The sequence below is a fragment of the Topomyia yanbarensis genome, chromosome 2, assembly GCF_030247195.1.
Source record: "Topomyia yanbarensis strain Yona2022 chromosome 2, ASM3024719v1, whole genome shotgun sequence".
NCBI classification, from domain to species: domain Eukaryota; kingdom Metazoa; phylum Arthropoda; class Insecta; order Diptera; family Culicidae; genus Topomyia; species Topomyia yanbarensis.
The window spans coordinates 396,855,532-397,910,148 of record NC_080671.1 but is presented as its reverse complement, the minus strand read 5'-3'; the positions used below and the strand labels follow the sequence as shown (position 1 = coordinate 397,910,148).

The 1,054,617-nt window shown below is 38.4% G+C and overlaps 4 protein-coding genes across 5 annotated transcripts; 1 reads left to right on the top strand and 3 right to left on the bottom strand.

The window, feature by feature from the left end:
• Positions 1-67,263: 67,263 nt before the first annotated feature.
• On the bottom strand, positions 67,264-67,722 carry LOC131680847 (uncharacterized). Its single transcript, XM_058961559.1, has one exon. It carries the CDS (start codon positions 67,720-67,722, stop codon positions 67,264-67,266), a length of 459 nt encoding a protein of 152 aa, XP_058817542.1.
• A 35,400-nt stretch (positions 67,723-103,122) lies between these two features.
• On the bottom strand, positions 103,123-921,835 carry LOC131684863 (neuroligin-1). Of its 2 annotated transcripts, XM_058968085.1 has the most exons (11): positions 920,433-921,835; positions 811,924-811,936; positions 705,003-705,040; positions 605,002-607,025; positions 139,573-139,790; positions 139,346-139,495; positions 138,220-139,282; positions 121,519-121,637; positions 121,132-121,386; positions 119,179-119,955; positions 103,123-105,173 (listed from the first exon to the last, which is right to left on the bottom strand). In XM_058968085.1, exons 4-11 carry the CDS (start codon positions 605,235-605,237, stop codon positions 104,821-104,823), a joined length of 3,171 nt encoding a protein of 1,056 aa, XP_058824068.1. In that variant the 5' UTR covers positions 605,238-607,025; positions 705,003-705,040; positions 811,924-811,936; positions 920,433-921,835; the 3' UTR covers positions 103,123-104,820. The 2 variants fall into 2 exon arrangements, with proteins under 2 accessions (XP_058824068.1, XP_058824070.1); XM_058968087.1 differs by lacking the exons at positions 811,924-811,936; positions 920,433-921,835 and having other exon boundaries at positions 605,002-607,028.
• Positions 921,836-943,900: 22,065 nt separating this feature from the next.
• LOC131680846 (uncharacterized) lies at positions 943,901-949,204 on the top strand. The gene is made up of 4 exons (XM_058961557.1): positions 943,901-944,367; positions 944,425-944,558; positions 944,672-944,836; positions 948,924-949,204. Exons 1-4 carry the CDS (start codon positions 944,084-944,086, stop codon positions 949,202-949,204), a joined length of 864 nt encoding a protein of 287 aa, XP_058817540.1. The 5' UTR covers positions 943,901-944,083.
• A 24-nt stretch (positions 949,205-949,228) lies between these two features.
• LOC131680845 (putative nuclease HARBI1) lies at positions 949,229-950,524 on the bottom strand. Its single transcript, XM_058961556.1, has 2 exons — positions 949,386-950,524; positions 949,229-949,266 (listed from the first exon to the last, which is right to left on the bottom strand). Exons 1-2 carry the CDS (start codon positions 950,350-950,352, stop codon positions 949,229-949,231), a joined length of 1,005 nt encoding a protein of 334 aa, XP_058817539.1. The 5' UTR covers positions 950,353-950,524.
• Between the last annotated feature and the right edge of the window lie 104,093 nt (positions 950,525-1,054,617).

The following is a 1,054,617-nucleotide window of genomic DNA, read 5'->3' as shown; positions in this document are numbered from 1 at the left end:
ATTTTGATTTCATTCCGATAACTATAGTCGATTTACCAATGAATCCAAAGTGTCACCGTAATTATCTTCTCACCTTATGTAATGGTATTTTTACAATACCAAGTAGGCCGTTTTCCCGAAAATTTGTTGTCGTTCTCATATAAAAAGGTTTTTTTTGGTTTAAATACGAAAAATTGAAAAATCGACAAAATGGCCCGTAGTTACCTGGGGGCGAACAAGGACTGTGTAAAGTTGCTCGATTGCTACGCAAATTTAGGCAAATATTGCTCAAATATTGCATTATTATATGAAAATTAAATGAATATACTAACATTTCCTGTACTACCAAAACAAATTAAAAACCATGCCTCCATTCTAGCGAATTAGCCACACTTGCGTCTTCAACCAGTTTTCTAGCGTGTGCCCCATTAGGCATAAAGACGGTAGGCATAATGGTCGATTGGCATGCAAGGAACTAAGTTTTTGGTGGAGAGGGCCGCGGGTAGTGAGAGCGTGAATGTGCGAGCTTTTTGAAGCTGTAGAAATACTTTGGAAGCTGATCAAATTCGATCAACATTTTATTTAGATTTGGAGAAATATTTGCTAAAAAAAGGAAACCGAATGCTTGGCATGCGGAAACTCAGTTTGCTAAAATAGGCTCAACACTCGTGTTGAAAATCAATCTGAGTTGTATTAGGGTATGAATAACGCACATTAACTTAGATTAATGCATACATGCATAGTGCAATTGTTCAAGGAGAAAATATACGCCTTGAAGGACAGCTCATGAAAGAAAGAATGATGGATTTTATTATTCATTCAACGGATATACGACTATTGCTGCTTCTATATTGATTATATCCCATATTCTTCAGTCATATTCCTGACGACACCAAAGATAGAACTACGGAAGCTGTCTGATGCGAGGGAGCTTGAGAGTTTGAGTTACCGAAACAAAAAAGGTGTCGTCGCAAACGTAACATCCGTAGCCTATTTAATGCGGATACTGTTAATAATACTGCTAATTTTCATAGCTACTAAACCTAATGTTTGTTCCTTATTTTGCTGAAAAGTATTTAGTATTTAGATGCAGTTTTATTGGTAATACCTCTAATAGGTTTGACATGTGTTTGAACCAAAATTGATCACTCAAGTGAAGAAAGCATCTGCGGAAAAAATAGAAAAAAATCTACATTCGTAAGGTATAAATATCTCGAATGGTATTTTTCATTTTGCAGTCTCGTGAAAGCTATACGAAGGTGTGGTATAACAAAGCGTAGTTTTTTTTTCTAACCCGCAAAAAACCAGTGTAGGGTCGAAATATCTACAATGAATAAAGCCTTGCAATTTCTTAAACAAAGAATACGCGCTATAAAAATTTGCGTTTGTTCTCGTGAATCGGAACCTTTGCATAATTGAACCTAATATTGTTCTACACATTTTTCAGTTGGATAAATGACAAATGTGAATTCAAAATTTCAATACTGATCCTTCTCGTGCGTTTTTGTATTTATGTAGCAATAATGGTCATATTGAACGTGGCAAAAAAATAATACAGTACAAAAGTTCTCGCGATCAACAGGAGATTATGGGGTGGAGGTGCTTTGCTTGGTCCGGTGTTGGGAATCTAGTGCTGATTGACGATATAATGAATGCTTCCAAAAGCCTTCTAAATCCCACTGGCCAGCAGTGGTATTATGAAAAAAATTCCGGATTTTGTCCAATCACCGCATGCAAACAACTTAGTCTCGGGATGTAGTAGGTGTTAGCTCTACCGATTTTCCAATGAGCCAATTCAGAATGACAGATCCTAGTGGTACATTCCGAGGTCATTTTCCTGTCGGCAAGCCCCGCTCAGTTATAGTACCAGTATTATAATCAAACTTTCGATTCCTTGTCACGATTGCATACATCGAAATATTGATGTAAAATTTGAAGCGTTCAGTATGAGAGATCGGTTTGCCGAAGGAATGGATCATTCAACAGGACAATGACCCAAAGAATAAGGCACATGAAACGATGTCCTACTTCAGCCAATCTCGCATAAAATTACTGGATTGCTCACCACAATCACCTGATCTGAATCCGATTGAAAATCTGTGGTCAATACTTGATAAACCTGATACCTCCATAACTTGATTGAAAGTGTACCTAGGCGTCTACAAGTAGTTATCGGTGCGAAAGGTGGCCACTCAAAATACTAGCGTCTAATGTTTTATTGTTTTATTTGAAAATCACAAGATGTATTCTTTTTTGAGTAAAAATGTATAACATTTTTTTAAGCAGAAATCGATTTTTAGAAAAGTTGGAAATTGCAACGTGGCAGCTTTTAATGTGAGTAGAAATTCAGACGAATAAATGAATTGTTACGAATATGAATTTTTTTTCATGAAATTGAGAAATATGTATAGGTAAGATATTCTTATTTTTGTCAGTGCTGTATATCATGCCAATCGTCCATTATATCTAACGTATGTATGCCTAACGTACGCATGCCTAACATATTTATACCAAATATTGCGCACCCGGTTTTCGTTATTAGGGCATTGCAAATAAAATTGCTTTGAAAAGCTACCCCTTTTTCTTTTTTCATCGGTAGTGGACCAACTGGAGCTATAGAGTGGGGATGACGTGGATCTTCATGATTGCGTGCGAACCAGCGTTTGTATGTTTGTGCTTAAAACCACGCTTATAGATTCATAAGGGCTTGTGCGTCTTGGGTCAACCATGGGGCTTTTTATGATACTGAGATAGCGGGCGTAGAAGTACATGGATTATCTGGAAGGCCGCAAGCGTTTGTATGTCAACGTGCTTTATCGCGCGGGCTAGCGTGTATAATATCGATTGCATAAACGTGTGGCTATTTGCATATTGGCACGTGCTTGGGACCATCCATAAATGACGTAGCATTATATGGGGGAGTTTTGTATTTTGTGATGATGTGTAACGACAGGGGGGTAGGGGGTCATGTCATGCTATGTAGTTTTTTTTAAAGGGGATCGTTTTTTTCATTTTTTGCGGGGACAATGGGGGGGGGGAGGGTTTACCGTCAAGCTACGTAATTATAAAGGGGGGGGGGGGGGTTTAGAGTTTTGTGACGAAATGCTACAATGGGGGAGGAGGGTATTAAAAATCACTCAAAAAATGCTACGTCATTTATGGATGATCCCTTTTGAATATTCTGATGTTTAATTTTGAGTGTACCGTTCAAAAGCTAGAAGAGGAATTCCACGAAGATCCGTTCGAAAATCTTTAAAATCGTGACCGACCATTTTAGATTCCTATGAAATTTTACACGTTTCACCGGCCTAGAAGCCTAAACATTTTCCACAATCAGTAAGATTATTCTGACTCAAGAGCAATTTTTTAAAACGAAATTAATGCGCGTAGACATTTCTACGCGCATTAATTTCAATTTTTACTTGATCAATAAATGTATTTTATAAAGCAAAACTTTCTGAGAACGAGTTACAAGGAATTAATATTTCTGTACGAAAAAACGTACACTGAAAAAAGTGTCATTTTGCATAAAAATAAAAATTTGCGAAAACACCCATTTTTTCTAAATGGGTTTGGTTCTAAACAACCAAAATATGATCGAACTATATAGTTTAATCATTAGACCACATGGTTGAATAGTATCTTGATTGTTTTCGTGTAGCTTCATAATGGTTTACAATATCGCCTTTATGTCAAAGAGAAAGCTACAGGAAATGTTATTAGCCTTTTGAAAAACCTATTGCTGTTGATGGAGAAACGCGAACCACACCTGAAAAGGTCGTAATAAAATAAAATAATAGTATTGTTAAAACAAAATTTAAAATATCTCGAGAACTACTACATTTCAGAAAATGTTTTGAGCATTTTGATTTAAAATGGTGTTTAGAATCATATTTAAAAAGAAAATTGTATTTTGTACTGCAAATAGCTTGAATTACAAAAATATGTCAAAAGTTGTTGCTAGGAAATTTTTTTTATTGAAAGCTTCTTCATGATCCAAATATGCTGAAAAAAAATCTTTTACGTCTTTTAAACGACAAACTTTAAATTATTGACATTTTATGATGGGTTAGAATCTTTTGAAAAGGGCATAATCACACGAATAAACTAATTTGGCGGGAAAAAATCCAAATATCTGAAAAACTGTCATATTTTGAAAGATTTTCGTTAAGAAAATAATAATAATATTCTTTAATAAAATTACAGCTTTGTATGTTATTCAGTATGGAATTTAAAAACATATGTAAAGTTATTGTTAGAAAAAAAAATTTACCGATAAGTTCTACATCATACAATCACATTCAATTTTTTTTCTCTTTAGCTTTTTGTTGACAAAATACAAAAAAAAGAAAAAAAGGTTCTTATGCAATTTAAATTTTAAACAATTTTTTTTTGTTTTTGTGAAAAATGATACATTTTTTCAGTGTTTTTTTTTCGTGCAGAAATATTTATTCACTGTAGCTCGTTCTCAGAAAGTGTTGCTGTATAAAATACAGAAATAGATCAAAAATTTTTTGAAATGAATGCACGTAGAAATGTCTACGCACTTTTGAAAAATTGCTCTTGTATCAAAATATCGCAATTGTCAGAGAATACCATGGAGATTCATAAACCGCACGCAACTTCAAAGTTTCGTTCGAATCGACGATGTACATATTTTGTGGTCGGCCGGTTTCTCATGGAATCCCTTAGAAGAGAATGAGTTCCTCCATATCACTAGAGCTCCTGGCAATGTTGCCCTGAAACGTGTTGTCTAGTGTATATGAGCGTTACTGTTTTGAGAATGGTCCAACTGAAGGTATAGACCATTCGCTGTTAGGACCGAGGGTTACGGCTTCCAGACGTGACCTTCATGATCGCGAAAGTACGTGCGTTTGTATGTTCGCATTTGTGACTGACTATATAGATTCGTATGTACACGTTGACCTAATCGTCGAGATAGCATGAGTGTTTGTATGTTGTTATACGCGATTTTTCATCGCGTGTCGCGGTAACTAGTGCTGTTGTATTTTCGCATGTAGTAATGTTTTTTCTATTATCGTGTTGGCGTCAGTGTTGCTAAAAGAGCGAGAAGCCAACACACCCTCCTCGTTCGCCAGCGAGCACGAGACTCACACTGTATGCTCCCTACTGCTGTACACACGTTTTCGAAGATCTCTCAAATATGTGACGATCAGCACGAGCTGCAAATATGCTTGATTCATGTGAGTTATCTGCCTTCGCTATAGGCTCGTGTGTCACTCGCACTCTTGTCGGCTCGCTAGATATCAGCTCTAACGGCGAGTGGGTTCCCATGATGGGACTCCTCGGCTGCGAGTTTTCACTGCATGCCACCCACTCGCGTGTGCTAAGCACTCTTTACAGCTCTGAAGATGTTTATTATATTAGAACAGTTCGTATACACTCTTTTAGCAACTGGGAGCGCTCGTAAAGGAGCGAAGGGATCAGGTACGGCATTCTGATGAAATCCTAAAACAATGCAAGCAAAAACTAACTAAACTAACAGTGCGCGCGTTCGCATTAAATTGTCATTGCATACATACGTTATTGTCTATACAGGTTTATACCGGTCGTATTTAAAGAACAAATTAAATATATTGTTTTTCATATTTTTTTTAAATATGTAAACAAATTATAAGTGCGGTGTCTTAAAAAAACTTGTCTTTTAAGGAGCGTCTACTATAAAGTGCTCAAACTGAAAGTGATTTTGTTATACGATTTTGATGGCAAGGTGACAATGGACCTCTCGTTACGGTTTATGTATATATTCATTATGAATGAAAAATTTTCAGTCAGGCAAAGCCACACATACGAGCGTTCGAAGAGAAGACGCTCAACCATTTCCATGTCGAGGAATGCCGCAGAGGACATGATAACTCTTGATACAATTGTCTAAAATAGGAAATTCAATAAGATTTTTAAAACATAGAATTGTAGTTACTCGATGAACCAAAAAAAATATAGAACAGTTGGAATTTTGGAAAATAGCATAAGAAAAACCGAAAAATAAAATTCGTTAAGTTGTTGTAAAGTTGCCGATAGACTGAAATCGTTGAAACGCATGGTTGTCTAGAACAAAAGAAGATCAGTGTGGACACCGAGATTGCACTGGGCTTTTCTAGAGGTTCAATACTAACAATTAAACGAATAAAAAACATTAATGTTTTTTTTACCCACTACACCAGGCAACCCCTTAACCTTGCGGAAGTCGCGCTAGTGCACTGAGTGCACACTGCTCTGAAAATCTGGCGAAATCGTCTTAGAGCAACAGCGGCTGCTCGTTCAGTGGGCCATAAGTGCGACTTCCGGAGGGTTAAGGAAATAATACCACATATTCTATAAAAGTCCATGCTGTCTAATGGGTTTGCATTTTTGTACTGATTATACACTTCTGAGCAGAAGTAAAGGGCGTATATTACGCACTTCTGGGCAGAAGGGAAGCATGTATGTGATATCCAGCAATAAAATCTAAATCTTTTTAAGGATAGTTTCTTTTTTGAACAATGAAAATTGGAAACACGAATTTAATATAATTTATTGAAAAAAGTAAAAAAAACTAATCTGCTACTACCAATTTTACTAAGATGGTAAATGGAATAAAGTTCCGTCCCACTAATATATAGTAAATTATCGTGAGTAATTATTTGAACAGTACATATTGTGCAAGCTGTTTTTTCGTCAAGAAGAATCAGTATTACCGAAAACAATGTTGTTCAGTCGTGTTCAAATCTCAATTAGTACAGATTTATAAAGCTTTGGTATATACTTGTTGAAATGATCTAAACCTAAGATTATGTGTATGAATAAGAGAAGCAAGTGAATCACGATAGTAGGAATTAATTCAGAGATATTTCTTTTCTATAGGCATTTTAATTTTCATTTAAATTCAGCATTTTCAAAATTTTCATTTTTAGCATTCCACCAAAACGCTCAAAGAGAAACTATTTTCATTTAAAGTTTGATTTTAATAGTTACCTTAACTATTCTTTACATTTTGATTATTAATTCTATAATTTATCATCCCACATCCATGCTTTTTGTCAAATTAAATATTGAATCATCCTTTATACTATTTAATTGCCATTGAAAATAACTTTTTATACTTAATTAGGCAAAACAACCCATTCGGGAAAATACCATTCGGCAAAATAAACCAGTTAATTCGTTGTCTGGGAAAAAGCAGCGTGAGGAGTTGACGAGCAAGTAAAAATTACTATTTCAATGCAAGTATTGCTTGTGGCACAAAAACTCGATTCGAACCGTATTACGCACTTAACATTCTACTAAAAAAATTATCTCATAGACTGGTTAGTTCGACTGGCCTGTCTATGAGAGTACCATCTCTATAACTTCAAATACATGTGTTTTGACAGCTCGCAGTTTTTAGTAGCGGCTTGATTACTCACACTTTTAAAGTGCAGAGTTCAGGTTAGTGGAAAGTGCGCAAAATCATTCACTAGAGATTTCTTCTAATATAGTCCGCTGGTTGTATCAATTTAGGACTGTGAACGAATGTTTTAGAATATATAACGCATAGAGTACTTTTCTTACAGCTGATAAATTTGCTCTGATTCCGTCGTAATTTGGAGGACAAGGACAGCGTATATTGGAATTGGCCACGAAATATTCAATAAATTAAGTCCTTATGTTTAGAAATTCACTTTATGACGGTAGTCGATCTCCTACATACATATTATATAGAAGCCAATGTTTGTTACTGGGTTTGAATTTTTGTAGTGAACCGCATTAAATACGGTATCTCGATACCATGTATTTAATCCGAATATCCGATTCATTTAATGCAAAATGTACCAGGAATGGTCATAGATGTATACTACCCGTGATCGCATATTTGTCCCGTTTTCTTTGGGATTTTCTATCTTTATGGGACTGACTCTTGTAGTAACTATTTAATTCGATATTTTACGAAAATTATCTGAGCGATTTATGCATATATTCTTTCAGTGACATATTTGACAATAAAAACTGTTCCTGTCATTTCATTATCCCACAAAAAATCCCAAACTTCAATATAGGTATATTTGACCAAAAAACTAATTATTTTAAGAAGTGCATATGTGCAGCATTGAGGGGAATTATATATATTTGACATGTTAAGGTTCCACATATTTAAAAGTGTCAATCCAAGCGATTTTGCAGTTTTTTTTAAATTTACGTTTTAACGCAACTGCATTTCATTCGGGTGCGTTTATTTTCCTTTTCCGTTATACCAGCGTCATACCAACCTCAATGCAGACGATACATTAAGGACGATTCAGACGATACATCAGCTTCCGTCAACGGAACGTCACTGTTCCGTCAGGATAAGTTAGATGGAGGCATTCACACACAACATCAACGGCACGGAACGTTTTGACGTACGGCACGTGTGAACGGGCACAAGAGAAAAGTATTAAACTTATCCTGACGGAACGGTGACGTTCCGTTGACGTTGACGGAAGCTGATGTATCGTCCTTTAGCTTCCCTTAACGTAAATGTCCGTCAACGCCACGTCGTCGTTCCATCAAGATAAGTTGAATGCGTCTCTCGTTCACACTTCCCGTACGTCAAAGCATTCCGTGCTGTTAATGTTGTGTGTGAATACCACCATTTAACTGTATATAGCTAATTTTGACGTTCCCATGACGTGCTGTACCGGTGACGAAAGCCAGACGTATTGTGCAAATCGATCTTCAAACAGCCGCGGCTTAGACTTTGTACATAATCCGAATAAATTCATTTTCATACATTCTTGGTCTACCAACGAAGAACGAAATGCGAGTGGGAGCGAGAGCGCTAGCGACATCAAGAGTGCGAGTGAAGGCGAACGCATTTAAGAGTGCGAGAGGATACGAGTGGGTTAAAGAGCGCGAGTGGCTACGAGTGGGAGTACGGACGAGTGGAAGCATAGGCGAGCGGGAGCATGGGCGAGTGGGAGCACAGACGAGTGGTACCAGCAGTAGGAGTGAGCGCCAGTGGGTGTGTGCGAACGAAAGAGTGGGTTTCAATATGTGCAATTTGAGTCGCTTTTGGCCGACTGGCACTCGCAGAAATTCTACCCGGCTGGGGAGTGAACGAAAGAAAGGCATGCATGGAGAACACTCGGATGCGAGTGTTGGGCGCAATGAGAACACGCGAATGAGAAATACAAGTTATTTTTACGAGTTCAGCAACACTGGTTGGCGTTTGCATATTCCCTTGTGCTTATGGTGTTCAACCATTTTTTCTCTTAGGGAAAAATATAGTATAGTGCTTTCGCATCGCCCTGCTAAACCAAACCGATTCGCTTCTCTGTATCATCAAATGCCAAATTTAAGAATGGAAAATTCTATTCTATTCTAACCCTTACACAGGCAATGCCAAATTTAAAAGCGCAAAATTTAAAAAAAAAATAAAAAAGAGATCAAATTTTTTATTGTTACATATTTTGGATCTCTAATATAAGAAAAATATGCTCAAGAAAGGATTCACTTAAATTCAGCTTGGTTCGTCTGCTAGAGCCCATCAAACTACCAACAATCAATTTTTATATGAGACTGATAAGATTTGGTCAAAAAGCTGATAAAACGGGGGTAGACAAATTTGAGGGCTGATAAAATCGGGTGTTCACTGTAATCATTAAAACAATGCGTCATTAATTTGACCAATTTTTAACAACTCATTGCATAAAATTTTAAAAATCCAGATTATTTTGGTGATTCAAATTAGTTTAACATGTTACAACTGATCGGAAATAAAATTATTATTTACCTGTATCGTACCCCACTTATAAGAACCATTCTCCGCTCAGCCTCAACTCATTCAAGTAGTTTCGGTGCAACATTCGATGAATAACAAACCACGCAAACTGATGAACAAATTGGGTCTTTTTATAGCATTCCTTTTCGAACTTGCACACAGCCGAACATATGCGAGAATTTCCGCACACTACTGCACTTTTACGTTTTGTTTTGTTACTCCTCCTTGTCGATCACACACGGCAGTGCTGAACAATAAGGAAACAAAAACTCGTACATTATATGTACGCTTCTTCGACTCTCTCTTTCACCCACTGTTGCGTGTGTGCGGGAGGAAATTTTTCTAATCGTGCCCCCTTGCGACGCGAATCATACGAGAAACCAAAAAAAAAACTTCAAGAAAAAACTGCTCATCGTCCTAGACGAACACGCAGATTCACAATTTTCACCGTTATTCCGCGTATAAATTCACCACAAACCAATGCCACTGAACGGACCGCGCGAATGATACGCACCAGAAACAATTTCCACCCGGAAACGAACCGAAAGTTTATACTTTTCACTGCATTTTCTCAGCGAACGCACGAACCGTGGCCGAGAGGAGCGATTGATCGAAGCGAATGAATGGGAATGGATGGCGAAAAACGATCGGTGTTGTACGACGGCGTGCAGCTAAATGGTGAAAAAATAATCTATCTGTCCTTATCGCACGTTGACTGGCGTTACGCACACTACGATCGATATGAATGAGTCGGATGACACAAGTGCATCCGAAAGCCCAAACAAGCCAGTGACGTTTAATGAATGAAAAAAATACTACGAGAAACCCGGTGGTAAATTGATGCTGCCTGTTTGACTTCAGCGTAGATTGGCCTGACTGAAGTCGCTGTGTACTCAAGCTGACAATAATTATCAGGGCGTTGTTTGCACTTTCCCTGTTTGTTTTTCTGTTGAACACTATTCGTTTATTTACTTAGAGCTATGGGAATCGACAAATACTTCGTTGGTTGAACGTTGCATTATCTCTATATAAACTTGTTTATAAACGAGCTAGACATTCGAAAAATGTTTATAGCTTGTTTCCTTGTTAATTTTTTTTCAAAGCTTTGTTGCTCCGGTTTCAAGAGCGATCCGTTTGTCTACTTGACCTTTTTTCCTGCTGCAATTGACAGGCATTGTTAAGTAAAGTGAACACAAACAAAAATTAACAATAATATCTACCCTACGGATAACCTTAGTGTAATACGTGTTATTACAGTTTTATCATGAGTTTTTTTTAAAGCCAGCAAACAAATTAAAACATGAATAAAATTTCGAAATCTATGCACTCGAAAGAACGTACTTTGCCATTTATTGTTTGAAATCAATTTCATTTTAAATGTTGACTATAGTTTGAGGTGCTAGTATGTTGAAAATTTAAAAAAAAATGTTGTCAAACAATAAACGACAAAGGCTGTTCTTTCGATTGATAATAAAGATTTTGCTATTTAATTCACTTTAATTTTTTTTGCTCCGAAACACTGAAACAAAAACCGTATTTTATGTAAGGTATTGTGTCCTTATGCCTAAAAATTTGGTCTTGTCCAAAATTCTTCTTATTTGAGAATTTTGCATAGTACCAGGCGTTTGGTTGTTATACCGAAAGAAAGTTTCGGTTCATGCTTCTCGTCGACCAACAGATTCTCTGTGCTTGCTATCGAGACATCACTCGGTATAAGCCAGTTGTTTAGTGTTCACGCAAGACGTGTGACTTTTTGTATGTTAAAAGTTTTCTTTCCCATATAGTCTAATAAACTTCAATATGCTGAATACACGGAGTATCTATTTCTGCAATAAAATTGTTTGAAACAGCATTTTGGAAAACTTATCTGAAGACATTAAGACTCGAACCAAATTTTCTTGGAGGGTAAATTTTCTATACTGTTTCAAATGCTTAAATTGACTGAACTTTGTACATATGGCCTGCGTTAATCCAAACCGAACTGAGCGCCATTATTTTTTTCTAATATTTTTCATATTAAAATGCCTTTTTACATAACTTACCATTAACATAGCAAAATAAGGAACACTTATTTGTTTTTGTTTGCTATTTGTGCTCCCAAAAATAAATAGATGTGGTTGTTGCTAGTGCTATACGCAGAAAAATAATTTTCAATCTTAATTGAATATGAGGATTGAAACAACAAATTTTTTAAGTTGCTCTGGATTCAATGAAAAAATGATGATGATTTAAACAAAATAATTGTTAAAATAATTCGTAAGAATTTGTTAGATTGAACATGGAAAACTGTTGAATCAAAAAAATATTTTGTTGGCTTCATCACAACAACAGTCGAAACAAACTACAAATTGTATTATTTCAATAATGCGTATTAAATCCAATTTTTTTTAAAAAAACTACACCTCAGATGTTGAATTTATTTTTTTTGTTGATTCAAATTGTAACTTTTATTGTTTTAAACATATGAGATATTCAATTCAATGCATGTCGGATATTCAAGCGAATCCAATTTTATTTAGAAACTCTTATTATTTTAGGAAGATTCAGTTTCTTGCACATTCGGGTAATGTCATATTCAGATCTTTTTTTCGCATTATAATACCGAAACTTTGACATTTTCTGGATATTAAAAAAGTTTGGGTATTTTCTATCCGTCCATGTTCATCGAATCCATTGTTTTCTGGGCCAACTTCACGGTTTCTTTTTGTTTCCGCTGCATTTCACAAACGGGGAAATAACTCAAATCCCTGTATAAATGGCAGCAAACTGTGACCCGTGATGTAACCTACCCAAAATTAAGTTGAATTCAATGCACTTAATGCATATGATTCTACACTTTCGTTCATGTCATATTACATGTCATTTTTTTCACAGCAATATTGGATTGAAAATATATTAAAGTGCATTGGTATTCCGTTTAATGAAGCGGTAATTCAATCATCGTGTAAAATTATAATAAAATTCGATGAAGGAAGCACAAGTTCTGTGTATTTGTGGTGGAACTTAATTTTACATTTATATCATGCACATGAATATACATGTACGTGCATGAAAAAAAATTAAAATCACAAAATATTTTTTTCTGTGTATTTACATAGTTTGCGTTGTTTGAAGTGGAGTCGAGATTTTTAGAATGATATTCACCGCATTACTGTTCAGTAAAACGAGACATCGAAAGAAAAATTGCTGATAATAGATGCTAAATTAACGTTTTAGTATCAGCGTCGAAAATCAACAAGTTTGCCATTTCTTAACTGATCACCACAACTCACGTAAGCTGTAACGATGAGCTGCACGAAGTGTACCTCTGTGATAATGCCAAAAGAGAATAGCATCGTTTGTGAAGGCTTTTGTTCTGACCAACATCACGCCGATTGTGTTGCGCTGACCGTCTCAGAGGTGCTAAGTTGTAACAAATGTCGAAATATTTGGTGGATGTGTACACCATGTATAGAAATAATGAACGACGTTCGACATTTGGGAGCTTTTCGTGATAAACGACAGGCGCAGTCTGACGCTGACTACTTCGTTCCGATTCGCCCTGCTTCTGTTGCCGTTCATGCAAAATCGCAGACAACTCAAATTATCTCTGGGAGTTGAGCAGAATAAAACAACAAATTGCCGACATGCAGGACACTATTGCTGAGATTTCCCGATTACGTATAGGATGAATCAACTGATCAAAACCATTTGTCCCCGGCACAGTAATCTCCGATGTCTTCTACTAAACTACAACACGGTACCGGTAGTATATCGACAACTTCGCGCTCTTCGACAATCTCTGCTTCATCGTTCTGCTGGTTTTGCTTTACACGTATGAAGAACTCTGTTAGCGAAACGGAATCCACCGCTATGGTTTCGGGTGCATTAGGAAGTGATTCTGTCATAGTAAAAAAGTTGGTACCCGAATGGAAGGATGCAGCATCAATGCCGTTTATTTCATTCAAGGTTGGGATAGATGTAAAGTTAAAGTGCACTACGTTATCTCCAGCTACATGTCCGCGCGGGATTTGTTTCCGGGAATTTCACGAGCGGTTCAGCATTTGGGAGCCTTAATTTGACTAGAATATATTGAAATTTTTCAATGTTCTAACTGTATAAAGTATTGCTTGTTCCGAGTGATTCGTTCCTAATGTTAAAATGTAAATAAATTAATTTTATGTTAAGTGGTAGTCTATATGGTGCTTCGCATCAAAGACGTTATAAATAGATAAACAAGTTATGCAATCATAAATTCCCATAAGGGAAAATTGGACTGAACACCTTTGTGCATTAAGGGCTGCCGCAGTTCGGTCTTGGTGCGATAAATTAGCAGTGTATTCTAGGATAATCCAAAGTACCGAATGAACATAGTCACATAAGTCTCAGAAAAGTTTTACTAAACGCAGATAAGTAAATTGATAAGCTAGATGTACCGACATCTTTCTCTAAGGGATGACAGTAATACTGACGTATATGTTGTTATCCGTAACGCGTATGGTAAGTACAATCCCGACGGAGAGATGACTGTGAGGTTTTCTTGGGCACCCAAAAGAAAGTTGGCGGTCTCTTATCCATTTTGTCGTCGAGCAAGCAAGTCCTGATTGGCAGAAGTAGTCGCCAAGGAAGTTGCGAAGTTGTGCGCGGTGCTACGGTGTGAAAGTCGATACAAGTGAAGTTTTCCCGCTTTGAATCTTGCGTATATAACGTTGTAAAATAACGCGAATTTTCGATCGCACTCCGCGAGTGGAAAAGTGACTAGAAGCGATCTAGAGGGCAGAAAGGCTTACGGAACAGCCATTTGTCCAAACCGCGGAGAAGATTGATTGTGCGTCATTTACGAGACAGAGGACAGTGCATTTGGTAAGTCTTTTTACTTCTGCTGTTGAGATTATCTCTGAGCTGTGCCTATCGGAAACGGTATTGCGAATTCCGGCAAATATTTCCACTGCAGATCCGCCGCGTTTCTTTTAAAGTTGCTGCACCGACACCATTTTGTGCGAGTCTCCATTGAACCTCCCCTGGGAAGCCAGTCCGGGCATAAAACGCTATCCGCACATCCTCTGCAATACAGTGGATGGCGCAAAAGTGTCGATAGTTTAAAGTCTGCATTTTGCAGCATTATTGATCAGCTTCCGGAGGCTCAAATGTTGGTTGGTTGCGGAAATAACTATTTTCCGCTCCAGCATTCATAACGCTGGGTATCCGTGAGAGACGCAAAAACGGCACAGGGCACAAAACCTAACTTAAATTAAGTTTTATTTTTTGTGTTTTGAAATCATCATCTCGCTTTCTCGTCAGCAAACCTGAGCTTCTGTATTTGCTTCCCGGGACATCACTCGGGACAAATCAGTTGCTTTGAACGTTCACGTGTGTCGTGCGAACTGTTTGGATTTTTTTTGTGTCTAACTAGTGCTAATTTGGGTACTAGTTTAGATACATCGTCTAACTAGACACCCAGATGGTGCTAGTTACTGACGAGATGAATTCGAAACACAAATGATAAACAAGGATTGTTGAAATTATGCAATGAGTTCTTTTAAATCAATCAATACCAGTTTTTGCTTCAATAACAGATTTTATGGAAACAAACAGTAATTGTTGTAGAACTTCGAAAAGCACAGACAATAAAACTTGTAAGATGGATTTCGTCGATATTTTTGCTGATTTAATCCGAAAATCCAATTCAATAAATTCTGTGATCTGATGTAAAAACAAAATTGATTATAAATGAAGAAAAAAATTGTTGAATCAAACACGAACAATTTTTTGTGTGTGTGTTGTATGCAACAACATTTTCAGAGCATGTATGTCAAAGAGGCCCTTGGTCCGCTAACACAGGCCATATGCCAAAACCCCAACACGTTTTCTGTCAGCTCAATTACAACAAACAGATGTAAAGTTAAACCAAATATCTGCATTTTCTCAGATAGTCAGGCTGCGCTCAACGCATTAAGGGCGTCGCTCAAAACTAGTATGGGAGTGTATTCTTGCACTCCCACAATTAGCAGTGAAAAATCATGTTAATTAATATTGGGTTTCAGGGCATTGTGGAGTTGCAGGGAATGAAAAAGCCGATGAGCTAGCAAGAAGAGGGTCTTCCACTAATTTTATCGGCCCAGAACCATTCTGTGGAGTCTCATCGAGTGCCCTCAAAATGGAATTGAAAAAGTGGGAAATCACAGCTATAAAGAACAATTGGAGTACCACACCTGGACTACGACAATCACAGAAATTTATCTCACCCAATGAGAAAAAAAGCTTGGAGTTGCTTAGACTAAACAAAAAAGAGCTAAGCATCATGACAGGACTACTTACCGGACACGGTCCGTGTAAATATCATCTTAAAAAAATTGGTAAGCTTACAAACGATACATGCCGCGTCTGCAGATTTGAAAGTGAAACATCAGAGCATCTGCTCTGCGAATACAGTGCATTACAACGCAGACTAAGAGCCCTCGGTAAAGGAACATTGGAGCCTTTTGATATTTGGACTACAAATCCCAAGCAGGTAATAAACTTCATACGAAGTGCCTTGCTGGGAAGAGTGTGTATCTCAATAACGACAATCACTCATCAATAGTGATATGTCATAGTAGATAGTACACTTAGATTAAGCAAGGGGCATACCACAATAGATCTAAATACTGGTAGCAGTGGTTCGTCTCCAACAAAAAAAAAAGTTTCCTTATGAAATATACCTAACCTCGACCGGTTGTTGCGGTGTAAAATGTTACATAGCGTTACTTTCCGAGCACCAATTCGACTGGAATAATTCTTGCTGCGCTCTTCGTGTTGCTGAACAGCTGTTTTGCGAAAATCTTCCCACAGATGATCAGAAACAACAAACAAAGAGCGCAGCCAGAGTCATTCCGGTTGAACTGGAGTTCAGGAAAGTAACGATTTGTTTTTTTTTCAAGTTCTCGCGTGTTTTTTGAATAGGGCCAAAAAGCATTCTGTCAAAATTTACTTTGAGAGGAAATTCTGGACAAACCATTAATCGCCGCTTATAAATCACAGCAACAAACGAAAGAGAAAACTTTTGTCTTTCATAAAATGTTAATATCCATTCTCGGCGAGTTACGGTTTGTCCGGAATTTTCTCTCAAAGTGAATTTTGACAGCATGCTTATTGGTACTTTTTAAAAAACACGCAAGAGTTATTAAATTCATAGCCAGTATCCAGCCCTGGGACAACTTGACAGCTCCCATATATTGAACTCATAAGCAAATTTTGTGGTGATTTGGTGATGTCATGGCGGCTCAAATGGAGCGAAATTTGAAAAAGGCGCATCCCATTTATTATTTTCTATATTTGCAAAAAGTAAACAAGCATTTCCATCATCAAATTTATTTCGCTGTTCAAATTATAAACTCGATTTTCGGAAATACAAGAAGATGACTTTCAAAATCATGGCACTTTCATTTATATTAAGATTTCCGAAAATCTTCCGGATAGAATCAACATCTCCCCAGGCATGAAATCGTCCGGTAGATGCCGTTCCGGTAAGTTTCTATCAGACTTGGGTCGAGTAAAATGCCAGAATAATTCTGAAGGGGTCTGTACCAAAATCATCGTAATATCTTCCGGAAAGAATTATTGCAAAAGTCGAAAAAAAAACTCTGTCAGTAGTCGAACAAAGTTGTACATTTCTGGCAGCATTTTTTATGAAACCGAGCACTACCGGTTTGCTGGCCAGAATTCTGATAAAAGCACACAAATTCTATTCAAAACCAATTTTGCTAAATGTGTCGAACATCCTACATATACTGTTTATTTTTCCGATCAAAATATTAGAATTCTTGACGTTCTTAATGAACTTGAAACAAGGTCGTAGGTTTACTTTCATTGGCCAAAGCGTTTTTCATTTATACTTCTTGAGAAAAAAATCACCAACGATTAACCGATTACAAACTTCACACAACAAGAAAACCAAAACACTTTTAGGGAGGAAGAGAGCCGGTTGCTAAAAACAACGACTTCCAGCAAAATTTATAATAAGATTCATGTAACTTTGCTGACGGTTTCCAGTTAGGGATAAATTTATTATCGAATAATAGTTTTCTTTATCTACATTTTGGAATACGCTTTTTCTAAATGTTGTTCTAGCCACATTGACGGCGTTCATAACACACGTAACGAAACACGCTTTTCTCTTGAAATTTTTTCGTTTCGTTGTTCGTGGTACTCGTACAGAGAAGGCATACTAGCGCCATCAAGTCGGTGGTACATATATGAAACAAGCACAACCTGTCAAGTTGTCCATGGGCTGCCAGTATCAAGCAAAATTAGAAAAACATTGCCAAAAATGCTGTTTTTCTCTTCGCAGTTCTCTTTCTAGAGTTTTTCTAGGGCAAATCTGGTCTTATTTTTTTCAAATGTCATCTCCTTTGCATATTTTCACTGGGCTCGAAATATAATCCGCAAGATGCCGCTTCGTGTTAGGAATAGCGTTATTGGATCATCACTCAGCTAGTAGATTTAAAACGAATATCAGCAGATGGCGCAGCTAACAAATTGACTGAAGAATGTGTGCGCCGGCTTAAGAGCAGCATCAACAGAAAGTTGCGATCGAAATAACGATGTATAAAATGTATCATATATTTTCATGAAATAAAATGGAGTTATCTTTGTTTTATCATCAGAAAGTTCTTCGATTGAGAAAATGGTTAAAAATACGCACATTTGGAAGTGTCCCACATCTAATTCATGTAGCCTTTATAAACATAATTAGTTTTCAATTACTGAAACTTATTTTGAAATTTCTAAACACAATTTGTCATATTCACTTTAAATACTCAATTCAGCTTACCAATTTTCGATTAAATTACAAATATTGAAATCGATGCATACTTAATGTGACATTTGTTTACTGATTTTTCGGTAAACCCGGTAAGTCATGTTTCATGTTTCGATTTCATCTCGCCATTATCTGGAAACCGACAGATAGTCATTAAATGCAAAAAGCTGGTTTGTTTACATGTTGGTTTGAATGTATCAGATCAACATCCGTTGTATTCAACCTCGTGTATCTGACATATAAACAAATCACCGATAATTAGCTTGTGAAACTCAATAAAAGTTATAATAAAAGTTTCTGCCCCAGGTGTTGTATGTATCACTCATATGAGTAAATGATTCGGATAATTAACTACTTCGAATAAGCCGTGTGGTGTCCGGCGGGCTGAAATCTTTTTGCACTATTTCAACCAAGAATAGAACCTCTGGGAACTGCTCCCATGTCGTAAGAGGCGACTAACAACATGCTAGGAGTTCCTAGGCCGACGTTTTGCTCCGTACCGAAGACTTAATCTGGACGGACCTTAAGGTTTTCCATATTACCCTCTTTCCAGTCTGTATTTAGTGAATCACTGACATATACTCACCTTTTCTGATTCGCCTTTCTTGATTGTGTACCAACGTTTTAAGTTTCTTCTGGCGGTTGTATATTAGCCGTAAATGACGAAATCTAATTCTACACTAAGTAACAGAATATATTAATATACCGGCACTTCCACGCCAAGGTTTAACTTCCAAAGCTTTGGTTTAAAAACCGTTTTTAAAAAATGGAAACTTTCATGTAGGAAATTTATTGAATTGGCCTAAGATGGAGCTGTCGAATTTCACAAAAAGCTTTTTATGTTGCAAGTGATCTGTAGTTGTGTTAAATTAGGTATTTTTCTATTATATTTGGAACCGTCTACTGACAAATCTACATTTACGAATACCTCCAAAAGTGACTCCTTGAGGTCTCATGAAGGCCTGACACTAGCTTTATGATACTTTTGCTTTTCTAAACAGTAATAAAAATCTCAACATTCAAGAACTTCACTTTGTCAGAAAATGTAGGGCCATCGGAAGCTAAAACTTCGTAAAATCGCACTCCTGGTCCTTTTTTCAGTGCAGTACTCTACGTCACTCGTTCAAATTTGCACCGCTCTTATGGTAGTCGGTATTTGCTAGTATTACTGTTCTCCCATCCATTCTGGTAGTCAAACGGTGGGATAGCAAAATTCTTACAAGTTTCCTATCTCATGCCTCCACGCGAGTCTAAGTCTATTGATGATATTTGGTCCTTAGACCGCAGAATGAGAGGGTGCGAACAGAATGAGAGGGTGCGAACAGATCTAGTCGAGAAAACATTGCCGTAAAAATGAATAGTTGATCGGAAATTAGCCCCAATACGACTAATCTGACTAGTATCTATGAAGACGGGTCAATACGTATTGAAAATTCGCCGCGTCTGTTTTTATGAACCTAATTTAAAGCTCCGTTATTGCTAACAAGCCCGTGCATCAGGTTAACAATCCTTTATATTTCCCTTCAGTGTTCGGTATTATCGCTCGTATACTTGTATTCCACAAACAATCCGATATGGAAAATAAGAAATACTTTCCTTGATTTATAACATCTCTCGCTATTTTTGCCTGTATAATGTGTTATCACTCGGTAGTTTTCAAGCCAATAAATATATCGTAGAGAAGAAGTAGCGAATTCTGTCCAAATACTGTTGCAATAAATAGTGATCCGGCCCATTGCGCGGATAAGATTAGCTTTTCTAGGCAATACTCCCACGGTCGGCCGTGTGGAGTTCAAATTGCTTTTGTTTAGGGAACATAGTATACTCTCGGTAGCCGGCTGCCCAGAGTTTAAAAATAACCAAAAACTAAACAAGATCATCTCTTTTTCGAGTGATCGTGCACTCGAAGACTAACTAAACAACTACCTAATAAAACATGCTTTACAGGTCGCATCGTTTGCTTGGAGCGAATCCTAGACCTGATACCCTTCCAAACCACCAACTCCGCGACACCTATGGAAGAGTCTGATGAATCGTCGTCCTTCCGTTAAGTAGGTGGAGCATCAACACTTCCCGTCTACCTTATCCTTTATCCTTCCCCGTGAACGATGGAGATGGGGGCGGCCGGCAATGATGGCTATCATGCTGTTGAGGTTTTAATATGGGTCGGATTGGTATGAATTCCTACTTACCACTTCCTAAGCAACTCTTATTAGATAATCAGCAGTCAAACATGATGAAGTCAGTGTGCAATCCGCCAAAATCATCGTCACAACGCAACGCAACGCAACGCAACGCAACGCAACGCAACGGATAATTAACTACTTCGAAAATTAAAACTCATATTTTCTCACGACAAGTTAATTACATTCCCATAACTTCCTCGGATAAGTAAGAATTAGGTTTATTAACTTTTGTGCTTGATGCCCCGATGTCGTTTATCAAAAACATGACAAATCAAGTCAACCATAATTTGCTGTCGGTTTTCTTGGTAATTTACTGTAAATTTTGAAACTTTTATTTTCACGAAAATAAATTGTTATCCCCTTCTTCAGCGAGAAAAGAAAAATTTCTCTCACGCTATTTCGTGACTCATTCAGGAAAAGTTGGACATCGGATAAGCTCCTTTTTGCGTATGTGAGAATTACAATGGCTGCTCTGCTTTTTTCACCCGATCGTAGTAGTTATTGATAAATGTGCACGGTATGTTGAGCTGATTCTAGTACACCCAGGAATCAGGAATCTGTAGCGTCTGGCTCAAGTGGCACGTTCCCCAACTAATATAGAATCTTAAGAATGCCGCTGATTCAGTGTAACTGGTGTAACTCCTTACACTGAGGTTTAGTCTAGTTATTATTTTCTTTATGGTACAATAAGGAAATCTCTCTTTTAGTCAAGTTGTCATTTTTCTTTCGAACGAACAGGAAGATGCAGAGCAGATTTCAAAATACATGGTGCTTTACATGTTGCGTTGTGATGGGTTATTTTTATTTTTCTTGCACCCGTTCACCATACTAATCATCACGTTTCGATCGATAGATTGATTGATTTTGTTTTGTTTTTGTTACGTTCCGCGGACCTGGCCGCCGTGATGACATCCGCAAACAAGAAACCAGCACTCAAAACTGCCTAAAGCCCCTACCTCTCTTTGTCTACATCGTAATAACAAACCGATGTTTTTCGTGTCACTGGCTGCTCGTGCAAATGAACCGATGCGTTCCGTGAAAATGCTTTTCCGATGCAATTCCGGCGAATGTATTCCTATAGGGCACATCCATCTGATGCGCATCAGTCTGATTCATCATCACAGCCTGCCGACGACTGGTTTGTTTTCGGCTGCAATGCACTGGCAGCCTAGGAACCTGTTTTTCGAACAAATCCTCTTTTTTGTTTTCAATTGAGCGATGCATCCCGTTCTGGTGCACCAATCCGATACAACACGGTATAGGGCACGTTACCGAATGGATTTGAAGGCTTTTATTCCAACGGATATCAAGATCTCGTCTGGGTGCGTCCTGGGAGTAGAATGGTACAACGGTGCACAGTGTACGTTGTCGAGATTGGTCGTTTTTGACTTCATTAAGGTTCGATAATCATAGTAATTGAAATTCGAATACAGTATCGTGATGGTTGCGGCGTGGGATTTGCAGTCGTGATACCTTTTCGTTGAATTGGATTTAACGAATCATCATACATCAATGTTTGATTGATGTATGATGATGTGTTGGTTTAAGAGATATAGTACTTATTCAGACCGAAGATCGATAATTTCGTGAAATGTACGAGGTTCTGCCTCAAAAGGGAAGGAGCACGTATCCAAAGAAGAAGACGTAGAATATCAGATTTGACAAACACAAAACCGATTCAAGATAATTTGCAGAAGGTGTTGCCATACCTATAATAAGATTAGATTATTAATGGCAAGCTCTCTGAAAGCCGCAGAAAGCTTGAAGGTGATAACTTTTTGTATTCAGATCAATCTGTTTAACCTTCCGGAGGCTTACTGAACTAACAGTCGCTAGTGCTTAGAGACGATTTCGCTGGATTTTCAGAGCGACGTGCACTCAGTGCACGAGCGCGAGTGCCAGAAGCACCGACAAATCGACATGACAACTAGAAGGATTTCGGTGTAATTTATTGGCAAATTATTTAAACTTAGTTACGTTGGAACAGTTACTCCATCTGCACAAAGAGTTACATATCATTATGATTTCATCTGTCAATCTTTAAAGAACACTAATGTCCTCTACACTCCCCTAAAAGTCTGACTTTGTGCTCCTGTTGACTTCAAGAAAAGTAAATCGAACATTTTTCAAACAACTTCAGGATTTATTTCGTTGAAAATGCATTGTGTCGGAACTTATATTTCTAGAGCTTTTATTCAAAACGACATATCTACAACGAGTGACTCCTTTCTTTTTGTTGTAAGGGGAAACTTTGTCACTGCGACCACTATTCAGTGGCTCCCTCTGTTTACTATATCTTTCGATTTTTGTCGTCACTATGCACTTTTCACTTGTTTTACAGTACAGATCGTAAATGGTGGTTTTGACTAGCACATTATGCAAAGAGTTGAGGGATAAATGTTAAAGCGACCGAATTACTAACAGAGAAGAAAGTAAACAATGAGAGTCACTCATTGTAGATATGTCTTTCTTTTCAAGTCAATTTGAAGATTAGTCCAATTTCCTCGAGCCACATTTTTAATGCTACTGACAGATGTCAGAAACTCACCAAAAAGACGTTAGTAGTCTGAATGAATCTGTTCACATCTGTATCACGGTGTTCCTAAAACCGTTATTAACAAAAAAAAATGACCATAAATTTGTCATACGGCATTCGAAAGATACAGTATCCAGGCCCGATGAGAGGGGGGGTCAGCCGGGGCAACTGCCCTGGGGCCCGGGTCGCGTTTGGGGGCCCGAATTTTTATCCGGAAGATGGGTGAAAACGTCTGGTATTCATAGAAGAGCAAGAAAAATAAGAATTGTAATTTCTTTGTAATTATTCACCCTATTAAATTGTCATATGATGAAAGCGGAGAAAAATTTGAAAGACATTTTAATCTAATAACCTGAGAATTCGAAATTGTGGATACCAGAGCATTATTTTATATTTAACTTTTTTCCTTTTTTATTTCGACTATGTTAGTCACATTTTCTTTTTACATTTTAACGACATTCAATTAGCTAGAGATTACTAGGTAGGGAAATTTATGAAAATTAGAGCCATAGTACTTAAGTGAGAGCAAGGATGTGAAGTAAACAGATCGGAAAACTAGAAGTGGCAGGGTCATTAGAACAGGCTTAATATCGTACGGGCTTAATCTTTGTCTTCTGTTAATGAGGGTCGAGCTTAGGCAGTATAACTACGAATCACCCGAGTTCACTAATATGTGTCCTGGTATCGATAGACGTGTCCATCTTTACCGTGACAACCGACGATATATTTAACATTTGTTAAAACAAACGTTCTTAGAGGAGTTGTCTACTTTATGTACTAGGTCAACAAAACCGAGTTTTTTGTTTGAATTGGCAGAATACTTTACAAAACGTTCAGAAGCCAATTCAATGTATTTTCGAAGAGAACAGCGCCAAACAGAAATGCAAGCACACGGACGTATCCGTCCTATTCTGCGTTCGTTTCTTTACTGGTGGTACCGGTTGTTGGATTGCAGACACTGGGAGTATTTTATTGAGTGAATATTTGTTTCTGTAAGATCCACAAATCTTGGTTTTGAAGCTTTTTGTGGTTTGGCATAAGATAACGATGTGCTGTTAGCGGTTATAGTAGGCGGACTTTTCTTAGCTACAATGTTTTAGGTGGTGCAGTGTTTTTTGGAGAATTTGCGCATAGGAATCTGCCCTGGGTGCATAACCGGTGTTGTCTGATGAGATGTTCCATGTTCGGTTAATATGCATAAAATGGTTTTGTAAAAAGGAATTAGTTTGTTCACAAGCATTCTCACCACAGGAAAAGTATTAGAATTACCCTGGAAAATGTTCCTCAATGTTATTAAATCTATTTCTCCGTACCTTGATATAAACTTTTTTTTATCGCCATGTCAGGAGTGGGCAGAGATAAATCGTGTAAGCGCACCTGTTTAGAGCCGTTGTCTATATATACGGGGATGCTTTAGTTAACGTTGCCGCATTCGTTGGCGTGTTGTATGTTGTTTCGCGTAACGAATGACTGTGATTAATGTTTTATATGGTGCAATTGTAGGATATTAGCTCCTGCCACATTGAGCACCTTTTTCACTTTTAGTAATTGTTTCACTTCTCGAATAGCTGGTCTCAAAGAACATTTCCAAAAAAAAAACAATAGCAACACAATTTATCCACAGTGGGGCTAGTTTTTGCCGGGGATCTATGGCGGAACGATTTTAGCTTGGACTCCGGGAGGGATGAGAAGGTAGACTGACCTTAATTAACCGGTAATTGAAATAAATTTTTATTTGTATATTTGTATTTTTATAGCACGTTAAAATAATTTTTCGCCAAAAATGCTTTGTGTTAAGATGGAACACTAATTTTGGGCGTCGCTAGAGATGTTTGTGATATCCATAAGAAGCCAATTGCTATGTGTCAAATAGGAAATCAAATCAGTTCAATTCAGTCACCAGTACTAGCAGTCGTTTGCCCGCTGTACTCGCAGTTGTTTTATTTGCGTTTAATTCCTTATTACTGCGTTCTGTGTCATTTTTTGTCTATTACTGCATATTCCAACAGCGTATTAAAACCGACTTCTACATTAAAACGTCACATTCCTTTCCAAAAAACCTTCATAAAAGCTATGATTAGAAAATTGTCTCGGTTGTTCTATATTTTTAATCCTACAACGGTTTTATGGGGTACATTTGTACCCCAGAGCTATTTGCAATCCCTGTTATTCCGTTATATATATTTATTTTAACTGCAAGCAAACTTTATCATAAATCAATTTGATTATTAAACTTCCATTAAAGCTGGTGCAACCTATTTGTTTCACTTAAATAACCTAACAGTGCCTGTTTAAAATTTGTCTGGGGTACAAATGTACCCCACAAAACCGTTTACGTTAGTGTTTTATCATGTGTATATAATTCGGAAAATTTATTATATCTTTTTTATAAGCAAAATATCGATACATAGTAACTTGCGTGAAATTGTATAGGCTTCAACACTGCTGAACAATTAAATCTGTTATTTGATTTAATAATGCTACTATAGCAAAGTAACTAGAAAAGGCGCTTGGATCGTAATCGTATTTTTTGGTTTTGATGTCAAAATATGATTTGTATATAATATGTACTACGCACCACTCAATTCCTCATCTTCTGTAGCCCAAGTTCTGGAACGTACAATGCACTGGTCTGTTCCTTCATCGCCTATTTTAACTTCGTTACTGCATATTGCTGTATATTTACTATTTGTATTGTATTTGTATTTGGTGTTCAAACAAGCATCGGAATAAATGCACTTTTTGGTCGGTTTTTGAATTATTTACTATTTGTTCAAAAGGCAATTTAATAATATTTACAACGCCGTATAGATAGTAAAAATCGGTTAGAAGCTTCCGAAGTTATAGCAATATTAAGGTTAAAAAGGGATGTTGACGTATTTTTAGGACAAATTGTATAAAAATGAAAATGTGCATAAAAATTTGCAAAGCACGATTATTTTTGAAAAGGCTGCTTTGATTGGCTTATTTTTGAATAAAACTATCTAATTTAATTGTAAATTCAATAAAAACTAGGCATATTAGAGCGGTTTTAATTCTGGGGTACGAATGTACCCCACAAAACCGTTTACGTATAGAAAAAGTTACGAAACCGTTGTAGGGTTAAACGAGAATTACGAGCTGAATTTGCTACCTTATTCTTGCTAACAACAAAAGCTAAAAACTGCTCCACCGCTACCAACAGATAAATCTACCCGTGTATCATTTTGTCTAAACCACAGAAGCAAAATATCGTAGATGAGCCCGGGGCTAGTTGGCGGTTGAGGTAAATTGGCGGAATCCCTTTTTCTCTGTTTCAATTAGACATATAGCGCTGGCTCTTCTTGTGTACCTCAAGTTAGGTAAAACCCGTTATCCAATGTGTTTTGTTGCAAAACGATTTGTTTGGTGGAAGTTGTGGGTGATATTGTGTTTTCGAGTATACCACGTAAATGTTCTAAATTTTAAATGCTTTGCGTTATTTAGAGTGATTTTAAATCTATTTCCCGAATGATTATATTTTTCGATAGCGCGTGAAAAGACCATCCGTATAGATATTACATCTATCCACAAAGTATTTACTGAAAATAGTAGTGTTGCTGTGCATTGCACCAACTTAAAAAAATACTTTTTTTAAACATTTTATGCCAAACTTGAATGATAAAAAAGTTACATTATACGGCGAGATCCGGCAAAGTTGCTGAAGCAGTATTACAATACCCGATTCCAGCTATCCGAAAAACAAGCACTCTTCCGGACTTGTCCGAACCACAAATTCCAAGCGATTTGAAAATATTTAAATTTTTACTAATTTGGAGTACACCGAAATGCTGTAGGGCCAAATACTATGTTTGGAAAAAAGCATCTCTATGAGTACGTGCACAGACGTCCCTGCCCCCCTCCCCTTTCCACTGATCATTTGTTTATGCAACTAGAAAAACAAATGTATTCACAAAGATCACCTCGAAATTACTAGTATTCGAAAGCATATAGAAAATTGACATCTGCACTGGTAGGTGGATAGATGCCAAGTTGTTCCAAAAACTAGTTATTGTCTATTTTTTGTTCATATTAAAGTATTATAAAAGCAATAGCAGCAAAAAATAATTTTGGCCAGGACTTGACCCCAGTTACTCCTCTGTGCGACGTCCAACGCGCCTTTGTTAAATGTTAACGTCGTTGTTACTTGAAGCGAAACTGAGTCAGGTTCTAACCCCAACTGCTGTCAAAAGGTATGAACTGACAGCGGTGTAAGTTAGAACCTGACTCAGTTTCGCTGTTTTGTAATGATTATCTTGATTCTTTATCAGGAGCGGATCCAGAAATTTTTTTTGTGGGGGGTCCGAAATTTCGATTTTGAAATGTTCATTGTACAATACGTAATATGTAATACCATCATTTAATTAAAATCAATTCTGGTGGTTAAAAATTTTCGGGTGAGGGAGGGAGGGGGAATTCCGGACCCCACACCCATCAAAAAAGAAATTTAAATTTTCGTCAGTATTTAGTTCAATCGTGATTGTAAGGTGTATTTTAGTGTATTAGTAAAAATAAGCTCGAATTATTTCATCTCTTTGTTTCAAAATGCATCATTTGATAAACAAATCCAACGATCATCATACGGTTTGTTTTCAATATATAATAGAAGTCATTTAAAGTGCTGCCTGTGGAAGCGGTTGCCAAAATTCTAGTGTTGAAATCATCCTAAAGGGAGTGTTACCGTGTTGACTGATTGTCACTCTTCGTCTCTCTCCCTATTCTCCCTGATTTTGCGTACAGAAAATTGAATAAAAAATTCGATTACGTATTTTCAACACCAGCTGGGTCGGAAAAAATCGAAAACAGCATATGGCTTAATGACTCAATTATGGTCTTGTCTGCAAATGACGTGAAAACCTAAGATGATACCAAATAAGGTATAGGCACAGACTAACAGACATAACACTATGAGGAAATTCCTTGCAAAAAATATTGATCCGCCAATTTTACTAGAACACTAGCTCCATCTTTTATACACGGTCCCAATTACTCATTTGCAAAAGGATTATCCTTCAGGCTAGGAAACATTTTTCACTACTGGTCTATCCCCCGTATACATGCGCATATATCAGTGGCTCCAAAATCTTAAATGCGGCCACAGTCCCAGCTAAAAACATATTTAAAATGACCGTTACAGTTGGCGTGTTATATCTGTTAGTCTGTGGTATAGGCATACGTAAGCGAGAGTTTTGGTTTTATGATTCGCAAGATCGACATTACGTAAATACCTACTGCTTCACTTCCCAAAAAGAGAGATTATGAAAAACGAAATTTATTAAGACATAACTAGTGCTTTCAGCCATTTTGAGGTTCACAATATGTTTACCACCAATCATATTATTGTACACACATGCATACAACTTATGCAAATTATCTTGAATCTGTTTAGTGTTTGTCAAATCTGCCACTCTTCGCATTCTTATTCGGGCATGCTCTTCTGCCCTTTGAGAGGGCCTGCGGATCACGTGGGTAGTATGGGTAGCACAACCCACTCAAAATTAATCGAGAGGGGAATCACCCACTCGAGAGTTTGTAAGAAACCAAAACCTGAAAATTAATACGAATGTGTCTCGGGCATAAAGTGCATGCGTCTGAAATTCTCGATGCACAACCATGTTTTTTATTCAGCTACAAATTTCGATATATAAAAAATATAATAGCAATTTTATTCAGACTAAAGAATGCAATAAGAATAATTTTTAAAAACTAGATATACAATTTGTAATTTTTGAACAACGATTTGTATTTTTTTTAACAAGAATTGAAACAAAGAGAAACACTATTAAGTTTTTATAAGGAATGCAAAAGACGTACACAAGAGGGACTGATTCCAACATCAGAGTAGTAGAGACCGTATTAGGAATGTGAAGAGACGACGGACAACAATCGCAGAAAAAAAAAAGAAATTAAACATGCAGTTCTTTGGCAAACGGAAGATCACTGTTTGGGACATCATGAACCGAATTGACGACTGCTCTCTTTAGATCCGCGGGGAACTCTAAAATAACGTCGTTTTTGCTTGAAACGAAACTTAGTCAGGTTCTAACCCCAACTGCTGTCAAAAGGTATGTGTTGTGTCTAAATCGGGTATTCGGATCAAATAAAAACAGTCGTGTATGCGCGACGCTTGTGTGAATCGAACTGAATGTATTTTATTTATTCAAGGTTGTTCTACAAAAGGTAAGTGCAACACTCCACGGTTATTCTACATAAGATGTATATAATAATGGTGGGAAGAACACTACAATCTTCCTTTTCTTTATAGTTTCTTCAATTTGCGCTAGAACACTAAGCGCACGACCAGACAACATGTTTGATGTCGCGATAACCGTCACCACAAGCGCAGAGGTCGCTCTCCACGACCACAATACGCTGGAGATGCCCATTCAACGTATAATGATTGGACATGATCCGAGAAATCGGCCGAATGAAATCACGACCCTCATCCACCCCCTTTAAACCATGGTACCATCCCTAAACTTCCATTGTGCTACGATATTTGCCAATTTTCGATCATCTTCTGACAAGAAATACTGATTAACCCTCCGGAAGTCGCACTTATGGCCCACTGAACGAGCAGCCGTTGGTGCCCTAAGACGATTTCGCTAGATTTTCAGAACAGCGTGCACTCAGTGCACTAGCGCGACTGCCGGAAGGTTAAGTCGTTAAATCTACGTGATCTTTCATAACTATCTTATTCTAATGCCTAAATGCCCGCCTGCTCATTACCATTCCCATACCCCATGGTATACCGTGGGAGTTGAAACCTTCTAGAACCAGCTGAGGGGCGATGTATGTATATGGAAACAATGTCAATAAATCGTTGCCTTTGATGCGAAATTGACAACCGACAGCTTCAATACCTGGTACCGAGCAAAGGTTAATCCGATTGAAAGCACAGCTCACTTCGATCTCCAAAAACGCTCGTACATAGTATTTTCTTAGCCCTGGCGAATAATGTTAAATTTGTGGAAAATCTTCGTCGGAAATTAACCAGGTTTTACACAATGCAAATATATTTCGTAAAACCTGGGAAAAGTATAGTGAGCGAAATGTAGGGACCCTTGGGGTTTTTGATGTCCCATGTGGAAATTACTGATAGTTTCTAAGATTGCCGAGACCACTTACTTCGGTTTTGTAACAGCACCCTTCAAGGGTAATTCTCTGGCCTTTACAAGGAAGCTACGGAGAAAAAATCATTTTCCTCTTTCGAAAATTTATAGGCACATTACAAGATGTTCCCACAATGGGTTAGTAAGACTCTCGCTCCTAAGTGAACAAGGAAGCGTAGAAATTAGTGGTAGCCGGTGGCGTAGCCTTTGTTAGCATTTCTTCTCGGAGCGTACCTTAACAGATTAGTGTTTCCCCAGATAATTTACATGCGGGATATGTCGAGAGATCATGCGGTAGGAAGACTTCATGATTCTCTCCGAATTTTTAACCCTGTGCCTTGTTTCTACAAACCGTAGCTGTATGCCCAAATGTTTGCAACGACGGCAGTTCATTCCTCGGGACACAAAAAGGCGAACAATGCTTGGAAAAGCAGATAGGGCGAAAGGTTCGAAATGAGGCTGGTGGCTAATAAGTTGTTTTCTTGTACTCCTCGATTTTTGCTGACTGCAATTACTTGCACACCAGGTTTTTCACTGACTGAAGCAAAGGGAAGCAACCTCACATTTGGCAATTAATGCCTCTACACTACACAATCAATCTCTACTTCCCGAGGGGGTAAGTAGGCAATATACTTCATCGTACACGGCCGAGTATTGTTTAGTTAGATCACGCATATATCGATGATGAAGTAGCCTTGAGGGTATGTAGGTCGTCGTAGATACCTTCCCATTAGCCAACACTATCATGCGGGCTTCAGTACCCGCGAAAAGAAGGTTTTATTTATTTATATATTTCGTCTTCTGCATATACAGTACAGATTACCCTGAATACTATTGTTAATGTCAATATTAAAAAATTTTAATTGCTAACTTATAGCTAGGTATATGGAGTTCGTAAAATAAAGCAGTTTCGTCGAACTTGCTACAACATCTGTCCACCGAATTAATCTGGCCATAAGCTGTACGGTTTCTTGGAATCCACAAAGGTAGGCGATTCCGTATACCACGAGGAGGAACAAACAAATTAAACCTAAAAAGAATGTCGGGACAGGCAATATTGTTCGATAACACATCGTAAATAAACATTCTATGCAAGAAAGTGCGGCTAGACTCTAACGTTGCCAAATCTAACAACATGCATCTGTTATTATACGGCGGAAGACGGATAGGGTCGTTCCAAGGCAGTTTTCTGAGAGCAAGTCGTACAAAGCTTCTCTGGACACGCTCCAACCGATTACGCCCATACTTGTACAGCAGAAAGGTGCTCCGGACCAGTAGGCAGTATATTGATTTCAGCGCGTAGGAATCCACAAAATCAACTGTGTTCCGTTTCAGAAAGCTCAGTGTTGCAAAAGCCTTCGCCGTTGTTGCAGTGATGTGGTCGGCGAAGTGAAGTTTTCTGTCGAAAAAAACTCCCAAGTTACGGATAGAATCCACCCTCTCGATTACACAGGCTTGAAGGGTATATTCGCAATGCCTTACAATTACCAAGCGCCCGAAACTTATCGCCATACATTTATCGACGTTGATCTGCATGCCATTTAGTAAGCACCATTCCTCTATATTATCGTGTCCTGAGGCAAAGATTTTCAGATCATCAGCTTAGAGCTTTCCAGATGTGATGTGGGTGCAGAGATCGTTGACGATTAACAGAAATATAAGTGGCCCTAGGGGACTTCCTTGAGGCACATCGGTTGGCGTTTCGAACGTGCTTGAACATGTGGTACCGATTCTAACGAAAGCGGATCGCTCGGAGAGGTATGAATGTAGCCATCTGATTAGCACCTTGTTGAATGCTTTCGCGAAATCAAAATATACTGCGTCCACTTGTTGGCGCTTCTCGACAGCTGGAACCAAAAGAATCTCATATATTGCCTCGTAGAATTGCATGATCTAAATCGTTTCCATCCAGCATATCACGCCAATTGACTAGCGTCTCTGTGATAGCCATCTCTTGTTCCGATGTAGCGTTTTTAGGAATGTAGCACTTGATATCGTCATCGAAGATCCACCGAAGACGAGGGAGATTGTAATCGCCTACAACAAGTACATTGTCTTGTCGGTTGGTCTGCTCAAATGTATTCTGGACCACAAAGGAGTGAAAGTTGTACATGTCAAGATTGGCCTGACAGTGAAAACGCGAACGACAACTTGTTCCAAATGTTCACATTCATGTAAGTTTAGTGCAGCTTCAGTTAGATTTTTCTTTATCACTAAGAACACCACCTCCGCGGTTAGATGACTGGTAGAAGAGTTACGACCGCAGCGGTAGATTGTGTAGTTCGTCGATAACTCAGCGTTTATTATATCATCACGTAATCATGTTTCGGTGAGAACGATAATGTTGAAGTAGCAGGAAAGTGAGGGCAAGCAGGAAGGCCGGTGTTTTAGTGCTCATTCCGCGAACGTTCTGGTAGTAGGCGGATAGGAAATTATGTGCTGTATGCGACGGTGTGCTATGAACCATTGGAAGCAACATACTCGCCTGAGGTGGGAGCTCGGAAAACCCCCTCGCGACCTCCGAATGCAGGGCCGGGACGACTGAGCAGGTCGCTGGCTAGTAGCGGCTTGGAAATTCTGCTTCGTTCAAGAAACGGCATATTGCGCGAACGTATTGTACTCGATGGCACGCCAGAAACCAAGTGATGTTCAGATAGAGGAGTACGAGAACAGTCTGTGCGGATTTCGGACTCGATGAGCGGTAGCACCAAAAGTAGCGCTGAGGCGGCATACGGTAACATTGTCATAAAGAGGAGCATGCTGCAACCCAGTCAAAAAGGGCAAGTTGCTATTTGCCAACTCGGATGCGCTAATTGCCCTTCAATTTGCCAGCAAATTGCTGGCAATTAGGGGGCTATTTCAAATACAACATTTGGGCGATTTGCCGCCGTCATTTTATAGCATCTCTACTCGCCCTTTAATTGCCCCTAAATCGCCCAGGCAACGCGCTATTTAATCGCCCTTAATTGTCTAATATGAAAATCACAAATAATACTTATTTTCGGATTCATTATCTACTCACATAAATTTATCACTACACTAGGTAATCACCACCAAACTATAGAAAGAATCAATGGTGAAATTGGCATTGCACACCAAAACTTACCACAATCTGACTTTTATTAAGAGTTTAGGTCAGAGATCATGTTCCACTATATTTACACACGATTCCACAATTTCCCACATTGCCTAAATGAAGTGCACTTGACAAACACAATACAAGCGAGAACACGCCAATTGTTTAAAAAAAACTATTTTAAGCTTAAGCCAAACATGAACCGCCATGTTTGAAAAACGCAAAAACAACCAAGTCCTTTTCAGCCGCCAGAAAATTTGAAATCGCCTTTAAATCGCATTTGCAAATTGCATTTGTTCCTAGGGGCAATTAGCACAGGCGAGTTGAGTTAAACGTCAAACTGTTTAAATCGCCTGACCATGTTCGTCCGCATTTTTTTGACCGGGAATACAGAATGAATGGGTGACGGGTTTGTGAAAAAATTGCGTAATATTCGCCTGAGATGGGAGTGCGAGGGCTCCCATCGTCCATTAATGAGCGCGTTAATTTAGTGTTATACTCGGCTATTGATGTGCTGCTACTCTTAGCAGGGCTATATGTGTTGGAGTTAGGTCCACAACGAGAGGTTTGCGAAATTTTCGAGCAGAATATTCCTCGTATTGACGGAACAAAATCCCTTCCGGCCAGGTAGATGGATTTAATGCGATCGTTTCCAAGCCACGCTCCAAACCGACTTTGAAGGAGACGAATGTCATGTTACTGGTATCCGTTTCTTTGGCAACCAATTTAACCAACTCCGGAATCTTCGTCATATCTAGATTGGCCTGTAGCATTGCGATAATTTCGTCGTTGGTGACATCTGGTCGTACACGGGACAAGTAAAGTCACAGTTTATAAAGAACAGTTGCGCAAAGACTGAAGCAAATCTACCTATTGAACACTCAAAACGTCTACCTATCGGACACGAAGAATAACAATGCTCGAATGCGTGGGGAGTATCGTTATTATGTGATTATAATTATGAGAAAAAATTCAATGATGTAATATTAACATTTAAATAATGTTAATATTTCGCTTAATGACAATTATTATAAAATATATGTTCACTGATATTCAAATTTGGCACTATTTCAAACACCGGAACAGCTCTGGGTAGTGTTAATAATCTTCCACCGACAGTGGAAATATGAGGGTATTTCTCATAGTTAAAGTGCAGCTAAAATTTTGACAAATTTGTGTATGCATTCCACTTATACATATGTACCTGTTTCAAATTTATCTGGAAAAAGCTTAAATTCTTTATACGATGTTATTTATCGTACTGATTTTTAAACACCTAATTTTAAATTTTTAAATACACAATGTTAACTTCTAACTGAAGCGTTCGGGTTAAGTCATTTGAAATTTAACTAAAAATAAAAGGTTGCCAAAATTTAAAAAAGACCAATGATTGGTCCAATGTTGCCAATCCTCTTTACGCAACTCTACTATTAAAAACTCTGGTAAAGCCAGAATTTATTCGCCGGCTTCGCAGATATTGAGACGGACACAGCATTTTCCCCTACCTGTTGCGAGACAGATAGGCATTCTGATTCCCGGTCAAACCATTCGGAATTTGATTCGGAATCCTGAATGGAGTCATTATCAGTGGCGGATCCAGGGGGAGGGTCCTGGGGGTCCGGACCCCCTCCGAAATTATTTTACTTGTTGAGAAATTTTAAATGAGTTTCAATTTTACATTAGTTTCAAACTAAAAATCATTCCAAACCAAAGTTGACCAACAAAACTGATATTGAATAAATAAGATTATTACATATTACGAATTGTACAATGTTCATTTTAAAATCGAAATTTCGGACCCCTCCCGAAATTTCTTTCTGGATACGCTCCTGGTCATTATGGATTCCAAATCAAATGCAACAACCGATTCTGAGTCGGAATCGGTTGTTGCATTTGATTTGGAATCCATAATGACTCCATTCAGAAATCCGAACCGGTTCCGGAATGAGTTTAACTGGGTTGTTGTTGATTGCATCCGTGAGTGATACTAGAGGTGACTTTTCATCCACCATTTTTGTGATTGAGCGGAGATGCGAATAATTTTATCGGTGGGAATGAAAAATTATCGATTAATGCAACGAATATAAAACAATGGAGTAATTGGAACTTAGCTGTGGAAAATTTGTTGATACTACTAGAGATGGGCCATTCGTTCGCGAACGGTTCAAGTGAACTGGTTCTTCGAAGAGAATGAGCGACCGGAAGTTCTTTTTAAAAGAACGGTAGTTCTCAATTCTCTTCAAAGCGAATGAACTGAACATGACCCAAAGCCGTTTGGCGAATTTCTCGGATCGATTTTTAGGCGAACGAATGAAAATGAACCGACTTGCCGTCCCACAAACCACTCTCTGTGCTCTCCCAGAATGGAACCGGCGAAGAACGACTCACAAGCGAACGACTCATCACATTCTCTATTTCTCTAGTTATACATCATGAAGAAATCGCTACCCTTGATGAACTCGTTAAGCATACAGGGGTATAATAGTTTGGGCAGCATCTGTTTGGTTCCTCTCCAAGAATAGAATGTTTTGAGAGACATTCGCTAGATACAAGTAAAATATCAGCTGAACGGAAGAACGGTTCATCTGAACTAGTTCTTTTTACAGAACTGTTTAGTCGGGAATGGTTCTTCGAAGTGAACTGTTTCGCCCATCTCTAGATACTACACATTTTCGCTGAGCCATCGGTCATACTGCCAGTTATCAAAGGGTGCTTCTAATAGCCACCAGATATTATCCGGGAATTTTCATTTTCACTTACACACGCCATGTTCGAACTTACTGCCCACTCGGGAAAAAAGGTGTTCCGCCGGCTCTGCTTGAGGCAGACTCTCGCTTCATTGGCGTGTAACCTCGCTGCTTGAGACCGGCATCTCTATTCGCCGGGGCACTACTTTTACCGGTAGGATGCCGAGGTCGGTCCGGCGATTTCTCAAATTTTAAAGTTTGGATTATAAATTTGAAAGTTTGGGTTCGAACTTTTCAATTTTTAAATTCACGAGATTGAATCATTTAAATTTTCGACTTCCAGTTGAGTTTCTTTTTGGGTTTGAAAAAAATAGAATTCCTACCATATCTACTGAATAGGGTTGACTTTTTACCACTCGATATGGACTTCAAACTATTCAACGCTAAAATAATGGGCATAATACACATAATTCAAGCTATTATTCGTAAACAGTGATATGTGCCAATTATTTCAATCAAATCAAGATAGAAAAATACAAAATACGAGATATTGATGATGTTTTCGCATCATTATTACTAGGGATAATTAATCTTTGATATTTTAGCGAGAGCTGGTGCTACAAATGAAATTGTAACCCAACGTAATGTTCAACTATGAAACGAATAAAATTTAGTTCCAATTTATGGGTACAATCTCCATCTATTTTAATTTACCGTTCGATTCTTCCACTGCTCATCAGCCAAAATGACACGTTCTCTTCACATTTTAGCATTTGGGCTCTGGCACCAAAACGATCATATCTCATAAATTCAACGACCTCAAAATATAGACCGGAAAACCAACAAATACCGCCTCCTAAATTGGGAACATAACTCAGAATTACTATTGTACTATCGGTACCACACTACATGGGATCTCCATTTTGGGCTAACAATAATTCTCTCATAGTTCACCTCGAATTCACCACATCCAAACCACATCCTCCTCCCCCCCCCTACCTCATCCGGAATAAGCGCGAAATTATAAAATAAATTTTCATAAACCATGAAACCGTAATCATCATGCATCAGCATTCGGATCGGGAGCACAGTGTGCGGGGCATCAGCATATGTAGCGATTAGAAGCAGAATGGTTTCCGCAAGGCAAAAACAAAATAAATAAACCGAAACCCCGCAGGAATGCTAAACTGTGTCCGTAAACATAAACCTGCTACCGGGCAGAGCGGTTCAAATGATTTTGGTCATTTAGCTGAAGGGGATTAACATCGACCTCGATCGACCTACATCGCGGTGGACATGTCGTGTTATGTTTTGCATATGGAATTGTAACATATAATAATTATTTAAAAACCTTTCGACGCAGCTTTAAAGTTTGAACTCATTTTGTAAAGCTTGTAAAAGTTGGAAGTGTATTTACGTGGCAGGACAAGCACCTGCTCACTGATAGGTGAATTATGTGTATCTGTCACAACGTGAGCGAAAGCTAGAGCTGATCCCAAAAAACCCTGTTTTGTTTATTAACCACTTGATAAAAGTGAAATATGTACATGTAACTGGGAAAATCTAACGGGATGCTTTGGATTGTCCCATCACTTTTCATTTTGATCAATTTGAGTAAATAGGATCTGTTCCGGTGGCGAATGAGCAAATGAACAAAAATACCAATTAATAAATTAACTGAAATTAGCAATTGAAATCTTTAATATACTATTTGCGACAAATTCAGCACAACAATTTTATACGAACATGCGTTTGGATTCAAGTGGCACTTGAGAAAGTAAAATGTGCACATTTTCAGCCCCGTTTGTGCAGCGGAGTGGAAAAACATCCACGTTTTCATGCATTCCGACATGTGCAGATATGTTGTCCGCTCAGGTATTGCGGCTTTGTTATGAATAAATATGTTGTGGGATGTTTTTCGACGTATTTCATTTAAGGATTTCGACCAATAATATGCAATTTTGCCGGCAACGCACTTGGCGAGAGGGCAGGATTTAGGATAGTGGAACTGAACTGAAAGGCCATGCAAACATGAGTTCCTCTTGTGACGGTTCGAATCACGATGGTGGGCTTCACCGCACGAATATTTATCCATAACAGCTCTTCCGGTAGTGGAATTAGTGAATTCGTTTGGAGATGAAATGTTTTTCCTGCCGGCTTGGACTTGGAGGATTGTTTAGTGTTCATTTAAATCAAATCATTGCTTTTTGCTGATATTTGGATAGCGTTTTAGCAATTAGAGTAGTTAAATTGGGTTGTTTCATGTATAGCAAATTTCAATGCATCCCAATTTTTAAATGGATGTAGTTTTGAGTTACAGAATACACGATGATCTATACTGCATTTATCTAATCAGTAGATAAAGAACACTAGATTAGGATTGTCGCTGGTGTTCCCATTGTTTTCGACTCGGAGCATGTTTGTTTTGCTTTCGGTATATATCTGTCAATGTATCAAAAATCTTTCTACACTGAGAAACAAAAATATACATAGCATATTTTCTATTCTCGTCTCTTTTATTCTGCTGTGAATTTTATGCATTTTCATGTATATAGGGTAGACGGGCCCTTATTCATCTCATTATTCACGATGTCACACTATTTCTCTGATAACTCGGCTTACAGTGATTGTGTGTACCCTTTCACAATGATCTGAATTACTTGATAGAATGTCTTAAATGTAATTTTAGAATTTTACAGGTACTTTTCGTGATAATTATTAAGTGCAGAGTAGAAAATTAGGCGGTATGTAATCGGGATTTTGGAATATATGTTCTCGATTTATAAGGGTTATGAAGTGAAAAAACAGATATTAGAGATAGTGCAACCCTTTTCATGTTCGCAATAACCAAACAATGAACCCTTTTCTTATTATTTGTAGTGAGTGTATTTAGTAATTGTGTACAGTATAGTACATGGATACTGGTCGATATTTTTATTTCCTTTGAAATAAGATTTTTTTTTTATTTTTCCTACTTGCTTTCTGTAGATTGAGATAACAAACTATAAATTCTAAATTTTGAATGAGTATTATAAACGTGTGGATGCGTCTTTTAGTTCATTCCGGCGTAATGAAAATTTTCTTAAATTTTTTTCACAAAATGTGGAGGAAATGCGTTCCGGAAGGTTTCTGTTTTCATGATCCTGTACTGCCTATTAGGACATAGAAGTCCTGTATGGATTTTTGTCGAAGGTGAGTTGTCTGTTGGTTTGTATTTTTATGCGTTTTTTGTTTATATTACTACTAATTTACCGATTTCGCCAATTTTCTCTATTACTTCAGAGAGCGAGTAAGGGCGTTATAATCCTGGCTCATTAGCCAGGGCAGGGCTAAATACTTCTGTCCCATCCCAGAAACCTAGGACCAAAGGAGTGACATTAACCCTCTTAGCAAAGTCACTCCCAACCTCCATCAAATTGAAACGGTTGCGTACGGTTGTCCAAGTTTCTTCCTTATTCAAGGTTCAAAATAATCCGTTGATTAAATTATTCATTGAATGAATAATTTGATTTCCGTATAATTTTGGATCATCTTTATTTTGTAAGCTGCATAGTTGGTCTGGCCGCTTTAATGCTTGTGTCCTATTCAATATGTGCCACAAACATTAATAATGACAAGAAAAATTGTGGACGAACGTCTGTAATTTTCCAGGATCCCTACATGTATTGGCTGTGTATGCGTAGACTAGACTAGACTAAACTAGACGCAGAAAAAAATGGCCTGCTTGTAACCACAAACCGTTTAGTTGAACTTAACATTATTAAAAGCAGAGTATGCCTATTTTCCATTTCAGTCTCTTTTATTCTGCTGTGATTTTTATGTATTCAACATCCAAAACGTCCAATAAATTAAATTCACGAGAGGTAAATAGAAAAATGATATGATATCTGCTATGGAACAAATTTCTATGTGGCATACTATTATAATTTTATTAGTTTTCACATGATATCTATCCGTGAAAGAAAAAAAATTTATGCGCTACTACAAATTTCAAAACACTATGTGTGAAATCAATATATTCAATATAACGAATTTTCTTGGTGTAAATTTTCGACTGTTATTCTCGACAAACATACACCGAGCAAAATTTAGATTGAATTTCCATAAAAACGTCTTATGACTTTCAGACATAAGAATTTTAAATAGATTTTATAAATCTGTCTTATGATTTGGAGGGGAAATTTTCCAAATCCATCTCTTATTATTTTCATAAGAAAGTCTTAAGAAATTTATGAAAATGTCCGAATGAAGGCCATAAGTGCCCATTCATGAAAATTGTTGGCATTTATAAGCAGAAAACATAGTAGACATAACGATTTCCATAGAACAGTCTTGTGAAATTCATCACAATGTTCGAATGAATGCCATAAGTTTTTTATTTATGGATATTATTGTGCATTTATATAAAAAATAGAACATGGCTGACATTTTTCGAACATTTTTTGGAAGGCAAAAAATCAACAGTAAAAATCAACCTTGAAGGTTTTACACCAACCGACCGACATAACCCCACAAAATGAGCCAGACGAACTTCGTTTGACAAGTCTTGGTGGTTTGTTTACATGGGAGTTACGTGGGTTTGAATGTAACAGATGGGCACCCGTTGCACCCGAACTCACGCAACTGACAAAGTAAACAAACCACTGAGAATTGTCAAACATGAACGTCATTCATCATGAGTTCATTCGTGTAGATCCTTTCAGAAGATCGTAGAGAAAATTCATTCAATATTAAAATTTGTACATAATGAGCAACGCTTCGTCAATTTTTCCCTTGGAAACTGGGCTTAGACAACTGGGAAACTGGACTTGACAACTGAATGATAATGATTGTTACTTCTCAAATGATTTTGATAATTATAAAATACGCGTCAGACACTAATTATATGCACAACTTATTTCATTTCAAATAATCGGATATCTTCTGTAAAAATCATAACCATGTAAACAGATTTAATGCTCACAGTAATTTATTCAATAACATAAAAAACAATTTAAAATTTTGTTGCAATATGACAGGAGCGGATCCAGAAAAAAATTTCGGGAGGGGTCCGAAATTTTGACTTGGGAATGAACATTATTGAATACGTTATGAGGAAAAACGTCATTTAAATAAAATCAGTTTTGGTGGTCAAATTTGGTTTGAAATGATTTTAAGTTTGAAACTAATATAAAATTGAAACTAATTCAAAATTTCTCAACAAGTTGAAAATTTTCGGAGGGGGTCCGGACCCCAAGGACCCTCCCCCTGGATTCGCCACTGCAGTATGACTAAAAGTCTCACTGCTTTTGTTTCAAACCGCGCTAATCAAAATGTGCTGGCCTGAAACTATTAGCTCCTGGTTGGCCGTCCAGGCCAGTAATGAATTCATAAGAAACAATTATGAACTCTTCACAAAAGTGACGATTATGAAAAATAAAATGCAATTTTATATCAATCAATAACAGATCTCATATGGGTTTCATGAGAAAAACTTATGAAATTCTTAAACGCATATATTGGAGCGAAGTCATAAGACTGTTTTATGAAATACATTATTTGGACGTCTATGGAGTGCATGAATAGAGATAAATTAATTCATAAGCCTGCCTATGACATACTAAAGCATTCAGGGGCATCGTCAGAAGGCTGGTTCATATGCCAAGACTTAAATTCTCAGATGCTTTTTGCTCGGTGTATGATTACGGCTTAAAAGCCAGCTGTCAAAATGCTCTTTGAAAGGAAATTCCAGACAAACCGTCAATCGCCAATCACAGATGTTGGTAGTAAACAAAAGAGAAAAGTTTTCTCTTTCATTAACTGCTATGAACTGTGTTTAGCCAGTAACGGTTTGTCCGGAATTTCCTTTTAAAGATAATTTTGACAGTTGGTTAAGCCGTAATCATATGTTTGTAGGGTATTGTTTTGAAATGAAAGAGTTTATTTTATTTGAAATGAAAGAGTTTATTTTATAAATTTATCAAAATTCAGTACAGGTTTAGACAATTTGTGCATTCTAATTAGTGAGAATATATAAGCCAAGAATGGCCATTGTTTTGCTGGCTAAAAGAAACAAAAATGATTAGTCGCTATGAAACGACGATAGAGGATTATTTTTTTGCTTTGTTTATTTGGCCCATTTGACAGGTATATCCCGGAATCAAAACAATGATGTTCCTACCACTGATGCCAGCGATAATCCTAATCTAGTGTTCTGTATCTACTATCTAATCAACTAATTTCTTAACTAATACATCATCATACCGTCTTGCGTTAGCGAGAAAGCTTACGTCCCATTCTTTCAGCTTTATGGTAATCAGTAGTAAACAAACTCAACTTTTTAATTCTTATCGCAGTAGCAAAAAAAACCTGAAGATTAATTCGTTCCGACGATTGAAATGTACATAACAAGCAAAAATATGCCCCATGAGCCTAGTAAGAAAATTTTCCTCCGCCTCCAGTAACGTGCTCGTTGGAAGAAGCCGACGCGCCCTCTAGAAAAAAAAACAAAAACTGCTGAGGAAGCTCCAAAGGAAATCTCTGCGTGCAATTTAAGCACGAACATATCATATGTACATTCAATTTTTTGTTACGGTTAGAGATCCCCACGACGCTAAAGTGTTTGCAACATGAGCAATTTGAAGCGACATGTAAAAAAGTAATATATATTGTCAGCAAAGCGATCAGGAAAACGTGTTGTATGACACGTGAGTTTAATTCTCTCGAAAATTTTCCTTCCAATTTATTTCTCTACGACAGTGGAATATTTTCACGCTGGAAAGTTAGGTTCAAGAAGTTGGAACAGTAACTAGGTACTGGATAGGGAAGCGAAAGTAATGCCAAGCTTTAGTACGGTACGTTTGACGAATTACCTTTTGAACTGAATAGAAGCTCGCAAACAGTTTAATCACAGATAACAGACGTTCAGGCAAATATTAAAAACGTGTGCAACTACCATTCCGAGCGATTAAAACACGTTTAGCAAACGGTTTCAGGTAGTGCAGAGGTCAATGCTACGCAGTCGGAATACAACTGTCAAACTTCGTGTAGTAAACCGTTGAGTAGTCGGCAGTAGTGCGTCATGATTTTTTTTTTGTATATATATGAAGAATTGTTCAAAAACATTCTGACCAGCAAAAAAATGTGCAAAATCCAACAACTCAGGGAATGGTTTGGGTGGTCACCCGACCCGCTAATACAGCTAATCTTACACGGAACCTGATTCCCCCTCGGCATTACCTTACGGCCTTACTACGGGTAGAGATTTTTTTATGTGCACAGCACACACTCCTTTCCAACTAGTTCTTTCAGTAGGGTTGCAGCACCCATCCTCGACACTACCAGTTTTCGACCATCCACACAACGTGACAATTTCTGTATGGTAGTAGGAAAGCTAGCTGTGGGTCTAGAATTTGTGCTCTTCCCCTACGAGGACAATCTGGGCTTCACTGACTGACTGACTAATTAACTGAGCCCTTCAGTTTCCTTTTGCCATTTAGTATCACTTCCTCGTTGAGCTTCCGACTGGTTCGCGAACTACTCGGTCTAGTCCCCGACGATGGGTCTAGCCTACTCCGACGAAGAATTCTCCGGCGAGAGAAGTTCGAAAGCAAGCCAACCAGCCAGGTGCCGAGGTTAGTTCGGCGATTCCGGTAGAGTAGGGCATCCAGTTTGCTGGAACCCCGGCGCGACTGGTGGTGTCTCGTTGCGGTCTACGCAGTCTAGTTCCCGGCGGTGAATCTGACTGTACGCTGACGGAGGATTCCCCGGCGAAAGAAGCTCTCCCTATACCAATTCTTATTTGGTTTCAGTACCACGACTTTCTGAGCCCTTTGGCTCAGTGCCCATTTAGAGCCGTAACTCCTTTAAGTCCTTTACTTCTTTCTTGGGTCGTTTAGCACCACTTCCTTAATGAGCAATTCAACTCCTCGACTTGTTCGCGAACTACTCGGTCTACTCCCCGATCTAACCTACTCCGACAGAGAGTTCCCCGGCGAGAGGAGTTCTCCCGAAATCGAGCCAATCAGCTAGGTGCCGAGGTCAGTTCAACGATTCCGATGAAGAAGGGCGTCCGATTCAGTGGTGCCCCGATGACCCGCGACTGGTGGTGTCTCGTCGCGGTCTACTTAGTCTAGTCCTCAGCAGTGAATCTAGCTTACGCTGACGGAGAGTTCCCTGGCGAAAAAAGTTCTCCCAATACCGATTCTTTGGGTTTCGCTATTTTTCTATCGGAACAACCGGTGGGGTGCCGTAGTCGGTCTAGTGATTCCGGATGTCCGGTTCGCTGGCGTTTCGACGACTCATACTCGGTGCTATGTTACAGTCTACTCGACTAGTCCTCGGCGGTGGATCTAGCTTATTCCTGCGAAGAGTTTCCTGGCGGTGATTGCTCTCCTGAAACCGTGGCACGATGTTCATCACGCCGTTTCCGCTGTAAGACGGTCCTGATCTACATAATAACTCTGTTTACTGCGCATCGAATAGAGCATTTATTTTCATTAATGCTGAAAATTAAGGTATTTCTGCCAAAAATGTTTAAGAAATAGAACACTGATATTTATTCTGAAAAAGGTTATAGACAATACAACGTCATTTACAAGCTGTTAAAAATAATGTGGCTCTCTTTTTTGAGCTTCAGCTTGTGCGACCACCCCTGGCTGCTACTCCGTTATCATTCTGGACTAGGCTGAAGTTGCACAGGGAATCAGTTAATAATTATGCTTGAGAGTAGCGAAACATCTTTCAATGTGCAACTTCTGGAAATCCTAAAGTGTTTATTGATCAATACCAGCGCCGGCCAGGCCCGAACGTAGATCGCGGAAGGAAAGGCAAGGAATTGTTAGTCCGATACTTGATTTTGCTACAGGCCGCATATACTACTGCGCACTCCACAAGTATCACAGGAGGAGGATATTTGTTATTAAGTATAGAAGTTGGATTCTACTTCTTCTTTACCGACGCCAGAAAGGTGACCCTACTATCTGGAATAGATATCGATCTATCAACTCATGGACCGGGGACCAACCTTTCACCTCAGAAAAATCTCAACGACCTCGGCTGGAATTGAACCCAGGCCAATTGGAATGAATGGCGGTCACGCTTACCACTCAATCACTGGCGCCGTCAAAATATGGATTCGAGGCTTATTTTTCATGATTTCGTGAGCATGGTTACGATTTTCGTAAGCAGTTTATTGAATGGAATCGTAATTTTTTCGTGAATTTATCAATAATTTGGTTTCGTGTAGTTTTTGCATTTGTGGACTGAGTGAATATAACAAATATAAAAATAATGCAGTGCCGGGCGAATGACCTTAAAGGTTAAAACTTGAAATAAACAAACGAAAAAACTAATAATGCAATTTTTACCCACAAAAGACCAATTTTACGCATTAAGAGCACAAGACGTAACTCAATTTAATATTTATTTCTCGTGTTTCGAATTCACCTCGTCAGTAACTAGCACCAACTTGGAACTAAGTTACACGATGTATCAATACTAGTACCCCAATTAGTACTAGATAAACATAATAATCCAAACAGTCTAACGCCATGTGAACGCCTAAAGCAACTGCCTTCGGAAGGAAACTGCTTTAACTCCGATAGCGAATGACGGATCCCAATAGTAGCATGTCCGTAATAACCTACGAACTTGGAACTATTGAGAACCAGACCTACAGGTTCAAGGCCCTGATAAAGGAGGATGGTTGTGATCATGTAGGTCGCAGTCATCTTGTATAGCAACAACGGTCATAACCCCAAGTCCAAGGCGTGAAGCGATTCGTGCCGAGGGATGAGTGGTCGAGGGGGTGAAAAAGATTTTTTTTGTTTTGATTATAGAGGTTTTAACCTTAGGGTCATTCGCCTCTTTTCGGGTTAGAGAAATCTCTAACCCAATGTGCGGGGTTGGGAATCGAACCCAGGCCAGCTGCGTACAAGGCAATCGATTTACCAACTACGCTATGCCCGTCCCCTGTGAAAAAGATGCTCGATCGTTAACGGAGCTTGTGGGGTACCTGGGCAACCCCCACATTAAGCGTCCCTTACCACGTTACTGCGGAGCTCTGGCGTGGCGGACCTTTCTTTCTCGCGCAACTCGTGGGAACAGTATGAGCGAAGTAAATTTAAATAAAAATCAAAAAACGGAGGTGCCGAACGCCTTTGCCAGAAGTGGTTTGGCGAGGTCTCCCCCCGAGGGGGGTGGGTAGTGGAGCGACGGGGTCTGCATCCAATAGCACCAGTGACTCCCCAGCGGTGGTAGGAAATAGCCCTACCAACACGCTGGACGGGCCACTACCCGTGATGCTTAAGGTTGTGGAGCAACTCGATAGCATCATCGAGTTTGTAAACGCGAAACAGAACATCAGCAAGGATCTGTAACAGCACCTGCTGGTGCTCCGCAAGGCTGTTCGAGTCGCAAGAGAAGAGCAGAAAGCATACGTCAAGAGACAGACAGGGGTTTTCTCCTTCCCCTTCTATGGAGCAGCCAAGTCGGCCAAAGCGGCGGCTGATTTCGTCTCGAAGATCAGGGGCAAGGGCAAGAAGGCGCCGAACCCGAAGCGACCTAGGCAGTCGCCAGGCGAGGGTGCAAAAAGCAACGCCAAACGGCATGCAACCATGACGGCCAAACGCCGTTTGGACGATGTAAACCGGGGTGCAAATCAGGCATGCACAAGAACGGTGCTGCTCCGTGTCCTATAGATTTGCACTGACTCATAATGTGTCAGCGTTAAATTCATTTAGCTAGTGCTTGCGGTGGTTTCCGATGAGCTAGAGTTAGCAAGTAGCACGAGCACCGATGAGCGAGAGCCCTCTCTATCACGGTGATAGCTAGCACGCTGCACGGAGCTATAGCTCAGCTATAGCAAAGCGGAATAAAAAAACAACGCGTTAGTGTGAGTAATGATGCCTGCATCATTTTTTCAGCAACCTGTCGCACATTCACCAACGCATAGTACTTGCTTTGTCCTATTCTTTCGTTCCATAGCTTACACTACTACACCATTCTAGCTCATCGGACAAGCTTACGGTGCCAGCTCATTGAGTTAACTCGTGCTAGCTCACAGAGCTAGCTCACCGAGCTTGCTCGTGCCAGCTTACCGTGCTAGCTCATGGTGCTAGCTTATCGTACTAACTCGTTGTGCTAGCTCTTCGAATCCTACAGCTCGAGCACGAAGGTTACCTAGCACGAGCGGTTTCAGTGCTTATTACTTTTGGTTCGTTCAAAGCGGCCGCTCAGCTCGTGTTAGGCTCTCGTGCTGTGCTTCATGCATCCCTGGTGCAAATTACCCCGCCGGGCAGAAATAAGGTACCAGCAATCCGGCACAACCGGGGCAGGGGGCGAAAACCCCTGGAAGTTAGTCAATAGGGGGAAGCGGACGTCGAACGCACCTCGACCCGCAAAGAAGGCCAAGGACAAAGGTGAGGCCTTGTGGGTGAAGACCGACGAGGACAAATATGCTGACGTCCTTAAGTCAATGCAGGCGGCCGAAAGCCTCTCGGCCCTCGGGCAGGACGTGCGCAGTGTGAGACGCACCAAGAACGGCGAAATGCTCTTGGTACTGAAGCGAGGCGCACAATCTAGTGCAGCGTACAAGATCTTGGTCCAAAAGGTCCTGGGTAAAGGCGCCCAGGTGAGATCATTAGGTGCGGAAGTGACTCTCCAGTGCAAGCATCTGGACGTGTTCACGACCGCAGACGATGTCGTCTCGGCCGTCACAGAATAATGTGGCGAGCCTCCGTACGCTTGAGAGCGGGATTCTCTGGCACGCAAGTAGCCTACTTCAGGCTACTGACTGCGGAAACTAAAAAGGTTACCGAGAAAGGGAAGCTGAAGATCGGCTGGTCAGTATGTCCAGTAAGCATACCCCAGCCGCCTTCGGTGAATAGGTGGTATCGGTGCCTAGAATCCGGCCACAAGTCGTACGAATGCAAGGGAGCGGGGCTGCACTAAGGCGCATAAAGGAAGCCCGTAACCATGCTATGGGTGGCCCTTCGTGTCCCTTCGGTGAGGCCAATAAGAGGAAGCCGTGAACATCACACAGCTGAATCTTAACCATTGTGCAGCTGGCCAGGCATGGAATGGAGGGTAGACAAGGGCTACACTCATAGCGATCACTTAGCAATTCGCTTTAGGATCAACTATGGTGTGCAGTATCCGAGGGCGGGTGATCCCTGCCAGGTACTGGTGGAGTGCCGAGATTGCTGTCCTACGATCAGCCTGCCTCAGAACTAGACATAGGATGCAAAGAGCCTGAACCGAGGATGCAGGAGAGAACCGCCGTGAAGTGTTTCGAGCTGCGAAATTGGCCCTTAACAAGGCCATTAAAAGCAGCAAGAGAGCGTGTTTCGACAACCTGTGGGAGAGTGTCAACGCAAATCCGTGGGGTGAAGCCTACACAATCGTGATGGCTAAGACCAAAGGGGGCTCTCCAATCCCAGAAAAGTCCCCGGATCGGTTGGCGAGGATTATCGAAGTACTCTTCCCATCTCGAACAACAAGCCCCTGGCCACCTGCACTGCATTGCATTGTGGGCACGGCCGAAATGGTGGCTCCGGTGACGAATGAAGATCTACTCGCAGTGTTAGCCTAACAATGAACAAAGCTCCAGAGCCGGATGGAGTTCCAAACAGCGCTCTCAAGGCAGCGATCATAGCGAACCCGAACATGTTCAGGCTAGTTATGCAGAGATGTTTTGACGAGTGCCGCTTCCCCGATAGATGGAAAAGGCAGAAATTGGTGCTGTTGCCGAAGCCCGGGAAGCCGCCAGGCGACCCATCGGCGTACAGACCAATCTGTCTGATCGACACGACTGGCAAATTGCTGGAGAGGATCATCCTCAACACGCTAACCCCGTACTCAGAAGGTACGGACGGCCTTTCAAGAACTTCACAACTCAGTGATAAAGACTGCCGAGATAGCGATCCAACGTAAAAGGCGTGGAATTCAATGCTGTGCGTTAGTGACACTGGACGAAAAGAACGCATTCAACAGCGCAAGCTGGGATGCCATCGCGCTCTCGTTACACCGGTTTAACCTACCGGTGGATCTGTACCGGATCCTGGAAAGTTACTTCCAGAACCGCGTACTGCTATACGAGACCGATGCCGATCAGAAAATGATTCCTATTACCGCCGGAGTCCCGCAGGGCTCGATCTTAGACCTGGTATTATGGACCCTCATGTGTGACGGGGTTCTAAGGCTTTGCCGACGACGTAACCTTGGAGGTCTGCGGGGAGTCAATCCCCGAGGTAGAACTAACCGCAGAACACGCGATCAACACGGTCGATCGCTCAGTATAAGACGGAAGTGGTTACCGTTAACAACCGCAAGTCGGCACAACATGCAGTTATCCATGTGGGAGAAGTCGCGATCACTTCACAGCAGTGATGTCCCTATCCTCTGTGCAGTAAAGAGAAATTGAAATTACTCCCCACACTCTGGCAAGCAAAACGAGAGCGCTTCTCTTTCGTTCATATACACCACCGTATTTGATATGTGTAAGCGCATGTTGATGGCAGAGGTAAAATTTCATACACCCAACACTGGAACGATCTAGAGTGTGGAGAAGAGCTCTTGAAATTCTCAGTGGCGCGTTCAGATAAATTCGCCACCGCACGCGCCCCACAGTCGCTGTGGTGTATTCACTGGCGTGTATTCACTGGCGTGTGATCTTTGGTTTGTTTTCGTCTTACAAGCGGCAGTGCGGGTGAAATTGATTGATTTGCACAGGTTGTTGCGTTGTGTTGTGTGGATGGTGGTGGCTTATTTCAAGCTTATATAATTTTCTACTGAAGATTTCATACAAGTTGCTTGGTAAAGCTTACGAGTTTATAGAGTGTTGTTACACTACCGTGGGAAACCGGAAGTATTCGAGCCTAGGGGCAAACAAGGAAAACATTTTACGTATCAATGTATCGGCTGGTATAAACAAAGTTTTATAATGATCTGTAATATCGTATTAATCGTATAACAGATGAAAGACGGGATTTGTACATCCACATTAGGACCGGCCTATTTTTTGTTCGACTGAATAACTCAATGGTAATTTAACTTATTTTGATTGCGAATTTGGCGACGCCAAAAAGTAAAGTGATCCATTACAAGTAATGTCCTGGTATTACACACGTTTTCGATTATTATCATACGCAGGCATTGTAATTCTCTCTCACTCACGCGAGAAGAGGCTTATCCGATGTCCAACTTTTCCGAGATAAAGTCCACATAAAACAAGATAAATTTCACTAGAATTCACATTGTTACTTGTTTTTTTTCTGTAGCGCGTTATTAAAAATAATGACGTGCCAATTTAGAAGCGCTTCTATTTGACCAGCATAGTGCTTTCAAGGGGTTACAGCACTGTAGATTTGTTAAAACATTTAATTTTTATTTATTGGTTGAATTTTGTTCACTGGTGCTTTAGGATGCTGAAAATGATATTCCAAAAAATGAATCGCGAAAACAATAAATAAATATTCAAATTTTTCGCAACGCCTCTTATGTATACCCCGAGTATATGGAAAACGTTAACCGTGTTTTTCTCGAAATATTTTTTTTGATCTGGCCGGAAATGTAACTCGAACAAATGATTTTTGATCAGCCTAAAATTTTTACAGCATGTTCAAGATTGCTTTCTCCATTCATTGCTAATTTTTAATAAGCAATTTTGTGTCGATTTTTAACACATTTTCAGCGTTTTTCAACTAAAAAATATTCCATTTCGCAAAAAATCAAGACATAGAAAAAATCTTACGTACGACGCTTGCTGTCGTTCTAAGAAGTTTAAAAAGCTTTGGTTTTTGGCTCTGGATCAAAAAAACTCCCCGACGGGAAAGTGCTGCACAGCCGCCATCTTGTGATGAAATTACTCGAATAAATCATTTTTTGCTATTCATTACTTATGTTATATATCTCATTAACCCTCCGGAAGTCGCGCTTATGGCCCACTGAACGAGCAGCCGCTTATGCTTTAAGACGATATCGCTAGATTTTCAGAGCAGCGTGCACTGCCGGAAAGTTAAACAAGATCTCGATCATCAAATTATTGCGTCAAGATAAATTCCCGAAATATGCCTATTTTTCGTGCTCTATAGTAGTGTAACCCCTTAATAATTAGTTCTGGAATCTTTTGACGGCATTTTTCTTTTGTGCCATCATTTAAATAAATTAGTTGGTTTTCTCTCGAATTTCCACGCGATGGAATAACAAGAGAGAGAATTAAAATTAAAACCCAACTTGTTCTGGTACGAGTATAGCAAAGAAGTTGAAAATGGCAAATCCACCGTCTTTGCAGTACATACTAAATTGTTCCAAGGAACGTTTATCTGTTTACCGTGATTTTATAATGTGTAAAACTTATAATATTAAGTTTATGTATCAGAGGATGTTTATGACCTCACCGAATAAAAATCTTCTTGTGTAAACCTTGAACCTATAGTTGATTTCGTGACGTGAGGATGTGCTTTTGTTTTCATTTCGATCCGAAAAAGGAATACGATCTACGTTTATGCTAAAAATTAACGTAAACTTCGTATTCTATACATATATTATTCAATTCACCTGTATGTATTCATGCATACACTTCGAATCGAGTACACTTCCGTCATTTTTATTCTTAGTCCAATTAGGTGATTCAAATTTTCTGATAAACAGAAATATAGGATTTTATTCATGATGAAATAAGTTTTTATGGATATTTAGTAATATTATATCAGACAATACTAATTATCATCAACATATTCCATTTTCTTCTCAAAATTTATCAATTTCGAATGCTCTAGTAATGCTAACAAAGTAAGTACGTAATAGTTTATTAGTTCTGCATTTTAAGAGTGAGTCGCATTTTAGTCATGCTTGGGTCAGTAAAAGCCGAATATTTTACGCTTTTTTGGCTATTCTCGAGCGACGTAGCGATACAAAAAAATATTTCGTTCTAATTCTAATATAAATTTTTTGAAAATCTACACTTGTACTGCATTACAGCGATAGCATTAGTTAGACTAATAATATAGTGCAATAAAAGCAGAATGTTGAAAGTTGTTCTACGTGGCTTATGAACTGCCCTTGAATTTCAATTGCAAATATGTGAAATCGTTCAACGTATCTTTGGTATGTGTGCAAAGAACTAGAATATTTGAGTTAAAATTCTGCTAAAAAATCGATTAAAAGTTCTATGGGCGATGTCAATATATTAAACGAAAGCTTTTAATCCCAAAAATGATAAAAAAAAATGTTGGGATTGTTTATTAACCAATTTATGTATGTGAAACTTCTTGTACCATTACCGCTACCATGTATCATTAATGTAGCCATTGCTAATTACGGATCCTATGGGACTTGCAACTATAGATACATTAGCTCAACTATATGTGCAAAGGAGCTCAAAATTCAACGCAATTTTTTTTCAACTGTTTTTTCAGCAAATTTCCAAGCTTGCAATTGGAACTTTTCATTGTTCCTTTCCTAGTACCTTTATGATAAAACACCTCATTCAAGAAAGTTATAATGAGGAATAATTTATCACACAAAAATCGCTTGTTTAAACTTGAGGAAACACCTTACTTGTTACTTGAAAAAATTTCATAGAGATTGACAGAGATTCCGACAGATACTAGCAGATACCTAATACTTTGTTTGCTGTTGATATTACGTGCAATGAATCCGTGCGTTATAATTACGGTCTAAAATACTAACTGACGCAAAAATCTAGAATACGTATAATAAACATTGTTGCTGCTGACCCATTTATAACATCCTTTTATGGAACACAAGATTCATTGTACATTTAAAATAAGCGTGAACACTAGTGGCCTTTTTTCTTGACCCTAAAACTCGAGTTTATTTCGCTCATTGACGCGCAGAATCCCTTTCCTAGCTCCCATGCTGTTGAAACATTTCCACTCAAAATAATAGACAAATGAACAACGGGTGTACGCTCAATTGTGATGTTGTATGTAAATTATTTATCGCCACAAGCGTATACCTAATTTTACTGAATATGTCAAGCCTGTCGACAAAATCAAAGGTTTCGTTTTAAACTTGTAGGATTAAGTTATAATAAAACTATTAATACATATAACACGAGTTAGCATATCAGGTACCTCTGGTCATTATAAAACTCTCTATACGATGATACGTAAAAAGTTTTCCCAATTTGCTCCGAGGACCGAGTACTTTGAGTTTTGCAGGTAGTGTAACAATACTTTATAAACTCGTTCGCTTTACCAAGCGACTTGTATGAAATCATCAGTAGAAAATCATATAAGCTTGAAATAAGCCACCACCATCCACACAACACAACGCAACAACCTGTGCAAATCCATCTCACCCGCACTGCCGCTGGTAAAACGAAAACAAACCAAAGATCACACGCCAGTGAATACACGCCAATGAATACACCACAGCGACTCAGGGGCGCGCGCGGTGGTGACTTTATCTGAGCGCGCCACAGAGAATTTAAAGAGCAAGAGAGCACGGTTATCTCGCACCCAACTACCTCAACAGCAGCGCACACTTGAAATCGGTCTATACAGCTCCGAAAGAAAGAGCGTTCTGCTTTTTTCTGTGGTGTGTGATCATTTTATCCTCTGTGTAGGCATCACACATACGCGCCAGTGCATCACTAGGGTGAAATGCCATCACTGCTTCACAGCGGAGTCTGAAGTCTCTCGGAGTCATCATAGACGAAAAGCTGACCTTCGGCAGCCATGTCGACTATACGTGCAAGAGAGCTTCGACTGCTGTTGCGGCATTGTCGAGGATGAGGTCCAACAGCTCAAAGGTGTGCGCCAGTAGACGTAGGTTACTGGCAGGCGTTGCCGTATCTATCCTCAGGTACGGTGGCCCGTCCTGGTCAAGAGCTCTGAGAGTAACCAGTTACCTGCAGAAACTGGAGAGCACCTACCGCGTGATGTGCCTCAGAGTGATATCTGCTTACCGCACGGTATCACACGATGCATCCTGCGTGATAGCGAGCATGATGCCAGTCGGGCTGGTCATCCGGGGGAGTGAGGACTCAACTTTTATATTTTGGAAAATCAAATCATGTTAGATGCATACCGCACGACGCCTGTTGTTATTGGAGCTCTTAGAGAAGGGATATTTTCATCATTTATAAAGGAAAAAATAAGTTTACGACTATTAACAATGTGAGCAAGCATCTTGCCGTCTTAATGAATTTGGATGTCTTCTTAATTTTTTTAAATCACTCATTTCGGCCTGCTGACTGCTAAAGTAACAATTGAAATTTAATACCACGCTATAAGTGAAATCTACTTTTTATGAAGGACTACAAAACTATCATAAAACCTCAATTGTTACTAGGGTGAGGATTGCCCTCTAATTTTTCAAGCATACGCTTTCCATAACCAGTACGGTGGAGACTAAGCCGCGTACCGCTAGTCGGCACTCTTCAAAGTATAACATACTTATAAAGCCTCTGCAAAAGTAACGATTTTACTTGGGAAAATCGCTCGCCATAAAGTCATCGAACAAAGTTTTATCCAACAAAAGGCCATGAGGTAAAATATCTCTACCATCAGGTTAATCGTCTTTATCTCATCTGTAATCTGACTGAGTAAATGGCCAAAAGTTATACCACAGTAGTAACCGACTAGCTTTATGTACACCATTCCAAGCAGAATACTACAATGTGGAATAATACCTTGTTATTTTGACATCTACTTCGAACTTGATTCCTAGATTACAGGACAATTGAAGAGTTAGTGCTATGATTTAGTGCTGAACACGCGCTGAATTATATGATTTATATCGTTAAAAAAAATTTGAAAATATTAAGCTGAAGATGTTTTTCAATTTTATAATATACATACATGCTTGAAATGATATTAAGCGCAAAGTTCAAATGTTTCACCGACTCCAACATAGTACCAACTAGCCGAGTTCTCCGGTGCGCACATACTGGCGGCAATCCCATTCCATCTCAACCCCGGAGGCCATCAATAAGGTTCATGATAGGAATTTTATTTGCTTTCCCGGCCTCCACGTTTCATTTCATTCAGAACTCGGGCTCGACGGGCACCGTATCATCAAAGAGGAAAATTGTGCCAGCAAGGCGGTATATACAGCCGAGCTGAGTCGAGTGGTGGTAAGCTCGCCCATCAGCAAAATAGCTATTTCTGCGCTTGTTCGGCTGCTCCAGAGCTGTTACTGCCAATGGCGATGGATGGTGGGTAATCATTAGCCTTTTTTACTGCTGTTTGGAAACACGGGCCTGACTGTTATTTTCTCAATATAAGGTCATTTTTTTTACTTTGCTTCCATCGATGGCTGTTTCGCAGTGATGGGAGTTTCTCCTGGAGTTTTGAGTTCTTTCATGTTGAGCAACATGTACAGAAATTGCTTTTTAAGTTATTACTTATTTTGTTTGAGCAGGGGCCTCATGATGTAATATTCTGGATTTTTTTGTCTCGGTTTAGCAACATCGCTACAAATGTATACGTCATGTTTGGATTAATCCTGATGAAGAATAAAGCGGACCAAAGATAAAAATTATTTTACCCACCAAAGTATTCGCAACAATTAACCATTAATCAAATTTCCGATCGACTGACCATCTGTCATTCTGTATGAATGTTAACATCTCGTAAAACTTGGTAGAACATTAAAATAAAAGCATTTCTGACATGTACGAACAAGTACATTTCAGCCTTTTGTTTTATCAACCTCCACGCGGGAAGTCAGCATGTAATGTATCAGGCAGGTGTCTGTAATAAAACATTGTCAAACCCCCAGCAGCCCATTCGCCTAGGTCGCGTACCAGCCGTATAGTCGGTCCCTTTTCACGTCCCAATAAATTTTTGCTTCTCACAACCGAAAAAAAGCCATCCAAAACTGCTACCTTTCGCACATTTCATCAACCGAACTGGTAGCTTGACCCAAACTGACACTGAATGCGGGAAAAAAACATCAATATAATAAATGACTCTCACAGGTCAGACATTTCCCAGGCAAACACGCACCAAAAACAACACATCGGAGTGCAACGAAAATCAACAGAAAAAGTTTTTTTATTTATGTTAAAAAATATACCCAATGTGATATTCAATCTACTGGTTGGTACCGAAAGCGGTTGAATGCGGGGTGCTGCCGGCATCACATGAGATGAAAAATAAATACACATTCGCGCCAGTTTCCAAAAGTTGGTGCCACTTTTCAATATTTGTTTTATTTTTTTTTTGTGTTTTCATCTGATTATTACTGTTTCGCTCCATCAGCTGAAATGTCTTCTCTGATACGTTGTTGATGATGTTTCGATCTATAACTCTGCTATCAAACGAAATGGAACGATGTACGCACAAGGAACCCTCAATTTTTGGGTCCAAGCGAACGAAATTAGAAATTAGATGCAGACGACTAACGACAGTGCTCGGTTGACTGAAGGAGTTCATTGATGTGATTTTTGCGAGCCTTTTGTTATTTTTGGATTTACATACTTGATAACGACAAAATGGAAATACATTTCTTACGATTGGAGGTATATCTTAATTTATTGTAGAATTTCACCATATAACTATACTTAGTGGCTCGTGAAAAGTGACAAAGCTTCCTGACAACTCAATCCATTTAATTTCTATTTCTTGGTTTTTGTTGTCAGTGGGAGATATTTATTATCTTGGAGCATACAACGTATCTAGCGACGCACAGTGTCGCGTCGCCTAGCCGGACAAAACCTCAAAATTTTATTTTAGATTTTTCATAATTTAACATTTTTCTCTGTTTCTTAACAGGTTGAATAGAGTCTTCTCAAAATATTAAGTCCTGAGGACGAAAGTTCGATTTTTTACAGAACTTCAAAAGTGAAATAGATGATTGATTCAGAGCAAAGCTGTTTTCAAACCAAAATTATTCAATTGAATATATCTTTTTAGTCAAGCTTCCGATTAGGGTCGAACTGGTTTCATTTGAAAGCTTATTTACTGGACTTGTAGTTGCCATTCGATTTAGTCTGTTTGTTTGTTGTTTGTTTGTTTATTTATGACACTTTACACCTTTGGGTGGTGCATTCGTGTCAAGGAAGTAGTATCTGGTTTACATATCATTCGTTTCGATCAATTCAGTGTTCATATTTGTGTATCAAGTTTGATCTGTCGTATAAAGTTTAGTATCTTCATTTCGCTGCTCTCCTCGCCATTCCGTGCATCTCTTAAACTAGTTGTACTGATACCATGCTGTTGTCTATCGTTGGTGTATTTCCTGCAATATAGTATTACGTGCCGTACATCTACTACTACTCCACAGCATTCACAATTCGGTGGTGCTTCTCTCTTTAGAAGGAATGTATGGGTCAGTCTTGTGTGACCGATTCTTAACCGAGTCAGTATGCGTTGGTCGGCAGCACTATTTCGCTCCGTCCATCGCTGTGTATCGCATTTGATTTCTCGCAGCTTTGCCTCTCGGGAACCAAACCATTGCATGTCCCAATGTCGCCGTATCGCGTTCTTTATTACTCTCCAAGCATCTTCAGCTGGGATTGGTACATCAATGGCCGGCTGTGCTCTTGCCTCGTTCGCAAGTCGATCTGCCTCGTCGTTACCTGTTATGCCACTATGTCCTGGGATCCAGACGAATCGAACAGGTTTGCTTTGTGCTAATGCTTCAGCCTCTTGGATCCACGGATGATTCGATTTGCCGCCTTCTAAGGCCAACAGGCAGCTCGCAGAGTCTGTAAGAATGACCAGTTCCTTCTGAATGTTTGGTATTGACAAAGCCATCTTAATTGCATACGCTTCCGCAGACAATACGCTACAGTGTTGCGGAAGGCTGTGTGTTCCCGCTATACCAACACCATAGAGTCCGGCTCCGACTGTATCATCACATTTGGAGCCGTCGGTGTATAATACAGTCGATTGTTGGAATCGGTTTTTCAACAGATTTTCGACTATTGGTCGAACTTTACCGGGTGGGTCTCCGGCCCGTACAACTTTCTTCACATCCCAAACAATCGTCGGTTTCGCTGTGTGCCACTCTCGATCCCTTCTTCGGGAAAGCGTGCCTATTATGGGTAACGTTGCTCCGGTGAATTGCTGCGTAAGCTCCGACGCTCGTCGGATCAGTGGGAGGTCACTGTTGTTACGGTCTTTCTCCAGCACTCGTAAAGCAATCCGCGCAATCGACTGTACCGCTAGTAGTTCGAAAGGAAGTGTGCCTGCTTCGGCCATAATCGAAGGGATTGGGCTGGTAACAAATGCACCAGAAGCGAAACGGACCATTTTGTTGTAAGCAGGTGCGAGTGTCTGCAGCGATGTTTGGCCTCCTCTGCTCACTAGGCCAATCCCATAAATTAGCTTCGAAGTGATCATCGCCGATCCCACTTGAAGTAATGTCGACCGTTTACCACGCGGAAGTTTGGCACCTATCATTTTAAGAATCCGATGTCTGGATTCGCAGGACTTCTTCACCAGCTTGCAATGCGCTTTAAAATTCAAAGTCCGGTCCAACGTTACACCGAGGATCCTCAATTGGTTTGTTTTCGGGACAGCTACACGGTCGATGGTGATGTTACGCACTGGGTCTCGACGTGCGTTCGGACTGCAGTAAAAGATGTTCGACTTTGTAGCAGAAATCGCGAAGCCAACATTCTTCGTCCATTTTTCGACAGCCCTAACCGCGGCCTGCAATTTTCGATGTAGACCTTCTGTTTTGCGACCTCGCACAACAAGCAGTATGTCGTCCGCATACAAAAGTATTTCCACGCCAGCTGGGATTACTTTGAAGATCGGTTGCATCGCGACAAGGAACAGTGTCACTGATAATACGGAGCCTTGTGGTACTCCATTTTCCAGTTCATATATTTCTGACAGCTGATTTCCTATGCAAACCTGGAACTTCCTTTCGGAGAGAAAGCTTTGCAGCATGTTGATCATTCGACCTCGTATGCTCCAAGACTTTAGTGTGCGAAGTATACCATGCCGCCATGTTGTATCGTATGCCTTGGAGAGGTCCAACGACGCTATGAGACTGTGCTGGTCGGTTGTTGGGAGCGATCTCTCTAGCTCTGCAAAGTATGTATCGACGCCTCGTCCTGAACGAAAAGCATGTTGCCGTTTATCGAGTCGCCCACTTGACTCCAGTGCGGTGATGAGTCTGCGATTTACGATACGCTCGAACAGCTTTGCCATACAGCTAGTGAGCGATATCGGGCGAAAAGCAGCAGGTCCAGAGTCATTGCAATTTGGTTTTTTGATAGGGATAACTATAGCGTTTCGCCAGCCAGCGGGAAAAACACCGCTGCGCCAAACAACGTTGAAGATCTCGAGAAGTGTTACCTTCACGGATAACGGGAGTCGTCGAAGAAGCGGATAGCCTATCATGTCAGGTCCTGTCGAGACACTTCGCCCTTTGTCCAAAGCCCACATCAGTTCATTCAGAGTAAGGTCAGTGTTGTACACATCATTGTTATCGGGCGAGTAATTTATGCGCCGTTGCTCGGCTCGTGCCTTCGTCGCTTGAAATGATGCAGAGTAGCTCGATGTCGCCGATCTCTCACTGTAGTGTTTTGCTAGCTCTTCCGCTACTTCTTCGGGGTTGTTCGTAAAGTCGTCCGATCGCTTGAAAGCTACAGTGCTTCGCTGCCGGTTACCACGCAAAGTATTCACTGTTCGCCACAGCTCAGTTGTTGTGCTACTCGGCGAAATCTTAGCCACGAAATCCTCCCATGATTGTTGTTTCGCTAGCTTAACCGCTTTTCGTGCTGCTGCTCGTGATTCCTGGAATCGTCTGAGCACTGTTGGCCTGTCTGGATCCAATATATCCAGACGTCGAAGGGCACGGAGATGTTTTCTACACTGCCTAACAGCTTCCTTCACTTCAGGGCACCACCATGGTACAGCTTTTGGTCCAGTTCGGCCACTACTACGTGGTATGCATTTGATAGCGGCCGCCACGATTGTATCCGCGAACTTATCAATGTCCCACTCATCTGTAGCGTTGATGGCCTCAGCCGTGATGCGCTCATACAAAGGCCAGTCTGCTCGATCATAGAGCCATTTTTGTCGAGTTTTTTTGTACATTCGACCAACTAGGGATGGAGATCGTGATTGGGATGTGATCGCTGTTATGTGTGTCCGGAAGGGTTCGCCAGGTGAACTTTCGAGCCAGGTTTTCCGAGCAGAAGGAAATATCAATAGCTGAAGTATTGCCCGTTGCGGGATCGATGCGAGTTGGAGAATAGTCGTTCAGAATCACGAGCTTTCTACTCAAAGTAGTTTCTGCGATGAAGCGACCAAGCGCGTTCGATGACTTAGATCCCCAAGCGATGTGATTTGCGTTAAAGTCTCCAAGGAACACTACTGGACCTTCCAGTTCATCGAGCAGGTCGCTCAATGCTGTCTGGCATTGCTGAGTGGAAGGTGGGATGTAGATAGACACAACTGTTGCCTGTACTGGCAGGAAGATACGTGCGGCGACGACCTGTAAGCTAGTGTTCAGTTGCACGCGTTCAAAGGGTATGCCCTCTCGGATCGCAAGTCCTACACCATGTTGCCAATAGTGTTGGGACTTTGATTTCAGTAGCAGCGTATAGTTCCTGCCGACAAAACTAGATTCCACCACGCTTTGGTTGACTTTCGTTTCTTGCAGCGCTATTACGCAAGGTTCGTGCTCGGAGATAAGCAGCTTCAGCTCGCTGATGTTCGCTCTTAGACCGCGCAGGTTCCATTGCAGTGCGAAACATCCGTTGGAACGACCATTTGTGGTCGACTGTGTTGACGATGATGTGGTCGATATTCGGCGCGTCGGTGGTTGGGTATTGGCGCGTGATGATCCTTCACCGGTGGAAAGCCAGGAGGAGAATTGCGAGGACTGTATATCCGGGAGGTAGGGACAGTCCTCTTCCCCCCGATCGATCCCTTCATCATGAAGTGGGGAAGCTACTTTCTTCTCTTCTTCCCCAAACCGGTTACTCGTTCGATGCGTGTTGGTCACATCTGTAACGGGATAAACCGCAACAGAATCCGTTCGTAAGGGAGGTAGAATAGGACTGACCTGTGGGACGTCTAGCCCCACAGTGCCAGCCGCTGTCGAGATTACTACACGGTTACTTCCAGAACTGCCGACAGCGACCGGCACTGGGGAAAGACTTTGTGTAGTTCTCGTTGTTTGTTGTTTCATAGCTCTAGTTGTGGTGGTGATGGTAACGTCTCGATACGGGTCTCTTGATGGACCTTCTCCGGGTGAAGTCAGAGGAGGAGGCGAAGCATGGATATGCTCTTCGTTACCAGTCAAACCTGTAAAAATGTTAAGGACAGCAGTATCTGCGAGATGATTGACGCCTTTAGAACTGACCTGAGGAAGGTCCAGCCCCACAGTGCCAACCGCTGTCGCACAAACTACACTGTCATGTTCAAAAACACCGACTGCGGTCGGCACTGGGGATAGACTTTGTGTAGTTCTGCTGATCTCCTTCTGTTCGTCGATCGTGGGTTTTTGGTCTGCTGGTTTACAAGTTGTAGTGGTGAAATCGGTGTTCCTATCGGCCACAGAGGTGAATTCACTATCAACGGGTTGGGGTATGACGGCCCAGATAGTTCCTTCATCCTACTGTGCTTGCGTTGGAAGGAGTACTACACTTTCCTCTCTTCCAAACCGATCTATCTCGTGGTCAGTATTCGTGCATGGGTTGTCGTTGGTATCCAAACGTTGTTGAAAATGAAAATTATCGAAGAGGCTGGCTAGGAGGCTTCTCGGTAATCTCAATTTCATCGTCTGAATAATCCATGGTTTCGTTGGTGGTAGTGGTAGCGGTTCTTTTTGGTGGTGGGCTCAAGTTATCCGGTGGGGTTGTCGTGGGTTTGCTGAACGGGGTGTGTTGTTTCTGTGGCCTTCCTCGCTTCGAGTCCGTGTTAGTCGCTGGTGAGTTGTTCCTTGATCTTGTTATTGGCCCGGCTGTCTGGTTCGTTGGTTTTTGTTCTTTACTTTGCTGTGGTTTTTCTTGACTAGCGGACTGTTGTTTCATCTGGTGTATGTACGCTATCATTTGTTCGATTTTTTCATCCTTTCTTTTGGCCTCCGCCAGAAGTTTTGCGATCTGCTCATCCTTCCTCTTCATTGTCAGCTCCAGCTCTTTTAGTTTATTAAGAATTTCGCTCGGTTGCGCTGCGGCTTGGGCGTAACTTCCAAGATTTTGCTGTTCAGCTCGTTTGCGCGCTTCCGGGAATGTCAAATTGTCGCGGATTTTTATTTTTATGACCTCTGCTTCCTTTTTGTAATTTGGACATTGGCGGCTTGTTGGTTGGTGATCACCTTTACAATTTAGGCAGAACTGAGCTGCTCGACATTTTTCTTCACCTTGATGTTCTCCAGAGCAATTAGGACAACGTTGCGGGCCAGGACAGCGAACACGAGTATGGCCGTATTTGAAGCAACCATAACAAAGCATCGGGTTTGGGAAGTACGGGCGGGTAGGGACGCGAAGCAAACCGATCTTCATGTATTCCGGGTATGTGGTCTTGCAGAAGGTCAAGATAAGCGCTGGCGTATTCACTCTTTTCTCCTCTTCCTTTCGTGTAATTCGCTGTACACGAATCACACCCTGGCTTATAATTTCTTGCAAAACCTCCTTTTCTTCAAGGTGAATCAGATCGTAGCAGGAAATTACGCATCTGCTTACGTTCAGATTCGGATGGGATTCAACCACAACATCAGTACCGTCAATAAGCTTGGTCATCTTCATTAATTTGGTAACTTGGACTGGGTTCCGAACTCGAAGGGTATACCGTGTCCCTTGAGCTTCGGTATTCGCACCTTCAATTGGGCCTCCAGCGACAACCTCCACCGATTTACCAATGACGAACGGGTTTCTTGGCAAAGGTACACCGTCTTTGCCTGTCAGCTGCAGGAACGTCAATTCGCCGAATTTGTTCGTCGGATCCATGTATACCGGCAATCTTCTTTGACTTGACACTCCCGGATCACCGCTACTAGCGGCCGCCATCTTGGATTACGCCACCAGACGTTGGAAACTGCTATGTGGCACGGTCACCCGATACCAACCCCAAATGGACAAAAAAGGTGAAGAAAAGGAAAGATCTTACCTTATTTGTCCCTTCAACGTCGACTTTTTCGAAGTGTTCCCACAATTTTGGGACACAGTGTAGATGCGCAGTGATGAATCTGTTCGCTTGCTTGCTTCTACACAGCCTCTAAATAGCAAAACAAGCAAGAAAAACGCACTTTTCCAATTTTTATTTTTTGCCGTTCATACACTTTTGGCCCGCACTGTACCGTACACATATCGGTACACACTGTACTGGTATCTCAAATACCATCAAATCCAACGTTAAAAAAAATTCAATAATTTTTCAAAAACTTTTTACGTTTTTTGCGACTCAAAAATATCGTCCGTTCAGCACACCGTCACACTCCACCAGCGAGTGAATGCAAGATCGGCCCGGCAACCACACGGGTAGGCACAGCGATGGCTGTTTGTTTATCTATTGCACCGCGTGGGCAAAACTAAAATTCACTTTTTTCAGCCGTTTCTGAACCGATTTTCACCAAACTTTCACTGTTCACCACTAGAGAAGCACTTCGTTCACCTTTTTGTCGAAAAATAAACCGCGAATATCGCGAAAAACACCGAAAAAACACTGTGTTTAATTCCCGAATGCGCGCTGTTTATACCGTACGGAACGGTGTTTCCAACTCAGATGATTCGATTTAGTCGATACAAGCCGTTATTCTCGCTCAGACATGAAGAACAAATAATAAATCGTGCAATAAATAAAAGTTATAATGTTGAAAGTGGCTGTACTTTTTTTTTAAACAGTTCGGAAAGATCGCTTTTTGTTCATGATACTTGAAAATTAGTGTACTTTCCGAAAATGAATATCTTGTTTTGCCCCTTTCTTCCCCGAGGTATGAAAAAAGGTGATTTTACATGATATGTCTGAAGGAGACGCCTGATAGCCTTTGATTACCCAGGGTTCGTAATATAATGTTTAGATGTGTCTTATCATTATCAACAATTGAAAAAATGTGTATTCTGCTTAAAAATTCACCACACCCAATTTTTTGAAAATGAATTTTCAGATGTAGTGTACTTTATATTCGTAAATATTGAATCTTGGAACCACCCTATGTGCCAAAATTTTGAGGCAACAAAAAAACAAAAAATAAATATCAAATATGAATTCAGCGTCCCAAAATTACCTTAATGTGAAGTTTTCATCAAATTCGGGCCACTTTTGAGGTTTTGTCCGACTTTTGTATGGAAGGTGATCACTGTGCGACGATAAAAATAAAGCTTGCAAGCAAGTTGTATTGCGTGCAAGTGTTAGCATCGTAAGCGGTCCTTACACGTTCAATATTTTCGTCAATACCAGTATTGACGATATTGTTACAATATATCAGTCCCGTTTGAAATCCACATCGTCAATAATTTTTATTCCATTACACGTACAATACTTTTGTCAATACACTCTAGTATTGACAAAAATATTGAACGTGTAAGGCCCGCTGTACTTTGCGAATTATGGAGTTAGATAAACACTGCCCATCAGTCTATCTTCTGACCTCGCACAAAGCCGAAGAAAAAAAATCGCTAAGCTATAGGTACCAGTGAAGCAAGCCAGCGCTTTGTTATATATCCAGTGCACAAACAGTATGGTATCGTTGCCCCCGGCTGCGCAGTGAAATTAGTCTGCCAAAGGAAACAAAAGTGTTAGTGCTACGGGAAAACTCAATTTCGATCGAATTTTACAAAACTCGTGTTAGACCCACGGTTCAGGAGGCGGAACAACTAGTTAAAGTTAAAATAGTATTTAATCTCGCGGATGTTATGTACATTCAGCTACACCACGTCAAAAAACAGTGTTTTGATTACGTTTAGAAGTTTAGCACAGGCAGAAAACTTCATTGCAAAGAACAACATGCAACACGAAGTCGATCTTAACTCTTACGTCCTCAACCCCCATTTCAATGAAAATGTTAAATTTAGAAATTATGGTTCTCAGCCGCGTTCCAACCAAATTTGATGCGGTTTTTTAGAAACAATCACAAAATTTGTGCAGCTTTAGAAAACGAGGCTACCTTTCCGGAACTGACTGCAGTTCCAGATATATTGTTGCGAGTACTGGGGTTACCCTTCTTTCTGAAAACAAAAAAACATTCATAGCGATCTTCAAACCAGTCTTGCGATGCACAAAACGCATTGACCAACATTCTGAGGGTTTTTGGTCAGATTGGCCACAACCCGGGGCATTCCGGAAACCCGGTTCCTCCTGCAAAGAAGTCACTTTTTAACCCGTTATAAAACCCGTCTTGCGGCATGTCCAACTTCACGATTTTGCAAATGCGATGGTTTACTTTCACGTTGTTTGACACGCGACACAAAACTGGTTTCACAACGGACCGACAATACTTTTCTTTCCAGTAAGAACCAAATTCAGGTGAAAATTCGGGTCGGGTACAATTCGAACAAAATACCTTAAAATATAGTAATAAATGCTTGATTTTCAAAATCATGACATTTGACATGTCGCAAGGTGGGTTTTATAGCCGGTTGAAAGGTGTCTTTTTTCTCTAAGGAACCAGGATCCCAAAATACTCCAAGGTGTGGCAACTCAACCAAAACCCTCAAAATATCCCCCAGTGCATATTATTTTTACAAAATCATGAACTTTGATATGTCGCAAGACAAGCCGGAGGAACAGGTTCCCGGAAACCCTGGGAATGTGGCCAAATAGACCAAAAGGCATCAGAATATCTTTTCGTGTACTTGTTTTGAAAAATCTTGAAGTATGACATATCGCAAACTGGTCGAAAATTGTCCTCTTTGCTGGAGGGACCAGATTTCCGGAATATCCCGGGGTGTATCTAATTTGACCAAAAACCCTAAAATGTTATCCAGTTCACTGGTTGCACAAAATTATGAAGTTTGACACCCCGCAAGACGGGTTTTATAATCGGTTGAAAAGTGTCCTCTTTGCCGGATAACCAGATTTCCGGAATACACCTCAAAATGACCTCCAGTGCACTTGTTTTGAAAAATCATAAAGTTTGACATGTCGCAAGACGGGTTTTATAACTGTTCGAAAATTGTCCGCTTTGCCGGAGAAGCCAAGTTCCCGGAATACTCCAGGGTGTAGTCAATTAGACCAAATACCTCCAAAATGTCCTTCAGTGAACTTGCTTAGCAAAATCATGAAATTTTATGTGCATGGTTTTGCAACCAGTCGAAAATTGTCCTCTTTGCCGGAGAGACCACGCTTCCGGAATACCCGGGAGTGTGAAAAATTAGACCAAAAACCCTCAAAACGTCGTAGCGTATTTGTTTCGCAAATTCATGCAGTTTGACATGCCGCAACAGAGGGTTTCAAAAAGGTCCAAAAGTGTCCACTTTGTCAGAGGAACTAGGTTCCCGAAATACTCCGGAGAGTGTTCATTTCGTCTAAATGCTATCAAAATGTCTTTCAGTGTGCTTGTTTTGCAAAATCATAAAGTTTGATGTGCTGAAAGACGGGTTTTGAAACCAGTCGAAAATCGTTCCTTTTTAACGGAGGAACCAGGTTACCGGAAGATCCCGGGATGTCTCCAATTTGACCAAAAACCCTCAAACTGGTGCAACTGGTTATTTTGCAAAATTATAAAGTTTGACACCTCGCAAGACGGGATTTACCAGGTTCTCGGAGTAGACCGGAGTGTGGCCAATATACCCGGAACTACAGTCAGTTCCGGAAAGGTGGCCTTGATTTCTAAGACTGGACAAATTTTATGATCGTTTCCAAAAAACCGCATCAAATTTGGTTGGAACGCGGCTGAGAACCATTATTTTGAAATTAACCATTTTACATGAAATGGGGGTTGCCCGAATCCAATGTAGTTGGAAGCGAGTTGTTTGTTTGTCCACATGTGTCGTCCCAACCGGGTAGTACATTATTAATGAGGATCCGTTTGGGACAGGTATGCCATATCTCGTGAGGCGTCATAAGATGCCTTCCGAAGTATCGCTCCCTTCGTCTGCAGGGGGTTTTCGATCTTCTCCTTGCGTATCAGTTCGTGAGCCGCATACAGTAGGGTGCTTTTGCGTTTTGCTCGTAAGACCGGCTGCCACCGATGCACTCGTTACCGTCGCTGCAGGCTTGCTATGATCAGAAGTCGGTTGTGAGGTGGTCCGTATTGGGTCACCCAGAGGAGCTTTCACAGACCATGCTTGCCTAGAACTTCCACGTTCGGCGAAGGCCCGGCCCCCCTTTCAGCTGGTGCATTCTAGCCTTTCCGAATACATAGTTCAGCTGGTTGTGTTGGCAGGTTATCAGTTTCACTGAAGCCTCATCTACCGCCAACAGGAGCTCTACCATCTTGAGGACCGCAGTTCTCTTCACGACCTTCCAGCGTTCTGTGCAGAAATTGTCGTTCTGATTCTGCACCAGGCGGAGGATGTTCCCATCGGACCTGTCGATACTGTCGGGCAGATACCCGATGTAAAGCATTTGTTTTGGAATCTGCGACGCTTCAACAGCTTCCAATGAAGCGCCTTCCCAGGGCTTCATTGCAGCTGTGGCATCCTTCAGCCACTTAGCTGTATCTTTGTCTACACAGGCGATTTCGAGATATCCTTGTTTGTAGGTGCACTTCCTAAACTTAGGTCTCGTATTGCTTGAGCTCTGCTCCATGACGCTATCGATCAGCGCGCATCGAGTAGCATTCAGTTGTTCATGACTGAGGGTTTTTTGCAGGGTACACAACCGGAATGATGGCCATCGAGTACGACTTGGCCATTTCATTGAAAGTTGGGCGCTGTTCAGTTTTTAGTGTATGTCTAGGATCCTAACTCCTGATCTTTTTCGGTTACGGTTCCTTCCTGCACCGACTGTTGTTCGGCGACTCCGTGTCTGTCGAACGCTGTCGCTTAGATGGTGCCTTCCCTATTGGGATTCTAGCATTTCAGTGTGTTTGTGGCCGTTTCTCAGCAGCCACCCATAGCGTTTCTTCGCCGCTCTGCTTAAGTGTTGAGTTCTTCCTGTTCCTCTTGTTTTGTTCTCGGAGCCCTTCAACTCACCGGTTGCTCCGCCGGACTGGTCTGTGTCCTCCTTGGCCACTGTCCGATCCTCGTCTCTATCTGGAGAGTTGAGAATAGACGAATTGCAGGACACAACATCCTCCAACGAACCACTGTTCATCAGCTCTCCAAGTATGCTTTCCGCGCAATCCTTCTCCTCTTCCACCTCCATCGCCGCAATCTCCTCCAAACTCATGTTCATGCTGTTTTGTTCCCACGAATAGCTAGGGAAAGAAAGTCAACCCTGTCAGAGCCCCGCTTAACAGGGTAAGGGCAAAAATACTGTGCGGTGCTTTCTGGTGGCCACAGGCTCCGTGCGCGGCTTGGTATTTATCATTACTTCGGATCCCAGGCCTAGTTTTACGTAGGGCTGGGGTTCGAAGTGTTGGTCACACCTTGGATTGGGGTATAAATTCTACGGTACGGGTTTTGAGGCCTGCCCGTTGGCACCCTCTCATTTCGATGCTGATAGCAACCAGCCGACGCCGGTCTAGGTCCTAAGTTTTTTTTACTTTATAGTCCAAAGTTGGCAGGAATCCAAAAATTCACCTTGCAGGTAAGTATTCGCGATACTTCTTGTGGAACGGGGTTTGGGACGTATGAGTTTTAATAACACGAGAATCAAGATATCCATGTATATGGAAAATGACATGGTAGACGTTCGTATCCATGATCCGGCACGGCGCACTAAGGAAGATTACATCAAACGAATTATGTCGCAATACGAAGAAGTAGAATCTACTACGAATGTCACTTGGAGATTTTTTTTCACCGGTATGCTGAACGGAGTTCGAATTGTGGGGATGCGAGTGACTAAACCTTCTAAATCCAATACCTTCTTATATGACTATCTAATGCAAATCATCGAAGGATGGCGTAACCTATAAACAAACAACGCTGATCATATATCCCGGGCAGGGGAGAAGTAGGGACAGGAAGGACAGGTGTCTACGGGCTTAATGAACCCCCCGGCTCAGCGAGTTTGGGAGTCTTGCTAGGATTTGGTGGAGTTTGGATTGGGCTCTTCCAAACCTCCAAAAAAGCCATAACTCCAAAAGCACTTCTGCTAAGATCCTAAGATCCCAATAATCTAAGATCTTAGCAATAAAAGCACTCTAGCCCAACCGGAGTACCAACCGGCACATCAGGATCGACGCCAGTAACATCCTGATTATGGCATACTGGCCATGGCGAACGTCAACGGACAGGACACGGATCACGAATTGGACGGCGACTTTGGGTTGACAGGCATGCTGTTCTACTCCCTGAGTAAGGAAGGATGACACCGACCTGAAATGGCGAGTGGGCTAACAGTACGACTGCCAATAAAACCCTCGCAGGTCTCCGAGTACGTTCAAAACTCGTCACCATTTAGTTGGTGGTACTAGGTTCGGTTGAAGCATTCCAGATTTTACGCCGATCCGGCTTTGAACACTACTCCCCATTAAAGGATAGTGACCTCTCTGCTGCTAAGATTTAGTATGCATAGATAATCATGGGATCACGAGAGGCGACTATGTGCATCGAGTGGAGATAGCGGCCCGGAGTTGGGACCAAATAAAATGGAGCAAAACAAAGAACCTCTCATATACGGAGCGACGAAACTGTTCGCCAGAATAGATTTGATGAGATCACTATAACCAGTAGCTGTTGAAGTCATTCAGCAGGATCAGGAGGAAGGGAAGCAGCAACAGCAACAAGAACCAGAGCAGAGCGGGAGGAGTTACACTCAACAGACGCCAAAAGCAGTTGCAGTGAAGAGCTTGGTGGAGCATCTCCACAGGTTTGTGAATGAGAGAAACAATTCCCAAAGGGACATTAAGAAGATGGTTCTCTGAATCCGAAAGAGGCTACTGTCTACTGTGAAGGAGTATGACACGGCAACGCTACTACCTTGCTAGCCCCTCCGAAACAGGGTAAGGAGAAGCAGATTGGAGTGGAGAACACGGCAGTTCCCATGACTGCAAAGAGGACAAGATCCTCGCCAGGAGACAAAAGACCAGGCCAGCCAAAGAGACAGACACTTTTGTTGCGAAAGAAAGGACGCCAACTGGAGTACCGTTGTAGGTCGGAAGAAGAAACACGGGAAACAGCAAAAAAAGAATGAGAAGCGAAAAGGGGACTAGACGAGGAAAGGAAAATCCTCGGCTCGTCAGAAGGCGCCAAAGGGAGAAGTCGTGCTCGTCAAAGCCGATAACGCGATGACGTATGCAGCGCTGCTCAAGAAGGTCAGAAAGGACCCAGAGCTGAAGGATTTGAGGGAAAACGTGGTAAGAGTCAGGCGTCCCCAAAAAGGCGAGATGCTCCTCGAGCTTGCAGGAGACTATCACCAAAGCAATGGATGAAAAGGCAGAAGCTAAAGCCTTAAGCCCGGAGAAGGTGATTGTGTGCAAGAACCTTGATAAAATTACGGCGGAAGACGAGCTGAGAGGCGCACTGAAGCAGAAGTGTAACCTGGGCAAGGTGCACATGACGATCCGGTTAGAGAAGGGATACGGAGGAACTTAAATAGCAATGATTTGTTTACCGGTAACCGCTGCAGACAATGTGCTGGAAGCAGTTACGGTTGGGTGATCGAGCTGAGAGCCGCCCCCCGAGTATATAAACAAGCGGAGAAATGCCTCAAGTGTTTGGGTTTTGTACATTTGGCAGGGGCTTGCAAAGGCCCGGATAGATCCGGGATGTGCTGGAAATGTGGGGAGACGGGTCATCTTGCGAGAGAGACTTCGCGCGGAGGCAGAGGTGCTTGCTTTGCACCCCAGCGGACGGAAACGACTGCCAGACGGGTGGCTTTAAATGCCCTGCCTACAAGAAGGCGACTGCAGGCCAACGGTAATGGAGATGACCCAGATAAACCTGAATCACTGTGACACCGTACAGCAACTGTTGTGGCAGTCTTCGACAGAAACTATGTGCAATGTCGCTTTGATCGCAGAGCCGTATCAAGTCCCCCCTGATAACGGTAGCTGGGCGGCGGATAGATCGGGAGCAGCTGCGATACAAGTTATGGGTAGGTTCCCCATTCAAGAAGTAGTAGAACGCTCATACAATGTCTTTGTGCTCGCCAAAATCAACGGCGTCTTCGTGTGTAGCTGTTACGCTTCTCCAAGGTGAACAGTAGAGCAGTTCAGCCTAATGCTCGAGCAGATAACCGAGCAGTTGATCGGTTGGAAGCCGGTATCCATTGGTGGTGACTCTAACGCCTGGGCAGTAGAGTAACCAACACAAGGGGGCGTATCCTGCAGGAAGCTCATGCGAAGTTAGACGTACGATTGTGCAATGAAGGTTCTGTTAGCACATTTCGGAGAGACGGGAGGGAGTCTATCATCGACGTCACATTCTGTAGTCCTTCATTGATGGCGTACATGAATTGGAAAGTATGCGAAACGTACACGCATTGTGACTATCAGGCGATTCGCTACTGTATTGGTCAACGGAATCCTGTTGAAGTACGGAGAAGGATGACCGGTGAGCAAAAGTGGAAGACGAAAACCTTCAACATGACTTCTTCGTAGAGGTACTTCGGCCGAACGGCGGGACCGAGAACCTGGCTGGCCTAACAAGAATGATTGTGGCGGCTTGTGACGCCACAATGCTGCGAAAACTGGGACCACGCAATAAACGGCGTCCAGATTAATGGTGGAACGAGACGCTTAGTACGCTACGAATTGCTTGTTTCAGCGCCAGAAGACAGGCTCAGAGAGCAATATCGTATCCAGATAGAGAAGAGCGCAAGGCAGTGTTTCGGGAAGTTAGGGTCGCTTTAAAACGGGAGATCAGACTTAGCAAGTCAGATTGCTACAATAAGCTGTGCCGAGAAGTGGAAGTCAATCCCTGGGGCGACGCGGACTGAGTCGTGATCGCGAAAATGAAGGATTCGACGAGGCCAGCCGAAATGTGCCCGAGTAAGTTGACGATAATCGTCGAAAGTCTTTTCCTAAGGCACGATACAACTATCTAGCCTCCAACACCGTACGGCGAAGAAGAAGGAGCAAACACTGGCGATCGGCAAGTGACTAACGGTGAGTTTGTAGAAGCATCGAATCACCTAAAATCAAAGAAAGCCACCGGTCCGGATGAAATACCAAACGTAGTGCTAAATCCTGGCATATCCGGACATGACGCTTACCACTCATCTACCAGTGCAGTTTATAATCAAAATTTGGTCAAACAACAATGCATGTAAATTGAATAATTTTTTTTAAGCAGCATAAGCATTTTCCATAAGTTCAATTAGTATAAACTACAGAAAAATATTCAGTTAAGCTTTCGGTTAAGCGTCTTTTAACTACTGCCATCTAATTCTATACAGTCACCTCGTTCACTTTGTTCCCCAGTTTGCTTAAACAGGGTTCTTCTTCAGGTTGCACTTAACGATGGACTAATAGTCCTCGATTGGGCCGTGTCCTAGTATGTAGGGAGGGTTGTTGTCGTTGTGCGCCACCTCAACGTTGTTGGTAGTATACCACTAAATGTCCTTTTCCCTTAATGTCAGGATTCAAAATCCGACCAAAATAGCATAAAACGATCGTGTTGCTTAATGAAAGGTAGCAAACGTGTTTTCAAGCACTCTTTAGCGTAAATTTCCTGGTTGAAGATCAATGGGTGCAATGAAAATGTCACTTTTCAAACCACAGATACAGAAAGCCTGCCGAATCGGATATTTCGGTGTGAACTTCGACAGCTTCAAATGCCTGAAAATATCGTTCATTTTTCCCTTCCGGTTGGCATTACGATGATGGCAGTTGATTTGGCTACTTTTAAAGATTTCGCTAACTCGGCGTGCAAGTAGTTCAGATTCAGACAATACGCGAGCAAAATTTCGCTGTTTCACAATTACAACTTTGTGCAAATTGCAGTAGCAAAATAGAAACGGAATAAATTCAATAAAAGAAATGGAAGTAAAATTTAAAGAGTGAAAAACAAAAAAATTAAATAAATACTTAAGGAATAAACGAGACAAAATAGATACAATGGTACAAAACGAGAAAGCTGAAAAGTGACATTTTAAGTAATGGAAATAGATTAATAACATGCAAATAGTCAAAAACCTACTAATACCCAAAATAAGAAAAACTTCAAAGCGGAGAAACAACAGAAAATGAGAAAAATTAGGACAATGGCAAAGTTGAAATGTGAAAGTTTGTAAAAAAAATAGCAACATAAAACAAATTGGAAAAATGAAACAATCGATTTTGACGAAGGAAATTAGATCAAAATTTAAGAAATTGAAAAATTTTGCAAAATGGTAAGAATAATGAAAAACGGGTAAACGACAAAATGAAAAATAAAATATCAAAAACAAAACTACAAAAAGTAAACAAATATAGGAATGGATTGAGTTAGACGTAGAAATAATAATACAAAATTTTTAAAATATGAAAATTTGTAACAATATAAAAAATGGAGAGAATGAAAATGGGAAAAATGTTTAAAATATTTCAAAATAGAATAAATTACAAAGAACGACCATGGACTAAATTAATGCTTTAGCTTTAAAAAATTTAAAAATGGCCCAAATATTTTTTTAAATGAACTGATTTAGAACTAAATAATTGTAATGCAATAATCTGCTCATGATCGCATATTTGTCCCATTTTCTTTGGGATTTTCTATCTTTAAGGGACCGATTTGCGATCATGGCAGTAATGGATGTAGAAATGAATGGAAACACTTGGATGGAATAGATTGAAGGGGGAAAATAGAAAACAGGAACAAATGGAAAGAGTCCAAAAACAGACAAAAGATAAATCATAGAAAGCATGTAATGTCAAAATGGATGGGGAAAATAGGAATATTACGATAAAGAAAAATAGAAGAAAACTAAAATAAATGGATTAAAAAAATTCACATGAAGTAAAACTTCAAATTAGATTAAATGGAAAACAGAAAACATGCACAAAACACAAAAAGATCAAAATAAAATAATGGAAATAATGTTCAAAAGATAAAATGAACAAAATAGAATAAATAAAATACAAAATTGTTTAAATGTGCAAAAACGGAAAGTGCTAAAGGTAAACACAAGATTAAACAAAAATAGAAGAATGTTTAAAAAAACATGTAAAAGAAAATCATGAATTTCAAAACCGATAAATGGAGAAGAGAAAAATTCACAACAAAATAAAAAAATTAAAACGAGAAAATAATTATGTTTAGAAAATAATAGACCTAAGAATGAAAAATATTGAAAAAGTGCGGATGGAGAAAATACTAAAACTCTAAAAATACAAAAATAATCGTAAATTTCATGAAAGAAATTTGATGAAATCAATTGATCAAACGGATGAAAAAAGCAAATAAATCGATCGCGATTTTTTTTAAACAGGTAAAGATGGAATGAAATGAAAAAAATGGACAAATATAAAAATTGGACGAATTTAAAAAAAAACAGCAAGAATGGTTCAAATGTAGAAATGCAAATATGAAGCAAAATATTTAAATCAAAATGTAAAACAAATACATGGAAATACAGAAATACTAAAAAAACCTGATCGAAATGGAAAAAGAAACAACAAAAAATGCAGAAAATTAAAATATGAAACCACAAAACAAGATAATAAATTGGAAGAAATAAAAACTAGAAATATAAATTTCTCCAACGAATTTCCAAAAAAAAGGAAACAAATATTTAAATTGAGAATGTTAGTTAAAGATAATTTTTTTTTGGATTCTCGTATTTAAATAATATTTTTAAGTAAACATGATAAATTACTATGAATCGTTTTCTTCGTCCATTTTCATGTTCTTTCTTAATAATTAATGAAATTTGCGTTTCGACTTCGTCTCATCAGAATCCGACACTAACTCAGTGACAGGGCTAACCTAGCGCCGGATTGACGCTAGCTCATAAAAACCGAAAACACAATTTGTGTTATTGAGTAAATCCTTAGTGCTGCATGATGTTCCGCAAGAAAAGAAATTCTGATTAGGCTGATGAGAATTAATGAAAAAGAAACTTGGTTTGGCTTAGAAAGCCAATGCATTGCTATATTCCCAGTCCCTGTCACTAAGTTAGTATCGGATTCTGATGAGACGAAATCGAAGCGCAAATTCCATAACTAACTTTTTTATAGGTTTTCTGCTCTTCACGCGCAAAGATGGTTTTGAACAGTTCTCTCCTTAATAGAGAAAAAATAGTGATAGTGATTCTATTTTTAACAGTATAATTTAAGTTTAAAAATAAACCACTATTTTTTAAACCTATCTACAACAGATAGCAAAGTTTCGAATTATTAGTAAAATACGAATCATAATCAACTTTTCGAGAGCCCGAAACTTAAAAAAACTGAAGTATTTTTTAAATAATCGGTCGAAAACCATGAGATAACTATAGTAAAGTATGAAAGATAAACAATTTAGTTATTTAATACACAATTTACAAAAAAAGACCTTATGTATTTTTGTCCATCATTGAAATCATTTTTGAGTTTTCAATGTTTTTTTTGATTAGTCTTTCATGCAGTATAACAGCAATTCCACGAAAAAAAAGTTATACGATCTCTCAGAATTTTGTAATATTTGGTAGAATCGTTTCTTGCCGAAAAATATTAGATATGTATTTTTCATTTCGTCATTAGGGTGTCGCTTTCCACGTTAAACTGGCCCAAAAAATCGTGATTTTTTTGAAAGTTGAATTTTTTAAAAATTCATAACTTTTGAACCGCTGCACCAATTTTTATCGGTTATAGGTCAAATGAAAGATGTTTAAATGTAGTTTTAAGAAAAAATAGTAAACTTTGAAAAATATTGGGTTTTGAATGAACAAAATGCGTATTAATTGGTTTTCCTTGATTTTTACTGCGAAGGGCTTTAACTACTCCATACTTTTATATTCTTATTTGAAATATCATTTAATTCTACATAACATATCCAAAAATTAGGCTGCAGGATATAGAGATTTCGGAGATACATTTTTTTTGAAAATTAAAAAATCTATGTATACACCCCACGTGCATGGAAACGATGAAACCGCATGGTAGTTCACCATACATCTCCAGCGAGTCACAGAAGCTGTGAATAAAGAAATCCATGAGTTACTTACAAGCCGGGTGCAACATTCGTTTCAACCTGGGGGCTGTCCATTAACCACGTAGAAACAATTCAGACATTGCAGATTCTGCCCTCCCTCGCGTTCAAAATATTTTTACCGAGCGTCATCTTTGGTTAGAAATTCAACTTCAATAAAAATCCAGCTGGTTTAAAAGGGTCATATTTCGACATTATTTATTTTTGTATAAAAAATCCAGAAGAAGCATGAGGAGAAATAAGCAAAGCATTTTTATAACTTTATTCGTTTTATTTTTCACAAGGTATTTCTTTTCTTTAGCTACAATTTAACACATATTTCTTCCGTCGACAATTTAACACATATTTCTTCCGTTTTCATTTTGATGCTTAAAACCATGGAATGACGGTGTTCTCGAGATTTGCCTTACACGTGTTCAACGATTTTTTAACTTTTTTCAAATGACACCTACCAGGTCCTTGTTATAGAACGACTTTGTCGGGAAGATGTGGATTTCATTCAATACATCAAACGGTGTGTTGCAAACCAACCTCACTTTCGAAAGTCAACACCATCGTTCGAAAAATTTTGCTCAAAGTAACGAGGTCTCATTATTTTACGCGAATACTGCAATGTCGAAATAATTCAGATGACAAGCCACAAAAAATGCATAATTAAAAACAACTCAGAAATCTACCAGAGCGTTGCGGTTAGTGGATATGCTTTTTTTGCATTATTCATGCTAAACTTTGAAAAAATATGCAGATAATAAGGAACTATGGCACTGGCGAACTGAACTACACTCAACAATAGTACATTATTTTCCACCGGAACGGAGTGAGTGAGTTTTTCCCGCGTGCCATAGTCGGACGAAAAAAAACTCCGGGAAAGCAACAGTGCACGAGCTCTCGTAAAATTCTCGTGGGAAAAAAGAACATCATTATTAGGTACCTACTGACTCGTCGACGCAGTAACACACTCTGGCTGATGGTTTCATGAACAACAGCAACGACCGGCGAAGTCTGTTTCGATGACGGGACATAATATGTAATAATAAGTGTATTTTGATGCTGGCTACCGTACTCGAGCGGAACCCCCTGCCGAAGCAGAAGGAGAACAGTGCGGGGAGTTTATGATGATGAAAATATGTATTTCATTAGCTTTCGGAGGAGAATGGAATAAGAGGACCTGCATGTACTCTAGCTGATTAAGTGAATAACAGCATCGTGAAGACGCATAAAATTATGTCGGTAGTAACCTGAGCTGAATGAAAACCATATGTCATGAGTGAAAATTGATTCGTAATCGAAGTTGCTTCGGTGAGGAGGATTACTAAACTTTTAAATTTGACGTTAGGACTGTTACTCATATCTTCAAATAGGACTTTCCACTGTGTCTATAAAAATTAAATATACTCGTCAGTTCACAATTGTTTACAAGCTCGTAAATGGCTGCTAGTGATAGTCAACACCCAAACACTGAATGCCTCTCATGTGAGGATGAATTCCATTTAAACATCACATTGTTCACACTCAATTGGGTGCAGAAATGCCCGTCGTGTGAATTATATGTATTTAACAAGTGATTGTTTATTTGTTTTACACGTGATGTCTGGTCTTTCAGTGTATGCTAATAACAATATTGAACATCCACCAAGTGGGTGGCTGAAAGTTATACCCGGCTATCGAGTTAAGCTGAACGTATCCCATCCCAGGCAAGTTTGGTTCGTAGCTGTGCATATTGTTTAAACCAAACTAATCTCTCACCTAATGCAAAGTTCAGCTGGTGCAAGGCTTAGCAAGTCAACATGGATCTAACTGCCATAGGTATATAATATGAATCAAGTTTTCCCACCTTTTGCCCAATGGTAGAGCGGGACGAGCTTGTGATGGAAAACTTCTTTACTATATGCATTAATTTTCCCTTGCGTCGTATACCCGATATCCACCTTTCTGCCATCGTTCTTGAGTCTGGCTTCAGCGTAAACCATCCGCCGGTCCCATAGCATAGCACCCCTCGCATGCTTTAGGAGTGAATCGGGAAAATAAAGTGGTCCATCATCAGACAGGCAAACTTTAGCCAACCGACGACGATGGGACGAGGAATGAATAAGATGAAGACGACGCCGAGGACGATGCCGACGACGACGCAGGTCGGTTGGCGGACGTATTTCGACGGGTTTCGTGTTGACTTCTCCGATTTAGCTTTATCGCAGATTTATTGCAGTTGTGTAATTTATATTGTACTTTTTATGGCTTGTGGAATGTACTGTCAATAGTATATGTGGATCGTATTCCGGATGTTTCTCGATAAGTACGAGAGATCCTTTTCTGCGTATTGTTCGAGAGGGCCAGTTGCTCGCTGTCGATAAATATTTGCTTGGTTTCCATTAAATGTTTATACATAGTTTGGATAACATTATTCTGACTACCGCCCCATTCAGTTGGTCAGACTGGTTTGTTGGAGGGGAACGAAAATACTTCCGGATAGTGTAACTATTTGAGTATTTTTCGGTGCTGTACCTTTCACAATAAAATAATCTGTTTCATCCGAATAGTAAATAGTGCTAGTTTAAATATTTGTTTTGATGGTTGTGCGATTAATATGATTAACCTCATAACCCCCCGATTAATATGAATTTTATTCAAATTTGTCATTTTCACTCAGTGCTTCACACCATCTACATTTTTCATTCGACTTTTGTGACCATTGGATTAAAATTTATGCAAAAAGATTATTTATCTCATTAGATTCTAAAAGAATTTTCTTCTGTCCTTGATTTATTATAAAAAAATTACTAGAAATATGCATTTTAAAAGGTCGAACATTAGACTTTTTTACTTTGGTCGATTGTAATCATAATAAATTAACATTTCTCGACAAACATACGATTATGGCTTAAAAGCCAACTGTCAAAATTCTCTTTGAATGGAAATTCCGGACAAACTGTTACTGGCTATACGCAGTTCGTATCAGTTAATGCAAGATAATTTTTTTTCTTCTTTTGTTTACTATAAACATCTGTGATTGGCGGGTAACAGTTTGTCTGAAATTTCCTTTCAAAGAGAATTTTGACAGTTGGCATTTAAGCCGTAATCATATGTTTGTCGAGATTTGATCTACGTATATTATACATTTTCGGAAAGGGCACATCAATACCTTTCGAACTGTTTCGATCGGATCCTATTTGAACAAGATATTGACAAATAACTAGAATAGTGCCCAAAATCACATTTTTCAAAGAAATCTTGAAAATGCTTGTTTGAAAAAAATGGACTTGGTTTTCGTATTCAGCGATCCAAAATTAACTGAGGAAACACCTTTCTTCTTAGCTTATCGTGATTACCTTAAAATTGTTAAAATCTGTCACATTAGATTCTGAAAATATAAAAAAAAAATTTCTGTAATAAAAAATAGAGTAAAAACAAAAAAGCGGAAGCAAAAGAAAAACTTTTTTTTAACTCGAACTTTTTTGAAAGAGAAAAAGAGTATTATTGTCGTATTCAGCGACCCAAAATTAATCTAGAAAACACTTTTTCTCGTAACTTCATTTTTCTTGTAAACTAGTGTAATCTTATTTAAGACCAAAAGCAAAAATAAAAACAGAGCAATTTTTACTCGGTGCCTAATGGCATCACCAGATTTTTTTTGCTGATTTATTTTTTTTATGAAAAATCAACTAAAAATTAGTAATTTTACCAAACACTGCTTTTTTGACTTTGGTTGCTCTTAGCCCTAAATTATTGATATTTTATCCTAACATGTTATACATTTTTGGAATGGGTACATCAATACCTTTCGAATAGTGAAACGCTTGTATTAATCGGAAGATGTGTTCCTGAGATATTGACCAAAAACTGCAAAAAGTGCTCAAAAACACCTTTTTTAAAAAATCACAGAAACGGTTCTTTGAAAAAGAAAATGGATATGATTTTCTTGCTCAGCAACCCAAAATTGATTTAGAAAACACCTTTTTGCCTTTCTCATATAGAAAGGTTATGCAATCACTCTGAAAAACGTCAACCTAATCCCGGCCCGGAGGGCCGAGTGTCATATCCCATTCGACTCAGTTCGTCGAGATCGGAAAAAGTCTGTATGTGTGTGTATGTGTGTATGTATGTGTGTGTGTATGTGTGTGTGTATGTATGTGCGTATGTGTCAAATAATGTCACTCATTTTTCTCAGAGATGGCTGGACCGATTTGCCCAAACTTAGTCTCAAATGAAAGGTGCAACCTTCCCATCAGCTGCTATTGAATTTTGGATCGATCGGAATTCTCGTTCCGGAATTACGGGTTTCAGAGTGCGGCCACACAGAAATTTCTCATAAAAACTATAGGAAAAATTAAAAATAGAATTTTTATTTTTGATGCTAAATGTATTCAAGGTGCATAAAACGTCGAGATTTGATGCAAACACGAAAAAAAATTGACGAAGATTCACTTTTTTGGATTTTGCACATTTTTGCCTTTCTCATATAGAAAGGTTATGCAATCACTCTGAAAAACGTCAGCCTAATCCCGGCCTGACAAAATTTTTTTTTCGACTCGCATAAGGTTTCTGGATTTTAACAGGGGCGTAGTTGATGGTTTACGGAGAGGGGTTACACCCCCCTCTACTGTTCACTCCCCTCCTTTAAAAATCTCCTTAAATCACCTCTCAGACCACCACCTCATACCCCTCCCTTTCAACCCCATTATCTTTAAACCACCACTATATTACAAAGCATACCAATTTAAGCTGGGGAGTCGTTCGTTCATGGGACTTTCGCCCTCCTCACATACCCATCCCCGCATGACAAAATGAGTTAGCAAGCAGATAACATTGATCTAATGCTGATTAGGCTAATGGAGTATGATATTTTTTTGTTTCAAGTGTTTCACCGTCGACACGTAGCTCATCAAGTTCGTGGCTGGCATGCCATTGTGTATAAGTGCAAAGTGTACTAAGAATCTAATGGACATTTCCACAATTATGTTGAACATAAAAAGCCTCCGTGCCATAGTTTAGAGAAATGAGAAAGGCACAATTGCACCGCTAGGTGGATTAAAACAGGTTTTTTCTTAACTTCATGCAATTAACCTAAAATTTGTAAACTAGTGTAATGGATAAAATTAACCCTTTCATACCTAATATTTTTCTAGCACAAATAGGGTTCCATAACCGTTCTTCTTAAAAGTATTGGAGTAAAAGAACACGAAAAACCTGTTTTGATCAAGATAGGTGTTTCTCTAGCAGTGTTAGAAGCTGCTCAATTTTTACATACCGATCCTTAATACACATCACCTGCAAAGTTTTCAATACTTCAATTGGGAAGAAAAGGTAGCTGAAAGCAGTCAAAATTGATAAGATTTGTCAGTTTTCAAAAAAAAAAATTGAAGATAACGAAGATATATCAACATATAATTTTTCAGCGATAACTGAAAATGTCAATGACAGCACTGCTTCAGTAACATCCAATCAGAACAATTGTAGTAACTTCAGTTTTACGGATATTTTTTGTAACTATTAGCGCTCAAATAAACGGTAATTATTACAGTTATTAGTGTTACTTCTTTGTGTAAGGAAATCTTATCTAACCATAAAGTTATAGCTGTTTGATAACGTTGTTGTTAATAAATAACAGGGCAAGCAGGGGGTTAATAATGAAAAAAACAAAATCAAAAAATTGATAACACGAATAAAAAATCCATTCTATCCATTTTATCATTTTATTCATTTTTTTTATTTTTAAACAACAAAATAGAATTCATAGAATAAGTTAAATTGTGTCTAATTAATGTTCTGGATGAATAGAATAAAATGAATGACTGAAAAAATTAGTCAGATTATTAAAATAAATAAAATGCGTGGACCGGAAAAAAAGTTTCCATAACATGAAAAATGCGAATAAAATAACTTCAGTGAATGATACGAATAGGATACATGAGATACTAAACTGATCGGAATGCATACAAAGAATGAAATGAATACAATATATAAAATGAGCACAAATGAACAACATGAATAAAAAGAATGCTGAATGAAAAAAATCATTACAATGACATGATATGAATGAAGTGGAAAAAAGAGCATATAGAAAAAAATTAAAAGTTATTTAAATGTAGTAGTGTTTAAGTAAATGAATAAAACGAATTGTAGAAATTCCAGAACCATTGTTTCAGAATATTCTAAAATGTTTGTGAAAATCCCATTATTCATTGCACGTTTTCGTTCTTCTTTTTTTGACGGCGTTTTTAAGATTAGCTGGTATTTCTATTTTATTGACGGGCCTTAATTAGTTTATCAGGAAATCTAGAAATCAAGAATTAAAAGAAAAATAATTTTTGTACAGAGTAGAATTTTCAGATCCAGTAATTTAAAGCGTAATTGGAAGTAGTAAACTGAGATAAGGTCATATGTTCCTTCAAGTGCGAGAGAGAGAGAGAGAGAGAGAGAGAGAAAACGATTCATGTATAGCAATAACTGTAAATAGTATTCATTTGCATTGCAGTAAATAGAAAAGAGTGCCAAGTGTCCAGGCTATATTGGCAATTATATTATTATCGATTGCACAAAAGCCGTACATTCTGTCGATTACAATGCAGTCTCTTTCCATCCATCCTTATCTTTGCGAATTCTTTCGTTCAGAATTCTCGTTCTGGAGATATGGGTTTATGAGTTCTATACAAAACAATACCATGACAAAGGAATGGTTCAAAGTACCAGACTAAGTATTTAAATTCGTCGAAAAGCAAGTGGCCATTGAAACTGTCCCTGGACTGCTTTTGAGACACGAACATTCTTGAAATTACAAGTCGTATTTTTTCGCAAATAAATATGCTTTTAGTCACATTGATCATGAAACATGTATATTGGGGTTTTCAGTACAACTCAGTGTCAGTTATAGTTACACAGTAACATGTATGGCAAAAATTAGTGAGATCAACTATCTGTTCAATGCATAAACTCTGATCGTCGCTAATTTATGGGTAGAATACGGAGCGCTCAAACGAAACATCTACTGAATTATCCAATGCCTCATATATAATTCTGGCATTGAAGCTTCAATTGAAGCATTTGTGGCATAAGGCAAATTTTAGCAATTGAAACCATCGCTATAAGTTAAAAGCATCGTTATATTTGCATCCCCATCGATGGGTACAAGTCTTTGGGTGCCATTTTTTCGGATCTAATTTATGAATATTTTTGGAATTTGATCCGTTATTTTTCATTAAAAAGCATTCCATTGCATTTCAAATGACATATTTGAACATATGCTTTATTCAAAATTCAGTAGAGATACGAAAACTTTAAAAAAATGCGCGTGGGATTTCTCTTTTCAGAATTTTCGTCTTCAAACAACCGTATTACCCAGTTTGAAATACACAGGGATTTCCTTAATTATAATATGTAATATATAAACGCTCAGTATACAATTGAATTGAATTGGAGTTGATGTAGTTTTCAATTTTTGGTCACTAGACTCTCCTTAGTGCAACGTTTTGAAGGCATATCCCTTCATCTTCAGAGGAAAGCAGGGTTTGAACCTAAATTAGTTATAGTTTTCTCATAATACCACATTATTGTGCTAATTTTGTCAGGACTATAAATATTTTCTTTTTCAAGAAAAATGTAATATTAGGTTTGTTTCCGCAAGTGGTAATACACCAGTGGTTTAATTCATGCAGGCAGGGCCGGCGGATAGCGTGGGTAGTATGGGTAGTACTACCTACTCGAAAATAATCGAGTGGGTAATTATCCACTCGAAATTTTGAACATTTTCATAAATTTGAAATCTGCCACGTATGAATCTCGGGCACACATTTGAAAATATCGATGCACAACAACTTCATTTACACAAACACAAACACTGCAAGTGATTTAATGTAAATGTAATGCAAGCGTGTGTATTGCGAAAATGAGACAAATCCTTATTCTATTACCTTCACCAAGCAGCGCACAGTACGTCAAGAACCTAAACGCCGGCCGATTTAAGAACCAGTTTCCGGAAGCAGTGGAGGCGATCGGCAACGGAACTGACGTCGACAACATGCTTTGTAGCGTCGAAACAGAAGAAGAGGCGGTGAAACTCGCGCAGGATGTACAGTTCATACTGTTCATACACGCTGCAGGAGGATTTGAAATTCGAGGATGGTTGTCGAATTCGAAAAAAAGTAGTTAATGTCATGGGTGATCACAGTTCTTCTCAGAAGGATTTGAATAAGTCTGGGGAACTAGCAACCGAGAAAGTTCTGGGCATGTGGTGGCATACTAGCAGTGATACGTTCATATTCAAAATTCCGCAACGATGCAAGCACGAGCTGTTATCTGGACAGGAAGCCCCAACCACACGAGATGTGCTGCGACTCCTCATGTCAGTCTACGATCCCGTTGGGCTTCTCGCAAATGTGTTGATGTTCTTAAAATGTCCTACTTCAAGATATCTTGCGTTCTAATGTGGGCTGGGACGAACCCAACTGCATGTCTTCGTCGATGCAAGCGAAAATGGATACGCAGCAGTCGAGTACTCGCGGTACGAAGAGGGCAACACGAAAGATTGTGCGTTCGTCACTGCTAAAACTCGTGTTGCACTACTAAAGTACGTTTCGATTCCCCGACTGGAGCTCCAAGCAGCAGTGATTGGAACACGCGTAGGCGATAGGAGAAACGCATCGAATAGCAGTACAAAAGCGGTTTCTTTTTGACTGATTCGAGAGATGATCTTTGTTGGCTGCGTTCGAATCACAGGAAATATAGCAAATAGCCAGAGTTGGCGAAATTTTGGAAAATAGCAAACTTTAGGAATGGTTCCGGGTTCCGACAAAAATGAATGTCGCAGGTGAAGGCACGAGGTGGCAAAGAATTTCTGATCTTTCGCCATCAAACCGGTGGTTTTACGGGCATTTCTTCATGTGGCTGCAGCGAAGTTCGGGGCCAGCTCAGCCGACGAATCATGGAACTACCACAACAGAAATCAATCATTCGGTAAACCTCCATGCTGTTCGCGTTCCAGTCGTACGTTTCTTTCATGGGTACTACCATCACCTGAATCATGAAACATCAGTTAACGAATCGGGCCAGAAGTACCGATTCCCGAAGTTGCGAAGAGTCTGCTACAAGATACGACGAGAATGCCAGACCTGTATGAATGCTAGGGCTCATCCGCAATTCTCGACCATTTTCTCATGCTGGTGTCAACTACTTTGGCCCGATGCAGGTAGTTGTTGGAAGACGCATTGAGAAGAGATGGGATGTACTTGTCACGTCCATATAGAGGTCACCCTCATGCTTAATAACAATTCCTGTATCATGGCGCTGCGGAACTTCATGGCCAGGTGTGGAACACCTTTAGAATTATTCAGTGATCGTGGAACTAATTTCGTTGGAGCAAATGGTGAACTGACCGAAGCAATTCGCTCTCTAGATCAGGAGGAGCGCATGGAAGCGCTCGAAACCTCTTACCACCAAGTAGCCTACACATGGGTAGAAGTTGGGAAAGATTGGTGCAGTCTGTTAAGAAAGTACAGAATAATTTGAAGCTTCGAGGTGGAATATCCTTAATTCGCGACCCCTAACTTAACTACGCATCGATGATGTCGAACATGAAGCCATTACACCCAACCACTTTTTGTTGGGCTCATCAAGTGGTTCGAAACCATTATTACCCTACGACGAAAGCCTTGATATGCTAACGAACTCTTGGAAAACATCACAAACTCACGCGAATGCGTTCTGGAAAAGATGACTACGAGAGTATTTGCCGTCGATAAACCGCCGCACAAGATGGCATTGTCAAGCTAAACCAATCCAGATTGGTGATGTCGTGGTTGTCGATCCAGATCTGCCAAGAAACACGTGGCCCAAAGGACGTATTGTGGACGTCAAGCTGAAGGACGGACAAGTTCGAAGTGCAACAGTGAGGACACCAGCGAACATTTACGAACGCCCAGCAGTCAAGCTGGAGGTTCTAGATGTCGGCGCAACAGCGAATACAGAGGAACCCGGATCCTGTTTTCTGGGAGGAGTGTTACGCAACATGCGAACGCGCCTCCGTCATTAATTTACGCTCAACGAGATCAGCCGCCCCCGGTCCTAGAAACAAAATATAAAATAATTCAAACTTTTCTAAGCTTTTTTAGAACTTTCTGGGTAAGTATGGAATCTTTTTTAACTGAGGAATTCAGCAGATCAAACACATTTCAAACCTACAGGCCAGATTACATTATCAGCAGTGCTCAGAAATATTTTACTCCTACATTTGTTATATATTCCAAAAATTTCAAATAAAAAAAAATTAAAGTTGCAAGATGAAAGCAAAAATTATTTATTTTTAAAATCATACCAATAGGTTTTATACCTATGTAACAGGTTTCCGACTGACACTCAACGGTGTGCTGTAAAGGGAAAATTCCTTACACCATCGGCACAAGCTTCATTTCGACAAATGTTCTTTCTATCACTATGCTAGACAGGTTTCGAAGGGTATACATCATACGAATGTGAAAATTCGGAGAAAAAAAGAACGTATTTTTTGGGACAAAGTTCCTGTCCACAGTTGCTGCGAATGCACACGCACAGCCTACAGAATCAGAGGTAAGGGCGAGCGATCCTGCAATACGTCCCCTGCGTCAGTCGGTGGCATTGATCAATGGCGGGTGGGTGGTTTGGTCGGTTCTTTTCGCCCGTTGTGCCAGATGGTGGTGACGGACGAGTGTGGCACGAAGAGAAGCAACAACGCAAAATGCATTTCCTGTCGGCCAAGTAACCGACCGGCGGCTACTCTGCACTGGCATGGACCAGCGAGGCAGGGTGTTCCTGTTATGAACGATGTGTAAACAATTTCCTCCATTTTAAGCCTCCCACAATCTGCTGGCACACATATTTCCCAGTTGGCAGAAGGTTGTTTGCTGGTGATAGGTCAGGCGCGGCAAATGTAAACGACCTAGCGACCAGACGACGCAGGAAATTTACACGCACTCGAGAAGCTATATTTTTCATGTCCGCGTTCGAGTTGAAGTGGAAGGGTGGAAAATATATATTCTCCCCATAAGTGGCCAAATGGAAACACCATAGAAATAATAAATTTTACCATATGTCATACAGAGCGCATTCATCCTCGTTCATGGAAGCGGAATGGTATAAATGTGTTCAATGGTGGCGAGCGTTGAGCCCAGAATATATTATTATGTAGAAGTGGGTAATTCATTTGCTGAACAACACTTTGCTGACCATGGATAGTGAAAATTAAATCGCGCCAGTGAAGCCTTTTGCTTACTCATTCGTTATAAATAACCTCGTTTAAAGTATGTTCACAAGATTGACACCAGAGCTTACAAGTTCAAGAGGTAGCTAGCATTAAATTGTTCATGTCTATACACATATTTGGCAAATCACATGTTTCCGCCGGTGATATCATACATCTGCTTGACTCCCATTCATTAGTATACAGCACTCCAACCGCAGAAGTCATCCGTTGAACAAACCGGAATCCGATTTTAATGACAGCTTAGCATATGCCAAAACAATTCCGCTCGAAAGTAGAGCAGCTGTCCCACTCCCAATCTCAAAGACAGGACCTTTAAACACGACGACGAGCTGTTTTGTGAGCGATACCGAACCGTTGTCGTCGTCGTCGTCTCTGAAGCATGTCTACCTACCTACCTACCTACTTAATAATATCTTTACGACTTGCTTTGCTTTAGACCGAAATACGTTCGTTCCTTTTGTGAACCAGCAATTCAAATGGAAATAAAACACTAAATGATATTCCTCCGGTGTGAAGTGTTTGTTTATGAATTTCAAATGAATCACGCCTGGAAGGATTTCGTTTACGCCATGTCGTCGAAGTCTGAGCAGAGGTTGGGAATTTGATGGAATTGATGCGATACATATGCTGCTTTCATATTCGCGAATTTTTGGGTGTGAGTTTATCAAAACACATAACATTATGCAAAGTAGCATATCAAGCCCTAATAATTTACAGCTGGATTAAATTTAATCAATGGTTTGATCCATCATTCCTCTCAAATTTTGAAGCAGCCTACAACCTCAGTTGTCAGCAGCGTAGCTATAAATTCTTATTAAGTGGTTAGTAAAATTCGTCGTTAAAACAACTTTTTGTCCTCCTAGCTTATAAAGCATATGCGATATAAAAACCGATTTTTATTACTCAGCTTTTCTGTTGTTTCTGTTGTTGTTCTTTAAAAACGACTTTTATACCAAATAACCGCAGTCCGAACTTTGAACTTCAAATTTATAGCCGTTTTTATATTTTGATGAATTAAAATATATTATACGGAGTATAATGCATCCTTCCGATTTTCATTTTTCGTTATGTATCTTTACGGAGGACACGAAATCTAAAGAACACGATGATAATGTACTGGTAGTTTCCATGCAGTTTTAGCTTGGTGTGAACGCATGGTATTTTTCCTTACTTGCACTTCGTACAATCTACAGCGCGTCCCCGTGTGACAAAAAGTTTGTGGGGACGCATGGTGATTCGTTTGCTAAGGGCGACCTGACAATGATACAAAAAAACCTATTTTAATCCACCTAGCGGTGCAATTGTGCCTTTCTCAATCATGAATCACGAGAATGTGTGCGTTGTTTATATTCATTAAAAACTTTTAAATGCATATATTACATTTTATTATTATACATCACATGACAACTATATACAGGAAAATAAATCATTATTCGAGTTCTAAAATTTTGAAAAAGAAAAAACAGCCACGGTAATATTGAACTGAAAAAAGGTGCGAAATCGGCAAAGTCCCAAAAAGTCGATTTTTATAAAAAAAAATTTTTTTCGAGATAACATAAAATCTCGACGTTTCATGCATTTTAAAGATGTTTGGTATCAAAAATACGAATTCGATTTCTGAAATTTCATGGGGTCCCCCCTTTGGAAAAAAATTTGAGTTCCGGCTTATATGGGAATTTCATATGTGACCGGACGATTTAGTCTATATTTCCGGACCCATATAAGCGATCCGTGCGAAATTTTATAGACATCTGTGGGGATAATATAGCTATCATTTGGAACTAAGTTTGTGGAAATCGGCCCAACCATTTCAGGGAAACTGATGTGAGTTCGTAAATTTTGAAAGATGGCCGCTTTTCCCGGGCACTTCCGGAACCGTCTATGGTGGTCAATGTAGTCAACGAAAGTTTGTTTGGCCGTCGGTGACCTAGAACTGCAAAGTTAAGTTATTTGAGAGACATTTTAGCGAAATTTTTACCTTTTTTGCTTCCATCGGGGTATCGGTTTGAATCACAATTTGCTATGTGATCGCACGCCACAACCCGTAACTCCGGAACCGGAAGTCGGTTGGGGATAAAATTTAATAGCCATTTACGGGGACGCAACATCTTTCATTTGAGACTAAGTTTGGTTGATTCGGTCTACCCACCTCCGAGAAACCGATGTGACTGTTAGTCTGAATTTGGATACTTCCGCCGGGGCTTCCGGAACCGATGATGGTGGCCAATGTGACCAAAGAGACTTTGAATGGCTGTTAATGACCTAGTACTACAAATCGAAGCAGTTGTGGTCACATTTTGGAAAAATTTTCACCATTATACATTCATTGCAGAATTTCTTAAAATCGACGTTTTCTGCGTGATCGTACTCATCACCCTGTAATTCCGGAACCGGAAGTCGGATCCATTAGAAATTCAATAGCAGCCTATGGGAACGTTGCACCTTTCATTTGGGACTAAGTTTGTAAAAATCGGTTCATCCATCTCTGAGAAAAGTGAGTGAGATTGTGTTCGCGTACACACACACAGACGCACATTCACACACACATACATACACACACATACATACATACACACATACAGACATTTGCCGAACTCGACGAACTGAATCGAATGGTATATGTCACTCGGCCCTCCGGGCCTCCGTTAAAAAGTCGGTTTTCAGAGCAATTGCAATACCTTTCTATTGAGAAAGGCAAAAAGAAATAAAATGATCCATGGAGTACTCATTTTATGCACCTAGCAGTGTGGTATGACCATTCTTATAACACTAGTTGTACCGCATTTTTGGTTTTTTTTATTTTATAGATGTTGTTACAAATAATTCATTACTTCACATAGTGGCATTGAAACGGAAGACTTTTCCTTAAGTGGGTTGAGTGTGACATCCCACTTGGAGCCGATTTCTTCACTCTCGCTGAGCGCTTAAGCCAGGTTTAAACGTACTGGTGAACCTGGTTTAAAAGTTCAAAGAGTGTGAAGAAATCGGCCCTTAGTCGCTCAAAAAGTTTTGTTTAAAAAGTATATTGATTATATTAAAGCATCAAGTGCCAAACTGTACCCTTTCCAGTTGTTAGCGACTAGCGTGACATGTTGCTAATTTGTAAATTTTTTGATGAGGGGGCATCCATATACCACGTGGACAATTTGGGGCAGGGTATGGTTCACCAGAAAGTTCACGCAACTATCATTAAAAGATCAGAGGAAATCGCGCGAAACAACATCCGAGAAATTTTATTTTATCTGAATCATTTGATTCAATCTTCTGTGACTTGGTCAAATACTACTAATTTTGGATTTGAAAGCTTGTGGTTGAAATTACGCACCAATTGAACAACCCATAGGTTACTTAAATTTTCTGTCAGATGAATCTTTAAAACGGAAATATAAAAGATCATAATGTTGTTCAGAAATGAAATCTTTCCATGAAAATTTCACAAAAGACGAAAGAAGTGTAAGATATTCTGTGGTTAAAGTTTGAACGATTTTCATGGCACTTCTTCGCCATAGTAGTCTAACACAAAGCAAAATAACCATGGTATATGAACGGCCTCTATGTAACGATGTCATTTCAACCAAAATTTTAACTCGGATTTTTGTGGAGATTTGTTTGTTTTGCTTTTGCATAGGGAGGCAACGCGAAAGTGATATACTTATATTATTCATATTTTTTTTCTGTTTCAAAACATATAAAAATAGACAATGTATTTAGTTCTGATAAAGTATTTTGCCTTTTTATTTGATATTATTCCGTAAACGAATTTCTAAATTATAAAAAGCCGTACGCACTAGATCGTACAATATTCCTTTTCCAAACTTGGCCACAGGCCCGTGCACATCTCCCATGAGGGTTTTGAATTACTTTTTAAAATATTATTAACTTCCTGTTCAGAAAAAAAAATATGCTGCGAGACGTTTTGACACATAAAATGTGCGGGAAGAAACCATGGAAGAAACCTTGCGATGGTGGCTGGAAAGGGATGTATGTCAAAGTGGTCTGTTAATCTGGATCGGTTCACGTTTCGACAAGTTTCGATATGAGCAACAGTTGCAAATAGACTAGTTACACAGTGGGTCACCATCGGGACCTAAGGATGAAAAACACAAAGTCGGAGAAAATCGGGATATCGTTGTCTGGAGAAATTTCCCCGTCGATGATCTCTCCACCGCACAGAGGAGTATTTAACCGAACAAGCTGGCCGAAAGTCAAATTTTCAAAAACCATTATCAAGGGCAGTATACCATAATCATCTCTAGTAATTACTACATTAGTTGGCACCCATATTGCGTGGATTTACTAAGGTTTGGAAATACTGTTAGCTGTCAAAGATATAGGTTTTTAGTCTCTGCTTGGCTGATTCAAAGTCGCGTCTGGGTTTGTTCTCTGGGAAACAAAATGATGGTTTTATTAAACTAGGGCGCTCCAAAATGCTTCGGCATCAGCTGATTCATTTCGAAACACAGTTGAAGCAAAATATATGTAGTTCAATTCTGCACGAAAAGAATTCACTGAAATTACTGCAAATAGAGAATGGCTTCAGAAAACCATTTCATTCGATTGCTGGAAGGTTCCATCGCACGCTGGGCGTCCTTTTGAAACATTGGAACGTATTTAACAAATAAAAAAAACTCAAAATCTTAGGGAAACTGTTCATGTTACTGAATATCAAATGTTATTCATAACGGTCAACTTAGTGCAGGTAATCCAGTTGATTTCCAAATTATGGAAGTTGTTTGAGGATATCCAGGAAAGCCATTGAAATCAATTACACTTTGAAATTTTGACTTGTAACAAAACTAAGAAACATTCTCCCGAAGAAGATCTTTCCATATTGGGTAAGGCGAACTTGACTAGAAGGCAAAACGAGATAATGCAAAAAGCTTACAGACATGTTTCCACGTTGTCACATCCTAAAATGTGCTAAAATTACTTAGTACACCCAACCTTTGGAAATACAATCTGTAAAAACAGCGAACCCGAATGACAACAGTTAAAGGGTCCTAAATAAAGACAAAAAATAGATAAGACATTTGTTTGATTGGGCTGGAAGCATTTTTGCACTTGCATACAAATTATTACTAAATTATTGATTTTATTTATAATACTAGTTGAATATTAATTTCCGTTGCAAACAAATGTTTAAGAAATTTCGACCAGGTGTTTTCAATCAAATACTCCTATGTGCACCGGACAGCTAAATGGCTCGCGAAAAAGGACATCGATTTGGAGAGAAATACTGTTGCCAAAAAACTCTCAGCACTAGCTAGTAGACAAATAGGAACGAGTTGCGCTAAGCTAGATAAGAAACTCTGCCAAAGGTGGTTGCAAAGATATGTAAATCATTATGATCGACATCTTCGGATCGGTGACGATATTTACAGCACACCTGAGCAGGTTAGCTATACCACGCGGGTTGGACAACAAGCAACAAAAAGTAGCAATGGAAAAACGTGAATGATCAAAACAAAACAAAAAGAGCAAGCAGTACCTAACAGTTGCCCCGAATAGATTAATGAATGGATTGCGATTTACAAGAGTTTAGGTTTAGTCGAGAGGCTTAACTACTACGAACTAATCGGACACTACCGCGAGCCAGCAGGCAGCGGTGTCTGTTGAAGATTCCTTGTGTTGAGCTGAGTCGATTGATACACAAGATTCGGACTTCCAGGGCTCGGATTTTTTTTTCAAAATTTGAAGGTTTCGATACCTTTCTTTTATAAGAAACGTAAAAATTCATTGGAATTTCTGCGCACGGGCCTGCGACCAAATATGAGAAAACACAGCTGATTTAGGTCTGACAACTTTCTTATTGATAAGTTCCAATAATGACACGATGCGAGACATTCAGGGGAGCTAATGAAACCCCATATGTCAATAATTCTCTCTAAACCTTGACCGCTGAGGCGCTTTAGAGTTCACTGGAACTACCATTTACGAGCCAAACCGGGAGTTCGTAATTTGATTTAGTTCGTAAAAAGTGTTCGTTATTAGCATAAGCATACACATAAGAGCTCACCCGTAGTTGCTACTTCGATATTGATCAGAACCAATTGAGATTGCAAAATGTTCATTGGAACAACATATTTGGGAATAACACGGTGAGCCACACTGTGTAGTCTATGTTGATCCCTACATGATTATGTGCAAACGCAAATCTTCTGGGAAAGGAAAGAATGTTAGTGCGATACGTGTTGCTGCTAGAGACCGAGGAATCCTCTGCATCTCCACATGTATCACGGGAAGCGGAGAGTTGTTAGTAAGTGTGCCGTCATCATGTAATAATTGCTCTGGGCAGTCGGCTGCCAAGAATTTATCATTTTTCGTATAAATACGATTGGCAACTTCAACTCCGGATAGCCGACTGAGGAGCATTGCTTATATTTTAATAAATCGGTAACGTTCTATCGCGCGACGACTTTTTTTCGTAATTTCTATCGTGTAGTGCTGTTCATACACGGCGATCGTTCGAATAAAATACGGAATTTTATACAACATGTATTTGCGCGCGTTTAATTTTTTCTTGTGTCAGGTACTATTCTCGTAGACAGTTGAAATTGCACATGTGCAATGGTTTCATAGTAAGAGGGGCTTCTATAAATATTAAAATGCAAAATAATATGAAAACAGAAGTGAAAAACATCCGGAAGAGCCCAAACACCTTGTATTGCAATCACCATCAGTGGATCAGAAAAGCTGAGCCTTGCGCATGCCCATAACTAAATTTCACGGTTTGCGAAGAAATAACATCCATAGAGATTCGCTAACCAGAGAAAGGGCAAAGCCCATAACACTTCGACACTGACTAAAAATTTTGAGTTCCTTTAGACACACTCGGCCTTTGGCACCTCAACTCAAGGACGCCTCCTGTTGTTACGACATGGTAGCCGGTACCCAATGGGTCAATTCTTCGCTCATATACATCGAGAGATTTCAGCTCGCCGGATAGCTCATATATTAAAATTATGTCTTCGGCAAAGCTGCAGAGCAAGCCTTTGCCAACAATTTTGCTGAAGACACAAAGTCTTTATCTTTAATATCATCGATATTATTACTGGTTGTTTGTGGATGATCCCTTTAAAGCCAATTCAATAGCATAACTTTTGAAATATCATCCATCAAAGTTTTGAGATGTTCAGTAAAAAAACTTTAAATTATCAAAATGAAAAACTTTCTATATTACAACTATGGCTTATCTCGTGTATTTTCAACTGGTGATTGGTTCACCCAAAACAAAAATCTCTTGCAATAATTGCTAGCGACAATCACTTGCATATAATATTAGCATCGCTTGCAATTTTGCAGTGAAAGCCGCTTGCAATTGTTGCAAGCATATAAAATCACTTCATCTGTCGCTATACTTACACACGTTTCTTCAACACACTATCAAAGGATTAGTACCACATTCACGTGCCTATGCTGGTTGGTATAGCAACGCATGGCGAGTTTATATTTTCCGTTTACTTTTTATTCATTCCTCACCAATATCATCAAACGCAGTTTTGTGGTTTATTCATTACACACGAGACGGCATCAAATTGTGGATGTGACGATTGTACGAGTTTTAACGTCCTGTTCTTATGTGTAAGGACAGATCAGTGCTTATAGTTAGCGCTATGTTGCGCAACGGCCGGCCTGAGTTCAAATCTGGGTGCGTGTTTTCTTTTTTCATTAATCGTGAAATCATCCAAGTGTTTATATATGACTTTTATCCACTTATAACTATCTGGTAGTATGGTTGGGTGGATAAAGTATTGCTTAGTGATCTGTTTGTGCGGGGTTCATTTTTCAATGCCAACGGTCTTTTTACTAACGCATTTTGGTCACCAATACACATACATCGCTAATACATAGGCAAAATTCGTTTTTTTCTGTTTCTTGCATTGCATGCAAGAAAGCTTCTTGCAATTTTCGCACATTACGAGAACGCTTGCAATTTTCGCTCGTATTTATTGCATTAATGTAAGCGAATCTTACCGGGTAAGTTCTGGGTGTTGTTAACGGGAAAACGGCTGAATTTACGTCAATAGTGTTTTCGGACTAATCGGACTCATCAAAAATAGCAAGGTTTGTCATTCGCTGCTATGATTTTCGTGATTAATCCGTGATTAAGTGAGATTTTTCAATTAATTTTTTGTTGGTAAAAGCAATGATCTAACGTCTTTGAAAAAGTTGTGTAGATTGCTTTTACGAATGAATACAAGAAGTCTCTTCTTTAAATGCTTGAGAAGATATAGCTCATTATATTTGGATGACCCCCAGAACTTTTTTTGAAAAATATCATTCCTATTATCATTCCTACGAGATTCATTTATTCTACGAAGTTATTTCAATTGTCAAAATACACAATTTTTATTAACGCATAATTTTTCTTATCTCGAGTATTTTCAAAGATATTTGACATTTTTTAAAAACACTAGTTTTTTTCAAATTGTCTATAACACTTCTGGAGACAAGTGAACTCTATTGATTTTTATAGTGTTGATGTAGCATTTCTAATTGCAATTAGAGCTGGCTGTCCGTTTTGCCCGCTATTGCTTTTAAAACTTCTGATAATTTTACCAAAAATACCCAATAACTTCTAAGTCGCTTGTATCTTGTTAAAACGAACAACTTTATAGAACATGTTGAAGCTTTATCTACGATATTTAAGAATTTATGTTGAATAAATGATTTTAAGGGGTCATTCACAAAACAAACATCGATCAATAACTTCGAGTGTAGGGTGATTTGGGGAGAGATACCGCACATTTCTTAAAATCGATCCTGCATCAAAGTAAACGATGCAATATTTGATGAAATCATTTTTAACAATTGCGACAAGTTTCTAAAATACTGTGAAATGGTTTTTGTCGTGAAAAAAATCATCAAATTTCCATGAACATTTTTTTAAAAAATAAGGTCATTGCGGGTGAGACGCCGCACCGTGGTTACAAACTGAAAAATAGTGAACAAAAGTATTTTTAGCTTTCGTTGATGTTTTTGTGATTAGGGGTCTTTAGCTGTGTTTCATGAAGTTTGATAACACCTATAAATATGCTAGCACCTTCATTTTTCTTAAGGGGGTAATACCATTCCCAGAAACATTTTTTTTTATTCAACATTTTAAAAATATTTTTCTTTTACAACCTTTTGTAGCGGTTAAGTTGGAGTAACTTAATTGAGGGTACTATTTATTTATATCTATGTGTTGGTAGGGGTTCCTTAAAAGCATTTTGGGGCTGTTTCTTCCAACAATGAATTTATATAACTTAGGTATGTTCTTGAAAGATTGATTTTGAAAACAAAGCATCAGTTCCTTGAAATTTTCGTTTTTATCCTAATATTGGCATCACTACAAATCAATGCGTTCACGAAAATTACTGCCTGAAACTTTAAAGAATAAACCAAAGTTACTAATACTTAGATACACTGCCCGTTTAAATATACAAATAAATAGACTCATATTCCTATATATCACTGTGTTAGGTCCGTTAGTTTGTGGATATACCTTATTAATAACCTATACTTGACGCAAATGATCATTTAATGACATTCCGAGGCGAACAAAATAAATTTTAGCTATGGATCCTGCGCCATCATGTGCGGCATCTCACCCGTAATTTTGATGCGACATCTATCCCAATTGTTGGGGAGAGATGTCGCACGACGACAATTTCCTCTGAAATTGTGGATGACTGTACTCATAATCTGAATGGCTTGTAAAAGGTCCCAGCTATTCAACCGATACATGATTTACTAAAAAACAATCGAGTGATTAAAAAAACGAAATTGTAATGTGGTACTGAAAAACTTTCAGCACTCCGTGATGCAGCTGGACGCACACAAACGTTAATAAAATTGTCGTATAATGAGGATTATTTTATATTTTCAGTGTTGTAACTCTTCGAAAGACAAACTCGCAATATCATATCACCGTATAAAAGTTACCCTACATACGAGATATAGAAAGTTCGGCATCTCACTCGACGCGGCATCTCTTCCGAAATTACCCTACTATAAATAGAGAGTTTTGGTCTTGAGTAAAGATGTTCGTAAAAACAAGTTCTTGGACATTTCTAAATACTTTTTCTTGATTTTTATGCTTTGAAAAAATTGTAGTAAATATCACACTTCAAGGGGGATTAATCACTATAACTATAACTATATTATTGACACGAATTCACTGTCCTAAGCGGTGTGAAGTGTCTCTAATAAATAACAACAACAGCAGCAACGTTTTGGCGAAAAAAAACCACAGTGCAGTGTGGTAAAGAGCTATAGGTTTTATCAGTAGGATCCATTATTCCTTCGAAATTGAAGAATGCAGACTGTTTATTGTTTAGAGTTGTGATTATACTGTGTTGCAATTTCCATTTCCCATTTTTCTTCCACTTCTCTTATTTTTCCCATCAGGAAACTGATTCCCTTAGGCTAGGTACAAATCTCAGAATAACATTTGGAACGTTTTAATCGAGTGAATGTATTCTGATTCGAGTTCGGACGTTTCATATACGTGCATATATCAAAAACGTCAATAAATATTGAAGAAGGGGCCCTGGTCAGTCGTACGACGCAACTTAGTCGCGATGCTCTCACAAGAGCGCTGGACGGCACTGACGTCCATCGTCCGGATATAATTCCGGATCCTGGTGGTCAACTGCTTCGTATCTTTGGCCCGCCAATTTTGTTTGTGCACTAGGGCACAGAGGGAGCCGAAATGGGGCAAGTTAGTTGGGTTCTTTTCTTTCGGCACGTACGGTAACTTGTTCTGTTCAAGATACTCCAGTATCTTCTTCGCATAATGGGAAGACGCTTTGTCCGTCCAGAAGACGTACTTCCCATCCGCATCCGCATGCTCTTTTAAGAACGGAAGAGGAATTTTCTTTCTCCTCCTGGTACACTTGTTGATTGATGGCCAGACCGCTCGGCTTTGAAATCTCGTTGTCCGATATGGCGATATACTGCATAACTTTTTTTTTTCAAATTTATGCTTAAACTTATATTTTACTTCGGCGGTTGTGGCCGACTTGTCGCTGGAATAGTAGTAATGTCCCGCGGTAGTTCTTCGTCATCCACCGGCACTGCGATTTCTAGGTCGCTATCTGCTCGTCCGTGTACTCCGAGTGGGACCGAGTCTTCTTCCGACAGATGATGTCCTCCATGTTGAGGGTTCGGTGAATCAAGGTATGGGAGCAGTGACATTTTCGTCCGGCGCGTCACGCAAACTCGTTCCTTTTTCAACGCTTCCTTCTTCTTCTTCTTCATTATCTTCGCCTGACGGCCGCTACCGACCTTCAGCGCCAGGCTCAGGGATGCCAGGCTCCGGTAAACTGAACACACGGGCACGTTTTCGTCTCGAAAGTGGTCTACCGTAAACTGTTTTCCACGATGACCATGCGTTTCGTAAAACCGACCTACACGCTCCCGGAGTGCTTACTGTTTCGACGCCATCTTCGATTGAACTGACATCACCTGAGCAAAAAGAAACATGCCACTCATTTCTAGGAAGTTCAGAGAGCAACTCTTTAATTACTTTAATTACAGAAAGGTATTGAAATCATTCTCATTTTTTATTGAACACCCGTTAGCTGAGATACCAGACACAGTTTTTGCGATATTTTAGTGAGCTGAACATAACATGATTTTCTTTACAGCTTTTGTAGAGCCTAACTCAAGAGTTTTTGCATAATTTTATTACACTAGTTTACAGCATTTTTGAACTAAATAAGCTGGTTGTCATTTTCAATGTAAAATCGTGTGCTGAATCCGAAAATAAGGCCCAAAAAATTTACAGTAGAACAGTTTTCGAGTTACAGTAAAAAAATGAATTTCGCCTATAAAATTAAAAATGCCTTCAGTAAAATCAAAATATCTCCGGATGTAGTGCATCGACATGCAAAATTATGATGTTGAATTAAAGGTAATTGAATGCACTTTCGATCGTTAGATTATTTTGTTTTAGTTCGACTACTGGTTCTGGCGTTATTTACGAATCTATTGAACTTTTTCTTGATTTTTCGTCATTTTTTGAACAAAAATGAACGTTTGATCAATATTTTGGGCAAGATAATGCAATCCTAAAAATATATTTTATGGGAAATTAAAGCCTACTAATAACCAATGAAAATAAGCACTTATTAGTTTAAATCGGATGGAAATTGTGACAGTTATTCAATTTTTGTAGAATGGAGATTTTTGAGTTTCTCTGGGTCAACTTATTGAACCGTCTCGATTCCAACTTTTTCTAGGCTTGGTTCATAATATATGAGGGTCTCTCTGTCAGAATTCTGTTAAACAAGTAAGTGGACGAATTTTGAAAATTTAATGTGCGGTAATATTCGAACTCGTTTATCCAAATGATTCAAGACTTCTTAAAACAATAAGTTCAGGGTCAGTGGAAATTAAAAAAAGGAAAATGTTCAAATGTGTCATACAGAATCGCATACGTTCAAGAAACGTTGTAAGCTGCACGCTCCACAAAGCCTAGATACACACAACGGAAGCTTATGACGGTGCAAAATGTTAAATTCGGACACTAGCTTCACGAATGATGACTTATCCACCTATTTCGTCACGTTTTGTTCTACTAACAATTTATTTTACGTTATTAAAACGTCTTGAAGTTTATAATTTGAAATTATATGGGATTCACATTGGTTTCTACGATGTACCGATTTTACTGTACTGGTTCACAAAATTTCAATATACTGTAATATATTGTGCAAAACATCTAAGTACAATTGCAAAATATTCTACGTTCTTTAAATCATTCTGAATTTCAGATTTTGAGATTTTAAACCTAAAATAAGTCTTATTCGATGTCCTACATACTTTCCAAACACGACTGTGAAGGATAACAAATTAAAAGTTTTACAAATTAATAATTTTATAATACTTGACGTATGTAGTATCACATATTTCTACGGATTCGTATAATTTGTATTAACATTGTACAAAATCCAGTTGAGCAGCTAGCGTTTCAAAATTGTGAGGATTTAGTTTATAACGAGTTTTGTATCATAAGAGTGTTGTTTTATGTAATACACTTGTAAATATTACACGCAGTACTGCATACCAATCATTCGATGACTTATAATTTCATTGAGCCTAAAATTATTGTTATCACAAGACTTGAATCATTTGGATAAACGAGTTCGAATAATACCCCACATTAAAATCATTCGATATTCTTTCACTTACTTGTTTAACAGAATTCTGACAGAGAGACACTCATATATTATGAAACAAAGCCTAGAAAAAATTGAAATCGAGACGGTTCTCCCTTGACTCAGAAATCTCAATTCTACAAAGATTGAATAACTGTCACAATTTCCATCCGACTTAAACTAATAAGTGCTTATTTTCATTGGTTATTACTAGGAATTAATTTCCCATAAAAATATATTTTTAGGATTGCATTATCCTGAACGCTCATTTCTTCTTCAAAAAAATGACGAAAAATCAAGAAAAGTTCAATAGATTCGTAAATAACGTCAGAGCCAGTAGTCGCACTAAAACAAAATGTTCTAACGATCGAAAGTGAATTCAATTACCTTTAATTCAACATTATAATATTTCATATCGATGCACTACAACCGAAGATATTTGGATTTTACTGAACGCATTTTTAATTTTATAGGTGAAATTCATTTTTTTACTGTAACTCGAAAACTGTTCTACTGTAAATTTTTTGGACCTTATTTTCGGATTCAGCATGAAATTTTACATCAGAAATGGTGTTCGAATATTAAAGTTCAGATTTTTATTTTTATTTTGTAAACTAGTGTTATAGGAACTACATTCAGTCGTTTTCTGACGATGCGGATGATTTTATGCAATACATCACTTCAGAGATCCATTTGATAAAATTACATCGTAAAATAACCAAAAATTAGTCACTGATTGGTTTAATTATTGTTTATTTTTTGTATTATTGAATTCGAACTTCTAATTCTATTACAACAACGACACCCGCGAATGCTCGCGAGCGCACTATACTCATTCGAAAGTTTTTATGCTCTCTTTAACCCATTCATGCCCATGTTGTTTGTGGACAACAACGTTTTTAAACAGCTATAACGTCTGATTTAGGCAAGATTTGCTCACAAAAACAAGTAAGGCTCATTAGTGTGATTATTGCCTTTCATTTGAGTATTAACATTTACAAAGATCAGCTCTAGAACTGAAGTTATTGCAATTAGTCTGATTGGATTCCGATGGAGCAGTGCTGCCAGAGACAGTTTACGTTGACGACCGAAAATGATTTTTTCATATATCTTTGTTATGGTGCAATATTATTGAAAACTGATAAAACTTAACAATTTAGACTGTCGTTGGCTACGTTTTCCACGTAATTGGACTATTGTGATTATTCTAGGAGAATTGTATTGAGCATCAGAAGGTAAAAATTGACCAGCTTCTAGCACTGCCATAGAAACACCTATCTTTATGAAAATAGGCTTTTCGTGTTTCTTGATCCAACCGTTTTCAAGGAAAAATAGTTTTGAAACCCTACATGCACTAGAAAAAAGTTGGGCATGAAAGGGTTAAAACGAGGCTATGCTAGTTTTGTGAAAACTTGCGAATTAGCTTAAAATGAGCTCATTTTCTTACGGGATAGCACCCTTGACTAGGGTTTTGCTCAGGAACACAAATTGTGGTTTCGTTTTTTTGGAGCAAACGTCAATCCGGCGCTAGCCTAGTCTTGTCACTAAGTTAGTGTCGGATTCTGATGAGACGAAGTCGAAATGAAAATTCTGCAATTAATTCAATTATCGATGTTTCTTCTAAGTTGAGTGTACGTACAATAGTATTTAAACTGCGAAACATTAGGAAATAACGAAAATTTGATCAGATAATCAATGAGATCCTTTTTTATGTTGGATGGTTTTTATGGCATGACTGTGATATTGTCAAATATATCACATTGCTTTTCATGCCACCAAATTTTTAAAGCTCATTGACATATTATTACTAGTATCCGCGGCTAGAAGGCATACTTTCATTCACAACGTGAAGGGTGGTAGTGCAAAAAGAAATGTCCCTCAGACTGCATACCTATCGTCCGATAATGGCGTTTTTCATTTTAGCCTCTATTGGAACATGTATTTTCTGAACCTATTATATCCGCATAAGTATATGCGTACATTTTGATACATGAGCAGCCACCGACGGAAACTGCTCAACGTTATGAATCATTTGCTGAAGCTCTACATTATTTTTAATACTCACAATAAAATAATGATAATCGGCATTGTGCGATGAAAGATCCGGACCGAGTTTTCAGCGGCAATTAATCCAATGGCCATGAGAAAAATAAAAATAACAGCACTCAGCCGGTCGAACCATTCTTCATTGACGAAATAATGCATTTTACGTATTTTTATTACCATCCATTACACTGGTATGTGTGTGTGTCTGCTGTAGCTTTAGCAATGGCAGAATTTCATTTTTCATTTCATGGATAAATTATATTATTTTTGCACACTGTTTACTGCTAGTGATTACGCTCTGTGCAAGCATATGGAGAAATGGAATTCTTTTATTTGGGGAAAATTACTGCTGTTGTGATAGGCTCACCATTACTGCTGCTATTAGTCCAATCAACCGAATAGCCCCTGAAATGTGTAATACATTTTGTAATGCTTGACAAAATGTTAAATAATCAACGAATGAGTAAATATGGCATAATAACATACTTACCAGCGTTCAACGATAGGGAACACTTACACACAAAAAAGTACAAACAGAAAACGAATGAAACACAATTTCTTCATTTTTTGTTACTCAGTTACTCGGATTGTTATTTTTTTACAGTTTTTATTCCAATACTTTCATCCCTTCAGTTACTCTTCTTTAAAACAGCGCTTAAAATCAGTGTTCACCTCGATTTACATCCAATCAATTAAAGTATTTCAATTAACATTTAACATTCGTGTTTTTCTTTTGTTTTCGTATTTGACCGGCATTCTTCCTCACTTATCAACTAGTTTACGCTCATTTCTTTTACACCTTCAATGTTCAGTTTGTCTCTTTATTTATATTGTTTTTTTTTTGTTTTTATTTTAGCCTCTCTTCAGCTAACGTCGGGACTAATCAACTGTTTGGAAAGATTGTTTTCTTAATTATTTTTGTTTTTCAGTTTTGCTATTTTCGCTTGAGTTTCGGTAACTTCACCAGTGTTACCCAGTGGTAATTTAAATTTGAATTTATCTATAGTTTACTGGTTTCTGTTTAGTAGTGTTTCTATTCGTAGAAAAAAATCTGTACATTGCATCATCGCTTGTGTTTGTTGGAAAACCAGTCTGCCTCTTTCGAGCGGGTGGAAGGTTTGGGTATGTCACGATGAGTTTGTGAAATAATTTACTATCGGCGATTATCTAGTGCTGATGATTTATGATTCTTATTTTTTTCATTTTTCTAAACTCACTTTCCTAACCTTAGGTTTGAGAAGTTAGTTGGTTAGAAATAACTGATCGGAGCAAACAATTATCAGATTAGGTGCCGGCATGGTTCGTTCCACTTTTTTCTTATTTATTTATGGTTGAATGACTTGTTAAAAGAAAGCACAGTTCCGTAGAACTGTATTCGTCGTTTATAGTCTAACAGACTTTATTTCCTCTAACTATTGGTGACAGCGTCGTAGTTTCGTTAAATGCGTAATTAGTGTAGAGGTTATACACTCGCCATTTGTGTTACTTTTCTTTTTTATAAACCACTCACGAATTGATACACTAATTATGTTGTGGCCAGAAAATCGCCAGTGTTAACAATTTAATTTAATTTGAGCGTGACATAACGAGAACTGGTGGTGGTGGTGGTAAATATCATCAGGTTGGCGATGCTATTTAGGAACCACAAACAAGTGGAATGTTTAAACACTTAATAGAGTGGTTTTGAAAGTTCAACTCACGAATATTGCAGAACTGGCAAGTGCTCGGCAAATTTCCCCATTCAAGATCGTCACTGGAAATCTTCGTAAGCTAAGCATGTTGTTGAAGCTGCCAATCACAAGAAGTCTCCAACATTATCCTTACTTGAACGACGACTTGCCTTAGTTAGAAGACCATGAAACATTCGCATTGATCCCGGCATCAATTGCAACTGGTCCTAACCGGTAAGAATGGCAGCTCGACCTACTGACCGGCGAGCATGATGGAATAAACCAATACCGACCCCATGCTAGTTTCGCTTTTATCCATAAAACAACATAACAAACATCAACAATCAATCAACATAAAAGCTAAACCTGAATGGAGCGTAGGGTGGTTGAGGATAATGATGATGACGATGACCAGTCAAAAGAGCACCAGTAGTCAGTAGTAGTGAGCACCCAGGGCGACAGTAGTCTCCTCTGGCTAAATACGTCGTCGTATGTATGAGGGTGTGTGTGTGTATGTAACAACAGGATCAACAAACAGAACATTAAACAATTTCACCATCATCCGGATTGTGGGGTCACCCGCGGGCAAAGTGCAATCAAACACGCATTTCACTCATAGCCGCGTGGGGTAACTGCTGGGGGCAACCCTTGAGGTTCTGTAGCTGGGTTCCGCCGGTATCTTGCTGCTGTTGCTGGTGGTGATACTGCTGCTGCTGTTGTTGCTGCTGCTGCTGTAGATGAGAGTGTGAGTGGTGTTGGTGCGTGTGCTGATGGCCGCTTGAGGGCGGTGGAGGCGGATGCTGCGTCGATGCGGTTGATGTCAAGTGAAGGGACCGGTTTTCCGGTGAACTGCAGGATTGCGGCCTGCCGAGGGTGGCCGTCGCCGCGTTCGAGCGCATGTGGACACCGATGGCAGTTCCGTTTGGCGGTAGTTTAATTTGTTGAGCCTCTAGAAGTAATTAGATAATGATAATGTTTGGTTTTCGTTCGGGTGCGATATATGTAGTTGGTTAACGATGGTTGGGCATGGGGGTTGGGTTGATTAAGCGGGTAGGATTTATTGCTCGATTTGTGGTTTGGGTATGAGCTTGTGTGTCTGGTTTGGTTCATAGATTACAGGCCACCAATTTTAGTTTAGGTCGTCAATCTCGCCGCTGGTTCCGACAGTGATAAAATTGTTACCATAAAATTTCCCCGCCGCACGCATTCGGTAAACTGCGACCGTAAAGCACGAAGGGACCTTTTTCTTGCTTGTCTGACAATATGTTGTTCGACATTCACCTGCTGTCGTCGGCAGATTTATGGAGTCTCATAATGTACGTGTTTGTGAAATATGGCGCAGGCCGTGTAAGACACTGGGAAGGTGAATTGAGATGGGAATCACTCTGGCTAGAAATTCTGTCCTACGTGAGAGTAGATTACAAGAAGAGTCGTTTAAATCATGCTTTCTCTAGACTAGACACCTGCTGTTCTTTTTTTAGTACTTAACAGCAGTACGAGCATGAATTACGAGGGTCAGACTTTCATCAGACAAGAAAAGAACAAACAATAAACTGTGCTCGTGTAGTCACGATGAGATCATCAACATATCATTGATATATTACCTATAAGAGAAGATTAGGTTATTTTTAATACCAATTGTGCGAATCAATTAAACTTGAACAAAACAATGAGCTTCAAAGCTGTTTAGCCAAAGAATCCATGAACTTAAGAAACTTCAAAAGTCCCCAAGGGTCTATGCTTCTTCAAGATGCCGAGAATCTAAAAAAGCGCACGTAGTTGAACAATCTGAAAAAGCTTTACAATTTCCAGAAGTTCAAGACTCCGTAGATTTCCAAAAATCTCAACGAGTCCAAAAAATTACAAGATTTTAAGAGTTTAAACGTACGAAAATCAATGATCAAAGAGCTCAATAATTTTCAAGAAGTTTTGGAATTTTAGAGAGTTCAAAAATCTTCCGATATCCAACAATCTTTCAAACTCCAAGTATCGTCCAAAATTCAAACATCTCTACGTGACAAATTTTTGATCTCAGGTCCTTTACTTTACGCTAACAATACCTTTCGAAGTCTTTGTAAACAGAAGGTCACGTTCCGCTAGAGATTGTATTACCAAGACTTCGTTTATATCACAAATTTCAAAGAACCTATAAATCTCCAAAAGTTTAAAAATCTTTTAGAACGAAATATCCAAGAAGTTTCAAGATTTCAAAAATATTCAAAGGAATTAAATTAAGCGAAACTTAAAAATAATCCAGAGTGAAAATATCTCCAAAATCTAAGAATCTCTGAGCCCTCAACGCACTTTGGTATTGCCAAAATGAAAAAAAAAACTAATAAATGTCAAAGAGCTTATGAATCTTCAAGACCATATCAATTTTTAAAAATCCAAGCATTTTGAAGGTTTCGAGAATATCCAAGTTCTCAAGAACAAGTCAACGAGCTCTTAAGAGCACTTAAGCCCAATAGTTCATGAACTCGAGAATTTTCAAAAGTTTGCAAAGGTTTATGCATCCCAGGATGCCGCGAATCTAAAAGAGTGCACATATTTCAAGGAGTTGAAAAACTTTGCAAGAAATTAACAATCTCCAGCAATTCAAAACTCCGCAGAATTTCAAGAATCTCTACGAGTCCAAAAAATTACAAGAGTTTAAGGGTTCAAGAGCTCAACCATTTTCAGAAAATTCTGTAATTTTAGAGATTTCAAGAATCTTTCAAAATCTAACGATCTTCCAGACTTCAATTACCTTCCAAAATCCAAAAATCTCTACCCACAAATTTGTGGTCTTCTCCTTTACAATAACACTGACCACTGAGTATTTCGAAACAGTAGGTCATGTTCCACTACAGGTTGTACTACCAAAATTTTGCTTATACGACGAATTTCAAAGAGCCTAAGAATCTCCAAAAGTTAAAAAATCTTCTAGAAACCAAATATCCAAGAAATTTCAAGAATGTCCAAAGGAATGAAATCAGACGGAGTTCAAAAATATTACAGAGTGAAAGTATCTCTAAGAGTCACAGAATCTCTGAGCTTTCAATACTCTTTGAGATTTCCGAAATGACAAGGAGCTCTTAAGTCTCAAAGAGCCTATGAATCTCCAAGAGAACACCAATTTTAAAGAATTCAAGAATTTTGAAGGTTTCGAGTATATCCAAATTCTCAAGAACAAGTCAACGAGCTGTACAGCTGTTAAGCCAAATAATCCATGAACCCAAGAACCTTCAATAGTCCAAATATCCCCAAGCTGCTGAGAATCTAAAAGAGTGCACGTATTTCAAGGAGTTGAAAAATCTGCCAAAGCTTAACAATCGCCAGAGTTGAAAAATCTGCTAAAGCTTAACAATCTCCAGAGTCTTAAACTCAAGACTCCACAAAAATCCGAGAAACTCGACGAGTCCAAAAAATTAGAAGAGTTTTAAGAGTTCAAGAGTACACGAATCTCCTGGAGCTCAATAGTTTTCAGAATGTTCTGAAATTTTTAAGAGTTCAAGAATCTTCCGAAATCTCTTATCCCTACCTTTACACTAAGAAGAGGCTTCGAAATCTTGCGAAACAGTAGGTCACGTACTGCTACCCGATCAGAAACACATAACAGAAATATTTCAAAACTATATCTCGCATTGCTACTTGTTATAAATTTCTGTTATTTTAACTACTAACGAGACCTTATTTATAACACAATATGTTACAAAAATTGTGTTCTGTTATAATCTTGTTATTGAATTCTGATCGGGTAAAGATTGTATTACCAAGACTTTGCTTATACAACGAATTTCAAAGAGCCTAATTATCTCTAAAAGTTTAAAAATCTTGTAGAAACCAAATATCCAAGAGCTTTCCAGAATTCAAAAATGTTCAAAAAAATTAAATTGGATGGAGTTCAAAAATATTTCGGAGTGAAAATATCTCTAAATGTCTAAGAATCTAAGCTCTTTAGCTTCTGAATCTCGAAGAGTACATTCTCTAGAATCAACATAAGCTCAAAGTATCACAGAAACCTCAAAATTTTTAGCTTGAGCGATAGTTCCAAAATCTCCAATTCTGCAAGAGTCCAAAACTCCTTCAAAAGTTTCAGGATCTCAAAGTGTTCTAGACTCGCCAAAAGTTCCAGAATCTCTAAAAATTCTAAGATCTCAAAGAATTCAAGAATTTCTAAGATTCTACTATGAGTACATACCAAACAGTTTAATATCCACGATTTCTAGGATCTCCAAGAGTTCACAAATCAGCAAGAGACCCAAAATCTCAAATAAACACAAATCTCAGATTTCTAGAAGCTTCAAGATTACCTGCTTCCTTTAGATTAGAGAAGCCGTTGTATTTTCAAGCGTCCAGGAATTTCGAGGAGTCCAAGAATCTCCATAAGTTCAAAATTCTCCGAAAGTCTATGAATTTCTAATGGCCCAAGAACTTCCAAGGGTTTAAGAATCTGTAAGAGATATCGAGGTGGTGGATGGATTCGTCTATTTGTACTCACTGGTGACCACCGATAATGGAACCAGTAGAGAAATTAAGTGATGTATTATAGCAGGCAACCGTGTTTACTTTGGGCTTCGAAAAAGTTCTGAAATCGTCAAGAGTTTCTACGAATCGCCAAGAATCCACTAATTTCCAAGAATCACTACGAGTACAAGAATCCGCCAGAATTCAGGAGTTTTCAAAAATTCAAGATTTTTCAAAAGTCCGAGAAACTTTAAAAGTTCAAATACTTGCAACAATTCTCAGTGCAAAAGAACTTTCAAGATTCTAAGTAACGCCAAGCGTCTATAAATATCAAAGAGTCCAATATCCAATAATTTAAGAATCCTCTAAAGTTCGCAATTCACCAAAAGACCGAAAATCTCACAGAATCACAAATGTTACATTTCCAATGTCTTCAAGATTATAAGATGCTCTCATATTGGAAGAAGACATGTATTATCAAGCGTCCACCAATTTCAAAGAGTCCAAGAAGCTCCATGAGTCCAAAAGTTTCAACAGTTCAAGAATATCCGAGGATCCAAGAATCTTCAAGGGCCCAAGTATCTTTAAACCTATAAGAGTCCGAGAGTTCAAAAATCGATGAATCTGCAAAACACCTGAAATATATAAGAGTTTTAGAATCTTTAAGAATCCAGGAATCTACAAGAATCGAAAAATTTTCAAGTCGACGAAAACTCTAATATCTTTGGAATCGTAGTAGGAGCTTAAGAAACTCTAGAATATAGAAAAGCCAAAGTTGTCAACAGCTTACGGATTACCATAAGTCTACTATTTTACAAAGTCCAAGAATCACTACGAGTACAAGAATCTGCTAGAGTCCCGCAATTTCCGGAAGTTCAAAAATTTTCAATAGTCAAAAAATGATTAAGAAGGGCACTAAACTTTCGAAAATCTACAGAGCCAACGCAAAGGGTCTGTAGATATTAAAAAGCTTAATATCCAATATTTCAAGAATACTCAAGAGTTCACAAATCACCAAAAGACCTACAATCCTAAAAATCCATAAATATCACATTTCCAGAATCTTCAAGAATACAAGATTCTCTCGGATTATAGGTGCCCATGTATTTTCAATCGTCCACGAATTTTAAAGAGTCATAGAATTAACAAGAGTTCAAACTTTTCCAGGAGTTCAAGAATATTCCAGGGAACGAGAATTTTCAACGGCCCAAAAGTCCACGAATCAGGAAATACCTAGAAAATTCTAAGAGTTTTAGAATCTCTAAGAGTCCAGGAATCTATAAGAGTAGTAAAATCTTCAAGAGTTTAAGAATGCACATTTTTTTCTGGTATCGTAGAATTTCCAGGAGCCCAAAAATCTCCAATAGTTCTGGAATCGTTAAGAGCTTACGAACAGCCCAAAGTCACTAATTCCAAAAAGTGATTTGTGACATCGACAACAAGAACCTACGAGAGCCCAGGGACCTCCGAAAGTTCAAGAACCTCCAACTGTTTAAGAATTTCTAAAAGTTCAAAGAATTTCAATAATCCTCACAGCACCAGAGCACAAAAACAAAATTCAAGTGTTCAAAATGCGTCAAAAGTCCAAGAATTTGTAAATTCTTGCGAGTACAAGAATATCCAACATCCCAAAATCTTCCTAAGCTTTTAGAATATCCAAGCTTTAAAAAATCTCTCTTCACAAATCGCAAAGAGTTTATGAATTTCAATAACACTCCATAAATCTGCAAGTATGCAAAAAACTTCAAATTTCCAATAATTTCCAAGAGACCAAGAATCTGCTTTAGTGCACGAATCTACAAGATTTAATGAGGTCAATTGTCTATTAAAATATATAAATCTGCAGGAATTCATATCGTCAAGAGCATTAGAATTTTCTTGAGCTCAAATACCTCCAAGAATCCAACAATGGGGTGGGCGTAGCGTAGTTGGTAAATCGATTGCCTTGTACGCAGCGCACCTGGATTCGAGTCCCGACCCCGCACATAGGGTAAGAAATTTTTCATAAGAGATTTTTCTAACCCGAAGAGGCGAATGACCTTAAGGTTAAAATTTTTATAATAGAAATAAAAAAAAGAACCCAACCATCTCTAAAAGTGCCAGGATTTATTTCAGAACTTCCAAAATCTTAGTGCATTCAAGTAACTGCAAGGGTCTAGCAAGAGTCCAAAAATGTTCCATACTGCAGATATCTCCAAGAGTTAAAAAATCTTGAAGAATTTCTAGCCTCAATATTTACAAGCCTCCAAGAATCTCCAAAGTACTAGGAATCTTCAAGAATACATAAGTGCAAGAAATTACAAGAGCCCAAATATCCTCAAGTATTCTTAGTATTTCTAAAACCTTAAGATTTTTTGAATGTCCAAAGATTTTAAACATCTCACCAATCTTCCAATATTCCACGTGTCGTAGAGTACAAGAAACTCCACAAATCTTAAAGTTTTCAGGAGAGCTCATGAATCTCTGAGAGTCAACGGAACTTCAAAAGCCTAAGAGTCAATAAATTATCAGGAATCCAAGAATTTCAAAGAGACTAGGACTCTCCAAGTGTTCAAACATATTTCAAAAAATATCCAAGATTCTTTAATAGTATAAGAATGTCCAAGAGTACACGAATCTTGAAACCTGAAGTCTAAGAACCACCTCCCATCTCATAATCTCCTAGAGCACAGGAATTTCCACGTGTCCAACAATCCCAAAAAGTTCAGCAATCACCTGGTGTCCAAAAATTTTCTATAGCTCAAGAGACTAGAAATCAACAAGAACTCAAAAAATCTCCTATTCAAACAGTCTTCAGGAGTCGAAAAATCACCGATGCTCCAAGAAGCTCCAGAATTACAAAAATTTCAGAGAGTCGAAAAATCTCTAAATTCTGAATTCTCCAAAAGTCTCAAAATCCAAGAATCTCCAGGATTTCAAAACTCTCTGAGAATCCAAAAGCCTCCAAGAGTCCAAGCATCTTTATGATTTCAAGTACTAGAATCATCAAGATTACCAAAATGTCTAAAAATATGTTAAATCGCAAAGAGCCAAAACTTTAAAACATTATGGTTATTTCCAAATCGTTAAGAATTTTCAAGTGTGCATTTCTTTAGCCCAAAATATTTTCAAGGGTCCAAGAATGTCTATCAGCACAAGTGTCTCTATTAGTTTCGGAACCTCCAATGGTCTAAGTGACTACAAGAATTTAAACATGTTCAAGACTATTCCAGTCCAATAAAATCTCCAAGAGTGCAAGAGTTTGAAAGCTAAAGTATGTTCCATATTTCAAGAATATATCAAATAATATCTAAACAGTTAAGAGTCATCTAATGTTCACAAATCTCTAAAAGACTGGAAATTTTCTAGTGCTAAAAATCTCGAAGAATCTAAAAATCAAAGCGTTAAAAACTCTCCAACAGGGCGGAATTCACAATTGTCCATAGATCTCCAAGCGTAAAAAAATCTTAGGAGTCCAAGAATCACCTAAAGTCTCAGAATCTCCTAACGTTTTTCCAACAGTCCTAGAATCACCAAGTGTCCAAATTTCAGTATGCCCTAGTTTGCATGCCTTTCCAAGAGTCCAAGAATCACCTGGAGTCAACGTGCCTCCAAGAACCGTGAAATCATTGAAGTTTCGCAAATCGCCTTGAGTACAAGAATTTCAGAGAGTCAGCTGAATTTCAATTCTGCGTAAAATTATCCAATACCCTAGAAATCAACAACAGTACAAGAATCTCTCAGAATCAAAGGAATAATTTTAGATAGTCAACGAAATTCGAACTATCAAGAATCTCCACGTGTTAGACCTTCTCTAAGAGCCCAAGATCCTCAAAATGTCTTCAAATCATGAAGAACCCAAGAATATCTGAACGTCAAGGATACAAAAATTCTCTTGAGTCTGATTAGATGAATCTTCAAGATATCAAGAATCTTTAACGTTTAAGAGTTCTAAAAGTTCAATAACCTTTAAGCATCCCCAGGATCCCAAACATCCAAGAATCTACGAATATATATTCCTGAGTTCCAACTATACACCAAAGTTCTTCATGTACCAAGAGTTAAAAGCCTTTGAATCAGAAAGGAGGGCAAAAATCTTCAAAAATTCTTCGAGAGCTTAAAAGTCTCCGATAGATCAAGTATTTGTAAGAGTTGAAAAATCCCCAAAAGTTCATCAATATTTCTTACTCCAAGTGACCGAGATTCCAAGAATCTCCAAGATTACTCAAAAATCCAGGAAGAAATCATCAATTTCTCACAGTGAAGGAAACTGTATGAGTCTAAGGGTCAAGGAATTTTCAAGCATTCGACAATCTCCAAACGTCCGAGGTGCCAAGAATCTTAGTCACTGAATCTCAAACAGTTCAGGAACTTTTCAAAATCTTCAATAGTTCAGGAATCTTTAAAAGTTTAAGAACCAAGTTTAAAGGGTCCAAGAATTTCCAAGAGCCCAGTGTAAGAGTGCAATTTTCAGGAGTCCAAGAATTTTTTAGAACCCCAGGTCCAAGAGACAAAAGTTCAAAAATCAGAAGCAAGGAATTCCAAGAGTCAAAAAGAAAACCAAAAGTCCGAAGATATATTAGAGTCCAGAGTAGAGTACCCTCCAAGAGCATACAAAACAACAAGAGCCCAAGAATTTCAAAAAATACAAGAACCTCCGAAGGTTGAAAAAATGCGAATCTAATAACTAATAACAAGTCTAATAATCGTCCGGGTCTCAGGAATCGCGAAGAATCCAACAGGTCAAAAACACCCATGCATCATCAAAGGCTCAGAAATCTACAAAGGATCGTCCATGAACTTGTGAACTTCCAAGCGACCAAGAATCCACAAACATTTTTGAGGAGCTCAAGAATTTGTTCAAGTCTGAGAATGCTTAAGATTCCATAAAAGTTTCATATTCCAAGTATCTGAGAGTTCTAAAATTTCCAAAAATCTTTAAAGCATCCAGGAGATAACCATGGGTCAAAGAAAGCAGAGCTTAGAGATTTTCTTCAATAGTTTGAAAAATTTCAAACATTCTAGAATATTGGGAGTCCAAGAATCTCCAGTCGTCTAAGAGTATCCGAGAACTCCGTAAAGTTCACCAGTCTGTATGAGTGCATGAACCCCTATCAGAGCTCCATAAAGTTCACCAGTCTCTTAGGGTGCAAGAACCTTCATCAGCTTGTAAATCTCCAAAACGTTGGAAACACTCCAAAAGTCCGTTAGTCGGTAAGTACAGGAAAACCTCCAAGGCTCCAAGAATATCCACAAATCTTCAAGCGGAGTATTTCATACTCCAAGCGTCTTAGTGTCCAAGAATCACTAAAAATTTTCACGAATCTAGAAAGAGTTCAGGAATCTCCTAGAGCTTATGAATCTTTAAGAGCTAAACAACTATTGTCCGAGAATTTTCAGCAATCCAGAAATCTCGAGCTTGAGAATCAATGGTCTCAAAATGCAATAATCTTAAAAAGCTCAGAAATTTATGAGACCTAAACCTATACGGACTGCTGAAGCCATGGATCAAAATTTTCCATGAATTCAAAATGACAATCGTTTTATACACTGCAAAAGTTCAAGTCCTTTAGATAAGGGCTCAAAAACCCCTTAAAGGCTTGTGCTTAAGAATAACCAAACGCCCAAAGATCTGCGAGAGACCCCGGTTATGAAAGGGTTCAGTATCTTTTCAACAGTCCAGTTCTAGAGTCTTAGAATCAAAAGGCTAAAAAATCCAGGAATTAATAAGTACCAGCAATCTCCAAGCTTCCATCAATTTTAAAAAGTCCACCAATCTTCCATTTTCAAGTGTTTAAGAGTCAAAAATTTTCTGGAATCCAGGATTCAAAAATTTAAGAATATTTTATAGTTTATGAGTCAGGAGCCCAAGAATCCTCAAGAGCATAAGGACCTATAAGAGCCTAAATCTTCCTAAGAATTCAAGAATTTTTAATCCTCCAAGATTCCCAAGTTTACAAGAGACACATAATCTTCAAAAATCAAAGAATCTCAACGAGATCAAGAATCTCTACAAGTTGAAGAGGAACGTCGCGAGTTTTGTGGATTAAGAATTGCGAAGAAACCGAACATCTACAAGGGTTCAAATGTTTAAATGGTCACAAAATCTTGAAAAGTCCACGAATTTCTAAAAGTCACACTTCTTCGAAAGATCAGGAATATGCAAGAGCCCATTTCCTCAATTTTTTTTCAGAAACTTTTATTAAGACCAATTCTGTAATACCGATTCTACAATACCAATTTTACGGGGAACGACCACTTTGTTTGCCGATTTAATGATGGCTTTTTTATCCTGAGTTTCAAACAAAATAAAATAAAACAAAAACAAACTAATTGGTTCGTGATAGAAAGATGAAAATCAAAAAGCCATCTTCCTCGTTTCTATGAATCATTTCTCAAGTCAAGACAAAATCCCCAACACAAATTCTTCGAAATTAGTTGATGAATTATAGATTTGCGATTCGACTTTGTCTCATCAGTACTTGGCAGGTGGATTTGGTCACCAAATCGACGAAAAATCCCAGCGAAATATTAGAGCTCTTCAGAAGCAAAATACTGGTCGCTGATGATGTCCCGCAAGCACAATAACTTCGATTTCTGATAAGATTATAACAAAATTTGGTGGCTAAGTTGGTCTGCTAGATAGAGATGAGACAAAGCCGAAATGCAAATTCATGACAAAATCAATGGCTATTATGCTTCTCAAGAACGAGTTTCTTGTTCCTAATTGTAGCAAATAATGGTCCATTCCATAGCAAAACTTGACCACATATTTCAACGGACTTCGTAGCTATATAATTCGTAGTAGGACATTACAGGACTAGTCTTACGATCCTACTGACACTATGACTCATTCCAGAGTGGAACTCGAACATACGACGACTGTTTTTTGAAACGAGTTGCATGCCGTCAGGGAACCGAGCACCGGCCGTTTTCACTGTAGAGGATCAATGGATCAAGCCAAGTTCTTCTCCACAGTTCATCGCAAAGAAGAACTTAGCAGGGTGTACATTAGAGTGACAGGAAAAAAACATGACTAGTATTATTTACTACAATTCTTCTGAACATACTATTGAGCTAAATCTAACGGTTATTTCACAAAAATGTACAGTACGTGGGAATCGAGTACTGGTACATAACCATGCACTGCTAGGCCCCATGGAAAACTGAGTCAGACATCACTTCGTTAAAAGTTTAATAACTTCTTTTAACAAAGCCGGATTGACAAGCAGTCTTCGACAAAGTTATAGACAATTAAATTATCTTTTTTATTTTCACTTACAGTGATAATACGATGCATACAGTGCCATCTAGCGGCAAAAATGCGAGATGGTGGGTTTTCTCCATGTAAATTGTCGAAAAATCCCATACAAACTTCAGGCACGTTGGTCCGGTAGCTAGACTTGTCCGATTTGCTTCAAATTTGGAACATGTACTCCTGGTGGGACTAGGAATCGACTCAGGGGTGGGCCGATTGAGTTTTCAAAAATTCATTATTTTTCTGGGCAGTCTAGTGTACATAGGTACCTGGCAAGACATTGTGGTGACTTCCTCGATTGTTTACGGCGAGTAGACGACCCGGCCGCTAGCTTCCAGCAATGGAGCCAACCGCACCTTTTAAGCGAACTATAAAGGACTACCGGAGCAGCCAACGACACACCGGGGAACTCGGCCGTTGAGGTCCCTGCCGGTTGGACGAATCCGACCATATACCTCCACCAGCAGTAGCAACAAGTCGACATGTGCAGAGAAGGAAATTGGGTGAATAAATGCGGTAAAATTTATTTTGTTGTTTGTTTACTTTTCTTTTTCGTGTTATGAAAATCCGAATGTCGTTGTTGAAGCACTTTGGCCGCCCTGTCATCTAGGGACAGATAACTCAAGTAGTGGGCAAACCCCTACTTACAGAGCTCCGTACCCTCTGAATACCTATAGTAGGGTTTAAATACCCTTTGATACCAAATCTCTCAGGTCAAATCTCCAGGACCAACTCTAGAAATTCGATTCTCCAATATCAATACATTTTTCATGACTGTCCCTGTCTCTGAGACCAATTTTCTAGCACCATTTTGACTTTATTATATCCGTTTTGAAAATTTTTCATCTGCTTTGTAGGGGCAAACAAACTGATCAAATATGAGTGAAATAGCTTCAAGTAGACCCTAGGTATACAATGTGATTCAAGCAGTGTCAAATATTTGAGTATGGATTATTTTTCGAACAGTATGATGAGTTATTATTAAACTTGTCAATTTCGTGATAATAAATGATGAAATTTTGAACTGTTAGTAATAACTAACTTAAAAAAAATCTGTAAGCTTTAGAAAATAATATATTACGTAGACTGGAAAACAATTGTTCTCCAGCCGCACTTCAGCGTCAGCAAATTCTCGAATCAATCAGAGGAAATAATACAACTCTGACATGAAGCCGTTCATTCTGCCTGACTAAATACCCGAATACTTCTCAAACATCGTTAATTTGGGCAAATACTAGGTACCGCCGCACCCCAAAAAACGGACAACAATTCAGCAGTCTCGCTTCATGAAAGAAAACGCTACCCTCCCCGAGGGGAAAAGGTAACTTGCCGGACTCATCTGATGCCGCCAATTCAATGCGGAATATATGTATACAGATCCGTCCCTTCCAGTTGAGCAACCTGAAAATCCAGCCCCGATGTCGAACAAAGTGAACCTTTTCCCCACTTTCTTTACCAGCAGCACTCCTTTCGCTAGGAATCTTCCGACCTGTTTCGGTTGACTTCGAGAACGCTTTGTGCCGGCACACCAGTACTGAAGTTTCTGGAAAATACCAAACTAGATATTTTTCGCATAAATCACGCCAGAAAAATATGCTTTTCAGAAAGCTTTACCATAGCTTTGTTTGTCTGAACATACTCCAGTTAATAGAGATGGTTGATACAATGGCCCATAGTGCAGCGCAAAAAAAAAATAAACCGTCCACTTAATCCGAGCCCGCCAGCCAGCCAGGTGCTGCCGGTGTTGCTTTCCCGTTCCGTTCGTGATCGAAAACGGAAATCTTCCATTTCAAAACGATAAAAGCTCTTTTAGCGGAATTGTGGAATGAATTGATTTATTCCGTACCTGGCGGCTGGCGGGTTAGTTGGAAAGGGGACGACGTGTTTGTATCACTGCTGACTAAATTTTATTTGCGACGAGTTAGCAATACTTTAGCCAGGAAAAATTTGAATGCAACCCAATAAAAGCTCGTTTCGTTCTACTACATGTCAATAGTCCGACAGGAATAATAAAGGTTTGAATTCAACACGTAGGCGTCGTTTCACGTTGAAAAAAACAAGGTGTTTAATTTTATCAATTAATTGATTTAAAAAAAAACAAGTAATAATTTGACTTTTGATTGCTTTTACAATGCTTTTCAATAATTGATTCCTGAAAAAATATTTTTATTATTTGACAGTTGTTACAGACAAAATCGTTTCGGTGCAAAATTACACTTGATCCCACTTTTGTTTTTTCACATAACTTTTTAATGAAATAAAAATTTTGAATGCAAATATCATCATTTTGCAGTCAATTCAAATTGTAAGAGCTGTGAATAATATGCCAACACCACTCCTCGTGTTAAATTCGAAAGTAAGGTGTTCAATAAAATAACAAGATTACGTGAACATTAATTATGAAAATCATGATTAAGATCTTAAAATCAAGAACATAAATCACAGCACTCATGACAAAAACATTAGAAATTTTTACTAAGATCCTGAAATCATGAACAAATCACTCTACTCGTTACTAAAATATCACGACAACGTCAATAGAAATTTTGAAAATCGCAACTAAGATTCCGCAATCATGAAAATAAATCACGCCAGTCTGACAGCAAAATCCGATAGTAAACTCATGAATAAAATATCACGGCAACGTGATCAGAAATCACAAAGATAGCGAATACTGCAACTTTTTCACGTTAATAAACTGTAAAATAATAGAATTTCAGCTCCAGCAGAGGCGGGTTGGCTGTGGTTGACAAACGACATATATTTTGTGCGTTCCCAACCTAGGGTAAGCGGTTTGGCGTATCTTGATCCGCACTAGTTGTCGGCAATACTTCTAAAAGATACTATTTATTGCTATTTAACGGCCGGGTGATGTTGGATACGAAATACTTACTGGGCAGCGTCCCCCTGGCAATTGATGGGTCGCCGTATCCATTTTATTGAAATGTTATTGAAATTATTTGGAGTTATCATACTTAGGCTATTATCTTTGTTATTTCTCTTTAGGAGATGACTTGGATCGGATGCTCTACTGCTTTCTGGTGGTAAAATACCCAGAAAGTAATATTTCAATTCTATGATTGTTAGCTGCAGTGGAGCATTATTTTTCAAGGCCACCAACCCCCTTATCGATTACTGAAAATGTCAAATTCTAGGATAAAAAATTGATTGACAAACCAACCAGTAACGGTTCTTTTTGCTCTAATAGGAAATTGGAAGGGATAGGTTCATGGGGGTCTGTTCTAGTTCATGTAAATTTGATGACACTTACCCGTAGTCATACTGGATGCGTTGATGCCGGTATTCCGGGGAAGTGTCATGCACTCGTTCCGATTGTAGCTCATCGGTATGTGCACCGTGCCCGGCTTGGGGAGCGTCATCAGTCCGGTGCCCCCGGTGAAGGTAGAATTTTTGATCGGTATCGTAATGTGCTCGGTTCGTGGCTTGTACGAGGTGTTATTAGCCAGTGGGATTTTTGCATTATTTGTGGTTTGACCTGATGGGACCGTACAGCCACCTCCACCGTCACTTCCTCCACCACCACCACCACCATTCCGACCATCGTTGCCCGGTGATCCGCTCTTCATCACATTGATCTGCATCGAATTGGAACAGATGTGTGGTGATTTGACGTCGCCGGCCAGGATGAGTGCACCGGTGTCGTGGTTTTCCACGTCCACTATCACGTTTGCGGACTGCGAGTGACCTAGGTGGTAGTGGGCGTGCTTAATCGGATCAAACGGCCCCTGCTGGTGCATTCCGCTCCGTTGCTGGTACTGTTTTTGCAAACTCTTCACCTCCAGCCGGGTCTTGTCTCGCTGGTAGTACACTCCGGCAAAGATCAGCACATTCAATATGAGCAGACTGCAACCGATGGCGATGGTGACGCTCAGGGCAGTCGAGTATGCCGCATATCCGGCTGCCTCCAGTCCGGCCAGGGTGTCCATGGTGGCGTTCAGCACCATAGAAGTTGGTTGGGGGTAGGCCGTATAGTTGCTCACTGGCATACAGGTGGTCAGCAGCGATGGTTCCACGGTTGTCATACCGACTGTGGAAAATAAAATGATTGCTACGTGAGTGCTCGTCGATATATGCGGATATATATGTGGGCAAAAAAGAGGAGGATACGGAGCGTTCGATTAGTGCAGTGAATCGAATCGAGAATCTTCCGGTGATTGCTTTTTACGGTTGAAAGCTTGACGAGGGGAGCTTTCACGGGGTAGTGCAAGAAGCAGAAACTCAGAAAATAAGACCCTGATGGAAACGAATTCAACCATCGAGTCTGACATAGTATAATATCTGCTTAACTAGAAAATAATTTTATAGCTAGTAATCAACTTAATTATCATCATATTACTGTTAGTACTTGGATCTGCATCAATGTAATGAACTATTTCGATGCCGCTTCGGGTATGTTCACAATTCAAATTGGAATGCATTCCATCCCGTAAGGTACCTAATCCCTTTGTGTTTCATGCTTGCGCAGTTCCCCGGCACGATGCTGCGAAAAACAGTTCCACAAAGAGCCGTCGATTGATGCCGGGAGCTAGTGGATAACAACTTTGAAAAGTTCTTTCAACCGGAAACAAAAACCATCGCTCTTTTAAATGGTATAGGTAGGTAGGTAGCTAGAAACTATGGCCACGAAAGCTGATCTCGCCTATCTCGTATTTACTCTCCGGGGGGGCGTTCCAAGTCGGAGCAAAATTTACTGCGCCAAAAACGGTGGAAATGTGGATAGTAAAATTAGAAGTTTTCCCACAAATACAATGACGGGGTGGGTGTGTGTGTATGTGCTGGAAATACCGAAGAGTAGAATTACTTTTTCGGTGTATTTTTAGTTTTCCGCTTTGTTGCTTTTCGCACGCCAGAAACTTTCCGGAAAATTTCAGTTTGAAAATCTCCAGTGCCTTCTGATTTTGTTTTCATTATAGGGTAGCTTATTCTCGAGAGCACCTACTTGAACATAGTGGAACAGACCCACACGGACCCGTTGCGTACGTGCATCATGTTCCGCCCAACTGAACGATGGATTTATCCGGAACAAAATAACACAACACTTGCCCGGGTGCATACAAAGTGCCAAAGTTCGTCCTCCCCCGAGGACGTAACTAGGAATGTGTTGCTGTTGAAATCGGGTTCACGTTCCGTTGGCTCCGTCATTGTAGAAAAAAAAAACTTCCACGAACAGAAAAAAGTAGAAACAAAAAAAAACAAAACCTACCGTTGCTGTGCAGAGAATGACCGAACTGTGGCCCATTCATGCCACGTCGTTTCAGATCCTGCTCCAGGAAGGATAATCGGGACAACCCGTTCGGTTTGACGATGCCCTCGTAGATGTCCTGGTCGTCATGGTTCTTGAACAGATTGTGCCGCGCCACCACATCCTCCATGCCGGCCTTGTGCAGTTCCGGTATCAGCCTCAGCCAGATCGAGAGCTGATGGGCGCGAAAGTGATTCTTCATGCGAGGTTTCATGCCTGAAATCGAGAATGACAACGATGACGTTCGTGAGCGAGAGGAAGCGAGAGAGAGAGAGAGAGAGAGAAAGTGGGGATGATAGAGTAAACACAAACAACAACGCAAAACCGATGACAGCACTACATACTAACCTATTTCGAGATACTTCTGATGGACTGGGTCGTACTCGTCCCAATTGATGCTGCGGAAACGATTGCGTTCTTTGGATGCCGACAGGATTGAGTCCTGCCGGTGATGCTCGTTAGGGTTCCTAGGGACAGACGAAAGGATTTTGAATTAATTTACTAACTTATTATAATCCGACAAAATGTTACATATTAAATATTTTTAATGTAATAAACAGAGCAAACGGACTGTTTACTTATGATCGGAAGTCATGAAACCAATTATTTCTTAAAATCCTGTAATTTTAGTGGTGTATTTGTGACTTTCTCATTGACACCTACTATATACAAGAACTAGAGGAATTGCGTCCAATAAGGAAGACTTTTGGCGTTCAATAATCCAAACAATTTGATGCCACTTTCAACGAAATACACTGTAAATTTTTTTTAAGCATTTAGATTTTAAATTTTTTTTATATCTTTTAGGATCAAGATACTGAATTTCTTTTTAATAATAGTACATATTCTAACGAAATTGGCTCAGTACACCAGGTGGTCCCCTAAATGCGGACTTATTTTCGAAATCCGAAGGATTCCGGGATAATGCGTAGAAAAGATATAAAACAGCTGTAATTTTTTTGGCTCATGCTCGAACATACGGCGAGTGGCTTATGAAACCGACGCCTTACCATTTTGTATTTATTGTATTTATTGTAATTATTGTAATTATTGTAATTATTGTAATTATTGTAATTATTGTAATTATTGTAATTATTGTAATTATTGTAATTATTGTAATTATTGTAGTTATTGTAATTATGGTAACTATTTGTAATTATTGTAGTTATTGTAATTATAGTAATTATTGTAACTATTGTAATTATCGTAATTATTGTAAATATTGCAATTATTGTAATTATTGTTATTATTGTAATTATTGTAATTATTGTAGTTATTTTAGTTATTGTAATTATTGTAATTATTGTGATTATTGTAGTTATTGTAGTTATTGTAGTTATTGTAATTATTGTAATTATTGTAATTATTGTAATTATGGTAATTATTGTAATTATTGTAATTATTGTAATTATTGTAATTATTGTAATTATTGTAAATATTGCAATTATTGTAATTATTGTAATTATTGTAATTATTGTAATTATTGTAATTATTGTAATTATTGTAATTATTGTAATTATTGTAATTATTGTAATTATTGTAATTATTGCAATTATTGTAATTATTGTAATTATTGTAATTATTGTAATTATTGTAATTATTGCAATTATTGTAATTATTGTAATTATTGTTATTATTAGAGGTGTGCGCCGATGCATTTTTAATCGGCGGCGGCGTAAGCGACATATTTGGCCGGCGGCGGCGGCGTTGACGGCGTCACGCCGTTGGATCCTATCGGCGGCGGCGCGTCGGCGTGTGTTGGCGTGACGAATATTGACGCCTATGTAACTAAAAAAATTCTTGGCAGTACAATTCCTTTCTCAAATTTTCGGTTTCAATTGTATCAGGCACATACAAACAGACGTTACAGCTTGAAGAAAATTCGAAAAAAATCATCGCCCACAATGTACTAGCGACATCTGTTGAACACATTGCACAAAATGTAATTCTCGCAACCACATCATTTTTTTTTAATTGAAACTCTAATAGTGCCCACCCTGTTTGCGAAATGCAAGATAATAAATGAAAGGTGGAACTATTTTTACAGTTGTAAAATTTGAAGAACGAAATAGAAAAATTGTCGATGTCGCATACTACGACTTCGCATGAAATAATGATTGCAATGGACATCGACAAGAATGAGTTTCACATTTCCAGCCTATTTTGTTTGTTTTGGTTTGCATGAGATTAAAAAGACGGTAACGTTTTTGGGTGAGTGCAGAAACTAAGTAACGCATTTAGCTATGTGTCAAAATCTTTTCGCTAACGTCACGCTCGCTGATATGGCGTATTTCTGACGGACAACATAGACTCTCTTGCGCTTCTAGCAAAACTCGACCTCAACGTTCCGGGAAGATCTTTCCGAAGAATTGATTTTTTCCGACGCTCAACACATCGCACGCAGTACGGCCAGAATAATCCTTTGGATGTTTGCTGTCAACTCTTCAATAGTGTCTATCATTTGTTTGATTTTAATATTAGTAAAGAATCGTTTAAATTAAAAATAGGATTAAGTTAATGTTTAGTCTAAGTCTTTGCGATGTAACTTTTTTAAATTAAAGACAATACAATACAATTTCAAAACAAAAGAGTAGAGCGAATAATCCATGAATAATAATCTGAGTTCCTTGTAATTGTTTACATAAGTTTATTAAGATTATGTGAAAGATTTATTACTTTATGAACTATATCATGAACTGTTTCACGAGCTCGACTCGTGTCTAACATATTAGGAATCAACTATATCTTGAAAGTGGAAGTGTTTCTTTTGAATTTATGGACCATTCCACAAATGGTGAATTGAAACTTGAATGCTCGTAATCATAACCAGTTGACGAAGCAAGAATGGATCCATGAATTATATTCTTCTTTGTTAATTTTGTGATCTAATTCACAACCACTAATACCAAATAAAGATCAATATGTGATAAATTATGAATCAGTTAACGTCGTATATTCGGACCATAGACAATGTTAATAGATTTGTGGATAAAATTATGAGTCAATAATTTTCGAGTTCGCAAATTGTCGGCGTGAGAAAAAAGCGTCGGCGGTGCGCCGCCGGTCTACCTTTCGGCGTCGGCGTTTGTTGAAATTTACCGGCGGCGGCGGCGTGGCGCGGCGGCGCGCAGGTCTAGTTATTATTGTAATAATTGTAATAATTGTAATTATTGTAATTATTGTAATTATTGTAATTATTGTAATTATTGTAATTATTGTAACTATTGTAATTATTGTAATTATTGTAGTTATTGTAGTTATTGTAATTATTGTAATTATTGTAATTATGGTAATTATTGTAATTATTGTAATTATGGTAATTATTGTAATTATTGTAATTATTGTAATTATTGTAATTATTGTAATTATTGTAATTATTGTAATTATTGTAATTATTGTAATTATTGTAATTATTGTAATTATTGTAATTGTTGTAACTATTGTAATTATTGTAAATATTGTAATTATTGTAATTACTGTAATTATTGTAATTATTGTAATTATTGTAATTATTGTAAATATTGTAATTATTGTAATTATTGTAATTATTGTAATTATTGTAATTATTGTAATTATTGTAATTATTGTAATTATTGTAATTATTGTAATTATTGTAATTATTGTAATTATTGTAATTATTGTAATTATTGTAATTATTGTAATTATTGTAATTATTGTAATTATTGTAATTATTGTAATTATTGTAATTATTGTAATTATTGTAATTATTGTAATTATTGTAATTATTGTAATTATTGTAATTATTGTAATTATTGTAATTATTGTAATTATTGTAATTATTGTAATTATTGTAATTATTGTAATTATTGTAATTATTGTAATTATTGTAATTATTGTAATTATTGCAATTATTGTAATTATTGTAATTATTATAATTATTGTAATTATTGTAATTATTGTTATTATTGTAATTATTGTGATTATTGTAATTATTGTAATTATTGTAATTATTGTAATTATTGTAATTATTGTAATCATTGTAATTTTTGTAATTTTTGTAATTATTGTGATTTTTGTAATTATTGTAATTATTGTAATTATTGTAACTATTGTAATTATTGTAATTATTGTAATTATTGTAATTATTGTAATTATTGTAATTATTGTAATTATTGTAATTATTTTAATTATTGCAATTATTGTAATTATTGTAATTATTGTAATTATTGCAATTATTGTAATTATTTTAATTACTGTAATTATTATAATTATTGTAACTATTGTAATTATTGTAATTATTGTAATTACTGAAATTATTGTAATTATTGTAATTTTTGTAATTATTGTAATTATTGTAATTATTGTAATTATTGTAATTATTGTAATTATTGTAATTATTGTAATTATTGTAATTATTGTAATTATTGTAATTATTGTAATTATTGTAATTATTGTAATTATTGTAATTATTGTAATTATTGTAATTATTGTAATTATTGTAATTATTGTAATTATTGTAATTATTGTAATTATTGTAATTATTGTAATTATTGTAATTATTGTAATTATTGTAATTATTGTAATTATTGTAATTATTGTAATTATTGTAATTATTGTAATTATTGTAATTATTGTAATTATTGTAATTATTGTAATTATTGTAATTATTGTAATTATTGTAATTATTGTAATTATTGTAATTATTGTAATTATTGTAATTATTTTAATTATTGTAATTATTGCAATTATTATAATTATTGTAATTATTGTAATTATTGTAATTATTGTAATTATCGTAATTATTGTAATTATTGTAATTATTGCAATTATTGTAATTATTGTAATTATTGTCATAATTGTAATTATTTTAATTATTTTAATTATTTTAATTATTGTAATTATTGTAATTATTGTAATTATTGTCATTATTGTAATTATTGTAATTATTGTAATTATTGTAATTATTGTAATTATTGTAATTATTGTAATTATTGTAATTATTGTAATTATTGTAATTATTGTAATTATTGTAATTTTTGTAATTATTGTAATTATTGCAATTATTGTAATTATTGCAATTATTGCAATTATTGTAATTATTGTAATTATTGTAATTATTGTAATTATTGTAATTATTGTAATTATTGTAATTATTGTAATTATTGTAATTATTGTAATTATTGTAATTATTGTAATTACTGTAATTTTTATAATTTTTGTGATTATTGTAATTATTGTAATTAAGGTAATTATTGTAATTATTGTAATTATTGTAATTATTGTAATTATTGTAATTATTGTAATTATTGTAATTATTGTAATTATTGTAATTATTGTAATTATTGTAATTATTGTAATTATTGTAATTATTGTAATTATTGTAATTATTGTAATTATTGTAATTATTGTAATTATTGTAATTATTGTAATTATTGTAATTATTGTAATTATTGTAATTATTGTAATTATTGTAATTATTGTAATTTTTATAATTTTTGTAATTTTTGTAATTATTGTAATTATTGTAATTATTGTAATTATTGTAATTATTGAAATTATTGTAATTATTGTAATTATTGTAATTATTGTAATTATTGTAATTATTGTAATCATTGTAATTATTGTAATTATTGTAATTATTGTAATTATTGTAATTATTGTAATTATTGTAATTATTGCAATTATTGCAATTATTGTAATTATTGTAATTATTGTAATTATTGTAATTATTGTAATTATTGTAATTATTGTAATTATTGTAATTATTGTAATTATTGTAATTATTGTAATTATTGTAATTATTGTAATTATTGTAATTATTGTAATTATTATAATTATTGTAATTATTGTAATTATTGTAATTATTGTAATTATTGTAATTATTGTAATTATTGTAATTATTGTAATTATTGTAATTATTGTAATTATTGTAATTATTGTAATTATTGTAATTATCGTAATTATTGTAATTATTGTAATTATTGTAATTATTGTAATTATTGTAATTATTGTAATTATTGTAATTATTGTAATTATTGCAATTATTGCAATTATTGTAATTATTGTAATTATTGTAATTATTGTAATTATTGTAATTATTGTAATTATTTTAATTATTGTAATTTTTATAATTTTTGTAATTATTGTAATTATTGTAATTAAGGTAATTATTGTAATTATTGTAATTATTGTAATTATTGTAATTATTGTAATTATTGTAATTATTGTAATTATTGTAATTATTGTAATTATTGTAATTATTGTAATTATTGTAATTATTGTAATTATTGTAATTATTGTAATTATTGTAATTATTGTAATTATTGTAATTATTGTAATTATTGTAATTATTGTAATTATTGTAATTATTGTAATTATTGTAATTATTGTAATTATTGTAATTATTGTAATTATTGTAATTATTGTAATTTTTGTAATTATTGTAATTATTGCAATTATTGTAATTATTGTAATTATTGTAATTATTGTAATTATTGTTATTATTGTTATTATTGTAATTATTGTGATTATTGTAATTATTGTAATTATTGTAATTATTGTAATTATTGTAATTATTGTAATTATTGTAATTATTGTAATTTTTGTAATTATTGTAATTATTGTAATTATTGTAATTATTGTAATTATTGCAATTATTGTAGTTATTGTAATTATTGTAATTATTGTAATTATTGTAATTATTTTAATTATTGCAATTATTGTAATTATTGTAATTATTGTAATTATTGTAATTATTGCAATTATTGTAATTATTTTAATTACTGTAATTATTATAATTATTGTAATTATTGTAATTATTGTAATTATTGTAATTATTGTAATTATTGTAATTATTGTAATTATTGTAATTATTGTAATTATTGTAATTATTGTAATTATTGTAATTATTGTAATTATTGTAATTATTGTAATTATTGTAATTATTGTAATTATTGTAATTATTGTAATTATTGTAATTATTGTAATTATTGTAATTATTGTAATTATTGTAATTATTGTAATTATTGTAGTTATTGTAATTATTGTAATTATTGTAATTATTGTAATTATTGTAATTATTGTAATTATTGTAATTATTGTAATTATTGCAATTATTGCAATTATTGTAATTATTGTAATTATTGTAATTATTGTAATTATTGTAATTATTGTAATTATTGTAATTATTGTAATTATTGTAATTATTTTAATTATTGTAATTTTTATAATTTTTGTAATTATTGTAATTATTGTAATGAAGGTAATTATTGTAATTATTGTAATTATTGTAATTATTGTAATTATTGTAATTATTGTAATTATTGTAATTATTGTAATTATTGTAATTATTGTAATTATTGTAATTATTGTAATTATTGTAATTATTGTAATTATTGTAATTATTGTAATTATTGTAATTATTGTAATTATTGTAATTATTGTAATTATTGTAATTATTGTAATTATTGTAATTTTTGTAATTGTTGTAATTATTGCAATTATTGTAATTATTGTAATTATTGTAATTTTTGTTATTATTGTAATTATTGTGATTATTGTAATTATTGTAATTATTGTAATTATTGTAATTATTGTAATTATTGTAATTATTGTAATTATTGTAATTATTGTAATTATTGTAATTATTGTAATTATTGTAATTATTGTAATTATTGTAATTTTTGTAATTATTGTAATTATTGTAATTATTGTAATTTTTGTAATTATTGTAATTATTGTAATTATTGTAATTATTGTAATTATTGTAATTATTGTAATTATTGTAATTATTGTAATTATTGTAATTATTGTGATTATTGTAATTATTGTAATTATTGTAATTATTGTAATTATTGTAATTATTGTAATTATTGCAATTTTTGTAATTATTGTAATTATTGTAATTTTTGTAATTTTTGTAATTATTGTAATTATTGTAATTATTGCAATTATTGTAATTATTTTAATTACTGTAATTATTATAATTATTGTAATTATTGTAATTATTGTAATTATTGTGATTATTGTAATTATTGTAATTATTGTAATTATTGTAATTATTGTAATTATTGTAATTATTGTAATTATTGCAATTTTTGTAATTATTGAAATTATTGTAATTTTTGTAATTATTGTAATTATTGTAATTATTGTAATTATTGTAATTATTGTAATTATTGTAATTATTGTAATTTTTGTAATTATTGTAATTATTGTAATTATTGTAATTATTGTAATTATTGTAATTATTGTAATTATTGTAATTATTTTAATTATTGCAATTATTGTAATTATTGTAATTATTGTAATTATTGCAATTATTGTAATTATTTTAATTACTGTAATTATTATAATTATTGTAACTATTGTAATTATTGTAATTATTGTAATTACTGAAATTATTGTAATTATTGTAATTATTGTAATTTTTGTAATTATTGTAATTATTGTAATTTTTGTAATTATTGTAATTATTGTAATTATTGTAATTATTGTAAGTATTTTAATTATTGTAATTATTGCAATTATGGTAATTATTGTAATTATTGTAATTATTGTATCTGTTGTATTTATTACATTTATTATATTTATTATGTTTATTGTATTGGTTACTTTTATTATATTCATAGCATTCATTATATTTATTATACTGTATTCATAAAAAACATATACTTTTCTCTTTATTTTACTCATTACATTTGATTCTCCCTATTTTTATCCTATCTTTCCATACTTTCTTAATCTTCAGATCACTTAAAATGAAATCGAGATGCTTACGAAATTCTGCCTTTATATTAATTAGCCCATTGCTTCAATTCGTGGATGCTTACGAATATAATGGGTTCATCCATTAAACTGCTTGCCACATCGGATTTTTTTGGTAAATTTTCTTCGCATGATTGTTTTATTATTTTATTCATTCGTTTCGATACACTTTTTCTAATAATGTTAACAATCATTAACAATCGCTTTTACACTTTTAAACCTGTTTCACTAGTACGTTTAAACCTGGCTTAAGCGCTAAGCAAGAGTGAAGAAATAAAACCTTATTTAATTTAATTTATTTAATCATTTAATTATATTAATTGGTTTAGTGGATTTAATTGAATTGCTTTAACTCATTTAATTCATTTAATTCATTCAATTCATTTTGATTTTTTAATTAATTCAACTCAGTTAGTTGAACTAATTAAATTAATTAATGTTATTAATTTAATTCATTTAGTTTATTCAAATCATTTAATTAAATTCATTTAACTTATTTCATTCATTTTATTCAATCCATTGGTTTAATTCATTTTATTAATTGTATTCATTTATTTATTTTATTTTTAGTTTTACGCATTTTATTTATTTTTAATATTTTATTAATTTTTCGTCTCATTTTAATAATTTTATTAACCTTCAAAATGACATGCTAAAATTATGACAACAAGAGACATCTCAAGACACAATAAAATAAAAAAACCTCTTTTTATCGTTTTATCAGCGAGGGAATCGAAAGCCCAAAAACGCTCGATCATTTGCATTTAAAATTATAAGAATTGAAACTAGAGAACTGTAACTAGCCGAGCCTCAGAGACCCCTCCCTTTTTGAGGGTTAATTAAATTCAATTTATTATATCGATTCAACTTATTGCATTGACCTATTTGATTCATTTTACTTAGTTCATTCATTTTATTAATTTTTAAAAAATTGAAATGATTTTTTTAATTTAAGTTATTTTATCAATTTATTTTAGAGTGTCGATGAATTTCTAATACTAAAATTCCCTGATTTTAAATATTGTCGCAGTACTTCTTTAATTTTTCAAAATTTTGATGTAATCGTATGAAATCGTTTTTATAAATTTGATTTTAAAGTTGTATTTTATTTTTATGTTCATATAAATTACAGCGGCTGTCGATTTTAAATATTGCCATGTTTGTCCTGCTGCAAGCAATTCTTGAACATTACTTGGGCCCTTAAATGAATAATAAATCTTTTCCTTTACTTCTATTTCTAATAGTAGTAAAATAAATGTAAAGCCCTTACAAAACGATCTTTGATTGATTCACTACGAAAATGTTAACAGGATCCTATTGTACTCAAACGGTTTTACTAGACAATAATTTTTATCACTTGAATTAGTATCTTAACAATTAACCAAGCCGATGTATAGGTGATCAGGTGATTGGATGAAAGGTGTGGTCCTATTATTTCAGTTCCATGAAATCATTTTTATTTGATATTTTAGGTTGGGGTAAGTGGGGTAGAATAATGAATTCGGACCAATACTTGAAAAGTCTTATTCGGCAGCAGTTTCAACGTCAATGTAAACAATGACGTTTCAAGGTCGTCGATGTTTTGCCTTTCTCAATAGAAAGGTATTGCAATTGCTCTGAAAACCGACTTTTTAACGGAGGCCCGGAGGACCGAGTGACATATACCATTCGATTCAGTTCGTAACTGCTTCGATTTGTAGTATTAGGTCACTAACATCCATTCAAAGTCTATTTGGCCACATTGGCCACCATCATCGGTTCCGGAAGCCCCGGCGGAAGTATCTAAATTCAGAATAACAGTCACATCGGTTTCTCGGAGATGGCTAGACCGATTCACTAAACTTGGTCTCAAATGAAAGGTATTGCGTCCCCGTAAATGGCTATTTAATTTCATCCCGATCCGACTTCCGGTTCCGGAGTTACAGGTTGTGGCGTGCGATCACATAGCAAATTGTAATTCAAACCGATACTCCGATGAAAGCAAAAAGGTAAAAATTTCGCTAAAATGTCTCTCAAAAAACTTAAATTTGCTGTTCTAGGTCACCGACGGCCAACCAAACTTTCGTTGATTACATTGACCACCATAGAAGGTTACGGAAGTGCCCGGGAAAAGCGGCCATCTTTCAAAATTTACGAACTCACATCAGTTTCCCGGAAATGGTTGGGCCGATTTTCACAAACTTAGTCCCAAATGATAGCTATAATATCCCCACAGATGTCTATAAAATTTCGTACAGATCGCTTATATGGGTGCGGAAATATAGACTAAATCGTCCGGTCACATATGAAATTCCCATATAAGCCGGAACTCAAATTTTTTTTCAAAGGGACCCCATGAAATTTCAGAAATCGAATTCGTATTTTTGATGCCAACCATCTTTAAAATGCATGAAACGTCGAGATTTTATGTTATCTCGAAATTTATTTTTTGCCTTTCTCATATAGAAAGGTTATGCAATCACTCTGAAAAACGTCAACCTAATCCCGGCCCGGAGGGCCGAGTGTCATATCCCATTCGATTCAGTTCGTCGAGATCGGAAAAAGTCTGTATGTGTGTGTGTATGTATGTGCGTATGTGTCAAATAATGTCACTCATTTTTCTCAGAGATGGCTGGACCGATTTGCCCAAACTTAGTCTCAAATGAAAGGTTCCCATCGGCTGCTATTGAATTTTGGATCGATCGGAATTCTGGTTCCGGAATTACGGGTTTCAGAGTGCGGCCACACAGAAATTTCTCATATAAACTATAGGAAAAATTAAAAATAGAATTTTTATTTTTGATGCTAAATGTGTTCAAGGTGCATGAAACGTCGATATTTGATGCAAACTCGAAAAAAATTTGACGACGATTCACTTTTTTGGATTTTGGCACATTTTTGCCTTTCTCATATAGAAAGGTTATGCAATCACTCCGAAAAACGTCAACCTAATCAAGGCCAAGGTCAACCTGACTCGCATAAGGTTTCTGGATTTTAACAGGGGCGTAATTGATGGTTTACGGAGAGGGGTTATACCCCCCCCCTCTACTGTTCACTCCCAGCCTTTAAAAATCTCTTTAAATCACCCCTCAGACCACCACCCCATCCAGCCCTCATACCCCTACCTTTCAACCCCATCATCTTTAAACCACCACTATATCACAAAGCATACCAATTTAAGCTGGGGAGTCGTTCGTTCATGGGACTTTCGCCCTCCTCACATACCCACCCCCGCATGACAAAATGAGTTAGCAAGCAGATAACATTGATCTAATGCTGATTAGGCTAATGGAGTATGATATTTTTTTGTTTCAAGTGTTTCACCGTCGACAAGTAGCTCATCAAGTTCGTGGCTGGCATGCCATTGTGTATAAGTGCAAAGTGTACTAAGAATGTAATGAACATTTCCACAATTATGTTGAACATAAAAAGCCTCCGTGCCATAGTTTAGAGAAATGAGAAAGGCACAATTGCACCGCTAGGTGGATTAAAACAGGTTTTTTTTAATAAAAATTGACTTTTTGGGACTTTGCCGATTTCGCACCTTTTTTCAGTTCAATATTACCGTGGCTGTTTTTTCTTTTGCAAAATTTCAGATCTCGAATAATGATTTCTTTTCTTGTATATTTGTCATGTCATGTATAATAATAAAATATAATATATGCATTTGAAAGCTTTTAATGTATATAAACAAAAACATTAAAAATTAAAACAGGTTTTTTCTTGTCTTCAAAATTAAAATTTTAAGGTCAAAATAATCAGCTTCAATATAACAAATTAAAATTCAAAATCTCTTCAGTAGATACTTTGCAATTTATTCCCCCAAAACAGCTCAATTTCAGGTCTCGAGAGTGAGGACGACCCCCTCAATCTGGAACAAGAGTACATCAGCCGAGGCTTCCGGATGCAGAACGTCGCCTCATTAAGGATATATCGACTTTGCTTCTTTTTATGAAATAATTATTTTGGATTTTTTTTTATTAAAGATGATTAAATTTTATTAAATTTTGTCATTTTAATATTATATTATTTTTTCATTTCATTTTATTTTATAAATTTAAAATAATAATTTTGATCATTTGTTCAAGTTGTTTGTTTAAGTTATTGAATTCTATTTATTTAATATATTTAATTTTTAGTTTTCATTTTATTCTATTATTTTATTTTATTTATTTTATTTCATCTCATTCTGTTTTTTTTTCATTTTATTCATTATATTTTTAATTCCATTTATGTTACTTTATAGTTATAATTTTTTCATTGCATTCATTTTATTTTATTTATTTATTTTAGCTCTTTTATTCATTTATTTCCATTTTATTTATTTTATGTGTTTGCCTAATTTAATTTATTCTATTTATTGAATTTAATGTATTCTAGTTTCCATTTTATTCCTTGTATTTATTTAATTATTCCTTCATTCCATTTATTTTTATTAATTACATTCATTTTACGTATTTTATCATTTGATTTATTTAATTCCCTTTATTCATTTTATGCATTTCATTCAGTATATTAATTTTTTTTCATTGGAGTAATTTCATAAGTTTTATTATTTTTGCATATTTGAATTGTTGCTGTTGTTATGTTTATTCATTTCATTAACCCCTTCACATTCAAGTTGCTTATGAACAAAAACGTTTTTAAACAGCTATAACTTTTGGTTTAGTCAAAAATTTCTCCCAAAAACAAGTAAGGTTAATAAATGTGACTATTACCTTTCATTTGAGCACTAACAGTTACAAGTATTAGCTCTAGAACTGTAGTTATTACCATTAGTCTGATTGGATTCCGGTTGAACAGTGTTTAGGTTGACGACGAAGAAAGAAATTTTGATATATCTTCGTTATTTTGCTTTAATATTGGAAACTAATAAAACCTATCACTTTAGAATGTTTTCGACTACATGTTCCACGTAATTGAACCAATGTATAAAATTCTAGGAAAATTGTATGAAGAATTGTAAAGAAAAAATTCATCAGCTTCTAGTACTGCGATGGTAGCACCTACCTTTATGAAAAAAAAGGTTTTTCGTGTTTCTTGAAAAATAGTTTTGGACCCCTTTAGGCACAAGAAAAAAAATGGGCATGAAAGGAGACGGCGCCGGTGGTTGAGTGGTAAGCGTGACTACCACTCATTTCAGTTGGCCTGGGTTCAATTCCAGCCGAGGTCGTTGAGAATTTTCTGAGGTGATAAAATATGTGGTCACGTCTTCCTTCGGAAGGGAAGTAAAGCCGTCGGTACCCATCCTTCCCTTTCCTTCCGCAATCTACGTTCGGGCCTGGCCGGCGCCGATATCGATAAAAAAAACACTAGGATTGCCAGGAGTTGCACATTGCAAGATGTTTCGCTACTCCCAATATCTACTGATTCCCTGTGCAACTTCAGCTAGTCCCGATCGATAACAGAGTAGCAGCCAGGGGTGGTCGCACAAGCTCAAGCGCAATTGTTTGTTTATTCATGCCAATATTTTTTTCACTTTATTTGTTTCATTCATACATACATATAAATATTGATTTTATTCATTGCATTCGTTTTTTTCGTTTAAATAATCTATGCCTTTTATCATTTTATTAATTCAATTAGATTTTAATCATTTTTCACGTTTTTATGTTATTCATTGTATTAAGTTTGTTTATTTTATTCATCTTGTTTATTTAATCCATTTAACTTATTTTATCAATCTTGTTCAATTTCCCTTTTTAAATTTCGATCTCCTAATGCAATTATTTATTTTGTCTTTTCATGTATTGATTTGTTCAATTTTATTTCCAAATAACCTGATTTCAATCATTTTTATTATTGTATTTGATATTTTTATTTGATTGTTTTGAATCATTGTACATATTTTAGTCGTTAATCAGTACAATAATTCAATTTATTTAGTTTATTTATTTTATATTTATTTGATTCGTTTTATGCTGTTTGTTTATTGTATACATTTTGTTAGTGTTTGTTCTTGTTCATTCATTCTTTTTAATATTTTAAAAAAAAAATTTCCTAGATGTTGCTCTTTACATAATGGAGTGCAAGAATTCAGAAAAAGTACTCAACGCATCGCAATAAATTTTATGTCGATATATTCGGGAAACATATGTCCAGGTCCCGATTATTCACTTTAACAAATTATATTTTGCTGATGCAAGAGGAACCAAAAAAGGGTGTGTAAAAATGAACTTCATTCTCAATTGCCCCCCATTTTACGAAACATTAAAATATTTAAAAAGTGAACAACAAGTAAATTTGTTATCAAAGTCTTCAGTTCAGGTCATCAAAACAGATGTAATCCAGCGCAACGTTTTTCAATGTAATTTTAAAAGAGGCAGCGTCAATGTAATCGCTAGGTCTACCATATCAACATTGATAAGTGAAAAAAATGCGTTGTTAATTCAATAAAGTAACAATACAATACAAAAAGTTTCTTTCCTATATGTCTTTGAGTCTTCTCATAATAAATTTAAAGAATCGTCGGCAAAAAGGCATTTAAGATGTAAGTTCCCTTTAACTGAATTTATTCATATCGTTGTTTATGTTATTTCATTCATTTTTGTTAATATTTTCATTGCATTGCTTTTAATAATTGTTTAAATTATAATAATCTCAGGAAGTTTATTAAATACAGAGCAAATTTATAATTTTAATATTTTATTGATTTTATTATATTATTTCATTTGTTAAATATGTCATTTTTATTATTGTTGGATAGATTTTATTAGTGTAATTTATATGAGTAATTTAATTAATTTTATATATTTTCTTCCATATGTAGAGATCCTAATTTTACCAATTAATTGTTTTTATTGAAACTAGCTTACTACTAGATGTTAGACGATTTCGTTAAGAGCATTTAGAGTCAAATTGTGTAAATAAATTGTATTTTTGTTTGTATTTAACATCAATTTAGCAATAAGTTTAAAGTTATTATTGATTGATGACGGAGAATATACTTTAAAAAAAAAGAAAAAATAATTGCTCGAATAAATTGTTTACATAAATTTTGTTGTAAAAAAAATTAAAATATCATGGAAACGACTTCATTTTTAAAGATTTTTGTTAACAATATTTCAGCTTGACATTTAAAATAGTTTTCAATAATAAAATCGCAATATTGCCTGGCAAATTGTTGAAACATTATAAACATGTTTAAAGAAGTTAGAGAATTTTTGTACTGAATGCTTCTTCATAATGATATTATTATAAAAAGTTTCCATTGCTCCTTAGATCTTCGCTGACAGAAAATAATGAAAAAAGTATTTTATTTTTTGTAATTGTATTTTCATCATAAATTCATTAATTCTATTTATTTTTTACTCCGATTTTTCGTTTTGTTCAAATTAGTTTATTTAATCTCTTTTCTTTCTTTCATTTTATTCATTGGAATTTTTTATTCTATTCGTGTTATTTATTTAAATAGCTGTGTTCATTTTTTATTTATGTATTTTAGTCATTTCAATTATTTATTTCCGTTTTATTTCATTTTGTATGGTTTATGTAATTGCCTCATTTAATAAGTTCGCCTTATTCAATTTCTTTTGTACATTTAAATTATTTCATTTAATCTATTTACTATATTTTACCGCTTTCTTCTATGTATCGAGCCATATTTTATTAATAACGTACATTTTTGATGCTAAGATTTTTTTCCAAAAGTATATTTTTTCGCAAAAAAAGATAATTTCAGGCAACCCATTTTAGGATAGTTCTGATGTACAAATATCGATCCAAAAAGATCTTTTTTACAGAAAATACATAATATGACGTAAAGATAAAACGTAAAAAGTGTAATCTGAATCGAATATGGTCGATTACAATTTTCAATATAATTGGGATAGTCTTGGTTAAATTGACCAACCGCTATAATCAGCTGACCAGAGCAGTATAGCCAATAGATCTTAGTGCTGCCACTAAGTTAGTGTTGGATTCTGATGAGACAAAGTCTGAACGCAAATTTTATAACTAATTTAGATATTTTCTGCTGAATTTCTTTTGCAGAATATAAATCACATGCACAAAAAAAATGTTTTCAGGGATTTCCGAGTACCGGGAATCGGAAAACGTAAGTTTCCGTAAATTCGGAATTGTTTGTGAACGCAAAAGTTTTGAAGAAAAACTTTAACTGGGAAAAGTGGGAAAGAACTAATTAACAGTCCATCTTCTACTAATCTGCCCTCTAGGATCTAATTTTATCTGATCTTCGATATTTTCGCTATAAAAACCACTTCATAAATACGATTCAAATTCGATTTTTTTTTGGTTTAGTTTCACATCTTACTTGATAATTATTTGCGATTATTCCAATTCATTTAACTCATAAAACTAGTGAAATATAGCACCATCACTTACCCCGTCCTCGCAAAGTTCGCCCAGTAAATCATGATCGCCTCGGACAAGGCCACCTCCGATTTGGTGTAGTTTCTGGGAAAGTGATTGAACCCGTCCACCAGGGGAGCGCCGAAAACGTACGGCAAATCCTCACCGTGAACCGTTCCCATTCGTTGTGGATAGTCACCGTCCTTGGTTTGATAGTCGAACACGTAGAAGAAACACTTCGGCCCGGACGGTTCCTGGCCGGGTAGTGGCGGTGGCGGTGCAAGCATATCCCCCGTATGCACCAGCGGGGCCACAAATTGAGCATCCGAGAGGGCGGCAACTGCGGCGTCTCTCGTGTTGATTGGATGCATGCTCGTTCGTTCCCAGTCCGTGTATTCGTTTACTACGGTGTAGAAAATTTCACTAAGGTGGTAGGTGTACGCATTTCGTACGTAGGTTCGTAGGATTCGGTCCCGCCGTTCACCCTCGAAACCACTCTGGATGTCAACTGCACTGAATCGCCACAGGGCTTCACCCGTCACGACGCCGAACAGTAGGTCATAGCGCCCAGCCGCACCCTGGGATCGTTTCGAGGTTCCTCGGATGGGCGTCTCGTCGATGTCTTGATTGGTTCGGCCCGGCCGGATCACCACGCCATCGACGGATGGTCCGAATGCACTCAGGAAGCTTGGCGGTTGTATGTCTGCCGCAAACAGATCCTCCAGTGGGATATCCCGCAAGCAGTCCACGATCTCTTCGTGACTTTTGATCAGATCTTCCGGTATTGAGCAATTGACTTCCTTCGCCAGCCGCAGTGCGTATACTACCGGATCTTCGACCAGGGCCCAGGATGAATAGGCCGATCCCGACAGCAGAATCGCTCGATGGAACAATCCGGGTACCATCGTGGGTGAAGTCATTAGGAAGTTGATGCACGCGGCACCACTTCCGTGACCGGCGAGGGTCACCATCGATGGGTCCCCTCCGAACTTGGCAATGTTTTGCTGAACCCAGTGCAGGGCCGCCATCTGGTCCATCAGGCCATAGTTGGCCACTCGTGCCCGTATCTCCGGGCTCGGATTGGCATTTAAAAAACCTTGGCGAGAAAAAAATAAAAGCATGTTTATCGAAGCTGTTTATTAGAGTCGAATGAACCTACCTAAGATTCCTAATCGATAATTCAGTGTAACTACAACTATTTCTCCGTAACTGGCCAGAACGGTCCCATCGTACGGGTTCCCACTGTTCCATTCAAATGATTCTCCGTGTAAAAATACTACAACAGGTAATTTTCTTTCGCTTTGAGCGGCTGTAATTATTGTTAATGGGTGCGTGTGTGTTAGTTAGTTAGATCATAAAGGTAGTAAACGGCGAAACTAGACTTACCATGTGCAGGTGAAAATACGTTCAAGTACAAACAATCCTCCGACTGGTTTATTAAAAAAGGTAGCAAACGTTTCAAATACTCTAGTCGTCCTTTTGGCATCTTATCTAAAGCTGCTGTTTCGTTATTTACATTCGGCAGCCGCTGGGGGCAAACCGGACTAAACTTATCGGCTATCCGGACGCCGTCCCACGGCGAGGGCGTTCGGGTTGGACTAAACCTGGAAAGGGGTGGAACAGAGAAGAGAGAAAGAGAGAGAGAGAGAGAGAAAGGGGGACGGTAATTAATTATTATCCGGTATTTTTTCGGATTAGAGCTGTAAAGGATTATCATAAATTATGGCCCTCAGGCATGATAAATCGTTGGCGGTTTAGATTGGATATCGGTTGAAAAAAGGGTGTACGCATGATTGCAGCTAAAAGTATTTTATTTAGTTGAAATTAAATTACGTCATTGACGTCGATTTCCTGGAGTTTTTTTTCGATGGTTGAAAAGTCGACTTTCTAAATTGTATTGAGTTCGCTTCGACTTCTGAAGCTAGTGATTGATGACGAAGGGGGGAAATGGTTGCAGTGTAAAAATGCATTTGAGTGAAACGTTTGTGATATATTTTCCGAACTGGACACGGTTAACAGGAGAAAAAGCTGTGATATCGATCGATAGAGCCGTAACGATGCACGGTTTTGATGTGCATGTTGCATAAATTTCTTTGATCTGCTTCTAGGAGCTAACGCAAATAAATGTTTCCAAAGAATCCGAATAGTTGTGCAATGATTTGGTGACCATTTGCAGTCGAGCCAGGGGAAGAAGGGTTTTGCAGGAATTGGCATTGCATTGCTGAACTCATCATTCTGTCGGTTGGCCATTCATTGATTGCTAGTGACCCCCAGAACAGAAATATTTCTTAGAGACAAGTTAACAAAACTTCGAATTCGAAAAAAAGTGCAATCTTCAAAATATCGTCAAACGTAACTGCCGAGCACACAATCATTGCTGACTTATGACTGGAAAGGGACCATCCATAAATGACGTAGCATTTTTGAGTGATTTTTAACACCCCCTCGCCCATCGTAGCATTTTGTCACAAACTTCTAAATACCCCCTGGTAATTACGTAGCTTGACGGTAACTCTACCCCCCCCCCCCCCCCCCCCCTTTGTCAGCGTATTTTTTTTTAAATAAAAAACGATGTTAGTTATTCCCCTTTAAAAAAGCTACGTAGCATGACATGACCCCCTATCCCCGTGTCGTCACACATCATCACAAAATACAAAACTCCCCCCTCCACCATATAATACTACGTCATTTATGAATGAACCCAAACTGAGCCAGTTTTTCACAAGTATGCCAGAGCTCGTATTGGTGGCTTCGATTTCGACGAGGCATGTTTGTTTATTCGTATGAGGGATTCCACGAGAAACCGGCCGACCGCAAGATATGACCATCGTCGATTCGATTGAAACTTTGCAGTTGTGTTCGGTTTATGAATCTCCATGATTTTCTCTGACAATCGCAATATTTTGATTCATGAGCAATTTTTCACAAAGGCGTAATTACAAAAATGTGCCAAAAGTTGTTGTTAGGAAAAGTTTTTATTGAAAGCTTCTCCATGGTCCAAATACACTGAAAATGTTTCTTTAACCCTCCGGAAGTCGCGCTTATGGCCCACTGAACGAGCAGCCGCTGGTGTCCTAAGACGATTTCGCTAGATTTTCAGAGCAGCGTGCATTCAGTGCACTATCGCGACTGCCAGAAGGTTAACGTCTTTAAATCGACAATCAGTAGATTGTAGACGTTTTATGATGGGGTAACGCGAATAACTTTTAAGAAGGACATAATTAACGAATTATTTGATTTTTTGGATCAAAATTCTAAATATCACGTAAACTATCGCATTGTAGAGGATTTTTGTTAATCGAATTTTGATTTAAAATGATACTTAGAATTATATTCTGTCATAAAATTACAGTTTTGTATGTCAATTAGAATGAAATGTATAAACATCTATAAAGTTATCGTTAGAAAAACTTGTTTGCCGAAAAGTTCTCCATCATGCAATCACAACCCTTTCCAGGTTTAGTCACATTCAAAATGTTTCTTTAGGTTTTATTGACAAAATATAAAAAAATTGAAAATGGGTTTTTATGCAATTTTAATTTTTAACATAAATTTTTGATAATGTGAAACATTACACAACATTTTTTTCAGTGCATATTTTTTGTGAAGAAGAATTTATTCCCTTTAATTCGTTCTCTTATAGCTTTGCTGTATTTTGGAAATTTATATACGCCATTTTAAAAACAATTGGTCAAAAGGTAGGCCTTATTAACTGTGTAAAATGTTTAGCCTTGTCTTTCGATGTAACCTGTAAAGTTTCATCGGAATCTAATAATGTCGGTCACGATTTTAGAGATTTTCGGACGGATCTTCGTGGAATTCCTCTTATGAGATATGGACTTTGACCAACTTATGAGATGACCTTCCTAGTTAACGTAAATGGTAATAAAAATTAATCTGATGAAATATGTTGATATTTCAAAAACTATGACACTGCACAGTGGTCCAGAATGAAAATTTAGCGGGAATTTTGAGATTTTACTAAAACCAAACAACTTAGCCTTATTAAGTCTTAGGGTGGTTCTAATTTTACCAAGATCAAAAAATTATTTTTGTAATCATTCTAGCTAGAGCCAAACGACCTTCAGCGAAGTTGTAGAACGACAAATTTTGGAAAAGTTTGCTGAAGACATGTAAGCTTTATCTGTCATACTTTTTATTTTACAACAAATTTAAAGTCGGAGCTTAGGGTGTTTCTTCGAAATACAGCTTTATTCCAATAACTTTTGCTGTATTCATTTAAAACTAAAGTAGTCTTCAGACAACTTTAAGATTGTTTCAAGGCGAATAATTTGTTTCATGGCACCATATATCTAGCTAGTTCTGTTGAAAAGTTATGAGCACTTTTTCGCCAAACATGGGGTTGTTCGGATTAAAAATATCACTCATTTGGGGCAAATAAAAGATAATTCTTTTTGAACTATAAATAAGGTCATGATAAGAGTTATAATTGAGCAAAAAATGGCGAATGCGATATTTTTGAATATTTCATAAAATTGATTTAAAAAAATATATATTTTTGAAAACTGAAAAAGGTATATTAAAAATTTGGTTTTTCATTAATTGACTCTTTGTAATATGTTTAAATTATTTTTACGGCGAACAATTTAAAAGTGTAGTTTCGTTTTCATGAAAAAATATTGCACTTTTACAATACTTTTCCATAATTTTAAATAATGGGTAGGGTGGATCTAATTTTTTTTAAATCCAAGAATTAGCTTTTTAATGGTTCGAGATAGAGTTTCGCTGTCTTCCAGAAAATTGAAGAAAATGAAATTTTAAAAAACTTTGTCGAAGACACTGAAAGTCTATGTCGTGTACTTTTCATTTTACAAGAAATTTACCAAAAAAAATTAGGGTGTTTCTTAAAAAATTGTTTTTTTTGTATAACTTTTGTAGTTTTGATTTTTCATTAAGATCACTTTAGAAATACTTTCAGATATTTTAAAGGAGAACAATTTGTCTTGATATATTGAACACTTAGCTTCACTCGTTAGAAAGTTATATATACTTTTTACTAAAATTAAACTATTTTTTTAGTAAATATTGCAAGATATAAAAAAATATCGTATTTGCCATTTTTGGTGATCTATACTACGAAGCATGCTATTTCATATGAAAGCAACAGTATTTAATGTTCAGTGCCCGAATCGAAGATAATTCTTTTTGAAAAAGTTATAGTTTTGTCGTGACTAACGACTTACCTTTCAATATAGGGGCCCCTTTTCAAAATTTCGGCAGAAAAATGATGTAAGATTTTGAACGCTTATATCTTTTGTTGTACTGAATGGATTTAATCAATTTCTTCGGCATTTTGTCGAAAATATTTGTACCAATGTTGTATTAAATTTTGGAATATGTAGGACATTCATTATCAACGGAAAAATAGTGTTTTGAAAAATCTTTCGAAAACGACTCGGAAAAGTGAAAATTTTCAGCCCATCCCGCACAGAGCCGTCAAAATGGTGCAGCAAATGAACAATAAAATAATGAAAAGTTTATATATAGGTTCACTACATGTTTGTTCCTTTGATTATTCGTATTGGGTTGCTTGACGAGAGCAGTTGGTGGGGGAAAGCCGGCATATTAGTTTCGGTTATGTCATTAGAACCCGGGCGGAAAGGAAAGGCTCATGCACGCCACGAGAACGAGCGAGAAAGCGATAGTAGTGAATATTAGCGAAAGCGTTACGTACAATTTGAACCTTAATAACTTTTCTTCTACTAAACGGATTGCCAATCTTGTTTCATAAATCGGAAGGAAAACGTTCAACGCTTGCTACCGATACGTTGTTTGCTATATAAAATTTGTTTAAATAGTTCAAAAACTACTTTAAATGAGAATCAACATTAATGATAAAACCTATAAATAGGGGTGTCGCAGCTTTTCTCAAAGCCAGACGTGTGTAAGACGCAGTGCATAACAGACGTGCGTGGTCGTGAGAAGCTGCATCGGACGACCAATCAAATTGGCTACCACCGGAGAGAGGAAAAACGGTGGTGGCGGTGAGAAGGCCAAAAAGCCAAAGGCTAAGAAACGCAGTCACTGAAAAGGCGGTAGTAACTGCCACTAAAAATGCTACCAAAACATCGAAGGCTGCAAAGCGTACTCATTCGGTGTGAGCTACGAAAGGGGAAAGATTGTATGGATGTACGCAGTAAAAACAATCTTCGGCAAGGTTTGAATTGTTTTAAAAGATTCCCGTCTTGTATCAACATAGACAAACCGTCCTTATTAGGACGAATGCAAAATGGAAAAAGAATTTAATTAGAAAGTTTCTTTTATTAACCAGTATTAAGTTTGCGCTTGGTAATTCTGTACTTTTACCAGTGAATCATGAGAAAATGTTTTTCTAATCTACAAATCCGAAGGTTTTTGCAAATCCTTCCAAGAAAATCAGTGAATGTGGCAACTCTGCCACTAAGCGAAAGCTACACCAAAACGAATGATGAAAACATTTTCATTTATCGAACAAAAGGACGGCCTTCCATCTGCATTGTAAAGTCTATAAATAGGAACACCATGATGAAAACTGTGCTCATTCGGTGTGAGCTGCGAAAGGGGAAAGATGTATGTACGCAGTAAAAACAATCGTCGGCAAGGTTTGAATTGTTTTAGATTCCCGTCTTGTATCAACATAGACAAACCGTCCTTATCAGGACGAAGGCAAAATGGAAAAAGAATTTAATTAGAAAGTTTCTTTTATTAACTAGTATTAAGTTTGCGCTTGGTAATTCTGTACTTTTACCAGTGAATCATGAGAAAATGTTTTTCTAATCTACAAACTCGAAGGTTTTTGCAAATCCTTCCAAGAAAATCAGTGAATGTGGCAACTCTGCTACTAAGCGAAAGCTACACCAAAACGAATGATGAAAATATTTTTATTTATCGAACAAAAGGACGGCCTTCCATCTGCATTGTAAAGTCTATAAATAGGAACACCATGATGAAAACTGTGCTCATTCGGTGTGAGCTGCGAAAGGGGAAAGATGTATGTACGCAGTAAAAACAATCTTCGGCAAGGTTTGAATTGTTTTAAAAGATTCCCGTCTTGTATCAACATAGACAAACCGTCCTTATCAGGACGAAGGCAAAATGGAAAAAGAATTTAATTAGAAAGTTTCTTTTATTAACTAGTATTAAGTTTGCACTTGGTAATTCTGTACTTTTACCTGTGAATCGTAAGAAAATGTTTTTCTAATCTACAAACCCGAAGGTTTTTGCAAATCCTTCCAAGAAAATCAGTGAATGTGGCAACTCTGCCACTAAGCGAAAGCTACACCAAAACGAATGATGAAAATATTTTCATTTATCGAACAAAAGGACGGCCTTCCATCTGCATTGTAAAGTCTATAAATAGGAACACCATGATGAAAACTGTGCTCATTCGGTGTGAGCTGCGAAAGGGGAAAGATGTATGTACGCAGTAAAAACAATCGTCGGCAAGGTTTGAATTGTTTTAAAAGATTCCCGTCTTGTATCAACATAGACAAACCGTCCTTATCAGGACGAAGGCAAAATGGAAAAAGAATTTAATTAGAAAGTTTCTTTTATTAACTAGTATTAAGTTTGCGCTTGGTAATTCTGTACTTTTACCAGTGAATCATGAGAAAATGTTTTTCTAATCTACAAACTCGAAGGTTTTTGCAAATCCTTCCAAGAAAATCAGTGAATGTGGCAACTCTGCTACTAAGCGAAAGCTACACCAAAACGAATGATGAAAATATTTTCATTTATCGAACAAAAGGACGGCCTTCCATCTGCATTGTAAAGTCTATAAATAGGAACACCATGATGAAAACTGTGCTCATTCGGTGTGAGCTGCGAAAGGGGAAAGATGTATGTACGCAGTAAAAACAATCTTCGGCAAGGTTTGAATTGTTTTAAAAGATTCCCGTCTTGTATCAACATAGACAAACCGTCCTTATCAGGACGAAGGCAAAATGGAAAAAGAATTTAATTAGAAAGTTTCTTTTATTAACTAGTATTAAGTTTGCACTTGGTAATTCTGTACTTTTACCTGTGAATCGTAAGAAAATGTTTTTCTAATCTACAAACCCGAAGGTTTTTGCAAATCCTTCCAAGAAAATCAGTGAATGTGGCAACTCTGCCACTAAGCGAAAGCTACACCAAAACGAATGATGAAAATATTTTCATTTATCGAACAAAAGGACGGCCTTCCATCTGCATTGTAAAGTCTATAAATAGGAACACCATGATGAAAACTGTGCTCATTCGGTGTGAGCTGCGAAAGGGGAAAGATGTATGTACGCAGTAAAAACAATCTTCGGCAAGGTTTGAATTGTTTTAAAAGATTCCCGTCTTGTATCAACATAGACAAACCGTCCTTATCAGGACGAAGGCAAAATGGAAAAAGAATTTAATTAGAAAGTTTCTTTTATTAACTAGTATTAAGTTTGCACTTGGTAATTCTGTACTTTTACCTGTGAATCGTAAGAAAATGTTTTTCTAATCTACAAACCCGAAGGTTTTTGCAAATCCTTCCAAGAAAATCAGTGAATGTGGCAACTCTGCCACTAAGCGAAAGCTACACCAAAACGAATGATGAAAATATTTTCATTTATCGAACAAAAGGACGGCCTTCCATCTGCATTGTAAAGTCTATAAATAGGAACACCATGATGAAAACTGTGCTCATTCGGTGTGAGCTGCGAAAGGGGAAAGATGTATGTACGCAGTAAAAACAATCGTCGGCAAGGTTTGAATTGTTTTAAAAGATTCCCGTCTTGTATCAACATAGACAAACATAGAATTTAATTAGAAAGTTTCTTTTATTAACTAGTATTAAGTTTGCGCTTGGTAATTCTGTACTTTTACCAGTGAATCATGAGAAAATGTTTTTCTAATCTACAAACTCGAAGGTTTTTGCAAATCCTTCCAAGAAAATCAGTGAATGTGGCAACTCTGCTACTAAGCGAAAGCTACACCAAAACGAATGATGAAAATATTTTCATTAATCGAACAAAAGGACGGCCTTCCATCTGCATTGTAAAGTCTATAAATAGGAACACCATGATGAAAACTGTGCTCATTCGGTGTGAGCTGCGAAAGGGGAAAGATGTATGTACGCAGTAAAAACAATCGTCGGCAAGGTTTGAATTGTTTTAAAAGATTCCCGTCTTGAATCAACATAGACAAACCGTCCTTATCAGGACGAAGGCAAAATGGAAAAAGAATTTAATTAGAAAGTTTCTTTTATTAACTAGTATTAAGTTTGCGCTTGGTAATTCTGTACTTTTACCAGTGAATCATGAGAAAATGTTTTTCTAATCTACAAACTCGAAGGTTTTTGCAAATCCTTCCAAGAAAATCATAGAATGTGGCAACTCTACTACTAAGCGAAAGCTACACCAAAACGAATGATGAAAATATTTTCATTTATCGAACAAAAGGACGGCCTTCCATCTGCATTGTAAAGTCTATAAATAGGAACACCTTGATGCGAAGCGTACTCATTCGGAGTGAGCTGCGAAAGGGGAAAGATGTATGTACGCAGTAAAAACAATCGTCGGTAAGGTTTTAATTGTTTTAAAAGATTCCCGTCTTGTATCAACATAGCTATCTACAAACCGTCCTTATTAGGACGAATGTAAAATGGAAAAAGAATTTAATTAGAAAGTTTCTTTTATTAACTAGTATTAAGTTTGCGCTTGGTAATTCTGTACTTTTACCAGTGAATCATGAGAAAATGTTTTTCTAATCTACAAACTCGAAGGTTTTTGCAAATCCTTCCAAGAAAATCAGTGAATGTCGCAACTCTGACACTAAGCGAAAGCTACACCAAAACGAATGATGAAAAGATGGGTTGGTGATGTATATGACATAACAGGGGTGTCGTGACCACACTTCGAAGTTATTTCAAATCTTGCAAAGCATAAATTGACATAATTTCAATGATTGTTCCTTTATGAATGAAATGACAAATTTTCAGGTCAACGCGGCAATAACTTTGCAATTTATAGAACAATTTTATATTTTTAGTTATCATATATTAACTGTCATCTCTTCCAAACAACTTAACCCTCTGCTGCCAACCCCGTGGTTTTGCAGGGTTAAGGAGAATCATTGTAAAATGTCCAATACATGATTTTATGTTGTTACCTCCACTAAAAACACTTCAGAACACTCCCACCTGTCATACATGCACATTGTCTGCTTGTTGAAATCATTATATGAAATTATTGACCTGTATTCAATGCGGAGAACTCGTTAATAAAATTGTTTTGCTGAATATACTAACGAACGGGATCCCCAGGAAAATTTCGCTGAGCCCGGTGAATCGAACTTAATGCGTAAAATTTAGCCATTTGAAAGAGATACAAGCAGAATTTTAAGAATATGATCATCGCGGTTATGTCCCGGACATTACCCGCTCCTAGGTTTTTGCTAAGTGTGTTCATTTTTGTACGAAAAAGATTCCGATGGTTGTTTCGAGAGATTTTAACATTGATATTTCAAAGGAAGAAAATTGTTCATTTCATGAATGAATGTCTCAACCAGCTTAGAATCCAGCGCATCCCCTATCAACGCAGACGCCAACAATAAAGGTTCTTTTCAAAACCACCATAATTATTATAAAGAATAACTTGAAACAATCCCACATATTTCATTGAGTATCATTCGATTTGAATTACAAGTCAAACGAGTAGTCACGACACTCCGGTTATGTCCTAGACATTACCCACCCATCTTTTTTTATATAAAAGTTGTTATAACTTTAAAACAAAAAAGTTAAGTAGTTGGTGTTTTAAAGCAAATTATGCGCCTTAAAATAATCTTCAAGCTTTCAAAAGGGTACTTTAGCGTAAAATAAAAACCTCAAAAGTTATAGAAATAAAACCGTTTTTTTAAGTAACACCCTAAAGCTTACATTTAAATTTCTCGTGCAATGGAAAATATAAAAGCTAGTGCTTGCATGTCTTCAGCAAATTTGTCTAAAATGTGTTGCTCTATAACTTCATCGAAGACAGTAAAGCTCTATCTCACACCGTTAAAAAGTTCTATTTTAAATATTGCTAAATTTAGAACCACCCTAGCATCGGTTTAAACAAACAGAAGGGCCTTGTAAAGTACAACAACTTTGCCAAACATTAAAAGGCTAAGTCATTTAATTTTAGTAAAAAGTTAAAATTCCTGCTAAATTCGCATTTTGGACACTGTGCACTGGTGAAATTTGATGTCATGCATTTCTGCTTACTCTCCTGGCAATGCTATGCTGCCTGCGTCTTAAGACCACTCGGGCCCCTGGGCACTATTGAACTAAGGGAAAGAAGGGAAAAAAATATTTCCAACACCGCGAATAAAGTTTATGAATTCTGGAACAATCACGTTTTTACGTCACGAACACAGGACCTTGAACAAAAATCATGTGTTTCATAATTATGTATTTAACGAGCAGCATTTTCGTTAATGTTGTTAATCGTTGATAGGTTTTCAGTGGTGATCACGAAATCACGTTAAATCTCTGTTGTCGGTTCTCACAATAAAGAGGGGCAAGTCCCTTTACCAGGAGACATGCTGGTAGATTTGAGTGATTCGTAGTTATGCTGCCTAAGCTGGACTCCTGATAGCAGAAGACAAAAGATTAGTCTATAGGATTTTAAACCTGTTACTAATGATCCTGTCACTTCTAGTTTTTCAATCTGTATATTTCACATCCTTGTTCTCACTTGTGTACTATAGCTCTAAAATTTTCTTAACTTATCCTACTTAGTAATCTCTACCTAAATGAATATCGTTAAAAAGTAAAAAAAAGTGTGACATCGAAATAAAAAATAAAAATTATAATTATGTTCAATTTCCCTTCTATAACGCCCGCATAACGCTTTTATTGGTGGGAATTTTTGTTTTGTTTTGTGAGCTTCAGTCACGGTTTCCTGCCATGTTTTTACCAAATCGATTATCTATACGTGAACCAGTTCACAACTTTATGAACATTGTTCATAAAACTAAAAGTTGACCCGTGATTTCATTCATGGATTTAGAAATATTAGTTCACAAAATCAAAACAGTAAATATTTTCTCATGAGCTATTTCAATAAAACTCGGAATTTTATCCATGAATGTATTCAATTCTGCTGAACTAATTCATGATTCCTAAATGCATTAGTCACGATTCAATAACCATGCTTGTGAAATAGTTCACAAAATCATCAAATAATATTCATGTATATTTTTTAGTTGTTCGGATTCTCCTCGTCAGTAAGCACCAACTTAATGCTATTTAGATAATCTAACCCTATAGTTAGATTACACTGTTCAATGTACGTTCGGGGAGCAGAACGAAAAAAATGGAGAAAAAATGGGGGCCATGAAACCCCTGGTGAAGAAATTTTTGAAAAAAAAATTGGAACTGGGCTTCACAAGTTAAAACCAAAATTTGTATGGAGAACTAGGGTGGTTCTACAGGGTAGATATCAATGAAAATGGTCATCTAAAATTTTCGCATAAAACCTTACATAAAATGCTTATTACATCGAACAAGTAGTCTATGCAAGTTTTTAGCTCAATCGGACATCAGTAAGGGGGTGCGGCGTTTAAATATTGATTTCATAACATAAGAAAATCCAAAGAGGAGAGTACATGAAATGTTGAAAATCGATTTTTTTCGAAAAATGTCGAAAAGTAGCATGAACCATCAGCATCTAGTGTAAAAACAAACGAGAACCGTTAAAAATATTAATTTTTTTTAGTTCCAAGGACTTGGAAATTTTTTAAAAAATGATTCGAAAATCGAAAAAGTTATTGTAATGTCCTATGATTGCAAAAAAAATTCCCACCGAACTGGTCTTGGGAGAAGAACAAATAAAAAGATGGCAGGAATTTAGGGTTCCAACTAAATCATCGTGAAGAAATTTTTGAAAAATTTTGGAATGGAACTTCACAGTTTAAAACCAAAGGTGAAAATGGACATTTTTATTTGTTCTGCTCCCAAGCCCAGTTCGTTGGAAAAATTCGATCGAAAATGGCCATTTTCACTTGAAAGATGCAATTTTTAAAAATTTCACAAAACTTTGGTTTTAAATTGTGAAGTTCCGTTCAACTTTTTTTTAATTTTTCACGATGATTTAGTTGGCACCCTAAATCTCGGCCATCTTTTTATTTGTTCTGCTCCCAAGCCCAGTTTATTAGGAAAATTCGATCAGAAACAGACATTTTCACCTAAAAGATGCCAATTTCATTGATATCTGCCCTGTAGAACCACCCTAGTTCTCCATAAAATCATTGGTTTCAAAATGTGAAGGCCCGTTCCAGTTTTTTTTTTCAAAAATTTCTTCACCAGGAGTATCCTTGGACCCCAAATTTTCGCCATTTTTTCGATCTAAAAATTTTTTTGTTTCGCAGTGTTATCTAACTAACATTAAGTTAGTGTTAGTATTTTTCGCTGATCTCCCGTTTGCCCGAAAGTTGCAAGGTTTGCTCTTCTCTCTCGGTCACCATCTACGCCTTCTCTCCCCTGTCCTTGATACAACTGCTTCTACACCGATTTTGGAAATAAGCCCCCCTCTGAATATCTTGACTAAGCATAAGTCTCCGACAAAAAAATCAAATTTGTATTCCGTATTCCTAGTTTTAAGATAGTTGTAATTTTTACTCTTTGTTAATCCCTAGTTTTAAAACATCCGTAAAATTTCTCATAAATATTTGTTCCCCTTTTGTAAATATTTGTTGTTTTGTGTGTGTGTTAGTTTTAAGATAACTGTAAAATATTTCGTAAAAACTATTATTTGAATTCCTTGCTTTAAAATTTTTCAAAAAAAAAATTCTTTTGCCCCCTCTCTTGTATATAGAATCTTATTTCTAGTAGCTGTAAAATTTCTCTCTTTTATGAAAAAATATTTCAACATTGTAACCTCCTAGTTTTAAGATATCCAAAATGTAAAAACAAATAATTTGGCACCGCCAAGCTAACGCATTTGTGCCTATCAAATAAACGAAATGAATAAAAAAGCTAGTGTTAGTTACTGACGAGTGGAATACGAAACACTGAAAAACCATACTTTATGTTAGGTCTTGTATTTGTCCTATTTTTTTTCTTTGGGAATTTTGCATATTATTCATGTATTTGTGAACTGGTTTGTGATTCTCAGTATAATAGTCACGACATACCACTCGCGCTCGTTAAATAGTTCACGAAAACGTAAAACATTTATTGTATCGATTTTGTTGGTTATTTTCGGCAAATTTGAGACTAAGAGAAACGAAAGCAATGAAATTGAAAGACGGATAGGTGTTCTGCGTAGTACTAGTTTTCCATTTTAAGTTTATAACTGATTCACTCTAGAATACCTATCCGTCTTTCAATTTCATTGCTTTCGTTTCTCTTAGTCTCAAATTTGCCGAAAATAACCAGCAAAATCGATACAGTAGAACCTTGCGGCAATTAAAACATAGTAACACGTAAAATATTTATGTATACGTGAACTGTTTCATGATTCCTAGTACGATAGTTACGTCTCACCATTCGTGCTCGAGAAATAGTTCATCTTAATATATTATTCATGTATTCGTGACCAGGTGCATGATACTCTAGTACAATAGTCACGACATACTATTCGTGCTCGTGAAAAAGCTCATAAAATTACAAATCATGGATCCGTGAGCTGGTTCACGATGCCTAGTACATGATTTATTATCTATCTTGCGTTCTTGGGATATTTAGAAGGTATTGCTAATCGTTTTCAATATCATGAAACATGGTCATGAAATTTTCAGGTGAACCTTTTCACAAAATTTGAAGTATTGTTCGTAGAATCATTTTTTCCATGCACTATTTCATGAAATGTCATGTATGTCCTGCTACTAGCATCCAGTAATAGGTACGAGTAGTAGATATAAGAAAACTTCATTTGATAAGGTTTAGTGTGATGTCTGGACAGAAAACGTAAACTGCGCTGAGCTCCAAAATACATTATAGAGTTATAAATAGTGTTCGTGATATTGTTCACAGAACAAGATACCGCGAATCAGTCATACTATCATGCGCAGGTTTTCCAAAAAAAGCAAAATTCGGGACACCCTAAGGTAGCGTTACTAGCGAGTAAAATACTGAAACAGTGTATCACAGAGAAGATACGTGCTTCAATCTAATATTTAAAAAGATAATTACTATAATGGCTACTAGAAAGATAACAGGACATTTGAAGGCTAGAAATTGAAAGATTTTGCGTAGCGTTTCTCTTAATAGCAGTTGCATAATGTAGCAGTAATCTGTCAGAAGTCACAAGTGGTTATCTGATTTTCATAGTTGCATGACGTTGTTTGAAGTTGAAAACTGCTGGGGGGGAATGCTGAAGTAGATCGGGTTTATTGTCCACCATTTGATCGACCAGAAAACAGTTGTATTTCGTGATGAGCTTAAAGTGGCTTTCGTAAATAAAACGTGAAATTTCCTATTTCTTGATTATTTTTAATAGAACGATTTTCACATGTTCAATCTGAACTTGTTAACATCGAGACTATTGTTGCCAAAGTAATACGGGCGAACGTAGCAATTTTAGAGGTTTAAGTTAAGTATCACACATTCTAATTTTCACAATACTGATAAAATACAGGGTGCTCCATCTGGATGTATCCTATTTCAACATTGAACAACTCCGCCATTTTCAGCCGATTTTGACAGATAAACACAATTCCGAAACGTCATTTTGTGCCATTTTAGCTGTGAGTCGATTTACACTAAACGAACGCGCCACGTCACTTGGAATATGGAAATGCTGTGGCAAGAATGATTGATGCAAAACCTGATTTTTGGGACAAAATTTAAATGACGGAAGAAGCTCACTTCACCCTTTCAGGCGTAGAAAGTAAAAAAAATGTCGAATTTGGGGGACACAGACCCCACACGTTATACATCAAACACCACTGCACGATCAGAAAGTAACTGTTTGGGCTGGAGTGTGCTCCAAAACAATCATCGGTTCTGATTTTTTTCAAATAGGGAGAGACAATCGATGGCGCACGCTGGACAGAGCTCAAAAAAATTGACATCCCTGCGTGAATTTGAAAGAAAACAAAATTTAATTCATGCCCGGGTGATGAATGAAATGTTTGGTTCGTTTCCTTCGTCATTCGTTCTTCCGACATGGCGTATTCAGGGTCGGATATGTTCGGCTTCAGAAGCAAACTGAATTTTATTTCTATGCTAGCTCTGAGAGGGATTATTGAGCAAAAGTGCACCAGATATAGATTAAGCAGTTCATTTATGCTCGAAAATGTAGAAGATGCCAACTTCTGTCTTCAAACTGTCCACATAGTAACAAATGAATGCCTTGGTTGATGATGGAATTTATGTTTCCTCTGTACTCAAGCATTCGAATCTGCATGAAATTTCAGTCAGTTGGAAAGTTTATGAATGAGGGAGGCGTTGAATCTGAATGTTGGTTTCGGTAAATACAAGCAGAAATAGGTAACTGATTTTGAATTTTCGCTGCACTGCCACTGGATTTTGGCGCACTTTTCTGTCCCAATTGCAGAAAAAAGGTCTGATAAACTTCTATTTTCAACAAGACGGGGCACCTTGAGCCACCGCAGCCGCTACAATTAAGTTCTTGCAGAGTGAATTTCCAGGACGCGTTGTCTCAAAAAATGGTGATTTGAAATGGCCTCCTCGTGCTTCGGATTAGTTTATTCTAGAAAACCTAATATACGAGCTACGATTAAGCCCGGAATGCTGTCCAATGTCATGCAAAATGCCCGCAAAAGAGCTGGTTTTGTGTATCAAATGGGGGTGGTCATCTAATCGACGTTGGATTCTAAACCTGGTTATTATAATTTTGGCTCAAAATCAATTTTTAAAACGTTTCTACAAAAAGCATTTTTGAAAACAAAAATTCGATTACCGTATTTCATACAACCAAATTATCTGAGAACGAGTTACAGGTAATGAATACTTCTGCACGGAAACAATATGCACTGAAAAATGTTGTGTCATTTTTCACAAAAACAAAAATTTGAAGCAAAAATATAAATTGCAAATAAAACCCACACAAATTGCAAGAAAACTCATTTTTTAATATTGTTCATACTATTTGTCAACGAAAATCTAAAGGGAAAAGAAACATTTTGAATGTGATTGCATTTTCTGTAACTTTCCCTTCGACATGAAGGCGACATTTGAAAGCTACACGAAAACAATCTAAATATTATTCAATCATAGGCAGGCCCGATGAGAGGGGGAGGCAGCCAGGGCAATTGCCCTGGGGCCCGGGTCGTATTTGGGGGCCCGCGTTTTTACCCGGAAGATAGGCGAACACGTCCGGTATTCATAGAAGATCAATAAAAATAACAATAGTAATTTCATTGTAATCGCCTTATTAAATTGTTATATGATTAAAGCGTAAAAATGAAAACTTTATTTGATAGTTGACATTTGTTAAAACAAACTTTCTCAAGGGAGTTGTCTACTTTGTGTACAAGTTTTATTGCTTGAATCGACGGAATACACTACAAAATATTGAGAAGTCAATTCAAAGAATTTTCGAAGAAAGCGTCAAACAGAAATGCGAGGGCACGGACAAACGCATCCGTCTTCTTCTACGTTCGCTTCTTTGCTGATGGTGCAGGTTGTTGGCTTGGATACACTGGGCGTGATTGTTGCTAAGTGAATAGTAGTTCCTGCCAGATTCGCAGATATTGATTTTGTAGCCGTTTGTGGTTTGGTATAAGATGCGTGTCTAAAAGGACCTAATTAAAATGTGTGAAATAAAGAAATCAAATCAGTTCAGATCATCCAACAGCAGCAGTACTCGGTTGTCTACTCTGCTCGCAGTTGTTTAAGTTGTTGCGTCGTTCTGTGTCCTACATATTCTCACAGCATATCAAAACCAGCTCCTACTTTAGACTTATCACATAGTTTATTAATTAAACTTGTATCAAATCTACAATTAGAAACGAATTTTTTGGATTCAATATGAGATAAACTTATGTAAATTGAAAATCTTTTTGATTTCATAATTTTAAACGAAAATTTCGAACAGCATCTGGTACCTTCTCATTTTGCTTACAACAAAAGCTAAAAACTGCTCCATTGCTACCAGCAAATAAATCAATCCGTGTGTCGTTTTGTCTGCACAGTAGAAGAAAAATATCGTGTTTCAACCCACTATGTCGAAAAAAATGAGTGACGATTACAAGCAGAAAGTGGCCTATTGTGGTCAAACTGTATTCCTATTTACTTTTCGAGACGTTTCTTAAGATCTATTGTTAAAAGTTAGAGTGACAAGAAAAAAGTGACCCCTATCGGCCCACCCTTGAGTGCATTCCTAGTCCCACTAGGAGTACTTGCACCAAATTTGAAGCTAATCGCACAAGTCCAGCTACCGGACCAACGTGTCTGAAGTTTGTATGTGATTTTTCGACCATTTACATGGAGAAAACACACTAGCTCGCATTTTCGCCGCTAGGTGGCACTGTATGCATCATATTATCACTGTCAGTGAAAATAAGAAAGATAATTTATTTGCCCACAACTTTGTTGAAGCCTGCTAGTCTATCCGGCTTTGTTGAAAGAAATTATTAAACTTTTAGCGAAGTGATGTCTGAGTCAGTTTTGCATGGGGCCTATCAGTGTATCAGTACTCGATTCGCATGAACTATACATTTTTGTGATATAATGGTTAGATTTAGCTCAATAGTATGTTCAGAAGAATTATTGTACATAATACGAGTTATGTTTTGGTTAGAAAATTTTAGTTTCACATGTTACCGCATAGAGGGCGCCACAGGAAGGAAAAGGAAGCGATATTAGTCCGATACTGGCTTTCTCTAGATGCCGTATATACTACTGCGCACTCCTCAAGTAGCACGGGAGGAGGATATTTGTTAGTAAGTATAGAAGTTGTATTCTACTTCTTCTTTGCCGACGCCAGAGAGGTGGCTCCACTATCTGGACTAGATATCGATTTATCAACTCATGGACCGGAGACCAGCGCACAGTGGTCCAAAACGCGAAAAACGTGATCGTTTTGAATAACTTTGAAATGGTTAGTTATAGCGATATACTATCTTCGGAAGAATTTATGACAATGAGACGCCCCATCTTTATAAGTAAAAAGTTTGATGATTAATCCTCCTATAAGTGAGATTCAAAATTTATTTCTCATATAATTAGAGATAGCAAATTGGTGTATTCTGCAAAGTGGTAGTAAATTCTTCTTCAAGAAACTTTACTGAAAGTGGTAATAGTCTATCTTTAATAGTCTTTGAGATATAGAGCATTATTAGAGGAAAAACCGAAAAATTCAATTTTTTTCATTATAACTTCTTTCCAAGATTTTTTGGAAGTTCAAAATGTTCTGCAAAACTATCACAATTAATGAAATACAAAATTTCGGTGAAGGAAGCAACGTAATATGTTGAGTAGATTCTGAGATATTCACGATTTTTATTCGAAAAATGGCCTACTTTGCACTCAAATAATTCATGAACGGGCAAAAACGGGCAGACCATTCAATATTCATTTGAAAGTACAAGAAAGATGCTACAATATTCCGTGCTAATCACTTGTATCCGGTTGTATCCATGGCTCTGGTAACTGGATTTAATGTCTGATTACCCACAAATAGTAAAACTTGTAGCAATGGAAATTTTACCCGATTTGGATACCTTGGATACTACGGTATAAGAAGCTATCGAAATTCACATGTCTGGCACGCTATCTGAGACTAATAGAAACCTCTCGGACTCACATAGCCCTGATCATAGGACCTGATGATTAAACTATTTAGTTGAATCATATTGTGGTTAGTTTCATATAGCTTTCAAATGATTTTCAATTTCGCAACAACAATCCTGATGTGATGAAACTGGTCTGAGTCGACATCCAACTTCGGAGAAAGCCACATATTCTCTTCCAATGAAGAATGAACCCCTTCGCCGAATCTTGCCATCTTTAAAATCAATCTATATTATGATGATTCTAAGCGCGCATATCGCCTAGTAGCTCATTCATGTTCCATCCTCGCTGTAGAAATAGACAGAGCGGCTCTCTGTAATATTTTCCCGTTTTGTACGATTTTTTGTTGAGGTTGATTTTTTCATCGTTTAACTGTTAAACGAGGTTTTGAATTTATCATTTATAAGCATCAGTGCAAAATTTAAATCATTTTATTTCAGGATTACAATGTTCCTCCATAATCAGGAAAAAATCATTATCAGTGGCATAAAGCATGGGGTCGCTCCTTTGTAGCACGATATGGTGAGGTTTTAGGGCATAAAACAACATTGGTTCCGTACCAGTTCAGTCCAGGCATAGGCATAGGTTTCACCTTTAGTCATTCGCCTCCTGTTTCGGGTTAGAAAAATCTCTAACCCTATGTGTGGAGTTAGAGATCGAACCCAGATATAAGGAAATCGGTTTACCAACTGCGCTATGCCCGCCTTTTTTATTTTTGTAGCTTTTTCCGTTGACGGTCCGAAATGCGATGAAAATCTGAACCATTTTTCCACATCGCTTGCCAGACACAGATTTGTTGACCGTCGTGTTCTGTTTGTTGCAGCGGTTCGATCCTTTCCGGACTTTGTATACTTGCAAAACGCATCATTGATTTAATTCAAAATAAATTGAAACTAAAGCCGAAATATTTGTGCGATTCTTGTTTCGATGCCATCCTGACTATGCTGTGATACGTTTCCTGTCGATATGAGTATCATGAGACCATCCATAAATTACGTAACGCAAATATTGCCCAAAATTGACGCCCCCCTCCCCCATGTAACAAATTTTCACAAATTTCTTTATCCCCCCTTCCCTATTGCGTAACAAATTCTTCGAATTTTTTTTTCTTCAGAAAAAACATGTTACGTCACGTTCTAGCTTACTCCCCCTCCCCCATATGTAACAACATGTCACAATTTGTTGGACCCCCTCCCCCCTAAAAGCGTTATTTAATTTATGAATGGTCCCCATTCAACTTCGTTCGCGATCATATAAACGCGGTCGCAAATGCTATCAGTCTTGCATACCTATTGCCACGATGCCGCCAACTCAAAAACATCCCAGCGATTAAAGTAACGTGCTAACACTAAAAGCAAAGCAAAAGAGAAAAAATCGTGTTAGCTTCCACTCTAAAATAGAGAACTTTTATACACTAGACAACAGGTCCTAGGCCACCATAGTTGGAGACTTCAGTAAGATGGGGGAGCTCACTCTCTTCCATCATCTGAACCGTACAATCAAAATTAAACATTAGAATGCCGACTCATGCGAACATTCAAGAGCCCACGCGAATACGAAAACGGCTACTCGATTGTATAAATGAATTCGAAAATGCAAAGTTATATCCAAGCTAGCATACGCAATATAAGCACAGTAAAGCGATCAAATAAGTTAGCATAGAAACGTTTGTGCCCTTTGCGATAACGACGCGACGAGTTTCACAGCAACATTTACCAGAAATTTTGGTGATATGAGGGAACTCACTTTCTTTTTATGTTTCGATTATAGAGGTTTTGACCCCAAGGTCATTGGCTCTTGCTTAGAGTTTGAAAATTCTCTTTAGAAACATATCTATTCCTATGTGTGGGGCTATGATCGAATCCAGGTGTGCAGCGTACAAGGCAATCGATTTACAAACTACGCAACGCCCACTCCAAACTAACTTTCTCCTAGCATCTTAGCCGAACATTCAAAATTGAACATCAGACTCTCGGTCCGCAGAAGCTCACAAGTCTGGTTTATAGACCTATAACTGTGGGATCAAACGCGAACATACAAACGCTCGTTCCCACGCGATCATACAATACGAATCACGTTCCGCAGCAATTGGCATTGTTGGAGAAGAACCACTGCGACTAGTATTTAGATCTATTGTGGTAATTAGTATTTTTTGTTCATGATGTTTCTAAATTTTCCTAGGGTATGAAAATCTGGAATAGATTTTTACAAACATTTGTTAAATTATAACGATATGGTAGCTACTTGTACCGAATACGTATAAATTTCGCCCCATTGTAATTCTATAATTGGAATAAATATTACAAAAATAGTTTAATTAATTCCCACAAAGCGATTACCAAGTTGTCATTGAACTTCTATAAACTCTTGGAAGGTTCTGACATGAAAGTCATTACAACTTAAAGTGTACAGAAGACAATTTAAGCCATTAAAATTAAAGCGAAATCCGATCGTTTTGCTTTCATTATGACGATATTCTTCGCCAGGTAACATGACGCGCAGAAACAACAGCTTTTTGAATGCTATGCAATTAAATTTTTAAATTCCCCGGCCACGAGAAATATCAAGTGAACGAATTAAGCGCACTGTAAGTTGCGCTCTACTACAACACGAACTACACAAAATTTCCCAACATATCCTATTGCATCCGTATAGCACCGCGGAACATTTAACGCAGCACTGTGTACAACAGCGCCAGCACAGTTTTATGTTTAGCAATTATTCACAAGACACCGTTGCAAAATAATTTGATATCTCGGCTTCCTCGGATGCGCACGATGATGCACCGTACAGCGTAAATGCATTTATATCCGATTACAGGAAATATAGGGCGAAGGTAGCTAGTTCACTTCCGAAAAGTTTCATCGGCGGGATATGCGCAATTCAAATAAAAAGAAAATCATTCTTCTGGCATTGAAGTCGACTTCAATGCGATGGGAGGTTTATTTTTTCTCACTATGAACAGAATGAATGGGTCGCAGTTGGAAATGCAAATTGAAATGTGCAGTATTTTGCTTTTTATTCACCTCTCTGTGTGCTGGTGGAGCAGTTAGTAAGCACCAGGTGGGTGGCGTTGGGGGTGTGGAATACGACGTGAACCGACCTATATTCAAGAATATAGCTGCTCAGGCATAATGATGCGGTTATTGAGCGAGCGTTTCGAGGTTGGTGCTTTATTCTTAAAGGGAAAGGTGAGATATTGAAATGTTTTTTGGTCTAACAAACGAATCGGTATTGTGATGGTAGCGTATTGTGCCACGGGATTGCTTCTTGCCGATATTCTGGTATATTTACATATTCTTTTCATAATTAAATAAACTGAGCATCGTCAGTTGTGGCCTGCGTGCCATAATGGATTCTTTGTCTCTTCGACTCATTCAGGAGAAATGAATTAGCAAATATATTGACACGCAGCAGCTGGATTCAAAGTTTCCTGCAATGCCACTTCTACTGTTGAATGATTTTTCCACAAATCGCCTTCGATACAGTCCCGGTGCTGTGCGGTTGTTGAGCATTTCTTTGCACTGGATTTTTCGTTTTTTGTCCATTCTCTTCAGCAAGATTCGAAGGAGCAAACCTAGTTTCGATCAAATTTCGGCTGGTCCTTGCCCGGAGAATCTTTCAATCTATATGAATAGATAATAGAAGGAGACGAATGCAGCGGTTGTTGGACTGATGTGAACGCTGCACGCCTGCCACAGCAACGATGTGAAAAGGTGTCCAATTCGTTGCCTTGCTCGGAGCATCCGGGCCAGGCAGGCAGCCTGCATGGAATTATTGGCATTTTGGCAATAAACTTGCCAACGTGATTGGAATGTGGAATATGGCGCCTATCGGTGCCAGCACTTGGTTTGCTAGCCAGCAGCAGTGGCGCAGTGAATGGCCTTGCCTACGCGCAATACAGCAGAGAGAAATAGATCTTTATTGTTGAACCACATTGGGATTTTGGCGAGATTTGCCAAAATTTGAACTTTTGTACATGAATATGACAATTGGGTTTGTCGTGAAATATGAGCGCTTTGTTCGTTTGAACAATATTGCGCGTACGTTTAGGCTCGCTTCGGGTCGTATAATAGAAAGCGATGCACAACGTACGGCAACCGATTATCGCATCGAGGCTAACGGAATTGCGTTTTTGGTTGTGGTACGTATTTGTTTTGGGATGCTATTGATGCCGTTGCATCAAGGAAGAAATAGCCCCTGTTAAATACCTTAATTTCATATTGATGTATAAATACAGGGGTGGCATTTCGCATTTCGAAACGAAAGGTTTTTTGTATGAAAAGGTTATTTCAACTTGGTTGCATAATATGATCCCAAGTTGGGATGGCTGCGATCTAACACCCCGCTTTGCGGTCAAATGCCTAGGACCCCATCTCCTGGTGGAATGAGATGCGAGTCACTTTAGTAAAGAACGGGTAATCAAACTCGGTAGAATATTTGGTTGTAAGTTGGCAGGCAAAAGAGAAAGATGATAAATCTCACTTCTCCATGCTAGGGGCAGCTCGAAACCGCGTCTGATTTGGAACGGACGGAGGATAACGAAATAATAGTTTTGTTTCGATCTTTTCCAAATTGTATGCATTGGGTGATTCCGTTCTTATAGAATTAAAAATGACCTAGCCAGAAATGCTTTTGAAAACTTTTTCTTCAATTGAAATGACGACTTAGAAGAACATACATCTTCGGTTTCCACAAGACATTGGCTATTGGTGTGTTGTAATAAAATTTGTTCACTTTCCTGAAATCTAATGTTTAAAAGGACGTTTTATGGGAGCGCTGCGTCACGAGAACAAAAAAATCCCTTTTTTTTTAGTTTCATTTGGCAAGTAAATAATCTAATAAATAAATAAAATTAAAAAGCCTTCTCAAAGTATTTTCGAAGATACACAACCGTTAGCACAACAGCAGCACAAACCAGATGAGACTCACCATCAAGGCCTGATAAATAAGCGAATAGTTAATAAAGAGCCACCGCTCTAGAAAATATGTTTTTGGAGAATCGTCATTGCCGGCCACGACCATCTTCACGGATACTTAGGATAGGGTATGAAAATGTTGATGTAATACCTACTTACGGAAGGCCACCGACTCAGCGACGCTTCCATAGGTATTACGGAGTTGGATTGACGAACAGGTATAGCCTTCAAATATGTATGCGAATACTTAAAATACCAAAAGGCTGTGTTGTTCATTCCGTTTAAAAAAAATCACGGAATACAGTTTTTTTCCTGCTAAAGCAGGCCATTCTCTTGAAAAAAGTATCTAATGAGCCCGGTCATGAGTATCAAACGGATTAGAAATAAAACGATGTTTTGAAAACTCAAAAGGATCCACTCTCGGTTTCTAGTCACTATAAGTGTCTGCTCCAAATTCCAAATCGGACAAGTACAGGTACCATACCACTTCTTGTCATTGTAACCATACAGTTCGTAGTTACTGCAGGGTGATTGACCAGAATAAGCAAAAGTGTACAGAGAACCAACGAGTTGAAGCTGGAAATAGATGTTCATCCTCCATCCTTTGTCCAGATGAGGAAATAATTTTCTTCTTTTGAAAACTTTTAGGCTCATTACAAGATGTTCCCTTAAACCGACTTTAGTCTTCAGTAATCCAAGGAGCGTAGAACTTAGTCATGACCAGTGGCGTAGGCTCTAGCATTTCTTCTACGAGCGTTCCTTAAAAGAATGCTTCAGTTTTCCCCCGCATAATTGGTTCGTGGGATATGTCGAGCGATCATGCGGAGCCACCCCACAGTAGGAAAACTTTTCAGTATCCCCATTGTAAGAATCATTTTCATGATTTTCTCCTTATTTTCCAAAACGTGCATTTTTTCTACAATGGGTAGCTGTATGGCCCAATTGTTTGCAACTACGGCAGTTCATGTCCCGCAGCCCAAAAAGGTGAACAGGTAGGCGAGACCAGTTCAAAAGAACAAAATTTGGAGCAGATCCGGTGAAAGGCCCGACACGAGGCTGATGAAAAATAAGTTGGTTTCTCTTTGATTTTGGCTGAGCGTAATTGCTTACAATCCAGAATTTTTATATTCTGAAGCAAAAGGTTCTGGAAGAAGTAAAACCCATTCACCAGCAGATCTTCGCAATCAAGGCCCACGTCGGAGACGGCCCCATCAATCTCGACTTAACAGACGGGTATGCAGACAAGCTACTGATTCGCAATAAGATCGTAGCGAGCAATCATATTTATCTGTTCATGGTCAATCATATTGCATTGTTTAGTTGGATCACGCGATACATCGATCGATTGGTCTGGAAGTAGACTATCCAGGTGCCGGTTGTATTAGATGGATATAAATTATATAAAAAGACTTATCAGCCTTATTGTTGTCATTCGGAGAAATATTTAAATCGACTTCAATTTAGCCTGACGGGAATTCGGTCGTCTGAGATTCCTTTCCATTAGCCAACTGTACCATGCGGGCTTCACTACCCGCGAAACGAAGGTTGTATCGGAGGGTATGGGAAATTAGTGTAACGAAACTTAGCTGTGGAATCAACAAACAAACTTTCGCTGATGCGTCCGCCATACAGCCGGTTAAAAAATAGTGGTTCCAAATAGCCACCAGCTATTATCCGGGAATTTTTATTTTCACTTACACACGCGATGCTTGAACTTTCGTCATTACGAGTAGACATCACAGCGCGAACAATAGTACGGTCCAGAGCAAAACAAAAATTGAATCTTCTTTGTCGAGATCTAACAAGGTTTTGATGATTTAATTCGAACAAGTGCATAGCGAGTGATTTTACGAGCTTGTAATGCAAGCGTGTATATTGCGAAAATGCTTATCTTACTACCCACTCGGGCTAAAAGGGGTACGCCGGCCCTGGACTATGGACCTAAGTTGCTAGGACGAAAGTTAAAGTTTGCTAGATGTAACCAATACATGATCGTGGGGGCGTTTGTGGGCTAGCGTTTGAGACCGTGTTTGTAACTTCGTAAGTACGTTCACCTTATCACCGGGGTGTAATCAAGTTAGCGTGATCGCGGGCGTAGGTGTGCGTTGATGATCGCGAAGGGTTTAAGCATTCGTATGTTAACGTTTTTGTCTCATGTGCTCGTGTGTATGTGACATCACGGGTATAAATTCGATTTTATAATCGTGTGGCCATTGACGTATTTGCGTATGTTCTTGAATGGTCACGCGGACCGTCATTCTGATATTAAGTTTTTGGTGTACATTCTGGCAGGGAGTGAGTTACCACATATTACTAGAATTCTCGGTCATGTCGCCATATAACGTGTTGTCTAGTGGATATGAAAGCATACTTTTTTTAATTGGTCCAACTGAAAGCATGCTGGTTCTAAGGATAGAGACTTCCTGGAGTAATCGATTCATGATCGCGCGAACGCGGGAGTCTGTAGGTTCCCGCTTGAGATCGCGTTTGAAAATTTATAAAAAATTATTATTTAAATGAGACGTTCACCTTATCACCGGAATGTTGTCATGTTTGCGAGAACGCGGGTGTATATTGCGTGGATGATCGCGAAGGGTTAAAGCATTTGTTTGTATGTGGCTACGCGTGTATAAATTAGATTGTTTGTCGCCATGTTGTGTTGTTGTTTAGTGGATATGGTCGATTCATGATCGCGCGAACACGAGCGTTTGTATGTTCACTCCTGAGACTCTGTTTATGAATTCATAAGTGCTAATTAACGTTTTAGTCACCGGGGTGTTACCCTGTTTGGCTCTAGCGTTTGTATGTTGTCGTGTGTGCTAACGTGTATGTAACTTCGTGTGTATATTATTTTTTTTAGAACCGTGTGGTCATTCACATATTGGCTTGGTCTTGAATGAACGCGTTGGTTCGAACGTGTATGGTTCAAATGTTTGATGAGAGTGAGTTCTCGTTTGTATGTTTATTGTGTTAATGAGTGTTACTATGAATATAGTTTAGGATATAGTAATACAAAGAAAATTAACATACCGGTTAAAGAAAACAAAAAAAAAAAATAGAAGCGTATAATAAATTTACCTATATTGGTGGAAAAGCAGGGCTGGACGCGAATGAATGGAAGCGGATATCCAGCCAACACTTGACAAGCGAAAAAACCTTTCCCCTGCATTGCCAGCCGTCGACTCTCTTTACGGGATCGTTAAATATGTGAAAGTGATCAAAAATAACCAAAGTGAACCGTTGAAAGTGGTCAATTCGTGAATTTTCCGACGAAAAATCATGCCAAAAGGTGAAAAATTACGGCGTCATTTTCAGTGAAAAATTGACAAATATGGGGTGACCATATCAGACGAATAAAAAACCAGGACAGTCGAAAGAGAACCCCGCCTTCCCCTTGATGCAAAGAAAAATTGGCGATACTTCCTGTTCAAACATACCTGACAGATTTTTTCCAGGTTCTCGGTAGTGAATAAAATTCGAGTTCAATTTCTGCAGATAGTTGAAACCAACCGGGTCTTAATTTCGAGTGCTCACCGAACACTACTTCAGATTTGCACACATGCCGAACTTTCTACACCAATCAACGAAAATTGGATACAGATGCTGGAGAAAACCTCAATTGAGCGAATCAGACGAAATATCTAGGGATCATCCGCGAAGGACAGTCGTGAAGTCGTTAGTTCTAAAAGTACATCATTAAAGTACAGCAGAAACATCAACAGTATCAGTTGCCTTCCGTGAGGCATTTGTTAATGTTGAAGTAAATGTGGGAACCTGGAAATCGCTCTCGTGAAAAAGGATCGAAACAATTATTATTGATTAAAATATCTGCATTTTAGCGATTGTTATCTCGTGGTTCGATTTATCAAAAACGGCAGATTGGTTGTTCTCGGCATTCCATACTCTTTATTATGTAGGATATTGTGAGCCTTACAAGGTTCCATAAGGACCAGCTCAAATAATCGAGACAGCTCTCGATGGAGTTTTTCGATAGTTATTGTCCTCTCGCTTAATTCCCTTTCTACGGACTGGAAACATGTCCGCGAACCACCCTGGTACCCTAGTTTTCACCCTAGGGAGAAATTTTGGTTTTTACCAAATTTTCCTCCTTAGGGTGAATCATAGCATAATGTTGGCGGATTTCTAGCAATTCCTCTTAAGATGGAAATATGTCATTGGCATGAGATGATAGTACGATGAGAATAAGTATATTCACCCAATCGTCGATATGACATTTTAAAAGTTATGGAGGAAATCCGCCGTGTCCAGCATTGAATGACGATTTAAACCAACAAGCAGCTCAGCTATTAACCGTTTCGTTAACATTGAAAGCGTCCAGATTTTGGTCAACGTTCAGAACTGGGTCGATTTGTTTACGTTGCGATTAGATTAGACTGAATCAAGCGAAGAAAAAAAAACCAGGACAAATCAAGCATTTTCCTCGAAGTCCAGGGACACTAGGGCAGTCTATCTAAAACCAGGACATGTTAGCTAAATTTATCCATTACTCCACAAAAATGTTTAGTTTGTTAGAACCTAGTACTGATACACTACCATGTACTGCAAGTCCCCATGTAAAACTGACTCAGACAACACTTTGCTAAAAGTTTAATAATTTCTTTTAACAAAGCCAGATTGACTAGCAGTCTCCGACAAAATTGTAGACAACTAAATTATCTTTCTTATTTTCACTTAGAGCAGTGGCGTAGCCAGAAATTTGGTTGGGGGGGTTGGTTTCATGGAAATCGATGTTTCAACTAAAAAGTGCAATTTTAAAGTGGAATAAATGTTCAAAAACTTTTCTAACGGTCAAGATCACATAATTTCGAAATCATCAACTTTGAAGGTTTAGCAACTTCGAAGAAGCATTCCAACATAAAAAGCTCATATTTTGATATAACAATTTTGGTATGGAGAAGTTATTCCTAAAAAATAGTAAGAGATTTAGTGTCTTCAGCAAAGTTGTTGATAATGTTATTTTAAAAAAACTTTGTAGAAAATCTGAAGGCTAAATAAATGCAATATATCGAGATACAAAACAATATTTAAGAAATTTTCTTAAAGCCAGTTCTTTTCAATAAAAAGACTTTAGAGACTACCTTGAATAGAATGAGAATTTTACTATTTATACACAGCAGAAGAGATTTATCAATTTCAGTAAAATCAGAATAACTTGTTTTAAAAAGTTTTGTTTCACTATGGTCGGTGTTAAGTCAGACCGTACTAAGTCGCAAAACCTTAAAAAATGAGATGATCATAACGTTGGATAAAGAACTTCTTCAGCTACATTCGACTTTTAAGCTGATTTGAAATATGTTACAATAAGCAAGAATTATAGCAAAAATGAATCTCAAATTATAATATAAAGGATGCTGCGATTCAAACTTTAAATTCGTTTTTCTCGAAATCAATACAATGCCACTTAGTCCGGTCTAACTTAACACCGATCATATAGTCTAATATATTTCGATATTCTGACCACACGGAATATTTATGCCTTCTTCAAAATTAATTATGGAATGTCGTCAAAAAAGTTTATTTTTTCATTTTGATTGTAGAAGCGTTAACCTTAAAGTCTTTCGGTTCTTTTTTCAGTTTAGAAAAATTTCTCACTTATGTGCGGGGACTGGGAATTGAATCTAGATGATATGCGTACAAGGCAATCCACTTACCAACTACGCTTTGCCCGCCCCATTGAACAAAGTCGATTGAAATAGCATTTTCGAAAACTTTGCTGAAGACATTAACTTTCGTACTAAATTTGTTTAAAGAATATCGTAATATATTTCAAAAATACTAAGCATCCAAAGTTGACAGTTCCGAAACAATGCGATTGTGACCGCAAACAATTTTTTTCAAGCAGTATTTTTACTTTTATTCACAATTGAAGCTCGCAAATCCAAAACGAGTCCTCGTATACAACATTTTATTACATCATTCAATTGAACACTCAAATATGCTACTAACTTGAAATATTTTGAAAATTTTATTATTTTTATCCTGCTTAAAGGCTATCTGGCCTGTGTTAAGCCAAAGAGGACCAAGCGCCATTTAGAGATACATGCTCTAAAATCGCTATCGCATCCAACATACAACCAGCAACAGCCACATCTAATTATTTTTGGGAACACAAATATCAAACGAAAGCAAATAAGTGGTCTTTAATTTGCCACGCTAATGATAAGTTACCTAAAAATGCATTTTAACATGCAAAATACCAGAAAAAAATATGGCGCTCAGCTCGGTCTGGCTTAACGCAGGCCATTTATATAATTGATTACACAACAAAAATCAAATGCTCATAAATACCAAACCTGACCAAACGACCTTCCATAGTCCAAAATATTATTATCGTTGTCAATCACATTGAGTTTTTGCGTCAACTCTACGCATTCTCAAAAAAATACATTTTAGAACAAAATTTAAAATATCCAATTTTTCAATAAAGAAGTTTGTGTTTATAGACAATCAACCTAATCAACCTTCGCTTCCCATTCGAAGCATTGTCCCTAATCCATATTTTGGAACATCCCTTCGAAAGAACTCATGATAATTTGACAGCTATAGGACCTCGGCTAAGAGTTCAGTTACAAGATCCAATTTCCACTATTTTCCAAAAGTCCTCATGATACCTAAAACAATAGATTCTTACCCAAGTAACAATTGAAGTTTTATAGCACACTACAAGTGCAATGTAAGTTTTATAAGGGGCTATAAAACTATCATAAAACCAAAGTTGTTGCTAGGGTAATGTAGTGATCAGACAATATACTTCCAAAATTATCATTGTACCATAATCTATTAAATTAGTCAGCATTAAGTTTTTTTTCGATTCAATTATTTTGGCTTGGGGGGGGGGGGGTTAACCTCCAAACCCCCTGGCTACACCATTGACCTAGAGTGATAATACGATGCATACAGTGCCACCTAGCGGTGAAAATGCGAGGTAGTGGGTAAATGTAAATGTAAATTGTAGAAAAATCCCATTCAAACTTCAGACACGTTGGTCCTGTAGCTAGACTTGTCCGATTTACTTCAAATTTAGAGCAAGTACTTCTGGTGGGACTAGGAATCAACTCAGAGGTGGGCCGATTGAGGTCATTTTATTCTTGTCATTCTAGTATACATGTGTAACTTTATATATACAAATCAAAGCAATACACTAAATACGCGTCGATTCTGCTCTCTTGTGAGGAATCGAAAGTTTTATTGTAATATTAAAATTCAAATGATACAAACATTACAATAAGACGGGGCTGGTTGATGGAACGGTGACCTCGGAACATGTCTGGCGCTGTTTACGAAATGGGTCATTAGAAAGTCAATTGAGCTAACACCTACCTAAATCCGTGAACCAAGTTATTTGCATGGATATATTTGAATACATGCAAACATCTTTTTTTTCTGTAAATCACTACCGGCTAGTGGGAGTTAGGATGGTCCACATACACACATGTGAGTAGTGGAAAAGCAAACTACTAGAAGTGTAACAAAACAGACTAATGAAGTAGAAGAAAAGAGTACATGTAACATGTAATCAACCTCGTCTAAATCAGTCTACTTTCTACTTCTGTCCAAGTCAGACGTACAATCGAACCAAGTGAACAAAAACTAGCAACCTCTCGATCTAGTGTGCATTGTATCGAGAACAAAGGAAACATTTAATTTATTCTTGCCATCATGAGTAATGTTGACGAAAAATCTCTGCTCCAACCCAACACAGCGGTCGTTGACTTTAAATTCTGTTCAATAAGATTGAGTTTTCATGAAGTGGAATACTTGCTGAAGGTGAAGATGCAGCTTAAGCTCAAGGAGGTTATGTATCTACAGTATCATCATCTTCGTAATGTCGTATTCATATCATTCAACACGTTAGCACAAGCTGAACGTTTTGTTTTGCAGAACAACTTGAATCACGTGGATCAAAGTGATAAAGTATGAATTAAGATTCCCGTGTATATAGAAAAAGACTATGTAGATGTAAAGTTACATGACCTATCACCACGTACCCCTCCTGATCTAATAGCAAAATACATGTCGCAATTCGGAGAAGTAGAATCAGTTACACGTGATACGTGGAGAAATTTCTTCCCGGGTACACATAACGGTGTTCTTGTGGTGAGGATGCGGATCGAAAGACCTATCCCCTCCCAAAACTCAAAACCCACGAAGCTACTATTAATCAAACTACGTTATGCACCCATGAGGGGCAGACTCCCACGTGCAAGTATTGTAATCAAACAGCACACCACGGACAACCTTGCGCCAACGAATCCACGATAAACCAACCTAAAAAAGAGTTCAATACCAATACCTGAACCACAAACGGTTGCCAAATTTGTGGCAGCTGTTCAGTCCATATTGACAATTGATATTGACAACTGCCAAAACAGCATCCAGCACCCCAGAAACCACTGTAAGGAACATCGGTGATGAAGATAATAAGAATGACGACGGATTTACATTGGTCACCTGTAAGTGCAAGAAGCAGGAAAGAACATCTGGTCGCGAGCACCAAGGTACTTTTAACGATGATGACCTTGATGTGGAGGACAGGAGAGAGTTAATTGGTCACCATGAAGCAGTAGACGAGCCGCGAAAGAAGGTCTCCGCTCGCAATAAAAAGTTGCGCGCATGAGATCCAACGGACAATCAATAATAATTGTTTTTATTTTTATTTTTTACATATTTTAAACAAATAAAAGATCCACAGCTCCGTTAAGCTACCGCTATGAGCCGTGTCAAATAAACGAAATAAAAAAAACCTCGTCTAAATGCCAACAAATGATAATTATTTAAAATTAACAATAATTGCATGCTACTAGAATTATTCCATATCATGCTGACTGGGATATGGGGGATCCACGTGCTTTGGTAAATTAATCGTTCCTTAATTTATCCAATCCAATTTCCTGAATGAATCGAATGGAATGCACGAATTGAACACCGGAAAAATGTGAGCAACCTATCCTAGGAAGGAATTCCCACTATTCTATCATATACGCCAGTTCTGCATCCATTCCCCGACCCAGCAGACTCAGACTAACACATACACTGGTACACATACGACTACCACATAACAATAGTACACTGGTACTAAAAACTGCAATTATTACAACACAACCAACTTTTATCTCTACACTTCTTTTAATTAGCCTGTGTACGATGACGAAGCCGACCGATAAATAATGACCCCACTGCGAGCCGTGTCCACCACAAACACTGCCATTAAGTTGTTGAACAATGTTTGCAAACACGGCCCACAGAAAAAAAGCAATTCACGTCGATCCGCCTGTCTGCCACACCAACCCGCACAGACTAATGGTTGAGCGGGATTCAGGGCTGGTGCAGAGTATAAAAACCTATTTTAATCCACCTAGCGGTGCAATTGTGCCTTTCTCAATCATGAATCACGAGAATGTGTGCGTTGTTTATATTCATTAAAAACTTTTAAATGCATATATTACATTTTATTATTATACAACACATGACAACTATATACAGGAAAATAAATCATTATTTGAGTTCTAAAATTTTGAAAAAGAAAAAACAGCCATGGTAATATTGAACTGAAAAACCTGTTTTAATCCACCTAGCGGTGCAATTGTGCCTTTCTCATTTCTCTAAACTATGGCACGGAGGCTTTTTATGTTCAACATAATCGTGGAAATGTCCATTACATTCTTAGTACACTTTGCACTTATACACAATGGCATGCCAGCCACGAACTTGATGAGCTACGTGTCGACGGTGAAACACTTGAAACAAAAAAATATCATACTCCATTAGCCTAATCAGCATTAGATCAATGTTATCTGCTTGCTAACTCATTTTGTCATGCGGGGGTGGGTATGTGAAGAGGGCGAAAGTTCCATGAACGAACGACTCCCCAGCTTAAATTGGTATGCTTTGTGATATAGTGGTGGCTTAAAGATGATGGGGTTGAAAGGGAGGGGTATGAGGGCTGGATGGGGTGGTGGTCTGAGGGGTGATTTAAGGAGATTTTTAAAGGAGGGGCGCGAACAGTAGAGGGGGGGGGGTGTAACCCCTCTCCGTAAACCATCAACTACGCCCCTGTTAAAATCCAGAAACCCTAAACGAGTCGAAAAAAAATTTGAGATTAGGTTGACGTTTTTCAGAGTGATTGCATAACTTTTCTATATGAGAAAGGCAAAAATGTGCCAAAATCCAAAAAAGTGAATCGTAGTCAAATTTTTTTTTCGAGTTTGCATCAAATCTCGACGTTTCATGCACCTTGAACACATTTAGCATCAAAAATAAAAATTCTATTTTTAATTTTTCCTATAGTTTATATGAGAAATTTCTGTGTGGCCGCACTCTGAAACCCGTAATTCCGGAACCAGAATTCCGATCGATCCAAAATTCAATAGCAGCCGATGGGAAGGTTGCACCTTTAATTTGAGACTAAGTTTAGGCAAATCGGTCCAGCCATCTCTGAGAAAAATGAGTGACATTATTTGACACATACGCACATACATACACACACACATACACACACACATACACACACACATACATACATACACACACACACACATACAGACTTTTTCCGATCTCGACGAACTGAGTCGAATGGGATATGACACTCGGCCCTCCGGGCCTGGATTAGGTTGACGTTTTTTAGAGTGATTGCATAACCTTTCTATATGAGAAAGGCAAAAAGGTGCGAAATCGGCAAAGTCCCAAAAAGTCGATTTTTATAAAAAAAATTTCGAGATAACAAAAAATCTCGACGTTTCATGCATTTTCAAGATGTTTGGCATCAAAAATACGAATTCGATTTCTGAAATTTCATGGGGTCCCCCCTTTGAAAAAAAAATTAGAGTTCCGACTTATATGGGAATTTCATATGTGACCGGACGATTTAGTCTATATTTCCGAACCCATATAAGCGATCCGTACGAAATTTTTTAGACATCTGTGGGGATATTATTGCTATCATTTGGGACTAAGTTTGTGAAAATCGGCCAAACCATTTCCGAGAAACTGATGTGAGTTCGTAAATTTTAAAAGATGGCCGCTTTTCCCGGGCACTTCCGGAACCATCTATGGTGGTAAATGTAGTCAACGAAAGTTTGGTTGGCCGTCGGTGACCTAGAACAGCAAATTTAAGTTGTTTAAGACATTTTAGCGAATTTTTTACCTTTTTTGCTTCCATCGGAGAATCGGTTTGAATCACAATTTGCTATGTGATCCCACGCCACAACCCGTAACTCCGGAACCGGAAGTCGGTTGGGGATAAAATTTAATAGCCATTTACGGGGACGCAACATCTTTCATTTGAGACTAAGTTTGGTTGATTCGGTCTAGCCATCTCCGAGAAACTGATGTGACTGTTAGTCTGAATTTGGATACTTCCGCCGGGGCTTCCGGAACCGATGATGGTGGCCAATGTGACCAAAGAGACTTTGAATGGCTGTTAATGACCTAGTACTACAAATCGAAGCAGTTGTGGTCACATTTTGGAAAAATTTTCACCATTATACATTCATTGCAGAATTTCTTAAAATCGACATTTTCTGCGTGATCGTACTCATCTCCCTGTAATTCCGGAACCGGAAGTTGGATCCATTAGAAATTCAATAGCAGCCTATGGGAACGTTGCACCTTTCATTTGGGACTAAGTTTGTAAAAATCGGTTCATCCATCTCTGAGAAAAGTGAGTGAGATTGTGTTCGCGTACACACACACAGACGCACATACACACACATACATACACACACATACATACACACACAGACATTTGCCGAACTCGACGAACTGAATCGAATGGTATATGTCACTCGGCCCTCCGGGCTTCCGTTATACTTTCTATTGAGAAAGGCAAAAACACAAAACATAAAAAAGGCTCATAATCCCTTTCGCTCTCCTCGATGCACCACTATCGAGGTGTAATGAAGTGTCAGAGGTTCCTCAGCACTGATGCACATAATATGCTCGATGAGGTTTGCAATATCGCCAAACCCCTCAACTTAGGGAAGGGAAATTCGGGTACGGGTCGAGTTTGGGTGAGCTTACAAAAATAATATTCGGGTTCGGGTCGGGTCCGGGTACGAAAAAAACCATTTCCGCCCATCTTTACTGGAAAGCATAAAATGATAAAATTGAGGGCCATACTGTATAAAATTCAAATGAGACAGTATAGCAAGAAAATGGCAGGGGTGCGCGTAGCGTAGTTGGTAAATCGAATGCCTTGTACGCAGCGCACCTGGGTTCGAGTCCCAACCCCGCACATTGGGTTAGAAATTTTTCATAAGATATTTTTCTAACCCGAAGAGGCGAATGACTTTAAGGTTAAATAATCGAAATAAAATAAAGGAAAATGGCCTCAATAAAGAACCGACAAATAGTATATCCATAAGATACTTTTCATTTGTTTTTTTTTACTAAAACTGTGATTAAGTTAACGTCTATAAACCTCCCAAGATTTCCATTCCAGTTATGCTTACCCTTATCAGCAAATATTTTTTCCCAAGGAGAATATTGTTTCCCCAAGGAACGAAGAATGTTTGATGAATGTGTCTTCAGTAGATTCTGTTGCCTACCCGTTGCTTCCCTCTCTCGCTCTATGTGTCAAACAGTGAAAAGTGTCCCGTTTATGTCGATTACGTGCCGGCGTTTTTTTGTTTTTCCAGATCCGGTGGGAAATCAATGGTAATAAAAAATACAGCTTGACACTGCGATTGAACGAAGTGAAGACAGTTTGACTCAGTGGTTGTAATTCAGCAGATATACACCAAATTCTTTTTTTGCACGGGGGATGCGTTCCGTGCAAAAAAAAACCGTGTAAAAAAAATCCGTGCTATTTCGAGAAACCGTGTAAAAAAAATCCGTGCTATTTCGAGAAACCGTGCAAAAAAAATCCGTGCTATTTCGAGAAACCGTGCAAAAAAAATCCGTGTTATTTTGAGAAACCGTGTACAAAAAAATCCGTGCTATTTTGAGAAACCGTGTAAAAAAAATCTGAATTTTTTTTATTTAACAGCTATTTTCTAATGGTATTTAACAATGAATACTGTTGGACATTTTAAATGCACAAGGGGGCTGTCAATGTGCCCAGTAGAAGTTTTTTAATTTTTCGAGGTTTTTTTTTAGAAAAATGTAAGTTTTTTTATTCGTTAAAAGAAGTTATTGTCCTTTGAAAAGCAATAGTTAAAATGGTAAAATGTTTCAACTATTTAGGGTTTGTTAACTTTTTGTAGATTACACTGTGCTACAGTGATTTTAAACTTTTAAAATGAACTAGTATAACAAATGCGATACAAAGTAATGTACACACGAAAATTTGAAGCAAACACACATTTTTTGGGACTTTTGCCACAACAAAATTAGCTACGTTGTCATTTTCAGCCGATTTTCGGTTTTGTAACATTTTTTGAACGAAGAAAACTAGACCTTTCGAACAGTATGCGGTCATATACTGTTTGGTAAGAAACATTATTCGATTCTGGGACAACAATATCAAAATTGTATTTTTTTGCGATTTTTTCATGTAAATGGTTATCTTCTCATTAAAAGAATTTTCATGAAAAGTAAAAAAATCATTTTGATGCAAAGACTCTTGCGCAATTGAAATGTCAGAAATTGTCAATTTTCAACGGCCTTTTGATTGGCTTTTACTTAATTAATTTGCCATTTTGCAATGTTGACATTTGCCATTTTGCAATGTTTACATTTGCCATTTTGCAATGTTTGATTAAAAATTCTATATAGTTGAAGTTGAAAAATTCGCTATTTTTCACTTAGCGAATCTAGTTTTTTTAACGACTGCAACCTATGCCTTGGTGGATATCGATCCGTCCGCGAGGCAAACTTTGCAAAATCGTACGAAATTGCGACTATCTGCCAATTAAACACCGATCTTCAGGAGGACGATAAAGTTTTATGCATGTGTGTCTCAAAAAGTGTGATGTCCTCTAATTTGTCTACTTCTAAAAAATATTCTCCTGTCAGTGCGTTTGAGTCGTCTATATCTATACTAAACCAATTTAGAATTAGAACCGCCTTTGTTTCTATTCTTTTCTTTCGTCTCCTAGGTCTGAAGCGGATCAATCGACTATTAATAAATATGATAAAAGATGCCAGCAGTATTGGCCCTTATTCGCAAATACTTTATTCACTACAACTGTGCTATATTTCTTCTCGATCTTATAACAGAATTTGAAAATCTCTGTTCTAAATAGTCGATATTGGTAGTTGTTATGATGTACAATACATTAGGAAAATATGCTAGAGTAGTGACAATATTTTTCAGTTCCACAGATACAATCTCCCTTTATTGGATACTTCAGAGTTATTCGCATCTGCTCTCGGAGACCACCAATCCTCCAAACACATTTCAACCACTGAGCATTCAACTCGAGCATATCACACCGAGGAAGCGATTTGTTATTTCCAAGAACCAAAGCTCGAGTGAAACAATCAACATTCTCGTAGGTGCCAGTCCTGCACATCTTCTTGGAATCAGCTAACATATCCAAGCTCGACAGCTAGCTGAAGTCACATATATCTCCACCCAAGCGAAGTGATCAATTCGCTTGTAAGTAGGACCACTCATCTACAAACCAGTCATGAACACATCCGTACCAACGAGAATGGATCATACCAGACGAAGGCCACAGGTCCAGCACCAACTTGTCCCATCTCAGTATAAAAATAGACTTGTGCCTGTTCCTAACTCTTCGAAAGCTCTATTTAATCAGAGATCACTAATTGGTTGATAAAAAGAAACATCAGTCGTTATCTACTCAGACCAAACAATACGTATTGCGTATCCCTGCATATTAAAATCTCCGCTATCAGTTTCTAGCTTATCAAACTGAACAAGCAAAATTAATATACTTTGTGTAGTGGCACTACTTGGGGGAACTTGGCCAAATACCAATTGCTCCATTGCCAATGCGATGTGATATATGAACCGGAATATTATTTGATGATATCTAAAAAGCATACAATCCTATACAAACCATAGCCCAACATTATTGATTTTCAACTACCATAACTTGAATTTTGATTAACAACTCTTTTCCTAAAATTGAAAAATACGTGATTTTTACACATTGGCAGATCATCCCCATTTGTATTGCAAATATCCAATGCCATTTATTTTCAGCTGCCGTTACTAAATGCCTATTGAAAAAAAATATTTTTTTTGCACGGTTTCTCGAAATGGCACGGATTTTTTTTGCACGGTTTCTCAAAATACCACGGATTTTTTTTGCACGGTTTCTCGAAATAACACGGATTTTTTTTACACGGTTTCTCGAAATAACACGGATTTTTTTTGCACGGTTTCTCGAAATAACACGGATTTTTTTTACACGGTTTCTCGAAATAGCACGGATTTTTTTTGCACGGTTTTTTTTCACGGGATGATCAAATCATTAAACTGGTATATCGAAATAGGTATTTTATACATAAAAATCGTGTTATTTTGCAAAACCGTGCAAAAAAAGTCGTGCAAAAAAAATCCGTGCAAAAAAGTGCGTGCAAAAACAGAATCCGGTGTACTAAGAAATGGCAAGGGGATTCCATTCTATTGTGGGGGGTGTTTATTTCTGTCGAGCTTTATTTCGAGTGCGGTGTTTTGTCCATAACCCAGGATTTATGTAAAAACAATGATTATACTGCATTGAGATGATTATTTAGTTGGGATTTTGGGTACAATTTAAATGATTTTTCAGGCCCATTTCGGTAATTTTTAGATAGTTTTGAATTTATGAATTTCGGCCATCAACCTCTATCTCCGGGATTGGAGCTCCATTCCAAGACGTAATTCATTGACAACTGTCTACTCCCTACCTTGATCGATTTGAGCTTTAATCAACTGTGAATCACGTGGTCAACCAACTGCGTCCTGGCTTTTCAGCTGCCAACCCGGATTAGATTCCTATCAAACAGACATTTTTTCGTCCACGCAAACGACAGTGTGCGTTGTTGCGGCAATGATGATCGTGCTCCCTGCCGGGCCTATCTACACATTCCAGAGCAAACGGACACCGTACACAAGTGGTCAGCCTGAGGTGTAAATATGTCACAATAAATGATGATTTATGTGCGAGATTATGTGATTAGAATTACACTGGAACGTTTCGGTGACAGCTTGGTAGGCGCCTGTCTTGCCTTTCCTCGCCTTTCTTCCACTGCACTGCTGCTAGTGAAGGAAGCTTGTGCACAGAAGAATCCCATTTTGCTTCCGGTAAAACTGTACAAAGTGGATCCATTATCTTAGTTTCTCGGTATGTCTGTCTGTCTGTCTGTCTTTGCGACGGTCGGTTGGTCGGCCTGACTGCCCAAACTGAAGTGGGCGGATGTGTGACCGGGCAGAGAGACGAGCTAGCCTGCAGACATCAGACCAAGAGTAAATCTTTTAAGCTGATGGGGTTTTTGTCCAATTACAGTTGCAGTAGGAATCTTGCTGTGTGCGATGGCAGATGGAATATGTACGTAGAAGTCTGCCTATCGGGGTAACATGACATTAGGGAGATGGGCTCTTCCGTGGTGAGGAAGAATTTTGCATGTCATGTTTGTGAGTTGTGGTATAAATTACAAAATGATAGATACGAAAATATTCCTTCTACAAAACATATTATTGCAGGTATAAATTGGACGCCCGTAGAAGTCATAATAATCTTACGCTATTTAGGTCCTAGTAAATAGTACTTCGAATACCCTTTTCGTGTGGTTTGAAACGGTCAATGAATACACAATTTTTACGATTTTAGTAAAAAATAATATTTTACGTTTCTTGTAGAGAGTGCAAGACCGCACCATTCGCCATACCGTGGTCAATTAATAAATGGTAAAAGTGGAAATTGAGATTCTTCAGATAAAACCTCAAGTTTCCTCCGAAGCAAAAAACAGCGATAATACTCCCTTGAATTGCAATCAAACATCAACTGCCACTGTACTTCCATAAGAAGTTCTCGTTTGGACTCTGACACTCTGAATTGCTTTGAACTTGCCCCCCTGACGTGGACTCCAGGTAGCACAGAAACGCACAGTACAGCACATCACGCAAAACATTGCCTGTTCCTGAACGGGTGAGCGAACAGACCGTTCCACAGTTCCACAGATCGTCGCAACAACAATAAATAATGGAAACTCAATATCGAAAGTGCAAACGAGCTAAATAAATTGAGCTCGATTGCTTGGAAAGTTCCGGGTGAAAGAATGGATGGTGGGGGTGGCTGGCTTGTGATGAGATACCGAGGAATCAACTGCGGGATCATCCCGTAAGCGATACACCACAGTAACACAGATTGTTGTACCGGCAGAGAGAGTGAGCGAGTAACCAAAAATGGCCATCAACATGGAATATTCAATTAAGCTGATTTATGCCAAGCTCCTGTTACACAGCATATTTCTGCTTCTCGTGTTACCCCAGTGGGGAGCAGATTGTAGATTGTTATCGGAACGGGGGAAAGTGGCCAGCTGGCAAATGGGGGGGCCTTCCTTCCTTCCTTCCATCACTTTGACACCGGCGATAGAAGTGGCAGGTTAGTTGCTGGTTGATAGTTGAGGCGGGGCACGTGTGTTGGCTTCAGGCACCAGCACTGGTGTAGTTGGTTATGCGTTGTAAATAGAAGGAAGACTGAATGGAATGATTGTCAGTTGCGACAAGTTTAAACATTATCATAAGTATAGGCCATCAAAAGTGTAAATACTGTGAGGTTTATGTCAATATCATAAAGGAGGCATTTTTACGCAAACGCTTTGATTGGATAATGGGATTTTTTGTTTTACAGAACAAATATTGTCAGTGTTGAAAGGCAGCATTAACCACAGATTGATTGGAATAGCTTTATACAATCGGCAATGTTGTCTAAACATTGTTCAATCTAGACAAAAGGTTTATTCCCCACTCTATTCACAATGCGCCTGACACGCAAGCATCGAAATGAACCAGCCAAACACGACGTCCATCACTGTTCAATTATTTTAAATTAGTGACCTGGAAAGTTTCACCACAAACAACAATTAGCCTACAATCAACATCGTGCTGTTTAGAATGGCACTGAGTTTAATAGCACCGGCGATGGAGGGTTTCATGGACCTTGGAAAACTCTCCGTGTTGATTTGATTTTTGATTCGAAAGATATCCCTCCATATGGCATTAGTGTACAGAATAATTATAGTTATAGCCTTTTTGGCGAGACCTGGTATCAAGGTTCTGAATCTCTCCGTACCGGTAATGTCGGTAAAATACCGGTACTCGGTTTTTTAACCACTCCAGATTGAAATAAAATCTCGGTTTCCAGGGAGTACGACCCGTTTTTGCACACCACGGCACGTTTTTGCCTACGAAGGTCTGGGCACTTTGAGAATCCTACACTTCTTAGCTTAGCGACTTTCCGCAGTTTCACTAGCTTGAAGATTTGTAGATTAGTCCAAACAAAATGAATTTTTGAAGACTCAATCGTCACGCCCCTGAGTGGATTCTTAGTCTCACCAGACGTATCAGTACCAAATTTGAATTTTATCGGAAAAGTCTAGTTACTGGAGGGGCCGCCTTAAGACCCCTCGGCGCCCCTGGGCGCCATTGAGCTAAGGGGCTCTTTAGTTGAACCGGTGTAAACACGACGATCACAAAATGATCCCATCCCCACCACCACGAAGCCATTTATACTCCGTGCCACCCTGAGACTCTTTCAAATTGAAGAAAAATCAGTCAACCGTGTTAAATTAATAAATTCGGAATTCAAATAAATGGAGAAAAACACGACTTCAAATTTCCATCACTGGGTGTCGGTGTAAATGTTCAAGTACCATCGAAAAACGCAAAATGATCTGAGTGGATTCTTAACCTTCTTTAGCTTTTTGTAGCGAATAAGGTGTTAGCGGGTCATATTGACCCCGATTTAAAACTCAGTTTGAAGACACATTTTCAGTCAAATCTATATGAACCTGTACCCAATTTCAATTTTCAGTTTCGGGTAAATATTACCGTTTTCAATGAGGTTGGCTAGTGGTAATCGGTGCCGAATAAGGTTATGTTTGACATACATAGAGCTTGCAGAACAGTGATCATAAATCACAGGTTTATTGACAAAATAATAATAATAAAAAAACACAAACAAAACATTACGGGGGTGGGTGTAGACTAGCCGAGCCAGTTCTGGATCTTCCGAAACGATACGATACGGGTTTATATCCCAGTCACAAGTACGAATTTATGCGAATGATATTCCAAAAAATCTTAGGACAACGTTCATGAATTGGCCGATTCCACTGATTTTCCAGATCTTCCGGAAGGTTATCATGTAGCCAAAAAAAACCATGTGTATGTCATAAGTATGAACTCGTTCAAATATGAATTCAAGAAACACTAAAAATCCACGGTTCTAAGACAAGCTTATGAATTGATAAGTTCAGCGAATGTTCCAGATTTTCCGGATGGTTATTATGTGAACAATACAGTTAATTTTCCACTTGAAACTATAAATGTATGCCAATGGAATGTAAATAAATGTTTTCGGAAAAAGTGCAGAATTCTAAAAGTAGATTCATGAATTAAACAGTTCTATGGATGTTCCGGATTTTCACGTAGAATCCAGTATTTGTATCAAAGTATCAATATCATTTTAGATGGGATTTTATACAAGCTTTCAAGAATATTATAGAATTAACATCGGAAGCGTAATGCGGATCATCAAAGATCGGCCCAATCATGTACAAAACTGATACGTACATTCTTATTTTTGTTTTGGTAGTATTTTTTATTAGTATTCTTCCAATAAACTTGTAATTTTTGATGACGATTCTGCATACATCTGTGCATGACCCTATTCGGCACCGAGTCCCGCTGGCCAACCTGGCCAAAAACGGTAATATTTACCCGAAACTGAAAATTGAAACTCTAACTAACAATTTGGGTACAAGTTCATACAGATTTGACTGAAAATGTGTCTTAAAATTGAATTCGAAATCGGGGTCAATATGACCCGCTAACACCTTATTCGTAACTTTTTTTGTACTGCCGTTCAGGAGTGAGTGAAAAGTTCAATCTTGATTTAAAATTGTTGCTCTCTATGAAAGAGGAAAAGTCAAGAAATTCCAAAATTCTAGGTGCAAAACTTAAAAAGTTATCCCATTTTGAAAGTACATTTTGGGTCAATTTGACCCCGGCACCTAAAGAAGATTAACATGTTTTACACGATTTCTACAAATAATGTCGATGCGAAGTTACCATAACCGTATTGAGCGGATATTTCTCATACAGTATACTGACAAGTTTTCCGACCACTTGCATCTAAGCCTTGTTTATACTCAAAACCATATAACTTTGAATATCTATGTGGAAAACGCAAATATTAGGAAATCAAAAAAAAAATCCGCAAAAATAAAGCGATTTTTTTGCGGATTTTTTTTTGATTTCCTAATATTTGCGTTTTCCACATAGATATTCAAAGTTATATGGTTTTGAGTATAAACAAGGCTTAGATGCAAGTGGTCGGAAAAGTTGAATTACGACGCATAAAAAAAGACTTCAGCATATTAGCCATTAGACAGTCATTTGTGTAATGTAACGATCATTCCAAGTTTACCGTTAGCGTTCAAAGATAATTGTGAAAGAATATATTTCATGCTAACACTCCGAAAGTCGCGCAAATGGCTCACTGAACGAGCACTCACTGTTGCTCTAAGACAATTTCGCTAGATTTTCAGAGAAGCGTGCACTCAGTGCACTAGCGCGACTGCCGGAAGGTTAAGGGATAATTGGGATATCATAAAGAAAACACAGTGAGTAATAAATATCAACATGAGATATAAATTTGATAGCTTTTTGTTATGACGTTCTGATCGGGTTCCCGATCCGAATGACAGAATACAATTTTCGTGACAGATTGTGTTATGAATTAGGTCTCGTTAGTAGTTAAAATAACAGAAAATTATAACCAATAACAACGCGACATATAGTTTTAAAATTTTTTTGTTTTGTGTTTCTTATCGGGTTGTAGCATAAATTTGGCTTCATTTGCCGCAACTGCAGATTGCTTGCCGTACAAAAAAATCCTGACCAATTTCGAATTATTGTTTGTTTGTATTTTTCAGCGATATTAAGCGATCTTGTGGTAAATATCAAGCACTCTCGAAACCACGACATTCACTGCCCTCAGTCGTTTCTTAGTTCGCGATGGGATAATTTCGATAAATTTTTGCGTTTGCTAAGTCAAATTTTTTGGTTATGTTAATTTATAGAAAGAAATCTCACCAAATTTACCAAACTATACAAAGAAATTTCACAAAATTTACAGAATATGAATATTGTACGTTAAACTGTATTTCAACACAGTTTGGTTATTCTGCTTCGTTCGAAGAAGGATTTGTGAATTTTTTTTGTGGATAGCATTAAGAGTGAGAAACCCAAAAAATAGATGATAATATGAATCAACAAAAATAAAAATAGACGATTATTAAAAGATTTCGTATTTTGCCGCATGTAATGTATCAAAAAGTTTTGTACTTCAGCGATATACTTCTAAACTAGTAATGTTCGCCCATTTATCAATGAAGATTGACAGTAATATTGGCAGTCTCCCCGCAGTGGGGAGACTAGAAAAAAAAATGCTCACAGAAAAACTTTTATAACTTTAGAAAAAGTAAATTAAAAATTCTGCAAAAAATCATGAACACGCATAATACCTATGCACATTATTTCTCAATGAGTTTTGAAGGATTGAAAACTTTTTTAGAGATTTATGCAGGTTTAGCTGAAAACCTGGTCAAGTTTCCCCATGTGCCACTACTAGCATATATAATAGTTGTTCTAATATTTACGCAGTTATACATGTCCGAGCTCATTGCTGCTCTGAAAATCTAGTGAAACCATCATAGGGCACCAGCGCCAGCGTCTGCTCGTTCAGTGGGCCATATGCGCGACTTCCGGAGGGTTGAATGCGTCATGAAGCACGAAGATTTCTTTGCTGATCTGGACAATGAAGTTCGAATGGCGAATTTACAGTAAATCTGTCTTACTCCATTATTTCTCCTTCTTATCAAAGGAACTCTTCAATGTAACTAAGGAGACCAAATTGCCATTGTTCAGTCTGTCATACTGCCAACTACGTATATTATACGGATGCTATTAAGAGAGATGCGATGCATATTTAGAATTCAATCTTTTCAATCGCCATTACATAATATCCCATTTTGGAACCTTTAGGTAAATTATGATATGCTGATTTCATTTTTATGGTGCCACGCTTTATCATATTCATCGAATGTTATTCTCAACTCAACTAAAGGGGCCTCTGCATTCAAGAGTGCCCAGGGGCCTCGAGTGGTCTTCAGACGACCCTGCTATTGGCCATTCTGGGGTGCGCTGCTTTCCACACGAGCAAATTGCCTGCCAAATCATGTATTTTTGGCAAACTTAGACATCTTTTGCTTTCTAACATTCTCGGGGACGACGAACAGTGACGGAAAGGAGCCCAGAACATTGTCTGAAATTTAGTTTCACATAAGAATCGTCATCCATGACGAGACAATGCTGTTTAGTCTACATAAGTTTCTCTTTAAATTCTGCCGTCCACCGCTATTCGACACCTTTGGATTTTGTGCGTGTCCTTCACCTTGCATCTTGCATGATTTAAAATTTAAACAAATCTATTTAAATGCAGCTTTTTGATTACGTCTCTCAATAAACTATTGGGATTCCTTTTGAAAGCATCGACTACCCGCTTAAGATCCTACACACTATATGGAGTCACATTTTAGCCACTTTTTCCTTTGTATGGAATTTTACACGTTCATTATATGGTTTCAAAACACGACGTACCATTGATTGGTCCATTCCCAGCTTCTTGTTAATTGCACGGTGAGAGAGATCCGGATTTTCTAATTTCTACTGATGTTCTTCTGATTCCATTTTCGCAACTGTTGCACAATTGCTTGTGAAACTCACACAATATAAACACTACACATTTAAATAATTTCACCCAAAATTTTATTAGAAAATACCCTAATAACAAAAGTTACAGCAATTTGAAAGTGATGCAATTTTATTCCGTACACCCTTTATTCAATGGTGTTTGAGGGCCTCGAATGTACTCTGACACGAAACGAAGAGAAGACATTCTGATGTTGAAAATTAACAATACTTACGCGAGCATATTTAACAAACACAGTTGTAAAGAAATGCTGCTCATTCACTGGATGCCACACAACTTTTAGGCTAGTTCGTCGCTGTTGTGCTATCTTATGACAAGCGCCATTTAGCACATTTCGAGAAAAACGATTTTTAAAGTTTGAGATTGAATATCTTTAAAGTTATAAATGGTACAAACAATTCATAAAAGACAATTAATGCTTCTATCTATTCTGTAATAATCTTTCAAATAGTACGAAGATCGCTTGACTACGTTGCGAGTTTTTACTATAAACGTAAAAACGCTTTTAATCCACCTAACAGTGTGCTGATACATTTCTTACAACTCTAAACACTCTCTTCGGATAATATATCGTTTGAGAACATTTAGAACTTGATGCTTCGCGATGTTTTTGATAACACATACTACATGGGATAGTGGCAGGACTCAGAGAAAGCGAAAAAATGGCCCATAAAATAGACATACCAACGAATTATTGTTAATGTTGTATTAATAAAATATCTAAATTGTGGTGGGAAAACTGAATTTTCCTAAAGGGGTTATATATTGTACTGAGCCACAAAAATCGAATTTTTTTTTAATCGATTTGAAGTTTATACTTTACTCAAATTTCCAACGCGACTAAGAAATCAACGCTTTTTCTTGAAAATCAACAGTGAATATTTCCAGACTTGGTTTTATTTCCTATCTAAGAACTATTGTGTTTTTTACATCCTAGATTGCATGATTCAGTGATCGAAACCCAAAACTTCATAAAGTATTTGAAATTATTAAATTAAAATTTGTTTTTGCTATTGAAATTGACAAAATGATAGTATCGCCCCTTTGGCGATTGTTTACTTTTTCGGTCCCACCTATCAGCATTGAAGTATCGCCCTTACGTTTTTTACAATAACTACCGTTCTACACCACCGATTTCGTCCGTGTGTTTTCAATAGCGATCATTGTTACTATTTACAGCTGGTATCAGCTTGATAATCCTAAAAAAATACGAAAATAACAGTTTCGCCTCTGAACTGCTAGCAAAAAAAGTAACGCCCTGATTGCTTGCATGGAGCGTGGAGTGCGAAACTTTAAATAAACAAACAAAAATACAGTTTCGCCCGTTGTATTTTTTGCTGTAGTTTAAGAAAGCAATATCGTAGAATCCAAATTTTTAGGTTAATTTGTTGCGTTTCAAAGCCCTCATATTCGCATGTATGAAAAAAGCCTTATGTTTACATTTGTAAGTATCACCCTTTTCACAAAAAAGCGTTGAAATGAAATCACAGCCCCTGATATCACGCTATTTCTGAAGTGCATGCGTGCATAGTTCCAAATTTTACTTCGACATCGACTTTTTCTAAAGGTGACTTCCCAGTAGTATCCTCGATTTGAATTATTATCGCTAATCTTAATGCCAAAGAATAAATAAAAACCTCTCCAAAACGAACCGTTTGGGAAAATCATCATCATTACTGGAATTTTCATTTTCACGAATCTTTTCGATAATGCTCCGTCACTTGCGTTAATGCACTGGGTGAACAGTGCTCTGAAAATCTAGCGAAATCGTCTTAGGGCACCAGCGGGTCTAATTCAGAGCCATCTGCGCGGCGAGTTAAATCTGTAAAGAATACTAAAAATTAATTTCTATTCCATAATTTTCAGTTCAGCAATTCGAGAGATCGTTCTCACCGCAAGCCATGAAAAATAGACTACGTTGTGAAGCGATGGTCACTATTTATTAAAAAATCACGATTAAATAAAAAATAAAACTATTAAAAAATTTCAAATAGTTTATAATTTTCACAAACTTATTAGGAAAAATTGTTTAATAAGCTTTCGTAATATTGTGTAGGGAAAACGCTGAAATTTTCAGTGTTTTCTCTATCTGCAACATATAAACCCTTAAGTATACCAATTAATTGGTATATGAATTGGAATAGGTTCGCCAAATTTTGGAAGAAGTCTACAAAATAACCCCTTGAAAACTACCTAAAATTGTTGTAGTTCGATGCAATAAAAAAATCTCCAAAAATGAAATGTACCTATTAATGTGAAACACATAATACATACCATTAAAGAACCATTTTTATCAGTCTCATGGCGTATTTTAGGCTGACAAAATGGGGACATTGACTAAATCGGGCATTTTTTTCTTTATAATAAACTGAAGCTGTTAAAATATTCTTCCCGTCCCTTAATGTAGTCTGATAATAATTCTTCTAAACAACGATTTTTGCATATTTTCATCTTCATGATAAGGAAAACATGCTCAAGAAAGGATTTACTCGAATTCCCAGAGCCCATCAAACATATGTTCATATTTGGCTGATAAAATCGGGGCTTCAATGTATTATAATAGATATTCAGCATTCGAAGAAGTTTCTTGTGAAAGAGTGTAGAACGACTTTGTTTCTACTTACTTGAAGTCAGCAGCGTAGCCAGAAATTCGAAGTTTTAAAATTATGTAGAATTAATTTTTCAGAAAATAGTAACAGAGTTTGTTGAGACTTTATTGTAGTCATGAATATTAACCTGAGAAAATTCACCATAAATACTTCTTGGACGATATACCGTCAAAATTATTTTATCAAATGATGCGCTGTTTAACGTTTGTAAAACTCATTGAAGATACTAAACTTCCGAAATTGGCGGTTTCAAAATGATGCTATCTTGACCTTAAATTACTGTTTTGAACATTTGACTAATACATATAATTGGTCATACAACAAAAATCAAATGCTCATCAAAATCGATCAGGACCTGCTAGAGTCGAATGGAAATCGTCATTTTTCATAAATTTCTCTCTACATTCGGAAAGTGTTATCCTCGTTATTAATCATATTACGTTTTCGTCTCAACTCGACGCATTCCCAAAATAAAAACCTGTTTTAATCCACCTAGTGATGCAATTGTGCTTTTCTCATTTGTCCAGACTACGATTCCATGGCTGGTTATGTTCAATACAATGGTGAAAATGAATATTACATGTTCAGTACGATTTGCACATACATACAATGGATCGACAGCCACGATTTTGAGATACTATGTGATACTGAAACATCGCTTGAAACCAGCGGCGGATCATGGAGAAAGATCCGGGAGGTCCAGGTCCTGCCGAAAATTTTCAACTTGTTAAGAAATTTTAAACTAGTTTTAATTTTAAAGTAGCAACCCCTTACTGCATGCTCCCTCCGGGCCGGTATGATTGACGATTTTTAGAGTGATTGCATAACCTTTCTATATGAGAAAGGCAAAAATGTACCAAAGTCCAAAAAAGTCAATTTTTGTCAAACATTATTTTTTTCGAGTTTACATCAAATCTCAATGTTTCATGCATTTTAAAGTCCATTGTCATCAAAAATACAAATTTGATTTTGCAAATTTTTCATTTCAGTTTATATGGGAAATTGATGTGTGATTGCACTCTTCAACTCGTAACTCTGGAACCGGAAGTCCAATCAATAAAAAAATCAATTGCAGCCGATGGGAAGCTTGTACTTTTCATTTGAGATTAACTTTGTGTAAATCGGTCCAGCCATCTCTGAGATACCGAGGTCGCATTTTTTCCACATACACACATACATACACACACAGACATTTTCCGATCTCGACGAACTGAGTCGTTTAGAGTGTATGAGAAAGGCAAAAACATTTTTAGCAACTGTTGAAAGTTATGCATTTTTTTGGTGAGCAGTTCTATGTTTCATAGACATTAAATCAATTTTAACTTCGCTTCCTATTAAATAAAGACCTTTATTACAGTACATCTCTACAAAAGCGAGCTCAATTTGAAAAGAAATCTGAGGATTATGATTGATTACAGAACTCTGGAATTTTCTATTGGAAGGTTTTCAGGCAGGAATTTGATATTGATGCTATTAGACAACAGTGAAATCAAGACCAATAGATCATATCAGGACCCCATTCCGACAATTTATCAAAAGTCCTCATGATGTTTACAACAACAGGTTATCAATCTACGGATCAGATAATTGTTATTGTAATATTGAATTAAATCAGTATGCATCAATAAATTTTCAACTTCAATCCAATATTTTTTTTGGGTGTGGGGGGGGGGTTGTATGGTGCTAAACCCCAAAACCTTCTCTTGGCTACGCCGTTGCTTGGAGTTATTTATTTCGCTTTTCATTTTCCGATATGTTTCAGAGCGATCCGATGGTTATAAGTTAGAAAAAATGCAGTCAGAAGGTTCGTACAAATGAACATTTTCGCACTGATAAGTTATCAAGTTCCTTCCAGACAACTTGGAAGTGTTCGGTGATTATTTCTAGCGGTTGTAGATAGAAAAATGAAATACAAAATTCGTTTTATCGAAATAATGTTTGGCTTACTTCAAAAAAAAAAATCTTTCGTCCGCATTTAATGTTAAATATCTCTTTTGATAATAGTCCGATTTCAACAATCTATAGCTTGTTCGAAAGGTATTCGTTAAAGCTGTCTAAAAACATATAAATTGTTAATCTATATTGTCAATTTCGGCAGATAATTTAAAAAACTGTAAAAAACGCCATTTTTACGTATTCAAACATTCATATCTTGGAAACTAAACATCAGAATCAAAAACAAATTAATAGCGTTCATACTGTTTTTTAGTTCTTTTTTTAAAATTGGTTTGGATAAGATCGGTTCAGCCATTGCTGAGAAACACGAATGAGAATTTGTCCGTTACATACACACACACACAGACATTGTCCTAAATCGTCGAGCTGAGTCGATTGGTATATAAGACTCGGCCCTCCGGGCCTCGGAAAAAATCTTGAAAGTTTGAGTGAATTCTATACATTTCTTTTATAAGAAATGTAAAACAAATTTTAATTTAATAATTTCAAATACTTTATGAAGTTTTGGGTTTCGATCACTGAATCATGCAATCTAGGATGTAAACAACACAATAGTTCTAAAATAGGAAATAAAACCAAGTCTGGAAATATTCACTGTTGATTTTCTTTGAATGGTATCACTGCTAGTATCGCCCTTTTCAAGAAAAAGCGTTAATTTCTTAGTTCTCAGGCGCGTTGGAAATTTGAGTAAAGTATAAACGTCAAATCGATTAAAAAAAATTCGATTTTTTTGGCTCAGCACAATATATAACCCCTTTAGGAAAATTCAGTTTTCCCACCACAATATAGATATTTTATCAACAGAGCATTAACAATAATTCGTTGGTATGTCTATTTTATGGGCCATTTTTTCGCTTTCCTGTTGATTTGGTTTGAGATTTCTAGCACTGATGTTGTCCTATGCTAATTTGAGCGATTCTCTGAGTCCTGCCACTATCCCATGTAGTATGTGTTATCAAAAACATCGCGAAGCATCAAGTTCTAAATGTTCTCAAACGATATAATATCCGAAGAGAGTGAGTTATAAGAAATGTCTCATCACACTGTTAGGTGGATTAAAAACGTTTTTAAAGTTTGAGATTGAATATCTTTAAACTTATAAATGGTACAAACATATTCAAAAAAGACAATTAATGCTTCTATCTATTTTGTAATAATCTCTCAAATATTACGAAGATCGCTTGACTAGATTTTTTAGACTAGTGTAGTGATATGGTATATCTAACTCAGTTTACCCCAAAATCCTATCAGTTTTCCTATCAGTCGGAGAATCAAGGCATCGCCACCATGCACGTTGAAAGAATGTGACACTTTTTGTTCCCTCAGATTCAAAGCTGATCGAAAAAGTCGATTTCTATACCCTTACGCCCAATAACACGAGCTTCTATTATAATTGCTTGCGTTTAATCACGTCCTCGGTTCTTCAATTCCACACCACCCTTGCGGCGGCGGCGGCTTTTCGATGACCAAGCCTATTTGGAGCAGCCGGATGAATTTCCCCCAGGAGCTGCATGAGATCGACATTCGTAACGGCGCGCACCGACACCGGTGATGCTCGGGCGGCCCCGCATGTACAGCGTTTGCTGGTGAACGGCATGGCATGCTGCTAGATTGAGATGCTAATAAAATTTCATTTCCCTCGCTTCAGCTGCACACGAATGGCCTACTACTGCCTGCACGACCACCTGCACGTTCTCATTGCATCGCATTGTGTAGGATTTTCACCTTCCGCTTCACCCAAGGGGGAATGTGAAATTTCTCGAATCTCACCGGTCTGGGACCATATTTTACATTTAAAGCTCAACGTGTCGGAATTTTTTATTTTCACTTTACATTTCATGTGCATCTGCAAAGAAGCGCCATTACTGGATGTTCTTTCTCGCCTCGTACGGTCTAGTTGGCCGCACTGCTCTGGTTTGCCAACGACCCACGCCACGGTGGGAAGTCGAACCTATAGAATGAACCAGCTCGTTCCATTTGCCAACTCTCGTAGGTGATTCTACGGCACAAAATGCAAATGGACCGCAGCGCAACTTCAATTGATCCTGGACCAACCGCTGCTGCTGCTGAGGTTGCTTCTGGCTGGCATCACTGCACTGGTCCGTGGAGGAATCAAACCTCTCCAGGCTGCTGCACAGAGGAAACTATCACCTGAAGGTGAAGCTTCCGCTGCCAATGCCGGTGCCGATGCTACGCTACATATATACTACCGGATGTTCCGTTGGTGCTTTCGCTCGGAAGGAAAAATGGAAATTAATTGAATTAGTACACGGACGGGGGAATATTGCATACAGAAATAAATTTGTTTTCTTGACGCTGCTGCTGCTGTTTCGCTCGGTTGGGTCGGGTCAGGTTCGTTCGACAGGGTTTCTAATGGTGTCGCTGCTGAGGCCCGGTCCCGGTCTGGGACCGGGTCGGGTCGGTCAGCTTGAGTCGCGTGTGCAACCCCAGCAAGATAAATTACACTGTCCGGGTGGCGTGATTTAATTGATGGGTTGAAAAGGAGACGGACCGGACAAGCAGGAAAATGCACGTTCCGGGGATTAAAGGCTAACGGGTTGCATAAATAGGGGAAATATTGATTGGAGTAGGGCGGAAAAAAATCGGGTGCAGTGATCAGCGACCGTGAACTTATTTCTATTGAATGTGTATTGAAAAGTGAATATTAATGCAATATATATTTCATGGGAAAATTTATGCGCTATATAATTTTTGTGTAAAATTTAGGCTAGCATTTAGTTAGTTAAAAAAAACTTTTCTCTGGACTAGATTTATTTTGCTTTTTATTTCAATGATTTTTCCAGTCGAATTTCATCTTTCACGAATCAGTGCAAAAACGGAAATAACAGAAAATATAAATTAAGATTTAGTCCGCGATATACCGTTTCTCTGCAATAAACCTACTTTTTGACAAGCTTGTTTACGTAAAGTTGTGTTGTTACTATCTCAGTTAATTAAGGAGAGGTACTCATTCAAAACGTTCAAAAATTTGATAATTTTCCTTGCATTTTTTAAAAGGTGTAAGTGTCTACTATATAGGGTTTCGATCCGCTTATCAAAAAAAGATTTTACAGGCCATTGTTCGAAGCGGCGTCCTGACTGCCGTAGGACGCTCTCGGTTCGAGACGCGCGCCTCAGGTAGAAACCTTTTCATGGTATTATTCCGAGAATGCTTTGCGTTGCACTGTACATATGTACTGGTCTCGAGAACTGTAGAGGTATTGCAGACTAATCGTGAGTTATCAAACAACCACAGCAAATGGTGTAAAACGAAAAATTTTGGTCAAAATTTTTTAAAGCCACAGTTTAGTTCGCCATATTTTGGCTGACATAGCACTTACACTAGACTGCCCAGAAAAATTATGAATTTTTGAAAACTCAATCGGCCCACCTTTGAGTCGATTCCTAGTCCCACCAGGAGTAATTGCACCAAATTTGAAGCAAATCGGATAAGTCTAACTACCGGACCAACGTGCCTGAAGTTTGTATGGGATTTTTCAACAATTTACATGGAGAAAACTCACTAGTTCATATTTTTGTCACTAGGTGGTACTATATGCATCGTATTATCACAGTAAGTGAAAATAATAAAGATAATTTAATTATCTACAACTTTGTCGAAGACTGCTAGTAAATCCGGCTTTGTTAAAAGAAGTTATTAAACTTTTATCGAAGTGATGTCTGAGTCAGTTTTGCATGGGGCCTAGCAGTGCATGGTTGTGTATCAGTACTCGAGTCCCGCGAACTATACATATTTGTGAAATAAGGGTTAGATTTAGCTGAATAGTATGCTTACAAGAATTGTAGTATATAATACGGGTTATGTTTTGGTTAAAAAAATTTAGTTCCACTTGTGACCGCATAGATGGCGCCACCACTAACTTTTCATAGAAGAGAGATAGGGTATCAAGATGTTCGGAAGAAATACTCAAAAATGCCTGTTCTACAACTTTATAGAAGACACCAAGTTTCTATCTCCCTTCGTTGAAAAGTTAGTGTTGGCGCCCTCTATGAGGTAACATGTGGAACTAAAATTTTCTAATCAAAGCATGACTCGTATTATTTACTATAATTCTTCTGAACATACCATTGAGCTAAACCTAACGATTATTTCACAAAAATGTTTAGTTCGTGTGAATCGAGTACTGATACACAGGCCCCATGCAAAACTGACTCAGACATCAGTTCGTTAAAAGTTTAATAACTTCTTTTAGCAATGCCGGATTTACTAGCGAGAAAGCTTTAAAACCCAGAGTAAAGCTGTATGCACACGAGACGAAGGGACACACGCCACAAAAAATATCCACTATTGATATTGTTCTAGCTATTCCAACGCGGCAACAGCTACAGCAAGAAGTCCCCATGCTGCCCGATCTGCACCGAAGGGCACGAGCATAGAGAGTATGTTCCAGACATCCGAAAACGCAATGATTGCCACAATGCTAAAGCGGCGAGAAGTCCTGAAGATCAAACGCAAACTTGTAATGATTCCTGGAGCTCTGAATGCTAGTAGTATCAAACTCGACTTAGGCAGTCACGCCGCAGCATAAGCTACAGTACACAGTAACTAACGCAACAGGGCAACGTCTTGCAGCTTGCCAGCGGACGTTATCAGCCCGATTCTGCCACCGACGCCCAGAAGGGTTTATGTCTTTCCGAAGCTATTCTAGATACTGCGTACCCTGAGGGACACGATAGCGACTTTTTCCGGGCATATAATAGCGCTCGTAACAAGTCAGACCAATTCGAAGAACATGTATCCATTTGCTCAGGTAAATACAATGAATCTATATGTTCTTCCAAAGAAGGACATACAGATGTTGCCCCCGTTGACACCCAAATTACCTCGATTTTCCACTGTTCAACCGTCAGGAGGCTACTTGCAGGGACATCCTAAAATCTACTATCAGAACGAGAGAGGACTACGCACAAAGATTGATGAGCTGTTCGTCGCTGCTTCAGATTAATCGATCATGATGTTATTGTTCTGACCGAAAACGTGGCTAAATGATCAAATCAATTTGCTCCAATTATTTGGCTCAAGGTACTCGGTATACCGCAACGATCGCGTTTCTAACAGTGCAGGGAAACAAAGTGATGGTGGTGGTGTGCTAATTGCTGTCTCTAACCGACTCACATCCAAATCCGTTAGTTGCTTCATGACGTTCATATCTCGTAAATCGTTCTCTGTCTGCGAAATTAAGTAAAAAATCATATTGCTTCATCAACTTCTCGGGTCGAAGTCGATGGTCAAGGGATTTTAAACAAGAGTGTTGAAACTATTTGCAATTTATCGGTTATAAAGTATAAATAAAACGTTGATCGAGTTTGATCAGTGTCCAGTATAATTTTACAACATATGAAAAATGCTCTTACTACCCGAGGCCATCACCGCAAGTTTCTTAGATGATACTCCAATATGATAATTTATGCCAAACGTCCATCATTTCTAACGTTCTATTATACTTAACATCATTATACCTAATGTCTATTATGCCTAACATACGTTTGCCAAACGACCATATGCCTAACGTACTTATGCCTAATGGGGTACACCCGCCACGTCACACAGTACGTGAATATTCTTAGAGTACGATTCACGTATACATACGAACGCACATGTATGCGGCGGACGGTATCTTTTGCGTGTGTATTAGTGTAGAGCTAGTTTAATACCCTAACTCGGATAAGGTTGAATTCATCAATACTTTCCTAACTGTGGGATTGTATAAGTTTCTATGGTGTAATGGCGGCATAATGCATTTTTGTACCGAACCAATAACGCTTTATATGCATTAAACCAGTTGAAATGCATATTCCGCATAAGATTCATACTTATTTATTATTTGCATCATACGGATCACGTTTTGAGTGTAACAAATATAAATATTTCCAATCTCAGTTAATAGTTCATATTGAATTACGGTGTAAAAAAATCGATCCATTATTTATTCAAAATTTTAAACGATGATCATGGCACCAGTTGCAGCACCACAAACTTCACGAGCGCAATTTTAAATGAACTGAAAGCAAACACACATATGGTGAGAAATGTTACTTTCACGAAACAAAACAAAAAATAAATCATCGCTTTATGAAATTTTCTCATTTTCATCAGAGTTCAATTTGTTGTTGTTGGGCATTACCGTGTACAGCAGACCAGGACGCAGCCATACAAATGACAGTATCATCTGATTTAATCATTGTTGGAGCTTATCACATATTTTAATCCGGTTTAAAAGTGAATCTGATTTAACAATAGCTAATACGCCTTGGAGCTTACCGCAACTAAAGTTTTGAGGTTCGAAGAAAACAGATCGTGACTAAAGATTTTCTTACGTTTTTATTCGAATAAAATGTTATTCAGTGCCACGTACACGGAAAAAATCATAAATTCATCAACAAAAAAATCACAATTTCGTGAACTGAACGATTTACGAATATCGTGAGCTCCCAAAATTATGGATAATAAATTTCGTATTCATGAAACTATGTGTGTTTTGGAAAAAACTAGTTCGCGCAAAAATGTACATGGCGTTACATTGCAATGTTTCGTTGGGTTACTGTGGTTGTTTCTTGAACTTGTTTAGTTTTTGTTATGTTTCTTTTTAATACTTTAAGGGTTGTAGTATATGTATCAATCAAAACGATAATTATGATTTCAGGAGGTTGTCGCAATTTTCGTAATTTCTTATCACGTTACTGTAATATTTTATTCATGTCTGTGCTATCGGAATTATGCTATATACTTTACCAGTTTTCCCATGAACATCGATAAGTTGGCACCTGTGTACAAAATTTCGTGCACGCGTTCAATCTCAAACTTTCTTTGCCTTTATGTACAGGTTCGCCCCGAACACCGAACCGAAGCGAACGATGTGCAAACATAGGTTTAAACACCGTGTACGTATACCGTGTGCGTACACACATGAAAGGCACACACAAAACAGAATGAGTCAACACTAGTGATGATGAGTGATAGAAAGAGAAAACTAGTGCCAAGAACCTGTGTGTACGAACACTGCGTACGTACATGGGGTTCGGTTGTGCAGACGAACATGCGTACGTGTTTTGGTACGCAATAGCGCGTTCGAGTTTGCACACGAAATGTGGGTTTAAGAAGAGTACAGAACTAGAGCGACTAGTTCGATGTTCATTTGGGAAGTCTGTACTTTACTATCGGAATTTTCTGACAGAGTGGCACGATTTATATTCATGATTTCAGGGCTTTATTCACGTTATTCGTAATTTATATGCACGTTATTGTGATATTTTATTCTTGAGCTCACTTTCGAATTTGACGCGTACAGTAATGTGACTCATGTTCATGCTTAATTATTATCGGATTTCTTTACTCGGAGTAACGTGGCAATATGGTTTGGTTCATAAAAGCGTAACTGATTCGCGTTATCTTGTTTTTTGAACTACATCATGAACACGATTTTTGGCGCTAGAATATATTTTGGAAGCACAGCGTAGTTTTATTTTTCTCTTCAGACATCACATTGAACCTTATGAAATAAATAACGAAGGTCTTAATAATTGTCTTATATCTGCTGCTCGCACCAATTACTAGTCGCTGGAAGTTGGATATAACCAGGGATGCCATTATGCTAGAATAATGGACACATCTCTCATTCTGCCAAATTATAGAAGTTGTAGCACACAAATTATGGAAAATTGGGTCATATTTTCCCAAATTTAACAAAACTCGAGTGATGCAAGTTCTCCGAAGTATGGTAAATTTCGATGACATAGATGTCGCCTTCAAGTGACAGATTTAAGCTAAACATATTTAGTCGAACTACCAGATTTTCTTTGAAAAATAGTAGTAACCCTGAACATAAATATTTGACATTTCATGAAAAAACCCGAATTTTGTGAAAGAGTTCACGTGAAAATTTGAAGAGCATCTGCAGAGTTGCATGAAACTGAAAATGCTTGCGGATGTCTTCTAAGTATCACAAGCACACAAGATAGATCGTACTGTTATAATTTTGTGAAATATTTGACGAGCACGAATGTCATGGAAATTATACTAGAAAGCATGAACCAGCTGACGAACACATGAACGATATTTTATGATTTTGCGAACTATTTCACGGGCACACATGATCAGATGTGACTATTATACAAGGAATCATGAATCCAGTTATCCGTTTCCATTAATAAGATTTCATGATTTTGTGATCAGTTTCACGAGCACGAATGATCAGTCGCTAGGAATCATGAATCTGGTCGCGTATACATGAACAATATTTTTCGATTTGATGAACTATTCGAAGTTTGAATGGTAAGTTGTAACTATTATATTATTGAGCATCATGAACTAGTTCACGAATACACGAAAATTATTTCATGATTTTATGAACTATTTCATGAGCATGAATGGTGACTAGTGACTAATATATTAAGAATCATGAACTAGTTCACAATGATTGAAAGGAATCTTGAATGATATTCCGGGTTTCGTGAAATAGTTCACGAGAAAAATTGTTTTGATTTTTTGAACTACTTCACAACCGCGAAAACCAGATCATGTAACATGTAACAAATCATGAATCAGTTTACGCCGCATAGTCGGACTCTGAATAATGTTCCAAAATGCCTGTGCAAAATTTGGTAGCGGTTGGTTGCTTCCCGGGTTTGCGCATTGCGTTCAAAGTTTGCATGGGATTTTATATGGGGAAATCAATTATTTTGCATTTTAATTAATAAAGATCCCTATTTCACTGATAATAAAAAACCAGCTACATAAAACTATAGTTCAAACCTTGGTTAACAACTTTGTCGAAGATCGTAACTAGCTACGAGTTTTCAAAAAATAGTTATAACGATTTTAAAACTTATGGTAAAATCCAAATGCAGAAATTGATTAGTTTTTCCAACACTGCCGGTGCACCACCGACATCGACATTAAAAACTTAGATAAATGGGAATATATTCATCGCAGAGACTTGGTATCTTTGAATGACATGTTCAGAATGAATTGCTGAATAAAATAGACGTAGTCAGAAAATGAAAAGAATCGGGGGTGGGGGGGGGGTCTTGTATACTCCCCAGTCCCTTTTTAGATTGTTTTGTATAAGACAAAGAATCATTACGTCCTTGTAAAAGTCAACGACTGAACTTTCTTAATATTTTGAGAGACCCAAATATGAATCATACTACAATCTTTGTTGTGGGAAAAACATTTACAATATTTAGGATTTACACCTACAAATTTATGTTATTTTTGCATGATGCAAAAACAAACTCAGGTCTGGAAATCGCGTTGGGTTCTAACCTGAAGTATATTGCTGGTCCACCAAGATCACCTCTGTTTCGCGTGAACCTAACTCAATTTCATCAAAAAACGCTTGTTTGAAGTAACTATCCTGGTTTCGTTCCTAGATTCTCAAACGAAAACTTAAAAAAAAAAACAATTCCGAGACTTCAAGGAATCTAAGGATATGCATTTTTTTGTAGCAGTTGAAATAGGGTTTTAAAATATGTAAAACTTATAAACCGTTGTACCATTTTAAATGAGATAACAGTAGAGCCCTTAAATAGTAGCACTCAAACACGTAAGATTAATTTTTAATTCGACGGTACAAACCTGCGTTGAAGATGTGCTCCTTATGTTATACTAAACTATCTAAAAAGGGAACTGGGGAGTACACAAGCCTCCCCCTCCCTCTTCTTTTCATTTTCTGACTACGTCTGTGTTATTCAGCAATTCATTCTGAACATTTCATTCAAAGGTACCAAGTCTCTGCGATGAATATATTCTCATTTGTTCAAGTTTAAAGTATCGGTGTCGTCGTGTACTGACAGTGTTGGAAGAAATAATTAATTTCTACATTTGGATTGAACCATAAGTTTTAAATTCGTTATAACTATTTTTTGAAAATTCGTAGCTAGTTACCGGTTTCGACAAAGTTGTTAACCAAGGTTTGAATTATCGTTTTATAAATCTGGTTTTTCATATTGAGTGAAATAGCGATCTTTATTAACGTAAATGCAAAATAATTGATTTCCTCATATAAAATCCCATATAAACTTTAAACGCAATGCGCAAACCCGGGAAGCAACCGACCGATCCCAAACTTTTCACAGGCATTTGGGAGCACAAAAGGAACTCAAAAAGTGCTGTGCTGAAAAATGTCATTTTCGAGCCACACATGAAAAAAACTTCTTCATTCGTACACATGTGCATTCGTGTGTCACTAAAAAAATACTCATACATGCTCAAAGAACTTATTTACATTTCGTATTTTCATTCAATATTACGGTTTATGTTATAGAGTGTAGTTTATGGCAACCATAACCATCTTGGTGAAGCAATGTTCATGTGATGGTATTGAAAATTTCCGACGTTCTCTCTAACCTAAATATATCAGTAATTCACGAGTTTTACGGGTTGCAAACTTTAATGCAAGCTTGGACAAATGAGTACCCCACAGTCATCCAGATGCTTCCCACTGCATTTCCCACATCGATCCTTATCGCTACAATAAATGGCAATGTCCTCTTCCCGTCGGTTGCAACTGATGCTGTATGCAAAAATATTTTTACTAGCTGAAGTATGGGGTCCTTAAAACAACCAGCTGCGTGTGTCAACCGATCAGCGCAATTCAAACGGAAACGATACCGTCCACTTCAACCCGGTTAGTTGGTACATATACTCTGTATTCTAAAAGGCCCGTAGCTAGAATTATCATTTGCCTTCCTTAGACTATTTACCACCACCCTAAGCATCAGAGCAAATTTTTTATGCTTCTGTCACGGCTGAATGCCGTTCCGTCAGAACTCGAGAAATCTGTAAAAAAAATTAAAAAAATGTCTTTGGACCGAAAAAAGATCACGTAAGGCCCGGTTGAGAAGCATGGAGATAACTTGAACCGGGTAGTCGATTCTACTTTAATCTCCATGTCACCTTGAGGTGAATCATAGTCAGGGGAAGTCATTTTTACACGGGTCTAGAATCCAGGGCAGGATAGTAGAAGTGACAAGAATGGCTAATAAAAAATAATAATGATACTTAATTTCAGTTGAACTTCCACGTTTGCAGCAGCAAATAGGGAATCACCGAAGCCGGAAAAATTAATCGAAGCAAACCAGCTTTTTTGTTCTTAAACATCTACTTGCTGTCGTTTCCTCTTCTACGAGTATTGATAGGTACTGTTTGTTCCGGTAATTCGTGTGGTACATTAAGCATACCAAAATTGTCCAGGAACAATTGACCACCGATGATCAGTTTACGATTAACTGATAAACCAATATTACCGTATGTGAAACGCATTTTTTTCTGTTAGAACTTACGGCAGAAAACCGAAAGCGACCTGTTACAGGCGAGAGCTCGTCTACTATGATTTCGTCCGGAAAAGTTAATTAATGCTCAACTAGGTGTCATTTTACATAGGGAGCAAATTAACAGGTTGGTAATTTAAACTGAATCATGGACCTGTTTTTTGGGCTGCAAGCTGCAGACGGTGAGTCGACAACCTGGAATAAGCGTCCAACATAGCTCTGGTCCTCACAAGTCCCTACCTCATACTTTCCTGGGTCATATGATTACAACGACCGCCAGCTAAGAGTTGTGTGCTTAGCTGGTAGTGCGACCTGGGCACTGTTGTCCTTCTGACTTCAGCTAGATTGAGGAGGTACATCCCGAGCGTCTGTTCACCAAGGAGGTGCGGCTCAAACAGCGTCTGTTCTGGCATCCAGCGGCTGAGTATGAAATGCTGTATCGCGGTGGCAGCCCCACCAGCGCGATGTAGGTAGCGCGACCCCGGTATGGTAGCCTACCGAACCCTCCCACTTACCACGAAAAGTGAAGAAGAAAATAAAAACGAACGATACTTCCGGCAACCGACCCGGCTACGAAATAAGGACAATGCTTGGAAACTCGGAACATGGAATGTCAGGACTTTGAATGAATCCGGACGAGTGAGTCTTTTGGCTCGCGAACTTGCAGACGGTTGGAGTGAGCGTGGCTGCGATTCAGGAGGTGCGGTGGCCTAGAACTGGAGAACGTGAATTCTGAGCGGTGAATCCCATCGCCAACACTTCCTTCAAATACAACATCTACTATAGCGGCAGCGAAAAAGCAGAACATGGAGTCGGTTTCATAGTGTCATCGGCAAGCAGATGAAGTGTGTTATAAGGTGGAAACCGGTTAGCGAGCGAATCTGTGTATTAAGGGTACGGGGCAAATTCTTCAACTACAGCTTGATCAACATCTATGCACCGACAAACGATAAACCCGATGACGTGAAGGACGCGTTTTACGAGTGTCTCGACAAAACCTACGGAGGGTGACCAAAGCATGACGTGAAAATTGTTATCGGGGACGCCAACGTTCAGGTCGGTAGAGAGGACTTTTTCCGTTCAATCATTGGTAAGGAGAGCCTTCACTCTGTAACTAATGACAACGGCCTGAGACTAGTGACCTTCGCTGCAGCTACTTTGCACACAAAGACATCCGTAAGCACACCTGGACGCACCCGAATGGCGAAACTTGCAATCAAATAGACCATGTCCTGGTAGACGGTCGACACTTCTCGGATGTTATAGATGTGAGGATCTTCAGAGGACCAAACATCGACTCTGATCACTATCTCGTTGTCAGTAAGATTCGAGCACCGGCTATCAACCGTAGCGAACTCAAGAACTCAGTGAGCGTTGCGTTTCAATATCCAGCGCTTCTCAGCAGAAGGTGTGACGGACGAGTACCGCCAGAAGCTTGATGAGCGGATAAGGGGAATCAACGTAGAAGACCACCTCAACAATCTGTGGGAGTCAATCCACGGAGCAGCGCGAGAAGTAATAGGTACTGCTCAGAGACGACCCAGAAACGGTTGGTTCGATGAGGAGTGCCAGAGAGTGACGGATGAGGAAAAATGCTACCAGAAGCCGGATGTTAGTGTCCGGTACCCGGCAGAACAGAGAGCGGTACAAGGAAGCAAGAGGAACCGAAAAAAGAATTCACCGCAGAAAGCAGTATGATGAGAACGTCATTATTGAGGCGCAAAACAGTATGGAACAAAATGATATGCGGAAATTTTATGAAACTGTCAATGGCGTACGGAGAAAAACAGCGCCGTCTCCCGTCATGTGCAATGACCGTGAAGGTAACTGGCTGACGGATAAAACTATGGTAGCAGCCAGGTGGAGAGAGCATTTCGAGACATTGTTGAATGGAGAAAATGTTAGTGCGTCAACGAACAGAATAAGGATAAGTGACGATGGACAAGCTGTGGAGCCTCAGACGCTAGAAGAGGTGAAAAAGGCAATCAAAGAGCTGAAAAACTGTAAGGCTGCTCAAAAGGACGAGCTCCAGGCCGAACTTTTCAAACACGGTAGTGAGCAGCTGCACGAAGTACTTCACCGTACTCTTTTGAAGGTATGGGAAGAAGAACTGCTGACTGGCTAGATGGCCTCATTTGTCTCTATACAAAAAGGGACACAGACTTGAGTGCGCCAATTATCGAGGAATATCGCTCCCTAATTCGGCGTACAAAATTATGTCACGTATTCTGTTCAACAGATTCAGGCCGTTGGAGGAGTCTTTCGTCGGCGAATCCCAAGGTGGTTTTCGTGAAGGCCGATCAACAACGGATCAAATGTTTACCCTGCGACAGATTCTAGATAAATTCCAGGAATACAACTTGCAGACACACCATCTGTTTTATGATTTCAAAGCGGCCTACGATTCAGTGAAAAGAAACGAATTATGCCAGATAATGATGGAACATGGTTTTCCGGCTGATTCGTGCAACGCTGGATGGATCGAAATCAAGTGTTTGGGTTGCGGATGAGATTTCGACGTCCTTCGTAACCTTACACGGATTGAAGCTGGGTGATGCGCTGTCAAACTTGCTGTTCAACATTGCTCTTGCAGGTGCCATCAGGAGAGCAGGCGTGCAAAGGAACGGTACCATGGTCACTCGGTCGCATATGCTCCTAGGATTTTCAGACGATATTGATATCATTGGAATCGATCGCCGAGCAGTTGTAGAGGCATTCGTGGGAGACAGCAAGAATTGGTCTCACAATCAACACCAGCAAGACGAAGTACATGATAGCTGGAAGAATACGTGGGTCCAATAGTGATGTTGGTGGTGAAGTGGTGTTAGGTGGTGATAAATTTGAAGTAGTGGAAGAATTTGTGTACCTTGAAACTTCAGTGACGTGCGATAATGATATTACCCGCGAGGTGAAAAGACGTCTTGCAGCTGCAAATAGGGCTTTTTACGGACTTCGTAGTCAGCTGAAGTCCCGTAGTTTGCAGACGAAGACAAAATTCGCCTTGTACAAGACATTGATAGTTCCGGTTGTCTTGTACGGCCATGAAACGTAGACGTTAAAGGAAGTTGATTGTAGAGCGTTCGATGTCTTCGAACGTAAGGTGCTGCGAACAATACTCGGCGGTAAAGAAGAAAATGGCATCTGGCGGCGTCGCATGAATCACGAGTTATACCAAGTATATAAAGGAGTGGATATTGTCAAGCTAATAAAAAACGGCAGTCTGCGGTGGGCTGGTCATGTGACACGAATGCCGGAAGAACGACTGGCGAAGATAATATTCAGTAGAGAACCAGAAAGAGGCCGACGACTCCGTGGCAGGCCGCATACGCGATGGCTGTTTGCAGTGGAAGAGGACCTAAAAGCACTCAATGTCCAGGGTGACTGGAAGAGATTGGGCCAGGACCGGGTCCAGTGGAGGAGAATTCTTCACTCGGCGTAGATTCAACGAAGCGAATTGTTGCCCATCAAGTATCAAGTATCATGGGCTTGTTTAGCTCATCAATTCGGACTAACAATCTTTCCGCAATAGATTAAATTTCGAAAGATCACCTAATAACCTATTACCATCAGCTATTACTGTCAGCTCCATTCCCATCAAATTAGATAACCTACTAAAATACCAATAAAATCCAATATCTAGAATCCCCATTAAGAAACCAGAGACCGAACAATAAAATGTGCAACAAAAAGATCAGCGAACAGTTTCAAATAGCTTTCTCTGCCATAACAATACCGAACCAAACCTATCATTGACCGTCAATCTCAAAACTGCGATATACAACACTTTCCGAGAATAGCCAGCGACATTCCCAGAACGAAGCGAAAATATTCCACCAATAGCAAATCACCAACCATAAAACCAGATAGCAACGTATTCCTCGAGGCAAACTCGAAAAAAAAATTCCAGTCACTGAGGACCTAGCTTTCAAAGGCATTTATCTTCCTCTCTAAATCGCACACACACTTGTACATAAAATCACACAGCTTTCCATCGCAGTTATAGTTGTTGTTAGGACTCGAACCCGAAAACGGTCAGCCCCTAATGGATGAGCTTCCTTTCAACGAGTTCTCCAAGTGCTGTGAGCTGGCCAATACCGAAGCCTATATAGGTTTACGCTTATCCATAAGTGGTGGCAGCCAGTGGCCGTCATCCTCGCCCGGCCGTACAAATGGTATTCGATCCCAGGAAAAAAAACTAGAAATGCTTTTATCAATTCGAATCCTATTCGATTTTTTGCTTTCTTTGAAAGAAGAAAAAAAAACAGAAAACAGCAGATCCAAGCTAGAGCAAAAGAGCAGCTCGAAACCAATATTTCCCATAGCGAGGCCAGTGCTTTCTTTGACGATGCTGATAATAGTGGAAATGGATTGAGCAATCGCGGGAAAAAAATCTGAAAATGGTTACTCCTTGCGAAATGCTTTGTAGGTATATGAAGAAAGCAAAACATTTTGTCGATCCAATAGTTTGGATCGGAACGAGCTTCGATGGGTTGGCGAAAGATGAGAGCGCTTTTACTGGAAACTTATTGTCGACTAAAAATTTATTGCTCCAAAAGAAAATGAAAAAGCATTTGTTACCTGTACAGATCCCCCCTCCGCTTGGTGGATCCTTTTCTTCGGTGTGGAATCTTCTCGTTATCTTTATAATTTTTCCCACTCCCACTCCGGACCGAGATGCCGACCAAGCCTTCGCACCGAAGGGGTTGAAGGTCGACCGATTGCGAAGTTATGGCGTTCGGAACGGTATCCTATCTCTCTGGTGCTAGGTAGCGAACCTTAGTAGTTCAGAGTCGAGAAAGCATTAGGAAGAAGCAGACAGTGCCTTCCCCTGGTTGCAGTAGGGAAAGTTTTCTTTTATTACGCTCAATTGTAGAACTAATAGCCATCACCGCCATATATCAATTGATAGCACCATAGGAAAAAGGGGGGGAAACTGTCTAATGGCGGTCATAATTTACTATTAGCAGGGATTTGTTGATGATTTGTACTGTTCAGCGGTTGCGGTGGGGTGTGTGTGTGTGGAGGGTTTTTAGCCATATGTCATGCGTTATAATAAAACATCACACATCGATAGTTATTTGTGGGAAGTAGCATATAAATGAGATAGTCGAACCAATATTGGGCCAATATTATAAATAGCGGTTCCGCACGATTGATTGGGTTGCGATAAGTTATGGGTTGGGATGGAAAATTGGGAGCAAATTCTATAGATAAAATATATCTTTATTAGTAAGATTTATGGATGCATGTTCTGTAGACAAATTGACGGTGGTTTGGTAGAAAAGGCGTTATTTATTGCATAAAAAATTCTGAAACCATTTGAAAAGCATTGTATGTTAAAATATGACTAGTTATCATGGCGGTGGTGTTGATCTGAAAATGGGCACATCAAATTACCTTGCGCCTCCATTTGACGGACTCACAATAGAGACGCTTTTTTGTACTATTTGGAAAGTAAATTTGTAATGCAATGCAGAAAACAAAGCAAAAGCTGAATAACTTAGCCTTATAATATCTTTAGGAAAGTTCTTGTACTTTGCAAGGCCCTTCTTTTCGTTTAAATAGAAGGTAGAGAGGTTCTAGTTTTAGCAAGATCTAAAAGTGAAGTGCATGCGTGCATAGTTCAAAGTTTACTTCGACATTGACTTTTTCTAAAAGTAACTTCCCAGTAGTATCCTTGATTTGAATTATTATCGCTAATCCTAATGCCAAAGAACAAATAAAAATCTCTCGAAACCGAACCATTTGAGAAAATCATCATCATTACTGGAATTTTCATTTTCACGAAACTTTTCGATAACCTTCCGTCACTTGCGTTAATGCACTGGGTACACAATGCTCTGCAAATCTAGCGAATTGTCTAGGGGCACCAGCAGGTCTCATTCAGAGCCTTTTACTCGGCGATTTAAATGTGTAAAGAATACTAAAAATCAACTTCTATTCCATAATTTTCAGTTCAGCAATTCGAGAGACCGTGCTCACAGTAAGCCATGAAAAATAAACTGCGTTGTGAAGCAACGGTCACTATTTATTAAAAAATCACGGTTTAATAAAAAATAAAACTAATAAAAAATTTCAAATGGTTTGTAATTTTCACAAATTTATGAGGGTAAAATGTTTAATATGCTTTTGTAATATTGTGTAGGAAAAACCGATTTAATCCACCTAGCAGTGAGATGAGACATTTCTTACACATATCACTATTGGATTAGTTTTCAGAGCTCATGAAAAGTAGGCACCCAATTAGAGGTGGTATGAAAACAGTTTCTAGTCTTGCACGAATAAAATCTCGAATAAACTGAATAAATTAGAGAAAATCACCAAAACGAACGAAATAGAAAGTAAAGCAAAAAATGAAATAAAAGGTTTTTAAATTCATAAAATGAGTAAAAAATTAATGTAAATCAAAATTATAAAATACACGAATCAAATTAGATGGCTATTAAATAAAAAATTAAGATTATATTTAGAAAAAGTTATAAGATTAATAGAATAAATTGACTCATACTAACAAATTGAATGAAATAAAAGGAATGACTGAGCATAAAATTAAAGATATGAATCAAATGAATCAAATGAATCAAATGAATCAAATGAATCAAATGAATCAAATGAATCAAATGAATCAAATGAATCAAATGAATCAAATGAATCAAATGAATCAAATGAATCAAATGAATCAAATGAATCAAATGAATCAAATGAATCAAATGAATCAAATGAATCAAACGAATCAAATGAATCAAATGAATCAAATGAATCAAATGAATCAAATGAATCAAATGAATCAAATTAATCAATTAAATCAAATGAATCAAATGCAACAAAAATAATCAAATGGATTGAACGAATTTAATGAATCCAGTGAAAACAATGAATCAAATTAATGAAATGCAAACAAACAAAACAAAATAAACAAAACAAATAGAATCGAATAAATGAATAAAAAGAAGAAGAAAATGAATCTAATAAAATGAAAAATAAGGCAATATTGAAAAGCTAAAAATTAATTGAAAAAAATAAATTTTGTCAAATAAATAATTTGGATGAAATGAATAAATCTGAAAAATAGTCAAATTATTGAAATGAAGAAACTAAAAACATGTATGAACTAGAAAATAACAAAGAGTGCATAGAAGCAAAACAATGAATAAAATAAGTTAAATGAATGATATGAATAAAATGTGAATCCACTGATCAGAGTGAATCCAAAAAATAAAATGAATAAAATAGATTAAATGAACCCAAATCAACAAAATGAATAAAAAAATATTAAAAATGAATAAACTCCATGAAATGAAGAAACTGAAAAAATTGACTATTTAGAATCAAAATAAAAACCATTTTTGAATAAAGTAAATGAATAAACCGGATTGTACGAATATGAGAACTATTGTATCAGAAAGTTATAAATTGTTTTTGAAAAAATGGCGAATTAATATGCAATGAACTTTCTTAAGTTTTCATTCTTCTTTGTTTTCACCTTTTTGTTTTCGTTGTTCTTCTCCTGGCGGCGCCGTTTAAGATTATCTGGTGTTTCTACCTTATTGATGGACCTTAGTTAGTTATCAGGAACATGGAACGTTCAATTTCTTTTGGAATTCAAAGTTGTCATTTTGGTCACATATTCCCAAAAAAAGATTTTTCTGCAGAATACGTAAATATGCGCAATTGGAAATAGTAAGTAAAGTTGTAAAGCAAGACAAGGTCATATATACCCCTTAAACAGAGAGTGCGATTCGTGAATGCGACAGGTAGAATTTTCAAAATTTTCATTTGCATTGATGTAAATAGTGTGAAGTTGCTAAGCCATGTCGATAGCATAAAAGCCGTGCATTCAGGTGATAATAATGTACTCTCTTTCCAGTCATCCTTATAGCGTGTATATTGTTTCGTTTGGAAATTTCGTTCAGGAAATATGGATAAATGTCCTATACAAACCAATACTACGAAAAAGAAATGGTTCAAATTTTCATGATAAGTATTTAATTTGTTGGAAACGCAAGCGCTATTGAAAGTGTCACTTGATATAAAACTGCTCTTGATGGATAGGCATGCTTGACATTACAAGTCTTAATTTTCTGCGAATAAATATGTTTCTAGTTACATTGGCCATGAAAAGGCTACCTTCATGTTCATTTGTTGTTACACAGTAATGTGTATGACAAAAATGTGAGATCAAACGTTTCAGTACACAGTACATCCAACGCCTCCCTACTAATTGTGACTTCCATTGAAACATCAATTGAATTTTACTTAGTATGGAGCAAAAATGGACAAAGATAAGTAAGAAGAATCATTTTACTTGCATCCCCCATCGAGAATGGGGTCTGTAGGAGACTTCTTTTCCCGGATCTTACTCGTGGATATTTTTGGGCTTTGATCCGTTATAGTTATGCCAATACAATGAATATATCTTTTCAATAATATCATCACAAAAAAGATGTTCTTACTTTTCACATGACATATTTGAGCATATGAGTCATTTAAAATTCAATTCAGTTAAGAAAAGTTTCATCTTCAAACATCCATATTACCCAGTTAAGTCAAATATTTTTCTAAATCAAGCTCTGAATAGAACTGAATTAATTTAGAGTTGATGTAGTTTTCGAATTTTGGTCGCCTGCCAACCCATACTTCAACATTTCATTTTGAGGGTGTGAATATTTGAAAATAGTTATAGTTTTCTTATAATACAAACATTTTGCAAATTTTCTCAGGACTATAAAATAATTTACTTACCAAGTAGGATATAATATTAAGCTTTTCTTTATACAATAAAATGCAAAAATCTATTTAGAGAGTAACGGCGGACAAAAAATAGATTTGTCTTCTCAAACCTCCACAATTACATCGCACACATGATTGGACATTAATAAATGTTTCAGGTTATCAGAAGATCTTATCGCACAACTTAGAAATGGATTGAGAAACAATAAAAAACATGTGAGTCGTGACAGTTACCAGGAACACGAAGGAAGGGAGAGAGAGTGAGAAAGGGAGAGAGGGCGTGTGAGAAATGGAAAATGATGTTTAGTGCCGATATGCCTTATATTTAAAGGTACATTATGCGATATATTGATTCCTTACATCCTTATTATAAATAATGAAAGTAGTAATTTTTACGCCATAACCAGTATAAATAACCTAAATCTTGCAAAAGAGCTAAATTTTTGCTAGAGTTTTAGGATTCAAAAATACATTTGCTTTCGGTGATGCCGCGAGTATAATTACATGAGAAATCTTTTATCTCACTACTAGGTAAATCTATGTATTAATATACCATCAACATTTACCTAACGATTAAATGCAACGCCTAATCTAACGGATAAATACATACATAAATACATCTCTAGAAAAATTTCACTATGAGGACATTATTTGGTTTTTGAAATGAACTTACATATTAATTTTTAAGAAATAGTTAATTTATTAATTCGAAAAAAATTTAATATCGAATTCCTTGAATCACGTAGATGTGTTTTCATACCCCGATATTCAAAATCGGTTTAGTTTTGCCCCTAAAATACCAGTAAAGCAATACTCTGTATGAAAACGTCTCCTTTTTAATTAGTGAAAATTGATAAACGAGAAATGAAAATACAAAATGTTTAACGGATTTTGACAATCTATAGCTTGTTAGAAAGGTATTTTCATAAGCTTTTTTTTTCTATTTAGTTTGAGCGAATCGCTTTGTTCGAAAGTTATTCGCTAAAAACCTGTTTTGTTTTGACAAGATTACCCATATCTCTGAAAGTAAACAACATATCGAAAAACAAAAACAATAGTGTCAAATGGTAACGTTAGGCCTTTCATTTGTAACGCTTAGATCGGCTCAGCCATTGCTGAGATAATTACTTGACATTTTGTACATACATACATACACACATACACGCACACACATATACAGGCATTGTCTCAATTTGTCGAGCTGAATCGATTGGTATATGAGACTCGGCCCTCCGGGCCTCGGAAAAGGTTTTCAAAGTTTGAGCGAATCCTATACATTTCTTTTGTAAGAAATGTAAAACATGATAAAGTAAGCTTACCCTAATTATAGGGTTCTAGAGTGCCACGCACCAAACCTCCTTAGTTTTATTGTGCATAGTTTAGACAGTGAAAAAAGTGCCTGTTCGTGCATTTTGGTTTGCACTTTTCTTTTTTATACGTAGTTGAAGTTGGTGTAAAAAATGTAAAAATATCTTCAATAACTTTGAAACGAATGAGTATTTTTACATATAGCCTTCTACAATATTATGTTGTTTTGATACCAACATATTTGTCTTGAACATAGTTTACACGAAAAGCCACAAAAAGTTATATTAAAAAAATTTGAGGATGTTGCCATAGAAAACGACTTATAAATCGATAACATTTAGTCCTACAAACTCAGGTTCTTCAACAAAATTCTTCACTGCGAGCGTTTATAAAACTTTGTCGAAGACACCAACTTTCTACATCGTCAGTATAAAAAGTTATTTTTTTTAGTTCGATCATAGTAAGCCACGCCTAATTTCAATTGTTATCAGATTGTGGGGAATATTCATAAGAACAATTCCTCCAAAGACACTCTGTGAATATATTCGATGGTTTGGCCTCTAGTGAATTAAGTTCACGTTTTTGACGTTTCCTACCACTGTGTATGGATACGTTGGTGGTATGTGCTATTCAAGCTACCTCTGCACTGTGTAGACAACAGCATGTAGCTACGGGGAACGATATTGTATTGCACAAGTATGAGGTTGGTTGAACACTAATGCATCATTTGGGAGCATTTCGCTCACAGTTCGAGAACGAAAAAAAACAGATACATTTCGCTCCCAAAGATTCGTTTTGTGTGTAAGTACGTGGGAATCGAGCCTAGGTAAGCTACGTACAAGGTAATCGATTTACCAACTACACTATGCCCGCTCCGATAAAATACTTCTATGATACCCAAAGAAACTGGATCAAGTTTTCCTTGGATTTCCTGCTTTGTAACACTTGCTCGATCGGTCTCGTTTAAAAATTGCATTCCATGCAGCTTAGTTGAGTATGTTACGTAAGGGTGCGCTTTTGGGCGTATTCATTTCCAAGATTATCACTGCTAGGTGGGACAGTCAAAAACCGACGCACGGAATTTGGCATGGAATTTCGCACGAAATTTCACACTGAATTTCGAACGTAATTTCGCACAGAATATCGCACGGAATTTCACACGGAATTTCACCTGGAATTACGCTCGGGATTTCGCGCGAAATTTTGCACGAAATTTCACACCGAATTTCGCATAGTCTTGCGAAATATCGCACGGGATTTCGCACGAAATTTCGTACGGAATTTTGCACGGAATTTCATCCGGAATTTCGGGTAGAACTTCGCGCATTACGTTTTCGTACGAAATTTCACGCGGAATTTCAAATGGCATTTCGCATGGAATTTCGCACGGAAATTTGTGTGAAATTTCATGCGGCATTCTGCACGGAATTTCAAGCGGATATCTCACGGTGAATTTCACGTGGAATTTTACGCGAAATTTCGTGCGGACTTTCGCGCGGAAACTGGATATTTACGCTATTCACACAAACACAATGAAGACAAACAAACGTAGATTATTGTAAGTATTTCACACAGAAAACAGTGTAGGCTCATCTAGCGGAAATTATTTACTGTTTTTGCATTAAATCAATAAATTAAATTCAAGGTTCCTATAAAGAAGACACTATAAATTGTCGAAACGTTGGATAATATAAACACGCATCGTTTGTGCTGCATTACACGACTCAAATTGCCATTGAAAAATGCACTAAAATAGTGAATTGGCCGAATTGTTGAGATATGAATTAAAATTTAAATTCAAAATTCAAATAAAAGGTAAAAATACATGTGTTTCCCATATACACCCAGGTTTTTTTACGCGGGGGATACGTACCGCGTAAAAAAATCGGGTTAATTGAAAAATTCGCGTAAAAAACCGCGGTAATTGGAAAATCCGCGTAAAAAAACTCTCAGCGAAAGACTTAGAATATTTTTGGAAGTTTTTTTTGCGCGTATTTCGTAATTAACGCGGTTTTTGCAAAATATTTTAAGTCCTTTTGAATGCAAAAGACTTAGAAGATTTTTTTTCGGAAAGATGGAAGAGACGGGTCTGGAAGACTCCTTATGACCCGCACCCCAACAATATGGGCCGAATGGACTTGATGAGTAGGTGCCAGAAATTGATTTTTGATGCCATATTGAAATCAAATATGGCGACTTCCGGTTTAGCGAAATCCGCTAAAACCCAATCAATATAGGTATTTTCGGAATGGTCTTGAAGAGTAGGTGCCAGAAATTGATTTTAGACGCCATTTTGAAATCAAAGATGGCGGCTTCCGGTTTAGCGAAATTCGCTATAACCCAATCAATATGGGTATTTTCGGAATGGTCTTGACGAGTGGGTGCCAGAAATTGATTTTAGACGCCATTTTGAAATCAAAGATGGCGACTTCCGGTTTAGTGAAATTGCTATAACCCAATCAATATGGGTATTTTCGGAATGGTCTTGAAGAGTAGGTGCCAGAAATTGACTTCTGACGCCATTTTGAAATCAAAGATGGCGACTTCCGGTTTAGCGAAATTCGCTATAACCCAATCAATATAGGTATTTTCGGAATGGTCTTGAAGAGTAGGTGCCAGAAATTGATTTTTGACGCCATTTTGAAATCAAAGTTGGCGACTTCCAGCTTAGCGAAATTCGCTATAACTCAATCAATATGGATATTTTCGGAATGGTCTTGACGAGTGGGTGCAAGAAATTAATTTTAGACGCCATTTTGAAATCAAAGATGGCCATTTTGAAATCAAAGATGGCGACTTCCTGTTTAGTGAAATTTCTATAACCCAATCAATATGGGTATTTTCGGAATGATCTTGGAGAGTAGGTGCCAGGAATTGACTTTTGACGCCATTTTGAAATCAAAGATGGCGACTTCCGGTTTAGGGAAATCCGCTATAACCAAATTAAATGTGAGTATCTTCGGAATGGTCTTGAAGAGTAGGTGCCAGAAATTGATTTTTGACGCCATTTCGAAATCAAAGATGGCGACTTCCAGTTTAGCGAAATTCGCTATAACTCAATCAATATGGATATTTTCGGAATGGTCTTGACGAGTGGGTGCCAGAAATTGATTTTAGACGCCATTTTGAAATCAAAAATGGCGACTTCCGGTTTAGTGAAATTTCTATAATCCAATCAATATGGGTATTTTCGGAATGGTATTGAAGAGTAGGTACCAGAAATTGATTTTTGACGCCATTTTGAAATCAAAGATGGCGACTTCCGGTTTAGTGAAATTTCTATAACCCAATGAATATGGGTATTTTCGGAATGGTCTTGAAGAGTAGGTGCCAGAAATTGGCTTTAGACGCCATTTTGAAATCAAAGATGGCGGCTTCCGGTTTAGCGAAATTCGCTATAACCCAATCAATATGGGTATTTTTAGATTGGTCTTGAAGAGTAGGTGCCAGAAATTGATTTTTGATGCCATTTTGAAATCAAAGATGGCGATTTCCGGTTTAGCGAAATTTGCTATGGATATTTTCAGAATGGTCTTGAAGAATAGGTGCTAGAAATTGATTTTTGACGCCATTTTGAAATCAAAGATGGCGACTTCCAATTTGGCGAAATTCGCTGTAAAACAATGAATATGGGTATTTCCGGACGAGTAGGTGCCAGGAATAAATAAATCTGCACCTTCCCCACAAGGTTTTCTATGAAAAAATGATTTTTGACACCATTTTCAAATCCCAGATGGCGACTCCCGGCTTAGCGAGATTCTCTACAACTCAATCAATATGAGTATTTTCGTAATGGTTTTGACGAGTAGGAGACAAACGTCGATGTTTGGCGTCATTTTAAAATTCTAGATGGCGACTTCCGGTTTAGCGAAATTTCAGCATGAAAAATCTGGGCCATCATCTAAATCACCCTCAAATATAAGATCTAATCATAAACCATCACAATACAAAATATTTTTATGTGTTCATCCAGAAGAGTGCGGTGAGAATGGAAGAGAGAGAGAGAAGAAAGAGACGTATGTGGTATGAGTTGGGGGTTTGAATTTATTCAAATTAAACATATTGCTTAAAATTAAGTAAATTCAACTGTTTAATTAAAACTATTTGTACTACAACTTCAACTTCCAAAAATACCCATATTGATTGGGTTATAGCGAATTTCGCTAAATCGGAAATCGCCATCTTGGATTTCAAAATGGCGTCAAAAATCATTTTTTGGAACCTACTCGTTAAGATCGTTCCGAATACACTCATATTGACTGGGTAATAGTGAATGCAGCTAACCCGGAAGTCGCCATCTAGGAATTCAAAACAAACATAAATTTCTGGCACCTACTCTTCAAGACCATTCCGACAATACTCATATTGCATGGGTTGTAGAGATTTTCTGCTAAACCGGAAGTCGCCATCTTGGATTTCGTAATGCTTCAAAAATCAATTTCTGGCACCTACTCAAGTTTATTCCGAAAATACCCATATTGATTGGGTTATAGCGAATCTTGCTAAACAGGAAGTCGCCATTTTTCATTTCAAAATGATGTCAAACATCATTGTCTGGCAGCTACTCTTCAAGACCATTCCGAAAATACCCATATTATTGGGATGCGGGGCATAAGGAGTCTTCCAGACCCGCCTCTTCCATCTTTCCGAAAATCTTCTAAGTCTTTTGCATTCAAAAGGAATATTTTTTGCAAAAACCGTGTTAATTGCGAAATCCGCGCGAAATAAAAACTACCAAAATTCTTCTAAGTTCTTTGCATTTAAAAAAACTTTTTTTTAGAAAGAAGTCTAAGACTTTTGCATTGAAAAGGACTTAGAATATTTTTGCAAAAACCGCGTTAATTGGAAAATCCGCGTAAAAAACCGCGTTAATTGGAAAATTTGCGGAAAATAATCCACGTTAAATAGAAAATCCGTGTAAAAAAACCTCGTAAAAACCGCGCAAAAAACTGCGTAAAAACCTGAGTGTATAACTTCAACAACTTTGGGGCATGTGTTAAAATGGTCCAGTTTGGCTCAAATTTCAACCAATTTTTTTTGATACCTTGATTAATTTTTTGATAGGCGATGGACAGAATTCTAACATTGCAAAAATAACTGCCATTCGCAGGAACATACTACAAAAGCAAAATAGAAGTATCTTGAAAGTGCCATAAAAGCATTTTAAAATTAACATAAAAATAGCATGCTAGCACCACAAACATTTCAGAAAGGTATCGTAAAATCAGCATACAAACACCGTCAAAGTGTTATAGGCGTACAATATCATAACTATAAAAACCAGAGAAATATCACAAAAGAAATATCAAACGACCATATACCGTACCATACCATACATACTAAGAGCATGAAAATACCACGAAAGTATCATAGGTTATCAAAAAAAAAACATAAAAGAATTATTGAAGCGCTATAAACGTACCATTAAAATAATGTAAAGTACTTAAAAAATTCTAAATGTATTATGAAAGTTACCAGTATACCAATTACTATTAAAGTGCCTTAAAATACCATAACAGTTCCACCAACATGAAAATACCAATAAAATATCCCAAAATATCGTAAATTTCATGAAACTAGCCCTAAAATACCGCAAAAAAAACTATCAATGTACGGTAAAACAATTAATAATTTCGACTATGTTAGTCATATTTTCAACATTTTAACGACACTCAATTAGCTAGAGATTACTGGGTAGGGAAAGGAATGAAAATTAGAGCCATAGTACTCAAGTGAGAGCAAGGATGTGAAACAGGTCGGAAAACTAGAAGTGGCAGGGTCATTGTAACAGGCTTAATATCTTACGGGCTAAACTTTTGTCTTCTGCTGATGAGGGTCGAGCTTAGACAGCATAACTACGAATCACTCGAGTTCACCAGCATGTCTCCTGGCATAAAAAGACTTGTCCATCTTTACCGTAAGAACCGACAAAATTATTAAAATGCCATTAAAATACTACAAAAATACCATGAAACTACTTGGAAAATGTGGAAAAATACAATATAAATACCATAATTCCCATAGTAGATTCCGAAAATGCAGACAATAAGTAATTTCTATACTCGAAAAATCGAAGGATTGACTGGCTACTAAGTCAAGACACCACAGGGCCACTGAAATACCGCTGGGTCATATATGCAGACGATACTGTTTATTTATGAAATGAACCATTGCCAATACAATTCTTCAGTTTTTGGGGGTAACAGTTGTTTTCCTATTTGCGATAACCACATTTGAAGAAGCGATTTAAAATTTCCGAAATGTCGATTCTGCACAGTTCAACCATTGTCAAATAAAAAATAATTCTACTTTTTGCCGGACAGATTTCAAACCAAAATCCGTGCACGAAACCCCGATTCCTGGCTAACACCCGTGACCTTGGACTCGGTTTGCCGATTATTTTAAATCTCCACGAAAATAGACAAGAGCCTACAGCTAAAGAGTACATCCGATCGACCGATAGACCCGACTAAAATCACGATTTCCGGATCAGAAGCAGAATTAAAGCACTGTCTTTTTTGTGACATTTGGCTCGTGCGCTGATGAATTTTTTTTGCGATCCCCAATGGGGAGAGGGCGGCGAAACGAAATATGTACATACTTGAAATGCTGAGGCACACCACCCACCCAGGCACGCTCACTGGACGGACAACGACGACGACGACTACGAAGGCAAAAGGAAGGAATGCTAATTTTTTTGTTTCTTCGTGATTCGTGTTCTCGCCTCTCACTGCTTGCTGTCTGTTTCTTCACCGGTTGGTGTAAATATTTTAAAGCCAGTTCCGCATATTTTACGCGATAGGCATCACGTTTCCACGTTCCGGATTTTCCGCTTCAAAAGTTGGAAGATATTTCGAGCGTGGATCCTTTTGCAATGGGTGTTTTACGGAATGTATGGGATTTGGCGATTTTTTATCCATTGAAATGGGACTCACAGATATCCAACAGAGGTTGTGCAATTATTTGCCGGGAATTTCGCTACAAATTGAGCGTTTTTGTTGTAACAAATTTCAACCTAGATCAAACGGTACGACGTAGTAACTCTTCGTAATTGCAGGTTAAAGCCATGAAAAATTATTCCACTGTAAATTTCCACTACAGTAACATCCAGGTAGTTGCTGACGGTATGAACCATTACGCTCGGTTGTATATTTAGGATTAAAAGTACGAGAAGCAAGAATAAATAAAAATATTAGCATTCAGCTCACAGATGGTAACAGCCATGGAATCAAGAAAAAAAATATGCTTCGTCGTGAGATGTGCTGAGGATTTTGTTTTTCCCGACGGGGCAATCATTTGAATATGAACACACGCTAAACGAGGGATTACCGCGGCAGAGCTGACCTAACGAAGGAATTTATGGTAGTGTGGAGTATAAAAATAGCGGAGTCCTATCGCCCGATGTCACCGGAGTTTTTTTTTATCCAGTACATTTGGGTACTTTTAAAAGCTGCACCTCACCTCATAATTTTGTTTTGGATTTTTCATAATTCTGTCTTTATTCGCGATGTTTATTCCAAGCGTTGTTGTTCGCCAGCGAAGCAGAGCTCACATGGAAAATATAGCGGTTCATAGCCAACTTTAACCAGTTCGAGTTGAACAGCCAAGTAGTGTAGACGAGATTAGTGTAGTTTAGTAAGGAATTATTAGTGAATAAAGTGTTAGGTATTTTTAAATACTGTTAGAAATGAAACTCTAACAGAATGAATCACACAGCTCTTCATTTAGGCATTCATCTATCACGGATTTTCATCCACAAATGCCTTGGTTTCAGGATATTCTGAATCAGTCAGTCGAATTATGATGTGATGTAGTCAATTTTATTAAGTGGAAAATAGTTTTTTTTAAAGCATAAACATATATTTTGTCTACCCAAATGGGCCACCTTCACTACACTGATGTGGTGGAGGGAATTGAATTTCGCTTCCTCTTCGCTTTAACGCCGTTGAGAACATCAAGTTTTTCCAGGGATAAAATAAAAAAGAGATCTCACCTGATCATTGCCCTGTGTCCTTCATACTCGATGATGCGAACAGAATACAAATGGCGAGGCCTTGTGTTCCGACACTCGAACGATACCAGTGTACGGGAACCTCGGTTTACGAACCGAACCGAGGGTTCGTAAATTGAATTGGTTCGTCAAAAGGGTTCGTTATTTGGGATTTAGTTCGTCAAAAAAAGTTCCCATCACACTCTTATAGAATTTGAAATGATTAACCAATCTTCCCATATGCACAACGCACACAATGTTCGCTCTGGTTCTGTGCTCATATTAAACTCACACTTCGTGTACGAACTCAGACACGCTATTTCGTACCTAAACACGTGCACATGTTCGCTTGCACAACTGAACCCCATGTACGTACACGGTGTGCGTACACATTGGTTCGTGGCACCGGTTTTATCTTTCTCACTCTCATCGTCACTAGCGCTGACTCTTTCTGCCATGTCCGAATCGTTCTAGTGTACGCACCCGGTGTACGTACACGGATGTTTGAACTAGAGTTTGCCATCGTTCGCTTGAGTTCGATGTTCGAAGCGAACTTGTACATCGAGACGAAGCATGTTCGAAGTTGAACGCGTGCATGAAATTTTGTACACCGGTACAAAATTGCCCATGTTCATGGGAAGTCTGTGATTAACATAAAAACTATTCTGTATCAAATAGGTAGGCGGGAAGCTTACGTTCCAGGTATTCCAAGAATTTCCTGGAGTGAGGTCTAAGGATCTGAAAGCGTATCATGTCGTATATGGATGCGGTGCATACTCATGGAGGGTCATAATACAAAGTTCAATTAGGTATTGCGTCCAATTGATGTTAATGGTCATCCAAGATTTTTTTGAAATACAGAACTTAAGATCTATAAGCATAATAAGTAATATGTTGATGATTTTTTTGATTTTGAGGTTCATGACATGATGCATAGTATGAAGTTCAACGGATGTCACAGGTCAATTAAGGTCGTTCATGAGCACAGGTTTAAAGATTTACATGCATAACCACTGTAAAGAATAGCAGATAAAATAAATCGATCCAAATGCAAGTGGAGTGAATCAAAATATTCTTGCAAGTGGCTTGTAGAGTAAATGCCGCATATTGGATATTTTTGGAACGGGCATAGCAAGTAGATGACGGAAATCGATGAGTGACTTCATTTCGAAATCCAAGAAGGCGTATTCCGGATGCGCAAAACATTTTAAAACCTTAACAATATGGATATTTTTTGGAACGGGTGTGACAAGTTGATTGCGGAAATAAATGAGTGAAGTCATTTTGAAATCCAAGATAAGTCGTCATCTTGGATTTCAAAATGACTCATTTATTTCCGGTGGTTGAGCAAAACTTTTCAAAGTCGTAAGAATATGGGTATTTTTGGAACGGTCGTGACAAGTAGATGACGTAAATCTACGAGTTACGTTATTCTGGTATCACAGATGGCGATTTCCGGTCGTGTAAATTTTGATATAATCCTTGCAATATGGATATATTTGGAACGGGTTTCTAATGTAGATAACAATTGAAAGTCGTAATTTGAAATTTTCAATGTGTGTCATATATTCACTTATGGACTCCGGAATCTACTCAGCTAGTTAAAAATACTCCTATTGTTAGGGCCATAGAAAATTTTACTTTACCAGATGGCGCCATTTTAGATTGTAAAATGGCATCGAAAATAACTTTCTGGCCTTAATTCTTACACCCAATTCTGAAAATACTAATAACTGTTAGGCACATCAATAATTTCGCTCAACCGGAAGTCTCCATCTCATATAAAAATACATCAAAATGTATTTAATGCATCGATTTCTGTCATTTACTTTTTAAATTTAAATTTCTCCAATCGATAATGCAAATCTCCATTTTGTTTGTTTTATAGAGAATTGTTGGCATACAGTAAAGAGCAGATTTTATTAGCCTACGATTTTGTCTACCCGCGATGGGCGCTGGAAAACGCCCCAAGTAAAATTCGAGTACATAAATGCTTTCTTGTTCCTGTATTTCTTACCTTAAAGTTTTTTAGGTTTTGCGCTGGATATTTATGATTAATAATCAAATATGAGGTTGTGTCTAGTGACTACCGGAACCGGAAGTCGGCATGTAGATTTCAAAGTGGTCTAGAACATCGGCTTCCGTCATCTCCTCATCCATTTCATTCCGAAAATACCCACATTGTTGAGTATATAGAATGCTTCCTAAACCGGAAGTCGCCATCTTGGATTTCAAAATGGCCTCAAACATCGATTTCCGGCATCCAACCGTCAATCTCATTCCGAAAATACCCATATTGTTAAGCTTAAAGAGCGTTTTCTAAACCGGAGGTCGCCATATTTGTTTTTTAAAAAGCCTAAACATCTATTTCCTTGATCTACTCGTTAATCTCATTTCCAAAAATCCCATATTGTTGAGTGTATAGAGAGTTTACTAAACCGGAAGTCCCCATCTCAGGTTTGAAAATGGTATAAAAAATGGATTTCCATCATCTATTCAACAGTCTCATCCCGCAAATATCTGTATTCTTGAGGTTATCAAGAATTTTCCAAACCGGAACAATGACCTAAACATTGATTTCCGTTATCTACTAGTCAATCCCATTCCAGGAAAAATCCCATATTTTTGAGGTTATAGATTTTTCGAAACCGGTCCGCCATCTTGGATTTTAAAATGGCCTAAAACAACGATTTTCGTTATCTACTCGTCAATGCCATTTTGAAAAGATCCGTATTGTTGAGGTTATAAAGAGTTTTTTAAACCGGGAGTCACCACCTTGGATTCAAAAATAGGCCCGAAATCTTGAATTCCGTCATCTACTCGCCAGTCCCATCCCGAAAATGCCTATATTGTTGAGTTTATAGAAAGTTTTATAAACCGGAGATCGCCATTTTGGTTTTCAAAACTGTCCAAAACATCTATTTCCGTCGTCTACTTAACAATCTCATCCCGAAAATAATCATTGTTTTAAGTATCTAAAGAGTTTTCTAAACCGGAAGTTGCCATTTTGGATTTCAAAGTGGTCTAGAACAGTGATTCTCAACCTGGGGTCCGCGGACCCCTAGAGGGGCGTGAAGTCGTTGCTGGGGGTCCGCGAAGAGGAAAATCTTTTCCGGACGGATATTGAAATTTAAAGTTTTTTTATCGTATCAAACTGAAGTTTATAACAGTTTTCTAAACCGGAAGTCGCCATTTTGGATTTCGGAATGGCCTAAAACAACGATTTCCGTCATCTACTCATCAATCCCATCCCGAAAATACCCATATTGTTGATTTTATACAAAGTTTTCTAAACCGGAAGTTGCCATCTTGGATTTTAAAATGGTCTAAAGTAGCGGTTCTCAACGTTTTTTTGTATCACTCACGGACCCCTTAGAAATCACCCCGGGTTACTGGGAACGCCCACGGATAAAAATCGATTTTGTATGCTATCAATATGCTATTTTCAGGTTTTTTTTTAGACAAGACTTGAAATTTCAATATGCGCTCGAAAAATATATTTTTCTTCGCGTTCCCAGCAACTACTTCAAGGTTATAAGATATTCAAAATGTAAAAACAAAAGAATTTGGCACCGCCAAGCTAACGCATTTGTGCCTATCAAATAAACGAAATGAATAAAAAAAACTACTTCCAGGTTCTCCGGGGTCCGCGGAGCCCACGTTGAGATTTACTGGTCTAAAGCAGCGGTTCTCAACCTTGTTTGCTCCGCGGACAGCTTCGAAATTACCATAGGTCATCGCGGACCCCTTCGAAATTGTCCTGGGCGGTCGCGGACCCCTTCAAAATTACCCTGGGCGGTTGCGGACCCCCATGGCTTAACATCGATTTATATGCTGTCAATACATTATTTTCAGTCTGATACGATAAAAAAAACTTGAAGTTTCAATATCCGTCCGGAAAAGATTTTCCTCTTCGCGGACCCCCCAGGAACGACTTCACGGCTCCCTAGGGGTCAGGTTGAGAATCGAGAATCTAAAGCATCGATTTATGTCATCTAGTCAACAATCCCATCCCGAAAATTTATATATTGTTGAGTTTATAAAAGGGTTTTCTAAACCGGAAGTCGCCATCTTGGATTTAAAAATGGCCAAAACATCGATTTCCGTCATGTACTCGTCAACCGCATATCGAAAACAGCCAACTTTTATTAGTAATAGGTATCTAAGAATATTTAAAATTGTGTACAACTCCCCACGGTACTGTTCGTACTCAAACTTTTTTTTGCGATTTTGGTTCTTAAAAAAAGAGTTAGTTATTTCGTATTTAGTTCGTAAAAAAAAGTAAAAAATTGAATATTTGGGTAGAATGGGGTCAAAAAGGTAGGGGGGTACAAAAGGTATAGGTCATTTTCTTTGCTGTGTTATTGCAGAGGTCGCTCATGTTGCCGGAGACGGCGACATGTTGTGATCAGACGGCGTAGCTCTAATTTCACTTTCACCAAATACTTCGCCCCGCGAACTAACGAATGGATACGGCAGTACTTTTAACGTAAAACATCACGGTGTTGCTTCGCACAGTAGGATTAAGCGTTCTTAGTTTTCGCTAAAATTCTTAATTTTCGACAAAATACCAGCAATTGGATTTATCCGTCATATGAGTAAAAACGTCCGGATAATTTGCAACTGTGACAATAAAAACTCACATTTTCACACGAAAACTCATTGGCACTCACACAACTTCTCCGGATAAATACAACGTGTTGTTTCTCCGGATAAATAAAACAGCCGGAGAATGAGCGAATGAGTTTATCATGGTATCCTTTTTGCGCTCGCTGCCTTGCTGTCGTTACTCCAAAACACAAAAAAACAAGTCTGTCGTACTTCTCTACCGCTATTCTTTGAAATTAAGTGTATATTTTGCGCTTTTATTGATTTCTACGAAATTAAAATTTATTCTTCTCCTGTGAGAAGGAAAAAATCAAAAAAAAAAAAAATTGTTCGGAAAATTATTCTCACGCTATTTGTGGAGAAGGAGAATTTTGCGACTTATCTTATCTCGGAAAAGTTGGACATCAGATAAGCTTCTTCTCGCGTGAGTGAGAGAGAATTACAATGCCTGCAAAATACCATCAGTTTTGATCAGTATGAAAAATTATTGGTCTAAAATAACACTCAGTTACAACAGAATAAGCTAATCTTAAAAGTTGAACAGCAGTCAGAAGTCATGAATATTTCCAATATTTCAGGAGTTTATCATTCGCTGGGATTGCAAGTTAGTGCACGTGGAATTAACTACCAAACCGAAGATATCACGCAGTATATCCAATTATTTTCAGGGCATCATCATGAAGTAATTTGAAAAGCTTACATTCATGGGTCGTTGACAAATAAACTAAAAATCAGTTGTCCTAAGTGAATTCCTTAAGTAAAACGTATAGGCAGAGCCGACGTCACACTTTTAGCCGGAGTTGGTAGTAAGAGAGGCATTGGGTATTTTACTAGGGATATGTCGCATTTTACCAATACACACTGTTGCATTTGATTCACGTAAAATAACTTTGACCCGAGTCAGCGTAAAGCGAACGACAAAAACAATTGCTTTAACCTTGATTGCGTATTGAGATAAGTGAGTTTCAGCAACAAAACAACAACAAAACGTAACGGCGACTGTCCATTTCAAGTTCCTTCATTTATTAGACTGAGTTTTCGAGATGTGGGACAATTCCTGACGACCAGTTTGCTTCCATTCAGCGTAGACATCGGTAACGAATGGCAAACCGGACTAATATACCGTTACTCCTTCGCGTTGGGTGCATGTGCTTTAGACCTCTCCACATTTTGACAAAGTTTGAAAATGTGCATAGGTCACCTCAAATTCTTGTTCTAGGTGTAAATTCGGAAGCTTTCGGTAAAAATGGTTTAATTTGGATATGATCAAGAAGGGACTCCGATCAAAAATCTTGTTTTTGATATGTTTCCATAGTAAGTTTACTTAAACTCCGATTTTAAAAGCTCGATATGTCCAGAAATTATCAAAGGTTGTTCCTTAGACATGTCTTAACATGTTTTAATAAGTGAGCATAGTTCTAATCACAATAAAACATTTGGTAACTGGAAGTTTATATAGAAAAGTATATCAAAATCAAGGAAAAATGCTCTTAATTTTCTATTGAATCTATTATATTGAACCTATTCAATTCATGGGTTTCAACATATTTATGATGGCGCCGGTGGTCGAGTGGTAAGCGTGACCGTCACTCATTCCAGTTGGTCTGGGTTCAATCGCAACCGAGGTCGTTGAGATTTTTCTAAGGTAATAAAATGTGTGGTTACGTCTTCCTTCGGAAGGGAAGTAAACCCGTTGGTCCCCGGTCTGTGAGTTGATGGATCGATATCTAGTCCAGATAGTGGAGTCACCTCTTTGGCGACGGTAATGAAGTAGTAGAATCCAACTTCTATACTTACTAACATATATCCTCCTACCGTGATAATTGTGGAGTGCCTCTAGCAAAAGCAAGTATCGGACTAACATTTCTTCCCTTTCCTTCCGCGATTTACGTTTGGGCCTGACCGGCGCCGGTATTGATCAATAAACACTTTAGGATTACCAGGAGTTGCACATTGAAAGATGTTTCGCTACTCCCAAGCATAATTATCTACTGATTCCCTGTGCAACTTCAGCTAGTACAGATCGATAACAGAGTAGTAGCCGGGGGGGGGGGGGGGGGGTAGGGGGTTCGCGCAAGCTCCATTCATGGGTTTAAACATATTTGCATATTTAGACTGTCGTTCTCCTGGCATTGATACCATTCCTCGCTGACGGTTCTAACCAACAATCTAATTAAGTGACTTTGGAGATGAGAGCAGACTTCAATATGCTTCTCCATCGCTCTATTCATCACCAAAGCCTGGCGGTGTCTGAGCTAGCTAATGGGACGCAAACAATGATAATAATATCTCAAGACACTCAACTGAAGCTAAAAATAGACAACAAGTAAGATATGCCTAAGAGAGGGCGGGGACAATTTGCTTATAGTAGACATTGGGGATTGATGGTTCTATTGGCAGGTATTGGAGCTGTGGCGGTGATCACGACATTGTTGGGAATCTGTGATGATATCATCACAGTTCCTCGATGGCGGAGTGGTTAACGTATCCAACGAGAGACTGGAAGATCGTAGGTTCGATTTCTTCTTGAGGACATATATCTTTTCTCAAGTTGTCCAATAAATGGTGCCACAGTTCCGATCATTCTTTCTCTGTTTATTTTCCATTGGACACGTTTCTGAAAATGTCCAACTAAATATTCTCCAATCTCATCATATTAGGCATGCTAGGGAATGCGTTTCCAAATTTGAACACTGCCACATTAACTAAGCTCTAAATCACCGCATCCGACCCAATCCAGCCCAACTTTTGAAGTGCCGTTAATGGACGAAATTTTTAAGCAAACTCGATTCACTGACTACACCATCGATCTCAACTTTATGTGCGGGCATTTAAGCGCGGTAATATTCTTGTTTTAAATTTTGCTCCAATTCTCAGAACAAATCGGGACGAGCCTTTAACATGTCGAGCGAGTTCAAAAAGTGTAATTTCAAGAGGGGAATATTGGTCTAAGGTGACGAATTCAGGGGGGTCTTTCTCAAGGGACTGAACTCAGAACAACTGCCAAAGATCGGCATTACAAAGCTCTACATAAATATTCCTGAATCGATCAAGTATTCGGGTGCGATCCTACCATAGACAGTTAGTATGGTATTCCACGCAAAATTTACCACCCAAAATCGTTTTCTCTCATTTTTCTCGGTTCTGCAATCAACAGTATCTTGAGAAGTCAATTTGAGATTCCACGTTTGTAAAAAGCTTTTTTACAGGTTGCAAGTTCGAATCTTGATTTTTAACTGGTTTATCCTTCATTTCACGCTCAAAAAGGCAAGGGTTCTCAGAGATCCAGCTAGTTACAGTTCTCTAGTTGCAATGGACTTGTAATTTGCAATACAAATGTTTCAGCGCGCATCGTATTCGGGTTTTGGTTCTCTCACTGATAAAGAGACAAAAAAGAGGCTTTAGATTTCATTGAATCATATGGCCGAGTTTTCTTGAAGTCTCAATTTTAGCTTGCCTTTTTGAGGGTTAAGTTGGACGTTTTCAGTAATCTTTAGTCTAATACCTATATTGGCACTATCGCAAAAATCAAAAAAATAAAAGCAGAAAAAACCAACAAAAATGATGTAACGTATAGAGCCTAGTATATTGTTCTACTAGGAAGGGCACCACACTATTTTATTATTTATGCATTTTTTTGTGGCTGAAATGAGTATAAATTGGCATCAGTATCTTTATTTCATTCCTCAGAACCAACATACTATCAAAAATTAACAGAGAAAGGTAAAAGGTTTAAGTTCAATGAAAACTCTAATCGAATGGCCGTTCAACCATTTGAGCCAATGCATTCAATAAAGATGGCCGACGCTGCTCCATCCAACGGCTACAAATGGGTAGGATGATAATTTAAACAGAGCGAAAGTAGGCTTTATTCAGTTCTAGATTCATAAATTATGACTGTTTTAAAATTTAAAACTGAGAATTGTTGAGCTTGCGCTTGAGGTTGAGCTTGTGCGACCATCCCAGGATGCTACTTCGGTATTGATCGCAACTAGCTGAAATTGCCTCGGGAATCTATACATGAAAATGCTTGGGAGTAAAAAATCATCCTTTAATGAAGAATTTCTAGAAACCTCAATTTGTTTATTGATAACTACCGGTGCCAACCAGGCCCAGTAGTAGATCACAGCAGGAAAGGGAAGGAATGTTAGTCCGACACTTAATTTTGATAGAGGCCATATATACAGCTGCGCACTCGACAAGTTTTACTCGAGGAAAGAGATTGTTAGTAAACAGGGATTTGAGGTGTATTCGGACACTCGGCCACCAGGAGACTCATTAAAATACCTTTTGGGAATATCGTTATAGTTAATAGTGAGAAATGTACCTAATTCAAATATTATTTCTACCGAAGATAAACTAACAAATGGGAAAGCACCGAAAATTTGCGGAAGGACAAAGAATTAAGAGAGAAAAACAAACTGGGGCTGCAACTAAAAAATATCGATTATTTTCGAAACGAGAATATGAAATAATTTTGAGCGGCCCAAAATATGCATTAAATGCGTTGAAAAACTTGCTTTGTATAGGGGAAATACAAGTAGTTTCGCGAGCAACTAGACCAATTTAATCTAGCAACTAGACAAAGAAGTCAACATGTCGTTCACGAATGGAGAAGAATGATTAGAATTACTAATTTATTTAAAAAATAGAAAGTCTAAAAGATGCAGTAAATGAAGCATAGACCGTAGTTTCTGTCGCTTCTTATGATATGGGAGCAGGAACTCATTGTATCAATTCCTGGGTTCTGCCATCAGATGCCTTACGGGCTATAGACTGGGTTTGTACGAAGAGAGATAATAGTGGTATCAGCACCAGATGACAGGCGCGCGAGTTTTTCAAGGCCAATTACCAGAACAAGACTGGAGAAAACAAGAACTAAGAAAACTAATTTACTAATTTAAAACAACAACGTGCTAAACCAGAAAATGTCAAAAAATGTAAAAAAATAAAGAAGGGATTCCTAGTTTTGTCGCAATTAATAATATTGGCATGTACAGCTTAAAAGTTTATGAAAAAACTCGAGAACCACGTGGACAAAAAATCCTCCGTTTTAACCCTCTCTTTCCTCTCCGTGGACAATTCTTGTACCCCTATCCCCCTCCCATCGATGTCCTCATGGACTATTCAAATTTTTTTCGGGTAATTTCATAAAAAAATGCGTTCTCAGAAAATTTTCAAACTTCATCCACAGTATATCATACACTTCTTTAGCCTATGTGAAATTTCCATGGAAATATCTCTCTTTTGAAGCACCTTGACTATAACAATTGAAGGTAAGCGCGCAGTTTTCTTGTAAAAATAACAAAAATATATTGAAAAGTTCTTATGGACATTTCCAATACATCCACCCCCCCCTCCCCATGGACAAGCGTGGATTTTCTCGTGACCCTATCCTCCCCTAAATTGTTTACGTGGTATTATATAATATAATATTGTAGCTCTTAATGACCATGACTTAACGTGCCATAAATTGGTAACTTTGTTTCGATCTTTCTCATGAATTAGTAATTCTCAGCCCTCATTCATGATTTAGCAGTCAACATTCCACGCAGACAAGACCAGACGTATTCCCCATGCACGTATAATGCCCTATGGATTAATTCCTTTGTTGGTCAAATTAATACTAAACAAACTATGAAATTAGTTTGCTCAGTCCAAAGAAATGACAGTTCGATTGGCATTACCCAGCGGATAAGTGTTCCCTTACAATTCTATCAAATAAACGAACATTTAAAATAACCTACGACAAAATGTTTGAAAATAATAAAATGAAGACAACTATTTATTTTCAATAAAAATGCAGGATAAAAAATAGTTTTGTAACCAAGATGGCATAATTTCAAAGATAGTACTGCTGATGAAAGCCCATTATAAAAATAGGGATAATGAACTCGGTCGAAAATACCACCCCTGAATTCTAATTTGTTTGAATTTTACGTCAAGTCATCTCGTCAGCGTTACGTGACTCAACTTTTTCTTGGCCTATTGAGTCTCTCTTTACTGAGTATTCTCTCTATGTTCTCGACATAGTTATAATAGCATGTTCTGCAGACATATTTTATATACTAGTGTCAAAGTAGAATTCTAACTGAAATAATCACATCCCAGCAGATCGTTTGGTTTTATGTACACTTTCAAACGGTTGTTTTGTTGTAAAATTTAAAACTGGCCCATGCTGTTTCTTCATTTGAAACACGAATAGAACTGTGTTTCAAATACATAGAGTATATTTTGCACAGACAGTCAGACTCGTTATACTGGTGAAAAAAAATTGTGTCGCCGAAAACACAACCTGACATGAACTTCAAACTGCTGAGGAAAAAAAGTTCTAGTTTCATAATTTTCATATGAAATTTTAGAACTGTCATAAATTAAGAAGCACTCCTGAACATGCCCTCAAATTTCATAGGCTTAACAATGATTTGAACTAAAATAAAAAAGTATCTTATTTATTTAAACGACACTCACTGCCACACCGCCACGGCCTTCCACGGAAACGAACGACGTGCCATTTGTCGACCCCCTCCCCTCCCTCATTTTTATCTTTCATCATCACGACAATAACAACTTCCGTGCGCGCCCTGTGTGAATGGCCAGAAAATCTCGGAAAATGGTGGAAATTACTGGGTAGAACAGAAAATGGGTTTTCGAAAGCTTACTGTAAATTTTCCCAGTTCCAGCAAGAGTGTGACTGTGGCAAACAACGTCCAAACCAAAACGGTTCGGCCTTTCTAAAGTCGTAAACCACTCCTAACCAGCCTGGGCAATGTGGTGTTTTGCTGTAGGAACCCAAACCGAGCTCTGAAGCTGCCGCGTGTTGACGACTATGAAAGCCAGCAGCAGCAGCAGCGGTGGGATGGGGTTTGTTTATTGCTCCAGTTGGCGCAATAAAATTTCATTAATTATTGAGTGCGGCAAGTGGTTGCTGCCCCGCCTGGTCTGGCGACGCTTTCGTTTTGGGCGAGAAAAGGAGTCTTTTATTTTCTAATGTGCCTCTTGCACCGTGTGACGAGAAGCAATATTTGTTTGGCCGAGCTCAATCGTCCGGAATAAGGACGATTATTTTGAATCATTTCGGTTGAGAAAAGAACCAACGATTGGCTGCGGTTTGTGGTGATTATCGGGTAGATTTATCTTCCTACCGGAGACTCACTGGGACCGTTTGTATTGATTTTGTGGGGTATTTGATTGGACACCGTTCCCTGTTGGTGAGCTCCTAATAAGATGTCTCGAATCAACTTCAAATGCTGGACCTTATGAATATAGGATTAATTATTATCTCAGGTTATTTTATCACAACATTTTGTTGAGTTGGAGAAGGACGAGACAGACTCAGCCTGCCATCAGAAAGTGTACACCTCGATGAGCGGGAAATGGACCAACAAACCAAATCGCATCAAAATTTAATAAAAATTCTACGTGATTTAATATTGAGATGAGTCTGGGAATGAATGGTTTTTTGTCTCGGTTATACAACGGATGACAAAATCGGATCAAGGTGACTGACACATGTTGGAGGTCCGTAAAGCATTCCTCGTTCGAAATGCTAGACCCATTTTGATCTACTTGGAGAGAAGGTATGCGGCTGGCTTTTCGGACGAGACCCGTTTGGGTTATGTGTGGTAATTTTCGGTTACTTGATTAAACGGCAATCCCTAATGACCCAACATTTAGTATTATAACCTGGCAGTGTTGAGTTCTTCATGCGAAGCCGTATGAACCAGTGTTGCTGGATCGAAGACTTCGTGAATCGAATAATATTTTTGGCTTCCTATTTGCGATTTGGTGTACTGTAAGATTTGCCAATTTCTCGAATATTTGAACAAAAATGTCAATTTCTATTTAGTACATGCCTGGACGCTCTTCGTGAACGAAGGATTTGACGAAATTTTGTTTTTGTTATAAAATATGATAATTTTTCTATTAATGTTGATTTCGGATGACTTAATCAATTGGTTTTTTGGGTTTATTAAAAAAATATACTCAATACAAAAATTCCTTTGTTCGCGAAGAAGCCGATGAGTTGATTGTAACTCTCAATATTGTTTTGCCTGAATCCATCAACACATTTTGCAGGTAACTTCATTTTGCAAGTAAACTTTAGAAAAATCATTAATTCTCTAACAATAGTGCACATTCTGACGAACGTGGCTTCCGGGATGAATGGACAATGGGCATTCATTGTACCTGAGCCATTTAGCCACTCTACTCTAATATCTTCAACAGCAAATTACTGCAAGTCATTTGGCTCCTGATTTCAGTTAGCCTCGATTTTCGTGTGCTATTTAGATCCTAGTTTTGTTACGATCAACTCGGATAGTTCCCGGAGGTGACTGTCACTGTACTTCGACTGAGAATTTCTCTCGATACCGATACCCGTTTCCTGGGATTTCTCTCGGCACCGATGTCTGTTTAGTGAGACAATTAACTCCGGCGGTGGACCTGGACTGCTTAACGGGCATACCGGTAGATGCCGTGGTCTGTCGCCAATTTTCACTACCGTAAACCGGGGTGACATTGATCACTTTTCGAAGTAATCATTACATATTTTTAAACGCAACGCATTTTTTTCGAGTTTATTATTTTTAAACCATGTACTGATGTATGAAGAACAAGATTGTATGGTTTTAGCTAAAATTGTCCGTTTACAGCTATTTTTTTCAAAAATGATTTCAAGTTGAAGTCCGTTTTCGTGTTCCGGGGTGACTTTGATAACCTACATGTTCACCCACATTAAGTTATTGATGTCAATGCTTTTCATTCAAATGTTTGTTTAAACTAATTCTGGAAATATACTCATTGTTAAATAAATGTTAATTAGTATTATACAAAGTATTTCAATGTACTGTAAAATACGAGTGACCAAAATTCGTATAATTTGTGTCCAACTATAATAAAAGATTCTGAAAACATTTAAAACTGCTCAAATTGCTTTGTTTTATCAATGTACAAAAAGTTTCATCCATTTTAACACGTTGAACAATAAACAAAAAATGTTGCGAATTTTAGCTTAAAATAATTTGAAATTGTTTCCAACTAGTTTCACAAAAAATGTCTTAAAAATAAAATAAATCGCTTGTAATTTATTACTCTTGCTCAAATCTGAGATTCATTTGTTTTATAAAAAATAGACACGAAGCTTCGTAAAAATTAGGTGAAGTCAAATTTCGGTTTTTTGTAGTTTTTGTACCCAAAAACTGAACAATATACTCAAAAAGTATAACAAATCAATATTTTATAAGTTTAGAGTAAAAATCAATTTAAATTAAAATGATTCGGTAGACTGTTCTGGTTTAATAAGCGATCTACGAAAAAAGTTTCGAGTGATCAAAGTCACCCCGATGATCAAAGTCACCCCGGTTTACGATACAAGTAACTTATAAAATATTCTTAGAAGATAACTTATCAAAGACAACTTCTATTAAGGGGGGAGGAGGGGCAAAGGGTTTCAGCGTGAAAGAAAAAAACACTTTTTTGCGATTTTTTTACAAATTTGGTGAAGCGACATTATCAAAAGTTTTGTGCATTATAATGTATCATTTCAATAACATTCTCTAATTTTTTCATGCGAAAATATCCAAAAGCGACTCGGCGACGAAGCTTTTTATGGAATATCTCTAGAAAAAACACGATTTGCGGTGTTAACTGCCATGCAAAAACTACTCATCCGATTTATTTCAAATTTTGTAAAATTAAGAGGGCGTTTTACTCATAAATGGCGGTATTTTTCGTGAACGACCAGCAACTTTTATTTCAAATGAGTAAATAACCCCTTAATTCAAAAGTTATCTCAAAATCTCAACGTAGGAGTTAGGTATTTTTTTAACTTAGAATCTGTATGCAAAATTTAAAATAAATCGGTTAATTAGTTTTTAAATGGAACTTGATACCGCAAATCGTGTTTTTTTTCCAGAGACGTTCTACAAAAAGCTTCATCACTGAGTCGCTTGTCGATATTTTTGCATGAAAAAATTATAGAATGTTATTGAAATGATACATTATAATACAAAAAAGTTTTGGTCAATTCGTTTCACCCAAAGTTAAAAAAATATGGCTGTGGTTCACTAGGAGATTGATAACAGTCTACTATCTTTCTCCGGACAAAACCAGCCTAGAGGCCGTGTGGCATCCGGCGGGTTGAAATATATCAACCAAGAATTGATCCACTGGGTTCCTGTTCCCAGGCGAGAGGCGACTAAAAACAGAAGTCCTCAAGACAAGGTGTTTCTCCGTGCCGAGGACTGAATGGCTGGCAGGACTAAAATATGCCAGTCGCGCACGGAGTGTCGTGGGCAGGGATGCCAAAGGTACTGGTAAACTACATTTTTTTCGGTATATTTACATTTGCACAAGCCGTACAGCCCGCTACAGTGACGCATCACTACAGTTCTTGCCAGAACGGTAGCCAAACCGTTTTCCGGTACAACAGTAGAATACATTTTTGTTTTGCTGCTGTACTCCGACTGCTCGGTGAGAGTGTGGCGTAGTAAAGTTTGTTCTCTCGCTTTGAACACTCTTCTCTGCGTAGTCAAAGGGAGATGCCCGCACACGAAAGCGATGATGCCGGTCGTGGTGTAAACGAAGGGCATTTATTACCGTCGTTTGTGATTGAAAATATTGAATAGATTAAAAATATTAAAAAGTGTAAAATAAGGAAAGAGAAGCTGTACCGCTCGCGGCTGGTGGCTGTACTGGGGGTAGTATTTCTTTGTCATGTTACTGCTTTGCTTACAGACTGCCGTACAGCGCTGGGCGTCCTGCAATAGCGAACGACAGCAGCGTCAAAAGAGAAATGAGAATGTAGGCAGAAAAATTACAGCCGTAGAAAAGGTAGGCATTTTGCATCCTTGGTCGTGCGTCTTACCCTTGCTGTGTTAAGCGAATCTCTGATACAGTGGACGTTTCTTTCTTTGCAAATCGTGGGATTCAAATGATGGTCATGTCCCTAATACCCATTTCGGGGTTCGCTATTGTAACTAATGGCCGGCTAGCCCAGTAACGAGACCCTCTATAGCTTCACAGGGTCGGCAACCGCGTTAGGGAAAACTCACCTGAACACTCTAACCAGGATTTGGTCTCAACCTGAAAACAATTTCAAAGGCGCACGCAAGAAATGTGGCAAACAGAAAAGTCCAACAACCAATGTAATTTAAAAGAAACCACTATTTATTGAAACGAGGAATGAGAAAACTTTTATTAACTCACTGGTCACTGCGTTGATCCGTCGACGATGGCTGCTTCCACGTGTTGCTGCTGCTGATGCTGTCCGCGTGCTCCGCCGGCCGATGGCCACCGGTCTTCGTCGATGTCTTACCGCGTGGCTTGCTCGTCCAACTCTTTCGCCGGGAACTTCCTCCGGCCTTCCGTTGGCTTCACTCCGATAAACGTGGCCGTATGTTGACGGACGACCGTTCGACACTTCTGAGCCGCTGCCACTTTTCTTCGGAAGAATCTGGCCTTAATTTTGGCTGACGGGAGGTCCAGATTTTCCAGCACCAGCACTTTATTCACTCAAACTATGTGCAAATATTGTCACTTCGAACTTACGGCGGATAACTGTGCCGATTTATAAAGTTCCGGGAATTGTAACGGCTTCCGGAACCAAATAGCTAAGATAATTTAATATCTTTATAAAACTGTCGAATTTAATTCACTATGTGGCTTTCACGGACTCAGGAACTAAGAGAGCTTAACCATGTGGTACAGGAGCTTATATAGCCTGAGGGATTCACTCGGGCGGTTTCCCTTCGGGTGCTGGCGCAAAGGTATAGCCTTCATTCGGATGCAAACGGTGGCTCGGCAGAACACGCGATCATCTTCCCGCCCGATCATCAGGCGTAGCTTCGTTTGCTGGTTGTGAACTCGGCTACTTCGATACGCATACAACCAGCGAGTCGCCTAGCATCCCTATTCTTGCACAGCTTCGAATTTCGAAGGGATTAATTCACCTAGCTAGCTCCTGATTGGCTGTCCGTATTAGTGAATGGCCCCACTTGACGACACATCAAATATTTTTGTCGCTCTGCTCGTTTATGAGAGTTTGGGTTTTTTTTTTCTCAAATGGGCATGGTGGCGAAACACTAATACGGATGCCTTTTACTTGTGAATGCATGAGTGGTCTCACTTGACGGTACAACGGCTCTTTTTACCGTTCTGTCTGAGTTTTGAAGTGTGTTTTTTTTCAAAACCGACGTTGCGACGACCCACATATTCACGAGTATTTAACTGAAATGAAATGCAAATTGTTCAATTTATTGTTGGGACTCGTAATTAATTTAATTGTACCATTATCTTTATATAAAAATATCTTTTTCTTGCGTGTATTTTACATTTAACGACAATGTTTTTCCGTAACTTTTATAGCAATACTGACACCCAGTCATTACTTTAAGGTGGAACCTTGTCGAAGGTTACACTATAAGCGATTATAAGCCAACGTGTTTGATATATTCTAGTTGCTGTCCAACAAGTGCTGATGATGTAATGTGTAGTGCTCTAATCGAGTATGGTTGAAGTAGCAGTGCAAATTAATCTTCAGCATAAACTTACAGCAACTATGAATCTATCCCGTCTTGTGCAGGAAGGAAAAGCTTCCATAGCTTTCGTTCAAGAACCGTATTTCCATAAAGGAAGCTTCTATGTTGGAAAGTTACTTAACCCCGTCTTCGCACCTTTCAACAAAAATGGCATGGCAAATCCACGTGAAATGTACACTTGCGACAACTCGCGATATTTGTGCTGTCATGATAAATATGATTGTTGACAACATAAACAGAAATACGTCTATGGTTCGGTATATTTGCCGCATAATGAACCATCACCTTCTGATGATTTCAAAAGGGTTGTATCATACTGTGGTAGAAATGGGTTTCCCCTCATAATCGGCAGTGATGCAAATGCCCACCACGTAATTTGGTGCAGCTCAGATATCAGTTTGATAAACACCGAATTTATGGAATACTTAAGTAGTACAAATCATCACATTCTTAATGCAGGAAACCACCCAACATTTGCACGAGCTGGCAGAGAAGAGGTGTTAGATGTAACTCTCTGCTCTGACGGTATTACGTATGAGTTGGCAAACTGGCTCGTACCAAACGAGCTCGAACCGTCGTTAGCTGATCATAGGTACATCGTCTTTGATCATTTAAACGTCTCACTAGATATCGTCACATATCATAATCCCAAATCTACGAACTGGGACCTCTACGAAGAGGGCTTGACGACTAGGTTTCATGGGTATCTTTCGACGATTGAATCTCCCAGTGACTTGGATGAGGTCGCGGATAAAACAAGCTCACTCATAGTAGCAGCATACTAAGAGGCTTGTCCGCTTCAAGTTATGTGTGCTTCTAGAGGAACACTTTGGTGGAATACCTACCGAACTTGTTCGACTCAAAAATATACAATGAATACTCGTCTGATCAAGATGTAGTGCTCAACTGTCTTTTTGACACACACTTTACAGGCTGTACGGAGCCATCACTGATGACTTTTCAGGTAGTTCTGATTCTAGGGCATTTGCTTGTAGAATTGTGACAACCGAATCGATCAAATGGGCGATTGAATGTTTTGCTCCGCATAAGTCACCGGGAAAGGATGGAATCATTCCAGTTCTACTACAACTTACTTGTAGCCTTCCAACAGGATACATTCCATTAGCGTGGTGGGAAATAACTGTCAAATTCATTCCCAAAGGTGGTCGCGTCACTTATGAGGAGACGAAGAGCTTTGGACCGATCAGTCTGACCTGACCAATTAAGTTTAGGAGGTTTTCTCGATACATATTGAAGGTACTTTTGACAACGTGTCTTTCGAATCCATTTTGGAAGCAGCACGAGGTCACGGAGTACCTTCATACGTCACGAACTGGATACACGCAGTGCTTAGCAACCGACATCTGTGGAAACTGAGTGCCTGCGGATGTCCTCAAGGTGGTGTGCTGTTACCACTTCTATGGAACCTTGTCGCAAATGGCTTGTTGACGAAATTTAATGAACTTGAATTTCCGACGTATGGTTTCGCCGATGACTATCATATAATCATCACCGGTATTTGCATTAACACACTTTATGATTTGATGCAACATGCCTTATGTGTTGTTGAGCAATGGTGTCTTCATGTTTTTTATTAACAGATTAAGGCCGAAGTGGCCTGTGCCGTACACAAAAGATTCCTCCATTCCACTCGGTCCATGGCCGCGCGTCGCCAGCCACGCAGTCTGCGAAGGGTCCGCAAATCGTCTTCCACCTGGTCGATCCATCGTGCTCGCTGCGCACCACGTCTTCTTGTACCGGTCGGATTGCAATTGAGAACCGTTTTCACCGGGCTATTGTCCGACATTCTGGCTACGTGCCCGGCCCACCGTAGTCGTCCGATTTTCGCGGTATGACAGATGGGCGGCTCCCCCAACAGCTGATGCAACTTATGGTTCATTCGCCGTCTCCATGTGCCGTCTTCCATCTGCACTCCACCGTAGATGGTACGCAGCACTTTCCGTTCGAAGACACCAAGTGCGCGTTGGTCCTCCACAAGCATGGTCCAGGTCTCGTGCCCGTAGAGAACTACCGGTCTAATCAGCGTCTTGTAGAGTCAACTTTGTACGACGGCGAACTCTGTTCGACCTAAGTGTCTTGCGGAGGCCAAAGTAAGCACGATTTCCTGCCACGATGCGTCTACGAATCTCTCTGCTGGTATCATTGTCGGCGGTCACCAGTGAGCCCAAGTACACGAACTCTTCAACCACCTCGATTTCGTCGCCACCGATGCAAACTCGAAGCGGGCGGTTCCCATTCTCTTCTCGTGAACCTCTTCCTATCATGTACTTTGTCTTCGACGTGTTGATGGCAAGTCCGACGCGCTTGGCTTCTCTTTTCAGTCTGATGTAGGCTTCCTCCATCTTCTCAAAGTTTCGTGCAATAATATCAACGTCATCGGCGAAGCCAAGTAGCTGAACGGACTTTGTGAAAATCGTACCACTCGTGTCGATCCCTGCTCTTCTTATTACACCTTCCAGCGCGATGTTGAATAACAGACACGAGAGACCATCACCTTGCCGTAACCCCCTGCGTGATTCGAAGGGACTCGAGAGCGTCCCTGAGACACGTACTACGCACATCACCCGATCCATCGTCGCCTTCACTAATCGCGTCAGTTTGTCCAGGAATCCGTACTGGTGCATAATCTGCCATAGCTGATCTCGATCGATAGTGTTGTATTTGGCTTTGAAGTCGATGAACAAATGATGTGTGGGCACATTGTACTCGCGGCATTTCTGCAGTACTTGACGAAGAGCGAACACCTGGTCCGTGGTAGATCGTTCGCTCATGAAACCCGCCTGGTACTGCCCCACGAACTCTCTTGCAATTGGTGATAGTCGACGGCATAGTATTTGGGAGAGTACCTTGTAGGCGGCGTTCAGCAGGGTGATTGCTCGGTAAATACAGCAATCCAGCTTCTCGCCCTTTTTGTAGATAGGACACACGACACCTTCCATCCACTCCTCTGGTAAAATCTCCTCCTCCCAAATCTTGGTAATCACCCAGTGCAGCGCTTTAGCCAGTGTCTTGCCACCGTGTTTTAGTAGCTCGCTTGGTATTTGGTCAACCCCAGCGGCTTTATTATTTTTGAGCCGGCTAATCTCCTCCTGGATTTCTTGGAGATCCGGAGCCGGTAGTGTAATGTCTTCCGCGCGTGCTCCCAGGTGCGTTACCGTGCCATCCTCGTCGTCGTCTGCTGCATCGCCGTTCAGGTGTGCTTCGTAGTGCTGCCGCCACCTCTGGATCACCTCACACTGGTCCGTGAGAAGATTCCCGTTTGTATCTCTGCACATGTCGGCCTGTGGTACGTGGCCTCTGCGCGAGCGGTTCAACTTCTCGTAGAATTTCCGTGTGTCTTTAGCGCGGTACAGCTGCTCCATCGCTTCGCGATCTCGGTCTTCCTGCTGGCGCTTTTTGGTCCGGAAAACCGAGTTCTGCCTGTTCCGTGCCTGTTTATATCGCACCTCGTTCGCCCTCGTTCGGTGTTGCAGCATTCTCGCCCATGCTGCATTCTTCTCTTCGACTAACTGCTCGCATTCGCCGTCGTACCAGACGCTTCTTCGATCCGAGCCCACCGTACCAGTGGCTGCGGTGCTACCTATGGCGGATCGGATATCTCTCCAGCCATCTTCAAGGGCAACTGCGCCTAGCTGCTCTTCCGTTGGTAGTGCCACTTCCAACTGCTGCGTGTATTCTTGAGCCACTCTGCCATCTTATAAAATAAGTCTCCGTGAAAGGATGGAATAATTCCAGTTCTACTACAACTTACTTGTAGCCTTGCAACAGGATACATTCTATTAGCGTGGCGGGAAATAACTGTCAAATTCATTCCCAAAGGTGGTCGCGTCACTTATGAGGAGGCGAAGAGCTTCGGACCGATCAGTCTTACCTGACCAATTAAGTTTAGGAGGTTTTCTCGATATTGAAGGTACTTTTGACAGCGTGTCTTTCGAATCCATTTTTGGAAGCAGCACGAGGTCATGGAGTACCTTCATTCATCACGAACTGGATACACGCAATGCTTAGCAACCGACATCTGTGGAAACTGAGTGCCAGCGGATGTCCTCAAGGTGGTGTGCTGTCACCACTTCTATGGAACCTTGTCGCAAATGGCTTGTTGACGAAAGTTAATAAACTTGAATTTCCGATGTATGGTTTTGCCGATGAATATCATATAATGATCACCGTTTTTTGCACTAACACACTTTTTTAGATTTGATGCAACAAGCCTTATGTGTTGTTGAGCAATGGTGTCTTCATGTTGGACTATCAGTTAATCCAAATAAAACATCAATGGTGCTTGTCACGCAACAAAGGATTACAACCGGAGCTCGTCAATTGCAGTTTTTTGACGCTGATATTATTATCGCAGATCAATTTAAGCACGTTGGGGTAATTCTTGATTCAAAACTTAATTGGACAGCTCACATCGATTTCAGGATCAAGAAAGCTTGCATAGTCTACGGCCAATGTAGACGGGCTTTCGGCAAATCTTGGGGACTCAAACCCAAGTTCATTCAGTGGATCTACACTACAATTGTTAGACCAATACTGGCATACGGGTGCCTTGTTTGGTGGCAGAAGGGAGAAGTTATGACAATCCAATCAAAGTTAAACCATCTTCAGAGGATGGTCTTGATGGCGATGACTGGTGCATTCTCGACAACACCTCCTGCTGCTCTGGAGGCACTCTTAAACATAAAAACACTACATGTATTTCTGAAACAAGAAGCACTTTCTTGTGCATACCGTTACTGGGCTCTGGAACAGTAACCCAATAGATCGTGCAACTAGCCACACAAGACTGTGGCCTCAAATGGTTACTTGGGATTAATATACACTTGCTCCCAGTGACCTTACACTCACATGTAGTTTTCCTTTTAAAACTTTCATTCTGGTCATTTCGGTATTACTGGAAATAAATGGGCGGACGAATTGGCTGATGCTGCGACTGACTTCGTTGGTCCATAACCAATTCTACCACTGTCGATAAGTTGGATAAAGCACAAGATTCGCTCTTGGGCTGCATCCGAACATGCCAACCATTGGTGTAGCTTGCAAACTTGCGTTCAAACAAAGACTTTTCTGCCGGATGTGAGTCCGAAAATGTTTTTTGATTTTGTTGCATTTTCCCAAGTACAACTGCAGTATTCTAGTCTGGGCACTGACTGGACATCGCAAACTAAATTATCACATGGCTACTATTCAGCGCGCTGAGTATTATTCATGCGATCTTTGTGAATCCGGTTACGGAACATCACATCATTTGATATGCAACTGCCCTGTAGAAATGCAATTACGTATCCGGATTTTTGGTTCTACATACATAGATGAACAGGTACAGAGAGCTGAACCTGAAGCATATGCTATTGTTCCTAACTCAGTTTGGTAAGAGCTATAATTTTAGCCGTATTTGAATGACAATATCTCTTCGGGGGTGTTATCGTTCTGTTAGCTCAATATCCCCTCGGGGGTGTTGATATATCCGCTTACTGCTTAAATAAAAATTCTAAATCCCTCCGGGGGTTGGAAGTTTTATTCCTGCTATTGTAGCACCTGCAGATCGTTCAGCTTTTAATTGTTCTGTGTCGTTATTTTACTTACCCCTAACTTTACCACAATCCTTTCCATCAGGAAAATGATGAAAAGACGATTCTTGGCAAGGCATAAATCTCCGATCAGCATGGGGAATACGCTCCCCATTTGAGCCAGACGCTACTGATTGCTGCTAGTCACATATATACACACACATACTCACACGCAGCTTTCCGGGCTTCGGTCAAAACGTGGATTTTCAGAATGATAGGCAAAAAATTAGATTACTTGAAAAAGTCCAATAAGGACCGAAACGTTGGAAGGAGAGAGTATAAAAGGATTATCTTCAAATGAAATATGCTGAATTCTACTCGATTGATAGTATAGGGGGAACTCCCATTTACAACAATGTAATGATATCATGAGTCACTGCAAGCAATCTACTCGCGTTTTACTGACATTCTCGCTTTGAATTGCTGTATACAATAAAGATACTCGCATTTGACAGCTATCGAAAAAAGTGGCAGGGTAGAATAAATGATTCCGAAAAGGGTGCAGGATTCGAAAAAAGGTCCACCGAAATGTGGGAACCAATACGGGTTATTGGCCAGAATAGGTTGTAAGGATAACTTTGAAAGCTTTTCTCCACCCTGAAGATTTCCTCATCATTTTGAAAAACATTTTCGAGTACCGGTATTTTACCGGTATGACCAGTACCGAGGGGTTCAGTTCCGTAGTAGCTGTTCTCGCCAAAAAGGATCGCTTCTAGGAATCCTAGCTGTCAGAATTCCACCGTTCATACGTTTAGTAAATGCTTGTGGTAGCGCGGGTGCTTCGCAAGTAATACGATCGACTCAGACTAATTGTAGTCAGAAGAAATGGGCCGTCGATATTGCTCGAAGACAAGCCGTATGCTACATTGCTTCTGAGAATGGATATAATAATATGGACCATAATTACTAATAAATCAGTAGCCAAAAAGGTCGATCTGTAAAAAACGGTATAGTACATCTGAGTCTGGATGTCATTCGGGAATTGCGAAATTTCAGCATAACGAAACGGCAGGTGAACACAGTTAAAATTATGCAGTTGGAAGGAGAAACAAGTACCCAAAAAATGGCGAACAGTTGTGCACATATGAAGGACTGATTGCATTGTGTGAATTCTATCAACAAATTACCCACAATGAGAAGAAGCCACGAAAAATGCAACTTCAACCGGATTCAAACAACCGATTCTACTCTCGATTTGTCCAGTCCAAAAATGAACTGCAAACCTTGAACGAACATCCAAACAGCAATGATGCCCTGTATTTCCGAATCTAAAGCCAGCGATTTCAACAATCACATTCTCAAAAAAACAAGAAACTAAGTAGCAAACTCTGTAATATTGATCTGTCTTCTATCTTATATGAAACACACACGTGAAATAGTCTCATCCAACAGAGTAACCCCTTGGAAAATGGGACTGTTATGCGCATCACTAGAGTATATTTTCCAACAAGTTCTTTGAAACTTGATTTAGACTCAGCATTCAAGAACTTTCCGAGTATTAGAAATACAATTCTTAAAAATATATGACAATGTTAATTTCTCCGAAATTAAATTATTCAGAAAATTCCACAAATTTCTAAATTCTAATTTTAGTAGTAGGTATAAAAATATTATTACAGTCTCAGCATCTCATAAATTTCATTAATCCGATTGCTAGACTCAGCATCTCTCAATCACTTTGGTTATCAAAGGCAAAATTTCATCAAAAACCAGCAGCACTTATTCCACTCGTGTTCCGTCCATGAATACCTAATCGACAAGCACGTTACCAACCAACCACCTTCCTCCGCTCCACACGATCAATCCGCCGGCCGGTCCTTCTCAGGTAGAGTTCGTCTATGAAATTTATTTAATTTATAATTGATTACGTTCATAAATTTTCTCCAGCTAAATGAATATTTGACATGGAGTTCGCTCTTGTGAACACACACACACACACGTACTGTACGCTGGAATGGGCAGCGGCGAGGCAAATTTAATTTCGTCGACGGAATTCCCATAAAATATTCATCACTAGGAGGAGGTTACCTTTTTCTTTCTTGCTAGCGTACGCGGGGTGGTCTCTAGCTAGCTGGCTAGCTAGCTGAGCCAAGGTTAACCCGTGTCATTTGCGGCAGAGCCGCTTTATTTTTTATTTTTTTCGCGGTTTTCCCCGGATAAAATTGGGAATTCGATGATGCAAATTTTTAGTAAATGAACAAACCTTGTCAAAATTAGAAAACATCCCGCCCCATATTGCTACTGTGTGACACAGCAGTTGCCTGTACTTTACCGGCTTGGTGGTAATAAAGTTTCAACCCACCTAGGCGCATATCCTACATATAGGAGTGTACAACCAATTTTGATGATGACGTTGACGGCAATGTGTTAAGATCGGTTCACTTGTGAAAGCTAAAGTGGCGGTATGTTCCGGGTGGTTTTTTTGGCGTCGTCACGCGCGGAAACTTTTAAAACTGGTACAAGGAAGAAGGATGTCGTCCCATGGTTCGGCTGGGAGATGAGAGGCGATTGCTGAAAGCGATAGCGTATAAGCTTTAACGTATTACTTCCTCTTGTTTGCATGCGAAGAAATAGTTTGCTCGAAGGGATGGCAGGAAATTTGAAGAAGCTCGACTGACTTTTTTCTTTTCGAATTAGATAGAAAATTGATGAAGAAGGAAAGTAGTAGTGAATTGCTTCGGAGAGCTTCTTCCATTAATATTGTGACTGAGCAGGTTTTTTGCTTTGAAGTTGTACAGGATGTATGGAAAAGTGAATCGTTATTGGTATGCAAGTCGTTATCTTGTGTTGATATAGCGTGTCGGAATTTTATGGTTCCTTTCTCGGTAAGGCCTGAAAACTGACAATGATGAAAGAGTGCCGATATTGTTGAAGGATCCCGAGAAAATTCCTTATCGAGTTATTCCTTCCGCTCCTTCACACTTATGGTTGACTTTAGAAATAACAAATGTTCGTCTGAAATTTTAAGTAAAACATAATGTTTATTTTATGCAATGGCAATAATCTTTAAAACATCGAAGCGCTGTATATTGCGCGTAATACTTCTACCCGAGTCGAATGATGTAAGTGAGTAAAGCAAATAACATTAGTTTCGAGCTAGAGGTGCATTGTGGGATAACAAAGAACCGGTATTCCTATTCTTGCATCGTAAAAATAGACGCGCTCAATTGTTTGTAACTTTGCAGCCCGTTTGCGAAAATTTACAGAAAGTTGAATTTAAAGCAAACTATATTAGAAAAGTTTCATCAGAATTCAAACACCTCACATCGATGGATCAGTAGTGGAGCAGTTCGGAAACGCACTTTGATCAGTGTCTCATGTGGATACGACGTTCAAGAATAACTAGAAAATCTAGTGGTACTTAATGGTACTTAATCAATGCGAGCCTCGATTCAATATTTCGATTCAAGCTGTAATTAATTTTGTAATCAAAAATAAAGAATGGTTTTGAACCACATGCAGACGAAGTTAATAGGGCAACGAACCATAGCGACCAATAGAATACGGTGACCAAAAATAACGCATCGAACCTACAGGAAATAGAAGCTGTCAAAATTGGCCAAAAAATCTTTGTTTGGCAAGCAATCTGCGGATGTGACAGAAAGATTCTACTCTTTTTCCCATCGGACAAATACCTTTAAAAGCAAACTCTCGTCGACTGTTTGGCAAGATTATGTAATCTTTCAATAAGGACACTAAGTCAGGATCGTTTTAGACTGGTTGAGAACTAATATTGCTGCTTTTATGCTAGAGAGTCAGCCTTTCAAACATTCCAAAACAGCGCCCTTTTAGGACATTTTGAGCTGTTCTAAAGGCAAACCTTCGTACTATCACAAAAATGTTCAAAAATTAGTTTCAATTATAGAAAGTGCAGTTAAATGTATCTAAATGGCTTTACAGGAGATTGGATTGGCAGTGGAGGCTCAATAGTGATGTCGAAATGTGTTATATTATATTTTGATGTTTCATTACTAGAAAGTTTGAAAAGAACGCCCTTAAGAATAGTTGTTTTAGTCATCGTTTGTTTTCGAATACCGTTTGTTTGCACTGGCAGAAAAAAACTGCAAAAAACAAGTGACCTGATTCTTTCTAACAATACTTTTAATGAATTTTCTCAGATTATGGAGAATATACAATAGAAATTCGTATACCATATGCAGTATATTCTTGTACCGTTAAGACAAATTAATTTCAATTTAAGAATTCAGTGTACCTATGTTAAATGGAAAACCTCGAACAAACGACGAACTCAAATACAAATTATAAGCCACGGCTACGTACACTTTGTTTATTTTACATGACTGGCGTTGGAATGAATGGTACCATGCATACTAATAGATTCGAGTAATTTTAGAATTTCGTTTTAAAGTATTTTAAGTCAAACTTTACGTATCAATGAGCTTGAGCTTGATCTTGAACTTGTGCGACCACCCCTGGCTGCTACTCCGTTATTAATCTGGACTAGCAGAAGTTGCAAAGGAGATCAGTAGATAATTATGCTTTGGAGTAGCGAAACATCTTTCAATGTGCAACTCCTGGTAATCCTAAAGTGTTTATTGATCAATACCGACGCCGGCCAGGCCCGAACGTAACTCGCGGAAGGAGAGGGTTGGAATGGTTAGTTCGATACTTGCTTTTGCTAGAGATCGTATATAGTACTGTGCACTCCACAAGTATCACAGGAGGAGGATATTTTTGTTAGTAAGAGTATAGAAGTTGGATTCTACTTCTTCTTTACCGACGCCAAACAGGTAACTCCACACTATCTGTACTAGATATCGATCCATCAAACTCATGAACCGGGGACCAACGGCTTTACTTCCCCCGTTCCGAAGGAAGACGTGACCACAGATTTTTTCACCTTAGAAAAATTTCAACGACCTCGGCTGGGATTGAACCCAGGCTAACTGGAATGAGTGGCGGTCACGCTTACCACTCAACTACCGGTGCCGTCTCAAATTTTACGTATCAATGAAGGCATCAAATACTTCATCTTTCGATTGGTGATAATTCCATCTGGACCGTAGGTATCGAATATTCACTTCCTTTATAAAGGAAATTTTGGAGATTTTACAACTCTGAAAATTTAAACGTTGATAAGAAAATTGAAGCTTGCTCATCCAACCCTATTTTTTTCTTTCATATGATATCTTCTTCACACCCTTACTCTACCTGAAGTACTAATTCTTTATTAATATCATTCCTATCTTCCATAACCTTACTACTTCAATATATTGAAAGAGACAGTGGCTCAGAAAACCGTAATTTCCATTTCTACAGCAAGGATTTAAAACGAGACGATACGAACGCTTAGAATCTACATAATATCGATTAAATTCAAGGTTTGTAGGATCTGGCGAAATAGTGTGTTCTTAGAAAAAGAGTACGTGTTCTTTCTAAAGTTTGATGTCGGTTCTCTCCAGTTTCATCACATCAGAAATGTTGTATTACGCACAATCAATAAAAATCACAATAATAAACATTCTAAACGGAACAATTTACTATTATAACTCTTGTTGTTCAAAAACTATTTGACATCGAATTTTATTGAAAAAATTCTACTTGCTGTCATTGTGTAATGTCAGTGAGGCCACATGGTGTACAAATCAACGGCACATGCGCTTCCGTTTTTAACTCAGTTTGAAGCAAAAGCACAATTTCTAGTAGATATGATACTTCTTAGTTTTAGATCTTAGAGAAGAGTTCTTCAAAATACCTACAGGTAACACAGTCGAATAATGGTTAAATCCATACACAAGAGGATTATACGTGATACTTCAGTGCCAGCCTAAAATAATGAATTTGAAAAACGTACTACTGAAAGCATTTAAGATAGTAGATGTTTTTGCCGAACCATCAAATACAACACGAACCTTTGTACTAGCTTTCTTGATGACAGGTTGGTATGGTAGGTAGAATGGTTTTAAGACTTCGGCACCAGTTAGTGTCCTCAGCTGCATATGTCCGAAGTCGATGTATACCTGTATGAATCTGTGATACTCAACCTTCAGCTTGGAGTTTCGCTCCAAATATTCAAACCGTCGCCGCGCGTTTACCTTCGACTCGCCTCACATATCGTCAAAGTCAGGTAGGCGGTCTGAGGTAGGCGAACTATGTACCACCCGTCAGGGTTTCTCGAGACCGTCGATTGCTAGAGAGTTTCGCAGCGCCTTTCTTCTAGGGAGTAGTTGTCTTTGGTCGTTAGCTCTTCCATTTTCCAGAAACGCTCCGGAGTTTCTTCCACAGAAAGCATACATACTGACACGAGACAGCTGGAATTGGACAATGTATTGAGCTTGTCGGACACTAGATCCAGGCCCGTAGCCAGGAGTTTATTTCGGGAGGGGCTTAAAAAATTATTGTATAAAGCTTTTTTATTTCGATTATACAGGTTTTAACCTTATGGTTATTCGCCTCTTTTTGGGTTAGAAAATTTCTTTAGAAAAATTTCTAACCCTACATGTGCGGGATTGATGAACGAACCGTGATGAGCTGCGTAAAAGGTAATCAATTTACCAACTACGCTTTACCCGCCCCTGCATAAAGCTTTTAGTTCTAATTACTTCATATTGTCACTAGAAACTAAACGAAATTTTGAAAAGTTCTTAATGAAAACAAAGCCAAATCTAAGACAATCCATGTTCTTTGTCACAAGAAAGGCTATAGTACATCAACGAATTATTGATGTTTAACTTGATTTTTATTATTTATATTTATTTACAAGTTACAATTTACTCTCGTTGCCACAATGGATATTCTAGAGTTCTCAGTATTTATGCGCTAACCGAATATGACAATCCTTGACGGTGCTGGAAAACGCAAGGTGTTCTAAGCTACACGTTTAAAAGGTGTAGATGACGCTAAATCGAAATGAGTAGAAAAATTTCCATAAAATGTTCGATCGAAGAGAATGTCGAAATTTGCACAAAATCTTCTGATTTAGCAAACGAATTGTAGATGGTTCAACTTCTATTTTCTTGATCTGGCGTCCTGTAACTATTACCAGTTCTAATGCATCATGCTAACATAATTTTTTGGCATACCCCAGTTAGGAAGGAGGATCTTTGGTGATCAATAGGATCAAAATATCTGGGTCATTCCACGTCTGATTTACAATCAAAATTTGAATTCCTTCCAATTTTTTTTCTTGCATTCATTAGTTAAAGTTATTGACACGCATTTTTTATTTTGGCTGAACATGATTTTTTTTTTCAAGTTATTAGTTTTTGAACTTTTGAAGTTTATAACATTGAACATTTTTCAATCACTTATAACTCGGAAACGAATCGATATATGGAAAAAAATATTAAATAAAAAAGTTGTGAGCTTACTCAAAAAAATAGCAATTTCTTTTTGTTATATAACTTATGAAATTTGCAATTGTTTGAAACAAATTGAATTTTTTAAAGTTGGACCAATTTTTTACTTATTATTTTCTTTAAATATTCAAAATCATGTTAAAATAATTGTGCAAAAATTTGGGAGTGGATATCAAAATACTTTGCGAGATATTACAATTATAAACTTAAAACAAGGCAATTTTACACCAAACGCCTAGTGAGAGGCCTATTGTAATTGAAATATCTCGTAAAATACTTCGAATTTCTTTCTGAAATTTGTACACAATCTTCTCGATATAATTATAAATTATTTGAAAAAGCTAAAAAGATTTTTTTGGCTCCACCCTGAAAAAAAATTTGTTACTAATATTTGCATAATACATAAATTATTTAACAAAAACAAATATTACAAAAAAAAATCCGCCGAGATCTTCCGAAAACGCAGCTTTTATTATTTAATGCTTTTTTCCAGAAATCTAATAGTTTCTCAGTTATGAGGGAATGAAAAATGTCCAATTCTATTAAATTTATAAAACTTTTAAAAATCACTATATTATTAAAAGTCGATATTTGTATGTATGTGATTTATGGACTCCCAAACGGCTTAACCAATTGCCGTAAAAATTTATGCATAGCAGGAATTTGTTATGGAGCGTGTTTGTGTGCTATTGATGGGGATTATCTGCCTACAAGAAGGCGCTTCGGAACAAATTATGGTTTCCTCCTATTTCGTTGAAAGTCGCATCAACGTGCGATGGGTATTAGCTAGTACTTTATAAAGTTCAAAAACTCATAACTTGAAAAAAAAGTCAAATCCAGCCAAAGTAAAAAAATCGTGTCTATAATTTTCAGCTAAAGAGTGCAAAAAAATTGAAGGGAACTAAAATTATAGTTGTAAATCGTGGAATGACTCGCATTCTGCAAATTTAAGACTTTTTTGGGGGTATTCTCATGTTAAAAACAAATATTTTCTAAAGTCCCCCGAAATCAAATTTATTTTGATTACATAACTATATTAAGAAGATTATGTGAAAACTTCAGAATGGAACTCGAAGTGTTACGAGACATTTCAGTTATAACAGGCCTTTCGCTGGGCGTTTAGTGTAAAATTGCCATGTTTTATGTTTATAATTGTAATATCTCGCAAAGAATTCCACTGCCAAATTTTTACACAATCTTTTTAACACGATTTTAATACTTAAAGAAAATAATAAATAAAAAATTTGGTCCAGCCTTAAAAAAATTCAATTTGTTTCAAGTAATTGCAAATTTCATAAGTTATATAACAAAAAAATTGTGATTTTTTTTGGTAAGCTTATTTGAAAACGCAACTTTTTTATTTAATATTTTTTCCATATATCGAGTCGTTTCCGAGTTATCAGTGATTGAAAAATGTTCAATTTCATAGACTTCAAAAGTTCAAAAGCGAATAACTTGAAAAAAATATAATATTTAGCCAAACCAAAAAATTCGTGTCAATTATTTTTAGCTAAAGAATGTAAGAAAACAGTTTGGAAGATGCTTGACGTTTATATTAAGCGCACATTGCTCTAATCTATTACAGAAATTCAATTTGCGTATGATTTAACTAACTTTCTTTATTCAGGCCAATATCTAGCATAAAATGAGTTTTGTTAGATACCATTACTAGCGATAAATGTTAATTTTGGGACAGTTTTTGTACTCAGTTTTCTATGAAACTTCTAATTTTTTATTATACAATTCGTTTACTTGAGTCGGTTCAATGCATTAGCTAAATGAAGCCTTGAGTCTTTAATATATTTCCACGATATAAACAATGAAAATGATAAAACGCTAATGGTTGTCCAACAGATCTCGTGCGATTGACCTGTTTACTGATTGAGAAATATTTTTCATAACCAACCGCGTCTTGGTGGTCGTTCATATCTATCTTGTACACTTCCGTATTATTATCGTGGTAACTGCCATGGACATGGCAGTTCGCGAATATCTGATTTCATTTTTGTTTTGTCCCCTTACGGGCCACCAGTGTCGACTTCCTCAATGATGATGCTGACTGTTAATTTTGAGATACTAGACGCAGTTTTTGCCGTCAATATTATATGAACAGCAGCCACAAATTTGGCAATTGTTTGTTTTTCAGGTAATCGTATTGGAGACTATGGATGTGCAAAGATGTAACGTGTATGATGATATTATCGCATTGCGTTTTGTGCGTGCAGGGTCAGCTAGGACGAAATCCTAGCTGACCCTACCCGTCTAAATCCTAGATGTGTCCTTTATAATAAATTACATTTTTTCCAAATGTGACAGGAATCTTTTAATGGCCACGGTTCAAAGAAGTTAAGTTTGTTTATTGGGGCTTTAACCTCCTGGTCGTTCGCCCGCGGTTCAAGTAAGAGGTATCAGATCTTGTAGACGAACATTGATTTTCTCATCATCCATATATATGAGAATCAACCACGTATTACAAGTTGCAAAATGACTGGTTTCGCCTAGGCTAATTTGTTGAGTAACATAAGTATTGAATGCCTGAGAAGGTAGAACTCGTTAAAGGCGATGTTCGTAAGCATAACCTCTATTTTCACCTTCAGCAAATATTTCCCATCATGAAATTCGGTTATGCAAAAATTCCAGAAGTCAATAGCCTCCACGTTTGGCTGGAGCACCACTTCTTGCTTCTACGATCCAATCATCCGACGGATCACCCCAGCAAGAATTAAAGTAACAGTTTCTTTTGTTCTTCCGACGTGTCACACAATATGAAAGGAAGTGTGTTATCAGACTCGGCATACTGAGTAGATATCGTGACCGATGTCTTCGGTGGCTCGAAATAGCAATCTTCCTCACCATTCTCCCATTAATTTGTTGAAACCAAACAAGATACAATTTTTTTACGAGTTACCGAAAAACATGTTGCTTCTTAAATTTATTTTGGAAAAGTTTCGGGGGGGGCTTTAGCCCCCTAGCCCCCCCTCTGGCTACGTGCCTGACTAGATCGGCAGAGCCCGCAACTGTCCATCAGAAAGCGCTATCAAAGGTGATTACCGTGCAACTGTATCCGTGCTGTATTCAGGAAGAAGGAATAATAGTGCTTGTCCCCCTGCACAACATCGATTAGTTGGCTCTTGTTCCATGTTGGATCCACTAGGGAAAGCTCCTTTGAAATTTTTCAATCGGCTATGGAGATATTTTGCGCAGAATGATTGGCAGTTAATGTGTCCATTACGAGGAAGCTAACCCCGCAAGAATGCAACTTGGCCGTAGATGCACTTGTGTATGACCTTTGATAACTGTCCGGCCCCTGAAACAGTAACGTTGACGGGATGCTTCTTCAGGCGGAGGATACGAGCCATGCGGTCGGTGACGCGCGGGGCGATCCTGTCCACAAGCGTCGACGATATGCACGATGACGGTCAGCAGGAAGACATTTTCGCGAGTAAGCTGGAGAGAAATACTCATCTCGACACTCGAATCTTCTTCAGCAGCGGCTACCATGGCTTGCACCGAAACTACAGGAGAAGACGACGTAGCAGGTTCGATGAAAGACGTCGAATGAGAAACAGCGTCGTTGCTGACCTTCTTAGGGCCGGAGGCTTGGTATCTGTGGAGTAGAGTTTGGTGGCACTAGTTACACTTCTTGCAACTCAGGTCACATGGGCATTGGCGGACTGTGAGATTCCCTTTTAGACAAAAGTGACACAATCATTTCGTATTCACAAATTGTTACCGGTCATTCACCGACATGGCACCGGGCACCTGAAAAAATAGTTAGGGATTGAGGCACAGGACAAGAGATGAAACTGTGCATGTCTTCGGAAATGACTAGCATCGTTTGTGTTGGTCGTGCTAGTAGATTGATGATGGTTGACCGAGATCGATTCCAGTCTTCTTGTTCTCTGCTGTAGGGAATCGGTCAAACATGCGAAGTTCGCGTTCTCTGCTGCGGATGCGGGGCCCTCTTCTTCCGGCAGTTATCGTGCAGTCGAGTGCATTTTACGTTCTACGATCGCTCTTAGGGCGCCCGTCGGCTCTCCCAACTAGTCTTCGTATGGCGTTCGAATTCATCCACCAATCCGTGAAGTGTTGCTGCAGACTCCTTCTTCATTTGCAGGATGTCGAAGAGTGCCTGCAGCTGTCGCTTCTTTAGCAGATATTCGTTGGAATACCGTCCCTCGGGAGCTTGCCAAGCCAGAGAGTAATTGGTGAAGCAAATTGCGATGGGTTCATTCAGCTGGGCAGGCCCTTGACGGCTGTCCTTAGGTAGGGGAACTTTTGAATAGGTGAACCATCAAAGTTGTTGTGGATCAAAGCCAAAAACATGTCGTGAAAATTCAGCCATTGCTTATAATCTTCAGCAAACTCAGAAAGCGAACTTGTCGGCCGTTTGATGTCATAGAGAGTGAAAGTACATTGGAATATGTAAAATCGCTAATTTGACAGTTTTGAATCCAATGAATTAAGTATCTCTAAACGCTGTTTTGAGCCACTGTGTCTAGTGGGGAAAATGGTTGTAATTAAATGTTATCCGCGTATGGGGTCTATTAGATGATCGACTTTTCCAGGACATTCATTCGGTTGCTAGAGAATCGACGCTAGAGAAGACCGACTGGATTTTTAAAAATTCACGTTTTCTTACGCAGCTAATGGTATAATTTTTTATAGTTTGCCATTGAAGTCGGCATTTTTCGCACAAAGAAGCATCTGCAATGAATTTAGCCACAGATTGTGAGACGAATCCCCTAAAAGGTTGGTAATTATTCGAAATGTTTGATTGTTGTTTATTTATTTGTTAAATGAAGGGAAGGGTAATTTTCCTCCTGTAGAAACACACTTTCAGAATAAATTTTACAATTTTTGTTGAATTACTATGCGATCACCGGACTATTTTTAGTTGCTTAGTTGTTTCATTTTTAACGGTTTGCATTTAAGTATTATGTACAATATGTGATATCTTACCCGATATGATAAAGATAGTTGATATGTTGGAATCAAAGAAGTTACCTGCAATTATAGAAGAAAAGAAAAAAGTTAATTTATGCATTGACTGACATATTACGAATCAAGTTTGTAAAAAAGTTTGAATACGTATGTACAGTACAGTACGAAGTTGTATGCAATTATATACAATTACAAAAAATAAAAGTAGAGATTTTTTGGAACGGAGCTGACGAGTGCATGACGCAAGTCGACGTCTGAAGCCATTTGGAAAACCAGAATGGCGGCTTCCGGTTTAGTTAAATTCTCTTTAAACCCAATGATATGGATATTTTAACCCCAATGATATGGATAAATTCTCTTTAACCCCAATGATATGGATATTTTCGGAATGGGATTAACGAGCATGTGATGGAAATCGACGTCTGAAGCTATTTTGAAATACAAGATGGCGACTTCCAGTTTGGAAAAATTATCTGTAACTTGACACAATGTGGAAATTTTCGAAATGGGGTGGACGAGTAGATGACGAAAACCAATGCATGACGCAATTTTGATATCTAAGATGGCGAATACCGGTTAAGATATCACTATAACCTGAAAATATAGGCATTTTCGAAATGGGATAATTGTAGAGTAGACATAGATATAGTGATCAGTGTGCGGATGATGATTTTAGATAATTTTTCTCAACCGGAAGACGACATGTTGGCCTTTAAAATGACGTTACTCATTGATTTTTGTTGTTTACTCGTCAAGCTTATTCAAAAATACCCTTATGGATAGAGTTATGCAGAAATTCGCTCAACTGGAAGTCGCAATCTTGGCTTTCACAATGGCACCAAACTTTTATCATTTACTCGTCAAGTCCGTTCTAAAAATAACCATATTGTTAGAGTTATCGAGAATAGTGTTCGACCAAAAATCGCCATCTTGAATTGGGTTTTCAAAATGGAGCAAACATCCATTTTCATCATCTACTCGTGATACCCATTCCAACAACTCTCATATTTATTGAATTATCAAGAAAATTGCTCTACCGGAAGTCGCCATCTTGGATTTCAAAATGGCGCCAAATATCCATTTTCATCATGTTCTTATCAAACTCGTTCCAAAATATTCATATAGTTTGAGTTATCGAGAATATTGCTCAACCGAAAGTCGCCATGTTTGATTTCAAAATGGCGCCAAACATCCATTTTCATCACCTTCTTCTCAAGCCCTTTTCATAAATTCTCAAATTGGGGTTATCGAGAATATTATTCAACCGGAAGTCGCCATTTTGGATTTCAAAAGGGCACAAGTGTCCATTTTCATCTTTTGCTTGTCAAGTCAGTTCTGAAAATACCCATATTGTTAGGATTATCGAGAATATTGCTCAACCAACGAATTTTAATAGAATGTGAGCGAACTTCTTTTTACAAACCAAATCTCAAATAATGAACTCTTTTTTACGTAGTAATTCAATTTACGAACCCTCAGGTTAGCTCGTAAATGGATGCTCCATTGCATTATCCAGGTAAATGGGTTACATTATCTGTGAAACATTTGGTTCTGATATTTTAAATAAGATCACCCAGTGTAATAATACAATTTTCGTATCAATTAAAAGAATTACCTAAAAAAGATAGAAGCATCGAATGCCTCAGAAACATGTCCCTAAGGCACAATCTTTTCGAACGATTGCAAAATGCTAATTAGCAATCGAACGCTATGCCCCTCATGCTTTTCGTCCAGACCACTTTCATCCGTAACCCTTGCCAAGATTTGCCATCATCTGTTTGATCGTGTATACAGTCACCGACCAATATTGACACAGGTTCATTCTATAGCCACCCGGAGCCGACAAGCAAACCTGTAATGACACTCACTTTATCATACAGAACGCCCACCGAGAAGTGGCCACTCGGAAAGGTACCGTATCGACCTGTCTGCCGCGTCGTTATAAAGTTATCAACTTCAAATGGTTACCGAGCCGAGTGGGTAGGCAATGATGAACATTCCAGTTAGTTGATGCTGGAAGGGAACTAGAAAATTTCCGAGAATGTACAATGCTCCGATGCCTTCAAGGGGCACGAGTTCAGCGATTCGTGCCTCTGTTGGCGCCAAACATGGTGCTTCCTGATATTCTATGTCGTTTTTGTTGGAAAATTAGCTTTGCAAATTAGTTCCAGGTTTACATCGATCCTTCAACCCTAACCGAACGGTTTCTGGGGTGGGGTATTCCTCGCACTTTGCGGTTTCGGTTGCGACTGCACAGTGGTCGGAAACGCCAAAAACGTGAACTTAATTCACTAGAGGCCAAACCATCGAATATATTCACAGGGTGTCTTTGGAGGAATTGTTCATATGAATATTCCCCACAATCAGAAAACAATTGAAATTAGACATGGCTTACTATTATCGAACTAAAAAAATTAACTTTTTATACTGACAAGATAGAAAGTTGGTGTCTTCGACAAAGTTTTAGGAATGCTCATAGTCAAGAATTTTGTTGAAGAACTTGAGCTTGTAGGAGTAAAGGTTATCGATTTATAAGGCGTTTTCTATGGCAACCCCCTCAAATCTAGTTTTCTTAATATAACTTTTTTCATTGTGGCTTTTCGTGCAAACTATGTTCTAGACAAATGTGCAGGTAACAAAACTACATAATATTGTCGAAGACTGTATGTAAAAATACTCATTTGTTTCAAAGTTATTGAAGATTTTTACATTTTTTTACACCAACTTCAACTACGTATAAGAAAGAAAGGTGCAAACCAAAATTCACGAACAGGCACTTTTTTAACTTTCTGAACTATGCACAATAATGCTAAGAAGGTTTGGTGCGTGGCACTTTAGAACCCTATGAATAGGGTAAGCTTACTTTATCATGTTTTTTACCTTTTTCCATACAAAAATCAGCAAAAAAAATTTTTTTGAGTTTTTTTGCCCCCCATTTTTGAAATTCTTGGTTCAATGTTCAACTACAAGTATTATTTTCACTTATACCTGAATATTTCAGATTCTATAAATATGGGAGCAAAAATGTAAAGTTTTTAATATTATTGGAGATTCCAAGCTAATATATACTCAAATAAACATGTCATAATGAATTTAACGCTTACAAAAGTATGCCATACCATTATTTATTAAATTTTACGAAAAAAAGCGAAAAAAAATTTTTTTTGCTGATTTTTGTATGGAAAAAGTCAAAAAACATGATAAAGAAAGCTTACCCTATTCATAGGGTTCTAAAGTGCCACGCACCAAACCTTCTTAGCTTTATTGTGCATAGTTCAGAAAGTTAAAAAAGTGCCTGTTCGTGAATTTTGGTTTGCACCTTTCTTTCTTATACGTAGTTGAAGTTGGTGTAAAAAAAATGTAAAAATCTTCAATAACTTTGAAACAAATGAGTATTTTTACATACAGTCTTCGACAATATTATGTAGTTTTGTTACCTACACATTTGTCTAGAACATAGTTTGCACGAAAAGCCACAATGAAAAAAGTTATATTAAGAAAACTAGATTTGAGGGGGTTGCCATAGAAAACGCCTTATAAATCGATAACCTTTACTCCTGCAAGCTCAAGTTCTTCAACAAAATTCTTCACTATGAGCATTCCTAAAACTTTGTCGAAGACACCAACTTTCTATCTTGTCAGTATAAAAAGTTAATTTTTTTAGTTCGATCATAGTAAGCCATGCCTAATTTCAATTATTTTCAGATTGTGGGGAATATTCATACGAACAATTCCTCCAAAGACACCCTGTGAATATATTCGATGGTTTGGCCTCTAGTGAATTAAGTTCACGTTTTTGGCGTTTCCGACCACTGTGGACTGCGACTACGGCGAAACTTTATACAGATTGACAAGCTTCATCTATTACAAGCCGTGTAGCAATCTGCTCAAAAACAAAACGCTCCTTACCGGTGCCCGCACTGCGGACATCCTCACTGTAAGGCAAAGTGGCGTCATTGCCCGCTTCCCGCCAACTGCCGAAACAAGAAAACACTCTCGGGAGAGCACAAAGTTGGGCGCAATTTGTAAGAGGCTTCACATTTTCGCTGACGGGCGCTGTTCCACTTAGACTCGCCTAGGTTATCCAAAGCTTGCTCACTTTTTTAATCCGGAACATGACAGTCTCGACAAATAGATGGAAGCTGGGGGACTCCGTGTTGACATCTTTCATTAGGGTCGGCTAGTTCGGTCTTGATTGCGGTTTGCCGTTCGCCCATCAACGGTCGTGCGGCATGCGTTCATGCTGAAGATGACATCGGATGACGGGAACTGCTTCCGGGTGTTTGCGGGAACAAAAAAACTTGACACAGGACAGTGACTTTGGCTTCTTCCTAGGATAACCTTATGCCGATGTCGTCGTCGTCGTCAGCGGCGGCGTTTCGCATGGAAGGTTCCGGTTCTTTTGTGTTTACGTTAGCATGTACATACAACGTACTGGTTGAGCTCGTTTCATATGCAAGTATGTACTTCATGAATAAATGCGAAGCTTTCAGTCTGGGCGAAAAAGCAAATCGAATTTACTTGATCCGTGTGTGATTTTTGCAACCGTGTCACAAAAGTTGACAAAGAGTCGTGTATTTTCTGTCACATGGTTGGGGTGGGATTTGTAATTCGATTTCGCCGCCGAATTGTACGAGTAACTCAATTACTGGCAATTCGAGCAACGTGCTGGATCAGTCAGCCTTCACTTCAAGCTGTCGCCGTCGCTGTCGAAGTTTACAAACTTGGCGTAAATGGTTCAATTTGAGCAAATTAGAAAATCATTTAACGTCTTTGGCTTTGATAACGAGCTGAGCTTGGTATGAGTTGACAATTTGGGACTGAACATATATTCGGAATTTTTTTTTCCAATTACGAAATTTCCGAATACATGTGCTCGTTATCCAAAGCCTAAAATGTTAAGTGTTCTTTACAAAATTTGGATTAGCATTCAAATGCGTGTAATAACTCTAATGCAACAACAATAGCAGTAACAATTATATCTAGTATCTATAATAGCCTCTTATGAATTAAACTTAGTAAATTAGTGAACTATAGCTGTTCACCAAAATCACAATTTGCCTGAATTTAATTCTATCCAATCAAGTGAGAATCTCACTCACTTCTGTATCCCTTGCTTATCCGACCCCAAACAGCAATTATTTTATAATATCCCTGCTGGCGTTGATCAGTTCCATGCTATACCATCGGATATGAGAATAGTAGAGAACAAGCGCTACCCAGAACCGGAATTTCCGGGAAACTAGCACTAGCAGACAGTTTGTTGCGGATGGGTGTCAATCGAAATCGCGTCCCGTACCCCGTTGTTCATCTTGCTGGATGGCGATCACAATTATTATTATTATTATTGCTATTATTATATGAACTACGACGGCGCGGACAATAGTGGTGATTTTTCGTTCATCACTCCCACTGCCTGGCTGGAACGGATCAGCCAGACCGGATGGATTCGGTGAAAAAGTAGAACAATGAAAGGGCTGGCTATGATTATGTCTATTGACACGTTTTTGTGCTATCAAGAAATGAGGGATGGGCAACAAAATGAGTCTGGTGTATTTTTCGAATCTGCACGGAGAAAGCATGCTGTGCATAGCCAGAATGTGTGCTATTGAATGAGGTGTTTTCACTAAAGATTGTGTTTGGACGGATTCTGAAGCAAGTTCTTGGAAACCCTCTTGTTCAGGCTCACATAGTAGTTGTGTCAAATACCGGTGGCGTAGAACAGTTTTGGAAACGCCCCTCGCATTTGGCGCAACTACTCCCCAGTTAAACTCATTCCGGAACCGGTTCGAATTTCTGAATGGAGTCATTATGGATTCCAAATCAAATGCAATAACCGATTCCGACTCAGAATCGGTTGTTGCATTTGATTTGGAATCCATAATGACTCCATTCAGGATTCCGAATCAAATTCCGAATGGTTTGACCGGGTCTCAGTTGATGACATAGCTATACCGCCAAGATAGCTGTTCGAGCAGTTTATTATATGCAAGGTGTAGTACGCAAAGTGTCCACATAATCGCGTGATATATTTCATGGCAGTTCTTGTTCAACTATCGCAGAATTCGATCGTAAAATATAACTGAGTCTTAACGTAGGGTGACCATATCAGACGAGTAAAAACCCATCAGGACTGTCGTAGGGGGATTCTTCTTTCCCGCTGATTCAAAGTCAAGTTTATACTATCCACTCGAACGTGTCTGGCAGATTTCGGTATTGAAAAAATTCACGATCAATCGCTGCAGATAGTGAAAAACAACCGGGATTTTCATTCGTGTGAATGAGATCACCGAGCATTTATTCAGATTTACAAACATACGATTCTTTCAATACAATCAACAAAAACTGGAGAAATCTTCAATTGAGCGAATTAGACAAGATACATAGAGATCATCCACGAACGAATGTTCTGAAGTCTTCAGCGTAAGATGTACATCATTGAAGTACAGCGGAAAACTCAACAGTTCGAGGTGATGTCCTTGTGGTTTTGTTAACGTTTAAGTAAATCCGGGTACCTGACAACCTCTATCCATCGATCCGTGAGATAGGATCGAGATAATTACAAAAAATTGTATTGGTTCCAAATATCTGTATTTTAGCCTTTGATATATTTGTCAAAAGCAGCAGATTGGTTGGTGCAAAAAACATCAATTTGATCGCGACATTCCATACTCTCTGTTATGTATGATATTGTGTTACATAGAAGGTTAGTCGCTGTCAAACGTCAGGTCGTGAAACCATGATAGTTATTGACCTCTCGCTTATTTTCCTTTCTATGTACTGGTCAGTAGACTGCCCAGAAAAGTAACGAATTTTTGAAAACTCAGTCGGCCCAACCCTGATTCGATTCCTAATTCCACCAGGAGTACTTGCACCAAATTTGAAGTAAATCGGACAAGTCTAGATACCGGACCAGCGTGCCTGAAGTTTGTATGGGATTTTTCGACAATTTACATGGAGACAACCCACTAACTCGCATTTTTGCCGCTAGGTGACACTGTATGCTTCGTATTATCACTGTAAGTGATAATACGATGCAAGTGATTGAGCTAAATCTTACGGTTATTTCACAAAAATGTTTAGTTCGTGCGAATCGAGTACTACTTCACAACCATGCACTGCTAGGCCCCATGCAAAACTGACTCAGACATCACTTCACCAAAAGTTTAATAACTTCTTTTAGCGAAGCCGAATTCACTAGCAGTCTTCGGCAAAGTTGTAGACAATTAAATTATCTTTCTTATTTTCACTTACAGTGATGATACGATGCATACAGTGTCACGTCCCGTTACATCCAACTGCGAGTGAAATGAGTTAAAAATTAGCTAACTACGGAAGAGCACAATCTCGATTGATTTTTCACAGACCCGTCTTAGACCTACAGTGCGTGAAGTGGAATAGTTGGTCAAGGTGAAAATTAAACCTGTGCTTACAGAAGTGTCACATATACAACTATATCACACGAGGCAAGTGGTACACTGAAACCTCCATTTACGATCTCTTTTTTTTACGTAATATCCGATTTACGCAACTTTTTTTTTCGAAATAACGAACTCTTTTTTACGAACTAAATTCGAAATAACGAAACTCTTTTTGAAAAGTTTGAGTACGTACATTACAGCATGAAGTTATATAAATATGTATTCTTAGTTAATTGTTACTAATATAAGCTGAGAATTTTCGGAATGGGATTGACAAGTGCATGAAGGAAATCGATGTCTTGGGCCATTTTGTAATCCAAGATGGCGTCTTCCGGTTTAAATAAAGCCTCTATAACCTCTCAACAATATGGGTATTTTCGGGATGGGGTTGACGAATGCATAACGGAAATAGAACCCACATTGTTTATTATCAAGAATATTTCTCAACCGGCAATCGTCATATTGGACTTCGAAAACATTCCAATTGTCCATTTTAAGTGTCTACTTGTCAAGCCCGTTCCAAAAATACCCATATTGTTAGGGTTATCGTGACTTTTGCTCAACCAACGAAAATTAATAAGAATGTGAAGCAAACTTTTTTTACGAGCTAAATCCCAAATAACGAACACTTTTTTGAGAACTAATTCAATTTACGAACCCCCGGTTTGGTAAATGGAGGTTTCAGTGAACTAAAAACATTAAACTTCTTAGTCGAGGCAGAAAGCTTCGTAGCGAAGAACTCTATGCAACAAAATGTTGAATATGAAAACGTCGAAGCCAAGATCCCCGTGTATATGGAGCACGATCAGATCAGATGGAAATTCGCCTACACGATTTGCCGCTTGTACTAGCACGGATTATATCAAAAGATGCATGTCAAAGTATGGAGAAGTGGAATCCGTCACAAACTACATTTGGAGACACATTTTCCCTGACATTCTCAACAATGTTCGAATGCGACTGAACCAACCTATACCTTCTTACTTAACTTTCGAGAGCTTATCAGCTCAAGGTGTTAAGTACATACAAAGAACCCTATGCACATACCCTGAGTAGAATGTAAATTATTTTCAAAAAGACGAATAACCCTCGAGGTTAACGCTCTAGTAATAAATAAATAATTTTTGGACTGGAAACATGTTCCTGGATTTCCAGCTAGGTTGAAATATGAAACTGACAAAAGATACATAATTGTGACAACATTATTAAAATTTGTGTGGCTAAAATAAGGTTTTCAACTAATTTTGAGTCCATTTCAGCAACATGTTTTGAAATTCCGTAATTCTTTCTCTCAACTATTTTATGTGAACCAATTTGAAGACGTTGGTTGTTAAAGGGTTAATATACACGTTGGTAATAGTTGCCAATCACATCGGATAGCAAAAATGATTGACAAAACTAGTAACCATCACTATTTTTCTGCAATATGAAGTTGGTTAGGCAACCAAATTGCAGGAAGATTTATGAGCTACAGGACATTTCCACATGGATCTTCAAAAATATAGATGGAAATTCAACGACTTTCCTGGACATTCTAAAACAACTGTCATAATCTTGGAATCAACTGAATTTCCTGCACTACGCACGGTGGGGCCGGGCCGGTCAAAACCTTCAAAATTTATTGTCGATTTTCATACATTGCTATTTTTTCCTAAATGTACATTACCTAAAGCTGTATTCGCCAAATTTTTGAGTCAATCGATTGAAAAATATAAGTGCTACATTTTTTTGAACCGTACAAGGTCTTCAAAATCTGCAAGAATTTGAATGACAAAAAGTTTTTGTTCATTCTAATGCATCTCGCTTTAATAGGTACTACAATGATAATTTAACAACACATATTGGCATTTCTAATAGAAAATCATCTCAGAAATTCAATGGTGTAGTTCGACTTGAGAAATAATGAGTATTTAAAAAGTTACCAATAAAATCAATATAACTATGTTGTTCAACGCGGACTTATTTACATTCAGAGTGTCATCTCTTTATCGGTAAAAGCGTTTTAAAGGATCTCATCTAGTACAACTGACGTAGAATTTTATCTAGTTTTCAAAAATCATAGTGCCATCTTGCGCCGAAGGTTGATATTTGGACATTTGTAAAATTAGTTTTGTCATGGAGACGCATGGTATTTCTTGATTTCATGAAGTTTTGCATTATTATTCCGGTGGGTTTCTTTTTCTGAACGCTGCTTGTAAGTTCAGGGTTTGGGGCGATTTCCTTGATACAACTATAAGTATGCCTTAACCGTCTTGCAACTATGACTCATGTTTCTACATTTTCACAGTTATCTGCAGTATAGAAAAAATCAAATATATAGAAGCCAACGAGGCAAATTAACTGCAACTATTATTATATCTTTCCATGAATCCTATCTCTTTTGTAGGTATTGATCGTTAGCTTTACTGGTGGCCGATGAATGGTAAACACGTGAGTGTGGGAAGTGTTCTTTTTTACCCGATTTTTAGTTATTGGCCAGTATAATGCAACATTTAATTTCAAGTGCAAACTCCCTATTGAATCTATCACAATCAACAATCAAATTCAAAATCTCCCTCAATAACTCACTTCCAAATTGACGAGAGTTTCAGGCAAAAACGCTCACGCCTCTATTTCAAAGCATACACATACAGTGCACAGTATGCTCAGGATCTTTTCGTACGCAAAACCAAGTCAGTACCCACAAGAAGAGATATTCATATCATCATTGGAATTGAAAATCAATGGCAAAGTATTGAGAGGCTTAGCTGCAGTATGAATCGTATGAGCAACTGTGAATAGAGCATAGTACGGCATGATTTGAGATCTTCATCATAATCAAATAAACCTGTCATCTTTTAATAGCTTTGGCGATAACTATAAATAAATAAACCAATAAAACAAAAATTTAAGGCATTCTATCAAACACCTTAAGATATGCTATCTTTTACAACTATTCTAAACGCATACGTTTATAACTTAGTACATGAGGATTATCTCTTAAAGAGATATGAAGGGATGATTTTTTCTACGATGATATTCAGATTGGACTGAAGACCTACAAACAAATATATAAAATTACTTAATTTTTTATTCACCTGATTTCGATAAATTGGAACCACCCTAGCTAACTCGTTACTAAGGAATACCCTAGGAAATCAAAATGTTTCTGTTCACTTACGAAGTATCTGTTTTGAGAAGTTAATAATATTCACTTTTGCGAAATTTAAAAGAAACTTTTAGAACCACCCTAGGCTGTCTATTTTTTTTCTTTTTAGCGTCGAAATTTAATCAAAATCGAGTTCAGCGCACCAAAATTACCCTTAGGGACTAATTATAAATTACGTAACGCGTTTAGGGGGGAGGGGGTACGAGAAGTTGTGACATGTTATGACATATGGGGGAGGGGGAGTAAGCTAGATCGTTACATAACATGTTTTACTGAACAAAAAAAAAATTCGTGGAATTTGTTACGTAATAGGGGAGGGGGTGATAGAGAAATTTGTGACAATTTGTTACATAGGGGGGACTCAATTTTGGGCAATTTTCACGTTACGTAATTTATGAATGGTCCCTTAGATGATATTTTCAGACATTTTAAACTACTTTTGAGGTTTTGTCTAGCTTTTATATGGAGTGGATCCACTGTGCTACGTTGAACGATCTGAATTGCATATGATATTCAATAAAATGAGCAGTTTCCCTGTTTCGCTACATTCGCTTCTTTCGCCAAAGTTTCAACAGAATGTCCAGCGTGCGATAGAACCTTCCAACAGGCAAATGAAACAGTTTTCTGAAGCTATTCTCTATTTGTGTGGAATTTTACCAACTAACTAAACCTTAATCTTGCCTAGAATTATACATTATTTCGAAAAGAAATATCATTGTAAAAGTTTGGCCTTCGCACTGACATCGTAGCAAAACGAGGTAAACTGTCAAAAAGATCTAATTATTCAAACAGCTCACATTGAAATGGACGCAATTATGCGCAGGTATTTTTTGGCCGATCTACTAGCACTGAGAACTGACATACAAGTAAAGTTTTCAATGTGTGTAAGAAATAAAAATGCCGTTTTGAAATGCCACTAGCAAGTAGCAGCTTGCCACTGCGTGCAAACTTTGATACAATAGTGGTTCAAGCATGCGAACCTGTATGCGGTGGTTACTATCAACGTATTTGTTGCTTTGTTTTGATCACCGCTAGCAAATTTGGTACGGACGGTCATCGATTTTTTCAGTGAAAATTAAAACAAACTGCATTTTACCGGACGTTTCGACCTACTAATCGTCAGCGTATTTTAATTTAAATGTTTACACAAGCTTTGCAGGAAATTTCGATCTAGCTTATATGTTTGTTCTCTGTGCTTCTAGTGCTTGGATTAAACTAAATCAGGGTACAATTTTTAAAAGTGAGAAAATCGCGGATTTTTTTCTTTGCGTTTAAGTTATATAAAATTGTTAATTTTTGGAGTGTGTATATGCATTCGTCTACACCAAAATATGACCCTGACCATGATTTATTAAAAACATAGGATATTTTAGTCGGAACAATTCGAATCGCTAACGTTTGGAAGATTTTGTTTCCACGCGCAACTTTAAATCAGAAAAGTGGTATTAAAAAACCTGTTTTAATCCACCTAGAGGTGCAATTGTGCCTTTCTCATTTCTCCAAACTATGATTTAATAGCTGGTTCGTACAATATAACATTTTGGAAATGTCTTTCATTCTTATTACACTTGGTAAGTATATATAAGAGCACCTTTTTGCATTCATCGCGGTATCGGTTTGAATCGGAGTTTTCTGTGTGATCGCATTGCACAACCCGTAACTCCGGAGCCGGAAGTCGGATGGAGATGGAATTTAATATCAGTTTCCGGGGACGCAACACCTTTCATTTGAGACTAAGTTGATCAAATCGATCTAGCCATTTTCGAGAAACCAATATAACCGTTTTTCTGAATTTGGATGCTTCCGGATCCGTCGATGGTGGCCAGTGTGGCCAAAGAGACTTTGAATGACTGTTGGTGATCTAGATCTACAAATTCAACAATTGTGTTTACATTTTGGAAAAAAATTCACCTTTTTACATTCATCGCAGAATTCGTTAGAATCGGGATTTGCTGCGTGATTGTACGTATCACCCTATAATTCAGGAACCAGAACTCGGATCCACACAAAATTCAACAGCAGCTGATGGACCTTTCATTTAAAATCAAGTTTGTCAAAATCGGTTCAGAAAATTCCGAGAAACCGATGTGGACAAATCAACAAATTTTGTTTTGTAACCATACTCTTCAACTCGTAATCCGGAACAAGATGTCGGTTGAAAATAAAATTCAATAGCAACCTATGGGAATATTATACCTTTCATTTGAATCTTAGTTTGTAAAAATCGGTTCAGCCATCTCCGAGAAACCGATGTGGACATTTTGTTAACAAATCCGCACATACACACACATGCATACATACATACATACATACATACATACATACATACATACATACATACATACATACATACATACATACATACATACATACATACATACATACATACATACATACATACATACATACATACATACATACATACATACATACATACATACATACTGACATACATACATACATACATACATACATACATACATACATACATACATACATACATACACACATACATACACACAGATATTTTGCGATCTCAGCGAACTGAGTCGAATGTTATATGAGACTCGACCCTCCGGGCCTCGGTTAGAAAGTCGGTTTTTGGAGCAATTGCATAACCTTTCTATATGAGAAAGGCAAAAGAATAATATTTATTTAGCTTAATCAGCATGAGTTCAATGATATCTTCATGTGATTATATTTTGGCATGTTGGTGGAATGGGTTTGAAAGTGGAGGGAATGGGGGTTAGTAGAGTGGGAGTGGAGGATGCGTCAGAAATCCTTCATCTTATTTCGGTATACAGGGTGGATGAAGGAAATGCGGGTGTGAGGGTGATCCAAGGGGAGGGGAGTGATGAAGGAAGGAGGTGTAAGGGTAAGGCGGGGTGAAGGGCGGCGACGCAATGCTCAACTGCGTATTTTGCCTTCCATTTGAGACTTGGTTTGAGAAAATCGGTTCAGTCATCACCGAAGAACCGATGTGACTTCAATTGTGGAATATGTCCGGAATTCCGGACTTCCGGAATCGTCGATAGTGGACAATATATTCAAAGAATGTTTGATTGGCAATCAGTGATCTAGATCTGCGATTAGAAGTAATTTGGTGACCATTTCAATAGTTTTTAGCCTCTGAGGTATTACGGTTGTACCGATTAATATGGGAAATTCCAGTGTATCCTTACTAACACCCCTGTAACTCCGGAAGCAAGAGTCAGAACCGAATGAAATTCAGCAGCAGTCAATGCTAATACTGTATCTTTCATTTAAAACCAAGTTTGTAAAAATCGGTAGAGAATTCGATGGGAAATGGGTGTGATATTAGCTTAGGAACTTGGCGGGTTCCCCGGGGGCGTCATGAACCGTCATAGGTGGCTAATGTGGTCAAAGCTGCTTTGATTGATCATTAGTGATCCAGACCCGCAAACTAGAGTAATGTTACATCTATTTTAATATGTTTTACATCAATTGAACATCATGGTGGTACCAGTTTACATGGGAATTTGCTGTGTGACCGCACTTTTCAACCCGTAGCTCCGGAACCGGAAGTTGGATCAACTAAAAATTCAATAGCAGCTTATGGGAGCGTTATACCTTTCAGATGAAACGAAGTTTGCGAAAATCGGTTTAGCCATCTCTGAGAAAATTGTGTGAGTTTAAATGACACACACATACACACACATACACACACATACACACACAGACATTTGCCGATCTCGACGAACTGAATCGAATGATGTATGACACTCGGCCCTCCGGGCCTCGGTTAAAAAGTCGATTTTTACAGTGATTGCATAGCCTTTCTTTATATGAGAAAGGCAAAAACCTCCTTTTGGCAGTTAAGAGTATTGCCAAACTATAGTAAATACACGCAACATGGCAAATTTTACAAAATTTTATCAAACATAAAAGAATGCCAAGTGCATTTCATGAAACTCACAATTTATTTCAACGAAGTATTTCGAGAAAAACTTATAAAATTAGAAAAGTGACGAATATCAAAAAGCCTCTTCAAGCTTTAGGTACGGCATGTCTTAAGTCTTACTAACTTTAAGGAAAATTTCAAAAATTCGAGACATTTTTCAAACATCAAAGAAGATTTTAGGCAATTTTGAAGGTTAATATCTTGAGCGATTTTTGATTTTTGATGAACGATCTTCAAACATTATGTACTGTGAGTACTGAGTCCCATACATTCTAGGAGATACAATGTTTAGAATGAAATGAGTGAGATTCGCAAGACTACCCAAGTAGTATTTCTGGTTTTATAGCACACTACAAGTGCATTCTAAGTTTTAAGAAGGGCTGCAAGAGTGTCATAAAACCTCAGTTGTTACTAGGGTAGTGACTTCGATGGAGGCTGCTGGTAGTACACTCAGGTTTTTTACGCGGTTTTTTCGCGCGGTATTTTTTACGCGGATTTTGAAATTTACGCGGATTTTTGAATTTACGCGGTACCCATTAACGAGGTTCCTATTAACGCGGATTCCTCAATTTACGCGGTCTTCATTTACGCGGGTTTTGAAATTTACACGGTTTTCATTTACGCGGACTTTTTTATTTACGCGGTACCCATTAACGAGGTTCCCATTAATGCGTATTCTTAAATTTACGCGGTCTTCATTTACGCGGATTTTAAGATTTACACGGTTGTATCCCCAGCGTAAAAAAACCTGAGTGTACTTGTAGAGCTTAAAAAACGCACCTACATTAGTATTTTTTCAATACCTCGTTTACCATGTTGTCAAAAACTGTGGGTATTGTACCTTTTAGCTTATATGCTGACGTTATTTTAATTTAAAATCATATCACGTTTTAGGGGTTTTTGAAGTTTATTAACGACCAAACACTGAAAGGAATGAAAACCAATCTGAAATCCTGCATGTATCTGAGAAAAATTGTTATAGCTCCCACAAAACGGGAACTTCTGTTATTTTCACCCACCAAATTTCGGTTTGTTCCCGCAGTTTGATAAATTGTATTGTACTATACGAATAAAATATACCAAAAACAATTCCCTCTGCTTCAGGCAAATTAAAAATTTAAGAAAATCTTCAAAGAATTTCTATGAATTTCAAGCAAATCTTACAAATTCCAGAGATTCCGGATAGTTCTAGAATTTTAAAGAAGTCCTACGAATATCAATAAAATTCTGCAAAATTCCTAATAAATCTGGCGAAATTCTACTAATTTCAAAGGAACTTACGAGACCAAAGAAATGTTTTCAACTTTCCTGGTTGATGGCAACCATAACATTAAAGATTAAGTACTTGGTGATAGGACATTTTATCACTAATGGGGTGATGAATTTAGTGATTAATATCATTTTTGTGAAGTTTCAGTCAATATTAAACTTAAAAAGTAATATTTTGAATTTTATTTTTGTGATTCGATAGTACGTACGCTAAACGAAGCGAAGGTGTACGTACTATCGCGGTATACCTTTGGATTTTTTAGTATATTATGAAATCAATATTCAAACGCCGCACCCTTAATAATGTCCGATTGAGCTAAAGCATTGCACAGTAGAGTGGGACATGGTTATATGAAAAAAATAAAATTTCGCTCCGAGTAACTTTTTGGGTCCCATTTAGCTCCCAGAACAACTCTGCAAATTTTTAGTTCGATCGGTGAAACTATATTTTTGCGCCCACTGTTTGAAGTTTACATGGGATTTCGTATGGGGAAAACTTCTTTTGCAAATTAATTCTTCCAAGAGTCACCCGTTACCTCCTAAAAATAAATAGATGTATGATTTTTATAGGAAATTTGTCAAGGAAACAAAGTCGAGAAGACCACGAAACGATCTGATGCTTGTGGAAAAAGTTATTAAGCAAAAACCGATTGATGCCCTGAAGATTAATGAAAATTTTACTTTTCATAGCATCACTGCTGCTGACGGTCGAATTATATACAAAATCTTTAATTTTCTCTTATTATGTACAAAAGAAGACTCAATTTATCCCTGAAAACTCTTGCGAAGTGGCCAGACAGTATAGAAAAATGATTTGGAGACATTAAGAGAACATCAAAACAAAATTGCATATAATTGGAAAACCAACAACAGTGGTGCTAGAAACAATGAATATTTTATCAATCGTCATAGCATCAATTGGTTTCAGCTTAATAACTTTTTTCTCAAGCGTCAGATCGTTTCGTAGTTTTCGAGACTTTGTTTCTGTGTTAAATTTCCTACAAAAGCCACATAACGGTTTATTTTTAAGAAGCAATGGGCGACTCCTGGAGGAATTATTTTGTGAATGTTAATTTTCCTATATAAAATCCCATGTAAACTTTAAACAGTGAGCGCAAAAATATAGTTTCAGGGATCAAGCTAAGAATTTGCACAGATATTCTAGGGCCCAAATGGTACCCAAAAAGTTGCTCGGAGCTAGAATCTATTTTTTGTCCCACCCTATTGCACAGATTACTTTTACGATATAATAAACATTTTATGTATGACTTGCTGTGAAAATTTTAGATGACCATTTTCATTGATATCATCCTTCTTGAACATCCCTAGTTCTACATACAAACTTTGGTTTTAAACTGTGAAGGCTTGTTCCAGTTTTTTTTCAAAAATTTCTTCACCATTTTTTATAAAGTGGTAAATTTCTAATTCTATTCTTTGGGTATCTGCACATATGTTCGTGCAATATTTTGTCGTTATTCAAATATTTGTATAATTTGCGATTATGTCCAAGGACCTGGATGAGATAACGGCGGTAGACCAGCTAAGAGGGGTACTGAAGCAACAGTGCAACCTGGACGAGGTGCACATGACGATGCGGTCAAAGAAATGGAACGGTGCGATTATTCGTTTTCCCGTAACCGCTGCTGAAAAGGCACTGAAGGCAGGCAAAGTCGCGGCCGGATGGCCCATTGAGATCCTCCCCACGAGTGAATAAACAAGCCGAGAATTGCTTCAAGTGATTGGGCTTTGAGCATTTGACAGGGGCTTGCAAAGGCCCGGATAGATCCAGAATTGGCTGGAAATGCAGGAAGAAGGGAGAGACTGCACGCAGAGGTCGAAGTACATGCTGTGCACTCCAGCAGACGGAAATGACCATTAGACGGGTGCCTTTAATGCCCTGCCTACAAGAGGGCGGTTGCAGGACAACGGTACTGGAGTTAACCCAGAAACATCTGAATTACTGTAATGTGTGGCAACTGTTGTATCAGTTTACGACAGATACTATGTGGGACTTTGCTTTGGTTGCGGAGCCGTATCAGGTCTCCACTGATAACAGTAACTGGGTGGCTGATAGATCGGGAACGGCTGTGATACAAGTTATGGGCAAATCCCCCATTCAAGAAGTCGTAGAACGCTCATACGAAGGTTTTGTGAACGCCAAAATCCTCGGCGTCTTTGTGTGGAGTTGTTACGCTCCTCCAAGGTTGTCAGTGGATCAGTTCAGTTTAACGTTGGATCAGTTAACCGAGTAGTTGATCGATCGGAAGTGGGTAGTCATTGGTGGTGACTTCAACGAGTGGGCAGTAGAATGAACAACACCTGTACCTGTATCCTTCAGGAAACTCTAACGAAGTTACACGTACGATTGTGCAATGAAGGTTCCGTTAGCACATTTCGGAGAGACGGGGGAGTCTATTTGTCGTCATTGTGTAAGCTCAAAGAAAAATCCACGGAATTAACCCCAGACTCACTGGCGACAAAATGTCAAGTAGGAGGAATGGTTGCAAATTATTCTGTGCCGCAATAAAGTTTTTATTACCAGTTTCATATTGTTAACAGTGATTGTAAAATGAAACCGTTAAAGCACTTGAGATTTAATTGAAAAATAATCACCAAATCAAACTTTTCCAATCAAATAACTAATCATTGCGAACCTTAAAAGTTTTGTTGCCGATCATTTTCTTGATAGCTCATGAAATACGCGCTAAGGATGAAATTTGAGCTCGCTTTTCTGATGTACCGTGCAATTCCTTGACAGTCGCCTGCAACCATTCATGAAACAAAAAATACTTTTCATTTGCCTCGCAAAAGTATTCGTTCAGTGAAATGTAAACTGGTCCTCCCAAAATAATGTTTGCATTCACCCGTTGCCAATGCCCTTCAATCATAGCCCACGACCGAAGACATTGACTGAATATTTCGAGAATCCTTCCACCGTTTTTTTGATAGCTCATAAAGCGCGTTGGAAAGTGCTTCGCGATGGCATCCACCGAGCCGACTTGAGACTTGAGTAATTCACGATTCGACAGCACATCTTAACTTTTGACCGAACTGAACCATTTCCGGGAGCCGTGCGGAATGAGAGCAAAGCCACTCGGCAGAAGGAGCCGTGCGGTGCGATGTCGTTTCGATTTTATGAAGCGTAATAGTTCCAGAAGTTGGAAAGTAATTATTTTTCACGACCACCACAGCGGTCGGTGGGCCGAAGGAACCGAACCGAATGATGATGATGTTGGTGATGATGGAGGTGACAGGTGTGTAGGGAGTTGGCTAGCTCTGTATATCTACGAGAGTAGTGCGGTTATGAAATCAAACAAGCGATTTACGTCGTGGTTGTTTTTTTTTGAGAAATTCTGTCTGATGTTTAACGACGTCATCAGCGTAAAAAGTCGAAACAAGTTTCAAGGGATCATCGGATTGGGTTTCTAGTTCTACGGGCAGTGAGTTGTTTCATTTTGGACGGTGGCGGCAGAAACACATCCACGCCGAATTAGAAGGAACAGTTCAGTATCTTTGAAATACTGTTTCTTATATTTTCAATTTCGTTGGCAGATGAGACCTATAAACTTTAATGGGTTTCTTTTGAAAGGGGTTGGCAGTCTAGCGAAGAGTGCTGGTTAAAATTTTTTTTGGCAACCAACGGAACCGCCACACAGCCTAATTTATCTCGAGCTCGGCGGCATGGGCCACTGGCAGTACCGCGATGAGGTTGTTAAAACAAATGAGTCTCATCATTAGCTGGTTTAAAATTTATACTTCAATTAGGTAAACTTTGTAATGAGTGGTGGTCGTCCCCGGGGCCAGCAGGCAACAGGAGAAAAACGAGAAGGTGTTTGAGCGGTAGCATACTAAATTTCTGTTGGCAAATATTAAATTTCCTTCGATGGTTTGTCGAATGGGGGAAGGGTGTTACAAACGGTATACGTAAACATTGTATAGAAGTGAGGATTGGCGAATTCTCAATAGAAGAAAAAGCATGCCTGGTAGGTTTTATACTCAATTTAGCGTGACTACTTTGAGCCTTGCAATGTGGAGTTTTCATTTCAAAATATCAGCGCCGAGTAAAGTGAGAAGTTCATCGTTTATAACCCCTTATTACAATGAAGGAAATGGGTAAATGCTGCATTTTTCAACTAGAAATAGTTACACCAATATTGTATTAAACGAAACGCACAATGGCAGGTTATGCTAAATTTCGACTTACCGTTAAAACACAATGAAATAATTTCGCGTGAGCCATAAAAAATCTTTATGACGACCCAAAGTTTACAGGACAAGTTACTCGTTACTGATTCGTTGTATAACATAGCACTCAGCGCGCTTGTAATTCTGGTTTTGTTCCTATGCGTAAGTAGGATATTTTTCTTCCGGTTGTTCGATTATTAAAAAAGTATTGAGCGAAAAAAACTAATGCGCAAGTCGCTCTTAAAAGCAAAATGAGTTACTTGGAATATTTCAAAACGCTCAAATACATTTGATCGAGTCACACTTCCAGTTAGCTCGAAAGTGGTTTCAAAAAAAAAACAAATTTAAAATATTCAGTCTGTTCTGAGAACACCTAAGAGGTGTTGCGGCAGAATCGAAATTTGAACGTTTAGATATTCATGTCACCTTCCATTTTATGGCATATCAGTTTTAACCCCTTAAAGCACATTTGAGGGCAACATTTTTTTTATTTTTTTAAAAATTTAAAAACTTATTATTGACGCATTGCAGTTCATGAAATTATTTTGTGTAAACCATTTATTTGATTTGATAAAATGAATAGTAAAATCTTTTAAATGTATGTCCATCGAATTCTTCGCACGCAATTTACCAGTGCATGCGGTGATTCTTTTCCGCGGCGAAGGGGCATTTTCAGCAGACTTCCCATAAACATAGACAAGTTTGCACATGTGTACAAAACGTCGTGCACGCGTTCAACATCAAACATGCTTTACTTTTGTGTACAGGTTTGCCTCGAACATCGAACCCAAGTGAACGATGTGCAAACATAGGTTTAAACATCGTGTGCGTACATCGGGTGCGTACACAAGAAAGATACACACGAAACAAAAACGAGATAACGCTAGTGATGGTGAGTGAGAGAAAGAGAAAACTAGTATCAAAAACCTGTGTGTACGAACACCGCGTAGGTACTTGGGGTTCAGCTGTGCAGGCGAACATGTGTACATGTTTTTGTACGCATTAGCGTGTTCGAGTTTGCACACGAAATGCGGGTTTAAGATGAGCACAGAACTAGAGCGAATATGGTGTTCGTTGTCCATTTGGGAAGACTGACTTTCAGCGTCGTCGCTCGCTTTCGTTCATACTGTCATCACCATTTTTCTTCCTTTTTCCGTATTGCGCAAATTGTTTTCAGTTTTGACACGAGGGAGACGTGTATAACAGAAATACACATTTTATATTTTTATTCCTCACTTACCTATTTTAAATAATTCAAAATGCTTTGCTGGTGTTCTAGGGGCAAAACTAAACCGAGAACACAACTACTAGATTCAAGCAATTCGAATCCGATATTTTGTGAATTTACTCCATGATGTATGAACTTTTATGTGTAAGTTCACTTCGAACTGAATGTTTTTCCAGAGTTGATGTATTTACCCTTGAATTAAGCATTGCGTTCAACCGTGAGGTAGATGTCGGAAGGTATATTAATTTAAAGATCCCAAAGTAATCCACCTAGTAGAGATATAATAGATTTCTCATATGATTCCTATTCATGGTATACACGTGAAGCACCGACAGAAACTTTATGTTTCAATCCCAAAATTCTTCTGGAAATTTGTTTGCAAGATTTAGGATATACTAATCGTGGCGAAAAAATTACCAGTAGCATTATCTATAAGGACGTAAGTAATAAAAATATAGCATAATATATAAAAATAATGTCACGGAGCTTTCCATCATATCTAAAACTGTTTTTAAATACATCATATCTAACAGAAACGTCAAACGGAGAAAATCGAATGTAAAAATTTCCTCTTGTAAATTTAAATTTATTTAACATTAGAGCACATACAAGGCTATTAATTCTTCCATTACCTCTGCATTTGCTCATTACAGGATCTTATAAGCATATTACATGTTTTTCCCAAGGGTAATAGAAAGATAATTAAAAACGATTATTTTATTACATTTTGCCGATCTCTTTTGCTATTATGCTCTTTTACATATATAGTCTTGGCAACACCATTTGTAGATGGCACATTTTACTATGACGTTTTGACAGGCGGTCTTGTAGATGTGATATATTTCCTGTGCAGTACAGGGTTGCCACTATTTTTCAAAGAGTATCTGGTAGAGCAACTAAAAATGTCTGGCAAAATCTGTCACTTAACAGCGATCTCAAAATTATCGAAACTTATCAATCGATTTTTGTTAAAATATGCCCCAAATTTCCAAAATGTATGTGCAAACACTTCTATAACTTAAAAAAAACTGGCAGAATGAGAGGTTTGTCTTTTTCTCTGGAAGCCGCAAAAAACTCTGGCTGTGCTAGATAAATCTGGCATAATGGCATCCCTGGTGCTGTATAGCAATCGAGAGCGTAGATATGAGGTTTGGTTTTAGAAAAAGATAAATACAGTCGATTTTGCAAAACATCACAACTACAAAATGTTAGCAAAACTTTGGTACACTATGTGTGACATTTTGACTTAAGATTAAATTAAGACATTAACATGAGGCATTATTGTTCTCTATTATTTGTAGATGATGAAGAGGTAATGCTTAGTTTGTATTTGAGATAAGACGTTTTTAATAGAAGATATAAATATATTCGTTATTCTGAAGTGTGTCATATTTTTCCTTTTTTCAGGGTTTTTAGGAGCGTGTCCAATGGGATATAAATAGAGAACGAATGACCGGAACGGTGAGTATGAAGATACGGTGAAAATTCACATTTTGTTGGACACACTGAGAAAAGATATGTCCTCAAGCAGGAATCGAACCTGCGATCTGCCAGTCTTTAGTGGGGTGCGTTAACCATTTCGCCATCGAGTAACTGTGATCGTCACAAATTCCCAACAGCATCGTGATCACAGCAGAGCTCCCATATCTACTAATGGACCCATCGACCCCCAATGTCTCCTATAAGGAAATCATGACCGCTTCCTTTCTTCGATCGACCAAATCTCGCTCATTATCTATTTTTAGCTTCAGTGGATTGCATTCAAACTTCGGTGATGGATAGAGCTATGTAGGAGCATGTTGATGTCTGCCCTCAAAGCCTATCGGCTGAAATTAGATTGGCGATATTCAGAGTGATTGCACAACCTTTCTATATGAGAAGGGCAAATATGTGCCAAGTCCAAAAAAGTAAATTTTCGTCAATATTTTTTTCGAGTTTGCATCAAATCTCGACTTTTCATGCATTTTAAAGACATCTGGCATAAAAATACAAATTCGATTTATAAATTTCCCTTGGAATCAAGAACCGTCGTAGGTGGCCAATGTGATCAAAGCGACTTTGGTTAGTCATTATTGACTTACTAGACTACCAAATCCATGTAACTTTGCGCCCATTCTGGTAAGTTTGGCAGGTTGAACTAGCTTTTATAGGAATTTGGGGTTTGGCCGCACTTTTCAACCCGTAAGTCCAGAACGGGAAGTCCAATTAATAAAAAAAATCAATAGCAGCCGATGGGAAGATTGCACCTTTCATTTGAGACTAAGCTTGTGCAAATCGGTCCAGTCATCCTGAGAAACAGAGGTGGTATTTTTTGCCACATACATACATACATTTTCCGATCTTGACGAACTGAGTCGAATGGTATATGACACTCGGGCCTCCGGGCCACGATTGGGTTGTCCATGTTCAGGGTGGTTGCGTAACCTTTCTATATGAGAAAGACAAAACCTTGACTAATCATCAGTTACTATTCCTAACACGCCTCCCCCTCTCCTCCTTTACTCTCTTTCTCTCTCTCTCTCTCGCTTTCTCTCGCTCTTTCTCGCTCTTTCTCTCTCTCTCTCTCTCTCTCTCTCTCTCTCTCTCTCTCTTTTCGTGTTCGAGGCAACTATCACGACTTACATCTATCTTGCTATTTTTCCATCTATAAGATCTTCTACTAATCTGAAACATTGTCGAAGCTAATTTGATGTGTTCGATGTAATTGTCTATTTTTTGCCTGCTGTTTCTCTAAAAAATAGTTTTTGCATTTTAGTATACAACGATATTTGAAGTCCTGTGAAAATATGCAAAATGCTTGTATTACGAGAAATCTAGAAATAATGTGCAAACCCTGCTTTCCCCTGACAAAGGAGAGATATCCCTTAGAAACGTTGCACTAGGCATGAGACCAATAAAATCGAAAACTACATAAACTCCGATTTAATTAAATTCTTTACTGCATGTTTATATACACTAGAATTAAAAAAAAAACTTGTGAATCTCAGAAAAATATTTGACTTAGCTGTGTAATACTGTGTGGTTTCAGCTGTCCATATTTGTTCTATGCTGAGAACGTTTCAATTGAAATACTAATGGCAGTCAAAATTAGTAGTCGTTATCATGTTATTGGTTTGTATAGCACTCATTAATTCATATCTCCGGAACGAGAATTCCGAACGAAACAATTCGTCAGATATTTGGATAACTGGAAAGAGACTGCATTGTAATTGACATAGCATAGACACTGCAAACTCCCTTCTGTTTGCTTCACTGCAAATGAATACTTTGAAATATTTACCAGTTTCATTCATGAATTGCATTCTCTTTCTCTATCGTTCTCGTTTTAACGGCCTTGAAAATACATGTGACCTAATCTCAGTTCACTATTCCCAAATATGCGTTTAAATACTGGACCTGAAAATTTTATTCTGCGCAAAATTCTGGTTTTTGAGGAATCTGTGACCAAAAAGACATCTTTGAATAGCAAAACAAATTGAACGTTCAAATTTCCCGATAACTAATTGGGGTCTATAAATAAAATAGAAATACCAGATAATCTTGAATAACTCCGTTAAAAACAAAAGAACGAAAACGAAAAGGTGAAAACAGAAAAGAATGGAAACACTGCATCGTATATTAATTAGCCATTCTTTAAAAAATAGGATCTTACCTAGCATTTTCGAACTTGCTGAAACAATGGTTCTCGAATTCGAACAATTTGTTTTATTCATTAACTTCATTTAAATTAGTTGATTTAATTTTCATTCCATTGACTCATTTTTTCAGTTTATTCATCTCATGGTGATCCGGTTTGTTTAATTTGTTCAATTTAAATATATGACTAATTTTAAATGTTTTAGATATATGATCATTTATTTCATTCTGCATTGTTTTTCATTCATTTGAGTTCATTTTATCTACTTTATTAATTTTATTCCTTGGATTAATTTTGATTAGTTCATTTATTTTGTGCATCTTGTTTATATCATTCATTTGACTTGTTTTACTGTTTTCGTATTATGCATTTTATTATTTTGTTCCCGTTCATTCATTTTCACTTTTTCATTTTAAAAATCTGACTATTGTTTCAGTCATTCATTTTATTCATTTCATTCAAATTATTAATTTGACACAAACTAACATTCTAGTATTAATATCCCATAATTTTATAATTGTATAAATATCGCCTAAAATGAAGATTTTACCCATTGATTCCATTTTATTCTGCTTATTTGTTATACTTTTTATTTATTTTTCAATTCTATTTCTTTTGTTTTCTTTCATTTCTTTAATTGATTTTGTTAATTTTATTCAAATGATTTATTTTGTTTCTTATTTATTTTGTGGATTTTATTCATTTAATTTACCTTCCTACTTGATTTATTTCATCTCGTCCATTTTATTACATTTGTTTATTTAATTCATTTAATTAATTTGACTCATTTCATTAAGTTTTGTTGATTTTATTGATTTTTTTATTTTATTTATTTTTTTCATTTTATCCATTTTATTTGACTTTATTATTGAATAGAATGAATATTCATTTTATTCACTTCTTTATTTTATTCATTTATTTCATTTTATTTATTGTTTTATTTTACCCATTTTATTCTCTTTTTTATTTTAATCATTCTAAAAAATTTGAATAATTTCCAATATCTGTTATTTTTTTTCATCTCACGCATTTTATTCAGCTTCTTCGTTTTATTCGTTTTATAGATTCTGTTCATTTACGCTTAATTTTGTTCTACCGAATCCAAGCTTTTTTCGCAACTTCCACCGAGTTTTACACAGCCAAGCACTAAGCTAACAAAGCTTTTTTTCGAGATCTCACTAGAAGTGACGTTTGTTTTGCTGAAACTCGGAAAATATACCGCTGAAAATTTGTAAATTGAAGCCACTTTCCTGAGCTATCAGTTGAAAAAAAAATCTGACTTCAGCTGTGCGGAAACTACCGAACTGAGTTGAGTATGTTTCTTTTATGCATTTCATCCAATTTGTCAGTTTGAATCAACTTACTGTATCGATTTTGTTGGCTATTTTCGGTAAATTTGAGACTAAGACAAACGAAAGCAATGAAATTGAAAGACGGATAGGTATTCTAGAGCGAATCAGTTATAAACTTAGAACGGAAAACTAGAACTAGGCAGGCTCATATGGGCACGATCGAAAGGAAATGTGAAGAATTTTTTTGCCTTCTGCAGAGTAGGAGTTGGGCGTTCCACCCAAGTCTACCGCACAGTCTATGGTAGAACATAACTCATCATCATGTTTTACCGCCGACGCCGGCAAAAAATTCTTCACAAATCCTCGCCTAGAACGACCATGCGATCATTCTTCTCCCTTTCTGCTAGCATCAAGCCGTGATGTATGCATTCAATCGACACCAAGCTATCGGTGTCGCACCGATCCTAGCGACACCGATAGCTTGGTGTCGATTGAATGCATACATCACGGCTTGATGCTAGCAGAAAGGGAGAAGAATGATCGCATGGTCGTTCTAGGCGAGGATTTGTGAAGAATTTTTTGCCGGCGTCGGCGGTAAAACATGATGATGAGTTATGTTCTACCATAGACCATGCTGTAGACTTGGGTGGAACGCCCAACTCCTACTCTGCAGAAGGCAAAAAATTCTTCACATTTCCTTTCGATCATGCCCATATGAGCCTGCCTAGTTCTAGTTTTCCGTTCTAAGTTTATAACTGATTCGCTCTAGAATACCTATCCGTCTTTCAATTTCATTGCTTTCGTTTCTCTTAGTCTCAAATTTGCCGAAAATAGCCAACAAAATCGATACAGTAGAACCTTGCGGCAATTAAAACATAGTAACATTGAATCAACTTATTATATTAATTTTATAACTTATTCAAATTTTCAAAAATTGGACAATTTTTCACCCAATGAGCTGAACTAATTTGATTTAGTTACTCTAACCATTTTATTTATTTTAATTCATTCTACTCATTTTATAAATTTCCTATCTCTTCATCATTTTTTGCTTTAATAATTTTCAGAGTTCATTTGTCTTAGGGACCATTCATAAATTACGTAATGCAAAAATTGCCCAAAATTGACCCCCCCCTCCCCCTATGTAACAAATTGTCACAAATTTTTCCATCCCCCCCTCCCCTGTTACGTAACAAATTCCAAGAAAAAAAATTTTTTCTTCGACGAAAACATGTTACGTAACGATCTAGTTAACACCCCCTCCCCCCTATGTCACAACTTGTCACAACTTGTCGTACCCCCTCCCCCCCCTAAAAGCGTTACGTAATTTATAAATGGTCCCTTATTGATTTTCTATATATTTTTTTTCTTTTTTTAATAATTGTTGTTGGTTTATTAGAGGTATTATTCATGCCGACCTTGAAACTGTGTTCATCTCACTTCTAGTTGTGTGCCTACTTCACATGATTTCTGAAAACTAATGAATGATCAAATAGTGATATTTTAAAAAAAAGTTTTTCACATTGTTTGGTGGATTATGTCGGTTTTTATGAAAAAGTTCTCATAACTTTTAAACGGAAATTGTTTACTAGTGGGGATTTGCGAGCAAATTATGAGCTTGTGTGGCTTCAGAAAATTTGTCTAAAAAGTGTTGTTGTACTACTTCTTTGAAGACATCCATCTCTATCTCGAACCGTTAAAAGTTCAATTTTATTTCTCGCTGAAATTAGAATCACCCTCTCGCAGGTTGATGGGATTGACGACATTGTAAACATCATCAAGCCACAATAGATTCAATAGAGTTATTTAAATATAAGGACCTTAGCTCTTTTTAGTTTCTATTTGTACCAAGTTCTACTACTAGAGGTTAATTAGTTCTCATGTTAATAATCCACCAATCATTATGACTACTCAGGATTTGATTTATATAAGAAGCCCTCTTCAAGATTTTGGTTACAATACGCATCGATAGTGGTGTATCGAGGAGGCCGAGGGGGCTGATGTGAGCATTTTTGCTGTTCTATACCTTCCCTATAGTTACCAGCTCATAACCAACAGCCAACCAATACCAAATAGATAATTGAGAAAGGATGTGCTATGTGTTGCGGTTGGCTATTTAAGTATTAGTAGTGTTTGAAGTTCTCATGTATATTTTTCTTGTGATGATCATAACGTCAGCTGTATCTTGTATCTGTCTAGTCTATAACGTCTCTCATATATTCTCCATTATTTCTTCTTTTCGAGTCCTGTACAGTCATTCTACACCCGCCTTCAGCTGGGTCAGCAAAGATCGTGACAGTGAAAGTCTTAACACTCACACATTCTCAAACGCGGTCTCAAGCGGTAAACTACAAAAATGCCTGCGCGCGCAGTTACGAATCGACCACGTCCGGAAGTCTATCCTTGATTCTAGACGCGTAGGTCCATGCCTTCAGCCGGACCAATAAAGAAAAAACGCTTATACCTATTAGACAACACGTCTCATGGCGACATGACCGGGAACCCTAGCCGATATAATCTGAACCGTGCACCGAAAATTTAATATCAGACTCACTTGAGCGACCATTCAAGAACACACGCAAATATGTTACAAAATGACGTCAGCATACAAACGTTAGAGCCCCTCGCGATTTTCCAAGCAACCTACGCCCACAAACTCGCAAACATGATAACACCCCGGTGATAAGGTGAGCGTGTCAGCACTCATAAGCTTACCAACGCGATCTTAAGCGTCGACCTACAAACTCCTGCGCTAGCGCCATCATGAATCGGGATTGTCCGGAAGTCTCTATCCTCGGTACCAACAGTCTAGGTCCATGTTAATTAATAAAAACAAATAAAATTGAAAAATTAAGAAAATAACTCCCATATCCACAAAACAAAACGTTCCATGGCGGCATGACCGGGAACTCCAGTGGTATGGGGTAACTTACTCCTTGCCAGAATGTGATCCGTACACCGAAAACTAAATATTAGAATTTCCTGTCCGCGAATATGTGAATGGCCGAAGGGTTTCAAAATCGAATTGTCGCAAGCACACGCGACAAACAACGTCAACATACGAACGCTTAAGCCCTTCGCGATCATCTACGCACATCTACGCCCGCGCTCGCGCAAACTTGATAACACTCCGGTAATAATGCGAACGTTTTAGTACTTACTAAGTTACAAACGCGGTCTCAAACGCGCGATCATGAATCGGTCACGTCCGGAAATCTTTACCCTTCATTCTAGCAACTTAGGTTCAAACATTCAGTTGAACCAATAAAAAAATAAAGCTCATATCCACTAGACCACACGTTCTACGGCGACATGACTGGGAACTGGGAACCCGCACATACCTGAACCGTACAATGAATATCACATTCAGAATCACGGTCCGGTACAACTGGCCTAAAGCAGTGTTTTATTGGGCGCCATTGCCTATGTCGTCTGTAATTGTAGTGTGTGATTCTGTCGGGGAGCCCTCCCGAGAACCTTGCTCTGCAGCTCAAGTAGGGCAACACTCGAAAAAAAATGTATATCCCTCTGAAATTAGAATCAACCTAGCTTCTATTTCAATAAAAAGAATGGTCTTTCTTGTAAAGTTCAACAACTTTCCTAAACATATTATAAGGTTAAGTTATTTAATTTTAGCAAAAAGTTAAATTTCCTGCTAAATTTACATTCTGGATCTCTGTGCAGAGTCGGGTTTTCGACGTGGGTGTGCACAGGGTCAATTTTCTTTTCTCATCTCTCATCTAGCACAACCTTTTCATACTGCACGTATCGAGACGAAACTTTTACGAGTGAAGCACGTGTGCTTTCCAAAAAAACATCGCTGTTAATGCATATCAAATCCGACCCCTAGAGGCTCTGCCACAGAATCAATAGAGTGTTCTGATCCAAAGTTAGGCAGACTTTATTCACATCGTGAATATAATCGAATGGTACCAGTTTGTGTTTGTCACAGTGGACTTTTATCTTTCATTGATTTCTTCGAAATTATTTATTGCTTTTCCTTTATCCAATACAACTTCTGAGCGCCTGTCCAGAAAAATATATAGTGGCCCGTCTATTTGGAAGCCGCACAGTATTTTTTGCTAAAATTTTGCGATTTATGATTGAAGCCAAAAGTGCGAAGCTTGTGTCAATAGCATGTTTGAAGGACACAATGCTCAATGATCGAATATTATCAAGGTTGTTTTTTTTAAATTGTTGAGCGAATTTTTGAGTTGAACTGTTTTCCAAAACAATCGGATTGAATTTAAAGATCACATTAAGCGTACAAACCATTTTTTTTGAATACCGGTTTACTTATTCTGACAATCTACACTTTCTTAAAGAATAGACAAGACAAATTGCGCGCTTGAAATTGCCAAACAATCGAATTAAAATTAATCTAACACCACAGATTAAAAATTCGAAACGATTACCATCATTTTGGTTTCCTTTACCATTCCGCACATTTGGGTGAACTTTTAAAATATCGTTCGACAAAGGTCTGAGTCGCGCCCCTTCCATTTCGCGAATGCAGCAAAAATTGTATTTAGAATTAATTCGAATCGTCAAACCCTTTCTGTTGATTAAATTGTGCCAAAATCCTGACGCATGAGCTGAACGAACTGCTGAGGTTTTCTTGCTTCCTTCTCGAGGTCGATTACAAATGCTTTTAAAGGTTGGGTTCAGAAATTGAAGAGCCTAGCAAGGTATTCTGTGGGAGAACCATAAAACGCTAGACTACTATAGAATTTTTTTGTTATTAATAATATCTCACTGCAATTTTTCTGTGTATTCAAACCGCTTAACATGGGTCATAAAGTTCTATCGACTGGTAGAAAGTTAATATTTTTTAGGGTTGAAAATCTACTTTTTTAAAATACTTTTATAAAAAGCATATTTTTTATAGTCCATGGGCCAAAATCCACCGAAAAATTGTTGGGAGACATTTTTATTGCGAACTTGAACCCTGCAGTCTGAGGGTGCCTGTATCCATTTTTTTACATTTAACAACATACATTGAACGAATACTTTTATGACGTACCAAATATTGCACAACAAGTCATCAGCTGAATCCAAACATTGTAACAATATGTACTTGTCGAAAACAGCTTCATCAAACCGTTTGGATTAAGAACCACTTTTGACGACTGGAACTACATTGTTTTCCAACCCCCTGCGGAAACAAAAAAAAAATCTCCACACTCCTACGTACCTTTAAGGCGGGAACTGCTCGAATAAAAAGAGTTTATTGTTTGCCATTATTTACGTTTATTGTGAATCATTACTTCCAGTCCGCATCGTTCGCTGGGATTCCCCACAGCAGCACTGTGCATGGACCAGCAATTTTCTCAATCTTCTTCACATGTTCTAACAGAGACAGGCATGGAGCTGGCGGAGCCTTTGTTTCCACCGCCTCGCCTCAGGGCTGTCTTGTCTATATGGCGAAGAATGATTCCTCTCAATCTTATGAGTAAAGTCTACCGACCGCTGAAGCCGGATCCTGCGTACATATTAAAAGGATCATTCGTTTCAAATCCACCGGCTTTCCGCTTATCAGGCACATTTATCTGACCTTGCTTCCTGGCCCGGGTGCTACTGTCGTATCTATCTCGTAACTTATCCAATCACCGCTAAATGATGTATACACAAACTCGAAAGCAAGCAGAACCGGCAGATTGAAGTCGGTCTGTCGACTTCCAACAGAATAGGGCTTAATTGGGAGCACAGATAAGTGAGTCGAAGATAAAAGGATTTGTCGTTGGGCGGTGGGGAGATAGACCGACCGGTACTCATTGTTCGGGAATTATCTTTTCGAACTTATTCATCTCTTCCACGAACGCTATCTATTAACGGCCGTCAGTAATCGTTGAAAAACAGAAACCAATCGAACGTCACGAAAAAGAAAGCCGGATACGAATGAATGGCGATATAAAAAAAGTCAGCTCTATAAAAATTGACGATGACCTCAATTACTACTTAATTCTGTGGTCATTCGAGATAGGTTGTGCAGAGTGGGGGTGGTGTTGGAAAAGATGGTGATGTGGAACCAATAGCATCACTGTGTCGTGGACCATTTATTTCCAATGATACGGCCGAGAATTGAGGGGGAAGTCGTCAACGTTTCGTAAACAAAAAAAAACTCATGCTCATAATCGGCCGGCGGGAAATTCGATCGGATATCTTGTCATAAAAATAACCATTATTGTACGGGAAAGCGGGTTGGAATGTGTTCTACGGAAGGATGTCACCACGACACTGCAGGCTACAGACAAAAATAATGACTTGCGAAATGTACTAATGAACAGCGTGAAGGGAGGTTTTTATTTGTGCAACGTTGTTCATGAAATTGATGAGTGTTCGTTTGTCAGGTTATGTGACATTAAAGAATAATTTGTAGTTGTATAACAAGAAACACTTCACACTTAAAAGATAATGTCTTGATCGATCTCTGCTTCAGCATATTAGTCGGACTATACTTCTTGAGCTTGAGCTTGTGCGACCACTCCTGGCTGCTACTCCGTTATAGATCTGTACTAGCTGAAGTTGCACAGAGAATAAGTAGATAATTATGTTTGGGAATAGCGAAACATCTTTCAATGTGCAACTCCTTGTAATCCTAAAGTATTGATCAATACCGGCGCCGGCCAGGCTCGAACGTAGATCGCGGAAGGAAAGGGAAGGAATGGTTAGTCAGATACTTGCTTTTGCTAGAGGCCGTATATACTACTACTGCGCACTCCACAAGTATCACAGGAGGAGGATATTTTTGTTAGTAAGAGTATAGAAGTTGGATCACTTCTTCTTTACCGACGCCAGAGAGGTGACTTCACTATCTGGACTAGGTATGAATCCTTGGTGGATAGACCGGGGACCAACGGCTTTACTTCCCTTCCACGTGACCACAGATAATTCCACCTCAGAAAAATCTCAACGACCTCGGCTGGAATTGAACCCAGGCAAACTGGAATGAGTGGCGGTCACGTTTACCACTCAACCACCGTCTTGGTCGGACTATACTTCTTGAGGAAATAAAAACACAAAATTCAATAAAAAATCCTAAATTCAATTTTACAGTAACTCTGCATACATCAAAATTAATAGTTGCGTGGCTTATTTTGCAATACTATAGATGTTAAATAATCCTTGTCATTAACCTACAAAATTATTATTAATGATTATGTGCGTCCAGTTGCATCGCAATTTTAAACAATAAAATTACTCCAAATTAATTATTGCACAAGGTTGCGATAAAAATATTTTCATATTATTGAATAAAAAAATTCTTCTAGAAATGGGAGACCCCCATTAGGGGGGCTTTAGAAAAGTGAAGGTTCTATTCTAACCGATTTCTAGACGTATTTCCACGACAAAAACCATTTCAGTATATTTTAGTGACAGGTCGAAATTGAAAAAAATGATTTAATCGTATATTGTTTGATTATTTGATAAAGGATTAATTTTTGGAAAAGGGTGGCATCACTCCCGAAATTACCCTAGACCAGAAGCTACCATTAAGTTCATGTTGGGTATAAGATTTATGGAGCCAATCACCTTTCGATTTAGCGATGAAAAAAAAATAATTTTTGTGCTGGTCTTATGCCAATAGAAGTGCCGAATACGTCTGCTACAAATTGCTTGCCAAATAATATTTTATACGTATCTCATTTACGTTCTACAACTTTATGGGAGGCACTTTATTTGAGTCAATTTCGTTGCTCAACTGTGAAAATGAATCGTTTTTGTACGAGACGGCGATTCCTTTCCCTTTCCATTTTGGAGTGTCTCCTAATTTCCACAGACCGAAAGTATCACAACAACCATTGACACTTTGAAAATTATAGACTTTCTTCTTGATCAACTAAATTTTAGGAAAAAAAACTTTAATCAAAAGGAAAGTACTCATCTCGCATTGGTGACATTTTGTTGGTGGTATTGTTGAATTGATTCCGAAGTTGATTCCGATATGAAATTACTCGAATCTATAAATAAATCTATAAATCTATAAATAATGTTTAGCGTCGCATTCCACATTTGTTCTCGTGTATGTATGGTTCCTGTTTCCACAAGCATGACCCTTTTTAGCCCGAGTCTCAGGAACCTATAATCGTTCGAACGTGTCCGATTTTGATACTGAAGAAGAAATCTAAAAGAGGAGGAAAATGCAGTTGAGAACATGTCGAACTAATTGCGGGCGGGCTTAGCGTAGTTGGTAAATCGATTGTCTTGTACGCAGCTCACCTGGGTTCGATCCCCAACCCCCCACACAGGGTTAGTAATTTTTTCAATGAGATATTTCCAACCTGAAAAAAGAGGCAAATGACTTAAGGCTTAAACCTCTATAATAAAAATACAAAAAAAAACACTAGTTTACAAATTTTGTGGTGAATACGTTGAGCTAAGAAAAGATTTGTTTTCTAAATCAATTTTGCATCGCTAAACACGAAAACAAAGTCCGTTTTCTTCTCCAAAGAAGCGTTTTTGAGTTTCTTGTGAAAACCGCGTTTTGGATACTCATTGCAGTTATCTGTCAATATCTCGTATGAACATCCAATTGACTTACAGCTCGGAAGGTAATGATCTGCCGTTTCCAAAAATGTGCAAATGTGTAGGTAAAATATAAATTTATCAAAGTTTCAAGCGGCCAAATTTTAAAAAGTTAAATTTTCAACAATTTTTTTTATTTCGGCTTTGTTTCCTTGAAGCCCAACATGATCTACACATAATAGAAATTTTTGGAAACGGCATACCAACATTGTATTGAAAGGATGAACGTGTTCACTGGAAAACAGACAGAGAAAAAATGACAGGAACGGTGAGAATGAAGCCGCCATCGATGGCGGAGTGGTTGACGCACCCAACTAGAGACTGGGAGATCGCAGGTTCGATTCCTGCTAAAGAACATATCTTTTCTCAGTGTTTCCAATAAAAAGGTGAATTTTCACCGTTTCTTCATTCTCACCGTTCCGGTCATTCTTTCTCTGTCTGCTTTCCAGTGAATACGTTCATAAAAATCCTTGAAAAGGGAAAAAACAAAGACTTACGTAAAATCAAGGAATGTATTGATCGGATGATTTTCTCACGAAATGTTGACCAAAAACTAAAAGGAAAAATGTTTTTCGAAGAAACTCTAAAACGCTTCTTAGAGAAATGAATATTCTTTTCGCGCTCAGCGACATAAAATGACCCTAGAAAATACTTTTTCTCGCAACTTATTTTAACTTCAATCGACTTTTTTTGTGGTATCTCATGGGAAAAACATGGTGAAAGTTAAACGAAAACAATTATGGGAAAAAATCAGTCTCTTAAAGGCTGGATTCGAACCTGCAACCCTTGAGACTTCGGTTTAATGCACAAACCGTTATGTTATCCTTGGGCTATGATAATGTTCTAGGAAAAACAACTCATGATTATTGCATTGGCGACAGTAATCGTACCATTACCGGGGTTTTTTTTTATTATCGTCTGATGTCTGATTTAACTTTTTGTATGACCCATGCGGTGGAAGTCAAAAAGTTAAAGTCAACGGGGAACTCCGAGTTTGCTCATATGACTTTATTCCACGCTTTTCTAAACTTTCTTCCTTCAACTCCTTATTCTCCCTTGAGTAATATTGCTCTTAATATTAGAAACATATACTTCACCTTCCAGTCCCTTGCTAATTAAATGCCGTTACAACAGTTATTAAAATAGATAGAAGAATTATAGAGATATATGCACGAGAAAACGATGAAATTTAATATGAATGACAAAAGGTCTCTCCACCTTCTCATATTTGGAAGAAGATCGTAAAGGTTTCGTTCGATTTCTGAGATTTTTTCACATTATAAAATCTGCAAAATATGTATGATATACAGAACGAAGCAGAAAAATTATAAAAAATATGGAATTTTGGGGGCAAAATGACCCAGTACCCCACTGTGCCGTATTTTTCTAGAAACGGAAATTCATTAAAATACTAAGGTTATTTCCTTTAAAAAGAGGTATGAATTGTAATTTCCTGAGTGCTATTTCAAAAGTTATAGCACTTAATATATTTTTTTCGCATAATATCAGTTTCAAAAACTTTAAACTAAGTGGTCTAAAATTGCCCAAATGATGTGAAATTTGGCATCTGAGTTTACTTTGACATTTGCCACAATATGAAAGGAGGGGGACTTTGAGAAATAAAACAAATGTTTTTTTTCGATGTCCTAATGCACAAACCCCTATGATATCCCTGATATTAAAGTTTAGACAAAGCGTGGACTCAGGTCACATGAGCAAACTTGGAGTTCCCTGACGAATTTAAGAGGCATTGAATTGATGGAAAACTTTAGCAGAACTAATCTACATATACTCAATGTTGAAAATCGTCTAACATTTTCACATCCGGCTGGTAAGAGGTGTTAGATGTAACCCTCTGCTCCGACAGTATTAAGTACAACCGTATAATTTACCACTCCGACAGTAAAAAGTCACATTTTCGCACGAAAAGCTATTGACACAACTTCTCTGGATAAATACAAATACATCTCCGGATAAATAAAACTGCTGAAGAATGAGCGAATGAGTTTATCACGGTTTCCTTTTTGCGCTCGCTGCCTTGCATAGGCTATTCCAAAACACGACAAAACAAGTCTAAGTACTTCGTCGTACTTCTCTGTCGGTTTTCTTGGAAATGAAGTGTATATTTTGACACATTTGTTAATTTCCACGAAAATAAAATATTACATTAGTTTACAAGAAAAATGAAGGTACGAGCAAAAGTATTTTCCAGACTAATTTTGGGTCGGCGAACACGAAAACAATATTCATTTTTTGTTCAAAGCAATTTTGATGGGGACCCAAGTTAAAAAAAGTGATTTTTCGATCATTTTTGAAAGTTACTCGCACAAATCAGAAGCAAAAAATCGCTACGCTATAGCAGGCTATAGGCACCAGGGAATCAAGCCAGCTTTTGTTCTATATATCAGTGCACAAGCAAATTGTGTTGTTGTCCTATGCTGCGGAGTGAAACGAGTTTGCCAAATGAAACAAAAGTGCCCGTGCTACGGGATAACACGATTTCGGTCGATTTTAGTAAACTTTTAAACTCGTGTTAGACCCACAGTTCAGGAAGTGGAACAATTAGTTAAAGTTAAAATGAAGCTTAATCTCGCTGAAGTTACGTACATTCAACTACACCACGTTAAAAACTGTGTTTTGATCACGTTTAGAAGTTTAGCACAGGCAGAAAACTTCATTGAAAAGAACAACATGCAACACGATGTCGAGTTTAATAGCACCAGAATCAAGATCCCGGTGCATATGGAAAACGACATGGTGGACGTGCGTATCCATGATTTGGCCCCGCGCACTAGGGAAGATTACATCAAACGAAACACGAATCAAACGAATCATGAAATTTTTTCATCGGCATTCCAAACGGCGTTCGTATTGTGAGGAAGCGAGTGACTAAACCAATACCTTCTTACATGACTATCGAATGCAAATCACCGAAGAAAGCCGTGACCTATAAGCAATCAACGCTAATCACATATCCCGAGCAGACCCCAACATGCCAATACTGTAACCATACAGCCCACTACGGAAAAACGTGCGCCGAAGCAACAAGTCAAAACTCATCTACTACAGTCAACTCTAACAAGCTGCCACCAACGCTTACAGATAAACCAAAAACAACGATCCAATTAACCAATAATGCAGGTACAACGACCGCGATAACCGCTCCCAAACCAACAACTAGCATCGCCAATAAAGAAGCAAATACCGATGCAGACGGATTTACAACAGCGACTCATAAGAACACGAAACAAATAAGAACCTCTGATCGTGAACAGCAAGAAAGTAGTACCGATGGGGACATGGACGGGAACGATAACGCGAGAGAAGGCAGACTGAATGACCCCCGAGCGACCCCGACATTCGTAGCACTTTTTTATTTATACTTATTATAAAAAAAATTAAAAGACCCACGGCTCAGTTGTGCTAACGCATTGAGCCGTTTCAAATAAATATTTAGATGAAAAAAAATTGATTTTTTTACGGCAAATCAATTTTTTCGGACCTTTTAGATGACAGGTAACATGTTTACGTTAATTTTAAGCCTAATATCATTAATATCGGATGGAAAATATTAATGCTATGCCGCATTGAGTGAAATTAAAATTTTGTTATTTTGGCAGACCCATTCCCTGGTGCGGTGGTTCAGAAGTCTCATAAGCCAGTCATCAAATATTCGAGCCACTATCGGCAAGGAGTCTTAGGAGTCTGTTGAAGCAGAAGGCGAGTAGGCCTCTAAGGAGTTGTGCTGCCAAGGACTTGTAATATCAAGACGTTGACGAAATGTTTATCTGCACAGTTCCATAAATACAACCTCATAGTGGAATTAAATAGAAATTTTATTTTTATTATCTATTAATATACCTTTGTGCTGTTCACACAATCATAATTCCGGTCGAAAAAAAAATTCCCCTTCAATGGATTCGTTTGTGTTGGATAGAGTCTTCTCGATTTTTCATCCAGCAATAGCCACCCATCATGCCTTCGTACCAGAAGCTCTCATAAGCTATGTCTTGAGGGAATCTTTCACCAAACATGATACGCTTACCGACTTAGGAGTGCAAAGCTCATCTACGATTTTAGCTTCGAATCCGAAATAATGTTTATTAGCAGTAAGAACATTTTCTGTCAACCGACGGCGCCGATGGTTGAGTGGTAAGCGTGACGCCACTCATTCCAGTTGGCCTGGGTTCAATTCCAGCCGAGGTCGTTGAGATTTTCCTGAGGTGAAAAAATCTGTGGTCACGTCTTCCTTCGGTAGGGAAGTAAAGCTGTTGGTCCCCGGTCCATGAAATTGGTGGATCGATATCTAGTCCAGCTAGTTATAATCACCTCTCTGACGTCGGTAAAGAAGAAGTAGATCCAACTTCCATACTCTTACTAACCCAAATATTCTCCTCCCGTGATACTTGTGGAGTGCGCAGTAGTATATATGGCCTTTAACAAAAGCAAGTATCGGACTAACCATTCCTTCTCTTTCCTTCCGCGATCTACGGTCGGGCCTGGTCGGCGCCGGTATTGATCAAAAACACTTCAGGATTACCAGGAGTTGCACATTGAAAGATGTTTCGCTACTCCCAAGCATAAGTATCTACTGATTCCCTGTGCAACTTCAGATAGTCCCGATCGATAACGGAGTAATCCAGGGGTGGTCGCACAAGCTCAAGCTCATGTAAGAACATTTTCGGTCAACCCGTTTCTGCAACAATTATTAAATATGTACTCACCACAGACAAAAACAAAACTTTTTCAACGAATATTTGCACATTTTAAAAAGAGCTCTTAGTTAAACAATGGAAAAAAAATCTGAAACAATTCAAATGCCGCAGACAAAAAACGCTATACAGGGTGGTAACATGTAATTCTTTGAGAGCCCCTTGTTACAGCACCACGAGAAATCTATGTGTATTTTTTTGTAAAAGTTAAATTCCCTTAGGGTCGATTTCTTCACCCTCGCTTACTTTTAAACCAGGTTCACCAGTACGTTTAAACCTGGTTTAAACGTTAAGCGAAGGTGAAGAAATCGACCCTTAGGGTTCAGTAGTTGATGAAATGCACTGTCAGGAATTTTGGGACAAGGACATGGTAGGTGAAAATTGTTAGATGCAAGCTCGAGAAGACTGTACCCAACACAAACGATAACTATTAAGTGTAGAAGATTATTCCAGCCGAAAGTATGATTGTGTGAAAAATACAAAGTTACAATTTTCACTCAGTGCTTCATACCATTTACATTTTTCATCCGATTTTTGTGACCATTGGCTTAAAACTTATGTAAAAGGATTATCTATCACATTAGATTCTAAAAGAATTTTCTTCTGTCCTTGATTCGGTATAATAAATTAGCTAGAAATATGCCTTTTTTAAATAAAGTTCGAAAATTAGGCTTTTTTTACTTTGGTCGCTTGTAACACTTTTTCTCGTTACTTCATTTTTCTTGTAAACTAGTGTAATCTTATGTGACCAAAAGAGATATTTGAAAAACCGAACAATTTTCACTCGGTGCTTAAGGTTGGACAGAGAATGGGCAAAAATCGAGAACGAAAAAAGCAGTTTTTTTCCACACCGTATGTTAGATCTTCCTAAAAATCAATCAGCTTATGTAGAATGTTATTACAGTAATGCTGATTGATTTTTAGGAAGATCTAACATACGGTGTGGAAAAAAACTGCTTTTTTCGTTTTCGAATTTTGCCCTTTCTCTGTTCAATCTTAATAACATCAACAGTTTTTATCGGATCTTCGTAATCCTAGGTTCAAAATTCACGTGAGAAGTTTGTCTGTCTCATAAGATTTTAAAAGATTTTTTGCAGCATTATTTTTTTATGAAAAATTAACTAAAATGAGTAATTTTACAAAAAAATACTGTATTTGACAATGGTTGCTATAAACCCTAAATTTTTAATATTTCATCCCAACATGTTATACAGTTTTGGAATGGGTACATCAATACCTTTCGAATAGTGATTGTGTTAATAGGAAGATTTGTTCCCAAGATATTGACCAATAACTTCAAAAAGTACTCAAAAGCACGTTTTTCAAAAAATCTCAAAAACGCGTCTTAAAAAAATAGATATGATTTTCGTATTAAGCAACCCAAAATTGACTTAGAAAACTACTTTTTTCTTAACTTCGTACGTTCACCCCAAAATTTGTAAACTAGTGTTATCACCTTCTCCGGTCAGAAGAAAAAAATCTGAAAAATTTTATCGAAAAAAATATTTCCACGGAGACGGAGAATTTTGCCACTAAACTTGTCCCGGTAAAGTTGAACATCGGATAAGCTCCTCCTCACTTCTAGCTTCTAATTAACCACTCGAAATTTTGAAACTGTGCAAACATTTTAAATCTTGTACGCATGTACCTTGGCCACATATTGCGCACGTTCGAAAACATCGCTGTAGCCCAATTCCATCTGCACAGTGATTTAATGTGAATGCAATGCAAACTTATCTAGGAGATTTTCTCGACATTGAAGGTGCTTTTGACAGCGTGTCTTTCGAATCTGTAGAAGCAGTACGAGGTTATGGAGTACCTTTATATATCCCGAACTAAATGCACGGAATGCTTAGCAACCGGTATTTGTGCTTATCGGAACTATATTAATAGAGGTTAAGAAACTGATTATCTGCGAATATCCCAAGGTGGTGTACTGTCACCATTTTTGTTGAATCTTGTCGTCGATGGCTTGTTAGGGGAACTTAACGAAAGATTACAACCGGAGCGCGTCCACTGCAGTTTTTTGATTCTGAAATTACTGTCGCATATTAAGTACACCAACGTAGTGTAATTCTTGACTCAAAACTTAATTAGTCTGCTCACATCTATATCAGATCAAAACGAGCTTGCAGGACCTTCGACCAATGCCAACAAGCTTCGAGATAATCATGAAGACTCAAACCTAAGTACATTCAGTGGATCTGCAAAACATTTGTTAGGCCAATACTGGCATACGGGTACCATGTGTGATGGCAGGAGATGTCATAACAATCCAGCCAAAGTTAAACCAACTTCGGAGAATGGTCCTGTTGGCGATGATTAGGTGTGTTCAAAATAACACCTTCTGCTTAAGATGCACGGTTGAACATTAAACCACTGCATGTGTTTCTAAAATAAGAAACACTTTCTTGTGCATACCGTCTTATGGTGATTGGTTTCTGGAACGGTGACCTAATAGATCGTGCAACTAATCGCAGAAGATTGTGGCCTCAGATGGTTATCGTATATACTTGCTTTTAGTTTTTCTATAAAAACTTCCTCAACACGAGAAATGGTTGTCTGGCTGCATCGAGTTAAAACCTGAAGAATATGTAGTACACTGACTTGTCTTTATCGGAGGACCTAGCCGGTGCTGGTGTCTACTGTCGTCAAATGAGGTCAGATCAATCCCATTCGCTTGGTAGATACCCTACCGTATTCAAAGCAGAAATCTTCGCGATTCTATTTGGCTTCCAATCGGTACTTCAACAGGGTAGATATGTACATCGATGTATTTTTGATCGGCGACGGCGTGAGGGTAATTTTTGATCGGCGGCGTTGGCGGCGTCATGCCGTTTGGTACCAATCGGCGGCGGCGTATATCGGCGTGACGAATATTGACATCTATGTAACCAAAAAAAGTCTTGGTACTACAATTCCTAACCACAATTGTTGCTTTTAAAGTAACATATACCGTAACATACAAGGCTGGCTGAAAGCCTTCCTACTGATGGGTCGACCACACGACGAATAATTCATGGGCCCAGAGAGCTTTATCCTCTGTGCCGCCACATCAGTGCCTATCTGTTGAGAAAAGTTAGGATCGCTAAATTGACAACTTTAACAACAATCTTCGTATCCCTGAAAAAATGAGGATTTCCACAATACTAGTTCACGCAAAAAAGGTTTGGCGTTACACTGGAATTTTTAGCAGGATTAATGAGGGTGTAGGTTTTTACATTCAAATTCATAATTTGGCAATACACTGATCGACTAAAAGAGCGGAGAATTGAACGATGTTCATGATTCTCTTCGTATTATCGTGAAATATTATTGTATAATTCACTCTTGGATTTTTCGCGTGGAGTAATTTAATTCATATTTGCGATTTCAGCAGCTTTGTCACGATTTTCTTAATTTTCATATATCGTAATATTTTAGTCTTGAAGTTACTATCAGATTTTTACAAGGAGTGACGTGACGTTATGAACTAATTCTAAAAGCGTAGCCAATTAGCAGTACCTTATGGTTTTTAAACATTTTCGTGAATACGTTTTGTTACTCTGCTATGTATTGTGCTCAGCGCAGTAAAGGATACCCCACATCAAATTGCATCACGGAAAAAAACTCTGTAGAAAAGATTTGGATAAATTAAAGAGGATGTAGTTGAGAGATTATTGTTTACAGTGTATTTTTATAGCTGACAATTTTTCGAAAATTGGAAATATGGCTTCATCCGAAGAGCAATGTTGCGAATTGATTTTGCGCAAGCACCTGGAAAATCCTCAACTCTCTCATTGGGACATCAGGAAACAACTCGGAATCGTCAATGGTGAGTCGTGTGATTAAACATTACTACCAAACTCTGAGCATCGAACGGAAAGAGAAATGCGGTCAGAATGGATGTTCTATTAGTGATCCGGATCACAAGCGTGTAGTGAAAGCGTTTAAGCGTAATCCCAATGCTTCGGACAGGGATGTGGCCATAAAGTTGAATCTGTCCAAAGTCCAAAGTACGAAGTGCAGAAGGCTCCAAATCGTAGCGAACGGCGAGGAAGAAAGGAGGAAAGTCACGGGATCGGAAACTGTACACTCAGATGCTGACCCAAGCAACAATTTGAGTTTTATAGCATGCCACAACTACAATCGAAGTTTTATGAGTGGTTATAAAATTACCGTACAACCTCAAATGTTACTAGGGGACGAAGCCTCATTCCCTTATCTTGGATGATGAGACTTACGTCAAGGCGGACTTCCGACAGCTGACGGGGCTACTGTTCTTCACCGCCCAGCAAAAATTTAATGTTCCGGAGAAAGTAAGGAAGCAGAAACATTCAAAGTTTGCCAATAAATACAAGATTTGGCAAGCGATCTGTACACCAGACCTACCTCAAGGAGTGTCTACAGCAGCGATGTCACATGTTTTTGTGAAATGTCTGTAGAAGAATAATGAAAATGTCTGTAAAAGTCTGTAGACGGTTGTTTAAACTTTATTTACACTACGTTATTACTTCAAAAGTAGCTTGAAATTTGTAAACTATTGTGAAGGAATCACTCGTATTCGGATAAAATTATTCAAGTGCAATTTTGTTAAATACTATTACTCTTTTAAAAGTCTGTAGATTTCTGATTACGTCTGTAGGAGACCATCAAAAGTCTGTAAAATACAGACATGTCTGTAAATCTGGCATCGCTGGTCTACAGAAGCGTCTGCTTCCTCAGTTGAAGCAACACGAGGGCTCTACGATCTTCTGGCCGGATCTTGCTTCGTGCCACTATTCAAGTGTTGTCCTGGAGTGGTACAAAGCCAACGGGTCACTTTTGTAACCAAGAAAACATGAGCCCCACCCCCAACGTACCGTAACTAAGACCCATCGAAAAATGCTGGGAAATTATGAAGCAGACACTACGGAAGTGGGTGTCCGTACAGAAGAAGCTGCATCCAGGTATTATACAGAGCCTAATGAGTGGCGTTCTGCCTAAGATGCGAGCGTGCGGTTATAGTATTGAAGTTGAATGATATAAATATGCCAAAAGCTTACTAATGGGTTATATTTTGTTGTTTGAAAGTTTAAAATTGACCTACTAAGAAATTTTTTGCAGCGTTTTATACGTGATGCAATTTGATGTGGGACACCCTTTTTCGGTTTCTTTGCGGATGTTACACTGAACCTTATCAAATGAATAGCAAGGTTTCTAATAGTCCTAACAGTTTTCATATATCTACCGCTCGTACCTATGACAGGGCAGGTCTAAATACTTTTGTCCCATCCCAGGAACCTAGGACCAAAGGAGTGACATAACCCTCTTAGCAAAGTCACTCCCAACGATTTGTCAAACCCCCATCAAATTGAACGGTTGGGTACGGTTGTCCACGTTTCTTCCTTATTCAAGGTTCAAAATAATCCGTTGATTAAATTATTCATTGAATGAATAAATTGATTGCCGTATAATTTTGAATCATCTTTATTTTGTACGCTGCACAGTTGGCCTGGCCGCTTTAATGCTTGTGTCATATTCAATATGGGCCACAAACATAAATAATGACAAGAAAAATTGTGAACGAACGTCTGCAATTTTCCAGGATCCCTACATGTATTGGCTGTGTATGTGTAGACTAAAGATTAGACTAGAGATCTACCGCTCGTACCTATGATTGGTCGTTAGCAGCTGGACACAGACATATTTTAAGTAACAGATCACGGAACAAAAATAAAACCATGATTTAAATTAGTTGCATGAAAGAGAAAATGATTGGGATTAAGTTCTAAATTTATTAACATATTCAAAAGCAAGAAAGAGCTAGTTCACGAATCCGTGAATAAGAGTTTGAGTTTCGTGAAACTATTCATGTAAAAATATCAAGATCATGCACAAAATTCCATAAATCATGACAGTGAAAACGTATGTTATGACTTTGGGTACTATTTCACGATTGCGAATTATGAACCAGTTCAAGAAGCACGAATGGATCCATTCGTAATATTCCGAGTTACGTAAAGTAGTTCATGATAAAACTTCAAGACAGTGAAAGTTTTGTGATTTAATTCAAAACTACGTAAACCGAATCACGATCAATATGCAAAAAAAATCGTGATTCAGTTCACTTCGAATAGTAGGACCGTAAACAATGTTTCTAGATTATTGGATAAAATTACGAATCAACATTTGGTTTATGAGCAATGCTCATAAAGTTGTGAAAAACGATCTGGTAATGGTATAGGGGAAACCGGAAAAGAAGTTCACAATAAATCAACGATCTTCATAACTAAAATCGTAAGTCCTGTTTTAGTTACGTAAGAATTAATCAGAATTAATCGCACTTTGTTCATGAATCTGTGAACGATTTTTTCCATGTATACAAATGAATTTAAGCATAAGCATAAGCATAAGAGATCGCCCGTAGTTGCTACTCCGTTATTGACCAGAACCAAATTAGGTTGCAAAATGTTGATTGGAACAACATGCTTGGGAATAGCATGATGAGCCACATTGTACAATCTATTCTGATCCCTGCATGCTGATCAATACCGACGCCGGCCACGTCCGAATGCAGATCTTCTGGGAAAGGAAGGAATGTTAGTCCGATACATGTTGCTACTAGAGACCGAGGAATCCTCTGCATCTCCACATGTATCACGGGAAGGGGAGAGTTGTTAGTTAGTGTGCCAATAGCGTTATCATGTAATAATTGGTCTGGGCAGCCGGCTGCCGAGAATTTGGGAAATTTATCATTTGTTGTATTAATACGACAAGCAAAATAAGCAAGTTGAACTCCGGATAGCCGGCTATATGGAGCACTGCTTATATTTTTTAATAATATTTAATCACGCGACGAATTTTTTCGTGCTGATTTTACCCGGCGATCGTTTGAATGAAATGATGAATCTTATACAGAAGGTTCATCAGACTCTTCCATAGGTGTCGCGGAGTTGGTGGTTTGGAAGGAAATAGGGTCTAGGATTCGCTCCAAGCAAGCGATGCGACTTGTAAGGATAGTTTATTAGTTTGTAGTTCAGTTAGTTTTCGAGAACACGATCGCTCGAAAAATAAGATCTTGTTTAGTTTTTTGTTCTTTTGAAATCTGGGTAGCCGGCTACCGCGAGTATCTTATGTTTTCTAAACAAAAGCAATTTCAACTCCACACAGCCGATCGTGGGAGTATTGCCCAGAAAAACTAATCTTATCTGCTTAATGGGCCGGATCACTATTTATTGCGACATTATTTGGACTAACTTCACTATTGCTTCTCTACAATATATTTTTTGGGTTGCAAACGTTATACAGATAAAGAGTTATGATAGCTCTAGATGTTAAAATGTAGAGTTATGATAGCTCTAGATGTTCAAGATGTAAATCAACGAAAGTGTATCCTATTTCTAATATCGGATTGTTTGTGAAATACACGTATACGAACGATTATATTGAACATTGAAGGGAAATACAGAGGATCGTTAACCTGATGGACGGGCTTGTTACCAATAACGGAACTTGAAATTAGATTCATTAAAACAGACGCGGCGAATTTTCAGTACGTATTGATCCGCGATCATCGATACTAGTCAAATTAAAGTCTTATTGGAGCTGATTTCCGAACAACATTTACGGTATTGCTTTCTCGGCTAGATCTGTTCGCAGACTCTCATTCTGCTACTATTCGCAGAAGGCTGATAGCTCCCCTATTCTTCGTACTAACATAACTGAAGGTAATTGCCAACCGGTCCCCGATCCCTCTCGCGAATTGTCAATTCTTGAACCTTATACATGATTGAAGTCATCATTCCACTCAAATAAGGTCATGTGTTTTCCCTAAGCACATTGAATGCTCTGTGGATCAGTTCCCCCGTTGGTAAAACAAACCCTAAACAAACATAGAAATTAGTTTGCTCAGTCCAAAGAAAAGTTGGCCGACCGGCAGATACGTGTTCCCTTCCAGCGCCATCACATCAACGGACACCCAAAATTTACATGCGACAAAATATCTGCAATCCCGAATATAAAAGATTCAAAACCTCTACTCATTTGCAATAAAATAAGAAAGTAAAAAAAAACAGTTGAATGTACAAGGCGGCTCATTTTTAAAGATAGCACCGCCGATGAATCACTAAATAAAAATAGGTGACAAGGGACGCTGGCGAAATTAGCTGAGCACCGACCGGCTGGTTTGCCACCTATTTTTCGGGCGAAGAATTTTGGGGCGACACCTGGTAGTCGCTAGACGCTGGTGAAACGCCAAGTATTTGAATATGTCAATTTTTCATATTGCCATATTTTTTCACTTTTCGGATCGAATTTTTTTCTCTGAAAAACCATTTTTCACTATTTTTACAATGTACACTGTGTTTCTAGACATTTTCTGTGCACTTTTATTGTCCTTGCATCGGGAATCGACGGCCCGTAATGCGAGGAAAAAATATTTTTTCATTTGCCGGAATTCGATTTTCACAAACTATCACCACTCACCGTCTGTCGAAAATATGCCGAAAAATGCTTTTATAAGCCACTTCACTTTGTATAGTCGTTAAATTGCACCGTTTTTCACACTTTCGATAACCGGGCGGCAGTAAACTGTGCCGAAAATGATGAAAATTAAACGACTCGAAGGGAGCTCAACGAGAGTCAACCGCTCGCGACGAAGATCGCTTTGAAGGAAATGATGCGTTGGACGAAATATTTATTCAATCCGGTATTACTGGAAATGAATTTGTGGACGAATTAGCTAGAACAGTCGCAGTGACTTTCTTTCTTTGGCCCAGAGCTAGCTTTATCACTGTCGATTTAGTAGGATTAGGCACAATATTCGCTCAAGGGCTGCATCCGAACATGCCAACCATTCGTATTGCTAACAAACTTGCATTCAGATAAAAACTTTTCCGCCGGATGTGACTCCAAAAAATGCTGCATTCTAGTCAGACAACTGACTGGACATTGCACACTCAATTATCTCATGGCTGTTATTCAACGTACTGAGCATTATTCAGGTGATCTTTGTTAATCCGATTACGGAAATTCATATTATTTGATCAGTATAGATTTTTTCGTGGACATTCAACTACTAATAAACTTATTAAAGTTACTGACATGACGAAATTTCTAAAGTAATTCATCTAGACGCAGAAAAAAAGCATTTGACAGTGATGTCTAATATGCGTGACTATAGTTTTCTATTTAATTCAACCGGCCATTTTGTAACGATATCTTTAACCGCGAATTCGGCTATCCGGCCAACTAAGTTTGTTAACTTCTGTAGCGTAGCTAGTGGGAAGTACCGAATTACATTACAATAAACTGTCAGTTTTTACACAAGTCACACACTCCGGATGGACGTGTATCGAGCATGGAGTGGCTTTCTTCTATGGAACGTTCTTGAAACCTTCCACTAACCAACCAACCAACCATGCCACTTTTCATTCGAACAAGCCAGCAAATTTAATGCCCAACAACAATCGCCCCCATTCTGTAGTAAATTAGCCAATTTTTCCTTCCTACCCCATGTGACATCATTACCCCAAAAAAAAAAAGCTTCCCGGGAACGACAGCCGCCGTCAGCCGGTGAAGTGTAGCGCTGATTGCCGTTATTTCTCAGCATCGCACCGCAAACAAAGTACACCCCAGGCACTACTTGACACACACACACATACACACACACTTACACGTGACATTTCCCGGACCGAACTACTGCCAACCAAGGTGGCGGACGATAATGGTCCTGACTATCCGCATTAGGCAAACGTTGGCGCAAGGAAAACCCGAAAATGAGAACGAAATCCTGCAAATTATGTGAAACCGTAAACTTTGCAATATTAGCTGCTGAATTTTCATTACAGGGATCCGTCGGATCCAGCTGCTACTGTTTCTACTGGTTCTGAGGGGGTCTGTTTTATGGTTGCATATGCCTTTTATTCGGAAGAGAGAAAAAATAGCACCTGTGCTAGGTGGAAATCCCATGGCATCCATCAACGAAAGTGCCTAGAGAGAGAGAGGGAAGAGTTTCCAGAAGCCTTTTTTTCTGTTTTAACTCCCCTGTGAGTCAATGCGAGCAAACACTTACACAAAGAAAACCATTCGGGAATCGCACAGCTGGCACCCGGTAGTGAATCAAGTGAAGGAAAAAGAACTCAAATTACTTTGCACTGCATGCTAGTCTTACACAATTCACACGGCTATTATTCTACCGTGGAACACAAATGAAATCTGAGATGAGTGTGTGTTTTTGTTAAATTAACCTGCTGGAAATAAGGGTGAATCTAATCATGAAACATTTTGAAATTTTTGCACCTAAGCAAAAATGAATGTCATTTAAATAAATAGCTTGTATCTACCCGCGTCTGTACTCTGGCATTCGCGAGTGGTTCACCCGTTCCGTGTGAGAATACGATAACCAGGTTTTCTTATTGTTTCGAATAAAAAAATAATCCCGAAATAAGTTGAAATATATCTTTTCAATTCTCAAACAGTCTTCGACCACTCCGACATAACAATGCGTATTTGCCTTATATTTTAAATCAACCAGTTGGTTCGGTTTCTAGCGAAATCTAAAACTTATCCTCTCATAATATTTTCAAAGTAGTGTAGTGAAAGATGAAAAAATCGCTAGGTCCGAACGACGCCTTTGGATTTTTTTTTAATTTTTCAAATACTACAAAAATTTAAAAAAATACGCGACTTCGCTAAGCTGACACACTAAGTCGTTTCAAATAAACGAATTGAGAAAGTACATCTTTATTCTATTATTGGTCAATAGAATGAAAGAATTGCAAACCTTCTCATATAGACATTTTTCTACAACAAGGACGGATATCTTTTGAAAACTTTTTCCTCACACAATGCAACTTTAAGCCAGTTTCCTGAATTAGTTCAATTTAACTTTCTGTGAGAATGTGCCGACCTAGTAGCATAAAAGTTGTCCCACGATTCATCTCGACAGCATACCGTCCTTGTTGGTTCAATTTTTCACTATCGAACTTGATAAGATCATTATTTTGTAAAACAAAGAAGTCGGCCACCATAGTTTGATGATCTTTTTTTCTTACTTCCCACTTTCCACACAACATCAAACGATGGTTTTTCCTCCTCCCGTTGATTACTGACCGTATTCCATTCAGTGTAAATAATTGGCAAATAAATTTAGTTAACGGGTTTATTTTTTCCTCTTGTTCGTTCTTGATGACTTGGCAAATGGGTCCTTTCGCGGCACCAAATGTAGACATTGGGCATGTGCGAGTGTGTGTGTGGGCGAGAGCGTTCCACCGTCAAACTTTAACCCAACCCTTCGCCGACTCACCATAAGTGGTGCTAAAAGTAAGTGGAGAATATAACTCTTTCTTTAGTCCAGTCAAGCGCACCGGTTGGAGCTCGGGGTCTGTTGTTTTTCTTTTCGATAGGAAAATAAAAGCAAGGGGCATCCTGCAGACATACAACCGTCCGTTAGCCAATCCAATTCATTGCAGGCTATCCCTCTGAGAGTGGGATTTATGGGTGCTACTATTTCTTGGAGACGAATTTTGGGCCAGTCGTAAAAATAAGTTTGTCAAGGATAAGGTTTGGTTCGGTTCGGGTTCGGGTCCGGGATGAATCGATCATCTTTTTTTTTGGACGAGCGAAGGTCAACCGAGACTTGTGATAAGTTATTATGATTGTCGGCTCTGGTGAAGTGGCAGCGTAGAGCTGAAAAAGACATTTTATTGCAATATAAAGCTAACACCACCGGACGGTGTGTCTGTAGAGGGAAAAACTTATCCTTTCACCTTTGGCACTGACTACGGGTTAAGTTGAATTTATGGGTGTTGGGGAGAGTGTTTCTCCTAGAAACTGTTGTAAATTTAGTCTTGTAAAATTACGGTACTGATGCTCTGAAATATGGTCGTTCAAAACTTCTTCATTAGCTTTGCTGTCCGCATCGTAGTTGCAAAGCTTTACCCAAGAACTATTGGCTGTTATGTGGACAACATCAAATTAACTGCCACTTGCCCTAATCCGATGGAAGCAGGTTTGTATTTATACTATTTTGAAGAAAAGGAGTTCAGAGTTGAGAACATAATTCCTTCGAATAAAATATTCGTCCTAAAATAGTATGAAGTTTAAATTGCTGCAGTAAAGATGTGATAAACTAATCTGGTTTTACATCCTAAGCAGAGCTGTAGCGTAATCGGGGACTCAGTTTTACGCTCCTTTGATGTTAAAGTTGGCTTTCTCATTCAGTTTGACTTTCGAACAATATATGACTATGTATATATAAATGCCACACTTATCCTTACTAAGGTTATGAAGCAAATAGATTTCAGTGCTCCCCCAAGGCTGACCTAAGAGATTTTAATCTATCGGCGACAATTTTCGAAAAACTGACAGCGATAAAAATAGAGTGTAAACAATACACTTTAAACTACTTTTACGCTAATTTTTAAGAGAAAATACCCAATTGGTTATTTGTCTACATTGTTTTTTTCCTGGTTGGCAAAGCTTATTATCATGCAACATGAGGCCAATTTATGTCGCCATTCACCTCTGATACAGAACTTCTATCCCTTACTGTGGGGTTAGGTTACACCAACTCTCGACAGCAAACTCGAATTTTGTATATAGTTAGCTTTAAGCTAGAATTAAGGTTTATTAATAATAATTTCATTGTAAATAATTAATGCGCTCACAAATTTGGTGACCGCTTGAATCGAGTAGAAGGAATAGGTCGATCTGTCCTACATGTGATAGATCTGATCTAGAGTAAATCCTAGCAAGATAGGTTTAATTATAGTTATTCCTAATGAAGCTGATCTGATTTGCGGGCAATTTACCAATTTCTGCACTTACTCGTTTCTCGAATTAGGAATTGGTGCTGATTTAGCCGTAGCCGAAATAAATGTGAGCAGACAGCTTCCATTCTTCTTCTTATAATTTCTGTCCTGACGTTTCTCGCATGTCAGTGTCGCCAACAGGTTCTGCGCCGCGTTCAGCAGCGTGACTGCGATCGGCAGCGTTGCCGACACAAGGGGGTCTGTCGGCACATACCCCCGTTCGTAAACCTTGATGAGGTTCCAGAATGCCAGAAACAGGTTTACCTTCATCCAAGACTTCCAGAACGGCCAGTTTCACGACTGGTCTTCGAATGATCCCCATCGATGTTCGCACCAACGCTTGCCGCACTCTGCCGTCTCGTCCTGGGATGATCGTTTCGATCCGTCCCCGAATCCACTGGTTCCTCGACGTCCCGCCAACCACCAAGACCAAGTCGCCGATTTTCAAATCCTTAACGTCGTGGAACCACTTACATCTGCGTGTGATAGCAGGAAGGTATTCCATCAGCCACCTGCGCCAGAACTCGTCGGTGATGAAATCAGGCACGTAGCCAGAGGGGGGGCTAGGGGGCTAAAGCCCCCCCCGAAATTTTTCAAAAATAAATTTAAAAAACCGGTGACTTTTAACAAAACTTGTTGCTTATTTGGTTTGAACAAATTATTGAGAAAAAGTTAAAGAAGGCTATTTCTAACCACCGAAGGCAATGGTCACGAAATTCAGTGTGCTTTATGCTTTTGCTCGAGCCAGTGCGAAGCGAACAACAAAAAAGTAACTTTTATATTGTGTGCCTTGTCTGAAGAATATAAGAGACTGTTACTTTAATTGTAGCTGTAATAATCTGTCGAGATTAGTGATTAGCAGAAGCAAGAATTGGTGCTCCAGCCAAATGCGGTGATTATAAAATTATTGATCATTCGCATCCTGAAGGTGTAAATAGAGATTAGACTTTCGGAAACCGGCTCTATCCAGTTCTATCATGGCAGGCATTTAGCGCTCAACAAATTAGTGCAGACGAAACCATTCATTTCGCACAACTTAAAGCACAAGGTTGTGTGTGACAATGCTATAATTAAGATCCTTCTGTATATGGACTATGAGAAAATGAATGTTCCGCTACAAGATCGGATACCGCTTACTCGCAGATTAATGTCACATTTGGGAGAAATGGAATCTATTTGGAAGGGCAATTATTGAGGGCGAAAAGCAAGGAAGATATTCGCGAACATAAAGGCAGCAACTACGATGATGACACGGAAATGTACAATAGCGAGATAGAAATGAACTACTCCCCCCCCAAGACATAGTTGGTGAGGAAAAAAATATTTCCTCGCCTCGTAAACAGGTTTCCACGTGCAATGGCTAAGCGCTTGCGCGAGATCTGTAGGACAACCACATAAACTCGTTATATTATTTTTATTGTTTACATAAGGAAATATATAAAAGACCCACGACCCAGTTTGTTATTTTTAAATGATAAGTTTTTGAATTGCACACAATTTTGAATTTCTGTATTAGGTCAGTGCACACTGTACACTCTGTTCTCTGTACACTACTCTGCGCTACACAAAAAGTATTTCAATTTATCTGAGAACGATTGAGCCGAGAATAGAATTTTCATTTCGCGTCATTTTAACGCAATACCATTTTTATTAACGCTTCATTTCATTGTTACGAGTAATTCGTTCCGTACTAATACACTGTTAATCCGTAAATCCGTGATATCTTCGACAAACGTGCAAAAAAAAATTCTTTTAAAAGTGGACCGGGCAAAAAGTGGTAAAATAATAGGCAATCACGAAGAGGGACTAAAATGTTGGGACTGATTGAATCTATAAGTCAATAAGTTGGGATAACAGTTTCGATTTCATGTCTTAAGTATGTGACAGTCTTTCGTTCCGTTTTTGCTCGTCATGGAATAAAATGAGAGAGATAATCTTAAATAAGAGAGCAAAGAGAGGAAAAAATCAACCAATCTAAATCGACTCAAGATCACTCTTCTATCTTTACTATACACTCAACACGAGTTCTTTCCGAATTGCGCTCTGATCTTCTCATTTCGTCTTCGTTGCGTTAGGTGCAACAACTTTAATTGAAACTTTTTCCCAAATAGTGATAAAACAAACATGTAATCAGACAAACATTACAACTTTCTTCAAGAAATCATACATCTCTTCGAATCTTGATGATGATTGAAAAAAATCAAGAGCTAATTATTTTTATTCACAAACAAACCTATTACTAAACAGATTAGTGTTCATATTTGTTTAATGAATTGGCAAAGAGTTTTGCAAAAGTTTTACAGGAAACGGATAATTTGCTGTAATTTAAAACAGACAACTCTAAAAGAAAGCCTCGGCAAATTAGGTGCAAGTGCAATGTGTTCTCTTCCATGTGTCGGAAGCAAGTGATGCTGAAATTATTATCTATGTTTATAGTCTCTAGTTATATTGGTGTCATCAATGTTATATTTACCAAATTTTATGTAAATTAGAAGCATTGAGTAATCAGTGCTAAGTAATTTTCTTTCGATTTGTGAATAGATTCTGAGCAGTTTCGCTCAGTAGATTAAATTCTGGGTAGTTTCCATTAGTAGATTAAATCATTGAAATATATATTTGACATTGTCCAAAACCCCACGAATTCCGAAATAAAACCTTCAAATAAATAAATAAAACCAAAATGTTCAAATATAATATTTACTTAATCTAGGTAATCTTCTCAAGTTACAACGGTTTTGCAAGATTGTCAAAAGTCAATAGAGCTAAGGCATTCTTGCTTTGTAGTGAAATCAGTAGTTTTTGCACTCACTTTACATTTTGACTTTTACTATAGTTTTAGGGATCTAGGAAAATCAGTCTACGATATTTTTAATTCATAAGTACAATGATATAAAAAGTACCTAAAAAGAATCAACTTAAATAGATAAAAAGATAGTTATTCTGAGTTGCCTGATAATGTTGTCGAAGATAGTCTTTAACCCATTACCTATGAGAGTCAAATGAAAAAAACATGTGTTTTTTCAGGATTGTTTTGATTACGACATGATCAGTATCATTTAAATTGAAAATTTCATAAAGTCGAGTTAACGCAAACTTCGGATGAAGTCAAAGAGCTAGTAATAGTAGAAAGAAACCTGATCATGAAAATAGGAGTTGAACCTATTTTCTTCATCTACAAATCGCCTGCCTTATCAGAAGATTTGAAGCAAATTTCGACATTCACTTTGTTCGGACATTCTTTGCAACGGTAAACTTTGATTTCACACTGATATATTCCTATTCATGGGGACAACCTTGACGTTGGTTTCGTTCTTCTGATTAGCAAATGCGTGTAAAGTTTCATGAGACGGGTTTTTGGATATTTTTCTACTCATTCCAATTTAGCGTCTTCTACAAATTGTAAAGGTGTATCGAATGTGTAGCATTTTCAAGCAGCGTAGCATGCAGCGTAGCATTTTCAAGCAGCCCTTAATACTTTGAGCTCTTGACTATTCATTTTTGTAACTAGAGAAATTTCTAACTTGTAAATCAAAAATAATCAAATTTAATTCGTCGATGCACTATAGCCTTTCTTGTAACAGGCAACATATTATTAGAGTTTTTAGTGTCTATTGTCTTATTTTTGGAATTGTTTTCACTAAGAACTTTTCATAATTACGTTCAGTTTCCAGTGATTGTTTCAAGTCATCAGAATTAATACATTTATGCAATAATTTTTAAGCCCCTCCCGAAACAAAATCCTGGCTACGGGCCTGTGATGAATCTGGCTAATTTCCAACTGCTTCTGAGGGTCACCTCTCTACGATTTGGTGACGATTTTCGGGTGGTCCGGCGAGAACGGTGATTTCGTCCGGAAATATTTCGCCTTGCGCTGCCTTCCATAGCGCTTCTTCAGCACGTCGTAGTTCGTCGCTGGTTAGGATGCTGCGCTCCAATACTTGTCCATCCTTTTTCCGACAAATGTTGTCTACAAAGCGTAGTACGTATGCTGCTGCTCGGTGCATTTTAGTCCATTGTCCGAAACGAGCGAAATTCATTATTGGGGCAAAATGAGCTAAGTGACACTGAGTTGGTCGTAATTCTTCTTGCGTAGGATTGATGGGCTGTTGCCGCGGCCAGTTTTCTGCTGGGGCATGGATAAAACTCTGTCCCTGGAACCAGACATTATTCATACTCAGCTGCGGACCGTTACCCCACTTTGTTGCAAGACCGGCGTCGTTCAATTTGGATGGCATCCACATCCATTGTTTCTGCTCAGTGGACGTTAATATCTCGCCAACGCGAACAGCGACAAACTGCTTGTATCGCCTGTGATCGTGTGAACGAATCCACGCAACTACGGTTCCAGAATCACTCCAAAGGTAACGCTAATGGAGAAAGTGTGTTGACTTTGAATTGCACCCATAAATCGAGTGCCAAGAACAGCCGCATTCAGCTCTAGTTTCGGGATAGAGAGCGTTTTCAACGGCGCGACCTTGGTCTTTGCACCGACAAGCGCCACTTGCACACCATTATCTGTCTCTAAGCCAAAATAAACTGCGCAGGCGGAAGTACGCTGCTTCGCTGGCATCCACGAAAACGTGGAGTTGAAGATTATCATAGTTTTTGGGGAACGGTGAGCGGAAGTAGCATCTCGGTATATGAAGAGTGTTTAGCTGCGGAAAAAGATTTGACCATTGTTGCCAGATATCCTGAAGGAGGATTTTACCGTGCACGAGGAAGAATGCGATAAATCCTACTGGATCGAACAAGCTCATGACCACCCGGGTTATCTTTTAGTGGGAATATGATTATCTAGAAGAATAAACTGCAGATCTTCTCTCAACCCTAGGGCGTACACGAACACATCCTCGTATGGTAACCAGTTCATTCCAAGGACCGACTCAGATTTTTCCCCCCGTTCCAGATCTAGGTTCTTCTGCGCTAGCTCATCCGTTTCTCCTATTTTCTGCAGAACTTCGGTCTCGTTAGACAGGAAGTGCCGTAGGGTGAAGCCACCTTTCGAGTGCACCAGCTTGATTTCGTTGACAACCGCGATCGCCTCGTTGACCGATTCGAAACTATCCAGATAGTCGTCAACATAGTGGTTGTTCTTGATGGCTACGGCAGCAAACTCTTCAGCGTTGAGATTTTTCACGAACTGTGCTGATGCTGGCGAGCAGGTGGAACCGAATGTTGCGACGTCCATTACGTACACTTGGGGGTGGTCTGATGGGCGTTCTCGGAACAGAAATCGCTGAGAGTGGCAATCGGGAGCTCGTATTTTAATCTGATGGAACATCTGCATGATGTCTCCACACACTGCAACAGGATATTGACGGAACTGATAGCGAACTCTCGGAAGAGGAGTCAGGAGGTCTGGTCCTTTAAGTAATTTTGAATTGAAGGACACATCACCCACTTTGGCTGCTGCGTCCCAGATCAATCGTAGTTTCTCTGGCTTTCGAGGGTTGGTAACGACACCCAGGGGAAGGTACCATACACGTCCGGATTCAACGGATGTCAGTTCTTCCAGATTTGCTTTATGAGCATACCCCTAACGCTCGTATTCATAGATTTACTCACGAACTCGCTTCTCTAGTGACGGATCCTTTTGGAGTTTTCATTCCAGCCTCTCTAGTTGCCGCAAGGCCATTGGGTAGCTGTCTGGAAAATTTGGATTATTTGTTCTCCAAAGCAACCCGGTTTCGTAGCTAGATCCGGACGATACGCGTCTCGTTGTGTCCACTAGCAGCTGTCTGGCACGCTTGTCATCGTCGGACTCAGGGACCTCGCACAAATGGGAAATACCAGCTTTATCTAAAGTGAAGAAATCACGGAGTTGCTCGTTCAATTCCCGATCCGGGTCAGACACTGCTCTAACATGAAAATTTACCACTGCCGTTTGCGACGGTTGGTCAGGTTGGTCCATAGATACTCCATCCTAACCGGCATTCTGCACACGTTGTGACTTCGGCTCGACCCGCTTTACATTTCCGGTCCACTGAAGTGTGAGTGGTTCCGTATGACCTTCGACTCCCAGCTGCTTTGCAACAGATTCTTTTAATAGAGTGTACGAAGAGCCTTCATCGATGAATGCGAAGGTGGTTAGTCGATTGTTGTCGCTAGATAGAACGACAGGCACGATGCGAAAGAGTGGCCATTTAAAGTCACCAGAAAACACGTGACTAGCCGATACGCCTACGTTTTCGGTGGGAGGGGATGAGCAATATAGGAGAGTGTGGTGTTTCTGGCGACACCCCTCAATTCCACACCCGTTCCATGATCTACATGGCCATTTTCCATGACTATTGAGGCAGGTTCTGAAAAAACCCTTTTTGCTGGACCAGTTTCCATCGCTCGTCCAAACTTGCGCCTTTAAACTGGTGACAGTCCGCCACTCGATGACTCACACGGCCACATGCCCCGCACGGCTTTCCAGATTTGAAGTTATTAGAAGCACTACCAGTTGCGACGGCGGAAGTTCGTTCATTGGAGTGAGTATGAATGACACCGGTTTCTTTTGGCTTCCGTTTTTCGTGTCTAAGAGCACTCCCTAGTCCAGGAATCTCGAAGGAAACCTCACTCGCAGCGGTGACCAGACCGGACATGAATTCCCCGAACGTTTTAAGGTTAGCTGGTTGGCTTTTATTTGCGATTGCGATACTAGCGTGCTTTTTATGGAGGATTACCGCGTCTACATGCTCGCTCATGAAGCAGAGATACCGATTCGAATTTGTCGTGCGTGGATCTACTGAAGCTGTTTCAAGTATTTTTTTTTGCTCTAGTAAGCAGAGGTTAAAATATTCGCTCATTCTCACGACAAGTAGTTTATCGCACAGCTTTTTCATCCTTAGTAGGCACGGACCCAACATTTCACCTTTCAGGAAATTTCGAGAATTTGCTGACAATGCAGTATGGAAGCGTGATAATTTCGTAGCCTCGAACCTCGTGATAAATTAAGTTCAAGAAAAACTATTAATATATTACATTATAGAATTTATTTCACTACATTATTGCGGTATTTTCATTCTAAGGATCTGTATCTACTCATTTTTGTGAAGTTTTGCGAAATCATTAGTTATTCGGCAGTTTTACATTAGGCGCGAAAATATCATCTTATATTATACCGTGAAAAGATAAGATTCAATGCTATCTTGTTGAGAAAATTTGGAGAGCAAAAAATGTTACATCGTATGTTAGCTTTTTTATTGGTGATCGAAGTAGGTGAAATATTGCCTTATTCTGTTCACGAATGCGAAAATTGTAAACTCTGCTAGTAAGTGAAGATTTTGAATGGCAATCGCACTGGATGGGACAAACTGGCGAAAGATATACGAGTTCTTGGCTCAGAAATAGTGTGACTATGATGAGATTCCCTTTAAAGGCCATACCAGCTCGAGGAAGCTCTGATACAAAGCCGAAGCAAACAGCCCCTAGGTTTTAGAAATTTGAGATCAAACAAGGAGTTTTAAGCGCTTTCAGGAAATTGTCATATGACTTTCTACCAGATATTTGATTTAGTGTAGTGCTGATTGGGCACCTGCAACTTTGTGACATTGTGGAACTCCTGCCGACATCGAGGAGACTTAAGTTCTCACAGTAATGCAAGGAGTTGTTTTTTTCAATGATACTTGATCTAGCTTGCTCCACGATCTTTGTTACAGCTTTAAGAAAAGGTTTTCTGGCGCCTTTGTTGGAGTCTCAGTTGGGCGCCTTTTTGATGTTTACATTAACTTTCTTCCTCTGTTCGACTTTCGAAAATAAACTTAGTGTGTAACACAGCACTCATATCCTGACTTATTATATATAGCAAATCACGAGTTCAGCGCCCTTTAAGTTGGCTCCCTTGACGGGAACCAACCCGACCAACCGCACGCTACGGACCTAATAGAGACATATTAGGTTATTTACGAAAACAAACCTTAAAAATAGATTATTGAAATAGTAGTGCTTGCTATAACTCTACCATTTATTTAAATAAAAACTTGTTTGGAACATGGCATGAGCCTCTGCAACTTACAATAAAATGTTATATTTAAGAGGAATGGATTTTATGAAATTATGTATTTCGTGATTAATCCCCCTATAAGTGAGATGTTTTAACTCAATTTTTTGGTAAAAAATGAGCTAACGTCTTTAGAAGAGTTGTGGAGATTGCTTTCAAGAATATTTTTTCTGAGTACATGGAGTCTGTAGTAAGCAGGATCACCGTCTTCGTGAGTGCAACGAGTTCAAAGGCCTCAGCGAGGATGATCGATGGCGAAAAGTTCGTGAACTAGGATTATGTCAGATTTGCCTCTTCAGGCATGGGCGACGAAGCTGTCGTAGCAACAGTCGGTGCACTGTCGATGGCTGTCAATATCGCCACCATACTCTCCTACATTCGACGAGGAAGGCCGGGAGAGTTCCGACGGTGGAACTTGCAGAAAACCTCGCTCACCGTTACCTAGATTCAAGCTCGCTATTTCGGATCGTTCCTGTTACAGTTTACGGAAAGTCTAAAGCCATCGATGTGTTTGCTTTTTTAGATGAGGGATCTACACTGACGCTAATTGAAGACGAGTTAGCAATGCAGCTTGGTCTTGATGGAAGTCCGCAGCCACTTTGCCTTCATTGGACTGGCGACGTGTCTCGAAGGGAGACGGATTCGAAAAAGGTTTGCTTCGAGATCGCAGGAACAGGACACAGCCAAAAGTTCAAAATAGCAGAAGCACGTACTATCGATCACCTTAACCTGCCCAGCCAGAGTTTCCGCCGAGAAGTAGCGGAAAGGAGATTCAAGTACCTGAAAGGAATACCACTGCAGAGTTACGCGAGCGTCGTACCGAAACTTTTAATTGGAATCGATAACCTACGACTAGCCCTGCCTTTGAAGGTGAGGGAAGGAGACGGCACTGGACCGGTAGCAGTAAAAACGAGACTGGGGTGGTGTGCATACGGTCGCCAGCTGGAGGAACCCGACAAGGTTCATAGTTTTCGTATATGTGAATGTAATTCTAACGGTGAATTGCATGAAGCAATGAAGCAGTTTTTTGAGTTCGAGCAAGCGAGTGTTAAGGTACCGGATTCAATGAAGTCGGATGAAGATCAACGCGCACAATATCTTTTAGAGACTACCACCAAACGGATCGGGAATAGATATGAGACAGGACTGTTGTGGAAGAAAGATGATATCGTACTTCCAAACAGCTACCCGATGGCGGTGCGCCGTTTGAAGTGCCTTGAACGACAGATGGAGCGCAACCCTGTATTGAAAGAGAATCTTCATCGTCAGATTCGGGGGCGGTAACCAATGCGAAAAAACCCGGAAAGGTTCGTGTTGTCTGGGATGCGGCAACCAAGGTAGACGGCGTATCGCTCAATTCCGTGCTATTGAAGGGTCCGGATAGACTAGCATAATTGCCCGGCATTCTCTACCGTTTCCGATTGTACCAAGTGGCCGTGAGTGCCGACATTCAAGAAATGATTCACCAAGTGCGCATACGAGAAGTCGATAAGCACTCGCAGCGATTCCTATGGCGTTTCGATTCTTCTAAAGATCCCGTAATCTACCTTATGGATGTTGCTACGTTCGGCTCCACATGTTCACCGGCCTCAGCTCAATATATAAAGGACCTCAACGCGAAGGAGCACTCCGAGATGTTTCCGAGAGCAGTGCAGGGTATTGTCGACAGCCATTATGTCGATGATTATCTTGACAGCTTTGGAAGTGAAGAAGAAGCACGGCAGGTAGCAGCAGAAGTTCGACTAGTACATCGAAATGGCGGCTTTACGTTGCGTGGATGGCGATCAAATAACGGAAATATCCTTGATCATCTGAGCGAGCCCAGAACCGAGGACTGCAAAACCCTCTGCCTAACCGGGACTGCAGCAACTGAACGCGTACTAGGAATGCTGTGGATTCCCCGGACGGATGAGTTGAGCTTCTCTGCACAACTGGGCGAAGATGTGATATCCTTGATCGCTGGAGATATTCGACCAACAAAACGGTAGATTCTAAGGTGTGTTATGTCACTTTTCGACCCCTTAGGATTACTGGCACCATTCTTGATCCACGGCAAGGTGCTTATACAAAACCTGTGGAGAACTGGCGCGGATTGGGATGATAAAGTCGACGACAATTCACGTGACTGCTGGCGAAGATGATCGAATTTATTTCGACCGTGCATATCCCACGTTGTTATTTTCCTGCCGCCACAAAGGAGACGTACGCTGCAACCCAATTCCATGTGTTTGTGGATGCTAGTGAAACCTGTGTACTTGCGAACGGTAGACTTCGGAGGCAAGGCCCAATGCGTGCTCGTTGCTGGAAAGGCCCAGGTGGCCCCTGTGAAACCATTGTCCGTACCAAGACTGGAGTTGCAGGCATGTGTGCTTGGAACACGGTTGTTGAAGTTTACTCTGGAGAACTTTCGTATTCCCATTTCCAGACGGGTGCTGTGGACCGACTCTACAACTGCGTTGTCCTGGATTCTAGCGGATCCACGCAATTATCGACCCTTCATAGCGCATCGAGTAGGAGAAATTCTGGAGTCAACTAAAGCTAGCGAGTGGAGGTGGGTCCCGTCGAAGCGAAACCCTGCAGATGAAGCGACCAAGTGGGGAAGTGGCCCTTATTTTAGCGAGGAGAGCAACTGGTTTGGAGGACCGAGCTTCTTGCGTCTTTCAGAAGACAACTGGCCGAAGTCAGTGAAACCGTCGGTAGCAACCAGCGAGGAAATGCGTCCTTCGGTATTTCTTCACGTGGAGGCCGGACCTTTGATCGATTACAACCGCTTTTCCCGTTGTGAAAAGCGGTTGCATCGAACGATAGCTTACGTGAACCGTTTTTTTAATAACGCCCGAGGCACAGGACGTAAGTATTCTGGACAACTCGAGCAAGAAGAGTTACTGACTGCCAAGGAAACTATTTTCAAGAAAGTCCAGTATGAGGTGTACACGGATGAAGTGATAACGCTGACAAGAAACACAGCTCTACCACTGGAGCAAAGGAAGTCGTTAGATACCGGTAGTGACCTGTACCAATACGTGCCGGTGTTGGACGATCGCGGATTGCTTCTTCAATGTAGTCGGGTCAGGAAGGCTAAACATCTACCTGTTGATGCGCGGTATCCTATAATATTGCCAAGGGATCATCCTGTAACACTGCTTCTGATCGACTGGTACCATCGCACATATTATCACGCCAATCATGAAACGGCACTCAACGAGATGCGGCAGGTGTATATGATCTCGAGGCTCCGGACTGTGGTGAGGAAAGTTTCCCGGGAGTGCCAAGTCTGTTAAATCCGAAGAGCTCACCCCCAAATACCCCTGATGGATCCGTTACCTGCAGCCCGGCTTGCTGCCCATGTTCGTCCCTTCACATATACAGGACTTGATTATTTCGGACCAATGCTGGTGAGAGTCGAAGGACTGCATACGATGGTCGTGGAGGCGGAAGGGCTCGTAAATTCTAGGCCTCTAACGTACTTGCCGATTGACTCTGAGGAATCTGAGGCGCTCACGCCAAATCACTTTCTGCTCGGAAATTCGAGCGGGGTCAAGCAGCCGGTAGTGCCCGTAGCTTCTCAGACTAGGATATTACGAGATACATGGGTTCAAATCCAACAGAATCTGGGCGTTTTCTGGAAACGATGGGTGTCGGAATATCTGCCGGTGATTCGCAGACAGTCAAAATGGATCGGTGAAGTAAAGGCTGTTGCCGAAGGAGATTTAGTGCTGATCGTCGAAGAAATGAAGCGAAACGGATGGATCCGTGGTCGTGTGGTTACCGTTATGAAGGACAGCGAGGGTAGAGTGCGCCAGGCGATCGTACAAACGCCGAACGGGTAGCTGCGTCGTCCTGTATTCAAGTTAGCGTTACTGGATGTCGAAGGAAGTGAACGTGCAGTCTTGACTGGTGGCAAGATACACCCGGGGGAGGATGTTGACGCAGCCGAAGGTTCGGCAACCCTGCCGGCATGACGATACTCATACATACGAGTCAGTCTGTCAGGCACAGTATAAAGCAGGAACTGTCAGGTTTAAGGGAGAAGAAATAAAACGTGGTTGATTTTGGTCGTATGTATTAAAATTAAATGATTAATTTGCGAAGTCTTGAGGATAAGGCTAAGAGTAAGGCGCACTAAATTGTAAGTTTTTCTTATTAAAATGAATTACACCTACAGTTGAAGCGTGAATATTCGACTTTCGAAAAGTGGAGCCGACTTAATTTAAGAAAACCGCAGCGGAGTTTTGATTTTACCCAAATTCCCCGGACAAAATCAACAGAGTCTCTGCTTGTAATGCTTAAGAAGTTATAGTTCGTTATATTTGGATGACCCCAAAAATACTTTTTTGGAATATCTTCTCAGTTATCATTCCTACGGGTTTCACATATTCTACGAAGTTATTTCAATCGTTAAAATACGCAATTTTTATTTATGCATAGTTTTTCATATCTCTAGCATTTTGGAAGATATTGGATATTTAAAAAAAACAATTGTTTTTTCCATATCATCTATAACCAGTGTTGAGCTCCATCACGGTACTGATGGCAAACCTACTAGACAAAGGAGAATGAAACGGTTAACAGTCAAAACAGTAAGCTATGCTTATTGAGTTACGGTTCTCACTCCAATGAATTGAAGACGGTTCTCTTGTGAATCTCTTACTCATTGCAATAATTACTGAGAGGAATGGAAACTGACCATCTTTTCATTTACAATATAAATACGGTTATGACGGTCGTCTTATTACAAACAATGAGCTAGTATGAACAAACAGGCGGTTTCACACAATTAGTTCTGCATAAAAGAAACAGAAAGGTGAAGGAAAAATCAACAAAGCACCGCATGCTGCCTGAATACAATACACTGATAATATTTGGTTTACCATACCAATACAAAATAAATGGTACTCAATCTGTCTAACACTTCAATGCGCGCTCTCTCTCTCTCTCTTTCTCTATCGCACAATAACTTCTAAGTCGCAAGAGATAAACCTGTGTGGTCATTCACAAACAACGGTCAATTAATTCGAGATTTTTGGTCTTCAATAAAGATGTTCACAAAAACAACTTCTTTAACATTTATGAAGACTTCATCCTATTTTTCAGGGTTTTGCGAATTTCTTTAGTTTCATGCAAAGAAATCCGTCAAGTTCACGCCGACCAACTTTTTATCGTAAATCCTTTTAAATATCTCTACTAAATTTGGAATGGCTTTGAAAGTAGCCGATTTATCAATATTTTCAAATTTATCCAGAAGTCGGTATTGCATGGATTTTTTCGAATCTTTGTCTGGTTCCACCTAGAGCACAACACATTCGGCTAAGTGGGTGCGCTACAACATTGCCAGTCTCTGAAAATACAACTTCTCATTTATTCGGAAGTGTTGCTGATTTTTTTGGTTTCAAGAAAAACTGATTCAGGTGATTATCGCGAGTTCTTTATTTATACATTTGGTGCAATATTATTGAAGAACTCATAATCAAAACTTTGCAGAAATTGCGAAAATAGTAGCAAAATGGAAATGTTATAAATTTTAATAAAAACAAAACCAACATTAAATGAAAATAGAATTTAAAGAGTGGAAAAAGGAAACAAACGAGGAAAAACTAATAAATAGATACAATGAATCAAAAGAAAAAAGCTACAAAATGACATTAAATAATGGAAAAAGATTAAAAATATGCAAACAGTCGAAACCTGACAATATCTAATAAAGAAAAAGATCCAATACGAAGAAACAACAGAAAAAGGAGAAAATTAAGACAATGTAAAAATTTAAAAAAAAACTTGCATGTGTGAAAACAATTTGAATAAATAGCAAAATAAAACCGAAAGCATAATTAAGACAATCAAACTAAACGAAGGAAATGAGTAAGAAAATTAGACAAGCATTCCAGAAATAGAAAAATATTGCAAAATGGGTATAATAGTGAAAAACGGGTAAATAACGATATTAAAGCTAAAACATCATAAACATGGAAAACATTAAAAATTAAAAAGGAAGAAAAATGAATAAAGCCAAAATATAAAAACAAGAATACAATCACAAATATAGAAAAGAACGAAATAGAACCACTGAAATAGTCGTTAAAATATCAATTATACAAAATGCTTGAAATATAAAAATAAGCACAACATTTAAAAATTGAAGGCATGAATACAGGGAATTAGTAAAATGTTAAAAATGTATCAAATCAGAAGAAATGATAAAGTACAAGAATGGAATGAAAAAATAATGAACAATCAAAAAAAAACCTCAAAGAAGAATTAAAAATAAAAATAAATGGGAATTGATTGAAGAAAAAATAGAAAGTGGAAATAGCCCAAAACAGAGAATAGTGAAATCATAGAAAACATGTAAAATCCAAATTGTTTAAATGGGTAGAAATGAAAATCCTAGAAGAAATTGAAAAAAAACAAGAATATTATCGTGAAGAAAACAAGAGAAAATTTAAAAAAATAATAAATCTTTAAAAAGTAAATGCGGAAAAAATAAAATTTGATGGAATGGAAAACCGAAAACATGCACAAAACACAAAAAGATCAAAATAAAGTAATAAGAAAAATATCCACATGAAGAAGTTACAAAATATAAAACATGGAATTCAAAATTGTTTAAATGTGTAAAAAAAGAAAATGCATACCAATAAACAAAAGTGGGTGAATATTGAAAATATTTATGCAAAAGAAAAGCATAAATTTATAAACTGATAAATGGAGAACAGAAAATTTCACAACACGAAAAAAAATTAAAACAAAAAAATAGAAAAAAAAAAAGTAAATGAGAGAAACCTATAATGGAAAATATGGAAAAAAGGAGGATACAGAAATACTAAAATAAGTTTATTGGAAGATATGAAAAAATACAAAGAAATAATGGAAAATAAAAGTTAAGTTATATAAATTTAATGAAATCAATTAAACAAACGAATACAAATGAAACGAATAAAACGATAGATAAAATGCAAAAATGGAAAAAAAACCTGTTTTAATTCACCTAGCGGTGCAATTGTGCCTTTTTCATTTCTCTAAACTATGGCACGGTGGCTTTTTTTGTTCAACATAATTGTGGAAATGTCCATTACATTCTTAGTACACTTTGCACTTATACACAATGGCATGCCAGCCACGAACTTGATGAGCTACGTGTCGACGGTGAAACACTTGAAACAAAAACATATCATACTCCATTAGCCTAATCAGCATTAGATCAATGTTATCTGCTTGCTAACTCATTTTGTCATGCGGGGGTGGGTATGTGAGGAGGGCGAAAGTCCCATGAACGAACGACTCCCCAGCTTGAATTGGTATGCTTTGTGATATAGTGGTGGTTTAAAGATGATGGGGTTGATGAGGAGGGGTATGAGGGCTGGATGGGGTGGTGGTCTGAGGGGTGATTTAAGGAGATTTTTAAGGGATGGGAGTGAACAGTAGAGGGGGGGGGGTGTAACCCCTCTTCGTAAACCATCAATTACGCCCCTGTTAAAATCCAGAAACCTTATGCGAGTCGAAAAAAAAATTGGCCGGGATTAGGTTGACGTTTTTCAGAGTGATTGCATAACCTTTCTATATGAGAAAGGCAAAACATGAAAAGATGAAACGAATTGAAAAATTGGGACGAATTCAAAAAATGGGACAAATTTTAAGAAAGACACAAAAATGGTAAAAATAGAAAAAGAAAAATATGGGGCAAAATATATAAAAAAGTGAAATATGGTTGAATGAAGAAAATAGAAAGAATACAAAACCTGGATGAAATGGGAAAAGAAACAAAAAAGCAAATATGAAATAAAAGAAAAAAATGCAAAAATTCAGAATAATTCCTTCTATTCACAGTCCGGGCCCCCTCCAAGACTCCGGGCCCAGAGAGAAACACCCCGTTCCACCTCCCCTCTCGGCGGCCCTGTGCTTTACCATTTTCGCGTGAATAATTTTTCGCACGTTTTTGGCGAAAAAAAAACCACTGTGTGAGCAGTACTACAATTTATTCGGCTATCCAAATTTAAAAATATCATCTCGTAGTAACAAACCTGGTTGTGGCATTTAGTTGAAAATTCATCAAATTACCTGTAAAAAAGAGAAAGAAAAGAAACAATTAGTCTTCATAGAATTTTCGTTGCCACATTTCTGTCAACAGGTAGCTGTATTCAATGATTCTGGTTGGAACTCCAATAGATAATAACCTTGAGCAACAGATCCGATAGCCCAGAGGTTTCGCTTTGTGCTATTTTTAACTCCAACGTGACGCCGTGACGATGAAGCTTGACTATTTCGTTGCGATTTCTGTTTTTATTGTAAAGGTACCATTAATATTTAATAGAGATATATTTCAAATTGAACATCAAATTCATTCCCAAATGTAATTTTCGTTAAAATATTCTATAAAACATGGCTTTTCAAGCCCGTTCGATTTTCTGCGATAATTTATCGAATTTGCTCCAATATTTCCCAGTGAAATAAATTACGCACATCACATCCCTCATCCCATGGCGGGGAAGGCGACGACGTTTGAAAAGCTAGATTGTATGGTAGCCCCTCATCTGCGCCTCGATGTATACAGCAGCAGCGGAATGCCGTCACCGACTCGAGTTGAAAATTGATCACAGTCGAGTGGAATAGAAAAAAACTGATTATTTACGTAATGATATGGCGTGGTATCGGAACGGATCGTCTGTCGCTGTTAGCTGCTCCCGCCAGCCCCAGCAGCGAAGCAGCTCACTTGCTTCAACGTTCTGTTTATATTTTTTCTCCTTTACATAAAACTCCTAGAAATGATCACAAGACAGCGATTGAATCTGATTCGTATCATTTTACTGGAATAGCTTTAGCGTTTTTTTTTCGCCTTCCATCGTCGATGCCTTTGAAGCTGGAAAAGCGAAATCGATTCAGATCACTTGGTGTTTGTTCCCACCGTTGCGCGGTTGGCTGGCTGTCGGATGGTTCTTGTAGTGAAAATTTGAAATGGTACTGTTATTTTGTTCAGAGCGGAAAATTTTATGCATTGTATTTCTGAGAAAACGGCGGATTATTTAGGGGTGTCAAACATCAATACGTATTAGAAGGGATAAAGTTTTTTTTAAAGGATTTTTTTCGTTGACGAACAAAACATGGGAAAACACCGAAACAGTTTACAGCTTTTTACTATTCAAAGATTACATCCACTAAAATAAACAGCAGTCAATCAGCTTGCTCGAAGGTACGTGACGCTCCACTCCACCAAGTGGGGGCTTAGATCCTGATTGCGAGCTCCCTTAATTTACCACCGGAAAGGTTTACTGTGACGGGATCTGTTCTAGCAGTTTCGTGTCTTCTTCTTTCAGTCCTGCCTAGACCGAGTCTAGAATGAAAGACCAGCGCAGCGACGGCAGAGTGCACCGGAATCGAAGAAGCGAACCTGCAGCGAAAAAACTTTCCCAATTAACAAAAGTGCCAGTAGTCATTAGTCTTTTCCCTTCGCTGCGCCGTCGCTTGCGCTGCTGCTGCAGAAACTGTATCTAACGATCCGGAAGTGGTGCATCGTTTGATCTGTGCACAGTTATTTTCACGCGGACCCAACCGGCATGCAGCAGGGTCCCTTGCCTTCCACGCGAACCCGGAGTGTCTGGTTGAAGTGGTTAAATAAAGGAAGGTGAAGGATCCTCCCTTTTGTACATATATATGTTTATTTATTCGACGAAAGTTTCTGCTTTCCGCGCTGCCTGAGGAGGGGGAGTCCCTGAGAACTGTATAAATCAAACAATTGTGAAGAGATTGCATTGCTGCAACAGTGCCGGGGTGTGACGAGTTGTTGTTATTTATTCATGTCACGGAACGAGATTTCGGATTCGGCAATGAGTTTGAAAGATTGCCCCAGGTGAATTCGGAAATCTACGTTGACTGGAGCTGGAAGTGGAATCATTCCCGGAAACGAGCTGTTTGTATTGTAGGTTTACTTTTCACATCACGATTGCTCGGCGGTTGCTTGGGTCGAGAGCCAAATATTAGAATTTTACTTTTCACGCTATGTTTTATTGAGAAATATAGCGAATGTTTGATTTGCGTATGTTTTGTGTAATTTGTTGTTTGGTTTCGGGACTAACTGGAATTCTACAGAAAATCAATAGATGGTGAGAAATAAGGAGAAATAAGTCATCATTCTATATGTACAACTCCTGGTAATACAATGTTGTTTATTGATCAATACCAGCCCTGGTTAGGCCCGTACGTAAATCGAAGTAGAAGCGAGAATGAATGTTAGTCCGACACTTCTTTTTACAAGAAGCCGTATATACTATTGCGCTTTCCACAAGTGTCACATCAGAAGGGAGATTAAAAGTAGTGATAGGTATTCGGTTAAAAATTGTGCTGGAATTTGCGCGTGATCAAAATTTCAGGAGTCTCTGGGCGTCCGGCCACCAGAAGGTATATTAGGTGCCAAAAATACGCTTTAGGAGAATCATAACGACGAATTGTGAGAAAATTGTCTTTGAATCCGGAACCCGACGGTTTCCCTTCAGTACTTTTGGGAAGGCACATTGACGTTTTAGCGACTCCGCTTCTCCACACTTTAGAGCATCTATTGCCAGTGGAATGTTTCTATCTTGCTGGAAGTTCGCGAACATGTAGGGGAAGATGGGGTAAAACGCACCCCCGAGGCAAAATGCACCTCTTGATTATATCGAAAAAAGCTGAAAATTTCTAGAAAACGGTAACACCAGTCGGAAGTCCGCCATAGTAAACATACTTTGTCAAAGTTTGATAACCGTACATTAATAGCAGCTCGAGAAATAAACAAAAAACAAAAACGTGCTCTTCTCATGTAATTATTGTTGCTCGTGCAACAAGGATTTTCCGCTCTTAGAAATACTGTTTTACTATTATATTGGAGCATTCCAGATCTATTTATGCCGTTGTTCATTATTCTATCGTACTACATATGAAAAATCTACTAAATAATTAACTTTTTGCTAAATTTATACCTCTGCTCCATCGGGGGCAAAATGCCCTCTTCTCTGATTTTGCTGGTTTTGAATCGAAAACAGAAAAATCGTTCTGAAAACATACCAATTGCATAACCTAAGGCTATTTAATGGCACACTTTTGTGAAATCTCGTTAGAAAACAAAACTACTTGCTTGTTCACCGAGCATTCTGCCCCGTTGTTGCGGTGCATTCTGCCCCGTTGTTGTAGTGCATTATGCCCCGTTGTTGTGGTGCATCTTACCCCCGCACAGGTGCGTTTTGCCCCGCTTATTTTTCGAAAGGTTATTTTTAATGATTTTGAAAAATTGAATTATTTTCATGTTTTTGAATATTTTGCAAAGCGTTATGGTTTTGATTACAGAGGAAAATGTTGGCTACACGATATCATTAATTAAATTCTCCCAATTGATGTTCTATAGCTTAGTTATGATCATATTTCCTTAGGGGGTGCGTTTTACCCCATCTTCCCCTACCCAGTCTATAAAAAGGGGAATAAGCGAGACGTCAACAATTACCGCAGAATTACTTCATTGAGTGCTGTCTCGAAGTTGTTCGAGCTGGTAATTATGTATCTTTGGGCTCACTGCAAGCAGTGACGATCAACATGGCTTTGCCTAACATCCCACATAACAGGGAGTATGGAGTGTCGCGCTCAAACCGATGTTACCTACACAGACCTATCTGCCGCTTTTGACAGAGTGAACCATGATATAACAATCACTAAAATGGCCGTACCTCTCCAACAACGGTAGTTTTTTTTGCAGCTATTTCGATACTTTCTTACAGATCGATAAATTGTGATTGTCATTGGAGATTGTCAGGAACCCACATTTATTTCTACTTCGGGAGTACCCCAGGGAAATCACTTGGGACCATTGATGTTTTAGTATTACCTCAATGATGTCCATCTAGTTCTGAAGACTCTGCACAAATCCTTCGTTTGAAACCTTCGCTGATTGTTGCAGCAAAATCCGAAAAAGTGAACACATTTGCCGACACACTACCAGATTTCTGTCCAAACGAAGCTCGTCAATCGTCTTCCATGTTCCCACATGCGGTGCTCCAACAAGTTTCGACTGGCCATGCCACGTTTCGACCTGGTTTGTTGTTCTTGATAATTCAATACATTGGAATATACAGATCAAAAAGACGGAGGGTATATAGGAAGACAGCGCTACGGAGACTAACTAGCTAACGATCGTTAATCAAGACTACCAACTCACAAAGAAGTACTCCAAATTCCATGGTACATCGTATACTAGATCTTTTGAAGTAAAGAAGAAAGAATGGTCCCTTCAGTTTTTGCGACATTGATAAACAAATTTGATGATCGAATTTTCCATCAGGCTCGTAAAGCTGGTAGCAATTGTTTATTGTTCGTTGCTAAGTTCGTTTTTAGGATCGTTGCTGTTATTTTTTACGAGCAAAAATGCGTAAAAATTTTAAATCATGCAACTCCACCGAGATTGGGAAGCTCGTTAAATGTACTAGGAAAATCGTCAAAAGATTGGTGAAGCGTGAGGAAATTAAGTACTCAAAGGAAGGTTCCACTTGTACTCGTACAGAAATTTTATGACGAGATGTTTTGAGGCGCATGCTAATATTAAAACTGACAGTGAATATGCGTCATTGTGCCAGAAAGACCTTATGACGCACTAGGGGTACGTTGCAAAAATCGGAAACAATTTGGGTTGAAACTTTAATTTTTGGGATGTTATGACACCCACTCAATTTTTGATCTTATGACATACGGCTTGTGCATCTTAATGTTCCGGATGATACATGCAATGCTAATAAATACGTATTGGTATCCGCAATCAGCAAATTTAAAAAAAATGTCTTTAAATAAAATACTTATAAATAAACCCATCACAACCGATGTTAAGGAATATACAGAACTCTCCAAAGAAAAGCCAAGCACCTTCGATTATCAACGCGTTTTCTGTTTGACATTTCGTGGGACCCTCTAGTACAACATGACTTTTTAGCCATGCGAAACTCGTGAACCCGTCATCTCAAGTAGTCTCTGAAACGATGCCTTTAATCAAATGACATTCAGCGCAATGGTACATACGGTCTAATGAGCCATTCGGCCCTACTGCTTCATTCGGCCTAACGACCCATTCGGTCTAATGACCCATTCGGCCTAATGACCCATTCGGCATAATGGCCCATTCGGCCGAATGGTGTTCGGCCTAATGACCCATTCGGCCTAATGACATTCGGTTTTATGACCCATCCGGCCTTATGGCGTTCGGCCTTGCAGCATTCGGCCTAACGGCTTTCGGCATAATGGCCCGACACCATTGTTAAATAGATGTTAATTGGCATTATACAATGTACTGTAAAAGTCGAGTAATCAAAATTCGTATAATTTGTGTCCAACTAGAATAAAAGAATCTGAAAACCTTTAAAGCTGCTAAAATTATTTTGTTACAGTGTTTTATCAATGTACAAAAAGTTTCATCCATTTTAACACGTTGGAATATTGAACAATAAAAAAATGTTGTATGGGTATTTTTGGAACGGGCGTGAGAAGTAGATTGCGATCAGTTTGAGATTCATTTGGCGACTTCCGTTAGAACAAACTTGACCAAAACCCGTACAATATGAGTATTGTTGGAACGGGTTTGTCGAGTAGATAGCAACATCGATTTCCGTCATATCCTCTTCAATTCTCTTCCGAAAATATTGTTGAGGTTATATAGTTTTCATATTGTTGAGCTTGTAGAGTTTTATAAAGCGCAAGTCGCCATCTTGGGTTTCAAAATAGCCAAAAATATCGATTTTCGCCATCCACTCGTCAATGCCATTCCGAAAATACATATATTGTTGTGTTTATGGGTATTTTTTAAACCGGAAGTCGTAATTTGGGATCTCAAAATGGCATAAAACTTCTATTTCCATTCTCTACTCGTGAATTTAATTCCGAAAATATCCATAATGTAGAGTTTATAGCGAATTTTCTAAACCGAGCGACTTCTTGAATTTCAAAATGGCCTTAAACGTCAATTCTCGTCATCTACGCGTTAATCCCATTCCGTAAACATACATATTGTTGAGTTTATAAAAAGTTTTCTGGGCCGGAAGGCTACCCAAATTCTATTAATAATAGTTAACTAAGAATACTTTAAATTGTGCACAACTTCACACGGTACTGTTCGTACTCCAATTTTTATACGAACTTGGTTCTTAAAAAAAGAGTTAGTTATTTCGAATATAGTTCTTAAAAAGTTTCGTGAATCGAATATTACCTAAAAAGAGTTCGTAAATGGAGGTTTCTACTGCCTATTACTGGTCGCTAGCAGCTGGACATTTCATGAAAAAGGGCATGGAACAGAAATGATTCCACGGATAATACTCAAAACTTTGTGAAAAAGTTTACGTGAAAATTTCATTACCCTGTTGCATGGAATTGAAGCATGATTAGCAATATCTTCTAAATATCACAAACATGCAAAAACAGATCGTAAATCATGAACCAGTTCACGAGTCGATGAATAATATTTAATGACTTTGTGAACTATTTGACGGGCACGAATTGTCAGACGTGACTATTATACTAGGAATTATGAACCAGTTCACGAATACATGAGTAATACTTTATGATTTCGTGAACTATTACACGATCACAAATATTGGAGTGTGACTAATATAATAGGAATCGTGAATAAGTTCACGAGGATTGAATGGATTCATGAACAGAATTCCGAACTTCGTGAAATAGTTCACAATTTCTTGATTTTGTAAACTAATCTATGGCTAACATCATGAGTCAACCTTTAATTTTATGAATAATGCTCATAAAGTTGTGTACAGAAAATCGATTTGGTAATTTTTAGTAACGTGTCCAATGGAAAATAGACGGAGAAAGAATGACCGGAACGGACACACTGCGAAGAAGATATGTCCTCAAGCAGGAATCGAACCTGCGATCTCCCAGTCTCTAGTTGGGTGCGTTATCTACTCCGCCATCGAGGAACTTTGATGATGTCATCACAGATTCCCAGACAGTATCGTGATCACTACCACAGCTTCTATACCTACCAATGGACCCATCTACCTCCAATGCCTCTTATAAGCAATTCGTCACCGCCCATTTTCAGGCAGAACTCACTTGTTATCTCCAGTTCGCTCCAGTGGATCGCGTTCAGGCTTGAGATATTATTATCACTGTTTGCGTCCTATTAGCTAGCTCAGACAGTGCCAGACTTTGGTGGTGAATTATGCTATAGAGAAGCATATTGAAATCAGCCCTCAAAGCCTATCCTGTTTTCGTAACGTAAAAATGTTGTTCCTAAATTCATTTTTCGCGATTTTGGGAGCAATTTTTCCGTGTAAATAAATGAATGAAAATCTAAGTATTTATTGTATTGTGGGAAAACGATATCTAGATAGAATTGGTTGATGCAAACCACAAGTCATTCGACAAGAGCCATCCATGCTGGGAAAGCAAGCAGAATACTGCATAGGTGAAGAAAGCTTTCTTGTAAATGGCGAATGGACGGTTCGAGATGCGATTTTTCTCATACCTGCGGGCAACGACATTATTCCGTCTATTCTCGAGTGAGCATGAGAAGAATCTACTGAATTATTGTTAGTGAAGTGAGAGTCGAGTGATTAAAAATTAGAATGCAACTCCCATATCGGTTCGCAACTGCCCTTTCCGAGCAAACCAAAGTCATTCGGAAAATCGGGGCTGATCGCAACAACTCTGATAATAATTTGTCGAACAAACTGAATACTAACCGCTGTACTGTTGGCTAGTTCGTCACCGAAAATGCTACAAATGTTACCGAGAAAAGAAACAACTCATTCGCTGTCTACAACAGCAAACAGCGGTCGAAATCCCAGAACGTATGCTGTACCACCAGCTGCTGATGAGTTTTAAGGGATGCTCCTGAATCACATGCGAAAACCGGCTGTTATACAAATCCTGGAGCTCATACTATACGAGGCTCAGGATCGCGGAACTTTCGTGGCAGCATACAGTTTGTTTTTACGCAAAATGAATTATGATTTGGCAAGGGATCTGCTCCTGTGACATGCAAACCAGAGTTTTTGTGACGAATAAGACTACGAATTTGGAAGTGTTAGAAATGGGGTGCCATAACAAACAGATTTCACCCTCCAGTCACATGATGGTCAAATTACTGGTGGTCGTTGTAGCCAAAATGTGGGACAATGTGGTTCAACGGCAATGGACCACAGCTCATCCTAAAAAAACTGAATCCACCAAATTGTTCCCAGTTTCGTTCAATTGAAAAGCAATGGGCGAAACCACGTTTTAATTTTAAATAACTTCATCAGAGAAATTTTCGAAAATGATATTTTCAGTATTAGTATTTCATTTCATGCTACCAGAAGTTTTATCAAACCGTTAATCAGAGCAATTAGGTTCTCTTGTATTTTGCAAAATCGCTTTGTCAATAGACACGCTTACACGCACGCAAATAATTGCTCTCGATACCACTTCAAAGAGATGGTTGATAATTTGGGCTTCCGTTCCATCCACAGCAATCACCCTCATCAACAATGCATGCGGTTCTGTCCAAAAGAAGGTCGCCTTTTTTTCTTCGCCGCATCGATTCAGATTGGCTTCCTCCATCCCAAATTGGCACTGTTCCACTTCATGGCACATCATCAGGCAACTTTCTATTTACTGTTGGACTGTCGGCGCTCATTCAATTTCCATCTACACAGCAAAAAAGTCATGTAAAATTGCGTCTCCTAACCCTGACATATACGAGAATCCTTAATGACATAGTTTTACGTTTGATTTTAATTTTACGTGACGTAGAAATTTATAAATCACACAGATTCATTTATCAATGAAAAATACATTTTACCTTAAAAATTGAATGGACCACGATAATGTCTTGCGGGGCATTACGCTGGACTAGGGATTTGCTCAGGAACACATATTGTGTCTCCGTTTTTGGAGCTATCGTCAATTCGACGCTGCCTTAGGCACTAAGTTAGTGTCGGATTGTGATGAGACGAAGTCGAAACGCAAATTCCACAACTAATTGAGTTATAGGTTTTTCACTCTTCACGCGCAAAGATGGTTTTAAACATTTTTCTCCTTAATAGAGAAAAAATAGTTTTTACGTAAATTGTTCTCCACTAAGGGAAAATATAGCATAGTGAATATCTCGTCATTTCATTTGTTAAATTGCCTCAAATTTGGAATTATTTTGAAGATAAAATTATTTTTTTTTTGGTGTGTACCTCGTATCTTCGGTGCCTGGTGCCGAGCACCTAATCAATATTACATTATTCGAGAAAGCTTTTTCGAATCTTTCCAAAGCTATCAAAACTTGAAATGAAGCCTACGGGCACGTACCGACCGCAGATGGTCGCTGTATCGGTAAATGGCTTGCTGTCTCCAAAACTGTCGATGTTTTCCACCACGTGCGCAGAGTATGGCCGAAGCGATAATGGTGAAACCACCATCGAATCCACTGTTCACTTCCCACATTGGCTTCCAGATCTATTCAGGCACCTACTAAACAACGAACCACGTTCCCACGATAATGCCCGAATGCTTTTGCTAATCTTCTCTCTCCGGCTTGGTTCAGAGTCAAAGCCAGCTAAACCAATATGGTTCGTGTGATGGTGTCGTGTATGGAAATGTTGTAGGTACTTTAGAACCATAGCAGAGACAAAAGTAGAGCCACGGTTTCGCAGGTCCAATGCTATCACAATCGTTCTACTCCTCATCATCATCATCATCATCAACAGAACCATCTCGGCGAATGATACCCTAATATTTACCTTTCATCAAAACACCCACTGCGCCTAATAGCAGCTCTTATAGCAAACGGCGGAAATGAAAACCTACACAGACTGATGCTTTTGCTGTGAAACGGTGTATGCATTTGGCCAAAGTTGTGGAATTCAGTAACGGCAACCTATTGACAGCGGATTGTGGTGAATCTTCTGTAACTATGATGTTACAACTAGTTGTATTCGATAGATGGATGATGCTGTCCGAACGAAATGGAAATGTTTGTCAATCATAAATAGGATTACTCTGCTGGAATACCGATTCAATCACGTGGAAAGGACATATACTATAGTTCTGCGTGGAAGAGATGGTCAATTTTCATTTCGTAGTCGAATTTAAAACATGAAAATGGAACTAATTCACAAAAGGAAATCTAAATTAAGTTTCACAGCACATTTCTGGTGGATACTGTCGTGCAGACCATTTTTGACCAAAGCCATAACCGTAATGAAGAAGAACCTGAACCTCGAAGTACCGGTGTACTTGAGAACTTTAAAAAATAAGCGGAAAGAACTCTAAAGTAAAATAATATGTACAAAATGATAATTTATCGGTCAACTCCTATCTATTCTACAGGGTCAGTTTAACCCCTGATTTAGCAAAGACCAGAAGTTAAAAACACACCGTTCGATCGCAACAAAGTAAACGAGCATATTTTACCAGTGTCGCTTCGTCACTTCTATCTGTCAGTAAGGGAAAATTCTGTCATGATGGACTTAACGCAAATTCGAAGAAGACCTACAGTGCGTGAGGCGCAATAGTGGTTAAAAGTAAAAATGAACCTTGACCTCACGGTAGTTACCCACCTTCAACTACATCATTCAAAAAATGTGGTACTGTTTACGTTCAACGAGCTATCGGATGCAAAAATATTAATAGTGTTGAACAAAATGCAACACGACGTCGAATACGACAACATTAAAACTCTGATCCTCGTAGATATGGACAAGGATATTACTGAATTTCGCCTACATGATTTAGCGCCATGTGCCAGCTCCGAGTTCATGAAAAAAATCATGTCGAAATACGGAGAAGTGGAATCCATTACGAATGGCATCTGGAGAAACTTTCCCCTCGGTATTCTTAAGGGGGTTCGTGTAACCTATTCCCTCCTACTTGACCTTCGAATGCAACTCTGCTTAAGGAATTGCCTACAATCAAAGAATACAAATGTACATACCCTGGGCAAACGCTCGAGTGCCAGTTCTGCAACCAGATGGCTCACTACGGTAAACCATGCACCAAAACACACTGATAAACAGCCTTCCACTGCCAAACCACAGACAGCATAGCGGGTCGAGTAATAATCCTCGATAATCCCAAACCAACATCCAGTAGAATGCATGACGAAAGCTCGAAAGACAATAGGTTGAAAGGACGAAAGGTCAAAAATACAAAATGTCGGAAGTCGAAAAACAAAAGGTCGGATAAATTGAAACCAAATTTTTAACCTCACATTTTTTTGAAAAAATGTATTCTTCCAGGAACGAATAATCAAATATCATAGCCAATATATTCATAGATAAAACTTTAAAAGATTGGCAATGTTCTGTAGCAATCGCGTGTATCAGAGTTCTAATAACTTCCAATGCAGTAACTCCTGTTCCCTGTTGTAAATATAGGCTGATCACTTCGTCCATCTCCTATGAGGAAGAATGAATACCAGGCGGCTAGAGCAAATGTTCTCCTTGCATACGAGCCAAACAACGTTTTCTCTTTGCTATAGCACGGGCCTTAAACTCACAGGCGATACGAAGTGCGCCGTTGCAGCAAAAATCCGGACAAAGACGCGCCGCCACGTGCCTAGGGCGGCATCGCTAAACACCGTCAGCTGGATCGGTAGCATCCGTATTTTGTTTCTAGTACGCTGTGACGGACACTACCAGCAGTTACCGAAATCCAAGCTAGTACCTCAACAACAACCTTGGCAGCGCTAGACAGCGCAAAACTGCCGCATCGTCGTCGAATAGCTTCCATCAAATTTGGTGCAAGCAGCGCGGTACCAGCAGTCGTCAACGTTTTAAAGGTGTTAGTGCGCCTCGAAAGCAGCTGCTTGAGATGGTTGGGTCCCTGCGCAGAGTGACAAAGGTTCGAGCCGAATATTAAAAATTAAAACGTAGAGTAGATTCCCGCACATGCTAGGGCACTAAATCGGCAAAAAAGCAATAAAAGAATGTTTAAAGAAGAAATATGTTGGTTTTGTGGAATAAACGTAAAAATTAGATTGCGTGCCCCATAATCCAATGTTGAGGTGTTTGGAGTGATATTTCTGTACATTTGTTTACTTGAAGGGTCTCTTGTTTCGATTCCTGTAGTTTTTCCAATGTATTCTGGGTAGAACTGCTCGTGAAAACAGTCCCCACTCTGGTTTCGGAAGCTGGCTCATTATTGGTAGTTATTAAGGACTCTGTCAGTGATGCTAACTTTGGCTTTAGCGTCTGCCATTTCGTTTCTCCCAATGTTTAGTAAAACTAACCCGCCCTCGGGTTGGGTTTCTGGTCGGGCAACCTTGAACGTGACAAGTGGTCATTAAACAGCTTGTTCAGTGATCTAGGCAACGCCAAAAATCAGACAGATCCGTAGCTACGTCTTGCAGGCTACAGTTCAAACAAAGTGAAAAATAGTTTATAATATACTTAGAATTACATGTTTCTCTGTGTATTATAGTGAAACAAAAAATCGTTTAGCAATATTATATATAGAATTAAAAATGTCGCATACCAATCATAGTTAGTTCATCATAACAGCAACTATGAATTTATCTCGACTCATGCAGGAAGGCAAAGCTTCCATGGCATTGGTTCAAGGAAACTTCTTTTTTGAAAACTTACTTAACACTGCCTTTATTGCCTACAACAAGCTAGGCATGACTAACCCACGTGAAATGCCTTGTGATTGCATTATTGCAAATAAGGCTATTGGTGTGTGTCTCATATCGGAACTCACAACTCGCGATATCTGTGTTGTCACAGTTACACTGATTGTCGGTAACGTAGACAATATATATATATATATATATATATATATATATATATATATATATATATATATATATATATATATATATATATATATATATATATATATATATATATATATATATATATATATATATATATATATATATATATATATATATATATATATATATATATATATATATATATATATATATATATATATATATATATATATATATATATATATATATATATATATATATATATATATATATATATATATATATATATATATATATATATATATATATATATATATATATATATATATATATATATATATATATATATATATATATATATATATATATATATATATATATATATATATATATATATATTGTTCAGCATATCTACCGCATGACGAATCATCTCCTTCTGATGATTTCAAAAGCGTTGTATCATATTGTAGCAGAAATGGACTTTCATTCATTATCGGCAGTGATGCAAATGCTCATCACATCATTTGGGGCCGCTCAGACATCAATCTGAGAGGCTCTGAACCGATGGAGTATATAAGTAGTACAAATCTCCATTTTCTGAATGTGGGAAACTGACCAACTTTTGCGATATTTTTCGATCTTTTTGATGTCACCTTCAATGTGGTAACATATCGTAATCCTAAATCTACAAACTGGGACCACTTTTTGGAAAACTTAACGACTAAATTTCATGGATATTTTCCAACAATTAGTCAACTAGACGACTTAGATGACGTCATGGATACGACAAACTCTTTCGTAGTAGCATCCTACAAAGAAGCCTATCCACTTTTTACTGTTAAAACGATTATGGGAACCCCGTGGTGGAGGGCTGAGCTTGAAAGAATGAAGAAGGATATGAGAAGAGCATGGAACCGGCGTCAGCGTGATGACTTCAGGGCTTTCAGGTCAGCTCGTAGGGCATATAAGAAATGTCTTAAATCTGCAGAACGGGCTGGCTGGCTAAACCTATGCACTATTGTCGCTTGTCTGAACGAGGCTAGCAGGTTAAATAAAATTCTCTCGAAATCGAAAGATTTTCAGGTGAACTCCTTATACACCAGATACGGTGTTTATGTGACGGACGAAAAAGATGTTCTTAATTGTCTCTTCGACACACACTTTCCAGGCTGTATCGATCCGGAGTTGATCAATGTTCACAGATCTCATTCTGGTGATTCGGACTCGTGGGCGTTAGCACGCACATTGGTTTCCACTGAATCGGTCAAGTGGGCAGTTGACAGCTTTGCTCCATACAAATCACCCGGAAAAGATGGAATACTTCCCGTGCTACTGCAAAAGGGATTTGATATTCTTAAACATGTCTTGAAAAAGATTATGCTTTCCAGTCTTGCTACCAGGTATATCCCGAAAGCATGGCGAGTAATAACTGTTAGATTCATTCCCAAAGGGGGGCGCTCAAGCTATGAAAAAGCCAGGAGTTTTGAGCCTATCAGCTTAAGTTCTTATCTTCTGAAGGCTTTGGAACGAATAATCGATCATCACATCAGGAACGTTAGTTTAGTTGAATATCCACTGCACAAAATGCAACATGCATATCAGTGTGGGAAATCTACGATCACTCTGCTTCACAATGTTGTTTACAACATTGAGAAAGCCTTCTCGCTCAAGCAATCTAGCTTGGGTGTATTCCTAGATGACAATATGTCCTTTAAGTCTATTCCAGAAGCGACTTGCGGTCATGGGATACCTGCATGTATCTCGGGTTGGTTAAACGCAATGCTTAGTAACCGCATTCTTTGCTCGTCACTGCGACAGGCTGTGATACGGCGGCGTTCTGTCATCTTTGTTATGGAACTTGGTAGCCGATGGCTTGTTGAAGAAACTCAATGAGCTTGGATTTCCAACCTACGGGTTAGCTGACGATTACCAAATACTAATTACTGGATTTTGCATCGGAACAATATTTGACTTATTGCAACAGACATTAAGAGCTGTCGAACAGTGGTGTCGTCAAGTTAAATTATCGGTTAACCAAAGCAAAACTTCAATGGTTCTTTTCACGAAGAAGCGAATAACAACCGGGGTTCGTCCCTTGCAGTTCTTTGATTCTGAGCTACTGTGTGCAGATCAAGTCAAATGCGTTGGAGTTATATCGGATTACAAACTGAATTGGTTTGCTCACATTGAGTTCAGAGTCAAGAAAGCGTGCATGACCTTCAGGCAGTGTAGACAAACTTTTGGAAAGACCTGGGGTCTCAATACATCTATTGGATTTACACGACAATTGCGCGTCCAATACTGTCATATGGATGCGTTGTGTAGTGACAGAGGGGAGAGGTGGTGACGATCCAGTCAAAGCTAAACAATCTGCAAAGAATGGCGCTTATGGCGTTGACTGGTACTTTTACCACGACTCCGACTGCACTTCCAAATATCAAACCATTACACATACACCGCAAACAAGAAGCACTATCAGGTGCGTAACCATGTTGATCTTGCTACCAGTCATACACTATTGTTGTCACAAATGGTTACATGCGGTGAAGATACACACATATATTAATAGTTTTTTGAGAGGAGTGGTTGTCTGGCTATATAGAAAGACAACAACAAACGCAAGTGGTCTGTTACACTGACGGTTCTCTGATGGAGGGACGTGCTGTCTACTGTCGTGAAATGAGATAGAAACAATCTCACTCGCTAGGTAGATACTGTACTGTATTCCAAGCAGAAATCGGGTACAATCGGCCCTTCAACAGAGCTTGTCCGGCAAAGTTATAAACTTCTGCTCCGATAGTCCGGCTGCAATCAAGGCCCTTAGCTCAGACAAATCACGGTCCTAGAGATCGCTTGCCGAACCCAAATCGAAGAATTAAGCATTGTCAACACTATCTACCTTGTCTGGGTGCCCGGGCATTCCGGTGTTATTGGAATTGAATGGGCTGACGAATCGTCCAGGGCAGGTGCAGCGATTAACTTCGTTGGTCCTGAGCCCGTCCTGCCAATTTCGACAAGTTGGATAAGAGGAAAAATGCGGTCCTGGGCTTCGTCCGAGCAGGGCAATTATTGGAGAAATCTTCAAACGTGTCGCCAAACAAAGGCGTTTCTAGAATAACCGTACCCAGTGACTTCGAAAAATTTGCTACATTTTTCGACGCTTCAACGCGGCATGCTGACCAGGGCTTTAACCGGCCACTGCAACCTCAATTATCACATGGCAACTATTCAGTGCGCTGAGTTTTTTTCATGTGATCTTTGTGAATACGACTACGGAACCTCATACAATCTGATATGTAGCTGCCCAGCAGTAGCGTAATTGCGATTTCGAGTTTTCGGTTGTCGTTACATAGACGACATCATGTTTGGACGACTGAAACTTAGAGATAGGCTTACTCGCAGGCGAGTTGAACTACTTGTGAGTTTAACATACCTGCTGTTTATTTTTGTTTTTGTTCTGTTATTTTTCGCACCCTTCTAATTTTACTTCCCCACACATTCTTGTCGTTTCCTTCCGCTCAGGAAATGATGAAAACACACGGCAAAGCACAAATCCCCGACTACATACGAGGAACGTGCCTTTTAAACCAATATATTCTGATTCCTGAACAGAAATGCTCATAGTTCTTGTCCAGTGTAATATTTTCATTTATTTTTTTTTATTATTGGTCATCCCTAGAAACTATAGAAAACTACAAAAATTACTTAATTTTTCATCATACCACGGAGTTGGATTGAAAGATAGAAAAGGGGTCAAGTCTCCTCAGCTCCCATAGTATAGAATTGAACGAAATTTTGGGCCACAAAACCTTCCATAGTGCAACGTTTCGAAGAAATATCTCTTCATCTTCAGGGGAAAGCAGGGTTTGAGCATAAATTAGTTAGGTATAGTTTAAAATTTCAGTAACTTTAGAAAATTAGAAATTTTGGGTCGATGAATAGGATTTCGCATTAAAAATTTATTATATGCACCTAACAGTGTGTTCTTATTACATTAATAATTTACATTTAATTATATTTTCAACCGGCATTTTTCTGAAGTATCCAATAATTCACGTTTTTATGTGCTTTTATAAAAGGGTTGATGGCTTTTTTTGAAAATTATTGAAATTGCAGCTTTTTCCGTAACGCTTATATTTGATACCGTTTGCGGTGACCATGATATCTCGCGAATTAATTCAGAGTATAGTAGTAGTTTTAATGAATACAAACAGTTTTCGTACTGGATAAATAGAAATTCTCGCATATTTAACCCTCAAAATGGCAAAATTGTGACTTCGACCATCCACACAAAGTGACCTCTATCTGTAATAGCAGTACGATGCTAGCCGTGGATCGAGAACAAGTGCTCTTCCCATACGGGGACAACGTCCAAAGCAGCACTTGTAACAAGCAACGACAGCGATTAGTTGCATAAGCAAAGGCTTTTACACGTGCGCTTTTTGGGTTGCTAAACCAGCGCAATAATGGTTGCCATATACCTTTATGTAACGAATTATGTTGCTGAAACTGCTAGTCAATAACTGGTGTTGCTCGGGGTGGGATGCAAACTCCAGGTTATCTAATTAACACATTGCGAGACGTTTGGCATAAACACGTTAGGCATAGTATACATATAATGGACGATTGGCATAATCTTCATTAGGCAATATTAACGATAGGAATAATCCACAAAAATATGAAAGTAATCGTAATGGTTTATTTATTGTAGATATTTCAACCTTACGCTCGTTTTTGCGGCTTAGTAAGGCACAAATCCCCGACTATGTACGGGGAACGTGCCATTTGAGCCAATATATTCTGATTCCTGATTCCATACAACTTTAACGAAATACTACAAAATGAAAAATATTTTTCGAGATGTTTATACCTTTCAAGTGTAGTGCTTTTTTCTACTTTTTTCGTGGATGAGCTGAGTTTTCACATACCTTTTCATTTTTCGAAAAATTCCTTGATCACGATTGCCGAAAAACCACTCAATCGATTTTCTTAGTTTTATTTTCAATTGATCGTATTTAAATTTTCTCGTACCTCAACGATTCCTTTCTTATTCATAAATTTTTGTTTTATTGATAAGCATTTTTAATACTATTTTGAAAGCTTAAAACTTCAATCGTGAGCACCGTAAGCTTCGTTAATAAAAAGGGGTTTCGGGAAAAAGGTTGTAACTCCCCCAATTATCAATACACTTTTATAAGCTAATGCTTGTTTGTTCACTGAAAAATGTACTACTAAAATACTCTAACTTTGATGGAACAGGATCATTGTTTTATGCCTTTACGTTAATTTAAACTTTCACGAAATTTTTCTCGCCATTAAGTACGTAAACCCTTAAGTGAACAGTTTTGGTTCAAACATATGTCAAGCCTATTAGATGTGTTATAAATTCATCTGTATCCAAATACCGAAAAAATAAAGCAGAATAATGAACAAACATTAGGTTTTGGAGCTATGAAAACATGCATTATTAGGGATAGTATCCACATTAGGTCACGCATGTTACGTTTGTGAGGATAACTTTTTTGTTTCGGTAACTCATCACAGTACACGAAAAAACTCTCCCTCGTATCAGACAGTTTCCATAGCTCTATATTTGATCAACTCAAGAATATAATCCTTGAACTGAATAATATGGGACATAATCAATATAGAAGCAGCAATATTCGTATATTCGTTGAATGAATAATGAAATGCATCATTCTTTCTTTCATGAGCTGCTCTTCAAGGTATATATTTTCTTCTCGAACAATTGCACCATGCATGTATGGGAGAACTGATATAAGGTTAATGTGCGTTATTCATACCTTAATGCAAATGGGATTGATTTTAAACAAGAGTGTTGAGCCTATTTTAGTCATTTGCAATTTATCGTACGTACGTCGAAAAATAACGGTAAGCTGAGTTAACCGCACACCAAGCATTCGGTCTGCCTCGATTTTTTAGAAAGATTTTCTCCAAGTATAAATAAAATGTTGATCAAGTTTGGTCAGCCTCTAGAGTAATTCTACAACATCAAAAAAACATTAGTTCCTTGAGGTGATTTTTCAACATGACAATTTATGCCCAACGTCTATTATGTCAATCGTCTATTATGTCTAACGTCCATTAAGCCTTACGTACGTATGCCAAACGTCCGTATGCCTAACGTATTTATGCCACATGGGCTGCACCCGTATATCCAGACCGGTATACTGAAGAGACAATTATTAGAAGCTGCGACCTGGTTGATGGATTATTTTTTTTTTTTTTTTTTTTTTTTTTTTTTTATTTCAATTATAGAGGTTTTAACCTTAAGGTCATTCGCCTCTTCGGGTTAGAAAAATCTCTTAGGAAAAATTTCTAACCCTATGTGCGGGGTCGGGACTCGAACCCAGGTGCGCTGCGTACAAGGCAATCGATTTACCAATACGCTACGCCCACTCCCTTGATGGATTATTGATTACGTTGCATATCAGTATATTTGAACTAACAGCTCCAGTACCGTTACGACAGTCTCCCAGACATTACCCAATAATAGCCACCCATCTCTAAAAGAGGAGTTATTATGTCAATTTTTTTTACATCAATTTAGAAATTTCCCAAAATGATATAAAAAAGACTAATTAAAATGGACTAAAACTACACCAATTAAGCTAACGCTTTGAGAGTGTACATTAGAGTGGGACACGGTTATATGAAAAAAAAAAAAAAATTTGCTCCGAGTAACTTTTTGTGTCGCATTTAGCTCCCAGAAGAACTCAGCAAATTTTAAGCTCGATCGGTGAAACCCGCGGTTTAAAGTTTACTTGGGATTGCGCATGGGGAAATCATTTTTGGCAAAATAATTCTTTCACGAGTCGCCCGTTACCTCCTGAAAATATACAGATGTCTGATTTTTATAGGAAGTTTATCAAGGAAACAAAGTCTAGAAGACTGCGAAACGATCTGATGCTCGTGGAAAAAGTTATTAAGCAAAAACCGATTGATTCCCTGAAGATTGATGGAAATTTTATTTTTCATAACATCACTGCTGCAGGCGGTCAAATTATATACAAAATTTTCAACTTTCACTTTTTATGTACAAAAGAAGCTTGAATTTATCATTTGAAAAGCTTGTGAAGTGGCCAAACAGTACAGATAATTGATTTAGACACATTAAAAGAAGATCAAAACAAAATTGCATATAATTGGACAATCAAATGCAGTGGTGCCAAAAAAATGAATATTTTATTAATCGTCAGAACATCAATCAGATTCTAGTTAATAACTTTTTTCTCAACCGTCAGATCGTTTTGTGGTCTTGGAGACTTTGTTTCTCTGTTAAATTTCCCATAAAAGCCACATAACGATTCATTTTTAGGAAGCAATGGATGACTCCTGGAGGAATTATTTTGTGAAAGTTAATTTTCCCATATAAAATCCCATGTAAACTTTAAACGGTGGGCGCAAAAATATAGTTTTACTGATCGAGCTAAAAACTTACACAGTTGTTCTAGGACCTATATGGAACCTAAAAAGTTGCTCGGAGCAGGAATATTATTTTTGTCCCACCCTAATGTACATCTTAAGCTGCATGAATGACAAGAATTATATTTTTTCGGCATACCGCAGCGAATATCAAATTAAAATCAGATTCACTTTCAACTAATTCTTTGTTCAACCACTAAAATGACTATTTTCAACATTACTGTGTTTCCTAAAAAGCATTTTTTTTAATTAATGAAGGTTCGCTGGAAATAGCAAGATGACAAAACTGTATCGAAAAATTTATAGTACCCTTGTTCATATGAAGCGAACTATCGAATCGAGCGACTACCGTTTGAGCAAATGTGTTCAAAATGGTAGAATGACCAGCGAAACATGACGAAAATGAAGTTTCCAGTCTACCTTTTGTTTCAAACGACTGGGTGTTTGATTTGTTCCATTATTCACAATCGAGAACGGCGTATCGCTTCCAAAAGCCACATGATGGCAATGCCCGCTTTCAAACGTTGTTAGAAGCAAACGAAACTGATGTCGATCCCCCCCGAGATATCGTTGCTGACGGCAAGCTACATAGAACCACCAAAATCGCAAACTCGAGTTTAATAAAGCGGATGATTAAACAGCTACGCATCGCTACCGATTCGTCAAAGGCAGTCGACGATGTTTTGCGGGTATTACCTGTGCAAACATAACTTCTACATTGGGAAGAGATTGCTCGACACGTCGTCGTAGAAACGGAGCATATTCGCACTAGTGTCGTTCGTAATGTGGTTAAATATTTGACTACGTGAGCTTGGCGAACGAGTCAGAGATTTTACGCTTGACGGTAGACACCTTTGCAAAAGGCACCGGAGCTACTCTGCACTCCGGTTGACAGGCAACTGACTGGGGAAATATTACACCCATCCGTAGGTTGGCGGCTCCATTGACATACTGCCTGGAACGTGTCCATGCAAAACTAGGTCAGGCAGGGCCCCGTAGGAGCAATCTACGGTTGAACAAATATACCCGCGCACACAAACACTCTCTCGAGCAGGACCGTCACACTGGCGGGCGGACCAACGGAAGTAACATCTGCGAACTGTGGTGCCTTGCGCTATCCTCGACTCATTATCATCGCACCACTGGCATGGCAGCGTTCGTCGTCGGTGGCAGTGAGCTTAGGTTGAAGGATCTCCACTACCCGTACAATTCATCCATCTAATTTATGTGCGTGTTTGTCGGGGAGATGCATTTCTCCGTTTTATAGCCAAAAAGCGAACCAGCCTACCATCCAAAACTTAAATTGGGAGCGAGATTTATCTTCAGTTTCGCTACTCGATTTTCCACAGGCACACAAGTAGGTGGGAACTTTTAACCTACACGCAAACTGGATTCACTAAGGAATCCTATATTCATTTGTTACTAGATTTATACCTGTGCGAAGATTTCTCAGGTCGACGAGGCGGTTGCCCCGGTTTAGTGGGTTACTGATGGTGAGCAGAACCGGTGGCGGCCGCGGCGGGGGTATCCTTGAGGAAGTCAACACAAGACATGCCTAAGGCAGAAGAGGGTAAACGCGTTTAAATGATGAATGGTGATTGTGCTGACAGAGGGGTTTGCGTTGTTCGGTTATCTAGGAGTAGTGGTGCTATGGCGGCGGGAGTGGGTAAAGTGGAGCATTATGTACCGACATAAATGCCACAGCATATGTGGTTGAATGATACCGAAGGTGCTGTTATCCTGCCTGTGTCTGAGCGTGGAGCGTATATGGTGGGGAGGGGGGGGGAGTTAAATTGCTAAAGCAGCATTTTGTGGCATTTTAACGAGTTTCTCAGCGGGGATGTGTGCAAGGTTGATTAAATGCCGGTATGTGCCGTGTCGTCGTTCAACGTGGCAGTATGGAGGCTTGTACTTCCGACGAAGAAAATAATAATTATGTTAAACTGTAATCGCTGAAATGGTACATAAGTTATGGGAAGTATGCGGATAACACTTTTTAATTATGTCAACCTGGAGTAATTGACATTGCACGAATCATTTGATGGAATGTGAGCAATTGCGTTATGGGAATTCGCTTTGCGAATTTTGTTAAAGGTAGAAGAATTCAACCTAAAAAATGTTAAATCTTCTTGAATTCCTTATACCACGACTGAATGGAGATACAATGCATAATGCTAAGGTTTGATCTCTATCATACATTGATAAGTTTTCGCATTTAAGCGCCATATCGGCTCAAAACTATTGAACTATCAGTTCACAACAAGTCGTCGTCAAGTTCGCACGCTTTTATCGTTCGATCCAGGTGCCGTGCGCGATATTTCATTTAGTTTTTTATTAATTCAGCTTTTCGTGTGTGTACATCAATCATAATGAGTTGCGAAATTTGCACTTTCGACACTTCCGCCGATACAGTTATGTGGACGTGTATAGGTTGCCCAAGAAAATTCCACGCCGCTTGCAGTGGAGTGACTGTTCCGAGGGGATCACTGCGGAAGAAGGAAAAGAGGGTGGACATCAACTCGTATCTATTACCGTGCTGTGAATCATGTCAAGAATTGATGCAGGCCAAGATTGAGTTCAAAGGGCTTAGGGACCATTCATAAATTACGTAACGCAAAAATTGCCCAAAATTGACTCCCCCCTCCCCCTATGTAACAAATTGTCACAAATTTCTCCATCCCCCCCTCCCCTGTTACGTAACAAATTCCAAGAAAAAAAAAATTTTCTTCGAAGAAAACATGTTACGTAACGATCTAGTTAACACCCCCTCCCCCCTATGTCACAACTTGTCACAACTTGTCGTACCCCCTCCCCCCCCTAAATGCGTTACGTAATTTATGAATGGTCCCTTATTGAACAACAACAACTTCTGGAATCACAACTGCAAGCCAATACGGAAGTAATGCACCGGCTCGCGTTTCAACTGGAGAAGCCTAACATAGTTCACGAAGCGATCGATGGCCTAGAAAATTTGCTTACAACAATAAAACAGGAATTGATAGCAATAAACAAAAACAGCAGTTTGACTGGAAGTGTTGTTGCCATTAAAAATCACATTACCTCGCTATTCGATACAGCAATGACGACAACGAAAAATAATGTCTATAGCACGCTGAAAACGGTAACGTCAGAGCTATCAGCTGAACTGCGCACCATGAATGATGAAATAAACCAGCTTAATCAACTGTCTCTGGACACAGCGGCTAGTATTACTATGACGTCAAACCCGACGCTGGGGATTGATATTCTTGACGAGCTTAAGTCTCTGTCAGCGAACATATCCACCAGTCAAAACTTCACAAATTCTGCGCTAACTATTGATATCCTCGACGAACTTAAGGCGCTTTCATCAAACATAACGGCAAGTCAAAACGCTACATCATCGCTTGATTCATGCCCCAGTCTGGAAGCCGAATTAAATAACGACAAAAATATCGATAACTCAGGTTGGCGCTTTTTGGGTACAAGGAAAGTATGGAAAGCAGACTGGAGCGATTACGATGCACGCAAATTAAGAAACCTGAACCAGCAAAAACAGGCCGAAAAGGCTAGAAGACGTAAAAAAAGATCGAGGCGAAATAATAATAATAACGTTAATGAAAAAAACAAAAGCACCACAAATTTCCCTCGACTTGATCAAGAGCAAGCAGCGCGCCACTCACGACAGTCAGTTAATAGTAACCATACGAGTAATACCAATCGCAGAATCACATTTAGGGCCGGCAACACCCACTATAACAAAAACCATACGAGTAGTCACTACAACAATAGTTTCCTGCCACCGGATAGAGTGCTTCTTGCGGCTGCAAAAGATCATTTCTCAGGACCCCCCACGAACTATAGGCCAACAATTCAGTTTCAAAGAGGACCGACATTGAATCCCTATCCAGTGGATGATTTACCACGGTCGACGATGCAAATGCACCCAACATCGGAGCGCTTGTCAACAGTTTTGTGTAAGGCGTGTCATTCTCAACATTCGTGTTTTCGACGACATTGACGCATTCCCTAGAAGAAGGAAATGACGAGGACACCGCAGTTTGCCAAGATTCGACGCCATTTGAACGACAACAAAAAGAGGTAATCTCGATTCCTCAAGTAGAGTCGTCAGTAGAAATTTTAATTTACTGTCAAAATTTTAATAGAATGAAAAGTGCATCGAAAATGAATGAAATTCACAAGAATATTTTAAGTAGCTCCTATACAATTATTTTGGCTACAGAAACTAGTTGGGACGAAAGTGTTAGAAGTGAAGAAGTTTTCAGGAACAGCTACAATGTGTTTTGAGCTGACCGAGACATCCATATGTCTGAAAAGAAGTCAGGAGGGGGAGTTTTAATAGCAATTACATCAAAATTTAATGCAGAAATCATTACTACAAGGAAATTTAAAGAATTTGAGCATGTGTGGGTTAAAACCCATCTGGCAGGTGAAACACATATATTTGCCTCTGTGTACTTCCCCCCAAATAATTTGAAAAGTTTTTTCTTATTGCCGAAGACATTATAACCAAGCTCCCCCCAGAGGTAAAAGTTCATATTTATGGTGACTTCAATCAACGAAGCATTGACTTCTTTCCAGACACTGAAAATGAAAGCATTCTACTTCCAGTCGTTGGGGATAACGAAATACTGCAGGCCATATTTGACAAAACTGCAAGTTTAGGACTTAACCAAATTAATCATGTTAGAAATCAGCAAAACTGTTATTTAGATTTATTATTCACAAACATTCTTGAAGACTTCTGTGTCACCGAATCATTAACTCCACTATGGAAAAATGAAGCGTTTCATACAGCAATAGAGTTTTCTGTATTTGTACATGATAACAAAAGACCCGATGACTGCGAGTACGAAGAGGCCTTTCAATTTCAATTGGCAAATTTTGACAACATAAAACAAAGACTAAGCAGTATAGATTGGCAAACGTTGTTTAGAAATGAAACAAGTATCGAAAATTCAGTAGACGTCTTTTACACAAAATTGTTTGATATAATAGTTGAACAAGTACCACTGAAAAAAATTAGGCGACAAGGCAACACAAAATATCCAGTTTGGTATAACGAGCAAATTAAAAATTTAAAAAATCGTAAACAAAAGGCCCACAAAAAGTATAAAAAAATCAGAAATGAAAGGAACTTATTTAACTATTTGGACATTTGCGATCAACTAACCTATCCATTAAAATAGTATAACTCAAAAACCGAACTTCAAATAAAATCTTGTCCAAAAAATTTCTTTAATCATGTTAAAAATAATTTAAAATCGGAAAACTTCCCTTCAAAAATGAAACTTAAAGAAAATGTCGGTGTCAACGCGGAACAAATCTGCAATCTTTTCGCAACCTTCTTTCAAGACATCTATACCACATTTTCTGAAGAAGATCGTGATCGCGAATATTTCGGTTTCTTCCCAGAATTCACCACAGACATTGGCGTCAATCATGTCAGTGTGCAAGATATTATGGAGGCTCTAAACAAACTAGATGCCTCCAAAGGTTCTGGACCTGACGGGATCCCACCCGTATTTATGAAGAACTTAGCGTTGGAACTCACAGCTCCTCTGTTTTGGCTTTTTAACATGTCGCTTGAATCTGGCATTTTCCCCAATTTATGGAAAAGCTCGTACCTGGTACCCATTTTTAAAAGTGGCAAAAAATCTGACATATGTAACTACCGTGGAATTGCCATTATGTCATGTATGCCTAAACTCTTTGAAGCAATCGTTAACGAAAAACTATTCAATCAAATCAAAAACAGAATTACTAACATGCAGCATGGGTTCTTCAAAGGACGTTCAACTAATACAAATTTACTAGAATTCGTTAACTACTCATTGATTGCAATGGAGAATGGAAACTACACTGAAGCTCTTTACACGGACTTTAGCAAGGCATTTGATCGTATCGACATACCCTTGCTATTATTCAAACTGAAAAAATTAGGAATTGAATCAGGTCTTCTCAAATGGCTCGAATCATATTTAACTAACCGTCAACAAATAGTTAGATTTAAAGGGAAGAAATCGAATCCCATTCAAGTCACATCAGGAGTTCCTCAAGGCTCCCATCTAGGCCCTCTTTTGTTCATTTTATTCGTAAACGACATATCATACATTCTCAAAAACATAAAAGTTCTTATCTATGCCGACGACATGAAGCTCTTTTTAGAAATTAGGAACGAACAAGACATAAAGATATTACAGGAAGAAATACATATGTTTTACCTCTGGTGTAACAAAAGCCTTCTGCAACTAAACGTAAAAAATGTAATGCAATAACTTTTAGTAGGAAACGAAATACACCTGACATTTCAATCACTCTAGGAAATCAAGTGGTACAAAAGTGCGAAAGAGTTAAAGATTTGGGAGTCATTCTAGATTCAAAATTAACATTCATTGACCATTACAACACAATCATCAATAGAGCAAATAACATGCTTGGATTTATAAAGCGTTTTAGTTACAATTTTAATGATCCATATACAATTAAAACATTATACATCTCGTATGTAAGGTCAATACTGGAATATTGTAGCATAGTTTGGTCACCTTTCTCAATCACACATGAAGAAAGAATAGAATCAGTACAAAGGCAATTTTTATTGTTTGCACTTCGCAAAATAGGTTGGACACGATTTCCTCTCCCATCTTATAAAGCTCGTTGTATGCTCATTAACATCCAAACACTAAAAGAGCGCCGAGAATATGCAATGGTTTCATTTCTAAACGATATAATTTCGTGTCGTATTGATTCAGTCGAACTTCTATCTAAACTTAATTTTTATATACCTTCCCGGCAGTTACGAATCCGAAATACATTTATAACAAACAATTATCGTACAAATTATGCCAAGTTTGGACCATTAAATCAGATGATGGCAACTTACAACAAGCACTGCGAAGCTATTGACTTAACAATGACAAAAAGCAAATTAAAAAAATATTTCAATTCTATTCGCTTATAAAGAACATCCTAAAGTAGTGCTATGTAAACCAGATAGTGTTTAGTTTAGTTATTAGTATTTTATGTTTTAAGTGTATACTATATTTTATCGTTGTAACAAAACGGTCTACTCTTGTTTGACGACAATAAATAAATAAATAACGAAAGATTTGCCTTTTATATGCGGTAAGTCTTTAGTCAGGACACCATAGCTGCAGAACGTTACAAGTCGAAGCTATCGTTACTGACCATTTTATTGATTATACTAAAATAACGTAAAAAAGTGCGACCAAGCTCACAAATACCTAAAGAAAACTCGTATATGGAATTCAAATCCAAGTCAGGCCAAAACACCGAGAACCACAGTCTAGTCTTAAAGATGTAGTCGACGCTTTTGAAGGCATTTTTTGTTCACCGCAACTTCAGATTGTTTGCCAGACCAAAAAAATACTTGCCAAATTGAACATTGAAATAATTTTTCGGCGATATTACATTTATCTTTGGCGGTAACTATCGGGCACTCTCGAAAACGTGGCGTTCACTTGCCCGAGTCGTTTCTAAGATTGCGATGGGACAATTTCGAATTCTTGGGATGTGCGGGCTGAATTTTCTTTCGTTTTCGTAGTTAAATTTTCTGGCTATGTTGAATTGTAGAAAGAAATCATACCAAATTTCCCGAAGTGGGCCAATTCGGACCGCTGGCCAATTCAGATTCCCAGCTGTTTCTCAGCTATGGTAATATTATGAAAAATATCATTTTCATGGCTGTCATGTACCTCTGTTCTATCTCACAAAACTTTGCGGTTCTCAGTTTTAGTGTGCTTGCGCTAGGGGCGAATGTGGTTTCGGAGCGATTTTTTTGAAAAATGTGTAAGCCAAAAATCAAGATTTTTACTGGCAACAACAGTTATTTAAATCAAGTGCATTATTGTGATTTTGGATCTTCCGGACAATATCTTATAGCCCACACAAACTGCATGTCGCTTCTGAGTGTAACAACAACTTCACTGTCGCGATTTGTGTTAACTTATGTGGTACATACTACCTGTATGCTACACATATATTGTCAACTGTAATGATGATCGCCCTCGATACTGACAGCACGGTTTGGTCAGTCTTACAATACACGTCACGCGAGTAGGTCGGCAGTCATACGTTACGTTGCGCAGCGGCTACCACATAGTTGGCGACGATCGGGATTTTTTTATTTTTCACTCGAACCAAGTATTTTCATAGCTAGTTTGGTTTAGAAATTCACGAGAAACCCATTGAACGGAAAAGCATCAAGATTTGCATCAGCGGGTGGAAGAGCCGGTTGAGGTAGGGTATAACGAAAAACCCACGCTATAAAACTGTTCGGCAAGGCATGAAAAGAGTAAACATAACCTCAATTTAGGGACTAGAAGGTTGAAGTTGTTTCACGAAGAAATGAACGTTGGAAAAATGCTCTAGAGTAGTAAGTGGCTGTTAATTATTCAATTCATTGACCACATAAAAGGAAAAGTGGCTGTCAATGATTCAATTCATCGACCACTTGCGAAATTGTGATCAATTTCTAGTGACTGTCAATGATTCAATTCATTGATCACTTTCAGAGAATCGATTCCAAGAGAGTATATCGGAATGTGGAAAGAGATTGTATTCGTTATTTTCTTGTTTTTTTTTCAGTATATATAACCACGAATGGCGTCGAACGACGGAAATGAAACACCACCTAATAATAATCCGGTGTTGCTATTACAAGCAGCACCCACGTTCAATCCGGCAGCGTACAATCTGTCACAATTCCGTTTTAAACATCTTCCTACGTCGGAAGTGCGTAGTGTTTGGTCAGGATGGATTCGGGGTTTTGAACGCGTAATGGTTGCGGCTGGCATTGTCGACAGCGCGATTAAAAAAATCCAATTATTAGCGATTGGTGGACTAGAATTGCAACAGGTGGTTGATGGCATACCCGGAGCTGATGTGGAAGAGGATGGAAATACTAATCCGTATATTGTGGCCAGGACTAAGCTAGAAGAGCACTTTTCGCCAAAACATCATGAATGTTTTGAGCGTTACTTATTCTGGACCATGACTCCGGAACGCGAGGAACCGATTGAAAAATTTCTAGAGAGAGTACAACAAAAAGCAGAAAAATGTATCTTTGGAAGAACTGTGCTAGATAGTCGTCAAATAGCGGTCGTGGACAAAATCATCCAATTTGCACCAGATGATTTAAGAGAAAAGTTGCTGGAAAAACAAAATCTGACACTTCAACAGTGCACTAAGATTGTAAACTCACATCAGACTATTCGGTACCAATCATCTAAAATGAGTAAAACTTTAAACACATCAGCTTCCGACGTACAAAGAATGTATGTTCGAACATCGGGGAGATTTCCTAATGAAGCAGAAACAACGGGAGGTGGACTGCGCTGTTCACGATGTGGGTATGCTCCACACAAACCGGGAGTGATGTGTCCAGCGACAAACCAAGTTTGCATACGTTGCCAAGGACTAGGCCATTTCAAGTCGGTCTGCAGATCATCGACTGCAGCAGGAAGGATGAAGTCATACACTGGTTCACATCAAAGGAAACGCACCTCATCATTCACTGGGGAAAACAATCCCTCGTCAGTTTTCAAAAAACCCAGAAATATTATGAACATTGAAATGTCGGAATGTGACGAACAACAGGAGGAAGAGCTACCTGTATATAATGTAGGGGAGACAGGTGACGACTTAATAAAATGCTGCGTCGGAGGAACTACAATCGAAATGTTGATTGACTCCGGATCGAAATACAACCTGATCGACGACACGACTTGGAAAATCATGCAACTACAGAATGTCAAAGCTTACAATATTCGGTCGGAAACAAATAAAAGATTCCTGGCTTATGGCAAAATACCCCTGAAGTTAATCACTGTTTTTGATGCGAATATTGAGATCTCCGGAGTAAAAGAGTTGCACACAATGACAACCTTTTATGTTATTGAGGAAGGGCAGCAACCTTTGCTGGGGAAAATCACTCATCAACAGTTAGGAGTTCTTCGAATTGGACTACCAAGTTGCACTGCGGAAGTAAATCACGTACGCCCAGTTAAGTTTCCTCACATCAAAGGGGTCGAGCTAACATTACCAATCGATAGAAGCGTTGCTCCCGTAATTCATCCTCTTAGAAGATGTCTAATCCCCCTCCTCGGCAAAGTAAAGACAAAACTGGAGGAGCTTCTAACACAGGACATAATAGAACGGGTCGAGCGTCCTACATCTTGGGTGTCCCCGTTAGTCCCAATCCTTAAAGATAACGGTGATTTACGATTGTATGTTGACATGCGCAGAGCCAATCAAGCAATCCAACGACTCAACCATCCATTGCCAGTTTTTGAGGAAATCTTACCGCGGATTGGGAACGCCAAGTTTTTTTCATTGCTGGATATGAAAGATTCCTGTTATCACGTTGTTCTTTCGGAAGGGTGTCGAGACATTACGACATTTATTACAAATTGGGGCCTACACCGTTTTAAACGACTATTTTTTTGGAGTAAATTACGCTCCAGAATTATTCCAGAGCTGAATGGAAAGTCTGCTGGCATTATGTAAACACCTGGTATGATTATTGGACCAGACCCCCAGATATGTTTCTATGTACAACTTTTCTATTTTAGATTGGGTTCATTGATGATTTCTTGATATTCGGGGAAACAGAAACGGAACACGACGAGGCTCTTGCTAACGTGATATGTATGTTGGATGAACTTGGCATTCAATTAAACCATCATAAATGCAAGTTCAAGCAGCGCGAAGTTGTATTTCTCGGACACATGTTCTCGGAAAAAGGGATACTCCCCTCGGACGATAAAGCTCAATCATTCCTCGGCTGTCGGGCCCCTAAATCGAAGGAGGAACTAAGAAGTTTTTTGGGATTGGTGACGTTTGTATCACGCTTCATTCCGGATTTGGCAACTGCAAATTACCCATTACGCGACCTTGTGAAACAATCATCTACAATTGACTGGAGTAAGGATCACCAGGAGTCTTTCGAGTTACTGAAACGACGAATCGGGTCTCTTGACTATCTGGGATATTTCGATCCCAAAGATCGCACGCTTTTAGTCACAGATGCATCAGGTGTTGGACTAGGTGCAGTTCTGATTCAATATAAGAACGAACAACCTAGAGTGATCAGTTACGCGTCGAAGCTTATCGGAGACCGAGAAAGAATATCCTCCCATCGAAAAAGAAGCTCTTGCTATTGTATGGGCCGTAGAGAGGTTCCGCATTTATTTAATAGGAATAACCTTTGAGTTAGAAACTGAACATCGGCCATTAGAGACGATCTTCACAAGTACTTCGAGGCCAACCTTAAGGATAGAAAAATGAATAGAATAGATAGAATACAAATACATTGTAATTTATCGGAAGGGTTCGACAAACTTGGCTGATCCGCTTTCCAGGCTTGCAGCACACGTTAGTGACATACACTGGCAGGAGGAATCAGAGGTTTACATACGTCATGCAGTAGCAGAAATCCTCTCTACGCTGTGCAGAGAAGGTAATAAAGAGTTTGACGAAGAGACGGAGGTTGAAATACGAGCAATACAAGAAGCTGCAGCTATCGACATATCAGAAGTTGTCCAGGCAACAAAATGTGACGAGGAGTTGATGGCAGTGAAGGAAGCAGTGATGTCTATAAATTGGAATAATACCATAGTGAAGCCCTATGCGCCGTTTCAAAATGAGCTGAATTATGCGAATGGTCTAGTAATGCGAGGTATGAAACTAGTAATTCCGAAGGATTTACGAGCACGTATGTGCCAGTTAGCTCATGAAGGTCACCCAGGTCACTCGGTAATGAAAAGTCGTTTACGGGACAAGTGCTGGTGGCCACTTATGGACCAAGAAGCTGTAGTTATAACGAACGCCTTCGAGTATAGACGTGTTTTTACGGTCCGCAGTTAATTGTTATTTATTTATCTTTCTACCGTCGCGCGTGTGTTCAATCCTATTAAACAACGGTTATCATAATGAGCTGCAGTGTGACATCTTGTAATATCAGCGATGATCGTTTCTTGTGGCAGTGTGAATTCTGCAGAAAATGTTATCATGCAGCTTGTGTAGGAGTCCAGCGAAATCAAGAAGAATTTATCTCGCACTTCATGATTCCCCTGTGTGCAGATTGCCAGCATAATCTAAAGGTAGGCATAGACACACGAAAAGTGCTGTACCAACAGGAAAAATTATTTGAATCTATAACTACGCAAACGGACTGCAACTTACAAATAGCAGCCGACATAAAAAAGTTCAATTCAATTGTTGACTTATTCGAAAATGTTGAGCTGCAGCTTAAAGAATCAGTGGCGAATGTGAACATAAACACATCGTCGCAAGTGGCAAATGCTGTATCGGCACTATCGCAGGCCATTGACAGTAATTCTTTTAATAAGGCCGATGAGCTGGTCACGCTGAAAAACCATATCACATCACTATTCAACATATCTATGGGATCCACAAAAAACACATTGAAGAGTATGTAAATGATCTCACTGCCGATTTGACCAGAGAATTGAAAAAAATCTGCAGCGAAGTTCAGAACTTGAGCACCCTTACCATAGATATGGCAGCTCATTGTAATGAACACTACCTGAGTGAATCGCGTCCTAAACGTGAAGTTTTAGACGAAGTGAAAATTATAACAAATTCAGTTGGCAGTGACATTCTCAAAGAAGTACAATCTCTTGCCGGCTCAATTAACACTTTGGATAGCAGTATACGCGATGCTTGTTTGCCACCAGCGGGCCCCAGCTTGATGGACGAATTAAATGCCCAATCAACAAAATCGGCTGACTCAGGTCACCGTTCCACTGCCGAAGCCACTGAAGGGTGGCGCTTTTTGGGTTCGAAGAAAGTGTGGCGCTCTGACTGGACGGAGTACGACACACGTAATCAGCGTAGAATTCAACAGCAAAAAGTGAAAGATAGGGCGATGGCACGAAGAAAAGCTAATAAAAAGCAGTTGCATCGGGTAATAAATGATCGCAATAAAAACAGACACCAACGTAGCCGTAATACTAATGAGACAAATAAACATCAGATATCCAGAAGCAGTTATTATAACTATAACCTCAATGACAACAACAATAGCAACAATAATCGTAACAACAATCGCAACAACAATAGCAGCAATAATCGCAACAACAACAACAATACGCAATGCGGTCGTCCAACAGCTGGCAACTCTCTTCCCTGGGATAAGGATCTACTTGCGGCGGCAAGGGTGCAATTCTCTAGGCCTCCGTTTGAAAATCAGCGTGGTATCAGGTTTCAACGTGGTGAAACACTGAATCCATACCCGGTTGTACATCAATTTAACTCAACTTCCGCACCAGATAGGTTTGTAACTCCCGTCCTGACGAATTCCTTTTCTCAGCGCTGTTCAGCTTGTTCCTGTGAGCATTCGTGTTTTCGTCCAACCTAACGCACTCTTCAGAGGCAGACCATGACGAACCGGTTACGGATGAAAACGGATCAATAGTTTTGCATAATATTTCTAAGTATGACAAATTGCCATTAACTTTATCAGAAACGCTTTCAGAAATTTTGATATATTGTCAAAATTTTAATCGTATGCAGAGCGCATCTAAAATGAGCAAAATCTATAGTAATGTATTGAGCTCCTCTTATTCTGTTATTTTAGGCACTGAAACAAGTTGGAACGATAGCATAAAAAGTGTGGAAATTTTGGTAGTGGTTTTAACGTATTCAGAGACGACCGAAATCTTTTAGAATCTCAAAAGAAGTCTGGTGGAGGAGTACTTATAGGCGTTTCGGCTCAATTTAATTCTGAAATTCTTCCCACAGTGAAGTTTAAAGAATTTGAACATGTGTGGGTTAAAGCGAACATTTCAGGTGAAATACATGTTTTTGCCTCTGTATATTTCCCACCAGAGCATGCTAATATATCATCGTATGAAGGCTTTTTCAAAATTGCTGAACAAATTTTATTTGAACTTCCGGTCGAGGTCAAAGTTCACATTTACGGAGACTTTAACCAGCGCAATGCCGATTTTATTCCGGATTCTGAAAATGAAAATATTCTAATCCCAGTCGTAGGAGAAAACGAAACATTGAATTTCATCTTTGACAAAACTGCTAGCATAGGATTAAATCAAATAAATCATGTAAAAAATCAACAGAATTGCTATCTTGACCTTTTATTTACAAACACTCAGGAAGATTTCTGTGTATCTGAATCTTTGGCTCCTTTGTGGAAAAATGAAGCTTTTCATACTGCTATTGAATTTTCTTTGTTCATCCATAAAAATCAAGAACCCAACGTCTATGACTTTGAGGAACTCTTTGAATACCATAAAGCTAATTATGACAATATCAGACGGAAGGTAGGTAATGTCGACTGGCAAAACACTCTTAGGAATGAAGCGAATATTGAAACCGCCCTGGACGTATTTTACAAAATGATTTTCGAAATTATTTATGAAGAGGTGCCCATTAAGAAGAAAAGACGACACGGTAGCTCGAAGCATCCTATTTGGTACAACAGGCAAATTAAAACTCTGAAAAATAGGAAACAAAAAGCCCACAAGCTATACAAGAAAAATCAAAATAACGAGCACTTGGAACAATATCTCGACATTTGCGATAAACTAAATATTGCCATAGATTCTGCACTTGCGGATTACAACTACAAAACTGAACAGCAGATTAAATCCAGTCCAAAGAATTTTTTTAACTACGTCAAAACTAAATTAAAATCAGACAATTTCCCATCAACAATGCACTTGGATGACAACGTACATAATAGCCCGAAAGAAATCTGCAACCTATTTGCAACATTCTTCCAAGAAATATATACAACTTTTTCTGAACAAGACCGCGATCGCGATTATTTTGCTTTTCTTCCAGCTTTTCCTATGGATATTGGTGTCACTCATGTCATAGTGGAGGACATTTTCAATGCTCTAAATCATTTGGATTCATCAAAAGGTGCTGGCCCTGATGAAATTCCACCATTATTTATGAAAAACCTAGCAACCGAGCTTACAACTCCATTGTTCTGGCTCTTTAATATGTCTTTACAATCTGGAGAGTTCCCCAAAACATGGAAGAGTTCTTTCTTAGTACCTATATATAAATTTGGGAAAAAATCTGACGTTCGCAATTATCGTGGAATAGCCATAATCTCCAGCATTTCGAAACTTTTTGAATCAATCATTAACGAAAAAATATTTCTTCAAATAAAAAACAGAATTACTAACCTCCAACATGGCTTCTTCAAAGGTCGTTCGACCTCAACAAATTTACTAGAATTTATTAACTGATTGCAATGGACAATGGAAACTACGTGGAAGCACTTTACACAGACTTTAGTAAAGCATTTGATCGAATCGACATCCCAATGTTACTTTATAAATTAAAAAAGATGGGAATTGAGCCTGAGCTGCGTACATGGTTAGAATCATATCTATCCAACCGCCAGCAAATAATCAAATTCAAAGGAAAGCAATCTAATCCAATTGAAGTCACCTCAGGAGTTCCACAAGGCTCTCATTTAGGACCTCTATTGTTTATTTTATATGTGAACGATATATCCTTCCTTCTCAAAAAACTGAAAGTACTAATCTATGCCGATGACATGAAACTTTACTTGGAGATAAGAAATGCCGAAGATATTGATACATTCCAAAACGAAATTCTAGTTTTCCACACGTGGTGTCAAAAAGCCTCCTACAGCTAAACGTGAAAAAATGCAATTCAATCACTTTTAGTCGAAAACGACAAACACCGAATGTTGTGATTACCTTAGGAAGACAGAATGTAGCAAAATGTGAAAGAATTAGAGATTTAGGCGTTATATTAGATTCCAAGTTAAATTTTATTGATCATTATAACACAATTATTCACAAAGCTAACAACATGCTCAGTTTTATAAAAAGCTTTAGTTATCATTTTGTAGATCCGTATACAATCAAAACATTATATATTGCTTATGTTAGGTCGATATTAGAATATTGCAGCATCATTTGGTGCCCTTTTTCAAGCACACATGAAGAACGAATAGAATCTGTACAAAAACAATTCATATTATTTGCCCTTCGTAAACTAGGTTGGATAGCATTTCCTCTGCCATCTTATGAAGCACGCTGCATGCTTATCAATATACAAACATTGAAGGAACGTCGTGAATTTGCAATGCTTTCGTTCATTAATAATATCGTCTCGCATCGTATTGATTCAGCCGAAATTTTATCCAAATTAAACTTTTATGCACCTTCTCGACAGCTACGAAACCGAAGCATATTTTCAATAACTCCTTTTCGCACAAATTATGCAAAATATGGCCCTATAAATCGAATGATGGCTGTTTATAACCGCTATTGCGAATCAATTGATTTTACAATGTCCAAACTAAAACTCACACAATATTTTATACATAAAAGAAATTCTAACGCATAAGAAAATGATTCTGTAAAAGCTGAAATTGTTTTATTTATAATAAAATTACGTATATATATATATATATATATATATATATATATTTTAGTAAATAAGAAAAATGTAAACATTACTGTAACTATACCAGTCTACATCGATTGACGAAATAAATAAATAAATAAAGGTGTGTGACCGTTGCGAAGGATGTCGCCTTGTCCATGTACCAGGGTCACCCGAACCTATGCATCGCCGTTCAATGACGGATAAACCATGGGTGGATCTGGCGATAGATTTTTTGTAGAATTTCCGGTGTTACGTTGTACCACAGTACTCCCTACTGGCCACAGGCGAACGGCGAAGTAAAACGCCAGAACAGGTCTTTATTAAAACGTCTAAAGATCTCCAACGCTTTATACGGAGATTGGAAACAAGAGTTAGACGATTACTTGATACTGTACAATAACACCCCTAACAGTATTACTGGTCGTTCACTAAGTGAATTGTTGCAGAATCGAAAGCTGAGATACAAACTACCACAAATGGAGGATATTCACACAACCCCACCTGATACGGAATTCCGAGATCGCGATACTATGAAAAAATATGATGGAAAACCAAGGGAAGATGACAAACGGGGAGCAAAACCTAGCCTTCTCGAAGTAGGTGACACAGTGTTAATGAAAAATTTACTTCCTCGGGATGAACCCTCTACCAACTTTCTCAAAGAGAAATTCATGGTTGCAGATAAAGAAGGTTCAAATGTTTCCATGCTTTCAAAAGAAATCGACAAACAGTATGAGCGTAACTCGTCTCATCTTCGAAGAATTTCAGAAGACGAAAGTGAGTCACACAACAAACTCTCGATTGGGGAACCAATCAGGCAGGATTCGATTAGACGATCTTCAAGGGTTTCAAAGCCATCAGCACGGTACTCTCCGTAAATTGACTAGTTCATAAAGATACGCACAAATAGTAATAAAGAAATTGTATTTCCCAAAAATGTATTATAATTATAATCAAATATAAGGAAAGGAGATGTGGTACATACTACCTGTATGCTAGACACACATCGTCATTTGTAATGATGATCGCCCTCGATACTGGCAGCACGGTTTGGTCAGTCTTACAATACACGTCACGCGAGTAGGTCGGCAATCATACGTTACGTTGCGCAGCGGCTACCACAACTTAGGGGAGAGAGGGTAACAATGAAACAGATTTTTTCTAGAATTTAATTTTGATGATAATACTTGTTATTTGTATAACTAAAAGTGATACATAGTGCCACTCTGTTGTTTACTAATACATATATTTTTTCCAGCTGGTAAAATTCACGGGAAATAACATTTTTTGGATAATAAACAGTCGGTGGTAAAATGTATCAGTGTGCCCCATGGGTAGGAACTATGAAACACGATGTCGTCTATAGTGAAATATTCTACTTATAAATTTCATTCTTTTGTTTTGACGAAGAATGATCCTAACGCTTTGAATTAAAGTTATATTGAGGCGAAAATCGTTTGTTTACGAAAGAATCCACTATATCATCGCGTAACATCGAACCACCATATATGCATATTAGCTGCAATCCTGAAATAAGAGACAATTTCTACAAAACTTGCCCAAATTTACTAATTTTGCACTATATTAGTAGTATTTACTTTGGAAAATCGGAACCCATTCACATTTTGAGACAGACCACAAAAACAAACAAAAATCACTGTTCCCCATACGCCATCGTTCCACAGTTACCCGATGGATCTTTTCATGAAAATTGTGAAATTACACAGAACCAGGAGAAGTTGCCAAAAAACTTTGTTCGCGGCAAATGTTGAGCATAAAATTTGCTATAAATAGCAATAGACTAAACATTTATTCAATGAATGGTAACTCATAAAGATGGAATAATGTTTATCATTGCAAATTTACTCTGGCTATCACAAAACAAACAAATATCCATTAAAAGAGATAGAGTTATCAGATCTCTTCCAAAATATAGCAACACGTGTACAGAATTTTTTTTTTTTTTTTCCATACGTTTATTTGACACGGCATTTGCAAAAGCTTTTTACGCCAGTTTCTTTTTTTACATAGCACGTTACAAAAATCCTTAAGACTAATTTTAACTATACTAGTACTTTGTCTAAAACTAACACTGAAATCACTTTATTGTTTGCTTTTTTCCTTATATTGTTGTATTTCATAATGATCTAGTATTTTCGGGTGTATTTATTTACTTTTTTTCTGTTATTGTCTAAATTTAAAAACTAAATATTCTAGGACACTTTAATTGGTGAATGATTAGCCTTGGATGAGAGTATGAGGAGATGAATTTAATTAAATTTTGACAGATGCTGTTTTTAGAAAATGATAGATAAGTTCCATGTATAGAGGATCGCGATACGCCAGGATGTCTCTAACAGGAACATGGATTGGTCTTCCTCGGACTTGTAAAGAATCTACTAATTGTGATCTGGCTTCACGATATTCAGTGCAGGACCAAACAACATGCTCAATGTCATGGTAACCTTCTCCACAAGCACAATGATTACCCTCAGCGAGCCCAATACGACGGAGATGCGCATCTAAAGTATAATGATTGGACATGAGCCTAGACATCACACGGATGAAGTCCCGACTTACATCCAATCCTTTGAACCATGCCTTCGTTGATACTTTAGGGATAATTGAGTGTAGCCATCGTCCCATATCTCCATTGTCCCAAGATGTTTGCCAACTAGCAAGCGTCCTCTGTCGAGAAGCGCTATAAAATTCATTGTAAGCGATGGGTCTTTCATATATTTCACCATCTAGTGCACCAATCTTGGCTAAATTATCAGCTTTCTCATTGCCCGCAATAGAGCAATGGGCGGGGAGCCACACTAGGGTAAATTTATAACATTTTCTTGTCAGGTTACTCAGAGATTCTCGTATCTTCCCCAAAAAGAATGGATCGTGGTTATCAATCCTCTTTGAGCGTAGAGCTGCAATTGTGCTGAGACTATCAGTGAGGATAAAGTAATGGTTCGGGGGTAAAGTATTAATTATTTGAAAACTATAGTGAACTGCTGCTAGTTCCGCTATATAAACAGAGGCGGGTTCTGCAAGTTTGAGAGAAATTGAAAAATTATTGTTGAAAATACCGAAACCAGTGGCCTCACTGATTCGTGACCCATCAGTGTAAAACATTTTAAGGCAGTCTATGTGTTGATATTTACTTGTGAATATTTTAGGGATCTCCCGCGAGCGTAGATGATCCGGAATTCCACGAATCTCTGCTTGCATGGACGTGTCGAAGAATAAAGTGGATTCAGGAATATCTAGTATATTGACGTATGTGGGAACATACCTAGCAGGCGTTATTTCTTGTGACATGTGATTGAAATACACTGTCATGAATCTGGTTTGGGGTTGAAGCTCGACAAGTCTTTCAAAATTTTCAATTACCAGTGGGTTCATAACCTCACATCGAATAAGTAAACGAGAGGAGAGATCCCAGAATCGGTCTTTTAAAGGAAGAACTCCCGCTAGTACTTCAAGACTCATCGTATGGGTCGACTGCATGGAACCTAAGGCGATACGTAAACAACGATACTGTATTCGTTCCAATTTAATAATGTGAGTGTTTGCAGCTGAACGGAAACAGAAGCACCCATATTCCATTACTGAAAGTATCGTTGTTTGATACAATCTTATCACGTCACTTGGATGAGCACCCCACCAAGATCCGGTTATTGTTCGGAGAAAATTTATCCTTTGTTGGCACTTCTTTATCAGATACCTAATGTGGCCTCCTCATGTACCTTTAGAATCGAACCAAATTCCGAGATATTTAAAGGTCATGACTTGGGCTATCGTTCTACCAACCATCTGAAGCTGAAGCTGAGCTGGATCACGCTTCCTTGAGAAAACGACCAACTCTGTTTTCTCCGTAGAGAAATCGATGCCCAGTTTTAAAGCCCAAATTGATAAATTATCCAAGCTATCTTGCAATGGTTGTTGTAAATTTATAGCTTTTGGTCCTGTAACAGAAACCACGCCATCATCTGCAAGTTGTCTTAAAGTGCATGGGCTGACAATACAATTATCAATGTCATTCACGTAAAAATTATAGAGAAGGGGGCTTAGACAAGAGCCTTGTGGGAGGCCCTTGTAACTTATTCTGAGTGTCGCCAAATCGCCATATGAAAAATGCATGTGCTTTTCTGACAATAAATTGTATAAATAATTATTTAATATCGGTGAAAGACCACATTGATGTAGCTTCTCCGAGAGAACATCAATGGAGACTGAGTCGAATGCTCCTTTTATGTCTAAGAACACAGACGCCATTTGTTCTTTTTTTGCGTAAGCGAGTTGGATTTCTGACGAAAGTAGCGCCAGACAATCATTCGTTCCCTTTCCCTTCCGAAAACCAAACTGGGTATCTGATAGCAAGCCGTTTGCCTCAACCCAATTGTCGAGACGTCGTAGGATAATTTTTTCCAACAATTTCCTGATGCAGGATAGCATTGCAATCGGTCGATACGAGTTATGATCGGAGGCTGGTTTTCCTGGTTTTGGAATTGCGATAACTCTCACTTGTCTCCAGTCGTGCGGGACAATGTTCTGCTCAAGAAGCTTATTGAATAAATTCAACAAGCGTCTTTTTGCTAGGTCAGGCAGATTCTTCACCAAGTTGAATTTAATTCTGTCTAGTCCCGGAGCATTATTGTTGCATGAGAGGAGTGCAATTGAGAATTCCATCATTGTCAAAGGCGAATCTATGAAATCGTTACTTGTGGGAGCATCGCGAGTGATTTTCTGCGCAGGAGCAGAATCGGGACAAATTTTCTTGGCAAAATTAAATATCCAACGATTCGAAAAATCTTCGCTTTCATTAGTCACGTTTCGATTCCTCATTCTTCTGGCTGTGTTCCAAAGAGTACTCATTGATGTTTCTCTTGACAAGCCATTAACGAAGTGTCTCCAATAACTAGATTTTTTGGCACGACGTATACTGTCAAATTTGTTTTGCAAAATGAAATAATTTTCAAAGTTCTCACGTATACCCCCTTTCTGTTTCATAATTTCTTTGTAGGCAACTTGTTTAGCTTCATATGCATCAGAGCACTCTTTGTCCCACCAAGGATTAGGGGGCCGTCTATTTATTGTCATTCCAGGATTGCATTTCGTTTGGGCTTGTTCTGCTGCTTCAATAATTAAACCCGCCAGGAATTCATATTCTTCGGTAGGGGGTAGCTCTTCTGTCGAAGCAAGAGAAGTGGAAATTAATGTTTCGTATGTTTTCCAATCAATATTTCGTGTTAAGTCATAAGGAACATTGATTGAATTCGTAAGGCCTAATTCACTGTTAATTGAAACAACGATTGGCAAATGATCGCTACCGTGAGGATCAGGTACAACCTTCCACGTGCAATCTAACCGAAGTGATGTCGAGCACAGAGATAGATCTAATGCACTTGGACGTGCAGGAGGTCTGGGGATGCGTGTTGTTTCGCCAGTATTTAAAACTGTCATATTAAATTCGTCACAAACATTGTATATCAAAGAGGATCGATTATCATTGTAGAGGGAACCCCACAATACTCCGTGCGAGTTGAAGTCTCCCAGTATCAGACGCGGAGCAGCCATGGATTCCACTACCTCAAAAATTTGACGTTGTCCAATTTGAACTTTGGGAGGTATATATATAGAAGCGATAGACACGTCTTTGCCTTTAATGTTCGTTTGGACAGCTACAGCCTCAATGCCCGCAAACAAGGGGATGTTAATTCTATAGAAAGAATAGCATTTTTTAATTCCTAGAAGCACTCCTCCATACGGGGTGTCTCGGTCTAGGCGAATAATGTTGAAATCATTTAAGTTGAAATTAATGTTTGAGGTAAGCCATGTTTCACATAGAGCAAAAGCATCGCATTTTAAATTATGCAGTAAAATTTTTAAGGAATCAATTTTAGGTATGATACTTCTGCAATTCCACTGTAAAACAGTGATGGAATCTTTCATTGGAGGAGGTGAATTACCCATTGAAAGATACAATCGCTGCAAGGATGGGCCATTGAGCAATCAGCTGCTCTAAAAATGTTCTAATTGTTGGGAGGAAAGCTGAAAGTATACTCTTTAGTGGTTCAGAAATATTGAATGCTTTAAAAATCCAATCAACAATTTCAGAAAATTTCAATAATCCTACCCCCGGCTGAGGCTCAGAGGAAGTCGAAATTTTATTATTTCCAGTAATGGTGTTCTGTATGGATTGTACGTTCCCAAAACCGGGCGGAATTGATTTCGGTTTTGAATCGGAATTTTTCGGTTTTGGGCGCAGTTTATCTATTGGTGGAGAAATTTTAAGGCCTTTTCTTGGCAGCTTGGGAAAAGAAGACTGTTTTCTTTTTCTGGAATTTCCGGGTAAAACAAATGATGTACCTTCGCACGCTCCGTCAGAGTCAGACTGTTCCGAAAATAGAGATGCGTAAGTGTTTTCTAAGAAGATGGGTTTAGGGGTAGCATTTTTCAACATTTCTGCATAGGAGCGCTTAGACCTCTCCTTCAAGGATCGTTTAATTTTATCCTCACGCAATTTATAAATGGGGCATGCAGGGAGCTCATGTGAGTTTTCTCCGCACATTAAACATTTTTCTGAATTTTCATTGCATGTATCCTCTTGATGAGAACCCCCACATTTGCCACACCGTGCCTTATTGGAACAGTAAGTGGCTGTGTGGCCAAGCTGTTTGCAATTAAGGCAATTCATTACACGAGGGATAAAAAGGCGAACAGGGAGACGAATCTTATCGATAATGACATAGTTGGGCAGCGCAGACCCAGCGAAAGTCACTCGAAATGAGTCAGACAGTCGATAAACTTTTTTATCTCCTTCGTGTGATACTGAATGCAATTGCTTGCATTCAAGTATTTTTACGTCTTTAAGTATGGTGTCCTTGAAGCGACCAACCCCATGCTTAACTAAGTCATCAACAGTCAAACTCGATTCTGTGATGACCCCATCAATTTCAATTTCCTTTGAAGGAATATACGCTCTATATTCACGCGTAAAAAGCTCGCAAGAAGCAATTGCATTGGCTTGTTTGAGACTACCAACGACAATGCGTATTTTATCTTTATTAACTTTGACGATCTCTTTTACATCCGAGAATCGCGAAGTCAAATCTTTAGAAATTTGAATGATATTTAGCGCCTTTGCTTTACGCCTAATAAATACAATCCATGGTCCCGTTGACGACTCTGGGTAAATTTTAATTCTAGTCGGATTTACATTTTCAGCATAAGGCTTAGGGGGAGGGTCTGTTACTCGTTCTCCCATCTCTTCATCCATTTTACCTAGTAAGAAAAACTATCACAAAAAGGAATGAAAAATATACCTGTTATCTACTATCTATTAGGTGACGAAGACACCGGTAGAACACACCTCATGTGTTACGTTGTAAACTCGGTGCCCGTTGTTTGACAATGTGACACTTGCTGTCCTTCTTCGTCGCGTTGCTTCTTCAGTAGAGAAATAGTCCTACCTGCAACACTTCAAAACTCTCTCCGATTAAGCTGCTCGTCGGTATCACCACCACAAGCGCGCTCTCTCCGTTTCCACCACCTCGGTAGACAAATGTGGCTACCTGTGGTTTGCTGCGAAAATCCCACTGTCGATGCGGCACTTTTCGGTGCCACTTGTTTTCCTTATTCGTCGTACCACTTCTGCGGTAGACAAATAGAGCAAATGGGTCTACCTGTGACGCTTCCCTCTCGTCGATTAGAATTGCCCGACGACACCAATACACTATATTTTTTTTCTGTGTGTACAGGCACGATCACTGACGATTTCTGCCACCGCGGTAGGCAAATTCGTCTACCCGCGGTTTGCTGTCAAAACACCACTTGTCGAGGATGCCGTTGACCACGCCTCCGACGTATCAACTGTCGACTCACACTTAACAAACTCGTCTCTCTCTCTCCCACAATAACGCATACAGCGTCTCGCACTCCGTCACTCTCTCGAGAACAAAACCTTCCACCTGGAGGCACAACCGTCTCGGTCGGTTGCAAAAACTGTTATGTCGTGTACAGAATTAGAAATTGTGAAATATGAGGGAATGAGACGATTCCGATCATGCATTGTGATTTTATTGCGAATGTTTCATAGTTCCTGCTGATCCACTGATACCCTCTCTCCCCTATACTGCGTAATTCTTCTGTTGAGTGTGTCATTTGATTCCCGTTATTACCGGATTGAATTTTGGAGGCGATGGCGTTCTAATTCTCGACAAATTATAACTCTATGTTAGAAATATTAAATAGATATAAATTTATCAAAATGTTTGCATGGTACCGAAAATACCGGTCTGTGGCGGCGCTATGGGGGGGGGGCGAAGGGGGCTACCGCTCCGAGCGGCAAAATTAGGGGGTGGCATTTCCTACTAAACAAATTTTTATTTCATTTTTTTTAATAATTCTTCAAGTTTCAATAATCACGATCAAAATCAAGTGTGGGTGAAACGCTTCAATTTATATTATTTTGGCGATTGATTATTAAAAACTGGGGGATCAAGACGACGGATGCAATCGAAACAAAATTATATACATATTGCTCAGTCTCAAAAGATTCAACTGAGATGAGTTTTCGAACGCACTTGAAGTAGTGGGAGTATGCTGATTAATTTGCTGGGATTAACCAGGGAACTCTATCATATACAGAATGTTTGGTTCATGGTTAACCCTTTCATGCCCATTTTTTCTAGTGCATGTAGGATTTCAAAACTATTTTTCCTTGAAAACGGTGGGGTTACGTAACACGAAAAGTCATTTTTCTTAAAGATAGGTGCTTCCCTCGCAGTGCTAGAAGCTGCTCAATTTTTACCTTACAATGCTCAATACAATTCTCCTAGAATATTTACAATAATTCATTTGCGTAGAAATCGTAGTCAAAAGAACTCTAAATTGATAAGTTTTATCAGTTTTCAAAAATATTGCAATATAACGAAGATATATAAAAATCATTTTTCGTCGTCAACGTTAACTGTCCCTGGCAGCACTGCTCCATCGGAATCCAATCAGACTAACTGCAATAACTTCAGTTCTAGAGCTGATCCTTATAACTGTTAGTACTCAAATGAAAGGCAATAGTCACATTTATTAGCCTTACTTGTTTTTGTGAACAAATCTTGCCTCAATCAAAAGTTATAGCTGTTTAAAAACGTTGTTGTCCACAAACAACATGGGCATGAATGGGTTAAGAATCTCTCGAGCGGTGATAGAGAATTATATTTGGGGAAAAATCGTTCTACACAAACTATCAAAACTCAACTACAAAGCTATTGAACTTTTTTTTGTAAACAACTTGTTTGTCTCTAACTCAAAAAGCATACTTTGTATTTTTAATCTTTTAATTCCATTGTGTTCCAGTGTTTCCGTTCCTGTTAAATATCAAGTGCGTGGGTCCAGCATAGTCGATAAGAGAACCGGTCTAATGAGTGCTCTTTAGAAGTTAGTTTCGTGCGGTAACGTACGTTAATCGACCGCAGGGATTTTGTTTTGAGTGAGTGAACCCGACGATTAGCAAGGGGTAAACAAACCAGCATTTTTTTGTTCATTGATTGCTGGACGGAAGGGTATCCGAGAGCACAACAATGATAAGGCCGTTGGGAAGGGCGGAATTCCGGATGAATTTTCAAAAAGTCTAAGAGACCTGTGAGAAGCAATCCACTCCGTTATCGGGATGATCTGCGTGGAAGAAAAAATGCCCTTGGATTGCTTGAATGGACTCATATGTCCTATCTTCAAGAAGGGCTACAAACTCGAACATAATATCTTCCTAGGCATAACTCAATGCCCGGCGTCGGCGGTAAAACATGATGATGAGTTATGTTCTACCATAGACCATGCGGTAGACTTGGGTGAAACGCCCAACTCCTACTCTGCAGAAGGCAAAAAAAAAATTCTTCGCATTTCCTTTCGATCATGCCCATATGAGCCTGCCTAGTTCTAGTTTTCCGTTCTAAGTTTATAACTGATTCGCTCTAGAATACCAATCCGTCTTTCAATTTCATTGCTTTCGTTTCTCTTAGTCTCAAATTTGCCGAAAATAGCCAACAAAATCGATACAATACAATAACTCAATGCCGCCTACAAGGTTGAGGAGCCTGCGCCTGTTGGCTGAATGCTTTGTCGGTCGATCAACGATCTACGACGGACCAAATGTTTACCCAGCGACAAATTCTGAATATATTCCGGGAATACAACTTGCGGACTCACCATCTGATTGAGCATGGTTTCCGGACAAAATTGATTAAGCTGATTCGTATGACGCTGGGTAAGATAAAATCCAGCGATACAAAGATCTGATGTGCAAAAGGAACATGACATCGACATCATTGGCGTTGATCGCAGAGCAGTGGAGGAGGCATTGTTGCCTTTCACAAGGAAAGGTGCAAGAATCGAACTGACTATAAACTCTGACAAGACAAAGTACATGGTAGCTGGTAGAAAACGTGGCAGCACGACGATGGGTTCGAGGTGGAAATCGATAGGGTACGGTACGGTACAAATTCATATATGTTAGAACACTAGTGTCATATGATAACGATGTTAGCCGCGAAGGAACAATGCATGTTGTTGCTGCGAATGTGGTTTACGTAGTCAGCTAAAGCCCCACAGCCTAAGAATAGCACAGTCGCATGAACCCCTAACGGTGCCAAGTATACAACAATGCTGACATTGAAAGGCTGATAAAACACGGCACACTACAGTGAGCTGAGCTTGTATGACAAGAGAGAACCAGCTAAAGTTATGATCAGCAAAGAACCAGGAAAAGGTCCTGGACTGCGCGGTATACCCCGCTATCGCTGGCGGTGCATTGAGGAAGATGCGCCTGCTGTAGGCGTCCATGGAGCTTGGGAACCGGCGATTCAAGATCAAGTAACTTGGAACTGTAAAATACATTCAATTATGATTCGGTTATCCGGATTGTTCGGTCACTAGGTCACTAAGATAATGATGACGATTATTAATTTGTTTACGCAAATTTGAAATTATGGTAGAAGCTTGTTGGCCGCCCTTTCATCTGCGGTCAGTTGGGAGCATATATAGGACCCAATTTGTGACAAACAATTACAAGGTAGAAGCTGGAGATCACATGAAAGTATACACAATTCGACGACCTTGTTATTAGTATACAAATACTACAAATACTACAAATACTACAAATATTACGAATACTACAAATACTATAAAAAAATTGTCGACTCTTGTACCATAATGAATAATTACACGGGGTTACAAAATAAAAAAGAATGTACTTTTCAAGTGATTTAGTAAAGATTAGGTTAGGTCAAATACAATGCAAAGCGACATTTGATCAAATTAATATACCCTCAAAATCTTGATTTATGGCAAAAAAAATATTTTTCCGGTCTAAAATATTAGTTTCGCAGTAATTTTACAGAATTCTGTAACGAGGATGAAATGGCCCTATCAGCGGTATGCTATGTTATATTCTTTCGTTAAAAGTGTTATGCGGTATTTTCAATCACAATTGGTTGAAAAATGACAGCGTTTCCAAATTAGAAACTTGCTCGCATGATTCATTTCAAGGGGCCGTCCTCATAAAAAAATTTCGATTTTTTGCTCGATTGCTTATACATTTGGAAGCATGTGTATAAACTTGTTAAGCTAAAGTTTGAAAATTGTAGACGAATTTGGAGATAAACAGGTCGTTAGACGCAGAATTAAATCTCTCTAAATTTTTAATAAAATTGCTGAGTAATTTTCCTAATTTTCATGAAAAAATCGCAAAATATTGGTTGTTTACGAGTTGTTGTCCTAAACCCGCAGAGTATTTTAAACAAAAGAACATAACATAGCATACCGTTGGAAAGGTCTTTTCGTCTTCTTTGCAGAACACAGAAATTGAAAATCAGTTAAAAAATGTTCGCGTAGAAAATCTTTCAGCGGCGAAGGTCCCGAAAAATATGAAAACTTTTGGCTATAAATCAATATTTTGAGGGTATACAGCATTTCTCATACATTATTTTATGTTGCATTTGATGAAATTATTATTACCTAGGTCACTTGAAAAGTACAGAATCACTATGGCACCGTGTTATTTGTAATACTCCAAAGGTATTAAAAGTGAACGTTGCGATACTTTAATATGAAAAGTTAATATTTTTTTTTATTCAAATCGTTTATTTGATAAGGCACGTTGCGTTAGCTTAAAGGTGCCAATTTTGTTTTGTTTTACATTTTAAATTGCTTAAAACTAGGGGATTACATATTGATTTTTTTAAAAATGAAACTAATGCGATTTTATAGCTATCTTATATATCTACACAAGGGGATAATATTGTTTTCGTAAGTTTTTGTGGCAATATGGTTTGACATTTTTATCAGTGAGATTATTGGAGCAAATAATGTTTAATTAAGGGGGACAATTTTTTACGACTAACTTAAAACTAGGCATAACTAGAGGGCATGATTGAATTTTGTAAAGATTCGTAATTATAGTTATTTTTGTGGGTAGTAGAGTTGGGCAATTTCAACGAGATTATATAATATAATAGTTAAAACTAGAAGAGACAAGAAGAGCTAAATGCTTCGTGATGATATTGGGGGGGGGGGGGGTAGGTGTGTTACTTCTGGGTATAAGAGTCAGGGGAGGGAGGGTAGACAAAGATGGCAGGGAGAGAAAATTATTTCAGTTTTAGGCATCGTGAGATCAACGGATGGATTACAAACTCGGGTGGCCTTCATCAGGGGAATCATGTACTGGGACGCCGGGTGGTCCTCCTCAAGATGGCAGGGGTTTTTCCAGACGATTTCGTAGTACGGCTCAGATGTGGATCGGCTACATTTCGAGTTAAGCGTGTTATGTTCGTGCCGTAGGTCCCGTGATTGTTGGCTCATTCGATACAGATGGTTTGATACAGGTGGAAGAGCGTTCTGAGAATGATAAGGAGATAACAAGGGGCAGTTAGACTTGTATATTGATGGTTTTCACAAAGGTGTATATAAGGGACATATAGAGAACATCGCGGCTTGCCAGCACATCTCGAACCGGGACGTTGGTTGGTCTTCCTCGGGCCCGCAGGGTATCCATTAGCCGAGACCTAGCGGAACTGTACTCGGTGCACGCCCAGACAATGTGCTCGATGTCGTGATAGCCGTCGCCACAAGCGCAGATACCACTATCCACGAGCCCAATACGCCGGAGATGTGCATCCAGCGTGTAATGGTTTGCCATGAGTCGGGACATCACACGAATGAAGTCACGACCCACATCCATCCCCTTGAACCAAGGTTTCGTCGATACCTTAGGGATTATCGAATGTAGCCACCTTCCCAGCTCTCCACTGCTCCACGAAGTTTGCCAACTTTCGAGGGTTCTCTGATGAGTAATACTGAAAAATTCGCTGAAGCAAATTGGTCTTTCGTAAACGTCTCCTTCTAAGGCACCCACCTTAGCTAAGGAGTCTGCCTTCTCATTGCCCGGAATGGAGCAATGAGAAGGGACCCATACCAAGGTAATCTGGAAAGAGTTGTCAGATAAAGCACTCAGTAGCTCCCGTATTTTCCCCAAAAAATACGAGGAGTGCTTGCCTTGTTTCATCGAGCGAATAGCGTCAATGGAACTGAGGCTATCCGAAACGATGAAGTAATGGTCTGCGGGTAATGTTTCAATGACTCCAAGGGTATACTGAATGGCAGCTAGTTCTGCGGCGTAAACTGAAGCAGGGTCACTGAGTTTGTAGGAGGCGGTGAACTTTTGATTGAAAATACCGAAGCCAGTGGATCCTTCGAGGTTTGATCCGTCAGTATAAAACATCTTAGAACAGTCGACTTCTCGGAATTTATTATAAAAAATGTTTGGAACCACTTGTGGGCGTATGTGGTCCGGAATTCCACTAATCTCGTCTTTCATGGATGTGTCGAAGAAAACAGTAGATTCAGAAGTATTTATGAAATGCACACGGTTGGGATTGTAAGAAGAAGGGTTAATATTCTGCGCCATGTAGTCAAAGTACAGGGACATGAAACGGGTCTGAGAATTGAGCTCAACAAGCCTTTCGAAATTTTCAATCACGACCGGGTTCAAGATATCGCATCGAATGAGCAATCGATATGAGAGTTCCCAAAATCGATTTTTCAACGGGAGAACGCCCGACAGCACTTCGAGACTCATCGTATGGGTCGACTGCATGCATCCTAAGGCGATACGCAAACAACGATACTGAATTCTTTCGAGTTTGATGAAATGTATGTTCGCGGCGGAGCGAAAGCAGAAGCATCCGTATTCCATTACCGACAGTATCGTTGTTTGATACAACCTAATTAGGTCTCCTGGGTGGGCACCCCACCATGTTCCGGTTATTGTACGAAGAAAGTTGATCCTTTGTTGGCATTTCTGTTTCAGATACCGAATATGGCATCCCCAAGTACCTTTCGAGTCGAACCAGACCCCTAGATATTTTACTGTGAAGACCTGAGCGATAGTTTGACCCATTAATAGAAGCTGTAGTTGTGCTGGTTCACGCTTCCTTGAAAATACAACTAGCTCAGTTTTCTCCGTGGAGAATTCGATACCCAGCTTAATAGCCCAAGCAGACAAATTGTCCAGGGTATTCTGTAATGGTCCTTGTAGATCGACAGCTTTGGGTCCCGTAACAGACACCAGGCCATCGTCTGCAAGTTGCCTTAACGTGCAGGAATTGTCAAGACATTCATCAATGTCGTTGACATAGAAATTGTATAAAAGGGGGCTTAGACATGAGCCCTGGGGAAGGCCCATGTAGCTAAATCGTGATGTCGATAAGTCACCATGCGAAAAATGCATGTGCTTTTCCGACAACAAGTTTAGTAAAAAGTTGTTTAAAGTCGCTGAAAGACCATGCTGGTGCAGCTTCTCTGAAAGAATGTTGATCGAAACTGAATCAAAAGCCCCCTTAATATCTAGGAACACTGATGCCATCTGCTCTTTGCTAGCATAGGCCATTTGAATTTCAGTTGAGAGCAACGCAAGACAATCGTTCGTCCCTTTGCCTTTGCGAAAGCCAAATTGTGTATCTGACAGTAAGCCATTTGCTTCGACCCAATTGTCGAGGCGGGATAGGATCATTTTCTCGAACAACTTCCGGATACAGGATAGCATTGCGATCGGACGGTACGAATTGTGGTCGGAGGCTGGTTTTCCTGGTTTTTGGATGGCGATGACCTTCACTTGCCTCCAATCGTGTGGGACAATGTTAGCCTCAAGAAACTTATTAAATAAGTTCAACAAGCGTCTCTTGGCAGAGTCTGGCAGATTCTTCAACAAGTTGAATTTGATTCTGTCTGGCCCTGGAGCTTTATTGTTACACGACAAGAGAGCAAGTGAGAACTCCACCATCGAAAAAGTTGTTTCGTTCGCGTTATCGTGACGGGACGCGGCGCGGTAGATCTTCTGTGCCGGGGCGGAATCCGGACAAACCTTCTTGGCGAAATCGAATATCCAACGGTTTGAATATTCCACGCTCTCATTAGTACTGTTTCGATTTCGCATACGTCGGGCTGTTCCCCAAAGAGTGCTCATCGATGTTTCTCTCGTTAATCCGTCGACGGACCGGCGCCAATAACCGCGTTTTTTGGCTTTCATCAAACTCTTCATTCGCTTGTCTAACGTCGCGTACTGTCGAAAACTAGCGGGTAACCCGTCGTTCCGGAAGGTCTTAAACGCGGCGGCCTTCTCTGCGTACACGTCTGAGCACTCTTTATCCCACCAGGGATTGGGAGAACGTTTTTGTATGTTCGCGCCGGGTACTGGCCTAGTCTGAGCTTGATTCGCGCTGTCGAGAATCAAGCCAGTCAAAAAGCTGTACTCTTCCTCCGGAGGAAGTTCTTGGGTAGATTCGATGTTGTCGGATATCGCGGCAGCATAGCTCTTCCAATCGATATTTCGTGTGAGGTCATACGAAATATTGATTGATTTCAATGGCCTTGAACCGTTATTGATTGAGACTACAATCGGCAGATGGTCGCTGCCGTGGGGATCAGGAATTACCTTCCACGTGCAATTTAACCGCAGCGATGTTGAGCAAAGGGACAAGTCTAAGGCGCTCGGGCGCGCTGGAGGAGCAGGAATCCGTGTCATTTCACCCGTGTTTAAAATTGTCAAATTGAAGTTATCGCAAAGATCCTGAATTAAGGAAGACCGGTTATCATCATAGAGGCAACCCCATGCTGTACCGTGAGAGTTAAAGTCTCCTAAAACTAGTCGCGGTGCTGGCAGGGATTCTAAGATGTCTTGTAGCCGTCGGTGCCCAACCGCGGTGTTGGGGGGAATATATATGGAAGCTATGCAAAGGCTTTTGCCTTTGGTTGTTACTTGACAAGCGACAACTTCAATACCTGTTATCGAGGGAAGGTTAATTCTGTAGAAGGAATAGCACTTTTTGATCCCCAAAAGCACTCCTCCATAGGGGGTGTCTCGATCCAGGCGAATAATATTAAAGTCGTGGAAGTTGAGTTCTATGTCGGAAGTTAACCAAGTTTCACATAATGCAAATGCATCGCAACTCAAATTATTTATTAAAATTTTGAAGGAATCGATTTTCGGGATGATACTTCTGCAATTCCACTGTAGAACAGTGATCAAATCCGTGACCTCGTTCGATGAGTTAGCCATCGCAGGATACAATCGCTGAGAGGAGGGGCCATTTAGCAGTCAACTGCTTCAAAAATGTTCTCACTGTAGGGAGAAAAGCTAACATAAGACATTTAATAGGATCAGTAATATTGAAAGTTTTTATTATCCAGTCCACTATGTCCGAGAGTTTTATAATTCCAGTGCTGTGATTACTCTCGAACTGAAACAAAGGAACACTTGGGATTTTTGATGTTCCTGGAAGTGCTGGGAACTCCTTCTCTGAGCTTAATCCTCCGAGACCAGGAGCTAATTGCTTCGGTTTGGTTGCAACACTTCCAATAGATGTGACTTTCGGAGCCCCCTCAAGGGACACCTTCTGGCCTTTACAAGGAACTTTACGAGAGGAAGTGTTCCTCCTCTTCCTATAAATTCTAGGCACCCTAGTAGATGTTCCCTCTTGTGGGTTACCAGCCTCGCCCTCGTCAGGAGGCAAGTGAGTATAGATGTTTGCTGAGGATGGTGGCGTAGCATTCTTTAACATTTCTGCGAAAGAATGTTTGGATCGTCCCGCAAGGGAACGTTTCAGTTTATCCCCGCGTAGTTTGTACGCGGGACATGCCGAGATATCATGCAGACTCTCCGCACAGTAAGGACACTTTTCGGCTTGCTTACTGCACGAATCATCTAGATGATTCTCCCCGCATTTTCCACAGCGGGCCTTGTTGCTACAATGGGTGGCTGTGTGACCCAGTTGTTTACACTTTGTGCAATTCATGACCCGCGGCACAAACAGACGCACAGGCAGACGAACCTTGTGCAAGAGGACGAAATTTGGCAAAGCGGTACCAGCGAAGGTCACCCGATAAGAGTTTGATTGGGGGTACGTTTTTGAACCATCCCCCGCAACTACTACTGAGTGCAAACGTTTGCACTCAAGTATTTTAACTGGCTGAAGTAAGCGGTCTCTGAATCGGCCAACCCCGTACTTCAGCAGATCCTCGCACGTCAAACTCTCATCGGTTACGACGCCTTCGGATTGTACTCTTACAGCCGGAATATACACGTTATAATCCCGCGTAAAGTGCTCACAGCAAGCAATATCGTTTGCCTGCTTTGAGTTGGCTAGCAACACCCTTATCTTGTCCGAGCGGACCTTTGAAATTTCGGTCACAGCCGAGAACCGTTCCGTCAGGTCTCTAGAAATCTGAAGAAGATTCAGTGATTTAGTCTTGGGCCGAAAGAAGACCACAAATGGACCAGTTGAGAGTTCTGGATAGCATTTGGGCCGGGGGGGAGCCTTAGAAGTTGAACCCGATTCAACTTCCATTTGACCATCCGGAGAGGGAACCATAGAAAACGTCAACGCACGGGGTCAGCGCCCGCGCAGACGGAAGAAAGCAATAAATGTGTTACAAAAGACAAAAACCACTTAGCTTTAAACTGGTGTCCAACGACGAACCGATCCAGCTTATACAGCTGGCTATTGTTTAATCCTCACACGCGAACAAAAGACTGAGGACCGAACCGAACTGGCAAAATAACCTTGAATGCGGATTAAAACTATTCTTTATCGCCTCACACAGCACTACGGACTAGAAAAAACAACCTCTGTCTCGATGGAGAGCTCGAAAACGAATGAAAAGTTAATATTTAACAAACATACATTAGCCCATTCATGTTCCACTTTTTCCCTGGTGCATATAGGGCTCCAAAACAATTTTTCATCAAAACCTTCGCGATCAAGGAGCATAAAAACCTGTTTTAATTAAGATAGGTTCTTCTTTCGCAGTGCTACATGCTGCTCAAAATTTAACATCCGATGCTCAATACAATTCCCCTTCAATGATTACTACATATAATCAAATAGTATGGAAAAGGTAGTCAAAGACGGTCTTACTTGAGTCTATCAGTTTGCAATAATAATTCGAGCCATCATAAAGATATCAAAAATTTATGTTATGCCCACTGTCCTTGGCAGCACTGTTTCACCGGGATCTATCCAGACAAATTGCAACTACATCAGTTCTATGAATACTACTTATATGTGCTAGTGCTCAAATGAAATTAAATAGTCTCAATAATTAGTTTTGTAAGCTAGTCTTTCCTTAGCCAAAAATTGATAAACGTTATTGTTTATAAATAAAATGGGTTTGATAGGGATTAAAAGAAAATTATGTTTGAACGTTTAGATAGAGAATTTTTAAAAAAAGGTTGATCGCCAGTATCTCACAAAATAATATTTTAAAATGATTTGTCCAATTCCTTGATCAGTTTTTTTTTTAAATATGTAATATTTTATAGAAAGTGTACCAGTAGTCATAAACCAATTGAAGAATGCCCTCTTTTTGCTCAAACAAGAAAATTTTAGGCACCAAATATTGCCATAATTAAAGGACATGAGCGCGGAGCGAACATTTGAACGGAGTCGTAGCCACACCTTTCGCGAGGAAATTTATGCGCAACACTACCGCCAGGACAAAATATTGACAATAAAATGTGAAAAAATTCATTTTTGTGTAGACTCTTTCTAATACCTTTATCATATTCGTTTCATGTGAAAAGGTGGGAAATAGTTGAACTCTTTTGAAAATTCGTTGTAAAAGGGGCGGCAAATTTAATGTTTGGCCCCGAGCGTCAAAACACCTCGCGCCGCCACTGATATCGGTAGTTATTTTTATTCAGGATCGAAAAATAGGTCGATTCGGTATTTTCTGGCTTTTTGAAACAGGTACCAACCAGAACCCTAATAGAAACAATACTTTGCTTATTGCTTGTAAAAATTTGAAATTGCTTTTGTTACCAAATTTAAATCAAGACACAGTCTCGGGCAAAATTATTAATCATCGAGCGTTTTTTATATCTTTCTTTTATTAGAAAAGTAAAAAACAAGATGAAGGAACAATCTGCAAAAAATTGTCATGAAATAAAAACATACCGTAGACACTGCCGTTGGCGAAATCTTGAGAAAATCAATCAGAAGATCTTTAGCAGAAGAAATCTGCTTTTTTCGCTTTTAAAGGATCATAAAACCCGCAGGGTGGAAACGTATTTTTACCAGACATCGAAAATTTTCTCCGCCCGCTATTTTAAAGGCGACTCCTGTGGATATATTCTCAGGTTATTAAGTTTTAAATACCCCCATTCGTTGGCGGAGAGTCAGCAGGGATCCCGGGATTCGGGCAGCTTCCTCAGCTAAGGGTTTTTCACGTCATTCCGGGGGGGGGGGGGGGGGGGGGGTGAAATGCTGCTGGTGCACTCTGTTGAACGACGACCCATCGCAAAGCTGACACGTTCATACTGGACCGGTAGAGCCCTTGTAGCTGCAGTTGTGCTGCTGTCAGATTCCCCACTCCCCCGCACTGATTCCTGTTGCTAGCAAGCAAGCAGCGCTAACATAGCTACCTGCGATCATTGCTCCTACCGCCCCGCCAGAGAGTCTGCAGTGTGCAGTGCAAAGCCAAACGAAATGATGGTGGAAAGGCTTTGGTCATGCATAAAACACGAGCAAATAAATACTTTCCATGAATGGAGAAGCTTTTTGCTTTTTCTCTGTTTGTGCACTTATGATGTGAGCCAGGGAAAATAGGTACATGCTAAAAACCCTGTACGACGGCGATGATTGCCTGATGAATGGAACTGGGGAGCTTTTGCGAAAATGCACACTAATTAGCAATGATGCGGAAAAAAGTTGGCTCTTTGGAAACAATTATTTCGGAACAAATTTTTGATAAATGCGGCTAATCGTGAATATCATTTAAATTTAATAGGTTCTACCAATATGTTCTTAAAATGTTTTTATTATGTTCGACACTTTCTAAGCAAGTCATCCCGGCGCGAACAGATTTTGCGGCTAACTGTCATGCAAAACGTACATAATCCCTGTCAAACTATCTCATTCAAACTCAGCATCCTACTCGAGACCCCCGTGAAGACTGCACCAGAGTTTGTTTCTACTGACGAAAAATTGGACTAATTTTCTCATCAAAATGAAAACGTTCTCAAATCTCTCCGTAGCATATTCCCAGCGCTAATAAACTGTTCATTACTTCTACTAAACAAAATGCCGAAGAAATGAAGTAAAAAATGTATCATGGCTGCCGAGCATCTCCGGCATAAAAGATTGCCTCATTCGGGATGCATAAGCAGAACATCGCGCAGCCACGAGTCAAGGCAAGGCGGAAAGCTGAAACGCTGTAGCATCCGAGATAATCCGAAATTATTATGTTTGTTCATAATGGAACCAAAGGCATATTATACTCACTTGGCTTCTGCTCTTTTGGCCGCTTCGCACTGTTCAGATGCTGCCAGCCAGCTAGCTTGGCTCTTGGATCAATGGAAAGCGACCTCTCGGAAATCATTCCACTAAATGAAGCGAAAACATACACCCACGTTCTTCTCAACCTGCGGCATCCGGTAGTTTGCTCTTGGCCACAGTTTTCGCTCTGGCATGCAAGGAATCGCCAGCTTAAACCAAGCTAGATGAGAGTAACACCAAAGCATTTGTTGGCTGATGCGGTCGAGACAACAAAAAAAGTGATTTAGGCTTTCATATACTTTTTTTTTTACCTCACGGGTCAATTCCCTCTAGTAAACATTCGAAGGAAAACCAAAAGTCATGCTTTTTGCGGTCGATCCGGATGATGCAAATTTGTCTGAATTTTTAGCCTCCAGGTCCGTGTGGAAGCAAGCTCGTTCTACTGACGAGACGGTTAGGATGCTTGTTTTCCGTCACCTTCGGCATCACCGCCTGTTTGGTCTTCACAATCATGTACACGGTAGACAACTTGGCGGCGGCAGCAATAACAACAACAACAATAACAGCACAAATAACTATGCCATCCCAGAGCCAAAGGATTAATCGATCAATCAAGCCATGGGCGATTAAAATTTCATCTTGTCCGATAGCAAGCGGAGACCGGTGGGTGATACGGAAATACATGTGTAGATTTGATGTGTGGATACGTGACGGGGGGGTCTTTGGGGATCCGTTAGCTTCCGGGGATGGATGAACAGCGAAATCAATCACTTACCCTGGTTTGCTAATGACGTTGAGGTCGAACCGAAGTGGGCGGATTATTGCATTGGGGCAGATATGTAAATTTCGAGTTGGAGCGATTTGAAAATTTGCGAGGGGTTGTGATAACGTCATACTTTTAGTTTTTTAGTTCAATGATTATTTATTGAGTTTGTAAAATGTTCATTGCAACAACATGCTTGGGAATGACTTGGTGAAAATTTGGATTTGAATGATTTTAATAGCTGGTAGCTATTTGGAAACACCCTTTGTTAACGGGTTATATGACCGATGGCTCTGCGAAAGTGTGTTTAATAATTACTGAACTACAAATGTTCCACAGCTAAGTACCAATTGCTCCATTCTTTTAAATTTCGTCTCATTAATTTTCGTTCCTTGCGATTAAACCGTTTCGCGAATACTAAAGCCTGCATGATAGTGTTGGCTAATGAGAAGGTATCTCCGACGACTGACATCTTTTCAGGCTTCATGGAGGTCGATTTGAATATTTCTTCGATAGCACAAATAATGCCGATAAGTCTTCATTCGATACAAATTATATCCATCTAATACAACCGGTCGCTGGATGGTTTACCTCTGGCGTGATCTAGCTAACCAACACTCGACCATTTGTATTTTGTCTACGTACCCGCCCGGGAAGTAGAGATTGATGGTGCGGTCACCGAGAGGGGCCTTAATCATGTTGGTGAAAATTCTGGTATGCAAGCAAATGCGTTCAACAAAAATCGAAGAGTACAAGAAAACAATTTATTTTCCCTCAGCCTCATTTTTAGCCTCTCGCAGGAACTGTTCTTCCTAACTTTTTTTCTTTTGAACTGGGTTCGTTTACCTCTTTACCATTTTATTCCGCGGGAAATGTACTACTCACGTTGTGAATAATGAGCCGTAGAGTTACCCATTGTAGAAACAAGGCATGGTGTGGAAAATGCGGTTAAAATCATGAAAAAATTATCTTCTGTGGAGACTATCGACATATCCCGTATATAAATTACCGAAGCATTTTTAGGAGCGCTCCGAGAAGGAATGCTAAAGAGGGCTAGGCCACCGGCCACGACTAATTTCTACGCTCAATTGTTCACTAAAGAGCGAGATTCTGACAATCCCATTGAGGAAACATCTTCTAGTGTGTCTATAAATTTTCGAAAGAGGAGAATCATTTCCTCTCATAAGCTTCCTCGTAAAGACCTAAGAGTGCCCCTTGATGGATGCTTTCATAAAACCGAAATAAGTGGCTTCTGGTCGCAGAAAGTCCACAAGGGACATCCAATAATCCAAGTGTCTTTATACAGGGTGTTCATGGTTCATGGTTACGAACCTCTCGGATGGTAATAGACTGTCATATTTGGAGAAAAAAATTGTTCTACACATACCATCAAATCTCAACCGTTACAGAGTTATTGAACTTTTTGTGTAAAAAACTTATTTGTCTTAAAACACCTCTAACTTTAAAAGTATACTTTGTATTTTAAATCTTTTAGTTCTATTCGAAAGGTGAGAAAATTTCCTATTGAATGGTGTTCTCATATTTTTTAATTAATTAGTTTTAATTACCTTTTAGCTGTAAAGTAGTTGAAAGTTAGTGTTTTTGAGGAGGTTTTTGCTAATTTTCTCGAAATAATGAAGTATGATTATAGCAATATCCATTATCCAAAAGTTTGGTTTTAGGACGATTCATAATTTGTTCTTGGACGTCATATTCCTATCTCTTCTCATTTCTTTGTAATTTCATTACTATACTTTTCCTGTAACCGACTTGCAAGTGCTTAAAAGACTCTAATCTAAAAAATATGCTTTATATCGTTATTTACAATATTTTATTGAGAAGCTGAGAAAATGTCCTATCAGTTCGTGTACAAATATCTTTTAGTTAAGTGTACTAAATGATTTTTTACTTTAACTTTAAAGTAATTTACTTCTGAAAGAATACTAAATTCACTTAACTGAAAGGTAATAATACATTTTTCTCTGTAAAATTTTCCTGGCTTTCAAATAAAAAGTACAATAAGTGCCATACTTTTTCAATTAGAGTTGGTATTAGTGAAAATGAGATAAAAATATCCAAGTTGAATAACCCAAACTCATGAAAATAAGAAATGGTAAGTGTATCATGTCAAAGAACGAATTATGCATCTCTTTAAGACTAACAATCTGAATTATTAAAATAATGAGGTTAACTATTAGGATTTTCAAGAAATGAACGAAAAATCAACTAAAATTGACTAATTTTCAATAAATTACTTTGAAAAGGCTACTTAATTTCATTAGCTGAAATATGTGAGGGCATCACTCTATGCGAAATTTTCTCACCTTCCTAGTGGACCAAAAATATTTGAAATACAAAGTATACTTTTTGAGTTAGAGGTATTTTAAGACAAGCAAGTTTTTAACACAAAAAGTTTAATAACTTTGTAATGATTGAGATTTGATGGTATGTGTTAAACGATTTTTTTTCTCCAAATATGACAGTCAATCACCCCTCGAGAGGTTCTTAACCATGACCCAAACACCCTGTATTTCAGCCCAATGATTTTCCTAGGTTGTATACAATGCATGGCCAACTTCCGATGCAGATCTTCCACACATTATTCGCCCGGGCCGAAAAAAAACACTGTGGAGGAGCGTTTTGCGGATCAAAACATGCTATTATTCAATCGGATTTGCCTTCGCTCGGTACCAGGTATGAAAGTTATCGCTTGCCAAGTCCGAATCAAAGGCAAAGGCTTATTGACATTGTTTCCATATACATTGCACCTCAGCTGGTTCTAGAACACTTCAACTCCCACGGTATGCCATTAGGTTGCCTTCACAATGATATCCGATCTATCTTACTGCATGTTATTCGCAACGATTTCAATATGATGATCTGGAATACGGTGGAAATGACACGAATGGCTACTCCATCAGCGCGGTCAAGCGCGTTAGATTTATCGTTGTACTCGACCTCGCTACAATCAGAGTGCCCATTGATTGAAAGAGCTACGCGTCCACTAAATCCGAAACAATCGAATACAAAAAGAAAGTCCTCCGGCTTACAACTTTTTGACTGGCTTGATTCTCTACGCTGCGATTGAAGGTTGGACGAAACAAGTACCTGGCGCGAACAACCGTGGACGGTCTCCCACTCCATGCCGGGCAAAAAGTGCTCAGAATTGTACACGAAAAGGTTCTATGAGGTCTTTTTGAACGTCGGATCGCCAATTTTTTTTCGAGTACAGCGACGTTGAAAACGCAAATGAAAAATTTGATGAAAACAGAAAAAAAACGCGGTTATTGGCACCGGTTTGTCGACGGATTAATAGGAGAAACAATATTTCATCCGGTGGCTAGACCTTTCCTAGTGTACTCGATTCAAACTTTGATCTGAGTATACGGATCCAACAATCCTTTTTCGACGACAGCATTCAAACATTAGACGATTCGCGATGAAATGATAATAAACGTATATAAATGCAATGATTGTTCTTCAAACACATTAATTTATCTGGCAGCAAAGATGCTCGCGCCAAGCTATGCATAGCTTCTATTCTAATTATTATGACAGTAGCGGCACAAAGAACAGACGTCCATCTTTAGTATTCAACTTGTGTAAAAATCCCTAACGCTTTCGAAAGTAGTTGGGATATCTTCACCAGGTGCGCTACTGTCGTCATGTTTTCTAGGCTGAGTTCGATTGAATTGACAGCGGTTATATCTCTTCTAGGCAGTCAAACCATTCCGGAACCGGTTCTGACTTCTAAGTGGATTCAGTATGGATTCCAGATCAAATGCATCAGCCGATTGAGTCAGAATCGGTGGTTTTCTTTGAGCCAAATTCCATACTAAATCTATTCAAGATTTCGAACCGGGTCTGTTCTCTGTGATAGTGGTGAGGCTGTGCTGCAAACATCCTCCCCACAAAACTGATTGTTTTATATATACCTATCAACGACCATGCCCACATCGTAACAGTGCCAAAAAGGCTCTCCGTTCGATGGAGCATGGAAGACACTCCTTGTTTTATCTAGGGAAAATATGTAAGTTCCTGAGTGTTTTATCTGCAAAATCATACCAGATGCAAATATTAGTTTGAGTTCTTCCACATTGCTCCATTCCGGGTAGTTAGGAAGAAGCCACTTAGATTAGAATGATAATGAGAAGGCGGACACTTAGGCATTAGAAGGTGATATGTATGAAAGATCGCGTAGCTTCAATGATTTTTTCTGTACTTTTTGTCAGAGGATACTGAAAAATTTGATAATTTCGTTGGACAATGAAAGTTTAGGAATCTCAGAGGCATCAACAAAAAAGTTAAAGGGGATGGATAAAGGTCGTGAATTCCTTCGGGTGATGTCTCGGGTTATGGCCAAACAGTGTACATAAAATGCATATCTTCGGCGGATGGTGGTCGTAGAGAGCGGTCTCTGCACTTGTGGTGATGGTTATCGCGACATTGAACATGTTGTCTGGTCGTGCGCAACATTAACGCCAGATTTCCGTTAAATGAATCCCCTCGGCCTCGTTTCAGTCCGGCATGTGCTGGCTATCCTCGATCTCTCCTATAGGTCATATTTTTAAACACGATAGATATTCTAATTTAATTATCTCTTCTCTTTTGGTTGACATGCTGGAAATCTAATCCCAAGAGTTCCCAGCGGATACAATGATACAAGTCGGCGATCCGGTTCATGATGCGCTGACAGCGATCTTTCGTTTGCTAAAAAGCTGCAAGTTTAATTGCACTTTTTCCCTGTCATTGTTGTCCGCCCTCTCACCACTTTCCCTTATGCGGTCTCTGCTACTGATGTTGGAAGAAATTGGAAGAATTTCTTTTGTATGCCTTCTGCCTTCCTTATAAAAGCCTAATAGTGTTTCACCTTGTTTCAATTTGTATTCAAATAATAAGTTTTGTTAAAAAATTACAAATTGTATATCTAGTCTTTAAAAATATTTTTAACTGCCTCCTTTAGTCTGAATAAAATTGCATTTATGGTTATTATATATCGATCTGAACACTTTGTTTTAAAATGTAGATGTGTTAAAATATATTCCCCTTAGAAGAAATATAAAAATAATTTTAAATTTAGAGCAAATCCTAATTATTATCCCATATTTTCAAGAAATTTAAATTTTGAAGCGAAGAAATTTATATCTGAATAAAAATATGAAAGTGTTGTACATCGATGTACGCATGCATTTTGTGTGCGAGACACATACGTGATTAATCTCAGGTTTTGGTTTGCTCCCAACTTTCGAATGGGTAATTCCCCCTCAGCAATTTTCGAGTGGGTAGTACTACGCATACTACCCACGTGTTCAGTGACACCAACTTGCTATCAGTTAGACTAAATATCTGAACTAACATGAAATTGATGATGATCTGAACTAACACCAATCAATACTGACACCGTCCACGTCCGAATGCAGATCATCTGGGAAAGAAAGGAATGTCAGTCCGATACATGTCGCTGCAAGAGACCGCGAAATCGTCTGCATTTCCACATGTATCAGTTGGGAGAGTTGTTAGTTAGTGTGTCAATAGCGTTATCATGTGATATTTACTCTGGGTAGCTGGCTGCCGAAAATTTGGGAAATTTATCATGTGCCGTTAATACGTTACCGGTTTATTAAAATACTCCTCATAGTCGGCTTTTCGGAGTTCAAGTTGCATATTTGGTCAATCGTATTAATATAAGATTGACCAAATGAGCAACTTGAACTCCGGATAGCCGACTATGAGGAGCATTGCTTAAATTTTAATAAATTAATTTTAATAAATGTTCACTTTTCTATCACGAGACGAATATCTCGTGATTTCTATCATGTGGGTGCTGATTTGTAATGGAAACTGAGTTATTTCCGTAGCATTAGTATAACAGATTGACAATTCTAAGCAACCACTACCGTATGCGATTTATTCATTGTTAGAATAACTACTGATTACGCCAAGTAGGTACTAAAGAAGTATAAAAACATGAGATAGATGACAGTACTACAGTTCTGAGCAGGGCCGTAGAGAAAAAATCCGGGCCCGGGCGATCCAACGTGCGGGCCCACTGTATATTGCCCGTGTACTAAAAAGTTAAAGTTTTCATTGGATTTCAATGATAATATGTATATTACACTGAAATTGTATAGTTATGTACCAGTTTTTTGCTCTAGTTCTGTGCAGTGCCAATAACGGAAAAAATGTAGGACTGCTAATACTATGGAGTATTGTAAATACTCTTCAAAAGTTTTGGCGATTTTGAAAGAGCCATTTTTGTTAATAGTATTAATAAAAGTAGAGAAATGGAAAGATTCAAAATGTAGTAATTACGAAAATTAAAAACATTGTTTAAACGGAGATCTATGGAAGAGATAAAAAAAACAATGGGGCAACTTAATATTGAAATAAAAACAGAAAATTCAAAATAGCATCATCAACCTAATAAATAAATTAATGCTCAAAAAGACGAGTTAAAATAGTGACTTCAAGAAGCATCGCTCAAGACCCAATGAAATTAAATAACATTTCGTCGTTATATCAGAGAGAGAATCGAAAGCCCGAAAACGCTTCATAATTCAAGCTCATTGAAACTAGACAACTGTAACTAGCCGGGTCTCTGAGACCCGTTGCCTTTTTGAGGGTTAAAGTCAATTGTCAAAAATGCATAATCGAGAAAAACAAAACAGATGCTATAAAAATCTATAAAAGAAATAGGTAATTAGATGAACAAATTGAATAGATTAAAGAAGTCGAACATTATTGAACAAATGGTAAAAATATTTTTTAAAAATCGGTCAAGGTAGGAAAATTTTGAGAATCAATAAATATTACAATAAAAACAACTAACAAGAATACGAACAATAATACAAATTAAAAATGCATAAAACTGAAAAACTCGACAAATCAAAAACAATAAAATCAAAGACAAATCAAAAACAATCAAATGTATTTTATTTTAACATTTACAAGCAATAAGTATTTAAAGCAATAGAAAAAGTGAATAAAACATTAAGAATGCATGAAAGTAGAGGAATAGATATTAAAAACAAAAATTAAAATAACTATGAGGAAATTTAGAAAGAATGGGCCAACCGGAAAATTTTGAAAAATTGGAATGTTGGAAAGACGGAAAAATAAAGACATTTGAAGGTATGAATTAAACAAAAACGGAAAAAATGAAAAACAAAAAATAGTAAAAAACCATAATGGTATATTATAGAAACACACAAAATGAAGAAAATAACAAGAAGAAATTGAAAAAATGGATTAAATTATGAAAAAAAACATTAGAAATGAAATTTGAAATAAATTCAAATAACGGACTAAATGTACAGCGAAGAAAAAATGCGCATAATGGCAAAAAAACAAATGTTTTCTAGAAAAATAAAAAAAAATAAGAAGTAGGAAAATGGCCATCAGAAAAAGTACTTTCAAAATAGGTTAAATGGAAAAAATGAAAAATAACAGCTACGAACAAAATAAAAACTAAAACCATGGATCAAAATATGAGAAAGATAAAGAATGGGACAATCAGGATGAATGTAAAAAAGAAAAAAATGCCTGTAGAAATGCAAAAATATATGGAGAAAAAAGGAAACAGAAAAAGGGTATGATAAGCATAAATAGAGCAAATAGACAAATTCGAAATATTGGATGAAAAAGAAACAAATCAATAGCAGGATATCAAAATATAAAACAATAGAAAAATGAAATAAAGAAAATGGAATGATTATAGATTAAAGTAAGTGGCAGTGGTAAAAATAGATAAAATGCAAAAATGAAGAACGTGCAAGGTTGGATAAAATAAAAATATGGTATCAATGGAAATAGATAAAAAAGGGAGAATGTTAAAATTGCAGAAATACAAAAAAAATGCTCTGCTTTATTTCTTATGTACCTAGTAGAACTAGGAAAAATATCATATTTTCTTCACATTCACCGTAGAGTGTAATGTTTTGGTAGATCACACCCCTATATCGTTCACATTTAGGCGTGTTTTTCACATTTGTGAACAGTTTTGTTGATTTAGTTGGGTGTAGTACTACACTTCCTCGAATATTCGCAAAAAATAAAAAAAACACCAGCCACTCTCGCTGTGAAGGATAACCCGAGCGAGCTTTGTGAGGAGCATATAATATATATAGCATATAAGCGAAGGTCCTGTAGGGTAAAATAAATCGAAATCCAAATGGTGGTGAACACTTTTTGAATATATTGGCCAACACCGAAAGGGGCCTGTGCGCTGGATAATTCATAAAATGATGCTGAGAGTTCCTGGTCAAGAAAAGGGCAACGCAAAATTGCAAAATAATCCACTGGATTCTTCCGGGCGAAATCCGAATTACCTGAACGAAGATCGAATTCGCCTCCAAAAACCATTGTGGCAACTCTAAACAGAAGTTTGAGAAGTTTTCTTTCTCTTTCTAATAATTACTTTCGATAATAATCCAGCAGTTGCGAAGCCAGGAAATTCAATAAATAAAAAAAATCATTTATTTTTTTACCCCTAAAAAGCCTGATCTTATTTTTTTCGATTATATAAATTGAAACCTTAGAATCATTCGCTTCTTCATAAAGGTTAGAAACTTTTTTTTTAAATTCTCTATTCCTGTGTGCGGGGTAGGGAATCGAACGCAGGTGAGCTGCGTACGTGGCAATCGATCTGATCTTCTGATTGGGTACAAATATATTTTTGACATCAAATATGCAGTAGTTTAGAATTTTCGCTATTCTAATTACATTGTACACAAGATATTGAAATTTTAATTGCATTTTCAAATACTTTTTTGTTGTAAAATTATTCGTCAAAATTTTGGCTTCCTTTAAAAATCCGGGCCCCCTTACAACTCCGGGCCAGGGGGAAAACACACAAGAGCCACCCCCCCCCCCTCTCGGCGGCCCTGGTTCTGAGTGAAGATATAGAATACAGTTAATTCAGACATTATTCCTACAGAAGACAAACTAGCAAAACGAAAAGCAACAAAAAGTCTCGAATAGAAAAAAATAAGAGTGGAGACGAGCTGGGGCACAACTAAACAATTCGATAACTGGCCTTCGATCCCTCTCGTGAATGGTCATTTCTCTACCCTCATGCATGACTCCATTCCATTCAGACAAGACCATGCGTGCTTCCTACGCACACCTAGGGGTCATCCATCTACCACGTGGACAGTTTGGGGGAGGGTAGAGGGTACGAAAAAGTCCATACTTATATTGTTTCTCAATGAGGTCGTAAAACGAATTTGCATCATTGGCATAAGCGCTTGATGTTTTCCTTCAAGTCATCCAAAAACTTAAATACTTAAAGAGCTCCTAACGTAATAGAATGTTCATGCCACGAAAACAGTGAAAATCAACACCTCCCACCTGTTGCTCCCAGAAACATTTGATTAAATCTTATATTCCCTGTGTATTCCCTAAATTTTGTGTTATTATGATGAATGTAAAAAAGTTTCTTTTAGGTATACAATATGTTTTTATTCGATTCTTCAAGGTACAGCCAGTATAAAAACAGTCCAACACAATACGAATACCTGAAATTGGAAACCCTCTTTATGATATTTCTTGACAAAAACATCGCGAAAGTCCACGTGGACATTGTTGGGAGGGGGAGGGGTACATGAATTGTCCACATAGGGGGAGGAGGGGTCAAAAACGAAGGTTTTTTAGTCCACATGGTATATGAATGGCCCCCTAATGCCCCGTACATTGATTTCCTAGTTGGTCGAACAAGCACCTATTAAACATAGAAATTAGTCTGCTCAGTCCAAAGCAATGTTACCTAGATTGGCATCAACCGGCGGATACGTCCTCCCTTACAATGGAATTAAAACAACGATTTTTTTAAATTGTATACGACAAAGTATGTGCAAATCAAATTTTAGACAATATAATCACATTTCATGTATAGACCAAGCTTTCTAGTTATATTTTGCCATTATTGTAACTTTCCTAAAGTACGAATACAAATGTAGCGAATGCAGTGGTCTTAATCATATATCGAAACTATAAATATACAAGAATCGAAAACAATTTTATATACGGACTTAGATGCGGTTTTTCGAGCGGCAGTGTATCCATTCATAAATAGGCTTTGTAGCATGTACCTATTAGCAGAATCAAAATTGAAAATTTATCGTGCAATCGCTGAATTGGAATTTTTTTCGTTACATACCATTTTTGTAGAATTTGCAAAGTGCACCCCCTATCGAAAACAAAGACGTAGTCCTACGTCAAAAATTCGGTTTTTTTTTTAAATTCTACAGTGCACAGTGGCACATTTCTCATAACTTCGACCCTAAAATGACCATATCTCAAGTACTACGTTGCTGATTGGAGTAATTTTGAGTACTTTGAAGAAAAAAATAGTTTTGTTATGGGGGCGGGCAGGGTTGGTAAATCGGTTGCCTTGTACGCAGCTCACTTGGGTTCGAGTCCCAACCCCGCACATAGGGTTAGAGATTTTTCTTAAGAGATTTTTCTAACCCGAAGAGGCGAATGACCTTAAGGTTAAAACCTCTATAGTCAAAATAAAAAAATAGTTTTGTTGAACTATAGACTTAGGCCTTTAGTGCAGAAATTATTAACGTTTGTTCTTGTCAAGAAAAATCCATTTAGAAATTGAATGTATTATCAGTCATTTATCTTTATACGTGTTACAATTTTTGAGATGGTCTCCCATGGGTCACTTATCATGAATCTGACTCAGAATTTAGTGTAGTTCAAATATATATAGGCCTTATCCAGCGCATTTTTGTGCCAAAGTTTTTATAACTTTGGTTTTAAAAATATCCATATGGAGACGCTCTGTAGGTAAATTTTTTTCTTACAAATTAGTTATCTAAACAACTTCATATTGTTGAAAAATTAGTGATTTTTACTAGTTTTGGCAACCATTTCTGCTATCAGTTGTGATTGGCTACTATTATTGACGTGTCTATTAACCCTTTAACGACCAACACTATCAAAATAAAAATAATCGAACAAAATTTTGACAATTTGGGAATTTCGAAAGTGATAGCTGGAATGGATTCAAGGACCTAAAATTAGTTGGAGACTCAATTTTTAGCAATATAAATCAAATTTTATAATTATTTCACAACTTTGTATTCCTATGCTTTCTTGTCTAATAACGAGTGCGACTCTAACGGACCCATTTAGGCCTGATTGTATTTTACCTATAAGTTGTTGTAAGAATAAAAAAAATTTCCTCTCTTAATCCGTATCGTTAAGGCTAGATGGATGGGCAACCAACTACAACTAATCATGGAAATGCTACCACGAAACCGAATTAATTTGCACCTGGCCTCGAAATATAAGATCCAACAAGGAATTCCATGCACTTTTCTTAAAATTCGTATAATAGCATTTCACTCTACTGTGAAATAGTTCTTGATGCAATTGACTACCTCTGTTTGCCCCGAACGTATCCTTAGATAGACCAATAGACCGGCAACAATTTTGACTTTTTTTTCGGAACACTGTTAAATCAAACGGTAATTGGTTTCACATAACGCCTGTCAAATATTAGCTGTTTTTCGAAAACTCTAATTCACTCACAAGAGTTTTCAAGTTTGTTTGTGAAAATATATGAAAAATAGGCAATTGAAACAATAAATTCAGTACAAAACGCCAGTATCATCTTGTGAATCCCAAAATTTGCAGATATATAGCTTAAGGTGTAAGGATCAACATTGTTGAAGAAGGCAAATTGATCCGATTTTGCAGTAAAAAGATATTCTCATACAAAGTTTTATGTTGCCTCTCTTTATGCTTATTAGAGAAAATTTAAAAAAATGGTTGGTCTTCAAAGTTAAATAATTTTTTTAGGGGAACCTCCAATCATTATTCGATCTTCAACAAAACTATTCGTTATAAAATAAATTATTCGACCGTAAGTTTTGAGGAACGCAGAATTACTGTGAAATTTTTTATTGAAATTTAAGTTTTTATTTCCGAGTTTCCATATATATATTACTATAGAAACTTGAAACCTATTGTGGGTGAACTGGAGCTATCGGAAAAAGCTCATATTTGGTATATGATTATCATTACCAATTACCATTAGGGACGATCCATAAAAGACGTAGCATCCCCCATCATTGCATTTTAGTTTTTCCCCTTTAAAAAAGCTACGTAGAATGACATGACCCCCTACAGGGGGCATCACACATCATCACAAAATACAAAACTCCCCCCTCTCCCATATAATGCTACCTCATTTATGGATGATCCCTTCGAATTAGCAGTGTTCCGCAAAAAAAGTCAAAATTGTTGCCGGTCTAATGGCCAATCCAGTGTCCAAGGTCAAGGATTTGATTACTGTTGTCCAGCGGAACTGCAGAAGTATTATCCGGATGCGGGCATAGCGTAGTTGATAAATCGATTGCCCTGTACGCACCTCACTTGGGTTCTATTCGCAACACCGTACATAGGGTTAGCGATTTTTCTAACCTGAAAAAAGAGGAGAATGAGCCTAAGATCAACAACTCTATAAGTAAGATAAAAAGAACTATTATCTCCAAAATCGATCTCCTTATTTAAATTTGTGGACAGCGATATTTGCTCAGATACAGGGCCTCACGACATCAAGCATGTTGTGTGGACGGGCACCGATTATTTTTTTGTTTTGATTATAGATGTTTTAATTTTAGTGTCATTCGCTTCTTTCGCAAGTTTCGGATTTAGAAAAATCTATAACCCTATGTGCGGGGTTGGGAATCGAACTCAGGTGAGTAGCGTATAAGACAATCGATTGACCAACTACGCTATACCCGCCCGCGCAGATTAATGTATCATCAGGTCTTAGTGGAATCCGTCCAGGCCCGGAGAAGAGCCCCATCGTTCCGGTACTGGGAAGCTGCGATCTCACCTATATGTCTCTTATCTAAATACGCTCCGGTTTTTTTACGCGGGGAATACAGGACGCGTAAATGAAAACCGCGTAAATTTCAAAATCCGCGTGAATGAAAACCGCGTAAATTTCAAAATCCGCGTAAATGAAAACCGCGTAAATTTCAAAATCCGCATAAATGAAAACCGCGTAAATTAAAAAAAAACGCGTAAATGAAAACCGCGTAAATTTCAAAATCCGCGTGAATGAAAACCGCGTAAATTTCAAAATCCGCGTAAATGAAAACCGCGTAAATTTCAAAATCCGCGTAAATGAAAACCGCATAAATTTCGAAATCCGCGTAAAAAATATCGCGCAAAAAACCGCGTAAAAAAATCTGAGTGTATTATTAAACATGATCAATATTCAAATCCCATTTTTCTGTTTCTTGAGCTGTCAACATTATCGGTCCGTCCCCTTTCGAACGATTTGCTACGAGTCCGAGTGGGAATATGCTGCGTTCCGGTTCGTAGTGTCCGGCTGTCATTATTGTGGATAATTTTACGTTTTCCAAAAAGCTGCAAGCTTTATGTTCTTTTCAAATCATCGTTGGCCACCCTCTACCCAATCCCCGATACTGTTGTTACTGAGATAGCGAATAAAGAGATCGTGAAATAAAAAAAAAAGTTTTGCGTTAGAGTTGAAAACTTCAGACAAGCTAGCTAGACAGTCGTGGGTTCTTTGGGCATGAGGGTCGCATTAACGTTCCTTCATGTTATGTTAAGATCGATGGTGTTGTCATCGTATCTAGTCTTTCACTCGAGGTTCTACTTCAGCATGAATTTAATTCGTCTTTCGTACCATACGAAATGAATACAAAAAATACAACATACAAAAAATGCCTCCGCTGATCCCGCTGTCCCTTCTGGATTTGGAAGTCACAATTAAAAAAAAAACAGCTGCAAATTATAAAATGTCGAATTTCTTTGAAGCTTAACCGTAAGTAGGATTATTGATTTTTTCTAACAAATATTTCTAAACCCCTGAAGACCATATTCTCAGCATTTCTCTTAACGGATAAAAAATTCTTAGAACAATTGTATGCTCAATGGCGCATCCTAGTTTCGATTGTGTATTTTGATGGGTAATTTATCATCTGAGGTAATAGATTTCGTCATTGTTTTACAGCGGAATCATCCCCGAAATTGATTCCTAAAATTTTTACTAACTAGGCAGAAATCATTTTTTTTTGCATTGTGTAAAACATGCCTTTGCTCGATAGTATGATTTTTAATAATTCCAACATTCCATGTCTGCTTTTAAGAACCGAAAAGTGCTATTACATGCTCAATACGACAGTTTTAAACACAGACAGCGAGTCATGAATTGTCGAACCGCCCGCACGTCTAAGTAACTTAGAATTATCTCTGTATTTTATATCACTAGCGTTAGAATGCAAGTGAAAAATGTTTCCTTGCATCATAACAAAAAATGTAAAATAAATTAACTTTTTAATGTGACAGACCCCGGATTTTTCAATCCACCTAGCAGTTTGATCTGTTCGTTTAAACTTTATTAACATTACTTTGTATTGTTCACAATATAGGTTAACAGCCTTCAGAAAATAGAAAAACTAGAAAAAAATGTTTTGAAAATCTCCGAGAGGTGCAATCTCGTAAAGTATACGATATTACACCTCTCTGAGATTTTTAAAACAACGTTTTTTTTAGTTTTTCTATTTCCTGAAAGCTGGACAATGACCTAAAGCATTCTGTATTATATTAATATTAGATGTAGTACCCTTACTGCAAGGCATTGCTGCTAATATGTCTTAATGAAGTATAATCTGCTTTGGAAAACTTAATTCTATTACTTCTAAATTAAAACGTCTCCACAATTGCTTTTCATCCCTGCCAACAGCGATGAAATTTCTAAAGCATTTAAATGTCGTTTGTGCTCTGGATTTCCTGCTACCAGTGCCAACGACCTGGTCGTTTCATTAACAGCCTGCCGGAAGCAACACTTTTCTGTTATTTTAATCTCCCAGCAGAACAGCGACAACAGCTGGATGCTATTACATTAGTTCCACCCTGGACTACTTCCCATAATCCCGCATTCCACTACATTCACAAACACACACACACTGAGAGAGACAGAGAGAAAGAGAGAACTAACTCGTTGGGTCGTAGACCACTATCAAACCCCCAGGGCACTCTTGTAAGCGAGCACTAATGATAAAGTGCTTACATGATTCTTTAATTAAACATAAACTTCTAGCGAAATGAATGAATGAATGCATACGATGCTAACAATGGAACCCAGCAGCAGCTCGGTTTTCCCAAGACGTTCTACGTACAATGTCGGAGCGAAACTGCTGTGAAAAGCAATCCTTCTCGTTTCGGTGCACACTTCAAGGATCCTGCCTGCTGAATGGAACGTACAGTCTCAAGAACTACCACCACTGACTGTGCGATGCAATGGGTAAGTGAACAGTGATGCTACGTCACAGCAAGAAAAAGCAAGGCTTACGCAACTGAAGGACACCGAGAGTTCTCCAGTAGGGAGCAGCAGGCAAGTGCCCCGTTCTCGCTGCCCACCGCCCACCTACCACCCACACACACATAGCACAGCAAAATTAGACGACGTGACTCGCTCGGTGCAAACGAAATAAAAATAATAATGCATCTAAAGTAGCGAAAAGCGGACAAGTTGAAGAGTTTCCTTTTTACCGTTTCCTTTTCACGCCCGCCGGCAGGCGGCGGTGGGCGGCAGTACCGGCGAGTTGGGCAATTGAAAAATGTTTCGCACTTGGAGCGATGCAAACTACAGAAAAGAAAAAAAATGCTAGCTGCGGCAGAGTTCGTCCGGTTCGTCGCTTGGGGTACACCCAAGAGCGTAACTGCGTGAGTGGTTTTCCGGGTAGTGTAATAAAGTTTGTGGAATATGTTGCCTAATATTGTGCAGTAGAACTGTTTGTGATAACAAATAGTCACGCAATATAGGTCAAACTCATCTGAACTTTGCGTCTCTGGATTTTTTTAAGAATAATGGAGCTGGGGGACGGGCATAGCGTAGTTGGTAAATCGATTGCCTTGTACGCAGCTCACCTAGGTTCGATTTCCAATCCCGCACATAGGGTTAGAGATTTTTCCAAAACAGATTTCTCCAACTCGGCAAGAGGCGAATGACTATAATGTTAAAACCTCTATGATCAAAATAAAAAAGATGGAGCTTGAACAATATTGCTTTTTATTTCGGTTTAAGACGTTTTAGTCATAGTTTCATTCACCTCTTTTTTCGCGTTAGAAATATCTCTATAGAAAAATTTCTAGCCCTATGTGCGGGGTTGAGAATCGAACCCAGGCGAACATCGTACAAGGCAATGGATTTGCCAACTTTACTATGACCACTCCCGTCTCTACTGTAGTTTTCAAATTTTTCACATTTTTTTCATTTGACATCCCAAAAACCCGAATCTTTTTCTTAATCCTTCCTATTAAATTTAAAAATAAGTTGAAATTTGTTTAAACAAAGTTTTTATATTCTATGATCAGTTTTAATCATTTTAAATTTTAACCAAGCGCTGCTTTCAATATGATTCAAAACTGTTAAAAAAGAAAAAGTTGTGTCATCGTGATTTCTTGAGCTCCTTTCGAATTTGACACGTGAGGTAATGTGACACATGTTCAAGTTTTTTACAGTATTAAATATTTCTAATCCTCTTAAAAGCATCTTGATAAGCTTTCTCCCTGCAGTAAAAACGCGAAACATAGCTTACTTGAAACATAGACCTCAATTTCCTCAATTTTATTTATATTCGCTTGGATCGAGAAGACTCTTCCGAAGAAGTGCTTTTGAGGGCCAAAAGTGCTATTCTTTCAATCGAATCGTCCTACTCCCGACACCAGGCATTGAAGTTGTTGCTTGCCAATCCAGAATTAAAGGCAAAGGCCTTTGCATTGCTTCCACTTAAACCCCCCCCCCCCCCCCCTAGAGCATCAGTTGGCCATCGATGGCTTTGCGATATTGCGGAATTCCTCTCCGCACCGAGTTTAGTTTTAGGGGATTTTAACTCCCGCGGTACGGAATGATGACAATCGATCTACTTCATTCCACCAGATTTGCGATAACTTCAATATGGCCATTTTGAACAAAGGTGAAATGACACGGATTCCGACCCCTCCATCGCGTCCAAGCGTCTTGGACTTATTCCTCTGCTCGACGTCGCTGCGGTTAGATTGCATGTGGAAGGTAATACTTGATCCCAATCGTAATTACTATTGTTAACGGTCCTGCGTCACTGAATGCAATCTCAATGTTTCGTATGATCTCACGAAATATTGATTGGAAGAGTTACGTGTCCGCGACATCCGTCAAAATCGAGCTCACAAATAGGTTTCTCCGAAGCAGGAGTACGGGTTCTTGGCTGGTTTGATTCTCGACACCGCAATTCAAGCTCAGACTAAACGTGTACCAGACGCGATCTCTCGCGAACGGTCTCACAACCCGTGGTTGCGTTGCGTTGCGTAAGTACGGTATACTTCGTAGATTGCAGACTGATGAATCTCATTTCCAGCCAGACTACTTGAGGAGCATTATTTGGGAATAACGATTGATCCAGTCCAAGCAAGAATTTCGCCTGAGAGCCACCATTACGGGCCACGACCATCTTTACCGTAACTTGGGATGAGAAAGGAAGTGTTGATGTGGTACTTACTTAACGGAAGGCCCCGACTCAGTGACTCCCAGAAGTACCACGGATTGGGTAGTGGGTGGGTTGTTAGTCAGGATTCGCTTCAAGCAAGCGATGCGACTGAGAATATACTTTCTGTTGAAAAAGAATATTTCGCAGTGATATACGTACGAAATATTCTTTGTGTATAAACAATTTTCCATTCACGGAACGGCAGTTGACAGTAAGAACTGTCATACGGAACGTGCTATAAAAAGCTCTGAGATGTCATCTGACAGAATGTCATGTGGGTAACTTGAGCTTTTGCATATGGACGCCGCGCATGGATGTGTTGTTTACTATAGGCAGAGGGTATGACAGGGTATGGTAGTCAATAAGAGACTGTGAAAAACAGTGCATGAAATATCAATCGATATCGAACTATGTTAGCATTATATAACTTGACGAACAAGAATCAAATAAAGTTATCTCAAACCTACCTACAGAAATACTAGGAATCTTCTTACGGTATTATCAACAGATTATGGGCCCAGGGTATACCTGATCGAAGGCTATTCGTTTCCCATATCTCAACACGTGCATATTCATAAATTATGGAACATTCATAAATTATGTCACGCAAAGATTACCCAACACTAACTAACTCTCTGTCATATTACCACGTTATTTTTCCCCTTTGTCTAATACGAATCAAATGAAATTAGTTTTTTCTTCGTTTTGTAGAAGCACATTAATGCCGCTACTCGCAAAAGTGTTCATGTTCTATGGAATTTCCTATATACATGACGCAATCGTGCGTAAAGCGGCCGAATGCGTCAAAGCACCTGACGTGCTCCCCTTCCATTTATGTCACAATTAGTCATATCTCTTCCTCCTAATAGCGTGGTAGAATTTATAAATGGTCCTTATTGGTGTAATCACAAGCGTTGCGATATTACAATGAAGACGCGAAGCAGAAAAATATAAATGCTGCGTTTCTAAACGATCATCATACACGAATCAAACACCCCTCGTTTCCAAATAGTACGTACTTATTCTTAGCTAGTATAATTGACTGATGAGTTAATGGACTAAAAGTAAACCATTAAGTATGACCATAAAACATTTGTTTTTTGTGTTGAAATGATTGCCGCAAATTGGTAATTGGATTTGAATTGATCTTGCGAATTGTCAATTCTCCACCCTCATAAATAATTCAAGTCATTCACTCAGACAAGACAATGCGTATTTCCCACACGCATTAAAGACCCAGTGGATTCGTTTCCTAGTTGGTCAAATAAACACTAAACAAACAAATAAATTAGTTTGCTCAGTCTAAAGAAATGTCAGCTCGATTGGCATCAACCGACGGATACGTGTTCCCTTACAATGCCATCAAATGAAAATAAATTTAAAATTACATACGACAAAATATGTGCAATTCAGAATATAACGAAATGAAGATTGCTTAATTATTTGCATTTAAAAAAAAGATCGGAAAAAATTAGTTGCATAACCAAGGTGGTTCATTTTCAAAGATAGCACTATTGATGAATCACTTTATAAAAATTGGTGATAAGGGACGCGGACGAAAATAGCTGACCACTGCCATCTCGCGGACGGTCTCACAACCCGTGGTGGGACAAAGAGTGTTCACCTTTCGGGACGACGGGTTACCCACGCGACAGTACGCGACGTTAAAAACGCGAATAAAGAGTTTGACGAAAGTTAAAAAACGTAGTTACTGGCGCCGGTTCGTTGACGGACCAACGAGAGAAACATCGTTGAGAACGCTTTGGGGCACGGCCCAGCGTATGTGAGACTGAATCAGTACTAACGAGAGTGTGGAATATTCAAATTAAACAAGTTTAGGGATCTGCCAGACTCTGCCAAGACACGCATGTTTAGTTTGTTTAATAAGCTTCTTAAGGGTAATATTGTCATTGTAATTTGTTTCTTTAGGGCTTTAAACGGGTCATTCGCCCCGAGGGTAATATTGTCCCATACGATTGGAGACAAGGTAGTGCCATCGCCATCCAAAAACCAAGAAAACCAGCCTGCGACCACAACTCGTATCGACCGATTGCGATACTGTCCTGCATCCGGAAGTGGTTCGAGAAAATGATCCTATTCTGCTTCGACAATTGCGTCGAAGCGAATTGCTTACTATCAGATACACAATTTGGCTTCGCAAAGGCAAAGGGACGAACGATTGTCTTGCGTGGCTCTCAACAGAAATTCAAATGGCCCATGCCAGCAAAGAGCAGATTGCTTCAGTTTTCTTGGATATGAAGGGGGCATTTGATTCAGTTTCTATAAACATACTTCTCTAGAAGCTGCACTACCACTGATTTTAAACAAGTTTTTGCAAAACTTGTTGCTTGAACATGCATTTTTTTTGCATGGAGATTTATCAACATCTCGAATTAGCTAGGCCTTCTCTAGAGCTCTTTTCTAAGCCTTCTTTACCATTTTCAAGTGATTGACATTGACGAATGTCTTGTCAACTTAATACAGCCTGTTCGTTCGATGAAACTTAGTAAGCACATTCCGTATTCCATGGAGAAATTATGGGAGCTCTTGCGTGACTTATTGTTAAGATCGTAGATAAGTTTGAGTCCCTCATATTGCTTCCTCCAGGTAATGAAGAAACGGACTCTCTAGCTAAGGCGGGCGCTTTAGAAGGTGACGTCTAGGAAAGACCAATCTGCTTCAATGAATCTTTCAATATCTCTCGTCAGAGGACGCTAGAATGTTGGCAGACACCTTGGAGCAATGGAGAGTTGTGACGGTGGCTACATTCTATCATCCCGAAGGTATCAACGAAACCTTGGTTCAGAAGGAATGGATGTGGGTCGAGATTTCATTCGCGTGATGTCTCGGCTCGTGACCAATCACTACACGTTAGACGCTCATCTCCGACGTATTGGGTTCGCGAATAGCGGTATCTGCGTTTGTAGCAACGGCATGATTTCAAACTTATTATCTTGGCATGCGCCGAGTACACTGTTCTGCCAGATCTCAACTATTCGAATCCCTTCGGGCCCGAGAAAGATCACCCAATTTCCCGGCTCGAGATGTACTGGCAAGCCGCGAGCTCCTCAATATGTCCTTCGTATATGCCTCCCTAAAAACCAATTTCCTGAGTTAAAACCCCTTTTATTTTTCTTATCATTCTTAGAAGGGGCCCTCTTCCACCTGTAGCGTAGCAGGCACATAGCTAGAGGGGGCTAGGGGGCAAGTTCCTTCCGAAATATTTCAAAAATAAATTTAAAAAAAAACATGTTCTTCGGTTACTCTTAACAAAGTTGTATCTTGTTTGGTTTGAACAAATTAATGAGAGAATGTTGAGGAAGATTGCTATTTATTACTATGTTTTAATTGTGGCAAGGTTCTAGTGCATCGATGTTTTTGGCTATCTTCGGAAAATTTTATTTTATTTATTTATTTATTTATTTATTTATTTATTTATTTATTTATTTATTTATTTATTTATTTGTTTCACACAAGACGTAAGACCTTTTTTCCTTTTTTGTCAATTATAGCAGTCCGGTAGTCTTTCAATTTAAATTACATTCTAATTAATTAAACCTACTATGTTTAATTTAATTATAATATTCTAATGATTAAAATGAATTAAGCAGCCTTTTTTGAATATTTTTTTCCGATGTCGTTCGTTTTCATTCAGATGCTGAACTATTCCAAAGAACCACACTTATCGCTAAGAAAGAGTTGCCATAAGATGCTGTGTTATGCGATGGGACTACAAAGTTTCGGGTTCTGCTTCCTCGAAAGGGTGTCAGTTTATCCAAAAGGTAATTTGGAGATTGTCTGATAACTACTCTGTGAAGGAACATACAAGCTCTCATCGTATAGAAGCATCGAAAAGGACATCCGTTTAGGTTTTTCTGTATATGACGCACTGATGGAAAACGAGACAGATTATACAAAAATCGTACACAGCTGTTGAGAGCAGTGTTTCAAAAATCACTCCAATCAGCATGCGTTGAAAAAACCATAGTTTGGCAAATCATTAAAATCCATGATTTCATCACTCATGGTTTTTTTTGGCTCCTGAGGAGTGAAAACCGCCAAGGAGTGAAAACAGGCTACTAGATTATAATTGCAGCATACAGTTTAAAAGCTCGAGCTCAATTTAGATTTTCAATTTTCATTTATCAAGCACAAAAGCAAAACAGATCCTTGGTACAGTTCATGGCAAAAGCTTCTTTTCGATAGACTTCGAAGGTCAGCATTCAATGGTTAGCGTACTAGGCTAGGCTAAGGCCATTACAGTAATAAAGAGTACACCTGTTTTGCATCCTTCCACTATGCATTTGAACTTTTGCATTTCATCTCTTCAGCAGAAACATTTTTACACTGGATTTGAGATATGTTTGCCCGTGATTATTGTTAGAAACATATATTTGTTAAATTTATATATTTCCAGCCGATTTTGACAGATAAACAAAATTTTGAAACCATTTTTGGTATAAGTCGATTCACACTTCTGAAATCGCAGCGCTTTACATTGAAAATGATCGTTCAATAGTGGAAACTGCGTGCTTATCGTAAAAAATATGGCAGGCCCACTTCACCCTTTCCGGCGGAGTAAATCAACAAAATTGTCGAATTTGGGGGACACAGAATCCACACGTTATGCATCAAACACCACTACCTGACCAGAAAGTAACTGTTTGGGCCGGAGTGTGTTCCAAAACAATCATTGGTCCTTATTTTTGAAAGAGGGAGAAACCATCGACAACGCACGCTACCGCTGGATTTTGACGCACTTTGTCTGTCCACAAATGCAGAAAAAAGGTCTTAAAAACTTCTATTTTCAACAAGACGGGGCATCTTGCCACACCGCAATCAAGTTCTTGCAGAGCAAATTCCCAGGATGCGATGTCTCAAAAATGGTGATTTGGAATGGCCTCCTCGTTCTCCGGATTTAACAGTGCCAGACTTTTTTCTGAAGGGTTACTTAAAAAATAAAGTGTATTCTAGCAAACCTAAGTACCTTGACGAACTCAAAGCTAATATACGAGCTGAAATTGCTGCGATTAAGCCCGAAATGCTGTCCAATGTCATGCAAAATGTCCGCAAAAGAGCTGCTTTTTGTATATCAAATGGGGGTGGTGATTTAATCAACGTTGTTTTCTAAACCTGGTTTATAATAAATGGCATAAAATATCCGAAAAATACTTGTTTACTTGTGAAAACGGCTAAAAATGGCGGAGTTGTGCAATGTTGAAAAAGGATACATTCAGCTGGCGCACCCTGTACCTTCTGCTGGGATAATTGAGTAATTAAACATACAAATTTTGAAGACCTGTTATCAAAGTTTGTAATTAAATTCGATCTATAAGAGGCGACAGAACAAGAATCACAAACCGGAGTGGACAGGAGGAGCTAAAACCAGGAGTGAAAACCTAAGAGTCAAAACCCATTTGGATTGCTTTGATTGATATACTCACTCCCAGAAACGTGGATAACAATGATTGGTTTCCACCGCTCCTTTGGAAACAGGCTCCTTGGTGTGAAATGTGTGGTTTATTTGAAACACTGGTTGAGAGCTACTTCAAGTTTTGAAAGTGAAAGTGTCGCGCTCATTCTCATATGGATAACATCGCCGAATATAAAGTGAGGATATACGAGGGATTTGAAGAGTTGTAACTTTGTTCGACTAAGCAAGTCAGCCGCACTAGCCTTTAAGGTGCGTAAACAGGCAAAAAAATTTCCACATTGTGCAGCTATCGCTTTGTCCCAATTCAAGTCTGTTTGAAAAATCAGTCCTTCAATACGAGTATCCTCTATGACAACCGCCGAATCGACAGCCCTCATGTTAGCGTCCCTTTCGAAAACCATGGTTTTCGTTTTCATGTTGTTAATACAAAGATAATTATCGGAAGCCCAAGAAACCACAGCGTTCAAATCTTCATTCAGCTATTCTACCAGTTCAGATGTTGACAATCCAGACTTTATGCAGATTAGTTGAACGTCGTCCGCGAACATTTGCACTCTACAGTATCTCAGGACGTTCGGAAAATCATCAATGTAGAGAGAGAACAGTATTGGTCCAAGAACTGATCTCTGCGATACACCAGAGGTTACACGAATGCTGCTTGACTATTTTTCTCCACAAATCACGTTTTGAAATCTTCCACTCAAATATGACCCGACCAATGTAACAGCCGCTTGATTGAAACCATTGGATTGAGATGGTGTCGAATGCCTTAGAAAAGTCCAACAGAACTAAAACCGCCTTGCTCCTATTGTCGACTGCAACCGCAATATCGTCATGTACTCTCAATAGCGTTGTTTTTACTCCCTGACCAGTCTGCTGGTTTCAAAATTTTTACCATAATAGGACGAAGATTCTCAATAGGAGTTACATGTCTTTTCTTACGCAACGGAATTATGTTTGACCTTTACCAGATACTAGGAAATGTTGATGTAGCAATTATCCTATTAAACAGATACACAAGCTGGTTAGCGATAAGCGGTATTATGAGCTTCAACTACCACAGTGAAATGTTGTCAGTTCCTGTAGCATTGGACTTTATATCAAAAATGGCATTGACAACGTCATGCAGATGGACAGGATGGAACGCAAAAATATCCAAGGGTTCGTGCTGGTTTCTATCATAGCATAGTTCTTCTGTGCGATTTGAAGCGAAGTTAGATGCAAACTTGATATTAACTGCATCAGGGTCAAACGAACATTCGTCTTTTTGGTTAGCGTTACATGTTCCCAAAATATTCTTCAAATTTAATACTAAGAGGATCGAAAGCAATGAAATTGAAAGACGGATAGGTATTCTAGAGCTAATCAGTTATAAACTTAGAACGGAAAACTAGGACTAGGCAGGCTCATATGGAGATGAAAGGATATGTGACGAATCCTTTGCCTTTTGCTGGTAGGAGTTGGACGTTCCACGCAAGTCAACCGCATAGTCGGCGCTAAAGCACATATTAGTCAATCAATCATAAAAAAATTAATGTTGCAACCAGCAGCAACATTTTAGTCGCTTTCGATGGTACGTATGTACGTTTGAAAACGACGTGACGATACAGTGAACAGACATGAGTAGGCTATCGTGGAGAGCGACTAAAATGTTGCAACTGGTTGAATCTATAAGTCAATAAGTTGGGATTATTGTTTCGATTTTATGTTTCCAATATGTCTTTCGTTTTATTTTCGTTTTATTTTTCTTCGCTAATATCAAATCACGGAGAAAAGAGAGAAAAAAGAATCAATTGAAATCGACTCAAGAGCACTTCTTCTAGACACTCAACTTGAGTGCTTTCAGAATTGCACACTACTCCTCTCATTTTCGAAAGATGCTTATACTACGTTTGCTCTACAGAGTTAAAACACGTTATAATAGCGTTAACACACGTTTTAACTCATAGTGTGAACATAGTATCGAGCAACTTGTAGAAAAAATTATAGCAAATTACTTTTATTCAAAAAACAAACCAATTACTGAGCAGACTAGTGTAGATATATTTGTTTAACGAATTTACAATTGACTTAGAAAGTGTAACTGAAATCGTCATAGAAATTTGGCCTTATACCATGTTCACACTACGGAGTTAAAACACGTTTTAATAATTAGCAACAAGAAAAATGTCATCAAGATAGCGTTAAAACACGTTTTAACTCGTAGTGTGAACGTAGTATTACACCTTGCTTGCTCTTCCGGAAAGGGGAAGTAAGTGCGATGTATTCCTTTTCATGTGTCAGAAGCAAGAGATGCAGAAATTTTTGAGCTTATTCATATTTGTAAATGCTAGTTATTTTGATGATGTCATCAAAGATACATTTAACAACTTGTACGTAAATTAGAAGATAGCAGTAATTAGTGTTAAGTGATTTTCTTTCGATTTGTGAACAATTTTCTTTAATAGATTAAATTCTGGGTAGTTTTTTTCATTGAAATATGTATTTTAATCCTATTGATCACCAAGAATCTTTTCTGGCCGGGGTTCTGATTTGCCAAGCCAGGGTCTGCCTTGAAAATACATATCAACAAATTTTGTTAGCATGATGTCATAGAGCTGGTAATAGTGGCAAGATGCCAGACTTAGAAAACAGAAGTTGAACCGTTTCAGCGCATCTACAAATTGCCTGCTAAATCAGGAGCTTTAGTGCAAATTTTGTCATTCTCTTCGTTCGAACATTCTAACAATATTTTTCCACTCATTTCGATTTAGCGACTTCTACACCATGCAAACGTGTAGTTTAGCATACCTTACATTTTCTGGCTCCGTCAAGGATTGTAATGTTCGGTTGGCATATAAATACATTGAACTCTTGAATATCCGATGTTGTAAGAGTAAATTGTAACTTGAAAATAAATAATAAAAATCAAATTCAACATCAATAATCCGTCGATATACTATAGCATTTCCTGTGACAAAGAACATGTTTTTAGGATTTTAGTTTCTATTGTCTTGCATTTGCAATTGTTTTCCTAAGAAATTTCTCAAAATTTGATCAGACCAGAAATAAAGATTTATGTAATCATTTTAAAGCCCCTTTCGAAACAAAATCCTGGCTACGGGTCTGAGCGTACCCTATCGATGGTTTGATGCAACTTCACGCTGACACGAAACGTCACTGTCGAAAGAGTTAACAAACAAGGGACTTACAGTACAAACATCACACACGCAACTCGGTGTGTTGCCGATCCGCATCTGAGCCGTACTACGAAATCGTTTGGAGGAACTCCTGTCGGCTCGAGGAGGAACACCCGGCGATATGATGTATCCTAATGAAAGCCGCTCCAGTCTGTAATAGATGTCGTTGATCTCTCGTTTGTATGAAACTGAAAGTTATTAAATCTTTTCTCTTTGTCATTATTGTCCATCTTCTTTCTCCTGTCTCTGATACCCAGATGTAGGAACTCTTCAGATAAACGAACTGAATAAAAAAAAATTGAAAATTGGTTTTTCTACAATATTGCAAAATCCGTTCCATAAAAAAAATTTTCGATTTCAGCGAGTCATTTTGCTACGGAAAACATATAGATACAATTTACCGTAAACGAGTGTTATTGGTTTATAGAGAAGAAATTGTTATAGGTTTACCCGTTTCGCCTTTCGATGCAGATTTGATGGAATTTTACCGATTATGTGTTTGGCTATGCAGTCTTTAAAATTTAAAATCACTATTTCGTCTTTATCTAGCATAATAAAGAAAAACTAGTGTTCTTAAATTTTTAGATTGCACCCAGGTTTTTTTACGCGTGGGATGCGTACCGTGCAAAAAAAACCGTGTAAAAACGCTTTAATTGGAAAATACGCGTAAAAAACCGCGGTAATTGGAAAATCCGCGTAAAAATAAACCGCGTTAATTGTAAAATCCGCGCAAAAAACCGCGTTAATTCGAAAATCTGTGTAAAAAAAACTCTCAGAAAAAGACTTAGAATATTTTTGGAAGTTTTTTTGCACGGATTTCGTAATTATTGCGGTTTTTGAAGAAATAAAATTGCAAGTCCTTTTGAATACAAAAGACTCAGAAGATTTTCGGAAAGATGGAAGAGACGGGTCTGCAAGGCTCCTTATGGCCTACACCAGCGAATTTCGCTAAACCGGAAGTCGCCACCTTCGATTTCCAAATGGCACCAAACATTAATTTCTGGTATTTACTCTTCAAGACCATTCCGACAATACCCATATTGCATGGGTTGTAGAGAATTTCCGCTAAACCGGCAGTCGCCAACTTTGATTTCAAAATGGCGTCCGACATAAATTTCTAGCACCTACTTATCAATACCATTCCGAAAATACCATTATTGATTAGGTTATAACGAATTTCCCTAAACCGGATGTCGCCATCTTGAATTTCAAAATGCGTCAAAAATCAATTTCTGGCACCAACTCTTCAAGACTGTTGCGGCACAGCATCATTTACGACTGTCCCCTCAGCTTGTCATCTCCAACACCGATCGATCTAGTCATGTATATGTGAACACAATCTCACTAACGATGGTGAGAAAAACGTATGAGATGTTAGTATGGACAACATGCATCATCCGTGTTGCCAATTGTGCTACGTTTAATTTATGCTTATATACATAAAAAGATTTAATGTTTTGAACCAAAGGTCAGGAATTTCGTATGTAGTCCAGCAACCGCTCTAGGCTTTCCGTCTTCAACCCGTCTTGGGCTTAGTTCAAAGTTACCGTCGCTAGGATTAGAGTGAATAAATAATATGATCCATAATGAAGTGTTTTACTTCTGTGAAGTGTTTACGAAAGCTGCTTCCCGAAAGGAACAAAGGAGTCGCTGTGAAAGGAATCTCAGCTCCCTACGCCTGATTAAAACCGAACCTAGATAACACAACGTAGGCACTAGACGAAACAAAGACCATTCCGAAAATACCCATATTGATTCGGTTATAGCGAATTTCGCTAAACCGGAAGTCGTCATCTTTGATTTCGAAATGGCGTCAAAACATTCAAGAACATTCCGAAAATACCCATTTTGTTGGGGTGCGGGCCATAAGGAGTCTTCCAGACCCGTCTCTTCCATCTTTCCGATTTTTTTTATTTCGATTATAGAGGTTTTAACCTTAAGGTCATTCGCCTCTTCGGGTTAGAAAAATCTCTTAGGAAAAATCTCTAACCCTATGTGCGGGGTTGGGATTCGAACCCGGGTGAGCTGCGTACAAGGCAATCGATTTACCAACTACGCTATGCCCGTCCCCAATTTTTCGAAAATCTTTTGCATTCAAAAGGACTTTTATTTTTTTGCAAAAACCGTGTTCAAAATTCTTCTAAGTTCTCTGCATTTAAAAGGACTTAGAAATTTTTTTCAGAAAAAAGTCTAAGTCAGTGGTTTTCAACATTTTTCGTCTTATTGATCCCCATGATGTACCCCTTTCTGAAAATTGTTTACAATCATTACCCTGTAGGGTTGCTACCCGTCCGAGTTTGACCCGGAGACTCCAGTTTTCGGAGATGATCTCATTGCCTCCGGGTTTTGCATCTATTTCTCCAAGTATAGTGATAAGATGAATAATTTTAACTCAATATGTTCAAATGAGTTTCTTCGGTGCTAATGTTGACTGCTCCAGAAGCGGAACTTAACTGTTGGCCAGGTAGAAAAGATTTGCTACTTTGTTGGAATCTTCCTAGCGACTGTGATGACGACTATTTAACCGAATATTTTGTGCCCAGAAAAAATTTCGGAAGACACCGCAGTGTGCTTCACAAATGGTACCGCTTGCCTGCCTGCTTCACGGTACTTAGCTGAGGCAGAGAGCAATAGTTGTTCGGCTGCTTCTCCACAGCGTGAGTGGCCGGTGCTTTTAGATTTTTGTCGTTAGCCAGGGAAGTGAAATTTCACACCTATCAAAGTGGACAATACGGTTTACAAACGCGATAAATTTACAGCTAATAAGAAAAGCTCAAAGTAGTGGTGTGCATCAAGCTTTGCCAAAACAAAACAACAAACGGTCTATGTGCGTCAATTTTGTAGATTGATATTTCGACGAGTTACAAAAAGAATGAAAGAGTTTATACTTGTCAAATTTAAACTCAGCAGATGGGTCAGATAGGTTCAAAGTGATTCTATAAAAACCTATCCCAGGTCAGTAAAAATTTCCGGGTGAAAACCTTACCAAAGGTGGTAACCCTATTACCATGTAAAAAAAGATTTTCAATTGGATGAATGCCACAATTTTACAATAAGAAACCCCTTCCAGGGCACTCTCTGTAAGCATCTCAATTCTTGACATATTGAAACAATATATAAGGATAAATACCCGATGGGAATGTTTGGATAACAAGTTAAAATTTGTCCCGCATAATTCACCCCCATCAATCGTCCAATTTACCCCTGGGGGTGAATTCACCCCTGGTTGAAAACCACTGGTCTAAGTCTTTTGCATCCAAAGGGACTTAGAATATTTTTGCAAAAATGCGTTAATTGGAAAATCCGCGTAAAAAACCGCGTAAATTGGAAAATCCGCGTAAAGAAACCTCGTAAAAAACCGCGCAAAAAACGCGTGAAAAAAACCTGGGTGTACTCAACCCAACATGCAACCTAAAAATGTAAACAGTCGACTCTCATCAAAATAGAATCCAACCATAACATAACTCAGACTTCATTTGTTATTTTAACAATAAAATAATATTCCTGAATAATAATACCAAAAGAACTGTGGAATCCTAATTTAAAAGTATACTCTGGAAATCTAGTCCAAAGCATACGAAGGCCATGCATTAGCTGGCACGGAAACGAGGTCATTACGTACATGCTGCAGAATGTGCCATGGCCTTTGGCATATGTTACTAAATAAGCCCTTGCCGTTTTTTTTGTTGGCGTCTTTCATCTTTAGAGCCGGAGAAGATTTTGGATCATATCTTGAGAAAGAAAGCAGACTAATTCACCCTCTAGTGTCAATTTGATAAGGAAACCACTGTTCTAGGAAAAGCTGCTTTATCATGTTCATAATAATCTATTAAACATCCTTTCGTTCCATGGAGCATAATCTTACAAAATGACACACTTTGCATTGACACATCACAATCTTAATAGCGGCAGAAAGATCGAATTGAGTGCCACTGCCGCATCCAGTTCCAAGTTCGTTTGGTGCTAGTGGAATCGCTACGAACTACGAACGGCAACGAAAAACGCATTACCGCATTCGGGGATGCAATGGGGCGGCCGGGTTATGGCGGAACACCATCTGAAACCGAGATATCCTTCATGATTCGGCCCACTCTGGACCCCTCCCCCCATCATGCTGGGACGAAAGTTCTATTCCGTTTCCCATTCATGTGAACGGGCGCACCCGAACAATGCGAAGCGAGTACGTATGGCGCACACAGAGAAAAAAGAAGAAAAAAGTAGGTCCGCAAATCAGATGCAATAGCACACATTCTGCGCCATGCTCCACGGGTACCACAAGGCGCGCAGTTCAAGCTCTGAATTCATCTCCATCGGGGGGACGGACGTGTTGAGATAGGCGGAAGGGTTCGGTCTTGATGACGCTAGGTTATGAATGGCTGTTTGTTATGATCTAGTGGTGCTTCCTCTCTTCTAAATCATATTGCACTATCTTTTATTATAACTGACCCTAATTCAGCACATTTTCAATTCTCCCTCGTTTTATATGCTCAACTGAAGTCTTTTCTTCCGCCCTTTCGCCAACAATGCTTTCGATCACCCCTACTTATTGCCCCTTTTGGGTGGTTCAACCATTACTGTGCCGTGCGAAACGATTGCACCAGCTAGCTAAGGGAGCATAATTGGAGAATTGCAGACGTCAAGCCCTTCTTCCTTGAACTCGGTTTGTCGATTCAACCCCTTTTCGCCATGTCGGCTGGAGAGAGAGAGGACGGAATCCTTTTACTAAACTGCACCGACTATCGTTCGTAGATATGTCCCAGCGGCCCATGAATGGAAATTTATTCACGCATGTGGTGGAATGTTAATGAACGCCGGTTGGGATGAATGAGAATAGGAAAGCGAAATGAGAGGCAAAAAAACGAGTCTCCTCTAAACAAACGTGCAATTTTCGCTTTCGCCCCCTTTGGGTGTACCGCCAAAAGCCGGCATCGTCGGGTATGTCGCCGCCCTAGGGCACTTATTTAAATAGCTTGTATGCGTACATAACCTATTTAAAGTCTACAAATTTCGTCCGTATGACCGAAAAATGATTATTCATGATAAGCAATTTGCAAGCTTGCGGCAGTTTCAACTGACTACTATGGAATTTAAAACCACCCTAGCACATGCTAACGAAGATTCGTTTTTACTTTTTGGCATTATTCCCAGTGGCAAATGGTGGACTCGACTTCTTCTGTTTGGCCAGTGACGGAGGCAACTATTTCCATTGCTTAGTCAGTCGAAGCGAAATGAATGGAGCAGGGTCGTGTCACATACTATATTCAAAACACACACACAGACACAGTGTTCTGAAACATGTTCAGGAACTTCTTTCAATTACTATAACTTTTTTGTCGCTCAGCATTGAATGAGGTTTTGACATTCATTCTTTCACTTGGTGTATGCTTTATATTGGTATCGTTTCACACTTTCGTTGGACTTTCGCATCTAGTGAGCGTATGTGAAATCTATGGGAAATCGAGACGGGGAAATTCGATTTTTGTCAACAATTCTGGAGTTATTAGGTTGAGGTACGACTTAGGCAATATTCATAATGAAGCTATGTATTTCGCCTAACTTTTATTTAATATTCGGATGCTGATTTTAATCTCTGGTAGACAGTCTTGTCGAACCTTCGGAATTATTTTCGAATCAATCTCTCTTTTCAATTCTTCTAAATTCAATTTAATTCTCTAAATCTTCAGAAATCTTCAGAAATCACCTAATATCTTCTGAAATACTCTAAGCCTTTCACTTAATTTTTTTTATTCCAGCGCATAGTGAATGCTAAAACTATTTTGCTTTTAAACTGTTCAAGTTATGAAATAAGGAGAACTTGTTTTGATCTAAATAGGTGCTTTGCAGTGCTAGAACTGCCCCAGATGCTGCCCAATAAAATTCTTTTATAATATAATTCTCTATTGGAATGGGTGACGTATTCCTTGGCAGACTTAATTGACAGGAATTATTGAATTAGTTGCAGAATTTGCGTTTAGTCTTCGTCTCATCAGAATTCTTCACTAACTTAGTGATAGGATTCTTGTGGGACTTCACGCCGGACTAGGGGTTTTGCTCAGAAACATAAATAATGTTTTCGATTTTGGAACTAGCGTCAATTCCGTTTTAGATAAAAACTTTATAACCTCATGAATATGAGTATTTTTGGAATAGCACTATTATAGAGTTGATATAATTTTTTTCTCTGTCTTTAAAATGACGTTATTCGTTGATTTTCGTCATCGCTCAGATGGAAGTCGCCATCTTGGATTCAAAATTGGCATCAAACTTCCTTTTCCTTTCCATTCTATTCGTTAAGCCCGTTCCAGAAATAGCCACATTGTTAGGCTTTTAGAAAATATTGCTTAACCGGAATTCGCCATATTAGGTTTCGAAAAGGCTCAAAATATCCATTTTCGTATTTTTAGGGCTATCGAATACATTGAAGACCAGTTTTTATCAGTCTTTTGGTGCATTTTAGAATGACAAAATGGGGATATCGACAAAATCGTAACATATTTTGTTTTTAATAAACCGAAGCTGTCAAAATATTCTTCTTTTGTTCCTAGACTCGTAAGCCTTTCTGATTATTGAATATAAATGTCTCCGAAGGAGGTCTTCCAGCGCAAAATTATTAAATTTTTATTAAATTAAAATGTTGCAATGTTTATTTGTGCGTATTTTGCATCTTTCAGATAAAAAAAGGTCTAGAAAGGATTTACTCTTGGAGTTGGAGGATTTTCATGGAAGGCTGACAAAATCGAGGACAGACAAAATCGGCAGCTGATAAAATCGGGTGTTCACTGTACGCTGCTCAACCGGTAGTCGCCATCTGGAATTTCAAAAAAGTTCCAATCGTCCATTTTCATCATCTATTTGCCAACCCCGTCCCAAAAATACCCACGGGGTTATCGCGAATATCGCTGAATCGGAAGTTGCCATGTTAGTTTTAAAAAGGAAGCAAAATAACCATTTTCATCATCTACTTGTCATGCACGTTATAATAATACTCATATTGTTAGGGCTACCGAGAATATTGCTCAACCAATGAATTTTAATGAAAATGTGAATCGAACTTTTTTTAACTAAATTTCAAATAACACTTTTTTACGATGTGATTCAATTTACGAACCCCAGGTTTGGTTCGAAAATGGTTCCAGTGTACCATATTTTTATCTTCGGTTTGTTTTTAAATTTTTGCCTTTTTCGTTATCAACTGAAATTTCTCTTCCTTTTTACAATTTTTGGTGTTTTTCACAATAGCAAATTATATATCCTTTGTTTTGTCCGTATTTCATTTATTTTACAGCCTCGAATTCATGTATTAACTTTGCGGTTTGTTAATTAATTTCAGACTTTTTGCCGTAATTTTGTTTGTTAATTTTTATTTCGATCTATTTATTTTTCAATTATTATACTTTTGAATTTTATTTAATGTTCCTTTATTATAATTCTTTATTTTTCCATTTTATCTATTTTTGCATTTATTTTTCTGTTCCCCCTTTTTTATTTTTCCGTCTTTTAATTTGTTCTTGTGATATTCTTTAAAAATTATCAGTTATTTTAACTATTGTCTATGAACTTCTTTTTTATTTCAATTATAGAGGTTTTAACCTTATGGTCATTCGCCTTTTCGGCTTAGAAAAATCTCATATGAAAAATTTCTAACCCTATGTACGGGGTCGGGACTCGAACCCAGGTGCGCTGCGTACAAGGCAATCGATTTACCAACTACGCTACGCCTACCCCCTGTCTATGAACTTATTTTCCTTCCATTTCATAAGTATTTGGTTTTTTCTAATTTGTTTTAATTCTCCCCCATTTTTTCCTATTTATTCTATTTCCTTCTTTTTATTTTTTCCGAGCCATACTATTTTGAATTTTCTCCACTTGTTCACGTTTTCCTTGTGTCTCTTTGATTCTTTTATTATATTTTTGTTCAATCCATAACAACCTAATTACTCCATATTACGTCCCGTTTTTGTTTTATTGATCTCTTTTGTTTATCTCTCTTTTATTAATATTTTTACCACATTCATCTATTTTCGCATACTCCACATGAATTCCATTACATTTTTTCAATTTGTTATTTTGATCATTTTTTGTTTCATATTTTGTTTTATATTTATTACTTTATATTTATTTTCTTAATTTTAGGCTTTTCTAACTTACGTTTATCAATTATATATTTGAATTTTACAGTTTAAAATATATCCTGTTTCTTTGTTTCTTTTGATTCGACCTAAGGTTAATTCACCTCTTTTATTGGAATAGAAAGATCTCTTTAGAGAAATCTCTGATCCTGTATGTTGAGTTGGAATTTAACCTAGGTAAGCTGAGCACAAGGTAATTGATTTACAATCTACGTTGTGCCCGCCCCCGAATATTTTTGTTATTCAGGTGCATAGAAATTCATTTTATATCCATTGGTTTCATATCAATGTTTGTGTACTTTTTTGTGTTTTTCCTACGTTTTTATTGTTTTGTTTATGTTTCTTACATGTGTCGTTTTTTTAAATTGTTCAATATTATTCAGTTTCTTAAATTTTTACAATTAATTTTTCTGGATTCAGGTTTTTTTTCTTTCAATTTTTCAGTTCTTGATATGATTTTTCTCTATTATTCGTTTTCTATGTACACTGAAACCTCCATTTACGAATTCTTTTTTTACGAACTAGATTCGAAATAACGAAATCTTTTTGGAAAGTTTGAGTTCGTACATTACAGCATGAAGTTATATACTTATGTATTCTTAGTTAATTTTTACTAATATAAGTTGCGTATTTTCGGAATGCTGTTGACGAGTGCATGACGGAAATCGATGTCTTGAGCCATTTTAGAATCCAATATGGCGACTTCCGGTTTAGATAAATTCTCTATAACCACAACAATATGGGTATTTTCGGGATAGGGTTGACGAGTGCATGATGGAAATAGAACCCATGTTGTTCGTTATCAAGAATATTGCTCACTCGGCAATCGTCATATTGAACTTGGAAAAGGTTCAAATTGTCCATTTTTAGCATCTACTTGGCAAACCCATTCCAAAAATACCCATATTGTTAGGGTCATCGAGAATATTGCTCAACCGGAAGTCGCCATTTTGGATTTCGAAACGGTTCCAATTGTCCATTTTCAGCATCTACTTGTCAAGCTCGTACCAAAAATATCCATATTGTTAGCGTTATCAAGAATATTGCTTAACCGGAAGTGGACATCTTGGATTTCAAACCGGTTCAAATTGTCCATTTTCAGCATCTACTTGTCAATACCGTTCCAAAAATACCCATATTATTATGGTTATCCAGAATATTGCTCAACCAGCAAATATTAATAAGAATGTGAAGCAAACTTTTTTTACGAACTAATTCGGTTTACGAACCCCCGGTTTGGTTCGTAAATGGAGGTTTCAGTGTAGGGGAATGATGGTTAAAACCGACACCTTAAGCTTAACACTTTTTCTAAGTTGCCACAAAACCAATAAAATTATAATTTTAATGCACAATTCTTCTTCAGAAAATTCTTAACAAGACATAATTTTTTCAGCGCTTCAAAAAATTAATTTCATTATAAAATATTGGTTGTTAAACTTGGAATACAAAATGAATTTTTGTAGGCACTGTGGGTAAAACCGACACCCCATAGGGGTAATATCGACACCCCCTTTAATTTTTTTATCTATTCTATTCTATTCTATTCTATTCTATTCTAACCCTTACACAGCCAGTATTGAAAAGCATCCTGGAAAACACTGCAGATATTCTTTAGTGTTTTTCTTGTCAACATTAATATTTGAAGCATATTACAATATGTCGCGAATATTAAAACGGCCAGGCCTACTGTGCAGAGTTGGGTTTGAAGATGTTTCAATATTATACGGCAATTGAAACACCCCCTTTAATTTTTTTATCTCCACTTTATTAAAATCTTTATCTTTATTAAAAATGAGATATATGCATGAATAATAAAGTATGAGTATGTGTGCAAATATGTGCTTTCTATAGCTTCATCATGTAGTGAGGGAAAGATAATTCGAAAGCGTAGTTCTATAAATAAGAGTATTTTATGCTATAAGATTATTAAGCATATCATTGCAACCTTCAGTGTCATTTTATTTCATGAGAGAAGATTTGCAAGCGTTCTACGTTCTGCTAATCGGATTCATTCACTTATAAGTGACACACACTTCTGAGTAAAACTACCTTTTTCAGACTTCATTTTTCGGACTCTGATCATCAACGATCTACCGAGGTATACAAAAGATTATTGTCTCATTGTGATATAGTTCGTCCATGACAAACCAAGAGAACACTAGAAATTTGGTTTGATGAGCTTTTTGCAGAAATAGCAAAAGCTTCGATAGAATCAGATAAGCAAAAATTCCAATTATTGATTGTTAAAGAGACTTACAAGGAATAAACACAATAAAAGTATTTTTGTGTAATTCTGCTATTACTATAGTGTGCTAATAGTGTAATTAAAGTGTCACAAAGATCCCCAGCCTTTTGTAATGAATCGCAAGTAAACACAACCATCTTAACAGTGTGTTGGTTTTACCCTAACCAAAGGGTGTCGGTTTTACCCCAACAGCTCACATTTTTTTATAAAAGCAATTAAAAATATTGAATTTCTCAAACTCGTCTTCAATGCACCTAGTTGATCATAGGAAAGGCCGATAATAATAGGTACTGAAAAATGGGGTAATTTGAAAAGCTTTTGTTCGGTTAAAACCTTAAAATCTACCAACGAAATTTTACATCCAGACGAGTATGAACTCTGCTGTCGTATGTTTTGTTTATTTTTATGACATTCGGCGCATTAACGTAAATCCAAATTTTCTTCAAATGCTCTACATAAACGTACTAATAATAATGTATCATTATGAAATGAATAAAAATTTGATTTCTAGGAAAAGTTGTGGGGTGTCGCTTGTACCCACAGTGTCGGTTTTTCCCACAATTCCCCTATCATGTTTTCATGTTTGGCGGATTTTGTTATATTTTATTTAGTTCATTTTAATGTTTCCGATTTTCCATTGCATTGTTATAAGCTTACATAACTGGGGGTTTACATTATGTCATTGCTGCATATTGATTTCTTTATATTTTGCACTTTAAACAACATTTTTTTCCATTTTTTCACGCTATTCATTTAATTTGATTAAATAAGCTATTCTAAATTGCTTCGGTTTTGAGAAAACCGAAAAACATGTTTTCACTTCACATAAGCTACGGATTTTTCATTTAATTCCCAAAAAAAGTCCAACAGCACTATTTGACGGATTGAGAAAAATTTCCAGTGAATACAAAATTTCACAGCATCAGTAGACTATTCTCAGTTAGCAACTTATCAATATTTGATTCATTTTTGCAATCAAATCAAATAGTGTGGAAATTTTACCCTACACTACCATTTCTTCTCGTTTTCCACATCCAACGTCCAAGAAGAGATGGGAAAGTTACGAAGAGGTTTTCGTAGTATTGACAACATACAATCGTGATTTGAATATTCTATAATGAATTCCCAATAACTCGCCAAAAGGCGGAATTTAGCGGCGGAGAGATGAAATCTTATTTTCTCAATTTTAGCTCTTTAATTTTTTTTTCATTTTGTTGATTTGTGTATTTTTCTCAATTTCTAATTTGTCCATCACGATATTTTTTATATTTTCTAAAATTTGGTTCATGTTAATGCATTAATTGACCAGACCGAATGCGTTTTCTTTTTTGAAGCGATATTAACCCATTCATGCCCATGTTGTTTGTGAACAACAATATTTTTAAACAGCTATAACTTTTGTTGGAAACAAGATTTGCTCACAAAAACAAGTAAGACCAATGAATGTGACTATTGCCTTTTATTTGAGTAATAACAGTTACAGGGATCAGCTCTAAAAGCGAAGTTATTGCAACTAGTCTTATTGGATTCTTTTGGAGCAGTGCTGCCAGGGACAGTTTACGTTGACATTAGAAAATGATTTTTTCATATATCTTCGTTATGGTGCAATATTATTGAAAACTGATAAAACTTTGTCAATTTAGACTGTCTTTCGCTACGTTTTCCATGCAATTGGACTATTGTAAATATTCTAGGAGAATTGTATTGAGCAAAGGAAGGTAAAAATTGAGCAGCTTCTAGCACTGCAAGGGAAGCACCAATCTTTATGAAAATAGATTTTTAGTGTTTCTTGATCTCACCGTTTTCAAGGAAAAATAGTTTTGAGACCCTATATGCACCAGAAATAAGTTGGGCATGAAAGGGTTAAAAAAGCTCCATTCGATGGTTCTCTGACTAATCAAATTGTTTGCATCTTCGAATTGTATGGTCATCAAGCTTATGCTCATCAATAGGTGCTGGAAAAAACTTTAATAAATCAACAAATCTAAGCTTATTTTGTTGAAAAAGAATATTTCCATATCAACTTTTGAATAGGGCTAATAAGATTTGTAAACAAACTTTTGTTTTGCTGATTTCTCTTGATTTGATATCATTTCAACATAGAAAACATTTGAAATCGATTCTACCGAGGGTAAAGATGTTGATACATGTGTATTTTTTATGAAATTCAACTCGGTAGTGGGCGAAATAAGTTTGTTTACAAAAGTCTCATTAGCCCTTTTGAAGAATTACTATTGATTTCGCTGTGATACACGAACGAAATATTCTTTGTGTATGTAAACAATTTTCCATTCACAGAACGGCACTTGACAGTTAGAACCGTCATACGGAATGTGCTATAAAAAGCTCTGAGACGTCTGACAGAATGTCATGTGACAAAAGCTTCAAATGGGTAACTTGGCTTTTGTACATGGAGCCCATAATACCCCCATGCTCATGCTACAAATTCACCCCTACTGCGTGGTGTTTTTATTGTATTTGAAAAGGGTTCAACCCATCAAAACACCATCACAATAGCCCGGAAGATCTGTTATGGAAACCATATTCTGGAGCATTTATGGATTTTTGAGACTATTTCATGGTGTTCTAATGGTTGTGAAATATAGCGCGTACCATATTTATTGTATGTCATAAAGTTACCTCGCCTTTACCTACAGAATTATTTCGTGTTTTCTTACGGTATTGTCAACAGGTTGTGGGCCCAGTAGTTAACTGGAGCTAGCTACCTGGACTATTGAAAAATAGTTGTTTTTGGAGAATAAACGTTTCGGGTAGAAATTACCGTCGAGCACCGTCGTTTCGGACAGAAGCGTCATCCGGTGAGGACCAGCGATTCGAGCAGAAACGGTATCCAGCGAGCACCAGTGTTTCGGTAGCAAGCTGAGGATGGCAACCCAGGAGCAAGCTAGAGAATCTGTCGAGAGGGTTACTCTCGAGGACAGAAGAGGTGGTGGCTACGACTGGGGAAGACTCGGTGCACCGTGCCGACGACGGCATACTTTAGTAGCGTTAACCACGAATGCGTATTCGACGGTTCGGAGCTGCGGTTCCCAGCCTGGAAATGGAATATGGAACATCATGTTATAAAACTGAAACTCTAGCACATGTTGCTATGAACGCCCGATAAAGAAAACATCTACGAACCTGTAGTAGGTGCCTCGGAAGAGCTAGAATCAACCAGGTAGGCTACACTCAGAAAACGGCTTGATGATGACATAGAAGTATTGGACAAGATTGTCATGATGGTCAACAATGTTCTTTGAATAAACTCATTGGGCTGAACTATGCGAAAGAAGCTATGGATACTCTGGTCCGAACGTACTAAAAGCCCGGTACTGCCACTATGGTTAATAAGCGGGACCAGTTGTTTACCATCAAGCAAAGACATCATGACAAATTGCCAATGATTTTTGACGAGTACGATCTGATTATTGGCGTGCTAGATCGTATAGGGGCAAAAACGACAGCATCGGAAAAGGTTCATGCTCCACTGATCTCCAAGCCAGACAAGTTTCGACCCGTCAAAGGCGCTCTTGGAAGCTTGGAAGGTTATTGCAATGGGGATATCATTGCAATTCAACAAGAAATGGATTCAAAATCTGCGGAAAAAATCACTGAATAGTGATAGACAGAACTGCTGGGAACCCTACAATATCTTTCACCAACATCCAGACCTGATATTGGCTCTGCAGAAAATCTGTTAACTACGCTACCGATTTGCACAGGTCAGGATTGAAACGAATATAGCGATATTTGAGGGAAACGAGCAACTCAAAAAGAATATATTCATAAAATAGCGAATATCCAGCTTTAGTAAGATTTTTCGATGCAGATTTTGCAATAATCTGATTCTTTCACTGATACAGTGTATTACAAACAAAATCACCAAAAAACTGGCTCATAACTATATGGTTTCTATGCACTATACCTAACAGAGAACTATTTTGTCCAAAAAATTTCGGAGCTTAAACTTTTTGATGGTCGAATAATCTACAGTGGTGGGAGTCCTTATGTTGGACCCCCCAAACCCGGATTTTCTCTCTACGTTTGGTCAACATATTCCAAGTCTCGGTTATGGGGATCACATTTTCCGCCTAATCTTGTTATTGTATAACTTTGTTCCCGGCAACGTTTTTTCCAGCTTCACGAGTATCTCTAAGTCATACCCTGTTCATATCGTTCTTTATTTTCAACAAAAATGATGACATTTGCGGATGGTTACTTGTGGTCGTCTACTATCCACGTTTATGTTCGAGGTAACAGCACGTTTCCGTCACAATGGGGGGAGGGGTTCCAATCACAGCTTTTAATCATGCAATATTTGGCGGGGGATTTTGTTCCCTAGGTTTACCAACGGTGACCGAAACGAACGGGGAAACAATTTCGATTCAATTAATGTTATCACGAAAAAATTGAATATTTGCGATTAACGGGATAATTGATTTGGGAGAAGCAGGAACCTATCCGGCGAATAAAGTAGGTAATAAAATTAATTTAAATCAGTCAGATAATCTATTCAATCGAACAAATTTTTATATTTTAATTTTGAGATCGGTTCCAGTCCATAAATAAATAAATAAATAAAGAGTGCCTAACGCGTCTGTCATTATGAGTGTGCCAGTAAAATATTTCAGCAACTTCCCTTTCTGCGCTTAAAAATATTTCACATTCAAATAAACGTAGGCATACAAATCATATATGAGCTTTATCGACTCCGTTCATAATGTATGTTGTTCGCGATTGTCATCTCCCCGGTTTGTGCGAGGGCGGACGCTCTCTACGGTGTGTCGTATGCCTCCTCTTGACAATACGTACTTCTATCACTGCTTAGTTCGTTAGTAAGGAAAAAATCTCATTAATTTCACATTATTTGCTTCACCAGACACAGGCCGTGCTTCCGCTGTGACTATTGCATAAAGGCGAAAAATTCAAATCTTTCCATTGTATTGTTCTCGTTTATTTCCGGTTGGAAAGACGATAAATTCTGTCTAAATTAGGTAACCATGCCGTGGATCTAAGTGCGTCGAATTTATCTTAGTCACAATTTATCTGTCTATTGGATATGTTCTAACTGAGAACCTTAAAAGATCGATCATATTTTATTCAATATGTTCCAACTTTAATGTAGGCCAATTAGAGGTAAAGACGGCTGCTAGTTATGCTTGAATTTAACTCAAACATATTTTGGAATTGAATGGATTTTGTTCAGAGTGACTACTATCAGGGCCTAAAATTCACATGTCTATTCAATGAACGATGCCCATTCAATGGATTCACCTTCATCTTTTCACTGCCTCCTTCGTCACAAAATACATGCAACACAATACAGTAAAGACAAAGCTTCTTTGACTTTAAATTTTACGAAAACAAGTAGCCAAAATAGCAACTTTCGTTTTCCCATATCCATCGGAATTCTCAATCTCGTTCTTGATGTAACTCAGTCATTTTCGATTTTAATTTTAATTTTCATGAAATGAAAACGTAAACGCAGTAAGCACAGGAAATATCCACACCTATCATGGTTTAATCTTCCAATACCATCCCTAGTTCGGAAATCCGTGGAATCGAACAGGGTCAAATAAATATATTGTATTTTCGTTTCCCAAGCACTTTGTTTCAATATCGAAGGATTCAGTCTTTTGCCCAATCTCAAAACGAAAATGATTGGGCACATGAAGCAAACACTCTGTTTGATTTTACACGCACACTTTGTCCCAGGCCGCTGAATCATTTTCGTATTCGCAAAATTCTGTTGGATGGAATGTAACGGCGCTTTTGTAATTTTCGTCTGATTTGGTAAATGAAAATTTCTCGACTCTGAGTGTTATGATTGTTTGGTAACCCAGAAAGAGCAACGGTTCTTGACCGTTTTGCAAATGAAATCAGATTTAGATTTGCTCGAGTTTTTATCGAGGTTCGATATTTTGCGTCAACCAACAATCGTATTCGTACCGTCTTACGACTGATCACAAATCTACGCACCCATCTGATGTTTACCGAATTTGGTATCGCGATATACAAAGTACCTTTCATCCATTTTAAATGTAGGTGAGAAATGCAGCAGAATGTCCACTAGTTGGATTAAACTTTTTCATTTTATATTGTCAACGAGCACCACAGAAGCGAACTACATGCCGAAAGAATTTTATTCGTAACCGGTCTTCACCTTCCCTCATATCGATATTGGATGCAATTCGATGAACGAAATGAAATTTGCATCTCCTCGAATCTTCTGTGCAACACACAAAAAAGGAATCGGTTTGCCAGGGTTTTCTTGCAGGCAATCAACTTTGTTCATAGTAGTAGCGTTTTGAGCATGGCTGCCGTTGGCAGCTAGAGCGGGTACGGATTGGTACTAAATTTATGGCGTAGTGCACGAATCTATGTTCCCGAAAAAAGGAAACTTACTCACGTCGGAATGTCATAAATTTAGATTTGGTCTGTGCTATCTAATCAGAGTAAATACTGTAAGCTGCATTTAATCACTTCAGTTTCGAGGTTCCTAAACGAAGGTAGTTCAAGTGCAAACAGATTCCATGCAACACATGCTGGTGTTGGATGTGGAAAGGTCGGCGAACAACCAGGTGGAATTCACTGTAAAGCAGAAAAAGATGCTTCTTGGTTTGTCAAATAAAGAGGTGGGATGCTGGGCGGCTTTGTGTGACTGAGAAGCACTCACTGAAAAATACTTCATAAAGTCACAGTGAAGTTTTGTGTTTAATTGCTGTGTTTGTTATGTTTATACACTCAATTCGGCTCGATAATTTTCCAACAGCTGTGTAGTCAGCAAATTTAGAAACTGATATCTCAGTAAAGTGTAATTAGCTTGCTGATTTTCGGTGAAATAATTTCCGAGTCTCAGCACTCAAACGTCACACTCGAGATCACGGCAAAGTATAATGTTTGCTGAATCCCAGTTGTTGAGATTTCGGCATGCAAAAAAGCTGAGATTCGGCAGCAAAAATAAAGTGTGTAAGTTGTTATTTCGGCAAATTGATGATTAACCCTTTCATGCCCAACTTTTTTCTCGTACATGTAGGGTTTCAAAACTATTTTCCTTGAAATCGGTGGGGTCAAGAAACACGAAATGCCTTTTTTCCATAAAGATATGTGCTTCCCTTGCAGTGCTAGAAGCTGCTCAATTTTTACCTTCCAATGCTTAATACAATTCTCCTAGATTATTTACAATAGTCCAATTGCGTGGAAAATGTAGTCTAAGACAGTTTAAATTGATAAGTTTCAGCAATTTTCAATCATATTGCAACATAACGAAGATATATGAAAAATGTATTTTCCGTCGTCAACGTAAATGTTCCTGGCAGCACTGCTCCATCGGAATCCAATCAGACTAATTGCAATAACTTTAGTTCTAGAGCTGGTCCTTGAAACTATTAATACTTAAATGAAAGTGACGACCCGTTTTTATCGGCCCCTTTGGCGAATTTTAAGCTGATAAAATAGGGACATTGATAAAATCGGGACATATATTTGTCTTTTTAATAAACCGAAGCTCTTAAAATATTATTTTATGGTTCTTAGATATAGCCTTGCAACCTTTTCTGATTATTTAGAAGTTCCTCTTAAGGGGGTCTGACAGTGCAAAATTTGAAAAAAATTGATGTTTTTATTTTTGCATTTTTCGGCACTCTAAGATAAGAAATATATGCCAAAGAAAGGATTTACTCAATTTTTATATGAAGCTGATAAAATCGGGTCAAAAGCTGATAAAATCGGGGGTAGATTAAATCGGGGGCTGATAAAATCGGGTCTCCGCTGTAGTCACATTTATTAGCTTTACTTGTTTTTGTGAGCAAATTTTGCCTTAATCATAGGTTATAGCTGTTTAAAAACGTTGTTGTCCACAAACAACATGGGCATAAATGGGTTAACAAAAATTTAAAATATGAAAATTCAAAGACGGCGAATACGATATAAACTTAGAACGGAAAACTAGAGCTGCTCAAATAGGCATAATAGAAATTAAATTCTGAATTATGTTCAACTTACATAGTGATTTTGACATTGTCACACTCAGCAAAGTATCATGAATTACAGATTTCTTTTGTGCCGTAACTATCGAATCCTTTCACGTACAACTTTTCCTATATGTTGGAACTGTATTGTATGAACAAAATATTCGCCAAAACACATTTTATTTTTCAACAAGCGCAGTACTTATTATTTTGACGCCGCTGATTTGTACAAGAGTCGCCAATAGAATGCGGCGTGCGGAAACGAAGTGACGCATTTGGTTATGTGTCAAAATCGCTTCAGTAATTCCACACTCGGTAACATGGCGCATTTTTTGTAATTTTAAACGATTATTTTTACTGTGGGATCTTGTGTCACATCTTACATTTGGCAAATTCCTTAGAAATGCATGTCAATTATTTTCAAGGATGATACCTGACCTCGACGGTTTCATCCATTCTAAGACATGTTGCATCAAATGTTTTATGCGATTGCGATCTTTTTCGTGATATTCTCGGGTGAAAATTTTTGAAACACTCCTTAATCATTTCCGAATTTTCAATAGGTATTTTTTTCGAGGCCGAAAACTTTTGCATTGCACCCGTTTTGAAAACTCTCCGACTATTTTGACGCTTGATTTTAATCCATCCAGTGTTATACGACTCAGGTTAATCAGTTTTATCAGGAAGCAATGCCCAAACGTTATCTCCCATAGCTCGTTACGTTTCACTGAATCGAACGCCGCCTTAAAATCCACCAGCAGTTGGTCAGATCCCAGGCTTAATTCACGGAATTCGTTCAGAATTTGTCGCCAGGTAACATTTGATCGTTTTTCTCGATGCCCGCTTTGTATTCGCTGACAAAGGATTCAGCTGGCGGGTGCAGTCTGCTAAACAGAGCACGGGAGAGTACCTTGCAGGATGCAAGGAGGATCGTTATATTTCGATATTTATTACACTAAAGTTTGTAGTCTTTCTTGTGGTTTGGGCAATGGTTGAAAAAAGGTATTTTCTGCAGTCATATAGGCTACAAACGGGCCTGCGAGATTATTGTGTAGCAGAGGATGGGAATACACGGCATTGTCTCTCCTGTGCTTTTCAGCGGAGCTATAGAAAATACTATTATGATAAAATTTGTACATGACACCAAAGCTCTGCATAGTAATGGTAAGCCGTCTCCATGGTATGCTACCGATGTGGCAAATATGGATACCGTACTAGTGTGTGCCCCTACCAAAATCTAAAATAAACTAAGGCCAGAAGTACAGTCTGACCTACCTTTAAGTCCGAGACCAACCATGGCGGGTTCAAAAACTTCAGTGACGAGAATCCAACTGGAGCCAATAAAGGCTTCAAAAATTAACTGAGAAGGAGCGAAAGCCTTAGATAATCTTTCTTTATCGGCAGCAAGAGCGCTGAGCCCACAATTACTGCTGGGAATACCATCGATACACCTCAGGTATCTGTTAACACAGGAGTATTGACACCTCAACAGGGAAGTTACTAGCCTTATTACAGAAGACAGAAAACCGGAAAATCATCCAACGCAGCAATCCTAAACAACAGGAATCACAACCGTCTTCAACGTTCCGCATCCTGCTGGGTCCAGAGCGATCTTAAAAATTACACCCAAACTTAGTCGGTACCTTAAACGCCATGCAATAAATCTATTCAACAACAGTGAGAACCGGCTCAGGTCTTCCGATACCGGAAGATCTCTCAGCTGGAATAACAACACTCATCAACAGCAAAGAGTACTACAAGACCTTAGCCCGATATCCGGTTGTCCTTGACCTCCCTAACTTTTGGATACAAAAATAGTACGACTACTGCCATTCCAGGTATTGCTAAATTTTACCTATCACCATCATCAACCGTGACGTTTACTGCCCCGTGGTGGCCCTGACCAATGATGTTATTCCCTTTAGCGATCCAGATACCCAGAACAGCAAGTAGCACACTAATCCCAACCAAAAAGGGAGACCCTCATCAAAGGTGCTACTAACTCTAATAAATACCCGACTGTGATCGAAAATAATCATAGAACTCGCTCTCCCGTGCGAGACACCTGGACCCCTCTCGGATAAGCTCGACGTACGGTACACTCAGTTCGGAGCTGCCTGTATATAGCTTGCAGGTAATGACAGCAACACTGTCGAACAATATGGATATCCCTAACCACCTAACCAGTAGCGAGCAGGGTAGTAGGGGTTAGGCGGTGGACTCCAATTGGTCCTTTTCTAGCTTCCACTCCATCATCCCAAAGAACAAATCTCCAGAGTTATTGGCCATCTAGGGGAACACAAATGGTTTCTGTGACGACACCTGGGTAGCCTGCAAAGGATCATTGCTCAGGCTGAGCCCATCTATTTGGTGTTGCAGGAGACGTACATCCGGGACCAAACGAAGCCGCCTCGTCTTGGTTTTGAATCTAATTATGCGACGCCGCCAGCGAGAATAACTTCTACTGGACGATAGGTCTGGGAATCTAAGTCGGTGTACCATAACGATCAATACACTGATAGAATATATTCGTAAATCGCTATGCATTAGTTTCGTACAGATAATTTTCATAAAATATACGAATTTTTCGTACATATTATGAATCGTTCATAGTTCTATTGAAACACATTTATTTTTTTTTACGAATTTTTCGTGAAAACCACGAAACGACTTTCGTTGGCTTTTTACGAAACAGCTTCGTTCGGCAAACGAATTGTTCGCTGCTATATACGAATATTTTTATAATATTTACGAGCACCATTCGTCGAACCGTCAACTTCAACAGAGCTTCAATATGGAGCCATTGTTGCTATACGCCAGATAATTGTTGATGTTCACGACGGTCTCGGTCTGACTATTTAGTAGCCGTATCCGTGTCCGCCGGTTTAAGGAAGATTTTCTAAACCTCTTTCGCTTCTAGTTGATCCAGAATCCGGAGCAGTACGGATTCAGCTGAGCCATCGCTCGATGGTTTTGCATGAATAATTTTGAGTTTTTCTCTGCCGGAGCCATGTAAAAGAATATGCTATTAAATACGAAAACTTCTCTTAGATGAACGAAATGAATTCGTGCGACCAACAAGATTGTTCGTAATATACACACACGTTTATTAAAATAAACAAAACATTTCGTTTCATTCACGAAAAATAATGTTGTTATCAACGATAACATTCGTGCAGTATACATTAAACGTGTAAAATTTACGAAAGATTTCGTTCATGAAATGAACGAAACCTACTATTTAGAATGCACGAAAATACTTCGTTGCAGAAAACGACGAATGACTTCGTGCATTTTATGATCGATTTCATTATATTTAAGAATTTATATTATCAGTGTACCACTGGATACCGAACTAGTGGCCGCAGGATTGAATATCCAGTCCATTGCTCCGTTATATCTCTTTACGGTGGGATGTGGCTACCAGTCTCAGCTCATAATAAACCAAATGGGGATTCCATACACCGTCAAGGAAGATGTTAACGGATATCATACGATATTGGACTTCCGTTAATTGGCCAGTTAGTGAGCAGAACACACATAACGACCATCAGGCGATCCCCTACACCATTGGTCGGCGGAAATGCATTGGAACGCGGAGAATGAGGACTGGCGAGCGAAAGTGGAAAATAAGTGGACTTCCTGTTTGTGGAAGCAATTCGTGCTGACAACCTCGCTCCAACTTCGAATGCCGATGAACTGTCGGTCACATTAGCGAAGACGTGTAATAATGTCGAGGAAATGAAGCGTATTGTGGAACGAAAGGCTCAGCATCTTCCGTCTTGGCTGCCTAAAAGGCAGAAGACGCATCCAGTGAGCAAGATCTGAGGCAGCGATAGAAGAGTGCAAGGTGACGTTCCAGGCGTCTAGGGCCGCTTTAAAACGGGAGATAATACTTAGTAAGTCCACTTAACCCCTGGAGCAATGCTGACCATGTCAGGGTCAAGTGTCCAACGACTCCAGTCGAAATGTGCGTTGACAAATTGAAGATTATCGCGGAGGGGCTTTTCCCGAGGCACGAGCCAACCGCATGGCCACCTACACCGTACATCGAGGAAGACGGGGGAAATCCTGGTGACAATCGAGTCTTCAACAATGAGCTCTTTATAATGGCAATAGAACTGAAAGCGAGGAAAGCTCCCGAGCCGGATGGTATCGCCAACGTGGCACTGAAGACGTGATCCTGGCGTTTCCGGACATGTTAAGGATAGTTCTATAGATGGAAGATCCAGAAGCTGGTGTTGCTGGCGAAATCAATTCTCGGAATGATTTCCATCTGCATCACTCTGGCTGAAGACGTGGAATGCTACCAGCGGAGAAATACACGTAATGCAAGGAGACTGGTCCGAGCGGACTCGTTGGCTAGGTGGCAGCAAGAGTGGGACAACGCGAAGAAAGGAAGGTGGACCCACCAAATGAGTCTGCTTGGGTACATAAAAAGTATGGAGAAGTGAACTTCCATTTGACGAAACCTGGGCTGTTTCCTGGGCGCCTACCTGTACCTACCATCGTACCTTCTGGGTGAGAATTAAAAATGACCAGTTTGGTGCCCGGAGGACAACAGGCAACTCCAGAGATCTGTCTTCGCCAATACACTGTTCCTGGTAGCCATGAACTCGCAGTTCGCCAGCCTGCCAAAAGAAATGACGTTTCGTCTACGCCAGTTACATCGTGCTGGTTGCGACGGATATATACAAATACAAATACAACCACATGATGGCTACCAGATACGGCAATCAAGAGCGGATATTTAACGACGGTTCCGAGATTGTTGATAATGTTGGACTAGAAGTAAGCGGAATAGGACAAGGTCTTTCTTTACGCATACAATGCTCGGTGTACTCTGCCGAGGCGTCGGCTATCGTGGTCGCTATGGCTCAGAAACCGAAGGAAACGCAGGTACGAGTCCCTGTTGGTCATTTCTGAACTTCAGTTGAACAGCCTTGGGACTCATGTCAACTTCTTACCGGACTGATTCCAGTTGCATATATTTTGAGCCAATGCTTCTGTATGGTCTTGGCGCGGCTTTCCCGGATATCACCAGCGCGTTAAACACTCGTTTGCTTGCTAAACAAATCGGACCGATAGAAGGGAACAACAAGTACTACTGCAGCTTAGTGTAGTGCATGCTCTTGATATGTATTCCGAACTACGGTGGTACTCATGCTTGCGAAACGTTCGGAGTTCAGACCACGCCGTATCACCATTATCAATAGAACATTAATAATACTTCCGTCACGCGGTGCGATGCCGGGGAGGTTCGCCACGGCCGCAGTATTAGTATCACTCTAGTACCAGCATCGCTAACGTAATAGCGTTAGCCTTTAAGGAAAGTGGCATATTGCGGCTACGAATAGGTTTTTTATGGTCTGTGTAGTCTGCTGAAATCCCGTAGCTTATAGACGCTCAAAAAACTTCTATACAAATCGCTGATACTCCCTGTTATTCTGTACAGTCATGAGGTACGAGCATTGAAGGGAGCTGACAATCGAGCGCATGGTGTGTTTGAGAGAAAAAATGGAGCATAGCGAAAACCATGAGCATAACCAAACATTCGAAGGTGGTCGTGGCGTAGTTGGTAAATCGATAGCCTTGTACGCAGCGTACCTGGGTTCGAGTCCCGACCCCGTACATAGGGTTAGAAATTTTTCATAAGAGATTTTTCTAACCCGAAGTGGCGAATGACCCTGAGGTTAAAACCTCTAAAATCGAAATAAAAAAATAACCAAACATACCGACATCGGAAAGCTGATAAAACACGATAAACTGCAGTTGGTTGGACATGAAGTGCGAATGCCGCAAGGGAGGTAAGCCAAAGCTATGCTCAGCGGAGAATCTGGAAGAAGTCGTCGATTTAGGGACAGACCCCGCCCTCGATGTTATGTACCATCGTAGAACATGTGCATGTAGTGGGCGTTCGACGAGACTGGAGACTGTTGGCCATGATTCGGAGTACACGGATTATTTGACCGCTATGATGGTGACCTTGGTGCGGGTACATTGCACTGTGGTTCAGAATGCCAATTTAGTAAGAATTTTGAGATTTTACTAAAACTAAACCACTTAGGCTTAATATGTATTTGTAAAAGTTTTCATAGTTTTATTAAAGCAACAGTTAGGGTGGTTCTAATTTTATCAAGATCAAAAAATTTTCTTTTTGGTCATCATTTTCAGTGAAGTTGTGGAAAGACAAGTTTTAGAATAGTTTGATGAAACTTGTAAGTTCTCTCTGTCATAGTTTTTATTTCACTAGAAATTTAAAGTCAAAGAATAGGGTGCTTCTTAGTGTTTCTTAGAAAAACTGTTTTATCCAAACCTTTTAACCTTTGCGGTTTCATGGCACCACATATCTAACTATTATCGTTGAAAAGTTATGAGCGCCTTTTCGCCAAAAATGGGGTTCTTTGGAATACCAATATCACTCATTGGGGCAAACAGAAGATAATTCTTTTTCAACTGCATATAAGGTCATAATTCGAGCTATAATTGAGCAAAAAATTGCGAAAACGATATTTTTCAAATTTCACCAAATTGATTTGACAAAATTAATTTTTGAAAAAGTATTATGTCTTTTGAATAATAGAAGCTAAAGTTTTGATGCATTAGAAGAAATTATTTGCTTTTAAAGCTCTGTGAGACATCTAAAAGAAAAGAGAAAAAAAAAATTAAACCTGCCAAATTTTTATTAAAAAGTTGGTTTTTTATTAATTGACCCTTGGTAGTATGTTTACCTTTACTTGGTACAATATAAAAGATATAGTTTTATTTTCATGATGAAATCTTGTACAATATAAGACTTTTCTATTATTTTTAATAGTAAGTTGGGTGGTTCTAAATTTATTTAAATCAGGAAATTAACTTTTGAATGGTTCTAGATAGAGTTTCACAGTCTTCTAGAAAAGAAAATCAAATTTTACAAAACTTTATCAAAGACACTAGAACTCTATATTTTATAATTGTTATTTTACAAGAAATTGAACGAAAAAATTAGGGCGTGTCTTAAAAAATGGGTTTGTTTATAAAACCTTTGCAGTTTTTTATTTTTCATTATGATGACTTTCGCAATACTTTCAGATATTTTGAAGGAGAAGAGTTTGCCTCAATACACCGAACCTCAAGCTTCAAGGATTGACGAGTAGATGACAAAAATCGATGCGGGCAGCATTTTAAAAATCCAAAATGGTGTCTTCCGGTTTAGATAAATTCTATATAATTTCAACATTGCGGGCATTTTCGGAATGGGATTTACGAGTAGATAACGGAAATCGAAATTGGAAACTATTTTGTAAACCAAGATGGCAACTTCCGGTTTAGATAAACTTTATATAACCTAGATAATATGAGTATTTCTGGAATATGATAATTATATAGTAGATATATAGGGATAGATATAGTGATGATAAAGTTATAGAAAAGTTTACTCAACCGGAAATAGCAATCTTGGCCTTGAAATTGACGTCAATCATCTATTTCCATCATCTACTCGTCAAGCCTATTTCAAAAATATTCTTATGGTTAGGGTTATAGAGAACATCACTCATCCGGACATCGTCATCTTGGATTTCAAAATGGTTCCAAACATCCATTTTCGATATCTACTTTTCAAGCTTGTTACAAAAATATCCATATTGTTATGTTATAATCATTAAATTTCATGAAGCGTTTTGACGGAACGAATTGAAATATGAATGTGAGATGTACTTTTTTACAAACTAAATCCCAAATAACGAACACTTTTATACTAAATAATTCAATTTACGAATCCCGACTTGGTTCGTGCATGGAGGCTCCAGTGTAATGAAATGAAAAGGCGTGTTGCGGCTGTAAGTAGGACTTTGGTGGTTTGCGTAATCAGCAAAAATCCTACAGCCAAAAGATGCACACGAAATTTGCTCCATACAAATGGCAAATTTTCTTTGTTATTTTGTAAGCGGGTCGTAAAAGGAAGCTGATTTAGTGCTCGGGCTGTTTGGCAGAAGATTCCTACATTCAATACTCATTGACACAGTAGAAAATGGAAAATGTCGCAGACCACGAGCTGCCAGAAGTATACAAGCATGCTGACATCGGAAGGCTAGTAAAACACGGCATATTGCCTTGGGCTGGACATACAGCGCGAATGCCGGAAAATAGAACCTGGAAGAAATGATCGACTTCGGGATAGACTCCGCACTCGCTGACTGCGTGGAATCGAGGCCTGCACTTGGGACTTACTTTCAAGGAGACTAGAGACTGGCGGTCCAAGATCAAGTAACCTGGAAATCAAACATACCTTCGATTAAGAAACCGTGAAAGTAAGGTGATATTAAAAATTCAGTATGTTTCAAACCCTTTTAAAAAAAGGGTATTGAACTTTTAGGTACTTATTTTTCTAGCTCATTGACGCGACAAAATTATGCTTCAATATAAAACTGTTTCAATGAAATATTGTCTATCACGGCTTGCTTCCTGACTGCGAAAGTGCTACTAGAGCCCTGAGCCCAAAAAAAACAACCACACCCCCACGGAGAAGCAACTTTGCCACCAACTTTTCAACCCACAGCTGGGTGTGTGTGTCGCTGTTCGTTTCGGTCGACCGGTTGTGCATTAAAACTTTCCCGTTTACAAGCTATATTGCATCTCTTCGCGCAAAGTGTCACACCGATCGAAGCGTGGCTCCGCGACGACACGCCAGGAAGAGGTGCGGAAGTTTCAAGCACGGCCGAAGTTTTCTGTGCCTGTGTTCGCATCAGGGCTCTCAATCAACAGATAGCGCCATAATGAGCAGTAAGTTTCCGGTGAGCTTTCATGGGGCGGAAAGTTTTCCGACTGATGGAAATCGGCCCACAAAAACAGTTTCAATCGCCTTCAATCGCGCCTGAGTTTGCATACGGTGTGGTGTGGAATCGATGGCGAAAACTTCATCATCGGAGCCGTCAGCAGCGTGGGTGATTCGGTGTTGCATGGAAATGGATTTTTTTTGCACCCACGGGAGGACACAAATAAATCATAGTCGATATTAATCTCTGCTTTTGTTGTTGAAGTGCGTGTGTTTCGATATGCGAAAATATGCGCCGAAAAAAAAACCCACAGGCAAACTTGTTTATTAAACCTGGCTTAGCGCCAGGGAGGCTGCTGGGAATGAACTTCGGTCGACTTGACGTGGACTGCCGCCCTCACGGATCCAATCACTTCGAGGGATACCGACCGGTCGGAGTTTCACTTGATGTACTCGAGAGTGGCAGTATATGACAAACAAGCGAAATAAAAAAAAAAATGAAAAGTTCTCCTGTCACAAAATGTCACCCGAGTTCCACAAACACATCAGTCATCTCCGGTTGTCGGTCGGGCCCGCCTTGATATATCACTGAAAGGTTCAACCGACATTGGCTATGCTCCCGTGCTACTCGTCACGTTTCGCATATAGTCGAATTCTGGAAAAACTAAATCCTACAGGTTCACGGTATGCGCTGAAACACGCAAAAACACACATCCACACTCATTCAAACAACGTCATCAGTTCACTCGCTCAGAAGTGAATAATGTAGGATTATTTTCAGCACCGAGCCATTTCTCCGGAACCTTCCGGTCCTCCCGAACGCAGTCAGTTGCGAATTATTGTGCCTTTTTTGGGTACCGGTTAATGGTTACGGTTATGCTGGAACCGATAAAGCGCAAATTATGTACTCGATAAAATTGCTTAACAATGGATCGAAATAGTGCTCATCCGATATTAACTTGTAGTAGCAATTAAATGACTTGGTTAACCCCCAGTACCTTCAATGCTTCAAGCGAAAGAGTCGCTGTACGATGAAAGAATGGGTTCGATTGTCAAAAAAAATTCCGTGCAGCAATATTGCGGTTACTATTTTTGCTATCAAACCAATCTGCAAACATTTTCAATTTGTCATAACGGAGACTAGTTCCGGATTATTCAGATAGCGGAAATTACTTCACAACCACGTAGAGAACAAAGCACTAGGAAGCCGGTTCCCAGAAGCGAAAAAAGTCATCCACCGAAAGAACAACAAAAAGTGGAAAAAGTTGATAAAAAAATTGGTAACGAAAGTCCTAGGATAGACAGGCCGGTACTCCCACACAGTAGCTGTTTTTTGGGTAGTAGCAATAGTGTGGTGGTTGTGGCGGTGATGGCGGTGATTTCAAAGATCATTAGGCTTGATTGCATTCGATATCGCCCGTCGCCGTCGTCGCCGCCGCCGGCGCTGCTGTCGAGAAGTTGCTGCAGCAAATAGACTCTAGTGGTGTGACAACGATGAAGATGTTTCGTGCAAGAACTGGCGGCAAGAAAAAGAAACTTTCCCTAGCGTCGGCGGTCCCTTCGTCGTCCTGTCACGAAACCCGGACCTTAAAAGGTACCTTCTTCTGACAGTAATGGTTTCAGTTTTTCCTCGTTCGTACTCGTTTGGGGTGTTTTTTCGTGGTCTATGTGTGTGTTTTTTTATCGTTCAATCTCAGAAACTGACAGTTTTCTTTGCTTCCCGGGCGGCAGACGGTTCCGGGGAGTAGGTGGTCCGATAGTCGGAGATTATGCTGCGAAATCACGTTACTCGAAAGGGGGGTGGCGGTTTTGAAGAAATTATTGTGTTCTGCGAGAGGGAAAAAAATCGAGCGTAAGCGATAGAAAGTGGGTCAATGAGAATCGATGGGAGGCGATTTTCGGACGGGTCGGATTAAATTGAGGTGTTCACCGGGCGAGAAAATCCGTCGTGGAAAATTAACTGTCAATTACGGAGAAATACAGCAGATTAGGGGTTAGTGGAATATTGTGTGTCATCGCTTGGGATGAGTTTTATGAGCTGGGCTAACAAACATTAGACGGAATTGCCAAAATAGGAACAACGACTGGAAAGGATAGAATGTCGGTGTAGAATTTAGGATTAACGGTTTACCACAAGAAGGGGGAAGGAAGAAACTGTGTGACACAAAACAATGACTGTTAGATGAAGCGTCCGGATTTTCTCGACCATCGTCTTCGGATCAAATGTTCTTTTTAGTTGCTTCTAGTATTCGCAGTTGAGAAAAAAAGATATTTTTTCATACTTATATACGTCCGACGTCTTGCTATAAGGATTTAAGCAACTTTATGGGTAGTTTTACCGTCGTACATGATTGCAGTTGCGGTTGTGGAACCTTAACGATACAAAATAATCCGTAGCGGGTAGGACATCGTATGAATTTGTGTCAACTTAGTACAAAACTGGCACGTATTGGCCTGGCCTGACCATTCTTACCGCTCGAGATCCGTTGGAAGTACCTCGAAAGAAGTTTCTACAGGTATCGTTTGTAATGTATATCAGCTCTGCGTGTGTCGAAACGAAGATTGTAATTTGAGGACTTTGATTCTACCGTTGTCATGTTCGACAGAAGTTTTCTGCCTCAGTTAACTTGCTAAACGTTATCACAAGGCTTCCGTATACATAAACACCATCTTAACTTTTAGTAACTGTTCTACCTCGCGATTAGTTACACGGAAAAAAATCAGTTCATAAATTCATGAACAAAAGGTCACGATTTCGTGAACTGAACGATTTACGAAAATCGTGGTCAAGCTCCTGAAATTATGAATAATAAATCTCGTATTCATGAAACTATTTGTGTTTTCCAGAAACCAGTTCGCCCGAATACATACATCGCGTTTCATTAGAATGTTTGGTTGGGGTACTGCTGTTGTTCCCTGGACATGTTTATTTTTAATTGTGATTCGTGTTCATAATTTGGGAATACACAGTCGACGGTCAAACGTTGTTCATGATTTCAAGAGCTTATTCACGATTCTTGTGAATTTTCATGACGTTAGCGGGATTAAAGTTCACGATTTCAAGATTTTAGTCGCGATGTTCGTAATTTCCATTCACGTTATCGTGATATTTTAGTCATGAGTAGAGTGATTCATGTTCATGATCTCAGGATCTTTGTCACGATTTTAAATATTTTTATAATGATTTATGTGATTTGTGTTCATGATTTCAAGATCTTAGTCGCGATTTTTGTAACTTCTGTTCATGTTTTCGTGATATTGTAGTTGTGAATAGAGTAATTTATGTTCATGATTTCAGGATCTTGGTCATAATTTTATATATTTTTGTCACTAGTTGTGAGATTTGTGATCATGATTTCAGGATCTTAGTCACGATTTTCGTAATTTCTGTTCATCATGATATTTTATTTTAGAGCTTACTTTCAAAGAGTAATGTAACTAATGTTCACAATATCAGCAGTTTTATCATGGTACTCGTAAATTCTCTTCGCCTGATCGTGATCTTTTATTTTTTGGTTACTAGCGGTTTTCTTACTCGTAATTACCTAATAATAGGTATAAAATATGACTCATTCGCAATATCTGGTTCTGTGAACTATATCAGACACACTATTTGGGGCTCTCAGTGCAGTTTAGTTTTCTGTCGGAACATTACAATGAACCTTATCAAATGAATAACGATGTTCGAGGTTCTAATAGTTTTTTATATCTACTGCTACGTTAGCAGCTGGTTATTTCATAAAAAAGTCCATGGAACGTAAATGATTCCACGAATAATACTTCAAATTTTGTGAAAGAGTTCACGTAAAAATTTCATTACCATGTTGCATGAAATTGTAAATTATTAGGGAAATCTAAATATCACAAGCACGCAAATAGATACTAGATAGATCATAAATCATGTACTATAAATCATGTAGGGGAGAGAGGGTAACAATGAAACACATTTTTTCTACAATCTAATTTTGATGATAATACTTGTTATTTGTGTAATCAAAAGTGATACATAGTGCCACTCTGTTGTTAACTAATACATATATTTTTTCCAGCTGGTAAAATTCACGGGAAATAACATTTTTTGGATAATAAACAGTCGGTGGTAAAATGTATCAGTGTGCCCCATGGGTAGGAACTATGAAACACGATGTCGTCTATAGTGAAATATTCTACTTATAAATTTTATTCTTTTGTTTTGACGAAGAATGATCCTAACGCTTTGAATTAAAGTTATATTGAGGCGAAAATCGTTTGTTTACGAAAGAATCCACTATAGCATCGCGTAACATTGAACCACCATATATACATATCAGCTGCAATCCTGAAATAAGAGACAATTTCTACAAAACTTGCCCAAATTTACTAATTTTGCACTATATGAGTAGTATTTACTGTTGAAAATCGGAACCCATTCACATTTTGAGACAGACCACAAAAACAAAAAATTATCACTGTTCCCCATACGCCTTCGTTCCACAGTTACCCAATGGGTCTATTCATGAAAATTGTGAAATTACACAGAACCATGAGAAGTTACCAAAAAACTTTGTTCGCGGCATATGTTGAGCATAAAATTTGCTATAAATAGCAATAGACTAAACATTTATTCAATGAATGGTAACTCATAAAGATGGAATAATGTTTTTCATTGCAAATTTACTCTGGCTATCACAAAACAAACAAATATTCATTAAAAGAGATACAGTTATCAGATCTCTTCCAAAATATAGCAACACGTGTAAAGAATTAGAAATCGTGAAATATAAGAGAATGAGACGATTCTGATCATGCATTATGATTTTATTGCGAATGTTTCATAGTTCCTGCTGATCCACTGTTACCCTCTCTCCCCTACTATAAATCATGAACCAGTTCATGAATACATTAATAATATTTGATGATTTTCAGAACCATTTCACGAGCACGGATATAGGATCGTGGCTAATATATTAGGGATCATGAATTAGTTGACGAGATTTGAATGGATTCATGAATAAAATTCCGAATTCCATTAAATAGTTCACGAAAAAATAGCCTGAATAATTTGATTTTGTGAACTATTGTTGTTATAACTATGAAAAAAATCATGAGTTTATGAATAATGTTCATAAAGTTGTGAACTAGTTCTTGGCGAAGACCGTGACTGAAGTTCACAAAACAAAAACAATTTTTTTCTACTGATTAAAGCGTTATGCGGACGTTACTGAAGGGAAATTGAACAATGCCATGATTTTTGGTCATGGTCCTGTTTTCGTAACGTAAAAACGTGATTGTTCCAGAATTCATGGCACTTTATTCACGATTTTGGGAACAATTTTTTTCCGTGTAGTTCAATGTTATTCATAAGAGTAATTTTCCTCAAGATCACTTTCTTCTTCTGTGGTTGGCTTATTTCTACTGCACCACCGGAGACAACGATTCTACACTGTTTGTACAGTGAATAAGCAACAAAGCGGTAGTTATAATGAACAAGCGGAAGATATTTATTTATTTATTGGAGCATGGAAAAGTCCATTTGAGCTGAACACACATCTGCTCAATCTCTACCCGATTGTTACTCTGAAGTTATCTAAAGCCATGATCGTTAGAATCGACCGTAACTACGAAGGATTTCTACAGTGATAATTTGAAAAAAAAAAAAAATAACTGAGTTTGTTACGTTTATGAAACATCTACTGGAGTTGGATTTGGTATGAGGCCCCAAACAGGTAACTACGTTCTGCTAGGGTTCGCGTGCTATTTATCGCAAAATATTTTCCATAGATGCGGTGCGGAAAATGAGCTTTTACAGCGCGGTATTACCGCAACCGCACAAAAAAAATTGATAATTTCTGCATTGAAAAGTGGATTTAAAGTGGACTTTTACCATTTGAGAGGGACGCAAACAGATTTATTTTCTTAGCGAATGCTTAGCAACGGCATTGTTAGGAAAATCCCTCTGTCAGAACGTTCGAGTTTTAGTTTCCTCCCTTCAACAGAGAAACATAAAACACATTGAATTGCCATAATTTTCATTGACTTGCTAATGATTTGAGACGAAATGCGAATATGATTTGCATTCTACCTATCGCTACTTGTTTTTTTACATTTTGGTTAATCTAACTTGATAAACAGCCTACTTACGGGCGTTCAATAAAATATAAGAAAGATTTCAATACCTTTCTGTAATTAAAGTAAAGAGCGTAAATATTTTTCTCTCCAAGAGAATTGCTCTCTAGACTCCCTAGAAATGGATGGCATGTTTCTTTTCGCTCAGGTGATGTCAGTTCATTCGAAGATGGCGTCGAAACAGCAAGCACTCCGCGAGCGTGTTGTACGGTTTTACGAAACGCATGGACATCGTGGAAAAAGTTTACGGTAGAGAACTTTCGAGACGAAAATGTACCCGTGAGTATAATTTACCTGGCATCCCCGAGCGTGGAGCGGATGGTCGGTAGCGGCTGTCCGGTGAAGATAATGACTAGGAAGAAGAAGGAAGCGTTGACAAAGCTGTTCGACTACAAGGACATTCCGAGTTTGCGTGACGCTGGCCGAAAATGTCACTGCTCCCATACCTTGATTGTCGGAAGAAGACTCGGAGATTGTCGGAAGTAAACGGACGAGCAGATAGCGATCGAAATAGCAGTGCCGGTGGATGACGAAGAACTACTGCGGGACGTCGTTCGTGCTGGACGACGAAAGTTACTTTCCGCTTTCGAAGACCCACATTCCAGGAAATGACAGCTACTATTCCAGCGACAAGTCGGCCACACCCCCCGTAGTAAAGTATAAGTTCAAGCATAAATTAAAAAACCTATTTTAATCCACCTAGCGGTGCAATTGTGCCTTTCTCAATCATGAATCACGAGAATGTGTGCGTTGTTTATATTCATTAAAAGAGTTCGAGTTCTAAAATTTTGAAAAAAAAACAGCCACGGTAATATTGAACTGAAAAACCTGTTTTAATCCACCTAGAGGTGCAATTGTGCCTTTCTCATTTCTCCAAACTATGATTTAATAGCTGGTTCGTACAATATAACTTTATGGAAATGTCTTTCATTCTTATTACACTTGGTAAGTATATATAAGAGCACCTTTTTGCATTCATCGCGGTATCGGTTTGAATCGGAGTTTTCTATGTGATCGACCTCCACAACCCGTAACTCCGGTGCTGGAAGTCGGATGGAGATGGAATTTAATATCAGTTTCTGGGGACGCAACACCTGTCATTTGTGACTAAGTTGATCAAATCGGTCTAGCCATTTTCGAGAAATCAATATAACCGTTATTCTGACTTTGGATGCTTCCGGATCCGTCGATGGTGGCCAGTGTGGCCAAAGAGACTTTGAATGACTGTTGGGGACCTAGATCTACAAATTCAACAGTTGTATTTACATTTTGGAAAAAAAATCACCTTTTTACATTCATCGTAGAATTGGTGATCGTACGTATCACCCTGTAATTCAGGAACCAGAACTCGGATCCACACAAAATTCAACAGCAGCTGATGGACCTTTCATTCAAAATTAAGTTTGTCAAAATCGGTTCAGAAAATTCCGAGAAACCGATTTGGAAAAATCAACAAATTTTGTTTTGTAACCATACTCTTCAACTCGTAATTCGGAACAAGATGTCGGTTGAAAATGAAATTCAATAGCAACCTATGGGAATATTATACCTTTCATTTGAATCTTAGTTTGTAAAAATCGGATCAGCCATCTCCGAGTAACCGATGTGGACATTTTGTTAACAAATCCGCACATACACACACATACATACACATACACATACACATACACATACACACATACATACATACATACATACACACATACATACACACAGATATTTTGCGATTTCGGCGAACTGAGTCGAATGTTATATGAGACTCGGCCCTCCGGACCTCGGTTAGAAAGTCGGTTTTTGAGCAATTGCATAACCTTTCTATATAAGAAAGGCAAAAGAATAATATTTAATTAGCTTAATAAGCATGAGTTCAATGTTATCTTCATGTGATTATAATTTGCAAAGGTTGGTGGAATGCGTTTGAACGTGTAGGGAATGAGGGTTTAGTAGAGTGGGTGTGGAGGATGCGTCAGAAATCCTTCATCTTATTTCGGTATACGGGGTGGATGAAGGAAATCTGGGCGTGAGGGTGATCCAAGAAGAGGGGAGTGATGAAGGAGGGAGGTGTAAGGGCAAGGTGGGGAGGAGGGGGGGGGATAGGGGCGGCTACGCAATACTCAACTGCATATTTTGCCTTCCATTTGAGACTTGGTTTGAGAAAATCGGTTCAGTCATCACCGATGAACCGATGTGACTTTAATTGTGGAATATGCCCGGAATTCCGGACTTCCGGAATCGTCGATAGTGGACAATATATTCAAAGAATGTTTGATTGGCAATCAGTGATCTAGATCTGCGATTAGAAGTAATTTGGTGACCATTTCAATAGTTTTTAGCCTCTGAGGTATTACGATTGTACCGATTTATATGGGAAATTCCAGTGTATCCTTACTAACACCCCTGTAACTCCGGAAGCAAGAGTCAGAACCGAATGAAATTCAGCAGCAGTCAATGGCATTACTGTATCATTCAATTGAAATTAAGTTCGTAAAAATCGGTAGAGAATTCGTTGTGGAATGGGTGTGATATTAGCTTAGGAACTTGGCGGGTTCCCCGAGGGCGTCATGAACCGTCATAGGTGGCCAATGTGGTCAAAGCTGCTTTGATTGATCATTAGTGATCCAGACCCGCAAACTAGAGTAATGTTACATCAATTTTAATATGTTTTACATCATTTGAACATTATGGTGGTACCAGTTTATATGGGAATTTGCTGTGTGACCGCACTCTTCAACCCGTAACTCCGGAACCGGAAGTCGGATCAACTAAAAATTCAATAGCAGCTTATGGGAGCGTTATACCTTTCAGATGAAACTAAGTTTGCGAAAATCGGTTCAGCCATCTCTGAGAAAATTGTGTGAGTTTAAATGACACACACACACATACACACACACATACACACACACATACATACACACACACACAGACATTTGCCGATCTCGACGAACTGAATCGAATGGTGTATGATACTCGGCCCTCCGGGCCTCGGTTAAAAAGTCGATTTTTACAGTGATTGCATAGCCTTTCTTTATATGAGAAAGGCAAAAAGGTGCGAAATCGGCAAAGTCCCAAAAAGTCGATTTTTACAAAAAAAAATTTTTTTCGAGGTAACATAAAATCTCGACGTTTCATGCATTTTAAAGATGTATGGCATCAAAAATACGAATTCGATTTCTGAAATTTCATGTGGTCCCCCCTTTGAAAAAAAAATTTGAATTCCGGTTTATATGGGAATTTCATATGTGACCGGACGGTTTAGTCTATATTTCCGGAACCATATAAGCGATCCGTACGAAATTTTATAGACATCTATGGGGATATTATAGCTATCATTTGGGACTAAGTTTGTGAAAATTGGCCCAACCATTTCCGGGAAACTGATGTGAATTCGTAAATTTTGAAAGATGGCCGCTTTTCCCGGGCACTTCCGGAACCGTCTATGGTGGTCAATGTAGTCAACGAAAGTTTGGTTGGCCGTTGGTGACCTAGAACAGCAAATTTAAGTTGTTTGAGAGACATTTTAGCGAAATTTTTACCTTTTTTGCTTTCATCGGAGTATCGGTTTGAATCACAATTTGCTATGTGATCGCACGCCACAACCTGTAACTCCGGAACCGGAAGTCGGATCGGGATGAAATTAAATAGCCATTTACGGGGACGCAATACCTTTCATTTGAGGCCAAGTTTAGTCGAATCGGTCTAGCCATCTCCGAGAAACCGATGTGACTGATATTCTGAATTTAGATACGTCCGCCGGGGCTTCCGGAACCGATGATGGTGGCCAATGTGGCCAAATAGACTTTAAATGGATGTTAGTGACCTAATACTACAAATCGAAGCAGTTGTGGTCATATTTTGGAAAATTTTTCACCTTTATACATTCATTGCAGAATTTATTAAAATCGACATTTTCTGCGTGTTCGTATTTATCACCCTGTAATTCCGGAACCGGAAGTCGGATCCATTAGAAATTCAATAGCAGCCTATGGGAATGTTGCACCTTTCATTTGAGACTAAGTTTGTCAAAATCGGTTCAGCCATCTCTGAGAAAAATGAGTGACATTTTTGGTCACATACACACACACATACACACAAATACATACATACACACATACATACACACACAGACATTTGCCGAACTCGACGAACTGAATCGAATGGTATATGTCACTCGGCCCTCAAGGCCTCCGTTAAAAAGTCGGTTTTCAGAGCAATTGCAATACCTTTCTATTGAGAAAGGCAAAAAGTTATACCGTACATCGCCATAGCGGACAGAGGGATTTCAAAACCGTGGTTCAAGCTGAGGGCTCTGGCCATCAATCAACAAGTGTACCAGGAGGAGCGCCTTGAGAAAATTCTTTTGCCATTCTCAAAGGAGCATCATGCGGATGGGAAGTACGTCTTCTGGCCGGACAAGGCGTCTTCCCATTACGCCAAGAAGACACTGGAGTATCTTGAGCGGAAAAAGATACTGTACGTGCCGAAAAAAAAAGAACCCGACCAACTTGCCCCAGTGCCGTCCCATTGAGGATTTTTTCGGCTCTCTCAGTGTCCTAGTGTACAAAAATAATTGGCGGGCCAAGGATACGAAGAAGTTGACCACCAGGATCCGGAATTGTATCCGGAAGACAAACGTCAGCGCCGCCCAGAGCTCTAGTGAGAGCAGCACGACTAAGCTGCGTCGTACGGCTGACCAGGGCCCCTGAAATCGATTAGAAAAAAGTTTTTTTTTGTTTTCTAACTATATCACTGAAAAAATTCTCATTAAGCAATAAGCAATTAAGCAATAAATATACACCCAAAATCCGACGAGTATGCTGCCGTTACAAGCTTAATTGCCCAATGTTTTATGGCAGCGGTTCTCAACCTTTTCGTACCACAGACCCCTTAGTAATAACCCTGGGTTGCTGCGGACCCCCACGGATAAAGATCGATTTTGTATGCTATCAATATGTTATTTTCAGTTTGTTGAGAAACAAGACTTAAAATTTAAATTTGCGCTCACAAAACATATTTTTCTTCGCGGACCTTCAGCAATAACTTCACGGCCCCCTAGGAGTCCGCGGACCTCAGGTTAGAGTCACTGTTTTATGGGATTCCCTATATATAAGAGACATTTATGCGAAGAACGGCAGTATGTTTCTATTACTTTTGCGTAAGATTTTGTCTTTTTGGCAAAAGACCAAACAATTGCGCATCGCGATAATACACCCATATTACCGCAAAGGTAGTAAACGGTGAAATAACGAATTTCGGTAGCTGTACAAGTATGTGCATCACACAACCAAACACTTTTTCAGTATGTGTCAGCCAAGGCACTCTTCGTATGTACGATAATTCGATCGATTTCTGTGATAGTATTAGTATCGAGTCAAACCAACCGGAATTCTTCCGAAATTCAGGTTGGAATCTACCGAAATTTGGGCAGAAACCGGCCAGAATTATCGATTTTTTTTACTGAGTAGGTTGACAATGCAATAAAAATGTTAGGCAGTTTTTGGATCCGGACCAGTTCCTGGATACGGACCAGTCTCCGGATCTAGCCCTTCCCCTTTTGCCCTTACCAAGTACTGGAACTGAACCAGACCGAGACTTGGTGCTTAGATCCAGACAGGTGTCTGGATCCGGACCCTCGGTTCGGATACGTGGATCAAAATTGTAGGTTTTGTTTCCCGTATATGACGGGATGGATGGTTTATGTTGTGTGCAGTCGCTACCTTGCTGTTGATGTCCGGGATAGAAAAGAAACTTCAATTTAACACCGACCAGTATACCCCACCACTATTCCGAGACGGTTTTTTTCTGACTGTGCTTTGAAGCTAGCCGAGTGTGAACCGATCTTCAAATACGGAATGTGTCGTGCAGAGAAAATCGAAACTCGTCTTTATCCACATTGTGTTCGCTTCGCTTAATTCGCAATACAATGACAAGCGAAGTGCTACACACTTACAGACAATCCGACGCGTTAATATTTATTGTATAAGAATTGATGACACATGGATGCGACGCAGAGAAGATTTGAATGTGTTGGTATTGCCATTTAAGGAATTTTTTTGTTGCGACCGTTTTAGTATTAATCGTCTTGCTATTAGAGCATTTTTTTTTCTTATTACCGTAAAAGTATTACAGCCGAGTTTTGGGTTTAGCTTGCTACATATAGACACTCGACAGACAAAGCTTAAAAACTGAAACTTCGTCGCCTATTTCACTAAAAAATGTTTAAAATAGTCACTATCGCGCTCCTGATTCCATCTCAATGCTCCTAAGAGATCGTCTTACTGATCGCAAATTCGGCTCAATTCATAAAAAGAATGAAAAACTCCCCGTCAAACCCAACTGGAATTTGAATTGGAATTCCGAATGACTTTCGCCGAAATTCCGACTCAAACGAAATAGCCTATTCTGGTTCGAGATCAGTTGTATCATTTGAACCGAATTTCTGGTAGAAACCAGCCAATTATATTGCGACTAACTTCAATGGGGTATATTGAACTACTAACAAATATGTAAAAAAAAACATGATAATAAATATAGAAATAGTCTATTACAAACTTTAGTTCCGGTGAGTGGAGAAATCTCGTATTTTATTTGATTCAGATCCAACGTCATTAATAAACCGGGGATGGTGATCCGTCGTTTCGACATTCTCGAATAATCGTGCCCTTTACATATGGGTCACGATAATGTAGATTTTTTCAATTACGAGATCAATAGAAATAAAGGCGGTGGTCTGCTATTTTCGGTCGCATCCCTTTTTAACTATTTTTATTGGGTGATTGATCAACAGTGCTAGCTTTGAAAATGAACCGCTTTGGTTATGCAACTATTTTTCCGATCTTATTATTCGGAAAACAACTAAGTTGTGTTCATTTTATTACAATCAGAATTGCACATATTTTGTCTCATGTATTTTTAAGTGCATTGTAAGGGAAGACCTATCCGCCAGGTGATGCCGATCGAGCTGATATTTCTTTGGACCGAGCTAACTAATTTATTTGTTTGTTCAATGTTTATTTGACCAACTGGGGAACTAATCCACTTGGCATTTAGTGTGCGTTTAGGGAATACGCATGGTTTTGTCTGAGTGGAACGATGACTGTTTAATCATGTATGAGGATTGAGAATTGACAATTTGCGAGAAGAACCAACCAATTACCGATTTGCGGTAGTCATATCAGCACAAAGAACAAATTAAGGAATACATGAGAAACCGGCCGGCCGCAAAATATGACTATCGTCGATTCCAACGAAAATTTGAGGTTACTGGGAAATTTATAAATTTATAAACATACAAAATGTGTTATTTTTCACAAAAACAAAAAGTTGTGCAAAAATTTAAATTGCATGAAGCCCATTTTTTATATTTTGTCAAATAAATCCTAAAAAGAAAAGAAACATTTTAAATGTGATTGCATGATGGAGAACTTATCGGTAAAAAAGTTTTTCTAACAATAACTTTACACATGTTTTCAAATGTCGTACTATTTGGCATACAAAACTGTAATTTTATTCCGGAATATAATTCTAAGTATCATTTTAAATCAAAATGCATTGATCAAAAATCTTCCAAAATGCAACAGTTTTCGAGATATTTGGAATATTAATTCAACAAAAACAATTATTTCGTGTAATTATGTCATTTTTAAAAGCTTTTCGTGTTACCTTATCATAAAGTGTCACGAATCTAACGTTTATCGTTTTAAAGACGTGAAAAAAAACTTTTTCTTTGTATTTGGATCATGGAGAAGCTTTTAGTAAAAAAGTTTTTGTAACAACAGCTTTTGACATATTTTTATAATTCATAGTATTTGCAATTAAAAATACAATTTTCTTTTCAAATATGATTTTAAACATCATTTAAAACCAAAATGCTCTTAACAAAAAAATTCTGCGATGTAGTAGTTCTCGAGATTTTTCAAATTTTGTTCTAACAACGCAATTATTTTATTTTATTACGACGTTTTCGTAAGTTATGCGCGTTTTTCCATCAGATTTTTAAAAAGGCCCATAAAATTTTCTGTAACTTTCCCTTTGACATCGAGGCGATATTTCATCGGAATCAAAGGGTGTCGGTTACAATTTTAACGATTTTCGGAAAGAATGTTCGTGGAATTCCTCAAATGTTTACTGTCTTCTATCTTGTTCCAGTAATTATTATAACAAACCGCACGCATGTCATTGGTTGTATATTTGACTTACAAAACTGGTTGTTTCAGGTATTGTGCTTATATTATACCAGTTAAAATGTGCTTCAGTTAGCATAACAACGCGCACGAGTAATGATAATAAAAGAATTCACATCTTATTTAAACTTTCGCGGAGAAAGAAATCAATACATAATTGTCATTTCATTTCATATAATAGACGAATTTCGCGCCAACTCGAACAAATGTTGGCAGCACCCTATCAGATTTTAATGAAACTATCTGTACATGAGAACTTTGTCACAAAAAGCCAGTTTGCATACTTTGTTTTCCAAACATGATCTAGGCTGTCTTTTGAAAAGGGTCAAAGTTTTTTTTCAAATTGCTATAGTCTAAAAATGACAAATCCTACAAAAAATGTTGTAGGAGTGATTTTCACAAAATTAGTTAAATTTTTGAATAAAAATATTGAAAAAATTCTTCATCGACTCTTAAACTGAAAAAATCGATTTTAAAAATTTAAAGTCCATTTACGAAAAAAAAAAATCCCACCTTTGATATGATGACAACCCCTCCCGCTACGCCACTGGTGTAATCGAATCTCCATAAATCCATAAACACTAGGATATTGAAATTGAATCTATTGCGTCACGATCAGCGACATGTTGTAGATTGTTCTGCAAAATGATTTTATTTGCTTGGCGCAATCTATCGAAAATTATCATTAATGAATGCCTGAGATGATGGCACTGGATAGAGGTGATTTTCACAAGCCTAAGCTATGCAACCTGTATGTAAATATTTAATAAATTCGAGCTAATACGAGAGATTCGAAGTCACGTTCTTTGACCAGAGTCCACTATTGTTTTTCATATTCAATATCTCGAGGCTAAACCATCACTTCGGCAAGAATTGAAGTATTACAGCGACTGTTGTTCAGTTCGGCACTTCCCGATAGATTCTACAATACAGTAATTCCCAAAAATCTTTAAAATAGAGATCATCTTCGATACAGATGAATCATTAGTCGTTTTACCAGCATGGGTTCTGAGCATTTTGCACAACAAAGCAAAGCATTTTGTTTCAAGAGCAATACTTTATAAAAGCGTAAGAGTTTTTGCAGGCATGTTTTCAAAAAAAAATGTTGCTTGAGATCTGTATTTTGTACAGAAAAACACTTCGAGAAAAAAAACAAACGCTGAATAAAAAGTTTAAAGTCAATTCAATTTTTCAAAACATTAAAACTTTATATTAAAAATTAAAACTACAAAAAAACTCATTTTTTAAAAACTTATTTTTTGACAACGAAAATCTGAAGAGAATGGAAACATTTAATGTAGTTGCATCGCGGAGAAGTTATTGGTAAAAATGTTTTTCTTGCAACAGCTTTAAACATGTTTCTAAATTCCATACTAACTGGCAGATAAAAACATAATTTTATTACAGAATACGATTCTCACAGATATTTAAAAAAAAATCTTTCTTTCTTTTTCGAGGGTTGTCCTACTAGAGCTGGGTTCACGGAAGGGTTCCGCATCATTGCCTTTGCAGATGAAACGGGAAGTGTCACCCACTAAAACACGAACGGTTCAGTTGTGCGAGCGTATGGACTTTACGATCGCGTGGAATGAGCGTTTATTTGTGTACGCTTGAGATCATGTTAATCGGAGTGGAAGTGCTATAGGGTTCACTAAACCGTTGGGGCGATTTTGTGTTTGCGAAATCTTAGGCGTAGTTGTGCATGAATTATCACGATTGTATGTTCGTATTTGTGTACTATCGCGAAGGGTTCGGGCGTTTGTATGTTATCGTGTTCGATCGTGTGAGCGTTTGTTTGTCGCGTGGAGGTTTGAATGTCGCGTGTGCTAGCGTGTCACTTTGCATACATAAATTCAATTTTAAAACCAGGTGTCGATTCGCATATTCGCGTGTGTTCTTGGATGATCGCACGGATCGTGAATCTAATACTTAAAAATAAAAATCTGAACTTTAATATTCGAACATCATTTCTGATGTAAAATTTTGTGCTGTATCCGAAAATGAGGTCCAAAAAATTTACAGTAGAACAGTTTTCAAGTTTCAGTAAAAAAATTAATTTCACCTTTAAAATTAAAAGTGCGTTCGGTAAAATCCAAATGCCTTCGGTTGTAGTGCATCGATATGAAATATTATAATGTTGAATTAAAGGTAATTGAATGCGCTTTCAATCGCTAGAACATTTTGTTTTAGTGCGACTACTGGTTCTGGCGTTATTTACGAATCTATTGAACTTTTTCCTGATTTTTCGTCAATTTTTGAAGAAAAATGAGCGTTTGGTAAATATTTTGGGCAAGATAATGCAATCCAAAAAATATATTTTCATGGGAAATTAAAGCCTACTGATAACCAATGAAAATAAGCACTTATTAGTTTAAATCGGATGGAAATTGAAAAAGTTATTCATATATTATGGAACAAAGCCTAGAAAAAATTGGAATCGAGACGGTTCAATAAGTTGTATTTTTACCATTTTTTTGTTAACCATTTTTGTTAACGACCTATTGAGTTAATTTGTCAACAGTTTTTTCGGCATTTAATTAGCAAGGGACTGGAAGGTGAAGTATATTTTTCAATATTTAGAGCCATAGTACTCAAGGGAGAGCAAGGTGTTGAAAGGAGAAAGTTTAGAAAAGCGTGGAAGGATCATATATGCAAGCTTAGAGCTCACCGGCGACTTAACCCTTTGTCTGCTACCGTAGTGGTCAGGGTCTTTTGGCATTAGAAATGCGAATCACCTGAGTCTACGGCATGTCCGAACAAGCGTAAAGTAACTTGTTACTTCATGCTGTCGGAACCGACAAAAAGTTAAGTCACGGTAAACTTCCACACTAAGCATTTGCGACGTTGAAACTCATTGAATGAGCCGGTTTTGTTTTGGGGATTCATCGTTGCAGCGTTGGGTGAAAGCTGCCGACACCGTGCAAATCAGCAACACATGTGACCATATTGTCACACACGCTGAGACAGTCACAATAGTCGATAAAATAAAATCACTCAGGCAGGCAATTGGTGAGGGAACAAACAAAACCGGCTCATTCAATGAGTTTCAACGTCGCAAATGCTTAGTGTGGAAGTTTACCGTGACTTAACTTTTTGTCGGTTCCGACAGCATGAAGTAACAAGTTACTTTACGCTTATTCGGACATGCCGTAGACTCAGGTGATTCGCATTTCTAATGCCAAAAGACCCTGACCACTACGGTAGCAGACAAAGGGTTAAGTCGCCGGTGAGCTCTAAGCTTGCATATATGATCCTTCCACGCTTTTCTAAACTTTCTCTTTTCAACACCTTGCTCTCCCTTGAGTACTATGGCTCTAAATATTGAAAAATATACTTCACCTTCCAGTCCCTTGCTAATTAAATGCCGAAAAAACTGTTGTTCAATAAGTTGACCCAGAGAAACTCAAAAATCTCCTTTCTACAAAAATTGAATAACTTTTACAATTTCCATCCGATTTAAACTAATAAGATTCGTAAATAACGCCGGAACCAGTAGTCGCACTAAAAATGTTCTAGCGATCGAAGGTGCATTTAATTACCTTTAATTCAACATAATAATATTTCATGTCGATGCACTACAACCGGAGATATTTGGATTTTACTGAAGGCATTTTTAATTTTATAGATGAAATTCATTTTTTTTACTGTAACTCGAAAACTGTTCTACTGTGACTTTTTTGGACCTCATTTTCGGATTCAGCACACGATTTTACATTGAAAATGACCACCAGCTTATTTAGTTCAGAAATGCTGTAAACTAGTGTTATTGCACAAAAAAAAATAAACATAAAAATAATTCTGGTAAAATTCGATCCCTAGTCCTTTAGATCACATGTTTTGGATGATACCATCTGGACTATATTTCCGCTTTACACCAACGGTAAAAATGCGTCAAGGTTCACTTGATTGAAGGTTCAGCTCACCGGGTAGCCAGAGACAGCACTATTTTCATAACTTTCAGGGCAACGAAAGTTTAATTTTGCAATAACTCATGTACCAGTTGTCATAGCTGTGAACTGTATATAGAAGAAGTTGTTCTACTTGACTGAATCTATAGAATGTAGCATAAAATATATTTTTCAGGGGCACCAGGCGCATATTTATGAATATAATGAAGAGGTATTATTTTCTCATAGTAAATTCCATACAAACATAGAATCATTTGTGCTAAAACATGCTCCAACAGATCTGATTCAGATTTAGCGTAGGAGCTCGTTGAAGAATTGCGATTTTTCTAACTTGGTTCTGCGGTATTCAATTTTTTCATACATCCTCGTGCCACCCTGGTACGTATACGTGAATGATCGCGAAGGGCTCAAGCGTTTGTATGTTAACGTGTTTGTCGCGTGTGCTAGCTGTATAAATTCGATTTTATAACCGTGTGGCTATTCGCATATTTGTGTGTATTCTTGAATAATCGCGCGCGATTATCTGACACGTAATTTGCAAGGTATGATTAACACCCTAAAAGAGAGTGAGTTCCCCCATATCACCAGAGTTCGCGGATATGGCAAAAGAGGCATCTACATAAAATAAAACCATCCCAATAACTGAAAAAGAAGCAAAAAATTTCATCACGATAATTTACAGCAATAAATATGGACGGTTTTTGATACAAACGAGCCTAATATATAACACAATTTATATTATGCCATAATAAAAGTCCTGAAGCCGTGCACAATATTATAGTCAAAAAAGCTGCTTCTTAGCACAAGAAGAAATTGATTACTGTAATACTTGTACTTAATAGCCTCCAATCTGTATGTAATGTTCTTCGAGTATATCGAAAGTTTCGGTTCAACCTTTCACATTAAAGGAAAAACCTATAAATCTATGTAAATGTAAAATTGAAAAGTTCCTCAATCACCGACCGATTTTAATTGTATTATGTCTCAGAACTACAGAATACAGTCGAACTGCAGCGGTAAAAATTTGGTCCCGGAAAAGATTAGAAATGAAAAATGTATAATTCGGATCATTTCGAGGTACCTTCATAGGAGGCAAATTGAATCGAATCAAATGTGTACATCGAGCACTATATTTATCATAACGGAAATTAATCGGGTAAATTGTGTTTTGACTGAGATAGAACGACTTGGTGGCTACTGGATACTGAGTTTAAAAATGCCACCCAACTTGGGAGACAACTTTTTTATTTATATTAGGCTAAATCGTAAAGTTTACTTCGTCCCAAAGCTCATAAGAAAATTTTCAAAAATCGACTTTTACGCGCTCTCGTTCACTACTTTCCTTTTGCTAACAAAATTGCATTTTTAGAACCTGGAAAACTAGTTTGCAACGTTATTTAGTTTGTTTCCATTTGTGGAAGATTTTTTGTAGACCCGAGAGTACTTCCAATGCAACTGAGGTTGAAAATTCTTTACAAATTCGTTTCAAAATATTTCGTTTCATCCGTTCAATTGAGGATTCAAAATATCTCCAACAATAGCTAGAATCCTTCGCTGATTCTGGTGTAGCAAAAATTTGAATGACATTTTGGCATAGCTCTTTTAGACCGTCGAAGTAACTGCGAGGGTTATCCTTTCTTCAACTGTCCTGGGTTTTTACTCGCTTGATACATATACTATGTGCAACTCAGCTCGTTAGCATCGCGATAACGTATATATTGGGAATCTACGGTAATTATAACATATTCGATAATTAATAGATGATTTTCCAACTATTTATTGTATTTTGTGGAAACGAAAACGAGACTGCTTCATGCAAGTTCTCCACAGACGTGACAGCAGAGCACACACCACATAAAATATTCACTTCGGATTTCGTTCTAGCTCTTCACACGCGGCAACACATTGTTGCTGTTGCCGCATGTGAATATTTAAAACAAAATCCATTGTGAATATTTTATGTGGCGTGTGTCGTGTTGCCTCGTCTTCGGAGAGCTAAAAACCTATTGCGAACCACGAGCAACTCGAGAACAATGCCTTCCATGTTGGGGAAAAAAGAGTAAAATAATAACCGATTTGTTGGTACAGCTTTGGATTGGGTATTTTCGCGGAACCTACCAGGTTGCTTCGTTTCATTTTTCATGCAAACAGAATGATTTTTACATCCTTCTTGTAAATGGTTAACGAACGATCTGTGATGCGATTCATTACGCTATACCTCTAGCATTTGGTAGTCAGGCTGCAAACATTGCTGCGGTTATGGCCAATTACGCTGTTTTTATTACCCCTGAAATCCCATTACTTTGGTGAATCGGCATCACGACACAACACGACAGAGACGGCGACCAACATCTAACAAATCGACCAACCCTCGTAACAAAACTTCTTGCATCGTAAATGACATCCCACATATAATCTCATTGTTGTAGGTACATCTAGCAATTTCCCGGTAAACAGGACAGATCTTCCCGCCCCGCAAATTATTCAAATTGTTTAATTTACATGCATCAGATAAGAAAGTCACTCGATCGCAATTCTACAGAAGCAATCATTCAAAAGGTCTTGTCTCGCCCGGTACCTACTACTATTCGATAAATGTTCTACCCATTTACAACCACAAAGCACTGGCCATGCTGAATGGTCTGTTAGGGCTTTCAATCGAACGACGACGACTGTGCAGTGTACACAGAAAGGATAAAACAGTAAACCATACATACGTGTGTTTGTGGCCCGGAATCGATTACATTGGACTGTATAGAGATGTAATCCTTCTGTGCGTAATTTATGAATCTGCCAGCCGACACAGTTAATTACACCGTTGATATCGGGCAGTCGAAGCAGAAGCGTGACGCACTGATAACGTCTGCCGCCACCGATCGGAGCTTCTGTTAGGCAAAACCAGACCACATCTAGAGAAAGGGAGGAAATTTATTTTACTGCTCGGCCGTCTCTTCCCTTACAATCTCCACTCGCCCAGAAGCTGATGGGGAATTGACTCCAATCGACTTATGTAATTCGATTTGGTTCGACAATAAATTAATGAAAGTATACTTAGTAGACTCGAAGAATAGGACTCTTCCGTTCTTTTCCCGTGCCCCCCGCACTTGGATATTGGTTTCAGTTCTGGCAAGCTTCTCGAGAATGGTAAATTATTGTTTCATTCGATTCAGCAAGCAGGCCGGCCGGTGGCGGATGCTGGCCGAGACAGGGCGGTGGCTCAGGACAGGGGCATTCATAACCGGATTCGAGAGGACTGTTTCAGTTAATTGACTGCCCGGGCTGGACTGGTGGAAACTTGGCATGGTGATAGCGCGTCACGTGCAGTCGAGTTCAAGTTAGTGGAAAATTAGGCGAATGTCCGAGTTTAATAACTTAATGATGACAGCTATAATAGCGATGAGCATGGCGGGTGCTTGAGCTACAGGCTACGGAAATTTATTGAAGGATGATTGAGTGTGGGCAGTGCTGAGCAGCCGGAAACATTAGGCAACATTTGTAATTGTGTCGTGTAGTTCCGGTGCCGTTTATCATGGTTTATCAGTCGTTTTAGAGTGTGCTAGCCGGTATACAAATTAAGTCCTTGAGGAGGGGCGTGTTGCGGCTCTTTAACGGTATTATTTAAAGTTAAAGGTAGTTCATCTAAGTAAATGAGCCCCATTGTTTAGCACAAAGATCGAAGGATATTATCATGACAATTAGGGTTCGTCGCGGTGCGGATGTGGGCGGTAAATGGATAATCCGCACCGCAACCGCAAAAAAATAATAAAACCGCACCGCTTACCGCAACCGCACTGCATTTACCGCACCGCACCGCGCGGTAATGCGGTAAATGCGGTAAAAATCTGTATTTTTCAAAAGTGTGTTGAAAAAATATTAATTTATTTGTATAACTATATATAATTTCCTATTTACACGAACATTAACTTTGACGGACTCCTCAGAATGAAAAATTTATTAAAAAATGTCAACTTTGCAAGTTTTATTAATAAAATGCCGTACATCTTGAGATAAATACTTTCGAAACAAGGTAAACATTAGCATAGCACTGAAGTCCTATGAAATGTAGCTGTATTTCATCATTATACATACAAAAACGTTTTTCAGCTGCAATTAATAGGAAAACTTTTAATTAATATCAGATCAGGTATCCATCCCATCTCAACCGGTACAGAGTTGTTGAAGGACATTTGAAAAACTGCAAAATATGTATGATCTACAGCATACAGCAGAAATGTTTATACAAATAGGGGATTTAAGGAACAAAATACGTTAAAACACTTACTTCGTATTTTTCAAGAAATCGATGTATTCTTATTAAAATACTAAGATTGCACCCTTAAAATTGTATGAGTTGTAATTTTCTAATAGCTAGTTCGAAAGATCTACCTTTTTATGTAGTTTTTCTAATATTTTTCCATAATGCCAATGCAAAAACTTCAATTGAAGTTGGTAGAGGTCAAAAATAGTCCTGTGCAAAATTTGGTATCTGGGCTAACTTTGACACTTTTCGCAATATGAAAAGAGGCTTTGAGAAACACAAAAAAATCGAAATACCCTATACTTACTTCGAAAGCTTTAATTTCAAAAAGTTACAAAATACTCCTAACTGAACAATATTAGTTGTTAAATTGGTAGAAAATATTCCCAGTTGGACGAACAATGGACGTATGCGAAAAAAGTTATGTAGAAGGAGTCTTAAAAACGAACTGCAGGAAAATTCATTGCGAATTTACACAGAAACCAACAGAGATAGAAATACGATGTTGAAGAACGAATAATAAAGTTATCAGCCTAATTTGGACCCTTGCCTATTTTGGACGCTCTTCAAACATTTGTCTCCCTTACTGCTGATTCCTCCAAATTCGTTTGTTTTGATGATGATAATTTCATTCTTTGGGTTGTTTTTAAGTCTTAAGACTTTTTTAAGTTCATCTTTAAGTTCTCCAAATTAATTAAAATTTACAGTTGAGAAAACGCCATCGTACACGATTCATAATTTCACGGTTGCCAAGAGGAATCGGGAGAAATGAGGCTTTTTTAAATTGAATTTCACAGTACAATTAGAGCTTCCATCCCGGGAAATTATTTCCCGGGAATCCCGGGATTTTTGGATTTCCCGGGATTCCCAATTCCCGGGAAATTGTGTTTTCCCATTCCCGGGATTCGGGAATCCCGGGAAAAAAGATTTTTAATTTATTCCAAAAGGCGTAGGTTCTGCGAAAGAAATTCTGTAGGAAATATTTTTACCGGTAAACATTTGGAGTGAGTAGTGAATGCAGATTGTAGCGTTAGTGACGCGCGGTACTTTCTTAAAAAATCGATGAGTGTATGTTACAAAACTTGGGATGGTTTTAAGTGATATCATGCTTAACGCAAACGCTTTTTAAAATAAGGAATGTTTCTAGAACGTCTGCAGAAATATTTGGTCAGTTCATCGAATGCATATTTCGTCTAATTTGTAATACCGTAGGTGTAATATCTGTAAATTTTTGAATGTATGAAAAGCAATACACAACACTGTATCTGTCCAACATCATGCGCATCCACACTCTTTGAATGTCGCTTTCAAGGATGCAGAAAGGATTTTTGAAGGGATAAGATCAAACAATCCAGATACTCACCCGTAACAAGAAATCGATAGTGGGATTCGTCCATCGCTGTACAGTTCGTCCATTATCTACTTGATTTTGATTCACAATTAATTCGAAATGATGCTGATCTTACTGTGATGGAAATGGATTCCATATATCACATTTTCTCATTTAATCGGAAATGACTGCCCACTACCCTGAAGCAGCTCGATCTTTTCATTCAAGATTATTAAAGAAGGTGCTTTGCATTAAATTGATTACATTCCATCGTATCAGAACAACGAATTCCAATTTTGGACAGTAACTCCAGCAGCTGCGTTTAGTCCCAATTGTAATCGTAATTACCAAAATTTAGGTTATGCCTATAGCCAAGAAAAATCATCAAAAGGAGTTGATGTTGCGTAAACTTATTGACGAGCTATCGAATGATTGAATGATGTGTAGGCCACCAAATCGCCATTTTTTAACAACTGCCTTTAGGACAGATATACATGCAATCAAACGGATTTGAAAAAATTTCGATTTATTCTTTTGTTTTCAAGAAAATCATTCACCTTTTTATTTTTCTTCTGTATTCCCGGGATCCCGGGATTTCCCGGGAAATCTATTATTTATTTCCCGAATCCCGGGAAGCTGAAAACCGTCGGGAAATGGAAGCTCTAAGTACAATTCAATTGTTTTTCAATGATTGGATTGTGCATTTTATATATTTGAAAAGGTTCGCTTGTAATTTTTTCAAAATGTTCAAAATATGTCGTAAATTTAATGGTGCCAAATTAATAATGTAAGTAACGATGGGTTGAATATAGATTATATTCGGATTTCTTTTCAAATCATTGTAAAGTCCATGGAAATTAGAGCAATTAAATGTTTATTATGTTTCCCTATTGTAAGGTAATAATTTGCGTCGTTCTTAAATGCTAAAAGTCAAAGTTTTAATTCACTTTTTGAAGCAGACTTTATCAATTATTTTTTTAAGTGCGGTTGCGGTAATACCGCGCGGTAAAAGCTCATTTCCCGCACCGCATCCGCGAGAAAAAGTGTCTCACCGCACCGCAGTTTTTGCGGTGCGGGTGCGGTAAATACCGCGCGGTTGCGGTAATTACCGCAACCGCGACGAACCCTAATGACAATTAATCTACAAATATCTAGGATGAAATGTTTCTCTTTATTCAGAATAGTTTCACTCGCGACGTAGCGGTATTCTGTAAGCAAAACTGTTCATGTTTACCATATATTCCGTATGACCGCAAATATGAAATGCGGTGCGGTTCTGATATTTTTTTCTTGTTCTCAAAATCGTGAATAAAGTACCATGAATTCAGGAATAATCACATTTTTACGTTACAAAAACAGGTTCATAAACAAAAATCATATGTTTTATACAGGTCGGACTCGATTATCCGGCGATTTGAAAAAAATTTCATCCGGGATAATCGAATCACCCGGATCGAATCAAACTTTTTTTTTGCGTTATTTTATGAATTCAAGCTTTATTCGTGGAGAAATTGGAAATAAAATGGCCAGGGTAAATTTTCCTATTATGGTAAATGTAAATATACCTATTTTGGCCCTAGTCGATTTTTCAGACTTTCAGGGTGTGATTTGTATTTTCAGTTGGTTTTCATTTATTATTCATATTGGTAACGAGTTAACGGCATGTATCAGTTGTTTATAGTTTTTTGTGCAAGAATTCTTAGATAAACTTTTTAATTTGGAAGTCAAATTCGATTACCCAAGGCTTGATTTTTCGAGGTAAATGATTCGATTACTCGAATACCAGGAAAAATAAAGTTAGTAAGTAAACTGGGGGTCGTCTTTTTCTTGGCTCCAGTGTAGGGCAATCTAAATTAGAAAGTTTTAGCAGTTTTCAATAATATTCCCAGGCTAAGAAAATATTCCAAAATTTCATTTCCGCCATTAACAGAAACTATCCCTGACAGCACTGCTTCAGCGGAACCCAATCAGATTAATTGTAATAACTTCTGTTCTAACGCTAATATGTATATAACTTTTAGTGCTCAAATGAAAGATCTTAGTCGCAGTTATTAGCCTTACTTGTTATTGTGTAAACCAAAAGTTATAGTCATTTAGAAGCGTGGTTGTTCATCAACAAGAAGGACACGAGGAGGTTAAAGATGGGAGAAGAGCAATATTGTGTCAAAGTCCACTGCAACTCAAAGCAGGATATTCATCAGAACATTGCACCGAATTTCAATGAAAATAGGACCATGATTCTATCAGTATCTAGAATAAAGCGTAATCTTCAGCGGAATTCTATCTTGAGAAGGATTCCACCGGACATTTAAGAAGCTTTTCTTTAGAATCCTGCATCAAAATTCAGAGAAGAAAACTATAGAAATACGGATAAGGATTCAATCGAAATTCTGAAATAGATTCTATTGGGATGCTAAGAAAACTTCGATCAGAATCCTGGAAAGTATCCAAACAGAATCCTGAGAAGCATGTCTTAATTATCCCAAGAGATAGCCAGAAACCGACCGAGCAATGTAGGTATAATGATGATATTTTATGTGGCCTACAGTAACCGATATGTGTATTACGAGAAAAATGTACTTTTAGTGTAAAATTAAAAAGTTGCATATTTGGCAATGTTGGCGTTAACACTTTTCTTTGTTTTTGAATCCCTGAACAAATCTTAAAAAAATATCTCGCTGATTGATTCTAGTGCAAACAGTACCAGAGATATAATCCGAAGAAAAACATTTGTTTAAACAATATGTTAAAATTAACCGTTATGTGTCCAACAAAGAAAAACACCCCTAACAGGCCAACGAGGGTACCCGGGGTCCCACAATTTAAAATGCTCATAGCTATGGCTTCCTTTAACCGATTTTGACACTTTTAGATGTTTTGGATTCAGGAACTCGTCCACTTGATTCTGTAACATTGAACCGGATGGATGGATCTGGTTCTTGGTAATCCGGATTTTTAGGAGTCATGCTCCAGTACTAGGGTATGATTTGTACACATTTGTATTTGATGCCCTACACAGCAAAAAAAAATCTTGTAATTTTACGTCTTGCCAGATGCACATAAAAGGAGCGTCCCAATTCGCATAAATTTACATTCAATTATGTGATATTGTGAGTTGTTCGACTTTTACCAGTTCATTCAGTCTGAGTTTTAAATCAAAAGAGTCACAATATTAAATTTTATATATCAGAACACGTTAAATTCTATTATTAGACAGAAAAATACGTTGCTACGTTGTTTACGTCAAATGTAATTTTCATTTTTTCTAAGGGTGTAGCAATATGAATATCAAATCTCTTCAAATTGTCTCGGAAGTCTGTTATTTATTGTTACGGGACCCTATGGCAGTTTGAAAAATAGAATTGGAATGGAATAGCCACTCACGGCCCTACGAGAGCCTGCTCCGGAATGTCCGTTCTGGGATCAAATCACCAAATGGTTTCAAAATCACGAAATATAGCCTATTGATGCAATGCCAAGAATTTTTATACCCACATTGCTAGTATTCCATTGAAATTCACTAATAGTATCCCAGCACTGGAACATGCTTCCGGAAATCCGGATTCCCGGGAACCGGTTGAAGTAACCCGATTCATTTTTACCAAGTCTAGAAGTGGATGAATTCTTGAATCCAAAACACCCAAAAGCATCAGAATCGGTTAGAAATTACCTTAGGTATTGGCGGCCTGCCATGTAGAAAAAAAAAATAGGAACCCCTCCTCACTCCCTTCTTACTAGTTTAAAAACATTATTAACCCAAAAGCTTGACTTAGTGAAGTTCTAAGATGTCGCAAAGTTTAAATTTCCAGCTACGGATAAAACATGGGAATTTCATTATTTGAAACCTAAAAAGGTACCGGGGTACCGCGTCGGACACATAACGGTTAAGAGTGTTCCCATGGACTGAGGGGCTGTTTAAACGACACAACAATTTAGGTTATTATATATTGGCTCTAAATGAACATTTTTTTCAAAACTGGTTCCAATCCATGAAGGTCGATTCCAAGTTTTGTTTTTTTAGATCACTTTGCGCGAAATAACCCATATATAAGCTATTTTTGAGGTAGGTTAAAATTTGAAAGGAGATAAAACTCTAGACCCCCCAATTGCCCGAAAAATGTTCTATTGACTGCAATGATCGAATTAGCACTATAACAAGACATTATAGTTGATATTTGATTTTTTTTCAAAACACCCGGATAATCGAATCACGGATAATCGAGTCCGACCTGTAATTATGTTCCATTTCCATTCAGTAACGCATAACGCTTTTATTAGTGGGTGTTGCGGCTAGTCGTCCTCTCGCCACTCATTTATACTTAATTTAATCACGGTTTCCGCCATGTTATTAAGAAATCGTTTTTCTGTACGTGAACTAGTTTACAACATTATGAAAATTTATAAAAAAACCAAAAGTTGACTCATGATGTTATTCATAGATTTTGGAGCACTAGTTCACAAAATCAAAATATTTCGGATATTTTTTCGTGGTCTATTTCACGAAACTCGGAATTGTATTCATGAATACTTTTAATCCTGGTGTACTAAATCATGATTCCCAGTACATTAGTCACGATCCAATATCCGTGCTCATCAAATAGTTCTCAAAATCATGAAATAGTATTCATGAATTCGTGAGTTGGCTCATGATTCCTAGTATAATAGCAGTCGTAACCATTCGTGCTCGTAAAATGGCTTACAAAATCATGAAATATTATGAATGTATTATGATTATAACTGGTTCGTGATTCCTAGTTCATGATTTGCGATCTATTTCGTGTGCTTGTTATGTTTAGAAGATATCCCCAATAATTTTCAATATCATGCAATATAGTAATAAAATTTTGACGTGAACTATTTCATAAAATTTGGAGTATTTTTCATGGAATCGTTTTTGTTCCATGCACTTTTTCATGAAATATCCAGCTGCTTGTTACCAGTAATAGGTACGAACAGTAAATTTGACAATCGTTAATAATTTTATATGGTTTAGTGTTATGTCTGGACAGGCAACGAAAACTGCGCTGAGCACCGCAAGTCGTATTCGTGACAGGCATTGTAATTCTCTCTCAGTCACGCGAGAAGTGGCTTATCCGATGTCCAACTTTTCCGAGATAAGATGAGTCGCAAAATTCTCCGTCTCCACAAATAGCGTGAGAATACTTTTCCGGATAAAATTTATTTGATTTTTTACTTCTCATCGGAAAAGGTGACAATATTTTAATTTAATGAAAATCAATGAAAGCGTCAAAATATAAAAAGTGGCAAAGAAGTACGACAGACTTGTTTTTTCGTGTTTTGGAATAGCGATAGCAAGGCAGCGAGCGCAAAAAAAAATTATTTATCCGGAGAAATACCACGTTGTATTTATCCGGAGAAGTTGTGTGAGTGCCAACTTTTCGTGTGAAAATGTGAGTTTTTATTGTCGCAGTAACAAATTAACTGGACGCATTTACTCATATGAGCGATAAAAGCAATGCCTAATTCGTGGCATAGTTCACAGAACATGATACCGCGAATCAGTCACACTTCAATTATTCAGTTCATATTGTCACGTTACTTCGAGAGCAACCAAAAAATAACAGATCTCGATAAAGCGAAAAGAAATTACGAATACCACGATAAAACTGCTGTTATCATGAACACGAGTCACATTACGCCACGTGTCATATTCGAAAGTAAGCTCTAGAATAAAACATCGAGATAACATGAACAGAAATTCCGAGAATCGTGACTGAGATCCTGAAACCATGGACACAAATCACACAAATCGTGACAAAAATATCAAAAATCGTGACTAATATTCTGAAATCATGAACAGTGCAGTAAAATTTCATTTCATTCAATCGAAACTGAATGAACGCAGTCAATCAGTCGTCTACGGTAGCATTCATATTCATTTAACGCATCAGTTGCTGTTGATCTGAAGCTCAGTTCGTGGCACTTCATTCATCGATGCTTTCAAATGAGTTGCAATTCATATTCAACCTCCTTCGTTTGATCCTCCTCTGGTTTTCTGGTGGTAGAAACTAAACAGGCAAAAACGTCAAATGACCAGAACCTGTTATTCAATTGACAGTGAACTCTGAGTGACTCAAACGAAGACGGCAGCAGAACTCAATTGATATAGTGGTGGTATGCTTACAATGAAAGACTCGCAGTTTCACTTGAAACGAATATTTTCGTTTGAAATTGATATTTTACCGCACTGATCATGAATATAAATAAACATTAAATATCACGACTAAAACATGACGATAAAATAGAAACTACGAAAAACGCAATTAAAAGCCTGATATCATGAACCTAAATCCCACCAGTCTGACAGAAAAATCCAATAGAACACTCATGAATAAAATAGCACGGTATCTTAATGTGAAATCAAAAAAAAATCGCGAATAAGCTCCTGAAATCATAAACATCAATTGATTGTCCGGTGAGTATTCCAAAATGATGAACAAGAATCATAACAACTAAACATGTCCAGTAAACAACAATAGTAAACCAACCAAACAGTGGAATGTAGCGCCATGTATATATTCGGGGCGAGCTAGTTTTTTTGGAAACAAAAATAGTTTCATGAATACGATATTTATTATTCATGTTTTCAGGAACATGGTCACGGTTTCCGTAAATCGTTCAGTTCACGAAATCGTGATCTTCTTTTCATGAATTAATGAACGGATTTTTTTTCATGTAGTAGGATCTTGGCTGACTAGGTAAGCGAGGTAAGTGATGTATGTAGGGGAAGATGGGGTAAAACGCACCACCGGGCCAAAATGCACCCCTTGCTTATTTCGAAAACAGCTGAAAATTTCTAGTTTTCAGCTCTTATAAATGCTGTTTTACTGTTATATCAGTGCTTTCCAGTTCTTTTTATACTGTAGCTCATTATTCTGTGGCATTATATATGAAAAATCTACTAAATAGTTCACTTTTTGCTAAATTTATATCGCTGTTCCATCGGGGGCAAAATGCCCTCTTCTTTGATTTTGCTGGTTTTTTTTGATCGAAAAAAGAAAAATCGTTCTGAAAACCTACTAATTGTATACCCGAAGGCTATTTTAAGGCACACTTTTGTGAAATCTCGTCAGAAAACAAAACTACATGCTTGTTCGCCGAGCATTTTACCTTTTTTTTGTTGCGGTGCATTTTACCCCGACAAAGGTACGTTTTGCCCCGCTTATTTTTCAAAAGGTAATTTTTATTGATTTTGAAGAATTGAATTATTTTCGCGTTTTTGAATATTTTGAAAAACGTTATGATTGCGATTACAGAGAAAAATGTTGGCTAAACGATATCATTAGTTAAATTCTCCCAATTGATGTTCTACAGCTGAGTTATGGTCATATTTCCTTAGGGGGTGCGTTTTACCCCATCTTCCCCTACTTAATCTGAGTGTACAATACATTTTTTTATGAAAGATGAGGTGAGTCATTGAAAAAATACACAAAACCCGGCTGATGAACAAACATAATATACATAGGCTGATTCATCAGTACTATAAAAATGGATACCAGGACTGAAATTTTAAGCAGATTATTGTCTTAATTTTTGAATATGACGCTACTCACTCAAATCGAGGAAGGCTGCTAGCACTCACCTGAAACAATAGAAAAAAGAACTTATTATTTTAATGTTAGAAATAGAAAACCTATTACATGCTACTTGCACACAACATTGTTGCAAAAAAGGTAATAAACATGTTCTTCTAAACAGGTACATTATATAAATTCTATACCTTGTCAGCACGGCCATTTATTAAACTTCATCAGAGAGAAAGGGATTACTAAGATTAAGCATATATTCATTTTTTAGAGATTTTCTTATAATAAAAAATACTGGCAACACTGTTGCTATATATAGGCCGTTGTTAAAGGTGAAAGTTTTTTTTTTAAATTTTTAGTTGTTTTGCAATCGCGATTTATTTTATTTTTGTATTTTATCTGGTGTTTTTGTTGATCGGTTAATCTGATTGTTGCAAGTGTGTTTTTTTCCTAGCTTTATCCCATCGCACTATGACACGCTCATTTTCGTCGTCAAGAACAACCTCTATTGGTGGATATCTGAGTTATCAAACGTTACGTGCAAGTTCGTTTCTATCGACACATATTAACTTATCCGTTGGAGTTATTTAATTTCTTGTGCATATTGCATATCCGCTAGGCGTTATTCCTTCGTTCAACAGCATCCCAGCAAACCAGCAATCGTATATAAAAGTTTACAATAAATTACAAATAATGACAGACTAAATCAAAATTACAAAAAGTGCAAGCAAAAATTATGTTTTGTTGTAAAAAGTTCACATAAAATGCAAATCTGTGATCGAAATACAATGTTGACTTGAAGTTATTTATTAGTCCACTACAACTTAAAACAAAATTGTACATGCGGAATAATAATGACAATTTTGAAACATTATATAGAAATTAATTTACAATTGGATTAAACTGCAAAATCTTTCAAAAATAGTCACCTCCTTATAGCACTTCGCAAATTCTCTGCCAGACTAGTTCAATATTTGAGCAATAAAAATGGTTTGAGTACAGAATGTAGGTTGTGATTTGACAGGTGGAGTGCCATATTTAGGTTGGATTATGGTATTTTTAGATCGTAATCACAAAGCGATAAAAATGATCAAATAAAATCGTTGCTTCACAGTGTATAAATAGATGAGTACATAGCGGCTATGCTGGGAATACGAAGATCTCAGGTTCGAAACTGGAAGTAAATCGTAGCAGGTAATTTTAATAATTGATGTTCCAGTAACTCCAACCTCACCCATGAAAAACAATCTACCAGTGTGGGCGTAACTGTGTCTTATAACAAAATTATGGAAATTTCATCCTGATTTTTTATTTTCATAATATTATTTTTAAAAAAATACTTCTTGTTACCACATTGGGGACCTTAAGCTGCATAAACCTTCATGTGTGATTGTAAAGTTGATCATATATAAACTCAAAATGATAAGTTAGATGATTGTATAATGCTTCTGATGAGTTCAAAATTCGTCGCAAATCACATAGTTCTACTATGCCGATTTGTTGTACGTATATGGCCTCCACTTCTGTTCACATAGAAGAGATCTGTGCATTTTATACAATCAATTCATATCGTTGAAGAGTACAGTTAATCGAATTGCAACTTATTAAAGTGAATCAAAATGTTGGCTGGGATGGCTTGTACCAAATACTCGAACTCAAATCGACTCAAAATGAATCAGCTGTCGTACTGCAGAAATTCGATCCACATGATATATGTCAAGATGGATTATGATATTCGAAACATTTTGAAAACCCACTCGCGGGAATTATTCTGGATATGTAACTGTTGTGCTCTTTTGATTTCTAATGATGATTTCCATAGAATGGTTTCACGTTGTTCTGACAATACAAAGATCGACGAAAATTTGCTTAAATATCTAAAGGATATCACAGCTGATTTGATAGATGACGTAAAAGTGACAATGCAAAGCACGTTTATATCCCGTTGCGGGCAAAATGTGTTGCTCTTGACTTGTCGAAATGTCCGATAAGACCATCGGTTCGTGAAATGGAAGCAATTTGTTGAAGGTGAACATGAAGCTCAACATAGCAGATGTTAATGCGGTGCAATTCCATAATTTACGCCATGTGATACTGATTACGTCAAAAAACATTAGTCAAGTAGAATCAGTCGCTTCGCAGAACAACTTGAAACACGTCGTCGAATGTAATGACATTTTATACAGCATCCCAACGTATACTGATAATGACAGTATTGAAATAAAGCTACATGACCTGGCACCACGTACTAGTTCCGCCGCTGTCAAACAACTTATAAGTCAAAATACGGAGAGGTGGTTAGTGTTAAGAAAGATAATTGGAGGAATTTCTTCCCAGGACTTCGCAACGGTGTTCGTATAGTGAGAATGCGGCCGACAATACTTATTCGCTCCTACTTGACCAATGCAGGCAGATGCACAGTGGGACGAACCTGGATTTAAGTCCATATAGGAAGATCATGCGATTTTCTCACTAGAATTTTTCTCGTATCATCTGAGCCATCGAAAACAATTTCGCGAGATTTTGGGTGATTTTAACGTAAAATGAATTTTTAGCTTTTTATTTTGGGGGTGGGCGTAGCGTAGTTGGTAAATCGATTGCCTGTACGCAGCGCCCCTGGGTTCGAGTCCCAAACCCGCACATAGGGTTAGAAATTTTTCATAGGACATTTTTCTAACCCGAAGAGGCGAATAACATTAAGATTAAAACCTCTATAATCGAAATAAAAGAAAGCTTTTTGAAGGGCATCACTCAAGTGTCTTTTGCATTATTTGATCATAGGAACTACATCCGGTTATTTTCGTTTTCCAAAGAAACGGTTGATTTTATGCATTGCATTACTTAATCAAAATTATCCGTGTGATAAAATTACATCGTAAAATCACCAAAAATAAATCACTAGTTGGTTTAGTTAGTGTTTTGATAACTGTTTTTCATGTTTTTTTTTGAATTCGAACTTCTAATGCGATAACAACAACGTCGCCCGTGAATGCCCGCGATCACACCATACTCATTCGAAAGTTTTTAATTTTCTCTTTAAAAATGAGCCTGTGCTAGCTTTGCGAAAACTTGCGGTAAGCAGTCAGAATTTAAAAATAAAACTGTGAATGGAGACGGATGATTATTACTGACATTGAATTTGAATAATCACTTTATAGCAAGAATAGTGACACGAATACCTGCACAACTTTCAAATAGCATTGACAGTATGATCTACAAGGGTTTTACTAGTGATCATGAGTGGGAACTATGCTTTTTGAGATGGTAAGGGTATTAAGAATGTTTAAAAATCAACACATATTTTCAACCAATTGAAGTATGCCATAAAATGTTCCTAGAACTATTTCTTGCTAACTTACACAGTAGCTGTCAAATTGAGTGAACACAGTTGAGTTCTAGTTATTTGGTGAGGCTATTTTTGATCCGAATTCGCATAGCACTGATATATCTTAAGGGTAGGCGATTTTATTCAAATAAAATAAGATCATTATTATATAATTCATATGTGCGGTTTTGAATTTATAAGATATGAAATAAGCAATCTAAGTAGCTTAAAGCATGCCTGTGAAAAAATCGTTAACCATCTTGTCGTTTAGTGAATGTAATTAAACATTCCACGACGCTAAAAATGTTTGTTTTGGAAAAGAAAGAAAATGTAGTTTTCATATCAAGTAATCTGCTAATGAATTAGACGTTCCAAAATTAGTCAAACACATCTTATTTGATTCGTAAAAACTAAAAAATCATTTTTGAAGCACCATACTGAGATGTTAGTCAATTCGTTTCAATATGAAAAATAAATTCTAAAATTACTATTGAAAAAAATCATTATAAACGCAGACACATTTTTTTTCGAGCCACTCTAATAAGTAGGAAAGTTAATTTCTATTTTTATTACCAAAATAGGAATTCAGCGTAGAAAAATTTCTTTAAGCAATGTTTTGAACCTTCACAATAAAATAATTTTTTGAGCCACCCTAATGTAAAATGAAATTTTTTTTCACATCCTCAAAAAGGATTTAGCACTCGAAAATTAATATACAAAAATTTTAAGAACGTTTTCGAAAAAATATTTTTTGAGGCACCCTAATGAATAGTAAATATTTATTTTTAATATGTTATAATACCAAAAACGAATTCAGCGTATCAAAACTACATAAAACCGTCCCATTTGAACCGATATGGCAAAGTCTTGACTTTAGTCCACCTTTTGTCCACCTGAGTCGTGCCACTGTGAGATGCCCTCAAGGTATTGCAAATTTTCAACGAACACTAGTCATGTATCCAGGGTAGATTCCTACGTGCCAATATTGCGATCAGTCGCTACACCACGGAAAACTTTGCGCAGAGATTACTAGGGCAATTCCACTTGATACGACCAAAGCCGGTATATAGTCGTCGTATACTAAACCACAACCGATTGGTAAACCGACGACTGCGAACCGGGCAGTAACGAACATCAGTACAACAACGATCGGGCACAGTACCACCAAACCAACTTCCATTACCAACATCCAAAAAACGATTACACCAAGTTGCTCCAAACCAACACCACAAACAAAGAATCTAAAACCGATAAAGAAGGATTTATACGCGAAAAAAGATGACGAGAGAACACGGACCGAATGACTGCAAAGGTGCGGCAGACAATGCACCCGGTGTTTCACCACTAAGGAAGAGGATCTCAACACGCAGCAGCAAGCTGCGTCAACAAGACCCGATGGACAGTTGAAAGCTAATTTTATTTTTTACATATTGTAAAAATCTTGCAAGACCCACGGCTCGGTTATGCTAACGAATTCAGCCGTGTCAAATAAACAAGAAGCGAAAAAACGCAAGCGATACTTCTGTCACAAGACCGACGACAACAAAGCTGTTCTTCGCCAAGCCGAACTTCAATACGAAACGCCCTAGAATAGTGTATTCGATGCGTATATTATTCGTGTGTTTCTGAACAAAATAAAACGCGCTGGTGTTTACGGGACGTATTTCTCGGAGATGCCATCGCGCAATCCACAGGCGAGTCCGTTGATCTGTTTGCAGAACACTTACGTGATGTATTCAATAACCCAGATATTTATCCGTCACAAGAGTATATGGATACATTACCATCGTACAATTTCAGTCTCCCCTGCCGACTTGTTGAAAGTTTTATTCAGTGTAGACCCATTGAGCAGGAGTAGGCCCGGGTTGCTTTCTTCCATTCTTCATAAAACCCGATCGCTGAAATTCCGCGTATTGCAACCTATTTTTGCGATATGCGTGATGGATGGTTCTTCCAGCAGCTGATGCAACTCATGGTTCATTCGCCTGCACCACGTTCCGTCTCCCATCTGCACGCCACCATAGATGGTACGCAACACCTTTCGTTTGAAAACTCCAACGGCGCGTTGGTCCTCCACGAGCATAGTCCAGCTTTCGTGGCCGTAGAGGACCACCGATTTAATCAGCGTCTTGTAGATAATCAACTTCTTGCGGCGGCGTATTTTGTTCGACCGGAGCGTCCTCCGGAGTCCAAAGTAGGCACGATTTCCCGCCAATATTCGTCTCTGAATTTCGAATTCGTCGACCATCTCGATTTCGTCACCGTCAATCCGAACTCGGGATGGGAGGTCCACATTGTTGTCTCTAGAACCTCTTCCTCTCATACCTATTATCTTCGAAACGTTGATGGCAAGTCCAATTCTGCTGGCTTCAGCCTTCAGTTTAATGTACGTTTCCGTTACCATCGCCTCAAAGTTCCGTGCCAAGAAGCTGGACGGACTTCCTGAAGATCGTGCAACTTGTGTCTATCCCCGCTCTCCTTATTACACCTTCTAACGCAACGCTGAACAGCAAGCACGATAGACCATCATCTTTCTGTAACCCTTTTCGAGATTCAAAGGGACTCGAGAGTGTCCCTGATACTCGAACAACGCACATCACCCGATCCATCGTCGCTTTGACTAATCGTGTTAGCTTATCCGGAAAACCGTACTCATGCATTATCTGCCATAGCTGATCTCGATCGATTGTGTCATACGCCGATTTGAAATCGATGAACAAGTGATGTGTGGGCACGTTGTATTCGCGGCACTTCTGCAGAACCTGCCGAATCGCGAATATTTGGTCCGAGGTGGCGCGGGAACACATAAATCCCGCTTGGTAGTGCCCCACGAACTCCCTTGCAAATGGTGACAATCGGCGGCAAAGAATTTGGGAGAGGACCTTGCAGGCGGCGCTAAGCAGTGTGATCGCGCGGTAGTTGTAGCAATCCAACTTGTCTCTCTTTTTATTGATTTGACAAACGACACCCTCCATCCACTCCTCCGGAAGAATCACCTCCTTTCAAATTTTGGCGAATACCCAGTGCAGCGCTCTAGCCAGTGTTTCACCACCATATTTTAATAGCCCGCTGGGTAGTTGATCTACACCGGCAGCTTTGTTGTTTTTCAGCCGACCGATCTCCTCCTTGACTTCTCTGAGATCAGGGGCCGGCAGCCTATCGTCTTCTGCGCGTGCTCCAAGATCCGTTGTCATACCGCCTTCGTCCTCTGCTGCTTAACCGTTGAGGTGCTCGTCGTAGTACTGCTTCCACCCCTCAATCACCTCACACTTGTTCGTAAGAAGGTTGCTGTCTAAGTCCCTGCACATATCGGCTTGCGGAACGTTGCCTTTGCGCGAACTGTTCAGCTTCTCGTAGAACTTTCGTGTGTCGTTTACGCGGTTCCGTCGCTTTGCGATCTCGTTCCTCCTGTTGGCGATTCTTTCTCCGGAGGACCGAGGATTGCCTGTTCCGTGCTTGTTTGTATCGCTCCACATTCTGTATCGTTCCGTGCTGCAGCATCCTCGCCCGTTATGCATTCTACTCCTCTATTCATGCATTCTTCTCCTCTATTCACTGCTTACATTCGTAATCGAACCAGTCGTTTCCTCGATTAGGAATCGCTGTACCTAGTGCCGCTATAGCAGTACTTCCTATGGCGGAACGGATCTCCCTCCAGCCATCTTAAAGAGTAGCTGCGTCCAGCTGTTTTTTCCGTGGGTAGTGTTGCTTACAGCTGCTGTGCGTAGTCTTGGACAACCCCGGCGTCCCGAAATTGCACGCGATGTTGAGCCTTAGTGTGCGACTACGACGAGTGTTGTACATCGTCGAGAGTTTTGAGCGCATGCAACTATATCTATATTCGCACTGCGGTAGGTACGAACGTTGGTGATATTAGAGAAGCATCGCCCGTCGATTAGAACGTGATCGATTTGGTTTTCGGTGCGTTGGTCAGGTGATCTCCAAGTGGCTTTGTGGATATCTTTGCGGGGGAAGAACGTACTTCGGACTACCATACCACGGGAGGCTGCGAAGTTCACGCAATGTTGGCCGTTGTCATTCGATACGGTGTGCAAGCTGTTTGGCCCGATTACCAGTCTAAACATTTCCTCCCGTCCTACCTGAGCGTTCATATAACCGATGACGATTTTTACGTTCTGTTGCGAACAGCCGTCGTACACCTTCTCCAGCTTCGCATAGAACGTTTCCTTCTCGTCGTTGGGTCTCCTATCGTGTGGGCAGTGTACGTTGATGATACTGTAGTTGAAGAAACGGCCTTTGATTCTCAATGTACACATCCTTGCGTTGATCGGAGTCCATCCAATCACGCGTTGACGCAATTACAATAACATCAATTCTACAAATAACTGTTGTAGCTGTTAGCACTAAAATAAAAGGAAATAATCGCAGTAATTAGCCTTACTTGTTATGGTGAGGAAATCTTGTCTAACCCCAAAGTTATAGCTGTCTGAAAACGTTGTTGTTTTTAAACAATATAGGCATACAGGGGTTAATAAAATCAATAATACAAATATAATGAATAAAATAAAAAAAATGAAAAACAATGATCAAATGAATAACAAGAAAAAAAAAGAATAGGGGAACATGGGGATAGAGCTTCCATTTCCCGACGGTTTTTAACTTCCCGGGATTCGGGAAATAAATAATAAATTTCCCGGGAAATCCCGGGATCCTGGAAATACAAAAGAAAAATAAAAAGGTGAATGATTTTCTTAAGAAAAAAAGAATAAATTGAAAAGTTCAAACCCGTTTACTAAGCAAGGTGCCTCACTAATACGTTAATTTCTCCCCCTACAACCAATGGAATGTGTAAAAATTTATATCAACAGCTTTGCTTCGTTGTTAAGAACCAATATAAGAACACAAATGCGCTGGAAACAGTAAAATTCTCGTGCTTGAGCGCAACGAAGACTCGAATCGAGTGCCCCTATTGTTGCGCTACCATTTGACTCAATGCGTTGAACAAAGATGGTAGACACTGCTCTAACCAACGGCTTCAAATGGATACGGTGATAATAGAAACATGGCGCAAATGGGCTCATCACCCTATCTGTCCTAAAAGCAGTTGTCAGAAAAAGTCGATTTGGTGTCCTACACATTATTCAATCATTCGATAACTCGTCAATAAGTTTACGCAACATCAACTTCTTTTGATTTTTCTTTACTATATGTATAACCTAAATTTTGGTAATCACGGATACGATTGGGACGATATACTAAACGCATCTGCTGGAGTTACTGCCCAAAATTGGAATTCGTTGTTCTGATACAATGGATCAATTTAATGTAAAGCACTTTCTTTGCTAATCTTGAATGAAACGATTAAGCTGCTTCAGGGTATTGCGCAGTTATTTCTGATCAAATGAGAAAATGTGATATATGGAATCCATTCCGCTGTAGGATCAGCATCATTCCGAATTAAGTGTGAATCAAAATCAAGCAGATAATGGACGAACTGTGCAGCGATGGATGGAGCCTACCATCAATTTCCTGTTACGGGCGAGTATCTGGATTGCTTGATCTTATCCCTTCAAAAATCCTACCTGCATCCTTGAAAGCGACATTCAAATAGGTTGGATGCGCATGATATTGGACAGCTACAGCGTTATGTCTTTCTTTTCATACATCCAAAAATTTACAGATATTACAGTTACGGTATAACAAATTAGACGAAATACGCAGTCGATGAACCGATCAAATATTTCTTCAGATGTTCTAGAAATATTCTTTATTATAAATAGCGTTTGCGTTAAGCATGATATCACTACAAACCATCCCAAGTTTTGAAACAAACACTCATCGATTTTTTAAGAAATTACCGCCATTTCAATTACTAATTTGATTTCATTCATTCAAGATCTAACTATTAAAAGAACTGTTAAAAAATCTGATCAATCGGCTCATCGGTTGTAGAGATATCGTGCGCATCACTAACGCTACTGTAAGGAAATGCTTCGGTACAACGACCGGCAAATTAATCCATTTTTGCATGAAAATATCAACATTTTTAGTAGTATTTTGAGCAAGGCTTGGACTATATACCTAAAAAATCATGAGAACATCTCAGCGAGCCTAAAGATATATAGTCCAAAGATCTGCAAATCAGTTGGAAAAGCATCTGCATCCACTGCTCCAAATGTTTGCCGATAAAGATATTTCCTACAGAATTTCTTTAGCATTACCTAAGCCTTTTGAAATAAATTAAAAATATTTTTCCCCGGGATTCCCGAATCCCGGAAATGAGAAAATACAATTTCCCGGGAATCGGAAATCCCGGGAAATCCAAAAAATCCCGGGATTCCCGGGAAATAAATTCCCGGGATGGAAGCTCTGCATGGGGAGACTTGACCAGGTTTTCAGCTGAAACTGCATAAATCTCTAAAAAAGCCTTCAATCCCTCAAAAGTCATAATGTGCAATATTATGGTGCGTCTTCATGATTTTTTGCAGAATTTTTAACTTAATTTTTGAAAAGTAACAAAAGTTTTTCTGTGATCGTTTTTTTTGGTCAAGTCTCCCCACTGCGGCATTTTTAAAAATCATAACAAAAAATAATGACATAAAACATACTGTAATTATTTTTTCCCTATTGTCGAGATCCTTAGGTAGCAGTAAAAAATATAAAAGAGTTGCATTTGATAAATTTTGATTTTTTTTAATGCATTTCTTTTTAAGGATTAACTGTACTGCTTGCATTGCATGTTCACACGTCACGAAATCAGTCCTACTATAGCTAACTTTGTTTACAAATATTAAAATATAAAGACTTATGTTTGGGGTGGGATGGGTGGGGTGGCGTGATTTACATTAACAGTAGATACCAAAGCATAATAAATATTAGGAATTTTGTATCTTTCTTCAGCTGATCGCCACTTGGTCAAGTCTCCCAAACTAGTTATTGCGTTCAATGTCAAGCAAATTTTAGTAATAACTATTCCAATGTTCCAGTTTATGTAAAAACATTTCACTGCTTCACAAGGATTAAGATGATATATTAGTACATTAATAGGAATTAGTAGTCGAGTAGATAAATCCATACAAAGTTTGATAAAAAAATACATCATTCAATGCAAATTTATTAATGACGTAATATTTTCTGCAAAGAAAGGATCTTTCACTCCAAACTTTTAAAATTACCTTAAGGGATCGAAAATTCTTGAAAAAAATTTAAGAATCAAATAGAAGACGCCATAGCCGAAAATAGAATTTTGCGCTTGCTCAAGAGAACCTTTGTTTCTGAATGTTCTGAAATGTTTGTAAAAATCTCATTATTTGGAAAAAAAGTAATTAATATACAATGTACTTTCTAGTGTTTCCATTCCTTTTGTTTTCATCTTTTCGTTTTCGTTTTCCCTTTCTTGACGGCATCGTTTAAGATTATCTGGTGTTTCCACTTTATTGATTGGCTTTAATTAGTCATCAGGTAACTGGAATGTTAAATTTGGCTGTAAATTCGAAAAAAGATTTCCGTAAAGAGTGCAATTTTCAGGTCCAGTATTTTGACGCGTAATTTGAAATAATGAACTGAAATAAGGTACCCTTAAGCAGACAGAGAGAGAGAGAGAGAGAGAGAGAGAGAGAGAGAGAGAGAGAGAGAGAGAGAGAGAGAGAGTACGAGTCATATATAGTAATACCTGTGAATAGTATTCATTTAAATGGGTAGGGTGATATTAGAAACGGGGTAAAAATATGACCTTTATCCTACATGATATTTTAAATATGTTTTCAAAGAGGAATCATGTGTTTTCAAATTAGGGATGGAGTTTCCACTAATTTATGTATTTTCCTTTTGTTTGTTTTTTTTTTTCAGAAATGCATATAGTTCTAGTCCAGTGTAATATTTGCTACTATGTGCTTAATTTTTTATCATTTCACGGAGCTGTATTAAAAAATAGAAAAAGGAATCAAGTCTCTTCAGTCTCCTTTATGTACAAACACTCAGTATAGAATTGAGTTAAATTGGAGTTGCAGTAGTTTTCGATTTTTGGATAAATGACTCTCCATAGTGCAACGTTTCGGATGAATATTCCTTCATCTTCAGGGGAAAGCAGGATTGGAAGATAAATTAGTTATAGCTTTCTCATAAAACAAATATTTTCAAATTTTGTCAAGACAACAAATATTTTATTTGTCAAGTGAAATGTAATATTAAGTTTGTTTCCGAGAGTGGTTCTGCTCTACGCTAAAATGGAAAAACTATTTATAGGGAAACAGAAGACAAAAATAGTTTTGTCTTCTTAAACCTACACAATCACGTCGCAAACATCAAATTAGCCTGGGCATCAACGAATATTTCAGATTAGTTGAAGACACTAGAGAAATAGCAGGATAGACGTGAGTCATGACAGTTGCTACGAACACGAAAGGAGAGAGGGGGGGATGGTAAATGATGGTTACTGCTGTGACTTTATTTGTGTATATTGGCCGATATTTTGATTCCTTACATCTTTATTATAAATAATGCTACTGGTAATTTATGCCATGACCGGTATGACATAAATCTTGAGAAAGAAAATTTTTACTAGTATACCAGAAAATTTTCACTAGTATGCCAATTTCATCATCGCAAGGAACTGATCTGGAGCAACAATGTCCTAGATGCCATTACTAAAACAAGTTTGTCAAACAATTAATTCTTTTTTTGCGCTTTGACGTATATGCCAATATCTTATTTAAAACTTTTTTGGTGGTAGGAATCCCAATGGTTGCAGGTTCGAATGCTGCCTCTGGGGTGATTTTTTTCACAAAGCTGCTTTCGCTTAACTCACCATTTCGATCTGTATTCCCCATTGGATACCATCGAAAAGTTCTAAGTTTGTCAAACTCACTCGACTGTCAGCGAAATTTATTATCGCAAGAGACCCAGCATGAGTTATAAAGAAACAATATCAACCACATCAATACTAACATTGCTGCCGATAGTTCTCCGCCTTAGTAAGCTGTCGTCAGACCGCTTTCCGGTGTCTCAGCCGAAACATTTCAACATCATGTTCGGCAAAACTTCAATTCATTCGTTTGTCAATGATAAATTTGAGAATTAAATAACCATTCATTTCGTCCTGCCGAGGTAGGATTATCCGCTTTAATTGAAGAGATAAAAAATCTGCATTTTCCTGGAATTTTGAATGAAATAAAAAGGATTTTTGGGAAACTACCCTCATTAAAAGTGATGGTAATTTTTGTAGTTAGGGTGGTGAGCCTGTTTCACCCTATTAGGGAGAATGTTGTTTGTTAATTACACGGTCTACAATTGATGCAGATATAATACTATTAATATTGTAGTTTTGGTTAAAAATGTCAACGAAAATGGCTTGAAAATTAAAAAACACTGGTCATTGAGCTAAATGAAATCATAATTAGAGTGCTACAATGAAAGACGCTGATCTTATCAACGGTTTCAACCTAATAACGGTATAATAGGAATAAGATGAAAATGGACTTGGTACCCTAGCTGTGTCCAATCTCATTACACCAAATGAAAGTTCAATGGAACAAAGGTTAACCGGCCCACTTAGTAAAATTTGAGGTTAACGACATAAAATCTTTTCATGATCCGGATTCGCCATGGAAGCGGAAGAGGGAACCCCATCACTATTTCCATCCAATTGCAAACCACGGACCGCTCAGCTCAGTTAATCATGACCCAGCACAGAAACCACAAAAAAAACCCGGGACACAGCTACAACCGGGAAGATATTGTAGTTCCGCTGTTAAATTCAATTTCGGTGGAAAATCTAAATATAAATGCATGTCATAAACGCAAATCACTCTGCGAAGTAGTGCCGGGATCTGGAATGGCAAGGATGAGCGAGGAAAATGTAATTCGAGTGCAATTGTTCGGATATAATTGAATCAGATAAGCTTTTCGTCAACCATTCCTGGTGAGGCGGCATGGGGGATTCTTGGATTCAGCGACCCGGCAGACGCAATTCGACATTCTAGATCCCAGCAGTGGGATTGATGTTTTCGCTGCTACGGGGGAAGATTGAAGTGAAACAAAAGTGCAACCAAACACCCCCAAGATTTGAATCGGACGGAAAAATGACTTCATTTGCGAGTGACTATAGTGAGCTTCGGATTACTACCAGATGATAACAAGCAGGAATGCTGAGATAATAGTCGCTGTGTACTGCCTGTTCCACGAAGTTCGGCTCAGACAAGACAGCGAGTGTGCCACTTGCGTGATGGTACGGCAGCTGGACGTGAACCTGCTGCTTGTCGGATTTTTCGGTGTGCAATCTGTTACAGTTCCAGTTTTCTTTCTATCCTAAGCTATTAGATGGATCACCGCGTCGCCGTCTCGAAAGGCGACTGCTTCGAGTCGCTTCGCAATCCTCATTCCGGATGGAACGGGTTGATGGGAAAATAAATAACATTAATTTCCAAATGAGATGTCACAGAATTTATAACTCTGCCGGAGCAGACTTGTTATTTTCAAATCGAAGGGGCGGGTGCGCGCGGAGGTTGCAATCGCATGGGACCCACGGCATGGTATTGAGTTTGTACTTCTCGCGAGATGACAGACAGACCCAGCCGGAGAGATGTGCCCTACAGCGCGTTATGAAGCAAGTCTGGCTGGTGAAACTTTTCTAGATTTCGTGAAGTAATAAAATACGTTAATTAAGAATGAGTTATTTTCAGACAACTTTGTTTATGAGTCTTCGAGCGGACACAACTTTCTTAAGAGCGTAATTTTGTAATCTGTTCAGAACTTGAAGAGGGAAAATAAAAAACGCTCGAAGAAAATCACTAATTATACTTTTGTAAATTTGATCAGGTTCAGAATTGGAAGGAATTTAAAGAATTCGGGCTCCATGGGAAGTGATGGATTCCGCACAATCATTTAATACCAGAGAGGACAGAACCATGCTCGGATTTTCTGAGGGAGATGAAAGCAGCTCAGTTTGTCGCTGATGCCTTCGCTTTTACTTAATCTCAACACATTTTTTCTGTAATTTGATTCACTAGAATAAATTTCACTCAAATAATCCGCCTTGGGGCAGGTTACGATAGCTGTCTTTCACTTCAGGAAATAAGCATTTCCAAGAATGAGAAATATGACGGAATTATTATCAGAATCTATTTCGTATTTTGAAGCTAACATTCCCCTCAGATTTTCAGTATAATTCGAAAACAAATTATTTTAAACAACAGATTTTTGAAGCTTTTCCCAATGGTAGAATGAAAATTGATCGTCAACCAACCTCCGTCAATGAAATATGGCATCTGTTGCAACAGAAAACTGCAATATTCACGAGACTCTCCAAAACAACAGAATAAATTGTAATCACTGTGTTTTGTGTCCGAAAGTAAGAATCTGACGGGAATGGTTGTGAACTCGCCACTCGCCACTACCCAAACGCCAAGTACAACTTTGTCGGCTGTTGGCATCTTTTAGGATCAAAACAAGAGCAATTTGTGTTTGCGCCGTTCGGTCGTCGTCGGTCGGACACTCCGTCTGTGGATGTCAGTCCGGGAGTTCTCTTTGCGCATCGGAAAGCTAATTTGCATTTTTATTATTTTATGTAAATTAAATTTGGTATAAACTCGCACACATACACACATTTTGCCAAGCTTGGGGCCAGCAGCGGCAGCAGTAGTCTTGTCGTGACAGTGGCCCCAGCTCGGACACATGCTGGCACCGATCCAACCGATGGGCCGAGAAAACACTCTGAGAAAGGTCATCGGAGCTTAGCTGGAATCTGCAACAGACTTTCGGATCTCGGCCTCGTATCGCACTTCGGTGGATCACATTTCACCTGCATCCCTGTGTTTTTGAAGCACCCTTCCCTAAAGACCGAAGCGATAAAATCAGTTACAAACTAACTGCAAGTTTGTGTACTTCATGCGGAAAGTAGAAGAGACTAGTGGTTGTATAGAGTGTATTCGCTAGCACCGGTCATGGAACACAAAATTGCATCCATTCCCGGGCCTAGAGGAGTTGGCTAGTGCCACTGCCGTACATGGCAGTGCACTCGGTTGTAAAGCATAAAACTTTCGCAAATTGTTTCCCAATTAGGGTTAGTTTGCAAATGCTGCAGCTTTTCCAGAACGTGCAATTTTGTTGGCTCCTAGCTTGCGAGAAAGAGATGTATGAATAGATAGAGAGATGCGGAGACAGGTAGAGAGAGAGGGAGGAATAGAGAAATAGGCTGGAATAATTTGTGTAAATTTACGATCTTTCTCGACTGGATGCACAGAATAGGAAATTAAAAAAATTGACACCCAAAATCTGAAGGATAACTATAAAGTGATAATCTGATTTTATCAGACTCAAGGTTGTACGTTAGACGGACAATATCGGGACATATTTTATTGTTTCAACTCGAAAAACCAATACTGTTGAACTATTTTTCCTTAGTACCTAGACCCAACCTCATACCTATTTGTTATTATATTGTGTAACTACATATCTCTTAGTTTTAACGTAATCTTGCCATCATCGGAGTTAGCTTCCTCGCTGATAGGGCTGTCTGTTGATTTGGGAGTGCTAGACGCTGCTTTCGCAGTTGTCATTATGATCTGAACAGCAGCCACAAATTTTGCAAATGTTCATAGCTTAGGTGATGATTTTGAAGATTGTGTTTTGGTTGTGATGCATTCTACTCAGTATTTTCCACGCAAGGTTTTCTAATGTTGTACCGTTTGACTACAGTACTGACACTTAGCAATCTGTTCTGCCCCTACCATCGCGTGGATTGAGTGATTTTACCTTCGTGTATTTTGAATTGTAGAATTTTCAACTAGGATGGAATTGAACTCTCGGTCGTGATGCTCACGACAAACATGCTGCACAGAGGTCCTATGGTGCAAAATGTTTTTGATTGTATGAAACTTTCTTCTTTTCACATTGAAAATGTGCACTGCATTATCTGGGGCTACGTGTCATTCTAAAATCTAAAATCAACCGATGTCTCGTTTTTGCATTATGATTTTAAACGATTGCTGGTTTTTCACCATTTTACCACTAAAGGGCGAACACGAAATTATTGCGACACCGAAAGTGTCATGCCAATTTCCTTATAATGTTTAAAATCGATCCAAAATTTTAGGGTAGTTTTATACATATATTTACTTCAAAAATCAAAAGAAAAGTTAATCGATGGAGCCTTGAGTGTAAAATTGAACGCATTTTCGCTTGATTCCCTCTATCAAAGTCTTTACAGTGTCATCCGGTACCAGTTTCTCAGTTTTTTCTATTTTCTTAACATGTCTTTCTCGTCTTTGACTGTCTTTTTGCTCTTCCGAAGTTCCCGCGTCATCATTGCCCAGTACTGCTCCACCGGGCGCAGCTCCGGACAGTTTGGCGGATTCATGTCCTTTGGAACAAAATGGACAGAATTGGCCTCATACCACTCCAGGACACTTTTAGAATAGTGGCATGATGCCAAATCTGGCCAAAATAGCGAAGCTTCGTCGTGCTGCTGCAAGAACGGAAAAAGGCGCTTCTCGAGGCACTCAGATTTGTAGATCTCGCCATTTACTGTCGTCCACATAGAACTTGCTCTTGCAGGTGAAAAACTCCAACCTCGGAATTTGCTTAAAATCGGCTTTTATATACGTTTCGTCGTCCATCACACAGCAGCCATATTTTGTCAGCATCTTCTCGTAGAGCTTCCGTGCCCGAGTTTTAGCCGTCGATTGTTGCCGCTCATTGCGGTTTGGGAAGTTCTGTACCTTGTATGTATGTAGTCCAGCTCTCTTCTTTGCATTCTGGACGTAGCTCTGCGACATGCCGATCTTTTTAGCCAAATCACGGCTTGAGACGTTGGGATTTGCTTTAATCATCCGCTTCACCTTTCCCTCCGTCTTTTTGTTCTCCGGTCCCGGTTTTCTTTCAGCTCCTTTGCCATGTTCCAACGTCAACCGCTCCTGGAACCGCTTCAACACTCTGGAGACGGTTGAAGGGTGAATATTAAACATTTTTCCCAACTGCCAGTGCGACAGGTCAGGAAAATCCAGGTGTTTGGAAAGAATTTGTTCTCTCGACTCGCGTTGGTTCACCTCCATTTTCGTTGAATCGAAAAACACGACTTCGAGTTTGACAGCATGTAAACAATACACATCAATGAGAAAGTGTGCAAAATTTGGTTGATTTTTACCCAATGGTAAAAAAGTAATGCCCTCTTGAATGTGTCGCAATAATTTCGTGTTCGCTCTTTACGCGTGTTTCCTATCATATTAATTTTGCATAAACCAAGCTGGTTCTGCAATTAGCTGCTTCGATAAATGTTTTCTAATTAAATAGTAACAGAAGATGAAACACATCTATGACCCATAATTATTTTTCAAACTAATCAATATTTCGCGACTGTGGAGATAATGTACGCGTATTTTAAAGTTACCTTTCGTTCGTTGACAGATTTAAAGATGCAACATTTGGAAGAGTGTTCAGATAGAAGTTTACCGAGGAAGACGTAAAACATTTTTTTAAATTTTCACTATTGAAAGAAGCTGTTTTTTGATTGGTGCGAGTTTTCATTTTTAAGGATGACTTCGAATAACAATGGTAAGAAATGATAAGACCTGATGGATTTTATTTATTATAATCATTTATTTACTTGATTATATAGAAATTTTCTTAAAAAAGATGTGTTTTACAAGACGTATATAATATATTTAAATCAGACGAAAAAATGGAAGTGGTTAAACAATATATTTATAAACGGATAGAGAGCATAAACGATATTTGCAAAGATCAGGAAAATACCTGAAATTTATTGGTTTTGAATAATATACCGTTCAACCAGATTGTAACACTAAAACCAAAACTAACCTTTTCTATGTTGGTAGGAAAATTATTATTTGTGTGTTGGGACTACCCTAATCAATCCAAAACCATTTTTTATGAAATCGTATCTGCCGAGATGGAATCCAGAGCACTAAAATAACCTAGTTTAGTGATTTCGACAGATTTAGAGATTTTGGCCAACTTTTGTTCTGAGTGGCATCACTGTGCCACGGCATAAACGTTTTTGAAGCATAAACCTTACTATAAAAAACAGCCACCCACCACCACCCACAAAAATAGCCATCTCAATTACATCCGTTCGATTGATTCGAACTACAATCAGTCAACATTGCAATCATTTTTGTACCAAACATGTTAATTCTCTCTTACACGAAACAAAATTCCCATTCCAAACTGGAGCTGCTCTTCTACCTAGAGTTCGAATCAAACCTTCACCACTTGATTGATTTCCCACCTCTGTGTCACCGTTCACCACCCTCAATCAACACTCACAAGTGATCGATTTCCCGACAAACATTTCTTTCTTTGCTCGTACTTTATCCTATTTCCCTCTTTCTGGGAATCCTGCTCCTTTTTTTCTCTCGTTCCCCAACCACTTTGAGCGATGATTAATTTTAATTAATTATACGCTCGATTGAAACTGGCACGGTATCCGATCGTGGGGTGGATGGCTGGGCTGGGTGACGACGCGCTGTTTCGTTTCATATTCCCTTATTTTCTTCCCTTCACGCTCTCAACATTGACGCAATCGGGTGATTTTTCTTCCGTCATTATGACATGGCACTAACCGGGTGCGACTTGTTCGAGACTGGCTGGACAGACGCTGCTTGCAAAAGGAGTCCGCACGTTTCTGAGTTAATATAATTGGACCTGTCGTCACCGTCGCCGTCGTCGTCGTCGTCGTCAGGCGGAAATGATACGATCACTCATTTGGTACCTATATTTATTGAGAATCATGGCCGAATCGCCACGTGTTGCTTGCAATTGGAGTAGTTATTTTTATATAATAAACGTGATTGGTTACGTTCGGCTAAGCGTGACTGAAACGGTTCCCTTTCTTCAGCTTGCAAGAAAATTATTGTGTCAGTCGCAATCCAGTATACTGAATGGAAATATAAATTTTCCAACTCGATTCAATTTCTGTCATTCGAAGTGCACCGAAAATAGTGCCAAGTTTCAATTTCTTTCAAAAAGCCAAAACTTCTCCTTTATGCATAAATATACGACCAAATCAGCGTTATGCTTTGCCATTCACCAAATTCGATTCCGGTTTTTCGCAAGCACACCCAAAATTGATGCTGCACTTCCAATCACTCCCGTAGCCGGGAGCGAGGTTGCATTTTCGAGCAAAACCATTTCGCCATTGAAATCTTGTTTCGTGCCCGATTATGATGGGCCAACGAAAACCAGCCAAACTGTATCATTTGTCGTAAATCCAATATTCTCAGGGCCGGTGGGGTCCGTGCCGTGGGGTCAACTTTGTTCGAATTTCTTTGTTCGGGGCCAATTTTTTTGTATTTGGTTCACTTTTCCTTCAGGCCAAGCGAAACTGGAGCCGGGCAGCATAAATAAAAGCGTTGAAAGTTGTATGAGACAGGGAGAGAAAAAAAGAAACTTTCAACTGAATGTTATCCTTTTCGTAAAATGGTTTTACTTGTCTGTTGAAGGAAGGCGGAAAGTCGGCACGATCGGAAATGGGAAAAGTAAATCGAATTACGACTGGGTTGGTCTATTTTCCGTTCGAATTTCGACACGGCACAAAGTTTAAAGCGTTTCGAGCACTTGGATATTGAGCGAAATATGTTCGATTTTCAAGAAGAGTCTTACGTCAAACCTGGACCACACCGTGTCTAACAGTAAGGGCCGTAATCTAGAGACTAATCCTTCCAATTAGATGGCTCAGCTGGCCAGATTTGTCCGGTTTTTTTGCAATAACGTCAAACTGAAAGTTTAATCTATTTTCTTGCCCTTGAAGACGTTCGCCAAATTTCCGCCTCCGGATGCTCCTTCCTAATAATCTCGATTGAGTAAACAGTCACCCACGTTGGATGGCTCGGGTAAACAGAAGTGATGGTTGGGCGTTTTTCTTCATATTGAATATCCTGCTGAAAGATTGAAGTAGCAGTCTAGCTAGTGATAATAAGAAAGTATGCTTCACACTTGTTAGAACTGTTTGAGTTGAAGGTTTTCGAGCAATACGACACATGCTTATTTGCCATAAATCCATTTAAAAAAACTTATAAATAAACTATATTCATGCGATACATTATTGTACCTTAACGACTAACCCTCCGGAAATTGTGTAATGCACTGATTGTATTACAGAAATTCTAGTGAAATTGTTTTAAAACTTCATGTGGTCGTTTATGTTTAATGGTGCGATTTCCGTACGGTTACGCCAAACAGGCTTATTAAAAAAGATTAGAATTCCAAATCATTCAGTACAGTATGCAGTAGAGTACTTGTAGTCTATTAATTTGCTTATTCTCGTTATCCGTTAGGTCGCTGATAATTTTTGACGGAGTCTATTTCAGTCATAGAGGTACACCGTAATCAATAGCCGAGCACTGCTGAAGTATCTAAAAGTCTGTTCCACTAAAATAAATCCCAAAACCTAAGTTCCGGTGTTTTTAACGTTGAAAAAAAACCGTAACCCTCAGTCAACATTTAACTCTGAACAACTCTCGCTTAGCGGTCTGTCTATCAACATCCATTAGAAACTCGTCTCTATCTAGGCGAGACAGAGGACACTTAATCAACCGAGCGGGGTCGGCGAGTACCCGTTCAGCCACAAAAACTTAGAATCATGGGTCACTGACGATGTATGTACGTGCGTTCTACCTTCATGAGGCACTCCAATTCTGAGGAATGCTGTCTTCATCTGTGTGAGTGTGCGGACCGCTTTCAACCCTCGTCGTCGCTAGAGAGTAGTAATCATGTAAATCAATCAACAGCTGTTGTGATGTGGGATTCGAAGAGCTGATATGTACGTTCGGTTGCAGCTCTTCAGCTGGGGTGGACGGTTTTCTAATATATGGAAAATCTTGTTTGGTAAATCTGACGGTACCGTATGTGAAAATTACTCAATCAGATGGTTAAGCATGGGTATGTTTCAGTACCGGACATAAAACTTTTCAGTGTCAACTGGAACGGTGTAAGGGAATGACTGATTTTAAAAATGGGGTAACCCACATTTTTCATGATTTACCGGAAACAGGAAGATGGAAAAACAGGAAACTAGTACTGGAGTACCATCATAAAAACTAAAAATAATTTTCAAATATTTCGGAGCTGATAGCACCCGACCGTCATTTGGTACACTTTCTTCTTTCGTGCTGTTTTCGTCTATACTGTCAGCATTGCTGCTGTCTTGGACATTCTTAACCCTCTACTGCCTGGTAAGCATAAGCATAAGAGATCGCCCGTAGTTGCTACTCCGAACCAAATTAGGTTGCAAAATGTTCATTGGAACAACATGGTTGGGAATAACTTGATGAGCCACATTGTACAATCTATATTGATCCCTGCATGCTGATCAATACCGACGCCGGCCACGTCCGAATGCAGATCTTCTGGGAAAGAAAGGAATGTTAGACTAATACATGTTGCTACTAGAGACCGAGGAATCCTCAGCATCTCCACATGTATCACGTGAAGGGGGGGAGTTGTTAGTAAGTGTTCAAATAGCGTTATCATGTAATAAATGCTCTGGGCAGCCGGCTGCCGAGAATTTGGGAAATTTATCATTTGTTGTATTAATACGATTAGCAAAATAAGCAACTTGAACTCCAGATAGCCGGCTATGAGTAGCACTGCTTGTATATTTTTAAATAATATTCAATCACGCGACGATTTTTTTCGTGGTTTCTATCGTGTCGGTGCTCATTTTACCCGGCGATCGTTCAAATAAAATGCGGAATCTTATACAGAAGCTATTTGCGTGCGTCTTTATATTTTCTTGTTTCGAGTATTTGTAGATAGTTGGAATTGCACATTGGAGTGACAGGAAAAAAATGACCCCTATCGGCCCACCCCTGAGTCGATTTCTAGTCCCACCAGGAGTACTTGTTCCAAATTTGAAGCAAATCGGACAAGTCTAGCTACCGGACCAACATGCCTGAAGTTTGTATGAGATTTTTCGACAATTTACATGGAGAAAAGCCACTAGCTCACATTTTCGCCGCTAGGTGTCACCGTTCGCAACGTATTATCACTGTAAGTGAAAATAAGAAAGATAATTTAATTGTCTACAACTTTGTCGAAGACTGCTAGTGTATCCGGCTTTGTTAAAAGAAGTTATTAAACTTTTAGCGAAGTGATGTCTGAGTCAGTTTTCCATAGGGCCTAGCAGTGCATGGTTGTGCATCAGTACTCAATTCGCAAGAACTAATCATTTTTTTTGTGAATGAACCGTTAGATTTAGCTCAAAAATACGTTCAGAAGAATGGTGGTAAATAATAGGAGTCATGTTTTGGTTAGAACATTTTAGTGCCACATTGTACCGCCTAGAGGGCGCCAACACTAACTTTTCAACGGAGAGAGATAGAAGTTAGATGTCTTCCACAAAGTTGTAGAACAGGCATTTTGCAATAATTCTCCCAAACATCTCGAGATTCTATCTCTCTTCTATGAAAAGTTAGAGCTGGCGCCCTCTATGCGGTCACAGTTGGAATTAAAATTTTCCACCCAAAACATAACTCGTATTATGTGGTACAACTCTTCTGAACATCCTATTGAGATAAATCTAACGGTTGTTTCATAAAAATGTATAGTTCGTGGGAATCGAGTACTGATACACAACCATGCACTGATAGGCCCCATGGAAAACTGACTCAGACATCACTTCGTTAAAATTTTAATAACTTCTTTTAACAAAGCCGGATTGACTAGCAGTCTTCGACAAAGTTGTAGACAATTAAATTATCTACCTTATTTTCACTTACAGTGATAATACGATGCATACAGTGTCATCTAGCGGCAAAAATGCGAGTTAGTGGGTTTTCTTCATGTAAATTGTCGAAAAATCTCATACAAACTTCAGACACGTTGGTCCGGTAGCTAGACTGGTCCGATTTGCTTCAAATTTTGTGCAAGAGCTCCTGGTGAGACTAGGAATCGACTCAGGGGTGGGCCGATTGAGTTTTCAAAAATTCATTATTTTTCTGGGCAGTCTATTGTACATGTATAACGATTTCGTAGTAAGAGGTGCTTTTATTAATATTAAACTTTATTAAGTAGTGTGAAAACAGCCATGCAAACTGAGTTATTTCCGTTGTTACTTTGCGTTGCGTTGTGACGATGATCCTGGCGAACGCACACCGACCTCATCATGCCTGACTGCTAACTATCCAACAAGAGCCGCTCAGGAAGTGGCAAGCAAGAACTCATACCAATCCGACCCATATCAACACCTCAACAGCATGATAGCCATCATCACCGGCCGCCCCCATCTCCATCGTTCACGGGGACTAGGTAGACGGGAAGTGTTGATGCTCCACTCACTCAACGGAAGGACGACGACCCATCAGACTCTTCCACAGGTGTCGCGGAGTAGGCGGTTTGGAAGGAAACAGGGTCTAGGATTCGCTTCACGCAAGCAATGCGACCCGCAAACCATAGTCTACCAGGCTGCAGTCCAGCCAGCCTTCAAGAACACGACCGCTCGAAAAAGAAGATCCTGTTTAGTTCCTGGTTCCTTCCAAACTCGGGGCAGCCGTCTACCGAGAGTATCCCATGTTCTCCCAACAAAAGCAACTCCACCTCCACACAGTCGACCGTGAGAGCACTGCCTAGGAAAGCCAATCCCATTTGCGTAATGGGCCGGATCACTATTTATTGCGACAGCATTCAGACAAATTTCGCCATTCCCTCTCTACGATATAGCCACGATAGCTCGAGATGTCATAAATCAACGAAAGTAGCTCCCATCCTTCTATCGGACCGTTTGTGAAACACACGTACATGAACGACTATATCGAACATTGAAGGGAAATACAGAGGATCGTCAACCTGATGCACGGGTCTGTTACCAATAACGGAACTTGAAATTAGATTCATTAAAACAGACGCGGCGAACTTTCAGTACGCACCGACCCGCGATCATCAACACCAGTCAAACCAAAATCCTATTGGAGCTGACCTCCGAACAACCATTCACCCTCACGGCACCGCTTTCTCGGGGAGACCCGATCGCATCCTCCCACCCCGCCACCATCGGTAGAAGGCCGATAGCACCCAGTCGTCGCCGGTCCAAGGACCTAATGTCATCAACAGACTTAGACTCGCGTGGAGGCATGAGATAGAATTAAAAGCTAACCAATGAACATGACAGTAAAACACTTATTCTTCGCGCTGACATAACTGAAGGTAATTGTCAACCGGTCCCCGAACACTCTCGCGAATTGTCAATTCTCAAACCTCATACATGATTGAAGTAATCATTCCACTCAAACAAGACCATGTGTTTTTCCTATACACATTAAATGGTCTGTGGATCCGGTCCCCTGTTGGTAAAACAAACTCTAAACAAACACAGAAATTAGCTTGCTCAAACCAAAGAAAAGTTGGACGATCGGCGGATACGTGTTCCCTTACAGTGCTATCACATCAACGAACATCTAAAATTTACATGCGACAAAATATCTGCAATCCCGAATATAAAAGAATCAAAACCTCTACTCATTTGCAATAAAAAAAAACATTTGAATATCCCAGGCGGCTCATTTTCAAAGATAGCACCGCCGATGAAACACCCAATAAAAATAGGTGACAAGGGACGCAGACGAAAATAACTGAGCACCGACCGACTGGTTTGCCATCTATTTTTCGGGTGAAGAATTTTGGGGCGACACCTGGTAGTCGCTAGTCGCCGGTGAAACGCCAATTATTTGAATATGCCAATTTTTCTTATTGCCGTATTGTTTCACTTTTTGGATCGAATTTTTTTCTCTGAAAAACCATTTTTCACTATTTTTAGAATGTAAAGTGTGTTTCTAGATGTTTTCTGTGCACTTTTATTGTCCTTGCATCGGAAATCGACGGCGCGTAATGCGGGGCAAAGATTTTTTTTTCATTTGCCGGAATTCTATTTTCACACACTGTCACCACCCGCGTCAGTCAAAAATATGCCGAAAAATGCGTTTATAAGCCACTTCACTTTGTATAATCGTTAAATTGCACCGTTATTCACACTTTCGATACCTGGGAGGCAATAAACTGTACCGAAAATGATGAAAATTAACCGACTCGAAGGAAGCTCTACGAGAGTCAACCGTTCGCGACGAAGATACACACTCGAATCCGTGAATAGATCTATAAATACAAGTGCTAATAAGTTAACCTATTATTTATTTAATACTTGGTTATTGAAATTATAACCTGGATTTGTCTAATCTTTTCGCTATTGCCAATTCTGTGATATTATAGCATCCATTGTTAACCCTATACTGCCTGGTAGATGCTAAACTGAGATGTTTGGTGTCGCACCAAACCACCGTGGGTGTATGGTATAGGCGGAAGAGGGCACTTCTGAGAATTATTAGAAAATAAAAGGGGTATTTAAATTTGTATATTGATGGCTTTTAGGAAGGCGTATAAGAGGGACATATAAAGGGGCTTGCGGCTTGCCAGTACATCATGAACACAACTTAATGGACTCTACCGCTGCAGCGAATCTTCAATGTCAAAATGAAAATTGCGATCGCATCGCATCTGTCCGCTCAGTACGCCTCCCATTGCAGTCAGCCGCTGGACACAACAGTCATAACTCGGTCATTCCCTCCGCACCGCTGCTTGCTCCCCTTCTGGACAACAGTACATCCTGCTCTCCCCGCGTCACTCGCGGTTATGCTGATCATCGAACTCGCAGTTCTGAAAATTGGTATGCAACACGACACCTCTCACATGACGCTGATGGTTTGCGGATCTACTATCAGAACGCGAGAGGGCTTAAGACGAAAACTGATGACGTGTATTTAGCTGCTGTGGACGGTGACTACGATGTTTGCGTCTTCACCGAAACATGGCTTGATGCGAGGATAACATCGGTGCAGCTTTTCGGCGATGCTTACACCGTTGTGGCGGTTAAGCAAAAGCCACCATGCAACCCGATCAATAATCATCTATGCTCATCATAATTTAAGACCTTTGACGTGATCCATCTGATTACTATACAGAAAGCATGAGTCACAGTCAATATAAAATCAAACCCCGATAAAGCAGTTAAATACTTTCAATATAAACAAAATCCAAATGACTCCATCTAGCTTACATCGTATGATTCTAGCCATACTTTGTAACACTTATAAATTCCGATAGAACAATCAAAAGACTATTCTAACCAGCAAATAGGCAACGCGTTCACAGCGAGCCAGAATTCATAAATATCATACATAAACTTCCGTCATATCACTTGGATACTGCACGGACCGATTCAATTTAATTACCACAGAAAATGCTTACAGCGCAACAGCGACCGAGCTGGCCAATGTAAATTAACTCTACAACCCTACCCGGTGCGTCCGCTGTGTGGTAAGATGTTTTCTAAATAACAAGCCTTCTCCAAACAATCAGTTTTTCCAAGCGTTCCAAACTTCTCGAGAACAATCACACTCACACACATGTAATAGTTAAGTTTAACAAAACCGAAATTTGTCGAAATAAACTGAGAGTAAGACTCGAAACGTTGAACAAAAAACCTCGCGTAAGCGACAGCACACTCTGATACTCAGAAAGAAAATCACCGAACCTGCGACACCGTGTACCGTGCGGACCGAAATAGTGGCAACAGTATTCGCGGTCGTGGAGGAGGAGTTTTGATTGCTGTTTCCACCGCATTTGCCTCATGTGAGATTGATGTAGGTAGTTTAACCAGTGTTGAGGCTGTTTGGGTTAGAATTACAACTCCATCGAGGAACTTTTATATTGGTGCTGTCTATATTCCTCCTGAAAAGCGACTCGACTGCAATATCATGCAACTTCACATGGATGCTGTGAATAACGCTTCTTCACAAGCTGGCGCGGATGGCGTGATGATTGTCCTTGGTGATTTCAATCAGCCAGGGCTCTTTTGGGTGCCGTCACGACACGGATACGCTTACCCTGACCCGATTGCTTCGACAACCAACATCGCCAGTCGTATGCTACTGGACGGATTTGCTTTCAACGGATTAAGTCAAATAAGCAAGATTCCCAATCACCAGTCACGCTTTCTGGATCTCGTCTTTGTTAGTGAGACTATTATACCTGTATGTTCCGTCAATGAACCATCCAGCGTGATTGTTCCACTTGACAACTTTCATCCCGCGCTTGAAATCTCAATTGGCACTATTCGCTCAGTTCAGTACGTAGAAACTGTTTCTGTCGACCGTCTCAACTTTCACAAAACTGATTTTGTAACGTTACGCAGTTCTCTGTCGCAAATTAATTGGAGTGTACTGTATGCCCAAAGGAGTGTTAATGCTGTAGTTGCCCTCTACAAGCGACTACTACTGAACTGTGTTGAGACCTCAGTGCCTATACTCTACTCTACGTACGTACACAAATCGAAGGTGTCCTCTTTCTAAGCGCATGTTCACTTTTGCCAGTAATGAGTATCGTTGTTACAACAAGCTTCTGTATAAACGCTATGTAAACCGCATGCAGAATAATCTACGCCAAAACCCGAAGGGCTTTTGGTCATCTGTCATCACGAAGCGAAAAGAAACTGGACTTCCATCAAGGATGCTTTACAACGGCGAAGAAGCTACGACAACTGTGGCGAAATGTACGCTGTTTGCCAGATTCTTCTCAAGTGTTTTTTCAGCTGAATCGCCAACCGCAATCGAACTCGAAAATGCTTCTCGTGACGTTCCTGCTTATGCTGTTGATATGGATGTGTTCACTGTCTCCGAACAAATAGTTATATCTGCAATCCGGAAAACCAAGTCATCTTATGCACCCGGCCTCAGTGCCATACCTTCGACTGTATTGAAAAAACGTTCGGACTTACTTGTAACACCACTTGCATATATTTTTAACCTATCGCTTCAGCAGCAAACGTTTCCGGAGGATTGGAAACGCTCAGTAACGTTCCCGGTATTCAAGAAGGGTGACAGATGCAACATGGAGAGCTATCGCGGAGTCACTTCGCTTGGAGTCGAATCTAAAGTATTTGAATCAATCATCAACGAAGCGTTATTTTCTGCTTGTCGACACTACATCAGTACATCCCAGCACGGATTTTTCCCCGGACGCTCGGTCGAGACGAATCTCGTCTGCTTCACGTCATTTTGCACGGAACAATTGTCTAAGAAATTGCAGGTGGATACTATCTACACTGATCTAAAGGCAGCTTTTGATAGTGTTAATCATGAGATACTGATAACAAAGCTTGATAAGCTAGGGTGTTCTACTAGATTCTGCCATTGGCTTCGATCCTACCTTGTACACCGTGAAGTCGTTGTTCAAATTGGCGATATTGTTTCAGAATCCTTTATCAACACGTCCGGAGTTCCTCAAGGTAGTACGCTGGGTCCACTGCTTTTTTCACTGTTCGTGAATGATGCAGTTTTCGTTCTAAGGCGTGGAGGAAAGCTGTTTTTTGCCGACGACTTAAATTTTTTTCTTGTTACACGAAATGAAGCCGATTGCCGTGAGCTACAGCATCTTATCGACACCTTTTATAGCTGGTGTGTAAGAAACATGATGGTCCTTAGTGTTGCAAAATGTTTTGTCATCAGCTATTTTCGAATGAGAAATATGCTTACTTTCAACTATAACATCGCAGGAACTCTGCTGCAACGCGTTGACCACGTGAAGGATCTAGGAGTCATTCTTGATGAAAAGCTAACGTATACTCATCACGTCTCTGCGTCCATCGACAAAGCCAATCGATTACTGGGATTTATTTTCAAAATTTCCAGAGAATTTCGGGATCCTCTGTGTTTCAAGGCTCTTTATTGCTCATTGGTGCGCCCGCTGTTGGAATTTGCAAACGTCGTTTGGTGCCCCTATCAAGCAACGTGGAGCCATAGGATCGAAGCAGTCCAGCGTAAATTCATACGATATGCGTTACGTGGATTGCCGTGGAACGATCCATTAAACCTGCCACCGTACGAGGACCGTTGTCGTCTTTTAGGACTTAATACTTTAACGCATCGGAGACAAGCAGCGCAGGCTACTTTCGTGTCAAAGATTCTGCTGGCTGAATATGATGATCCGGAGCTACTAGCGCAAATCAGCCTCTACGCGCCTACCCGTTCTCTTCGCCCACGAGCCCTGCTGCATTCTGAAATGCGCAGCACTAACTACGCTGCCAACAGTCCGATTTTAGTAATGAGTCGTCGCTTCAACGAGTTTGCTGAAATTTTCGACTTCGTCGTGAATTCTTCGCAGTTTCGTCGTCGTGTATTGTCACTAGTTTAATTGTGTTTAGTTTAACTTAGTTTAGTTTAGTTCATTTAGACAAATTGTCAGTTGGACTTTTTTATACAAATACAAATACATCTGGAACCGGGATATTGGTCAGTCTTCCTCGGGCCCGAAGGGTGTTCACAAGCCGAGACCTGTACTCGGTGCACGCCTAGACAAAGTGCTCGATATCGTGATAGCCGTCGCCACAAGCGCAGATACCACTATCCACTAACCTAACTGTGCATCCAGCTTGTAATGGTTTTCCATGAGTCGGGATATCACACGAATGAAGTCACGACTCACATCTATCCCCTTGAACCAAGGTTTCGTCGAAACCTTAGGGATTATCGAGCCCCCTTCCTAGTTCCCCATTGCTCCCTGAAGTTTGCCAACTTTCGAGGGTTCTCTGATGAGTAATACTAAAAAATTTGCTGAAGCAAATTGGTCTTTCATAAACGTCATCTTCTAGGGCACCCACCTTAGCTAAGGAGTACGTATTCTCATTGCCTGAAATGGAGCAATGAGACCCACACCAAGGTAATCTGGAAAGAATTGTCAGATAAAGCACTCAGTAGCTCCCGTATTTTTCCCAAAATTTTCCATGTTTCATCGATCGAATAGCGTCAATGGAACTGAGGCTATTCGAAACGATGAAGTAATGGTCTGCGGGTAATGTGTCAATGACTCCAAGGGTATACTGAATGTCAGCTAGTTCTGTAGCGTAAACTGAAACAGGGTCACTGAGTTTGTAGGAGGCGAATACCGGAACCAGTGGACCCTTCGAGGTTTGATCCGTCAGTGTAAAATATCTTAGAACAGTCGACTTCTTGGAATTTATTATAAAAAATGTTTGGAACCACTTGCGGGCGTATGTGGTCCAGAATTCCACAAATCTCGTCTTTCATACATGTGTCGAAGAAAACAGTAGATTTTGAAACATTTATGAAATGCACACGGTTGGGATTGTAAGAAGAAGGATTAATAATCCGCACCCTGTAGTCAAAGTACAGGGACATGAAACGGGTCTGAGAATTGAGCTCAACAAGCCTTTCGATATTTTCAATCACCTCCGAGCTCAAGATATCACATCGAATGAGCAATCGATATGAGAGTTCCCAAAATCGATTTTTCAGCGGGAGAATACCCGGATTGATCGTATGGGTCGACTGCATGCACCCTAAAGCGATACGCAAACAACGATAGTGAATTCTTTCGAGTGTGATGAAATGAATGTTCGCGGCGGAGCGAAAGCAGAAGCATCCGTATTCCATTATCGACAGTATCGTTGTTTGATACAACCTAATTACGGTCCCCACCATGTTCCGGTTATTGTACGATCTTTTGTTGGCATTTTTGTTTCAGATACCTAATGTGGCATCCCCAAGTACCTTTCGAGTCGAACCAAACCCCTATAGATATTTTACTGTGAAGACCTGAGCTATAGTTTGACCCATTAATAAAAGCTGTAGTTGTATTGGTTCACGCTTCCTAGAAAATACAACTAGCTCAGCTTCGTGGAGAATTCGACACCCAGCTTAATAGCCCAAGCAAACAAATTGTCCAAGGTATTCTGTAATGGTCCTTGTAGATCGACAGCTTTGGGTCCCGTAACAGAAACCACGCCATCGTCTGCAAGTTGTCTTAACGTGCAGGAATTGTCAAGACGTTCATCAATGTCGTTGACGTAGAAACTATATAACAGGGGGCTTAGACGTGAGCCCTGGGTAAGGCCCATGTAGCTAAATCGTGATGTCGATAAGTCACCATGCGAAAAATGCATGTGCTTTTCCGACAACAAGTTTAGTAAAAAGTTGTTTAAAGTCGCTGAAAGACCATGCTGGTGCAGCTTCTCTGAAAGAATTTTGATAAAGCCCCCTTAATATCTAGGAACACTGGTGCCATCTGCTCTTTGCTAGCATAGTCCATTTGAATTTCGGTTGAGAGCAAGACGCAAGACAATCGTTCGTCCCTTTGCCTTTGTGAAAGCCAAATTGTGTATCTGACAGCAAGCCATTTGCTTCGATCCAATTGTCGAGGTGGGATAGGATCATTTTCTCGAACAACTTCCGGATACAGGATAGCATTGCGATCGGACGATACGAATTGTGGTCGGAGGCTGTTTTTCCTGGTTTTTGGATGGCGATGACCTTCACTGGTCTCCAATCGTGTGGGACAATGTTAGCCTCAAGAAACTTATTCAATAAGTTCAAAAAGCGTCTCGGCAGAGTCTGTCAGATTCTTCAATAAGTTGAAATTGATTCTGTCTGGCCCTGGAACACGACAAGAGAGCAAGTGAGAACTCCACCATCGAAAAAGGTGTTTCGTTCGCGCTATCATAGGGGAAAGAAAGCGCATTAAGTCTTCTGTTCCAAGCCGGAGTCCGAACAAACCTTATTGGCGAAATCGAATATCCAACGGTTTGAATTTTCATCACTCTTGTTAGTACTGTTTCGGTTTTATATACTCACCGATGTTTCTGTAGTTAGTCCGTCAACAAACCGGCGCCAGCAATTCCTTAGCTTTCCTCAAACTCTTCAGTCGCGTGATAATCAGATAATCCGTCGTCCCGGAAGGTCTTGTACGCGGTGGCCTTCTCCGCGTACACGTCTGACCACTCTTTGTCCCACCATTGGTTGGGAGGCCGTCCGCGAGAACTCACGTCTGGTACGCGTTTAGTCTGAGCTTGAAACGTGGTGTCAAGAATCAAACGAGCCAGGAATCTGTACTCTTCCTTTGGAGGAACCTTTCGTGTCGACTCGACTTTGCCGGATATCGCGTCCAATCAATATTGCGTGCGAGGTCAAACGAAACATTGATTGTATTTAGTGGCCCTGAACCGTTAGCAATAGTAATTACGGTTGGCAGATGGTCGTTGCCGTAGGGATCAGGGATTACCTTCCGCATGTAATCTAACCGCAGCGAAGAGAGCTGTAAAAATACGATCAACAATATCAGAAAAAATTATGAAGTCAGCGCTGGTTTCATTCTTTTGTCAACCCCATGTGTCAGCAGATCCGCGCAATTCAATTTCTAGTCGGAACGGCCCCGTCACATTCAACCCGATTTGATGGTACATATATACTATACTCCTTCGTTAAAGGCCTATTGCCAGCAATAGCATTTTCCTGTTTAAACTTTTGCCACCAATCGCTTATCAGGGCGAATATTCGAGAAATCTATAATATTTCTAGTCTTTGGTCCGGAAGAAGGTTAAAAATGATCTGATTGAGGGTGGCACAATTTCAGTCGGGAAGGCGATTTATTTCTACATCCGTCTCACGTTGAGGCTAGTCATTTTCAGGGGAATTAATTTTTGCAAGGGCTTAACTGCTTCACTGCTGTGCTGGCCGAATAACGGTAAACATGCAATACCAACAAAAGAGGGGAAAAAGCTGAAACCTCTGCGAGGTGGAGAATGCGCAAGATAACGTTGACAGTGGATTAGCACTATTATTTATAACGTTTCACTGCACGGACTGGAAAGATTGAACTATCGGTCCGAGAGTCACCGAACGATTAAAAAAAAAGAAAATAGGAGTGTTAAATATTAAGTTTTCGATTACTGAACAGTTTCGTTAAGTAGATTATATATTTTCTGCATTGTCCAAAAGTCCATGAATTCTTAAATAAATGTTTATTGTCATTCAGATACTTGCCGCTATTGAAAAACTGCGTCGAATGGTATATGAGACTCGACCCTCCGTACCTCGATTACAAAGCAGGTTACAAGAACTTTGCTTTGAAAAACAATTTATTTATCACACTTTCAACTTAGGGGACTAAAAATAACGGGCACAGTAAATTTTATTCGTTATCGTATGCAGGTTAAACGTAATTGACATCAAACCGTAAATCGGGTTATGGAGTATGCGTTTCTGCTTCGTCTCATCAGAATCCGACACCATCTTAGTGACAGGACTATGCTAGCGCCGGATTGACGATAGCTGCAAAGACGGAGACCCGGTTTGTGTTCTTGAACAAAAACGAAGCAAGTATGATGTCCCGCAAGAGAAGATATTCTGTTGAAGTTAATGAGAAGAACAAATATCGAAACTTGGCATGGCTTAGCAAACCAATACGATTAAGCACTATGCTTTAATTCTCCACAAGGAAAAAAGTTTTGGTAGAAACCAATGTTTCTTCATTTTCATCCATTGGCTTCTACTAAAAATTTTTCCAAGTTTCGACTCCATTTGTTCTCATTAGCTTGAACGGAATTTCTTTTCTTGTAGGACATCACGCTTGTCTAGGTGTTTGCTCAGGAGCTCAAGTCGTTTCTCCGTCTAGTGTCTAAATAGCGTCTAGTGAAGCTAGCGTCAATCCAGCGCTAGCTTAGTCCTGTCACTAAGTTAGAGTCGGATTCTGATGAGACAAAGTCGAAACGCAATCTCCATAACTGATATAGTTATAGGTTTTGTGCCCTTCACGTGCAAATATAGTTTTGCCCAATTTTCTTCTTAATGGAGAAAAATTAGTTTCTACCAAAACTTTTCCCCTTAGGGAAACACAGGATAGTGGATGTCACGTAATGTTCTAACTTACTCCGCCTCCCCTATATGTCACAGCATATAACAATTTATGAATAGACCCTTCTGAACAGCCTTGCTCAATTAATAAAATTGTGACAATTATGCATTTAACCAAGATTTCAGACGCAGCTTCAAACGGGCTTAGCATCCCACGTGGAATGAATTATCGTCCACTGAGCAGTTCGTAGATTCCACCAACAACTCGAAATGCGTCATCAGATGCAACATTGTATCACAACATTTTCAATCAATTTTCTTAAATTCCATCCAATCGGCTAATGGAATTTAAAACCCACTCGCTTATCAATCATTAAGCGACCCTTCCGCCCGACTGAAAACGCCCACTATCGAAATCCTTTCGCCATCATCACAAAAAACAACCTACCATCCCACCGACGAAGCGTTGATCCTCTGAAACCACGAACGAACACACATCCTTCCAAATTGATTTGCCTTTAATTTATCACACTCTGATGCCCTACGGCGCCGCATTTCCCGCGTACAGCTTGGTCGGTCGGTCGGTTGGTTGGTTGATCGGTCGGATGCTTGCGTAAACATTTCGCCTTCCTATCAAATAACCGTTTTATCATCGGAGCAAATTTATTGTCGAGTGGTAAGCGGAAAACTTTCTTCGCAAACTGTACATCAATCGTTTCCAAGAAAATGTTCACTTTGGGTGCAATCCATGCGAAGGGTACGCGGGAAAATCGAACACGCCTTTTGCCCGAGTGCTCGCATACTTAACTTTACGACTAAGAATGACTACCGTCTGCTATATCATCTTCGACGGACTCGAATATCAAAAGCATTCCCGTTTTCGGAAAGGCAAACAGTTCATCTTAGATTGGTTGGGATGTAATCGGGACCGCTGCCGGATTGCCACCAAAAAAAAACCGACGGAATGGCGAAAATATGAACTATAAACTTGTCGCAACCCCTTGCAATGCAATACGCTGGAAAGCATTCCGGACACTCAGCGCACTCCATATCAGCAAACAACTATTAAGTGATTTGATTTCTGTAGCTCTTTTTGATGTGCCAAAGCGCAAATACTGTGTACGAACATACATGTATGTACGAATGTGTAGTGCTAACAAGCGTCCTTCTTGGATCAACAATTCTATTACCCCTGCGGCAGTCGGCAACATTTGCGGTGGAACAGCAAATCGGCGTCATTTAGTGCCTTTTGGCAGCTTCAGCGCGGAACTAGATAACAGCGAACTGCCATGAATAAAAGAGGTCATCCATACCAGACACTTCGTGCCGGTCTAATAATCCTCGAAACTTAATCTCACCCGTCGTATAAATTATTATTGCCGTACTTGGGCACTGCACATGTTAGAGTTTGGCTGCTTCGTACTAGGGTGTCCTTGCGTACTCGGTCAGTCGGAAGGGAGGAAGGGAGGAAGTGGAGTTTGGGTGGGGGCGGAACTTCGTACATCTTTCATTCTGCCGGTAATGCCATGCCGGGTGTGCCCTGTATGTGCGAGATATTTGGCAGCTTGGGGTAGTGAATTATGAGCTTGGGGTAAGTTTTGGCGCTAGCTCATGAATGTGTTTCACATCATTTAAGTATTATCATGTTATGAGTTAATAAGCAGGGAATTAAGGTCACTTGCATGGTTGAAGGGGCAGAGATAAGTGGAATGGTGTTTTTTAAGAGTTTATATATAATTCTATCTGTTTTCTTTGACAAATCATTGAGTCCGCTTAATATTAAAATTTTTCAACGTTAAAATAGTTCAAAGGCGCCTTAATAAATCGAGTGAGACAGCAGAATCACATATTCAAAGATTATACCGATATATCTCGATAGTACGTATTCTCGATAGTACGTACACCTTTTCTATTAGCAATATTTGTTTGGTACTATATTTTCAACTACCAATGACAACGGTTTGCGATAAACAGTCAACTCTCTACTTCTAACTGAGCCAGGATGAAGCGAAATAAAGAACAGTTACTTTAATCCAGTGTGTATTATTTGAAATACAAAAGACTTGTTTCTTTTGTTCTCATCGTGGTAACTCGTGAAGATATGTGAATATCAGAAGCAAAAAGTGGAGCTTCGGCCAAAAAAAATTGTTGTTGACTTTGGGTGTGTTAGTATTAGAACGAGTATCGAACAAGTGGAACATTTACCGAAAGGAATAAAGTAGCTCAGTTTTGCGAAACTCGTCTTTATCCAGCTTCATCGTATCAACCACACAGAACTGATAATGATCTACAAATTGGGCAAACTTAGAACACGTGGTTGAGTGTGTAACCAAAGCAACAACCAACAACACCAGCCATGAAGCTAATACCAAAGATGACATACTGAAAAGCTTTTTTGTGATTTTTTCGACTTTTGTAATTTCACCATATTCGATTTTTTTAAATTTTTACGATCATTTAAAAAAATTCAAATATTTTAGACCTTTTTGATTGTTTTGATTTCTTAGATTTTTCAATTTTATCGATTTTTTCGACCGTTTTTAAAAAATTTCGATCTTTTGGCTTTTTGTTTTTTAATTTCTTTAATTTTTTCGTTTTTTTTTGATTTTTTTCTGTTTTTGTTTCTTTTTTATTTTTCCAATAATTTAACTTTTTTAAATTTTTGGGATTTTCTCAAATTTTTTTCAATTTTTTCGATTTTTTTGATTCCTTTGATTCTTTGATTTCTTCAATGTTTCCAATTCTTGTTTTTTTTTATTCTATTTTTTCAATTGCTTGGACTTTTTAAATTTTTACGATTTTTTCAATTTAGTCGACTTGTCGCCTTTTTATTTTTTTTTCGATTTTGTTTTGTTTATTATATTTATTTATTTTTTTCGATTTTTTAATTGTACTTTTTTTATTTTTTTCGTTTTCATAAATTCCTTTGATTTTTTCGAATTTTTCGAATCTATCAATTTTTTCGGTTTTTATCAATATTTTAAATTTTTTCGATTTCATTGATATTTTTTTCAATCGTTTTGTTTTTTTATATTTTAGTTTTTTTTAATCTTTTGGGTCATTTCGATTTATAAAATTTTTTATTCCTTCGATTTTTTGTTTTATTTTTTGTATTGTACTCTATTTTTTAGATTTTTTTGATTTCTTCGACTTTTTTTCAATTTGTTTCGATTCTCTAGAAATTTTCGTTTTTTTCGATTTTCTGGTTTAGTGATCTTTACAAATTTTTCGATTCTTTGCAATTTTTTTTCGATTCTGTGTAACTTCAAATTTTTCAATATTTTCTTTTTTCGAGTTTTTTTAGATTCGATTTTTTTAAATTCGATTTTTTTAAATTTATCGTTACTGTCTTACTTTTTTCGATTTTATTTGATTTCTTTGATTTCATAATATGTTTGATTATTTAAATTTTTTCGAACCTTCCAGGTTTTTTGGAAAAATTATTTTTTTAAATTGTTAGATTTTTGAAGTTCTTTTTAACTTTTCGATTTTGTCGAATCAAAAGATTTTATCGATTTATTTTATTTTTAGATATTTATGATTTTTTTAACTTTATTTTCGACATTCTAATTTTTTTTCGGATTTTTCAATTTATTTTTTAATTTTTTAAATTTTTTCGAATTATTAGGTCTTGTGCAAATTTTTCGATCCAAAATTTTTCGAATTTATCGATATTTTCCGTTTTTCGATTTTTTTGAGTACCTTTCGATTTTTAAATTTTTTTGATTCAATCCGATTTTTTCCAATTTTGTAGATTTTGACTATTTGATTTTTTGGGCTTTTTTGATTGTTTTATTTTCTGATTTTGTCAACTTTTCGACGGCTTCGGATTTTTCAATTTTTTGCAATCATCGATTATTTAAATTTTAGCGATATTCCGTTTTTATTGTTTCTTCGATTCTTTTGATTGTTCATTGGACTCGGATTTTTCAATTAGGATTTTTTGGATTTCTTGGGAATTTTCCTTTTCTGATTTTTTTTGGATTTGGTTGTTTTTGTCGATTTTATGAATTATTGCGGATTTTTTGCATTTCCTGGGTTTTTATGGATTCATTAGATTTTTTGGATTTTGTGGATTTATTGGATTTTAAATGTTTTTTAATTTTGACTTTTTGGATTTCTGAGATCTTCTGTATTTTTTGGATTCTTTGGATTTTTTAGATTCGTTGTTTTCTTTTTTGGTTTTTTTTTGGATCCTTGGATTTTTCGGATCTTTTAGATTTTTGGGCTTTTTTGGATTTTTAGGCTTTTGGGTTTTTGGATTTTTTGGCGATCCTTTGATTTTTTTTGGGTTTTTGAAATTTGATTTTGGATTTTCGACTTGCGGCTTGAGACTTGCGATTCCATTTTTTATTTCTTCGATTGTTGATTGGACTCGATTTATTCAATCTAGATTTTTTGGAATTTTCCAATTTTCTGGATTTTTGAATAAATAAATCCACAAAATTTTGAAAATTTTTATTATATTTCTTCGAATTTTTTAAATTTCTGGATTTTTTAGATTTATGGGATTTTTTGGACTTTTTGCATTCTTTGGCTTTATTTAATTGTTTTTGGATTTTTTTGTATGTCTTTTGGATTCTTTTGAAATTTTTGAAATTTTCAGGGTTTTTTGTATCTTTCGGATATTTTAGATTTTTTTGGAAGCTTTGGATTTTTTAGATTTTTGGGGTCCTTGGATCTTTTGGACTTCTATATTTTTTTTGATTATTTGGATTATTAGTTTTTTAGGGTTTTCTGGGCTTTTCGAACTTAGATTTTCGGGTTTTGATTTTTCGATTTTCCGATTTTTCGTTTTTTCGATTTTTCGTTTCTTCGATTTTTCGATTTTTCGATTTTTTGATTCTTCGATTTTTTGATTTTTCGATTTTTCGATTTTTCGATCTTTCGATTTTTCGATCTTTCGATTTTTCGATTTATCGATTTTTCGATTTATCGATTTATCGATTTATCGATTTATCGATTTATCGATTTATCGATTTATCGATTTATCGATTTATCGATTTATCGATTTATCGATTTATCGATTTATCGATTTATCGATTTATCGATTTATCGATTTATCGATTTATCGATTTATCGATTTATCGATTTATCGATTTATCGATTTATCGATTTATCGATTTATCGATTTATCGATTTATCGATTTATCGATTTATCGATTTATCGATTTATCGATTTATCGATTTATCGATTTATCGATTTATCGATTTATCGATTTATCGATTTATCGATTTATCGATTTATCGATTTATCGATTTATCGATTTATCGATTTATCGATTTATCGATTTATCGATTTATCGATTTATCGATTTATCGATTTATCGATTTATCGATTTATCGATTTATCGATTTATCGATTTATCGATTTATCGATTTATCGATTTATCGATTTATCGATTTATCGATTTATCGATTTATCGATTTATCGATTTATCGATTTATCGATTTATCGATTTATCGATTTATCGATTTTCGAATCTTGAATTTTGAATCTGGAATCTGGAATCTGGAATCTGAAATCTGGAATCTGGAATCTGGAATCTGGAATCTGGAATCTGGAATCTGGAATCTGGAATCTGGAATCTGGAATCTGGAATCTGAAATCTGGAATCTTAAATCTCGAATCTTAAATCTCGAATCACGAAACCCGTGTTTCGAATTTTGAATATAGAACTACGAATCTTGAATCTCGCATCTTGGATCTCAAATCTAGAATTTCGAATCTCGAAATTCGTGTCTCGAATCTCGAATATAGTGTTCTCGAATTTCGCTTCTCAAATTTTCAATTTCGAATCCTGAATCTCAAATCTCGTATCTCGTATTATGAATCTCGAATACAGAATCTCGAAACTCGAATCTTAAATCTCGAATCACGAAACTCGTGTTTCGAATATGGAATCTCGAATCTTCAATCTCGAGTCTTGAATCTCACATATCGAATATCGGATCTTGAATCTCGAACCTTGAATCCCGTGTCTCATCTTTTCAATGTCGAATTTTGGACCCTGAATATTCAAATACTCCCCGTGTGCGTAGAGTATTGGAAAAGTAGATGTGTGGGTAATGTCAGAAACATAACCGCAATGAAGCAGAATACGGAAAACAAGCGACAAACTACAGTGGACTGGACATGTAACGCGAATGTCGGAAGAAAAACCAGAATATGTTATGCTCGGGACACGTGCTAGCTTCTTATTTCTTATTTCAAATGCGACTTGTGTATTGCAAAATTTAAAGATCCCTATCAATCCTATTTTGAACAGTTTGTAGATTAAAATATTCATGCCACAGTACTATGAAAAGTCCGTATCAGTGATGTTGTATGACTAACTTCGCCCATCGGTACGTAGCTGTTTAAGTGGCTTCAATTCGAGGGGCCGCAAAAGGATTCCGATTTCGCATCACGCTGAAGTGAAACCTATCAACAAATAATGGATTATTTTTAAAGCTTATTATTCGTCGCAGCATCTCTCCATCACTTTTCAATAACAGATTATCAACACATTTTGCGCGTTCCTGGTTGATCATTTCCCCCGCTTTGTTGTGTTTTCCTTGCTCCTACTTTTTTTGTTAAATTCATTTCCCGTAAGGTAAAAGCCGTGATATTGGCAGTTGGTGGTAAAACGAAGAAAACAAAAAAAAACACTTTGACATCGTCAGTCGTCGAGCGACTTTACGGTGTTTGTACCTACACATGGTGGTAGCTGTTCTGCTTGCTATAAAGAACAGGAATTCGGAGTCCGCGCTGAAGAGGTTTTCTCTTTATTTTTCCCGATGACATGAAGAAAAAATCGACATCAACTTGTCTGTCTGTCGTTTGGTTGATGATGGAAAATCGATTCGAGTCGCACGTGGTGCGGAGCAAGAATTTCTGATGTTTTTTACGATTTTTGCTTTCCACCTTTCAGGAACCGCTGGCTGAGGTTTGATGACTGGCAGCGGTGGCATTGATGGGATGTTTCCTCACGAACAGGAAACAATTTTGGTCTTTTCAGCGAAACTGAAATGGTGGCAAATATCTTTCAATTTCCTCCCCGTGTTTGTCGTTTACAAATGGATCATTACACAAAGAAGGAAAAGACGGAAGCTGGCTTGTAATTTGGACAGGAGTTTGGGCTAATCGGGAATGTTGTCTACGAAGTTGGTGAACTATCGGTTAAATTATATTTTGTTCAGAGCAGTTCTTGGAACTGGAAACCGAATTTCAATCCTTTTGCGGAAGACTTAAATTTTTGCAAAATCAAGCCGATTTTTAGAGGTTAAAGTATCTACAAGTATCTACCAATGCAATTAATTAAATAAAACATTTTCGAGAAACATGATCTCAAGAACTGACAATCTGTTCTTCCTGTGCCGAGTATCAAATGCATCCTAGGAATGCTTCTCAAGACGCTGCTAAGCAACCAAGTGCGCCCATCGCTTTCCCAAGAAGCCTGTCACCCAGGCACTAGCCCGCGTCCAATCACAATGAGCAAACACCGCCGCTGCCGCCAGTTCGTTGTGTGTTGAATTCAATTGTACACTGTAAACAAGGCACGGAGGCGTGAACTCAAACACACTTGTCACAATCAGCTCGAAAGCGTGTTGGTCGGAAAAGTGATGCAAGGATCGGTGAAAAAATGAAGCTGCAGGCAATTCCGCCAGCGGCGGCGGTGGTCGTAATACATCGGGGTAGCAGGTGCGGAAGGTATGCTGCGAGTTGTGAAACGGTAAGATAACCAAACCACCAGACCGGGATCAGATCCGGCAGCATTCCGACGATGGCTACAGAAAACATGGCTAATTCTATTTGCGTTCAAATACCGTGAACTTTCGCCTCGGGTAGAGTGGTGGCGAGTCATACGAGATAGGTATGTGGTGCGGCGTTGGGCGGGTGCGAGATCGTCGGGTGCTTCCGGATGGGCGGCATATCCGGAGACCTCGTCTGCTGCTGCTGGCAGGGTTTGTTTTTCGAGATCTCGGGGATCAGAGTGAATGCTTTTTTCCGTGTTGCTTTCAGCTTAGAGGGGATGGTATTAGTAGAGTGGAGATATACTTTTTAGGTTATTTTTTGTTCGCTCACTAGGCTAGGATCTGTATTGTACACGTAACGATCCGTCGATGCTCAGCGGGAAATACGCCGATGGGTGGGATTTACCAGCTGGGTACAGCTACGTGGTGTATTTTTCATGATGTTACGGTGGAATTCCGAGCGTAGGAGTTGTGTGCCGAGATTCGGGACGAGTGATATTGAGCTTATATACAGAGTCTATTTATTGTCCTCTTCAGGCAGTGAATTGGAATGGAGTTTGGAATAATACATTAATATAGCGCTTGTCGAAGAAATACGACATGCTTGTTTATTTAGTGAGTTTAGGTACTGTTTCCTCGTTAGATTTATTTTTTTTCTTGACTCATGCGTCATCATGAAATTTTTAGTCTTAGTCTTTTCAGCTTGAAAGGTAAAACGTCAGTAATAGATTTAAGGGGGTAAGGGTTTCAGCGTGAAAAAAACACTTTTTAGCGATTTTTTTAGAACTTTGCGTGAAGCGAATTAGTCCAAACTTTTGTACATTATAGTGTATCATTTCAATAACTGTCTGTATTTTTTTCAAGGTAAAAATGACAAACGACTCGGTGACGAAGCTTTTTGTAGAACGTCTCATGAAAAACATGATTTGCAGTGTTAACTACCACTCAAAAACTGCTTAACCGATTCCTTTCGATTAGCTCCGTCTCAAGTCTGGTTTTAGCGCCTCCAGTAGCTTTGTCACCCACCGAAGTCCGATGGGTAATGAACTAAAATCAGACACTCGACGATAGAAAAAACCCCGGCCTTGGTATCTAGTGGAAAAATTATTCAAATTAGGGATAGCATATGGATTTGTGCATTGGGCCTGGAGTCACAAGGGTTGCAGGTTCGAATCGTGCTTTTGGAGTGATTTTTTCACATAATTGCTTTCGTTAAACTAACCATTTCGATTTATTTTCCCTGTTGGATACCACAAAAAAGTTTTAACTAAAGGGTTGGCATTTACATCAAAAATCCAAGAAATGAATTAATTGTGTGAAATGAAACTGTGATTTGTCGAAAGCCTATCATGATTAGTTTACGAAGTTATAATTTATTTCATCCCAGAAAATTGGAAATACAGTGAAGACTCGATTTACCAGCCTCCGAATTTATCAGCCCCCAATTTTATCTATCCCCGATTTTATCAGCATTTTGCCCAGATTTTGTCAGCTTCATCTGAAAATTGATAGTTGATAGTATATGGGCTTTAGCACACGAACCAAGTTGAATTCGAGTAATTCCTTTATTGAGCATATTTTTCTTATCTTAGAGATTCGAAATATGCAGCAACAATTTTTTAATTTTTTTATAGATTTTGCACTGTCAGACCCCCTTAAATGAAAATTAAACTGAATAATCAGCGAGGGTCATGAGGCTATATCCAGGGACCAAAGAAGAATATTTTAAAAACTTCGGTTTCTTATAAATAAAGAAACATAATTACAGTTTAAATTTCATTTAAGGGGGTCTGACAGTGTCTTATCAGCCTGAAATTCACCAAAGGCCTGATAAAAACTGTATAAATACGAAAATCGAAAATTGGAGATCGAAAATCAAAACTCAAAAATCAGAAATCAAAAATCCAAAATCGAATATCAAAAATCAAGATTCACGAATCAAGACTCCAGACCTAAGAACCAAGAATCAAGAATTAAGAATCAAGAATCAAGAATCAAGAATCAAGAGTCAAGAGTCAAGAGTCAAGCGTCAAGAGTCAAGAGTCAAGAGTCAAGAGTCAAGAGTCAAGAGTCAAGAGTCAAGAGTCAAGAGTCAAGAGTCAAGAGTCAAGAGTCAAGAGTCAAGAGTCAAGAGTCAAGAGTCAAGAGTCAAGAGTCAAGAGTCAAGAGTCAAGAGTCAAGAGTCAAGAGTCAAGAGTCAAGAGTCAAGAGTCAAGAGTCAAGAGTCAAGAGTCAAGAGTCAAGAGTCAAGAGTCAAGAGTCAAGAGTCAAGAGTCAAGAGTCAAGAGTCAAGAGTCAAGAGTCAAGAGTCAAGAGTCAAGAGTCAAGAGTCAAGAGTCAAGAGTCAAGAGTCAAGAGTCAAGAGTCAAGAGTCAAGAGTCAAGAGTCAAGAGTCAAGAGTCAAGAGTCAAGAGTCAAGAGTCAAGAGTCAAGAGTCAAGAGTCAAGAGTCAAGAGTCAAGAGTCAAGAGTCAAGAGTCAAGAGTCAAGAGTCAAGAGTCAAGAGTCAAGAGTCAAGAGTCAAGAGTCAAGAGTCAAGAGTCAAGAGTCAAGAGTCAAGAGTCAAGAGTCAAGAGTCAAGAGTCAAGAGTCAAGAGTCAAGAGTCAAGAGTCAAGAGTCAAGAGTCAAGAGTCAAGAGTCAAGAGTCAAGAGTCAAGAGTCAAGAGTCAAGAGTCAAGAGTCAAGAGTCAAGAGTCAAGAGTCAAGAGTCAAGAGTCAAGAGTCAAGAGTCAAGAGTCAAGAGTCAAGAGTCAAGAGTCAAGAGTCAAGAGTCAAGAGTCAAGAGTCAAGAGTCAAGAGTCAAGAGTCAAGAGTCAAGAGTCAAGAGTCAAGAGTCAAGAGTCAAGAGTCAAGAGTCAAGAGTCAAGAGTCAAGAGTCAAGAGTCAAGAGTCAAGAGTCAAGAGTCAAGAGTCAAGAGTCAAGAGTCAAGAGTCAAGAGTCAAGAGTCAAGAGTCAAGAGTCAAGAGTCAAGAGTCAAGAGTCAAGAGTCAAGAGTCAAGAGTCAAGAGTCAAGAGTCAAGAGTCAAGAGTCAAGAGTCAAGAGTCAAGAGTCAAGAGTCAAGAGTCAAGAGTCAAGAGTCAAGAGTCAAGAGTCAAGAGTCAAGAGTCAAGAGTCAAGAGTCAAGAGTCAAGAGTCAAGAGTCAAGAGTCAAGAGTCAAGAGTCAAGAGTCAAGAGTCAAGAGTCAAGAGTCAAGAGTCAAGAGTCAAGAGTCAAGAGTCAAGAGTCAAGAGTCAAGAGTCAAGAGTCAAGAGTCAAGAGTCAAGAGTCAAGAGTCAAGAGTCAAGAGTCAAGAGTCAAGAGTCAAGAGTCAAGAGTCAAGAGTCAAGAGTCAAGAGTCAAGAGTCAAGAGTCAAGAGTCAAGAGTCAAGAGTCAAGAGTCAAGAGTCAAGAGTCAAGAGTCAAGAGTCAAGAGTCAAGAGTCAAGAGTCAAGAGTCAAGAGTCAAGAGTCAAGAGTCAAGAGTCAAGAGTCAAGAGTCAAGAGTCAAGAGTCAAGAGTCAAGAGTCAAGAGTCAAGAGTCAAGAGTCAAGAGTCAAGAGTCAAGAGTCAAGAGTCAAGAGTCAAGAGTCAAGAGTCAAGAGTCAAGAGTCAAGAGTCAAGAGTCAAGAGTCAAGAGTCAAGAGTCAAGAGTCAAGAGTCAAGAGTCAAGAGTCAAGAGTCAAGAGTCAAGAGTCAAGAGTCAAGAGTCAAGAGTCAAGAGTCAAGAGTCAAGAGTCAAGAGTCAAGAGTCAAGAGTCAAGAGTCAAGAGTCAAGAGTCAAGAGTCAAGAGTCAAGAGTCAAGAGTCAAGAGTCAAGAGTCAAGAGTCAAGAGTCAAGAGTCAAGAGTCAAGAGTCAAGAGTCAAGAGTCAAGAGTCAAGAGTCAAGAGTCAAGAGTCAAGAGTCAAGAGTCAAGAGTCAAGAGTCAAGAGTCAAGAGTCAAGAGTCAAGAGTCAAGAGTCAAGAGTCAAGAGTCAAGAGTCAAGAGTCAAGAGTCAAGAGTCAAGAGTCAAGAGTCAAGAGTCAAGAGTCAAGAGTCAAGAGTCAAGAGTCAAGAGTCAAGAGTCAAGAGTCAAGAGTCAAGAGTCAAGAGTCAAGAGTCAAGAGTCAAGAGTCAAGAGTCAAGAGTCAAGAGTCAAGAGTCAAGAGTCAAGAGTCAACAGTCAAGAGTCAAGAGTCAAGAGTCAAGAATCAACAATCAAGAATCAATAATTAAGAATCAAGAATCAAAAATCAAAAAAACAAAGAACGAAAAAAAATATTTTGAAATTCTCTCTTTCAAAAATTCGAGGACTGGAATTTTTGCAAATTCGAAATTCGAAAATGATAATTCCATAATAAAAACACGCAAAATACTCAAAATGCTCAAAATACTTAATATACTTAAAATACTCTTAATAATCAAAATACTAAAAAATACTCAAGATACCCAAAACAGTCCAAATGCTCACACTACTTGAATTGCTCATAATATTAAGAATATTCCAAATATTCAAAATACTGACAAGACTCAAAATACTGAAAATAACTCAAATTAATCAGTTATGTAATTTGCGTTTTGACTTCGTCTCGTCAGAATCTTACATTAACTTTTTGAAAGGACTAAGCCAGCGCCGAATTGACGCTAGCTCCAAAATACTAAAAAACACAATTTGTATTTCTGAACAAACCCCTAGTCCTGCGTGATGTCCCGTAAGAACGCTCAAAAACGGTTTTCAAGTTTCCACTAAGGAGAAATATGCACAGCATTGAAATACTCAAAATGTTCAACATACTCAAAATATTCAAAATACTCAAAATACTCAAAATACTCAAAATACTCAAAATACTCAAAATACTCAAAATACTCAAAATACTCCAAATATTCAAAATATCTAAAGTGCCTAAAACAATCAAATGATTTAAAATACCTAAATTGCTTAACATACTCAAAATGTTCGAAACACTCAAAATTTTCTAAATATTCAAAATACTTTCGGCACAAAACATTTATAAAAATTATCAAGAATTGAAGGAAATTGTCGGTTGTCACGGTAAAGATAGACCTTTATCAGGACACATGTTAGTGAACTCGGGTGATTCGTAGTTATTCTGCCTAAGCTCGACCCTCTTTAACAGAAGACAAAGATTAAGCCCGTACGATATTAAGCCTGTTCTAATGACCCTGCCACTTCTAGTTTTCCGATCTGTTTACTTCACATCCTTGCTCTCACTTGAGTACTATGGCTCTAAGTTTCATAACTTTCCCTACACAGTAATCTCTAGCTAATTGAATGTCGTTAAAATGTAAAAAAGAAAATGTGACTAACATAGTCGAAATAAAAAAAGGAAAAAATAAAAATTAAAACATACAAAATAATCTCTTTACTCAAAACACTCAATATACTCAAAGTATACGAAATACTTGCAAAACTGAAAATACTTAAAAAGTCAATGAAATGCCATACTCAAAATAATATAAATCCTTAAAATTACAAAAAACTTAAAGCTTCGAAATACTGAAAGTTCTCTAATTGCCCAAAATTCTTGAAATACTCAAATGCCCAAAATATTCAGAATATTTTAAATATTCGAAATACTCACAACACAAGCTTATCAATAAAACCAAAATATTAAAAAAAATTAAAATTACTCAAAATACTTAGAATGCTAAAATCGAAAATAGTCAAAATAATAGACATCCTTATACCATATCGTCAAAATTATAAAAAAATACTTACTAATTAAAATATTAAGAAAGTAGAAAAAGATTGGATGGATTTTAGTGAATTTTCGGCGGCTTTCGCGGTCTAGAAAATAAGAACGGCTGTTGTATACTGCCCGACGTTTCGGCCACTGGTTTTGGCCTTTTTCAAGGGAAATATTTTATCGTTTTGACGAAGAACGATAAGATATTTCCCTTGAAAAAGGCCAAAAGCAGTGGCCGAAACGTCGGGCAGTGTACAACAGCCGTTCTTATTTTCTAGACCGTGAAAGCCGAAAATCCACTTAAAATATTTATAATATTTCTAATAATATACAATTTTAATACATATTTTCAAAATTCTCATCTTTACCAAAAATACTGTGAATTTATTGCTCAAGGCATTCATAATGTCGCGAAATTTTAGGAATTAAAAAAATGAAACATAATTTCCGAATAGTTGAAATACTCAATGGATTCAAAATACTCTAAATGTTTAAAATATATCAAAATATTTGAAATATTCAAAATACTGGAAGATTTTAAATTAAATTTTCGATATAATAAACTGCCGAAATATTAAAAATACTGGGTATGCAGCAAATACTGAAAATACTGAAAATATTGAAAGTATTGAAAATACTGAAAATACTGAAAGTACTGTAAATAATGAAAATAATGAAAATACTGAAAATACTGAAAATACTTAAAATACTTATAATACTTAAAATACTTAAAATACTTAAAATACTTAAAATACTTTAAATACTTTATATACTTTATAAACTTTAAAGACTTTAAATACTTAAAATACTTAAAATACTTTAAATACTTTAAATACTGTAAATACTTTAAATACTGTAAATACTTTAAATACTTTAAATACTTTAAATACTTTAAATACTTTAAATACTTTAAATACTTTAAATACTTTAAATACTTTAAATACTTTAAATACTTTAAATACTTTAAATACTTTAAATACTTTAAATACTTTAAATACTTTAAATACTTTAAATACTTTAAATACTTTAAATACTTTAAATACTTTAAATACTTTAAATACTTTAAATACTTTAAATACTTTAAATACTTTAAATACTTTAAATACTTTAAATACTTTAAATACTTTAAATACTTTAAATACTTTAAATACTTTAAATACTTTAAATACTTTAAATACTTTAAATACTTTAAATACTTTAAATACTTTAAATACTTTAAATACTTTAAATACTTTAAATACTTTAAATACTTTAAATACTTAAAATACTTTAAATACTTAAAATACTGAAAATACTAAAAATACTAAAAATACTGAAAATACTGAAAATACTGAAAATACTGAAAATACTGAAAATACTGAAAATACTGAAAATTCTGAAAATACTGAAAATACTGAAAATACTGAAAATACTGAAAATACTGAAAATACTGAAAATACTGAAAATACTGAAAATACTGAAAATACTGAAAATACTGAAAATACTGAAAATACTGAAAATACTGAAAATACTGAAAATACTGAAAATACTGAAAATACTGAAAATACTGAAAATACTGAAAATACTGAAAATACTTTAAATACTGAAAATACTGAAAATACTGAAAATACTGAAAATACTGAAAATACTGAAAATACTGAAAATACACTGAAACCTCCATTTACGAACTCTTTTTTATATTTCTTATAAAAGAAATGTATAGAATTCGCTCAAACTTTCAAGATTTTTTCCGAGGCCCGAGTCTTATATACCAATCGACTCAGCTCGACGATTTGGGACAATGTCTGTGTGTGTGTGTGTGTGTGTGTGTGTGTGTGTGTCTGTGTGTGTGTATGTAACGGACAAATTCTCATTCGTGTTTCTCAGCAATGGCTGAACCGATCTTATCCAAACCAATTTTAAATGAAAGAACTGAAAAACAGTATGAACGCTATTAATTCGTTTTTGATTCTAATGTTTAGTTTCCAAGATATGAATGTTTGAATGCGTAAAAATGGCGCTTTTTGCAGTTTTTTTAAATTATCTGCCGAAATTGACAATGTAGACTAATAATTTATATGTTTTTAGACAGCTTTAACGAATACCTTTCGAACAAGCTATAGATTGTTGAAATCGGACTATTATCAAAAGAGATATTTATAATTAAATGCGGACGAAAGATTTTTATCATTTCCCATGGCCAGAAATATGACCAAAAACATGTAATCTATTATTAACACCAAAACGGCTTATTTTAGGTCAATAGTATCTTCTGAGAATTTAATGGAGGTAATATGCCCTTTCTTTTGGTATTGTGCTTTTGCTGATTAATCCCCCTATGAGTGAGATATTTTCACAAATTTTCTTGGAAGTGATTATATCGAAATGATGCTTTCAGCAATTTTGTAGCTTTTACTTTTGCGAATAACTTTACTGAAGACTTCAAATATCTATTTTGAATACTTTAAAAGTTATGGCTTGTTGTTTGTGGTTTACTCTTTGTCGCCCATTTATTGTTCAATATAGTAATAATCAATTGAAATAAGCCAAACATAATTTCGATAAATCGAATTTTGTATTTCATTTTTCTATCTACAACCGCTAGAAATAATCACCGAACACTTCCAAGTTGTCTGGAAGGAACTTGATAACTTATCAGTGCAAAAATGTTCATTTCTGCGAACCTTCTGACTGCAATTTTTCTAACTTATGACCATCGGATCGATCTGAAACATATCGGAAAATGGAAAGCGAAATAAATAACTCCAAGCAACGGCGTAGCCAAGAGAAGGTTTTGGGGTTTAACACCATACAACCCCCCCCCCCACCAAGCCCAAAAAATATATTGGATTGAAGTTAAAATTTATTGATGCAGACTGATTTAATTCAATTTTACAATAACAATTATCTGATCCGTAGATTGATAACCTGTTGTTGTAAACATCATTAGGACTTTTGATAAATTGTCGGAATGGGGTCCTGATATGTAACTATCTATCTATTGGTCTTGATTTCACAGTTGTCTAATAGCATCAATATCAAATTCCTGCCTGAGAACATTCCAATAGAAAATTCCAGTGTTCTGTAATCAATCATAATCCTCAGATTTATTTTCAATATGAGCTCGTTTTTGTAGAAATGTACTGTAATAATGGTCTTTATTTAATAGGAAGCGAAGTTAAAATTGATTTAATGTCTTTGAAACATAGAACTGCTCACCAAAAAAAAAAAAAAATGCATAACTTTCAACATTTGCTAAAAATGTTTTTGTCATTCTCATTCACTCTAAAATTCGTCAATCTAATCCCGACCCGGAGGGCCGAGTGTCATATGCCAATCGACTGAGTTTGTCGAGATCGGAAAATGTTTGTGTGTGTATGTGGAAAAAAATGTGACCTCTGTTTCTCAGAGATGGCCGGACCGATTTGCACAAAGTTAGTTTCAAATGAAAAGTACAACCTTCCCATCAGCTGCTATTGAATTTTTTATTGATTGGACTTCCGGTTCCGGAGTTACGAGTTGAAGAGTGCAATCACACAGCAAATTTCCATATAAACTGAAATGAAAAATTTTCAAAATCAAATTTGTATTTTTGATGCCAAATGACTTTAAAATGCATGAAACATTGAGATGTTTGACAAAAATTGACTTCTTTGGACTTTGGTACATTTTTACCTTTCTCATATAGAAAGCTTATGCAATCATTCTAAAAATAGTCAATCATACCGGCCCGGAGGGAGTATGCAGTGAGGGGTTACTACTTTAAAATTAAAACAAGTTTAAAATTTCCTAACAAGTTGAAAATTTTTGGCAGGACCTGGACCTCCCAGATCTTTCTCCATGATCCGCCGCTGGTTTCAAGCGATGTTTCAGTATCACATAATATCTCAAGATCGTGGCTGTCGATCCATTGTATGTATGTGCAAATCGTACTGAACATGTAATATTCATTTCCACCATTGTATTGAACATAACCAGCCATGGAATCGTAGTCTGGACAAATGAGACAAGCACAATTGCACCACTAGGTGGATTAAGACAGGTTTTTTTTGGGAATGCGTCGAGTTGAGACGAAAACGTAATATGATTAATAACGAGGATAACACTTTCCGAATGTAGAGAGAAATTTATGAAAAATGACGATTTCCATTCGACTCTATCAGGTTCTGATCGATTTTGATGAGCATTTGATTTTTGTTGTATGACCAATTATATGTATAGGTAAAATATTCAAAAACAGTAATTTAGCATCATTTCGAAACCGCCAATTTCGGAGGTTTAGTAACTCCGATGAGTTTTACAAACGTTAAACAGCGCTTCATTCGATAAAATAATTTTGACGGTATATCGTCCAAGAAGTATGTATGGTGAATTTTCTCAGGTTAATATTCATGACTACAATAAAGTCTCAACAAATTCGCTAAAGACACAAACTCTGTTACTATTTTCTGAAAAATTAGTTCTGCATAATTTTAAAACGGTTTCGGAATTATGCCGTTTGGACAGTATGATCGATTTTCACCAAACCCCCACCAAACCGAATTTCTGGCTACGCCGCTGACTTCAAGTAAGTAGAAACAAAGTCGTTCTACACTCGTTCACAAGAAACTTCTTCGAATGCTGAATATCTATTTTAATACATTGAAACCCCGATTTTATCAGCCAAATATAAACATATGTTTGATGGGCTCTAGCAGACGAACAAGACTGAATTCGAGTAAATCCTTTCTTGAGCATGTTTTCCTTATCATGAAGATGGAAATATGCAAAAATGAAAAATTCAACATATTCAGAAATAGTTATCAGACTACATTTTACAGATTTTCGGCTTTTTTCCTACACAATATTACGAAAGCTTATTAAACAATTTTTCCTAATAAGTTTGTGAAAACTATTTGAAATTTTTTAATAGTTTTATTTTTTATTTAACCGTGCTTTTTTAATAAATAGTGACTATCGCTTCACAACGTAGTCTATTTATCATGGCTTTCGGTGATCACGATCTCTCGAATTGCTGAACTGAAAATTATGGAATAGAAATAAATTTTTAGTATTCTTTACAGACCCGCTGGTGCCCTAAGACGATTTCGCTAGATTTTCAGAGCACTGTGCACCCAGTGCATTAACGCAAGTGACGGAGCGTTATCGAAAAGATTCGTGAAAATGAAAATTCCAGTAATGATGATGATTTTCCCAAACGGTTCGTTTTCGAGAGGTTTTTATTTGTTCTTTGGCATTAGGATTAGCGATAATAATTCAAATCAAGGATACTACTGGGAAGTCACCTTTAGAAAAAGTCGATGTCGAAGTAAAATTTGGAACTATGCACGCATGCACTTCAGAGATAGTGTGATATCAGAAGCTGCGATTTCATTTCAACGCTTTTTTGTGAAAAGGGCGATACTTACAAATGTAAACATAAGGCTTTTTTCATACATGCGAATGAGGGCTTTGAAACGCAACAAATTAACCTAAAAAATTGGATACTACGATATTGCTTTCTTAAACTACAGCAAAAAATACACGAAATACGCGAAACTGTATTTTTGTTTGTTTATTTAAAGTTTCGCCCTCCACGCTCCATGCAAACAAACAGGGCGATACTTTTTTGCTAGCAGTTTAGAGGCGAAACTGTTATTTTCGTATTTTTTTAGGATTATCAAGCTGATACCAGCTGTAAATAGTAACAATGATCGCTATTGATAAAACACAGACGAAATCGGTGGTGTAGAACGGTAGTTATTGTAAAAAAAACGTAAGGGCGATACTTCAATTCTGATAGGTGGGACCGAAAAAGTAAACAATCGCCAAAGGGGCGATACTATCATTTTGTCAATTTCAATAGTAAAAACAAATTTTAATTTAATAATTTCAAATACGTTATGAAGTTTTGGGTTTCGATCACTGAATCATGCAATCTAGGATGTAAAAACACAATAGTTCTTAAATAGGAAATAAAACCAAGAATGGAAATATTCATTGTTGGTTTTCTTTGAATGGTATCACTGCTAGTATCGCCCTTTTCAAGAAAAAGCGTTGATTTCTTAGTTCTCAGTCGCGTTGGAAATTTGAGTAAAGTATAAACTTCAAATCGATTCAAAAAAAAAATCGATTTTTTTGGTTCAGGAAAATTCAGTTTTCCCACCACAATTTAGATATTTTATTAATAGAGCATTAACAATAATTCGTTTGTATGTCTATTTTATGGGCCATTTTTTCGCTTTCCCATTGATTTGGTTTGAAATTTCTGGCACTGATGTTGTTCTATGCTGATTTGAGCGATTCTCTGAGTCCTACCACTATCCCATGTAGTATGTGTATTCAAAAACATCGCGAAGCACCAAGTTCTAAATGTTCTCAAACGATATAATAATAGAAGAGAGTGATAAGAGTTATAAGAAATGTCTCATCACACTGTTAGGTGGATTAAAAACGTTTTTACGTAATATTCGATTTACGTAACTTTTTTTACGAACTAAATTCGAAATAACGAACTCTTTTTGGAAAGTTACTAATATATGTTGGGTATTTTCGGAATGAGCATGACGGATATCGATGTCTTGAGCCATTTTGGAATCCAAGATGGCGACTTCCGGTTTAGATAAATTCTCTATAACCTCAACAATAGGGGTATTTTCGGAATGGGGTTGACGAGTGCATGACGGAAATAAGACCCTTATTGTTCGTTATCAGGAATATTGCTCAACCGGAAGTCGCCATCTTGGATTTCGAAAAGGTTCCAATTGTCCATTTTCAGCATCTACTTGTCAAGCCCGTTCCAAAAATACCCATATTGTTAGGGTTATCGAGAATATTGCTCAACCAACGAATATTAATAAGAATGTGAAGCAAACTTTTTTTACGAACTAAATCCCAAATAACGAACTTTTTTTTTACGAACTAATTCAATTTACGAACCCCCGGTTTGGTTCGTAAATGGAGGTTTCAGTGTACTAAAAATACTAAAAATACTAAAAATATTAAAAATACTAAGAATACTAAAAAGACTAAAAATACTAAAAATACTAAAAATACTAAAAATACTAAAAATACTAAAAATACTAAAAATACTAAAAATACTAAAAATACTAAAAATACTAAAAATACTAAAAATACTAAAAATACTGAAAATACTTAAAATACTGAAAATACTAAAAATACTTCCATTTGTTGGAGCTAATGCCGGGTTGACATTAGCTCCAACAAATGGAAACACTATTTGTCATTTTGAGAAAACCTCAGGTCCTGCGTGATGTCCCACAAGAACGCGCAATAATGGTTTTAAACAATGTTCTCCTTAATAGAGAAAAATAGTTTCACCAAAGCTCCTCTGCAATAAGAAGTATAGCATGGTACTCAAAATACTCGAAATATAGTAATGCTGGTAGATGTACAATGTACATATAATCGAGGTAAAATATCTGTACTATAGAGAAATAATAATAATAATAATTCTACAAGTATTTGGCATTTTTAGAGAAGTCCTACCAGTTTTAAACAAATTACTGCAATTTTTAATGTTTTATGCAACTCAGAGTAATTTAAAGAGCATCAAATTTTTGAACTGTAAGTTTTCTAAAGGACTATACGAGCTTCAGAAAGTTCCTAAGAATTTTAGGAAGAACCTAAGAATTGGAGGAAGTCCAACTAGACACAGAGAAATATTGCGAACTGCAGAAAATTTGTACAGAGCTCAAGGTAAGTCCTATAATGTAAAGATGAGCAGTACGTGAAGGTAATGGTTAAAATCTTCATAGTAATCTTCTGAGCTTCATGTAGGGAATATTCTTCGGAAACTTAGGAAGTCCTACAAATTTCAAGGTATTTCTGGGAATTTGAAAAGGTCTTTCCAACTTCAAGATAACTATTACAACCAACAGATAAATTCACAAAAATGCAGCGAAAAGTTCTGAAGTAGATGCAAACTCTTCGAATCTCAAGGAAGGCTACTATAAGAAACGAGAAACGGAAGGTACTATAAGTCTAAGCAGGACTGCAAGCTTAAGCAAAGTTTTAACAACATCAAAGAAGTTTTACGAATTCTTGGATTTTTTGAAAAAGCTTCAATAGAACTCAGATTCATATTTATCCTAGCACTACAAATCTCGTTGAGTAGCTGTCCTAAGAAAGCGATCTTGGATTATCTGAAATATGTGCAAATATACGTATAGTCCCGATCAGAACGACATAACAGAAAGCTATCAAATTTATATCTCATGTTGATATTTATTACTCGCTGTGTTATTTTTGTGATTTCCCTAGCAGCAAGGCAAGCAAACTTATATCAAGATTATATCTTCTGGTGATATCATTGAACTGCTAATATGATTTTAATGTACGCATATAACGATGATGTTATAATATATTGCTTATTCTTTAACAATTATCTTTGAACGCTAACTGTAAACTGTAAAGCGGGCAAATGACCAGTCGGTTAAAGCCCCAATAAACAAATCAATCGATCAACTGTGAATGATTGTTATATTACACCAATGATCGTCTATTTGCTAATACGCTGAAGCCTCTTTTTATGCGTATTTATTCAACCTTTTAAAGCAAATTTTCGAAGTTTTTATTGATTTCCATATATTTGCGTTACCCACATGGACATTCAAAGTTCCACGAGAATAGATAAGTTTTAGATGCAAGAGGTCGGAAAACTTGAAAATAATGTGTTTAATTTACTTGGTTGCATTTTGATTGAGATTACCTTTTTGTGAAACACTCGTCTGCACGCAATTTCGAATATGTGGCTTATGATTTCAATGTTGAAGCCTTTATTCAAAAAGTTTTGGAATCGCAAAGTTATCAACAAGCTATTCTAAAGAATATAATTTTCATTTGAAACTTATTTTAAAGAAGATGCAGGAAGTATCAAGCACTCCAGATGAAATAAAGAAACGCGGATTCAAATAAAAAAGCATTTTTAAACTATTTTTTATGGTTTAGTCAAATGATTCTATAAAATTTTTTCTTTTAATTAATTGTGTATATTGCGAAAACGAATTTTCAGAACTGTTTGATATATACTTATTTCCACAATACCGTTATGAATTTTGAGGATCTTCAGTCCGATTTTTCCAATTTATGCTGGTTTTTCATAAACAACCGAAACTTGTCCAGCTTGTGGGTATCTGATTTTGTGCGTTCTCCGAATTACCAAAGCATTGTAATTTCTTTTATTTCAACCCCCGCATAAAAATGTTTTAGTTTGAGATTGTTGTATCTTTTCATTCCACCTAAGACAGTTTGACATTTACAATGAACTGACAATTACTTTGAATGAGCATTTGTACTAATGTTTCCGTTGTATTCGATGGTGCTTCGCTCGTCTTAAAAAAAACATCTAACTAACAAATTTTCGTAATAATCAAGATACTTGATTCATTTTGTAGAAAGTTAAAAAAGGAATAATGCGACCTGTTCAAATTGTTGAAAGATTAATATTTGTGAGTATGCTGCATAAAGCTATCAATATTTCAAAATGGCCTAGAAATCTCTGAATAAATATACATCCCAGCTGGTATTATTTTTTGCTGTTACAATTTCAACATGATAGTGATTTTAGATAGTGCTTGAAATAGCTGAAAACTTTAATGTAAAAATATTGAATAATTTCCTCCTTAAAACTAAATAAAATTTAGAAAAGAAAATGTATTTTAGAAAACATGAAATATTCTAAAATTCGTCACACTGAAGAATCCTCAACAATTTCTCGAATTTTATGATTATCTGTTATAATATTCGCAGTTGATAGATTGAACTATTATAAAAAAATTGTTTTTCTGAGAATTTATTAGATGTGAGATAATTGTACTGGTTTGCTTAATCTTTCCCATTTTAAAAATGCCAATAACAAAACCCCAAAAGCGACTTTACTTGAAATCTCAAAATGCAAGCCTCAAAACTTTGGTATTTGTTTCTTTGAATCTACTAGGAATCATAAGTAACATTTGTCGTATTCTCCGTAAACTAATGTAGGTAAATTATCCGCTAAATGTTACCATATCGCATCGACATTATTCATAAAAATCGTGTAAATCATGTTAACGTACAAGAGAAGCACCGAAGCGCACAATTCAGAATCTAAAAATAACCCCACTTTCCTAATCTGAAAAGATATTATAAAGCTATTCAGTATATCGCAATATAGGCAGCTGTAATAGTGAGCAAAACTGTATGAAAACAAAGCGTTTTATACTAGGAAAACAAACAGTCCTTTGGCTTTAGCAAAGTTCAATGTGTGCGTTCTGGAAACATGTTCTGCATCTATAATCGTTTTGACCTTGACGAATGCGTAGAATATTATGCTAACATTAAACATCGGTCGAAAGCAACGTCATTGGTTCATGCAGGAAACATCCTCATAAAACTCAGAATACCCAGGTTCAAATCGCTATATCCACTAATAACAATCAGCGTGTCATATATTCATAATAACAATCAGCCAGCATGTATGCAATCATTTGACAAAACTATAGAAAGCTTTTGCTACATGAAGCTTTTTGCTTCCAACCGAAAAGCGCCTTAATGTATGCTATATTTTTCTATTTTATTCTATTTTTAGACCTGCACGCTAAATTCGTTGATACTATACAATAGGTAATAAAAGCTATATTGGCCGTGGGAGAACCTAACAAATTTTGTTATAATTCTGATAGAAGCCTATCACAGGTTGTCATATTTTTGATATATACTAGAAGAATTTCTGTTATGTTTTCTGTTATTTTACCAACTAACGAGACCAAATTTATAACACAACTTGATATCATAACAAAGTAACTCAGTCTGTAATAATTTTGTTATTTCTTTCTGATCGGGGTGACTGACCTACTGTTAAGTTATTTAAAGATTTATTTCCGTAAACTTTTTTCAAGAATTGAATTTGAACAAAAATGCGAAGAGACCTTAAAGTTTTCTACTATTCAATTTTATTTACGAACCCCCGGTTTAGTACGTAAATAGAGAATCCAATCAGCACGTTTATCGTGATCATTGTCGTCGGTAGGTGGATGCGGACTGTCAGCATACTCTGCTGAATAAAGGCACAAAAGGCATAAACTTCAGAAACAATTTGACCTTTTCACGTAATTTCTCTGTGAACGAAACGAGAGTTGATGTTCACGACATAGACTTTATCCATACCTTCAGTGTTACATGATCATTGAAAATATTAATTTGATTTTACAACAAAATCTCATTATTCTATTATTGTCAATAAAAGATTCCCTCTAAAGTGAATTTCATACTCGCATTTTTCCGCGTCATTCCACCTACACCCCTTCGAGTGCCATAACTAATCGTGTGAAAGTCTTACATGTTTATACCGAAGCTTTCATCGGCCTACGACGAAGGCGCAATCCCCCGCCCCACCATTCCAAAAAAAAAACTCATCCCCGGCACATACCGTTCGGGCTAATCTTGACAAATCACTTCTCGCAGATTTCGGTATGGCAATCCAAACAAAGAAAAAAACAAACCCCATAAAAGTAAAAGCGAAATTCTAGCGACCTAAAATATTTCGGCAGATTGAGTGATGGCCCTGCTGTTGTGCCGATGACAGCAACAACAACAGCAACGGCAACAAAGACACCAATTTCGACGAGTAGCATCGCGCGGAAGAAGGACTAGGGTTAAGGTTGAAGGTCGGTCGGTCGGCGAGGATCAGCGACATCATCACATTTCCTTTCCCCCTGCTTTTCACATTATTAGTTAGTCATTTTTCATGCTGTGGGTGAACTGTGCGGAGTCAAATCCTTTTCTAGAGTGTCTTATTATTATCATGATTATTAATATTGTGGTATAGGTCTTCGGGCCAGCAACGATCATATGTGAATTTGTACTTGTCGAGGCATCTGAATGAAACAATTTTTCGCATTTCAAAGAAAAATTGACAAATTTGCTAGAAAATGATTTCTATTTTATAAATTCAAATATACGTTACGGGTAAGCAAAGTTCCTATTGGGAAGTGAAGTACAATAACAACAAAATATGTACGTTAATCGACTGGTTGTTTTTTTTCTCGTCCATTAGGCTGAATTGCTTTGTAGATTGTCGGTCACGAACCATTTTGTTTAGTTGTCAAAGAAAATGGTTCTGTGTTGGCACAAGAAAGCACATTCGTGACGATATGTAGGTAAGTACGCGGCATGCATGCGATGTTCAGGATCTGAGATAATGCTTTCGCACGGCAGTGATGGATACTTTTATGAGCTTACTTTCCTCGTATCGTGGATGGATTGACGGAAAAGCCGCATTTTTCACCGGAAAGAGAAAAAAAGAGCGTTGTAATGATTTCGTTGGAAGCTGCCTAGCAATGTCGCAATTTTGCTGCTGGTTGGTCGCGTACAGCCGGTGCCATTTGTAGACCATTCCGAATGTAATTTGTGCAAATTGTTCCGCGTTCAAGATGAAAAATCTCCGGTCCATAAATATTCAATTTAGACCTGAATGTTTCCCCCCAAAAACATTTCTTTATTCTCCTACCACTGACTGGCTCGGTAAGTGAAATCATGAAACGGAAAATCGAAACAGATTTTCTCATCGAACACCAAACAGCATATTGCTTTTCCATCCACCCGAACAGTTGTGCACCGAAATGAAACTACTTTTTTCAATCGAGTTCCGACGAAACCGTGTACACGGAATTGATTTGCGTGGTCTAATTTTTTTTTTCTACCTCGGACTCCAAAATTGCGGAAACTCGCAAAAAAAAACACTATTCCATTTCTATTTTACGGTTCTACGAGTTCACTGAATTGTGCGCATATGACAGCGATAACTTACACGAATTTCCCGGCACGGATTCTCCACCCGTTAGGAGCATTAAACAAATTTCTCTTTTTCCGGCTTACCCTAGTGTTTGCGAGTTCACTGCTCGCTGAGTGCTGCTGGGGGTGGTAAACTATTCGATTTGCATCCTCCACCCCCCCCATCCGGAATTGGGCACTCACTCCCGGTGAAATCGTGATCAAATATTTACACTTGCAGCAGCGAGCTACCCCTGAGCTGCTGATGCTGGGGTGGTGTTTCTGCTTGGGGCATTCAAGTACAATGTGTATAGCTGTGATAGACCAGTACCTACTGAGCTAGGAGAGAAGTGTCGATTGTACAGGTGTAAAGGTGAACCGATTTAAAGCTCATTTTTAGCAAGCGGTGGTATTTCCTCGAATGGTGCCATAAAATTTCTGATGGAAGTGGAATCGAATCAGTCAAATTGGTTTAAGCGAGAAATTGCAATCATGGAGAGAAAAAAAAATCATTGACAGGTTAACGGTAGAAGCTTGAAGAAATTGTTCGTACAGTAACATAGCACGGTAAGGTGCTTTCTGCAATCTGTTTCAATGATCAGTTTTATCGGTTGTGAAAATGTAAAACACATTTGGTGAGATTTTAGTTTTTCATCAGTGCGATGAAGAAAGATTTTTGGCACAATATTTATTCCTACCTGCTGTACATGGTTTTCATTTTAATTTTAAATATCTAATAATCTTTGTGCATTCATATTTAGCAATTGCACTCTGTTTATTTTATAGAAAGTATTAAAATTGTACATCCATTATTTATAAGAATTACACATCTTTCTGTACACTTTTTAAATGTTGTCAAGCTTAATTTTTATGTTCTCCATATAAGTCAAGTTGGTCGGCATCGCTGGACCGCTTCACGTCTCGGCAAGTTTCGATATTAACAACAGTAGTAGATCGAGCTAGCACCAACACGAAATCGGGATGTCATAATTTCGAGAAATTTAACCGTGAGTGACCTCTGCACCAAAGTGACTGAGAACTAAACGGTATCGGTATCGGGAGAAATTTCGCCGCTGGGAAACTCTCAGCACCAAGAAGGAAAAGAAACCTTTCGGAGATAGTTGTAAAGAGATTTAAGGTTGCACAGAGAATGCGCAAAATTCGCTAACGAAAAAAGCAGTTTTTTTCCACACCGTATGTCAGATCTTCATAAAAATCAATCAGCAGTACTGTAACAACATTCTACACACGCGGATTGATTTTTATGAAAATCTGACATACGGTGTGGAAAAAACTGCTTTTTTCGTTTGCGACTTTTGCGCATTCTCTGTGCAACCTTAAGTCGTTATGTTCGGCAACTCTGGATCGGTTCGCACCTCGGCAGGTGATGATGTTTGCAGCTGACCTGAGCAGGTCAGTTAAACCACGAGAGTTGCACAGCAAGCAATAAACAGCACTATTGGAAAAACTGACACAAAATAAAAAGAGCAAGAGCACATTCCCTCCTAAAGTAATACCAAATGGTGGCCCGGAAGAAAAAGGATTGGGAAGATCAAGCGGTTTAGGTTTAGTCGATAGGCTTACTACAAACCACCAAAACAACAATCCGACACTTTTCGATAACAGATATTGTCCCAATTTGTCGAGCCAAGTTTATACCTTCCTTAAGTAGATAAGGAACGATATACTTTGAATTCTTTGAAAATTTTCTGTTTCTGCGCACTTGTCTGCAACACATCAATATTATCCTCTTTTATTGACGAAATAGACTATATACTCCTTTTCAAGTATATCGAAAATAATGCAATCCTTGATGAGATCCCTTAAATATGAAAAAGGCAAGTCTTTAATGATGGTTTATGCAAGCAGTTGTTAGAAGAAAGACGATCAGGTGGTAGCACTCTGGAGCGAATCAGCACCACAGAAGAAGTACAGGGGACTTCTAAGAACGAGAAAAAGGTAAAGAAAAGGGCTAAATTGTTATAGTTATTGATTTTAGGAAAAAAAATAGATGGGAGACCTATGACTTGCCATAATATTTCGAACCAGGACGTTGGGTGCTTTTCTCGGGCCCGAAAGCAATCCATTGACCGAGACAGACCTGGCGGAACTATACTCGTTACACACTTAGACAATGTGCTCGATGTCGTGACAGCCGTCATTACAAGCGCAGATACCACGAGCCCAATACAACAGAGATGTGCATCCAGCGTGTAATGGTTTGTCATGAGTCAGGATATCACACGAATGATGATGGTTTGGTAAAGAACACCGTCAGTAACGTAGAACTGCAAATGCGAGATGTTTGGCTCCTATTTTAGCAAAAGAAAATCCTTTTTGCATTCATCGCGGTATCGATTTGGATAGGAGTTTTCTCTGTGATCACTCTCGCCAACCTGTAATTCCGCAACCGTGTAAGAATTTAAACATCCCTACAAATGATAGCACGAGTGCTGCAGCTTTTAACCGACAGTGAAATACGTCACCGTCCCGTAACCGAGACTGCTGAGAGCCGACACTTATAAAATGAGCTTTGAGTTCCGCTCGATCTCATTTAGATTTTTTCACAATCCCGATCGTGTTAGGAGATGGAAAAGTTAGCTCTCAAGGTCGGCTTCGACATTGAAAGGCTATGTGTGGAACTGAGCCACTTAAGGAAAGTCTAAGAAGGAAAGAGATGCGAAATCAATTGCGTTCGACAGAAAATTGTTCTGTGGTGCAGTTCTCGGGCGTCGTAAGGAATAAAAGAACATCTAACCATTGTCAGATAAACCGTTCTAGCACCTAGAAGTCGGAAGCGAAAGTTACGTTTAATCGCTTGATAGTAACCATTGTGAAGTTTTGTTAATCAAAAAAATGTAAGTTCATAAAAAAAAATGTATTTGCATTAGCTAACAAAAAGACAGTTCTAGGTCTTGCGTAGATGAAATTTGTAAAAACAAGGGGTGAAGAAAGTGTACCTCTAATCAGTTAGATACCGTGTACCCACTGTTAACCGTGGGTCTTTTTTTTGGTTTCGGATCATTCGTCGGTCACGACTGACCGCCCTGTCACGCGGACATCCGTTGAGAGCCACACTCCCCTTGCGACGTCGCAGAGTTTTTCCACCCCAACCTACGGAGAAAGTACATTCCCGCGCAGACGCAACATACTCGTCTACCAATCTCCCCAACGCCGGTAACACGTGTGGCGAAACTCCCGCGATGAATGGCTAAAACCACCACCATATGTAGATGGCGTCAGTGATGCAAGCATTTCTTCTCGAGTAACGGAGTCACGTGGAGGCTCTTTTGTAATCAGCCCAACAGCTCTGCGAAGAATTGACTGACGGTATCGCCATCTGTGATCTCGAAACCACATTCTCGATACGAATCAAGCGCAGGAACTGCATAATCAGGGTGTCGGTACGTGTATTCGACCAGTTCCACCTTTATATCATATGAAACCATACCAGTTGCCGTGATCGGATTGTTCCAGCCAGCAGTACGCACCGTCATCGACCTAGCTATCGTAAGATCAGGTACCACCAGATAAAAATAAGCACAAATTGTACGAAGTAGGGCGCTGGTCGCACTTTCGAGTGCAGATACGATGATCGGATGTAGGAGTAGGTGTCGATTTAAGTCACTGACAAACCCGAATGCAACAATTATAAAGACGGACGGTTTATTGTGATTATTGTTTGGTTGCGTTTCGTTATTTCGTTGAGTTCTAATGGATTTTGAATATACGTTCGCATCTCAGTTCTTTTGGGCTAGATTTTCGGTAAATTGTAGTAAATGAGAGATTTTGATCGGGTTCTTCGGAAGGTCCGAATGCGATTGGGTGTTTGAGCTTCCTAATTAACCGGCCCTAGATAACGAGCCTCAGCCGGGCCATTACAACGCCTCAGCAGCCTCTTCTCGGAGAGTGGCGCTAAGCTGCTGGAGGTTGAGAACTGAAACATTCGTTACAACCGGAAATCGGATCGAAATAAAATTTTATAACAGTTTCTGTGGACGCAACACCGTTCATTTGAGACTAAGCATCGTCACATTGGTCCAGTAATCACTGATAAATCGATGTAACTGTTATTTTGAATTTGAATACTTCCGCCGGGACTTTCGGAGCCGTCGATGGTGGCCAATGTGGCTGATGAAACTTTGAATGAATCTTCGTGACCTAGAACTACAAAACCAAGCAGTTGTGGCCACATTTTCGAAAAGTTTTTGGTAAACAAATTTCACCTTTTTACATTCATCGCCGTGTGCGTTGAAATCGGGATTTTCTGAGTGTTCGTACTCATAACCCTGTAATTCAGGAACCGGCCATCGTATCAATTAGAAATTAAATAGCGGCCAATGGGAACGCTATACCTCTCATTTGAGACCAAATTTGTAAAAATCGATAAAGAATTCACTGATGAAAAATAGGTATGACATTAACATAAGGACTTCCCCGGAGGCATCTGTCATAGGTGGCCAATGTGGTTGAAGCGACTTTGATCTACACGCAAATCCAAGTATCCAAGTAATGTTGAACACATTCTAATATGTATTGCATCAGTTGATATCATGATATATACAAGAATTTGCTGTAGCCAAGGCTGTAGAGAGAAATTACGGGCCTGGGGGGGGTCTAGCATAAGGGCCCCCTCCATCATTGTAGATTTTTCTAACACAGAAACTGTTAAGCTCGAAATCTGAAAAATAAATATCAGCTATGCATTTCATGGAGAACTATAGAAGAATAGTGCTGTTAATTTCAATGACTTTTATCATTTCAAAGGATGGTACGATCAATTCTATTTTGTTTATTTTCCGTCGGTCTCGTGTGCCTATCACTGACACCAGAGAGGTGACTCCAAACCAGATATCGGTACATCTACACCGGGACCAACGACTCTATTTCCCTTGTGAATAAAGACGTGACACAAAGTTTTCACCTCAGAACATTCTAACGACCTCGGTTGGGATTGAAGCCAGACCCACTGGACTGACAGCGTTCACGCTTACCACTCAACCGCCGGCGTCGTCTATGATCAAAGTTTTGTCAAACAACAATGATTAAGTTCAAATAGCATAAAAAACAGAAAAATACTCAGCTATGCTTTCGGTTGAGCGTCACTTAATTACTGCCATCAAATTCTGTACAACCACCTTGTCTCATTCGTTCGCCACATACAGTTTACTTTGACAGTTTTAAGTCATATTCAGGTTCCGCTTGACGATTGACCAATATTCCTTGATAGGGCCGAGTTCTGGTGTGTTGGGAGAGCTCTTGTCCTTGGGCGCCACCGGATCCTTGTAGGCGTTATACCACTACATGTCCTCTTTTCCGTAATGGCAGTGTTCAAAATTCGGACAAAATAGCATGGAATAATCGTGTTACTTCATGAAAAACGTTATTTTCATGCACTTTTTCACATAAACTTCCTTGTTGACGGGTTCGATCGCAATGAAAATGTCGCATCAAACCACAGGTACATAAAGCCTGCCGAATCAGATATTTCTGTGTGATCTTCGACAGCTTCATATGCTTGAAAATATCGGCCACTGCTCCTCCCGGTTGCCATTACGCTGGCGATAGTTGATTTGGTCACTTTTAACGGTTTCACTAACTTGGCGTGCAAGTACTTCGAATTCAGGCAATACGCGAGCAAAATTTCCCTGTGTTTCTTGTCTTGCTTGGACGACACTGTCCAAGAGCAAATGTCAAATAAAAAAGTCTGCACGAGTGGCAAATGAGGGTTTTGCGAATTTCTTGAGTTTCATGTTTCATCAAGTTTACGCCGACCAAATTTTAATCATAAATCCTTTTAAATATCCCTTCTAAATTTGGAATGGCTTTGAAAGTAGCCGATTTATCAATATTTTCAAATTCATCCATAAGTCGGTATTGCATGGATTTTTTTCGAATCTTTGTCTGGTTCCACCTAAAATTCGTTAAAAAACAATACATTCGGCTAAGTGGGTGCGCTACAACATTGCCAGTCTCTGAAAATACAACTTCTTATTTGTTCGGTAGTGTTGCTGATTTTTTTGGTTTCAGGAAAAACTCATTCAGGTGATTATCGCGAGTTCTTTATTTATATATTTGGTGCAATATTATTGAAGAACTCGTAAATAAAACTTTGCAGAAATTTCAAAAATAGTAGCAAAATGTAAATTTTATAAATTTGAATAAAAACAAAAACAACATTCAATGGAAATAGAATTTAAACAGAGAAAAATAACAAAAGGAACAAACGAGGAAATACTAATTAATAGATACAATGAAACAAAAGAAAAAAGCTACAAAATGACATTAAAATAATGGAAAAATATTAAAAATATGCAAACAGTCAAAACCTGCTAATATCAAATAAAGAAAAAAATCCAAAATTAAGAAACAACAGAAAAAGTACAAAATTAAGACAACGTAAAAATAAAAAAAAAACTTGCATGTGTGAAAATAATTTGAATAAATAGCAAAATAAAACCGAAAGTATAATTAAAACAATTAAACTAAACGAAGAAAATGAGAAAGTTAATTAGACAAGCATTGCAGAAATAGAAAAATATTGCAAAATGGGTAAAATAGTGAAAAACGGGTAAATAACGAAATTAAAGCTAAAACACCGTGGAAAACATTAAAAATTAAAAAGAAAGAAATATGAATACAGCAAAAATATAAAAACAAGAATACAATAACAAATATAGAGAAAAAAACGAAATAGAACCACTGAAATAGTCGTAAAAATATCAATTATACAAAATGTTTGAAATATAAAAATTAGTACCACATTTAAAAATTGAAAGCATGAAAACAGAGAATTAAGAAAATGTTAAAAATGTTTCAAAACAGAAGAAATGATAAAGTACAAGAATGGAATGAAAAAAAAAAATAGCGATGAAAAATAAAAAAAACCTGTTTTAATCCACCTAGCGGTGCAATTGTGCCTTTCTCATTTCTCTAAACTATGGCACGGAGGCTTTTTATGTTCAACATAATTGTGGAAATGTCCATTACATTCTTAGTATACTTTGCACTTATACACAATGGCATGCCAGCCACGAACTTGGTGAGCTACGTGTCGACGGTGAAACACTTGAAACAAAAAAATATCATACTCCATTCGCCTAATCAGCATTAGATCAATGTTATCTGCTTGCTAACTCATTTTGTCATGCGGGGATGGGCATGTGAGGAGGGCGAAAGTCCCATAAACGAACGACTCCCCAGCTTAAATTGGTATGCTTTGTAATATAGTGGTGGTTTAAAGATGATGGGGTTGAAAGGGAGGGGTATGAGGTGGTGGTCTGAGGGGTGATTTAAGGAGATTTTTAAAGGAGGGGAGTGAACAGTAGAAGGGGGGTGTAACCCCTCTCCGTAAACCATCAACTACGCCCCTGTTAAAATCCAGAAACCTTATGCTAGTCGAAAAAAAAATTTGGCCTGAGTCGAATGGGATATGACACTCGGCCCTCCGGGCCGGGATTAGGTTGACGTTTTTCAGAGTGATTGCATAACCTTTCTATATGAGAAAGGCAAAAATGTGCAAAATCCAAAAAAGTGAATCTTCGTCAAATTTTTTTTCGTGTTTGCATCAAATCTCGACGTTTTATGTACCTTGAATACATTTAGCATCAAAAATAAAAATTCTATTTTTAATTTTTCCTATAGTTTATATGAGAAATTTCTGTGTGGCCGCACTCTGAAACCCGTAATTCCGGAACCAGAATTCCGATCGATCCAAAATTCAATAGCAGCCGATGGGAAGGTTGCACCTTTCATTTGAGACTAAGTTTGGGCAAATCGGTCCAGCCATCTCTGAGAAAAATGAGTGACATTATTTGACACATACGCACATACATACACACACACATATACACACACATACATACACACATACACACACACATACAGACTTTTTCCGATCTCGACGAACTGAGTCGAATGGGATATGACACTCGGCCCTCCGGGCCGGGATTAGGTTGACGTTTTTCAGAGTGATTGCATAACCTTTCTATATGAGAAAGGCAAAAAATCTCAAAGAAGAATTAAAAAATAAATAAATGGGAATAGATTGAAGAAAAAATAGAAAGTGGAAATAGCCCAAAACAGACAATAGTGAAATCATAGAAAACATGTAGAATCCAAATTGTTTAACCCATTCATGCCCATTTTTTGTGGACAACAACGTTTTTAAACAGCTATAACTTTTGATTGAGGCAAGGTTTGCTTACAACAACAAATAAGGCTAATAAATGTGACTATTACCTTTCATTTGAGTATTAACAGTTACAAAGATCAGCTCTAGAATAGAAGTTGTTGCATTAAGTCCGATTGGATTCTGATGGAGCAGTGCTGCCAGAGACAGTTTCCGTTGACGACGGAAAATGAATTTTTCATATATCTTCTTTATGTTGCAATATTATTGAAAATTGATAAAACTTATCAATTTAGGCAGTCTTTGGCTACGTTTTCCACGCAATTGGACTATTGTAAATATTCTACAAAAATTGTATTGAGCATTGGAACGTAAAAATTGAGCAGCTTCTAGCACTGCGAGGGAAGTACCTATCTTTATGATAAAAGGCTTTTCGTGTTTCTTGACCCCATCGTTTTTAAGGAAAAATAGTTTTGAAACCTTACATGCACTAGAAAAAAGTTGGGCATGAAAGGGTTAAATGGGTAGAAATGAAAATCCTAGAAGAAATTGAAAAAAACAAGTATATTATCGTGAAGAAAAACAAGAGAAAATTTAAAAAAATAAATAAATCTTTAAAAAGTAAATGCGGAAAAAAAATAAAATTTTATGGAATGGAGAAACCGAAAACATGCACAAAACACAAAAAGATCAAAATAAAGTAATAAGAAAAATATCCACATGAAAAAGTAACAAAATAGAAGACATGGAAATCAAAATTGTTTGAATGTGTGAAAAAAGAAAATGCATACCAATAAACAAAAATGGGTGAATATTGAAAATATCCATGCAAAAGGAAAGCATTAATTTCTAAACTGATAAATGGAGAACAGAAAATTTCACAACAAGAAAAAATTAAAACGAAAAGGTAGAAAAAAGTAAATGAGAGAAACCTATAATGAAAAATATGGAAAAAAGGAGGATACAGAAATACTAAAATAAGTTTATTGGAAGATATGAAAAAATACAAAGAAATAATAGAAAATAAAAGTTTAGTTAAATAAATTAAATAAATTTAATGAAATCAATTGAACAAACGAATACAAATGAAACGAATAAAGCGATAGATAAAATGCAAAAATGGAAAAAATATGAAAAGATGAAACGAATTGAAAAATTGGGAACTGCAAAAAATGGAACAAATTTTAAGAAAGACACAAAAATGGTAAAAATAGAAAAAGAAAAATATGGGGCAAAATATATAAAAAAGTAAAATAAGATTGAATGAAGAAAATAGAAAGAATACAAAACCTGGATGAAATGGGAGAAGAAACAAAAAATCAAATATGAATCAAAAGAAAAAATGCAAAAATTCATTTAAATTGAGAAAGCTTGTTAAAGATGGCAAAAACTGTAAGGTTCTCGTATTTAAACAAAAATACGAAAATTTACTGTGGATCGTTTTCTTCGAGGATTCTCATGTTTTTTTTATTTCGATTATAGAGGTTTTAACCTTAAGGTCATTCGCCTCTTCGGGTTAGAAAAATTTCTAACCCTATGTTCTTTCTTGATTTGTGGAGTTATTCAGAATTAGTTTCATAAATCGTATTTAACAGGTTGCTGAGTTTTTTTCTTATTTCTAATACATTATTTTGTGATTCATTTAGCAGCCACGACGGATTGAAATAAGTAGAAATAGAAGTCACATGTCGTCCTGATTAAATGAAAAATCGCGATTGTAATAATCATTAAAAAAAACCACTGTTTTCTTGAAACCCATACACAGATTGAACGTTTCGAATTAATTAGTTAAATACGAATCAAAATCAATTTCGAAAGCCCAGAACTTTCAATTTTAACTAACTTACTTTTTTTAAATAGTTGGTCAAAATTATGAGATAATTGTTGTAAAGTATGAAATAGAAAATAAATTTCAGTTTTTTAAAAAACGATTCACAAAAAAAAGATCATGTTCTTTTGCCCACTGCGCGTTAAAATCGTTTCTGAGTTCTAAGTTTCAAAGTTTTCCTTTGATTAGTTTCATGCAGTATAAATATTATAATGTGATAATGTAGATTAACTTTATAATAGAAATTGGAGGAAATTAGATCATACCAACATTGAAACTCTAGTTGAATTTTCAAATAAATTGTTATTGAAAAAATATTTGACAGAATAATTCCTTTTGTTCAAAGTCCGGGCCCTCTCCAAGACTCCGGGCCCGGGAGGAAACACCCCGTTCCCCCTCCCCTCTCGGCAGCTCTGGCTGTAGCTCGTAACTCCGGAACCGGAAGTCGGATCAACAAAACATTCAAAAACGACGGAGTAGAAGGCTGTACCTTTCATTTGAGACTAAGTTTGGGAAAATCGGCATATATTCCATTTGCGACCATTCTAACTAGGTATCCAGATCATGGACGCCAACGCATGGTTTGTACAACGAATTAGTCTACTTTTTCAACCGATCAAAACAAACGTAAACATCACACCTACGAAAGAACCTCATCCGCTGTCAGAAGAAGAGCGTCCAGTATTGCACCAGCAGGAAATAATCATGCGACTATTGGTGATGACTAGTTTTAGGTCAAATATTGCACTGTGCCGAGCCCCGAATTTTATGTCCAGATGAAAATAAAATCTCTGCAATCAGTTAAAAAATTTGAAATAATTGATTATTTATACTTGAAAATGCATTACAGTATATTTCAAAGTTTATATTTTGTTCTGGCCGCACTGGTGGTTCTTTTTTGTGTGTAGGATGCATAAAGTTTGTTTTGATTATGGTAGTGATAGGAAAAAACAGCGATAATATGTACCACAGTAGCGTTTAACGATTGCTTATATCCAGCTGAAATAACGGTATGTATCAGTGAAATATTTAACATAGTTATGGTGGAATAACGACATATTAGGCGATAATTCTTGAGCGTTTTTTCAAAACGTCATATCTGCAATAAGCTACTCTCTGTTTACTTTCTCTTCTGTTAATAATTCGGTCATTTTAACACTTATCCCTCAACTCTTTGCATAATATGCTAGTTAAAACCACCGTCTTTCGATCTGTACTGTAAAATAAGTGAAAAATGTTATAGTGACGCCGTAAAAATCGAAAGAGAAAGTAAACAAAGAGAGTAACTCATTGCAGATATGACGTTTTGAAAAAAACGCTCAAGAATTGCCATTCATAGTATTCATAGTTTTGCTAAGCACCGTTGCGTCCTAGCACGCCTATTTTTGCACATTACTATTTTAGCCAAATACATGTTGTATCGCATATGGTTGGTTGGAAACAGCGTTGCCAATGTTCCAGATTTATCTGGAATCTTCTAGATTTTTCCCAACCGGATAAACATTCATTCCAGCCAGACATTTTTTTGACATTTTAATTGTTTAAATTTTGCCAGATTTTTTCAGATATTTTAAGTTTTACGTTAGACCACAGAGGGGCTACCATTGTGCCAAATCTTGCCAGCCAGAGTTTTTTAAGCTTCAAGCAAAAAGTCAAACCTCATATTCTATCAGGTTTCTAATTTGTAGAAGTTGTTACACAAAAACTTTGGAAAACTGGGTCATATTATTCCAAACAAAAATTATTACACGTTCTATGAAGACCAAAAAGCGTGCCAAGTTTCGATGACTTTGCGACCGCTGTCGAGTGACAGAATTTGACAGACATTTTTAATTTAACAGACTTCCAGATTTTCTTTGAAAAATAGTGGCAACCCTGGTTGGAAACCAAAGGGTGCGGAGTATAGTCACAATAGGCTCTACTGCCATAAAATGCGCATTACCAATGTGATTTTCATCACTTAAAGATAAAAACCAAAATCATCGATTTTACTGGTAAAAATTGCAAACTATTTTCAATTAGTAAGACTCATTGTTTAACCCTCTAGTTCCAAAACATGATTGTATGTTGTCATCCGCACTAGCATTTCTTCCCAATGCTCACAACTTTCATACACACACATTATTTGAATATTCGTAGCTTTCTGTCAAAGGCTATTGTAGCTCAAAGTTAAAAATTCGAGGAAAACGTGGAAAAAAACTATTTTGTGTTCAGTGGTAATCTTCATTAAACAAATTTTAACTATTTTTGGAAATTTCAAAAACTAAAAAAATAATTTTGAGTAGCCTGTTACTAGCATTTCACTGTAGATGTGAATTGGTTTAGTGGAATAATTCGGAAGTTTAGGTTTTTTGGTAAAATACTTTGCCCGCCTACAGGCGGTGTTGGGCAGCTGAGCGAAAAAAAAATTCAGTCTTTAGTGATTACTTATCGTACCGAAACTAGCGTTATGTGCAATTTTAGCTGAAAAGAAGCATGTTTTAAAAACTTTGGGTGAATGTTGCTGTTATGTTATGGTTATTCTTATCATTCAATCATATTTAGGGGAAAAAATTTGGGCACTACAGGGTGCCAATAAGATAGAACAAGGAACATCTACCAAATTCTAAGAAAACCGTCGTTATTGGTAATGCAGATAAGTATGGCAAAATATATGCTTGAACAACGTTTTGAAATTTTGGAATTTTACGTAAATTATAGGGTGACCAGATGTCCTGGCTTCCCAGGACATGCCCTGGTTTTTGATAGATTGTCCTAGTGTCCTGGGACTTCGAGGAAATGCTTGATTTGTCCTGGTTTTTCTCTTCCAAGGCAAAAATAATTCTTCGCTTGATTCATTCTTATTTCAACGTAATCAAATCGACCCGGTTCTGGTCGTGGACCGAAATCTGGGGCGCTTTCGATGTTGATGAAACGATTGATAGCTAAGCTTCTTCTTGGTTTAAATTCGTCTGGACCCGGCGAATTTCCTCCACAACTTTTAACCCTAGAAAGTAGCACTGGGGTAAAAATGTACCCCACGGCTTCTTTGGAACCATGTGAAGACGAGAATTCGGCATTTACCGACCTGGGATCCTAACCGTAATTCAATTTAGAGTTTCTAGTAAGAGTAGGAAAAGATGGTATAGCCAGTTTGCTTATAGCCTTTGTGGAAGCAAGTGTCAAAGTTAGCGTGGGGTACATTTGTACCCCAGTGTACGGTTGCCGTTAGTGTTTTATCAGGTATCGTGCAGTCAGTGGAAATGTGATTCGTGACAATACCAGTTTAAATACTAGTTGTTTTACTACGTAAGTAACACGTAGTGTTATATAATCGTTTTTTAATCATTTATTTAATCAATTTAATTTAATTTTGAAGCGGAACAAAAAGTCGTTCTCATTTTTGCTAATTCTTATTGTTTTGTTGTTTATTTTTTATAGTTTTTCAAAGCAATGGCTCGCAAGTATAATTTGCGCACAGTAACTGATGTAACAGCAACGTTGCGTGTTACCCATGTATTACTGGTCAGGAAAAATTTTCAATTTCAATTTCCACCCCATTTTGTGGTATTTTCCAAAACACGATTTCACTCTTCAAAATATTTGCACTTTTTCAAAAATATCGAAACTCCATTTCATACCGTTTCAAGACCATTCTTTCAGCTTTAAGAATCATTTAATTTTTTCAAATCGGTTGAAAATTCGCAAAGTTATAGTAATTTTTGTGAAAAACGTCAAAACTGCGATTTTTTCACTTTTTATTTTGTTCAAACCAATTTATGTACCATTGATTCAATAAATTCTTTACTTTCACTTACACGTTTGTTTTTATTATACATTTCTTTTGATAGCATTTTTACCTGCGAAAATTGCAATCAAACGCATGGGGTACAATAGAGTGACAGAAAAAAATGACCCCCATCGGCCCACCCCTGAGTCGATTCCTAGTCTCACCAGGAGTGTCTGCTCCAAATTTGAGCCAAATCGAAGAAGTCTAGCTACCGGACCAACGTGCTTGAAGTTTGTATGGGATTTTTCGACAATTTACATGGAGAAAACCCACTTGCTCACATTTTCGCCGCTAGGTGGCACTGTATACATCAGATTATCACCAAAAGTGAAACTTAAGAAGATAATTTTATTATCTACAACTTTGTTGAAGACTGCAAAGCGATCCGACTCCAATAAGAAAAGATATTAAACTTTTAACGAAGTGATGTCTGAGTCAGTTTTGCATGGGGCCTAGCAGTGCATGGTAGTGTATCAGTACTAGGTTCTAACAAACTAAACATTTTTATGGAATAATGGTTAGATTTAGCTGAATAGTATGTTCGGAAGAATTGTAGTACATAATACGAGTTATGTTTTGGTTAGAAAATTGTAGTTCCAGATCTGACCGCATAGATGGCGCCAACCCTAACTTTTCAACGAAGAGAGATAGAGATTAGGTGACTTCTACAAAGTTGTAGAACAAGAATATTGCAGTAATTCTTCCAAACATCTCGATATTCTATCTCTCTCCGTTGAAAAGTTAGTGTTGGCGCCATCTATGCGGTCACAGATTGAACTAAAATTTTCTAACCAAAACATAACTCGTAGTATGTACTGCAATTCTTCCGAACATACTATTCAGCTAAATCTAACCATTATTCCATAAAAATGTTTAGTTTGTTAGAACCTAGTACTGATACACTATCATGCACTGCTAGGCCCCATGCAAAACTGACTCAGACATCACTTCGTTAAAAGTTTAATAACTTTTCCTATTAGAGTCGGATCGCTTTGCAGTCTTCAACAAAGTTGTAGATAATAAAATTATCTTCTTAAGTTTCACTTTTGGTGATAATCTGATGTATACAGTGCCACCTAGCGGCGAAAATGTGAGCAAGAGGGTTTTCTCCATGTAAATTGTCGAAAAATCCCATACAAACTTCAAGCCCGTTGGTCCGGTAGCTAGACTTGTCCGATTTGCTTCAAATTTGGAGCAAGTACTCCTGGTGGGACTAGAAATCGACTCAGGGGTGGGCCGATTGAGTTTTCAAAAATTCATTATTTTTCTGGGCAGTCTAGGGTACAATTATACCCTAGGGTGGAAAACGCAAGTGCAACGTTCTAAGGTCAAAAAGCCACATCGACGTTTGGGTGGCTCCGCTTATTCCCATCGTACTAGCATCTCTTGTCAGTGGCCTATTTCCATCTGAAGATGGGTTGCTAGAAATCCGCGAACAGGTTTCCAGTCCGTAAAAAGGGGATTAAGCGAGACGTCAACAACTATCGTGCTGACCTGGGTTCGATTCCCAATCCCACACATAGGATTAGACATTTTCCTAAAGAGATTTCTAACCCGAAAAGAGGCGAATGACCCCAAGGTTTTAAAATTACTATAATCGAAATAAAAAAAATAACTTCATTGAGAGCTGTCTTGAATTTTTGCTAATCATCACCATGGCATCAGGGCTTCGCATCTGGACGTTTGACAGCGACTTACCTTCTGTTACAATATCCTAAACAATAAAGAGTATGGAATGTCGAGAACAACCAACAACTAATCTGCCACTTTTGATAAATCGAACCACGATATAAAAATCGTTAAAAACAAATATTTTTAATCGATAATATTTTTTGTCATTGTTTGATTACCTCATGAAAGATGTAGTGAATCAGACAAAACATCAAAATTTAAATGAAAATAAACTTTTAATTTGTGGACAAATAAACCTGCTAAGCAAAAAATGTCTTGACAGAACTCCTTTCTATTCTGCGAAAGCTGTTGCCAAAGAAACGGAAGGGCGACTAGGCTGACTTATCTAAATACCATCGAGCGGCAGGCTATTAAAAATTCGCACTGGGCTATCCGCCATAACTTTACGTTTACGGGAAAAATTTTAAGTTATACATACTAGATGAAGTTATAAATACTATATGAATATAAACTGGAATATTTTACAAATAATTAATTTAGGTGTACTTGATATTTCTGAAGGGGGAACATGATTGCACGAAAGAGAGAAAAAACGCAATGACAACTGCAAAGTCCGAACTGGAAGTCAGGGAGCTTAGTCAGCGAGGGAGAGGACCGCGTCATTCTGTGAACGATTTTCGTGAATAGCAATTCGAAAATAAATTGTCCCACAAAAAAGCAGCCTGAAATTTTTTTTTTGTGAATCATCACCAAATATTAAAATATATATCAAGGATACGACAGAAGGTAACTGATACTGTTGATGTTTCTGCTGTACGATGTACTTTTGGTGCTGAAGACTTCACGACTGTCCTTCGCGAATGATCTCTAGATATTTCGTCTGATTCGCTCAACTGAATATTTCTCCAACACCTGCATCCAGTTTTCGCTGACTGGTATAGAAAGATCCGCATGTGGATAAATCTGAAGTAGTGCTCGGTAAGCATTCGAAATAAAGATCCCTTTGGTTTCAACTATCTGCAGAAATTGAATTCGAATTTTATTCATTACCGAAAACCAGGAAAAATCTGCAAGGTTTTTTCAAGCAGGAAGTATCGGCAATTTTTTTTGAACCAGCGGGGTCCCCTTACGACTGTCCTGGTTTTTTACTCGTCTGATATGGTCACACTAACATAAATAGAGTTTTGTCAAGCGTAATTTCCGTAGTCTGCTGCCAAAAAGATCATCTTCTTAGTCGTGACAGGTTTTTTACTAAATGGGTATTTAGACTAAACGGATTTAGTGTGGTGGGCAGCCGAAGGAGATCCTAAACACTCTATAACATCCAAAAACGAGACTGTGTGAATATTCTGGCAGTAATTTCAACACAAGAAGTTTAGAAATCCAAGAATTCATTAATTCAGGAACACTTTTTTCAATATTCTTGAGTGTTTGTATATCTTTTCAATGGTACAAACAGAACTGAATAATGAAAACTAACTTTAATACTAAAATAACAAAATACAAAAACCTCTTTCTGGGGCCCAATTTACCAATAGTTTTCTCAATTTGTATATGTATTTCTTAATATAAACAATTTGTTTATTATTCATTACATGGTATCTATAACGAGAAGAAACAACTGTAATGTTTCACTTTGATTGAATCGGAATTAAAACGAATGATTTCGTGGAATGCGTCAAAAATCAATAAATCGATTATATTTTTCGATCGGAAAATGGTCATTCCGAATGGCAACCACTCACTTAATACTAGAGTAGAAAATCATCAAGATAAAGCCCGTAAGCCAGCAATCAATTCGTTAACAGGACAGTTCCTCAGAGAAAAAAAACTCATCTCGACAAAACACCAAACAAAAAACCTTTCTAGATGAGAAAGGCAAAAAAAAACACAACACAAAAGCCACAATTTCTCGCTTCAACTTCTCTCGATCGGAGCCAAATTGAATTAAAATTATCCGACCAACAATCGAGTGATTCAATTTCCCGTCGCACAAACAACTTTGATCGTTAGGCGAAAGAAGCAAGAGGGAAAAAAAGATGATGCCATCGACAGCCCTCGCGTGTTTAGCCCCAGTAACGATTTTTTTTCAGACTGGTCAAATCTTAAAGCACTTCGTTGTATCAGAATTTGAAAGTTCTTTTGAAATGCATCATGTTTTAAAGGAATCAAACGCATATTCGAAATTCGAAGATTTGTTTTCTTATTTTTTATTTAGTTTTTTCTTTGTAAATCAATTTTTAACACATTCACGAAATTCTCATGCAAATGGAATGTTGAACCTTTGAGTATTTTAACAGAAATAAACTTTGTCCGGACTAGTGTAGCTGGCTAGCTCGGACCGTAAGTCGCGAACAACAACACTTCACATCACGCATCGCTTCACTCTGACCAATGATTCTGGAAAACTCGCAATCGCTCGTTCCTCCCATGACGACTGTGGTTTCTAGAAGAACGTAACCATTCTGGTAACTATCAGCTCACCCGGGGCGCGGTTGTATCGGAGTTAATTTTGTTCGGCCTTGACGGCCGGCTATCGTTCCATCCCCCAAAGGGTCCCGCCACAGGCAATCGTCGCCGCCGCTGTTTCATCACGTCTAATAGATTTAATCTAGTCATGACCGCATATCCGAGCCAGCATCCCCGCGGTTACAAAGCTCCATTTGGATCGGTCACCACACCACCATACAGCCATCAGTACCTACTGGGTGTTGGATGCAAATGAATTCAAACGTGCTTCGTTGTCCTGCTGGCTGGTTAGGTGACCATCATCGGTCGAGCGTGTGATTTCTCGATTGTAACGATTTCGAAGGTTTCACTGTGAATGCCAGCGGTGACGACGATGGCGACGACGACTACGACGTGGTGTGGTTAGAATGGTCAATGATGGAGAAAATCCTCGGGTTGCGACTAGGTTCAGCTAAACAATGGTTATTATTGCGTTGGCCGGTATTGAGTCAAAGTTTCCACAAATTTCATTACTACGTCCGGTACAGAGCTGAGCTGAGAGCTTGGCAGGCTCAGTTTGTCGCATTATCTCGGAGTTCATCTGTCACACACACATACACATAAAGTCGCATTCAAAAAGGGCCGTTATAATTGCAAAGACTCAAAATTGTCGCTCGTGTTGAATCTAAAATTCATTCGCAAGGTTGCCAGTTTTTTGGTTTAGGATGTTTTTGTAAATTTTGCAAATTTGTATCCTGCTGTTTTAGGAGCACCATCCTTCATAACGAAGCTTTTCTTGGATCTATAAAATGAACTAAGGGGGGAAGGGAATCTAATTGTAGCTCTAACTGCTTTAAAGAAATTAAAAATTTTAATTGAACATGTGCCATCTTAAACAGCAGTAACGTACTTAAATTGCACAGTAATTTCATTTTAACAACTATTATACATATTTTGAGCTTTACATGAACAGAAATATATTTTCTTCGACATTTTACAGCTCTTGTAGACATCTTTTTAAACACGAAGGCTCGAAAAAAGATTTCGGGACGTTTTTTGTTACTTGATATAAAAATTGTAATATAGTAAAAATTGGTTGAACTTAATATGGTAAAAACTGATTTTTTCCAACGAGAAAACCACAAAAATATCTGAAATGTGATTGAAACACTTGAATGCAACAAATATGACCTTATTTATGCGCTTTTTAATATGACCCACAGCCACTTTCCCTCAATGATTTTTTAAAAACCTGTTGGCACGATAAAGTACACCTCTAACTAGAGCGATAAAATGTCAATTTCAAACGAACTAATACATTGGAAGTGAAACTGCAGGTCGTTTTCCCTAAGCATACCGCCAGTCTATAAGTTGACTTCTACTACCTTCTTCATATGAGTCATTCAGAGTTCACTGTCAATTGAATGACAGTTTCTGGTCATTTGATTTTTTATCTGTTTAGTTTCAATTGAAAGCCATCAGCACTGTCTCAGCTTATGGAAGTGAGCCATTCCAATTACCCAAATTCAAATGCAAACAACTCCAGCCAAGATAATAAATATGTACAGGGTAGTGGTAAGTTTAATGCTGTTTATCATGTGGTTTAATGTATTGTGTAGATCATTGATGCCATTTTGCAGACTAAGATGGCGACTTTTGGCTACCACATAACAGCAAAAACTATCATCAATATGGGTAGTGAGCAGGTGATGGAAATTGATGAAGAACGACATTTTGAAAAGCAAGTGGGCGACTTACGGTTATCATAAAATAATGAAAACTATGCTCAATTTGGATGCATATGAAATATAGAACTTGACAGTAATTCTACGAAGATCCGTCTGAAAATCTTTGAAAACTTGCCCGACCATCTTAGATTTACAGATTAGATAGAACTTTACACGTTTCATCGGCATGGAAGATTAAACATTTTCCACAGTTAATAAGGTTGTTTTGACTCAAGAGCAATTTTTCAATAGGGCGTAAAAGATTCTACATGTAACATTTTCGCAAAAAAATCGTTTTGTATGTCAATTAGTATTAAATTTAAAAACATGTATAAAGTTACCGTTAGAAAAACTTTTTTACCGATAAGTTCTCCATTATGCAATCACATTCAAAATGTTTCTTTTCTCTTCAAGTCTTTGTTGACAAAATATAAAAAAAAATAAAAAAAAAGTTTTTTTGCAATTCAAATTTTTAACATAAATTTTTAATTTTATGAAAAATGGCACTTTTTTCAGTGTATATTTTTTTCGTACAAAAGTGTTCATTCCCTGTAACTCGTTTTCAGATAGTATTTCTATTTAAAATACGGTAATCGAACAAAAAAAAATTGAAAATAGTGCACGCAGAAATGTCTTTGCCCTTTTGAAAAACTGCTCTTGTACTCAAACCTTGCAATTGACGAATTTCTCGCCAACTCGAACAAATGTTGGCATCTCCCTTTCAGATTTTAATGAAATTTTCTGTACATAAGAACTTTGTCACAAAAAGCCACTTTGCATACTTTGTTTTTCCAAATACGATCTAGACTGTCGTTTGAAAAGGGTCAAACTTTTTTTTACCAATTTTTTTCCAAATGGTTATAGTCTAAATATGACAAATCCTACAAAAAAATATTGTAGCGGTGATTGTCACAAAATTAGTCAGATTTTTGAATAAACATATTGAAGAAATTCTTCATCCACTCCTACACTGAAAAAATCGATTTTAAAAATTTAAAGTCGATTTACAATAAAAGAAAATATCTTTGATTTGGATGAAATTTTCTGGCAAGATAGGTAATTATGTTACCTGCCTATCGTCAAAAATCCAAGTTGGGCGCTTTGAAGGAAAAAAAGTTATAACTTTTCCTTGTCCAAACTGATTTTTTAAAATGTAATTTTATCGAAAATTTAACCAATGAAAGCCATAATCATCTCAGAATTTAATTTCCCAACTGCTAGTTGCCTGATACATGACCAAATAACAATACTATAAAACTAAGGCCTTAAAGCATTCTAGTAATAATAGTTGTGAAGAGCAGTTCTAGTAAAATTATCATTATCGATCAATTGTATAAATCTAAGTTAAACAGTATCAAGTGCTGTTCAAAGATAAACAATCCGAAGTGCAATCGTAATAATTTCGGTTCGAAATTCGCCATCTTGGATTCCAACATGGCGTCAGACATAAATTTCTGGCCCGTACTCGTAGAGACCATTCCGAAAATACCCAGTCAGTCTAGTTTCTAGACTGTGAACTCTGAACTCTGAACTGGACTCTTCACGTTGGATTCTGGATACCGGGTTCTGGCGTCGATATTCTGTGCTATGGATTCGGAACTATGGTTTCTAGGGTCTTGATTCCGGACTCAGGAATCCGAACTATAGACTCTGAAGTATGGACTTCGAACTCTGGAATCTGCACTCGAGACTCTGGATTCTGGACTCTTGGCTCTCCCCTCGGGACTCTGGGTTCTGGTCTCTGGACTATAGACACTCAACTTTAGATACTAGACTCTTCACTCTCATTGCTGGTTGATGGACTCTTGACGCCGACCTCGAATTTCTGAACTATGCACTCTGCGCTCTGAACCACGGGCTCTGGTATCTGGGGTCTTGATCCTTCACTCTGGAATCTGAATTCTAGACTCTGGACTCTGAACTTTAGGCTCTGCACTCGGGTCTCTGGATGCTGGATTGTGGGCTCTCTCCTCGGGACCCTGGGCTCTGAACTCGAGGCACTGGGCTCAGTATTTAGGGTTGAGGATTCTGGTCTCTGGACTCTGAACTCTGGTCTTAGGATTCTCGGCTCTGGACTCTGAGCTCTAGATTCTGAACTTTGAACTCTGGATGCTGCACTCTTCGCGCTGTGTTTTGGACTCTGGACTCTCGCCTCGACATTCTGTGTGTAATTCAGATAGACAAACACTTACTTCAGCAAAGTTGTAGAGAAACTCGTTGCAAACATTCTACCTGAAGACGTCAACTCTTTATCTTTTAAGATTTTTTAGATATGTGACATTATTTATATAAACCACTTTGTAAACAAATTAAAGTACAAGTAAAGCACAACAAATGCTGGGAAAATCAGATCTCCCCAAGGCGGCCCTCTATGTAAATACTAGAGCTGAAGTTTGCACTTGCGCTATTTTTATGAAGTAGGCGCAAGGGAATTGTCAGTTTCCGGTGTCAGGTGTACGTCAGGTGATTCTGTCTTCGGCAAGGTAATGAAGTTTAATAGTCCAAGCAATATTCTAGAACATTTATATGATGGAAAAAATCTATAAGAAAACTTATGACGAAAAAACTGTTTTTTAAGGGACCTTTTACAAATAATGTCACATATCTCAAAAGGCTTAAAAGATAGAGAGTTGAAGTCTTCAGATAAAATGTTTGCAAGGAGTTTTTCAACAACTTTGCTGAAGTAAGTATTTATCTATCTGAATTATTGAAGAAAATAAATTTCGTAACTCACTATTAGGGGGATTAATCATCAATCCGATAAAACATAAAGAAGGGGAGTTCTACTCCAAGAAACTTTTTCAAAGACCCCATATTGCTAAAGTCACCCGTTTTGACGCAATCTAAAAAAACCCCTTTTTTGCTCTTTGGGACCACTGTGCGCTGGACCCAGCATTCCCGACTCAGTCCTCTGCTCTCTGAACTTTGAATGCAGAGTACTGAATTATTAACTCTGGATTCTGAGCTCTCGCCACGAGATTCTGTGCTACGGACTCTGGACTGTAGACTGTGGTCTCTGAGCTATGGGCTCTGGGTCTTAATTCTTGACTTTGAACTCTGAATTGTGGACTCTGGACTCTAAACTCTGGACTACGTACTCTGCACTCGGGATTCTGGACTCCGGACTCTGGGCTCTCTTATCGGTACTATGGGTTTTGGTCACTGGGCTATAGAATCTAAACTCTGGATTATTGAATCTGAACTCTGGATTCTGGACTCTGCGCTCTGGAATCTGGACTCTAAACTCTGGTCTCACTATTTTGGGTTACGGGCTCTGGATTATGTGCTGAGAACTCTGAGCTCAGTATTTTGGAATACTCTAGACTCTAGTTTCTGGTCTCTGGGCTCTGGCATCTGAACTCTGAACTCTGCGCTCTGAACTCTGCACTCACAACTCTGCAATCTGGACTCTGAGCTCTGTTTTCGGAACGTTAGGTTCTGATTACTGTGCTATGGACTCTGGACTCTGCATTCTCGACACTGAACTCTGGATTCTGGACTCAAGACTCGCCTCAGTATTTTAGGTTAAGAACTCGCGACTCTGGATTCTGGTCTCTCTCCTCGGGACTATGGACTCTATGCTATGGAATCTGGGATCTGGGTTTTCTTCTCGGGATTCTGAGTTCTGGTCTCTGGGCTATGGACCTTGAGTAAAAATACACTGAAAAAAAATGGCAGCCCTAAGTTTGCGCCGCTAAAACAACAAAAATGATCCATAAAAAATTGAAAAACGATCCATAAAAAGTTGTCAATGTTCCATAAAACAAAACTGAAAATCCATAAAACAGTGTGAATGATCCATAAAAAGGGGTCATTTGATCCATAGATTATGTAAAACCATAAAATGGTCGCAAAAGAGCACTAAAATAGTAATAAAAGAGCAATTAAATTCAACCAATGCCCCATAAAAATATTGGAAATGTTCCATAAAATGATACATTTTGCGCCATAAATTAACTGACATTTATCCATAGAATATTACCAATGTACAATAAAACACGTCGATATGTTCCATAATATCGACAAAAATGTTCCACGGTATTACAAAATACAGCAATAAAATGTCAGAAAAAGTTCCATAAATTTGATGAAACTGTTTGCTAAATAATTTTTCTTGGTCCATAGAAGATGTAAAAATGAACATTAGAAATGATTCATATATCGAACGTTAAATTATGGTTCATGGATGTTTACAAAACGATCCATAGGAAAAGAAAATGTATAACGATCCATTAATATGTGCTTATGCACCAGAAAAATTAAATTTAACGAATTCATGCGAAATTTTTGCTATTTGAACTAATAATAAAGTTTATTACATTTGGTTGTAATGTCAAACTACAACAAACAATGCATACATTATAGTTAAACTTAAGCTTCCGTATCCCACTGGTCAGGCAACTGACCTTGGCTAGCCTGAAATCATTATGGCAACTCTTTAAACGGCAGGGTATCTATGATATTAGCGCGCTGAGAGTTATTAGACCACTGACACAGGCTGGCATGAGTCGCAAATACCAACTATCTGAAGCGAAAACGGACACTTTATACACGAACACTGACTAATGTGGCTACGCCACATCGCTTTCTAGTGCTCTGTCCGACTTCGCTACCGCTCAGTCGGCTTTTAACTAGCTATAGCCCCTATCTTTAAAAACCGGGCAAACGAGAGGACCACAGGTTTGCTTGCAATTCCAGCTACGGGTTAATCAATGCCTCGTCCAACGGATCCTCAGCGGCTTTGCGCCGCTTCGGATCCTTGGCCTCGGACATGCGACCAAGCCGCATCACACTAGCTCCAAGTATAAGCTCACTTGTTAAAACACTGTCACTGTTATGAGAATTATTAAGCACAACTTATTTTTTCAGTTTACCATAAAATTTCGCATGAATTCATTAAATTTATTTTTTCTAGTGCATAAGCACATATTAATGGATCGTTTTATATTTTCTTTTCTTATGGATCGTTTTGTAAATATCCATGAACCATAATTTAACGTTCGATATATGAATCATTTCTAATGTTCATTTTTACATCTTCTATGGACCAAGAAAAATTATTTAGCAAACATTTTCATCAAATTTATGGAACTTTTTCTGACATTTTATTGCTCCATTTTGTAATACCGTGGAACATTTTTGTCGATATTATGGAACATATCGATGTGTTTTAATGTACATTGTTAATATTCTATGGATCAATGTCAGTTAATTTATGGCGCAAAATGTATCATTTTATGGAACATTTCCAATATTTTTATGGGGCATTCGTTGATTTTAATTGCTCTTTTATTATTATTTTAGTGCACTTTTGCGACCATTTTATGGTTCAATTTTACATAATCTATGGATCAAATCATCCCTTTTTATGGATCATTCACATTGTTTTATGGATTTTCAGTTTTGTTTTATGGAACATGGACAACTTTTTTATGGATCGTTTTACAATTCTTTATGGATTATTTTAAATATTTTATATGCAAAAGTACATTTTTCCAAAAAAAATTCAGTGTGGATAAGGAGAAGTGTTTTTCAAATAACATTTTTTTTCTTTGAAAGTGCCCAACTTAAATTTTTGACGGTAGGTACGGAATACAATTACTTATCTTGGGACACAATTTCATCCAAATCAAAGTTTTTTTTTTTGTAAATCGACTTTATTTTTATTCAAAAATTGTAAATAATTTTGTGAAAATTGCTCCTACAACATTTTTTGTAGGATTCGTCATTTTTAGACTATATCCATTTGAAAAAAATTGGTAAAAAAGGTTTGACCCTTTTCAAAAGACAGTCTAGATCATATTTGGAAAAAAAAGTATGCAAAGTGGCTTTTTGTGACAAAGTCTTCATATACAGAAAGTTTCACTAAAATCTGAAAGGGTACTGCCACCTTTGAACTAGAGCTCCTACATGTTCGAAGGAATAACGCAAGAGCTTTGTTCATCGCTGACACTGCAAAGTAGTATAGATGCCCCAGCTATTTTGGAACAAATCAACATAAACGTCGCACCTCGAGCACTACGTAACAACATTATGTTCCGATTACCATTCTGACGCACTAATTATAGTATGTATGGAGCCATCACTGGACGGCAACGAATTTTTAACCAGATAGCTTTAGCATTCGATATCAACGTTTCTTGACAAACTCTGCCTATACGTTTTTCCGCTTTTTTACTTGACCTTTTTATTCTTTGTTTTTAATTATTGTATGTTTATTGTTTTGTGTACGACTTGGTTGTTAGAAATAAGATTAATATTAAGGCCAAAATCATTGGGTCTTTGATATGCCTGTTGATGTATTAAACAAATAAATAAATAATAAATTAATTAATCCGCTTTCTTACCCTTTTCCAGAGAACCCCATTGTTTTTCAAAGTTTTCGAAAGTTATTATATGTGGGAGTCGTCATTTTTAATATCAAAGTGACCTCAATCTTCAATTTCTGTTCACTTCTGACTATTACCTTTCAAAAAATACCCATATTAATGGCGGTTTCATTGTCTTGTGGTAACCAAAAGCCGCCATCTTGGATCACAAAATGGCTTCAATCATCAGATTTACTGATTTACTTCACAAATGATACCCATATCGGTAGAGGTATTCACAGTTTTGTGGTAACCACCATCTTGGATTTCAGAATGGCCTCAACCAATATTCATTATGGTTTTCATTATCCTATTGTTATCGGAAACCGCCATCATCGAATGCCTTCAATGAACAATTTCTGTCCTCTCCTGATCACCCCCTGTAAATGATATTCATATGATGGATTTCACTGTTTTGTCGTTACCGGAAGGCGCCATTTTGGTTTTTGAAATGGTCTCGCAATCATCAGCTTCCATCATTTGGCAACCTTTCAAATGAAACCCATACCGATAGTTACTTGAACTATTTTGTGGTAGCGTAAAATCGTTCTCTTGCATTTCAAAACGGCCTCAAGCATCAATTTTCGGCATCTACTGACCGCCGCCAGTTGAATGACACCCATATTGATGGTGGTTTTCTTTGTTCTCTGGTTAATAAAAGCCATCTTCCTGGATTTCAAAATAGCTTTCATTATCAATTTCCGGTACCACTCACCTAATACCATACTCCGTTGCGTTTCGGCTTCGCCTCATCAGCAACCGACACTAACTTATTGTCGGAATAGATTAGCGCCGGCTTGACGCAAATCCCTTAAAACTAAAACACACTTTGTGTTTCAATCGAACGACTGATCAAACGTGATGTCCCGTTCGAGCAGAAGTTCTGTTTATGCCGATGAGACACAGTGAAGCCGAAAAATGTCTTGCCTTAGCACGCCTATACATAGCACCTTATACCATTTTTCGCACGACCAGAGTTTAACCACAACTGTGAGCAACTCCCCTACATTAATGATTTTTAATTTCAGCGGTTCTAAGCCTTTAATACATGTTGCTCTGGGTGGAGCATGGTTGATTTCATTAACTTTTTTCTTTGACACGATTTTGATTACTTGTGTTGAAGAAAGTGTCGGACATCCCAGTGTTCCATTTTTCATCGGCATAATCATTCCAGCTATTCACCACGCTAAAATGTTTCAGACTGAACAATGGAAATAGCGGCGGAACAAATTCGCGGCGTATCGTTTGAATGATAAGCAGCTGGTGGTCATTGCTCAACAGATTCCTACCCGTGGTGTTAGCATCACCGGCGGAAAAACGGATATCTAAAATAATTTTCCGCTCTGGTTGAGTAAATGGGGGACGATAAAATGCAACAAGTATCCCGGGAGTGGTTTTGTACACGGGTTTCGGCGAAGTGGTCGAACTGGAAATCAAGTCACAAATGAAAATATGGAAGAAGAAACAATATTGTAAAATGTGGCTACTGTAGAAAATTTCGCTTATTGTTTGGAATCAGCCACACCATCGAGACTGAGCTTCGTCTAGGCAACCATGCTTTCGATTTTTTTCCTAAAATGTGTATATGTCTACCCATTTTCAGTCCTTTCGAATGATGAGTAAAAATTTACCCATTTTGTGACGCATATGAGTTTTCCCAGTTTTGTCGGAGGTGGAGAATTTTCAATAATGGGTACTTTATGTTAACAGTTTAAAAGTTGAACTGATTTAACAAGAGCTAGTACGTCTTGAAGCTTACTGCAATTAGTTTCAGGTAAGGTGAATTAGAAAATTCTCTTCGTTACTGATATGTACACTGCTGCACAAGTGTTTCGAAACAAGGTTTGCAAATGCTTCTTGCGTCGTTCGTTTTTTCAGTCATTTCTTGGGCGTAGCAGGTAAAGTTTTTTTTAAATTTTGATGATAGTATCTATACCTTATTCAAGATGGTTTTTGGTGATGGTTTCTGGTGATATCTAACGAGGAAACAGATAGAAATAGTGAGAAAAAATAATTATGTGGGAAAAACATCCTAACGGCAGTATTATGACATGCAACCCTTGGAAATCCGCCCCAATATATTAACTTTTTACATTGGTAAAAGTAAGAGTATTTCGCTTTTAAAAAAACCAACGCCTGTTGTTAGTTTGAAAGTAAAACTTTTAAACTAATCAAGAATAATAGTCAAAACAAAAGGTTTTACTTTCAAACTAAGAGTATGTGTTGGTTGTTTTATTTTATTTAATAAAATAAAACAGAGATGATACACAACTACAGTACTATTATCTAACGAAGAAACAGATAGAAATAGTGAGAAAAAACAATGATATGTGAAAAATATCCTAATGGCAGAATTAGAACATGCAACCCTTGGAAATCCGCCCCAATACATTAACGCTTATTCCACGCACAGAAAAAATATTGGTAGAAGTAAGAGTATTTCGCAATTAGAAAATAACAACCAAAGCCTGTTGTTAGTTTGAAAGTAAAACTTTCAAACTTGAATGGCATCCCACGAAAAACACACGATTATCGCATTAGTGACAGTGATCGTACCACTTGCCTCTAAAGCGAGATCATACACAACTACCGCTCGCCGCTCAATACATTTGGTCTATGCAGTCTATCCTCGCTAGATACCAAGACCAAAAAAAAATGAATAAATTTAGAAATTCTAACGGCGAACGGCGCTTCCATACCTCATCTGGACAAGCGATAGAAATCGCTAGTCACCTTTAGTTCTGTCTCCCGTCGAAGGGCGGTGGGTAATGAACTAAAAATAAGTGTTAGACCAGACGATAATAAAACCCCGAGCATGGCACCTATCTAGTGAGGAAATTAAATAGATGAAATGGGTTGGGTGGCGAGCAGTAGCTGTATGTGATCTTGCTTTGCAAGCAAGTGGTACGATCACTGTCACCAATACGATCACCGTGTGTTCTTCCTGAGGCGTCATCATTGCCTAGGAATGGCATTAGGATTAGTGCATTGGGTCGGAGTCCCAAGGGTTTCAGGTTTGAATCCTGCTTCTGTGGAGATTTTTTTTCACAATATACTTCCGTTTAACTTACCATTTCGCTCTCTTTTTCTCATTAGCTACCACTAAACACGTACCCAGTAAATTCAGCCGGAGAATGAGCAGGAATTCTGGCTGATTCTTGTTAGTATACCGGCTCCAGTCCCACAACCGATTCTAGCTAGAATCGCTTGTGTCTCTGAAGTCGGATACACGAACTAGAGCCAGCCGGAATTCCGGCTCATTTTCCGACTGAAATTTACAGGGTACGTTTGACGCAGTTAGAGGGTGATTCCAATACGTTGAGGCTTATTTTTGGCGACTTTTTTCTACACATTCGAGTACTATTGTTTCTCGTTCTCTTCTCGGGAACGGGCTTTCGTTTGGTGTGTACTTGACTTTTTGTAGCGGTTTGGAGCTTTAATGTGGTAGTATGCTAGTATTCGTATCTTATTTTACCCGACTAGTTAAAGTTCTGTTATTATTCGAAGCAAGTGTTTCATATCGGAGGTGGATCGCACTATCTGCATAACGATGTGCTATAATGTGCAATACTTCCGCGACGTGATACGTTTGCATAGTGAAGGAGAGAAATCGTTTTTCGCTGGTCGAGTGATACGTTTTTCAAAGTTGCAACGATACTTTCTCAGAGGACGTGTAGCAGCAGGATGTGAGCGAACGGGTTGTATTGGTGGTATCCACTTCACACGTGTATGTATCATTTATTCACGTTTTGCTGTTGCGGTCTTCAGAGAAAGTAACCGAGAATTGTCTGAAACGGCATTTTGTGATTGTCTGCTTTTACAAAATGCTATACAGCACTTTGGTCACACTGGGTAATGTACCTACTATGGCAGTACAGCGCGGGAACATCTAGGACCATAAACAGATCGACACACATATCCAGAGATACTGGACGTAGGGAATTTCAAATGCCCAAACTTTCTAATTTGAGAAAAATTTGAAGAAATAACTGAGAAAAAACGAGAGGTAAAATTAACCGTCAAGAACTCCCAATCAAGCAACATTTATCAACTCAAAAACGTAAATGATGCTGATGTAGCGAGCGCTCTTTCCAGCGTTGATCCTTTGAAAGGGCCTGGTCCGGATTGCTTGCCTCCTGTGTTTATAAAGAATTGTGCCCGAGCACTTTCTGCACCAATAAGTATTATTTTTCAGCGTTCAATCTCGGAAAATATTTTTCCAATGGCATGGAAAGAAGCTGCTATAGTTCCTATTCATAAGGCTGGAGATAGGCACAATGTTGAAAACTACAGAGGAATCTCGCTGCTGAACTGTCTAGCTAAAGTTCTGGAAAAGTTTGTGTACAATGCGATGTACGCTGCTTCTTCCAACATAATCAACGAACGACAACACGGATTTATGAAAAAGCGCTCCGCCACTTCGAACTTGATGACGTACACGAGCCTTCTAGTTCCAGCTGTAGAGAAGCGTCAACAAGTGGACGCTATATATTTTGATTTCGCAAAAGCATTCGACAAGGTGACCCACAACATTGCTGTTTGGAAGCTGGAGCGACTAGGCTTTCCTGAGTGGGTTACCAGATGGCTGCATTCTTACCTCTCACAACGATCTGCCTTCGTTAGAATTGGCACTACATGCTCAAGCGCATTCGAAACGCCAACCGGTGTGCCTCAAGGAAGTTACCTAGGGCCACTGATCTTTCTCTTATTCATGAACCTCTGCACCCGCATCAACTCTGAAAAACTCAATGCTGATGATCTGAAAATCTTTCGTTCAATTGCTTCAGCACTCGATTCTGCTGTGCTCCAAGACGATATAGCCAATATAGAGGAATGGTGTTTGCTGAACGGTATGCAGATCAACATTGATAAATGTAAGATGATAAGTTTCGGACGCTCGGCAAATATAAGGCGTGGCGAATATACTCTTCAAGCCTGTGTCATCGAGCGGGTGAATTCTATCCGTGACCTGGGGGTGTTATTCGACAGAAAACTTCGTTTCGCCGACCACATCACTGCAACAACGGCGAAGGCTTTTGCAACATTGGGTTTTCTAAAACGTAACGCTGTCGATTTTGTGGATTTCTACGCACTGAAATCTTTATACTGCGCACTGGTCCGGAACACTTTGGAGTATGCTGTCCAAGTATGGGCGCCATACAACGCCGTTCAAAGTAGCCGACTGGAGTGCGTTCAGAGAAGTTTTGTACGATTTGCTCTCAGAAAGTTGCCTTGGAACGACCCTATCCGTCTTCCGCCGTATAATAATAGATGCATGTTGCTAGATTTGCCAACGCTGGAGTCTCGCCGCACGTTCTTGCAAAGAATGTTCATTTTCGATATGTTGTCGAACAATATTGACTGTCCCGACATTCTCTCAAGGATTTATTTATTTGTTCCCCCTCGTGATATAAGGAATCGTCCGCTTCTGTGGATTCCCAGGCATCGCACAGCATATGGCCAGAACAATCCGCTAGACAGATGTTGTAGCAGATTCAGAATTAAGTGTAATCTGTACGATATATATATATATATATATATATATATATATATATATATATATATATATATATATATATATATATATATATATATATATATATATATATATATATATATATATATATATATATATATATATATATATATATATATATATATATATATATATATATATATATATATATATATATATATATATATATATATATATATATATATATATATATATATCGAAGATGTAATAATAATAAATAAAAAAAAATGGCGCTCATTATTCAATGCTTCCAAAGTACTAGAATACCTTCAGCATGTAAAAAGAAGTTCAGCAGCCCTAAGCGTGAAGGATTTAAAAGCCATGGACAGTACCGTAGACAATAGAAAATCGTGTTCGCGGACTTCCAACTCTAAGATGCAAGTAGCTTTACTCTAACAACAAAAGTCGTTCAAAAGTAGCCCTGTTATTTGCGAGCGACATTTGATTCTTTCTCATTAACCGACTTTATTTTCAAACCAACTAACCATAACGGTATTGCACAATCTTGATAAAAAAGGTGATAAAGAGTGCGCAATATCGCTCTTCATCGACATTGAGGGTGCCTTCGACTAAGCTGCCTTCTATTCAATTAAGTATTCTGCCAAATGACTGATATTTTGTTGTTGCCGGACTGTGACAGCGTGGCTGGGAGGCAAGACTATTATCATGAGAACCACTACAGGATGCCCTGAAGGAGGACTGCTGTCACCCCTTCTGTGGTCTTTAGTAGTGGACAGACTTCTTATCGTACTAGTAGGTCTAAACTTTGAAGCGACGGGATACTTATTTTGTTATCAATGAAATACTTCAACATCTCAATAAGTCTTCAATTTGCTCTCACTAATAGCATAAATAGTTTTCTGTTTGATGTTATAGCACAATTTTCCTGCTCTCGATTTTGATCTCTTAACCGTCCAAACGACCATAACCGATAACAAACTGAGCAATCACTACATATTATATCACAACATCAAGTTTAATTCTCAATTTGATAGCAGACTCTGTTTGGGAAGTCATCGAAGGGGCTCACAGTTTTCGGATATTTCCGTCGAAATGCTTTGTCATAGCCTATCGCCTTGGAAGTGGATATCATCTCCTGGAGAGACTCAAACGACTGAAGTTTGGCCAATTAGACGGCCAAAAGGCTAAGCTGAAGTTAACCACCAGAAAAGAGAGGGACGCTACAAAAGGTAACAACCCTGCTTTGAAAGACTGCTGGTTACAGAAGAATCGGATCCCTTACGATATCAGAAAGTGCCTCTATCAATGCCCAGGACAAAGACACGGTGACATCTACGACTATAAATACCACGATACCAAGATCCAGAGAAAGTGGACGAACGCAGGGAATTTCAAGGGCCAAAATCTGCTATTATGAGAAAAAATTTAAAGAAATAGCTTGGAGAATATGGAAAGAAAAATTAACAGCCTTAGGTACCCCAGATCAAGCGGGTGGACATTAATCGACTTTAAATTCACATTCATTATCCAATGCTTCCAAAGTAACCTTCAGCCTGCAAAAGTAACTTCAGCAGTCCTAAACAGAACGGTCGTGCAGCAATCAAAAGCCATGGATAGTACCATAGACAGTAGAAGATCGTGTTCGTGGATTAGAAGTAGGAGAAAGGAAGGCTTTCCGACACGCATCCTCACTACAAAAACGCCGTTAGGAGTACCCGGGAAGAAGTTTCTCCAAGTATCAGGTGTATCGGATTCAACTTCTCCGTATTGCGACATGCATTTTGCAATTGGTTCAGAAGGGGTACGATGTGATAGGTTATGTAGTCTTATATCTATGTAATCATTTTCAATATATACGGGAATCTTAATTACGACGTTGTCACTTTCAACCACGTGCTTTAAGTTGTTCTTCAAAACGAAACGCTCGGCTTGGACCAACGTGTTGAATGATAATAATACTGAATTACGAAGATGATGATACTGAAGGTAATGGACTTCCGTAAGCTTAAGTTGCATTTTTACCGTCAGAAAGTATTGTACTTCCCATAAACTCGGTCGTATTGAACAAAATTTGAAGTCAACGACCGCGGCGTTGGGTCGTAGTAGAGCTTTTTCGTCAATTTCACTCATGATGACAAGAATTATTCGATATTTCCATTGTTCTCGAGACAATGCACACTAGATCGAGAGGCCTGTTGTTCACTAGGTTCGATTGTAGGTCTGATTGCTGCCGAAGTAGAAAGAAGACTCCCTAATAAACATCTTATCATTCAAGAGCCTAACGACCTGTTCAGGGTATCATCCAAACAATATGTGGAATCGTTGGACTATATGGGTTAATGTTCGTGTATAATATTTTTATTAGGGCTGGGACTTGCTCGATTTGATTCAAATTTGAAACATACACTTCTGGTGAAACTAGGAGTCGGCCCTGCGGTGGGCCGATTGAGTTTCCAAAAATTCGTTGTTTACTAGGCAGTCTAACCCACAGCCTTCCTCGCCAAACCCGGACTTCCGCAAGGAAGCCACTGTGGACCAGTAATATTTCTCTTCTATTTTAATAACATCAACATAAAACTACAATGACTCCGCCATTCCTTCACCGACAACGTGAAGATTTTTCGATGAATTCGTAATGCTGCTGATGGATACCCGTAAGATCCCAATTATGGCATACTGGCGGCAGAATACAGCCACGTCATTCCAGTACCCTAGTAAGGATGGATGATATTTCCCCGAAACGGCGAGTAGGCTAATGGTACTGTCTGCCCCTCATCCCGTTAACACTTTGGTAGGTCTCCAAATACGTTCGAAACTCGGCACCTTAGCTGGTGAAAGTAGGCTCAGTTGAACATTTCTGATTGGCGCCAATCCGGCTCTGAACACGGTACTCAATGAAGGACCGCGTCAACTCTCGCATGCGACCTCACTCTTTGCACAGGTAACCTTGGCATCATATAGATGCGACAACTTGCTACGAACGTAGATAAAGGACCCGGAAAGCATGGAAGAAGATAAAATCAACAAAAATACAAAAAGTATAACGGAGTAAGTGTGGTGAATCCGTTCACCATAGGTAGGCTAGCAAGGTTGTTGACCCAACAACAGCTGCAGCTAGAGCAGTCCAGGGAGGCCATTTTTTGTTAGGGGAAACTTTGCCACTGCGACCACTATTCAGGTCATCTTTTGAGGCTGTCCCTGTTTTCTCTACACGTTACAAATTGTCAGAATCCGATGTAGTTGGTAGCGAGTTTTTTGTTGGTCCACATGTGTCGTCCCAGCCGGGTAGTACATTATTAATGTAGCTAAAGATCCGTTTGGGACATGTATGCCATACCTCGTGAGGTGTCATAGGATGCCTTCCGAAGTATCGCTTCCTTCTAAAAAATAATACTGCACAATGGCAGAGTATATGTTTCGAGCTCTCGGGCTCGTAGTTACAGAATCGACAATTGTCAACTTGACTTTTTCCATTTTTTTCAGATGATACTTAGCAGGACCTGTGATTATAAGTAAATCTTTTCGTTTTAGATCCATTAGTTTTTTGGCTCTCGATGTATGTATGAATTTCTTAGCTTATCGAGCGCCTTCTACGTTACACCAGTCGCTCAGTAGTTGGTCTCTTGCCCAAGCCGAAAGTTCTAGTTTGATTGCAGAGGTAGATGTACCTAGAAATGGTTCTGGTCCAATAAACATGTTTGATGAACCACACCTGACTAATTCGTCGGCCACTTCGTTACCGGTACCCAGAATATCATTACTTCATTCCAAGTTGCCAGTTGTTGTAAAGATGTGATGCACTCCTAAACCAGTTTGGACTCACATTTTGACGACCTTGATGCCAACAGTGCTGCTCGGCTGTGCGAGAAGATTGCGATTTTTGCATGTCTGTAGTTTCGTTTCCTACAGACCTCCGAGTAGGTGTATATTGCATATATCTCTGCCTGAAATACTGTAGGCCACTTTCCCATTGAGGCCATACCGAGCACGAGCGACAACAAATCAACAGTACGCCAAGGTACGCTAGGGTTTCAGGTGCGCACGCCTAAATCAAGTATTACCCTAGAAGAGCAGTAGTCTGGGTTGCCTAAAGCTATGAAGCCTTAGGCCAAAAATCGAAGAGCTCTATGAATTCGTGAAAAGCAAGAGCGACATGCAGAGACAGATGCTTTGCATCAAACCCTCCATAGCAGCCGCCCAATTCAAACAGATGGCGTTACTAGAGAGAGCTGAAAATGCCAAAAAGGCACTGAAGAACACGGAGTAGCGAAAGAAGAAGCCTATGGGACGCCGAATGGTGACCGATACTCTGGATCCGCGAAAAGAGTAAGGGTAACACCAGGAAAGGAGTAGGAACCGAAGATGCTCAGTTAGCTCGGTGAAGGACAGCGAAACAGCGAAATAGCCGACAAATAGAGAGTGGATGGCGAACCGTAGAAACCATGGAAGCGAGGAGGAAAAAACAGAAAGAAAAGGGAGAATAGAAGAAAAGGAGAAAGAGGACTTCCGACTGCTCCAGGAGAGTTTAAAAAAGAGACGTTCTATTCGTGAAAGCAAATGACGGCGTGACGGACGCAATGATTCTCAACAGGGTGAGAGATGATCCCAAGCTGAAGGAGTTGGAAGAGAACGTGGTAAGAACAAGGTGTACTCAGAAAGGTGAGATGCTGTTCGCACTGAAAAAGGTTCCATTGATCAAGCGCTCGGCTTATCGGGAACTCGTGGCAGAAGCGATTTGGTGAAGAAGAAGAACGTGTGAACTTTAGATCAGGAAGCAGTGGTCGAGTGCAGGAATCTGGACGAGATCACAACGGAAGAAGAAGTGAGCAGTAATAGAGCAATGTAGCCTGGAGAAAGAGCAGATGTCAATCAGGTTGAAGAAGGCGTATAGTGGATAGTAGCGATACTCTAATCGCTTATCGATACGCCAAGCGCAGTCAACCAGCTTACGTCGACCGGTAAGATCAAAGTAGGATGGTCGGTGTGCTCGTTACGATTGATCTCTGAAGCCACTAAACAAACGGAGAGGTGTTTCAGCTGCCTGGGTTTCGGCCATCAGGCAAGACCTGTAGAGGCTCGGACAGATCTGCTCTGTTAGAGATTGCACAAAGTAACCAAAGTGCGTACTCCGTACAAAGGAGGGCGGAAAGGATCACATGATGGGTGGTTTCTTATGACCAGAGTAAAAACCGGTTGAAAGAAGGCTAATGACGATGGAGATAACCCAGCTTAATCTCGATTGTGACATTGTACAGCAACTGTTGTGGCAGTCAACAACGGAAACGAAGTGGCAATTATTGCAGAACTGTATCGTGTTCCTCCCGTTAACGGAAACTGGGTGGTGAATAGTTCAGAGATGGCGGCAATCCAAGTGATGGGCGGTTTCCCTGTCCAAGTGATGGTGGGTAGTACACACTAAGACTTCGTGATCGCCAGGATCAACGGCGTATTCTTTTGTAGCTGTCATGCTACCCCATGATGGACACCAGAGCAGTACAGTCGGATGATGGACGCACTAACTGACTCGTTGGCCGGACGAACGCCGGTTATTATAGGAGGAGAATTTCTTGCTAGGGCCGTGGCGTGGGCTAGCTGGTTGACCAACACAAGAGGTTTCAGCTTGGTGGAAGTCGTGGCGAAGCTGGATGTAAAACTGTGCAATGAAGGTTCCCCAAGCATATTCCGTAAAGACGGTCGGGAATCCATCGTCGACGTAACATTCTGCAATCCTTCGCTGATGGATAACGTGAATTGGCTAGTTAGTGAGCAGTACACACATAGCGACCACCAGGTGATCCACTAAACAATTGGTTGGTGGAATTGTACTGTAACGCGGAGAGTGAGGACTGGTGAGCGGAAATGGAGAATAAAGGACTTGGACAAGAACCTTTTTATGGATGCACTTCGTGCTGACAGTATCGCTCCAATTTCGATTGCCGATGAGTTGAAAATATTAGCTAGGGTGTATGACGTATCAATATCGAGGACTATGGAGGCGAGAAACTGCTGGTAACCGGTGTTCTGGTGGAACAAAAGGCTCAGCATCCTACATATTGCCCCTAAAATCTAGAAGACGAGTTATGAGAGCAAGATCTGAGCAGTCGAGAAGAGTGTAAGACGGTATTCCAGGCACCTAGGGCTGCTTTTAAACGCGAGACAGTGCTAAAAAAGTCCACCTACTACAAGCAGTTAGGCAACGAAGTAGACATTAATCCCCGTGGGATTTGCTCACCATGTCGTTATAACCATGATCAAGGGTCCAACGGTGCCAGTTGAAAAGCGCGCTGACAAACAGAAGATTCTCGAAGATGGTATTGTCCTGAAGCACGACCCTACCGCATGGCCCTACACCATACATTGATGCAGACGGTGGTGACAATCGAGCCTCCAACGACGAGCTCCTTATAGTGACGAAAAGGCTGAAAGCGAAGAAAGCTCTCGGTCCAGCTCCAACGTGGCACTGAAGACCGCGATCCTGGCGTTTCCGGACATGTTCAGGATAGTTCTACAGAAATGCCTGGACGATGACTACTTCCCGGATAGATGCAAGATCCGCAAGCTGGTGTTGCTACCAAAGGCAGGGAAGTCACCAGGAGATCCAGGATCGTATCAACGTATATGCCTGCTGGATACTGGATTGCCACAGCGGTGGCGCTACACAGAATGCAGGGCCCGAACTATTTGTGCAAGGTTCAGAAAAGTTACTTTCAGAACCGAGTACTGGTCTACGAGACGAACATGAGGCAGAGGTAGACTAGAGTCGCGGCGGGAGTAGCTCAGGTCTCCATACTCGGCCCAACGTTCTGGAATATAATGTACAACGGAGTGTTAACACTGGAACTGTCCAACAGAGTCGAGATCGTCGCCAAGTCGATTATGTATGGGAGAAAGCTGCGAGTACAACTTACGTATTGGCAAGACAGAGTTCCCATGAACATCGACAATATATTCCTTGTTTGGACGTGAGTCTTTGTTTTTTCCTTTCTTAAGGATTTTTATGAACGTGTCCACTGGAAAACAGACAGAGAAAGAATGACCGGAACGGTGAGAATGAAGAGACGGTGAAAATTCACCTTTATTGGAAACACTGAGAAAAAGATATGTCCTCAAGCAGGAATCGAACCTGCGATCTCCCAGTCTCTAGTTAGATGCGTTAACCACTCCGCCATCGAGGAACTGTGATGTTGCCACATGTTCCCAACAGTTTTCGTGATCACCGCTGCAGCCTCCAATACTTCTTAATTGACCCATCGACCCCCAATGTCTCCTATAAGCAGATCGTCACCTCTCCCTCTCACCGATCGGGCCAAATCTCTCTCGTTATGTATTTTTAGGTCCAGTGGACTGCGCTCAAGGCTTGAAATATTTATTATTTGCTCCCTTTTCTAACTCAATCGCTACCAGACAGTTGGCAGCGAAAGAGCTATGGAGGGGCATGTTGATGTCTGCCCTCAAAGCCTATCGGCAGAAGCCAACGACAAATCCAGCCGTTGATGGCGGAGTGGTTAATGCACCCAACTAGATACTGGGAGATCGCAGGTTCGATTCCTGCTTGTGGACATATCTTTTTCTTAGTGTTTCCAATAAATGTGAATTTTCACCGTCTCTTCATTCTCACCGTTCCGGTTATTCTTTCTCTGTCTGTTTTCCAGTGGACACGTTCATAAAAACATCGACAAGTTTGTACCTGTGTATAAAATTTCGTACCCGCGTTCAATCTCAAACATGCTTCGTCTCGATGTACAGGTTCGACTCGAACATCGAAGCCAAACTCTAGTTCAAACATCCATGTACGTACACCTGGTGCGTACACAAGAACGATTCGCACAAGGCAAAATGAGTCAACGCTAGTGATGATGAGAGTGAGAAAGAGAAAACTGGTGCTACGAACCTATGTGTACGCACATCGTGTACGTACATGGGGTTCGGTTGTGCAAACATGTTGCACGTGTTTTGTGTTTTGAGTTTGTACAGGAAGTGTTGGTTTATTATGAGCAAAAAAGCAGAGCGAACATTGCGTACGATGTTCATTTGGGCAGACTGGGCAAGAATCATGCCGAACATCGAAGGAACAAGATGCAGCACGAGATGTCTCCTGGCGGGTGTCACATCTTCTATACTGTGGTATGGTGTATCTGCCTGGGCTGCTGCGCTGAACTCAAAGCGGAACCGGACGAAGTTGCAAGTTCGTTTCGTCAAATAGCTGTTCGTGTCGCGAGCCGGTACAAAACGATATCGTCGGAGGCGGTATTCGTCATTGCCAGAAGGATTCCATCCTGCATCATTCTGGTTGAGGACGTGGGATGCTACCAACGAAAGAATACACGAAATGCAGGGATACTGTTCAGAGCGGATTCGTTGGCTAACTGGCAGTGAGAGTAGGATAACGCGTGGAAAGGAAGGTGGTCTCACCGAATCATCCCAACTATGTCGGTGTGGATGCATACTCATAGGTAGTATGGAGAGGTGAACTTCCATTTGAAGCAGTTCATGTCCAAACACGGATGCTTCCGAAAATACCCTACATCGGTTAGGATATGCTTCATGATTCTTTTGTCCGTAGTACGTGAACGTGCGAGAGACACAGGAACACGTGGTCTTCGAATGCCCTAGGTTCGAAGAAGTTCGAAAGGGGTATGCCTGGTGTGACAGTATCATCGAAGAGATGTGCTACGACGGGCATATCTGGGATCCTGTCGACAGAGTGTAGAGGAGAGGAAAGTATACTGGACTTTCCGAGCTGCAGAGGAAGTGGTGAAGTGAGTAACAAAGTAGCGTTGTTAGCTAGAAATCGGGTTTCAGGAAAAATTCCAGCGCAGGGCAACTATCCGTCAGTGTAGACTAGTTCCACCGTCGGGGACCAGTTGAGTAGTATGCGACATAGCACCGAGGTCGGGTCGTCGGGGCGTCAGTGAAGTGGACACCTGGCTTCATCGGAATCGCCAGACCGATTTCTACATCCTACAGGGTGGCTCGTGAATAGGCTAGATCCACCGTCGGGAATTGGAAAGAATAGATCGCGTCCATTAGCTAGCAGTGGGTCGTTGGGACGCTAGCGAACCGGCAGCTACACTACACATGGATTCCCTGGACACACCGCAGCACCTACTGGCTGGCCCGTTGAGTAGGCTAGGTCCACCGTCGGAGACTAGAGACTAGGTTCATCGCCGGGGACTACACCGAAGAGGAATTCACAGTAGTGTTGATTCTAAGCTGATTGGCGCACGAAACAGACATCGGTATAGAGAAATTCCGCCGCCGGGGAACTCTCAGTCGGAGTAGAGTCGTTTCAAGCTGGATAATACACGAGTAGATCTCGATAAAGCTGGGAGCACATTGACTCAAGAAAGCTTCTATTTTTTTTTTGAAGATTTTCGACTGTTGGTAGAGTTTGAGGTTATATGTCGGCTTTCCGTCTGGAGAAAATGTCAAACACGGTTTATGTACTTTAAAACCGACGTTATAAATTACATAAACCGTGTTTGACATTTTCTCCAGACTGAAAGCCGATATATAACCTCGAAAGCTTCTATCGATGTCGGGAGAAATTCCTCCGTCGAAGAACTCTCAGTCAGAGTAGAGTGAGTGCACCGTCGGGGACTATCCGAGTAGATCATGATAAGGCTGGAAACTGAATGACTCACGAAAACAGGAGCTAAATGGCTCATGAAATCAGCAGCTAAACGGCTCACTGAGACGAGAGCTAAATGGCGACGTAGTAGATGAAGACGAAAAGCAAGAGAAGAGTCGAGAGCCAAAGGGCTCAAAGGTCGAGCCAGTTCATGGGTCAAGTTAGGCGGATAACTCGTGAGTAAATAAAAAGAAGTACGGCGAAAGTACAACGAGACGTCCCTTACCCACGGGACGATGTAGTTTCGTGAAACACATCTCGAAACTCTAACTATGTGGAGGAACTGTCTGCCACAGTGCGCTTCAATTTTCAATTTGCTCTTCAATTTTCGAACCCTTTTGATCTTTAAATCTACATTGGAACTTTACGAAATAGCTTTATGCTGAGGCTATCTTTCCGGTGAGCCCACAACAGTCGCCACAGCGCTGTAATCGCCACGTCAAAACAAAATGTGTTATTTTCACAAGTCTTTCTGTGGCCTCGAACACATTTATGTTTGCCTAGCTTCATTAAGTGGCACGCGAAACTTATTTACGTAGCTAATGCCTGTTCGTTCAACTGCCCACACTGGCATCCCTAACTCCGAATCACGGCGAAAACTATTTAACTGTATTTCGACACGTTCCGTGCAGTTCTCGTTTCATTAAATAGGAATCTGCAACCTACCCCGAATGGGGTGCTCGTATTCCCCCTCCCCGCTTGATTTGACCACGCCCTAGGTTCTGGGCCCATGGTCCACGGCCAGTGAGTACTTATAGTTAGAAGTAGCAGCACCATTCGGCAGAGTCGCTCGTAAAAACCGGCCGCCGTTTGTGCTTTTCGTGCAAATTAATTTATGGGTTTCCAAAAAGTGGCCTCGGTTTCATACCGTGGTGCCGGGAACAATGGTGATGCCGATGCCGGGATTCCATTCAGTCCGATGATGGTCCTCGATGGCGAAATGGTAGCAGTCCGCTCCGTACACGCTCACCACTCTATTGAAAAATCTGCACAGGACGTGAGCACGCCACTCTTCCACGTAGCTCGGAGCTCGGTATTCCACAAAGTTTCGCGAACCACACCGAACTGCTGGCTGCTGGCCGGTCGGTGATAAAATGAGGTAATTTGCAATTTCGTGCTAACTGAATAGTGCGAAGGTGACTAACTGGGTGATGGGTTTCAAATGATTTACGATTCGGGGAACATACAATTGGTTAGTTATGACATTTAACGAACAAGCGTCGGACGTTTAATGGGTCGCGTTTCGCTTACCGTATTTCTTTATGTATATTTTGACTGTGCCAAATTAGAATACAGCTCGATGATTGTTATGGCGGTGATAAGGAACGAGAAACAGACATTCCATTTTATTGATATTTCCACAGAAGTTTTCGCATTCCTACATTTTACTACACAGCCGAATAAAAATCTATCTGTTCAATAACTCTCCAAATTCCAGCAAACAAACGCAAAGTTTCCGAACGCAAGCACATCCTTGAAATCCAGAAAAGCATGTGTCGAAGTTTTCCTCTCGACATTCCCCTACCAAGTGAAGCGTTACGCGAATACCGATCCGAACCGAGATGCCATAAATTAATAATGGAAACAGCAAAGTTTACAAAAGATATATCCCTCCTCGGGGGGTGACTTGATGGAAAACTTTGGGCCCGTTTTGCGAGCATACGACGACGCACGCGACGCTTAAGTAACTTCGGATACCCCGCAAGTTATCTCTGGCGAAAAGAGCAAAGATTGCAGCCGAGAGCGCTTTTCCCTTACGCCCGGGCCCGCGTAACTATTTCGAATAGAATCCTTTTGTTTCCGTTTCCTTTGGCCGCGTCGCCGCGCCGCTGCGCCGTGTTGGGTTCGTAGATGTTTCTACCTCCTCACATACACGTAGCATTCACACCCTGCGGCTGAATTATAGTTTGAACTCTAATGTGCCATCTTGGCATCCATTTCGAGAACCGTTTCACCTGGCATCGATGGGGTGGCGGTCGGTGGGATGAATGGCGCTGGAAAAAGTTGTTGTTTAAAGATTGAAAACCGCTGTCTCTCTTCCTGCTGCCGGTACCGTCAACAGCATTTCAAATATTATAACAAACGATTGTACGCGGAGACAGCTTCGGTTTCCTTGGGGTCGAAACTTTAGTCATACACGCCCCAATCCAGGGTAGAATCTACACCGTAGATTTGATTCATGGTAGACTGTATGTCGCTTCGAATGTTTCAACTTTGATGGCTTGGTGCCGGGTTGGGGATATTCTGCCAATACCACCACCTTGTACAGGAGCTGGGATGGGTAAGTAACACACAGATGCCGTCGGAGAGGAAAGTTTCTTTTTCACATTCCGGAGAAGTTTTGAAGTAACGAAAGAAAAATGATTTTGTTCGCAACAAAAGCAGTCCTGTGGGTATAAGAGTATTGTTGGATTGTGTTTATCTAGTGGGACAGAGTTTTCATAACTTTCAAGGTGTTGTTTTTTTAGTTTAACTTTTGTATTCGATTCGAACTGATGGCAGGTGAAGGTTGACCTTGATAAACGTGAGATGGCGGGGAGTGGTTTTGTGGATGGCAATATTTGTTTTTTGTTTGGTTAAACTACGACCAAAATTTTAAGCTAATTAATACTCAATGTGTGTTCGGTGATTGCGTAGCTCTATCCAAAGACGGCTCCAGCTCACTGGTAAAGGGGAGGGGGGGGGGGGCACGACACCTCCACAAAAAATATTTTATTACCTTAACTAGTTATGAAATTTGTGTTTCGACTTCGTCTCATCAGAATCCGATACTAACTTAGTGACAGGACTAAGCGGGCGCCGCACAGTGAGACGAGTCCGGACTTAAGTCCAAATATAAAAGTTACTCGATACGTTCACCAATATTTTTCTTGTGATATGTGTCAGAGACATTTTCGCAAGGTTTTAGGATATTTGGACAAAAATGATTTTTTCACAGCTTTAAGAAGGACGTAACGCAAGTTAATGTTTTTTGCATAAATGATCACAGGAGATTTATTCGGTTACTTTTTTCGAAGATACAGTTGTTCTTATATTATAGGCTACTTTAGCAAAATTATTCGTTTGATCTAATTACATCGTTAAATTATCACATATAGATTATTGTTTTGATAGCTGTTTGTTATGATATTAAATAAAGCATGAACTTCTAAAGCCACAACAATTACGACTCTTTAGAATGCCCGCTATCATACTATATTCAGTCGAAAGCACAATTTAATTTTGCGACAAATTGCGATAAACGATCAACTCGAACTGGTTACACGCAATGCTTAGCAACCGACATGTGTGGTCATCGTTAAGACACTTAGTGTCTGCAGATGTCTTCAAGGTGAAATGCTGTGACCACTTCCATGAAACTAGGCACTGCATGACCTTGTCGCCGCTGGTATGTTGAAGAAACTTAATGAGCCTGGGCTTCCGAAATATGGTTTCTCCGATGACTATCACATAATGATCACCGGTATTTGCATTAATACACTTTTTTATTTGATGCAACAGGCCCTATGTGTTGTTGAGCAATGGTGTCTTCATGTTGGACTATCAGTTAATCCAAATAAAACATTAATGGTGCTTTTCACGCAACGAAGGATTACAACCGAAGCTCGACGGTTGCAATTCTTTGATTTTGAAATTTAGTCGCAGATTAAGTAAAGTTGGGTTGGGCTAAGTCTTGACTCAAAATTTAATTGGACAGCTCACATCGATTTCAGATTCAAGAAAGCTTGAATGGTCTTCGGACAATATAAATGGGCTTTCGGCAACTCTTAAGGTATTATATGTGATTCTGAAACAAGAAGCACTTTCTTGTGCATACCGTCTTAGGAGTCTTAGTCTTAGTTCTGGAACAGTAACCCAATAGATCGTGCAACTAGCCACACAAGACTGTGGTCCCAAATGGTCACTTTGGCTGTCGGGCTAGATGGAGTTAGTTTGTTATACACTGAAACCTCCATTTACGAACTCTTTTGTACATAACTTTTTTTACGAACTACATTCGAAATAACGAACTCTTTTTGGAAAGTTTGAGTTCGTACATTACAGCATGAAGTTATATACTTATGTATTCTTAGTTAATTGTTACTAATATAAGTTGGGTATTTTCGAAATGGGGTTGACGAGTGCATGACGGAAATAGAACCCATATTGTTTCGGTATCAAGAATAATGCTCAACCGGCAATCGTCATATTGAACTTGGAAAAGTTTCCAATTGTCCATTTTCAGCATCTACTTGGCAAACCCATTCCAAAAATACCCATATTGTTAGGGTTATCGAGAATATTGCTCAACCATCGAATATTAATAAGAATGTGAAGCAAACTTTTTTTACGAACTAAATCCCAAATAACGAACACTTTTTTTACGAACTAATTCAATTTACGAACCCCCGGTTTGGTTTGTAAATGGAGTTTTCAGTGTACTGACGGTTTTTCGTTTTGTTGTAGTTTATTGTCGTGAAATGAGATAAATCCAATCTCATTCGCCTGGTAGATACTATACCGTATTCCAACTAGAAATCTCCGCGATTCTGTGTCGCGTACAATCGGCACTTCAACTGGGATTTTGCCGTAAAAGAATCTATTTTTGCTCTGACAGTCAGGCTGCCCTAAAAGCACTTAGTTAGGCAGATTCGAGATCAAAATTAATAACCGCATGTCGGAGATAAACGACGAATTGGCTAGAGCTGGCACTGCGACTGACTTCGTTGGCCCAAAACCAATTCTGCCACTGACGATAAGTTGGATAAAGCACAACATTCGCTCCTGGGCTGCATCCGAACAATAGCGCAGCTTGCAAACTTGCGTTCAAACAAAGACTTTTCTGCCGAATATAACTGCGAAAATGCTAAAGAATTTAGGCACTGACTCGACATTGCAAACTCAATTATTATATGGGTACTATTCAGCGTGCTGAGTATTATTCGTGAGATCTTTGTGAATCCGATTACGGCACCTCTTATCATTTGATATGTAGCTGCCATGTAGTAATGCAATTGCGTATCTGAATCTTCAAGGACATGCTATTGTTCCTAACCCAGTGTGATAAAGAGCTATAGTTTAAGCTGCATTTGGATGACAATATTTCTTCGGGGGTGTTCTCATTCTGTTAACTCAATATTCCCTCGGGGAGTGTTGATATATCCGTTCAACGAGAAGTGTCTTCTATTCCCTTGAGAGTGGAGAATACTTCCGTATTGTTTATGTACTTTGTGTTGTTATTTTTCTTATCCACTTCCCCAATCCCTCCCATCAGGAAATGATGAAAAGAAAATTCAAGGTAAGGCACAACTTTTAGATCAACACGGGGAGCGTGTCATTTGAACCAGTCACTACTCATCCTGATCATTGAATATCCGCTATCATATTATATTCACTCGAAAGTTTTTAATTTTCTGCTTCACATGGGCCCAAGTTGAATTTACAAAAATTGTGATAAGCGATCAAAATTTAGAAAAATCTGCGAATGGAGACGCGAGGTCATTATTAAAATGAAATTAAATACTCATTTTGTAGCTAGAATAATGACAAGAAGACATGCACAGCTTTCAAATAGTATTGAGGGGTTGATCTACGAAGCTCAGACTAGTGAACAAAAGATTGGAGCCGAGTGGAAGGAGTAGTTACTTTACTTTGATTGTAATAGCATCCATTCAGTTTGTTTAAAATTCAGTAACTTTTTAAATCCGTTCAAATATACTATTAAATGTTGTTTAAATGTGGAAAGCATCACCCAGAATGTTTTTAACCGAATGCTCACTTCTTCCGACTCGTTAATGAATTTGCACTTGGAGCCCTCGAAAAGAAATCCAAGAAAATCCCTGTTGATCTAATAGTAGAGTTAATGCAGAGGAAGAAAATAATGAACCAATCATCATTAGAATCGGACGAGAATTAAAAAAATTATGCCTAAATATTTAAAAAATGAAGCATCTTTTTAATTTGTTGTTTTGCAACCCAAGAGAAATAAAATATGTTTGAATAAATAACATGATATCAGCTTAGGATTCTTCAAGTGAATGGGGATAGACTTACAGTAGCCCCGATATACTTCATCATAAAGCATTCATTTAATTCCTGTTACCAAAAAATCTCTTTTAATTCGAAACATTACAAAAAAATTTATTCGTCAACTAAGCTACTGATTATTTTGGTTATTTTTTCTTATCACTTTACGTCAAAAATAAATTCAATGTTTCAAAGTTATTCAAAAACATCTTATTTGATTCTTTGAGACAAAACAATTTTGAAATGGATTAATTCATTTCTATATCAAAAATAACTATTTCAGAACCTCCTTACTAAGTGGCAATTTTTTCAAATTTATTTTTATATCATAAACGAATCCAGCGCACAAATATTACTATTAAAAACATATCGTCGGGTAGGTCAAAATATGTATTTAAGCCACCCTAATGAGCGGGATTTATTTCTAATACATTCTATTAATAAAAATAAATCCCGCGCACAAACATTACAATTAAATAATATAATAAAGGGTTACACCAAAATAACTATTTTTGAGCCACCCTAACGAGAGAAATTTTTTTCTTCTCTGGCATGCTTTTATCAGTGGAGCAAATTTTCATTTTCAAATTCTAACTTTCAGTTCAATCAAACCCAGCCATGATTCAAATTCAAAGCCTCCCTCAATCATTCACTTTCAAGTTGGCGGCATTTTCATGACTGAATCGTACGTCTTCATTTCAAATTGATGCTTTTTCATTCACCAACCAAAGCTGTCATCTGCTCTGTAGAGGTCAGTTTAGGTTAAATGTTGACATGTTTTGCGTTTTCAAGCTTGCTTGAACAGTAAGAAGTATGTTCAGTGTAGTTTTGTTTGAAAAACCTAGTCAATACCCCAGAAGAGAGATATTCACAAGGTCAACAAACTTGAAAATGAATGGAAAATGATTGAGCAGGTCGACTGTTTGAATGAATGATGCAAACCAACAACTGCGAATTGAACATAGTAGGGTATAATTTGAGATTTTTTCCTTCTTTAAGTTCAAAACAACCTGTTGAAAATTTGCAGCTCTGTTATTATTACGAAAAACTATTCCAGCGCACAATCATTACTTTTTAAATGATTTATAAATCGTTTCGACAAAAATTAATGTTGAGCCACCCTAATGAATAGTACATATTTATTTTTAATATATTTTAATATCAAAACTAAATTCAGTATCCAAAAATTACGTAGAACCATCTTATTTGAATCGATTCGATTTGATTTTAGTCACCTTTTGTTCTAAGCCGAGCGCCAGTATGCGCCGGATTGACGCTAACTCCAAAAACGGCGATACCATTTGTGTTCCTGAAAAAACCTAGTCAAACGTAATGTCTCGTGGAGCGGGGTTTTAGCTTAGTAAGATGCACTTTGCTATATTTCTCGCATATTTTTTATGCAAACCTCAGGTGAAATGCTCAGGAGCACAATTAGTGTCTCCGTTTTTTGGAGCTAGCGTCAATTCGGCGCTAGCGTCAGTCCTGTCACTAGGTTAGTGTCGGATTCTGTTGAGACAAAGACTCCATAACTAATTTAGTTACAGGTTTTGTGGCCTTCACGCGCAAATGTTCCCGAAAGAGCTCCATGTCAGAATCACTCACTACAATTGCAGGCGACTAAACTAAACTAAACACTGCTGAAGACCAATTGCAGCGGACCGTGATTCTGATTGTGATATTACGTGTACGGTTCAGATGTGCGGGGGTAGGGATTTCACGATCGCATGAAAACAAGCATTTATTTGTTCGCGTTGATCCGATTATTAGCGCGTTATTGCGTTCACTAAATCATCGATGCGTTTTCACGTTAGCGAAATCTTCGGCGTAGGTGGTTGTGAATAATCGCGAATCAAAGCTCGTATTTGTGTATCACCGCAAAGGGCTCAAGCGTTTTTATGTTAACGTGTTTGATCGCGTGGGCGTTTGTGTGTTGCGTGTGCGACCGCGTATGTAGCTTCTCGTGTATATGAATTCAAAAGTATGGCCTTTCGTATATTCGCGCGTACTCTTGGATGATCGCGTGTACCGCAAATCTGATACTAAGTGTGTGATGACAATCGCGAATGATTCGAGCGATTTTATGTAAACGTGTTTATTCGCGTGGGAGTTTGTATGTAACCTCGCGTGTAAAATTCGATTGTATAACCGTGTTGCCATTTGCATATTCACGGGGATACTTAACCGTGAACCGCGAATCTGATGTTTAATTTTGAGTGTGCGGCGCAGATATTAGAACTGAAGGAATGGATCTAGGGTGCTAGAACCAAGAGTACGGACTCCGGACATTACCGCGTTTGCATAATTGCACTTGAAATCGCGTTTGAAAATTGTAGGCGTTAGAACGTTCATTGCATGCTTGAGTTTGTGACCAGGGCTATATTATTGCACAGGACTCGAACGTTTGTATGTTAACGGGTTTGATTACGTTGGCGTGTGTATAGCATATATAAATTCGTGTATATACCCGTGTAACTGCTTGCATATTCATGTTGAATGTTCGTTCGAACCGAGAATTTGAGTGTACGGTACGGATCTAGAAAGGAGTGTCACCTATGTATCTAGAGTATCCGGCCTTGGCACCCTGGGACTTCTCGTGTGTATGTGTTTGTTTTTTTAATTTTAATTTTGAGACCAACATTGAAGGCATAGACCTAACCTGCTAGAATCAAATATAGAACTTCCAGACATGACCGATTCTTGTTCGTGTGGGAACAGGCGTTGGTGCAATCGTACTTGAGACGTCGTTTGTAAATTCGTTAATAATAACAAATTGATTTATTTATATTTATAACTGCACGGATTTGAATTCGTTTATATAACCGTGTAGCTGTTATATATTCGCGTGAGGATTTGAATTACGCGAGCAGAGATTCTGATGTTTAATTTTGAGTGTACTGTTCAAATGAGGGAATAAAGGGAGCTCCCTCATCTCATTGGGATCTATAACTATAGTGTCCTGAGACTTGTAGTGTGGTGTATATAAGACACGAATTTTAGTGTTGTAGCTCTCGGAATATGTGTCTTGATCGCGCGAAAGTGAACGTTTGTATTTTGGCATATGAGGCCGTGTTTATAAATCCGTAAGTGCTACCACGTTAAATCAATCACCAGGACGTTTATACGATTGCGAGTTCATGGAGATAGATATGCGTGAAAAAAACGAGTTAGAGGTTGAGTTTGTAGTATCGCCAAAGGATCGACCGTTTGTATGTTATTGTGCACGTTCTTTTACTCCAGATCTTTTTGATGCACCACAATCGAGGCGTTTTACAATCAACATCTTAAAGGAACTTTTTATTAGAGGTGAATATGAAGGCTTCAATTACGAATATTATCCCGGGCCTTTCATTTCACTCCTTTCATCAAGTTTTGCACAATCCAACAGTTGTGTTTTTAAGTGAGGGTTTGCGGTTTTCAATGAATAAAGAAAAAACTACAAGGGACAGCCCTATGGTGTTGCACGAACTGTAGACGTAGGACTATACTACTTAATGTAAAATATTTATTTTATTAGTACATTTAGAGTAATAATAAATCAAATATATTTATTACCTATAGTTTAAGCACAACCAATCTACATCGAATGTTACATATTGAACCAAACCTTCTTGATTATCAGGTCATTTCATTTGGAGCAGGTGATCGAATCCGATTAAATTTATTTGAGAAGGTCTGAAGAAAGAAGACAGAAAACCGTAACTGAACTAATATCTGGAACTAAATCTTAATAGCACAAGAACAGCTTTTAAAGATTGTAAAAACTTTTCGATTGTGTGTGGTAAAAAACCCGAAACGGGGAAGAAAAATCAAATTTTAGACAATATAATCACATTTCACGCATAGCTTTCTAGTTACATTTTGACATTATTGTAACTTTGCTGAGTGAAAATGAATCACGTGAAGTGGAAATGAATCAATTAATTGATCGAACGTAAATAATAAACTTTCGTTGTTCTTTCCATCGATCCGCGTAAATTTGCTGCTAAGAAAGTTTTCGTCTTTGCGCAACGAAAGCAGATTGCTATCATGCAGGATATGCATGCAACCGCTAACAAATAGGGATGCCACATTGAAATCTGTGTTTCGGTCAAAAATATCTTTTAATCATCTGTGATAGCTTTAATCATCTGTGATAACTGTTTTCAAATGGAGCTCGAATATACAAGCGATTTTGTGTAAGAATAATTGTGTTCGAGATTGTACATAAAAGTGTGCTGGAAACGAGCACAACACAAAAGAAAGCATAGCATTTGAACGGACAAGCTCAGTCGCGTGTTGGACGGCACTGGGTAGCGTACCTCCACAGCCAGCGTAACGGACTTCTAACTCAGCTACACTGGCTGTGAAAACACACAGCGCAGTGATCTGCTCCGCCTGCCCTTCGACAGGCAACTGAGCTTGTCGGTCCAAATCCGTTCTTTAAATATTCGACGATGACATCATTTATAGAAGCGTAGCGCTCTAGGTACACAAATCTGTCGTGCTGGACTTGGAAAGCGCTATCTTCTGTGTGTAAATGCGCGATATTTTGAGTAGGTTGTACATTATTTAATTTTTTAATGCCATGATATCAAAAATCTTTGGGTTTATCTATTGGAATCTATTCTTAGAAATATTTCGTGGTGATATGCGCATAAAATTTAAAAATTCATCGTGAAATGGCTGAATTATATGCGTTTAAAATTGGACCACTTTTCGTTACATACCATTTTAGTAGAATTTGCAAAGTGCACACCCTTATCGAAAACAAAGACGTAGTCCTACGTCAAAATGTGACAAATTGAATTTGACCAATCTTTTTTGTAACGCTCTCTGTAAGACAACATCATTGCATGGACCACCCTTTCGATGGCAGATCACCACGTGAAAAAAACTATAAATTCAATCGTCTCATAAACAATCAATGCACACACAGAGGAAAACAACATACAAATTATCAAAATGCAATATTTCTAATGCTCACTTAAGAAATTGAACTAATTAAAATTAAATTGGAAAAAGTCTATAGAAACCAATGGGTTTGGTTATAGTTCGGCTTATGGGGGAGTATAGTCCTAAAATATGCTATTTTTATGAAACAACTGTTATAACTTTTAATAAAGGTAAAACAAATTTAACTCGAAACAGTTATTCATATAGAAAATAACTGAATTGAAAGTTCGAAAGGTGCTCTAAAACTACAAGAGTATTCACGGTACAAACATTTATTTAATATAATTCTGGTTCAATGAATTAAGCTCTATTTGTAATTTTATTATGCATTAAGATTGTAAGAACAAGAATATTGTTTGCATATTCAAATGACTACACTTTTCCAGCGCGTCCATTTTGCATCTATAATTTAAAGTGCCAAAATTACAAGATAACTAACTTGAACTGATCAATTTTTGGTTTTTTCTTCAAATTACTTCAGTGTGAACGCAACTACTAACAACAACTAATTTGGACTGTTATAAAATATTTTTTATTCATCCTAATCAAGAGCAATGATAATTTTAAAAACGCTCCCATGTCAAAAGTGAAGTTAATGTTTTAAAATTACTTGATTAAACCAATTGAATTATTATTCAATAAAAGTTTGGCTTTTAGCTCCCTTTCACAATAAAAAAGCTGCGTATGTTAGCTGAAAAGAACTCCAAAATACAAATACGACCAATAAACGGAATTAGTACGAAAAGAGCAAAGAGTAAGTTGAAAACCTTTTTTTTTATTAAATTCAAAGTGATAATAGTTATTTCTTACAAACTTGTGGCTTCTAGAGCTCTGCAATACTCCAACATCATTTGATCAATTTGATCAACGAGCATTGCAGTTATCGAAATTAGATACAATTTTCTGTTTATATCAGTGTGAATCGAATGCCTAACTAGTATACCTAAACTAAGGACGGCGTCTAGTATCTCCAAACCAACAGCCAGCACCATTACTGGAAAATCATACGAACCAAAAATCGTAATCCATAACCACTAGACGCAAAGAAGATCATCTGGCCATTAGGGTGGGACAAAAATTTGATTCATGCTCCGAGCAACTTTTTGGGTTACATTTGGGTCCTAAAACAATCGTGCAAATTCTTAGCTCGATCGGTGAAACTATATATTTGTGCCCATGGTTGAGAGTTTACATGGGAAATCGTATGAGAAAATTAATTTTCTCAAAATAATTCCTCCAGAAATATTCTATAACCTTCTAAAAATAAATCGGTATGTGGTTTTAGTATAAAATTGACCAGTGAAACAATGTCTCGAAGACGGCGAAACGATCTGAAGCTTGTGGAAAAACTTATTAGGCAGAAACCGATTGATGGCCTGACGATTGATAAAATATTCATTTTTTCTAGCACCACTGCTGTTGGCTTTCGAATCATATGCAATGTTCTTTGACATTCTCTTACTGAGTCCAAATCAATGATCTGAGTTGTTTGGTCACTTCATAATAGTTTTAAATAGAAATAAAATGAGACTTCTTTTATCCACAATAAGAGAAAGATTAAAATTTGGTCGAATTATATCGACCGTCAGCAGCAGTGATACTATGAAAATAGATTTTTTTATGAATCGTCAAAGCATCGGATTCTGCTTAGTAATCGATTAATAATAGATCGTTCCGCGGTCTTCGAGACATTGTTTCACTTTGAAATTTCCTACCAAAACTGCATATCGATTACACTCAGGTTTTTTTACGCGGGGTTTTTTGCGCGGTATTTTTTTACGCGGTTTTTTATGCGGATTTTGAGATTTACACGGTTACTAATTTACACATTTTCGCGGAGTTTGAAATTTACGCGGCCTGCATCCCCCGCGTAAAAAACCTGAGTGTATTTGTTAGGCGGTAATGGGGGACTTCTGGAGAAATTATTTTGTGAAAATCAATCTTTCCATACGAAATTCCATGAAAACATTACACCATGGGCACAAAAATATAGTTTCGCCGATCGAGCTAAGAATTTGCAGGATTGTTTTAGTACTCAAAAATTAGCAAAACCCAAAATTAGCTTAGCTTGTGATTTTCGGCCAAATCACCAACATTTTATGTTTTGTTCTATTTTTGTTCGAAGACCGGCCACTGTGCGTCGTTTGGCGTTTGGCATTATGACCATTTGGCATAATTGTATGATGACCTAAAGGTGTAAATTAAAAATAAAGCTTATGATATCTTTTCTATTTAAGAACAGCTCATGTTTCAAAGAAGGAAAAATTACTAATGATTAGATTTGCACTACATGACACGCAAGTCTGCACCGATCCCAATTATCGAAAGTTTATTAATATACTATACCGAATTTTTTTACTTCTTTTAACTATATCAGCAAAGCTTAATTCAATATTTCCATAATTTATTATTTGGACTTAAACCGAATTCTACTTTTGAAATTCTATTGTAGAGGAATCAGGGGAACTAAGTGTTTGTGTTAGAGGCCAAATTGTAAATAAAGTTGGTTCTATTTCGTTTGATAATGCAACGAAACGACAACGAGATTGCTGCCGGGAACGTACTTTATGGACTAGGATCGATGATTCAGTGTAAGTTACAAAAAAAAAATCCTCGCTTTTTGAGAAAAAAAATATAAACGCGTTTTTCTGAAAACCTTTTTTTCGAAGTCCTTGAAAACGATCCTGCAAAATCTACTGCACCGATTCTTTTTAAACTTGGAACATATTTCTTGGTATAAAATGCCTCCCCCTTCATTTTTTACCATTCTCCATTTTCATATTACGGTAGTTTGCCACCCAAAAGTGGCAGAAAATTTAGCACAAATCGGCCACGAACTGTTGAAAAACGAAAACGATAACTTAACAACAACGTAGAGGGGAGAGTTAACTCATATTGAAAGTAAATGTAACAAATCTAACGACGAGTTATCGTGCACACCGCACAACGTTTTTTTCAAAAGATGTCTTGATCCGTTACCAGCTTACTTTTCAATAGTGAAATTTAACTAAATGTTCTCGAGATATAATTCAAATATAATTCAAAACAAGTTTGAATAAATTTACTTAAGTTGTATTTCCATAAAAATCAGTGAAAAAAGTGTTTTTTGTTTTAAATTATCCCGTAAATATTAAGGATTTTTGAATGGATCTTCGTACATTTTCTCACCTGCACCTTCCTGCAATCTTTCGGAAGGTATAACCTTTAAAAGTGTCTCCTTCATAGCAGCACGAAAGTACAGAACATTTTATTCTTAAACGAGATACTTGGATTACGTATCATTATGCGTTACTGCTAAGGCCACAGTTCTCAAGCAAAAATTTCCCTCCAGTTTAAATTAAAACACCAAGCATCTCTTCAATCTGTGAACCGAGCTACGACATTGCATTAGACAAGATTATACTAACAAGCACCGATCTTCAACTGGATAAGTTGAGTGCCGAAGCACAGCAGTTCCGTTCAAGAGCGGTCCTTTATGTTTAGCTGTAAAACCACAAAAATTGTACCGTTCGTTTCCACTTACGCTCCGACCTCGACCCCAGTACGCTTTTATTACTGGTTGGTTTTCTGCTGCTGCTGCTTCTACTACTACTCCATGCTGAGTACTGTAACGTTATCAGGTTTTTTTTCTTATTTTTCTCAACTCGATACAACCTAGCAGGATACCCCGAAAACTCAGTCAAACCATCATGATGCTTACGCTCGACTGCGAATTGAAACACTAATACAAAGAATCACCATGAAAGCAGCCACTTTCCCGAAGACTCGACGCCGGAAAGATGCTGCCCTGCAAAAATATGATTAAGCTCCGAAAATGAGAATGGAAACGATTTTTTGTAGCCTCGGCCTCAGGAAGTCCACCATGAATATTGTGCACTTGTTCCGGCGTGGTCGAAGAGGACATGTTTTCGTCCTGCCTTCTTGAGTAGATTTTTACTCTTCAGAATGCAAACAAACGAACGAACGGAAAAATGCTAGTGGAATCATGACGAATCAACAACCGGCTCTGCCAGCCCGTTTCCAATCCCTGATGGCTTGACTTGCCTCTCTTTCGGTTACTTGGTTGTGATCGACGACCGAGCCCTCCAAGAAGACAAAGTCATAAAAGTGGAAAGGCGATGAGAGCTTTTTAATTAAACTTTGATGCTGTCGATGCTGCTGGTGTTGTTTTGTTGTTCTTGCTGTTATTGCTCTTCTGTCACCCCTCCCTACCAGCTCCCTTCCGCTCTGATGGCAGCAAAAAGCACAAATCCCGGACTAGTGCTGGATGTCCTACCCGCGCGAAGTTACAGCGTGGAATAATGTTCGAAAGAATGAAAATGATTTCTTTGGATATTCCGTTTCCCACCCAGATGTGTTCAGTTTTCCATCGAGTGGACTGTAAATGAATAGCGAACTTGTGCTTTTATTTATTTGCTGCTTTTAGTAGGTAAGCTTATCGCGAAAATTGCACGTTTTCTTTCGAGTTGACTGGGACCGAATAAGAATACACTGGGGGGTGATTTTATCGTACTTCACTCTGATTGATTTCGGAAAATGCTTTGCTTTTACGTTATAAGGAAAGACACTGGAAGTCGGAAACAATTATTTTTAAAAAAGGCAAATTTTCTGTAGCTCGTAGTTTATTAAGCTAAGTAGATTCTCAAGCCAAAGCAGGAACACGCACCGTATCAAATCTGTCACAAAATCATTTCCCAGTCAAACATAAATTGAAGACGGCCTTCCCCACCGGTAGGCATTTCGATTCGCTGGGATATCACTTTCTGCCAATAAATCCATTAGTCATTCAGATGTGACGTTTGCTTTCAGAAAATCAATTTCCCCGCTGTATTACAATCAACAATAATGGCAATCAGCAGACCGACCGATTCTGCTAGTGGGAGGATAGGGCTCACCTCACCAATTTCCCATTCGAGGCACGTTCGTGCTCACGTTTGATTGATATTATGCGCCCTTCCCCAATTTGCAGTCGGTGATGTCGGTGAGCGAGGAAAATCTCCGGTGTTTCGCATCCAACGCACCACGGCGGCGTGCGGCGCGTCATCGATGATAGGCGATCTGGTCGTCCCCCCGTGGGAAAGCGTGTGTATTTCAGCTAAATAGTTGAACCAGGCAACGCTTCCGACCGGAGGATTTATGGTGCAATTCATTAAAATTTATGGATTAGAACGATTATCATTAGCATACTGAAGTGAGACGGCATCAGCAGGCGTTCGTGTTTGTGTTAGGGGGTATTGTTCCTCGGCAGAGATTAGTTGGGGCGCGTTCTTTCCGAGTCCTAGGGGACACAGCTCGGTGGGAATAGAAGAATTGTACATGATACGCTACTTACGGGTTGAAATATTATTTAGGGTTAAAATTCTCACAGGGGTGTTTTGTGTTTCACCCGGAAATTGTTTCGAGTTGGACGGAAATTTATCGCTTTGGCTCTTTGGAAAATTGGACCCGGGCGCGTTCCCCTGCAAAGCTTGTGAAAAATGTATTTACTTCACAGGGTGTGATTGCTGAAGCTGGTTTGTGATATTTATGGCGGACGGAATTGTGAAAGTGGTCTTTTTCAGCAGTGTTTGGGACAAAGGACAACAGATGTGGGTCACATTCGCATGTCAGAATTTATGTGATTGTGTACAATAATTTTATTTGATTATATTTTTGATTCAGTATATTGTGGTTTAGGAGACAATAGGCGAATTGTCATTGTCCTATTGTTTATAAGATTTGGTGGTAAACTATGCAAGATATAATTAGCTTTTGCAGTTTGCTATCTGTTGCCCTGCTCTGTAGCACAATGGCCAGACAAAACATCAACAAGTCATGTTTTGATTACCGATATTTCAAATTTTTTTATTAACTTTTTATTCATATTTTTTATCAAGCATACCTTTTTCACTAAAGCTTCATTACGAACAGGCGAAAAAGTTCAGATCGGTTAAATATCATAAATAGTATGAGAAATTATCTCTACTTTTCGAAAATCAAGGTCAAACTGACCCTCGCTGCGCCAAGGCGCATAAAGATTTAATTTTAAATTTTACTAAAATGATAGCGCATGATATTGAGTGCAAGATTATCAGAAAATATAAAGTAAATAATCACGTTATACAATGGATTTAAAGAATTGTTTTCCATTGTTTATGATATTGTGATCAGTAAAAGTAAATCAATCATGAACAAGGGTTCATAAGAAAAATTCGATAACACTGTATGGAATAATGCACCTATTTATTTAGGACTTGTGGCATCCAAAATGAACTCAGCACCCCAAGATTTTATGTTTTGTTCAGTTTTTCTTCAAAGACCGACCTCCGTGCGTCGTTTGGTGGGGTTCTACGCCATTCGACATAATGTCGTTTGGTATAATGCCATCTGTCATAATGCTATTTGGCATTACGACCTTTTGGCATAATAGTCAGATGATCTAAAGGTATACTGGCCCTTTGGCACAATAGCCATTTGACATAATGACGTTCGGAACAATGACCATTTGGCATAATGGTCATTTGACATAATTTTCGTGTAACACAGTGGACACATTGGACGAATGACAATTATGCATCTAATAAGTTACTCATATAAATTAAAAATAAAGATTGCACTGAAGACTTGTTTTTATCAGCCCCAGATTTTGCCTACCCCCGATTTTATCAGCTTTTTGATCCGATTTTGTCAGCGAAGTTTTATGGGCTCTAGCAGACGAACCAAGTTGAATTCGAGTAAATCCTTTTTAGAGCATACTTTGCTTATCTTAGAGATCCGAAATATACAAAAAAAATATTTTTTTTAAATTTTGCACGCAAAAGACCCTCTTAAAAACGGGGTTTTCACTGTATATCTTTTCCATTAAAGAACATCTCATGTTTAAAAACAGGAAACCAATGATTTGCTTTGCACTTTCTGACACGTAGTCTGCACTGATCCCATTTATCGAATGATTATTAATGTACTTTACGGATTTTTCTTCTTTTAACTATGTTATTCCTATTCTAAAAATCAGATTAAAAAACCTATTTTCATTTGGAGCCTAGTAGCCTGCTTCTACTGCTGGTAGCTAATCAACATAACAATAAATGTCCGTCTACAGCTTCTTTGTGATTTTCAGAAACTGAACGTAATGGTACTCAGATCTACTGGGGGCTCCAGAGGAGGCACGGGGGGAGGGGTCACGCGCCCTTACCCATTTAACAGAAAAGTTATTTAGTAGTAATGCGTGTGCATTCAAACCTTTCGTGAATACTTGTTTTTGTAAATCATTGTGAAGTGTTAAAGTGTGTATTTAATACATGGGACCTTGTTAAATTTGCTTTTGTTGAAATTCTGTTTACTTTTCCACTACTCACATATACTAAAAATAATATCAGTCAAGTTATACACTTTTATGAAATTGCTTTAGGGACCATTCATAAATTACGTAACGCTTTTAGAGGGGGAGGGGGAGCTAGATCGTTACGTAACATGTTTTCACCGAAGGGAAAAATTTTTTTTTGGGAATTTGTTACGTAATAGGGGAGGGGGGATGGAGAAATTTGTTACATGGGGGGAGGGGGGAGTCAATTTTGGGCAATTTCTGTGTTACGTAATTTATGAATGGTCCCTTATTTCTTTTTCTTTATTCGGAATGTTATGTTTCCTTTTATTACTATATCTTAAATTAGCTTCATAGCTATTCAATTGCTGAATGATTCATTTTACAGAAAAAACCTAAAACATTCATTGAAAGTGATTGCGTGAGATTTCAGATTCTGGGCCTGCTTCCGCGGTTCAGCAGGTGTACTGGTCTCATAACCCGATCAGAAACACACAACAGAAATATTTCAAAAATTTATCTCACGTTGTTACTTGCTATAAATTTCTATTATTTTAACTACTAACGAGACCAAATTTATAACACAATATGTTACAAAAATTGTGTTCTGTTATAATCTTGTTATTTCATTCTGATCGGGAAGCCGCGGTCGTCACTTATTTGAGCACTGACCCGAAAGGATTCTTGATGTCAGTGGACAGCAGCACTTTCCATGCAATCGGAGCAGAAGGCCAAAAATTTCACAAAAGGGATTGGACTGCCGTAGATTTCTTTGCTTGCATGTGGAAGAGGATAAAATTGAAGTACGTCTACACAATCTGTCCTACTTCTATTTTATTCTCTACTTATCTCAATTTCAAAGACAAATGAATTCGAAACACAAAAATACAACTTTATTTTAAGTTAGGTCTTGTGCCATTACGGTGTTGCGTACCTTTCTTTGAGAAATAATGGAGAAAGCAATATATACGCGAACGGAGCCCTTAGCGGAATGTACGTACTTTTCATAGGTTTTTCTACCATTTTCACTATGTTTGTTTATAGTTAAATGCACTAGCACTTCACGATTTAACAGTTAACAAGTATTTCGATTACTACTTGTAATCGTCTACAAAAAAAAAATTACAAGCAATAATCGAAATACCAGGTATCTGTTAAATAGTAAGTGGAAGTGCATTTAACTAGAAACAAACATAGAGGAATTAAATGGAAGAAAAACCTATGAAAAATAATTGAGGAAAGTATAGGTATGAAGCAGTGATTTTATTGTATCAAAGTTAATGTTTTTTGATAGAACATTTTTCAGTGAAAAAACGAGCATTAGTTTATAAAAAATAATAATAATTTGTGGAGCTCTGGTGTACAAGATACTGTACAAAGAAACAAAAAAAAATCCTCATACCTCAACGATGATTTCAATGATTTTTTTTCCTGCATCCGGGTACGTTTTTCCCGTTTAGAGTTTTCAACACTAAAAATTGCACTAAAAAAATATCATTCGCAAAATAAAAATTTATACGCAAAAAAGAATCTATAAGGAAGGAGAAAAAATAATTACGAACAATTCGAAAAAAAATAAAGAGATATTCGAAATAGAAATTTCAAATTATCACTGCTCTTGGTAGATGAGGTGCGCTTCGAAGCGCTGTAACTTTCGATTTTTTTTTTCGTCAGCAAACAAGCGCTTCTCATTTTGCTACTGGGTTATTTGCTTGATGCGTCATGTACGTCGTGTAACTCTTTGAATATAGTGGCTAACTAGTGCTAATTGGGTACTAGTTTAAAAACATCGTCTAATTTGGCCCCAAGTTGGTGCTAGTTACAGATGAATTCGAAACACAACAATCCAACTTAATTTTAAGAAAGACGTAATAAAATGCAACACGTTACACCTGCTATTTGGAGAAAACTCTTCTTAGATGTTCTTAAAGGCTTTTTTGTGAAGAGGAAGCGGGTCGAAAACCTTCCAACCTAGTTCTACAATTCAAATGACTAAACTAAAATGGAGCTAAAATTACGCAAACCATGCTATGCACCCATTCGACGTCCCAGTGCTGAATCAGACGGTAGACCATGAAAACCCTGTCGTGAAAAACATGCAACATTACCCTTTGCCCATTCTACTACCGGAAACCAATCTAAATCACAATCTTCAATATCACTCAGATCATAAACGGTTACGAAACATGTACCTGCTATTCAGGCCATCAAGAAAACTACCTAAGCAGCGTCCAGCACCTTCAAATCAACAGACAGCCACACCAGCGAGGACGCTCTCACCAACGACGGAGGGTTTACGCTTGTGGCTTATAAGTGCAAGTACGCAAGGAAGAACACCCAATCGCGAGCACCAAAGTGCTACGCGATCATTTTTTCCTTTTGCTATCCGTTTGCCAATGCGGTTGGAACTAAGCTACCAGTGTTCAATATTTTTAATCTGGGACATCGAATTCCTTGTCGTTCGACATATTTTTTGGGTATTTCTAGGTATAGATTCCGTTGCGATCTGGTGTAACCAGTTCTTCGAATCTGTTCGATCCCCTTCAGCGATTCTCAACCTAAGGATCAGCGGAACTCTAGAGAGCCTTGAAATCGTTGCATATACATATGGGTCATTCCACGCGAAGTGATCAAAAAAAGATGCAAACTTGAAATCGACCTTCACGCATTTGAACCAAATTTGGAGGAATTGTTCATCTTGGGCCAATATATAAAAACCCAAATTTTTGTGCCAATTGAACCACCCCTCGGGTCATGGGAGCACCCCCCGTTTTGGCAAATTGCCAAAACCCTTGATTTTCTTTTGATCATATCTCCGGTTCTATTTACTCTAGAATCAAACCGCAAGTTGGCTTTTGAAGAAAATTGTTCAAGAAGTCTAGAAAAAATATTATGTTTTGCAGGAAGTGCTGCCAACTATGCGTTTTTTTTCAGTTAAATATTAAAAGTTAATTTTTCTCTCAATACATATATTTTAATTATGAAAATTTTAATGCCATCGCGTTCCTCAGACATTTTTACATAAAAAACACTTATCCCAATATACTATGAGCGCATCCTGAGATATACTGTTTTGAAGGGAAAAACTCCCACTTTCTCATATAAAAATCCATTTTTATTGGCCAAAATTAAGAAAATCTTCAAACGATCATAAAAATCGACTCTGATCTGCTAGAAGCAAACCAAAAACGTAGTTTTTCATCATTTCTCGTCTACTTCACGAAAAATTATGTTTGAACACAGAATAATCAAGTTTTTCAGCGTTGTGCGCTTGCGATTTTATATGGGAAATTGCGGTTTTTCTATTCAAAACGGTGTATCTCAGGATGCGCTCATATTATATTGAGTAGATAAGTGTTTTTTATGTAAAAATGTCTGAGGAACGCGATGGCATTAAAATTTTCATAATTAAAATATATGTATTGAGAGAAAAATTAACTTTTAATATTTAACTGAAAAAAACGCATAGTTGGCAGCACTTCCGGCAAAACATAATATTTTTTCTAGACTCCTTGAACAATTTTCTTCAAAAGCCAGCTTGCGGTTTGATTCTAGAGTAAATAGAACCGGAGATATGATCAAAAGAAAATCAAGGGTTTTGGCAATTTGCCAAAACGGGGGGTGCTCCCATGACCCGAGGGGTGGTTCAATTGACACAAAAATTTGGGTTTTTATATACTGGCCCTGGATTAACAATTCCACCAAATTTGGTTCAAATCCGTGAAGGTCGATTACACGTGCCTTGATCACTTCGCATGGAATGACCCATATTTATATTTTCTGAATAGATGTTGAAATTTCAAGTTTCTTAACAGACTGAAAATTATGTATTGGCATTCAAAATCGATGTTGAACCGTGGAGGTCCGCAACCAACCACAACAAATTGTGACACATATTGTACCATATAGGGGAGGGGTAGTAAGCTGGAACGTCACGTTAAAGGTGTTTACTGAAGAAATGTTTTTAAAGAGTTTGTGTATAGTAATTTGTGACAATTTGTTACATGGGAGGGGGGAATCAATTTTGGGCAATTTTTGCGTTACGTAATTCATGAATGGTCCCATATTTACACTCACTAATACAATTAATTGCATTTTCTCTCATATACCGTGATTTCGCTAACATTAAAACACCCCGGTAATTAAGTGAACGTTTTAGCACCTATAAATCTACAAACGCGGTCTTAAGCGTTAACTCACCGGTCACGCGATCATGAATCGGTCACGTCCGGAAGTCTCTACCCTCGGTCCTAGCCTTCAGTTGGTCCAATAAAAAAATGACGCTCATAATCACCAGACAACACGTTCAATGGTGACAGGACCGGGAACTCTAGTGATTTGCGGGAACTTTTTCCTAGCATGTGAACCGTACACTGAAAATTAATGCGAATAAAATAAAATCGAATTCTTCCAAGCGAAGTTATAACACACCAGCAGGCACGACAGACTTGGTAACATACAAACGCTTGAGCTTCGTCCACGCACCGCTACGCCTTCGAACTCCCAAACATGAAAACATCTCAGTGATTGAGTGAACGTTTTAACATTTTTAACCTACAAAACTTATACACGAGGTGTCAAGCGCAGACCTACAAACACATGTGTTCGCGCTATCATAAATCGGTCACGTCCGAAAGATCCTTACCGGCGGCCCTAGTAGCATAAATTCATACCTTTAGTTGGATCAATCAACAAAATAACGCTCATATTCACTAGACAACACATTCCATCGCGACATGATCGGGAATTTTGGTGATATGGGTTATTGCATTCTCTTCTAGCATTCAGCAGCTTAACATACAAACGCTTAAGACCTTCGCGATCATCTACGCACAACAAACCCCGCGGTATCACAAACATGAAAACACCCCGGTGATTAAGTGAATGTTTTAGCACTGATAAACCTATAAACGCGGTCTCAAGCGGAAACCCACAAACGCCCATATTCGCGCGATGAAGTATTGATCTCGCCCGGAAATCTCTTCTTTCGGCCTTAGCATCCTATGTCCATGCTTTCAGTGGGACCAATAAAAATATTCATATTCACTAGACAAGAATGTTCAAGGCGACATGACCGGGAGCACCAATGATATGGGGAAAAGACTCTTCTAGCGTCTAAACCGTACACCGAAAATTAAGTTATTACTATTATTATTGTTTATTACGGCTTTAACCTCCAGAGTCATTCGCCTTTTTGAAAAAAATGTTCATTTCAAAGATACAATTCAATTTAGTATATATTCAATATTCAAAGTAGATAAAAAATAAAAAATTGAATATTTTTTTAGGCGACTATTCTGGGCGCACTGCTTTTCGCTCCTCGTGTTAATTTTCTTTCTTGGTGGTGAGCAATGGTCAGGTTCGCCCTCTGCAGCTTGCCGGGCCAGTCTGTCTGTCTTCTCCTTCGCTCATGTTTGCGTCCATGTCATCGTCACTAGAATTTCTCTGATTCACGCTGTTAGAAGTTTGGTGCTTTTGTGTTTTCGAGTGGCTTTGGTATAGCAGTCTCCTTTCTTGCTTATTTCAAGTAAAATTGTTGAAAAGGTCTCTTTGTTTATTTTCTCTTCTGCTAATAACACCGTCGCATTTGCCTTTGCTGCTTAACTCTTTGCATAATATGCTAGTCGAAATTATACTCTAACAATATGTACTGGAACATCATTGGAAAGATTAATAGTGAAGCCGTGATAATCGAAAGAGAAAGTAAACAGAGGATCTCTTTTGGACATAGGTCCATTTCAAAAAGTAGGCGAGATTTCTTCCCTAAGTATGTTGACAATTGGCTTGGGGCTACCGTGGAATATTGTTTGTCTGTTACTTATTTTTGGCTGGCTTTCTGTGGTGAATCAGCAGATGTCGAGGGATGATTGGTGGTGTTGGTTGTAGTAAATGAGTTTTCTTTAGTTGTTTTGACGCATTGTTTACTGTAGGGTACTGTCTGATCACAGAACTGGCACGTGAATATTAGGGTGTCCCAAAATGACATCATGTTAAAAAAGTCATCGGGCTCACTTCTTAAATGAAAGATTTGGGTATCAGGACCACTTTCTTCTTCGGAGTGAATTTGCTAAAACGCTCCCTACTGGTGGCGAATTTGGTTTTTTGAAAAATGGGCCGATTTTGGGTAAAGTTTCAAATACATGCTTGTTGAACTGCTTCTGAACTGTTTTAGATTTTTCTCAGTATTTTTTTTTATTTTTTTGGAGATCCAAATGGAGAAGTTTAGTTAGTTAGTTTGTACAATAGGGCATTGCAAAAAAATTTTTTTTTTGAATTCTCAAAGGCCCCCCCTCTCATATTGTGACAAATGTCAAAGTAAGCTCAAATGCCAAATTTCACATCATTTGGACAATTTTAGACCCCCGCCCACCTCGCTTGAAATTTTTTGAAATTGGTACTATGGGAAAATATGGAGGAAAAATACATTAAATGTAATAACTTTTGAAGTAGCAATCAGAAAATTAAAATTTATACCTCTTTTGGAAGGAAATAATCTTAGTATTTGAATGGAGATATATTTGTTTCTAGAAAAATACGGGAAAGTGGGGTACTCGGTCATTTTGGCCCCAAAATCCCCTATTTGTAATGATTTCTCTGCTCCGTGATGCAAATCATACATATTTTGTAGTTTTTTTTAATGTGAAAAAATCTCAGAAATCGAACGGAACCCTTTTGACGTTAGTCCGAATACGAGAAGTTGGGGTTAAATGGCCTTTTGTCATTCATATTAAACTTCATCATTTTCTCGTGAATATATCTCTATTATTCTTCACTCAATTTTTATAAACTATACCTTGTTGAACGTGGAAAATCCTTAGGATTATAACAAAAATAGATTCATTACCGGTAAAATTCAGGAACATCAAATTATCTGACATATAGTGTCGATTTCACATTTTTATCATAAAATCGCACATATTAACTCCATTTAACAACAAAATTCTTATTTAATTTACTACTTTTAGTGTAAAATATGCTTAGGGATCGCATGAGAAAAGTTTCACTCTTGGAAAAATAGGGGAAGTTGAGGTATTAGGACAAATAATGAAAAAAAAAGTGATTTGTAGAGTAAATATCAAAAAGTTTAATGTTTCTGAATTTTACCTTTAACGTTTTTATTTTTGTTTTATTCTTCAGAATTTTACACGTTCACTAAGATACATTTTATGAAAATTGATTGAAGAATAATAGAGATATATGCATGAGAAAATAATAAAATTTAATAAGACTGACAAAAAGCCCTATAACCCCAACTTCTCGTATTCGGACTAAGGTCAAAAGGGTTCCGTTCAATTTCTGAGATTTTTTCACATTAGAAAAACTACAAAATATGTATGATTTGCATCACGGAGCAGAAAAATCATTAAAAATAGGGGATTTTGGGGCCAAAATGACCGAGTACCCCACTTTCCCGTATTTTTCTAGAAACAAATATATCTCCATTCAAATACTAAGATTATTTCCTTCCAAAAGAGGTATAAATTTTAATTTTCTGATTGCTACTTCAAAAGTTATTGCATTTAATGTATTTTTCCTCCATATTTTCCCATAGTACCAATTTCAAAAAATTTCAAGCGAGGTGGGCGGGGGTCTAAAATTGTCCAAATGATGTGAAATTTGGCATTTGAGCTTACTTTGACATTTGTCACAATATGAGAGGGGGGGCCTTTGAGAATTCAAAAAAAAATTTTTTTTGCAATGCCCTATTGTACAAATATTGAAGTACAAGAGCGGCAGACTTAGTAAAAAGTGAAATTTTTGGTGTGTTTCAGTATTTTTTCTTCAAAACTGGGCATCTACAAAATTTTAAAAGTATAGAAAACACTTTATATAGTTGAGACGAATACAGGGGCGTAATTATGCCGAAGAAAGTGTCTAGCTACGGCTAATGGGGTATGAGTTATTTAAGTTTTTGTTAGATAATCTTTGACATTTTTAGCAATTCATCAAAAGTAATGCTGTTACAAAAAGTAAATCAGTTCAAATGTGCTTTGACCACACATTGTTTTTCGAAAAATAGAAGAAAAATGATGAAAAATGACGTTTTCTGTTTGTCTTTAGTATGTCAGGACGAGGTTTAATGAGCATCTGATGATTTTTTTGTAACTTAAATTATAAAAATAATGATAACTTTGCTAATGCCAAGTCTCTAATTATTTTTTGAAGAGTTAACTCTCAACAATTACTTCTAGGAGGAATTGTCAACAAAATAATTGTGTCAGAAGATGCGCTGTATTCTGTTGTAAAACTTTTTCGAGGATATTTGCCCCAAATTTGACTATTTCGGAATTATGTGATCTAAGCAATAAATATCAGTTTTTCAACGCTCACCTCACTCTTTTGCATTTTTCTCCACTTTAAAGTTCCTTCCTATAAAATGTGAATACGCTAATCAATTCAGCCTTCAAATTTACGCCATAACTTGCCATTAACTCGACATATTTGTTTAATTTTAGTGATTTTCAAACCAGCTGGGTGGCTATCAGTAAGCAAAATAATTTAAAAAAAATCGTCAGATCCTCATAAAAACCGATTCTGATCTACTAGAGACAAGCGAAAAGCGCCATTTTTCATCATTTTCTTTCTATTTTTCGAAAAATAATATGCGGACTAAGCACGCTTAACTTGTTTTATTTTGTAGAACAGTGTTATTTTTGATATCATGAATATCATAAAATGTCAAAAGGTTATTTAAAAAAAAACGTAACTAACTTATACCCCATTGGCCGTAGCTATACACTTTCTTCAGCAAGATTACGCCCCTGTGTTCGGCTCAACTATATAAAGTGTTTTCTATACTTTTAAAATTTCATAGATACCCAGTTTTGAAGAAAAACTACTGAAAAACACCAATAATTTCACTTTTCACTAAGTTTCAATGGCTTTGCTGCTCTTATAATTCAAAATTTGTACAAACTAACTAACCAAACTTCTCCATTAGGATCTTCAGAAAATAAAAAAATGCTGAAAAAATCTAAGGCCGTTGAGGAGCACTTCAAGAGGCATACATTTAAAATTTTACCTAAAATCGGTCCATTTTGCAAAAGATTAAAATTCGCCACCAGTAGGGAGCATTTTTGCAAATTCACTCCAAAGAAGAAAGTGCTCCTAATACCCTAACCTTTCATTTAAGAAGTGAGCCCGATGACTTTTTTAACATGATGTCATTTTGGGACACCCTAGTGAATATCTGCCCTGGGTATGTGCATAGGATTCTTAATATGTAGGTGACACCTTGGGGTGATCTTCCTTCGAAAGTTAAGTAGGACGGTATAGGTTAGTACAGCCACATTCGCACTACCCGTACACTGTTGAGTATGCCAGGGAAAAAGTTTCCCCAAGTATAATTTGTGACGGATTCCACTTCTACATACTTCGACGTGATTTTTTTAATACAATCCGTACTAGTACGAGCTGCCAAATCATGGACGCGTATTTCCGTTAGATCAAGATCCATATACACGAGGATCTTGGTTTTGACGTTTTCATATTCGATGTCGTGTTGCATACTGTTCTTTGCTACGAAGCTTTCTGCCTCGGCTAAGGAGTTGAACGTTATTAGTACAACTTGCCTCGTATGATGTAGTTGGACTTGTGAAACTTCTGTTAGAACAAGCTCCATTTTCACTTTGACCAAATGTTTCACCTCGTTCACTGTGGGGTTCGCGAAAAGTCAATCGCGATTGTGTTCTCCCGTAATGGGTGAAATCCATTTAGTGGCCCACTCATTTCACTCGCAGTTGGGATCTACGAAACTTTGCTGTGTTTATATGTTACACGTACAGGTTGGAGCGTCGCGGGTAGTATCTTTTTGTTTGTATGCTATTCGCAAGCGGCGCGCTTTTTGCTTCTTATCTGTGCGTGAAGAGGAAGCAGACTACCGAAAATTAAGTATCAGATTCACGATCCGCGCACTGTCATATAAGAACACACGCGAATATGCGAATTGTCACACGGTTATAAAATCGAACTTATACACGCGAAGTAACACGCCCTCGCGATCAAACACCTTAACGCACAAACACTCGAGCCCTTCGCGATGATACACGCAATCGCAAAGTCCCTACACTCGCACATAGCTGAACTGTACAATGAATATCACCTTCGCGACCCGCTGCAATTGGACTTAAGCAGTGTTTTAGTGGCTGACATTTCCCATCTCGTTTGTAACTGTAATGTGTGATTCAGACGGGGAAACCTTCCGAAAACCTAGCTCTACAACTCCAGTAGGACAACTCTCAAAAAAATATGAAATCGGCGCCCTAAGCAACTCAAAACATATTCGAACGATTACGAAAGACGTATTTGTCAATCTTTACTGATCAAACAAACCTTATCAATTTGATCAATAACATATTCAACCATTCAACTATTACTATTGAAAAAAAAATCTGTTGACCCGTAAAGTCAAGGGGTGCGAAGTAGGCCGGCGAAGATGCTCCCTGAGATCTCTCGAGGGGGAGGGAGTAACTCCGGCGATAGTTCGTTATCGTTGCTACGAAGGGACAAATTCATCTTCCTACCTAAACGCGAAGGACCGCTGCCGGAGCCGCCAGTGAAAACCGAAGGAGAACGCGGTTAGTTAGTCTTCCCAAATGAACATCGAACATCATGTTCGCTCTAGTTTTGTGCTCATCTTATACCCACATTTCGTGTGTAAATTCGAACGCGCTAATGCGTACCAAAACACGTGCACGTGTTCGTCTGCACATCCGAACCTCATGTATGTACGCGGTGTTCGTACACACAGGATCTTGACAATAGTTTTCTCTTTCTCTCACTCATCATCACTAGCGTTGACGCATTATGATTTGTGCATGCCTTTCTTGTATACGCACACGGTGTACGTGCACGGGGTTTAAATCTAAGTTTGCACATCGTTCGCTTGGGTTCGGTGTTCGATGCAAAGCTGTACACAAAGACAAAGCATGTTTGAGGTTGAACGTGTGCACGAAATTTTGTACACGGGTGCAAACTTGTCGATGTTCCTGGGAAGACTGCGGTTAGTTAAAAGGAGCCGTCCGACTACTCATCTTTGACGGCGTCCAGCGATCAACAGCAGTTGTTGGTGATAGAGGGGAGTAGGTAAAATTCTCAGTAGAAGCATTTCGGCCACCCTGTTATTTAGGGTACGCTGGGCAGGTAAATAAAGAATACGGCAAACTCTTACTTACAATATTTTTGTTGAGTCACCCTAATAAATAGTAAATGTTTGCGGGTGAAGGGAGAATAGTGAGTCTAGTTTTGTACGGTATGCAAACTAGGCTCGATGGCGGATCCAAGACATGTCGTCTTGAATGATATGTATTTGGGACGATATCAAATGTTGCTTCAAGCTATTCACAACTCTCATTTTCACAACTCTCATTTTCACGACGTCACCCGCGTTACTGCTTGGTAAGACCAAACTGGTGTCGAAGGGGGTTAATTGGGGTTGTTCGACGTTTTCTTGATGTCCATTAGCATTTCGACTAAAAATCGGCAGAAATGTCCATTTATTATTTGAATAGAATATCCATGTACAATAAAAGTATTCATTTCATTATCGTTTCAGATAAAAAATTGCAAAAATACGCGGGAAAATTGTTCTGTGCGTAACATGGAAAAATATTGTTCTTGCTCCAAATCAAATGTTTGAGGAAACAGAATCATCATATAACCGTAGAGAGCACTCGTGAGAAGGAAAACAAGATGAAAGGTATAATCTGGTAAAAAACACCCAATATAACATAATCATTTATAAAATCAAATGAATGCATTAATATGCGTCGAATTCTTGCCTTCCGTTAAGAAATCGAAAGTCTTTTTATATTATTAAACCCTTTCATGCCTCCCATTTTGTCAGGGCATATAGGATTTCAAAACTATTTTTTTTCTTAAAACTGTTGAGGTCAAGGAACACGAGAAATTTATTTTGAACAATATAATTTTCCAATAGTCCAATTGTTGGAAAAATGTGGTCAAAAGCATTCGAAATTTTATCAGTTTTCAATAATATTTCTAGTTAACGAGGATATATCAATATTTCATTTTTCAACATTAATATAAAGTGCATCTGGCAGCACTGCTCTAAAGGAATCCAATCAGACTAATTGCAATAACTTTAATTCTACGGACAACATTTACAACTGTTGGAGTTCAAATTAAAGGCAGTAATCACAGTTATTAGTCTAACTTATTTTGGTAAGAAAATCTTGCCTAAATGAAAAGTTACGACGTTTAAAAACGCTGTTGTTTATAAACAACATGGTTTCGGAACACGTTTTGTTTACGAAACGGGTCCAACCCATCCAACTAAGCTATTTGCATGAATAAGAACACGGAAATATGTTTTTTTTCTGTTAACCGCTGCCAACCACCCTAGTAAGCAATAAGCATTATAACGTAGCCTAATATCTGCTTTAGATCCACATATAAAGCTGTCCTAAAAAGCCGTGAAGCCCTAAATACTTTTATAATGCTGGTATTATGCCAGAAAAGGCGAAATATAGTACTATTACTGTGCAGAGATTGACAGCTCGTTTCTGCAGTACTAATGCTATTATATAGCACCAGCGCACAAATGTCAAATTTGAAAACCTTATATTGGCACTACTAATGCTATTAAAAGCTTCAGTTGGCTGTCATTGTCCGCCATGATTTTAAAACCATTTCTTATGTTTCCTTTCGGTATGATGAGCAAAAAGGAAAAAAAAATTAAAATAAAATGTTCTGTTTAAAACCGTAATTAACTTTGTTCTAATGCATTGTAGTGAATATCCTTAATGGGTTTTCGTTCTCACATGATATGAATGTTTACGAAAATTACCTTTAGTAAGTCTCGAACTGAGGTACCTTGCCCCGTCCTTCACGGTAAGTGCACTGCGTTTGCTTCCTGGACTATATTGCATATGTTCGATTGGAATTAAATATGCCGAATATAATCTTCAAGAAGAGTTGCATAACAAACAAACCCACAGCATGACAATAGCATTATATCAGATTTATATTTGCTCTATAATGGCTTTAAATGCACTTGTAAAGCTTACATGCTTTAAAGATCCTTGAAGCATGTACACGTTATATCAGCTTTATATACGCCTATAGGGCAAGCGATAATGCTATATGTCGGCTGTGCTGTTATGCATTATTGATGCTAATATAGAGCTATATTGCGTTGTTAATGCTGTAATGGAGTTTCAATGCAACATTAGTGCAAATTTATAGCCAATATAGTGCAATGCCTTAATGCTTATGGTTACTTGGGCAGTGGGAGTTGGGATGGTTAACATTCACACTCTTATAAATATTGAATGACTATTTTTGAAATATTGATATATCAAAAACGAATTCAACGTACCAAAAGTACAATATTGTTTGAATCGATACGACAATGTTTTGACTTCAGTTCACATTTTATTCAGATTCAAGCCACTGTGAAGCGACGAAACTACGAATTAACCCCTCCTTCCTTCGTGACCATGTAACCTGGATCAGTCTATGCACAGACCACTCTGTGTACATATGACAATCAGTCTCCTACGTGTCGGTACGGTAAACTAACAACACACAATCGAAAATTGTGTTAATACATATTTGTAGGTTATATCTGATGTTCTTACCTAGAATACTCGTATATGTACTACATTTAAAAAAGAAATCAACGTAATTTCAGCATCCTTGCTGTGTTCCAATAAAATAATAAAAATGGTCTGAGAAGGGTGAAATTCTTCTGTTTAAATGAAACAAAAACGCGAATTGTGTGAGCCAAATTATCGCATTACCATTTGAGCCAATGCGTTGAGCAAAGGTGGCAGAAGCTGCTCTAACTAAAGGCTTTAATTAGGTGGGGTGATAATAGAAACAGGGCATAAATAGGCTCATAACCCTACATAATATTTTAAACATGCTTTCAAAGAGGAATCAAATGTCTTCAAATTAGGGATCGCATCTCCACCAGTCTAAGCCTTTTTCCATTTATTTGTTGTTTTCCAGAAATGCTCGTAGTTCTTGCTCAGTGTAATAGTTCCGGTATTTTTTATGATTATTAGTCATCCCAAGAATCCAAATAAAACTACAAAAAATACTTAATTTTTTACCATTTTACGGAGTTGGATCGAAAAATAGAAAAGGTGATCAAGTCTTCTCAGTTTCCCCTATTACAAAGGAGTTAAATCGAAGTTGATTTAGTTTTCCATAGTGCAACGTTTCGAAGGAATGACCTTTCATCGTCAGAGGAAAGAAGGGTTTGAACACAAATGAGTTCAAGTTTTCTCATAATACAAATATTTTCAATTTTCGTCAGGACTACAAATATTTCCTTTTTTCAAGTAGAATGTAATATTGAGTTCGTTTCCACGAGTGGTTCTGCTCTAAACTAAAATGGAAAACTATTAACACTCGGAATACCAAGGGGGTAAAAAGTTACGCGGACTACCAAGGGGGTCTAAAAAAATGGGAACGCTTATTTTGACCGGTCATATCTCAGCCGTTACATAATCGATTTTAAATCTGTCTTCACCAATAGAAAGATATGTCTTTTGTGAATACGTCAAATTTAAAAATAGAAGAATAGAGTTGTCTACCGTAAGTTACAGTAAAAAGAGTATAACAAAGTCAGTGAGAAAAAAAATGGGAACGCTTCTTTGACTTGCCATATCTTAGCTGTTTGCTCACCAATTTTAATTCTTTCTTCACCATTGGATAGGTAAATCTTTTATAAAAACAGTGAACAAAGAATGATGGAAATCAAATTTGTATATCTGAAGTAATTGTAAAAACAGTAATTGAGAGTCAGTACAGACGAAATGACTTTTTCTGTTTAAACAATCGTATCACGACCGTTTGTCAACCAATTTCAATTTTCCTTACACCAATGCAATCCTTAGAGCTTCTAGACTTGTAATATATGCAATAAATAGTAGATTTTCAAAAATTACTATACTTTTTCGAATTTTTAGGAGATAGGATTTTTACAATGTACGTAGCATACGGTTGATTGAAATTCTTTGCGACTTGTTAGATTTACGGTTTGAAAATTACCTGTTTACTCAATAGTGCTACATATTATACATGGATATTATTATATCAAAATGATTGCACGAACGTGGAGAAACACATTATTGTATGTAAGTTACTAAATAATAGAGTGTGTTAGGACGATTCAGTAAATACGAAGAAGTTCAGAATTTTAAAATATTCGTCATATAACTTTAAATTTGAAGCGATGACCTATACATTTTAATACACCAGTCGATTGTAATTGATGGCGGCTACAATTTCTGAAAAAAACACATTTTTATATTTTCTCAAAAAATAGCCAAAAGTACGTAGAAGTACAGAAATTCCATTTAGTTGGCAAATAACGTCGAGTTCAAAGTGATGGCCTATACCTTTTTATATACCAATCGATTATAATTGATTTTGGTTACAATTTCTGGAAAAACGATTTTTATATTTTCTCAAAAATAGACAAAAGTACGTAGAACTACAGTAATTTCATTTAGTTGACAAATAACTTCAAGTATTCAAAGCTATCACCTATGCAATTTATACACCAATCGATTGTAATTGATTTTGGCTACAATTTCTGAAAGAACATATTTTCATATTTTCTAAAAAAATAGCCAAAACTACGTATAAGCACAGAAATTTCATTTAGTGGGTAAATAACGTCGAATTTTAAGGGATGATTTATACTTTTTTATACACCAATCGATTGTAATTAATGGTGGCTACAATTTCTGAAAGAACACATTTTTATATTTTCTCAAAAAATAGACAAAATACGTAGAAGTACGGAAATTTGATTTAGTTGGCAAGTAAGGTCAAATTCAAAGTGATGACTACACTTTTATATATACCAATCGATTGTAATTGATTTCGGCTACAATTGTTGCAAGATAAACTTTTTATATTTTCTTAAAAAAACGAAAAAAATACGTAGAAGTACAGAAATTTCTGTATCGATTTTGTTGGCTATTTTCGGCAAATTTGAGACTAAGAGAAACGAAAGCAATGAAATTGAAAGACGGATAGGTATTCTAGAGCGAATCAGTTATAAACTTAGGACGGAAAACTAGAACTAGGCAGGCTCATATGGGCATGATCGAAAGGAAATGTGAAGAATTTTTTGCCTTCTGCATAGTAGGAGTTGGGCGTTCCACCCAAGTCTACCGCATGGTCTATGGTAGAACATAACTCATCATCATGTTTTACCGCCGACGCCGGCGTCGGCGGTAAAACATGATGATGAGTTATGTTCTACCATAGACCATGCGGTAGACTTGGGTGGAACGCCCAACTCCTACTATGCAGAAGGCAAAAAATTCTTCACATTTCCTTTCGATCATGCCCATATGAGCCTGCCTAGTTCTAGTTTTCCGTCCTAAGTTTATAACTGATTCGCTCTAGAATACCTATCCGTCTTTCAATTTCATTGCTTTCGTTTCTCTTAGTCTCAAATTTGCCGAAAATAGCCAACAAAATCGATACAGTAGAACCTTGCGGCAATTAAAACATAGTAACGTACAGAAATTTCGTTTGATTGACAAATAACTGCAAATTAAAAGGGATGACCTACACTATTTATACACCAATCTATTGTAATTGATGGCGGCTGCAATTTCTAATAGAACAATTGTTTATATTTTCTCAAAAATTACCCAAAAATACGTAGAAGTACGTAGTTATGTGCCAATCAGACGAAATTTCTGTACTTCTACGTATTTTTGTCGCTTTTTTTGGGAAAATATGAAAAGTCTTTCAAAAATTGTAGCCGCCATCAATTACAATCGATTGGTGTATAAAAAAGTATAAATCATCCCTTAGAATTCGTCGTTATTTGCCCACTAAATGAAATTTCTGTACTTGTACGTATTTTTGGCTATTTTTTGAGAATATATAAAAATTTGTTCTTTCAGAAATTGTAGCCAAAATCAATTACAATCGATTGGTGTATAAATTGCATAGGTGATAGCTTTGAATACTTGAAGTTATTTGTCAACTAAATGAAATTACTGTAGTTCTACGTACTTTTGTCTATTTTTTGAGAAAATATAAAAATTGTTCTTCCAGAAATTGTAACCAAAATCAATTATAATCGATTGGTATATAAAAAGGTATAGGCCATCGCTTTGAATTCGACGTTTTTTGCCAACTAAATGAAATTTCTGTACTTCTACGTACTTTTGGCTATTTTTTGAGAATATATAAAAATGTGTTTTTTTCAGAAATTGTAGCCGCCATCAATTACAATCGACTGGTGTATTCAAATGTATAGGTCATCGCTTCAAATTTAAAGTTATATGACGAATATTTTAAAATTCTGAACTTCTTCGTATTTACTGAATCGTTCTAACACACTCTATTATTTAGTAACTTACATACAATAATGTGTTTCTCCACGTTCGTGCAATCATTTTGATATAATAATATCCATGTATAATATGTAGAACTATTGAGTAAACAGGTAATTTTCAAACCGTAAAACTAACAAGTCGCAAAGAATTTCAATCAACCGTATGCCACGTACATTGTAAAAATCCTATCTCCTAAAAACTCGAAAAAGTATAGTAATTTTTGAAAATCTACTATTTATTGCATATATTACAAGTCTAGAAGCTTTAAGGATTGCATTGGTGTAAGGAAAATTGAAATTGGTTGACAAACGGTCGTGATACGATTGTTTGAACAGAAAAACTCATTTCGTCTGTACTGACTCTCAATTACTGTTTTTACAATTACTTCAGATACACAAATTTGTTTTCCATCATTCTTTGTTCACTGTTTTTATAAAAGATTTACCTATCCAATGGTGAAGAAAGAATTAAAATTGGTGAGCAAACAGCTAAGATATGGCAAGTCAAAGAAGCGTTCCCATTTTTTTCTCACTGACTTTGTTATACTCTTTTTACTGTAACTTACGGTAGACAACTCTATTCTTCTATTTTTTTAATTCGACGTGTTCACAAAAGACATACCTTTATTTTGGTGAAGACAGATTTAAAATCGATTATGTAACAGCTGAGATATGACCGGTCAAAATAAGCGTTCCCATTTTTTTTACCCCCTTGGTATTCCGAGTGTTAATAGGGAAACAGTAGACGAATATTGTTTTGTCTTCCTAAACCTACACAGTTTCGTCGCAAACATCAAATTAGCTTGGGCATTAACAAATATTCCAGATCAGTTGAAGATCTTATGACACAAATTAGAAATGGATGAAGAAATAGCAGAATAGATGTGAGTCGTGACAGTTGGCACGAACACGAAGTGGGAGAGAGGTGAAGACGTGTGAGGAATGGTAAATTAGGGTTAGTGCTGTGACATTATTTTTGCATGTTGGACGATATTTTGATTCCTTACGGTAACGGAAATCTATGATTAAAAAAAATTGAAATCCAAGAAGACGGATATATTGGAATAATTTGAAAGGAAGGGGCTGGTCAGTAGGAAACGGAAATTGACGATTTAGGCCATTTTGAAATCCAAGATGGCTGCTTCCTGTTACCACACAACAATAAAAATTGCCATCAGTATAAGTGTCATTTGAAAGGGCGTGGTCAGAGGATGACGGGAATTGACGATAGAAGCGATTTTAAAATGCAAGTATAGTGGTTTCCAGTTACCACAATGCAGTAAAAACCTATATCAATGCGGGTGTCATGTGGAAGTTGATGGTCAGAATACGAAGGAATTTGACGATTGAAGTCGTGGCTTGAATTGGATTTTAAAATGGCGTCAATCATCATTTTCAATCACCTACTCTCTACCACCTGTCATCTTGTCATATGCTCGGTGTTAAGTCAGACCGGACCAAGTAGCAAAATATTGATTTCGAGAAAAATGGGTTTAAAGTTTGATTCGCTGCATCCTCTACGTTATAATTCGAAATTATTTTTTGCCATAATTCTTGTTTATAGTTACATATTTCACATCTGACAAAAGTCGAATGTAGCAGAAGAAATTCTTTATCCAGTGTTATCATTATCTCATTTTTTAATGTTTTGCGACTTAGTCCGGTCTGACTTAGGACCGTCCATATGACACCCATATTGATGATGGTTTCTACAGTTTTGTGGTAGCCGAAAGCTGCCATCTTGGTTTTCAGAATAGAGTCAACCATTAACACGTTCAAAACAAATTAAACCACATGCTAAACAGCGTTAAAAATTACCTCTATCATATACAGAGCCTACCATTCTCATACCTATTCAATGAACGACGAAACTCAGAGAATTCATCTTCGTCCCTTCCCTGCCTCTTTCGTAGCTAAATGCATGAAAAAAATAAAACAATAAAGGCGATGTCCCCTCCTCTCTCGATTTTACGAAAACGAGTAGCAGCAGCAGCGATTTTCGTTTTCCTATAACAATCCGAAGTTGCGATTTCGTTTTGAAACATGCTCAGTAATTTGCGATTCTCATTCATTAAATGAAATTATTGCAATGTGCATCTAATAATGCAACTAGAACATAGTTAAAATGAGAAATATGCACACCGATCAGGCTTCCTTTTTTTTTTTTTAATTTCAATTATAGAGGTTTTAACCTTAGGGTCATTCGCCTCTTCGGGTTAGAAAAATCTCTTAGGAAAAATTTCTAACCCTATGTGCGGGGTCGGGACTCGAACCCAGGTGCGCTGCGTACAAGGCAATCGATTTACCAATACGCTACGCCCACTCCCATCAGGCTTCCTTCTTACAATACTATAATTAGCTCGCAAATCTACAGAATCGAGCATCGACAAATAAATATAATTGTTAGTGTATTTTCGTTTCCCCAGCTGTAAGTTCAATATCGAAGGTACCAATATCATTCTGAATCTCAAAGCGAAAACGAGCATGCGAAGAGAATAATGAAAACGATCTGCTACATGCTTGCTTTGTCCTAGTCTGCTGTTTCATTTTCGATTTCGCAAAGTACTAGTAGTATGGAAAGAAGCAGATGCATTAACGCTCCCGAGGATTTGTTTTGGGTGTACTAAAAATCAATTTAAAGAATAGGAAATACTATCCTTGATCTATATAATTTGATATCATACCTATTTCTCCATATTATGTGTTATCATTCGGAAGCTTGCAATCAAACAGATACCTGCCTATGGTAGAATTGTACTAACAAAATGTGTCTAATTGCAGTAAATATAATTAAAAGCGAATTGTGGTCGATAGTTACGACCATAATTAGGCAAAATCCCTCAGTTCGAAAATCCTAGAAAATAGAAATAGAAAACAAATCACTCACCTATTCAACTTGGTTGGCGGCGTGGCGTACGGGACGCCCAGGAACGCTTCGATGGGTTTAAGGAATTTGTAACTCTCCAGCGGCAGTATCAGTCCCTGCAGCCGCCCGTACCGCGTCTGCACGATGCGCTGGCTGAGCCGGGAGTTTTTGTACAGATCCATCGTGGAACCGTTCAGGTGCCGCACCAGCAGGAAGTAGATGATGCAGTAGTACTGGAACTTGACGAACATTTTCATCGGATATCGAGGTTCGGTTCGGTTCAGGTTTCCCCGGGTGCACACGGTACAGCTGGCTGGGGTTCGTCGCTTAACACGCTGCTGCTGTGGGGGGGCGGGGGTTGTTCAGCGCTGGAAACGGAGCTTTTCTATCATCATCACGGAAACGGTTCACTGGTGCTTATTTACATAATTCACAAACAATCCACTACTTTTTTTACTTTAACACGTTTGGTTTTCCACAGTCTCTGCTCAAGTCTTCCGGAGAATGGTTTTGGATTTTAATTTTATTTTCCTTTCGTTTTCCGATGTAAGATGAAATCCTGGTTTCATTTGTGGTCTCGGTAAGGGTTGAGCCGCACCAAGTTCGATGATTGCACGGTGCTGTTTCCTCTACTTTGTTTCTTTCTTTCACTCAAACCGCTACCATGGATGGAATGGAACTTGAACTGTCGAGTGCTGCCGTACACTTTTTACTGTTCGTTCATTGCTCCGTTCTATTTGTTTCATCTTCGCACAACGCTTTAGTTTCAATTTTCCAGCCGTAAGCCCTCGACGAAGTATCCAGCTTTTCCTTAGAGATGAGGTGTTTTTGAAAAGTGTTTTTCTTTCATCTCAAAAGCGCCATGGTTTTGCGTTGGCTGGCAGTTGCGGTTATTTGGCCTGTCTTTAACCACAGTCTGGTCGAGCAAGGTTCAAAGCAGAGGTTGACTTATATCCGCACTGTTTTCACACTTCCAACCGAAACGGTTTCTATTTTTTTCTCTCTCTCAATTTTGAGTGCACTCAAGAAGCGGAGAATTTATCGCGAAAGCTTGCACATAATTGCGAAATAACAATTGTCAGTATATATCACTGTTGATTGCATTCCACTTGTCCCGATCTTGTGTCCCACTTCCCGATCTAACCCATTGCTACTGTAGTTTGGCAAGAAAAATGTACACTCCTTCAGTCGGACACTTCTCTTCTTTCATCGGAAAAGTTAGGACGTCCGACACAATCGATTCCACTTCATTATTAGATTCCAGCGCTTGCTTTGCCATAGGCGGGTGTCTGTTCGTATATGTGTAGGTGTGTGTGTGCGTTAGTGAGATAGTTACAACCGGAAAGGTTCACTATTTATGTCCTCCTAACGACTGCCAATAAAGAATACCGACACCAGAGTCCTCCTGGCCCAGCCAAGGCAAGCTTCAGAAGTAACATCTGCCCTGCTCGCAACAGTACAATCAGAACTTGTGGCCATTTATTAGTACCATCAACAAGCTCGAAAATGAGTCTGTATCTGATCTGATCCGGCTTTGGCTGCTAACAAGCTTGCAATGATCCTGGCCTGTGCCAGGTGACCGAGCAGCCTTCGCAATGTTAAGGCAATAGTGCTGTGTCTGACGTTTGGGCACTATTACCTAACCTTCCCGCGCCGACTTCTTGTTCGAACTAACCTGCCTCGTGCCGGGACGGTGGCGGTTAGTGGGTGGTAGGGCGGGGTTGGAGATATAATCCTTGCTCCGGTGTTTGTTTTTCTCGTCGGCAGCAAAAGCAAGTACGTAGCAACTGATACCACCCGGTAGCGTTTATTATGGTTCTGTGGAGCTCCCCCGGATGCGGGCGGATGGGGAGCGTAGCCGTTGGAGGTTGGATCGAATTGAGTGCTTCTTTATACTAGTGCACCTGACTGGTTGCAGTTTGTTGATGAAGAGAGAGCTGGTGCTTTTTTTGTTTCTTGGAAACACGGCAGCTCCGAGCAAAAAGTCAGCAGAGTTACCCCGGTCGGTTGTGATGATGCAGATTGCTCCGGGGATAATTGAATGACTGCTGAAATGAGACGGAAATGGAAAACAAAAATGATTAGATCATGTTTCAATTTGCCGGATGTATTTATGGGGTGATAAATGGAATGCATTTCGGTTAGTAGAATGTACGGTTCCGGCTTCGGATTGTTTTTTTTTATCAGTGCGTCTGGCGAGCTTTGGAAAAGTGACACGTGTAAAAGATAGACGATTTAGCTGTGCCAAAATTCTCATAGTGTTGCAATTATCCTCTACACTAGGAAATGGCAGCAATAAATCAGGACACACAAAACCCCTCGACTCATTGTTCAATGCTTAGTCATTCATTCAATTCACGCGCTCAATCTTCTTCCGCTTGGTAAATTTTGTGACACTCAAAATAACACTTAATCTTCCCTAAGGCGATAATTTAATTTTTAGTTCATTCTAATTCCTACATCTTTCGAAATTGTCAGTTGGCTGTCAATGCAATTATAACCTCCCATCGACAGTTCGCTATTTTGCCTCCAGCATCTTTTGCCCCGGGGCTGTAACATGCTCTGTGACCTATTTCGTGCTAAATTCCGTTTTTCTTTACACTTAAGCACAAAGGATAAAGCCATCCCCCCGTTGGTGTTGATGAGGAACGAAAAGCAAAAGTTAAGTATCGATGGGATGGATCGGGAATGGCAGAGGAGAAGTTCCCTGATTTAATTATTGCTTTACTTTGTGGCTTGACTTTCCTAGTCAAACCACATTGTAGCCGACGCTCGGATTGGACCCAAAGCAGAGTGCTTTTTTCGTGGAAGCGTAAAAGTCATTTTTGTTACCACCTAATAGCAAGAGGGGATCGTACTAATATTAGTCAACACAATTTATAATCAATATTAAATATAAAATTATTTTAGAGGACATGAATTGCATTTTGCATTTCTCATATAAAGAAAGGTTATGCAATCACTGAAAAAATCAACTTTTTAACGGAGGGCCGAGTGTCATATACCATTCGATTCAGTTCGTCGAATTCGGCAAATGTCTGTGTGTGTATGTATGTGTGTGTCATTTAAACTCACACAATTTTCTCAGAGATGGCTTAACCGATTTTCACAAACTTACTTTCATCTGAAAGGTAAAACGCTCCCATAAGCTGCTATTGAATTTTTAGTTGATCCGACTTCCGGTTCTGGAGTTACGGGTTGAAGAGTGTGGTCACACAGCAAATTCCCATATAAACTGGTAACTGTCCATATGACTTAAACATATTAAAATGGGTTCAACATTACTCTATGCGGGTCTGGATAACTAATGATCAATCAAAGTAGCTTTGACAACATTGGCCACATATGACGGTTCATGATGCCTGCGGGGAACTCGCCAAGTTCCTAATCTAATATCACACTCATTACCCAGCGAATTCTTTACCATTTTTTACAAACTTGATTTCAAATGAAAGATACAGTAATGCCATTGACTGCTGCTGAATTTCATTTGGTTCGGACTCTTGATTCCGGAGTTACAGGTTGGTGAGTAAGGGTACATTGGAATTTCCCATATAAATCGGTACAATCGTAACACCGCAGAGACTAAAAATCTATTGAAATGGTCACCAAATTACTGCTATTCGCACGTATAGATCACTGATTGCCAATAAAACATTCTTTGGATATATTGTCCACTATCGATGATTCCGGAAGTGCCGGATTCCGTGCATATTCCACAATTAAAGTCATATCGGTTCTTCGGTGACGACTGAACCGATGTTTTCAAGCCAAGTCTCAAATGAAAGGCAACATTTGCGGTTGAGTATTGTGTCGCCAATCAGCACCCCCCCCCCACGCTTGCCCTCACACCTCGCTCCTTCATCACTCCTCTCCCTTTGGACCACCCTCACATCCGCATTTCCTTCATCCACCCCGTATACCGAAATAAGATGAAGGATTTCTGACGCATCCTCCACTCCCACTCTACTAAACCCCCACCTGCTTCACTTCCAAACCCATTCCACCAGCATCTCAAATATAATCACATGAAGATAACGTTGAACTCATGTTGATTAACCCATTATGTCCTAGTTTTGGATATATGATGATTTAAAAAAAGGTTGTTCCCTTGTTGGTGGGTTTTCATAATCTGCTTTATTCCGTTTAAAAATCTTACGAGCTAACCTAGCTAACCTGACTTAAACTATTCTATGTACATCGAAATGGGATGAGTCAGTTACAATTTCAAAGTACATAATTATGTACGGGTAGCGTAAAAAAAGGGAAAACAAATCAATGAATAAGTATGGGTGCCTTGGTTGCTATCGGTGCTTTTGTTTGAATACACCGTTTATTTGTCTGCATAATAATGACCTAGTGAGAATGTTGCTATAACAAATGGTGCGACCCAGAATGGTTTAACTGGAATGCGCCCATCTGGTTATGCAAGTTGGATTTGAAAACGATCGTTCAAGTAATTTACGATCTGTGGGAATAATTTGTGATGCTAGAAAGTAAGTCCGTTACACTAGCGTATGAAATTTCATACGCAAAAACAACACATTTCAGGATCATACTTGTTATACAATAAAGGCGTTTTAAAACTTCTGGTCTTCTGTGAACGTTAATTAATACTCTATAGTTTAAAATGTGTATGCTCAATAATCTTATTTTATAAAATTCCATTGTGTTTGCGAATGACAAAGTTGGACTAAATTCAAACCAAAATGTGAACAATACATATTATTAATTTTCTCTTCTAAATCACTAATTCTTGTTTCGGATTGTCAACGAATGGCCATGAGAGGTGTAAAAGATGTGGCTCAGTGCGAAAAAATGGAAGAAATTGGTGAAACAATTGCGAAAATTCTGCTGGTATTTCAACGTATGAAATTTCATACGCTAGGCTGAACCGATATCTTTTTTCCTAAGGCAAAATAATATCCTCTTTAGGACCAGGAGGGGATTCACAACTTTCTCGCTAATTTTAACGTTGAGTCAGTGCATTCAAGGCTAACAAATGCTTAATACGTAGCAAATCAAACCTGGTTCCACCCAGAATATTTTTTATATAAATTCTCGTTGGAAAATATTCTTTTTCTTAAAATAATTACAAAGTTTGAGGGAAAGATGGTTTGGTGCAACGAACCAATCATGTGACGAAACGGCACGAGAGTAGAGAGAAGTATTAAAATCATTCAAAAAAGCTGCTAAATGAATGGTCTCGCAAGGTTGAAGATATTATTCGATTTTATGCTGAATATAAAGATTTTAGCCGAATTTTTTATGTAATGATTTTTTGATACCCTATCAGCCCAGCGTATGAAATTTCATACGTTAGTTTTTTTCGCAACAAAACGTTCCAAAGAGGATATTTTATTTTTCCCATACTTAATTCGGCATAATATGAGGGCCCACGAAGTATTTTATAAATTACCAAAAGTTTTAACATAGCTGGGCTATAATGGGTTAAGTTAATTAAATATTAGGGGAGCCCGGGGCTAGTTGGTGGTTGGGGTGAGTTGGCGGAATCCCTTTGTCTTCGTTTCTATTAGACATATAGCGCTGCCTCTCATTGTGTACCTCAAGTTATGTGAAACCCATTATCCTATGTGTTTTTGTTAAAAAACATTTTGTTTTGTAGAAGTTGTGGGCGATATTGTGTTATCGAGCATACCAAGCAAATTTTTTAAATTTTAATCACTTTGTGTTATTTAGGGTGATTTTAAATCTATTTCCCAATTTATTTTATTTTTAGATAGTGCGTAAAAAGAGTTTTCAGTATCCGTATAAATACACTAGTTTACAAATTTTGGGTTAATTGCATGAAGTTAAGAAAAAAGGTATTTTCTAAGTCAATTTTGGGTCGCTGAGCACGAAAATCATATTCATTTTCTTTTTTAAAGAACCGTTTTTGTGATTTTTTAAAAAAGGTGTTTTTGAGCACTTTTTGCAGTTTTTGGTCAACATCTCAGGAAAAAAACTTCCGATTACCACAAACGACTCACCATTCGAAAGGTATTGATGTGCCCATTCCAAAAATATATAACGTGCTAGGATAAAATATCAATAATTTAGGGTTAAGAGCAACCAAAGTAAAAAAGTAGTGTTTGGTAAAATTACTAATTTTTAGTTGATTTTTCATAAAAAAATAAATCAGCGAAAAAAATCCTTTAAAATCTTACGTGACAGGCAAATTTCTCAAGTGAATTTTAAGTCTAAGATCACGAAAATCCGACAAAAACTGGTGATGCTATTAGGCACCGAGTGAAAATTGCTCTGTTTTTCACACAACTCTTTTGGTCTTAAATAAGATTAGACTAGATTACAAGAAAAATGAAGTTACGAGAAAAAGTGCTTTCTAGATTAATTTTGGGTCGCTGAATACGAAAATAATACTCTATTTCTCTTTCAAAGAAGTTCGAGTTTAAAATAAAATTTCTTTTGCTTCCGCTTTTTTATTTTTGCTCTATTTTTTATTACAGAAAAATAATTTTTCATATTTTCAGAATCTAATGTGACAGATTTTAACAATTTTAAGGTAATCGCGACAACCTAAGAAGAAAGGTATTTCCTCAGTTAATTTTGGATCGCTGAATACGAAAACCAAGTCCATTTTTTTCAAAGAAGCATTTTCAAGATTTCTTTGAAAAAGATGTTTTTGGGCACTATTTTAGTTATTTGTCAATATCTTGTTCAAATAGGATCCGATCGAAACAGTTGGAAAGATCATCGTAGATCAAATCTCGACAAACATATGATTACGGCTTAAAAGCCAACTGTCAAAATTCTCTTTATAGTAAACAAAAGAAAAACGTTTTCTCTTGCATTAACTGCTATGAACTGCGTTTAGCGAGTAACGGTTTGCCATAATCGTATGTTTGTCGAGAAATGTACATTTATTATAATTACAATCGACCAAAGTACCGTAAACCGGGGTGACATTGATCACTTTTCGAAGTAATCATTACATATTTTTAGACGCAACCCATTTTTTTCACGTTTAATATTTTTAAACCATGTACTGATGTACGGAGAACAAGATTGGATGGTTTTACCTAAAATTGTCCGTTTACAGCAATTGTTTTCAAAAACGATTTCAAGTTGAAGTCCGTTTTCGTTTTCCGGGGTGACTTTGATAACCTGCATGTTCACCCACATTAACTTATTGATGTCAATGTTTTTCATTCCAATGATTGTTTAAACTAATTCTGGAAGGATACTCATTGTTAAATAGATGTTAATTAGTATTATACAAAGTATTTCAATGTACTGTAAAATTCGAGTAACCAAAATTCGTATATTTTTTTTCAACTTGAATAAAAAATTCTGAAAACCTTTAGAACTACTAAAATTGTTTTGTTTCAGTGTTTTATCAATGTACAAAAAGTGTCATCCATTTTAACACGTTGGAATATTGAACAATAAAAAAAAATGTTGCAAATTTTAACTTAAAATAATTTGAAATAATTGCCAACTAGTTTCACAAAAAATGTATTAAAATAAACAAACTCTTAAAACTAAATTTAACATATCCCAATCTAAAGAAAAATAAAAACTCGCTTGTAATTTATTACTCTTGCTCAAATCTGAGATTTATTCGTTTTATAAAAAATAGACACTTTACGAAGCTTCGTAAAAATCTGGTAAAGTCAAATTTCGGTTTTTTGTAGTTTTCGTACACAAAAACCGAACAATATACTCAAAATGTATAACAAATCAGTATTTTATAAGTTTAGAGTAAAAATCATTTCAAATTAAAATGATTCGGTAGACTATTTTGGTTTGATAAGCGATCTACGAAAAAAGTGTAGAGTGATCAAAGTCACCCCGGTTTACGGTAAAAAGTCTAATGTTCGACCTTTTTTAAAAAAATGCACATTTCTAGTAAATTTTTAATAATAAATCAAGGACAGAAGAAAATTCTTCTAGAATCTAATTAGATAAATAATCTTTTTGCATAAATTTTAATACAATAATGGTCACAAAAGTCGGATGAAAAATGTAGATATGAAGGTATGTAGGTATGAAGCACTGAGTGAAAATTGTAACTTTTTATTTTTCGCACAATCATACTTTCAGCTGAAATAAACTTCTATACTTGATAGTTATTGTTTGTGTTTGGTACTGTCTTCTCGAGCTTGCATCCATCCATCCTGCGGCATTTGAATTGTTTTGGATATTTCATTGTACAACTAAGTGCTCTTTTTAAAATGTGGAAATATCGCTGGAAAAGTTTTGTTTTGTCTGTGGTGAGTACATAGTTTACGAATTAAAGGAATTTTAGCCTTCTGCTTCAACAGACTTCACAGCAGATTCTCAGTTTACAGAAAATTACGTGGCTAGTGCTACGATCCCACTGAGACTCCTTCCCGATAGGGATTCGAATATTTGACGACTGGCTTATGAGACCAGTGCTACACCCTCTAAACCGCTGCACCAGGGCAGGTCCGCTAAAATCATAAAATTTCTATTTCGCTCAATGTGCCATAGCATCAACATTTTTCATCCGATGTTAGTAATATTAGGCTTAAAATTAACGTAATCATATTATTTGTTATCTTAGATTCTAAAAGGTCCGAAAAAAAAAATTGTTTTTCGGTAAAAAAATCATTTAAGAATGAGTAACTTTTAAAAATTATCAAAAATGCACTTTTTTAAAACTTTGGTCGCTTGCAGCACTAAAAAATTTACATATGATCGACACATACTATATGTTTTTGGAAAGGGCATCTCGGCATATTAACAAAATTAATTGAATGATTTTGACACGAAATATTGACTAAAAACTACAAAAAGTGTTTAAAAACGAGTTTTTTTTTAGAAAATCACAACATCGCTTCTTTGAACAAAAAAATAAGTGTTGTTTTCATGTTCAACAACCCAAAAATTAGTCTAAAAAATACTTTTTCTTGAAACTTCATTTTTCTTGTAAACTAGTGATATTTAATCTATCCATGAATTAAAGTTATTTTTTAAATAGTTTTTTGTAAAAATACTGTTTGGTAATATGGCGGTGACGCAAGCGGGGCAGTTGGCGCTACTAATAAGAGTGTACACTGAAGTTTTTTATGCGAGGGATACGTACCGCATAAAAAAATTCGCATAAAAACCGCATAACTTTGAAAATCCGCACAAAAAACTGCATAATTTTGAAAATCCGCATAAAAAAAATTAAGGGTTGTGAACAAGACACGACCACAATGACATTAAAAATGCAGCCGGTTTTATGAGCAAGCAATATTATCCGTGGCCAAATTAAAACCCCTTAACGCCATCGACTGTTTCAGAACTACATACAGGCATGCTATTCTTCACTAGAGATAATTGTTGAATTTTTAAATTAAAATCGATAATCTGTAGTGTGACAAATTCAAGTTATAAATTTTTTTTTCAAATCCATGAAATGGGAACATAAATTAATGATGCTCACAAACAAAATCTTACATCTATCTTTAAATACCTGCTATCAAATTAAATGTTTGCAAGCACGATAGAAAAATAACTGGTCATAACTCAAACTATTCGTAAACGAAGAAAGTTAAACATATGTATCTTTATGTATTCGGTGGTTTAATTAACATTAACTCTGAAATGTTCTATATTTGGAGTCCATTGGTGGAATCCTGAAAAGGACTATTTGTGGAATCCACAAACACGCGTGCTATAGAATGAAAAGTACTAAACTAACTAAGGGCTTTTGGTTTAACACTCGGAATACCAAGGGGGTAAAAAAAATGGGAACGCTTACTTTGACCGGTCATATCTCAACCGTTACATAATCGATTTTAAATCTGTCTTCACCAATAGAAAGATATGTCTTTTGAGAATACGTCAAATTAAAAAATAGAATAATAGAGTTGTCTACCGTAAGTTACAGTAAAAAGAGTATGACAAAGTCAGTGAGAAAAAAAATGGGAACGCTTCTTTGACTTGCCATATCTTAGCTGTTTGCTCACCAATTTTAATTCTTTCTTCACCATTGGATAGGTAAATCTTTTATAAAAACAGTGAACAAAGAATGATGGAAAACAAATTTGTGTATCTGAAGTAATTGTAAAAACAGTAATTGAGAGTCAGTACAGACGAAATGACTTTTTCTGTTCAAACAATCGTATCACGACCGTTTGTCAACCAATTTCAATTTTCCTTACACCAATGCAATCCTTAGAGCTTCTAGACTTGTAATATATGCAATAAATAGTAGATTTTCAAAAATTACTATACTTTTTCGAGTTTTTAGGAGATAGGATTTTTACAATGTACGTGGCATACGGTTCATTGAAATTCTTTGCGACTTGTTAGTTTTACGGTTTAAAAATTACCTGTTTACTCAATAGTTCTACATATTATACATGGATATTATTATATCAAAATGTTTGCACGGACGTGGAGAAACACATTATTGTATGTAAGTTACTAAATAATAGAGTGTGTTAGGACGATTCAGTAAATACGAAGAAGTTCAGAATTTTAAAATATTCGTCATATAACTTTAAATTTGAAGCGATGACCTATACATTTTAATACACCAGTCGATTGTAATTGATGGCGGCTACAATTTCTGAAAAAACACATTTTTATATTTTCTCAAAAAATAGCCAAAAGTACGTAGAAGTACAGAAATTTCATTTAGTTGGCAAAAAACGTCGAATTCAAAGCGATGGCCTATACCTTTTTATATACCAATCGATTATAATTGATTTTGGTTACAATTTCTGGAAGAACAATTTGTATATTTTCTCAAAAAAATAGACTAAAGTACGTAGAACTACAGTAATTTCATTTAGTTGACAAATAGCTTCAAGTATTCAAAGCTATCACCTATTTCATTTATACACCAATCGATTGTAATTGATTTTGGCTACAATTTCTTAAAGAACAAATTTTTATATATTCTCAAAAAATAGCCAAAAATACGTACAAGTACAGAAATTTCATTTATTGGGCAAATAACGACGAATTCTAAGGGATGATTTATACTTTTTTATACACGAATCGATTGTAATTGATGGCGGCTACAATTTTTGAAAGAACACATTTTTATATTTTCTCAAAAAATAGACAAAATGCGAAGAAGTACGGAAATTTGATGTAGTTGGCAAATAAGGTCACATTCAAAGTGATGGCCTACACTTTTATATATATAACAATCGATTGTAATTGATTTCGGCTACAATTGTTGCAAGATAAACTTTTCATATTTTCCCAAAAAAACGACAAAAATACGTAGAAGTACAGAAATTTCGTCTGATTGGCACACAACTACAAATTTCCGTACTTGTACGTATTTTTGGCTAATTTTTGAGAAAATATAAACAACTGTTCTATCAGAAATTGTAGCCGCCATCAATTACAATAGATTGGTGTATAAATAGTGTAGGTCATCCCTTTTAATTTGCAGTTATTTGTCAATCAAACGAAATTTCTGTAGTTCTACGTATTTTTGTCGTTTTTTTTAAGAAAATATAAAAAGTTTATCTTGCAACAATTGTAGCCGAAATCAATTACAATCGATTGGTATATATAAAAGTGTAGTCATCACTTTGAATTTGACCATACTTGCCAACTAAATCAAATTTCCGTACTTCTACGTATTTTGTCTATTTTTTGAGAAAATATAAAAATGTGTTCTTTCAGAAATTGTAGCCACCATTAATTACAATCGATTGGTGTATAAAAAAGTATAAATCATCCCTTAAAATTCGACGTTATTTACCCACTATATGAAATTTCTGTGCTTATACGTAGTTTTGGCTATTTTTTAGAAAATGTGTTCTTTAAGAAATTGTAGCCAAAATCAATTACAATCGATTGGTATATAAAAAGGTATAGGCCATCACTTTGAACTCGACGTTATTTGCCAACTAAATGGAATTTCTGTACTTCTACGTACTTTTGGCTATTTTTTGAGAAAATATAAAAATGTGTTTTTTTCAGAAATTGTAGCCGCCATCAATTACAATCGACTGGTGTATTAAAATGTATAGGTCATCGCTTCAAATTTAAAGTTATATGACGAATATTTCAAAATTCTGAACTTCTTCGTATTTACTGAATCGTCCTAACACACTCTATTATTTAGTAACTTACATACAATAATGTGTTTCTCCACGTCCGTGCAATCATTTTGATATAATAATATCCATGTATAATATGTAGAACTATTGAGTAAACAGGTAATTTTCAAACCGTAAAACTAACAAGTCGCAAAGAATTTCAATCAACCGTATGCCACGTACATTGTAAAAATCCTATCTCCTAAAAACTCGAAAAAGTATAGTATTTTTTGAAAATCTACTATTTATTGCATATATTACAAGTCTAGAAACTCTAAGGATTGCATTGGTGTAAGGAAAATTGAAATTGGTTAACAAACGGTCGTGATACGATTGTTTGAACAGAAAAACTCATTTCGTCTATACTGACTCTCAATTACTGTTTTTACAATTACTTCAGATACACAAATTTGTTTTCCATCATTCTTTGTTCACTGTTTTTATAAAAGATTTACCTATCCAATGGTGAAGAAAGAATTAAAATTGGTGAGCAAACAGCTAAGATATGGCAAGTCAAAGAAGCGTTCCCATTTTTTTTCTCACTGACTTTGTTATACTCTTTTTACTGTAACTTACGGTAGACAACTCTATTCTTCTGTTTTTTAATTTGACGTATTCACAAAAGACATATCTTTCTATTGGTGAAGACAGATTTAAAATCGATTATGTAACGGCTGAGATATGACCGGTCAAAGTAAGCGTTCCCATTTTTTTAGACCCCCTTGGTAGTCCGCGTAACTTTTTACCCCCTTGGTATTCCGAGTGTTAACAAAAATAACATGCAGAATGGAACAATTAGTCAGCTGCAAAACAAGGTCTGCCTTCTCACGCTACTTACATCAGATAAATATTTCGAAATAAAAAGAAACAACCTTTCCCAGTGGCGTAGTAGCGGGGGGGGTTTTGGGGACGAAACCCCCCCGGAAATATTTTGGAGAAATTTGAAAAAATTGAATATGTTAAACAAAAATATGCCTAATATTTTAAATGAAATTCTCAAAGTTTCATTTGCAAAAGTTATCTTGTAAAAAAATTTCCTTGTGGTGAAAATTGGCTGCAGACTCGACACCTACCTGTCAGCACGTTGCACAGTGATCACCTTCCATACAAAAGTCGGACAAAACCTCAAAAGTGGCCCGAATTTGATGAAAACTTCACATTAGGGTAATTTTGTGACGCTGAATTCATATTTGATATTTATTTTTTTGTTTATATTACCTCAAAATTTTGGCACTTAGGGTGGTTCGAAAATTCAACATTTACGAATATAAAGTGCTCTAATTCCAAAAATTCATTTTCAAAAAATTAAGCGCGGTGAATTTTTTAGCAGAATACACATTTTTTCAATTGTTGATAATGATAAGACACATCTATAAATTATATTGCGAACCCTGGGTAGTCAAAGGCTACCATGCGTCTCCTTCAGACGTATCATGAAAAATCACCTTTTTTCATAACTCGGGGCAGAAAGGGGCAAAACAAGATATTCATTTTCGGAAAGTGCACTAATTTTCATGAATCGTGAACAACAACCGATCTTTCCGAACCGTTTCAAAAAAAAGTACAGCCACTTTGAACATTATAACTTTAAACTATTGCTCGATTTATTATTTGTTTTTCATGTCTGAGCGAGAAGAAAGGCTTGTATCGACTAAATCGAATGGCAGCTATAAGTCCAGCAAATAACCTTTCACATGAAATCAGTTTGATCCCAATCGGAATCTTAACTAAAAAGATATATTCATTTGAATAACTTATGTTTGAAAATAGTTTTCATCAGAATTCATTATCTATTTCACCTTTGAAGTCATGTAAAAAATCGACTATCGTCCTCGGGACTTAATATTTCGAGAAGACTCTATTCAACCTGTTAAGATGCAGAGAAAAATGTTAAATCATGAAAAATCAAAAATAAAATTTTGAGGTTTTGTCCGGCTAGGCGACACTGTGCGTTGTGGAGGCTAGCTCAACCGCCTAGGACTATAATGAGTAGATCACGGCGAAGTGAGGAGCTTAATGGTACACGAAACGGATATCGGTACCGAGAGAAATTTCGCCACATTCTGTAGTCCTTGACTGACGGCGAACATGGACTGGAGAGTGTGAGGGAAGTATCCCCATAGAGGCCACCAGGCGATTCGCTACCGCATCGGTCAATGGAACCCTGCTGCAGCACGAAGAAGGACGGGCGGCAAGCTAAAGTCGAAGACGAAAGCTTTTAAAGAAAACCTCTTTGTTGAGTTACTTCGGCGAACAACGGAATCAAATACGTTGATACGGCTGACGGCTAACAAGAAGGATTGTGACGGCTTGTGACGTTACAATGTCACGAAAACTAGGGCCATGTAGTAGACGGCGTGCAGCTTACTGGTTAAATGAGTAACTCAGTATGCTATACGCTGCTTGTCTTAGATCCAGAAGGCGGGCTCAGAGCGCAAGATCGGAGAGTGAGAGAGGAGCGCAAGCGATGTATCTAGAAGGTAGGGACTCTTTAAAACAGGAGATCAAGCTTAGCAAGCCAATTGCCATAAGTAGCTGTGCTGAGAAATAAACGCCAATCCCTGGGGGACGCGTACTGAGTCGTCATGACGAAGATGAGGGTCCGTCGACACCAGCTGAAATATGCCCGGGTAAGCTAAAGATAATCGTTGAGGGTCTCTTCCCGAATCACGATTCAACTACCTGGTCACCGACACCGTACGGCGAAGAAGAAGGAGGTAACACAGTCGAGTGGCAAGTGACTAACGACGAGCTCAAAGACGCGTCGATGTGACTAAAATCAAAGAAAACCCCTGGTCCGGATGGAATACCAACAGCGGCGCTGAAAGCTGCGATCCTGGCATATCCGGACATGTTCAGACATGCTGAAGTCTTTAGACAATAGTAATCCCCGAAATGAGGAAGGTGCAGAAACTGATGTTGCTGCCAAAGTCAGGGAAGTCACCGGGCCATCCAGCCTCGAATAGACCAATGCCGCAGCGTGGCATAAAAGAATGAGCCAGATCCTGAAGAGCTACTTCCAGAGTAGAGCACTGCTGTACCAGACGAACAAAAGGGCAGAAGGCAATGCGAGTCGCAGCGGGCGTTACTCAGGGCTCCATTCTCTGTCAAACACTTTGGAATGGGATGTAAGATGCACTGATAACATAAATTCGTGAATATAATAAATCATGCAATGCACGAATTCATTCGTCGTTTTCTGCAACGAAGTATTTTCGTGCATTGTAAATAGTAAGTTTTGTTCATTTCATGAACAAGAATGGCCGTATGGTGAACGAAAGCTTTCGTAAATTTTACACATTTAATGTACACTGCACGAATGATATCGTTGATAACGATATTATTTTTCGTGAATGAAATGAAATGTTTTGTTTATTTTAATAAACGTTTGTGTATATTACGAACGATTTCGTTGGTCGCACGAAATCTTTTCGTTTATCTTAGAGAAGTTTTCGTATTTATTGGCCTCTTATTGTTTTCAGTCGATCTTTTAAGATCGATGTTTTTTTTATTTAAAAAAATCTATCTGGCCAATACGATTTTATTGTGATTCGAAGAAATGGCCGCTTGATGAACGAAATTTTCGTTTATTTTAATAAACGTTTATGTATATTACAAACGAATTTGTTGGTCGCATTTTATCTTTTAGGATCGATGTTTGACAACACCGATATCGCTCTGGCAGAGAAAAACTCAAAATTATTCATACAAAATCAATGAGCAGTTCGCGACGGCTCAACTGATTCTGTACTGCTCCAGATTCTGAATCAACTGGAAGCGAAAGAGGTTCTGGAAATCTTCCTGCAACCGGCGGACACGACTACGACTACTAAATAGTCAGACAACAACAATTATCTGACGAATAGCAACAATGGCTCCATATTGCTCTTTTGACGTGGACGGTTTGACGAATGGTGCTCGTAAATATTATAAAGATATTCGTATATAACAGCGAACGACTCGTTTGCTGAATGAAGCTGTTTCGTAATAAACTAACGAAAGTCATTTCGTGATTTTCACGAAAAACTCGTAATAAAAAACAAAAGTGTTTCGATAGAACTACGAACGATTCATAATATGTACGAAAAATTCGTATATTTTATGAAAGTTGTTTATACGAAATTAATTCCTAGAGATTTACGAATATGTTCTATCAGTGTGGGGTCTTAACACTGCGGCTGCCCAGGAAAGTGAAAATCGTTGGTTTTGTGGACGATGTGTCAATAATGGTGAGTTATCTAGTATTTAGTCATCGATACTGCTTGGGGTGCGGCGCTGAAAACCAAGTGAAACCGCGAAAAGCTGAACAGGACGCTTCGACTACTGGTCGTACGAGTTGCGATTGCGTACCGGAGGCAGTATGCCGTGATGCCGAGATGATCCCCATCTGCATTACCCTGACGGAGGATATCAAGTGCTACAATCAATGAAATGTCAGAAACGTGAGGAAGATGATGAGAATCGATTCGATGATGACGTAGCAGCAGGAATGGGATAATACGGAGAAAGGAAAGTGGACCTACTGGCTCATCCAAACCTGTCGACGTGGGTCAATAGAATGCACGGAGAGATGACCTTCAACCTGAAACAGCTTCTACCGAGCCACGGCTGCTTAAGGAGTATCTTCATCGGTGTGGGTACGCTACGTCAACGCTGTGCCTGGAGCGTCTTTGAATGTCCGGGGTTTCAAGTATTTGAATGTCCGAGGAGAGTCTTTGAATGTTCGAGGTTTGAAGTGACGTGCAGGGAGCTACTTAAAATGGGAGAACCGGACATCAACCCGGATAATGTAGCCTACAGAATGACAAGCGACGTAGAGACGTGGAACGCAGTAAACAGAGATATGATGTAGATCAGTGATTCTCAACCTGGGGTCCGCGGGCCCCAGGGGGCCGCGAAGTCATTGCTGGGAGTCCGCGAAGAAAAATATATTTTCCGAGTGCATATTGAAATTTCAAATCTTGTTTCCTAACAAATTGAAAATAACATATTGATAGCATACAAAATTGATGTTTATCTGTGGGGGTCCGCAGCAACCCAGTGTGATATCTAAGGGGTCCGTGGTACGAAAAAGGTTGAGAACCTATGATGGCATGACCGTCTTACAGCGGAATAGACATCGAACAACGATTTCGGGAGAGCAATCACCGCCAGGGAACTCTCCGCAGGTATAAGCTAGATCCACCGCCGAGGACTAGTCGAGTAGACCGCAACAGAGCAGCGAGTATGAGTCGTCGAAACGCCAGCGAACCGGACGTCACGCTCCATGCGAATTCGCCAGACCGACCACGGCTCCCCAGAATCGATATTGGGAAAACTTTTTTCGCCAGGGAACTTTCCTTTAGCGTAAGCTAGATTCACCGCTGGGGACTAGACGGATTAGACATCAATGAGACACCACTAGTCGCGGGTCATCGGCGCACCAGTGCACCGGATACCCTTCACCAGAATCGCCGAACTGAACTCGGCACCTAGCTGATTGGCTCGATCTCGGGAGAACTTCTCTCGCCGGGGAATTCTCTGTCGGAGTAGGCCAGGTCCATCGTCGGGGACTAGACCGAGTAGTTCGCGAACCAGTCGGAAGATCAACGAGGAAGTGGTACTGAATGACACAAGGGAACTGAAGGGCTCAGTAAATTAGACAGTCTGAAGTTTGCCGCCCAGATTGTCCTCGTAGGGGAAGAGCATTTATTCTATACCAACAGCTAGTTTTCCTACCTTGACTACCTACAAACCTGTTCCCTGAGTTGTTGGTTTTTGAACATTTTTTCCTGCTCAGAATGTTTTTGAACATTTTTTCATATATATACAAAAAAAATTTCATATCCCCCCCCCGAAAAATTTTCTTACTACGCCACTGACCTTTCCCTTCAGAATCTTATATGAACTACTGATAGCTTGAAACGTGACATCGGCTTTTATCACTTTCACACTGATGATGGAAGGACTACCTTCATGCAGAATAACGAAAAAATATTTGCGGATTTTTCACATCCTCCGATTTCTATAATATTGCAGACTTTTGGATTTGGTTTGATTTTCGCCAATTTCAGCATGGCAATATACTTTTAAATAACTGTAGATTTTTGTATTGTTTCGGAAGGATAATTTTAAACAAATCACAGATTGTTGTAAATTTCAGATTGTCAATGCACGCGAAAGTAACAAGTAACGAATATAAACGGCGGAATTAGGTTATCGTTGTCATTGTCAAGAATTTTTCAAGTTTGTTCTTCATTGTTGGTTATAGCCCTGCAAAGGGCTTTTAATTTACAAAAATAACATGCGAAATGGAACAATCAGTCAGCCGCAACAACGGTTTGCCGTCTCTTCCAACCGCGCGCTACTTACATCGGATAAATAATTAAAATTGGAAAGAAACAAACAACCTTCCCCTTCAACAGATAATTTGAAATACTGATAGTTTGAAACGTGACATCGGCTTTTATCACTTTCGCATTGTTGATGGAAGGATTGCCTTGATGCAGAATAACGAACAAAAATTTGCGGATTCTTTTTGGTACGGCTTTCGCTAGTTGGCAGTGTTGCCACATCCTCCAATTTTCTGAAACATTGCAGAATTTTGGATTATGTTTCCGAAAGATTATTTTTAATAAATCACAGGTTTTCACCAATTTCAGCCTGGAAATGTACTTTATGTAGCTGCACATTTTTGTATTGTTTCGGAAGGATAAATAACAAATATAAACTGCGCAATTGGACTATCGCTGTCAATGATTGGGAATATTCAAATTTGTTCTTCATTGTTTGTTATAGCCCTTAAGGCAGCAGTAGGGTTTTAACGCATCAAAAATCCTGGCTGAGTTCAAATCGCTACTACACTTTTTTCTCTTGACTAAATTAATGGAGCATTTCTAAGTTCGCTGTAGAAGTATCATATCTATCAACGCTACATTTTTTTCGCTCCAAAATACAGATAATTATGCAAGGTAGCATTTATTGTAAAATTGTTCGCATTTTTAAATATTCTTACCTTTGTAGCTCATTTCCATGTGTATTTTGCTTGATTTGCTCAATGATTTGACAGAGAATAACTGAGCAACTGAAATCGATCAAAGCAAACACAACTGAAAAAGTGTAGTTTGTTTACACCCGAATTTCGAAAATTCCTATAAAAAATTAAATTTGGAAAAATACGAATACAATTAGGAGTTGGATTCATTTGCACGCCCCGCAATTTTCGAGTGCCTGTTGAGAACAATTTGTTTTGTTTTGTGTGAAGTTTGACGCTGTCGAACTACCTGACTATTCCAATTTGTCCTGACTGGGTTGGGATATTCAATTCAGTGGCATGCAGTGCTAATCAGAAAGTCTAAAAAAGAATCGGATCTATTTGAAATTATGGAGCTAGCTACAATTGCACCGCTTTATTCCATTCCATCCCATCAAATGATAAGCTAGGAATAGTTAAAAACTGAATTCATAAATAGTAATAGCGTTGTGGTATATTTATAAAACAGATTGTTGTTTTTATTTGGATTTATTTTTCAGCCGGATTTCTTATTACTCCGATAAATGATGACTGATGAACTGTTCTACATTAATAAAACAATGCAAAGGAATAAGGAATCAATTATAAACCGGACAAAAATGCATCGCAATTAATTTACTTCTAACCTTGTATCTGTGTATTCTGCATAACATTGGAATGTTTTCAGAACGAATGTACCTAGTTACGAAATCGACACGACATCGACACAATACGGGATGAAGATTTGTCTTGAAAATTACTCCGTCACAATGTAAAAATTAATACCTAAACCAAACATTTTGTTCGGCCAGTTGATTAGTAAAGCGCGACACCTAACTCTAATCAAATGTAAATTCTGATTAGAGTTTTGATTCATTGAGCAATATCTGCAGTTCCGGGCAACGTTAAATCACACGTTAATAAACAACGATATTTAAAATTTTACCAGTTCATACATAGTCATAGTCATGCATAGTCAAATCTTTTTTTTTGTTATTTTGACTATAGAGGTTTTATCCTTAGGGTCATTCGCCACTTTTTCGGGTTAGAAAAATCTGTTTGGAAGGTTCTAACCCCAACTGCTGTTTGAATTGACTGATGCTCACATGGGGATCGTCAGAATGATTTTCTTCCAAGAGGGCATAATATTCTCGGTTCAAATAGCCGAACATGCAGAAGATTCCTGCCGAAGAAGACGTAATTAAACTCCAAAGGTCACCCGATACGAATTTGAAGGGACACCCCATGTTGTCCCATCCAGTGCGATTCCCATTCAACAACCTTCGCTCAATGAAGAAAAGGAACCTTGAAACAGCCAACCCCTGGCTTGAGAACCACGCACAATTTCGAATCGGCGACCCCACCTACATCTCAACTTTGTGAGCGGGCATGTAGACAAGGCAGTTTTCCGTACAAGTCTTGCCGCCATAACATCATTTGCTTGCTTTAGACAGAATATCACAATTCTGAACTTATCTGGACGAACTTTCGGGATATCTGTCACTGTTGGATACGCCTGCGTTAGCTCTTTCAAAATATTTACAATACTTAGCGGATTATCTTTGATCCGAAAGAAGCTCATATAGTTCAATCATTGTTTTTAAACGGAAGGTCGAAAGCTGGGTCTTCTTAGGAAAGTTCATTTATGCCCGGGCCTAGAGCCTGGCGCAAGGTGAAAACTTAAAGAATACGAAAGCAGAGACAGAAATCACGCGAGATATAATAAATTGAAATATAAGTCAAATGATAGCAATGCGAACATGTGGTAAGTCTGGGGGTCCAAAAGGGGTGACATTCCCGACGGTTTTTAACCGAAACTGTTTTGTTAGCAAAACAATTGATGCGATTACCTACAAATGAGGAAACATTCGACTGCATTGGAATATTACGCCGACCCTCAAAATTCACGAAAGAACTTTGTGTTATCGAACTGAAACACCAGCTCCTCAAGTTTGTGTCAGTGGAATGTTATACAACGTATGTTGTATTCTGTACAACATACACATGTCTATGTGCAATTCTTTTAACCTTTACACCGGAAATCTTTGTTCGGGATCATTGTAATATTCATGACTATCCAGCTAGATTATCTTACAGACACTTAGCTTCATATTCACCCCGGCATATTCGTCGACAATACTGCTAGCATTGACAAATGCAGTTGTGACCATTACCTTAGGAGAGCGGAGCCATTTCCATGTACACGTGAAATTATTGTTCGAAAGTCGAACTGAAAAAGAATGACAAAGTTAACACCAAATGGACGCAAAACTGAGACTTCGCTAAGGGCACCAGAAGGTCACGCTACGGCTCCGGTTCGTTAGTGGACTTTTGTTGTTCATACGAAATTTATATTTCTAAATAAAACAGTATTGTTAAATTCAATTCTCTAGTTCTCATCATGTATGCTGGCACAGTTTATTATATTTATATTTAGGTCACGAAAAGTAATGCCAGTTATATACAATCGAAATGTCACGATAATGGAAAATGACGACAGAAACTAACAGAAAATAAAACATCAATTCAATACTCCATTCATAATACAAAGGTAAGCGTATGATCCATAGAATTCAGCAGCATATATTTGTAAGCTACGCTATTTTTATTTAATAATTTAATTTGCAGTACAGTACGTAATTGAGTTGATGTGATTCGATGTGTCATTACAGGGGCCCTATTCTCACCGTCACCTCACCTAGATGGGTGAGGTGAGAGCGAAAAAAGCGATCACCGCAGTCACCTAGGTCACTATAGTCACCCAAGGTGACAGAAGTCACCTGGCAGAGCGACTCCCAGAGTCATTTTGAGTGACGACGGTCACCGTGAGAAGGAAAAAAAGTGACTAAATTCTCACCTAAAAAATTTAGGTGACTAGAACCAGAAAGTGTTGCGTTTATTTTTAGATTTTTTTTAGAATTTTCAGGAAACTTTTTCTTTTGGCCAATGGCAGCTGGGAAGTTTTTCAATGGCGGAAATTGATGATTAGCGCCATTTTGAAATCCAAGATGGCGGCTTCCGGTTAACATAAAACACTTAAAACCACCATCAATATGGGTATCATTTTAAAGGTATTGATTAGTAGAATGCGAAAATTGACGATTGGCGCCATTTTGAAATCCAAGATGGCGGCTTCCGGCTACCATAATACACTTAAAACTACCATCAATATGGGTGTCATTTGAAAGGTAGTAACTAGTAGAGGGCGAAAATTAATGATTAGCGCCATTTTAAAATCCAAGATGGCGGCTTCCGGTTACCATAAAACACTTAAAACTACCATCAATATGGGTGTCATTTGAAAGGTTGTGACTAGTAGAGGGCGAAAAGTGATGATTAGCGTTATTTTGAAATCCAAGATGGCGGCTTCCGGTTACCACAAAACACTTAAAACCACCATCAATATGGGTGTCATTTGAAAGGTATTGATTAGTAGAATGCGAAAATTGACGATTGGCGCCATTTTGAAATCCAAGATGGCGGCTTCCGGTTACCATAATACACTTAAAACCATTATCAATATGGGTGACATTTTTAAGGTATTGATTAGTAGAATGCGAAAATTGACGATTGGCGCCATTTTGAAATCCAAGATGGCGGGTTCCGGTTACCATAATACACTTAAAACCTTTATCAATATGGGTGTCATTTTTAAGGTATTGATTAGTAAAGAAAAATTGATGATTTTTGCAATTTTGAAATACAAGATGGCGGCTTCCGGTTACCACAAAACACTTAAAACCACCATCAATATGGGTGCCATTTTTAAGGTACTGCTTAGTACAATGCGAAAATTGACGATTGGCGCTATTTTGAAATCCAAGATGGCGGATTCCGGTTACCATTAAACACTTAAAATCACCATCAATATGGGTGTCATTTGAGAGGTATTGATTACTAGTAGGCAAAAATTGATGATTCGTGCCATTTTGAAATTCAAGACGAATTTGACTTGGTTCGTCTGCTAGAGCCAATCAACCAGATTTTCATGTGAGAGGTGACTGATAAAATAGGGTCTTCCCTGTATTTCGATGGTACCAATAAAAAAACTGTCTATAATAATCCATTTTGTGAAATCGGCTAAATGATCCATTCGGCGAAACGGTATTCGGCGAAATGGTAATCGACGAACTTACCCGCCCACTTTTTGTAAATAATTTGTTAATTGCTTTTAATAAGAGCGTTGAACTGAGAGGGAAAAACAAACGCTACACACAAAGTGTAAATAATAGCGCTTGTCGTGAAGCAAGGAAACTTTCGACAGCCAGAATCAATCAAGGTGGGAGATGTTTAAATAAACACATTTCTTTTTGTGTGTCATTGATGCAAGCGTTTACCGGCGCATGACTCCAATAGTGTGATGGAAATAGAACTTGGGACAGGATAAAATCCGTTGATTTAAAGAAAAAATAAGTACATGGTTAAATTCTGTGGCCGAAGTTCTCACGTGAAAGTTTTTTAGGCCCTTTGCTTTGATTTGAAGGAAAAGGCAGACGACAGTTTGGTTCCAGTACTTGAGTATGAAGCGCTGCTGAATAGAGAACGAATGCTTGTTTATGTAAAATATATCTGAAGTGAATCCCAAAAGGTATTGCCGTAACCGGGATATCATTTCAAAACGTATGAATGTGAATATTGTAACCCGTTCTAAAATTAAATTGAAGCTGAAGAATAGAATTGTATTGTTCAAAAATAAAACGAAATAGAATTCGTGAATAAAAAAGAAAATTTGACAGTAAAGGCATGCTTATTTGATTTCTGAAGAATGTATGGAGAAGTTGCTAATTTAATTGCGTAAATAATCTAGCTCCATACGGTTTCGATAAATTTATTGAATAGGAAGTGTTCCAGTTTTTCTTTAAATATAAAAAACTTGCAAAGAACATTCAGCTTATTTTATTTTCTAACAATCGAGCGTAATTTACGATTTTCTGCTCCAGTATTTATCCAATAAAAACATGTGACATTTTTTCATGTGCTGTTTATTTACTAAAATTCTGACGGCTGATTGAAAAATATATGTTTGCCCTTTCATTAGGCTTCATACCATGATCTTTTTAAATAAAATTCTGACAAAAACCGTTTAAATATGCAAGCATAAATTAATACCGTTTTCGCCGGTTAAAAAATTAAGCGAGCGCAAAGAAATGGGCCCTTAGAGATGAATGCTAATATAAGCAATAAAAGTGATATTACTAACCCGGATAGGAATTAACAATAATAATTACCCTACCAACAATCACAAAATAATTAATGTTATGCTTATTATTATGTTTCCACATTATTATGCGCAGAATTATTTCAGTATATTTACAATGAAACTTAATATAACACCTATTTTCATTCAAAACGGTGCCAATAGTCAATTTTCGACTTTTACTAATCAATACCTTTCAAATGACACCCATATTGATGGTGGTTTTAGGTGTTTTATGGTAATCGGAAGCCGCCGTCTTGGATTTCAAAATGGCGCCAATCATCAATTTTCGCATTCTACTAATCAATACCTTTAAAATGACACCCATATTGATGGTGATTTTAAGTGTTTCATGGTAACCGGAAGCCGCCATCTTGGATTTCAAAATAAATGGCGCTATCTTGGATTTCAAAATGCCAATCACTCAATTAATCGACACAATGCACTTTCGAAATATCCGGGTCAGTGATTGAGTGATCCTAGCAGTCACTTTACAATTTACGTGAGGTGACTTAAAAAATTGCGATTCTGAAAGTTACCTGGGTGACGACGGTCGCCCAACAGTCACCTCACCTAAAGTGAGTCTCGGAATACCTCTTCGTGGGTGAGGTGACTGGTAAGTGAGGTGACGGTGACTCAAGTGAGGTGAGGTGAGGTGACGGTGAGAATAGAGCCCCAGAATTTCATGTATCCGGAATCTGCAATCCCAGGAAGTTGTCAAAAATTACCACACCAATGCTAAACATTTATTGAAAGTTTTGCTATCCGTTATGACCAAACTTGAATTATATTACGATATATTTGCGACCCATGGAATTTACAGGTAGTAATTTAAAAAATGGGACAAACTAGTTTGTTGCCTTTTTCACTATTTCTAAAAAAACAAGAAGTTTATAAATGTAGCAAAATGGAAATGATAAGCGATCAAGGATCGTCTACTAGTGAAATCTAGTTTGAAAAGGTATAACTGATGCTACGCTTCTGCCGTGTCGCTGCAGAAACGAAAACATTCTCGGTTGATCCCATCAGAGCCCAAGTGTTCGCTTTTGAAGTGCTTTATTTAACTAACGAATATAACCCCAAATCGATGTGGTTTTAACACCTAATAATATATACTCATAGCCAATACAATATAAGGAACGGATAGTAAAGGTTTAAAATCAAGTAAACTAAGTATATCGTGAATCGAACATCACGATGGTGAGAAAAACGAAATTGGTTACATTTGCTAGTTTGTAATGCCTGCCATTTAGCAGCATTCAACTTGAAAAGATAGATACAAATCTGCTATTCGATTCAGTGCACCGATCGCTCAACTTGAAACGAAGCAAATCACGTGGAAGTAGGATCCTGAACTTAGCGCATTTTTATGGGCTTTTTGAATGATGTAGTGGAGTGCACTTTTTTATACTTTCGAGTAGAAAACCAAAAATTGGGTATGTTGCATTGACACTTCTGCTAGAATGTGCAAAACCAGTGCACTCCACTACACCGGTGTACTATCATCGAAAACGGCATCACATCGTTGTCACATGTTGCCTAACCAGTGCCCATCGAGAACTCGCTGACAAGCATACTCCAGTTAATCTCTCTTGTCCAGACACTCAAACGAATAATAAAACTATGCGAACATTAGTACAACATAAGAAATAACGTCCTGTTGACCAGATCATATTAATGATACTGTTCACTGTTGTACATGGCCGAACTTTACACAGTTTGAAATTCAGCCGTTTTGCTTTTTCAACCACGGGTTAAGTTTTTTCAAGCATCTTTTGGCACCATCTAGCGTTTGTGCTTCCTTGCAAAGAACTCACCGGACCTAAAATGATAAGAAATTTAGAAAATGATTTTATAATTTACCACGATTTGCAAATTGAAACTTGTTTTGTATATTTTTTCATTACTTGGTATCTATGGAAAAATAACAATCTGATATTTGAGCTACATGGAGCGGTGGGTCCGTTGATGGAAAAGGATCATTTTAAAAAGTGAGCAACATGTAAAATTTCACGAGGGGTCAAATTCCTACTGCAGCCTTAAAAGGGCTTTTAATTTAACAATAACATGCAGAATGGAACAATTATTCAGCTTCAACTGAGGTTTGCGCACTCTTCCAGCCGCGCGCTATTTACATCGGATCACCCCTAGCGGTAGCAGTGATCAAATGCAGCACTCATTGCAGCGCATTGTCAACATGCATGATTGCTAGTGGCTACTGCTGTTCTTTACGGCCTGACGTTCGACGGGAGAATGAAGTCGCTCGAGAAATGATATTCTTTAAATAGTCGAGGATGACGTCATTCATAGAAGCGTAATGTGCTGGGTGCTCAAATCTGTCGTACGAGACACTATAGGCACGATGTTATTTGTCTGGCAAAAGAGCAACAACTGATTCAAACAGGCACACGGCACATTTATTTATAACTTTTCGTGTTTGTTTGAATCACTAAGCTGCTCCCTATTGACGGCGCTGCCGGGGATAGATTGACTGAAAAACACATTAACCATAGTACTCAAGGAAGAGCAAGGATTTGAAGTAAGAAAGTTTAGAAAAGCGTGGAGTAGGGTCATATGAGCAAGCTTAGAGTTTCCCGGCTACTTAACCCTTTTTCTTCTGCAACGCAAGAGTCAGAATCTTTTGGCATTAAATGCGAATCACCTGAGGCTTGCGGCATGTCCAGACAAGCGTAAATTCACTTAATGACTTATGCTGTCGGAACCGTGACTCCCCGGAATCGCAAGACCGACCTCGGCACCTAACCGACCAGCATCGAGATAACGATTTCGAGAGAAATTTCAACGTCGGGAAATTTCTCCGTCGGAGTAGACTAGGCCCACCGCCGGGGACTAGTTAGAGTAGATCGGGAAGTAGCTCCGGCAGATGCTTGTCGGGGCGCCTGTCAACTGGAAGTCACCCTCCACCCAGAATCGCAGGACCGACTTCGGTATCTGCCCGGGTAGTATCGGTTTCGGAAGATCTTCCACTGCCGGGGAACTCTTCGTCGGAGTAGGAAAGATCCACCGTCGGGGACTATTCCGAGTAGTCCGTAGCGAATCGCCGGCTTGAATCGTCGGGGCACCAATGAACCGAACGCACCGGGAATCGCTGGAATGACCTAGACATTCTGCCGGACTGCATGTAAGGAAGAATAACTTGTCCGTCAACGGTTGCCGAAGACATTCTTTCGTCGGGGAACTCTCCGCCGAGGTAGGCTAGCTCCACCGTCAGGAACTACGCCGAGTAGCACCGAACGCGACAGAGCTAGAGCTTCCATTTCCCGACGGTTTTCAGCTTCCCGGGATTCGGGAAATAAATAATAAATTTCCCGGGAAATCTCGGGATCCCGGGAATACAGAAGAAAAATAGAAAGGTGAATGTTTCTCATGAAAACAAAAGAATAAATTGAAAAGTTTTCAAACCCGTTTGATTGCATGTATATCTGCTCTAAAGCAGTTGTCAGAAGATTGAGATTTGGTGGCCTACACATCATTCAATCATTTGATAACTCGTCAACAACTTTACGCAACATCAACTTTTACTTGGCTATATGTATATCCTAAATTTTGGTAATTACGATTACGATTGGGACGATATACTAAACGCAGCCTGCTGGAGTTTCTGTCCAAAATTGGAATTCGTTGTTCTGATACGATGGAATGTGATCAATTTAATGCAAAGCACCTTCTTTGGTAATTTTGAATGAAAAGATTGAGCTGCTTCAGGGTAGTGTGCAGTTACTTCCAATCAAAAGAGGAAAGTTTATACATGGAATCCATTTCCGTCACAGTAGGATCAGCATTATGTCGAATTGAGTGTGAATCAAAATCATGCAGATAATGGACGAACTGTGCAGCGATGGATGAAGACTAGTATCAATTTTCTATTACGGGCAAGTATGTGGATTGGTTGATCGTATCCCTTCAAAAATCCTGCCTGCATCCTAGAAAGCATTCAAAGAGTTTGAATGCGCATGATATTGGACAGATACAACGTTATGTATTTCTTTTCATACATCCAAAAATTTACAGATATTACAGTTACGGTATAACAAATAAGACAAAATATGTATTCGATGAACCGACCAAATATTTCTGCAGACGTTCTAGAAACATTCCTTATTTTAAATATCGTTTGCGTTAAGCATGATATCACTACAAACCATCCCAAGCTTTGAAACAAACACACTTCGATTTTTTAAGAAAGTGACGCAATTTCCATTACTAATTTGATTGCAAGCCCTTTCATTCAAGATCTAACTATTAAAATAAACTATTAAAAGAACTGTTGAAAATCTGATCAATCGGTTCATCGGTGGCAGAGATATCGTGCGCATCACTAACGCTACTGTGAGGAAATGGTTCGGTATAACGACCGGCAAATTAATCCATTTTTGAATGAAAATTTGAATGAATGCAACATTCTTTACCATTGTTTTGAGTGTGGCGTGAACTATATACCTAAAAAATCACGAAAACATATCGGTGGGCCTAAAGATATATAGTCCATTGATCTGCAAATCAGTTGGAAAAGCACAATCTGCATTCACTACTCACTCCAAATGTTTGCCGGTAAAGATATTTCCTAAAGAATTTCATTTGGAGAATTCAAGTCTTATGGAATAAATTAAAAATCTTTTTTCCCGGGATTCTCGAATCCCGGGAATGAGAAAACACAAATTCCCGGGAATCGGGAATCCCGGGAAATACAAAAATCCCGGGATTCCCGGGAAATAAATTCCCGGGATGGAAGCTCTAGACAGAGCCTGATCGTTGGGGCACCAGTGAACCGGAAGCCACCTCCAACCGGAATCGCCAGATCGACCACGGCATCCAACTGGTCAACGTAGAGAGGAAGGCATGTAGTATATCATGCCGTGCAGGACTGATATGGCGGTTACGAGACAAGCGAAATCTAGCACGATCAACTAGACCTGGAATCAAGTGAAGGGCATTAGCACGTCTCCCCCCGAAGTAGTAATTTCAAATGGAATCCGGGGGATCAGACAAATGTCGGACTCCTTGGTGGAGTTTAGAGGAGTAGGGTTCAGAGTTATCTTCTCTGTTCAGAGTACCTCACTCTGGCACACGATGGACGAAATCGGTAGTATGGTCTAACTACTGAACGTGTGCTGGTTCGGTGTGACAGCTTTACCACCAAGTAAAAAAAAACTTACATACATACATACATGCAACACATATTGGATATTTTATATTGACAATTTATTTTATTTATAACACAAAATTTCGTTCCACAATGAAGTACATCAAGTTGCAAACTGGTTTATATTTTCTGCCATCGTATACCACAGTAACATTAAAATTAACTTAGTCTCCTAGCCCAGAACAAAATTCACTTTTCCGGACTTTGTTTGCCATGAACTGCCAGTCTTCTGTGCAGCGGATTCGACTCGATTTTTCACCAAACTCCGGGCGATAATACTAGGCGAACTCACTCCCCGAGATTAACAGTCTTAACTGATTACAACTGACTCAACTAATTAATTGTGAACTGAACTGAAAGACTCATTCGCTATTTTTCGTGCAAAGCACTTTTATACCACTGGTGTAGACTTTTCCTGCCGAAATCCCAAAATAGTTTATCATTCGTAAGAGGCCCAGAGATTGCGACTTCGACACTATACATTTCTATTTTTTCGTGCGAGAGCTGCTCGGTTACTACGCACCTTAAAAAATCGTGTTAATTTTTATCTCCTGCTCCTGACATATACGTGATTTAAAAATGACACAGCTCTACGTTTGATTTTAATTTTTCATTATGTCGAATTTCGTAAATCATGCAATATTATTCGACACACGGTGTGTGTTTTAAACATGGAAAGTATACTTTTCATCCCAAATTTAACGGAACACAGATTGCGGAATCGCGTCATGTTTGGAAAATATATAAAATTCATACTTTTTGGTATGCAGAATTCATCCTACCGCCAAAGAGTATACCGAGCCGTTTCAAAAACAATAAACAGAAAGAAGCATTACCGTTCCTGCTAGATTCGCGTTCTAAAATATGATTTAAATCGGGTTGGTTTTTCATTATGATTGCTTTATCAACCATAACCAATAGATTAACTTGATAATGTCCGCATGATAAAGAATTCTTTGATTATCTTGGTGCAAAAATGTACAACAGAGGCCTGAGTAGCAAAATGTCTGCAGACAATACCATTAATTGGTTTAAACTTATCAGTAAACAAGGGGTGCTGCATACCCACTTACTATCTAAAACTAAATAGCGCCACGGGATGAACAATCGATTCACCGATTTGTTAAATTGCCCGCCCATAAAGCGCGCATATCGACCAGGCGATGTGAATATCCAATCTGCACAATAGGAGCGAAGCTGGGGCTGGGTGTCAGGTTAAGTCGGGCTGTAGCCCCTGTCGCGCGCCTGTAGTAACGTGCGGTGATAATGGCAAGTGACGTGCATTTACTCGTAATTAGAGGTTGATGGCGGTGGCGGTTGATGGCGACGGGACGGCCCATTAGATGGCTGTTTATTGTGCAGTTCAGTGCCAATCACTAAAAGTTTGCGAGAGGCGCTTTGGTCGTTTGCTAATAGCGGTTTTTCTATTCGACGGGATTCGATACACGCATTTCAGTGACATCGTTGATTGCAGCAGAACAATGTCGAGCAATATTGTACCGTGAGTTGCCAACGGTGGGTAAAATGTGTTTGTTGTGGGACTTAATTTTAGCCGCTGAGAGGCATGACGGGGAAGAAAAGGTGGAAACATTCGTAAGCTCGTGCAATCGTGATTCGCGGGTTGAATAGCCACTTCTGTCTGACTAACGAATTTAATTCGCTTGTTGAAACGACTGACGATGTCAAAAATCACCCAAAGGGAATACTAGTAGTGTAAATGCGGTTATTCACATTTCTAATTATTACCAGTTTTATTGGTTATGTAAGCTAAAGCCCGCGTAAGTTCAATATTTACATCAATAATAAATCAGAAAGATGTTTCCCTTCAAATCACTCTATTCGTCGATACGAAGCAAAATGTTCCCACCTTCCGCACTCGACCATGGCTGATAGCAAACTGATTAGCTGATGGCAGGCAAGGTACCTACGGCTGTTTAGTATGAAATAAAATCCCACTGCAGCGATTATGACACGCGGATAATAATGACGCCAACAGGGATAACATATTTATGCCTTTCCACTAACAAAATGTGAGCGAAACAGCATTATTTTGTAACGCTGCTTTCCCGTTTTTGAATGGGAGTAATTTGCATTTCAATTAGGGTTAAACTGGGAACAACCGATTTGAATTATGCAAATTGGGTCGATGAATCGCGACAATCTAATAAAGAAATCTGTGGCATTATGTAGTTGAGTAACATTTCCAACTAATGCTGCGTCGTATACATTGTGAGTAAAGTAAACAATGTTTGTTTTGAGCTGATATAATTGTTTAACCATTTCGACCACGGACTCTAGCTTTCATCTATGGTGGATGTGGCGGAAAGGAAAAAACAAACTATCGATAATAGGGATATCTTTTAAACAGAAACCAATGCATACGCGAATAATGTGGTTACTTTGAAATATAAATTAATATTTAATAAATTATTGAATCAATGCTGATTTTTGATCACAAAAGGCGTACGCGTCGGCACGGATATTTTTTTCGCTCCCGTCAATTTTTTCAACAACAAAATCGAAACGTATTTTTTCAATTTTCCATTTATTCTGAAGTATTTGCTTCATTTGTGTTGAGAAAAGATTGTGCAAAATTAGTGTTCCCGCAGATCATTCGGAAGACGTGACATGTTACCCCGTGGACGGCGGATGCTACGCACTTTGCAAGTCCTTTGTGCGAGTAAAATAAAGTGATCTGTGGGCCGAATCTGGTATCCAGTCGAATATCGAGAAAACAGATAAGTGTCCTCTTTGACCAAAGGTGGACGCGATTTCTTAATCTGTCACGTTTTTTTTCACAAAAAAAAGTTCTTGGTACTGCAATTCACGGCTTTTTTCTCGCGCTGAGGAAATTTGAAAACCGTGCTATGTTCTTGCACATTCGAATTTGTTGTGTTCAGCTCCATAATAATATATTCCGCTTAGTGAAAACGTTAGCATCGGTATTGGTCTGTTAGCGGTTTGCAGTCCGACCAGCCACCCGGATCATAATCGATGTCTTCTTCGGAAACTTCATCTGAGATTTTTTATTGTTGTCGTGTCCCGTCTAAGCGAAATGCTCGGAAAAAGTGGCAAAACGGAAATTCCGGAAGCCAGCGCACCTGTTACAGACCAGCTAAGTGAATTTGGTGAGATCAATCTAATTTTGAAATATATTTTTATTATCCAATTAATTCAATATTATATACATCACTCCAAACCCACATCACATTTTCCTTCCCTACTAACCAATTCTAACATCCGTAATGCGTATGAAAATTGCGTGGGTTTCCCGCATCTTCTTATTCAACTAACATTTCCTTCCCTATTGGCGATCGTAAGGACATTACCAGGTGTGCAGTGAACTATACCAAGGCCGCCGAGAGGGGGTGGGGGGGGGGGGGGGCGGTGTACACACATAAAAATAATGAAATTTAAACGACATGTAAATCAATACGAATGTAAACATACAACGATTGAATCAAAAATTTGATTGAAAATTACGTTAAAATCAATTAGAGCATCAAACAGCATACAATTTTACACTTTCATTCGTGTAAAATTACATGTCATTCATTTTACAGCAGTATTCGAGTATAAATACATTGAAGTGCATTGGTTTTCCGTTTAAAGAAACTGTAATTTTCAATCCACGTGTAATATTATAATAAAATTCGTTGAAGAAAGCACGACAAGTCGTGTGTATTTCTGGTGGAACTTAATTTTACATTTACATTCATGCTCCAAATATGTGCATGAAAATTCCCCCCGGGCCCGGAGTTCTGAAGGGGGCCCGGATTTTTACCAGAAACTAAAATTTGACAAATACTTTTTCGACAAAAATTTATTTAAGAATGCAATTAAAAATTCAATATCTTGTGTATGAGGTAACTAGAATAGCGAAAATTCTAAACTACTGCACATTCGGTATCAACTATGTTTTTACCAACCTAATTCTTGCATCGAAACAAGATCAGACTCGAGCGGGCATAGCGAAATTTGCACATTGAATGTCATGCACGCAGCTCACCTGGGTTAGAATCCCAACCCCGCACACAGGAATGGAGATTTTTTATAGAAAAATTCCTAACCTGAATGAAGAAGCGAAGGACCTTAAGGTTAAAATTCCCATAATCGAAACAAAAATATGATCAAACTTGTAAGGGTTAAACAATTAAATGGTTTGATTAGAAGTCATGAGGTTGTCTTCAAATTTTGCCAATATGAAATCGATTTTTTTTATCTATTAAATTTCCAATCTTCGAAAGCGCTGGATTAGTATCGAGAGTTATTATTGAAATCATGCTTAGGGGTGCCACATCGGTTTTTGGAGGCGAATTCCGTGTCTTCGTTCAGGTAAATTCGAATTCGCCCGGAAAAATCTACTAGATTATTTTGCCATTTTGAGTTGCCCTTTTCTCTACCAGGAATCGTCCAGCACCCAGTCCTCGTAAACATCATCCTCGGGTTGCAGGCCTTAATTGTTAAGGAGGGCCCCTCTTGGCGTTGATAAATATTATTTTAAAAGTGCCATTTGGGTTTACTTTGTCCCATTGAACTTTGGCTTAAATGGATCAATGTTCCTCACAAAGATTCTCGAAAGAAACTGGAGTGTGATTTCACACCCCATGTTTGTTTACTGAGAAGCAGAGCAAAGCTTGCTCGAGTTATCCTTCACAGCGAGAGTGGCTGGTGCTTTTAGATTCTTTGTGAATATCCGAGGAAGCGAAGTACTACACCCAACTAAATCAACAAAACTTTTAACAAATGCAAAAACATACAACTAAATGTGAACGGCACAGAAAGGCTGAGTGCTTTACCAAAACATTACACTCTACGCTGAATGTGAAGAAAATAAGATTTTTTTTTTCCTAGTGCTACGAGCTACTTAAGAAATAAAATAATGAATATTTATTTGTTTTTAAGCGATCTATACAATAAAAAGCAATGGAAGAGCTGCAAAATTCTGTCGAGTGATCACTTTAATTCGAAATTTTAATTGATTTCAACGCATACCCATGTGTCTCTTGAAGTCTATCCCCTGCTCAGTAAAACTCTGCTGGTCAAAGTACCATTAGAGGCGTTAACCCTACCTCTATTTGAGAGCTCAATTGGCCAAATGAGTCATCAAATACTCTTGATAAACCAAAATAATTCGGAATTATTTCAAAAATTTAAATTTAAAATTTAATATATTTGCTATGCCGTTCATTGTTACAAAATCCATAAAAAATAATTTTTGGATACGAGATGATACCGATACGTTTTTGTCAAGGGATCGTACTCAAATGACGTTGCTTTTTTCTGCGATTTTCGACTATCTAATCCCCCTCGCAAAGAGGCCAGGGATGGGAAAAAATACGTTTTACAATTCTTTCAAATACGGCCTTTTATCAACATTTTCATTAGGTGTGCTAACACACCAACACGAATAAGAGAATAATTTATGTTTTTATAGGATTATGAATGTTTTCGAAACCAGCATAGCGTAAAATTCAAACACAACCCTTATTTGAAATTTAATCCAAGTTTCACATTTTTTTCCATTTTTTATTCATACATGGATTTTTTTAATTTGGTTAAAATTTCATTGATCTTTTTTTTTCAAGGTGTGGATTATATTTGTATTTCTACAATTTAAAGATTCTGCCTTTTTTATCTATTTCCGTACTTTTATTCTATCCATCTTTTTACATTCCTTACTTTTGCTTTTTTTCTATTGCTATCATTATCACTTACTTCAATAGATAGTTCTCTCTCTGTTATTTCATTTTATTCGCAATTTTTCGAGAAAATTCTGCTTTATTTATTTTATTTTTCTTATTGTTTCATATTTTAATACCCTGCTCTTTATTTGTTTCCTTTGTCATTCCATCTAATTTTTAGAATTTATCTATTTACTACATTTATTCTTATAATAGCCTTTTTCTATTTCCCTTTTTTATGTTTTTTACATTTCCAAAAGCAATTTCACTTATTCAAATTCAATTCCAATTTGTCTTATTGTTTTATTTTTTACCTTTCTCTTATTTTCTTCCTTATTTCTAGTTTTTAGCTCTTCGTTTTTCGTAGTTTTATTTTTTTCCAGTGTTCATTTAATATATATTTATTTATTGTTTATACCTTTTTCTTAAGATTTAATTCGTTATTATTATTTCTTCATTGTTTCCATTTAACCTATTTTGAAAGTACTTTTTCTGTTGACCATTTGCCTGTATGTTCGCATTAATTTTTTTTTATTTTCCTAAAAAACATTTGATTTGTCTTTTTTGACACTATGCGCATTTGTTCTTCACTTTACATTTAGTTCGTTGTTTGAATTCGTTTCAAATTTCATTTCTAGTGTTTTTTTGCTCTTTAAATAATTTAATCCATTTTATTCATTTTCGTCGTGTTAATTTTTCAATTTTTTTTTATTCTATAGTATACCATGTTGGCTTTTTTCTACTATTTTTGTTTTCGATTTTGTCTGTTTGTTCTGTTTTTGTTCAATACGTCCAATTTTCTTTACTTTTTCGTCTTTTCATCATTCCAATTTTCCAATTTTTAAAAATTTTACGGTTCGTTCATTTTTTAAATTTCTCTATGGTTATTTTATTCTTGTCTTTTATATATACTCCTCTAATTATGTGCATTCTTAACGTTTTATTTACTTTTTCTATTGCTTTAAATATTACTTGTTTTTAATGTTAAATAAATTTTATTATTCTTGATTTATCGAGTTTTTCAGCTTTATGCATTTTTTATATTAATGTTTGTATTCTATTTAGTAGTTTTTTCATTTTCATTGATTCTTGAAATTTTTCCTACTTTCTTATCGATTTTTCATTATTTTCACCATTTGTGCAATAATGTTCGACTTAGGCCATTACAAATATTTTTTAAAAATTATGTCACCCCCCCCTTCAAAATCGCTGAAAAAATCAGGGGGCAAATAATTTTTTTAAATTAACCAGAATTCAAAAAATTGTCACGTTTTATAGAACAACAATAGCTTCCTTAGAGTTTTGCTTTTCGTAACTGAAAACTATTATGGTAGTTTTAGAAATTACCATCCCATGATAATTTTTATTTTGACCATTCTCGGGTAAATGTGAAGTTTAAATGAGATCATCGATCCAGTCCAACACCAAATGAAACGTTTGCTGGTCGCAGAAGGAAGGACCCATCTGTGTATTATCAAACAAACATCCCGAGCAGAGTCTGATAACAAATTGAGAACTAAACTTGATGTTGTGATGTAGTAGGGAATGATTGCTCAGGTTGTTATCATTTTGGTCGTTTTAACGGTTAAAAGATCAAAATCGAAAGCAGAAAAATTGCGCTATGACATCAAATAGAAAACTATTCATGCTATCAGTGAAAGCAAATTGAAAACTCATTGAGATGGTGAAATATTTCATTGATAACAAAATAAGTAATCAATTTGATGAAATAGAAACAAACATTTTTTTCTAAAAATGTAAGCACATCAAAATGAGATCAAAATATGATGTTATATCTGAAAAAGTTTAAACTGATATCAAAATAAGATTTCAATTTGATGCTTGATATCAAAATATGTTGTCTATTTGCTGTAATTTTGATGTTGGACTTTGCTCGGGATCTCATGGAAAGGCTAATACAGACCGACTTCTGAATCGATTCCATTTTAAACGCAACAGTCGATAGAGACAGAATCGATTGTTGCATTCGAAAATAATTTCGATACGGAAACAATCTGAATTCAAATCAAACTCCTGGAGATTTATATGTGGTTCAATATTCAATATACATGAGCTTTACCGAAAGGTTTTTGACATTTAAAAATTTCATATGGGATCGTAGTATTCATACCGTATATCCGCAGCCATATGTGCGATTCTTATGAACTTGATCAGATCAAAATCTGCTACTAAACCTTCCATTTAAGGCTAAGCTTGTGAAAATCGAATAAGCCGTTTTCCAAGAACTCGAAGAGACATTAATTCTGAAATATTCCAAGAACCAGAAACATGCGAAATTTTCGAGATAGACGCTGGAATCAAAAGAACTTTGTCTGGCCATCAGCGATCAAGAATGCTCTAGCAAAACTAAATATAGATCTTACAAATAATGGTATCATCGGCACTTACCGCAGGAAGAACCGGGAATCCATTATCGATGTCAATTTTTGTAGCCTTGGAGTAACCGGAAAGATGGACTGAAAAGTGTGCGAGGATATATCCACAGCGACCACCAAGCGATCTGGTACAGCATTGATAACAGGACTATGAACTACACATGAATATGAATATGTGGGAGATATATAAACGAGTGAAGATGGAAAACAGCGATTTTTCACATGAACGTGTCCGTCGAAGAACTTGAATTTGAGGGTATCCTCTTCAACCTAAATGCGAACGAGTTCACGGCACTACTAACAAAGGCGTGTAATGCGACCATACCAAGAGATGGGAAACTGAGAAACGGTCGCCGGGTGCAATACAACGATTATCGATTTACGTATAAGTTGCCTCCGAGCTTGGAGAAGAAGTCGGAGATCACTTCGGTTTCTCATCTCGCTCAGTTCAGAAGCTAGAAATCGCTCCGCTGCAATAGCAGGGCAAGTAATCAAATTTATCCGCGCGACGCTTGGCAAAAATTGATTCCTTCTGCCTAGAGTGTGATACGTGAACAAACAATGAGTGATAATGCCAAGCAAAAGTATATCACGATGCAGGCAAACTGTGTTGCTGTTGACTACACGAAATATCCGGTAATACCATCAATTCATGAAGGGGAGCAAATGTTAAAGGTGAACTTGAAGTTCAACGTAGCTTGCGGTACTTTATGCGGTGCAATTCCACCATTTACGTCATGCGGTACTGAATATGTTAAAAAATATTAGTCAATCAGAATCATTCGCCTCCCAGAACAACATGAAACACATCATCGAATGTAATAACATTTTATACAGTATCCCAACGTATATAGATGTTGACAGCATTGAAATAAAGATACATGACCTGGCACCACGTACTAGTTCCTTCGCTATCAAACAAATCCTGTCAAAATACGGAGAGGTGAATAGTGTTAAGGAAGATAGTTGGAGGAACTACTTCCCAAGACTCCGCAACGGAGTTCGTGTGGTGAGAATGCGTCCGACAAAACCTATTCCCTCTTACTTGACTTTCACATGCAAATCACCTCATGGTGTTGAATATTCTCAACGAACACTAGTCACGCACCCAGGACAGATTCCTACCTGTCAATATTGTGATCATCCGCTACACCACGGGAAACCTTGCGCAGAGACTGCTAAAGAAATTCCACCTGATACGACCAAAGCCGGTATACAATCATCGTATGTTAAACCACAACCAGTTGGTAAACCAAAGGCTGCAGACCGGAAATTCACAAACACCCAACAACGATCGGCCCCAGTACCACTAAACCAACTGCCGTTACCAACATCGAAGTAACAACGATTACAGCAAATGTTTCCAAACCAACAACCAACACCACCAATAAGGAATCTAATACCGATGAAGAAGGATTTACAATAGCGACCCGTAAGCACAAACAACAAATAAGAACATCCGACGATGAGCAAGATGAATGCAGTACCGATGATGACATGGACGTAAACGAAAACGCGAAAGAAGACGGACCAAATGACCCCCAAGGTGCGCTCCACGGCTCAGTTGTGCTCACGCATTGTGCCGTGTCAAATATATTTAAAATTAAAAAAGAAGTCAGAAAGCTCGAGGGAAGCGAGCTGCAAGAACCGCTCTCAACAAAGCAGTCAAGCTGTACAAGAAAGCCTTGCCACAAAGCCAACGCGAATTTCCTTAGGAGAGATCTACAAAGTTGGCATAACAAAGATAAAAGGCTCAGTTGCACCACCTGAAAGGTGCCCGGAAAAGATGGAGGTCACCATCGAAAGGTTTTCCCCCACAACATGAATCTATTTACGCTGTACAGTGAGGAGGATGATCACAAAGATGAAGATCGATTTACCAACAAACAGCTTATCGAGATGGCGAAAGCCATAAAAGTGAAGCGATACATAAGAGCCCGGATATGTTCAAAACGATCCGATAATTGGAAGCGACAAAAGCTGATGTTGCTTCCGATGCCGGGACAACATGGAAATCTTTCAGCGTAGTCAATATATCCCTTGGTAATGTTAGAGAGAAGGAGTAATCCTGAACAAGCTAACGAAGTACGCGGACCGTGAGAACGGCATCTCATGTAATTCGGCTTCCTTATAGGCAGGTCTACAATGAAATCCATCCAAACGGTTGTGGGAGCTGTGGAGACAGCAGAGATAAGGATTTCGTGGTGCTCCCTTAGGCATGAAGAATGCTTCAATAGTACTAGCTGGGAAGCAATCGCCCATTCGCTGTACAGCATGAGTAACTCTGCAGGATATTATAGAGCTACTTTCAGTACCGAACACTGATCTACGAGACAGACAAGGGGGAATCACAACTACAACTGACGTTCCTCGACTCGACGCTGTGGAACGCAGTGTACGATGGAGTATTGAAGCTGAACCTTCCCAGAGATATAACGATTTTCGGCTTCACGGATGATGTGGTGTTCCAAGTAATCGGACAATCGCTAGAAGAGGAGACACTCGACACGGAGACGATTGCCCATCATAAAACAGAGTTGGTGAAGACTAGCAGCCGAAAGACAGCGCGGTCGGAAAATATATCATCGACTTGAACTTTTAAAGTCACGACAATTATGTTAAGGGGAAGGCTGTGAGAGCAACCACAGCTTTGCTTGAGGCGCCAGTGTACTGGGCACCACGAACCAGCGGAAATCGCCGGACCGAAGCATGTGAGCAGACTAGTTTCACCGTCAGGGACAAGATCGAGTAGATCGAGTGAAGCACCAGCGGTGGGTCGTCGAGTTTTCAACGAACCGGAAGCAGCGAACCAGAAGCTACGCTCCATCCGGTATCGCCGAACCGTCCTCGCCAAGTACTGGTTGGCCCTTTGAGTAGGATTTATGGACTATGCGAGTAGATTGCGACAAAACTGGGAGCTAAATGACTCGCGCAACAGGCATCGGTATCGGGAGAACTTCCGACGAGGAATTGAGATGGCTCGCGAAAACAGGAACTAAATGGTTCACAGAAACGGGTGCCAAATGGCTAACGGAAGTTCACCACTGCGATTAGCCCGATATATGTTCGGAGCTAAACCGCTCTAATGTATCATTTTGTCTTAAGACTGAATCAGCCTCCCCACGATATAACGCTTCGATGCAGTCTCGTGGAACAAAAGGAAGGAAGAAAAGTGTGGACTGTTAGTAGTGGTTAGGCACAAAAGTGAGTCCCACCTAGGGCCAATGCAGTTTTGAAGCTATTTAACCATACTATAAAACATACAGACATTTTCAGATATCGACGAACTGCATCTAGTGGTATATGACACTCGACACTCCGGGTGTAGCTTAAAAAGTCGAGTTTCAGAGTGATTGCACAGTCTTCCTTATATGAAAAACCTTTGACCGATTTTCATGCCTTGTGTGTACAGTCGGTCCTTATGCCGCCACAACGGAACGAAAACTATTCAAGCAACCAAAAGTTAATACCTTAATGTACTCTTAAATGTTTACATTAAGTTCATAGAGAACTTTCAAGCTTTTATTGGGAATTTAGAAATTGCACTGTTCGGAAAATTATTTAAAACGAAAACTTTAGCATCCCTTTCCTATGTGAACTTTTGATTGATTCAGTAATGTTTGCTTGAATTTTTCTAGTAAAACAAATAGCTCAACCCCGCTATACGAAATCACCCTGCGGAAACGTCCACAAGAACAATCGAAAGAAAATGTAAAAAGAAAAAAAAATTGTGTTTATTAAAATAAATATTTATTTTTTGTTTGCCCCCCCCTTCAGAAAAAAATTTGTACTTGGACATAATTTTTAAAAAAGATTTGTAATGGCCTTATTTAATCTTCACAATATGTTTTTCTAGTTTCCTGTTTTCTTTTATCTATTTTTTATAGGTTTTATTTTGGTTTTTCTCGATTTAACATTTTTTGATTGACATTGACATTAATTTGTTTATTTGATTGATTTCGTTGTTTTTAGCTCTTTTGAACATTCTTTTAATATTTAGTTTTCCTATTGGTTTTTACCTTTCTCAATAGAAAGGTATTGCAATTGCTCTGAAAACCGACTTTTTAACGGAGGCCCGGAGGGCCGAGTGACATATACCATTCGATTCAGTTCGTCGAGTTCGGCAAATGTCTGTGTGTGTGTATGTATGTGTGTGTATGTGCGTCTGTGTGTGTGTGTACGCGAACACAATCTCACTCACTTTTCTCAGAGATGGATGAACCGATTTTTACAAACTTAGTCCCAAATGAAAGGTGCAACGTTCCCATAGGCTGCTATTGAATTTCTAATGGATCCGACTTCCGGTTCCGGAATTACAGGGTGATGAGTACGATCACGCAGAAAATGTCGATTTTAAGAAATTCTGCAATGAATGTATAATGGTGAAAATTATTCCAAAATGTGACCACAACTGCTTCGATTTGTAGTACTAGGTCATTAACAGCCATTCCAAGTCTCTTTGGTCACATTGGCCACCATCATCGGTTCCGGAAGCCCCGGCGGAAGTATCCAAATTCAGACTAACAGTCACATCGGTTTCTCGGAGGTGGCTAGACCGAATCAACCAAACTTAGTCTCAAATGAAAGATGTTGCGTCCCCGTAAATGGCTATTAAATTTTATCCCCAACCGACTTCCGGTTCCGGAGTTACGGGTTGTGGCGTGCGATCACATAGCAAATTGTGATTCAAACCGATACCCCGATGGAAGCAAAAAAGGTAAAAATTTCGCTAAAATGTCTCTCAAATAACTTAACTTTGCAGTTCTAGGTCACCGACGGCCAAACAAACTTTCGTTGACTACATTGACCACCATAGACGGTTCCGGAAGTGCCCGGGAAAAGCGGCCATCTTTCATAACTAGCAAACTCATATCAGTTTCTCGGAAATGGTTCGGCCGATTTTCACAAACTTAGTCCCAAATGATAGCTATATTATCCCCACAGATGTCTGTAAAATTTCGCACGGACCGCTTGTATGGTTCCGGAAATATAGACTTAACGGTCCGGTCACACATGAAATTCCCATATAAGCCGGAACTCAAAATTTTTTTCAAAGGGGGGACCCCATGAAATTTCAGAAATCGAATTCGTATTTTTGATGCCAAACATCTTTAAAATGCATGAAACGTCGAGATTTTATGTTATCACGAATTTTTTTTTTAGAAGTCGACTTTTTGGGACTGCCGATTTTGCACCTTTTTGCCTTTCTCAATAGAAAGGTATTGCAATTGCTCTGAAAACCGACTTTTTAACGGAGGCCCGGAGGGCCGATTGACATATACCATTCGATTCAGTTCGTCGAGTTCGCCAAATGTCTGTGTGTGTATGTATGTGTGTGTGTGTATGTATGTATGTGTGTGTATGTGCGTATGTGTGTGTGTATGTGACCAAAAATGTCACTCATTTTTCTCAGAGATGGCTGAACCGATTTTGACAAACTTAGTCTCAAATGAAAGGTGCAACGTTCCCATAGGCTGCTATTGAATTTCTAATGGACCCGACTTCCGGTTCCGGAATTACAGGGTGATGAGTACGAACACGCAGAAAATGTCGATTTTAATAAATTCTGCAATGAATGTATAAAGGTGAAAATTTTTCCAAAATATGACCACAACTGCTTCGATTTGTAGTATTAGGTCACTAACATCCATTCAAAGTCTATTTGGCCACATTGGCCACCATCATCGGTTCCGGAAGCCCCGGCGGAAGTATCTAAATTCAGAATAACAGTCACATCGGTTTCTCGGAGATGGCTAGACCGATTCGACTAAACTTGGCCTCAAATGAAAGGTATTGCGTCCCCGTAAATGGCTATTAAATATCATCCTGATCCGACTTCCGGTTCCGGAGTTACAGGTTGTGGCGTGCGATCACATAGCAAATTGTGATTCAAACCGATACTCCGTTGAAAGCAAAAAAGGTAAAAATTTCGCTAAAATGTCTCTCAAACAACTTAAATTTGCTGTTCTAGGTCACCGACGGCCAACCAAACTTTCGTTGACTACATTGACCACCATAGACGGTTCCGGAAGTGCCCGGGAAAAGCGGCCATCTTTCAAAATTTACGAACTCACATCAGTTTCCCGAAAATGGTTGGGCCGATTTTCACAAGCTTAGTCCCAAATGATAGCTATAATATCCCCACAGATGTCTATAAAATTTCGTACGGATCGCTTATATGGGTCCGGAAATATAGACTAAATCGTCCGGTCACATATGAAATTCCCATATAAGCCGGAACTCAATTTTTTTTTTCAAAGGGGGGACCCCATTAAATTTCAGAAATCGAATTCGTATTTTTGATGCCAAACATCTTTAAAATGCATGAAACGTCGAGATTTTATGTTACCTCGAAAATTTTTTTTTTATAAAAATCGACTTTATGGGACTTTGCCGATTTCGCACCTTTTTTCAGTTTAATATTACCATGGCTGTTTTTTCTTTTTCAAAATTTTAGAACTCGAATAATGATTTATTTTCTTGTATATAGTTGTCATGTGTTGTATAATAATAAAATGTAATATATGCATTTAAAAGTTTTTAATGAATATAAACAACGCACACATTCTCGTGATTCATGATTGAGAAAGGCACAATTGCACCGCTAGGTGGATTAAAATAGGTTTTTATCTTTTGCCGTTGGTCGCCGTTTAGCTATTTTCATTTTTTGTAATCACTACATTTTCAATCTTTTCATTTCCTTACTTTTATAAATACTATTGAGAAAAATAGCGCTTTAAAAGTCACCAAAACTGTCGAAGCGGAATTAAGAAACTCCCAAAGTATAAAAACTCTACGTTTTTTTCCTTCATTGGCACTACAAACAATTAGAGCTAAAAACTGGTACATAAATAAAAAAAAAATCAGTGTATTATACATGGTATCAGTGAACTCCAATGGATTTCAAACATTAACTTTTTTGAACTCAGGCAATACATAGTGGTGGGGCCCGTACGTTGGACCCTTCGGGCCCGTATTTTCTCTCTGCGGCTCTGACTATACCTACTATTTTATAAAAAGATGTCGCTGTATCAGCCACCCATGATGAGTGCGATCGCTTTTGCTATGCTATGCTATTAAATCATTGAATCCATACTTATGAAACGGTACTACATCGTTTAGTCCGTTCAGTCACACAACTTTTCTTTACATAAGTAAACTAATGTAAGTAATAATATGAAAACTGACGTCTTATGAAATAGCGGGAATTTACAGGAAAATCACTATTCCAAATAAACCGATTATTCTTTATCGATTTGTTAAAATCCTCGAAGAAACTGGACGTAATACGCAACACAGTGAAAGTATTTCGCTCTCATATTTTGCTGGAACAAATTTAAGTCTTATCACACAGTGGCGGCGCGAGGTTTTTTGCCGCTCGGGGCAGAAAGTTTAATTTGTTGCCCTTTTATTGCGATTGGCCGATCGCAGTTTAGCCGAATGTTTTGTTTTTTATGTGTTTCGAATTCATCTCGTCAGTAACTAGCACCATCTGGGTGTCTAGTTAGACGATGTATCTAAACTAGTACCCAAATTAGCACTAGTTAGACACAAAAAAAAATCCAAACAGTTCACCCAGATGGTGCTAGTTACTGACGAGATGAATTCGAAACACACAAAAAAAACAAACATTCGGCTAAAGTTAGGTCTTGTGCTCTTAACGCGCAAAACGGTTTAGTCCCATTTTCCCTTTCGGGAATTTGTTGCATATGCGAATGAGTAATTTAGGCCGAAAGCTATTCTTTTTATCATAATAACCATAAAAGAGAAATATATACGTACTTAATAATAATGATTTTAGTTTTTGTTATAAATTGAAGGCTGGTTATTTATTCTTGTATATACAATATATGTAGTTATTCAATGTTCTGTGGATATTTTCTTTCTATTTAACAAAATAGAGCTCGATAGGATTTCAATGAGAATGAGAATATGAAAATATAGCTCGTTAACATTCCAGAGAGAGAAAGAAACGTATTGATGGACGACATATCAGCAAAGTTGTGGATATTGCTTTCTCGAATATTTTTGTTAAATATACAATACTTTCCTTGACAAATTTTTGAAGTTAAAGCTCATTATATTTGGATGACTCCTGAAAATCGTATTTTTTAAATAACTTTTTAAATATGAATCTTATAACTTTGAAATGTTCGATTAAGTTCTTCTAATCGTCAAAACACATAACTTTTATCAGCGCATATTTTTTCTTATTTTGAGAATTTTCAGAGATCCTTCTTTGAAAATCAATACTTCTTTCAACTATAACCAAATATGTTTATCCCGAATGTATATTGGAATTTGAAGCATTACAAGTAGAGATTTCTGGTCTTCAGTAGATATGTTCGCAAAATCAAGCTCTTCAACATTCCTAGTGACTTTATCTTATTTTTCATGCCTTCGAAAATGTAACAAATATCACACTTCAAAAGGGAATTATAGCTGCAAATATTTCACCATAATGAAGACCTTAGATCATCTTGCAACATTTCAGAAGACACGATTGTTGTACACTTTGCCGTTTTCCCGTGAACAGTTTATCGCAGGGTTTGTGCAAAAAATGCTGTGAAGCGGTATGACAGGAAAATACGTTCCATAAGTCATACATGTCTGCATGTATTTAGGTCATATATTTTAACATATAATAATTTTTCTCTCGATGTATTTTTGTTCTTTATTCGATTAACCGGGTTTTTCGGAGCACTACGGATAATCGAACCTCGGCTCAAAAATGATTTTAAAGCGACTGACACCGTATTGAGCTTGAGCTTGAGTTTGTGCGACCATCCCTGGCAGCTACTCCGTTATCGATCTGGACTAGCTGAAGTTGCACAGGGAATCAGTAGATAATTATGCTTGGGAGTAGCGAAACACTCTTCAATGTGCAACTCCTGGTAATCCTAGTGTTTCATTGATCAATACCGGCGACGGCCAGGCCCGAACGTAGATCGCGGAAGGAAAGGGAAGGAATGTAAGTCCGATGATACTTGGTTTTGCTAGAGGCCGTATATGCTACTACGCACTTCACAAGTATCACGGGAGGAGCAGATATTTGTTAGTAAGTATAGAAGTTGGATTTTAAATCTTCTTTACCGACGCCACAGAGGTGACTCTACTATCTGGACAAGATATCGATTCATCAACTCATAGACCGGGGACCATTCCCTTTCGAAGGAAGGCGTGACCACAGATTTTTCACCTCAGAAAAATCTCAAAGACCTCGGTTGGGATTGAACCCAGACCAACTGGATTGAGTGGCGGTCACGCTTACCACTCAACCACTGGCGCCGTCATTTAAAGTTACTAACATAGTTTTAAAGGAGCTTAAAGTAGTTTGAGCTATTTTATATTTTGTTTCTTTTCTATATGTAATGCAATAGTTTACTATTCATGTCTAGTATTAATCGTGACAATATCTTGATTTAAGAGTTTTAGCATGGTTGGACGTTAAAGGAAGTTGATCGTAGAGCGTTCGGTGTCTTCGAACGTAAGGTGCTGCGAACAGTACTCGGCGGTAAAGAAGAAAATGGCATCTGCCGGGCGGCGTCGTATGAATCACGAGTTATACCAAGTACAGATTCGCTTACATTAATGCAATAAATACGAGCGAAAATTGCAAGCCTTCTGGTAATGCGCGAAAATTGCAAGAAGCTTCCTTGCATGCAATGCAAAAAACAGAAAAACCGAATTTTGCCTATGTATTAGCGATGTATGTGTATTGGTGACCAATATGCGTTAGAAAAAAAGACTGTTGGCATTGAAAAATTAATCCTGCACAATCAGATCGCTAAGCAATGCTTTATCCACCCAACCATGCTACCAGATAGTAATAAGTGGATAAAAGCCATATATAAACACTTAGATGATTTCACGATTAATGAAAAAAGTAAAACAAGCAGCCAGATTTGAACTCAGGCCTTTCCGCATCATAGCGCTAACTATAAGCACTGATCTGTCCTTACACATAAGAACAGGACGTTAAAACTCTTACAGTTGTCACATCCGCAATTTGATGCCGTCTCGTGTGTAATGAATAAACCACAAAACTGCGTTTGATGATGTTGGTGAGGAATGAATAAAAAGTAGACGGAAAATAAAAACTCGCCGTGCGTTGCTATACCAACCAGCATAGGCATGTGAATGTGGTAGTAATCCTTTGACAGTGTGTTGAAGAAACGTATGTACGTATAGCGAGAGATGAAGTGATTTTATATGCTTGCAACAATTGCAAGCGGCTTTAACTGCAAAATTGCAAGCGATGCTAACATTATTTGCAAGTGATTGTCGCTTGCAATAATTGCAAGAGATTTTTGTTTTGGGTGTATATAAATGAGTGGATATTGTCAAGCTACTAAAAAACGTCAGGCTGCCGTGGGTTGGTCATGTGGCACGAATGTCGGAAGAACGACAGGCGAAGATAATATTCCGTAGAGAACCGAGAAGAGGCCGACGACTCCGTGGCAGGCCGCGTACACGATGGCTGTTTGCAGTGGAAGAGGACCTAAAAGCACTCAATGTCCAGTGTGGCTGAAAGAGATTGGCCCAGGACCGGGTCCAGTGGAGGAGAATTCTTCACTTGGCGTAGATTCAACGAAGCGAATTGTTGCCCATCAAGTATCAAGTAAGCATGGTTCAACGTAATAACAGACCTAACTCATATTTCGATTTGTTATGTCGTTAACCATGAACAAAAATCGGAATTGTTTGCAAATAATTTATTTCTTTAACAGACACAAATGATTGTCGGATAATCATTATAATATATCCAACCATAAACTAGATTTGTATTTTGTTCCCAATTATATCTTTCTTTCTTACAATTTGAACTGCTCAAAAAGGTCAGAGAATAAATATCTTGTTCTAGGAAGATTTGTTGTTTGCAGTTCTGTGATATTCATTGAAATGAAACAACGTATTCAAAATAATTAAAATATGAGAATAAATGTTTGATATTCGATTAAATTGCGTACGGCATTCGGCCAAATGGCTCTTTGAGTTTTTAGACCAAACGACCCTTTCGGCTAAATAATATTCAGCTGAACGACATTCGGCTAAACGGCCTGTTCGGCTAAAATGAGACTGGCATTCGGCCAAACGGCTACCATTCAAATGACCTGTGATTGATGAAAGTATTAGAAAATATCTGCATGAAATGATTTTTTTATTATTTATTACTTGTTAATATATAATAAAATTTTTACATTGTATCTTTTTTGCATTCGCTGCGGGTAGAAGTTTCACGCTTTTCCTGAGCGTGGGTATTGAAAAACTAAATTTGAAACATGTTTTTCGGGTTTAACGAAAGAATCCAAATTGAAAAATGCCATGCAACATATTTATCCCTTGAAACTATAGGGTTTTTTTCTATTTTTTTAGTGAACGAGATGAAGAAAGTGTCCCTTGATTTAAGTCAACAGTTTGGTACAAGCACATTTTAAGCCTATTATATGTATGACCAATACAGTTGCATCCAAATGTTTTAAAAAGCCAAATAATTAACAAACATTAAGTTTTGGAGCCTATGGAAACTTGCACTGTTATGTACAGCATCAGCCTTAGGCTACAAATTTTACGTTTATGACGATACCTTTTCCGTTTCGGTACCTCGTCACAGCACACAAATAAACCCTCTCTTATCAGACAGTTTCCGTAGTTCTATTTTGATGCCGTAAGAATATAATCATTGAACTTAATAATAGGAGATAATCAATATTGAAGCAGCAATATTCTTATATTCGTTGAATAAGCAATAAAATGCATCATTCTTTCTTTCATGAGCTGTTCTTCATGCACCATACATGTATGTACGAGCGAATCTAAGTTGATGTGCGTTATTCATACCTTAAGGGGTTATATACATAGTTGTGGCGATAAAATGAGCTAAGTTCGGGATTTTTAGAGGGTTTCACACAGAAAGGACAGAAGTCTAGGGGCTTAACGAACCCCCCCCCCCCATTACCCTCTGGCCCTACTGCGAGTTAAGGAGTTTTGCTAGGATATGGTGGGTTTGGACGAGTGAGTCTATGCCACTTCTGCTAAGATCCTAAGATTCCAACCGACACATCAGGATCGACGCCAGTAACAACCTGAATATGGCAAACTGGTTATGGTGAACGTCAACGGACAGGACACGGACACGGGCAGACAGGCGTGCTGTTCTACTCCCTGAGTAAAGAAGGATGACACCGACTTGAAATTGCGTGTGGGCAAGGCTGCCCCCGTCTCAACAACACCCTGGCAGGTCTCCGGGTGTGTGCGACACTCGTCATCATTTAGTTGGTGGTACAACAGCAACAGCAGTAGCAGCGGCAATAACAGCCAGAGCGGAGGGGAATGAGATATGCCCCACAGCCGCCAACAGTAGTGGCAGCGAAGTGCTTGGTGGAGGAGCTCCACAAGTTTGCGGCCGCGAGAAACAATGTCCATAAGGACATTAAGGAGATCGTCATTAGAATCCGGAAAGCGCTACTGTTTGCCGTGAAGGAGCATGACATGGCTACGCGGAGGGCGGATGTAGCTGAGCGAGCATTGGCGTCGGCTAGGGCTACTGTTCTCCTAGCCCCTCCGAAACCGGGTAAGGAGAAGCAGATTGGAGTGGAGAACAGGTCAGTTCCCATAACTCCAAAGAGGACAAGATTCTCGCCAGTAGGCGAAAGACCAGGCGGGTCAAATAGGCAGACGCTCGAGGACGCTGTTGTTGCCGAAGGAAAGGACTGACCGGGAGAAAGCTGGAGTACCGTTGTAGGTCGGAAGGAGAAACACGGGAAACAGCAAAAAAAGAAGGTGGAGCGAAAAGGGGAGCATAAGAGGAAAGAAAAACCGTCAGAAAGCGCCAAAGGGAGTAGCCGTGCTTGTCATGGCCAATGACGCGACGACGTATGCAGCGTTGCTCAAGAGTACCCGGAGCTGAAGGATTTCGGGGGAAAACTTGGTAAGAGTCAGGCGTACCCAAAAAAGTGAAATGCTCCTCGAGCTGAAGAAGAATTACACCACTAGCAGCTCGGCCTTGCAGGAGACTATTACCAAATCAATGGGTGAAAAGGCAGAAGCTAAAGCCTTAAACTCGGAGATGGTGATTGTGTGCAAGGACCTTGATGAAATCACGACGAAAGGTGGACTGAAAGGAGCACTGAAGCAGCAGTGTAACCTGGGCGAGGTGAACATGACGATCCGGTTAAGGAAGTGAAGTCAGACAGTGATGATTCGTTTACCGGTAACCGCTGCACTGAAGGTAGACAAAGTTACGGTTGGATGGTTGAGATGACAAAGTACGGTTGGATGGTTGAGATGACCACTGCGAGCCGCCCAACGAGTAAATAAACAAGCGGAGAAATGCTTCAAGTGTTTGGGCTTTGGACATTTAGCAGGCGCTTGCAAAGGCCCGGACAGATCCGGGATGTGCTGGAAATTTGGGGAGATGGGCCATCTGCGGAAGACTGTACGCAGAGGCCGAAGTGCTTGCTTTGCACCCAAGCGGATGGAAACGTCCACCAGGTGGGTGGCTTTAAATGACCTACATGAAGGCTATTGCAGGTCAACGGTAATAATAATAACCCAGATAAACCTGAATCACTGTGACACCGCACAGTAACTGTTGTGGCAGTCTACGACAGAAACAATGTGTGATGTCGCCTTGATTGCAGAGCCGTATCAAGTCCCCTTTGATAACGGTAATTGGGTGGCGGGTTGATCAGGAACGGCTGTGATACAAGTTATGGGCAGATTTCCCATTCAAGGATGGGTAGAACGCTCATATGAGAGCTTCGCGATCACTGAAATCAACGGCGTCTTCGTGTGTAGCTGTTACGCTCCTCCAAGGTGGATAGTAGAGCAGTTCAGCCTAATGCTGGAGTAGTTAACCGAGCAGTTGATCGGTCGGAAGTCGGTAGTCATTGCTGGTGACTTCAACGCCTGGGCTGTGGAGTGGGGCAGAAGAGTAACAAACACAAGAGGGTGTATCCTGCAGGAAGCTCTAGCGAAGTTAGACGTCCAATTGTGCATTGAAAGTTCTGTTAGCAAATTTCGGAGAGACGGGAGGAAGTCCATCATCGATGTCACATTCTGTAGTCCTTCATTAACGGCGAACATGGATTGGAGAGTATACGAAACGTATACGCATAGTGACCACAAGGCGATTCACTACCGTATCGGTCAACGGATTCCTGCTGCAGTACGGAGAAGGATTACCACTGAGCGAAAGTGAAAGACGAAAACCTTCAACAAAGACCTCTTCGTTGAGGCACTTCGGTCACACGGCGGAACCGAGAACGTGGATTCGGCTGACCTAACAAGACGGATTGTGACGCCACAATGTCGCAAAAGCTGGAACCACGCAACAAACGACGTCTAGCTTACTGGTGGAACGAGACGCTTAGCACGCTAAGTGCAGCTTGTCTCAGAGCCAGAAGGCGGACTCTGAGAGTAATATCGGAACCAGATAGAGAAGAGCGCTAGACAGCGTTTCGGGAAGCTAGGGCCGCTTTAAAACGGGAGATCAGGCTTAGCAAGTCAAAATGCCACAAGGAGCAGTGACGAGAAGTTGACGCCATTACTTGGAGCGACGCGTACCGAGTCGTGCTGTCGAAAATGAAGGGCCTGACGACGCCAGCCGAAATGTGCTGAAGCAGTGGCGTAGTAAGAAAATTTTTCGGGGGGGATATGAATTTTTTTTTTGTATATATATGAAAAAATGTTCAAAAACATTCTGAGCAGGAAAAAAATGTTCAAAAACCAACAACTCAGGGAACGGGTTTGGGTAGTCAAGGTAGGAAAGCTAGCTGTTGGTATAGAATAAATGCTCTTTCCCTACGAGGACAATCTGGGCGGTAAACTTCAGACTGTCTAATTTACTGAGCCCTTCAGTTCCCTTGTGCCATACAGTATCACTTCCTCGTTGAGCTTCCAACTGGTTCGCGAACTACTCGGTCTAGTGTCCGACGATAGATCTAGCCTACTCCAACGAAAAGTTCCCCGGCGAGAGAAGTTCGAGCCAACCAGCCAGGTGCTGCGGTCAGTTCGGCGATTCCGGTAGAGTAGGGCATCCGGTTTGATGGAGCCCCGGCGTGACTGGTGGTGTATCGTCGCGGTCTACGCGGTCTCGTTCCCGGCGGTGAATCTGACTGTAAGCTGACGGAGAGGTCCCAGACGAAAGAAGTTCTCTCGATACTGATTCCTATTTGGTTTCAGTACCACAACTTCTTGAGCCCTTTGACTCTGTAACCGGTGCCATTTAGCACCGCAACTCCTTTAAGCCATTTAGTTCTCTTCTTAGGCCATTTAGCACTACTTCCTTGATGGTCCATTCAGTCCTCGATTTGTTCGCGAACAACTCGGTCTAGTCCCCGACGATGGACCAGACCTACTCCGACAGAGAATTCCCCGGCGAGAGAAGTTCTCCCGAGATCGAGCTAAAGCTAGTTCGGCGATTCTGGTGAAGCAGGGTATCCGATGCACTGGTGCGCCGATGACTCGCGACTAGTGGTGTCTCGTCGCTGTCTACTCAGTCTAGTCCCCAGCGGTGAATCTAGCTTACGCTAACGGAGAGTTTCCTGGCCAAAAAAGTTTTCCCAATATCGATTCTTCTTTGGTTTTTGCTATTTTTCTATCAGAACAACGGGTGGGGTGCCGTGGTCGGTCTGGCGAATCCGCATGGAGCGTGACGTCCGGTTCGCTGGTGTTTCGACGACTCATACTCGCTGCTCTGTTGCAGTCTATTCGACCAGTCCTCGGCGTGGATCTAGCTTATACGTGCGGAGAGTTCCCTGGCGGTGATTGCTCTCCCGAAACCGTTGTTCGATGTCCATTCCGCTGTAAGACGGTCCTGATATACATCAGCGGTTCTCAACCTTTCTCGTACCACGGACCCCTTAGATATCACACTGGGTTGCTGCGGACCCCCACAGATAAACATCAATTTTGTATGGTATCAATATGTTATTTTCAATTTGTTATATTTTTCTTCGCGGACTTCCAGCAATGGTTGAGAATCACTTATCTACATCTCTGTTTACTGCGTTCCACGTCTCTACGTCGCTTGTCATTCTGTAGGCTACATTATCCGGGTTGATGTCCGGTCCTCCCGTTTTAAGTAGCTCCCTGTACGTCACTTCAAACCTCGGACATTCAAAGACTCTCCTCGGACATTTAAAGACTTCAAACGTCGGACATTCAAAGACGCTCCAGGCACAGTGTTGACGTTGCGTACCCACACCGATGAAGATACTTCTTAAGCAGCCGTGGATCGGTAGGAGCTGTTTCAGGTGGAAGGTCATCTCACCGTGCTTTCTATTGACCCACGTCGACAGGTTTGGATGAGTCGGTAGGTCCACTTTCCTTTCTCCGTATTATCCCATTCTTGCTGGTACGTCACCATCGCATCGATTCTCATCATCTTCCTCACGTTTCTGACGTTTCATTGATTGTAGCACTTGATATCCTCCGTCAGGATAATGCAGATGGGGATCATCTCGGCGTCAAGGCATACTGCCTCCGATACGCAATCGCAACTCGTACGACAAGCAGTCGAAGCGTCCTGTTCAGCTTGGTTTTGGTTTTCAGCGCCCAAGCAGGAGCACCATATCGCAGTATCGATAACGAAACATTAGACAAAGACCCGACATTTCGCATGTGTAATCAACGTGGTTGTTTAAGCTCAATCAGTCGTCGATTATCACTCCCAATTGCTTCAGTGCACGCTTCGATGCATTCACATGCCCTTCGATGGTGATCTGTATCCGCTGAACCGCTTTGTAGTTGCTGTCCAACAACAAATCCATCTTGTAGTGAGCTATTTGCAGCTTGACCCGTTCATCCAGCTCTCGATCGCATCTATTGTCTCCGTCACCGACACCTCCATTTCTTCAAGTGTCTCGCCGTTATTGACACATCGTCCACGAAACCAACGATTATCAACGAGTTCTATCGAAACACTTTTATTTTTTAATACGAGTTTTTCGTGAGAACCACAAAATGACTTTCGTTGGCTTATTACGAAACAGCTTCATTCAGCAAACGAGTCGTTCGCTGTTATATACGAATATCTTTATAATATTTACGAGCACCATTCGTCAAACCGTCCACGTCAAAAGAGCAATATGGAGCCATTGTTGGTATTCGTCAGATAATTGTTGTTGTCTGACTATTTAGTAGTCGTATCCGTGTCCGCCAGTTGCAGGAAGATTTTCTGAACCTCTTTCGCTTCCAGTTGATTCAGAATCTGGAGCAGTACAGCATCAGTTGAGCCGTCGCGAACTGCTCGTTGATTTTGTATGAATAATTTTGAGTTTTTCTCTGCCGGAGCAATATCGGTGCTGTCAAATATCGATCCTAAAAGATCGAATGCGACCAACCAAATCGTTTGTAATATACATAAACGTTTATTAAAATAAACAAAACATTTCATTTCATTCTCGAAAAATAATGTCGTTATCAACGATAACATTCGTGCAGTGTACATTAAATGTGTAAACTGAAATGAACAAAACTTACTATTTACAATGCACGAAAATACTTCGTTGCAGAAAGCGACGAATGAATTCGTGCATTGCATGATTCATTATATTCACGAATTTATATTATCAGTGCATCGTACATCCCATTCCAAAGTGTTGGGCAGAGAATGGAGCCCTGAGTAACGTCCGCTGCGACACGCATTGCCTTCTGCCCTTTTGTTCAGCTGGTACATCTACTCTGGAAGTAGCTCTTCAGGATCTGGCTCATTCTTTTATGCCACGCTGCGGCATTGGTCTATTCGAGGCTGGATGGCCCGGTGACTTCCCTGACTTTGGCAGCAACATCAGTTTCTGCACCTTCCTCATTTCGGGGATTACCATCATCTAAAGACTTCAGCAGTAGCATCCTGAACATGTCCGGATATTCGCAGTACCGACCCTTTTTGGCGAGAACCGGTACTACGGTACTGAAGCCCTCAGTACCGGTAGTACCGGTAAAGTACTGGTACTCGAATATTTTCTTTTTAAATTTGAAAAAAGCTTCAAACTGAAATTGAATGCTCAAGCTGATGATCGTATTCCCAGATGATTGATTCGTGCTGATCAAAAAACATGTGTATTGTTTTTAATTGCTTCGGAATGGCAAGACTCATTTCACAGAAGATATTTTTCGTATAGGGCACCTTCTTTTATTTCGAAATCTGTGCCACTTTGCAAGTGGTGCGACTTTCGTCGACCTGAACAGATGGTAAATGTATGAAACCCTATTAACAACAGTAAATCAAAGCGAGAATGGCAGTAAATCCGAGCAGGTTAATCGCATTTCCTTTCTTGTTTTTCTGAAAATTGGTTTCGACCTTTATGTCGTTTGCCTACTATGCTCTAATGCATATCAAGGCTCCTTGCTTTCCTGTAAACTATGGAGTTTTGCTGAATTTTCAGATCACCAATAATTACAAATCGCCCCATTTGAAGCAGTGCACCAAGTTTAAAACTGTTAGCTACTAAATCGCTGTTCGTTCTTTTATAGATAATGGTTTAAGAGCAAACCAACATGATAGATAAAGGTTTAAGAGCAAACCAGACATGACTTAGACCATAGTCTTATTACGCGCCACATAGTGAATAATGGAAACCAAAGAGAATGTTTTAACTTTTAGAATTATTATGATGATGGCCCGACCTCATTCCCACACAAAGGTGTCATCTCAACGATTTATCTAGAAGGCAAATTAATATAATTAAACGTTATCTTGCAGACCGATATTTTGAAACAGATCCCCTGCAGAGTTATCATATTTGTCATAAAAAAATGTATAGTATCGAAAATACCGGTACTGGCTTTTGTTCAGTACCGGTATTACGGTACTAAAAATGGGTCGGTATTCCCGGGATTTTCGGTACCGGTATTACCGGTACCACAACCCTACCGGATATGCCAGGATCGCAGCTTTCAGCGCCACGGTTGGTATTCCATCCGGACCGGGGGGTTTCTTTGATTTTAGTCACATCGACGCGTCTTTGAGCTCGTCGTTAGTCACTTGCCACTCGACTGTGTTACCTCCTTCTTCTACGCCGTACGGTGTCGGTGACCAGGTAGTCCCCCAGGGATTGGCGTTTATTGCTCAGCACAACTACTTATGGCAATTGGCTTGCTAAGCTTGATCTTCCGTTTTAAAGAGTCCCTACCTTCTAGATATGTCGCTTGCACTCCTTTCTCACTCTCCATCTTGCGCTCTGAGTCCGCCTTCTGGCTCTAAGACAAGCAGCGTGTAACGTACTGAGTAACCAGTAAGCTGCACGCCGTCTACTGCATCGCCCTAGTTTTCGTGACATTGCAACGTCACAAACCGTCACAATCCTTCTTGTTAGCCGTTAGCCGTATCAACGTACTTGATTCCCTTGTTCGCCGAAGTAACTCAACAAAGAGGTTTTCGTTAAAGGCTTTCGTCTTCCACTTTAGCTTGTCGCCCGTCCTTCTTCGTGCTGCAGCAGGGTTCCATTGGCCGATGCGGTAGCGAATCGCCTGGTGGTATCTATGGAGATACTTCTCTTACACTCTCCATTCCATGTTCGCCGTCAGTCAAGGACTACAAATTGTGACGAAATTTCTCTCGGTACCGATATCCATTTCGTGCACCATTAAGCTCCTAGCTCCTCGCTTCGCCGCGATCTACTCGTTATGGTCCTTGGCGGTTGAGCTAGCCTCCACAACGTGCCGACAGGTAGGTGTCGAGTCTGCAGCCAATTTTCACTACAAGGAAATATTTTCACAAAATAACTTTTGCAAAGGAAACTTTGAGAGTTTCATTTAAAATATTAGGCATTTTTTTTATTTAACATATTCAATTTTTTCAAATTTCTCCAAAATATTTCGGGGGGGGGGTTTCGTCCCCAACCCCCCCCCCCCCACTCCCCCCCCCCGCTACTACGCCACTGTGCTGAAGATAATCGCCGAAGGTCTTTTCCCGAAGCACGATCCAACTATCTGGCCACCAACACCGTACGGTGAAGAAGAAGGAACAAACATGACTAACAAGTGACTAACGACGAGCTCGTACAAGCATCGAAGTGCCCGAAATCAAAGAAAGCACCCGGTTCGGATGGAATACCAAACGTGGTGCTGAAAGCTGCTACCTTGGCATATCCGAACATGTTCAAGATGGTGCTGCCGAAGTGTCTAAATGAAGGCAACTTCCCCGAAATGTGGAAGGTTCAGAAGCTGGTGTTGCTTCCGAAGCCAGGAAAGCCACCGGGCTATCCGACCTCGTACAGGCCCATATGCCTGCTGGATACACTCGGAAAACTCCTGGAAAGGATCATCCTTAACAGGTAGACGAAATTCACGGAAGGTGAGCGTGGACTGACCAAGATGCAGTTCGGATTCTGTAAAGGAGCATCGACAGTGGATGCAATTCGGATAGTGCTCGAGAGTGCTGAGAAAGCATCTAAACAGAAGCGAAAAGGAGATCGATACTACGCTGTGGCCACAATAGATGTGTAGAACGCATTCAACAGTGCCAGCTGGAAGGCCATCGCTGCAGCGCTGCACAGAATGAGGGTTCTCGACTATCTATGCCAGATCCTGAAGAGCCACTTGCAGAGAAGAGTGCTGCTGTACGAGACAAGCGAAGGGCAGAAGTCAATGCGAGTCACAGCAGGCGTTTCTCAGGGCTCCATTCTCGGTCCAACTCTTTGGAACGGGATGTCCGATGGGGTTTTAGCACTGCGGCGAAAGAAAAGCGTCTGTTAACAGAGTGATTACGAGCATACTCTCCGAGCTGCAGTGGAGGTGGCGAAGGACCAACAAAGTACCGCCATCGGCTAGAAGTCGCTGTGAAGCCACAAATCGGGTTTCGAGAGAAATTCCGCCGCCAGAGAATTCTCAGTCGGAGTAGGATAATATCTGAGTTGATCTTGATAAAGCTGGGAGCTAGATGGCTCAAGCAAGCGGCTATCAGTGTCAGAGTACACATAGCTCCATTCTCGGTCCAACTCTTTGGAACGGGATGTACGATGGGGTCTTAGCACTGCGGCTGCCTAGGAAAGTGAAAATCGTTGGTTTCACGGACGACGTGTCACCAACGGTGATGGGTGATACACTTGAAGAAGTGGAGGTGTCGGTGATGGAGACAATAGACGCGATCGAGGGCTGGATGAACGGGGTCAAGCTGCAAATAGACTAGCACAAGACGGAGGTGTTGTTGGTCAGCAACTCCAAAGCGGTTAAGCGGATGCAAATCGACGTCGGAGGGCACGTGATTGCATCGAAGCGTGCATTGAAGCAATTGGGAGTGATAATCGACGACCGGTTGAGCTTCAAAAACCACGTTGACTACGCCTGTGGCAAGTCGGCGAAGGCAACGAACGCAATAGCGAGAATCATGCCAAACGTCGGCGGCCCAAGAAGCAGCACGAGACGTCTGCTATCTACTGTTTCGTCATCGATACTCCGATATGGGGTTCCTGCCTGGAGTGCTGCGCTGAAAACCAAGCGGAACCGTGAAAAACTGAACAGGACATTGCGGCTGATGGCCGTACGAGTCGCGAGTGCCTACAGAACAATACCGTTGGAGGCAGTATGCATTATCGCCGGGATGATCCCCATCTGTATTACCCTGGCTGAGGACGTGAAAGGCTACCAGCGGAGAAATGTACGTAACGCAAGGAGACTGGTCCGAGCGAACTCGTTGGCTAAATGGCAGCAGGAGTGGGACAACGCGAAGAGAGCAAGTTGGACCAACCAACTCATCCCAAATGTGTCGGCTTGGGTGCATAGGAAGCATGGAGAGGTGAATTTCCATTTGACGCAGGTTTTGTACGGGCACAGACGCTTCCGGAAGTACTTGCATCAGTTTGGACATGCTTCGTCACCCCTTTACCCGGAGCGTGCGAACTTGCAAGAGCTACCGGAACACGTGTTCTTCGAATGCCCTAGGTTCGAAGAAGCTCCTAGGGGTATACCTGGGGTGACAGTTGACAATGGGACGCTGTTAACAGAGTGGTTACGCGCATACTCTCCGAGCTGCAGAGGAAGTGGCGAAGGAACCAACACAGTACCGCCATCGGCTAGAAGTCGCTGTGAAGCCACAAATTGGGTTTCGAGAGAAATTCCGCCGCTGGGGAATTCTCAGTCGGAGTAGGATAATATCTGAGTTGATCTCGATAAAGCTGGGAGCTAAATGGCTCAAGCAAGCGGATATCAGTGTCAGAGTACACATAGTACATAATTAAAACAGTTAAACTTTCAACTTTCAATCAGCATAATTGTCTATAATGTATTTTCCGAATACCGAGTACCTGCCGAATAAGGAAGTATTTCTTTTTTTATTTCTTTCAGCTGAATATTACGGGTTAAATCTTGCATGGAGATTTAGTTGTTCACGGCGGGCTGCTACGCGAGATTGTTTATATATCTGGCATTTTTATTTAAGTTTTCATTAAATATACTTTTATGTTGGGTAAACATATGTTCAAAAATACACCAAAGATAATTTGTAGCAAGATTGATATTTTTTAAACAAGTGCAGAAATGTACAAGTCTAGGAAAGTGAAGAGTTCTGACACAATTAAGCACCTAAAACCACCGAAACTCATAAGGACCCATCAGTCATCAGCAGAGTTGTGTTAGCTTCATAAGCCATGTAGTACTAGCCCTACAATTGTCTTGTACGCTAATGATTCAGTTCAAACTCGGTTGAAACAGAAGGTGATAATTCCGCAGAGATTGTAGCGCAGGCTTGTGCATATATATTAGCATCGTAAATAGCACAAGCTTCTGAGCAGTATCAGTATCCACCATGTAGACTGTTCGATATTGATGGTACTTTCTAACCCCTTCCCTTGGAAATCCACGCAATTCGCTCGAAACAAAATATCATTAAACTTTTAAACTCTATTTATGCACTTCCTATTCCCCCCTCACTGCCACTGCCTGATCCCGGAAGCGGAACCCTTCGCATCCCTTCGAACAAACATTTTGCATCTCTATCCGGCGCATGATTTGCAAAAACACCGATTCCATCTCGTCCAACAAAAACTGTAATCGAATTTAAGGTTTATGACAGAGTTTCCGATAGAAAGCGGAGAAACACTCTTCCATTAATATCTCGGAAAGCTGCCTTGCAGTTCGTAGTGTGTGTGCAAGTGCCAAGGCGGAGCCACAAACTTTTTCCATTAAATTATGATTTGTTGTTATTTTCCAATCGGACTTGTTTCAAACAACTTCCCACTTTTTCCGCCCGTTAGCTAGATCCTTCGGGAACGTGCTTTTTCCCTTGGAGACATCCGATGAGTCCAGGCCCAGGCTGAATCTCTTCCACCACGAATCGGAGCCGTCAGACGACGGATGCGGCCGATAGATATACTCGGATGATCATGCTTCCAAGCCAAGAACTACCCTGATAACGAAAACTTTTTCCTTGACAGATGGACCAACGCAAACGGAGTAAAACATATAGGAGAACACGTGAGTTGCTTACTCAAATGCTAAAGAAGTTACCGGAAATTTCAGGCACCGATTAAGGGTTGTTTGCTGAAGAAATAAACAAATTTCAGCCGGCAGACAGGCTGCATCATTCACTGGTTCAGGTATAATATGTACTTGGCAAGTTTCTGGTTGGTGGAGCGGGAGTTTTCCGAAATTCATAAATTTAAAAGTTAATAAATTTTTGCGTATGGTTTTGATGTAAGCTAAATCGAAAAAGTGATGTAAATGGAAATGGGGTAACATTTAATTAAATTTGTTTTTTTTCGGAAACAAACTGAAAGCAACTTTTCCACGCTCGTTATTTGATGTGGTTTGGCGATGCGGCCGAGTGCCTGCGCGTAGTGGGATGCTGGAGTAGTTATCGGAAACTTTTTCTCCAACTGGCCGGAGCAAACCGACAGTAAGTTGGTGGCTGTAATCGTTTGTGTGCCCGCGTTTTAAGGCGGACCAAGGCCGTTAAGGACGAACATAAAATATCGAGACCGAGAGGAGCAGATAATTTGCTTCGTTGTTCTGCGGTCAGCGAAAGGCTGGCTTGCCAAAGATGTTTGCGAAAACAATGCACGAAAGTGCGATGGAAACAATCTGTGAAAAAGCGAAAATTTGAGCCGGTACTGTGAACATTAAACACGAGTTTTGGTTTGAATGGTTTGGTTTTATTGAGAGCTCGTTATTATTTGAGAACTACAAAGTTGTTGAATGGTAATTAAAGGAATCGTTCTTGCAGAAAATTCTTTTGAACGTTCATTTTTATGACTTTGGTGGAAAAATTAAACTATTGAGACCACACACATTGTGTGAAGTTTGGATATATAATCTGACTGACGGCAAGTTGGTTCCATTTACTGACTAGTGGAACATGAAACATTCAAATCCAACTTCTCTAAGTTAGGTGTTGTGCCCTCATGCGCAAATCAGGTTCATCCATTTTTTTCCTTTGAAGAAAATATATGTTGCATACCTGCAGGCGTTTGGCTCTCATGCCAAAAGATAGAGTTCGTTTCCCTATACTCATCAGCGATCCAGAGCTTTTTTTTTAACAATGGAGAAGACGTTTACGTACTAATCCAGTACACGTGCTATTAGTAGGTGTCCAAGCTACCACACGGGGTGCACTGGGGGCGTGTCGGGCTCGAATGGTGACGCTGCCATTAATACCGACTAAACTCCATTGGGCTCTGCCATCGTTCCTCCCAGGAACTACCTCTCGGTATTACTTCCGGGGGGATGGCTGTACTTAATGTACTCATTCACTCTCACTCACGCGTTCATACGTCCTGTATGAGGCTTACTTGGGTGCTCTCTCAATCGCACTTTGATTCACTCTCAAACACTCCCACATGAGGCTGACTTGTGTGCTCACCTTTTTCATTCCTTGCTAGGCTTACTTTTGTGCTAGTCTCTACCATACCATGTGAGGCTGACTTTTGTGCTTACCCTTAACATGCCATGTGAGACTGACTTGGATGCTCACCCTTTCACTCCTCTGCCACGCCATGAGGCATCGATAGCTAAGTCCCAACATACTACGCTACGACCCTCCCGTCTTAGCATGAGGCAGTCCACTTATACGCCTATACACTCACTCTTCTGTCTTGCTTCGGGGTGGCTGGGTTTACCCCTTACGCGGTTGCCAGTCGCTGCGCCAAACCTGCCTCGGCATGAACAGACCATTCACTCCCTTTTTTGCGCTTGGCCTTTTTCGCTCCAACTAGTTAGCCGTGCCCGTCGTCTGTTGCTCGGTTCGCCAGATTACCTGTAGCCTACAGGCAATCTGGATGGTAACAGCCGAGACTGCGTTTCACTTCTCCACCGATTGACACATCCGCTGAATAAGGGTATTAGGGGTTGTGTCCCAGCCACAGACGTCAAGCATTGCTCTTCTTTCGACGTCGAACCGATGACATACGAACAGTATGTGTTCGGCAGTTTCGTCTACATCTGGGCAGTCCGGGCAGGCTGAGACCTCCGCCTGTGGAGGTACTGTCGGAAACAGCCATGGCCTGACAGGAATTGTGTCAGGTGGAAGTGAACTTCCCCATGGAGTCTTCCCACCCAGCTCGATATGCTAGGTATCAGCCGGTGGGTCCACCTACCTTTCGAGGAGTTGTCACACTCACGCTGCCATCTGGCGACCGAGGTCACCCTGGTACGCTCGCGGGCTCCTCTATTTCCACGTAGCTCGAAACACTCTTCATCTTCCCGAATGACCAGCCCGACTGGAATCATGCTTGCTATCACGCAGGATGCATCGTGTGATACCGTGCGGTAGGCAGATATCACTCTGAGGCACATCACGCGGTAGGTACTCCCCAATTTCCGTAGGTAACTGGTTACCCTCAGTGCTCTTGACCATGACGGGCCGCCGTACCTAAGGATAGATACGGCAACGCCTGCCAGTAGCCTACGTCTACTGGCGCACACCTTTGAGCTGTTGGACATCATCCTCGATAATGCCGCAACAGCAGTCGACGCTCTCTTGCATGTATAGTCGACGTGGCTGCCGAATGTCAGCTTGTCGTATATGATGACTCCGAGAGACTTCAGACTCCGCTGTGAGGTGATCACGACTTCTCGCAGCTGGATAACTGCATGTCAACAGTTGTTACGGTATTTAATTAGCAAGGGACTGGAAGGTAAAGTATATTTTTTAATAATAGGAGCCATAGTACTCAAGGAAGAGCAAGGAGTTTGATGGAGAAAGTTTAGAAAAGCGTGGAAGGATCATATATGCAAGTTTAGAGCTCACCGGCGACTTAACTTTTTGTCTGCTACCGTAAGAGTCAGGATCTTTTGGCATTAGAAATGTCGGAACCGACAGCATGAAGTAACAAGTTACTTTACGCTTGTCCGGACATGCCGTAGACTCAGGTGATTCGTATTTCTAATGCCAAAAGATCCTGACTCCTACGGTAGCAGACAAAAAGTTAAGTCGCCGGTGAGCTCTAAGCTTGCATATATGATCCTTTCACGCTTTTCTAAACTTTCTCCCTTAAACTCCTTGCTCTCCCTTGAGTACTATGGCTCTTAATATTGAAAAATGTACTTCACCTTCCAGTTCCTTGCTAATTAAATGCCGTAACAACTGTTGACAAATTGACTCAATAGGTCGTTAACAATAATAGTTAACAAAAAAATGGTAAAAATAGGATAACTGCATGTTGTGCCGACTTGCGGTTGTTGACGATAACTACCTCCGTGTTATGCTGAGCGAGCTCCAGGCCTCTCGCGCTCATTCATTCCTCCACCGTGTTGATCGCGTGTTCTGCAGTTAGTTCTACCTCAGGGATTGACTCCCCGTAGACCTCCAAGGTTACGTCGTCAGCAAAGCCGACGATCTTGACCCCAGGAGGGAACTTCAGTCTCAGAACCCCGTCGTACAAGAGGTTCCATAGCACCGGGCCTAGGATCGAGCCCTGCGGGACTCCGGCGGCTATCGTAACCCTTTTCTGACCGGCATCGGTCTCGTATAGCAGTACGCGGTTCTGGAAGTAACTTTCCAGGATCCGGTACAGACCCACCGGTAGGCTAAGCCGGTGTAACGAGAGCGCGATGGCATCCCAGCTTGCGCTGTTCAATGCGTTCTTTACGCACTGTATCGAATGCCTCGCCTTTTTCGTTGGATCGTTGGATCTCGGCAGTCTTTATCACTGAGTTGAGAGCGTCCACTGTGGACTTACCCTTCCGAAAGCCAAACTGGTTGCTTGGCAGGCCGTCCGTACCTTCTGCGTACGGGGTTAGCATGTTGAGGATGATCCTCTCAAGCAATTTGCCAGTCGTGTCGATCGGATAGATTGGTCTGTACGCCGATGGGTCGCCTGGCGACTTCGCGGGCTTCGGCAACAACACCAATTTCTGCCTTTTCCATCTATCGGGGAAACGGCACTCGTCAAGGCATCTCTGCATAGCTAGCCTGAACATGTTCGGGTTCGCTATGATCGCTGCCTTGAGAGTGCTGTTTGTAACTCCATCCGGCCTTGGAACTTTGTTCATTGCTAGGGATTTAGCCACTGCGAGTAGTTCTTCATTCGTCACCGGAGCCACCACTTCGGCCGTGCCCGCACTGTCTCGTAGTGCAGGTGGCCAGGGGCTTGTGGCTCGAGACGGGAAGAGTACTTCGATAATCATCACCAACCGGTCTGGAGACCGTTCTGGGGGTTAAGAGCCCCCTTTGGTCTTGGCCATCACAATCCTGTAGGCGTCACCCCACGGATTCGCGTTGGCACTCTCACACAGGTTGTCGAAACACGCTCTCTTGCTGTTTTTAATGGCCTTGTTAAGGGCCAATTTCGCGGCTCGAAACACTTCACGGCGGTTCTCTCTTGCATTCTCGGTGCGAGCTCTTTGCATCCTACGTCTAGCTCTGAGGCAGGCTGACCGTAGAGCTGCAATTTCGGCACTCCACCAGTATACCGGGCATCTGCCGTTTTTTGGCAGTGTTTTTCTCGGCATAGTGGCGTCGCACGCGCGTGATAGAACAGCTACCAGCGCATCCCTGTTTAGACTGTCGGTGTTTGCCTCCAGTCCCAGGGCCGCGGTGAAAGCTTCGCTGTCGAAGTGATTGGACTTCATCCGCGTACCTGACAGGGATCTCCCGCCCTCGGATGCTGCATACCATAGTTGATCCTAAAGCGGATTGCTAAATGATCGCTATGGGTGTAGCCTTCGTCTACCCTCCATTCCATGCCTGGAACCAGACTCGGGCTGGCAAATGTTACGTCAATCCATGCCTCCACTCCGTTTCTACGGAATGTGCTAGCGGAGCCATTGTTAGCTAGAACAGTATCGAGTTTCGCAAGCGCCTCCATTAGTGCTTGACCCCTGCCATTTGTACAGTGGCTGCCCCACTCCACTGCCCAAGCGTTAAAGTCTCCCGCTATGACTACCGGTTTCCGGCCCACTAGGTCTGACGAGAGCCTGTCGATCATCTGGTTGAACTGTTCTATGGGCCACCTTGGTGGAGCGTAGCAGCTGCAGTAGAACACACCATTGATCTTGGCAATCGCACCACCCTCGGCGGAGGTGTGTATTACCGCTTGAACCGGGAACCGTCCCGTTGTACAGATCGCCAGCATTCCAGACCCGTCCGACACCCAATTGCCGTTGCCGGCAGGGATGTTGTACGGGTCTGATATGAGGGCAACATCTGTCCTCGACTCCGAGACCGACTGCAACAGCAGCTGTTGGGGTGCTGCACAATGGTTAAGATTTAGCTGTGTGACGTTCACGGCTTCTTCTTATTTACCTCACCGAAGGGACACGAAGGTCCGCCCATAGCATGTTTATGGGCTTGCTTCTTAGCGGTGAAGATAAGGCACTTGTGCGCCTTAGTGCAACCCCGCTCCTTATGCCCCTCCTGCGGTCGTGAACTCGTCCAAATGCTTGCACTGGAGAGTCATTTCCGCCCCTAGCGACCTGACCTGGGTGCCTTCACCAAGGACCTCTTGGGCCAAGGCCTTGTACACCGCACTAGATTGTGCGCCTCGCTTCAGCACCAGATGCATTTCTCCCGTGTTGGTGCGTCTCACGCTACGCACATCTTGCCCAAGGGCCGAGAGGCTTTCGGCCGCCTTCATCGACTTTAGGACGTCGGCGTATTTGTCCTTGTCGGTTTTTAACCACAAGGCCTCGCCTCTGTCCTTGGCCTTCTTCGCGGGCCGCGGTACCTCCGGTGTCGGTGCCTGCTTCTTCTTGGTGACCAGCGTCCAGGGGTTTACGCCCCCTGCCCCGGGTTGCTGGTACCATCGCTCTGCCCAGCGAGGTCACTCTCGCCCTCGCTTACCTCGGCCAAACGGCGTTTGGCCTTAACGGTTGCACGTCGTGTGGTGCCGGTTTTTGCACCCTCGCCTGGCGACTTCCTAGGGCGCTTCGCGTTCGACACCGTCTTGCGATTGCCCTTGCCTTTTCCCTTCGAGGGGAACTCGGCCGCCGCTTCGAGCGACATGGCTGCTCCATAGAAGGTGAAGGCCACTGTCTGAGTTTCTGTATCGACCTTCTCTCTTCCCTCCCTCTTGGAGGCCACTGTCTGGGTTTCTCTGTCGGACTTCTCCCGACATTCCACCCTCTTGGCGTAAGCCTGCTGTTCCTGTCTTGCGACACGAACAGCTTTCCGGAGCACCAGGAGACTCTGCTTCAACTCCTTGCTTATGTTTTGCTTTGCGCTAGTGAACTCAACTATTGAATCGAGCTGCTCCATGCGCATCGCGGATAGTGGCCCGTCCAGTGCGTTGGTAAGGCTATTTCCTACCACTGCTGGGGGGGTCATTGGTGCTATCAGATGCAGCACTCATCGCTCCACTACTCTCCCCACGGGGGGGAGACCTCGCCAAACCACCTCTAGCAAAGGGGTTAGGCACCTCCGACTGTTTATTGTTTTTGTTTTTGTTCTCCATATCAAATTCCACGAGTAGCGCGAGAATAAATGTCTGCCACGCCAGAGCTCCGCATTAACGTGGTAAGGGACGCTTACTGTGGGGGTTGCCCAGGTACCCCACAGGCTCCGTTAATGATCGAGCATCTTTTTCACCCCCTCGATCACTCATCCCTCGGCACTGGTCGCTTCACGCCTTGGAATTGGGGTTATGACCTATCTTGCTTTACGTGGTGACCGCGGCCCAGATCATCACAACCATCCTCCTTTACCAGGGCTTTGGACCTTTAGCTCTGGTTCTCAATAGTTCCATGTGCGTATATTATTACAGACATGCTACTATTGAGATCCGTCATTCGCTAGCGGAGTTGAAACCGGTGCACAGTGGCTCAAAACAGCGTTTAGAGGTACTTAATTCATTGGAGTCAAAACTGTTCATATTAGCGATTTTACATATTCTACAATTTTTTTGTGTGTAAAAAGCGCCATCTTTTGGCAACATTGTTGTTTTAAAAAATTGATCATAGTAGGCTATAAAAAATTTAACTTTTGAACCGAAAAAGATAGCGCTTGGCCGTCTTCGACAAAGTTGTAGAGGAGAGTATTTTTATAAATTTTGCAGAGGACATGTTGTCTCTGTCACTCACAGTTCTAAGATATTTTCTATGATGAAGTCCTACAATTCTTATTTTTACTTATAACTTTTTTGTTTCTGATTTTTCGCGTTAACAATGTTCGAAGGTATTTTTTATCATTACAAAACACACAACTTTTTCGAAGAAACAAAATAGCTGTGAATGCTGTGTAAAGACTTATGGCTGATTTTGATTTTATTTTGACCTGTTTTTGAGCCCGTGTAACTTTCCTATCGGCAAAAACTGTGAATATACTATCAATTATTCTAATAGGACTGGGTTTCACCTACAAAACGAAGGCAAAACCGTTTGTCCATAATCATCCGTTCAGAAGTTATATCTTGTTGAAAGTTGTACATCTGGACCTCTTGAAGTCGCGCGTATGGCTCACTGAAAGAGTAGGCGCTGGCGTTCAAAGACGCTTTCGCTTGTTTTTCTGTGTGGCGCGCACTCTGTGTACTAGCGCGTCTGCTGGAAGGTTAACATCGATATTGAATGATGTTCTAACGGGTAATGTACAATTTCATTTCCGTCCGGGTTACCGTATGTATGTTGTTAGCTTTAGAATAAAGAAGATGCACAAAATTGCTACATTCAAAGTATGAAATATTTGAAAATATTAAGGCAATTAATACAGCGATTATATGGAAAAGTGTATCTTTTGCCTCTTCTTCAATATCCAGAAACTAAAATTCATTCGATTAACTGGAAAAATACATCACCCGTTAGAAAATCATTCAATATCGGTGTTAAGCTTCCAGCAGACGCGCTAGTACACAGAGTGCGTGCCACACAGAAAAACAAGCGAAAGCGTCTTTGAACGCCAGCGCCTACTCGTTCAGTGAGCCATACGCGCGACTTCAAGAGGTCCAGATGTGCAGCTTTCAACATGGTATAACTTCTGAACGGGTGATTATGGACAAATGGTTTTACCTTCGTTTTGTAGGTAAAACCCAGTTCTATTAGAATAATTTATGGTATAGTCACAGTTTTTGTCGATAGGAAAGTTACACGGGTTCAAAAACAGGTCAAAATAAAATCAAAATCATCCATAAGTCTTTACACAGCATTCACAGCTATTTTGTTTCTTCAAAAAAGTTGTGTGTTTTGTAATGATAAAAAATATCTTCGAACATTGTTAACGCGAAAAATCAGTAACAAAAAAGTTATAAGTAAAAATAAGAATTGTAGGACTTCATCATAAAAAATATCTTATAACTCAATAACTGTGAGTGACAGAGACAACATGTCTTCTGCAAAATTTATAAAAATACTCTCCTCTACAACTTTGTCGAAGACAGCCAAGCGCTATCTTTTTCGGTTCAAAAGTTAAATTTTTTATAGCCTACTATGATCATTTTTTTAAAACAACAATGTTGCTAAAAGATGGCGCTTTTTACACACACAAAAATTGTAGAATATGTAAAATCGCTAATATGAACAGTTTTGACTCCAATGAATTAAGTACCTCTAAATGCTGTTTTGAGCCACTGTGCGGTGGTCAATGTAGTCAACGAAAGTTTGTTTGGCCGTCGGTGACCTAGAACTGCAAATTTAAGTTGTTTGAGAGACATTTTAGCGAAATTTTTACCTTTTTGCTTTCATCGGAGTATCGGTTTGAATCACAATTTGCTATGTGATCGCACGCCACAACCCGTAACTCCGGAACCAGAAGTCTAGTTCTAGATAAAATTTAAAAGCCATTTACAGGGACACAACATCTTTCATTTGAGACTAATTTTGGTTGATTCGGCCTAGGCGTCTCCGAGAACCCGTACTACAAATCGAAGCAGTTGTGGTCACATTTTGGAAAAAATTTCACCATTATACATTCATTGCAGAATTTCTTAAAATCGACATTTTCTGCGTTATCGTACTCATCACCCTGTAATTCCAGAACCGGAAGTCGGATCCATTTGAAATTCAATAGCAGCCTATGGGAACGTTGCACCTTTCATTTGGGACTAAGTTTGTAAAAATCGGTTCATCCATCTCTGAGAAAAGTGAGTGAGATTGTGTTCGCGTACACACATTCAGACGCACATACACACACACACATACATACACACACAGACATTTGCCGAACTCAACGAACTGAATCGAATGGTATATGTCACTCGGCCCTCCGGGCCTCCGTTAAAAAGTCGGTTTTCAGAGCAATTGCAATACCTTTCTATTGAGAAAGGCAAAAATGGTGCTGCACTCAAATGTTTGGTTTCTTTTATGCGCTGAGTTTGTTTAGTAGTTTATGAACTATAAATATTTTGGTGATATATTGAATTGTATTAATTATTTCGACCAAAAGAGCTGAGAATGAAACGATATTGATGATTTTGGAAGGTTAGTCATGATTTACGTAATTGTTATGGACGCTACGCACAGATATTAAAAAATCACAAATCGTAGATACTACTAAAAATAACTTACGTAGGTATTGGTGACCATACCGACATAAAAAAAACACGAAAAGTAATACCAAGATTTGAAACGATAATCATTTTCTCACCAAAGACACTCCCATACTGACTGAACTAAAGCGTCACCTAACAAAGTGGTTACTTAGTGGCATATATAAGTGTTGCTTGGACTTGAATAATCCAAGCGCATTGAGCTGCGGCTAATGCATGTATGTGTAATGTGTATAACGCAGTTACTTTTCTCTCACAACAATGCCGTTTTGGATAAAATCGTGCAAAAATGAAAAGTTGAGTGAATAGCGCGCAAGTCTTGAGCAGAATACATTCAGGTTTTTTACGCGGTTTTTGCGCGGTTTACGAGGTTTTTGTGTGCGGATTTTCGAATTGACGCGGTTTTTTACGCGGATTTCCCAATAATTGCGGTTTTTGCAAAAACTGTTTCAAGTCCTTTTGAATGCAAAAGATTTCGAAGATTTTTCGGAAAAAGGGAAGAGACGGTTCTGGACTCCTTATGGCCCGCACCTCAACAATACGGATATTTTCGGAATGGTCTTGACGAGCAGGTGCCAGAAATAGATTTTTGATACCATTTTGAAATCCAAGATGGCCTGTTCCGGTTTAGCGATATTCGATACAACCTAATCAATATGGATATTTTCGGAATGGTCTTGACGAGTAGATGCAAGAAATATATGTTTGACGTCATTTTGGAATTCAAGATGGCGACGTCCGGTTTAGCGAAATTCTCTTTGAACTAATCAATATGATTTTTTCAATTGACGCGGTATCTCCCGCATAAAAGCCTGGGTGGTCATCCAAAACATTCTCGAATATTAGATCTTATCCTGAACCAGCGATGCGCAAAATATTTTTATGTGTTCATCCAGTACACTGAAACCTCCATTTACGAACTCTTTTTTTACGTAATATTCGATTTACGTAACTTTTTTTACGAACTAAATTCGAAATAACGAACTCTTTTTGGAAAGTTTGAGTTCGTACATTACAGCATGAAGTTATATACTTATGTATTTTTTTTTCATTTCGTTTATTTGATAGGCACAAATGCGTTAGCTTGGCGGTGCCGAATTCTTTTGTTTTTACATTTTGAATATCTTAAAACTAGGAGGTTACAATGTTGAAATATTTTTTTTTTATAAAAGAGAAAAGATTTACAGCTATCTTAAGACTAGAAAAAAAAAATTCTATATATAAGAGAGGGGGCAAAAGATTTTTTTTTTATGAAAAATTTTAAAACAAGGAATTCAATTGTAATAGTTTTTTAGGAAATATTTACAGTTATCTTAAAACTAACAATATAGTTTGGTACACAAAAGGGGGAACAAATATTTATGAAAAATTTCACAGATGTTTTAAAACTAGGGATACAATTCTATTTACAAGATGGGGGACAATAGTTTTAACAAAGAGTAGAAATTACAACTATCTTAAAACTAGGAATACGGAATACAAATTTGATTTTTTATCGGATACTTATGCTTGGTCATTTCCAAAATCGGTGTAGAAGTAGTTGTATCAAGGACAGGGGAGAGAAGGCGTAGATGGTGACCGGTAGAGAAGAGCAAAACTTGCAACTTTCAGGCAAACGGGAGATCAGCGAAACAAATTTGCGCCTCAGTCTAGTAGGTCGGATTGGCGGATGGTATTCTTCGGACCCGCGGGGGATCCTTCAAAGGGAATCCTTCGGACCTCGAGTCGCTCTCGCTTCAGATTCCGTAGTGATAAGGGCGACGGCGGTTATATAGTGGCAGTCTGAAGCATATCGGTTCCACACGGCAAGAGGAAACTTCTAAAAACGAGAAATAAAAAGAGAGGGGCTAAATTGGGATATTTATCGTTTTTATGAAAGTATAAATAAGGGACATATAGGGGAAATCACGATTTGCCAGCATATCTCGGACTGGGACATTGGGTGGTCTACCTCGGGCCCGAAGGGAATCCTTTAACTGAGACCTGGCGTCCAAATACCCGGCGCATACCCAGACAACGTGCTCGATGTCATGATAGCCCTCGTCACAAGCGCACAGACTACTCTCCGCAAGCCCAATACGCCGCAAATGCGCATCCATGGTGTAGTGGTTGGACATAAGTCGGGACATTACACGAATAAAATCCCGACCCACATCCATCCCCCTGAACCAAGGTTTCGTTGATACCTTTGGGATAATCGAATGTAGCCATCGTCCAAGTTCACCATTGCTCCACGAGGTTTGCCAACTGTCGAGTGTCCTCTGACGACAAATACTAAAAAATTCGTTGAAGCAGATTGGTCTTTCGTATATGTCACCATTTAATGCGCCCACCTTTGCTAATGAGTCGGCCTTTTCATTGCCCGAGATAGAGCAATGAGAGGGGACCCAAACAAAGGTAATCTGATAGGATTTTTCAGATAACGTACACAAAGACTCCCGTATCTTCCCCAGGAATTATGGGAATTGCTTTTTGGGCTTCATCGAACGAAGAGCCTCGATAGAGCTGAGGCTGTCCGAAATGATGAAGTAGTGATCTGTGGGCAGAGTGTCGATGATCCCAAGGGTGTACTGAATTGCAGCTAACTCTGCGACGTAAACTGAAGCAGGATCATTGAGCTTGAATGAAGCGGTGATAGTATTGTTGAAGATACCGAAGCCAGTGGACCCATCGAGATTTGATCCGTCAGTGTAGAACATTTTGTCACAGTCGACTTCTCGGAATTTATTATAAAATATATTGGGGATCACTTGAGGGCGTATATGGTCCGGGATTCCACGAATCTCTTCCTTCATGGATGTGTCGAAGAATACAGTAGAATCAGAAGTATCTAGGAAACGAACACGGTTGGGAGTATACGTAGAAGGATTAATGCTCTGTGCCATGTAGTCGAAGTACAAGGACATAAATCGGGTTTGAGAATTAAGCTCGACGAGCCTCTCGAAGTTTTCAATCACCAACGGGTTCAGAATGTCGCATCGGATGAGCAATCGATATGAGAGTTCCCAAAATCGATTTTTTAGCGGAAGAACGCCCGCCAGCACTTCGAGACTCATCGTATGGGTCGAATGCATGCAACCCAAGGCAATGCGCAAGCAACGATACTGGATTCTCTCCAGTTTGATGAAGTGTATGTTCGCAGCGGAGCGGAAACAGAAACACCCGTACTCCATCACCGACAATATCGTTGTTTGGTACAACCTGATCAGGTCTCCTGGGTGAGCACCCCACCATGTTCCAGTTATTGTTCGGAGAAAATTGATCCTTTGTTGGCATTTCTGTTTCAGATACCTAATGTGACATCCCCAGGTACCTTTAGAGTCGAACCAGACCCCGAGATATTTAAATGTGAAAACCTGGTTGATCGTTGCACCCCTTAATAGAAGCTGGAGTTGCGCCGGCTCACGCTTCCTAGAAAAAACAACCAACTCAGTTTTCTCCGTGGAGAACTCAATACCCAGCTGAAGAGCCCAAGCAGACAAATTGTCCAAGGTATTTTGTAATGGTCCTTGCAAGTCGGCAGCTTTGGGCCCTGTAACAGAGACCACCCCGTCGTCTGCAAGTTGCCTTAGCGTGCATGAATTGGCAAGACAATCGTCAATGTCATTCACGTAAAAATTGTAGAGCAGGGGACTTAGACGTGAGCCCTGGGGAAGACCCATGTAGCTAAATCGCGATGTTGTTAAATCGCCATGCGAAAAGTGCATGTGCTTTTCTGACAACAGGTTTAGCGAAAAGTTATTTAAAATTGGCGAAAGACCATGCTGGTGCAGCTTCTCTGACAGAATGTTGATAGAAACTGAGTCAAAAGCCCCCTTAATATCCAAGAAGACTGATGCCATCTGCTCTTTGTTAGCATAGGCCATTTGGATTTCTGTAGAAAGCAACGCAAGGCAATCGTTCGTCCCTTTGCCTTTGCGGAAGCCAAATTGTGTATCTGACAGTAAGCCATTTGCTTCAACCCAATTGTCGAGGCGAAACAAGATCATTTTCTCGAACAACTTCCGAATACAGGACAGCATTGCAATCGGCCGATACGAGTTGTGGTCGGAGGCTGGTTTTCCTGGTTTTTGAATGGCGATGACCTTCACTTGCCTCCAGTCATGAGGGACAATGTTACCCTCAAGAAACTTGTTAAATAAGTTCAGCAAGCGCCTTTTTGCAGTGTCAGGCAGATTCTTCAGCAAGTTGAATTTGATTCTGTCTAACCCTGAGGCGTTATTGTTGCATGATAAGAGAGCAAGTGAAAACTCCACCATCGAAAACGGTGTTTCGTTCGCGGTATCGGGAGGAGACGCGGCGCGGCACGTTTTCTGTACCGGGACAGAGTCCGGACAGATCTTCTTGGCGAAAGCGAATATCCAACGGTTTGAATATTCCACGTTCTCGTTGGTACTATTACGGTTACGCATACGTCGAGCCGTACCCCAAAGAGTGCTCATCGCTGTTTCTCTCGTTAACCCGTCGACGAACCGGCGCCAATAACTGCGTTTTTAGGCTTTTATTAAACTCTTCATTCGCCTTTCTAGCGACGCGTACTGTTGATAGCTAGCGGGTAACCCGTCTTCCCGGAAGGCCTTATATGCAGTGGACTTCTCCGCGTACAGCTCTGAGCACTCTTTATCCCACCACAGTGTGGGAGACCGTCCATGGGTATTCGCGCTGGGTACTGGTTTAGTCTGAGCTTGATTCGCACTGTCGAGAATCAAGCCAGCCAAAAACCTGTACTCTTCCTCCAGAGGAAGTTCTTGAGTGGATTCGATTTTAACGGATATCGCGGTCGCGTAACTCTTCCAATCAATGTTCCGTGTGAGGTCATACGAGACATTGATTGTTTTCGATGGTCTTGAACCGTTAGCAATTGAAATCACGATAGGCAAATGATCGCTACCGTGGGGATCAGGGATCACCTTCCACCTGCAATCTAACTGTAGCGATGTCGAGCAAAGCGATAAATCCAACGTGCTTGCGCGTGCTGGTGGTGTAGGAATCCGCGTCATTTCTCCCGTGTTTAAGATGGTCATGTTGAAATTGTCGCAAAGATCTTGGATTAATGTCGATCTATTATCATCATGAAGACAACCCCATACCGTACCGTGCGAGTTAAAGTCTCCCAGAACTAGCCGCGGTGCCGGTAAGGATTCCGTGATATTACAAAGCGTTCGGTGCCCTACCGAGGCTCTAGGAGGAATGTAGATGGAAGCAATGCAAAGGTCTTTACCTTTGATTAAAACTTGACAAGCGACAATTTCAATGCCTGGTGTCGAAGGGAGGTTAATTCGGTTGAAAGAATAGCACTTTTTGATCCCCAAAAGTACTCCTCCATAAGGGTTTTCTCGATCCAGACGGATTATATTAAAGTCGTGGAAGTTGAGATTTATATCAGAAGTTAACCAGGTTTCACATAATGCGAAAGCATCACATTTTAAACTGTTTAGTAAGAATTTGAAGGAATCGATTTTCGGGAGGATACTTCTGCAATTCCACTGTAGAACAGTGATCGAATCGGTGACCTCGTTCGATGACTTAGCCATCGAAGGATACGATCGCTGCAAGGAGGGGCCATTTAGTAGTCAACTGCTTCAAAAATGTCTCCCCCTATAGTGGGAGAAAACGTATCAGAAGGCTTTGAAGAGGATCAGTAACATTGAAAGCTGTGAAAATTAAGTCCACTATGTCAGAAAATTTCATTAGTCCGTTACTGGACTGAGTATCTGTTTGAAAAACGGGGACACTTGGGGTTTTTGGTGTCCCTGGAAGTGGTGGGTACTCCTTGTTAGAATTAATATTTCCAAGTCCTGTAGCAAATTGCTTCGGCTTTTGTGCATCACTTCCGTTGGATTTATTGGTTGTAGATGGCGCACTCTGAGTGGACGACACCTTGGCACCCTTACGAGGCAATGTAGGGGAGGCTAGATTTCTCCTCTTCCTGGATTCCCCTGGGTTAACCAATGATGTTCCCTCTTGTGGGTCGTCAGATTCTTGCTCAACGCCAGCCAAAAGAGCAAAGGAATTTTCGGAAGGGACAGATGGTGAAGCATTCTTTAGCATTTCTGCATAAGAGTGCCTCGAGCGATCCTTAAGGGAGCGCTTAATTTTATCCCCGCGCTGCTTGTACACCGGGCATGACTTAAGAGCATGCGGAGGGCCCCCGCAGTAAATACACTTCTCAGTTTCTCCACCGCAAGCGTCATCCTCATGCTCTCCCTCGCATTTGCCGCACCGTTTTTTATTGCCACAATAAGTGGCTGTGTGGCCCAGTTGCTTGCAATTGCTGCAGTTCATTACCCGCGGTACAAACAGGCGAACGGGTAAGCGAACCCTGTCCAGGAGGACATAGTTGGGAAGAGCAGACCCGGAGAAAGTCACCCGAATCGAGTCTGACGGAGAATAAGTTGTCTTATCATTTTCTGTTTTTGCGGAATACAATTGCTTGCATTCCAGAATCTTCACCTTTTGAAGTGAAGGGTCCTTAAAGCAGCCAACCCCGTACTTCAACAGGTCTTCGCACTTTAGACCCGGTTCGGCGACTATTCCATCGATCTCCACTGCCCTACAAGGCACATACACTCTGAATTGTTTCGTAAAACGCTCGCTGCGAGCAATCTGGTTCACCTGATCGAGGTCATTTACCATAACGCGTATCTTATTAGCTCGAACACGTGTTATCTGAGCTACGGCCGGGTAGTTAGCAGTCAGCTCCCGTGATATTTCTAGAATATTGGGCGATTTCGTGTTGGGCCGGAAATACACCACCCAGGGTCCATTTGAATTGGCTGGGTATGTTTTAATACGGGGAGGACTGGGGGAATCAGGGGAGGGAGTAATATCGGGTTTATCCGGTAAATCCATGGGAATATCATTCCCATCCAATGTTCCATCGCCCTCGGCCATTTAGGCACGAGGAGAGCACGTGGTGTAAACGAGAGATGAAACTTGTATTCAGGGGAAAGGGAAAAGTAGACCGATCGGGGAAAGGGAAACGAAAGAAAGAAAAATAATACTTAGCTTATATAGCGGCGTGTCCGGCAATTCTGGTATTCACTTCACCAGCCTGGGCACCGGCGAACAAAGACTGCCTCAAACAATAGTTGACCTTCACTGTCAATATATATATTCTTGTTCACTTTATGCACAGCACCAGAAAACGAACTGCTTCGATCGAGAGCGCGGAGAGTTATGATATACTTATGTATTCTGAGTTAATTGTTACTAATATAAGTTGGGTATTTTCGAAATGGGGTTGACGAGTGCATGACGGAAATAGAACCCATATTGTTCCATATCAAGAATAATGCTCAACCGGCAATCGTCATATCGAACTTGAAAAAGTTTCCAATTGTCTGTTTTCAGCATCTACTTGCCAAGCCCGTTCCAAAAATACCCATATTGTCAGGGTTATCGAGAATATTGCTCAATCAACGAATATTAATAAGAATGTGAAGCAAACTTTTTTTACGAACTAAATCCCAAACAACGAACACTTTTTTTACGAACTAATTCAATTTACGAACCCCCGGTTTGGTTCGTAAATGGAGGTTTCAGTGTACATATTTGCATGATTTACAGTGTTCATTTTTTGTGCACGATATTTAGCATATATTTATTCGTGAAACTTAATTATGCGATATTATGAAATACGCTTAATATTTTGATTTTATAAGTGTCGAGAAGCTGCTTCTGTCGAGGTCCATTTTTTCCTATGATGATTGATACACACTAAGGCATTTTTTCACTATACCATGAGTAAACATTTATTTTAGACAGTATTTTTCGCGTAATTAGCATTTTAGTATTTAGAAAATGGTCCTATTATCTAAATTTTCATCAGCAATATAGCCTTCAACCTTCCGCCATTGCCACAAACGAATCCATTCAGCAGCAATCGATGCTATCGTACCGAAAGGATTGATTGCCCGAGCGATAGCAATTTACGGGGCCCGCACTTGCTCATCGATCAATCGGGGGGTGCCGGCACAGTGCGCGAGATGAATTGTGGCTCTAATGAGACGTGAAAACAGGAAAATCTATATCTACCACCACAGGCTGAACTTGAAGCTTTGTGTGGTCTAGAGTGGCTCCAATCGAAGAATTCGTTTCGGATGGAAGACATTCAAGCCGGATATTTTTTTCAAACAGTCAAGGGCAGAATTTGCGACAATTTCAAACCAGTTAACTGAACATTCGTACGGGCGTCTATGGCTAACGACGTGTTATGTAGGGGTGGTTTCTGAGCCACACTAGCTAGGCCTGTGCACGCTTTCATCCGAACCGTGCAATAAACAACGTTTCGTTCACCTTACCAGCGCGCCGCGATACGTTTTCGAATTGCTTTCCCGCGTGATTGTGGTTCGAGGAGTCGCCCCATACGGGTGGGTTGTTTTCCCCGGTGCAGGGGGATGTGGAATTTTATTTTCGAACCGCGGTCGCGAGAAGAGAAATTGGAAACGATATTTTCAGCACAAATTGGGCATGAATAGGAGCCATAGTTACGAGTGTTTAGGTTTGAATGCGAAGAAAAACCCGATTTTCTTCGGTTCTATTTTTGATCGAGGGTGCTTGGTTCCGCGGGATAACACTGTTTCTGCGGGAATTATTAGCAGTGGTTAGAGTAAATGGGACTTTTCCTCTTCGTTTAAGGCTGGTAGGAAGCGAAATGTGAAAAAGCCGCCATAATAGTATGTAAATGACTTGGAAACCCAAACGAACTTTTCTCCCAGTTAGGCCTAGGAACAATGGCTTGCGGATGGTGTGCAATGGTCAAGGCAATAGATGGCAGAAACGAACTGAGCGGAAACCGCTTTGTTCAAGTGAACAAAATCCTGTGTCTGTTAGCTGGAGTCCACCCGCACGAATCAAGGCGTACTACTGTGGCGAAGGACAATAGACTCGTGCCGAGGATGATTCGTCGCTTTTCAAAGAATACCGGTTATGGATACCGACGTTTCCGGCCGGGTGCCTTTCGGTCCCGCTCAGAGATTCGTACGGGAAATGAAGTTTTTGCCCGGGGGCCGTTTTGAGATTCCTAGACAAAGGCCGAAGGAAATGATTTGTGCTCATCACTGCCGGTGGCGCCAGCCATCCGTCCGTCTGGTCAGGGAACAGCTGCCTTCGAGCCGTGGGGACAGTGCTCATTCATATATGTTCTCGCTGACTTTGTTATGTAAACGAAACGCCATTTCATCGCTCGTTAAAGCGTCCTGACTCTGTAGCGAAGAATGTTTATGGATCGTTGGGTAAGAATAATGATCTTCGCACTTCATTTGCCGGGTGAAAGGTAGGAAGTTATTGTTTCTAAGCTAGACCTAGACGTAATAGCAGACGGATGTGGAGGATGTTTGAGACACGTGTTGCTGTTTACTTTTTACTATTACAGCTTTCAACATAAATGTTTTTTAACCTTTGTATCCTTGAATAATACTTCGAAATGAACATCGTCTGTAGAATTTGCTTGTGCATGATGTAATCTAACAGCACCCAATGGGCATAAATCTTTGCCATCTGCTTGCTAGGAGTCGGACGTTATGTCCTAGTCTAACAGTATAGTCGACAGCTTATTGCACTGTGTCGCCTATGCCGGCCAAAAATTCCTCACCATGCCCCGCCTAGAATCGACAACGCTTCTAGCAATCCCGTGTCTGTTCTGAGCTTTCAATCTTTCGTCTCTCTTAGTTATTCTCACCGAAAATCGAAACAGTAGAAGTTTAAGCGACAATGAAAACATCAAAACGAAAATGAGAAATTAATTACTCATCGAATAAAAACGATGGCCGTCTGAAGGATCCTTTAAGGTTTAGATTTTAATGTGATTTTAATTATCCTTCTAAGCAGCACGTTTCTCGGAACTGGTAGCTAGTGGAAATATGGGGTATCTCGTCTATTATATCCAAGATGGCAGTCCTGTCTCGAGGGTATGTGTCGCAGCTCTGGCAAGGCGACATTCCGAATAAACAATCAAGCACTCTGGGATGGTCATGGTTTAGTTGGTTAAACAATAAAACAAAACTTGGTGCTGTACTTTGAAAACGTGTTACTCTACGTTGAAGTTCAGTTCTATCCAGTTTCATCATATAAGAAAAGCGATATTTAACACTTTCATGCCCAACTTTTTTCTAGTGCATCTAGGGCTTCAAAACTATTTTTCCTTGAAAGCGGTGAGGTCAAGAAACATAAAAAGCCTTTTTATATAAAGATAGGTGCTTCCCTCGCAGTGCTAGAAGCTGCTCAATTTTTACATTCCAATTCTGAGTACAATTCTCCTAGTATATTTACAACAGTCAAATTGCGTGGAAAACGTAGCCAAAGGCAGTCAAAATTAATAAGTTTTATCAGTTTTCAAAAATATTACAACATAGCGAAGATACATAAAAAATCCATTTTTTGTCGTCCACGTAAACTGTTCCTGGCAGCACTGCTCCATCGGAATCCTATCAGACTAATTGCAATAACTTCAGCACTAAAGCTGATCCTTGTAACTGTTAGGCAATAGTCACATTGATTAACCTTACTTGTTTTTGAGAGCAAATCTTACCTCAATCAAAAGTTATAGCTGTTTAAAAACGTTGTTGTCCACAAACAACATGGGCATGAATGGGTTAAAGAACGAGAAAAAGGAGTAACAAATAGCTAAACATCACCAGCCAAGATTGCATGGATAAAGATGACAATTGCAAATCATCTACCCTCGGCATTTGTGTACACAAACAAAATTTTCTCAACTTCCCAGAAAATACTCGCACAGTAACTGGTAAGATACGCATGATTCGATTAATCAAAGTTAGACGTTGGATCTTCATTTGATATATGAGAACACTGTAAATATACCTACATTTAAAAACATCACAGCAACATCAACATCATTCATTGAACCGTATCGAATATTTGAATCGATAATTTTTTTTTCGCGAAAATGAAACAACAAACCAACGAAATGTGGGGGAAAACCCCCTCGAACAATGCAGTTTGATTAAATTTACCGACGCTTATTCATCACTTTTTGTGTTCTCGCTACCCGGCAGTACACCGTAAATACCGCAAAAGTTGTATGTGACTAACAATCTGGCGTAACATGAGGAACCCGAATCCGCTCGGCAAAGTTTGATTACACGTACAACAACAACCAAAAAAAAAATAATATAATAGAATGCAGTCATTCAATTGTTCGCTTCGCCAAGCCAACATTATTGCTTACATTGATTACGCCTTTCATACCCCACACGCCGCCGCCGATGCGATGGATGTAGGATAAATTATTCCTCGTTTCGGTGTTTTATGGTGAACATGCTGCCGCTTTTATTTTGTTCGGTTCGGATTTGGGCTTGTGGAAGGTGGGTTCGAGATGAAATGGGAGCCACGTGTAAGTCGTCACGATGACGAACTGGTTGTTACCCTCAGTCAGTGATGCCATATGTACGGATTTATCCCTTAAAATCAGGATTTTTTGCAGACTTTTGTGCTTCTAATTTGTTTAAAAAAGGGTTAACAAAACAATCATATTTTTGTTAAACAATATATTGTCATTTACCATAATTTTTTTCCGTTTGCAAAACTCATCATTCAAGAAATAGCTATGATATTAAGTATAAAGTTCTGGTTGCGGAGATATCATGCTAAATGGGGACTGGCATAGCGTAGTTGGTAAATCGATTGCCTTGTACGAGAGCTACCTGGGTTCAAGTCCCAACCCCGCACATAGGGTTAGAGATTTTTCCTAAAGAGATTTCTCCAACCCGAAAAGAGGCGAATGACCCTAAGGTTAATACCTCTATAATAAAAAATGCAAATAAAAAAATAAAATAAAAAAATGCTAAGTATTGCCCATTTTTGACGCAAACCGATAACGCGATACATTAACGGCAAAACAGGTAAAATCAGGCTTCATTTTACTCATCTTTGCAACGAGGAGATAGAGAAAAAATTTACTCCCATTATCACTGCGAAACAAAATAAAAAAAATTGGTAGCAGAACACAAAAAAAATGGCGAAAGTTTGAGATCCCAGGAAACTCCTGGTGAAGAAATTTTTGAAAAAAAAAAAATGGAACGGGGCTTCACAGTTTAAACCCAAAGCTTGTATGGAGAACTAGGGGTGTTCAAGAGGCAAAATATCAATAAAAATGGTCATCTTAAATTTTCGCATAAAGTCTTACATAAAATGCTTATTACATCGAAAAAGTAATCTATGCAAGTTTTTAGCTCCATCGGACATCATTAAGGGGGAGCGGCGTTTGAATATTGTTTTCATAATGTAAGAAAAAATCCAAAGGGGGGAGTACATGAAATGTTGAAAATCGACAAATTTTTTTGTCGAAATATTTCTAAAAATAGCATGAAACATCAGCATCTTGTCTCAAAACAAACGAAAACCGCTGAAAACAAATTATAAAAAATTTTAGATACAAGGCAATTTTTGAAAAAATAATTCGAGAATTGAAAATTTTATTGTAATTCCCTAAAATTGCAAAAAAATTCCAACGAACTGGGCTTTGGAGCAGAACAAATATAAAGATGGTAGGGATTTGGGGTTCCAACCAAATCACCGTGAAGAAATTTTTGAATAAAATTGGAACGGTTAAATAAAAAATTAAACTATTAAAATACTTCAAATAGTTTATAATTTTCACAAACTTATTAGGAAAAATTATTTAATAATACGAAAGCTTATTAAACAATTTGTCCTAATAAGTTTGTGAAAATTATAAACTATTTGAAATTTTTTAATAGTTTAATTTTTTATTTAACCGGGATTTTTTAATAAATAGTGACCATCGCTTCACAACGTAGTCTATTTTTCATGGCTTGCGGTGAGCACGATCTCTCGAATTGCTGAACTGAAAATTACGGAATAGAAAATAATTTTTAGTGTTCTTTACATGTTACATATTGTGTAGGAAAAAAAGCTGATAATTTCAGTATTTTCTCTATCTGCAACATATAAACCCTTAAGTATACCAATTAAGTGGTATACGAATTGGAATAGGTTCGCCAAATTTTGGAAGAAGTCTATAAAATAACCCCTTGAAAGCTACCTAAAAATTGTTGTAGTTCGATGCAATAAAAAAATCATATTTGGCAATTCATATTTGGCTGATAAAATTGGGGTGTCAATGTATTATAATAGATATTCAGCATTCGAAGAAGATTCTTGTGAACGAATGTAGAACGACTTTGTTTCTACTTACTTGAAGTCAGCGGAGTAGCCAGAAATTTGGTTGGGTGGGGGTTTGGTGAAAATCGATCTTACTGTCCAAACGGCATAATTCCGAAACCATAATTTTTAAAGTTTTAAAATTATGCAGAATTAGTTTCCAGAAAATAGTAACAAGGTTCGTGTCTTTAGCGAATTTGTTGAGACTTTATTGTAGTTATGAATATTAACCTGAGAAAATGCACCATAAATACTTCTTGGACGATATACCGTCAAAATTATTTTATCAAATGATGCGCTGTTTAACGTTTGTAAAACTCATTGAATATACTAAACCTCCGAAATTGGCGGTTTCAAAATGATGCTATCTTGACCTTAAATTACTGTTTTTAAACATTTGACCTATACATATAATTGGTCATACAACAAAAATCAAATGCAAATTAAAATTGATCAGAACCTGCTAGAGTCTAATGGAAATCGTCATTTTTCATAAATTTCTCTCTACATTCGGAAAGTGTTATCCTCGTTATTAATCATATTACGTTTTCGTCTCAACTCGACGCATTTCCAAAATAAAAACCTGTTTTAATCCACCTAGTGGTGCAATTGTGCTTTCCTCATTTGTCCAGACTACGATTCCATGGCTGGTTATGTTCAATACAAGGGTGGAAATGAATATTACATGTTCAGTACGATTTGCACATACATACAATGGATCGACAGCCACGATCTTGAGATACTATGTGATACTGAAACATCGCTTGAAACCAGCTGTGGATCATGGGGAAAGATCCGGGAGGTCCAGGTCCTGCCGAAAATTTTCAACTTGTTAAGAAATTTTAAACCAGTTTTAATTTTAAAGTAGCAACCCCTCACTGCATATTCCATCCGGGCCGGTATGATTGACGATTTTTAGAGTGATTGCAGAACCTTTCTATATGAGAAAGGCAAAAATGTACCAAAGTCCAAAAAAGTCAATTTTTGTCAAACATCTCAATGTTTCATGCATTTTAAAGTCATTTGGCATCAAAAATACAAATTTGATTTCGATTTTTTTTCATTTCAGTTTATATGGGAATTTGCTGTGTGATTGCACTCTTCAACTCGTAACTCCGGAACCGGAAGTCCAATCAATAAAACATTCAATTGCAGCCGATGGGAAGGTTGTACCTTTCATTTGAGACTAACTTTGTGCAAATCGGTCCAGCCATCTCTGAGAAACAGAGGTCACATTTTTTCCACATCCACACATACACACACATACACACATACATACACACACAGACATGACACTCGGCCCTCCGGGTCGGGATTAGATTGACGAATTTTAGAGTGAATGAGAAAGGCAAAAACATTTTTAGCAAATGTTGAAAATGATGCATTTTTTTGGTGAGCAATTCTATGTTTCATAGACATTAAATCAATTTTAACTTCGCTTCCTATTAAATAAAGATCCTTATTACAGTACATCTCTACAAAAACGAGCTTAATTTAAAAAAAAAAACATCTGAGGATTATGATTGATTACAGAACTCTGGAATTTTCTATTGGAATGTTTTCAGGCAGGAATTTGATATTGATGCTATTAGACAACCGTGAAATCAAGACTAATAGATCAGTTACATATCAGGACCCCATTCCGACAATTTATCAAAAGTCCTCATGATGTTTACAACAACAGGTTATCAATCTACGGATCAGATAATTGTTATTGTAATATTGAATTAAATCAGTCTGCATCAATAAATTTTCAACTTCAATCCAATATTTTTTTTGGGTGTGGGGAGAGGTTGTATGGTGTTAAACCCCAAAGCCTTCTCTTGGCAACGCCGTTGCTTGGAGTTATTTATTTCGCTTTTCATTTTCCGATATGTTTCAGATCGATCCGATGGTCATAAGTTAGAAAAATTGCAGTGAGAAGGTTCGCACAAATGAACATTTTTGCACTAAAAAGTTATCAAGTTCCTTCCAGACAACTTGGAAGTGTTCGGTGATTATTCCTAGCGGGTGTAGATAGAAAAATAAAATACAAAATTCGTTTTATCGAAATGATGTTTGGCTTATTTCAATGGATTATTACTATATTGAACAATAAATAGGCGACAAAGAGTAATCCACAAACAACAAGCCATAACTTTTAAAGTATTCAAAATAGATATTTGAAGTCTTCAGTAAAGTTATACGCAAAAGTAAGAGCTACAAATTTGCTGAAGGCATCATTTCGATATAATCACTTCCAAGAAAATATCTCACTCATAGGGAGATTAATCAGCAAAAGCATAATACCAAAAGAAAGGGCATATTACCTCCATTAAATTCTCCGAAGATACTATTGACCTAAAATAAGCCGTTTTGGCGTTAATAATAGATTACATGTTTTTGGTCATATTTCTGGCAATGGGAAATGATAAAAATCTTTCGTCCGCATTTAACCCTTTCATGCCCAACTTTTTTCTCCTGCATGTATGGTTTTAAAAAATTTTTTCTCCTTGAAAACGGTGGGGTCAAGAAACATGAAAAGCCTTTTTTCATAAAGATAGGTGCTTCCCTCGCAGTGCTAGAAGCTGCTCAATTTTTACCTTCCAATGCTCAATACAGTTCTCCTAGAATATTTGCAATAGTTCAATTGCGTGGAAAATGTTGCCAAAGACAGTCTAAATTGATAAGTTTTATCAATTTTCAATAATATTGCAACATAATGAAGATATATGAAAAAATCGTTTTCCGTCGTCAACGTAAACTGTTCCTGGCAGCACTGCTCCATCGGAATCCAATCAGACTAATTGCAATAGCTTCAGTTCTAGAGCTGGTCATTGAAATTATTAATACTCAAATGAAAGTCAATAGTCACATTTATTAGCCTTACTTGTTTCTGTGAGAAAATTTTGCTCTAATCAAAAGTTATAGATGTTTAAAAACGTTGTTGTCCACAAACAACATGGGCATGAATCGGTTAATGTTAAATATCTCTTTTGATAATAGTCCGATTTCAACAATCTATAGCTTGTTCGAAAGGTATTCGTTAAAACTGTCTAAAAACATATGAATTGGTAATCTATATTGTCAATTTCGGCAGATAATTAAAAAAAACTGCAAAAAACGCCATTTTTACGCATTCAAACATTCATATCTTGGAAACTAAACATCAGAATCACAAACAAATTAATAGAGTTCATACTGTTTTTTAGTTCTTTCATTTAAAATTGGTTTGGATAAGATCGGTTTAGCCATTGCTGAGAAACACGAATGAGAATTTGTCCGTTACATACATACACAAACACAGAGATATACACACACAGACATTGTCCCAAATCGTCGAGCTGAGTCTATTGGTATATAAGACTCGGCCCTCCGGGCCTCGGAAAAAATCTTGAAAATTTGAACGAATTCTATACATTTCTTTTATAAGAAATGTAAAAAGGTGCGAAATCGGCAAGGTTCCAAAAAGTCGATTTTCATAAAAAAAAATTTTCGAGATAACATAAAATCTCGACGTTTCATGCATTTTAAAGATGTTTGGCATCAAAAATACGATTTCTGATATTTCATGGGGTCCCTCCGATAAAAAAAAAATTTGAGTTCCGGCTTATATGGGAATTTCATATGTGACCGGACGATTTGGTCTATATTTCCGGACCCATATAAGCGATCCGTACGAAAATTTATATCTGTGGGGATATTCCAGCTATTATTTGGGACTAAGTTTGTGAAAATCAACCATTTCCGGGAAACTGATGTGAGCTCGTAAATTTTGAAAGATGGCCGCTTTTCCCGGGCACTTCCGGAACCGTCTATGGTGGTCAATGTAGTCAACAAAAGTTTGGTTGGCCGTCGGTGACTTAGAACAGCAAATTTACGTTGTTTGAGAGACATTTTAGCGAAATTTTGACCTTTTTTGCTTTCATCGGAGTATCGGTTTGAATCACAATTTGCTATGTGATCGCACGCCACAACCTGTAACTCCGGAATCGGAAGTCGGATCGGAATGAAATTTAATAGCCATTTACGGGGACGCAATACCTTTCATTTGAGACCAAGTTTAGTTAAATCGGTCAAGCCATCTCCGAGAAACCGATGTGATTGTTATTTTGAATTTAGATACTTCCGCCGGGGCTTCCGGAACCGATGATGGTGGTCAATGTCGCCAAATAGACTTTTAACGGATATTAGTGACTTAAAACTACAAATCGAAGCAGTTGTGGCCATATTTTGGAAAAAATTTCACCTTTATACATTCATTGCAGAATTTATTGAAATCGACATTTTCTGCGTGTTCGTACTCATCACCCTGTAATTCCGGAACGGGAAGTCGGATCCATTAGAAATTCAATAGTAGTCTATGAGAACGTTGCACCTTTCATTTGAGACTAAGTTTGTCAAAATCGGTTCAGCCATGTCTGAGAAATATGAGTGACATTTTTGGTCACATACACACACACACATACATACATACACACATACGTACACACGCACAGACATTTGCCGAACTCGACGAACTGAATCGAATGGTATATGTCACTCGGTCCTCCGGGCCTCCCGTAAAAAGTCGGTTTTCAGAGCAATTGCAATACCTTTCTATTGAGAAAGGCAAAAAATGCTAAATATGGATCTTAGTATTGCCCATTTTTGACACAAACCGATAACGCGATACATTAACGGTAATACAGGTAAAATCAGGCTTCATTTTACTCATCTTTGCAATGAAGAGATAGAGAACAAAAATTACCCCCCAATTATCACTGCGAAACAAAATAAAAAAAAATTTGGGAGCAGAACAAAAAAAATGAAATTTTTGAATAAAATTGGAACGGGAATGTCTTCACGGTGATTTAGTTGAAACCCAAAATTCCTGCCATCTTTTTATTTGTTCAAAACAAATTGTTTTGGGGGAATTGGGTTGGGAAAATTCGATGAAAAATGTTCATTTTCACCTAAAAGACGTTATTTTTTTAAAATTTCGCAAAACTTTGGTTTTAAACTGTGAAGTCCCGTTCCAATTTTTTTCAAAAAAATTTTCACTATAACTTTGTTGGCACCCCAAAATCCCTGCCATCTTTTTATTTGTGCTGCTCCCAAGCCAAGTTCGATGCGCATTTTTTTTAGATCATAGGGCATTACAGTAAAATTTGCGACTTTCGAATCATTTTTTCAAAAAGTCCTTGGATCTAAAAAAATGTTATAATTTGTTTTTTACATTTTAACGACATTTAATTAGCTAGAGATTACTGGGTAGAGAAAGTTATGAAAATTATAGCCATAGTATTCAAGTGAGAGCAACGATGTGAAGTAAACAGATCGGAAAATTAGAAGTGGCAGGGTCATTAGAACAGGCTTAATATCGTACGGGCTTAATCTTTGTCTTCTGCTAATGAGGGTCGAGCTTAGGCAGCATAACTACGAATCACCCGACAGGTTTTCAGTGGTGATCTTGCGTGACTTAATTTTTGTCGGTTATCACGATAAAGATGGACACGTTTGTTCTAATGGCCCTGCCACTTCTAGTTTTCCGAACTGTTTACTTCACATCCTTGCTCTCACTTGAGTACTATGGCTCTAATTTTCATAACTTTTCCTACCCAGTAATCTCTAGCTAATTGAACGTCGTTAAAATGTAAAAAAGAAAATCTGACTAACATAGTCGAAATAAAAAAAGGAAAAAAAAAGTTTTAATTTGTTTACAGCGGTTTTCGTTTGTTTTGAGACTAGATGCTGATGTTTCATGCTATTTTTGGACATATTCCTACACAGGAGCGGATCCAGAAAAAAATTTCGGAGGGGGTCCGAAATTTCGATTTTGAAATGTTCATTATAAAACAAGTAATATGTAATACCCTCATTTAATTAAAATCAGCTTTGGTGAAAGAATCTGATGTGGAATGTTTTAGAATTTAGAATGAATTTAAAATAGAAACTACTTTAAAAATTTCTCATGAAGTTAAAAAATTTCGGGGGGTCCCTTTGCCTTTGCGAAAGCCAAATTGTGTATCTGACAGTAAGCCATTTGCTTCGACCCAATTGTCGAGGCGGAATAGGATCATTTTCTCGAACAACTTCCGGATACAGGATAGCATTGCGATCGGTCGATGCGAGTTGTGGTCGGAGGATGGTTTTCCTGGTTTCTGGATGGCGATGACCTTCACTTGCCTACAATCGTGTGGGACAATGTTAGCTTCAAGAAACTTATTAAATAAATTCAACAAGCGACTCTTGGCAGAGTCTGGCAGATTCTTTAAGAAGTTAAATTTGATTCTATCTATCCCTGGAGCTTTATTGTTACACGACAAGAGAGCAAGTGAGAACTCCACCATCGAAAGAGGTGTTTCGTTCGCGTTATCGTGAGGGGACGTGGTGCGGTAGATCTTCTATGCCGGGGCGAAATCCAGACAAACCTTCTTGGCAAAATCGAATATCCAACGGTTTGAATATTCCACGCTCTCGTTTGTACTGTTTCGGTTTCTTAAGCGCCGGGCCGTACTCCTAAGAGTGCTCATCGATGTTTCTCTAGTTAGTGCGACGACGAACCGGCGCCAATAACCGCGTTTCTTGGCTTTCATCAAACTCTTCATTCGCTTGTCTAACGCCGCGTACTGTCGAAAGCTAGCGGGTAACCCGTCGTTCCGGAAGGTCTTAAACGCGGCGGCCTTCTCTGCGTACACGTCTGAGCGCTGTTTATCCCACCAGGGATTGGGAGAACGTTTTTGTATGTTCGCGCCGGGTACTGGCTTAGTTTGAGCTTGATTCGCGTTGTCGTGAATCAAGCCAGCCAAAAAGCTGTACTGTTCCTCCGGAGGAAGTTCTTGGGTAGATTCGATGTTGTGGGATATCGCGACCGCATAGCTCTTTCAATCGATATTTCGTGTGAGGTCATACGAAATATTGATTGATTCCAATGGTCTTGAGCTGTTGGTGATCGAGACTATGATCGGCAGATGCTCGCTACCGTTAGGATCAGGGATTACCTTCCACGCGCAATCCAACTGTAGCGAGGTCGAGCAAAGGGATAAATCTAATGCACTTGGGCGCGCTGGTGGGGGAGGGATCCGTGTCACTTCATCCGTGGTTAGAATTGTCATATTGAAGTTGTAGCAAATATTGTGAATTAAAGAAGAACGGTTATTATCATAAAGGCAACCCCATTCCGTATCACGGGAGTTAAAATCTCCTAAAACAAGTCGCGGTGCAGGCAGGGATTCTACGATGTCATGTAGCCGGCGGTGCCCAATCGCGGTGTTGGGGGGAATGTATATGGAAACTATGCAAAGATCTTTTGCCTTTGATTGTTACATGACAAGCGACAATTTGAATGCCTGGTATTGAGGGAAGGTTAATTCTGTAGAAGGAACAGCGCTTTTTGATACCCAAAAGTACTCCTCCGCAGGGGGTATCTCGATCCAAGCGAATAGTATTAAAATCGTGGAAGTTAAGGTTTATATCGGAAGTTAACCATGTTTCACATAAAGCGAATGCATGGCATCTCAAGCTATTTATTAAAAATTTGAAAGAATCTATTTTTGGGATGATACTTCTGCAATTCCACTGTAGAACAGTGATCAAATCCGTGACCTCGTTCGATGAGTTAGCCATCGAAGGATACAATCGCTGAAAGGAGGGGCCATTTCGCTGTCAACTGCTTTAAAAAGGTTCTTACTGTAGGTAGAAGAGCTAACAACAGACTTTTAATAGGATCAGTTATATTGAAAGTTTTTATTATCCAGTCCACAATGTCCGAGAGTTTGATAATTCCAGTGCCGCGATTATTCTCGAACTGAAACAGAGGAACACTTGGGATTTTTGATGTTCCGGGAAGTGCTGAGAACTCCTTCTCTGAGTTTAATCCTCTAAAACCAGAAGCTAGTTGCTTCGGCTTGGTTGCAACACTTTCAAGAGATGTCACTTTCGGAGTCCCGTCTAGGGACACCTTCTGGCCTTTACAAGGAACTTTAGGAGAGGAAATGTTCCTCCTCTTCCTATAACTTCTAGGCACCCTAGTAGATGTTCCCTCTTGTGGGTCATCAGTCTCGCCCTCGTTAGGAGGCAAGTGAGCATAGATGTTTGTTGAGGTTGGTGGCGTAGCTTTCTTTAGCATTTCTGCGAAAGAACGTTCGTATCGTCCCGCAAGGGAACGTTTTAGTTTATCCCCGCGTAGTTTGTACGCGGGACATGCCGAGATATCATGCAGAATCTCTGCACAGTAAGGACACGTCTCAGCATTCTTACTGCACAAATCATCCACATGATTCTCACCGCATTTTCCACTGCGGGCCTTATTGCTACAATGGGTGGCTGTGTGACCTCATTGTTTACAATTTGTGCAATTCATGACCCGCGGTACAAACAGACGCACATGCAGACGAACCCTGTGCAAGAGGACGTAATTTGGCAAAGCGGTACCAGAGAAGGTCATCCAATAAGAGTTTGATTGGGGGTACGTTTTTGAACCATCCCCCGCAACTACTACTGAGTGCAAACGCTTGCAATCTAGTATTTTCACTGGCTGAAGTAAGCGGTCTCTAAAACGGCCAACCCCATACTCCAGCAGATCCTGGCATGTCAAACTCTCATCGGTGACAACGCCTTCAGACTGTACTTTTACAGCTGGAATATACACATAGTAGTCTTTCGTAAAGTGCTCGCAGCAAGCAACATCGTTTGCCTGCTTTGAATTAGTCAACACGACCCTGACCCTATTTGAGCGGACCTTTCTTATTTCGGTCATAGCCGAGAGCCGTTCCGTCAGGTGTTTTGAAATTTGTAATAGATTCAACGATTTTGTTTTGGGCCGAAAGAAGACCACAAAGGGACCGGTCGAGAGCTCTGGATATTGTTTGGGTCCGGGGAGAGCCTTGGGAGTCGATTCGACCTCCATTTGGCCGTCTGGGAAGGGAGCCATCGACACCGTCGACGCACGGGGTTAGCACCCGCGCAGACGGGAATAAGCCGTAAATGTGTCAAAAGAGGTAGATTTTACTTATCTGTAAATTTGTTTCCCACGACGCACCAGTCCAGCTTATATAGCTGGCTATTGTTCAATCCTCACTACGCGAACAAAAGGCTGAGGAATGCGGCCTAACGGTTAACACACACACACACACACACACACAAAAGAAGAAGAAATTCCAAAACCTCGAGAGGTAAAGAATGTGCAAGATAACCTTGAACGGGGATTAGTACGATTCTTTATCTAACACTGACGGACTGGAAAAACACTTGCTTCTCGATAGTCCGCTCGTAAACGAATCAGGTATCTTTTCTGTTCAGAGTCCCTCACTCTGGCACACGATGGATGAAATCACTCGAAATGCAAGACTATGGTATAACTATTGAATGTGTGCTGGGTCGGCGTAAAAGCTTTACCACCAAATAAAAAAACACACACACAATTGAACCCCATTGACAACCATTGAAGCATGTCCTTGCTGTTATTACAGATGGCTCGATTTAGTTATAACGTAATTGGGCCATCATGGGACTGCTGATGCTGATTTTCTTGCCACAGGAACAGTTCTCTTGCCAAACCATTTGTTTTGAAAACAAACTTTATTGTGCTAGAAATCGTGAGCAGTAGCCTTGTAAAATTCGAGCACCTGCATTAATTTAAAATTGGTTCTCGCATAAGTTCCATCGTCGATCACGACACTTTCCATCGAATATCGCACCTGCCCGTACAACTAACGGGTCCGGGTTCTGACCGGTTTATGTTGTTTGGAGCTCCTGTTAGGTTGTTTATTTTCTCGGGGACATTTGTAGCCTTCTCAAAGGCGGATTCGCCACACAGTTCAATGTTCAGTTTTTCCGCCTTGATGGTATAGATTTTTAACGAATAAACCAAACATCAATTGTCCTAGATGACTTCCTTGTGTGAAACCTATAGGCATTTCAACTAAGATTGAGCCTGAGCTACTAGCCCTTCAAAGGCTGCGTTAAGATATTGGATTTCAATCAATGTCAATGAGTGAGGAATAACGCTTCTCAACAGACTGACCTTTATTGAATGTGGTTGAATCACCACTTGTACTTGGACTTGTGCTAGTCGGTCTCTGGTACGGAAATCTGCTTTTCGTGGAACGAGGGATTCGTCTGAATCAGTGCAATGCAAAGGATGCCAATTTAAAGGATGACTTCGGCCGAATAGACATCAATTGACTGACAGGATTTTATTTGTTTGAAAAAATTGGAACTAGATCCTCGTGTTTTTTCTCAGTTGCTGAATCAGGAGTCACACAAGCAATATGGGTACATTACTGTAGACGCTGTCATTCAAGGATGAAGAATTTGTATATGGTGTTCAGAAAAATTGCCCTATGACATCAAAACAGAATTTCAATTTATGTAATCATTTAAAGTAAATTGAAAATTCGGTTGCGTAAAATTGAACTTGACTAACTGGAAAACAAAAACATTTACCACGTGTTGTTCATGTTAACAAAATCAATAGCGAAATTGACTATAGTAGAGAAAAAAGAATGGTGATTGCATTCAAGGATGATGTAATTTGTCTAACTATTCGCCAATCTAAAAATAAAAACCGTGTTTAGAAATAAGTTTTCAAAACTGGACACTATTTTGTCAGGAAGGTTTGTCCCCCCCCTTTGCCAGTCGGCTGGAGCAGCTTATGATCCCTGATCGTTTGGACCACAGGCATTTAAGCTTTTTTAACACACACTTTTTTCGACACAATTTGTTAAATAGCTTATTACATTTTACAACTACTTGTGTATTAAGGCATTGCAATTTTTTTTTTAATTCTCAAAGGCCCCGCCCCCCTCTCATATTGTGACAAATGCCAAAGTAAGCTCAGATGTCAAATTTCACATCATTTGGACAATTCTAGACTCCCGCCCACTTCGCTTGAAATTTTTGAAATTGGTACAATGAAAAATGTGGAGGAATAATATATTAAATGCTATAACTTTTGAAGTAGCAATCAGAAAATTACAATTTATATCTCTTTTTAAAGGAAATAACCTTAGTATTGGAATGGATATTCCTGTTCTTAGAAAAATACGGGAAAGTTGGGTACTGGAAGTTGGGGTTATAGGGCCTTTTGTCATTTATATTAAATTTTCGTCATTCTCTCGTGCATATATCTCTATTATTCTTCATTCAATTTTAATAAATTGTACCTTGTTGAACGTGGAAAATTCTTAGAAATACAACAAAAATAAATTCGTTCGCGTTAAAATTCAAAAACATAAAAAAAATTGACATTAACTCTACAAACCACATTTTCTCATTAAATGTCCTAATACCTCAGCTTCACCTATTTTTCCAGGTATGAAACTTTTCTCATGTGATTTCTAAGCGCATTTTTCACTATAAGTAGTAAATTAAATAAGAATTTTGTCGTTAAATGGAGTTAATATGTGCGATTTTGTGATAAAAATGTGAAATCGAGACTATATGTCACATAATATGATGTGTCTGAATTTTATCCGGTAACGAATCTATTTTTATTTTGTTTCTAAGGATTTTTCACGTTCAACAAGGTACAATTTATGAAAATTGAATGAAGAATAATAGAGATATATGCACGAGATTTAAAATTTAATATGAATGACAAAAAGCCCTATAACCCCGACTTCTCGTATTTGAACAAAAGTTAAAAAGGTTTCTTTCGATTTCTGAGATTTTTTCACAATAGAAAAACTGCAAAATATGTATGGTTTGCACCACGGAGCAGAAAAATTTAAAAAAATAGGGGATTTTGGGGCCAAAATGATCCAGTACCCCACTTTCCCGTATTTTTCTAAGAACAGGAATATCCATACCAATACTAAGGTTATTTCCTTTAAAAAGAGGTATAAATTGTAATTTTCTGATTGTTACGTCAAAAGTTATAGCATTTAATATATTTTCCCTCCATATTTTCTCATAGTACCAATTTCAAAAATTTCAAGCGAAGTGGGCGGGAGCCTAGAATTGTCCAAATGATGTGAAATTTGGCATCTGAGCTTACTTTGACATTTGTCATAATATGAGAGGGCCCCCCGCTCATATTATGACAAATGTCAAAGTAGCCCCCCCCCCGCCTTCGAAAATCAATTTTTTTTTTTTGCGATGCCCTATTGTGTATCTTTAGATAGAACAGAGGTGTGTTCATATTTGTGAGAAATATATAATTTAATTGTTGAATATTTCAAGAGATCTATGTGTTCCAGGTGTCCCGATTTTGTCGCGAACAAGCACTAAGTTCTGTTTATTTATCTGATGGTGTAAAGCACAAATGACTCAATATTCACTAGCGGATTGTATTATACCGGGTAGGGTTCGTCGCGGTGCGGATGTGGGCGGTAAATGGATAATCCGCACCGCAACCGCAAAAAAATAATAAAACCGCACCGCTTACCGCAACCGCACTGCATTTACCGCACCGCACCGCGCGGTAATGCGGTAAATGCGGTAAAAATCTGTATTTTTCAAAAGTGTGTTGAAAAAATATTAATTTATTTGTATAACTATATATAATTTCCTATTTACACGAACATTAACTTTGACGGACTCCTCAGAATGAAAAATTTATTAAAAAATGTCAACTTTGCAAGTTTTATTAATAAAATGCCGTACATCTTGAGATAAATACTTTCGAAACAAGGTAAACATTAGCATAGCACTGAAGTCCTATGAAATGTAGCTGTATTTCATCATTATACATACAAAAACGTTTTTCAGCTGCAATTAATAGGAAAACTTTTAATTAATATCAGATCAGGTATCCATCCCATCTCAACCGGTACAGAGTTGTTGAAGGACATTTGAAAAACTGCAAAATATGTATGATCTACAGCATACAGCAGAAATGTTTATACAAATAGGGGATTTAAGGAACAAAATACGTTAAAACACTTACTTCGTATTTTTCAAGAAATCGATGTATTCTTATTAAAATACTAAGATTGCACCCTTAAAATTGTATGAGTTGTAATTTTCTAATAGCTAGTTCGAAAGATCTACCTTTTTATGTAGTTTTTCTAATATTTTTCCATAATGCCAATGCAAAAACTTCAATTGAAGTTGGTAGAGGTCAAAAATAGTCCTGTGCAAAATTTGGTATCTGGGCTAACTTTGACACTTTTCGCAATATGAAAAGAGGCTTTGAGAAACACAAAAAAATCGAAATACCCTATACTTACTTCGAAAGCTTTAATTTCAAAAAGTTACAAAATACTCCTAACTGAACAATATTAGTTGTTAAATTGATAGAAAATATTCCCAGTTGGACGAACAATGGACGTATGCGAAAAAAGTTATGTAGAAGGAGTCTTAAAAACGAACTGCAGGAAAATTCATTGCGAATTTACACAGAAACCAACAGAGATAGAAATACGATGTTGAAGAACGAATAATAAAGTTATCAGCCTAATTTGGACGCTCTTCAAACATTTGTCTCCCTTACTGCTGATTCCTCCAAATTCGTTTGTTTTGATGATGATAATTTCATTCTTTGGGTTGTTTTTAAGTCTTAAGACTTTTTTAAGTTCATCTTTAAGTTCTCCAAATTAATTAAAATTTACAGTTGAGAAAACGCCATCGTACACGATTCATAATTTCACGGTTGCCAAGAGGAATCGGGAGAAATGAGGCTTTTTTAAATTGAATTTCACAGTACAATTAGAGCTTCCATCCCGGGAAATTATTTCCCGGGAATCCCGGGATTTTTGGATTTCCCGGGATTCCCAATTCCCGGGAAATTGTGTTTTCCCATTCCCGGGATTCGGGAATCCCGGGAAAAAAGATTTTTAATTTATTCCAAAAGGCGTAGGTTCTGCGAAAGAAATTCTGTAGGAAATATTTTTACCGGTAAACATTTGGAGTGAGTAGTGAATGCAGATTGTAGCGTTAGTGACGCGCGGTACTTTCTTAAAAAATCGATGAGTGTATGTTACAAAACTTGGGATGGTTTTAAGTGATATCATGCTTAACGCAAACGCTTTTTAAAATAAGGAATGTTTCTAGAACGTCTGCAGAAATATTTGGTCAGTTCATCGAATGCATATTTCGTCTAATTTGTAATACCGTAGGTGTAATATCTGTAAATTTTTGAATGTATGAAAAGCAATACACAACACTGTATCTGTCCAACATCATGCGCATCCACACTCTTTGAATGTCGCTTTCAAGGATGCAGAAAGGATTTTTGAAGGGATAAGATCAAACAATCCAGATACTCACCCGTAACAAGAAATCGATAGTGGGATTCGTCCATCGCTGTACAGTTCGTCCATTATCTACTTGATTTTGATTCACAATTAATTCGAAATGATGCTGATCTTACTGTGATGGAAATGGATTCCATATATCACATTTTCTCATTTAATCGGAAATGACTGCCCACTACCCTGAAGCAGCTCGATCTTTTCATTCAAGATTATTAAAGAAGGTGCTTTGCATTAAATTGATTACATTCCATCGTATCAGAACAACGAATTCCAATTTTGGACAGTAACTCCAGCAGCTGCGTTTAGTCCCAATTGTAATCGTAATTACCAAAATTTAGGTTATGCCTATAGCCAAGAAAAATCATCAAAAGGAGTTGATGTTGCGTAAACTTATTGACGAGCTATCGAATGATTGAATGATGTGTAGGCCACCAAATCGCCATTTTTTAACAACTGCCTTTAGGACAGATATACATGCAATCAAACGGATTTGAAAAAATTTCGATTTATTCTTTTGTTTTCAAGAAAATCATTCACCTTTTTATTTTTCTTCTGTATTCCCGGGATCCCGGGATTTCCCGGGAAATCTATTATTTATTTCCCGAATCCCGGGAAGCTGAAAACCGTCGGGAAATGGAAGCTCTAAGTACAATTCAATTGTTTTTCAATGATTGGATTGTGCATTTTATATATTTGAAAAGGTTCGCTTGTAATTTTTTCAAAATGTTCAAAATATGTCGTAAATTTAATGGTGCCAAATTAATAATGTAAGTAACGATGGGTTGAATATAGATTATATTCGGATTTCTTTTCAAATCATTGTAAAGTCCATGGAAATTAGAGCAATTAAATGTTTATTATGTTTCCCTATTGTAAGGTAATAATTTGCGTCGTTCTTAAATGCTAAAAGTCAAAGTTTTAATTCACTTTTTGAAGCAGACTTTATCAATTATTTTTTTAAGTGCGGTTGCGGTAATACCGCGCGGTAAAAGCTCATTTCCCGCACCGCATCCGCGAGAAAAAGTGTCTCACCGCACCGCAGTTTTTGCGGTGCGGGTGCGGTAAATACCGCGCGGTTGCGGTAATTACCGCAACCGCGACGAACCCTAATACCGGGGTTAACTACTCTTAGACAAATCCGCGCTGGCTGCGCCAGATAACAAATCCCAAGTTTTTTTTTGAATCTTATTCGATTCAGACTGTAGTTTATTTCTACAATTTGATTAATTAAACCCATTTGGTCTGAAGTCCTAACTTTTATTTTAGTTATTATATAATGACCAAATTGCCCAATAATCGGCATATTCGTTAATCGATTGAAAATCGATAACTTTTTTAAAATTTACGATAAGTCCGAATAAGTAGGAACTATTCATGCATCACCAGATACTTACTCCCACAATCCGGAATACTTTGGAGTATTTAGCTAATATCCCATCGATCAAAAAATCATACTCACGCACATTAATCCACACAGAGATCTTCCCAATTCGTCTATTGAAATATGCCACTCAACCCTCCCGGTGTCGACTGAACAGTCTAGCAAGTTCGAGCGCGTTGTATACCTTTCGTGTGAAAGACAGGTGAAAATGGTTGAAAATGTTGTTACTTCACAGAACAATCCGTGAATGTGGCAACCATATTCCGGTCGGTTGCCAATTGTTCACCGGCCAGACGAACGCAGACAGAACGGTAACCGAATAAACCGTGTCCGGGGCCGGTGTTGGTGTAGGTACGAATAACAGCTTTTCTCTGCCAATGGGTGAATAATTGAATTAATTTGCCGTAATGGAAACTTTGTTAGCAAAACCAACAAACGGTAGTAAATGCCAAAAGTGCGCGCTCGACTGCTGCTGGTAATATGGGCCAGTCGCAAACACAAGGTAGAACAGGGAGGTGGCAATGGAAACATATTTCCTATTGTGCTCTTATGGCTTTGTCTTGTTGTAGCCCAAGGAAAGGTCATGTTCAATATGGAGTGAAAATTTCTGCATAGGGTAGATGCTCACTAAATCAACGCTTTATTCGTCTTGTTGGTTGATGGTATTAGTACAAAGCTACTGAACAAACTTTCAAACACATTTGTGCTAAACTTTTTTCGTTGGACATATAGAGCTCTAAACCTATTTTTCTTTAAAACTATGGGCTTTATTTCACTCCTGTTGTTATATAAAAGTATTGTTTATGTAACCTTAAAGGCACGCACAGGGTTTCTAAGTAAAAATATGTTGATTTGGAACAATACCGTATATTCATTTTTTCAACATTGATCTAGGGTGATGAATATGCAAGCTTCTACCCTGATCCTGATTCTGTTATTTCACCAGTCATGGATCTGATCTGAATCTCATTTATCATTTATCGTGCCAACGTTTATATTCTTCATACTCACCCCAGTGGATTCGTTGGAACCTTATTCATGCGATGAACCTGAAAATAAAAACAAGTAAACAGAAGATTAGCCTAACTTTCTGCGTCAGTAATAATGACCGTGCTACGGATTTCTCGCAACAATGGAAAACAAAGCATTAACATCAACGCCACACAACCCGGCAAAATTTTCTCCCACCACAAAGTATTAAAATTTATGCAACCGGATCATTTCGAACAAAAAAACACTTAACACACCGGTCCGAAGCGTCTTTTGTCCGCTAGTGTATTTTTTGCCTCACCAGCACCATAGCAGTCCGACACAGCCGGTTCAGAGTTGACCGGTTTCCGGAAAAGTTAATGTAAAATTAATTTCACTTTGCCTGGCCTTTTCTCGGTTATTTTAACAACGCTTTCCTTCCCCGTAACTGGACGTTTCCGGATATGGAGATTATATGCTGCCTCCATCTGGTGCGTCTTCTACCGTGAAGGTTTCCTTTTCGGATGTATTTGACGAGTTAAAGTTTTACGGCAGACCTTCTAGGAAACCATTTTCGCTCCAGGTGCGGAACTGAGTTTGATGTGGCAGTTCCGGGAAGGTTTCCTCCGCTGAGCTGCTTGTCTCTTAATGTAGTTCTTTTAATATTTAAATATTTTTTTTCTTTTTTACAATTATATCGAACGTTTGGAACCAAACCAACAATATTTTTTCATCGAAACAAGAAACACCACTTAGCCGTTGACACAGAAAATGTTTGAGTGTTTGTTTTCACTGTTCTTAAGTAACACGCCGAAATCCCGCAGCAGAAAGGCATCCGAAATAAATGGTAACCGTTGTAATGCCGCAACCACCTTTATCATTTCCAAATAACCACAGGGAATCGACGATTCCCCAGCAAGGATGAAGAGAAAGAGAACAAAATGTGCTCATTCCCTAGCAAAAAACAGCAAATCCGATGCCCCCAAAATTAATCCAGTAGCCGTCATACGAAAAAAAATAAATGTGATAAGATTCAAAGCGCGTGTTGAATGGATCACCGTGGCGGATTATCTCCGTGTCGAATGATGGTCCCATCAAATGTACAATGGTCACAACGGTTGCCACCGGTAATGGATTTGGGCACGTAATGGACTACTCTCCATTCGAGTAGGGGGGGTTTGATTGTTGTTGGACGGTCGACCGACGGAGAGAGAGAGAGAGAAAAAAAGAAGTTTGGACAAGTTGGTGGTATTTTCCCAGTAGCCCCTAGCCATAGGTAAAGAGATTAAGCGGGAAGATAATGCGAATTCTGTGGTGTTTGTTTGTTCAACCACAATTGGATTTTTTGGGGCTTACTGTGCGTCGGAGAATGAGAAATGTATAGTTTGACTATTGCTGTTCTGTGTGTGTGAACGTGTATGTGTCGCTTTGAGGGTCGCCCACATTGGTCTGCTCTCGGAGAAACCTTGGCAATCTGCCAAGCATATTAATCAAAGTCTTGAAACTGCGTCTAGCTGACCCACCATTACAATAGACTAGCACACAATGTCCTGCTAATACAATATAAGAATCTGTAGTGGTTGAAGCTTGATTATGTTTAACTTAACTTGGGTTTAGTGTGCATTAAACTGCCCAAAAAATATGAACTTAGAAAAACTAAATCGAGTGGGCAAAAACAATCTCCAGAGGTAGTTAATTAGCCACCGCAGAAATTTAAGATAAAAAAATGTTTACCGGTAATACAAGTTGGCACATCCCAACACTCGTGAATTCAGGAAATTGAGAACATATCTCGAAACCGTCGAATCATTGTAGATTCCAGGGTACGCTAGCATCCGCCGCAATGAAGAGGCAGACCGACTCATAGGAGAAGCCAGCGGTATTGAATATGTCCGTTGCTGAGGTAAGTGACGTTGGCCAAATCAAAGCAGCGGCGTCAAATAAAATTCGACACAGTGAAGTGGACTGATCGCGAAAATTCGGCCGATCATCGAGTGCTAACCCAGTTGCGGGGTGACTTTTGGTGTTCGTCACGTGATCATTATTCAGTGCAGACGACGAAGTAGAACATCGATTCGATGAGTCTGCGAGTGGTTCTAGACAACAACGGAAAAATATTTAATTTTGATGATTTCGATTACGGAAACTAATTTCCTTCCGACACAAATGCACGTTAGCTGTAATTTGTCACTGATAAACAACAACAACAATGACGATGATGGTAACAACAACAAACACAATCATAACAACAAGAGCAAGAGCAAGAGCAAGAGCAAGAGCAAGAGCAAGAGCAAGAGCAAGAGCAAGAGCAAGAGCAAGAGCAAGAGCAAGAGCAAGAGCAAGAGCAAGAGCAAGAGCAAGAGCAAGAGCAAGAGCAAGAGCAAGAGCAAGAGCAAGAGCAAGAGCAAGAGCAAGAGCAAGAACAAGAGCAACAACAACAATAACAACAGTAGTAGTTGTTGAGGGTTCGAGTCATTGGGGCACTCGCCGGACCGACCTCGACACCCCACCAGGTAGATCCGCCGCTGGGGACTAGGTCGAATAGTTTGTTTATATCGTGTTTACATTTTTTGCTCTGGAGAATGTAATTTTCTGGAGAAAGTAATTTTTACTGATCGATAACTTTTACCGATCGGTATTTTTTACCATTCGGTATTTTTAATCGATCGTTAATTTTTACCGATCGGTAATTTTTACCGATCAGTAATTTTTACCGATCGGTAATTTTTACCGAACGGTAATTTTTACCGAACGGTAATTTTTACCGAACGGTAATTTATACCGAACGGTAATTTTTATCGAGCGGTTATTTTTACCGAACGGTAATTTTTACCGAACGGTAGTTTTTATCGAACGGTAGTTTTTATCGAGCGGTAATTTTTACCGAACGGTAATTTTTACCGTACGGAAATTTTTACTGAACGGTAATTTTTACCGAACGGTAATTTTTACCGAACGGTAATTTTTACCGAACGGTAATTTTTACCGAACGGTAATTTTTACCGAACGGTAATTTTTACCGAACGGTAATTTTTACCGAACGGTAATTTTTACCGAACGGTAATTTTTACCGAACGGAAATTTTTACCGAACGGTAATTTTTACCGAACGGTAATTTTTACCGAACGGTAATTTTTACCGAACGGTAATTTTTACCGAACGGTAATTTTTACCGAACGGTAATTTTTACCGAACGGTAATTTTTACCGAACGGCAATTTTTACCGAACGGTAATTTTTATCGAACGGTAATTTTTACCGAACGATATTTTTTACGGAACGGTAATTTTTACCGAACGATAATTTTTACCGAACGGTAATTTTTAACGAATGGTAATTTTTACCGAAAGGTAATTTTTACCGAACGGTAATTTTATCGAGCGGTTATTTTTTACCGAACGGTAATTTTAACCGAACAGTAATTTTTACCGAACGGTAATTTTTACCGAACGGTAATTTTTACCGAACGGTAATTTTTACCGAACGGTAATTTTTACCGAACGGTAATTTTTACCGAACGGTAATTTTTACCGAACGGTAATTTTTATCGAACGGTAATTTTTACCGAACGATATTTTTTACGGAACGGTAATTTTTACCGAACGGTAATTTTTACCGAACGGTAATTTTTAACGAATGGTAATTTTTACCGAAAGGTAATTTTTACCGAACGGTAATTTTATCGAGCAGTTATTTTTTATCGAACGGTAATTTTTACCGAACGGTAATTTTTACCGAACAGTAATTTTTACCGAACGGTAATTTTTACGGAACGGTAATTTTTACCGAACGGTAATTTTTACCGAACGGAAATTTTTACTGAACGGTAATTTTTACCGAACGGTAATTTTTACCGAACGGAAATTTTTACTGAACGGTAATTTTTACCGAACGGTAATTTTTACCGAACGGTAATTTTTACCGAACGGTAATTTTTTCCGAACGGTAATTTTTACCGAACGGTAAGTTTTACCGAACGGTAATTTTTACCGAACGGTAATTTTTACCGAACGGTAATTTTTACCGAACGGTAATTTTTATCGAACGGTAATTTTTACCGAACGATATTTTTTACGGAACGGTAATTTTTACCGAACGGTAATTTTTACCGAACGGTAATTTTTAACGAATGGTAATTTTTACCGAAAGGTAATTTTTACCGAACGGTAATTTTATCGAGCGGTTATTTTTTACCGAACGGTAATTTTTACCGAACGGTAATTTTTACCGAACAGTAATTTTTACCGAACGGTAATTTTTACCGAACGATAATTTTTACGGAACGGTAATTTTTACCGAACGGTAATTTTTACCGAACGGTAATTTTTATCGAACGGTAATTTTTACCGAACGGTAATTTTTACCGAACGGAAATTTTTACTGAACGGTAATTTTTACCGAACGGTAATTTTTGCCGAACGGTAATTTTTACCGAACGGTAATTTTTACCGAACGGTAATTTTTACCGAACGGTAATTTTTACCGAACGGTAATTTTTACCGAACGGTAATTTTTACCGAACGGTAATTTTTACCGAACGGTAATTTTTACCGAACGGTAATTTTTATCGAACGGTAATTTTTACCGAACGATATTTTTTACGGAACGGTAATTTTTACCGAACGGTAATTTTTACCGAACGGTAATTTTTAACGAATGGTAATTTTTACCGAAAGGTAATTTTTACCGAACGGTAATTTTATCGAGCGGTTATTTTTTACCGAACGGTAATTTTTACCGAACGGTAATTTTTACCGAACGATAATTTTTACCGAACGGTAATTTTTACCGAACGGTAATTTTTACCGAACGGTAATTTTTACCGAACGGTAATTTTTACAGAACGGTAATTTCTACCGAACGGTAATTTTTACCGAACGGTAATTTTTACCGAACGGTAATTTTTACCGAACGGTAATTTTTACCGAACGGTAATTTTTACCGAACGGTAATTTTTACCGAACGGTAATTTTTACCGAACGGTAATTTTTACCGAACGGTAATTTTTACCGAACGGTAATTTTTACCGAACGGTAATTTTTACCGAACGGTAATTTTTACCGAACGGTAATTTTTACCGAACGGTAATTTTTACCGAACGGTAATTTTTACCGAACGGTAATTTTTACCGAACGGTAATTTTTACCGAACGGTAATTTTTACCGAACGGTAATTTTTACCGAACGGTAACTTTTGTCGAACGGTAACTTTTGTCGAACGGTAATTTTTACCGAACGGTAATTTTTACCGAACGGTAATTTTTACCGAACGGTAATTTTTACCGAACGGTAATTTTTACCGAACGGTAATTTTTACCGAACGGTATTTTTTACCGAACGGTAATTTTTACCGAACGGTAATTTTTACCGAACGGTAATTTTTACCGAACGGTAATTTTTACCGAACGGTAATTTTTACCGAACGGTAATTTTTACCGAACGGTAATTTTTACCGAACGGTAATTTTTACCGAACGGTAATTTTTACCGAACGGTAATTTTTACCGAACGGTAATTTTTACCGAACGGTAATTTTTACCGAACGGTAATTTTTACCGTACGGTAATTTTTACCGTACGGTAATTTTTACCGAACGGTAATTTTTACCGAACGGTAATTTTTACCGAACGGTAATTTTTACCGAACGGTAATTTTTACCGAACGGTAATTTTTACCGAACGGTAACTTTTGTCGAACGGTAACTTTTGTCGAACGGTAATTTTTACCGAACGGTAATTTTTACCGAACGGTAATATTTACCGAACGGTAATTTTTACCGAACGTTTATTTTTACCACTTCGCCATCTGCACGCGAGTAGTGGAAAGTGTTCCCCACACTTCAACTTTGCGCACAGCGAGACAAAATCTCGGGTGGGTTTTCAAAAGGTCGTAAGCGACAAAAGGCGGGTTGAAGTCAGCGATGAGTCATAGTTGCCAGTCATGCGACTATCCCGTTAATGGGATTGAGAAAATTACATCTCGCGGCCATTGCGGATCGATTTTCCACCGCACCTGTTTTCCCGGTATGCAGCGATCCGCAGTAGACCTGTTGTCTAGTTTCAACAATAACCTGTACGGTGGGCACAAAAAATTATGTGAGACTGTAGATAATTTTAACACGGTCGTTTCAATTCTCTCGAGCCGTTTTTCGGCCAATTGCGGTACTGTAACTCAAAGGGGGCTGTTTGTCAAGCGACTTCCGGAGGATCCGCCCACTCCGAAACGACGTCGCGAGAATAATGCTAAAATTCGCGCCACTGCAGCCGCTGTCTGCGGTACTAGAGCCATTCAGCGGAAAATCAGAACAGTTGCGGATAAGCGGGAGCAGTTTTGGGTCTATTTAAGCCGTCTTGACCCGAGCCATACAGTGGAGGAAATCGTTGCCATGACCCAAGAATGCCTTGGAATAAGCGATGCACCCAAAGCAATTTTGTTGGTTAAGAAGGACACCGATCTCACGAAACTCAACTTCGTGTCTTTCGAAGTTGAGCTTCCGAGCGAACTAAAGGACACTGCACTCAAAGCGTCTACTTGGCCGACTAGAGTTCTCGTTCGGGAATTTAATTTCGACCAGCCAAAGCAGGATAGACTTCGCTAATGGGATACCGGGATGCACCGCAGCTTGTATTATGGAAGCCCTCGATCCCCCCGCTACAGTCCAGCTACTGCAGTCAACGTTCACCAGTCGTCCCGGTCCTGTGTGCGGGAGTGGAGAAAGGGTCTTCCAAACTTCCCTCTGCGGCAAGTACGCATCCTTTCTGAATAATTTAAGCGCTGAAATGTTCCCCGATTCCAGTTTTCCGTTAATTGTACCGTATCAGCACCAGATGCCGTTCTTCCTGCCTGCGAACCGCAGCTGTTTACGAGGAACACCTAGTCCAGCTACACTGCATGCATCCCACGTAATGTCGTCTCTTCGGTCACCGGGACGCACACTTGCCGCCAGCCGTGAGGAAGCCCTTAGTCCCCCCACCACAGTCGAGCCCTTCCTGCCAGCGACCAGCAGCCGTCCCGGTCCTATGGTGGAGGGGTCTTCCGCAAACCTACCTCAGGCAAGTACAATACATCTGTGAACTCTTCCTTGCCTCAAAGCTCTTCGATTTCCAGCATTGGTCAACGACGGGCTAAACTGCTGTTATACTACCAAAATGTTGGTGGTATTAATTCAATCGTTGAGCAATACCGTCTTGCAGTCTCCGATAAGAGTTTTGACATCATTGTCTTCGTCGAGCCCTAGCAACAGCCGAAAATCCACCGGAGGCGGCGTATTAGTGGCGGTTAAAACTAGCTTGAAGACAAGAATCGTCGAGAACACTTCTTGGGTTTGTCTAGAGCAGGTTTGGACGATTATCGAGCTTGGCTACCGTAAGTTGTACTTGTGTGCGTTGTATGTTCCACCCGACCGCGCTCGTGATACCGAATACGTTGAAGCACACTGCAGCTCAGTTTTTACTATCCTCGAAGATGCTAACGCTGTTGATGAGATCATGGTACTAGGAAATTTTAATCTTCCTAGCATTTCGTGGAAATCTTCCCCTAATGGATTTCTTTATCCGGATTCGGACCATTCCGTTCTCCACCCATGTGCAGTGAGGCTACTTGACAGCTATAGCTCAGCCACGTTACTACAAATCAATCCTATTGCCAATGAGAATAGCCGCCATCTCGAACTTTGTTTTGTCGGCGATCAGGTTTCCACCACATTGATAGTGACGGCTCCCTCTCCTCTAGTAAAATCAGTGGCACATCATCATCCACTGATCGCCACGATTGATAGCTCTGTGGTGCATGACTTCGATATATTACCGCCTTCTGTCTCCTACAATTTCCGTAAAGCTGATCATCGCAGTATCGTAGACCTTCTTTTCACCATCGATTGGGAAAATATTCTGGACCCCGAAGATGTCGAAACCGCAAACTGGCCCTCCATGGCAAACGAGTACACAGCGGCTGAAGTCTATAAAGAGAGCTGCCCTGCGGAGGTTTACCAAGTATCGCACAATATCACTCAGAGACTAGTACGTCAGTCTCAACCATGTGTACAAACGAGCCAGTCAACACTGTTTCTATCGATAGCAGCAAAATATCCAGCGTAATCTCAAGTCGCATCCTAAACGTTTCTGGAAGTATGTGAACGAGCAGCGCAAGGAATCAGGACTGCCGTCGTCTATGACTTTCAATGGGAACACAGCTACTACATCTCGAGACATATGTGCACTTTTCTCGAAAAATTCGCGAATGTATTCACAGATGAGGCACTAACTATTGAGCAAATCGAACTCGCTGCTAAAAGAGCTCCACTTGTGGGTCGCACTCTGGGTGCTATCGATTTTATTGCAACGATGATTACCAGAGCTTCCTCTCGATTTAAGTCATCTTTCAATCCGGGACCCGACGGGCTCCCCTCCGTGATACTGAAAAGGCACATCGAAGTTTTGGTTGCTCCGCTTCTTCAGATCTTTAGAGCATCTATTACTAGAGGTATTTTTCCATCCTGCTGGAAATCAGCGAACATGTTCCCAGTTCACGAAAAGGGCAATAAGCGAGACGTCAATAATTACCGTGGGATAACTTCATTGAATGTTGTCTCGAAGTTGTTCGAGCTGGTGATTATGGAACCTGTTCAGGCTCACTGTAAGCAGTACCTAAGTGACGATCAATATGGCTTCACGTCAAGGCGGTCAACTGCATGTAACCTGTTATGCTTAACATACTACATGACAGAGAGTATGGAACGTCGCGCTCAAACTGACGTCGTTTACAGCGACTTTGAATAGCTAAACCACTATATCACTATAGCAAAAATGGAGAGATTTAGAATAAATGGTAGTGTTTTGGAGTGGTTTCGATCTTACCTCACAGACCGAGAGATAGCGGTTCACTTCTACGCCAGGAATACCTCAAGGAAGCCACTTGGGATCGTTGATGTTTCTGATATACTTCAATGAAGTACATCTAATTCTGAAGACTCCCCGATTGTCCTTCGCGGATGATCTCAAGATTTTTCGCATAATTCGTACAATTGAAGATTGCAGATTTCTCCAACAGCAGCTTCAAGCCTTTGCTGACTGGTGTACCATGAACTGCATGTATGTAAACCCGAAGAAGTGCTCGGTAATAACATTTTCACGGAAAAAGGATTCGATCTATTTTAAGTACCGTCTTCTAGAAACCGAAATCGAACGCGTCAGTCACGTGAAGGACCTGGGAGTGATTCTGGATTCTCAACTTACGTTCAAACAACACGTCTCCTATGCAGTCGGTAAAGCGTCTCGAGCGCTAAGATGCATCTTCAGGATAGCCAAAAATTTTACTGATGTTTATTGTCTTAAATCGCTGTACTGCGCTTTATCCCGATCAATCCTAGAATATTGCCCTGAAGTGTGGAACCCAAACTTGCGCTCCGAAGATCCTGTCTGATTACCTAGCTATGAAAACCGGTTTTTTTTTACAAATGGAGAAGACGTTTACGTAATAACCCAGTACACGTGCTATTGGTAGGTGTCTAAGCTGCCCTACGGGTGTACTGAGGGCGAGTCGGGCTCGAATGGTGACGCTGCCATTAATACCGACTAAACTCCATTGGGCTCCGCCATCGTTCCCCCCAGGGACTACCTCTCGGTATTACTTCAGGGGGGATGGCTGTACTTGATGTACTCATTCACTCTCGCTCACGCGATCATACATCCTGTATGAGGCTTAGTTGGGTGCTCTCTCTATCGCACCTTGATTCACGCTCTAACACTCCACATAAGGCTGACTTTTGTGCTCACCTTTATCGTTCCTTGCGAGGCTGACTTGTGTGCTAGCCTCTACCATACCATGTGAGGCTGACTTTTGTGCTCACCCTTAACATGCCGTGTGAGACTGACTTGGATGCTCACCCTTTCACTCCTCTGCCACGCCACGAGGCATCGATAGCCAAGTCCCAACATACTACACTACGACCCTCCCATCTTGGCATGAGGCAGTCCACATATACGCCTATACACTCGCTCTTCTGCCTTGTTTCGGGGTGGCTGGGTTTAGCCCTTACGCGGTTGCCATTCGCTGCGCCAAACCTGCCTCGGCATGAACAGACCATTCACTCACTTTTTTGCGCTCGGCCTTTTTCGCTCCAACTAACCAGTCACTAGTTAGTCGTGCCCATCGTCTTTTGCTCGGTTCGCCAAATTACCTGTAGCCTACTGGCAATCTGGGTGGTAGCAGCCGAGACTGCGTTCCACTTCTCCACCGATTGACACATCCGCTGAATAAGGGTATCAGGGGTTATGTCCCAGCCACAGACGTCAAGCATTGCTCTTCTTTCGACGTCGAACCGAGGACATACAAACAGTATGTGTTCGGCAGTTTCGTCTACACCTGGGCAGTCAGGGCAGGCTGGGACCTCCGTGCTCCCGAACCTGTGGAGGTACTGTTAGGTATCAGCCGGTGGGTCCACCTACCTTTCGAGGAGTTATCCCACTCACGCTGCCATCTGGCGATCGAGGTCACCCTGGTGCGCTCGCGGGCTCCTCTATTTCCACGTAGCTCGAAGCACTCCTCATCTTCCCGAATGACCAGCCCGACTGGCATCATACTCGCTATCATGCAGGATGCATCGTGTGATACCGTGTGGTAGGCAGATATCACTGTAAGGCACATTACGCGGTAGGTGCGCTCCAGTGTCTGTAGGTAACTGGTTACCCTCAGTGCTCTTGATCATGACGGGCCGCCATACCTGAGGACAGATACGGCAACGTCTGCCAGTAACCTACGTCTACTGGCGCACACCTTTGAGTTGTTGGACATCATCCTCGATAGTGCCGCAACAGCAGTGGACGCTCTCTTGCATGTATAGTCGACGTGGCTGCCGAAGGTCAGCTTGTTGTCTATAATGTCTATAATGACGACGATCTTGGCCCCAGGAGGAAACTTCAGTCTCAGAACCCCGTCATGCATGACGTTCCATAGCACTCCGGCGGTAATCGGAACCCTTTTCTAACCGGCATCGGTCTCGTATAGCAGTACGCGGTTCTGGAAGTAGCTTTCCAGGATCCGGTACAGACCCACCGGTAGGCTAAGCCGGTGTAACGAGAGAGCGATGGCATCCCAGCTTGCGCTGTTGAATGCGTTCTTCACGTCAAGTGTCACTAACGCACAGTATCGAATGCCTCGCCTTTTTCGTTGGATCGCTATCTCGGCAGTCTTTATCACTGAGTTGATAGCGTCCACCGTGGACTTACCTTTTCGAAAGCCAAACTGGTTGCTTGACAGGCCGTCCGTACCTTCTGCGTACGGGGTTAGCCTGTTGAGGATGATCCTCTCAAGCAATTTGCCAGTCGTGTCGATCAGACAGATTGGTCTGTACGCCGATGGGTCGCCTGGCGGCTTTCCGGGCTTCGGCAACAGCACCAATTTCTGCCTTTTCCATCTATCGGGGATACGGCACTCGTCAAGGCATCTCTGCATAGCTAGCCTGAATATGATCGGGTTCGCTATGATCGCTGCCTTGAGAGCGCTGTTTGGAACTCCATCTGGCCCTGGAGCTTTGTTCATTGCTAGGGAATTAGCCACAGCGAGTAGTTCTTCATTCGTCACCGGAGCCACCATTTCGGCCGTGCCCGCACTGTCTCGTAGTGCAGGTGGCCAGGGGCTTGTGGCTCGAGACGGGAAGAGTACTTCGATGATCGTCGCCAACCGGTCCGGAGACCGTTCTGGGGATGAAGAGCCCCCTTTGGTCTTGGCCATCACGATTCTGTAGGCGTAACCCCACGGATTTGCGTTGGCACTCTCATACAGGTTGTCGAACCACGCTCTCTTGCTGCTTTTAATGGCCTTGTTAAGGGCCAATTTCGCAGCTCGAAACACTTCACGGCGGTTCTCTCTTGCATCTTCAGTGCGTGCTCTTTGCATCCTACGTCTAGCTCTGAGACAGGCTGATCGTAGAGCTGCAATCTCGGCACTCCACCAGTATACCGGGCATCTGCCGTTTCTTGGTAGGGTTTTTCTCGGCATAGTGGCGTCACACGCGCGTGATAGAACAGCTACCAGCGCATCTCCGCTTAGACTGTCGGTGTTGGCCTCCAGTCCCAGGGCAGCGGTGAAAGCTTCGCTGTCGAAGTGATTGCACTTCATCCGCGTACCTGACAGGGATCTCCCGCCCTCGGATGCTGCACACCATAGTTGATCCTAAAGCGGATTGCTAAATGATCGCTATGGGTGTAGCCTTCGTCTCCCCTTCATTCCATGCCTGGAACCAGACTCGGGCTGGCAAATGTTACGTCAATCCACGCCTCCACCCCGTTTCTACGGAATGTACTAGCGGAGCCATTGTTAGCTAGCACAGTATCGAGTTTCGCAAGCGCCTCCATTAGCGCTTGGCCTCTGCTATTTGTACAGCCACTGCCCCACTCTACTGCCCAAGCGTTAAGGTCTCTCGCTATAACTACCGGTTTCCGGCCCACTAGGTCTGATGAGAGCCTGTCGATCATCTGATTGAGGGATGTTGTACGGGTCTGATAGGAGGGCGACATCTGTCCTCGACTCCAAGACCGACTGCCACAGCAGCTGTTGGGCTGCTGCACAATGGTTAAGATTTAGCTGTGTGACGTTCACGGCTTCTTCTTATTTAACCCACCGAAGGGACACGAAGGTCCGCCCATAGCATGTTTATGGGCTTGCTTCTTAGCGGTGCAGATAAGGCACTTGTGTGCCTTAGTGCAACCCCGCTCTTTATGTCCCTCCTCGCCGCAGCGACGACATAGTTTGCTCCTATCTATGCCCTTGCACTCGTAGGCTTTGTGGACGGACTCAAGGTACCGATAGCACCTATCCACTGAAGGCGGCTGGGGTATGCTAATAGGGCATACCGACCAGCCGATCTTCAGCTTCCCTTTCTCGGTTACCTTTTTGGTAGGCTACTTGGGTGCCAGAGGATCCCCCTCTCAAGCGCACAGAGGCCCGCTCGATTGTTACGTCGTATTGCTCCTTGACGGCTGCGACGACATCGTGTGGTCGTGAACTCGTCCAGATGCTTGCACTGGAGACTCATTTCCGCCCCTAACGACCTGACCTGGGCGCCTTCCCCCAGGACCTCTTGGGCCAAGGCCTTATATACTTCACGCTGCGCACGTCTTGCCCGAGGGCCGAGAGGCTTTCGGCCACCCTCATCGATTTTATTTGTCCTTGTCGGTTTTTGTCCTTGTTGGTTTTTGTCCTTGTCGGTTTTTAACCACAAGGCCTCGCCTCTGTACTTGGCCTTCTTCACGGGCCGCGGTACATCCGGTGTCGATGCCGGCTTCTTCTTGGTAACCAGCGTCCAGGGGTTTATGCCCCCCTGCCCGGTTGCATCGAGTTGCTGCTACCTTCACTCTGCCCAGCGGGGTCATTCTCGCCCCGTTTGTCTCGACCAAACGGCGTTTGGCCTTGACACTTGCACGCCGTGTGGTTTTGGTTTTTGCACCCTTGCCTGGTGACTTCCTAGGGCGCTTCGCGCTCGACGTCGTCTTGCGCTTGTCCTTGCCCTTCGAAGGGAACTCAGCCAGTTTCAGCTCCTTGCTGATATTTTGTTTCGCGCTAGTGAACTCGATTATTGCATCGAGCTGCTCCACCATTTTGAGCATCGCGGATAGTAGCCAGTCCAGCGCGTTGGTAGGGCTATTTTCTACCACTGCTGGGGTGCTGTCAGATACAGCATTCGTCGCTCCACTACTGTCCCCACGGGGGGGGGGGGGGGGGTAGACCTCGCCAAACTACCTCTAGCAAAGGGGTTCGGCACCTCTGTTTTTTTGATTTTTATTTTTATTCACTTCACTCATTAATCCCACGAGTAGCGCGAGAAAGAAAGGTCCGCCACGTCAGAGCTCCGCAGTAACGTGGTAAGGGACGCTTACTGTGGGGGTTGCCCAGGTACCCACAGGCTCCGTTAACGATCGAGCATCTTTTTCACCCCCTCGATTATTACAGACATGCTACTATTGAGATCCGTCATTCGATAGCGAAGTTATGAAAACCGGTGTCAGCTGATTCAACTGGAACCCCTTTATATTCGAAGGAATACAGCAAGAGCTTTGTTCATCGCTGACACTATGCAAGGTCATATAGATGCCCCAACTGTGTTGGAACAAATTAATATAAACGTCGCGCCACGAACATTACGCAACAACATTATGCTTCGATTACCGTTCAGACGCACTAATTTTAGCATGCATGGAGCCACCACTGGTCTACAAAGGATTTTCAACCAGGTTGCTTCAGCTTTCGATTTCAACGTGTCTAGATAAACTCTGCGTCAGCGATTTTCTAGACTTTTTAATCGATCTGTTAACCAAATTTGACTTTTTTTTACCGTTTTGTGAATTATTAACCACTATTTGTGTATATGACTTGAATGTTAGTAATAAGTTTATTATTAAGACCAACACCATTGGGGCTTCGGTATGCCTGCTGGTGTATAAGACTAATAAAGAATAAAGAGTAGATCGGCAAGAAGCGGGGAGTTCTATGGCTCGCGGAAACGAACATCAGTATATTAGGGAAAAATCTACCGCCGAGGAATTTAAAGTAAGGTAGATTCACCGCTGGGGACTATCCGACAAAAATGGGAGCTACTGTCTCACGAAACAGACAGCGGAACTGAGAGGAATTCCGCCGCCAGGGATCATTCAATCGGAATAGGCTAGTTCACCCGAGTAGATCTCGATAACGCTGGCAGCTAAATGGCTCAAGGAAGCGGATATTGCTTTCGGGAGAAATTCCTTCGTCGTGGAACTCTCAATCGGGTTAGGGTAGGAGTAGGGAACTCAGTGACTCACGAAAACAGGAGCTTAATAGCCCATGGAATCATCAGCTAAATTGCTGAAATGGCGACAAAATAGATAAAGACGAAAAGTAAGAGAAGAGTCGAGAGTTTAATGGCTCAAACGTCTAGCGGTTTGATGGATCAATTGAGGCTCCAAAAAAAAGCTGCGGAAAACTCGCGACGAAAGCACGAGTCCCTCCACGAAGCAATACCTTGTTGTAGTTCCGTGGTGAAGAAGGGCGAAAAAAGCAAGGAGTGTTTCAGTGGGTAGGCACGAAAGTGAGTTCCACACAGTACCAATACACTGTAGGCCAGGCTTCGACTCGCGTTTGTGATGCGTAGATCTACTGAAGTGCGGGTTTGGCTGATTCAAGGCCCTCTTACCCCACAAAGACTTTTGAACAGCATTCGCACTGCATAGGACTAAATTGAGTGTTGCTTCAATCTCGTTTCCGGTGACCTTTGGTGGGATTGCTTTGCGTATAATTACGTCTATTTCGACATGGATCGTCTGCCTGTTCAGCTGCTTGTATTCTTGGTTCGTGCGATCAATTATTCGCGCGGGTGCTTCCTATCTGCGGAGGCGTTTGATTATTACCTTTTACTTAAGCGATTGTAAGTTCGTGCGAAAGAATGTGTTGGCGTAAATAACGTGTTGGTATGATCGTGAACATACTATTGCATTCAATCCGGATTACCAGCAACCAGTCAAACTTATCCGATTCCGTTCAACTGGCTCCAAAAAGTCGATAATTCGTGAATAAAAAATATCTGAAAATGAAGATCTGTTTGAGTGCCTCATAACAAAGCAGACTGCGTCGAAGTAATTTGCAAAGATCAAAACATCCTGTTTCGTGAATATCGAACTCACCACGCGACTAAGTCCCAACATATCCTCGCGATTACTGCCTCAACTGCTCGCACTTAGCCGGGTGGGTATTGAATTTAACATAATCCTTTGGCACAACTAACACGCCCGCTCGTTTGCTAGCTGACTTTCGCGATTGAGGGTCCGCCCCGCGCCATAAATCACGCCGAACTAGCTTGGTTCTGCGAGGGCGACATCAGGCGACACCGGGGCGAGGGCGGCTTCAATTTATCTTCATTCATCCACGCCATTTGGTGAAAAACCCATGCAAAGCATCCCACAGAATTCAGAATCGTTTCCGGGCTGCTTGCTGCCGTTGCATTCTCTGTCCTGCCCGCTCCAGCAAACTCGTACCGCCCCGTCAACCATTGCCAGTTTGGAAAGGATTCACACGATTGTTCAATTCCACGTCGTTAATCGGGTGCCGGGCGGATGCCCCACTTCTGTAAGGGGACGGGGAATGCAATTTTTCGCTCCTCATGGTTCCAGCTTGAAACACAAAACACGACGCTTCGCTCTGGTGGAAGGTAATTAATTTCTTCCTCCAACTGCGTATAACCACGTTCTAGCAGCCACCTTTCAGTAGAGCAATAATGGTTCCTGCTGGTGCTTTTGGGGATTGTTGGGGCAAAAAAGTAACATTATTGATGTTCCTGCTCGGCGTTGAAACATTCATTTTACAGCTAAAGCTATCATTCGATTTAATTAACCTTGCTAAATATGAAATCAAACGGTCGAGTACGTTTGCCCCATCCTACCCTTACTTCAATTCAGCTAGTCGCTGGTGAATCCATTTCGGGAGCGTCAGCTGCAGCTCGCTTTCGCCTGTGACTGCTACTTTTTGCTTTCCTATAATTTTTCAGACCCTTCTCTTGTGCTCAACCATGGAGGGGAACCTTACCAGGAACTTCCTGCTGATATGCTATTGCCTTGATGTTCAGTCTGACAGGTGCTAATGGAAGCGTGAGCCCCTCACTGGCTTCCCAGCCACGGTAGCGGAAGAAAGTACGAAAAAAAACCTGCTGAGAAATGGAACAATCGCAAAATTATGAGAATGGAGAAAAGCTCCCGCCATGACTGCGTTCTTACCGATACCGAAAAACGTTATGCCCGGGAATGAAATATTGCCACGTTGAAAATGCAGACATTGAGCAGATGATCTGATAAGCGTGGGGGGAGGGGTGGTCTACAGCTCCAAGTTTCCGAGAACGATGGTGAAATAAGTCGGAAAAACCGAATGTTAGCAAAGAATGAGATGCACGGGAAGGACGAATTGTTATCAGCGGGATTCGAGGTAGCAAGTAAATCTAGGGGATTACCTGCTAACTATGATTCCTTTATGACTCTACCGCATTCTGCAGCGCGCGCACTGCAATGTAATAATGTGGCTAATAAGGTGAATTATTTACACTGGTTAGCGGTTATTTTGTAGTCATTGTTTGGTTGGAATAATTGAAGCAATCAGTGCAGTTCAACGGAGTGTTATATTTATTACTTTGATTTATTTATTCTCTAATTTTTCATCTGAGCCATGGTTGTCTACTTACAAATTGTTGGATGGGTAAACCGTATTTCAAGATTCACTTCAGAAGCTGACCTCGAATACACGCAATACCCACCATCTTTTCGTACGTTTTTCGCCTGATTGCAATGATCTCACATCACAATTTAAAAAAAATTACATGGTATACAGCGTTAGAATAACATTACAAAAATTATACTGGCTTGAACCTTCGTTCGAACCGGTCACAAATCTTGATAGCTCCTGCTTTACCTAGAGTTTTTCAACAGCAACAGTCTTTCTCAAGACTACCTATATTTTTTCGACAATTAGTCTTTCTCAATACTACCTACTTTTTCTACTCAATCAGTCTTTTTCAAGACTAAAACATTTTTCAAGAACAATTCAGCCTAAAGAAATATTTATCTTCCAACATGCCACGCTTTTTTGGTTCAGTGTATTTTCACCGATTAGTTGTTTGTGTTGATCGCTCCAGTTATTTTTTTTTTAATATTGGACGTGATTTGTGCCGTTTAATCATTGTTTATCGTATCAGTCGATTCTAAATTTTGTTTGCGCACTTGATATTGTGAAGTTTTAAAGTGTTTCCTGCAAATTTTATTTTTGTGTCGTGAAAAATCCAGTAAAAATCGAGATTGTTTACATCACCGGACCTGTGTGTAGCTACCCACAAAAAATTCACGCGCTGACTTCGCCACCTGCACGCGGGTAGAGGGAAGTATTTCCCACATTACAACTTGGCGCACAGTGAGACGAAAACGAAATGCCGGATCAAGGGCGGGTATAAAATCGGGATTATGACAAGTGCATGCGATCACTGCGCGAAAACCGTCAAATCGGACGACGACTTTATCGAATGCATGGGATTTTGCAAAAATGTGGTGCATATGCAGTGCGGGAAACAACTCAACAAGCCGTTCTTGAAAAAACTTGCCGAAATCCCAAATTTATTTTGGATGTGCAATGAATGTGTCAAGTTGATGAAGTTTGCTCGCTTTCGCGACAGTGTTTCCTCGCTTGGATGTGTTATCGCTGCTATCGCTGGGAAAACGGATGACGTCTGTGCTGAACTAAAGGCAGAGTTATCAAAAAATTACCAGCAAATTTCGCACCTCGTCCGACAGGTTTCAACAGCCACTTCAGTCCGACCAAATTCCGGTACCTCTCGACCACCTCAGAAACGTCGTCGCGAGGATGGCCCTGATCCGAGCAATATTTTTGTTGGTGGTCGAAAGCTAGTCGATAATAGCAACATTCTCACGGTTCCACCTCCCACTCCGTTGCTTTGGATGTATCTTTCCCGCTCTCATCCCAGCGTTAGCAAGCAGACTGTCGAAAAAATGTCCAAAGAAGGACTAAACTAACGAGGAGATAAAGGTTATTCCGCTTGTTAAAAAAGGCATAGACGTCACTACTCTGAACTTCATATCCTTCAAAGTTGGAGTTCACCCAAAGTACCGTGAAGCATCTCTTAACCGTGACACATGGCCGCAAGGCATATTGTTCAGGGAATTTGAGGATAGCCGTACCCAGAACATTTAGTGCCCACCGACTGATTTTCCTCCGCCCTCAGAAGCCGCATGTATTCCGCCAATGCAACCCGGCCCATCAACCCTACAGAGGACTCCGCAACGATTGGCCATGCCACTATACCAAGCTACACCGCCATTGTGAAGGAGTGTCGATGCTGATCGCATACTGGGACGCAACGCAGTTGGTACAATGGAAGCCCTCGATCCCCCCGCTACAGTCGAGCCCTTGCAGCCAGCGTTCAACAGCCGTCCCGGTCCTGTATGTGTGGGTGGAGAAGGGGTCTTCCAAGCCGCCTTTCTCGGCAAGTATTATACAAATTATAACTATACAACGGTTGAACCGATTCACGCTTCTAGTTCATTGTCCGACTCTCGCCGTAAGCTACTAGCGTCCCGTTCCTGCTCTCCGCATCGCACCATCGGGGTTCAACGCATACTGGGACGCACCGCAGTTGGCACTATGGAAACCCTCGACCCCCCCGCCACAGTCGAGCTATTGCAGCCAGCGATCATCAGTCGTCCCGGTCCTGTGGGTGGGATGGGTGAAAGGGTCTTGCAACCCGCCACAAATGGCAAGTATACATCTGATCCGAACACTTCAAGCCCTGATGTATTCTTCGCTTCCAGTAATTTGCCTTTTGCTCTAACATCTTGTGACCAGATGTCAACCATTTCTCTCGCCGACGATGATCGTCACGTTCTGGTGCGCGATGCAGTTGATTCGCTCTCTGTAGAACCTGACCCGTCATCCAATAACATTGAGATTTACTACCAGAATGTTGGCTTAAATTCATCAACGGACAGCTATTTGCTCGCGGCCACGGGCTGCTGTTATGACGTCATCGCCTCAACCGAGACGTGGCTCGACAACTGTACTCTGTCTCGCCAGGTGTTTGGTTCAACATTTGATGTCTTTCGCTGTGATTGCAATGCCGGTGGTGGTGTACTCATCGCCGTTCGCCACGGTATAAAAGCCCGAGTGATCAACGATGAGCGGTGGGCGAGTTCCGAGCAAGTGTGGATATCAGTGAAACTTGCCGATCGCAATCTGTTCCTGTATGTTGTGTATTTTCCACCTGACAGAATTCGTGATTCCAGCCTAATCTTTCCTCCGTTTCTTTTATCACATCGATCGCTGCCCCGTCTGATGATATTGTTATACTGGGCGACTTCAACTTACCTGGCTTGACCTGGTGCCAGGCAAGTAATGGATTTCTACGATTGGATATCGAAAAATCTGCGCTTATTAACAATGCCAGTTGTATTTTGGACAACTACAGTAGTGCAACTCTTCGGCAAATTAATAATGTCACCAACGAGAATGGACGCCCGTATAAATAAATACCATTCCAGAAATCTTCGGAACCATTTCCAAACTATTCGTATAATGCTCACCATATTGGGAATACTACTGATATCGACACAGATCTTTCAATAGGGCCAAAGTCGCAATGTACTCAAATGGAGAAAAATCAGTTTCAATATACGGCGATGCTTTTCAAAATGTAGTTTTTATTGTAGGTATAAATTACTTTATGACCATGTTTTTCCGGAAGCATCTTTGGTTAAACCTTATGACAATATAACAAAGAATTTAATTCCTATGTGCTTTTAGTGGGTAGAAACTAAAAAAATGCTTACGCCCAATTTGCATCCCAGTCGTGATTTCGCCCTTCAGCAACCACCATTTGCGGGAGGGCTAAACGGTGTACATAATTTTCAGAAGGGCGCGGTAAAAGGGCTAAACTGACTCTGTCTTGCTGGGTAGGGCTGGGTAAATGGGCGAGCTTGACAGTATACTTTTTAATAGGGCTCAGCAAATGGGCGCATAGAAACCCAATGTAAATGATAGGGCGCGTGCATCTTTTCTTCGAATTTCATGAAAATATCGAAATATTCGAATGTTTATGTGCAACAACTATCGAGTAGACATGATCCTAGTAGATATTGCTTATCATTTATATAATAGAACCGCCGTTTAAAGAATAATTTTGTGAATAATAACCGTACGCCCGATTCTGTCAAAAAATGTAAGTTTAGCCTTTGTATTCCATATGAGAAGAAGGGCCTAAGTCGAAATCTCGAAGAAAATGCATGTTTCGCCGTTTTGTTTTCTTTAATTATAAATCGAACTAAAAACCATTTTAACTAATTTTCACCTCAATCTTGTAGTATTTTTGTCGCATAATGTCATAATAACGAAAACGCAGTTTGTTTACATTTGCGATTTAAGCCCTAATGAAAAATCTATGTCGATATATTTCACCATTATAATTCAACTGTTATACTACCATACCCATTACTGTTACCATTTCCAATACCTTCCGTGTATCCTAAATTGGAGATTTGTATACTACATTGTCCTTTGGAGCCAGAGGTTATTATTGCTCTGGTGGGCTTTGTTATTCGTATCCCGTATAAATAAATACCTTTCCAGAAATCTTCGGAACCATTTCCTAACTATTCATATAATACTCACCATATTGGAAATACTAATGATACATTCCACCATTATAATTCAACTATTATACTACCATACTCATTAAGTAACCATTTCTAATGCCTTCCGTGTATCCTATATTGAAGATTCGTATTCTACATTGTACTTTTGCGCCAGAGGTTATACTGATTTGGTGGTCTTTGTTATGCGTACATCTGTTTACGCTGCTCCAAAAACCTGTAGATTAATATGATTAAAAATCCGCGTCTTACAATATTACGGCGATAGCTCAATTGGATAAAGCGTCAGCCCACTTAGTGTCAACGAAGCTCTCTTCAGAAGATAGCGTGTAACAAAATAAAACTTCATCAATCGATAGAATTGAAATGTTGAAGGGGAAGAGATTTTTTTCACCAGCTAATATTTTATCCATCGCTAGACCTAAAATATGCATGCCACCATAATCTGTATGGTTCTTGAATGGTATGTTGTCAAAATGTATATGGAAAACAGCACATTTTGGTATGGTGACTGTTCTTAACAACCCGTTGTTTGTACGGTCGAGTATGGAAAAACGACACTGGTTATGTTCGATATTATACTAGGCAATGGTTAATCTATTGTTGAACGAACCATATTGAAAATGGTTTTGCAACGATTGATGCAATGGTTGGCATATGGTACACATTTATGCGGGCGTACATTGGACCTCTGCTTTGTAAGTGCCCGGGACTACGCTCCGTTCTGCTGCACTGCACCGACTCCTTTAGTCAAGCAGGTGCGTCATCATCCCCCACTACATCTTGTATTCGCTGGTAACCTAGGAGTGAATTTTGAAGACGTCTCAAGCTCTATCGTCTACGATTATCGAAACGCTGACTACGAAAGCATTGTTAGAACGCTGTTGGATATAAACTGGGACGAAAATCTTAACAATGATGACACGAACGAAGCAGCGATGACGTTTTCTAATATTCTTAACTACCTAATCGACCGTCATGTTCCAAAACAAACAATCAGTACAAATCATAACTCTCCGAGCTCTCGATCGAAGCAGTTCGTTTTCTGGTGCTGTGCATAAAGTGAATAAGAATATATATATTGTCAGTGAAGGTCAACCATTGTTTGGGGCAGTCTTTGTTCGCCGGTGCCCAGGCTGTGAAGTGAATACCAGAATAGCCGGACACGCCGCTATATAAGCTAAGTATTTTTTTCTTTCTTTCATTTCCCTTTCCCCGATCGGTCTCTACTTTTTCCCTTTCCCCTGAATACAAGTTTCATCTCTCGTTTACACCACGTGTCCTCGTACCTAAATGGCCGAGGGCGAAGGAACATTGGATGGGAATGATATTCCCATGGATTTACCGGATAAACCCGAAATTACTCCCTCCCCTGATTCCCCCAATCCTTCTCGTATTAAAACATACCCAGCCAGTTCAAATGGCCCCTGGGTGGTGTATTTCCAGCCCAACACGAAATCGCCTAATATTCTAGAGATCTCACGGGAGCTGACTGCTAACTACCCGTCCGTAGCTCAGATAACACGTGTTAGATCTAATAAGATACGCATATTAGTGAATGACCTCGACCAGGCAAACCAGATTGCTCGCAGCGAGCGTTTTACGAAGCAATTCAGGGTGTATGTGCCTTGTAGGGCAGTGGAGATCGATGGTGTCGTCGCCGAACCGGGTCTGAAGTGCGAAGACCTGTTGAAGTACGGGGTTGGCTGCTTTAAGGACCCTTCACTTCAACAGGTGAAGATTCTGGAATGCAAGCAATTGTATTTCGCAAAAACTGAAGATGATAAGACAACTTATTCTCCGTCAGACTCGATTCGGGTGACTTTCTCCGGGTTTTCTCTTCCCAACAATGTCCTCCTGGATATGGTTCGCCTACCTGTTCGCCTGTTTGTACCGTGGGTAATAGACTGCCCAGGAAAATAATGAATTTTTTAAAACGCAATCGGCCAACCCCTGATTCGATTCCTAGTCCCACCAGGGGTACTCGCACCAAATTTGAAGCAAATCGGACAAGTCTAGCTACCGGACCAACGTGCCTGAAGTCGCATTTTTGCCGCTAGATGGCAGTGCATGTATCGTATTATCACTGTAAGTGAAAAAAAGAAAGATAATTTAATTGTCTACAACTTTGCCAAAGACTGCGAGTGAATGCGGCTTTGTTAAAAGTAGTTATTAAACTTTTAACGAAGTGATGTCTGAGTCAGTTTTGCATGGGGCCTAGCAGCGCATGGTTGTGTATCTGTAATCGATTCCCACAAACTATGCTTTTTGTGAAATAATCGATAGGTTTAGCTCAATAGTATGTTCAGAAGAATTATAAGACATAATACGAGTTATGTTTTGGTTGGAAAATTTTAGTTCCAACTATGACCGCATAGAGGGTGCCAACACTAACTTTTCATAGAAGAGAGATAAACTATCAAGATGTTCGAAAGAATTATTGGAAAATGCCTGTTCTACAACTTTGTGGAAGACACCTAATTTCTATCTCTTTCCGTTGAAAAGTTAGTGTTGGCACCATCTACGTGGTGAAATATGGAACTAAAACGTTGTAACCAAAATATGGCTCGTCTTATTTACTACAATTCTTCTGAATATATCATAGAGCTAAATCTGACGGTTATTTCACAAAAATTTTTAGTTCGCGCAAATCGAGTACTGATACACAACCATGCACTGCTAGGCCCTATGCAAAACTGACTCAGACATCACTTCGCTAAAAGCTTAATAACTTCTTTTAACAAAGCCGAATTCACTAGCAGTCTTCGGCAAAGTTGTAGACAATTAAATTATCTTTCTTATTTTCACTTACAGTGATAATGCGATACATACAGTGCCACCTAGCGGCAAAAATGCGAGTTAGTGGGTTTTCTCCATGTAAATTGTCGAAAAATCCCATACAAACTTCAGGCACGTTGGTCCGGTAGCTAGACTTGTCCGATTTTCTTCAAATTTGGTGCAAGTACTCCTGGTGGGACTAGAAATCGAATCAGGGGTGGGCCGATAGGGGTCATTTTTTCCTGTCACTCTAGTGGGAAATGTACTGCAACAATTGCAAGCAACTGGGCCAATTTGTCAACAGTTTTTACGGCATTTAATTAGCAAGGGACTGGAAGGTAAAGTATATTTTTCAATATTTAGAGCCATAGCACTCAAGGGAGAGCAAGGTGTTGAAGGGAGAAAGTTTAGAAAAGCGTGGAAGGACAGCATGAAGTAACAAGTTACTTACGCTTGTCCGGACATGCCGTAGACTCGGGTGATTCGACTCCTACGGTAGCAGACAAAAAGTTAAGTCGCCGGTGAGCTCTAAGCTTGCATATATGATCCTTCCACGCTTTTCTAAACTTTCTCCCTTCAACACCTTGCTCTCCCTTGAGTACTATGGCTCTAAATATTGAAAAATATACTTCACCTTCCAGTCCCTTGCTAATCAAATGCCGTAAAAACTGTTGACAAATTGACTCAATAGGTCGTTCACAAAAATGGTTAACAAAAAAAATGGTAAAAATACAACTGGGCCACACATGCTAAAGAATGCTTCACCATCTGCCCCTTCCGAAAATTTCTTTGCCTTTTTGGCTCGTGGTGAGCAAGAATCTGACGATCCACAAGAAGGAACATCTTTTGTTAACCCGGGGGAATCTAGGAAGAGGAGAAAGCTAGCCTCCCCTAGACTGCCTCGTAAGGGTGCCAAGGTGTCCTCCTCAGAGAGTGCGCCAACTACATTTAATAAATGTAACGGAAGTGGTGCCTAAAAGCCGAAGCAAGTTGCTCGAGGACTTGGACATTTTAAAAAGGAGTATCCACCACTTCCAGAAACACCAAAAACCCCAAGTGTCCCCTTTTTTCAAACAGATACTCAGTCCAGTAGCGGACTAATGAAATTTTCTGACATAGTGGACTTAATTTTCACAGCTTTCAATGTTACTGATCCTCTTAAAAGCCTTCTGATACGTTTTCTTCCTATAGTGCAAACATTTTTGAAGCAGTTGACTGCTAAATCGCCCCTCCCTGTAGCGATCGTATCCTTCGATGGATAAGTCATCGAACGAGGTCACCGATTTGATCACTGTTCTACAGTGGAACAGCAGAAGTATCCTCCCGAAAATCGATTCCTTCAAATTTTTACTGGACAGTTTAAAATGTGATGTTTTCGCATTATGTGAAACTTGGTTAACTTCCGATATAAATATCAACTTCCACGACTTTAATGTAATTCGTCTGGATCGAGAAAACCCTTATGGAGGAGTACTTTTGGGGATTAAAAAGATGGGTAGGTAATGTCAAAGACATAATCGAAGTGAAGTAGAATACACTTAGGCTAGTATTTCGAAGTCTATAATTTTTACTATCTTCTGCAAGGTTGCATTAAATTCAGCTATCAAGAATTTCTGTTATTTAGGTATATGCATTACCTACACGTACATCCCTTGCGATGCGTTTAGGCAAATGAAATTCCGGCCCTACCTCGAAACCTGCAAATGCCGAGACACGTGTGGCAACATTCAACTGCTAGGTTTGTTCCCAAGTTTACAGTGAGTAATTATTTTTCAAGTGGATAGTACTTCCTTTACTACTCACATTATTGAATATTTCATTACGTTTTTTCTGTGGTCTGTGATCATTGTATGCATAAAACTGGCGCGCCTGTACATCATTGAAATGATGCTTGGCGGCAGTCATGGAATATATTGCTTCGAGCTGACGGAACGTAGAAACTACTACGAGGCCAGAAAGCAAACTGACGATTTTTTTCCTTTGTGTTGCTTTTATATGTGTGTCGCGGTTCATTGGATGGCAAAGAGGCGGTCCTAGCAACGTTCGCTGCTTGGTTGAATTGTTCGGACCAATCAGCGCTGATAATTACCACTTTCACAAAATACATTTTTTCTTATTTATGGTAATAGTACATTTTACGGAATTAAATGCAATATGCATGCACATATTTCCGATCAGATAGTGCAAAAATATAGCAATTTCGATCAGTACAACAGAAGTTATTCGCATTAAAAAACTGGGGAAATATCTCAGCAGAATCTTTGAAACGTGACTCCTATATTGAAACGTTAGAAGTATTCTACTTCAAAAGTGCAATTCTTTCAACCGAATTAACCTCCCTTCGACACCAGGCATTGAAATTGTTGCTTGTCAAGTTCTAATCACAGGTAAAAACCTTTGCATTGCTTCCATCTACATTCCTCCTAGAGCCTCGGTAGGGCACCGAACGCTTTGTAATATCACGGAATACTTACCGGTACCGCGGCTACTTCTGGAAGACTTTAACTCGCACGGTACGGTATGGGGCTGTCTTCATGATGATAATTGATCAACATTAATCCAAGATCTTTGCGACAATTTCAACATGACCATCTTAAACACGGGAGAAATGACGCTGATTTCTACACCACCAGCAAGCGCAAGCGCGTTGGATTTATCGCTTTGCTCGATATCGCTACAGTTACTGCAGTTATACACTGCAAATAAGGCCTTCCGGGAAGACGGGTTACCCGCTAGCTATCAACAGTGCGCGTCGTTAGAAAGACGAATGAAGAGTCTAATGAAAGCCAAAAAAAACGCAGTTATTGGTGCCGGTTCGTCGAGGGGTTAACGAGAGAAACAGCGATGTGCACTCTTTGGGGTACGGCTCGACGTATGCGTAACCGAAACAGTACCAACGAGAACGTGGAATATTCAAACCGTTGGATATTCGCTTTCGCCAAGAAGATCTGTCCGGACTCTGTCCCGGTACAGAAAACGTGCCGCGCCGCGTTTCCTCACGATACCGCGAACGAAACACCGTTTTCGATGGTGGAGTTCTCACTTGCTCTCTTATCGTGCAACAATAACGCCCCATGGTTAGACAGAATCAAATTCCATTTGCTGAAGAATCTGCCTGACACTGCAAAAAGGCGCTTGTTGAATTTATTTAACAAGTTTCTTGAGGGTATCATTGTCCCTTATGAATGGAGACAAGTGAAGGTCATCGCCATCCAAAAACCAGGAAAACCAGCCTCCGACCACAACTCGTATCGGCCGATTGCAATGCTGTCCTGTATTCGGAAGTTGTTCGAGAAAATGATCTTGTTTCGCCTCGACAATTGGGTTGAAGCAAATGGCTTACTGTCAGATACACAATTTGGCTTCCGCAAAGGTAAAGGAACGAACGATTGCCTTGCGTTGCTTTCTACAGAAATCCAAATGGCCTATGCTAACAAAGAGCAGATGGCATCAGTCTTCTTGGATATTAAGAGGGCTTTTGACTCAGTTTCTATCAACATTCTGTCAGAGAAGCTGCACCAGCATGGTCTTTCATCAATTTTAAATAACTTTTTGCTAAACCTGTTGTCTGAAAAGCACATGCACTTTTCGCATGGCGATTTAACAACATCGCGATTTAGCTACATGGGTCTTCCCCAGGGCTCATGTCTAAGCCCCCTGCTCTAGAATTTTTACGTGAATGACATTGACGATTGTCTTGCCAATTCATGCACGCTAAGGCAACTTGCAGACGACGGCGTGGTCTCTGTCACAGGGCCCAAAGCTGCCGACTTGCAAGGACCATTACAAAATACCTTGGACAATTTGTCTGCTTGGGCTCTTCAGCTGGGTATCGAGTTCTCCACGGAGAAAACTGAGTTGGTTGTTTTTTCTAGGAAGCGTGAGCCGGCGCAACTCCAGCTTCTATTAATGGGTGTAACGATCAATCAGGTTTTCACATTTAAATATCTCGGGGTATGGTTCGACTCTAAAGGTACCTGGGGATGTCACATTAGGTATCTGAAACAGAAATGCCAACAAAGGATCAATTTTCTCCGAACAATAACTGGAACATGGTGGGGTGCTCACCCAGGAGACCTGATCAGGTTGTACAAAACAACGATATTGTCGGTGATGGAGTACGGGTGTTTCTGTTTCCGCTCCGCTGCGAACATACACTTCATCAAACTGGAGAGAATCCAGTATCGTTGCTTGCGCATTGCCTTGGGTTGCATGCACTCGACCCATACGATGAGTCTCGAAGTGCTGGCGGGCGTTCTTCCGCTAAAAAATCGATTTTGGGAACTCTCATATCGATTGCTCATCCGATGCGACATTTTGAACCCGTTGGTGATTGAAAACTTCGAGAGGCTCGTCGAGCTTAATTCTCAAACTTGATTTATGTCCTTGTACTTCGACTACATGGCACAGAGTATTAATCCTTCTTCATATTCTCCCAACCGTGTTCGTTTCCTAGATACTTCTGATTCTACTGCATTCTTCGACACATCCATGAAGGAAGAGATGGAATCCCGGACCATATACGCTCGCAAGTGATCCCCAATATATTTTATAATAAATTCCGAGAAGTCGACTGTGACAAAATGTTTTACACTGACGGATCAAATCTCGATGGGTCCACTGACTTCGGTATCTTCAGTAATACTATCACCGCTTCATTCAAGCTCAATGATCCTGCTTCAGTTTACGTCGCAGAATTAGCTGCAATTCAGTACACCCTTGGGATCATCGACATTCTGCCCACAGATCACTACTTCATCATTTCGGACAGCCTCAGCTCTTCGCGTGATGAAGCCCAAAAAGCAATTCCCATAAATCCTGGGGAAGATACGAGAGTCCTTGTGTACGTTATCTAAAAAATCTAATCAGTTTACCTTTGTTTGGGTCCCCTCTCATTGCTCTATCCCAGGGAATGAAAAGGCCGACTCATTAGCAAAGGTGGGCGCATTAAATGGTGACATATACGAAAGACCAACCTGCTTCAACGATTTTTTTAGTATTTGTCGTCAGAGGACGCTCAGCAGTTGACAAACCTCGTGGAGTACTATGCTATATTTCACCCTAAGGAGGAAAATTTGGTAAAAGCCAAAATTTCTCACTAGGGTGAAAATTTGTTGGTAAAAACCAGTCTTTGTACATGAGGGCACAAATCCTTATTTCATACTATGTTGCGTTTCGGCTTCGCCTCATCAGAAACCGACACTAACTTATTGTCGGAATAGATTAGCGCCGGCTTGACGCAAATCCCTTAAAACTAAAACACACTTTGTGTTTCAATCGAACGACTGATCAAACGTGATGAGGCGAAGCCGAAACGCAACATAGAACTCGTGGAGTAATGGTGAACTTGGACGATGGCTACATTCGATTATTCCAAAGGTATCAACGAAGCCTTGGTTCAGGGGGATTGATGTGGGTCGGGATTTTATTCGTGTAATGTCCCAACTTATGTCCAACCACTACACCTTAGATGCGCATTTGCGGCGTATTGGGCTTGCGGAGAGTAGTCTGTGCGCTTGTGACGAGGGCTATCACGACATCGAGCACGTTGTCTGGGTATGCGCCGGGTATTTGGACGCCAGGTTTCAGTTAAAGGATTCCCTTCGGGCCCGAAGTAGACCACCCAATGTACCAGTCCAAGATATGCTGGCAAATCGTGATTTCCCCTATATGTCCCTTATTTATACTTTCATAAAAACGACAAATATCCTAATTTAGCCCCTCTCTTTTTATTTCTCGTTTTTAGAAGTTTCCTCCTGCCTTGTGGAACCGATCAGCTCCAGACTGCCATTATGTAACCGCCGTCGCCCTTACCACTACGGAAACTGAAGCGAGAGCGACTCGAGGTCCGATGACTTTTGAGGGATTCCCCGCGGGTCCGAAGAATACCATCCGCCAATCCGACCTACTAGACTGAGGCGCTAATTAGTTTCGCTGATCTCCCGTTTTCCCGAAAGTTGCAAGTTCTCTCCCGGTTACCATCTACGCCTTCTCTCCCCTGTCCTTGATACAACTGCTTCTACACCGATTTTGGAAATAAGCTCCCCTCTGAATATCTTGACCAAGCATAAGTCTCCGATAAAAAATTAAATTTGTATTCCGTATTCCTAGTTTTAAGATAGTTGTAATGTTACCTCTTTGTTAAAACTATTGTCCCCCACCTTGTAAATAGAATTGTATCCCTAGTTTTAAAACACCTGTGAAATTTTTCATAAATATTTGTTCCCCCTTTTGTGTACCAAACTATATTGTTAGTTTTAAGATAACAGTAAATATTTCCTAAAAAACTATTACTATTGAATTCCTTGTTTAAAAATTTTTCATGAAAACGTCTTTTGCCCCCTCTCTTGTATATAGAATCTTATTTCTAGTCTTAAGATAGCTGTAAAATTTTTCTCCTTTATAAAAAAAAATCAACATTGTAACCTTCTAGTTTTAAAATATCCAAAATGTAAAAATAAAAGAATTTGGCACCGCCAAGCTAACGCTTTTGCGCCTATCAAATAAACGAAATGAATAAAAAAAAATCTCCTTAACCCATATACTGAATTTGTCTTGATGCGATGAAATCAAATAGAATAAACGATTTTTGATGAGCAGGCCTTGGTTGTTGTGATAGACAATCAAATTTGGAAGAAAGTTGACGAGCACGGACACAAGTTATATCTAGACAGCTCCGGTCACGACAATCTCTTTATACTTTATAAGTTAGTTTATAAGATTTGTTTAGCTCCTTATTCACAAGACAAGTAGGTTTTAAACATCCTACTGAAAAATAAAAATACTTAACTGCGAACGCATATTATATCTTAATAATAATTAACTGAATCATTTAAACAATAGGGATGAAAAGGCACCACTTGTGGCTGAACACCCAATATACTAAATTAGAAATGTAATGCAAACAAAACAATATAATCAAATAGAAAATAATATAAAAAAGCAGCTTTTCCGCAGAGCCCCGCTTAATGTACCACCAATTTAATTCCTCCGAAAGCGATACTTGGTGATATTCTAAGATACCACAAAGTAGCAATTTCTTGCTTCGGGAAGGCCGTTGAAATTGCATAGATTGAAATCTGAAAAGATACCCGGGTACCCTGTCGGACTCATAACGGTTAATAGAATTGCCTATTGAAATAATTTGCTCTGTTACTTTTCCCAGAAAGCAAAACTGACAACCATCCCCTTTTTGGATGAAAATGACGCTTGGTTTAGCATAGCTGGTAACAGTTGCTAATTGACTTGAAAACGCTATTTGAACTTCCAAACAAATTAGAATTCATTAAAACATGATAATCGTTACCCTACCAACATTCAATGAGTCCTTCGAGTGCGTACTAATCAAAACATTGTAACAGTTTATATTTCAAACGAAAATGGTTCCTTGTACCGTTACAAAAGTTGATTGCATTTGAAATAATCTCCACCGGATAGCTTTTCTACAGCTCTCCCTGAACCTCGCTCGCAGCACAGTCCTTTGATCTTGCGACAATGTTTGCATACCGAAACCAACATGCACGATTTGCAATTGCTCTTTGATGACGATTGTGCCATTTTGTCGAGATCATCCCAGCCGGTAAAGTTACTCAGCTCAGACTCGGTTAGGGTAGTTCCCCTACCCCCCGCAGGTTACCACATCATTTCACAAAATGCTAATTTACGATCAAATTTACATTCCATCTCTGTGCCGTGAATGCATGTGACAGAATTTCCCTCACAGCAGCTGGCAACGTGAAATATACGAACATTGTTACAGTGTCTCTGAAAAGAACCCATTCGTCATGGCAGACATTCAAAATTGCTACCAGACATAGCAGCGAAATTGTCCTTATATCTTACGTAGCCGGTCACGAATCATTTGCCTATATGCCTATACAACATGTAAATCGCAGCAGCAGCAGCAGCTTGGTCCTGGACCGAAATTCCGGGAAATGGCAGAGCGAGCGGGTTCTGATCTGGATAGAAAGTTATTTGAGAAATATTTTAATTAATTTTAGGAAGATAAACAGCCTCCCACCACACCTTCTTCCGGCGTGATGGCAAAGAGACAGTAACTCCATTATGCCAAGGATGGAAGGGACCAGGTGGGGCTTTCGGATCAGATAGGAACACCGCCTGTGTCACCTGGTAAGGTAAGTTTAAATAGCAATTCTCAGTCTCTTCCGAGGACAAGCGAAATCGGTTTTAGCGTGTGGGGGGGGGGGGGGGAGCGAGCGGAAAGTTTCCTGCATACAGATTAGGTTAAGCGCGAGGAGCGAACTTTGCCACAGTTTATCATTGGCCCTCCGGGATCGGGCTTCAGCTGCGTTCGGTTCAGGTTAAGCTTGTCCTGATGGTTGTCAGTGTATGGCTAAACTTCATCATCGTCTGTTGTTACTACTGTCGCCGCCGTCGGACGGTCGGTGTGATGCGAGAGAGAGAGAGAGAGAGAGAGAGAGAGAGAGAGAGAGAGAGAGAGAGAGAGAGTGAGCGGTCTTTTCATCCAAGCACCATCAGTGCATCCTTATCGGTGTCATTCCTTCGGATGAATGTCGATTCAGGTATTTGTTCATGCTGATGGGATGGGGCTGTTTCATACCATCGGGAGCATCTTGACGCACGGAAGGCATGATACGATAAATTGGCTTACAGAGAATGTCTATAGTTACTAGCACCATTTTAACGTTCCTAGTGAAGCTTGTAAAATGTGCAGTTAAATCTTGGACTACACATAAAAAATAATAAGAGAAATATTTAAGTTGAACAGATATAACTTTTAGCTCAGTTTCCATTGAATTGTACCGAAATCAAATCCCGAAGATAAATAGTTAGACTCAACTGCTAATGACTCGCCTTCAGCTTTTCTTCAAACGCCTCCAGGGCCGTTTGAACGCTTCCTGATTGCATCAAATCCGAAATGCTCAAACTCGTTACCAGCAAAGTTCCGCATCAACTAAAGTCAGTTTATGTATTTTGTTTCAAAATCTCAACTTCCTGTCTCTGGAATACCGTTCCTAACGAGCTCACAAACAAACACCACATCAACGTTAAGAAGAGAGAGAGAGAGCAGCAGCAGCATCCTTTCTAAGAACCCAAACGCAACGGCTGCAATTAGTTTGCATCGACATAAGTTCGTCTCCCTGTCGGTCTCAGAACTGTTATCGATTTTACCAAATTGTGCTCGTTAAAACTTTTCCGATTCATAAGGATTCTTGCGAACGGGCACCGATTAATATGAGTGAATGTAACTAACATTTCCTCTTGTGAATATCTGTTTTATCGTTGTTGATTCGTTGATCAATGCCGTCGGTCCAAGTCGATGGACTGGACAGGAACCGCTTCCGCACAAACAATTCACACAAGTATTCCCTGAGTAGGTCCCACAAATTGATTTATCCACTTTGATGATTTACCTGTCAGCAAAAGGACATACTACTGGAATCACGTTTGGCCAACTTTTTCAGGTACCATTTTGCGGCAATCGATAGCAATGCTAACTTTACCTACGAAGTTTTCGCATCAAGATTCGGAAAAAGCGAAAATTGCTCTGATGTCGTTTTGAGTGTGTCGGAACTGCAAAGTTTTGCACCCTCCCTAGCTCAATCGATGGATTGTCGTGACGGTGGTGATTTTTGCGCTGGGAAAATGGCAATAGCGTAGAAAAATCAACAGTGAAAACAAGCTCAGAAGATAAGCTTTGTCAATCAATAATCAAATCCAAAGCTTGGATAATGGAGGACTTGATAGGCTATCACTTTACCGGCGAAACTTCTATTCTTGATTGGTTGATTGAGAGGGCCATTTGATTTTAAAACCTTTTTTGATTTTTTTCTCAGAAGGTCCACTGTATGATGGATCATTCGGACGTATAATGGGTACACGAACTATCCTGTGGGTAATTAATTCATTGAATAAATTGAGTTACTTCGTAAAAAACGAGTTCGTTATTTGGGATTTAGTTCGTAAAAAAAATCGTTCACCTACTCATTAAAACGCGTTGGGTGACGAATATTCTCGATAACTCAAACAAAATGAAGTACCTATTTACAGTCTATTCTCAACCACCAAAGGCATCAGTCACAATACCAGTGTGCTCTCTGCTGCTACCCAAGCCAGCGCAAACAGTTGCTTTTTTTCTTGTGTGCATTGTCTGAAGAACAAAGGGAACCGTTACTATTATTCTTGTGTGGTCAAGTTGACTGAGTCTCATCAACAAAATGTGATTCTTCGGGCTAACACGGTGGCTATTGACTTCCGGTATTCCCGCGTAAGACCGAGTATTGGTGATGTGGAACATTTGCTGAAGGTGAAAATGCAGCTTCGGTTTTCGGATGTCAGCTTCATCCAGTTGGAGCACGACAGGTACGCGGTGCTGATAACGTTCAACAAATTTGCCCAGGCGAAAAGATTCATTTCGCAAAACAACTTGGATTGTGACACCGCTAAAATCAAGATCCCTATGTATATAACGTAAACCGGGGTGACATTGATCATTTTTGGAAGTAATCATTACATATTTTTCGACGCAGCACATTTTTTTCAAGTTTAACATATTTAAACCATGTATGGTGAAGAAGATTGGATGGTTTTACCTGAAATTGTTCGCTTATAACTATTTGTCCAAAAATGATTTCAATGTCAAGTCCGCTTTCGTATTCCGAGGTGACTTTGATAACTTGCATGTTCACCCACATTAAATTCTTGATGTCAATATTTTTCATTCAAGTGTTTGTTTAGACTAATTCTGAAAAGATATTCAATTATTAAATATTTAAAATAGATGTTAATTGGTATTGTACAAAGTATTTTAAACTGCTGTAAAATTTGAGTGACCAGAATTCGAATAATTCGAGCCTACCTAGAATAAAAGAATCTGAAAGCATTTTTAACTGCTACACTTGTTTTATTTCAGTAGTTTATCAATGTACAAAGAGTTTCATCCATTTTAACGCTTTGGAGTATTGAATGTAAAAAAATATTGCGAATTTTAGCTGAAATTAATCTGAAATTATTGCCAACTAGTTTTACAAAAAAATGTTTTAAAAATAAGCGAACTGTTTAAAATAAATTTGGCGCACCCCACTCCAAAGAAAAATTAAAACTCACTTAGAATTTATAACTCTTGTTAAAATCTAAGATTAGATTTATTTGTTTTATAAAAAATAGACACTACGCAACTTCGTAAAACAAGGTAAAGTAAAATTTTGGTTTTTTGTGGTTTTTTTTACCCAAAAACCGAACAATATACTAAAAAACGCTTTTAATCCACCTAACAGTGTGATGAGACATCTCTTATAACTCTTATCACTCTCTTCGGATATTATATCGTTTGAGAACATTTAGAACTTGATGCTTCGCGATGTTTTTGATAACACATACTACATGGGAAAGTGGCAGGACTCAGAGAATCACTCAAATCAGCATAGGACAACATCAGTGCTAGAAATCTCAAATCAAATCAATGGGAAGCGAAAAAATGGCCCATAAAATAGACATAGCTACGAATTATTGTTAATGCTCTGTTAATAAAATATCTAAATTGTGGTGGGAAAACTGAATTTTCCTAAAGGGGTTATATATTGTACTGAGCCAAAAAAATCGCCTTTTTTGAATCGATTTGAAGTTTATACTTTACCCTTTGGCGATTGTTTACTTTTTCGGTCCCACCTATCAGCATTGAAGTATCGTTCTTACGTTTTTTTACAATAACTACAGTTCTACACCACCGATTTCGTCCGGGTTTTTTTTTCAATAGCGATCATTGTTACTATTTACTGCTGATATCAGCTTGATAATCCTAAAAAAATACGAAAATGACAGTTTCGCTTCTAAACTGGTAGCAAAAAAAGTATCGCCCTGTTTGTTTGCATGGAGCGTGGAGGGCGAAACTTTAAATAAACAAACAAAAATATAGTTTCGCCCGTTGTATTTTTTGCTGTAGTTTAAGAAAGCAATATCGTAGAATCAAAATTTTTAGGTTAATTGGTTGCGTTTCAAAGCCCTCATTCGCATGTATGAAAAAAGCCTTATGTTTTCATTTGTGAGTATCGCCATTTTCACAAAAAAGGGTTGAAATGAAATCGCAGCTCCGGATATCACGCTATCTCTGAAGTGCATGCGTGCATAGTTTCAAATTTTACTTCGACATCAACTTTTTCTAAAGGTGACTTCCCAGTAGTATCCTTGATTTGAATTATTATCGCTAATCCTAATGCCAAAGAACAAATAAAAACCTCTCGAAAACGAACCGTTTGGGAAAATCATCATCATTACTGGAATTTTCATTTTCACGAAACTTTTCGATAACCTTCCGTCACTTGCGTTAATGCACTGTGTGCACAGTGCACTGTAAATCTAGCGAAATCGTCTTAGGGTATCAGCGAGTCTAATTCAGAGCTATCTGCGCGGCGAGTAAAGTAAAGAATACTAAAAATTAATTTCTATTCCATAATTTTCAGTTCAGCAATTCGAGAGATCGTGCTCACCGCAAGCCATGAAAAATAGACTACGTTGTGAAGCGATGGTCACTATTTATTAAAAAATCACGGTTAAATAAAAAAAATTATACTATTAAAAAATTTCAAATAGTTTATAATTTTCACAAACTTATAAAGAAAAATTGTTTAGTAATCTTTCGTAATATTGTGTAAGAAAAAAGCTGAAAATTTCAGTATTTTCTCTATCTGCAACATATTAACCCTTAAGTATACCAATTAATTGGTATACGAATTGGAATAGGTTCGCCAAATTTTGGAAGAAGTCTATAAAAAAACCCCTTGAAAATTACCTAAAAATTGTTGTAGTTCGATACAATAAAAAATCCCCAAAAATGAAATGTACCTATAAATGTGAAACACAGTGAATAATACATACAATAAAGACCCATTTTTATAAGTCTCATGGTGTATTTTAGGCTGACAAAATGGGGACATTGACTAAATCGGGCATTTTTTTTTCTTTATAATAAACTGAAGCTGTTAAAATATTCTTTCCGTCCCTTGATGTAGTCTGATAACTATTTCTGATTATGATGAACTTTTTATTTTTGCATATTTCCATCGTCATGATAAGGAAAATATGCTCAAGAAAGGATTTACTCGAATTCAGTCTTGTTCGTCTGCTAGAGCCCATCAAACATATGTTCATATTTGGCTGATAAAATCAGGGTTTCAATGTATTATAATAGATATTCAGCATTCGAAGAAGTTTCTTGTGTAGAACGTGTAGTGTTTCTACTGTGTAGAACGACTTTGTTTCTACTTACTTGAAGTCAGCGGCGTAGCCAGAAATTCGGTTTGGTGGGGGTTTGGTGAAAATCGATCATACTGTCCAAACGGCATAATTCCGAAACCGTAATTTTTGAAGTTTTAAAATTATGCAGAATTAATCTTTCAGAAAATAGTAACAGAGTTCGTGTCTAGCGAATTTGTTGAGACTTTATTGTAGTCATGAATATTAACCTGAGAAAAATCACCATAAATACTTCTAGGACGATATACCGTCAAAATTATTTTATCAAATGATGCGCTGTTTAACGTTTGTAAAACTCATCGAAGATACTAAACCTCCGAAGTTGGCGGTTTCAAAATGATGCTATCTTGACCTTAAATTACTGATTTTAAAACATTTGACCTATACATATAATTGGTCACACAACAAAAATCAAATGCTCATCAAAATCGATCAGAACCTGCTAGAATCGAATGGAAATCGTTATTTTTCATAAATTTCTCTCTACATTCGGAAAGTGTTATCCTCGTTATTAATCATATTACGTTTTCGTCTCAACTCGACGCATTCCCAAAAAAAACCTGTCTTAATCCACCTAGTGGTGCAATTGTGCTTGTCTCATTTGTCCAGACTACGATTCCATGGCTGGTTATGTTCAATACAATGGTGGAAATGAATATTACATGTTCAGTACGATTTGCACATACATACAATGGATGGACAGCCACGATCTTGAGACACTATGTGATACTGAAACATCGCTTAAAACCAGCGGCGGATCATGGGGAAAGATCCGGGAGGTCCAGGTCCTGCCGAAAATTTTCAACTTGTTAAGAAATTTTAAACTAGTTTTAATTTTAAAGTAGCTACCCCTCACTGCATACTCCCTCCGGGCCGGTATGATTGACGATTTTTAGAGTGATTGCATAACCTTTCTATGTGAGAAAGACAAAAATGTACCAAAATCCAAAAAAAGTCAAAATACAAATTTGATTTTGAAAATTTTTCATTTCAGTTTATATGGGAATTTGCTGTGTGATTGCACTCTTCAACTCGTAACTCCGGAACCGGAAGTCCAATCAATAAAAAATTCAATAGCAGCCGATGGGAAGGTTGTACCTTTCATTTGAGACTAACTTTGTGCAAATCGGTCCAGCCATCTCTGAGAAACAGAGGTCACATTTTTTCCACATACACACATACATACACACACAGACATTTTCCGATCTCGACGAACTCAGTCGATTGGCATATGACACTCGGCCCTCCGGGTCGGGATTAGATTGACGAATTTTAGAGTGAATGAGAAAGGCAAAAACATTTTTGGCAAATGTTGAAAGTTATGCATTTTTTTGGTGAGCAGTTCTATGTTTCATAGACATTAAATCAATTTTAACTTCTCTTCCTATTAAATAAAGACCCTTATTACAGTACATCTCGACAAAAACGAGATCAATTTGAAAATAAATCTGAGGACTATGATTGATTACAGAACTCTGTAATTTTCTATTGGAATGTTTTCAGGCAGGAATTTGATATTGATGCTATTAGACAACTGTGAAATGAAGACCAATAGATCAGGTACATATCAGGACCCCATTCCGACAATTTATCAAAAGTCCTCATGATGTTTACAACAACAGGTTATCAATCTACGGATCAGATAATTGTTATTGTAATATTGAATTAAATCAGTCTGCATCAATAAATTTTCAACTTCAATCCAATATTTTTTTTGGGTGTGGTGGGGGGGGGGGGGTTGTATGGTGTTAAACCCCAAAACCTTCTCTGGGCTACGCCGTTGCTTGGAGTTATTTATTTGGCTTTTCATTTTCCGATATGTTTCAGATCGATCCGATGGTCATTAGTTAGAAAAATTGCAGTCAGAAGGCTCGCACAAATGAACATTTTTGCACTGATAAGTTATCAAGTTCCTTCCAGACAACTTGGAAGTGTTCGGTGCGGTGATTATTTCTAGCGGTTGTAGATAGAAAAATGAAATACAAGATTCGATTTGTCGAAATAATGTTTTGCTTATTTCAATGGATTATTTCTATATTGAACAATAAATAGGCGACAAAGAGTAATCCACAAACAACAAGCCATAACTTTTAAAGTATTCAAAATAGATATTTGAAGTCTTCAGTAAAGTTATTCGCAAAAGTAAGAGCTACAAATTTGTAGAAGGCATCATTTCGATATAATCACTTCCAAGAAAATTTGTGAAAATATCTCACTCATAGGGGGATTAATCAGCAAAAGCACAATACCAAAAGAAAGTGCATATTTCCTCCATTAAATTCTTCGAAGATACTATTGACCTAAAATAAGCCGTTATGGCGTTAATAATAGATTACATGTTTTTGGTCATATTTCTGGCAATGGGAAATGATAAAAATCTTTCGTCCGCATTTAATGTTAAATATCTCTTTTGATAATAGTCCGATTTCAACAATCTATAGCTTGTTCGAAAGGTATTTGTTAAAGCTGTCTAAAAACATATAAATTGTTAATCTATATTGTCAATTTCGGCAGATAATTCAAAAAAACTGCAAAAAACGCCATTTTTACGCATTCAAACATTCATATCTTGGAAACTAAACATCAGAATCAAAAACAAATTAATAGCGTTCATACTGTTTTTTAGTTCTTTCATTTAAAATTGGTTTGGATAAGATCGGTTCAGCCATTGCTGAGAAACACGAATGAGAATTTGTCCGTTACATACACACACACACACACAGACACACACACACACACACACACACAGACATTGTCCCAAATCGTCGAGCTGAGTCGATTGGTATATAAGACTCGGCCCTCCGGGCCTCGGAAAAAATCTTGAAAGTTTGAGCGAATTCTATACATTTCTTTTATAAGAAATGTAAAAAATATAACAAATCAGTATTTTATAAGTTTTAGAGCAAAACTCTTTTCCAATTTTAAGGATTCGGTAGATTATTCGGGCCAAATAAGAAATCTACGAAAAAAGTTTGGAGTGATCAAAGTCACCCCGATGATCAAATTCACCCCGGTTTACCGTAGATAACGGAAACGTGGAAGCCAAATTACATGATTTGGCACCAAGTACTTGCAAAGTGGCCATTAAAAGATTCATGTCGTATTTCGGAGACGTAGACTCCATTACGGAGGATACTAGTCTAGTCTAGTCTACACATACACAGCCAATACATGTAGGGATCCTGGAAAATTGCAGGCGTTCGTCCACAATTTTTCTTGTCATTATTAACGTTTGTGGCACATATGGAATATGATACAAGCATTAAAGCGGCCAGGCCAACTGTGCAGCGTACAAAATGAAGATGATTCAAAATTATACGGCAATCAAACTATTCATTTAATGAATAATTTAATCAACGAATCATTTTGAACCTTGAATAAGGAAGAAACGTGGACAACCGTACACAACCGTTTCAATTTGATAGGGGTTTGATAAATCGTTGGGAGTGACTTGGCTAAGAGGGTTAATGTCACTGCTTTGGTTCCGGGTTCCTGGGATGGGGCAGAGGTTATTAGCCCTGTCCTGGCTAATGAGCCAAGGTTATAGCGCCTTTACTCGCTCGCTGAAATAATGATAGAGAAAATTGGCCAAAACGGTTAGTTACAAAACTTACCGCTTCAGTCTGTGGCCGCGTCGGCGTACCAGCCACCGAAACCAGCGCAGAACAACACAGTTAACTGTGCACGCCGCATCCGATCCTGGACCTGCTGAAAGCAGCACTCATTCCCCGAATGCCTCTGGATGGCTCGAACGTTCTGCGAGGCGTCGGAGTCATTCGGTGTTCTTGATGAAGAGACCTTCCGTTCAAGAACATCCGCAAAGGTTCGAACAGAGGACCCGTCTTTTTGCTTGATCACTGCTTGAATGCTTCCGTGGCTACACCAGCATAAAGCCACTACACTACACTATCTTGACGAAAACCATCCAAAATTCGCGAATAAGCAATTCCAAATGATTTTCCCAACAATAACGGATGCTAAAAACATGACACCAATTTTTTTTTCGACTGCTTGGTACCACAGCTTACTACGATCTTCAATTCTACTCTGCTACCAATTGTATCATAAACAGGCCATACACGATACGATTGGTCGTACGACGGGTCGTACGACCGATCGTACGACCGGTCGTACGATTTGACCGTCTGAACAATTTTCGCCTCTGTCGTACAACCCGGTCGAGTCGTATGGTAGTTTGACATGCTTAAAAACTGGTCGTACGACCAGTTGTATGTATGAGTGAAAATTTGTAGGTATATGTTTTTTCTGCCAAATTCGCCAGAGAATCTGTTTCGTTTGTCGTGCAGATTCATTCACCTAGTGATGTAATTGTGCATTTCTTTTACTATTATCATGGTAGGTTATACTCAAAATTATATATAAAATTGATCCTTGATGCACCTAGCTTCAATGTAAGCATCCTTATGATAGTATTTTAGGCAGATTTGATATAGTGCTTTATATAATTAATATCTATTCTTCTCGACAAGTGAGACTTTAGAATTAGTTCTCAATTTTTCATCGTTACGTGTAAACGTGTAAATATAAGCGCAAAACTGTTTCCATTTCAGTGTTATTTGGACGTTTTTCAAAGACCACTAGCAACATGAAAAGGCTAATTTGCTGTACTACATGTAATTTATGAGAAACCGAAAAAACACTTTTTAAAGAGCTGATAATTATAATTCATCAATCGTAAAACAGTTCAGAACAAATCGATGACAGAGGAAAGTCGGTAATAGTTGCGATTGAGAAGATCTGTACGTTGACTAATCATAATATTCGGCATAGAAAATCTTGTAATTTGTCAGCCAGCCTACTATTATTAGAATATATAGGCTCGATTGGCACGTTCCTCACGTTATTATTTATGTTGTTTTGCATTTCTCATAAAAGAAATGCATAAAACTCGCTCAAACTTTCAAGACTTTTTCCTTATATACAAATCGACTTAGCTCGAAGATTTGGGTCAATGTTTCGCTCTCTCTGTGTTTATTATAGTAAGGTTTAAAAAGATTCAAAAGCTTGGCCTGTAGTGTATTGGTGATGTGTGAGGCTCTCTTTCGTATCTTACCACTATAACACTCCTTACTCTTTGTTTGCCCTTCTTCCCCACGGAACTGCATCAAGGTACTATTTTGTGGGAGAGAGGGCGTTGTGCTTTCTTCGCACCTATTTCTTTTGCTCACGAGTTTTCCGCAGCTATCTCGGAACCTCACTTGATGCATGAAATGGCTCGTCCTTTGAGTCCATTTAGCTCTCGACTCTTCTTTTGTTTTTCTTCTCCATCTATTACGTCACCATTTTGCTCTTGTCTTAGTAAGCCGTTTAGCTGCTGATTTCCGATTGTCAATAAGCTGCCAGCGTTATTACGATCTTCTAGGATAGTCCACAGCGGTGAACTCACCCTACCTCACTGAGTTTTTCGACGGAGGAATTTCTCCCGACACTGATACCCGCTTTCTCGAGCCGTTTAACTCCCAGTTTTATCGACATCTACTCTGACTGTGTGTGTATGTGTGTATGTGCAAGAGTAAGTAGATTGCAAACTCTCATTCGTGTTTCTTGGCATTGGCTGAACCGATCTTATCCAAACCAATTTCAACTAAAAGGCCTAACACCCAGACAGCACGCTATTGATTTGTTTTTAATTTTGATGTTTAGTTTCTAAGATATTGTTTGAATGAGTAAAAATGGAGTTGGCTAAGTTGAGCTTAATGGCATCTGCGGACAATTTGTTAGATGTAATATGGTCTTTCTTTTGGTATTGTGTTTTCACATATTAATCCCCCTATAAGCGAAATATTTAAAAAAATGCCTTTGTGATAATATTGAGATGATGTCTTCTGCAAATTTATAGCTTTTCTGCCAACATCTTTACTGAAGACACCAAGTGTCTGTCTTGTATGCTTTAAAAGTTACAGCATGTTTTTTATTGTTCAATATAGTTTTAATACACCATTCGAATTTTATTTCGGAAACGTAAAAGGATGAGATCAGAACATATTTTGGAAGCTTAAATAATTGATGTTGAGTACATTTTCCATAAAAAACCCACCTAACAGTGTGAAATTTTTCTTCTAATATTTCTTTAAGAGCCAACCTTAATGAAAATCTAGTGATTGGAGGCTATAGTTACATTTGTAGGACCATTGTCTCACAAATTTTATTTGTTTTTGTATTGGTGACAATACATAAACCACTTTGATTGTTAACCATTCTTCTCTCATTCGTTCGTTTGTTTGGGTAGTTTGTGTTAAAAAGTGTCCTAAATTAATAGATACAAGTAAGGGGGTGGACTGCTTTAGCAGACAAAAAAAAACATGTTTTCGTGATTTTTGGATAGGAAAAGTTCTAGTTATTTGAAAATGTATGTGTTTTTTGTAATCACATTGGAAACGCTAAAATAAAAATTTTCCTTGGAAATCTTCACAAAAAGGCAATAAAGATTTTATTTTCCGTAACTTTTTTCTGCGGTTTTCTAAAAAAATGTGTTTTCGGTATACATTTTTTATTTTAGCGTGCTACAGAAATGGTTAAAACGGGTTTTCTGGTGATATTGTTTGTTGGAATCTTCAAAAGGCTATCTGAAAAAATGTTATTTTCTCTAACCAAGATTGTAAAATTTTAATAAGGGGTTACACCAGTGTAGGGCACGAAAAAATAGGCATGTTTCAGAAATTTCACTTGACGCATTGTAACGAGGAATCGAGTACCCGTAAATTACGATTTATAATACCAGTTCTGATGTACAAATAATTAATTTGTCAACTATTTTCAACATCGGTTGGATAGTATTTTCCAACAGGCGAGTTCTTTTGGCCCATGGCCGGAAATCTGTCTTCCGTAATCTTTGATCTAGAGCAAAAAACAAAAGATTTTTCGATTCCTTAGAACGATAGATATCGACGTACGTAGGGTTTTTTAGACATTTTTATTTTCCAACAAAATGCACCCTTTTTATTAGAAAATGTCATAAAAATCGATAAAAAAATTGTTCAAAAAACCCCTACGTGCAATACTGACAAGCCATTTAGAACACACTGAATATTTCAGAACGGTAGAAAATCATTTATTCGAGTTGTATTTTTCACTACACCACTCACTAATGGTGGCGATTTTCCTTAAAAAATCCGTTATTGATAACCCAAGTAACAATTGAAGATTTATAGCACGCTACAAGTGCAATGTATGTTTTTTGAGGGGCTATAAAACTATCATAAAACTAAAATTGTTACCAGGGACCTTTCTAATTTGTTTTTTGGAATTAGGATTAGTAATAATGATGCAAATCAAAATCCTTTGTTCAATCACTAGCTATTGTGAATCCAACGGTATCCGAAATATGTTGCTCACTGCTAGGTCACGTTTAGAAAAAGTCCATATCGAAATAATCGCGCTGAGGTAGCGTGTTATCAAAAGCTGTAATTTTAGTTCTAGTTCTCAGATCGGCAGGAACATTTGAATAAACGCAATCAATGATATGTACTTCAAATATACGCAATATATTTTTTTTGATTTTTTGCCCAACCACAATATATAGGGTAATTTCGGAAGAGATGCCGCGTCATGACCCTATACACGACATATAGAAAGTGCGGCCATTCTATATCTCGTATATAGGGTCACTTTTATACGGTAATATGTTATTGTGAATTTGTCTTTTGAAGAATTACAACACTGGAGATGTAAAATAATCCTTACTATTACCTTACAATTTTTTTAATAATGATTATGTGCGTCCAGTTGCATCACGGAGTGTCCAAAGTTTTTCATTACCACATTAAAATTTCTTTTTTTTTTTTAATTTTTCGAGGATACGTAGCTAAAATGCATTTTTTTCACCTCGAAATGCCATTAAATGATCATTTGCGTCAGGTATAGATTATTAATAAGGTATATCCACAAATTAACAAACCTAAAACAGCGGCATAAAGGAATATGAGTCCATTTATTTATATATTTGAACGGGCGATATGTATCTAAGTATTAGTTACTTCGGTTTATTCTTTAAAGTTTCAGGCACTAATTTTAGTAAACGGAATTGATTTGTAGTGATGTCAATCTTAGCATAAAAATGAAAATTTCGATGAATTGATGCTTTTTAAAATGAATCTTTCAAGAACAAACCAAAGATATCTAAATACATTACAAGCAAAAACTGCTTTTAAGGAACCCCTACCAATATATTGCTCGTACAAACATATAAATAAACAGTACCCTTAATTAAGTTACTCCAACTAAACCGTTACAAAAAGTTGTAGAAATAAAATATTATTAAAATGTTGAATAAAAAATGTTTCTAGAAATGGTATTACCCCCTTAAGAAAAATGAAGGTGCTGGCCGATTTATAGGTGTAATCAAACTTCATGAAACTCAGCTGAAGACCTCTAATCACAAAAACATCAATGATAGCTAAAAATATTTTTGTTCACCATTTTTCAGTTTGTGACCATGGTACGGCATCTCTCCAGCAATGACCTTTTTTTAAATGTTCATGGAAATTTGATAATTTTTGTTCATGAAATAAACCATTTCACAGTATTTTCGAAACTCGCAATTGATTAAAATGATTTTATCAAATATTTAATGGTTAACTTCGATGCAGGATCGATTTTAAGAAATGTGCGGCATCTCTCCCCAAATTACCCTATAGTCCCTGAAGAGAATTGAGTTTTCCATTTATATTGAATTGAATGAAGAACATAAACATTTTATTCATAAAGTAAAAGTAATAAGTTGATTGTCCGCTTATTTTAATGGGATTTTTTTACATTACCTTTGATTTGATTTGATTTTCGAAATTTCTTGCAATGATATTGTCCCATGCTAATTTGATCAATGTAATATCCGATGAGGGTGTTCTAATATTTATGTGAAATGTCTCATCACACTGTTAGGTGGATTAAAAGCGTTTTTGGGTTATAATCAAAATATTTTAGGAAGAGGCCCGAAAACTGAATGTGTACGCTCAACATTATTTTAATAGAATGACAGGTTTTTTAGATTTCCGTATTTTACCTGTTCCTTGCGAGTATATCATCTTTGGATTAGCCTTTCGAGATCTTGGAAGAAATGAAAATTTCAATTTACGAAGGTTGTCTTTCGACAACTCTATTTGCCCCCGGTTTATTTTGGTGTGTCTGGTAGTTGAAGGTGATGAGAGGCGAGAGAGAAGTCTGGCTGAGGGGGTAGCATGGAGTATCGGCTTAAGTGGATAATATGGAGATGATATTTGGGGGAACCTCTTGCAGTACAGCCCTAGCCACTCCCCTGTCAAAATCCAGCAAGCTTTTTGGCCTAGTTACCGCATAGTGCGATGTTAGCTTGTTGGTCATACATGCACACCTACCAAGCAACACGGTATGTTGATAACCTTTTTTTACAACACCAATGTCAAACATTAATTTGTGAAAATATTCGTGCAGCAAATGTTATTCAACTATTATTAAATTAAAAAAGCGCAAGAGGTGGAGCTTATAGACAACATGTTCGATTGTTACGAATGTACCAAGAATCATACTAACAACAGAGATTGTTGCAATAATGCTAGCGAGTGCTTTGAAAACAACTGTGTGGAAATGAAATGAAACTTAATGTGTTTCATAAAATTGTTATGCAAAGCATAAATATTATGTCCACATTGAAATATGACAATATTTATGTGTGTAAAAATGTATAACCAATAAAATGAATCGAGTAATTTTTTATAATACTTTTATATTTTTAACGGCCTTTAGACATCGTTGATATAAACTCAATAAATTTTATACTTATTTCGTGAATTATTTATCATACGCAAAGCACTATGTTCAAATATGCTTTTTTCGAGAGCAATAAAAAATTGAAATATGTCCGGAATAAAGTTTGCTGACAAGTTGAATACTAATGTCATCACCAGTTTTCGCGATGATGCTTGCAACAAAATTGTTTTAGCTCTGTAGTAGAGTCACACAGGCGTTGCAAAAAACACCCGTAATATGTGTCAAATTATATTGTTTCAGAAAACATTAGCAATACAAATAAATAACTACGATGTAATGTGTAGCAGCTGTGTTTCACACATGCAACAGTCACGTTTTTGCAATTATGTTGTGATTATAATGCAATAAATAACTTTGGTTGTTTTTCTAGAACATGTTGCAAGTGCAACTTAGGATACACTCTCAAATACACGCACACACAGACATTAGCCGAACTCGGCGAACTGAATCGAGTGGTATACGAGACTCGTTCTGCTGGGCCTTGGTTAGGAAGTCGATTTTCATAGTGATTGCATTACTTTTTTACAATGAAAGAAAAAAACGTCAAACTGGTTGGACGACTTATCGTACTGCAGTTACAACCGTGTGTGGCGAATCGGTCGTACGACATATCGTTTCAACAGTCTATCCGACTGGTCGTACAACACGTTGTACGACAGATCGTATCGTGTATGGGCCGCAATAGACTCCATTACGGAGGATACATGGAAGAACTACTTTCCAGGTATTTCAAATGGTGTTTTTGTGGTGAGAATGCGGGTAGACCAACCCACCCCCTACTACCTTACCCTGCAGTACACAACAAAAGGGGGTGGTACCATTATTCAGCGAACTCTATGTACATATCAAGGACAAACTAACACGTGCCAGTTCTGTGAACAAACGGCACACTGCTGACAACCCTGCCCAGAAACCGCTAAGAAAAGCTCATCTACAGAAATAAATACCAACACTCAGTCTCCAATATCATTCCCTGAGCCACAAACGGTTGCCAAATTTGTGGCTGCTGTTCAAGCAATAATGACAACTGCGAAAGCGGCGTCAAGTACCACAAACTCAACAGCTAATACCATCAATGAGGCAGCTACTAGCAATGACGGAGGGTTCATGGTCGTGAGCCGAAAGGGAAAGAAGTTAGGAACAACACCTGATCGCGAACATCAAGGCACTAACCCCGAGGATGACCCGACGACGACAGAGATATGAATGACCCCATGGTACATGCAAATATTTCCCAGACACGAAAACGGATCTCGCGCGCACAGTTGCACGACTTAGAACAAAAGGTGGACTAAAGTCCAAACTTTTCCGTATCGGTTCATATAGGACGTTTTTATGTAATTTTGGTACGCTGAATTCGTTTTCGATATTAAAACATTTCAAAAATGAACATTTACTATTCATTAGGGTGTCTCAAAAAAATTTTTTTTTTCTAAATCGTTCTTAAAATTTGTGTATATTAATTTTCGTGTTCTAAATCGTTTTTGATATTAACATTTGCAAAAAAAATCATTATACATTAGGGTGGCTCAAAAATAATTATTTTGTTGTGAAGGTTCAAAATTTTTTAAAGACATGTTGGTTATAGAAAATAGAAATTAACTTTACTACTTATTAGAGTGGCTCAAAAGTAAATATTTTGTCTTTTATAAAGATTTTTTCAATTGTAATTTTGGAATTTATTTTCCGTATTGAAACGAATTGATTCTCATTATGTGGCTTTAGAAATGACTATATTATTTTTAAGGATCAAATAAGATGTGATCGGCTAATTTTGGAACGTTTAATTCATTAGTGGGTTACTTGGTATGAAAACTACATTTTTTTCATTTTCAAAACAAACATTTTGAGCGTCTTAGTGGAATATTGATTTACATGCACTAATCAACAAGATGGTTAACGATTTTGTTTTCGCAGGTGTGTTTTAAGTTGCTTAGATTGCTTATTTCATACCTTAAATTGAACTAAATCCAAAATCCTTTTTTCGCGTATATGGTTCATTTAAAATTATTTTTTTAGGATAATATCGCATACCCTTAAGCTATATCAGCGCTATGCAAACTCGGAAAAAATAGTCTCACCAAATGACTAGAACTCAACTGTGTTCATTCAATTTGACAGTTATTGCGTAAGTTAGCAAAAATAGTTCGTGAAACATTTTATGACACATTTCAGATGGTTGAAAATATTTACTGAATTTTAAACATTCTTAATTCCTTGACCACTTAAAAACCATACTTCCCATTCGGCTCCTTACTCTTGATCACTAGTAAAACCCTTGTAGATCATGCTCTAAATGCTATTTGAAAGTTGTGCATAAATTAGTGTCATTATTCTAGTCATAAAGTGAATATTCAAATTAAATATCACTGATAATCATGCGTCTCCATTCACAGTTTTTTCAAATTTTGACTGCTTATCGCAAGTTTTCGCAAAACTAGAATAGGCTCATTTTAAAGAGAAAATGAAAAGCTTTCGAATGAGCATAGTGTGATCGCGGGCATTCACGGGCGTCGTTGTTGTTATCGCTTTAGAAGTTCGAATTCAATAAAAATTCAAGACAAACAGTTATCTAAACACTAACTAAACCAATTAGTGACTTATTTTTGGCGATTTTACGATGTAATTTTATCACAAGGATAATTTTGGTGAAGTAATGCAATTCATAACATCAACCGTTTCTTTGAAAAAACGAGAATAACCGTATGTAGTTCCTTTGGTCAAATAATGCAAAAAACACTTGAGTTATGCCCTTCAAAAAGCTGTCAAAAATTCATTTTGCATTCAAATCACCTAAAATCTCGCGAAAATGTCTCTGATGGCTCAGCTGATACGAGAAAAATACTAATGAGAATATCGCATAACCTTCATATATGGACTTAAGTCCAGGCTCGTCCCACTGTGGCGCGCAATGACAAGTACGGGATCGATCGTAGTATTATTTTTTTTATTGTTTACATCATGTAAATATATAAAAGACCCACGGCTCCGTGAAGCTAACGCCTTGAGGCGTGCCAAATGAATGAATTAAAAAATGAGTATTTTTGGATTGAGCTTCACAAGTAGATGATGAAAATTAATGTTTGAAGCCTTTTTAAATTCCAAGATGGCGACTTCCGGTTGAACAATATTCTCGATAATTCTAATACCATGGGTATTTTTGAATGGGTTTAACGAGTAGATGACAAAAATCGATGAGTGACGCCACTTGGAAGGCCAAGATAGCGTCTTTTGTTTGAGAAAAAATTTCCAGAATCATCATCCACATCACTAATCACTATATCTATATCTACTCCATAATTATTCCATTTCGAAAATGCTTATATAAGGTATCTAACCTTAACCGGAATTCGTTGTATTGGATTTAAAAATAGCTTCATACATTGATTTATATCATCTACTTGTCCACTCCATTCCGAAAATATCCACCTTTTTGAGGTTACAGAGAATTTTTCCAACCCGGAAGTCGCCACCTTGGTTTTCTAATTAGCTTCCGGCATCGACTTCCGTCATGTACTCGTCAATCCCGTTCCGAAACTTTGATTAGTAACAATTAGCTAAGAATGTGATAAATTGTATACCACTTAATATTGTGCTGTACGTATTCAAACTTTTTTTAGGAACTTGGTTCGTTAAAAAAGAGTTTGTTTTTAATTCGCAAAAAAAGTTACGTAAATCAAATATGACGTTAAAAATAGTTCGTAAATGGAGGTTCCGCTGTATAATATTTTATAACTTCCTTCTCTTCATCATTGTTGCATTGCTGGCATACACAAAACACACTTTGTATTTGTATTTGTCATATATACACCAACAGGCAATTCAAAGCCCCAATGATGTCGTAATGCTAAACTTTTTGCTAACAGCCAAATCGTTAAAAATTTTGATAAAAATAATAACAATACAGTGAAAAAAAACAACAATGAAGGAATCAGCCGAAATTAGCGGGTCCGTTGAAGGTTCTGTAACAAATTAAACAAATTAAAGTCGAAAGCTATGGTATGGTAGAGGCTAGCACAAAAGTAAGCCTAGCAAGGAATGAAAAAGGTGAGCACACAAGTCAGCCTCGCATGGTATGTCAGAAGTGGGGCCTAAGAAAAATGTCCCACATGGGATGCCAGGGGGAGTGACAGAGGTACAATAGAGTGGCACGATCGAGAGTCAATCAGGTGATAGGGTGAGCACTAGACTGCCCAGAAAAATGATGAATTTTTGAAAACTCAATCGGCCCACCCCTGAGTCGATTCCTAATCGCACCAGGAGTACTTGTACCAAATTTGAAGCAAATCGGACAAGCCTAGCTACCGGACCAACGTGCCTGAAGTTTGTATGGGATTTTTCAACAATTTACATGCAGAAAACCCACTAGTTCGTATTTTCGCCACTAGGTGACACTGTATGCATCGTATTATCACTGTAAGTGAAAATAAGAAATTCAATTTAATTGTCTACAATTTTGTCGAAGACTGCTAGTCAATCCGGCTTTATTAAAAGAAGTTATAAAACATTTAACGAAGTGATGTCTGCGTCAGTTTTGCATGGGGCCTAGCAGTGCATGGTTGTGTATCAGTACTAGGGTCCCGCGGACTACACATTTTTGTGAAACAATGGTAAGATTTAGCTGAATAGTACGTTTAGAAGAATTGTAGTAAATAATACGAGTTATGTTTTGGTTAGAAAATTTTAGTTTCACATTTGACCGCATAGAGGGCTCCAACACTAACTTTTTATAGAAAAGAGATAGAGTAAGATGTTAGGAAGAAATACTGAAAAATGCATCTTCTATAACTTTGTAGAAGACACCAAATTTCTATCTCTCTCCGTTGAAAAGTTAGTGTTGGCGCCCTCTACGCGGTGATACGTGGAACTAAAATTTTCTAATCAAAACATGACTCGTTTTATTTACTATAATTCTTCTGAACATACTATTTAGCTAAACCTAATGATTATTTCACAAAAATGTTTAGTTCGTACGAATCGAGTACTGATACACAACCATGTACTGTTAGGCCCCATGCAAAACTGGCTCAGACATCACTTCGTTAAAAGTTTAATAACTTCTTTTGAAAAAGTCGGATTGACTAGCAGTCTTCGACAATGTTGTAGACAATTAAATTATCTTTCTTATTTTCACTTACAGTGATAATACGATGCATACAGTGCCACCTAGCGGCGAAAATGCGAGCTAGCGGGTTTTCTCCATGTAAATAGTTGAAAAATCCCTCACAAATTTCAGGCAGGTTGGTCTGGTAGCTAGACTTGTCCGATTTGCTTCAAATTTGGTTCAAGTACTCTTGGTGGGACTAGGAATCGACTCAGGGGTGGGCCGATAGGGGTCAATTTTTTTCCTGTCACTCTAGTGAGCACCCAAGTCAGCCTCACATGGTATGGTAAAGGCTAGCACAAAAGTAAGCCTAGCAAGGAATGAAAAAGGTGAGCACACAAGTCAGCCTCATGTGGAGTGTTAGAGAGTGAATCAAGGTGCGACAGAGAGAGCACCCAAGTAAGCCTCATACAGGACGTATGAACGTGTGAGCGAGAGTGAATGAGTACATCAAGTACAGCCCGTGTGGTAACTTGGCATCTACTAATAGCAAGTGTACTGGGCTAGTACGTAAATGTATTCTCCATTGTAAAAAAAGTTCAGCCGTTTGGAGCACTATGGGCCACTACTATAATGTAAATTTAAATTATTTTGACCGGAAAATTATACGAAAAACGCCAAAACGAAAGAACGCAATTGCATCTGTTCAAGATGGCGCCGGTATTCGATCAGCCTCCGAACAATTCAAGGTTCCGTTGGAAACATTAAGTGCTCGCGTGAAAGGAAAGTGCTCGTCATCGATGAAAGCGCGTCAGATATTTCACGTGAGATAACAATATAATAGTTTAAGATGTTGAAGTAGATAATCGGAAAAAACATGGTCGAAAAAGAGAAGCAAAAGGAATCCATAAAAATGCTCCGAAGTGCAAACGTGATCTTCGTACAGCTAAGCAACCACGTGAACCGGAATGCACAACTTCAATTCGACAGTCTGGCGACGACTAGGACACCGAAGAAGTCATTTGCAAGTACAAAACCAGTCGCAGCTGTTGAAAAAACGCTTTTAATCCACCTAACAGTGTGATGAGACATCTCTTATAACTCTTATCACTCTCTTCGGATATTATATCGTTTGAGAACATTTAGAACTTGATGCTTCGCGATGTTTTTGATAACACATACTACATGGGAAAGTGGCAGGACTCAGAGAATCACTCAAATCAGCATAGGACAACATCAGTGCTAGAAATCTCAAATCAAATCAATGGGAAGCGAAAAAATGGCCCATAAAATAGACATAGCTACGAATTATTGTTAATGCTCTGTTAATAAAATATCTAAATTGTGGTGGGAAAACTGAATTTTCCTAAAGGGGTTATATATTGTACTGAGCCAAAAAAATCGCCTTTTTTGAATCGATTTGAAGTTTATACTTTACCCTTTGGCGATTGTTTACTTTTTCGGTCCCACCTATCAGCATTGAAGTATCGTTCTTACGTTTTTTTACAATAACTACAGTTCTACACCACCGATTTCGTCCGGGTTTTTTTTTCAATAGCGATCATTGTTACTATTTACTGCTGATATCAGCTTGATAATCCTAAAAAAATACGAAAATGACAGTTTCGCTTCTAAACTGGTAGCAAAAAAAGTATCGCCCTGTTTGTTTGCATGGAGCGTGGAGGGCGAAACTTTAAATAAACAAACAAAAATATAGTTTCGCCCGTTGTATTTTTTGCTGTAGTTTAAGAAAGCAATATCGTAGAATCAAAATTTTTAGGTTAATTGGTTGCGTTTCAAAGCCCTCATTCGCATGTATGAAAAAAGCCTTATGTTTTCATTTGTGAGTATCGCCATTTTCACAAAAAAGGGTTGAAATGAAATCGCAGCTCCGGATATCACGCTATCTCTGAAGTGCATGCGTGCATAGTTTCAAATTTTACTTCGACATCGACTTTTTCTAAAGGTGACTTCCCAGTAGTATCCTTGATTTGAATTATTATCGCTAATCCTAATGCCAAAGAACAAATAAAAACCTCTCGAAAACGAACCGTTTGGGAAAATCATCATCATTACTGGAATTTTCATTTTCACGAAACTTTTCGATAACCTTCCGTCACTTGCGTTAATGCACTGTGTGCACAGTGCACTGTAAATCTAGCGAAATCGTCTTAGGGTATCAGCGAGTCTAATTCAGAGCTATCTGCGCGGCGAGTAAAGTAAAGAATACTAAAAATTAATTTCTATTCCATAATTTTCAGTTCAGCAATTCGAGAGATCGTGCTCACCGCAAGCCATGAAAAATAGACTACGTTGTGAAGCGATGGTCACTATTTATTAAAAAATCACGGTTAAATAAAAAAAATTATACTATTAAAAAATTTCAAATAGTTTATAATTTTCACAAACTTATAAAGAAAAATTGTTTAGTAATCTTTCGTAATATTGTGTAAGAAAAAAGCTGAAAATTTCAGTATTTTCTCTATCTGCAACATATTAACCCTTAAGTATACCAATTAATTGGTATACGAATTGGAATAGGTTCGCCAAATTTTGGAAGAAGTCTATAAAAAAACCCCTTGAAAATTACCTAAAAATTGTTGTAGTTCGATACAATAAAAAATCCCCAAAAATGAAATGTACCTATAAATGTGAAACACAGTGAATAATACATACAATAAAGACCCATTTTTATAAGTCTCATGGTGTATTTTAGGCTGACAAAATGGGGACATTGACTAAATCGGGCATTTTTTTTTCTTTATAATAAACTGAAGCTGTTAAAATATTCTTTCCGTCCCTTGATGTAGTCTGATAACTATTTCTGATTATGATGAACTTTTTATTTTTGCATATTTCCATCGTCATGATAAGGAAAATATGCTCAAGAAAGGATTTACTCGAATTCAGTCTTGTTCGTCTGCTAGAGCCCATCAAACATATGTTCATATTTGGCTGATAAAATCAGGGTTTCAATGTATTATAATAGATATTCAGCATTCGAAGAAGTTTCTTGTGTAGAACGTGTAGTGTTTCTACTGTGTAGAACGACTTTGTTTCTACTTACTTGAAGTCAGCGGCGTAGCCAGAAATTCGGTTTGGTGGGGGTTTGGTGAAAATCGATCATACTGTCCAAACGGCATAATTCCGAAACCGTAATTTTTGAAGTTTTAAAATTATGCAGAATTAATCTTTCAGAAAATAGTAACAGAGTTCGTGTCTAGCGAATTTGTTGAGACTTTATTGTAGTCATGAATATTAACCTGAGAAAAATCACCATAAATACTTCTAGGACGATATACCGTCAAAATTATTTTATCAAATGATGCGCTGTTTAACGTTTGTAAAACTCATCGAAGATACTAAACCTCCGAAGTTGGCGGTTTCAAAATGATGCTATCTTGACCTTAAATTACTGATTTTAAAACATTTGACCTATACATATAATTGGTCACACAACAAAAATCAAATGCTCATCAAAATCGATCAGAACCTGCTAGAATCGAATGGAAATCGTTATTTTTCATAAATTTCTCTCTACATTCGGAAAGTGTTATCCTCGTTATTAATCATATTACGTTTTCGTCTCAACTCGAAGCATTCCCAAAAAAAACCTGTCTTAATCCACCTAGTGGTGCAATTGTGCTTGTCTCATTTGTCCAGACTACGATTCCATGGCTGGTTATGTTCAATACAATGGTGGAAATGAATATTACATGTTCAGTACGATTTGCACATACATACAATGGATGGACAGCCACGATCTTGAGACACTATGTGATACTGAAACATCGCTTAAAACCAGCGGCGGATCATGGGGAAAGATCCGGGAGGTCCAGGTCCTGCCGAAAATTTTCAACTTGTTAAGAAATTTTAAACTAGTTTTAATTTTAAAGTAGCTACCCCTCACTGCATACTCCCTCCGGGCCGGTATGATTGACGATTTTTAGAGTGATTGCATAACCTTTCTATGTGAGAAAGACAAAAATGTACCAAAATCCAAAAAAAGTCAAAATACAAATTTGATTTTGAAAATTTTTCATTTCAGTTTATATGGGAATTTGCTGTGTGATTGCACTCTTCAACTCGTAACTCCGGAACCGGAAGTCCAATCAATAAAAAATTCAATAGCAGCCGATGGGAAGGTTGTACCTTTCATTTGAGACTAACTTTGTGCAAATCGGTCCAGCCATCTCTGAGAAACAGAGGTCACATTTTTTCCACATACACACATACATACACACACAGACATTTTCCGATCTCGACGAACTCAGTCGATTGGCATATGACACTCGGCCCTCCGGGTCGGGATTAGATTGACGAATTTTAGAGTGAATGAGAAAGGCAAAAACATTTTTGGCAAATGTTGAAAGTTATGCATTTTTTTGGTGAGCAGTTCTATGTTTCATAGACATTAAATCAATTTTAACTTCTCTTCCTATTAAATAAAGACCCTTATTACAGTACATCTCGACAAAAACGAGATCAATTTGAAAATAAATCTGAGGACTATGATTGATTACAGAACTCTGTAATTTTCTATTGGAATGTTTTCAGGCAGGAATTTGATATTGATGCTATTAGACAACTGTGAAATGAAGACCAATAGATCAGGTACATATCAGGACCCCATTCCGACAATTTATCAAAAGTCCTCATGATGTTTACAACAACAGGTTATCAATCTACGGATCAGATAATTGTTATTGTAATATTGAATTAAATCAGTCTGCATCAATAAATTTTCAACTTCAATCCAATATTTTTTTTGGGTGTGGTGGGGGGGGGGGGTTGTATGGTGTTAAACCCCAAAACCTTCTCTGGGCTACGCCGTTGCTTGGAGTTATTTATTTGGCTTTTCATTTTCCGATATGTTTCAGATCGATCCGATGGTCATTAGTTAGAAAAATTGCAGTCAGAAGGCTCGCACAAATGAACATTTTTGCACTGATAAGTTATCAAGTTCCTTCCAGACAACTTGGAAGTGTTCGGTGCGGTGATTATTTCTAGCGGTTGTAGATAGAAAAATGAAATACAAGATTCGATTTGTCGAAATAATGTTTTGCTTATTTCAATGGATTATTTCTATATTGAACAATAAATAGGCGACAAAGAGTAATCCACAAACAACAAGCCATAACTTTTAAAGTATTCAAAATAGATATTTGAAGTCTTCAGTAAAGTTATTCGCAAAAGTAAGAGCTACAAATTTGTAGAAGGCATCATTTCGATATAATCACTTCCAAGAAAATTTGTGAAAATATCTCACTCATAGGGGGATTAATCAGCAAAAGCACAATACCAAAAGAAAGTGCATATTTCCTCCATTAAATTCTTCGAAGATACTATTGACCTAAAATAAGCCGTTATGGCGTTAATAATAGATTACATGTTTTTGGTCATATTTCTGGCAATGGGAAATGATAAAAATCTTTCGTCCGCATTTAATGTTAAATATCTCTTTTGATAATAGTCCGATTTCAACAATCTATAGCTTGTTCGAAAGGTATTTGTTAAAGCTGTCTAAAAACATATAAATTGTTAATCTATATTGTCAATTTCGGCAGATAATTCAAAAAAACTGCAAAAAACGCCATTTTTACGCATTCAAACATTCATATCTTGGAAACTAAACATCAGAATCAAAAACAAATTAATAGCGTTCATACTGTTTTTTAGTTCTTTCATTTAAAATTGGTTTGGATAAGATCGGTTCAGCCATTGCTGAGAAACACGAATGAGAATTTGTCCGTTACATACACACACACACACAGACACACACACACACACACACACAGACATTGTCCCAAATCGTCGAGCTGAGTCGATTGGTATATAAGACTCGGCCCTCCGGGCCTCGGAAAAAATCTTGAAAGTTTGAGCGAATTCTATACATTTCTTTTATAAGAAATGTAAAACATGGTTTTCAACAGTTAATTCCGCGATTTGTGTTATTAATTTTTAAATAATCTGCATTATTCAACACACTTCAAATAAAAGATGATCCTCTGATTTTCTAGGTATGTACATTGCTTTATTTAACCTCAAATTTAGTGACCTATCGTGCCCCCAGATTCTAAAAACATTGAAAAAAGTACCTTCGCCTTATTGGACTTAGCTTGAACAAATTCATGCAATACCGACACCTGATTAAACATGAATTCTTGGCAAATCGGCTCCTTTAAAAATCACTTAAAATTTCGTTGGGATATGTAGAAGGTTTTACTATCTAAATTTGGTCGACTTAAGCTGGGCGCATTACTTTGCACGATATTCAAAAATTCTGAAAAACCCTGATGCATGCAGAAAGGCGCCTCCTTTTTGATTTTAAAATTTGGTCTTCAGTTATAAACTTGTCGGCCAAGCAGAAGGAGCAACACAGCGAAATGTTGTTCACGTATCGCCTGAATTCGAACTACTTGCACGCTGAGCTAACGAAATCTTTAAAAGTAGCCGAATCAACTGCCACCAGCGTAATGCCAACAGGGCGGGAAAAGTGGCTGATATTTTCCAGTATTTGAAGCTATCGAAGCTCGCACAGAAATATCTGAATCGGCATGCTTTCTGTACCGTGGTTTGATAAGTGACATTTTACGTGAAAGGGTGCACGAAAAAAATTTTTGCTGCCTTTCATGAAGCAACATGATCGTTCAACGCTTTGTTGGTTAGATTTTGAATCCTGTCATCACGGAAAAAAAATCATTTCAATTTACAGCACTCAGTGTATTCTACTACACTGCCGTTCTACGCATAATTGTCCCATGTGTATGGGGAATCCCATAGCACATGGAACAGTTATGCGAATAGCGGCAGAACAGTTCTGCCACAAAACTGTAAATGCACTATACTTAAAAGCAGAGAACTATCTTTTCAATAGATTTCGAGCTTAATCGTTTCTGTGTTCGAAAAATCTACAATGATGTAGAAGGCCCTTATGCTGGACCCCCGGGCCCGTAATTTCTCTCTACAGCCCTGGGTCCAAAAGATTTTAAATTATGATGTACGCTGATGAAAAAAAAAATCGACGAGGCGCCAGATTCGCTCTCACTTAATTTTGAGAATTTTGCAATGAACATTTGAAAAAGCTTTCAATTTTGGCATTATTATATGGAAATCAATAATAACCATGCGTCTCCATTGGCTTTTTTTCAATGTTGACTCTTTTAGCAAAACTGCCTAGGCTCGTTTTGTAAAGAAACTTAAAAGCTTTCGAATGAGTGTAGTACGATCGCAGGCATTCGCGGGCGTCGTTGTTGCTATGGCATTGGAAGGTCGTAGTAATCAAACCAAGTAGCACCTAAGTGTCAGTGTTCTTCGAAAAACTAAATGAACCGTATGAAGTTTGGGTGATCAAATTGTGCAAAAACATTGGAGTTATGCCCTTCACAGAGCTGTCAAAAATATCACGTAACTTTCATGTTTAGGAATGAGTTATTCAATAACTTTGTTAAATAACTTTTTGACAATTTCAGCTATCCATAAAAAATAACACTGTTCAACACAATAAAACAATTTGTGTATGCTGATACCGCACATGAATTTTCGAGAGTTAGAAGGACAATGTCGTAAACTGGCGTTTGTCGTTTGTCTCTAGCACATTAGAATCGGTTTTCATGTGTATTTGAGCATATTATCTCACACTAATACACTTATCCTAGAACAGCTTAACTTTCCTCAACATTGGCGTGCGCACGGGGGGAGGGGCTTTAGCCCCCTTAATGCTTTGGGATTTCTTTTAAATTACTAAGTATGACTATAATGTTGAAGACATACGAGAAACATATGAAACTTACTTCATATCTCATTTTCTTTAAGCAAGACATGTAATCTTAGAACGCTTCGATAAAAGTAATATTTGACGCAAGTTCGTTGAAATCAGGACTTTGTATCGATAACAAGATAAGGTTGCTGAAAGGAAGCGGTAACTGCAGCAAAGATTCGATTACCGACTTAAAAATACAAGAGTGCTGGTGATCAATTTCATTTTTTGCTTTAACTAAAATTTATTGCAAATGATTATTGCTGTCGGTAAAGGCATATATGGCTATTCCTGAAGGAATGGAAAACGATAACAAGTGAAACTTTCAACTTTCTTCTAAAATTTAACAGTAATATTATTTTAGAAATATAGATGTCATTTGATTGGATAACAACTTATTCAAGTTCTATCTTTTTTTTTATTTTACGACATTAAATTAGGCAGAGATTACTAAGTAGGAAAAGTTATAGTCATGAAATGATTTGGAATGTACAGGTAAGAAATCTGTCGGTTCTTATGGTAAAGAGGGACGACTTTGCTGTTGCCGTGAGACATGTTGGTAGATTTGAGCAATTCGTAGTAACTCTGTTTAGCTCGACTCCTACCAGCAGAAGATAAAAGATTAGTCCGGAAGATGCTAAGCCTGTTCCTTATGACCCCATCACTTCTAATTTTACGATTTGTATATTATAAATCCTTGCTCTCACTTTAGTGCTATGGTTTTAAATTTTCATAACTTTCCTTACTAAATAATCTCTAATTTAATATCGTTGAAAGGAAAAAAGCAAAAGTGCAAGAACTCTTATACGAATGAGTAATATGAAAATAGTTTTTTGGGCGCATCTTTGAAAAAAGCGGTTTTATTCAGTTTATAGTTTTTATGTTTATTTGTTATATTTCAATTTGAATTTCATTTACAGAAAAAAATATTTCTTCTGAATCTTTTGAAAAGATTCCGGTGAATACTTTAGGAAACTGAAAAATATTAATAAACATAGTTTAATATTGAATACCAAAAAATAAATATTTATATTTCTTATTTCATGGAAAGGATGAGATATATAATTCCGCCTTTAGGACAAAATGTTTCGAGCAACGACCAATAAGAGATTGCCTGATCTTAACGTAACAGCAAGTTCATAAGGCGATCAATGCAATAGTCACATGACTATCGGATGACACACGGATAACTGGTTCGATGTGGAGTACCAACGAGCAATAGGTGAGAAAAATCAGATTAGCAACTTATTGCTGGGGTGTATAAGGCTTGAGAATTATGGACTAGCATGTTAGAGTCAGTGTAAAATGATATTCAGGAGCTGAAAAACGGCACTAATGGTTGGATGGCCTCAAATGGCTTATCTACAGGCTCGACTGTGATAATTATCGTGACATAACGCGCCTCAATATAGCTCTTTTAAGCTACTCTTCCGTGTTCTGTTTAGCAAACAACGCCCTTTGACCGAATATTTTATCAGTGATTACCACAGCGTGCTACGAGAAGACACACGACGGACCATTGCCTTATGACAATACTACTTGCGAGCTTCTCAGATTAAAAGATAAATTGCAGCATGGAGATGTACTCGAAGATACGATACGATACGATACGATACGATACAGCGAACGAAGAAACGAAACCATAATCACATGCTTCTTGGTTTCATGAAAGACTTCGGAATGGGCATCGATTACAGATCAGTCGAAGATGACTAAATATATTTTTTCCAAACTACTACTAAATTTTTACTACTAAATACTAATATGAAGAAAAAAAATGGAAAATGAAGCATGAACAACGAGTTTCACGCATTATACACGCATGCTTACGTAAGAAGTTTTATTATTTTTTTCCGTACAGAAAGACGATTTTCTATTTGATTCTCTGAGTTGCTCAGAAGTTTTTCAGAAGTTTTTGTTTGTCTTCATTTTTCTTTTTTTGGTGAAGATCTAGGCCTACAGTGGAAAAATATATATTACAAATAATAGAAATCCATCGACCGACAGCATAGGCCACCCAGATTTTTCTAATGCACTTTAAGTTACGTCATCAGTGGCCGTAAGCCATTACCAAATCTAAGCGAGATAGAAAGAGAAATAATATATTTCGTAAATATTTTGATCTGATTACGCAAATTCAGCAGAAAAACTAATGTTTGCTTTTACAATGATTTTTATGGACAGTTCATAATATTTTTGTTAATTGATCTAATAACAACTGAAACAAGGTAACTTTATAGCAGGCGGCCGGTTGAAATTGAAATAGTTCGTATGTTGAGATCCAATCTGATTTTTTATCAATTTTTCGCAACATAATTCTAAAAATTTACAAAAAAGTTAATGTTTTCATTAATTGTCACGTGATGGCAAAAATTGAGAATAAATTCCAATAAACCAGGTCCCGACACATCACCTGTTCATCGACTTAAAAGCCGCATATGACACAAGTTTCTCATTTCTTTCAAAATTTCAATTTTAAACGCAAAAATCATTTCATATAGTGATTTCAACAAGCAGATAATGTACTTGTATGACAGGTGGTAGTGTTTTGAAGCGGTTTTAGTGGTGGTAACAACATAAAATCGTGTATTGGACATTTTACAATGATTCTCCTTAACCCCGCAAAACCACGGGGTTGGCAGCAGAGGGTTAAGTTGTTTGGAAGAGATGGCAGTTATTATATAATAACTAGAAATATAAAATTGTTCTATAAATTGCAAAGTTATTGCCGTGTTGACCCGAAAATCTGTCATTTCATTCATATAGGAACAATCATTGAAATTATGTCAATTTATGCTTTGCAAAATATGAAATAACTTCGAAATGTCACGACACCCCTGTTATGTCATATACATTACCAACCCATCTTTTCCATTTTACATTCGTCCTAATAAGGACGTTTTGTAGATAACTAAGTTGATACAAGACGAGAATCTTTTGAAACAATTCAAACCTTGCCGACGATTGTTTTTACTGCGTACATACATATGATCATTCCCCTTTCGCAGCTCATACCGAATGAACACGCTTTGTATCAAGGCATTCCTATTTATTAATTTTTCGGTGCACATGAAAGGCCCTCCTTTTGTGCGATAAATGAAAATATTTACATCATTCGTTTTGGTGTAGCTTTCGCTTAGTGGTAGAGTTGCCTCATTCACTGATTTTCTTGGAAGGATTTGCAAAAACCTGTTATTAAGGTTCAAAATGTACGTAATACTTTCGCTAATATGCACTACTATCGCTTTCTCGTTCGTTTTCGTGCCGTGCATGAGCATTTCCTTTCCGTCCGGCTTCTAATGGAATAACCAAAACGAATATGCCGGCTTTCTCACGCCAACTACTCTCGTCAAGCAACCCAATACCAATAATCATAGGAACAACCATGTAGTGGACCTATATTCAAAACTTTTCATCATTTTATTGTTCGGTTGGTGCACCATATTGACGGCTCTGTGCGGGATGGGTTAAAAATTTTCACTTTTCCGAGTCGTTTTCGAAAGATTTTTCAGAACACTATCTTTCCGTTGATAATGAATGTCCTACATATTCCAAAATTTAATACAACATTGATACGAATATTTTCGACAAAACGCCGAAGAAATTGATTAAATCCATTCAGTACAACAAAAGATATAAGCGTTCAAAATCTTATATAATTTTTCTTCCGAAATTTTGAAAAGGGGCCCCTATATTGAAAGGTAAGTCGTTAGTCACGACAAATTATTGTTGCAAACAAGTTTTCCGGAAAAATGTATGATCTGGTAGTTAATTTGCATCTATGGCCGTACGACTCCGACTTTCATCACAACCAACAATATGAACCAAGCTTTATATCAACAATTGCTTGAAAAGCGTCCACTGGTTAACTAAGTCTCACTGGGATTCTCTCAAGGTTTTGCCAGATTCGGCGAATAAACAGTATAGTAAGAATGCGATAGTAGGTTGATAAAATCGGGGGTGAAACGAGTCGAAATTGTATTTGCAAAAAAATACAAGTTTACGAATTATCTGGGATTAAAATTGATCAATTTTACAAATTTCAAAAAAAACGTGAAGATTATTTTGCGCTAAAACCACGAGAATTTTTTTCGAGAATGTGGAAAATGTTTAATGTTAATTTTAAAGTCTTGAAATGGGATGATAATAAGACACGAAAATACTTTGGTTGCTTTTTTTATTTTCAAAAACCAGTTTCTAGATTTATGAAATAAATGAAACAACTTTTTCAATAACAAAATAAAATAATTTACACAAAATAATTTACATCTATTTTTTGTTTTGGCTGAATACGATAGATTTTTTTCAAGTTATGAGTTTTTGAATTTTATGAATTGGCCCATTTTTCAACCCCTGATAACTCGGAAACTCTTAGTTGTACGAAAAATGTATTAATAATAAAAAGTTCGTTTTCTATAGAACTCACCAATAAAAATCAGATATATTTTTTTTTGTTATTTATGTTATGAATTCTGCAAATGATGGAAACATATCGAAAAAACAGGCTCGGACTAATAAGTTTTTTATTCAATGAAAAGATTTATAATTATATTGAGAACTTTATTACTTTACGAGATATTTCAAATAAAGCTGCCCCGTAGCATGGTGTTTAATGTAAACTTGCCCTTTTTAATGTTATATTTGTAATATATCGCAAAATATTTCGAGATCCACTGCAAAATTTTTACACAATATTTCTAACATGATTTTTATTATTTGAAGAAAAAATAAGCAAAAAATTTGATCCAACTTTAAAAAAAAATCTCAATTTTTCCGGCAAGCTCATGCGAAAATGCAACTTTTTATATTTAATATTTTTTCCATGCATCAAATACTTTACGAGCTATCAGCGATTGAAAAATGTTCAATTTTGCTAACTTCAAAAGTTGAAAGCTCATTCCTTGAAGTAAATATTATATTCAGCCATAACAAAAATACCTGTCCAATATTTTTAGCTGAAGAATGCAAGAAAGAAATTGGAAATGAACTAAAATTTTATTTGGAAATCTGACGTTGATTGGCCCGTACGGTGCATAAAAGTTATCATCGATGTCTAAACTATTTTTCGTCAATGAAACGAAATGATTCGTTCTTTTATCAATTGTTTTATAAATAGTATAAATATTTTTGGAAAGGGTAAATTTAATTTTCGTACATAAAAGGAAAAAAATCGTATTTCCGTATTACATCGGATCTTTTTGGATCTATGTTTGACAACATCTATTTTTTCAAAGTGCTCACCCCTATTGTGTACTAGAAAAAAATGTTATATTTGCGAAACTTATCCAAATATATTTCGATAACAAGCAACTAAAAACTAAAATTAAAGCAATTCCAATATTTTACCAAAGTTGGTTTTATGAAACTTATTCGTAGCAGAATTATAAATCTATTTTCTCAGTGTATGCTCTTATTTGACAGTTTGCGCTCGAACAGGCAGTCGAAATCTAGTACCGCAATCTAACAAGCTCGAATGCTTGATCGAATGCGTTACGTAATGTCCCAATTTAGTCGAAACGACTTCAAAACGTTTCGAATCGAGTCACTCGAATCGAGATGCGGAATGCCACCCCTGGTCTTAGAGGTAGGGATATCACTACCAGATGCTCTACTGTCGTGAATTCGTTTAGTGGATGAGTTTCAGTGAATAAACAGCTGATCACATCTCTGAGATAGGCTGGTATGGCTGCGCTAGTATTTTAACGAGTATTCGTTCATATTTTATATAGGTATAATAAATATATTTGTTCGATGTCATAAGACAAAGATCACAAAAAACTTTAATAATGTTCACTACTTTGGCCAATATAGGTAAAAGTTCAAGGAAACTTATTGTTCGGAGCCATTTTCAAACAAGATTACGATATCAATACTCTTATTTCCTCGAAGTTCACCTTTTCGTGGCGCGAAGTGACAGTTTCATTCTGGCTCGCGATGACATTTACATTTATTGAATCTGTTTTTCACTCCCACTTTAATTTCCAACATATATTGCACAACAGCTAGAGGACACCAAGCAAGTTGTATTGTAAACGCATATAATGAGCCTTATCAGGTTTAAATAGAACAGGATCATAATTTGAGTCCGACGATTTGCGAAGAAAATAACGGTGCGCTGTCAAAGACTCGCATAATACAGTTAAGGGTAAACCCACAATGCTCTGCGCGTGACTGGCATAGACTTTCCAGCTATTGGGTCACGGAACTACATTAGAATTGGTTTCGTGAGCATTTGAGGATTAAAAAATAAGTATATCATATCACCCTAATATGCTTATTCTAAGTTTCTCTCAATTGATATTAAAATCCATCCAATTAAATCCAATTAAAAATTGCACCATTGGAAAACTGAATTGCTCTTAATATACTCTATCGCTATCCGAAGAAAACATGCAATTTTGCCAACTTCAGTATTGAGCTGAAAATCTATAATTAGTGTTATCATATTTCCAAAAGCTTGCCATCAATCAACATCAATCATTCAGTCAATTCTAGCAGATGTAAGTCAGTGTATTACAAATTCCATTGAATAATTAATAAACATGAATTGGCAGTTTTTGATTGCTCCTTCCGCTATCAGAAAATTGATAATGCAATCAAATATCGGATGAATTATTCAAATTCGAGTATTCTCCTACGGGTCATTAATTTTGGATCGCACAGCAAAACATTAACACATACTTAGAAACGCCTTTTACCCGGCCCCTGCCAGTTGTAGCAACTCTAATACAATCTGTAGACTGGTACCAGATTCATATCATACGAACCATATCGCTGAGCTAGATTCCCTTCCCCCCTCCGGTTCCACAACGGTGCGCCTTCAGGCAGGATCATATCGGCCCAATTTTATGTCTCCCGTTAGACCGAACATTGTCGCCTTTACGTGTCTTCGAACAGGCGGCGGCGGCGTCACACGTTTGGCGAAATCTATCCACAGACAGTAAGCATTAATAATTCCTACCGCTCCACTTGACAACGGAGCAGCACCAGTTCGCCAGGGCGGACTAAACACGAAACCGGATTTGCACATCATCGAAAACTGGGAGAACATAATCATCGTAATCATGCAAATTGTAGGTCGGCCAAGGCTCTTCTCGTAAAGCAGAGATAACCTGGTTCCGCCGAACCAAGCCAATCCGAGTGGTTCGTAACCGAAACTAACTATCCTAGTGCCCTGTGAGCTGGTATGATTACTACTGGTGCCGGCCCGTAGGATGGATAGGATGGAAAACTTTTCCTGGTGTTGGGATTATTATTCTACGGTTTACCCGACCCAAAAAGGAAGGGAATTGGTGGTGGGGGGAAAGAGATTATGCCTGGCGTCCGTTGAATTCAGACATAATTTATCACATATCGAAAATCCGAACGGATCACAGAACGGTGGTATTAATTTTCCTGTTGTCGAACCCCATTTTCCAAGGCTCAACCCACACAAGAATGTATGAATGGGAAAGCATATATGTAGGCACAGTGGGATTCCATTTTGTACTGGCTTAAATCTACCGGATCCCGTTATAATCCTGTCGGGAAATTTATTGCGGATAAATTACCGTCACAAATCGATATTTGAGATGATCTTTTGATATACCCGAACCGGCTTAAATGGTAAACCGACTGTGCCTGTGTTGACTGAGCGGGCGACCATGGGGTTGGGAAAACAGGCTCAGTCATCATGCCGTGCGGCCTGTCGCAGAAAATTCGTTCCCATCAGCACCGCATCCGGAATGCGATTAATTGCTTCAATTTAGGGAATCCTGTCTGGTTGTCATGGGTTCCGATCGTGATTGGGTACAGCGTTCCCGAAACGGGATGTGGCAGTAAAAACCAAAAAATGCAAAAAAAAAGAAAACGAAAATGTGCCGAATCAACCGTTCGATGAGGTTTGTCGATTGGCGGCAGGGGCAGCGGCGATGGTGGGCCGTGTGAGTTTCGATTCGATCGATTCAGTGGTTTTAATGAAAAGATTAATAGTGTATTGCGGTAATTCGAAATTCATAATAAAAGTTTGAGATCGTTCGGATGAAGCGTAGGAAATGAAACAGTGCCATTTTTGCTAGCCCCTCCCCCACAGATATGTCGAATTGGGGCATTTGTTATGGATATATTTAAACCCAAAGTTAGTTCACTGATCCGAACATTAAACATTCGCTCCAGGTCAAATATTCGCAAATTCTAAGCTTTATAACTACACCAGAACTCATTTGCACTATTTTCTCACACGCTCGCAGCCTCCTGCCATGCCAGTCCGGAAGGGATCCATATCAAAGTCCCGTTATTTATCGATATGTTCGAAACAGGAAAAGTCGTACTTCGTGGGAGGGGGGGTACACAGTACAGAGAATTAGGACATTTATTCTAACGAATCACACATTCTGGTACTGCTTGGCAATCCTAAGTTGCTATAGGAATTAGCTGGGTTCGTATAGGAGAACTGCAAGCTTTTCCCACTGCCATCTTCCCACTGGATAACGAGAAAGGCCATACTGGAAATCAGGACAAATTGGAAAAACAAGGCAACATTTGTGCCTTGTTTGGTGCGGCCCCTTCCGGCTACATTTGCAAAGCGTAACTAGTTTCTGGATTTGGCATGGATGTGCCACATGTGCATGTGTGAGGATTAGTGCTACCACGTACAACCATGTAAACTTGGTGGCGTGGTAGAGATGAACGAAATGATGTGTTTGTATAAAATAAATAGAAATCGGTTGTGGGTTGGCTTGTTTTGAGGTTTCTACTAAGATGTTTCATACCCGTCTGATCCCTCTCGACGGTTCAGGGTGGTCTATTGTTTTATTTGTTCCAATGACTCGAAAGCTCCGAAAAGGGTTTGAAATTAGTGAACCATTTGTTAATGTAATACTCCACAGCACCCGCTGGAAACTCTCTATTCATCAATATCAAATCACGGTTTCCGCAAAACAAAGGGTCTTTCAAACATCAAGGAATCAACCGTACCCTTTACGATTTCTACCGTCGCTAGAAGTGGTAAAGTCCCTTGTTCCCAATGTGGGCAAATATCGCTCACCCAGCGTCGCGGCGATTCCATTCATCTCGGACAATGTCGGTCGGTCGGTACTTTATTTTTTGTTGTTACTGTCTGAACCCGTTCCGGTTCAGTTAACATGCGCCCCTAACCCGTTGCCGGTGTTTAAAGCATTGTCACTATAAAGTAGGAAACCTTCTTCTACGTTGTTTATCAAACCACCAGCAGCAAAAAGTGTCCTTTCCTGTGAAAAAATAACACCTTCTGATCGCTCCATTTTTTTTTCCTCTCATCGGAAGCCGATCCAAATGATTTGACCAATCTATAAAAGAAAACCAAGCAGTAGTTTAATCCCAGATGGACGATTTTTTTTGCCATATCAACTAAATCGATGGTTACGTAGACCGAAAGAAATGGAGACATCCATCACCGTACAGCCCATTAACTCCCCCCTGTCAAATGGCTTCCCAAAGCTCAACCATTGAATGTTGTTTCGTTTATAGGTACCTAGTAGAAAGAAAAGGTTACCATATATTTATCTACTGACTACGCCGATTCTTTCTTTCAGTCTTCTATCTAGATCTAGACCTTGAAGTCGAAAGGCGGGGAGAAATCGGCCAAACAGTGACAAATTTTAATACGTGCAAGATCTCCTATCTACGCCGTCCCATCTACGGGGTAGCACCAACCAACGAGCGTAGCGTCTTAACCGATATACCGGTCCTTTATTAGAGACCAACGGAGGGACGCAGGGATAAACTCTATCCATATAGCATTTGCTCAGTCTAATCTAGAGGGTAACTCCGTGGGTGTAGATATTTTCACATTGTCTCTATAGAACCGGTTATCCCCCTGTTGATGCTTGGTGTAAAAGCTTAATCAAGATTGAGCGGTTAAGCTCCAGCCCTTTTGCTGTCTAGGTGATTTGGTCCTGGTGGTGGTGGTGCGAGCGGGTGCCGGGTGGTTGGAGATTTTGTACCTTAGTACGTAAAAACGAGGAAGAAATGATACTAATTGAAATGTGCTTTATCATTTCTTCGATAACGATGCATTCGGAAAGCAATGCTGCAATTTCAAGTTTGTCCTTGATGATTGCTGTGAAGATTACTTGAACGACAAAAATCTTCAACCTTATGGGATGTTGTTCTCTAGAGCTGGAATTTTACTTAAAAGTACTGCTTCCTGTTGGAATTTATTTCATAACCTGTTCCATGCAAGGGAAGAAGTGGTCATATTCTTCGGCTCTCAAATTTTTTGAACATCATTGTATCAATCATCATTTATCTACACAAAAAGGCCAACAGGAATGGGCGGTCTTTAGCTATTCTTGTCCGCGTCTCAGACCACCTATTTTTATAAGGCGGCTCATCAACAGTGACCAACTAGGAAACTAATCAAAAGGGGACCAAGGTGCTTGGGAAATACGTATGGTCTTGTCTGAGTGGAATGATGACTGTTAAAACATGTTTGAGGATTGAGATTTGACAGCATCTTTATCATTTGGAGTTTCCAGTAGGGCAGAATGACATTTGGAAAGATCCAGTCCTCCATCTTGAAAGATACTCAACAGAAATTTTACTGCATCTACACTCAGGTAAAACTGCGACACAAAATGAGCAAACCTATATTTCAATGAAATAGTAGTTTCCTCTACCCCTTAAATTGTTCCGCTTTCATCAAGTCAAGGTCGTAGCCAGATATAGAGCCCGAAGGGCCCGTCCCCTCACCAAACCAAATCCAAAAAAACATTTTTTTGGATGCCGTGATGAAGTTATTGAAAAAAAAATTAGAGAGTGGCTTCACAATTTGTATGGATATACTAATAATTCAATTTTTTTGTCTTTTGACTTAAGTGCCAATACCTTATTTAGGACTGGTGGTATCCAACGGGGAAAAACGATCGGAAATGGTGAGTGAAGCTAAGCAATCATGTGAAAAAAATTCCCCCCAGAGGCGAGACTCGAACTCGCAATCTTTGAGACTCTGGCCCAATGCACTAACCCTTATGCTATCCCTGGGTATGGCGACATCTCAGAAAGAACATATGATTATCCCACTGGCGACGGTGATCGTACCCTGCCTGCAAAGCGAGAATCACGCTTCACTCACCATTTCCGATCGTTTTTCCCCGTTGGATACCACCAGTCCTAAATGTATGGATATGTTTCTTCACAATTGTTTAGTAGAAACACTAAACCTCTAGTAATTTTTGGATTTGTTCAGTTCAGTTTGTAAAATTCGATGATGAAACAAAAATGTTCGAAGTCCCACAAAAGATTTTTTTTTAAAAACTGTCCTCAAGAAAATTTTACATGATGGAGCGTTGTTGCAGGTAAGGATTACTCAGGTTTATATCGTTTTGGTCGTTTTAATGGTTAAAACACCAAAATCGAAAGCAGCAAATTTGCGTGTAGAAATTTCGTAAAATATGTAAAAATAGCACAAATGAAATCAGTATTTGATGACATATTTGATAAAAAAATATTTATACTGAGTTCAAAATAAAATTGTTGCCGGAATTATTCTCATACCAAGATGATGACGAGGATTCTCGTAGTTTTATCCACTTTATCAACTTTTTAAATTTAAATAGTTTCATTTATTTTCTTTATTTTTATTCTAACTTCATTCAGTTGACTAGAGATCAGTAAGTAGGGAAAGTTGTCAAAAGATTTTAGCTATAGTATTCAATGCGAACAAAAACATTGTTTGGTATATATATATATATATATATATATATATATATATATATATATATATATATATATATATATATATATATATATATATATATATATATATATATATATATATATATATATATATATATATATATATATATATATATATATATATATATATATATATATATATATATATATATATATATATATATAGGGTGTTTGGTTCGTGGTTAAGAACCTCTCGAAGGATGATTGACTGTCATATTTGGTGAAAAAATCGTTCTGCACATACCTTTAAATCTATTGAATTTTTTGTGTTAAAAACTTTGTTGTCTTAAAATAGCTCTAACTCAAAAAATATATTTTGTATTTCAAATATTTTGGATCCATTGGATAGGTGAGAAAATTTTGCATTGAAAAATGTCTTCAAATGTTTCAGCTAATGAGGTTAAGAAACCTTTGCACAGTAATTTATTTAAAATTTACCGATTTTGATCGATTTTTTGTTCATTTCGCGAAAATCTTAATTGTTAACATCACCATTTTAATAATTCAAATTCTTAGTCTTGAAGAGTTGCATAATTTGTACCGCGACATGACATAATTATCTTTTCTTGTTTTCATGTGTTTGGGTTATTGAACTTGGATATTTTTATCTCATATTCACTTATACTAGCTCTTTTTGAAAAAAATATGGCACTTATTGTACCTTTTCTTATTTTTATTCGAAAGACAGGAAAATTTTACAGAGAAAAAAGTACAAATACCTTTCAGTTAAGTGAATTTAGTATTCTTTTAGAAGTTCATTAGTTTCTAGTTAGTGTTATTATTTGCATTTTCGTTATTTTCTTTAAATAGTAAATAAGAAACAGCACCATTATTATCATGGAATTAATGCATCTCAGCAAGTTCTACAATTCTTTCTTTGGCTCCATTAAAGTATCTCTTTTAGTTTTGAAGCTAGATCACTTTTATCACCTCGTTTCATATGCAAAAACAACGATTTCGAATCCATTACATTTGTGATGAGGTCATGCTGAGTTAATTATTAAATTGCAGCGAAATGAAAAGCGATAGGAATAAACTGTCAAATAACAAGTTGTAGAGAATATTAAGGGGCACCAAATGAACAATAGTGATTATAAATTTAGTTAATTAATAATTAGAATAATTACAAAACTCTCCAAAAAGCGCTAATTTTGAGTTATTTTACTAGTAAAAAATCATTTAGTACCCTTAACTAAAAGATATCTGTACATACATCGAAAGGAAATTTTCTGAACTTTCCAATGAAGCCCTGGTAATAACGATATAAAGCATATTTTTTAGATTAAAGTCTTTTAAGTACTTGCAGGTCGATTACAGGAAAAAATTTGAAGTGAAATTACAAGGAAACGAGAAGAGATAGGAATATAATGTTGAAGAACAAATTATAAATCGTCCTCAAACCCATCTTTTGGATAATAGATATTGCTATAATCATAATTCATTATTTTGAGAAAATTAACAAGAACCTCATTAAAACACCAACTTTGAACTACTTTACAACTAAAAGGTAATTAAAACTAATTAACTGAAAGATATGAGAACGCCACTCGATAGAAAATTTCTCATCTTTCCAATGAAACTAAAAGATTTAAAATACGAGATATACTTTTCGAGTTAGAGGTATTTTAAGATAAATAAGTTTTTTACACAAAAAGTTCAATAACTCTGTAACGGTTGAGATTTGATGGTATTTGTAGAACGATTTTTTTCTCCAAATATGACAGTCAATCACCCCTCGAGAGATTCTTAATCATGAACCAAACACCCTGTATATATTGTTTCTAAATTGTTAATGGAACCAGCTTTTATTTATTGTTTTTTTCCTAAAAAGGAGGAAAAATGTGAAAACATTGTGTCATAAGATAGCACAACAGCGACGATTTGTCTCATTGCAAGGGGAGACAAGTCTAACAGATATTCAATTTTATAATTTTCATGGACTTCACTAGTTTTAATTTTTATTTAAAACTGATGATTCAATAATTTTTTTCTATCAATTGTATTTTCTTCAAAAATTTTACTAATTTATTTATTTGTTATGCATTAATAATTTTATTAATTTTATTTAGTTCGATCAAATTTATCAAATGTTTAACTGTATTAGTTAATTCCATTTATTCTGTTTGATCGATTCATTCATGTAATTTTAATAAATTTTATATTAATTTATTTTTAATAATTTTATTCGATTTTTGATTATTCATTCTATACGCGCTATTAAAACTTTTTAATTGCTATTATGGGACCTGCCCATATATTTTATTCAAAATGCCTATATATTGTATTCAATCGAAAAACGAAAAATGAAACAAAGGTAATACCACATTTTCAGGAAAATCTCAGAAACTAATATTTGATCATAATTTTATACAACTCTTTTGTGTTTATGCTGCTTTCATATTGCCCATTGCTTGAATTGCTGAATATTGCTTGAATATTGAACGAAAGTGGGAACAATGTGGTGGATTCAGTTCGTCTAGGGTGATTTGTGCTCTATTACCGTGGATCCATTGTCGAACGTCCTTGCTTAAATGGCATCTGTCTAGATCTGGCCAAAACGTCACTACACCATCATGAGACTTAACCCTTTATAAAGCCAGGAGTGAGGGACCAATACTGAATGTTATATTAATCGAAACGTGGTTCTTCCACTTAGTTTAGAAGATATTTGTATTTATTTCGCAATAAAAATGGTTTTGAAAAAGGTGGCAATATAGTTGCCACCGCCGGTAAAAGGATTTCATGAAACTCTATTTCTGAAGGATAGTATAGGAAGAAATCCAAACAAAACCTTATGCGGCGCTGTCATGCCCGTTTTTATGAAACCATTTTTGTAATTGCTAGTTTTACTTTGTTTACCTCAACCTCTTCGCAGGCCCGTGCGCAGGACATTTTTAAAGGGGAGGGGGGTTAAGTTTATTCGTTTCTTACAAAAGAAGGGTATAGCAACCCTCAAACTTTGAAGAGCTTTTCTCAGGTCTGGAGGGCCTATTCTTTTGTATCAATCAATTCAGTTCAACAAATTGGGACAATTTCTGTTATCGAATCTTCAACAGGCACCACTGCCTGTAGCTCGTGGTAGTGCGGATTCTTACTACAGTGATTGGTAGTAAACTTACCGACTATACCTAAACCTCTTGTGCTTTGCAGTCTTCATCCTTACGCAGTCACCGTTACTTCAGTAAGAATTGTGCGCTTGCTCTTTTTATTGTTAAATGTTAAATGTTCGAAGTTTTCCCATTTCTGCCGTTTCTTGCTTGCTGTACAACTTTCGTGGCATATCTAAATTGTTGAGGTCTGCTGTAAAGCTGATCTTAATGACCTACATGTGTTCATAAGTACCTTTCTTGGCGCTACTCGTTCCCATTTATCTGGTCCCATTTAGCTGGTGCTGAGAGTTCGCCGGCAGCGGAATTTCTGCCGATACCGATTCCCGTTTTCGTAATCCATTTAACTGTCAGGCACTAGGACAGATCACCGGCGGTGAAATTTTTCTAGATAATCTTTTTCCGATTGTTTCCGACTTCCTGTTGTTCCTTTGATGTTTTCATTCTTAGCTGATGTTGTAAGCACGTTGACCGACTTTTTTTCTGCTCAGAAAAATTTCAAAAGTAATTCAAAGCCTTCATTGGAACGGAACGGGTTTGATAACCCCCCTCGCCTCCTTACCACACACCTTTGCACATGGGTCTGTCCTGTGTGCATACCAACTCTCAACTTATATCGATTTGAAACTTTAAACCAGTTTTTAAATAAATTTCGTTCTAGACTGTACGTCTGTAATCTGTGGTCTCATTTTTCAATTTCACCTCAAAATCCAGGGGTGATTTATTGTTAATCAGGTAATAAGCAGTGAACTACCTTCACTTATCTGTGAATTTCTGATCCAGCTCGATTTTATATTCGCACCGATTCCCGTTTGAAGTACATCAAACATTAGGAAGACTAACGTTTTTCAACGGGCGGTGGCAACAACATATTGCCACCTATTTAGATTCATTTTATTTTCAATGTTTGCGACTCAAAAACTACGTTTTCGGATAAAAATAGTTGTTTTTACAAATTTGCATCACCAACTTATAGAGTGTAGAGCATTTTTTTCAAAATCAAGCTAATTTTATTGTTCAGGAGGAAATAGCCGGTTTTTTTAAAAACTCTTCACCAATAAAAAAGCAATAAGAAGAGTTGCACAACTTGTTTATGGATCGTTTTACAATTCTGTTTATGGATTATTTTAAATATATTATATGCAAAAATATATTTTCCCGGTAGCAATATAGTTGCCACTGCCTTATAAAGGGTTAAAGAGCGCATAAAGTGCACTTTTTCACAAATATTAAAGAGCTCCCGCCATCAGTCCTTTCAGGAAACCCTTATGCTCGCTTGTTTCCTGTCGAGGCTGATCCTGATAACCCACACGAGGGAACATCCTTTTTTGTTCCGGGCAAGTCAAGGAAGAGGAGAAATCTTTTCTCACCTACACTGCCTCGTAAAAGCTTCAATATGTCCTCCACTGTGGTTGAACTATTAACAACAAACCAATTTAATGAAAGTGCTGCTTTAAACCCGAAGCTAGCTGCATGACATGGAAGTTTGAATTTCAATAAGGAGTACCCGGCAATTTCATCAGTAACATCAAAAACCCCAAGTGTCCCCTTTGTGCAAACAGATACTTAGCCCACACAACACACCGCGAACGAAACACCGTTTTCGATGGTGAAGTTCTCACCTGCTCTCTTATCATGGAACAATAAAACCCTAGGGCCTGACAGAATCCAAATCAACTTGTTGAAGAATCTGGTGGGGTGCCCACCCAGGAGACCTGATCAGGCTGTACCAAACAACGATATTATCGGTGATGGAGTACGGGAGTTTCTGTTTCCGCTCCGCTGCAAACATACATTTCATTAAACTAGAGCGAATCCAATATTATTGTTTGCGTATTGCTTTGGGTTGCATGCACTCGACACATACGATGAGTTTAGAAGTTCTGGTGGGCGTCCTTCCGCTGAAAAATCGATTTTGGGAACTCTCATTTCGATTGCTCATCCGATGCGATATCTTGAACCCGTTAGTAATTGCAAACTTCGAAAGGCTTGTCGACGCTCAATTCTCAAACCCGATTTATGTCCTTGTACTTCGATTACATGGCTCAAAATATCAATCCTTCTTCATATTATCCCAACCGTGTAAATCTGTTTCACGCTTCTGATTCAACTGTATTCTTCGACACATCCATGAAAAACAAGATTCGTGGAATCCCGGATCACATACGTCCGCAAGTGATCCCAAGCATCTTTCATAGTAAATTTCGAGAAGTCGAGTGCAACAAGATGTTTTACACCGACGGGTCAAGCCTCGACGGCTCCACTGGCTTCGGTATATTCAATCAAAACCTCACCGCCTCATTCAAACTCAATGATACTGCTTCAGTTTACGTCGCAGAACTTGCTGCTATTCAGTATTCTCTTGGGGTCATTGATACTTTGCCCACCGATCATTACTTTATTGTTTCAGATAGCCTCAGCTCAATAGAGGCTCTTCGTTCAATGAAACCTAGAAAGCACATTCCATATCTTCTGGGGAAAAACTGGGAGCGCCTGCGTGCTTTGTCTGTAAGATCGTACAAGATTACCTTAGTTTGGGTTCCCTCGCATTGCTCCATTCCAGGTAATGAAGAAGCGGACTCTTTAGCTAAGGCGGGCGCTTTACAAGGTGACATATATGAAAGACCAATTAGCTTCAGCGAATTTTTCAGTATTACTCATCAGAGAACCCTCGAAAGTTGGCAAACTTCATGGAGCAATGGTGAACTGGGAAGGTGGCTACATTCGATAATCCCTAAGGTATCGACGAAACCTTGGTTCAGGGGGATGGATGTGGGTCGGGATTTCATTCGCGTGATGTCTCGGCTCATGTCCAATCACTACACGCTGGACGCACATCTCCGGCGTATTGGGCTCGTGGATAGCGGTATCTGCGCTTGTGGCAACGGTTATCACGAAATCGAACATGTTGTCTGGGCGCCGAGTACTGTTCTGCCAGATCTCAACTATTCGATTCCCTTCGGGCCCGAGGAAGATCACCCAATGTCCCGGTTCGAGATGTACTAGCAAGCCGCGATATTCTCTACATGTCCCTTATATACACGTTCCTCAAAACCATCAATATCCAAATTTAAATGCCCCTATCTTTTCTCTTATCATTCCCAGAAGTGCCCTCTTCCGCCTACCGTACCCCAACGATGGTTTGATACGACTCAAAGACGAGACAAAACATCTGACGAATGAACCAACAACACGAGATCTACAGTACAACATCACACGCGCAGCGCGGTGTGTTCCCGATCCGTATCTGAGCCGTACTACGAAATCGTCTGGAGGAACCCCTGCCGGCTAGAGGAAAACCGCCCGGCGTCCCAATACTTGATACATCCGTTCGAATCTGTAATCCTGGCCGTTGGTTCCTGATGCCGGAAACTGAAGTTTATATCCCCCCCCCCGTTCAGTCTTGTCCACCCTCTCTCCCATGTCTCTGATACACAGATGTATGTCTTCACCCCCTTCTCCCCTTGAACATCTTCCCAAAACTTATGTGCCCCCCTATCTTCTAGTTTTAGTTGATCAATAGTTAATCTCGTTAAGAAATGCACAACAGTACCACTACTTTAAAATAGCCCTAATTAATTCCCCCTAATCTTTAACCACTCTCTCTCTAGTTATTTCTAGTTAATAAGCTTGTAAAATGTTCCGCTTAGTTAATAATTAATTTCTCCTACAATCTCCCTTCTAAAAATCATAAAGTGAATTACTATAAAAAGAACACACAAAATGACCCGTCCCCCAAATCTCACGAATATTATATTATACCCTCTTTTATATGTATAAGTTAGCTGTAAAGTTTTTTTTTAGTTTCATTATATAAAACAAAATAATATTGAAATGTGTAACCCCCTAGTTTTAAGAAATTCAAAATGTGAAACAATGAAAAAATGGCACCTTTAAGCTAACGCATACGTGCCTTATCAAATAAACAAATTGAAAAAAAAAAACAATCGGTTATCACATTTGTGGCTACTACTCAAACAACGATGGCAACGCAGCACCCAGCATCCCAACATCAACAACCAGCACCATTAGTGCGGAAGTTGATACCAATGACGGTGGGTTTAGTAACCTGTAAGTGAAAACGGTAAGGAAGAACATCTCATCGTAAGCACCAAGACAACATTAACGATGATAAAATTGACGGGAACGGCAAGAGAAAAATAAATTACACCCTAAGTTGCAGTAGGTGATCAGACAAACGTTACCCCGCCGCGAAAGAAGTGCATTAGATAGTTGCGTGAATGAGATCCGTCGTACACTCAATAATATCTTGTTTTTATTTAAGGCTACATATTGTAAATATATAAAAGACCCACGGCTTCATAAGCTCACCGCAATGAGCCAAATGAAATAAACTAATTTAAAAAAAAACATGATTACACTTAAGAGCGATGTGAATTGTTTAAAGAAATCGACACTTCTAGAGGTACTAAATTTCTAAATCGTAAAAAGATATATTTCGTCAAATAGACGTGTTCCCCCTTTGTCACCTTTTCCTTTCCAGTCGACGTGTCCCCTAATACTTGACAATAAAACTCACAACTCACGGAATTACAATCAAACAAACTACCCTATGCACCTACGTACAAGTTCTGTAATCAGACGGTACATCATGGACAACCTTGCGTGGAAGATGCAGAAGAAAATACATCTCAACTGATTGCCAACTCATCTACGGCAAACTAACCCAAAACAGAGTTTTCAATACCAATGCCCGAGCCCCAAGCGGAGGCCAACTTTGTGGCAGCTGTTTGGACCATAATGACAACCGCGAAATAAACATCCAACGCCCCAAAATCAACTGTAACCAACATCAGCAAGGAAGGTTATAACAATTTGACGTGAAAAATAAGAGAGAATCAAAGGACCCTCCTGACGCAGCGCGCGAGCAGCCAAATGTTTCGCCCCCGCGGAAGAAGGTCTCTGCACGCAATAAAAAGTTGCACGCACGAAATCCAACGGATAACAAATAATAATTCTTTGTATAGTTATTTTCACATATTGTAAACATAAAAACGGTCAACGGCTCCATTAAGCTACCGCAATGAGCCATGTCAAATAGACGTAAAAAAATATTACCAATATTTTTGAAAAAGGCGAATTCATTTTTCGCAGATCAGAAGGTTTCTTTAGCCACGCGACTTCATTTTCGTTCTTCGAACAAAAGTTTTCGTGTTTTTAGGATGTTTAACGACATCGGTTTTTGAATATTAAAAAGTTTGATTTTGCGATTTTATTTCAAAGTGCTCACCATGATACAATGATTGTAGTATTTTTGTTCGTCACATTAACGGAAAAAGTTTACGAGAGTTAGACGCACTCTCGTAGTAACTATTTTTTTTGTGAATAAATTTTCGGAAGACTCCTTGGCAAAAATCGTGATTAGCGCAAAACATATTTTTGGGTTAATGACGAATCTTTTTCGATGATAGCCAGAATTGTTACAAACATCTTTCGGAGTTTTGAGCATTAGGAAAAAAATCGATTTTATCAAATCGATCCTTTCAATATAAAAAATCGATGTTGACAAACATCGATTCCAAAACATTGTATAAAAAACTAACATGTAAAAATACGTTAACTTTTGTACGATGAACGAAAGCGAAATCGTGCGCCTAACGAAATCGTTCAAAATACGAAAAATAAATTTGTCCTTTTCAGGCATATTCGTAGTATCTACAAACATTTAGTAAAATAACGAAACATTTCGTTTCAGTTTCGTCATCGACGGCAACGTACACTAGATATGTAAAATTACGCAAATTTTCCTTCTTCTAGTTGCCGTTCAGTTCGTGACAATTTAAAATGAACGAAAATGCTCGGATAATCCTATTCGTAGCAGATTTATGAACAAATTCGATCATATTTTGTGGCTTGCTTTGAAAAAAAACGTTCAAATAACGAAAGGTGCTTGTGAATACTAGAAAGTCTTTCATCTACCAATTCGTTTGACTAATGAAACCAATTCGTACTAAGCCTAATAAAAATAAACTGTTTCCTTAGAAACAAATGATTTCTTATATGTATACGAACAATTCGTAAATGTTACGAAAGTTGTCTGTACAACAACGTTTTGTTAGCATCTGTTTCTAAAGCTAAATGATCATCTGGTTAAAGCCCTTAATAAACAATTACAATTTCGTATTCTTAAAAAAAAGATTAATTAGTTGACACCTACACTATTGCCCTAATCACTTATTTCGCTAACTGTATGCATTTTCACTAGCCTTTTAAAAGATTTATTAAAGAAATAATTAGGTAACTTTGAGAAAGACTTCTGCAGTAGAACAAATCAACATATTTCATAAATTATCAAGTGTTTTGGTCGAATCGAGCGAAAATGAAAATCAAATATTTTATTCCCAAGATAGTTTTTGAAAATATCATCACTTAGCATTTCAATTTTTGCTGTGGTAAAAATCCCCACTGTACACACATGGATGACGCTTTATTGCGTACATATTTTCCCCGTCATTCATTGGTCCTCGGGGAACGGGGCTCTCCCACCGGGAAACAGCGTTTTAATTTTCCAATTAGGCTATCTCGTTCCGCAAAATTGGCACTCGAATCAGTGCGCACTGCAGCTCCAACTTTCATATTAATAATTGCAAACCGAAAATGACTCCACACCATTTCGCTTAAATTCGGCGAGGTAGGATGTGTAACAGGTTCCAGGGTGCGATCCTTGTCCGTATTTTTCCCGTGTAGTCTGTTGCCGGTTTCAATTAAAAATTTCCATTTATTTATTAACACTCGACGCAATCGAGCTCTGCTGGGTATTTGGTGATGGTGATGTTCACTCATCATATCGCTCGACTTGTTGGTGGCCTGGAGAGAGCGAGTATATGCGCTGGACGATTCGAAAGGACGGTTCGAACGGAACGAAGTTTCACATAGCGGCCATTTGATGAATAAATCAAACCATTTTCGATTTTCACCGTGACAGCGTGAAACATTGAGGAAATGTTTGATGAAAGGCGTAAATAGTGGCGGGCTTCGAAAGTAGTGCCAACCAATCATTTACTCGGCTGATATAGTGTATGGTTGCTTACGTGCGATGGTATGCTTTTCAAAGTTTGGTGAAATAGAGCTTTTTCTGTACTTAGTTTTCGTTTCGAGAAGGAAAATGATTGTGGTTTTGTGATGTTTTCATTCTCCGAGTTCATACCGGATAACGAAAATTGGATTCAATTCGGTTTCGAAACCTTAGATAAACAAAATTAACATTTCTTTTGCCGTATAGGAAAAAAAATCCACGCATTTTTTCTTTCAAAGCTTTCATTCAAGAAGCTATAAAATGCCGTACCCTTCCAGGTAATCCATCCCTTGACACCAAATCGGCTTAGCTTTCATTCAAGCGAGAGCAAGAAAGAGCAGGAAAAAATTCCCCACTCTAATCAGTTCAATGAGATCTTTCACCATCTTATCAATGGTCTCAAATTACGTTCGCATTGTGCTGGCATTGCAGTGGTATAGCCGAAAGGCAAACCTACCAGCAACGTATGTCATTTTCCCGTAAAGAAGGATTAATGAGATAGGAGAATTTGAATTGAGCCACCCCGAAAAAAAAGCTGACTACGGGTAACAGCTGTGACAGGAAGCTGACTCTCGTACAGGGAGTCCCTTTTTTGGGGATAAAAAAATGGTTCGCTTTTGTACAACTCTCCACCGCTGATATGGTGCTCAACCGGTTTGATGGTGGTTCAAATTGACCACGATTTCAACCTCTTCGCTAAGTGAATACATCTGCGGTTGGGTTGAATAAACAGTGTGTGTGTATGTTTTTTTTCTCGTTGTGCTGCCTCGGGTCAACCAAAGTGAGAAAGATATGGACCCAACATGGCGGTTCGACCTTTTTAGAGGTTCGCAGATAATCCTAAACAACCACTGCTACCGTTGTTCGGCAGTCAAACCGGGCTGATGGTGGTCTATTTATATTCGTTTGTACAACTTGGGACCGGTTGTACAAAAGCTGCGGGATTTTTTTGATGATCGTGTGGTGAACTAAGACTGTATTTAACGGTATTGTGTTTTGCATGAAGAGATTTTAACCCTTTTGGAAGCAGTTTTAAACCAACACTCTAAATCACTGACCATTATTAAGATATAGGAGTAAATATTTAAGTTGGTGTTTTTAGTTGGACTTTAATAATACCGTACATGGTGCGGCACTCGAAGTGTAACCAACCTTATATCGTTCGCGCAACTGTCGCACTGGCATCAGGGGTCTATAAATTCGCTGAATGTCAGTTCGGAGTATTGTTCACAAGCTTACAAAAGCAATTTGACAGAAGTAAACGCAAAAAAGTGATGAGCAATGGAATTTAAAAGAAACAGTGTGATTACTTTATATTTAGCTGAAAAATCATAACCCGCAATTGTTCGTGAGCACAAACAAAGGTTAATAAAGTTTTTGTTTATGATAAGCAGCTTATCACACCATAACTCGTTATAATAATACTGGTAGCATCGCAAAACGCCATGGAGGTGAACATCAAAATACTCCAACGTCATGTGAGATGGTGCAAAAAGTGGAGCAGCGCCTTGAGCGAAATCCACGACGAAGTGCCAATCTAATATCTAAGGAACTGAAAATATCCGATCGCAGCATCCGATGCATATTGGAAAATGAGCTCAAGGTCAAGCCTTACACGTTCCCAAAGATCCGTTCTATAACACCGAAGCAGCAACAAGTTATACTTGAGAGAGCGAAGAAGTGGCTCGCATAGCCAGAAGCGGTCAAATTGCGAGCATCGTGATTTCTGAAAAAAAATCAAATTGAGTAATTCGTATGATCTCTCGTGGGTGGGTGACATTAACAAATGAGGTCGACTTATCCGGGATGGTGTCGGATTCCCTGCATCGGCAGCCACCGGGGGCGCTTCGGCTATGGCCGGGACTTTCCCGAACAGGACCGGTACAAGAGGGAAAGCGTTCTCTCTAGCCAGACTGCTAGCTGTTTCGGACTGTCTGTTGTTGCGCCCAGTTGGGTTGAAAGTTGTACGATATTTGGTATGTGGACAGATGGACTGCTCTTCCTTTAACCGTATAGGGTGTGGCGAGGGATCCGTATAGTTGGGTGGCGTCGTTCCTGGGTGAGGATACGAGGTCAAGATCTTTAGTTGTTGAGGACTTCCTTCTGACTGGTATAATAGCTGTATAGGAGTGGTAGGCGTTCGGTGGTCGGACTGAGCAGACGGTCCTAGGGCTTCCGTTGGGATGCCGGCCGGGAGCACGTGGCTGGCCGGTTTGGGTATTGGTGAGTGTTTCGGTGGGCTGAGTATATTGGTGTTGGTTGAAAATGGTCCTGATTTAGTGGTTTGGTGTAATCTTGGCGACGGTCTGCCTGCACGATAGCCCACAAGTTTGCGGGGTGTCTGAAGCGGCCGATTCTTCCACCGTTTAAGTAGTTGCCGTGGAAAAAGATGTTGTTGTTGTTGTTGTTGTTGTTGTTGTTGTTGTTGTCGCTTAGATTGGTGTGGAGGGTTAGTAGAGGGTTTTCTGCTTTGCCGGGCTCATTGTTTGGGCGGTTAGGTTTAACATAAACCCACTTTTGTTCCAAAAGGTGCAACAACCTTCCCGTAGTACAGTATACCCGAAACCAGAAACAAGCAGCTTTATAGAAAGTGTTGGTTGCAGGGAAAAGGATGGCGATTACGAATTGGATCAAAACTGTAAGTTACACTTATTGGATGTATCGGAGAGGTGGGAACTGCCTGCATATGAGGAATAATACGTTGACCCTGGTCCGGCAGATGAAACTTTCGCCAACTTTCTGGATAACCTGCGTTGTTGGGCGGTCAAGAACAACATTCGTCATTCAGTTTTGAAAGAATTGTTAGCTATTCTGAACATTCGCCTTTCGAACCTTATTGAAAACGATCCAGTCGGTGGACCTTCAATAGATGGAGAACAGGCAATACTGGCACCAAGGGGTCAAGAACTGTGTTGAGAGGGTGCTCTCGGAAAGCACTTGGCCATCAAATATATCATTAAAAGTTAATATTGATGGACTTCCGTTTTACAGAAGCTCGAAGGAAGAATTTTGGCCGATTTTGAGGAATACCCCCATTAATATTGAGGAATACCCCCAAGTTGCACCAATGATTGTGGGAATTTTCGCAGGCAAACAAAAACCAACAAACGTTGGAACATTTTTGTCACCATTTGTTGCTGAGACGGAGAAAATTTATCAGGAAGGAATTTATATTAATGGCCACAAAGTTACAGTATCCATTAGATGTTTCGTGTGCGATTCTCCAGCGAGGGCGTTCATGCAAGGTTTTCATACACAGGCATATTTTGAAGTACTACAAGTTATGAACTCAATTTGCGATTTCAGGGACCGCTTACTTTAATGCGCAAAATGGGTGCTAGAAATTCACAAACTGGAGAATACTCTTACGTATCACATACAAATTATTTCCCTCGGGCAGGATATCCACCGAGGACTGACGCTGATTTTCGAAACAAAATCAGTATGGTACACATCACAAGGAAGACACTCCACTGTTGAGACTCAATATAGACATAGTCAAAGATTTCCCAGCAGCAGACTCTCTACATCTAATAGATTTAGGTATCATGAAAAAACTTCTGCTTGGGTGGCGAGACGGTAAATTTGGTAGCTTTGACACAAAATGGCCTGCAAATGTTGCAATCAATCTTTCCAAGAGACTGCTGGAACTCAAGATGCCACGTGAGATTCACAGGGCACTTCGAGGACTTGACTGCATAGCGGTCTTGAATTTCGAAGTTTTCTCCACTTCGTATCAATAGTTGTTTTAAAACCTGCCTAAAGTTTATGAGCATTTTTTATCCTTATTCTGTTCTATTACAATTTGTTCCTCAGAAAATTTTACTCATTTGATTGAGTTAGCGAACATGCTGCTTATGCATTTTCACGATCATTTCAAGACATTTTACGGAGAAGATTACATTTCGAGTAACGTTCATAATCTGAGCCATTTAGTGGATGATGTCAAACGATTCGGAATTTTACCAAAAATCAGTGCGTATCCTTTTGAAAACAAACTGTTTCAAGTTAAAAATCTATTTCGATCAATCGCAAATCGCTAAACGACTCAGTGAATTGAATCAAATAACAAAAAATGTCGACTTGGGATTCGTTATGAAAGACACTCAGCCTGTGTTAAAAAAGAATTAATCGATTTAGATGTGTTAGACAATGATATAATCATTGGAAATGAAACGAGAATATTTGAACAGATTGAATTTAAGGATTTTTCATTGTGCAATGACATCGCTAATCAGTGGTTTTTGACTAAATCAAATGAGATCGTTGCTATGAACTTTGCTATTCAGGATAGCCACAAGAAAATACAAATAAGAGGTTGTTGTTTGAAACAACTTCATTCATTTTTCGAAACTCCTATTCGTTCTAGTGTGTTGCACATTTATTGTTCTAATCGAACAAATAACTTTACTAAAGACTTTAATTTGAGGTATATCAAATGAAAAATGGTGATTATTCCAAATAATAACTCTGAAGACGCAATTTTTATAGCTTAACTTCATACTTTAATTCGTTGACGATGAAAAATAAAAGAAACATTGCATTGTGAAAATAAATCAAATTATATCGAAGGAACAAATATGTGTTATCCGTTTTTCAATGAGGTTCCGCTAATATTACTCTTCTTGGTTTCATATTTTAGGTTCTTTGGTCGGTTCTTGTGAGTTGACGCCACTTTGGAGGCCAATCGTTGTTTGCTGTTTTTCATTATACCCTTCAAAAATTTCTCACAGGATGCTTCTGAGAACTCTCGGTCTGCTAACTTAATGATTCTGAAGAAAAGTTCACGGAATTTGGTGTTAAATTTAAGCGGAATCTTAACTGAACCCACGTCAGATTTAATCGCTCCATTTGGTAGACCTCCAGTTTGATCGCAATTTTCTCGAGTTTGTCCTGTCGATAAGGCGGTACGCACTGTCAATTCCATCCGATTTACCAGTAGTTCCACAAATGGAACTTAGTTTTTCAATATAGCGCAACATGTTTGATTCGTTTTTGAGATCGGCTTCCAAGTGGTCCAATTCCTCACAGGAACTGACTGGTTTGAACGTGACCTCAATAACTTCAGGACGAGATTTGGATTGCACGCTGTTCTCAATTAATATTACACTTTTGTTGAGCATATCAAAGGCTGATGCGAGCTGTGCCAAGAAAGTCATCATTTTTAGTTGATTATTATTAATCACTACTTGGTTCGCTACGATAGTTGACAGTGTAGCGTTAGTGGCATTGCCACACGTTTCCGGCTCTGATAAAAACTCTACGGTACCAACTGGAAGATTACTTTCAACGTCGCTAGGTTGGGTTCCTTCAACATCGGTGTTTGAGGATATGTTTTCCTCGTAAACGATCATGTCTGATGGATCGTCAAGTGCAAAAGCACTTACATACAATAAAAATAGTTACCATTTCTTCATTGTCCTTCAATTCATCAATTGCAAATTCGGCAGTCTGCTCGTTTTCCGGATTCGTTAAAAAATCATTAAAATGCTTGACAGTGAATTTTTGGTACTTTTTAGCAATGTTCGTATGGCGAACCTTTTTGACTTCCGGTTGTGCATCCTTTTCATCCGCTTCCGTGTCCGGCATTTATTCCATTCTGTTCAGTTCATTTAGATAGTAATTCGCGTTTCAGCGTACACCTGATCTTTTCCCAATTCGCATTCGGACAGGAGTTCTCATTTCGGCACAATTTAGTTACTGATGAATTTTTCGGCCAATGAAGAATGCCCTTATTTCCACATCGTGATGGTACAACGCAGAGGCACATCTCACCATTTTCAACCATTTGTATAATTTTGAACGGCATGTTGATCAACTTTAGCCACGGAAGGGACGAAATGAATAAAAACACTCAACTTAAAACTTCGTTTTTAATTTTAAATTTAAAGTAGAAAACTTTTGTTTCATTGTGTTGGTGCTGCTACACTTGTTTACAGTACACAGCTACGGCGAGTAGCGTTGAACAAAATGTCAATAGCCTACTGCTCGTCGGCATCTATTGCAATCCGCCTTGTCGCCTTTTCGTTTACCGGGTAGATTTCAAAGAGGTACATTTCTAGAGTAACATGTGAAAAGGTCATAGGTGAAAAATGAGAACAATTACACGTATTTAGACTATGTTAAATTATAAATAAGATTTAGTATTATTTTTTTACATTTCTTATAAAAGAAATGTATAGAATTCGCTCAAACTTTCAAGATTTTTTCCGAGGCCCGGAGGGCCGAGTCTTATATACCAATCGACTCAGCTCGACGATTTGGGACAATGTCTGTGTGTGTGTGTCTGTGTGTGTGTATGTAACGGACAAATTCTCATTCGTGTTTCTCAGCAATGGCTGAACCGATCTTATCCAAATCAATTTTAAATGAAAGAACTAAAAAACAGTATGAACGCTATTCATTTGTTTTTGATTCTGATGTTTAGTTTCCAAAATATGAATGTTTGAATGCGTAAAAATGGCCTCTTTTGCAGTTTTTTTTAAATTATCTGCCAAAATTGACAATATAGATTCACAATTTATATGTTTTTAGACAGCTTTAACGAATATCTTTCGAACAAGCTATAGATTGTTGAAATCGGACTATTATCAAAAGAGATATTAAACATTAAATGCGGACGAAAGATTTTTATCATTTCCCATTGCCAGAAATATGACCAAAAACATGTAATCTATTATTAACGCCAAAACGGCTTATTTTAGGTCAATAGTATCTTCAGGGAATATAATGGAGGCAATATGCTCTTTCTTTTGGTATTGTGCTTTTGCTGATTAATCACCCTATGAGTGAGATATTTTCACAAATTTTCTTGGAAGTGATTATATCGAAATGATGCCTTCTACAAATTTGTAGCTCTTACTTTTGCGAATAACTTTACTGAAGACTTCAAATATCTATTTTGAATACTTTAAAAGTTATGGCTTGTTGTTTGTGGATTACTCTTTGTCGCCTATTTATTGTTCAATATAGTAATAATCCATTGAAATAAGCCAAACATTATTTCGATAAAACGAATTTTGTATTTAATTTTTCTATCTACAACCGCTAGAAATAATCACCGAACACTTCCAAGTTGTCTGGAAGGAACTTGATAACTTATCAGTGCAAAAATGTTCATTTGTGCGAACCTTCTGACTGCAATTTTTCTAACTTATAACCATCGGATCGATCTGAAACATATCGGAAAATGAAAGCGAAATAAATAACTCCAAGCAACGGCATAGCCAAGCGAAGGTTTTGGGATTTAACACCATACAACCCCCCCCCCCACCACACCCAAAAAAAATTGAATTGAAGTTGAAAATTAATTGATGCTGATTGATTTAATTCAATATTACAATAACAATTATCTGATCCGTAGTTTGATAACCTGTTGTTGTAAACATCATGAGGACTTTTGATAAATTGTCGGAATGGGGTCCTGATATGTACCTGATCTATTGGTCTTCATTTCACAGTTGTCTAATAGCATCAATATCAAATTCCTGCCTGAAAACATTCCAATAGAAAATTACAGAGTTCTGTAATCAATCATAATCCTCAGATTTATTTTCAAATTGAGCTAGTTTTTGTAGAGATGTACTGTAATAAGGGTCTTTATTTAATAGGAAGCGAAGTTAAAATTGATTTAATGTCTATGAAACATAGAACTGCTCACCAAAAAAATGCATAACTTTCAATATTTGCTAAAAATGTTTTTGTCTTTCTCATTCACTCTAAAATTCGTCAATCTAATCCCGACCCGGAGGGCCGTGTCATATGCCAATCGACTGAGTTCGTCGAGATCGGAAAATGTCTGTGTGTATGTGTGTGTGTATGTGGAAAAAATGTGACCTCTGTTTCTCAGAGATGGCTGGACCAATTTGCACTAAGTTAGTATCAAATGAAAGGTACAACCTTCCCATCGGCTGCTATTGAATTTTTATTGATTGGACTTCCGGTTCCGGAGTTACGAGTTGAAGAGTGCAATCACGCAGCAAATTCCCATATAAACTGAAATGAAAAATTTTCAAAATCAAATTTGTATTTTTGATGCCAAATGACTTTAAAATGCATGAAACATTGAGATGTTTGACAAAAATTGACTTTTTTAGACTTTGGTACATTTTTGTCTTTCTCATATAGAAAGGTTATGCAATCACTCTAAAAATCTTCAATCATACCGGCCCGAGGGAGGTATGCAGTGAGGGGTTGCTACTTTAAAATTAAAACTAGTTTAAAATTTCTTAACAAGTTGAAAATTTTCGGCGGGACCTGGACCTCCTCTGATCCGCCGCTGGTTTCAAGCGATGTTTCAGTATCACATAGTATTTCAAGATCGTGGCTGTCGATCCATTGTACGTATGTGCAAATCGTACTGAACATGTAATATTCATTTCCACCATTGTATTGAACATAACCAGTCATGGAATCGTAGTCTGGACAAACGAGACAAGCACAATTGCACCACTAGGTGGATTAAAACAGGTTTTTATTTTGGGAATGCGTCGAGTTGAGACGAAACGTAATATGATTAATAACGAGGTTAACACTTTCCGAATGTAGAGAGAAATTTATGAAAAATGACGATTTCCATTCGACTCTAGCAGTTCCTGATCGATTTTGATGAGCATTTAATTTTTGTTATATGACCAATTATACGTATAGGTCTAATGTTTAAAACCAGTAATTTAAGGTCAAGATAACATCATTTTGAAACCGCCAATTTCGGAGGTTTAGTATCTTCGATGAGTTTTACAAACGTTAAACAGCGCATCCTTTGATAAAATAATTTTGATGGTATATCGTCCAAGAAGTATTTATGGTGAATTTTCTCTGGCTAATATTCATGACTACAATAAAGTCTCAACAAATTCGCTAGACACGAACTCTGTTACTATTTTCTGAAAAATTAATTCTGCATAATTTTTAAAAACTTCAAAAATTACGGTTTCGGAATTATGCCGTTTGGACAGTATGATCGATTTTCACCAAACCCCCACCAAACCGAATTTCTGGCTACGCCGCTGACTTCAAGTAAGTAGAAACAAAGTCGTTCTACACTCGTTCACAAAAAACTTCTTCGAATTCTGAATATCTATTAAAATACATTGCAAATCCGATTTTATCAGCCAAATATGAACATATGTTTGATGGGCTCTAGCAGACGAACAAGACTGAATTCGAGTAAATCCTTTCTTGAGCATGTTTTCCTTATCATGAAGATGGAAATATGCAAAAATAAAAAGTTCATCATAATCAGAAATAGTTATCAGACTACATCAAGGGACGGGAAGAATATTTTAACAGCTTCAGTTTATTATAAAAAAAAAATGCCCGATTTAGTCAATGTCCCCATTTTATCAGCCTAAAATACGCCATGAGACTGATAAAAATTGGTCTTTATGGTATGTATTATTCACTGTGTTTCACATTAATAGATATATTTCATTTTTGGGGATTTTTATTGCATCGAACTACAACAATTTTTAGGTAGCCTTCAAGGGGTTATTTTATAGACTTCTTCCAAAATTTGGCGAACCTATTCCAATTCGTATACTAATTAATTGGTATACTTGAGGGTTTATATGTTGCAGATAGAGAAAATACTGAAATTTTCAACTTTTTTCCTACACAATATTACGAAAGCTTATTAATACATTTTTCCTAATAAGTTTGTGAAAATTATAAACTATTTGAAATTTTTTAATAGTTTAATTTTTTATTTAACCGTGATTTTTTAATAAATAGTGACCATCGCTTCACAACGTAGTCTATTTTTCATGGCTTGCGGTGAGCACGATCTCTCGAATTGCTGAACTGAAAATTATGGAATAGAAATTAATTTTTAGTATTCTTTACAGATTAAACTCGCCGCGCAGCTCTGAATTATACCCGCTGGTGCCCTAAGACGATTTCGCTAGATTTTCAGAGCACTGTGCACCCAGTGCATTAACGCAAGTGACGAAAGGTTATCGAAAAGGTTCGTGAAAATGAAAATTCCAGTAATGATGATGATATTCCCAAACGGTTCGTTTTCGAGAGGTTTTTATTTGTTCTTTGACATTAGGATTAGCGATAATAATTCAAATCAAGGATACTACTGGGAAGTCACCTTTAGAAAAAGTCGATGTCGAAGTAAAATTTGGAACTATGCACGCATGCACTTCACAGATAGCGTGATATCAGAAGCTGCGATTTCATTTCAACGCTTTTTTGTGAAAACGGCGATACATACAAATGTAAACATATGGTTTTATTCATACATGCGAATAAGGGCTTTGAAACGCAACAAATTAACCTAAAAATTTGGATTCTACGATATTGCTTTCTTAAACTACAGCAAAAAATACAACTGGCGAAACTGTATTTTTGTTTGTTTATTTAAAGTTTCGCCCTCCACGCTCCATGCAAACAAACAGGGCAATACTTTTTTTGCTAGCAGTTTAGAGGCGAAACCGTTTTTTTTCGTATTTTTTTAGGATTATCAAGCTGATACCAGCTGTAAATAGTAACAATGATCGCTATTGAAAAAACACGGACGAAATCGGTGGTGTAGAACGGTAGTTATTGTAAAAAACCGTAAGGGCGATACTTCAATGCTGATAGGTGGGACCGAAAAAGTAAACAATCGCCAAAGGGGCGATACTATCATTTTGTCAATTTCAATAGCAAAAACAAATTTTAATTTAATATTTTCAAATACTTTATGAAGTTTTGGGTTTCGATCACTGAATCATGCAATCTAGGATGCAAAAAACACGATAGTTCTTAAATAGGAAATAAAACCAAGTCTGGAAATCTTCACTGTTGATTTTCTTTGAATGGTATCACTGCTAGTATCGCCCTTTTCAAGAAAAAGCGTTGATTTCTTAGTTCTCAGTCGCGTTGGAAATTTGAGTAAAGTATAAACTTCAAATCGATTCAAAAAAAAATTTCGATTTTTTTGGCTCAGTACAATATATAACCCCTTTAGGAAAATTCAGTTTTCCCACCACAATTTAGATATTTTATTAACAGAGCATTAACAATAATTCGTTGGTATGTCTATTTTATGAGCCATTTTTTCGCTTTCCCATTGATTTGGTTTGAGATTTCTAGCACTGATGTTGTTCTATGCTGATTTGAGCGATTCTCTGAGTCCTGCCACTATCCCATGTAATATGTGTTATCAAAAACATCGCGAAGCATCAAGTTCTAAATGTTCTCAAACGATATAATATCCGAAGAGAGTGATAAGAGCTATAAGAAATGTCTCATCACACTGTTAGGTGGATTAAAAGCGTTTTTTGAATTGTCCAGTTACTTTCATGCAGAGAGTATAACGCGTATGTGAATAAATACGAAGTTTATCGGCGATAGTATGTCAACAAAACGTTATTTATTGGTTTCTGTTCCATTTAATTTTTAATTTTTAATGAAAGATATTTGAAATGTGCCAAGCACGTTTTTGACAGTGTATCCCAAAAGCAACACTTTACTTATTGCGTAGAAACGTTTACTTCAGTATATATATATATATATATATATATATATATATATATATATATATATATATATATATATATATATATATATATATATATATATATATATATATATATATATATATATATATATATATATATATATATATATATATATATATATATATATATATATATATATATATATATATATATATATATATATATATATATATATATATATATATATATATATATATATAATATATATATATATATATATATATATATATATATATTATATATATATATATATATATATATATATATATATATATATATATATATATATATATATATATATATATATAAATCAATGTATGTTTGTATGTATGTCCGCTAACTACTTCTAAACTACAAGTCCGATCTTGATGAAATTTGGCATACGTATTCTTTTCCCCAAGAAGATGTTCATGGAATGTTTTTTGGGGGGGAGGTACATTTACCTTTGGGGGGGGGGGGGGTCGTTTTTTAGGCAAAGAATTATTTATATCTCCATATTTATTAGTATTTGACAAATGTATTTCTCCCACTGAGCCGATGGATGATAGGAGCGGAGCAAGAAAGGGGGGAGGGGAGGGTTCTGAAGTAATCCTTATCTATTCATTCAATGTGGTTATTGGCGATACCTAATCCGAGGAAAGGGAGAGGGGGGGGGGGGTGTACTAAAGAACTTTTTTTAGCTATATATATTATATATGATTTGGCACCAAAACGGTGGACATGATTGTTGGTTTCGGAATCTGAAGGAGAGGGAGGGTTTCTTATGCCATATCTATCAATTACTTCAAAAATCTAAAATTTTGTTGCATGTATGTTTACCAGCACATAAATGAAATGGCAAGAATTTATTTGATAGAGATCTATTACTCGAATGACAATATAATACTGATGAATTGCATGAATTTGTCGAAAATTAAATTGAAAATTGCACCTGCAATCGCTTCATCTGAAGTTAAATCAACATTGCGGATTATGGAGGAACAGCTGTGCCCTAAAACAGCCACTAAATCTTGCGCTTGCGGAAAACGTTACTTACAATATCAATCAAAATTCGGATGTAAGCAAAATACTGAAAGAATGCAACACTGTTATATAGGACGAATTCACGATGACCCATAAAAGGAACTAATCGAATATTTGGTAGCGTGGTCCGCGATCTTCGTCAAATTTTATCCGTTAGTCGACACCTACTGATGAAATCAGTTCTTGCTTAAGGGGGTAGGATTATTGTTGAAAAAATATCGTGCTTAAAAAAATTGGCGATACCGAGAGTGTTAGTCTATTCAGACAATAATGCAACATTTAAGCAATATTTTCCTTAATGTTCACCGCAAAATATTGAAAATCTTCAGAAGACACCACGAATAAATGCGATGTACAGAATAACTTTAAATCTACTGAACCAAATTGTTTGATATTTTTCACAGTTCGCCTTCATATCATAACATCATTAAAGATCATAACTTTGTTCACAAAAATAAGTTTCATAATTTTTTTTAGGAAAAATTGCATTTTTAGCTGCAGAATGCTATAAAAAATTCAAATATTAAGAAAAAAATAAAAGCTTCGATCAATACCTGGGCATATGTAGAAGAACTGTACAAACCTTGAAAACGAATGGTCCAATATATCTTGATTTATGATTTACACCACAAAGCAAGTTTTAAACAAGATACCTCCAGAGATTTTCTGTCACTGGCTCAATTTTTAGTATTCTGCTATGATATTTGAAGAAATACTGTTCAATTGTGCAGTAAATATATGAAAAGTGAATGAATATACTAACACTCTCTGTATCGCCAAAATATTTTTTTTAAATGCACCATTTTTTATGAATTAACTTTACCCACGTCCACCAACACTCCGTTATGTCTTCATATCATTGGAAATATGTTTCGAAAACAGAACTTTTCACTATATGTGCATACTTTTATTGAATGATTCTTATAGTCACCTTCGCAGGTTAATTCGCCAAAAAAGTTAGATATATGGGTTGGGAAAATGTTAATCGATGCAACAATAACTTGCACCACATTTCCACATGATTTTGTAACATAATACAATCTGTTGAAGAATTTATCGATTGCGTAAATTGACTTCAATTTCATACACTACTCCATCCAAAATAAAATCTATGGTTATTCTGTTACGCATATAATTCTATGGATTATCGTATTGAATTATTTAATTCAGTCGATCCACCATGCTTTCAGGAGTATTGGTTTTATACGTTACCAACCCAGCAGTCTCCGTCAGACGAAGGTTTTTATATTTAATCGAATAAATAAAGTTCTTTCTACGAATTTTTGCGATTAAGGAAGTTGCTTAAGGTGTAAATTGATAAAAAAATATTCGAAAATTGACAATAACTTTGTTGTTTCGAGAGCTACAGATTCATCGTTGTTATAAAAATGTGTATTTTATCGCTTTTAACAACTTTGTAGAAGACACTTTTAATAATAAAAAGAAATCGTAAAAAGTTATATTCGAAAACTGTTTTGAAGGGGTCTATCCCAAGCAAACCTACATATCTCGCTACTGTTACTGTATAGAGCTTTAGTATCTTCAGTAAAGATTTTCACAATAATATGTTCTAGAACTTTACTGAAGACAGTGAGCTTCTAGCTAAATTATTTGGGGAAATAAATTTTCTATCTTACTTTTAGGGGATTTCACTCAATTTATTATATCAAAACATGCATCTATTTATATCCAGAAAATTCTGCGAAAAAATCCATTCTCCAAAACCAATGGATCAGGAGTTATTAAATTTTGATCGTGAAAACGTCGTTTTGCAACACTGTGCACCGCATGTGTTGCAATTGAAACTTTGTGTGCCTATTATATTAGTTACTGCGCAATATCGACCCACCACAACTGTGCTTTGGTTGAAAAATTTCATTTAAGCGACCATTGTAGCTAGAAAATATAAAGGAGCAGATGTACCTCGAATTCGAATGATATCAATGGATTTCAAACGATTGTCTATAGGAAAACAGAGCAATTAATTTAATTGTGCTCCAGGTGGTCAAACTAAGAACATTGTCTATCCGCGAGCAAAAATATTTAGTATTTTTAGAATTTTTAAAATATTTCGTTTAGTCCTGATGGGTGTAGCGAAGCGCACCGGGTTACAGCTAGTATATATATATATATATATATATATATATATATATATATATATATATATATATATATATATATATATATATATATATATATATATATATATATATATATATATATATATATATATATATATATATATATATATATATATATATATATATATATATATATATATATATATATATATATATATATATATATATATATATAAGTTAAAGTCGAAACTTTCCAGCTACCGTTTAGAACCAAAACGCTGGCACCAACAACAACAACAGGTACACCAACGACAACCATAGCCTCCATTGCATCAGCAGTCTTCCCCAAGCCTAGACTGTAGCGTCAGCACACAGGTATCCGGTCAGCGACAGGAGCCACCAGCCGGCACGTGGAGACCAGCTTATGTGCGCAAGGTAGCTTAGGTCAGCAATCAGGAGCTAGGGTTCGAGTTAAGCAATAAATCAAATAGAATTCATTCTGTTGCTCATCGTAGTCGAATCAAGTCGTATTTTTTAAAAACACCATTTCGAAAGGCCCGCTTATTACTGGCGCAGTCTAACGGATGTTTGAAAAAAAATTTTAAGTTCTAAGTGCAGTGAATCGTGCAATTCCCGGCAATAGCCATCTGCGACGGCTCATCGCGGACTTGAGGAAAAGCCTAACCATCCACCGCCAAAGAACCACCGACGGAACATCGGTCTAAAAGGTAAGCCAATTTAATTTCTAATTAACTCTTAACTCGAAAGATAAAACTCAGCTGAAACAAAAAGAGTCTTATTTTTCTGAACAAACATTTAAAACTTACTAATTCAGAGACCAGAGCCCCGACCCACGGTAAGCGAAGGTCTATAATATCACATAGTGAAGTGAACTAACTTAAATATTATACAAAGCTAAATAAAAGAAAAAGAACAATCTAACCCCAACAAAGTGAAAAATTAATAGTGAAATGGATCAGTATGAACAACAACTCGCACATTTGCGAAACGAAATTGAATCTAGAGATGAAATCATCCACCAACTCAGAGTGGAAGCTGAAGGTGCCGCCGAGGCCGTTCTTGCAGCCCAGCAAGCCGGTGTCGGGCAGGCCGAAAATATTCTTAAAGTTCTACAAACGCCTCAAATTATCAGAGATCTGCCGTCATTTAACGGCGATCCCATAAAACTACATTCTTTTATTAGATCGATCGACAATCTAACACCGTTAATCGACTCTGTGCGTGGAACTGCAATGCACACAATTTGGATCCAAGCGATCCGTTCCAAAATTACCGGTGATGCCGATAACGTACTAGAGCTGTACGGCACCGAACTAAACTGGAATGAGATGAAATCTAACCTGATTACTCATTACAGCGATCGTAGAGACGAGGTATCACTCACCCGAGACCTCGTTGCTATGCGTCAAACCGGCACGGTAGAAGAATTCTACAGTAAACTTTCACATATGGTCTCACTCTTAGTGAACTTGTTGAACTTAACTGAAAGAAATTCACAAGTTAAGTCGGCTAAGAACCAATTTTACCAACAGATGGGACTTAAAGTGTTCCTATCAGGATTAAAGGATCCTCTAGGACCCATAATCCGCGCACAAGCCCCGGAGAGCATGAAAGATGCACTACGCTTATGCTTAGAGGAAGGCAATTATCAATATGCTAAAAATTATTCTAGGCCGCAACCTCCACCAATTCCCCCAAAACCAAACCCTCATAATAGCTACCCTAGACACAATCCAAATCCATTCTCACATCCTCCACAAAGATACCAACCCAAACCATTCCCATATAGACCGAATCCAAACCAATTCTTACCGCATAGACCCAACCCAAACCAATTCTTTCCACATAGACCAAATCCCAATCCATTCTATCCCCCAAAACAAAATGTACCATATAAACCTAATCCACCAAACCCATTCCATCCCCCGAGAATGAATACCTTCCAACCACGACACCCACAATACCCAAACTTTTCGAACCAACACCAAACACCGACTCCGATGGAAGTCGATTCCTCTATCAGAAGCAGGGCCGTTAATTACATTAATAGGAATCATCGTCCTAATTATCATGAAGACGAAGCAAACAGCAATGAGCAAATAGTGCAACATGAATTACCACCTGATATGTTCCAGCAATATTTAGCACCAGAAAATTCTCCCCAATACACACCGTATACTGCATACGACCAAAACTCACATTACTATAACCCATACTATGAACCATCCAGCGCTCCTATGCAAGAAATAGAAACCGCTCCAATAACAGAACCAACCGATAATACTAACCTAGACACCGAGACGGTTGAAGAATTAAATTTTCATTTGGTAGCCAATTCTCCCCCAGCAACGTAAATAACTTCATACCGTATATTACCGTTAAAACGACAAAAGGTCCCTTGAAGTTTTTGATAGACACTGGTGCGAATAGAAACTATATTAGTCCGAGACATGTTAACTCAGACAGATGCCGTTCTACCGCACCTAGGACCGTTAGAAACCTCAACGGATTACACACCGTCGACCGATTCACCGAATGCAACCCTTTTATTGAAATACCTGGTACTGAAAAAATGAGATTTTTCATATTCGAATTCCATTCCTTTTTTGATGGTTTAATCGGTTACGAGTCTTTGCAACGAGTCAAAGCAACTATAGTAACCGCATCAAACGAACTCCAATTCCCCGGTGGAAAAATTCAAATGCTTCGAAAATACCCCGATAGCTTTTCAATCAAGCTAAACGCAAACGAGGAAATAGTAACAGAACTTCCTACACCGGTAGAAGATGGAGATTACTTCGTAAAGGACCCACTCCCACTGACAGATGATATCGTTGTATTGCCAGGTTTATACAAGGCAAATGCAAACAAGTCATTTGTACTGTTACAAAACTGCAGTAACGTAGAAGTACGGACTAGTCCCAACCGCGTAGTTTTTGCCGAAATAAATAATTTTGAAATAGTTAAAACCAACGCACCTTTTAAAGACGAGTTACCACTTAACCCAAAACTACGCGACCAACTCAGACTTGACCACCTAAATTATGAGGAAAAACAGAAACTTCTCTCAATCATAACAAAGCACCAAAACGTCTTCTATCTCGAAGATAACGATCTCACGTTTACAAATGCGATCAAGCACCGTATAGAGACAAATGACGAAATCCCAGTCCACGCTAAAAGCTATCGATACCCCTACTGCCACAAGCAAGAGGTGCAAAAGCAAATCTCGAAAATGCTTGCGCAAGGAATCATTCGTCCGAGCACGTCACCATGGTGCTCGCCGATTTGGATCGTTTCAAAGAAGCCTGATGCTTCGGGAGAGCAGAAATGGCGCTTAGTAGTAGACTATAGGAAACTTAACGAAAAGACCCCGGCAGACAAATACCCGTTACCTAATATAACCGAAATATTAGACAAATTGGGCAGATGCCAGTACTTCACGACGTTAGACCTCGCATCGGGTTTCCACCAGATCGAAGTCCACCCAAAAGACGTTCCGAAAACGGCATTTTGCGTCGAACACGGACTATACGAATATCTTCGTATGCCCTTCGGCCTCAAAAATGCCCCCGCCACCTTCCAGCGCGTAATGGATAACGTGCTGAGAGAATTGATTGGCAAATGTTGTCTAGTATACATGGATGACATAATTGTCTTTTCAACATCTCTGCAAGAACATATCGAGAATCTCCACAAAATTTTCCAAGCTCTTGCGAAAGTAAACCTGAAAATTCAATTAAATAAAAGCGAGTTCCTAAAGAAAGAAGTCGCATTTTTAGGCCACATCGTGACGAACGAAGGCGTCATGCCAAACCCAGACAAAATTACAGCAATACAAAACTGGCCAGTTCCTAGAAACCAGAAAGAATTAAAAAGCTTTCTAGGAATACTAGGGTATTACAGGCGATTCGTTCGCGATTTCGCCAAAATCACAAAACCACTAACCTCGCAATTGCGTAAGGGCGAATCAGTAGAACACACACAATTATTCCTAAAAACATTCGAAGCGTGCAAAAACCTCCTAACCTATAGCGACATCCTGCAATATCCTGATTTTGAGAAGCCATTCGTACTAACCACCGACGCAAGTAACTTTGCTCTAGGAGCAGTGCTTTCCCAAGGCCCCATTGGGAAGGATAAGCCTGTTGCTTTCGCATCCAGGACCCTGACAAAATCAGAAGAAGGATACTCCGCGATAGAAAAAGAGTTGTTGGCTATCGTTTGGGCAACTCAATACTTCAGACCATACTTATTTGGAAGGAAGTTTACCCTCTATACAGACCATCAACCTTTAACGTATGCATTAAATCTGAAAACACCCAATTCAAAGCTCGTCAAATCGCGCCTCCAACTGACTGAATATGACTTCGACATAAAGCATCGCCCCGGCAAACAGAATGTCGTCGCCGATGCGCTGTCGAGAATCCAACCAGAGATTAACGCAAATGAAGATAGTTCAGATGGCGACACCGTCCACTCGGCAGACACCGATGATTCGGAATTTATCCCGTGCACGGAGTTACCGTTGAACGTCTTCCATAACCAGATAATACTAAAAGTAGGAGAACGTGACTCCGAAGAATTCGAAGAAGTTTTTCCTAGAATGTACAGGAGAACAATAACGAAACCAATATTTGGAGTCCCAGCCGTAATCCGCATTTTCCGCGAATTTATGAACCCTGGCAAGGTAAATTGTATTTATTGTCCCGAGCGCCTTATCCCAACTCTACAAGTAGTCTATAAAAACTACTTCAGCAGATGCAAAACCTTCAAAGTAAGAATCACCCAAACAATCTTAATTGATTTGAAAACTGCCGAAGACCAAGATCACATTATAGAAGAAACCCATGAAGTATCCCACAGAGGAATTCGAGAGAACAAAGCAGAAATCGCAAGACGCTTTTTCTTTCCTAAAATGAAAATGAAGATAAGAAAATTTGTGATCATGTGCGAGGCATGCAATAAAAATAAATATGAACGAAAACCTTACAAAGTCAAGCTTGGCGAAACGCCAATACCAAAACAACCACTCGACATAATTCACATGGATATCTACATAGCGCAACCAAACTTGTTCTTGTCAGTAGTAGACAAACTGTCCAGATTTGCTACACTGATCTCCATTAAATCCAGATCCATTCCTGACGTTAGAAAAGCCATCTTAAAATACATCAGTACATTTGGGAAACCAAAACTCATTGTTTCGGATAACGAACCTGCTTTCAAATCCATTGAAATCAGAGGTATACTATCCGATCTCCAAATTGAACAATACTTTACGCCATCCAACCACAGTCAAACTAACGGAATTGTCGAGAGGTTCCATTCAACCCTTAGCGAAATATTTAGATCTAACCGACACAAATTCGAAACCCTTCCTAATAAAGAAATATTCTTAATATCATGCACACTATATAACAATAGCATACACACGGCAACAAATCTTAAACCCCGTGAAGTGTTCTATGGCATCAAAGACGGACAAGAAAGACCTTTGGACGTCAATGCTCTAATAGAATTAAGAGACAAATTATACGATGAAACGACGCTCAAACTAGCCAAGGTTCAGAAACAGCAAAACGAATACCAAAATGCGAAGAGGGAAGAACCACCATTCCTGGAGGCTAACGAACAAGTCTTCAATCGGATCCAAGGGATCAAAACAAAACAAAAAGACCAGTTCGAACCCGTTCGAGTCTCTGTAAACAAGAATCAGACCTACAAGGACGACAGAGAACGCAAATTACATAAGACTAGACTACGCAGAATCCGTAAATAATCATAGTCGACTAATGCATTCTCTTTCCTCCACAGGTACCTAAACCAGCTGACAGCACCATTCCAAAAATAATATACAATTCGCTAACATATCTATTTTCGTTACAGATGAAGATCCACGCCATAATAATGACAACTTTATACCTCCTCCCTAACCTGCTCTACGCCCTCCATTCCATCCAAATTACGAACTTACACCTCAATCCCGGTCTCTTAACCCTCCAAGACGGTTATAGTTTCTTGCAAATAGTCCAACATAAGCTTTTCCACATAAATGAATTAGAAAGATACACGCCTATTTTCGAGAAACTCCTAACCAGTATCAAAGAGATCGAAACACTAGGTAACTTCACGGAGATGACAGGCCTTCTCAAAGTCAAACTTCACAACACTCACAAAATTCTAAAAGAAATGCTCCCGAAAAGATCAAAAAGAGGATTAGCTAATTTTATAGGAGCTGGTATCAAACAAATCACAGGAAATCTCGATAACGATGACCTATTAAAAATATCGCAGGATCTCCATGATTTACAAAGTAGCAATACATTATTAGTTAAAGAAAATAATCAACAAATTAAAATTAATACGCAACTGCAAGATAGAGTAAATCTGATTCTAAATCACCTTAAAAGCCAACAAGAACAAATAACTAAAAATCTCATGGTAGCCAGAAACGAAATCGACACTAGAAGAATCTTTTCATTAGTCAGACAAATTTTCAATGTGAATTTAAATCTTGATCTTTTAACACAACACCTACAAGAAATATTTGAAGCCGTAAAACTGGCAAAACTAAAAATAATTTCAAAGCACATTCTGTCATCTGAGGAGCTAGATTTCGTCACCGAAAAATTTAAAGAAGGAGGAATAGTGTTTAGTAGCACAGATGAGGTTTACGACTTCTTAGAATTGTCAGCCTTTCACAACGGAACCAAGCTCATTTTCATCGTTTCAATACCTGTAGTCGAACATGCAATTTATAATTACTTTCTTTTAGAACCAATACCCGTAGGGAACAAGATACTAAAGCTACCAGCGCAAATTGCCATCCACAACGAAGCAGCAACATATTTCATCATTCACAAGTGCCAACGAGTACAGAGAAACCATTTATGCACCCCGAACAATCTAGTAAACTTCACGAGTGACCCATGCTTTTCTAAACTGTTGGAAGGAACATCTGGAAATTGCACCTTTTCAAAATACACAAAGCCAACTGAAATCGTCCAACTCACGAATAACCATATTTTGCTCAAGCAAGTTAATTCCGTCAAAGTAGATAGAAGTCTATCGGGCACGTTTCTGATCGAATTTCATAATTGTTCTATAAGTCTAAATAGCTCACAGTACAACAATGTCGAACTAATTAGAATAGAACCAATGGTCGTTCTGCCTTTCGATGGACTTGTCATACACGAGAAACATCTTGAGACAACCTCGAACTTACAAGAAATCCATATAGTCAACCGGAAAATGATCAATGATCTCACCTATACGAATAACTTAAAGACAGGCGCATCAATTACCATGTCCACCTTAAGCATTGTTGCAATAGCTATCGCGTTGTTCCTTATTCTACGGAAAAGGACACGCAGCATTCACCAAACAATTAAAATTCAGACAGAGACAGCCACAGAACATAACACCCCAACCAAGGATAATAAGTTAGAGCAAGGAATGAATCGGGACGATTCAATTCGTAAGGAAGGACGAGTTAAAGTCGAAACTTTCCAGCTACCGTTTAGAACCAAAACGCTGGCACCAACAACAACAACAGGTACACCAACGACAACCATAGCCTCCATTGCATCAGCAGTCTTCCCCAAGCCTAGACTGTAGCGTCAGCACACAGGTATCCGGTCAGCGACAGGAGCCACCAGCCGGCACGTGGAGACCAGCTTATGTGCGCAAGGTAGCTTAGGTCAGCAATCAGGAGCTAGGGTTCGAGTTAAGCAATAAATCAAATAGAATTCATTCTGTTGCTCATCGTAGTCGAATCAAGTCGTATTTTTTAAAAACACCATTTCGAAAGGCCCGCTTATTACTTATATATATATATATATATATATATATATATATATATATATATATATATATATATATATATATATATATATATATATATATATATATATATATATATATATATATATATATATATATATATATATATATATATATATATATATATATATATATATATATTTATATATATATATATATATATATATATATATATATATATATATATATATATATATATATATATATATATATATATATATATATATATATATATATATATATATATATATATATATATATATATATATATAACGAGGAACGAGGATGTATGAAAAAAATTGAATACCGCAGAACCAAGTTAGAAAAATTCGTAATTCTCCAACGAACTCCTACGCTAAATTTAAATCAAATCTGTTGGAGCATGTTTTAGCACAAATGATTCTAAGTTTGTATGGAGTTTACCATGAGAAAATAAAACATTTTCATTAAATTCATAAATATGCCGCCTGCTGCCCTTGAAAAATATATTGTATGCTACATTTTATAGATTCAGTCATGTAGAACAAATTCTTATAAAGACAGTTCATAGCTATGACAACTGATTCATGAGTTATTGCAAAATTAAACTTTCGTTGCCCTGAAAGTTATGAAAATAGTGCTGTCTCTCCCTAGTAACAATTGTGGTTTTATGATAGTTTTGCGGCCACTGATAAAACTTAGATTGCACTTTTAGTGTGCTATAAAACTTCAATTGTTACTTGGGCTGGCTACCCGGCGTGCTGAACCTTCAATCAAGTGAACCTTGACGTATTTGTTGTGGTCACCAGTTATACCGTTGGTGTAAAGCGCAAATATAGTTCAGATGGTATCATCAGAAACATATGATCTAAAGGACTTGGGGTCGAATTGTAACAGAATTATTTTTATGTATTTTTTATTGATGTATAATAACATACCTTATGCAAATTAAAATTGAAACGAGACTAAATCAGGCAAAATTCCCGTTATTTGAAGCTCAACTGATGTGCACCACATCCCTGTGGAGCTGGAACTGGAACTACTATAAGAGTGTCCCGTAAACTGGATGGTAGGTTAATTGGGTAAGTCGGGCAATTGCTGTCACTATACGCCATTAACCCTCCAGAAGTCGCGCAAATTACTCATTGAACGAACAGCCGCAGCTGCTCTAAGACGATTTCGCTAGATTTTCAGAGCAGCGTGCACTCAGTGCACTAGCGCGACTTTCGGAAGGTTAAGAGTGTCTCCAGCCATGAAGAGCGATTTGATTTTAACCAAAACTTTTGAACGAATAATCCTGAAATTAAGATTGGAGTAGCATCATTAATATAACATTAGAACATAAATTTACTAAAATAAAATAAAAGGTCAGAAATAACCGGTTTTGATCTCTTTTATTACTTTATTTAAAACTAACAATTCTACATAATAACATTCCCGCTCTACATGCAGCAAAAAAAAAAAAATATTACAAAATTAAGAACCGTACTCATGTCCTTCAGATTCTCTATTTATGACGCTCGCATCTGAACTATAAAACCGCCTATGTTGATAGCTGCCTAATTCGGTTTATGGCTAACATATCACAGTTAACTTGATTGAAGTATCAGCGAGAGTATCCAGATAAATTCAATTTTCACCAACGATGTAGACACTTAAGGATTGACATTAACTTTTGAATCAGAAGTCGTAGCCTATTACACTCTTCGGGGAAGTTGTACATGGTACTCGTATCTACCGAAATTAGCATTGCATACATTTTTAGAATACACAAGAACCTGTCTACGAAATATTAAATAATGTGGATCGTTCATCCATGTTAAATCACATACAAACTTTCTACCATTTGTGCTAAAATATAGTGCAACCTATCAAACCAACATTTTGCATGGTTCAATGAGGTCGTATAGCGAGTAGTTTTAGATCGGTTCTACTGTATACTAAAATTTGTGCCACCAATATATATATATATATATATATATATATATATATATATATATATATATATATATATATATATATATATATATATATATATATATATATATATATATATATATATATATATATATATATATATATATATATGCTACTTGGTTGAGTACCTGGAAAAGCCACACTTGCCTTATTCATTTTTCACTTAACATCACTTATTTTATAAAGCCAATCAAGATTTCTGCATTTCTCTAACCTTGGTGTCCTTGGCCAAAACGGCCAACCGTAGCTACGGGCCTGTTCATATGTAGTCTCAGACTTAAGAAGCGCAACCTTCTGTATGGGAATGCATGGGATTTTGACTATGTTACAAGTTATTCAAATTTTCAATGCCTTGATATAAAAAATCTATAGATTTATTTACCGGAATAATTTCTTCTGAACGATATGTGAAACAATGTCAAAAACCAATTGTTAAATGGCTGAATTGTAAGCGCTCCAAATCTCACCACTTTTCGTTACATATAATTTTTGTTAAATTTGAAAAGTGAACCCCCATATCGAAAACAAAGACGTAGTCCTGCGTCAAAAATTGTATTAAATATCTTGCTTCAAGAGAAATTAACTCTTACTAAACTATAACTGAATAAAAATCACGTATCTGTGATAAATATCTCAAAATACAAAATTGTTATGCAATTTTTTGAATAAAATTCATTCGAAAACGGTAAAATACATAACAATTTTGTCTTGCGAGATATTTATGGCAGATGTAAAACATTTATTCAGATTAGATACATTATAATTTATCTGACGTTTCTGGCAAAGAGGACACCTATGGAGAGCGGTCAAATCACCGCGATGAACATAATTTTTACTTTCTTATTTCAATTAAATACCTACAAAAATTATGAAGTTTTTAGTCACTTATTGGAGCTACATACAATGCAACATATGTTTGATATACTTACATGATCCAGGTTCCTATAATGAAAAGAAAACAACAACAAGTTAATTTCGGTATATTTAGCTTTAATTAGGTTTTAAGCCTAGAAAGAATTTGATTTACTACAATTAGTCGAGTTGAAAGAGTTTTTTTAATTGAACTGTTTCTACGAAAAGTCGAATTTTAAGGGCTCATCAATGATCGTCACGAATCAAATCCTCATTCTATAATTCTGCAGTTTCGTTTATAATATTTGACGTTTCATAAAGTTAGAAAAAATCGTGTAAACTTTACTTCTTCTGACCTTGACTTACACGAACATTAAAAATCACATAGTTTTACGTTTGATTTCAATTTTACATGACGTTGAATTTCGTAAATTTCACGTGCACCTACAAAAAAGTTATTATCGAAAGTTTTATAAGAAAATATATTCGATTCTGATTGAGATGAAATTTTTCAATACTAAGTAGTGATGATGTTCAAGGATTCAATTTCCCAGCATACCATTAAAGCAAATCGGTCTTGGGATCTATTAAAATCGCATCCAATCCAAAATCTACATCCCACTGCAAACATTCCGAAACCGCTTGTTTGCCTAGAGGTTGTATTCATCCCTCGTAAGCTCACGTATCCCAGCCGGACATGTCTACGATATAACCGATAACTCGATAAACATTAATTCGATTATCATCATGCTCCCGCGGGGCCACAATCCACACCGCAACACTGGAGCAATTTCTTGGAACCCACCATCGGCGAAACCCGCGCGCATCTTTGCATTGAGCTGCCGTATACTCCCGAAACCACACACGCGCACACATCCGGCTCAGACGCCAGTTCATCACGGAATTGGCACCCGGTTACGTACGTATAGGCTGCTGCAGCAGTAGCAGCGGGCCCATATTCCCATCATTATTATGCTGGCTTTACCGCCACCGGCATTCGTCCGTGCGGCGGAAATTATATGATGAAACATCATCTTACCGGGGCCTCTGCTAGGTTTGCTGGGTGTCTTTGTGAGTGTTGACGGCGAAAGGGCCGAAGGATGACAGATGGACGGACGGGTGTCGGTGTGTAAGGAATAAGGATGGAACGTGCTTCACGGTACCACTGACGACTGACTGCCTGTCTGCTGGAATTAACGAAGGCTTCGAAGCGAGCATTATTTGGCCCCTCATGTTTCGGTGGTTACAACGGATGAATGCCTACAGCAGCGGTTGATCCTCACGGTAACCACACGTTTGCAGGATATTGTAACTCATACATTTAATCGTTCGGAGATGACTTTCACACTTGCGATGGAAAAAGCGGGGGCCATCCGTGATATGCGTTCGGTATAAGCGGAGTAAGATTGAAGAAAGTTTGTACCAGGCGTTTTCGGTAATCTTTTGGTGATAGAGGTTAGGCTGTTTTGTGTCACCACTTTTTGAACGACATCTGTGGAAGGCTAATGCTCAAGGGACAACTTATTGTCAAATATTGCGTAATAGTGAAATTACTTGAAATGAGAGTTTAATTAGCTTAATTGACAATAATAATTACTACGTTATATGGTGGAACAATTTCTGCACGGTGTAGGTTAGTAAAGAGCCGTGAAACGAAGGTGAATAGAGACGTGTGTTGGGATTCATTTCTAATCTTAGAAATTTGCTTGAGAAAATTTCAGCACTTCGATTTCCAAACTCATCAAGAACAGGTTCGCAAACTTTACGGAACAATGACACTTTGGTGAAAACTCTACATCCGTTCCTTCTTATCAGCACCATCTTCCAATGTTGAAAATTCATACCACCGAACAATTCAACTCCTTAATCCCCCTCCTACCCAAAGTTTCACAACTGCCTTCATCCTTCCACCATTTTATCCGGCTTTCACGGACGACGGAAATCGAAACTACCCGAACAGAAGGCTTGCGGTGACACGACGAACTCCGCGCACCGCCGCCAGTCTCATTATCAGATTAAAATAAAATTAAGTCTCACGGCTGCTTTCACTTCGCCAAAGTGACACAACATTTCCCTTTCCCATCCACCAAGTGCCTAGTTGAGGTGCCAAGATACAACGTATCGGCAGTCGGGAGTTCTCGAACCAGCTAACAAGATTTAATCTTAATTGAAAAGTTTCCGGTGTCTGATCGGTTCCTCAGTCACTTGCTGCCGAAGTGTGCGGGGGGGGAATGATGATTGTCTTTCAATGGAACTGCACGCACATCTGGCTGCCCTAATACGAAAGTGAAATTCCTTTACAGATGGTTCGGTTAATTTGGAAGAAATTTGATCGGGGACAATCGTTTAAAGTGGTGATTTGGAAGGGTTTCTTTCTGTCTCGCTACGGGAATGGCAATAAACGGGAATAAACTTATGGAATCTTTACTGCCCGCTTTGTTCGGGAATTCATGACTTGAGTAACTTAAAGGATTTATTCCAAGTCGAGTCCTTTTCAGGGTCGGTAGAATTAATCCCGTTATTGATGATGTCACAAGCAAGTAAACAATTTCAGCTAGTAAAGCAGTCAAATTAAAAAAAAGGTCCAACCAAATTATTTTTTTGTTTCGATTATAACGGTTTTTACCTTGGCTTCTCTTGTTGAGTTAGAAAAATCTCTTTGGTAAAATCTCTAACCCCATGTGCGATGTTGGGAATAGGCGAGCTGCGAACAAGGTAATCGATTTAGCTATGCTTGCTACCAGAAATTATTTTTTATTGAATCGATCAATTGAGGCAGTTCAAATTTTCCATCTGAATACAACCACAAAGGAAATAAATGAAATGGAGCTCACGGTACATAATTGATCTGTCATCAGATTTTGATTGCTTCGCGTATCGAGTACCAACATATTTCTGTTCAATTTCAGTAATCGCTCGATTGTGTCACTGTCATTTTTTCCTGAATTTATACTTCAAAACACGGTTGTCTGTTGAAACATATGGAACCCATATGGCGACACCGAATTTGAAGTAATGGAATATCTGATTCAGCGAATACAATTGAAACATACACCATACCTAACCGGCCAAATTTTATTACAATAATGGCTAGCGTTCAAAGAGGGTTAACTCACTTTTTTCCTTTTTTTGCAGTAAACGGGTAAAACTTCTCTGTTTCTACACCTAAACCCTACTTTTTCTGTAAAATTGCATTCTTTCATTAGTGGCCCATTGATTCGTGTTCTCCAGGACAAATAAGATTACTACATGCCAGTTCGTATCAATCACTCGGAGGTATCGCACAAACAAGCGCGATATCTGGTTCTTTTTTCGCTATAGTTCAGCCACCCGGATTTTATCACTTCGCCTTCCACTATCCGGTACTAATTGCCGTAGCAATTCACTGGACTGGTGATTGTTTCACGCGAGTGCAGTGTTCCGACACCTGGTAAGTAAAGCAAAGAACAAGTGATTCAGATCACGGTTTCTCCGGCAGGTTTTCGTCAGTCGAAAGAACAATCAAACCGCCTGAGGGCTGCCTCCCACTCAAACCGAGAAAAACCAAGCCTTTTTGTGAAAAAAAATCATAACATGATAATCGTGTTAGTAATGAGAAGCGTAAACGTTGTTGTAGGTAAACTAACTGTTCCTCCATCAAAATGAATTTTTTTATATTGGTTCACCGATCACATCTCCATCATCAAATAAATTCAACCCCGGTAAAGAAACTTACGTCTCCATCAAAGTGACGATCGTCGGCGATTTGTACGCGTGTGTAGTGTCGAACCCGTAAAGAGGAAGATTCAAATCAGTGAAAGTACCCGTCAGTGGTGACCTGTACGGGAGTGTGGCTTAGAACCTCGAGTGGAATTGATAGAAGCAAACGAACAGTGAACTTGCAGTGCGCCTGCTAATACAATACATAACACCATCCACACATTTCTAGTTTTATAGTACACTACTACACAGATAGAATATATTCGTAAATCGCTAGGCATTAGTTTCGTACAGAAAATTTTCATAAAATATACGAATTTTTCGTACATATCATGAATCGTTCGTAGTTCTATTGCAACACATTTATTTTTTGTTACTAATTTTTCGTGAAAACCACGAAACGACTTTCGTTGGCTTATTACGAAACAGCTTAGTTCGGCAAGTGAATTGATCGCTGTTATATACGAATATCTTTATAATATTTACGAGCATTATTCGTCAAACCGTCAACATCAAAAAGCTTCAATATGGAGTTATTGTTGCTATACGTCAGATAATTGTTGATCATCACGACGGTCTCAGTCTGACTATTTAGTAGCCGTATCCGTGTTCGTCGGTTTCAGGAAGATTTCCTGAACCTCTTTCGCTTCCAGTTGTTCAAGAATCCGGAGCAGTATGGATTCAGTTGAGCCATCGCGAACTGCTCGTTTGTTTTGTATGAATTAGTTTGAACTTTCTCTGTCGGAGCAAAGCCAAAATAATATGCTGCTTAATACGAAAACTTCTTTTAGATGAACGAAATGAATTCGTGCGACCAACGAGATTTTTGGTTATATACACAAACGTTTATTAAAATAAACAAAACATTTCGTTTCATTCACGAAAAATATTGTCGTTTTCAACGACAACATTCGCGCAATGTACACTAAATAAGTAAAATTTATGAAAACTTTCGTTTATCAAGCGGCCAGTTCTTCATGCCACAATAAAATCGATTTTGCCAAATCTATTTTTTTAATTAAAAGAAAAAAATCGGTGTTGTCAAACATAGATCTTAAAAGATCGAATGCAAAAATAAGAGGAAATTAAATACGAAAACTTTTCTAATATAAACGAAATGAATTCGTGCGATCAACGAAGTCGTTCGTAATATACACAAACATTTATGGAAATAAACGATTCATTTCGTTTAATTCTCGAAAAATAATGTCGTTATCAACGATAACATTCGTGCCATGTACACTAGATGAGTAAAATTTACTAAAAGTTTTGTTAATCAAGCGTCCATTTCTTCACACCATAATCTTTCTAGTCCTCAATAATGATGAACAGGTTGAAATAGAATTGAATTTACCAGATCGATCCTTTTAATTAATAAAAAATCGGTGCTGTCAAAAATTGATCCTAAAAGATAGAATGCGACCAACGAAATCATTTGTAATATAAACGTTTATTAAAATAAACGGAACATTTCGTTTCATTCACAAAAAATAAAGTCGTTATCAACGTCGTCCTGCAATGTACACTAAATATGTAAAATTTACGAAAACTTTCATTCATCAAGCGGCCATTACTTCAAACCACAATCTTTCTAGTCCTCAATGGTGGTGAGTAGGCTAAAATAAAATCGATTTTGCCAGATCGATCCTTTTAATTATTTAAAAAATCGTTGTTGCCAAGCATTGATCCAAAAATATCGATTGAAAAAAGAATATGCTAATGAATACGAAAACTTTCCTAAGATGAACGAAATAAATTCGTGAGAGCAATGAAATCATGCGATATACATAAACGTCTATTAGAATAAACGAAACATTTCGTTTCATTCACGAAAAATAATGTCGTTATCAACGATAACATTCGTGCAATTTAAACTAAATAAGTAAAATTTACGAAAACTGTCGTTCATCAAGCGGCCATTTCTTCGTACCACAATAAAATCGATTTGACCACATAAATTAAAAAAAAAATCGATGTTGTCAAACATCGATCCCAAAAGATCGACTGAAAACAATAAGAACGAAAACTTTTCTAAGATATACGAAATGAATTCGTGCGACCAGCGAAATCGTTCGTAATATACAGACACGTTTATTAAAATAAACAAAACATTTCGTTTCATTCAAGAAAAATAATGTCGTTATCAACGATAACATTCGTGCAGTGTACATTAAATGTGTAAAATTTACGAAAGATTTCGTTCACCAAGCGACCATTCTTGTTTATGAAATGAACGAAACCTACTATTTAGAATGCACGAAAATACTTCGTTGCAGAAAACGAGGAATGAATTCCTGCATTGCATGATCGATTTTATTATATTTACAAATATATATTATCAGTGTAGTGCATTATTGGTTGTAGTAGATGCTTCAAGAGCGTCCTAAAACTTCAATTGTTACTAGGGTTCTAACCGTTCTCGCTTTTTAAGCTAAACAGTAAGTACTCCCGAAACTAATGCCTGTGACACATAGCCCCCACCCTCCGTTTGACAAATATTTTTGAGAACCGTATTTTGTACAGCAAAATCATCAGGAAATGTAACTTTTCTTTTCAAAACGTCAACGGTGCATATGCCTTATTTAAGATTTTTTGTTGGTATTCAACGGGAAAAACAGATCGGAATGGTGAGTTCAGCGAAAGCAATTATGTAAAAATTACCCCCAGAGGCAAGATTCGAACTTGCAACCCTTGAGACTTCAGCCCAATGCACAAACCCTTACGGTATCTCTGGGATACTCTGCGACGTCATCATATCCCAGGGATAGTAAAAAGGTTTGTGCATTGGGCCGGAGTCCCAACGGTTGCAAGTTTGAATCTTGCTGCTGCGTGGGAATTTTTTTTACAAAATTGATTTCGCTTTTCTCACCATTTCGATCAGTTTTCCCCCGTTGGATAAAACCAAAGTGTTTTAGAATTTCCTATCCGTTTTTTTGCGAAAATGATGAAATGTCATTTCAAATTCAAATTTTATTCAAAATTAATCCTTTTTCAGTTTATGCATTATATTCATTTTGTTTATTTTACTCATTTTATTGATTTTCAATTTTTTCTTTTTGTGCATCTCATTCGTTCTATACGAGAAATTAATTTTAATCGTGGTGCATTTTTTATTGTTGTTACGTATTTTATTTACTTTATTGATTGCTTTGTGCATGCTGTTAATTTTATTTGCTTCATTTGACTTATTGTGTTTTGTACTGTTCTCTTTCAGAAAATTTGCTAACCATATGGGCGGGATTGGAAATCGAGCCCAGGTGAGCTGCGAACAATGCAAATCGATTTACTAACTACTCTATGCCCACCCCTGCGCGTTATTTAATTTATTGATTTAATTAGTTCAATTAATTTCATTTATTTTATTTTATTAATAATTTCATTAATTTCATTGATCTCATTGACAAAATAAATTTTATTTATTTTTATAAATTATTCATTATATGCATTCAATTTTTTTTATTCATTTTATTCCTTTTAATTATTTTGCCTAATTGATTTATTTAATCCATTCCATCCAATTTATTCACTAGCCACATTTTATCATTTTATTCGTTTTGCAATTTATTTATTTTTTCGTTTCAATAACCTTTTTGCCTTTCTCATAAAGAAAGGTTATGCAATCACTCTGAAAAACGTCAACCTAATCCCGGCCAAATTTTTTTTTCGACTCGCATAAGGTTTCTGGATTTTAACAGGGGCGTAGTTGATGGTTTACGGAGAGGGGTTACACCCCCCCCCTCTACTGTTCGCGCCCCTCCTTTAAAAATCTCCTTAAATCACCCCTCAGACCACCACCCCATCCAGCCCTCATACCCCTCCCTTTCAACCTCATCATCTTTAAACCACCACTGTATCACAAAGCATACCAATTTAAGCTGGGGAGTCGTTCGTTCATGGGACTTTCGCCCTCTTCACATACCCAGCCCCGCATGACAAAATGAGTTAGCAAGCAGATAACATTGATCTAATGATGATTAGGCTAATGGAGTATGATATTTTTTTGTTTCAAGTGTTTCACCGTCGACACGTAGCTCATCAAGTTCGTGGCTGGCATGCCATTGTGTATAAGTGCAAAGTGTACTAAGAATGTAATGGACATTTCCACAATTATGTTGAACATAAAAAGCCTCCGTGCCATAGTTCAGAGAAATGAGAAAGGCACAATTGCACCGCTAGGTGGATTAAAACAGGTTTTTTTAAATTTTTTTCGTTTATTTATTTTATCCATTTTATTCCTTTTATATATTTATATTTTTATTTTATTCATATCGTTCATTGGTGTCAATCTTATTCGTTTTATTTCTATTATTTTATACATTTTATTCAATTTATTTTATTTATTTTGTCCATTTCATTCAATGTATTTACTTTATTCATTTGGTTCATTTAATTCATTTATTAAAACCTTTTCGTTTTGTTCGTTTTATGAAATTTTTCAATTTTTTTAATTTCACTTATTTTAATCTTTTTACATTTCTTACAAAAGAAATGTATAGGATTCGCTCAAACTTTGAAAACTTTTTCCGAAGCCCGGAGGGCCGAGTTTCATATGCCAATCGACTCAGCTCGACAAATTGAGACAATGTCTGTATGTGTGTATATATGTATGTACAAAATGTCATGTAATTATCTCAGTAATGGCTGAACCGATCTTAATGAAGCTAGTTTCAAATGAAAGGCCTAACGCTCCCATTTGACACTATTATTTTTGTTTTTCGATATGTTGTTTACATTCTGAGATATGGGTAATTTTGTCAAAACAGGGCTGGTTTGAAGCGAATAACATTCGAAGAAGGCAACTATATCGCGTGAAATAAACAAAAAGCTTATGAAGATACCTTTCTGACAAGCTATAGATTGTCAAGATCCGTTCACGAGCGGCGGAGATATTAAACATTTTGTATTTTCATTCTTCGCTTACCAATTTCCACTAGCTAAAAACGAGACCGTTCCATACAGAGTATTGCTTTGCTGGTTTTTTAGGGTCGAAGCTAAACCGATTTTGAATATCCGGGTATGCAAACACATCTGCGTTATTCAAGGATTTTGATTCCGAAAACATTTTGTGAATTTACTTAATAATCAATTATCTATTTCTCAAAAATTAATAAGCAAGTTTTTTTCCTTTTTTATTAACGACTTATAGTGAGTCAATCTTTTTCCTTTTTTTATATTGTAACGACTTATAATTAGCAAGGGACTGGAAGGTGAAGTATTTTTCAAATATTAAGAGCCATAGTACTCAAGGGAGAGCAAGGATTTGAAGTAAGAAAGTTTAGAAAAGCGTGGAGAAAGGTCAATGAACAAGCTTAGAGTTTCCCGGTTACTTAGCTTTTTGTCTTCTGCAGCGCAGTAGTCAGGATCTTTTGGCATTAAATGCGAATCACCTGAGTCTGCGGCATGTCCGGACAAGCGTAAAGTCAATTTAATGACCTATGCTGTCGGAGCCGACAGCATAGGTCATTAAATGCATTATTGAAAATAAAGATTTAAGGAATCAAAATTTCGCACTATAAACAAAAATAATGTCACAGCTCTAACCATCATTTACCATTCCTCACAACTGACACTGAGTTGTACTGAAAACCCCAATATACATTTTTCATGATCAATGTGACTAAAAGCATATTTATTTGCGAAAAAATACGACATGTAATTTCAAGAATGTTCGTGTCTCAAAGCAGTCCAGGGGCACTTTCGATACTAACAGGCTTTTCGATGAATTTAAGTACTTATTCTGGTAGTTTGAACCATTTCTTTGCAATGGTATTACTTTGTGTAGGACTCATTAACCCATATCTCCAGAACGAGAGTTCCGAACGAAACAATTCGCAAGTAATAAGGATGGGTGAAAAAAGACTGCATTGTAATCGACTGCATGTATGAGTTTTATGCCATCGACAATAATATAATTGCCAACATAGCCTGGACACTTGACACTCTTTTCTAGATATTTCAATGCGAATGAATACTATTTACAGGTGGCCTTTTCTCAGTTTACTATTTCTAATTACGCATTAAAATACTGGACCTGAAAATTCCATTCTATACAAAATCATTTTTCAGATGTCTGTAACCAAAAAGATATCTTTTAATTCCAAAGCAAATTCCTGATTTCTAGATTTTCTGATGACTAATTAAGGACCATCAATAAAGTAGAAACACCAGATAATCCTAAAAATTCCGTCAAGAAAAGAAGAACGAAAATGTGCTCTTTGCAATGGGATTTTCACAAACATTTCAGAATATTCTGAAACAATGGTTTCGGAATTCGTGAAATTCGTTTTATTCATTTACTTCATTTCAACAACTTTCTTAAAATATTATTATATATTCTTATTTTTTTCAGCTCATTCCTTTAATGTATTATATTCGATTGGTTTATTTTTTGCATTTTAAATATTTGACTAATAATAAATATATGATCATTTCATTTTAAAGATTTTTTTCATTTAGCATTGTTTTTATTTATTTTGTTTATGTGACCTAATTTTATCTATTGTATTCATTTAATTCTTTGTATGCATTCCGATCAGTTTATTATCTTATGTATCTTATTAGAATTATTCATTTAATTTATTTTATTCACTTTTTTCTAATATCTTTTTCTGATATTTTTCCGGTTCACACTTTTATTCATGTTAATAATCTGACTAATTTTGTTCAGTCATTCACTTTATTCATTTCATCTAGAACATGAATTAGATACAATATAATTTCTTCTATTAATTCTATTACTTTTTAATATCGCTGATTTTTTCATTTTAATAATTTAACTGCTTAAAAACAAACAAAATGAAAAAATGATAAAAAGACAGAAAACATTTTTATTGTGATAAAAATTCTTTATTTTGTTTATATTATTCATTCCATTCATTCTATTGATTCTATTATCTCTCTGTTTATCCTGTTATTTATGAACAACATTTTCAAATAGCTTTACTGCCCATGCTCGCAAATCAGTCCCATAAAGATATAAAACGGGACAAATATGCGTTCATGGACAGTATAACTTTGGGCTTGGACAAGGTTTCTTCACAAAAAAGTAATACTAATAATTGTGACAATCACCGTTTATCCGTAGAACTCAAGTTATTGCAATTGTTTTGATTGGATTTCACTAGAGCACTGCTGCCAGAGACATTTTCAGTCATCGGTGAAAAATTATATTTTGATATATCTTCGTTTTCTTCAAATATTTTTGAAAACTGATAAATCTTATTAATTTGGACTGCTTTCGGCTACCTCTTCTACCCAAACTATTCAAAACTTTGCAGGAGATGTGTATTAAGGATTACTATGTAAAAATTCAGCAGCTTCTAACACTGCTAGAGAAGCATCTATCTTGATCAAAACAGGTTTTTCGTGTTTCTTTACTCTAACACTTTTAAGAAAAACGGCTTTGGAACCCTATATATGCGACAAAATAATTAGGTATGAAAGAGTTAATTTAATCCATATTATTCATATTAGGGTAAGGTGGGGCAAATCCGACCGTTGGGTAAACCCGACCCACTCTGTTATCGAAAATCGAAAGCACTAAGCGAACTAATATCAATGTTGTCGTGTAGAGCATCGAAAATAATTTAAATGGTGGTATGACAGCATTTCACTAGTCTACATTGAGATGCTCAAACTTTATTGTTGTTTTTACAACTTTTGATTTGATTTTTGTGTATCATTGACTACAGGATATTTCTTATTGTTAAAGTGAAAGCATAAAAAGTGTAAGTGGATTTAAATTCTTTGATTAAAGGTCTACAAAGTGCATAGATGAATTTAGTCCAACTTTTTCATCATTTTTTTAATTGCATCGTAATGAAAAATGACGCGGTGGGGCAAATCGGATCTTCAAATAGTAGGATAAATCCGGCCGCTTTTTTACTAAGAAAATGATTATTTATAAAATTGGAATATATTTTTATTGTTACTTTTTATTATTTTTTCACAATGGTTCATAATTACAAACGAAAGATACAAAAACGTGATGAATATAGCATTCGTCTAGTAATTACTCCGAGAAAAATGGGAATATCTTTACGTACTACTGCTCGTGATTTCAGCATTCCAAGATTGACATTGAATTCCATTTTCTTCATGCTACAATTCAATAACATAACATTCATTGATTTATTTTCAATGATAAATCCATATAATTTGGGTAGTATCTATACTAAATCAACCAAAAACATAGGCGGTCGGGTTTACCCCACCATTTTTGAAAACAGCAAAAATGAACGTTTTCGTAAAACACTGGTATCTCAAAGTTTTTCAATTTAATCATTGACGCTAGCTCCAAATGACGGTTTTTAGAGTGACTGCAGAAGTCAAAAAAGTCAATTTTCGTTACAAATTTTTTTTCGAGATTACATCAAATCTCAACGTTTCATGCATTTTAAAATCATTTGGCATCCAAAATATAAATTCGATTTTGAAATTCAAAGGAGGGGAGTTTGAGAATTTTTCATTTCAATTTATATTCAACCCGTAACTCCGGAAGTCCAAACAATAAAAAAATCAATAGCAGCCGATGGGATTTGAGAAAAGGTTTGTGCAAATCGGTCCAGCCATCTCTCGGAAACAGAGGTGATTTTTTTTATATACGCACACTCGCATACACACACAGACATTTTTCGATCTCGACGAACTGAGTCGAATGGTATATGAAACTGAGTCGAATGGTATATGAAAAATTCATTTCGCTCATTTTGTCATTTTAATTCATTTCATTCATTTAGGTCATTCCGTTCGCTTTGTTCAGTTCAATTATTTTATTTATTCTATTCATTTTGTGTGTTTAATTTTGCTAGATATTTTATTTTATTTAGTTTGTTTGTTTTATCTATTTATTCATTTCATACGTTCTATTTATTTCATTCATCTTATTCATTTTCCCCATTTCATCCAATTTATTCATATGGTTTTTGTTTTATTAATTATAGAGGTTTTGACCCTAGGGTCATTCGCCTTTTTTTGGGTTAGAGAAATCTCTTTTGGAAAAATCTCTAACCCTATGTGCGGGGTTGTGAATCGAGTCCAGGTGAGCTGCGTACAAGGCAATCGATTTACCAACTACGGTATGCCCGCCCCTTAAGAATTTTATGCGTTTTTTTCCATTTATTAATTTTATCGATACTTTTTATGTTGCCTCATATATAGTTCATTTTGTTCATGTCGTTAATTTTATCGTTCATTTATTCTATTTGGCCTATCTATTTTATTTTATTTATTGTTTTATTTATCTTATTTTCTTGCTTTATTTTAATTATTTTATTCATTATTTCCATTTCGTTCAATTCATTCGTTTTATTCATTATGTTCATTTTATACATTTCTTGCATTTTTTATTTTATTCACTTAATTTATTTGGTTGATTTTGCTATTTTAATACATGTTATTAATGTAATTATTGCTTATCGTCTGATTTGTTATATTCGTTTTGCATTTTAAATTTATTCCATCCATTTAATTCAGTTTATTCACTTCATTATTTTCTATAATTTTCTTCATTTTACTCATTTCGTTTATATTATCATTTTGATCTATTTCATTCATTTTATTATTTATTCTATTCATTTTATTTAATTTAGTAATATTATTTAATTTGATTTAACCTTTTCTTTATCTTTAAATTTGTCTATTTTATCCATTTAATTTATTTTATTCGTTTTATTTACATTATCTGTTTTATTCATTATGTCCATTTTTTGTTCATATACTTCATTTTATTGATATAATTAATTTTAATCTTTTTATTCATCGTATTTTTATTCACTATTTTATTCATCATATTGGCTTCATTCATTTTTTTAAATTTACTTATTTAATTTATATAAATTTTGTTCATGTAATTTTTATTTATTTTATTTATATCTTTAATTATTTTATTTATTCCTCTTTTCTTTATTTTATACGTTTTTTTCATTTTATTCATTCTATTCATGTCATTCATTTCATTCATTTATCATATTAATCATTTTGTTCAGTTTATTATATTTTATTCGCTTTCTTATTTTATTCATTTTAATTTAATTTTATTCACTATTTGTTTTATTTTTACTTTATTAATTTTACCTATTTCATTCAATTCGTAAATCTTGTTCATTTTGTTTGAAATGATCTTTTTTTGTTTACTTTATTTACTCTTTAACTTGACTTTACTTTATTTGGTTTATTTTTTCTATTTGCTTCAATTCCATAATTTTTCTCCTTTATTTATTTTATTCACTTTATTCATTTTATTATTCTTTTTCGTTACACCATTGATTAATAGCAAAAATGACTGAACAGTTAAATTAAGAACAACACTGTAACAATAAACAGCAGCCCGAATCAGAATCACAAAGCACTACAACATGAAATCGATCTGAGTCAGAATCTAGCTTTACACCATCGTCGATAACATTCACCATTCGATGGAATATCTATGGCCTTGCCGCAGGCCATATGTTGAAAAACAAATTATGCGGCTTTTCCAGATACGAAACCTGAATTATTAAAATGATAATGTTAACTGTTTAGATTTTCGATAAATGAACGAAAAATCGATAAAAAACGCAAACTTTTGAAAGCTTCATTAACTGAAGCATGCAAGGATACCATTTAATACTATTTTTTTTCCACTTTTCAATGGAACTAAACGATATGAAATAAAGTGTAAACTGTTTGAGTTAGAGGTATTTAAAGACAAATATGTTACTTTCAGAAAAAGTTGAATAACTCTGTAATAGTTGAGATTTGAATGTATGTGACGAACGATATTTTCCCCAAATATGATTCTCTACCACCCTTCGAGATGTTCCCAATCATAAACCAAACACCCTGTATTCTTGCATTTTTATTTTTTTTTTTACTTTATTGCCTTGAATCAAACCTCTGATTACCATGTTTTACACATTTTGGCACGATCACTACATTTGGAATATAACGCAAATTTCGAATTTAGACCAAAACGGTTTTTTTCTGCAAAAATGTGCTCAAAAGAACCACCTTTCGGACGAGTGCTTACTCGTCCGAAAGGAGGTTGAAAATAAGGCTACACGATAGTTTCATAAAAAGTGCACGACAGTACCCTCTTCTACTCTAAAAGATTGGTTAGTTTAAGTTTTCGACCTTCACCGCATGACTTTCCGTTATGTGCCGTGATGTCACTGAACTGGCACGTAGGTATATGACCGGGGTATGTATATAATGTTATTTGCTTATAGTTAATGTCTTTCGCTACTTTGGCTTAAAAATTCAGATAGAAAAGGGATGGGTTTGGTTAGCTGCATTTTCAGCACACGGAGTTCCTGTTGGGAATCCCACAGAAAAAAATTCTCCAGTATCCTACGTAACAGATTCCATTTTTCTATAAAAATTTTATAATCGGTGCTAGGTCGTGTAGACATACTGCGATTTAATCATCATTCATATATAAGGTGACCTTGATTTTAACGCTGCAGTTCTGTACAATGAAGTTTCCTGGAATGTTATCAGTTGAGAATTGTGCACGTGATGTAGCTGCATGAAAGTTACTTCCGTGAGGTCAAGTAGTAGGTTTTTAGTAACTGTTCCACCTCGTGCACTGTATGTCTAGTACGAATTTCTTTAAAGTCAATCTAAACTGGTTTAACAATTTGGGCATACATATTTACAAAGTTGGGAAACGTAAATTATCTGTTTTTTGTCACTTTTGGTTGAGATTTGAAATAAATTGTCAAACGATGTAGCCCATGCGGCTTGTACCGCGCGACCCGTTTTCGAATACAAGGGCAAACTACTTTAACGGAACTGCATACATAATAACTTGACTATTTTCACATGTTATTGCACGAGGAATAGAAAAAAAAAATCTGGATAGAGTTTTATGATTTTTTTTAATGTATCACTTTTAGGTTGCAACACTGTGTAAATCTCACTGACGGAAAAAAATTATTACTTGACAATGGTGTTTATTTTTCAAACTCAAGCAGAACAAGAATTTGGGTAGTATGGGGTTATGTTAGACGGATTGAATCAAAAGGTTTACCAAAAATTGTCATCAAGTGGTAAAAATTTGAAGAAGTTTGCGAAACAAGATTCGCTAAAGTGAATTCTTTCGTCGTGCATTTCACATTTCTTACAAACGAAATGTGTAGGATTCGCTCAAACTTTGAAAACTGCACTATGCTATATTTCACCCTAAGGAGGAAAATTTGATAAACACCAAAATTTCTCACTACGGTGAAAATTTGTTGGTAAAACCAGTCTTTGCATTTGAGGGCACAAATCCTTATTTCTTACACAGTTTGATCAGTCGTTCGATTGAAACATAAAGTGTGTTTTAGTTTTAAGGGATTTGCGCCAAGCCGGCGCTGATCTATTCCGACAAAAAGTTAGTGTCGGTTTCTGATGAGGCGAAGCCGAAACGCAACTGTGTACGAAATTTGAAAACTGTTTTTGAATAATCAATACGTACAATCACTGCCACATTCATAATAAATAATTATTCATTCAGAAGGAATAATTATTCACATCTTAAATTATTCACTCGTTAGTTACTTGAACAACGTACCTAAACTACAATTCTATCCGAATCAATAAATTTATGATAACATCTATTTATTGGCTAATTTCGCCCGAAGAACCAATTTACGAGTGAGCCGGTTTGATTGGTTTCCCACCCATTTTTTGCCACAATCTTCATTAAGAACCCCCATTTTCCGCCATCACAAAAGCCATTAAATCTCGTTTCATTGCCCAACTAATCGACCAACGCACGTGAGAGTACCATCCACAAAAGCACCTTTTGCCAGTTCCGCGCCGTCCAACCCGGTGTGCATCATTTGCAACAACCAACAACAGCAACAACATCATCGACACCGACTGTCTGCAGCGCAGTTTTCCAAGTGAAGTACCGAGCAATAACAACAATAGCGCTAAAAGTGAGAGATGGCTCGCCGCAGGAGGCAAAAAAATCCCTCCCACACACACACAGATACTCTCATAGCTGAGCCGCAACGCAATCGCATCTCCCTTGCATATATTCCCACCAAGCAGTCCGTTTGCGAGGTCCTGTCTAGACCCGGCGGTATGTATATTGTTGCCGCTTTACGACACAATAAACCATACCTCCGCCGCGCACCGTCGTTCCAATCCAAGTATGCTGGTGGTTCCGTGTTACGGGAGGGGGTTTCGGCGTACTGTTTGTCGATGGAAGATGGACCCCCCAATCCGATCGCGGTGGTAGTTTTCCTTTATTTGTACGTATGTTTACATACCCACGCGATGATCTGGGAGAGGGGGCGTTGGCAGTAAACAAAGTGCAATCGATCCCAGTGTTTTGGTCGGAAAGCTAAAGATAACCCATTGATGGGTTCGGTGTACGGTAGTGACATGTTATATGAACGGTTTCTGAGAAAGTACGAAAATAAATGTGCTACAATAATTGGTGAAAGTAGTTAAATGCTTGCAAAGCAGAGAAAGGATGTTTGGTTGCTCAACTGATTTTATCGTTAGTACATTATTCCTCTTTGCAATTCCGTATATCCGTGTTCTAATAATTTGGACAGTTACAGAAAGAATCCATTGGAAGTTGATTAACTAAGTTACACGAATTCGTCTGTATTTCATTTTTGCGTACCATAAATTAAATCAAACTCGACGCTAAAGCCAGGTTTACCAGGTATTTCAGTAAAATAGAATTTCATTCCGGACCTGCATTATTTTTTTCACTTTGAACTGATACTGCCTAAAAGGTGCTACAGTTAGACATACGAAAATAGGACACCAGGAACACACTAACACAGATGTGTGTTTGGGTCCACCTTCGATTACATACAGATCACTAGAGCCAGATACTCTCTGTACCTATTCTTGCTACCAGTTGTTCACCCGTTTCGAATGAAAGGGTTGTCTGATATACTAACGACGAACCTAGATTACATTCACTGGAAAGACAGGCAATATTTTACTTTCACACTTTAAACAGTCATTCTTCTATTCGGATGCTCGGGAGGATGGGAGAAAACTACTATTGACTTTCTTGGATTTATAGTCATTATTGGCAGAGAATGAAAAAGTGGGTGGATTTTTTTTCATCTGAACGACATGCTTTTGTTTGAAGTCGGTGTCGGGTGGAGAGTTTGTTTGCTCTATCAAGATCCGTCAAAGGGGATTAGGGAATGGCGTAAAGAGAAGGTACTTCGTATTTAAGCAGTTTGTCGGCAATTTCTGTAAAGCTGTAGACTCAAAGTAAACGTGAGAATAGTTTTGTAAAATTGCTATAAAGTATAGGGAAATCCGAGGCTAAATCGCCCTTTTAGATGGATAGATGTTAGTTTGAAGCCTCAGCTACATTCTGATGTCATAAAAATTCATTTGCACCACTCGATGGCAGCGCTCGGCGACGATTTGCAAAACCCCTCGTTTTTTTCATCCAACCCACACTATCAGGGTGGGTTGCTGGCGAGTTACGGCGGGTTGCCTAGAACAATGTTTCAATAGCCTACCGCTCGCCAGCATGTATTTTAACACGCCTAGCCGCCATTTCGTATACTGGGAATGTAGGGGTAATTTGGACCTTCCTACGGGGAACTTCAGACCGTTAGTTTTGTTTACAATGAAATTATGTTTATCTATAAAATATTTATTAGAAAAAGATGGGTGGGTAATGTCAGAGACATAACCGGAGTGAAGTAGAATACACTTTAGACCGGTAAATTCTGCTCTGGAATAAGCAATTTCTATGCGATTTTGTCGTCTTTTGCACTTTCATAGTTTATTTGGAGTATTTTTGGAATTTTCAAGTTGACAATTTGCAACATTCTTTGAAAATATTGTTGAACTTTTAAGAATGAAGGTACGAAAACGAGCGTTTGACCATCGTCCTACTACCAGCATCAGAGAAGTAGCAGATCAGCATTTTTGGCTACATGGCCTGTACCAAACAAACCGCTCGTAAGTCCACCGGAGGAAAGGCTCCCCGCAAGCAGTTGGCAACAAAGGCCGTGTAAAAGTGCCCCAGTCACGGTTGGCGTTAAGAAGCCTCATCGCTACCGAGCAGAAACTGTCGCCCTGCGAAAAATTCACAGCTATCAGAAATCGAGCGGGCCTAAATTGTGACCCAAAATAAACCACAAACCAACAAGTTCTTTTCAGGACCAGCCAATTATATTCCAGTAAGATATAAATGAAATTTTCGTTTTCCATTGCCTTACAACCTCCCTCTCCCTTTCCTTTCGGCTTGAATTACTATCAATCTTGATGATGCTGTGCGGCGGGGGCACTAGTTTTTATTATAGTGGAAAATTTAGGTTTGCGCGGTTTTTCCAAAAGTTTTTTAGCTGTGCTGTTTTTCAAGGAAGTTGTAGTTGAATTCAAAATAAAATAGTTTATTTCTAATGTCAGAGATGGACCTTCCAACGAAAACTAGTCTGGCTCGCTTGGAATCGAATTGTACGGACTTCTACTTGGCTTTCACAAAATCTACATTCTACTTGGCTTTCACAAAATCTCTTATTTTCAGTAATTGTACATTCTACTAGTCACAACTATTTCCAATCAGCGCAAAAATCGAAGGTTTTCATTCAGTACAACAGCAGATTTTCACTTTTAGAAAGATAAATGGTAACAGTTTTGGTGCCACCTGAGACGGCATGCTTGGCCAACTCTTCTGACAGCAGCAAACGGACGCGGGAGATGCTGCAAACGAACTGCTGCATGCTGATGCTGCAAACGAACTGATCGTGAACAACAGCGTGCTGAGTTTTTATACCTGACTACAGCACAATGTAAGCTCGTCCTTTTTTGTGTTGTCCTCAATATGTGTTCTTCGTAGCTCCACCCCTTCGTTGGTCGACCACATATTTTTAATAAAGAACAAAATTGAAATTGTGTTTCCAATACGGAGGTTATCGAACACTCAGGGTAAAAAGAGTAATGTAATACGGTACCTTGGTAAAATATTTGAGAATTGAAATCTTTTTTAAATGCGCCTAGTAAACACGAAACTGTAAACAAACACACAAATGATAACTTTTTATTTTGTGTCATTCTGCATGAAATCGACGATATTGTTCACAAGTAGCTCACTTGCCATCGAACGCTCTTGGCAAGCCACTTTCGGATGCTTGTAATAACAAAATTTCAATTCGATTCATTGTTGATAAATTGATGGCCCTGAAAAGGGCCTTTTGTTTGGGCAGTGTTCGGAATTTACTTGGAGCTGGTGTATTTGGTAACAGTTTTGGTGCCATCTGAGACGACTTGGCCAACTCTTCTGACAGCAGCAAACGGACGGCGGCTTGAATTTCGCGGGAGGTTATTGTCAAGCGCTTGTTGTAATGAGTCGAGCGGGAGACCTCGTTTGTAATGCGTTCGAAAATGTCTAATAAATATGTTTATGATGGTCGACGAAACTCTGGTATCTGGATGAACCTCTTTCAGCACCTTGTAGATGTAGATGTACAGTTTCAGTTACGAAGCTGCAAACGAACTGCTGCATGCTGATGCTGCAAACGAACTGAGCGTGAGCAACAGCATGCTGAGCAGTGTTGCCACAATTAAATCTGTACCGGGAGTTGAAAAATCTTTTCTATCTGTACTCTTCTTCTCTTTTCTTCTGTACCGGATTCTGTACCCAAATAATGACAAGGTTGCTTGAAATTTTTTTTCTTAAAGGTATTTTTCATTCGGGGGAATCAGTGGCAGCGAGAAGTTGAGATGGGGCTGGTAATATCAATAGGATGCGAGAAATCTGCTTGCAGGAATTCAATTGGAGCATCTCAGAGTAAATGTATGCACTCCGAAAAGATTCGCTCGGCTTTCACTTAGACATCAACCCTTTCATTTGCTGGAACCAGGTTTCTCGCCTCTCGCATTCTAATGTCATGTGAATAAATCTGTACCAATCTGCACTTTTTTTACAAAAATCTGTAATCTGTACCGTACAGAATCTGTACCAAAATGCTTCGCAAATCTGTACCTTTTTAGATAAATCTGTACTTGTGGCATCACTGATGCTGAGTTTTTATACCTGATTACAACACAACGTAAGCTCGTCCTTTTTTGTGTTGTCCTCAATATGTATTCTTCGCAGCTCCTCCCCTTCGTTGGTCAATACACAAGCAAATTGTGTTGAACGCGTCGAAGTGCCGTTTACTAAGTAGCTGTAATGGAATACCTTGCTGTTAAAGTGTTTAAATTTGAAGGAAATGCTGCCCGTGACAACAAAAAGACGAATTATCCCACGTCTTCAGCAGCTGGTGATTCGTAACAACGAAAAGTTGAACAAACTGCTCTCCGGAGTGGCAATTGCTCAGGGCGGTGAGTTGCCAAATATCTAAGCCGTACTGCTTCCCAAGAACAAAATTGAAATTGTGTTTCCAATACGGAGATTATCGAACACTCAGGGTAAAGAGAATAATGTAATACGGCACCTTGGTAAAATGTTTGAGAATTGAAACCTTTTTTGAATGCGCCTAGTAAACTCCAGTTTGTTTCTGACCATATTTGCAATTTGCGCACTGAAATAAATCATAATTTAGGGTTTAACCCAAATTGCTCTCCAGGGAGAAACAGTCCATGAAACAGAAAATGCAAACTTATTCTTTGAAATGATTTTGGTGGCCCTGAAAAGGGCCTTTTTTATAATGATACAAGTGAGTTCTACCTTTTCAACTTCCAAATCCATACAAAGTGCGTCCCTGCCGCTTCAGAGTATAGACGACATTCATTGAGGTTTTGCGCTTGGCGTGTTCAGTGTAGGTCACGACATCTCGGATGACATTTTCCTGCACACCATTGGCGATTTGCGGCAAAACCAAAATTAGTCATGCGACACCTATGATTCAGCTCATGAACTGGCAAAGTGATACAATTTGCTTTTTTTCACCCGTAAGTGAGTCGTAGCTTACAACAAAATCTTCATTATCTTCTCGGAAAAAGCTAACCACTGCCAAAATATGAATGACACGAGTAAGAAATTTAGTTTTATTTGCAATTATTCTGAAAGTACAGCCATTTGCAACTATTTGACTCATACATTTCTTCGAAATGTAATCGGGGTATTATTGTGGTCAGGGATGCCAACGGTACCGATAAACTACATTTTTTTCGGTATATTTACATTTGTACAAGCCGTACAGCCCGCTACAGCGACGCATCACTACAGCTCTTGTCAGAACGGTAGCCACACCGAGTACATTTTCCCGTACAGCAGTAGAATACATTTTTGTTTTGCTGCTGTACTCCGACTGCTCGGTGAGAGTGTGGCATAGTAAAGTTTGTTCTCTCGCTTTGTACATTTTTCTCTCCATAGTCAAAGGGAGAGGCCCGCACACGAAAGCGTTGATGCCGGCCGTGGCGTAAATAAGCCGCATTCATTGTCGTAATTTTTGAATAAAAATATAAAAAAGATTGAAAATATTAAAAAATGTAAAATAAGGAAAGAGAAGCTGTACCGCTCGCGTCTGGTGGCTGTACCGGGGACAGTAGTTTTTTGTCATGTTACTGCTTTGCACACAGGCAGCCGTACAGCGCTGGGCGTCCTGCACTAGCGAATGACAGCAGCATCGAGAGAGAAATGAGAATGTAGGCAGAAAAATTACAGCCGCAGAAAAGGTAGGCATTTTGCATCCTTGATTGTGGTTATAAAAAATCGTTCCATAAATAAAGTTCCAACTCGAAACCGAGACCCAATCAGCACCAATGTCAAACTCCTTTATATGTATTTTGAACTACGTAGGAGATTCAGTGAAGACTATCGGAGAGAACGATCGGCTGTGCATGATACAAAGCTGACACTTTCCTATTAGCCGGATATATTCTTTCCTCGCCTGATCTGGATAGTTTCATGAATTTACACCATCTCATGAAGGTTTAGCTTAACTTAGGACGAACGGGAAATGCTGTTGCGGCGGCTACGGTGTTCAACAAATTACATTTCGAAACAGCGCGCATGTAGCTCTGCGAATAATATTAGAAACCACTATGTTTTACACTCTTTTCGCAAGATGTTTACTCATCATCTGATAAAATGATGATTTTCCTCCATTTTCATAAACAATTATCAACAAATTGATCGGTAATTTGGTGTTTAAAAGTCATTTTTTACCAATGTTTACAGAAAATATATGCACTATGACAGAACAAAATAAAATCAGCAACACTTTCCTTCCAGCGCTATCTGCGAGCGGTTTCAACGTAGAATCACCAATCAACATTCGTAGATTAAATCGGAAATACATTTTACACCACCACGACGAGCCAGACGCCGAATTTGGTGATTCCCTGGATTTTATCACGAAGAACCTTGCGATGACGCTTGGTAGGGAACGCAAACATGATACCGCTCATTGTACCGTCCGGACGAGCATGTTACTCGTGTGGTAAGCGAGCACCCACTGATACAAAACAAGCTCGCGTGACCTGTATATACAATCAGTGTTGCCACAATTAAATCTGTACCGGGAGTTGAAAAATCTTTTCTATCTGTACTGTTCTATAGAAAAATCTATACCGGATTCTGTACCCAAATAATGACAAGGTTGCTTAAATTTTTTTTTCTTAAAGATTTTTTTCATTCGGGGAAATCAGTGGCAGCGAGAAGTTGAGATGGGACTGGTAATATCAATAGAATGCGAGAAACCTGCTTGCAGGAATTCAATTGGAGCATCTCAGAGTAAATGTATGCACTCCGAGAAGATTTTCTCGGCTTTCACTTAGACATCATCCCTTTGATTTGCTGGAACCAGGTTTCTCGACTCTCGCATTCTAATGTCATGTAAAAAAATCTGTACCATTCTGTACTTTTTTACAAAAATCTGTAATCTGTACCGTACAGAATCTGTACCAAAAATGCTACAAAAATCTGTACCTTTCTAGATAAATCTGTACTTGTGGCATCACTGTATACAATATTCCCGTATGTAATGAAACGCTTACATGCTCCTTTTTGACGGCTCTGCGTGAGATGTGCTTGCAAATTGCGCATTTTCATCGCTGTTTTCGAAGGATTTTCAAAAAATCCTTGTTTTGGTTTATTTATAGTAGTCGCACTAATTCCGAAATTTAATACGAAATACGTGCACGAATTTCCGATCAGATAGTTCAAAAATACTGCGATTTCAATCAGTAGAACGGAAGATATTCGCATTTCAAACCTGGGAAAATTTCTTAACTGAAATTTTTGAAACGGGACCCCATATTGAAGTATTCTACTTCAAAACTCCTTAAGAACCAAATAAATAAATAAATAAATAAATAAACTCAATCTGGTTACTCACAGCTGTCGATTGGCGCATCTTGTACTTTTTTCGCTGTGGCGTGTGCAATCGTGTGCGTAGTCGCATGCCGCTGAGCGGTGGTTGATGGAATAGGGGGTCCGAATAGCCCCGCACGCTCATTTCGCACAAAAGTAGAGAGCGTCTTAAAATATCTGTGTTTTTACCTAAACAAAACTCATTTCATAGCCTCAAGCTTTCCAAAACACTTTCAGTCCCTTGCTAATTAAATGTCGTTAAAACATAAAAAAATAAATCAAGTTTGTAAAAATCGGTTAGGAGTTCGCTGGAAAAAGGGGTGTGATATGCGCTTAGAAACAAGACAGTTTGGTTGGTCATTAGTGATCTAGACTCGCAAATCCAAGTATTGTTGAACCTATTTGAATATTTATTATATCATTTGGACGCCATGGCGTTATCAGTTTACAAGGAGATTTGCTATGTGACTGTTCTCTTCAATCCGCAACTCCGGAACTAGAAGTCGGTTCAACTAAAACTTCAATAGCAGCTTATAGTTTGTGCAAATCGGTTCAGCCATCTCTGAGAAAATTGAGTGACACTATTTGACACAAACACACATACATACACACATATATACAGACATTTGACGTTCTCGACAAACTGAATCGAATAATAATAGTATAAGACCCTGTGGGCCTCGGTTAAATGGTCGAAATTTCTATATAAGAATTGTAAAAAGGTGCGAAATCAGCAGTCTCAAAAGGTCTATTTTTCTCACAATATTTTTTTTTCAGTTTAATTTAAAATCTCGTCGTTTCATAAATTTGAAGGATTTTTGGCATCAAAAATACGAATTCGATTCCTAATTTAGCAAAAAAAAATCCTTATTGAATCCATCCCGATATCGGTTTGAGTAGGAGTTTTCTCTGTGACCACACTCCACAACCCGTAACTCCAGAGGTCGGATCGAAATGAAATTTAATAACAGTTTTTGGGGACGCAACACGGTTCATTTGAAACAAAATTTATACAAATCGGTCAAGTTATCACTGAAAAATCGATGTAACTGTTATTTTGAATTTGGGTACTTCCGCCGAGGCTTTCGGAACCGTCAATGATGGCCAATGTGGCCAAAAAGACTTTGAATGACTGTTGGTGACCTAGAACTACAAATCCAACCAGTTGTGGACACATTTTGGAAAAGTTTTCACCATTTTACATTCATCGCCATATATTGAAATCGGGGTTTGCTGCGTGTTCGAACTCATCACCCTGTAATTCCGGAACCGGAAGTCGAATAAATTAGAAATTCAATTCAATCTAACAAAAAGAATTGTAACGGCTTGTGATGCTACAATGCTGCGAAAACTACTGGCAAAAGACGCGCTGCTTGTATTAGAGCCCGAAGGCGGGCCCAAAGAGCAAGGTCGGAACCAGATAGAGAGGAGCGCAAGGTAGCGTTTCGGGAAGCTAGGGCCGCTTTACACGGGAGATCAAGTTTAGCAATTCATATTGCCACAAGGACCTATTCCGAGAAGTAAACGTCAATCCCTGGGGCAACGCGTACCGAGTCGTGATGGCAAAAATGAAGGGCACGTCGATGCCAGCCGAAATTTGTCCGGTAAAACTTAAGATAATCATTGAGGATCTCTTCCCGAAGCACTATCCAACTACGTAGCCACCAACACCGTACGGCAAAGAAGAAGGAGCAAACACGGACGATCAGCAAGTGACTAACAACGAGCTCGCAAAAGCATCGAAGGGCCTGAAATCAAAGAAAGCCCCCCGTCCGTATGAAATACCAAACATGGTGCTGAAAACTGCGATCCTGGCATATCCGGACATATTCAGGATGCTGCAGCAAAAGTGTCTACATGAAGGCAACTTCCTCGAAATGTGGAAGGTCCAGAAGCTGGTATTGCTGCCAAAGCCAGGGAAGCCACCTGGCGATCCGGCCTCGTACAGGCCCATGCCAGCTGGATACACACTGAAAACTCCTGGAAAGTATCATCCTTAACAGTGCTCGAGAGTTCTGAAATGAAATCTTAACAGAAGCGAAGAAGAGATCGATATTGCGCTGTGGTCACGATAGATGTGAAGAACGTGTTCAACAGTGCTAGGTGGGAAGCCATCGCTGCATAGAATGAGGTTTCCCGACTATCTATGCCAGATCCTGAAGAGCTACTTTCAGAGCAGAGTGCTGCTGTACGAGACGAAAGAAGGGCAGAAAGCAATGCGAGTCACAGCGGGCGTTCCTCAGGGCTCCATTCTCGGTCCAACTCTTTGGAACGGGATGTACGATGGGGTCTTAACGCTGCAGCTGCCTAGGAAAGTGAAAATTGCACGACGTATCACTAACGGTGATGGGTGAGACACTTGAAGAAGTGGAGGTGTCGGTGACGGAGACAATAGACGCGATCGAGAGCTGGATGAACGGGTTCAAGCTGCAAATAGCCCACCACAAGACGGAGATGTTGTTGGTCAGCAACTGCAAAGCGGTTCAGCGGATGCAGATCGACGTCGGAGGGCACGTGATTGCATCGAAGCGTGCACTGAAGCGATTGGGAGTGATAATCGACGACCGGCTGAGCTTCAACAACCACGTTGACTATGCCTGTGAAAAGTCAGCGAAGGAAACGAACGCGATAGCGAGAATCATGCCAAACGTCGGAGGCCCAAGAAGCAGCACGAGACATCTGCTGTCTACTGTTTCGTCATCGATACTCCGATATGAGGTTCCTGCCTGAGGTATTGCGCTGAAAACCAAGCGGAACCGTGAAAAGCTGAACAGGACATTCCGGTTGTTGGCCATACGAGTCGCGAGTGCCTACAGAACAATATCGTCGGAGGCAGTATGCGTTATTGCCGGGATGATCCCCATCTGCATCACTCTGGCTAAAAGGTGGAATGCTACCAGCGGAGAACTGCGCGTAACGCAACGAGACTGGTTCGAGCGGACTCGTTGGCTAAATGGCAGCAGGAGTGTGACAACGCGGAGAAAAGAAGGTGGACCAACCGGCTCATCCCAAATGTGTCGAGTTGGGTGCATAGGAAGCATGGAGATGTGAACTTCCATTTGACGCAGATTTTGTCCGGGAATGGGTGCTTCCGGAAGTAATTACATTGATTCGGACAAGCTTCGTCACCCCGGATTGCCCGGAGTGTGCGACTGTGCAGGAGACACCGGAACACGTGGTTTTCGAATGATCTAGGTTCGAAGAGGCTCGTAGGGTGGTGTGACAGTTGAGAATATCGTCGAAGAGATGTGCCCCGACGAACATACCTGGGACGCTGCCAACAGAGTGGCTACTAGCATACTCTCCGAGCTGCAGAGGAAGTGGTGAAGGGACCAAGAAGAAAACACAAACCGGGTTTTGAGAGAAATTCCCCAGCCGGGGAACTCTCCGACTGTGTAGACTAGGTCCACCGCCGGGGACCAGTTGAGTAGTACGTGACATAGTACCGAGTTCGGGTCGTTGGGGCGCCTCTGAACTGGACGTAAAGTTTCACCGGAATCGCCGGACCGACCTCGACACCCTGCTGGGTAGCTCGTGAGTGGGCTAGATTCACCGCCGGGGATTAGACCGAGTAGACCTCGTTGCACAGCTAGCAGTGGGTCGTTGGAGTGCTAGTGAACCGGAAGCTACGCTCCGCCCGGAATCGCCGGATAGACCTTAGCACCTACTGGATGGCCCGTTGAGTTGGCTAGATCCACCGCCGGGGACTAGATCGAGTGGATCGGGACGAAGCGGAGAGCTAAATTGCTCACGAAACGAACATCGGTAGCAGGGGAAATCTACCGCTCGGTTTCAGAAGAACCTCCCCTCGCCGGGGAATTCTTCGTCCGAGTAAGCTAGATCCATTGTTGGGGACTAGATCGAGTAGTTCGCGAACAAGTGAGGGCGGAAGCTGAATGGCTCATCGGAAAAGTAGAGTGAAACCTAAGTAACAATTGAAGTTTTATAGCACGCTACAAGTGCAATCTAAGTTTTATGAGTGACTATAAAACTACCATAAAACCCCAATTGTTACTAGGGAATGGAATCAGAGGGGAACCAAAGGCCTTAAATGAGTTGCGGTGCTAAAAACAAAGAAGAATAGGTATCAGGAGAACTTCCTTCGCCGGGGAACTCTCCGTCGGCGTTAGCTAGATTCACCGCCGGGGACTAGACTGAGTAGACCGCGACTAGACACCACCAGTCGCGGATCGCCGTGGTACCAGCGAACCGGACGCCCTGCTCCACCGGAATCACCGAACTGACCTCGACACCTGGTTGGTTGGCTCGGTGTCGGGAGAACTTCTCTCGCGGGGAAATTCTCCGTCGGAGTAGGGTAAGTCAGCCGTCAGGGACTAGACCGTAGTAGTTCGCGAACAAGTCGGGAGCTCAACGAGTAAATGGCGCTGAATTGTACGAGAAGGGAGTTGCGGTGCTAACTGGCACAAGGGAGCCGAGTCGTGGTGCTGAATGGCATAAGGGAGCCCACGGGTTCGGTGAATTAGACAATCTGAACTTTGCCGCCCAGATTGTCTTCGTGGAGGACTACTACTAAATAGTTGAATTTGAGTGGTTGCTGCACATAAAAACCCCTCCACGAAGTAATGTCGTAAGGTAGTGCCGGGGAGGAATCAGGTTCTGGGCAAGAGCAATTGTTTTTAGCGGTTCGGATGATGGTAGTCCAAACCCGTTCCCTGAGACATTTGGACTAGTTTCACATCAAACATTGCATTGTCTCGAATCGAATTTTATGTGTGAATAAAATCCTGCAACCAGCAATCAAGTAAATGACTTGAAATAATTGATTGCTTATACCTGAAATTGCATTACAATTAATTTTTAATTTTTTGGTTTAGTTTGTCCACACTGCTGATTCTTGCCTTTGTGCTGGATGTATAAAAATGGTTTTGATTGTGGTAGTGTATCTGAAACAAAATGGCGATTATGTGTACCACCGGATTTCTGGATTACGTATCATAGCACTGGGCATTGGATTGCACTGTTTCACTTTTAATTTTTCTGATATTTCTTGCTTGATGTCCAACCTACGTGGTATAACTAACCTTCTCAGATCTGCTGTAAATATCGTCACCTTCTGAGACGTGAACCGATCTAGGACTGCTGACCATAATGACTCATATCTCTTTACAACCATTTTCGCAGGGTTTCTAAAGCTTCTTAACACTACTCGTTCCTAATTATCTGTTAGCCGGTACTGAAATTTTCCCGACAGCGAAATTTCCCCCGATACCGATTCCCCTTTTCGTGTGCCATTTAGATGTCAGCCAATCCGACTGAGAGATAACCGGTGGAGCAATTTTTCTAGATAACGTTACACTAACTATCTCCGATTTCATATTGTTGGTTCGTTGTTTTTCCTTCTTAGCTGCTGTTGCCGTATAACTGGTCTACTCACAATTGTTTCTGATATCGAAGCACGTTGGTAGGTGAACCGATCCATAGATACCAACCAACTTGACTTACATTCCTTTACAGCCTTTTTCGCCGAGTTTCTTAAACAAGTTGTTTCTAGAGTGACCGAACTCAAATGACTTTCTATAAGTCAGAACAGCTCGCATTATAAATACTGATCAGAAAGTAATTCAAAATCTTCATGCGAAATGTCGAAATCTTTATGAAAAACAATTAGTAGCAGATTTTTAAGATTTTTGCATTAGTATTTGTATTTGTATTTGTATTTGTCGGTTAGGTGTACGGCTTTGCAGACTAATTTTTAAGCAAAAACAAACTATTTTGTCCTCATCCGACGTTTCGGTCCGTTTGGGACCTTTTTCAAGGATTCGATAATTGTTGTTTTATTGTCAGATCTGTTGTTGTACAACAATGGATTGTCATATGGTTTTTCAGGATCATCTGTTCCGATCGTGTAAAGTCTTATCGGGATAGAAACGCTCGTCTTTTTCCTCAGAACTCGGTTCAGTCAATATCTTTCAACTAACTGCTAACTTTTTGACGAGCGTTTCTATCCCGATAAGACTTTACACGATCGGAAAAACCATATGACAATCCATTGTTGTACAACAACAGATCTGACAATAAAACAACAATTATCGAATCCTTGAAAAGGTCCCAAACGAACCGAAACATCGGATGAAGACAAAATAGTTTGATTTTGCTTAAAAATTAGACTGCAAAGCCATACACCTAACCTAAAAATTGGAAACAGTCGACTCCAGTTCAAAGGTTTGTATTTGTCGTGTATACATCAACAGGCAATTGAAAGCCCCAATGATGTCTTAATGCTAAACTTATTGCTAACAGTCAAATCGTTAAAAATTTTGATAAAAATAATAACAATACAGTGAAAAAACAACAATGAAGGAATCAGCCGAAATTAACGAATCCGTTGAAGGATCTGTGAAATCGTAGACGTAGAGTTGGGCGAGACAAATTAATGTCGAAAGCTGATGCGACTCGGTTGAAGATCCTTTGTAGGCCAGTAATGGCCCCGTGCATGCTATAATTAGTGCGTCGAAATGGTAATCGGAGCATGAGGTTGTTACGCGTTGTTCGAGGTGCAACATTTATGTAAATTTGCTCCAAGATGGCCGGGCAATCCAGATGACTTCACAAAGTATCAGCAACGAACAAAGCCCTTGCTGTATTCAAGCAGGGGTTCCAAACTAATCAACTGGCACCGGCTTTCGTAACTTGGCAGACGGACGGGATCTCTCCACGGCAACCTACGAATCGTAAAACGTAAAAAGCGTCGTTGCACGGACTCAATTCTCTCAACACCGTTGTTATAGTTTGGACTCCAAACTTCGCAGCAGTACTCCAGGATTAACAGCGACAAAGAGCAGTACAGCGCTTTGAGACAATAAATGTCCGTAAAATTTTTAACTATCCTGAAGATGCATCCCAACATTCGAGATGCTTTGCTAACTGTATAGGAGACGTGCTGTTTAAACGTAAGTTGCGAGTCTAGTATCACTTCTAGATCCTTCACCTGACTACTCTAGTAACCATTTAGGTTTTAAGGCACTCTTCAAGCTATTCTTAAAATTTAGATTGCACTTGTAGCACGCTATAAAATCATAAATGTTACTTGGGTAACGCATTCAATTTCAGTATCCAATAGACGGTAGTTAAAACAAACTTTTTTTTCGTGAGAACGATATAACCGAGCACTTCTTTGGATTTATACACATACGGTTCGTGTTACACCAGTCAGCGAAGGTTTCAAACTGTCGTTGGAATAATCTACAATCTTCAGTCGAGCGGATGAGAAGAAACATCTTGAGATCGTCTGCGAAGGACAGGCGTGGGATCTTCAGAACTAGATGAACGTCGTTGAAGTAAAGCAGAAACATCAGCGGTCCCAAGAGACTTCCCTGGGGTACTCCTGACGTAGAAGTAAATGTGGGTGCCTGACAATCTCCAATGACAACCACTATTTCTCGACCTGAAAAGTAGGATCGAAACAACCGCAACAGACTACCGTCAATTCCAAATCTCTCCATTTTAGCGATTGTTATGTCATGGTTCACTTTGTCAAAAGCGACAGATAGGTCTATATAGATAACATCGGTTTCAGCACGACGTTCCATACTCTCTGTTATGTAGGATGTTAGGCAAAGCAGGTTAGTCGTTGTCGAACGCCCAGACGTGAATCCATGTTGATTGTCACTTAGGTACTACTTGCAGTGAGCCTGAAGAGGTTCCATAATCACCAGCTTGAACAACTTCGAGACAGCACTCAATCAAGTAATTCCCCGGTAATTATTGACGTCTCGCTTATTACCTTTTTTATGGACTGGGAACAAATTCGCGCACTTCCAGCAGGATAGAAAGAAAGATGCCACTGGCGCTAGATGCTTTAAAAATGCGAAGAAGTGGAGTCGCTAAAACGTCGATATGCCTTTTCAAAAGTACTGAAGGGAAGCCATCGGGTTCCGGATTGAAAGACGATTTTAACCGAGAAGAAGCGCAGGTAATCATCGTTTCATTGGCATCGATAACGCTTAGAGTTTGGTTCACAACCGGAACTAGACTAACAGCGACTTCAATTTGATCAACTGTTGGCCTCATCTGTGAAGACATTCGCGAATTTCTCTGAAAAAAGTCTTGGGATATGGTAGCTATGCGGCCGTTGCAAGTCATAGACGACGGCAGTCCGGATTCCTTGCTCTGCTCATTCACATATTTCCAGAAACGTTTTGGGTGCGACTTGAGATTACGCTGAATGTTTTGCTGATATCGAAAGAAACAATCCTGACTAGCTCGTTTATAAGCTTGGTTGAGACTGACGTAATAGTTTCTAAGTGGAATTGTGCGATACTTGGTAAACTTCCGCAGAGCATCTCTCTTAATGGACTTCAGCCGTCGCATCGTGCTCGTTTGCCAGGGAGGGCTAATTTTTTGATGATGAACGATCTTCGGGACGTGCTTGTCAATAACGTAACCCAAAACGTTGGAAAATATTTGAACTGCCGTATCAAAATCTTCGGGGTATTGCGATATTGCGATGATCAGTTTTGTGGAAGTCGTATGAGACGAGGACCGAAGGAACATTGTAATCGTGTGCCAGGGTGCGATCGATCGTGGCGATCAATGGTGGATAATGTGCTACTGGTTTCACTAGAGGAGAGGAAGCCATCACTACTGATGTAGCAGAATCCTGATCGCCGACAAAACAAAGATCAAGGTGGCGGTTATACTCGTTGGCAAAAGGATTAATTTGTAGTAACGTGGCTGAGCTGTAGCTGTCAAGAAACCTCACCGCCCCTGAGTGAAGAACGGAGTGATCGGAATTCGGGTAAAGAAATCCATTGCGTGTAGATCTCCACGAAATGCTGGGGAGATTGAAATCTCCTAGTACGTTGATCTCATCAACCGACTTAGCGTCTTCGAGGATGGTAAAAACTGAGCTGTAGTGTGCGTCAACATATTCGATGTCACGGACTCGGTCGGGCGAGACGTACAACGCACACAAGTACAACTTACGGTCGGCAAGCTCTATTATCGTCCAGACCGAGGCAATCCCAGCAAGTGTTCTTAACAACTCGTGCCTTCAACCTGCGATTTACTGCGACTAATACACCACCTCCAGTAGCTTTACGGCTATTTCTATGGTTCCGGTCGCAACGAAAATCCTCATACCCAGTACCGAACACCTGACTGGAAAGCGTGTCATCGTTTAACTACGTTTCGACAAAGACGATAACATCAAAACTGTTACCGGAGACTACAAGGCGATATTCCTCAACGGTTGAATTGATACCATCAACGTTTTGGTAGTATAGTAGCAGCTTGTCTCGTCGTTGTCCAAGGCTGGAAATCGAAGAGCTTTGAGGTAAAAAAAGAGCTCACAGATGCTTCATACTTGCCTGCTGTAGGTTTGCGGAAGACCCCTCGTCCAAACTCCACCACAGGACCGGGACGGCTGCTGGTCGCTGGCTGGAGGGGGTCGACTGTGATGCGGGGGGGGGGGGACTAAGGGTTTCCTTAGGACTGGTGGCAAGTGTGAGTCCCGGTGACCGGGAAAACGGGAAACCGAGGGTTGTACTCGAAGCAGTTGGGCTAGGTACCATTCGTGAACGGCTGCGGGTCGCTGGCATGAAAGGTGGTGTCTGATACCGATAGGAACTTTGCGACGGTGAGCTGGAATCAAAGAACATTTCGGTGCTAGAAGGTTTCGAAATAGATGGATACTTGCCGCAGTATGAAGCTTGGAAGACCCTTTTTCCACTCCCGCACACAGGACCGGGACGACTGGTGAACGCTGGCTGCAGTAGCAGGACTGTGGCGGGGAGATCGAGGGCTTCCATAGTACTAGCGGTGGTGCATCCCGGAGTCCGATGTAACCTATTGGCGAAATCTATCCTGTCTCTACTGGTCGAAGTTAAATTCGCGAACCAGGACTCCAATTGGCCAAGTAGACGCTCTGAGTGCCACGTCCTTCAGTTCACTCGGAAGCTCGACTCGGAAGGAAACAAAATTGAGCTTTGTCAGATCAGCATCCTTCTTAATCAACAAGATTGTTTTGGGTGTATTGCTTATTCCCAGGCATTCTTGGGTTATAGCGACATTATCATCCACTGAATGGCTCGGATCAAGGCGGCTGAGGTAGACCCAGAACTGTTCCCGCTCATCAGCAACTGTTCTGATTTCCCGCTGAATTTCTCGAGTACCACAGACAGCGGCTGCAGTGGCGCGAATTTTAGCGTAATTCTCGCGACTTATTTTTGGAGTAGGTAGGATCCTCCGGAAGTTGCTTGATAGCCAGCCCCCTTTGAGCTACAGAACCAGAATTAGCCGGAAAATGTGTTTTAATGCGGTTGGAGAGATTAGACACGACTGCAAGCAGAGTTCATTGCAACTTTCTATCCACTTTTTTGTCTTGTGGGAAGCACTTTTCGCTACTCGCCTGCGTTGGGAGTAAAATTTAGTGGATGAATCCACAGTGATGTGAACAAAATCAGGAGATAAACGAAGAATCACTACAGAAAATCCTTGGTTTTTCGCTTCAAATACACAAACCAACACAAAACTATGCAGGAGATTGGCACGGTGAACAAATATTTTCGACTACAACGGTAATTTGATGAGTTATTCACACAAATAAAACACAACGAAACATCAAAACAACACAGCGCGTCTGATTTACGGGTGTTTTAAAATGAAGTGTTGCATCTCAAATAACTCAATTGACTTTTGGAGAAATCAACCGTGTCCGTCAAGAGAGTAAACACACAACTTTCCAATATTATTATGCAGACAAATATCTTAAAAAGTCAATGTTATATAAAAATATTTCATATTTAGAAGTAACAGTTCGTACTACACCATTAGGCTGTCTCTTGTATTTTTTAAAGCTGTCCGATTGTGCATTCTCATAAAAAAAAATCGAGTCAATTCGTTAATTATTTTTTGAGTTATCGTGTTCGCCAATTTGGAAAACGTGGTTTCGAGAAAATCAAATCAAATCAAATTGCATCACGTTAAAAAAAAACGCTGTAGAATATAACCCACTGGGTATTTCCTCTTGAAAATTTGGGTAGAAGTAGTTTAGAGTGTATTGTTTACACTGCATTTTTATCGCTGTCAGTTTTTCGAAAATAGTTCCCGATAGATTGAAATCTGCGTATGTTACAGCAAATACGCGCAAAGAATACATGGCTGTTTAAAACAAAAGAAGTTCAGCGTGGCAACAGAGATTCCGGGAGGCTACCGAGTAATTGACAGAAAAGAAAGTAAACAAAGAGAGATAGGTATGAGGTTTTGAAAAAATAGCTCTTAAATTGTGTCTTTCACCAGACAGATTCCCAGATCAAAGGTTATTAAATCGATGACATATTCTGAGTTTAACTACCCTGGAACAGAACACCAATCGAAACGACCGACGTGACGAACAGGGAAACCCTTCGCCCCACATGTCGAAAAGGAAACCCCGAAACAGCTGCAGGACAAACCCACGCGCCGCACCAAGGGACAGAACCCCACTCCACCTAATTGATTCGGCAAGGGATCATTTTTATGGGGTCGTTCAGCACCCAACTTTTCTTACAGCTCACGTTTTATGGAATTTGGACATCCGGGAGCCAGCACGGCTGCCCCAGTCCGGACTGTCAGTCGGTTCGGTCGGCAAGGGCAACAGCAGCATCAGCAGTAGTAGGTAACCCGCATGCAATCAGTTACATATGACGATGACGTTCTGGAGGAGGAGGAGGAGGTGGGTCGGTCCTTCAATCCCTCAAAAACATCTCAACTGAACAGCACTTTCCAACCCATAATCGTAACCATCATATTACACGACGACCGGCACACGGTCGCACACCAGTCAGTGGCAGAGATCAGCTAAATTGTCTGTGTGCAGGGGTGCCAAACTTCCAGATTTTTTGTTTAATTCTTCCAGACTTGTATGCGTCGTCGTTGGTTTATGTTTTCAGAACCAGATTTTAGAAAGTTAATCCAGACCACTAAAAAATAGCAAATTAAGTTATAAAAATGTTTGTTGATTTTTAAACAACTTTTAGAGATTAGCTGAAAACACGACATACCAAATCTTCTTCGCAAAATGTCAGTAAAATGCTGATAGCTCAGAAATTTAAATTATTGATACTTTTTACTGAAAGTATAGAATGTAAACTTGTCACGTTGCAAACGCAAAACACCGAATTTTTAGTCAATAAATATTTTTTAAATACAAAAATGTTTCATGAGTAACATACTTTAAGATCATTTAAAAAAAAATGTAGACCATGCAAACACCTCTAGACTTTTTCAAAAAAATATTGCTGATTTTCTGAAAAAAAAAAACACTTGGCATCCCTGTCTGTGTCAGAGTGATAGAGGGTGAAGAGGGAGAAAAGGATTCTCATTCGGTCATCATCATCAAATAAGCTCGCTTTCAGAGCTTTTACATTTGGTGCGTGTGTTTTATTTACTTTTTACGCCGTTTTTTTTTCCTACTCTGTTTAGTGCCATGACGTGAGGGACGGTTTTTGTTGGGGTTTCGGGTGTTCTCCTAAAGCTGCACGTTTTAGTTTTACGATAGGATCAACGGCTGGCTGTAGAGAAAAATGCGAAATGTTGATGGGCGATTTGGAAAAGGATGAAGTGCTGGCAGCGGGCAAGCGGGTTATGAGCACCGGCGCCCTCCAGTTGGTCGTAATTGAAACGTACCAACGTCGGGTTATTGGCACATCGGCTAGAAATGATTTTTTTTTTCTACGGCTGACAATTTGGATAATGGCAATTGAAGAATGTTTGAATTAGGAAATGATTTTTTTTGTAATCGTCTTTGCAATAAGGTTACCAACTGTCCTTATTTCAAAGGAGATGTCCTAAATTTGGGAAGCGACCTTTATTTGAGCTCAAATGTCCTTCATCTTAGTCTCAAATTTAGATATAGGGTAATGTAAATATGGCACTAGAGCCTATTGGAACCTTTTTCGCACTTTTTGGTTTCGAACCAAGCATATGAAATAATGACAGTATCTATTTGGCTTAAAAAGGTGCGCACAAATAAGTCCAAGTTAGATTCTTCATTAGTTGAGCATATGTTTATTTTGAACTGTCGGCTAAATCCAACATTTTATTAGATTAAATTTGCGTATTTTAAAAATATCTGCTAGTTTGTCTCATTCACATAGCGAACCGAAACAGAACGCTTAGCAAAACTATGATATGAGCGGAAAGTTATCACTTCATATCTCGTTACTCCGCCACAAATATGTCCAGTGTTATAATACAAGATTCAAAAATACGATGATACAATTTATCGCTGTTTTATTTCAGATACGCTACCACAAACCAAAAAATCTTTTTTTGCATCCAGAACACAGGAAAGATTCAGCAGTGTGGCCAAACTAAACCATAAACTTGAAAATATATTGTTTTGCAATTTCAGGTATAAGCAATCGATCATGTCATGTTATTTAACAGATTGCCATTTGCAAAGATTTTATTTTCATGTGCACAAAAAATTCGGCTCGAGACAATGCAATGTTTGATGTGAAACTAGTCGTTACCAGTTTTTAGCCTGCGCATGATTATTACGTCTGCGAGCGTAATTCTAGGAGCTCTTCTTCAAACAACAAATCAGGTTCATTCATGTGTGTGATGGTTCAATTTAAATGTTATGCGAATACCTAGTTAGAATTTTTTCGGCGCCATGAAAAATAAAGTATTGCATTTCAACCACAGTTTTCCATGAGGTGAAATTAGGCGGATAATTGGACTGTTGCGGGAGAATTTATGGAAAGAATAAATGCTGAAAATAGAAACATTTCTGCCAAATTTTTGTCGGTGTTTAAGGAACAGTACACTGATACTTTATTTTGAAAAATATTATGGATAATTTAGCTTTATTTAAGAGTCGTTCAAAATATAGTGCGGTCCTCTCCCTATTAGAGTCAAAATAGACTCATTAACCTATTTTCAAAATTTTCAGTTCAAGTTTATTCTGAAAGAAATAAACTTAAATGAACTATGGAATTTGCGTTTCGACTTCGTCTCATCAGAGTCCGACATTAACTTCGTGAAATGATTAAGCTAGCGCCGGATTGACACCAGCTCCAAAAACGATAACACTATTTGTGTTTCTGAGCAAACTCCTAGTTCTGTGTGATGTCCCGCAGGAATTAAAACTCCTTTTCTGGCGGGACATCACTCAGGACTACAGGTTTGCTCAGAAACACAAATAATGTTTTCGTTGTCGGAGCTAGTGGTAATCCGGCGCTAGCTTAGTCCTGTCACTAAATTAGTGTCGGATTCTGATGAGACGACGTTGAATCGTTAAATCCATAACGAATTAAATTATAGGTTTTGTGCCCTTAAAGCGCAAATGTCGTTTTAAACAATTTTCTTCTTAGTGGAAAAAAATAGTTTTTACCTACAATTTAAAGCCCCCCCCCCCCCAGGAAAAAGGCATAGTGAACGAAACTTTTCAATCATTTTTGTGGATTATTTTCTTCCAACCTATTTGTCAATAAAATTCAGGTCTGTAGTCAGGATTTTGCTTCGGAAGGGGTTTAAAATGTAATATGTAATTAGAATAATTTTGATGACTTAAGATGTCCGACCAAATAGTCATTGATAAAATCTGAACGATATTTTCGAAAACTCTCCAAACATAAACAATTTCAAAACAACGAAAAACAAAACCATTAAAATATATGAACTCATGTTTACAAGGGCCAAGAGACAACAAACCTAAGTGTCATCGCAAAAAATCATTTCCGTAAATTCTACACATAGTTACTTTCCAAATCGACTAGCATCGTGATGGATTTTGTCGCATGTAATTTTAAATGTTCGTTGATTTGATGGCATAAGACAGAACGCATTCTCCGGGTAATGTCAAATGAGCTGACATTGCTTTGCACTGAGCAGACTAATTTCTATGTTTATTTGGTACTTGTTTTACCAGCTACGGAAGGAATCCACGGGGTATTATGCGTGTGTGTGGGGAGTACGCATGGTCTTGTCTAAGTGGAGTGATGACTTCAGTCATGTATGAGAGAGGAGAATTGACCATTCGCTAGAGAGATCGAAAGACATTTCCTTCAGTTATTTTTTCATATCCTTGTCAAGAAAACGGTCGATATTGTTTAGTTGTGGCCCCGGTTCGTTTCCACCCTTGTTTTTATATTTGAGATTTTTTTATTTTTCCTTTTGCTAGTATTGTGGGAATTTAACAGCGATTTCCACAGCTCCAATTCCACTATCGTCACTCGTCTAGCGATGAGTAACTCAAATCCTGATGACACCACGACTGTTCCTCTAGGTAATGCCAAACAGAGTAAATGTCCCCCCGAAGCTCCGCTTCTAGTTCACCGATGGACGACACAGCTCCAGTTCCGCTACCGCGACTCGTTTAGGGATCAACAACTCAAACTTTGATAACGTTATTATTGTTTCGGGGGACAACCGTCCGATGGTGAATTATCTCAACAGCTAGGAATATACTACCAAAATGTGAGAGGACTGCGCACGAAGATCGACGAGCTGTTTGTGGCTACATCTGATGCGGACCAGGATATTATTGTGCTAACAGAAACATAGCTGAACGACGGTGTAAACTCGCTACAGCTATTTGGTCATAGTTAGTTACGATCGTGATAAAATTACTTCCGGCAAAACAAGGGGTGGTGGTGTTTTGATCGCTGTGTCAAATTGGTTATAGTCTCAACACAAAAAAGTCAAATTGGAGGATCCGAGTGGGAAACTGTCTATACCGATCTTAAAGCAGCGTTCGATCGCGTCGATCACTCCTTTCTACCAGCAATGATAGAGCGGTTCCTCGCACAGCTTTACTGAGTGGCTCAAATCTTATCTTGTTGGCCTATCTGTTAAACTAGGAAATATCGAATCACATAACTTCATAAATCTATCAGGTCTGACCCAATCTTGCACCCTTACTGTTCTCCTTATTCTTTAATGACGTTTGTAATGTTCAAACTTAATTATCTAGATGAGCTTAAGCTGTTTCTCATTGTGTGATCTGAATTAGACTGCATTGAAATACAGTGTAAACGAGATGAGGTTCGTAACTGGTGTGCTCGAAATCGATTGGATCCCCAATGTATGTTCAAATGCTCAGTAATATCCTTCACCCAATCTTGTGGCGCTATCTCGCTCGCTCGAACAATCACTTGAAAGAGTGTCAGTTGTCAAGGACCTTCGTGTACAGCTGGATTCCAAATTGTCGTTCCGAGTTTATTATTGCCACATCATTGCAAAAGTCAAAAGGAACCTTGGTTTTAGTTTACTGACTCAAACTTCCTGAGATCACTGTTCGCTTCGTCATAGAAGCTTCGGCTGTCGTCTGGTGCCCGCATTCGAGGAGCTGGATTAACAGAATTGAGTCAGTGCATGCTAGGTTTCTCCGATATTCTCTTAAATCTATGCCATGGTGCAACCCGATGAAGTTACCACCTTACATTACATCGGTTAGTTTAAGATGGTAACTCTATCGGGTATTGTGCTTGACGTGGACACCGTTGCAAAACATATTCGGAGCCGTTTTATACGAAAAATTCTAATTTGTGAAATTGATACCCCCAATATATTCTCGCAAATTTGTGCAACTTTTCATTTCGTGTGGAGACCTTTTTCGTCTCGGAGCAACATATGCCTTTTCGTCTACTATACCTAACCATTCATTCACTTCACTCTCGTGGCCGTTGTCGCCATCGTCAATGCTGGTACGGTGTTCGTCAGCAGAAGTTCTTCTTTGTATCTTCGCTTTACGAGCAACAGGTGTGACTCTGGCTACTGGTGCTGACTGTTGACTTTGAGGTAGCTTTAGAGGTTGCCATAGTTGCCCGAACAGCAACCGCTATTTTATCTACCATCTATTATTGACTGTGTGTCGTACCGGATGGCCACCTATTTGCTGTTCATGACGCTTCCTGTGCGTGGTTTCGCATAAAGGGTGTCCCACATTAAATTGCATCACGGAAAAAATGCAGTGGAAAATTGCCTAGTAGACCGATTTCTTTTTTTCAAACTTTCAGGCAATATAATACAACCCATTAGAAAGCTTTTGCATTTTTATTTCATTCAACTTCAATACTATAACCCTACACACGCACCTTACGCTTAAATTCTGTACAACATCTGGCTTCAGCTTCATCTGTACGGAAACACAGCATTTCTTCATGTCGTCCTCAAATTTGACCTTCTTGGGATGCTTCCGTAGTGCCTGATTCATAATTGCCCAGTAATTTTCGGTGAGTCTTAGTTCCAGTGCGTTGGGGAAGTTCATGTCCATGGATTTGAAAGTGACCCCCCCCCCCCGTTGGCTTCGTACCACTTTAAGATAACATTTGAATAGTGGCCCTTAACTAGATCCGGGCCCTCGTGTTGCTTCAACAAAGGAAGCAGACGTTTCTGCAGACACTACTTGAGATAAATCACCCCGTTTACAGTCCCGGTAGACACGAACGGCGCATTTCATTTGCCACATGAGCAGATCGCTTGCCAAATCATGTATTTATTGACAATCTTTGAAAAGTTCTGCTTCTTTACTTCCTCCGGAACATGAAACTTGTACCCGGCGGTGAAGAACAGTAGCCCCGGAAGCTGTCTCGACGCAAGTCTCATCATCCATAATGAGAAAATGAGACTTCCTCAGCACCTGGGTGTGCAGTTTCCGGACCCGTGACTTTCCCACCGTATTTTGCCGTTCGTCACGATTTGGAGTCTTCTGCACTTTGTTCGTATGCAGTCCCTCCCGATCCTTGGCTCTCTGAACGAAAAACTTAGACAGATTCAACTTTTTGGCCACATCCCTGACCGATGCATTGGGTTTCCTCTTAAACGCTTTCACTACACGCTTGTGGTCCTGATCACTAATAGAGCATTCATTCCGACCGCATGTCTTCTTCCATTCGATGCTCAGAGTTTGGTAGAAACGTATAATTACTCGACTCAATGTTGACTACACGATTTCGAGTTATTTTCCGATCTTCCGATGAAAGAGTTGAGGATTTTTCAGCTGCTTGCACAAAATCAATTCGCGATGTTACTTTTCGGGTTACGCTATTTTTTCCAATTTTTGAAAAACTGACAGCGATAAAAATATAGTGCACTCTGCTTCTACCCAAATTTTCGCGAGAAATTATTCAATGGGTAATTTTTTACATCCTTTTTTCTCCGTGATGCATTTTGCTGTGGGACACCCTCTTAATGTGCAGTCTTATCACGGAACAGGCGAACATAAATGTACCCTGGATATGCGCATCACGGATCTTTAGTTTTTGGAAACAGATTTACGATCTTTTGATATTATTCTGCTGTTTTATCGTACGCCATACCTGCATGTACACTACCAATCAATCGTAAAGCGACTAAAGTGTTGCTACTGGTTGCAACATTGAGATTCTCGTGACTTTATTTTAAAGCGAAATTGGAACCAAGTAATATTACATATTTATGTATGTGTTTGACATCCGACTGAAAAAGAGGATAAAATCACCTAGTAGAGTCTGAAAATTTTGTTCCACGCTGCTGCATATATACTCAATTTTCCTTAGGATGAAACCATCGTTTGCTCTGGTTGCTGGAAACGCACACCGTTTAGCTTTTATTGAACAACTGAATAAATATTAAACTTTATCCGTTGTTTATTGTTGTGGCAACCAATGCGAGCTAGTAGTGTGATCAAAGCAGTCTACTGCAAAAATTTCTACATAATATCCTGTACAAAAGTTTGTTATAAATTTATTTAGGATAAGTCGAAAATTTTCCGTCAACTACCATAGTTGTTCACTAATTATAGTTTTTGATTTGTTAAAACTTATAATTCTTTTCTGAAAATTATCTGGTGGTTAGTATACTAGCCTTACCCTTCACCACACTTTTGGGTTCACCGGAATTATGGGCAGTTGGGTAGATTAATATCCTTATGCATAGAGTCCACTTTATTGTCACGGTATCACTGGTGAACCTTCCGACTTCAGTGGCAGCTGGCCAAAAAAGGCAGAACATTATGGAGCCGTTCACAGACTTAATGAAAGGTAGTATACTTTCTTCAGGCACTCTTGGTTATACAGCTTCGAGACCAGTCGTTTTCCGGAGGGAGAAAAGCTTAATTTTGAGTCCACAGCTTCAAATGCCTTGCCAGATCATAAGTGTCCGACCAAATTTATTTTTGAAAACAAGCTTGAATTTTCTGGGGATCTCGTAAAAAAACTTTTTTTCTGGGAACCTGCTGAAACAGATTTTCAACGTAGGTATGGGCGGAATCAATTTTCTGTGTTATGTTTCTCCTTAGTGGAGAAAAAAGATGTTTAAGGACACCTTGAATCTCACCTGAGACAAGTTCGAATGATGTAGCGTGAATGTCGAATGGAGATAACTCACTATGGTCAAACCTTTATATTTAACAAATGCTGAAGCATGTTGCACTTAGAATCCATTAGCTGTACCTCTACTGGTTGAATTTGGAAAGTTCTGACAGGGATTTATTTGGAAAGCATACGTGCTCCATTGGTGGAAGTTTCGTCTTGATACGATTACCAAAAAGTTGTGCTAGATGGTAGGGGAGAACAGGAAATTGATTAGTTATGGAATTCGCGTTTCGACTTCGTCTCATCAGATTCCGACACTAACTTAGTGACAGGACTAAGTTGTCGACGGGGGTGGGCGTAGCGTAGGTGGTAAATCGATTGCCTTGTACGCAGTTCACCTGGGTTTGAGTCCCGACCCCGCACATAGTGTTAGAAATTTTTCATAAGAGATTTTTCTACCTCGATGAGCGCCTTATGGTTAAAATTTCTATAATCGAAATAAAAAAAAGTTGTCGCCGAATTGACGCTAGCTCCAAAAACCGAAAACACTATTTGTTTTTTTTATTTTAATTATAGAGATATTAACCTTAGGATCATTCGCCTCTTTTTCGGGTTAGAAAAATTTCTAACCCAATGTGCGAGGTTGGGAATCGAACCCAGGTGAGCTACGTACAAGGCAATCGATTTACCAACTACGCTATGCCCGCTCCACGTAAACACTATTTGTGTTTCTGAATAATTCCCTAGTCTTGCGTGATGATCAGCAAGAAAAAGAGCTTCGATTAAGCTGACGAGAATTAATGAAATCGAAGTGGACGACAAAGTCACACAAATATGGTTTAAAACAATTTTTTCCTTATTGCACAAAAAAAATTGTTTTTATTTGCTCTCAGCCAATTTGATAACCCTATATTACAATCAGGGATGGGAATTTTCATTCATTCCCATGATTCTTGGCGAATCCGTTCATTGCTTTGACAGCAGCCAGTCGTTCATTCACGATTCGACTAAAACTCTCCAAAAGAACACAGCTGAACGTAGGTAGAGATGAACTTCCGAAGATGTGAGCCAGGTAAAAGAATGACACGTACTATGTTGAATGAAGAAGATCGTGTTCTTCATTCGCGGATTGAATCGGAAGATTGTACTGTAAACATTCACAAGTGAATCAACTTTTAGTTCACAAATGAATGTGACATTGTATTCTTTGGTTGGGTTAGGTCAACTTTATAGTGCAAGTGTACACTATAATCAATGTTGAGAAGTAGATTGCACTACAATCCACTAAAAATTGATATTGTGATATGCACGGAATCGTTTTAAGAAGTTATTTTTTTTTCACCAGCACATTGCAAACTACTTACTCAACAATAAGAGATCACCAAGTACAAATTTCATAGGTCTATAAACAAGAACAACAAGTTTTTTTTATTAGAACGATCCGGTGAATGTTTTGAAATGAATCTTTGTGAATGAAAGAATGCATTCATTTGCGATCCTTTCTGCTTTCATTCAAAACACTACGTATGCGATGGAGAATGGATCATAGCCGGGCGTCGTCACTTTTTTCAGTTTTGTGTTTTGCTTCTCGCTTTCGCATGAACGCGTAACTCTGCACAAGAAGGGTTGCCGAGATCGGGATTCACAGTAAGAGCATGTTGGCGGATGATTTCAAATTGATCGTTTCGTGAAATGATTTTTCCCATGCCTGACTGTAACTTGAAATCAACTGAACTAAACCCTAAAAATATTCAAGATAAAACTTGCAGCTTCATGATATTACAAAGTCTCACACCTTGTCGAACAACACAGTCACGTACTTCGCTTAGATTCTGTGTCAGCCAAAAAAAGAAAACCAATTTAGGCGACTCGAAAGACATTGAGCAATTTCCAACACGAGCGTGGCCCAATTTCTCCGAATGGCTTCCCACTCAGAAGCACGAAACCCAAACCAGCCACGACGATATATATTCAGGCGCACAAACAAAATCGAATTATGCCTCGGTTTCAAATTAGTTCGACGTCCATACTGTTTTGAGCGTTGCTTCATGAATTGTCATAATGAGCATTAATTCTGCCTTCAATCCTCACTCCAATTTGCACGCTATAGTCGTGCCAGACGACTGGGCTGGCAGCCAGGCTGTCGTCGGGCATTCGAAGCACACGGAGTAGCGGCGGCGGCGGCGGCGTGCCCAGGGTCTCCACGTTCGTCTGTCGATGGCGTGCGTCACAGTTCATAAGTGATGGCTTGCACGGAGCTAGCACGAATGAAAAGAGATGGCATTTAAATGGTTCGCTGCTTGCCAAAATCGGGTTCATTTGTTGTGCCTCTCTGCCGAGCCAAGCCAACTTAGCGCTTCAATCAGACTAAATATGAAGCCGACGAAAATGGTACAGCAACGTTTCGCCACAGAAAACAGACGTCCATTCCGAGCGTTGAGGATGTGTAAAAATTAACGGGTTATTCAAAAATTGTTGGATATCATACTGTCGCCACTTAGTTTAGTAGGCGAGTCACTTAGGGCTTTCAAAATGGCCGACATAATTATACCTCTAGTTGGGATATCCTAGCATGGTGGCTTTAATGTTTTAACAGGTTTTAAACTTATTTGTTCAAACATGGGTGTCTGTTCTCTGTGGTTCCACCCTCGTCTGGATTACATTTCCCACGGTACAGGCACCGGTATAGCTACGCTTTAGTCAGTAAAGGGGAATGAATGACACTTGCTCTAGCCATTGACGAAATGTTTGCGAAAAATCAACCATTGTTGGTTAGTTGTTCTACTATTTTAGGCGTTGGGGTATTGATTTTTTGTCGCTCTGGCTTGTTACTGATGAATGGAAACCAGATTCTACTAGCTTGTGTTTTATTGACCGGATAAAGTTCGCTCGCGTAATGGTTATGCTTCCTCAAGGTTGATCCCGAAACTGGGATGAAAATAGAATCATAAACAATTCGTCTAATCAGAGAATGAACATCGTGTGTCTTATTTTGGTGTAGAGCCATTGATTCTCAAATAAACAACTGAAATATTTCATCAATTCTCTACCTTAACCACTCGCACATCCCGAACAGATGTTCCCAACTCCGCGGCTGCAGCACCAAAAACTAGAATGACGAATTTTATGGACCGCGGTCATCATCAATAAACTCGGTGTGCACCTGCGGTGATGGCAGAGCGTTTCATTTCGTTTCGCGAAATTGAATACTAAATCAGATCCGAACGAAGTGAATCCCTCTCATCCGTTGCTCAGAACGGTACACCGAGTCTCGGTCGGTACGGAGCAAGTCCTCGCGGTTGCAAGCTGGAATCCCATTCACACATTCGAACAACGGTTGTTCCGGTAGCAGAATCTACCTAAAGCTTAATATATGGAAAGTCCGGTTGGTCCCGGGAAAAAAGGGGTTCGAACCAGGGTGTCGTTTTCTGCCATCCCGAACAGCTCTCGAGGCAACGTGACGTGGCAGTGAATTGTCAAGGTGCAACGGTTTGGCGCAGCAATTTGGTGGCCAGTTGTTGTGCGTTTGTGTTGCGCTAGCGACACGATGCAGGAGTGTCGATTTCAGATGACCAGAATGCAGTAAGAATGCAACGATAGCGTTTCAGTTGACAAACGAGATCACCGATGAACGGATATGAAATGTATGATTTGTGGATGGGAATAGAGACCGGGTTTTTGGATCGCTGAGAGGCCCTTTGAGCAGTTTGTTTATAGACAAAATGTGCAGCCAGAAAATTGCTGGTGGTCCGCCATATGCAGCCACGATTAAGATACTGAAAGTAATGCGTTCAAATATGTTCCGATTAGAAATACCTCAAACGAAGTAATTAATTCGTACTAATTGAAATAAAACTACGGCTTGTTCTTTAAAGTAATGATTGGATCAAATAGTGGTCTTTGGTAGAAAATATTATCACAAAAAAATCAATATTGCTGAAGTACTAACTCGACGAATACTTAGATGCTTAAATTTGAAATGTTCTATCGGAAGTCTAGAACATTTATTAATTTTTTTAATTTGGATTTTTTTGAAGATGGACGAAAACTTCTACATAGAGGTCCCATTTACGAAAAAATGGCTTGTAATATGAATAATATACTACAAAGCCATCACTAACCTAAATTTTCGCGATTTCGCGTTGATAATGAAACTTCTTGAATTAACATAATTTTATTTTTTTTATTTTTTCCGAAATATATTTTTGCTCGGGGTTTCAAAGTTTCAATTAAAATTCTATCATTTTTAGATGCTTCACGCAGATTGTCACAAGGTGGAATAATGTATTTTTCCATTTTGTTGAAATTTGCAAGTTTTTACATGTTTGAAAGATTTTTTTTTTAAGTTGTGCTATTGGAGCTGTGGAACTTGATTCTCGGAAGGGCTCCCTGTCAGAATAACTCACTACAACTGCAGACGAGACGGGAAACGCCACCCAACATAACACTGACTTCCCAAAGCCAATTGTAGCGAGCCGTTATTCTTGTTATGATATTGCGTTATGTACCGTAAACCGGGGTGACATTGATCACTTTTCGAAGTAATCATTACATATTTTTAGACGCAACGAATTTTTTTCGAGTTTAATACCATACCATGTACTGATGTATGGAGAACAAGATGGATGGTTTTACCTAAAATTGTCCGTTTTCAGCTATTTTTTCAAAAATGATTTCATGTTGAAGTCCGTTTTCGTGTTCCGGGGTGACTTTGATAACCTGCATGTTCACCCATATTAAGTTATTGATGTCAATGCTTTTCATTCAAATGTTTGTTTAAACTAATTTTGGAAAGATGCTCATTGTTAAATAGATGTTAATTGGTATTATACAAAGTATTTCAAGGTACTGTAAAATTCGAGTAACCAAAATTCGTATAATTTGTGTCCAACTAGAATAAAAGATTCTGAAAACTTTTAAAGCTGCTAAAATTGTTTTGATTCAGTGTTTTATCAATGTACAAAAAGTTTCATCCATTTTAGCACGTTGGAATATTGAACAATAAAAAAATGTTGCGAATTTCAGCTTAAAATAATTTGAAATTATTGCCAACTAGTTTCACAAAAAAAATGTATTAATAATAAACAAACTCTTAAAACTAAATTTAGCATATCCCAATCTAAAGGAAAATAAAAACTCGCTTGTAATTTATTGCTCAAATCTGAGATTTATTTGTTTTATAAAAAATTGACACTTTACTAAGCTTCGTAAAAATCAGGTGAAGTCAACTTTCGGTTTTTTGTAGTTTTTGTACCCAAAAACCGAAAAATATACTCAAAAAGTATAACAAATAAATATTTTATAAGTTTAGAGTAAAAATCAATTCAAATTGAAATGATTCGGTAGACTATTCTGGTTTAATAAGCGATCTACGAAAAAAGTTTCGAGTGATCAAAGTTACCCCGGTTTACGGTACGCAAATACGGTTCAAAAGTGTGGGCGTAGGGAACTTGCGATCGCGTGGGAATGGGTGTTTATTTGTTCGCACATGGTACCGCGGAAATCAGATTATGGCTTACACTAGGGCATTGCAAAAAAATTTTTTTTTTGAATTCTCAAAGGCCCCCCCTCTCATATTGTGACAAATGTCAAAGTAAGCTCAGATGCCAAATTTCACATCATTTGGACAATTTTAGACCCCCGCCCACTTCGCTTGAAATTTTTTGAAATTGGTACTATGGGAAAATATGGAGGAAAAATACATTAAATGCTATAACTTTTGAAGTAGCAATCAGAAAATTACAACCTATACCTCTTTTGGACGGAAATAATCTTAGTATTTGAATGGAGATATATTTGTTTCTAGAAAAATACGGGAAAGTGGGGTACTGGGTCATTTTGGCCCCAAAATCCCCTATTTTTAATGATTTTTCTGCTCCGTGATGCAAATCATACATATTTTGTAGTTTTTCTAATGTGAAAAAATCTCAGAAATCGAACGGAACCCTTTTGACCTTAGTCCGAATACGAGAAGTTGGGGTTAAATGGCCTTTTGACATTCATATTAAACTTCATCATTTTCTCGTGAATATATCTCTATTGTTCTTCACTCAATTTTCATAAACTATACCTTGTTGAACGTGGAAAATCCTTAGGATTATAACAAAAATAGACTCGTTGCCGGTAAAATTTAGGAACATCAAATTATCTGACATATAGTGTCGATTTCACATTTTTATCATAAAATCGCACATATCAACTCCATTTAACAACAAAATTTTTATTTAATTTACTTTTTTTAGTGTAAAATATGCTAAGGGATCACATGAGAAAAGTTTCATTCCTGGAAAAATAGGGGAAGTTGAGGTATTATGACAAATAATGAAAAAATGAGATTTGTAGAGTAAATATCAAAAAGTTTGATGTTTCTGAATTTTACCTTTAACGTTTTTATTTTTGTGTTATTCCTCAGAATTTTACACGTTCAATAAGTTACATTTTATGAAAATTGATTGAAGAATAATAGAGATATATGCATGAGAAAATGATAAAATTTAATATGACAGACAAAAAGCCCTATAACCCCAACTTCTCGTATTCGAACTAAGATCAACAGGGTTCCGTTCGATTTCTGAGATTTTTTCACATTAGAAAAACTACAAAATATGTATGATTTGCATCACGGAGCAGAAAAATCTTTAAAAATAGGGGATTTTGGGGCCAAAAAGACCCAGTACCCCACTTTCCCGTATTTTTCAAGAAGCAAATACGACTTCATTCAAATACTAAGATTATTTCCTTTCAAAAGAAGTATAAATTGTAATTTTCTGATTGCTACTTCAAAAGTTATAGCATTTAATGTATTTTTCCTTCATATTTTCCCATAGTACCAATTTCAAAAAATTTCAAGCGAAGTGGGCGGGGGTCTAAAATTGTCCAAATGATGTGAAATTTGGCATCTGAGCTTACTTTGACATTTGCCACAATATGAGAGGGGGGGCCTTTGAGAATTCAAAAAAAATTTTTTTTTGCAATGCCCTAGCTTACACTAAATCATCGGGATGTTTATTTGTTTCCGAAAACTTGTAGGATGATCACAATTGCCTGCACGTCTTTGTGTATCATTGCGAAGTACTCGACCGTTTATATGTCAACGTGTTTAATCACATGGGCGTGTGTATGTCGCGTATACACATTTTCGCGTGTGTTTTTCAATGATCCACGTGATCATTCCGTGAATCTGATACCTAATTTTCAGTGTTTAGAGCGTGAGTCTTCCCATATCAATAGAGTTTCCAACTATGTCGGCATGAATCTACTGGATAGGAGCCTTTTTTATTGGTCCACCTGAAGGCATGCACCTATGTTGCCAAGGCTTCCGGATGTGAGCGATTCATTATCGCGCGAACACGGACGTTTGTAGGTTCACACCTTAGACCATGTTTAAAAACTGTATAAGTGCTAAATCGTTCACTTTAGGGGACACAGGAGTTTTCTTTTCCTATGAAAATCGATTTCTTGCTTTTTACATATGTACAAATATAACATTTAGGAATTAATTTTTGAAACTTCCCTCCCCAAATTGAAAAAATAAATCAATTTTGGTATAAACTCTTGGATCATGTCTTAAAAGTCATTGGAAATTTTAAGAACCGCTCAAGCAATCCCCTTATTTTTTCTCGTTTAAATGCTTATTAATTTATCAAGTCTTTGACCAATCCATGGAAAATGTAATTTAATATATTTTTTTGAAGCAAATAAAAACGATTTTTCGAAGAATTTTTTTTTTCGTGCAAATAGCTTCCATTTTGTCTAAAATTTGATTTTTTGAAAAACGATAGGTCAATAAATAGATAATTTAATATGCGCTTCAAAGTTAACATGTTCGTCGAGTGTGCCAACGTGGCTGTAACTTCGATTATGTATATTCGATTCTACAACCGTCCGGTTGCATATTTGCGTGTGTTCTTGGATGATTGCGCGGATCGTGAATCGGATACTTAAGTTGGGTGTTACAATTCAGATACTAGAAGAGAAATGAGTGCCCTAATATCAAAAGAGTTTCCGGTCAATTCGTCCTGAAACTTGTTGCCTAGTGTATATGAGGCTGCTAGCACCAACGATAGGGACTTCCGGACGTGACGGATTCATGATTGTGAGGCAACGCGAGTTTGTAAAATCATATCATAGTTGAGATCGCGTTTATAAATTCATAGGGGTGTAAAAGTTTACCTAATTATATGGGGAGGAGCGTTTTTATGTATGCGAGATTACGGGTGTTGGTTTGCCTGGATGATCGCAATTGCGCGTTCGCCTTTGTGACCAATGTTGTATTATCGCGCAGAACTCGAGCATTTGTGAGCTATCAAATTTGAATGCGTGGCACAGTGGCACGACTTAGAACAAAAGGTGGACTAAAGTCCAAACTTTGCCGAATCGGTTCAAATAGGACGATTTTATGTAATTTTGGTACGCTAAATTCGTTTTTGACATTAAAACATTTCAAAAATAAGCGTTTACTATTCAATAGGGTGCCTCAAAATTTTTGCCTTTCTCAATAGAAAGGTATTGCAATTGCTCTGAAAACCGACTTTTTAACGGAGGCCCGGAGGGCCGAGTGACATATACCATTCGATTCAGTTCGTCGAGTTCGGCAAATGTCTGTGTGTGTGTATGTATGTGTGTGTATGTATGTGTGTGTGTATGTGCGTCTGTGTGTGTGTACGCGAACACAATCTCACTCACTTTTCTCAGAGATGGATGAACCGATTTTTACAAACTTAGTCCCAAATGAAAGGTGCAACGTTCCCATAGGCTGCTATTGAATTTCTAATGGATCCGACTTCCGGTTCCGGAATTACAGGGTGATGAGTACGATCACGTAGAAATCGTCGATTTTAAGAAATTCTGCAATGAATGTATAATGGTGAAAATGTTTCCAAAATGTGACCACAACTGCTTCGATTTGTAGTACTAGGTCATTAACAGCCATTCAAAGTCTCTTTGGTCACATTGGCCACCATCATCGGTTCCGGAAGCCCCGGCGGAAGTATCCAAATTCAGACTAACAGTCACATCGGTTTCTCGGAGATGGCAAGACCGAATCAACCAAACTTAGTCTCAAATGAAAGATGTTGCGTCCCCGTAAATGGCTATTAAATTTTATCCCCAACCGACTTCCGGTTCCGGAGTTACGGGTTGTGGCGTGCGATCACATAGCAAATTGTGATTCAAACCGATACCCCGATGGAAGCAAAAAAGGTAAAAATTTCGCTAAAATGTCTCTCAAATAACTTAACTTTGCAGTTCTAGGTCACCGACGGCCAACCAAACTTTCGTTGACTACATTGACCACCATAGACGGTTCCGGAAGTGCCCGGGAAAAGCGGCCATCTTTCATAACTAGCAAACTCATATCAGTTTCTCGGAAATGGTTGGGCCGATTTTCACAAACTTAGTCCCAAATGATAGCTATATTATCCCCACAGATGTCTTTAAAATTTCGCACGGATCGCTTATATGATTCCGGAAATATAGACTGAACGGTCCGGTCACACATGAAATTCCCATATAAGCCGGAACTCAAATTTTTTTTCAAATGGGGGACCCCATGAAATTTCAGAAATTGAATTCGTATTTTTGATGCCAAACATCTTTAAAATGCATGAAACGTCGAGATTTTATGTTATCACGAATTTTTTTTTAGAAAGCGACTTTTTGGGACTTTGCCGATTTCGCACCTTTTTGCCTTTCTCATATAGAAAGGTTATGCAATCACTCTGAAAAACGTCAACCTAATCCCGGCCCGGAGGGCCGAGTGTCATATCCCATTCGACTCAGTTCGTCGAGATCGGAAAAAGTCTGTATGTGTGTGTGTATGTGTGTATGTATGTGTGTGTGTATGTGTGTGTGTATGTGTGTATGTGTGTATGTGTGTATGTATGTGCGTATGTGTCAAATAATGTCTCTCATTTTTCTCAGAGATGGCTGGACCGATTTGCCCAAACTTAGTCTCAAATGAAAGGTGCAACCTTCCCATCGGCTGCTATTGAATTTTGGATCGATCGGAATTCTGGTTCCGGAATTACGGGTTTCAGAGTGCGGCCACACAGAAATTTCTCATAAAAACTATAGGAAAAATTAAAAATAGAATTTTTATTTTTGATGCTAAATGTGTTCAAGGTGCATGAAACGTCGAGATTTGATGCAAACTCGATAATAAATTTGACGACAATTCACTTTTTTGGATTTTGGCACATTTTTGCCTTTCTCATATAGAAAGATTATGCAATCACTCTGAAAAACGTCAACCTAATCCCGGCCCGGAGAGCCGAGTGTCAGATCCCATTCGACTCAGTTCGTCGAGATCGGAAAAAGTCTGTATGTGTGTGTGTATGTGTGTATGTATGTATGTGTGTATGTATGTGTGTGTGTATGTATGTGCGTATGTGTCAAATAATGTCACTCATTTTTCTCAGAGATGGCTGGATCGATTTGTTCAAACTTAGTCTCAAATGAAAGGTGCAACCTTACCATCGGCTGCTATTGAATTTTGGATCGATCGGAATTCTGGTTGCGGAATTACGGGTTTCAGAGTGCGGCCACACAGAAATTTCTCATATAAACTATAGGAAAAATTAAAAATAGAATTTTTATTTTTGATGCTAAATGTGTTCAAGGTGCATGAAACGTCGAGATTTGATGCAAACTCGATAATAAATTTGACGACAATTCACTTTTTTGGATTTTGGCACATTTTTGCCTTTCTCATATAGAAAGGTTATGCAATCACTCTGAAAAACGTCAACCTAATCCCGGCCCGGAGGGCCAAATTTTTTTGTCGACTCGCATAAGGTTTCTGGGTTTTAACAGGGGCGTAGTTGATGGTTTACGGAGAGGGGTTACACCCCCCTCTACTGTTCACTCCACTCCTTTAAAAATCTCCTTAAATCACCCCTCAGACCACCACCTCATACCCCTCCCTTTCAACCCCATTATCTTTAAACCACCACTATATTACAAAGCATACCAATTTAAGCTGGGGAGTCGTTCGTTCATGGGACTTTCGCCCTCCTCACATACCCATCCCCGCATGACAAAATGAGTTAGCAAGCAGATAACATTGATCTAATGCTGATTAGGCTAATGGAGTATGATATTTTTTTGTTTCAAGTGTTTCACCGTCGGCACGTAGCTCATCAAGTTCGTGGCTGGCATGCCATTGTGTATAAGTGCAAAGTGTACTAAGAATCTAATAGACATTTCCACAATTATGTTGAACATAAAAAGCCTCCGTGCCATAGTTTAGAGAAATGAGAAAGGCACAATTGCACCGCTAGGTGGATTAAAACAGGTTTTTTTTTCGAAATCGTTCTTAAAATTTGTTCTCTTCTATTCTATACTATTCTAATCCTTACACAGCCAGTATTGAAAAGCATCCTGGAAAACACTGCAGATATTCTTTAGTGTTTTTCTTGTCAACATTAATATTTGGAGCATATTATGGGTAATATGTCGCAAATATTAAAACGGCCAGGCCTACGAAATCGTTCTTAAAATTTGTGCATGTTAATTTTCGTGTGCTAAATCGATTTTGATATTAACACATGTAAAAAAAATTCATACGTTAGGGTGGCTCAAAAAATTATTTTTGCGGGAAGGTTAAATTTTTTTTAAGAAAGTTTTTGTGCGTTGAATTTCTATTTTCATTATAAAAATAGAAATTACTACTACTTATTAGAGTGGCTTAAAAGTAAGTATTTTGTCTTTTATAATGATTTTTTTCAATAGTAATTTATTTTCCATATTGAAACGAATGAAGCGACATCTCATTATGGGGCTTCAGAAATGACTATTTTGTTTTTGTGTTACTATGTTTTAATTGCCGCAAGGTTCTACTGTATCGATTTTGTTGGCTATTTTCGGCAAATTTGAGACTAAGAGAAACGAAAGCAATGAAATTGAAAGACGGATAGGTATTCTAGAGCGAATCAGTTATAAACTTAGAACGGAAAACTAGAACTAGGCAGGCTCATATGGGCATGATCGAAAGGAAATGTGAAGAATTTTTTGCCTTCTGCATAGTAGGAGTTGGGCGTTCCACCCAAGTCTACCGCATGGTCTATGGTAGAACATAACTCATCATCATGTTTTACCGCCGACGCCGGCCGGATCAAATAAGATGTGTTCGACTAATTTTGGAACATATAATTAATTAGTGGGTTACTTGATATGAAAGCTATATTTTCTATCATTTTCAAAACAAACATTTTGAGCATCTTAGTGGAATGTTTAATTACATTCAGTATTCAACAAGATGGTTAACGATATTTTTTTTTCGTAGGTGTGTTTTAAGATACTTAGATTACTTATTTCATATCTTAAATTAAAATAAATCCGAAACCCTTTTTTCGTGTATATGGTTCATTTAAAAATGGTGTTATTTTATTTGGATAATATCTCATACCCTTAAGGGGATACATATGTTGACGTCGGCCAAAAAATCGATTTTTTTGTTCTTCTATCGTAAAGTTCAGGTTCTTAAGAATATTGTCTCAATTTTTTATAAAGATCGGAGCAGTAGACGCACAGTTATAGCGTTTTTCATTTTGCTACCTTACAAAGGCGTGGCTTACACTTGAAACTTTAAACGCGATTATCTCGAAATCATGTTTCTTAAAAACGTCTTTACGGTGATTACGATTGCCAAAAAAGCTTTCAACCGATCTTAAAACTTTTTTTTCAACTTATTCGTAATGTAACTGCCGTGTCCTTGAACGATTCCATTTATTTAACAAAATTTTCATATTAAAGTTATTAAATTTTAAATAATTTTTTTTCAGGTGAAAATAGTGTTTTTTTTTTGGAAACATTGTCTCCGTTTCCAAAAAAAAAGATTTTTTTCATAAATCGTTCAAGGACACCACAGGTACATATACTAATGAATTCTTTTTAGTTTCATGCTTTCAGTTGAGCTGTAGGACTAGAATCACAGCAAACCTCTTCCAAAAAACGCATTTTGCGGAAATTGCTATAACTTCGACAATTATTAATTTTTTTATGTTCTCAATGGGATTTTGCAAATTGGACATTGTACTACGCTAGACGCATAACAAGTATTTCATTAAAATATGGTTACATACCTTTACAAAAATTCAAACTTTTCCCTTTTTTCCTCATCTCAACATATATAACCCCCCTTAAGCTATATCAGTGCTATGCAAATTCGGATCAAAATAGTCTCACCAAATGACTAGAACTCAACTGTGTGCACTATATTTGACAGTTATTGCGCAAGTTAGCAAGAAATAGTTCCAGAATCATTTTATAACTTATTTCAGATGGTTGAAAATATTTACTGATTTCCAAACATTCTTTATACCTCTACCATCTAAAAACATACTTCCCACTCGGCTCCTTGCTCTTGATCACTAGTAAATCATGCTCTCAGTGCTATTTGACAGTTGTGCATGTAATCGTGTCATTATTCTAGCTATAAAATGATTATTCAAATTCAATATCAGTAATAACCATGTGTCTCCATTCACAGTTTTTTTTAAATTTTGACTGCTTATCGCAAGTTTTCGCAAAACTGGCATATACTCATTTTATAGAGAAAATTAAAAGCTTTCGAATGAGTACAGTACGATCGCGGGCATTCACGGCCGTCGTTGTTGCTATCGCATTAGAAGTTCGAATTAAATAAAAAATCATGACAAACAGTTATCTAAACGCTAACTAAACCAACTAGTGACTTATTTTTGGAGATTTTACGATGTAATTTCATCACACGGCTAATTTTGGTGAAGTAATGCAATTTATAAAATTAACCATTTTTTTGAAAAACGAAAATAACCGGATGTAGTTCCGATGGTTAAATTATGCAAAAAACACTTGAATTATGCCCTTAAAAAAGCTGCCAAAAATTCCTTTTACGTTCAAATCACTTAAAATCTCGCAAAAATGTCTCCGATGGCTCAGGCGATAGGAAAAAAATACTAGCGAGAATATCGCATAACATTCATATATGGACTTAAGTCCGGGCTCGTCCCACTGTGCGTGGGTGTGTGTAGCGTATATGTCACTTCGTGTGTATTGCATTATCGCCTTGAAGTTCTGCAAAAAATCGAACTTTTATCATCAAAACTTCATATTTTGAGAAAACTATTCAACACGTTTACAAACATAGAAAAATGCTAAATGATGTAAAATTGAAAACAAAAGTTTCAGATTATGTCCAGCTAGGCGACACTGTACAGCTATCTTCCTGGTCAGTCTAGTGACCAGTTTTGTATTGTCGCAAAGAGCACAAGCGGTTTTAGGTTAACGTGTTTGATCGTGTGGATGTTTGTATGCCGCGGATGCTAGCGTGTAGTTGTTTGCACATTTGTGCGGGTTTTTGAATGTTCGCTCCGGCCGTCGTTCTAAAAAAGAAAACTCCCCGTTATTTCCCCAGTTATGACGCCCGCGAAAGAATCCTCGAAGAGCTGCGTCGATGTAATACGATCATCGAGTCAAGTTTCTGTCAGAACGTAAATATCGTAGTCGCCGCAAGAGCAGTCAAGTACAAGTCCTCAATTTGCGTCCTTAGCCCTCTGACTAGGGTGTCCCAAAATGACATCATGTCAAAAATGTCATCGGGCTCACTTCTTAAATGAAAGATTAGGGTATCATGAGCACTTTCTTCTTCGAAGAGAATTTGATAAAACGTTCCCTACAGGCGGCGAATTTTGATTTTTTGAAAAAAGAGCTGATTTAGGGTAAAATTTCAAATTTACGGCTTTTGAAGTGCCACTAAACAACCTTAGAATTTTTTCAACATTTTTTTATTTTTCTAGAGATCCAGATGGAGAAATTTGATAAGTTATTTTGTGTAATTATGTGGATATAGGAACGCTACAGCCATTGAAACACATCAAAAAGTGCAATTTTCGGTGATTCTTATTAGTTTTTCTTCAAAACTGGGTATCTGCAATTTTTCATATATTGAAAAAATACTTTGAACAGCTGCATTAACTGCAGGAGAGCAAATTTGCCGAAGAAAGTGTATAGTTATCGCTAACAGGGTGGAAGTTATTAAAGTTTTTGTAAAACTACTTTTTGACAATTTTAGCATTCTTATCAAAGAAAGAATTCTAACACCAATAAAATGCATTCTCATACTTCATAACACAACCGATCGTTTTAGTCTAGTAGGCCTTGGTTTTCCATGCAATTTTTTATCGTCAATTGACTATTCAGTTGATTCAAGCGAAGAAAGTTTTTAGTATTTGCGTCCAAATTAGTTTGCGAATATTTTAAGCTTAGAAAACTCAGCATTCGTGACCAAAATCGAGTAAATAATAACACAAATAGAAGCAATGGCTCCTAAAGTAAAGCTACAGGTGGATAGCATCGTCGGTATTCCGAGAAAGCAGCTTTTGAGAGATCATCTACCAGCAATGATTGATGTTATTAATTATTTCCGGTACATGCAAAATGTCACTCGAGCAGCAACTCGAAAGCTCTACGATATTGTTGCTCTCGAAATTATACGTGTTTGGGATACTGCTGGACTCCCTCATAGAGATAAAAGGAATGTAGTGCGTTGTTTGGAAAACTTGTTAACGAAGTGGAAGCGGTTGCGAAAGGATTCGAATAAACGCATTCATAAAACAGTTTTACGCGTTCAAGAGTTCAAACGTAAATTAAACTCGATTTTCGACATTTCGTCTCATGATATCAATGAACGACTTCAGAATGATATTCCTCGTAATCAATTTTGGCAACAGCAGAAGCACACATCGTATCCTTGTATATTAAAATACATTTCGGAAAATCCGGCAGCCCTACCGACGGAGTCATTGAAGCATGTTGATTATGAAGAAGAAACGGACGACGAAACTGATATGAAAATACCATCCGATGATTCGGATCTAGACTTTAACATAGGCGATGAACGAAGAAAACGTAAGAAAATTCCAATACTGAGCGAAAAAGTAGCGGAAAACTTGGATAGGGAGAAAGTCTCTAATCGCGGTTCAGTCGGAGTAATCGGCTCTGTGGCAGCCACCCTCGGTATTGATTTGAAAAAACTCAGTATTAGCAAGTCCGCAATACACAGACGCAGAAAGAATGTAAGTATTTCAAGTTCACATCAAATCATTTTCAGATTACGGAAACATTTTAGATACGACAACAAATTGCGGAGGAAATCAAAAGATCATTTGAGAAAACCAACTCTACCGTAGTACATTTTGATGGGAAGCAACTGGTAGTAAGACGGCAAAGACGGGAGAAACTGGCTGTGGTCGTGACAGGAAGTGATGGATCAGAACAAATTTTGGCCTGTGAATTTCTTCAGAACGGCACTGGAAGATCAATAGCAGAGAAAGTATATAAAAGCTTGAAAGATTGGGGTCTAGAAAATATAGTGAGAGGAAAGTGTTACGACACGACAAGCGTTAACTCTGGCGAAAAGAATGGAGCAGGTGTTATTCTCGATGAGCTCTTAGGAAGAAAGTTATTGGATCTTCCTTGCAGGCACCATATATACGAACTTGTGCTCATGACTGCGTATAAAACATCGTTCCAACAACACACGAAATCGCCAGATGATATCATGTTCAAAGGATTTCGAGACTCTTGGTTTAGACTAGATCATGAAGAATATGACGTCTTAGACGATCACCTTTTGGATCCGACCGAAAGAGAGAGTTTGATCAGTTTTTGCACGGATATGTTGGAAAAGCCATACTCTAGAGAAGATTACGCGGAATTTTTGCAGCTTGCTATCATGTGTTTAACTGATAAACGAAAATATCCGTTCAGATTGCCAGGAGCAGTACACCACGCACGTTGGATGGCCAGAGCTATATATGGCTTGAAAATGTATCTCTTCCGTCATCAATACTACATAGAAAATGGTTACAAAGAAAAATTACAGAGATTCATACTGTTTGTATTGAGGGTTTATCTCAAAGGATGGTTTCAAGCACCTTTATCGACTGCCGCTCCCAGGAACGATATCGAATTTCTCAAGAAGCTGAATAGGTATAATTAGAAATTATTAATGTGTTGTTTTTAATTTTGGTACTCCCCTTATAACATCTAGGTACGATGATCGCCCTATAGCTCGAGACACGTACTCGAAATTCAAAAACCATTCATGGTACTTATCGGAGCTGAATATCTGTCTGGCTTTCTTCGATGATAACGTGGAGACTAGAGTAAAGCGACAAATGGTGGAAAGACTCGCGGTCAGAAGTAAAGAGAAGAAACTGCTTAAAGCGCAAACCGTTGATGTAAGATTTACTTTGCCGGACTACGTCACAGAAAAATCGTTGATGTTTTTCGAGATTATGCAACTTGATGCACGCTTTTTATTAACCGTTGATCCTTCTGATTGGCAAGATGATGTTTCTTACATGAACGCGAGAGCCTGCTGTAATAATATTTCGGTTACGAACGACAGTGCAGAACGAGCGATTTCACTGTGTGATGAGTTCAAAGACTTCGGTCCACAGAATGACACTGAAAATTCGCAGCTTATAACAATTGTCGCAAGGAATCGTAAACTACAAAATAACTCGTTGAAATTCAGTGTTGTGAATTACATGTCAAATTAAGATTGAAAATAAATTATGACAAAACCGGCACTTAATATTTTTGCATTTTTTGATGATTTGCTAAAATTGTCAAAAAGTAGTTTTACAAAAACTTTAATAACTTCCACCCTGTTAGCGATAACTATACACTTTCTTCGGCAAATTTGCTCTCCTGCAGTTGTTGCATCTGTTCAAAGTATTTTTTCAATATATGAAAAATTGCAGATACCCAGTTTTGAAGAAAAACTAATGAGAATCACCGAAAATTGCACTTTTTAATGTGTTTCAATGGCTGTAGCGTTCCCATATCCACATAATTACACAAAATAACTTATCAAATTTCTCCATCTGGATCTCTAGAAAAATAAAAAAATGTTGAAAAAATTCTAAGGTTGTTTAGTGGCACTTCAAAAGCCGTAAATTTGAAATTTTACCCTAAATCAGCTCTTTTTTCAAAAAATCAAAATTCGCCACCTGTAGGGAACGTTTTATCAAATTCTCTTCGAAGAAGAAAGTGCTCATGATACCCTAATCTTTCATTTAAGAAGTGAGCCCGATGACATTTTTGACATGATGTCATTTTGGGACACCCTACCTCTGACGTTTTGGTAGTACAACGGCAAACCGTCGCACAGTGGCAGTTGTTTTATAAAGTTGCGACAAAATTATAAAAATTGGTCTATGTGTCTAAAAATTGAGGTTTTAACTAATCTTGGGTCGCTGAATCAATTTATGTGTTGCTATGTTTTAATGGCCGCAAGGTTCTACTGTATCGATTTTGTTGGCAAATTTTAAGAATAAGAGAAAACGAAAGCAATGAAATGGAAAGACGGGTAGGTATTCTAAACTGAATCAGTTATAAACTTAGAACGGAAAACTAGGACTAGGTAGGCTCATATGGACATGATCGAAAGGAAATGTGAAGAATTTTTTGCCTTCTGCTAAGTAGGAGTTGGACGTTGCACCCAAGTCAATCGCATGGTCATTGATAGAACATAACTCATCATCATGTTTTACCGCCGACGCCGGCAAACGTTATTTCGAAGAAAAAAAAAAATTCTGTTGAAATGCTTACCATTTTGTCTAGAATTTGATTTTTTTAAAGAATACGTCAAAAACTATATGCTTTAATATGCGCTTGAATGTTAACGTGTTTGTCACGTGTGTTACGGGAACCTTCTCCTGGATTCGAACTTTTGCTTTTGATCTTTTACTTTTATTTACCGATAATTAAAAAATGATTTATTTATTCGACAATTCTAAATGGCGGCTTTAAAGTGTTTTTTCTCGGTATCATGTTTTTTCTGCTAACGTCAAGAATAGGTCTTGCTCTATTGATCGGATTTCTTTACTCAAAAAATGTTTGGAAGTAGATATTTTTTGTGTGTCTTATACCTAACATTGGCATTCAAAATTAATTATTTATAATTTTTTAAACGAGATTGCAGTAAAAAAAATTCTTTAATTTTTTTTAACGTCTATAAAATTAGTTGTTTTTCATCAAAATTTATTGAAGTTAGGTATAAGTCATAGGAAACTTTATCTTTTTTTTAATAAATTATATTCGTTTCTCATTTCAGTTAACTACGATGGGCCCTGCACTGCAGTGATCCGCCATTTTGAAATTTCTTTTATTATCGATAAATAACGAATAAATGATCAAAAGCAGAAGTTCGTTTTTCTATATAAAAAAATCAAAATGTTAGAAATGTTCTACAGATTCACGATTGCGTGGCAACGTGCGTTTATTTAATCGTGCCTGATGCCACGTTTATAAATTCATAGATGTTAAAAAAGTTCACCTAATCACAGGGGCACAGGGTTTTGCTTTGCGTGGATGATCACAATTGCATGTCCATATATAACATATATAACCAATGTTGTATTATCGCGCAGAGCTCGAGCGTTTGTATGTTAACAAGTTTGATAGCATGGGCGTGTGTGTATTTGTAGCGCACATGTAACTTCGCGTGTATGAACTCGTTTGCATAAACGTGTGCTTACATGTTGGCGTAGACTTTTGACTGTTCGTGATAATCACAATTTTGAGTATTTGGTTCAGATGTAGAAGGGAGTGAGTTCTCCCATGTCACTAGAGTATCCGATTATGGCGCTCTGAGCCTTCCAGTGCATATGTGATTATTTATTTTAGACGGGACAGACGTATATGATTCATGATCACATGGGAACGCACTTGAGACCGCGTCGATGAATTCGTGAGTACTAACATATGGACTTGATCGCCGGGGCAATTTTTATGTCGCGATTACAAAGTGAGACGAAAAACAAAAAAACCCATCGGTTCACCCCGGAATCGATTCCCAGTTCCTAGTTCGACAAATTAAATAGAGTAAAACAACCATTTTCGTTGCTAGGTGGCACTGTATGAATCAGATTATATCTGCATGTAAACGTAAGAATGATAATTTATTTGTATACAACTTTGTCGAAGACTGCACGTCACTACGGCTGTGGTGGAAGGCCCAGCAGCGCATGGTTGTGTATCAGTACTCAGTTCTCACGAACTATGCATTTTTGTGAAATAATGGTTAGATTTTACTCAATAGTATTTTTAGAAGAATTATAGTAACTAATACGAGTAAAGTTATGGTTAGAAATTTTCAGTTCCACATGCTACTGCATAGAGGGCGAGAACACTAAATTTTCAATAGAGATTGCTGTAAATTAGGTGTCTTTTACAATGTTGTAGAACAGGTATTTCGCAGTAATTCTTCTGAAGGTGAACACAATGCCACCTAGCGGTGAAAATGTCAGTTATTGCCTTTCCTCCATGTAAATTATCGACAAATCTCATGCAAATTTCAGGCAGATTAGTCCGGTAGCCTAGACTTTCACGTACATTTGTGAATGTTCGCACGAGTCGTCATTCTGAGCAAGAAAGCACCCCATTCTCACTAGAGTCCCCAGCTATGGCACCCCGAAACTTGTTATCTAGTGTATATAAGTTCCGTGTTTTAGGGTGGGAGTACTTTGTACGGTTCAGCTATGTGCGGGCGTGGGGACTCGCGATCACGTGTATCATCGTGAAGATCTCGAGCATTTGTACGTTAACGTGTTGGATCGCGTGTGCGTTTGTATGTCGCGTGTGCTAACATGTATGTAACTTCGCGTGTATAAATTCTATTTTATAACCTTGTGTACCTTTCGCATATTTGCGTGTGTTCTAGAATGATCGCGCACGCACCGTGAATCTGATACTTAATTTTTCGTGTACGGTTCAGATTCTAGAAGAAAGTGGGTTCTTCCATATCACCAGAGTTCCCAGTCATGTCACCGTACAACGTGTGGTCTAGTGGATATGAGCTTTATTTTTGATTGGTCTAACTGAATGTATGGACCTAAGTTGCTAGAATGAAGAGAAAAAAATTCCGGACGTGACCGATTCATGATATCGCGCGTTTGTGGGTTTGAGACCGCATTTGTAACTTCGTAAGTACTAGAACGATCACATTATTATCGGAGTGTTATCAAGTTTGCACGATCGCGGGCGTAGGTGTGCGTAGATGATCGCGAAGGGCTTAAGCCTTCGTATGTTGACGTGTTTGTCGCGTGTGTTAACATGTATGTAACTTCGCGTGTATAAATCCTATTTTGTAACACTGCGGCCATTCACATATTCGCGTGTGTTCTTGGATGGCCACCGGGACCGTCATTCTGATATTTAGTTTTTGGTGTATGGATCACATTCTGACAGGGAGTGAGTTACCCCATATCACTAGAGTCCCCGGTCATGTCGCCATGGAACGTTTTGTCTAATGAATATGGGAGTTATTTTTCTAAATTTTTTGACGTAGGACAACGTCTTTGTTTTAGATATGGGGGTGCACTTTGCAAATTCTACAAAAATGGTATGTAACGAAAAGTGGGCCAATTTTAAACGTTTATAATTCAGCCATCTCACGATGAATTTTATTTTTTTTGCACATATTGCCCCGAAATACTTCTAAGAATAGATTCTAATAGATAAACCCAAAGATTTTTGATATCATGGCATAAAAATTTAAATAATGTACAACCTAGTCAAAATATCACGCATTTACACACAGAAGATAGCGCTTCCCAAGTCCAGCACGACATCATTCGTTATCGAGCTCTCAGTCGAGATAGAAGTCTTTTGTCATCGGTCCGTACACTCTATAGCGACAAATAGTGTTAATCCGCGTTCAAGGTTATTTGCACACTCTACGCCTAGTTGAGGTTTTAGTATTTTTTCCCTTCTTTTGTGTTTCTGTTTCTGTACCGTTAGCCGGTCAGTGAAGTGAAGCAGTGTTCTTCTAGTAAGCCGTCTGGATACCGTTACCTACACAAGCTAAGTATTAGTTTTCGTTTCCCCTTCTTGGTTGTCTTAATAACGTGCACTGGGCAATAGGCCCGTGCAAAAATGACTTCCCCTGACGGCGGTTCGTCTCAAGGTGAGATGGACGTCGAAACAAAATCGGCTCCCCGGCTCAAAGTATATCCGAGCTCGGCCACCGGGCCATTTGTGATCTTCTTTCGGACCAAAGAAATCTGTTGCAGATTTCTCGCGTTCTGACAGACCGGTATTCGGCCGTGACAGAAATATCGAAAATTCGCCCTGATAAGCTTCGGGTGGTGGTTAACAGTTCAACTCAGGCAAATGATATTGCTGGCTACGAGCCCTTTACGAGGGAGTACAGGGTGTATATTCCAGCTAGCAGGGTTGAAGTCAGTGGGGTCGTTTCCGATTCGAGTCTGAATTGCGAGGACCTGCTAAAATATGGGACTGGCTGTTTCAAAGACCCCATGCTTAAGCCAGTGAAGATACTGGAATGCAAACGTTTGCATTCAGCATCAGTCGCAGCTGACGGGAAGAAAACATACGTCAACTCAGACTCTTATCGGGTGACCTTCGCCGGCTCTGCCCTGCCCAATTACCTCCTCTTTGACAAGGTTCGTCTACCTGTTCGCCTCTTTGTGCCGCGGGTCATGAACTGTACTAATTGCAAACAATTGGGACACACAGCCTCCCATTGTAGCAATAAAGCCCGCTGTGGGAAATGCGGTGGGAATCATGCGGATGATTCCTGTGGTAGAGATGTCGAAAAGTGTCTCTACTGTGGGGGAAACCCACATGATCTCCCTTCATGTCCCGCGTACAAACAGCGCGAGGAAAATCTTAAGCGTTCCCTTCAGGGACGCTCTAAGCGATCTTTTGCAGAAATGCTTAAGATAGCTACGTCACCTGTCTCTACGAACATCTTTACCAGCTTGTCTACTGACGAAGGCGACTGTGATGAACCCCAGGAGGGAACATCTTCTGCTGTGCCTAGAAGTAGTAGAAAAAGGAAGAACATTTCCTCTTCCAAGCTTCGTCGTAAAGGCCAGAAGGTGTCTCTTCATGGTCCCCCTAAAATGACTACTCAAGGAAGTACTGTTGTAAAACCGAAGCAAGTCGCTCCCGGTCTCAGTAACCTGAGCTCAGAAAAGGAGTTCCCAGCACTTCCAGGAACATCAAAAACCCCAAGTGTTCCCATATCTCAGCCAGAGAAAGAAAACAGTGCTGGCTTAATAAATTTCTCTGACATTGTGGACCGTATTCTTACAGCGTTGAACATTTCTGACCCCCTTAAAAGTATCTTGATAAGCTTTCTCCCCGCAGTAAAAACATTCTTGATGCAGTTCACTGCGAAATGGCCCCTCCTTTCAGCGATTGTATCCTTCGATGGCTAATTCATCGAACGAGGTCAAGGATTTAATCACTGTTCTACAGTGGAATTGCAGAAGTATTATCCCGAAAATCGATTCGTTTAAAATCTTACTAAATAATTTGAAATGCGATGCATTTGCCCTATGCGAGACATGGCTCACTTCAGAAATAACCCTACACTTTCACGATTTTAATATTATTCGCTTGGATCGAGAAGACTCTTACGGAGGAGTACTTTTGGGGATCAAAAAGTGCTATTCTTTCAATCGGATCGACCTCCCCTCGACACCAGGCATTGAAGTTGTCGCTTGCCAAACCAGAATTAAAGGCAAAGACCTTTGCATTGCTTCCACCTACATCCCCCCTAGAGCCTCAGTTAGCCACCGACGGCTTTGCGATATTGCGGAACTCCTCCCCGCACCGAGGCTAGTTTTAGGTGACTTCAACTCCCACGGCACGGCATGGGGTTGCCTTCATGACGATAATCGATCTACCCTACTCCATGAGCTTTGCGACAACTTCAATATGACCATTTTGAATACGGGTGAAATGACACGGATTCCTGCCCCTCCAGCGCGTCTGAGCGCCTTAGACCTGTCCCTCTGCTCGACATCGCTGCGGTTAGATTGCATGTGGAAGGTAGTCTCTGATCCCCACGGCAGCGACCATCTGCCAATCGTAATTAATATTGCTAACGGTTCAGGGCCACCGAATACAATCAATGTTTCGTATGACCTCACACGAAATATTGATTGGAAGAGCTACGCCTCCGCGATATCCGAAAAAGTAGAATCGACACAAGAGCTTCCTTCGGAGGAAGAGTACGGGTTCCTGGCTGGCTTGATTCTCGATACCGCGATTCAAGCTCAGACTAAACGCGTACCAGACGCGAATTCACGCGGGCGTCCTCCCAATCCATGGTGGGACAAAGAGTGCTCAGACGTGTACGCGGAGAAGGCCGCTGCGTATAAGACCTTCCGGGACGACGGGCTGCCAGCTAGCTACCGACAGTACGCGATGGCGGAAACGCGCATGAAGAGTTTGATAAAAGCCAAAAAACGTAGCTACTGGCGCCGGTTCGTCGACGGACTAACGAGAGAAACATCGATGAGCACTCTTTGGAGTACGGCCCGGCGCTTACGAAACCGAAACAGTACCAATGAGAGCGTGGAATATTCAAACCGTTGGATATTCGATTTTGCCAAGAAGGTTTGTCCGGATTCCGCCCCGGCACAGAAGATCTACCGCGCCGCGTCCTCTCACAATAACGCGAACGAAACACCGTTTTCGATGGTGGAGTTCTCACTTGCTCTCTTATCATGTAACAATAAAGCTCCAGGGCCAGACAGAATCAAATTTAACTTGTTAAAGAATCTGCCAGACTCTGCCAAGAGACGCTTGTTGAATTTATTTAATAAGTTTCTTGAGGGTAATATTGTCCCTCATGACTGGAGGCAAGTGAAGGTCATCGCCATTCAAAAACCAGGAAAACCAGCCTCCGACCACAACTCGTATCGACCGATTGCAATGCTTTCCTGTATCCGAAAGTTGTTCGAGAAAATGATCTTGTTTCGCCTCGATAATTGGGTTGAAGCAAATGGCTTACTGTCAGATACACAATTTGGTTTCCGCAAAGGCAAAGGCACGAACGATTGTCTTGCGTTGCTCTCAACAGAAATTCAAATGGCTTATGCTAGCAAAGAGCAGATGGCATCAGTTTTCCTAGATATAAAGGGGGCTTTTGATTCAGTTTCTATCAAAATTCTTTCTGAGAAGCTGCACCAGCATGGTCTTTCACCGACTCTAAACAACTTTTTGCTAAACTTGCTGTCTGAAAAACATATGCATTTTTCGCATGGTGATTTATCGACATCACGAATTAGCTACATGGGTCTTCCCCAGGGCTCATGTCTAAGCCCCCTACTCTATAACTTTTACGTGAATGACATTGACGAATGTCTTGTCAATTCCTGCACGCTAAGGCAGCTTGCAGATGACGGTGTGGTCTCTATTACAGGTCCCAAAGCCGTCGATCTGCAAGGACCATTGCAAGATACCTTGGACAATTTGTCCGCTTGGGCCCTCCAGCTAGGTATCGAGTTCTCCACGGAGAAAACTGAGCTAGTCGTATTTTCAAGGAAGCGTGAACCAGCGCAACTACAGCTTCAATTAATGGGTCAAACTCTTGCTCAGGTTTCAACTTTCAAATATCTCGGGGTCTGGTTCGACTCTAAAGGAACCTGGGGATGTCACATTAGGTATCTGAAACAGAAATGCCAGCAAAGGATCAACTTTCTCCGTACAATAACCGGAACATGGTGGGGTGCCCACCCAGGAGACCTGATCAGGCTGTACCAAACAACAATATTGTCGGTGATGGAGTACGGGAGTTTCTGTTTCCGCTCCGCTGCGAACATACATTTCATCAAACTAGAGCGAATCCAATATTGTTGTTTGCGTATTGCTTTGGGTTGCATGCACTCGACACATACGATGAGTTTAGAAGTGCTGGCGGGCGTCCTTCCGCTGAAAAATCGATTTTGGGAACTCTCATATCGATTGCTCATCCGATGCGATATCTTGAACCCGTTAGTAATTGCAAATTTCGAAAGGCTTGTCGAGCTCAATTCTCAAACCCGATTTATGTCCTTGTACTTCGATTACATGGCACAAAATATCAATCCTTCTTCATACTATCCCAACCGTGTCAATCTCTTTCATGCTTCTGATTCAACTGTTTTCTTTGACACATCCATGAAAGACGAGATTCGTGGAATCCCGGATCACATACGCCCGCAAGTGATCCCAAGCATCTTTCATAGTAAATTTCGAGAAGTCGACTGCAACAAGATGTTTTACACCGACGGGTCAAGCCTCGACGGCTCCACTGGCTTCGGTATATTCAATCAAAACCTCACCGCCTCATTCAAACTCAATGATCCTGCTTCAGTTTACGTCGCAGAACTTGCTGCTATTCAGTATACCCTTGGGATCATTGATACTTTGCCCACCGATCATTACTTTATTGTCTCAGATGGCCTCAGCTCAATCGAGGCTCTCCGTTCAATGAAACCTAGAAAGCACATTCCATATTTTCTGCGGAAAATCTGGGAGCGCCTGCGTGCTTTGTCTGCAAGATCGTACAAGATTACCTTAGTTTGGGTTCCCTCGCATTGCTCCATTCCAGGTAATGAAGAAGCGGACTCTTTAGCTAAGGCGGGCGCTTTGCAAGGTGACATATATGAAAGACCAATTAGCTTCAGCGAATTTTTCAGTATCACTCATCAGAGAACCCTCGAAAGTTGGCAAACTTCATGGAGCAATGGTGAACTGGGAAGGTGGCTACATTCGATAATCCCTAAGGTATCGACGAAACCTTGGTTCAGAGGGATGGATGTGGGTCGGGATTTCATTCGCGTGATGTCTCGGCTCATGTCCAATCACTACACGCTGGACGCACATCTCCGGCGTATTGGGCTCGTGGATAGCGGTAACTGCGCTTGTGGCAACGGTTATCACGAAATCGAACATGTTGTCTGGGCATGCGCCGAGTACTGTTCTGCCAGATCTCAACTATTCGATTCCCTTCGGGCCCGAGGAAGATCACCCAATGTCCCGGTTCGAGATGTACTAGCAAGCCGCGATATTCTCTACATGTCCCTTATATACACGTTCCTCAAAACCATCAATATCCAAATTTAAATGCCCCTATCTTTTCTCTTATTATTCCCAGAAGTGCCCTCTTCCGCCTACCGTACCCCAACGATGGTTTGATACGACTTCAAGACGAGACAAAACATCTGTCGAATGAACCAACAACACGAGATCTACAGTACAACATCACACACGCAGCGCGGTGTGTTCCCGATCCGTATCTGAGCCGTACTACGAAATCGTCTGGAGGAACCCCTGCCGGCTCGAGGAGAACCGCCCGGCGTCCCAATACTTGATACATCCGTTCGAATCTGTAATCCTGGTCGTTGATTCCTGATGCCGGAAACTGAAAGTTTATATCCCCCCCCCCGTTCAGCCTTGTCCACCCTCTCTCCCATGTCTCTGATACACAGATGTATGACTTCACCCCTTCTCCCCTTGAATATCTTCCCAAAACTTATGTGCCCCCCTATCTTCTAGTGTTAGTTGATCAATCCGTTCGAATCTGTAATCCTGGCCGTTAATTCCTGATGCCGGAAACTGAAAGTTTAAATCTCATCCCCCCCCCCCCTTCAGCCTTGTCCGCTCTCCCTCCCATGTCTCTGATACACAGATGTATGACTTCACCCCCTTCTCCCCTTGAATATATTCCCAAAACTTAAGTGCTTAGTTTTAGTTGATCAATATTTAATCTCGTTAAGAAATGCCCAATAGTACCACTACTTTAAAATAGCCCTAATTAATTCCCCTTAATCTTGAACCACTCTTTCTAGTTATTTCTAGTTAATAAGCTTGTAAAATGTTCCGCTTAGTTAATAATTAATTTTTCCTACAATCTCCCTTCTAAAAATCATAAAAAGAATTACTATACAAAGAACACACAAAATGACCCGTCCCCCAAATCTTACGAATATTATATTATACCCTCTTTTATATGTATAAGTTAGCTGTAAAGTTTTTTTTTTAGTTTCATTATATAAAACAAAATAATATTGAAATGTGTAACCCCCTAGTTTTAAGAAATTCAAAATGTAAAACAATGAAAAAATGGCACCTTTAAGCTAACGCATACGTGCCTTATCAAATAAACAAATTGAAAAAAAAAAGTCCAGCACGACATATTTGTGTACCTAGCGCGCTACGCTTCTATGAATGACGTCATCATTGACTATGGGACATTGCAAGATGCCGTCATATGAGTAAAAATGTTCGGAAAAATTATAGTTCAACGAGCTTGTTTACATGGTGTTAGAAAATTTTTGATTCCATTCAGTACAAAAAACTTGGTTTGAATTCTAAGTCCATGTAAACAAGCTCTCTGAACTGTCAGAAAAGTGACGTTATACATTTTCGTGCAATGGTCTATTTAAAGAACGGATTTGGCCGGGCGAGCTCAGTTGCCTGTTGAAGGGCAGGCGGAGCAGATCACTGCGCTGTGTGTTTTCACAGTTAGAAGTCCGTTACACTGGCTGTGCAGATACGCTACCCAGTTCCGTCCAACACGCGACTGAGCTTGTACGTTCAAACACCATGCTTTCTTTTGTGTTGTGCTCGATTCCAGCACACTTTTATGTACAATCTCGAACACAATTATTCGTACACAAAATCGCTTATACATTCGAGCTCCATTTGCAAACACGGCTAACATAGTGTCATGGGACTAGTTGTCTCTTTCGCTCCACTCATCGTCATCGGCGTTGATTCATTTTGCTTTGTGCGCTTGGGTTCAATGTTTGAGGCGAATGTGTAAATAGGTGTATCTAATTTGTAACTTTTGGATGGTCCTATATAAAAGTGTTTTCGATTCTTGTATATTTATAGTTTTGAAATATTATTAAGATCACTGCATTCGCTACATTTGTATGCGTACTTTAGGAGAGTTACACAGCAAAAAGAAAAAATCTTGTAACTTTACGTATTGCCAGATGCACGTAAAGGGAGCGTCCCCATTCACAGTAATTTACATTTAATTACATGTAAAAATGTGAGTTGCTCGGCTTTTCCAAGCTCATTCAGTCTGAATTTTACATCAAAAGAGTCACAATATTTAATTTTACATATAATAACATGTAAAATCCTACTATCAGACAGAAAAATATGTTGCTATGTTGTTTACATCAAATGTAATTTTCATTTTTTCTAAGAGTGTACGATAATGGCAGAATATAACTAGAAAGCTTCGTCCAAAGGGCGAACACGAAATTATTGCGACACCGAAAATGTCATGCCAATTTTCATATAATGTTTAAAATCAAACCAAAATTTTAGGGTAGTTTCATACATATATTTACTTCAAAAATCAAAAGAAAAGTTAATCGATGGAGCCTTGAGCGTAAAATTGAACGCATTGCCCTCCATCAAAGTCCTTACCGTGTCATCCGGTACCAGTTTCTCAGTTTTTTTCCATTTACTTAACATGTCCGTCTCGTCTTTGACTGTCTTCTTGCTCTTCCGAAGCTCCCGCTTCATTATTGCCCAATACTGCTCCACCGGGCGCAGCTCCGGACAGTTTGGCGGATTCATGTCCTTTGGAACAAAATGGACAAAATTGGTCTCATACCACTCCAGGACACTTTTAGAATAGTGGCATGATGCCAAATCTGGCCGAAATAGCGGAGCTTTGTCGTGCTGCTGCAAGAACGGCAAAATGCGCTTCTCGAGGCACTCAGATTTGTAGATCTCGCCATTTACTGTGCCCTTTGTCACGAAAGGCTCACTCCTCAGTCCGCAAGAGCAGATGGCCTGCCAAATGAGATATTTGGAGGCGAACTTCGACATTTTCTTCGTCTTAAATTTGTCGTTCACATAGAACTTGCTCTTGCTGGTGAAAAACTCCAACCCCGGAATTTGCTTAAAATCGGCTTTTCTATACGTTTCGTCGTCCATCACACAGCAGTCATATTTTGTTAGCATCTTCTCGTAGAGCTTCCGTGCCCGAGTTTTACCCGTCGATTGTTGCCGCTCATCGCGGTTTGGGAAGTTCTGTACCTTGTATGTATGTAGTCCAGCTCTCTTCTTTGCATTCTGGACGTAGCTCTGCGACATGCCGATCTTTTTAGCCAAATCACGGCTTGAGACGTTGGGATTTGCTTTAATCATCCGCTTCACCTTTCCCTCCGTCTTTTTGTTCTCCGGTCCCGGTTTTCTTCCAGCTCCTTTGCCGTGGTCCAACGTCAACCGCTCCTGGAACCACTTCAACACTCTGGAGACGGTTGAATGGTGAATGTTCAACATTTTTCCCAACTGCTGGTGCGACAGGTCAGGAAATTGCAGGTGTTTGGAAAGAATTTGTTCTCTCGACTCGCGTTGGTTCACCTCCATTTTCGTTGAATCGAAAAACACGACTTTGAGTTTGACAGCATGTAAACAATACACATCAATGAGAAAGTGTGCAAAATTTGGTTGATTTTTACCCAATGGTAAAAAAGTTATGCCCTGTTGAATGTATCGCAATAATTTCGTGTTCGCCCTTTATACATGAAATGTATTGTCTATATTGTCTAAAATTTGATTTTTCTTCGCCGGTTCGGGTTTTTTACGTCACACAGTCGAAAAGTTTTTACAATTTTTAAAAGCTGTTCTTGTGCTGTAAAGATTTAGGTCCAGATATTAGTGCGGTCACGGTTTTCTGTCTTCTTCTTCAGATCTTCCCAAATAAGTTTAATCGGATTCAATTACCTACTATAGCATTTTATTGTAAGCTTCAGAGATTGTTTATTGAAAGCTTCATGAGTATTCATGTCTTGAACAAAGTTGTTTAAAAAAGCGTTTTTGGAAACATTTCTGAAGACATGAAGTCTCGAACTAAATTTGCTTAAAGAGTAAATTCGTCATAATTACTTCTAGGAGGATTATTCGCCGAAATTGAAATTTGTTGTTTTATGTTGTGAAATTCTCCAATGATACGAAACATACCAAGTGTAGAATGTAATCGCGACCGTAAAAACCTGTTTTAATCCACCTAGCGGTGCAATTGTGCCTTTCTCATTTCTCTAAACTATGGCTCCGTCTTGTTATGTTCAACAAAATTGTGGAAATGTCCATTACATTCTTAGTACACTTTGCACTTATACACAATGGCATGCCAGCCACGAACTTGATGAGCTACGTGTCGACGGTGAAACACTTGAAACAAAAAAATATCATACTCCATTAGCCTAATCAGCATTAGATCAATGTTATCTGCTTGCTAACTCATTTTGTCATGCGGGGCTGGGTATGTGAAGAGGGCGAAAGTCCCATGAACGAACGACTCCCCAGCTTAAATTGGTATGCTTTGTGATATAGTGGTGGTTTAAAGATGATGGGGTTGAAAGGGAGGGGTATGAGGGCTGGATGGGGTGGTGGTCTGAGGGATGATTTAAGGAGATTTTTAAAGGAGGGGAGTGAACAGTAGAGGGGTGGTGTAACCCCTCTCCGTAAACCATCAACTACGCCCCTGGTAAAATCCAGAAACCTTATGCGAGTCGAAAAAAAAATTTGGCCGGGATTAGGTTGACGTTGTTCAGAGTGATTGCATAACCTTTCTATATGAGAAAGGCAAAAACTTTTCAATGATTTTTGCTTTACTTTTCTTCACTATTAAAGCTCACAACATGAGACCGAGTCCTCATATATGACATTTTATTGCGCCATTCAATTCAGCACTCAAATATATACTACTGATAGCCACTTTCTTGAAATATTTTGAATTTTTTTTCAATTCCAATCTTGCTTAGAGATTCTTCATCTAATTGATAATATAACAAAAATCAAATTCTCGAAAATCCGATCTTGATCTGCTAGAGACAAACAGAAAACGTCATTTTTCATCATTATTGATTTACTTTCCGAAATATTATTCTCGTTAATAATTATATTGAGTTTTGTTTTCAGCCCTACGTATTTTCAAGAAAATATATTTTCAGCAAATATTGAAATGTATGCGATTTCTCGGTGAGCAAGTTTATATTTTATAGAAAATCAACCTGTTCAAACTTCGCTTCCTATTCAAAAATTGTCTCTAATCCATATTTTGATACGTCTCTCGAAAAATGAGCTTATGATAATTCAGACAGTTATTATTTTTTCATATTGATGTAATTTGATCGGAACCCGGATAGGAGATCAGTTACAGGAGTCCATTCCCACAATTTTCCTAAAGTCCTCATGATGCTCAATGATTCTCAATGTAGTTATCAGACAATATACTTCCTAAATTATTTTGTACAATATTTAATTAAATTTTTCAGGATCAATTAATTTTTTAGCCCAATTAATTTTGTTTTTTTGACTACGCTACTGGTAAACACCATTATTAGAATTAACCGCCAAGATTTTGCTCCGAAGCGGGACCACGTCTGGGTGTTGCTCATGATAAAGGCGATTACCATAGCAACAATAGGAGTAATGGTTCTTTGTCATCATACGATATGACAGCATTAACATGGGTGGAACTGTTTACAATTATTTTGCTAAGCGTACAGCAATTATATCTAACCGTGCTAGAATATATTTCAGCAAACAATTTTGAACAATATTCAATATAGTTTAGGAAATGTAAAACGACCAGTTTAGTATTCAATGCGTGGCAAAAACCTACATAATAAAAGGGGATTATTAGAGAATTTGATGCAACCGGCCAAACTATGATGCAGTACGAAATTAATAGTTTAAAATACCTTTATGTTACGATAGCAGAAGATCAACTTTTAAGAGCTGACCCAGCACTACACCAATAAGAATCTAGTATTTTAGTGGGTGTTTAAACCCCGCTTATCATCATATTATATAGAAATCACTATTAATAGGCACCTTCCCAAACAACAAGTGCATTAAAAGAGCACCCAATCGATTTGTGCACAAAAGCACTGCACACTGTTTGATGCCGATAGTTTGTTATTCGAATTCATGTTACCCTTCAACAATTGAACCGCACACCCACCAGACGCACCAGTTTTCAGGCGTGATAAATGAGCCTACTAATGCAGCCTTTTATCATTAATGTGCGAAGCTTTGTAATTAATAGGGCCATATCTCGTTACAATTAATCACTGGCCGCGATGCTAGTGTACTGGTGAGGCAGACCGACCGGCCTAGGTGAACCAAAATACCACAGACAAGCTGCAGCATCCGACACTGGACAGGAAGTGCTGCATCATTTTTGCATCATTTGCTAGAATTGACACTATTGTTGTGTTCAATTTTTTTTTTCGATTCAACCCCAATCCTCAGACTAATTGGCTTCGAGAAAATGGGGTTCACGGGTTTCGGGGCTATTGTGGTCATTATTGTACACCAGTCCTAGTTCGGTCGTAAAAGAGGTTTTTTTCTTTTCGGTCGGCTTTCTAGCACCAATATTAATCATTATAGGCGTTCGGGCTTTTCCTCGTTATTACGGGTTCACCCGAGCAGGTTGAATGAATTAAATCCATTGGATCGGTAGGGTCGGGTCGCATAAATCAATTTATTTCGAGCTGCGAAAGTTCTAAAGATTCGCAATCTGATAAATAAGGGAATTGGCCGGCAGTAGCGCCGAGCCGAGCGAAACGTAAAAGCTTGGCTGACCAACGCCAGGGTAAGCGAAGAGAAAAAAAATGGTTAGTAACCGATTTTTTTCTTTATTTTTTTCGGATCTCTGTAACCGAAAAGCAGCGTACACATATAAGAGGAAAAACTGAATTTATGGCGCGTCATGATAAGGTTGAAATATTATTTTCATTCAATTCGGGTTCTGAAATCGCTGTTTCGCTGCTATTTTACCTTAAGAATTTTGTCCTCTAGCTCCACGAGGTTTTTGAAATTTTGGCTAAAACGAATTCGAATGAGAATTTGTGACAGTTAACAAAATTCTCATTCGAATTCGCTTAAAAATATTCAAAATTAAGCGGTGAACGAAGCGACCGAATTCGGTCTTGTTAATGTCGGTTTTTTTTAAAAACACTAGCAATTGTAATAAATCTCATGACATGTATTTAAAATCCCAACGAAACGTTGTGGACATCAAAGGTGTCAAAATTATACCCCCTATTCAAGAAGTGGAAGATAAAATAAAATAAAATAAAATAAAAAGCGAATAAAAGCTCATAGAATTCAGCTGCACCATGTACGAAATGTTGTGTACTGGTAGAATTCGATAGTTTCGGCACAGCAAAACATGTGTTTCAGGCAACAACATGAAACACTTTTTGTTGCGTTTGAGAATGTTAGAATCTAGTTCCGAACAAATATGTAAAACTTTGGGGCATTTGGTAATCAAATGGGTCACGTGAAGAAAAACTATGGCAATAGACCTTTGTATGAATACCTTCCAGACACCGATGAAAATGTAGCAATTCTGACACCAAGCCGTATGTTTTCCGAATACCAACAATATTAACGAAAGCCATGTCCTTTGAGGCTAATCAATTTTAAAACTGGAGCCCGAAAACTTACTTCACCTACTTCTTTCTACAATGTTGCGTATGTACTAAAGTGTGAACATTGCAGCATGTTGTAATATCACAAAATCAATATTTTATTACTCCTCTTCTCGATATCCTCGTACGTACATACAACCATTACTGCAAAGCTTACTTCCATCGTCTATAAAATGTTCACCTCCGCCGTGAAGAGGGTGTGAGGTTCTGCTCGATTTAAACCCGGGTAGCAGCTTGCTAACGAACAATATCCAGACCTGCCTGCCCGAAGGTAGGTAGGTATACGCAATCCAGAATGGGTAGAAAATTTCAATTTACTGACCAGGTATCTTCAATCATCAGCCCTGTACAGTATTTATATCCAAGAGGTAAAAACATAAGAGGCGAACAGCTCGTGTAGGAAAGATACAGTAACATGGCCCCTGAACAACCTCCTCCCATGTTCATCTGAGTAGGTATTGTTTATCACTATGAAATGGCTTGAAATAATTTGAAAACTGCTTCAGATGTTGTTCGGAGCTGTTGTTCTGTACGCAAAGGCGAAATCGTTAGCGAGAAAACAATCTCCATGTTTTGGGTGAAATTTATTCGACAACAGTGTACAACGTCGTGTGCAAAATAACAATTTCCGCAAGGATTATTCGCAGCCAACGACAGCAGGTCAATCGATTGGAATATGTATTTGTTTACTTGTTTCCGATTCGAAAAAATGCTCCAAATTCGGCGAAAAAAAAACCATCGACAGGCCGGGTGCAGAAAATTCGGCTTTGAACTTTTCATTCGTTACTAAGGAGAATGGGGTAAAACATGTCACGTGCCAGAAGATTTCTTGCCTCTTAGAACAATTTGGTTGCATTGAACAAAATCTAGAAAGAGATAACGCAATTTTTTTCGTGATTGGTATGTTTTACCTTGCGCCACTCACTGCCCTTCACGTCAAAAAAAAAACATCGAACAATACAAAAAAAAACGAACAAACAAAACAATTTGCCCGATGAAGTCGAGCGGCTGGTTTTGCTTTAGATTGAAGTGGCGCCTTTATCCTGGGTTGGGTAGGGCGGAAGTAGTTTTTTGTGGCGTTTTCCCCCTTGGATTAGGATCGAAGTAGGGTGTTCGATCTATTATTCATCACAGTAGGCGGTAGTCATTCGCGAGGGAAAAATGGAGGGTACGAAAATGTGAATTCAGCAAATAATTAGTTTTAATTTATGCTCTGCATAAACAATCGACTAACAAAGTGGAAATACTATGTTTTCGCTACAGACTTTGCTCAGTATTTTGTGTTTTTTTTATTAAAATCAAATTTTCTTCTTGATGAGCACTCAATGATCAATTCACACTTTTCGGAGTGTATTTTTCGAATCGATTATCACAGGCTGTCATAATCGAGTTAATCGATTAGTCATGGTCAGTAAATTGAATATTCATTAAGGAATACATGAATAAAAAAATTAAAGCAACATCACCCACTCTTTTGGGAAATTAATCTAAATATAGGATTCATACAATGAACTATTAAATTAACATAATGAGCCTTAACATTTCTAATGGTGCGATGCTGTCAAGCTGGCGAAAACATCGTAAATAACTACATAGCGACTGCTTCAAAATTATCAACAAGACCAAATTGAACGCTGGGCATACCAGGTACAACAGACTAGAATTTGAGTAAAACCTAAAAGAAAATTCTCAAACTATAGGAAATAATACTGAGCAATCCAACCTTCAACCATTTTTATTACACAGCATCCCGTTATTTTTTTGATGGCCAACTTTTACAGGAACCTAATATAAAAGATGAAACATTAAATGTTATAAGGGCAGCCATAGTGTAGTTAATAAGAGCCGTATAAGTCACATACTCGGGTTAGCAGTACTCAGCCCTCGCACATAGAGTTAGAGAATTTTCTAACCCAAAAAGGGGTGAATCAGTAATAGATTCGATTCCTACAAAAATTGAATTACATTGGCAACCATCCAAGCATACTTGATGATCAACGACCCAATGGCAATGTCACATAATCATTCGCACAGTGACTCTCAGAGCGTGTAGACGTTTTTTCAGTCCGTGCAATGTAGCGCTGTAAAGCAAAGTTAGCTAATTAGCGCTTTCAAGGTTATCTTAGGCGTTCTTTTTTCCTCTTTTCTGTGTGCGCGTTAACCGTAATTCGACCAGCAGATCAGTGTTTCTCATCTAGTGAGCTGCCTGGATACCGTAATAAATAACAGATGTATTACGTTCTCTTTTCTTGGTTCTCCTACTAACGTGCACTGGGTCAATAGACCCGTGCAAAATGATTAATTTCGTGGACAGTGGTTTACCTCAAGGTAAGATAGATATCGAAACAAAATCGACTTTCTGGTTCAAGGTATATGCAAATGACTCGTATTCTGACGGAGTGACATTCGGCTGTGACAGAAATATCGAAAAGTCGCCCCGATAAGCTTCAAATGGTGGTAAATAGTTTAAATCAGCTACTAATATTGCTGGCTACGGGCTTCTTACAAAGGAATATAGAGTATATGTACCATCTAATTGGGTTGAATGTAACGGGGTTTGCTCCGATACGAATTTGAATTGTGCTGAACTGCTGACACACTGCTGCTTTAAATGCTTCAACCGGTAAAGTTACTGGACTGCAAACGATTGCATTCATCATCAGTCGCTGCTTACGGAAAGAGGGCGTATGTCAACCCTACCCAACTACCTCCTCGTTGACGAGGTTCGTCTACTTGTTGGCCTTTTTTGTCGCGGGTCATGAACTGTACTAATTGCAAACAGCTGGAACACACAGCTTCCCATTGTAGCAAAACGGTAGGTTTTGCGGTGTACGGTGGGAATCATGTGGATGATTTCTGTGGAACGGTGTCTGTACTGTGGGGAAAATCCACAAGATCTCCCGATATGTCCTACAAACAAAAAGCGCGAGCAAAAACTGAAGCGTTCCCTTCAGGGACGCTCGAGGCGATCTTTTGCAGAAATGCTAAAGATAGATATACCACCGACCTTTACGAACATCTATACTAACTTGTCTACTGACGAATGCGACTCTAATGAATCCCAGGAGGAAACATCTTCTGCTGTGCCTAGAAGCAGCAGAACTAGGAGGAATATTTCCCTATCGAAGCAAAAAGAATATGCGGGCACTAATTTTTTGAAAATCATTTAAAAGCGACGCTGAAATTGTTTAGGTAGTTGAAGGCGACGAACGCAGAATTGTTCTGGAAGACTCAACTGCCCATAAAAGCATAAGAGTCCCATATGGATTTTTGTTGAAAATGAGTTATATGTTGAATTGTATTCTGTATCACTACTGAATCACAATGCACAAATAAGATTACCAGGTTTGTTTAGAAAATATCGAAAAAATATCAAAATATGGTTGTCCCATCCATAAAGCTCAATGAAAGTGTAAATCTTGAATAGCGATTTTCTCGGCTTGCTGTTTTTCAATATGGGACTCTTATGCTTTTATGGGCAGTCTACGTGTAGATTGGTTTACTGAACGACCGATTTATCAGTGAATTCAACCGACCTCTCCCATACAACAATAAGAAGAATTTATTTGAATATTGTTGGAACCTTGGAAAGATACCGTAAACCCCAGCTTCCAAAAGATTTGGCCGAAGCTCATTCGTGTTTCACTGTCATTCATTTCATGTTCATTCCAGTCACAAATCTTGAACTATACCTTCATAAAACCAAATTGACGCTAGGTGTTTGAAGGCGACTGAAGGAGCCATCTATTCAGGAGACTGTAAATTAGGGTGGCAATGGTATGAAAGTAAAGTTAATTACCGAATTTAATAACCGTACACACCTCAAAAGCATTAGAATCTCGAAAAAAGTTTCTATGCAAAATTTTAGCTAAATCCGATTAATTAGTGATTAAGAGTCACGTGAAACGGTTCCAGGGAAATAATTTTTACTCGTGAAAAAACAAAAAAAAATCCTATTCTAAAATTAATTCTATTCTATTCTATTCTATTCTAACCCTTACACAGCCAGTATTGAAAAGCATCCTGGAAAACACTGCAGTTATTCTTTAGTGTCTTTCTTGTCAACATTAATATTTGAAGCATATTATAATATGTCGCAAATATTAAAACGGCCAGGCCTACTGTGCAGAGTTGGGTTTGAAGATGTTTCAATATTATACGGCATTATTGAATTAATCATTTATTGAACAATTCAATCAACGAATCGTTTTGAAACTTGAATGAGGAAGAAACGAGGACAACCGTACCGACCGTTTCAGTTTGTAGGGGGTTATAATAAAACGTTGGGAGTGACTTTGCTAAAAAGGTTGATGTCACTCCTTTCGTCCTTTGGGATGGGACAGAGGTATTTACACCTTGCCCTGGCTCACTAAGCCTAGGTTAAAGCGCCTTTACTCGCTCTTAAATTTCCTATTCTAAAATTAAATTTTGACATTTTTGATGTCAAATGTATAAGAATGTCATGAAACGTTGCTTTGAAATGAAGTGATGAAAAATTTTGGAGCTGAGTTGATCCTTGAGTTTGTAGAGCAAAATTCGCCTATTTTAATGACAAATTTGACAGAAATGCACGAAATGTCGGGTCTTGTTGGTTCTCGTAAAAAGAAATTATTTAAAAAAAAAGTTGCATTTCTACGACATTTGCAATACAAAAATAAGTAAAAGCAGCATCATTTCCAAACTCAAGTCCCATCTCAACTCAAAAATTTCATGAAACATTTTTACAGTTGAGGTCAATTTGTTCACAGGAACTTTTTTCAAGATGCTAATACCTTTGAGGTGTATCCTGTTTGAACGTTCAGGAAGATCATAAAAAATGGCACTCTAGCATACGTCAAGATCAGTATACTGAGGAGACAAATTTAGCAGCTGAGACCTGATTGGTGAATTGTTGAATATGGTGTATATTTGAATTACCTGTCCATCACGACATTCCAGTTGTGTCCCAGAAAGTACTTTTTGGCAGATGCGAGTGGAAAATGGTGGTTATTATATCTCTCATAATTTCTTTCTGTTCCTTCATATTTCTTCAGTTTTAAATTCTCGATAGGCTCTAGGCTCGTACATAAATAAACTCTCTTGGAAACACTCAGCTGATGCTAAAATGAAGGTTGAACAAGATCCGTCGTCAAAAAGTCCGACTTTTCATTAACCCTCAAAAAGGCAACGGGTTTCAGAGCCCCGGATAGTTACAGTTCTGTAGTTTTAATGAACTTATAATTTGATAAATGAATGATCCAGCGGTTTTCGGACTCTCGACTCTCTCCTTCATAAAACGACTAAAAAAGACTTTTGATTGCATTGGATCTTAGAAGAGATGCTTCTTGTAGTCACAATTTTAGCTTGCCGGTTTGTGGGTTAAAAATCAAACACATTGAACTTGTTCGCACCATATCTGATCTTCTTTCGCATCAAATATATCTAGCTAATATTCAGCTATGATACATATCTCATAAGTTCACCCACATAAGATCAGAATTGTAATATTCTATCTAAAGCTGACATTACTGACGACAAGCTTTCGTAAAGAGCTACCGCGTCTACATGCCCGCTCACGAAGTTTAGATTTATGGTGTAGTCATCGCTTCGCATTTGTCCTGTATGGATATAATGAATCATGTGGTTGGCTGTTTCAAGGACTGCTTGCTCCAGCGAAAGAAAACCAAACCACACTGAACGGGACAAAATGCTGTGTCTCTTCAAACTCGTATCAGGTGACCTTTCATTTTTTGCATATTTTTCCATTTTTATTAGTAATACTTACTTTAATTTATATTCATTTCTTTGTTATTCCATTTTGGAACTTTTCGGATGAATTCCACATTTTTTATTTCATTTTTCTTCTGTTTCATATTTTAACAACCTACTTTTTTATTTGATTCTTTTGTATTTTGATCCAAATTTTTAAATTTGCCTGTTAGCTCCATATAGTCTTATCATACCCGTTTTCTATTTTTATACTTAAGTTTTTTACATTTCTATAAATATTTTTATTTTCTAAGTCCATACCAATTTGTCTTATTGTCCCATCATTATTTACTTTTTTATGTTTTCTAGTTTTTTAGCTTTTTTCAGTAGGTTTTATACCATTGTTAAATTAATATCATTTTATTTATTTTTTACGGTGCTACAGTGATTTTGTACTTTTCAAGAGACCTAGTATAGGTTGTAGATTTCATCAAATACAACACAAAACAATATTTGAAAAATGTTGTATACCCTCAAAATCTTGATTTATAACAAAAAAAACGTTTTTCCGAAACTTTCGGCACCAAAAAATGCGCGAGTATTTTGTAAAGAAGAAGAAATTACCTTTCCAATGATATGCTATGTTATGTTCTTTTGTTAAAAGTACTATGCGCGTTTGGGACATAAATTTGAAAATTGCCATTATTTTGCTAATTTTTCATTAAAAATATGGAAATTGCTCAATATTTTTGTTAGGAAATATCTTTGTTTTAATACAAATTTAACCCTCTAGTTCCCAACACCGCCTCTAGGCGGTCTCTTTTAAAATCTAAATAAAACTTCTAAAACATGATTGTATGTTGTCATCCACACTAGTATTTCTTCCCAACGCTCACACACATTGTTTGAATAATCGTAGCTTTCTGTTAAAGGCAATTGAAGCTCAAAATTGAAAATTCCATGAAAACGTGGAAAAAAACTATTTTGTGTTTAGTGATAATCTTCATTAAACAAATTTTAACTATTTTTGGAAATTTTAACAACCAAAAATTTTTTTTTGAGTAGCCTGTTAGTAGCATTTTACTGTGGATGTGAATTGGTTTAGTTGAATAATTCAGAAGTTTAGCTTTTTTGGTAAAACACTTTGCCCGCCCAAAAGGCGTTGTTGGGCACCTGGGCGAAAAAAAATTCAGTCTTTTGTGATTACTTATCGCACCGAAACTAGCTTTATGTGCAATTTTAGCTGAAAAGAAGCATGTTTTAAAATCTTTGGGTGAATGCTGCTGCTAGAATATGGATGTCCTTATCATTTAACTATATGTAGGGGAGTCTGGGGTAAGTTGGCGGAATCTTTTTTTCTCCTTTTGTATTAGACATATGGCACTGTTCATAGTCCTGCACTTCAAGTACTGTGTAATACATTCTTCCATGTACTTATGTTGCATTACATTCTGTTTCGTTCACGTTAAACGTTAAGTTTTCGAGCATATTAGAGTGAAGAGCCCATTTTAGTCGTATTAGGGAGGGTGCCTCACCGTTTCATTAATTACTCGGAATACAATTGATACGATGCGTATGAATTGGCACCAGTATCTGCTTTCCAATGCGTTGAACAAAGATGACTAACGCTGCTCTAACCACCGGCTTCACATGGTTAGGGCAAAAAAAGGTTCATTACCCTAGGTGAAAAATTTTTTTCAGCATTTTTGTTATTTAGAGCTAGTTCAAAGCTATTCCACGAATGACTAGATTTTTCGATTGCGCGCAAAAATAACTTTCCGTGGCCGTATATACAATATACGTAACCACAAACAAAATTTGTTCTTTTTGCCTTTCTCATATAGAAAGGTTATGCAATCACTCTGAAAAACGTCAACCTAATCCCGGCCCGGAGGGCCGAGTGTCATATCCCATTCGACTCAATTCGTCGAGATCGGAAAAAGTCTGTATGTGTGTGTATATGTGTGTATGTATGTGTGTACGTGTGTGTATATATGTGCGTATGTGTCAAATAATGTCACTCATTTTTCTCAGAGATGGCTGGACCGATTTGCCCAAACTTAGTCTCAAATGAAAGGTGCAACCTTCCCATCGGCTGCTATTGAATTTTGGATCGATCGGAATTCTGGTTCCGGAATTACGGGTTTCAGAGTGCGGCCACACAGAAATTTCTCATATAAACTATAGGAAAAATTAAAAATAGAATTTTTATTTTTGATGCTAAATGTGTTCAAGGTGCATGAAACGTCGAGATTTGATGCAAACTCGAAAAAAAATTTGACGACGATTCACTTTTTTGGATTTTGGCACATTTTTGCCTTTCTCATATAGAAAGGTTATGCAATCACTCTGAAAAACGTCAACCTAATCCCGGCCAAATTTTTTTTTCATCTCGCATAAGGTTTCTGGATTTTAACAGGGGCGTAGTTGATGGTTTACGGAGAGGGGTTACACCCCCCTTCTCTACTGTTCACTCCCCTCCTTTAAAAATCTCTTTAAATCACCCCTCAGACCACCACCCCATCCAGCCCTCATACCCCTCCCTTTCAACCCCATCATCTTTAAACCACCACTATATCACAAAGCATACCAATTTAAGCTGGGGAGTCGTCCGTTCATGGGACTTTCGCCCTCCTCACATACCCACCCCCGCATGACAAAATGAGTTAGCAAGCAGATAACATTGATCTAATGCTGATTAGGCTAATGAAGTACGATATTTTTTTGTTTCAAGTGTTTCGCCGTTGACGCGTAGCTCATCAAGTTCGTTGCTGGCAAGCCATTGTGTATAAGTGCAAAGTGTACTAAGAATATAATGGACATTTCCACAATTATGTTGAACATAAAAAGCCTCCGTGCCATAGTTTAGAGAAATGAGAAAGGCAGTATTGCACCGCTAGGTGGATTAAAACAGGTTTTTTTTTCTGATAATCAATCTATCATATGTATTTGCGGAGTCGTTAGAAGCACCCAGTTCTGAATCGATCGTTACCACTTACAACGCACCTTTGTCGAACGATAATGAAATTCTTACACAACTTAAGGAGAAATATAACGAAACAAGAGACAGCAATGAACGATACAGGATTTTAACTACATTTCCCAAAAGTTGAACTACATATAGAATTATGCAGGAGTTCAATGTTTTCCAATATATGGCCAACAAAGCAAAAACATTGCAGCAAGAGACAGGAATAATGGTGGTGCCTGAAAAGAGTTTAAGCTCTGCGGCAATAGGAAGAGAAGCGATAACATATGTTACGAATTTTTATAATAGTGACAATGTAAACCGCGTCTGTGCAGGGAAAAGGGATTATTTAATATCTAACAATGAAGAAGGCAAAATTTACGTACAGAGAAGATTAGTTTTGTGTAACTTGCCGGAGGCGTATTCTATCTTCAAAAATACTTATCCTGATATTGAAATAGGATTTTCCATGTTCGCTAGTAATCGTCCAAAACACTGCATTGTGGCAAGGACAAGTGGCACGCATACCGTATGCGTATGTATAATTAGACTGGTTCAATTTTTGACTTTTAGCTCCACCAGGCTCTACAGATTCTCTTTATGGCCCTTAGTAATTGTGCAAATTTTGGTACCGATCGGTTGTGTCTACGGACCCTCCAAAAATTTCAAAGTTTATATGGGAGTTTGTATGGAAAATCGGTTAACATTGAAAATAAATTCTTAAAAAATCACCTCATCAATCAATTAATCAGTACACTATATATTTCTAAAGGTATTCTTCTACTGAACACATTCGGGGAACATTGCAAGTTTATGAAAATTCGTTGAGAAAAGTTATTAACCCTTTCATGCCCAAATTTTTTCTAGTTCAGATAGAGTTTCAAAACTATTTTTCCTTGAAAACGGTGGGGTCAAGACACACGAAAAGCCTTTTTTCGTAAAGATAGGTGCTTCCCTCGCAGCGTTAGAAGCAGCTCAATTTTTACCTTCCAATGCTCAATACAATTCTCGAAGAATATTTACAATACTCCAATTGCGTGGAAAACGTAGCGGAAGACTGTCTAAATTGATAAGATTTATCAGTTTTCAATAATATTGCAATATAACGAAAATGTATGAAAAATTAATTTTCCGTCATCAACTTATACGGTCCCTGGCAGCACTGTTCCGTTGAAATCCAATCAGACTAATTGTAATAACTTCAGTTCTAGAGCTGATCTTTGCAACTGTTAATACTCAAATGAAAGGCAATAGTCACATTTATTAGCCTTACTTGTTTTTGTGAGCAAATCTTGTCTCAATCAAAAGTTATAACTGTTTAAAAACGTTGTTGTCCACAAACAACATGGGCATGAATGCGTTAACTAAAGAAGTAGTATGACTTCAAAACAAGTGGATTTTATTAGTAACCATAGCAACCCTGTTTGAATAGCTGTATTTGCCATACGCGAGCGGTGGGTGGCAAGTCCAGTTTACTCTTGTATAACGATTGTGATGCTTTGGGAGGAGTATTGAAACGAAACGCTGCGAAAGCGAGTTTGCAACGACATCATATAACAACAACCCAAGAACTTTAGTCATGGGCTATTTCTAAGCCAGATTCAAAAATACACTATCAGGTTCTTTCAGAATCCAAATACAATAAAATGGAAAAAAAAGTTAAAAAATCGTTATACACGTGTAAAGCAAATTTCGGGAACACAGTCATTCCATAGTTTTAAGCCTCAAAATGAAAACTATATTATTGTAAAAAAGGTATTCATTTCGACGGAAGAAATATGTGTTAAACTGTAGCTGAAGAAATGAAACACCTTGTGAAAAATAAAACGAAAAGTTTTAAAAATGTTTTACTTATTTCTCTTCGTGCTTCTTCTGGATTTTTGATACAGAAATAAATAATGCCGAAATATGACCCTTTTAAAACCACCTGGATTTTTATTGAAGTGGAATTTCTAACCAAAGACGGCGCCTGGTAAAAATATTTTGAACGCGAGGGTCTGCAATGTCTGAATGTTTTTCTAGGTGGTTAATGGACACCCCCAGGTTGAATCGAATGCTGCACTCAGTTTGTAAGTAAATCATAGATTTATTTATACACCGCTGCTGTGACTCGCTGGAAGTGTACCCTAGTAACAATTGTGGTTTTATGATGGCTTTATAGCCACTCATAAAACTTAAATTGCACTTGTAGCGTGCTATAAAACTTCAATTGTTACTTGGGTATGGTGAACTATGCGGTTACATCGTTTCCATGCATAGATTTTTTATTTTCAAAAATATTTTATCTCCGAAACCTCTAGATCTGGTTCAAAAATATGTTTGGAGATATTGTGTAGAATTGAATGATCTTTCAAATAAAAATGTAAAAGTATGGAGTATTCAAGGCCCCTCGTAGTGAAAATCAAGAAAATCCATTTAATGCGTATTTTATTCGCACAAAACTCAATATTTCTTAAAGTTAGTAATTTTTTCTTGAAACTACACTTAAATACCTTTCATTTGACCTATAACCAATGAAAATCGGTTCAGTGGTTCAAATGTTATGAATTTAAAAAATAAACTTTTGAAAAATCACGATTTTTTGAACCCGTCCAACGTGGAAAGGGACACCCCAATGACGAAATAAAAAATATGTATTTAATATTTTCCGGTAAGAGACGATTCTACCAAATATTGCAGAATTCTGAGAGATCGTATAACTTTTTTTCATGGAATTGCTGAAAATAGTAAAAAACGATGATTTAGAGAACCCTGTTACACTCATAATCTAATCAACGCGGTCTCAAGCGCGAACGAATGTACGCTCATTTCCACGTGATCTTAAAGTTCCTACGCCCGCACATCTGAACCGTACACTCAATATCACAATAAGAATCACGGTCCCCCGCAACTGGGCTTAAGTAGTGTTTTAGTGGGTAAAATTTCCCGTCTCGTCTGCAATTGTAGCGAAGAAATTCTAGTATTAAATTTAATTTTAAAATATTTAACATCAAAGGCTCTTTTTAGAGTCACCATAATTATAATGAAGAATTTATTTGAACATTTCCCTTCATACGTGATTCCGTTTAATATTTGAATTAACTGCTCAAAGTATAGTTAAGACACTCCGGTTAAATCGCTATTGAATACAATTTTGGATACTATTTAGGAAAACCAATCGAAAAGCTTTGATAAATAACATCACAATAGTTTTCGATGACACGCTTTCCTTATACGCTACCCAAAATATTTCCAAAATCGATTCACAAAATAAACAACCTTGAAGATGATTTTCCAGAAACACGAAGAGCGTCAATATATTGCACTCCGTTCAACCGTTTCCCCTCGTAGACTCTCAAGCAAAGTCTGCGTTCGCTACCGAAGAATTCCGAATTTTTTTTGGCAAGTGCAGTACTCTACAGATTTGTTTCGAGGGCGCCTGCCTAGCAGTTATGGAGGGGGAAAAACGCGGCTCGAGCTCGTTATGAATTGCGAATGACCCAAATTAGTGCTGCATTCCGAAATGAAATAAAATCGCCATCATCGTGCCTCATTCGTTCGTCACGTCATTAGCACGGCCTTGCATTGCCTTGCCTTGCTTAGGCTTGTATGCAGTGATTGCTGACGAATTCGTTGGCAGTTGACCAGTTGGATGTGCCAGGAAATGTTCTACGGGTTTATTTATTTCAATGTTTCAATTTTTTTCTTCTGCAGCTACCCAGCTGAGGTTTATCTCGATCAATGAGAATAATTGAATAAAACATTCTGTTCGTACGTGCATTAAATTTTGAACCAGAACGTTTGATATGCTAGTCAAATTTCAAAACTTCTTAGCATTACGTTTATTCCAAGCAATTACATATTTCTGAAATCGTTTCAATTGATAATAAATTACAAACAAATCAAAGCAGAATGTTGTCGCATCGCTATATACACACAACGCGAACAAGGGCATTCGATTTTATTCGCGCATACACCGTGACTACGTATATAGGTACCAGTTTCCGCAACCGTTCGTATGCATTTACCAAAAGGCCATCCGTTGCCGCGCTTGACAGGCGTAGAAAAGGATTCAGTAAAACCCCCATCTAATCCCTAATCGATAAAGTGCACAACGTTGACTGGGTGGATGATCGATGTGTTCTATTTTTATATGAGCTAACAACGCGGTGGTGTTCAGCTGGTGTTTCCCGAAATAGCATTTTATAATCTCCATTATGGGAGATAAATTTTGTATGGCGAATGTTCAGCAGTTTGCCGTTCAGTTTAAACATGGTGGCTTTGAATAATATATAAATTACTCGATTAGCTATCATTAACGCAGTGGAAATTTAATAAAGTTAAGATGGAAAATAAAAAAGACTTTTTAACTGCAAGGTTAGTGTACTAGAGCCGAAAAGCTTACGATTGGTGCATCTAAACGGCACGTATCGTGGAACAGGGTCATTAAGCTCTGCACCGTCTTTGGAATTTACCGATGCATGTGACGTTAACGGTACATATCTCGATAAACATATGATTACGGCGTAAAAGCCAACTTTCAAAATTCTCTTTAAAGGAATTAGAAACAAACCGTTGCTGGTCGAACATAGTTCACAACAGTTTACGATGGAGAAAATTTTTCTGTTTTGTTTACTACTAACATCTGTGATTGGCGAGTAACGGTTTGTTTAGAATTTCCCCCAAAAGTTGATTTTGACAGTTAACGAGCTAATAAATTTTTATTAATTTTTTTGTACGTTAAAACACGAAGAAGATAATCTAACAGGGTAACATCTTCCACTCAACGACCTTAATCACCACCTAGCATAGTTTCGATGCGCGTAGTTAGGCGGAAATAAAACCCTGGAGAATGGCAACTTCTATTCTAAGAAACAAAATTATGGCGTGACATGCTCTAGCTGAAACTTTTCATAGTCAACATTTTTCATGTACCTATGGCGAAACGAATTTAAAGATAAGAAGTTTTTTTCGTCTTTCTCATAGCAAAAGGTTTTGCAATTACCCGCAAAACTTTTTTTTAATTCAATCCGTTTATTTGATAAGGCACGTTTGTGTTACCTTAAAGGTCCTATTTTGTTGTTCTATATTTTAAATTTCTCAAAATTGGGGGATTATACGGGATACGGACGGCCTTCATCAGGAAGAATCATGTACTGGGACACCGGAAGGTCCTACTCGAGCCGGCAGGGGCTCCTCCAGACGATTTCGTAATCGGTGCTCAGGTGCGGATCAGAAACACACCGAGTTGCTCGAGATGTTGAGATTGTTGTGGCTGTTACAGAGTCCCATTTGGATTTTTGTCGAAAATGAGGATCTGTTGGGCTGAATCACAATGCACAAATAAGATTACCAGTATGATGTATTCCCTCCTAAGGAGACCCATGACTTTGTAAAGATTATTAGGTTTGTTCAGAAAATATAAAAAATATCAAAACATGGTTGTCCCACCCGCAAGGCTCAATGGAAATGTAAATCTTGAACAGCGTTTTCCTTGTCTTGCTGTTTTTCAATATGATACTGTTATGCTTTAATGGGTAGTGAAGGTTCCGAGCTTGTTGGTTCAATCGCTAGAGATGATATAGAGGAGGTTGCGACTTGCCAGTTCATCTCAAACCGGGACATTCAACTCATTCAACCAACCTTGAAAAGTACAACAACTTTGTCATATTGTAAGGCTAAGTCTTTTAATTTTAGCAAATAGTTAAAATTCCTGCTAAATTTACATTCTGGATCACTATGCAGTGGGATTAAAAATTGTTAGGAATAAAAAAATCACGAAAGTAACTATTTATAGTGTTTATTCCAGTGCTGAACCACATGGCGTAATTTAATTTTGTTCATAAGGTCGGTTTCTCAAGCTATGCACTTGTAAAGTCATTTTGAAATAAATGTTCAAACACATTGTTTATGGTCCAGTTCACACAATTTCGAACCTGTCAACTTGGAATGTTTTAGTTGAGGTTTTGAAATAATATTTAAGTAAATATGGAGAAACAACTCTTAAAAAAATATTTTTTGGAGATTTCGTGTCTTCAGCAAAGTTGTTGTGGATGATATTAGAAACAATTTTGAGGAAGACATGACAGCTCTATGTATGTAGCATATCGAGATATAGAATAATGTTTTCGACTTTTTTTCCAATCAAGAGTTCTTCAATATAACTTTCTGATTAAAAGTTTTATGAATTCTCATCTTGTTTTTCTAAAGAGCTTTACAGAAGTTTTCCATATATAAGAGACAGAGCCGTAGCGTGCGGTTGGCCACCGCCAAGAGTGCCAACCTTAGGGGGCGCTGAAATCTTGGTCTGCTTTATAGAATAAGAGAAGCTAAGTCTTAAAATAAGTCAGGTTAGGAGTATCATTCCCAGGTGCACGCAAAACTATTTTTGAAAGCCGAACTGAAAAAGAAAACCCAAGTAGACAGCAAAAAAACGCATAGCTGAGTACTCTACCAAAGGCGCCAGAAGACTACGCTACGGTCTTGATAGTCCAGAATAATCAACGAACAAGACAAAGACTTTAAATTTCAACAAAAATAGTGTAAATTATATAGCACAATAAAAAAAATTTAAAATTAAAAAAAAAAAAAAATTTAAATTAAAATTTTAAATTTTAAAAAATTAAAATTTTCTACCATTCTTTTAAAGTGCTCAAAAAATAAAGAAATCTTTCCAAAGACATCAAAGTACTATAACTGATAGTTTCGTCTCAAATATCAATATCTAGCTTTATTTTGATTTCGTCCCACTGTGGTCAGATGCGATTGTCATTCTAAGTCTTCGCTCACTGGAGCAAGGGTTCTTTGAAACAGCCAATCCAGTCCTTCAGTAGATCCACGCATGCCAAGTTCGAATCGATAACTACACCATCGATCTCAACTTTGTGAGCGAGTATGTAAACACGTTAGTTCTTCGTAAGTCATGTTGCCAGTAATGTTATTTGCACCTTTTACGTTATAATTTGAGATTAATTATTGCCATAATTCTTGTTTAATATATCATATTTCAAATCTGGCAAAAGTAGAATGTAGCTGAAGTAATTCTTTTTCCAATGCTATCATTATCTCATTTTGTAAGATTTTGCGACTTAGTCCAGTCTGATTTAACTCCGACCAAATATTTTATAAATCCATGAAATGTCGAAGTCTGAGTAAATTCGAAAAAAAAAAACAATTTTCTGGTTTTTTATTTGAAAATCTCAGTTTAAAAATTAAAAGAGAGGCAACTTTAGCCAAAACACTTTTTTTACGAGAAGATACAAGATCCGTTGTTTCACGCATTTCTAAGACATTTAGTATAGAGCTAAAATTTTGTAAATATACTTTTTTCGAGGTACGAAGGCTGTTGAGGTGCGTCCGGTTATTAAATTCGATGGTCACCTGTTTCTCATACATGTCATTGGCACCCCAATATATAGTCTTCTGAACAGATGCTCTCTCTCTCTCTCTGTCGCCTTCAAACACCTAGCGTCAACTGATTTCATAAATATACAGTAAAAGATTTGTGACTGGTATTTACATGAAATGAATGACAGTCAAACATGCGTTTGGTTCTTATACAAAAAGACAGTTTTGGTTCGTATTCTTCGTCGGAAAACAGAACCTCTCTGCTTACTATCTATCGAAACAGCACATAAGTATTAAGCCAGTTGTTTAGCGTTTACGCGAGATGTGTGACTTTTTGGATTTTAGAGTCTAGCTCGCACCAATTGGACTTATCTAACTAGCATTAAGTTGGTGTTAGTTACTGACGAGAAGAATCCGAAGCACTATAAAACTATACATCGTTCTCGTTGTCATTTTTTTTTCATAGGAAAATATGAATACTTCTACCATGTATCGTTTACAAATACCCTTTTTTCAATTCCTCCCAAAGCCCTTTCGGAAAAACGAAACAGTAGGGTAGAAGTATCATTCTTCGCCCCCTCCCTAATATTCGCCCCCCTTGCAGAACAATTACAAATAATTCTATCTGCTTTACGATCTGGAACTCCGCTTTCGACTATTACTGAAAAACAAACTAAGTCGAATAGAATGTGAAAACTGCCCTATTTTCAACAAAAATATTTCATTACATATTTTTAATCGTAAATAAAGTAGTACCTGTAGAGCACTTACTTCTCTGAAAACTAAAAATGGTGACAATTTTTTATCGCGGGGAAAGTTATATAAATTTTGTGAGTAAGCGTTAGAATATTCAATAGTAATGTTTTTAAGCATTGCAGGAATACATGCCAACGCACATCCGCGATTATTACCTTTCTTTAATTAAGTTTGAACAATTTTAAAAAGTGGCGAAAATTAACGCAAGATGAAACTCAATTCTAATCTTCGCCCCTGGCGAAATCCCATATAGCGTTCTTTTCTTCGTATGAGTTTCTATCTTCGCCCCGTTCCACAGTGGTCACAAAGTAGACTATTGATTTTAGTTATGTGAAGTCTTTGAGGAAATTTCTTGAAATAAAACGCTCTTTTTTCAATCACATCGGATCGTTGACTAATCCCCTTAATAGTTAGTTACGAAATTTATTTTCTTCAATAATTCAGATAGAAAAATACTCACTTCAATTAAGTTGTAGAAAAATTTACCAGGAAGATTTCTTTCGGAAACTCTTGGTTTTCGAGATACAGGGCGTTGTTTGTGAAAGGTTCCTCAAAAACAGTTTTTTTTTTACCATAACTTCTATTATGGAGCTTCAAGCGATTTCTGATGTTCTAGAAAGTAATATAGACGGCTGAAATAGACAATTTTCTAAAATACCATAACCTGTTTTCGCTTCGCTTCCGTTATTTACAGAGCTAAGGTCAACATCTCCAAACCGAGTAAAAACGGATAAACTACCTTTTTTATATACTGAAAAAATAAGAGCGCCCCAAGACTGCTCTCTACCTATTCAGTTGCAGTGAAGATAATCAGATTCTGCAATCTATCTTTGAATCTAGCGCAGTTGTTTTCGATTTCTATAATATGTTATTAACAATTCAATTAAAGTATATCAATTATGATTAGAAAACCTTTTACAAACGTAATGTTTGATGTTTTACGAATGTATATTCATGATATGCGGATTCTAACCAGCACCGAGCAGGTTTCTAGGCTTTCTCTGTAAGGAAGACAAAACCTATCAAAATACAACCTCTCCATTCATTTTATCATTGTTTATAGAGAAAAAAGCCAAAAATTAATTCGTTTGGACAGCCTTAATCAAAAAACAAATACAACGGAGTTTCTGTCTGTGATTAAGGGGTTTTATATATTGAGGTGCAGGGCAAAAGGGAAAAATTTGAAATTTTATGAAGGTATGTAGCCATATTTATATCAAATACTTATTATATGTCTAGCGTAGTACAATGTCTATTTTGCAAAACCCACTTGTGAACATGAAAAAATATTAATAGGGTGGGTGCTCCTATAGTTGAGGTGCACCAATAGTTTCAGTAGTGGGTTATACGCCTAACTAAGGTACCAACTATCAACAAATATTTTTTTATCGATTCATCGCACTAAAATTATGCGACAACAAAACTGGTATCCTTGAAATTTGCTCAAAAAACTTTTAAAAAATTGATGTTCTTTGAATTTTGAATAGGTGCTCCCTTGCACCTATAGTTGACATAGTGTACCTATAGTTGCAAGTCCCATAAGAAATCAATGGGATTTGCAACAATAGGACCAGAAATTACTTTTGGTACATGTGTTCCTACAGTGGTACAAGCGGTTTTGAATACATAAATTGGTTATTAAACAATCTTTATATTTTTCCTATGAAGTAGGGATTGAAAGCTTTCGTTTAATGTATGAACATTGCCAATAGGTCTATTCATAGATTTTTAGCAAAAGTTTTCCTTGAGTATGCCACTATTGGTACATCCACCCTAATTGTCGAAGTTATAACCAGTTCCACAAAAGCGTGTTTTCTCTAAGAGATTTGCCGTGACTACGATTGCTGTATAACAGCTCAATTGAAAACATAAAAACAAAAAAAAATTCTGTACAGGCACTTGTGGTGTCCTTGAACTATGCATTGTAATTTTTTTATTTTTGTGAATGGGGACGATTTTTCCAAAAAATCCACTATTTTTCTATTATCACTGAGATTTTTTTAAAGAAATTCATAACATTGATATGAAAATTTTGACGAAAAAATGGAATCATTCAAGGACACGACAGCTAAATTACAAACAATTTAAAAAAAGAAATTTGACATCGGTTGAAAACATTTTCGGCAATCGTAGTCACAGCAAAGATGTTTTTGGAAAAACATGATTTCGAGATAATCACGTGCAATGTTTCTAGTATATACCCGGGACCTCATTAGGGAATAGTGAAATACGCTATAACGGTTCTACTACTTGGATATTTATAATAATTTGGAAAAACATTCTTAAGAACTTATACTGCCGCTCTACGTATAATTGTCTCATGTGTATTGGATATTCCATTGCACACGGAGTAGTTTTACGTATAACGATAAGAAAGACAAAAGAATAGTTATTGTTTCGATTTTTGTATCTACACATATATCCTTTCAATTTAAGTGAGCATCTGTAGTCATTTTGGCCATATTCGAAATATTTGAAAGAACTTGAAATTGTTGCTCCAAGTCAACTACCAAAAAATATATCTGTTTCATTCATGATTTACATAAAGAATATCAGTTGATAATTCCAAAATGATTTTTAAAACATATGCTTGACATATTAATTTATGTATCCATTGCATCTGCTGCAAAACCGGAGGCAAATAAATTTTTAATCCTGTGCAGTTACGAAAATGCCTTGGGGTGTCTTGATTTTTCTAGCATTTAGAGTATTTTTCTAGTAATGTTAACGAATGGTTTGTTCGTTTTTGCACGTTGCTATTCTCGTTCGTTGGCGCGTACATCGCCTTCCTTGTTCGCGCGAAATATCGAGAACACTCTTATGGCGTTTTCGTTTTTTCTTGGTGCTACACCGGTGTAGTGTAAAGAAAGAGATAGACTGATTACACCCAAGTTTGAATGAGTGTAACACCGACTACACCGGTGTAGTGCACTGTCAAAAACGAATATGGCATTAGTAGTCCATGCTCTTCGTGCATCCACACTCGCGTGTGCTCTTCAACGCATTTCTCGCTTGCGAGATAACAAAGCACACGAGACTTTGCGAGAAAAGCTTCCTGGATATGCCCTACATACTAGATGAAGGCTTGGGTTTCTCGCGAGCATTCCGACTCGAGATTTTGCTTCACCCGGGCGCGAACGATGAAGAGCGCTAGGCATGCTCTGCCCATGATCGCAAATCAGTCCCATAAAGATAGGAAATCCCATAGAAGACGGGTCAAATATGCGATCATGGGCAGTGCTATTCGTACACGCTCGCGAACGAACGGACTTGGAGTGCTTCTCGCTCGTTTCGCAACACAACACAACATAACAAGACTACAAATACAAGAGCTTGTAAGTTAACGTATTATTTGTTTGATAGTTAGTTTTTGAAAATATATAATCTGAATTTGTCTAATCTTTTCTCTATTACCAATTCTGTGATATTGTAGCATGATAGAAGTCGTGAAATTGTGCGTGGGCGCACAGGGGCGAAGAATAGAGCAAGAGGGGGGCGAAGATTAAATTTAGGGGGACGAAAATTGAATCACATCTTGATTCAGAATATTGTTATTTTTTCGTTAATTTAATGTTTTAAATCACTTTTATTTAGGATTATTGGATACTATATGATACGTGATGAGAATGATAAAATAAAATTAGTTAGAGCAATTCAAAATTGTTGAAATTTAAAGTTTTTCCGCAAACAAATGCTTTAGGGGGGCGAATTATAGTACATTTACCCTATTAGATTTCATCAGGTTGAACTAGAGTTTTAAAATTTCAGCTTATTTCTTCAGACCACAATCTATACGCGAACGGAGGTCTTAGCGGAATGAACGTACTTTATATATGTTTTCTACCATTTAATTCCACTATGTTTGTGTATAGTTTAATGCACTTGCACTTCACTATTTACCAGATACCTGGTATTTCGATTACTACTTGTAATCTTCTTCAGTGTTTGTATCAGTCTATAGGAAATTTACGGGATTGCTAAGTTTTTTATCTAGGAAAATGGGTAGGCTGTGGTCAGTAGGTACCTAGGTGCGTGAAGTTGACCGTTTTTTACACGTAGGTACTATTTGGAAGAGCCATGAATATCAGTTACCTTGGTCTCGATTTAGCAAGGAAGGAGGAATGTTTGCAAATTTCAAGGCTTTCAGCTACGTCTTATTTCCAAGGATTGGAAAATTGACGTTGAATTTTAATATCTTCTATAGTTAGGCTATGTTTTGCTGAAAAAGCGTGTTCCGTTACCTTGGATTTCAAGTGAAATGGTAAATTTATTTTATTTATTGTCGTCAAACAAGAGTAGACCGTTTTGTTACAACGATAAAATATAGTATACACTTAAAACATAAAATACTAATAACTAAACTAAACACTATCTGGTTTACATAGCACTACTTTAGGATGTTCTTTATAAGCGAATAGAATTGAAATATTTTTTTAATTTGCTTTTTGTCATTGTTAAGTCAATAGCTTCGCAGTGCTTGTTGTAAGTTGCCATCATCTGATTCAATGGTCCAAACTTGGCATAATTTGTACGATAATTGTTTGTTATAAATGTATTTCGGATTCGTAACTGCCGGGAAGGTATATAAAAATTAAGTTTAGATAGAAGTTCGACTGAATCAATACGACACGAAATTATATCGTTTAGAAATGAAACCATTGCATATTCTCGGCGCTCTTTTAGTGTTTGGATGTTAATGAGCATACAGCGAGCTTTATAAGATGGGAGAGGAAATCGTGTCCAACCTATTTTGCGAAGTGCAAACAATAAAAATTGCCTTTGTACTGATTCTATTCTTTCTTCATGTGTGATTGAGAAAGGTGACCAAACTATGCTACAATATTCCAGTATTGACCTTACATACGAGATGTATAATGTTTTAATTGTATATGGATCATTAAAATTGTAACTAAAACGCTTTATAAATCCAAGCATGTTATTTGCTCTATTGATGATTGTGTTGTAATGGTCAATGAATGTTAATTTTGAATCTAGAATGACTCCCAAATCTTTAACTCTTTCGCACTTTTGTACCACTTGATTTCCTAGAGTGATTGAAATGTCAGGTGTATTTCGTTTCCTACTAAAAGTTATTGCATTACATTTTTTACGTTTAGTTGCAGAAGGCTTTTGTTACACCAGAGGTAAAACATATGTATTTCTTCCTGTAATATCTTTATGTCTTGTTCGTTCCTAATTTCTAAAAAGAGCTTCATGTCGTCGGCATAGATAAGAACTTTTATGTTTTTGAGAATGTATGATATGTCGTTTACGAATAAAATGAACAAAAGAGGGCCTAGATGGGAGCCTTGAGGAACTCCTGATGTGACTTGAATGGGATTCGATTTCTTCCCTTTAAATCTAACTATTTGTTGACGGTTAGTTAAATATGATTCGAGCCATTTGAGAAGACCTGATTCAATTCCTAATTTTTTCAGTTTGAATAATAGCAAGGGTATGTCGATACGATCAAATGCCTTGCTAAAGTCCGTGTAAAGAGCTTCAGTGTAGTTTCCATTCTCCATTGCAATCAATGAGTAGTTAACGAATTCTAGTAAATTTGTATTAGTTGAACGTCCTTTGAAGAACCCATGCTGCATGTTAGTAATTCTGTTTTTGATTTGATTGAATAGTTTTTCGTTAACGATTGCTTCAAAGAGTTTAGGCATACATGACATAATGGCAATTCCACGGTAGTTACATATGTCAGATTTTTTGCCACTTTTAAAAATGGGTACCAGGTACGAGCTTTTCCATAAATTGGGGAAAATGCCAGATTCAAGCGACATGTTAAAAAGCCAAAACAGAGGAGCTGTGAGTTCCAACGCTAAGTTCTTCATAAATACGGGTGGGATCCCGTCAGGTCCAGAACCTTTGGAGGCATCTAGTTTGTTTAGAGCCTCCATAATATCTTGCACACTGACATGATTGACGCCAATGTCTGTGGTGAATTCTGGGAAGAAACCGAAATATTCGCGATCACGATCTTCTTCAGAAAATGTGGTATAGATGTCTTGAAAGAAGGTTGCGAAAAGATTGCAGATTTGTTCCGCGTTAACACCGACATTTTCTTTAAGATTCATTTTTGAAGGGAAGTTTTCCGATTTTAAATTATTTTTAACATGATTAAAGAAATTTTTTGGGCAAGATTTTATTTGAAGTTCGGTTTTTGAGTTATACTCTTCAAATGCTATTTTAATGGATAGGTTTAGTTGATCGCAAATGTCCAAATAGTTAAATAAGTTCCTTTCATTTCTGATTTTTTTATACTTTTTGTGGGCCTTTTGTTTACGATTTTTTAAATTTTTAATTTGCTCGTTATACCAAACTGGATATTTTGTGTTGCCTTGTCGCCTAATTTTTTTCAGTGGTACTTGTTCAACTATTATATCAAACAATTTTGTGTAAAAGACGTCTACTGAATTTTCGATACTTGTTTCATTTCTAAACAACGTTTGCCAATCTATACTGCTTAGTCTTTGTTTTATGTTGTCAAAATTTGCCAATTGAAATTGAAAGGCCTCTTCGTACTCGCAGTCATCGGGTCTTTTGTTATCATGTACAAATACAGAAAACTCTATTGCTGTATGAAACGCTTCATTTTTCCATAGTGGATATAGTTTGTGAATAATAAATCTAAATAACAGTTTTGCTGATTTCTAACATGATTAATTTGGTTAAGTCCTAAACTTGCAGTTTTGTCAAATATGGCCTGCAGAGTTTCGTTATCCCCAACGACTGGAAGTAGAATGCTTTCATTTTCAGTGTCTGGAAAGAAGTCAATGCTTCGTTGATTGAAGTCACCATAAATATGAACTTTTACCTCTGGGGGGAGCTTGGTTATAATGTCTTCGGCAATAAGAAAAAACTTTTCAAATGTATCTTTGCGGGCATTATTTGGGGGGAAGTACACAGAGGCAAATATATGTGTTTCACCTGCCAGATGGGTTTTAACCCACACATGCTCAAATTCTTTAAATTTCCTTGTAGTAATGATTTCTGCATTAAATTTTGATGTAATTGCTATTAAAACTCCCCCTCCTGACTTCTTTTCAGACATATGAATGTCTCGGTCAGCTCTAAACACATTGTAGCTGTTCCCGAAAACTTCTTCACTTCTAACACTTTCGTCCCAACTAGTTTCTGTAGCTAAAATAATTGTATAGGAGCTACTTAAAATATTCTTGTGAATTTCATTCATTTTCGATGCACTTTTCATTCTATTAAAATTTTGACAGTAAATTAAAATTTCTACTGACGACTCTACTTGAGGAATCGAGATTACCTCTTTTTGTTGTCGTTCAAATGGCGTCGAATCTTGGCAAACTGCGGTGTCCTCGTCATTTCCTTCTTCTAGGGAATGCGTCAATGTCGTCGAAAACACGAATGTTGAGAATGGCACGCCTTACACAAAACTGTTGACAAGCGCTCCGATGTTGGGTGCATTTGCATCGTCGACCGTGGTAAATCATCCACTGGATAGGGATTCAATGTCGGTCCTCTTTGAAACTGAATTGTTGGCCTATAGTTCGTGGGGGGTCCTGAGAAATGATCTTTTGCAGCCGCAAGAAGCACTCTATCCGGTGGCAGGAAACTATTGTTGTAGTGACTACTCGTATGGTTTTTGTTATAGTGGGTGTTGCCGGCCCTAAATGTGATTCTGCGATTGGTATTACTCGTATGGTTACTATTAACTGGCTGTCGTGAGTGGCGCGCTGCTTGCTCTTGATCAGGTCGAGGAAAATTTGTGGTGCTTTTGTTTTTTTTATTAACGTTATTATTATTATTTCGCCTCGATCTTTTTTTACGTCTTCTAGCCTTTTCGGCCTGTTTTTGCTGGTTCAGGTTTCTTAATTTGCGTGCATCGTAATCGCTCCAGTCTGCTTTCCATACTTTCCTGGTACCCAAAAAGCGCCAACCTGAGTTATCGATATTTTTGTCGTTATTTAATTCGGCTTCCAAACTGGGGCATGAATCAAGCGATGATGTAGCGTTTTGACTTGCCGTTATGTTTGATGAAAGCGCCTTAAGTTCGTCGAGGATATCAATAGTTAGCGCAGAATTTGTGAAGTTTTGACTGGTGGATATGTTCGCTGACAGAGACTTAAGCTCGTCAAGAATATCAATCCCCAGCGTCGGGTTTGACGTCATAGTAATACTAGCCGCTGTGTCCAGAGACAGTTGATTAAGCTGGTTTATTTCATCATTCATGGTGCGCAGTTCAGCTGATAGCTCTGACGTTACCGTTTTCAGCGTGCTATAGACATTATTTTTCGTTGTCGTCATTGCTGTATCGAATAGCGAGGTAATGTGATTTTTAATGGCAACAACACTTCCAGTCAAACTGCTGTTTTTGTTTATTGCTATCAATTCCTGTTTTATTGTTGTAAGCAAAATTTCTAGGCCATCGATCGCTTCGTGAACTATGTTAGGCTTCTCCAGTTGAAACGCGAGCCGGTGCATTACTTCCGTATTGGCTTGCAGTTGTGATTCCAGAAGTTGTTGTTGTTCAATAAGCCCTTTGAACTCAATCTTGGCCTGCATCAATTCTTGACATGATTCACAGCACGGTAATAGATACGAGTTGATGTCCACCCTCTTGTCCTTCTTCCGCAGTGATCCCCTCGGAACAGTCACTCCAATGCAAGCGGCGTGGAATTTTCTTGGGCAACCTATACACGTCCACATAACTGTATCGGCGGAAGTGTCGAAAGTGCAAATTTCGCAACTCATTATGATTGATGTACACACACGAAAAGCTGAATTAATAAAAAACTAAATGAAATATCGCGCACGGCACCTGGATCGAACGATAAAAGCGTGCGAACTTGACGACGACTTGTTGTGAATCTTTATCAGAGTCCCTAGAAGCTTTTGCTATTTCAGAAATATGTTCCTTGACCTCGATTATCTCGATTGCATTTTGTTGAAAAGTTTATTCACGGCGATCACGATATCTCAAGAACCAATTAATCGATCAATCTGATATTTTCACCGGTTGTTCCTTATTATATAAGCTACTTTGAGCACAAAAATAATTTTATTGGAATGACCACATCATTTTTTTCCGATCGGAAAACTCAATTTGTGGTGCGCGTGAAAAATAAGCTGGGCATAATGGGTTAAATATTTGACCATTCCATCCAAGATATACGCAAAAAATGCAATTTTTTATCGAAATCGATGAACATTAATAAGACTAGTAACATAAACATTTAAAAAACTGGCTCTTAACTAAAATTTCCAAAGTACTTTTAAATAGAATTGTCTGATGCAACAACTCTCTAATATAGCATGTTGAAAAAAACATTAAAACGTTTAATAATTATTTTCTACATAGGAGAACCACTAGAAGAAATTGATCGTTTTCGCTGAAGACCAGGAATAAAAAAGCGCTGCCGGCGAGAAATGGCAGCCCGATACCAAGTAACTTGAAAACCTTCAATTACATCGGTCGTCATATCGAGCAAACCCCTACTTCAAACATATTGCCTGCTAAACGCAGCGTTGAATTTCATTTCATTGTTTCAACATTCAAATTATCCGTCAAGCAACGCAGCATTGTGTAAATATGCATTGATGTACTGTCTTTCTAAATAAGTTGTCAGTTCGACGCTAACGCTGAAGTCGTATTCTGTTTGAGCCTTAACTGATTCTGTTTTCAATTTTCGTATCTGTCATTTCAGCCAACTAGCCAAAAATTGCTAGAAAAGTTGGATTTTAATGTTTGGTTTTCCACTCGTCAGTAACTGACGCTAACTTGCTATCGGCTAGACAATATATCCAAACTAACACCAAATTGGTGCCAGTTACGCGGAAAAAAATTCTTTCATAGATTAATGAACAAAAGGTCACGATTTCGTTAGCTGAAAAATTTACGAATACCGTGACCAAGTTCCTGAAATTATGAGTAATAAACCTCGTATTCATGAAACTATTTGCGTTTTCAAAAAACTAGTTCGCCCCTAATATATACATGGCGTTACATTAGAATGTTTGGCTGGGTTACTGTTGCTGTTCCCTGGACATGTTTAGTTTTTGTTGTGATTCTTGCTCATGATTTGGGAATACATAGCTGACAGTCAAATGTTGTTCATGATTTCAACAGCTTATTCGCGATTCTTGTGATTTCTCATCACGTTACCGTGCTATTTTAATCATGAGTTTTCTGTCGGATTTTTCTGTCAGACTAGCGGGATTGAAGTTAGTAACTTCAGGATCTGAGTCGCGATTTTCGTAATTTTTATTCACGTTATCGTGATATTTTAGTCATGAGTAGAGTGAATCACATTCATGATTTCAGGATCCTTGTCACTATTTTAGATATTTTTGTAACTAGTTGCGTTATTTGTGTTCATGATTTCAGGATCTTGGTCGAGATTTTCGTAATTTCTATTCATGTTATCGGTATGTTTTATTTGTTTTGATATTTTATTTTAGAGCTTACTTTCAAAGAGTAATGTAACTAATGCTCATGATATCAGCAGTTTTATCATGGTAATCATCTTCGCCTTATCGTGATTTATAATTTTTTTTTATTATTATCGGTTTTTTTACTCGGAGTAACGTGACAATATGAACTGGATCATAAAAATTTGACTGATTCGCGATATCTTATTCTTCGCACACTATTTGGGGCTCTCTGCGCAGTTTTCTGTCCGGACATCACAATGAACCTTATCAAATGAATAACGACGTTCGAGGACCTAAGAGTTATTTTTTTATGCTCGTACCTATTACTGGTAGCTAGCAGCTGGACATTTCCACGAATAATACTCCAAATTTTGTGAATGAGTTCACGTAAAAATTTCGACATCATGATGCATGAAATTGTAAATGATTAGAGATATTTTCTAAATACAGTGAAATTCCGTTTTTATCAGCCCCTAATTTTGTCAGCTTTTCGATCCGATTTTGTTAACCAGCCAGAGTTATGAGACTATGTATACGGAATAATGTTAAATATTTTCACAGCTTCGGTTTAAAAAAGAAAATATATAAATATGTTTTGTCGGTACCCCCATTTTGTCAAGCAAAGTTACACCAAAGGGGCTGATAAAAACGGGTCTTCGATGTATCACCATCACGCAAAATAGTAAATTATATACTGGGAATCATGAACCAGTTCACGAAAACATGAATATTTTATGATTTTGTGAACTTTTTCACGAAAACGAATGGTAAGTTGTGACTATTATGCTAGGTATCATGAACCAGTTCACAAACACATGAATAATTTCATGATTTCGTGAACTATTTCACGAGCACGGGTATTGGATCGTAACAAATATATTGCGTATCATGAACAGGTTCACGAATACATGAATATTTGATGATTTTGTGAACTATTTCACGAGCACGGACATTGGATCGTAGCTAAACTATTAGAGATTATGAATTAGTTCACGGGGATTGAATGGATTCATGAATAAAATTTCGAATTTCGTCAAATAGTTCACCAGAATATTTTGATTTTGGCATACGGTCGTTTGGCATACGTACGTTAGGCATAACATACGTTAGGCATAATGGACGTTAGGCATAATGGACGATTGGCATAATGGACGATAGGCATAAATTATCATGTTGAAGTATCACTTAAAGGATTTTTTTTACGATGATGGCCTAGGGTGGTAAGAGTATGAATGTTTGATCTTTTTTGATGTTGAAGAATTATACTGGAAACTGAACAACCTCGGTCAACATTTTATTCTGGTGTATATACTTGAAGAAATATTTGCTCAAGTAAACGCATACCGAATGCTTGGCATGCGGAAACTCAGATTCCGTAAATTTCTCGGCGTACAACCAATAAATTGCACATGACTAAAATAGTTTCATCACTTTTGTTTAACATCAATCCCAGATGTATTGACCCTTTCATCTTTTTATAGTGCATATAAGGTTCTAAAATTATTTTTCTTTGAAAAGTGTGGGGTCAAGAAACACGAAAAACCTTTTTTCATAAGGCTATGTGCTTCCCTCGCATTGCTGGAAGTCGCTCAAATTTTGCCTTCCGCTCAATACCATTCTGCTAGAATAATTACTATAGTCAAAGTGGGTGGAAAACATAATTGAATACAGTCTAAATTGATAGGTTTTAACAGTTTTTAATAATATAGCAAAATAACGAAGATATATTAAAATTTCATTTTTCGTCGTCAACTTAAACTGTCCCTGGCAGCACTGATTTATTGGAATTAGATTAATTGCAATACGCAATGTTTATAAACAACATGAGCATGAAGAGGTTAAGGTATGAATAATATACATTAACTTAGAATAGCTCTTACATACATTAATAGTGCAATGGTCTAAGAAAAATATATATGCTTTGAAGAACAGCTCATGAAAGAAAGAATGCTGAATTTTATTATTCATTTTACTAATATTCGAATATTACAACTTCTATATTGATTATCTCCTATGTTATTCAGAAGCCATCAAAGAACACAAAAATGTTTTCTTCGTTACGGCCGTTTTTGAATAATCACTAAACCGCAACGTGTGTGAGTCATTGGCAATACGCAAAAATAGCTGAATATGACTATTGCACCAATATACGAAGGATTGCTTGACGATAACACGGTAACTAGCATAATTCCTTGAAAAAGGTGCAATACATGTCGCCGAAATGTCGGATGAAAAGTAAATATTTCGTTTGTTAAATATTTCAATGACTGGAAACCGAACATAACCCCACCAACAAATTTCAATATTTTTATACAATTGTATTATTTGCCTTTTTTATTTCGACTAATACGTAGTCACAATTTCTTTTTAACGACCTTTAACGACCTTCAATTAGCTACAGATTACTAAGTAGGGAGAGTTATGAAAATTTAGAGCCATAGTACTCAAGTGAGAGCAAGGATGTGAGATATACAGATCGAAAACTAGAAGTGGCTTAAAATCTTACGGACTAATCTTTTGTCTTCTGCTGGCAGGAGTCGAGCTTAGGCAGCATTACTACGAATCGCTCAAGTCTACCAACATATCTCAAGGCAAAGACAGACTGTCCCTCTTTACCATGTATTTTTGCTCTCTCTCGTTAAAAGGCATGGTATAGCAAGCGTAGTGTTTTCTGAGCCGACAAAAACGAGTTTAAGGTTGAGAATTCTACAATAATGAAAGGTTTGCACTCTTATATTTTTGTGAATTATGCCTATCGTCCATTATGCCTAACGTACATTATGCCAATCGTCCATTATGCCTAACATCCATTATGTCTAACGTACTTGTGCCTAACGTACTTATCCCTAACGTATTTATGCCTAACGTCGCGCACCCATGAAAAACATCATGAGTCAACCTTTGGTTTTATGAATAATGTTCATAAAATTGTGAACTAGTTCGCGTCCTGAAAATCGAATTAAAAATAATTTGGCGGAAACCGTGACTGAAGTTCACAAAACAAAAACAATTATTCTCACTAATAAAAGCGTTATACGGGCGTTACTGAAGGGAAATTGAACATAATTATAAAACACGTGTTTTTGTTCATGGTTTCCTGTTTTCATAACGTAAAATCGTGATTGTTCCAGAATTCATGGCACTTTATTCACGATTTAGGGAACAATTGTTTTCCGTGTAGACACTAATTCCAAATATTTCACAAAACACATGTGAACGCCTAAGGCAACTGGCTGGTACCGAGTGATGTCCCGGTTAGCCAAACACAGTAGCTCTGGGTCGCTGACGAGTAAAGGGAAATGAACGCTGTTTTTTAGCATGATAGCCAAATGCCTGCAAGTATGCAACATATATTTCTCCCAAGGAAAAAAAACCGACGAAGCAACACCTATCTTAGAAAAATTGGATTTGAATGTTTCGTGTTCCACTCGTCAGTAACTGACACCAACTTGCTGTCAGTTAGACTAGCAAAATCGATTAAGTAGAACTTTGTGACACAGAAAGAGCCTCTAAGCTTTAATTATAAACGTAGCCCATCAGTACTGGCTTCATGTTTCTCGCGCCGCCGCCGCTTAAATGTAACAACCTCGATAGTAGCTTCCAAAGACATGAACTATTCAAAATTCAACACGCTTCGAGTCATTTAATCACGACCCCCTGCGAAATGCACTACTTAACCCGCCTCCCGGAACCCAAATCAGTCACGTACCAGCTGCAACATGTCGCATCGTTCTCATTCACCCATCAAATATTTAGTAACCCCCCGGTTTTCGTTCCGAGGCGGGTGTTGTAACGTGTAAAAGTAATTCCTTCGCTTAAAAAGTTTGGCGGCGGGCTTTGAGCCAATAACGGCGGCAGGGAAAAGTGGTGCTTGACGATAAAAAAAAACTTGTGCTCGTAAAAAGTTCAACTCGGCGGAACATCCACATAAAATAGAATAAAACACCATAAAAACAACCACCCGGTTTCCAGCTGTTGACTGATGGGAAGGGTTGGGGGTGATACCTACAAGGATTACTCGTTTTCCAATTTCCGGGATCCCACGGGTTGTTAGTGTTGCTTATGATGACACCAATCCGAACTACCTTTTAGACTCGGCTAAATGTCTTACGTTAATCCTGTGTTTATTACAGCAAACTTGTTCGCTAATCCTCACTTCACATCTTTTCCCGACAGCACTAAGTGGATTCACTTGCTCCTTCTTGCCTTTCGCAGAGAGGGCACATCACAGCCTGCTTATTACGGATTTTCCTTCCTGCGATGGTACATGTCGAATGGTTTCTGCCACTCGAGAGGATTTTTTACGTTTCGAAGCACGACTGACACAAGTACTATTAATCACTGAAGTACGCTCTCCAGCTAGATTTCCACTGCACATTCGCACGATAAATATTTTATTATTCTTCGCTTTTCGCCACTCTATCCCGGAATACCCAAAATAACAATTTTGATTCTGCTGGAATTTTCGTTTCGTTCCCACACAATACGTCGTAATGATTCCCGGAAACACCGTCCTCAGAATTAGGTCTCGCTGACCTAGCCCAATCTGCTCACAGCAGTGGGTAAACTTTTACTATTTCTGCCCCAATCATTCATCTGATTGAGTGTGTTTTTCTTCTGACTTCTCTCACGTCAACACTTTTCCGCAAAACCCGCACCGTGCAGAGGGGAATTTTTTTTGCTCCGGAAAACACCACCCTTATCCACTCATTTTTATTTTTATTTAGCACGCACTCACACGAACCAATTTTTCACGGTTGCTGCGATAATAATCCATGATCGGTAGAAATTTGATTTCAATAGCATCCATTTCCCCAAACCACGGTCAGGGGCTCCGAGTTTCACACCTGGTCACGAAATTTACACCACCTTTGGAAGCCTCACTTGTAGGCACCGCTCGCACCATCCACTACCGAGCGCGAGAGTGAATGAGAGCGAGAGATTGAAAGAGAGCAGAGCTCCAGCATCCGTCACTTTTTCACAGCACCTATTTCTCACTGTCATCCCACAGGATCCACAACAGCACTCCCATTTCCGAGCTAAGAAATTGATTTTGTTTCACATTTCATCACGACCTATAAGGGGACGGCAATCCTTTAGGCGAAACCAATCCGCCTCAATCAGTAAATCCTTTCCCCGCAGTCACTACAACGGCAACAGCAGCGGGGCCTCCGCCGAATTCACAAGCCAATCAATGTCGGAAGTTGGCCCAATTACACACATCTGTCGGCCAGTGGCATCACGGCCAGCAACGGGAGATACGGTACGACGACCGGGGGGAACAACCGCTTGAAGGAACGACCGACTGCAAACCGTTCAGCTGTCTGGCAGCATGCACGAGTACCCGAAGACTAACCGTTCGCAGCCAACTGGGGTCCGGTACGAGTTCTTCCCCCCGGGTTCGATATGATGCTGGCACTAGGCCTCTACCAGTCAGTGATAGTGCGAAAGGTTATGGATGGTAGGTGCGCAGTCGCCGCCACAGCCGGAGTAGTCGCTTCGTGAATCCTGTCCCGAGCCGAGCGTTTGACAGTTTACTCTGGAGTCAGACATTACAAATTAAGAGCGCGCTTCCACTCTGTCGATGACATTACGCGAAGACATGCGCTCTTTGGTGGTTCAGGAAGTTGTTTTTAGAAAGGATTTTTTGCTGCATGGGTTCGAAGTACTGGTCTGTAGTGACATTGAAAGATATTTTGGTGTTGTTGTCTGGCAAACGAGATGAAGCTTTAGACTTTCAATTTGTTAAGCGGTGAACAAAATAAAATCCAAATTTCGCCTTACAGCGCTGCCCTTAACCCTAGAATGATTGTGTGGGGGTACATTTGTACCCCAGAGCTATTTGCGATCCCCGTTATTCCGTTACGGTTAATTTTAACTGCAAGCAATCTTTATCATCATGATTATTAAACTTTCATTAAAGCAGGTGCAATCTATTTGATTCACTTGACCAACTTAACAGTGCCCGCTTGAAGTTTGTTTGGGGTACAAATGTACCCCACAAAACCGTTTGTGTTAGTGTTTTGTCATTATTCAGAAAATTTATTATATCTTTTTTTAAACAAAATATCAATACATAGTAAGCGAAAAACTTGTGTAAAATTGTATGAGCTTCAACATTACTGAACAATTGAATATGTTATTTGATACAATAAAGCTACTATAGCAAAGTAACTAGAAAATGCGCTTGGATTGTAGTCGTAATTTTTGCTTTTTGAAAGAGGCAAAACAAATTCGTGAATATGATTTGAATATATCGCATCTTCTGTAGCCTAAGTTCTGGAACATACTTACTTTATATACACGTACAATGCATCGGCTCTCCCTGTTCCTTCAAAGCCTTCCTGTGTTATCTCCGTTACTGCATATTGCTGTATTGTTTGTATTGGCGTTTGGTGTTCAAAAAAGCATCGGAATAAATACAGTTTCGACCGGTTTTTTTTAAATAATTTACTACTTGTTCAAAAGGCAATTTAATAATCTTCATAACGCCGTATAGATGGTTAAAATCGATTAGAAACTACCGGATAGCAATATTTAGAAAAAAGGGAAATTTGACGTATTTTAAGGACTTGTTCTATAAAAAATGAAATTTTGCATACTAAAATAGACAAATCACGAATATTTTTGAACAGGTTTAGAATAAAACTATCTAAATTAATTACACTAGTTTACACCATTTCTGAGCTAAATAAGCTAGTGGTCCTTTTCAATGTAAAATCGTGTGCTGAATCCGAAAATGAGGTCCAAAAATTTACAGTAGAACAGTTTTCGAGTTACAATGAAAAAAAGAATTTTACCTTTAAAATTAAAAGTACGTTTAATATAATCCAAATATCTTCGGTTGTAGTGTATAGATATGAAATATTATTATGTTGAAAAAAGGTAATTGAATGCACATTAGATCTTTGGAACATTTTGTTTTAGTGCGATTACTGGTTCTGATGTTATTTACGAATCTATTGAACTTTTTCTTATTTTCTGTCATTTTTTAAAGAAAAATGAGCATGTCATCAATATTTTCGGCAAGATAAAGCAATCCTAAAAATTATATTTTTATGGGAAATTAAAGCCTGCTAAAACCAATGAAAATAAGCACTTGTTAGCAGAGCTGCAAATTTTCAACAGTTTGTTTTGAACTTGAAGAAGGAAAAATTCTCAAATCATGCCCTACTATGTTCAATTCGCAGTTGTTCGTTTCCATTATTCATTCAAACAGCCGACCTGCTCAATCATTTTCCATTCATTTTCAATTTCATTGACCCTGTGAATATCTCTTTACTGGGGTATTGACTAGGTTTTTCAAGCAAAACTACTCTGAACATAGTTCTTACTGTCCATGTAAGCTTGAAAACGCAAAACATGACGACATTTAACCTAAACTGGCCTCTACAGAGCAGATGACAGCTTTGGTTGATGAATGAAAAAGCATCAATTTGAAATGAAGACGTACGATTCAGTTATGAAAATCCCGCCAACTTTAAAGTGAATGATTGAGGGAGGCTTTGAATTTGAATCATGGTTGGGTTTGATTAAACTGAAAGTTGGCATTTGAAAATGAAAATTTGCACCACTGCTTGTTAGTGTGAATCCTATGAAATTTGCGAAAGTTTTTCAATTTTCTTGTAAAATGGCAGGGTCATTCCACGCGAAGTGATCAAGGCACGTGCAATCGACCTTAACGGATTTGATCCAAATTTGGAGGAATTCTTCATCTAGGGCCAATATATGAAACCCCAAATTTTTGTGTCAATTGAACCACTCCTCGTGTCATGGGAGCACCCCCCGTTTTGACAAATTGCCAAATCCCTTGATTTTCTTTTGATCATATCTCCGGTTCTATTGACTCAAGAATGAAACGGTTAGATGGCTTCTGAAGAAAATTATTCAAGGAGTCTATAAAAAATATAAATTTTTGGCGGGAGTGCTGCCAACTATGCGATTTTTTCAGTTAAAAAATAAATTTTTCTCCCAACACATATATTTTAATTTTAAAAATTCTTATGCTATCGTGTTCCTGAGACATTTTTACATAAGAAACACTTATAATCTAAATATAATTTAAGCGGATCCTGAGATACATCGTTTTGAAAGGGAAAAATCGCAATTTCCCATATAAAATCGCAAACGCACAACACTAATAAACCAACTTGAGTATACTGAGTTCAAACATGATTTTTCATGAAGTAGACGAGAAATGATGAAAAATTACGTTTTTGGTTTGCTTCTAGCAGATCAGGGTCGATTTTTATGACCGTTTGAAGATTTTCTCAATTTCGGCCTAAAAAAATGAATTTTATATGAGAAAATCAGAGTTTTTCTCTTCAAAATGGTGTATCTCAGGATCCGCTCAAATTATAATGAGATTATAAGTGTTTCTTATGTAGAAATGTCTGAGGAACACGAAAATTTTTTTTTTAATATTTAACTGAAAAAATCGCATAGTTGGCAGCACTGCCGCCAAAAATTTATATTTTTTATAGACTTCTTGAATAATTTCAAAATCCATCTAGTAGTTTGATTCTAGAGTCAATAGAACCGGAAATATGATCAAAAAAAATCAAGGGTTTTGGCAATTTGTCAAAAAGGTGCTCCCATGACCCGAGGGGTGGTTCAATTGACACAAAAATTTGGGTTTTTATATATTGGCCCAAGATGAACAATTTCATCAAATTTGGTTCAAATCCGTCGATTTCAAGTTTGCATCGTTTTTTGATCACTTCGCGTGGAATGACCCGGCAATTTTTGTGTTTCTCTGGGTCAACTTATTGAACCGTCCCGATTCCATTTTTTTCTAGGGCTTGTTTAATAATATATGCGGGATTCTCTGTCAGAATTCTGTTAAACAAGTAAATGGAAGAATCTTGAAAGAATTTAATGTAAGGTAATATTCGAATTCGTTTATCTAAATGATTAAAGACTTCTGATAACAAAAATTTCACGCTCAGTGGAGTAATGTCATCAAAAATTTGGCATTAATAATACGCATAATACTTACATGTGTCATACAGAATCGTATGTGTAGAAAATACGTTGTAAACTGCACGCCCCACAATACCTTCATACATTGGAACCTTATCACGGTACAAAATGATAAATTCGGGCACCGATTTTACTGTAGTAGTTCACAAAACTTCAAACTACTACAATGTATTGCGTAAAACATCTAAGTGCAATTACAAAATATTCTATGTTCTTCAAATCATTCTTAAGTTCAGATTCTGAGATTTTAGACCTAAAATTTTGTTCGATGTCCTACATAATTTCAACACACTAGATGTTCTAGGAAGGAACACAAAAAAAAATGACGAAAAATTATTAAAAATTCCAAAAGATTCGTAAATGACGTCAGAACCAGTAGTCGCTTTAACACAAAATGTTCAAACAATCGAAAGTGAATTCAGTTACCTTTATTTCAACATAATAATACTTCATATCGATGCACTACAACCGAAGATATTTGGATTTTACTGAACGTACTTTTAATTTGAAAGGTGAAATTCATTTTTTTCACTGTAACTCGAAAACTGTTCTACTGTAAAATTTTTGAACCTTATTTTCGGATTCAGCACGCAATTTTACATCAGAAAAGGCGTTCGAATATTGAAGTTCAGATTTTTATTTTTATTTTGTAAACTAGTGTTATAAAAATCAATAACAATTAGGCATATTAGAGCGATTTTAGTTCTGGGGTACAATAGTGCCCCACAAAACCGATTACGTATAGAAAAAGTCAAGAAAGCGTTGTAGGCTTGAGAATCGATTTTCTTTATATATGGCCAAATCTCCGATCAACATGGGAAACGTGCCATTTGAGCCAGACCCTACTGATGGCCAACGGCACGTAGAAATCTGCCCACGATGGGTTCATAGCGTGGTTTCAGTAATTTAATTTAGTGAGTTTTTAATTGCTTGGAAAAGGTCGTTAGACCCGCATTATCGACCACATAAACGATGTTTGGCATGCCTTTTTAGGAGTTTTTTTATGCATCAGGTATAATGGATTCCACTTGTCCGTACTGAGACCTTTTTGCCTTTCTCATATAGAAAGGTTATGCAATCACTCTGAAAAACGTCAACCTAATCCCGGCCCGGAGGGCCGAGTGTCATATCCCATTCGACTCAGTTCGTCGAGATCGGAAAAAGTCTGTATGTGTGTGTGTATGTATCTATGTGTGTGTATGTGTGTATGTGTGTGTATGTGTGTGTATGTGTGTGTATGTGTGTGTATGTATGTGCGTATGTGTCAAATAATGTCACTCATTTTTCTCAGAGATGGCTGGACCGATTTGCCCAAACTTAGTCTCAAATTAAAGGTGCAACCTTCCCATCGGCTGCTATTGAATTTTGGATCGATCGGAATTCTGGTTCCGGAATTACGGGTTTCAGAGTGCGGCCACACAGAAATTTCTCATATAAACTATAGGAAAAATTAAAAATAGAATTTTTATCTTTGATGCTAAATGTGTTCAAGGTGCATGAAACGTCGAGATTTGATGCAAACTCGAAAAAAAATTTGACGACGATTCACTTTTTTGGATTTTGGCACATTTTTGCCTTTCTCATATAGAAAGGTTATGCAATCACTCTGAAAAACGTCAACCTAATCCCGGCAAATTTTTTTTTCGACTCGCATAAGGTTTGATTAGGCTAATGGAGTATGATATTTTTTTGTTTCAAGTGTTTCACCGTCGACACGTAGCTCATCAAGTTCGTGGCTGGCATGCCATTGTGTATAAGTGCAAAGTGTACTAAGCATGTAATGGACATTTCCACAATTATGTTGAACATAAAAAGGTTCCGTGCCATAGTTTAGAGAAATGAGAAAGGCACAATTGCACCGCTAGGTGGATTAAAAAAGGTTTTTTGACGTAGGACTACATCTTTTTTTTCGATATGGGGGCGCACTTCGCAACTTTCACAAAAATGGTATGTAACGAAATGTGGTCCAATTTTAAACGCATATAATTCAGCCATCTCACGATAAATTTTTGAATTTTTTGCGCATATCGCCCTGAAATACTTCTAAGAATAGATTCCAATAGATAAACCCAAAGATTTTTGATATTATGGCATTAAAAATATAAAGAATGTGCAACCTAGTCAAAATATCGCGTATTTACACACAGAAGATAGCGCTTCCCAAATCCGGCACGAGGGATCTGTGTACCTAGCGCGTTAGCCTTCTTTGTGTTTGTGTACACATATTTGTAAAGCTCAAAAAATCATTTAAAAACTCGACTTTTTGCTCTGGTAAAGCAAGTACTAAATGGTGATGACCAGGCCCTTAAAAACAGCCGTAAGTTGATGTCATTTGATCATGATGTTGATGTCAAAAGTTTTCGCCGAAGGACAAAAAAGGAAAAGTTGGTTTTGTGATATTTTATTATACTTTGATGCACTTTCGAAAGAGTACAAATTTGGCTGCTACTTTTTGCAACCTTCTCAGTTATAAGCCATTGAAAACCATCATTTTAATTAAAAAAAATGACCATAACTCGATAATGAAAAATGGTATCGCTTCACAGTTTTTAGCAATGAGCAGCACTAAAATTGCTTCATAGAGTGTATAAAGATAGAGTAACTATTTAAAAAGTTATAGTTTACAAACTGACTTTTTTCAGAAATACCCTAAGGGATTATCCACAAATGACGTAGCATTTTTTGAGTGATTTTAACACCCCCCTCCCCCATCGCAGCATTTGGTCACAATACTCTAAATACCCCCTGGTAATTACGTAACTTGACGGTAACCCTGCTCCCACCTTGTCCCCGTAAAACATTAAAAAAAACAGAAAATGATGTTAGTTAGATAAAACGGGTGAGGTTGTCGTGACATCAGGTTAAGCCCTATTCCCCTTTAAAAAGCCACGTAGCATGACATGACCCCTTGTCGTCACATATCATCACAAAATACAAAACTTCCTCCTCCCCATATAGTGCTACGATGGATCATTTATGGATGGTCAATGTGGTCAAAACTACTTTGATGTATCATTAGTGAAACACAAACTAGATCTTCATAAAAATCAATCAGCAGTACTGTAACAATATTCTACATAAGCTGATTAATTGTTATGAATATTTAACACACGGTGCTTTTTTCGTTTTCGATTTTTGCCCATTCTTTGTCCAACCTTAAGATGGTATCGAATTAGTACACATTTTCAATAGAGTGGACTACTAGCTACCGATTCATGTTATCAGTGCAAACATCCGATTCCGCGCAACGATGGCTTCCAGTACGTTTTCCGAGACTTCTAAACTTTTATTCACTCAAAGGTCACTTTCAAATAGGTTTTCCCTGCAAATTTTTCATCCTACAAAATCTATTTTTCCGTGAAATTAAATACAGTTGAGCTCGTCTATCTAAGAGATCGCAGTTTCGATGTTTCAGAGAATAACCCTAGTAGTCGTTGATACACATAATAAAGTTTTTTTGGGTATTTTAGATACATGATCTCAAAGTCGATTTTTTTCAATTTTTCTTGGCAGATCGACAAAAAATGTTGTCATATCGATATACTAAAAAGTATCCGCGAGATCGATTCATTAAATAGTAAGCAATTTCTCAGCAAAATTAGTTGTTCGTTGAAAACCTATAACTCTACGAATTGTATCATATAATCAATCTTACTTCAAATGTTTTTATGTTTCACTCAAGGAAGCCACTTAGCACAACTTATCTTTGATTTATTCATCAACGGAATATGCTAACGCATCATATCTTCAAAAATGTGCCGTGGGGAGGACAATTTCCAGTTGTAATTTCGTGATTGGACACTGTTCACGCAGTTTACTACTACGTGTTGATGTTCTTTTTCTTGGTGCGGTGAATCATTCGCTGCATTATCCGCTACAGCTTGAAGTCAGCCCGTCTGCTTTTTATCGCATCTACGTTGATGTGGTCATCGTTACTGCTTTCTTGATGTTTACGGTCGGACGTTCTTGTTTGTTTATTGTACTTACAAGTCACTAATGTACATCCGTCTTCTTCGGCGTTGGTTTCTTTGTTGATCGTACTGGATGCAGGTATGGGAAAAATACATTCGAAATTGACTCCACTGCATTCATCTTCTGATACATCTCATGCTTCCAATTGCTGTGTTTGTCTCACGAAGTGAACGATAGGAAGTATACACTGAGCTAGACGCAAAGCTCATTCGCGAAAGCAGTTGTGCGGCACTCAATTGACTCCCGTTCATTCTAAGTCGGAGAGCCTCTCATTCTCTCAATATTTTCTAAGAATAATGTTTGGATGTGAGTGAATCAGATTGGAATATTATTGTTTTGGTTTGCGAGACTCATCGCTCATTTTGATTCAATCATCATATTCAATCATAAAATCGTTCAATCGGTTCTCTATCCTTTGTAGAGGTAATACATGGAAAGATTTATGGTTAGAAGTGCAAAGGTAAAATAGCTCAAGAGGGAGGATGCATAAGCCTATCATTTAACAGCTAGCGTGACCTACCAGTTACTGACTTTATTTCTTCTGTATCGTGTTGAAGTATTTTTTTTACCATTTTTGTATTTATTAATCTATCTGTCTTATGTGCAGTCAAAATATTATCGTTACAGTTAAAAACTAGAAAATGTAACCAGCGACATTTTTTTCTCTTGTTCAATGCTAATTCACGACGTCGGGAGTAGTGTGCGTTCTAGCGCATCATTATATGAAAAATTCGCACTAATTCCGACGTGATTCCATTGTTCAAAACCAGAGAAAATACGATTGTAGCTGGTTGAATTTCCTAGTTTTCAACTGCAACCACAATATTTCTTTGGGTAACATGACGCACAAGCTCTCTATAGAAATCAATATAATCTTTACAATAGCTGCAAACAAACTATTTTGTATTTTATTTCAGCAAAATATTCTGCTGGAACTTTTCAATAAACCTTGATTTGTTAAGAGTTCAGCTTTGCCATTTTTGTTTCGCTGATTTTTAGTAAAGCCCATTATTTTGACGAAAATCAGCAAATCTATAGAATTTGATTGCTGAAACAAACAGTGAAAGAATGGAAATTTTGCTGAGTTCCAGCAAATTAAACTGACAGATCAGCAAATTTTGCTGTAATTTCAGTGAAATATTTTTTGCTGGAAATGCCGATATTTCAGCTAGGCAAAATTCAGCAAATTTTTTCTGATATTCGGCAAGCAAAATTTAGTGTGTATATTTGCATGTAATTCTCCGGCTTTTAATCACCAAAAGGCTTTCAAACCAAACAAGAAATTTAAAGAAAAATCTAATTGCTACAACTCTACGTAAACCATATATACAGCGCCTCATGCTTATTATTGGAATTACATGCAAGGAACCCTCTGAATGAGTCAACGAATGCATTCGATGAGTGAGCAAAATTTGGTTCATCTAGAATTGAATTGCTGCCTGTTCGCTGACGTTCGGTTCGTTACTAGTATTTTTAACCACTCACTCACATAGTGCGTTCGCTGACCGTTCAGATTGCACATACACGGTGGTGGAGAGAGGATTCATCGCATTCTCTCATGGTTCGTTGCTCCATGCTCACTATGCTGATTGTGTGCGGCTGAACCAAGGATGAATGGCTATCAGATGCAATCTAACGAATGAGTGAATTTTCCCATGCCTGACTGGATGTTGACTGACTATGTGCTGGCATCTGTAGCAGTAGTCATGAATTTTCTTTGACAGCTGCGCATGGTTTTCCATGATGTGGCATCTGACTACTGTAAAATACCCCGTCTGCACAGGATGTATTATAGGAAGCCATTTATTATTACTACTGAGGAAATCACTCGACACGTAGATGCCTCCTTTTTATATGACTTACCTTTACGAGAATCTGCTGCACAATGACGCTGGCAAAGGACTATCGTGGCAGTATTCAACATCCACTGTGCAGTGTCAGTGGTGCCAGAACAACTAGGTATTATTGACTAATCTATGCGGAGTTGTGTTAGTGCGAGATTGAGGTTAAATCGGATAGTTCTGTTGCCAAAAGAGGTTAAATCAGATGGCGAATTGTAAACATAGCGTTATATGTATGCTGTCAATACACATTGCAACTGTGTTGGTGTCCTAGACGTCAAATAAGTCAATTGGCGGTATAGGACACTGCTGAGTAAGAGATTGAGGGGTAAGAAACTGTGGTACATTTACACCTCACAACTACAGAATTGCCATGTAGATGTTTGGCCCCGGTGCACAAACAGAGTTTTTTAAGTATATGTAACTCCTATCTGATTCGAAGGATCAGATAGGAGAGGATCGGTTTTGTCGGACGTATTATTACCGCAATGAGCACCGTTGGGAACACTTGGCAATAGGTTCGTCCAAATATTTTCCCTAACAGATTCCACTTCTCCCAAGTAACAATTGAAGTTTTATAGCATGATCCAAGTGTAATCTAAGTTTTATCAGGGGCTATAAAACTACCATAAAACCTCAATTGTTACTAGGGCTTCATAGTTTGACAAGAATCGTTTAATTGCGTTATTAGTGGTACGCGGTGCCACATCGTGTAGTCGTACCTCAATGGAATCATTATCCAAAAGGAAGCAAAAAAATGCATGAGATGAATTGTGATAGATTTAGTTGGTTACGAGCGGTGCTGATTTTTACCATTTTTTAAAGTCTTATAATTCGTCTACAAACACATTCAATGGTACAAAAACAATTGTTTTGTATTGCAAAGAATGGCAGTTATCGACATTGATACGAATTAAATGCTGCTATATTTCTAACTGAACCCTAAAGCTCCTCGGTCATCGGTTTTGGATTTCAGATGTATTCATTAAAAGCCTAACCAACGCACGAAACCAGGCCCTTCAAGCGCTGGCAAAAACAATTGCAACTGAATAATTCATCCTCCTCCCCTCTCAGCCCATCCCACCATTAATCATAATTAATCACACCATAAATGTGAATCAATGTAAACACTTTCGGAGGATCCCGTTCCATTTATCTCGACATTACGCTATCCGATATGCTGCCCATCCTCTGTCTGGAACCGGGCGGTGCTTTCTTTGATTTATGGTGCTGCACCATACTCGGTGATGCCTTCTAATGTTTCATACTCTGTTGTGGCACAGTTAGCGCGTTACTCTTCCGCCGTTTGCTCCATATAACCGGTGCGATACATCCTACAACTTAGTCACTCGTTCCCTTCTCGATCTGCTTGGTGTCAAAAGTTTGCTCCGGTTCGCTTCACAAACCAACTACCAACTACCTACCATCAGGCGTCTCCATTTGCCAGAGAGCAGGTATCCGATAATTAAAACCGATGTTTAATTAGCTGGTTCGGTGGCAGTTCGTACCTCGGAGGGTGAGTTAACCGGTAGGCGTTGAGTGTCAGTGGAAACAGGCTGAGTCAGTGTGGGTGTGTGTGTATGGGTTGATCAAATACTATGCGGGAAGTGCAGCCTCCCACCGAAGCAATTTGTTAGGGCCTTCTTCAATGTCACGTGTTCCGGAGCTATTTCGCTGCCTGTATATAGCTAGCCTAACTTGGAAGGTATTATCTATTAATATATTCATACGGCTATTGGCAGCAGTATCTTATTTGATATGGAAATTAATTAGACTATCATGTAGCAGTAAATTAGCCGAGTAATTTCAGTTCATATCTTGTGTAGGATTCGGTACAGGATGTCATGGGAACGTCAGGCTGTAGTCATGCTAACGGAATTTCTACTCTTCGGAGATTTACAGGACCTTCTGGAATTCTGGTATGGGTTCGCTAATGCTTTTCTATTATTTAGTCGTGTGATGCAGCACTATCTATTGTATAACCAATATGTTTGATTTTGTTGGATATTCTTATAATGAAGCCAAAGCTGCTAATTGCTTTTGTTATCACGTGGGTGTAGTGATCTTTGAAGGTGATCTGTGCTTCTAGAAGCACTTCAAGGTCTCTGACAACTATCACTTCTTAGGTTGATTTCCCAGACATAGTGTGGTTCGAGTAATGGTTTTTTGGTGCGGATAGAAGAAATAGTGTATTTTTAGATAAAATTATAATTAACAAATTACGAATAAACTCTACGATTTGCGAGATATGTTATGGTTCTTCGCTTTTTTAAAAAGCATCGGGAACTGGCTTACTTCTTCATTTTGTCGATTTTTAAATGCAGAAATTTATCGATTTTTTGGGAAATTTTTGCGAAGCTTGTTCAAGTTAATACTGGCTGTTTTTTGTGTTTTTTTCTCTTCATTTTTTATTTTTTTAATTATTTTTTTAATTTTTTTTATTTTATTTTTTTTTCTTTATTTTTTTATTTTCTTTTAATTTTTTTTAATTTTTTTTCTTACTTTTTAATCTTTTTTATTTTTTTATCTTTTTTAATTTTTTTTATTTATGTATTTTGTGCGCGATTTTTTTAAAATTTTTGTTTATTTTTTCATTTTTCTTTTAATTTTTTTGGCTTTTTACTTTTTTATTTTTTTATTTTACTTGATTTTTATTTGGCTGTTGGCAAAATTCATTTCTTGAATTTCACTCTAAATTTCGATTTCTTTGACCAACCACATGAAACAACCGCCTTAATACCCATATACGTATTGTAAGCAAACCTTCTTCCTCCTCATAACGTCCTGATATTGGCCTGCGGCAGCTTCGAACGAACTTTCATCTCTTATTGCATTTCTCACAGCCGGGGTCTGAATCAACATAAGCCGAAAAGTAATAGCGAGATCAAATCCACACAAACTTTGGTCAACCAGTCGGAAGCGAGATTTTTAACGACCGACCTAGCAGCCTACTACATACCGGCAGGCAGTACCATCAGTGACATACGGTGTGCGATACCGGTGACCTCGAGCGCTTCGTTTCGGTTCCAATTCTAGTCGTCGCTATATCCCCCGACGAGGTTGAGGATGGTGGGGAAGGATGAATTGTAGAAAAGTTTCTCCCCGTCACATCACTTCCGGTTCTCGCCGGTGACTGTTCGAAACCAGACTTCCCGGCTGCAGTGAGGCTCATTTCGAAAAAAATTATTTCAATTATCTCGTTGCCGGCATCTTGATTGTTTCTGCTAGTGGCACTCAAAGCCGACTTATAAATCGGGATTTTCTTGATATTCATTATTTGTTGCTTTTTTTCTTGGACTTGAAGCGAAACAAATCCAATGCTCGAATAACTCGATTATTCACCAACCATCGCCATCGCCGCCACCCCCGCACTATGCCCGGTTGGTGAGATGGTAACTGAAAGCGAAACGTAAAGTGCGGTATTTTATGAGTTGGAAAAAAACAATAGCGTCAACATTGTTGCGAGGGTCGAAAAAAGCATTACGATAATCGAGAGCGACAACAAGCCAATTATTTCGAGACCGGTGGTACTTGCCCACAAAAATACAGACCCATCCAGGAGGAGGGGAAATGCCCTATAACGATATGAACCAATTTGTATGTAAATTTGGAACTTGAATTAAATGTTACCCTATTTCGAGTGCTTTCCGTAGGTTTGTGATGCGGGTTGCGTCGGTACGTGACCGATTCCCGGAATGGTCGCTTAGCTTCATCGGAGGTTTTCTCTCGGATCGGTTCGTTAAGGTTGTCTGTAAGGTAATGTCGAAACGAGGTCATGGTCAATTTTATTTTATAGTGATTTTATCGCTTGTAATGGGGTTCCGGAACGTTAGATAGCGACTGATTGAAATTGCAAAGAAAATTGCTTCCATTACTGCTTGGTTTTGCTCGAATAGCTAATTGCGAAGGAAGGCCTTTGATGTGTGGAAGCATGCATAAACTATGCGCTGTTTTATGATACAGTAATTGTGATTGCGTGCAATGAGTCTGTGTGCTAGTAAAATAGTTAAATTAATTTACCTTGCAATTTTTTTCATGTTGAAAACTTTAACGATGTTTCGTGTTTTAAGATATCTGCAATCGGGAAAAAATTGCAAGAACAGAACATGATTCGAACAGCCCGTTTAAAACATATTAGAATGTAAAAATCGAAGTTTTTTTAGCAAAAGTTGCTTAAAAGCCGTCAGTATAAAGATCGGAAAACATATATCCTATTCTTAAAAAGTAGTTTGCTTCAATCTTGAATATAACGATTTACGGATTCTCCAACGAACGTAGTTTTTATTTTTAACCGGTGTATAAAACGCCCATCTTTTATTTCAAGGTACCCAGAATTACCAGAAGCATGAGAATGACTGATAACATTATAATTACTTGAAATGAAAGTTCTAAGTTATTTTTGCATTTCTCATGTGCTTTAAATCAAAGATTTGACGGTATTTCGATGCAAGCTCCCTGCACTCTTCCATAAATATTTGAACAATTTAGAAAGAGTCAGATGTGATAGAACTGTTTTGATCTAATTATAATATTAAAGTTCCTACATCAGTTTTTGAAATAGTTTGAAACTATGTGAGCGTTTGGAATTATACACAACAGGTCTCACAACAGCACGTCATCGGTCGGAACGATTCACCACGTTCTAGATGGCTCACGGAAAAAATCCGTTCAAAAATTCATAAACAAAAGAACACGATTTCGTGAACAGAACGATTTACGGAAATCGTGACCAAGTTCGTGAAATTGTGAATAATAAACCTTGTATTCATGAAACTATTTGTGTTTCCAAAAAAAACTAGTTCGCCCCTGCGTTACATTCGAATGTTTGGTTGGGTTACTATTTGTTGTTCCCTGACATGTTTAGTTTTTGATATGATTGTTGTTCGAAAATTGGGCAATACACCGCCGACAGAAGCTTATTTGCGATTTTTGTGATTTATCGTCACGTTACCGTGCTATTTTAGTCATGAGTTTACAATAGGATTTTTCTGTCCGACTGGCGGGATTTATGGTCATTATTTCAGGATCTTAGTCGCGAAGTTCGCAGTCATGAGTAGAGTGATGCATATTCATGATCTCAGGACCTTAGTCGTGAGTTTCGTAATTTCTATTCACGTTGTCGTGATACTAGAGTCACGAGAAAAGATTTATGTTTATTTATGTTCTTGATTTCAGAATCTTAGTTACGATTTTTGATGTTTTTGTCACGAGTTGTGTGATTCATGTTCATGATTTCAAGATCCTAGACACGATTTTCGTAATTTCTGTTCACGTTATCGTGATGTTCAATTCCAGAGCTTACCTTCGAGTTTGACACGTGGAGTAATGTGACTCATGTTGTAGGAGCGTTTTTCACAAAATTAGTCAAATTTTTGAATAAAAATATTGAAAAAAATATTCATTGACTCCTACACTGAAAAGAATCGATATTAAAAATTTAAAGTCGATTTACACAAAAAACCATCCTTGATTTGGATGAAATTTTGTTCCAAGATAGGTAATTATGTTCCTTTGTATCGATTTTGTTGGCTATTTTCGGCAAATTTGAGATTAAGAGAAACGAAGCAATGAAATTGAAAGACGGATGGGTATTCTAGAGCGAATCAGTTATAAATTTAGAACGGAAAACTAGATCTAGGCAGGGGTAGGCGTAGCGTAGTTGGTAAATCGATTGCCTTGTACGCAGCGCACCTGGGTTCGAGCCCCGACCCCGCACATAGGGTTAGAAATTTTCATAAGAGATTTTTCTAACCCGAAGAGGCGAATGACCTTAAGGTTAAAACCTCTATAATCGAAATAAAAAAAAAATAGATCTAGGCAGGCTCATATGGGCATGATCGAAAGGAAATGTGAAGAATTCTTTGCCTTCTGCAGAGTAGGAGTTGGGCGTTGCACCCAAGTCTACCGCATGGTCTATGGTAGAACATAACTCATCATCATGTTTTACCGCCGACGCCGGCAAAAAATTCTTCACAAATCCTCGCCTAGAACGACCATGCGATCATTCTTCTCCCTTTCTGCTAGCATCAAGCCGTGATGTATGCATTCAATCGACACCAAGCTATCGGTGTCGCACCGTGGTGTCGATTTAATGCATACGTCACGGCTTGATGCTAGCAGAAAGGGAGAAGAATGATCGCATGGTCGTTCTAGGCGAGGATTTGTGAAGAATTTTTTGCCGGCGTCGGCGGTAAAACATGATGATGAGTTATGTTCTACCATAGACCATGCGGTAGACTTGGGTGCAACGCCCAACTCCTACTCTGCAGAAGGCAAAGAATTCTTCACATTTCCTTTCGATCATGCCCATATGAGCCTGCCTAGATCTAGTTTTCCGTTCTAAATTTATAACTGATTCGCTCTAGAATACCCATCCGTCTTTCAATTTCATTGCTTTCGTTTCTCTTAGTCTCAAATTTGCCGAAAATAGCCAACAAAATCGATACAGTAGAACCTTGTGGCAATTAAAAACATAGTAACAATTATGTTCTTTACCTACCGTCGAAAATTTGGACACTTTCAAGAAAAAAAAGTTATTTGAAAAATACTTTTCCTTGCCCAAACTGAATTTTTTTTTCAGTGTATTTATATCGAAAACAAAACTAATGAAAGTCATAATCATCACAGAATCCAATTTTCCAACTGCTAGTTGCCCAATTAATGCAAAAAGTATCAGTAACGAATTTGGTATTCGTTTGGCATATTACCCTGGTTAGCTGTACCTTACCTGCATCAATACCGTAAACCGGGGTGACATTGATCACTTTTCGAAGTAATCATTGCATATTTTTAGACACAACACATTTTTGTCAAGTTTAATATTTTTAAACCTTGTGCTGATGTAAGGAGAACAAGATTGGATGGTTTAACCTAAAATTATCCGCTTACAGGTATTTTTCCAAAAATGATTTCAAGTTGATGTCCGTTTTCGTATTCCGGGGTGACTTTGATAACCTGCATGTTCACCCACATTAAGTTATTGATGTCAATGTTTTTCATTCAAATGTTTGTTTAAACTAATTCTAGAAAGATACTCATTGTTAAATAGATGTTAATTGGTATTATACAAAGTATTTCAATATACTGTTAAAATTCGAGTAATCAAAATTCGTATAATTTGTGTCCAACTAGAATAAAAGATTCTGAAAACCTTTAAAACTGCTAAAATTGTTTTATTTCAGTGCTTTATCAATGTACAAAATATTTCATCCATTTTTACACGTTGGAATATTGAACAATAAAAAAAGTTGCGAGTTTTAGCTTAAAAAAATTTGAAATAATGGCCAACTAGTTTCACAAAAAATTATATTTAAAATAAACAAACTCTTAAAACAAAATTTGGCACATCCCAATCTAAAGAAAAATAAAATCTCGCTTGTAATTTATTACTCTTGCTCAAATCTGAGATTTATTTGTTTTATAAAAAATAGACACTTTATGAAGCTTCGTTAAAATAAGGTAAAGTCAAATTTCGGTTTTTTGTAGTTTTTGTACAAAAACCGAACAAAATACTCAAACAGTATAACAAACCAGTATTTCATAAGTTTAGAGTAAAAATCATTTGAAGCTAAAATGGTTCGGTAGACTATTCTGGTTTAAAAAGCAATCTACGAAAAAAGTTTCGAGTGATCAAAGTCAACCCCGAATTACGGTACTCATTTTACCAAATAACAGCGCTATAAAACTAAGGCCTCAAAGCAGTGTAGTAACAACAGTTGTGAGGAGCAGTTCTAGTAAAATTATCATTATGGATCAATTTTATAAATCGAAGTTAAACAGTATCAAGTACTGTGCAAAGCTAAACAATCCGAAGTGTAATCGTAATAATTTACGTCCGGAAGTCTTTCTGGAAATTTCTGGCACCTACTCGTCAAGGCCATTCCGAAAACACCCAGTCAGTCTAGTTTCTAGACTGTGAACTCTGGACTCTTCACGCTGGATTCTGGACACCGGGCTCTGGTCTCGATATGCTGTGCTGTGGACTCTGAACTATGGTCTCTGCGATCTTGATTCTGGACTCTGAAATCCGAACTCTAGAGTCTAGACTCTGAAGTCTGAGCTCTGGAATCTGCACTCGGGACTCTGGATTCTGGGCGCTTGGCTCTCCCCTCAGGACTCTTCACTCTCATCGCTGGATGATGGACTCTTGGTGCTGGCCTTGAATTTCTGTACTATGCACTCTGGAATCTGGTATCTGGGGTCTTTCTCCTTCTTGAATCTGAACTCTAGACTCGAGACTCTGAACTTTGGGCTCTGCACTCGGATTTCTTGACTGTGTGCTCTGGATTCTGGTATCTTGCGCTTTGGACACTGGATTCTAGGCTCTGTGCTCTGGACTCAGGGCTCTGGACTCAGGGCTCTGGACGCAGGTCTCTGGACTCAGGGCTCTGGACTCAGGGCTCTGGACTCAGGGCTCTGGACTCAGGGCTCTGGACTCAGGGCTCTGGACTCAGGGCTCTGGACTCAGGGCTCTGGACGCAGGTCTCTGGACTCAGGGCTCTGGACTCAGGGCTCTGGACTCAGGGCTCTGGACTCAGGGCTCTGGACTCAGGGCTCTGGACTCAGGGCTCTGGACTCAGGGCTCTGGACTCAGGGCTCTGGACTCAGGGCTCTGGACTCAGGGCTCTGGACTCAGGGCTCTGGACTCAGGGCTCTGGACTCAGGGCTCTGGACTCAGGGCTCTGGACTCAGGGCTCTGGACTCAGGGCTCTGGACTCAGGGCTCTGGACTCAGGGATCTGGACTCTGAGCTCGGGACACTGGGCTGAGTATTTTGAGTTTAGGGCTCTGGTCTCTGAACTTTGAACTTTGGTCTCAGGAATTTCGTCTCTGGATTCTGAGCTCTAGATTCTGGACTTTGAACTCTGGATACTGCCCTCTTCACGCTGGGTTCTGGACTCTCGCCTCGAGATTATGTGTTATGGACTCTGGATTCTGGCCTCTGCATTCTGAGCTCTGTGCTCTGTAGCCTGAACTATTACCTCAGTATTTTGGGTTAAGTACTTCGGGTCCTGGATTCTGGTCTCAGGGCTCTGGACTCTGGCCACCGTAATTTGAGTTGAGGACCAGGCTCTGGACCCAGGATTCTCGACTCTATGCTCTGCACCCTGCACTCTGGACTCTGCATTAACTCTGACGAATATCGCGCCAAATCGTATTCAGAGTTGGCATCACCCTCTCAGATTCTAATGAAACTTTCTGTACATGAAGACTTTGTCACAAAAAGCCACTTTGCATATTTTGTTTTTCAAAAAATGATCTAGACTGTCTTTTGAAAAGGGCCAAACTTTTTTTACCATTTTTTCCCCAATGGCTATAGTCTAAAAATGACAAATCCTACAAAAACATGTTGTAGGAGTGGTTTTCACAAACTTAGTCAAATTTTCAAATAAAAATATTGAAAAAAATCTACATTGACTCCTACACTGAAAAAAATCGATTTTAAATATTTACAGTCGATTTACAAAAAACCCATTTATGATTTGGATGAAATTTTGTTTCAAGATAGATAATTATATTCCCTGCCTACCGTCAAAAATTCAAGTTGGGCACTTTTACGGAAAAAAGTTATTTGAAAAAAACTTTTCCTTTTCCAACCAGAATTTTTTTCTTCAGTGTATTTTTATCGAAAACTAAACCAATGAAAGTCATAATCATCTCAGAATCCAAAAAAAATTAATTTGTGAGAAGATATTGTCTGATTTAGCAACTTAGCATATTTTTATTAAGGGGTTAACCACTTTTTCATTTTTCATGAAATCGATTTTTTAATTATTTTGTTAAGTACAACTCCTTGAGAATGTTTTGCCAAATTTTCATAAAGATCCGAGAAATAGATCGAAAGTTACCGCACTTCCAAGCGCGCTTCGTCTACAAAGAGCAGTGGTAATTTGAAATTTTAAACTCGATTATCTCGAAATGTCGTTTTACTAAAAATGGTTTTTCCATGATCACAAGTGCTGAAAAACTACTCAATCAATTTTCTTAATTTTTTTTTTCAATTGATCGTAATTATTTTTTCTCGTACTTAACGATTCCTTTTTTCATAAATTTTTGTTTCATGAATAAGAATGTTTTAAAACCTTAAAAAAAAATTAAAACAACGATTTTTTACTGAAAACGTTCTCGAATGCAGGAAAAAATTATTATTTATTCAATTAATCGTTAAGGTACGAGGAATACTCATATAGGGTTAACGTGCCCTTATTCATCTCATTAGTCACGATGTCACACTATTTCGCTGAAAACTCGGCTTACAATTCTTGGATTGCGCTTAAATAGGTGTCAACATCTTTGCATCGGTCTTAGGAAGCAGATCAATAAAAAATCTACCTTGAAAAAAGTGAAATATTCGCGTTAGAGTGAAGCGAAAAGTCGAGTACAACGCACCCTTATTCATCCTACCGTTTGGAATAATGCGTTGAATAGAGATGGCAGACACTGCTCTAACTAATGTGTTCAAATGGGTGGGATGAATAGGGGTGCTAAGATGAATTAGGGCCCTACTAACCCTACTAATGGAATTGTTTGAGTTTTGGGATTCTAGATGATCTATTGGTCTCCAATCGTGATCACCGCAAACCTCTTAAATAAAACAGGGTTTCGGGGAAAAAGCCATAACTCCGCCAATTATCAATTTCTTTTTATGTACTTATACTTGTTTATTTTACTGAAAAATGTACGACCAAAATATTGTAAGTTTGATGTAATGAAATTATTCCTTTACGTAAATTCAAACTTTCTTGACATTTTTATCACTAAAAGGTGGGGTTACATTAATCAAGAATCTCATTTAAAAGAGTTTATGTCGTTAAACAAATATTCAATTATTTTTCCTTTTTTATTTTCTTGTTTAGTGCTGAGAAACAATTAGAGAAAGGAAAAACCACCACAGTATTGAATTTGACATAATTATTTATTTATTTTTATATATTACAAAACTGTCTTAAAACTATCTTCATGCATGCTATTTTGTATTATTTCTATACAAGAAAAACATTTTTGGTTCATCTTCTGAATTAGAATACCTTTTCGTCTCTACTTTGCCCCCAGGAATAGGCACAAAACTGTGGAATTTTTGAGTTCCAGATATTGTTTTGGCTTTATTATACAGCTCTTAGAGTACTTCTGACATTTTGTTGTACTGTTCCGTGAAAAAAATAATTTTGTGATATTTGTATCAGTTTGTTCAACTGCCCAGTTATATAACTCTCGGGGACTTGTTATGGTATTTACATAGTCGCGAGTAAGACTGGCTCTTTTTGCCATTCGCTTGAGAGTGCCACCAATAGCATCACAGGGTCCTTTTCCATGGAATGCTGCAACAAAAAGCCATTCTGCGCTTAATTCATACTTTGGCTGGAATCTACACAAACTTGTAAAGTTTTTCTTATTTTGTTTTAATTCGTTTATATGGCGGTAGCTTAACGGAGCCGTGGATCTTTTATATATGAAAACATGAAAAAATAAAAATACAAACAAGAATTATTGTAGTAATATTGGATCTCTTGCGCGCAACTTTTTTGCGAGCGGAGACCTTCTTTCGCGAGGTCTGTTGGCAAACAGCGTCCGGGGGGTCATTTAATTCACTCTTGTTTTTCACTTCCCGGTCGAAACTGGCTTGGGGTCCGGGATCAGATGTTCTCCCCTGCTTCTTGCACTTATTGTTGATCAGTTACTACATTCGTTGCCGATGTTGCTTACAGTGGTTCCTGGGGTGCTGGATGCTGCTTTGGCAGTTGTCAATATGGTCTGAACAGCTGCCACAAATTTGGCCACCGTTTGTGGTTCAGGCATTGGTATTGAAAACTCTGTTTTGGTTGGTTTGCCGTAGATGAGTTGGCAATCGGTTGAGATGCATTTTCCTCTGCATCTTCCGCGCAAAGTTGTCCATGATGAGCTTTCTGATTACAATACTTGCACGTAGGAGTTTACCCCTCATGGGTGCATGGCGTAGTTTTCATAATTGTAGTTTCGTGAGTTTTGAGTTTTATTGTCAAGTAGGAGGATGCAGGCCTTTCAACCCGCACTTTCACTACAAAAACGCCGTTAGGAGTACCCGGGAAGAAGTTTCTCCAAGTATCAGGTGTAACGGATTCTACTTCTCCATATTGCGACATGCATTTTGCAATTGGCTCAGGAGGAGTACGAGGTGATAGGTCATATAACCTTACATCTATATTATCATTCTCAATATATACGGGAATCTTAATTCCAACGTTGTCACTTTCAACCACGTGTTTTAAGTTGTTCTTCAAAACGAAACACTTGGCTTGTGCTAACGTGTTAAATGCTATTAACACTGCATTGCGAAGATGATGATACTGAAGGTACAAGACTTGCGCAAGCCTAAGTTGCATTTTTACCTTCAGAAGGTATTCCACTTTACTAAAACTCGGTCGTTTTGAACAAAATTTAAAGTCAACGACCGCAGCGTTGTATCGGAGTAGAGATTTTTCGTCAACTTTACTCATAATGACAAGAATAATCCGATATTTCCTTTGTTCTCGAGACAATGCACACTAGATCGAGAGGCCTGTTGTTCACTTGGCTGGTACGTCTGACTGCGGCAGAAGCAGAAAGTAGACTGATTTTTCTTATTTTTGTATTGTGCTGCTGCTCCATTATACTTATGACACACATGTGATATCAAAATCACTGTACACCATGAAATCATATGTGTGTCACCCAGAATCACGGTGGTATCACGCAAGCATCGTGGTTCAACATTGATTTCGGTACCATGGTATCCGACCGTTGTACTGCCTCAAAATACAACCAATGGAAATGCTACCAGCGCTATTTCCAGGCAGTGGTGAACTCCAGAGCTTTTACTTTCCATTACTTTGACGTTTGAATAGTAAGCCATGACCAAAGATAAATTTTGTTTTCAAAACAATTTGCTTCGCGTTCTGAACTTATCACACATCATGGGTGAAAACAAACCCGGTAAAAAAAATTGTAAAGTTTTAAGCGGCCGCGAAATTTTTCGAGTGATCGATGTGTGGAGCGAAAATGTAGCGGCTTTGCGAGGTACCTGCAAAAATTCTCACATTTATGCAAAAATGTGCGAAGAACTCCAGGTGTATGACATTCACTTGTCGCCAAACGAATTGCGCACCAGAATCCACAATTTGTCCAGAAAATACAGGTAGTTCACTAAAATTTCCCAATATTCGACAAACTACTTTGATGCAATTTATTTCAGATCTGAAAAGAACAAAATGGGAACGTCTGGAGGATCGCGATCCACATGGACCTATTTCGAAACGATCAATGCTTTCTTGCAATCTTACAAATCAAATAATATGGTCGACATGATGGACGAGAGTATCACTCTTGGTAAGATTTTTGCAACTTCGCTTCAACTAAATCCGAATCAGATTTCGAAACGAATTTTTCAAAGCGCAGCACAAATTTTCTCTGATGTTTTTGCTACTTTTATATAATTTCAGAGTCGGAAACAGGGTCGAAAGAACCAGTATGCATGGGCGACCTGGAATGCAAGGGCACGGAAGAAAGCGAGTTGTTTGACGAATCGTCCGAATACTGCGTGCTATACACCCAAGTATCCGAACCAGCATCGCCACAGTCACCATTACAGGAGTTTTCCAACAAAGGTGAGTAAACCTTGAAATCCATAGAGACATCAACGCAACTCCCCGCCCCCCAAATTAACCCACTTTGACGGGGGGTTACACCCTCTCTCCCCGACCACACCACCACTATAACATCGCCTACATTATCACCCGCCCGCGCATTCCAAAATAGATTAACATGAAAGCAAAATTTGCATAATGCTAAGCTAATCAAATATTACATTTTTTGTTTCAAGTGTTTCAGCGTTGACACGTAGCTCAGGTTCGTGGCTGTCGAACGCCTGTACCGTGACCGCCCATATTGCCGCTCAGTTTCATATTCCGTTCATTTTTTGTAAGATAATTATTTTCCTTTCTCGGCTAGTATTCGAGCCAGGATCCTGGTTTACGTTGCAGGCCCAACAAGAGGGAAGGTGGGGGGGGGGGGGGGGTCAGCCGGAGCAATTTCCCCGGGTTCCATTTGGGTTCAGCATTTCTTCTTGAAGTAAAACTGGTGGACGAACGATGGGCGAAAAATTACGGTATTCATAGAATAGAAATGACATTAGTAATTGTTATTTCATTTTATTCATTCGCTTTGTTAAATTATTAATTGATGAAAGTGGGAAAAAATGTAAGACACTTTGATATAATAACTTGAAAATTTGTACTTTTTAAGAAGTTACATACCTTTCTATTTTCTAATAAAACGAATTTTTTCCATTTCTTTATCTAAAAGTACAACTCCTTGAGAACATTTTCTCTAATTTGCATAGGGATCCGGGAAATAGATCCAAAATTACAGCGTTTCGTAGCGCGCTTTGTCTACCAAGAGTAGTGGTAACTTTTAATTTAAAACTCGTGTATGTCTAAATGTAGTTTTTTTTTTTTCCAAAAATGGCTTTTCCGTGATCACGCACGATTGCCGAAAAACCACTCAACGGATTTTCTTCATCTTTTTTGAATTGATCGTAATTAATTTTTCTCGTACCTAAACGATTTCTTTTTATGCATATTTTTTTGTTTTATGGGTAAGATTTCCTAACACAATTTTTAGAGCTGAGAACATCGTCGATTTTTTAGGGAAAACGTTCCCGAATGCTGGAAATTTTTTTATTTATTTATTCAACTAATCGATAAAGTACGAGGATTACTCCTATACTAAGAGAATTTTATGAGATTTAGAATTTTAGTTGATACATTGGTCTTCAATCGTGATCAGCGCAAACCTCTTAGATAAAAAAGTGTTTCGGGAAAAAGGTTATAAGTCCACCAATTATCATAATAGTTTTATGAACTACTCCTCGTTTTTTTTCAATGCAAAATGTACAATATATAACAATATATAACAATATAACAACATATCACTGGCGATATTTTTGTAATATTTGTTATTGTTATGAGGAATTCCACGATGATGCATCCGAAAATCTCTAAAATCGTGACCGACAGTCTTAGATTCTGATGAAACTTTCCAAGTTTAACCGGCATGGAATTTAGTCTTCCCACAATCAATAGGGTTATTTGATTGTGGGAAGACTAAATTCCAAGTGCAATTTTTTGAAAGGGCGTAGACGTTTCTACGCACCATAATTTCAAAAAAAAATTCGTCCGATTACTCTATTTTATACAGTAAAACTATCTGAGAACGAGTTACGGGGAATGAGTACTTCTGCACGAAAAAAATATGCACTGAAGAAATGTGTCATTTTTCACAAGCACAAAAATTTATGTTAAATTGCAAAAAAAACATTTTTTCATTTTTTATATTGTGTCCATAAAACTTAAAGTGAAAATAAACATTTTGAATATGATTGCATGATGGATAACTTATCAATAAAAAAGTTTTTTATCAATAACTTTATGCAAGTTTTTAAATTTCATACTAATTGACTTACAAAACTGTAATTTTATTACAGAATATAATTCTAAATATCATTTTAAATATAAACGCATTTGAAAAATATCTTCCAAAATGCGATGGTTTTCGAGATATTTAGATTTTCTCTTCAACAAAAAACAATTAATTGGTGTAATTATGTCCTTTTGACCCTATCATGAAATGTCAAAAATCTAATGTTTTTCGTTTTAAAGACATAAAAGAAACTTTTTCAGTGTACTTGAATTATGAGGAAGCTTTCAATAAAAACTTTTACTAACAACAACTTTTGACATATTTTTATAATTCATACTAGTTGCAGTCAAAAGCAGAATTTTATTTTTTTAATTTAATTCCAAACGCCATTCTAAATCAAATTGTTCATAACAAAATTTTTTTGAAATGTGGTAGTTCTCGAGATATTTTTTATTTTATTTGAACAATACAATTATTGTGTTTTATTGCGACTTTTTCAGAAGTTATTCGCGTTTCACCATCATTCTTTTTAAGGCTCATAATATTTCCTGTAACTTTCCCATTGACATCAAGGCGATATTGTAAACCATTTGAAAGCTACATGAAAACAACCAAAATATAATTCAACTATATAGTTTAATCATCAAACCCTATGGTTGAAAAAATATTTTGATTGTTTTTGAATAGCTTTCAAACGGTTTACAATGTTTTCTTGATGTCAATGGAAAAGTTACAGGCAATGTTATGGGCGTTACGAAAAACCAATTGCTGTTGATGGAGTAACACGAATAACTTCCGAAAAGGTCATAATAAAACAAAATAATCGTGTTAAACCAAAATTTACATTATCTCGAGAACTACTACATTTCAGAAAATTTTTGTTATGAGCATTTTGATTTAAAATGACGTTTAGAATAATATTCAAAAATAAAATTGCACTTTTAACTGCAAATAGTATGAATTTAAAAAAAATTGTCTAAAGATGCTAGGAAAACTTTTTTATTGAAAGCTTCGCCATGATCCAAATACACTGAAAAATCTAGATTTTTGACATTTTATGATGGGGTAACGCAAATAACTTTTAAAAAGGACATAATTACATCCATTAATTGTTTTCATTGGAGCAGAATTCCAAATATCTCGAAAACTATCGCATTTTGGAAGATATTTCTTAAATGCATTTTTATTTAAAATGATACGTAGAATTATATTCTGTGATAAAATTACAGTTTTGTTTGTCGTTTGTATGAAGTTTAAAAACATGTATAAAGGTATTGTTAGAAAAATTTTTGCTGATAATTTCTCCATCACGCAATCACATTCAAAATGTTTCTTTTCGCTTTAAGTTTTTGTTGGCAAAATATAAAAAATAGAAAAAATGGTTTTTTTGTAATCTGAATTTTTATATAAACCTTTGTTTTGTGAAAATGACACAACATATTTTTCAGTGTATATTTTTTCGTGCGGAAGCGTGCATTTCCTGTATCTCGTTCTCAGATAATTTCTGTATAAAATAGAGTAATTGAATAAAAAAGTTTTGAAATTGATGCACGTAGAAACGTTTACGTCCTTTTGAAAACTTACTCTTGTATCAAAATATGGCAATAGACAGAGACAATCATGGAGATTCATAAACCGAAAATAACTGTAAAGTTTCGTTCGAATCGACGATGGTCATATTTTGCGGTCGGCCGATTTCTCATGGAATCCCTCTTATGTACCTAACTTATGTAGGTATTCTGGAAATGTTAGAAGCAAATAATTTTTTTTAAGATGAAGCAAACAAATTTATTTTTATTTTTTTTAATTAATTTATAATTATATCGATAAGATTGTGCAAAAATTTTAGATTGAAACTCGGAGTATTGTATATAACAAAAAGAATATTTTTGTGTTTTTTTCGGTAAGCTCAGTTGAAAGAGCAACTTTTTTATTTAATATTTTTTTCCATATTTCGAATCGTTTCCGAGTTATCAGTGATTGAAGTGTTCAATTTTATAAACTTCAGAGGTTCAAAAATTAATAGCTTGAAAAAAATCATATTTTGCCAAAACAAAAAAAAACGTGTCAGTTATTTTTAGCATACGAATTTATGTATGTCATAAGTATAAAAATTTCAAAAAAATATTTGAAGCACATTTCTTTGAGTATCCCTTCAATTTTCCTATTTAATCAATGCATGTATATTCGAAATCAGTAATATATAATTTTTATTTGCATTATTTGATTTATCTTTCAAAAATAATATCAATTTTTTCGTCTATTCGACAACAGAATCAGCATCATCTCCAAAACCATCCTCATCTGCGGGACCGTATGGACTACCATCTGCTCCATCAACATCGGGATCCTCCAAGAAAGCATCTAAGCGAACAAAGTTCGTTCCAGCTAAATCCGGTAGAAAAAACATCCAAGAAAGGTTGTTAGAGATGGCAGAGAAGGAGAACAAAAATTTCGAAATATTCTTGAAAGAATCTCAAGAGACTGATCAGCAAATAATTGCACTGATGAAGGAAAACAATCAGCTCCTTGAGAAAATGATTGCCAAAATGTGATTTGGTTCCATTTTCAGTTATAATTTACATACAAGGGTTTTCGATACCGACAGTAAATGCCGCTGAATAATTTGTTGAATTATTAAATTTTTTAGCAGAAATTTTGATTTGATCTTTTCATTTAATCTATTGTCTCCGGTTTGTGCAAAAAATTGGATAAATAAAATATCCATAGACCTACCTAAATATCTCATAATTGCCCGACGAACGGTTGTCCCTGATTGACTATCAGCTTTTATAGACAATCCCCTCTGTGGTTGCGGCCTAGATGTATTCGTTTTGATTTCTGCAGTCCACGATTTGTTAATTGTATCATTATGATCATTGCAAAGGTTGTGCAGGATACAGCATGCCTTGATAATGCGATTGGCATTGCAAATATCTACTTCCAGTCCCCGGCCGATCTTTCGGAATCGCGCTTTAAGATGTCCAAAAGCGTTTTCGACCACCCTTCGGCATCGCGATAAAACATAATTAAACAAACGCTCATCCTCGTTTTGGTTTATAGCAAAAGGGAATGGTTTCATGAGATTCTGAGATAGTTTAAATGCCGAGTCTCCTATGAGAAGAATTGGTACATTCACGCCATCAATTATCTTTGAATACTGTTGAAATAATGAGTGCGAATCGTGTAAAGATTTCAATGCCGAATTTTCAAAAATTGTCGAATCGTTGGAGCGCCCTGGAACTCCCACATTTATGTATGTGAAGCGGTATCTGTGATCAACAGCGGCGAACAGTACAACCGAGTGCCAACCTTTAAAATTATAATAATCTACGGCTTCTGTTTTTGGCACATTGACTTCAATGTGACAACCGTCGACAGCTCCGTAGCACTGTGGAAATCCAAGCTTTGAAAATCCACTTGTAATTTCCAGAATTTTCGCGGTTGTGGGTGGATATGCTGGAAATGTTTCCTCATGAAAGGAGTGGATAATTGCATCACAAACTTCCAGAACAAGTTCTCCGACGGTGGTTCTTCCGACCCCAAATAAACTGGCTACGGTCCGATATTCTGCCGATGACCCCAATGCATATAGCGCAATCGCAATACGTTTGTTCAGAGGTATTGCCCAACGCCATCGTGTATCCTCCCTCGTTAGGTAAAACAGTTTGGACACTAGGTATTCGAACGTTTTTCGATCCATCCTGAAAATGTTCTTAAATTTTTCATCCGTAAATTTCGGAACTTCTACCTCCCAGTAAGACGATTTTTCCACCTAGAATTTGGAAAGTTGTGTACATATACGGTAATTAACTAAGCCAACAAAAATGATTTACAGTTTATAAATATTTACCATTGACCATATACGACGTTTCTTCGTTGATGTTCCAACAGCTGCCAATCTCAAATAGAAATTCGTTTTCTTTTTGTAGTACATAGCCAGCGTTAGGTACTTTTTACGCTTTCTCAGAAGCATGAGCAGCTTTGCATTATTTCTGTGAATAATGCTCAGAAGATTTGAGCTTGTGCGCATTATTTCGCAATTTAATTGTTTACTCTGATCAGAGAATGTGCATGTTTGCTTTGATGCGAACTGCCAAATAGCATACAGCGGGAGAAATCATGTGTGTCACCTCATCGTTGTACGTGTACAACGTGGTACGGAAATCATTGTACGGAAATCACATGTGTGTCAATGGTATTAGACATAAAATAAATTTTAGAAAAGTTTGTCAATTGTTTCATAAAATTTATCAGTTTTGAGAGGAATAAATGAATTGCAGTCTTCAAGTCTTCCAGTCTTCTTGTCTTCCAGTCTTCTAGTCTTACAGTTTTCTAGTTCCAGTCTTTTAGTCTTCCAATCTTCCAATCATACAGTCTTCCAGTCTTCATTCAAGTTTGCTATGAATATATACCAAATTCGTTACTGATACTTTTTGCATGTATCAGGCAACTAGCAGCTGGGAAAATGGATTCTGAGATGATTATGACTATGATTGGTTTAGTTTTCGATAAAAATACACTGCAAAAATTCAGTTTTGGCAAGGAAAAGTTTTTTTTCAAATAACTTTTTTTTTCTTAAAAGTGCCCAACTTGAATTTTTGACGGTAGGTAGGGAACATAATTACCTATCTTGCAACAAAATTTCATCCAAATCAAAAATGGTTTTTTTGTAAATCGACTTCAAATTTTAAAAATCTATTTTTTTCAGTGTAGGAGTCAATGAAGAATTTTTTCAATATTTTTATTCAAAAATTTGACTAATTTTGTGAAAATCACTCCTACAACATTTTTTGTAGGTTTCGTCATTTGAAAAAAAATGGTAAAAAAAAGATTGGCCCTTTTCAAAAGACAGGCTAGATCATTTTTGGAAAAACAAAGTATGCAAAGTGGTTTTTTGTGATAAAGTCATCATGTACAGAAAGTTTCATTAAAATCTGAGGGGGTGCTGCCAACATTTGTTCGAGTTGGCGCGAAATTCGTCCATAGTGTTTTAGTCTGTAATAGACCTTTGAAAAGAGCAAAATCATGTTTTTAATCAAACTTCATAGGAAAAATCAGCCACAAAACACCGTATGATGCACAGTTTTTGAATAACTTAGGATTTGTGCGTAAAAGTCCAACCAAATACAAATTAAATACGCCAAGGTCTTTTACAAATAGGTGTTCATTTTTTTGGCTCACTGAACAAACAAATTAAACTACCCAATTGAAGACTTTTTTTCATTAGGTCCAATCTGCAAATGAGAGCCCTCTTTTTTCACTTTCTCTTTCGCTTATTACTGCGAAACCATAAAACTTTTTGAACATTTATCAGTATGCTTGGAAAAACCAAGATTTTTACAAGCTTATTATGCATAGAGTTGAAGAGAAATCAAAAAGGTGACCGAGTAATTCGCGGAAGAGAAAGTAAACAAAGAGAGGCTCTCTTTTGCAGATTGGACCTATTAGGTTTTACACCAACCGACATAACCCCACAAAACGAGCCGGATGAACTTCGTTTGACACTTCTCGGTGGTTTGTTTACATGGGAGTTACGTGAGTTCGAATGTAACAGATGAGCACCCGTTGCACTCGCACTCACGCAACTGACAAAGTAAACACACCACCGAGAATTGTCAAACATGAACTTCATTCATCATGAGTTCATTCGTGTCGTCATCTTGTAGAACTCAATTGAAAAAAAGTCTTCGATTACTCTTCTTCGTCTTGATAGGCTATTGAATACTTTACGCTGACATCACAAATGAACTCGATGTTCATTTTTGACAGTTCGCTTGTACTGTTTACATGGACTTAGAAAAATTCTTTGCGATTTGCTTTAAGCGAATCTAGTCGTCTACAAAAATTTTCTAAGTCCATGTAAACAGTACAAGTGAACTGTCAAGAAAAGTGAGGTTAACTGTGTCAGTAAAAACCTAATTGAGTTCTACAAGATGACGACACGAATGAACTCGTGATGAATGAAGTTCATGTTTGACAATTCTCGGTGGTTTGTTTACTTTGTCAGTTACGTGAGTACGAGTGCAACGGGTGTTCATCTGTTACATTCGAACTCACGTAACTCCCATGTAAACAAACCACCGAGAATTGTCAAACGAAGTTCATCCGGCTCATTTTGTGGGGTTATGTCGGTTGGTGTAAAACCTAATATATTTTTAAAACGTAAACTGTCAATTTGACAGTGTACCCACAGATAACAGACGTTTAGGCTCGATTTGAATCGTGATGTGATGTGATGTGATGTGATATTAAGCCACCATCAGCTCAAGGTTTTTCCAGTGAATGCAGGTAGACTTACAGTAGCCCCGAAATAGTTTATCGTGAGACCTTCACATTATCGCTGTTACTAAAGGGAAATCAAAAAGGGTTGGGCGGGCCCGTCATCAGAGACACTTACGCGTACCTCGCGGGAAAAAAGAATCCCTTCCAACAATAATATTCCAGCCAAAAGGTAAAAAATTTCTCTATACATGCTTTACCCACCTGATGGTTTGTTTGGAGAAGGGTGCGTCAAACTCATATTAGACCTTCTGAAGAAAACAAGTTTCCTTCAAATGACTTGGGCTGGCTATCCACGTTCCCTCGTCCAGTCCTCAATTCGTATGATACCCTGGTGCTCCCAGCCCCTCCCAGTTCTTTAAAGTGTATTTAGTGTATTTAGTGCATGTGATTTAAAGTTCAATAAATCATAATAAACAATCATAGATCTCAATATAGATAAATAAATTAACACGTTGAACTAATTTAATGTAATAAAAATTGAACAAAATATTTAATAAATACTATGAGTTCGAATAATGTAATTCAATTAATGAGAATAACAAATAAATATACGCAATGATTATAATGAAGAAAACATAGTGAAAATGATGCATGCTGCGAAAATTATGAACACAGTGGCTGGAGTGAATAGAGCATATGTATTTCAATTAGTGGCATGCAATGAGTGAACTGAAAATAAGGAATATAATAAATGTAAATAATATGATAAATATAATGGATAATACAAAAGTATTTGAAATATGAACATGAATAATTGAGTCAGTATAATTTAAACTCAACTTTAAATAATTGAGTCAGTATAATTTAAGCTTGTCCTAAGGTCCTAATTGATTCCGGTTGGCCATAAACTCTATTATCCAGTCTTTCGCTCGTAACGCTAATGGTATCCCTCCCTTCCCATGTAATTTAATATAGTCAATTTTATTGAATACATAATATTAATGTATGGATGAATATAATTAAAATATTTCATGTAATGCATAAAATTATGAGTTTTATGAATAGAATGTTTATTTTGAATATAGTGAAATATTAGAAAATTATGACCTTACAAGAAAATAGCTCCACATCTAACATAGAACGAATTGGATCAGCGTAAGACGTTTGATGAACAGACCTGTCTGCGAGGGATTGCAAAGTTGATTGAAAAATGGAAATAAAATGCATTTTTTTTTAAACTTGAAGCAAATTTCAAAATCATTTCTAGGGTGATCTGCCCCTAGTATCAGATTCTGCTCAGCCTTAAGTCACACAAAAAAGCGAAATAAAAATAATCATGAATTTCAATGTGACTGAAACGATATATTATTAATTATATTTAAAAACCGGGAAGCACAAAACAATAATCCTACTTTTTTATATAACCCATCACTCCTAACATATAAAATATTCAATACATTTCTCGAAATCTTCAAACACTGGCTTCGGTCCAAAGAAGCTGTAAGGACCGACAAGTCTATTCGGTAAAAAAGTGACATTTCTACTCAGCAACGACACGACCCACCTAGCGACGGTCAAGAACCGCGCACAGACAATATTACTCCCCCACATATACCGAGTGCGAGCACTCACACCAATCACAAGCATGTTCGCCCGCACCCGAAGCGTATGAAAAAACACCGGCGCCCGCGAACGGCACCAGGCGCCACTGCAATGGATCGAATTTGACTTTAGTCCATCCACTCACCTGACGCACATACGAAGTATACACCAGCAAACCCACAGAATTCATATCAGAACAGACGAAAAGGAAACAGAAAACATATCAACTCTGCACATCTCAATCTCTCATGTGCACTGAGAAACCAATAGCGTTTTCGCTCCTTCCCGTTTCTACACCGGTGTAATGCAAAAGAGAGATAGACTGCTTACACGGAAGTTTGAGTGAGTGTAGCACTGACTACACCGGTGTAGCCCACCGTCAAAAACGAAAACGCCACAAGCCCGCACGCACTCTATCTTCGTCTCGCCATCTCCGTCACGACCGAAATACACTCTCACCGGAATACATCGCCAGCAAGCATCCAATGAGTAAACGTACACGCTCAAGCAAAAAAACCCAAAGCAGAAGAAAAGAGAGGCAGATAGAAAAGCTTCCCGTGCAGGCAGACCATAGTTCGCAACAGCTCATTCTGGAAAAACGAAAAGAATGTGGCTAAACCGCGAGTTATTTTGAAAAATTATACAAGCCTTTGAGAAAATCGGAACTGAAATATAAGGATTTACAAATTACAAAAAAATTGGTACTTATCTTGATCAGCATCTGCAAACAAAAACAAACAATACAACACAAAACTACACTATTCATCACTCTGAAGAATTATCTGTAAGTAATAATATGCATTGGATTTCATTGAATATAAACAGGACGAAATATGTAATATAATGTTCAAATGTACTACGATACGCTCTCTAACCTAATAAATTTTTGACATAATAGTACAACATTTGTTGTACACTTTGCCATTTCAATTCATAGAAATGAAATAAATCTGCATGCACTGTAGCAGCAACCGTCTTCTTTACGCAGGAATAAGCATACACAACCTATAGTTATATGACCAATACAACCACACACCCCTACGCTTTAAACGCTTACGGGCAAATATATGATGGTATCGCTTTGTACACACAATTGTTTTGGCATTATTTCACCTGAACATCGTCGTCAGTATCATTAAATTGTTACTTGCAAAGATGGATTTAAATTTAAACAGTTTTTTAAAATATACGCAAGGTTCTGTCAGACTCACAATGCAGCTGAAACAGCTATAAAATCTAGTTGTAAATACTATTCTAAATGATAGAACCCATTGTTCAACCTATTTATTACCAATAAACGCTACTGGGAATAATGTATGAATATAGTTCAAGTTGATATCAAGTTAATAATAAGGAACAAAATCACCAGTATTGATTGTTATCCGCCAGTTTGTGTACAGTATTCTCTCCGCTCCTCACGGCCAACCTATCTTGACGATGTGCATCCTCCACTTGTAATACTTTCATCTGTGGCATATCACTCACACTTGTGCATTTTATACAAACGTACCTCCTCCACTGGGTTTGAAATCTTTCAGTGGTGAGAACTCAAACAAGCATGGCCGAATCATTATAAATTTAATGATTCGCAATTACACAACTGGCACATATCACCATTCTCGTACAACCATGAGAATATTCACTCATCTATTGAAGCACTAGGTACAAAACCCTAACACGAAATCAGCGCTACGCCATCCGACACTCGTTGGAAATGGCAAGCATCAGGCGCGACGCGAACCAATGTTGAACTGCTCCATTCGGCATCTCGACCCGAACTGTTTAGGCTCGATTTGAATCGTGTGTAAATACCCGCTACTGAGATTCCGAATAAATCAGATGTCTGAAACACGTTTGGCAAACGTTTGTAGATGGCGCAGTGATCGATACAATGCAGTTAGAGTGCAGCTGTCAAACACGTATAGCAAACAGTTGCGCATATGGCAATAGTGAAACACGGATTTCCAACGTTTATCAATTTGAAAGTTTACACAGGTTTTTGAATTTTTTTTGTTCAAGCCTAAATGTCTGTTATCTGTGGTGTACCTTTATCGGTGTACCTGGATTATAAAATGTGTCCTCGAAAAATCGTCAGAGCATTCCGTATTAACATATTTGTATTTGGTCCAACTGCCAAAATTCAGTTAGGAGAAACCGTCGCTCACAATACAATAACAAAACCAAAACATTTGCTGTAACGGTACAGTAGTTCTACAATAAAGTACAGTACATGCATCGCTCCCGAAATTACCCCATGTAAAGCAAGGGGAAATAAGTCAGATTTATCAATCCCATGTTGACAGCCTACAAAATGCTCAAATATTGTGTCACTTCACCCCCACGAAATTCAATCTCACCCATACCGACCGGAAGAAATAAACACCAGAAAAAAGAGCAACACTCGTAAACATGAATTTAGTGCCATTTGCACTTTCCCCATTGCGGCAAGACGCAAAAATCGGTCGCCGAAACCATCCAACAGACGGTCGAAGTCATCGGAAAATATAAAACAAACACAAAAAAAAACATGCTAAACGAAAGTGTAGGCAATTGATGGACCATCAAATATTTTTACGATCCCTTAAAAGCATGTCGATTGGCTTTCAATTCCGGTCTGCTCCGAGAATCCCGGGGAAAGAAAGGGCAGAAGGTATAAGAACCCTTGCGACTCATATTCAAGCTTTTACGCTTCCGGCCCATGGCGGAAACCCTCAGTTCATTTCCGGTTCCTGCCTTGAGTGGCGGAGGGGAGAGGACCTATGCGATTATGAACGGGTGATGAACCACAGAATTCATCCTGTCAAGTCGGGCATCTGATGCCTTCCACTATGTATACGCTCCAGTGCGTTGGACACTGACCGTTGTGGAGGATCTCGAAAGCCACAGAAACGTGACTGTTCGACATGCTCCTATGATTTGGAAGGGGTTTCGCTGTCTTGAATGAATAACATATTCCATAAATTTTGAATTTCTTCAACCAAGCGTGCATTCCGGAGCTTGTCCCGGCAATAAACGATTCAGAAATCTCAGTTTAAATGACTTCAAAGCGTTTTGAACAAGTTTCACCCGGGTAAGGGCCATCGACTGGCGGCACTGAAGTCATAGAGAACAATCAGTGTTTGCTTAATATTCAAAGGTCACCCTGTCCCGGCTAGGAAAATGTTGATTTGCCCTTATCGAATTGTACGTTCGGTTTAGAGTACGCCGGCAGCGGAAATCGAGGTGGCGTCAATCTGATCCGGACGTGTCTGGAATTTAGATTTTTCTCCAATAAGAAGAAGCTGATGCCGATTTAGCTTTTGCCCGTCTGCCGACATCCTATCCTAGCACGAGATGGGGGGGGGGGGGGTGAACGGTTTTGCGGTGGCAGAAGTACGCTTGAGATTGTTCTCGATTTGTTCTGTTGCAGTTCTGTCCAGTCTTCCAGCCTTGACGAAGGGGATTACGATGTGTGGGGAACGGATCAACGGATCCTTCGAGCGGTTTGCAATTCAATCAACATGAATGAACCACGAAATGGTGTCACGTTTTGCTATGCCGCAGATGGACAGGATAGAAACTAAGCCTCGTATCTTACCATTTTTATATAATTGGAAATTGACAGGTTAAAATAAACGCCAAAGTTTAGCTCTCGGTGCCAGGTGAGCCTTAAATCGGTTTGGATTCTTTGCTCGCTTTAAAATTCCGAAATCCTATTTTTTTGCAGATTTGCACAAATCGACTCAAATCTGTAACATCTTGATTCGGTGACCCGGATGACGAACAGGTAGAAGCCGATTCCGGATCCGGCAGTATTGCACCAGATTGTGCCACTTAGGAGGGGTGCTCCAGGTTCGGTTCTGAAGTGGAAAGCGAATTTACCGCATCACTTCGTTTCGTTCGTTCTCTTTCCCATGGATACGCTGTTTTTTTCTTCTTCTGATGCACATTCTCCTTTACCGGCTACTAGCTCATGACTGGAATCAAGAGGATCCGTACTGGTTGGCGTAGGGGGGACGATTCGTTAGTTTTCCGTTTGGTTTGCAAAACGGTGATAGTGAGAAATGGTTCGAATTTTATTTGAAAGAGTTTTATTTTTATTTGACTTTTTACGTACTCCAGTACCGTCAGCCAGTCGATAGCAATCGAATGACTTGGGCACTGTCATGCTAAAGTTAAGTACACAAAAGGCGGCGATGATGACAGATGGTGCATTTATTCTGGCAAAAAGGGAACATCTTCAGTATAATTGAAGTGTTCCATTTACCGAACTTAACTGGAAACCCTCGAACCATCAAGCACTCGTGACACCCGTCTTCGTGTGACAGTCCTAGAATTACCCATCAAAGCCTCCGGGGTGAACAATTAACAATGGCGCTGAGAAACCAGGCCAGCGAACAATTGCAACGTACGGTAGTAGTGACAGCACAAAAAAAAATGGAAGACGCACATCACATCATTTTCCGAGCCGTCACACATGAGGGCAACATAAATTTGTGCCATCACATACCGCAACCGCACCGTGTAGATACATAGTTACTTGCTGCAGCCGCCGGCTTCTTGAATCATAGACACACTCTCACACATATACACACAGACCGGACCAGGAACATCAAGCCCGACCTGCAAAAGGCTTTGATTATGAGGTCGACAGCAGCTGGGTGAACAAGACGACAATCAGAAAATACCGCCATCGGGCGATTCGCTGTTGGTCTGTCGCTCTGCCTCCGGGTCCTTGGGGGTCTCCAGCGAGGCAGCCAGTGTCGGAGTGGAAAACACCAACCGTCATAATTTTGCACTGGAGAATTAACTCCGTGAAACTGTTTTAATCGTTGCGTTGTGGAAAGAATATAGTAGTCAAGGGGTGGGCCTGGCGGTATATCTCTTTGAAAGATCATGTTTTCTGAAACGCAGAAAAATATTGCTGACGATAGAAGGTAATGAACCTATTCTAACTCCGATGCTGTCGCTAGGCTACCATGATGGTTTATCGGATTGCCTCAAATGATGGGGTAAAATTGGGGTAAATTACGAAATACTGTTTAATAGGACCGAATAGGATAATTGTCTTGTTTATTTGACACGTCACGTTACTGGTAGTTGTTAGAATTGTACTAGAATTTATTAAGAATCTATGAAACGTCTCCTATGCATCTCTCACCTGAGATGAAATTCTAGTGTAATCCCACAAGCAAATAAACAGTTTAGCATTAATCGGTATGCGAAACAACAAATAACAAATCAGTGACTATTACCAATATAAAACGGTTCAGTGCTTCCAAATAACACTGCTCACATTTCTTGCTGGCTTCAAAAATACAATTCTTTTGGCTTCCCCATCCCGCAACAAACCAATCGCAATATCGGATTTAAACCCGATTCAGCGCGTGTTGTATGATTTGTTTCCTGCTTCTCTCCGACATCCAAAATAATACACATCATAATCGCATTTTCGCTCGTCAGCGTGATTTAATATGATTTCGTTTTGCGCTAGCAACGCTCCACCGCCCGTGCCGCTCCCGTCGTTGTGTTAGTCTAAAAAAATTGAGCTATGCTAGAATGCAGACAAAACCTAGCTAATCCACCCTGTAGTAACGAAAATATCTGACTCATACTCAATACTTTTTAAAATTTAAAAATATCATCTCTTGCACAGTGGTCCAGTTCAAAATGCAAATTTAACAGAGATTTCAAGTTTTTACTGAAATTAAACGACTTAGCCTTTATATGTCCTTGAAAAAGTTTTCGTAGTTTGCTAGCCCCTACTTTTTGTTAAAACGACAGTTAGGGTGGTTTGAATTAGAGGTGTGCGCCGATGCATTTTTAACCCATTATTGCCCAACCTACTATATATAGTAGGCGCTAAGAATAACTCCTATTACTCAATTAATAACGCAGAACAGGCATTATCAACGAGTTAATATTGTTCATATATTCTTGCAGAATGTGTTTAGAGAAGTTAGAGTGGTTAAACCGGTGTTTATGTTTTGTTTTTAATCAATTTTCACTTAAGGGGTTACACATTTTTGTTAGGATGAAAAAAGTCGAATTTTTGTAAATTAGATATTCTGAAACTACATACGCTGAGAAAAATTTTCTCAAAGTTTCATTAAGATCGGAATACTACAACTTAAGTTACAGCTATTCATAGACCGCTACCTATTCACCACTTGTAGGCGGTACGTAGTGTTTGATACGCTAGACCGTTGACTCGCTGCACCGACAGTAAAACTCGATTATCTCGGAGTTGTATTTTGTTGAAAAGTTCATCCGCGGCGATCCCGATATCTCAGGAACCGATTAACCGATCAATCTTAAATTTTGACTGGTTGTTCCTGATAATATCAGCTACTTTGAGTACAAAAATAATTTTACTGGAATGACCACATCATTTTGCTTCGATCGGAAAACACAATTTGTGATGCGCGTGAAAAATAAGTTGGGCAATAATGGGTTAATCTGCGGCAGCGTAATCGACATATATGGCCGGTGGCGTCACGCCGTTTGACCCTATCGGCGGTGGCGCGCCAGCGTGTGTCGGCGTGATGAATATTCCCTAAATTATCGGTTTCTATTCTAACAGACTACGCAGCACATACAAACAGACGTTAAAGCTTGAAGAAAATTCTGAAAAAATCATCGCCAACGACATCTGTTGAACACATTGCACAAAATTTAATTCTCGCAACCATATCAAATAATTATTTTTCAACTGAAGCTTCAATAGTGCCCACCCTGCTTGCCAAATGCAAGATAATAAATGAAAGGTGGAACTATTTTTACAGTTGTAAAATTTGAAGAACGATATAGAAAAATTGTCGATGTCGCATACTACGACTTCGCATGAACTAATGATTGCAATGGATAAATTTGAAGAAGGTAGAGTAACAACTGTATTTCTATGACCCATAATAACTATTTATTGCAGTGGCGGCGCTAAGGGGGGGGGGGGCGAAGGGAGCAAGCGCCCCGAGCGGCAAAATCAGGAGGCGGCATTTTCTGCTCAACAAATTTTAATATTTTAATAATTGTTCAAGTTTCATTAATCTCGATAAAAATCAAGTGCGGGTGAAACGCTTGAATGTACATTATTTTCGCGTCTGTTGACGATTAAAACGATTTTAATCCACCTAACAGTGTGATGGGACATTTCTTATAACTCTTATCACTCTCTTCGGATATTATATCGTTTGAGAACATTTAGAACTTGATGCTTCGCGATGTTTTTGATAACACATAATACATGGGACAGTGGCAGGACTCAGAGAATCGCTCAAATCAGCATGGGACAATATTAGTCCTAGAAATCTCAAACCAAATCAATGGGAAAGCGAAAAAATGGCCCATAAAATAGACATACCAACGAATTATTGCTAATGCCCTGTTAATAAAATATCTAAATTGTGGTGGAAAAACTGAATTTTCCTAAAGGGGTTATATATTGTACTGAGCCAAAAAAAAACGAAATTGCTAGAGCCCATCAAACATATGTTCATATTTGGCTGATAAAATCCTGGTTTCAATGTATTATAATAGATATTCAGCATTCGAAGAAGTTTCTTGTGAACGAGTGTAGAACGACTTTGTCTCTACTTACTTGAAGTCAGCGGCGTAGCCAGAAAATCGGTTTGGTGGGGGTTTGGTGAAAATCGATCATACTGTCCAAACGGCATAATTCCGAAACCGTAATTTTTGAAGTTTTAAAATTATGCAGAAATATTTTTTCAGAAAATAGCAACAGAGTTCGTGTCTTTAGCGAATTTGTTGAGACTTTATTGTAGACATGAATATCAACCTGAGAAAATTCACCATAAATACTTCTTGGACGATATACCGTCAAAATTATTTTATCAAATGATGCGCTGTTTAACGTTTGTAAAACTCATTGAAGATACTAAACCTCCGAAATTGGCGGTTTCAAAATGACCTATACATATAATTGGTCATACAACAAAAATCAAATGCTCATCAAAATCGATAAGAACCTGCTAGAGTCGAATGGAAATCGTCATTTTTCATATATTTCTCTCTACATTCGGAAAGTGTTATCGCCGTTATTAATCATATTACGTTTCCGTCTCAACTCGACGCATTCCCAAAATAAAAACCTGTTTTAATCCACCTAGTGGTGCAATTGTGCTTTTCTTATTTGTCCAGACTATGATTCCATGGCTGGTTATGTGCAATACAATGGTGGAAATGAATATTACATGTTCAGTACGATTTGCACATACATACAACGGATCGACAGCCACGATCTTGAGATACTATGTGATACTGAAACATCGCTTGAAACCAGCGGCGGATCATGGAGAAAGATCCGGGTGGTCCAGGTCCTGCCGAAAATTTTCTACTTGTTAAGAAATTTTAAACTAGTTTTAATTTTAAAGTACACCCAAAACATACCCGGTAAGATTCGCTTACATTATTGCAATAAATGCGTGCGAAAATTGCAAGCGTTCTGGTAATGTGCAAAAATTGCAAGAAGCTTCCTTGCATGTAATGCAAGAAACAGAAAAAACGAGTTTTGCCTATGTATTAGCGATGCATGTGTATTGGTGACCAATATGCGTTAGATAAAAAAGACAACTGGTATTGAAAAACGAACTCTACACGAACAGATCACTAATCAATACCTTATTCATCCAACCATGCTATCAGATAATTGTAAGTGGATAAAAGTCATATATAAATATTTGGATGAATTCACGATTAATGAAAAAAGTAAAGCACGCACCCCCAGATTTGAACTCATGCCATTGAGTATCGTAGCACAGACTATAGGCACTGATCTATTCTTACACATAAAAGCCGAGCGTTAAAACTCGTACAATCAGCACATCCGGAATTCGATGCTGCCTCGTGTGTAATGAATAAGCCACAATATTGCGTTTGAAGATGTTGGTGAGAAATGAATAAAAAACAGACGGTAAATAAAAACTCGGCGTGCGTTGCCATACAAACCGGCATAGGCACGTGAATGTGGTGGCAATCCTGTGACAGTGTGTTGAAGAAACGTATGTAGATATAGCAAGAGATGAAGTGTTTTATATGCTTGCAAATATTGCAAGCGGCTTTAACTGCAAAATTGCAAGCGATGCTAACATTATTTGCAAGTGATTGTCGCTTACAATTATTGCAAGAGGTTTTTGTTTTGGGTGTAGGGGATCGGGACTGACGGATGCGATCGAACAAAATTATGAACATATTCCTCAGTGTCAAAAGATTCAACTGAGATGAGTTTCCGAGCGCACTTGAAGTTGTGGGAGTATGCAGACTAATTTGCTGGAATTAAACCAGGAAGCTCTATCATATACAGGGTGTTTGGTTCATCGTTATCAAATCTATCAAATCTCAAATATTACAAAGTTATTCAACTTTTTCCGTAAACAGCTTGTTTGTCTTTTAATGTCTAACTCAAAAAGTATACTTTGTGTTTTCAATCTTTTAATTTCATTGGAAAGGTGGTTCCTTTCCTGTTACGTGTAACGGGTACGTTGGTCCAGCATAGTCGATAAGACAACCGGTCTAATAAGTGTTCTATAGAAGGTTACCCAAGTAACAATTGAAGTTTTATAGCACGCTACAAGTGCAATCTAGGTTTTATCAGTGGCTATAAAACTATCATAAAACTACAATTGTCACTAGGGTACTTTCATGCGGTAGCGCACGTTTTTCTACCGAATGGTTTTTTTTGGAACCGGCGATTAGCAAGGGGTAAACAAACCAATATTTTTGTTCACTGATTTCTAGACGGAAGATTATCCGAGAGCTTAAAAACGATAAGGCCGTTGGGAAGACAAGACGCACCCGGCGTTTGAATAAAATTTCTTTAGAAATAACTTTATAAATTTATTCTCAGTCCGAAATATCATATTTGAATTCAAAAACAAGAAAATATTTGCATTTTTTTAGACTACTCAAAAATTTTCAAGCGAGCTAGAATTATTTCACATGAATTATTTATTTTTACTTATGTGTCTGTAGAAAAAAAGTCCCACATTGGCCCAATTATTTCTCATCGTGGTTATAAAGTTAAAGGTCTCTCTCTACTCGTCACAAACAACAGCTGCCGCCATCTGCTGCTTCATGGGTTATTACAAATTTTGTGGAACATTTTTTTTATTTAATATTTATGATGAAACCACCCTTTAAATGTCATGATAACATCAATCACTCTTAAAAACTATTTTAAATATTGTATATTTTCGAAGATTTATGAATAAAATATTTGAATTCAGAGATTTTTTGATAAAAAAATGATAAAATGTTATTTTCTCGAGTATTTTTTTAATGTCATGTAGCGCCATCTATATAGGTTATAAAGCAAAAAGGTCTTTGGTACATATGCTAAAAATATTAAAACAAACAAGTTTGCCAAAGACAGTTTTTTAATAAAACGCCTCTGTCAAAAGCTAGAATTGATCTATATCGGTTTCTACTTATTTGTTTATTTATTTAATACTAGAGGGTTTGATCGTCGAAAATTGCATTCTGCCCCACTCTGTGCCGCCTACAATGTAGTCTTCGTGTTCCAATGTACTGGATTCTAAGGTGTGGCAATGCTATTGGTTTCTCGCTCGGTCTCTATAAAGAACGTGGATTTATGGAAAATATATGGAGTCGAAATTGATTACGTAATAAATTTACAGAAATTGAGCGAGAGAGCAATTTAGCATTGCCACACCTTAGAATCCAGTACAATGCTCGTGTTCTGTTGAGGAGACGGCGCCTGTTGGCTGAATACTTTTGTCGGCGAATATCAAAGTGGGTTTCGAGAAGGACGATCAACGACGGACCAAATTCTGGATGTATTCCAGGAATACAACTTGCGGACTCACTATCTGTTTGTGGATTGCACGGCGGCATACGATTTAGTAAAACGAAATGAACTGTGGCAGATAATGGTTGAGCATGGTTTCCCGACAAAACTGAATAAACTAATGCGATCAATATCGACATCATTGGCGTTGATTGCAGTGCAGTGGAAGAGGCATTGTTGCCTTTTAAAAGGGAAGCTGCAAGAATCGGACTGACTATAAACTCTGACAAGACAAAGTACATGGTAGCTGGTAGAGAACGTGCAGTCGTGTTGGGTTCGAGGTGGGAATCGATGGGATACGCTACCACAAATTCATATATCTTAGAACCCTTGTGACATATGATAACGATGTTAATCGCGAAAGAGAAATTCATGTTGCTGCTGCGAATATGGTTTACGTAGTCAGCTAAAGTCCCACAGCCTAAGGATGCGCGCAAAATTTGCTCTATTCAAATCGCTGATACTCCTTGTCGCTCTGTACTGCCATGAGGCATGGATGTTGTAGGAAGCAGGATATCGAGTGATCGGTTTGTTTGGGAGAAGAATTTTGCGTTCAATACCCGGCAGCACAGTAGAAAATGGAGAATGGCGCAGACGCATGAACCCGCAACTGTACCAAGTATACAACCATGCTGACACTGGAAGGCTATCAGCGTGGTTGTATACTTGGCAAACTACAGTGAACTGGGCTTGTAGTGCGGAATGACGAAAGAGAAACCAGTTAAAGTTATGACCTAGAAGAGGTTGTCGACTTCGGGGCAAACCCCGCTCTCGCTGGCTGTGCACAATTGAGGAAGATGCGCGTGCGGTGGGCGTATATGGTACTGGCGGTCCAAGATCGAAAAACCTGGAAATCTAAAATACATTTAATTATGATTCCGATTATCTGGATTGTTCGATCACTAGGTCACTAAGATAATGATGACGATTGTTAGTTTGTTTATGTAAAATCGAAAATATGACAGACGCATCTTGGTCGCCCTTTCACTTAGGGACCTTTGGGAGCTGAGGCACGAGCTAGAAACTAGTGAATACTGGCAAGTATTCACCATTCGGCGACCTTGTTATTAGTATAAAAATACAACAAATACTATTAAAAAAAATTTCAATAATGTACAATGATGAATAATTACACAATTAATTCAATGTACAATAATGAATAATTACACGGTGCCGCAAAATAAAAAAAAAGAATGTAACTTTTCAAGTGATCCAGAAAAGGTTGCAGGTCTGGTCAAATACAATACAAACCTACGTTTGATCAAATTAGTATACCCTTAAAATATTGATTTATAGCAAAAATCTATTTCTCGGGTCTAAAAAATTAGTTACGTGGTCATTTTTATGTTCATTTGTTAAATGTATTATCGGGTATTTTTCATAACAATCAGTTGAAAAATGGCAGTGTTATTCATTTTTTTCTCCAAATTAACTTTTAAGGGGACGGTTTTATATAAAATTTTCAAAAAATCGATTTTTTTTTTGCTCGATTACGTATACATTTAAAAGTATGTGTGTAAACTTTGAAGTTAAAATTAGGAAAAACAACGGAAGCTATGATTATAGAATTCCGTAGTTCTCGCAATGCCTCACTAATCCCTTAAGAGTTCATGCAAGTATCTAATTTGGAAAAAAAATTAACTTTATCATTCTTAACCGTATTTGGAGATAAACAGATCGTTAAATGCTGAACTAAATCTCTCTAAATTTTTAATAAAATAAGAATGTTGAGTAATTTTTCTAATTTTCACGAAAAAATCGCAAAATATTGATTGTTTACAAATTGTTGTCCCAAAGTCGCAGAGTATTTTAAACAAAAGACCATAACTTAGCATACCGTTGGAAAAGTCTTATTTTCAGAATACAGAATTTGAAAATCGGTTAAAAAATAAGTGTAAATTTTTTTTAGCGGCAAACGTTCGGAAAATACGATATTTTTTTTTGCAATGTATCAAGATTTTTAGGGAATACAGCATTTTTCATACATTATTTTGAATTGCATTTGATGAGATCTTCAACCTATTCTAGGTCAATTGAAAAGTACAAAATCACTATAGCACCGTGTTATTTGTAATACTCCAAAGGTAAGAAGAAAGTGAACATTGTGATAATTTAGTATGAAAAGTTAATATTTATATAATATACATTAACCCATTCATGTCCGACTTTTCCCTGGCGCATATACGGCTCCAAAACAACTGTGGGGATCAAGGAGCATGAAAAACCTGATTTAGGTTCTTCTTTCGCAGTGCTGCAAGCTACTCAAAATTTACCATCCGATACTCAATACAATTCCCCTACAATATTTACAATAATCAAATCGTATGGAAAAAGTAGTCGAAGACAGCCTAAATTGATAGGGTTTATCAGTTTTCAATAATAGTTCGAGTCATCATAAATTTATCAAAAATTTATGTTACGCCCTTAACAGAAACTTTCCTTGGCAGCACTGCTCCAGCGGGATCTAGCCAGAGAAATTGCAATTACTTCAGTTCTACGAATAATACGTATATATGGTAGTGCTCAAATGATATTTAATAATCGCAATAATTAATTTTATAAGCTAGTCTTGCTTTAGCCAAAACTTATAGTTATAGATAGAAATGGGTTTAATGGGGTTAAAGGTATATAAAGTTTCTCTGATCGTTTAGCTAGAGAATTTAAAAAAGACATGGTTGATCACCAGTAATTCACAAGAATTATATTTTAAAATGATTTGTCCCATTCTTTGATCAGTGTTTTTAAATATGTAGGTTTTGAAAACACGTAAATTTTTTTAAAATTATTGTGATGCATTCAATAGAAACTTTTTAGCAACTTCGCGTTTTTTGTCTTTATATAATATTAAAATTAATTAATCTTGCACTTAAATTTCATACCTTGATTTTATATTTAGGGTAGGTATAACTAATATCTTATATTTTATAGAGGATCTACCAATAGCGCGGCGCCACCTTTCGCGAGGGCATTTATGCGCAGCACTACCGCCATGAAAAAATAATGACAATAAAATGTGAAAAAGTTCATTTTCATGTAGACACTTTCTAATACTTTTATCATCTTTGTTTCATATAGGTGGGAAAAAATCGAACTCTTTTAAAAATTCATTATAAAAGGGGCGACAAATTTAATTTTTGGCCCTGAGCGGCAAAACACCTCGCGCCGCCACTGATTTATTGTTCAATTAATTGACAATTAATTCTTGTTGTCGTTTTATTGTTTTTTGTTTCTATTTAGTCTTCTTTATGGTCGCTCTTTTAGAATCGCGCAGATATCAGATACCCTAACACAAAGCGTTAAATGGCATTACTGGGCAGAAATGTCACTTTTTTAATTTTTGATTATGGGGCTTTAACCTTGTGGTCATTCGCCTCATTGCGGGTTAGAGAGATCTCTTTTGGAAAAATCTCTAACCCTATGTGCGGGGTTGGGAATCGAACCCAGGCGGGCTGAATACAAGGCAATCGATTTACCAACTACGCTATGCCCGTCCCCCCAGGAATGTCACTTTTATTGGTCGTGTAAGGACACCTTTCAAGTTAGACACATTACTTCATTTTCCAAGCTGGTGTTTACTTTTACTTCTTGTAAGTACAAAATCGCCGCGATGATAATGCACTACATTTTCTTTCAATGTAAGATTTGCTTCTATCTTGAGTGCAAAGTATGCGCGATGTGCTGGAATCATACAGATCTACACCCTGATGAAATCTAAATATACGACTTGATGTTCTGTTGGGTTGAAACTGATCACTAAACAGGTCTGATTGAAAATGGTCTGAGCGTATCTCTAGTTTTCGTAGCACCTGCACCCCGCCAATTTCTCCAGCAGTTCCGGGGACCAACAAATTCGAATCCATTGCATACATCTAGTTAGATTCGATACACCGAATCAATTAAATTACTGACATCCTATACTGAAGTCTTTTTATGCGGTTTTTTATGCAACTTTTTTATGCGGATTTTCAAAGTTATGCGGTTTTTTATGCGGATTTTTTTTTATGCGGTACGTATCCCTCGCATAAAAAAAACTTCAGTGCTTACTCACCGATCGGCATCGTGTTGTAATTTAAGAAATGGTTGTGAAAACTCCCACCTTGGGCACATCGACAAGAATAAATATCACATTTCCGGTCCATTTTGTTTGTTTTGGTTTGCATGAGATCAAAACGACGGTAACGTTCTCGGGTGGGTGCGGAAACTAAGTAACACATTTAGCTCTGTGTCAAAATCTCTTCACTAACGCCACGCTCGCTGATATGGCGCATTTTTTGTAATTTAAATCGACCGTAGAAAACTACGAGGGATGAAAATTCATCTCGTGTTACGTTTTATTTGTCTGTTCTACCGGGCTGATGCAACTGACACTGAAAATCTTTCCTGAGTGGGGCTAGATCACATGATGAATAATTTATGAGACCAGAAATCTTCCCCTTTTTTTACAATGGAGAAGACGTTTACGTACTAGCCCAGTATACGTGCTATTGATAGGTGCCAAGCTACCACACGAAGTGTACTGGGGGCGAGTCGGGCTCAACCAGGGAGCCATACCAACTAAACTCCATTGGGCTCCGCCATCTATCCCCAGGAACTACCTTCCGGCATTACTTCTGGGGGGATGGCCGTACTTAAGGTACTCGCTCACTCGTGCCTGACATTCGCACTCACGCATGCCCTACATTCCTCTGCCACGCCTCGAGGTGTCAGTAGCGATAGATACCGGCAATATACTCTACGTTACGACCCACCCATCTCGGCATGGGCAGACCATACCTCCGTCTAAATATCATCCGCCTGTTCACTCGCTCTATCGTCATGCATCGGCGTGGCTATCACGGTTGCTACCGCTGTGCCACTTTTGCCTCGGCATGAGCAGACCATTCAATCATTTCTCCGCACATAACCCATTCCGCTCCAGCTAACCAAACCCGACTTAGTCATACTCCTCGCCTGCTGCGTGGCGCTCCATGTTCTCTGCAACCTGCAGGCAATCTGAGTGGTAGCAGTCGAAACTGCGTTCCACTTCTCCACCGCTTGACACATCCCCTGTATAAGGGTATCAGGGGTTGTGTCCCAGCTGCAGACGTCTAGCATAGCTCCTCTTTCGACGTCGAAGCGAGGACATACGAATAGCACGTGCTCCGCAGTTTCGTCAACACCTGGGCAGTTTGGGCAGACTGGGGCCTCAGCGTGCCCAAACCTGTGGAGGTACTGTCGGAAACAGCCACGGCCTGACAGGAATTGTGTCAGATGGAAGTGAACTTCCCCATGGGGTCTTCCCACCCAACTCGATATATTAGGTATCAGCCGGTGGGTTCACCTACCTCTCGAGGAGTTATCCCATCTGGCGACCGTGGTCACCCTGGCACGCTCGCGGATTCCCCTATTGCCACGCAATTCAAAACAATCTTCGTCCTCCCGGATGACCAGCCCGATTGGCATCATAACCGCTATCACGCAGGATGCATCGGGTGATACCGTGCGGTAGGCAGATATAACTTTGAGACACATCAAGCGGTAGGTGCTCTCCAATTTGCGACGATAACTGGTTACTTTCAGTGCCCTCGCCCAGGACGGTCCACCGTACCTAAGGATAGATACGGCGACACCTGCCAGTAACTTACGTCTACTGGCGCACACCTTGGAGCTTTTGGACATCATCTTCGATAATGCCGCAACAGCCGTCGAAGCCTTCTTGCAAGCATAGTCGACATGGCTGCCGAAGGTTAGCTTGTCGTCTATTATGTCCCCAAGAATCCTCAGACTCCGCTTTGAAGTTATCTCGACTTCTCCCGCTTGGATAACTGCTTGTTGTACCGATTTACGGTTGTTAACAACAACCGCCTCCGTCTTGTGATGGGCGAGTTCTAGGCCTCTCGCACTCATCCATTCCGCCACTATGCTTATTGCGTGTGCCGCCGTTAGTTCTAGGGGATTGACTCCTCGTAGACCGCCAGGGTGACATCATTGGCGTAACCGACGATTTTCACACCAGGAGGGAACTTTAGTCTCAGAACCCCGTCATACATAAGGTTCCATAATACTGGGCCCAGGATTGAACCTTGCGGGACTCCTGCGGTAATAGGACCACTTCTCTGACCGGCATCGGTCTCGTATAATAGTACACGGTTCTGGAAGTAGCTTTCCAAGATCCGGTACAGGCCCACCGGCAGACCAAGCCGGTGTGACGAGAGCGCGATGGCATCCCAGCTTGCGTCGTTGAATGCGTTCTTCACATCAAGTGCCACTAACACACAATATCGAATACCTCACCTTTTCCGTTGGATCACTATCTCGGCAGTCCTTACCACTGAGTTGATAGCGTCCACCGTGGACTTTCCCTTTCGAAAACCGAACTGATTACTTGACAGGCCCTCCGTACCTTCTGCGTATGGAGTTAGCCTGTTGAGGATAATCCCATCAAGCAATTTGCCCGTCGTGTCAATCAGACAAATTGGTCTGTACGCCGATGGGTCACCAGGCGGCTTCCCGGTCTTCGGCAACAGTACCAGCTTCTGCCTTTTCCATCTATCCGGAAAACGGAACTCGTCAAGGCATCTCTGCATAGCCAACCTGAACAAGTTCGGGTTCGCCATGATTGCTGTCTTGAGAGCGCTGTTTGGAACTCCATCAGGTCCTGGAGCTTTGTTCGCCGCTAGAGAATTAGCTACTGCAAGTAGCTCTTCATTCGTCACCGGGGCCACCATGTCGTCTGTACCCATCGTGCCTTGCGGCGCCGGGGGCCAGGGACTTATGGCTCGGGACGGGAAGAGTACTTCGATACTTCGCGCCAACCGTTTTGGCGACCGTTCGGGGGGTGAGGGGCCCCCTTTGGTCTTTGCTATCATGATCCTGTAGGCATCGCCCCACGGATTCACGTTGGCCTCCTCGCACAATTTGTCAAAACACGATCTCTTGCTGCTCTTGATGGCCTTGTTAAGGACCGATTTTGCAGCACGAAACACTTCGCGGCGTTCCACTCTAACCTCCTCAGTACGGGCTCGCTGCATCCTACGTCTAGCTTGTAGGCAAGCGCTAGGGCTGCGATCTCTGTACTCCACCAATATACCGAACGTCTGCCATTCCTTGGCAGAGTTTTCTTCGCAATAGTGGCGTCGCACGCGCGAGATAGGACAGCTACCAGCGCATCCCCGCTTAGACTGTCGGTGTTGGACTCCAGTCCCAGGGCCGCGGCGAAAACTTCGCTGTCGAAGTGATTGGTCTTCCACCCGCGTACCTGACAGGGATTACCCACCCTCGGATGCTGCACACCATAGTTGATCCTGAAGCGTATGGCTAGGTGATCACTATGGGTATAGCCCTCGTCTACCTTCCAGTCCATGTCTGGAACTAAACTCGAACTGGCAAATGTTACGTCAATCCACGACTCGACCCCATTCCTACGAAATGTGTTAGCGGAACCATCATTGACTAGCACTGCGTCGAGTTTTGCAAGCGCCTCCAAAAGCGCTTTTTTACAATGGAGAAGACATTTACGTCCTAACCCAGTACACGTGCTATTGGTCGGTGTCCAAGCTACCACACGGGGTGTACTGGGGGCGTGTCGGGGTCGAATGGTGACGCTGCCATTAATACCGACTAAACTCCATTGGGCTCCGCCATCTTTCCCCCCAGGAACTACCTCTTGGTATTACTTCTGGGGGATGGCTGTACCTAATGTACTCATTCACTCTCACTCACGCGTTCATACGTCCTGTATGAGGCTTACTTGGGTGCTCTCTCTATCGCACCTTGATTCACTCTCAAACACTCCACATGAGGTTGACTTTTTTGCTCACCTTTTTCGTTCCTTGCGAGGCTGACTTGTGTGCTCACCTTACTCATTCCTTGCTAGACTTACTTTTGTGCTCGCCTCACCCATACCATGTGAGGCTGACTTTTGTGCTCACCCTTAACATACCGTGTGAGACTGACTTGACCCTTTCACTCCTCTGCCACGCCACGAGGCATCGATAGCTAAGTCCAGAAGCGCTTGGCCCCTACTATTTGTACAGCAGCTGCCCCACTCAACTGCTCAAGCGTTGAAGTCACCCGCTATGACAAACGGCTTCCGACCCACCATGTTAGACGAAAGCCTATCGATCATTTGGTTGAACTGTTCTGTTGGCCACATAGGTGGGGCATAGCAGCGCAATAGAACACACCATTGCTCTTGGCAATCGCGACACCCTCCGCAGAGGACTATACTACCTCCTGAACCGGGAACCGTCCCGTTGTACAGATTGCTGCCATCCTAGACTTGTCCGCCACCCAGTTGCCGTTATCGGCATGGACGTTGTACGGGTCGGATAGGAGGGCGACATCTGTCCTCGACTCCGATACCGACTGCCACAGCAGCTGCTGAGCGGGTGCGCAGTGGTTAAGATTCAGCGAAGGGACACGCAGGTCCGCCCATAACATGGTTACGGCCCTGCTTCTTACTAGCGCAGATAAGACACTTGGGTGCCCTCTCGCATTTCAGCGCCTTGTGTCCCTCCTCATCGCAGCGATGACATAGCTTGCTCCTGTCTGGGCCCTTAAAGTCGTATGACTTGTAGCCTGGCTCCAGACATTTAAAACACCGGTCCACTGAAGGCGGCTGAGGTATGCTAACTGGGCATACTGACCATCCGATCTTCAACTTCCCTTTATCGGTCACTTTTTTGGCTTCCGCGACCGGTAGCTTGAAGTAAGCTACCTGCGTGCCAAGCATCCGCTCCCTGATACGTACAGAGGTCTGATCAATCTCAACGCCGCACTGCTCCTTAACGGCCGAGACGACGTCCTCCGCGTTTGTGATCTCGTCCAGTTGCTTACATTGGAGAGTCACTTCCGCTCCCAACGACCTCATCTGAGCGCCGTTTCCCAAGACCTCTTGGGCCAACCTCCTATATGCCACTCCGCTGGATTGTGCACCACGCTTCAGCACCAAGCCCAGCAAACCAGCAATCGTATATAAAAGTTTACTATAAATTACAAATAATGACAGACTAAATCAAAATTACAAATAGTGCTAGCAAAAATTATGTTTTGTTGTAAAAAGTTCACATAAAATGCAAATCTGTGATCGAAATACAATGTTGACTTGAAGTTATTTATTAGTTCACTACAACTTAAAACAAAATTGTACAGGCGGAATAATAAAGACAATTTTGAAACATTGTATAGAAATTAATTTGCAATTGGATTAAGTTGCAAAATTGTTCAAAAAATAGTCACCTGCATATAGCACTTCTCAAATTCTCCACCAGACTAGTTCAATATTTGAACAAAAAAAATGGCTTGAGTACAGAATGTAGGTTGTGATTTGACAGGTATAGAAGGTATCATTGGAGTGCCATATTTAGGTTGGATTATGGTATTTTTAGATCGTAATCATAAAGCTATAAAAATGATCAAATATAATCGTTGCTAACAGTGTATAAATAGATGAGTACATAGCGGCTATGCTGGGAATACGAAGATCTCAGGTTCGAAACTGGAAGCAAATCGTAGCAGGTAATTTTAATAATTGATTTTCCAGTAACTCCAACCTCAGCCATGAAAAAACATAATCTACCAGTGTGGGCGTAACTGTGTCTTATAACAGAATTATGGAAATTTCATCCTGACTTTTTATTTTCATAATATTATTTTTCAAAAAATACTTCTTGTTACCACATTGGGGACCTTAAGCTGCATAAACCTTCATGTAGGATTGTAAAGTTGATCATATATAAAATCAAAATGATAAGCTAGATGATTGGATAATGCTTCTGATGAGATCAAAATTCGTCGTAAATCACATAGTTCTACTATACCGATTTGTTGTACGTATATGGCCTCCACTTTTGTTCACATAGAAGAGATCTGTGCATTTTATACAATCAATTCATATCGTTGAAGAGTGCAGTTAATCAAATTGCAACTTATTAAAGTGAATCAAAATGTTGGCTGGGAGATCATTTCGCCATCTTTGGTGCGTCTGACGCTTCGCACATCCTGTCCTAAAATCGAGAGGCTTTCGGCCGCCCGCATCGATTTTAGGATCTCAGCGTAGCTACCCTCGTTGGTTTTCACCAGCAGGGCCTCTTCTCTGTCTCTCATCTTCTTTTTCTGTTACTATGTTTTAATTGCCGCAAGGTTCTACTGTATCGATTTTGTTGGCTATTTTCGGCAAATTTGAGACTAAGAGAAACGAAAGCAATGAAATTGAAAGACGGATAGGTATTCTAGAGCGAATCAGTTATAAACTTAGAACGGAAAACTAGAACTAGGCAGGCTCATATGGGCATGATCGAAAGGAAATGTGAAGAATTTTTTGCCTTCTGCAGAGTAGGAGTTGAGCGTTCCACCCAAGTCTACCGCATGGTCTATGGTAGAACATAACTCATCATCATGTTTTACCGCCGACGCCGGCTTCGGCGGTAAAACATGATGATGAGTTATGTTCTTTCGATCATGCCCATATGAGCCTGCCTAGTTCTAGTTTTCCGTTCTAAGTTTATAACTGATTCGCTCTAGAATACTTATCCGTCTTTCAATTTCATTGCTTTCGTTTCTCTTAGTCTCAAATTTGCCGAAAATAGCCAACAAAATCGATACATCTTCTTTTTCTTCGCGGGTCGAGGTGCGTTCGACTTCCGCTTTCTACAGACCACCTGCCATTCACCATCTTCTGCCGATGGCGCCGGCTGGCTGGTGCCAGGTTGCTCCACGTTTTGCGCCCGATTGCCGACTTTCGCCTTTTTAGGCTGAGTAGTCGCCTTCTCGGGTCGCCGCCCTGCGGGATCCTTCGCACCGGGATCCGTGCCTTCCAAACGACGTTTGGCCTTATTGATTGCGCGTCGTTTGGCGTTGCCCCGCGCGCCTACACTAGGCCTAGGCCGCTTCGCAGTCTTGCCCTCCATCAAGCGTTTTGTGACCGATAAAGCAAAATCTATCGCCTCCTGCGCCATCGTCGCTCCGCCGTGGAAGGAGAAGGCCTCGGTTTGGATATCTCCATCGGCCTTCTCTCTTCTCGGCAACCTCTCCATGTAGGCTACTTGTTCTTGTCTTGCGACTCGAACAGCCTGGCGGAGCACCAGCAGGTTCTGTTTAAGCTCCTTGTTGATGTTGTTCTTCCCGCTTGTGAACTCGATAGTACTTTTTCACCCCCCCACCCCCCCATTCATTCATCCCTCGGCACGCCTTGGAATTGGGGTTATCCCGTTTGGTGGGTCCATATCACCGGAACAGGAGATCCGTAGCGCTATTGTATGCCGGCCACTACACGGCCCCCCTTCCCTGTCAGCATACGACCATAGTCCCAACGAGTTGACTACCCGAACTTTCCTATGGCTACTCGTATCCAAGCCGGCGCCGCGGGGAGGTAAAGATAGGAGTTTCTGGGCAAGAGGCTAAGGACCACTGTGGCCAACCACCGGGTCTATATTGCGCATTGGTTGGTTATTGGCACTCACATAACTTCGCCGAATAAATAGAATGCATTATTTCTCCGGAGAAATAAATCCGCCGCAGAATGAGTGAATGAGTTTATCGCGGTAGCTTTTTTGCGCTCTCAGAATTGCTACCACTATTCCAAAACACGAAAAAACAGTCTATCGTAAGTCTTTGTCGTTTTTCCTTTCTCATATAGAAAGGTTATGCAATCGCTCTAAAAATCGTCAACCTAATCCCGACCCGGAGGGCCGAATGTCATATGCCATTCGACTCAATTTGTCGAGTTTGGAAAATGTCTGTGTTTTTTTTACAATGGAGAAGACCTTTACGTCCTAGCCCAGTACACGTGCTATTGGTAGGGTCCAAGCTACAGCACGGGGTGCACTGGGGGCGTGTCGGGGTCGAATGGTGACGCTGCCATTAATACCGACTAAACTCCATTGGGCTCCGCCATCGTTCCTCTCAGGAACTACCTCTCGGTATTACTTCTGGGGGATGGCTGTACTTGATGTACTGATTCACTCTCACTCACGCGTTCATACGTCCTGTATGAGGCTTACTTGGGTGCTCTCTCTCTATCGCACCTTGATTCACTCTCAAACACTCCACATGAGGCTGACTTGTGTGCTCACCTTTTTCATTCCTTGCTAGGCTTACTTTTGTGCTAGCCTCTACCATACCATGTGAGGCTGACTTTTGTGCTCACCCTTAACATGACGTGTGAGACTGACTTGGATGCTCACCCTTTCACTCCTCTGTCACGCCATGAGGCATCGATAGCTAAGTCCCAACATATTACGCTACGACCCTCCCGTCTTGGTATGAGGCAGTCCACTTATACGCCTATACACTCACTCTTCTGTCTTGCTTCGGGGTGGCTGGATTTGCCCCTTACGCGGTTGCCAGTCGCTGCGCTAGACCTGCCTCAGCATGAACAGACCATTCACTCCCTTTTTTTTCGCTTGGCCTTTTTCGCTCCAACTAACCAATCACTAGTTAGCCGTTAGTACGTATGTGTGTGTATGTGGAATAAATACCACCTCTGTTTCTCAGAGATGGTTGGACCGATTTGCACAAACTTAGTCTCAAATGAAAGGTACAACATACCTATCGGCTGCTATTGATTTTTTTGTTGATTGGACTTCTGATTCCGGAATTATGGGTTGAAGAGTGCGACCACCCAGCAAATTCCCATATAAACTGAAAAGAAAATTCTCAAAGGGAAAATTTCAAAATCTAATTTGTATTTTGAATGCCAAATGACTTTAAAATGCATGAAACGTTGAGGTTTGATGTAATCTCGAAAAACATTTTTTTGACGGAAATTGGCTTTTTTGAGTTTGGCACATTTTTGCCTTTCTCATGTAGAAAGGTTATCCAATCGCTCTAAAAATCGTCAACCCAATCCCGGCTTGTATTGGTTTAGGTAGGAGTATGCAGTAAGGGGTTGCTACTTTAAAATTATGCTAGTTTAAAATTTCTTAATGGATCTTCCTCCTTGATCCGCCGCTGGTTTCAAGCGATGTTTCAGTGTCGACACATAGTATCTCAAAATCGTGGCAGTCGATCCATTGTATGTACTATGTGCAAATCGTACTGAATATGTAATATACATTTCCACCATGTACTGAACATAACCAGCTATGGAATCGTAGTTTCGATAAATGAGAAAGGCACAATTGCACCCACCTAGATTAAAACAGGTTTTTATTAGAAACTAAGTGTATATTTCGACACCCTCATAGATTTTTAAGGAATTAAAACAATAACACCTTGTCCGGTGGAAAGAAAAAAAATAGATAAATTTTATCGGGAAAATGATTCCCACGCTATTTGTGAAGACGGAGAATTTCGCGACTCATCTTATTTCGGAAAAGTTGGACATCGGATAAGCTTCTTCTCGCGTGAGTGAATGCAAATTACAATTGCTGATCAGCGGATAACTATTTGCTAGCTACTACGGGCTGCTGTTATGACGTCATCGTCTTAACCGAGATTTGGACTGACAACCGTACTCTGTCTCGCCAGGTATTTGATGTCTTCCGCTATAACCACAATGTCCTTAACATCCATAAGACGCCGGGTAGTGGTGTGCTTATTGCTGTTCGCCATGGCATAAAAGCCCAATCGATCAACGTTGACCGGTGGACGAGCCGGAGCAACTGTACCTATCAGTGCAACTTGCCGATCACTCGCTGTTCTGGTGTGTCGTGTATTTTTCATTTCATAGAATATGCGATTTCAGCCTGATCGATGTACATCTGTCCTCCGTATCTTTCGTGACCTCGAATGACTCCCCGAATAATGATATCTGATTCTGGGCGACTTCAACCTGCCTGGCTTGGCAATGGATTTCTTCGACTGGATACTGCTCTTATCGTCAACCCCAATAGTATATTAGATAGCTACAGTATCGTCACTCTTTGACAAATCAATAATTTCGCCAACGAAAAGGGGCATATAGTGGATCTTTGTAAGCGCTCGGAATTATGGTCCATATTTTTCCACGGCTCCGTTTCCTTTAGTCCAGTATGTGCTTCATCATCTCCTACTACATCTTGTACTCGGTGGTAACGTAGAAGTAAAGTTTGAAGACGTTACTAGCTTTATCATCTATGATATTTTAAACGTAGACTACGGTAGCATCATTGGCACTGGGGCGAAAATTCTTTACCACGATGCAGCGACGACGTTTCCTAATATTCTTAATTACATTATTGAGCGGCATGTATCAAAACGAACAATTAGGGCCAATCAACACCCTCGCTGACAATCAACTGTCCTAACACGATTAAAAACTGCCAAACGAGCTGCCATTAAATAACTCTCGAAGCATACGACGCTAGCAATACGAAACAACTACTTTCCGCCCCACGAATACTCACCGCAAAGCAGACGAGTGTCAACCGGAATCTATACATAAGTCTTTCTAGAAGTATGTTAATAAGCAACGAAGAGACCATCTTGTATGTCATTAACCCTTTCATGCCCAACTTTTTTCTAGTGAAGGTAGGGTTTCAAAACTATTTTTTCTTGAAAACGTTGGTGTCTAGAAACACGAAAAGCCTATTTTCATAAAAATAGGTGCTTCCCTCACAGTGCTACAAGCTGCTCAATTTTCACCTTCCAATGCACAATACAATTATACTAGAATATTTACAATAGTTTACTTGCGTGGAAAACGTAGCCAAAGATAGTCTAAATCGATAAATTTTATCAGTTTTCAATAATATTGCAACGTAACGAAGATATATGAAAAATTCATTTTCCGTCATCAACGTAAACTGTCCCTGGCAGCACTGCTCCATCGGAATCCAATCTAACTAATTGAAATAACTTCAGTTCTAGAGTTGATCCCTGTAACTGCTAATGCTCAAATGAAAGGCAACCCTAGCAGAGTCTGATAACAAATTGAGAACTAAACTTGATGTTGTGATGTAGTAGGGAATGATTGCTCAGGTTGTTATCATTTTGGTCGTTTTAACGGTTAAGAGATAAAAATCGAAAGCAGAAAAATTGCACTATGAGCATGAGCATGAGCATGATGACCGTACAATTCGTAGTTGCTACTCCGTGATTGTCCAGAACAAGCAAAATTGCACAGAGAATCAACGAATGGAGCCTGGGAGTAACTATCCATTCTCAATGTGCACGTTTCGAGAGTTCTATACTTTGAAAGGACAATAACGGCGCCGGCCACGTCCTTACAGTCATCGGGAAAGGAAAGGAATGTTAGTGTAACAAATGTTGTTATGGAGACCGTGTATACCTCTGCATCTCCTCGTTTGCCACGGGAAGGAGTTTTTGTTAGTGGGATGGGGTAGAGAGTTACACAAATCTGGATTCACCTTGATAAGTGATGTGATTTATGCAAGTTCAAGAAGTATTATCATGTGTTTATTGTTCTGGGCAACCGGTTGCCGAGAATATATGAAAGATTTATCGTTTGTTGAATTAATTCGGCAATGTAAAAATGTAACGTCAGCTCCGGACACAGGACTGTCGGGAGTGTTACTTATATTAAATTGAATAAAACGACTTGTGAACGATTTTATTATCCCTTGTTTCTGTATTCCGGAAAAACACGACATCCAAAGAACAATACAAAATAACGTGAAGTGATTATTTTTACTTTTACTTTCTCGAGACATAATGGAATATTTCGAAGTATAGACTGATATTATTATAAGCAATACAACGACAGATATGTAATGTTTCTTTACACCACGAACGATTGAATGAGATACCGACTCTTATGCAATTAATATTCGCGCGCGTTTTCTTGTGAGTGATTTTTGAGCGGCATACGATCAGCACCACCTAGGTATCTGAAACGACCGATTTTGTATGTCGAACATACAACCGACAACAGGCGCGCCTTATATTTCGCTAACTACTAGATATAGAAGGAAGAATGGTAGACAAGAAGACCAAATATAACTAATATATTAATATATTATTATAGACCAAATATAACCAATATATTAATATAAACAACGTACTAAAACTTAAAACGTAGAAAATACAAAAAATGAAGAAGAGATTGACACATACCAAAACAAGTTTTTTCCTGCATCATCCTCCCCAAGTAGTGATTCGGAAGAAAAAGTAAGTCTAGAGCCCTTATTGAAAACGACACATCCACAATGAGTGCCCCCCCCCCCTCCCCCTGGCAACCCCCTGTTTCGATCTTTACGGCATCACTGTAGCACTTTTAACTTATTTTACAGTACAGATAGAAAGACGGTGGTTTTGACTACCAAACTACGCAGAGTTGATGGAGAGAAAGTATACAATGAGAGTCGCTCACCGTAGACAGGTCACCCCGAAAAAAAGCCTCAAGAAGTGTGTAGTTTTCATCTTGATAATTCATGTTAGGTAATACCACCCCCCCCCCACCTACGATCGACCAACAACCCGCAACATCACCCATGAACGCCCCCTGGTGACATAATTAGAGCAGATAATCCAATGAAAAATAGGATTCACGGGATTCCAGTGCACCCCAGAATAGGGTTCGTCGCGGTGCGGATGTGGGCGGTAAATGGATAGTCCGCACCGCAACCGCAAAAAAATTATAATACCGCACCGCTTACCGCAACCGCGCTGCATTTACCGCACCGCACCGCGCGGTAATGCGGTAAATGCGGTAAAATTCTGTATTTTTGAAAAGTGTGTTGAAAAATTATTCATTATTTTGTATAACCATATATAATAAAATATTATTCTTATTAACACGAAAATTTACTTTGACGGACTCCGCAGAATGTAGCATTTATTAAAAATGTCAACTTTGCAAGTTTTATTAATAAAATGCCGTACATTTTGAGATAAATACTTTCGAAACAAGGTAAATATTAGCATAGCACTGAAGTCCTATGAAATGTAGCTTCACCATTTACATACAAAAACGTTCTTCCGCAGCAATTAATAGGAAAACTTTTAATTTAATTATCAGAAATCATTCTACATATAACATAACAGGAATCCAACACATCTCAACCCGTATAGAGTTGTTGAAGGACATTTGGAAAACTGCAAAAGATGTATGATTTACAGCATACAGCAGAAATATTATTACGAACAGAGGATTTTGGGAACAAAATACCTCAAAACACTTACTTCGTATTTTTCAAGAAATGGATGTTGTAATTCTCTAATAACTAGTTCGAAAGTTATACCTTTTTCTGTATTTTTTCTAATATTTTTCCATAATGCCAATGGAAAAAACTTCATTTGAAGTTGGTAGAGGTCAAAAATTGTCCTGTTCAAAATTTGGTATCTGCGCTAACTTTGACATTTGTCACAATATGAAGCGAGGCTTTGAGAAACACAAAAAAATCGAAATACCCTACACTAACTTCGAAAGCTTTGATTTCAAAAAGTTACAAAATACTCCTAACTGAAAAATATTAGTTGTTAGTTTGGTAGAAAATATTCCCAGTTGGACGAACAATTGACGTATGCGAAAAAAAAGTTATGTAGAAGGAGTCTTAAAAACGGACTGCAGAAAAAATCATTGCGAATTTACACAGAAACCAAAAGAGATAAATGTTGAAGAACAAACGATAAGGTAATAATAATAATTTGGACCCCTCCTTATTTTGGACGTGTTTCAAACATTTGATTCCCTTACTGCTGATTCCTCCAAATTCGTTTGGTTTGATGATGATAATTACATTCCTTGGGTTGTTTTTAAGTCTTAATACTTTTTTAAGTTCATCTTTAAATTCTCCAAATTAATCAAAATTCACAGTTGAGAGAATGTCATCGTAAACGATTCATGATTCCATAAATGGGATTTGACAGTACAATTCAATTGTTTTCCAATGATTGGATTGTGCATTTTATATATTTAAAAAAGGTTCGTAAATTTTTCAAAGTGTTCAAAATATGTTGTAAAAATAATGATGCCAAATTATATTGGACACAGCTTATAGATTTTATTTCTTAGTAAAAGATATAAAACATATTAGAATAAACGAAATGTAAAAAATCAAGTAGCGATAAGTCGAATACAGATTATATTCGGATTTCTTTTCAAATCATTGTCAAGTCCATGGAAATTAGAGCAATTAAATGTTTATTATGTTTAAGTAATAAATTGCGTCGTTCTTAATTAGTAAAAGTCAATGTTTTAATTCACTTTTTAATGCAGACTTTATCAATTATTTTTTTAAGTGCGGTTGCGGTAATACCGCGCGGTAAAAGCACATTTCCCGCACCGCATCCGCGAAAAAAAGTGTCTCACCGCACCGCAGTTTTTGCGGTGCGGATGCGGTAAATACCGCGCGGTTGCGGTAATTACCGCAACCGCGACGAACCCTACCCCAGAACACCAAATCATGTGATATGATAGCTGGAAGATTAGAGAAGCAAACCCAATCACAACAATTACACAGGCTCTTGGTGATACTAAGCACGTTCATTGGACAAATATACAGACCGCCATGGTCAATCTGTCCTGTGTAGCAACATTCAATGTTAATTCCAGCAACGCCGGCTCATCATACCACATCAGGAGCACTGTCGCTCCACGCACAATCATATCAACCACCCTCACATCAAATTACACCTTTTGATCACAAACACGTTGTTGATCATCAGCGGGCGATACACGTTCAATATTTTGACGTATTGATGGAATACTTTCAATGCGTCAATATCACTACAATGCACATCCCTAATCCGTCCCCGTCTCATCCACTACGCCATGATTCCAAACATCATCACGCATACACCTCCAGCAGGCACTCAATGAGTGCACCGACCGAACATGTCCAATGAATAAAATCTACCGCAGAAGAAACGTCTATGTGTGTGAGTATAATGGAAACTTCAAAGCCTCACTCGTCATTGATCAACATTAATAGCGATTCGCACGATCCGTCACTCCTCCGTCAACGGTACATTACATCAACGGGACGACAAAATGAATTACATGCAGGTCCCATGCAGGCATTCAAACAGAACAAAAAACAACACAACGTTTCGGTGTACGCACACAGGAAGTGCATCCCAATCATCCCGAAGCACCGGTGAAGCGACGTTGATGCTTTGTTCCGCTAACTGAAACCGACGTACCGTGTGATTGAACGTTACTCTGTAAGTATAGACAGTGATCACATCTGATCCGTCCATCGCTATACTGGTTACCAAAATACACAATAACCTGTACTTATACAGATATTTCACTTTCAAGATTTGATTGTGCGCACAGATAATTTGGTTTAAAAAAAAACAAAAATACCAATCTCCGCTTTTGAGATACTGTAATTTTGGTGGAGATTTCATTTTTACAGTCACTACGCGGTAGGAATATTTATGAATAATACACAAAAATTGAATCGAGGGCGAACTTTTGCAAACACGGCTGGAAGCACTTGTAACTTTTTCGAGCGCCCTTAGTATAAGATGAAATGAAATGGAATCCGAAAGCAGAAAAATTGCACTATGACAACAAACTATTTATGCTATCAGTGAAAGCAAAATGAAAACTCATTGAGCTGGTGAAATATTTCATTGATAACAAAATATGTAATCAATTTGATGTTTGCCAAAGAAATAGAAAAAAACTTTTTTTTTCTAAGAATGTAAGCACATCAAAATGAGATCAAAATATGATGTTATATCTGAAAAAGTTTAAACTAATATCAAAATAAGATTTCAATTTGATGCTTGATATCAAAATATGTTGTCTATTTACTGAAATTTTGATGTTGGACTTTGCTCGGGAATAGTCACATTTATTAGCCTCACTTGTTTTTGTGAGCAAATCTTGCCTCAATCAAAAGTTATAGCTGTTTAAAAACCTTGTTGTCCACAAACAACGTGGGCATGAATGGTTTAAATGGAGTTTTAGACACCGACACTAAGGAAATCTGCCAGAAGTTCTCAAATAAATTGTCGAGGGTTTTTTTTCCGACGAGCGCCTTATTCGCGGTTAACTTTCTCGGTGGTTTCGTTCCTATCTCGATAGAAAGCATCTCCAAATCAGCGTTAAGGACTATCTATCTGCACCATTTCTCGCTACATCCAGTCTCCCACTAGGAAGTCACCTCGGCCCAGTAATATTTCTCCTCTATTTTAATGACATCAACTACAACTGCAAGGATTCAATCGAAACCGAATTTCTTTAAAGTGAACTGAACAGATTTAGTACGTGATGTGATCTGAACAGAATGGCTCTAAACCCGAGCAAGTACTCAATCGTCACGTTTGCACGGAAACATCATCCGAAACAGTTTAATTACCGTTTGTTCGGCTCGTGCATTCCAAGACACTCTCACGTCAACTTTGAATTCTTAGGGCAGAGGACAATTGCAGGGCTTGAATTATAATTCTGCAGACACTAAGTACCCTTCCTGGCCGAGGCTCAAACTTTCGACGACTGGCTTGACCGCGTTCTAACCGCGCGTAAATAACCCAATGGAGATTTCAATGGAAGTGAAGCTTTCGTAAGTAATTGCATTTCCCACTTTCTAGAACCCTATACCTTCGATTTAAGAAAAGTAACAATGTATCCATTTTTTTCATATGTTTATATGCCCTGCATTCGTTGTATTCCCGCGAAGAGCATTCAGAATACAGCAGCACACATCAGTCCGATGGATGAATGAATGCATTTACCAAAATCTGTCACTTGAAATGGCATATAGAAAATATGTACACATACACACACACACGCGGGTAAAGAATATTTGCAGAGAAAGTTGCACCAGATGAACAGCTACGATGCATACGTGAATAGACGACGAAAACTTCAAGATTTCTCCCATAATGCTCCGTTTGTTTCGAAACACTCAGACAAACGCATGCATTGTGGCATCTTAGGCCATGGGATGATTTCTTCGCAAAGGAGCTCTGGTGTACGCCTGATGTGCACTGTCAACTGTCACGTTCAATCCCGCTGGGTCTGTGGGAAATAACAGCAGCAGACTACAGTTAACGTTAAAGTTAAACAATGTAATCCTAATATGATGTTTTCGTTTCAAAATATTTGCTACTTGTGTTGTACTAAGTATATAACCAGTGATATCAAAGTTTGCATTTCTGGGCGAACACGCTGATACTTGAGGTTCTAACCTAACCACCGGTCGTTTGCAAGATGGATAAAATTATATGTGGTCTGCTCCGTTTGTTCGAAGAATCCTCATTCCTTTCACAGAACCAATGGTTGCGAATAGTAGTTGACACTAGTGCTCTCCCGTGTCAATAGTTTAAATCGGTCCAATTAACTCGATACACAAAACCTAATAGCGGTAAACTTCTGGCTACCTAACAAATAAACTTTGGTCAAACTTAAATCATCATTATCATCATCATGTCGGTGTCCGAACACAATTTTAAATATCCTCCACCAGTCCCTGCATATCATTCCCATCAGCAAAAATGGATTACCAAATTGAAATATGTTGATCGGCCTGGCAATACTGTTCCAGGGTCTAATTAAATGTTGTGATATTCCAGAGGAAAAAAAAAGAAATCGAGGATAATGAAATGTAGTTTAAATATTGAATGAGCGAGTAAAAGCAACGCCAGAGGTAACGATAAGCGACTGGTTTGCTCATCACGTTCGAATGGATGGAAATGAATAAAAAAAAACCCGATGTAAAGAGATTACACCATGAAAACAGAACATTTGTCGAAGCTTTTCCGTAGTAATTGAAATTAACTGGTTGGCAACAGATTCGCATGGTTTGCGTATAATGTATTATGTTTAAAATGTGTTGTTTATTTTTTCGAGAATATTAAAATATGTTTTTAAATAAGAATAAAAAACAACACGAAATAACATAAATGGTCGACACGCATCACGCAGCAAGAGTAGTTATGTGTTCAAAGATGTTCCAGGAAACGATTCAACAAAAAGTCCAATCATATTAATCGAAAAGCGAACCGAACAGAAGTAAAATTCCAAACAAATTATTCCAGAAATTAATTACGCGTGTCCCAAAAATAGTCCAAAATGGTCTTGATTGATGTACAAACGAAACCCAAATACCATTTTTGGTGATTGGTTCTCGTTCACGCTTCAAGATTCTTATTGATAATTGTACTTTTTTTTAATTCGGAAATAGGAGTTCAATTAGGCGGGTTAATGTTATTTGCTACAAAATCCACCACATTGTTACGAATCACTGAAAGGCAAGATACGCTATAGCAGACACTCTAGCTTTTTCATCGCCATATCCATGGTCTGGATTGTAACACAAACCTTGGTTTTTTATCCGTAGCTGCAAACCGCTTACCAGATTTAGAGCTCTCTGGCAAACCCACGCCCAAACGAATTTCGCACAACTTGTACACACTACTGATTGTACCGTGAGGACTTCACCATTCGATCCTGCACATGCGCTAATTTGTGTTGTGACGATGATTTTGGCAGATTGTACACTGATTTCATCACGTTTGAATTGAGTTGGTTAGAAAATGGTAGGTAGGAATTCAAACCAATCCGTCCTATATTAAACCCTCAACAGCATGATAGCCACCATTGCCGGTCGCCCCTTCTCCATCGTTCATGGAGAAGGATAAAGAATAAGGTAGACGGGAGGTGTTGATGATGTTGATCTACTTAATGGAAGAACGACGATTCATCACACTCTTTCCATAGGTGTCGCAGAGTTTAGAAGAGTGTACGGTCTTGTATTCGTTCAAAGTAAGCGATGCGACCTGTAAAGCAAAGTTTATTATCTAGTTGTTTAGTAAGTCTTCGAGTACCCGATCACTCGAAAAAGATAAGATCTTGTTTAGTTTGTGGGTTTTTTTAACTCTGGGTAGCCGGCTACCGAGACTATCGTTCGTTTTCTAAACAAAGACAATTTGAACTCCACGCAGCCAGCCACGAACTCCACGATATAATCTCGCTATTGTGCTATAAGAACATTTTGACAGTGATCGTTGATCACACCAATACAGATTGGAAAGTGCTCTATTAGCGACGAAGATATTTGTTTCGTCGTTAATTTAAAGGTAAGATATTATTAATAATACATTATTAAATTTACTTCAATCGTAGTTTTCTATATTCCTTCCTTAAGGTTAAGTCAATAGAAAATAAGTTAAATAAAGGGGCTGAGATGAGTTGGAACCCGTCTACCGATAAAAATTCTGACAAAGAAAAATAGCAAAAAGTTTGGTTTCGAAAATCACGGAAAAACAGTACACAAAAGAACTAAAAATTGATGAGAGAAGTTTTTGAACAAACCAAAATAAATGTAAACCGAAGTGGAGTGTTTCGTGTAGAATAAAATATCAGTCGGTGAATATAAAGTGAATAGCTTCAACATGTACGAAATGTTATACTGATTACATTCAATAGTTCCGGCGTAGCAAGATGTGAGAACGTTAGAATCAAGATCCCCATGTACTACAAAGATATTGCAACTGCACGACCTACCTCCGGGAGCTCCTGATGCTTCAATTGAAAAATTTATCTCGCGGCATGGTGAAATTCCCTCCATCAAAGATGATAAATGGAAAAAAAATCGCAGGTAGTATAAACGGCATTCAAATGGTGAGAATAAAGTTGAAACTCTCACTCTTTCCATCTTTAGCCAAAAACTTCGTTCAGTCTACTCTCAAACCACGCTGTGTACTTATGACAATCAGTTTTCCACGAGTCAGCACTACAAACAATAAACACACTATGGAAAACCCTGAGTCCCAAAAAAAACAGTCATCATTACAAAAATAATTCTGAATCTTCAGCGCTGTTACCCAACCTGTAACACCTGCTAAACCAATGTTTTTCAACCGGGGGCAAATTCACCCCCAGGGGTACGTCGGATTATGAATTATTCCGGGTAAATTTCAACTTGTTATCCTAATATTTCCATCGAATTATTGAATCTATAATATAGCGACAATAATTCGATGGAAATATTAGTAAAATAAGTCGAAATTTACCCGGAATAATTTATAATATGACGTACCCCTGGAGGTGAATTCACTCCCGGTTGAAAAACACTGTGCTAAACCATCAGCAAATGCAAAATCAGCAATACCATTTTTGTTCGGTACAAACAATTTATTCGCTCAATTTTCAGTATTGAACTTCTATAATAGCTTCTCTCAATCTTCACGCCACGCCGAATCTCTTTTGTTTTAAACAGCCATGCGTTCCTCGCGCGCATTTACTGTAACACACGCATATTTCAATCTATGGACAACTTTAATAGCGTTTTTCTCGAAACCGCGTTTTTCAAATTGGCGAACACGATATTCTTTATGTGAATTCACAATATGTGTAGCCTGTCGACGAGCAACAGAAAACTGAATAAAAAAAATTTTTCTCTACTATTGTGAAGAAAAGTGAGCGAATTTTATAGCAAAATATGAGATTTTTCTGTTTTCATGGAGCCATTTTCCGAAACCCGAACTTTTTTCTATTTTTGTTGGTTCATCGAGTAAGTGCAAGTCTAAATTTTACAAATCTTATTGAGTTTCTTGTTTCAGACCATTTTATCAAGAGTTATCGTGTTCGTCGTGGTGCTCCTCGACGTGGAAATGGTTGGACGTCTACTCTTGGAACGCTCGTATTTATGACTTTGCGTGACTGAAAATATTTATTTTCATGCACAATGAATGTATAAATAAATTTTAACATTGCACAAAAGTTTCTTTGTTGACTTACCTTCAAAATCGACCCCCTTAATCGTTATAGAAAACGTGAGAGATAGAAGCGAAGTGAAGTAGCCTACCACTCCTTCCAAAACCCTCTGGTGAAGCATCCTTTGGAAAATGCCGAAACTGAAACGTAGACAATCCACAGTGGTCCAGGAAGCGAAATTAGCGGGAAACAATTGTTAACGCATTCATCTTTAGGTTTAGAGATTTGGTGTCTTAGAAACATTTATTGTGCGTGACAAACTGCATCTTTTGGCTGAAACGGTTTTAGGGTGGCCCTTAAAATGTCAAAGTTGTAGACATTATTTCAAATTATAGTTCAGAGAGAATGATACTTTTTTCTGCAATATTCTAGAGCAATCAATTCTGAGCAACTTTGTTGAAGATACTAAATTTGTATCTCAAACCGTTTTCATTTTATAGTGAGTTCCATATCATAACATAGGGTGTCTCTCAAAAAAGCAGTTTTCTCCGTACAGTTTTTTAATATGATTTTTCTCACAAAAGTACCCTTCAGTGTACTTTTAGAGCATGATTAAAGGCAACTTTTGCTGAAGAAAGAAAAATTTTATCTTGTCTGGTTCAAAAGTAATACTTAATTTTCATTTAAAAATACGCTCTTTTCAAATGTCGATATCTCAAAAGGAGGCAAACGAAAATTGATAATTTTGATTGCATTTGAAAGGCTGTACTTTTGCCTACAATATATTGAAAAATTGGAGAACGCTTTTTTGTCTTACTCAAATAAATCAAATTTAAGTAAAAGCATTTTTGCGTATAATCCTACAGCGCTCATAGTAAAAAAATATTTTTTTTACGCTGATTCTGTGAATTCTTATAAAGACTTTTCAAGGATTACATACATTTGCAGGCTTTTCCTAATGCAGATAGGGTAAAGACCACCAATCACCAATGACTTGACCTATAATTTGCTTTAAATTATTGCCAAGATTTCCCAAAATCTACACATATTTACAATCGATTTCGTTCATTTGCAGGAACGGTTTCAGCAGGTAGCAGTATCAGTAATACTAGTAGTAGTGGTAATGGGATTAAATAGAAAAGAACGAGGGTGTCTTTAATTATTTTACATACTGTACACTTAGGCTTCTTTATGTAGGGGATGCGCACATAAAAACCGCCTAAAAAGACTTCAGTGTATATTTGCATTTTCGATAGCTCCATTATGTTTGTTGGTAGGGTGGAAAAAAGAGGAAAGCGATTCTAGTTTCTATTGCACTCCTATACAAGTTATTTAATATACTGGTTTTCAGGAATAAAGCAAATATATTGACCTTAACGCATTGATTGATTGGATCTTTAGGGGTGTGCGGGTTAAGGCATATTCTGATGCAGATTAGTACCGTGAGTTAATATCTCAGGTCTTTTTAAATTTTTTGGCCCAAAACTATTGAAAAAAACATTTGTTTAGTTTGTTTCCTTTTAGGACAATAACACATCCAAACCCATGCGACTTGCACGACTCTATCCCAGTAAACGAAATGGCGGACAGGCAGGTTAAACTAGATGCTGGCGATCGGTAGGCTATTGAATCGTTGTTCTAGGCTATCCGCCGTAACTTGCCGTTTACTGTAAAAGTAGTATGGGATAGGTTGCCTTATCAGATCTACCATAGTTTGCAGATGAAACTTGGGATGGCAGGCTGCTAGCGGATTGACAAAGCACCAGATCATGCTGTGTGGGGTTCTGTCCCAGTTAACAATGAGGCGAACGAGATATTTGCAGATACGTCATTTAGTAGGACAACTGTCAGTTTGCTGGTTGAATTTAATTTAGTTTTTTTTTTAAATTTAAAAATCATAAAAGAATAATTAAGGTTTAAGAATGAGTACGTAAGGACACCCTCTACCAATACATATGAAAAACTGACACAATTTTTCCAAATTAAAGATTCCTATTAATGATAGAGTGCGCCACCCTAACGAGTGAGCCAAAAATAGGGTCATCACCCTATTTGCAATATGAAAATCCTGCAAGTGTATGTGATCCTTGAAAAGTCTTGACAAGAATTCACAGGATCCGCGTAAAACAAATATTGTTTTAATATGAGCGCTGTAGGATTATACGCAAAAATGCTTTTACTTAAATTTGATTTATTTGAGAAAGACAAAAAAGCGTTCTCCAATTTTTCAATATATTGTAGGCAAAAGTACAGCCTTTCAAATGCAATCAAAATTATCAATTTTCGTTTGCCCCCTTTTGAGATATCGACATTTGGAAAGAGCGTATTTTTTAGTGAAAATTAAGTATTACTTTTGCACCAGACAAGATAAAATTTTTCTTTCTTCAGCAAAAGTTGCCTCTAATCATGCTCTAAAAGTACACTGAAGGGTACTTTTGTGAGAAAAATCATATTAAAAAACTGTACGTAGAAAACTGCTTTTTTGAGAGACACCCTATGTTATGATATGGAACTCACTATAAAATGAAAACGGTTTGAGATACAAATTTAGTATCTTCAACAAAGTTGCTCAAAATTGAATGTTCTAGAATATTGCAGAAGAAAGTATCATTCTCTCTGTACTATAATTTGAAATAATGTCTACAACTTTGACATTTTAAGGGCCACCCTAAAACCGTTTCAGCCAAAAGATGGAGTTTATCACGCACAACAAATGTTTCTAAGACACCAAATCTCTAAACCTAAAGATGAATGCGTTAACAATTGTTTCCCGCTAATTTCGCTTCCTGGACCACTGTGCAATCGAAAGATAATTTTATAGATGGATTTTACGCTCCACCGAATAGAGCGAAGTCAAAGAAGCAAAGTATACGACAGCTAACGGTCGCTCAATCTAGTGTGCGTTGTCCCACGAACAAAGAGACAGTTGCTGTTATTCTTAGTGGCACAAGGGTATCCAGTAGCACGGTTGTGTACTTCCAATTTTGTGCTGGTCGACCAAGTAGTTCGTGACGTGAAATATCTGCTAATAGTTAAAATAGAATTTAAAGTGGCAGAACTCGCCTATGCCCAGTTCCATCATCTACGCCACTCAGTAGTGGCATCATGTTGCATGTTATTTTCAGCAGAAGGTTTTCAGTATAATTCTTTAATACAACATATTCCGCTAGATTCCACCAGATTCCGCTATAGTCTACAACATTACGACACAATCCTCTAAATTCCACAAAAATCTCACTAAATTCCATTGAAATTGGCTACAATCCGCTATAATCCGTTGAATTCCTCGAGAATCTGCCTTGAACCCCGTCAGATATCGTTAAGGTTCAGCTGAAATTTCAACAGGTTCAGCACCTTGTTCAGCTGAAATTTGCTACATTTGCATACAATTTGGTTCCGCTTCCATAGACACAACAAAAATCTCATTCCAAATCACTATTAATATCCCTTACTCAAACGATACATTAACAATACTGTGCAAAGCTTTAGCTAAGGAAGCCACACATGGACTATGAAGGATTGCTGGTGTACCATCCGGTCCCGTAAAATCAGCTTCCGCTATAAACGCTATAATCCAATAGGTTCCGATATAATTCGCTATGGTCTGCTGGATTCCGCTATAAACCGCAGGGATCCGTTAGATTCTGCTTGAATCCTTGTAAATTCGCTAGATTCTTTCAGAATCAAATATGCTTTTAACCCGTTGTAATCAATTATAGCCCGCCAGAATGTACTAAAATCCGTTATATCCCTTTAGTTTCTGCCATAATCAGCCAGATCCCGCCATAAACCATCGAATTTCGCTGTAAACTGCTAGCATCGATCTGATTCTCGAATATTGCATTCAACTAGATTCTTCTAAATTCTGCTATAAAACGTTACAATCCGCTATAGTCCACATTAATCCGCTAGGGACTCCACTATAATCTGCTAGGATCCTATTGCATTTCGTTGGAATCCCACAAAATGCCTAGATTCTACTATAATCCACTATATTTCGATAGAATCCCACAAGGTTCGGTGATAGTCCATTACGGTCTTCTAAATGCCACTATAACCGCTAGAAATTACTGTAAAGCGCTAGTATTTACCAGATTCTTTAATTCCGCTAGAATTCACAAATTCACTTCGCCACTATAATCCGATTTTACCCACTTATTCGTTGAAGTACGTTATAAGGAAGAATATAATCCGGTAAAATCAGCTATTTGCAAGATTCTGCAAAAATGTCCTAGAATCCATAAAATACGCTATAGTCCGTAAGCTTCCGATAGAATCCGCTAGATTCCGCAATATTTTACTATAAACCACTGAGAACTGACATACAAGTAAAGTTTTCAACTTGTGTAAGAAATAAAACTGTCGCTTTGAAATGAAAACAGCAAGTAGCACTGGTCGGCGCTTCGATCGGCCAGCAATCGCTATACGGGACTTGCGTGCAAACTTTGATATAATGGTGATTCACGTATGCGAATTTGTATGCGATGGTCATTTTTAATGTATTTTCGTTTAAATGTTTACACAGGTTTTTCGGGAAAGTTTGTTCCAGTTCCCTGTGTATAAACTGAAACAATCCCTTTAACCCCGAAAATCCGTTGCAAACCTCAAGAATCCGCAATAGGGCTGCCACCTCTCCGGATTTGACCCGGAGACTCCGGTTTTTGCAGCCGATCTCCGCGCCTCCGGGTTTTATATCAATTTCTCCGGGTCGATAAATAATTTTAACTGAAATTGCATGTTTTAACCGAGTACTTCTGGTGTAAATGTTGGCTGCACCTGCAGTGGTCATTTACTATTGACCACTGTGATGATGAATAACCAAAATTGGGTCCAGCAAAATTCATTTGACCCTCTACTGCCTGCTTCACTCTGCTTCTCCTGTTAGATGTGGCAGAGGACAATCCTTGTTCGGCTTATCCTCCACAGCGAGGATGGCCGGGGCTTTCGGATTTTTTGACGTTAGCCGGGGAGTTTAAATTTCACACGTATTTAAAACGATAAAATGGTTCACAAATACGAAAAATTGATAGTGAGGAAAGCTCAGAACAGTGGCATGCGTTATGCTTTGCCAAAACAAATCACTAAACGGTGAATGTGAGTCAATTTTGGTAATTGATACCTTAACGAGTTACAATAAGACTGTAAGAATTTATACTTGTCTCACTTAAATTCAGCAGATAGCTTTGGTTTAAACGTGAAGGTGCTTCTATACCAGCCTATTCCAGGTCAGTAAAAATCGCCGGGTGAAAGCCTCGCCGGAGGTGGTAGCCTAATCTGCAAGAACCCATCAGATAGGAACCTGCTATGCGATGCAATCATCCGCTATAGTCCGCTTAAGTCGAAATTCCAGCGGCATTCAGCAGACTGCAGGGGAATACAGAGCAATCTTATTGGCCTCTGTCGAAATCGATTCGGGTCTACCAAATCTAGCTGCTACTAGAGAAGTATAGCGGATTCCAGCGGAATTTAGTGAACATTTTGGATTTCTTGCAGATTCTGGCGAAATATATTAGAAGATAATGGGTAACAGACGAAATTTAGCTAAGTAGCGGATTTTACCGGAAACTTGCGGACTCTTTAGTGTATTAAAGAGGATTATAACAGATTATATCGTTCTCAGTGGATTCTGGTGGGATTCTAACTAGGAAAAACTAACTGAGAAACGCGGATTCTTGCGAACTCTTAATGGAACTATTTCAAAATTGACAATGGATGATATGAATTCTTTCGGGTTATAGTGGGTGGACTATCGCGATCTTGCGAATAATGGCGGATTTTATCGGACATAGCTGTTTCAAGCGGAATCTTTAGCGAGTGCTAGCTAACTTTGGTGAAATTATTGCAAAATCCTGTGGATTCGAGTGGCAGATTCAAGCGGAATCTAGCGAAAGTTAGCTAATTATAGCGCAATCTACCGGGAAATACCGCAAATACAAATCACAAAATACAATTTTTTCAGAATCCAAGTATAGTGAATTTTGGCGAAATATAGTAAGCTTTACGCACAAATAGTTCAAAATCTAGCATATAATAACGATTTTTAGCACAATCTCGCGGAAAAACCATAAGAGTAGGCGACCCCCTAAAAGTGGCGTAACTCCCTATACCCTATACCTATAGTTCCATCATTTACGCTACTCAGTAGTGATATAATTCTGCACATTATTCTCAGCAGAAGGTTTTCGATATAATTCCTTAATACTACATTTTCCATTAGATTCCACGAGAGTCGGCTATAGTCTGCAACATTGAACAATCCCCCCGAAATTCCAAAAAATCATACTAAATTCCATTGTAATTCGCTCAAATCCGCAAAAATCTGTCGAATATCACTAGAATTCGACTTGAACCCCCATTAGATTTTGCTATAATATGCTATAATCTGCAAAAATTCCACTAGTATTCGCTACAAACCACTTGGTTCCACTAAAATCTGCTAGATTTTAGTGGAATTGAATCCCGCTAATTCCCACTATAAACTACTAGAATTCAACTAGATTATGCTATAATCCACTATAATCACCTACGTTCCGCTGAAATATGCTAGATTCGAGTACAATCTCGTTCTACTCGTCTCTTTCCAAAACACCGTTGATATCCCTTGATCAAACAATTGATTAACAATACTATGCAAAGATTCAGCTAAGGAAGCGACACAAGGACTATGAATGACAGCTGGTGTACCAACCGGTCTCGCTGAATACGAGCGGAGTAGTGGAGCGATGAGTGCTGCATCCGAAAGCACCAGTGACCCCCCAGCGGCGGTAGGCAATAACCCTACCAATGCATCGGAGGGGCCAATATCTGCGATGCGCAAAGTAGCGAAGCAACTCGATTCTATAATCGACTTCGCTAGCGCAAAGCAGAACATAGCCAAGGAGTTGAAGTTGAGCCTTCTGGAGCTCCGGAAAGCTGTTCGTGTCGCAAGACAGGAACAGCAGGCCTATGTTGAGAGGGTGGAATGTCGGGAGAGGCCCGACAGAGAAACCCAGACAGTGGCCTCCAATAGGGAGGAAAGAGAGAAGGTCGATAGAGGTTCACAGACAGTGGCCTTTACCTTCTACGGAGCAGCCACGTCGATCGGAGCGGCGACCGAGTTCCCCTCGAAGGGAAAAGAAAAGGGCAATCGCAAGACGGCATCGAATGCGAAGCGCCCTAGGAAGTCGCCAGGCGAGGGTGCCAAAACCGACACCACTCGGCGTGCAACCGTCAAGGTCAAACGCCGCCTGGGTGAGGTAAGCGAGGGCGAGAGTGACCTCGCTGTGGAGAGCGATGGTACCAGCAACCCGGCACGACCGGGGCAGGGGGGCTCAAACCCCTGGACGCTGGTCACCAAGAAAAAGCCGGAACCGAAACCGGAGGTACCGCGGCCTGCGAGGAAGGCCAAGGACAGAGGCGAAGCCTTGTGGTTAAAAACCGACAAGGACAAATACGCCGATGTCCTTAAATCGATGAAGGCGGCCGAAAGCCTTTCGGCCCTTGGGCAGGATGTGCGTAGTGTAAGACGCACCAACACGGGAGAGCTGCTCCTGGTGCTGAAGCGAGGCGCACAATCAAGTGCAGTATATAAGGCCTTGGCCCAAGAGGTCCTTGGTGAGGGCGCCCAAATCAGGTCGCTAGGTGCGGAAACAACTCTCCAGTGCAAGCACTTGGACGAGTTCACGACCGCAGAAGACGTCGTCGCAGCCGTCAAGGAGCACTGCGGCGTCACAATCGAGCGGGCCTCTGTGCGATTGAGAGACGGACCCTCTGGCACCCAAGTAGCCTACCTCAGGCTACTGAATGCGGATGCCAAAAAGGTAACCGAGAAAGGGAAGCTGAAGATCGGCTGGTCGGTATGCCCTATTAGTATACCCCAGCCGCCTTCAGTGGACAGGTGCTATCGGTGCCTAGAATCCGGCCATAAAGCATACGAATGCAAAGGCATAGATAGGAGCAAGCTATGTCGTCGCTGCGGCGAGGAGGGGCATAAAGAGCGGGGGTGCACTAAGGTATATAAGTGCCTTATCTGCACCGCTAAGAAGCAAGCCCATAAACATGCTATGGGCGGACCTTCGTGTCCCTTCGGCGAGTTAAATAAGAAGAAGCCGTGAGAGTCACACAGCTAAATCTTAACCATTATGCAGCAGCCCAACAGCTGCTGTGGCAGTCGGTCTCGGAGTCGAGGACAGATGTCGCCCTCTTATCAGACCCGTACAGCATCCCTGCCGGCAACGGCAATTGGGTGTCGGACGGGTCTGGAATGGTGGCAATCTGTACAACGGGAAGGTTCCCGGTTCAAGAGGTAATACACCCCTCCGCCGAGGGTGTGGCGATTGCCAAGATCAATGGTGTGTTCTATTGCAGCTGCTACGCCCCACCAAGGTGGCCAATAGAACAGTTCTACCAGATGATCGACAGGCTCTCGTCGGACCTCGTGGGCCGGAAACCGGTAGTAATAGCGGGAGACTTCAACGCTTGGGCAGTGGAGTGGGGCAGCCGCTGTACAAATAGCAGGGGTCAAGCGCTAATGGAAGCGTTTGCGAAACTCGATACTGTGCTAGCTAATGATGGCTCCGCTAGTACATTCCGTAGAAACGGAGTGGAGGCGTGGATTGATTTGACCTTTGCCAGCCCGAGTCTGGCTCCAGGCATGGAATGGAGGGTAGACGAAGGCTACACCCATAGCGATCATTTAGCAATCCGCTTTAAGATCAACTATGGTGTGCAGCATCCGAGGGCGGGAGATCCCTGTCAGGTACGCGGGTGGAAGTCCAATCACTTCGACAGCGAAGCTTTCACCGCGGCCCTGGGACTCGAGGCCAACACCGACAGTCTAAGCGGGGATGCGCTGGTAGCTGTTCTATCACGCGCGTGCGACGCCACTATGCCGAGAAAAACACTGCCAAGAAACGGCAGATGCCCGGTCTACTGGTGGAGTGCCGAGATTGCAGCTCTACGGTCAGCCTGTCTCAGAGCTAGACGTAGGATGCAAAGAGCTCGCACCGAGGATGCAAGAGAGAACCGCCGTGAAGTGTTTCGAGCTGCGAAATTAGCCCTTAACAAGGCTATTAAAAGCAGCAAGAGAGCGTGTTTCGACAACCTGTGTGAGAGTGCCAACGCGAATCCGTGGGGTGACGCCTACCGGATTGTGATGGCCAAGACCAAAGGGGGCTCCTCACCCCCAGAACGGTCTCCGGACCGGTTGGCAACGATTATCGAAGTACTCTTCCCGTCTCGAGCCACAAGCCCCTGGCCACCTGCACTACGAGACAGTGCGGGCACGGTCGAAATGGTGGCTCCAGTGACGAATGAAGAACTACTCGCAGTGGCTAAATCCCTAGCAATGAACAAAGCTCCAGGGCCGGATGGAGTTCCAAACAACGCTCTCAAGGCAGCGATCATAGCGAACCCGAACATGTTCAGGCTAGCTATGCAGAGATGCCTTGACGAGTGCCGTTTCCCCGATAGATGGAAAAGGCAGAAACTGGTGCTGTTGCCGAAGCCCGGGAAGCCGCCAGGCGACCCATCGGCGTACAGACCAATCTGTCTGATAGACACGACTGGCAAACTGCTTGAGAGGATCATCCTCAACAGGCTCACCCCGTACGCGGAAGGTACGGACGGTCTGTCAAGCAACCAGTTTGGCTTTCGGAAGGGTAAGTCCACAGTGGACGCTCTCAACTCAGTGATAAATACTGCCGAGGTAGCGATCCAACGAAAAAGGCGAGGTATTCGATACTGTGCGTTAGTGACACTTGACGTGAAGAACGCATTTAACAGCGCAAGCTGGGATGCCATCGCGCTCTCGTTACACCGGCTTAGCCTACCGGTGGGTCTGTATCGGATCCTGGAAAGTTACTTCCAAAACCGCGTACTGCTATACGAGACCGATGCCGGTCAGAAAAGGGTTTCGATTACCGCCGGAGTCCCGCAGGGCTCGATCCTAGGCCCGGTGCTATGGAACCTCATGTAAGACGGGGTTCTGAGACTGAAGTTCCCTCCTGGGGTCAAGATCGTCGGCTTTGCTGACGACGTAACCTTGGAGGTCTACGGGGAGTCAATTCCTGAGGTAGAACTAACCGCAGAACACGCGATTAGCACGGTGGAGGAATGGGTGAGCGCGAGAGGCCTGGAGCTCGCTCATCATAAGACGGAGGTAGTTATCGTCAACAACCGCAAGTCGGCACAACATGCAGTTATCCATGTGGGAGAAGTCGCGATCACTTCACAGCGAAGTCTGAAGTCTCTCGGAGTCATTATAGACGACAAGCTGACCTTCGGCAGCCATGTCGACTATACGTGCAAGAGAGCGTCGAGAATGATGTCCAACAGCTCAAAGGTGTGCGCCAGTAGACGTAGGTTACTGGCAGGCGTTGCCGTATCTATCCTCTGGTACGGCGGCCCGTCATGGTCAAGAGCACTGAGGGTAACCAGTTACCTACAGAAACTGGAGAGCACCTACCGCGTGATGTGCCTCAGAGTGATATCTGCCTACCGCACGGTATCACACGATGCATCCTGCGTGATAGCGAGCATGATGCCAGTCGGGCTGGTCATTCGGGAAGATGAGGAGTGCTTTGAGCTACGTGGAAATAGGGGAGCCCGCGAGCGCACCAGGGTGACCTCGGTCGCCAGATGGCAGCGTGAGTGGGACAACTCCTCGAAAGGTAGGTGGACCCACCGGCTGATACCTAGCATATCGAGCTGGGTGGGAAGACCCCATGGGGAAGTTCACTTCCACCTGACACAATTCCTGTCAGGCCATGGCTGTTTCCGTCAGTACCTCCACAGGTTCGGGCACGCGGAGGTCCCAGTCTGCCCGGACTGCCCAGGTGTAGATGAAACTGCTGAACACATACTGTTCGTATGTCATCGGTTCGACGTCGAAAGAAGAGCAATGCTTGACGTCTGTGGCTGGGACACAACCCCGGATACCCTTATTCAGCGGATGTGTCAAACGGTGGAGAAGTGGAACGCAGTCTCGGCTGCTACCATCCAGATTGCCAGTAGGCTACAGGTAATCTGGCGAACCGAGCAACAGACGGCGGGCACGGCTAACTAGTGATTGGTTAGTTGGAGCAAAAAAGGCCAAGCGCAAAAAAGGGAGTGAATGGTCTGTTCATGCCGAGGCAGGTTTGGCGCAGCGAATGGCAACCGCGTAAGGGGTAAACCCAGCCACCCCGAAGCAAGACAGAAGAGTGAGTGTATAGGCGTATAAGTGGACTGCCTCATGCCAAGACGGGAGGGTCGTAGCGTAGTATGTTGGAACTAAGCTATCGATGCCTCATGGCGTGGCAGAGGAGTGAAAGGGTGAGCATCCAAGTCAGTCTCACACTGCATGTTAAGGGTGAGCATAAAAGTCAGCCTCACAGGTTGGTAGAGGCTAGCACAAAAGTCAGCCTAGCAAGGAATGAAAAAGGTGAGCACAAAAGTCAGCCTCGCATGGTATGTCAGAAGTGGGGCCTAAGAAAAATGTCCCACATGGGATGCCAGAGGGAGTGACAAAGGTACAATAGAGTGGCACGATTGAGAGTGAATCAGGTGATAGGGTGAGCACCCAAGTCAGCCTCACATGGATGGGTACCCGATCAGAAAGAAATAACAAAATTATTACAGACTGAGTTACTTTGTTATGATAACAAGTTGTGTTATAAATTTGGTCTCGTTAGTTGGTAAAATAACAGAAAACATAACAGAAATTCTACTAGTATATATCAAAAATATGACAACCTGTGATAGGCTTTTATCAGAATTATAACAAAATTTGTTATGTTCTCCCACGGCCAATATAGCTTTTATTACCTATTGTATAGTTTAAACGAATTTAGCGTGCAGGTCTAAAAATAGAATAAAATAGAAAAATATAGCATACATTAAGGCGCTTTTCGGTTGGAAGCAAAAAGCTTCATGTAGCAAAAGCTTTCTATAGTTTTGTCAAATGATTGCATACATGCTGGTTGATTGTTATTATAAATAGAATATATGACACGCTGATTGTTATTAGTGGATATAGCGATTTGAACCTGGGTATTCTGAGTTTTATGAGGATGTTTCCTGCATGAACCAACGACGTTGCTTTCGACCGATGTTTAATGTTAACATAATATTCTACGCATTCGTCAAGGGCAAAACGATTATAGATGCAGAAGATGTTTCTAGAACGCACACATTGAACTTTGCCAAAACCAAAGGACTGTTTGTTTTCCTTGTATAATACGCTTTGTTTTCATACAGTTTTGCTCACTACTACAGCTGCCTATATTACGATAGACTAAATAGCTTTATAATATATTTTCAGATTAGAAAAGTTGGGCTATTTTTAGATACTGAATAGTGCGTTTCGGTGCTTCTCTTGTACGTTAACATGATTTACACGATTTTTTTTAATGTCGATGCGATATGGTAACATTTAGCGGATAATTTACCTACATTATTTTACGGAGAATACGACAAATGTTACTTATGATTCCTAATAGATTCAAAGAAACAAATACCAAAGTTTTGAGGCTTGCATTTTGAGATTTCAAGTAAAGTCGCTTTTGGGGTTTTGTTATTGGCATTTTTAAAATGGGGAAGATTAAGCAAACCAGTACAATTATCTCACATCTAATAAATTCTCAGAAACACAATTTTTTATAATAGTTCAATCTATCAACTGCGAATATTATAACAGATAATCATAAAATTCGAGACATTGTTGAGGATTCTTCGAGGTGACAAATTTTAGAATATGTTTCATGTTTTCTAAAATACATTTTCTTTTCTAAATTTTGTTTAGTTTTAAGGAGGAAATTATTCAATATTTTTACATTAAAGTTTTCAGCTATTTCAAGCACTGGAATATTGATAGCTTTATGCAGCATACTCACAAATATAAATCATTCAACAATTTGAACAGGTCGCATTATTACATTTTAACTTTCTACAAAATGAATCAAGTATCTTGATTATTACGAAAATTTGTTAGTTCGATGTTTTTTTAAGACGAACGAAGCACCATCGAATACAACGAAAACATTAGGGGAGACTGAGGAGACTTGATCCCTTTTTTTATTTTTCAATCCTACTCCGTGGAATGATACAAAAACTATGTATTTTTTTTATTTTTTATTGTTTCTAGGGTTGACTGATAATCATAAAAAAATTACATGGAAATATTATACTGGACATGAGCTATGAGCATTTTTGGAAAACAACAAAAAACTGGAAAATTCTTTGATTAGTGGAGACTCCATCCCTAATTTCGGGACACTTGATTATTTTTTGAAAACGTGTTTAATGCGCATTCAAAGTAATTGTCAGTTCGTTGTAAATGTCAAACTGTCTTAGGTGGAATCAAAAGATACAACAATCTCAAACTTAAACATTTTTATGCGGGGGTTGAAATAAAAGAAATTACAATGCTTTGGTAATTCGGAGAACGCACAAAATCAGATACTCACAAACTAGACAAGTTTCGGTTGTTTATGAAAAACCCGCATAAATTGAAAAAAATCGGACTGAAGATCCTCGAAGATCCTCAAAATTCATAACGGTATTATGGAAATCAGTATATATCAAACAGTTTTTTAAGTTCTGAAAATTCGTTTTCGCAATATACACAATTAATTAAAAGAAATTTTTTAGAGAATCATTTGACTAAACCATAAAAAATTTAAAAATGCTTTTTTATTTGAATCCGCGTTTCTTTATTTCATCTGGAGTGCTTGATACGTCCTGCATCTTCTTTAAAATAAGTTTTATATGAAAATTATATTCTTTAGAATAGCTTGTTAATAACTTTGCGACTCCAAAACTTTTTGAATAAAGGCTTCAACATTGAAATCATAAGCCACATATTCGAAATTGCGTGTCAGACGAGTGTCTCACAAAAAGGTAATCTCTTAATTAAAATGCAACCAAGTAAGTTAAACACCTTATTTTCAAGTTTTCCGTCCTCTTGCATCTAAAACTTATCTATTCTCGTGAAACTTTGAATGTCCATGTGGAAATCGCAAATATATGGAAATCAATAAAAAACTTCGAATATTTGCTTTAAAAAGTTGAATAAATACGCATAAAAAGAGGCTTCAGCGTATTAGCAAATAGACGATCATTGGTGTAATATAACAATCATTCACAGTTAATCGATCGATTTGTTTATTGGGGCTTTAACCGACTGGTCATTTGCCCGCTTTACAGTTTACAGTTAGCGTTCAAAGATAATTGTTAAAGAATATGTAATATATTATAACATCATCGTTACCCGACCAGAATGATATAACAAATTTATAACAGAACACAATTTTTGAAACATATTGTGTTATAAATTAGGTCTCGTTAGTAGTTAAAATAACAGAAATTTATAACAAGTAACAATGCGAGATATAGTTTTGAAATATTTGTGTTATGTGTTTTTGATCAGGTATATGCGTACATTAAAATCATATTAGCAGCTCAATGATATCACCAGAAAATATAATCTTGATATAAGTTTGCTTGCCTTGCTGATAGGGATATCACAAAAATAACACAGTGAGTAATAAATATCAACATGAGATATAAATTTGATAGCTTTCTGTTATGTCGTTCTGATCGGGTAGGGCGAGCACAAAAGTAAGCCTAGCAAGGAATGAGTAAGGTGAGCACACAAGTCAGCCTCGCATGGAACGTAAAAGGTGAGCACAAAAGTCAGCCTCATGTGGGAGTGTTTGAGAGTGAATCAAAGTGTGATTGAGAGAGCACCCAAGTAAGCCTCATACAGGATGTATGATCGCGCGAGTGAGAGTGAATGAGTACATTGAGTACAGCCATCCCCCCAGAAGTAATACCGAGAGGTAGTTCCTGGGAGGAATGATGGCGGAGCCCAATGGAGTTTAGTCGGTATTAATGGCTGGTCACCATTCGAGTCCGACACGCCCCCAGTGCACCCCGTGTGGTAGATTGAACCCTACCGTTAGCACGTGTACTGGGCTAGGACATAAAGGTCTTCTCCATTGTAAAAAAAAAAAAGAATACGAGCTCTAGATTCAGTTATAATGCTAGATTCCCCTAGAATTCTGCTATAATCTTCTAAGTTTCCATTTAATTCGCTATGGTCTGCTGGATTCCGCTATAAACCGCAGGGATTCGTTACATTCTGCTTGAATCCTGATAAAGCCGCTAGATTTTTACAGAATCAACCATAATATGCTTTACCTTTTATAATCATCTATAGCCTGCTAGAATGTGCTATAATCCCTAAGCTGACCAACCCTGACACCTTTCAGTAACGAGACGTAATCGTTCACCACTCAGATAGATGGTTCGCATAGTGTACGGATTTGTTCGAAAGAGTTGGTCAGCTTAATAATCCCTTTAGTTTCTGCTATAGTCAGCCGGACCCCGTCACAAACCGCGAAATTTCGTTGTAAACCGCTAGCATCGATTTGATTCATGAATATTGATTCCAACTAAATTCCTCTAAATTCTGCTATAAACCGCTATCATCCGCTAGAGACTCCACTATTATCCGCTAGAATCTTGTCAGATTTCGTTAGATTCCCTTAAACTACCTAGATAAAGTTAAAATCCACTATATTTCACTGGAATCCAACAAGGTTTGGTTATAGTCCATTATAGTCCTTTAAGTGCCGCTAGATTTCACTGTAAACCGCTGGTATCTTTCACATTCTTTAATGCCGATAAAATTCACAAAATTGCTCTCGAATTCTTCACTTATCCACTATAATCCGCCTCCTGGTGTTGTAACCCCACTGGATTCCGTGATGATCTGCTGAAGTCAGTTATAAGCAAGATTCCGTTATTATTTACAAGATTCTGCGAGATTCTTCCCTAGGCTCCATAAAATTCCGTTATATTCCGTGTAGATTCCATAACATTTTGCTATAAACTACGAGAATTCGCTTACCCCTGAAAATACGTATCCGTACCCACTAGATTCCGCTAGGAGCCTGCTATATGCTGCAATCATCCGCTATAGTCCGCTTAAGCCGAAATTCCAGCGGCATTCAGCAGACCGCAGCGGAATACAGAGCAATCTTGTTGACCTCTATCGGAATCTATTCGATTCTATCAAAACCTAGCTGATACTAGGAAACTATTGCGGATTCCAGCGGAATTTAGTGGATTTTATGTGATTCTTGCGGATTCTGGCGAAATATATCAGAAGATAATGGATTCTAGCAGAATTTAGCGATCTAGCGTGGCTTACACCGGAATCTAGCGAGATTCTAGCAGGTTTTAGTGGAATCTAGTTAAAAGAATAGCGAAATCTAGCGAAATATAACAGGATGCGGCGGGTGTTTAGAATTAATTTTAAAATCAATTTATACCAGAATCTAGAAGATAATAGTAAATAGCGCGTTTTGGCGGATGCATCGGATTTCAGCGGAATATATCGGGATTCTAGCGGGTACCCGATCAGAAAGAAATAACAAAATTATTACAGACTGAGTTACTTTGTTATGATAACAAGTTGTGTTATAACTTTGGTCTCGTTAGTTGGTAAAATAACAGAAAACATAACAGAAATTCTTCTAGTATATATCAAAAATATGACAACCTGTGATAGGCTTCTATCAGAATTATAACAAAATTTGTTAGGTTCTCCCACGGCCAATATAGCTTTTATTACCTATTGTATAGTATCAACGAATTTAGCGTGCAGGTCTAAAAATAGAATAAAATAGAAAAATATAGCATACATTAAGGCGCTTTTCGTTTGGAAGCAAAAAGCTTCATGTAGCAGAAGCTTTCTATAGTTTTGTTAAATGATTGCATACATGCTGGCTGATTGTTATTATGAATATATGACACGCTGATTGTTATTAGTGGATATAGCGATTTGAACCTGGGTATTCTGAGTTTTATGGGGATGTTTCCTGCATGAACCAACGACATTACTTTCGACCGATGTTTAATGTTAGCATAATATTCTACGCATTCGTCAAGGGCAAAACGATTATAGATGCAGAAGATGTTTCCAGAACGCACACATTGAACTTTGCCAAAGCCATAGGACTGTTTGTTTTCCTTGTATAATACGCTTTGTTTTCATACAGTTTTGCGCACTACTACAGCTGCCTATATTACGATAGACTGAATAGCTTTATAATATCTTTTCAGATTAGGAAAGTAAAACTATTTTTAGATTCTGAATAGTGCGCTTCGGTGCTTCTCTTGTACGTTAACATGATTTACACGAGTTTTAGGAATAATGTCGATGTGATATGGTAACATTTAGCGGATAATTTACCTACATTATTTTACGGAGAATACGACAAATGTTACTTATGATTCCGAATAGATTCAAAGAAACAAATACCAATGTTTTGAGGCTTGCATTTTGAGATTTCAAGTGAAGTCGCTTTTGGGGTTTTGTTATCGGCATTTTTAAAATACAATTTTTTTTTAATATTTCAATCTATCAAGTGCGAATATTATAACAGATAATCATAAAATTCGAGAAATAGTTGAGGATTCTTCGGTGTGACGAATTTTAGAATATTTCATGTTTTATAAAATACATTTTCTTATCTAAATTTTATTTAATTTTAAGGAGGAAATTATTCAATATTTTTACATTAAAATTTTTAGCTTTTTCAAGCTCTATCTAAAACACATATTTAAATTGTAACAGCAAACAATAATACCAGCTGGGATGTGTATTTATTCAGAGATTTCTAGGCCTTTTTGAAATATTGATAGCTTTATGCAGCATACTCACAAATATTAATCTTTCAACAATTTGAACAGGTCGCATTATTCCTTTTTTTATCTTTCTACAAAATGAATCAAGTACCTTGATTATTACGAAAATTTGTTAGTTCGATGTTTTTTTAAGACGAACGAAGTACCATCGAATACAACGGAAACATTAGTACAAATGCGCATTCAAAGTAATTGTTAGTTCATTGTAAATGTCAAACTGTCTTAGGTGGAATGAAAAGATACAACAATCTTAAACTCACATATTTTTATGCGGGGGTTGAAATAAAAAAAATACAATACTTTGGTTATTCGGAGAACGCACAAAGTCAGATACCCACAACCTTTTCGGTTTTTTTTTGAAAACCCGCATAAATTGGAAAAATCGGACTGAAGATCCTCGAAGATCCTCAAAACTCATAACGGTATTGTGGAAATCAGTATATATCAAACAGTTTTTTATGTTCTGAAAATTCGTTTTCGCAATATGCACAATTAATTAAAAGAAAATTATTTATAGAATCATTTGACTAAACCATAACAAATAGTTTCAAAATGCTTTTTTATTTGAATCCGCGTTTCTTTATTTCATCTGGAGTGCTTGATACTTCCTGCACCTTCTTTAAAATAAGTTTTATATGAAAATTATATTCTTTAGAATAGCTTGTTGATAACTTTGCGATTCCAAAACTTTTTGAATAAAGGCTTCAACATTGAAATCATAAGCCACATATTCGAAATTGCGTGTCAGACGAGTGTCTCAGAAAATAGGTAATCTCTTAATCAAAATGCAACCAAGTAAGTTAAACACCTTATTTTCAAGTTTTCCGACCTCTTGCATCTAAAACTTATCTATTCTCAAAATCGTGGAACTTTGAATGTCCCTGTGGAAAACGCAAATATAAGGAAATCAATAAAAACTTCGAAAATTTGCTTTAAAAAGTTGGATAAATACACATAAAAAGAGGCTTCAGCGTATCAGCAAATAGACGATCATTTGTGTAATATAAGAATCATTCACAGTTGATCGATTGATTTGTTTATTGGGGCTTTAACCAACTGGTCATTTGCCCGCTTTACAGTTTATAGTTAGCGTTCAAAGATAATTGTGAAAGAATATGTAATATATTGTAACATCACCGTTATATGCGTACATTAAAATCATATTAGCAGTTTAATGATATCACCAGAAGATATAATCTTGATATAAGTTTGCTTGCCTCGCTGATTGGGATATCACAAAAATAACACAGTGTGTAATAAATATCAACATGAGATATAAATTTGATAGCTTTCTGTTATATCGTTCTGATCGGGTACCAGCAAAGTAGCGGATTTTAGCGGAATTTTGCCGGTTTTAATCGGATTTAGCGGGGTTTAGCTAATTTAATGAAATATAGGGGAATCTTTAATGTTTACGGGGACGGGCATAGCGTAGTTGGTAAATCGATTGCCTTGTACGCAGATCACCTGGGTTCGATTCCCATCCCCGAACATAGGGCTGGAGATTTTTCGAAAAAAGGTTGCTCTAACATGAAAAAAGACGAATGACTCTAAGGTTAAAACCCCTATAATCAAAAAAATAGTGTATTACAGAGGATTATAACAGGTTATATCCTTCTTAGCAGACTCTGGTGCGATTCTAACATGTTTTAGGAATAACTGACTGAGAACAGCAGATGCTAGCGTAATCTTGAGAATCTTTAATGGAATTATATCAAAATTGATAATGGATAATATCAAGATGAGGAGAAAAGAAAGGTAGGAACATTTGGCTTTTTTTTTGTTTATTAGTTTTATACTTGTAAAATTGAGCATGGTCGCTGGGCCCCTGGAAGTAAACAGAAACATCCGAACGAGCATCCTGCTTCTTTGGCACACGATGAAAACAGGCCGAACAGGCCGAGCTTCATCTTGTATCTTCCTATTCGAACACCTACGGACACTTTTTACCTCGAAACGACCGATAAATCCGCGATATTGCGGATAATGGCGGATATTATCGGATATAACCGATACAAGTGGAATCTTTCGGGTTCTAGCGAAATCTATTTAAATAGCAAAGTCTAACGGAATATTGGGGGTTTTTATCAGAATTTTAGCGAGTGCTAGCTAAATCTAGTGAAATTATTTCAAAATATCATAATTAGGTTGGATTTTAACAGATTCTAGCGGATTTCAGCGGAAGCTGGCAACATTTTGCTAAGTATAGCGGACTCTAGCGGGATATAGCGGATTTTAGAAAAATCTAAGCCAAGAGAGTTCTAGTAAAATTTAGCTAAGCATATAGCGATATTCTGGTTGAATATGATGTAGTCTTGCTATTGCTTTCGTAAATTTATTCTAAATGTTGCAGATAACAGCGATTTATAGCGGAATCTAGCGCATTTAGGGGAATTATAGGAAAATTTTATAGAGAGTATATTGGACAATCACGAATCATAGTGGAATCTAGCGAGTTTTGTCGAAACGCGCTCTATCTAGCAATCATCTCTTTTAGTCCGTTATAGTCCGAATTTCGACGGAATTCAGCAGGATCTTGCAGGTGCCATCGGATTTTAACGGATTCTAGAGAGATTTGGAGAGCGAATTATACATCATTATAGCGGATACTTGGGAAGCCAAGAAAATGTTCTAGCGAATTATAGCCGGACGTATCCGATTCAAGCGGAATATGACTGAAGTTAGTAGGATTCTAGCGGACTAAGCTGATTATAGCGGAATCTACCGGGTGATAGCAAAATCTAGTAGAATCTAGCAGACTCTATCGGAATCTAGCAAGATTCTAGTGAAATGTAACAGATTTTATCGAAATCTAGCTAATTCAACCGGAATTTAGCAGTATCTATCAGAATTACAGTGTAGTCTAGGGGATATAAGCGAATGGTTGCAGGTTTCCAACAGCATTTAGCAGATAATTGCGACACATAGCGCAGTTCCGTTGATAATTGCGAATTTTAATGGAGTATAGTGCGTTTCTAGCGGAATAAAGCGAGATTCTTTCGCAATATAGCGGAATCCAGCAGGTAATATCTTATTATAGCGCAACCTAGCGAAACTTTAAGAGATTATAACGTATTTCACCAGAATTTTGTGAAATTATGGCTTAACCTAAGAGAACTCAAGCGGGGTCTAACGTACTACAGTGGATTATAGTGATATCCAGGGGACTAGAGTCACTCCAGATTTCGTATTATTCTGCCACAGTCCACATGATTCCGATAGGATCCGCTAGATTCTGCAAGAATCCCACAATAATTCGATGTAATCTGCCATATTCAACTATTATTAACGAGAATCCTCAATAATTTTCCAGATTCGGAGAAAATTCCGCGATCTTTCGTTGAGCGTTTGCGGACTCTGGCGGAATCTGGCAGTTTATTAGTGATTATCGTTGGCAGATTACAGCGGATTATAGTGGGATTCTAGTGGAATCTCGTCAACTGTGATAGAATTTTTCAGAATCTAGAAAGATTCTAGCGGAATCCTGCGGATTATGCTTCAGCGGCTCATAGCGAATCCTGGTGGATTATAGCAGAATATAGAGCATTACAGCGAACTATTACGGAATCTAGAATAAATCCAAAGGAATGTAGCGAAAGCTCAAAGAGTTGTATCGGAATCTAGCGTAAATCAAGCACAATTTGACAGATTCTACAACAGATTATAGCCGATTTTGGCGGTTTCATACATATAATATCGAATTAATGCAGGCTTCTAGCTGATTGTAGCGGATTCAAGTTGATTGATCGGAAACTTTGAGTAGGATGTAGTAAGATTAAATTCGACATGGAATTTGCGTTTCCATTTGGTCTCATCAGAATCCGACACTAACTTAGTGACAGGATTAAGCTAGCACCGGATTGACACTGGCTTCAAAAAAGGAGACACGATTTGTGTTCTTGAGCAAACACCTAGCTAAGCGTAATGTTCCGCAGGCAAAGATGTTCTGTGTAAGCTAATGAGAACAAGTCTCGACAAACATATGATTACGGCCTAAAAGCCAACTGTCAAAATCCTCTTTTAATGGAAATTCCGGACAAACCGTTACTAGCTGAACACAGTTCACAACAGTTTATGAAAGAGAAAACTTTTCTCTTTCGTTTACTACCAACATCTGTGATTGGTGTATAACGGTTTGTCCGGAATTTTCATTCAAAGTGGATTATGACAGTTGGCTTTTAGGCCGTAATCATATGTTTGTCGAGAAGTGTAATCGAAACTTGATTAGGCTTAGCAAGCTAATGCATTATGTACTATGCTTTATTTCTTCCTAAGTTTGGGTGGAAACTAAGAAGTAAGTTGGGTAAGACCATTTTTTGTGCAGGGCAATTTAATTAATTAGTTAAGGAATTTGCGTTTTGACATTCGACGATAGCTTAGTCATGTCACTAAGTTTGTGTCGAATTCTGATGAGACGAAGTGAAAAATAATTTAGTAATAGGTTTTGTGCTTCTCACGAGTAAAAATTGGTTTTCCCAAGTTTCTCCTTGGTGGAGCAAAAAGTTGGTCTCCAGCCAAGTTTTTCTCTTTAGGGGAAGCAACATAACATAGTTGTAGTGAGATTGCCAATTATGGGCAGAATTTATCATCTACTCGTTTGAGAGATGTCAATGGCCGCTATCCCAAAATCACGGGTCTTCGGTAGCTTAATGTTTGTATTGTATTGCCGGAATCGTTAAGGTGCTCGGTTCGAATCATGTAAGTAGAGTGGAATTTTTTGTCGCGGGTTTTTGTTACCGAAATTACACTTGTTTATTTCTCGATCTGTTTCCCTGTCAAAGCATGTTCTAAATGTTCTCAATCGATATAACATCCGAGAAAAAAGTTCTGAGTGTTTCAAGAAATGTCTCATCATACTGTTAGGTGGAATAAAATCGATTTTGATGTTCCTCAAACCACAGAATGTTAAAAAATTTACCCACTTTTCGAAACAGAACAATGAAACTAGTGCAAATTTTTGCCCCCCGGTGACTTCAATGGTAATCAAACCAGGCGTCGTGGCATAAAAAATTGTAACCAGGTAAATTCCAATGGCGAAAGTGAATCGAGCAGGTGCGGTAGTATATATTTTGTTGCTATATTTTATGTATTTTTTATGTATTTGTAAATTCTCGTGAAACGTCCGATGGTTGAAAAACCGTGTTTCTCGCCAGTTAAATCATGTTACGGGATGTGGTAACAAACAAGCAACAAAAAAAACCAAACGAACATAAGGAGAACAGAAGGTATTGTTAGTAATTTATGTGCACGTTGCTTTTTCAGATTCCGTCATGAAACGGCGACGGTGAAATATCCGTTAAAAAATTAAAATCCAAGAGTTTTGAAATTAAAGTTCAAAATCTTCAAATTTAGTAAAGATAGCAGATAACTGATCAATAGTGCCGGCGACGGAGGCATTTATTTTTTTTTACAGTTTGAAACACTAGAATATTCTTTTTTTAGCGTACCTCAACCTCTTTGAGTATAAATTCACAAAACATTGTTAGTTTCGTCCTCAACCTTCAAAACAATCAAACTAATCTTTCCACGTGGCGCCACCAATTTTCGTAATCGCGGAAAGTCTCGCCACTCCACTCGAATGCAAACATTTCATCTCATAATTTACGGCTTAGCGCCGCATGGGAACCGACCAAAAGTGAGGTTATAATTTATCGACATCGGTGTCAGACACTTACCAAAGATGATTATCAGCTGCTAGAAAGAACGGAGAATCCTGCCACCATCAAACAGCTCTCTTTTTCCTTATTTTTGTCGAATCCGGTTCCAACCAATTGGTGTCACGTGTCACCCTAAACGGAGATTTTAGATTTATCGGAACCCACTACCGAGGCTGAATTAATTTCTGTCAAAACTGTTTACCGATACTAAATACAGGGTCCTACCCGCCACGTTGAGACGAGCCGGGATATGACACCCCTGGCTGTTGTTGCTGGCCGGTTGATGAGAACTTTTGCCAGTTGGGACGAACACGCGCCGCATAATTGTGAGAAAGTAGAATTTTTTGTGCACTCTCTGTCAGAAAATTGTTGTTATCGTTTATAAAGTAATAAAAAAACAGTGTGGTCAGCAATGTCCCCAATAGTGGATTACTAGTAAAAGGAAGAATTCGATCCAAATGATTTCTAGTATTTCTAGTTTTACAGAAAACCTTGAAGAATAGCAAAAGCTATTCAATGATTTATGCATTATTGCAATCCTCGAATTACTCTGGCAACTCTGCCGCCAGCCATCGAACACCGTAAAAGTTGATCTCGCTGCAGGGACCTGAAGGGACGTCAAAAAAGTCAAATAATTTTAATTAATCTTGTACTTTTTTTGTAATTACAACCAAATAAAGTCGCTCCAAGTCAGCCTGCATGTTGACCGGAAAATGTAACGACAACATCCAGACTGGGCTTTGTTTTTCGCCAGAGCCGGTCGCATTTCACTCCGTGGGTGGGCTACGGATGGGATGCCTAATTTGAAAAGATTCGCCACGGTCGGCTTCTTTTCCGGATCCGGTGGGCTTTGTTTGTTGTTTTTTAAACCGACTCGTTTGGGGTGTAATTTTCCGTTTAAAACGAAGTGAAACAATAGCAATGTGACGTTATTTGGTAGTGATGGGAAATTTTCATACTGGTTAGTAGGAAACGTATAAAAGATTTGCACTGACACAAGCTGCGGTTGCTTTTTCTTATGTAAAGAATATATATTTAGTGAACATAAATATCAGAAGATCAAATTGCTGCATAAATGTATCACATTCATTGGCAAGTATTGCACAAGTATTAAGCACAACAAAATATAAAACACAAAATACAACAAGCAAAATACAGAAATACAGAAATACAGAAATATAGAAATACAGAAATACAGAAATACAAAAATACTGAAATACAGAAATACAGAAATAAAGAAATACAGAAATACAAAAATACTGAAATACAGAAATACAGAAATACAGAAATACAGAAATACAGAAATACAGAAATACAGAAATACAGAAATACAGAAATACAGAAATACAGAAATACAGAAATACAGAAATACAGAAATACAGAAATACAGAAATACAGAAATACAGAAATACAGAAATACAGAAATACAGAAATACAGAAATACAGAAATACAGAAATACAGAAATACAGAAATACAGAAATACAGAAATACAGAAATACAGAAATACAGAAATACAGAAATACAGAAATACAGAAATACAGAAATACAGAAATACAGAAATACAGAAATACAGAAATACAGAAATACAGAAATACAGAAATACAGAAATACAGAAATACAGAAATACAGAAATACAGAAATACAGAAATACAGAAATACAGAAATACAGAAATACAGAAATACAGAAATACAGAAATACAGAAATACAGAAATACAGAAATACAGAAATACAGAAATACAGAAATACAGAAATACAGAAATACAGAAATACAGAAATACAGAAATACAGAAATACAGAAATACAGAAATACAGAAATACAGAAATACAGAAATACAGAAATACAGAAATACAGAAATACAGAAATACAGAAATACAGAAATACAGAAATACAGAAATACAGAAATACAGAAATACAGAAATACAGAAATACAGAAATACAGAAATACAGAAATACAGAAATACAGAAATACAGAAATACAGAAATACAGAAATACAGAAATACAGAAATACAGAAATACAGAAATACAGAAATACAGAAATACAGAAATACAGAAATACAGAAATACAGAACTACAGAAATACAGAAATACAGAAATACAGAAATACAGGAATACAGGAATACAGGAATACAGGAATACAGGAATACAGGAATACAGGAATACAGGAATACAGAAATACAGAAATACAAGAATACAGGAATACAGGAATACAGAAATACAGAAATACAGAAATACAGAAATACAGAAATACAGAAATACAGAAATACAGAAATACAGAAATACAGAAATACAGAAATACAGAAATACAGAAATACAGAAATACAGAAATACAGAAATACAGAAATACAGAAATACAGAGATACAGAAATACAGAAATACAGAAATACAGAATTACAGAATTACAGAATTACAGAAATACAGAAATACAGAAAAACAGAAATAAAATAAAGACATACAGAAATACAAAATATGAAATACAAAATACATGTTAATTTAAGCACTTATCTTTCCGTTTTTCTCTACACTATTATTTTTGATTTTTTATTCATTTTACGCTTTTACTTTTGCTAGTTTTTGCTCTGGCCATTTCTTAATTTTGTAATTATACTATTCTCGTGTTTACTAGACTCTATTTTTCAAACTTTCTTTCAATTTATTTTTTTATGTTTTGGGAATCAATTATCTTTTTTTAAGGAATGAATCTATCTTAGTTTTCGAAATTTTTAGGTTTGCATTCTTTTCTAATTAATATTTTTTACATTTTACCTAGCATACCATATTATAGCACGGAAATAACAATTACAAAAGTCGTGTATTGAGTTACAGCGACACGCATATACACATACATATTGAATTTCACAGCGATCTACATTGTCGTAGACTCACTCATCTCCAAACAGCTTGTCTTTACAAAAGTTTGAATTCACATATTTTTTTATTTCTTTATTCCTTTATTTTACTTTTATTGCATTTATTTACTATTTCATGATTTTACTTTTTACCATTATTACTTGGATACCTGTCAATATTTTAGTTTCGTAATCTTTTGTTTTTTTCTTTTCGATTTGATTTTTTTCGTTTCCTTTACTTTTCAACTTTCGCACTTTTATAATTTTTAATTTTCTACTGGTTTAATGTTTCGCTTGTGTGACTTTTTAATTTATTACCCAATTTGTTTTTTTACTTCTCATCAAATGGTGCTTTTTAGTTTCTAAATTTTTTGACTGTTCCACATTTTATCTGATTAATTTTCTACTGTTTTACTGTGAAACTTCCTTTCTTATTAACTTTTCCTTGCAATTTCTATTTTCAACTTTTTAACTTTTCTAGTTTTTCGTCTTCTATTTTTTTCCTTTTTCTTACTTCTGAATTGTGGTTGCCAACATCTAACTTTTTTATTACTTTCTCGTTACCGTCCTGTTTCCGATACTACTTCTTTATTATCTTACTTTTAAATTTTTCTTTTTTGATTCTCTTTGTACCGATTTGATATATGAATTTTCCTTGGTTTTGTATATTTTTCTTCCGTTTTTTAATCAATCACTTTTTATATTCTTTTCCTAACGAACAACAATTTATGTACTTTAGAATAATTAAAAAAAATAAATTAGACCAGTTTCATCATCGTTGTAATCAATGATGCTTTAAGGAAGCCAATATTTCTTCTGGTCTTCATTTTAATTTTGAAAGGAAAAACGTTTAGCTTCAAAATAAAAATTCAAATTCTATTCAACTGATATTTCGCAACGTATTCCCCAAAAAACAGCTCAATTTAAAACCTCTTAAGTAGAGTTTTAACCTTTTAACTCCGTTATCTTCTAATCATGTATTTTCTCTTATTTTTTCTTTGAAAGTTTATAATCTTTTGTACACTTTCGCTTACATTTGGACTTTTTACTTTCATTATTCTATTACATTTCATTTTTAAATAATTGCAATTTATTAGTTTTTTTATTTTCAACTTATTTACATTGTTACTTTTTTCTTTATTTTTTTTGTTTTCTTACTCTTTTACGCTTCTTTTTATTTTATCACTTCGTTCTTTTCTGCGTCTTGCTAATTTTCACTATTTTTACTTCACTCAGATTATTTATTTACTACTTTTTTATTGTTTAAACAAATTTTTGGTTTTTACTTTTGCACTGTTTAACTTTATTTCTTTTGTTATTAGTATATTTCTTTTTTACTTATATTTTGTTCTTACTGTTCTTCTAAAAATTCTTTAATTTCTTTGTTTTCATAGTTTTTAATTTTTTATTGTATAGCTTATATATCTTTTGATTTTGCACACTTTTACTCTTTACCTATTCACTTTTGTACGTTTTACCATCAAACACTTTGATTTTGTAACTTTTTTACATAGACAGTTTTTACCATTTTTATTTTTATTTTTCTGTTGCTTTTTTCATTTTTCTTTCTTTTAAAGTTAATTCATTTTAGTTATTCATTTTTAAATTTTTCTTCTTGCTACTTTTATTTATTGATTTTTCTGAATTAAAACATTCCTTTAACGATATTTTCATTTTTATATCTTGCTCTATTTCATTGCTTTACTATTTTAATTTTCACTTTTGTGCCTGTTTATTGTTCGCTTTGTTAACTTTTTTGTTGCGGTGCTTCTAAGTTTTAATGTGTTACACCCTTTTTTTATTTATTTTGCTATGTTCTTGCTTACTTTTCTGACATTTATTTTTTTATTTTTCCTTTCTTTAATTTTTCACTGCTCTTTGTATATTTTTTACTTGTGTACAGATTCTGCTGCTACTTTTTTATTTTTTACTAACTCTTTCAATTTTTATTTGCGTGTTATGTTTTCATTTTGTTTATTTTTTAATTTTCTTGCTTTTTAGTTTTTATTTTCAATATATAACTTTTTTATCCTAATTTTCTCAATTTTTTAATTTTCAATTTTTTCTCTTCTAGTTCATACATTTTTATGCCCTCATCTAGTGGATTGGAAGGGTAAGACGCCGGCAGCATAAGCCACTCATGTTCCCGCTACAGCTTGGTGAGATTCGTATCGGTCTGTAGCATCGTAACACCAGTCCTATAATTGTTCTTTACGCTACGAATTGGCTGCAAACTCCGCTGAGATAGATGGTCAAGTTTGACAACGAAATTAAGAAACAAGGTTTTGCTTTGCTACGCATTTTAACTCAAATTTTTTTTCAGCGTGATTTTTACACTTGTTTAATTATCTTTCATACTTTTCAACCTATTGACATATGTTTTATTACTGTACTGTTTCAACTTTCTTACTGTTCTATTTTTGAACGTTTTCTTTCCTGTACCATTATCTTTTCTCTTTTTTTCGACTTCAATGCGTTTTACCTTATTATTTGTGAATGTGACGCTTCGCTACTCTTTTTTAAGATTGTACCTATTTACTTTATCAATAAAAATGTTTCATATTTCTTTTTAGTACTTTTTTCCGATTGTTTATTAAAATCTTTCCGTTTCTTTTTATTATGTTACATTTTTGCTTCTTAAATCTATCCTTCATAGCTTTCAAAAATTTAACTTTTTCACTATATACATTTAGTTTTTTTAAGTTTTCTAATATTTTACTATTTTCACCATTTTATAATTTGACTTGTGTTTCTTCATCATAATTTGTTTTAATTTTCTGCAATTTTACATTTTTGCTCTTTCACTAAGAATTTACTGCGAGGCCTGTCGAAGCAGATGGTCTGCTTCTCTCCGCCTATTTATGAAATTAATTTTAAATTTTGCAGTTTGATATTCCTTTCTACCGCTAAAACATTTTTTGCCTTTCTCAATAGAAAGGTATTGCAATTGCTCTGAAAACCGACTTTTTAACGGAGGCCCGGAGGGCCGAGTGACATATACCATTCGATTCAGTTCGTCGAGTTCGGCAAATGTCTGTGTGTGTATGTATGTGTGTATGTATGTATGTGTGTGTATGTGTGTGTGTATGTGTGTGTGTATGTGACCAAAAATGTCACTCATTTTTCTCAGAGATGGCTGAACCGATTTTGACAAAGTTAGTCTCAAATGAAAGGTGCAACGTTTCCATAGGCTGCTATTGAATTTCTAATGGATCCTACCTTCGGTTCCGGAATTACAGGGTGATAAGTACGAACACGCAGAAAATGTCGATTTTAATAAATTCTGCAATGAATGTATAAAGGTGAAAATTTTTCCAAAATATGACCACAACTGCTTCGATTTGTAGTATTAGGTCACTAACATCCATTCAAAGTCTATTTGGCCACATGGGCCACCATCCTCGGTTCCGGAAGCCCTGGCGGAAGTATCTAAATTCAGAATAACAGTCACATCGGTTTCTCGGAGATGGCTAGACCGATTCGACTAAACTTGGCCTCAAATGAAAAGTATTGCGTCCCCGTAAATGGCTATTTAATTTCATCCCGATCCGACTTCCGGTTCCGGAGTTATAGGTTGTGGCGTGCGATCACATAGCAAATTGTGATTCAAACCGATACTCCGATGAAAGCAAAAAAGGTAAAAATTTCGCTAAAATGTCTCTCAAACAACTTAAATTTGCTGTTCTAGGTCACCGACGGCCAACCAAACTTTCGTTGACTACATTGACCACCATAGACGGTTCCGGAAGTACCCGGGAAAAGCGGCCATCTTTCAAAATTTACGAACTCACATCAGTTTTCCGGAAATGGTTGGGCCGATTTTCACAAACTTAGTCCCAAATGATAGCTATATTATCCCCACAGATGTCTGTAAAATTTCGCACGGATCGCTTGTATGGTTCCGGAAATATAGACTAAATCGTCCGGTCACATATGAAATTCCCATATAAGCCGGAACTCATTTTTTTTTTCAAAGGGGGGACCCCATAAAATTTCAGAAATCGAATTCGTATTTTTGATGCCAAACATCTTTAAAATGCATGAAACGTCGAGATTTTATGTTATCTCGAAATTTTTTTTTTATAAAAATCGACTTTTTGGGACTTTGCCGATTTTGCACCTTTTTTCAGTTCAATATTACCGTGGCTGTTTTTTCTTTTTCAAAATTTTAGAACTCGAATAATGATTTATTTTCCTGTATATAGTTGTCATGTGATGTATAATAATAAAATGTAATATATGGATTTAAAAGCTTTTAATGAATATAAACAACGCACACATTCTCGTGATTCATGATTGAGAAAGGCACAATTGCACCGCTAGGTGGATTAAAATAGGTTTTTTTAGTTCCAATGACTTAGAAATGTTTGAAAAAAAATTTTTTATTGTAATACCTTATGATTTCCAAAAATTTTCTCAGCGAATTGGACTTGGGAGCAGAACAAATTAAAAGATGGCATAGATTTAGGATTCCAACTAAATCATTGTTAAGAATTTTTTGAAAAAATTACAGTATAAAACCAAAGTATTGCAAAAAATTTAAAAATAACATTTTTCAAAATAACATTTTTAGGTAAAAATTCGATCAGAGATGCCCATTTTCATCTAAAAAATGTCATTTTTTTAAAATTTCACAAAACTTGGATCTTGAACTGTGAAGTCCCGTTCGAATATTTTTCAAAAATTTCTTTCTCGATGATTTAGTTTAAACCCCAAATCCCTGCCATTTTTTTATTTGTTCTGCTTCCAGGCTCAGTTCGTTGGGAATTATTTTTTTGAAATCATAAGGCATTATAATAAAGTTTTCGATTTTCGAATTTTTTGGCGAAGATATCTAAGTCCTTGGAACTAAAAAATCCAAATTTATTTTTAGCGGTATTCGTTTGTTTTCACACTAGATGCTGATATTTCATGCTATTTTTAGACATACTTCGACAAAAAAAATTTGATTTTCATCATGTCATGTACTCCCCCCTATGGATTTTCTCGAATATTATGAAATCAATATCAAACGCCGCATCCCCTTAATGATGTCCAGTTGAGCTAAAAAATTGCATGGATTACTTTTTCGATATAATAAGCATTTGGTATAAGACTATCCCTCGGCATGATACTGTACCTTGATGTGGTCCGGGAGCTTTTCCACCAAAGCAGTATTACAGTGATTATATCACAGATACTTGGGATACGATTATTTTATTTTTAGTTAAGCTACATTGTGATCAATTTAAGTACTTAACTTGGCGACCTTTATTATCCACTGCCATGGTCAAATAATATACAATGTGGGTTTAGGGCCCAATTCTCTCTGCAGGCACCCTTCTTTTGTTGCTATATTTTCAATTAGATCCATGCTAACACTCACTAACACAAATTGCTTATTCTCTCATATACACTAACAATCTCTCATTCCAAACGTACAAACGTGGCCTACGCGATAACACAAACCTGGTCACAAATATGAACGCCCGCGATCTCGCCAATATTCAAACACCCCGATTGATTAGGTGAACGTTGGAACCTAAGCTCGCGCAATCCTGAATCGGTCACGTCCGGAAGTCTCCGCCCTTGATCCTAGCAGCCCAAATTCATGCCTTTAGTTGGACCAATAGAAATAAAAACGAGACAAGACGTGCACGCGCGATCATTGAAGAATACGCGAACATGCGAATGGCCACACGTTTATAAAAATAATGTGTCCACGCGAAGTTACATACATACTAGCACACGCGACAAAAACGTCCACATACAAACCCTCGAGTCCTTCGCGAACATCCACGCACGACCACACCCACGATCTCGTAAAAAGTATAACACCCCGGTGACTAAGTGAATGGTTTAGCACTTATAAATTAACAATCCCGGTCTCGAGAGTGAGTGTTCGCGAGATCATGAATCGGTTTCGTCCGGAATCCCCTATTCTCGGCCCTAGTAGCATAAGTCCAATGCCTTCAGGTGGACCAATCAAAAATATAATGCTTATATCCACTAAACTACATAAAAATCGAATGTATACAGACAAAGTCACATACACGCGACAAACAAATATAAAAATGCTTGAGCCCTTCGCGATGATACACGCGATCGCGAGTCCCTACGCCCGCACATACCTGAACCGTACGAGTGTCACATTCGGAATCACGGCCCGCTCCAATTGGCCTAAAGTGTTATAGTGGGCGACATTGCCTGTCTCGTCTGCAAATTGTAGTGAATATGCGAATGGCCACACGAATCTAAAATCGAATTTATGCACGCAAAGTTAGAGACACGTTAGCATTCAAATGCTCGAGCCTTTAGCGATCACACTATTACACAATTAGTAAACGCCCACGCTAACCCAGACAGATATGCACTCGTGGACTCGAACGCTAAAAATCACACGTTCCACGCATACACCACCCAGGACTGAACATTAGATTCATACATACAAAGCAACAAGTAATAATTACAGGTTTTCGTCTGGCAACCGGGAGATATACAACTCAAACGCAGAACTTATCATTTCAATGGTGGCCTTGGATCTGCGTTGCCTGTGTTCAAGGCACCATAGCTTTGTCCGTCAGGTCAAGGATGTATGAAACCCGCTAGCCACCACCCTCGGCCCTAGCTGCCCATAAAGAGATAAAAAATAAGCATTTGGTATAAGACTTTATGCGAAAATTTAAAATGACCATTTTTATTGATATCTTTCCTCTTTAGGGGTTATATGCAAAGTTGTGGCGAAAAAGAGAACTAAGTTCGTGATTTTTTTAAAGCCTTTTTTGCATTTTTTTTGAAAAAGCAAAAGACAGCTCGTTGGTAGTGCTATCGAAGTTCGAAAAAACAAGTTGAATTAAAAATAATATTGAAGGTTGGCGGAGTTATGGCCCATCCCCGGTAGCGAGTTTTTTGGCAGAGGTTTGCGGTGAACGCTTTCCTAACCGAACAGCTCAACTGAAATCGAAAAAGTAAAAAGATTATTGAAGAAAAATATATTGTGGTGTACTTGAACGGATTGGTTTCCCAATAAAATTTTTTTCCTGCAAATAAAACGTGTTAACCAAAAAAATGAGTTTTGTGGTGTTCAAAATTTTAAACAAAAATTCATCGTAAAGAATCATAAGATTTTGGATAAAAAAGGAGCCGTTCAAGTACACGAGAATGTAAATACAAACAACTCAAAAAAAATTGATGAAAATCGGATGAATAGTTTTTGCGATATCACGTTCACTGCAACGGTACTTTTCAAACAACTTAGTTTCGAGATAATTGCGTTTAAAGTTTCGTGTTAACTTTATACGCGGAAGAATCAGCGCGCTGCGACCGGCTGTAGTTTGAAATCTAGTGCTCCGATCTGGATGAAATTTCGCACAGATATTTTCAAAAGTATGTACTTTCAGAATATTCAATAAATTCCTTCGATTTTTTTAGTTCCAACTTTGTATATAACCCCTTAAACACTTCTAGTTTTCCATAAAAACTTTAATTTTAAACCGCTTCAATTTTTTTTTTTCAAAAATTTCTTCACCAGAGGTTTCTTGAGACCCCTTGAGTTTTCGCCGTTTTTTCGTTCTGCCCCAATTTTTTTATTTTGTTTCGCAGTGTTATTTAAAAAAAAATCCAATCACGCATTTTTAATTTTTCTTCGTGATTAACAAAGTTGTATTATTGCACAACATGAGGCCACCCTATGTCGCCATTCACCTCTGATACAGAGCTCCTATCCCTTACCTACCAACCGGGGTACAAGCCACCTTATGTCGTTTTTGCTTGAACCCGGAGCTAGGCCGGGTTTTTGCACCAACCGCTGCCAGTTAATAGATTTTGACAGCGTTTGGGGTTGAAGCCTGGCGTAGTTCTGTTTGGAACGAAAGCGCCAATAGTGAAGATCGGGTGTGATCTGTTGTTATGTATTGACAGGGAAGAGGAAGCAAACGACCCGCGCGTGTGAAACGGCTAGTGTATTGTTTTGCTTATTTTAGGCCGCTCAAAATTATTTCATATTCGCTTCGAGAATAAAATCGATAGTTTGCTGTTGTAGCAATTATTTTAGGCGACTGAGTTGGCATATCAATTTAATTTTTATTTTAATTTGATCAATTTATCTACGATTTACATACAGCCTTAAGGGTTTATTGAATTTTATTGAATTATTATTATCAAACAACGGTACTGTCGATTGGCTTTATAATCGCGACTCCGAAAAACCGCAAGCAAATGATAAGCTACAGGTCACTCTTGAATGTGTTATTCAGGAAAGTTCTCCGGTTTCCTCGAAAAAATGTTCTAATTTGACCAAAATTAGACTTATCGAAAGGAATTTTTAAAACATAATCGCTGTGGAATCCGAAATTATTTCAAAACATATGCTACCAAAATACACAAACAACAATGGTTGTGAATGGTTTTTTGTGCATATTCTTTCAATTTAAAAAAATAAGAAAAAAAACACGCTTTATAAAGTTATCCATGCCGATGAAACGTGTAAGTTTCATCCGAATCGAAGATGATCGGCCACGATCTTAATTTTTTTTTCGACGAATCTTAATGGAATTACTCACGACATGATATATTTCAAGTAACGACCGCAATTGCAAGTATAAATGATTGGTGGAAATAATAAATGTATCTGAGATGGCAAAAACACCCTACAAACCAATCCATTGGCATTAAGCTTCTCAATTCTGCAAGTTATGGTGATATGTATGGCGAAACGAAGGGACACATCTTCCAAACATCCATCTCACTATCCACCATGCGCACAAGTCACACATCATCACCGAAACCAATTTCAAACAATCATTCAAAGAGCTATTCCCGAAATTGACAGCCCTTGCTTGCGTTCTTGCTCACACTATACTACTCCTGTCAACTCGCGCATCGCACTCGATCGTTTTGTCCACAGGGGGGCGATAAACTGCGAAACCAATTGATGGCACAAAACTGCAAACTGCACTCAGCTTGATAGTTTAAACCCGAAAGGAAGAATGGCACCGTGGCCGGAAATGTTTCCAGTTTTCGCCGAAGCGCCCGCCCGCCCGTGGAGGGAACCAACAACAATGCCAGAGAACAAAACTTCAATAAATCATCGGTGAAGCGAATTGAAGCGATGTTTGGCAGGAGCGAGTAGCAGGTTGATGCTTGTCAAGGTCATGGTGTGGTGGAACGCGGGGTTGTGGTTTGCGAATTTGGAGGCGGAAACTTTTCTCTGTCTTTTATATTTTGGTTTGCGTCCGGGCCGAAAGCTAGAAAGTTAAAGTGTTCAGGGGGACGGGGATATTTATGACATGGTGAGATTCGGGGTGAAGTTTTATGATTTTTCTTCTTTTTGTTGATTTTTATCGCGTTCTTGTACGATGAAACATGGCAATTTGGGAAGTTCCTCGCGAGTAAGCAAAATACAGCTCTGTTTTGTTTGCAAAAATTTCTGCAAAACAGCAATCGTCAGAATGAAATTGAAATTATTAGGAAATTCAAGAAACGTAATTCGATTGAAATCGGTAAATGAAATGTTTCATTTCGACATTCGTCAGTTGCCTCCCAGTTGCGGATAATATAGCAGATCACCCGCTTTTCCCCGGTTTGAGAGTTTGGATCTACGCCCCTCCTCCCACTCGAATTAAATTGGACGAAACCCGCAGCGATCAAAGTGAAGACCATTGAAACGGAATGTTCAGATGAGTTTTACCCAAACAAACAACTCGAGCGAGGGGCCCGCATAATTCAAATGTATATACACTGCCCGAACGAATGGCGGTCGAAGCGGTCGTGGCTGTGGCTTTTGGTTAAAGCAAGCCGCAGCCTGAAAGGATCCATCTTAATAAAGAAGCTTTTCCAGTTGCTCGAAATCGCACAGTGCAAGCAAGCCAGCCTCGGAAGCAGGTTTGTTCGCGGCCACAGCGCGCTGCTATTGTTTGCATCCTGTGGTCGCACCGCCAGCTAATCAAAAGCCAAGACCTTGGCCCGGGCGGTGGTGGCAACCCACTTCCGGACTAGATTAGTTCATGTGGTTGTGGAAGCCTATTCTCGAGCCCATCATGAAATGCGGTAGTAAATCGAATTGGATTTGTTCGCTGAATGGACTCTAATAAGTTACAGTTGAATTATAGCTAATTAATAGTTCTGTTTGTGTGACCACCAAGCGACTAACATACTGGACTAGGTCCGTTTCTATGGTTTTCTCTTTAGTCTAATATTTTATTGTTTCACGTGTCCGGTTCCTGAGATATGCGAAACAACCACCGTTTCTTGGTTACGTTCAAGTACGGTGGAAGACCTGAAGTTTCAACCTTTCTCAAGAATACCGAATCTTTTTCTACTCCGCATTACATGTGGCGTTCACACTCATGAAGATATATTGTAAACTTGTTAATTCTCGAACCGACTCGTCTGTTCTTTTTGAACCGAATTGATCAACCTTCTCGCAACGATGTAGGTATAAATTTTCCGGAGGGCACCATCTGTTACAAATGAACAGTGGTCTTTCTCAAACTTCACTACCATTACAACAGCAGTGTGGCGCTTCGCCCGACTTTGTGCCGTTCCGTCTCACTCTCTCTGTCTCGGTCATGTGCTTTGGCACTTACAATTAGGCGTTCTTCAATTCGGCAATCGCACCGCCACCCCGTCGTTGGTTGCCGCGAAACCACAGCTGCGCTCTTGGATTGCAAGCTCCCCCCCGGTTATGGTTGCTTCTTTGCGTACGGTCGTCGTCGTTGTCGTCGTTATACTACGAAAATCATCCGCAAAACTTTCCGCATTCAATTGAGCTATTACTGGCCATTAGGAACCGTGCCAGACGGTGTTCCCGCGGTAGCTTCCGGGCCGCGGCAAAACGAACGGTTTATTGGTATAAGTGAAGGAAGGAAACTTTTGCCCGTAGCGCCGCCGCACGCCGGCGCGCGTTTTCCCAGGCGCCGATTTCGGGATAAGAATTATTTTAGCGCGCGTTGAACAAACTTCAATTGCGATGCTGATTGTGCAGTAGGTAATTAGAGTTTCCGAAAGCATTGTTTAATTGTGGACTTAATGGTTGTTTTCGAAATTGGACAGTATGGAAATTTTCAGATTGCAACTTCGGATGGAAGGCAATATTTCGCCTTCCGACGTTGATTGGCAAACTTTCGTAATTCAATTGATAGGATGTGATTTTTTAGAGATGGTAAATTTTCAAATTATAAATAAAAGCTTGATTTTTATAAATTGGATTAAACCAAATTTGCGCATAAAGAGCTCAATACCTAACATTAATAAGTACAATTTTGTGTTTTGAATTCATCTCATCAGCAGTGATGCAAATTTTCATTTTCAAATGCCAACTTTCAGTTCAATCAAACCCAACCATGATTCAAATTCAAAGCCTCCCTCAATCATTCACTTTCAAGTTGGCGGGATTTTCATAACTGAATCGTACGTCTTCATTTCAAATTGATGCTTTTTCATTCACCAACCAAAGCTGTCATCTGCTCTGTAGAGGCCAGTTTAGGTTAAATGTCGTCATGTTTTGCGTTTTCAAGCTTACATGGACAGTAAGAACTATGTTCAGAGTAGTTTTGCTTGAAAAACTTAGTCAATACCCCAGTAAAGAGATATTCACAGGGTCAATGAAATTGAAAATGAATGGAAAATGATTGAGCAGGTCGACTGTTTGAAAGAATAATGGAAACAAACAACTGCGAATTGAACATAGTAGGGCATGATTTGAGAATTTTTCCTTCCTTAACTGTCACGATCAGTTGTTTTAACCATACACAGAAGACTCCTACCATTAATTTTGGCACTGTACCCTTTGTCACTTTTCACGCATCAGAACGCCAGTTTGCTTTGAACTGCATCTCTGTTAAATACAAATTCAAAAGTTTAATATTAATAGGTTTAAAACAAATACAAAAGTGTCCTTCGCGTCTTCCTATGACTTCGCTTGACGATTGACCAATATTTTTGTATAGGATGGAGCTCTGTCGTGTCGTGGATTCATGTCCTTGAGCATCACCTGGATGTTGTACGCTGCAAACCACTCCATGATTTTTTCCGTAATATCAAGTTTTGATGTAACTGTCTCTCTTCAAGCCACAAGAACAGATGGCCCACTCTACGAGATATTTTTTGTGTGAACTTCGACAGATTAATCTGTTGTAAAATCTTCAACACCTTGCCTCTCCCAGTCGACGTATAATATTCCTCTAAATGAAGCAATTCGAAGCCTGCGTTAGCGTAGATTTCGTCATCCTGTACCATTTAATCAAACTTCATCAGTACCTTCGTGTACAGCTTCCGCAATCGTTCTCTGGTCGACTTGCTTTGTTCATCGTCACGATCTGGAGTCGCTATCTTCTTGTTAGTCGACAGTTCGGCTCGATGCACGGTTGTAGATGACACTCCCAGATTGCTTACGATATCTCGGACGAAAACTACAAGGGGCAGCCCTATGATGTGGGACTATACTACTTAATATAAAATATTTATTTTCTTAGTACATTTAGATAAATAATAAATCAAATATATTTCTTACATGTAGTTTAAGCACAACCAATCAACATCGAATGTTACATATTGAACCAAACCTCCTTGTTTATGTTATTTTATTTGTAGTAGGTGATCGAATCCGATTAAACTTATTTGAGAAGATCTGAAGAAAGAAGGTAGAAAATTGTGATCGAACTAATATCTGGAAATTTAAAGTTTTATAGCACAAAATCAGCTTTTAAAAATTGTTAAAACTTTTTGATTGCGTATGGTATAAAATCCGGACTGGCGAAGAAAAATTTTTAGACAATATAATAACATTTCATGTATAGACCAAGCTTTCAAGTTATATTTTGCCATTATTGTAATTTCCTAAAGTACGCATACACAGTGCGGTAAAATATCAATTTCAAACGAAAATATTCGTTTCAATTGAAACTGCGAGTCTTTCACTGTAAGCATTCAACCACTATATCAGTTGAGTTCTGCTGCCGTCTTCGTTTGAGTCACTCAGAGTTCACTGTCAATTGAATAACAGGTTCTGGTCATTTGACGTTTTTGCCTGTTTAGTTTCTATTGAAATCCTAGATCACATTAGCACGATCTCAGCTAATGGAAGTGAACCATTCCAATGAACCACTCACAAATGAATATGAATGAACACTCACTAACAGGAAAATAACTCTGACCAAGATAAAAAATACATATAAGGTAAAGGCTATGATAACACGAGACAACTCAAGACGTATACAGGTAGGAACATTTTTTCTCTGTATGAGTGAGGTTGTCATTTTTTTCGATGAAGCTGATAAATCAGAAGGATATGAAAAAAAAAAAAAGAATAATCAAATGACGTAGTGGGCTTTTCCGTTAATATATATTTTGGTTTGCTTTGGTAATAATTTTTATCAGTAGTTCCGAGATTAAAAGGTAAAACCCGGCCTTTTCTCTCTTTTCATCGTGCGCCAAAGAATCGGGATGCTCGTCCGGATGATTATGTTTACTACCCGGTGGCCATGCTTAATTTTACAAATATAAAACAAATACACTCAAAAATGACAAATGTTCTGAATCTTTCTTTCTCCTCATCTTGGTGCAGTTGTCTCTGTATTTTTAGTTTTCTTACCTTTCTTGTACCCTGCTGAATAATTGTTGACAGATAAGTATATGCAGCTAGCGAGGTTGACAGTGCAGTCAATTTCTTTGTCATATTTAGATATGTTGCTATAATACACATAATAATAACCGTTTTAGTAACTCTCATTTCTCCAAAATGTATCTGGAACTTATCAATCCAACATTTTTATCACATACTACATGTTTCTAGTAAATTTGGCCAGCATAACAGCCTATCCATCAGAATCAAGTTTGCCACAAAAATTTATATAGAGATGGACGTACTACCAAAATACAGAAATATACAGAAATCGTATTACTAATTGCCCTGTCTTGTCTTAGGAGTAAACGGTCGAACTCGTTAAAGGTCCAAGATGATAGATAACGGATATCGATGGTTAAAGTAATTTTAAACGAAGGTGCAGTTGGTTGAGTGGTAAGCGTGATAGCCACCCATCAGGGTTACCACATTAAAATCTGTGTTTCGACCAAAAAAATCTTTTTACTATCTGTGATGACTAAAACACGAAAAAACATCTGTGCAAATCTGTAATAAATTTCCGCAAAATCACAATATTTCCAAAAATCGGTGAAATTTTTATCAAAATGCCAAAAATCTGTCATCTGTGAAAAAGAATCTGTGATCAAAAATTGTGAAAAAAAAGCTGTGACATAACAGAAAAATCTGTGAATATAGTAAACCTGACACCCATCTCAGTTCGTCTGGGTTCAATCCCAGCCGAGGTCGTCGAGATTTTTATGAGGTGAAAATTCAACCTTCGGAAGGGATGTAAGGCCGTTGGTTTCCGGTCCATGAATTGGTGGGTCGATATCTAGTTACTAACAAATATCCTCCTCCCGTGATACCTGTGGAGTGCGCAGTAGTAACGTTCCTTCTGCGATCTACATTGAAAGATGTTTCCCTAATCTCAAGCATAATTACCTTCTGATTCCCTGTGCAACTTCAGCTAGTCCAGATAGATAAGGGAGTGACAGCCAGGGGTGGTCGCACAAGGCCAAGCTCAAGCTCAAGCTCGATGGTTAAAGTTATTTTAAAATCAGAGATGAGGGCAACATGGATACCATTTAAAAGGAGGTGAGGCCATTTTGAAATCCAAGATGACAACCTTTGGTTACCAAGAAACAGTGAAAACAACTATCAATATGGGTGTCATTTAAAGTAGTCATAAAACACCGGAATTTATGAATTTGGGCCGTCATGGAAACAAAGATGGCGGTTTCCGGTAACCACTAAAGCGAACACCATAATCAATATATATATATATATATATATATATATATATATATATATATATATATATATATATATATATATATATATATATATATATATATATATATATATATATATATATATATATATATATATATATATATATATATATATATATATATATATATATATATATATATATATATATATATATATATATATATATCTATATATATATATATATATATATATATATATATATATATATATATATATATATATATATATATATATATATATATATATATATATATATATATATATATATCGCTTTTACAAGGCTGGTCCTTAGTAGATGACGGAAACTGATGATTGAGGACATTTTGCAATCAATCTAATATGGCGACTTTTGGTTACTTCAAATCAATAAACCCACCATCGATATGACCTGTTTATAGCATTCATGTCGAGCAAAATCTTTTCGACATCTTTCTGATAGAGAACATCGACTATTCTCGTGTCTGTAGACTGTGCTCGTAATGTGTTCCTAGAACCAGTGTGGAAGTGTTTTACCCCCTTACCATGTCATCGGAACAGGAAAATATTGGTAGAGGTGCAAAGAAAATTGCTGAATTACATATTTGATTTTAGCAATGAATTTGACAGCTTCGTACAATAATGATAGCATACTGCGGCTGTCATATTTATTTTTCAAAAATTCTTAAATTCGCAGCTTTTAGACAAAAAATAATGAATCTAGTAATAACAGCTTGTTGGAACTGGTTGCAATGAAAAACGTAGTACGTAGTACGATCATCTCTATTATATTTTTGTTGCAAATTTGATTCTGATGAATAGGCTGTTATGCTGGCCAAATTTGCTAGAAACATGAAGTATGTGATAAAAATGTTGGATTGATTAGTACCAGATAAATTTTGGCGAAAGGTGTGTTAATAAAACGGTAATTATTATGTGTATTATAGTAACACATCTAAATATGACAAAGAAATTGGCTGGACTGCCAACCTGCCAACCTCGCTAGCTGCATACCAACCCAGGGACAAGTTGACAGATAGTGCTTGTTTCATATATGCACCACCGTTTTGATGGTGGCGCTAGTATGCCTTCTCTGTACGAGTACCACGAACAACGAAACGAAAAAGTTTCAAGAGAAAAGCGTGTTTCGTTACGTGTGTTATGAACGCCGTCAATGCGGCTAGAACAACATTCAGAGAAAGCGTATTCCAAAATGTGGATAAAGAAAACTATTATTAGAGAATAAATTTATCCTTAACTGGAAACCGTCAGCAATGTTACATAAATCTTATTATAAATTTGGCTGGAAGTCGTTGTTTTTAGCAACCGGCTCACCTCCTTCCTAACACTGTTTTAGTTTTCTTGTTGTGTGAAGTTTGTAGTTGGTAAATCATTGGTGTTTTTTCTAGAGAAATATAAATGGAAAACATTTTGGCCAATGAAAGCACATCACCAAGCTTAACAATTCGCAAACCTACGACACCTTGTTTCAAGTTCATTAAGAACGTCAAGAATTCTAGTATTTTGATCGGGAAAATAAATATATGTAGGATTTTGTACCTATTTAGCAAAATTAGTTTTAAATTGAATTTGTGTGCCTTTATCGGAATTCTGGCAGCAAACCGGTAGTGCTCGGTTTCAGCAAGAGTGCTGCCAGGAATGTACAATTTTGTTCGACTCCTGCCAGAGTTTTGTTCGACTTTTGCAATTATTCTGTCCGTTAGAGATTGCGATGGTTTTGGTACGGATCCCTTCAGAATTATTCTGGCAATTTATTCCAGTCTGAAAGAAACCTAACGGAACGGCGTCTACCGGAGGATTTCATGCCTGGGGAAATGTTGATTCGATCCGGAAGATTTTCGGGAATTCCAATATAAGTGTAAGTGGCTTGATTTTGAAAGTCATCTTTTTGTATTTCCGAAAATCGAATTTATTTTATTTTAGATTTTTATAATTCAAAATAGAATATGTGTTTCTGTTTAAGTATAGCGGAATAAGAACAGCTTTCAATTTGAATAGCGGAATAAATTTGATGATAGAAATCTTGACAAACGTATGATTACGGCGTAAAAGCCAACTGTCAAAATTCTCTTTGAAAGGAAATTCCGGACAAACCGAATTTGCGCAACAAAAGCACAGATTGCTATCATGCAGGTTACGCATGCAGCCGCTAACAAACAGGGATACCACATTAAAATCTGTGTTTCGGTCAAAAATATCTTTTTGCCAACTGAAACTGAAACAGGAAAAATCTGTGAAATTTTCATCAAAATGTCAAAAATGTGCCATCTGTAAAAAAGAATATGTTATCAAAAATTGTGAAAAAAAATCTGTGACATTACAGAAAAATCTGTGAATGTGGTAATCCTGCTAATTAGATATACCTACATTCGCCTCAAACATTGAACCCAAGCGCACAAAGCAAAATGAGTCAACGCTGATGATGATGGGTAGAGCGAAAGAGACAACTAGTACCACGACACTATGTTAACTGTGTTTGCAAATGGAGCTCGAATGTACAAGCAATTTTGTGTACGAATAATTACTGTGTGCTGGAAACGAGCACAACATAAAAGAAAGCATAGTGTTTGAGTGGGCAAGCTCAGTCGCGTGCTGAACGGCACTGAGTAGCGTACCTCCACAGCCAGTGTAACGAACTTCTAACTCAGCTACACTGGCTGTGAAAACACACAGCGCAGTGATCTGATTCGTCTGCCGTTCAACAGGCAACTGATCTTGTCCGGCCAAATCCGTTCTTTAAATAGTCGATGATGACGTCATTCATAGAAGCGTAGCGCGATAGGCTCACAAATATGTTGTGCCGGACTTGGGAAGCGCTATCTTCTGTGTGTAAATATGCGATATTTTGACTAGGTTGTGCATTATTTAAATTTTTAATGCCAAGATATCCAAAATCTTAGAATCTATTCTTAGAAGTATTTCGGAACGATATGCGCAAAAAATTTGAAAATTTATTGTGAGATGGCTAATTTATATGTGTTTAAAATTGGACCACTTTTCGTTACATACCATTTTTGTAGAATTTGCAACGTGTACCGGTAACCCCATAACGAAAACAAAGACGTAGTCCTACGTCAAAAAGCTGGCGTTCCGCTTGAAACAGCTCCGCGATGAGGATAGGCGTATAACATCATACTAGCTGGCTGCACCGTTGGCCCAATGAAAACTTCAAAATTAAAGAGCGGCACAATTTTTATTTGTTTCGAAAAATATTTTGATATATTTTGAAAATTTTTTGAAAAACTTTAAGAAATGTACAAAAACCCAAATGTCTCAGAGAACTGGTTTGGGCTGCCATCACCCGACCCGCTAAAAACAATTGCTCTTACCCAGGTCCTGATTCCTCCCCGGCACTACCTTACGGCATTACTTAGGGGTTTATACAACGACACGACTAGACACTGGAATTCCAAAACTGTATCGCAAATCTGACTCAGGTAACTGGTAATGTCAAATATGACTTTTGGTTAGAAAATGCATGAAACAAGCAACACTGAAAAGTCTGTTGTTATTTTTTCCAAATAACCTCTAGCATCCCTTGGTTACGTAGGGACAAACAAATACACGATAACAACAATAAGAATCTTGAGTTTTATAATATGTAATAATAGCGCGACAGTCTGATTAGTGCGCTAATGTTACTATTATTTCCAGCGATCAAGATACGACTTATGGATAATTCGCAGTTGGTTGGGCCAAATCGAGATCCCTTTGCTAAACAACGTTCTTTTCGACAAAGCTCATCTCCCTCCAGTAACGCTCCAAGCTTCTCTTGAAAGAAATGTTAAAAAGAGTTTCGCCGCTAATTACAATGAATTGTTACCCCTTGCACAAATCCAGGGACATCGAAATCCTCAAGTGTTCCCATGTTTCAACAAGAGGTTCAAGTTAGTGCAGGGCTGATGAAATTTTCTGCCGTCTTCCCAGTTAAACCCATTCTGAAGTGGTTCGAAAATCGAAGTGTCATATTTAACCGTATAGCAGTCTCAGAAGTACCAGTTTCTTGCAGGGCTCCTCAGTCAAATACTGGAACCGTAGCATAACTTTCTACCGACCCGGAATAATTAGGTCTTATAAATTGGAGTGGTCGATTTGTTCCAGCTTATGTTAGAGTCCATGTAGTGGTTGATGAATCGTGCCATTCCCAATCTGCATCAACAGAGTTAAAATGACCCCTGCAGTGGTGTTTTTCTCGGAGACGGTTATGCGCAAGAAATCCCAGCACAACTGTAAAACTATCCAATCCACATGGATTAGGCGTTGGCTATGCTATGCCTCTTTCATCATCATCTCGTGATGATGCCTAAATAGGGCTACCAACTGTCCTTATTTTGAAGGACAAGTCATTAATTCCGACAATTTTGGGAAGCGTCCTTTTTTACCTCAAATGTTCATTTTAGTTTCAAACCTAGACATATTCCAAATATCGAATCAAGCTAATTTCGAGAGAATGAAACTTTTCAACCATCATTTTAATTTATTATTTCCTTCTAGCGCTTTGTGTTAATAAAGTTTAAGTAACATGCATGCATACCCCAAAAGATCTTTTATTAAAAAAACATTTATTCTTTAACATCTATTGGCCAAATTAAAGAGTTGTGACAGCTGTGTGTTTGAAATACATATATACGTGTTTCAGTGGCGAAAGTTACGACTCGATACGTGCAGTCTTAAAAAAGTGCTAGAACGAAGACGAGAAAAGAAAATTATTCCTGCACATTAAATTCGAAAACAGATACTGGCCTGTCAACCTCAGCGTCCTGAGTCGTCTTTCCAGTTGTCTGTAACTTCCGCTGGATAATTCCCCAATACTTCAATTAGATGGGATTTGGATGGATTAATATCCGCGTTAGCAGAATCCAGTTTAATTAACTGTATGCAGAGTTGTAATGTTCGCTTGTTAAATTTAGCAAGAAATTCATTGGATCTTTGTGAGCCTCAATGAAAGGTAGTATACATTTCCACAGGCCCTTTTGCTTACACAGCTTCGTGTCCATCTTTTTTTGAAGATGCAAAGCTTTGTTTTGAGCCAGTTGCAAATTTTTGCCAGATTATCGTCTCCTTTCTGTTGCTGTGTTCCATCTAGCACAACTTTTTAATGATCGTGTATTTTCCAAACAAATTGCTTTTAGGATTTCCCCAACTCGATCACTAGAGGAGCTTTAACATGTGTTTCGTGTCCTCAATTTGTCCCTAGCCGATTTGGTAACCCTATGCGTTAATTTCGAAAGTCATGGCAGAGCACTCCCCAGAAACAATCCTAGCAGGGTTCTCCGGATTTGCTGCCTTGCCGCATTGCAAAATTATTCAGTTAATTCCGTTGAATTGTTTGTCAAAACCAGCTATGCCCAAGAAAATCTGAAAAAGATCCTAAATTATATTTAGAAATGTAACACAACAGTCAGAACATACCGATCCGACATTAATAGTTTATAATCTGTGAAACATGTAAGCTGACTAGGGTCTACACATCGGGAGATATCCCGTTCAGATCGTTATTACATTCGGGTTTTCAGTAACTATGCTGGTTTTGTAAACCTAACATGGTTGCTATAGATCAACTGAAAATCTATAAACAATGAAGTGTTGCTAAAAAATATTTTTTTCGTATGAATCAAGAGGTCACTCAATCTACTGATAACTGGCGGTAAAAAACTGGCACATTTTTTCTTCACAATATTTCATTAAGATTTAGGTCGTGTCGTTGGTTTATATGTGCATAGCACCTACTCTAATTCTACTACTTAGTAGTTAGTTCCTTCAGTAGAATAGACCCACTTCTCGATACACCACCATCCACACAGACACACCACCATCCACACAGACTGGCAATTTCTGCATGGCAGTCGGAATTCTGGCTGTGAGTCGAGACTTGGTGCTCCTCCCCTACGAAGACAATCTGGGCGGCAAACTTCAGATTGTCTAATTCACCGAGCCCTTGGGCTCCCTTATGCCGTTCAGTACCACGACTTGGCTCGACCCTTGTGCCAGTTAGCACCGCAACTCCCTTCTCGTACAATTCAGCGCCATTTATTTGTAGAGCTTCCGACTTGTTCGCGAACTAAACGGTCTAGTCCCCGACGGTGGACTTAGCCTACTCCGACGGAGAATACCCCGGCGAGAGAAGTTCTCCCGAAACCGAGCCAACCAGTCAGGTGTCGTAGGTCAATTCGGCGAATCCGGTGGAGCAGAGCGTCCGGTTCGCTGGTGCCCCGACAACCCGCGACTGGTGCGGTCTACTCAGTCTAGTCTTCGGCGGTGAATCTACCTTACGCCGACGAAGAGTTCCCCGGCGAAGGAAGTTCTCTCGATACCGATTCTTCTTTGGTTTTAGCACCACAACTTTCCCGATGAGTCATTCAACTCGCGCCCTTAATTGTTCGCGAAATACTTGGTCTAGTCCCCGACAATGTATCTAGCCTACTCCGACGAAGAATTCCCCGGCGAGAGAAGTTCTCCCGTAACCGAGCGGAAGATTTCTCCTGATACCGATATTCGTTTTCGTGAGCCATTTAGCTCTCCGTGTCGTCTCGATCTACTCGATCTAGTCCCCGGCGGTGAATTTAGCCTACTCGACGGGCCAGCCAGTAGGTGATGAGGTCTATCCGGTGATTCCGGCTGGAGCGTAGCTTACGGTTCATCAGCGCCCCAACGACCCACTGCTAGCTGTTCGACGTGATTTACTCGGTCTAATCCCCGGCGATGGATCTAGCCTACTCACGAGCTACCCGGTAGAATGTCGACGCGGTCCGGCGATTTCAGTGAAGCTTGACGTCCGGTTCACAGGCGCCCCGGCGGTGGACCCAGTCTACACAGTCGGAGAGTTCCCCAGCGGCGGAATTTCTCTCGAAACCCGACTTGTGGCTTTTTTGTTGGTCCCTTCGCCACTTCCTTTGCTGCTCGGAGAGTATGCTCGTAACCACTTTGTTGACAGCGTCCCAGGTATGTTCGTCGAGGCACACCTCTTCGACGATGTCAACTGTCACACCAGGTATCCCGAGCAAACGAAAAGCCCATAATACACCCATGCTCATGGGGTTGAACATGGGAAGTTGAAATTGGTTCAACCCATGAAAACACCATCACCATGGTCCGGTAGATCCTATATAAAATACCATATGTTGATGTATTAATGGGTTATTGAGGCCATTTTATAGTGTCTTGATGGTTGTGAATTCTGGCACGGACCATGTTTAAGGCCTTTTCAAGGGGCTATGTGGTGTTTGAACTCATGTGTATTTGCTCGGGATACCCCTACGAGCTTCTTCGAACCTAGGGCATTCGAAGACCACGTGTTCCGGTGTCTCCTGCACGACCGCACTATCCGGGCGAAGAGGTGACGAAGCATGTCCACTTCTTTAAGTGTCTCACCCATCACAGTTAGTGACACGTCGTCCGCGAAACCCATGATTTTCACTTTCCTGGACAACCGCAGCGCTAGGACTCCATCGTACGTCCCATTCCAAAGAGTTGGAGCCCTGAGGAACACCCGCTGTGACTCGCATCGACTTTTGCCCTTCGCTCGTCGCGTACAGCAGCACTTTGCTCTGGATGTAGCTCTGCAGGATCTGGCATAGATAGTCGGGAACCCTCATTCTGTGCAGCGCTGCAGCGATGGCTTCCCAGCTGGCGCTGTTAAATGCATTCTTCACATCTATCATGACCACCGCGCAGTATCGATCTCCTTTACGCTTCTGTTTAGATGTCTTCTCAGCACTCTCGAGCATTGTCCGAATTGCATCCACTGTTGACGCTCCTTTGCGGAATCCGAACTGAATCTTGGACAGTCCGCGCTAACCTTCCGTGAATTTCGTTAACTTGTTAAGAACGATCCTTTCCATGAGTTTTCCAAGTGTATCCAGCAGACATATGGGCCTGTACGAAGCCGGATCGCCCGGTGGCTTCCCTGGCTTCGGCAGCAACACCAGATTCTGGACCTTCCACATTTCGGGGAAGTTGCCTTCATTTAGACACTTCGGCAGCACCATTCTAAAAATGTCCGGATATGCCAGGATCGCAGCTTTCAGCACCCCGTTTGGTATTCCATCCGGACTGGAGGCTTTCTTTGATTTCAGCCGCTGCGATGCATCTACGAGCTCGTCATTAGTCACTTGCCGATCGCCCGTGTTTGCTCCTTCTTCTATGCCATACGGTGTCGGTGGCCATATAGTTGGATCATGCTCCGTAAAAAGACGCTCGACGATTATCTTCAGCTTGCTCGGACACATTTCGGCAGGCGTCGTCGAGCTCTTCATTTTCGCCATCACGACTCGATACGCGTCGCCCCTGGGATTGGCGTCTACTTCTCGGCACAGCTCCTTGTGGAAATCTGACCTGCTAAGTCAGATCTCTCGTTTTAAAGTGGCCCTAGCTTCCCGAAACGTTGCCTTGCGCTCTTCTCTATCTGGCTCTGAGACAAGCAGCGCGTAGCGTGCTAGGCGTCTCGTTCCGCCAGTAAACTGGACCCCGTTTGTTGCGTGGTTCCAGCTTTCGCGGCGTTGTGGCATACGAGCTGCCACAATCCTTCTTGTTAGGTCAGCCGCATCTACATTCTCGGTCCCGCCGTTCGGCCGAAGTCCTCAACGAAGAGGTCTTTGTTGAAGGCTTTCGTCTTCCGCCTTCGTTCACCGGACTTCTGCAGCAGGGTTCCATTGACCGATACGGTAGCGAATCGCCTGGTGGTCACTATGCGTATACGTTTCACACACTTTCCAATCTATGTCCGCCACAATGAAAGACTACAGAATGTGACGTCGATGATAGACTCCCTCCCGCCTCTCCGAACTGTGCTAACAGAACTTGTATTGCACAATCGTACGTCTAACTGCGCTAGAGCTTCCTGCAGGATACACCCTCTTGGTTACTCTACTGCCCCATTCTAAAAACCAGGCGTTGAAGTCAACACCAATGAGTACCGGCTTCCGACCGATCAACTGCTTTGTTAACTGCCCCACCATGAGACTGAACTGCTCTACTGTTCATCTTGGAGGAGCGTAACAACTCCACACGAAGACCCCGTTAATTTTGGCGATCACGAAGCCCTCATACGAGCGTTCTACCACCTCTTGAATGGGGAATCTGCCCATAACTTGTATCACAGCCACATCAGTTGCTGTGCAGTGTCACAGTGTTTCTGGTTTATCTGGGTTATCTCCATTACCGTTGATCTGCAGTCGCCTTCTTGTAGGCAGGGAATATAAAGCCACCCGTCTGGTGGTCGTTTCCGTCCGCTGGGGTGCAAAGCAAGCACTTCGGCCTCTGCCTGCAGTCACTCGCAAGATGGCTCGTCTCCTCGCATTTCCAGCACATCCCGGATCTGTCCGAGCCTTTGCTAAATGTCCAAAGTCCAAACACTTGAAATATTTCTCCGCTTGTTTGTTTACTCGTGGGACGGCTCTCAGTAGGCATCTCGACCATCCAACCGTAACTTTGCCTACCTCCAGTGCCTTCTCTGCAGCGGTTACCGGTAAACGGATCATCGCTGTCTGAGTTCCTAGGTTGCTGGGGTAGAGGCTTCCGGACGTGATGAATTCATGATCGCGCGAACACGGACGATAGTAGGTTCGTGTTTGAGACCTCGTTTATAAATGTATAGGTGCAAAGACGTTCCATCTTATTCACAAGGGGCTCAAACATTTATATGCTGTCGTGATTTTGTAACCGTGTGTGCATTCACATATTTGCGTGTGATCTTGAATGGTCACGCGAACCGCGAGTCTGATATTTAATTTTCGATGTACGGCTCAGATTCTAGCAGGGAGTGGGTTTCTCCATATCACTAGGGTTCCCGGTCATGTCACCATGAGTCGTATGTTTAATAGTCTAATTCCGGACGTGACGGATTCGTGATTGCGGGCATTGTAGGTTCCCGCTTGAGGCCGCGTTTGAGAATTTATGAGTGTTAAAATGTTTACTTCATCACCGAGGTGTAATCAGGTTTGCGAGATCGTGGGCGTAAATGTGCGTGGGTGGTCGCGAAGAGCTCAAGCGTTTATATGCTAACGTGTTTTTCTCGTGTGCTAGCGTGTATGTGACTTCGCGTGTATACCTTCGATTTTGTGACCGTGGTACACTTTTTTTCTAATCCAGCTGAAGGCGTGTGTATAATGGCAGTATAGGACTCGAAAAGAAGACATAAAAGAATAATGTAATAGATTATAAAGGAACAAGATATAGTTAAAATTACGATCACCCCATGACAAAATCGGTTAAGAGGTTTTTGAATGGCAGTTAACACCACAAATCGTTTTTTTCTGAGACGTTCTACAAAAAGCTTCGTGACCGAGTTGTTTGTCGATATTTTTGCATGGAAAAATTAGAAAATGTTATTGAAGTGATACAATAAATGTACAAAAGTTTTGATTAATTCGCTTTAGGCAAAGTTCTAAAAAAATCGTAAAAAAGTGTTTCTTTTTCATGCTGAAACCCTTTCACACTCCCACCCCCCCTCCTTAATCTGAAGCATACATACAGCTCCACCACGTCCGTAATAGTAACGATCGGTCGGTAAATCGGTTTTTTTAACTTCCCACTAAATTTATGCAATGCAGAAAATTATTTCGATTTTTTTAAAGATGACGAGTCTTTATTACGACTTGTTTAGTATTGAAGCGTAGGTGTTGTGGCACATTTGCAATGTTTACAGAATTAATAAAATTCTGCGATAAAGTTGACCTCTCTTTTTTAAAAATCGTAATGAAATTGTAATAAAAATCCTAGCAAGTTACTGTTATCGGCAAGGTTAGCAACCGCATCCAGTATTGCTCTTTTATTGCATTGATTTTTCAATTCGAATGAAATAGTGTTCGATATGAGTGGAGATGCAAAAAGTGCGTTTTCCCATACTAATTTCCACGAAAACTTTGAACGCAACGCACCAATCCGAGGAGTAACCAATCGCTTCCATAATTTGCACAGTGATTTGGAACCAGTACTGAAAACGTGTGCTCGGTAATTAGGATCATTTTACATTTTTTCATACAACCTTGAGTCAGTCTAGTGTACATGGAATTAAATCTTGACCAGATGATTCTCCGAAGTCCATCGATAACCCTTACATTCAAGCTAACTCATCGTACCGTATCAATTGAACAGACTCAACAAAAAAAGCAACGAATGACATTGCAGACAAATCTGCAACGGACCTATATTTAATATTTTACAAAATTTTAGTGTTCAGTTGTTGCTTCATGTCGACGGCAACTTATGGACCCTCGACATCCGCCCATCAACACATGGACCGGGATCAACGGTTTTACTTCCCTTCCGAAGAAATATGTAAATAAAGAGAAACCTTTCGCCTTGGAAAACCCCTACGACCTCAGCTGGCATTGAACCCAGACCCACTGGGGTGGGAAAGAGTCACGCTTGCCGCCACTCAACCACCGGTACCGCCATTTTCCAGGAATTTTGAAAAGGGTCACCACAATAATTCAGGCTAATAATACAGCATCGCGCTGGATACTTTCAAGGAATGCCGAATTTTGCGTAGTATCGCTAACAAATATGCCATAAACATGTCGTTCGCACTAACAAGCTCGCTTGACAAGGGAATCCTATTCATATAGGCATTTCGGGTACTGAGCTGAACCGCCATTCGCTTCCTTCGTCCCTTTTGTTTTCCGGTGTTGGCGTTTTTATCCCTCAATCCGATCCGTAATAAGACCCGAAGAAAATCCGGATCCTAGGTAGTAAATACATATGTGTCTAAAAACAGACACAGAGATAAACATTGTAACTGGTCAATATCCTTTTTTCATCCCGTTCGCTCGTCGCGACATTATGGCATACACGGGATAGGGAATAATGTGTACGTTTGGTGGTTGAACTCGTTTAGGGAGTGCGATATTAATGGCAGTAAATAAATAATCTAATCGATGGCCGATTTCCACCGAAATCGAGATAAACTGGCTGCAAAAGGCTAACAGTTGACAATAAAGATAACGAATGGAGTACCGATAAATTTGCTTTATTGCCCCTTTTCCTAAGCGATTAAGTTGTTTTTTGTTCAGGTCGCAAGTATGTTTGGTCAGATTTGAAAAATTATCTTGCTGCAACGGAAACAATATTCCAGTTCTAGTATCTATCGCCCCGTAAATTCTGAACAAATAAATACATATTTTCGTTATCGTGAAAACGGTAAATCGAACATTACATAACTGCACATAACAATTTTCGCTCCCAGGAACGGGTCTAGATAACAAACCAATGTCATCTGCGGTTCCTGAATAATTCATCAAATCATTCCTGATACTCAAGTTATCCTTGATTTGGGAAAGATTCATCCGCTCAAAATTCATATTTCCACATTTTCTGAATATATTATGGATCTATCATAATAACTTGGGGAGAAAGCATTGATCCCTAATGAAACAATCAATGAGCGAGAATTCGTCATTTACGAACTGCTACGTCATTGCATGTCATTGGATAAATACCCGACAGAATATCAAAACAGGTACAATACCTCTTTCGTCTAAAATCAAATCAAATCTCACACAAGTTATTTTTCCAGATACGAAAGAAACCGCAACCAACTGAACTAATGCACAAAAACTCGTTTCCTATGCCAGCTTTAGAAGAGTTATTTTACCATTTTGCTACGAGCTTTGTGGCTACCCTTTCCAGGATGGATAGATAGTCATTGGGCATTTCAACTCATTGATACTACAAATTGTGGTTGATGGCTATTTAGGTGAAATGGTATGGATCGACATTTAAAAATCGAAAGCTTTCGTGTCTGTCTGTGCAACTACAATTTGCATCCGGTTGAGTAAGCTGACACTGAAACTAGTAGTGGAGAAAATTTCGTATACGTAATTCAGTGTTGATTGGCACATTTTGTAACCCACTTATAAAAAATCGACTAACTCGTATCCTAACATTAACTCAGTTTAATATAAATTAGTTAGCTCAGAGACACCAATAATGCTTTCGTTTTTGGGAGCTAGCGTCAATCCAGCGCTAGCTTAGTTCTGTCACTAGGTTAGTGCCGGATTCTGATGAGACGAATTCGAAACTCAAATTTCATAACTAAGTTAATGATTTTGTGCTCTTCACGCGCAAAGATGGTTTTAAGCAATTTTCTCCTCAGTTCTGAAAATATAGTTTTCACCTAAATTTTCTCCACTAAGGATAAATATAGCAAAGTGCAGTCTAATATGTTTGGAGCTAGGTTATCTTCAGTATCTAGCAGGAAGTAATTGCAAGGTATTTGTTCCACTAGTGCACTAATTTATTTTATCTTTGGCAGCTGATCCCCACGCATTCCATGATACTATCTTCTCTGCGTGGGTTGCAACCCTTTTACTCAGAACAAAAAAAAAGTATTTGACAGTTGCTCTATTTATTAATCCTAGTTGTGTTTTAGGAACGCCTCCATACCATTACTTTCCCTTTGCTGTTTTGATGCTATCTTTAAAGATCCCGGACTGCCACAATCCAAGCCCCCAAAAGAAGCACTTCTATAAATACAGTGAATTTGTAGTATGGCACAGTCAGTGAGAGAAAAACACTGTTCTGCTTCAGTTCGAAGCGTACCCCTGTCTGTTCCGGTTCCACTTCTTTTCTTTTTTTTTCGTTTGCACTTCAATGCGAATTCTCATAAGTGACACACAGAGTGGCATCCTGCCTATTAATTGTTGCTGCCTTTCGACACACGCACTAGACACACTTGACTCTAATTACTGCAATTGTGAGCACTCGGTTTGCTGCAGACATTTGCCGACGACAAAAGCGTGATGGTGCTGGTGGCATGGCAATGACGACGACAGCAGGGCTTTCTTTGTGCAAAATTATTCCACGAATTTTATGCTATTTGGGTTAGGTGCAAATTACGTGTTAATTGGATATTTGTTCGAGCGTAGTGTTGTACTACTACATTATTACATACATATTTTTTTTGAACTGTGTAAGCGTAGGCATTCACTTTCTTGCATGATATGAGCATAATTATCCTTTATTGCAGAACAAATGCTGTGACTGTACATTTGTTCTTCATCTGTTTGGGATTGTTTCACGTGTACCTCTATGAAGTTTCATGATACCTAAATTTAACCAACATCCGCTACTTCAAGCTGTGCACCAACTAGAGTGTAGTGGGGTAAAATAGGTCAGTCTTTTTGTCTAGCTCATGCGATGGGGTTTTTGCACTGATTTTGAAAAATAAGCACTCGTTGGAAAGGAATGAAACTGCGGAAGGAAATGTTGAAAAAACTTGTTTTTTTTCAGTAACTGCGTCTGGTTTTATACTTATGGATGACTTCTTTGGTGTCTTCGTCGTCGCTAGAGTATAGAATGGAAGTTGTACATTCCGGCTCACGTGGTTGCTTAGCTGTGGGACAACCACGTTTGTGCTTTGGAGCATTTTTTTGAATTCCTTTTCCTTATCTTTTTTATCGTGTTTTCTTCGATTATCTAATTCAACAACCATAGGGTTGAATTTGTGAGAAAACTAACTAATGTTGGTGGAGTTCTTTATAGGGTTTATGTTCGCCTTCCAGTCTTTGAAATATTTAACAAACATAATATTTACTTTTCATCCGACGTTTCGGCGGCATGTATTGCGCCTTTCTCAAGGAATTAAGCTAGTTACCGTGTTATCGTCAAGCACACCTTCGTATATTGGTGCAATAGTTAGCTGTTTTTGCGTATTGCCACTGACTCACGTACGTGGTGGTTTAATAATTATCCGAAAGCGGTCCGTAACGAAGAAATCTATTTTGTGTTTGCTGTTTCTATATCCACTAATGAGTCAATGGCAATACGCAAAAAAGCTAAATATGACAACACCTTAAATTAAATTATTATATTGTTAACCCTTGTGAATGCAAGCTAAAATCCTAACACTAAAGGGCAAGCCGGGCCTCTCAGGCCCGTCTAAATTCAAGCTCCTTTTTGCCGTTCTCATATAGAAAGGTTATGCAATCGGTCGAAATTTGGACTTTTTAACCGAGACCCGTAGGGCCAAACCTCTTATACCATTCGACCCAGTTTGTCGAGGTCGTAAAATGTCTGTATGTGTGTGTATGTGTGTATGTATGTATGGATGTATGTATGTGGCAAACAATCTCACCGATTTTTCTCAGAGGTGGCTGGACCGATTTGTACAAATTTAGTCTCAAATGAACGGTACAGCCTTCCCATCAGTCGCTATTGATTTTTCTTATTGATCCGACTTTCGGTTCTGGAGTTACGTGTTGAAGAGTACAATCACACAGAAAACTGATACCACCATGATGCCCAAATGATGCAATATATATTAAAACATGTGCAACATTACTTGGCCTTGCATGTCTAGATCATTAATGACCCACCAAAGGCACTTCGACCACATTGGCCAGCTATGGCGGTTCTTGATGCCCCGGGGGAACTTACCAAGTTCCTAAGATAATGTCATACCTATTTCTCAGCGAATTATTTACCGATTTTTACAAACTTGGTTTCAAATGAAAGGTACAGCATTCCCGTTGGCTGCTTTTGAATTTCTAATTGATTCGACATCCGGTTCCGGAATTACAGGATGATGAGTACGAACACGCAGCAAATCCCAATTTCAGCGTATAAGGCGATGGATGTAAAAAGGTCAAATTTTTTTCCAAAAGGTGAGTACTCGGAAGATCACGTTGACTGTCGATTGATTCTGAGCTCCATTTCGTTTGAACAGGACCAATAAATGTTTCTGGGTTGCTAATAATTTCTTCTGATGCATAACCGGAGTACATATTCAGATTTTTCTGCATCAGATTCATCGTCGGAAGCAATATCATTCACATCTTCTTCCTCGCTTTGCAAATCAGTTTCGGAATCGTCTGCTGTTGAATTTGCTCGAATTTCTTCCATTATTTTAGATTCATTGAGACGATTGAAAACATGGGCATATCGCCTTATAGCCATTTCAATTTTTTGTTGCTTTTAGATCCTACAATTTGAATAATTACGACAACTATAACATAAAGAATAGACAACAAAAATAGACAATAACGACAGAGTTAGGTTATGTTGTATCCAAATAATTGTCAAGTAGACCACAGTGGGTGAAATAAAAGTATTTACCCAAAAAAATATGACACACGTCATTATCGTATGCTATTTTTACATTTCTTATAAAAGAAATGTACAGAATTCGCTCAAACTTGCAAGATTTTTTTTCTTATAAGAAAAGGTAAATAGATAAAATCTATCAAAACATTAAAAAAATCCTGCTAATATGAAGCTGAACTGATCCAAAAAAAAAATTTCAAATAAATGTTAATGTATAAAACATGTGGTATTTCTAGTCAATATTGCATGCACACCGGGCCACCAGGCATGTAAAAATTTTTTTTGTGCATGTAAAAAAATCAAACATAGCTGCGCATCACTCCATAGATGAAAATTTCACAATTCTTTATTTTTGTTATAGATTTCAAAGCTACTTATCAAAATTTCTATGCCCAAGCTTATACTGCATACACATTTTTTTGTAACTAAAAAATTGTAACGTGCCGGGCCTCTGAGACCCGCTTGCCTTTCTGAGGGTTAACTCAAGCGAAATATCTGACGCGCATTCATTCATGACGAGTTTTGTCTTGCACACAAGCACGTTATGTTTCGAATGAAACCTTGAATTGATTGGAGGCTGATCGAATACTGTTGCATTCTTTATGTCCTTTCAAATCAAAAAATATCGAAAAACAAACACAAAACTCGTGTTCAGCAATAATTTTTACCGCTGTTTTCGCTATATTTCTATCGGGCCTACCGGTAGAAAGCCGTGCTGAATCCAGTTTGCTGGTGCCCCGACAACCCATAATCGATGCTCTGTCGCGGTCTATACGACTGATCTCCGGCGGTAGATCTAACCCACACAGGCGGAAAATTTTCCAGCGGTGATTGCTCTCTCGAGACCGTTGGTCGCCGTTAATTACGCCAATTCCACTGTAAGGCAGTCATGATCTGCGCCACCACTCTGTTGACCGCGTTCCACCTGATTACATTGCATATCCTTTTGTGGACGACATTATCCGGGTTGATGTCCGGTCCTACCGTTTCAAGCATATCCCTGCCTGTAGCTTCGAACATGGAAGACCACGTGCTCCGGTGTCTTCTCGACACTCCGGGCAGAATGGTGATGTTGCGTACCCGAACAGATGAAGATACTTCCTGAGGTAGCCGTGGCGCGACAGAAGCTGTGTCAGGTTAAAGTTTACTTCGGTTCACTTCGTACGGCCATCAGCCGGAGCGTCCTGTTCAGCTCTTCGTGGTTCCGCTTGGTTTTCGGTACTGTACCCTCGCTCGGAACCTCATCGCATTATCAATGATGAGACACTAGCTAGCAGACGTATCGGGCTGCTTCACGGAACTCCAACGTTTCGCAGCCGTAGTCGACGTGGTAGGTTGAAGCTCAAGTGGTCTTCGGTTAGTTTTACGAGTTTTCCTAGTGTATCCTATAGACATATAGGCCTATACAAGACTGGATCGTCCGGTGATTTTTCCGGCTTTCGCAGCATCGCCAGTTTCTTCCATATTTCGAAGAAGTAGCTAACATCTAAAAACGTTTGTAGCTTCATCCTAAACATGTCCTGATATATCAGGATCACAGCTTTCAGCGTCACGTTCAGTATTCCTTCGGGACCGGCGGGCTTCTTTAATTGTAGTCGCATCGACGCTTGTGTGATGTCGTGTTTAGTCACTTGCCAATCGTTGGTGTTTGCTTGTTCTTCTTCGCCGTACGGTGTCGTTGGCCAGGTATTTGGATCGTGCTTCGGGAAGAGACACTCCACGATTACCTTTAGCTTACCATGGCACATTGCAACAGGCGTCGACGGTCCCTTTATCTTCGCCATTACAACTCGGTACGCGTCCTCCCAGGGATTGGTATCTACCTCTTGGGGCAGCTCTTTGTGACAATCTGACTTACTATGTTTGATCTCCTATTTTAAAGCGGCCCTAGCTTGCCGAAACGCAGCCTTGCGCTCCTCTCTCCTTCGGCGATCTTGCTGTTTGAGCCCACCTTCTGGCTCTGAGACAAGCAGCAAGTATCGTAACAGGTGTTCAATAAAAAATGTAGTTAAAAAACAAAAAAAAACTCATTGAATTCAGTATTTTTTTTATTAAAAACATAATGTTTATTCTTCAAAAAATGTCAATGAATACTGGAGAAGGGGCCCTGGTCAGCCGTACGACGCAACTTAGTCGCGATGCTCTCACAAAAGCGCTCGACGGCACTGACGTCCATCTTCCGGCTGCCATTCCGGATCCTGGTGGTCAACTGCTTCGTATCCTTGGCCCGCCAATTATATTTCTACACCAGGGCACTGAGGGAACCGAAGAAATCCACAATGGGACAGCACTGGGGCAAATTGGTCGGGTTCCTTTCTTTCGGCATGTACGATATCTTTTTCTGCTCCAGATACTCCAGCGTCTTCTTGGCGTAATGGGAAGACACCTTTTCCGGTCAGAAAACGTACTTCCCATCCTTTAAGAAGGGCAGAAGAATTTTCTCAAGACACTCCTCGTGGTACACTTGTTGATTGATGGCCAGACCGCCCGGCTTGAACCACAGCTTTGAAATTGCTCTGTCCGATATGGCGATGTACAGCATAACTTTTTTTTGAAATTTATGCTTAAACTGATATTTTCCTTTGGAGGGTGTGGCCGACTTGTCGCTGGAATAGTAGCTGTCATTTCCTGGAATGTGGGTCTTCGAGAGCGGAAAGTAACTTTCATCGTCCAGCACGAACGACGTCCCGCAGTACGCGTTCTTCGTCATCCACCGGCACTGCGATTTCACTATCGCTATCTGCTCGTTCGTGTACTCGGGGGAACGAGTCTTCTTCCGACGGACGATGTCCTACATCTTGAGGGTTCGGTGAATCAAGGTGCAGTTATATTTTCGGTCGGCATCACGCAAACTCGTTCCGCCTTTGTTGTCGAACAGATTTTTCAACGCTTCCTTCTTCTTCTTCGTCATTATCTTCGTCGAATGACCGCTATCGGCCTTCCGCTCCACGCTCAGGGATGCCAGGATCCAGTAAACTGTACTGACCTGAACGTTTTCGTTTCGAAAGTGGTCTACCGTAAACTTTTTCCCATGATGACCATGCGTTTCGTCAAACCATACAACACGCTTGCTTGCTGTTTCGACGCCATCTTCGATTGAACTGACAGCACCCGAGCGAAAAAAAAATATGCCACCCATTTCTAGAGAGTCCAGAGAGCTCTTGAAGAGAACAAAATTACGCTCTTTACTTTTATTACAGAAAGGTATTCAAATCATTCTCATTTTTTATTGAACACCCGTTACTGAGCTTCGCGTTTCACCACTCTTGACGCCATCTTCTGCCTGGCTCCAGTTTTCGCGGAATTGTGGCGTCACGAGCCGTCACAATCCTACTTGTTAGATCAGCTGCATCAATGGTCTCGGTCTCGCTGTCCGGCCGAAGGGCCTCCGCGAAGAGGTGTTGAAATCTTTCGTCTACCACTTTCGCTCGTAGGTCGTCCTTCTCCGTACTGCAGTAGGATTTCTTGGCTGATGTGGTACCGAATCACCTGGTGGCCGCTATGGGTATACTTTTCGCACACTCTCTAGTCCATCTTCACCATCAGGGAAGGACTCCAGAATGTTACGTCGAAGATAGACTCCCTTCCGACTCTCTGATATGTGCTGACGGATCCTTCTGTGCACAATTGTACGTTTAGTTTTACCAGAGCTCACTTCACAACCCAAGCATTGAAGTCACCACCAATGACGACGGCTTTCGGTCGAGCTACTGCTCGGTTAACTGTTCCAACAATAGGCTGAACTTCTCCACTATTTATATGCGCACCAGCTGCACATGAAAACGCTGTTAGTTTTGGTGATCACGAAGTTTTCTGCAGTGATTCTCGCTTGATCCATGAAATGGCTCAACCTTTCATCCATTTTGGATCTCGACATTCCTCGTGCTTTTCGTCATTCTCTCCGTTCATTACGCTACACAGATCCTCTATTTAGCTTTCGTCTCAGTGATCCATTCAGCTCCATCCATCTCTGGTTTCCGTGAGCCATTTAGTTTCCAGCTTTGTCACGATCTTCTCGAATAGTCTTCGGCAGTGAACTCACCTTAATCCGACTGAGAGTTCTCCGGCAGCGGAATTTCTCTCGAAAGTGATACCCGTTTCCTTGTGCCGTTTCCCTAGTAATAACAATTGAGGATTTTTGATACTTTTGAGGCCCTTCTTTAAACTTAGAATGCACTTGTAGTGTGCTATAAAACTAGTAATGCTACTTGGGTTAGCTCCCCGACGGTAAAACTACACCATTCAGACTGAAAGCTCCCCGGCGGCGGAATTTCTCTCGATACCGTTGTTCGTTTCGTGAAGCTTTGTTTCGATACAAAAGAGCCATTTAACTCCCCGATTCGTCGCGATCTACTCGATGTAGTCTTCGGTGTTAGACCTAACCTCCCCAACGAGTCAACCGGTAGGTGCCGAGGCATGTCGCCAATTTTCACTACAAGGTAATATTCCTGTAGAAGAAAACTTTTGCAAAAGAATCCCATTTAAAATATTGGCACATTTTTGTCGAACAATTTCCGTTTTCCAAATTTTTATAAATTATTTCGGGGAGACGGGAGGGTCGCAACTACCTTGCTGAAGGTTTCCAGAGCAAAATGGATTTATAAATAATTTTCTGAGTTCTTTAAAATTGTTCAGGTGAAAATATGAGGAAGTACGTCAGATCAATGAATAATATTCTGAATTTTGTGAAATAGTTTGCGAGAAACTACCAAGACTGTTTCGGTTTTAAGTACTAATTCACAACAATTTAAACCAAAAATTTTCTCAAATAATTATTTTATGATTTTATTAGAGAGGTTGAAAAAATTGTTGGTTAAATTTTGGCGTATAGTCAAAATGGCTTGTTTACATCGAAACAGCTTCCCTCTGGGCTAGAACTTTAAACAGAAGAAATGATTCTGTCAACTATTAATTCAATCACAATTTATTTGAAAATTCAATTAGAGTTTCAATTTCCTCCAATTTCCAACACTAAGCTAATCGTAAATTATATCATAAAGTTTATACACCACGAAAAACTAAGCAACCCTAGTAACAATTGCGGTTTTATGATAGTTTTATAGCCACTGATAAAACTTAGATTACACTTGTAACGTGCTATAAAACCTCAATTGTTACTTGGGAAAGAAAAACTTTGAAACTTAGAACTCAAAAACTCACTGGGCAAAAGGACATAAGATCTTTTTTTGTAAATTGTGTATTAACAAACGGAAATTTATTTTCTATTTCATACTATACTAAAATTATCGCATGGATTTTGATCGAGTATTTAAAAACTTTTTAAGTGTTTTTTGGGTTTCGGGCTCTCGAAATAATTTTGTTTCGTATTTGACGAAATAATTCGAAACTTCGCAATCCATGGAAGCCTTTCAAAAAAGTGGTATGTATTTTTTTCGTATTCACTTGGAAAATATTATTTAAATACAAGAACCCGAAAGTTTTTCTCCATCTTTGACTTTCTCAATTTAAGTAAACTTTTCTATTTTTTTGTCATTTCGCCGGAGAAATCCTATATTCTTCATATAATCTAGAGTTTGTATTGTTTCCAATTTTGTCTCTTTCCATTGTTTCATATTTTCTTTTCTGCATTTTCCAATTTCCAATTTCATCTAGGTTTTTCATTCTTTCACTTTTCTCCTTTTAATCTTATTCTACTTTTTGTTTATTTCATCTCAAATATTCCGTTTCTACTTTCACCATTTTTTGCGTCTATTTTAAAATTTTTATTGGTCCCATTTTCTCAATTTGTTTCATCTTTCCATGTTTTTTCATATCTTTCACTTTATCTATCGCTTTATTTGTTTCAATTGATTTCATTAAATTTATTTAGTTAATTTCACTAAACTTTTGTTTCCTATTTTTTGCATTTTTATGCTTTTTGATAAACCTATTTTAGTAATTCTCTATCCGCCTTCTTTTATATTTTTCATTTTAGGTTTCTTTCATTTTCTCAATAAAATCATTGTTTCTATTTTTTCATTTTACTTTTTTCTTGTTTTGAATTTTTTGTTCTGCATTTATTAGTTTTGAAATTTATTATTTTCTTTCGTGTGATTTTTTTTCCATTTTTCTTTACTGTTATGTTCCACTTTTAACAGTTCACTTTTTTACCCATTTAAACAATTTTTCTGCTTTGTTAATTATTTCATTTAACATTTTTCCCATTATTCTATTTTGATCTTTTTGGGTTTTGTGAATGTTTCCTGTTTTCCGTTTCATAAATTTTTAATTTTTTTAGATTTTTACTATACATAGATTTATTTATTATTTAACCCATTTATTTTTTTAAATTTTCTTATGTCTATGCTTATGCTACCTGATTTCCCATTTCTTCTGGGATTCTCATTTTACCCAGTCAAACCGTTTTGATTTTACATGTTTTCTTTGATTTCACTTTTGTATGTTTTGGGCTTTTTCCACATGTTCATGTTTTCTATTTTTTCTTTAATCTATTCCGTCCAATTATTCTCATCTCTCTATTTCAATTCTTCCATTGCACTAATTCAATTCTAAATGAGGTTATCTAAAAAATCACTTGTGCACTTTTTGATTTTTCATAGTTGTTTTATTTCTTATCTATTTGTTCCATTCTTGTTCTTTATCATTTCTTCTATTCTGAAACATTTTTAACATTTTCTGTTTTCATGCTTTTCATTTTTTATTTCGTTTTTAATTTTTATATTACAAACATATTGTATTATTGTTAGTTTTACTTTTAACTCAATGGATTCATTTCATTGATTTCTATTACGTTCACTTTTTGGTAGTTTTGTTTTAATATTTTTGTTGCATTCGTTTTTCTTTCTTTTGCCGATTTTCCTTTCTTCAATTTTTGTCTGATTTCCTTATTCATTTCTCTCGTTTAATTTGATTATTTTAATTGTTTAATCAGTTTAATTTGGCTATTTCTTCAAATTGTTGTTATACTTTCAAATTTTAACGTTCCCAAAGTCTTAATTTTGTCCATTTTCTATTTTTTCGCTTTGGTTTTTTTTCCTTGTTGCATTTCTTCTATAGAAAGGTTATGCAATAACACTGAACATCGTCAACGTCTCGGCGGGTTTTCTGTATTTTAACAGGGGCGCAGTTAGGGGGATACGGTTTGGAGTACCCCCCACATCACTCACCACCCTTCCCTAAACCGCCCTTCCCTCACAATGTACCCCCCTATCCGAATAAAATTTTCTAGTTCCTACAGAATAAATTTTCCTAGTGGGTCTGAAAAACCAATGAAAAATTTGGTTTGAAATGATTTTGAGTTGAGAAACTAATTTAAAATTTCTTAACAAGTTGAAAATTGTTGGCGGGGTCCAAACCCCGAACCCTCCTCCTGGTTCCGCCGCTGGTTTCAAGTGTTTCAGCGACGACACATAGCAACTCAAGTTCGTAGCTGTCGATTCATTGTACGTATGTGTAAATCGCACTGAATATGTAACAGACATTTCCACCATTATATTAAACATAACCAAAGTCAAAGCAGTCGGTTCTCACGGTAAAGATGGACAAGTCTGTTTATGCCAGGAGACATGCTGTAAACTCGAGTGATTCGTAGTTATGCTGCCTAAGCTCGACCCTCATTAGCAGAAGACAAAAGTTAAGCCAGTAGGATATTAAGCCTGTTCTAATGACACTGCCACTTCTAGTTTTCCGATCTGTATACTTCACATCCTTGCTCTTACTTGAGTAATATGGCTCTAATTTTCATAACTTTCTCTACCCAGTAATCTGTAGCTAATTGAATGACGTCAAAATGTAAAAAAAGCAGATAAGAATTTCAAAATTTAGAAGGTTTT

What these genes read in the sequence shown, in the direction of transcription:
- LOC131680847 (XM_058961559.1), bottom strand. Translation starts at nt 67,722, where the DNA reads ATGGAGCAGAGCTCAAGCAATACGAGACCTAAGTTTAGGAAGTGCACC.
- LOC131684863 (XM_058968085.1), bottom strand. Translation starts at nt 605,237, where the DNA reads ATGAAAATGTTCGTCAAGTTCCAGTACTACTGCATCATCTACTTCCTG. An exon ending in TTATCGATTAGGAATCTTAG is followed by an intron (nt 139,283 to 139,345) that starts GTAGGTTCATTC and finishes TTTCTCGCCAAG; the next exon opens with GTTTTTTAAATGCCAATCCG. An exon ending in TCATTCTCTGCACAGCAACG is followed by an intron (nt 119,956 to 121,131) that starts GTAGGTTTTGTT and finishes TATTTTCCACAG; the next exon opens with TCGGTATGACAACCGTGGAA.
- LOC131680846 (XM_058961557.1), top strand. Translation starts at nt 944,084, where the DNA reads ATGACCAAAGATAAATTTTGTTTTCAAAACAATTTGCTTCGCGTTCTG. An exon ending in AATTTGTCCAGAAAATACAG is followed by an intron (nt 944,368 to 944,424) that starts GTAGTTCACTAA and finishes AATTTATTTCAG; the next exon opens with ATCTGAAAAGAACAAAATGG. An exon ending in GGACGAGAGTATCACTCTTG is followed by an intron (nt 944,559 to 944,671) that starts GTAAGATTTTTG and finishes ATATAATTTCAG; the next exon opens with AGTCGGAAACAGGGTCGAAA.
- LOC131680845 (XM_058961556.1), bottom strand. Translation starts at nt 950,352, where the DNA reads ATGGATCGAAAAACGTTCGAATACCTAGTGTCCAAACTGTTTTACCTA. An exon ending in GGCAATTATGAGATATTTAG is followed by an intron (nt 949,267 to 949,385) that starts GTAGGTCTATGG and finishes CAAATTATTCAG; the next exon opens with CGGCATTTACTGTCGGTATC.